This window comes from Gopherus evgoodei, chromosome 10, assembly GCF_007399415.2.
Source record: "Gopherus evgoodei ecotype Sinaloan lineage chromosome 10, rGopEvg1_v1.p, whole genome shotgun sequence".
Lineage (NCBI taxonomy): Eukaryota > Metazoa > Chordata > Testudines > Testudinidae > Gopherus > Gopherus evgoodei.
In genome coordinates this window covers 19,929,977-20,895,009 of record NC_044331.1, presented here as the reverse complement: position 1 = coordinate 20,895,009, position 965,033 = coordinate 19,929,977, and the positions used below count along the sequence as shown (strand labels likewise).

The 965,033-nt window shown below is 40.9% G+C and overlaps 14 protein-coding genes across 30 annotated transcripts; 6 read left to right on the top strand and 8 right to left on the bottom strand.

The window, feature by feature from the left end:
• Positions 1–21,461: 21,461 nt before the first annotated feature.
• On the bottom strand, positions 21,462–70,178 carry CEP152 (centrosomal protein 152). Of its 5 annotated transcripts, none has more exons than XM_030577598.1 (28): positions 70,103–70,178; positions 67,155–67,290; positions 59,740–59,840; positions 59,379–59,445; positions 58,812–59,156; positions 57,286–57,454; positions 55,788–55,928; positions 53,474–53,613; positions 49,655–49,855; positions 48,241–48,388; positions 46,410–46,501; positions 45,277–45,440; positions 43,682–43,889; positions 42,648–42,776; positions 42,395–42,525; positions 42,090–42,218; positions 41,793–41,928; positions 38,839–39,030; positions 37,851–38,138; positions 36,981–37,112; positions 35,697–36,347; positions 31,666–31,840; positions 28,048–28,227; positions 25,548–25,638; positions 25,348–25,454; positions 24,334–24,490; positions 23,519–23,622; positions 21,462–23,254 (listed from the first exon to the last, which is right to left on the bottom strand). In XM_030577598.1, the coding sequence occupies exons 2-28, from the start codon at positions 67,242–67,244 to the stop codon at positions 22,203–22,205; spliced, it is 5,520 nt and encodes a 1,839-aa protein (XP_030433458.1). In that variant the 5' UTR covers positions 67,245–67,290; positions 70,103–70,178; the 3' UTR covers positions 21,462–22,202. The 5 variants fall into 5 exon arrangements, 3 of the variants coding, with proteins under 3 accessions (XP_030433458.1, XP_030433459.1, XP_030433460.1); XM_030577599.1 differs by having other exon boundaries at positions 48,241–48,385; XR_004002319.1 differs by lacking the exon at positions 21,462–23,254 and adding an exon at positions 24,038–24,243 and having other exon boundaries at positions 23,540–23,622.
• A 1,954-nt stretch (positions 70,179–72,132) lies between these two features.
• SHC4 (SHC adaptor protein 4) lies at positions 72,133–139,665 on the bottom strand. Of its 3 annotated transcripts, none has more exons than XM_030577603.1 (13): positions 139,612–139,665; positions 124,914–125,060; positions 112,995–113,065; positions 97,124–97,187; positions 96,069–96,188; positions 94,097–94,150; positions 89,865–89,916; positions 87,658–87,784; positions 83,791–83,968; positions 82,194–82,254; positions 79,390–79,569; positions 77,272–77,525; positions 72,133–75,456 (listed from the first exon to the last, which is right to left on the bottom strand). In XM_030577603.1, exons 2-13 carry the CDS (start codon positions 124,929–124,931, stop codon positions 75,301–75,303), a joined length of 1,335 nt encoding a protein of 444 aa, XP_030433463.1. In that variant the 5' UTR covers positions 124,932–125,060; positions 139,612–139,665; the 3' UTR covers positions 72,133–75,300. The 3 variants fall into 3 exon arrangements, with proteins under 3 accessions (XP_030433463.1, XP_030433464.1, XP_030433462.1); XM_030577604.1 differs by lacking the exon at positions 139,612–139,665 and adding an exon at positions 138,558–138,645; XM_030577602.1 differs by lacking the exon at positions 139,612–139,665 and having other exon boundaries at positions 124,914–126,353.
• Positions 139,666–142,156: 2,491 nt separating this feature from the next.
• On the bottom strand, positions 142,157–188,992 carry SECISBP2L (SECIS binding protein 2 like). The gene is made up of 18 exons (XM_030576862.1): positions 187,960–188,992; positions 175,334–175,512; positions 173,191–173,515; positions 171,928–172,063; positions 168,568–168,800; positions 168,454–168,478; positions 167,441–167,556; positions 161,137–161,268; positions 160,543–160,626; positions 159,239–159,406; positions 158,931–159,072; positions 157,659–157,828; positions 156,610–156,742; positions 154,773–154,935; positions 153,863–154,083; positions 152,992–153,146; positions 147,944–148,163; positions 142,157–146,767 (listed from the first exon to the last, which is right to left on the bottom strand). Exons 1-18 carry the CDS (start codon positions 188,044–188,046, stop codon positions 146,094–146,096), a joined length of 3,363 nt encoding a protein of 1,120 aa, XP_030432722.1. The 5' UTR covers positions 188,047–188,992; the 3' UTR covers positions 142,157–146,093.
• A 13,535-nt stretch (positions 188,993–202,527) lies between these two features.
• Positions 202,528–243,217, bottom strand: COPS2 (COP9 signalosome subunit 2). Of its 2 annotated transcripts, none has more exons than XM_030577659.1 (13): positions 243,121–243,217; positions 222,602–222,715; positions 221,503–221,580; positions 216,320–216,445; positions 214,793–214,903; positions 214,591–214,668; positions 213,513–213,687; positions 212,571–212,749; positions 212,397–212,449; positions 209,068–209,165; positions 206,581–206,663; positions 204,248–204,306; positions 202,528–203,403 (listed from the first exon to the last, which is right to left on the bottom strand). In XM_030577659.1, the coding sequence occupies exons 1-13, from the start codon at positions 243,172–243,174 to the stop codon at positions 203,259–203,261; spliced, it is 1,353 nt and encodes a 450-aa protein (XP_030433519.1). In that variant the 5' UTR covers positions 243,175–243,217; the 3' UTR covers positions 202,528–203,258. The 2 variants fall into 2 exon arrangements, with proteins under 2 accessions (XP_030433519.1, XP_030433520.1); XM_030577660.1 differs by having other exon boundaries at positions 214,793–214,882.
• A 7,176-nt stretch (positions 243,218–250,393) lies between these two features.
• On the top strand, positions 250,394–325,927 carry GALK2 (galactokinase 2). 2 transcript variants are annotated; one of them, XM_030577360.1, is made up of 10 exons: positions 250,485–250,567; positions 256,173–256,261; positions 260,655–260,778; positions 268,207–268,297; positions 280,392–280,538; positions 298,615–298,713; positions 301,755–301,907; positions 308,352–308,562; positions 320,595–320,796; positions 325,397–325,927. In XM_030577360.1, the coding sequence occupies exons 1-10, from the start codon at positions 250,515–250,517 to the stop codon at positions 325,602–325,604; spliced, it is 1,377 nt and encodes a 458-aa protein (XP_030433220.1). In that variant the 5' UTR covers positions 250,485–250,514; the 3' UTR covers positions 325,605–325,927. The 2 variants fall into 2 exon arrangements, with proteins under 2 accessions (XP_030433219.1, XP_030433220.1); XM_030577359.1 differs by lacking the exon at positions 256,173–256,261 and having other exon boundaries at positions 250,394–250,567.
• FAM227B (family with sequence similarity 227 member B) lies at positions 280,558–494,109 on the bottom strand. Of its 2 annotated transcripts, XM_030577357.1 has the most exons (18): positions 494,088–494,109; positions 485,856–485,909; positions 483,472–483,721; positions 482,473–482,540; positions 482,045–482,089; positions 480,063–480,167; positions 475,738–475,836; positions 474,780–474,881; positions 471,505–471,631; positions 465,618–465,758; positions 345,808–345,947; positions 340,676–340,836; positions 330,384–330,461; positions 329,086–329,160; positions 328,531–328,600; positions 326,067–326,109; positions 292,964–293,149; positions 280,558–281,523 (listed from the first exon to the last, which is right to left on the bottom strand). In XM_030577357.1, exons 2-17 carry the CDS (start codon positions 485,904–485,906, stop codon positions 293,046–293,048), a joined length of 1,659 nt encoding a protein of 552 aa, XP_030433217.1. In that variant the 5' UTR covers positions 485,907–485,909; positions 494,088–494,109; the 3' UTR covers positions 280,558–281,523; positions 292,964–293,045. The 2 variants fall into 2 exon arrangements, with proteins under 2 accessions (XP_030433217.1, XP_030433218.1); XM_030577358.1 differs by lacking the exons at positions 280,558–281,523; positions 292,964–293,149; positions 329,086–329,160 and adding exons at positions 321,962–323,292; positions 446,692–446,757.
• Positions 352,976–452,832, top strand: FGF7 (fibroblast growth factor 7). Of its 4 annotated transcripts, none has more exons than XM_030577366.1 (4): positions 352,976–353,181; positions 392,056–392,631; positions 451,240–451,343; positions 451,773–452,832. In XM_030577366.1, exons 2-4 carry the CDS (start codon positions 392,346–392,348, stop codon positions 451,965–451,967), a joined length of 585 nt encoding a protein of 194 aa, XP_030433226.1. In that variant the 5' UTR covers positions 352,976–353,181; positions 392,056–392,345; the 3' UTR covers positions 451,968–452,832. The 4 variants fall into 4 exon arrangements, with proteins under 4 accessions (XP_030433226.1, XP_030433227.1, XP_030433223.1 ...); XM_030577367.1 differs by lacking the exon at positions 352,976–353,181 and adding an exon at positions 391,307–391,486 and having other exon boundaries at positions 392,419–392,631; XM_030577363.1 differs by lacking the exon at positions 352,976–353,181 and adding an exon at positions 391,307–391,486.
• Positions 494,110–494,197: 88 nt separating the features above from the next.
• DTWD1 (DTW domain containing 1) lies at positions 494,198–515,103 on the top strand. 2 transcript variants are annotated; one of them, XM_030577362.1, is made up of 5 exons: positions 494,198–494,281; positions 497,864–498,171; positions 499,753–499,896; positions 501,591–501,867; positions 514,765–515,103. In XM_030577362.1, the coding sequence occupies exons 2-5, from the start codon at positions 497,896–497,898 to the stop codon at positions 514,992–514,994; spliced, it is 927 nt and encodes a 308-aa protein (XP_030433222.1). In that variant the 5' UTR covers positions 494,198–494,281; positions 497,864–497,895; the 3' UTR covers positions 514,995–515,103. The 2 variants fall into 2 exon arrangements, with proteins under 2 accessions (XP_030433222.1, XP_030433221.1); XM_030577361.1 differs by having other exon boundaries at positions 494,202–494,281; positions 497,867–498,171.
• A 6,889-nt stretch (positions 515,104–521,992) lies between these two features.
• Positions 521,993–603,354, bottom strand: LOC115659097 (NAD(P) transhydrogenase, mitochondrial-like). 2 transcript variants are annotated; one of them, XM_030578890.1, is made up of 23 exons: positions 603,248–603,353; positions 600,051–600,269; positions 598,905–599,101; positions 567,814–568,043; positions 566,829–567,046; positions 561,291–561,378; positions 558,939–559,027; positions 558,041–558,228; positions 557,572–557,705; positions 555,055–555,246; positions 553,601–553,754; positions 551,605–551,766; positions 549,616–549,726; positions 545,673–545,818; positions 539,740–539,935; positions 538,175–538,408; positions 536,633–536,793; positions 535,845–536,024; positions 534,737–534,896; positions 530,245–530,326; positions 528,880–528,998; positions 525,017–525,132; positions 521,993–522,371 (listed from the first exon to the last, which is right to left on the bottom strand). In XM_030578890.1, exons 2-23 carry the CDS (start codon positions 600,086–600,088, stop codon positions 522,219–522,221), a joined length of 3,348 nt encoding a protein of 1,115 aa, XP_030434750.1. In that variant the 5' UTR covers positions 600,089–600,269; positions 603,248–603,353; the 3' UTR covers positions 521,993–522,218. The 2 variants fall into 2 exon arrangements, with proteins under 2 accessions (XP_030434750.1, XP_030434751.1); XM_030578891.1 differs by lacking the exon at positions 600,051–600,269 and having other exon boundaries at positions 603,248–603,354.
• A 20,186-nt stretch (positions 603,355–623,540) lies between these two features.
• Positions 623,541–779,040, bottom strand: ATP8B4 (ATPase phospholipid transporting 8B4 (putative)). Of its 2 annotated transcripts, XM_030578888.1 has the most exons (28): positions 778,909–779,038; positions 762,973–763,031; positions 741,637–741,750; positions 739,902–740,000; positions 730,705–730,830; positions 728,908–728,969; positions 706,004–706,076; positions 704,664–704,734; positions 700,380–700,462; positions 686,364–686,522; positions 684,040–684,128; positions 682,127–682,323; positions 679,053–679,261; positions 677,575–677,618; positions 673,345–673,510; positions 667,529–667,717; positions 662,444–662,559; positions 660,031–660,195; positions 658,641–658,752; positions 657,313–657,418; positions 652,446–652,593; positions 650,492–650,675; positions 644,775–644,998; positions 635,702–635,785; positions 634,331–634,576; positions 630,395–630,533; positions 628,189–628,319; positions 623,541–626,476 (listed from the first exon to the last, which is right to left on the bottom strand). In XM_030578888.1, exons 1-28 carry the CDS (start codon positions 778,940–778,942, stop codon positions 626,327–626,329), a joined length of 3,579 nt encoding a protein of 1,192 aa, XP_030434748.1. In that variant the 5' UTR covers positions 778,943–779,038; the 3' UTR covers positions 623,541–626,326. The 2 variants fall into 2 exon arrangements, with proteins under 2 accessions (XP_030434748.1, XP_030434749.1); XM_030578889.1 differs by lacking the exons at positions 623,541–626,476; positions 628,189–628,319; positions 630,395–630,533; ... (12 more) ...; positions 679,053–679,261; positions 730,705–730,830 and having other exon boundaries at positions 682,123–682,323; positions 778,909–779,040.
• Positions 779,041–835,804: 56,764 nt separating this feature from the next.
• Positions 835,805–856,901, top strand: SPATA5L1 (spermatogenesis associated 5 like 1). The gene is given in 10 exon segments (XM_030578893.1): positions 835,805–837,364; positions 841,049–841,234; positions 845,196–845,354; positions 845,913–846,122; positions 846,565–846,792; positions 847,993–848,127; positions 850,244–850,369; positions 852,091–852,169; positions 852,172–852,276; positions 856,190–856,901. Coding segments are annotated over 9 exon segments (2,271 nt in total). The 5' UTR covers positions 835,805–836,287; the 3' UTR covers positions 852,243–852,276; positions 856,190–856,901.
• A 3,932-nt stretch (positions 856,902–860,833) lies between these two features.
• On the top strand, positions 860,834–864,199 carry C10H15orf48 (chromosome 10 C15orf48 homolog). Its single transcript, XM_030578894.1, has 5 exons — positions 860,834–860,954; positions 861,128–861,188; positions 861,521–861,609; positions 862,611–862,671; positions 863,318–864,199. Exons 2-5 carry the CDS (start codon positions 861,144–861,146, stop codon positions 863,384–863,386), a joined length of 264 nt encoding a protein of 87 aa, XP_030434754.1. The 5' UTR covers positions 860,834–860,954; positions 861,128–861,143; the 3' UTR covers positions 863,387–864,199.
• Positions 864,200–900,192: 35,993 nt separating this feature from the next.
• On the bottom strand, positions 900,193–933,913 carry SLC30A4 (solute carrier family 30 member 4). Of its 2 annotated transcripts, none has more exons than XM_030577875.1 (8): positions 931,840–933,911; positions 930,878–931,399; positions 922,511–922,657; positions 911,393–911,546; positions 910,920–911,121; positions 910,516–910,621; positions 905,976–906,110; positions 900,193–902,342 (listed from the first exon to the last, which is right to left on the bottom strand). In XM_030577875.1, the coding sequence occupies exons 2-8, from the start codon at positions 931,272–931,274 to the stop codon at positions 902,188–902,190; spliced, it is 1,296 nt and encodes a 431-aa protein (XP_030433735.1). In that variant the 5' UTR covers positions 931,275–931,399; positions 931,840–933,911; the 3' UTR covers positions 900,193–902,187. The 2 variants fall into 2 exon arrangements, with proteins under 2 accessions (XP_030433735.1, XP_030433736.1); XM_030577876.1 differs by lacking the exon at positions 900,193–902,342 and adding an exon at positions 909,165–909,217 and having other exon boundaries at positions 905,991–906,110; positions 931,840–933,913.
• A 19,203-nt stretch (positions 933,914–953,116) lies between these two features.
• BLOC1S6 (biogenesis of lysosomal organelles complex 1 subunit 6) lies at positions 953,117–960,235 on the top strand. Its single transcript, XM_030577522.1, has 6 exons — positions 953,117–953,264; positions 953,588–953,681; positions 954,226–954,370; positions 955,457–955,544; positions 956,856–956,942; positions 957,688–960,235. Exons 2-6 carry the CDS (start codon positions 953,606–953,608, stop codon positions 957,805–957,807), a joined length of 516 nt encoding a protein of 171 aa, XP_030433382.1. The 5' UTR covers positions 953,117–953,264; positions 953,588–953,605; the 3' UTR covers positions 957,808–960,235.
• Positions 960,236–965,033: the final 4,798 nt, after the last annotated feature.

The window sequence follows — 965,033 nt, the reverse complement described above, 5'->3', positions numbered from 1 at the left end:
TGGTATTTATGTTTCCCTTATAAGGGAAACAGCAGTGATATTGACTTTACCTTGGAGGTTGCCGAATAATGAATTCACTATTGACTAGAAGATAGAGAAGTCCAGCTGCAGAAGTACAAGGCAAACCAGGAGATGAAAACTGCAGCAGATAGCAAGATTTAAAAAATTAATAAATAGAACAGTGAAGCCAACAACTAGAAGCTTTTCCTTTGTGGAAAGTCAATATCACATTCTTCCAGACTTGGTAGTGGCAGAATCTTGGCATTGATAGAAATATTCTTTTCGGCCCACACGCAACAAATTAAGTCTCGTCTGATTTTTAAGCAATCTTTCTTTGTAAAACGCAAAAGTCTGGTGCCTGTGTGATTAATTTTTAGTGCTTTGCATTTCTGGTTGCCTGCTTTACATTAGGTACTTCAGCCCTGGATGTGAGGTTTGGTGCAGAACTAGAATTGCTGCTCGTGGGACCTTAGACACTAAAAGATAGGTATAAAGAAGATAGAATGCAGTAGGAAATACAGAGACAAGGAGATCAGATTATTATAAAATGTAAATAATCTTATGCTATGATAATGCGTGGTACAGAGAACCATACAACTAACCCGTAAATCAAACTGCCTATGGACAATCACTAAAATGAGAGAGAAGATCTGCACACGTTCTGCTGCATTCTAAGAGGAGTAAGCATCCTCTAGGAGCTCACTTCTCAAGCAGCTGCTTATGTTTATAATATTATGCGCAGCTTCCACTGATGTTCTAAAAATGGAATTATACCCTTTTGATTGGAAGTGTGGATGCTAACAACTTGCAGCCAATAGAGCCAATCTAGAACCAGCAGTAGGAACAGAAAGACTTCCATTGACTTCAGTGAACTTTAGATCAGAGCCTAAAAGAGTGACAGAAGTCAGTCTCCCCTTTAATTTTAATAGCTCTGGCTGCAAAGCATTTCTGTAGCCATGTTGGTGGTTGGTAAGGTCTATAGTTTTCATTCATGCTCCTGTAGTTATTTATTATTTCAATATTTGTAAATCACCTTGCAAAACAAAATCTAATCTTACTCCCGCTCTCTAACCCACTGGAGCCTCTATTTATGCTTTTTGGGGTTCATTTCATTGTCCATAATCAAACGGGTCAGTACTGTAATTAAACAATCCTAAATATCAAAACTTCTGAACTTACAAAACACAACTGAAAGCACACAAGCATCTTAGGGCTTCTCTACAGTTACCGGGGAATTGGCAAGCAGCAATCGATGCATCGGCAGTTGATTTAATGGATCTAGTGAAGATCTGCTAAATCGACCGCAGATTGCTCTCCCCTCAACTCCTGTACTCCACCAAATCAAGCAGAGTAGGGGGAGTTGTCGGGAGAGCGTCTCCTGTCAACATCATGTAGCGTGGACCCCACAGTAAGTAGATCTAAGCTATGTTGATTTGAGTTACGCTATTCACGTAACTCAAATTACGTAGCCTAGAGCGAATTTCTCCTGTAGTGTAGACAAGGCCCAAGTGTGAAGACAATAAATATGAACGTATTCATCTCCTTGCTAATAAGTAAGTATTTTGACAGACACGTTAGATTTTCAAACCTGAAAACATTCCAGGTTGTCAGTTTCAACCAGCTATTCCATTGTGAATGGTCCTACGTTACAAAACTGGTCTTCCAAAGGCTTTGCTTTCAGTTGTGCTTTGTAATTACAGAAGTTTTGATATATAGGATAGCTTAATTACAGTACTGACCTGTTTGATTTTGGACAATGTACAACCTTACAGCAAGTAGTTAACCACCCTCACGTATGCCACCCTGCCCAAAGTGTGCATTAGGTAGACGCACGCTACATCTGGTGCCATGAGTGCATTATTAGAACAATGCAAAAAACTTTGTATGGTTACATACTGGATATCCTACATACTGTGCTTACAACTCTAATCTAATGTAGTAAAAAACATGGACATCACTTGAAATGACTGTAAGGAGCTGAAATCTATTTTACAGCAGTTCTTTATATTTTATTCAACACACTTTATCCTTTTAAGTATGTGGGACCATTTTACTTTAAGCCATCCACACAAATGCAGTATTTTTTGCTTACTCAATAGAAACAGCATTCCAATCATTTTATTTTGGTAGAATTTTATTAAGGGGATCAATTAATGTTATATTTGTACCCCCACCCATTTCATTTTCACCATTCCAACATAACTAATCAGTTAACACTAATTGGACTGACAAGGACGCAGAGGAGACCATTTCCAAAAGGTAAACATTTTTCATAGATTCATAGAACCATAGATTCCAAGGCCAGAAGGGACAATTGTGATCATCTAGTCTGGCCTCCTTACAATTCCCCAAAAATAATTCCTGGAGCATATCTTTTGGACAAACATCCAATCTATAACATTTGTTAGTGATGGACAATCTACCACAATGCTTGTAATGGTTACTTTCACCATTAAAAATTTAGGCATTATTTCCAGACTGAATTTATCTAGCTTCAACTTCTTGCCATTGGATTATATCACATTTTTCTCTGCTAGAAAGAAGAGTCCATTATTAAATATTTGTTCCCCTTGTAAATACTTGTAGACAGTAATCAAAACACGCCTTAACCTTCTCTTGGATAAGCTGACAGAGCTCAATTATTTTTGTGGCTCTTCCCTGAATCCCCTCCAATTTATCAACACCCTTTTCAATTGTCAGCACTGGAACTAGGAACAGTATTCCAGTGGCAGTCACACCAGTGCCAAAAATAGAGGTAAAATAACCTCTCTGCTCCTACTTGAGATTCCCCTGTTCATGCACCCCAGGATCGCAATAGTTCTTTTGGCTAGCATCACACTGGGAGCTCATGTTCAGAAGATTATCCACCACAACCCTCAAATCTTTTTCAGAGTCACTGCCTGCTTCCCTGGATAGAGTCCCCCATCCTGTAAATATGGCCTATATTATTTGTTCTTAAAATGTTTATATTTACATTTAGCCATATTAAAACATGCATTGTTTGCTTGCACCCAGTTTACCAAGTGATCCAATTGCTCCGAAACAGTCAGTTGGGCCTTGTCATTATTTACCACCAACTCCCCCCAAATTTGTGTCATCTGCAAACTTTATCAGTGGTGATTCTATGTTTTCTTCCCGGTCATTTTGATATTTAGTAAATCCCTTATACCTTGCAATTCAGATCTCTTAACCTGGACTCCCAAGAGGATACCAACCAAAAAAAGAAGGATGTACTGTCAAGGTAGACTGGATTTACAGGAAGGGTGTGCAGTCCCAATAGACAGGTAAAATACAGATATACATTGAAAAATGACGACTAGTTGGCTGGGCAATGGGATACAGAGCACTGCACTTTATTGTAGATCATCGGTCTGATTCTGGCCCAGGTTGGTAGTGACCCAAAACTTATCACTACCATTCAGTGGCCTGTGTGAAAAAAGTTGTTTATTTACAATAAGGATCAAGTCACTAATTTTTACCTTGCTGGCTCTTTCAGAAGAGAGTCCTTCCAAGGAATGAATAGCATGGAGGCTGACAAACATTTACACTCCTAGAAACGCTAGTTTTGGTTTTCAGCACACTCATGAGGCAGTGAGGAGAAAGCTGGCATTGATGCCACTCATACTAACCCATTCTGGGGATAAAAAGGAAAGTAATTTCTTCAAAGCTGCTCATTCAGATTCCCTCCCGCACCCAACAGTATCCTGTGAAACAGAAATATACATATGTAACTGCTCAAGTGAAGAGACGGCGCTGTGCAAGGGATTTTGCACTCCTTTTGTAATGACAAACTTATTTTAAAAAGGAAAGTTTAGATGAGAATGGTGGTGCACTAGCAGAGTTCTTGCTACTACAGAAGAATACAAATCAAATGTATGTAATGGGGCAGTCATCTTTGGTTCCCTTACTTTGGTCTTGCTCTATGTATAGCGAAATCTACACATTTACTAAAGTGACTCTGGAAGCAGAGTGCTTTTAAATTATATTATTGCAAAAACTGCTGCTAGAAAATGAGGTTTATAATGAAAAAGACACAAGTAAACACAAAGGTAACAAGTCATGAAAAGTATTACCTTAATGAGGCACTTATAAACATTCATTTGGACTCAGATTTTCTCTTATGATTGCTTTCATGCTCCGGGTTCAGCTTCTGAAAAGTTATCCAGTCTGCATAACAGGTTAATTAGAATCTGATGACTGCCATCTGATGAGACATTTATGATGTCTTATTTGGTATCTTGCACGGTTACAGAAATGTAGATTACAGTAAATGAGGTGATGTTGCACAATACACAGGCTGCCCCATCAATTAATATAGGGAAACATGGAGATCATCAATTTTTGGTGTATAGCACTTTTAAAGACTTAGACTTTTAAAGCTTATACATACTAAGGGGAAATATTTATCTGATTTGCTTACAGATTTATAATGGTGTCTATCTGGGCATTTTAGACCTTTTTAAAAAAGCCAACCAACAACAAGTACCTTCTCCAAATCAAAAGACTAAACAGAACTTCTTTTCTGTGTTACTAAATTGATTGCTCCTTACTAGCAACTAGAGACCTACAAAATGGATAACTGGCACAGCCACATGAAGCTTATCAAACCTGGACTCTAGAACACATCTAGAAGGAAGAGGTTCCTAGGCCTTCCAACTATAATGCCCTGCCATCCATTCAAGAGTATTTCACTCCAAGGACAGACAGCAGGAATTATCCAGCATCTCTCTGCTACCGGGACAGGCCACAGGAGAAGACCTGATCTCTTGGATAACAGATCCAGACCTTTGAGGACTTTTTAGACCATAACCAACACCTTGAACTGCACCCAGAAATAAACCAGTAATCACAGCAGCTTTGGTAACACCAGTATTGCATGCGCATTACAACTTACCTCCCTGAAGAAAATGTTCCAGATGATTTTCAGGAGTAACCCCAAGTAGAGTGCATTGCAGGTAACAGTGGTGTGGGTTATAGTGGCAGGGTCCACAGTAAGAAGGAACAGTGGCAGCTGATTGGGTCAATCTAGATTTGGGGAGGGGGGGAGACATGCTGCCTCTGGCATCTGGGAAAACAGTAAGAGTGATAGATCCAATATAAACCTAAAAGTGGAAATTATTTTTGCAAAGGTCAGGACTGCATCTTTAATAAAAGACATGCTCACAGCCACCACCCACTGCTTTGGAGGCATCTCTTTGCTCAGCAGCATAACTAGTGTCTGCTTGTTCTCCACTACTACTTAGATTGTAAACTCTCTGAAGCAGGGACCATCTCTTTGCTGTATGTACAGTGCCTAACACAATACTGCTGGGGCCTCTAACCTCTACCATAGCACAAATCGACAGTGATACATAAATGGTTCAGTTCATTTTATAAAGTGGCTGAGTTATTAAAATAATAATAAGATCATTCCTCCCTACCAGTTGTACTAAGCTACCTCTCCAAGTAAACACAATTGTAATTCCATTTTAGTTCTGTTAGGAGTCTGTGTGTCTGGAACTGACTTGCTGATTTATTTTTTTCCCCCATTTACACTGGCTAAGTCTGACAGATTTTTTTGCTCAGGCTGCTATGTAGTAACTTAAAAAACCCTAGTCTATAATTGTGTTCTATTGTGTATGTTAACAGGAATTTGTGTTTAGGATTTTCATTGGTAATTATTCTGTTTTTCTGGATATTAAACTCTCTTGTACATCTAGGATGGTCTCATCATTTGCCTAAAAGACAATTAAATTGCACAGCAATGCTCACTGTATATAGCTTACCTCCAGACAAATATCCCACTTTACCCTGCTGCACACGTCTCATGAAGACACAGAACAGACTTTTGGTTTGGAATATTGGTGGTTCAGAAGTGCTTAGTCTCTGCACTGTCTTTCCCTCCATTTGAACTTTTACTGCTCAGACAGTTGATTTTGTTCCAGCATTAAAAAAAAAAAAAAAATCTCCCCCTTCTTGTAGAGCCAAATATTGATTTAAAAAATGTTCACACTTTATACTGAAATATTTTTTTGTGATAAACAAAGAAACCATCTAATGGGACAGAATTAAGAACTAGTCTCTAGCTAGCTAGCTGTATTTTTTTTTAAATGCAACTACCTGAACTTCCGCAGTAAGTGAATATTTAGATCTGCAAATTTTGTTAATCTGTTTCAACCGACATGAACAGAAATAATATGTTCATGCTTTTGAAAAGGTCTGGATATCTTAGTTCAATTGGCTACATATTTCTTAGTTAGTAAAGGAAACCTTGATTATGCCAATGAAAACAAACAGTGTGGGAAAGATTTTTTTTTAAATGTAAGTATTCTAGAAGCACAAATAGTAATAATACAGGTTTTGCCTGAATGTAAAGTTAGATCAAGTGGCTGGTTTAAACCTACAAAAGCCAGAGCAAATTTTGAAACTCACCAATAAACCACCCTTTTTCCTAACAGTGTATGATCAGATCATCTGTAATAACTAGACATAAGAAGATATGTTATGGATGAGTTTCGGGGACAACTCCTCAGAGACGTGGCTCTGGGGCCACAGATTTCTATTTAATCTTTGCTTATGGTTTTCTTGTGTGTTTTCATTTTTGTTTGAAGTTTTCATCTCTCAGCTGAGTTGTTAAAGATGAAGGAGGATGAAATGACACGATGTCAGACCTGTTAAGGGATGTGCTGTGCACCCCACTAGAATATAGTGAAAACTAAAGAAGATTATCCTGTAGTTCACACTTTCTGGTCCTTATCCAAAAGCGCACACAGGCCCCCAGTTCTATTCCAGCTTGTAACCACAAAGTCCTGGCTGACCATGGAGCTGTTACACTTTGTACAGGCTTAAAAAATCTCTCCCCTCAGCTATTACTTCCTGTGGAAGGTGAAATGCCTGCAGGATTTGTAGTCTTGTATCCCTTCAAGCAAAACAGTCCCTTAGATTTACAGAATGGGGAGTATGATGGCTCCACACTGAAAACTCGAGACAATTTGGGAAAGAATCTGATTGCCCTCAAAGTCTAAAGGAAACAGATGTGCTTGATCCTCTGATACACCTGGCTTCATAAGTCAGGATGGCAAAGAAAAGCAACAGGAAAAAAAAAAAAGATGCCCAAATTGAAACTCATTTCTCTACATTTTTGTTATTTTTAGGGGTTGTCCATTAACACTTGAGTGTTTTTTTCTGTCCTAAGGTAGATCAATTTTACAATTAATCTTCACCCTCCTGAGAAAAGGGGAATGAGATTATCATCTTTTAGTGGCTGAAGATGTAATCCAAGCACCTATTAACACCAACATAGTTATTCATGAGGGCCCCTACACAAAAGATTATTAATGAGTCAGAAAACTACCAGCTACTGGGGCTTTTCTGATCCTTCTGGCCCCCAGGGAAGATGGAGTTTGACCTAGTTTTCTGCATGACTGATGTCAAATATCATACAACCAAATAAAAATAAAAGTGTCTCCTAGCAGGGATGCAGGGGAAGGCTTTGAAAGGCAACCTCCAACCTTTGATGGTGGCTTAACATACTTCTAATATAGTGTAATGTACTTAAGGAAACATATCTACCACGGTATAGGTATGTAAATAAGCCAGTGGTTGAAAGAGAAATTCTGTTTCTTTGATTTAGGTGTAAAAAAATTAAATGCAGGTTTGAGAACTATGTAAAAAATAAAAATAAATGTTTATGACATGTTCTTCCTGGTCCTCCAGTCACCACTCAAGCCTAACTCCTATGGACTGAAATGGCAATATTAACTGAGTAAAGTCTGCAGATCAGCCCACTGAATTTAAGCCAATGCTGAAGCCAAATAATAGATGACTGGGAGGGTCTTACTTTGGACTCCTTTGCTGTCGCAACTGACATTTTAAATAATGACAACCATCACTAGATTCAAAAGCAAAAGTAAACTGCCATACTTATCACTGGGTGAGCTTTCAGAGTGAAGTGCTGAGCAAAATGGATGCAGCTTCCTTTTCAGCTACAATGATTCCATTCCAAATGACTGCAAGCTGGCATCTACTAGTGTTTTCCTCCAGTTCTCCCTCATGCAAAACTCCTCCCTGACCTCAGTAATGATTGTAGGATCAGGCCCTACATTCCTTACAACATTGTGTTAGCAGTGGGATTGGGCGTCTCTGCTGAGATATTCTATCCCAGCATTCCTCTCGCAATGAAATGTTTCAGTTCAATGGGAGTTTCCCCACTGACATAGTTTAAATAACAACATGGCTATCAAAGACCTGGATTAGACACTGAACACATCATGCTTTCTCTGCCCAATCTTTCACATGAGAAGCACCAGTGCCATGGCTTTGGCAATGGCACTCATGCACGGCCATGGTCAGTCTCCAGCCAGTTCAAAGCTCTGGTGAATAGTTCACTACAGCTCTGGTCTGCCTGAGTCTGCACTTTCACTTATTCAGTAACAGTTTCCAAAGTATGACCTCATTTCCTCAGGTTTTCTAGATACTGGCTTAAACTAAGTGAGACAATCTGATTTGGAGTCCGTCACCTTCTACTGGGTGTAAACCCCTTTGGGGATTATTTTTCCATGTCTGCCTTAACTGCTGATTTTTGAGTTAAAATAGCCAAGTGGTGATTCTCATTAAGGGGTTTTCATCAGATCCAAATTTGGCATTCGCCAGTCCTCAGAAATCATTAATTGCCTCAAACTGCACTGGAGATTATAAGAACTCTTTGCAGAGTGCTAGAAAACATGTTCCATCTTTATTATATAATACCTATATCTTAGTATTCTGCATCCTTACTTTGTGGGGTGCAGGGCTCAAAATACTGTCACCTAAGTGCATCTAGGGCCTCATCTAAAGCCCACTGAAGTCAATAGAAAGCCTCCATTGACTTAGATATGCACTTTTTTGGTTATTTCTCCCATTCACGTATACACTGGATTAGAGAAACACTTCAGGGTTTGTTTGCATTTTAACTGGGAAGTGTGATTCTTAGCTCACGGAGACGTAACCCACACTTGCTCTGCTCAAGCTAGCACCTAAAAATAGCAGTGTGTTCCCAGCATCTTAGGGTAGCCACCCAAGTATGTACCCTGGCCATGGGCAGGATTAAATTCAGGGCAGCCTAGCTGAGTGGCCGTCTGTGCTGCTGCGGACACTGCAATTTTTTAAGGCACCAGTTCAAGCGGAGCTTGTGTGGGTATGCTTGTGCAATCACACGATGCAGCTCAAATGTAGATGTATCCATAAACTCATACTATAATTCATGACAAACTGACTGTTTCCTAAGAATACTGGCATGAAAAGTGTGGATCCTCTGATAATGAAAATACTGCAGCTGCACACAGGAAAGAAAGAGGAAACAACAATTGGAGTCAGGACTGAAACATTACATTACACAGGTAGGCTTATTGAAGTAAATGGATAAGGCAAGAAGGATTGGGTTCCAAATACTGATCCTGAAACAGTTAGTAGAGAGAGGTAAAGCACATATTTTTGCTACATGCAGATTTGAGATGAATTAGAAATATACTAGACTATCTAGGCTTAAAGGGGTTATTTTTTAGGATAACCTGGTTTGTACAATAATTTCTATTTAACATATTGCTGATATCAAGATTTTTCACTGCTAACACCACATTTGTGATGCTAATTACTGAGAGATTGTAGTTTGAATAGGGAAAACAATTCTAACATGTAAACGCTTCCAGTTTGGGGGACACTGGATTTACAAACAAATTTTGAATTGAAAATTACCACCAGCACTAGGTCTGGGGTTCATATTAGTTGGGGGTTGGGAGGGCACTTCCTCCTGGCTGCTCTGGGGATTAGCTCTGTGAAGCCAACACCCCTTCCTGCGATAGCTCCCTGTCTCTCTCTCGATCTGCAGCTCCTCACTCACTCCAGGAGCTGCTGCTTGCTCTTCATGATTTGTCCCTCTGGCCAGGTTACTATACATTATTTTCCCCTTCCAGAATATCAGTCTTTCAGCAGTCTTGGGCAGTCTTCCCATTCACTGCTCCAAGTTCCACTCCCTCAGTAGGGGAACCTGGGCCTATCCTCTACTCCAGATTCCAACTCAGGGACCCTCTAGTCAGCAGCCAAGTTCTATTCGCTTCTAAACGTTGCTACGTTTCCCTGAGCCTTTTCTGTACCTTCTGGCTCTCCCCCCTCCTCTGGGTTTGCCAGCCCAAATGCCCTCCTCCCTGGGAATAACTGTAGGTTACCTATCTCTTTCTGTAGCTTCCAAACATACCTCCCTTTCCCCTGGGGGTGATTGTATCCTACTTCTTGCAGCCCCCTTCTGTTGCTTTATAATCCTAGCCCAGCTCCTTCCCCAGATGCACTTCATCAGCAAATTAAGCCTTAGCACTCCCTGACTTTCCTCCAGGTCCAACCTATAGGTAAATTGGTCTAGTTTATCCCTTCAAGCCTTGTGTAGGGTGGGCACCCCATCACAGGGGGAAGTTATGTTTGTATTGATTTAAAAAAAAATCTTGATAGACTGACACTTCACAAATTGTAAATAAAAAAAATGTTGAAACAGTTTTTAACTTTGTGAACTCTTGTCCATACCAAAAAAAATACCACATTACTTCAGACGACTAAGAACAGAGGTTGAGCAGGCACACAGTCAACAGAGGAAGTGTCATCCGACACCCACAAGGGAGAGCCAAGGAAAAATACTCATGGGCAGATGCCTGAAAGGGAAAAACATTTTTGTATATATAGCACAGCAGACTTTTCGCACTCCTGTTCCTCAGGAATAAAGCCATAAGGAAAAGGAAGCCTAATTTATTGATGGAAAGGTGGAGATTATAAATAAATTGAATTCGTGGGTGCCCCTTCAAGTTGAGAGGAACATTGAGAGGCTGCAATCTGCACTCAGATTACAATAAAATGTAGAGGAGATAGAATTTCCCACTCTTGGGTGGCTGTGAAAGGATTCACTGGGCACTAAGAGCCTAATACAAAGATCACTGAGGTCAATGGAAGTCTTTCCATTAACTTCAATGGGCTTTGGATCATCCCCTATCTTCATTATGGAGTACCTTACCCTACAGAACCCTTTTATTTTACAGCTGAGGTGCTCCTGAAAATGACATCAGGTTGAGGCTAGTGCATTCTGGAGAATGAGAGATGTCTTAGCACAGAAGTGAGGTACTCTTTGGCCAATGAACAAATTGTTCCTCGCTTTCAGGACATTATGGTCTAGGCTAGTGGTTCTCCAAACTGTTCCATGCCTTGACCCCCAATCCAAGAATCATTTCCCACCTAGCAGGGTTCCCTGTCCTATAAAATTATATGGTTACAACACCCCTGACTGGGAACCCATGGTCTAAGTCTTAGACTCTAAAAGGATGAAAATATACTTAACACCTAGATAACTTTTCCCACAGCTTCTTATATGCAAGATACTTATTCCTCCTTTGAAGCTGCTGCAATTTACCTGGTAAATAATGAGTTTTCAATTAGCATGTGGATCAAGCTGCTTGTTTACTTGAGATCTATGGTCAATGGACTAACTAAGATTTTGAAAATTTAATAAAGTACTAAGATAAGTGCCTCACTATTAGAGTCCAAAAGGCCTACTCTAGAACGTTGGCTCCAACATTTTTATGTTTTAGTTCTTTAACACAGTTAAAGACACACAGCCACACACAAACCAACCAAAAGAATCGCTTTGCTGCAGTATCCATAGGAAAGAACAAAAATCTGACAGTGCACGGATTTTGTCAAGGGTAGCACAGCAAGATAATGTAAAGTAGCCCTAGTGGTATCTTCTGTTTGCTCTGCTTTCGTTGGCTTGCTTCACAAGTCTAAACATTTTTTTTCTCCTGATAGCTATATGTCTATAGTGTGGTAAAAATCTTTTGATTTATTTATTGGTTTATGGCTTTGACGGATACAGGAAGTTTAGCCACACGCTTAATCAACTCTCATCCCCCCAGGACAGAATTGTTGTATCACGTTTAGAGCTAAATCCTGCCCTCTGCTGCATTGTTGTGCCAGGACTGGGCTAGAAAATGGGCATTCTTCACCCATGCAAGCAACAGGGCAGCAGCTAGCACCGCAGAGTGCTGCAAGCTATGCAAGCAAGCGCGCTAGACTGTGCCTCACAGCCACAAAGGTGTGGGTCTGCAGTTCAGGGAGCTGTTTAGCCTCATCCCCTGAGTGGACCAGCACGTGTGTTGCTCTCAACAAAATGCTAGCCAGCAGCAGGCAGAGATTATGCTACTGATTCTTAAGATGAGAGGCAAAATGCATTCTACAATTAGCAGATTCCTACAGCAGAGAACACACTGAACAACTTAGGGCATTAGCTGATGGCATTAGTATGTGTATTAACATCTAATGCAGTGTCTCTCAAACTATTGTACTGGTGACCACATAGCAAGCCTCTCTGTGTGTACGACCCCCCACTCCTTATAAATTTAAAAAACAGTTGTTTATATATTTAAACACCATTATAAATGCTGGCGGCAAAGCAGGATTTGGGGTCGAGACTGACAGCTCGCAACCCCCCATGTAATAACCTCACGACTCCCGGGGAGGTCCCAACCTCCAGTTTGAGAACCCCTGGTCTAGTGTCACCAAGCAAGACTGGAGCCCTACTTCACTATGCATATTGTAAGAGCCAGCCCCTGCCAGACTGCTGGTGATCTGGCAATCCATACAAGGTCTAGGCACAAATGGATGAGTTAAGGAGAGACTTTGTGCCTTCTGTTCTTTTTCTAGCTTTTCTGTTTTCAGACAGCCCTTCAAAAACACAGAAAGTTTAAATATATATTTTTTAAATTTAAAATGTCAACAAAATTCTCAAACCCAGCATGTGCACTGCTCAGCTACCATTAATGTTGATCAATCCTTCAGCCCTTGTAAGATTGCGCTAATCACAAACACATCTTCCATTTTTCTCATATCCTGGCCTTCCTTCTCCATGTGCGCCCATGTCTTTTCACAATAAAATCTTCCCATCCCTTTGGAGGTCTACTGAGTGATCATTTCAGTTCCCGTGGGTACCACTCGGCGACAGCTGCAGTCCATTGATGGTCAGTGAGCCTCGCTATATGCCTAGCCCATCGCGTTTTACTATGTCTGCTCTCAACAACGACGTCCTGCACTCCACTCTGCTGTCTGATCACTTCATTGGAAACTCAGTTGTGGATTGAAATTCTAAGAATTCTTCTCTCCATCGCCCTCTTCGTGACAGTTGCTGCTCCTAAGTCTTCATCAGCGCCCATGTTTTGCTACTGTACAACATTGCTGGCAGTACTGTTGAGTTGAAGAGGCTGGCGCATGTTGTCTTGTTGATTTTTCCTTGGAGGACATTGATAGAATTGAATGCGCACCAACCTGCTTTCTTTCTTCACGAGAGTTCCCCCCCCCCAATCGTGTTGCATGTTAATTTCTTGACCCAAATAGACATATTGCTCAACTTCTTCTATTTGTTCTCCCGTTATTGTTATTTGGGCTTTTGGCAAGGTGTCCGACCACATACATTTTGTTGTGGAGCAGTTAATTTTCAAACCGACTTGCCTACTTTTTGCGTTGAGTCCTTGCAACATTTTCTGAAGTTTGATAGTATTTTCAGCGATCAACACAATATCGTCCGCAAATCTGAGATGGTTTAACTTCTCTCCGTTGAGGTTGATTCCACCCTTCCAAGTCATCTGTCTCATTACCATTTTGAGGCAGGCTGTGAAGCGTTTCAGTAAAACAGTGTCTACTTGTTTCACATCTTTTTTAAACGGAGATGCGAAGGGGGGCATCAAATAAAGTTATATTTGTAGTGCACTGAGAATTTGCTTCCTTTAATAGTTTGATATAGTTTGCGTTGATGCCCTGTTCTGCAAGAGCTTTCAACATTCCATTGATCTCTATGCTCTCAAACCCTTTTTCATATAGTTGATGAAGGCAATACATAAAGGGAATTTGTATTTCCTTGAGTGTTCCAATAGCTGGTTTATAGTGAAAATATGGTCCATTGTGCTGAAATTCCTTCGAAAGCCTGCATGCTTTCTCGGCTGCTACTCATCCAGACAGAGAGTCAGTTTGTTATTTTGGTGAACAGCTTGTAGACATGTGAGAGTAGGCATATTGGACGAGAGTTCTTTATATCTTCACAATCACCCTTCTTGTACAGCAAAATGGTGTTGGACTCCTTCCAGCTAAATGGTATCTTCTGCATTTCCAAGTAATGGTTAAACCTCTGAGCAACGGTTTTCCAGAGGTCTTGGCCTCCAACTTTTATCATTTTGACTGTCAGTCCATCTTTACCTGGGGCTTTTCCTTCCTTCATTTGGTGAACTGCATGTCAAACTTCGCTGACAAGGACTGGGAGTAGATGCTCGTTGGTCTATTGAATTGTTGGTACTGGGACATTTAGCTGAGACACAAACAGTTCAGTGTAGAAATCTTTGCAGATCGCTTCCGTCCCTGTTCTGTCAATTACCGGTTTTCCGTACCTGTTCTTCAGCGCCATTATTGTTGACCTGTACTGTGTCAATTCCCTTTTGCATTTTGTGAGGCCTCTACGATCTTCAGCCATCTTTAAGAGCCTTTCATTTTGGTACTTCTCAAAGTCCTCCTTTAGTCTTCTTCTTATCAACTTGCAGAGGAGGGAGTACTCCAATTTGTCATCATTTCGCTTCATATTCCTCCACTTCTCTAGCAAGTTCTGCCTTTCCTTAGAGATTCTTCCCTTCGCTCTTTTTGGTCTCTCTTTCTCAGCTAATTTCAGGCATTGCCTCAATTTATCAGTGAAGTTTTTATAATGCACATTGCAGCTATCTATAAGACTCCAGTCTTCCTTGGAAATGTTTGCTTTCAAATTGCATCATCGAATATTTTTGGCTGCTGTCTCTGATTTGCCATCTGTAGCGCATTCTTCTCCACCTTTTCATTAAAGTTGAGCCATGCTCTGAGCAAGCGATGGTCACTACCGGTGTTAATGATGGCACTAATGAGATGTCTTATACAATGCACCACTTATACCATTAACATGCAATTAAAATCAAAAGGAACACCCAGATCTGCCTCTCCCTTCCAGCAGCCTTGCACTGTGCCCAAAATGACTAGCAGCAATGGAATAACAATAGAGGAAGCACTTTTATGTAAGCAGTATTGTCAGTCATGTGTAGTATTATTCCCTGTAATAGTAAAGGTACAGTTTCCTCATCACCACAGATTTTTTCATTAAACCCCCACATCAGCCATTGGATGGTTCAAGGAAATTGGATTATTGAACGTAAATATGTTTTTAGATTTCTCTTAACATATTCACCTTTGGTGCAATGCTTACAAGGGCACACTTGTGAGAACAATTGCATGAGCATTTTAAAACTGTTTTCCCCACCTGTTGTATACGAGGAATCAAAGAACACAGAGGCTTTGAGGGGTTGCTAGGATAGGTGCTGTCTGCAGTCTGGCTCCTCTGAAGCCGCAAGAAGGAATGAGAGTTTCAGTGGCCTTGGAAATCATTGGGAAATGTTAGCAAAAATTTCCTATTGGTGCTACCACCAGTTTAGCGCTATTTGGCAGTAGCAACAGAGAGCATGCTAATGTAAACCAAGTGCTGGCATCTGGCTGTGTTCTAAGCACCATGTTGTGTGGAGCTGCTCTCAGCAGTCAGCTGACACTGTGCTTAAAAAGTTAACAGGTGCCTTAAGCCCTTGCTACACTGATTCCATCCCCATCCCCATCCCCCTTCTTGCTGCCAGCTGTGGAGCTGAACTGGTTGTAATAACAGTGGTTATTTATTATTACTTTAAGATCCTGATGTAGACACACCCTGATACATATGGTGTTGCTACACACAGCCATCAGGGAGAAATGGTTTTCTTTTCCATTGAAATAGGATCTCAAAAAATCCTTGGTAATCTGGATTGTGCTTTTTATTCTGCTTCTTTAGGACTTGATTAGAAGGGTTGGATGGATTTTTAAGGCTTATTTTCCTCCCCTCCCCTGTTCATTCCTACTTTAGGAATATCAGGGACATAGGGGGCAGGGATAGCTCAATGGTTTGAGCATTGGCCTGCAAAACCCAGGGTTGTGAGCTCAATCCTTGAGGGGGCCATTTAGGGATCTGGGGCAAAAATCTATCTGGGGATTGGCCCTGCTTTGAGCAGGGGGTTGACTAGATGACCTCCTGAGGTCCCTTCCAACCTTGATATTCTATGATAAAGTCCATTCTTTCTTGGGTTTTGGTGGAAAACGTGATAGGAGTTTCATCAAAATATGCAGTGAGCTTACACACCTCAATTACAGGTGTAGGAATGTTGAACTGTTAGCAATGATGTCCTTTTAGTGAAGTGGTTATTAGGCATTGGAGTAAAACTGGAATTACCAAAACCCAGTACATTTTCATCTCTCTGATTAGACATTGCTTCCCTTCTCAGCTGTTTAGTTCTCTAATATCTTGTGATGTCAGTCTCACATGTAATCCAGTCACCAGGGCAAACAACACCAGCATTTCTAAACAAACAAAATGAGTTTGTTTGTATAAAGGCACAAACCCATCCTCCCCTTTTACAGGTCATCTTTAAAAGAAAAACAGAATTCATATCCTGACATGCCTGCAAACCAAGAACAGAGGATCAGATATGGTAGTAAAACCAGGACAAAAGGAGTACATATACAACCTGTGGACACAATAAACCAATCATGCAGCTTTTAAGATTCTGGAAACAAACAATTTCTTCTGAGGAGAATAAAATAGTTATTTTAATTCCTCTGTTTCATTTAAAGAAAATTATTTTCTTACTCTGCAAGGTATGTTTGCGAGGTTTCATATATGCATAGTTATGTTAAAGATTATTCCTGCTATGAAGTACATTCTACATGGGTATTTTGAAACTGCTGCACGAGGTACAGGAAAACCTTAGAGTTACGAATACCTCAGGAATGGAGGTTGTTCGTAACTCTGAAATGTTCATAACTCTGAACAAAATGTTATGGTTGTCCTTTCAAAAGTTTACAACTGAACATAATACAGTTTTGAAACTTCACTATGCTGTAGTAAAATGCTGCTTTTAACCATGTTAATTTAAATTAAACAATCATAGAAACAACTTCTTTACCTTGTCAAATTTTTTTTAAAACTTTTCCTTTCTTCAAGCAGTTTACGTTTAACACAGTACTATACTGTATTTGCTTTTTTTGGTTTTGTTTTGTTTCTGCTGCTGCCTGATTGAGTACTTCTGGTTCCAGATGAGGTGTGTGATTGACTGGTCAGTTCATGATTCTGGTGTTCATAACTCTGAGGTTCTGCTATAATTGTTAGTTGCCTTGACACTGACATGTTAAACTGTTTCATTATCTGCTAAGTTGGTGTAAGTCCTGTTCACACACATGCAGTGGATGTAGGGGGGTCAAAACAACATTGGCTCATGTGTATTGGAAGTGTCTGTTAAAGACCTACAGGGAATTATCTGAAGAATTCTGGAGATATTAATATTGGGTAATCTACTGTGTGCAGATATATAAGTGCAGAACATTTATCTACGGCTGTGCAGAGAATAAAAATTCCGTTTTGTGAAGGAATTCAAGATATCTAAATTTTTCATTCCAAGGCAGAAATCCCCAAAATTTCAAAATTTAGTTTCAGACTGCAAAATTGAAAATGGACCTATTTTAAATTTTCACAATACAATTTTTTAAAGATTTCAAAAGAATGTCATTTCAAAGGAAACATCGAAATATGGTCCCCGAAGTGTCAAAGCAGGACATTTTGACAATCAGAACTTTATTCCCCCTTTTTTCTCTCCAAAATAAAATTTTAGGAAAAAAAATCAACTGTTTCATGAAGCATTTCAATTTCAAATAAACTAAATTTTCCAATGGGAAATGGTGCCAAAGATTTCAGTTTGATCATTACACCCCTACCCTTCTTCTCACCTCAACACAAACAAAAAGAGCCCATTCTGACCCCACGGATTACAGGTTTAAGCATGCAAGGAAACCTGGGCCAAAGATTTATTCATAATACTGCAGTCGTTTATTAGGCCTTTGTTGCACACTGCTTTACTACATGTTATAGTGACTTAGGAAGGAACCATCTTGGTGAGGTGTAAAAATAACTGCAGACCTAGACATCTTCAATATTCTCACAGAAACTCTTGTCTCTCTTTACCTGGTGGAGGGGACCATGTTTAGTGTAAGGCTAGGCACCACTATTAAATAAAGTTTCTATAGCTATTGGCTGCTATTTGAGCCATAGGGCTGTTAACATTAATGATGGCACCATGTGTAGTAGGTAGCACAAAAACTTATCTCTCTGGAATTTATTTGGAGATTTTGGCCTTTTAAACCCGTGCATACACTCTCACCTTTGATTATTAGCTATGGTTAAAATAGTACATACGGTAATAGCAGTGTTTAGGTAGATGGCTGTTCTACAGGAAAGAAAACACCAAGAAACTATGTGAATGGGTTTCACCCCATAGAAAGAAACAAAGTACGGAGGGAAACAAAAATTAATTGCAGACACTTGTTCTTTACAATGCCTTAACTCACCATCTGAAATCCATTGCAATGAATTGTTTCATGCAATGGATCCTATAGAAAACCACTAGAGGGGAGTAAAGTAACGAAAATGCAACTACTTCATCTCAAACTCAGCTTTGCTGTATGAATTGCAATTGCACAAGTTAATTAATAGCTATAGTAAAACCAGAGTGTTAATGAATTGCATTTGCTTTACAATCCAAAATGGAATTGATTAGACAATTACAATATTGCTGTTCCTTCTTACTATGTTGCAAAGCTGACAGGGAACATTCATCATCTGGACACCGAAGATGGCATTTAGCCAAAACATTGCCAAAAGAGGTGTGTTTCTTTAATTTCTTCAAGTGTTGACAAGGTTTAGAGGGAAGCATGCTAAGTGGGGCTACCATGAGCAGACAAAAAGCTCTCAGCTCTCACGCTGATCACTGTTCCTGTGGCTCTCTGCCTCATGGTCTGAAATCTACACAACAGGATAACATCTACCCAAGTAGTGAGGGTGGGGAGGATTCATTAATAATGAAGCTAAAAAGGGCTCTGCATACAAGGAGCATTATTGGGCGGAAAGCATCGAATTAAGTCTCACCACAGTCACAAGTATTGCTAGTGTTCCATGTCACTTTCAGGTTACCGCAATTTCTACTGCAACTCACCTACACCAGCAGAGATTAGGCAGATGGCACAGTGGTGAATCAGGCCTCACTTCAGAGCAGAAGATAGTGTATGAAATAGCAAAAGAACTACTTGAAATACATTTCATTGGGAAGTCTGAATAACCTCCACTGAACAAAGGGAACTAGGAGGATGCAAATTTTAGCAGAATTAGCTTCAACAACAAAAGAAAGCTCACAAACAATGTCAGAGTGGCTCTCACAGCAGACTTTAAGGACAAGTGACAAAGAAGGGGGGAACTAAATGATATATAACAACCCATTGTTCCTAGAAAACATGCAAGCTTCTAAACAGCTTATGTAAATGTGTGTGTGAGATCCCAACAACTTTACATACTTCACTGACAAGCTTTTCTTTGCAAGGTCTTGTATTAAAGACATTTATGGACTATCCTAAGAATGTTGCACTTAACAATTGTACATGTGGCCCACTTACCTGTACAGACAATTAGCTACTTAAGGCTGGTCAGTTTCCTAGAACACAGGTCCTGCAGACACAGTATAAAAACAATAAAGCAACTAGAAAGTACAAGGATTTTGTAGCATAGCATGAATGCCCCAATGCAGTCTGCTTCTAGGTTGAGTGGCTTCAGCCATGAATCTTTTTGAACGCAGATATAGTTAAATAGTATTGAACTGAAATAGTAACACAACAGCAGAGAATTATTGGCTGTTGTGGCAGAAACAAAGCATTAAACTAAGCAGCAGTTTGAATAAGGAGCTGCTGGCAAAGTCTTTACAGAGCACACCAGAAGGAACACATTCACATAACAGTAAATGATGAGTTCTTGATTAAAGACAAATATGTTCTTTCAGCAGCATATAACCTAGTGGGAGAGGACACATGGTAAACTTATTTTGACATTGTTTTAGTGGCTGCATTACAAGCCTTCATGCAACTGAACAAATCCAACCACAAATTGCAACACTAACCTTCCCAGTCTCCTGGTGTCACTCACAGTTTAGTTCCAGGAGCTGCTACTGTTTTAGTCAGTTATTGCTTCATTCTTGATATGAGAGGAGCAAGGGCCTAGGAATTGCTATTCACAAGGGGGTTTAGATTTGTTGGTGTTGTCCCGGCCCTCACAGGGGCTCAAATCCTTACTCATCAGGAAACTCTTGTTGCAGCTTGTTTGGGGCCATCTTCCCTTCAATCTTCTGCAGTGAAGTCTCATTAGGGAGGCTTTAAAATCCCCTTCCAGTGTGGTGTTGGTGATGTCTGGAGTTGTCAGTGCAACAAAATATACCATTAACATGGAGTGGGGATTTAGCTGGTTCTCCAGCTACACATACAGTATTACTGTGCATGAAGATTTTTATAGTTGCTATGGATTAGTAGCTTGTGTCTATTGCTGTGATACTTTATATGACATTAAATTATTAAAAAGGAGCAGGTTGGTCAATTGATCTCTTAGATTTAATTATCCTTATTTTTATCAAGCTGTGAGAGAGGAGACTTGTATCCTACTTCCTATCTTCATAAAAAAGCCTTCTACTAGGTAGTGGAAAAAGGCAGCGCATAAGAGGAAATCATTCCCAAACCCAAGACAAAAAGTGCTTCTGTTTGTTAAACAGAGTTGAGCTGGTTTCCTCAACACTATCAATCTGCCTTAGCCTGCCACAGCTTGCTTGAAAGCAATTGTTGTGGCAGGAAGGTTGTTTCTGCTCAGTGTAGCTCTCCTTTTAAGCCAGCATTTGACAGAATTTTATCTGCTGTTCAGATTTGAGCTTGATTTGGATCATGTTTATTACTTCAGTTTGAACTGGATTCACTGGGCCTTCAATCAACTGCTTAAGGCAATTTTTAAAAACTACAAAAAACTAAAATGCAAGTAGTATATTATATGTCTAAGACTGGTAGCTGTATTAATAGAAACTAATGCAATATGCCGTAGGAAGTTAGTAGTTTTGAAAGGGCATTTGAAAAGGTTTTTTGCATCAGAATAGGACTACTAGAAGATTTAAATGTAGAAAATGTCTGGATTTGTGTGTTAAGCTTATTACTTCTGGAAAAAATCATGAGAAAGCCAGTTGAACCACCACAGACCAATCTTTTAAACAGTGCTTGCTTTGGAACTGTTTGATCAATAATGGGGAAGATGAATTTAGCTGTTTTGCACACAAATCAGACAGATGCCCAGTTTGTGTGCTCAATTGCTTGTTTTGCAGAACAGCTGCATATTAACTTTTATAGACACAGGATTGTCTACGCGAAAAAGGTATTTTGGTATAATTTCAGGTATGAATTTAAACAGACAGTTATTCATATAAATATCCCTAGAAAAAAAAGAAAATGCAACCCCAAGACAGAATGAGCTAAAGAGAGAGTGTTTCAAAGTAACACAAGCAGGTCTTTAATGGAAGTTAGTAATATTTCTCATGATGCTTTGATAAGTCTTTAGTTTAAATTAAGAGAATAGTCAGTGTTATCTAGGAATAATTGTGAAATAAAGTTCCCTGCTTTACTGAAAACAAAGCTAAGATCTTCTTCCCAGTCAGACGTGAACCAGCTTTCACCGTACATATGTTCAAAGAGAAGGCACATGCCTCAAGTTAGATTTAGCATTTTATCAAAACATATGTAAATGTTTATGCTTATAACTTAAATACACACTGGCATTTATAGGGATAAAACGCCTGAGCATTTCAAACAGATTCTAAAAAACAACATCTCTAATGCACACTAAACTTTTATACTGATTTTAAAAGGGATCACAATTGAAAGTAGTTTTATTTATATATAAATAAAAATGTAACATTGCACTGCAAACTAATCTTAAAGTACAAAAATAGATTGTTTAAACAAAAAAATACACACAACACTTATATAAAATACTGTACACAACTGTGAAAGCCAGATGACCAAGGTAAACAAAATCCTACATCGATATTTCAAGTAATTTTATGTGATTGTTTTTTCATGTAACAGTCTCAAGTCACATAACACAGAGATCACAAAATGGATAAAACCCACAAGAAGTTTCTAGAACAATAGATTTTCCACATGTCCCAAGTTTGCATTGAAATATATTAGTTTCTTTTAAACTAATGTCTGAAGAATTATTGATGTTAATCCAAGTTAGGAAGTGGGCTATCAAATCCACTATCTTGCTGAAAAGATTTGGCATCCAGTATCAGTTTCCTTGAAGGTTGGTTGTAGCCTTTTCCTATACTCGAATATGGGGTTGCATTGTGTTGTTGTGAGACATCAGAATGTGATTTCTCAGAGTTCTTGTAGGAATTGTGTCCTGGGTTTAAGTTCAGTTGCTCATTACTGTTAAGTATGGCTTCACTTTTTGCACCAAGAATCTTGGCTTTGCTGGTAAATTGCCTACAAAATGTACCAACATTTTCATCTGCATTAGGAAACAAGTTGGTCATACGAAACTGTTCACCAGCCATATGTTGTTCTTCTGTATTAGAACTTGCTTTTTGCACAGGATACAAGAAGGGCATATCACCACTATCGAAATGTAGACTCCCACTGACTGAACTCCAGTCCGCAGAGCTTCCGTCATCCCTTACTGGAGTTTCTTGACTATCAAACCCCTGAGTTCTCTCAGATGTTGACTCCCCATCTCTATTTGGCTGGTTACATTTAAATTCGTTTAAGACTGGTCTTTGAGTCTTGTTCTCAAACATTACATGAGCTGGCCCAGAGTCAGACAGGCTATTTATAGGGCTGGGTGTATGTGTGTTTCCCAACTTCACCCGAGGAACACACAAGGATGTCTTTTGAAGTGCTGTAGTGCTAGCAGGATTTGTCAGATCTGTGTCTGTATTTGAGACATAGCCATTTCTAAGCCTTCCTCCATCTTTAACAGGACAAAATTCTAACATAGTGTCTCTTGAATTATCAGCTGGTTGTTTAGAAGTGCTCCCGCTACTTTGGATATCTGAAGACCCTGTTTCATGAAGCCCAGCCTGTGTTTCAGCTTCTACTGCATCAAGCTGCTGTCTTAAGTTACAAGGTACACGTTTCTGAACAACTTGATCACTGGCTTTTGTGGCAATACTTTTGCCACATGATTTGCTTTCCATATAGGCTGGCCTAGTTTGATGAATGTGATTTCTTTTTGATTGCTCAACTCCAGTTGGCAGTTCAGAATTTAGTAGCAGGACTAAGAGAAGGCGGGGGAGAAAGAAAAAAAAAAAAGATTAATTTAAGGAACCATTAAATGTTGGGAAAAAGTCAGTTTATATAAAAAGTTGTCAATACTAGTGCTGTTAAATCAAGTGGTTCATGTTTTTAAGTTACTGCCTATGTAAATTATGGCAAAGCAAAAAAAAATTTCCTCCCACTGTTTACCTGCATTTTCACTACTAAATGGATTAAACCTATAAGAAGGGGAAGGAAGGGAAACAACCCACCACTCCAAACTTACTTGAGTGGGCATTTTTGTTCTGGGGTGTGCTCCGAACAGGCGTTTCAAGCACTTTTGCCATTGTAGCAAGCTTGCTAGCAGCATTCATTATTTTCTTTTCAGCCCTGTTGAGAACCCCAGAATATTTAAAATCAGTAAGTTTTGAAGCTAACTAGCATTTCCTATTTACCTCAGTTGCCACACAAACACTCCAAAGGGGGGGAAAAAAAAAAAAAAAAAAAAAAAGGGTTAGAAATTCAAAAAATTACCCTGTCCCTTCAATTAAACCTGAGAAAAGTAACAGTATCTGAGACCCTCTCACACAAGTCCTCTAGAAAAGCCAGAGGGAGAAATTTTGTTTGATTTTTTTCCATTTCTGGTTTTTGTTTAAACATTCCACAACCTTTTAATACTTCAAGCAATCAAGAAAAGGTACAAGCTCATTCCCCCTCCTTTTACAGGTCACACTTAAAGCCTGATTTAATTTTTGTCAAGCTGCACAATTGCTGTGAAGTCACAACATGAGGTTTTCCTCTTCACCTGTTTACTTGACGGAAACTTTCTGGAGAATCAAGGGTACTTGTTGAGAAGGTATTAAGAAAGGCTGCTCAGCTAGTCTCAGTCACTGAAGAGGATGCCAGTTGGATTGAAGGACCCACACCAAAGTATGTATTTGATGGAGTTTAAAGCAGACACAGCTGGGCTTGCAGACCAGCACAACCTCAGAGTAAACAAATAATAGACAACTAATTGGGAGCTTACTATACTACTTTCTATATTCTTATATATTTCTATTTTCTTCAACTATATGTACTATACAATAATTTCAAACTCACCCTTCGTGTTTCCCATCATCATTGAGAAGCTGCTGAAGACAAATCAAGTAATATTTGCGCATTTTCCGGGCAGTCTCTTGACGTTCCCTTAAAACCTCTGCTTTAATCATTTCAGCTGCTCTCTCTTTGCTTTCATGGATATAACGAAGCATATCACCTACATAAATGTAATTTCATTAGTATGGAGTGTCAAAAGGAAAAAAGGATTTGAGACAACCTGGTCAAGGGGTAGGAAGATTGAGGGTAGAAGTGTTGCAATGGCAGCGTGGCACTCGACAGTAACCACTGCAGTCAAATAAGGAATGGCATTTGATCTAGTCCTCTTCAGCCAAAAAGAGTGTGGTTAAAACACAGGGCCTGTAATGTGGTGATAGAAAACAAGGGACATTTAAATGTCCCCGAGGACAAATTCTTTGGTGGGGAAGGCTGTCATTTGCTGAAAATTATAGTGCAGAGGAAACAATAGAGCCCAGTTATTCAACGACACAAAGCAGCCCTTGCCGTTTATGATAACGGCTTAAAACAATTTGTACGGAGCTAGATTCTGCCAGCCTCTCTCGTGTTGAGTAATATTGTACTAGACGAGTAGCCTCATTGCCATGTAATCATGTACTACAAAGTAAATAAGGCTGGCAACATCAGGCCCATATTTGTTGCAACGAGTTTTTATAGGATTAAATGATAATTCAACTTCTTGCATTCTCTCTACTAAAAAAACTAATATGTGCCAGAAGAGCACACAATGTGAGGTATTAGAGTGTGATCTTAAGACACACTTCAGTGCAAGGAGAGAACATAGATGTCTTTCATACGTTATATATATATTTGTGTGTTATTTGGGAAGGGAAAGGTGAAAAGGAGCAAATAACTCCAGTGAAATATTTCACTAGGCAACAAATTTCACTCTTCAGCAGACTGTCAAAAATCTGACACTGGTTTGGATTCTTGCATGAACCGGCTGATATGAGTGTGATTTGCAGTTGTGTGTGTGAACTTACTCTCGTTAGCACTTACCCTTAATTTTGCCCACAGCTTTAATGTACTGTGAGCGCATTTCTTCCAAGCCTTTGACACCATCACAGGAGGTACAAGGTTTTGAAATAGCCCCCTCCGACAATGACCTGAAAGCACACAGAACATGCAGTACTTTGTAACTGCAAGACAGGTAGGATGACTTCTGTGGAAGCCAGTTTGTTCAGGCTTTTTAAAAATACCTGGGTGGTGTGTTGTATGTTTTCAGATCTTTGAGTTTCATCTTCATCTCACAGTTTTCTTCCATTAGAGCCTCTAGGACTCTCTCATTTTCTACAAAAACCAAGACAGTTAATTGATACGTATGTTTTTAATCCATTTAAACATCTTCATAGGTTATGTAAAATTACTGCCTCTGTGATAAGTGGCCAGTGTTTCAAAGGCAGATACAACATGCCATGCCATCAAAATGACATAGTTAGGAACTAACTAGTCCATATGTCATTTGAAGTCTGAATTTAAAAGCAGTATGATGGACTCAGGTGTGGTGTAGACAGGTTTTTGTAAGTAATTTTTACTCTTAGCCACAGGCATAAGCGCAGGGATGTTAGAAGGAAAAAGTTGGGGAGGAAGAAAGGTTATTTATAGTGCAAAAGTTGAGACTTCTTTGGGGTAGGAGAAAGAAAAGAACATTTAACATATTTTACACTGCACACATGCATCATGGTATTTTTAACAACCACCAGCTGACATTCCAAAGAAAGATGGGATTCGCTGTGTATGTCTAATCTGACTGTATACTAAAAGTCATTTAAACACTGTCAGAGTTTGCACACTGAATATACTGAGGGTCTACAGATCCTAATCTTCACCTCTGACTCAATCAGTGCACATTGGTTAGTGTAGTTAAATGTTTTAGTGGGCCAGGCCCATAAAATCTGCAGTGGCACAAGCTAAATGCACAGGAATCACTGGCTCTGTGAGCAAGGTATGCACTGAGTGGGCATGCCTCTTACAATAGTGATGGAAGTGGTTGTCTTGCTGGGGTAGACAGGACTGAGTATAAACATTCATTGTGATAAAGCATCAGCATGCTTTTCTATTAAAAACAAAAAAAAGCTTAATGCAACAACTGTGACACCAGGTGGGGAGGAGGGGTCAAGTGAAACATGTTGAAAAACAGTTTACTTATCTTACAGCAACTGGAGTTTAGAGATGCTGTTGTCCATAGGGATTCCACTGTAAGTATGGCCACGAGCCCAGATCTTTTAGCTAGCAGTGTCCATGGGGGATGTGTATGTACCTTGTTCAACCTCAAACTCCTCACAACAAGGGTATAAAGGAGGGTAAAGCAATTCTGCCTAAATCACAACTGTACAACAATGATGCCAAGCTGAGCATCTCATCTAGAAGCTGCCACAATGGAGTAGTATCTTTGAGTTTCATCTTCATTTCACTGTTTTCTTCCATTAGAGCATCTCTCATTGGTCCATCTTTGGCATCCTGGGCTCTCGTACCAGCAGAGACTTAGATACCAGAGATAAAGAGACAGATCAAGCAAAGGGGACTCCAGAGTGATGGAAGGATCTGCAGGAGATGTGAAAGCAGCCTTGGAGGACATAGCAAGCAGTAGCAATATCAATGATATTATGACTGATGGTACCAATGGAGGAGTCTCAGAAGAAGTTATCAGGATGAGGTACCAAATGAACCTATAGTATATGGCACTGATACCAGTGGTGCTAAGGAAGCAATGTTTATCACCAAAGAGAGGACAAAGTGCATAGCAGAAGAACATGATTCTACAGTCTTTGAAGTTTCATGTGCCAATGCAATTTTCGAAGGAGCTGGTTTAAGTAAGCCAGAGAGGCAATGACTTTTAGAGAAGGCAACTGATCCAAGCTCCATCCAGAGACTTCTGCTCCTTCCTACCTTGAGTATCATGAGCTGTTTGTGTGCACTTAGAAAAAGAGTTCCGAATGGCACACTTGCTAGGGGAAAAAGACTCTCCAAAACAAAAGCATCTTATGTGTGCATCTTGGGCAGCCATAACTGTTCCTAAAGCAGGGAAGATTCTAAAGCTGGTCCTCTGCCATTGGGACCTACTCCTCAGGAGCAAAAAAGAAAGGGAAAAAAGAGTTGTGTGGATTTTCCCTCCTTTTTAATTATTATTTAAGTCACTGTCCCTTTAAAACTTATTAAAACTACACTAAGACTAAAACTAAGCTATTAACTCTAAAACAAACTAAGGGCTACAGCAAAGGAGGAGAATAGTGGGGTCTGACTCACTACCACAGGCTGTGAGAAGGAACTGTGTGGCAGTTGGGACCGCTCAACTCTTTATACCCTGCAGAGCACACATGCAGCCACAGTGGATGCTGCTGGCTAAAAGGTTACAGGCTTGTGAATACACGGCATACACGCTTATAGTGGGATCCAGGTGAACAAGTGCCCGAAGAACATCCATTGTCAGTAAATTTTCCTAGAACAGTCCCATTCAGAGATCACAGAATGAATCGAAACACGTATCTCTGCGCTAGTCCCCAGGATATAAAGGTTCAGAAGAAAGAGTTCTGTGATGAATGATTACTATTAGGAAATGAATTTATTAGGGCTGAGAGTTATTTAGACATGTACCATTACAGTGGCTGCACTCGACAGCTCAAAGATGGAGGACAGATTCACACAACAGCAGAAAATGAAACTATTCAGAATTCTATGTAGGTGAGTAGAGATACTAACCTCGGATTTGCTCTACTTTAGCTTTGTGTTCCCTTACTGCAAGCTGGAGGTGCCTGCAGGTTTTCTCCAGCTTTCTTTTTAGATCCTGGCATTCTCTCTCCTTTGTTTCAAGCTGTTGGCAACAGTGGTCACAGCAAAAATCTTCATGAGACCAAGGGTTCCTTTTCTTACATTTCTGATCTGCAATAGTAATTACTACAAGTTATACATCAGCCATAGAATCAAGAGAACCAAAATCAAGCCCATTATTTCTAGGGTTTTAATTAGATATTCCTTTACACCCTAGGAAAGTGTACACTATTTATCTAACTAAAACTCTCATAAGAGGCTTTAGACACAATCCAAATGTAGTATTTGTTACAGGGTCTATATATTTTATGTCTTTTTGTGCACTGCAGCCACAACGTACCAATCCCAGCAGTGCCATGAGTGTAGAGCGAGGTACCACTGATGCAGACAGTGGGGTGGATTTGGGGACTATTTTTTTTTTTTTAAATAAATTCTAGCAGGACTCTTGGAGCTTCTCAGGGAGGCACTCCCAGCTGGAAAGGATCAGATGCAGCTGAGTCCAGTTAGGTTTAGAAACTTAAAGACAGGCTGGGCTACTTCCTGGAGAGGGAAAAGGGCTGCTTTCCTCAGCCAGGAGAGGGAGCTCCAGAAGCAGAAGAGCTGCACTGGTTATATATACTATGTTGTGTTTAACAGATGGTTTGTTATTTTGGTGGTGAAGGAATTTAAGCTGCACTATGGGCATAGGGCCAGAGACTCTCTTGAGTTTTGTTGCTTTATGTTCTTTTGGTAGCATAAGAACTCTAAAAGCAAACATGAAACCCCAGAGAAGGCTTTGTGCATAACCTGGGGGCCTCCTGTGATGTTTCTCTCCAGCTGCACAGGCCCTGACTCTGTCATACTGTATACAAGACCTTTGGGAGCAAGCTACAACATTTCTGGTTAACTTAAAATACTATAAAGTCAGATTATTCTAGAGCACTAATTCCATGATTTTCAAAAAAAAAAATCCGAACTTTGTCACAAATCAGGATTCACCCAGAATGACAAAATATATTTAACATGAACGTGGAATTCCTTGACTCACACGTGCCATGGGGGAATGCTATAGTTTGACCTCCAAACCATTTGTTTTTGCATGATCCATACCTGAGATCAGAGGTTTTGGTCTAGGAAGTACCATGTACAAACACAGCCCTATACAACCTACCCTACAGGGACTTGGATGCAAAACATGGCAGTTCTTTTGTCCACCTCTGCCCCCTTTGACTTCTTATTTGGATGCAGAGCCAAAGACGGCGCCTATTCGCTCACATCCTGAAAACTGACTTTTTAAGCATACAACATTTTATTAAAAATAAACAAAAATAAATTATGTCACTGGATCAGTAATCTAGCGACCAAGTGCCATACACTCACTGCAGCGTTTCTGTTCTAATGAAATAGAAGTTTATGCAGTATTGAAACACTTTTAGTTTAAAGAGGGGGAAAAAAAGTCAAGGAACATATTAAGTGTGCTACATCATCCATACATTCACTAATTATAGTAGAGTGTTTGTCCTTTGATTTCATAAGTCATCAAGGGCTAGATTCACAAAAGGACTTAGGTGACTAACGCGGCAGTAATCATGTAAATCCCAGAATCAGGCTCCCTTGGGATTCACAAACCTCACACATGGCTTCCACCAAACCCCATAGGCACCTGAACTCATTCAGCCTTTAAATTTTTGCACTAAAGCTTCTCTAAGAGCCTATATTTCTGTGTCTGAGCATACGCACTGCAGCTCCACACCAGGCATCCAGATGCCTAAGCCCCAGTGTTAGCCACGAACTAGGGGAAGATAGGCAAATGAAAGCCTAACTCGTCTGCGGGGCCTGAGCCAGTAGGAATGTTCAGACTTTGCCTACTGGATTAAGCCCCCATTGGTGAGTTTAAACAAAACAGCTGGGGAGGAGGAGAACGTCCCTTGTTACCCTAGCCACTGGACTGAAAGGTCTCACCTGGGATTGGACGGTGCCCTGGTTCAAGTCCCACCTCCACTTGAGAAGGAAAAGGTTTTTGAACAAAGATCTGCCACCTCTCCGGTGAGTGCCCTAACCATTAGGTTATGAGATATTCTGATGTGGGGCTCCCTCAGTCTCTCCTATTAAAGCTATTCCATTGTAGATAAATAATTTTTAAAAAAAGTCAGTGGAACAGAGGGACTGGATCCTGGGTGAATGCTTGCACTACCAGACCACAGAGTCACTCTCTCGTGCTTGCTGTCTCTCTCTGGCCCAATAATTCATTATTTATCCAAACTGGGACCACTTCAACAGGAGAGACTGAGGAAGTCCGTAGCCTATGTTAAATAGAAATTAGGTTTTGGCCTAAGCATACAGGAGACTGGGAAATTGAGGTTGCTAGTATGGGGAAAGTTAGAGATAAGTTGTAGACAATAAGATGGGAAAATTACTATTAGCAAAGACATGACCCAAGATTATGCTGTGGTTATGTTTTGGTTAACCGGCTTAGCAAGGTTTTTAATAAAATGTTTTAAAAAATTGTGAATGTTTTATTAAAATGCTATCTATATTGATAGTATGGGAAGGACATTGCCATAGATGTTAATTTAAATAATGTGTAATGTAAAGAATCAATCAGGAGGTGTGGAAACAAGACTATAGTAATGTTTAGGCTAAATGTTAATTAGTAGAATAACAGATTATAAAAGTAGTTTTGTTAAAATTGAGGAGAGCTCCAATTAACATTAAAAGAGTACCATTAGCACCAAACTAACCATTTTTCTTTTAAATAAAATTTGATTTGACCAAAGTGTCACCTAGAGGTTCTCTACTAAATTAATTTTCTATAACCGACCTACAGACTCAAACCTGAAAACTAAGTTGGGTTTTATTGGATCCTTATTATATTAATTGGAAATATTTCAACATAAAGGCTACAATAGGTAACAAGCCCCAATCAGAACATCCCATAACTCAGCGGTTAGCACACCCACCCGAGAGGTTCAAATCCCATTTTTCCCTCAAGTGGAGGGAAGACTTGAACCAGGGCCTCTCAAATCCCAGGTGAGTATCCTAACCACTGGGCTAAACCTTAATCAGTGAGCTAATCCTACTCCTCCCATCCCCTGCCCCCAGCTTCTTGCTAAAATGTCATAGGAGCCTAACACCAACGGTTTGTTTGCAGTAGAGACTCCCAAGCAGAGGGAGGCACCTCCCTGCAACCTGGACTTAGCCAGCTATCTCAAGATAGGTGCTGGGCATAGCACACATCCCGTCAGCTTGGCATCTCCCTTCGGCTAGTTTAGGCAAGGAGCTATCTACCATGCAGGCTTTTGTGAATCCCATTCTGAGGTGCCCACCTCTCCCCATTCATTGTATAATTAGCCTAGACACCTCACTCAGGTTTTGTAGATCCCAGTAATTTTCTAGCAGCCTAAAAAGTTAGGCATGGTGACACTCAGCATTGTGACGCCTATGTTCCTTTGAAAGTCTAGTTACAAGTGACAAGTGTTATTACAGAAGACTGATACTAGCTAAAAATACATATTATATGCTGCACAATGAAATTTACAAGATTTAACTGAAAAGCAAAACCAAAACTACCATTATCCATTTCAGTGTCTTGCAAAGGTGGCTGCCTTCTTAGTATTCTTTGTATTTCTACTTGGAGTCCAATATCATACATAGGTGATCTTGCCTTGTCCCCAGTTTCTCCTTCACCATTTTGCATGCAAGAGTGCTCTGTTTCTTTTAAACTGAAGACTAGTTCTTCATGCTTCTGTAATTGAAACCAGATATCAGGAATACTCAGTAAGTAGTACAAAACAATGTTCATGGATACTTAGAAATAGCCACACCCAGAAACAAACAGTCTGGGAAGCAAACACAAATTGATCATCCCACAATGCCTCCATTAGCTTTTGAACACATTTATTCTAGAGACCTATCAAGATGGAAAAACCTTTATTGTAGTTCTAAAACTGCACATTCAAGGTGGAAGGAGAAAGGTTACCTTACCGCCAGTTTACCAGTGTTCTCTTATTCATAGCTGCAGCTTTATTAGTACTTTGTCATCCTGATGGTATTTTCGGTAAGCTTCAATTAGTTTCTGAATAAGGCAGAAATGAGCATAGCCTAAAACAAGCTGAAACTATTCAAGGATATGTCCAGTGGAAAGGAATTAGATCCTATTTATAAAGTTCCTGCTTGACTAGGGATAGTGGAAGGGCAGAAAAAGAATTTCACTTTTTTGTTTGTAGTTGAGGCAAATGTAATAGAAGAAATTGCTAAGGAATCCCAAGGAACTCACTGGATAGTTAAGTGGTTCAAATAATCAGTAGTTTAGAAGTTTAACTGAATATTAATAATGTTGATCATTTGCCAAGGGCTTTCACCAAGGCTTTTGCCTCTCAAGGCTTGTCGACATGGCCCTACAGTGCGGACGATAGGGATGTCAACTGCAGCATCCACTAAACTGTTGCACTGTAACTGCCCCTCGGAGACCTGGCTAGTCTGAATTAAAAGATACCTAGTGCATGTTAACATAGTCCCATTTCAAACAGGACTCATTGCTTAGACCAGATGTACCAGGCATATGTAAAAACTCCTGGTTCTATGCATTATCAGTGAGAATATTTTATGGCTACATCAGAAAAAAATTAAATTTACAATTATTCATTTCATTGAGATTGCGGTGAGCTTTAAGCAGAAATCGGTTGCCCCACCACATACTGGTAGCAGTCTTATGACAAGTAGTTCCTTACTCACATTACCTTTCTTGAAGAGATAAGATAAATGGCAAGATGCTATGTGTTTTTGCCATGTTCTTAGATCATTCCCTAACTGATGAATGACAGATTCTACATAATGTTGGGTGGTTATGGAAGTTCCATTGGTCTGCTCCCCATAAATCAAAAGTGACAGCTATGATGGGCAACACAGGAGAGGCATTTTCCAAATAAAGAATGGAAAACCAAATAAAAAGAAAGATTGATAGAATATTGAGAGTTCTACTTCTGTCCTTGGTTGAGCCTTGTAAATTCTGCCCATTTCCTTTTAGAGGAGAGGGTAAGAGGATATTCAAGGTGGAGACAGACAAGACAAGAATTTTTATTATCCTGGTAAAGTCGAGCAAGACTATTTTAAATCTGTGACAATACATTTTCAAAAAATTGTCATGCCTGTAGTAGGTTCTTTGTATGACTGATTTAAAATTGCCTTCTCTAATTTTTAAATATCAGAGAGAAGCAGAAATCTATGTACTGTCTGAGATCTATGTATGGTCTGAAGGTCTCAACAAAGCTAACAGAAGTAGAAGTGTTACACAGGTGTCATTACTACAAACAAGCTTGGAGGATTCAACCCCATGGCACACCCAATATAGATCAGAAAAGTAGAAGAATTACTGGCTTCTGACTAATCAGCCTGGTTTGTCCATTTGGCAATAGTCATATTGGGTATGTAAGACTGCATTCCAGGATAAATTTCTTGATGAAACAGTGCAATCAGCACAAACATGACACCAGGACCCTTAGCAACGATGAGATGTTCAAATTAACAGTGCAGAATACATCCATTGTCAAATAGATGGAATTTGGTAACATCAAATGGCAATCTGGTTTTGTGGAAGAATTAGACATTGTATCCAATACTGCTCATCATAGTAAAACTACTTCAGTGGAATTATTACAGGTTTACAATGATGAGAGACCAGAATCAGGACAAGAACCTGTTGTCTGTGTGAACGCAGTGTTATCTGGCTATTCAATCTTCTAGTTGAGAGCCCAATCCAGCTAAATTTATTTACTGTTTATTTTCTTTGTATTATGTTGCAATCAAGGCTGTGAGTCTGTCATGGAGATCTCTGTGACTTTCTAGGACCTCCGTGACTTCTGAGGGCCCGCCCAACACCCCTAGCAGTCCCCAGCTGCTCCCTGCCCCGGAGCACCCAAGATTTAGTCAGGGGACAAGTCATTGACAGGTCATGGGCCACAAATTTTTGTTCACTGCCTGTGACCAGTCCATGGCTTTTGCTAAAAACACCCATGACTAAAACGTAGCCTTACTCATACTGTATTAGGAGTGGGCAAACTTTTTGGCCTGAGGGCCACACTGGGTTTTCTTAAATTGTATGGAGGGTTGGTTAGGGGAGGGAGTCGAGGGCCAGCCCCCACCTCCCATCACCCACCCCCAGGAATCCTGCCCCATCCAACCCCCCCCATTCCCTGATGGCCCCCCCAGGACCCCTACCCCATCCACACACTCCTGCTCCCTGTCCACCCCCGGACCCCCGCTGCCTCATCCAACCCCTTCTCTTATTCCTGACAGCCCCATCCAACTGCCCCTTCTCCTTGTGCTTTGACTGACCCCAGAACCCCTGCCCCTGACTGCCCCCTGCCACCCCATCCAACCCCCCCTCCTTCCTGACTGCCCCCCTGGGACCTCTGCTCCCATTCAACCCCGTTCCTCCTCTGAACACTCTGAACACCACCCCGAACTCTGCTGCCTTCTATCCAACCCCCGCTGCTCCATACCCCCTTACCGTACTGCCTGGAGCATTGGTGACTGGTGGCGCTACAGCTGCGCTGCCCAGCTCGAGCCAGGCCAGGGTGCCGCCACCACGCAGCACAGAAACCAGGTCAGGCTGAGCTCTGCAGCTGCGCTGCCCCAGGAGCTCACAGCCCTGCAGCCCAGAGCATTGCATCAGCCGCGGAGCGAGTGAGCTGAGGCTGAGGGGGAGGGACCGGGGCTAGCCTCCCAGGCCAGCACTAGTCACAGGATGTGGCCCGCAGGCTGTAGTTTGCCCACCTCTGTACTATATGTTAGAACTGGAGAGCAAGAGTAAGTATTTTGCTTTGTGGTTTGAATTGTTTCGGGTGAAATCAATAGCATGTGCTTCCAATATACCTTCTGTATACTGCTAGGGTAGGTGGCAGCATTCTGGGTTCATTCTTTTAAACTTCTATTCAAAAGATTACACCAAGTTTATATCAGCAGTTTATAGGATATAATGCGTAAGAGTTTGACGGCTTGTAAAATATGCAAACTGTTGTTAAAGGGAATATCTGATCCTGTAGAACACAGGATCAGTTTCTTTGACTTTGGAAGACAATTTTTGAAATTCCTCCAGATAAACATTCTAAACCAACTTAAAATCTATTAATGAATTTCTTGAGTTAAGGTCAGAAGACCAGTCTGACCTCCTGGATAACACAGGCTATAGAATTTCACCCAATTACCCTTATATTGAGCTAAATAACTTCTGTTTGACTAAAGTATATCTTCTAGAAGGGTGTCCAGTCTCGATAGCAAGGGAGTTTGTTCCAATAGCTAATCACACTCTCTGTTAAAAATCTGTGCTTATTTCTAATTGAATTTTTCTGGCTTAAATATTTAAAATGTCACCAAAGCTATACCTGTGTCCTCTTTTTTCACTTAATTTATTTAAGAGGGAATCTTCTATCTCTTTTCTAAAAATGTAGTAATAGATTAGTAAGAAACTCAATCGTTTTACTTTTTTGAAACAAAATATCATACATAATTTCTTGGTGGATGGGCAAAGTCCTATGACAGTTGTCAGAGAACTCCCTTCTCATGGTTGGCAAAGTTATATTTTTAATTTATAGAATTGTTACCTCTCTCCATTCTTGCCTGGCTTTTTCTAGAATTGTGTGCACTGTGCCCTTAAACGCCTTCTGTAGGGAAGCCTTTAGCTTATCCTTGTATTGGTGGTTCAACTGAAGAGTACTATTGGAACATGTGTCCTGCCAAGTATGCTCATTATTTCTGTTCTTGACTAGTTCTTCATGGATTTCTCCTAACAGGAACTCAAGTTCAATTAGAATCTTCTCTTCATATTGGTGAATTTCCTCTTGGAGTCTCTTTGTTTCCTGAGCTGCCCATTCGCGTTGCTTTTGGTCCAGACACATCTGAAGTTCTGCCTCTTTCTGAATCAGCAATTCATTTTTCTGCTTCACAAGTTCTTCCTTAGCTGTTACAAGCACCTCATTTATTTTATTTCTATGGTCATCTAAGAATGAACGGTAGTCTCGCTCATTTTGTTCCTGTAGCCGGAGGATTTCTTCTTGCTTTTCTTTGTTCCACTGAGCACGAGCCTGAGCTAGCTCTGCTTTAACAGTTGCAGGGATTTCTTCTTTCTTTAGCTCTAGTTCCTTTCTAAGGGAAATGATCTTCTCTTCAAGCTCTTTGGTTCTGGTTCCAGATTTCTCTGTGTTCTCAAGTTGTTTCTTCCATTTCTCTTCAGCTGCTGAAAGAACTAGCGATAGCTAAAGAATGCAAAATATATTTTAAAAAAAACAGTCTGTCAGCAAACCCTTAAGGATTTTCATGTTAGGTATGTTTGGCTATAACCATCTAAACTTTAACAAACAGATGAACACTGTTTGAAAGTGTTGATTCACACATTGTACTGTATTGCTCAGTAAGTATATCTACACAGTATCCCTCCTACCTAATGAATGTGATATCCAGCTTTACTATACATTAAACATCTTGCAGAAGTCTAAGGAAAAGAAAACCCTCCAATTAAGATGAAACGTTAATGGAGTTGTTTCAGAAAGAACAATTACAGGTGTTTCTCCACTGCAGTCAGAAGAGTTTTGTAAGTCAGTCTAGATATCCTAGTATGGATTTCAGTAACAAATGATTTGGCTCCGGCTGCCATAAATTGATTTCATCATTCTAATTCTGTTTATTTCCACTAACGGAGAAATCTACCCACAATTTTAAACAGGGTCATTCCCTAAGACTTCAGTTTAGCACAGCCCTTGAGCCCTGATTCAACAAAGCCTATGCTTAATTTTTTTTGCTGGAAAATTGAATTAAACTTTTTTCAAATTTTATAATAAATAAAATAAGCTAGTGAACTGCCAAGCATCCTAATAAGTATTCTCTGCTACCTGTTTTGCTGCACTGATTTCATATTCTCTCTCCCATTTCTCTCGTTCTGCTTTTAGATTTGCTTTGTACTCTTCAAGTTCTGTTAGTTCTTTCAGCCACCTAGCATGAGCTTTGGTCAAAGCTGTTTCTACCTTCAAAAGAGGAACAGAGAAAGAAGAGGTCATTTTAACCATTAGAATTAAAATGTGGTTTCGTTTTTAACACTGTGAAGTTGTACATTAACACAAGACCAACTGAATTTCCATTTGAATTGCCAATGTTTACAGAGAGTAGAGTACCAAGGTTACTGCAGCTTTGTTTTTAAAAACAGTAAATTCCACTGCATTAGAGCTTGAGGTACTTTACCAAAAAAAGAGGAATTAAGCAGCATTCATTGTATTTTAAACTAATTAACCAAAAAAACCCACATCAAGTGGTTTTGCTCAAAAGTTCAGGAACATATGTACTGATTCATTCTATTGAGTTATGTTACAGAGTTTATAAAACATATTCAAGTTAGGCCAGTGGTTCTCTAGCTATGCTATTAGATCTTTCATAACATTTTCAAAGTCCCAATACAAATCTGTTAATTTCCATAACAACAGGCAGAAAAAAACAGAAGACTAATATTTTTAGAATTTTTGAGGCTATCAAATACAGGAAGTCAAAGTACTCAGGTACAGTACGATGAAACCTGCTTTGTAATCATTTCCTCTGCTTAAAACATATATTTAGGGTCAGCTTCTCTACTGCTTTGCACCTTATGTTGTCATTTTACTGAGAGCAAGAAACAAGCAAGCATAAAACATGACCATTCTGATTTGGTAGCACCCACTTTGCATACGTTTGAACGCTGTGAAACCATTAACAGGGTGAAATGTATCTACTACCTGACTGGCAATATTTTCATGATGTTTCCTCTCCAGTTCTGTTTCAAGTTCTTTCAAGGCCTCTCTAACAGCCTTCTCCTTTTCTTTCAGTGCCTCCTCCAGTTGCAATTTTTGCTCCTCAACCATCCTTGCAATCTCCTTACTTGACGTTTCATCTGTTATGGCTACTTCGTCAGTTTGGCTGCCGCAGTCTTGGAGTTCAACTAAAACTTTCTTATTTTCCTCTAGAGTTTGATCCAGTCTGCTTTGCCACACTCTTTCTATTTCCTGGATAGCTTGTTCTTTGATCTATATAAGAAAGAGTATTTTTTTAGAAGAAAAAATATTGCTGAAATACCTAAAAACTAGAATTATTACTGGTCAAATATGTAATCTCAGTTGATGTGTACACCCTTCCCTGCGAAAAGAGAGTGACACCCATGCTCAGAGGACATAAGAAAGTTGTTTCTGTAGAGACAAGACGACCTCCATTTCTGAAGGGTAGTGGAATTTAAGCTTCTTTAGATACTTTTCACCAGGTCCCATTAGAGCGCTCAAGTTAAATGTAACGAATCAATATTTAGGAGCATGTGGTTAGTAACAAAGGCAGAGTACTTTTATGTTCCCGTGCCATATTTTTAGAGGTGATAGAAGATGTGCAAATAAGTTTACATAGCTATTAAAGCAAATGGCAAGTAGAAATGCTGAATCACCCATTCCAGAATTCAAGTGAAATATTTAGATGTGCTTATGGGTGCAGTTATTGTGAATTTTACATGTTAACTTTAAATTACAACCTGATCAAGATATACTGAGCATCCACAACTCCCATTGATTTCACCAACTCAGTACTTCTCAAGATTAGGCTTAAAGGGACAGATCCTCAACTGGTTTAAGTTGTTGTAGTTCCACTGACTTTAAATTGAGCTATGACAGCTGAGGATCTGCCCCTAAGTGTCCATTAATAGAAGTTTATGGACTTTTGTGTCTATTAGTACAAGCCCCACACCTCTTTCTGTTCCTTCTCCCACTGGACTTTGGCTAATGCCACTTCATTTTCCACTTGCTGCTTAATAGTGACTTCTTTTTCTTTCAGCCATTGGCTTTTTGCTGTTATAATAGAATTCCTGTGCTTTTCTTCCAGTTCAGTCTTCAGATGGTTAAGAGATTCTTCTTTTTCTTCCAATAACTGTTTCTTGAACTAGGCAAAATTCAAGCACACAACTGAACAAACTTTAGCCAACAATAACATGCACCAAAAATAAGAGATTGGAATGTAGAAAGAGACCTAATTAAGACTATAAAGTCTGTGCACTTTATCATTGACCTCTTGATGATGGATCTTCTTCTTGATTAATATTTTAAGATAAAGTGTGATTATTATTATAAGTGATTATTGTAAAAGTGACTTTTGAGTCAACATATCTGCTCTCAGTGTTTTGAGTTGCATCCATCCATTTATGCTGCTTTGCTTAAGAAGACAGTTTACACACCAATAGCCCCTTCAAAGTTAATACACCTATAGAAAAACAAAACAGATTGTATTCTAACTCATGAATCAAAAAAACTGGGTAGCTTTAATTCACTGTCATTATAGATGTGAAAGAGAAAACACTTTTCAGATTCCAGATGGAGCTTGCCGTGTATGCAGTTAGAAAAATAAGCCTAGCCTACATGTATGCTGAACAAGTTTGACACAGAATCAATTTGTACAGCGTCCCTTTTCAGGTTATAACAATGCTAAATAGGATTGACATATGCAAATGAGCAGGTAGTGAGAGGAGCTACATTTGATGTCACAATTCTAACCATCCATTACATTTTTCATAGGACAGCTAGGAGGAGGAAGAGAGAAAGCTACACTGATCATGCACTTTTTCATGTGTGCTATCAGCTAGTGAACACAGCATTTTCTGATAGCTACATTCGTTAAATTTCAGATATAGCTGCATATCTGCAAGACAAACCACTACCATAATGCACAGTAAAACAGTTTAAACAAAACAAAAAGAAGCCCAACACAAATTACTTTCCTCTTCATGTGCACCTCAAACACAAAGGTACTAAATTGATATTGCTGAAAAACCTCAGGTCAAGAGAAGTGAATTTCCATTAGCTATGTTAAGCTATATAATTGCTTAAATAAATGTATATATTAGTTATAGTGTACCCTCCTATGTAGCAAAAATACGTACACTCAATTTGGTAAGGACTTTATTTAGCTGTAAATCAACATGTTTTAATGGTTATGTCAACCAATGAAAATGCACATTTCTTTAGCTAATTGAAATACAAATGGAGAAGTTGATGAAAATCCATTACTTAAATTGAAGCTTTCCACTTGCTGATTTAAATCACCTTGATTTAAATCAGTTCACCCCTATGCTGCCATACAAGTGCTTCTGTCAGCATAGCTAATGTTATTCAAGGAGGTGGTGTAGATATGCCAGCAGAACTCCTTCTGTTGGTTTACAGTGCTTTTCCACTATGAAGCTATGCTGGCATAGCTATACTGTAAAGCAGGCGTCTCAAACACACGTCCCGCGGGGCTATTTCCAGGGGTGGGCAAACTACAGTCACAGGATTGCCCCCTTCGAGCCCGATGCCACTCCCTGAAGCGGCTGGCATCATGTCTCTGCGGCGGTGGCGTGGGCGGCGGGGGGGGAGAAGCAAGAGGGTTCCATCAGGCACCGTCCCTTCCCCCCCCCCCCCGCAGCTCCCATTGGCCGGGAACAGGGAACCGTGGCCAATGGGAGCTTTGGGGAGGTACCTGGAGGCGCAGCAAGCAGCGTGAGGAGCCCTGCGTCCCTCTCCTCTCCCAGGGGCCACAGGAACATGGTTCCAGCTACTTCCCAGAGCGGAGCAGGGCTGGGGCCGGCAGCCTGCCCTGGCCCTGGTGTACGCCACTGCCACCCTGGAGCCCAAAGCTCTCCTGCCCCCCAACTCCCTTCCCTGAGCCCTCTGCTGCACCCCACGCCCCAACCCCATGCCCTGAGCTGCCTGCTGCATCCCACACCCCTTCTGCACCGTGAGCCCCTTGCCTGCACCCCAACTCCCTGCCCTGAGCCCATCACACCCCTCATGCACCCTCTGGGGGCAGTGAGGGGGCAGAGTTGGGGTGGGAAGAGGCAGGGCCTCATGGAAGGGATGGAGTGGGGGGAGGGCCAGGGGCAGCAAGTGGGTGTGTGTCAGTGATGTGGCCCTCGGGCCAATGAACTAGCCCTCACGGTCATTTGAGTTTGAGACCTCTGCTGTAAACGCTCTGTGAAGACAAGCCTTGAGTATAAGCCTACATGAGGATGTCTGCCCTAAGTGTGCAGACAGCTTCAGAACAATGACTCAAAAGCATGAACTCCCCTGTAGCCTTTTTATCTTGCTGAAACATCAACTTTAAAGTCTAACAATGGCAATTCAGTGTCAGCATTAACTATTTAACTACTGGTCCTTTTAGCAGATAGAATGGGAAAGGGGTATAAGTGAAGCCCACAGGACAGTTGGACTTGGAAACTATTGCTGGGAGAAAAATGAAGAACAGAACATACATGCAGAGAAAGATGAGGGAGATAAACAGAAAGGAGGATATGAAGGAAAAGGAAATAAAGGCCAGAAATAGCAGTGGTCCTAAACAGGAACAACTTTTCCATGGAACAATTTTAAAATGTCACAATAAAGGTATGAGTAAACAAATAAGGATAACCAAAGTTTAGGTACCACATAAAGGCTATATTCTATCATTACTCTGACAGAACTTCGCATTGGCAGCAGATATTCTGCTACAGCTCAAATGTGTACATAGATGTATACCCTGTCCCATGAACAAAAACAAGAAGTGGAACTCAGCCCCTTTACTCCTGATGGAATGCATCAGCCAAAAGGAAAAGTAATGAAATTCAGTAGCTTTCCCATACTTTTAGTTTAGATACAAAGCATTCTCCAATGTTAAATCGATATTTTCTCTTGTACCTTCTCTTCCTTTGACTGCTGCTCTTGTTCAAGTTTCTTCATCAAAGTGGTTTCCAGTGTGTCTTTCTCTCCACAGACTGCTATGTAACATTCCTTCACCCCAATCATCTCCTTGTTCAACTCATCCATTTCAGCCCTTACAAAAGTCATTTTAAATTGTTATTCTTTAAATTTACAAACACGATCACAAACTGTTCAAAATTTATAAAGGAAATTGTTTCAAGTGTGACTGAAAAGGGCCACTTCATGGTAGACCCTCAGTCTAATTAAGGATGTCAACATTGATAGAAGTCTTACTTTAACTGTGAGATGGTCTCTTCGTAAGCCTGAATGAGTTGTTCTTTTTCTGCAGCATGCCTCTCCACGAGGTGTTCCCGAAGCTGAGCTTTTGCATCTTCATGGTGTTGCTGATAGGTTCTTTCACACCTAGGATGGAAAAAAAAAAAAGTTAAAGCTTCATTCAACTGTTTATGTACAAGTGCAGCTGAATTTATTTTTTTGGTCATAAGCATGAGGTCTAATGCCACCACCTCTGTACAAAGGTGGTAGAAGAGGACCTACAAAGGCCATGCGGTTAAAGTTGGAGATGCGCTTAAAGTTACCTGTCAACGGCTTCTTGTTTATCCCGATCGAAGTCCTGAATCATGTGTCTCATTTGACTACAGAGATCTTGGTTTGCAATTTTCAGTTTTTCCTCACTTGCTTTAAGCTCTCGAATACACAAACTATAGTTCTATACAAATGAAAGTCAAAATCATTAAAAGAAAATTTTAAAGAATGCATTCTAATTTACATTTTGGACAATTTGGCTGGGTCTTTAACCTTTTTCCCTTAGGGCATATATGACAAACTCACCTCAGCTTCTTCTTGTAAATCCTGATTCACTTTTCTAAGTCTCAGAAGCTCTTTTTGAAGATAATTATCAGAAGCAGATGGAGTGGACCACAAGGTTTCAGTCAGATTTTCTACACTACTTATTTTAGGCTATCAAGAAAACATAAAATTAAGTTGGAACAACTCTTCAGACATACATGTAGACAGAACTTCTAAAGCAAGTAACATGTTAAGCAATTTCTTTTGGTATCAAGGAAATAAAAGGGCAGTAAAAGGCAATGGCTTCACTGCAAAATACAGGACACTATGATTTTAAGTATTCAGCCCATATGACAATCTTTATAATTTTTTGTAATGGGTCCATTCAAGAAGTATATGGTCAATGCCCTGTACCACTGTTGAATGCCAACTACTATCTAATTGAGACATCAGGCCTTTGCAGGGTATACGTTCATTCCCCACCATTCAGGCCACAGTTTGCACATGTAATATATTGGGTAGTAATGGCTTTCTTCATATTACAGCAAGTTTGTCTGATTTATAAAAGCCATTTTACAGATTAACATGCAATATGGGGAAAAAAGGTAGTATGGGAGAAATGCTACATTGACCCGATTGCTCCTTCCTTGTACAGTTTGCAGTTTTCAGCTAAAGACCGCAATTTGCTTTCCTGCAAGGAAACAGAACTCTCAAGAGAAGTTTAAAGTAATCAGTCAATAAAGCTTTTGTAAGCAAGTCCTCATACCAGAAACTCAACTGAAAGGCAGCACAAACTATCCAAGTTCTGGTGGTAGTTTAAAGACATCTGCCAGTTATTTCGAATTTCTCTGATGCTACTTATTCTATTTCTGCATAATAGTAATCCCTTCCTTAGGGTTAAAAACAGCTTCATTTAGTTGTTGTAAATATAGTTCAAAAAATTACTTGTAACTGCTGTTCTCAAGAGAAAAACAAGAGATCACTTATAGATTTTGCTTGGTTTACTTTAAATCCAGTGAGTTTTTGCCTTGTTCTATTAAGTCAAAATGCTGAGTGATATATTTAAATGAACAAACCTCATTCTCATTTGCAGTTTTATCCGTTTTCAATAGCTGCTTGAGTTCTTCTGTTGTCCTCTGACAGTCTTTAAGATCATTTTGTAACTGAGAAATCTGATTTCTTTTCATTTTGTTACTACCCAATAAACGTTCCATTTCAGTTTTCAACTCTAGGATGAGATCATCTTTAGAAAGTTCTTTATCCAAATCTCTGTTCTGCACAGTACTGTTAGAGAAAATATAGCCAGTCCAATTTTGTTAAAACCTGTAGACATCCAAAAGCTTATAATAGAACAAGCAGCAACTCTATTTTACTTAACTAAATCTACCAATAATAGAACAGTTAAAAGAAGAAGTGTAAGAAGACAGCTCACCATGAGCAAGTACCTCAAGCAATGCTAGAAACTACATTTGCTTTGTTATTATGTTACCTGGAAAGGACTTCAAATGTACATTTAATGCATTATCATTATAAATATCTTTCAGCAACTAGTCTAAGCAACTGATTAGAAAACAAGTAGCTGAGTTTCCAGGATTAAGAAGTCATTTCCTAAAACTGCTTCACCCTTGCACAAATTGAGCTATTGTGAGCTATAACTAGTAATTAGTTGGTTAAAATATTGTTTTAAATAAGTAAATAAGTAGTCCCATTTTGAGTGTCCAAATGCATTTGTACGTATTTCTGTAGGCTGTTCTTGAAGCCCAAGAGTTTCAACAGGTAAGGAATAGTCGTCTTTCATCTGCAATAAGACACTTTGCTCAGTGTACAGATTTATCATCCAAATATTTTCCTGTACTCCTAATATTCATACTACAGAGTCTGCAGACTACTTCTGTAGGCAAATATCAGAAAGAAGGATCTGCACAAGGTCTGTCGCATCTTATGCACATTTAACATGCGCAATTTCAGCTTTACACGGTCGGCAAAAAAAAACAAAAAAAGAGAAAAACAACAATTTTAATACTGTACCTGTAACATGAGCGATTCTGCCTGCCATTACATTCAATGTAATTTTGACTATACACGATTTTCGCTTTATGTGCTCACTGCGGAACATAACCCTAGCGTACGATGCGATAGACCTGTATGGTTCAAACTGAGCAGAAGGTGGGCGCTGTTTCCCACATTAGAATAATCTATGGTAATTTATGAAATATGCTGAGGGGACCAAAGTGAAGAATTCCACATAGAATCATAGAATATCAGGGTTGGAAGGGACCTCAGGAGGTCATCTAGTCCAACCCCCTGCTCAGAAGCAGGACCAACCCCCAACTAATCATCCCAGCCAGGGCTGTGTCAAGCCTGACCTTAGAAACCTTTAAGGAAGGAGATTCCACCACCTCCCTAGGTAACTCATGCCAGTGCTTCACCACTGAGTGAAAAAGTTTTTCCTAGTATCCAACCTAAACCTCCCCCACTGCAACTTGAGACCATTACACGTGTTTGTTACAAATACTCTGCTGCTAATTTAGTGAAGTTTTAAAAAAATTATTACATATAATAATTTTGTACAGACTGCATCTTCTATTGTAGATTGATCTGATACATCATTTGTATAACCTGCTTTAGTACTTTTTTTTTTTTTTTTGCTAGAATGATATTCACCCAATACCTGTGCAATCTTGATTTTTTCCAGTTGACTTTTTTAATACCTAAATCCACATAAGAATCAGTCATGTCCGCATGAAGTTCTCCACTTGAGTCATTCAGAAACACCCCAAGCTTGGCAGCAGATTCGTACAAAGCCATTTCTTCCTTTAGTTCTGTTAGCTCTTCCTAAAAAAGGCAAAATAGTAGTATTATAGATAGCAGGTCAACTAAGTCAAAGCAAAACAGGAAATCAAGCCTTTTAGGCTCAACAAGAATTCCCCCAGATAAGTCACTAAAAATAAAACAAATTTCTCAAGTTACTAAACTAATTTCTGTATTTACAGGCCATACACATTTGAACCACCAAGCATTGCTTAAATTCTAGAAACATATGGTTTGTTTTGCTAGTACCAGTTATTACTCAATCACTTATGTGATAACCTCTCTACTATAAGTTAGATTAAAAACCAAGTGGGGAATATTTCTTACTCTCACTATATGTCCAGTATATTACAGACTTCTTAGTATCACAGCTAGCATTCCGGTAAGGGATGGTTTCAGATTCTTATGTCTTTACCTCTTCCTTTTCTTCTCCCAGTTATCATCATGATGGGGATCTCTCTGTATAGGGGGAGTGCAGTTTAGCTGCAGTAGCAGCTAGAGCAGTGAGAAGATTCATAGTTTCAAAGATGGCAGGATTTTACAAGTTAAATATCTGAACTAAAATGAGAACATGGACTTCCAGATATAATTGGTAGAGGCATTCTCCCCCTTCGCTCATGATGGTAATACTTGCTCATGAAAATAAGCTTCAGAACCAGATTATACTTCCAATGGTCCCTACTTATCCAATTAAATTAGATATTTCTCCTCCCTCTGGAAACAGGACTTGAATTTTAAATATTGTCCATTCTTCTCCCACCAGCACACTAATTAAACATTACGTAAAGTCTGCCCTGCTGAGACACATGTATCCCTGTGTTTTAATGAGCAAGTCTGGCATGGAATATTCACTGTGACTCTGGAGAGCCATTCTCCTTTCAGTAACGGGAGTACCAACTGATACATTCAACTTCCATGACATGCCCATAAAGTGCTTCAGCCTAGCAGATGCTTACCCTTTATACCCCCTCCCTTTTCATAAAATAAATTAACCTGCAAAGTCTTGTTCATGTTGCTGCTTATCAGCTGTGCAGACTGGGCTTGCTGCAGTTGTAATCGTAACTGATTTGTCTCCTGCATTGAGCCTATAGAGAAAGAGAACCCTTACCGTAAGGAAGATAAGTACTGAAAATTCACCATTAAAAGTAAATATATTGACTATGGCTGTAGTCCTTACTCCATTTACTACGCTCGTGAACTCTGCTATATTAAAATACAAGTTATAAAGATGGGAAAAAAGTTTTTTTTTGGCTACTTGGAAAAGAAGGTTATTGCAGTTCTCAGATTTAAACAGTAGCCTGTTCAAGGGTTCAAGGCTCAGAAACCTTTATTTCTTCAGGTTTTTTTTTTTTAAACTAGTAGTTTTTAAATACAAATTAGGAGGAATAAGACATGTCAAATGTTTACTTTTCTTGTAACTAACCAGGAGCAAAAAGGAAATTGTGTGACTGTGCCAAAAAACAGCAGGAACAAGGCTACCTTGGAAAAGAAGTTGAAAAAATTCAAAAATAAAGATTAATTTGATGAAGTTGCCAATTTAATATTTCTTTTAAGGGTATTCCACAGTAGTTCATCACTCTTTGGCTGGCCGACGGCATCCCACTTAACACTACCTGTTACATTCATAATAATTACTTATTGCTTTATTATAGAGAATTAACAAAAAAAGATTCTTCCTCTCCATTTGGGCTTTTTCTACCATCTCCTCATCAAGAAGGCCTCTTGTACATATGTATATCAGAATTCTCATTTTCAGCAGGTTCTTAAAATGGGATCCACAGGAAAAGGAGAGGCATGTCTCTAATAGTGTATTATTTTACTTAAAAAACCGAACAATTAAATAAATTCATCATGAGACATGCTGGTCCAAAGATAAAGAACTTCAAGGCTATCTCCAAATCACTTACAAGTATGGAAGCAATAGTGCAAGGTTCCTTATAATGTCTGGCTAATGCTCCGCAATGTGGCTCTTAAGGAACTCCCTGGAACTGAAAAGTTGGTTTGTTTTTCCTTTAGTTTCAAATCCTTAACTATTCTATGGAGATAGCATTCAATGACTCTCTTTTTGGCAAACTACAACAGGGATACGTTGACACGAGTACAGTAAGAAATGAACTATGGTTGTTTACACATAAACTGGCATTGTTTTGGGATTTGTTTGTGTTGTGTTTGCGTAATTAGTTTAGTTATACCAGTGCAAGTCTGTGGGCAAGTGCTCTTATTTTGGTTTAAGAGAGGCTTATTTTGACTTGCTTCATTCACACATTTTTATTTTTAAACAAACATGTATTAACAAACCCAAAATAAGCCACTCAAACCAAAACCTGCACACAAACTTGCAGAAGTTACATGAAGTCTGTTTGAAAACACATCTAGCTAAACCACTGAAAGTGTGTGTGTAGACAAGGTCTGAAACCACTAGCCACCAATAAAATACACATGGCTTTGAGTCATTATTTATCTGGGCCAAGTGACAACACTATTTCATCACCCATCTCCTAAACCATCCAGTGCCCTGAGGCACAGTTTTTAAGAAATTGGACACAGCCATATTGCTGAAGTTAGTGATTTATCAACAGTCAACTATGTAGTAGTACAGGGGACAAGTTTTACACATTCATGCTATGTATCTTGCACTAGGAGTTTGCCCTAACATTTCACTTCAAATCTAGAATCATTTAATAAATTTCAAATATATGGTTAACTTATTTCCTCCCAAAAAGTCTAATACATGTTTATCAGTCACGCTGCACTTGTTATGCAATTGCATCCTTATTGGAAGTTGTTTCTGCCAGAGCAGATAAGGTGCATGGACAAGACTAACCTGTTTGCAGTAAGTTTGCACACTGCTTTTGGCTTTCTTCTAGGCTCCTCGTCAGTCGATTGATTATCTCTGTTTTTTCTAGTTTGCTTTCTTCTAGCATTCTTTCGAGTTGCTTCACATGTTCCCTTAGATTACAGCAAAGATCCTTCTAATGAGAGATTTTTCAAGTTACAAATCCATCATTCTCACAGGCAGTAGTATAAATAGTCATCTAATAACATTTAAAATACAATTAAATTAAGCATATATCAGAGATATTGAGACAATACTGATAGTGGTTTTCCTTAGCTCATAAACACAGTAGAGAAAGTATGATCAAAATGTTTTTAAGCTACAAAGTCTACCAGAACCTCAAGTTGCAGTGGGGGAGGTCTAGGCTGGATATTAGGAAACACTATTTTACTAGGAGAGTGGTGAAGCACTGGAATGGGTTACCTAGGGAAGTGGCGGAATCTCCATCCTGAGTGGTTTTTAAGGCCCGGCTTGACAAAGCCCTGGCTGGGATAATTTAGCAGGTGTTGATCCTGCTTTGAGCAGGGGATTGGGCTAGATTACCTCTGAGGTCTCTTCCAACCCTAATATTCTATGATTCTATCATCAGCCTCATATCACATAACCTAAACACTATCTTCACTCCAAAAAAAGAAAAAAAAAAAAAAAAAGTGTGAGCCTTAACATCAAGAAACCTACTTTGATGTAAATGCTAAGACAAGTAGTTTTTACCTCACCTAGCTACATCAAGGTAAGCCCCAGGCAGGGGTCATAGAGTTTACCTCAATTAGCTACACTGAGGTAAAAACAATAGCACCATGTTTCTGCTAAAAATTGTACATTGAAATAGCTATCTTGATGGTTTTTATTTTTCAGTGAAGACAAAGCCTTAGCTTAGTGAATGCTTAGTGGAGGAAAGAATGGTGACACTAATATAGTGCCTTCCAGTTCACAATCAGTTACCAGTTAATCCTCAAAGCCCCCAAATGAAGTATGTTTTAAGTGTAACAATGCAAAGAGTTGATTAAGGTGTGACCCTACCATGTGCTATAACAAAGAAATTGGAGAAGTCTTAGGTGTTACTTGTAGCAATAAGAGTTACAATCTTGTCATGTAGAAGTATTGGGTGTTTTGGTTTTTTTGTTAAGTATCTAACTAAAATCACACTCAAATGGCTTTGTGGACACACAAGGCAATGTTTATAAACATATCATATATTGTGTTTATTTAAAAATGTTGTGACTTTTGTGTCTACTTCTCTGTGTTCTGTTACCATCTTCTGGAAGGTCGGATTGAGATTTACAGGCCATTTGGAAGAATGGTTCCAGTCTGGTTTCAGAAGGGACTGGATGGGAAAAAGAGTACAGCTCTACAGTTTTCTATGACTTAGGCAAATATTCAGTGTTTTAAATTCCATCCTAACCTGCTCCTGTAGTGCAGAGTTCGTAGCATCAAGTTTCTGTTCTAATGACAATACTTGCTCTTCATACTTCTGCTTCAGGGCTGCAACTATGGTCTCATGCTGTTCTCTGGCTCGCTGAAGAGAGTCAGAACGCCGAAGCTCTAACAGCTGCTGCTGCATGCTCTCCATGGCTAACTCTGCCACTTTGGATTGTTTGAAGAGCTGCAAAAACCCACAATATAGAATACCTGAGTTCAATTACAAAAAGCTATGTACATATAAAGGCTTCAAGAGAAGTGACTGCACAATTAAGAATGTCCAAAGTTAAAAATACATTTTCATAGCTTTATGAATTTCAAGGCCAGAACGGACTACTGTGATAATCTAGTCTGACCTCCTGTGTAGCTTCCCCAAAATAGTTCCTAGAGCACATACCTTTAAGAAAAATATCCCATTTTGATTTAAAAATTGCCAATGATGGAGACTCCACCATGACACTTGCTAAATGGTTCCAATTCTCAATTACCCTTATTGTTAAAAACGTACACCTTATTTCCAGTCTGAACTTGTCTAGCTTCAACTTTCAGTCATTGGATCATGTTATACTTTCCCTCTGTTAGACTGAAGAGCCTACTATCAAAGAATTGTTCCCCATGAAGGTACTTATTAGATGGTAATCAAGTCAACGCTTAACCTTCTCTTTGTTAAACTAAATTGAGTGAACTCCTTGAGTCTATCACTATAAGGCATGTTTTCCAATCCTTTAATCATTCTTGTGGCTCTTCTCTGAACCCTCTCCAATTGATCAAAATCCTTCTTGAACTGCAGATGCCAGAACTGGACACAATATTCCAGCAGCAGCTGCGCCAGTGCCAAACACAGAGGTAAAATTACCTCTCTACTCCTACCTCGGAGTCCCCTGTTATGCATCAAAGGATTGCATTAACTCTTTTGGCCACAGCATCACACTAGTAGTTCATGTTCAGCAGATTATTCACCATGACTCTCAAATCTTTTTTCAGAGTCACTGTTTTCCAGGATAGAATCCCCCATCCTGTAAGTATGGCCTACATTTATTCTTCCTACATCTATACAGTTACATTTAGCTGTATTAAAATGCATATTGTTTGCTTGGCCCATCTTAACAAGCAATCCAGATTGCTCTGTTTCAGTGATCTGACCATTATTGATTAGAATTGGGGGAGTGGTAAATTAAACCAAGCTTTAATGTTGGCAGACAAGTACTCTACCAAAATGGGTGCGCTGATGGAACTCCACATTGTATAATTCGAAAGAAGCCAGTGCTAAAACATAATGCCATTTAGTTAATAGGATACAATCAAGGTCCCAGCACATCAGCCTTTGTCAGCAGGACTCGTATGGAGTCCCAGATACTTTAAAGATTCCTAGAGACTTTGCAAGGGGAAGGTAAGTTGCAAACACTGCCCCCTGTGGGGGGTGTAGGAAGCGCCCCCACAGAGGCGTGCGCGCACACACACACACCTGAGAATGTAATCACAAGAAGTTAAAGTCACAAACACAAGTCAAATAAATATGATTCTCCTGAGTCAGCTGGGACTGCATCTTCTTCTAAGAGGAGATGAGCCTCACTGGAAATCCTATGTGCGCGTACACACAAAAGTGTGCATTATAAACAGCTCTTGCCAACTCCATTTCCAACCAGAAGTGTATGTTTGTTACTAAAAATTCAATATTGTAGGATCCATCCCTAATGGAACAAGTTAGCAGGAACCAACATCTGGTTGGAACGCAAGTTTGTCTCCTTGGGTGTGTCAGTTGTTGGGGTACTCTGGCTGTTAGAAAGATCTCCATTTCTTAAATATTGTTTGCATATTATGCTTATACATCTTTTTGATAAAGAGTTTAGCAGGTAAGGAATTTTATGAAGAAACTTTAACATTTTCCTAGGTTGTCCCAAATACATATATTTTGTTATCTGTATATCAAAGTACACTAGACAAGTGAGGGACAACCCTAAACCAAACATTTTATAAAACTACCACCATCGCTTCTGCAATCCTTACACAAGCATAACTCCCACTGACTTTGTGAAGTCACATTCCACACTCACAGGGCCTGATTCACCGTCATCCTGTCCTTTGCACCAAGTATGTCAGAACAATAGGGCAGCAATGCCACTATAAGAGCCCTCCAAAGAAATACCTCCAATGCAGGAGGCCTTCTGTATCCCTACATAAGATCCCTCAACGAAGGGGGCATTCTTCATTGTGCTCTGGGAAGAAGGGGACTTTCCAACAGCAAAAAGGGACATGACCAGGAAAGTCCTGTGCCCTGTTTATTTCCTGGTTGCCACAAGGCTGGGGGAAGATAGGGTACCTCTGAAGGCTGTCCTAACCATATTGTGGGATCAAATGGCCCCAGCAGCCTTAGTATTATGGGGGAGTTGGGGTGCAGGCCAGCTCCATCCCTTAGCCAGGCTCTGCATGGTACAGTAATGACATATCCATTTAGCCAATCAGTTTTGCCTTGTGTAGGATTTGACCGCTTATGTTTAAGCAAATCCCTCCACCACAAAGGAGTAAATTGGAAGCCAACTTCAAGCTTTCAAGAGACTTGTCAATGACTTATTTGGTCTAGCAGTATCTGAACAGTTCACTTCCTTAAGGGACAGGAGCATCAGGGAAAACTCCTGTCCTTTTAGAAAGCTTGGGCTACATTCCACTTAAGTTGCTTCTACCCACAAGCCACCAAAACTGAACTAAAATAAATGACTATGAGCAGATTGTTACACTCTTGTTCCTGGATTGGATAACATAAAATAAGTGGAGGAAAAGGAGACCAGCATCATATGATATGTAAGAAAGTTGCTATACTTCCTAAAACCATTCTTCAGTCACTTTTGACATTGAGGAGTTGCAAAATCCTCAGGTTCTGCTATGTTCTATCAGATTGTAGACATATGCCATACACAAAAAATAAAATAAATCTCATTGGATTATCTGTAAACTTTTTTATGACCCAATCACAGCAATGTTCCTCCCACTTCAGTAGCTGTGAGGCACTTAAAGACCATTACAATCTGGTTAATGATATCCAAGTGTGTCACAACCAGTACAAAATTCAGAATTTCAAATGTATTTATCTTTGGAAAAGTAAAAACATCCTGTTTTGAGTCATGGAGACAGAGCAGTAACAGAGAAGGCCTTGTAAAGGATCCAGAGAGGTATGCCAGAGGGGAAAAAGCACAAAAAACAAACTAACTGCTCAAATGAATCCTTATAAGAAATGCTATTGACATCTTTTTAAAAGGTTCTGATAAATCAAAATAGTTTTTTCATTGAGGTCTGACTCCCATCAAGTAATGTGTGACTCATTTAAGACTAAGAATATTGGTGATCTGAAAATTCTTTTCATTATAGAAGCTTCATCTTGAACATGCAGCAGTGAAAGAGTAACACACACACACGGCAGGGTTAGCAGGTAGTAGGACTTTTGATATTCAAAGTAAATGACGTATCACCAGAAGAACCAAGACATCTGAAAAACTACGGATTTTATACTTCCAGATTGCAATTAAAAAACTATGGAATAACTAACTATGTAAATCAGTGAGGCCATATTTACCTTTCTTACGAGGGTCAGCAAGACTGGGGAAATTTTGCTAATTCCAGTCTGGGTAATAGATTACACATTATAATCCATAATTTTTTACACTAGAAGTTCCAACTCAGTCATATACTATTATTGGTCATTAGCATGTCCATAAGAGTATATTAATCTTTGTTAAACTTAAGATTCACTTTTGCATCATAAGCACAACTACAGGAATTTCCCAGTTATAGATAATAGTTACAGTACCTGTTCCTCGTTGACAGTATGAGTTTGAATTTGGGTTTCAAGTGCTTTAATTTGACCTTCAAGATGTACCTCCCGTTCTTTTCCATTTTGATACAGTTTTTGGGATTCCTGGAGGCTGAGGGCCAAGCCATCCTTTTCATCTTACAAAAGAAATAAATATTTAAGCATCCTGGGAGTTATGAGAGAAGTTCTACAACACGCCTTTCTGGAGGACTTTTCATTTGGCATCTGGGTGTGGGAGTAGAATATCTTAGTGGGCCTCCTCCCTCAAGCTACTGGGTTGGAAGAAGCAGAGTAGATTCTCCAAGAATGCAGCCAGCAACAACCAGACCAGCAGAGGGGCAGGGAGAAGCCCAGTCATGACCCCCTGCAGCCTCAACACCCTAGTATAAAGAAACACCACTCTACTTGCGCAAGCAACCAGCACCATCACATGTAGCAGGGGACGGGACAGAGAAAACAAAATAGCATCTCCTAGAAGATGAACAAGGACTTGCCTAGAAACAACCAAGGATGTCAGCACACTGGTTACTGTTTGAATTTTGACCATTATTTTCTGTCTGCTGCTTGCTTTTTTTGCCCAACTTTCTTCCCATCCTACCCACTCCAAAAACTCCTCTCTTCTTTCCTTCCCCTCCCTTGCTACAATTCCCCCTTTCCTCACTCCTGCCCCCACACAAAGAGATTAAGACAACAAAGTGTGTAGCCATCATAACCAAACACTGTTTTGGTTGTGTCTATCTCCTACCCTTTGTCCAATTTTTTATTTTTAGACTGTTTGGACTCTCTGGGACAGGGACCACATTGTCCTGTATGCTTCTACAGGGTCTAGCACAGCAGCTCCAGATCCTGATAGAAGCCTTTGGGTAATACTGCATCCATTCTCTCCAGGATGCTCACATTAGGTATCACCATGAAGTCTTAAACCCTAGAATGAAATTTTTTAAATATAAAATTGTTTTTAAATGTTTAAAACAAACAAACAAAAAAACCCAAAGAGGTATTGACTTAGGCCTCAGTTTGGGAAAGCACTTGAAGTTAAAAATGGTCCTGAACAGAACACTTTCCTGATTCAATATTTTCATAGGATAATAATGGACACAAGTAGTTCAGCTATCATTGCTCACTGCACCCAATTCAACAGACCTCTCTGGAACCAGCGGGTGTACTAACAGATCTAGAGGAAGCACTTGGTTACTATCCAGCTGAAAGTAAAGGTACTACAAAAGCAGCAATTCGGCAGGAAAGAGAGAGGACTCTCTTCCTTTCTACGTATACCCCTCCTTTCCTCCCTGCTCTATCATTATTAAAATGACAAGGGCTATTTAAGTAGATCAATAATTTTAAAGCAGTATTCTAGAATTGGGATCCAGATTAGTGTAGTGTAATTTATTTAATAATCACAGAGATTAGACATGGTGGGTAATGTGTGTCAAACAGATGAGAAAGTACAGCAGTATTTTACCAAGACTGAATTTGGCTCTTCTTTACTGAATGTCTCTTTTTCTTTAGTTATCCATTTATCAGGTTTCTTGCACTTTCCTCTGAAATAGCTGGTACTGGCCACTGTCGGAGATTACTGCTCCGATCTAATGAGGTCGTTCCTATATTATTTTTAAAAGTACTATAAAGAGTGAAGAAGGTTTCAAGGGGGCTAAATCTCCGGAGCGTTGCACCTGTTTTCAGTGAGTGCACAGGGGGTTTAAAATGCCAGCAAAACAGAATTCTTTAGTTGTTTGAACTGCTGATAGTATTTTTACACCTCCATTGTGTAAATGACTACAAAAAGGTGCAAAGGCGGGGGGGGGGAGGAGGAGAATCACGCTAAGACTCTGAACCCAAATCAAGTTTGCAAGTACAATCAACATATGTTGCGGTGTGTTAAACAGAAATTGATGAGCATGTTAAAAGTTAAAGTTAATAAAGACTGGGAAAATAATAAAGACTGCAAAAAGTAATTTTCCCTCTGTTGATATTCACCCCTTCTTGTCAACTGTTGGGAATGGGCCACATCCACCCTGACTGAATTGGCCTCATTAGCACTGACCCCCGACTTGGTAAGGCAACTCCCATCTTTTCAAGTGCTGTATATTTATACCTGCCTACCGTATTTTTCACTCCATGCATCCGATGAAGTGGGTTATAGCCCATGAAAGCTTATGCCCAAATACATTTGTTAGTCTCTAAGCTGCCATAAGGATGACTCATCATGTTTGCTGAGCCAAACTAACACAGCTACCCCTCCGAAACATTAAAAGTTGTTAGATCTCAGTAAATTCTAGAAATTAAAGGTCCATTTAAACTTTTGCTTTACCTTTGACCATTGCAAGCTGATGATTCAGATACCTAATCTGCTGTGCACTCTTTTCCATCTTTTCAGTAAGTTCTTCCAATTGTCTCTCTCTTGCTTTATTAAGAACCTGAAGTTGAAGAATCTGCATATTGTCCGCAGAATCTGTTGAAGTTTAAAATATAACTACCTTTCAAACAAGCTAGCTTTTGATGAGTGCATAATCTTCTTACAGTACAATTAGTCTAAAATAGATTATCAGGTCTTTGGGGCAGGAACCATCTATCTTCTGAACAGCGTCAAAATCTTTGTTGGTGCACAATATATAACTCTAAAACAGAGAATAATTATACAACTTGCTTACTAAATAAAGCGCACCAGCTCACAGTCCCACCATTAGGCCTGAATTACAAGATTAGCTAAAACTTCACACAACTATCAGAGCATTAACATTAGTGTACTTACTATAAATTCGGAGTTCCATTCCTAGTCATCTAAAGACTTTTGACATTTCTCCATTAAGCCTATAGATTTGACGCTATAAAACATTTATTGGACAAGGTGGTGAACCGTTCAAGGCCCAGGCTTGTAAGCAGCAGAGTGACTCCAAACAGGCGCTGAGCACCATTAGACCACATCTACACTATGAGACCTACAGTGTAGACAGAGGGTACATCTTCACTACCGGCCATCGGCAGGTAACAATCAATTTCTCGGGGATCGATATATCGGTCTCATCTAGACGCGATATATCGATCCCCGAACGCGCTCCTGTTGACTCCGGAACTCCACCAAAACGAATGGCGGTAGCGGAGTCGACAGGGGGAGCTGCGGATGTCGATCATGCGCTATGAGGACGGTAGGTAACTAGATCTAAGATACTTTGATTCAGCTACGTTATTCATGTAGCTGAAGTTGCGTATCTTAGATCAATCCCCTCCCCTAGTGTAGACCAGCCCAAAGACTACAATGATGGAAGGGGTTTTTCCATCACTGTGGGAACACCACCTTCCCCAGCAACCGTAGCTAGGTAGACTGAAGCATTCTTCGGTTGACCTACCTATGTCTGCACTGGGAGGTAGGTCAGCATAGCCACAGTACTCAGGGGTGTGGATTTTTCACATCCTTGAGCATGATGTCAACCTACGTTTCAAGTATAGGTCAGGCCTTAGCTTCTCCCAATGCAATCAATGGTACAAAAGCCATCAGCAGAATAAAAGAATTCAGCCTTTACTCACGCAAAATCCTACTGACCTACAGTGAATATTATGAAGTATTTAAAACTGAATATACTGATCAAAAGAAACGGTCTATTCTTATTTTCATTGTAATAGCAAGAAACTAGTACCACATCAATGAGCTATCCCTCAATAAAAACTTACAGCAAAGGTTAGCATCTCTCTAAGGTATTGCTGTCTTTTTCTTTGTGCTGTTGTTTAACAAAGCCTAGGATAAAAGTCTTCAGTGGGACCAGGATTTCACCCCAGGATACTTATCCAAGCTTGAACTAGATAACACTTACTGTCCTCAGCACCCAAAAACTCCCGTTGCATCTCTTCAAGCATTTCATTTCTTCTTGTTGCATCTTGGGTTATTGGGACTTTTTGCTGAATGGCATTTTGATATGGTTTATATGTCACTTTGTAAGATTCCACAGTTTGGCCGTTAGCAACTTCAGATGCACCAAATTGCTATTGTGACAACAGATTAAAAGTAAAGACAACTGAATTAAAGCTACCCTCATCTTGCACAGCAAAAGTATTTCCCCTTTTGGATTTACAAGGTTTGATTTAAAAAAAAAAAAGCTCATTATTTAGGCTGCATCCAGCAAAGCACTTAACTGTGTGTGTGTTGTGCAACTGAAATCAGGACTACACACGTTTTAGTGCTTTGTCGAATGGGGTCTTATTGGCAAAGCTTACGGTCAATATGAAATCAGCACATCTAGTACCGCTTTGTGCTAATTATTCTATAAATAAAACCAAACGCTACATTTTTATGCTTTGAAGTTCAACTAATTAACTCTGAGTTACTTTAATATGATAAATTGATTGCAGAAGCATATTGTGTTGTAACAACTGGAGACAGAATCAAAGAAATGTAGGACTGGAAGGGACCTTGAGAAACCATTGAGTCCATCCTATTGCACTCAGGCAGAACTAAGTATATCTAGACAAACCCGACGCACATTTGTTTAATCTGTTTTTAAAAACCTCCAATGATGAAGATTCAACAAGTAATGGAATAGGTTACCGAGGGAGGTTAACTGTCCTTATAGTTAGAAAGTTTTCCCCCGTATTTAGCCTAAATCTCCCTTACTACAGATTAAGTCCATTATATCTTGTCTTCAGTGGGCATGGAGGACAATTGATCACTGTCCTCTTTACAACAGCCCTTAACATATTTCAAGACCTCTCTCTCACCAATAAAAAGATATTACCTCACCTACCTTGTCTCTCTAATATCCTGGGACTGACACGGCTATAACTACACTGTATACATCACGCCCCCCTCTCCTCACTCAGTCTTCTTTTCTCAAGACTACACATGCCCAGTTTTCTTTTCTTTTCTTTTTTTAAACTTTTCTTCATAGGTCAGGTTTTCTAATCTTTTTACTATTTTTGTTGCTCTCTTCTGGACTCTCTCCAATTTATCCCCGCCTTTTCCAAAGTATGCTAGCCAGAATTGGACACACTACTCCAGCAGAGGCATCACCAGTGCAGAGTAGAGCAGAACAATTACCTCCCACGTTTTAAATACAACTCTGCTGTTAATACCCCAGAATATTAGCTTTCTTCACAACCGCATCACATTATTGGCTCATCTTCAATTTGTGATCACTATAACTCCCAGATTCTTTTCAGCAGTATTCACCAGTTACTCCCCATTTTGTATCTGTGCAGTTGATTTTTCTCTCTAAATGTAATACTTAGCACTAAATCTAGATCTTCTAAACCGAGAACAGCTAAAATAATACTCTAGCATCAACATTTAAATCATTAAAATACTTACAAACAAGATAAAGAAATGCATCAATATTTCAAATACCTTCAGATGTTCCTTTGGAGCATCTGGAAACTTTACTGTTTTGTTTTGTTGGTTATTTAATTCCTGTGTATGGCCATTTGTGTATGGTCTAAAATTTTCTGGGAGATGATATACATTGTTTTGTTGGCAATGACTTGGTGCTTTATACCCATCTCTGCCGAGATACACATCATCAGGATCCTCTTCACTCTGTCTATCAGAGTAGTCCTGTTTAATTTCGTAAATGCATCTTTCCTTGTCCACATTGAGCTGGTCAGTCCAATTATAGGCATGTGTTTCACCATGACTATTTCCTTGGTCATACAGGAACTGTTCAGGATACAAATTCTGTCCTTGTTCATAGCCCTATGAACAGATTAGAGATTTGATATTCTTCCTTACCTGAACTGTTGTCTCATGTTCTTTCCTCTTCGATTACAAGCTTGTCAGGATAGGCAACGTGCATTACTATTTGGTTTGTAAAGGATGATATAAATCAATACTGTACACTATTAATTACTAGATCAAAAACAAGCATTCTGAATGAGAAGATCCTATTATTGGGTCACAGTTTTGTCAGGAACTTACACTTTGGGGATTAGTTATCAGCGGGTGATCTTTCCACCTGGCCTCATGCTCCCAGGGTTCATGTGCTCTATAGAGAGAGAAAGAAAATATACATGAAACATCAGTAACCATACTGGGTGTGTGTGGGGAGGGGTAGTTATGTCCATGTTCTCAGAAAGAGAACTAGATTAAACTATTTAGCATCTACTCCATTTATTGTAGAACCTAAGGCCTGATTAAAGTTGTGGTATATTCCCATTGTTCGTAAAAAAAAGTTAAGTTAAAGTTGTTTGTACACCATCCGCCCATAGAGGGAGCTTCAGCTTCACCACACTTTTTTAAAGCATGCAAAATGACTACCAAGAAAAATTAACTTTCTTACTGCTCTGCATCCTCATGTATGCTACAATCAGAGTAATTAGAGATCTGGTCTCCACTATCATCCAGCATGTCATGGGGAAGGTCTGTTAATAGTTGTTGCAACTGAAATCAGACAAATAATACATGTTACATATGCACACATGAATACAGCACAATTTACTCATGTTCTTTTGAAAACATATGCTTAAACTAAAAAAGTCATACACATGTTAGAGACTGAGGAAATACCAAACTCATGTGAAACCCAATTTTCCCTCCATTGAGAAGATGCCACTCAGTTACAACAGGACTACCATGGCAACTCAGGGACACAGTTAGGTTAAGGATGCTTATTTGTTGGTGGAGTTACTACCCTAGTGATTTTTCTGGTAGGTACTTGCAGAAAGTGACTTGTGCTGAAGAGTCATCAGATCGAACGTCACAGAACAGAGCCTCTTTTTGGAGGGCTAGCTTGCTGGAACCTCTCTCCCCATGCTAAGGTGCACTCCTTGGGTGCTTACCTCAGCAGGATTAGTTAGCTGATAATAGGGGGAGGATTTAGTAGTCCTTCACTTGCAGCTATGAAGCATACAAAGAGTGGAGTGCTGATTACATAGAGTGTCCCACCCAATGCTAGTATGTACAGCAGATCAGAGTGCTGCAGTAATCAAAGATGTTCAAGCAGAACCGGGGGCACGACAATCAGGCACTAACAGAGAAAATCCAACAAGCTCAAATCCAGAAAAGAGAAAGTTGTGTTGCCCTTGTCCTAGTGGCAGCCCAGAAGGAGAATAGAAGTGGCCATGATTAATGTACTCAGTTACTGTATATCGAGAATATATAATTAAATCAAAATTGTAACGTGTAAATGTGTCACTTACCCTACCTAATACGCAGTTTACCAGAGTACACTCAGCCTCAAAGCCTCTATTTCACAAGACAGATTTCAAGGTGATCTGACTGATGGTGAGAAACCATCAGCTAGATGACTGAATACATCAACATCAACAAGTCTCCCAGGGAGGAAACCAGTACAGCAACAAAAATGTCCTTCAATATATTGGTTAGTGATTTTACTGGCCATAACTAATCTTGAAGATCAAGTATACTATGCACTCCAGCAGGTGGCAGGCTAGGTATACAACATATCTGGAAAAATACCTTGTGTATAAATTGTACATACTGGCGCATAAGGTGAACTTTAGGAAAGAGATTTGTCCTTATTTCTGGGCAAGGCATCTCTTGAGAGTCAAAAAGGGTCATTCCTGTGCATTTAGTTTAGAAGAGCATCGCCAATGTGAGCCCTAGAGTTGCAGTTGTTTGTCAAAGGCAGTTATTGCTTCCCAGACTAAAGCTAGTAGGTGCAGCAGTCAGAGTATGCCATGCATTCTGTTTATTCACAAGTGAAGGCTATTTTATTTAGGAAGTTGACTGTTTAGATTAGGGCATGGGGACATTATAATTTATTCTTTATGTAAACACACACCATTCAAACCAAGAATGACTGTCAGCTAAAAATTTAGAATAGTACTTAGATTGTGTTTTCCACTTCCAAAGTACTGTACAAACATTAACTAAGCCTCTCAACTCTCTCCTGAGGAAGGAGTTGTTTATACTGCAGCAGTATAAAAAGACGCCACTCCTCTAAATAGGTCTTAAAAATCATGAGCTCTCCCTTGGCATGTTATTTATCCAAGCTTCAACAAGCTAAATCACCTCAAAGTTTTTAGGAGAAAGGTACCAAAACGCATTTTAAATATTCACTGTCATGTTATCTTTCCCAAAACAATCTACCCTGACTTTCCCATAATTAGTCATTCCCTTTGCCACATAAATTAATTCTAAAAAATAAAATCATCTTCTGTACTTACTTGGAGTAAGGAATCCTGTATAGAATGTACCTGTTCTTCCAAACCTTCAGAAAAGTTTCTGTATATAGCCATATATTGACCCTCAATTGGTAGATCTGGGCAGTACATTTTCTTTTTCTCAAAAGGATACTAGGAAGCTACACAACAAATAATCAGTTATTGCATCCAGTGCCTGCACTCGAACTTTGTTCTTCTCTAAATTAGCAGTCTACCCATACTTGTTAATTAGAGCAGAAGCATCAGCCGCTATACATGAAGTACAAAAAAAAAAAAAAGAAGAAACTATATCTCAGAGTAACAGTTATTACCATGACAAAAGATAAAATTAGTGTAACACCCCCCCCAAAAAAAGCCCCCAACAACCACCTTTCAGATCAAACTCTCCCAAATTGCTAAATCTCCGTTTTAAGAAACCATTAACATACTCAGCTACTTCCTAAGACATGACACATATAAAGAGGAAGGCTGGAAGTGAGGGAAAATATCTTTCTAAATACCACCACCTCATCACTTAAACTTTTGTTTGTTTCCACCAGTGATATGAATCAAGCACCTTTTAGTCTTTCAACCTAAGACAATACAATATAAAATTATAAGTAATAACTCTGAAGCCTCTAGCAAAATACCAAAGAAAAGGAAGAGAGAAGAGATACCTTCTGCTGTATTCAAACTGAAAGGACAAACTTTTACTTCTCTTCAAAACCTTGCTGGACTTCAGATATTTCTCTAGCTTTATTGTTTTCAGCAGGAGATCAGAAATGGAAAGCAGCAGAATTCAAAGTAGCAAGACTTTCTATTTCCTTAACTACAACTGGGAAGTACTACTACCTCAGCAATTTTACTGGCCTCACCCTGGGCAGGGACTTAATTCTGGCAGAAGGAATTGAAGTGCAATGAGCTTATGATCTAGTATACTGAACGCCTGCAGCAGAAAGCTGAGCACCCATCAAGAGTTAGTACAATGAGAATCTCTGGTAACTCTTATGAATTAGAAAGTCATGGGACTCCAGGAAGGCTGAGGTAGTGTAGCATGGCAGTGGGAGCAGCAAGAGCAGTAATTTGATGTTAATAACTGACCTGTCTCAAGACAAAAATCACTCAAAGATAAAGAGGACTTTATAGATATAACAAAAAAAAAAAAAAAAAAAGCAGGTAAAAATAGAAAGGTTGTTTGTCTCCCTGTGAGCCTGGTTCTAATACAGACTGGGACTCTGTGACAAAAATGACTGCCCACAGTTTTGAGAGTCTACTCCTTGCTTGCTGCACTGATGGGCATATCCCCAAGAAAAAGAAAGCAGCTGCCTTTTTCCATTTTACCTACCACATGTGCTAGGCAGAGCATGTGACTTAACAAGATACTCAGGGCAGTAAATAATCTTAGCTGGGCAGGGAGGTACATTTTTTGCTAGAAGTACTGGTTTTTTTAAGCTTACTCCACAAAACCTGTTAAAAAGAGGTGTCAGGACATCTTTTATGCCTAGTTATGAGAAGTGCCATGTCTTTGTGTCCCCTGACCCCTCACACCCCACTTTTTTTTTTTATAAAGAGGAAAAGGACCCACCATATTCAGTTAAGACCTAAAGCAGGACAAAAATCACATTCCACATGCCATAAAGTCACTGAAAATAATGATAATTACCTTTAAAAAAGTCCAGTTTGCCCAAACCTAGAATAAGCAAAGCCATCCAGGGGGATGGGAAGACCCTCACTTATAACTATGTCTGAGAAATAATGACATGGACAATTACTTTGGTCTGGTATTTACAAGTTTTCTTGTTGACATGTTCTCTAATGCACAAGGAAATAGAACTGGGCTTATAAAACAAATGCTATAGCATTAAATAGCTATATTAAACAGATGTCAAAGCATCATAAGAAACACCTAACACCTAGTGGGAGATGAAGGAAAGAATTCTGGAGCATCTGGAGTTAAAACAGAAAGGAACCAATAAACCGTGCTTATCTGTTCAGGCCTACAAAAGACAGGGTTCCATTGCACGAACAGCCTCTTCTCCCAACCTCCAGTAAAGCAGCTGCTCACCAGCAAGTGCTGGAAGAAACTTTTGGGTTAGTGTGACCTCACCCCAACAAAGACATTTCAACAGTCTAGACCAGAGGCTACACCACCACAATCACCCTTTCCTGCCAATAGCTACAGCAACAGAAAGCTCTCAGGTAAACACCAAACAGAAGGAGAAAACAGCCCTAAATAGCTTCAGTACAAGGAAAAGGTCATCTTCCAACAGCTCTTCTGTATACTATTCATGAAGAAGGGTTTGCCAGCTCTGCCCCTTCCCACATCACAACACCAATGCAGTATCCTGGAAATGCCACACAGCTGACACACCCTAAGTAACAACAGTATCGATAAAAGCAGCAAAGAATCCTGTGGCACCTTACAGACTAACAGACGTTTTGGAGCATGAGCTTTCGTGGGTGAATACATGCAACTGATGAAGTGGATATTCACCCACGAAAGCTCATGCCCCAAAAAGTCTGTTAGTCTATAAGGTGCCACAGGATTCTTTGCTGCTTTTACAGATCCAGACTAACACGGCTCCCCCTCTGATACTTAACAGTATTGATAGATTACCACAAGCAAAAAACAACCCATCCCCCACCCAATCCTGCTCCTTCCCAATGCAAGTTTTATCTAGAAGAAACATCCACAAGAAGTGCAAGCACACAGTGTCATTAGATACTACAGCCAATCCAGAGCAACTTCACATGTATATACACATAGATAAAGTCAACTCCATAACTTAAGTTCCTCTTAACCAATGCAAGACCACATCACATTTATGATCTCATCACCTGTGAACACCCTAACTGGATCTGATTTACCAGAATCTGGTTGCCTAACACTATGGGCCCAGTGGTAGCTCCTCTCATTTCCTCAGGCTAAATGAGTAAATCACGGTCTCTCATACTAAAATGAATAAGTAGCCATTCTATTCCAAACTGGCCTCAGATACAAGAGTCTAATCAAAGTCTTTCAAATGTGCCTAGTTACATCTGCAGTTCTGGAGATAAGCCCAACTTGGGTCTTGCGAACATCTGAGTCTTTAACCAGAAGATGTTTCTTCAGAGAGCTGACTGAGATGTTGTCTAACATGGTACTAAAGTTCTCAAAGACTCAGTCAAGGAGATCTACAACATCTCACTCCTAACACCTCTAATATGATGGCCCCAAACCAGCTCTCTCTCACAGGGAATTTCCATCTTACACACAGCCATTCATACCACAAATCTGACATTATAAACAGTTCCAATCCAATAGGTGCTTCCTGTCCCTGGACAGATCACCACATCACACAGGTAAAGATCATAACCGTCCCCAGTTCCAGGAAAGAAGCAGTAACAATTATAGTCAGCTTCCAAAAGCTCATGGTACAGTGAAATTAAAGAAAGCGCCACTCAACAAAGTGGCCAAGTAAAAAAACTTGTAGTGAGACACTACAAATACTCTGACCTCTGCCTTCAGCCCTCTGGCACCAAAGCACCCTCTTGCCACATGTATCCCTGCAGTTCTGAGGCAAAAGCAGCAAGCAGTAATACAAATTAAGAGAGTCAGTGGAAGCAAACATAAGCTGACACAAAAAGAATGACACAAAAAGAGTTCTTCCAGATAATACCCTGTAGCAATGGTATACATCAAGAGAGCTTACATCACAATAGAGACCTCTTAAAAAAAGATCACCCCTCACTGAAGTATATGGAACATTAATTGCTTTGTTGATCTCAGAATGTCTTCTCTCAGTTCAGGAACACGGCATCTCTCACTAGAAGAACTATCACTATCCTTATCCAAGAAGAGTGGTGCAGAAGCTACTGCTACAAAGAGAAGCAAAATAATTTTTGGGTATCAAGAGGTCATTGTTTCCAAGTCTATTCTTTATTATCAAAGTTTAGATAAAGCATAGAACACTTCACCATGGGACAAATACTGCCTCAACATCTGCAGGTGCAAGAAGCTCCCCCACACCACAAAACAAGTGTGATCAACACACTCAGACTCTGCCCCTTTTAATTAAAAGGATAAAGATGAACTTTGAGAACAGTTCAGCTGCTACACAACTATAACAACTGTTGCCATAAATTCTCTTCTCATAAGCCAAAGACAGACAGACAGACAGACAGAGCCCATTCTTTAAATGGCACAGTTCACAATTCTCCTAAAACAACTGACCTTGGGAAGTCAAGAAACATGCCTTCAGCTAGAACAAGAGCCCCAAATAAAATAAAAATGAAATAAGATAAAATAAAAGGAACTAAAAACTCATCAGCTGTTTCTAGTGAGATCATAAGAGACACAAAAGTAAACTCAGGCAGATTGTGATGTCACCATAATCTTATCTCCCCTGACAACCTTAAATCTTATTTTAAAAGTAGCTGGTGAAACTTCCAGAAAGAAATAAAAAGTAATTTATAACTAAGACAATAAAACGTAAGTTCCCTAAATTTACCTTTGGCTAGGATACTGAAATTAATACTCCTAATTCTTCTGAAAAGTGTTGCAGTGATCAAAGGACCACACATCAATTAAGTAGTAGTATTACAGAAATGTAGCAACTGTAAAGGTCAGTCTGTGCTAGAGAACTTTACTATAAAATGATATTAGTGTCCACACACAAGAGTGCTTGTAATACTTCATAAGGTATCACAAGAGCCCATCATGTCTATAGATAGCAGACCCCAAAAGGGAGTGAATGACACAGCAAAACCTGCATAGAGATCAGAGAATATTTCCTGATTCTCTAGACACTGTATGCAAGCTGTGTTGCTATTTGTTTGTGCTGTGTGTACTTGGGCAATGAGATATCTAGACATTTATACTGTACTCCTCTCTGCCCTAACCGTTCATCAGTTCAAGATCTGACTTTTAAAACAAACAAACAAAACAAACAAACAAACAACCTGGCAGTAAAGATTTGCTTCTTAATATTTTTTATCTATTAAAATGATTTACATTAAATATAAGTTTACACCTTAGATTGTCAATTTCAAATTTAATTTGTAAATTGTTTTTTTTAAAATATAACCCTGTACTTAAATTTAAATAATCTGATGATTTTTATTTAAAAATATATTTCAGTTTTTAGCCACCCTGAAAGCATCCAGCATGGCCAGACAAGGGAGTGCCTGAACTCCAAAATGAAAATATTAAAACATATTTTTGTCATGCCATCAAGCTGGTGACCAGAGTAGAAAATATCCCCCCACTCCTACCAAAACTTTAGCCTCCTAAGTAAGTAATCCTAACCAGGGGAGAGGTTGCTGAGAAATAACCACAGTTCCCAGGTGATGGAGGCCTTTAGTTTTGTCTCATCATGTATTGAAGGTGTGCAGTTCTCGCAAAAAGTAGGATCTCATCTTTTCTTGACATTTGGTATTATTCTTTTTAACACAATGTACTGTAGTATTGCATGCTGTGCTCTCATGAGAGCCTTGGGAATTAAAAAATTCAAATTTATAATCCTTCAAAATAATTACAACTATGGATAAAAGAAATGAAAAGGAAAAAGTTAAACAAGCCTTCAGATTTATGTCACTTTTTTGCTTTCACCTCTTGCTCTCTTGCATAGTCCTCCTGGTCATATTCATCTTCTTCTTCATGTTGAGTTTGCAGAGCTCCACTGTCAAAGTCAAGTGACATTGTTTTCTAAAAAGGTAAAGTTTTTGTTGTCCAACTTGTTTAAAACCTATCACAGGAGGAAGAAAACATTACATATGAGCAACAACAAAAATCAAGTGGACACGCAATATCTTCAAAACACACACTGCAACTATCAGTGGATTACCTTGATCTTCCACTGTAGCATCTCAGTGTGTTAGCAAGACTTTTTAATTTTTAAGAATTCTGTGTTGTAGGAATTAAAACATTTAAATAAACAAATGTTTAGCTGTTAAAGTGTTTGACCTTTAATCATTACATGAACATTCAAATGAACAGGTTACTTAAGATAAATTATGTTCCTAAGAAGTATTTCAAAAGATTTGGCCTCTAGGGCATTAGTATGTATTCATTCAGTGTAAGTGGATAAATACTACCTTCTATTACTCCTGGGGGCAAGGTTTTGTTTGTTTTATAGTTCATGTAACTGACATAAAAAATACTGGAAGTATGCCACTACCAGAGCACTCATACAAACCATAATAGAAGCAAAAAAAAGTCCTGTCAAAGACTTCTGACCATCCTTAATTAGCTGTTTAGGATTTAAATATTTTCTGATCAACTGTAAGTGGCAATAGCAGAACTACTACAGCAGCTTTTACAGCACTTTTATAATTAGCCTCCCTCTGCTTTTTTTGAAATATAGTTGTTGTACATGTTGTATTCCCACCCCACTCCCAAATAATAGGTTTAGTAAACGTGTAATTCCCAAATTAAGGAAAGTGGATGACATCCCATTGGAATCAACAATATAACGTTTTATACATAATTACTTTAACGGTGTTTATACTTAATCTGAGTATTTCCAACAGCACAAATAGCATACATCCCAAAATCTCCTTCAAAATATGCATAAGGTTACTTGAGCTTACTAGTTGCAGCAGTTTTTTTTTAAATCATCTCTACTGAATAGCTCTTGCACCTGTATCTGCAACTACTGATAATTTTCCTAAGCAGCAGCAGCAGCAGTGAAATTGATCCAATTCTTGTCAGTTTTCAATGCAGCTATTCAGAACCCTGCTGGTAGCAGTAACATTGACAGAAAAAAGTGGGTGAGGTAATACAGTATCTTTTATTGAACCAACTTTGGTGAAAGAGACAAGCTTTTGAGCTACACACAGTTCTTCTTCAGATCTGGTCAGTCTGAAGCTTGATAAAAGCAATAATGCAGTAAGCAATAAGCAGTAAATAAGGCACTGAAGCAGCCTGCAGAATTAGGAAGACAGCAGTGCATTAGTTTACCTTGATTTCAGGAAAGTGATCTTTGTAACAATATTTTTCTCTAAAAGCCTATTGTATTACATTTAGGTTCTAATAACTTCCACACCACAGCATCTGGGCAGCTTCTAACAATACATAAACGAGAGGATTAACATCTGTCATGTATGGTTCAATTCTTCTTTCCCTTCTCTGCAGATGGAGAAGTGTGTGGAGAATGGTGTTTTGGTAGAAATGTTTTCTTATTTTTAATATTTGAAGAGAAAATATCAAATAAGCGCACCTTGCGCATAGAACTAAAAGTAGTGATGTTTGTGACAGTCATTCCAAGCTCAAATCCTGCATAAATTGCTAGCATCTACTCACCATAAATACACATAATTTTTGAAGTCCTGTGTACATAATCAGAGTGCACACACTCATCTTTGAATCATAAACACAAATATAACAGCTTCTCATCATACATATAGTACTAGATCCATTGGCAAGCCTCGCTTGTCTAAAGCTACTTCAGGGTTGGCAATGCTAGTTAAGAGAAAAACTAGCAGCTTGAAAATCACAGAAACCCAAATTCCAGACCTAGGGGTGGCACCCACAACATAGTTTCCTGAAATTCCTAGCCTACATTTCTAACTGAAAATTTATTTACCTACTATATAGTTACAAACAATAGTTAAGATGACTACAACTGAAAGGTAGTAGGAAAATGCTTTGCTGTTCCATTTCTTTGTTTTGTGAATTTCACAGTACTTTGTGTATAATCAGGTTCACTCTTTTGACGATGATCAGCTGGGATTGCTTCCTGGTGCAAAGTTCAGAGAAATCTGATGTTGTTCTAACTTGCTAGAAAAATGCTCATAAACCACTGTGACAACAGAGCCAGATTTCAAGTTTCTTCTTTTTTAAAGACTCGAGATATCATACCCAGAAGTTGATTTCAAGAACAATTGAGTTTTTTTAAATCAACTAAAGTAGAGCGAATTCCTTTTGCTTCTGCCAGAGCAGCTCTCACTACACAGCAATGAGAAAACATCCACTGCAGCCACCAGTGGCACGCTACACTGGCTGCAAGGTCACTCCTGTATTTCCTTAGCCATTGGCCCTAAACATGAGTAGGGTTTAAGAATCTTTAGATTCCAGCGGCCGGGGATCCTGCGAGTGGCCGTGGGCGCTCGCCATCCCCACGCTCTAGTGACTTCAGCGGGGCCCCGGCAGGCTCAGGGCGACGGGGAGTCACTCGCAGGATCAGTGCCACCCCCAGCGCAGCCGGATGCACTGGGGGGGGGGGGGCGGCTGCCCGGAGGCCCCGCCCCCACGGTGGGACCCGAAGGCTACTGCAGACAAGCCCGTGGCCGGAGTTTGCTGCCCGGTCGCGCATCGCTCTCCGTGTTCCCATGGAAGCGCCAGCGCTGAGGAAGGCGGTAGGAGGCGACCCCCGGAAGGGGCGAGGCCCCGCTCGCTGCGGCCACCAACTAGGGACCTACCGAGCCCCGCGTGCTGGGAACGGGGCTTCTGAGCCCCGCGATCGGGGCAGGGAAGAGGCAGGTCCCGCGCTCAGGGAGGCTCCCACTCCGGGTAAGTCCCCAGGAGAGGAGCAGAGCGGAGCCCGCACCGATACTCACCAGGGGCCCCAGGACGATGCAGTTACTCGCCTTCCATCAAATCCCACCCGTAGCCTTCCGCGTGACACAGCCTAACCCCCTTTGAGTGATAGCCGAATCCTCCAGTCAGCGACCAGGCCGATGTTCTCCTCCCTAGCGTGCCCCGCCCTGGGGCGGGACTTACTTGTCCCTCCTCACTCAAGTTCAGTTGCGTCGCAAACGCCAGTGTTTGCAGTTCGAAAGCAGGCGCGGGAAGCCGCGGGAAGCGTTGCCGCTCGCGGATTGGCTAGGGATCTTAGCCAATAGCTGTTAGGCGCGGTAGGGGTCTAGTGGACATCGCCTAGCGGCCAGTCCTTTATCCCCCTTTTTGCTCCCACTGTGCATCCCAGGCCTACAGCTGGGAGGGACCCTAATAGTGAGGGGACGTGGGACATGCACACACCAGGGGGTCTCCCATGTAGTTATGAAAGCAACATGTGATGCCACACCACAAAACATGGCAGTGCCATAGCAACACAATGGCACCCTGACATGGCAACAAGACATGACAGCACTGCAACATGCAATTGCATCACAGCAAGAGCCCATGACCATCTTAGGCGGAAATGTGCTGGCAGCGTATAGCTGCCATGTGATGAGAGTTCTGAAACTGATTTTGAGATTAGCTGTTTGAGTGCGGCTTGTGATTGATTATGAAATTGATTATTGCTTGATTTCTTAATAAATCTCTGTGGGAGACAGGTGTATGAATAATGCTGCATATCACATGCTTGTACTGTAACATTTCCCCATTCACTGATATCACTAGCTGATTGGGACATCCATTTGTCCCTTTTCTGAATGGTAGCATTGACTGGAACCTTACAGATTGGCTTCCCTATGGAGGGCACATCAGTCAACATATATTGAGTCGAAATAAGTGGCACCAATTCAGATACTTTAGGGGCAGGGGTCAAATTCCAGTCCTTCCTCTGGAGAGACCACATCCTGGTCCCTTCTCATCCCATTCTTCCTTCCACGGGGACCCATAGCCAGCCTTAGGCATAGAGTAGGTTAGATAAATATCTATTAGGGATGGTCTAGACAGTATTTGGTCCTGCCATGAGGGCAGGGGACTGGACTCGATGACCTCTCGAGGTCCCTTCCAGTCCTAGAGTCTATGAGAGTCTCCCCTTTCCCTTATCCATACAATGCACGTGCCAGTGATTCCGGGAGCTGAGTTCTGAGGGGAGGTCTCTGCATTCTGCTGTATTAGAACACACCCCGTGTGCCAAGTCACACCATCATTTGGCCTGGCTATCCCTTCATCTGGACAGAAGGGCACCTAGCCAAATCTGAGTGGTATTTTAATCCCATGTGCCAGGTCACAATCCCACTCATGGAAATTTCCTGTTTTGGGGGTGACCGGGTCAAATTTCTATGATATTGCTGCTAAAAGGACACTCTGGGCTGCTCCAGCAGCGGTCATATTGATTAGCACAGGTCTACTGCTTAAGAATGGTCAGGCCATGGCTCGCTGGTGCCGTATAAAATGTTGAACAAGTACAAAAATCTTGGGGGGGGGGACATTTGCCTCCCCAAATGGTGCAAATTGGTGAGCATATTTTAAGTGTAGCTGCTTTTATTAATACACATACACTAGTCTGAAGTGGTAAAACAATATTCAGGGCAATCCTCTTTTTCAGCACTTTCAGCCCAACACCATTGCTTGAGTCTCAGAGAACAACTCTGCCTCAAGAATTGATTATAATCAGAAACCCATGGCAAAAGCTAAACTCTCCTGCTGCTCAAAGAACTCCACAGGTACTGCCTGTACCATAAATTTGCATAACAAAATTAACAACACAGAGGGTCTTCCCAAGTATGGATCATTTGCTCATCTGCTAAGAAAAAGAATGTGTAATCCTACCACCCGTTAACACCTTCCATAAACAGTATAATTCTACTGCTTAAATCAGCATTAAATCATATAAACTTCAGAAGTCCTGATAGAGACATACTGAGGCAAGTAAGAGCACACAGATATGTGTGTGTTATAACATTTTATTTATTGAAATTATCCAAATACAAATTTTAATTTGTTCAAGCAAATTTCTGTTATTTCAGTGGAATCTGCATGCACTTTGATAAAGGGACTGAAATGCTCTGCATTTCCAGTGTGGTTTTCTGAAGTACATCTGTGTCCTTCCTCATGGGTCTTACTAACATCTTCATAATACTTAGCACAGATAGAGCTTTACATGCATTAACCAATTCTTACAACTTCAGTTGCAAAGTAATATCCCCATGGGCACAGAAAGGTGAAGTGACTTGCATAGGCATGCTTGCCAATTCATGCCACAGACTTTTCTCAGAGGCTCTGACATGGTTTTCAGGGAAACTTTCTAGAATTCTGCCACTGTGCACAGGATAATGTACTTTGTACGCAGTAGCTGGCACACAGAGAGGGTCAGGGACCTATTAATACACAAATGATAGAGGCCTCTCTGTTGTTTAGAAAAGACGAACTGGAGTTCTAGTGAGTTAATCTAGAAAGTACTGGTATGTCTGTTGTCAGTAGCATATGGATGTGTTACAGCAACACCTGAGTTGTATCTGTAGTCTTTAGGATTCTTCCGTTTTCTCCCTTCCACAACAACAGATTCTGAGATATGACTTGATTATTCCATCAATGTACATTTTAGCCAGCTTCTTTCCCCTCTTTTCTCTCACAATTTTGCTTCAATGACACCCAAGAGAAGCCCAAGTCATAAAGTTTGGGCTCTGAGCCAAATTTTCCTAAAGGGTATGGACATTCAATTTCAATGTAGAGGTTTAAGTCTATTTCTCATCAAGCTATAAATACCATACCACATGCTAGATATTTTCTGCATACATCTGTCCATGAAGGAAAAATGAAAGTCCTAGGACAGTCGTTCTCAATATCAAATTCAGACAACTCTTCTTCCGTGGCTCCAGAACCCCAAATGCTTTGTTTTTCAAGTCTTGGGAGGCTTTCAATTAATTCTGGCAGAAGTGGAGTTCTACACACTCTCACTTTCTACCTCCTTCCTTCCACCTCCAACTTTGAAGAGGAAACAGAGCAACTGCATGCAGTTCTCTTTCACACACAAACAGCCAAAGGGTTCTGTCTGCTCCCCCTTCGGCTTAATGTGCTTGTATTGAGTAAGTTACACGGTGGCTCTCTAGCTAAGAGGGAGAGTGTGCCGAGCACCAGTCCAGAACCTAACACCACTTTGCCAGCAACTGTACAAAGCTCTTCAATGACTCTTTGGGGCTCTGATCCACAGATTAGAACCTTTGCTGTGAGCAAACAGAAGTAACAGTCTTCAGTACTGAAGGCACAAAATAGGAACCATGCCAGACAGTTATCAAGGCAATCAACTACAGACATTTCAAAGCTTCTTCTTCCTTCAAGGTGTATATGTGATCTTAATATTTTCTCATGACTTTATTACACGAGACAAAAGATTATAGCTTTTTCAGGCATAGAAACTGATGAGAAAAAAGGGGAAGTCATTTTACACTGCTTAAAAAATGGCTCGTCAAATAACCAGATTTTCCCTTCAGTGGAAGACCCTCAGTTACCAGGTCTTTTATCCTATATATGAGCCTCTCTTCTTTCAAGAAGCAAAGATATATCTCTGTAACATCCTATAACATGGTCGTATTGAACGGAGGACACAGAATTTCCTTATTTTTAGTAAAGCTCACTTACCACAGGATAATGGAATTGAATTTGGCAAGGGGTAGGTACAGTTGATTGTGCGAAAAGGCATCACTTATTTTAAAACCAAGAAAGGATGCCCTTACTAGAGCTGGGATAATTATTTTCCACAAATAATTTATTCCCCTAAAAGTGCAGTTTTGATTGACCCAGAGCTATTTGTGAATTTGTGTAGTTTTTTTCTACTCAAAAACAAATTTTTGTTTTGATTTTTCAGAATCTCCAGCAAACTGAAAAATCCATTATTTGGCCAGCTCTAACCCTTAGATAACTCCCCACAAAGGCCTTCAGTTCCACTTCCAGCTCCTCTCTCCTATTACTCATTGAAATACTGCTCCTTAACTACCAATAAACTACCGACTCTCTCAGATACGTTGATTACAGGTTCGTTCAGATTTACAGCATTTATTGTGACAAGAATATGTTTTCTTAAAAAGACATTTCAATATTTATGATCAAATGGAATCTAAGTAAGCAAGGGGCAGATATCACATCATTTTGGAGAAAAAGTTTGTACAATAATCTCTAGAACATGCCAAATTCAATTTTTTTTTAAATATTTCCCCCCTCAAAATGCATCATTTGTCTCATTCAGTTTCTCTAATTTGTCAATATCAATGGAATCAATGAAAAATATATTTAACTTAGTTTTAAAAAGAGACATTTCCAGTAATTGTTGGCAATAATAATAAAATTATATGCAAGACACAAAAATGTTAGAATCTAGCATGCTTGCTCTTTGATACATTCTATTTCAAAATTACACTTCATTTACATATCTTTATTTCCATTTAGTAAATGTTGCATAATCTCAAATCTTTGAGCAGTCAGACAGTGATTAAAAAACTGATTGTTACTAAGGAAACAGGCAACCTTTCTTTATTGTGTATGCCATTCATTTTAAACATTATTTGCTATTAAAGTGCTATTATAAGCAAAATGAAATAAAGTTAGTGTCTACTGTAAGCAAGTGACATGTTAGTAATATTCAAATCATTTGTTTTGGCAAGTAGTTCTAAACCTACACATGTTCATGTATCCACTTGAAACTAATCCAATATAAATAATATTTGTTTCCAATAATTCCATGACTAAAAGGCACATACTAATGTCCCAGCAGTTTGTTCAAGTGAGCTTTTCCATGTATAAGTTTAATTGTGCTTTTAAATAGTTACTGATTCAGTATGATCTTGAAAGTGATATCTGTGCATGTCTTTTTTTCCCAAATGGATCCCTCACTCTCCAGGGGTTTCATTTTGCTAAGATTAACACTATCTATATCTATATCTATATAGCTATGCATATTGAGCTCTATAGATCTACATAGATATACATATAGTCATACATACACATGAAAAAAAAAGTCTTCCATAACAGCAGCTGAAAAGTGCAGTTTATTCTTTCTGAGTTGGCTTTGTAGTAATGAAGTTGAAGAATAGTCAATGCAGTTTTCACAAATTAATTGCCTTGGGAATTTTGAGATCCAACAGTGTTATTTGTTGTATTGCATGTGTCCTGTGTTACTCTGTTTTCTCACTGGCTGTTTCAAGCTCAATTCACTTCCAGAAGAGATGATTGGCAGATTATTTTCCATGTGGTAGCGAATAAGATGACCCACACTATCAAACACATGGTCTTTGGTTCTGACCTTTAAAGAAAGCAAAAGAATTTATTTAAGTTTATTTTCAACCAAAAATTATCACTTTGAAGTCAACAGGAATTAAAGCCACTGAATTCAGCAGGATCAATAGACAGGGTTGCAGTGTCACAACTTTCCTACTCAGATCTGAACTTTAGAGTTCAGAATATGAGAAGCTAGCATGAAACCGCCAAACTGGATCTGATATCGCTGCCACCAGCCAGAAGATTCCAGTGTCTGGCTCACTGTGGTCTCCCCAAAACCTTCCTTGGGGGACCCCAAGACTCAGATTCCTTGAGTCTCACAACAAAGGGGAAAAAAAACATTTCCCTTCCCCCTCCTCCCCTCCAGGTGTTCCCTCCCTGGGTTCCTGGAGAGATATACAGATTCAAGCTCCGTGAATCTAAACAAAGGGATTCCACCCTCTTTACCTCCTCCCAGATTTCCCCACCCTGGGTACTCTAGGAGATTCCCTGCTTCAAGTCCTTGAAACACCACACTGAGAAATCAAATATTTCTCTCCCCTCACCCAGAGGTTATGCAAATTCAGGCTTAGTAAATCTAACCCAAAGAGATTCTCTCCTCCCCCCTTGTCTTCTTCCTCCCACCAATTCCCTAGTGAGCTGCAGACTCAATCCCCTTGAGCCCCCACTAAAAAAAAATCCACAAGTCTTAAAAATAAAGCTTTATATAAAAAGAAAGGAAAAGACATAAAATGGTCTCTGTATCAAGGTGACAATATACAGGGTCAATTGCTTAAAAGAAAAAATGAACAAACAGCTTAATCCAAAAAGAATACAATTTAACACATTCCAGCAACTACACACATGTAAATACAAAAAAACAATATAAACCTTTTGTCTTACTATCCTTGTACTTACAACTGGGAAACAGAAGATTAGAAAGCCTGGAGATAGAGAGAGCACTCTCAGAGCCGAGAAAGAGAACAGACCAAGAACAAAGGACTCACACCCAAAACTTCCCTCCACCCAGATTTGAAAAAGTCTTGTTTCCTGATTGGTCCTCTGGTCAGGTGTTTCAGGTCACTGTTTGTTAACCCTTTTATAGGTGAAAGAGACATTAACCCTTAGCTATCTGTTTATGACATGCAGTGACACACACTTTAACAGAACAAATAGTTTAAATATTGTTCTGTTATCTGTTTTGCTGCTGGTTTTCCTTTGTGCCAGCTAGAAGTAACACCTGTGATACCCTGTCTTGTGCTGGTTATGTATTCTGCTATGGTGACATCATACCCATTGCACAAGCAAGAGAGAAAGGGGAAGTTGATGGAATGTGTGCAGAACTGGGCACAGGGGCACACAGCTGTGAAAGGGAGCAAAGCCACAATTTTTTCTCCCAAGAGGCACTCCCTTCTCTCCCTCTAGCAAATGCTCTCTGGTTCACGCCTGCCAGTTACAAATATCACTCAGGGAAGCTCCTCAAGCAGCTATACAGAAGTTCTAGAAGGTTAGATTTCAGGTGCTACAACTGACTCTTTCCATTATCTTTTCTGCATCTGGAAACCCTTTACTGGTCAATTTTATTGTTGGATGCTATCAGCATTTGATTATAGCAACATTTAATACTTAAAGGATGTGTTAAGTATACATCCATATGAGACAGCTAATTACAATAATGACCACACTCTTAAAAGTCTTGGGGTGAAGTCCTAGTCCCACTGAAGTCATCGGCAAAACTGCTGTTAACATCAACAGAACCCGCATTTCATCCTTGACAGTTTAATATGCACTTTGCCTTTGAAATGTTGGAGCAAACCAGTACCTTTTTACGAGATATTTTCCATACATGGATTATCCATACCTTGCCTTCAGGATCCACCAACAGTAAATGCTTTGCTTGCCCTCCTTGCAATCCACTCAATACATATTGACCAGGTGACGTTGCACTCTCTCGCACCAAAAAATCCCCATCGTTGACCAAGAGGGTCTCTGCTGCTTTCCTGTTTAATTTGTCATGGTAACAAACTTCATTCCTTAATTGTTGCTTTATTTGTGGCAGAACGCATACACTATCCATGTTGGTTGCGGCACGCTGCTGAGTAGCTTCCGGCAATTCTAAAATCAAATGAAAGGAAAGATGTTGGACCCTTCACTCAAAACTTCAGCATAAACACAAGAGATATAAAAATTTTTATACCACTGAAACCCTGGGAGAGTCAAATGATTCAGATCTGAAGCAGTAATCAAACCAGTCTTCCAGATAGTAATAATAGTTAACATTTTCAAAGCCTTATGCGCACAGTAATATTCACAGCACGCCCCACCAAGTTAGGTAAAATTTATCACCCCCACTTTACGCATGTAGAAACTTTGGAAAGTGTGAGATCCATTAAATAGTTAGTTAGTTCTCATGTTGCTAGGTAACAGGAACAGGGATTAGCCATTAAAAAGTTTGTTCTGATATTGTAGTGTTTGGGTTTTGTGTTGCAATGGTTGAGTGGGGTGGGTTTCTCTGGGAAAGAATCACAAAGTTTGGAAGCTTAGAGAAGATTCCATCTTGCAGTTGTATATCTGAATGTGGCATGTATTAGAAAGATGTCGTTTATGTAGTCCAATGAACTACATACATACACAAAAATACTTCTGTAGAGATGCGTGAGTTGTAAAACATTCTGTCTTATACCAAAATCTACAGACAAAATTCTTGGTTTGTTTGTTTGCATGGTTACTTTTACCTATTGTATTATTAGCACATGCAAAATGACAAAGAACACAGTCTGATTATTTGTGAACTGATAGGTATTTTGTTTATCAGATCTTTCCTGCAAAACAAGGTTGTCTTTTGGCTACATTATTTAAAGATCTATTTTTTCATTCTTCTTTAGCTGGCACTGAAGAGAATGCCACATCTAATTGTGAGGGTCATGTTGAATAACTCCAGCTATGTACAGGAGTATAAGATAATATGACTGATACAGCCAGAAAGGAAGCGTTTAGAACATGATGCATCTGCTTAGCAAAACCAAAATGTTACTAAACACAACAGTATAGGTGAGTTGCGATACAGCCAGTCAGGCCTCAAATGACTCATAGGCAACTTTTATCTTAGAAAACTGACTGGTATCACTGTTTCAATGCAATTTTGCTAGGAGGGCGCACTCTGGCCTCTTTGAAGAGGGATTCTCCAGCACAAAGGGGACCCAAAGATCCAAGCTGGGAAAGTCTTCATGGCCAGAGGGGGTCTCTAATGCAGGTCTCCCTAGTCTCCATCCCCTTCTCTCTGTATTGACCCCAAGCCAATTGCATAAGTGGTTCAGGAAGGGAGAAGAAAAGAAATAAGGTGCAAATTTTAACAGTCAGGGTAATTGACCATTTGAACAACTCACCTATGGACATGATGGATTCTCCATCACTTGAAGTCTTTTAAATCAAATCTGAATGTCTTTCTGAAAGATCTGCTACAGTTCAAATCAAAGTTCTGGGCTTGATGTAGCAATTACTGGGTAAAGTTCTCTGAGCTGATTTATGTAGGACATGAGACTAGATGAGCATAATGGTCCCTTATGATCTTAAAATCTATGAAATTGCAGCAGAGGCAGTTGACCTCCCTTGGGTCAGAATGGGTAAGATTTACATGCAGAAGACCATCTCATATCTTGAGGACATGATATGGCCCTACGTTTTCAAAGCAGCTTCAGGGACTACCTGTCATTCCCTGTGAAAGTTATAACCCTATGCATTTTATTGCTATTGATCAACTTCAGAAGACAGAAGTTAGATCTACCCATTGCTTGTCAATATTTCTAATCTTTGGTGCTGCTTATCCTGAATTTAACAGCCAAAAGGGGTGGCTAGCAGTTACAAAATTTTTTCCCCTCCCAAATTATTATGGAGAAAACAGATTCCTTCCCCATGCATTCAGGTGACAAAATCCTCATTTCAAGGCTTAGAAAAAGATGTCATTGAAATATGAACCTACTCTCATGACACAGCGGGCTCCCATAGACCTGAGCTGATGCAAGACCTCTAGCTGTGTAGGTTGTAGTTTGCAGGGTCTGAGTGTTGATGTAACAAGGGTCATCAAAAAGATCCATTTTGCAAGCAGGTTTCAGTAAGGATACATCTTTTTTTGCCTTCAGTGATCTTTCACTATAGTTACCTGTAATGAATAGCAATATAGAATCATAGATTATTAGGAATGGAAGGGACCTCAGGAGATCATCTAGTCCAACCCCCTGCTCAAAGCAGGACCAATCTCCAAATAACCCCCTCAAGGATTGAACTCACAACCCTGGGTTTAGCAGGCTAATGCTCAAACCACTGAGCTATCCCTCCCCCTATACATTGTGTCTTCTTTTTTAGCTCCTCATTAACATCCTATTACGTTTCTGGCTGCACTTTTCCCCCCACCTCCTTCTCTACGCACTCCCTATCCGGGGCCCCACGAAGTCCCGGGACCACCTGGTCAACCTCCTCCTTGCCCTGGCTAAAAAGGCCACCCACACGACCAGGGAGAGGAGGTTGGCCGATGGAGATTCCGGTGACTGTGGGGCTTGTTTCCAATCCATGGTCCGTTCACGTATCCGGGCAGAGTTCCTCTAGGCGGCGTCCCCTGGCTCCCTTGACGCCTTCGAGGAGCAGTGGGCACTGTCCGGGGTTCTCTGCTCGGTGTCCCCGTTAGGCTCCCTTCTTATGACCCTTTGACCTCACTCCTGTCCCTGTTCTTTTATTAGTTGTCCCCCGGGAATTAGTGGGTTTCTGAAGTCCTGTGGGTCTTCCCCTTAGGCTGGGGGGGATCCTTTAGCAGTGGGCGGGCTTCTGCTCGCCCACCTCTCGGATACCCAACAGATAGAAAGCTTAAAAAAAAACAACAGCTGCATCTGAATGTTGCAGCTTTGACATTTCCACTTAAACCCTTCACGGACAAAAGAAAAATGTGCCAAATTATCTCATTTGGTCTTTATTTCTAAAAAGCATAATGTTAAACATCCTAACCATTTTAGAGTTAAAATGGGGTCATCAACACTGCTCAAGGCCTTCCTTTAACTCTGCTCCTACTGAAGTCAATGGTAAATCTCCCACAGACTTCAGTGAGAGCAATTTAGGCCAAAACTGAGTAATCTTGAAAACCCCACCCTGAAGCTCTCTGTAGGGTTCACTGAAAATTATAGGAGTGGGTATTTATTATTATAGGAGTAGTTTATGTATTTATGGTCAAAATACATGCAGTTTTTCTTAACTTTTCTTTCGGTTTCTCATCTCAGGGTTCCTAATGCCCTACTATTGAGTATGTGGCTGATTATTTTTACTGGCCCTGGATAATTCTGAATAAATTAACTTTTTGCTCCTCATTCAGGTGTAAAAACATCCATTGAGTCTAATGGGATCTCTGATCTCTCCTCATTTTGGGAGCAATTTGTATGAGAGCAGACTAAAAAGAGCTTGGCTTCTTTAGCCTTGCACCTTTGTTGTGCTGAAGAGATCTGATTGCTCTCTGTAAATACATCAGGGTACACCAGGAAGACAGAAGAGCTATTAAAACTAATGAACAAATGTCAGCACAAGAACAAAAGGGTATAAATTTAGGCTATAAACTAGAAGAAGGTTTCTAACCCTCAGAGGAGTGACATTCTGGAACAGCCTCCCAGTTTTAAGATGAGTTTGTAAGTTTATCAATAGGATGACTGGACTTGAGAACTCAGGAGGTCCCTTCCGATCCTAATGTATGTCTTTATGGAGACACACTGCACATCCTCAGTTCTGTTGCAAGATCCTTTCCCTTCCCTAGGAGCATTTTGGGAAGAGGAGGGATTTCTTCCTTTCCCTGCTCCTGAAGGGTTGGGAGGTCAGAGCTGATTGGTGCTTTGTAGCTCTGCCTGGTGAGCCAGAGGAGTATCGCTCAGCCGAGGGTCTTAATTCAGGAGAGGGTTAACAGAGCAGCAGGGTATTAAGGGAATGCTATTCAGCTAGCTAAACAGTGACCATGTTTGTGCTATTTATCACATTTATTATTTGATTTATTCATCCTTCATATGTAGAAATTAGTTGCTTTTCTTGTAAACATGGCAAATGCAGAAATATTGCAAATAAAGAAATTTAACACCACCATGTGGGCAGTGTAATACAGTCCCTACCAGGAATTTTTAAAAGGGCCTCGTTGTATGAGGAAAAGGATGGAGCCAAAGAAACGTGTCCAGTGGCATCAGCAGTGCCATGTGAAGCCCAAAAAAGGAAAGGGAGCCTATGATATCAGAGAGCAAGTTTCCCCACCATGAAGGTGACTTGGAGCTTATAATTAGCCACACAAAGGGAAAGCAGGGAAAGCTCAAGTGAAGAAACAGATGTAAAGATCAGATTTTTGAGACTAGGACCCCCTTTAACACTGGAATCAAGGCCACAAACATGCTCCCTCTGGAATGTTACAGGGATGCTGACAGTTCTGACCCTGTAATGCATGTGTATATTCTGTAAGAGTTGGGTCAGAGCTAGTTAAGCAGGGGAGCATCTTTCTTCCTTGCAGGAGATGAAAGAAAATAAAGAAACAAAGGGCTACTATATGGTGTCAGGACAAGTAAAATTGGTAAATCCACCAGCAGGCATAAAAATGGATTAACACTCCTTTGAAAAGTTCTAAGACTTTTTTGTCTGCCCCTCAGCCGGGGAACTATTCATGACCTAATACACAGAACACTTTTCTTTATTATATCAAAAATCTCAGCATTTCCAGACAGTCTGGCTCAATTGAAATCTAGATATGCAGGGGAAGGAAGACATAGCACATACCCACAGATTTATTTTCTTCTGGACAGTTTTCATATATGTTGATGCATTTTGGGCTGCCAGCCTAGAAGAATCACACAATTTACTCTCAGTTGTTAATAAACTTCAGATAGCATTTCAATATAAACATACACTCCAGTGATCCCTGGACAACAAATTTCTCCACCCCCTCAAACAACAGTCAGTGCTGATGCTTTACTTCACATTGGCTATTCCAATGACGCATGTGCCAATCCCCATGAAGAGTCCAAGCTCCACAGCAGTCAATGGAAGGCTTAGAAAATATGGGTACACAGCCAGTCTCTGATGGATGGGAGAGAGAAGCTTGGTTCTATGTTTGCATTTTATGCCATGTTTGTAGCATGTTACAGAAACAGTCTTAATATATTGACTAGCAAAGCATTAATACTCAACACACTAGGAACAGTAACCCTTCCTCCTCTAATGAGTAACCCCTTATTTTGATTTTATTCATAAGGATATTTTCATGAAGACAGAATCTTGGTTGCCAAGCAGCAGCTCTGCTTCTGGGACCAATTCCTCACCTGAAATCATAACCCATTGTTTGTAACATCACAATTAGTTGCTAGGGAGATGACTATGATGTCACAAGCGGGAATCAGATTTCATTTGAGGAATATGCAGCAGGATTAGATCAACTCCTAGGCAATGAAGCTCCTGTTTTCATGCAAACATTGCTTGCAATAAAAACAGGGAGACAATACAGACAACATGGCATGGAAGCAGAATGGTCACACTGTTGTCTGAATGGCATTCAAGAATTTTCAAGATTGAAAGGAAGTACTGAGAAAACACCACCTGGGTTGGGGGTACAAGGAATAAAGTCTCACGGCAGTGAACCAGAGTTCGGTTACATCTCCTGGGGTTGTGTTGTCCCTCCTCAATAAGCCTCTGCTGCAAAGCCACAAGCATAACTGAGACATCCTCTCCCAGCCCCACTCCTGGAGGTTTTTGAATGCAGTCTCAGAGTTCTGCAAGCAGAGCCAGCTGGTGGTACCCACTTCCCTGTGCTTTGTAGTGTGTACTGGTCAGCACTCCCATCAAGGGAACTATCCCAGTGAGCTCTTAAGTCTGCTGGTTTCACTCCCTGATTTTCTGAGTCCTGGCTGTGCCTAGGTTCAGGGTTTGTCTACCCTTAAAGTCTCAGAGACCTTTGGATCATTTGAAAGCACGCTGCATCTTGAAACACACTAGAATTATTGAAAACTGCATCTCATACATGCAGAATGCAGTGCGGAGTGATGGCGTGATCTGACCATGGGACTGGGAGTTGGCAAATCCTAAGGGTTTGCAGGTGTGTGGTCTTGAATAAGCCATTTAAATCTATGACCCACTTTTTCCCCATCTCAAGAGATGATACCTGCTCTCCCAGAGGTATGTAAGGATGAATCAGTTAATGTCGATAAAGTGCTTTGAGATTCAAATATGTGCTAAGTGTTATTAAAACTGGCCTAAAAACCCCTTCCCAAGCCAAGTAAGATTTGGTTGTGGTTATGTTCATATGTTCTCCACCACAGTAAGTTGTTATCCTTTCCCAAGAACAGTAGTGTATAGTAATACCTGAAACAGACATGCTTACCAAACAGTATTGCTTTTCACATTGTATGGGACAGTTTTCCCTTTGGTCTGTTTGCACTTTCATTCGCATGTCTAATAGTCCACCTGTAGGAGGTTCTTTCCCTGGAATTTCATTGTAATATTCATGATCCTCCTTCTCCTGTATATTCCAAGCTGATCCATCAGGATTCATCACTTCACTGAAAAATGAACAAGCACATGAAATGAACCATGTAATCAAATGATTCTCAGGGTAAACACGTTCCATGAGTCTGTCCACAACAAAATTAGCCATACAAATGCCATTGTTCCCGATGTTAAAAGCTGTTTGATTAAATCCTTTCACTCAGCTACTTCTTTAATTTTCCCAGCTATTGCGATTTATTTTAATCACCCATACTCAGTTGGCAGGGTGGCATAGATATTTCCTTTACATTGGAACGGTCTGCATTCTCTTAGCCATGAAAATGATACAAGAGCCACTTTTGGCAATGTTTTACCCTCAGAGTGGACGCTGTTCATTAATGCATTCACATTATAGACTCTGGGCCCAGTTCCTTTTACCTCTTGTCTGCATAAAGCAAGTGTGTGGGACTTATAAAGGGAAATTAAAACCTCATGTGGCATTTGGGCAGCAGTTAGATAGGCCTGGAATTGCTTTAGGAAATCAAATATGGCTACAACAAATACAGTTTTCCAGAGTGGAATCTAGTCTAATTTAAAAAAAACACAATCAACAGAACAAGACTTTCAGCTGGAAGCAAAACACTAAAGGCTTGTCTACATGGTGCAATAGTGCATTTAAGCGTGTCACATACTAACTGGCGTGTGCTCAAAGTTCCCTAGTGTGTGCTAACATAGTAGTGTTTGAAATGGGACTCCATTAATGTGCACTAGGGAAATGTGAGTGTGTGCCAGTAGGATCTACGTGGGCCCATTTAGAATTCACACCCCAATGATGTGCATCACCTCATTGTGTAGACAAGCCCTAAATAGCATCATCAAAGGTGCACATTTTCCCGCATGCCATGAACCAAATGATGATGGCTTCAACATTCAGCTGATACACTGCAAAAGCAGGTGGTGTTTCCTGCATTATGCCTCTCCTCCAAAAATAACAACGCATTTGGAATCTTACTTCTCTGTGTAACAAGAAGATAATTGGATAAAAGGCCACAAGCAGGAAAGAGATAAAGTTCAAGTACTTGATTATGTGATACACAGGTCAAGTATTTGATTATATGATTCACAGTCGTTTGGAAGTGGGTGACTCAGTCACACAGCACTATCGAAGGGAAGTCTTCTGTCTGGGGACTGTTCTCCTGGACTGGCTGAAGGCTGGACTAAATAATCTAATCAACCATTTCCATTTCTAATTTCTGTGATTTACGTATGATGTAACCTAGCATGATTTCACAGGGAAGATCATCTTTATCCTTATTGCCCCCTGAAGTAACAGGTTAGTATTAGAATGTGGAGGGAGAGAAATACTCTATCTAATAAACTAAAAATATAATTAAGATGGTATTGTTATTATTGTTGTGGGTTGGGTTAAACCTTACTGAAGCTGTGGGTATACAAGCTGCCTTTCTTCAGGATAATTATAAAAAGCAACGAAGCACCTTTATGGACTAGATAGTTGAAACTGTAGGGATCTTTACCCAGACCAAAGCCGCATGCAAGGCTGGAGTAGGAGTTAGCCTTGTGCCCAAAGGGAGTTCTGCTGTGAGTTGATAAACTTGACTAGGGGAGACTGATTATACTGGAGTGGTATGTCTGAGTGCATGGGACATAAACAATGGAAAATACAACAGAAATAGAAAGCCAAGGAGGCAGCAGAACAAGCACTGGAAATGTGGCCCTGAGAAAAAGACTAAGGTGAGAGGTTTTGGGGAGACTGCTTGTCTGAAAGAGGCTTGGAACTGTGAACAAATAAACTATCCCCTGTTGTTTGAGTCTTTCTGTGTTCAAGGAAACAGGACTTTGTACATTCTTTGAAAATAAACAGGACTGCGTCAAAGAAACACCTGACTCCATCACCAGCTTGTCTTCCTAACTGAAACAACTCACAAGTTCCCAAATTTTGTCCAACAGTCCGGATCAAAAATGGGTAACATTTTTTAACGTTTCTATTGTGGTAGCACATAAAGGTCACAACCTGGTTGGGTCTCATTCTGCAAGACACTGTACACAACATTATAAAAGGTAGTCCTTGCTCTAAGAGGGCAATGTAACAAAGACTATAGGATGTGTGCAGTTCTCAGCCATTCAGTAGCAGTGACCACAATTTGCCACCTATCTAGTGACTACCAGCTTGCAGTGTCCTTTATGTGTTGAAGCAGAAGTTAGTTTTGAATAGGGAGCTGAAGGAAGATAGTGGCAGCTTTGCGGATTCAGACTGGGAGCTTTTCCCACTCATAACGGGCAGCATGAGAGAAGGCATGTAAGTGCTTGTCAGAGAAGCAGGTGATTGAGGCTGACATCATGGGCAGAGTGAAAGTGTGGATCAACCTTGCTATGATAGGTTGGAGAGGTGGGCGGGGGATAAACTGCAGAGGGCTTTGAAAGTAAGGACAAGAAGTTTGTGCCTGATGCAATGGAGATGGGGGAACCAATAGATAAACTTAAAGATGGGAGAGAGGCAACAAACTCAGAGCAATAAGCCAAGATGATCTTCACAGTCATGTTTTAATAGACTTTAGGGGGACGAGGTTGCAGGCACCGAAGGCAAACAGCAGGAGATTAGAGCAGTGAAAGCATGCAATGATCAGGGCTTGGACCAGAGTCTTGGCAGCATGAGCAGGAAGAAAAGATTGGCTCTTGGAGCTGTTGTGCAGAAAGAAGTAGCAAGATTTAGACCTGGGCCTGTAACTGTGGTTCAAAGCTGAAGACAAAGCCAAAGATAAAGCCAAGATGACGGGCTTGAGCAACAAGGAGGATGGTGGTGTTGCTTGCTGGGATAAGGAAAGGGGAGGGCTTTTGGGGAAACATCAGGCACTCGGGTTCTGGCCATGTTAGGTTTCAGCTGATGAGTGGACATCTGCAAGGAGATGTCAGAAAGATAGGCTGAGATTGTATGTGTCCCTATGATTTCTCTGCTGTGTTGGTCAGGGCATATGGAGGGGTGAAGCTAAGTGTCTGACAATTCCCAACCTACTCCCTGCCCAGCTGCTGTGGAGAATGAGCTTGTGCTTACTCCTGTGTGCCTACACCAGAGTCTGCACAGCCCTTGGAGAATCATTCTTATGTGCCCTTATTCCCATCTGCAGGCATATAGTCCAAGTAACAATCTAGTCCCTCTATTTTTAATAACGTAGCTAAGTGCAGAGCTCCAGGTACACCCTTTACACATTCAAATTTCAAGCTGCACTTGTGTTTATTTCAGTATGTGAGGCTGCTCTAAGTTAGGCCAGACAGAATTTCGGCTCCCAACAGGGCCAGAATCAGGAGAGCAGGAAGGTGGCTAAGAGTTACCTTTCACCGCACCAGTCTCCTCTCTAGAGCTGCACTGAACATAAACTTGGAACAGCTGAGGTTGGAGCTCAAGGTAAGCACAATATTTAGAGAGCAGAACTTGCTCATTTCACTTACTCTGTCTCTATTTGGTAATGCTCACTCAGTTTACATGCGTAATTTAAAATAAGGCTATTTGGAGAGGGGAGAATAAGGCTGAATTCAGTTCTCAGTTACACTTGATTAGAAGCAGGAAACCTTGGTCTGCTATATATTGTGTGTACGGGGTTGTTGGGTTTTTTTAAAATAAAGTCTGTGTGTGTCCGAAAGAATGCCATGCACAATGCATCTTCTTTAGGGGGTCAGTCCCTATAGCCTATATTCATCCTTAGAGCAGAAGAGCAATAATCAGTTTACTAGAAAACACTGTACTGACCTTTCATTGGAAGTAATCAGAGTAGAAGGATTCTTCAAGTATTGCTTGAATCGGAGCTCAAAAGCCTGCCCGATGGTATTTATTACATCCTGAGCCATTCCACTGGGACATTCCAATATATGGCATGCTACAAAGTGATGCAAAAATGTTTTTAAAACACTGTTATGTATTATTTGCATTATAGCAGCAAGAACCCTATTGTGCTTGGTGCTGTATAAACACAGAACAAAGAGACACTTTCATAAAACACGTTCACTTAGCTTATAAGAAAATATTCAGAGAAAGTTCTTACATCAGTAAATCCAGAGATGAAGTATAGAGGAAATAACTAAGTAATTTGAGAAGACCATGTTGATTTCACTTTTGATGTGTTAAGAAAACCACCCTGCATGTGTTTTAATTTTAATATAAATCTACAACTTGACAAAAGAATCTAAACCTGTGTTTATGTTTTCTGCTTTGTTTTTCTTATATCGTCCTTTGTCTCTCTTCCTCTTAGAGTGACTGCTATGCATTAAGAGTCAGATTTTCCAATAGCATTCATTTAAACCAAAAGTCCAAAATAAGACTTCAGCATGTTAGGCATATACTGGGCCCAGAGGTCTTCTGAAAATCTGTCCCTTATTTAGATGCTTAAAAGGAAACTGAAATCTTTGAAAATCTGCCTCCAATTTTGAGTGCTATGCATTTAAAATCTGGCCATGAACTCCTGAAAATCTGGCAGTAGGTCTCAAAGGAGCAACTCTTTTACAGATCAGTCACTAGATGGCACTGTGAGATCACTCTGGCCAGTACAGTACACTACATCCTACAGAGAACGGTAGACCATGACTGCCTCAGCTGCTACCAGCTTGCGGCCTAAAATCAAGCCTCAATCTAAAGTCTACTTTCCAAATGGTAGAATAATTCACTAGTGCAATACAAACACAAGCACTGATTTTACAGTTTACAATATGTTACTGCATTCATACCTGAATGCTTAATACTAAATGTCACTGAAACCACAAATGAATAGATTTTGGAGTGCCGCAATTCATTGACTTAGTCATTTTCTCATGTATCAGAATAAAGATGACATAGCTACGAAATGAGGGTCATAAATATCATCCCAACCTTGCCTGGAAACGATTCCTTAACCATAGAAGACATCTCAGTAGTCAGTTGTTTTACATACTGTGATCACGTAGACTTAGTAGTCATAAGCAGTGATGATACCCAGAACCTCCCGCTCTAACAAACAAACATAGTTTCCTGCTACCTGAACTAAAGGGAAATTAGCTAGAGCAGTGTTAGAGGTTTTATCTTCTATAAGCCCGCCACTGAAGGGACAAATGCTCTCACACCTGAGCAAGTCTCACTAGTCCATCTGCTAGTGGGCAGCTGTACAAATTAGATGCTAGTCAGTACATTGAAGAAGGAAATAGAATTACTCTGACCACTCCAATCCCTCGTCTCGTCCCACTGTCTGCGTTTGCACTGCCTGTGAGATGCTCCTGCATAGTTGTGTTAGTCAGTATTTTGCCTGTTGCAGTGCCACCAGAATGGGGCTTTTTTTTTTCCCTAAATCACAGTATTATTTTGTTAGCAATGGTCGTCAGTTGCTGGCTGGCTCCAAAATTTTACTGACGTGACCTGCTGTTCACTGTATAACTGTTCTTAAATAAATAATGCAAAGGATGCAATGACGACCTCCATGGATGAGGCAGCAGACTGGTATTTAAACAGACTAGGTGAATAAAAGTGAAAGCACCTGAACTGCATGGGCTGTAATTCCATTAAGAGATTTAGGGAACATCAGAAATTACAAAACAAAAATCACCAAAACTTTTTCCTCTCCTTGAAACTTCAACTGGAGCAGCTCAGTTTGCAATGGTGCAGGCATAAATTCCCTTCCTTTCAGCCAGCACAGAGATTGTGTGCAGAGCTGCCACTCCTGCTTGGGAAGCTGGGAGAGCGGCAGAATGCAAGTGTCTCCTCATTCGTGGAGTTTGATAGTTAACAGGAGTTAAGTCACGCCTGAAGATTCTCATTGCGGTACATGAGTAGTCCAGACAACACTATCACCCCATTGACCAAATAGTGAAATTATACTACAACCCTGAAATGGACAGAATATCAAGCTGTTCTGTATCACAGGCACATTAAAGCTCATGTAACTGCACAGTAGAGATAGGACAAAATACTTTAATCTGAAAATATTTTCATACCTCGCTGATTAACAGGATCTTTAGCTACATATGCAACATAGTTTGTTGTATCCTAAAAACAACAAAAACAAACAAATGTCTTTCAAGTGAGTCATTAAAGCACCATTGTCAACAAAATAAATAGTATAAGTGAGCACAGAAGGATAAATTTAGGCTCTCCCTTCAGCTTCAGAAATGATACTTAGTTAGATGCTTAGGAAAAACAAAGAGTAGTCAGCCTAGTGCATTGAAAGGAACAGAAATTTGTTTTGTATATTGAAGTCCTAATTCCTCTCCCTCAGCCAAAAATGCAGGAATTTCTTTATTTTACATTCTTTGTATATTTAATAAATTATACTCTGCATTCTCAATTCTGTTATTAGAAGAAGCAGTCGTTCAAGTGATCTGTCAATGGACAAACTTGTCCTCTTCACTTGTTATGCAGGTTCTAAAGCGTATTAGACCTAAATCAGGAGCGCAGAGTGCTCTCTGCTTCAATGGAAGTCAGTTAGCTCACTCCCTGTGGGAGTTCAAGAGCAGAACACAAACTAGCGAGCCAAGCACTGCAGATGGCAGATTAGAATTTTGCCTATTATGCAGATTTTTTTTAAAAAGAACATCTCCAAGAAGAACTAAAATATGAAATTCAATGGGCTGAAGTCAGATCTCTGTTACACCACTGTGTAAATCCCAGGTAATTCCACTGAAGTCAAGTGGAGTTAGTCTGGATTAACACTGGTGTCACTGACTTGAGAAGACAGGCCTAAGTATTCAGTCTGGTTGTTCCAGACTCTGGTCACGACTAATATTGAAACCTTTTTTTTTAGTACAAAACCAGCAAACGGTGACTGACATAGAAAAATAAAACACGCAGAGTATGTGCAAAAGCAAGAGAGCCAGTTGATAATTCAGTGTTGCAGTAAAACGGTGATGTAATGAATAGCATTATTTTAATAATTAAAGATGCATTTTGTTATCTTGGATCCTTGAGGCAAGAGTAGGGAAAGTGCACTTTGCAGTTCAAGGCATGGCTCTCTACAGAAGATGCAATCAACTGGCTGGAAATAAAAGCCCTTGTTTATAATGCCACAAGAATAATCATTTAATATTGCTCAATCAATTATGAAAGAAGTAGATCTTGGGGTCAACATAACTTGTCGATGTTTATTTTAAAAAGCACCCAAATTAACTGTTGCGGATGCAAATGAAGCCAACATTTTCTTATTAAATAAATTTTGTGAACTCAATTTCTCTCTGATTTTTAAAAGCTCAGACATAGTCTGGGGTACATTTTCAATACGAATTAGATGTGCAACCACAGTTAGCAATTAACTAGAAAAATACCAGATGTTTTTTGTTGTATCTTTACAAAGGTTACACACATTCATGAACGCCTTCATTCAGCACTGAAAGGCAGCCACCTCTGGAGTAGAACACAGCCGCTATTTCACAGTCCATAGCAACATTACAGAGTTTAGATGCCTAACCCTGCAAGCTGCTGAACACCTTCCTACATCGTGCTAAGCACCTTATAGCATTGGGCTCTGGGACAGGAAGTGAGAAATACCATATCCAGTTGAAATTGTAAGAAAAAATGTGGTTGTAATTACCCAAAATGGCATCTGGCCACCAGGATTCACATCCTTATTCTTAAGTAAAGTGCCACTAGTGACCTCAAGTGGGCTGTACCTCCATTTGACATATCATGCAAATGTCTCTGGCTCATGGAGCCCAGTGCCTCTCATCCATGCTGAGGCATTCCTTCAGCTCTGACTGAGGCTACGTCTACATTACAGACACTACAGTGGCAGAGCTACAGTGCCATAGCTATGTTTCTGTAGCGCTGTAGTGTAGACACTTCCTACAGCCATGGAAGAGGGTTTTCCACTGGTTTAGGAACTTCATCTCCACGAGCAACAGCAGCTAGATCAATGGAAGAATTCTTCCATCAAACTAGCTCCAGCTGCACCAGAGGTTGGGTTGGCATAGTTATGGCGCTCATTGAGCACTGTAGTTATGTTGTCCTAACTTTTGAGTGCAGACCAGGCCTAAGAGGGAAGAGTGTGACCTACTGAATCACCAGCACCACCTTTTACAGTACCTTCTGTAGGTGTTCATTAGAGCTCTTCCCTCTAAATACCGACAACACCCACCCCTGCTTATTCTGTGAGGTCTGATGACTTCACAGCACAATACGGCTTCAGGCTGAACAAATAAATAAGAAGGCCATGGGAATTCTGTGTCTAATTCGCTGAGCAGAGCACTGAAAATGTATCCCAATATTTTCAAAATGGAAAAAGTTATGCAAAATAAAGAGATACTGTATTTAGAAATCTAATACTTGCTAGAAAGTACACCCTATCTAGATTATCTAAAGATGGGCTAAAGCCAGTTTTTGAAAGTTAAACTGTTAAGAAAACTGGTTACACTTCCATGTAAGTTAGTTAAATAATAGTGCCCTCCCCAAAATCCACCCAACACCCTCCCGAATCAAATGAACAAAAAGCCATAAAGCTGTTCCCAAATCAGACATCATTATTCCATGGTTTCTTCCATTTGAATTCAGGCAGCATTCAGCAGTGCAGAAAACTACCATCCAGCATACACAGTGTGTGACCTTTACTGGCAGGCAAAGAATTTACATGTTACAGCAAAATAAAGTAACTGCTGATGATATGATTCAGAGTGAACTTTAGTGAGCTGTGAACCTAAATTCAATGTGTTTTAATTAAAAGCAAAGAGGGACTTGAGCTGCAACATTTGGATCTGAACTTCCCCAAAGTCAGAAGTTAGGATTTAGGTCTTTGGATCAGCCCCATCTCTAATGATTCAAAGAACTTCAGAACAAAGAGTCTTGGACCAAAGAATTCCCCACCACCTTTTATATATATAAAAACACAGGCAAGGTAATATTCTTATTCTCATACCTCCAATATTACCTTATCAGATAGGTGGTACAAGCAGAATTTCAAGGGCCAGATCTGCTCTAGAAAAACTGTGCTCATTGCCACACCAAAGGCAAGGGTCAAGGATGGCTTCAAAGGCACTTGGTGGCAGCCGGAGACCAGTTTGGCTTCCAGACATGGAGTAGCCTCAAGGTTACCACTGTAGTAGTAGCACCCTTAGGTCTACTCTGCTCGTCCAGGATTGCCAGAGCACAGCCTTCCCTGGCCACACCGCTCCAACCCCAGAAATTCCCTTACACCAAGGTGGCTAGGAGCAGGTCACAGAGTGCTAGCTCTGTTGGCTTTATACCACCCAGGGATTCTCTACACAATGGGAATGCCCAGCTGCCCACTTAGGGCAGCCTTCCATCTGCTTTATATTGCCTGATCAGTTTACATTTTCAAAGCCAAAAGAGAGAGAATGGACATTTATGAATGAAAGATGAGATTCTGGTTTACAATTCAACAGTACTGAGAAGGCAGTTCAGGAACTTCTACTTTCTCTGTCTCATAGTGCAAGAGACAGGGGACAGTCAATGCAATTGAAAGGCCACAAATTCAAAACTTATCAAAGGAAATATTTGTGCACACAATTCATTTACATTGTGGAACTCATTGCCACAGGATGCTGCTGAAGCAAAGAATATAACCATTAAAAGAGACATGTATATGGATAACAAGAATATCTAGTTATAATAAATATTTTAAAAGTAGTTTAGGAAAGGATATAAATCCTCTTTTGCTTAAGGACCTAAGCCAAACTGTAACTATTAGGGATTTGGAGAAAACTTCCCTCTCCCAGGCTGCACAAATTGTCCCATTGCTGCCTACTGCAGGGTATTTTGCACCTTCCTCTGAAGCCTTTGGTGCTGGCCACAGCTGATGATAGGAGACTGGACTGGACAGACCACAGATCTGATCCAATTTGACAATTTCTATGTTCATACATTCCCATTTCTAGGTCCCCCAAATCAGGGCAGGGGGAACCATGGCTGCTGGCTTCACAGAACCCAAGGGCAGGTTGAGCTCATTTTGAAGACAGAGAAAAAAGATAAAGACATATTAAGTGTTCTATATATGCAGCAAGTCTATGGCAGAGCCAGGAATAGCACTTAAGAGTCCAAAATCTCAGTCCTCTGCTCTAACCACTTTCCTTGTCCTACGTGTAATGACTCAGAAATGTCAAGTACGGTGTAAGTGCAATTTAACTGGAGATAGGAGGGGATGAAGTAGAGTAACTGCAGGTACTTTTAGTCTTGTAATTAATCCTTATGCTTACAGAAATATATTTTATAAATCTATACTTACTGGATCACCTCCAGAGGCAAATGAGATGGACTGCATGTGGTGGTTGGCAATAATCTGAGAAATACAAGCAGTCAGTTAGGAGTGTCCATGTGCTGTACATATAGAAAATACCAGATAACTCTGTAAAGAAAGTAATACAGGGCCTAGCTCATGAAAACCTGATCCGATAATAGCACATCATACAATTTTCCTATGAGAGAACTTAAAGATGGGAATACACCCAGAAACCATCAGATTCACATACAGTACAGCATGATCTTTGACTTCTTAATCCCCAGCAGCCATTAGGGATTTTTCAAAATGAATTCAGCTGTTGATTTTTTATATAATTAATAAACTGAATATTGGGAACTTGGGACTACATGAGGAGAGAGAGAGGTGGCTTTACAAATCCGTGATTAAAGCTAAAAGCCAAATGAGTTCAGTTAAATGTCACTGACAGTTATTCATAAAGGCACACAAAAAGTCAGCTGATGGAAGACTATTTTCATGAACAGGGCTCTCCGGTGTTTGTGGTCTGATGATATTCACTCTCTACACTAATACGGTTCTTTTATTTATCATAAATCACTCTAGCTGGATCAGGCATCAATTTTTCTTAGGTTCATGCATTACCTCATCGCAATAAACACACAGTTCTTTATTAGAACCAACTGCAATTGATTAAGCAAGCAGGCAAACAGTGGAATGTGGGGGAAATGAAAGAACCGAATACATTGGATTTTCAATTTACCAACATCCAGTAAATAGGGGTTAAAAACAACAGCGAGACAGTGCCCTGAATTCCCGTAATTCAAATTAACTGAGAAAGCATTAGTACATTTGGGGCCAGATTCTTTAGCTGGGATTTGGTCCCTTTGCACTTTTGAATGGTGCAATTCCCCTGGGGTAAAAAACTCTCTGGTGCCCTGCACCTTTGCCTCTCCCCAGGTAGGAAACAGCCAGAGTGAGGGGACTGTGTGATGGAGTTCCACTTTGCCCACGACCATCTTTCACTTGCACAGGGTCAGCTCTACTAAAGACGCTTTGGCAATGGCACAACTTAGAGCTGCCTGGCAGCAGCTCTACAATGTGCGACAGCCAGGGCTGGCCCACAGAATCAGGGAGTTTGAACCTAGCTGCCAGATACCATCTGTTCAGTGAAGCTCTGTATCAGAAAATACTAAAACAGTTGAAACCAGGACAAAAGGTTAAGCACAACTGAGGTGGTCATCTTAAGGAGCTGTGTTGTTACTGTGATCCAAAAATAGAATCACATCCCAGCTCCAAGTCAGACCTCAGCCCCATAGGCATCTAGCCCCACATATCCTGCAGAATCAGCAAATGCATGTGATAACTGACAAACACACATTAGCACAGCCTTAAACCAGCTTTGGACAACTTTGCACTAGCCTTAGGGCTGCTCTAAGTTTTGCTAGCTGCCTATGGCCACAGTATCATTGAGGCCATACCCTGGGGTTTCCAGGAGGGGGTGCTATAGGAGAGCCCCTGGACTCAAGTCAGTCACTCTAGGGCAGCTTTGTTCCAGGAGAACTGCCAAAGCTCCCTAACATCGACCAGTCATATGACCCATTATTGTTATTAAATATTTATTTTTGGGAGTGAGAAGAGATTCCAATCTGCACTGCAGCCCTATTAAGCACCATACAAATGAACAGGCAGAGGTATATGCATAAACCCACAGAGACACTGTTTCAAGTGCTTAGGGATGCTTCCAGATAAAAGACACTATTATAAACACAATGTACATGTGACAAATGTCAAATTTCTCCACCGCTTTCTCCCCTTTAAATTCAGAGGCCAACTCTGGCTAATCTTTACAAGGTTTATAATCTAAACCGGAGTAGTTTTGCTTTCCCTCTCCAGCACCTGTTCATTCTTAAACCACAGCTATCTGCATCTAAAAGAAGAAGAAAACATTAACATGGATGGAAGGAAACCTCAGAAAATAATTGACCTATAAAGATCCTACCTGCTGGGTATCAACATTCATCAAAGTAAGACTGCTCATGGAGATGATCAGTTTTATATTCATGCCAGAAAACTGAAGGTTACTTTTGCCAAGCACAGAAGACAGAAATTTAACTGGAGGCTATAAACAAAAACAAGAACAAAAAAAACGTACTTTAAACTTCATGTATCACAGACAGCCTTATACCAGGGTCAAGTAGATTTTATAACCTATGATTATCATTTCCAGAATCTGTACAAAATAAAGACACATATGATGATAAGATGTTGATCACACTCAGATGGGGCTTTTAAAGGTAAGACATACAGGCTATGATCAAGGTTTCTTAATATCTGTATGCAACATTCCTGTACATTAACAACAAACTAAAAACTTTAAAAAACAAAACACCAAAGAGTTCGTAAGTGATAAAGCTGAGTGAATAATTCATAATGAGTAATTTATCCATTTAATTCTGCTTCTTTTCTTGGGGACAAAATGTTTCCGAGTCAACGAGGAAATTCTCCAATGTATTTGTTTCCCAGGTTATAACAAGAATGTGGTCAGTGTGAGTTACCCTCCCTATGACACTCCAGAGTTCCTGACAGAAACCTACAACTTCCAATTAACATAGTACAGCACAACATGGAGTGCTAATATCACTCCTCACTGAATCAATGAGTGATAGTGACCACTAGCCACTGTTATTCTGGTAGATTTTAAACTTTTAATCAGGGAAAAATCAATTAACTCAGTCTCCTTACCAATAAAAAACCCTCTGTTTTGTTTTTCAACCAAAACCTGGTTGTGGCAAAGCACTGGGAATTGGAAGATCTGGGTGTGAACAGAAGTGTCTGGCAGGGTATTAACCTTTTAGGGCTCCAGGACACAGTACTATTATTGCTCATCAAATAATCAGTAGTTTTAAATAGTGTATTGTAAATACTCTGTTTATAACATGTAGCTGAACTGAACTTGCATGAATTTCATGGTGGGCTGAATACTGCTAGGGCATTATCTAACCCATAAAAAACAGCTATAAAAAGGAAAACGTGTCCCACTAATGCAATATTTACCTTCCGCTTTTTTATAGCTCCATTTGTTCCTGATACAGCTTCACACAGTCGGCTTATTGCTTCCCTGCGGAATAGAAAAGACAGCACAAACTGTTTGACCATTTAACAAGCATCCGCTCCAAAAAGGTCAGGAAACTGGTGATTTATAGTTACAGTTCCACCCTTAAACACTTAAGGCTCCTAGCAGTTATTTTGGTTTGTTTTTACTGTCCACAGTACATGGTGAACATTTCACAGGAGTAGCAGTTGTGTCTGACTAGATTCCACAACCGTCCCAGCAAGTTACACTCCCCCACCTGATGGTCAGGCAAGCTAGTTTGGGAGTATTCTGAACCTTACCATGACCAAACTCAAACTGGGATTCTCAGGGGCAGCTTCTACACAAGAAATTTTGAAGCCCTTTCCCAGGAGTGGTGGCATCAGTAGTGCAAGAGCTGTAGTCAGCTGTGCTAGATTTGTCTAGGTAGGAAACTTCTCTCTGTAAATCTCAGATGAGCCCATCTCTGTTTAAGAACAGTGTGCATGAGTTGCAAAATTGGAATCTGGACTTCAAAGCCTCTCCCCTTCAAATGTGGGGTAGTTTGGATCTTGAGTTTTGACGTGGTACAAGGCAGAAATAAGGGACAGAGGGGAAATCCAGAGCTGGCTTCTGCTTCTACTTGTCCTCTCTCAAGGTTTTTCAGCTCTGGGGTATCAGTTCAGATTTCTTTCTCTAACAGGAATTTCCCATGGTAAAACCCCTTTTCTCACTTTCAAGTATTCTCTTTAGGCACTTCCCATTTATGAAAGCAGAACAGAAGGGTATAACTCATAAATCACTTACAGTGCTTACTGGCCTACATCAAAGACAGATAAATTACACACTTCATATAGCAAAGTGGCATGCTGTATTTATTTTCCACACTTCAAAAAAGAAACTTCTGGTTTAAAATCACTCTGATTATCACTTTTAACATGCAATGTAGCATTTAATTATCCTGATCCAGGATGGCACAGTTGCTGGGCAAAATAATGTATCTTGCTGGAGACAATGGAAAAAAAATAAACCTACTACAATGAGAGGTGTTCAGCACAAGCACATCTTACCTTTTATCTGGGGACTGTTTTATATAGCGTGACTAGGACAAAATGTCAGCTCAGTCTCAAAACAGCAAACATTCCAAAATCAAAAATCCCCGTCTTGGTAAACAAGCAATAGTACTTGTGAGTACAGTAACTTAGCTATTAAAGGGCCTGATCCTGTAAAGTGCTGAGCACCCTCTGGTTTCATTGACTTCATGGGATTTAAAAGGTGCCAGGTACTTTGTGGGAGGTGCTCAGCTTCTTGCAAGATTGGACTCAGTTACTTCCATCTCCAGCTGACCTCTGGCACTGGGGTCCCAGGGGAAAGATGATCTGTCACCCTAGAACGTTATAAACTAAAGGTGTGTGTGTTGGTGCCTTTTTTGTATTGCATAGCAGATAGCTAAGTGCAGAGCTGTACTGTGTAGAAGAAGGAAGCTAAAACCCCCTTGAATTGCTTGGTCTGATTATTAGCAATTCAACCCAGTGTGCTTATCATCATCTGTGTGTGATGATTTTAATTGGCTCCTAAAAGGAGATCAGTTTGTTTAGGCATTTTCAGAATATTCATCTAGCCAAAAAAAATCCTGAAAACATATTAAGCACAGCAGTGCTCAGGGCCAGATTTCTAAAGCCCAGACTTCCTATACCGGGGCAGATAAAAGTCGAGCCAGGGGCTCGTTCCTGACCCCAGCTACTGTAGGACCATACACTGTAGCTTGTTCTCTGCTGGCTCTAAGGGTGTCAGTACTTGATGTTAATAACACTGTTGGCTTGGCATGGCTTTTCCAATGGTTTCATTTTTAAGGACTCCATGACAGTCACAAAAGAAGAATTAAGTGAAAAAGGGATGCTTTGAGCTTAAGTGAGAAGAAACTTAGATGGGCTGTGATGACAGGGAAATTCACAAGGTGGCCACAAATGGAGTCCTATTGATAAATGTGTCATTAAAAACCATTCAACCCACATGTCATTTGGCAGAAGAAAAGAAAATCAATAACAAATTTCCTTCCATCAGTCTCTCCTCTTTACTGTACATTACCTACCCTGATTAGAAGCACTGATCTCGCACCAGCTTCTTAATGGAAGCAATGAAAGTAGATTTCCCCACACACAGGTCTGCTTTCCCTCTGCCAGAAATGCAGAAAGCTACATAGCTCTAGCCCAGAGTGTTTATAACTTCTAAAATACTCTAGGAGTAATTTGAACTCCAGCCTTCTAGTTTTTGTAACAGAAACTCATTGTAGTTTATTCCTTTTATATGTTATTTCACCGGAGGTCATCTTTTTAATTTTGTCTTAGTACAATTGTTTCTGATGTCTTGTAGGTGATATGTGGACTTAGCATTGTGGGTCCAGTGGCTAGGGTACAGGACTAGGGCTCAGAAGACAGGAGTTCTGTCCTATTTGCTGTATACATTCTATACAACCTTGGACAAAGCACTTAACTTCTCTGGATAATAATGTGGATAATAATACTTAGCCACTTTTGAGAAGCATTTTAAGATCTATTGATTATAAGCCCTATATCAGAGCTAAGCATTTTTATGGCTATTTTTTTTATTAGAACTTCCTACTTCAAGGCTGAAGAAGAGAGGGATTGAGACCTGTATGCTTATGCCCCAGGGTGCTCATTGTAGCACTGGCACAAGATCCTTCCCCTTCTCCTCAGCTCTTTAGACTGCAACTAGTTACAATGTGCTGCATGCTCCTTTTCCCAGAAACCTAATTAATCAGTGGCAAGAGTAATTCAGTTGTAGGAGACCATAGCGCTCATGTCAGATTTTTGTAAACTCCTACTTTAGTACAACAGCATGCTGGTAAATGAAACAGCTCTTACAAGTTAGCTCTAATGCATCATCTTCTATAGCAAATGGCAAGAAGTGTCGTCATTCAATCATTTCTTTATTAACATTACTCCTAAGGCCTTGCGTTAATGCATTCTTGTCATGTCTATGTCATATGTATCTAGCCTCCCCCCCGCCCCCCCCCAAAATAAAACCTTTACTATAACAGCCAGGACTTTAGAGACTGTCCCAGGTGAATTATAACTTACACAACTGAATTTCTATTCTTTGTCATTTCTCCTATGCTCTCCCAAGAAGAAAATATATCAAAAAGCCTACTGGACCCTTTCTCTGTTTTTGTTTGGGTCTAGCCTCTTTTGACCATTGTCAGGAATGCACAGTCTGTAGCATAACCACCACCGCTCACATCTGGGAACTCAAAATATTCCAAACCACGGAGAGTCTTTTCCACCCACCAATGAGACAAACACACGCACATTTGCACATGCCTGAATGTGCACATTTGTACGAAAGCCCAGATGAAAAGAGAGAAGGTTCACATTATTTAAAGACATTCAGGAAACCCATTTACCAGTCATTTGATATGTAAAGATCCAAATGACCCATAGTAATGGTGAAGCAGGACTTTTTCATGATACATATGTACCACACACTCTAAGCCTCAGAAGTCAGCGCATGCAGCTGCAGAACCATTATTCTGATTCCAATTAATCATTTGACACTTCACTGCTACATATACATTATGCCTGTATTCTTTTTTCACATGAGGGTTATTTACTAATCATTATCTTATGAAGGATCATTTTCCATTCTACCAATTCTGGTTACAAAGGCATTAGACTCTTGGTGTGTGTCTCTGCCTTGCATTATTTTCTTTTAAAAAACAAAAAAAACTGTTGTTACAGGCTGTCTCATCTAGGAGAGATCAGGAAGTAAATTAAAACTTGCAAGTTCAATTTTGATTTTCCCATAGTCATAGTTTATTATTCAGAAAGGGACAAAGTGGGTAGGAAAGTTGGCTACCTTTGAGAGAGTGTGCGCGCATGTGGACTCACGCACAGATACGTGCTGCAGGATTTTATTCCCTGAGAAAGCTCATTTCAAAAATAAAAAAATAAAATACAAATACAAAAAAAAAAATCAAGAGAGTGAACATCAACAACAGCCAATGGGTTTCAGTCTCAGAGTCTAGTCCAATGAGTGCTTGTGGTCCATTTAGGAGAGAAGGCTCTTGGTACAGCAATAATGCTAATATGGAATTAGTACCAATGGAGAACAGTCCATCAGATAAATTGCCTCCTGGAGAATAATATAATGTCGATGATGGCTTTCAAGCTAGAGAAAACCAGACATACCACAGAACACTATCAATGGCAGCCTAAAATGGTGAGTAGCAAAATCTCAGAGTTTAAGAAGAGCAAGTAAACATACATGGAAACAACCTACAGCAGAACCTACACTTCAGAATGAGATACACACGTAAGGTACAACTTTGAAATAAGTTGAGCATGATATCTGAATGGGTCAGATCCTAAACTGGTGGGAATTCATATATCACCATTGGTTTCAATGAAAGTATGCCAATGTATCAGCTCAGGATCCAGCCTTATGGGTTTTGAACATGATTGATGTTAATGTTCAATTGAACTTTCACTATAAAGAAAATCTTGAGTAATTAAACAAACTTAAAGGGTATCAAGATTAAGAAGAAGAGTAAATTCAGCTGATATATTTTGCATTTAATGAAAGACTTTGGACTGATGAAAGTGAAAGACAAGGACATGTGCATTACAGCAGGCTAAACAGTGCATTACCATAGCATGGGCCAAGCTTTTAGCAATGAAAAATGCCAAAACAATCACCTAGTTTAGAAATAATAAGCACTAAACCCTGCAAGCCATGGCAAGAAATGCAGTTGGAATGACCAATAAATGATTAATATGAAAAAAATGGTGAGATTCCTAGCCACAAAACCAACCTTTATAATGGTAAAAAAATGTTCATCTTGTATTCTAGGTCAGTAGTAAAAGAAAACAAACCAGCTTGACATCATATTAACCAATCAGGGTTATTAGCCTACCTCCCAGCAGCCCCGAGTTTCGTGGGACTGTCCATCTTTGAGCCCCAAACCCCCTGTCCTAGCTGAAGTGACTCAGATCCCACAGGGCTCGTTCAGCTTAGCTCCCAGCATTGTGACCTGGGCCCTGGAGCACGAGGTTTCACTGCCACTTGTTCAGATTTGGCCTGGCCCGTCATCCACTCCCTGTCAGTGGGGCCAGGACCATGTGCACTGCAACACCTGGAGTGAGAAGCCAAGCCCAGCCAGACGTGCTGGGCAGGAGCCAACCCTGCAGGGTGAGTGTGGAATGGGCTCTTTTTGCAACTGCCCTCTCCGCCAGAGCCTCCCATCCCCCAGGGCAGGACCCATCTTGAAATGTGGGGAGGTATGGACTAGCCCAGCACACTGAGGCTGGTTGTATAGCAAAAGACACAGAGACACTGGCCAAAAATAAAAAAACAAGGAGATTTGGCAACAGATGAATGATTGGACTCTTCAGCCAGGACAGTCTATACAGAATGAAGGAGTCCAAAGCAAAACTGATAACAATAGATCCCAATCTTGTACTAGAAAATGAAACCTTGGGAGTAGCCATCCACCCAAGCAATTTTCAGCAAAGGGGACAAAGCACTAGGAGGATAATTACTCAGCAGCTTCCATTACTTGTACTGTTCAGTGTAGAACACCTACTCCCTTGTTTCATGTATTGGCTGCTGGGTATCCATAGATGGCATTTGAGATGATCTAACAACCTTTCCAATACATAAAATAGTTTCCTCAAGCTAGCCATGATATACCTGGCTTAAATTTGAGTAATGACTTATTTTACAGCACACTAATATTGTGTTAAGTTGCTTATTTCAAGCACATCTAACATGTAAATTACATAATAATGACATACTTTTAAGTTAGTAACAAAGTTTACAGCGTATGTGGCTGCACATTATTTTGATAGTTATGAAAAATAAATATGGGATAACACCTCATTTGTATCCTAAAGTATTTCTAAGGTACAATACAATTCAATAGGGCAGATATAATTGCAACATAAATTGCATCATAGACTAGAGAGAAGAAGAAACTGTGGCTATATCTTTGCTATGATGAAATAGCACTTGTATTGATAGATTTCTAGAAACAAGTTGATTTTAGGTTTCTCTTTCAGGAACACATTTTCAGCTGGCATTAAACCAGGCTCAAATTTTGTACATGCCATATCACATACACCTGAATTAGTGGATGTAGATGTGATAGCCTCCCAGCAGTCCAGTCTGCATGTGCAAAATGGATGAATATGCAATCCTGTGGACACAAGAATTCGTATGTACATTTTTACACTCAAAATCTGAGGCTGTGCCTGAGAATGTGGTCCTTTATCACATTCAGAATGAAAAGATGTAATTCCACTCTATACTCTACTGCAGTTTTTCTTCAACTGGTGGGTCACGGAAGGCAACCAAGGGGTTGAGAGGAATTTAAAATTTTATTAAACCCCACACACCCTTACCCTTCCAGGTTAAATATTCTCTATCATCCTCTCGAAACACACACAAATCAACTCAATAGGCTTATCCTTCATATGTTTTTAACTCTCACCTTTTCTAATAAATAGAAGGTGGTTGTGGAAATATTTTTTTTTAACTTCAAATAAGGGGTAGCCAACCCGAAAAGGATAAGAAACACTGTTCTACAAATCCTGGGGTTTCAGCATCTCTGCTCTCTGCTGGATTGAAGGAGTCTGAATTTCTAGGAAGCTTAACAAGAAGTTTCTGCTAGCTGGCTGCTACAAACCTGTTGGGTGGAAGGCAACTTCCTAGCTGTGTGGGACTTATCTGGAGTTTGACTCTCTAGAAGAAAACTTGTTGCAGTTTTAATCTTTTTTTTTCTTTTCATTTAAAGGGAAGAACTCACAACAACAATAGACCACTTTGTTTATTGTTTCTCCAAACGAGAGTAGAAGAAGAGACGTGGGCTGATGTAAGTGAATAAGAATGCTATTGAAATTTGCTTTTAAGCATCTAAAGGCCTGCCTACGCCATCTAACAGAAAGGGATTGTGTGGCTCAACAAAGTAGAAAGTAATTATCCAAACAAAGTCAGCCTTATTTAGCCAGCCATCCCTGTCACCCCACTGCAGATGCCCTTAGCCCTAACAATGTTGCCTGACCATTTTCAAGTTTACAAGTTAATGTAGCAATCCAAGATCCAGAATCTCTTCCCTTCTTCCCATAAACGTCCAAGTATAATGTCTAATAATGAGCTTGATTTATGAGTGTGAGCTAGGAGATGCTTAACAGGGAACTAGCCAGAGGGCTCAGTGAAACCATGAAAATGCATGTTTATAGGACAACAAACAGGGGGCAACTGGTTCACGTGAACAAATGACAAAGATTATTCACTTTCCACAGAGTGCGGCCACAAACTAAAACCGTGGATCTGAACACTCTTGGACCTTTGAGGTGATTCAGCGGCAGACACATTTTGCGCCCAGCCCTTATTTTTATAATGGGAAGAACTTAAAACCCGTTGTAAACAATGCTGAACTTCGGGGGTGTTTGCATTCTGGATCCAAATAACTTGATTTGAGCGCAAATCTAATCTCCATTGGGGAAAGCATTTTGCCCTAGAGAACAACATGCACTAAAACCCTTATAGGGTAAGCACCACAAAGAAGCAAGGGAAAAAAAACCCTCTATTAAGTGTGCAATCTAAATATATTTTAGAGCACAAATATACATAACATTTTGAGGAGCATAAGAGGTCATCTGAATGTGTCAGACATTTTTTTATTTTTCAAACAGGCCAAGAGATTTATGGTTTGGAGTATACATCAATATCATGATAAATCATCCTGTTCCTAACCTTACAAGAAACTGATAAAATCTACCCCATATCCTGTTCTTTCAGGCATAAGGCACATGACTTGCTCTGTTAATTTCAGTGGAACTAAATAAGTCATCCAAGATACCCTGCAGTCCCTTACAACATGCCATATGGAATGTTAGCCTTGTTGTGTGCAGTGAACTCAGTCAGCTTCTGAAAGCAAGTTCAAGCCTCTAGGATATATGCTGACCTTGACGCAGAGTAGAATATGCACCGATAGAAACAGAAGTGAAGCATGAAAGTCCAGTCTCACAGCATGCACATGTTCACTTAGTAAAGGAGCAGCAAGGGCTTGTCTGTGTGCAAATTGCCCTAGTTTAACTAAAGGTGTGATATAAAATTGATTTAGCTAACTTGATGAAAAAGGGAACATGGACACTTTAGTCAATATTTAGCTTACGTCAATCAGGAAGAGGTTTAAGCTACATTGAAATAAGTCAGTCAGACTGAAATAAGCATCTCTGTCCCAGTCTAACTAAACAGGACTAAAAACCTACATAAATTAAGCTAGATCAACTTCTGTGGAGAGCCAAGGCCTAAGTGCAGCAAATTCAGGGAAAAATTAAGCTAACCAGGATCCATCAAAAAGCAGAGGATCTCCAGATTCTTTTTTCCATTCTAGGTCTCCTTTCTGTACAGTCTTGGGTGAGATACGCCTCTAGGGGCATGTCTGCAGAGCAGCTGGGAGGTGTCAGGTAGATGTACATGTGCTAGCTCTACTGATGCTAACACCTAAATGTAACAATGTGGCCGCAGCGGCACATGCAAAGTGGCCAATGGCCAATGTATGTACCCGGGGGTTTGGGTGGGATTGTACATGGGAGGTTAACCCCGAGGCACTGCTTGTGCTGCTGAGGCCACATTGCTATGTTTAGCATGCTAGCTTGAGCAGAGCTATCTTGTGTACATCTTGCCCAGCTGGGAATCACACTTGCCAGCTGCAACACAGACACACCCTAAGAGAATCCTGCGCAGAACTCTCAGTCCGGGGGAGGAAGGGAGGAGGTGGTTTTAAGACACCTCTGCACTGTCCCGATCCTGGCCTGCTCTCAGATTTAATCAAGCCTTGGGGACCTGTCTGAGTTACTGCAGCCTTCCAGAGCTGCCATAGAGACTATAATACTAAGTACTATGGCCACAGCTTGGACACATCTCTCTTACCCTCAGCCCCGCACCCTATGCCAGGATTGTGACAGGGTCCTTGGGAGGCAGCCTTACAATTGTCTCCACAGTTCCTGTGCTTGGGGAATCTTCCCCCAGCCATGTAAAGCAGGATCAGGGCCCCTATATACCATTCTGGCTCTTTCAGGGGGCACAAAGGGGCCTGAGCAGCAGCGAGGATTTCACCTTCACATTCTTCTTCCCCAGTCAGTTCCCACCTGCACGCAGACAGACTGATCCTGCCAACCACCCAGGAGAGATCTTTGTCCTCCTCCCACTCTGGAATCCTTGCACCTTCTGCCATTGAAGTCAGTCCAGCCAGTCTCAGCAGAGAGCACACCAATACTGCACAGCTACTTAGCCGGTTTGCCTCTCTCTCTGACTCCTTGTTACCTCTCACCCCAGGATCTTTCCTTCACCTGGCTCTGAGGAATAATACAAAAATGTCTAGCGTGAAATCTGCTCTCCCTGCACAAAGTCTGAGTAAATAGGCTTTGCACAGGCAAAATCTGCAGGGAATGACACTCCATAGCACATGTATGTAGAAATTCTACATCACCTAGTGCCGCTCATCTGGTGCATTCATTATTATTGATCAGCACAAATGGAATGACCAGCGCAGTATAAAGACAATTCCTGCTTCTTTGTGCCTGTAACTGTAACCCATATATTTTTACTGCAGCAGTGGGAAAGATACGTGGATTTTAGCAGAAAAGTCTGTCTGCAGAGCAGGACAACTTGACTAGAAGGGTCCAGAAACATCCAGACATAGGATGTGGCAGTTACTGGGCATGTTCAGCAGCGGTTTCTGAAGCTAGGCAGAGAGTTTTCACTAAGGGCAAGGAGTCTTGCAGCTTCCACACATTCACTGACAGCTGATCCAGTCAGAGCTCACCACAGGGAAAGTTTATAAATACTGAAGTTAAAGAGAGTCCTGTAGACTTAGCAGCATGCAAGACCAAGGGATGTTGTCTACTGTGGGGGCAAGGTCCCAGTACCATACCTGTCTAGATACAGGCTACAGTTCCTATTTTACAGCAACTGAGGAGACCAGTTGTCTTGTTATCCCCATGCTAGTTGTAAGGATCCCCAGACTTTTCTTTGCTGAAAGCCCCTGAAGAAGTGTTTGGAAAAGAACGGAAATGCTGCCATTCTTCTCAAGCTCTGAAGAGTCCAAGTGACACACACAACATATCAAGGCCACGTTATAGAAACTGAGAATTCATCTCTGAAAGAAGATCATATGAGAATGTGTCTGTGTGCGTTTAAGTAGAGTATTATAAATGTTATGGTGAAACCTTCCATGCAAATATATGTAACAAAAGCAAAGTGGGAAAGTCTATATAATAAACAGTAGATTTGGTACCTTGTAGATTTTATTTAAGACGTTCTTTGTAAATGATTCCAAAACTATTTACAGTGTGTTTTGTGTATTAAATATTTGATTGTAAAGAAACGGTATGGTTTCCTCTCTCAAACTCTCTGGGATCTATTAATGCCTACCCGCAAGGCTTTACATACAATAGCCCTGAGGTTTAACTCTGTGTAATACTTTCTGAAAAGACAGAGTTCTGGCCTATGTTTCAGCAAAGAGTTAAGGTGCTGTACAGGAAGAAGGGGAGCGTAATAGGTAGTGGGTACGTAAGCAGCTGTGGAGGCATAGCTGAGGTGTGCGCTACCGCAGATACACTGCTAGTTATATTCACACTAGCTTGGTGAGCATTAGTGAGAGTGCATGGCGATGAGCAGGGACTCACTCCCAGCTTGTGTGGATGAAGCTTTAGACACACATTCTGGGGCTGTATGGGCCCAATTTTGAAAAATGCCACTTTGTGTAGAGGAATGCTATCAATGCCTTAGATCAGTGTTTCCCAAACTTGGGACACCACTTGTGTAGGGCAAGCCCCTGGCGTGCTGGGACGGTTTGTTTACCTGCCGCGTCCGCAGGTCCGGCCAATCGCGGCTCCCACTGGCCGCGGCTCACTGCTCTAGGCCAATGGGAGCTGCTGGAAGCGGCAGCCTGTAAGTCCCTCGGCCCGCGCCGCTTCCAGCAGCTCCCATTGGCCTGGAGCATTGAACCGCAGCCAGTGGAAGCCGCAATCAGTCGGAGGACACGGCAGGTAAACAAACCAGCCTGTCCCACCAGGGGCTTTCCCTACACAAGCAGCGTCCCAAGTTTGGGAAACACTGCCTTAGATTATTAAAACTGAAAAAACTTAAAATAGCCAATATTAGGGTTGCAGACATGTTTTAGGTTTGCACTTCTCTTTCACACACACTGCAAGGGGCTGTTTTATTTTTACAAAATGTTCTCACTGGACTTTTTTAAAGTAATGGAAACATTTGTATTGCTAAGTTTTAACATTGCTCATGTTTACAAAACCTAAAGTTTGGGCCAGATTGGACTTGGTGAATTTCCTTTAAACAATTAGTTGCTCATTATTTTCCAAACAATCCATCAAGAGTTCTATTTTGTAAGTGTGATGACATACTCCATGGCATGCAGTTGTGAGATAACCTCACTTTTTGGCTTCTAGAGCTACCAAAGAAGACAATTTATTGGTCTGAATGCTAAATACTGACTTTCATGTGCCAATAGAATGGCACCTACTTTTTTGATCTGTGAATAATTAGCGCTAGGGAATTGTATTAACAACACAATAGCTTTTTTTATATACAAACTCAGGAACTGGGCTGGTTGTGTGCATATATTGATTATAAGTGAAAACAGCTTCTAATTTCAAATATACACAAATCAAGGCTGCATTAAAACATGATCCACAGGAGCTTCAATGATAGACTTTTAACACCAAGTCAAAAACCAAACTTGGTTTTTGGAATGTACGGACAATATATGGAACTGAGAAGCTAGTTTAGGTCACAGCAAAGAGGAGACGCTACAGCTTAAACAGCCTGGGTGTCAGCAAGAGCAGATGGACGGGATCAGGAAGATTAACAGCCTCAGGAGAAACTTTGCTGTGTTCTGGATGGAATGATGGACACCACCATGAAGGTGCTGCCATTCTTTTGAAGATGGAAATGGAGGTCCATCAGCATCAGACTTATGAGAGCCAGACTAAAAGGGAAATGTTATAATATCACCCTGATTAGGTGCTATGCTCTGAAAAATGACAGTGATGAAGTAGTAAAGGACAAATTCTACCTTACACTATCAGCGGTGTTAGAGAGAGTACCACACCATGACATAACTATCATCATGGGAGACCTGAATGCCAAAGTCGATAAGGACAACACGAACAACGAAGAGCAATGGGAAGACATGGGTGTGGCACCATGAATGAAAACAGAGAGAGGATTGTTGATTTCTGTAATATGAATGACCTAGTTATCGGCAGAACCCTATTTCAACACCGTGAAATCTACAAGCTGACATGGTGTTCTCCAAATGGCAGAGATAAGAACCAGATTGACCATATGATCAATGGCAAATGGCGACGCTCACTGGCAGATGTGAAAGTGAGAAACGGTGCAGATATTGGCAGCGACCACCCCCTTGTGAGAGCCTCCATCAAGCTAAAACTGAGAAGTGTGGGACGTAGACTTTATGACATTGACAAGCTAAAGTCCCCTGAAATACAGAAAGCCGTCATTCTGCAGTTAAAGAACAGGTTTCAGGCACTCGCAGACCTTGAAGAAGAGGAGGGGAATGCAGATGAGGAGATCAACAAGAAGTGGGACAAAGTAATAGCAATTTATAAACAGAGCAGTGAGGCCTGTCTAGGATACAGTCAGAAGAGACAGAAGGAGTGAATTACACCCAGCACATGGAACGCCATAGAAACTAAACAAGCCCTGAAGAAAAAAGTTTTAGACAAAATCCCAGAAGCTAAAGGACAAATACCATGAGGAGTATAGCAAAGCACACCGGGAGATCAAACGCCTTGTGAGAGTGGACAAACGACATTATATTGATACTCTGGCAACACAAACAGAGTATGCAGCTGCTCATGGGGAACACGGAACCGTCTACAAAATGATGCGGTTTATCAGTGGTAGACAGCAGATGCCAATAAACACGCTCATCAAGGACAAACAAGGCAACCTTCTGATAAAAGAATAAAAACAAGAAATGCACTGGACAGAGAATTGCAAAGAATTGCTGAACAGGGGGCAGCCTAAAGAGGAAGCAAACATCCAGGAGGCAGAAGAAGATCTTGATATCAACACAGACACCCCAGCTAAGGAAGAGATCATTCAAGCCATCAAATCCTTAAAAAAAAGGATAACTTGAAAGCAAAATTATTCAAGGTAAATCCTCAGTTAGCAGTATCTATCCTGGCCCCTCTATTTACATCAGTCTGAGAAAGGGAAAAAGTGCCCGATGAGTGGACCACTGCAGTTATAGTGAAGATTCCAAAGAAAGGAACTCTCAGCCATTGTAATAACTGGTGTGGTATCACACGTGGTATCACTTTTATCTGTGACAAGCAAAGTATTGTGTAAGATCATAGTCCAGCACACATCAGAGGCAGTTGATAGCATTCTCAGAAAAGAGCAAGCTGGTTTTCAGAAAGGACGTGGATGCACAGACCAGATCTTCACTCTATGAAACATAACAGAACAATGCTTAGAATGGCAACAGCAGCTCTACATAAACTTCATAGACTTTGAGAAGGCTTTTGATAGGATTCACAGGACCAGCCTATGGTGCATTCTGTGGGCATATGGAATTCCTTAATCCAACTTTCCATGCAGTGTTGATTACAATGAGCTCAGTTTTGAAGTCAAAACAGGAGAATATCAGGGGTGTGTCATGTCTGCAATCCTCTTCAGCACGGTCATCGACTGGATAATGCAGTGTACAACAGCAGAGGCATTAAATGGACACACTTCTCATCCCTCGAACACCTGGACTTCGCAGAAGATGTCGCTCTCCTATTACATACCCAACACCATATACAAGAAAAAATAACTCGACTCAACACTATCAACCAGCAAATTGGACTGAAAATCAATTGCAATTAGACAGATATCATGGCCTTTAATATTGCCTCACCATCACCAGTACTGATAGAGGATTATGTTCTCACCCATGTAGAAACATTCACATACTTAGGCAGCACCATCAGCCAGGATGGTGGAACAAGCCACGACATCCGGAACAAAATCAATAAAGCCAGGAACACCTTCAGAAGCTTAAATACATCTGGAAATCATCAAAATACAACATCAAAACCAAACTCAAGATTTATCAGAGCTGTGTACTTTCAACATTACTTTATAGTGCAGAATGCTGGGAAATGAGAAAGTATGACATGTCCAAACTGTCTTCATTCCATACAACCTGCCTCAGAAAAATCCTCCATATCTTTTGGTCCAGAACAATCTCAAACCAAGATCTGTTGACACAGTGCAGCCAAGAGAATCTGAGCACCATCATTGCCAGGAGGCATTGGATATGGATCGGTCATGTGCTTTGGATGGAAACTGATTCCATCCCCAGAGTAGCAATAAGATGGACACCTGAAGACAAGCGAAAACGAGGCCACCCGAAAACAATAGGGTGAAGAGCTGTGGAAGCTGAGCTGAAAAATCTGGGGCACAGCTGGGGAACCATTGAAAGACTTGCCAGAAACAAACAAGAATGGAGGAGCTTCATCGCTGCCCTAAATGCCAGAGGCGTAGTGGGAACATGATGAGGAGGATTTTAATTTATTTTTCAAAGGCAGAGGCTCACCTCCAACATTCCGCTTCATACTAAAGCCTCATTTCAAAGTGATGCAGCATCTTATCAAGAGAACCAATATCAGCTTTAGCAACTTCACTTATTAGGTAGATTGGCCCAATTCAAACAGTTTTTGTAATTTTTCAAGTCCCCTTTCCTTAATCTTGTTTTAATCTTCCAGGGGATGATTATAAACTTTTCCTTCCATGTTCCCATCCCTCCTCAGCCCTGCGCAAACACAAATACACTGAGGAGCAGAAATGCCCCTTGGGAATTCCCCCAATATACAGGTGGTGTAGTTGGGTGCCGGAGGTTTAACTCACATTCCCTGACTCCCCAACATAAACCGGGCTGGAGGATGGTTTGGGATGGGAGGGAGCATGTCTGGGGCACTGCCAGAATATTCTGGTGATTGTGGCTGGAGAGCAGCTCACGGGCAGCTGGCCTTTGCAGCAGCCCAGAATCTTAGAGGGACAAAGGTTGGGTGGGCACAGAGCTCCCTGTCCACACACACTTAGGCCGTGCCTCCTGCATGGGGCAGCACAGAATCTAGCCCCAGCTGTTAAAGGGCTTTTCATAAGCCATGTTGCTTCCCGATAAGGAGTTTCTTTTGAAAGGGAAAAGTAGCATTCATTTTGAACCTCAACCGCCAATCCACACCCTCACACACAAATATAGAGTAACATGGACTTCGCAGATAGGTAAAAGAAAAATAAAGGAAAGGAATTTCTGGGCCTCCACAGTCCTGTCACAGTATCTTTTAAAATACACTAATGCCTCACTCCAGTAGACTGAATATCAACACCCATTCACTTGATCTGCAGAGGAAGTTACAAACTTACAAAGATAATATAACACAAAGTATTTCAGCCCTGATGGAACTCTACTGAACCCTGATGAGTTATAACGTGGTGTTTTTTTATTATTGGCCAAACCCAGAGGTTTAGTATCTGGGAACAAAGTATTTTGGTCCCATCTGTGTCCAAAAAGAAGCATGAAAGGGGAGAGACCTCAGGATGGGGGCCCTGTGTGGTGGTGGTGGTGAACACAGTTTATTTTCTAGTGCAGACACAGCCTATTGTGATCATCAGATATTTTAGACCACCACCTGAGAAAAAACAGAAGTCTGCAGAGAAAACCCACATTTAAAGCTTTGTATCGAAATTAACATTCAGGCTTTGTATTAAGCTGGATGTCAGTCACCCGCCACTTACCTGGTGACTTGTGTCCTGGTGCCAAAGTCCAGAGACCTCATTGACTGCAACACCTCAATACAGCCCATGTACTAGAATAGAAATGGAGAGCAAAAAATCACAGTTATTTAAAAGAGCACCTTGAAAAAACAGAAAGAGGTTCACAACTGGGTGCAGACATAACTTTGGTCCTTTAAGGACATTAAATAGATGTAGAAACATTTGCACAACCATTTTCAAATCTGCTCAACAATATATATTTTATTTGATTGAATAATGTAATTGACTAAACAATGATTGCAAACAACGTAACGTTAAAAGGAGGCAGGCCAATTAACACACACACAAATCTAACCACCTCCCTCTCCCCGACCCTACTTACCATTGGTTATCTTGTTTCAGTTTGTGCCAGTGTACTAGGTTTACCATTGGACCACGAGGGATGTGTGAGAGGCAGTGGTGATATTTATGCATTAGCAGAAGGGCCATATGCCTTAGGAGCATCCTGCAGAGTGTCTAGACAGGGAGGGAACTGCATGTCACTCCAAATAGGCCAGCATGGAGGGAAGTATTGGTACGTGCAAGAGGAAGGGCCTTTGGATCCGTACCTGTGCAGATTCAGTGGCTGACAACCCTTGTATAGGGGGTTGGGAGAGCAGTGGCTGCTATTCCAGTCCACAGCAGCATGTGTGGAGGGACTGTATCACAGAGCACCAGCCTGCCCCAGAATCAGTGGATGAATTCTGTCCCTCCAATCTACAGTACACACTTGATTTCCTGCAACAACGCTCATTCACCTGGGCTTTGTACAGGGGTGGGCGTGAAACAAAGAACTGCGTCAGTCAGAACCAAAGTGGAATCTCAGGATGTGTTAGCCTAGGGATCCCTTTGGTGGTTATATATGAACCTATGGACATGTCTATCTCAGTACAATATGCAAGTCAAAGCCACTGACTGATATTACTTCACCCCAAAACATGTACAGTAGAACCTCAGAGTTCTAAACACCAGAGTTACAAACTGATCGATCAACCACACCCCTCATTTGGAACCATAAATATGCAATCAGGCAGCAGCAGGGAATAAACCCCCCTCCCCCCCCAAAAAAAATGCAAATACAATACAGATGCAAGTTCTTCAGGTGAGTTAGCCACGACTGTCTTTTCCTGAATTAAAGCCTTTGTTTGGTGAATAAAAAGAACTATGGTAAGGAGATTATGGAATATTCTCACAGAAGCTACAGCTGAAACTAGCCTAAGGATTTCTGAAATTACTGTTACAGAAATATTTTTAGGGTACCCGTGTTTTGTTCTGTTTAACTGTACAAAGTGCTATTTCTGCTGTTGGAAACTGTGTTCTTTTGTCCTGTAGAGCTGTGATTTAAAAATTAAAGAGATAAAAATCTGAGTTATACATTGCATCATTTATGGAGAATCTTGTGTTCCCTTCTCATTAGTTAGCTCTCACGAAGGGAGTAGCTAAACGTGCTGCTCAGAAAAGCATTGTAAAAGTGTTTACATGCACAGATTTTAAACTCCATTTTCTCTTAGGAACAGAAATTCAGTGAGCTGGCTGGCGACACTCTGCTACCCTGGATGAAATGAAAGATTCAGAGGAGGGAGTGAGTCATATGCTGAGATCATATGATGTTGAGTAAGTTCACCCTTGCATCCTGAACAGATGCGTGGGAAGCTACTCTAAGCAAAGATTGAAAAAAAAAATCAATACTAGGTTTTTGCAATAAATTACCCTGACTGGAGCTGATCTTATTCACAAAAGATGACTCCTTACTTAAAACCTGGGTAGAGGAAATGCATTAATATGGCAACTTCCTCAGTTCCCTGATTTGTTTACTGTCCATGAGTGTCCTGAAGATACATGATCAATAAAGGCTGAATCTCCAGATCTCAGGGGGAAAAGAGCAGGCAAAAGTGTAGAAAGAAGATAGCAGCCAGGGTCCAGGAGAAGCTGGCTAAAGAGAATGGGAGAAGCTGATCAAAGTGAATGGGAGAGAAATGGAAGGCTGTGCCCCAGTATTCAGGAACTTGGGCTGGAGAAAAGACCTGTGGAGCAATCAAAAAGGGACTGAAAGGAGACTGGAACCCCTGCTAAATAACGCAAAAGAGACTACCCTAGAAAATAAAAAGTGTGATGCCTTTGATTTAGGGTCTGTCTACACTGGAGCTGGAGGTGTCACTTCTAGTTCAGGTAGACATACCCACACTAGCGCTGACTGAGTAGTGCACTACCAACAGAAGTGTAGTTGCCATGGCATGAGCAGTGGGATGGACTAGCCATCCAAGTACATAGGTAGGGCTGGGGTCTTACCCATGTGTTGCCCTAACTACCCTCATGTGCCCCCCCCCCCGCAACAAAACCCTCTCACTTGAGTTTACTGGTGCTTGCAAACTGGGCTAGCTGGCATGGATGGGGGAGTGGGCTAGAGCCCAGGTTCTGCTTTTGCTCAGGCTGGTAACCACTTTGCAGTGAGGATGCAGGCTCACTCACTTGAGTGTCAGTGGTCATCCACTGCCTTCCCACAATTCCTTTCATGTGCCCAGAAGGACAGGCAAATTTTCCCACAATTCACTGGGAAAGAACAATTGAGCCACTCAGCTTACTGTACCACAGGGAACCATGGAATATGTCCTCAGAAGGCCTAGCGATACTCTCACGGGAGCGCAGCAGTCGGAAGGACAGAGTAACTCTGGTAGGGCTTTGCAGTGTGGCAGCTCAGCAGACTAGGCTAAACCCAGGTGCAAATCACCTGAGTTAGCTCTGAAGTGAAGAATGACGGACTGACTCAGTTTGGAAGTGGAGGTGGAAGCACTGGCTCCATAAAATAGTCACCTTGGGTTCGGAAGGAGTTTGGTTGGAGTCTGAGACTGCTGAAGGTTTGCACAGGCCAGCATTCTCCTGGCTTCCCCCTTTTTGTTTTGAAATGCAGCATAGGCATGGGATTAGCCAGCCTAGCATCTGGTGTAAGTATTTTGGGAGTCAGAAAGAGTGGGATCAAGCCCTTATGAGTATAACATCTTAACCCTAGTGGTGTAATAAAATATCTTGTAGTACAAGTTATAATATTCTATATATTCTTTCCCATGTTATAATACACTTTTGCATATGAAACTTTCAACACCAATGCTTCTGGGTTAAGACGTAGTTAAAATCCCAGCAGAGTTAGCTAGAAGGAAGGATGCCTACTTGAACAACAGCCTGGGGCAGGGGCACCTTTAGAAATTACAATTAAATGTGCCACTTCTACAGCAATTCAAAGTTAAATCTTGGAAATGTGCTTTCTGCCCGTTCCTCGGTAATTGGCTGAGATCAGCAGCCAGGTGAAGAAGGGCTGGCAGATGTTAAACCCTAGCAAGGTAGAGTGGTTATGTTTGAAGAAGAGTTTGCCATCATGGTGAGGCCACAAATTGTCATAATTCCACAATGTGCAAGGTCTTGCTGACTCAGGTCTCGAATAAAGCAGCATTCCCAGAGTCACGTCCTGCCATCTCCAACTAGTTAAGAGACTACATCCCATCCTTGCTGATGATCACTTATTAATGATAATGCTGGCAATGCAATTTATTTAGGCTTGAAAGCATCAGCCCTGAGAAAACTGTAGCTATTGAAGAATGCTGCAGCAGACCCACACAGCTTCATAGTTGTGCATACCAAGAGCATGTTGCCCTGGAGCTCTGGTCTCTTAACACTGTTTTCTATACAGGTTCAGTGTAATTTGATGTCTTGGTCCTTATTTCCATGCTATAAATGGTCATGACCTAGGATACTTAAAAGGCCACTTCACTGTCCAGGACCTCAATACTGTTGACAGCTCCACTCCTCAAAAACAATCAAACCATCTACTGCCAGGGTGAGGGCATTTGCTGAAGAGACAGGCCTTTCTCAGGGGCCCATGGGGACTGTGGTTTCTCCCACAAGAACTCAAAGCTACTATACACCTTACCATGGTCCAGGTGAAAAGCAAGAAACACTTTTTCAACCTGTTTTCCCAAACACAGAACACTTTAAATTATTTGTAATATAGATATTTCTAGCAAGCTACCCATGCTATTTTTCCCCTGCAGGATGAATGGAAAGGAAATTCCAACTGCAAGATGGTTTAAGTCTAAATTTGGAAGGTGTTTTAATGCCACAATAGTTGGCTAAGTATAAAAATGTAAATGGAATAGGCCAGAGTAATTAGCTTACTCCAGATTGTTGTAATAAGGGATACAAGTATGAGGGCCAGTTACTTGTATGAGCTAAACAGCTGATGTAGCATCTGAATATGCCAATAATAGCTTGATTCTTGCTTTCCAAAGCTGTATAAGGAGGTACTTGTGACGGACACTCAAAGGCCAAAGGAAAGCAGTTGAGAGAATCAAAGCTGGATCAAGGGTACTGCACAGAGCATGAACAGCAGGGAATGCAGATAACATACTGTCCTGACTACAGAAATACTCTGCCCAAGGAAAAGCACCATAATTAAATTTGAGCCCTAGGCTAAGAACATGAGTTCAGCAATTAGGGCTCGATCCTGAACCCACTGAGGTCAACAGTAAAGTTCCCATTGACTTCAATGTGGCAGGGTCAGGCACATACACAGTAGTCCCTCTTTCAGGTATGAGGGACAGGATAGGATAGTATGTGCTAGAGAGGATTGTTCCTTGCTAAAGGAGGCCAACAACTCTTCCAGCAGGTATGAGTGAGAGAATGATCCCGTGGCTCCCTATATTGAATGAGGGAGGGTATTCCTGGATAGTGGGGACTAGGCATCCTTATGCAGAAGCTGATTTGGGAACAATTCCTGTGTAACTGAGCTGGGGGAGTTAAAGACGAAATCTTTTCCCTTCTAGTTACAATGGTATGATGCAGAGTCAATGAAAAGCAGGAGGAAAGGTCGTGTGGGAGGAGGTGCCAGGATGCAGCAACGTAGGTTATATGAATAGGACTTTGATGACCGCTCCAAGTCTCCTGCCTTTCCTTTCCTTAACATAACTAATACTTACAGTACTAGTTTGAATGGCTGCAGTGATTAATCTGAACAAGCGAGACAGGGAACAAAATGCTGTGCTTCAAATTAAATCATTCAGCTGAAGCTTTACAATTTTACGTGTTAGTTAACAGAGGTTACTCACTCTTAGGTCAGTTTCAGATCCAATTAGCCAGGAATTGGCACTCTGTGCTTTCAATAAAAACAGGACTGTATTTTGCTGCCACCAAATAGCTTTGTCTCCAATGTATATGAGTTTCAATACTGACCTCAAGTTCAATTCACTATATAAGTAATGTGGCTGTGTGGGGAAAGCAAGCGTCATAAACATTTGTACTGAATGCTAAAGAGCATGCCAACAATCCTAGTCTGATTCCAATACTTCTCTACCCAGCATTGCTCTAACAAGAAGCTTTTGAACTAGAAAAAGTTCCTGAGTTTCCTGCCCCTGACTTTTCCTCCCTTTTCTGGGTAATGGTGCCCTGTGTTTGGGAACGCCTCACTCATTGGACTGTACCACATGGAGGTGCTCCAATTTCAGGGTCCCCATCCCCAGTGTGCTTGAACAAACTCTGATCTCTACAGCTCATATGTAGTTGGGGTAAGCTTCTTCATACAACTGTCGGGGTTTTTTTTTAATAATGAACCTCTGAACTATTAGAGGAGCCAAAGGCTAAAGAAACTGTTATAAAGCCATGGCCATAAATAACAAGCTTCAGTAGCCACTGTACCAAGTCTGATTAAACCAGTGACAGCACTGCCTTCCTGTTGGCAGGGGTTCTCAAACTGGGGGTCGGGACCCCTCAGGGGGTCACAAGGTTATTACAGGGGGGGTCATGAGCTGTCAGTTCTACCCCAAATCCTGCTCCACCTCCAGCCTTTATAATGGTTTAAATAAATAAAAAGGTGTTTTTAATATATAAGGGGGGTCCATCCCCAGAGGCTTGCTTTGTGAAAGGGATCACCAGTACAAAAGTCTGAGAACTCCTGGTCTAACTGTTAGAAAGGGTTAGGTACTGTCAACAAAACTCTGTAACCAGAGCAACACAGATCAAAATTCTATTTTCGTCAATGCAGAAAGGTGGTGGTTTGAGGTTTGGTTTTGTTCTTTCTTTCTTCTTCTTTCAGTTTTCTGGTTTATAATGTCATTATCAACCACCACATCAGGCTGCTAATTACCAGCTGAACCTTTCAGTTCTGCCCCAGGTTCTCAGTTCCTCCAGAAGTTCATTAACTGCCTGTTCACCAACCTGCACGGTGCCGAGTTCCTCCTGCAAAGCTCTGAACACCTTCCAACCCCAAACAAAACCCAGCAGAGCAAACCAAACGCTGCACTACATACACAATTCTCCCCCTAGGGAGAGGATGAAAGAGAGAAAGAATGAACCACATGTGACAGATGTTAGTCAGGTTGCTTCATACACTTCTGGCAGGTGCACCAATATTCTGGTGCTGAGGGCAGAATAAGAAGCCATATAAACTAGTATGGAACCCAAATGGAAGCAGGTGGTTCTCAGCACTGGAGCTAGTCAAAATCCTTTCATCCAAAAACATTTTGGGATGAAAAATGGCTTTCACTCAATGGAAATTTACCCAAGAAAGAATTTCATATTTTGTTGCAATTTTTCATCTTTTCATTCAAAACTCCCTTGGTTTTTTTCTTTTCATTTTTTGACCAAAAAAACCCAAAACCCCACACCTGTGAGGAATTTCAAATGCATTTTCCAACTGGCTGCACTGGGCACCCTTGCAAGCTCTAGCCCTAACCAGATTCTTTCAAAGCTCAGCCCTGCGTTGAGCTACCAGCTTCAGATGAGGAAAAGGCCTAAGTGGCACCGTTTTCATTAGAAACCACTAGCTACAATAAAGAGCCTGGGTACCAATTTAAACTTGGTCAATAAGGAGTTAAAGTTAGTAACAACTGATGGCTATTTGCTGGACTTCTATCCATTGGAGAGGATACTATCTATCTCTTCTTGGCTGATGCAGCAGAGATCATATACAGAGTTTGTGTTACCCGCCTGCCACTCATCGCTAGCAATACTACCTTCAAATCAGGGTGAAACACATGACCAGAGCATCAAGGAAGTTTGCACTCCCTCTGCCCAGGCTGAATCTGTACTGTGGAAAGAGGAATTTAATCCTCAGGGCTATCAGACAGCAGGACTGCCCAGCATTCAGTAAGGCACACACCATATTTTACAAGCCATCGCAGAGAAATTGCTGTTAGTTGCCAGGGTCACTCCTTTCCTCAGAGGGCTGATGAACCTGTCTGCCATGTTCCCATCTCGCTTCTACTCATGTAGGGAGAAGAATACTGAAACAAAGGGCTAACCACAATTGATAAGCCACTGGGCCAGGCCGTTATTGACAGGATATACAGAAGCAAAATTCATGGGAATTACTAAGTCAGCGGTTACAACAATTGCTACCTGCTCCTTTCACCCAATGCTCCTGTAAGCTTTTGACCCACAGGGTGGTTCAACAAAACACTTGTGTTCTTATTCATTCTGCCATGGATATTATAATAAAATACTTGCACCTAGTGCTATGCCTGTCACAGCAAGAGAAATACATCCTGGTTCATGAATCATAGATGAAGCTGAGAAGCAGTGAGTCACTGAAGTTAATCTACTTCCCGGGAGAGTCTTGGATTTTTCATTTCTTTATTTTTTTGGGGGGTAGACTTGGCAAAATGCCAAACATATTTGTGTCCATCCTATTTCTGAGTGACTCAAGCCATGTTTTTGGGACTCCATCTCCAAAAAGCCTCAAAAGTCAGAGTGTTAGCTGCATGAGACTCTGCAGGCATAATAAAAACATTGCTGCTACTAAAACTGCATGCGACCCGTTATTTTCTGGCTTCTAGCCAGATCCTGGCATTTACATTACTAGAGTGTTGTGGGTTTATCAGTTTTCACCAAGCCACGCGATCTGAGCACAGTTCCTGGCTTTGCCACAGATTCACTCTGTGATCTTTGGCAAATCATTTAATCTCAAATCCCCCTCTGCCAACCGAGGATGGCCACTCTTTCCTTTCTCACACACTTTGCCTACCTTGGCCTCAAACCTGCCAAGACTGAAGACTCTGCATAATATTACACACCTGAGTAGTCCCCCGCTGAAGCCAATGGAACTACTCAGATATGGAAAGTTGTGCAAGTGTTTAAATATTTGCAGGATTGGGGCTCTAGTATGTGAGCTGTTTGGGGCAGGGAAACTGTCTAGCCCGTGCCTGGCCCCATGAGTCCCCAACCTCAGCTACGACTGTAACAGAAATCATAATGACAGAAGAAACAAAATGAGAAAATGAGTTTTAAAAAGACCTAGAACCAAATATCCTCAATTTACAATGTTTGGCAGTGTTGAATTTTTGTTTAGGTTTTGGGGGGGGGGCGGGGGGGCAGCAGTTGGTAGTGCTCCCCCATACTCCATGGGAGCTCATCCCCAGGTTGGGACAGTTTTGTAGAGAGCCAATTTGATTATTTATTTTTAAAATAATACAGGAAAATGCTGTATGGAACATCTATAAAGTTGGCTAGGATTTGACTCAAAATACACCAAACCCTGCCCCCACGTTCCCCTAATATAACCTGGATAATACAACCTGGATCCTCTCATTAGTTTTCTCATGCAGATTTCAGTAAGACAAATTACCTGTGAGTAAAGGCAGGATTGCACAGGGCAACATGAGAACAGTCATACTGGGTCAGACTGATGGTCCATCTAGCCCAGTGACAGATGCTTCAGAGGGAATTAACAGAACAGGGCAATTACTGAGTGATTCATCCCCTGTTGTCCAGTTCCAGCTTCTGGCAGTCAGAAGTTTAAGGACACACAGAGCAAGGGGTTATATCCCTGATCTTCTTGACTAATAGATGGACCTATCTGCCATGAGATGGAGTAGGGTAGAAGAGCTCCTGTGCATGATCTCTCAGGAAAAACCTCATAGTGGACATAGTATTTCTTACTTCCTGCATTAAGGCCAGTCTTGCAAACCGCCTTACTCAAGACACCCCCAACTCATTTCACAGAGGTTACCCAACAGCTATCAGATAAATAGCACTTATGTTGGTAAAGTTCTCAGATCCTTCAAGAGTACTGTGAGAAAATGTAAGCTACATGATATTAGTACATTATATAATATTAAATTCTAAATTAACTGACAATAATTTCCCCTTCCATATTTTTAATAGGGGACTCCAGTAAATAAGACTTGTTACAGAAATGTGCTTAACAAAATCATGCAAGATTTTGCAGACTGTTCATACTATTGATTTAGAGACTGAGCTGTTTTAGTACTGTTAAAGTACTGTTTTATGGTCTGATCCAATGACCATGGAAATGATCCCTAGCAACCTCCGTGGATTGGGCTGCTGGGGGTTGGATGGTGTTAAGGAATGATACTATTTTCATCTGTCGGTATCCCTGTCATGAATAGAATGTATAGTCAGCCTGGCTTTGAGACTGTTGTGCATAGTTGTAATCACTGCTTGGCAAGCCTTGTCCACAGTAATTATCAAATTGAGACTAGCAAGTATAGTACGGTAGCTCATTGTGCAGTCCTCAGTCTGATTATAATGAATACCGACAGTCCCTCACATTCTATTGACGAACAACATATAGACAGTTCATGCTGTCTAGTTACTCAGTCTTTCTATAGGAAGACACCAATTAGGCAGTACATGAGAAAAAAGGATATGTAAATACATTTCCTTCTATACTCTGTAAAAAATCAAGTACTAAACGTATTTTGGAACACAGAAACAAGGAAATTGCTATACCTGTGGTATCCAGGGTTTGTCAGTGGCCTGTACCAGATGCTAGAGCTAGTCAAAACTTGGAATTTCTAGTTCACAGGAAATTCTGACCCTTGGAAATTTGTTTTCAGTCTGAATTGCAAGAAAATTTCAGAATTCCCCCAAAATGAAATTTTTGAAATTCAGAACAAAAAAACCTGGTATTGTCTCCTGGTTTCTGGCCAGATTCTCTTTAAGCTCTTGCACATGCTGTCCTGTATTTTGCCACGCTGAACTTTAGGGTTTGATCCTGCAGCCATTCGTCACATGAGCAGGCCCACTGGAGTCTGTCTACTCGCATGAGTTAGAACTACTCATTCAAGCTCATCATGCTGAGATCATAACAAGCTCAGGAATTCATTCAAAACTGGTCACTGATAACAAGTTTTCCTGTTTATATCTATTGCTGCAAGTGAGCTCTTCAGGACATCAGAGGGGACGTGACCTTTCAGCTCTGGGGCTTACAGTTAATTCTAAAGAGAAGGATCCTGGTTTGGTATAGGACAATGGACAGCTATTTCTGATTGTGGTAATGACAGTAGCTGCAAATGGGCCAGAGGAAGCCTTCCCTTGAGAGAGCTCCACTTAAAGATTCGCTCATGAAATACTCAGTTTGAGAGAGATTGTTTAAAAAATACGTTTAATCTGGTAGATAACAGAAGGGATAGTGCCTTTTTAACCTTGCATTCCTCTTTCCTCTGACCATCCTTTGTTCTCTTTTCTACCTTTTCTTCTTGCTTCTTGTTCACGTTCAACATGAACAACAAGAGAGAAGGAACTCAAGCCGAAATAGGGAAAGGACAAGTTCAAGAATATTTAAACAAGTTAGATATATTCATCCTAGAGTGCTTAAGGAACTATCTGAAGCAATCTCAGAACCGTTAGGCATTATCTTTGAGAACTCATTGAGAATGGGTGAGGTCTAGAGGATTGGAGAAGGGTAAATATAGTATCCATTTTTAAAAAGGGAAACAACAAGGACCGGGGGAATTACAGACTGGTCAGCCTAACTTTGATACCTAGGAAGATATTGGAACAAATTATTAAACAATTTGTAAGCAACTACAGGATAATAGGGCTATAAGGAATTGCCAATTTGTCAAGCACAAATCATGTCAAACCAAAGTACAGAGCCATGGCTTTGCCCAACCTCTTAGGCATTACTCCTGAAGTAACTTAAAAAAATTTACTGTAATTTTCCCATAGCATAAGCTTTCTCTGTGCCTAATGTAGACAGTCTTCCATTCTGGAAAGCTCTTAGACAGGAGATGAACTTAAGAAATTAAAAGGTTAGGGTCAAAGGTCCAGAGAGAAGAACGGGAAGCAATTGTCAGTTCTTTTCACAGTGCAAGAATTAAGGTAACTATTGTAAAGTCTACACTGGGAGAGAAGAAAAAGAACTGATGCATGTGCCGTGGGGGAGGGAAGCAGAAAATACAATTCGCAGGGACAATTCATGCAAGGTTTCCTTCCCACCAGAGTGAAAAATGGAGAGACAAAATGTAACAGTGCCAGCGCAGCCCTGAAAATGAAAGCTATTGGGGCAAGGGAGATATCCTCCATAAATAGACAGCTTCTAAACAGATAAAAGGGGTTACCTCATGCACTGATACTCCCAGAAAATCAGCCGCATTGCAAATGCCAATTTAGGACTGTACAACATGCTGCATGAAAGCAAACACCCGCAGTATTTCCAGGAGAGATGATGCAAAAGAACTACAGTTTGCAGCAGGATTCTCAGCAACTATTAGACACCTACAACATGGCAGCGTTACGACTCATTTGAGATTTTATGCAGCAGGATTGCTGTAAAGGGGATAAAGACATTATTTAGCGTTCAGCTCCCTCAAACATGCACCTCCTTATTCTTATTTCAAGTCAGTTAATCTGCTTAAGGAGCATTTATTATAATAAACCTTCAAGGAAACGCATTTGGAGACTAATATTATGTTATTGCTTTGGATTACTTATGTACTTTAATTCCCCTTGGTATAATCAACACGTCACTTATGCAAGGCCTCAGAAAACAGGGAACATGCAGTATACAGTGATTTTCAGTACCTATTGAAGAAGTGGGGAAAGGAAGGTTATGTTGCACAAGCCCACACAATGATTGTTTTTTTAGTGGAAAATCTGTGACACACTACTTACTCGTACACAGTAGGTCATGCCAGTCTTCACAATGTCCTCTCTGCTCTGCGCCGGAGGTTTGTCCTGTTTGCTTAGAGGGGCAGACTCAAAGCCCAGCAAGATGCAGTCATCTTGAGATTTTGTATTTACATCGAGTTTGTCCGGATCCTGCCGTGGATAAGAAGTAGGCAGGCAGCTGATTAAATTGATTTCTGGTGAGGTTGGGCTGCTTGGAACTGTAACACACTCTGTGAGTTTAATTCTTGGCACCTCTTTTGTCCCCAGACAGAAGTTTTTAAAACCAGGCAGATTAGACGGATTGGATAATTTAATATTAGCCATTCGGGGTATCAAAGTGCACGAAGTGGTAGAGCTGTCCTGCGTCCCCAAGGTGACATCCTCAATTGGTAAATGAGGTGTGGATGAATGAGAAGATGAAGAGGCGCCTTTGATATTTAAAGAGCTACTTTGTGTACCTTCCTCTAATGATGTTATAAAATCATCCCTAAAGCGACTGTATTTAGCCCTGTTGAGCATTCCTGGGTGTCTAAATAGTCCTACATACAGTATGTGTCCACTGAGACTGTGCTGACTGCGTTCTCTCATAGCCTTGGAAGTTTTGTAACTGGATACTGTTGCATAAATTGGCTTTCTTCTTGTAGCGAAATGACATGGAAATTAAGCAAGTCAAACCATTTTAAAAACAGACGCCAACTGGAAATTCTTTGTTGACTGCTTCACACGTGGCTTATTTTTCTTAATGAACATAGCTTAAGCCTGCATGGTCATCTGTAAGTAATGCTAAAGGAAACATACACACAGGTATAACAATACTACAGCAGTTTAATCTGAAGAGATGCTATCCATATCTAAAATCATTTCTGCCACAAGCAAGCAAGCCTCTAAATCATTCTCAGCTTTGAACACTCACTGTTATAGCCTGCATCATTAACGGTGAATTCCTAGCTGCAGTAGAGACTAAAAAAAAAATTCCACAGAAAGCAATACAAGATAGCTAGAATCTCAAAAGCATCTTTAAATTAGCAAGAACCCAAAGAGATACCTTACAAGCCCTGTTCTTAGCATTTTGTATTCAACTGACCCACTGGAAAGAAATATCATGGTTCTGCAATTTGCACATTCTTTATTCACACAATATGATTTTAAAAAATGTGCAAAATAATTCTCTGAATGTAGTCAGCAGTTCTTAATACAAATCCTGCTAATTCTTGTCTTTAAAGTCATTCAGCATCGCAATCTAGAAATACGCTCAATATTCGTATGGTCCAGCACAATTTTACTTCCAGTCTCCAGACTCATCATCATCATCTTTGTGCAGCTTCTTTGACAGTCCTTGAGTCATTGCTAGCTTTTCCTTAAAAAGCCAGGTTAAGCAGAATTTTTCTGTTCAAAATTCTGATGAGTGTGTTGCCGTTTTTGTGAATGAAGTTTTCTGAATGAATTTCTCTGTGTGCAAGCTAATAAATCTGTGAATGAAGCTGAGCATGGCTATAGCTGACTGACAGTCACAGGGGTGTTTAATTTTCATCCAATCAGAAGAAAGCCTGGTGACTCATACACCATAAATACACTAAAGGAGTAGCCATGAAAAAAATGAGTTTTTGAGAAGCCAGGGTAGGGGGGAACAGTTTTAATGTGCCTGTAATAAACGGACAAACACATCAGTAATTACAATATCCATAGGTCTAATACAATTTTTGCTCAGAACATAGCAAAAATTCTATTTTGCTATTATGTCTGCAAGGCACCATCAGAAGCCAATAATTGAATCTATTGTTCCACTGATATTAGGACATATGGTATGATTCCTGTGGGAAGATGTGATGCATCTTTCCTAGAAACTGAGTTCTTTTTTTTCTTTTAAATTGACTGTTGGTTTAATATCCGATTTATTGCAACATCCTGTGCCTATCAAATTTACTCTAAAGACATGATGAAAACGGCAAAAGCCTAAGCACACAGGAAGCCAGAATCTGAAAAGGTAATGGCATAAAATAAAATGTAATCTTTCCTCAAATTGCTTAAATAATGACCACATAATTCATAGAAACATTTATGTTTACTTATGTACGGTGCAGTTGTATTCAAGCAATACCTGCATCCAGATATCATTTCAACTTCAGGAAATATGGCATTCACATTTCATTAAGTATTGTGGTGACTCCCCTGCTGTCACTATCCCAAACACACAGATTTCTGCTATTAGAGGAATGGAATTTTTATTCCACTTCAAACCTGCTTGCACTGAAACTCACCAATGGTAATAAAATCATGATGGATAAACATCTTATGCATTAAAATGCTAGCTCCAATATCACTGTATAGGATAAGTAAAGGAACATCTAATGCTATTTCACAGAAACCACATAGCTTTTTAAATAGATATTGTCAAACCTGTTTCAAATTCCTACCTCTCTTGAAAACATTTATATGGGCCTCAACACCACTCTTGATATCCATGATTAAAAGCCCAAGAGCAGAGATTTGCCCAGCTGAGCCCTCCCAGACTGTGTCTACACTGCATTGTAAACCTGAGTCTGAGAGACCTGGGCTTGTGGACTCTGTGGTTCGAAGCCTAGTGTTGAGTGTCCAGGCTTCTTCATTGTAAACCTTGTCCACACTGAAAGATTGCAAAATGGCCCCAAGTCACTGCAGGACTCAGTGCTGACCCACCTTGCTAGCAGGGTGTTAGGACCCTGGCCAGATTGATTTGTGTGCAGACAGAAGTAGGGTTTGGGCTCAAACCTGAGTCAGAGCCCAGGCCTACTGTGCTGTGTGGACCTACCCTCACACTCAAAGGGTTTGAGAATAATGCAGTTAGAACTCAATTCCTGCCACTCAGCAAGTCTGTTCTATCAGCTGCTTGAGACACTTGATCACTAACTTTTAAAGTTTTCAATATTAAATTAATTTTAAGATGATGATATTGAGCCTGATTCTTCTCTCCTGTGTATTTGTATAAACCAAGAGTACCCTCTGAAGGAGAACTGGATTCCTAGCTGGTTATCTTGACTACAACAGCAGGAGTGAACTAACAATGTACGGGTTACTGAAAAGAGATAAGTCAATGCTGCCATCAGGTTACACATGTCTCACAGCATCTAGTATTAATCCTGATAGTAGATTGAGAGGCAGGGCCGCCCAGAGGGGGGGCAAGTGGGGCAATTTGCCCCAGACCCCGGGCCCCGCAGGGGCCCCCATGAGAGTTTTTTGGGGCCCTGGAGCAGGGTCTTTCACTTGCTCTGGGGGTCCCGGAAAACTCTCGCAGGGTGGCCCTGTTGAGAGGTAAAATTAAAAGAGCTGTATTCTAGTACTGGAGCAATACTTGCTCCAGGGGACAACTGCTTCATTTAAATCAACCCATTTCAGGAGGATTCATCATTTGTTTTGAAACCAAACTCTGACAAAACCAAGCCAAACTGCCAGTTAAAACAATGGCTAACTCCTCATGAAGAATTATATTTAATAAAGGCTTCTAAGCACTTTCTACCTTTTGGTGCCGACAAATGAGTGCTAATATGTATTGTACACTTTGTGAAAAGAAACTCTTATAGCATTAGTATCTGTCCTCTCAGTTCTTTGCTTTAGACACTATTTTAGGACTCCGACCAAGTAATGCAGTGACTGTGTTTGCATCACTGGTCACTCCAGTTTTTAGAAGCATTTGCAAAATGAAAATGAAGATCTTATAGGACAGATCCTCAGCAGGCGTAAGTCGGTGTAACTCCATTGATGTAAATGGAGCTACATAGATTAGCACTATGGTTCTGACCTGTTGAGTTTTCATTAACTGCATGAGCTGAGAGGGGCTGCTGTGTTGGTCCACACTATCAAAGGACTACACAGTCGCCCAACCAATAAAATGCCAAGATAGGCCCATTACACCAGCAGAACAAACTCTCATTGGCTTATCATACACTAAGGCATGTCACTTTTTAACAGCTTCTGAAAACTGCCTTTTCCATTGGATGTCACATACTTTCCATCCACAGACAGTAGCAGACTGGGCTGGATTAATGCACAGACACGACACGCCTGAATCCCAGCTCCTGGAGTCAAAATGTTCTAGCCCTCATGATTGCAAAGAAAACCTGGTAAACGATACCCAGGCACAGCTGCTGCCATGATGTCTGCCTGAGTCTGCAGAGAGCCTGAAACAATAGCTCCGAGCTGGGAATGGCCTCATACACTTCTATGAGGTGTTAATGCCAAGACGCTCTGCTCGGGCAGGAGGTGTAGGGGGGAGTCTGCCACATCACCTCAGTAGAGGACTCTGATTTTGGCAGGAAGAGAAATGCCCAACCAGTGTGTGAAGAGTGCCTAGTTGCAAATGGTCACAGATAGAATAAACAACGTTTCTGGGCTTCCAGCCCAGCCAGATGGCTGAGGGCTGCACGTTTCGCCCTGCCTGGGGGGTATTCTCCACTTCCCCACCTCCTGAGGTAGAGCAGACAATCAGAATTGCTGGAGGAGGCAGGCAGAGCTCCTTCCCCCTCCCCTTGGGAGCTGAAGCTGTTCTCACAGGAGCCTAGCAGTGCAGGGCAGCTCCACCTTCTCATCTCCTCTCCCCTCCTGCAAGCAAGGGGGTGGGTTCTCTGCTCCTCCTCGCCTTTCTGCAGCAGCAGGCCTGGGATGGGGGTGGGTGGGTGAAGAGCTCCCCCCCATGCACATTTTTTGAAGACCTCTTTAGGCACTGAGTGCAATGGGCCCTGCCCGCCCATCCAACAGATCCAACCTACTGCTCCTGGGAGGAGTGTCACGCTGCTGCTGCTAGGAGGCCACGCCACAATGTGGGAGCAGAACCAAGGTGGGCCCCTGGGTCATAGCATGTCTACATGCCTGCCTTGCCTGAGTCCAGCCCTCTCTGCGATGTCAGTTGGGTAGGCAGGCAAGATGAGGTGTGCAAGAGTCTGCTGGTTGGTTTAGCCCAGTCATCAGCCGGACCTTGCTTAGCTCCTCCCTGCCAAGCTGCAGAGCAAGCACGGAAACAGGCCTATTAAGAAAAAAAGCCCATCGTAACCAATGGCAGGGTAACAGAACACAAACTTACAGTACAACTCAAAGAGATCCTGCCAGCAGCCACCAGAGGGCAGACACCAAAGTCAGATTGATCTTAATGGTACAGTTCTAGAGCAGGAAAGCTTTGCAAGAGCCCCAAATCTCAAGTACAATGCACTTATCCAAGATACATTCCAAGATGCATTTGATCTGGTTAGATCTGATTGTACTGGGCAGTATCAGACATCACAGGCACAATCGGGTACGGAAAAAGACCCAGGGACATTCTGCATTTATCAGCCACTGTGCAAAGGGTGCTACAGGAGCTTGGGAAAGAGCCATGGAGGCCTTCCCTGCAAGGTCATCAGTTCAAATCCAGTCTAGATGGTAATGTTCCATCCTAAGCTCCATATGTGTTACAGCCAGGCCCCCTATGCACAGACAGCTACCTGCCATCCGAGGCAGTTACCATACATTGGTATCTAGGGCTCCCCCTTCTCATGGCCACTGGTCTGGAAAGGGTTGGGGAACGAGCCACAGGACTTCCTGACCACCTCTGTTATTTTTATGCACATAGAGGCCTTAGTGGAGCTCAGGGCCCCTGTTTACAATCTAAATAGCCAGCCCTTTGGGACAGGGATGGTCTCTTTTCTGTGTCTGAGCACTCTTTCACGCAGCAGGGCTCTACTCCCAGTTGGGCTCTTTGGGCACTAGCATCATAAATATTTACAGGACAGACCCAGCTCCGTGGTCCTTTTGGCTTCCTCAGTGCTACCAGATGGCTAATAAGCCACAGTAGCAAGAGATGCCCAGTTTCACCTGCAGCTGGCCTGGAGATTGCACCCCATGCGATCATACACAGCCCAGGGCAGGCGTACTTATTGCACCTTGCTCCATCTAGAATGAAGCCACAGCCACAGAAATAGCTCGCACTGGTACAAAACACTGCAGCCTGTCTGCTTAGCAACATGTCACCATCACCACATAACCCCAGTGCCAAGTCCTCTGTACTGGCCTCCTGGTGAATACAAGAGGAAGAGACAATTGTTACTTCTGTTTTGAAAGTGCTCAGATGTTTCTGGTAGGGGTGGGGTGCTGAGGCACATCAGCAAGAGAAAGGATGGGGTAGTGAATGAGGGGGTTGGAATGGATGAAGTTGGAGTGTGATTCAGGCAAGAGGGCTCACTAGCCCAAGGCAGGGCTCAGAGTAAGCAGGAGAGGGAATGAGAACAGGGCAGACTGTGTTCAGGCCTTGCATACACTAGAAACGGACTCTAAACCTTCCTCACTGCTGCTAAAACCAATTCACTTGCACTGGGGTTAGTAACATGAACCCTAATGTAGGCAGGTCACTTCAGTCAGATCTAGCCTGAGCACCATTACGTGGCTGGCATTAAAAAACACTGATGACTCATCCTACGACAGCTCCCAACCTTGTTAACACCGGTGGAGCTGAACCAACGTCAGCAGCAAATGGAAATTAGTGCAGACAGCTCACAAGTGTGCACGTCCCCTCCTAACACAAATGAGGTAGGATTCCTGTGAAGGGAAGTTTCCGAGATTACATGGGAGCAAAGTAGCAAAACAAGAGGGAGGGGCTGGTGGCAATGTATGGAGTCTGTAAACAGCTAACTGAAATACTAGGGCCAATTGCATGCGCCTTCCCACCGATGCTGATGGTTCTAGTCCTGCAGAAATTGAAAAATCCAAGAAGGAGACCAGCTGAGCTTTAGCATCACCTGTATCTTACACACACATGCACACCCACCCCCCTCTAACTCCTGGGGAGCAATGACACATAGGCTTTCTTTCAAAGGGCCAGGGATATGGACTGGTCCCCTAAGACTTTTGTGCTTGTAGAATATTACATAAGGTGACACGCTCCAGAGGGAGGGGGTTATGATGAAATTGTCCAACCCCCTCCCCCAACTCCTAACCCTGATACATGGAACACAAACATCAACATCTCAGCAAAATGTGTTTGTTGACATAGGGGCCGTGAGAATTGTCCCATTTCCCTGAAAGCTGAGCCTCCTAATAATGCCTGAGTCATACGTGACAAGACTTTGAAAGTCTGATTTCCCCTCCCCTCACCCCTCCTGTGGTGCTAGAGAAAGGAAGCAGCATTAACCAGCACTTATCTAGCTGGTGGCATCATTGAGTGGGATTAAGGTGTAGGAGGTATAATAGCTGACTACTTCTTAGAGCCACAGAGCTCCAGAGCACAATGGAATTTTTAAAAAGACCTGTTTTCAGGCACAAGAAGAAATAAAAGTTTGGTAGCAAGAGCCAGAACAAAATTGCAGCAGGAAAAGAAACATTAGCCCTTGTGGAAGGAAAAACAACATTGTGCGTTTCAGTTAAAGAGCTCTCTTCTCAAGGCAAGGCTGCAGTTTCAAACTAGTGGGCGGTTGGCCTCTGACCACCAGGGAGCATAAAGGGCCTTTTAGGATTGGAGAAATGGAGCCTGCAGTCTTGTTTAAAGTATAAAAGGAGGCTGTGTCTCTTGCACACCACTCTGGTTCACATTGGTCTCCTCTGTTCGTGTCACAGGGAGGTTATGGCATGATGCTGCAGCTCATTGCACTCCAGTTCCTGAGGCCTGCTGGGAGGAAGCCAAACTCTTGCTCGGAAACAGAGGACAATACAATTTTCCAATTTTCTTGGCTGGGGTCTGCTTTAATGAAGTGGTGCATATTTCCTGAAGCCTCTATCAGGACTCATTTTCTCAGGCAATAAGAACATCCTTGTAGTCCAGGTATTCTGCTTGGATTGCCTGTGGCAGTTTTGTAACAGATTCCTACGCTGTCTGTATTATAATACTGTAAATTCATTGATCCAGAACCCAGCTAAATGTATGTGTGTATTGCAGTTTCACTAGAGGAAATGTGCCTATGAAGAACAGAAACTCTGCCGTAAGAACATAAGAAAGTGTTATTTACTCCTTCTCATAAAACAAGAACTAGGGGTCACCAAATGAAATTAATAGGCAGCAGGTTTAAAACAAACAAAAGGAAGTAGTTTTCCACACAACAGACAGTCAACCTGTGGAACTCCTTGCCAGAGGATGTTGTGAAGGCCAAGGCTATAACAGATTTTAAAAAAGAACTAGATAAGTCCATCAATGGCTATTAGCCAGGATTGGTAGGGATGGTGTCCCTAGCCTCTGTGTGCCAGAAGCTGGGAATGGGCAACGGGATAGATCACTTGATGATTACCTGTTCTATTCATTCCCTCTGGGGCTAGGTGGACCTTTGGTCTGACCCAGTATGGCCATTCTTATGTTCTTATTGACTATATCAATGTTTCTTCTACACTATTATCCTGCCTTTGATACTGTGCCAACTGCTTCCAAAGGTGGTGTAAAATTGCCAAGAGATGTTCTGTGTTATGCTATGAAGGAAGATCCTGATGGCTTTTGCTGATGATCCACCTATGCTCTGATGTACAACAATAGATAGCCATTGTAATCCTATCCTGGCTAGGGTCATCTGCAGCGGCTCCAATTCATAAATGTGCAACCAATGTTTTCAACTTTAAACTACTTACTTCCATTGCATCATGGAGCTGTGAGTTCCATTGCTTAAATCTATCGTTCACAGCACATTTCTTTACAAGAGCAAACGTAACACCTCTACAACATTTCAGTCCCCAGAAGAGCTGATAGTACTACCAACACTGTGCCTGGAACATTACACTTTATCTCCAGCAGACTTGGGGGCAGGCAAGGATAGTTAGATTGGTCCCTTTAAGGTTAGCATTCTAGCAAGCTAGTTTATAGCAGAGGGTGAAGGATACCCAATGAAGAATTTCAGTTAATGTAACACTAGCTCTATAAAAATTGCATTTTATACAGCGGTGGAAATGGGCAGGCATTAATGTGACCTGCATTACTATCTGCCCGCAAACCCCTTTTCATAGTCCTATCAAGAGGCTGGAAAGTGGGAAACAATAGAGTGCCAAGTTACATCTCTAAGGCGTGTTATGTAGGGGAGATTTTCAATTGAAGTGCCCATCTGGAGTGGCATATGTTATGACAGTCCCAGAAGTGCTCTTTGGAGGGTGCTACTTTCAGGGGGATAAGATCATCTGGAAGGTAGGTCTGGCCATCCAAATGTTAGTAGAGTAGATAGTGAAAATATTACTTCTATCCTCCTGAGCTGGCCAAACATCATGTCTCTACGTAGTCTCTGCACCAGCAGTATGTTTGTACTAACATGGACAGAAGCACTCAGACTGAATAGGGTTTAGTGACCTCTTCCCCAAGACAGCTTAAACTGCAGTCGATGTTTCCTGTCGCATACATTTTCTCTCATTAATTCCCTGTCTCACCCACACACTCACTACAATCACATTCATCGACTTATGAATGCAAAGCACATGTAAGCAGTGGTTATATTCTCACATGCACCAGGCGAAGGTTAAAAGCAGCATTACACGTGTCTTGTAATCAATGCACAAATATCCTGTATTTCTGCTAGAGTGCAGTGTCTAACAAGACAGTTTTAAATTTTTGGAAATGTGCATTAAAACCTTGTGAATGCGAGGGAACAACATGAAGGGATTAGTTAATGAGGAGACATGAATTAGCAGCTTGAGTGAAACAGGCAAACTCTGAGGACTTATCTTGGCTGCATAGAGCAAAAGCAAAGTTAATACAGTCATGGGGCGTGTGAGACAGCTGTCTCAATGCAAGGGAAAACCTCAACACTTGCTTTCTCACTGATATGCATGGTTAACAGCAGTCTTCAACCTTTTTTTCATTTTCAGATTCCTAAAAAATGTTGAACACACGTGTGGATCCCTTTGGAAACCTTAGACTCTGTAGATCCCCAGGGGTCTAACCACTGACTTAGGACAAAATACCACAGAATTCTGCTATAGAATGATAGCCAAAATCTTTATTTATTTTGTAACTAGCAATTTATTAAAATTCACAACATTTCCCCCCAAGCACTGATGGAGTTTCAATTCAGTGCAATCTGCTTCTTATAATATGTGCCCACAATTCTTTTTCAAATCTAGTTATTGAAAGGTTTAACTCACTGTGGTTTTATTTCTATTGCAGCTTACCTTACAGGTATGGTTTCAGGAGAGTGGTAGTTCTCCCCCGCCGCATATACATAAAATATTCTTTCAACTGTTTGATATTGGTTTCATGTATTTTTCCATCATTGCAATTCAGTAAAAAGCCAATTGTGTTTTCCCTCTGTTGATATTCACCCCTTCTTGTCAACTGTTGGGAATGGACCACATCCACCCTAACTGAACTGGCCTCCTTAACACCACCCCCACCACTTGATAAGGCAACTTCCATCTGTTCATGTGCTGTATATTTATACCTACCTACTTTTTTTCACTCCATGCATCTGATGAAATGGGTTATAGCCCACGAAAGCTTATCCCCAAATAAATGTGTTAGTCTCTAAGGAGCCACAAGAACTCCTTGTTGTTTTTAAATGTACTTTATAAGTGTAGGTTAAGTTTCCGATTTCATACAGGCAAGGGACTGATCACATGGGACGAAGACACACTGTCAGTCAGCAGTGATTGTAGGTCAAATTTTCAAAAGCCTATGTCTCTTTTGAAAATGACACTTGGGCACTTTTGACATTTTTATCTGCATCTAGTTTGGTTCCCCTCACCATAAGCCAACTGAAAATGCTATACTCTCTAGAAATATAGTTGAAACTGAGAAGTTTGAGAGTGGGCAACAGAGATGGTTAGAAGTGTAGTGGAGTAGTCATCGGAGGAGATTGCAAGAACTAGGATTATTTAGAATGGAAATGTAGAATGTGACTGAAGCCAGTTGCTAAAGGTGAAATGATTTGCAAAGCAGACACTGCTGGTAGAGGGTGCACGCAAGAGGCTTTGGTGAGCTGAGTTAGGCAAAGCGGGAACTGAAGGAGAGTTTTTAATCCTTCTGGCCTCACAGCCACATTTCCTGCCAACCCCACCCAACGCTTCACCTTAGACCAGGTGTTCTCCTTTTCATTTTAGGAAAAAGACGGACAAATAGTCCGGTAGGACAGAGCTGCAATGAAACAGCAGTGAGATGGAGACATTCACCTATGAGCACTAGTTCAATCCAGCCCTAGGCAGCAGCTGTAACCTAAAAGTCTAAGCCGATGGCTATACTAGACAGCTTGCAGCTATGCCACGGTAAACTCTCTTGTGTAGCTGCTCTAGGCCGAGAAGACAGAGCTCTTCTGTGATTTACTGAATGTAACAAGCGGCGGAAGCAGGAGCACTCCCACCCACGTAGCGCTGTCCACCCACACCCGAGGTTGGTGTAACTTACCTTGCTCAGGGGGGTGGTTTATTCACATGCTTGCGCAATGTAAGTTATATTGACATAAGTGGTAGTGTAGATATGGCCTTTGGCTATGCCTATCTCTATACTTAAAAGGCTACAGTGGCTCAGCTGTGGCACTTCCCTGTAGACACTCACTACGGCAATTGGAGGGTTTCTCCTCTCGCTGCAGATCATCCACTTCCCTGAGAGGCAGTAGCTAGATTGCTGGAAAAATTCTTCCATTGACCTAGTGCTGTCTACACCTGGGGTTAAGTTAACATATCTCTGTCTCTCAGTGGTGTGGATTTCTCACATCTCAGAGCTGTAGTGATGCTGATGTAAGTTTTCAGTGTAGATCAGCCCCAAAATCCGAAGGCTGCTCGCCAGCCAGTGTGAAATGAGTCAAGTTCACTTCAGTTCAAAAAGGGAAAATGTGTTCACATTAAACAGCACTTTTAAAAGTCACTTGGAGAGAGAGAGAGAGAGAGAGAGAAGCCAAGTACTGAAGAGGTGTGGAGAGTCAGCTACCCTTTTGCATCCTAGTGGTCCCTCCAGGCCCAAGTTGAGTACTATGGACAAGGCACATTGTGAGGAAAGTTTGCACTGTATATGCCCCTTCTGCGGATATGACAGTACTGCTGTCAAATAAACTCTGTTCACAAACCCTAGAATCACTTTACTAAGAGAGAGTTCCATATGTAATAGAGGTAGCACGTTTCTTGGGCCTGCTATTTGAGGCCAACAAGATGCAACAGAACTAGCCATACACCGGAAGGACATGCAGACACCCTTACTTAGAAGTAGCAGATAGGAAATCAACACACTAAGAACACCACAGATTTGCAGTGACAGCTGGTGATATAACTTCAGCACATCCTGTGAGTAGGACAGCCAGCCAGGGGATCGCCACACAAAATCTAAGCAAGAAGCCCAACCAAAGAGATCAAATTGATTGTCACATGCCAAGTACTCAATGCAGCACAGGCTTCCTGCAGAGCAAATACAGCATCTACTGCCTGGCTAGTAGGTACCAGGGGCAGCTCTAGGCAGGTTAATCCACACCTCCCGAGGCTGCGGGACCAGCGGACCCTCTGCAGGCAAGCTGCCTGCCGCTCTCACGGTGACCAGCAGAGTGCCCCCAGTGGCTTGCTGCCCGAAGCACGCGCTTGGCGTGCTGGGGCTTGGAGCTGCCCCTGGTAGGTACAATTGGAGCCTGTCTGAGCCTACCCCTGTGGTGTACTGAGAGGCCATCCAGGCCCTCTTCACTTCTTAAATCTACTACAGATTTGACACACTTATAGTGCGGTCCAGGACATACAACCCAAGGCAACTGGAGGGCACATAGGACTGAAGGATAAATAAGGACACTACAGGTTGGTGTGTTCTTTGCTTTTTTAGAATTAGTAATCAAAGCTCTGTTACTGGCTAAAAAACCCCAATAACCAATCCTGAAAACAGAAACAAATTCAGCAGGATGACAAAGTAGCTTCAGCTAGGCAGTGTCAACTCCACAAAGGAGCAAGGTTCATCAAGAGCACTACATGACTGGGGCCAATTCCAGAAGAAACAGGAAACAATGATTTCCAAAGAACCACCACTTACTCCTGCTCTGGTATTTGATATTATACAGGTAGAGTGCCATCCTTGCTTAGATGTGACCATTAAAAATATGCATAATTTCTTAATTAAAATACAAGTTTGAGAACATCCAAATACACATACTGAAAAACTAACCTTTCCCAGGCCTGGTCTACACTACGTTGTTAAACCGATTTTAACAGCATTAAATCGATTTAATGCTGCACCCGTCCACACTACACTGCTCTTTATATCGATTTCTGTACTCCTACAAAACGAGAGGAGTAACGCTAAAATCAATATTACTATATCGGGTTAGGGTTAGTGTGGGCGCAAATAGACATTATTGGCCTCATTATTTTACAGTAGCTACCCACAGTGCACCGCTCCAGAAATCAACGCTAGCCTCGGACCATGGACACCCATCACCGAATTAATGTGCCTAGTGTGGACGCGCACAATCGACTTTATGTTTTATAAAATCGGTTTAAGCTAATTCGAATTTATCCTGTAGTGTAGACGTAGCCCCAGTGTCCAGGCAGCTGGGCTGGTGATGGCTACCTAGGAAGTGTTAGAGAATTTATTCCCAGCGCAGATGACTAGTCACAGCACCTCCCCATGCTCCGGAGGGTCAGCACATTTGCTATCTTAGCCCTGAGGTTAGGGTTGGTTTAATGCAGTGTAGATACTATGGGGATCAGAAAGACATTTTAGAGACTGCCGTGCTTTTCCTCTTCTCGCTCCTTCTGTTCCTGTAGAAACATTCTCCTCACCTCATCAGTCCACAGCCTTGTTTGGTACGAGAGAATTCTTTACAGTTTCTGCCATCCGGAGCAGCCTTTCCTTTACTCACAAGCAGCAACTCACCATCGGTTTAAAAACCTCATCAAGCAAAATTTTCAAAGGCACAAAGGGTAGCTAGGCTCCCAACTCCCACTGAAAGTCAATGGGAGTTGGGAGCATAACTAACTTGTACAACCTTGAAAAAAAATCACCCCAGGAGAGAACAATTCCCCCCACTCCCTTGCTTATACCTTTAAATTCATTTTTTAAAAATGTGTTTTAAAGCCTTCCCTTGTAGCTTGTCTGAAAGGTGCCATCCAAAGAGAGAGCTCTTGTATTGAAAACATTTTTTAGAATACACAAAAAATAGCGCAGATTTTGAAGTACTATGCTGTTAAAGATCAAATGACTAGCACAGCCAAGTTCACTGCTGCTGTGTAACTGTGATAGCAAGAAACAAACAGCCACGTACACAGGATGAGAGGAGGAAGCATCATAGAAAAATTAAAGCGATCGCACCACACACAGCTAATATGCTTTTTATACTATACAGCATGAGAGCCATGCCTGCATGCATGAGGTTACCACCATAGCCTCCGGGAGGACTCCAAGGGAACCTAAAGACAAACAGCACTTTTGTAAATATAACTACAGGAAGTACAGCTTGCTCCATTTCCTCTGTTTGTCCTCATGTAAGAGCAAGTCTGGTATCAGCGTTCCATGATTACTCAACTCCTCTTTGCTCATTAAAGTATTATCTTTGGGAACTAACCTTGTTACAGATAGCTGGATATTTTAAATAATGTCCAGATGGACACCCACACACATCCGCCTCTCATAGAGAACATGTATCAATGACTGCTGTACTGACAGAAGGTATCAAGTAGCTGTCAAAGGAAAAAAGTTAAATATAGCACTTAAGTGCATAATTCTGTTTTGCCCAAATTGTACAGCCGGGCATTCCAACTTGGAAAGTTCCCTCCTGCATTTCATAGTTAACTTTTCAGCAATCTAAGAAAAGAAACCAGGAGCAAAACCAGTTACCTGTTCTGTGTCTTTCTTCGGAGGAAGTTGAGCACATACACACAAAAAAAGAGGTACCAGAATTATACAAATAGTTTTCTCATTTGCCTACGCAGTGGTTGAAAAAAATCTGAAAGAAAATCCAATAGCTAGCCTGTTGCATAACTAGAGTGATTTGAATCAGTGAGCTCTTCAGCACATATCTCTGACATGCCAGTTTCAAAATCATGCCAAATTCTCAGCTTTGTCAATACAATAGTGATGCTCAAGATACTAACTCAGAACAGTTTGGTAAAAATTTTCTGTAATAGTTAGAACTGGTAGCTGGTCATAGTTTTTAGATGAAACTGAGACAGTACAATCTAACTGAGAATTGCTTTGCTCTTAACATCAGCTAGTGAATTATTTTGGTTATTTATGAAGTATTTGCAGATATTCAACCCTAGTCCAGCATCAGTGACTACACACCAATCCCTTTCCTACAAAAACCAAAACAGTACCTCTCTGGTAAGCCACTATCACGTTAAAAGCAAAAGCTGCATTACTGCAACATTATAAGGGAGAATTTACACTGTGAAATTCAGAGCTCTTGTTCCCACAGCTCTGCCACTTTGCACACAGCAATACAAAAAGATGCACAAGGTGTAATCTAAATACTTTCATATGCAGAAACATTCAAAAGTGTGGAAGACTTCTTGTTACTGGGAATAACTTGCTCCCTGACTTCTTGAGTATAAAGTGTCTCACCTATAAAATAGCATACTACGTAGTTCTACCCTGCTTATGTTTAAAGAAAAAGAAAGGCACTAGCATGGATATTGTATGCATGCTATCAAGTAATATCATATTTTGATTATCTTAATGAACATTCATTAAAATAGATTCTAGTTTCCTGGAATGTGAGCCCTTAAGAGTAGTGGCGGGTCAGTGCTTTGAGTTATTCTTTGAAATACTGGGATACTTGTAGTAGATCTCAGAGCGTAAGTTCAAACATCTAATTAAACAGGTTTGTTGGTTCTTTTTTTTTGAATGGCCATTGCAAATATTTCTGTTCGGTGCTCCAATCTGGAATTGCATTCTCAGAGCAATGCTAAAAGACTAATCGGAAAAGACATTTTGGTTTTGTTGCTATTTCATGCCCAGATTTGATTATTTTCAGAATTTACTCAAAAATATTATTCTCATTGAGGACTAAACTCCTAGGAAGTTTGGGCTTTAGTTTGTAACATTAAGTTATTTAAATAATTGTTTTGAACTATGGAAATAGTGTGGTAAGTCATAAAGGGCCAAATATTCTCTGGGGACTTTCCAAAATTCACCTTTGGGTTGAGAACACACATGAGAAATTTCAAAGCATTGTTTCTGTAGAAAGTTTCAACAGCCATGAAAACTGCAAGAGCAAAACTACAGTATGAACCTGATTTTATATATAGAACACCATGAATTAATGTACTTCTAATCTCAAAGGACATGGGAGTAGCAACACCAGTTAATGGTGCAGTTCTGATAGCTGAGGTGAAGTGAGCAGTTGTGATGAGTCACTGGAAAGCAAGGAGCTCTCCACAGCAAGCTGCACAAATTTTCAAAAGGATATTTAGCACAGTATCTTCAGTAATGCAGGTGTAAAGATCTACGCCGAGGTCAGATGAGGACAATACAAAACCCCATGTTACATCACACCATGGTACAAAAGATGTTAACAGCTCCAAACATTGTCATTATCTGCCGCTTCTTTTGTCCCCTTTACTCCTAGCAGGAAGTGAGATTCATCTTAGATTTTGCACACTCAGTTAATTCCAATTCCAAGACAGAAATTCCAAGATTAGTTCCATTGCAGGAATTTCTGAACAGTGGCAGATTTTTACATAGTATATAGAAAACCTGTGTTTTGCCTTCATGCCACGGTGATAATGCCAAGACATGAGCAGATTAATGGGAAGTGCTAATTAGTATCAGCCTTTGGTTTTAAATGCCTTGCTGTGTCTGTCTGGATCACACTCAATGGTGATGGTATGCATTTAAGGCCAATTTTACTTCACCCTGAAAACGTGTAATCAGATTTAGGACTCGTCTTCAACAAGATGCTTCTGATGCTTTTTTCAAATTTGTAAGTTCCAAGAGTTCTACTAAAACTACACTTATACCGAGAACTTCAGCAAGGGACTTAGAGTTTTCACTTGAGTTTTCTTTTCAAATTTGTAAGTGACCAAAATGTATGTCTCCTATGATACAAAATCTTTAAACAGGTTGTTTTACCTGGAAACATTTCAGTGAAGGAAATCAAAGAGAAACAACCAAGTGACTTTCCCAGTAATGAACTCTGCACTTGGGAACAATGTCTAGCTGGTACATTGTTTACTTCCAAGGAGGCAAACTAAAGATACCATGCACACTACCACCTGGTGGACAAACTACAGAAAAAACACTGGTACCTGCCAGGAAAAGCAGCAACAAATCTTCATGCTTAATCAGAACTAAAATGCTAGGCAGTATATAGTGCTGGTGAAGTTTTGGAACGGATAAGAAATAAGGATATTGCAATTGGTAAATGAATATATCACTGTAGTAAGAGATTTCTACAATCACTTTTATTAGTTTTTGAAGAATCCCCACTAGTATTTACATAGTGCAAAAAAAGCTATTACTCCAAAAAAGTATGGTAGATCGAACAATTCTTCTTCATACAGCAAAAAAGAAAACAAAACCCTTCATCTTTTATAATAATTTTCTGCTGTTTAACCTAAGTGTTGCTACAAATGTTAGACATTAAAGATTAACAGTTTATCTTATTAGAATCTATTTAAAAATATATGACCCATTTATGACATTTAGAAGGTGGGCTGTGCCAACTGTGTTGCTAATTTCAGTGTTATCATGCACTATAAATTTCAAGTTAGACATTCTACATTTCATTGTGTGTGGAAGGGATGGCTAGAAACCCATATAGGCTGCATGTATGGCTTTCTTCTGCTGGTTTTTGTTTTTGTAAACAAATCTTCACACTGAATTTTAATGATTAAAATATGATCAACATTAAAATCAACTGGATATTTTGCTTAGTTGGCACAACTTCACAGAGAATACTTAATGACAGTTTTAGCAAACAGCTTTTCAAACAATAAAACTTTTTGCATTCATATTTAAAGTACTGTTATTAAAATTTAAACTTCATGTTAAAGAAATGGACTGAATCATGTGAATATCCTTACCCACATAAGCATTCGAGATCTCCCACCTTTATGTTAAGAAATCAGACAAGTGCATTATTGAAGAACATTTCCTACAGTTTTTTAATTTTAAAAATATGGAACAAATCCTGCAGTTATTGTTTGGTTCCAATCCTGCAAACACTTACACAGGTGTTTAAATTAAGCATACCAATAGGTCCGCTGAGATCAGTGGAACTACTTATGTTCCTAAAGTCAAGTATGTAAGTACGTATTTGCAGGACCAGAACCTTAATCCTTACTCAGACAAAAAATATATTATATATAAATAAAAAAAAAAGTGGTCTGTTGAAGGACTACGTTCTCCAGATTTTTTTCCCCTACATTTATTTTTGCACAGATATCAGCAGTGTTATATAAAATACTTTCTATGCACAGTCACCTCTATCAATTCATTGTAAAGATGCCCTACCACACATTTTTCATGTTTTGCCAGATGCATGAAATCTAAATAATCCAATAATCTTTGAAAGAAAAAAAATGGATATTTGTTTTCTGAATAATCTTCACAATAAGAAACCATATCTATAGTCATAACTCCAGAAACATCTGTTTTTTGGAGTGTAGCTATCTGTATAATAAATTGTATACTTTTTACAGTGAAATAGAAATCCAGCTATTTTAAAAAATTAATAATGGGACTATAAAATAACCTATAAAATAATCGGAAAGGTTATGCTTTTTTATTCCTGTTGCTGATAGAAACAAGATTCCATAAGATCAAGATTATACCTCTTAAATGCTGCACATTGCAAGGAACTTCCCTAATTTTAGATGCAAATGGACCACTTCACAGACACACAGTCATTCCATTCACAATTATCTCTCATTCTCATCTTATCAAAAGGAAACGTTCTAAATAGATGGTTTCCTTTACTCTGTTTTGGTTTGCCTCTCTAGAGGTGATCATTCACATTTACAAAGATTCTCCTTGTTTGCTGGCAAATAGAGAGGTACTAGATGAGCTGTATCATCTTCAATGAACTCATAATATACTTATGAAATCAGTAGCAAAATTACAGTTAAACAGTAGGTTGAAGATGACAAGTAGATTTCCTGTTCGATATAAATGTCAAAATCTTAAAATGACTGTCCAAGTTCAGAAAAGATGAAAAAGAAACCTTTGTAATGCTACTACCTCAAGAGTTATCTGAATCACTGTCATGGAATAAGCAAAAGGAAATGTACAGATTATAGTTTTTTGTAATCCCACTCTCCATTTTGGGAAAATCTAGGTCAAATTCTATCCTTAGTGTGCACAGATGATTTTAGTTGTTGATGGAAGCTGTGCTTAAACGTCCAAGGGCAAACACTGATCCTCTGTCAGCAGTTCAAACCGCTATCATTTCCTAAATCAACTAAAACTTTCAAAGCGTATGCACAATAAAATCTGCAGTACAAACAACTGGGGTTAATATTTAGGAGGCATCATTCTTTACTCTTTGTATTCCTATAAAAAACATCTGTTGCTAATATCTAGAAAGATTATATCAAAGAACTAAGAACATGACAGGACAGCTCTTCAACAATGTCCTGCATAGCATTTGCTATGTCTACAGATACCAAAGTGTTATTTACGTAATACTCAAACTCTTCGTTTCCACAATGCTCATTACCATCTGAAAGACAGGACTAGTTATTTCCTAAACCCGGAGTCTGATTTTCCCAGTGCAACATGAAATACCGGTATTACAAATACTAAAAAAGTGCTGGTCCCAAAATAAGTCAACTAAGTGTGCAATTAAAATGTCCTATTTATTTTGTGTTACTGAAAGTTACCTTTTTTAAAATGGAAGTGGTCTAGAATAATGAAGTAGAATTAAAACAAATCTATATTTGCCATGAAAAATTGTTATTCATGAAAATGGTTCTTTGGCTACTCTTGTAGTCAAGTCCTTGGTGCTGATGGCTTCAGTACATTTATTGCCAGTACTGGACAAAGTTAGAAAATTCAGACTCTTGGTGTGCAAGGATTAGACATATACACCATTCCCAATCTGAAATAAATTCATCACCAGATAATTGATTTCATTTCAATACTAGGAACAAACATGGATAATTCTACGGCAGCTTATTTGTTTCTGGCTTCTTTTTTTGTTGGGAACCACTGACACCACTCAGAACTCCAAGGTGCTTTCCTGCCTTCCCAGAACAACTACTTTACTACTCTAAAAGTCAACTACTAGGCTGCTACAACTGAGGAACAAGAGTTCACATTCTCAATGAGAATTAATCCTAAAATTGATCCTGAACTTAATATAAAAGTGGCCAGAATCAAAGCATGCAAGTGAACACAACCATACACTTAGCTATTACATCAGTCACACTTACTGTTAAATACTCAGATCACTTATGCCTGTTTTATTTAATGTAAATAAAATTATGCACATCAGCATTCCTGAGGTAAGTGAAAGAATAAGGAAGCAGTCAGTTACTAAGAACAACATGGATGGTGGTCATGGTTAATGGTTCCCTTACTGTGACTCTGCACACAGTGATTGTTTTTTTTTGTTTTTTTTTTTTTCGTATTTCATTGGAAAAAAAACAAACATACATTAACTACAATTATTTTGCTATTGTGGTTTTGGGTTAAAATTATTCTAGTATACTGTAACCATCTCATTACAGTCTGCATCTTTTGTAATATACCCTCAGAGACCCAACTACAAGCTGCATCTGTCTTAGCATAAAAATCATGCATACATTTCTCTGTAATCGCCTCTTCCTTTTGACTGCAAGAAAAATGTTTTTGGATTTTTCTGGCTTCTCTTTATAGGAAGCCTTTTATTTATTTATTTATTTATTTATTTATTATTTCCAGGTATAATTAGAAAATTATGGCCAATCAGGTTAAAATGATTGGGGTATCAGCAATGCAAAATGTTGGTAACCGTTGCAAGTCTTAAAATATAGATCAGCTCATGTGTTGGAAAAAAAGATAAACAGTCAAATTTAAGAAGATTTTTGCTTACAATTGGTCGTTTATAAATAGTTTCTCCGTTTACAAAAGCAGCTCAAGTAAATATCTATTACTGACTGAGATTTTTACACAGATGGTTTCAATTCTGGGAAATACACAGATACTGATTAAAAGCTAAACTATAGGTTTTAATGAAACAATTAACAAAAGACAGCTACAAATATTTGTTGTGAATTAAATACATACATTAAATGTTAAACAGTGCAAAATGTTGAGATGAAGCATACAAAGTAATGGCTGCAACCCTTACAACAGTTAATTATAATTTTAAAGAGTTCCTGAGTTTGTGCTTATTTTTACAACATGTAATTGGAATCTGTGTGTTCTTTATTCAGAGAATTGCTGATCGTGGATTTATGTTGGGCATTACTTGCGTGCTTATCAGTTGTCCATTCCTCACTATCAATTACTGGATCTACCTGCTCAGGAGTTTCTATCTCTTCCTCTTCACTTTGTTCTACATCGTCTCCCTCTGCACCACTAAGGGTCTTCCCAAGTTGAAGGGTTTCCATAGTTCTTTGGGTCTCCGAGACCCAAGATTCAATTCTGCTATTAAGTTGAACCTCCACCGATATAGGTTCATGGGTGTAATCCTCATCATCTTCGTCGTCATCCTCCTCCTCTTCTTCAAGCATTCCTGGTACAAGAGTACTGGTGGTACTGGTCATGGAGGAATTCAAAAGATCACGACAGCTGCCATCCAAAGATCCTGTCTCTGTACTCTGCTGTGAGGCCCACTCCAGATTGTCATCTGGCTTCACCTCTTCTCTGTCACTTGGCAAGGATTTTCCATGACTTGCAGTTGAGGTAGTTCCGGTTGTAGCTGTAAGTGGCTGTTTATTAAGAGTTGCTTTCTCAATTTGAACACTGCTAGATTTTTCTGGTGCAGTTGTCTTAAATGAGGACTCTCTCTCATTTTCAGAGGTTTCTAACCCATCAGATGTTTCCACCATGTTTCTCCAGTTTGTTTCTGCAAATCAAGAAACCATAAGCTCATCAGAAAACTGACAGCTTAGCGAGTTTTTAAAACATTTACACAATTAAAAAACATCCTAAGATCTTGTTCAAGTAAAAAGTATAAAAAGGAGATGTGCATGTAACACTATACTTGTCCAAACATGGTCACACAGTGAATAGTTTGAAAAAAAAACTAAGAGCAGAAAAAACTGTTCCATGCTTAGAGAGATTCTCAAACTCATTTTGTTCTGAATAAAAAAAAAGGTGTTGATGTGCTCGCTTCAGCACTACACTCAATAAGAAATGGCACGGCTGATGGTGTGTGGGGAGACCACGCAGTGGGGTTTTACTGTCAGTGCCAGAATCCCATGGTAATTTGCCAAAATAGTATTAATCATCATTCTGCTGTTGCATTCTGAACAAGAAGTGAAAAAAACAACCTCTAAGGTAGATCATAAAATCAAAAACAAACAAACACATTCCAAGTAATCAAGGCATTATTTTGAGTAAATGGGTCCTCAGGAAAAAAAAAACACGTCAATTCTATTAACAATTTGACCTAGGTTAGACAAGTATTTCATTCTCAATTGGTACTATCCCAGCTGTTACACTGGGTGTACTTAAGAGTTAATGCATAAATCAATCTTGTAGGTTGCTCAGACCATGACAACTCTTCAACCCTTCACTGGCTTTCCTTCAACTTCAACAACAAATTTAAGCAAACTGCTCTAGTCTTCAAAGACTTAAATAATTTAGCTCCTGTCTACCTCTCATCTCTTCACTTCCCTAGTCATCCTCCTTCATTCTGCCCTATACACACAACCCCCTGTTCAAATCTCACCACTGGCCTTCATATACAAGGTCAATCCCACAGAGAATCCCTCTGCAACTGAAGTGATCCTCCTGTGGTTGGCTTTAGGTTTGCTTTTTATCAGCAAAGTATTTGGAACACATCTGAGGATTAGGGCCAATGCCATTATTTTTATGTGGTCAGTTCTAGAAGAACTTCCCCAGAAGACTATTCAGTCTCACCCCAAGAGCCTAACCAATTTTGGATCACCTTCTTTAAGGTGTGGAATATATTCTAGACTGGGAAGTATTGGGATAATTTTTTTCTACCTCTGGTTTAATATTTATAGCTATTTCCACTTTATGTTATGTAATATAAATATACGTTTTTAATACTTACCATATTCTTTCTCATTCACTTCAGATATGGGCTCTGAAATAACACTACAGAATGAAATAGCACTTGCCGCAGAGGGATTACGAGAATGACCCATGTGATGAGGTGCCTTCTTAACATTCTTTAAGGCCTCTTCTGCCTGCTCCTGCTCCATTGATGCAACCATATCTCTGTATGCCTTTCTGGCCTCCTCAGTCAGCGAGACCAACTTATTAAACAGGCTCTAAATATGAAGACATTTTCATATGTTACTTTCTTCATGAACATTTTCACTTGGCCCATTTTCCCTTTTATTAACAGGTCCTGTATATGCAACCCAAAAGCCTGTCAAGTCAAAAAGAGTGTGCCCTTTATTTGGGGGCAATAATCAGTCATGCTCTAAGTTTCATTTTAAGGATACCTCTGCATTTATACAGCTCAAGTTTTTGCTGGGGTTATTTCTGATGAAGCATGGGTAGGACGGAAAGAACACTGCCTTCCTGCATTGTTTGCAGACTCACAGGAAGAGTTCACTCAGCCTAAAATCCCAAATGATAAAACTCATGGTTGCAGAATTTTCCCTTTTTAAAAAAAAACCTGTTACTAATTTTTGTTATCTTAAGCCCCTTAGGTCTCACTACTAGTCTTTGCTTCCCAATGGCACAGATCTAATCAGGTTTTATTTTGTGCAATGATTAATAGGTTTGAGCCTATGATATTATGGCATATTTAGATATGGATTATCTACAATATCAAGCCTACAGCCCTTTTCAGTGGGATGTCACAACATCTTGCAACCCAGGCTTCGCAAAAGATGGTATCACATGTTCAAGGAACCTCTGATTAGAATAGCAGTCTTATATTTGCACCAAAGAAACCACCATAAACATACGGAGCCAGTAAAATGAATATTTAATGACGTTTTCCATTACTGGCCCACACTTGATATTGAATCTCTTTCCAAATATATGTTAGAACAAAAGATGAATGACAATTTAAGTATTTAATGGGCACTTCCTTCCTTAGCAGGTAACAAAGGATGCAACATGATCTAAAATTCAATACTGTCTGTGGCTAGCTGTTTTAGCACACTCACTGCTGGTAATTTTGTTTCCACCCCATCAATATGTTTATTAAAAACTTTACATCTTGAGAAAAATATTGTTAACTGCTCAATTGTTAAGTGGTTTAAGTTACAGTACATGCTACAATACCTGAAACAAGTTCGGTTAGGCAGAAATAATTACATGTTCAATTTCAAAGAGTCACAAAGTAAAATTAAATAAACATGCTCAACACAAACTGGTCATGTTATACATAATGGTAACAGGTACATGTAATAAACTACGAATCCTTTATACTTTACTCAAAATCAGAAGAGAGACAGGTTAACACCAATAAGTGCCACCATTTCTATTATTGTGAGGACAAAATTGCTGTCATCTCAGCATCTTTAACTCCTTGATGCCAGCATTCATGATGCAATCAATGAGGTGCCTGTCAAAAATTCCAGGCCTCGGGCATCAAGAGCTATCAGTAATCCTACAGTTTTAGTCAGGGATATGAAAAGCCTGTTCCATTCCCCCATGCTGCACCCTCCATTCTACCCAGAGAATACACAGCCGGGGGGATTTTGGGGGTAAGGAAGGAAAGTAGACTAGAAATCTACTGTCACTGGCAAGAGTGCAGGAATGATTTTTATAGTGGGGGTCCTGAGAGACATTGAACCAAACTGTAAACTTTGTATATGATACAAACCACTTCAAGCCAGGTGGTGTAACAGCACCCCCGGTTCCAGCACCAAGTCTATGGATGGTACTATAACCTTTTAGAGCAGACTGGCTTCCTAGCAACTTCTGGCAGGTGGTGCAGAGGAGGAGGAGGGTATCTGATTACATATAGCTCTAGAAGGAGTAGGACAACTCATCTTATTTTTCAGTCTACCAGGTGCTACATTTAGTTTCTGTTTCTCATTCAAACTGTTGTAAATGTGAAAGCTGCTGATCAATACTGTAAATGGGTGATTAAGTTTTAGTGATTACCAAATGACCCAAAAATGGATGCTAGCATCCATATAGGGAAGATTGTGTTCATTATCTGAAAAGAGAATGTTAGAATACTGTGCCCAAATTGCTGAAGATGCCATCCAAGAATGCATATAGGCTTTCCTGTTTGCTCAGAAAATAAAACGAAATGATAGGAAAACTTCAGGATGACTGCCTTTGAAGTACATGGGTGCTCAGTGCACTATTTAAGCCTTGTTTAGAAAGCAGCAACACCTAATATAGTCCTAACACACACTGTGGAAGTTTAAAATTCTTCTGTAACCATCAGCCACCTTATGGGTTGGTTGACTGAAAAAGGATACATATACCCAGGCTTCCCAACAACACTTATTGGAACTCACAGGAAGACAGTCTCTACATTTGCATGCAACTACTTTAAGCACAGTGAAACGTACAATGAGAATGAGGGTGAGGAGAAATTTTGATCAGATAGCAGCCAATGGCTGATACAAACAAGGGACTACTAGAGAGATGCACTAAAGGTTACAAAAGGAAATGAAGTGTCAGAGTAATATGGTCAGACTGCAAGGTAAATAACTGTGTCAGACTCAAAAAGGCATCTGACCTAATTTATTTAATCTAGAACCGGAAACCCAGGACAAAACTAAAAAACTTTATTCAAAGGAAGTGAGACATTTCATTACCAAGTTTCCATGTTCTGAGCTCAACCCATGATGCTGACAGACAACATAACCAATTCAAACTAACAAAAATTATGCTAATTTAACTTCTAGATGGAGCTACTATAAGGTGGGTGCAAAACTGGTTGGATAAATTGTTCCCGGAGACAGGTATCAGAGTGGTGAAGCTTATGCCCAAATAAATGTGTTAGTCTCTAAGGTACCACAAGGACTCCTGGCTGTTTTTGTTCCCAGAGAATAGTTATCAGTGGTTCACAGTCATGCTGGAAGGGCATTATGAGTGGGATCCCACAGGAATCAGTTCTGGGTCCGGTTCTATTCAGTATGTTCATCAATGATTTATATAATGGTATAGAGAGTACACTTATAAAGTTTGTGCACAATTACCAAGCTGAGAGGGGCTGCAAGTGCTTAGGAGGATAGGATTAAAATTCAAAATGGGATATATTAGCAGAAGTGTTGTAAGCAAGACACGAGAAATAGTTCTTCCACTCTATTCTGCACTGATTAGGCCCCAACTGAAGTACTGTGTCCAATTCTGGGTGCCAGATTTCAGGAAAGATGTGGACAAATTGGAGAAAGTCCAGAGAAGAGAAACAAAAATGATTAAAGATCTAGAAAACATGACCTTTCAAGGAAGATTGAAAAAACTGGGTTTGTTTAGTCTGGAGAAGAGAAAACTGAAAGGGGACATAACAGTTTTCAAGTACGTAAAAGGTTGTTACAAGTAGGAGGGAGAAGAATTGTTCTTCTTAACCTCTGAGGATAAGGACAAGAAGCAATGAGCTTAAATTGCAGCAAGGGAGGTTTACTTTGGAGATTAGGAAAAACTTCCTAACTGTCAGGGTGGTTAAGCACTGGAATAAACTGCCTAGGGAGGTTGTGGAATCTCTATCACTGGAGATTTTTTAAGAGCAGGTTGGACAAACACCTGTCAGGAACGGTCTAGATAATACTCAGTCCGGCCAGGAGTGCAAGGAACTGGACTAGATGACCTCTCGAAGTCCCTTCCCATTCTATGATTAATCCTGAGTTTTTCCCATTATCATCTAGCTTTAAAATGGAAGAATCACATTTATACCCCAAACCTCTTTCTTTGTTTGTCACAGTTTGTTGCATCCACTAAGTAAGTAAAGTAATGGATGTCAGAACAGATATTAAGACTTGTCAATTTTTAGAAGACTCTCACATGCCTCTCCGGGCAACTTAGTTATCAATTGAGTGTGTTTCTGGCACACTCTGACTGCTTTGGTTGAAACTTCATAGGCATGAAGCTGGAAAAAAAAAAATCAGTGAGTTGTGGAATCTGTAACATATCTGAGAGCAGACAAAAAAAAAGAAAGAGTGGTAGGCCTAATTAGTTTGAATGAGAATTCGATTATATTTCCCATAGAATTGCAAGCTTTTCATTTTGGACAATGAGTGCCCTTTTTAATTTTTAAAGAAAAAATGTGTTTACAACATGAGATACAGGTTTTTGTTCTGTTTTATTTTCAAAAAATGGCTTTTTTCCTCACTGTTTTCCCCAACAGATGAAGGAAAAGTTCATCACCCTAGTTTTAGTGCAGGCAGTAGATGAGCTGTACCTGCAGGACTGGAGTGGTTATATCACAGGCAGAGACTATCTGTACCTGCTGATAGTGCGTGGGCATAAATAAGGGCAGAGTGAGGGCAGCAGTTTCAGCAGATGTTATTCAGCATGCTTAATACAAGCAAATCAGTTAAAACCAGGGAAAGGGGCTGGGAAGGGAGAGAGATGGACTTGTGACCCTGAGCGCCATCTCTCCCGCATTGCTTCTGATCACAGGCCAGGATGATTTGATACATGCACAGGTCACATCTAATATGATGGCAACCCACAATCCTCCCAAGGTGTGTTGACCCAATGAAGCAGAAGCATACACCTCTGATGAAATATGGGGATTTTAGGTAGCAGGTAGATGCCCTTGAAACCAGTGCTCCTTTGAGGCCTCCCAAGACTGCCTCCCAATCTGTGTAACAGTCCAACAGTTGCCTTACTTCAAGATGCTGGCATGCCCTACAATCCTGGACATTCCAGGTCATTTCAGCTGACACTTCAAAAGATGTCTGCCAGCATGTTCCAAAGTTTTAGAGGAAGAAGGGGTGACAAATCTGACATCACAGAACTGACTGGGCAGTGTGTCAAATTTAAAGAGATAAGCAACTTTAGAATAAATAGGCCAAGATAAAATTGGCATTCAACGTTAGTCAACACTCTGTATGTATACACGCATGCATTATAGTTAGCTTGTGGGCCCAAGTGCAGTGAAAAAAGTTTGTAAACACGTATTACATGAGAAAAAAAATTGAAATGGTATTATTTATTCAGAAATGAATTGCTTACTTCAGCACCAGAATAGTTGAAGATTCCCACCACACTAACAGGAACTAGCTTGTTCACACAACGACCAAGAGCTTTACGTCCAAGTGCAAAGACAAAAGGAATCTCTTGCTCTCGTGCCATGGCTATTACGTTATACAGAGCTTCATCCAATCCACCTTAGGAGAAAAAAAATAACACAAAGCTAAAGCTTAGAACAGACATCTTAATAGTGCACTTTGGTCCAATCCAGTATTCCACAGTTTTTGTCAGTGGCTATCAGCTAAAACTTTAGTACACACAGTAAGCCACCAGATATTTAGATTAAACCATGTACTGCCAGAAAGCAGTAAGGCTTAGAAAGCAGTAAGGCTTTGAATGCAGTGCACATGCAGTAAATTTGCTTGTTTTATTAAAGTACAATCAAGTCTGTTATTTACTCAATATGATCAGTTAATCTGTACATCTAACAATGCTCTGAAACCTCTAATAGTGCTATGTTATACACTAGGACTACTACGTAGAAACTTTATGAAACTGGATTCTCTGTTTCTTAATAGACCTTTTCCTTCTCTTACATATCTCAGGAAGTTACCATTTGCATTCCCATAGTGTGCAAAATATACTAGGCCCAGTCCAACATACAGGAAGGCACAATTCCTGCCTGACTAGTTCCAGTAGTTAGAGAAATGGGCCCAAAGGCAGAGTATGGCAGCTTTACAATGCAAGTGAAAGATGACCTGTCATGCTTATGGGACAGCATGGAAGATGCTTAAAATGACTCAGAAGTCAACATAATGGATTAACAAGGTTAGCATCACTGGTAGCGTTGGGGAAAATGCAATATACACATAGCATTTATACACTAAAATATTTCTTATTAAAGCACTTGTACCTTTTGACTGGATTTTTTCACAGTTGGGAGAAATGATCACACATTTGATTTTGTTTAACTTCATGTGCTTAGTAACCTCACGCAAACCCATAACAAGCCTTCTCCTTGCTTTAGCTCTCATGGGGTCCTTTTGGTAAATGCGTTCCTGGAAGCTGACAAGTTCTTGCAACAGCAAAGTCACACACTCATCTATTTCTTTACTTAGAACTTGATTACAATACCTGTCAATTCAGAAACCACCACATTTTAGCATATAGCAAATTCAGCAGTCTCTCTCATTGCTGTGTGCCTTTAAATGATTTTTGGCAGAAATAAATTTTTTGTTACTTGTTCCAAGTATACTAAGTACATTTTTTAGAAGTTAAAGAAAATGTACACTTAAAACAACGTAAGGATATTCTGAAAATGTTTAAAATGAAACCACAGTGAAATACATTGTCAGGATACAACCCACCCACCCAGAGCCCACAACTTAAAGAGGATAGCTCATACACACTTATATTTTACAATTCACTATTCCTTGATCAAATTTGATAATCAATAAGGGATGCTTTCAAGCACTGGTTAGTGGTAATTCCACTCTAGTAGGGGTGGATTGTAGCAGAGTTTCCAGCTCCCCAAACTCAAAGTTGCCCTTCATTTGAAATGACTTTTCTGCTTACTCTATTTCTTAAAAGCAGCATCCTAGCTGAAGAAAATCCCTCAGGAATATTATAACCCGCCTCATAAGAAGCAAGGAGGAAACAGAGGGTGCAAAGCACCAGGGAGTAGTACTTTTTTTACATGGGGGATAGGCTAACTTAAGTTCACCGACAACTTATAAGAGTTCAGTAAATTCAAATACAGTTAGAAAATACATTTGACTAGAATACACCTTTAGAATTCAAGTTGAGTAATTCAAAGTGCTTACTCTCTAAATCTCTTGCTGTGAATTTTAGTGATTGTTGAAGATGCCATTGGACTACCTATCCCTGAACTGGCAGGTGAGCCTTGTGACACTGGAGTCATGCAATATGGAGAGTTCTGACTTGCTGGAGAAAGTGAAGTATCACTAGGCACACTTAGCGCCGGCTCTGAAAGAAATGAAAAAAGCTTTGAAACATCTGAAGTATGAAATGCATTTATATATAAAAAGCAGTATAGTTTAACATAGGGAACTCATCTGCCACTCATATGTAAAAATCAGACAGCAGGACATATATTACAAATTTCAGGCACCTAATATCTGTCAGGTAAACCACTTTAATGGTATTTGAATACGCATTCAATTACTATATTTGAGCTCTCTTTTTAAAAACAAAAAAAAGTATTTGAGAATACGAATGAAACAAGAACTACTTGAAGAGAATAAACGTCTTCCAAAAATTAAACTTGTGTGACATTTAAATTATGCTGTCTTTTTGCTGCTTTACTTTACAGTGATCTCCAGAGAGTCATTACCTATTTTTACACTAAATACATCCTTGCTGTCCTAGCAATCTTTAGAGTACCACTCATTACAATTACCATATCACATCACAATGTGGGTCACAAATCTCCATATCAGAGAGGTACTGGCTGACAGCTTTGGATGTTCCTTTCCTTGTTCAAGAATTAACTATACTCTGAGCAAAAGTTTGAATAGTTTGCATGAGTTCAAATGACTTGGGCACTAAACTTGCATTTCCCCGCCATATTGCATATACCTCTGTACTTGCTGATTTTAGACAGAAGAGGGAGCACTAGAAGGTGATTTGAAAAGTCCGGGTTTTCATGCTTTTTTGGGCCCTACCAAAAGCAGGAGGACCGGAAGTATCATGAGAAAGCCTGTTCTAACAAGATTTTCAGCCCAAATTTGATGGGCACAACTAGTCCGGGGAAACATCTTAACTGGACTACTGCACTTTTTCAAGTTCTTCTATCCCAAATTCATGCCTTATGAAAGCTGTGTCAGGTGCTTTTAACTACTGACTAACACTCAGAAAAAACACAACATTACTAATATACATTTGGCATCAGATTCTCAGTTTGTATAAACTGGTATAGAAAATCTGTGGTCACTGATATAAATAAAACTCCGCAAATATAGATCAGCTGATGATCTGGCCCTTGAAATTTCTATTTTAACTCTCCAGGAATGTGACAGCAAAGTCAGAACTATTATTTAACAAAAAACAAACTAGTAGACTACAATACTCAATTACCCAGGACTGTGAGAACTATAAAACTAACAAGAAATTTAAGTATTTGTTGGAACTCATTTTTAAATAAAGATTAAAAGTCTGGCTAAAAGGGAGCTTTTAAACATTTACAAAACATTTACAAAACTCCAAATACCAAAGACGACCTGACTCCAATGTGCCACACAGCAGAAGTTCACGGTAAACTAGGAGTAAATGGGTGACACTGAGTAAGTTTAGGTTATGGCCAAATATCAGAAAAGCTTTCAAATTAAGGTCTATTACAGAGAAAGTGTCCCAAATGGAAAGTGGAAGACTGATTTATTTGAAAAAACTAGACCTGACAAAGCACCTGAGAATCTTGAATAGTTGAGGGATGGACAAAATGGCCTCAAATAGGTCTTTTTCATCTAATTTCCATTCTTTCATAAGGGAAATAGCTGATCATAAAATGTATAATAAGCTAATAGTAATGGACTTTGTTACATGTTAAAAATAAAAGCAATCAAGAATATTTTAAAAAATGTATAGACACTTCAATTTAAAACAATTCTTTTTAAAAATCCTAAAACAAGAGAAGACCTTTACCTTCTTGAGAGGCTAACTCCTGAGACTGGTCATCAGTCAAACATACATGCACCTCTTTTTGTTCATCAGATCCCAGAAGACTGTGATCTGCAGATAAGCGTCCTTTCTTTTCTTCTCTCTCTTTTAAAATAATCTAGGAACAAGGTACTAGTTTTCAATCAATTAGAAATCTTTAAGTATTACAGATTGCTACAATGAGGTGAGAAGCTTCCCTCATATAGAAGTGGGGGAAAAAAAATCATGAAGTTTGTTTTAGAGCCTTTTTGTTCCTGAAAGTGAACCTAAACAACATATTTTAAATCTGTTTGATGGATGAGAAATGGCATCCTTCATTTTAGTAGTTACAATAAGGCAAAACCACAATTTGAGAGTATTTTTAGAGTAGTAGTGTTGCAGGAAGGGTTTTTTCATAGCTTCTGTTTCAAATACTTTCCAAACACTCTTTCAAACTTCTATTTGGTAGAGAGCATTCATCTTTGTCACCACTACCTCCCACCCCCACTCTTATAAACACTGATGCAAGAATGCAATAAAATTCCAACAGAATCTTATCACTTTGTCTGGAAATTGTTTTGAAACGCATCAAAAAGCACCACAATACAAAGTGCTGAGACTACATGGCTATTAGCCTTTATCTTTGACACAGTAAATGATAAAATATCAATGACAGATGCCAATACTGTAATGAATAACGAAAAATATGGGCTAGATGATTAGCCTTGTTGCATTCTCTGGACAGTGAGCCTATATATCACTTGCTTCTGTTTCCTCTCCCACCCTTCACTAGACACACAACCCAGTACCGAGTCTGTGCTAGGGGTATGTCAGAAGCATGCTGTACTCCAGAAATCAGCAAGAGCTGAACTATTCCTTTAGGGGTAAGTTGGTCCTCAGCTGCCCTAAAGATCAGGACATCACAATTTAGGAGTTCATGATTCCCAATCCCACTAGACCACATCTAGAACATTATTAAGAGAATTGTTAGTCATGGTTATTTCTTAATCTTGAAACTTGGATCAAGACAGTCCCAAAACAGTTGCATGGTTTACCTTTTTAAGTGCGGTCGGGCGTTTTAGTTTGGAAATTTCTCTCTCTTTTCCTCTTTTTACTTTTGGAGCAGTCGAGTCCAAAGGATTAAGACAACCCACAGATGGCTGTCCTTTAGTTAATGACTTTCTGTTGGTAGATTCTTTGATATGAAAAGGTGCACCACCGCCAACTAAATGTAGGCAAGAAAGATAGTCTCACTAAAAGATACTACTGAAAAAAAGCCCACACACTTCCAAAGTTTTCACTAACAAATTCTCACCAAGTACATTTTTTTTCTTTTTGCAGGGGAAAGGGGACATTATGACAGGAAAGTTACATCACCAAATGTTGATGTTTTCATATTTACTTATTTCTTGAATTTAGCCTCATGTTTTAGGAAATTTGACTACTCATTCCAGGAGAAAAAGAAGGCTATACATCACATTTAAGAGTAAGATAGTTTGTCTCAAATGACATGTAAATATCATTTTTTCTAGACATGAATATGTAATCTGTAAATACTTCTGTTAGTTATAATAATATGACAGATTAAGGAGGACGGTAGAATTTAACTGACATTAATTGGAATAAACAAGATTTTTCCGTATAGCAACAGGCCAAAAGAAATGCATTTTAAAATGAAGCCTACATTGAAGTTCTTTACAGCACTTTGTTAGCTACAAGCTTGCTGGTCAGTATTTATAAGTGGCAGACTCCTTGCAAATTAGGGAATACAAAAAGTGCATTTTGCTCATTTATTTCCCAGAGGCGATTCATAGTATTTTATACAATAGCACTTAAGTGTTCAGGCAAAGTGGGCAATTGCCCAGGGACTCAGGCAATTAAAAAAGGGCCTGGTGGCCCCTGGCCGCAGCCAGCAGCGCAACAGGGCTAAGGCAGGTTTCCTGCTCCCAGAAGTGGCTGGCACATCCCTGCAGCCCCTGGTGAGGGGGTTTCCGAGCACTGCCCCCACCCCAAGCACAGACTCCGCAGCTCCCATTGGCCAGGAACTGCAGCACCCACCCAAACTCCACCCCAGAACCTGCACCCCACATCCCATCTCCCTCCCAGAGCCTGCACCCCACAACCCAGTTCCCTGCCCCAGCCTGGTGAAAGTGAGTGAATGAGGGTGGGGGAGAGCAAGCAGAGGGAAGGGGAATGGAGTGAGCAGCGGGCAGGACCTTGGAGAAGGGGCGGACGGGGGCATGGTCTCAGGGAAGCGGTGGGGCAAGGATCTTTGAGTTGTGCAGTTAGACAGGTGGCAACCCTACTGAGTGGGCATGTGGAATTACCTGTGTATGAGAGGGGCCTGGTATTGGTGAGTTGACGGGCTTTCATTGCTTGTTGCTGTTTCTCAAGCGCTGCTAACATATCCCCTAAGTCTAGCTGCACAGGAGCTTTACTCTTCTTCCCAGCTGCTTTTGATAAAGCCTCCTGTTACATGAATATAAGACACAGTTCACCTTTATGTCTATTTATCAATGATCAGTAGAAGACAGCATCTTTTTTAAACAGACATTATTGCTATAATAGTGTATGAAGGAATGCTGTCTGATGGTTATTCCTCCCCTAACAGTTACTACTTGAAAATGTAACAGACCTGGAGTTTTTTCTGCTCCATACTTATTTCTGAATATTCTTGAGCTGTGGCAAGTGCTGCTGCCAAGGCTTTCTTCTTCTGACTTTTTGCACGTTTGGGTACAGAGGTTGTAATAGGAATGGGAGTTTGGACTATATTGATTGGAGAATTTTCAGGTAAATCATCCAGCTACGGTTGCAGAAGAAAATGTATAAACATAATTACAAGCTGTTACAATACAAAAAGGAATTACTTATCTGAGACAGTAGCAAAAGAATTATGCAAAGGTAGAGAACTAGTCCATTTAGCAGATATACTACTTATCAAACAAGTAACATATAGCTGTGACACAAGTCACAGTATGCATGAGGATACAGCTAAATTAGTTTTGTGGAGTACTTGATCTATATAGTGAAGGAGACATGTTACATGTCATAAACAAACTAGGGAAATTCAACCTAGATGGAGCTACTATAAGGTGGGTGCAAAACTGGTTGGAAAACCGTTCCCAGAGAGTATTTATCAGTGGTTCACAGTCATGCTGGAAGGGCATAATGAGTGGGGTCCCGCAGGGATAAGTTCAAAATCTTCATCGATAATTTCGATAATGGCATAGAGAGTACACTTATAAAGTTTGCGGACATACCAAGCTGGGAGGGGTTGCAAGTGCTTTGGAGTGTAGGATTACAATTAAAAATGATCAGACCACTTCTCCAGTTTGTCCAGAAGTAAACAGGACGAAATTTGATGAGGACAAATGCAAAGTGCTCCATTTAGGAAGGAGCAATCAGTTGCACACATACAAAATGGGAAATGACTGCCTAGGAAGGAGTACTGCAGAAAGGGATCTCGGGGTCATAATGGACCACAAGCTAAACATGAGTTAACAGTAACACTGTTGCAAAAAAAGCAAACATCATTCCGGGATGATGTTCTTTATGTAACCTACCAATTTTTTTTCTCTCACCCATTCATTTTTTAAATAAATAGGTATTCTAATCACATGTGGTTCCTCCACAGTTATAAAATAGCAATGGGGGATAGGGGGTGGGGAAATCCAAGACGTGGCTTCTTGACAATATGGTTTTCCCTGACATTGCTATGTTAATTAAAAGACCATTGGAAAAGTATTTTCATAACAAAAAGTCTATAGTAATTTGTGCTGTATATGCTTTTTTAAAAAATTCCACCATAGTGACCTTGTAAATACTGCAATAGACCAGACAGATTCATGCAAACAGGGAATGTAAATTCAGTAACACTAATCAGAAATTGTCTTCACCTTAAAAACAAAATATCAAGAATAAAAAAAAGTCTTTACTTACTACTTTTGGTGAAAATTTTTGCTGAATGTTGCCACCTTTGCCACTTCCACTGTCACTATTTAACTCTGGAAATTCATCTTCAACCTAAATGAAGAATTGAGGATTAAAAGTCACACTTGCCTACAACTTGGGTAAAAACTCACCACACACCAAAATACCAAGGGTATTAACTTGAATGGCCAAGACTGGAAGTGAAGTATCCAGTACTTGTATCCAATGGTAAAAATAATAATATACTACTAAAAATATGTACAGTATGTTAAAGAAATTCCTGCAATATTAGAGAAAAGCACTGAATTTAGTTAACTTTTACATTCTATAAAAACTGAAGCAAAACGTAAACTGGAAATCTACTATCCTACTTTCAAAATTAAACTGAGTTTAATATAAGATCAGAAAGTATACACAGTAGACCTAAACTTCAGAGGCAATACATACAGTCTTATGAGAAATCAGTGTATTTTATCACATTGTTGAACTTAAGAATGTTTTCAGCAAGAAGAGATGTCACGAGGCAACTATCACCAGTTCAACATGTTTTATTAGATCTTGTCATATTGAAATTCTAACAGTGATATGAACACAAAAAAATACCTCAAAGTACAAGGGTTCGGGACTTTGTTCTGCTCTGCTTGATTGGCTTGTGGTTAAAGGCTTCTCGTGCCGCTTCTGCAGCTTTTGCCTTCTTTCTGAAGATGTGCTTTGTCCTCTGCATCTGAAACCAGACTTATAAATCAAGGAAAGAGTTCTTAGGGTTTTAGAATTAAAAGTGGTATAGATCTGTATGCATTCATGCTAGCTACTCAATTATACTAATGGAAAAAAAAAAAAAAGACTACTCAAGTTAAAATTGATTTTTACAAAATAAGCTACATTACCTATGGGGTGTGTGCATTTTTTAAAATGAACATATCTGATTGAAAGGCACAGTTATTAATTCTAAGCATATACTACAGGTGGGACCAGAGATTAAAAATTCTTTGGAATATTAATATTTTAATTTTATTTTTTATCACTAAGGCTGATTGTTTACATTTTGCATTTCATCCTTCTCTGAAATATTACACTAATGCATGGAAGAAAGTGAAATTGACTGATCTTTTTGAAAATACCAGGATAAAGTTTAAGAGCAAAAACAACTACTTTTATAAGCACTCATAGAAACTGTTACTGTTCTATGACTAGACAGCATCCCTTTAAAAGTATTCATCAGCTGAACTGTTAACATGAGTGAACAAAGATTACAAATGAATTAATTTCAGCAACACCTACATACATAGTATATATTTGCAATGTACATTTTTAACAACAACTTTAATGTAATGAACTAAACCTTTTCAAATTCTATATTTGCATTTGGAAGGAGATATAATACATCCATTATATGCTTCTCATACATACGCAATTAGTGACACAAGGTAGCAGAAGCAAAGACATCCAAAGTTCCGCTTTAAACTCTTCACCTATTCTGTAATACTCAGGGTGAATATGATGTGAAAATGAAATAATCTAAGCTTCCACTCCTCCTGAATACCAGTGAACAGGAGAGGCCTTATCTAAAAGACTACAGCTGTGGTCTTCTGTGGGCTCCTCTGATATTGGAGACCAAGAACTATAAGGAAGAACATCAGCTCTCTCTCATTTTGCAGACCTTTTTCTTGCTAAAAGAGTTTTGAATATAGAAACCAAATGCTCCAACTCAATGTATTTTTCCTGACAGGTGCCCTCCAATACAGCTGCTCAGGCTGGACACAGAGGTATTATCATATGATAATGCTGTTTTGCTTGTCCTCTGCAAAATGCTAAGGCTTGTTCTACCACTGAATGGTTGACATAGGAATATTAAAACTGAAGACTCAACTGATGCAGTTACAAAATTAGTTGAAAGAGCCATTGTGATATAACATCTAAATGTATGCAATGCTAAACATTGTTCCTGATGAGCTAGTAAAATGAGAGAGTGGTGATGCTGTGAACTTTGGCACTGGAGATGCAAATCCGCCGCTGACTTCAGAGTTTTATCCTTTAATTGGTGAAGGTTTAAGGTGCAGCGATGAGAAAACATTTTCTTCCAGGAACTAAGTGCGATAATGGCATGCTGAACATGTACAATACACATTTTTTAAAATTAAGAGCGTTGTATCCATCTCAAGAACAGCTCCTCACCTGATCTCCAAACTGGAGGAAGAGTTTGCTAACAGGGCTCTTGAGGAGGTCACTTGGTGACTTCTCCTCAGAATTTTCTCTTAACTGACCATGGTTGGACCAAACAGACCTCAAAAAAACCTCACAAAACCTATTTTATTGGACCCTCCCCACAAGCCACCCTATGTGCAGAAAGAACTACATTCACAGAAAGCTTACTAGGGCATGAATGTGCACAGAGGTCCCTTGGGGGTAGGAAATGCACCAGGAAACCGTGGGTACATCTACACTACAGGATTATTCCGATTTTACATAAACCAGTTTTGTAAAACAGATTGTATAAAGTCGAGTGCACGCAGCCACACAAAGCACAATAATTCAGCGGTGTGCATCCATGTACCAAGGCTAGCATCGATTTCTGGAGCGTTGCACTGTGGATAGCTATCCCGTAGCTATCCCATAGTTCCCGCAGTCTCCCCCGCTCCTTGGAATTCTGGGTTGAGATCCCAATGCATGATGGTGCAAAAACAGTGTCATGGGTGGTTCTGGGTAAATGTCGTCACTCATTCCTTTCTCCGTGAAAGCAACGGCAGACAATCATTTTGCGTCCTTTTTCCCTGGATTGCCCTGGCAGACGCCATAGCATGGCAACCATGGAGCCTGTTTTGCCTTTTGTCACTGTCACCGTATGTGTACTGGATGCTGCTGACAGAGGCGGTACTGCAGTGCTACACAGTAGCATTCATTTGCCTTTGCAAGGTAGCAGAGACCGTTATCATCCCTATTGTACCATCTGCCATGCCATTGTAAATTGGCAATGAGATGATGGTTATCAGTCGTTCTGTACCGTCTGCTGCTGTCATGGGTGCTCCTGGCTGGCCTTCGTTGAGGTCAGCCGGGGGCGCAAAGACAAAAATGGGAATGACTCCCCAGGTCATTCCCTCCTTTATGTTGTATCTAAAAATAGAGTCAGTCCTGCCTAGAATGTGGGGCAAGTGTACCAGTGTACCAGAGAACCAGAGAGCACAGCCGCTCCGTGTCAGATGCTGCAGAAATGATGAGCTGCATGCCATTCTAGGGGGTGACCCTGCAACAATCCCACCCGTTGCTTCCCTCCTCCCCCAACCCTCCTGAGCTACCATTGCCGTGTCCCCCCATTTGTGTGATGAAGTAATAAAGAATGCAGGAATAAGAAACACTGACTTTTTAGTGAGATAAAATGAGGGGGAGGCAGCCTCCCGCTGCTATGACAGTCCAGGTAGTACAGAATCTTTTCTCTACACATGAAAGGAGGGGGAGGCTGATGGAGCTCAGCCCCCAGTTGCTATGATGAAGACGGTTACCAGCCGTTCTGTACCATCTGCCGGGAATGACCGGGAGTCATTCCTATTTTTACCGAGGCCAGCCAGGAGCACTCACAGGATGATGAGGACGGCTATCAGTCATTTTGCACTGTACCGTCTGCGACCGGGGAAGGGAGGGGAGAGGATGCTGCTGTTCAGTGCCACAGCACTGCGTCTACCAGCAGCATGCAGTAGACATACGGTGACATTGAAAAAAAGTCAAGAAACGATTTTTCCCCCCTTTTCTTTCACGGGGGGGAGGGGAGATATACCCTGAACCACCCCAGACAATGTGTTTGACCCTACAGGCACTGGGAACTCAGCCAAGAATGCAAATGCTTTTCAGAGACTGTGAGGACTGTGGAATAGCTGGAGTCCTCAGTATCCCTTCCCTCCCTCCATGAGTATCCATTTGATTCTTTGGCTTTCTGTTATGCTTGTCACACAGCACTGTGCTGTGGACTCTGTCTATCACAGCCTGGAGATTTTTTCAAATGCTTTGTCATTTCGTCTTCTGTAATGGAGCTTTGATAGAACAGATTTGTCTCCCCATACAGTGATCAGATCCAGAATCTCTCGTATGGTCCATGCTGGAGCTCTTTTTGGATTTGGGACTGCATCGCTACCCGTGCTGATCAGAGCTCCACGCTGGGCAAACAGGAAATGAAATTCAAAAGTTCGCGGGGCTTTTCCTGTCTACCTGGCCAGTGCATCCGAGTTAAGACTGCTTTCCAAAGTGGTCACAATGGTGCACTGTGGGATACCACCCGGAGGCCAATACCATAGATTTGCGGCCACACTAACCCATATCCGACATGGCAATACCGATTTCAGCACTACTCCTCTCGTCGGGGAGGAGTACAGAAATCGGTTTAAAGAGCCCTTATATCAATATAAAGGGCCTCATTGTGTGGATAGGTGCAGGGTTAAATTGGTTTAACGCTGCTAAATTCGGTTTAAACGAGTAGTGTAGACCAGGCCTGTGTTGCAAATGCATAAAAACATCTTAAACTCCATTTATAAGGCTGAAGTTCAGCACAGTGCCATTCATGGAAGGGGCTGGCTAAAAAGGGAACATGTCATAGATTCCAAACACATGACTGTTTTCTGACTAAGCCCTCACTGACAATGGACCTAGGTGCAAATTAAATCTGCCCTCTCGGTGGAACAAAGGGCAGAAGCTGTTCCAAGAGCAACGCCTCCTTCAGTTGCAATGAGCTTGGCTGGCAGAGTGAGGTGTATTTTATAGCTCCCTGATCTTAATTAGACACTTAGTCTGTGGGATTAAATAAAAGTGATGTGAAATATCTGCGGGATTAAAAGAAAGCCAGTTCTCCTCCTCCTCCCCCAGAATATCCAAAAGCACCAGTCCATGTAAAATTGTGGCCAGAAAAAACTTGAGCTGACTCTAGTTGCTAGAATAGATTATAACAATTGAGAACTACTGTATTCCTAGAAGATTATGGGGCAGTCAACTTCTATAGTCCCAATTTTTACATACACAAAGATTAAGGTATTGATTAATCGTATAGCTAAGTGACCGATTACACTTTTGATTTGTTATGAAAATGTTCAAGAGCCCAAATAACCAAACCTAGCCAAATGTCTTTAGATAATACAAAACAGTACTGTACAAAAAAGGAGACACTGTACATGTCCTTTGTTTTGGGAAGCAATTCTTATCTCACAGCATGTTCACCTTCTGTGTAAGTTGTACTTCAAAGATACACCCAAAGATCACTTGTATTTATAGAATGGTTGCTTACAAGTTAGAAAGCACTTCATACGTCACCCAAGATTCAACCCACCAGTCTGCACCAGTTCCTTAACTTGTTGTTTTGTACCTTTCTGATCTTTCTTTTGGACACTAACTAGCATTCCAGGTAATGGTCCATAAAGGTACCCCTGCAGTTTGTACCAGCACAGTGTATCAATGTATTTGGTCTTTCACAGTTTTCCTACCTGCTTATGCTAAATCAGGGGTTGGTAACCTTTCAGAAGTGGTGTGCCGAGTCTTCATTTATTCAATCTAATTTAAGGTTTCGCGTGCCAGTAATCCATTTTAATGTTTTTAGAAGGTCTCTTTCTCTAAGTCTATAATATATAATTAAACTATTGCTGTATGTAAAGTAAATAAGGTTTTTAAAATGTTTAAGAAGCTTCATTTAAAATTAAATTAAAATGCAGAGCCCCCCAGACCAGTGGCCAGGACCTGGACAGTGTGAATGCCACTGAAAATCAGCTTGTGTGCCGCCTTCGGCATGCGTGCCATAGGTTGCCTACCCCTGCGCTAAATGCTGAGTTGTCCGTTCCAAGGTATTGTGGGATATACCAGTGAACAGCATTGTGAGGAAAACAATATAGTTTAATTGGCATAACTCCCCAACCTTTATATGTACAATATTTATACCATGTGCTTATTACACATTAATGTTGTGTTAGCAATATGTCTGACACACACTTTGTTTGACAAAGGAGAGAAAATAGTGAACCCATCAGTGTGCACGAAACAAGACTAAGTATCTTCTTGTGTACACATACTTTGCTTCTAATACCTACAGTCTAAATGTAAATGAGTGGCCATTTTAGGCCATATATAAAGGTCTGTGCTGTTGGATCCTGATGCAAGACTGCTGCCTTAGCACAGACAGCAGCTTCTGTCCGATTTCAAAACAAAAACACAAAAATTGCAAGATGGTCAAGGTTAAAAAGGGCATTTTCTTTTTATATAGGATTTTTTTGTGAGAACTATCCGATACATATCTATTAGCATTCCCAAGTAAAGTCCTGTAAGGTCAAGACCTTGCACAAATTTTAGCATAGAACAATTTTTGTTTTTTTAAAACCATCTACTTATATACCAGAGCAGCATAAAGAAAATGTAGTGGAAATGCTGACAATATAAAAGGAGCCAAAATAATGTATCACGATGGCTGAAAATAAATTGACAAGAATGAGAACAGAGAATGTAAACCCATAACAAATTTAGTAACTTCAAAAAATCCCAACTATTTTGATCAATTTTCAAAGATTAAAGTTGAAGCATTTTCCACTCGTCATTTAAAGCATCTGTTAAATTGTCCATATAGTACCTAAAAATTGTTGCATCGATTATTCTGTTATTAAATTGTGGACTTTCCAGACATCTCTCCATTTCACACACTACTGACATGCTCAGAATAAACAGACCCTCCTTAACTGGAGACTATAGGCAGAATATTGCCAAATGTGTATTGCAGCAAAAGTATGAAGGCAATAAACAGAATGCATAAAGTGATTAAATCATGATATAAAGTTTGCTTTCCACTTCCATTTTAATGCATTGCTTACTGTGTGTTAATTCTTAATAATTTGAGAGATGCCATTTACAAGAGGTGAATAATGTTTTAAAATTAAAACACAAAAGGTACCTGTGAACTATTTCTCTGTTCAGCTGGTCTTCCACCTCTGGAAAATGTCTGAGGGTTTTCTATCCAAGGTTTTTTCTGAGTTGCCTGGGAATTTACATTAGTCCAACTTATGGCAGCTGAAAGAAATAGAAGTTTCAAAATAAAATATATGAAAGAAAAGTCAATAATTATAGCAGAAGTTTTATTACTTTGAAGTGACAAATGTTTGGTGGTGTATACAATCAAAGTAAAAGATCACACCAATATTGTGATCTGAATCTTGCAAAAGTTTCTTCTCTGCCAAAAACTCAGTTCCATAATTATGATTTATAGAATTTGGCAAAAAACTTCATTTTGAGAACAGAATTCAGCCACAGGCACTCAACTGCTAATAATGAAGTTTGATTATCTTGGTAAACATCTAATGTAATAGTGGGCTCATTAGAATAGTTGCATATTACGGACAGTGAGCCAATCCAATTGACTTTTCTGCCCATTGTTTTCAGGGCTGAATTTAGCACAATTCCTCTACAGTTATTTTTCATTATTATTACAGTAGGGTTTAAAACTCCTGATCAGGATAAGAACCTCCTTGTTCTGTCCTGTACAATATACAATAAAAGTAACAGACCCAAGCAGCTTATGTTCTAAATAGCAACAAAATACGACAAGTAGAACACACTGGGGAAGGAAACAGGAAGAAAGTGTGAAACACAAGGTTGCACGTATTCTTAGCTGAGAGTATCATCTGAAAACCTCAACTCCCCCTCCCACCCCTTAGGCAGAGACAAGTGCACTTAATGAATCATTACCAGGCCACCTGCCTATTCATTATCATTGAGCAATTGATCATTGGTGTGGCAGTACTGATGGGTCTTGAGAAGATTTGAAGGTGCACAGGATAGTGGCTATGCTAAATGATTTAGGAAGGACAAAGAGATATTCTTTGCAACATGTAAATAAAGATACAATATGACACAGCAAATGTGACAGCTTCAAGATTTTCTTTGAAAAAAAATAAAAAAGAGCTATACCTGCATTTATTGATGGTTCTACAATCTGAAAAGGAAGGAAGAACATTTTAGTAAATTATTTTTATTATCGTAGCATCAAACAGCAACCTTGGCACTTCACAAATGTTCACCTACATTCATTGCACCAGAATCTGTATTTTTTGAAGTCATGGCAGCAGCAGCCTGATTGTTGCTATGTTTAGGACTGCAGTAACCACTGTCGCTGTCAATATCAGCTTCACTGGCCCCTTGTTCACTAGAGGATTCTGCAGCAGGATGCGATGCACGTCTTCGCCTGCCTTTTGATTTCCATAGCATTGTACTAGAGCTCTCAGAAAGTGACTTATTAGCGATCTCTGAAGGAAAATCTGTGAGACAAAGAAAGTATAACCATTTGTGTCGCAGCTGTTGGAAAGCAGAAATTACTACTAATGGTACATTAACATTTGTGATGAAAACACAAAAGCTACTGAAAAGAAATCAAAAGAAAGCACCAGGTAGTTTCAAATTAGTAAAAAGAGAAATGTACTGACAGTGTTGGATGAAGTAAGTAGTAAGATCCAGTTTTCAGGCTATTACTAGATCTATTTGTGTTGTACTAACCAACCCCTTGATCAAGATGCAACCTATTTTTGGCAATGGGATTTGCCAACAAACAGGTTTTGCTGCCAACAAGAGTCTTCAAAACAAGGGAGTTAGGTAATACCATGTAGGTTGTCAAGCCAAAATTCTCATTAAGTTGCATTCTGGGTCTCTGAATATTCATATAGCAGGATTCCTGCAATTATTGCTTTAAATGCAGAAGTGGAACAGGCAACCATAGTGAAGAAAAACCTTCCAGAAGATACATAAAGCAGAATTTATGAAGAAAACCTTGCAATATTTTTTTCCTGTATCAAATCCAATGCACTGTGTGGTTTTTAGAACTGCTCTTATATCTAGTCTCAAAAAAAAAAAGTTTTGAAGACCACTCTTGGAAGAGATTTATTATCCTTCTCCCAACACAGTGAATTTTAGTACTCCTGAAAAGTTCCAGACTGATGCCACTAGAAGTTTGCCAAAGAACAGATACAGCAAAGACACCAGAAATGCAATTTCTCCACACTGCCTCCCAGAGTGCCTTAACATTAGTCTAGTGGGGGGTATCTGCTGCAATTGCCAACACAAGTTCTAATTAGTGTGAAAGTGTAACAACCATTAGAAACTACACAGATTACCATTCATTTCATGTAGGCCCCAGGCAGCCAGACTGTAAGACTTTTGCACAAGAAAATTTTTAGAAGTAGGTCATTTTTTGAACTTGATGTTGACTGTTTCCCTTCAAAACAGCCGGGGAAAGGAAGATTATATGAAGTACACTTCTACCTCGATATAACGCTGTCCTCGGGAGACAAAAAAATCTTACCACGTTATAGGTGAAACCGCATTATATCTAACTTGATTTGATCCACCAGAGTGCGCAGTCCCCCCCACCCCCAGGAGTGCTGCTTTACCACGTTATATCCGAATTTGTGTTATATCGGGTGGTGTTATAATTGGGTAGAGGTGTATTAGATAAAATTAGAAGCTCCAGTTTTAACACATGCCTGCCAAAACTTACCAAAGTTTAAGTTTTTACTGCCATGCCATTAATAGTTCTTGTTTAGAACTATTTCTCTGCAGCAAGTGGTGTTAAACCTTCAATACTGAGGTTTTTATCTGGTTAAGTCATATAATTGATTCAAGCTTCAAAATGATAAATCACACCTGCCCTACTGACTTACTACATGCTACAGAATGTTTTACAGATTCAAGATTTCAAACTTTCTGACAATCTGCCTCCACCAAAAATATATCAGAAGCCCAATTATCAGTCCTGCCACAAGTCTGACACACATCCTATCTACCTTTCTAACTATTTGGAGAGTCCATTTCATTGTTTAAAAGGGTTTTCCCCAACCCCCACCCAAAAAATTTACCAATATTTCTATAAACATGATTCTTACCTTAAACTAAAAGTAAAATCAGTGTTTGAAGCCTACCATTCATTAGCAACCTTACAACAAATTAAATGCACACAGTGGAGAAGTTTGAGTGAGCAGGTGAGAAACAAGGGGAGATCTTCTGTTCATAAAAAAACCAAACTCTGCAGTTTCAAGCTTCAGGAAGTTTTTTTAAATAGTGATTACAAACATCTCTCTCTCACAAGTCCTGAGAGTGTCTTTTCAACTCCAATACCATAGGCTTCAGCCAATAAATACTACTAGCTGGAGTCTCCATATCAACTCAACTCAGCAGAACTTGGTCCTAGAGAAGCCACCTGTCAGTCTATAAATTGAGATTCCATGAGTGGGGACTTCAAAGTCTGCACAGCCAGTGCCCTTGATCATCTAAAGGTTTTGGGTGGCCTCTCTTCAGGGCCGCTCCAGACACCAGCTCAGCAAGCAGGTGCTTGGGGCGGCCAAGGAGAAGGGGTGGCAATCAGGCTCTTCGGCAGCAATTCGGCGGCAGCTTCCTCGGTCCCTCTCAGAAGGAAGGACCGACTACCAAATTGCCGCCGAAGAAGAAAGTGGCATGGTGGAGCAGCCACCAATGGCAGGGTTTTTTTGTTTTTTTTTTGCTGCTTGGGGCGGGAAAAACCCTGGAGCCAGCCCTGCCTCTCTTACCTCTGAGGCCTTCATATAATCATAATTTGTTCTATTGGGATGGCAGTCATTTGGGGATGAAATGTGACCGCAGCTCAAAGACAACGCAACTACAGTTTAGGACAGGAAGCAAACTATACAATACAATTTAAAGTTACTAGAGAAATTAGGTGGGAAGATAAGATTCCAAGTCAAAGTTAATCAGGCCACTAGTGGTGCTTCCCAATATTTCTTTCCCAAAGAGGGTTAAGAAGCCTTTAATAATTAGGAGTAGATGTGTGTCTCCAGCAGAATTCCTATGATGTAGCACTGATTCAATTCTGAGAGAGTAAAGAATGCCAACTAATGAGTCAATCGCATGTTTTCTACAACAGTGGTTCTCAAACTTGGGACGCCGCTTGTGTAGGGAAAGCCCCCGGTGGGCCAGGCTGGTCTGTTTACCTGCCCTGTCCGCGGGTCCAGCCGATCGCAGCTCCCACTGGCTGCAGTTCGCTGCAGCAGACCAATGGGTGCTGCTGCAAGCAGCGGTCAGTACATCCCTCGGCCCGCGCCGCTTCCAGCGGCTCCCATTGGCCTGGAGCAGTGAACCACAGCCAGTGGGAGCTGCGATCGGCCGGACCTGCAGACGGGGCAGGTAAACAAACCAGCCTGGCCCACCAGGGGCTTTCCCTACACAAGTGGTGGCCCCAGTTTGAGAACCACTGTCCAACAGCACGTCTTTGGTTCTTGAAGTTCTCTATTAGACATCTTGTAGGTCAACCCTCCTTAACTTATGATCTGACTAGATCAGAAAACATGGTGGTATGGCTGCAGTTCCAGTTAGTTAGCAGACAGACACACACACACAAAAACCCAACAGACAACATCTTACCTGTTTGCTGAGATGCATCAACCAACAGCACAATTTTTGATCTGTTCTCAGGGCCTGATGCATTGGTCTCTTTTTGGATAGCTACACTTTTCACTGGAGCCCTTTTGCTTTTTATGTGTGTCTGCAATTGTAGTTGCTGTTTTAAAAGATCAAATATATACGAGACATATTTAAATACGACAATTAAAAATTGTTTGGTTAGTGCTATTACAATTTCTATAAAGTTCTAACAGATTCTTTATAGAAATCACTTGTCTGAAACAAGGGATTATGGGTAATGTTCTCCAGTAGTTCACAAGGTTAATACTATTTTGGATCACATTCTAGCATCTATCAGTTTGAAGAAGTTTTCTATATCTTCCATGCAGCTTAGTTTAAGGAACTACTAATACTATATTATACCGTAAGCCAACAAGTTTTGGAGACTATTACCTAAGCAACTAATGCTAGACAACTACTGGGTAGCAAGAGAGGAGAGTTTTGTTGCAGTTTAATGTAATTAATGTATTTCTACAAAAGCAAATGACTACACAAGCAGAGTGTCTTTTAGCTAAGTGCAACATATTAATGGACTTCTACTTCAAGATAACCAGTGCTTCTTAGGACATATATGTACCTAAAATGTGATCCAATAAAACCCTCAGAAATGTTGTTGAATGTAAGCAGCCTAGTGCATGTGGCATGACAAATCACCTACTGCAATGGTTTTCAATCTGTGGTCTGCAGACAATGTCGAAGATTTCCAAAGGGATCTGCACCTCCATTTGAAATTTTTTAGGGGTCCACAAATGAAAAAGTTGAAAAACCACTGACCAACTGTTTTAAAATTACTTATGCAATATCCAAGAGCCAGAGAGAAAAAAATCTTAGGTGGCAGTCAACAACATCCAATGAAGTAGCTGTTGGCCATATATGACCCTCAAACAACCTGTCTCCCAGCTCCCTAAAGCCAACAGCATTGCCCCTCAGATATTCCATCTAGGTTCTTATAGTACAACAGTCACAAAAGGAATGATCTTGTTCAGGCCTTTGAAATACTAATTGTGCAAAATTAAAGCATCACTGTTATACTTTATAACTATATAAAGTTATACTGCTTCAGAAGAAACCACGGGTCGAGAAAAATGTTGTTATACATACTTGTCCTATGCTGTTGAACAAAAATATATAGGACTAAAAAGCAGCTCATTTTTTGTGCAAAAATGTTTTCACATGATTCTATTATTTGCTCTGTTAATTGGGGCTCAACAATGACACGCTTACCTTTTGCACAGCTGGTCCCCTGTTACTGCTTTTGCTTCGCTGTCTGGATAATGGAAAGACCTGGCCTGGCTGGTTTGGGCGATCAGCACATTCGGTTGTAACTGTACTTACAGCGCTTGCTGTCTGAAAGGGTGCAGAGTAGGGTGCAGGAAAAGGATGATAGAAACCCATGACTTGTGCACATGGGGCTGGCATAAACTGATAATACGTATACTCTGTAGAGACAGGTGGTTGAGCAGATATAATAGGATAAGCAAGATAAGGTCCTGTGGGGCTCGGGTTTGGCTGCTGCCATCTGATGTCATTATTATATAATGGAAATTGTCTGTAAAACCAAAAGAGAAAAAAAACAAAATTGCTGAAAAGTTACACATAATTGGAGTGAGTTTACTAGTAACTTAATCCTTTATTCTGAAAAAGAAATTAGTGCCAACTGTTTCATGAACTCTTTGCCCTAATAGCTTAATTCAAATGCTTAACTGTTAAATTCCTAGCGTGCAAATAATATATATTTTGAAAGCATGACTGAAATAATGTAATTTCAACTGCATTCAGGGACACTGTACAAAATACACAAGATACTATGGCAAACAAAACTGCTCAACCAAAAGATTTAAATTTTATGAAGCAAAAGAATGTTAATGTTATACTAGCAAATTAAAAGAATAGGCCAGAAGAAACTAACATCTTATGACAAAATAATTGTCAAGAAAAAATTATCTTCACCACAACGCAGAAAGCTGTTTATAACCAACTTTCAAATTAGAGGTACTGATATATAGTTATAATTTATTTATACTGTAGTTCAAATTATTTCAACACATCAGAAAATAAAAAATGGATGAAATACCTGGGGACACACCAGATAAATTTACAGATAGCTATGGTAGCAATAATTTAGTCTGACATTCACCTACTTATCTAGGAGGAATAATGTTTTGATAGACAAGGGAAAACAAGCTATCAGCTCACATTTTATCCCAGGCTCCTAAGTTCCCTAATGCAGACTTTGAGAGCGCACGTGAAGACAGACACCTACCACTCAAATACGTTCTCTATTCCTTGAAGCTCTGAGAACAAGTGCAGTGTAGTGGTCTCTCCCTGGCCAATCTCTATTGCTAACGACAACCAAAAGAGCCCCATGGGAACTCTGAGCCCAATTCCCTTCCTCTCCATAGGACTAGGGAGACCATTGTATAGAGAAGACTGCAGATATGTGTTAGAAAAAGGAGGGGAAGATAAAGGTAAAATTCATGACAATTGTGCAAATCTGCATAAGCCAGTTCCCAGTAGAGGGACTGTTAAATAGAGCCCTACATGGGAGAGGTGTAGAACCCTGTAGCGGGACTGGGATCCCATGGATCCACCTGCCATATTACCAAGAGTGGGACTAAAAGTAGTCCCTACTCTTAAGTATTTTTAGCAATTTATACACTGTAGCATTTTAAGATATCAAGGTGCCATATACATACTGACTAAGCCTTGTAACTTTCCTATGAAGTAGGAAAGCATTATCCCCATCCTATATAGGAACACAGATATGGAGAGGATAAGGGTCTTCATGGGTACAGAACTAGCGAATGGCAGAGCTGTGACTAGAATAAGGGCTTCCAATTTCTAATTCCTTCCCATGCTCAGTTTAATGCATCATGCAGTCTTGCACATGCACGGTGCAAATCAAGTTAGTTATGGGAAGGCCTCAGACTGCTAACAGCATACTGTTCTACCACTTAGGGATCCAAGTTACACCCTTTCTCTTAGCACCTTGTTTTAGAGGTGGCTGGGTACACTTGTTTGGACTGGCTCTGGAAGGTTTAAGAGTAGAGCGGATGGGTTCAAGAAGGATCTGTGGTCACTCCTCTGACCAAGGCAAGAAAGAACAAGGAATCTAAGAATGGCGGGGATTAAAGGAGAAAAATGGGGACAACATTACCCAGGGTCGTAGAAACTCTATCCTCACCCAGTAGGGGACAGAAGAGTAACTAAATGCAGAGAGGAAGTTTTCAAGCTTACCAATAATTATATGAAAACAGTGTTTATATAGTCACTTTCTTGATTCCAGGCACATCTTTGACAGAAGGGAAATTCAAATTTATTTAAAAGTCAGTGTCTTTTTCCATAGAGGCGCACCACCACAAATTACCTGTTGGCCTGGTTTTCCTGTACAAATGGGTAGCAAGTAATCAGGTAGCTGGGAATAGGAGTTGGTTCCACTCCATTAACACCTCCACTGTCATTAGGGAGAGCCATAGATATCATAAGTGTATCAGGACCCTTCTTCTGAGGAATAAATGGTTCTACTTCAGCTGACAGTTTAACATTCTTAAAAAAGGAAAAAAAACAACATTAATAAAGTCAGAGTCAGTGGTTAAACAAGTTAACAAATGGCAGGAGTTATCCTGCAAATTGTTAACAGATTCTCGTTACTTAAGGCATTTGACACATTAAAGATTTTTAAACCATATAAGGAACTGCAAATTTAAAGTCTTAAGTAATGACCAAGCTATTTACACAAAAGTCAACATTTACACTGGAAAATGCATTTTAAAAAGTACTAGCAGGCCTAAGGCTGTTTAAACAATCAGGTGCCTAAGGTTGCATTTAGAAGTCCAAAATAAACTGGAAGACCAGTGTAAGAAAAAGTAGCTCAAATAACAAGTTCAGACACATCTACTAGTTGTAAATATGAAAAATGTACAGTCTCATCATGACTTCCCTTACATTCTTTAAGGAAACAATTCAACCAGTAACAAGCAAACACAGGGAAATAAACTCCTCTTTCCCATTTGTTGATGCCCTATGGAAAGATCATGGTTGGCTGGTGGGAATGCAACATCCTCTCAAGTGTAATAGACTCATAGACTCATAGACTCATAGACTCTAGGACTGGAAGGGACCTCGAGAGGTCATCGAGTCCAGTCCCCTGCCCTCATGGCAGGACCAAATACTGTCTAGACCATCCCTGATAGACATTTATCTAACCTACTCTTAAATATCTCCAGAGATGGAGATTCCACAACCTCCCTAGGCAGTTTATTCCAGTGTTATATCACAAACCAAAAGGAATCACCTTTATCCTCTTTTCCATTTCTCCCTTTATTCTTCAGGATTATAAATCAAACATTCATCATGTCCATTAAACAAGGATATTCTCTTGAAGAGCTTACAATCTTAAAATTCACAGGGATGCATTGCAATTAACACAAGCACAAATCAGGAGATCAGCCAGCCTCTTGGTACAGGTGGATTTTTGCAGTGATTTGACAAGTTGGAAAACAATTGACAAATGTTGATCGGAAGGATGCAACGAGCACAGGAGTTGGTATAGAACAACAACATGTGGCATTTATGTTGGCCTTTATGTTTTCAAAGCTCCAAATAAACATCAATTAATTTAAAAAGGACTGGAATTGGGAGCCTGCAGACGAGGCAATAGTCAGGAGACAGGTTAGGATCAAGTGTACAAAGACACTAGGTTAGAGATGTAGATGAGGCACAGTTGTGTAGGCTTTCATAATAATTGCATCTTAACTGAAAACATGTGGTAGACATAGTAAAGTCTGGTCTACATTGCAAAGCTGATCATACTCTGAGGCAAAAAACAAATCTTAAAAATGGTTTTAGCTAACCATTTCACTGCTAGTATGGGTGTAACATTGCTAAGAAAAACCTTACTCCATCTGCAATTTTTATGTGTTTCAAGAACATTTACAAATTTTGCCATTGAGATTAGATCAAAGTTACCAATAAATAAAAATGAATTTTGTCATACTGTCTTTTCAATGTCGTTTTGCAAGACAAGAGCCCCGAAAGGACTAATCTAAAAGGTTTGCTAAACAATTTAGGCCCTTTTACACTGTGCCAAAAGAAGGTGGGCTCAAGTTCTGTAATGATTTCACTTTGAGTTGACAAGATTATCACTTTGCACCCATACTCAATACACTGTCAGGGGCTGCTGAAGTAAGACAGACACCTATACTCTAGTTACATTCAGGGGCTAGACTCACATTTGGTTGTTTGTGGAATGTGGATTTGTAAGCCTGTTTTATCCCCAAAGCTGACAAGAACTTCAGTCGAGCCAACCAAACTAATTTAATTGGTCTTAATTTCCATTCTTCCAGTAGCTGGCAACCCCATAATGTAGTGCATTATGTGTAATAAGCACTGCTCTGTCCCCTGCATTCTACACCTTCTACAGAGTTTTCCAAATAAAATGTGACTACCAAGTGGCCTATCAAGTGACCACATGCAGTGGGACAGATGCAAGGATTAAGTTTTCACATCTTTATTATTGTACGCTAAATGCAATATTTACCAAAGAAAATCTGAAAGGCAAAAGAAACCACCAAGTTAGACAAGCGGTACAGATGAAGTTTGCTAGTTTAGAAATGAAAGCTATATTAAGAGTACTTAAAAACTAAGGAAAAATTAAATAATGGAAGCAACAATAAAATGAAGTGTTGCATCTACCAAACTGCATTTTTGGAAAAACTTCCCTCTCTTCAATCCCTTTGCATTAGAGTTATGCACTGAGAAAGTAGTAATCATCATCCAAGAAGACCTATGTCTGCTGTCAAGGTAGGTAAACATCAAAAGTCTGTGGCAATGTTTCCCAAACTTGAGACGCTGCTTGTATATGGAAAGCCCCTGGCAGGCGAGGCCGGTTTGTTTACCTGCCACGTCCGCAGGTCCGGCCAATCGCAGCTCCCACTGGCCACGGTTCGCTGCTCCAGGCCAATGGGAACTGCTGGAAGCGGCGGCCAGTATGACCCTCAGCCCGTGCCACTTCCAGCAGCCCCAATTGGCCTGGAGCAGTGAACCGCGGCCAGTGGGAGCTGCGATTGGTCAGACCTGTGGACGCGGCAGGTAAACAAACCAGCCTGCCCTGCCAGGGGCTTTCCCCACACAAGCGGTATCCCAAGTTTGGGAAACACTGCAGTAGAGCAAGTATCTTTGTGCTAATCAGCTGCACTTTTGGCAACTAGATAATGATCGAGTACCATCTTGAGTAACTTCGCTACAACTCACAAAGCTTCATGTAGAGGAAAAATGATACAGTTGTTAGATCACTAACATGGGACTTGGGAGACCCAAGTTAAATTTTCCTGCTCCACCTGATCCTTCCTGTGTGAAATTATGAATGCCAATTAGAAATAATGCTTAGTTTTTTAATAGTCCAAAAGGATCTAATTAATTAGGATTTGCACCGTAATAGCTCCAACTCAGGAGTTGCCCAAAAACAAAAATGGGAGAAGAGCTCATGAATAAACAGCAGTTCTCTTGGCCATAACGATTTCAGCTCTTATACAGCTAACCTAGGAGCCTCAAACATGTGGCCTGGGGAGTTATTTGCTGTGGCCCGCCAAGCTCCGTGTGCCGCACTGCCCCCCCAGAGGTATTTCCTGTGGCTGCCAAGCTCCCCTCACCTGCCGCCCCCCCACCAGAGCACTGCATCCCTGCTCCTCTGCCTACCTCCGGGTGCTTCCCACTGCCAAACAACTTAGCGCTTTCCAGGAGGGAGGGGAGAGGAGTGGGGAGCTGTGCGCTCAGGGGAAGAGGCGGAGAAGAGGTGGGGATTTGGGGAAGGGGTTGGAATAGGGGCAAGGGAAGGTGCCCTCATTGAAGGGGTGGAGTGGGGCGGGGCCAGGGGCAGAGAAGGGGGGCTTTGGTACCTTTATATGAAAATGTGTCAGTGATGCAGCCCTTGAGCCAATGTACTAGTCCTCATGTAGCCCTCGTGGTGATTTGAGTTTGAGATCCCTGAGCTAACCCGTTTCTATAAAGTCAGGCCAAGCCATTTAGATATACAAATGCGGCAGTGTTCATGAATGGCCGAAGAACTTTCAAATGGTTATGCCAGTTCTCTCTCTTCCCAGCAATACAATGAGACAGTTTGGGTACAGATACTATGCACCACATGAGTACTGACCAGAACCATAAATAGGCTTTCCAGTCATTTGTCATCCAGATGGGGCAATAACATTATGACACTACTGATATGAGATTGCCCTTGTGAATTTGCACTACCTTTCTATGTTTTTAAACAGCCAGGTGCCCATCTGATCAACCTAATGGCAAACTGAGACAGGAGAAAGAACTAAGTATTTTGTGGAAGTATCCTAGGTAGGAATTCTGGAATCAGTAAGCTTCTCTAATGCAACGCACTTCCAAGAATGCTTTTCAAGTATGGAGAAGATAATATTTTTTAGGACAGTTGGCCACTGTCTATCTCATCTGTACAACCGTGGAGGTGTCTGAAGTCCAAATGTCTTGTGTTAGGCTGAGGTGTGTTCCCAGCAGGGTTTTAGGGAGTGTGTGGGGAAATATGGAGATCATTCTTTGATGTCAGGTCATTGTAGAACTGTCATTAAAATGACTCTTCTCTTTACCCTTCCTTCCCCAAACTCCACCACTTCTCATGATTCATTTGATCATGGCATAGTCTTTAAGGTTAAATGTAACAATCAAAAATAGCTGATGAGACACATCATTGACTAAGGCACCAGTTTAGGATCTCCTGTAAAGAGGGCTCTGTATTCTGTAGTCCGTCTGCAGTTCATTGAGATTATCTCTACCTGTTAAGGTATCTGTAAAATTATTCCGACTTCATAGATTCCAAGGCCAGAAGAGACCATTGTGATCATCTAGTCTAACTTTGTGTATACAACAGGCCACAGAAATGCCCCCAAATAATTCCTAACATATATATTTTAGAAAAGCATGCATTTATTTTAAAATGGTCAATGATGGATAATCTACCACAACCCTTGGTAAATTGTTCCAATGATTAATTACCCTCACTGTCAAAAAATTATGCCTTCTTTCCACTCTGAACTTGTCTAGTTTTAACTTCCAGTCACCGGATCATGTTGTACCATTTTCTGCTAGATTGAGTAGACCATTATTAAATATTTGTTCCCCTTGTAGATACTTATAGACTATAATCAAAACAAAGAGACGATTAAGAGTTATCAAGATGAGAAAATTGAGCTCATTGAGTCTACCATGTTTTCTAATCCTTTAATCATTATTGTGGTTCTTCTCTGACCCCCCTCACCAGCCCCCAATTTATCAATATCCTTCTTGAATAGGGGGCACCAGAACAGGAAACAGTATTTCAGCAGCAGTCATAACAGTGACAAATACAGAAGTAAAATAACCTCTCTACTCCTACTCAAGATTCTGCTGTTTATGCATCTCAGGATTGCATCACACTGTGAGTTCATGTTCAACTGACTATCCACCAGAACCCCCTACATCTTTTTCAGAGTCACTATTTCCCAGAACAGAATCCTCCAACCTGCAAATATGGCCTACATTCCTTGTCCCTAGTTGTATACATTTACCCACATTAAAACACATATGGTATGCTCTGGCCCATTTTACTAAGTGATCCAGATTGCTCTGAATCAGCAACCTGTCTTCACTATTTACCACTTTCCCGATTTGTGTGTCAAAAGGAAGACCAAATACACAATCTCCTCTCTCTTTAACAAAATCTCACGATTTTGGGGGGTTCTAGCTCATGATTCTTAAACTGGTGAGGTTGTCAATACCGTAAAACAGGTCTTAATTTTATAGGGAAAAGAGTTTTGCTCTTCATGATGCTATTCAGTTTTAACTTATAAAATGTTATGCAGTAACTCATTATATATTTCAGTCCAACAATTACAACTCTACCAAGATGGCATATATACTGAAGTGACCCTTTGTCTTCTATATAAGAGCTACTGTAGTCATCAACAGCTGCAAAGACAGAAGATGACACTAGCAGGACCAGACTGGTAAACTTTGTCCTATAGTTATAGCACTGTATGTTTAATCTTAGAAAAGTTTTTGTTCATTGTAATGTAATGGCATTCAATATTATCCATTAAAATAGGATCTCTTGTCTTCTATCTAGGAGAGTAAAGTTAGCACTCAGATATTTTTTCATCATCCACAAAGTGAGAAAACAGATGCATATGCTACATTTCAGAGAAATAGAATACAGTTGATTGTTTTACTATTTAAAGCCTGGAAGCAAGAAGTCTAGCTGCAAAACATAGTAAGGCAACAACATAGATTCTATAATTTTTAAAACAGTTTTTCCAATTTTGCTCCTGAATCTTATGTTTCAAATCTTCCATAATAACTTAAGTATGCAGACAAGTCACACACTTCACCTATTTTAAGACCAACTTTGCAAACACAGAAACCAGTGTTACTATAATTATTTGACTTCTAAGTGGCATGTATTCAAGGAACAGTAAATATGCAGCATAATGGGACAACATCAGGAACAGCCCTTGTAATATGGTGTGAAATATAATCATACTCTGATAGATTTAAAATTGTATTTCCAATATAGCAGTATCACGCTCAGGTACACTGGTCTCCATTCAAACACTTATGTTGTGTGAACTTATTTTTCCCCCTACTGATCTTCCACCATCATACATTCTTAAAAGATGCTATGCCCAAAGAACACAATATAGAGTAATGGGCTGTGGCTGCAGAATGAAAATATATTTGAAATTCATGTTCAGGTATGAGTTCAAGATTGCCAGTTTTATCACAGCACAAACTTTACACAAAGTTGAAAGTTTAGTTTGCTACCCCTTCACTGGGTATTTTAGAACAGGTGAAAAGCTAATTTTAACCGGTCATGATTTTGCACTTGGTATGCTTTAGTTGACATGATAATCTCCACCTCATTTATGATGAAAGTCAGTTATATATGCAATAATGGTGTAACGTTATTGATATAAATTGGGACCATACACAACATGGTGCAACCATGGTCCTGTAGTGGAACCAAATCCTATGTAAAGGGGGTCGTATAAGGTGTCTAAGACCAAGTTATGAGTTACTGGTTATGATTATGCTGTCTGTATCATTTTGTAGTTGAAGTTATAAGTATTGGTTCTATACTGTCTATATTTCAAACTTGTGCTGTATTACTGGGAAAGATCCCAGACAAGTTGGTGTTAGCTCTGCTTAGCCTGCTTGATGGCCCATTGAGGACCATCAGCTACACAATTGACCCATTAAGAGGAGGCAGATACGCCTTGTGACCCAGCAGGGTGTGCAGAAACTGGCCCATGTGACTCCAAACTCCATTTTGCTGTAATTTTCCACAGTAAGAACAAAGAAGTGTTCTTACACCTGGAAGTGCCTATATAAGGCTGATGCCTCATCTCCATCTTGTCTTCAATCCTGCTTCTTACCTCTGGAGGGACTTTGCTACAAACAGAAGCTCTGCACAAAGGACTGAATGACCCATCCGAGCTGGGGATGTTCTCCAGAGACTTGATTTGAACCTGTAGTTTACTCCATCACTGCTACAAGCCTGAACTAAGAACTTTGCCATTACTGTATGTAATTGATTCCATTTAACCAATTCTAGCTCTCATCTCTATCTTTTTCCTTTTATGAATAAACCTTTAGATTTTAGATTCTAAAGGATTGGCAACAGCGTGATTTGTGGGTAAGATCTGATGTGTATACTGACCTGGGTCTGGGGCTTGGTCCTTTGGGATCGAGAGAACCTTTTTCTTTTACTGGGGTGTTGGTTTTCATAACCATTCATCCCCAGGACGAGTGGGACTGGTGGTGATACTGAGAGACTGGAGTGTCTAAGGAAATTGCTTGTGTGACTTGTGGTTAGTCAGTGGGGTGAAACCGAAGTCATTTTTGTCTAGCTGGTTTGGTTTGCCTTAGAGGTGGAAAAACCCCAGCTTTGGGCTGTGACTGCCCTGTTTGAGCAATTGGTCCTGAATTGGCACTCTCAGTTGGGTCCCGCCAGAACCGCATCGTCACAAATGGCGAGATAGCATTAAGGCTGAGATGCTACAAATTTCTTTGACACACACACAGTAGGTGAGGTAATGACTCTTTGTATCATTTTTTATTTAAACATTCTCTAATAATCTTTTATTGGACCAACTTCTCAAACACTCTGATTCCTTCTCCAGACCTAAAGAGGTGGTCTGTGGGGCTTGAAAGCTTGTCTCTCTCACTAACAGAATTTGGTCTAATAACAGATATTACCTCACCCACCTTGTTTCTTGAAAATAAGAATCATACTATTCTGCAGTAGGATTATTTTAAAGGGACACTCAATTTAAAATTCACATTTTTGCCAGGATCCATACATGAACAAAACAAAAAATCTGAATACTTGGATTACTGTAATTGAAAGATCAGAGTAAAACATTTGTCTTTTTTCAAGTGTAATTATTTTATACTAAGTTTAGTCCAGTCAATTTCTCCACAGTTGTGTAGGGCTTCCAAAGAGCAACATAGAGAAAAAGAAAATGTAATTACACAAGATGGTCAGATTCATACATTGATAAGGCCCTATGTTTTCAATGTTTACTGAAAAATTCCCAGGTTTTACAAAAGCTGTAATTTTGGTTTTTTTAACTGATTTTTACCAAAATTTCAGACCACTCGGGTACATGAAAATACTGATTATGTTAAGAAAAATTCAATACATTACATTAAGTAGATGTGTTCCTGTTAATAATGTTATTCTAGAAGTGCAAATAAGAGGTTGTCTGTAAAAGTAAGGTAATGTAGAGAAAGACAGATGGACGTGTGCGCGTGCATCTATGTACACTCTGTTATGTACAGTTCATTAATAAACCACAATATTAAACTACAATACTTTATCTTTTAATACTCTTATTTTTCTCTCTGTTGCTTTTTTCTGTCCTCCCATCTCTCAGAATTAGCTGTGGTATTACTCAGAAAACCGTGACGTTAAAAAAAAAAATTAACTGATTTTCACTTAATTTTTAATTTCTGTAAACAATGATAAATTTCTGAGAAATTAAAAAAAACTGAAAGCAAAGGGACTTGTACATTGAGAAAGGCAATGTAACATAGCAGTTAGAGGAAGGAATGGGAAATCAAGGCTGGTTTCTTGGAAAAGAAACTTGGAGCGTGACCTTGGGGAAATCACGTAACTTCCATGTGCCTCATGTCTACTCACCAGTAAAATGAGTACACACACATATATGCACATACATACCCCTCACATGCATATTGTAAAGTTTAATATTTGTAAGAGTGCTTTGAGATTCTTGCAGAAAAGGCATTAATGCAAAGCATTACATAAGTGGCTCTTTCCCCCATTGGTCAACAATAAATCTAATAGCCACTAGAAGACTTATGGACATGCCTATCTATTGTTGCAAAACAATTCTGACTCTCTTTTAAACACACTGAAGACCTTGTTCTGGTTATAGTTCAATCATATGAAAATAAGAATCTTTACATAAAACATTCTTCTGGCAAGGACAGCTTTCTATTATACTTAGATGACTTCAAGTGACACATTCTCTCAGCCTAAACTCCAAAGTTTAAGAAAACTCTTCTTTTTCCACAATAATAGACAAAATCCCCAATGTTCATATCCTCAAAAGACAGAAATACAATTGGAGAAATTGAACAAAACAAAAACAGCACACCTACATCCAACTTACTTGCATAATAAGCACTCAGCACTATAATAAAACCATAACTATCTGTTGGCACTACTTTCCTTGCACTTTGTTCAAGCAGACAACAAATAGGCTGTTTTTAAGTAACAAATAATTCAGGACATGTCCACGATTGATATTTTGCAATTCCACTTGATTTCCTAACTGTCCTAATAGAGGCCAAGGCCTTAAGCATAGCTCTAAGCAAATAAACACATCATAATTTTTGAATCTGAAAATAATACCAACTTGTAAAAAAACAAGTTGTTTCTCTTCTCCTAGTTTCCTACCACCACTCTCTTGTGCTGAACACCTGCAAAAAGCTTAGTGTGACCTTGTCTACATTAGGAAAATAACCCATGGCTGACAACAAACATCATCCAAACATATCATTTAACTGTTCTTGAACACATTAACTTCTGCAACTGACAGAATCAAACTATTCCAACACCCATTACAGAAATCACAACAAATCCCAGGGTAGAATAAGGGGTTTAGAACAACTTTCTGCAACATTTTTCTCTCTATATTAGTAACTCAAACTATTTAACCACAGTAGAGAGAGGCTCAGATATTACAGTGATGGGGCCACACAAACCTAGCTAGAGGGGAACTAAGGGGAATCCATAGATGACACTTCGTCACTTTAAGTTATTTTGTTAGTGTAGACAAAAACAATTAATACAAGATGTGTGATGGCTCTTTTTTCTTCAAGACAGGTTTTTGTCCAAAGAAATGAATTATGTTAACACTGACAATCCCTTTTCACCCCTCAAATCTTATACATATGACATGCAACACAACTTCGCTCTTCTGACATAGTTACATTCTAAATCACATTAACTGTTCCTATGAGTTGAGAAGTTAATTTTATTCTAGTTAGTAGCATCACGGTTTATTTGGGACTTTCTCGCACCCCCAAAAAATTATTTACCTAACCGCTTTTATCTCATGACTGTAGGCTTTTACACTGATTTATCAATTGTACAGTGCCACTGAGGAGAAAGGTGAGCAAATCAAAGAATTTCCAGGACCTGCACCAGCATCTTAAAACTGTGATTAAAAACATTATAAATTATTTTACATTGATAAAAGCACATTTTAATGTTTTTATTAAACTTATTGAGTTTGAACCTTTTGTTGAGAGTATTCCTATGCAGGTTACTACTGGCTAATCAGACAGCATGTGAAGCAAGACAGTTACCGTATTGCAGAAAGTTACCCCCCAATTATTCATACTACCATACTATACCATAGCATCTTGGGGCCCCAGTCATGGACCAGGCTCCCATTGTTCTAAGCCCTGTATGAACAGGACAAACAAAAGACAGTCCTTGCCCCAAAGCATTTAATTGTGCTTCTTCTGATATGAAAGGGACTACATAAAAAGGGTATAATCATTACTGAGAGCTTCACTACTTAATGGGGTGAATAACCATTGTGATTTTAGCCCTCTCATAAGCAAGGAAAAAATGCTTAGACAGAATGTGTGAAGTCATCTGTGATTAAGAGTTCTAGCAACAAACTTCACAATAGTACAATACTAATTAAAGTGAACAAAAGAAATATATGAAATAATTAACTAGAAGTATAGAAAGAAGTTCCCAATTTGGCAGAATAGCCTAATTTAAATTCAGCTAAAAAATTATTCTATTTCTGTACACAGTCATATTTTCATCTTTTCTCTGTAACTGATTCCTTGAAGTTATCACTCATCATAACACATAGCCTGCTAGGGAAGATACACATTGTTTACTAATCGATCCTTAAAAACTATGCACAAAATGAAACAATTATTCTTATAAAAATAACTCATTGTCCAATGTCCACTGTATTACTGAAGTTTAGAATTAAGTCAATTGAGAGGATAGCCCTAGAATTTCTGAAGATTTTTCAAAACTGAAAGTCATAACTGAACTATATTTGAAATCCTGCAATTAGGGTCTTTCAACACACATTTCCTTGAAGAGCAGCTTAGTAGTAACAGAGACCTTATTAAGTTTCACATAGAGAAACTCTAATTTTGGATTTTTTAAAATCATCATCTTCTTGTGATGAAGGACTTTACTATGTTCACATCAATAAAACATTAAACAATTGTGATTGAGGGATATTTTAAAGGCTTCTTCATGTCACAACAACTTGAAAAGACCCTGAAAACAAGGTAAATTGATTATTCTGTGACTCTCCACTTAACTTCATCAGGAAAACAAAAGGGGCAGAATAGGACGACTAAACCTTTTATCTGCTACAAACTAAGGACAGGGAAGGCTAGATGGTGTCCTGAATGTTAGAGACTTACATCTACCCCAGAAACAAAAAGTGATTTTAACAAATCTACATGTTTCATACACTAGGGAAATGACATTTTGAGGATGTTTTAAAAGTCTCTCCTGCTGATCTTGTATATGTTAATTAAAATCTCACTTAGTCCAATTGCCCCAGCAACTTGAAACACGTCACGGAAAAAAACAGAAAAGAGTCTTGATACAACATTATGAATATGACAAGCAACAACATCGACTTGCATAAACTTCAAGTTTATATAGGAAGTGGCTAAAAAAAAATGGGGTCAGACCTACAGTATTTTAGCTGCTGTTTTAACGTTCCCACCCACACTTCACAAGACTCTCAACCCTCCCAGCCCAACAGAAGGAAAGATGGCTCGGGCTGAGGGGGTTATGCCCGTGTTGTCACCCCCACTACCGGATCCTTGTTTACGAGTGAAATGTACCCACAAACAGACATGAAAAGATCGAGTTTTCTCTTCCTTCAACAGCAGCTGGTCCAATAAAAGACATGCCCTGCCGCGCCTTGGCTCGCTCTAGTTTTCCAGAGAACTTCTCAAGACTAAAGTCCAGTTTGAGATTGTTTGTTTTTTTTTGGGGGGGGGGGGAGCGGAAGAGAAAATAGTTTTTACACCCCCCCCCAACTGCCCATATACACAAACACCTCCCCCCCCGTTACAGCTCTGCTCCTGAGCACCCAGGAATCCCCTCACCTCCCTGCCCAGCTGCTTGGAGTGCAGGCCCGAAGGCTGCAGCCGGTGCCCACCAACCCCCTCAGCTGAGCAGATCCACTGCCCGCTCCCCCGCCTCGGATTTATAGCTCTGTCTGCCGGCTGCCGCAAATCCCTGATAGCCCTGGCCCCCCACCCCCCGCCTGGCGCCCGCGAGCTCCCCTGGCCCCGGCACCCCTCGGCTCGCGCACACCCCGTCAGCGCCCCCACCGCCAACCTCGCTGCTTGTTTACAGCGCGCGCGCTCGCAGCCCCGGGCCCAGCGCCCCCGCCCCTCCCTTACCTTGTCGGCTTTGTCCATGGCTCCTCCAGCTGGGCTGGGGAGAGGCGTCAGAGTGTCAGGATCAGCTACTTTGCTGTTACTGAGCATGCGCCAGCGCTCCGAGCATGCGTATTAACATCTCCGGAAGCCGCTACCCTGACTTGCCGTCAGACGCTACTACCTGTTGAAAGCTGGCGGTAAACATGGGCCGCCGGAGCGCACTGCTCCCGGGGCGGCCGAACGGGATGGCGGGCGGAGCGGCAGCACTGGGGGCAGAGTGTGTCAGTGGCGGGGAGTTAGAGCCGCTTCTTCCATGGCTGCCCCCTCCCCGCCGGACTCGTTGAGCCGCGCAGGCTGACACGGAAACCGGCTCCTAGCTGCGCCACTGATGGGCGGGAGCCAGCGGCGGCATCATCTGGGACGGAAGCCCGGCAGACCCAAGCCGTGCACAACGCGTTGGCCAAGTGGCTTTGCTGGCCTGCGCCTGCTGGATACAGAGAGGCCTAGCGGTTAGATCACAGGACTGGGAGCCAGGACCCCTTGGCTCACGTCTCAGCTCTGTACGCATCTGTCAGGGGGCTCCGAGGCTTGATTGATTAACTCATTGAAGCACTGACCTAATCTAACTGGTGACTGGATCTAAGTTGTTTCTGTGGTTATTCCATCTCTGTAACATAGAGGCACCAAATCCCTGGTCCTGCAAACACTTAAGCATAGGTGTAATTTTGTGTTTGCAGGATTGGGGCCAAGTTTATAAATGCCTTAAATGAATGGTGTTAATAGAGGTACAGGCCCAAAGAAGGGCCACTTAGCTTTTCTATCATGTGCCCCCTCCAAAAAAAAACCCCACCAACCAAACCACTTGGTAAGTGGGAACTGATGTTGTAGCTCAAGTCACATGAAGCAAGCTTGACCTACAAGTGTTGTTGTAACAGTTCCTGATTGCCTTAACAATAGGACATGAACACTTGTGCTTCAGTACTGACAGCCCAAGCCTTTTACCAGTTGAGCTAATAGGGTGAATTTGACAGCTGTAGGCTGTATTACATTCATAAGTGTGTATAAGCTAACTGCTAGGAAAGGGTTACATTATGCTGACTTTTTAATTTTCCATTTTATCTCATTAACTCAGGGAGGGATAGCTCAGAGGTTTAAGCATTAGCCTGCATTAAACCCAGGGTTGTGAGTTCAATCCTTGAAGGGGCCATTTAGGAATCTAGGACAAAATCAGTACTTGGTCCTGCTAGTGAAGGCAGGGGACTGGACTTGAGGACCTTTCAAGGTCTCTTCTAGTTCTGTGACATAGGTATATCTCCATATATTAATATTGGGTATAGTGACACACTTTACCACAAGCAAGAGATGATTATGTTCTCTATAGCAAACAGTCTTCTCCAATAGTTTGTGTTGTGGAAAGTTGTCTCCACAGCAATTCCAATGGAGGCATACCCAAAGCACACTGACACCCAGGAGAAAAGGGATGGTGCAAGGATTTAAGAACAGTGGCAGTGTGAAATGGTGACTACACTTTTTAGTAGCCACTTGGCTTTCTTTTTAAGAACCTAAACATACAATGCATATATTGGCATATGAAAAACATGATATAAAAAAGATGACATAACCCAGGAGATGCACCTAAATCTGCCCACTACAGTTCTGTTGTGTGGCTGGGAAGGCTGTGTCATGGTATATTTCCCCAATCTGAATCTTAGAGTCCAAAAGTTGGGGTACCAGCGCATGAATTCCTGTAAGCTTAATTACCTGCTTAGATCTGATAAGCTGCCACCAATCAGGAATTCCAGTGTCTGATACTCTGGTCCCCCCAAAACCTTCCATGGGGACCCCAAGACCCAAATTCCTTGAGTCTCACAACAAATGGGAATAAACCATTTCCCTTCCCCCTCCTTCCTTCCTCCCAGCTCTTTCCCGCCCTGGGTACACTAGGAGATCACCGTGATTCAAACTCCTTGAATCACCACACAGAAAGGAATGTTACCTTCCCCCCACCCTCCTCTTTTCCCTTTACCCAGAGGCAATACAGATTCAAACTCCGTGAATCTAAAACAAAGAGGAAATTCACTTCTCCCTTCTCCCACTGCTCTCTCTCCCTTCTCCCCACCAATTCCCTGGTGAGTACAGACTCAGTTCCTTTGAGCCTTAACTAGGAGAAAAAAATCAAACAGGTCTTAAAAGCAAAGCTTTTAATAAAAAGAAAGGAAAAAAAAGTAAAAGTTGTCTTTGTACTTTAGATGGTCAAAGTTACAGGGTCTGTCAGCTTATAGACACTAGAAAGAAGCCTCCCCCCAGCAAAATACAATTTAAAATACTTCCAGCAAACTACACATTTGCAAATACAGAAACAATCAAAAGACTATAACCGCCTTTCTTACTAAATTACTCACTATAAAAGACTGTAGCAGGGAGATTGGCAAGAAAACTGGTTGCTCATCTAGTCCCTTCCAGGACCCAGAGAGAACAAAGCAAAACCCAAAAAACACACAAAAAGGCTTCCCTCCACCGAGATTTGAAAATATCTTGTTTCTTGATTGGTCCTCTGGTCAGGTGTCTGGTTCACTGTTTGTTAACCCTTTACAGGTAAAAGAGACATTAACCCTTAACTATCTGTTTATGATAATGCATATAATGACATATGAAAAACATGATATAAAAAAGATGGCATAACCCAGGAGATGCACCTAAATCTGCCCACTACACTTCTGTTGTGTGGCTGGGAAGGCTGCAAAGGAAAACTCCACATACAGCCAGGGTTTAGTTAGGACTACAAAGGTCCAGCAGACTGGCCTATGGAGTTATTGCTATGCAGACCCAAAAAGTTAAACTTCCATGAAGGGGACATACAAGGGATGCAGCAGCTATTACAAATATGTATGTGCCTTGGTTACATCCAGTAGTACTTGGAGATTGTTTCATACAATGATGGTTTGTGATATAGCCTATTTCAATATTTCATGTACTTTTCCTTCCATTCTAATTCATTGTGACATTAGTTGGGTGGTTTTGCCTCATTTCTCACAGGTTCAATGTTTAATATTGTCTGATTCAGATTATAATGGGGTCATTGCTATCTGTATCATTCAAAGGCTTTGTGGTATAATATTCCAAGTAGCTCAGCAGACTGGCATTCAGGATAAAAGTTTACATCTCTAGATTACTGCTTGGAAAGTGATTTAAAGTATTATGGCAGTACTCCAATGACTTATTTGAAATGGACTGGGGGTTTGTTTAGTTCTAGTATACAGATCTCCACAAAGAAAGGAAACAGAAATCTGTACTGGTACAAATTGTCAGACAAGAGACCGAAGGCTGAATGTATATCATGGCCAACTGTCTGCTTATTTACAGGAAATTGCTTTAGGTCACATTTGAAACACAAACTCTTAATTTGGATGCACATAAAAAAGGCTACTGGAGCTGCATAAACTTTGCGGTGTTAGGGGTTGAGTGTAATGGTGATAGAAGCCAAGCTTGATTTTCATTAGTCAATGTCAGTACAGTAATCACTCATTAATGGAGCAGTAAACTGACATTTTGGAATTGCTTCCTATTTTTGCTACTTTCATGTACAAACCTGGAGATTTCTCAGGTCTTACCATAACACATACAGAAGTGAAGATTTTCAAAAATAGGTTCCTACATTCGTGCGTTGGCTCCTAAACAAGGTTTGATTTTTTTCTAAAGGGCTGAGAACTCAGCCATTCCCATTGAAATTATATATGTATGTTCAAAAGGTGTGTGTTTTTGCTTTCCTTCAACTATTACTACCTAGGTTGTTGTGAAGGTCTATTGCAGGGGTAGGCAACCTATGGCATGCGTGCCGAAAGTGGCAAGTGAGCTGATTTTCAGTGGCACTCACACTGTCCGGGTTCTGGCCACTAGTCCGGGGGTCTCTGCATTTTACTTTAAATTATAAATTAAGCTTCTTAAACATTTTAAAAACCTTATTTACTTTACATACAACATGAGTTTAGTTATATATTATAGGTTTATAGAAAGAGACCTTCTAAAAATGTTTAAATGTATTACTGGCACGCAAAACCTTAAATTAGAGTGAATAAATGAAGACTCGGCACACCACTTCTGAAAGGTTGCCGACTTCTGGTCTGTTACAACTGCATAGTTAGGGTTGCATTTGAAAACGTTCTTAAAATTAGGCACTTTTTTTCTTTTTTGAGGAAAGAGTAGCCAGTCACTGTGAAAGTTGTTAGTTTGTGTCCTTTGAATTTTGTATGTAGGCTTTGCTCATTTATCTTCATACCCTTTTAGCAGGAAAACTTTGAATTTGGCCTTTGGTGCACTTTTTTTCTCCACAGACCTACTTTTAATTATTGACCACTCTCTCTTTAAAGCATTGCCTATCTACACAAAAAATGGTAGAGAGGTAAATCCTGAGTCAATCTGGGGTGACAGGTAATTTAAAAATAAACAAAGCAACAATCTTGGATGTAAAATCATTTTTGGATTTTATTCATGTTCTGAGTCATGTACTAGGCACACAAACATGAATGACTGAAAGGGTTGCCAGGCTTGGCTTAGTTTTACTCCATTCAAATGCAGAAGAAGAGAGAGAGTTCCGTCTTGTTCAAAAGAATAAGACACCATTCAGATAGAGTTGCCAACTTACCTCGCACAAAACTGAACACCCTTGCCCCTGCAACCTGCCCCTGCCCACTCCGTCTCCTCCCTGCTATTGCTTGCTTTCCCCACCCTCACTCGCTCATTTTCACCAGGCTGACTTGGGGTGTGGGAGAGGGTGAGGGTTCTGGGGTGGGGCCAGGGATGAGGGGCTTGGGGTATAGGAGGGGGCTGCAGGCTAGGGAGTTCGGAGTGCAGGTGCAGGCTCTGGGCTGAGGCAGAAGGTTGAGGCACAGGGGGAGGGGTTGAGGACTCTGGATGGGGGTGCAGGCCCTGGGATGGGGTTGGGAATGAGGGATTTTGGGTGCTCGAGGCTGGGATCGGGGGGGTTGGAGGGCGGGAGGGGGATCAGGGCTGGGGCAGTGGGTTGGGGCACAGGAGGGGGTCAGCGGTGCTGGCTCTGAGCAGCGCTTACCTCAAGCAGCTTTGGCGCTGCCTCGTCTGCAGGCACTGCCCTCGCAGTTCCCATTGGCTGTGGTTCCTGGCCAGTGGGAGCCGTGGCACTGGCACTTGGGGCCGGGGCAGTACGCAGAGCCCCCAGACTGACCGTACACCTAGGAGCTGGAGAGGGGACATGCTGCTGCTTCTGGGAGCCTCAGAGAGCCTGCCTTAGCCCCAGTTCGCCGCTGACTGGCCTTTTAATGGCCTGGTCAGCAGTGCTGATCAGAACCACCAGGGTCCCTTTTTGACCAGGCGTTCTAGTCAAAAAACCAGACACCTGGCAACCGTACATTCAGACCATACTGTGGACTAAATGGGACCCTGATTATCTAATTGAAGCTAGTAAATCCTGAGCCATATTTCAAGTTTGAACCACCAAAAGAAGTTATTAAAACAGCAAAGGGTCCACTTGGCAATACAACAAAGCACATGAATAAAATGTGAAACCAAATTATATATTAAAATAAATGTGGAATCTGAATCCTTTATCTACGGTTTGTTAGCTTCAAATTAAATTAATTTAATTACTTTATTTTTACATTCACAATATAGTTTCGTTTTAATTATTTCATTTTAATTAATATATTTTGCATTTATTTATTTTGGAATCTGTTTATTTTAGTTTGCTGTAAATGTAATATGAGCAGTAATATGCAAACCAAATGTGTATTGTATTTTTCAAATGGATGATCACTATGACAAGGTGATCTGCAAAACAAACATTGTTATATTGATGAAAGTTTTCTTTTGTTAGGTTTATAGAAAATGTTTATTTTTGAGTATTTCTCTTGTCCTGTCCACTGACTGTGTGCCTCAACCAGGGGATTAACAACACTAGTGCTCAGTGATCTCCAACCATCCAGGTTTTTGTTCCATCTAGCAAATAATCATTTTTATTAAAATCCACTAGTTTGCACTGCATATAGAATTCTCACATGCCCTATTTTTAGTATGAATTAGGATATTTAAGAGTTTCATATGCAATATTACGCATTGGACATTTTAAAACAAACTATTAAATGCTGGTTGGATTAAAAAGCTGGACTATTGGATATTCCTGAGGAACAAAGATGAGAATCTCGGTCTTAAGCAATGACCTAAAACACCACCTGGAAAGCCTCACTCTTTGGCCTTGAATCTCTCTTTGGAGCTGTAAATCTCACTCTTAAGGACAGCCAGCCCTTTGCAGGGGCTATATTTTTTGTCAGATTTCATCCCATAACAGAGAAAAGGTGCAACATGCAGCTATTAAAGATTTATGTGCAGCTGTGGATGGATAGTTTATCCATCTGTAGCTGCACTTAGAATCAGATTATTAGGGTTGGAAGGGACCTCAGGAGATCATCTAGTCCAATTCCCTGCTCAAAGCAGGACCAATCCCCAAATCCCTAGTCCTCTCAAGGAGTGAACTCACAACCCTAGTTTAGCAGGCCAATACTCAACCCATTGAGCTATTCCTCCCCCAGGGGTGAACCCCCACAGAGGCTATATGTGTGAAGAAAAAGCAGAAACAGTCAGAAATCTTGTATTTCCTTTGCCCTTAAAATCCTCTTCTCCTGTCCCTCACTTAAATGATACTTGTAAAACAGTTTGAGAAAAACATGCTAAAGTAAAAAGTTTTGCATTGTATTGTAAGAAGGCAGATTCAGCAAAGCTAACAATTCTCTACAAGTGACCACAGCAGCTTTCTTATGTAGTGTTGACAATACTAAGACATTCCATGGAAGTACAGAGCACTGGACTCCTCCCACTACAGTCACCAAAGCAACCATAAGGCTAAATCCTACTGAAAAGTGATAGGTGTTGCATTGTGCCCTGAAGACCCACAAACTTGAGCTCTTTTGGTCTAATGCAAGATATAAACAGAGTCTTCCACCAAGCCACTCGATTGCTGAGCCCAGTCTACTCTAGCATCTTGACCCATTGCAGATGATTGCGAGTAAGAGATTCCCCTGACCAAGTGCTAAAAATGGCACAGGTAGCATAGATGAAGTCAACATGGGCCTACTTACAGGGCATAAAGTTAACTATGTGCATGAGTCCTTGCAGCATTAGGAGCTAACAGTTGATGATTTGCTGAGTGTGACTATGAGATGGAGCTATAAAAGTTCACTTTCAATAATTTGTTTAATATGAACATTTGATTCACCTAACATTTCTATAGCAAAGAAACTAGGCTAGAAAAAGAAAACAAGTATAGTTTGGTTAATTACCACAAACAAAACGTCAACACTCCCAGCTAAGGGATGCTAATGGAAAAAAAGAATCTGGAGTGATAAAGAGATCAAATACCTACCTAAGAAAAAGTGTGTTAAGTACTCCCAGTCAAAAGTATTTATACATTTACTAATAAAAACCAGGCAGATCTGAATCTGATAGAAGTGCATGTGAGAAATGAGTGGTATATTTAATGAACAATCAGCAAGCCTCCATCATATTTTCAACATTAGGTTAATATTAAACAACAATATTTTCACAAAACTATTTTGCTAAAGCTTCCCAGATATAACTTATTTTAGCTCTTTTATTTTTCATTGAAATTGTATCTGCTACATACCAATCTGTTTTACTGTTTTAGACAAGTGTTTTATAGCTGGGACTCACCAAACAGATGCACTCCATCTTTCCATGCATAACACAGGATATTATATTATCTATATCCAACATTTTACTTTTAAAAAGGAATACACAATGTATGGTATTTTGCATATGGACTATCACATTGTACATTAAGATCTTATCTTGCAAATTGGTTAGGGATAGACTTTTACAACTATGAAGACAATAATTTCAGTAGACTTCACACATGGGCATAAGAATCAGCAAGATCAGACAGACCTAAGACTCACTTCTGCATAGATATCTATAGAATTGCCAGTTGATAACATCTCAGTAGCTGGCTTGCTTACATGCACAGGTAGTCTACATGAAAACATGCCTGCAGTACTGTTGCTTCATCCTCCCCTCACCCTTTGAATCTGATCATTAATCAAGATTTTGAGCTCTTTAAGGGGCTGGGACTGTCTCTATTACATGTCGCTTCAGCACCTAGCACAATGGGTCCCTGAAGGGGACCTCTTAGATGCATTGTAATAATTAGCACTAATAATGTTATTAATGTGATTGCTGTATACAATCATTAATCCACTAGACTTTAGGAGCAGCAAATATCTGAGATAACCATGCCTAAACTAATGCAGCATTTTCGTAGGCTCCACGCCTTAAATCTTGTCTGAGTTGGTAGCCTACAAGACTATAGCTCCTATAGGGATTGGGGAAACAGAGAGAAGAGTGAAATCATAACCCCATTGACTTCAGTGGAGCCAGGATTTTACCACAAATGAGCAGCAGAAGGGTTGGCCCTCCCCCTTCCTCACAAAAAACCTTTCCACCCAGCACCTGCAGCCTCTGTACCTCCCCTCCCAACATCTCCTTCAATTAGATTAATGAAAGACTCTACAAAGGTGCTTCCTTGACCATCTCCCCCACCACAATGGTTTCCAATAGAATGTGCAATAGGGACACCAGAATAGTAAGGGTCTTCAGTAGAGCTAACCCAAGTGTTGGTGGCCTGAAAAGGGAGTTCTTTTAACAAAGGGAACAGAAAAATTGATTTTGCCAATTTAATGACGATTATGATCCAGACATGTGAATGGATGTTTCCATGCAATGAAGTTTGTTTTAAATGACTATGGTATTGTTATGCAGGTTACATTAACAGTATCCAGCTGATGCAGTTGAACAAGTTTCTTTAGTCACTCAGAGACAGATGGGTATGAGATATAAACATACAGATAACCAGTATTTCATTTTTCCCCAAAGTAAGTCTAACTCAATGTATATCTACACATCTTAACAAAACAAAGTTTATATTCTTCCCCATAATTGTATTTCTGCTAAGTTGACTTATTTTAAACTTAGCCATTTCACATCTCTCCAGTAATGTGGGAGAACTTGCCTGACTGGCAGAAAACCCAGTGAAGAATGCCACTGAGAACAATTCTGAAACAATTGCCTTCTTTGTAATGGACACCAGAACTATAGTGTGGAATGCAACTTAGTTAATAAAGAATCCCACCCAAAATAATGCTGACCACCGAGTATGTGTTAGGACATTTTCTTAAGATATTTGCTGTATGTTTTTTAAATAATGTATCATTATGATACAATAACTGTTCATTGTAAAATTCTTCTTGTGTTCCCAAAACACATACCAACATAAAGGTCATGCTTAAAAGGGCCATTATTCATAGTAACCAACAGTAAGAAGTCTTCAGATCTAAATTGGGCAGTACTTTTAAAAAGTTGGATCACTATATCTAAACAATATACATAACACAGAAGGTCATACTGGATGACCTGAGAGATTGTAGGGGTAGAGGGAAAGAAACTTAAAATCTTCCATAAAATTTCTTAAATTTCTATTTTCACTGAAAAGGAGGAAAAGATGCAAAGGCATTCACATGAGCTATGTTAGATACCCACCCCACAGCTATTACATCTATGCCAGGGCACTTGTTACAAGAGTTTGGTTTTTGCTTGTATAAGTGGGACCAAATAAGATTATAGTCATATTACAGGATCCATGTCAGGAAAAAAAATAAATAAAATACATCTATTCACTCTAGATATGCAAATAATTGTGGGTGCAAATTCAATGGCTGTTTTTGAAAACACAGTCCTAATTGTCCAATTAAAAAAAACAAATCACCAGTTCTAAAATCTGACATTTCAGGTACAAACAATTAAATGCTGCATCTTTCTTCTGTAACATGGCAAGAGAAAAATACCCAAAATGCACTTTGGCAACAACAACGGCTAGGTCTGGCCTCCAGCAACACTTCAACCACATAGGTCCCAATTTAACTTAGTTTTTAAAAGTTTATTCAATTTATTGCCACATCTGCAAAGGCAGCAAGCAAAGCCCTGCTTAAAACACTGCCAGTACCTGGAGGGTGACAGGTGAGCTGGAAAACAGGTATGGCTCGCCCACAAAACTAGCAAACATGCAAACTGCCAGAATCAAGTACTAGCTGGCAGCAGTTACAGTGAGCACGCAACTCCTATTGAAACAAGCAGCAGAAAGTCCCTGCAGGATGGGATCAGCCAAACATGAATGATTCTGCCCTGAAATGCCTGTACTGTATAGTCAACAGTACACCATTACTCCTGCTGTACAGGTTTGCAGCCACTAAGACCAAGATTTATCCTCATATATGAAATTATGCTGCTACAGATGTACTTTGCAGTCTATTCTTCCACTGATTTTGAGGGATACAATTGGGCCAAGAAAATCCCTCATGCCTCAATCATATGTTCCCTCCTAGATATTCACATCTTTATTAATACTGTTCATAATATAATATTATGATCAAGCTAAATGTTGTCTAATTCCCTGGCCTAAGAGTTTGCTGGGTCTATTCTTCTGACAAAGTATAGACATTTTATTGTTTTGCAATAAAGAGCTAAGTTAACTTCCTTCCAAAAAACAAAAACAAAAAACCCCACCCCAATTATGTAAATTACAATTCAAGTTTATTTACATAGAGTAACAATGCACTACTCCTGAAATGTCAAACAATTGCTCTAGCTCTGAGGGAGCAAGAACATTTTGGGTTAAGTTCCAGAGAGATGTTACTGTCATTTAACACAAATGGTGAGATTGCTGCTTGTGTAAGCTAGGTCAGCAAAAGAAAAATAAATTTGAAAAATATAGATTTTCAAATAGGATCCTAGCATTTTACAGTGAAGTTACATTTCCAGGTAGTTGAAAGAGCCATATAGTTTTGATAATCGACTATGAGTTTCAGGCATCTTTCACCACATTGAAATGCACCAACAGGCAGATTCAGCCTTAGTTTTTGATTTTGCTTAAAATGTTCACCTTCCTTCTTGATGAACCTATACTCTTAAACGCTATTGTATCTGGCTAAAAACAAAAACCTGTGCTGATGGGCTAAATTAGATAAACAGAATAACATCCTTATCTCAAGGATATGCAACACGGCATGTTATAATACAGCTGGATTCTGATTCTACACAAAAATGCACTGATTTGAAGCCCAGTCTTCAACTCCGGTTTCATTAATAAAGGTAGGTAAAGTGAACATCATTGGGCAGGGAGCACAAAGGGTACTGTGGAAGCAGGATTTACTGCATTATGTCTTCCTTCCTGAGAATTACTAAAGGCCCCCCAACAGACATACCTAGGTTTGGGAAGGCTCTGTGGGTTAGGAAAAGCCGCTCTTTAAGCAGTGGGAGTGGATGGGCCATTACACAAAGTAAAACAATTTCCCCATGCTTAGTCACCTCCCCCCCCCCCCCACTACAGTTCCTCACTTCTTCTTGTCAATTGCTGGAAATGGGCCATTTTCATTATGACTACAAACAGTTCTTTTTCTCTCCTGCTGATAATAGCTCATCCTAACTGATCACTCTCCTTACAGTGTGTGTGGTAACACCCATTGTTTCATGTTCTCTGTGTATATATCTACCTTTCTACTGTATTTTCCATTACATGCATCTGATGAAGTGGGGCTGTAGCCCATGAAAGCTTATGCTCAAATAAATTTGTTAGTCTCTAAGGTGCTGCAAGTACTCCTGTTCTTTAAGCAGTGTTGGCCTCCAGTTAATGCTTCCTCTCTCTTTTAGAGGAGGGCTCAATTGTTCCCTCCCATAGGCTGGGGAACAACTGTTGGGGAAATGGCAGAGGAGAGAGCCTGTGACAGAAGGGCTCAGCACCCCACATTGCTATGGGAAGGTGACCCTTGAAGAAGGAATGTATCTATAGGGAAGACACTGGATCTGTAGATATGGAGCCCAGGCTTGCTGAGTAATATATTTATTAGCTGGACACACATGTATAAATTTGCTGTGAAGTATAACAAATTAATTTGATTTTGCAAAGTGCAGCCTCCATCCTTCAAACACCTACTACCTGGCAGTTCTTCCTACTCTGAGTAGTTCCAATAAGTGATTTTTAGTGGGATTTTTTTAAATGTAAAGAACATGTCACATACCATAGTATTATACAGAAACACGATGAGTAATAAGAACAATGCATCTGCTAGTGTTATCTGAAGATATTTTTCAAAGAACGTGAAAAAAGACTTTGCTGCTATAAGGATCGGCTCCAATTTATATTCACATTTAACTGTATCTCCGAATCCTCAATGTAGACTGAGTAGATTAAAACGTCTATTGGTTAGGGAAGGAAACTTGCATGTCAAGATTCAGCCCCATGTTAGTTACAAGAATAGAGTTTTGTTTCATATATTTTCCCTTGCATTTAATACAAATCACACCGGACACTATAGAAAAAGAGTTGTTCTTTGCATGTTATGTAATTAATCTTTCAAATGGTTTTAGATAAAATGTATTGAAATGACTGAAATGTGGTCAACTGGACAGAGCACGGGACTGGGACACAATTGCGGGGCGCAGCCATATGCTTGCTATATCATCTTGAGCAAGTCTTTAATCTATCCTGTCTCAGTTCTCCACCTGTAAAATGGGGGTAATACTGTCCTATCTTGCAGGGATGTTGTGAAAGTAAAATCCATTAACAATTGTGAGGTGATCAGACAATATGGTAATAAAGGCCATATAAGGACCTACCCGAACCTGTGAGACCAGCTTTCTGCAAAATCTAATTGTTTTAAATTAAGTCTTAATTTGATAGCAGCTCACATACAAGCCCAATCATTTGAACTCAAACCTGTGTTTTGGCTTTATATAAATGATAAGCCATGTAATTGATCTGAGTAATTTTTAATGGGAAAAAAATTCATTTGAACAGACAAAATGTAATCTGAAACACCAACTACAGAATTTCAAAGTTAAGTAAAAAAAGACAGCTGTGATTTATTTGAAGTGATTTGGAAAACTTCTCCTTGGTATACTGAGTACTACTAGAATTTCTTTATGATATCTGTACTTACGTCTCATTTACTTTAGATAGTTATTTGACTTAGTGCAGCTGTGCTTACCTGATAGGCATGAGGGAGAATACAGCAAATAATTTTTCTCCAAATCCTTTTCAGTCTCCTGTCTGAATGCTCTATCTGCTCAGGTTAGGCACAGACTACTATTTTTACCAATCTTCTAAAGTCTTCTAAAATCTTCTAAAACACAGGCAACTGTAAGAGCCACTTCATTTTTTGTTCTGTTGAAGAGCACAATTAGCTTTTCAATCTCTAGATAATATAGGTGCTCTGCTTAATACATTTTTTATATGTAATTCAGGCATCTGTTCAAGGTAACAGAGTATTCATATCAATAGAGAGAAAAGAACGTAAGAATGTACCTTCAATTTCTTACTCCCCAGACTAGGGATTTAATTTCAGTTTACCTAAATTTGACAATCTCAATGTAATACTTAGCATTAGCTTATTGTTTCAATAAGACTCTGGACAGAGAATTGCATTCCAAAAAATCTAATATATGATAAAATACTATATTATACACACAAAAATAAACCTTTTTCCTATAGCCTTTAAAACTTCCAGCAATTCAGCAAGAGGCCTTGTTGCTCAAGTCCGTGAGGTTAAATTTTAGATAGTACAGTTTCAGATCTTTTTCTTTCAACTCTGTCATTCACAAGCTGTCCTCCTACAACATTTGATTTACTAGCAGTATCTCACTCCTCTGCCTCTCCTCTCACAGAAAGCGACACATCATTTGCTATTTGTTACTCTCCATTATGTTTGAAGAGAGTTTAAATTGTTTCACTTTTATTCTCAAATGTCTTCTGGTATTTTTTGCTTTAAGAATATATTCATCCTATAAGAACCTTGCCTGGCATTGCCCTTTGTATCATTTAAACCATGCATCTGTCTTGAATGGAGTGAGTGGAAGTGTGGACAAAGAGGCCACACAGGAAGGTTTCCACATCCCTTCCCTGTGGGCTGCTGGAGAGGTTCTGTTCTGGCATTAAACAGGCTGGCACAGAGAGAGCTGTTGCAGTGGACTCACTGGAGGACACTACAGATCCATAGTTAAATAGATCCAGTTGCCCAGAACTCCTGGAGGGGAGAATTTTGTTATGCTCTGTCAGGGCTTGAATAGTGGCTATGAAGGGACTACATGGACTCCACCCCCCATCACTGCACAAAGCCAGATTCTATACCCATAGAGCAGAAATCTCAGTATCACTCCCAAATGTTGGTATTCTACTTAGATAACGTATTACAGTTAAATTCAGAACCAAGTCAGAACATAAATCTAGTTTAACAAGGCACAAACTTAAAGTCAGCTATGGTGGTCTGAATTCCCTCCAAGCCATTTCCTACCAAACATTTATTTGAAATACCGAGATCAAAATGAGGACCTGATACTCAGAAGTGCAGACCCCCCCTACCACCATTGACTACTACTGAAACTGAAAGATCCCCGTACCTCTCAAAATAAAGCCTTGAAATCAGCAAGACTACTAGATATCAGTTCTTAAATCTCTATAATATCTGTACATAAATATGGTAAGAAATAAACCAAAAGCATGCACCAAGGTTAAGATTTAATCTCCAAAATGTTCTCAGTATCAGAGGTGAGAAATACTCACTTACCTACTTTTCTAAAAAACAAAATGTAATGAAAACACATCAAGAAACAAACTGTACAATTTCTGAACTGCACTGTTTATTTTGCTGCTTGAAACCTAAGTGACATTATGCCACTATAATTACGGGGTTTCCTCTAAACCTTTACTACGCTGCAGGTACAGAAATATACGGACACATTTTTGGAGAACTGACATTTTGAAAAATGCAGCAAACATTTCAATTTATACATGAGAAAAGGAAGTGTTCAAAAGGGTATGCATTTCAAGTTATTGCAGGTTATTTCTGTGAGAGAATTTCTGCAGGTAAAACATGTTTAAATTTAACCAACAGTAACGTGTCAGTGTATTTAAAATCATGACAAAAAAAATCTTCTCTCTGGTCATTAGTTGCCCTTGACAAATTATTATCATGTTGTATGTTTAGGGCGAGATGTCAATACAGCATAAATCCCATGGCATTTTGGTTTTCTTCTGGAGATTAAAGCTGTTTTTCTTGGGATAAATGCAGCAGCAAAACACAAACCAGCTGATCAAAAAAGCACTTCTGCCATAACTCCAATAATTTCAGGGCACATCAACCGACAGTAGTTTTGCCATTCCCAGTTCTTTTAAGGTTTACATCACTGCACTGTTGCCTTAAGTACGTTTTGTAAAAGCTTGTTTTCTGTTAAGCCAGCTTGCTGACTACAGCCTGGTTGAGAGAATTTAGTTGGTTGGTCCATTTATCTAATGCAGTATATCGTGCACCACCCCTCTTCTGATGATCCAGTTCAAGGAGCTGGTTGACTTGATCAATTCGGCCGTGAATAGTGCTAGAAAGATACAAAAAACTCTGATTTATTTGAGAGCTTGACTGGCCTAGGAATTTAACATTTGCACAATGTATTGCCCGGTGGGAAATTATTATGGTAAGAGGTTAAACAGCAGACCCACTTCCCTTGCCAAACACTTACAGATAGAGATACTAGGACTAATGTGCATGCAGTGCACTTGGTTCAGAGGTGCTTGTAGGAATTTCAGGTCACCTGATACAAACAGCACTTTAGAGAACACCTGATCTTTGTTTTACAATGAATTCACTGCCTCCAATAAGCTTTCTCAAACATAGGAATTAAAGATAAAGATTTTTTTAAAAATTCAGAAAACGGAAACATTTGTTCTCTTTTTAACAGTAAAACTTCTTATAATGCAGCAAACTAAAAAAATAAATCAATACAACAAAATTCTCCAGTTGTTTTATAAACTATGGCTGAGATATCTATGAGGTTTACACACCGTTCCTTTATAATTAATCTCAGCCTTTATATAAGTAATATGTAATTTACATAATTTGGCATAGTGATTCAATTATACGCTATTATAAAATGCAAAGGTAATGTAAAATCATACTATTCAAACTACTTAAAACTCTTCTGTATTCACATCTTCTAATATGACTCACGTTACTAACCCAGACAGCTACAAAGGACTTAGCTTACACATTATCTTATATAATTGTAGAATCAAATGGCATTTTCAGGGAAAACACACAGACACACAGACACACAGACACACACACACACACGTGCACGCGCACACACACACACAATTTGCTGTTTTTTTCTACACTACACTTTTAAGTTATTCATTAATCAGAAACAGGAGGAAAGTACATACTTATCCAATATGCACTGCACAAGCAAGCTCTCCACGTCAGCTACATCTATGTTTAATTCCTAAGACAGAAAACTCTTGTTATGTTGCCATCGTACTATTTTGCAACCAACATTTAATCTTTTTTATTTTAATTTTCACATGTAAGTACTGAGCTCAGTTTCTTAATGTCAGACTATAGTACCAAGTCAATAATAATCAGAGAGAATAGGAAAAGAACAACCAAGATATACACTGTCAACAGGAAAAAGATCAGCAGCATCTCAGAAGAGCACAAGATGTCACCCCTAAATTTCAGTGAGCAGCTCCCGCAGAGAACTCTTTCATTTATTGCAGTCATAAAGGAACAGATCAGATCACAGGAGGTCTAATACAGTCGTGGCCAAATGTACTCACCCTCTGTGCCTCATGCGGCAAACTTCAGAAGTTTGAGAGCAGGGGCGCACCTGCCGGGGCTCAGGGCTTCATCACCACTCCTGCTGAAGCCCCAAGCCTCGGCAGGCACACCCTAAGGGGCTGAAACCCTGAGATCCTCCAATGGGCAGAAGCTGAGACAACACTTGCGGGGAGTCATGTGCCCTCCCCCGAGTTCCGCTAGGGTTTGCCATCCCTGCTCTGTCAGATGGTGCCACTGGGCCCCCTCGCTGCACGGCAGCTGCTGGAGTTGGCAAGCTGGGAGCCGCTAATACCTGGGAGCTGCAGTGTGGGGCCACTGAGTGTAGGGGAAGAGGGGCATGCCTGAGCAAGCATGACTCAAGTGTTGAGGGAGAAATGAACCTTTAAATTGTATCCCCCCCACTTTCAGCTGGCACCCATCGTCTCTGGGAGAAGCCCCTAACCCCACCACATCACTGCAGGGTAGACGCTCTGAGCTCCACCTCCACCCCCTCCCCACTCCAGTCTGAAAGGCAGAGAATGCAGAATGAGGGGGCGGGAGCCTCTGCAAGCCACATTTTAACTGTAAAAGAGCCGCATACAGCTTGTGAGCCACAGTTTGGCCAGCCCTGGTCTAACAGTTGGAATGGAATGGGCATGCATTCATAGGTGCTAACTCCGTGGGTGCTCTGGGGCTGGAACATCCACAGAAAAAAAATGGCGGGTGCAGCTGTTTGGAGGTGCCGCCAAACAGCTGACTGGCAGCTAGGGGAGAGGTTTGGGGAGGGCAGAGAGAAGCAAGCAGGCAGGGATCTGGGGGAGGGTGCAGAGCAGAGGCGGGACCTGGAAAAGGGGCTGAGTGGGAGCAGGGTCTGGAAAAGGAGGCAGAGCAGGGGTGGTAAGGGGCAGGATGAGGGTAGGGCATTGGGGGAGGGGTGGAATGGGGGCAGGGCCTCAGGGCAGAGTGGCGGTGGAGCACCCCGGAGAAAAGAAAAACTCAGCGCCTCCGCATGTGTTCACTAGCAGTGCTTCAGAAGACCAAATATGTAAGAAGTAGCGAAGCTCCTGGCCTATCTTGTGCTGCAAATTTGATGAATTCTGTGCAAATGTAGGGTGACCAGATGTCCCGATTTTACAGGGACAGTCCCGATATTTGATGCTTTTTCTTATACAGAAGCCTATTATCCCCTACCCCTGTCCCGATTTTTCACACTTGCTGTCTGGTCACCCTAGTGCAAATGGAATCTTAAAAAAAAAAAAAAAGTTAAATAATTACTTACAGTAATCTGTGTAAAGACAATTTTATCAACCTTAGATTTTGTGCTTATATTATAAAACCTATGCTTAACTCTTCCTTGGTACCTCAAACATTTTAGCATGCCATCAATTTAATCAACATTAACTAAGGTCATAAAGGTACATTTCCCTCTCACTATCAATTGAAATTCACTTCAATTTTATTATGGACGAGGTCAGGCTAGATAATCATGATAGTCCCTTCTGGCTTTTTAATTTATGAAATTGTTATTCCACCTTTTGTCAGACTTATAACTCTGACATCACTGACTTTTAATGATATCTGCTACACAAGAAGGGTTTAAAACAGCTGAAATTTCATCAGAATTTGTGCATGCTAGTTCGTAGTTATTATAATTGCCTAAGAGAAATTCTGCACTTTCAAGTATTTTTTACACTTCCCTCTAAGCAAGTGTGTCTCTATGCTGCAAAATTGGCAGCTAAACATCTTAAACATTTACCATAGCATTAATAAGAATTATTCAGATTACATGTAAATGTACAGTTCCACACTGCAAAACTGTCGGCATCCTATTCATTGCATTTTGGGGGCCATGTTATATTTTCAGATGTTCCATTTAGGGAAATGCTGTATTTGTTTGACAGCTATGCTGATTCATAATTGTCGTTAATTTAAGCAAATACAAATCTCCTCTGATAAGTACCTTAGAAATAAAAGGAATATGTATTCTTGTATAAGGCTTAATTAATTTTATAAGCACTTGTGTTCTGATGTTTCGCAAAAGCTCTGTAAGAGAAGAAAAACAAATAAGTAACTATTGAAAGAACAATGGTTACATATTCAAATGAGCACGTGTGCAATATAGTTCCATATTTATATCTAGTAGTTCTTTTCCATCTCTTGACTGCTATATTCCTATATGGTAGTAAGTACTCCCACATTATAAAAATAAGCCAACTTTCTTCACTGGTTGTTTCACAATATGTAGCTCAGCCTGGATATTAGCAGGAATACTGGATAATGTTGAAATTACAGTTTTCAAAATAGTTTGTAGCTATTTAAAAATTATTCTAAGAAACTGGATAAATAGTACACAATATTGCACAGTATCTTCACCATCTCAGCTTACTACAGAAATGTGAGAAGTTTAAGGCACTACCCTGCAAATATGCATATGCTTGATTTTAAACACAGGAGTAACCCCACTGAAGTCTGTTTGTGGAAGCAGAGTTTAATAGCCTAACAAGACAAGGAGTTGAGACAGAGTGGCAACATAAAGAGTCTCTGCAGCAGCTAAGAATGTTTTTCACTTTCTTATTAGATAAAGTGCAAGTTTAATAAATTAAAAATATGCATGCATGAGCTGTTAATAAAAATATATGGAAGTTCACAAAAGAAGTTCGCTATTCACTAATATTTTTTAAGCCTGTTCTGTTTTCCTTCACTCAGCCAGCTGACTCTTTTACTGCTGTTTGTATGCTTATCAAGTCTCTCACATGAAAACCCAAACGTAACACTATATAGGAATATACAACAATACTTTTAATTTTCATTAGTGACAATTAATGGCATAATGGACCAGATCCTCCAATGCTGCATAGTCACATTTCACTGCACTATCAATCACATTTGGCTAAAAAGCCATATTAATTGGTCCAGGAAGGATCACCTCTGCCTAAGGATGATCCTTCAGTGATAAAGAGCTGATAGAAGTTCGAACCCTAAATACTCTCCCTGCTTCTGGTGTAGTAATGAAAATGGAGTATGGCTTGAGAAAAAGGCGGGGTTGGCTGATGGGTCCCTATACTATGTCCTCAAAATACAACGCAGGGGAAAGGATGGATCACCTGTACAGAGCACCACTAGGGAGCACAAAGATTGAGTTTTAAGACACCATCACATTCTGCATAGTTTGGCTGCATCATAGGATCTGACCCAATAACTTCCATGCAATTATATATCTTTTATGAATAACAGTTTTAGTAATATTCAGACTGCCCTCATGAGCTGTTAAGCACATATGCTTTTTCTCAATACGGGCCGAATCCAAAGCTGACTGAAGTCAACTGTAATTTTTCCATTACTTCAAATAGATGAGGCTCTAGGTTTGCTGCTGTTTTTATTCATAAATCTGGTTGCAAGTGTGCTCCTTTTACCAAAAGCAACTATTATTTTGGTAAATTTCACAGTTATATAGCAAAGTATCTCATTAACTCTGACTTCCAAGGATAGAGTGTTTAAACACTAACTGTATTGTTCACAGCAATAATATCTTATAAGGACAATTTATTTTTTATTATTCTCCCAATGCAGAAGAAATATATCTTAACAAGCAAGGGAAAAAACAGAATTACAACTGGGACAGACTGACAATATCCTGAACGATGTTCGTGGAATGAAGCTAAACTCTGAATTAAGTTTAACATCTTTGGGGTCCACTGTATTAAAAATGCAATTGTTTGTGTTCCTGTGGCATTGAGTGTATCTATCTTCTATAGGAGACTGACTAATGCAACCTCTGGATGGCATTAGAACTTCAAAGGACTTTTTGGACCAATACCTGTGAAGTGGATGCAAATGACTCACTTTGAATCCTCCTTTTTCAAGGTACTCTCAAAGTAGGAAAGCCCATGGTCAACATGCTCCTAGAAACTCCAGGTCAAAGACTCCTGAACTGTATAAACAGTGGACTAAACAGCTTATAAGTGTGCTTGTTCAGAGTTTAAGCTATAATGAATTGTAACCACAAGCTGAATCCCCTTAGACAGAAGGAGAAAGGGATGAAGGATGACTCCTGCCAGAATCTATGTTAGAGTAACATCTGGTAAGCTTAACAGCATGGGTGTAGATTCGTTATTGTTTTTAATATGCTTTCTCTGTATTGCTTTTTATGTTAATAAAAAAATAGGCTTGCACACAAAGAACTGTGTGGTACTGTAGCACTTACGCCTGTTAACCATGTGTGAAGAGAAAGCAAGCACATGCCTTTGGGCAACTTGCCTGTGCTGGGAAGAACATAGTGAAGGCAAGGAACCATGCAGCCTAGAAATACCCTGGTCTGCAGGGAGAGACACATGGGTCTCCAACCAGAAAGGCAAAAACAAGGGAGCTGGAAGCCTGAAGCTGGTGCCCACTCAGGGGAAACATAGGTGCAGTTGCCCTGAACTGTGACAACTTCCTGTGACCATACCTTCAATGTGCTCCCTTATGAAGGGATCGTCCATGATGTTGCTGTGATTTGTTTTCAGAATCTTCTCAAATTCAGTGATGTCATTATTCTGATAGGCACTTCAATGAGAGAGGAGAGTGAATTACAGTTTTGTCAAGTAAAAAAAGTCTCAGAACTGGATAAGATTTCCAGGTTCCAAATACTAAAAAAGTATATTAAATATTGATAGCAAAGAATTACATTCACAATCTTTCTGATAATTACAAATTGAAGATGCTTAAGATAAAAGGGTGTTGAAAACATGCATCTTAACATAACACTGTAGCTCCTTCATTTCTTCTACTACATATTTTGTTAATGTTCACAGAAGTTTAATATGAATGTTCTGCCCTTTTGCAACTATAAATTGGTCCTGAACATTTTGTATTTTAAAAAAGTTATCCTATTAAAAACACTAAAAATATAGTCACTCAAAGTTACTCAATTGTTTTGTTATGTTATGGATGTGTCCTGTTGCACCTTATTGGAACCTCATGTGTTTAAGTGCCAAGAGGCATCAGCAATATATTGTCCAGTATATGCATTCAATTGCTGTTAACTGTGTTTGTGAATGTGTGTGTTTTAGTAATGACTTTCTCCTTTAGAGTGTGGATATTCTTTCTGACCGAAGTCTACAGCAAAGTCATCTTTGTGCTTATAAACATCAAACTCTCTGACAAAATAATTATGATGCTATAACCTCAGCATTAAGACTTCATTGTGGATCAACTCTGAGGAGACGATAAACAACACAGAAGCAAATGTTTGTAGTAGTTGATAACCCTGATATAAAACATCTCATAATTAAATGGCCTTTAAATTACGTATAAAATTTCAAAGGGTTCCCTACAAGCAAAGTTGTTTTACAATGTACAAAATGTGTAAGTTCCCTAGAAAATCTAAATGCAAATTTAGTTTCTAATTGTAGTAGAAATTAAGAATAGCATTGTAACTTTAACAAAATTGATGTTATCTGCTGCAGCTTTGTAATTTGTGCTGTATTTTTTACTTGCTTTCATATTTTTGAGAGACGAACATACTCAGATGTAAAGATAAAGAATATAAATTAGGTAGTATGACTGAAAGCAGGTTTCCTAAAGCTCATGGGAGTTCCTTCTGTCTCAAATTTACATGAAAGCATGAAGCTGAAGTAGAAAGGAGGTATATGGAATTGAAATTTTCTGAAATAATCCCTCCACAGATTGCCAAATCCTTTATTTATCATTAGATCAATAATGCATATGCCTCTTTGGCTTCAGAAAGGGTGGTGTTGTTTCTGAGAAGCTGATAGCAAAGAGTAGTTGTATCTGAACAATGTTTCGCCCACAGTGTTAACTATATATTTCAATATTTAGACAGAGGAATTCCCCATCTTTTGACTGCAAAAGAGAACTGAAAACAGATTGCTTCTTATTTATCAAGAGAGAAGCTGCTTACAGCAGACAGGACCTGGTTGGTTTCACAGCAAAGCATGAAAGAACTGTGTCAATACAATCTACCTAAGCTGATGGTCTCGATACCCTAGGGCCTAAACACCGCTGACAACATTCTCTGTAAAAAGCCATGTAGCACTCTGGATCTTCATATGGTTAGGGGGACACCTGCCCACAGGATTTGAGACTTGAAAGCTCTATTCCAAAAACCCTGCAATAAAACTCCTTTGGCACACATGCCTTGACGTGCGAAAATACTGCACATCAATGCCTCCAAATTATCCTACTAATATAACATACAATATCAACCTTCAAGGAAAGCTTAACAGGCCTGATTTTCAGAAGTCCTGGGCATTCCCAGCTGCCACTGGATTTGCAGGTGGTCAGCAACTCTGAAAAATCAGATTCTAAATCAGGGGCTCTCAAACTGGAGGTCTGGACCCCTAGTGGGGTTGTGAGGTTAATACATGGGGAGGTCGCGAGCGGTCAGCCTCCACTCCAAACCTCGCTTTGCCACCAGCATTTATAATGGTGTTAAATATATAAACAAGTGTTTTTAATTTATAAGGGGATGGGGGGGGGTTGCACTCAGAGGCTTGCTGTGTGAAAGGGGTCACCAGTACAATAGTCTGAGAATCACTGCTCTAAATGACCAAATTTGAATGTGCATAGTCAGCATTGGCCAGCCTAGAAACTCTGAATGCCTTGAAACACCAATGAGAAATGCAGTTGCAAACATTTTAAAATACCCTCTATTCCAGGACTAGTAATATCTTGGCTTCTATTATCATGCAGTATACTGAACTTCTACCAAAAAAAAAGAGCACTCGTGTTGAAAAAAAACCATGTGAATGTTCTTTTTAATACTATGGTGAACTATAAGAAAGAAGGATCAGCTCCTGGAAAGAAAAGAATAAAATTTGCAGCCTTTATATACAATAAATACAATTAAATATAATTATAATAATTATAACAATTATAAAGATAATTCTTGCTTCTGAATACAACATTCAATCAAATTTTCACGACAATCACAGTAAATAAGCTGATAGTTGGAGGCAATTTAGCCATAAAACCAGCAAACAAATGTGATCTCTCGGATGTTCCAATCTCAAAGAACATCTTTTTAGTCAGTTCCCTGGTCTTGCCAATAAAATCTCATGATTCAGAATTAGGATATTTGGAAGACACTGGCCTTTAGGGAAAAACAATAACATTAATGACACCAGATAGGAATTCAACCTGATACACTATTTTAGATATAAAACAAAAAAGTATATGTTCTTAGTGTGGTCTTTTTAAACTGGTACTGTAGAGAATTTTGTATAGATCAGTGATACTCAGACCTCATTGGTTCATGCGCCAAATTAGCAATCAACATTACCCAGTAGAGCCACAGTAGTATGAATTCATAGTTTTATTTACTGTAGTACTATATATTCATATTTAAACAGCATGTCAGGGGAAATATTTAGTTTTATATATATTATACACATTATATATATATACACACACACACACACACACACACACACACACACACACACACACCAAAATAACTGACCAAGTATCAACAATAATTGGTTAATAACATAGTGAAAGCATCCTGATTAAATCACACAGTGTTTTAATATCATGTGCTGCAAAGCACCACAGGAGACACATTCAAGAGTCACTTGCAGCTCGTGAGCCACAGTGAGTATTACTGACATAGATCACACTAAATAGAAAGCTTCTGAACAACAGAAACATTGAAAATCCAAAACGCTGGTTTGATACCTATGAAAAAGTCTGCTTGTATTATTTTCAACAAAACAAAACAAAATATCTGTTTCATGGCTAGTAGCTTTGCCCTTCAGGAAAAATAAAATATCTTACCTTACTAAATTTGTCATTGCTAGAATCTCTGGATCATTTTTGTATGGTTTAGCCTACATAGAACAAAAAACATAATAAGTACATTTAGGTAGCAAAAAAAGCTATTTATCCCAATCTCTCTATTAAATTGGAAAAGCAGCAGCTAAGCCGACTTGTGCACACTTATAAGTATACCTCCTGAGAGTCAAATGGATTTATTCCGGACTTCATCAGCATGTTTGCTAGGACCAAATATTTTAAGCAAGTGGTTCTTCTAGGACTCCCTGATTCATCATAATTCTTGAATGCTTCAAAAAAGTCAGTGTGTGCCTTTTCAAATTCTCCTTCCCTTAAGTGCATTTTGCCTCCACATTCTGAAAAGAAAACAATGATGAAAGGAGAAGCTGTGTGCTTGCAGCCATTTATCAGAACGATTCCACTGAATGTACCGTGCTATGTTTAAACTGATTCTTGAATATAATTTTCAGGTTTTTTTTTTGTTTTTTTTTAATTCATTAAAACTGCTGAGAAAAAGCATTAGCACGTCAATATAAGGCAGCTGTGTCTTCTTTGGTTTTCCAGTTCAATTATTATTAAAAATAACCACTCCTAAGATCACACAGTGACTATAAAGAAAAGTATACCTTTGTAATCTTTTAACAAAAAGGTTGCAATTAATACATTTACTCAGTTGAAATTGATCCCAATGACAAACTTCAAAGACAATACATAGCAACATTATCTATTTATGGGAGCTATCCAACGTATTTTTAGAAAAACTATTTAGAAAGTCAAATGAGTAATATTATTTTCCTTTTACCACTTTAATTGGCAGGTTTCCTGTCAGCAGAAGAGACAAGTGATAGTCATATCCCAGTGAATGGTGCTTTCAGACACGATACATGCCCTCTCTACAATTCATTCAACCATTACTGGCCATTAAATAGGTACTTACACTGAATCCTAATGCTTTTTTAGTGGCCAATGCAATTCAATGAGATCAGACATTTGGAATGTTTTCTGTAATGTATTTTCAGTTGAAACAACATAAAAAAAGTAAGATATTTTTTAATTTAAGTGACACTGGTCTGAACAAAGGAATTTTAAAGTAGTAATATAAAAAAAACAACAACTTGCCTCTGATGACCCCCATGATCAGTGGATGAGGAATGGCAGACTTGATGTGCAGTGACTGTTCATATAGTGCTTTAAGTTTTTTGTTATTTTTCTGTGCTGTATACATTTGAATTTCCAATGCATAGATTTCCAGTAGCTGGGTGCCCTTTTTTAAATCATCTTCTCCATCATCAGTCTAGGAAAGAGTAATAATGAATACTGTGAATCTTGAAATAATGCTGAGGTCACCATTCTACTAATATAGAAGTGTGTTGTTAAATATTTTCAGAAATCTCCTGCCAAAAATAAGGAAGTTTCCAAATACCGTAATTTTAATACAACCAGTGAAATTAAAACATTATGTTCAAGGAAGCTAGCACGGACCAAGTTCTGAGAGTTTTTCACTTGGGTAAAAATACTGACTTTACTATGAATTTTGCTTGAGTAAGGACTTCAAGACTTGATCTTCTATACCTTTCATATCTTATGAATTTCCTTCAGTATAAAAAAGTTAAAGCCACGTAATCTCTGCAATAGAGCAGTGATGTATTCATGACCATACTATTGCTAAGAATGGGCCAGATTCCCAGGTGTACATCATCGGTGTTCAGCATAAAGATGGAGAGGATAGGCAAAGCTAGAGGCTGATTTGGCCAATGCACGTGGCTTAATATATTTTTTCCATAATGAAGTAAAGGCCATAGTTTTCTCCTACTGTTAAGCTTCATTTAGAATTTTTGCTTCTCTGTTGGTTTAAATATAGTTTTTTTCCCCCAAATAGTTTGTATTAATTTTAATAATATATTATAAGGAAGAATAATTCACATAGGCTTCTCGTTCCTGCACTCAAGTGAAATGTAATGATAATGCAGTTACTGTCTGCTGGTTATAAAAATTAATCTTTTTACCAGCAATTAACTATTCTATCATTTTTATTTCAAGTTACCAAACAGATAAGGAATTAGAAATTAAATCTAATGCTTGGCCTGAAAACTGGATGTGAAATTAGTACTAACTACAAAAGTTACAGTGAATGATTTTACAAGTAATTTTGGGGTAGTAAAGGTTGTTGTTTTTTTAAATATCTACTCTACTGTACCTGGCATGACTGATGCAACTGGCGCAAAATCTTCTGTAATTTTCCATATTCTTCTCGTTCTAAATATAATTTGCCAAGCTGTGATTAAAGAATTAAAGCCATTAGGACAATTAGGATTTTGGAATTCATAAAATTAAGACTTGCAATTTAAGAAAGTTATAGCAAGCAAAAAATAAAACTAAGTATTATTTATATATTTTACCTTTGTGTTTGTCTTAAACCACAATCTATCATTCTTAGCATCTTTCAGCGCTTCAAGTGTTGTTTCATAAAATTCCTGAAGCAAATCCATCTGGCATAAAAAATCAGAATTCTATAATTGTAAACAGCAAATTTGTACCTGTTAATATAGTCAGTTTGAACAAACTAAAAGTGCATGTTTGAACTTCAACACAAATAAGATACAGGAATCAGCATCTTACTGAACGATTACTTATAAATAGCAAAAATTGCAACTAAAATGACAAAACAAACATAATAAATAATAAACAGTATTATCATAAAATAGAAGATTTCACTGAAGTTGGAACTGACGAAAGCATTTAAAATCACCCAGATGTAAACTTTTAATTCAAAATAAGATGCACAAGGTTTTAAAATCTGCAATTTTTTAATCATATTAGTCAAGAACCAAAGCTACTTATCCATCTTAAGCAGATAATAAAATCATTGTTATGTAAGTATCTGAGAAAAATACTAAAGGAAAGCTAGCATTACTGTTACTGGAAACTGAAAAGGAGACACTAAGAAGAGTAAAAGGATAGGAGAGAAAAGGGACAGAAAAAAAAAAAAAAGAAAAATATTTTCTCCCTCCTGTTCAAATACTGCATGAAATAAGAATAAAAAAATGTCAGACTGTTCTGCTCAGAGCAGACCAGATGATGTTCCTGTATGGAAACAATCTGTAACACTCAAAATTGCAGAGTGTTTAATAGCGTTTTTTCTTAAAAATCAGATAATCTAGAAAGTTGAGAGAGAAAACTTTCTGTACACTTAATGGCCAGATTATCTGCTGGGTGCAGTTGGGATGGGGCCCAGTGTCTTTTAGGTTGCAGGTATGAGTCCCTGATTCTCTCCAGTCCTAGCTCCTGGCACAACTTAGAACAGATACTCTAAACTGCCAACTAGGTATGGTCCTAAGGCCATCCATCCTTGGAACTGTTAGAGTATATCACACTCCAGCCACTTCACCTGTCCCTCCCCGTGTGTTGCAGGAGGAGAGAAAGACACAGAAGTCAACTGTGTGTGCTGGCAATTCTCCACATGCTGGGTATCCCCAGCTAGAAGCTCCGGTAGCATAAAGAGAGCAGAGCTTGGCCATGGACCTGGTCCTTTGTACCTAGTCTGCTTACTTAATGCAAAATTAATGAATATACAGAGTTATTTTAACTACAAATTACATTTGAGAACCTATTGATGGTGGTAGCCACTTTGCAGAAAAACAAGTCATTTGTGACTTTTAGCTGCATAGAAATCCCAGGTAAGAGATACCAAGTAGTTTCTAGCCTGCTTTAATCTTGTGTAGATGACATTAAAGTTAAAGACAAGTTAATTCTTAAACACATGATCAATAAATTGTGGGGGACAATATTTAACATACTGTAACAAATGTAATATTATAATTGTTCTCCAATTAAACCAAGAATCAGGTTTTCAAAAGGCAAAGAGTCCATGCAAAAAATGGATAGGTGGAGGAGGACCACCAACATTAAAGGAATGATAATCTAACCTGTTTGGAAGTGGAGATATAATCAAGAATAGAATTGATGGATTTTTCAGAGTAATTCCTTGTAACTGCACTCCTTATGTAGGTCAATAGCTGTTTATATCTGTTCATCATTTCAGGAAAGTTAGTCTGTGAGGAAAAACATATTCATAATCATGAAAAATTGTATACTGAATGTTGCCAGATAGTAACATCTGTAACTATGCACAGAAAACCCAAAAACATTACAGTAGAGAGACTATGCAGTCATGCATGACTGTGATTGCTCTAAATCTTCTGTCATCTATTTAGGATGGCCACATTACGCCTAAGTGGCAGAGTCAAAAGTGAGTTAAGTGGATCTTCATAGAACAGAAGTTTAAATAGAGAAGTCTACTTGAGAATTACCATGGCCATATTATTTGGCGTAAAAACATATTTCCTACCAACACACTATAGTGAATGATGTTGTGACATTCTATACCTTGGGGGAGCATGCTGGAACCCCCATATTCCTCATTTTTATATAATCGTGATCTTAAATATAAAGCATGCCTCGTAAAGTATCTGGGAAAGGTTATGACCTGCTGAAAGTAATTTCTCTACTCATATATGTATATCATTAATGCATATGAAGTTATGAGAATTGTGCTGTATGGTGGTCACTAAAACTTGCTGTAATTTATGGAATCAGCCAGACATTAGCTCCCCTGAGGCAACAGCAACAAAAGTCCCAACACCTGGTGTGGTATCAATCAATCCATCAACAACCACTGTCCAGCAAGGGAGCTATGATGCAATGACTCACCTGCATGAGGCCACACCAGGGGAATTGCTCAACCTTGTATGGAGACTCAACAATGTCTCCAGACATGCCTGGACTTGTTTTCCAAGCACATGGACTGAGGGTATAAAACAGAGAATGGACACATACTGAGCCCTTCTCCTGCCCTCGCCTACCCTGCAAGCAACTAAGACACTGAGAAGACAAGACTCCAACAGAAGAGATTGGCCCAGATTTCAAGAGAGAAATCTGTATACTAAGGACTGCAATATCCAGTGGGGTGAGAAAAACTGCTTAATGTAGTTGTTGCCCTGTCGAATAGAGTTGAGAGTTTAGACTGCGTGATTATATTTTATTTCTTTTGGTAACTAACTCTGACTTTTCACCTATCACTTAAAATCTATCTTTCATATTCAATAAATGCGTTTAACAATTTACCTTTACCAGTGAGTTTGTATGAAGCGTGTGGCAAATCTCAGGTGCTGCAAAGGCTGGTGTACAACCACTTTCCATTGCTGAAGTGGTGAACTAATTAATTAATCTGCACTGCCCATCTTGAGCAATGCAAGACAGTATATTCCCGAGGTACAGTGCTGGGAGCTGGGGGGATCTGGCTCTGCTGCCTTTCTCTGAGTGCTTCATGAGTGGCTCTGGGAGCATTCATGCAATCTAGCTGGGTGTGTGGGGCTCCACAAGCTGTTGTGCTGCTGGTCACTAGCAAAGCATTATGAGAGACAGCCTAGGCTGGAAAGAGTTAAGGGGGTACAGCGGTCCCATAGTCCCAGGCTGCACCCCAGGAGGATCCTATCACAGATGTCTCATGTTAGCTACTGTAATCCATATAGAAAACTAAACTTCATAAGACACTCTAAAAATTCTGTTTGCTGAGCTTGATATGTAAAACGTCATCAGCCCATTTTAGTTTTTAAACAAATTTTTAAAAGTACAAGGTCGCACTCTGTACCTTAAAGCATCACCCTGGAAACCCCATAACCACCCCTCTCATATAATTATATTTCATACAAAGCATGCCATGTAAAATATCATATGAAAGGTCATGGTAAGTGGAAACCAATTTTTCTGTCAAAATATGTATATTCTTAGTGTGTATGAAGTTTTGAGATTTTGAAGGATTGTTATTATTGAAATATTTTGTGAGTAGGGCTGTCAAGCGATTAAAAATATTAGTCACGATTAATCACACTGTTAAATAATAATAAAATACCATTTATTTAAATATTTGTGGATGTTTTCTGCATTTTCAAATATATTGATTTCAATTACAACACAGAATACAAAGTCTACAGTGCTCACTTTATATTTATTACAAATATTTGCACTGTAAAAATGACAATAGTATTTTTCGATTCAATTAATAAAAGTACTGTAGTGCAATCCCTTTATGATGAAAGATGAACTTACAAATATAGAATTATGTACAAAAATTAATTGCATTCAAAAATAAAACAATGCAAAACTTTAGAGCCTACAAGTCCATTCAGTCCTACTTCCTGTTCAGTTAGTCACTCAGAAAAACCAAGTTTGTTTAGATTTGCAGGAGATAATGCAGCCTGCTTCTTGTTTACGTCACCTGAAAGGGAGAACAGGCGTTCTCATGGCACTACTGTAGGTGGTGTCGCAAGATATTTATGTGCCAGATGAATTAAAGATTAGTCCCTTCATGATGTCCCTTCATGCTTCAACTACCATTCCAGAGGACACGCGTCCAGGCTGACGACGGTTTCTACTCGATAACAATCCAAAGCAGTGCAGACTGACGCATGTTCATTTTCATTATCTGAGTCAGATGCCAACAGCAAAAGGTTGATTCTCTTTTTTGGTGGTTTGGGTTCTATAGTTTCCACTTCGGAGTGTTGCCCTTTTAAGACTTCTGAAAGCATGCTCCACACCTCTTCCCTCTCAGATTTTGGAAGGCACTTCAGATTCTTAAATCTTGGGTTGAGTGCTGTAGCAATCTTTAGAAATCTCACATTGGTATGTTCGTTGCATTTTGTCAAATCTGCAGTGAAAATGTTCTTAAAATGAACAACATGTGCTGGGTCATCATCCAAAACCTATAACATGAAATATATGGCAGAATGCGGGTAAAACAGAGCAGGAGACATACAATTCTCCCCCAAGGAGTTTGGTCACAAATTTAATTAATGATTTTTTTTTTTTTTAACAAGCATCCTCAGCATGAAAGCATGTCCTCTGAAATGGCAGCCAACACATGAAGGGGTATATGAATGTTTCACATATTTGGCACATAAATACTTTGCAATGCAGGCTACAGAAGTGCCATGCGAACAAACACCTGTTCTCACTTTCAGGTGACATTGTAAATAAGAAGCAGGCAGCATTATTTCCTGTAAATGTAAACAAACTTGTTTGTCTTAGCAACTGGCTGAACAAAAAGTAGGACTGAATGGACTTGTAGGCTCTAAAGTTTTACGTTATTTTGTTTTTTAATGCAATTATGTAAAAAACAAACAAAAATCCACATTTGTAAGTTGCACTTTCAAGATGAAATTGCACTACAGTACTTGTATGAGGGGAATTGAAAAATACTTTTTTTTGGTTAGTTTTACAGTGCTAATATTTATAATAAAAAATTATATAAGGTGAGCATTATACACTTTGTATTCTGTGTTCTAACTGAAATGAATGTAGAAAACATTCAAAAATATTTAATAAATTTCAATTGGTATTCTATTGTTCAACAGGGCGATTAAAACTGCCCGTAACCGCAATTAATTTTTTTTTAGTTAATCGCGTGAGTTAAATGAGTTAACTGCAATTTATCTATAGCCCTAGTTGCCCACTGCTAGTTTTCCAGTGACAACAAAGGAGGAGATCCATTAACAGGGGGGTGTTAAATGACCATTAATCAGCAGGGATAAGACATTTACAATGCTGCAAGAGGGCTGTGCAAACATCACACAATGGGGGATTGCTCAACTCTGTCACTCAGCAAAACCTACCAGGACATGTCTGTGTTAGTGTTTTCTAGGCACATGGACCGAAGAGATAAAATAGGGAACAGTGGCATCATGCTTTTACCTTTCTTCTCCTCAACCTATGCTGGAAGCAACAAGAATGCTGGGAAGACAAAGACTTGAAATGAGGAGAGTGGTCACTGCTTAAAGGGAAAGCCACTGTATTAAGAACTGTAACATACCTGCAACATCCAGAGGGGTGAGAAAAACTGCTTGATCTAAATACTGCTTAGTCTAGTAAGTGTTGAGATTTAGACTGTGTGTTTACCTTTTATCTTCTTTGGTAACCAACTCTGACCTTTTGTGCCTACCACTGATAATCTCTTAAAATCTCTGTCTGTGTAGTTAATAAATCTGTTTTATAATTGTACCTAAACAGTGTGTTTTGGCTGAAGTGCTTGGGAAATCTCAGCTCAATTTACAAAGGCTAAAGCAGGGGTAGGCAACCTATGGCATGTGTGCCAAAGGTGGCACGCGAGCTGATTTTCAGTGGCACTCACACTGCCTGGGTCCTGGCCACCGATCTGGGGGCTCTGCATTTTAATTTAATTTTAAATTAAACTTCTTGAACATTTTAAAAACCTTATTTACTTTACATACAACAATAGTTTAGTTATATATTATAGACTTATAGAAAGACACCTCCTAAAAACATTAAAACGAATTATTGCACGTAAAACCTTAAATTAGAGTGAATAAATGAAGACTTGGCACACCACTTCTGAAAGGTTGCCAACCCGTGGACTAGAGTCTCCTCTCTGCACTGAGGGAGGGGTGGACTGGATAATAAATTTACACAATTCAGGCTTCTGACCTAGGCAAGGTGGTATATTCCTGGGATGCAAGGCTCAGGAGATTTGTTGGTGCCTTTCTCTGTGTGACTCTGAGAGCATTCATGCAATGTAGCTGGGTGTGGGACTCCACATGCTGTTGTACTGAATTACAACAGCACCGGGAGGGTGTGCTGCTTGTCACAAGCAAAGCATTGTTAGCCCAGCCTGGAGAGTTAAGAGGGCACAGTGATCTCCCAATTCCAGGTTGTAACCTGAAATCCGAGTTTGGTCAATTCAAGGCAAGCTCTTCAATGTTATTTAAAAGGTGTCAATACACGTAATGTCTCTATTTACGCACAAGCAATCTATCCCAGCACCTTGGGATGAGTGCACAGAGAAAAGTGGGTCTAGATTTCAAAACTTCTTAAATCATGAGGTTAATGTTAATCATGACCATATAAGGTCCCTGTGGCAACTATAATGATTGCTTATATGGACATTATTAGAGAATTATGTTATTTTATATGTTCTAGGTTTTTTTCAAATGTAATTTTGAAGATAAAAATAAGGAGGATAACAATTTAAAAACTGTTAATCAATTCAATATTAATGCAATTTTGCATTTCCTAAAATGACAGCTGCAACTCCTACCAATTTGAAGTTTATTTTAATCATCTGTTTCAGTGCTTTGAATCCCCATTCTCCTTTTTCACCTTCAAGCTCCAAAACCTGAAATAGAAAAAAAGAATTCTTCATCAATAACCCAATGCTTATAAAGCTGACATGCAAGAGATTTTTTAAAAAAAAGAGCTAGTGTCTTTTTAAAAAATTAACGAAGGTAATAAAAAGAGGTCTGAAAGTTTTTTTTTGCTTGTTTTCTACCTTAGAAAGGTTTCAGAGAAGCAGCCGTGTTAGTCTGTATCCGCAAAAAGAACAGGAGTACTTGTGGCACCTTAGAGACTAACAAATTTATTTGAGCATAAGCTTTCGTGGGCTACAGTCCCACTTCATCAGATGCATGTAGTGGAAAATACAGTAGGAAGATAGATACATACACAGAGAACATGAAACAATGGGTGTTACCATAGACACTGTAAGGAGAGTGATCAGTTAAGGTGAGCTATTATCAGCAGGAGAGAAAAAGAACTGTTTGCAGTGGTAATGAAAATGGCCCATTTCCAGCAATTGACAAGGAGATGGGGGGGGGGAGGAAATAAGCATGGGGAAATAGTTTTACTTTGTGTAATGGGCCATTATTCAGGATCTTAACCAATCGTAATTCATTATGTAAGAGTAAAGAAAATGGTTTTTCAATTAAGAAAAGACAATTGGATATGGTCTCTACAGCTGACAGACAAGCTAACTGAATAAAAAATGTATTTAAAATTAGCAGTTATGCAAGGTTTAATAGTTTTGCAAAAATTAAAAAAAAAAAAATCAGTTGTGCCACTAAACAATGAACAATATATTTTCTCAGTATGGTATTTATAAATTTGTAAACAGTCTGGGAGTCAAGAAGTCTGATGAAAACTTATTACCATCTGTACTAATAAGTTACACTACTACGAAAAGTTTCTCTCAAAATTCCTGGAAACAACCTCATGTGGTAATATCAGCGGGAATTATTAATGCATCTTCAATATCAATACACCAATAACTTGAATCCAAGTAAATATTTTCATAGTAGATCAAATGTAATTGTGGGCTATGGCATCAACATAAACAAAAGGGAGAACATAAAACTAAAAACCTTCTGAAAACTGCTCAATGCTGCTTTGGGATCATCCTCCTTTAATGCTTTGGAATTGTAGTACTGATTTTCTAGATCCACATTTGGCTCAGAGTTACTATCTTCAGAGTATTCCTATAGTTTAGGAAAAAAAGGAAAAACAAAATGTTATCACTGAAAACTTATATTTTCAAAAAACTTTCATCAAACTTAGATTTCTCAACACACTGAAAAATAAAAACCAATTTTGGTTGATATGAAACCTGTCATCTTACTAGAGCATCACTAGAATTCAGCCACCTCTGGGGTGAAGGGAATCAACCTATTAGTACATTGATTTGCGGAGGAATGGGGATGGGGGTGGGACAGAGAGGAAAGGAGAGGATGTGGTTAGAAACTGTGGACAAGGCAAACTGCAATTCTTCTAAAAGGTTCTATAAGGAAAACATTAGGCATGATGATGACCCCTGCTGTTACTTTGCTGAGAAGCAGGAAATAATTGGGAGTGCAAGAGTTGCAGAAAGGAGGAAGTGAAGGAGTCTAGACACCGAACAATTTAATCTAAGGAATCACCCACAATGTGCAGTGGCAGACATGAAATTTTCTTTTTCTCCAATTATGCTATTTGCTTACTTTTTACACGCTATTCAATTTTTACTGATGACAATATGCTAATCAGTTTTACCTTCAGCTTCTTATGCACTAGCACAGGGGTAGGCAACCTATGGCACGGGTGCCAAAGGTGGCATGTGAGCTGATTTTCAGTGGCACTCACACTGCCCGGGTCCTGGCCACCGGTCCAGGGGGCTCTGCATTTTAATTTATTTTTAAATGAAGCTTCTTAAACATTTTATAAACCTTATTTACTTTACATAGAATCATAGGTTATTAGGATTGGAAGGGACCTCAAGAGATCATCTAGTCCAACCCCCTACTCAAAGCAGGACCAATCCCCAAATGGCCCCCTCAAGAACTGAACTCACAGCCCTAGGTTTAGCAGGCCAATGCTCAAACCACTGAGCTATCCCTCCTCCCCACAATACAACTACAACAATAGTTTAATTATATATTATAGACTTATAGAAAGAGACCTTCTAAAAACGTTAAAATGTATTACCGGCACACGAAACCTTAAATCAGAGTGAATAAATGTTGACTCGGCACACCACTTCTGAAAGGTTGCCAACTCCTGCACTAGCACAGTGCTCATGACAGTTACAAAATCAAACAAAAAAACTGATTTAAAAATATTATGCAAACATTTAATGTTATTTTAAAATTGCAATCCAACCTCTCCCAACACAGAGGTTAAATGCCGAGGATAAATTGCTTGACACTGTGTTTAAACCCTAATGACAGTCACCAGTACATTGCAGTGAGATGAACAATTCATTTTTTAATCCATTTTATTTTATTTGCAAAAATGTTGGACTTCTCTTCCCCAGCTGTAACTGCCTCAATCCCTTCCCCCATGCTTATTATATTGTTCACTACCATGTTACCAGTGTTAATGAAGTCCTTCAAAAGAAAAGGTGGAGGGAAACAAGGAAAAAACCAGGCAAAAGACAGAAGCTTAATATTTCTATATTCGGTTCTCTTTCCTAGAAACTCAAACTCTTTCAATGTATGCCTTTTAAAAAAAAAAATGGAGACTTCAGAACACTTACAATTAAGTTTTTAAATAGGGAAAGCAGCCACAGGTAAGTTACTAAAACTTACGGCCAGCCCAATTGTTATTAAATGTTTATATACAGCACTGAATAAATCCTTAAATCTTCTTACATTCCAGTTCATTTCTAATTAAAATAATTTTCTCCTAAGGGAATCATTGAAATGGATCACAGGGAAGTGTTCGATGTTACCACAGCTAGGTTTGTTTTTCTTCTCACTAAGTGAATTTTATTGCTTTGAGTACTATTAGTTTGACAGCTCTAGAAAATGAACTGCTCTATTTCTAGATCAAATATAAAGGTGTTGCTGTCAACTCAGAAAGCCCTAAACGGCTGGAAGTTCCTGCTTGAGGAACCGCCTCTCTCCTCATGCCATACAGCCACAGTGGAAGCACTTGACCTAGATCCTGCTCAATGTAAAAGAAAAGAACCTCATGGCAGAGCATTCCCTGTGAGAGGTCCTCTGCGCCAGAACAAGCTCCACCTGCCCCAGTCTGCAGTAGCTTTGGTCTTCTGACCTTCATGGCACACTGCAAGATGCATCTATCTGAATGGGCTGCTGCTGAGGATTACATGAGGGAAGACAATGGGGGGAGGATGTTTAATGTTTTAAAAGCAGATAAGTTCTGTTGGCTGTAAACTGCTGCTGAATTTTATTTTTGTAACTAACATTGGGGTGCCTAAAGTTCTGGACAGCCAATACCTTTTGTTATTGTTAAAAATCCAAATAAATATAACCACAGAACAAGTACAGCACGAGTAGCAAATGGCAGGCCAGCATGTAGTGTGTTCCTCAACCGTGACATACAGGGAACAAACACCACTAAGAGTGGGAACATGTTGGTCTTTGGTGTCAACTGTGGCAGTGAATTTTATGATATACTGAACAAATTCCTTTACTGACCATACATATTTTCTATTGTGTCTAGGTTTTTATACAGCACTCATCACCATAATATCTGAGCAACTTCCAATAGTGCATTAAGCAACTTGACAAGTGTTGCTTGTTCCCGGAAGAAGTAGTATCTTGTTTTGGTAGGGTTTTTAAATTATTTTTTAATATAAATAAAACTGTTGCTGTGTGTTTGCTAGAGAAGGCAAGATCAGAGAAATGTGCCTTACATGTAGGGCAGAAAACAGTAAGGGTTCTGATGGTCCTTAGTTCTTGGAAGAGTTAATTCCATAGTCTCACACCACCCCCAGAGAAAGGTCTGTCTCCCACATAGACAAGCTTTACTTTGCTGTGGAAGTTCCATTATGCCAGAGGAGCACATTTACATAGGGACTTCAATTTAGGGGAGAGAAGGAGATCAGAAGGAACTTTTCCCTCATCTAAAAGGTTGGGGTCTTTTTTTGGTGAAAATCCTGATATACAATTTTATTTATTCAAAATATTGCAATGTGAATTAACCTAGCTACATCCTGTGCAAGACACTCTGCACAGTATGTTCTCCATGTCTCCTGTTGTCATCTATGGGAAGGGTGTAAGTCAGATCCATTAAGAACTCATTAAGACTCACCCATGGCTTGCATGTGATATAATTCCAAGCAATAAGCATCTCATCGTACCCAGGTGCAGTGAGATTATGGAGCCACATAAATTGTCACAGAATAGTGATTTATTAAAATTTCAATAACTGTGCTAGATAATCTAAAATTTCATTTTAAAATAAATAAAGTCTTCAGCCCTCGTAACTGTGAATTAAACCTTAAAAATGTGACACAAATGTTAACTGATGCCAGAATATCTGCCTCAGTTTTTAGATAGCTGGAAACAAAAGTTCAGGCATGCAAATAACTAATGTCGATTTAAATGCCAACATTAACAATTTCAACACTGATCAATTAAGCACAATCATCATAATTTGTTAATTTTGGATGTATTGGCAAGGGTTGGGGTATGGTGTAGTGGAATGTCCAGTTGTTCTCAAAAGTTGGGTGGGGCATGAGAAATTCAAAACCGCCTCTTCAAATTTAAAATAACGATGAGATTACTTCCCTTCCCAATACTAACCTCTTTTGGATACCAAAACCCGAAACTTCTCTCTCACACTTCCAATCCCCACTGTGGCCTAACAACTTCTACAATTCAGTTACTTATAAATATAAAATTAAACTGCCCCACATTTAAAGTTCACTACATAAAATTAAAAAAAACTAAATAAACTGCACAACAGTGTATTAATTAGACTGGGCAGAGGTTGGGGAACATCAATCTTATATAATTCTGGAGTTTCTGTTGCAAAATTCAGGCCTAATGTCCTGCACAGGACAAAAAGCCTTCACTATAGCTTTAAAATCTTTAAAAATGCTCCTATGTGTCTTCTTTCAGCCAAGTGACACCTCAAAGAATAACCGATTGTCCTAAGAAAAATACAGATTCCCAGTGACTTCTTAACAGAATTAATCTTAACTCTTTCAGTATAATAAACAAAATCCAAACAGAAGGGAAATAGTGGTCTGAGCACACATATGCTGATGCTCTCAGACCTGCCCACCCACTCCCCCTTGCTCAGGAGGACGAGGGGACCATTTTAACATTGTCTAGCAATCAGAAAAACTGACAGAACTTTAAACAATGGAAACTGTTTTTTAAAGTTTAATTCTTTTTTAAAAAGTTTAAAGGTTGTTCAATCAGAAATCTGAATTTTCTGAAGTTAGCCAATTAAAAACAGGTTAAGTTGACCATGTTCCTCTGAAAGAAAGTATACTGACCCAATTCATCATGATGAAAATAAAAGCCCTATTTGGGGTTTAGTCTGACTAGGATGTAGTTCTTTCAAACAGCATTAATTTTATAAGTTAAATTACTATCTATTACTATAAACAGCCATTTTAAGAAAAGATCTTATTAAAGTTAGTGATTAAATTTTCAGAAAATTCATTTCACCTAGTAAACTCGAAAAAGTTAAGCTTCAGCTTCTAAAATTAACAGTGATAGCAAATGTGTGTGTTTTGGAAGAATGAAGCAGCACATGTAACTAATAAAAATTAAACTTATGCAAAAATTAATTTATATTTTATAAGAACCATAGTTTTACTAATCATTAATTTTTACAAAATTCTCATTTCTTTCCTCACCTAAAAGCTGTTGCTGAAGTTACAGCCTTTACAATCTGTAATTTAGTAAGATTTTGTTTGGACATATGCATAAAATATTATTTGGTACAAAAGCTATTAATTCTGCACTTTGGCTTTATTGTATATTGTTTTACTTAATGTATATAAAACAGATCACACTTTATAAAACTTTTTAACAAAAAAAAGATGTAGAGCAGTGGTTCTCAAACTGGGCCGCCGCTTGTTCAGAGAAAGCCCCTGGAGGGCCGGGCTGGTTTGTTTACCTGCCATGTCTGCAAGTTCAGCCGATCGTGGATCCCACTGGCTGTGGTTTGCTGCTCCAGGCCAATGGGGGCTGCAGGAAGGGCAGCCAGTGGAAGCCACAATCGGCTGAACCTGCGGACGTGGCAGGTAAACAAACAGGCCCAGATAAGCAAAGAAAGAAAAATGCTCCTTCAGAACCTAGAGTTTGATTAAGGATATTTTGACACACGATGTTGACAATTTGTGTTTAATGATTATAAAGCTTTAACTTTCTGAATCTCAGTGGCTACTGTCATTAAATAATTGTCTGACCCCCCCTCCCCCCAAAATTTCCTGCAATTGTGAAAACGTAATGAATAAAAACAGAAAAAAAAAATGCTTAACTCAGAATTTGTGCAACTGAAAATTTTAAAATCAATATAAAAATGCTTAAAAATAACCAGTCATCAAAATTATTAAAAAACCCTGACTTCTTCCAAACCTATTTATACTGGTTTCAATAAACGGTTCCCTACCTTTCATAACTGTTGTTCTTCCAGATGTGTTGCTCACGTCCACTGCATTCTAGGTGTGTGTGTGCAGACCCACGTGCACAGTCATTGGAGATTTTTGCCTTGGCAGTGGTGTAGGATCGGCTGTGGCGTCCCCTTGAGTGTCGTACTCATGCTATGGTATACTAGGGGCCACCGACCCTATGACCTCTCAGTTCCTTCTTGCCTTTCAACTGTGACAGAGGGGTAGGAAGGCAAGTAATGTAGCGGACATGATCAACACATCTCAAAGAACAACAGTTACGAAAGGTAGGTAACTGTTTTTTCTTCTTCCAGTGCTTGCTCATGTCAATTCCATTCTAGGTGACTCGCAAGCAGTATCCTTGGAGGTGGGCTTGGAGTTCACTGTCTAGGCAGGGGTTGTCAGTTATTTTTTTTCAAGGTCCAAATTTCTTGGTCAAAGGTATAGTCAAGGTTCAGCCTCCACAGAAAATAATAATAAAAAAATACCCCAACAATAATGATAAAAAGTAAATGAAAAGATTTCTTGGTCCATTCAAAAGCGTCTGGCAGTCCAGATTTGGCCCACGGTCCACTTATTGACTACCCCTGGTAGCAGCTTGCACTACTGCTCTAACAATGCCAGCATCATTCCAGGCCTGGTGGGTAAGTGCATAATGAGACATGACTGTGTGGACAGCTGACCAGGTGGCCGCCTAGAGATGTCCTGGATAGGCACTTGAGCTAGGAAAGCTGCAGAAGAGGCTTGCACCCTGGTTGAGTGGGTGGTGATAATCACCAGAGGTGACACCTTCACCGGATCGTAGCAGCAGTGATTGCAGGCAGTCATCCAAGACGAAATTCTTTGAGAGGACACTGAACGATCTTTCATCCTGTCGGCCACTGCAACAAACAACTGCGTCAACTTGCAGAATGGTTTGGTCCTTTCAACGAACAAGGCTAGCACCCTCCTGACGTCTAGGGAATGCAGCCTAAGCTCCTCTTCCGACTTATGTGGCTTTTGAAAAAAAGACAGGTAAGTAGATGTCCTCGCCTGTATGAAATTGAGAGATTACCTTGGGCAGGAAAGCTAGTGAGGCTACAGATGGATCTTGTCTTTGTAAAAGAGACTGTATGGAGTGGTTGCGAGGTAAGTGCCCTAATCTCAGAGACCAGCTGGGCAGATGTTATTGCAACCAAGAACGCAAATTTCCAGGAAAGGAGAAGGAGAGAGCAGAAAGCCAGAGGCTCGAAAGGGAGCCCAGTGAGCCACAACAACACAAGATTCAGGTCCCAGGGAGGGACGAGGTTCCTGACGTGCAGGCAGAAACGCTCGAGGCCCTTGAGAAACTGGCAGTCATGTCCCGGGTGAAAACCAACCTATCCTCACCAGTGGATGGAAGGTCGAGATAGCAGCCAAGCAGACCTTAATAGATGAAAGGGACAGGCCTTGGAACTTGAGATGCAGAAGGTAGTCCAAAGCTAACTGCGGCGAGGCCTGTTTGGGCCAAATGCCTTCATCCAAGGTCCAACAAGCGAACTGCTTCCATTTGGCTAGGTAGGTTGTTCTCGTGAAAGGCTTTCAGCTGCGCAATGGGACCTGTTGGACACTGGCTGAGCATTCCTGCTCCTCTGCATTTAAGTATGTAGCAGACAAGCTATCAGATATAGCACCACCAGGTTCGGATGCAGAAGACTGCCGTGGTTTTGGGACAGAAGGTCCAGCCTGAGTGGTAGCTGTAATGGAGCAGCCACCAAGAGGTCCAGAAGCATGCCGAACCAGTGCTGGTGCAGTCAAGCCTACGCTATGATGATCGCCTTCGCCCTATCCTGCTTTATCTTCATCAGGACCTGTGAAGCAATGGCACTGGGCGGAAGGCATACAACAGAGCCCCCTATCATGGGAATAGAAAAGCGTCCAACAGGGAGCCACTGTCAATCCCAGCAGAAAACGTGGCACTTCCTGGTCTGCCTGGACAAAAACAAGTCCACCTGGGGAGTCCCCCCACTTCTGGAAGATGATGCTGACCACTTTTGGATGGAGGGACCACTCATGGCGAGACGAGAAGATCCTGCTGAGGCGAACTGCCAAAGCGTTCCTGGCCCCTGGGAGATGTGCAGCTACGAGATGGATGCTGTGTTGTATACAGAAGTCCCAGAGCCTGAGGGCTTCTTGGCAAAGGGCAGATGATCTGCCTCCATTTTGCTTGCTGATATAGAACATAGCCACTATACTGTCCATCAGGACTTGGGCCACCGTGCTTTCTATGCGAGGTAGGAAGGCTTGGCGGGCCAGGTGAATCACTCTGAGCTCCCTGATGTCGTCTAGGGAGCAATCGAGACTCGATCAATGGCCTTGCATACTGACATCACCCACCCCAGGTCCAAGGTATCAGAGACAAGGGTCACTGATGGGGATGGAGCCATGAAAGGAACTCCCTCCAACACTGATGCAGGATTTAACCAGTGATGAGTTGGAGCCGGTTCGCGCAAACCAGCTGTTAAATTTTGAAGCAGTTTTAGAAGCACTTGTTAACCCGCTTCCCTATGGGCAGGGGGCGCTGTGGCTTTGATGGGCTCCAGCTGGGAAGTGTGTAATTATTCCTCCGGCCACCGGAGGCACTGCGCTGTGGGAGCCATGTGGGCTGCCGCCTGGCCCTGTTGCTGCTGCTGCTGCTCCCCTGATCCCTGGCCCTGGGGCTCCCGCTGCTGCCTGGTGGGATCTTGGGCTGCGTCCTGCTGCTCGGGCTGCTCTGAGACACTCTCCCCGTGAGTACCCGCACCCCTTTCCCACAGCCAGACCCTGCCGCACCCCCGGCCCTGTCTCCAGCCAGCCCAACACACCCCTGCCTCCAGCCAGCCCTGCACCCCCTTGCCCTGTCTGCAGCCAGCCCCTACCTCCATTCAGCCCCTGCCCTGCCTCCAGCCAACCCCGCATCCTCCATGTCTCCAGCCAACTCTGCATCTCCTGCCCTGCCCGCAGCCAGCCCCGCATCCGCTGCCTCCAGCCAGCCCTGCCCCACACCCGTCTGCAGATAACCCCATGTCCACTTGTGCCCTGTAGTTCCCAGGGTAGCTACCCTGCTTCAATGAGGGGGGCAGGGAGCAGCGGGAACCCACACATGTGCACACACCCCCAGGGAGTGGTGCGGACCCACACATGTTAATCACAGCTCATTTCTAGTTCAGCTCCTTTTTAATTTATTTATTTATTTTTTGTAAAAAAGAACTTCAGGTGGGCTTAACATACATCCATATTTTCCCAGACATGTCAGGCTTTTTGGTTCTTAAATCATCGTCTGGGAGGAATTTTTAAAATTTAAAAAATTTAAAAATTCCTCCCAGGAAAATATGGACGTATGGTAACCCTATTGGTACAAAAAATATATACTGTGGTACATCCCTTGAATCAGAACTTTTTATAGGGAACCGGTTGCTAAGATTCTGGCAGCTCATCACTAGATGCAACCTGAAGATATTACTTCAAGCACCTAGCGGTCCATGGTCATCTGAAACCAAGCCAACCAGAAGGGGCACAGGCGGCTGAGGAAAGAGCGGGAGGGTGGATCCTGGGAAGTGACTAGGACACCGTTCTAGAGCGCACTCTCAAAATATCTGCTTCTGGTCTCCTTGGTTCCTGGAAGGGCGAGGCTGGGCAGACAAAACGGGAAGATGACGGGTGTCATCACTTAGGACAGAGACAAGGAGTCTCTCTCACGTAAGTGCTCAGCCGGGAAGTCCTCCAAGACCTAGATTGGGGAGGCGGAGGACAGAATGGCTTCCTGGCCTGCTATTGGGTACGAAGGCCCAAGGAACGGAGAGTGGCATGGGAGTCTTTAAGGTCATGGAGCCTTGAGCTCAGAGAAGAGCACTGCCCCCTCAAATGGGAGGTCCTGAATGGTGGCCTGCATCTCCTGGAATAACCTAGAGGACTGCAGCCAGGAGCTGCGTCTCATGGCCACTTCTGAGGCAACCACCCTGCCCGCTGAGTCTGCAGCATCCCAGGCTATCTGAAGGGCCACTCTTTCCACTGCTATACCTTTGTCTACCAAAGCAGCAAACTCCTGAGCCTCCTTGAATTCGCTAAGGGAGTCCTACAGATTAAAAAGAACAGAAATAGTTGTGGCACCTTAAAGACTAACAAATTTATTTGAGCATAAGCTTTCATGGGCTATAGCCCACTTGATCAGATGCATAGACTGGAACATACAGCAAGAAGATATTTAGACATACAGAGAACATGAAAGGTGGAAGAAGCCATACCAACTGTAAGAGGCCAATCAATCAAGACAGGGGTCGGCAATCTTTCAGAAGTGGTGTGCCAAGTCTTCATTTATTCACCTCAAATTCAGGTTTCGCGTGCCGGTAATACATTTCAAAGGTTTTAGAAGGTCTCTTTCTATAAGTCTATAACATAACTAAACTATTGTTGTATGTAAAATAAATAAGGTTTTTAAAATGTTTAAGAAGCTTAATTTAAAATTAAATTAAAATGCAGAGGCCTCTGGAGCGGTGGCCAGGACCCCGGCAATGTGAGTGTCACTGAAAATCGGCACACGTGCCATAGGTTGCCTATCCCTGAATTAAGATGAGCTATCATCAGCAGGAGACAAGAAAAGAAAAAAAGAAAAAACTTTTGGCAACCGAGGGAATGTTTTCATCGGCCAGCTCCGACTTCCCATATAGATGGCGCCAGCGGCCGTTTAAACAGCCATAGTCATTCTGCACCATCTCAGCCTGTTGTTGAACTGCTCCTTGCCACTGTCAAGGCTCCCTGTGTAGGGTTTCATGAGCCATGGCATTAAAGGGTAAGCGGGGTCTCCAAGGATCACAGTGGGCATTTTAACTTCCCCTATGGTGATCTTTTCGTCTGGGAAAAGAGTCCCAGCTTGCAGCTTCCTGAACAGGCCAGTGTTCCGAAAGATGTGTGCGTCATGCACCTTTCCAGACCAGCCTGTGTTAATGTCAATGAAATGCCCACGGTGATCCACAAGCATCTGAAGAACCATAGAGAAATACCCCTTCCGATGAACGTACTTGGCGGCTAGGTGGGCTGGTGTCAGAATTGCAATATGCATCCCATCTATCGCCCCTCCGCAGTTAGGGAAACCCATTTGTCCAAAGCCAGCCACAATGTCATGCACGTTACCCAGAGTCACGATTCTTCTGAGCAGGATGCGATTAATGGCCCTGCAGACTTGCATCGACACAATTCCAACGGTCAACTTTCCAACTCCAAACTGGTTAGCAACTGATTGGTAGCTGTCTGGAGCTGCCAGCTTCCAGATTGCAATAGCCACCTGCTTCTCCACCAGCAGGGAGGCTCTCAATCTCATGAAAGTGGCTTTTCTCATCCGAAAGTTCTGCAGCCAAGGCTCGTCATCCCAGACTTGCAGGACAATGTGATCCCACCACTCAGTGCTTGTTTCTCGAGCTCAAAAGCGCCGTTCCGTAGTGGCGAGCATGTCCATGAATGCCACATGCAATCTCCTGTCGTATGCGTTACCTGAGCAGATATTATCGTCGGAATCCTCAGTGTTAGTTTGGATCTTAAGGAGTAACTCGACTGCCAAACGTGACGTGCTGGTGAGACTTGTCAGCATATTCCTCGGCAGTTCAGGCTCCAGGCCCACAGACCGAAAGGGAAGACAGAGCACACAGTACAAAAAACGTTGAAAGATGGCGCCAACAGTGGATGGAAGCACAGGGATTGCTGGGATGCGACCTGATGCATCACGGAGCGTTGGGACAGGACCCAGAATGCCCTGCACCTCTGCCCCTTCCCACAAGCCACAGTGCCAGAATGGGAAGAGGTGCTCTGTGGGATAGCTGCTCATAATGCATCGTTCCCAATGCCGCTGCAAATCTGCAAATGTGGCCACACCAGTGCACTTGCAGCTGTCAGTGTGGACAGACTGCAGCGCTTTCCTTTCTGCGCTCTACAAAGGCTGGTTTAACTCAAAGCGCTCTACATTTGCAAGTGTAGCCATGCCCAAAGATACCAACGAATGAGTGCAGCACTCAAGAGGTGCCACAGCCAACCCTATGGATATCATTAAGGCAAAAATCTCTGACGATTGCGCACGTGGGCATGCACACACCCTTGTCAGCTCAAATGGCAGACGTCTATGCCATGGTATAGATCCAAAGGTTTAATCGTGCTGGTACCCATATAGAGATCAATATAGTTCCACATGATTACATTTGTTTTTCTTTTTAAACTTAGGAAATTACACACAAACACACTACATTAAAAGAAAGTTAATTTTGCAAAGTCTAGCACTCACAAATTAAGAAATACCAGAATTAAAACTGTGCATCCAGCCTTAATCCAGACTCTTTAAGTGTATGCATTTGGATAGTCTTTAGTCACAGGATCACATACTATGTTCTCCAGAGGATCCCTGGCTCGGTCAACGCGTAGGACGGACAGCATTCAAGACATGAATCAAGGTTTTACATTGAAAGTGGCAGGAGACTTATGGGGGGGAAAAAAGGGATTATCTCCTGTTTAGGACAGCTGAATGCCATCCTGGGGAAATGGATTCTATCCCAGCCTGTGCCACAGAGTTAGTGTGTGATGGTAGGCAGATCACGCAAAACAACTTTCCACAGGTGGCCACTAATTGTGTTTTGCTCATTTTCTGAGTGCCTAATATGAGGGACCTGGGGCTTGATTTGTACAAGCACTTAACAATCACAACTGCTAATGAAGTTGATGGGAGCTGTATTCTGAACATATAAAATGATATAAAATGCTAAATACTCTGATCAAGTAAGTCAGATCCTATCTAGCCCAGACTGGTAGATGAACTCCAGCCGATGGGCACTCAAATTGGGTACCCAAAGCCAAACAATTTCTCAGTGCCTTAATTCCTTATCTTTAAAAAAGTGATACCACCATTTTGCCTCACCGGGATGTTGTGAAGATAAATCCCTTAACGTTCACAAAGCATTAAGAAACTATAGTGATGAGTCCCATAAAAAAGCCCATGTGGAAATTAATAATTCTGCATTCAGAGCAAGGTGTGCAGTAAATAAGGCATAATGAAGGAGGATAAAATAAAATATTGAATAGATACCCCTTTAGGGGGGACCGTCCATCCTGTGCCATGAATGAGGCAGTTTTCTTTGGAAATAATAGTACAGTAACCCCTCACTTAACATTGTAGTTATGTTTCTTAAAAATGCGATTTTAAGCAAAACGATGTTAAGTGAATCCAATTTCCCCATAAGAATTAATGTAAATGATGAGGTTAGCTTCCAGGGAAATTTTTTTCACCAGACAAAAGAGACACTCTCTATATACACACATACATACACACACACAATAAGTTTTAAACAAACAATTTAAAACTGGTACACAGTGATGATGATTGTGAAGCTTGGTTGAGGTTGAGGAGTCAGAAGGTGGGATATTTCCAGGGAATGTCTTACTGCTAAATGATGAACTAGCAATTGGCTGAGCCCTCAAGGGTTTACTCTCACACTCTATTCTACAAGGCAGCAGGAAAGGAGGGAGAGCAGACGGAGACACAGTGTGTGTTTGTGTTAGAGAGAGAGAGAGAGAGAGATGTGCATTTCCCCTTTAAGTATGAAGAATGGGGTCAGAAATACACTGCCTTGTTAATTAGATCAACAAGCTGAGACCTGACTGCAGCTGTAGCTGCCTGGAAGCTCCCTCTGTCATGTGTCCCCCTTGCTCTATGGAAGATGGGGTAAGTGGAATGCAGGAGTGGGGGGAGGCGGACACCCTGACAGCAGTCCCCCTCTTTTCCCCCCCAGCAAGCAGGAGTCCCAAGGAGCAGCTCCAAGACAGAGGGCAGGAGCAGCACATGGCAGTGGGAGGAGGGACAGCTTCAGCTGCTAGCTTGCTGGGCAGCTGCTGAACAGGAAACTTACAGGAGCAGGGAGCTGATGGGGGGCTCTTGGTCCACCCTGGTTCCAACCACCCACCAGCTAGCTCCACCGGGCTGCTCTTCCTGCAAACAGTGGACAAAGCAGGCGGCTGCCAAACAATGTTAGAAGCAAGCATTGTATAACTTTAAACAAGCGTGTTCCCTAATTGATCAGCAATGTAACAATGAAACAATGGTCAACCGGGACGACTTTAAATGAGGAGTTACTGTATGTGATTATGTAATTAAAACTATCATAATGCATATAAACAAGGGGGCCAAATTAAGGTCACAAGAGTCATCTTTATTCTGGCTCTTCCTAATTTAGGAGTGCATGACTTTACAACTACTTTTAATGTAGGGTTTTTTAAATTAAATACATATGTTTAAAATCATGGCAATAATGAAGACTAAAGACTGGGACATCTAAAATGTTAATTATTTTCTATAAAAAGGAGTTGGCAAATCCATTCAACCACTTGCCAATACAAAGTAGGCAACTTTCCCTGGCTATTGGGATATTTAACCATCAGTTTCAGTAGAATTTAAGCATTCATTTTCAAACAAAATATAGCTCTTATGTTTACAAAGACAGCACTGCCGTTCTGAATCTATGTGAAGACAGCCTGAAACAAAAAGGATGTGACTGCTTATCTCCAAATCTTGGCCACAGTGCACAGCCTGTGGAAAAGGAATCCCTACGGCCAAAGGACACCTCCCTCATACCTGGGACAACCCTTGACACATGTGGACTTGTGGCTTCCCTATTTGGGTGTAAAAAACTGGCAGACCTGTGTACTGGCAGTCTCATTGACCCTTCTATGAAATTCCAGATGTACACCAGCACATAGAGAACCATCATAGGACTTTGCTCTGAAGCATAAGGCTGTATGTTGTCCAAACAGGCCCCTGGAATCCTTACAGGAGATGTGTACTACTCTGGTGCTTGAATTCACATTGAACCACATTAGATACTCTTGAACTAAGCATGGTCCTAGGAAACCAAATGTGTGACACTCTTGCAAAAGGCTCCAAGAAAATGAAGAAACTTTATTTCTTAATATACCTATCCTTAACATTTATGCACTTTCATATTGCAGGACACAATGTTTTCTTTAGCACTGCCCTATAAGACTGGGTGATTTTATAGTATGGGCTGAACAGGAAAGGACAATGGGTTAAGTAGACTGTAGGTGTATTAGCTGATTGCTGCATATTGATTGTAAATAATCCTTTCCCAGTGGAATTTCTTCCCCGTCATGTTGATAGCAACCCTCTCCTTCACCTCAGAAGTAAAATACCAGACAACACAATGCAGATCTAGAGCTTATTTTAAAAAGATTCCTATAAAGACATTTACAGATGAACAGCACTGACTCACCCAGTATGAGCACGTCTATCCCCAGTGAGAAGTCAGAGTCAAGACTGAAGCAAAGTTAAACAGAGTGTAACTCTAAAGAGCATCTGCTAACACTTAGTCATCATAAAACCCATGTCTACACGCAGGCTGTTATAAAGCTCAATCATATCATATAAGTGAAATTAGCAGCCAAGATCATAACAGCCTATAGCAGTGCAATGTAGTATAACAAAATTAAAAGGGACACTGTCAACTTTATATATTATACATACATACACACACACACACACACACACACACACACACACACACTACAGCTACTTTAAAACTCAGTTTTTGAAAGACTAGATTTTAAGATGGTTTCTTTAAAAAAAATCCCCATAAATTTGTTTTAAAATTTGTATATGGATTTCATTGCAAGGATTAGTACAGCCTCACTTTTAACAAGATCATATTTTTGTTTCCCCCTTCTTTCTGGGGAAGAATGGCAGTCCTTCCTTTAAACATTTTGCCCCAAAACTCAAAAGTTTTAATGTTTCCATTAGGTTTAATGAAAACTAAATTTCATTTCAAGACACATAGTTTAAACAAACATGGCAAGAAAAAACCAACAGAGTTTCCTGTGGCACCTTATAGACTAACATATGTTTTACAGATCCAGACTAACACAGCTATCCCTCTGACACATGGCAAGAAAGACAGCTTTACTAGATCAGTGGTAAAGGGGTTCAATTAGCGAACTGAGAACACAAAACAGATTTCTGGTAACAGTACTAGAGAAAGAATTTCCCTGTGAAAATGAACTTTTTTGCAAAATCCAGGAAAGTCTTGGTAATATGCATACAGCAAATAACTGCGTTAGGTATGAAGAGCACTTGACACACCATGCAGTTAGAGTTATTTGGTACAATCTGACGCAAGTACAACGATATTGTATTGTATGGAGTAAATGAGAATTTAATTCAGTATCCTACTCCTCAAACAAACATCTGATTCCAAGACCAATATTTTAAGGCCTAGACAATAATAAATAAAAATAACAAAATGTTTTTAATCCATTAGGTACCCATACATGAATAACCATGAAGTCCTAGATATCTGGACAGCATTTGAATATCTATATCCTAGACAGCAGAAGGCACTTTTATTATAAGACTGTGTCCTGCTTTGAAGCATACTAACAAATTAATCATTTCTCACACACACGCACACCACTTTCATTACCACTTTCATTCCTGGACTTCATGGGTGGATTTCAGGTAGAACATACCAATTAGATACCATATGTCACTATTCAAGAACAAGATGCTGTTATGAAACTGAGTGTCAAGAAACAGGGTTCTAGGTCTTGTTGGATACCTGGAATACTCCAGGAAAAAGGCAAAGGAATATGGAGTACTGAATCTGTTTCCTGATAAACTCTCCCTTTTCTTTAGTATTTTTGTCTCTCTTCAACATTCAAATAAAAAAAATGTATCATACAAAATAAATCTTTAATGCAATATAGCCTAATTGCCCAAACAGATTTGGCTATCCTGCCCCCCAAATTTTAAAAGTGAACGTAGGGTTCCAGATATCATCATCTGCCTATAGTGTTCTCTATTTATTAAAAAAAACCAAACAAGCCCCCACAGATGTGTTATAAGCACTACCAATGTAAGTTTCGCACATGGCAATGTCATTGTGCATGGAAAGATCACTCCCGGACAAGGATAAAGTTCAGTCTCCATGTCTAGTCTAAACCAACTGCCAAAAAGGAGGGCAGTTGTGATTCTTCCTGTCCCTTCCTCTCCCCCGCAACATGGGCAACTCTTTACTAGGAACTGGACTGAGACCACTGATTAATTTCAAACAAGGAACCAAACAACATCAAGGCAGACTTTGAGAGGACTTAAGATTTAATGCTTTCCATAGTGACAAGTAACTATAGTCTTATTTACTGAATCATAAAATGGAATAATACATGTTATCAATCAAAGCTAGCACTGCATGTTACTAGTAAATTCCAAAACTAGGTTTATCCTTCCATAAATAGAATTAAAATTCTTTGCAGATATAAAGACTTTCAAACAGATATAAATACAACTTTATATATAGAAAATTTGACTATTAAGACAATGAAAAGCTAAACACAAATAGCAAACTATGATTTTATGATATTACAAAATGGTAACCCCTTAGCTGAGTATCACAATAATTATCATAATAATATTACCAGCTTGATAAAAAACTCAAGATGGGACACTTGGAAGAAGCAGATATTTTGGAATATACATACTCCAGTTCTAGGAAAGTGCACACCATTTTGATACATCAGAGATTAGAGTTAGGGGAATCACATCTTTATACCCTATATACGGTTAGGATTAAGTCAAAATGTGTTAAGGAAGGTGTAACTGTTCTATTTTTTACAGTCTGTTAAAAGTATTGGCACCTCAAACAAGTTACTCACTTCACATTACTTCTTTGGCCTAGTAAACACTGATTTCTCCACTCACCCAAGCCAGGTCTACACTATAAACTTACATCAGTATAACTATATCGCTCAGGGGTATGAAATATCCACAGCCTGAGTGATGGTTACACTGACCTAACCCCTGCTGTAGACAGCACTATGCCGACAGAAGCACTTCTCCCATCAAAATATCTACCACCACTCACAGAGATGGATTAACTACACCAATGGAAGAAGCTCTCCCATCAGCATTGTAGCTTCTTCACTGAAGAGCTACAGTGTTTTAGACTTAGACAGCAGTCAGTCTGAGGGCAGGTCTTTCTCTTTCTACCCTTCCAAAATACTCTCCATAGTTCAGAATTTCCTGTTTACTTCTAGTGCTTCGTTTGTCTGAATCTCTTGTCGTACTTCCACTCTTCAAGACCTCCTTCTACACATGCATCTGAAGAAGTGGGATTTTTACCCACCAAAGCTTATGCCCAAATAAATCTGTTAGTCTTTAAGGTGCCACCTGACTCCTTGTTGTTTTTGTGGATACAGACTAATACAGCTACCCCTCTGATACCTTCTATACCAGTCTTTAATTTGAGTTTGGGAATCACTGGCCCCGTCCTCTTACCCCAGTTTAATTTCAACAGAGTTTCTACTATTTTACACCAATATGGTGGGAGAACCAAGTCCCATGTTTAGAAAAAGTACATTTAACTAATTTCTAACATAGTCTACATCTACACAGTAATAGCAAAACTAGAACACATTTGAAAACATTGTTCTTGCATCTCATGACCTCATCCACGCTGATCAGCCCACGCATGCAAGAAATTAATTTAACTGGAGTAATGTTTATACCTGTACTTGATTAAAACTCTGTCCTTCCACCTGTAAGCCAAAATTGCATCTAAAAACCTTTTTACTCCAATTCAACAATAATGTGTCCTGTTATGCATTATATTCTAAAAAAGAGAACTGTACTAACACAAAAACACCCAATACTTAGTTAAAACAATATCTAGTTTCAGTGTGTTTTAAGTAGTCTTGGCAGAATTCAATTTTTTTTAATAAATTTGATAAATATCAACATTCATTCTTAAGCTTTTTAAAAGATTTTTATTGACTCAAATTTTCACAAAATTATGAGGGAAATTATGGGGGATGTTAGAAATTTATTTAATGACAGTAGACATTGAGATTCAAAAAAGTAAACTTTTGTAAACTGTTACATTGTCAACATCATGCCAAAATAAATAAAGTAAATATCCTTAAATCTACAAATCAGACCTGTTTTTACTATTCATTCATTAGTCCATTTGTAACAAGCCTAATTCAGAAGTTTAAATCACTGGATTTTTACTCTAAGTTCTCAAACAGCATTTTTCTTATTTTGCCTACTTGTAAATTTCAATTATTATTGATGGCAATAGTTTGTCAGTTTGTGCATGTATTGCAACAACATTTATCAATAAAAACTGAATCCTTCCAAGCCTTGTTTTAAAGGAAAGGTCTGAGAAGGGGTGGCCAGTGATCTGATGTTGAAAATGTTCTTTTGAAAGTAAATTTTGTGAATATTTGTAGTCAGCCATGGGAATAAGAATTCAGAGAACTTCTTTCTGTGACTAACCAGGAAGCATACTAAAGCAAGAAACAGCAGTTACTTCTCCCAGCACACTGGCAGCCAATAAAGCGTAAAATTCAGACTTAACATAAGGTAAAATTCAACTGCAGCCAGTGGAGTTGCACTGACTTATACCAGGCCTACATTTGGGACACTGCACTTTTAAAAAAAATTTGGAAAGTTTTATTAAACTCTCAAAAACACAAGTTGTATATCTTGACACGCATACAGAATGATTTGGTATTTTATTCTGTAATATGGACAAAATATTTCAAATTAGAATCTGTTCTGATAAACCTGTTTATGAAAAATGGCTGCCACAAATTGACCCACAGTATCTTTTTGAATATTCTGATAAGTACAATTTCCATTTTATAATTTATATAATTAAACTCAATTTCATTTAAAAACATGTTTCTAAAATAATTTGTTTTCATATTTAGGAGGTAAGTGAAAGGCTAGAAAGACAATGTCTATATGTCAACCAGTATCTCAATTAAAAATATATGCATAAGACTAGACTGGAAATTTTAGATGTCAATCATGCACATATCCCAGATCACAAGGAAAACTGATGAGAAGCAATACTGAACAAAAAAGTTAAATTTTAAGAACTTACTCTAAATACTAAGGAATACTACAAGACTTACTACAGTACATAGAGATTCTTCTAACAAACTGAGATTTTAGGGTTGTATTTATAAAATTAAACAGTAAATAAAATGCAGTTCTAGTTTACACTAAGTGAAATACACATCCCAGAAATATCTTTGGAATACAGAATACTTAACTCTTTTAAAAAAAAAAAAAGGCTCAGTGTTACCATTCTGCCCAGAATTTAGAAAATCAAAGGCATAGAAAATATTGAATTAAGATTGATTAGACAACGCAGCAAATGTATTTTTGGTCCAAACATTACTTCTCAATACAATTGAGTCTTCCCTCTTACAAATGTTTTTATTCCTGACATTTGCTTTTAACACTTTCAAAAATATCACTATGAAGCCAGATAGCCCTACTACACACAAATTGCCCCACACAAATTAATTCCTATTTTTAAATACAAATATTTTATTGTCCAGCTGAGAACACAAGGACAAAAGAGAACGAAAACAAAACACTGCTAACAAAACCACACGAATTATAAAAGCAGACCCTAATTCTACCTCGACAGCAGGGAAGTTAAAAGCAGTGGTATATTGCACCTGATGTGGTGTGTGTAACAGGCAGATGTGTCTCCCAGCTCCTCCTGCTATTCCCCCCTGCCCCTTAGTCTGATCCTAGAACATGATTACAAACCTCCCCCAAGAACCTCCTCCCAACCCAGGAATAATGTATCCCTTTACTTTGCGTGAGCCACTTTGCTGGGCTCCAGTAAGAGCATTACAACCCCCTGCCCTAGCCCTAACCCCCTAGCTGAACTGAACAGGGGCCCAGACTTGTTGGGCCTGAAGGGGCAATTCTGGGGCCTAACTAAGTTCCTAGGACTCAAGTGGCCTGTTTCTCATGGGGGGAGGAGGCATATACACGGATGAGGCCTGGTCCAAAATCAACGCCAGCCCACCCCCCAAGCCATTCTCTGCCTCCCCTGGCCCCCAAAGGGAATGGGGAGCCAAACCTGTCCTGTCACTGCACCCAGAGAAGGCGGAAGCCTCTCAGAGGGGCTGAGGCGGAGACACGCACAGAGGGGGCCCCCGCGCCAGAGAACCCCATTGCGCCCCAGACCTCACCAGGTCATAGTCCTCTTCATCATCGCACATGAAATCATCCTCCATGTCAGACATCTTGGCCGGAGGACGGGCGGGGGGAGGGGAAGGATGGGGTAGGGGGCGGGGACGAGAGACCGGAGCCAGCCCCCTTCTCCCACAAGCCTCCGCGGCTTCTGCCCAATGTGACTCCGCTCAGCTAGGAACCGAAATTTCGTTCTCCCCCGCTAGCCCCGCCCGTGGAGACACGGCGCTGAATAGCGGGTACACCGCGCTGCAATCCCAAGAGCGGCTGCCGCTCCCTTAGCAACGGGGCAGGGCAACGGCTTGGGCCCGGTTTTTCTCGGCACCGCTCCCCTCAAGCCCCGCGCCGGAAAGCCTGAGGGCCCGACGGGACAGCGTCGCTTCCCTGCTAAAAGAAGCGGGGCCCATGGGGCAGCACTGTCCCCCCGCACACTCTGTAAAGGGGGGTGGGTACTAGGCCCGTGCGGGGCGCCGCGCTTCTCCCGTAGATCGGTAGGGCACATGGGGCAGCGCTCTCCCCCAGTGCAATCGGGAGGAGCCTTAAGAAGAGGTCTGCCCCCCCCTTCCATGTACATCAGTGGAGCCCGTAGAGACAATACTTCTGTCCCCCGTTGCGTCACTGGAGCACATCATTGGGGCCCCTCTTGGGGAGCACCGTTTCTCCGGAGACATGAACAGGGCCTTGCAACAGGGCTGTGCCAAATGTGCATGAATGTAGGACCATGAAACGCAGAAAAACTTGTTCTGGGGTCAGCTGTACTAGTTCTACATCCATATGTCATTGTTTTCTCTCGAGTTGCTCCTAATTTACATTGGGGTGAGAGCAGAATGAGACCCAGAGTTCCCATGCTCTAAAACTACCTGCTATACATTGATGAGGCAAATCAGTTACCCCAGGCTGGGGATTCAAACTACTGCCCTCTTCAAAATCTCTGAAAATAATAATGCAAAATGCCTTATGTATATTAATTGATTAATCAATAGTAAGAGGCTAGTTCCTGTTCTTTTATTTTGTTTGCTTCTTATAGAATCATTGAACTGGAAGGGACCTGGAGAGGTCATCTAGTCCTGTCCCCTGCACTCAAGGCAGGACTAAGTTTTATCTAGACCGGGGTAGGCAACCTATGGCACGCGTGCTAAAGGCGGCACGCAAGCTGATTTTCAGCAGCACTCACACTGCCTGGGTCCTGGTCACTGGTCTGGGGGGCTCTGCATTTTAATTTAATTTTAAATGAAGCCTCTTAAACATTTTAAAAACCTTATTTACTTTACATACAACAATAGTTACGTTATATATTATAGACATAGAAAGAGACCTTCTAAAAATGTTAAAATGTATTACTGGCACGCGAAACCTTAAATTAGAGTGACTAAATGAAGACTTGGCACACCACTTCTGAAAGGTTGCTAACCCCGGATCTAGACCATCCCTGACAGGTGTTTGTCCAACCTGCTCTTAAAAATCCCCAATGATGGAGATTCTACAACCTCCCTAGGCAATTTATTCCAGTGCTTTACCACTCTGACAGGAAGTTTTTCCTAATGTCCAACCTAAACCGCCTTTGTACAATTTAAGCCCATTGCTTCTTGTCCTATCCTCAGAGGTTAAGAAGAACAATTTTTCTTCCTCCTCCTTGTACCAAACTTTTATGTACTTGAAAACTGTTCTCATGTCCTCTCTCAGTCTTCTCTTTTCCAGACTAAACAAACCCAGTTTTTTCAATTTTCTCTCATAAGTCATGTTTTCTAGACCTTTAATCATTTTTATTGCTCTTCTCTGGACTTTCTCCAATTTGTCTACATCTTTCCTGAAATGTGGCGCATATTTAGCTTGTGATCCACTATGACCCCCGGATCCCTTTCCGCAGTACTTCCTAGGCAGTCATTTCCCATTTTGTATGTGTGCAACTGATTGTTCCTTCCTAAGTGGAGTACTTTGCATTTATCCTTATTGAATTTCATCCTATTTACTTCAGACCATTTCTCCAGTTTGTCCAGATCATTTTGAATTGTAATCCTATCTTCCAAAGCACTTGCAACCCCTCCCAGCTTGGTATTGTCTGCAAACTTTATAAGTGTACTCTCTATGCCATTATCTAAATCGTTGATGAAGATATTGGACCATATCTACCGCTTCCCCACATCCACAAGGCTCGTTCTCCTGTCAAAGAAAGCTATCAGGTTGGTGTGACATGATTTGTTCTTGATAAATCCCCCATAATGCTTTCTTCTACTGACCAGGGAAGCAGACATTCTGCTAGTGCCTTTTCTGCCCCCTCCACACTACATTCTAAAAGCTAACTTATCCTTTTTTGTTATTTGTTATAATGGCAAGAGTGTACTAGATGGTTCCTGGAATGGCAGATCCAAGCAGCACCCTCCAATTCCCAACAGGACAGGTTGTTTGAAAACAGCAACTGCTTCCATGTAGCCACCAAGTAATACCAGCAGCCTTGCCAACTAGAGTCTATTTCCTCTTTGTGTGAATCAAGAGGAGGGAATAGACCTCAAAATGTATTTGACAAGTTGTAGTACAAAGTCAAACAAAGCACTGAATCACACATTTGCATCACAGTGTAAAGTGTATGATCTTTTGAAAGATTATTGGTGAAATACAGGATAATATATTGACTTAATATAAGGTGAAGAACATTAGGAAGCACACAAAGGCTGTTCTTTAAATAAAAGACAAATACCATGCTAATACATAATAGTGAGAAGAAGGGAAATTGCTTGATATGCCTGTATTGTGTATTTCATTACAATAACCCCATTCCCTTTTATATATGCTCTTCTTTACATAATTTACACCTCTTGATCAACAGATCTGTAGTCATATTTCCATATGTTCCAAATTTCATATGTCCAGGGCCTATTGTTCTGGAACTTTTCCTCCCTTAGCTTATTCAAAAGGACTTGTGGCGTAATTGATAATTATTTATGTTATTTCAGTTGGTATGTGGTCCTTGGTTTTGTATTGCTTGTGGGGTGTTTTATGAATCTGTTCCTGCTCTGGAATTTAATCTGGGATGTTGCCATCTTATTTTGATTTATGATTTAGCTCATTCTTGATAATGTGCCGATGCCTTCAGGCATGGATGCCTAGAAATTAAAGGTTAATAGTATTATAATGTGCTGACTGGTGTATGTATATTACTGACCTCTGTTTGACAAACTCAGAACTGCACAATGGTATTCATAGATCCTGATATTTCTAGTTATACTGTTGCTTAAATGCTAGAGATCTGAGTCCACTTGGAGAAGGTGACCTTGAATTCTCTCCTTCTGCAACCAGGTAATTCCCAGATGGCCGTGGATTTGGTTTGGTACATATGATCTGCTGGTTACTTCCTGCTCTTTCCCAGCAGGCAGGATTGTCATTAGATTTATGTTTTGTGCAATATTAAGCAACATCTTTTCTATTACTTCAGAGATAAAAACTCTTTGATTTGGACAGAGCTGTCTGCATGCAAGGACACAAAGCACTCTTATGAAGACAAATGTAGGGTTTTGTCTGTTTGACTTTTAGAAACAGCCACTTACTTAGGTTCCTAAGTTTCTGGCAGCTCTTCAGGCCACCACCTTTTCATTGTACATGTCCTTCCTGGCTGGTTAAGGCCCAAGCTGCAGCTGAGGGTAAGATAACTGTTTTCACATCTGCACATGATATAAAGAATGAGATCTTTTCGTTTGGATGTCGATCTTGCTACACTTATCCATATCTTTTGTCTGTTGAGACTAGATTACTGTAATGCATGCTGCTTGAGGCTACAGCTTAAACCACTTAAGTCAGTGCAGAATATGACTATCCACTTATTAAGATCATAATGAGAGCTCATAAAACCAGTGCTCCTCTGTAAACTACACTGTCTCTTTTTAGGTTGAATTCAATATGTTTATCTTGACCTTTAAAGCCTTAAATGATCTGGAACCAGACTACTTGAGAGTGTGGTTCTTCTTACGCAATATTGCAACAACTAAAAATGCAAGATTGACCTTGAAAAAAAACTGACTCACATAAATCCAATCCTGGAGATTTACAACTTCTTTGTGAGTGCACTGTGCAATACCTCAAGGTATATACCTTGAGGATGTAGAACTGAGCACATACCAGGGTTTACTCCTGTCCTAATTGCCAGATATAAAAAATACCAACAAATGTTCCAAAGAGATCCTTTCTCGGAAAACACTATCACAGCAGGGACAGCCCTAACTAACAAGCTTCAAGAAGAAAGGCAACAGAAATGGAAAGAATTGATTGAAGGAACGTCAACAGGAAGCATGGTTGACCATTCGTGAGTTGAATAATGATCCAAAGAAAGTAGAGCAATACCACAACATCACAGCCAATCTGGTAACACATCAGCTTCTGTTCAATGGGAAGGCTTCAGCAAACAGCCTAAATATTAATTATACAGCAAACTGATCTGGAAGAAGATCATTTCAACACACCATACACAATAGATGAACTCAATGCCAGAATAAGTCACTTGAAGAACTGCAAAGCAGTTGGACTCAAAGATATATGCATGGAGCAGATTAAGCATTTTGGTCCTGCAACCAAGTTATGGGTATTATGCCTATGAATTAGAATACCTAAGTTATGGTGATGAGCCTATATAATAGCTCTATTGAAGCCAGGGAAGGATGCATCTGACCCAAAGAACATGTGGCCAATATCACTTCTATGCCTAGAGCCTTGCAAATCCACGGATATCTGCATTTGCAGATATCCGCAGACCATTTTTGAGAATTGCTGATTGGATGCAGATACAAATTTTGTATCCGCACAGGCCTCTGTCTATGCCACCTCTTTAAACTTTACCAACACCTCAATCTCCTCTGACTTCAGACTGAACAGCATCTAATATCTGAACAAGCTGGATTTAGATCAGGAAAGTCCTGCACTGGCCAAATATTAAATATTAACCAGCATATAGAAAATGGATTTGAGAGAGGGATGATAACAGGCACTGTGTTCGTAGACCATTCAGCGCCATACAATACAGTCAACCACCAAAACTTGCTTGCCAAAGTCTACGATATGACACAACTACCACCAAGTGCAGCTTGTCCGATCTCTTCTGGAGAACAGACATTTTTAGTAGAACTGTGCAAGAAATGGAGCCACGGGAGATCAGGGCCAGGGCTTCCATTTAGGTGACCTAGGCGGTTGCCTAGGGCACCAGGATTTGTGGGGGGTGGCATTTTGCCATCCTCGGTGGCAATTCGGCGGCGAGGGGTCCTTCCACGCTCTGGGTCTTCGGCGGCAGTTGTGCGGCGGGTCCTTCACTTACTCCGGGACCCACCGCTGAAATGACCCGAAGACCGGGCGTGCGGAAGTACCCCCCCGCTGCAGAATTACTGCCAACGACCGTGGGCCTGGAAGGATCCCCACCTAGGGCGCCAAAAACCCTGACGCTGCTCCTGCTGGAGATGACAATGAAATAGCCTCCCTCAGGGCAGTGTGTTAGCACCAATCCTGACCAGTGACCAGCCCATACAAAGCAATACAAGGAGCTTTATATATGCCATAGTCTATGCATCATGTCACAGAAGATGGACTTTGCTACTGTCAAGAATAGAATGATGTGCACTGAGCAACTTCCCAACTTATTACAATAAGCACCAGCTTTGTGCTAACCCAGCCAAGACACAGGTGATAGCCTTTCACCTGCGCCATCGAGAAGCCAAATGGAAACTCAATATCACCTAGGATGGAATCCCACTGGCTAATCACCTGAAACCTGTCTACCTGGAGATGATGTTGGACCGGATACTTGCCTTCAAAGAACATGTAAAGACGATGAAAGGAAAAGTTAGTGCCCGTAACAACATCCTCCAAAAGTTGGTCACCTCAAAGTGGGGAGACAATTCAGCTACTTTGGGAACCACTGCTATTGCTTTGTTCTATTTCATAGCAAAGTATGCATGCCCAGTGTGGGAATGAAATTAGACCCTGTTCTAAACTACAGTTGTTGTGGAATATCAGGATGTCTAAAGCCAACACCAAAGGATAGCCTCTACTTACAACATCTTCAAGGCACAATTGATGTTATGGAATGGAAGACTATGCAAGTTGGATGCACTGAAATAGATCTGGAATCCCAGGAGGTCCTTCCCAGAGGTTCAAGTGGGGCTACTCTAATGGCCCAAATATGTGAATATGGTGAGGTGCAAACTATGAAGCATCTGCTCGTTTGCCGACTCTTTGGGGTGACCTGTACAAAGGAGGACCTTGCTGCAGTGATGGAAAGAGCTATTGCTTGTGCACAGTTCTGGAAAAACATCTAATTTGTGACAAGGACGTGAGAAGAAGCAGAAGTGCAACACTGGAATTCACTTATCCTTTTGGTCTGCCAGAGCCCAGGTTTGTCAACCTTCTGAGCAAACTGGAAGGCCCTCATGCCTACTGCACAGTTAGAGAAGGGGTGGAAGGAAGATTGGATAGTTTGTGGATGACTGATGTGAAGAGGGGTTTGTTGTTATTCACCAGAGGGGTTAGGCCACACTGTAGACATTTGAATGACACTATATAATACTATCTATGTTAGGGCACTTATAGTCTTGTCGGATAGGTACCTTTTGGATTTTATGGATTGCTATAGTAGGATAAAATAACAAATAATAACAGCTATCAGCCTCTTGCTGAACAAATCAGTTACTCCAAATAACCGGAGTCACTATTCTGATGGACAATAGGGTGCCATAGGAAAGTGTGTGTGTGGGGGGGAATCCAGCACACCATGGAAACACCCACAAATACAAACCCTCAGAATAAAAAACCCAGCACCTTCAGGATAAGGCGTTTTGCTTCCTCTGTTAATGTTTATTTTGTGTTTTCACTGCACGGGTTTGCTGTGGGGGAGAGATCTGGGACTGACCTTGTTCGTGGCCCTTGTTCAGAGGAGACATGGAGTCATGCTTCCCTTTTCTGCAATTACATTGTATGTTATTAAGGCACAGAGCTGTCAGTCCTCGTTCGCTGGGAGAGAGACCCTCTCCTTGGGAACTGATTTGCTTTGTCTTTCACTGAGATCTTACACATCATTGGTGCAGACATTTAAAAAAAAACCCCTCCTCCTCTCCTATTGTCACATCAACCTCAAACAACGTCCTGCTGTGGGCAGGAGCCAGGGCGCAAAGCCAGACACACAGGTGGAGAGGCGCCGGTGCTCAGGCGCTTGTCCGAACGCTGCCGGATGGATGTCTGGGCAGGGGCTTGCTCAGCACAAGCCCTGCCCAGAGCGCCCGGACTTGGGCGGGGAGGAGGCAGGGCTCCCCCGCAGCCCGGAAGGAACGGAGACGTTTCCTTGTCCCGTGATAGCAGCCTACGGTCCCGGCTGCAGGCAACCCGCCGCTGCCTCTGCCTCTGCCGCCCCGCGAGGCCGAGGATGGCCTCGGACGCCCCCGCCACCCTCCCAGTCCAGCTGGCGGAGCAGCCCAGGTGGGTGGGTGTATGGCCTGGAGCCGGGCCCGTTCGGAGAGCCGGGGCCCGGCCTGCAAGCTGGGCAAGGGGCTGCCGCATCCAGGGGCCGCGGCACTAGCCGGTGCTGATGCTGGCCGCGGGCTGCAAAGCGGCTGCGTCTCCCCGGAGCTTTGCCGGGCAGTGGCCGGTGCTGGGAGCGCAGCGGCCTCCCCAGTGCGGGCTGTGTCCGGTCTCTCGTCTGTCCCGCAGTGACGGCAAGTGCCGCTGAAGGGCGCCAGATCCAGGCCCTGGACCCTGAAGCCTTTCATTTGTTCCCAGAAGGGTGGTCGGCCTCTAGGCGTTGATGCTGGAACTAGAATGGGGTGGTGGGGGGGTTGCTGCACCCCCTGGCTTGAAGTGGTTTCCACTATATACAGGGTTTACAGTTTGGTTCAATGGCTCGCAGCACCCCCACTATACACACTGTTCCAGCACCACTGCTGGTAAGCACAAGCAGCCACTTGGGGAGCTACCCTGACTCTGATTTCCCTAACCAGCCCTTCCCCCAGAGTGGGAGGAAAGTCACAGTTAGTGTGACCAGGCACCCTCAAACTGCTGCTAGCCAGCCAGATGGAAAGGGAGACTGTGCAATCCATCATCTCTTTGGGAGACTCTGGCAGCAGAGCCACCAGTCCAGATCCCTCCCCCACTTCCAGATGGGAGAATAGAGGGGGAGGAAACTCATAACCAGTTCAGGTTTCCCCATCCCCTCTTCTGCTATGGCAGTGGGATGGCAACCCAGTCCTTGATCTTTCTGTCCCTCCCCCCTCCAAGCTCCAATCTGGTCATCCCTAGGAATTCTGAACATTGTGAAGCCAACCCAAAAGGCAGTGAAAATTTACTCCACATCACCTTCCTTTTCAATATTCCTTAACAGAAGAGTGGCCACCTCTCTCCATGCCCCTGTGTCTAAGGCCTGCTCTGTTTGGAAGTGTTATTAGGAAAGCTAAATCTCATTGTGCAGCAGAAGAATGCATGGGCAAGTCCCGTAAACCTCTGTACTTATGTTAGCATTCAGAGAAGAGGTGTGTTCTAAATTGTTCTTCCTCCAGTCAGATTACACTGTATTTCACTTAATTTTAATTCACATATAAAGGCCATTGTTTTCAAATTTGCCTGTGCAAAGCTGAGTTGTGTTGCTCAGCAACTCTGAAAAATCAGATCTGATTTAGATACCTAAATGAAACACCCATGTTTCAACATTTTGGCCAAAGTCTACAAATAGATGAGACTATTCTTGCTTACAAAACACATCTTGGGGTGTGTCTACTCTTAAAATGCTGCTGCGGTGCGGTAGTGCTTCAGTGTAGATATTACCTATGCTGGCTGGAGGGAATCTTCCTTCGCATAGGTAGTCCACCTCACTGAGAGGTGGAAGAATTCTTCTGTTGAGCTAGCACTGTCTACACAGGGTCTTAGGTAGGCTTAACTATGGGGCTCAAGGGGGTGGATTTTTCATATTCCTGACTGATGTAGATAAACCGACTTAATTTTCTAGTGTAGACCAGGCCCCTGAGAATAAATTAGTCAGTACAAATCAATCCCAGTTACCTGTTGTTCTTAGGGTATGTCTACACTGCACTTTCTTCATTAAAACTTGTGTTGCTCACAGGTGTGAAAAAACCACCCCCTGAATGACAAAAGTGTTAACAATGAAAAGCACGGGTGTGGGCAGAGCTTTGTCAGTGGGAGATGGTCTCCCGGCGATGAAGCTACCATTCATCCCTCGTTGGGGGTGATTTTATTTTGTCGCCAGGTGAGCTCTCTCCCAGTGACAAAGAGCATCTTCACTGCGTATCTTACAATGGCATGGCTGTAGCACCACACCCGCACCATTGTAAGGTACGCCGTGTAGACATAGCCTTAGACACCAGTACCACTATAAAAATAGCTCTAAGCCAAAGAGACATTCTGGATACAGACACACAAGGAAATACAAGCTTCTCACATTAACATAATTTCTAGCATTCTGCCAGCAAATTTCCCCATGGACAGTAGCATATTTGCAAGAGGCATTGTCATGATTATGATCCAGAAAAGGGATTGTGGAATGAGATGGCAAAATTTGCAGATGACAACAGAAAGATAGGCTAGTCAAGACTAGAGAAAAGTGTGAAGAAATTTAAGACATAGACGTGGGAAAATGAGAACATTTGGAGATATAATAGGATAATATTTTTCTTCAAGGCATAACCAACCACCAGCTGAAGAGGGATAGGAAAACTCTTTCCTTCTGGACACACTATCTATCAGGAGGTTTCTTGCATATCCCTCCAAAGTATCAGGTACTGCCCACTTTCAAGACGGAGTACTGGATTAGATTGACCACTGGTCTAATCTAGCATGGCAATTCCTATGTTTTTATTTGTAAGCAATTAAAGTGCAGAAAGGTCTAATAAATAATTCACAACAGTTGGCGGCATCCTGTACAGCTTTATGACTAGAGAATTCTTGATTTGCTAAAATATTTAAAATATAGATCAAGACAATGGTACAAAGTTTACAAAAGGATACAAACTAAAGTTAATCTAATATGAAGTGTCATGACATTTTTTTTTTCATTTCTACTCCTGCTCGCTTTTTGCATTGACTAAGTTTTAAGCTCCAGTCTAGGGCATCCTTCCAGAGCATGCTACAGCATTTGTTCGTAGGAGAGGGGCTACAAAATACACTGAATTGGCTAGGTGCCTGGGAGCCACCCATTTCCTCAGAAACCGAAAGGTTTTTGAAGCAGCAGTGTAATAGCCATTTCATGGCATTATGTTTAAAGATTGTTTCTCCTTTATCCTTACTTGATGTCTTGCACTTCAGCTTTTTTAATTTGCTGCTGCCATTAAAGAAAGTTAACGGGCTGATTTGTAACCAACATTGCTTCAAAGCTGTTTTGATGTGACTCACTATTGTGTCAGTAATTACAGCTGCTTGTGCTACACTAAAGCCTGGTCCACACTACACAGTTAAATCGATTTAAACAGCATTAAATCAATTTAACGCTGTACCCGTCCACACTACAAGGCACTTTAAATCAATTTTAAGGGCTCTTAAAATTAATTTCTGTACTCCTCCCCAATGAGAGGAGTAACTCTAAAATCGATATTACTATATCGATTTAGGGTTAGTGTGGACGGAAATCGAAGTTATTGGTCTCATTCTTTTACTGTAGCTACCCAGAGTGCACCGCTCCGGAAATCAATGGTAGCCTAGGACCATGGACGCACACCACTGAATTAATGTGCCCTAGGGTGGACGCATAAAATTGATTTTATAATATTGGTTTTATAAAACCGGTTTTAGTAATTTCGATTTTATGCTGTAGTGTAGACGTAGCCTAGGATAATGACTTAGCCCCTTCTCACCCTCCATCCACCCACTCACTGTCCTTGGTGTGATACTCAGGGAATCACTTGTTTACAAACACAGGAAGTGAGCTAGCATTCTTCACAGTCTTATAAAACAGTGGTTTTTCAATTCTTTATTTCCAATGAAACTTTCGTGCTATGAGGTAAAATCAGAGGAAAATTTGAGAAAACCATTTGGGACAGTTGATGGAACACTGTACAGAAGGTATTGGCTGTATAAGTCATGGGGGAAAGGCTGATGCTTAAGACATGGTATTTATATTTTTTTGCATACATGTATTTGTACATAATTATATATTCAGAAATTGGTTTTATTACTTTGATTTTTGTCAGTTTGACTCCAGACCTATCTCCAACTAAAACCCACAAATCCATAGCAGTAATATCTCTACGGGCTCCACTCTTATGGAAGGGTAGCATATGCAATTTTGGAAAAACAGCTGATTTGACTGTGGTTTAGCACAACATGAAATTAAAGTTTGGCAGGGGGATTGTTGTATGGTGTTTAGAGCAGAAGGCCTAGAGTCAGGACTCCAGGGTTCAGTTCCTGCCACTCACTTGTTTGGTGACCATGGGCAAGCTGCTTAACATCTCTTTGGCTCAGTTTTCTCACCTGTAAAATGGGAATAAATATACTTACCTCACATAGGTGTTGGGAGATTTAATTAAAAAATTGTAAAATACTTGGAAATGCTCAGATGGAAGGTGCTATAGAAGTGCAAAGTATTATTTAATCCAATATTTCTATGAAATAGTAACTTTCCTTTCTTTCTACCATTTTCCTAATGTCTGATCTTCTCTATGCCACAATAACTTCTTTCTAAAAGTTGCTGGGAGACCAATGCCTAAATTTTCAAAACTTGCTACTGATTCTGGATATTTTAGTTTTTGACAAATTTAAGACACATTAAAGTGCCCTGATTTTCAGAAAGGCAGGGCACCTAGCTTCTGAAAATCACCTCCCTTTTAGGGATTTTTAAGTTGGGTGTCCAAACATTGATGTTGCTTTTGAAAATGTAGGAATTATCACACTGTCTGGAGTGGTTCATGACCGTGAGTGCCAACCTCAGGACAGACTGTCAAGAAGCAGGGAAGAGATCCCAAACTGGTTGCATGTTCCATAATTAGATTTCACCAACCCAATAACAAGTGTGAACTCCTGAAACATTATAACAGTCTTAACATGGAGTCACAGACAGTCCCTTTCAGCATTCCAGTCTATCTTGCCACCCAGGCAAGCTGGACTTAGGCGTGGTCTACACTAGAGAGGTCAACGTAAGACAGTTGCATAAGTGTCTACACTATAATCAGGGCTGGCGCTTCCATTAGGCGACCCTAGGCGGTTGCCTAGGGTGCCAGGATTCGGGGGACGGCATTTTGTGCGCTCCCCACAGGGCGCACGCAGGGCCAGTGCTTCCATTTAAGCGGCCTAGGCAATCACCTAGGGCGCCAGGATTATTGGTGGGCAGCATTTTGCCGGAGGGGGCGGCAGGCGGCTCCGGTGGAGCTGCCGCAGTCGTGCCTGCGGACGGTCGGCTGCTCCCGCGGCTCCGATGGACCTCCTGCAGGCACCACTGTGGCAGCTCCACCGGAGCCGCGGACCAGCGGACCCTCCGCAGGCACAACTGCAGCTGCTCCACTGGAGCCGCGGGACCAGGGCGCGGGGCGGTGAAATTGCCGTGCGCCTAGGGCACTAAAACCCCTAGCGCTGGTCCTGGGCGCACGGGAGCTTCCGGTTCCACTCCCGTCACGCCACCGAAGAAGGACCTTCTGCCGATGTGCCGTGGAAAACAGCGGCAGGCAATTGAGTAGCTCAATGACTGCCACTGTCGCCTGCGGCATTTCGGCAGAGGGTCCTTCTTCGGCGATGTGATGGGAGCGGAACCTGAAGCTGCCCCCCCAATTCTGCCTAGGGCACCAGAAACTCTGGTGCCGCTCCTGACTATAATGTCCTCCTGATGACTTAATGCACCTGCTACACCGATCTAATAACTACTCCACGTCCGCAAGAGGTGGAGTACTTAGGTCAGTGTAGTTGCTTACATCATCTGTTGCTGCCTTTGACATCCCGAGTTGGTGGGGATGTGCAGTGCTGGCAGAAGGAGGGTAATGTGATCATGAACAGCCAATTTCACAGGCACTAGCTTCTTCCGGGCCCCAGGGGTGCATGGATTTCCTGCGTTTTCCAATGTATTTCTTCTAAAGGATTCCAACCTGCCTTTCAGATTGCTGAAGCTGAAGAAGATATTTATTTCTAAATTTGGATCGGCTCCCAAGTTTTATGCTCGTGCACCAGGGCGAGTCAACTTAATAGGTAAAAGGAGAATATTATTTTCTTTAAATTTATGGCAAGTTCCAAACATACAACCTAACTGACTGTGTTCTTTTAATTTTTGGTCAAGGGGTGCCTGTGCTTGACATGAAGTCATAAATGGGAAGGAGAAAATATTACTTCATCAGCTTTTGACTGCATATTATTACAACCTGTAGTTCACATTAAGGTCACAATTTCAGGACAGCATCTTTATTAATGACATGCTTAATTTTATATTTTAAGTGCCATCTTGAATAGGGATGGACTTAAGGACATAAATGCTTTTCTGAATCAGTTTCTAAAAATGTCTTTCCTGGTCAGGTTTAGGGCTCATTTCCCTACCATGGTTTCTGCAGCTCAGTCTCAGGCAGGTCTGGGATGCAGTTGAAATTTGTAAGATGGTATCATGAAATTGACCCACATCTTTTCTCACCACCACAGTTCAAATCTTCAGACATGGTGATGCATCCTGGCACAGAGTACTACATTTTGATGAGAGCTGCCATAGTTTTCCCTCCCTTATTCTATACAAATTCCACACAGTTGAGCCCATAGAGATTAGAATAGTAGGTTGGTCTGGAGAGTAAATATTTCATACCTATTTTTTAAAATGTGGCTTCATTCTGGAGACACCCATTTTTATTTTATGATCATGCCCTGTCTGGAGTTCAGTTCGCTGTATAATAAGGCAGTCAGGCACCTTTCTCAGTAAAAGGGTTTTTGCTGTAGATCATGGCAAATACAGTGCAATAGAGCTCTCAGAGGGCCAGGTGATCTAGCGAATAGTGCACCCAGTATCGCCTCTAAGTACGAAGGCCCTTCTGTCCAGTTCCTTGCCTGAGGGTGGGTTTAGCTTCCCCTCAGGTTGCAGTGTCCTTGCCCTTTTCTTATCAGGGGGTGTGAGAGTGGAATGTGGCTTATGCCTCACCTGCAGCAGGGTAGGAGACCTTGGGCCTTCACACTGCACTGGCTCCCACGCAGAGCCCTATGAGATTCAACAGTGTCCAGCACCATGGAGTGCCCTCAGTTACCCTCTCTGGGTCACCTCCTACCATCTGTCTCTCCTCCAACGTGCCAATATAACATAACAAAAGAAAAGACAACTAAACCTTCAGTCCCAACTGGACTCAGCGGGCCGTTATTCCCCATAGGGAGGCTATTTCAGCACCTTTGTCCAGGAGCCTTCAGATTCTTCCTCCCCAGCCTCTCACTGACTGAGTTGCATTGCTCCTTTTTAAGCTTCCTCTCCAGCTGGAGCATGCTTTGCAGGTCTGGAGGGACAGGGCTATGTGGGGCCAGTATAATCCTTTAACCCCTTTGGGCCCACTGTGGGGGTTGTACACGCATCATGTACACATTTACAAACATTAATTAGCCTGCTGTGCAGTCAATTAAAATTTACACCTTGATGTTCTATGCACATCTGTCATGTAATATAATAGAAGTGGAGAACAGATGTTGCCTGAAAATTATTCCTAAGAGAGAAGGTACTTGCTATGTCCATTTTCTTTATTTTGTATGTTATGAACAATTGTATTAATGATGATTTAAATATTAGTATTTTCCTGAGAAAACTCCAGATATGGTCTGAAAAATGAATTCCTGCATAAGCCTTATGCCATGAGTGATGAATCATTCAGATAAGGCAGAAGTTGTCATGGGAAGGGGAATTATGTATTGCATTTATCTTTGTGGTATGCTAACCACAGGTGAAATGGAAATATTTTAACTTGCTTGTCTTGCCAATTTTACCAGTTACATATCAAGCACAAATAGTCTTCCTGCTCTTAACTGCCAGATAACAGTCCATCTATCACCGTGTAGTTTTGTTAAAGAACATAAAGATTTAAAAATAAATGAAGGTTACAGAAAACCATTATAGAAATGTAAAGCTTTGGTGCATTAGTATAAAATTTAAGAAGTGCAGAACAGTCTATTAGTTGGGATTTTAACAATAAGAGCTGTAAAGTGTATATTCAGAAATGATTGGCAGAAATTGTCTAGGACAGGGTTTCTTGAACAGGGGTCGCCGCTTGTGTAGGGAAAGTCCCTGGCGGGCCAGGCCGGACCAGTGTGTCTACCTGCCTCATCCGTATGTCCGGCCAATCGTGACTCCCACTGGCTGCGGATTGCTGCTCCGGATCAATGGGTGCAGCTGGAAGTGGAGGCCAGTAAGTCCTTTGGCCCCTGCCGCTTCCAGCAGCTCCCATTGGCCCGGAGCAGCGATCCATGGCCAGTTGGAGCTGCGATTGGCCGGACCTGCGGACAGGGCAGGTAAACACACCAGCCCGGCCCACCAGGGGCTTTCCCTACACAAGCGTCGACCCCTGTTTGAGAAACCCTGGTCTAGGACATGAAGCAATTCTGCACTCCTACACTAGCCATTAGAATCAAGGATGTTTCTTCTTTTGCTGCTGAGTCATAAATTCCAAAGCCTGAAGGGGCCTTTGTGATCATCTAGTCTGAACTTCTTTATTATACAAGCCATAGAACTTCCCTAAAATAATTCCTTAATTATAGCTTTTAAAAAAAATCCAATCTTGATTTCAATATTGCCGGTGATAGAGAATTCACCATGACCCTTGGTAAATTATTCCAGTGGTTAATTACTGTTAAAAATGTTCACCTTATTTCCAATCCAAATGCGTCTAGCTTCAATTTCAGCAATTGGATCATGTTATACCTTTCTCTCTGCTAGATTGAAGAGCTCATTATTAAATGTTTGTTCCCCATGTAAACAAGTCACCCCTTAACCTTCTCTTTGTTCAGCTAAATAGACTGAGTACCTTGAGTCTATCATTATAAGTCTGGTTCTCTAATCCTTTAAGCGTTCTCATGGCTATTCTCTTAACCCTCTCCAGTTGATGAACATCCTGCTTGAATTGTGGACATCAGAGCTGGACACAGTGTTTCAGCAGTAGTTGCACCAGTGCCAGAAGTAAAATAACCTCTCTACTCTGACTTGAGATTCCCCTGTTTATGCATCCCAAGATTGCATTAGTCCTTTTGGCCACAGCATCACACTGGGAGCTCATGTTCAAAAGATTATCTGCCATGACCCTCAATTTTTTTCAGAGTTACTGCTTCTCGCATCCTATAAGGATGGCATACATTCTTTGTTTCTAGATGTACACATTTATGTTTTGCTGAATTAAAACACATATTGTTTGCTTGTGCCAAGTTTGTCAAGCCATCCAGATCACTCTGTATTAGTGACCTGTCCTTTTCATTATTTACCACTCCCTCAATTTTTGTATCATTTTCAAACTTTATCAGTGATGATTTTATGTTTTCTTCCTGGTCACTGGTAAAAATGTCAAATGGCACAGGCCAAGAACAGATTACTGAAAGCCCCACTAGAAATACACCTACTTGATGATGATTCTCCGTAGACAATTATATTTTGAGATCTATCATTTAGCCAAATTTTAAACCATTTATATCATTCTACTTTTGTTTCCATCGAAATGTCATGTAGTACAAGTAAAACATCTTACAAAAGTCTATTATATTGTCTTTATCAAACAAACTTGTAATCTCATCAAAAAAAGATACCAGTTTAGTTTGACAGGATCTATTTTCCGTAAACCCATGTTGATTGGCATTATTTATATTACTCTCCTTTAATTCTTTATTAACTGAGTCCTGTATCAGCCACTCCGTTATCTTGCCCAGGATCAATGTCAGACTGACATGCTTATAATATTGGCACAACATTAGCTTTCTTCCAGTCTTCTGGAACTTCCCCAGTGTTCTAAGACTTACTGAAAATCAACATTAATGGTTCAGTGAGCTCCTGAGCCAGCTCTTTTACAATTCTTGGATGCAAGTTATCTGGATTTTAATGATTTTAAAATGTCTAACTTTAGTAGCTGCTGCTTAACAGCCTCCTGAGATACTAGTGGAATGAAAATAATTTTATCATCCTGTGAGGATACTATATTATCTGTTATTTTCCTAAATGCAGAACAGAAATATTTATTGAACACTTCTCCCTTTTCTGCATTATTATTAATAATTCTATCATTGCCATCTAGTAATGGACCAATACTATTGTCAGGATTCTTTTTGTCCCCAGTATACTTAAAGACTCCTTATTGTCCTTAACTCTGCTAGCCCCAGATTTCTCTGGGTGTTCCTTTGCTTCCCTTATCTGTTATCTACAATTCTTAGCTTCTGATTTTTATTCATGACTAACAACTTGCTTTAGTTATAGGTTTCATTATTGTTTTTTATCACTTTCTTCACTTTTCTTGTAATCTAGGTCATTTTTTTAAACCCATATGGCCTTCGTCCTCAATTGTGGGCTTTTGGGGCATCTAGTAAAGTGTTCTTAAACAAGGATTATTCCAAAATGCTGTTAATTTTCTGTTGCTATGTTGTTGTTTTCTAGGAGAACATATAGACTACTGTGGATATGCTGTGCTCCCTATGGCTATAGAGCAAGACATACTTATAGCTGTTGAACCTGTAAACACTGAAGTTGTCCAACTAGCCAATACAAACCCTTTGTACTTGTAAGTATTAATTAATATATTTCTTTTACTAATTTATAATGCACTCATCATCTAATTGCACCACAGTTGCAAGATAAAGTTATAAAAGCCAAGTTTACACCTATGTAAGTGTCTTCCGAAGTGCAGCATCTATATGCAGACAAATCCTCAAACGGCAGAGTGCCACCTACTGAAGCACCAACAATACTTCCTTTAGAAACCAGGTGCTGCTTGAAATATTCCCTTCCAGACACTGGTTCAATCTGACAGGCTCACGGCATGCGATGATATACTTAGAGATTAATTATATAAAATGGTATAGCAAAGGTGTGTGTGAATTTCTATAAATACTACAACAACAGTTTTCTCAGTGGTACAAAATCTAATCAGATGGAATGTCCCTGGTTCTATTTACACTATATATACTGTCTGAGAGGGTGAGGTTTACTACTTCTCTCCTCCACCTCTCTGTTCAGGTTTCCCCAGCACAACACGTCTCTCAGAAGGCTGCTTTGGCCTACAAAATTCAGAAACCTTTTCATTGCAGGTCTGACTGTTGAGAGGGAGGGATTCCAGAATTAAAATGGGCCTGTTGTTTAAGTTGATTACCACTCTCCTTACATTCGGATGCTACATGACTTCTAGGGCCATGTTATATTTGCAGGGGAAAAGCTGTTTTGATAGGTGCTGAATGAAGCAGTGACAGAAAATTTAAGCACTTTGACTAGACTGGTCTTTGAGCCAGGGCTTGGCACAGCAAATAAGAACTTAAATAGCCCCTTATTAAAACAAGTACAATTGAAACTAAACCTAGAATTATAGTTCTTGAATTAAAATACCATGCACAATCAATATATTTTTGTAGCTCTTTTGGCTTCTATTTGAACTCTCATGGTTTTGGCTTAGGAGAGCTTTCTGCATACAACAGACAGCATCTCCGCTTCACTGTGGCCCTCCTGGTTAAAAGCAAAAAGGAATATATCTTTCAACACTTTTGAGCATTTTGCTATCAACAATTGCCTTTGAGCTGCTGTGTCTTTTTTACCGATCTATCACAGAGCTAGAGTTTATGCATATGCTGAATGAAAGGCATGTGCCCTTTGCTAATGAGGGATAACCACAAGTCTCCATAGAGTTAGCCTTTCTTAGCTCAACCTTGACTTTACAGACTGCTGAAATGTTTCACAATGTTTCAAACCTGTTTCACCCTGGAGAGTTCATTTACACTTTTAGGAAAGTGATAACAGAACAAGTTGCAAAGAGTTACCTTTTCAGATCGTAAAAGCTTCTCTGCTGACAAGGTGTCCTTTGATATCAGTTGGACCAAAGGACTGTTCAAAAACTGTGAAACCTTTTGAGGTTTCACTAGTCTAATGCCACCATAGTAAAGAATATGAGGATAGAGACTATCTTGACCAAACTTCAAAGGAATTGGGGAAATACTACAGGATAATAGCCATCAGCTACGTATCTATCTCATGGCACAGTAGGAAAGCCTTGTATTCAGGAAATCAAAGAGTCATTAGTAAAGGGTTCCTAAACTTCAGATAACAGACTGAAGCTTCAGTAGACAAGGTGATGAAATCCTGCTGCAGAGAGCCAAATTGTCCAGAAGAAACAAGATTTAAATAGCATTTAAGAAAAACAAACAAACAAAAAAAAACCCTCAACCACATGGACATTTCTCACTGCATGAGCAAGCTCCTCTGTACTTTATATACAGATATATGAATTCTGGAGTCTAACTTTGCAGCAGAGGTTAATTTTCCCAAGCATTCTCTGACAGTATCATCATGGATTAAAGAGAGATAAAGAATGATTTGATCAATCCATGTCATAAACAGAAAAATTGCTAGTGAAATTGCTAGGTCAAATATATTGGACAGTGTGTGCATGAGTAAGGTGCCTTAGCTGTGCATGTGGCAAGGGCAGAAGTATGTGTCAATAAGCTGGCCGATTTGAGTGTGCCATGACAAACCTACTGAGCGTTCATTGTAACGCTTTTGTCCACACTGAGTATGTCTACACAGCATTTTGGAGCAAGTGGGAGCGAGCTGCTCAGCCGATGTCAACAGACATGGTCTGGCAGGGCTCATGCTACTGCTCTAAAAATAGCCCTATAGACACTGTTTTGAACTTGTGGCTTGGACTGGAGCTTGGGCTGCATTTTGGAGCAAACAGGAGGGAGTCTCCCAAGTCTGTTAACCCCATCTGAGAGACTCACTCTCACTTTCTCCAAAATGCTGTGTAGACTTGTCAGTCCTTCTATTTATATACATGGACTTCACTTTCCAGTATACTGTGCTTCCTTAAGTTTGAGTTTTAAAGGTGACCTGCAAATAAAACTCATAAGCTTCACTTTACCAATGAGGGGGAAATTCTGCTTCCTCCTCCTTGACTGCAGAGGTTCTTACCTGCACCTGAATCATTGTGGGGGGACGGTATTCTAATGCACTGTTTATGTGAACCAGGTGTCCTTCAATTTCCCCAGCTATGACAAAGCCAGTAGCAAGAGAATAGAGAAAAGAATAGTGGTTCTACTCCTGCAAGGTATCATAGACTTCAATGAGTGTTTAGGAAGCCGATCAACTTCTTAGAGACCCTCAGTACCTTGCAGTTTCAGGCTCAGACTGAGTATCCTCTAAATAAGAGTTTAGCTCTGTAACTGGTAAACTACAGAAATGCAAAAACCACTGCAGCTAAAACAAGGATCAAATTGCTCAAAAGAGTCCTAAGAAATGGTTTCAGTATTGATGTAATTTTCAGAGTAGCTTTAAAACGTCAAATCTTTGTAGCGTCATTGTTCATTTTACAAATAGGCTTCCCCCTTTTTATTTAAACTATATTGTATCAAGCTTGGCAAGGACTTATGCCTCTGTGACACTTAGCAAATAAAAAAAGCCAACTTCTCTTGTATTTCCCGTTTGAGGAGGTTTCAAAAATTAGCATTGTGCACTCTAAGACGTCATAATTTTCCTTTATCTCAACAGCCAGGAAATGTAACCACATAATTTTTACCGTTTTGCTTTGTCATATTAAGAATGAAAGGTACCAAAAAAATATGATAGATGTTTATTTTGGAGATAAATGGACTTAAAATCTACTTCCCATGACAGACAACAACAACTTAGACACACTGATTGTCATCTCTGTTTTTTGGGGGGCTTATCCAGAAAACAAATTTAAATGAACCCAGCAATGGCATGTTTCTTATCACTCCAGATAAACATTTTCTCTTCTGTTGTTCAGATAGCTTAGCTTTTTCTGTGTGTTCAAAAGTCATGAGTGATGGGGCTTTCACCTCTTCCTCTAAGAGACTATTCCACAATCTGATAGATCTCAAACTTGAATATTTTTCTGATATCCAGCCTGAATTTCCTCTATCTTAATCTCATCTCATTGCTTCTACTTAAACCCTCTGTACCACCCTAACTAACCACCCTCCCCATCTTGATGCTAACTGTCTACAAATATTTTAATGTTGCCTTTCTCACAAGGGCCCGTTAAATGGTACTGTTGTGTATAGTTGAGCTTGAAATCATAGCAGATTGTACATCATGTGGCATGCTATGTTGTTCCTTTTAATGTTAACCTTTCCAAAATGCTGTAAAGATTGAATTCAATTAATGTTGGACCTGAAGACACAAATGAAAAAATAAAGTTAGTGAATTCTGTGTATGAGAGCTGAAACTGTAACCTTGATTAGAACTAGGTCATACTTTCCAGACTAGAAATGCAGTGACCAAGTACAATGCTAGCAAAGACTCTGAAAATCTGGTGCCATTGCTGGGAATAGACTCTTCAAAGAGGGAGCAGAGCTCCTGCCACTGTTTCATGCCAGCCAGGAGACACAAAGAAGCTGTGCGGCTTTAACTGTACGGGTCTAGTTAAAGTGGTACAACCTCCCCTTTGTCGTTATATTAATATAAAGGTGTTTTATACCAATAATGGTGTTCCTCTGTGGCAGTGTTTCCCAAACTTGGGATGCCGCTTGTGTAGGGAAGGCCCCTGGCGGGCCGGGCTGGTTTGTTTACCTGCCGCATCCGCTGGTTCGGCCGATCGTGGCTCCCACTGGCCGTGGTTCACTGCTCCAGGCCAATGGGGGCTGCTGGAAGCAGTGCAGGCCAAGAGACACAAGGGATGGTTTAAAGAAATGACTTGGGAAAGGTGAGATTAAAGACATGGTGCAGAGGATACAAAGGGGTCTGCAGTATAAGGGGCACCTGTTCCAGCATGGAGAGTGCAAAACCCACCTTTGTTCTAATAGAAGAATGAAGAGGAACCTATGAGTTGAGACTCACTCCTCACAAGGGAGCATTGGACCCTTTGGATGCATGTTTTATAGTCCTGCCAGTACAGACTACACTTTATTTTATACACTACATGGTGCCATTTTCACTCTTGATGCAGACACCTAACTTCTAGCAGTGTTAATTGGAGTAGTGCACCTGTGTCAAGCCCCTTCTGCACTACTGATTAATTTTAAATTGATTCAATAGAGACTTTTGACCAAGTTATTTCCATTATGCTGCTTTAATTTTTATCTAATTTAGCAAAATACAGGAATATAATCCAAGATCTGTGTATTCCATGTTTCTGTAGCTGCAGAATTTGCTATGGAATTTGTTTTATCCACTTGCCACAGAATTATGGTTCTGAAACAAAATTTTCCTCTTTTAAGAAAATTGTACTTCTAGCCCTTACGGTTATGAAGGCAAACTTGAAAATGTGAGCTGCGTTTAAATCGATATAGTGTCTTCTTCCTGAGTCCTTAGACAGTATAAGTAGCAGAATTGTTCAGCTAATCCTGTATTGCCTTCCACACCTCCTCATTTTCCAACACCCCAATGGTACGTCTACACTGCATCTTGGAGTGAGACTTGAGCTAATGTGCTAAAAATAGCGGTATGAGTGTTGTGGCTTGGGCTCTCAAGCCAATCCAGTCCCCTAGGCTTGAGTGCCCATGCTTCAGTCTGAGTCACAGTATCCATATTGCTATTTTGAGCATACAGGCTCAAGTGCGACTAGCACAAGCCTATCTAGCATGAGTCACATAGGCTCACTCCCAGCTGGGGTATAGACATACTCTAACTGTGCCCCAAAATCTCCACCTTCCCTGTCACATCTTTGGTGATGCCATTAGGCATTGTACACACAAAAATCTGCAGCACATTGAAAACTGAAAGTGAGGGGAGCAGTGTAACTAAATTGAATTTAATATTGAAATATATAATTCAGGGTCTCTGTATTGATTTTGTGTTTCATATTCATATTTAGTTCATTAAAAACCTTTCATTTATTAACAGATATGAAACTGCTGCAGAGTTCAGGGTCTGTTGCAACATTTAGCTTCATTTTGCTGAGGGCCTTGGTTATAATCCACTTGGAACTATTTAAATAATGAAAATCTTAATACACATAGGTAGGGTGCTGTGCCAGGGTTCACACCAGCAGCAGCCTTTTGGCACTTTGCGGAAGGTCAGGGATGGGAGATGCTTCCAGCCACAGGGGTTGGGCGGGGCAGGTGAGGAATGAGCTAGCCCATATCTTTACAGAGCTCATCTCTTCTTCTTTGTCCCCAGCCTCCCTCCCTGTGGCTGGAAGCAGCTTGTCCCTTCCTGCCCGCACACTGTTGAAAGGCAGTTAACACCTCCAGGCTGCTGCTGGCCACCAACATAACCCTGCTGCCTCCTGTCCTGTCTCCTCTCTCCCACACCCCACTACAGCACAGGCAGGAAGGAATTAAGCCCTAAGGATGCATTGTGCACCAGGGAAGGTGCTTAGGGGATGGAGCATCCTCACGCCCCCTGGAGACAGGACCCAGGGTGGGGAAGGGTGGGGGGTAAAAAGGGTTCTAAGCACCTGTCCCGTGGGCTGCTGTGGAGCCTGCAGGTTTGGGGCTTGAACAGGCTGGGAAAGAGTTTAGCTGAGAGGAGGAGAGGCTTCCCCATGCCAGTGCTGCGTAGGGTGACCAGACATCCCGATAAAATCAGAAGCATCCCAATATTTAGGTGTTTGTCCCACATCCCGACCGATCTTTGGTCGGGATGCAATTTGTCCCCTATTTCGCTCAGCCGGCAGCACTCGCCTTTTTTTTCCCCGCTCTGCTGATGTTTTCTCCCTCTCATCTGGTCATCCTAGTGCTGCGTGGGGCTTTGGCACACGCGGGGCTCAGCTCCTCCTGGCCAGTGCCCTGAGCCGGAGAGTCTTGGACTGGCCCAGTCAGAGGCAGTGGAGGAAAGAAGGAGCCTGCTGGCCAGGCTGTTGGTGAGCTGAGCGCTCCGACCAGGGGCTGGTTCTCCGCAGAGCACTGGTAGCGGCAGAGCTTGGGGGGAAGAGGGGGCAAAGAGGTAAATCAGGGAGGGGACAGCAAGAGAGGGGGCATGTAAAGGGCTGATGGATGGGCAGCAGAAAAGACACATAACCGGTCACTGCCTGACGCCTGCCTGTACTCACCAGCCACTACTGCTCGCAGCGTGCAGCCAATGCCAGCCAGAAATGGGAGGGGGGGTGGGGCCATGCCAAGAGCCCGCATGCAGCAGGGGCTGCACTGACGGACCAGCAGGGGGTTGCAGTTGGCCCTGCGTGCTGCATCTTCACCTTGCCACCAGCCTTGCACACATACCTCCATCGTTGGCCACCGGATTCCCCCATTCACTGCTGGTGGGTGGGCGGCTGGCAAGCAGGGATCCAGCCTGCAGCAGGACCCACCAGTACTGATGAGGGAAAAGTGCGGGGAGAGAGACAGAAAATACGGCACAAAGTGTCTGTTTTTAAGAAAAAGTTGGGACACCTGCAGGAGGGCTTAAATATGGGACTGTTCCTTTAAAAACGGGACAGCTGGTCACTCTATACAGAGGTATCTTTTTTGTTATAAGTTATATATTAAAAAAATACAAACGTTCACACCTATTCTGTCACTGATAACTTGGAATATTAAAAAGAAAGAAATAAAATTGCATTTGTGTTTTGATATTTAGCGTATGGTAGATGTTTTTCAAAAACAAAACCAATCCCCTTATTTCATTTTTCTCAGCATTGCCAGAAAATACACTAGTCAGTTTCCTTTTCTGGTTATAGCACAACGTTGCAATATTTGGGATGCAAACTTTGCAGGTAATTTGTTTATTTTAAACAGCTGCATCCATGGGAATGTTTTAAAAGGCATGAAAACATTTTTGGTGTTCAGTTTCATAGTTTTGTTTTTACAAAGCCTAGTTTTGGGGCCAGTTTTGATGTATTAGCAATGTTTCTATTAAACAGCTTTTTTGTACAGTTCTTGAATAAGGTGGAAGAGGAGCCAGAGGAAAAGGACATAATATGTATTGTATAAAAAATATGTCCCGGGCAAAATGTAAATGTTGCTGTTTCATCAGCAGATGGCAGCAATAAGCCACGGAACTAAACGTACTGACATTTTTATAGACTGTGTTATATCTGTTTTTGCAGGGACTTCAGTACTAGTATGAAGAACATTCACATTAACAAAACCAAACCTGTGTGGCACAACTACTTCCTATGTGGATTGAAAGGAGTTCAGGTAAACCAAATTCATTTAACACATATGTATTATATGGGCTACCTTTTAAGATTAAAATATAATGTGGGTGTATATTATATAATGTCCTATTACACTCATTTATAAAATATATTATTTAATAGGGCATTATTTACTCATACAACTTAATTTTCACCATAATTTGTAGTTGTCTTTTGTATCCTGTTAACTAAAGTACTTTTTTATATTTATATTAAAATTTGTAAAATATTTTTGTTTTGCACGTTTGAAAATATTTGCAGGATATAAAACCCACATTAGATTTATTATATACATTATTATATTGAACAGTGGATTTATTTTGTGGGATCATGATCAGACTCATTGACTATTTCAGTTTACATTTTTCTATTTTAAAGTTAGACACATTGCTGAACAGAACCACATGCTTAAGGTTTATTTTTAAAAGGGGGCTGTAGGGTTTGGAAATATGGAACCTAACATAATAATTTCTTCCCTCCTCCCTGTCCCCCAAGTGAAGACTATTTTAAAATGTAAATAATTCCTAGGAGTATTGGAAAGACATACAGACCCTTCCTCCCCACCGCCCCAGTGCATGAGAACCAAATAGTGAAATTGACTGGTCCTATTGCACACGCTAGGCACAAGGAAATACAAACCCCTCCCCAAAACAAAACAACAACAACAAAAAATTGATAAAGCAAGCAAAATAAATTAGTTTTAAAAAACAGTTTCAGTTGCAATGATCTGCTGCAAACGATTAGCTGTGCAGGCTTTTCAGTGCATGTCTTTGGGGTGGGATTTTCAAAAGCTCATAACTCTGTTAAGAGCTAAGTACCTTTGAAAGTCATTGTTCTCTTTATGATCTAAAATTCCTAAGTCACTGCCCTATATGTTTCAAGCCCCAATCAGTGACTCCTGTTTGCCCTGATGTGAATATTTTCAATCTCCAAATTGCTCCACAAGTAAAAAATCCATTTATATTTGCTTTGGCAATTTATGATAGTTTTCTTTACAGTAAAATGGCTTAGAGAAACAAGACTTAAGTGGTCCTACATATTTTGGGGTCTGCTTTTGAGAGTTATAGCTTAAAAACAATTTTTTAAATTAATATGCAAAGCAGGTTTGTATATTCTAACACTGGTAGAAAATAAGCATAAATGCTACAGACTCTTAAGAAACATTCAAATGCAAATACTAAGAGGGTCCAAGGGGATAATCTGTTTATATGAAATTGAACATGTTATCCTTTTGGGATAGAACTATTGCAGAACTTGGCAAAGTCCATTTTCATTTCTGAAATTGGAGTAAGTTTTTTATTTAAACATTGCGTGATAAGTTTGCAAGTCTGATTCAGATTGAAGACGACCCCGTGGATGAGTTTCTGGTTAAATATATCACTCAAATGGTTTTTTAAACAAGCTTGTCTGATGTTCTGCATGAAAGGACATTGGCAGCAATAGCATTTCATTAATAATTTGCTTGTATTTCTGGAAAGGGAATTTTTAGATAATTTGTAGCAATGAAGAGACACATGCAACAAGATCTGTTTTCTTATGTGCTGCATGAACTCTGCCCGTATTGCCTACAGTTGGCTTTATTTCAGGAACAGTCATAGATACTTTTTGTACGAAAAGATGGGAGCTTTTTTCTGAGAAATATTAACATTTCTCAGGTCATTGTGACAGTTATGTAAATCTGCATTGGCACAATAACGTATATGTATTCATACAATTTATGTGGGTGATATTTTGGTTGGTACAATATGTTGTTTATTTTGAACCAAAGTGGGCTAGAGATTATATAAAAATTGTTAAGTAAGAAGAGAACTAAAATGCTTAAAAATGTAAGAACAATAAAAGTTTATATATGATATTAATCTTGTGTGTGTGCACACGCACACTATCACATTTTGAGTCAGAGGAAAATCTCTGAAGTTATCCCTTTGCTTTAAATATAAATAGTAAGATAGCAGTCATAAAAAGCAGAGCAGCCTCACATAAGCTCATAACTTTAGAGTTAGAAAAGGTCCTCTCTTGAACAAATATTTCTCATATCACACTATCTACTATTATTTACTGTATACATAAAATTAATGTATAGGCTTTCTACCAAGTGACTTCATTATACTGTATATGTAGCAGAACCAAGGCTATAATATCCATCTATTTTTTTCCAAGCTGCTAATACAACTTTATACAAACACAATTAATATTAACCATAAGTGGTAAGAATGCAAGCCAAAACAAGGAAAGAATAGATTAAAGAATATTTAGATATTCAAGTCGGCAGCCTAACTTCGATACCTGGAAAGATACTAGAACAAATTATAAACAATGAATTTGTAAGCACCTGGAGGAGAATAGGGTTATAAGAAATAACCAGCATGGATTTTTCAAGAACAAATCATGTCAAACCAACTTAATTTTTCTTTGACAGGGTTACTGGCCTAGTGCAGGGGTGGGAAAACTGCGGCCGATGAACCATAAGTTGACTCGCAGCTCCCACTAGGGAGTGGGGTTGGGGACTGCACCACGTAACTCAGCTCCGCTCCGGGGTCGGGGGCTGGACTGTGTGGCTTGGCCCTTCTCTGGCGCTCTGGCTGGGTCGAGGACTGGACTATGTGGCTTCGCCCTGCTTCAGCTGGGTCGAGGGCCGCACCACGCGGCTTGGCCCACTCCGGTGGGAGTGCTGGGTTGGGGGCTGCTCCAGTGCTCCAGCAGGGGCGCTGGGTTTTGGGCCGCACCACGCAGCTCGGCCCTGCTCCGGCGCTCCAGCCAGGGCACTGGGTCGGGGGCCGCTCCGGCACTCCAGCTGGTTCATGGGCTGCACCACGCAGCTCGGCCCACCCCGGTGCTCCAACCAGGGCACTGGATCGCAGGCTGCACCATGCAGCTTGGCCCTGCTCCAACTGTGGTGCAGGGTCAAGGGTCGTACCATGCGGCTTCCGGAAGCCGCAGCATGGCCCTGCTCCAGCTCCTATGTGCTCCAATGGCCCCCTCCAGCACTCCAATGAGAACTGCGAGGGTGGTGCCTGCGGATGGGGCAGCGTGCAGAGCCGCCTGGCTGCACCTCCACGTAGGAGCCAGAGAAGGGATATGCCACTGCTTCCAGGAGCCACTTGAGGTAAGTGCCGCTCGGAGCCTGAACCCCTGAGCCTCTCTCCTCGCCCCAACCACCTGCCCCAGCCCTGATCCCCCTCCTGCTCTCCAAACCCCTTGATCCTAACCCAGAGCACCCTCCTTCACCCCAAACCTCTTATCTCCAACCCCACCCCAGAGTCTGCACCCCCGGCCAGAACCTGCACCCCTAGTAGGGTCCTGCAGGGGTCAGTCCTGGATCTGGCACTATTCAATCTTTTCATTATTGACTTGGATAATGGAGTGGAAAGTATGCTTATAAAATTTGTAGATAACACCAAGCTTGGAGGGGTTCAAGCACTCTGGAGGACAGGATTAGAATTCAAAATGACCTTGACAAATTGGATAATTGGTCTCAGTTCAACAAGATGAAATTCAATAGTGGCGAGTGCAAAGTATTGCACTTAGGAAGAAAAACCAAATGTACAACTACAATGTGAGGAATAGCTGGCTAGATGATAGTACCACTGAAAAGGATTCTGGGGCTATAGTGGATCACAAATTGAATATGAGTCAACAATGTGATGCAACTGCGAAAAAGGCTAATATCATTATGGGCTGTAGTAACCAGAGTGTAACTGGGGTGTAAACCATGGGAGGTGACTGTCCTGCCCTACTCAGAGGCTCTTCTGGAGTTCTGTGTCCAGTTCTTGGTACCTCGCTCTAGGAAAGAAGTGGGCAAATTCAAGGGAGTCCATACGAGCGCAACAAAGGAAAGCAAAAGTTTAGAAAAGCTGACCTATAAGGAAAGGTTAAAAACACTGGGCATGTTTAATCTTGAGAAAAGAGGGCGAAGGAGGAGGGAGTGGGCTAATAACTGTCTTCAAATCTGTTACGGGCTATTACAAAGAGGACAGGGATCAATTGTTCTCTGTATCTGCTGAAGGCACGACAAGAAGTAATGGGCTTAATCTGCTGCAAGGGACATTTGGGTTAAATATTAGGAAAATCTTTCTATTTGGAAGGCTAGTTAATCTCTGGAGCAGACTTCAAGGGAGGTTGTGGAATCGCCGGCTCCAGGTTTTTTGTCGCACCAAGCAAAAAAAACAAAACACCCCAAAAAACCTGGCGTGCTGCTGCCGAAGCAAAAAGCAAACAAAAAACCCCCTGAAAAAATAAAAGCTGGAGCGCCACCTCTTGAAAAGTGCCTGTCATAAACAGATAGCTAAGGGTTAATGTCTCTTTCACCTGAAACACCTGACCAGAGAACCAATCAGGAAACTGGATTTTTTCAACTTTGGGTGGAGGGAAGTGTGTCTCTGAGTCTTTTGTCTGTCTGCCTGTTTCCTCTGAGCTGTGGAGAAGTAGTTTTATTTTCTAGTCTTCTGTTTCTAAGTGTAAGGACAAAGAGATCAGATAGTAAGTTCTATGGTTTCTTTTCTTTGGTATTTGCATGAATATAAGTGCTGGAAATGCTTTGATTTGTATTCTTTTTGAATAAGGCTGTTTATTCAATATTCTTTTAAGCAATTGACCCTGTGTTGTATCATCTTAATACAGAGAGAACATTTGTATTTTTTCTTTCTTTTTTATATAAAGTTTTCTTTTAAGACCTGTTGGAGTTTTTCTTTACTTCAGGGAAATTAAGTCTGTACTCACCAGGGAATTGGTGGGAGGAAGAAATCAGGGGAAAGCTGTGTGTTGGATTGCTAGCCTGATTTTGCATTTCCTCTGGGTGAAGAGGAAAGTGCTTTTGTTCCAGGATTGGGAACGGAGAGGGGGACTCACTCTGCGTAGTTTCACAGAGCTTGTGTCTGTGTATCTCTCCAGGAGCACCTGGAGGGGGGAAGGGAATCAGGATTATTTCCCTTTGTTGTGAGACTCAAGGGATTTGGGTCTTGTGGTCCCCAGGGAAGGTTTTTCAGGGGGACCAGAGTGCCCCAAAACACTCTAATTTTTTGGGTGGTGGCAGCAGTACCAGGTCCAAGCTGGTAACTAAGCTTGGAGGTTTTCATGCTAACCCCCAAATTTTGGACGCTAAGGTTTAGAATCTGGGAATAAGGTTATGTCATGGTGGTAGCGGCGGGATATAGACAGAATCCAGAAGCCAGTAGGAATATTATATTTTTCTTTTCTCTGCTAAGGGCTTTTTAGCAGAGAGAAACAGTTTGGTTTTAAAAGGGAACCAGAGAGAAATTTTTTTTTTCTGCTCTCTCTAGCAGTTTGTGGTTTGCATGTTAAGCGAGAAGACTGTTAAGGGTCTTTTGTCATGCAATAGCCCTCCCATTAGGTGGCAAGTACCAGCACTTATATGCATGCAAATTAAGTGGTTTTTCTGGTTTCCCTTAATTGAACATTAGCTAGAGAGAGAAAAGGGAAAAGGCACTGTTGCTAGGCAGACTTCAGGAGGCAACAGAGAACCTGCAGTTCAGAAGATAAACACCGGAGGGCACCCCAACACAAGAAAACAGGAACCATGACTTCTAAGGCAAAAAGAGACGCCGAAGAACACATCAAAGAAGCTGAACACAGGCGACAACTGGAAATGAAACAAAAAGAGATGGAGATAAAAGAAAAGGAAGAAAGCATCAAACAGGCAGCCCAAGAGGCAGCACACAAAAGAAAACTAGAAGAAGATGAGGCAGCCCACAGAAGACAGATAGAACTCCAGAGGGAAGCCCACCAACAGGCCATGGAATTAGAAAAGGCTAAGCAACAGACTCCAGCCAATCCTAACAACCCATCGCCCATTATTGCTCCACAGCACAGGAAATTTCCCACCTACAAGGCAGGTGATGACACCGAGGCCTTCTTGGAAAATTTTGAAAGAGCCTGTCTTGGGTACAGCATCCCCGAAGACCAGTACATGGTAGAATTAAGGCCACACCTCAGTGGACCTTTAGCAGAGGTGGCAGCTGAAATGCCCAAGCCGCAAATGAATGACTATAAACTTTTTCAAACCAAGGCCAAATACAGGATGGGGATAACCCCAGATCATGCCCGTCGGCGCTTCAGAACCCAAAAATGGAAACCAGAGGTGTCATTTCCCAAACACGCCTACTACATTGCAAAAAACTATGAGGCCTGGTTAACAGGAAACAACATTCAAACCTTGGAAGAAGTGAACCTCCTCATACAAATGGAGCAGTTCTTGGATGGTGTTCCTGAAGACATCACACGGTACATACAAGATAGAAATCCCAAAACTATCGCTGAGGCGGGGGAGATTGGAGCCAAATGGATGGAACTGGCAGAAAGCAAAAAAGCTACTGTCAAGGGGAACGATTACCCCAGGGGGCACACAGACCATAAACCCTACAACCGAGGACAGCCAAAGACCCTCCATACCACCCAAGTAAAGCCACAGATACCCTACTCTTCAACCTCACCAGTCTCCAGTAACTCACCTCGGCCCAGTGACCCATCAGATGGAAGATGCTTTAAGTGTAATGAACTGGGACATATCAAGGCCAACTGTCCCAAGAACACCATGCGAGTGCAATTCATTACACCACCATCACCCCAAAGATCCCCAGGCCCAGATGCCTCCCAAATACCCTTGGAGCGAAGGGAAAATTTGCGAGTGGGCGGAAAGAAGGTTACTGCGTGGAGAGACACGGGGGCACAAGTGTCAGCTATCCACCAATCCTTCGTTGACCACAAATTCATCAACCCAAAGGCCAAAGTTACCATTTACCCCTTCATGTCACAAGCTGTAGACTTGCCTACAGCTCAACTGCCTGTCCAGTACAAAGGCTGGTCAGGAATGTGGACTTTTGCAGTCTATGACAATTATCCTATCCCCATGCTACTGGGGGAAGACTTGGCCAACCAGGTGAGGCGGGCCAAGAGAGTGGGAATGGTTACCCGTAGCCAAACCAGGCAAGCTTCCAGACCCATTCCTGTTCCTGAGCCGTCCACAGAGGCCCCGTCTGTGTTACCAGAGACCCAGACAGAGGTAGTGGACCCGGATTCCATGCCTACCACTGAAACAGCCACAGCATCTCCAGTCCCAGGCCCGGAACTGGAACAGCAACCAGCACCAGCAAGTGCAACCACATCTTCAAACTCAACGCCAGAGGGCGCCAGCAAGCCAGAACTGGCAGAAGCAAAAGACAGCCATACCCAAAAGGCTCAGCCAGAGCCTGAAATACCCTCAGGTGCACCAGCGGAGAGCGGTTCACCAGCAACGGAAACAACCCCATCACCTACATCGCTTCCAGAGGGACCAAGCCCAAGTCCACAGTCTGAGGAAAAACTGGTGACCCCAGCCTCAAGGGAACAGTTCCAGGCTGAGCAGGAAGCAGATGACAGCCTTCAGAAAGCGTGGGCGGCGGCACGGAGCACCCCACCGCCTCTCAGCTCTTCAAATCGATCCCGGTTTGTTATAGACCAAGGACTTTTATACAAGGAAATTCTTTCTGGGGGACACCGGGAAGAATGGCAGCCGCAAAAACAGTTGGTGGTTCCAACTAAGTACCGGGAGAAGCTCTTAAGCTTAGCCCATGATCATCCCAGTGGCCATGCTGGGGTGAACAGAACCAAGGACCGGTTGGGGAAGTCCTTCCACTGGGAGGGGATGGGCAAGGATGTTGCCAAGTATGTCCGGTCTTGTGAGGTATGCCAAAGAGTAGGTAAGCCTCAAGACCAGGTCAAGGCCCCTCTCCAGCCACTCCCCATAATTGAGGTCCCATTTCAGCGAGTAGCTGTGGATATTCTGGGCCCTTTCCCAAAAAAGACGCCCAGAGGAAAGCAGTACGTACTGACTTTAGTGGACTTTGCTACCCGATGGCCAGAAGCAGTAGCTCTAGGCAACACCAGGGCTAACACTGTGTGCCTGGCCCTAACAGACATCTTTGCCAGGGTAGGTTGGCCCTCTGACATCCTTACAGATTCAGGGTCTAATTTCCTGGCAGGGACCATGGAAAAACTGTGGGAAACTCATGGGGTGAATCACTTGGTTGCCACCCCGTACCACCATCAAACCAATGGCCTGGTGGAAAGGTTCAATGGAACTTTGGGGGCCATGATAAGAAAATTCATCAACGAATTCTCCAATAATTGGGACCTAGTGTTGCAGCAGTTGCTGTTTGCCTACAGGGCTGTACCACATCCCAGTTTAGGGTTTTCACCATTTGAACTTGTGTATGGTCACGAGGTTAAGGGGCCATTACAGTTGGTGAAGCAGCAATGGGAGGGGTTTACGCCTTCTCCAGGAACTAACATTCTGGACTTTGTAAGCAACCTACAAAGCACCCTCCGACACTCTTTAGCCCTTGCTAGAGAGAACCTAAAGGATGCTCAAGAAGAGCAAAAGGCCTGGTATGACAGACATGCCAGAGAACGTTCCTTCAAGGTAGGAGACCAGGTTATGGTCTTGAAGGCGCAACAGGCCCATAAGATGGAAGCATCATGGGAAGGGCCATTCACGGTCCAAGAGCGCCTGGGAGCTGTAAACTACCTCATAGCATTTCCCAATTCCTCACTAAAGCCTAAAGTGTACCATGTTAATTCTCTCAAGCCTTTCTATTCCAGAGACTTACAGGTTTGTCAGTTTACAGTCCAGGGAGATGATGCTGAGTGGCCTGACGGTGTCTACTACGACGGGAAAAAAGACGGTGGCGTGGAAGAGGTGAACCTCTCAACCACCCTGGAACGTCTGCAGCGGCAACAAATCAAGGAGCTGTGCACTAGCTTCGCCCCATTGTTCTCAGCCACCCCAGGACGGACTGAACGGGCATACCACTCCATTGATACAGGTAATGCTCACCCAATCAGAACCCCACCCTACCGGGTGTCTCCTCATGCCCAAGCTGCTATAGAACGGGAGATCCAGAACATGCTACAGATGGGTATAATCCGCTCATCTACCAGTGCATGGGCATCTCCAGTGGTTCTGGTACCCAAACCAGATGGGGAAATACGCTTTTGCGTGGACTACCGTAAGCTAAATGCGGTAACTCGTCCGGACAACTATCCAATGCCACGCACTGATGAGCTATTGGAAAAGTTGGGACGTGCCCAGTTCATCTCTACAATAGACTTAACCAAGGGGTACTGGCAAGTACCGCTAGATGAACCCGCCAAGGAGAGGTCAGCATTCGTCACCCATGCGGGGGTGTATGAATTCAATGTCCTTCCTTTCGGCCTTCGAAATGCGCCCGCCACCTTCCAGAGGCTGGTAGATGGTCTACTAGCTGGACTGGGAGAATTCGCAGTTGCCTACCTCGATGATGTGGCCATTTTTTCAGACTCCTGGCCAGAACACCTACTACACCTGGAAAAGGTCTTTGAGCGCATCAGGCAGGCAGGACTAACTGTTAAGGCCAAAAAGTGTCAAATAGGCCAAAACAGAGTGACTTACCTGGGGCACCAGGTGGGTCGAGGAACCATAAACCCCCTACAGGCCAAGGTGGATGCTATCCAAAAGTGGCCTGTCCCAAGGTCAAAAAAACAGGTCCAATCCTTCTTAGGCTTGGCCGGATACTACAGGCGATTTGTACCACACTACAGCCAAATCGCTGCCCCATTGACCGACCTAACCAAAAAGACCCAGCCAAATGCCGTTAAGTGGACTAATGAGTGTCAAAAAGCCTTTACCCAGCTTAAGGCAACGCTCATGTCTGACCCTGTACTCAGGGCCCCGGACTTTGACAAGCCATTCCTAGTAACCACGGATGCATCTGAGCGTGGTATAGGAGCAGTACTCATGCAGGAAGCAACAGATCACAACTTCCATCCTGTCGTGTTTCTCAGCAAAAAACTGTCTGAGAGGGAAAGTCACTGGTCAGTCAGTGAAAAGGAATGCTATGCCATTGTGTACGCCCTGGAGAAGCTACGCCCATATGTTTGGGGACGGCGGTTCCAACTACAAACTGACCATGCTGCACTAAAGTGGCTTCATACTGCCAAGGGGAACAACAAGAAACTTCTTCGTTGGAGTTTAGCTCTCCAAGATTTTGATTTTGAAATTCAACACATCACAGGAGCTTCTAACAAAGTTGCTGATGCACTCTCCCGTGAGAGTTTCCCAGAATCCAGTAGTTAAAAAGTGTTCTTAAAGTGTAAAAGTCTGTTAGTTATATACTTAGTAGTATATGTAAAGGTGCATGTGTTGTATTAATCTGTTTATTTTCAAGTTCTAGAAGGAAATTGCCGCCAGTGAGCTTCCCCACTGTCTGCAATTTGGGGGGCGTGTCATAAACAGATAGCTAAGGGTTAATGTCTCTTTCACCTGAAACACCTGACCAGAGAACCAATCAGGAAACTGGATTTTTTCAACTTTGGGTGGAGGGAAGTGTGTCTCTGAGTCTTTTGTCTGTCTGCCTGTTTCCTCTGAGCTGTGGAGAAGTAGTTTTATTTTCTAGTCTTCTGTTTCTAAGTGTAAGGACAAAGAGATCAGATAGTAAGTTCTATGGTTTCTTTTCTTTGGTATTTGCATGAATATAAGTGCTGGAAATGCTTTGATTTGTATTCTTTTTGAATAAGGCTGTTTATTCAATATTCTTTTAAGCAATTGACCCTGTGTTGTATCATCTTAATACAGAGAGAACATTTGTATTTTTTCTTTCTTTTTTATATAAAGTTTTCTTTTAAGACCTGTTGGAGTTTTTCTTTACTTCAGGGAAATTAAGTCTGTACTCACCAGGGAATTGGTGGGAGGAAGAAATCAGGGGAAAGCTGTGTGTTGGATTGCTAGCCTGATTTTGCATTTCCTCTGGGTGAAGAGGAAAGTGCTTTTGTTCCAGGATTGGGAACGGAGAGGGGGACTCACTCTGCGTAGTTTCACAGAGCTTGTGTCTGTGTATCTCTCCAGGAGCACCTGGAGGGGGGAAGGGAATCAGGATTATTTCCCTTTGTTGTGAGACTCAAGGGATTTGGGTCTTGTGGTCCCCAGGGAAGGTTTTTCAGGGGGACCAGAGTGCCCCAAAACACTCTAATTTTTTGGGTGGTGGCAGCAGTACCAGGTCCAAGCTGGTAACTAAGCTTGGAGGTTTTCATGCTAACCCCCAAATTTTGGACGCTAAGGTCCAGAATCTGGGAATAAGGTTATGTCAGTGCCCCCCTTGAAAAGTGCCACCCCAAGCACATGCTTGGGACGCTGGTGCCTAGAGCTGGCCCTGCCCATCATTTGAAGTTTTTAAAAACAGGTTGGATGAAGATCTGTCAGGGATGGTCTAGGTTTACTTGGTCCTGCCACAGCACAGGGAACTGGATTTGATGACTTTCCAAGACCCCTTCCAGCTCTACATTTCTCCAATTCTATACTTAATGTCTGTTTGATTCCAGGAGTTTGCATTCTTACTCGCCGTCACTGTTTGGGCTGCATGTAAAACTACTACATGCTAAAATGTCTCTTAAACTTCAGTTTTACAAGGATCTCTACAAATTTCCAGTGCATTTTGGATTACAACTGCAGAATGCTGGCTCTGGAAGTATCTTATTTTAGGAGACCCTGAATTTGGGGACTATTGTAAGAACCCAGGGCATGAGTCACAACAGAAGAGTATCTAGAGGTAGAATGGAAATCAATAGTTCTGTGCTTTAGGGCCTTTTCTAATTTAGTGGAGACTATAATAGGCTATTTTCTCTTTCAATTCAGAAATATTAGTGGTAGTTGAGCTGTAGAGCAGTTTCAAGAAGAGAGGAAAAAAAAAAACGTTTTAAGCCCCATAATGCAGCAACAACTTCTCTGAGAGACCTCAGAAATTCTCTGCTGTCCTTAGACTGAGCATGCAAAATATCAGGTTTAAAATAATATTTTTAAGTGAAGAAGGGGTATCAAGATATAACCAAAATATGAAATGGTCTTAAAATCTTATATTCATGCACTTCTCTTCTGAATTTTAATCTTTTTTTTTTTAAGGACCAGAAATGAAAATTTCAGAAACCCCCTGACTTTTTATGGTGACACCAAACAGCACGTCAGTAGTTCAACAACTCAGCAATAGAAATCTCTTCCTAAGCATGGGATAAATTGAAAGTCTAAGGCAGTCTTTACTTGATACTCAGATTGTTTATTTTTTCATTGTTAGGAACATTTCGGTCTTAATAGCTTAACTGGAATGAATTGTCTGTTGGATGGAACCATCCCACCGAGTTCTGGTCTGTCTAGTTCCAGTGCCTTGGTATGCTGTGCAGGACTTGTGACGCTTACAGCGAATGGAAAGACCCTTTCAAAGGTAATTTACTGTAAAACCCAAGAGTATTAATTTTAAAATACAACTTTAAATATTGTTAACATCCATAAACTTTAAAGACACAATGCAATTGTGTTTACAAAAAACTGTTGGATATAAACTTAAAATATTGCACAATTGAAGAAACATCTTTGGCCAAATTTTGGCAGGCTTAAAGTTTGGCAAGGAAACAGGCATACATTAAAGCTGCAGAAAGAGGATTATTGTAAGGCTGTATTTTGGCTAGCTCAAGTCTCACACACGGCCATCCCTGGACCAGATGTAATCTCTGCAAGCCAGGATTGAGCATATATGTTCTAAAGCATGTGGACCACACCCTCTGACCCTTATACTCTTCCATCCCACTCTCCCCACTGTGTTTTGAAATGAACCCATTTACAGTCCACATCCAGAATTTAGGCCTCAATTTAAAAAAAAATATTGTTCCTCAAAAACAAACCCAGTGTAAGTGAATTTAGTCGACTTTTGTTCATGTGTCAAAACACTTCTGCAGTAGTCATGGCGTTTGAAGGTACCACATGGAGCAATAAAGTTCGGTCTGTTGTAAATGTCTGGTAGAATCTAGAATCTTAAATTCAAACATCAGGAAGAGAAAAGATATTGTGTATACTTGTGCCAGTTGCCTAGTCATTGTAATAAGTGGATTCACATTCCATAACAGAGGAAGTGAGTATCTGCAATGATCCATAAAGCGATCAGAAAGCCTGAAGTTTATTAGTTAGTAGAAATTGATAACCTGAACACTAAGAACAGGCTTGCTGTATGCTAAGTAATACTGTACAATTCTGTTAAGAAAAAATAAGTTACACTATGTACCTTTGGCTGGATGTGCACATAAACTCACATGTGGTCTTGGAGTATAGTTCTGAATCATGCCAGACCTGTTCTGAAGAAGGTCAGCCAGGTGCAAATCGTCTGGTTATGTTGATTATGTTGGGTGATAGCACGGATGAGGTCTGTGGCAGCACTGCGGACATTATAGCACAGTAGAAAACAAGAAGTATAATGCCAAAGACAAGGTTTTGCACCCAGCACAGAAAGCTTTATACCTACCTTGGCCCAGATTCTCTGCTGCTCCAAGCTTACATTTGGCATAGCAGAGAGATAGGGGCGTTCACGGATCTGGGGCACTCTGAGCCCTAGTGTAAAGTAGAGCACTCTAAGCGTTTGAGCCCTAAGGAACCATTTACCAGCTCAGTCTAAAATATGCTGTGGCCCCTCCCCTGCCAGCACTAATGTGCATCTTGCACTTGGACCAAGTGGTGGGTGTTGCAGAGGCCAGCAGTACCAGCTGTGTATCAGCTGGGAGCTTCCCTATGCCAGGGGATTTCTCAGCTGGACAGAGATAGGTGCTTTCCAGAACCTTGACACTTCTCAGACCAGAACTTTCTAGGGTCTCTATATTTATTTATGTATTTAATTTTTTTTGGAGGAAAAATCCCCCAAAGAAGATACTGTTAATGTAATTAAAGATCCTGAAGTAATCAATAACTCCTATACAAAATGCTTCAGTGCAAGTTGCCATACCGTCCCTTCCCCCCGGGCATTAGATATAACAGAAATGACAACTGAAGGTAATTTATATAAGTTACAATGTCTTGTCATCAATGTGGACTGTCCTGATAAGGTTATAAGAGAGGGTTAATTTTTTGTCCCTGTTGATGGTTGTTGCTAAGCCTTAAACTCAGCTTTGCAGAAGCAGTGCACAGAAACTTTTGGCTTCAGAATAAGATTTGGCTGAATGGTAGGAGTTCTATGGCCAAAATTCTGGAATTTTGACCTTTTGCTGAATTGAACAGTTATCTGTTTTCTTGATGCAAAAAACTATTTTTATGAAGATACTTTGAGTTATAGTTTTCTCTTTCCTGGTAATGGGAGTTTTAAATAGTGGACTGAAAGTAAAAGTAACGAAATTAAAGTGATCCTATGATAGTCTCCCTTAACATGAGGCTTTGCATCTGTAAGATAAAGAAAAGAACAAGAGTACAAAATGAAAGTGCTGTGCAGTCTTACCTGGGTTTCAGTGCTGGCTTTTAAAAATAGATTTTTTTGTAGAGGCTATAAGTCAGCTCAAAAAAAAATGTTGTTACTAATTATTCTTTATAAAAGTCTGAAAAAGGGCATTGTTTTAGTTTGGCTAGAATTATTTAAAAAAAAAATCATCCACAAAATAGTTTAGGCAAAATACCAGTCCAAGTCAATTCAACCAGATGTACAATGTTAACCAGTTATAGTACACTAATATTCAACTTGTAAGAGAGAAAATTTAAAATTAAATGTTTAAAAAGAGTTCATCTTTTCTATAGCAAGATGCCAGTCCAACCCAACACTAGCATAACATGAAGAATGCTAATGTTTAGTAGTATCATTTGATTTTAAATTTTTCTTTATGTTAATATTAGGAAAACAGAGCCTCATAAACAGAGGATTTCAACATGAAAAAAGTCTTGTCAATAATGGAAGCAGCATGAAGTCTTTAATTGTCCTAATGTTATGTTTCCTCGGAAAATTTGTGAACACAGTAGATTAGCTAGTACATTTGAATAATTAGATTTATTTGAGTGAATTGACCCGGTGCTGTGCTGAGGTTAGGCCACCTCTACATTTTTTCCATTGCTTAGAGTAGGATGGCTAAGTACATATTTACCTCCTATTGTAAACTAAGGGAAAAACAGATAGCATATTAAACGTACAAGAGAAACGAGTGTCTGAGGTTGAACGACATTTAGATCCATTCTTAGAAAGAGCAGTTACAGTGGTTTGATGGAGCCATAGATAAGAGGCCCAAATCTACTCAATTTTGGCAAAGCTCCCATTGAGTTCAGTGGGAGCAGGCCTAAGGCAATACATTTATATTTACTAATTGAGGGCCTAATCCAATGCCATGACGTTAATAGAATGATTCCCACTGACTTGCACTGGATTAGGCTCAAATAAATTACCAATCAAACAAGATGCATCAGCCTTGAGTTTCAAAAGGCTTCAGGATTGGAGTTGTAAAACTGAATAAATGAAATCTGCACTTGTTCACACAAATCAGATCGTTGGATGTGCAATTATTTTCATGCTGCAGTAGCTGGGTGCAAATTTATGAAATCACTTTCAAAAATTTGGTCCGTGCACTGTGTAGATGTTTAAGCAAAGATCCTATTTCATGCAAGTGTACTTGGCAAAGAATGGGGCAATAGAAGTATGAGAAATGGGATATAAAAACAGAACGGCACTTTGCAGAGAGTTTGCATTTGTGCTGTGGACTATGTGTACTTCCTGGTATATTGTTAAACATACTTACATACATTTTATGAAAGCGAGACTTTGTGATTTTAGGCAAGTATGCTGTCTAATAATGTGAAATTAGTTGCTTCGTAGCTGATTTTATACAAATTGGAATTCAAAATAGATAATTTTGGGCCTGATCCTGCGATGTGATCTACACACCCAACCCGCTGCCCCAGCCTGGAGCCCCTTCCTGCACAGCACCCTCCAAACCCCCCAATCCCCAGCCCCACCCCAGAGCCCACAACCCCAGCTGGAACCCTCACCCGACCACACCCCGACCCCCTGCCTCAGCTTGGAGCCCTCTTTTGCACCCTGGACCTTTAATTTCTGTCCCCACCCAGACCCTACGCCCCCAGCCCAGGGCCCATACCCCCACCACATCCCAACCCCCTGGCCAAGCCCAGAGCCCTCTCCTGCATCCCAAACCCCACATCCCTGGCCTGGCCCCAGCCCAGAGCCCGCACCCCCAGACAGAGCCCTCATCCTCCTCCCACACCCCAACCCCCTGCCCCAGCCTGGTGAAAGTGAATGAGAGTGGGGGAGAGCAAGTGACAGAGGGAGGGGGGATGGAGGGAGTGGGGGCGGGGCCTCAGAGAAGGGGTGGGACAGGGATGTTCCATTTTATGCGATTAGAAAGTTTATTGCAGGATGGGGGCCATAGACTTTGTGACTGCACCTTTGACCCATAGGCGTCGACTTTCCCTCTTTCCACTGGATGGTCGACCCTCCACTGCCCCGGCCCCGCCCCCACTCCACCCCTTCCATGTGGCCCCGCCCCTTCCCTGCCTCTTCCCACCCCTTCCCCACCCCCTTGCAACCCTTTCCCCAAAGTCCCAGCCCCCATTCCGCACCATCCCTGCCAATATTGCAACCCCTTCCCCAAATCCCTGGCTCCTCCCCTGAGTGCGCCACGGTCCCGCTCTTCCCCCTGCCCCTGTAGCTTGCTAATGCCACCAAACAGTGGGAAGCGCTGGGAGGTAGGCAGAGGAGCAGGGACACAGTGTGCTCAGGTAGGGAGGAGGAGGAGGTGGGGCGGGGTGGGAGGGGAGATTGGCTGCCGGTGGGTGCAGAGCACACACTAATTTTTCCCCATGGGTGCTCCAGCTCCGAAGCACTCGTGGAGTCAGCCTATGCTTTGTGCTGTGGTGAGTTAGGTGCCTAAATACTTTTGAGGATCTGGACCTTAGGACTTAGCTTCAGGTTTTTTATGTTGTGTTTTTGTTTCAGTTATTAGGGCAGGGAGGTTACCCAGAAGGTCTTGATGCCAAATTCTTATATGAGCTTGGGTCCATATGCTGACTAAGGAACTGATCCGAAGTCCTATTGAAGTCAGTGAGTTTTTCTATTTATCACGGTGGGCTTTGAATCAATCACTAACTGCATTAATTTTGAGTGGTGTTAGTCAAGAGGCATACTATAACAATGAAAGGGATCTTCAAATCAAAATTTATAATGCAGCAGTTTTGACTTGTGAATTAACTCAGTGTGTTTATCTTGGCACAAAGATATGTTGTTTTTAGACTGGTTTATATCTTCTAGCTTTTTTTGATTCAATACTCTGCTAATTGAATAAGTCCTTAGAATATTGAATCAGGGATCATTATTTCAGTTTAAATGAAAATATTAATCTAGATTTATATACAACGAAGGTCTTAATATTTTGCTTTTTGCATATCAACATTGAGAATGGATGGTTTTATATTTTATATTTTAAATTCAATGTTTTATAAAAGTGTTGGCCTACATTTAAAAAAAAGTGATTTTTGGGTGAGTGCTCTGCACTTTCCTAAAACCAGGCCCCTTTTTGCTGTCTCAAGTTAGGCACCCAAAAACGGAAGCGCTTTAAATCACTAGGCACTTTTGAAAATCTAGGCCATTAGAAATAATGATGGAAAGAGACGAATCAGTTTGTGAAGGCTAGTGTTCCCCCCTTTTGCAGTGCAGTACACTGGGAAAAGATGAATAGAGATATTAGCTTTGCGCATTTGATAGAACATCATTTTTACAGTTCAGGTGAATGGCACAGGTAGCACAAAGTGTTGTGTTTTTATTTATTTTAAATGCATTATTTTAGTCTTGGATCCAGTGTTTCAGATACGTGAATGGTGTTTTAATTAAAAAGGAAATTCAGAGGACACATGGCTGTAAATGTGGTTTTAGTATGAAAAGTGTCTACCTAACCATTTCATCTGGAGGGGGTGGAGGAGAGTGTGTTCTGTGTTTATGGCTATCATTGAGAGACAGTAAAAATGGAGTTGCAGGATGGTGTTTTAAGCGTCACTTTTCACTTAAAAGAGTCACTTAAAATAGTCTGTTGTACATAGAAGAGAAAGTACCATCCGTTGGTCTAAATCCATTCTGATCCATCAATATGACTTCAGCAGGACTTACATGTGGGATAAACATACCCCTGTACAGAAAGCCACCGCAAGGCCTAAAAAAGCTTAAGTCTAGTGTTTACTTGGGATTTAAGTGGTTCATAGGCCTTGTGGTGGTCTTCTGAACAAGGTCAATTTCACCCTGTTTGAGTAAGGGCTGTAGGATCAGGATCTTTGTGAAGTATCAGAGGGGTAGCCGTGTTACTCTGGATCTGTAAAAAGTGACAAAAAGTCCTGTGGCACCTTATAGACTAACAGAAGTATTGGAGCATAAGCTTTTGTGGGTGAATACCCACTTCATCAGATGCATCTTCCACACTTTATCATGCAATTAAGTGCTGAAAGCCACACTGCTTGTGACACATAAAATGAAACTGGACAACACATTGGTAAATGTAAATTAGGAAATATTCCTGCACTGGCTGAGGGATAGACTAGGTGGACTAATAGGATTTTTGCATCTCCTGATTCTATGATTTTTTGATCATGCATACACCTAGATAACTGCGTCTGATGAAGTGGGTATTCACCCACGAAAGCTCATGTTCCAATACGTCTGTTAGTCTATAAGGTGCCACAGGACTCTTTGTCGATCTTTGTGAACTAATTCTGGAAACTTTAGACAGAAAAGCAATGTTTTCTGTCATTTTTTCAGCTGAGTTATACACAACACAGGGCCTGATCCAGAACATGCTGAAACCCATCGGACTCTTTCCATTGACTTTGATGGGTTTTGGAACAGGATCGTAATTTATTTCAGAAGAGAAAATACTGGGTTTTTGAGCCGGCACTGCTAGCATTTGTTAAGGATTTATTTCAGATATGCAGACCAACCAGAATTTTGGGTATGACACCTTGGGATAATTTTCACAGTGATTAATTGTAATTTCATAGAAAGTCTTATGTGGTAAGTAGCAGGAGTAGATAAATGCTTAAAAAGCAAAAGTTCTGTTTCATGCCAGTGCCCTTAATAAAGAGGAAAGAGAAATATGAAATGAAGAATAGAGAAACCAAATTAAGTTTTGTGGTTGTTTACACTGTGTACTGTAAATGATATGATAGTCTACTGGTTGGTTTTTTTTAAGAAAAAGAGAAAAGCACACAGGCTGAGCATGTGCAAAATTCCCAGCTGTACAGGCCTCAGGATACATAAAGTGATAGAATAGCTTTGACTCTTTGGTCCCAAACAGCCTAGCAGGAGTTCAGATTAGACCGAGAAACAAGGAAACAAACAATATCCAAAGTTTACAGAGCCAATCACATCTAGAGAAATAGAACAGCTTCTATTTCTGGTCAAGGCTTCTGGGAATATGCGCTCCAAGGATCTCCGTCCTCTACTGCACAGCTCACCATGTCATATTTAATGGAGTGCAAAAGCTTTGGAGGCTTTAGACCACACAAAAATAAACATAAGTATGTTGCCCACAGGACTAGTACGCAAACCAGTGTAAACAAAATCAAAACGTTTCTGCAGTGTATGTATACAACCGGAGGTCCCCAGTGCCACCGCTAAAGCTGGGCTTTAGCATGTTGGGGGCTTTGTGCTGACCATTCGCACCCGGGTGATTTTCACCCTTAGAATTTAGCAGTGGAATTTTCAAAAGCATTCAGCATTAGCCTTTTCTACTCCCACTGAAGTCAGTGGTAGAACTTCCATTGCCTTCAATGGGAGAAGAGTTAGGCTAACACCAATGTCTTTTGAAGATCCCACCCTGATTCTGAAACCCTTGTGCGTTGAGGAAGGGTCTCAGAATTGTGCCTTTAGCCACCTGCCCTCTGGCCTCAATTTCCCTACCTGTAAAATAGGGTAACAGTCAACTACCTTACCAGAGTTTTTGTGAGGATGAAAGTCTATAAGGTGACTTGAAGTTATAGAATGATACGTGCAATGGTTAAATTTAGATTATTTTATAACATTACTACAGGGAGTTTTTCCATTTCCTTTCTATTTTAAAAGTATCTGTCAAATTAAGGTGATTGAGTTTGGTGCTGGAAAACAAAGTTGCTTATCTATAAATACACATGTAGACTTTATATTTTAAGATGTTGTTGTTATAAAGCACTATCAAAGATTCCAGGCCTCCTTCTCACTATAAAAAAAAAAATTCCAGCGCTATTAACAAGTTGTTAGGTTTGACTGTGTTTATTCAAATGAAATGGAAGCAGAGGTCTTGGAGCAGCTTGTGTGGTAATCAAAGGCCATAATCTCTCATGAATCAGACTGGAAATCCACCATTTAAGTATGTTAAAGGACAGACGATGTCAAGTAAAATTACGGTGGTTATGATGACATCCAGATAATATCTGACAACTATTTTTTTGCTTCTGATGAAAATAAGTATCATTACTTTGCAAAACATATGTGAAATTCAGGTAATTGGAATTTAGCATGCAGACTGTAAGCAGATGGTAACCTTCATTAGTCTCTAAGTAGTAGGTTATTTTATACACAAAATATAATTTAACAACAGGCCTTTTCTCCCCAGATGCTATTGGATCATATACTCAATGTCTGAGATTGAAAGACTATGAACATTTATGTTGGCTTAAACTATGTCTTTAGTGATGTAGAATAATGATCATGTCATGCTGCTTTTATATGCTGCTTTACATATGAAATAGTCATCTATATCTGTAGCTTTATAGTTTTCAGTACTATGAGCTGAAGACCTGATCCAAACCCCACTGAAGAAATGAAAAATCTGCAGTGGGTTTTTCCTCAGGCGCTAAATCTTCCACACTTTATTGTACAAGCAAGGGCTGAAAGCCACACTGCTTGTGACATATAAAATGAAACTGGACAACACATTGGTAAATGTAAATTAGGAAACATTCCTGCATTGGCTGAGGGATAGACTAGGTGGACTAATAGGCTTTTTGCATCTCCTGATTCTATAATTTTTTGATCATGCATACACATAGATACCTTCATTTCCCAGAAGTTATATGATGAAAAGAGCTCTTAGAGCACCGACAGTGAAAATGTTTAAATGTTTACATGGCTGTTGATAATAGGGGCTTCCCTCACAAGTAATTACCTTTCAGGCAGAAAGAAAACTGAATTTTTGTTATAGAGCTTAAATGTTACATTGTCACTTTTCCTGCAGTCTTTTATTTGCAAAACCTGATGTACTGACCTTGCCTGAGATGTCTTACATAAAATAACTCAAGTGAATGTAAATTTATACCATCATTGTATAGATAAAGTCAATTCATTTTGTTTGTAGTCGTTCTAGATTTGTATATATCTAGTTTAGGGGTAATGAACTGTGTGCTTTTCCAAAACAAAACCAAGCAACACTAAATTTGTTTTACTAAAAAATATTTTCCTGTCTCCCACTCACTAATTATCCTACTCTTTTAAGGGGTTCTATCTTACATGAGTTTAATTCTTTAAAGGTTTATGTGAGGTTGAAAGGGATTAGTCACTGGTATGTAATATATTGAAACTGACAGTTTTGATGCAAAATGTTTCAATGCAAAGGGCCACCTTCTGTCCCAATTTACACCCTGTCCCAACCCATGCACAGGATGAAAATCTGAGTAGTTGGCCCTTAAGCTCTGTTTGAGCAGGTGGACTATTACAGTTCAAGCTTCCTTATCTGGACTTCTCACTCACACACTTCCTTAGCAATTGACTGTCTATTTGTGAGGAAAAGTCATATAAAGTGGATCATCTTCTGTTTCCATTATAATTCATTGTCTATTGTCATTATCACCACATGGACCCAACGGAGATTAAAGAAACTAAATTAGTGATTAGTAAACTCCCAATGAAATAGGCTCTAGTGGGAAACGGTGTAACAAAATGTCATACCTTAAAAAGGTGAGTGTCTGAAAAACAAAGAGGAAACAAAACTTACGGAGTTGGGTTGTGTCTGTGTTTGATGCAGTGAAAGAATAGGGGTGATGCAGTCAGAATGACAGGCTAGGAAGATGACCTTAACAGTCATATTGGGCTGCACTAGTAGGAGTGTTGCCAGCAAATCGAGGGAAGTGATTATTACCCTCTGTTCAGTACTGGTGAGGCAACATCTAAAGTATTGTGTCCGGTTTTGGGCCCCCCACTACAGAAAGGATGTGGACAAATTGGAGAGTCCAGCAGCGGGCAACAAAAATGATCAAGGGGCTGGGGCATGATCAAGGGGCTGGGGCACATGACTTATGAGGAGAGGCTGAGGGAACTGGGCTTATTTAGTCTGCAGAAGAGAAGAGTGAGGGGGGATTTGGTAACAGCATTCAACTGAAGGGGGGTTCTAAAGAGGCCGGAGCTCGGCTGTTCTCAGTGGTGGAAGATGATAGAAAAAGAGCAATTGTGTCAAGTTGCAGTGTTGGAGGTATAAGTTGCATATTAGGAAAAACTATTTCACTAGGAGGGTGGTGACGCACTGGAATGGGTTACCTAGGGAGGTGGTGGAATCTCCATCCTTAGAGGTTTTTAAAGCCCGTCTTGAACAAAGCCCTGGCTGGAATGATTTAGTTGGGGTTGGTCCTGCTTTGAGTGGGGGGGCTGGACTAGATGACCTCCTGAGGATGGTCTCTTCCAACCCTAGTCTATGATTCTATGCTTGGAGCTTATGAGACATGTTCTCCCCCCTCCCCCTTCAACTTTTCACTGAACAAAAATGAAAATCAAAGATTTTTAGCTGAAAACCAAAAACTTTTTGGGCGTTCAGTTTTTCAACAAAAAGTTGAGACTTTCTGCAGAAAGCAAACACTTTTAGTGAAAAAATTTCATTTAGTCAAAACTCGTTTTCCATAAAAACAATTTAGGTGGAAAATTGACCAGTCCTTTGTGAGTAATTTCAAAAAACCTTTCCACCTAAAAACAGCAGAAAATACTTCAACTATCTCACTTTCCTCCCACCGCAACTTTGTTAGACTAAACTGTGCCCACGTCCAGACTACCCCGCCGTATCGGCGGGTTAAAATCGATTGCTCAGGGATCGATATATCGCGTCTAGTCTAGACGCGATATATCGATCCCCGAGTGCGCTTACATCGATTCCGGAACTCCATCAACCCGAACGGAGTTATTCACGTAGCTGAAGTTGCGTATCTAAGATCGATTTTCCTCCCCTAGTCTGGACGAGGCCTGTGTCTCAGGCCATGGCTACAGTTACAGTTGTACGGTGCTGGGAGTTACAGCTGTGTTCGTACAGCTGTGTAGGGAAAGCGCTGCAATGTGGCCACACTGACAGCTACCAGTGCTGCAGTGTGGCCACATTTGCAGCATTTGCAGCGCTGTTGGGAGTGGTGCATTGTGGGCAGCTATCCCAGCATTCAAGTGGCTGCAACGTGCTTTTCAAAAGAGGGGCGTGGGGTGGAATGTGACAGGGAGCGTGGGGGAGACAGAGTGGATTTTTGGAGCTGACACTGTTCTCAGCTCCCTGCCTTGCAAGTTGTAAGGACTGGAAGATACACAGTGCCTACCTTCAATCGTTTTAAAAGTTTTGACCTTTCCCCCACCTCTCTCTTATTCACTAAATGCTAATTATGCACTCCTAAATAGCTGTCAGACCACATAAACAGTTGCTCAACATTACCCCTCCCCCCTCTCTCCTCAAGCAAACAACTTTGAACATTCCAAAGCAATTCTCCTGCCTTCGCTGGCTTGCTCGCTGGAGCACAGAGCAGCTGTGTTTGTTTTTTAGCAAGTAGCTACGGGGAGATCGGAGTTCAGCCATTCTTCTGGTTTGTTGTGGACAGGAATTCTGGGATACCTCCTTATACCCCGGAGGCCAATAAAAGCGCTGGTGGTGTCCACACTTGCTGACCAGCGCTGCATCACCAGCGCTGGAATCGCTACACCCGAGGCAGACCAGGTGTACAGCCAGCGCTGCAACCAGGGAGTTGCAGCGCTGGCTGTGCTTTGCAAGTGTGGCCACATCCTGAGTTGCAGCACTGTAACCCCCTCACCAGCGCTGCAACTCTCCAGTGTAGCCAAGCCCTAACAAACTCCATTGATATAATTTCTTAGGGTAGACTTCTTCATGCTATCTATATTGGATAGGAAATACTGTGGCTTAAAGATGAAACAGTTTTTTAGTGTAGAAATTTCTTTCTTTGTAACCCAGAATTTGACTTACTCCTTATCAGGAAGAACTTTAAACTGTTTCAAACAAAAAACAGGTATTTTTTGAAACTCTCCTTCAGATCAAAGACTAGTCCTGGTCTGCACATGTGAACAAGTTATCTGCCCTACAAATGAGTAAGCATTGCCTCCTGGTGATGGATAAATACTGATCAGAATTTAGAATGAGGAGGGGGGAAGAAACAGAATTTTCTAAGAGGTGGGTAGATGTGTGTGCCCCAATTTAGACTTTTCCCTAATTTGCCAACTACTGGTATCTGAAAAAAACAGACTTTTCGTTTTAAAGTGCTTGAGAAACAGCAGCTTGCTTACAATTTTTATTACTTCTTGCATGTTTCCAAATGATAGGATTTCTCCTGTGCAACATTAGGTAACAGAATGAATTTTTTGTGCTGTGATTCTGTTCCTGATAATGTTGTTTTGTTCTGTTTTAATTAGGCACATTCTGACTAAATGTAGTTATATTTTCTTTTTATTGCATAAACAGAAAAAAAATGCTAAACATAGTATCTTGTATAACTCCTTGATGCTAAACATCCCCCAAGTTAAGCACTGCCAATTTGCCATGTGAACTGGCCAAGAGATACTAATGTCCTGATTGTGTTTGTCTGTGAGGCAGGAGTTGGAAAGCTATGATATTTGAGGCACCTGCTTACCAGATTGGTGGTGGAGTTTAGTCGTTTCCTGAGAATGACATGCTCAGTCTCTGGGGGCAGGAGGAGGAGAGGTGCCAGCAATTCATGGTGGTGGCAGGTAGGCGAGGAGATGTTGGGAGGAATAAGAGGAAGAAAGGAATCCGAAGAGGCCTGCTCTGGGGTCAGGATCAGATGACGTGAACGTACCTAAAGACGTAAGGGATAACCACGGACAAAATAAAAACAAACTTAAGCACCAGTCTTCCAGATAGGTCTCTCCTCTCTCATGATATAGGACATTACTGCAGTCACTACTACATCTATAGTACTAAAGGGCTATAGTACGTGCATGGAAGTTTTGGCCAATAGAGCTGAATGGTGGCAGATCCACTACTCACAATATTACAGTTCAGGGCACTTGCACCTATATTCCCCTTCCACGGTCCAGCCAGGGCTTCTGACTCCCCAGCTGTCACCTGAGTAAGAACTGCAGGATTTGACCCTAAATGATTAATTATCAAATGGCTATTACGCTAAACAACCAAGATATAGCACAGCATTGCATTGTGCTGTGTATTCTGCCGAGTGCATTCTGGAGTGTAATAGATCACTTGATTGTTTTGAGCTGGGCTTGTGGGTGAGTTATCATGAACCTATGCAGATTATCATATAGCTGATGTAGGTCATTTGAGGTCATGTGAAATAAAAATGATAGAAGATACAGTGAAATTACCTCTAGGGTCATCTAGGGAAAATGAATTCTGACCCAGGTCTTTACTAACCGAAAAGTTCTTAGCTACTCACAGTACTCAGGAACATTTTTCTCCTGTTTTTTCTCTTGGAAGGCTCAGATCCAGAAAACTATTTTTTGAAGTGTTTTGGTCATTTTTACTGCTCAGTTAAATGGCCTACTTTGCTAATTTACACACCTGTAGCCTGCAATGGGATTCTGTGTCCCTCTTAAGACTCACATGTTGTGTTAGCAATATTATTTCACATTCTAGCCACATTACCACACTTACCACATCTGAGTGGGGTAGTGGGGCTAGAATTCTTCCCTTTTTTGCCAGTTACTGGAGAAGTGAGAGGTTGTGGAGAATGTGTGGATTTCAAAGAATTAGGCAAGGGAACGTTCACATTCACATGGTACATGAAGTCATTTTTTCTTCTGGGATTTTAAAGCCGTTTTCCTGGTCCTTTTGTGCACTGATGTTAGTATTTTTCTATGTCTTTTTGTGTTACGTATATTACCATCACATCGGAAAAGCTTTAAACCTGCTCCAGAAACAGTTAGTTTAGGCAGCATTGCTGAGAAGAAGGAGCACAGCGGTGGGAGGGAATCACAAATGTTAAAGTTTTAGTTCCACTTCTGGGACTGATTTATATGACCAGTCACAAACATCTTTGCCTCAGTTTCCTTGTCTGTAAATGGGGAATAATTTCTGCCGTACAGGGGTGCTGTGAGAATTGAGTAGTTAATGTTTGTAAAGTTCTTTGAAGATGTAGTGTATGACAAAAATGCCATTTATTAGATACATAATTTGGGGATGGGACCTATGCTAACAGTTGTGGGTCTTGAATGTGTGGGAACCATTCATGTATTGTGGTTTGACTGAGAAGTGATGAACCCATGGGAGAGAAAAGGAAGGGCCAGCGGCTGCTCAAGCTATAGGAAAACTGGGTGGCTGCCTAGGCCCTCAGTTTCTACCTAGGATGCCAGGAGTGGCTGGCTAAACCTAAGTGGCACTGTGTCCTCATGCATGGGCAAGAAGATTTTCTGTGAGTCACACATCTGGCTTTTTCCCCCCTGCAGAACTGTTATTTTTAGAAGCCCTCTTATCTCTGAGATCCTAATTTTCCCCAGCTTGCCTGTTTTTAATAATAATAGTTTCCATTGCTATAGCATCTCCCATCTGAGGATCTCAAAGAATTTTGCAAATTGTAATGCATTCTGACACGTGAGGTAGGGTTCTCACTCTGGATCAGACAAGAAGTCAAATACACCTTTCCCCCGATATAACACTGTCCTCAGGAGCCAAAAAATCTTATTGCGTTATAGGTGAAACCGCGTTATATCGAACATGCTTTGATCTTCCGGAGTGCGCAGCCCCGCCCCCTGGAGCGCTGCTTTACCACGTTATATCCGAATTCATGTTATATCGGGTCGCGTTATATCGAGGTAGAGGTGTATAGAGCTAGAGACCTGGGCTCTAAGCTCACCGTTTCAGTCAGAAGACCATTCTCCTTTTCTAAATATAAAACCTCCGCACGCCATGGCTCTCGGCGTCTCCATATCTCTGCTTCAGCTTCCAGGATTACAGTCCCACTTCCCTGAGTTTTGTTTTACCAAAAAGCAAATGTTTGGCTGGTTGCTTCAGTAGTGAGTAAAAACTGCTTTTTTGCACAAACGACTACTTCACCCGCTCTGGTCCTATCCCTCTGCTACTACTAGTAGAAGGCCAGTCTGTGTAGGCGTGAACCTGTTTAAATTAGGAACCAAGTCTTTCAGGGATGCCTGGGGCTGTCTTTTGGAGAGAGTTCTTCAACCCCTGCCAGGTCCTACTTGGTGGTCCTGCCATTCTTTGCTGAGTTTAAAAAAGAAAAAAAAGGTTGCTCAAGGCTCCAGCAGTGCTGTGTGCCCAGCACACACAGCTGGACAGCTGGCAGGCTGGGCAAAGCAAGAACCAATGTTTAGCGAGGCGTGGATCACTAGAACATATGAAGGGACGGGGGTGGCAATGTGCTAATTGTTAACATTCCACAGCTGCAAGCCTCCCCCCTCCCTTTTTTTAAAGTGTATACAACCTTAACCTCACAAGTTGACTGGTAGAGGATCTGTGCAGAGGGTGATATGACTTGTATCCAAAGCAAAGGGAGAATTGTCCAGTCTGAGTTTTTCTATGCTTCCTCCCAAAATCTGCAAATGAAACAATCATTTCTCTGGCTTCCATGCCTGAGAGCAAATTATACAGCACGAGCACCTCAAGAGCTGCATTTTAGGCTACATTATTAGAAACATGTGTGCGCAAATCCAGACCTGGATATTTCAGGGCACAAACAGATCTTACACATACATCAGATTTTCAAATGGGATGGTTGCATGCATCTAAACTCTGGAGAGATTTCCAATGCTGTCCAGCTGATGCATTGCTCGGACCCCAGTCCAGTATTCCTTACAAGTAGCTACAAAAACAAGTGAGGAGGTATCACTGCTTTGGGAGAGGAGGAGGGAGGGAGCAGTATAGCGGTGTGGCTCACCCTGGTGATGGGGAGCACATGGAAGTTTGAGTATATGGACTGTTCCAGCTGCAGAGGAGAGGGAGCACCTACAAGCTGCATTGTGTGCGTGCGTGCGTGCCTGTGTATGCCAGTGTGGGTGTGTCTTTTTTACTATGCAAATACTTCATTGTTTATTTTAAGAGGAAAAGGGGCATTGTTAATGTTGGGTGGACTGTTACATGGTAAGGGTTCGTTCACAAATTATTTCTTATTTTTGGTGGTGGTGGTGCGGGGGAGAGACAACATGGACTTCAGTTAAGGCTTGACATTCCTGATATACATTTAAGGTTAAAAAAAAATTAAGCAACAAGGAACACCTCTGTGTGGCTTTTTGTTTTTATACTTCATCAAGAAGCAAAGGAGGCACAATCCCTATTTGTTGTTCATCTTTCAAATGTATGAAGGGACAACAGTTAAAACTTTGCTTGTGGCCTGGCCATTTTCTATTTGCTGTGCAGGGGATTTAGCTGTCTGATTCCCATTAGTGATCAATTACCCCTATAAGATCCTGTGCATCCATAGGAAAGCAGACCCTTTGTCTTTAGATTTTTTTTTTTTTTTCAGAATTAGATTGGTGTAAGTGGGTCTGTTTACACTGTGGCACCAATATGGTGCTGTGAGGACAATCTGAACTCTCCTTGATGTTTGCCTCAAAGGGCTCCTATCTGCTCAGTTTTAGAGTAGTTTGGTAATGGTTTTTTGACAGCTTCTTATCAACCTGAAGTTTATTGAGCGTTTTACATAAGTAGCACTATGGGCCAAGTAAATCAACCTTTAGTGCATTTGCAAGCCACTCAGTCTGATGGCATAGCTCTGAGCACACACTTTACAGCTTTGTGTTTCCAGTGGCTTTATGTAAATTGAGTGAAGGAGCAGGCAGGCACACATACCTCCCTCAATGTGTGGTGATTTACTGCCTTTATCTGCTACCTTTTACAGTTGTGTGGTACAGCTGGTTAATGTCCCTACTCTGGTGGTTATCTTGTTTCAGGTCCCTGCTGTGGGATCTGAATCTGATTTTGCTCCTGGTTTGAAGATCATGCTGCTGCTTTGCTACATTCTTTTTTCTTTTCCTTTCTTCCCTGTTGTGCATATGATGCTGACTACCCTGTGCTTGATGGGATGAGCTGGTACAGCCACGCATGCTTTCCCCTTTACCCATCGTTATAAAATGTTCTTAGAGCATTCTCCGAGGCTCCTTAGGGACTGGCTTTAATGTCTTTGCTGTGAAGTGTCTTTTACAGCAGTGATAACATGAACCATTTCATCTGTAGGTGTCAAAAACCGCTAAGACATTGATGAAGCCCCACACAAACACTCTGGTGTTTACAGGTTATAGAAATTCTAGATTAGGGTGTCATGTCAGAGAGTGGAATGCATGTTCCCTAGGGAATGGAGAGGAGCCACTGACAGACTGGCACTGGGAAGGCCCAAATCCCATATTTATTTACTTACTTTAAGAAAGTTAAGACATTAACAGGCCCCTGAACAGTCATGGAACTACTACACACAGCTGACCAAAGTCCACTGGGCCGATATCTGGGATTGGATTCATACACAGTGCTCCCATTGACTTCAGTGGGAGCCACACACACATTCAAGGGCAGAATTTGGCCCTTTGACCATTTGTTCGTTTTGGTTTGTAAAACAAGATCATCATACATCTCTAAGGGCTAGATTGTGGCATTGTCACATGCCCAGCGCCCAAAAGGAACTGTGCCTCTGAGATGGGCAGTGATGCGACTTGCCAAGTAAGGCAGTCTTAATGTAAGAATGTCAGAGCCAGACCCCAGATGATTTATTGAAGGGACCTGATCATGCATTCTTTACTAAGGCTGAAGTCCCACTGATATTATTTGGAGTTTTGCCTATGTGAGCACTGGAGGATCAGGTCCCTAATTGGGGAAACTCTGCAAAGTCATAAATCTCATGAGTTCAGCTTCAACCAGTAACTTCTAGTTATGAAACCGACACATTACAAGCAGTAAGGTGAATTACCTGGATAACATAAGTTACCAGGGAGCATACTTTGTATTCAGTCAGTACTGAAGCACAATTTCAGACACAGGTGTGGAAGTGGAATGAGGGTTGGGGGAGGGAATTTAAGGAGGAGTGGTGCTAGAATGGAGACTCTGATAAGCATCCAGTGCCAGTGGCTATAGTGGAGTCAGGGAGATCCTGGTATGGTTCAGAGCAAAAGGAGAAAGACTATATGGTGATACCATCTTAGAGTCAGACTTGCATGGCATCCAAAGCTTAGTCTATTGGTAAGGAATGTGTCGGGAAGGGTGATCTCAGAAGTATCTCACTGTCCTCTGCAGTCTGTCAATGTAAGCAATGTATGTGCTGCATCCTTTATCTTTACTCAAACTTTACTTCCAATGTTTCCTTAGGTGGAACTTGCAGAAATTTGCACCAAGAGCGAACGGTACATTGGCACGGAGGGAGGAGGCATGGACCAGTCCATATCATTCCTTGCAGAAGAAGGAACTGTACGTGGCTCTTTTAGTGTAAACTAGCAACACATTACAACTGTTCGTATTAAAGATACAGGGAACCAATAGCTGGGCAAAACAGTACAGGCACGGATTATGCACGAATGAAGATGTGAGTATATATGAGCCTCACTGTATAAGAAATACCACTCTTCAGAACACGAGAGGCTTGTAGGACTAAGAAGATGAGAGTGAGAGATGAAAGAGACTAGAAAGGCTGTATGGGAGAGGAAGGGATGTGAAAGAGGAGTAATAGACTTGCTATTGGCCAGCTGATGCACCACTGAACCTCGAGTAATTCCTACATTATGAAGTCTAAATGGCTGGTATCCCCTAGTTAACACAAGAATTCTTTATTGGAACTTCTAGTGACAGACCCATTCTAGTAAAGCTGCCAGATTTGCTCATAACCAGGGCTTTGGAGCAGAGCCTGGAGCCAGAGCACAGACCAGTAGGTTTTATGCCTGGAGCTGGAGCGGAGCCAGAGCGGAGCAATTCAAAAATTTGATTGCTTCAAATCCCTGCTCATAACTACAATGAGGAATTACACAAATTTTTCAGACTTTGTTTTCATAAATGCTAGTGTTTGATTAGGGTGTTGAAGGTATCTTTCTTAAGCATGAGAAACCAATGAATGGGCACTGCCATACACGACCTGCTGAGCTATACACAAGTGCTGCAAAAATACCGTTTCCAGTGGGATCTGCCTACTGTCTAAAAAGATGCGTGTGGCTTTGGGCCATCAAACCTAAAACTCACAAAAATATGTTTATTGAAATGAAAGCAGCCATTCATGAGAAACCTTTACATTGGCCATCCGTTGTAAAATGCTTAACATTTCACTTGGTGACTGTATCTCTCCACAGCATGTAATAGGGGCTTAGCTCCATATCATGGCGTTTTCTCTTATTTGCCACTTATATGCAAAATGCGCTCATCCTTTGAATACATTGGATATTCTCAAGTCCACCATGAGTGCATTCTGACAGCCCAAACATTGCCACTTTTCTGGGCCTACGTCCAATCTACACAACAGCTTATACTTTTGGTAGCACCTGTGCAGCTGCAGCAGTGCTGAAAGAAGTTACACATTTTCTTGACATACAGTCACCTTGGCTTTCTCTAAGTGGAAATGTTTTATATGGTTCAAAAGTGGTAACGGTTTTCTTACTCCGAAAGTGGTGAGCACCGTAAGGGGTATGTACGCAGAGTGAGAGGGCATTTAAAGGGAAGCAAGTCTCTCCCTTGATATTTGCAAAATAATGCTAAGCCCCAGTGGGTTAAGACAATGATGGGGACTCTAAATACATGGCTTGGAAGCAGATTGGCATGTGGCCACCTGTTGTTTGGTTAGCACCATCGCTGTTCATGGACCCATGCAGTAAATGCAGGGTGCCAAAACAGTAACAGGTCTGTGCTCTATAGAGCTGCAGTCTGCTCTGAGCAGATCCCTGACAAAGTGTGCAATATACCACCTACCCCAGTGAAAAGTAAGAGCTAGGTGTGCTTTTAATCTCTTCATGACATCACAGCCTGCAGGATTTAGTTACTGGGATTTATAGCCCAGTTCACCCAAAGGGCACAAAATGCTGTACCCATTTTATACCTCACCACAGGCCTATGAGACAGGGAAATATTTTATTCCAGTTCTGTTGCTAGGGAAAGTGAGGCAATAATTGGCTGAGTGAAGCGAGGCCCTACACCCTACTCACTGGCATTTCTCTGTCTGTCTGCAAGGCAATAACTTTTCAACCCAGAGCCAGTCAGTGCCAAAATTTCAGGGATTGTTCTAGGCATCGGTGGGCAGAACCCTACTGCTTTTGGTGACAGCTAGGATGTGACACTGTCTCCCTGATACCTAGTCACGTGGTCTGTGTGTCATTAGTGCCTCGCATTCCCAGTTGGGAAGCATGAGCACCTGTATCCTGTAAGAAGGGGATTTTGAAACACTGGTAGGCTAAAACAGAAACAGTCACAAGAGAAATGGGGATGGGGAGGGGAAACAGACCCCCTGCCATGGTGGGAGGGTGGAGTGGGGTGCACACAGAACACTAGGCATGAGGGGGATACTGGGGAATCCTGTTATGGGAACATAGGGGAATGGGATACACACAGCGCCCCTGGCAGGAGGGATGTGGAGTGTTGCAGGAAGTACCTGAACTAGAGGGGGATGGGAGGGTGGCACATGGGGACCTTGTGGGCTGTAATGGAGGAAGGCAAGAAGCCCCTGGTGTGCACCGCAAGCTCAGTCTACAGAAGCAACAAAAAGTGTCTGAAGCCTTCTAGTTTTTAGGAGAGTCATTTTGCACATCACCCTGATCCTGCAATGCATGGGCAGATGGCTGGTTCTGATGGGAGCCCTGCAGGTACAAAAGCTCTCTGCCACACAACATACTGTAGGATTGGAGCCTGAATGTGCTGCATCAAAATGAGCTGGCTGCCTGCTTTTCTAGTCCTTTGATTTGCATTGCAGGCTCCCTCAGGGAGAGCAGTCTGGGTGTTTTACTGAAATGTAGCCCACTGATTAAATATATACTTTGTAATTACTGGGGCTAGACCTGGATCAAGACTTAGAACACCCTGGAATGGTGGCTGTGGGGAGTTCAGATACAAGGCTGTGTTTGGGGCCCCGCTCTCACATTAGGGTTCAGTTCTTACTACCCCCATGCTCTGGTGTTGCCACTCCCACCCCAGCTGTATTTCAGTTTCCCAAATGCCATCTGGCATCTTCTTAAAATGAAGTTATTTTGAAAAGTGTTGCCTACAAATAGGTTCTGTGAAACTCTGAAAACACAAGGGCATTTAATGGAGAAGCCATAAATTCCAGCTCCCAGGAAGAGGCTTCAGGTTTTCTTGTAACTTGACCATTGGGGCTAAATAGCTTTTCTCACTGTTTCATGTCAGTTTCCTTGGTTAACCATCTGTGGGTTCTTGAGAGGAAAAAAAGTTTGCAAAGGTAAATGCATTTGATTTATTGAGCCAACTCCATTGCTGGTTGCTAGTAAATTAAAACTGACCATTCATTTTTCTTTTAACAGGCCAAGCTGATAGAGTTCAGTCCTCTGAGGGCAACTGATGTGAGACTTCCAAGTGGAGCAGCTTTTGTTATTGCTAACAGTTGTGTCAAAATGAATAAGGCAGCAACTTCTCATTACAATATTAGGGTGATGGAGTGTCGTCTGGCTACAAAGGTACTGTATGGCTTTTGTCAAACTCTAATGAAACCTTCATCCAAGTATGTGCTTTCCTCCACCCCTGACCAGTCACAGCTTTACTTTAACACCAGGTCAGGTGCTGCTTTAACTGACATTTTTATCTTCTCAGGGCCAGACCCCTCTACCCTGTTGCAAGGCAGACTCCCACGGAGTTCAATGGAAGTGTGAGGCATCTGGGATCAGACCCTTATTGTTTGTTGTAGGGTCTGTGGTTTAGCACTATTGAGTTTCTTGGTTATTAGGCATGTATGGATAGAACAAATTAATTCCTTTTCAGCAAAAATATTCTCAGTTAATGCAAGTAGAGGGCTTCTAATTAAACCTTGATAATGAAAAGGCAGTGGAGAAAAACAAATGGATTTCCATGGCAGTTCTGTATGTACAGAAATAGATGTGTATTTACTGGGATAAGCAGAAAGCAGTAATCAAGGATATAATGTTGAACCATTCAAATGCTATTGGAAGTGTTGATTAGAAACAGATACACCTCTACCCCATTATTACGCCACCCGACATAACACGAATTTGGATATAACGCGGTAAAGCAGCGCTCCGGGGGGGTGGGGCTGCACGCTGCAGCGGATCAAATCAAGTTCGATATAACGCGGTTTCACCTATAACGCGGTAAGATTTTTTGGCTCCCGAGGACAGCGTTATATCGAAGTAGAGGTGTACTTGTATTGAGCATAGAGATGGGCCTGAACCCAAACTGCGGAGTTGGATGTGGACTGGGATGCCAAATCACAGCTTGAACCTGTCTCTAAAATAGATTGAATCTGAGCAATCTAAATCTTGGGAAAGTTCAAATTTGGATCTGGATTGAAAAAGCCCCAGTGTTTGGCAATATTCCGATTTGAGCTTTGGATTCAGTTGGTTATGGAAATAAAGGGGACTGTTCTTTTTTCAGTTACACTGGCATAAGTGTGACGTACTCCCAGTTTATATTGCTGTGAGAAAGTAAAATTTGGATCAGAGAATTCAGCTGAGACTTTACATAATTACACTGTGGAACTTATTGCCACTGGATGTTGTTGAAGCCAACAGCTAAGGGAGATTCAAAGAGGGTCTGGGGCGTTTGTAGGGATAAGAAGAATAGCCAGAGTTGTAACAATTAATGCTGAAAAAGAGGTTTGGAAGGGATATAAAACCTCATACTCATCCCTCTGCAAGCTGTACGAGGAAAGGAGCCCACTGAACCTGAGTGAACACATACCTTATTATGGCTGTTGGTGTAACTTTCTAAAAGAGAATTTAATGCTCAGTGAAACTTTTTAAGCATCCTGTATGGACCGATAGTTGGAACCATACTAAGGTTGTAGCTTGGAAAGTACCATGTTGTGTGTGTATTTAAGAGATATGTGATAATGCCAGTGATCATGGTCAGTTTCTTTTCCCATTGATTCTCATTGATTTCAGTGCAATCATGGTTAGGACCTCTCTGTGACTGGCTCCTGGCAGGAATGACAAACCTTGCACTTGGGGTAATTAAATAACTCCTCAACTAACTTGGGTTGTCCTTGTTTCTTTTGGAAGCTAATTCAAATAAGAGTCCAGGAATCTTCATGTCCCCGATTTTAATAGACCATTTGTGAGACCTTCTTAAGTGTTGTTTCATAAAGCAAAGTAGGTGAATTGCACCGGCTTTTAAAATGACTTTGATTAGTTGCTCTGTGTTGCAAACTAAAGAGGAAAAGAGGGAAAGATGGATGTTACACCACCTGCTAGAGATGACACAATGCCTGAAAAAGGACCTTTCACAGCTGTGCAATTTTAAGGAAACAATTCACATCTGCCCACTTTTAAGCACATGTTGCCCAGATGTATAGTTGCATGCACAATAAAAAATTTGTTGAGACAGAAAAAACCTGTTTCCTTTAGGAACAGGTCATAGAGGGGTGAAGGTGGGCAGATGAGGGGAGGGAGGGTTGTCTTTTAGGTACTATTAACACAGCAGAACTAATAAGCTAACAGATGTAGGAAACAGCATCTTAGGCCTCACAGCACAGCTTTTTAGGTCATTCTTATTGATGGATGTCTTGATGGTAGTATTTGTCCTTCATTCCTGTAGCTCTGAACTCATTTTCCTTACTCTTCCCCTTGCAGATATTTACACATTGTGCCAGAGGAGCAAAGTTATTAACCATAGTCTTCAACCCAGAGACTATTTAATCCATTCTCATGGTGCCCTGCAGTAGGTTATGTTTGGCCAGGGCATCATTTGACTCTTATTCTTTTGTGTACAATTGAGGTCAAACATCTACTTCCAACAAATAAAAGAAGATAGAACCATATTTAATTAAACTGTTGAATTTATCATAAAAAACCCCCAACCTGCTAGATACTGAATTTCTGTTTCAGATATTCTTGAAAAATAGGAGAGATTTTCAGACTTCTAGCGTTAGGCCTAGTAATCCAGTAATGTGTGCCCTGTTTGGGACAGCTAGGGCCTGACTTTTAGAGGAACTGAGCATGGTCACAACTCCAATTGAAGTCAATGGTTGCTAAACACCTCTGAACAATGGCCTCACAGCCATATATCCATTGCGTACCATTGCCTGGGGCAGAGCAACATTGCTTGCTCCTTCCTCTACAGGGAAGCTCAGGAATGGAAAATGACGCTGCACCTCTATGGGCCAGACTGGAAAACGGGCTGAATGTGGTGCAGACTTGGTGGGGCCAGCGACTGCAGCAGGGATGATTTCACCAGGCTTAGTGGTGACGCCTGGGATCTCCTGTGCTGGGCTCAGCAGCTGCTATGCTTGGGAACCACTCTCTGTGAGTGACCCTGTTTTATTCCCTGCCTCTGAAAGTTACACCAGAGATGTCACAGGATGGATACTCAATGTTAGCAAAAATTTAGGCCTCTACTCCTTTGTACTATACTTCAGGTTACTCTGTTTATCTGTTAAATGGTATTAATAATGCCTGCTTACCTGTCTACCTTAATGGGTGCTGTAAAGTTTATTCGTTAATGTTTGTGAAGTACTGAAAGGCCCTCAGATGGTACTAGAGGACTGCAAAGTACTGGGATAGTATTGTTATGTAAGGCTAAGTATACCAATACTCACTATGAATCATTGTTTGTATTTGTCCCATCATTGACTAGGATATACTTTGTTTTCACATTTACTTATAATGTAAGCTTAGAAATGGACAGGTCATGTTATTGGGATGGGTGGTGATAGACTCCTGAAAAAGAGTCCTTTCATCCTTACATGAAATTGGAAAGAGCAGGAAGAGCAGCCAATACAGACACTTCAAAGACACCCTTAAGCAGAATCTCAACTCATGCGGCATAAATATTGGTCACTTTGAAGACAGAGCCAAGGACAGATCCGAATGTAGAACAACTATCAATAAATGTTGCAAACACTTTGAGGAAAAAAACAGATGTGAAAAAGTGATTGGAAAAAAGGGCCAAGTGTCATGCCAGGTCTTCAGTGGGTGCCTACACATTTCTGTAAGACATGTGTTTGTGACCTTGCCCCTTACAGATTGACTCATCAGCTACAGAAAAAACACACACAAGATGTTGTGATGTCATCATCCAATACGACAGATGGCCATACATTTATAGTGTTCCAGTGAGACTGTAACATTGAGCAGTAAGGGCCAGAAGAAGAGGGTGTATCCTGGCAGTTAAGAAGTAGCTTGAGGATGCCTCAGGTCCTTGCTCCATCTGATCAATTACTGTCAGGAAACACTGAACTCTGGGGTCAGTATTCCTGTAAATTCAATAGATGGATTTTTTCCTATTTCTTTTCTGGGTCTGGTGTTGGTTGTATTTTGAGTTAATGGGGTGGGATTTTTTCTTTAAAAATGGTCAGAAACTTTGTTGTCTTAAGTTTAGAATGATCACAAAAATACCAGCTACTAAATGTTTTACAGTGATCAGTTTCTGTTCCGTGTGTTTAGTCTGTAGCGTATCTAAATAGCAAGCTCCTTTCAAATGTAGCCTCTCTCTTCAAGGAATTGGGAAGGATGTGGTAATGTACCAGTGGCATAAATTACTAATAATACAGTGCATTATTTATTCAGATAATAGAAAGCATTGTGTTGGTTTTTCTAACTGATTACACCTGTTTAATTTAAAGTAATGAGGGCTACAAGATGCTGATCATTAGTGTAATATAATATACATTTCTTCAGTATCTTTAAGCTGAAGATCTCAAATCACTTTTACAGACAACTATTAAAGATATAAAAGATTAAAGTTAAAAGTTAAATATGTGAAGGAAACATTACCCACTGCGACAGTGACTCACCAGCTGGCGCCCTGCCTTCTGGCTGGATATAGCACTGAAGGATTTTTCTCTCCGTATCTCCGCTTACCAGACATTCATCTTGTGACTTGGACTTCCAGCTGGTTCATGTTTAGCGTCATCCATTTACACCAGTAAACCAGAGGGTAACTCAGCAGTTGCCACAACTTCGCATTAGATCATCAGGACAGGGTCAGGCTACTAGTCCTTCCAGCCCTTCTGCCTGGGGTGTCCTTATGCTAGCCTCCTCAGTGAGACTGTAGGAGAGTCCATGCCTTCCCTCTACCCTGGGTTTTGCTTTGTCAGGCTTCTTGCTTCTCTCCTAAACTACCTCCTACATCTGTCCACCTTCTCCTCAGGGGGCTCACATGGTCAGCAGGGACTACCCTGGGGACAGCACCCAACATGATAAAGGAAAGAAAACTAAACTAACGGAAATTCAGAGCGGTACCCACCCACCCCCTCGTCCATAAGGCCCTCCAGCCAACTGTACTACTGCTCCACACTCATAGGAAAGCTAAGGCAGCTGGTCTCGCCACTTTGCTCCTCTCTGGGAGCTGAGATGAGAGGTCTGTCTACCTCCCAAGGCTAGAGCCCTGTGAGCTGGGCTTCTCCCTTCTGAAGCTCCTCCTCCAAGTCCACCATACTTCACAGGTGTGATGGGGTGGGGCTGCCTGAGTCTATTGGTGCTCCTTAACCCCTTCCTGTCTAGTGCAGGCTTTGTATACCCCATAACACCCCCATTTTATAGGTGAGGAAACTGAGATATATGCAGATTAATGTTGTGGAGCTCTGGGTGCTCAGTATCTTTGAAACCAGGCCATAGGTGACTTCTACAGCAGCTCAGAAACAATGCCAGAGCCAGGACACTTCTTTACTCTCAGGCCCCTGCTTTAGCCACTAGACAATGCTGGTCCTTTCTGGGGCTGTGAACATACATGTCTGTATTTTAAAAGGCTGCAGAGTCATGCGGTTAGGATTTCATGTGACCTGTTTGCCTGCTCTAGAATGCGCCACATCAACCTTGGAAAGGCACTAGAGGGCACCAAAAGTAGTTAATTTTGCAATAGAGCAAAAACTGAAAAGGCCCGTATAGAATAAGGCTTGAGGGGAAGCGGGACAGTGAGAAACTGCAGCAAGTAGCTGGGCAGCAGCTCACACGTGATGCAAACAACCAGTATCCTGCTATAACTGACCACAGAAATCTGTGTGTGAAAAAGTATCCACCAGGTCTTGGAAAAGTCACAGCTCTCCTATAGGCCTCAATTACACAACGCAAATACTTAACTTTCAGCATATGAACCTGAAAGTTAACCCACTAACCTGAAAGTTAACCCCACTGAAGTGCTTTGCTGGAAAGGGATGATTTGCTGAATTGACGCCTTAATGCTTTCAAACAAACTTAAAACCAATATTTATTGAAAAGAAAGAGAGCCCACGATGGAGAAAATTCTGGCCCCATTCAATAAGCACACTTGAGAGCAGAACGCATTCTCAGTTTAATATGACATAAACGCCTGTTTGAATGCCTCAAGAAAAAGCATCATTATACTGGTAAGACTGAGGCTCTCTTGGAAAATGAGTGTTAATAGAATGTTGTCATAAAAAATACTGTACACTAGCAAGTTTGCATTTAAGGGTCCAGCACCAACCTTACCATGTCATCCATCTCTCCAGGGCTCTTCTAAGGAAGTTAAGGTTATAACAGCCTCTGATACTTGGATTTATCAGGCTGAGCTGTCAATATTAGATCAAAGACAAATAACATAGCAAGTTGTTCTGGGATTTCCAGTGCTATTGTACTGGGGAATGTGTATGAGTAAATGCCTGAAATTGGCTTTATGAAGTGAATAACAGTTGGAGGGGGTAGCCTGTGTGGAAAAGGAGGGATCATTGATTTGACTGGACATATGTAATATCAATAAGAGCTTTTGGCTAGTGTTTTAAGAAAAAAAATGCTTAATTTTTCTGGGCTGTGATTGACAGAAATCTTCCTTTTCTGTAACTATATCTGTGTATAAACATATTCACTAATTACTGTGTAAGGCTTGATGGCTTTTGCTGAAAAAAATCAGTTTTAAGATCTGTTTGCTTTATGAAATATTTCATGTCAATTTCAAACTACAGTGTGTGGTATTGTCTGTTTTTCACATTGTAGCTTCTCTCGAAGTCAAAAGGCCTAGAATGGAAAAAAATGCTGAAGCTCCAAGATGTTCAGGCCAAGCTAGGAGTTAGCCTGAAGGAAATGCTGACCATTGTCGAGGAGGTATTTCACCCTGAGCCTTACAGCGTAGAGGAAATTTGTACATGCCTGGGAATTAGCCTTGAGGAGCTCCGCACTCAGATCCTCAGTCAAAACACGCAAGATGGTGAGTGTACATCAGATGGTGTTTTTCATTTTAAAAAGCTTGTATTATGTAAAATGTCTATGTGCTTATAAGTAAAGGACATGGAAATCTTGCCAAAAGAGTTCAGCAGGACCCTGTGGGAGGTTTTCTTGGATGAAAGAACTGATATTATTATGATATAAGCGCCATTTGTTCCCATCTTTATACTGAAATAGAGAAATGAATTTAAACATAGTTCCAGCAAAACCAGTTTGTAAAACACTTTGAGAGGCTGTTGTGGAAAGATCCAAGCCATCTTAGAATCATGGCTTAGGAAGAATCTACATTCCAGAAATTTTTTAAAGCACAGCTCTATCAAAACCAACCCATATTAGCAATCACTTCAATGGAGTCTTGTTGAAACCAATTTTAAACACCATTCCTTAACTCACATTAAAGATTAAGGGCTTGTCTACACAGTGGGGCAATATACTCTTTGGGGGGATGATTTCTAAAGCACACAAATGTGTTGCAAATTAATTCATGCGCATGCACTAAAAATAGCAGTGTGGTCATTGCAACTCAGCCTGAAGTTTGGGTTCTCAAGTATAGGTGGTCAGGTGGGCTTGAGAGCCCGCACTCGAGCCCGAGCTGCAATGTCCATACTGCTATTTTTAGCATGCTCACTTGAACCCTGCTGGCCTGAGCCCATCTCCTGGGCCTGGGAGGCAGGGACCCAGAACTACTCTAGCATGGGAAGCCCCAGATGCATAAAGCTGGGTAGAACTATTTCTGTCTCGCTTGCTGTGTCTAGGGGTCAGAGTTGTCCCCCTGTGGCTAGGGAGCTTTGGGTACATTCTGGTAAACTGTAGTAAATGCCTTTTAAAAGATGTGAGAAAAAGGCACAGAACGTAATGTGCCTGTCGCAGAATGCACACAATCCTGTGGGGCCAAGAGCCAAGCTTGCCTGAAACACTCTCCTGTGACTGTTTCAACCCTTCCCTTCCTGCCACCAGCTCGCTCACTTCTTCCTTTTCTCCACTCCTCCCCAGCATCTTTCTCCCGTGTGTGTGTGGGGCCGGGGTGGGGGGGCAGAGTGTCCCCCCACCCAGGCCTTCTCATTACCCTGGCTGGCCCTGGAACACCCCATATAAACAGAGGTGGGAGCAGGTGGTACAGAGCCAGCTATGCCAGTTTTATGCCATCCCAGGATTCCCCTGACATGCTAAGCTACCCAGAATGCTTAGCTACCCAATTAGGACAGCTGTCTACCCCTTTGCAATGCTGGAGAGATGCGAGTATGGAATCAGAGACCAAGATCTGGCCCTGCGTCTCTAGAGAAGATTGTATAATACCTGTGTGCATTATATGTAGAATATACTGACGTGTGTACGGATGGTCCTCGACTTACGCAAGTGTTCCGTTCCGGAATGCCTTGCGTAACTTGAATTTTGCGTAAGTTGGGAACGTATACTCGACCATTATGCAAAAAAACACCAACCTTTCTAGCTTACAGAATTTATGGAACTTTTCCTGTAAGTGTGGATTTGCGCAAGTCAGGTTTGCGTAACCTGGGGAGTGTCTGTATATCCATAACACCTGTATTACATGAACTATGTGCTCTTAGATATTGCAGGGTCTGAATAACCTTTTTCTTTCTTCTGCCCCTTTCCTACACCACACACTTCCATTTTCATGGGAACTCCTTGGTTCTCAGTTCTCAGTTTCCTGTACTATCCCCTCCCCTCTTCCCCCCGTATGAAACAGTATAAGAATAGTCACTCAGAGATATGACTGTATTGCATAGCTCTGGTTTGAAAAGCTAACTTTTAAGGCTCAGTAGAGTTGAATTGTTTATACAGATCGTTATTTTGACTTAAAAAAAACCAGTCTGGATGAAAAATGTTGACATAAAAGCAATAGAAGAAAGTCCAAGGAAATGTTATACTATAGCTCTGTCTAGTGTTTGCAGATGTTCACTGAACAAAATCTCTGAAAATTTGCGTGACCATGATCTTGTTTGATAAAGCCAATTAAAATGGGTTGTGCAGAAGTCTGTTTGCATTTGTACAAGATAAAACTAAACAACAGATTCCTGCAAAATTAGATATAAAGAGAAATAAGACAGACACAGAGCGAAGAAATCAAATCAACTGTTTGTTGTTGTTATACACCAAACAAATTACACTTTATGTTGGTTTTGGAAAGCTACAGCCTCTTCAGAAAAAATATTTTTGCTTTTGTTTGCTGTATTTTACACTGTATCCTAATGACAGAGCCTGGTTTCTTGCTATGAGAAGAAAATACTGATAAACAACCCAGACTTTGTCATTATGATACTGTGAAAAACATAGCAAACGAAAGCAAAAATGTTGGAGAGAATTTAGTTAAATTATTTGCTGGATTCTGGTTTTTCCTTTATAGCGGAACATAAATTTATGGCAGTTTCCACTTCTGCCATCTCTCAAAGCATTATTAGTAATGCTCTGTGCTTATACTGCATCCTGTATAAGAACCTGGACATTTTTTACAGATATTTATTAGTCTCAGCACCTTTCCCCCTAGATGCTTATAGGTTAGGAGAGGAGAAATGAAATGTTGGTTTTGTGGCTCAAAGCTTCACCCATGTCTTCATCACACTGGATGAAGCCAGGGATAACAATACAGAAGAGGGATGCTGCAGATTCCAACTGGGCTATTTTCTTTTAGCCAATTGGAAAGAAATAATGCGCACACACTTCTCACTTTACAGTACTGGCTATTATCACATACATTTCAGTCAGGTCCACCTTTTTCTTTACCTTCTATTAATATTAAAAATTCCCATTCTCTCCAATTTGACCTCTCCATGTCCTTTTAGTGAGGCTTCTTAACCAATTGCATGACCCCTCTCTGCACGGTTTAACAAGACTGTTTAATAGAATAGTTGCAGTTGAATTTGCAATGATGTACATAAGCCTGTTAGAAGTTGAATTTTTTGAGATCTGCAGCACACTTTCCTTAACTAGTGGGCAAATCAGAGGTGGGACCAAACCAAAACCAGGGATCATAATACAACTGAGCTCCATATCCAAACTTTGTAGGTAGCCGTTGAGCCAGATCCTGGCTCTTCTCCTCCAGCCTCTTTGCACTGTTTGGACCACAAAGACCCTGAAAAGCCATCTTGACCAGTAAAAGCAGCAAAGAATCCTGTGGCACCTTATAGACTAACAGACGTTTTGGAGCATGAGCTTTCGTGGGTGAATACCCACTTCGTCAGATAAGGTGCCACAGGATTCTTTGCTGCTTTTACAGATCCAGACTAACACGGCTACCCCTCTGATCTTGACCAGGTAACTGAGGATTCCTCCCACACTGGGGAAGCTAGCTGTCTACACCACATCACCCCACTTCCCTTGGGATTAGAGAGGTATCGAAATTGCTTAGAGCCACCTTTGAATCTCCTCACCCTCCACTGCTGCTGTCTGGGCCAAATCAAAATCCTGGGGCTGAAACCCCCAAAGTTAGGAGAAGGTCGGATCTGGACCTACACCTACACTTTGTGCCTTGGGACCCTCTCTAGAACCAATAGTATTTATTATTAATTATTCACTTTCTAAAGTGCAGTTCACTATAGTTTCAGCTTGGATTTGATTGCTTCATAAAGTTTTTAGGCTGCAGTGGTGGTGGGAAGGTTGTGTATTTATAAATCCCATCGCAGCAGGATAATCTTCTGTAAAACAGTGTCTTCTTTTTGCCATAAAATGTTTTTCTCTTTTAAATGGGATAGTCTTAAACCAATTTTTCCTTTTTACATATAAAACAGTAATCTAATTTTGACATTTAAACCTGGGAACAGAATCACCATGGGAGCTAAAAGCATCTGTGGGTTTGGCTAGTTAACCCTTACTCAGAAAACTAACGTTAAAATCGGGAAAAATATTGCTACTGAAAAAATAAGCCTCAAACCACAATGCAATTTGAATGAGTGGGGTTGTATAGTCTTTCACTCACACTGCAAAGTAGTCCAAAAGAGTGGTGAGCTCAATGCAAGAACTCACTGTAACTTTTTTTTTTTTTGGCACAGAAAGGCATATTTGGAAGTGGACTTTTAAACATACTGCCACATATGCGCTCTTTAGCAGGCTGCAGCTGCGGGGTAGCAGAGTGCATGTGTAGCTTATATGGAAGGCTAGAATAGACTAATAATTGAGTGGTCGGTCTACTTTAGCAACAAAAAGCACTTTTAGAGGGCAGGCATTTCTGTGGTAAAAAATGCCACCATTAAACCAGTAGGAGCCGTAATCTCTAAAATATGTCTTGACTGGGGGTGGGAGTGGGGTTGTGTTCAGGAAAGGTTCATGCAATTGCTCTGTTTTCAGAGGACTAGATTATGAACAATTTATTCACATTGCTGAGTAGTTAATAGGGCTGTCAAGTGATTAAACAAATTAATCGTGATTAATCACGTGATTATTTGCACTGTTAATAATAGAATACCATTTATTTAAATATTTTTGGATGTTTCCTACATTTTCAAATATATTAATTTCAATTACAGTGCTCACTTTATATTTATTTTTGATTACAAATATGTGCACTGTAACAAACAAAAGTAATAGTATATTTCAATTGACCTAGTAGTGTACTGCAATCTCTTTATAATGAAAGTTGAACTTACAAATGTACAATTATGTACAAAAAATAACTGCATTCAGAAATAAAACAGTGTAAAACTTTAGAACCTACAAGTCCACTCAATCCTACTTCAGCCAATTGCTCAGACAAACAAGTTTGGTTACAATTTGCAGGAGATAATGCTGCCCACGTCTTATTTACAACGTCACCTGACAATGAGAACAGGTGTTCACATAGCATTTGTAGCCAGCATCACAAGATAATTACATGCCAGATGCATTAAAGATTCATATGTCCCTTCATGCTTCAGCCGCCATTCCAGGGGACATTCATCCATGCTAATGACGGGTTCTGTTCGATAATGATCCAAAGCAGAGTGGACCGATGCATGTTCATTTTCATCATCTGAGTTAGATACCACCAGCAGAAGGTTGATTTTCTTTTTTGGTGGTTCGGGTTCCGTAATTTCTGCATCGGAGTGTTGCTCTTTTAAGACATCTGAAAGCATTCTCCACACCTCCTCCCTCTCAGATTTTGGAAGGTAATTCTGATTTTTAAATCTTGGGTCGAGTGCTATATTTATCCTTAGAAATCTCACATTGGTAACTTCTTTGCATTTTGTCAAATCTGCAGTGAAAGTGTTCTTAAACGTGCTGAGTCATCATCCGAGACTGCTATAACATGAAATATATGGCAGAATGTGGGTAAAACAGAACAGGAGACGTACAATTCTCCCCCAAGTTCAGTCACAAATTTAATTAACGCATTATTTTTTTAACGAGCATCATCAGCATGGAAGCATGTCCTCTGGAATGGGGGCCGAAGCATGAAGGGCCATATGAATGTTTCGCATATCTGGCATGTAAATACCTTGCAATTCCGGCTACAAAAGTGCTATGTGAACGCCTGTTCTCACTTTCAGGGGACATTGTAAATAAGAAGCAGTCAGCAGTATCGTATGTAAATGTAAACAAACTTGTTTGTCTTAGCAGTTGGCTGAACAAGAAATAGGACTGAGTGGACTTTGTTTTGTTTTTGAGTGCAGTTATATACCAAAAAAAAAATCTACATTTGTAAGTTACACTTTCATGATGAAGAGATTGCACTCCAATACTTGTATAAGGTGAATTGAAATATACTATTTATTTTGTTTATTTTTACAGTGCAAATATTTGTAATAAAAATAATATAAAATGAGCACTGCACACTTTGTATTCTGTGTTGTAATAAAAATAAATGTATTTGAAAATGTATAAAAACATCTAAAAATATTTAATAAAATTCAATTGGTATTCTATTGTTTAAAGTGCGATTGATCACGATTAATTTTTTTTTAGTTAATCGCACGAGTTAACTGCAGTTAATCGACACCCCTTTTAGTTACTCATAGGAATAGGCCCATTAGAGGGACTGAGATGCCTTGTGTGTGTAACAACTCACCATTGTGGGTAAGAGGATGGGGAATCATAATCTGCCCTGGATGAAATATAACACACACAGCAACATTTTCTTGTCTATATTAAAGGCCAGATTCAGTCACACACATTCAGTATTATCTTTCTCTGCCAATAGTTCCACTGAAATCAATGGGACACTTTACAGAGAAAGGTATAGTCCACATTTTTAAAGGTGGCAGAATCTTTCCCTTTAAGATTTTGGATGGTGAATTCTTCCCCTACGATAGATTCCTTGCAGCCCTACTACATCTTCAGAGATGAGCCATGTTTAGTTCATTAATATACAGTGAAATGTATCTTAAGCAGATGCCAGTGAGACCTGACAAAATGTATAGCCTAATAGAGGCTGATTTTTTAGCTAAAGGTCAAATTCTGCAGGAAACTTCAAAGAAATGAATCTGCTGAAAGTGAAGTAATAACAAATAATACCATTTACTGGAAACCACATTTAATTATTATTTAAAAAAAAAATCTGTGGCAGCTGTGTGGATGGGTTTGAACGATTTTCATACACTTAAAATTCAAAAATGACCTTACCAAAAAACAAAAACCCAACCCCAACCATGGTACAGTTCTCTGCTATATTTAACTAACCCACATTTGTTTGAGACTAATAGTCCCTGGCCTATTGCTGTTTGCTTTTTCAAAGAACTTTATGTGGATTTCAGACAAGGTTTCATTAATGGCAGTTTAGTCTTAAGATTTCTACATTTTGTTGTTGCAGCCCTCGGTGCATGAAAAATCCCAATGTTTCCTCCAAGGGCAGTTAGTAGGCAATGAATGTTTTGGACCCATTTGAGTAGGGCTCTGGATGGCGCGGAAGAAGTCATTTAAGGGCAAGTCCTTCGCAGAAACATGGAGGCCAGGTGCACAGAGCCCATAACGAGGCTGCAGGACCCACTCAGGTTCGTGGGGCTCGGGCTCAGGGGCTGTTTAATTGCAGTGAACATGTTTGGGCTTGGGGTGGAGCCCAGGCTGTAGGACATTGCAAGCTGGGAAGGTCACAGAGCTCAGGCTACAGCCTGAACTCAAACAGCTATACCACCCCTTAGCCCAAGTCCCATGAGCCTGAGTCAGCTGACAGACCCAGCTGACTTTTTAATTGTAGTGTAAACATACCTTAGTGTCCTAATTGCAGCTCCTTTGCATCCTTCTGAGCCAGGTAACAGAGAAGATGCTGCAGCCCTTAATCCTTACCCGGGCAAAATTGCCACTGACTTCAGGGGAGTCTAACCTCTGTGTAGGGACTGCAGGATTTCACCTTTGATGACTCTGTAATAGTCGTAGCTCTTTAAAACAGCTCTATTCCTAGCTCAGATATAAGATTTGTATTGTGCATCTGTAAGTTTTATACCTTTGCCACTTTGGCCACGGTAGGTTGAGACTTCAACGATCATTCTGTTCTCTTTGTAAAATATAAGGCCACCTGCCAATATTTTTTTTTACATAGTAAATGATTTTGGGATAGTCATCTCCTGCACACATCTAAGCTTCCTTGGCTATATGGCTCTTATCCAAGGACCGTCAGTTCAGATCTTTTCCTATTTGTGCAGTGGTGGCTGTTGTTCTCTCTAGGTCAGTGGCCTCCAGTTCAGACATAGATCCAGTTGTTAGAAATATCAGTTTTACTGCTGATATTTTTGATTGCATGGCAGTGAGTATTTAGATAGCCCTAATGTGGAAGTTGGGCTTGCAGCACATGTCTGGATTTATGTATATCCTTAGTTTCCGAATCAGAGGCAGTGCCTGTTGAATACAAAGATGGTTGGCAGCCTGAAGTTTATTTTACTTGTATATAGCATCAGACTCGGGGGTATGGGGAGGCAAACACTATAAAAAGATTTCGTTAAGCATGTGGTTAATTTTTTCGGATTGGATTGCTGCTATGCTCTGTCGTATCTATGACACTTGTGGTTTCCCCAAGTTTAGATTTACAGCTCCAAACTGTAAAAAACAGAAACCTTTCATCTAATGATATCATTTCTTAACTGATATTCACTTGGCAAAGAGTCATGTTTGCAAGGGAGTCTAAAACAACAAGAACACAAAACCAGTTTCTGTCATTTTGAATGTAATAATTGCTTGAAAGGATAACATTAGATTATAGTCAAACCAAATGTCAAGTTTGTGGAGTCTTCATGACATGAGAGAATGCTGTCAAAGACAGAGTTTCTGGCTAGCAGCCAGCAGTTAGAAGATCCATTCTAGTTGCCAATACATAACATGATGAGCATAACACAACCACAAAGTGTTTTAAGGTAATCTGGCCAGTAAAGCATTGCTTTACCAAAGGGTGGTCTGTGAATCAAATACAGCCTTTGGCAAGACTTCTACCTTAAAATTGAAACCAGACATGTTTTCAGTTCATTTTTTGGGTTACTACTGTTCAATGGTGATTTACAAGAGAGTGTGAGCTATGGCAATCTCTCACGCAACTTCAGATATGCCCTAAATGAATGCACATTTAGAAATCTCCTTGCTGTAAAACAATAGCTTCATAAGAAAAGAATATTTAAAGAGAAATCATCTCAAAAAGAACGCTCTGGTTTCTGTGCCGAGCAGCCTTTCCCTGCCAATCCTGAACTCTCAGGCACTATTCTGCAACACATATTGCAAACAGCTACAGAAGCAACAAAAAGATGGAAATATATGGTAAAGCACAGCTCCAAATGCATCAGATAAATCAGAAATGGTTGTTTAAGCTTCCTCTGTTGCTCAGTGACATTTCCAATGAGACTGAGCTTCCAAGGGACATTCCTGTCTTTCCATTTTTTTTAATCTACTCTAAAAGCAGCTTGTATTCAGAAGGCAGCCATGTTCAATTCATCTTTATTAAGTAGTAGTTGAGTTACATAGTAAACAAAGGAATATTATCACCAAAGGGAAAAAAAGTTGTTTTGTTTTACCTATCACATAGTATGAGCCCATTTGCTATAATCTGGCTCAGTACATCATCCTCAGCAGCTGTAAATTGGTGTAGCTCTTTTGAAGTCCTAATTTATATTAGCTAATTTTTTATTCTAAATAAAGAGAGTTAGATATTGGTGATGCTACAGGTAGCGACAGGACATGTTATGGGCACAGTGTGGGACACCACTATGTTGTGCCTGGTTTTGGCCACAGGGAAAGCACTGGATTCACCCTCACAGCCTCAGATCTGGAAGCACGAGACAGGGGGGTTTACTGTATTGGTGATGAATCTGCAGATTGCCTGTATCCAAGAACCCACCCGAGAGATCTTTCTTCATTCTAACCATGACTTCAAGTTGGCCTCCAGATTGAGTTCCCTGATGGAACTGGTGAAAACCCTGGCTTTGAACGTTCCTCCTGTGCCAAAAAAATAGACAGATTCAACATCCATCAGTGGATCTGAATGCCTTAGAACCAAGGAGCTAGATACGCTGAGCCTTCCTGATCCAGTGGCTTTGACAGTGCCAGGATACATCTAGATCTGGATAGTCTCCTATACAATAAGGAGATTGAGTCTGTGCACTTAGATTTTTAGTATTTTGATGAGACTTCTTCCTTAGAGTGTCTGAAAAAGAGATTTTTTTTAGAGAAGCAGCTAAGAGCATTCATAACTCTCAGTACAGTGAGTGGACTTCCAACTGGAAAGATTTCTCTTGCCTTTGGAGATGAATCTGACAATTCTCCAATACATAAGGCCAAGTGGACACAGCCTCCTCCAAGAGTAAGCTCTCAAAGTCTCCTCCCACTGGTTTCTTTGCACAGAGACTAAAGGCCACACTGGTGAGAGGCATTCTATTTAAAGACTATCACCTACATGAGGGACAGTGTTTGGACCTTGAGCACTTTTCTGGATTCACCATAACAGGAATCTACACTAAGTGCTAATGGAAACATGACTTTATTTAAAATGTCAATATTTGAATACAAACACTATCTACCAATAAACATTCTGCTAACTGCAGAGATTATAATTTACCTGTGCAATCAAGGGGGAGAGAATTGTCCCAAATCTGCCTGTGGTGACCAAAGCAAGAAACAGTTGTTGAAGTGGTACTTTCGTAGCTGTTGGTGGAATATCAGATCCAGAGGCTGATTTGTGCATGCCCCCTCTGTCACAGTTCAGGGCAAATGCACTTGTATTCCCCTTGCATGGTCTACCAGTGGCACCCACTTTAGGTTCCTGGCTCTTCAGCCATCACCTCTGTTGGGTAGAAACCCACAGCTCTCTTTCTCCCGAATGGGTTTTTTTCCAGGCTGCACAGTTCCCTGCCTCCACTCTGATGTTCCCAGCAAGCCAGACTGCCTAACAGGCCAGCATCTGTGCTTAGCTTTCTCTCCAGAAGCAATGAACAGCATAATGCCTGGCAGTTTTAAGTTACCATATTGCTCTTTCTAAGCATGCACATTTATTCTTAAGGTGAAAGCATTATAGAGAAGACATATTAGGAACAATACAAGCACCTACACGCAAGCTATAAAGCTTACAAGAGGACACCCCAACTACAACCTCGGGCTCTATTAAGTGTCAGTCCTTCAAAACCCACAACTGAGTTTTTTCTGTGGTTACACGTTCACAACCATCTCACATGCAGAACCAGAACCCAGGCTGGGGAGAGCAGCTTGGGCTTTTGATCTTGGCCTTTGGTAATTGGCAGACAAAGACCCTCTCCTCAGGGCATAGCTTCAAAAGGCAGGGTTTTTGCATAATTGGAATTAGGGAATTTGTATTCACCTCTTCCTTTGTATTCCCCAGGAAAACCACTTAACACTTTTTATTCCAAAGGTCTGTATGCCACGTTGTTCAGTAAAGTCCATAGAACACCCAGATTTAACAACTGCCACATCTCCTGCCTTGAGAGGTTACTTACAATCCTGGCCAACAGTAATACATAAACTATTCATTTAATACAATGGACCTCAAAGATACTTAAACTTAATTCAGTAAGGTCTCCCTCAAAAATTGCCATGTCTGTCACATCTGCCCTAAAGCAGTGGATGTAACTAGAGTGCTTGATCAGCCTTCTAAGGGAACCCACTGACTGGATTCCATGTCTAACATGACCTTTCATAATTTCACGTTTCAGGTATTTCAACTGTAAGCATGCTGCTAGCAAGCCAGCATACATCATATGGAATTGTTTGACAACCATCCTGTATAATTTCTCTCTTTAGAGCCTATGGGTCAGAACTCTCACATGCCCCTTCTTACTCTGGTTACCCCTAAACCTTTGGGTGTGAACTTGAGACCTGGGCCTCCCAGTCCCACCTTCCATCTGGTTTCTAGGGAGTGTATGTAGTGTCCTTTTGTCTCTGAAGGGGTTGGCTGCCCCAGCAATCGGTTGACATCCCTTTACCCCCACAGCGACCCAGAGGTATGACAAGCAGCAGTTCTTTGGATCAAAGGGAGAATAAAAGGTAGGGCTGCCTTCTTGTGAAGCGTGTCTCAACCATGCACTGCTTTTAACAGCAGAGAGTCTGGCAATGGAACTTCTTCAAACCTCGCATTGACTACAGGGTCAGGGCCTGGGGACTCTGGTGGCCTAACCTCAGCTTCTGGGGCAGCAGGGGGAGTGGAAGGATCACTGTTATATATTAGAACTGGTTTAAAAATATGTTTGGCAAAAATGTTCTTTGAGCAAGATTTCCCTTTCTTATTAAAAAAAATAAATCTTATGGACTCAAAGGGTCAGACCGGCTCTAATCTTTGTAACGTGATGCTAAAGCACCTTGCAAACTGTTTGCATGAAGAGTTGTCTATCACTTCATCCACCTTGTAATTCTTGCTAGAACATACATAAAATCATCAAAACTATAATAAACATTTTGGTTTGAAATCCTCAAACAGTATAAAAACAGAGCTTTTAAAAAGAAGTGTTGGTTATAGCAAAAATCTTCTGACTCAGGAGCCGTCTAATATAAATTAAAAATTACAGAAACAAATGTAAATCTTTTAAGTTTCCATTTTTTTCCTTTTCAGTTAGGTACCTGTTAATGAATAATTGTAACAAGAATAATTTCACTTTATTGTAGTTACCATCTTTAAACTGTACCAGCGAGCTAAACACGTGTACAGCGAAGCTGGCAGAGTGCTGGAATTTAAGAAGATATGCAGCGAGGCACCTGCTAGAGCAATCCAGCTGCTGGGAGAATTAATGAACCAGAGTCATATCAGCTGCAGGGACATGTATGAATGCAGCTGCCCTGAACTGGATCAGCTGGTGGACATCTGCCTGTAAGTTTTGACAGCAATAAACCGAGAACTCCTCTTTGAGAATATGGTTTGAATAGATGAGAAAACATGACATCATTAGCTATTGTAGTTTTAAAATGAAAGAAAAATATTCCTGTCTCTTATCACAAAATTAATCTCCTAAAGGGATATTATGTAATCAAATGTTTCCCTGCTGACATCTGAGTAATGCTTGTCAGATGAAAGCTGCACTTTATGGCTTCATGATAGACTCTTCTTTCTGGACTGACTCTTCATCAAGAAATCTCACAGTAAATAAAGTTGGCTACTACTTTTTTAGGTTTCAGAAGAGTTCATGATCAGTTTTCTTAAAATGTCTTCTCAGTTGCTACTTTTAGATTTTATTTCTCCTTGCATATTCCTTAACCATTTCACTGCTGACGACCGTTGTAGCTTCAGGACTGTTAATGCAGTCTTTGATCTAATGTTGCCTTGAAATCACTATGAATCATGATTGACTAGCAGTTGTTGATGCTAAAAGTACATTTTGTCCAATGCAACTGATATACTAGGCAGCAGTAAAGTGGTTAAATATCAAATATGTTTTGAATGGATGATTAAGTAGAGCCAATGAAAGATCTTTGGCTGTGGAGTCTTGGCTCTATGCAAGGCATGGGCAAATGTGCAGTTTGAATAAGACAAAAGAAAAAGTAGAAAAAATAAAGGTCTGTCATTTTTCGTTACATTCACAACTAGATGGACACTGCTATGCAAGAAAAAATGTTCTGTAGCATAGAATCCAAAGAGAGAGATAAACTTAATGCATACATGCAGCTAGGACTGTATTAAACTAAAATTATTGGGAACATTTTAATTAGATGGACCAAAATGTAATAGTGAAAGAAATATATGGTGGTTTCCCAAGTTCCATCAGATTTCTTTCTAAATGACCAACAGAAGAAAACATGCAGAATGTAACAAGAATAACTGAACACGGAACCAGACCTCAGTCAGAGTATAAAATTATTTTTGAAACTATGTCCATTGTATGTGACAAAACTTATTTGTTCACCATTCACTCCATCCATAAGCAACATTAATGTATTTCAGTTTTTTCTGGATTTAACATTTCTTAAGGATAAAGACAGTTTTGCAGCTACATTGCTACCTATAGTTAATTATGAAAATTGATTGATACAGACTTTTATTTTATGGCCAAGATTTTCAAAGCTGACCAATGATTTTGGGTGCCACAGTTTTTGGGTGCCAAACTTGATACATCTTGAAGTGGCCAAATTTTCAGAAAACACTGAGCATCCGCCCTGTGTAAGGTCCCTTTAAACTGTCTTAAATTGGTTACTCAAAAACTAAGGCACCTAAAAATCTCTAGGCACTCTTGAAAATTTTAACTAACATATTTAAGATCATGGATCAGCAACTGCATAAAATATATTGTCTTTACTTACAGTGATATACAGCTGACATGTAACTTTAAAAACCTTTCCAAAAATACATTCCAAGCATTGCCTCCTCACAAGGTTTAAAGTGTAGAGAATAATCTGCATATCCAGAGGTTTTCTGTTTTGCCTAGATCTTTATGTTTTAATATCTACTCCCTGCCAAGATACAAAGAGATCCCTATTGACTATGGTTTGGAGCACTGAAAAGTTTAGCCACTAGTTGGTCAACTATTTTTGCAGAGAGAGTAGACTTGTACTTTCTGTAACCTGTCTGTCTCATGTTATTAATGGCTGTTTTTCTTGTTAGTTGTTTGAAGCAGATGGAGCAAATAAAAAAGGGAGAGATTTTCAAAAGCACTTAAGAGATTTAGAGGCACTGAAAGTCAATTGGACTAGGGCTCCTAAATCCCTTTGCAGCTTTCAAAAACCTCGAGTCCCTAAACCACTGTGGATAATTTTCTTGCTACCCCCTATTCTCCATTTCTTGGTGGCACGTGTTCTAATAAATTAGGTTTTGTCAGCCTTGCCTCTGACAGCTAGAGAGGTATTATTTACAAGAGGATACTCTTAAATAAGGTGCCTGAATTTCAGAGGTGTTGAGCACCAACAATTTCAGTGACTTCTGTGGGAGCGACTGGTGCTCAGCACCTCTAAACACCGAGCCCCTTGTGAGGTACCTAGAGATTTAATTAGGTGCCTAATCTTAGCATCCAAGTTTGAAAATGTTGGCCACATTATTTTGAAGCACAGTAGCTTCAGCTGTAACACACAACTCGTTTCCTTTAAAATGATCTTTTATTACATTTTTAAAATGACTACGTATAACAGCAAATCATAGGATGTGACCACAGAGAATTATCAAATGATTCAGAATAAATTTGAAGATATTTAAATGGCATTCCACAATCCAAAGCCAACACTGTATCTGCAATACAACACTTAAAAACTGGGTTGCATCCCAAGTGAATTTGGGCAGTTGATTTAGAGAACTGGATTGAAACCCATGAAGGCAAGGGGAATCTTTCCATTGATTTCACAGAAAGCTGGATTGGATCCTGCTTGCTTTAAGAAGTTGCTTCTGTGGATCAGAGAATAAAGACAGCTGAGAAAAAGAGCAGCGTACAAAAAAAATATAAAATTGCAAAGAAATAAAATAAAGATTGAAAATCAAGAATGAACAGATAATTGAGTCAATATGTCGGATAGTGACCCTCCATTAAACACACACATAGAGTAGGTCATGGATTCAGAAAAGCAGTTAAGCATTAATTTCATTTAAGCACATGTCTAATGAACCACATGTAGCTGCCTTCCTCAAGCAGGGCCTGAGCAAGTACTATCCTAGCACCTTGAAACATTCATTTAACATAGCGGTTTTCAACCTGTGGTCCGCAGACCATTAGGGGTCTAAGATTTTCAGAGGGGTCCACACCTTCATTTGAAATTTTTTTAGAGGTCTGCAAATGAAAAAAGATTGAAAAGCACCAGTTTAACATAAGGAGTACGTGTGAGATGGTATCACAAATTATTCAAAATTAGTCCTCATTCACTATTATATCATTAACATCATGCCCAGTTTCATCAGCCCTAGACTGTGGTTGTCAATGAAGAGAATCTCCCAATGTGTAGATATTAGAAGCATATCAAAATTATTTGATCTACACAGTGGGTTGGAAACCTCATGACAATGGATTCTCTGGTGAGTTTTCTAGTTCATGCTGTTTTTGTGGCATTTTTGACCTACCCAGAGGAAACCTTCTCATGGTGTTGTCCTGCACCTTCTGGATTTGGCTGGAGCCAGGCAATGCAAACATGCAAGAAAATGAATTAAAAAATGGAATCAATTAGATTTGGTTTGAGTCTTGCAGATTAGGATCATAGGATTTGCCAATGGGCCACTATCCTGGCTCTTGGAGTGGCCTGTACCTTGGATCTTTCAGCAGAAGGAGTAAGCAAGGAAATGTCATTTGTTTGCAGTTGTCACTTCCCCTTGGCTTCCCTTTGTGGGAATTTTTCTCTTTAAAAATATTTAGAAATAAATTGTAATAAAACAACAAAGGTCTTTCTATGTTGGTATGAAAAAAAATGGAATAACAGAAAACAACCATTACTAGTCTGAAAATATCAACGAATGTGGTGTTTTATCACATGAAGGACAGAAGGTACACACGTAGGACCAGATTCTGATCTTAGCTGCACTGTTGTAAATCCACTCAAATCAAACAGCCGTCAACTACCGGAAGAGGGATTCCAAAGAGGATGGAGTTAGGCTGTTCTCAATGGTGGCAGATGACAGAACAAGGAGCAATAGTCTCAAGTTGCAGTGGGGAAGGTCTAGCCTGGATATTGGGAAACACTATTTCACTAGGAGGGTGGTGAAGCATTGGAATGGTTTACCTAGGGAGGTGGTGGACTCTCCATCCTTAGAGGTTTTTAAGGCCCAGCTTTACAAAGCCCTGGCTGGGATGATTCAGTTGGTGTTGGTCCTGCTTTGAGCAAGGAGTTGGACTGGATGACCTCCTGAGGTCTCTTCCATCCCTAATCTTCTATGATTCTAAACCAGTGTAACCACGGTCAGATTCTGGCTCTTAATTTTTGTTTTTAAGGCAGACCAGATGGCTGAGTGATGGGACTCTTAGTCTAACTTTTTTTGAATTTTGCAGTACTCCTTTTTCCTTACTAGCACCGTGACTAGTCCTGAAGAAGCCTCTGAATCTTCAGAACATGTTATGTCAATACTGGAACAGCAGAAATGTATAATGTGCTGACACTGCCAAATCTGAAAATGTCTTATGTGAACAGACCCTGGACAATTAGTGCATGAATGTTCCTTTATTTTTGTCATGTCCTCCTGTCTTAATTTCCGGTGTTTTAAGATTATTGCTAACTAATGCCCTTTTACTACTTTATTCACCTCATGTACTGCAAAGTTTTTAAACATTCTGAGAGAGGCTTATTTTTGCACTTGATGGAAATAACTATATTTCAGAATTTAAGTTGTCCAAAACATTCACTGCAAATGGAGTTCAAATGTCTCATAAGAGCAAATGTGCCATATAGTTTTGAAAATGAGAAATAAATGCGTCCCACATTCACTGTGCTCTGTAGGCAGTTTATGTATGACAAATGATCTCCTTTGATATATTGCACTCAATTTTTTATTGTTATTATTATTATTGTAGGCAGTCTGGGGCCATCGGGTCACGCTTGACTGGAGCAGGATGGGGCGGCTGCACTGTGTCAATGGTGCCTTCTGACAAGCTGAGTACCTTCCTAACAAATGTGAAAGAAGCTTATTACAAACGCAGTGACCAAAGGTTAGCTCTGGAGAAGAATAGTCTGTTTGCTACCAAACCTGGAGGTGGAGCTTTGGTTTTTCTGGAGGCCTAAAGAATGTAAAAGTTTCAAAGAAACTATGTAGGGCATTTGGGAACTGGCAGGACTTCCTATGCCACAGTAAATTAATCCCTTTTCTGTTTTGTATTATAATGAGTAGTTGCTATTATCAAGATACATTTCTGAAGAAACAATTAGAAGAGATTTCTTAGGCTTATAATGCATTTTTCCATACTAAAAATATCCTTCCAACGAAAAGCAGCCTAAATACTTATTTCTTTCTGGATTATGCAATGTAAAGGTGATTTACTAAAACGTATTCTTTTGAAAAATGGAACAAAGCAGACAGTTCAAATAAAGAGGAATACTTTTCTTAAGTCTTTTTTTCTTTCTTTTTTTTACTGATATAAAGGTAAGTGCAAATTGAACAGAGAGCTACTTCACTTTATCAACCCAAATGAGGTAATATTCAACCCTTAATTTCAGGGGGTTGCTTTAATGTTGGGGTTTACTCACTTCTTCCACTACTGGGTGGTTTCTTGTCCCATGTTGCGAATTCCTGTGGAAAACAAAGAAGCAAATTGAACTGTTAGGGGAATTGCAAATGTTTTGCTGAACATTGAAACTTTTGTAGGATTCTCAATGAGGAAAATATATGCTATTATTTTTGCAGTAGCGCCTCTAGACCTCAGTCAGGGATTAGGGCCCCATTGTGTTAAGTACTATGAGCTTATTGTTGCAACTGTTTAGAATGCAGTTACCACAGTATTTTTACAACATTTGAGAGAACTGCCAACTCTTTCCAAATCCTGAGGAAGCTGAGTGACAGGTTTCTTGGTTTCTTGGCCAGAGTGAGTGACATCATAGCTATCATGCAGGCTGAAAGAGCTACTTAAGTCTGACTCCTCTCTTCCACGCCATAACTTTCTCAAAAATTTTTCTTCGGGGCTAAAGTTTCTCTTGCTTGGTCTTAGCCCAACAATGACATTTTGGGTTTTAACAACATACGTTCTACTATTTTTGAGTTGTGCATCATGAAAAAGATATTTCCCCTAAACTACCAAATAGCCAAGCAGACTTTATGGTGGTCAGACAACTCAAAAACAAATTAATTTTAATCTTTATAGGTGTTTGCAGAAATTTGGCTCACAATTGAAAAAGCTACAAATAATTGAAAGTTTCCCATTGACTAGGGATAGAACTTAATTTCTGTTATTCTTTGACTGCTCATTGAGGAAACAATCCTCTCACCAGTGCCAAACCAAAGTAAATGGGTTTGGTGGAGGGTTGGCCTTCCTGGGAGGAGGGGGTAGGGGTAAGAGCGAGTCTTGCAGATTCTGTTGGCAGCCTCATGGCTGCAAGAGTAATAATTAATAATGAGCATCTGCAATCATGCTTCCTCTCCCCCTCAGGATAAATGGTTAGTGGCTCCAGCCTAGTTTACCCATCCCTTATAGTGGTGAGGAAGGAACCTCTAGGAAATTCTGCTCCATAGTATGCAATACTTGCTCCCTGCCTTGTGTAGTGGAACCTCAGAGGTTTTCTGGTGGCAGGACCCATGCAGACTTGATGGACCAAGCAAGATTTGTCCCTGTGTATACCTCTAGAGCTACGCCAGTTTGACTACAAAAATCTGCATTCAAATAGACATCTCTCAGAAGAGATGTAGTATGCATTACCCAGACTATCCCAGGTGAGGAGTGAGTTCTGGGATGCTTCTGACCCAGTGAAGGAGGGCTGCCAGATTTGAACCAGGAGGCAACACAGACTTGCAGACTTTCTCAGGAGTCTCACTGGGAACATGTAAGAGTAACATTAAAGGTGGGGACTTCTGCTCCTGGGGTGTCAGAAACAAACAGAACACTGGGGATCAGGGAAATAAGCTGACAGTTCTCAGAGGAAGAAAGACAAAGGTTTAAGTCAGGGCAGCTGGAGAAGAAGAACAGAACGATGGGATTGAGGGGAGATGAGTTAGAGGGATCTGGTTGGTAGGGGGAAGGAGGGCAATGAGGGATGTGGATAAGAGTAGGGAGAGAAGCAGAATTCCTCAGAAAGGTTCTAAACTTAAAATAGGCCTCTTCTATGACTGCTTATATGAGCTTACATATGGGTTATATGCTGTTAATGTGTAGCAAATGTGCAGATTGTCAGCCAGACCTGCAAACAAGGCAGGCAGGGATCTTCCAGAAATGGCAAGATAAACTCAGAGATCTCCAAGAAAGAATTATTTGGCATTTAGTTTCCAAATTACTTTTCTCTGATCTCATTTATTACCATGTTGCCAGAAACCTTGGGTGTAATTCATGTGATAAACTCAGGACAGATAATTGCGGGGGAGGGGTTGTGGAAATCAGTCTCAGAGGGTTAAAAGGCCCTCCTCCCTGTCAACAATCAGGTTCAGCTGAGAAGAGGTTACCAGAGTATCAGTTAGAATCAGCTGAGAGGGAGCGACCTGAGATAAATTAGGATCAGCTGATTCCAACTAAGGGCTGCCTGAGACTTTTTTAAACCCTCCCCTGGGGGAAGAAAGGGAGAAGAGGAGAGAGAGAGGAAAAGGTGTCCAGCTGCCAGTAGGTTAGGAGCAGCAAGACAGTGAGCCTCACCAGGAGGGGAGGCTGCATTCCCTCCCATAAGGGAGAAAAACAAGCTAAAAAGACTGGTGGAGGAAAGGAGCTGACTTCCCCTGTGCCACCAAGAGGGACTATTTTACCCAAGCCTGTCTTGCCAGGGCTAAAAGCAGCAGAGGCTGGGGAGACCAAGAAGGTGCCTTGCCACAATTAGTTGTTATTTATTTTCCTTTATAAGTACATAACAGCCACCATAGCATATTATGCACTGTACCATTCACAGGCCTGCTTTTCTAATGACTTAGGTGTGCATTATGTTTGCCCAAGTCCGAAGAAAATCTGGATCATATTTTTGAGATTTGGAAGGAGACTGGAGAGACTGTTTTTATTACTGTATTATTAAAATTACATACCAGTTCATGCATTAACATATCTGTGCTCAGCCTTAGTTCAGAGGGATTCTTGGAGGTGCTCTCTGTTAATCTAGGAACAGAATAAAGGATTTTTTGCACAGCAACATTTTAGTTGAAGTTGGGCATGACATTTTTTGTAGTTTCTGAATGTCCCCAAATATGTGGAAGTTAGTTGTCACAATGCATCAATCTTCAATAAGTTTCATAGTTGGGCTGTCAGTAAGTCTGTTAACACAGATCTTTATCAATGAAATAATCATAGAATCATAGACATATAGGGCTGGAAGGGACCTTGTGAAGTTCTCAAGTCCAGCCCTCATGCACTGAGGCGGGACTAAGTAAACATAGACCATCCCTGATAGGTGTTTGTCCAACCTGTTCTTAAAAACCTCCAATGATGGAGATTTCACAGCCTCCCTTGCAAGTCTATTGAAGAGCTTAACTACCCTCATGGAAAAGTTTTCCTAATATCCAAGCTAAATTTCCCTTGCTGCAGATTAAACTAATTACTTCTTAGGGAAAACGCTCAAATGTTGTAAAATTGTTAAAGCAAACCTTCTGAACTTCTGGTTAATTTCTTTTCTCTGCTTTTCTATTTCTGAGATGTCTTGTTTACACTTATTCTGAAATCTGCAAAACCAAAATTGAGTACATAAAATTATTTAACTGCTTTCAATGGGAATTCTAAATTACTCAACTTGCACACATAAGAAATGTACTCAAGCATTTTATGCAGTCACTAAAAATATGAGAAAAGGGAATTTTTAACTTTTATTTGTTATTTAAAGGAGAAGTTGATGAAACTTTATGGTTGGTATTTTAAAACTTCTCCAGCGATCAAAGAAAACATAGCAAAAACTAACTATGCCAACATTAAGGGTTAGAAATAAAAACTGACAATGAGTTGGGCTTTTATGGTTATAAGAAAGCATTGAGCTCTGTTAATTATTGAAATATGGGCAGTGAGGAGAGGGACCACAAAGAAGGGGAAAGTTATACATGCTATAGTCCCATCCTGTTGCCTTACCTGTGAAGAAATCTCTGCATAACAATAATAGTAAAACTAAACATCCCCAAAGTGCTATACAAACATCGAGTGAAGCAGCTACTACCCAGAAAGCATGAAGAAAACCTCAGTGTGGATGTGTTTCTAGCATAGCTCGTAGACTCCTGTATGTGCAGCCGCCATGTTTAAAACAAGGAAGTCTTTCCAGAATCGTGTTTATTTAAATCAGCATTTTTTCTGACTCAAGGGACAAAATATTTTCTACCTTTTTTTAGCTAAAAGAATTCAGTGTACATATTTAAAGTAGTTTGTTTTTTAAAAAAATAGCAGAGAACTTGAGTAGTGGTAACGCATCCTATAATGTGCGTTGTTATTATTGATGCAATACGGTGGATGGGTTTTATCTTAATATAATGGCTATGAATGTAACATTCAATGGCTGCAGAGTGAGTTTAATCCTACTGAGCAATAGAGGAGACCTAAATCTTTCCAAAAGGATTTATAGTAAAAATACTGCCAGACTTTTAACTGCAGCAGCATTGCCTGGTGCCATATTAATACTCTGTATTATCTTAATCCTATTAACAAGCACTTCTCCAGCACAGTATTCACTGGTTTCATATCTTGTGCACGCGGGGCCGGCTCTTGTTCCACTTTGGAATCAAGGGGAGTTTTGCCATTTACTTCAATATGGGGAGGAAGTAATCAAAGCTCTATTTTTGACATTTAGTATATCTGGCAATCCAATAGATAGTAATTATTTACATACTATCTGAAGAAAGAGTTAGTACCTGGACAGGTATCACGCTAATGCCTACATGTATTTTAAAAACTACTCTAAACTTACACAGTATAATCCTCCCGGAATTCCCTTCTGAGCCTCCGTGTCTCTTTAATAACTTCTTGATAAGTTGGAGCAACTGGCGTGCTACAATTCCAGTCAAGTGAAAAGATTTCTATTTTCAGACATTTTGGGAAGTTAATTGGTATGCTTTATCCCAATCAAATTTACAGAAGGACAAAACCAAACAAAGTTACCCCCCAAAACAACATTCAGTTCAGATCTGCGTTGTTCTAAAAGAAGATACTACAAGAATTAAACTGCAACTGTTATGACTAGTATTGAATTATCAGTTTACATATATGAAATATATGCATCATCAGACAATTAAGTGAAATGAACTGTAGAAAGGATTCCTAATGAGAAATCAGAACCCACAAAAGCAGACTGTTATGGTTCAGCATTAGTCACACTGTAACTAAGCATGTGGAATGTTCAATTACAATAATAAAAGTTTATTTCAAGACAGTTGCAAGACTGGTTAATGGTAGGATGGCGCAATATAAAAAACTATGCCAAAGGAAAGGTGATATTTTAATTGGAAATTGTGCTCTGTGACATAATTACACTGATGGATAGTCTGTGTGCTTGTGGTTGTCAGACAGACAGAAGCAATCTGTCACAACCTTGTATTCTCAGCTCTTTTGTTTTAGCTCTTCTCCTTTTGCCATTCCATTACCAATAACACAACGACAAAAAATTATCCCTATCCTGGATCTAATCCCTTAATGTGTGCCCCCTAGTTCTGGTCTCGTGTCAAAGCATAATTTTCAGATAATGATCTTCATATTCCATGAAGCCTGCACTTCTAAAAGATAGTCTGACTGACCTTCCTGTGGGTTTCTGCGTGGATTTTAAACTGTTACTTAACAATGGAAAAAACTGAAATTACACTGCTGGAGAGGGTCTGTTCATAAAAATTCAAGGAAATCTTCATAGCCTTCAGCTGAACCTTGGACTTCACCTCTGTCAATCAACCTGGTTCACAGCAATAAGATGACAGCTGCCAGGAAGCTGGTGGAAACATTGCTCTCCTCCATGTTGTAGGGCAGTGATTCTCAAACCCCTTTTGCACAGCAAGCCTCTAAGTACGACCCTCCGTATAAATATTTTAAAAAGTGCTTTTAATTTAACACTATTTTAAAATGATGTTTGTTAATAGCACTTTTCATAGCAGACATGGTAGCTTGCTAGGAAGCAGGTACTCACAACCGCCACATAATAACTTTGCAACCCCTTTAGGGGTCGTGACCCCCAGTTTGAGAACCTGTCGTAGGGCTTGATCCTGCCACTGACATCAGTACCTCCCACGATGAGCTCCTTATTTATAAAGGGACAGATTCTGCCACCCCTATTCACACTGAATACTACCCAACACCTTCCCGGTCTCATTTATTTCAGTGGGACTGTATTACTCAGCATGAATCTGGCCCTACTGGTCTGAATCGCTGTTTCACTTTAGACTTGCTGCTTCTGCAGAGATTTGTTCCTTGGTTTTACGTGTCTCTTAAGTACAGGAAAATGCCAAGATAGAAGGAAAAAAGAAAGCTTCAGTCCAAGCCATTGAAAAGATTCCTGAGGTCTGCTCCAATGCTTTAGCAGTAAAATCAGCAGATGAACATTCTCTCACTTGAGCTGAAATCCTGGCCTCCTTGATGTCAATGGGAGTTTTGCCATTGACTTCAGTGGAGCCAGGATTTCATCGTCAGTTCCTGGCACTCAGTTCCTTGCAGTGCAAGATTCCTACTGAGAAAAGTGTGCAAAATGAGAGTAAAAATATTATCAAGTGAGGCTGAAAGTATTAACCACCTTTCAGATTCATTTATCAATAAAGTGTTCTCCTTAATCATTAAAATGTTATGGAAATTAAAAAGTAAAACCTTGAGATTATTTGGTATTTAAGAATTGGTGGTTGATATAGAAGCAACAAATAAGATGCATCAAACACTCATTGGGTTTATTTTCTAGAGTTTACATTGGAACGAATCTCAGATAACAGGCAAAAATCTTTCTATTGCACCCTCAACTTAAATCAGATTATTTAACTTTCTCAAGATTCATGATGAATTGATCTTGGCCAAGCGAATTAATACCTGGAAGACAATATGTATTAATACTGAAGAGAGAAAAAAGAAATGTACCTTCTGTTCGATGATGATCTTGGCACATCAGATACAAATAATTCAATACAAAAGTTACTTACAGCTGGATCACATTGGTGCCCAAGCAGCTGTCTTCTTTCCAGACAAATTGGGCATGATTTTGGATGGGAATTAAAAATCTTCTCTTTGACAATGATCAAAACATGATTTCTTGACTTCAAATTAGTTATTCAAGGGATCCTGAAGCAGATTTGGATAAAAGTTGTAGTGCAATTTCCACTGACGGTATTATTAAAGACTTTCTCTTTGCCTGATTAATCTAATGAAGTTCATTTGTTTTCACTGTAGAGTTACTTCCTGGTGCCCTAAGTGATCTTTTTAGATATGTTAGTTAATGAGTTAACGTCTTTTTTTTTGGTCTTGGGTGACAGACATTTTTAATTTTGTTCATTATGCCGCTTTAATTTTTTTTGTGATTTTTTTCATTAATTCAATCTATAATTGATATTTGAGCAAATTGTACTGATTGTTGGAGAACTCTTTTCCTTGCCCCTAACTGAATATGTGTGATTAGAATCTTTCATTATCTTCCTTTCTTGTAACCTTTGTTTTCCCCTTCCTATAAAACAGTGGTTCCCAAACTGGGGTTTGTGAACCCCTTAGAGTTCATACAATGTTACAGGGGGTTCTCAGGAACAGATTCCCTAATGGCGGACAGAGCCGTCCCCGAGGTCCGCGGGCAGCATGAGGCCAGAGCCCGGAGCCCCTGGACTTAGAAGAGCTAAGGAGATTAAAGCAAACATATCTATTACATTGAGGAGATTTAAACTTCAAGACTCCTTGTAAGAAATGGAAAGGGAGGTGGATATTTTTTGCTGTTTTTAAAATTAAATAGGCAGCTAGTATTGTTTTTAAAATTATTATGAAGAACAAGTTTAAGGTTTGTTGTAACGTGCATTGTTAGCCTGGACTGCTCAAGACCTGAATGCTTGTGTACGAAGAACTCTTTTTGAGTTGGCTTCTTAAATACCTTCATGCTGTTTCAGTTCTGATGCTACTTGATGAACATAGGAGCCTTGTCTTATAACAGGCGTATTCAAAGTGATACAAGTGATATCATAATGTAATGAAAATACTGTAATGATAAATAATAATAATAAATCGTGTGTAATAAGCATGTCATAAAAACAAAATTTATATTTCCAGGATCACTGCTTTTATCATTTATATTCAGATAAAGGAGAAAATCCCTGGAAATATTCATTTTTACTAGGGGGTTCACGAGACTTGACATTTTAGTGAAAGGGGTGCACAGGTTGTTAAAGTTTGGGACCCACTGCTATAGAATATTGAGATGTGTTTATGGAATCGGATTTTCTTGAAAAGATTCAAACAAGTATATAAATAAAAATGCAAAATGATCACAATCTAGTGTTCCTTATATGATGACTTCTTTCTGAAGAATGTAGGCAGAACTGGGTGAGAAAAACTCATTCTTGAAGAGGAATTTAGAAGGCCATTTTTGAGAAGAAATAGGAACTGTACAGGCTATGAGTCTTTTTGAAATTCTACAGAACCTAACCCCAACTCCCTTACTTCCATAGCTGAGTTAACAACCACACAAAAAAAATAGGAAATAAAATGTATCTGAACCAAGGGACTCTAGTAAGGATTTACAGAACTTCCTTAAAATTAAGTTAAGGCTACACAGTAGAGCCATACACTTGATCTAAGCCAGATATTAACTATGACCTCAAGGAACTTAATGGGGGGGAGGGGCTGAAGACCAAGAAAAATACTATTACATTGCTTTTAAAATCTTTTATGGCAAAAGCCTGAACCCTGAGGGTATTTTTAACTAAATTCCTGTATAATTCTTTATGGAGGAAATCAACAACAGAATAGATGATGAGTTTTCAAAACACTTTTCTTTAGTTCCTTCTTCTCACAAGCCCAGTTGACAGAACGAAAGGTTGTGGACTAATGTCCTGGCCAGGACTTCGTTTCTTGGTGGAGGTAAACAGATGTATTTGAAGATCTGTAACTCAGAAAAGGCTAATGGGGAGGTGATGGGCCACTGTTCAAACTGACTTTCAGTACTTCCCAGCAGGGAAGCAAGATGTCAGTTTCTTTGAAAAAAAGCAGTTACTACAACCTTGCTCCAAATAAAGAAAGAAAAAACTCTTGATGCTGACAAACTCTTCAGTTATTGCCCTGTTTCAATATTCAGTGTTCAGATTTCCTTGATTCTAGTCAATTTGGTTTTTTGGACTGGATGTAGCATAGAAACTGTATTGATCTTGCTGGTTGATAATCTCGGTATCCAGGTTCACTCTCTTATGTCTGTCAGCTGTCTTCTTGACCTTTGACCATGGGGTACTATTAATTCAACTGTGGACTCTAGCTGGGGTAGATGAAGTGACTAGAGGTGTAATCCACAAAGGTAATTAGGCATCTAAGTCCCCTGGATAGGCATCTAAGTCACATTTTTTAGGCACCATTGTGAAACACAAAACTGCTGTTCAATTGCTTCCTAATCCTTTAGAGGCCTAAACTCACTCAGCCCTGACATTTTTGCCTCTGGAGTATGCGCTCTGCAGCTTCACTCCAAGTATCTGGGTGCCTGTCTTCTGTGTAAGGTCCTGGGCGATTCACAAACTGGGAAAGATAGCCATTTGGCCACCTAAGTTGTGTGCAGGTGCCTGATCCGGTAGGTATGCTGATAGGGCACCTATCAGATCAGGCCCCCTCAGGCAAGTTCACATCAAACAGCTTGAGTGGGGAGGGGACTCCCCCTTAAAACTTTTGCCTCGTGGACAGGGTACTCACCTCTGATGTGGGAGACCCCTTGCCTGGTTTGAGTCCCTCTTCCGCCTGAGAAGGAAGAAAGGATTTGAACAGAGATCGGCTACCTCTCAAGTGAGTGCCCTAATCACTAGACTATAGAGGCATTCAATCTCTTTCATTTGCCCAATTAAGATGTCATTATTAAATTACGTAATTAAAGTGGAACAACTTCAATAGGAGAAACGGAGGACATGCCACATTAGAGTATTTCATAGCTTAGTGGTTAGGACACTTATGTGAGCCACGGCAGATCCCTATTCAAATTCCTTCTCCTCATCAGGAAGAAGGAGGGTGAACCAAGGGGTCTCCCACATGCTGGGTGAGTCTCCTATCGATGAGGCTGAAGGTTACAACGGAGGGCTTTCCTCTCCCCTGGCTGTTTTGTTTCAGACTGACCCTTGACTTAGGCAGCCGAGCATGTATCTTCCCCCAGTTGCTGGATCACAAGTGACTTAGGTGCCTGTCTCTGTGTGAGGGGCAGGGCTTAGCACACAGTCCTCTACTTAGGATGTCCCATTGGGTAACTGAGGTGGCTCCCGACCTACCATGCTGGTTTTGTAGCTCACATTCTAAGGCACCTCTCTTTCTCTATTCATTATATAGGGAGCCTAGGTCCTTAACTCAGGCTTTGTGGATTGCAGTGTTGTTCCTGTGATTTTCTAGGCACCACAGCACTCAGCGTCGCAATGCCTAAATTCCTTTCTGGATCCCACCCTACTTCAGAGAGATGACAAAATAGTTTTAAATAATTGCTTATCTGCCCTCATGTGCTCTGCTATGGAAGATCCCACCAGATTTTGTTCTTTTGTCACCCAAATTCCTCATACAAGTTTGCAAAAGATAAGCTATTGTATAGTCAATTGTCACAATTAGTAGGCTTCACATTATTAGATGGATTCTATAACCGGTGTCCTTTACTCAATACTAGCTAGTTTGTTAGCAGATTTTCATCATAGAATGATGTAATGAGTTGTGGATCTATAAAATGTAGCTGTTAGCATTAAATTAAAATAGCAGTCTCACCTCCTTCATTCTTTCCAGACGCTCTTTCTGTTCTTCCTCCTTTGGCTGCCCACATACAGCAAGAAAATTATATTTAGAGCCACTGTAGTTGATGGCAGAAGGATCTTGTGAAAGCAACATTATCTTCTTGTAGCAATCTGAGTGATGAAGCTTGATGGTAGCTAAGTACATTTTTTATTCCATCATTAACAAAGTGGCAGTGAGTTTGTGAGCTCTGCCAAACAACTCTAAAGGGTTTGGTTTTTAGAAAGTTTGAAATTGAATGGTTTGCTTTAGCTCCACTAATGAGATGTTTTTTCCTCCACCAGTATAGGTGGTTTTGTATTTCCTAAATGAAATTAGAATACCAGTTGTTGCCTGATGTTTTTATTTATCTTTGAAAGTGCTGACTACTGGACTAGTTTTCATAGTTTTAGTGTTTCCAGAATGGACTTTTGTACTGTCTTAGGATGATATTTTGAACTCTGATTTTATGGCATCTCCTCTTATTTGCTTTGTATGTTCATCAGAGGCTGTCTTTAGTTCCTACATATATTTTCTGGAGATAAGGAGTTTCTTTTTCTTGTAAATTATGACTTTGTAACAAGTGCAATTAATGACAAAGGAAGCAACCATTCTTCTCCAAAGATGCTCCAAGTCTGTGGCCAAAATTGTGCACTTGAGTTATTTTATGATGTTCCATGCTGCATCAGGATCTGAGTGGTGCACTGAACTATAGATATTTGTCCATATTTAGGGTTTTTTAGATTTTTCTTAACATACCTTCATGAGCTGCCTCCGGCTCATTATTTAAAGCATGAAAGACCATCCTTCTTGTTCTGTTTTAGCTGTGAAATGAATAGATCATTTTAAGCTTGTGATGGGTTGGATCATAGAAACCCCCTTTGGGACTGCCAACTGATGTGCTAAGACTACTTCTAACCAGCTTTCCTTGTCAGCTTGGGACTCCAGAACCTTGTCTGTTTGAGCCAGACACGCTAGCCTGCTACAAACCCAGACCGAGGTCTGAACAATGTCCCCCAGAAGCTGGTGGCTTGACTGAAAACAGATTAAGAAGTGTTTCTGTCCCCAGCACTCAGATGCCCAGCTCCCAATGGGATCCAAACCCCAAATAAAGCTTATACAGGATAAACTCATAAATTGTTTGTCCTCTATAACACTGATAGAGAGATATTCACAGCTGTTTGCCCCCCCCAGGTATTAATACTTACTCTGGGTTAATTAATAAGTAAAAAGTGATTTGATTAAATACAAAAAGTAGGATTTAAGTTGTTCCAAGTAATAACAGACAGAACAAAGTGAATTACCAAGCAAAATGATATAAAACATGCAAGTCTACACCTAATACAGTAAGACAGTGTTTCCCAAACTTGGGACACCGCTTATGTAGGGAAAGCCCCTGGCAGGCCAGGCCGATTTGTTTACCTGTCGCGCCAGCAAGTCTGGCCAATCGCGGCTCCCACTGGCCACGGTTCGCTGCTCCAGGCCAATGGGAGCTGCTGGAAGTGGCACGGGTTCGCTAGGGGCTTTCCCTACACAAGCGGCGTCCCATTTGGGAAATACTGCAGTAAAACAATGATTACAGATGAAATCTCACCCTCCGACATGTTCCAGTATGCTTCTTTTACAGACTAGTCTTTTTCTACTCTGGGTCCAGCAATCACTCACACCCCCGTGGTTACTGTTCTTTGTTCCAGTTTCTTTCAGGTATCCTTTAGGGGTGGAGAGGCTCTCTCTTTAGCCAGATGAAGACCAAATAGAGGGGTCTCCCAGGGGCTTAAATAGATTTTCTCTTGTCGGTGGTCCTCCTCGCTCCCCCCGTGTAGAAATGCAGCTACAAGATGGAGTCACATGGGCAAGTCACATGTCCATGCATCATTCAGAATTTTACAGGTGGCAGCCACTGTTCACATGCTATCGTGAACGTCCTCAGGTAGACTTCTTATGTGGATTGGAGTTTTCCAAGATCCATTGTCTGTTAAGTGTTTCTTGATTGGGCACTTAACTTGCAAATTCCTTTCCAATTGCCTTACTAAGGCTACTTAAAATCAAACAGGTACACAGCCAATATTCATAATTTTGAATATAAAAATGATACATGTATACAAATAGGATGAATATTAGGGCCAGCTCCAGGGTTTTTGCTGCCCCAAGGGCAAAAAAAAAAAAAAAAAAAAAGGCGCGATCAGCGGCTGCTCCACTGCGCCACTTCCTTCTTCAGCAGCAATTCAGCGGCTAGTACTTCCCTGCGAGAGCGACCGAGGAACCTGCCGCTGAATTATCACCGAAGAGCCTGACGTGCCGCCCCTTCTCCTTGGCCGGCCCAAGCACCTGCTTGCTGAGCTGGTGCCTGGAGCCGGCCCTGATGAATATATTTAGTAGAACATAACCTTTGCAGAGATATGTTACATGGCATATGTATCATGAAACATATTCCAATTATGTCATATTTACATTCATAAGCATATTTCCATAAAGCTTTATGGGATGCACCGTCACAAAGCTATTAAATCAAGCTATGAAAAACATCATCATGTTTTTAGGGATGACTTGGATGTGGGCTATATAGTGTTTCCGTCATTTAGAAAGGGCGACTGTAACAAAACCTGTGATTCATGAATTCACAATTTATGCTTTTCAGAGAGAAAATCTGAACATTTTTGAAAATCAAGATCATGCAGATTGTGTATTACAATGAAAGTTGCTACAAAAGCTGAATGTATGAACCACCTCTGGATTAATTTGCCTATTTAATCTTTATATATAAAGGGAAAAATGACGGCTGCCCAGCATGGGTGCACTCAAGGGGAAGCGTCTGCACTCAGCACACCCATACACAAGGCAGATAACTTATTTTTGGGGACCTCTGCTCACAATCTGAAGAACAACTTAGCAATCGTTTTAGCCTAACCTCCCATAACCAGATTTCACAAAAGGACTGAACTTATCCCTTAGTCAGCTTAGTAACAACATTACTAACTTGCATCTTGCATATTTCAAGAAAATAAGAGAAACTTCAAAGAATATTAAAAATAGTAAGTTATAAAATGGAAATGGACATAAATGAACCTTCCAGTGTACCACACATCATTGCAGAACTTGCCATACTCAGTGGAATTGCTCAAGATTTAAACTGATGTAACTAAAGTCAGAATCTGGCCCCTAACATACTGAAGTAAATAGAATTACCTTGGAGTACAGCTGGAGAGACAGAAGACTCAGGCCCATAATATCTACTGGCATTAATGTACTGTGTAAATGAACTGTGACTTCAGTTCAACTGTATTAACTACTGTGTAAATAATTATAAAGCACTACCTCTAATACTAAAAATCCTGATCCGGCGTAACTAAATTAAATTAAAGATTGATATTTAAATCCCTACCAAAAATGAAATAAACTGCCAAACAGTTGCAGAACAGTTCCCACCCCCGCTCCCCACCAATCTATCACGTGGAAACATTTTGGTACACTGGAGATCCCAACTGTGAAAATTCACATCAGAAAATGCCTGAGGGAACTCAAGTATTAATCTTTATAGAGAATCATTAAATCTACCAAAACCAGACACGCTGGAAACAATTATACAAGTAAGAAAAAACAATAATTAATAACAAATTAAAACAAAATTAAAAACAAAATTAATTAATAAACCCTCAGTTCCCAAACCCATTGGTTTAAAATGTAAACACAAGTGATAGGTACATTACTGTAGTCACCACAATACAACAGATACAATCTCCCAAGGTTTAGGCAGGCCCATACCAGAGATGTGTCCAGATCACACAGTTCATATCCAGGTTCAGATCTGAATCTGAACTTATTTAGAGGTGTTTGGATCCAGGGTTCTGGCTGATGCTGAAAATAGGTTGATCTGTGAAACTGGAATTCAGATATGAATTTCCCTAATATTTGGGAAGTTTTGGATTTATGTTTCTGGTTCAGACTTATCTCTAATATATGGATTTAAAAGACAAAAAGTTATGCAGAAATTTCATGTAGACATTTTAAATAATATGTTATGTTAAGGGATAACAGGCTCAGGGACCAATCACATTCCATCTTTATGCTATACATCTGCTAAATTCTTCTGTTTTGCTCTAACCACTTGATGAGATATTCTGCATGATTGTGGTTTGTTTTAGTCTCGCGAAGAGAAAACTGTCCAACTGTCTTGAACGTAATAGAAAGAGAAAACAAAATGCATGGGTAGACTTTAGAAATGCATTCACTTTTTTTTCCTTTGGCTATATTAAACCATTGTAGTTAAAGGCTTAGAAGAATGGTTTATAACAACACAGCTCAGATTACAGCAGAAAAGGATATGGTAGCTTGCAAATTTCAGTACGCTTCATCTTGTAAGTCAAAGAGCTTGAGACACCATCAGTGATTTCATGCAGCTTAAGATAATATGAGACCAGAGGACTTCGACCACCAATTCTGAAGAGTACATGCTGGAAGTCGGGACCTGAGCCAATATAACAGGACTGTAAAGAGTGGATAAAGGTCAGCTAAGCATATTATTATAGGACTAATTTTCTTGCAAATATAATAATATAGCAAAATGGAATTTTGGATATACATATTATCAAATATCCTTGATGAGAAATGAAAAAAAAACAATTCTAAAAATCCTTAATTATAAAAAAGTTAACATGCTACCTATTGTGAACCCAGGATAACCAGATACTATTGGCTATATAGAAGACTGGGGTGGTCATCTGTGCTAAAACACGGGAATGCACTTGTGTTTCTTGTCAGTATTATAGGAGACTGTATCATGTCTTTACTTAAAATAGTAAAACTCCCATAGACGTCAATCAAAGCAAGATCAAGTCCTTTGAGGGGAAATTTCCCCTGAGACACATGAACAACAACTGCCAGTAAACTCCAGCTCATTTTAATTATATTTTATATCAGTGCAATCTATTAGGAATATTAAATTTAAACCAATGTGTGTGTTAAATGACTATCCTGTAGTTACTGAACTTCATTTCAAACTATATTGCACAATATTCATGCTTATTATGGGAGATCACAAGCTGGCTATAGTTAATGCCAATGCAGAGCTGAGATACTCATGTACTAAGGGGAGTAGGAACTTTATAAATGGAGAGGAAGAAGGATGAACAAAAACATTAGATGGAATTGGAATAAACCTGGGCATTGGGACTTGACAGCAAAAGGAAATGACTGACATGAACACAGTTTTAAATTTTTTTGACAAAGTAATATTAAGTGTAACTTGTAACAATACTAGGTAAAAATTGCACTTTTGTCTCATTTTATTTTTAAGCAGATTCTGTAATTTAAACTGTCTGAAAGGGATTAAAGAAAAAAAATTTTCTGGAATTTGAGGCCAGATACACAGCTAGTGCAATTCAGCATGACCTCCCTGGAGCTATGATGAATTACCCCAGCTAAGGATTTGACCCTATATATAAACACACACTTTTTAAAAAAACCACATTACTAATAATACCATAATTAAAAGCGAAAAAAAACATTAAATTCCAATTTACTTGACATGATTTATCCCCTTTTTTTCAGTATTTTTCACAGCTTGGAGAATTATGCTAATTTTGCTTTTGTTTATAATTACTTTCACTTTTAGGTTCTCAGCGCTGCAACGTAACAGTTTCAGACACTGCAGAGATGTCTATTTCTTTGAAAAATCTGTTTTCGCTGGGATATTTTTTAATTGTGGGAAATTTATTTAATTTTGTGCCAAATGTAAATTGAAAGTGTCTCTTTGATTTTGTAGGCCAAATATAAAGCTATGCAAAAAATTGCAAATCTGGCATAATATTGAGTAGGAAAATACAGTAGTTATTTTCCAAGACATGACAGGACTGAAATATTACTTGTTACAATTGTAATACATTCATGTTTTTCCTTTCCCTCCATTCTTCCACTGAAATTCTGTGTCAATAGCAACATTATTTTTCAGGTTTCAGTTTTTAAATCATGTATTTTTTTTTAAAAATGCAGCTGTATATAGGAAAATTAATTTAAGAGATTACACTGGTGAAAAGTCAATTTTTTTTTAATTAAAATTTTGTGTCTAAATCCAGAGAAAATAAATTAATTTTTGCTATGATCTAGACTCATTGCTGGAAAGAGCTGATGTGCATCAGCAGTGCATGTTCCACGTATGTTTTGCTTCATTAAGGGATTTGGCCACTGCGGAGGCTGGAAAAGTGCCACTTCTATACTGCTTCCCAGGGTGACAGGAAGATATAGAGCTGCAAGAGCCAGTCAGAAAGACAAATTATTTTCAGGAATATTGAGAGTTGATGAGCATATGGAAGTAAAACTGAAGTCAAGATTAAGAGACTGACATTCAGGGTGTAAAAATCACATTTAATCCTAAAAATAGTGTTCTCATGCATCAACTATATCCTTCACAGGAGTTCTTTTCTTGATAGTAAATAACTTCTGTTGTTTTATTTACTGCTTTTCTTCAAGTTGTCTTGTGACAGAGAGTGAACATATTAGCTACCTAGACAGAAGGTTGGTTATATATTGTTGAGACTCAGAACCATATTTTATGTAAGTGATTTGACTGTAGTGTAAGGGCTTGATTCTGATCTGTTTTGCCAACACAAATCTAGCACATTTCTATTTCACTGAAGTTGTTCTGGATTTAACTAGTTTAAGCAGGTCCTAGGTCTATGTTTATGCAGTGTGTACATTTATGAAATAATATGCAAGGAGATGTTTCATAGGTAAACTGATTTTCACAAGCATCTTTTTCCTGCAGAGAGAGCAGTAGTAAGAAGTGCCCCCGCCTTATCCAAGCAGAACTACATCAGAGCGTGACAGTCTACTTCTTTAGTAATTTCAATTGTATCAGCTGCGCTTGATAGCATTTTGAAGTACCACCACGATATTTGGGCCATGCTGCCAGTATTTCACTCAATAAAATCTAAGCTTATGTTTAAAAGTTTCTACTTTAGGTATAAAAAGCAAAAAAGGATTTAGTTTTTTTTTTGGTCTTATGAAAAAGGAGCTTGAATTTATTATGATTTTCATCATTACGATATTAATTAAAAATATTCTGAGATGAAACTGAAAACTTAAAAACAAAAAATTAACTTGCTCCAGACTAGTCGTGCTACGAGTTACAGCATTCTGTTTACCAGAGACAGAAATTCAGGCCAACAAGCTCCTTTGTGGCAAGGAGGAGGGAGGTGGCTTCTGGCAAAGCAGTGTTGCATGAAAAATGTGGGGTTACTCACAACCTCTTAGATTTGTCTGTCATGTCCAGCTCATGTTGCTTGATGCTTCAAATGGCTACAACAAGTGTGGCTGTTGATAGTGACCTCTGGCAGTTCAGTCTGGTCTGGTCCTACTCTAAAGCAGACAGTTGGAGTTGATAATGGAATGGAAGCTGGCTGCTTGAATGCCACCTTGGAAGAGGTTAGGGTTTCTCTGAAATATCTTGCAACGGGGATAGGATAAGAATGTGCAGCTTAGACACTGTGAGCAAATGGGAAAAGTGATTTTCTCTCACCTATTTTGGGATTTGGCCCAGTAAAACTGAGTTTAAATAATACTGTATGATATATTCAGTGGCTATTGATATTTCATATTTTAACCACTTGTTAAATAGACTGTTATTGGTTTAATATTTTTAAAAACGTTGTTTTAGTCTATAACTGCCTCTGGTTTTTAAATTAGCATCTCCTTGGATTATTCTTATTTTCCATGTATATCACAGGAAAATATGACATTCTGATTCAGATGTTGCTTACACTAGTTTTAAACTGGTATACATCCATTGACATGAATGGAATTACTCCTAATTTAGAGTAGCTCTATTTATTTATTCAACTCCTTACCCATCTAATAGAGGACAAATTGAATAGAGTATTTTTAATATTTGGCTGGCCAGGAAAATATTATGCCTGTACCTCTTGGATTCTGACATTGCCTTGGTGATCCATGCATTTGTCATCTCCAAATACAGACTATTACAATGCACTCAACTTTGGTACGCCCCTCAAGTATTCCCAGAAACTATGGTTCACTTCAAAATACTGGTTCTCTTCCTTACAATGCTGAATTAATTAAAGCCTGATTATCTGAAAAAAACACTCGTTACTCCATTCCCCATTGCAACAGCTGTAATTGACAGGGATGTTCCAGCTGAGGCAACTAAGGTTGAAACCTGCATAGTCAGTAGGTAGGATGTTTTCAAGGGGAGGCACCCAGTTGTGGAATTCACTACTTCCCCCAAAGCTCAGGTTGAATCTGAATTATCATACTTTCAGGGTATGATGAAGGACTCGTCTTTCTGCAGGCAGTGTTCTAAAAACAGAATTTGGAATGACCGTGGCTGAATACTCAGGACCAACCCCCAACAGGTATTCTTCATCTACCCAACTTTATTAGTGAGGGAGAGAGATCAAGAACTGCTTTCTCATTGGTACCTACTTTTAAATGCCCGTATTGCAAATTCCTAGATGCTATGCTGATTGAGGCCTTAGAAATGTATATTAGAATAATAATAACAGTAACAGACAATATATTTGAACTTGGGCACCTAAAGTTAGACATCTAAAGGGACTTGTAGGCATCTGATCAAATGGACTGAATTTCAGAATTGTTGCTCTTCCACTGACTTCATTTGGGATTGTAGATACTTAGCATTCCTGAAAATCAGCCCATTCATTTAGGTTTCTAAATATGGGGTTAGGTGTCTAATTTGATGTAAAAATTTTGACCAGAGGCATTTTATACACCTTTATTTTGATCACTTATGAAACATCTCCCTACAGTTCTGATATCCCAATTACTCTTTATTTGTGTATTTGCAATGACATAATTGATTCAGGCAAATGTCTCATCTAACTAAACTATGTATTTATTCCCCAGTGTCAGGACCCTAAAGTTACATAAGCCACAGGGGTAAATATAATACCATTACATTAAGTTCCTAGGGGCAAATCCTGACCTCAGTCTCTTCATTTGGGTGAAAGGCCCCAAAGAAAGTAGAAGCAGTGGGGTTGTGCAGTGTACAAGGTGGAGCAAAGTTCATTAGAATTATATACACTGCACTGGGAGGTGAGAGAGGGCATCCTCTGACGGAGTGTGTTGGAGGGTTTTGGTGGGTATTGTAGTGGATCCACAAAATAGACCAAGTTGAAAATTTCCCCACTTAATGTGAGTGGTGTGATGCAGTAGCAGCAGCAACCTGGGGAGGATTCTGTTCCCCAACTCTGATCACTTCAAAACCTCATGCATCAGACCTATTTACTTAGTTTTGGCACAGGGAGGTGGACTTGGCCACAGGAACTGATTCCAGAGGGAAAGAGGGTAAATCATCATGACCTAAATCCTCTGCGAGAGAAGGCAGATGGAAGAGTAAAAAGGGAAAATGTTTTTCAGAAAAACAATGAATGGAAATACAAACTACATATTGTGTATAACTTTATAATGAGTATAAAGCAAACCTCTTTTATGGTTTTGGACTCTTTTGGCATATCCATTTTACATTTACTGTCATCCTTTATTTCTTCAGCTGATGAAATGTACATCTTTTTTGTATCTTCAGTTAGATCTTCGAAATCAAGACCCACTTGAAATCTCACTGCTAACATACAAATACAAATCACACTTTTTTAATACTTTTTCATATTTGTTCCTTACTAAGAAGCAGCTACTTTAAACAATGCCACCTCCGTTCTAGAAAACATTTGTGTCACCATCTCCAGCATATAGTCTGTTAGGTCCATGACATCTTGACCTGTTGTTATAGACTTTTTATTGAATACAGAGATAGTGTTGTGGGATATCACATTTGTGTCATAGGTTTTGTGGGTGATGTTTAATTCCAGTAGGATAAGATTCCCAAGTTAAAATCCCATTTAAATTACTCTGGGATAAACGTTCCAGACAAAATGTTCTTGACAAAATGTGATGCAAAGAAATTTCCCCGCAGATGAAATATCACTTGGTGATAGGGTGACCAGACAGCAAATGTGAAAAACTGGGACAGGGGGTGGGGGGTAATAGAAGCCTATATAAGAAAAGGACCCAAAAATTGGGACTGTCCCTATAAAATCGGGACATCTGGTCACTCTGCTTGGTGAAAGGTTGTATGTTTACAACAACCAAGGATGTTTAATCCATTTTCTAGTATCTTGAGATATTAATCTATATTATTGTGAATATACAATAGGTATCCTGGCAAATTAGACCATATTTATCAAAAGCACTAACACTACTGCCATTATTGGAACATGGATCCTTAGCTCTACCTATTTCAGGGACTTTTTTTTATATGCTGCAGCAACTAAATCTGTAACTTAGCCTTCCAACTGTTCAGACTCCTTAGCGATTTTTCACATAGGGGATGATTATGGCTCATAGAAATTAAACAGGAGCATGACTACTGGTCCTAGCATTCCATGAGTTGGAACACTAGACAGGAAATATACCAAGTCTCTGAGACACTATCTCCTGCCTTCTCCACACCTCTGCCAGCCCAAAGAATTAGCTGAAGAAGAAAGAAGGAGACCAAGAGTTTTGGTAGAAATGTGTTCAGCTTTGAGTACTTAGGAGCAGGAAGTAGACAGATGGACTTTTATGTAGGCATCGCACCTGGCACTGCAGAGGTATGTTACACTGACGATGTGCATGTGCACAGACATATTGTGTGTGTAAACCTCACACTTCATAAGGCTATTTTTGTAAGCTGAAGTAATTTCTTTGTTGCAGTAAAACATGAAGAGCATCTGAAAATACAGGACTAAATGGAATTGTCAGAATGATTCACTGAAGTTTTTGATCAGTCTTAAATAACCTGATAGATTTGAACTACAGTATAATCAAGGTTGCTCTAGAAGAAAAAATATAAATGCATTGTGACATTGTGATCCTGAATATGATGGTAAAACCAAATTAAGTTAAAGAATAGTACATTAGCTTTTGTCAGGCATCCACTGAGAATCAGCTGGGTAAGTATATTTTATGACCTGTGGTGAAGGCAAACACAGATGCACACAGGCAAGGAAAACAAAAGTCTTGGACCAAGGGTGAAGAAAACTTTACATTTGTGCATGACAGGAAATCCACTGAAGAAAACAAATTACAACTAACCACTAGAATGCCTCACTTGCCGTAAAGAAATACAAAACAGTTTGCAGTGAGAGAAAATGTCCTCAGTTAGAACAACCGCAATATGAAGAACTATATTTGGGAAAAAGTCTCTTTGAACTTGACAGCAACCCAGCTCACAAAACAGATGATGGACTGCAGAAAGTCAACATGAGATAACCTCTTCAAGATTAAATGCCTGAAGACAAAAGCCTCTGAACATAAAGCTATGCCTGAAAAGATAGCTATTCCACGGCTTTTACAACACGCACTCTTGAAAACAGATCTACCATTTTCTAAATCAACTTGAAAGAGTAGTTGCCGTTGCACATTTATGTTTCTGCTGAAATACTAAAGTCCCACAATTATGCTGATCATAAAAGATTGGGCCAGCTGTAATAATGTGCACATTTGTTTATGTTTCTTATCTTAATTTTTCATTATTTTGACTAATTATGATAACTGGTGCCTCTTTTTAAAATGAAAAATAATTACATTAGTTTAGAAAGGATACAAATGTATATATGCTCAGTTACATAAGTCCCAAATATCTAGACAGCATTTTGTTTAATGGACGATAGGATTTTCATCTGTTCAGCACTCCTCAGGATAGTGCTCTTATTGAACTTTATAATTATTGAACAAAGAGGTAAATTCAAAGCTTACATTTTTTCAACATTTATGGATTCAAAATCCTCTAATATTTATCCAAAATCCACTGGAGGTTCTTGGATTTTAGCAGGCTACATTAGACTGTTTACATTAGCAAATATGGGCTAATGCAATTAAGGTAGGAAGAAATAAAAAAGGAAAAAGCAGCCAGATGTTTGAGAAAGGATAAAGTTGTATTAAAGGAAGTAGTGGAAGAAATGGGAGGATGAATGGAGAAAAAGGCCAAAACAGCAAGCACACTCAAGAGGAAGAGGGGGAAATAGAGGGAAAGAAAATCAAACACATTAAAAAGACAGATTTACTAAATAGAAGGGAAAGAAAACAGTACAGTAACTCCTCACTTAATGTTGTAGTTATATTCCTGAAAAATATGACTTTAAGCGAAACAACGTTAAGCAAATCCAATTTCTCCATAAGAATTAATGTAAATAGGGGAGGTTAGGTTCCAGGAAAATTTTTTTCACTAGACAAAAAATCACACACACACACACACACACACACTCGGCTGAGCCCTTAAGGGTTAACACATTGTTGTTAATGTAAGCTCACACTTTACAAGGCGGCACGAATGAAGGGAGGGGAGACAGCATGTCAGGTAGAGACAGAGAAACACACCCTGTGTGTGAGAGAGAGAGATGCACATTTCCCCTTTAAGTACATGGACCCCACTCTAAGTACATTGCTTTTTTAAGTATATCAGTAAGTTGAGACAGCAGCTGCGGCCAGCAAGCTCTCTCCATCCTGAGCCCTGTCATGTCCCCACCCTGCTCTATATGGAGAAGGGGTAAGCGAGGGGCAGGAACAGGGGGGAGGGGGACACCCTGACATTAGCCCCCTCTTCCCCCCCCCCGCCAGCAAGCAGGAGGCTCCCATGAGCAGCTCCAAGGCAGAGGGCAGGAGCAGTACATGGCAGTGGGGAGAGGGACAGTTGAACTGCCAGCAACTGATAGCCTGCTGGGTGGTTGCCTCACAGGGAACTTTTGGGAGCAGGGGGGCTGCCAGTCCACCCTGGTTCCAAGCCCCCAGCAGCTAGCTCCAATGGGCTGCTCTTTCTGCAGACAGTGGACAAAGCGGGCAGCTGCCAAACAACGTTATAAGGGAGCATTGCACAACTTTAAATGAGCATGTTTCCTAATTGATCAGCAATGTAACGATGAAACAACATTAACTGGGATGACTTTAAGTGAGGAGTTACTGTATAGGGAAAGTATACAGCAGAAGAGAGACAGACACTAAAACTGAGGAACAAACAGATACTTAAGTATGAGGAAATTAATTCAATGTAAGAAACAAGAGACATCATGAAGGCAATTAGTTTTACTGAAATACTGTACAGTAATAAAAAAAGACAAAAATACCTTTGACTCCCTCCTCAAACCCTCCCTTTCCCCATGTCTCTTTCCACAGAGAATCTTGCCAATTTCTTCCAAGAGACTTAACAAAATACATCATGACATCTCCCCTCCTCCTGCCCCCATGTCATAGATGTAGATGTTTCTTGTCTGCTCTTCTCCTCCACTTGTCCCATTCCATTTACTGATCTTCCTCATACTCGGTCTCAGCCCCTCCCTCTGACTTGCCTCTGATTCTTTCCCCTCACAATATAAACATGTTTTAGTCACTCCCATCATAACAGCTATACCCCTCTCACCTTTAAACTCATTGAACATGCAGTTACAATTGCTGGCTGGAGTTCCTCACCTCTATTTTATCTTAGACCCTCTCCAATTCGGCTTCCACACCTTGCACTCCACTGAAACTGCTATTGCTAAAATCTCTAATGACCTCTTCCTAACCAAAGCTTAGAACCAGTACTTCATTCTCATTCACCTTGATGTGACAGCTACCTTCAACACCATAATCTATGCTCCTCTTCTTGAAATCTTGTTTTCCCTTAGCTTCTGTGACTGGCCTCTCCTGGTTTCGCTTCCTACCTTTCTAATTGTTCCTTCAGATCATCCTCCTCATCCCCCCTCCAGCTTTCTGTGGAGCTCAGTTCTTGGTCCACTTCTCTTTTCCCTCTACTACTTATCACTGGGCAATCTCATCTGTAAACTCAAATTCAACTATGTCTATGCTAACAACTCCCAGATCTCACTCTCTCCCCTAAACCTGTCTCCTTCTTTCCAAACTAAAAATGTGGCCTGTCTCTCTGACATCCCCTCATGAATGTCTAGTTATCATGTCAAGCTTGCCATGACTAAAACATAGCTCTTATGTCCCCTCCCTCAACCTTCCCCAGTACCTCCTTTCTTGATCACTGTGGACAATCTCATTGTGCTGCCTAACACTGAGGTCTGTAACCTGAGTGCCATCTTTGATTCAGACCTCTTTCTAGGTCCTCACATCCAAACTATGTTTAAAATCTACAGAGTCTTTCTGCATAACATCTGTAAGATATGGACTTTCTTATTCATCCACATAACTAAAAAACTCTCATCCAGGCTCTCATCATCTCACAACTCACTTACAGCAACATCCTTTCCTGTGGCCTTGACCAGTAGAATAGTGGCCTGCTCATATCCATTCAGAATGCTGCTGCAAAGATTATCTTCCTAGCCCATCACTTTGACCATGTCATCCCCCTTTTTTCATCCCACCACTGGCTTCACATCAAACATAAGCTACTTCAAGGCTCTTTACAGTTTATTCCCACTCCACCTATCACCTCTCATTCACTAATAAAATGTCACCTCTTGCCTCCGATTGTCCCATGATGCCAGCTTCCATCACCCAATTGTTAAAATTTCAAAAGGACCTTCATGCTTTTCCTCATGCTGTCCCCTTTTGGGAGGAGCTCCTCCATAAACATTTGCAAAACTGATGCATTATCCCCCTTCAAAATCCTACTCAAAACTCTCATTTTCCATGATACCTACAAAAATCTTGATAATTGTTAGGCTATTGGAGTGTTGACACCACAGCCTATCACGCTGATTAATATTGCCTTGTTGTTTCCTTGTACTCTGCCATCTGTCTGTATCCATCTGTTGTCTCTTGTCTTATACTTAGCTTGTAAGCTCTTTGGGACAGGGATTGTTTTTTTGTTCTGTCTTTGTATAGTGCCTAGCTGTCCTGGTCCATGACTAGGATTCTTAGGAACTACCATAATACAAATAATAATAATCAGCTATACAAAATTAAATATAAAAAGGGTTTTAAATCTAGACCCTCTAACCCCTTAGCTGTCTTGTCACACCTTCTCTCTATTTTAGGAATGTTGACAGATGCAGCCAAAAAAATCAAACACAGGTTACAGCTCACTCCTTTAGTGTAGAAGCCCATCGTGCTTCTTCCTGGCCCATTAACTTCCACAGCAAAAAAGAGCTACAGCTCTATAGCAACCATTTAAAAAATAGTCCATACATGCTGTAAGACCTAACTACTATTTCTCTAAAAAAAATGGCTGTTGGGCTCTTCTCCCCACCACCCTTTCTGCTTTTTGTCTTTTCCAGAAGCCATGTGTGCAAAAGACATGCAAAATGCCTGTGTTATTTTATGAATATTATGCATACAAATGTTAGTTTGATTGTTAATCTGCTGGCTGCTATATGGTGACAAAGGATGGATTCAGCCATGAGATGAGTAGTAGAGTTGCGTCAGAAATTTTCTGAAGGAAAAGGCAGACCTTTGAAAGTAATTTTTTTTTTTTTAAGAAACCTGCCAATTTTGACTAATCTTCCAAAGGAACCTATCAGGCAGGTTTCAAAATTTACCCATCGGACACACAGTGGAAACCTGCCTGCCCAGCTCCTTAGCAGTCTGCCTGTAGGACTGCCTAGGAATTGAGACCCCAGTGTTCCTAGGCACTGTGGGTCTGGGGTCTGCCCAATGGCCAAGATCCCCAGGGTTTACAGACTACCAGGCCAGCTGATTCACAGGGCTGCCCAACTCTTAAGCTGGGGACCTAGTTGCCAGGCAGTGCTGGAAGCCCTGTCTCTAGATGGGGATCTCAAGGTTTAGACTGCTGGCTCTGTGGCAGGGAGCCTGGAAGCCCTGAGAGCAAGGCCGGCTCCAGGGTTTTTGCTGCCCGAAGCGACAGGGAAAAAAAAAGCCGTGATTGTGATCGGCGGCACTTCGGTGGCACCTCCACTGTGCTGCTTTCTTGTTCAGTGGCACTTCGGCGGCAGGCCCTTCCCTCCAAGAGGGACCGAGGGACCTGCCGCCGAAGAGCCGGACGTGCCGCCCCTTCCCCTTGGCTGCGCCAAGCACCTGCTTTCTGCGCTGGTGCCTGGAGCCGTCCCTGCCTGAGAGCTCACTTGAGCCAGGATTTTCAGGGCATCCAGACTCCTGGCTCTGGAAGTCCTGGCACAGGTTTCCAGGATCTACAGCTCACAGTCAGTCCTGCCATATGGACTGACCCAGGACCAGAGACTCCAGGGCTTCCAGATTTCTGGGTCAGCTGGCTCACTGGGCTGCCTGACTCCTACAGCTTTTGGAGCCAGCCGCCCCAGTAGTCAGGGAGCCCTGTTAAACAGGAACAAGGCACTCTTATTCCAGAATAGAAAAAATGTCTAAACATGGCGTTAATCAAGAATAATCACGAATCATTCCATGTGTAGGCAAAGTCTAATTCTGATATGTTTATTAGCAGAATCGTTAATTAAATTCTTATTGCAGACCATTTGATGACAAAGGGGTTGACAGATGCAATTGAGGACAGAATTCAGCCCACAGAACCTTTTATTACTGGCTCCTGAAGCAGCAGTAGCATTAGCACAGCTTGATTTTTAGATCAAGCTGAGTTTGCAGAGAAAGCAGTTAGAAAAAGTTTACTTGCAAACTAAGCAAAGTTGATCTGGAAGTCATTAAGAGATAATAATTATAGACACCCCCCACGATGCCATATTTACAGTCACTTTTCAGAGTAGAGCTGTAGTTTTACAACAAGTCGTTCTGTAAAGAAGGGTCTTGCAAGCTCTCTTTTATTTGATTACCCATTTATTCCTGAGGATTTAGCACTTTCTCTTCAACAGGACTCATTTTCTAACAAGGATAATAGAAGTGGAGTGAAGTGGAAAAATGAGGAAGAAGAAAAGCAATAGAAACACACAGTAGTAAGTATCAACTTTTTAAATGTATTATATGGATTCTTGGATGCAAAATTTGTTATGATAAAACAAAGACATAAACCACTATAAACATTTGCTGCATTTAATGCAGATAATGTGTGGAGATTATCACAGTAACTATTTGATTTTGTTGCATTATCCCACATCTTGAATTTATAGCATCAGGGGTTGGAGGGAGAAAGGGAGGAAGCAGATGTGTCAAAATATACAAAGTAAATATCCTTAAATCAAACTCTAATAATTTCTCAAGAAGCATTTTCTTACTTCGCCTATCTGTAAACATAGACTATTATCAATGCAAAGTATTTTTCATCAGTTTGTGCATTTATGGTGAAATTGACATGTAGTAACGTGCAGATACAAATCTAACCCTTCCAAGTCTATTTATCAGACATGCATATAAGAGTTTTTGCTTTGCCATGTCATTACATTTACTGAAACAATCTTATATGTACTTAACATTCTTAGCAAAATAGTGAAGAGTACAGTATCTAGTATCCAGTTTTAAAAGAATTCTGAATCTTGTCATGTTAATTTTGAATTACCTGAAATGTATTAAGGCTTAATGCTGCCATTAACAGTATTATAGGATTATTACAATTATTTCAAACTTTTTCCACCTCTGTTGTATGTCTCCCTCGTAGGTCTGGATAATAAAAACCTTACACAAGCAAAATTCCCAATGAAGTCAACTAGTGCTTTGCTTGGATAAGGATCCTTAAAACACCTTCAGCATAATAGATGAAATCCTAGCCCTACTGAAGTCTGTGGGAGTTTTGCCATTGACTTCAATGAGGCCAGAATTTCACCCCTGTCACCTAGACCTGCTCTGTGAAGAGTTAATGAAATACGGTGTTGAACTGGCATGTGTAAATGGTGACAAAACTAAGATGTTTTTGCAAGAGTTTGTGTGTCTTTTGAGAATCTAGGTGTTAAGTTTACATACATAAGTTGACTACATGTAAACCATTTTGGTCCAGACATCAACACACAAGTACAATTTTATTTCAAAGTCACAACTTGGTTTAGTTTAATTAGTTTAATTACTGTAATTCTTTTCTGCAGATATACAATCTTTACCTTCTTCGTGCTTAATGGCATGTCTGTTACTTCCAAAGTACTTTCAATCATTTTTAAAAGAAAGAAAACCCTTTGAACTTAAGAGGCAAGTCCATTAAATTGGATACGCAAAGTTTTCACATAAAAGCTAATTAGAAACCACACCATAAGGTTTTCTTTAACATTTTGACGCCTTTCAAAGAATCCCTACCCTCACCCCTCATTGTGAATCTAACCAGACATCCCTTTTGGAGGAGTTTCTTTTTGCATATTAATGAATACTTCACCCTAGGTGTTCCTTGTCTGTCCTGGCTAAATACAGATTTGAAAATTAAAATTAATACAAGGTACATATGTATTGACCAGACCACTGTAGCAGATACAATTCATATTGAACAGCCAGATGCCAAGTGTCATAAAGACCATTAAAGCATATATTTAATGCAGTTAAAATAATCACAGTGCTCTTGCAGGAAGTTTTTTCCATCACAAGAAAGCAATAGACTATATGGTTAAATGGTGGAGAGGAGAATAGTGAACAACTGAGTGACATAAGTAAGAGAAGTCAAAAAGTGGCATTTTACTAGAGAGTTAAAATGGAATGTTGAGAATTCATCGAGGAATAATATCCTAAAACAGCTTATACTGGCAAAAGCCCCTCACATCATTTAAAAGAAAAATACTGTACAACTTCCTAGTTGTACAGCTTCATTGTGTCAACTGCACAATGTGGTAAAATAATCAACCACAAAGGGCATAGCTAGGCACAATGACCTACTACCCTATGATAAGCAAACAGGAAAGAGCAATATAGTGAATTATTTAAGATGATCTACAGGAAAAAAGAAAATTAAATTTTGCCACGGTATCTTCAATATCAGTGCATCACAAACCTATTAGATCACTAAACAAGATGCATAACTCTCGAAAAACAGAAGTAGATAGAAGAAGTAGACTCTCAGTTTAGAAAATATTAGAAAAGCAGGTTGTCGTAATTTTCACTGGAATAGTTATAGAAGTCATAGAGGAAATACCTGAGAAGGTACAGGCAATATGAGTAAGAGTAAAGTATTAGCCCTCAAATAAGAATCTAAAAAGAAAATAATAAATATCAGCCCATTTCCTGAACAAAATTTTTAAAAAAATTCTGAAGCAGCTTTGGAGCCCTTTAACTTCCCTTTTTGTATAAATACATCTGCTTCCTGTGTGTTTTGAAAACAAATAACTTACTTCCAAGGCCAACCCTGCAAACTCAACCAAGGACTTGAAAGTCAAGATGTATTTTTCTAGTTCTTATGTGATGACCAGTAATAAAGATTTTATATGCTTGTCTCAGTCTACCCTGTATAACCACCGATGTCTTCAGTTAAGGCTCTGAGTTACACCTTTTCCACCCTATTGCCTTCCACGCATGTAACTACATCATTTGAAAACTATGGAATCATGCAGGGTCCTGCTAATGGAATTCAGAGAAAACCTTTGCCGATTATGCATTGGCCAATTTGTTCTCCCAGAGCTGTTTGCATTCCAAAAGCTTGGCATTAGTCAAATATTTTTTGGTCATTAAAATAAATAGATCAGACTCTGAATACAAAAAGAAAACAGATGTGTTAAGTAGGAAGGTTCAATTTCTAACTAGTTACATTTCAGAATGAGGTACACATCAAAAAGAAAGAAGCAACAGACTTGATACTCCACAGAAGACAGAGTTCACCATGACCACCTGCTTGGTAGCTTAGATGCCAATGGAAATAAAAACTAGTGGCACAAGAGAGGGGTTAGGAGGAAAGGTAAATTCAGTACTGAAGAGGTTAAGTGCAAGTTGGTGGCTACATATCCAAAAGGAGATATCAGAAATGTGGCTAGAAATTCAAGAATGAACAGAGGAGGAGAGGTCAGAAATCACCCATTTTTGAGACTCTCTGTCATTAACGTGGTACTGCAGGCATGGAAGAGGTTTTTGAAAGATATTAAAGAGAAAGCATGAAGAACACATGTGCTTATTTCTTTGAACGTATAAAACCCTGTAGGTGCTAATCTGAAATTCTAGGTGCCTATACCATAAAATTAAATCTCCCCAGAATTCTATAAATGCAAGCAGATAGTTCAGGAATATAACCACTGCAGCCCCTAGCCGACTCCCCTTCTCAATAGCTTGAGAAAATAGATGGCCATTGCAGCATGCCCATAATGATAAACCTAGGCTCTGGCTAAACAAGGGTAGGAGTTTAGAGTTCAAAAGTCTAGGATCTCTTACAGAAAAATCCCTACCATCTCCCTCTCAGTTATAATAAAGGCCCACCCAGTGCAAGTGTCTCTGCTAATCTCAATTGTGGCAATACATGCGATCTCAAGGATAATCATATGCCATGTCATCTGTGGATGCAAGATCTTCAAAAGATACACTGAACATGTTGATAGCAAGTAGAAATAAATAGAAATAAATAAATACAAAGCCCTGGAAGCCAAAAGAATAAATGGATTTAAATCCCAAGCCCTACGTCTGCTGTACTACACTAGAGAAGCCTTGACTTCTCTTTGTGAGAAACAAAAAGGAATCTGGACAGTTCCCAATTACAGCATTAGCAGCCATCAAAGTCCCTCTTACAACACGTCTCATTCTGCATTGGTAAGGATTCATGTACAATAACAAATTTGGGGACCAGATGCGTTTTCTTCTCCCTAGATGTCTCCTGGCACAAATCAATCTTCATTCTTCCTGCCAATTCAATATTCCCAGACTATTGCACAAGAACCACTTCCAGCTTTCTGGATTACATATTCTCAGGTTCTCACACTGATTCTCAGATTCCTAATACTAGTTTTGTTGATATCATCCATTTTATTTTGCACTGTGTTTTTTTCTTGAGCAATGAATTAAACATATCCATAGTATCTAGTGCAAGATGGTTGGAGATCAACTGTTTTGCCCATTGTCCCTTTTAATGACTGGGGGAAAAGTCATCAAATATACAGCAGAGGCAAAATTCTGCAATAAATCTCGTCTTTCTTTCAAACAAGCCCTCCTACAGATGGAGACAGTTCTTACAGCAGTTGCAGCTCAAAAGCATCTCACATTTGAGTTAAATCCTAAGTGACACCTAAGATTCATTCTAGGCCATTTTCAGTACCTGGCAACTTAACTCCTTAGTCCCAACTACCCTGCTGGGGGGGCGGGGGGCACAAAAAAAAGGCAGAAAAAGCTGATAAAAAGGACCAGGAGAGTAGAGCAACACAGGTCCATATCTGTTTTCCAGGGCTAACATACACATCTCCCCTGCTGCACCCTTCCTTTACTCAGTATGCTAATTTTGCATCTAATTGATTAAAAAAATAAACCTTGTAACCTTCATAATTTTGTCTAGGAAAGTTAAAGAATAAATTGCAGATACATGCATACATCAATTTCATAAACAGAGACGTCATCTTATGGGAGGCAAACGCCTCCCTATGGCATTTGCATAGTATTCAATTCACGATGAATTGCATTTCTATATCAGTTGAATAGTAGAACTCACAATGTCCTTGCTGAAGGGAACTGTCAAATCATAATCTGTTCTTCCCGCTACATTGGCTGCATTGTTTCCACAGTTGCTGCTGCCGTCACTCCTATAGAGAGAAGGTTCTATTCCCTATGATGGCGCTTTTAAAAATTTTTATTGACAGATCATGTGTGTCTTAAAGGCTAGTTTCATTCTCCAAAGAAGTAATATACAGATAAAAGTCACAGAACTAAAAGCTCACAGTGAGCTTTGAAAAGGAATTCTGCTACAAAGAAGACAAACAAAAAAACCTTCCACAAAGTCCTGTTAGACACTCAAATGAAAGGATCACGGTAGAACCAATAAAGAGGTGTCCAGAGTCCCACAACATTTTGTCAACTACCTGACGGTAGTTGCATGCATTCAAATATTTCTTTTCAGCCTCATGCTATCCATCTTTTCCAAGCCACTGCCCAAATGAGAGAATAAATATTGGATCAGCCCCCTGAGGACAAGAGCATCAGATTGTTGTTTGTCTGCTCAGTTTACGAGCATGGTAGCAGATTTTAGGGCAGCTGAGCTACTGAGATTCAACTATAAATACAAGATTTGCCAGTTCTGAATGCAAGTCAAGGAAACTGATCCTACGTAGTGACATGGAATACCTCCTGAGTGTTATTGCCTTTTCTAGAACTCCTAGAACTTCTATTAGAAGTAGATATTTTGTTTGCACTTCTTTGTAGCCCTCCACCCAAGTTTAACATAGGAGTATGCACTGTGCTTAAAGGGATTTTCTTCTAGAGCAGATTTTTTTTTACGTGAAAAATTATTTCAGTTTCAGCAGTAGTTCCTTTCTCCCTCCTCCCCCTTCTTCCCCATAATTAAAGCATTCTGTTGCTTTTACAGCCATATAATGCTATGAGAGTTGTCTGGCAGACTTTTTTTTTTTTTTTTAGAAGCATGCTTTATGGGTTTTCAGTCATGGCAGCAGTCTGTGCCTTCAAAAGAATCATCACTGGTGAGATGCTGTCCAATGTGTTGAACAAACTGTTAAGAGTGGTGTCTGTTTAGGAAAAGTAGGTGTGGACATAGAAAAAAAAATCTCTGCATCATATGATGCCCTCAAAAACCACTGAAAACATATGCAATATAATTTACAGATGACATGGGTAAGAGTAAAATGCACTCATTACTTCTGCAAACATGTACCTAGCCTACAGCTGTTTGCCTTGATTGAAATATTTTCATCCCACAAGTAATATCATTAATGATAATTTGAAGCATTACGTAAAGTCTGTGGTTAGCATTCAGTGCTTTGGATCAATTGCTTCTGGTGAGTGAATGATGGGGATAGGGTTTCCTCTTCTTTCATTGTTATAATTTCACATCACTAGAAGTGTCAGTCCACATGAAAGCAAAGCAATGATATGGAAATGTGCTGAAACAGCTGTGTTATCCCCTTAGGATGTGTCACTAAAGAGAATGTTAATGAATCTGGTTGTCTCTTTCTATGCATTTTTTATATTTTATGTCAACATGGACAGGAAGACCAAGTCTAATGTGTATTGAGACAGAATAGTATAATTCCTTGGTAGCTGAATTTTTAATGGGTCCTTGTGACCCAAAGACTTTCCTCATGGATGACGCTCTGAAATGGAGCTCAGTCAGAGACAAGACGAATAGGCCACCCAGAAAGAATGACTGTCTCTGTTGGCCTCCAGAATATTTTTCCAGTTTTTGTAGCGCTAGGTAATAATTGGATCAGTGTTCTGCTTTCACATCTGCTGCTGGTTGAGATCTCTGACTCTAGTTTTTCCAACTGCAATCTGACATCCATTCTGAATGTTATTAATTCCCAGGAGTTAGCGTCAGACTGATAGAGAAAATGATCTGGTTGTCTCTTATCTTCCAGTGTTTAATATCAGTTCTGGATAGAAACAGCTGGAAACAATATCACATTTGCTACAATAAATTTTCAGAGGAATTTGATGAAAATATTTCACATCTACAAAAAGCCAACTTAGAAAAATGGTCATATAAAGCTGTTTAGCTATCTAGAGAAAGAGACATGAGCAAAGCGTTACTGTGTAATTAGGTTAAAAAGGGCATAGTTAGGTATACATTGGCATCTCTTCTAAATCATAGGGAAACCTAGGTAGAGATGAACCCAGCTTTGTTCCCAAACATTGAGAAATTTTGAGAAAAATTGGATCATCCAAATTTTATACTCTGTGAATTAATTTTTGAGTGGAATCCTTGTGGAGTTAGAGGAGGGGTGTGCACATAGAGATGATGCACAGTGTAGTATGTCCCATACTCCTTCCCTTCAGCCCATCTTCTCAGCTACAGATTTGTATCCTGATGGAAGAGTGTCTACAGGATCCAAAGGGGTTGATGCCATAGAAGCAGCACATTCCTAATACTGCAGCCTCCTGCCAGAGGTCTGCCAGTTTTCCTTCCCTTTTCATAATGAGGGCCAGAATGAAGACTTGATACGACATTTTAAATAAAAATACAGAACCGGGACTAGAACCTAAAATTCTGACTTCCAGTCAACTGTTCCACTCACTTCATGTTATCCTGTACATACAGCACTACAATTAGAACTATAATGTCTGCATAGTATACAGATTTCAAATGCTTTACAACTATTAAATATCACCAACTCCATAAAAGTAAAGAATATGATAGGGAATACATGACAAACTGTTTAAATGTATGCATGTATGTATGAACAGAGCAGCAGGAGTTTACTCATCGTTTAAATGTATGCATGTATGTATGAACAGAGCAGCAAGAGTTTCAGAGTGCATAGTAATGCTCCGTAATGGTTTGAAACAGAAAGTAAAGACTATTCAAATAAAAGCATATGGCAAATGTAGGCCCTACTGTAACTACCTGAGTAGGAATTTGACCAGAACCATTAGAGTTAACATCCCTCATCTGAGAAATTTCATACAATTTTTTAATAACCAAAAATTGTAAAGATCTGTTTGTCTCCTCGAAAGCAGCAGTGTCATCCAAAGAAAGAAAATTCAGTGTTAAAGGTGAAAACACATCCTTAATCTATTCCAGGGGATAAAATATTTCATGCAAATCCTGTCACTGGGTCAGGGGCAGCTCTAGGCATTTTGCCACCCCAAGCACGCGGCAGCTTGCCTGCGGAGAGTCCGCTGGTCCCGCGGCTTCGGCAGACCTCCTGCAGGAGCCAAGTTGCAGGACCAGCGGACCCTCCGCAGGCAAGCCACCGAAGGCAGCCTGCCTGCCGCCCTCGCGGCAACCGGCAGAGCACCCTCAGGGCTTGCCGCCCCAGGCATGCACTGGGCGTGCTGGGGCCTGGAGCTGCCCCTGCACTGGGTAGTCTTTGGCAGGAGCGGTGCCAGGGTTTCTGGTGCCCTAGGCAGAATTCGGGGGGCGGCATTTTGTGCACTCCCAAAGGTCGCGCGGGAGCTTCTGGTTCCACTCCCATCACGCCGCCGAAGAAGGACCCTTCGCCGAAATGCCGCAGGCAACAGCTGTAGTTATTGAGCTGCTCAATTGCCTGCCATTGTTTTCCGCGGCATGTCGGCAGAAGGTCCTTCTTCGGCGGCACGATGGGAGCGGAACTGGAAGCTCCCATGCGCCCCGTGGGAAGCGCACAAAATGCCGCCCCCCGAATCCTGGCGCTCTAGGCAACCGCCTAGGGTTGCCTAATGGAAGCGCCGGCCCTGGTCTTTGGGCTTGATCCTGCAAGCCTCCTTCATGTGCAACTTCCATTTCAGTGAGAGTTGAGGACACGGAAGTTCAAACTCTCAATTTGCTATAAAATGTAGGATATAGATTAAGTGCATTGTTTTAAACTTTATTTAGCAGTTTCTTGTTTTCCTGGTTTTAAGTCAGGGATTTAGTATACAGAAAGTTATCTTGTGTTAAACTTACAACATGTCAAGAAATACTTACAAGTTACAATATGTAACCAAAAGTCATATAAAAGAAACACTGAAAGTGTGGTTTTATTTGAAATTGTGAATTTTAAAAATTAAGTATAACAAAAATTTCACAATTTTTCCATTCTGGCAATATTTTTCTTTTTACAAGAAGAAACAAAATGAGTACAATCATGTGGAGATAGCAAGTTATGCAAATAGGAATTCCAGTTAGGGGGCATATGTTTTCAGATAGATCACATGGCGGATGGACAAAAATATTATATATCTTTCCTATAAAGACCTATAGAACAAGATTTACATATCAGAAGATACAATATTGCTTTGTGACTTCAGTTAGGATGTTAATTCCAGAATATTTAGAAGATCTACAGCAGTAGATTTTGAGGAAAGTTAACTTTTGGATGGCTAATCAAGTCTGCTAACTTTTTCAGTGACAAAAAGGCACAAGAATTGAAAGGTAACGTCTGCATAGTGTAGGTATGGTTACATAAAGAAGAGTAGAGTATGTGTTCTGGAGTAACTCTGGATCAGAATTTGGAATTACAAATATTCTAGCTTATATCTATAATGTAATGATTCTATTACTGATATTCTTTATGTTAGCTGGCTAAAGATTTTAACAAACCCAAGACAAATTTGTTAGTGACACGGAGCCCTAAATTAGTCTATTAGCTGATTTTGATGATAGCTCTAAATAAACCTGTTATTTGATATTCCCCCTCTTTTTCCTAATGTGAAGTTGCTTAATTTGAGTCTTGTAGTCGTTCAATATTTAACTGACAATAGCAACTGTATTGGTAGAAAACAGCTGACTCATTTTCAAATCCTGTGGCTCAGATTTTTATGGGTGAGGGTTGAAAAATGCATGTATACAATTTATGCATTCAGATGCACATGCAAATAACTAGTTAGGGAAATTCTGCTCGAGGTTACTGTAGTTTAAATCTAAAGTTACTCTAGATTTAAATAGCTGTTTCTCAGAGCAGAAATTTATCTTTAAACATCTAACTTGCTTCCATTTCAGTTCAACAAAACCCAAGTCTCCATGATATTACAAAGCCTAACTATTCTCCCAGGTTTGTGGGGATTCTAGAAAGGGAAGGGAGCTAAGGTTGTGGTTTCTGTTAATTTTGAATAGACAGCCAACAGATAATGAGGAGTTCATGGTTGAAATAGTAAGACATTTTTATTGCTCATGTGCTTGTAAGTTTTCTAAAGAGTAAGCAAAAAATGGACTCTAAATATTATACTCCAGCCAAGTTTTTCTACTCTCCAAAACAATAAAACTGAAGCTTAGAGGAATTCAACTATAATTTTAAGGAGCAGATGATAGAGTGTAGACTGAGTGAGATGAAGCAGAATACATAAAGCATGCTCTGCATCTTGCTCTGCATCCTTTTCTAGGAACCTACAAGGCACGAAGTGCTCCTTGGAATTCCTGAGCACCCTCAATTCCCATTGATTTTAGTGGGAAATGAGTAAACTATATACTTTGCAGGAGAGCTCAAAATTTTGTGTGATCAAGCACCCTCGTTTGCTGCTGTTTTGAAGATCTGGTTATATTACCTTGAGACTCATTACACTTGACATACCACACTATCCATTTTTAGTGGTACCAGTATTGTCTTAAATCAGCAGGCAGTTGAGCACAGCTGTGGAACTTGCTTCTTTTTGAAATCCATTTTACATAACCTCTCTCCTCAAAGTGTTTATAAGAATTAACTCATTTGGTCTCTTGTTCATTACCTTTCCCTCACATCCATTCTTTTATTGGAATACCTTTGCTTTTATCTGCTTGAATGTTCAGATTTACAAAATTACTATATCTTAATTTGTTTGTTTTTATTATCCTGTATCACAATCTGAGTACACAGGAGAGAGGGAGATGTTTCTTTATAAAGATAATAATGATAGAGCATTATTTTGTTACAAAGGTGGACTTTGCAGTTGAAACTGAGATGGAAAACAACAAGCATCCTCATTACTTTCTTATGGCGTAGTTCTCAAATTTTTAAGCCAGTGCGTAAATTTAACGTGTGAGTACTCCAGCTGAAGTCACAACAACTGTGTAAAGATAAATACATGCTGATGTAAGTTTCTAGCTTGGAGTCCAATCCTGCAAACACATTAGCTATTTTTTAATTAAAGCATATTACTTGTGCTTTTGGGCATTTCCAACGTGAATAAAAACATGCCATTTGAAAATTCAGGTGAGGAAATTAACTGGCAAAGCTCTTGCCATCTTGGAAATACTAGTATATCCAACACAGCTTATCATCTATCTGTGGCTGTGATGAATAAAAATCTCACTAGCTCTGTAGCAGCAGGAATAGCCCACCATAGAGAGAACAGGATTTCTTCCTCCTACTCTCCAGTCTGACCATGTTATAAATTATAAAATATTAGCACTAACAAATGCCTTTACCAGATGTTTAACACAATGGGAGCAGTATGCAGAAAGAAACTTGGACTAAAAAATAAGAATAAAGTTCCTTTAAGATTTTATGTTGATGGACCCCTTGAGAGTGTATTATAAAAGAGAGGCCCTGCTTTTCTCGTTAAATTAATTGCATATAGTATTAATTACTCTCCTAGATTTCTCACAAATTTTTAGTTTATTACTCTTCTCAACAACAAAATGCTATCAGTGGAAAAACCAAGACTGAAAACAATTATAGTATATCCTACAGGTTCTCATATTGGATGGATGTCCTTTAAGTGTAAAAATTTATTCTCTATAGTTTATTCAATCCTTTACTTTTTATAAAATTTATTTTACAAATGAAAATGCATAGTGCTGAATGTGAGACTGACAACTTTAATAAAATGATAAAGTTATTTTACCTGGTATATTAATAGATATTCAAAAGTTAATCTTTTTGAAGTTTAAAGTTAATTTATTTCTTGTGAAAAATGTCCCTTTGACAAAAGTACTTCATTCAAAGAGGTGGCACGTGGCAGTGGCAACTCCACAAGAGAGGAGATGGTATAGTCTTTGTGCCCATTCTGTTCTAGGCCTTTCTGCTAAGATCACCAAAAGGCTGGTAACTGTCACTTTAGTTTTGTAGCCAGGACATCTGTCTACCAGAAAATGGACTAAGGCCAGCAATTCCTTACAGCCAGACCATTAAAAACCATCATATGGTAACTACTTTTGATCACTGCTGCCTTAGGTTGAACTTAAACTGGTGACATAGGGGTAAGAGCTCCACATATGATTAACAATCCCATAAACACTGTAGTTCTTAGGCTTGATTCAGTCCTGTGATATGCTGATGTTTGCTGTTGTATCCCAGGAAGCACGGAACTCAGAGGTGTAAAGTCTGCTTGGAATGGATTTTAGTGGCACAATACACCTCGACTATATTTATAGGCAATGGCTCTGCTTCACTGCCTTCAAGAAAAAGCTGTATAGTACTTGTGTTATAAGATTTTTAGTGTCATTCCTGACAATCTCTTTCCTGCACATCTAGCACGGTTTTCTTTACTAACTCCAACTCATGTGTCCCTATTTCTGTAGAACAGCCCATGGGTTCCAAAAGAGAGATTTTCTTAGTGTTGGAGGAAGCTAAATAATGCATTGTAGTTTGTGGTATGTGAAGGAGGAAGAGATTTCTTAGGATGACCATAAAAAATGTCAAAAAAAAAAAGTAAAAAATGAATCATTTCAACATTTCATTTCAAAATGAACTGTTTTTTGAAGTCAACCTGAACTACATTGTTTTGGCTTTCATTTCATTTCAAAGGCAAAGTGAAAAAAATTAGCTTGGCCACATACACCCTAATTATTTGCTCAGCTCTACTTGAAAAGTGTAAGGAAATTTTGCTAGCATTTGCAGGAATATGTAATTCTTCCTCCCTCCGCCCCCCACTACAATGTTTTCAGTTGCTCCTCCAAAAAGTCTGCAGATCTTGCACTACCTGACATGCAATCCTGTCAAAAATCACAGTGGACCTCAATACAGTTACAATTCCATAGTGTCCCACTGTTAGCGTGGGAGAGTTTGTTTCCTCTTATCTACAAAGATAGCCTCTTCTCAGGCAACTCCTTTAGCTTTTGGATACACAGGGTACGTCTACACTACAGGGTAATTTTGAATTAACATAAACCAGTTTTATAAAACAGATATTATAAAATCAATTGCACACAGCCACACTAGGCACATTAATTCGGCGGTATGCATCCATGGTCCGAGGCTAGCATCGATTTCCAGAGCGTTGCACTGTGGGTAGCTATTCCGTAGCTATCCCATAGTTCCCGCAGTCTCCCCTGCCCCTTGGAATTCTGGGTTGAGATCCCAGTGCCTGATGGGGCAAAAATCATTGTCGCGGGTGGTTCTGGGATGCCTCACCCCTCCCTTCCTGAAAGCAGCAGACAACCATTTCGCGCCTTTTTTCCTGGGTGAACTGAAAGCAAACGCCATAGCACAGCAAGCATGGACCCTGCTCAGATCAATAGCACAATCGTGGACGTTGTAAACACCTCACGCATTCTCGTGCAGTCTATGGTGAACCAGGAACTGCAAAGGCAGGCAAGGAGGAGGCAGCTACAGCAGCGCGGCGACGAGAGCGATGAGGACATGGACACTGATTTCTCCCTAACCGTGGGCCCCCACGCTTTGGTGCTCCTGCTGGTAATGGGGGAGGTTCTACCCATTGAACGCCGATTTTGGGCCCGGGAAACAAGCACAGACTGGTGGGACCGCATAGTTTTGCAGGTGTGGGATGATTTGCAGTGGCTGCAAAACTTTCGCATGCGTAAGGGCACTTTCATGGAACTTTGTGACTTGTTTTCCCCTGCCCTGAAACGCCATAATACCAAGATGAGAGCAGCCCTCACAGTGGAGAAGCAAGTGGCAATAGCCCTCTGGAAGCTTGCAACGCCAGGCAGCTACTGGTCAGTCGGGAATCAATTTGGAGTGGGAAAATCTACTGTGGGGGCTGCTGTGTTGCAAGTAGCCAAAGCAATCATTAAGCTGCTGCTACGAAAGGTTGTGACTCTGGGAAACGTGCAGGTCATAGTGAATGGCTTTGCTGCAATAGGATTCCCTAACTGTGGGGGGGCGATAGATGGAACCCATATTCCTATCTTGCCACCGGAGCACCAGGGCACCCAGTACATAAACCGCAAGGGGTACTTTTCAATGGTGCTGCAAGCACTGGTGGATCACAGGGGACGTTTCACCAACATCCACGTGGGATGGCCAGGAAGGGTTCATGATGCTCGCGTCTTCAGAAGCACTGTTCTGTTTAAACGGCTGCAGCAAGGGACTTACTTCCCAGACCAGAAAATAACAGTTGGGGATGTTGAAATGCCTGTCGTTATCCTGGGTGACCCAGCCTACCCCTTGATGCCATGGCTCATGAAGCCATACACAGGCAGCCTGGACAGTGGCCAGGAGCTGTTCAATTACAGGCTGAGCAAGTGCAGGATGGTGGTAGAATGTGTATTTGGCCGTTTAAAGGCTCGCTGGCGAACATTACTCACTCGCTCAGACCTCAGCCAAACCAATGTCCCCTTTGTTATTGCTGCTTGCTGTGTGCTCCACAATTTCTGTGAAAGTAAGGGGGAGACCTTTATGGCGGGGTGGGAGGCTGAGGCAAATCACCTGGCCGCTGATTACGCGCAGCCAGACACCAGGGCGGTTAGAAGAGCTCACTAGGAAGCGGTGCGCATCAGAGAAGCCTTGAAAACGAGTTTCATCATGGGCCAGGGTACGATGTGACTGCTGTGTTTGTTTCTCCTTCATGAACCTCCCCGCCTTTACTGACTCCTCCTGTAAGCAACCCACCCTCCCTCTTTGATTACAGCTTGCTTAACGAAATAAAGTCACTATCATTTAAAAAGCATGTATTCTTTATTAAACGTCATTCCCTATAAGCAACCCACCCTCCCCCTTCGTTTAAAAAGCATGTAATTATAAAAAGAGGAAGAGAATTAACAAGGTATCTCAGGAGTGGTTTGGGAGGAGGATAGGAGGGAAGGAAAAGGCCATTAAGCACATTTCAATGTAATGAAAGCCTTTTGATTGGACTGTCCATGGGGGTGGAGTGGGCTGGTGCACAAAGCCTTCCCCCACGCGTTCTTACACGTCTGGGTGAGGAAGACATGGAACATGGTGAGTACTGAGAGTGGTTAAACATGGGCTGCAGCAGCACTCTGTGACCCCGCTGCTCCTCCTGAAGATCCACCAGACGTCGGAGGATATCAGTTTGATCACACAGAAGCTCCAGCGTTGCATCCTGCCACCGCTGATCTTCCTGCCTACACCTCTGATCTTCCTGCTGCCACCTCTCATCTCGAGCGTCTCTCCTATCCTCACGTTCGTCCCTCCTATCCTCACGTTGGTCCCTCCTGTCCTCACGTTCACTGGCATCTTTCCTGTACTTTACTACCACGTCCTTCCACTCCCTCAGATGAGCTCTTTCATTGTGGGTTACTTCCATGATTTCTGAGACCATTTCATCTCACGTCCTCTTCTTCCTCCACCTTATCTGAGCTAGCCTTCGGGATGGAGTAGGGAGGCTTGAAAAATGTGCAGCATGAGAGGGGGAAAATAGGGAGAGAAGGATTTAAAAAGGTAATTTTACAGAACAATGGTTATACTCTTTCACAGTGAACAACACTATTCACTTTACATAGCACATGTGATTTCACTACAAGGTCGCATTTGGAAACTTTTAATATTGAGTGCCTGTGGCTCTGGTGTTACAGATCTCACAGATGCAGGTCCGGGCATCACAATTCAGCTTGCATGCGGTCATGGTAAGGCACAGCTTCTCCAGCCTTCATATAGACAGTTCCCTTTGCTGCTTCTTTCCTGTTAACAAGGAGCAGCAGACGCCAATCCCTCCCCTCCCCAATCCAATTCTCTAGAATTGCTTTACCCCTCCCCCCACCGCATGGCTGGTATCATGGAAGATCACTGCTAATCACTCCCCTTTCTCCCCCCCCCCCCACTGTGTGGCTGGTAGCTGGGAAGATTCCTGCTGGCCAAACGCTAAAAAGCTCAGCGCTATCCTTCCTCCCCTCCCCCATCTCTCTGTCCCCTTACTTAAATTCCTTAATTTCAACCAGGTTACCATGAACGATATCACTCTGCTGAGGATAACAGAGCGAGATAAAGAACGGGTGTTTCTTGAATGCCAGCAATCACTGGGACCATACGCAGCTATGCTTTGTCATGCAATGATACCCGATTACTTGCTACATGCATGGTATGGTAAAGTGTCCTACCATGGTGGACGGAACAAGGCTGCCTTGCCCAGAAACCTTCTGCAAAGGCTTTTGGAGTACCTCCAGGAGAGCTTCATGGAGCTGTCCCTGGAGGATTTCCGCTCCATCCCCAGACATGTTAACAAACTGTTCCAGTAACTTTAATGCCTGCTAATGCATGCCAAGCCCTCATGGCAAATCAATCATTAAAAAACGCTTGCTTTTAAACTATGTTTTATATTTACAAAGGTACACTCACCAGAGCTCGCTTCCATGGCTTCACTCTCTGGGCTAGTGGCTTGGGAGGGCTGGGAGGGTAATTCCGTCTGGGTCACAAAAAGCTCCTGGCTGTTGGGGAAAATGGAGTGCTGTGTGCTCTCTGCAAGCTCATCCTCCTCCTCATCTTCCCCCTCTGCTGAATCCTCATCCATGGTTGAGATTATAACCACCACCTCGGAATCCACGGAAAAGGGGGGGGTAGTGGTGGCACAGCCCCCTAAAATTGACTTGCCCCTTGGATGACAGTGGGATAACATGACTATGAAAATAAGCATACTTCATGATTTCAAAAATGCACTCTGCAATTATTTCCTAATTCAAAAATTTGTCCGACCTACAACTGTAGTAAATTAAAAGGATTGATCGCTGATAGCTTGTTACTGTATGAGAAGTTCACATCTACAAATTCCCTATTGATTTGGAAAGGGCATCTGATTATAAAGTGTATAAAGCTTTGATAAAGTAAAGTTAATTTAGCTGTTTTCATTTTGTGCATCAAGAGCTGTTCTTACTATTCTTATTTTATAGCAGTATATAATACATACAATGGGTCATATGGCATCACTGGATTTTTAGGGGAAGTAGTCAGCTGAGACTTCAGCTTAAAAACTGATGGTACAATATGAGCTAATATTACCTGCCTTGTAATAATTAAGTGGAATAAAATCTGATATACAACTATGTCAAACAAAATACTAATAGCCATATTGTGCCATTCATTTGTAAATGAATGGGGAATCATACTTTATAAAGGATGGCAAACTTCACATTTCACTTTTGTCAAGAGTTTAATAAAACATTTTAATTTTTCCCTTTCCAGTGTAAAAATAACAGCAACAAATTCCTACTTTTATCATTGCAAAATTCTTTAACTACTTGCCTCAATCTTGGAAAATAATTTACTCTTGTCCTGGGACCTAATTTTAACTATTTTAAAAAGAAGCATTACTGTAAAAAAGAATTTATGTATAAGTATGTTTCTTCAGCATGAAGTGGTATATTCTGAATATACTAGACCAGGGGTAGGCAACCTATGGCATGCGTGCCAAAGGCGGCACATGAGCTGATTTTCAGTGGCACTCACACTACCCTGGTCCTGGCCACTGGTCGGTGGGGGGAAGGGGCGGGCTCTGCATTTTAATTTAATTTTAATTGAAGCTTCTTAAACATTTAAAAAAAAACTTATTTACTTTACATACAATAGTTTAGTTATATATTATAGACTTCTAGAAAGAGACCTTCTAAAAACATTAAAATGTATTAGTGGCACATCTGTCCAGGGATGGTCTAGACAGTATTTGGTCCTGCCATGAGGGCAGGGGACTGGACTCGATGACCTCTCGAGGTCCCTTCCAGTCCTAGAGTCTATGAATCTATGAAGCCTGAAATTAGAGTGAATAAATGAAGACTTGGCACACCACTTCTGAAAGGTTGCTGACCCCTGTACTAGACTCTATTTAGCAGAAGAGTTCTACAGCAATTGTATCCTTTTGACATATTCTGAAACACTTGGCCAGACCATATTAGTCTGGCTCCACAAGTGCTTCCCATGACAAAGTGCTTGGAGATGGTAAACTCATGGCAAAAATCTCTTCTATCCATTATGGATCTTATTTACTCTGTTATTCAGTAAAAGCTCCACACTCACAAAAACAATTTTTTGGGAGCCAACGGTTTCTCCAGCTAAGCTGAAATTGAACCACCTTCCATACACGTTAGAAGTCTAGAACACAGTTATATTTCAAATAGAATGATGAAGCTAATGTTTCTAACCTCTGTTAGAAAAAGAGGTTATGTAACAAGGCCTGGCCAGAGAACATCTGTTCTGGTGCTGGAGTCCAAGCAGTAGTGTTTAGAGAAGGTATGTGCTTCTGTTCCAACTAGCTGAGCAATGGATTTGGCCATTGAAAAATATCTGTCAAATGCCAGAAAAGCTGTGTTATTCCTAGTCAATTATTGAGCCTTCATTCTACACTAGGGAATAATATAGCATTGTCTTAATCAATTTATATGCAATAAATATTTAACACCATAATTATATCACAATAGCATAAGTGTGTAATAAATCCTCAGGTAAAGAGCAGGGTCAGGGGAGAAGCATACTACAATACAAGTCTTTATCATAAAGCTGGATGTATAACCCACATAAATTTAAGGTTTATTAAAATATGTGATCTGTGAGGAAATTTGTTCTAGTTCTATGCCCAAATCTGCTATAATCTCACAGTGACACATTGGACAAATCACTTAAACGCAGTGTCTCAATTTCCCCTTTGTGATCTTAAGATGAAAGGTCCTATATAAATGTAAAATATTACTATTGCTTCAGAATAACTTCTGTTCATATGTAGTTCTGGGTCAGACTGGACTTGGGCTATAAACTCTTCAGGTAAATATTAAGGATATTTTTACATCCAGTAGATCCTAGAAACTTTTTTTTTTTTTGAAAATAGCAAAGATCTTGAATACATAGATTTTCATGCTCTTCAGATTCTTTTATTACTCATGCAAGGTTGGCTAAGTATCCTGAAAAGAATGATACTGAGCTACCACAGCTACTGTGGAAATAAAAATGTGACATATACTATGAAAGTGCCAGAAGAATACTTAAAAATAGGCCACAAGGATAGAAAGATAAGCGAAACATCAAAGGCAATTAGGTTTGCATTCTGGTATAATTATAGCAGCTGAAAAGTTAACCACCACATACCACCTATGATAGGAAAAACATCCCAGGTCGGACTCTCGTCCCAGGACCAGCAACTTTGAATTAGCTAGAATGGAAATCTAAAGGTGCCAGAGACAAAGGGGCAGGGGGAGTTTCCTCACTTTTCCCCCCCAATACATGGCAAAATATTTGTGACTCAAAAATATATCCAAAGTGGAACATTTTGAAGAGGAGAATAGTTTACAAAATACAGCTGAAATATTTGAAATTATATAGTGTCAACACGGTAGCAACAGGAAAAATAAATAATAAATTTCAGTTCACTACATTAACTTTTCATAGAAATCAGTTTCAACCTTTCCATATTAAATTATACAATCCAAATGAATTATATCAAACAAGACATTTCTTAAACTTATTTATGTTTGTCAAGGAAATATTGCATTTTAAGAACATCATAAAGATTCCAAAGTTTTTTGCCTGTAGCATATAATCATTCAGCTCATCCACCACTGAAATGCAGCCACTTCTGTGAAGAATGCAGCATCAGTTTAAAAGTGAGCAAGCAATACTGAACAATTTATTATGTGAAGTAAAGAATAAACCATCTGATGGAAACTGTATTGGAATTTGGCCAGGACATTGGGCTATTAGTCTATCAGATAACTTAGGTTGGGGTACTCTCAAGCACTCCTGCTCATGCCAAAAAAAGAGCACTTTAAGATCCTTTGAAGAGACCCTCATGTAGACAGGTAATTGACAATACCCACAATTAATTGTTTTAGACAACTGTATTCCTCAGGATGGTAGAAGTTAAGACTGGGGGAAAAAACCTATTACTTAATCTAAGCCACTTCCTCTGCCAATGAAGGATTGTTAGCTACAATATATTCTCTAGTGCTTTTTCCAGTCCTGTTTAAAAATACCTCAAGCAGTGAGGAATACAATATTTTAGACTGAATATAACTGCCACTGGATATCACTGCTTCTTCTCTGAAATGCAGCATATTTTCCCAGCTATAACTCCAGTGCTTAAAGGCAGAAGTCTGGCTACAGCATTTTCAAATGTTTGGCTCCTCTCTAATTTGCATAATTTTATTAGGAGATTTGTTGGACCTTATTATATTTCATGCATTGTTTTTATGACTGTAGGCATTAAAGAGAGAGGTTCAGAATGCCCTCTTTTGCCTCCCCAAAACAAAATTAGGATAGTGTGTGAATACTAAATAGACTATGCATTTGTTCCTTATTTTCTTATCTCCAATTGCATTGGTTTCCCACTGATATGAATTAAGGGTAGAACTTCAAAAATTACAAAAATCACCTATTGAGCAGCCTCTCTCTGTGCCTTCCCACAACCTCCCTACTAAGCATGCAAACCTAAGGAGACATCCATTAAAGTTACTTGTACTTAGAGTGCTCAAAAATAAACCACTCCTGCTTTAATATTGAATTTGAGAAAAAGCTTCACATCTGACGCTACGTAGGCACTGGCTTTTCCTGAAAATGGCTTTGAGGAGAAAGTATTGAGAAAATGGATGCTGTGGACTTGGAATTTCTCAAGTTTAGTCTTCAGAATAATTGTTTAATTTATAACACTAAGACTATCAATAAAATCTTTCCTGATTCTGTAGTATTGTTATAGTATTTAACATGTCATTTAAAATATGCACATGCTGCTTCAGTAAGAGGCTATGCTGAACTAGTCAAAGCAGAAGCAGGCATATTTTAACGTGTCAGCTCTAAGAAATATTTTGAAGGCTGAACTAAAGGTTTAGACCAGTACTCTGTAACCTAATCCTTCTAAATAACACTCTTCATATAAATTCTTCCCAACTCTCAAATTTCTTAGGAATAGAAGGAGCTTCTTCAGACAGCATTGGAATATTGGGGGATCCCAGGGTGGAGACAGCCTGGAAGTCTGTATATTTTAAAGTAGTAGAAATGCACAATGAGACAGATATGAGCATAATTTACATGTAGGTCCACACTTTCAGTTGAACCTAGAGATATAAATTTATCTGGCATCTGCTTTTCTGTTGAACAGATGCTGCAGCTTTCTCATACTATGTGAAAATATCAGAGATATACTTGAGTGTTACTTAATTTTTAAAAGCAGATATTTCTGTATTATTCAGGGGACTGATAATGGGATATAAAGCGTCTCTCTAATGTTACTGGTTCAAAGACAGCCTGCATAGGTAGCAAATGAACATTACCTACCTGATGGCTGTTTGGCAGCCAGTGTGAAATCAGCTGGTTTCATTCTAGCTTCTCAGAACAGGTAGCCTCATAACAAAACCACCACTAATTGGCACCCTTTTGGGCAGTCTCACTAAAAATGCCCATTTGTGGACTGAATTACCATCTCACCTCTAGACATGGGACCCGTTAGGTAAAGAATAAGGTATTATGGCTAGGAAGTTTGCACTGGTGGTGGCTTGCTGTACCTGTTCTGCCTGTAAACAGAGGTATTCATTCTCCAAGTCTATCAGCCTGGCAATTTCCATAAGAACTAAAATGCTCACACACACACTATAAAAATGTAGGAATTTCTGACTGTCTGAAGAGTTCACTTATGTGGACATCAGCTAATATCCAAAATCTCTGCTATTAAGATCCTTAGTGAGTTTTATCTACAAAGAAATCAGTTGGCCTACATCATTAACACACTTATACAAACAGAGGATAAAACAGTTTTATATTACCAGAAGTTGCATCATTATGGATTATTATTTTAGCATTGTTAGCTCTCTATAATATGATGTTGCTCCCACAGGATTACTGATTAAAATAGGAACCAGATGTGCCTTTCATGAGCAGATTGAAAAAGATAAACAACTAGAAAATCAATTCAAATAAAAAGAATGCCCTGAGGGTGTTTTTCAAAACTGAAGAGAAAGAGACTGAGTGAGAGAGAATCATTTGGGAGGGTGGGGTAGAGGGGTGGAAATTTTGCTTCACAACAGATCTCCTTTCTCCCATTAAGTTAAAAGTGTGCATCTAGACAGCACTATAAGAAAAAAAGTCAGTGTTTTCAGTATCACTCTCATAAAAACAAACAAAGAAACACCTTCTAGGCCTATTGAGAGATAAAGTTGGTGAAAGGAATGAGCCCATATTTAGGACCTGGATTTGAATGCTGTAAGACAGTACCATCTCAGTCTGAAGGCTTATAAACATTATATTAAAGCTTCAGCAAAATTATCTGACTTTAGCTCATTAATTAAAGGTCAGAAGAGAAACTGAGAGGGAGTCCTACCCTCTGGCCAATTCTATTTAGTAGGAAAATGCTCTAATTAGAGGCCTGAAATCTTGTAGATTATAATAGAGAGGGTTAATGGCACTTGGACTGTGAGGTAGGCCAGCCACTTTTTCCTCCCCAATCCTCAGAGAGGCCAAGCATTCCCAATCAAAAAGACACAGGGGCCTTTGAAGCCATGAAGTCATTGTCCCCCATTCTTTTCCTCCACACCTACAGTCTAGGTGAGGGCCTTCCTTCTCTCCTTCCTGTTGAGGATGAGGAGTGGGGGAAATTCAGCACTGTGGCATATGGCAGACTAAGTTGGAGGCACTGATCTGTTCTCTACTTGCTTGGATAGGCAGGAAGCAAAGCCCAGATCAATTCTCCTGCTTAGCACTGATTCTAGTGGCTATTGTTGCAGGCCTGGGTATGGAAGGCCAGCCCTATGGCCCATGCCAGAGGCTGTTCCACCAGGCAAAGAACAAGCCACCCCATCAGGGCTGTGTAATTTGACTTGAAACAACACACTATATTTAGCTAACATGATGAGATGACTTATCCCTGGAACTTACAAAAATACTTCTGAGGAACAGTGCTTTGCTTCTTGCAAGATTGTGCCAAAACATCAGGTATTTTCAAAAAATTCTCTTGTGGGAGGCAACTCCTGCTCCCCTGTTATGAATCCTTCCCATTACCTTATTTTCAAGTTAAACACTTATGCTATGTTCTCAATATACTTAGCCTAAATTTCAGAAATAAAGGCTAAACACTTCCAGCAAGTGCATCTTAGTATGCATTTGTTTGCCAAGTGGTGTTAGCTCCGTTCTTGGTTATGTTTATGAGAACATTTGTTTTAAATGAGAACAAATTAGTACACTCACTAGTCCCTTCTCTTTTCTGCTCTATGGAAGTAGATCCCTTGTACTCAGGATATATCACAAGCTGGGGAGAGGGGGAGAATATTTGTGGGAGCCCATCCTCAAATATTGGCACTAGATCAAAATTCCATTATTAGCACACCAGGAACCTATTTTTTAAAAAATCTGAGTCCTAGATGCTAATGTAAAAGACAATAGTTTCAGGGATATGCTGGGGAGAGAGGGATCCCAGAAGCTCCATGTTAAAATTCTACCACCAAACTAAAGGTTGGGTGGGGAGATTTCCCTGCCACTGATGCAGTCAATCCCTCTCTGGATATTGCTAAATATTTCTTGCCAAAGAGGTCTGAGGCATCAAAAATATTTCTGCCAAGCAACATATTTTTTCTGGAATGGACCAGATTATCTCAAGTGTTTTCTAGGATAGGACTTCACCTGAGACTTAATACAGAGTCTTCACCTCCCTCCTACTTCAAACTCCAAATTGCATAAGTTGAACACTTTGCTATACAATCAATTACACACAAAAGCTACATTAAAACCATTACAGTTGCAAAGTAGAGCACTTCAAAGTCAAGAAATGCCAGAATTAAGATTGCCCATATAACCTTAATTCAGCATCCTTGTGCACACATTTTATGACAGTGTTTAATTACATGATCACCCAGTATTTTTTTCTACAGCAGTGATGCTAGAGGCCATTCTAAAGGATTTCCTGTCATTATGGCTCAAATAATGGCTACCAAGAAGGCCATATTGATTGTTATACAATACAGGGATACTGAAACCAAAAGTAGTTAAGCAGAGCCTGTGGAGGGCTACATTTAATCTCTGCACAGGATCTATAAGACTGCGTATTACTGGTAGGTTCTCCACTCTCATTAAGGAGAAACCCCTGTGAAGGGTCTAAATGTTGTAAAGATTCTAAGGGCTTCCTCCTCTTCCAAACCTTCCTGGAGGAACTTTACCTCTTGAAAAGCTGACTCTTGTTCTATCTGCTAACTCTTATCTGAGAGATAGCAAAAGACTGGGACAAGGTAGAGTGCTGGGTTAAAAGGAGAGAAGGGTATGAAGGGCTTTGGAGCAATGAGGAACCCATTTATAGACTGGCAAACTCATGAGCAGAAAAATGTATAAGCAGCACAATATTAAGGAATAAATGTTAAGCTCAATCAGCTTTTCAACCAAAATCATTTTAGAGCCTAGAAACCAGCTACTCATAGCAGAGACTGTCTAGAGCCAGCCAACATATTGTTCACTGCTAACAATGCCATGAAATAAAAAACAAAAAGGCATGATTTTTAGAAAGGGAATTTTACTAAAAATGTGGTTAAGTAGGAAAAAAACTGCCTGTCAACATTGTTAAATAATGTTTCATTAACTTCTCTGAAAAGTTTAATTATTTTATTCTGTGGTCTGTCAGTCAACTGTGTCCATTTAAAAAAAAAATCTAGCTGGGTGTGTCATGCCAGCGACATGCCACGTTCTGCACATCAGTATATTATATTTCAGTACAATATCTATAGCACACAAGCTGGTTAAATTATTAATAAATTATTTGATTAATTTTGCTCTTTTATGAGTCATTGGTAAATCAGCCCTGATTTCTATGGATATAAGTGTACACTAAGTAGCTTGGAAGACCAAGTGTCAGCCTACTGGTTGTTTGTGAACTGTTTAATATGCTTGTTAGTTACTTATGGTTAGTAGCCACTAAAATCTCAGTATTATTTCTGCTCCCTAACTAAATAAACTTTCAATATAGTAGGTTAGTAATGATCAAATACTGAATAAAAGATGAATACTGTCTGATGAATACTTCCACTCGAACACAAATACTTTTGTTCTAGTGCGAATATAGAGATTCTCAAGAAGAACAGCCATTTGTATGAACAAAAACTTATTTGTACACACGTTTACTGAATAGGTCAGCTGGTGTGCTATCACCATACCATACAACATCAAAATCTTCTGTGGGTTTCATGATCCAGTCCATGTAAATGTTTGTCTGGATAGGCAACAGTTAATCAAAGAGATGGCCAAAGAGCAAGTGACTTATGGGTCAGACAGCTACTCTCAAAAGTCCCCACAATCGCAACTCTCCTGATTCTAATCTTTCTGCCAGCTGTTCTCTTTTTTTTATCTGTGGACCATTATCTAATTGTTTCATTAGCTTCACTCACATAAAACAATCCCAAACGACTCTCTATCTCCAACACAGCTATCATGAAAGAAACAAAGGGACCCCTGCAGAGCTCATTAAAAGATTCTGGTTATGAAGGGAGGGAAAGCCAAAACCACCAGAATAACCAACAGATGTAAGAGAAGGCTGGGTATCTTTTACATCCTTTTTCTTGCGGTCCAGTCCAGTGAAGCTCACATTCACGGAAATTTGAGGACCTTCACCAATATCACTTCCAACCAGGAATGTTACTTTCTGTTTGTAGTCTAGATGACAGACAAGAAGAATAAAGTGTAACTTAAGTTTTACTTTTTATGCAACTATCTGTTGTCTTTGTAATTTAGGTTGTGGTCATGCAAAGAGAAGTCAGAGCATAAAACAGTCTGTGATACTCAATGGCTTTAAACAAGTGTGTTTTACTTAAATGCTTTAAAAAGGGTGTACAGAGTATTATATATTTTGTGTGGAAATTCATCCATTGTATGAAGGACTAAGGCCAGGACTTCTGCACCATAAGGACTGCACTGATGGGCTCAGCTGGCAGCGAGGACAATAAGGGTGTCTTATTCACTGGAGAAATGATTTCCATCCTGCCAGCATAAATCCCAACAGAGATGACCACAATAGGAGTGGAACAGATACATGCTAAGTAGGGACTTCAACTCCATCTTTACACAGATCCAATATCATACACAGCTGGTGTGGAAGGGCTGCTATCACTTTTCCCATCTATAGTAAGGTGCCCCACTCTCCTTAAACTCATAGCAGGGGGGATGCACAGCATCCTTGCCCCTGGCCCTGGTTGGGGATGTGGATTTCAGATCCCAGCGCTTTGCACTCAACCTGCATAGAACTCAAATATTTGGATTCCATGTGGGTGGAATAGATATCAGTCAGACTGAATACTCCATTTTAACAGTCAACTTGAAAAACTGTTGGTCTGGAATAGTTATTTTAAAAAGCATGGAAGTGCTTTATTTTACTAATGTGATGTTTCAATAATAGGGCAGGGCAGGAAGTAGATCAGCCTCATCGTGGTCTATTTAATTTTTTTTTAAAGTCTGTTTCTGGCAAAACTCTGCTGATGCCATAGGGGAAGGAGTCCCTTCTGACACACAAACAACATGATTTCTTTAAACTCTCATGGCTGTGTATGGACAGATGAAATCCAGGTTCAAATCTTGGCAGCAACAGTATGTGTCACAAACAGAGATGAGTGGGGTGTTGTTTGGCTGTGATAGGAACTAACTGGAAATTTTCTGTCTGATGTGCATCTGAAAGGTTCCAATCAGTGTGAATTAATAAATAACTCACCCAGCTTAATTACAATTACTTCAACTAAAGCAGTTCAGCTGTGGCAGATTTTCATTTAACCACAGTTGGTCTAAATACAAAAGGCACCCTGGGCTTTATTTTTTTAATCTATTTCATCAAATTCCTGATGTATTTGACCCACTAATATTAGTATTTTCCACTGGAATATTTTTAACTATTTATCCTAAAGCTCAGACCTGGATATTTTGAAACTACATGATAAATTCTTGCATCTCTATCACTCTGTGTCCTTCCTTAACACCTCACTAGATTGCCTCATAGTTTCTTCTGGCCTTAAAAGTCTACATTAAATTCGTGGAAAGCAATGCAAAACAGATGCCTAGCACAAGGGTAGGCAAGCTATGGCATGCGTGCCAAAGGCGGCAAACGAGCTGATTTTCAGTGGCACTCACATTGCCCGGATCCTGGACACTGGTCCAGGGGCCCTGCATTTTAATTCAATTTTAAATGAACCTTCTTAAACATTTTAAAAACCTTATTTACTTTACATACAACAACAGTTTAGTTATATATAATAGACTTAGAGAAAGAGACCTTCTAAAAATGTTAAAATGTATTAGTGGCAAGTGAAACTTTAAATTAAAGTGAATAAATGAAGACTCGGCACAGCACTTCTGAAAGGTTGCCAACCCCTGGCACATGGGGATTGGAAATAGTGAGGAAAATTGGGGCTCCACTGTAAACCAATATTTACCACAGGGTTTTTTTCTCTCTCTCTCTTTTTTTGGGGGGGAGATGGGAAGTTTTTTTAAAAATCAGCTAAAGCTGAAAAGATCAAGTTTCAAACATTACTAATGGAATTCTCTGTCAATTTCTAGGTCTTCTGTTTTTGCCAGACCATATTCCTACATTACTTGTTTGAGTTTTTATAATTTTTCCTACTAAGTTATTTAACTGTCCAGTATGGAAGCATTCCATCTTTTTTTATTTTAAGCCCAATTACAGTACTCAGAACATCTAAAGTAAATAGATATTTGAATTAATTTTATTTTTTAAATGAAACTCCTATCAAATCGGCTATAGCCACATCAGGAATAACCAACAATAATAGAAAGCCTAATAATTTGTGTAGAACAATTTCTGTTTAAAATCAAACTTTTCCTCCTTTTCACTTTGTAATAAACTGCTCTCTTCATTACTGTAATTTATCAAAATTTACCAACATTTATTTATAAAAACAAATTTATAGAAAATGTATACATAAGTACAACATCAAATTGCAGTTTCCCACTTAATTTTTGGTGCATCTCTCACTTTCACTGATGTTTATTTCTCATCTAAATGGGCAGTAGTTTTGATATGCCATATCTTGGCAACTACCTGGTATCCTTGTCCCCTAGTAATGATGTTACAAGTAATGCAAGTGAAAGATATTACTGTCGAAAAGCATTGCTCCTGTTCCGAACCTATTTACATATTTTCTTATTCCATGCAAATAGTTTAGCAGTGGAGCGGAATATTTTTTCCTCACTTTGTATTCTTTTACAAGTATATAACTGTATGCCATACAGTTAGCTGAAGAGGGTTAGGAAAGGTCTTTCTGCAGCTACTTCCTAAAGTCAAATATAAAATATGTAGGAGTAAATCCTAAGCATTTCTATCATCTCGAGTATCACTTTATATTATTTTTCACTTGTTTTTGCTTATTAATCCTGTCTGCTTTAAAGACAAGCCTGCATTGATAGCAGCAAACCACTGACAAGAAAGTCTAGCTAAATTAGAAGATTTGTGATAACTGTGAACAACAGATCATAAAAAAAGGTATCAGTGTTAAATCTTGGATGAAATCTTGGTCCCCTCTGTAGCCAGGATTTCACCACTTGAATTGAACAGGTAAACATGCCTTCATATTGTACCATATATTGACCCTTTTAAAAATATACAACAGGGGTCAGCAACCTTTCAGAAGTGATGTGCTGAGTCTTCATTTATTCACTCTGATTTAAGGTCTCATGTCCCAGTAATACATTTTATTGTTTTTAGAAGGTCTCTTTCTATACATCTCTAATATATAACTAAGCTATCGTTGTATGTAAAGTAAATAAGGATTTTAAAACATTTAAGAAGCTTCATTTAAAATTAAATTAAAATGCAGAGCCCTCCGGACTGGTGGCCAGGCCCCGGGCAGAGTGAGTACCTGAAAATCACTCTGAAAATCACTGAAAATCAGCTCGCGTGCTGCCTTTGGCACGTGTGCCATAGGTTGCCTACCCCTGGCATATAATGTAGTCTTAGAGCAGGGGTAGGCAACCTATGGCACGCGTGCAGAATGTGGCACATGAGCTAATTTTTAGTGGCACTCACAATGCCTGGGTCCTGGCCACTGGTCCAGGGGGCTCTGTATTTTAATTTAATTTTAAATGAAGCTTCTTAAACATTTTGAAACCTTATTTACTTTACATACAACAATAGTTTAGTTATATATTATAGACTTATAGAAAGAGACCTTCTAAAAATGTTACAATGTATTACTGGCACACAAAACCTTAAATTAGAGTGAATAAATGAGGACTTGGCACACCACTTCTGAAAGGTTGCCGACCCCTGTGCTAGAGTTTTGTTAGTACAAAGAGAATTACAAGCATTTTTTTTTACAGCCATCTTTATTATTAAGTTCTCGCATCATTGGCAGCGTGACTATCTGGTATGTAAGTCTTTAATGAACTAAACACAAGGGCAACCTATTTAGAAAACCAAAATATTTACATAGTTGAGTCATGTCCTTTTTACAATTTCCTATATATGCCTCTCAGTGCATATTGTATAAATAGAGCAGTTAACAAAAATGTTGATTTTTTTGTGGCTATATACCAGTGAATGGAGAAAGAATGGCTGAGAATTTCCACGGCAAAGTTATATGGAATTGAGGGAAATCAATTTGAAGAAATTTAAATTGGTAACTTGTAGAAATAAAAAACCAAAAAATAAATAAAACACAACACTTGCCCCCACCCCGATATCTCTGTGCTAGAGACAGAGAGCCAGACCCTCAGCTGGTGCAAACTGAAATAGTGACATTGAAATACAGGCCATAGTTTGTACATTCTGATTTTATATTATATATTAATACACACAAAAACTGTTAAGAGAACATTATTAAGATCGAAACATCAAGCACTCAAAAGTTAGGATACAAAGGTTTACCACCTAGCCAAATTTCAAATCCCTGCTAAAATGCATGGTGGCACTAGAGCTTTTCGAAGAAAAGAACACCAGAATTTAACATTGAGCAAAACATATTTTTCACAAGCCTTGTTCTAAGAAACACCTGAACCATATTGGCTGAAGTTTAAAAATAAAAATTAATCGAGGCAGACATCCAGCAATGACAATTTCAACCCAATAGTTACAGTTTTACAAAGTTATAATCAACTGTAAACAGGGTTTATAATGGGAAGTGTCAGGAAACCTTAACAGTAGACAGTGCTATCAGCACCAGCTATAACATTGAGGTAGGGCAAGAAAAAGCTGTAGATAACACAGGAGAAGAGATTAGTAGGGGAAAGAAATGGGGTTTGAGGAAGAATCTGAGGGAAGGTGGATGTTAGTACTCGAAGAGAGAAGTTATTCCAGGCACCAGCAGAAGCAGGGGAAAAGATACAGATTCAAGTTGCCTATTGGCTGTAATAATATCATAGTGAGATGCTGCTGGCAACAACGCAATTGGTAAAAACATTCAGTTTATCGTCTCTCCTTGACACACAGCTCCACAACACGATTGCAAAGGTTTTGTTCCCCTAGTCAAATGATGGAGGTGACAAAGAGACTCCATTTATTAGATTCAAAGAGGTCAATGCAGGGTGCCTGGTGAGTTTGTATATAGGCAGGTATACTTTAAGGTGCTGGAGATTCTCTTGCCATTATATTTAGAGTAGCAAAATATTTCATGTTAGGATTGTTATTTTAAAAAACCAAAAACTTACATTAGCATAATTTTTTCCTTAATTTGTTTTTAGGCACCTGTTAACTTGTGAAACTGACCTGATATGCCTTAATAGCATTTTTCTGTCACAAACATTTTAAGGGAACTAGATAATATGCATTCAGTATGGCAAAATGCCTATATTTTATCAGACTAGATGCCAACTGATAGTTACTAGAGATCTACAGATAATTTTAGCTTTAATATAGTCAAGCTATAAATTAAAGAGGATACAATATAATGAGCATTGTGAATCACTTCATTCTGAGCAGGTTTTAATTAGGGATATAAGAAATTATTTGAATAGGAGGATAATTTTGCACTTTCGGTCCAGCTTTGTTCAATTACTCATCTAGGTAGTATTAGTAGATCATCACTGAAATTGATCTTGAAAGCAACAGTCTCTAAGGTGCCACAACTACTCCTGTTCTTTTTGTGGATACAGACTAATATGACTGCTACTCTGAAACCAGTCTTAATCCAGCGAAAAGCAGGCTTCGGTGTCTGCACTCTGAAAAATTCAGACAGGTTCCAATTAGAAGGAATACAAAAGAGTTGTCTAAGATTAAAAGTCTAGCAGATAGACAGGCTAATGACGGGCATTTCATTAGCATGGCAACAGCTCTTTATTCTTGCTTTAAACTTTAGTAAAGAATTTTTTCTTCTGTGTTAAAAGGCTTCTAATACCCATTTAATACTTGACTGGTAAATAAATTGCAGGAATTGTCATGAAATGCAGTACTCAGTATATGGATCCTCATAGGGGCCTACAGGGCTAATTTGACTAGACATATAAAATCACAAATGATACAATCCTATTTGCATATGCTGCTGTTGATTATAGATGGTATTTAAATCTTTGCCTAACTCTATTCAGAGATAAACAGGTTTCTCTTGAAGAGCTTCTTTTCATATTTATTATTACTGGCTAAAACTATATTTTAATCATTACAAACAAAAGTATTGGAAATACTTTTTTGTTCTTTAGATAAAGAAATATTTCAACAAAGCTCTAGGAAATGTTTGCAATGAAGTCTTATACAAAACATTTGTGTTTACCAAAAGATGTTTTCTAACTTAAAAATTAAGGTATGCTAAACAAAAAATGAAATAAAAAGCTACTTAAATTCATAAGAAGTGGTATGAGTTACAGCTTTTCTAAGTGCTGTGTTTAAAGTAAAATTGAAATATAGAAGGCTGGTCAGGTAAACTCTGTATGCTTCCGAAACCTGGTGAAAATAAACCAGCTGCTGTATAATGAGACTGAATTGTCATCTTCTGTGGACTATAGAATATCACTTTCAGCCTTCTAGTCTCTCCACCTTCTCCAAAAATCCTTATGCTACAATACATAGCTGCTATAATCTTAAATTTCTGATGGTCCTACTCAGTGTGCCCTACTGTCACAAGGGAATGGACTCTCCAGTGAGGATTGCCAGTACTGGTAATGAAGTTACTAATAGCAATGGAGAGCTTTTGTAACCCTAGGTACTATGCAGGCTTCACTCACAGGAGGAAACCATCCATCTCCAAAAACACTAATGTCTGGGATTCTACTCTTTCACGTCATTCTGCCTCTCAAAAAAGTCAACTTCATGGTGACCCATCCTCCTGTCCAATTAAGCATGCATGTGTCTCCCTCAGAAGCCTATTTTGAGATGTATTAAGATATTTCCTCCAGGGTCCGTAATCTCCCCCAAATAAATTGATGAAAAAACAAATTACTGCTGATAATTTATAAGCATAAAAACAAGATAAACTCATCAGATAAATTATGTGCTATTAAGTATTCTGATATCTACTAGTAGTATACCCATTTACAGTTTTCCTGAAAGCTTAAATCCATCCCATATGAGCAAAATCTGGATGTTTACAACAGCCAACAGATAGAGATGGCTGAGGCTTTTGAATTTAGCTTTGCAAAACATTTATGATGAAAAATGTATAGTAAAATTTTTCCAGTACAAAATTGTACCCAACACTGCCACACCTATAAAAATTTTCAATTTCAACAACCCATGCAAGTTCCCAAAAAGAGAGAACTTCTCTCAGCAATCAGGCAGGGGAAGGCTGGAAGGAGCCATACCTTATGTCTATGTATTTTTAATCTACTCAACTCCATAGTATCTAGGCTGAAAATTAAAATAGCAACAATTCCATGCAGAAGTGGCATATTCTGCATCTCTCTATTGTTTATAGAGGGTTCCTTTTGCTGTATCTCGAGAGATGGGGGGGAGGGATAGCTCAGTGGTTTGAGCATTGGCCTGCTAAACCCAGGATTGTGAATTTAATTCTTGAGGGGGCCATTTGGGGAACTGGTGTAAAAATCTGAGGATTGGTCCTGCTTTGAGCAGGGGATTGGACTAGATGACCTCCTGAGGTCCCTTCCAACCCTAATATTCTATGATTCTATGAATGTTCTGTAGCTCTCATTATCGAAGAAAGGATGAAGAGCAAATAACAGACTTTTCATTGCATCCTAAATCCTGATTTTTGATAATAGGGAGTTTTGCAGCTCAGGGTTTAATACTGAGAATGCCCAGTTCCTGCACCCTGAGAATTTTACCCTGGCTTCCATCAGCCACAGAATCCTAACTAATTTCAGCTGTTGCTGCAGAAACTGTGCTGATCTCCAAGGTAGACAGTTTCCATCCCATTGCAAACTCTGAAGATTAGCAACAGCAATCCTGAAGCAGATCAGAAATAGGATAGGAAGCCAGCAGAGTGCAGAGAACCAATGTGTTGTGCTCTCACTAGTTAATGTTTCCTAGTAGGCAGGCTACTGCGCATTGGATCAATGGAAATGTCTATATTCCCTTCATAGTCAAACAATATGGAACATATTGTAGGAGCCCATCCTGGAGATGAAGGTGGTCTGGGTCACTATGGCTAACTGTGCATCTGAAAGAAAAAGGTGCACTCTCCTAGCTAGCAGAAGATGGAAAAAGGTCTATTTGGCTGTCACTACTACTGTTTGGGTGTCTACTGTTTGATACAGAGACCTGTATTCAACCGTCATAATTGGAAAACATAGCAGTTGCATTTGATTTCCAAAATGTTCATTGTTGCAATTTCCCACCTACTCACACTGAAGGAATTGGCATCTAGGTTGCTGTAAGGGGAGAAGGCTTAGTATTATGGGAGCCGTTTTAAGAAAATGTGGCATACATACATGTAGTATTTTTCTCTTTCTGTAACTTTTAATGCTCTCAAATTATCACAATACGCTGATGTATTTCTTCAAATAAAACCCTTCAGAGAAAGGATCACAACATTTGTGCAGTTTTAGGAGAACTCTTCACCATGTAAAACCTTGCTCGAGAACCTATTTGCAAAGTTCTTGGCATATTTCCTCGATAAGGTGGAAGTGCTAGCCAATGCAATTAGACGTTCTTTTGTGAAAATAGAGTAGGCCTATTTGGGGGAGGCATTGGTTATACCTGACTGCCAGCCCAGCTCAATCCTGGTAAAGAGGCTCTCTCTGTGGCTACATGGGATATAAATACCTCCCCCACTGCCAGTCAGCAGAAAGGGCATTGCAGTGACCTAGTCCTGACCTGGCCTTAACTGTTTTCTGTCCATCACTAAACTTTTCCCCTTCTCCCCACCTGCTGCAGGGAAGCCCTTAAAGTGGCAACACTCCTTTTCTTCCAGTTAATTAGACAAATACCCACTCGTATAAAGGTTGCAATGGGCACAATCATGAAAATAGAGTAGGCCAGTTTGGGGGAGGCATTGGTTAATACATGGCTTGTACAGAAAGTGTGCTGCATTATTCCAGAAAATTCAGATTTGTGAAGGAAGGCTTGATTTGCTCAAGCAGGTTAAGATGGTGTCTTTTCATTAGACAACATACAGTTGGGCTTGCTTTTTGGTAAGGGCTAAAGTTTCATTGTATATTTATAATGTATTTATTTAAAGCTGCAGCTTCCTTTTGAAAAGGTTGTTATTTGCGGGCAAAGCAAGGAGGAACGGAGGAGGATGTGGCCACCAGCCATATTAAAATAACTTGTTGTTCACTGGTTACACTTACAGCTGGTGCCTTATTTAAATTGCTTTTTAATTATTTTAAATATAATGCTTCATGAAGATCTGAGCTGAAGCAGCACTAAAGAACACACTGCTATAGCAAATGATTTGTTTTACAGAGCTGGGAGAGATACACGCAGATAGCTTGTGGCTGGAGCATGAGTATCTGTAGCTTTCTGGAAATGAAACCTCAGGTATGCTATGGGTTTATATAAAACTAAATGCCAGAGAAAGCACAAATAAATTAAAAATCCCCAAAAGAAAAAGAGTAGGTTTTAAATGCTGCAAGTTGTTTTTGTCCAGCAAAGAAATAACATTTAAAAAAAAATTCCACATGCATTCTACTGGGAGAAGTAAAACACAGATGAGATTTTATCCCTGATTACTTGAATGCCACAGATTTTTTCATTGTATCAGTCTGAGTTCAGATCTAGAAATGGAACTGAGACTGTATTAGTATAAATGGCTGGTTAATTCTTTTTAGCAATGGACAAGGGATCAGTGGCCATGCTGATTTATCAGATTTGTCGGGAGCTTTTGACATTATTAACCCTTAGGTATTGTTGACTTATCCAGTGAATCTTGTCGGAGTTGTGGAAGTAGTGGATTCATTCTTCCCTTATACTCCCAAACAGTATTGCTCATTTCTCCAATAGCCCTCACATGGAATCCTGCAGGATTTTGTAACCCTGCTATTCATTATTAAACCGACACAGTTGATTGTGAGATGCTTTGGACTGAGATTTCACCAAAATTGCCAGTAGAACTTCTTTTCACTGAATTCAGACTCCCACTGTCTGACAGAGAAGGTGATCAGGAGGTAGACAACAAACTGGTTGCACATTAGCCTGGATGAGGCTTATTGGCCATGGGAAACTTCTAACGGACTTGGAGGAGGCACTATTTGCATCATTTTCCAGGGTTCACCATTGCAATGTGCTATAGTATAACACTATTCTTGCAATCTACCTAGACACTCCATATCAAGCAGAACTCGCCCCCTTTGTGGGGCAAGCTGGCATGACAAATACTGTCTGTGCTGAAGTCTCTGTATTGGTTTCCTTTCACTTTTGGATTGCAACTTCAGATGTCAATGGAGATCTTAAAAGACTAGAAGAGAGGTTATTCAAGAAGTTATCTGAACTTTGTACCCTAGCATGGCAGTAATGATGGCTGAGTGGCTCTTGTTCTTGGTCCCTAAATTTGAAATCTCCACCACAGACAGCAGGGTTCTTATCTGAGGGCTCCATCTTTGGAATTCACTCTGCTTGGTAAAAGGCCCAAGGTTAGAGATCATCATGGCACATCACCAGGCCAATGGGCCAGATCCTCAGCAGGTGTAAATCAGCATAGCTACATTGACTTCAATGGAAGTATGTCAGCATACACTAGCTGAGGACATAGCCCCATTTTGTTCAGTGCTTTGTTGACTGATTTTGTTATGTTCCTAGTCTTACTTTTGAAAATTTGTGATTTATTCACTCTTGAAGGTGCCTACTTGCCACTACAATAAAGACTACAGAAATTAGTACAATCAACACATAATGAAGGAGCAACTTCCCTGCCCCTTCCACCACCAAATTTCCAGATGCCAAATGAGCCATTTGGAAGGAATTTATTAGAACACTATTTGCTACAAGTGGGACAACAAATTTTAATCCCCACATGCTGGGAATGGCACTGGCCAGGCCTTTTGAAAGGTGAACTGTATGGAAAGCCACTTCTTAAAGTGTCCAGTGGAGGCATTATGTTCCAGGCACTGTAGACCAGGACAAGTGTATGCCACTGGGTCTCTCTTGAAGGCATCAAAACATGAGGCTGGGCATTTGGGGACAGCGTATGGTAGGGTGAATTGGAATTATGATAATTATGATAATTTAAACTTCTGGGACTTTTCCTGAATCTGGGCTGTGGATATAAAAAAGAATTTCAAACTCACCATGATTTTGAATGGGTTTCACACAATAGTAGGGACTAACTAGTCAGAAATCTTGGGTGACTGAAGGCATTTTGTACCTTTTTTACTTCCTCCCTCAATGCACCAAAATAAGCAGTTATGTATTAATCCATAAACAAAGTTACCGCATGATTATTAAATAATTGTTCAAAACTATAGTGAGTCAATTTGTCACGCTGTTTCATGTTTGGTCCTCTCTCTTGCTATCCCTTCTGTGCTGGAGTCTCTGGTGCAGATCTGATGTTCCTACATGGGCCGCCATTGCCTCCTCATGTTAAAAATGCATACTTGTAACAATTATGAAAATAATCTCTTAAGGGAATGAGAAAATATCTATTTTTTTCATAATTATGGCCATATTTGCATGTAAATCATTGTTTTTTCAGGTAACAATGATGATAAAATAGAATTCCTGGGGTCCTTCTCTCCCTCCGCAGGATCTGAGTAAATCTCATTGACTTCAAGTGAACACAGAGAGAGTAGCAAATGGGAAGTGCTCCAAGGGAGCTCTGAAAGGAGAGGTTGAAATATCTGAACTTTGAGAAGGGAAGTTACTCATATCCTCTGACTTTGTGTGTGAGTTGGAAGCATGGGAGGGCAGGCGGGGTGAAATAGGGTCCCCTGGTTTCACACTCTTGTGAGTGATAAACACGGGAACACTCCAAACTAAGTCCTGAATCATTAAACCCTCCTTACCACTAGGTGGCACACATGTACCCTTAATGTTCCTAATGGCTATTAACTAGTTCAACGGTTCTTTTCAATCAACTTAAAGAATTCAATACACTAAATAATTATTCCCTATCTCTCCTGAGAAAGTCATGTTTACCCTGATCCACAGCCTATGTTACAATTACAATACTATTTTCAGATATAAGTAATTTGCTCTTTATGATAGTGCATTACAAGATATCCCCATTCCTGTTTACTAAAATCTTACAGAGATGTCTCTGTAAGGTAAGAATAGAATTCATATTAAACGAGATAAAAAGGCACTGCTGTACTCGGTGGAACCTAGATTTACAATATGTTTTTATAATAGCTGGATTTCACCAAAATCACGACAAGATTTTAAGGATGACATGGAAAAGATTTTGGGCAATAGACTGATGACAAAAGTTGGAAATAAATATGTAGAAACAGCATGATAATATGTAGCTGTTATATTTGCCTCCCCAAAACTTAAGCCAACAGATCATCCATCCAACAGTGTGCTAATATGGATAACATCTGTACTACTGCAACTTTTAATTCTCATGCTGCAATTTCTAGGAAGTATTCATGGGGGAAATGTGGAATATCATTCCGTATTATATTTTTCTTGGGATGCAGAAAAAGGTCTAGAGTGAATGCAATGTTTAGAACATACATTGTGGTTTGTCCATAACAGCCATTTAAATAAGAACCCTCTGGATTTTGTATGCAATTGTTCCTCATTTACAGTCTACAATACTAAAACATGATACACAGTCCATAATAGACACCATGCCTGCCACCCACACTAAGTAATACACTTCAGTATTTCAGATATCTAAAGGGAAGGATACTAAGCAGAGTATGTACCCATCAATCTGTGTAAAAGATTTGGAGGAGAAATGAGGTGTGTGGGTTTTTGTTCCTAAGGAAAAGGGAATACTGAACTAAATCAAAGAACAGAAACGCTTTAACTGACATGAAAAGTAATTTTATCCAGTGATCACAGAAATCTGTTTCTGGAAAGTAGGTACATACTTGGAGATTTAAAGCATAAACTATGTTTATAGCTCCCTCTGATGACCATTGGACACTACACAACATAAGTCTTCTTTTATTTTTGTTCATGCATTCAACTGACAGCTGACTGGTTAAATTCTAATTGCTTCCAAGTGAGGTCAGCAAAGGTATTTATCGAAAAGGACTGAACAACAGGCTCAAGACACACACGCACGCGCACGCACAAGCGCATACACACACCACCACTCTTGCGTGTTGATTTATGGAAACAATTATAATTCTGCTGAAGTCCTTCTGAGCTGAGAAAGTTTGTAGCTACAGTAGAGAGTCTCATGTTGCAAAAGGCAGACAACAGAAATGGAATACTTGTGTATCCAGCTGTTATCAACAGGAACAAGTAAGTTATCGATCCTTTAAAAGAATGCTCTTGGCGTTCTAACCACTAATGACTTTTCCTATTTTCTTGATTGATGTAGGTTAGAAATAAGCTTCTTGACATTTTCTTTAAAAAAAATAATCTACAAGTAACTGAACTATGTATGTATAAAAATATAGTCCCACGAATATCTGGTTTGTCCTGACATTTAAACTAGAGAAGTACAGACAGCCCTTTAGGAAGAATGTGGCTAACTGTGAAGCTATAGGCATGAAGTAATGAAATGTAAGAGATGCAATAGCATTTTACCATGTATGAGTTTTGTAGCTCAGCTGAATCAACAGCTTTTTTGAAAGACTTATTACTGAGCTACACAAGGAATTGTACATAGTTTAAATGTGTGCTGCTGTCAAGAGCTTGTTGTAAGATATATCTTGTGTGTGCACTCGTGTATGTTTTTTAAAGTATAAAGTTAGAAGATTTTTTGCTATGCTACGGTACTCACGCAGCATATATTATAGCCACATACATGTAACAATTGACCATAAAATTTATCCATGACACTTTTCTCATAGATCTTTTACTTTCAGTGCAAGCAGCAAATTCAAGTAGTACAGAAGGTCATGACAGCCAAGGTTATTATAACCTGTTTCTTTAAAGGATATCCTGACTGAAAAGATATTTAAGGAGCTATCCTGTTTCAACATCAGTAACTATTAAGGAGTAAGGATCAGAATTCTGGAAGAGGAAGCAATCTCAATTAAATCAATCTACAACTCGCTGTAAAGACAGAAGGCAGGTCAATGACCTAGGAGCAACGATCTACTTGAGATTTAATTTTCATTATGTTGTTCATGAACACCCAGAACACTGCACTATAATGCACAAATGGATACTGACATGGATCCTGCCAACTTTGCTCTACAGATCATATTTTTACATTATCTTTCTAGTGGGCACTATATCTTTAGCTTGCAATGACATGACTCCAGAGCAAATGGCTACAAATGTGAACTGTTCCAGCCCTGAGCGACATACCAGAAGCTATGATTATATGGAAGGGGGGGATGTAAGAGTGAGAAGACTTTTCTGCCGAACTCAGTGGTACATGAGGATTGATAAACGAGGCAAAATAAAAGGGACACGAGAAGCAAACAACAACTACAGTAAGTAATGTCTCTGCTTTTGAAATTTGTACTGAAAGATTTTAAAATTTATGCATTGTTGGCTTTTTATCCCTTCATTTATGATGCTTTTACAATAATTTTGTACAGCGCTATAACCATTCTATTAGACATGTTTCCCAATTAATCATACAGCAGGACATTTGGTATTGATTTTGAAATGCGTCACTTTAAATAATGCGTTACCAGTATGTTGTAGATCTAATGTATTAGTTACAGCTGGTAACTATTAGCAAACAGAAAGCCTATTTTAACAAGTGAATTAAGGTTGTACATCTGAAAATATACAACCACAAACTCTATACCCATAAAGTACTTATGAAACATTAAACCACATTTAGGTAGGATGCAAACAACCTACAAGCTCAGTATGTTGACTGAACAATTAAAATATATTCAATATTAGAAAATTCAAAGGAAAGTATTACGAAAATTGTCTTGCAAAACCATTTGCACAATTTGCCAGGCTAGAAATAAAACCTATTATTGCTTCTACAGCTCATTATTTCTAGGATAATGAAAAAAATATTCTCTCTCACTTCCAAAAAGATCAATCACCCAGAGAGAGTGGACATGTAAAATTATATTAAATATATTTTTAGCATGGACTAAGTGCATAATTTATTTGAGACAGAAGAAAATACAGAGTTATGCATTGTAGCACTTAAAATGAGATAAGTACAAAATTATTATTGCTTTAAAGTGCCAGAAGTATATGTTGGTCTAGTGAACAGTGTTTATTAAACAACAAATTTCTGTCCTGTGATGCTTTTAAATGTTATTCTATTATTTTCCATATACTTTAGGAAGCATTATAGAACAGAAAAAAAAATCAGTGTGTGAGAGATGGTAATATTAGTAATTTTTCAGTTGAAAATTTACTTTTTTTTCCCCAAACAAATTCTTAATCTTTTCAAGTACTGTGCTGCATCATATTTACTTCATGATTATAACTAGCATCAGGAATCTTACATAACTCAAAGTTCTCTTCATAATTTTTACTGTTTCTTTTAAAATTTGTTTTTAATATCAGTCTCCTTTTTTTCTACACTCTATTACATCATGTATAACCATATGGCTTGGGAAATGTAAAACATCAGTTTATTGGCTATGGGCCAATTCCAGTGATTTTTTTTAGTTGGTTCTTGCTCAGGCAACCTCTCATTGACTTCCAGTGGGACATTGCCAGAGTAAAGACCACAGAACTATATCTACAAGTGAAATCCTGGCTCCCTGACTTCAATCAGGCAAGGATTTCATTGTAAATGTTCCTACATAAAAACAGTCTTGATTTTTTTTGCAACACTAATGCATACTACAATCATATTTTATCTGTTTATTACTGCTATACTGTCTCCCTAGATGAGTTTATAGCATCATGTTGCCAAATAATTATGAAAATTTGCTTGTCATTATACCATGCTCTTTAACCAATGTGTTGGTTCATAATTTAACATTATTCCAAATTCAAGTAAAGGCTCTTAATCTGTGATTCCATGTTTTTGCTGCATATTAATGATTTTAATAAGTGTTTATTTTAGGATTCAATTACTACTATCTAGGTTTTTAGTTAAATGTAGCATATTTGCCTCAAAGTTTGGTTTTTTTTGGCAACAAAATCCTCAATACTTTATCTACTAAATCAGGTATGTGATAAGGAGATGTCTCTGCTACATGTAATTTTATGCACAGAAAGGAGAGAGGTATTCCAGCATATTAAATGTAATCTGCTTGCTGTACTTCATCTACTGCACATACTAGGAAATAATTACTTTAGTATTTTTGTTGGATAAGCAAAATAGAGAAAACAATACACAGATAGAGGGCATGGGAGAAATCAGTTTAGCAATGGTAACAGGGTAGTATTTTCAGAGGACGTCCTGTGTATTATCAAATCGAAATATAAATCAGAAGAAACTCACTTTATTTCCTCTTGATTTAATTCAGATGCCGACACTTGGGGTTTTTTTTGTGGGGGTGGGGGCATACCCTCAGCGCAAATGAACATGAAAGAAATCTTTCTGAAGATGTGTTTATGGCCATATACTAAACACATTTCCAGTCTATGTTCAGATAAGAAAAAGATTGGACTAATTTGCTTTCCCCAGCCAAATGTTATTTTTACAGCAGTAAACTCAAACACCTCTTATTTTTACCTAACTTGTCTTTAAAATTATATCTATTACCTCAATGGACAAATCCACGTGTGTAAACTTGAATCATCTCTGTTAGGTGACTCACTAGTTTGCAATGCTCAGTGCTGGAAGTGGTAAACCAGACCATTCATTTTCTCTGCATGGATGATACCCCTGAAGAGTTACATCAGAGTCAACCAGCTTCTTTGACTGTCAATGATTCAGCTGCTGCTCTGAAAAATATCTTCATATTCTATGCTGCCAGCCCCACTGTATAATCTGAGAACAATGCAAAAATATTTAGAGAATTCTCTACATTTGAAAGAGGAAAACCCAACTTTCTCCCATAAGAAATGAAAATGCTGATGTAAAAACACTGTGGTTTCCTGTATCCTGAACGTAGGAGAAAATCTAAGCTAGATCCTGTCATAAAGCCACAGATGTAGAAGAGGAACCCAGCACTCCTCTATCTGCTGGTTTATTATCAGAAGCATGTGATAAACTCAGATTCAAGTTGGGAAATCTCATTGTAAATATTTAAGTGTTAATGTATTGTAAGTGTTAATGAAAGATGCCAGATTGACAGTCTTGCAGACAGAAATCAACACTTTATCCATATACCATATATGTATTGTACAGCATGGACAATAGGCAAAGCTTCCTCACAACTAGAAATCTTTCAAGGATGACATACCATCATGTTGCATTGGCAACTTGAGGAGGGCAAAATACAGGGTGGTTTTCACATTAATCAAGATTATGGATCTGAGGAACCAAAGAATACAAATCAATGACCGTGAGGAGTCAATATGTAATAAAAACAGGGTCAAATCTAATATGTAATTCTTTGCACATCAAACTTCTCCTAACATATAGAATGTGGTCACAATAATGTGGCCTTATGAAAAACAGAAAATAGAACACATTCATCAAGCAAACTGTGATGGACAATTGTATTAGTTGATTGTTGCTACATGATAACATATTCAAGCAACTCCTTAATATTAATCTTAAATTCATTTCTCATAATTCAAAGTTAATTTGTTACAAAGACTTATTGTAACAATTTAGCCAGCTTAGTTGAGTCCAAGAAATGGCACATCCCCAAAAATCTAACCTAATCTTCACACCTTCTGTGCTAGCAAAGCAAATTGCTGAATTCTGGGCCAGATCAATGATGACCCCAGTAGGCATAAGAAGAATGTTTATTGCACACACACATTTCAGTAACGAGAATTTCAAATAAATATTTACAAATGAATAGCTACTGAAATATTGTGAATCATTTGGGGTTTTTTCCCCCTTGGAACAAGACCTTCTGTATCAAACATCTCTATATCTGGTGGCAGAGACCCATCTCTTGGCCATATAGCTGAAAACTACAAAGTAAATTTGGTCAGTCATAAGATAGTATACAGCTCACCACTAGACAAAGGAAATCATTCCACATCTGACAGAAATAACTCCACTCTTCAGGCTCAAAGTTGAAGTAAAGAGTAAGAGCCAAGAGCCTCTCACTAGAACACTAAAATAATCATCAAGAGACAGATGTGAGGCAGAAGCCTCAGCCCTTCCGAATATTTAATTTCAGTTTTGCTTTCAACACCCATTTACCATACTTTGCCCAAGTTTGTTTCTCCTAGTCAACAGTGAAACATTTCTCTCAGTTAATTTCAGTGACAGACTGGCACATGAGATACAGACTGAGGAAGTATTCTTGTCTCAGTAATAGAATGAGACCAAGCAAGTGGAGCAGAGAGGTGAGGATAGATCTCTTAGTGATCAATTGCTACTTTTTGAAATAAATTTAGCTTCCCCTTATTATTGATTGATCTTCTAATCGTTTCAATTCTAATTATGGAAGTCTTTCAGATTTATTAGTTTTTGTGCAAAATTGAGTCAAAATAAGCTCTGTTTTTGACTTCCATCTGAAAGGATTTACAACTAGGACTGAATGACACTCTAGGAATTTACATGCTCTGTTGGTCTTGAAGTTTCATTCTAAGGACAAATGGCTTCTTAACTATTGCAAAAGCCTCCCTAGAATCTTGAGTCAACCATTTAAATAAGTGAGAGAGTTTTTAAGATGTGAATTTCCAGTATCAAGCCACCTCTCAAACCAGGAGGTACCTTCTCTCCCACCCCCATTCTGTTTTGGATGAGACCAAAATTCCTACAAGAAATGAGGTTCTAATGAGATCTTAGAACAAAAAAGCAGAAATGTCACACACAAACTGAGCCTTGTGAGACTTCTACTGTTTTGGACAAAATCTTATAAGAACATTACACAAGATTCAGTATCATTAATCAAACCTGAACTCTAGCCCATATTGAACCTCAAACCTCACTTCGTCCAACTCTAAACCCCCACCACACTGAAAATTAACAAATTTAATCTAGAATGGACCAAACTGCGACATACTGTATACCCACACGCACAAAAAGCCAACATGATTTCATTGTTAACACAAATGCCCTGCACCTTTAGGCAGGGGTGGGGTGTTTGGCTGGCTGGCCGAATGAAGTGAACAGTGCTTTATGGAGGAGATGAAAACTGCTGAAAAGGTCAGCATGGTCGCTGACTCATCCCCTAGGAATGCAGGGTTTAAAATAGGCAGCTCTGCACCTGAAGCCTCCCTTTTACACAGATCAGGCTGAAGCAGGACCCACCCTTTCTCCTCTTTAGGTGGTAAAATACCAGATTTGGTCAAGACCTGCTGTGGGCATTACGCTAGTCACCTCTTTTTTAGGGGAGCTGGGAAGAAATTTTTCCCTTACCACCATATTGGCTTGGGTACAGTTGGGGTTTTTTTTTGCCTTCCCCACAGCAGGTTCAGGAAGGGCTCTGTTCATCCGTGGCTTGAAGGGTGGTAGGCTGTATGTCGCAACTCATTATTTAAGTGTAAGGCAGAGGTCCAGTGCAGGTGCTCCATAGGAAAAGTGTACAGTGACCAGACAAATGGCTTGAAAAAGGATTTAAAAAGACATGTTTGCTAAAGGAACGAATGGGGGTGGTTGGTGAGTTCTATGATTGGTACGGTAAGGAGCCAACCCCCCATTTTTATAGCCCGCCTTAACCTTCCTACGAGGGGTGGTGGATGGTGAGGTTCCAGCAATGGATTTGCTGGAGGACCTGGATGGAAAAAAAGAGGGGGAGCTGGTAAAAAGCCCTCACGTAATTACAGAACAAACACCGTGTGACCTGCACTGTACACTTTTATCTGCTGGGTAGTCCCAGATATCTAATAATAAAGTTGAGGCCTGATTAAATCCATGTCAAATGTCTCCTGTCCTTCTTTTGGTATAGACGGACAATAGACTAAAACTATATAAACTGGATGTGGTATGCAATGCCAAGAATGGAAACTCAGGTTTAATTGGGTTCCAGCAAAAGACACACAAGGCTGAACCATCTTGTAATATCTCCTGCTGATCTGTAGACATATCCTAGATTTAGTATAGAAAAGGCATAGATTATAATCCAAAGTATAAAAATAGAATGACTGTATCTAAGGAAACAACAACAACCAGAAAACACCATAATTGCCAAGTCATTTTATCCTTAATCTAGATGAGATTTTGAACTACTGTTCTCACTGGCAAATGCTTATTCACATAAATCATATTGAGCCAAACTGCTCACTATTTGAGTATGAGGTTAAGAGTTTGGCACTCCATCATATCCTGTCTCACCTCAAAACATACTTGAAAGTGGAGGAGATTTCACTAGGGAGAGTTTACAATCTCTCTTAGGGTGTGTTTACACTATGGGATTATTCCGATTGTACAGAAATCAATTTTCTGAAACAGATTGTATAAAGTCGAGTGCATGGGCCACACTAAGCATATTAATTGGCGGAGTACGTCCATGTACCGAGGCTAGCATCGACTTCCGGAGTGTTCCACTATGGGTAGCTATCCCATAGCTATCCCATAGTTCCTGCAGTCTCCCATGCCCATTGGAATTCTGGATTGAGATCTCAATGCCTAATGGGGCCAAAAATTTGTCACGGGTGGTTATGGGTAAATATCATCAGTCAATCCTCCCGCCGTGAAAGCAATGGCAGACAATCAATTCACACCCTTTTCCCTGGATTGCCTGGGCAACCATGGAGCCCATTCAGCCTTTTTTCACTTTCACCGTATGTCTACTGGATGCTGCTGACAGACACGGTACTGCAGTGCTACACAGCAGCATCCCCTTGCCTTTGCAAGTTAGCAAAGACAGTTACCAGCCATACTGTACCGTCTGCTGCTTTGCAAGTTGACAAAGACTGTTACCCGTCATACTGTACCGTCCGCTGCTGTCAAGGGTATTCCTGGCCGGCCTTGGTGAGGTCAGTCAGGGGCGCCTGGACAAAAATGGGAATGATTCCCCAGGTCATTCTCTTCTTTAAGTTTTGTCTAATGGAGAGTCAGTCCTTCCTAGAATATCAGGCAAGCCTATTAAAGAACCAAAGAGGCAAACAGCCGCTCCGGGTCAGAGTCCCAGACATCCCGCAGAAATGATGAGCTGCATGCCATTCTAGGGGGTGCCCCTGCAACAACCTCATCCATTGCTTCCCTCCTCCCCCACCCCTGGGCTACCGTGGCAGTTATCCCCCATTTGTGTGATGAAGTAATAAAGAATGCTGACTTTATTGCCTCTGCAAGCAGAGATCAAAGGGGGGAGGGGAGGGCAGTTGGCTCCCAGTGAAGTAGAGTTAACCACCATTCAGCGCTTGCTCAGCCTATAGCTGAAAATGGCAATCTGTGATAAGCACTAGGATAGAAGCACAAGCAGGACTGAATCTCCATTTGTGTGTGGGCCTTTGGTTGACACTGGTAAAATACAAAATGTCCCAGGATATGTATGTTGGGGGACAGTTCTAAATGGCAGCATAATTTTTTTATTTGCAGCAAAATGTAGAGGTCTAAGTATCTGATTGTGAGCCCTAGTAGCAAGGAGTAGACGGGGCTAGGTGAGACCACGCAGTGCTGCTGACTGGGAGAGCAGCCTGAGGCAGAAGCTTCCAGTGGCATGATATTCCAGGCAGGACTGAATCTCCATTAGACAAAACTTTTTGCCCAGGCGCCTCCGGCCGACCTTACCGAGGCCGGCCAGGAACACCCACGGGACGATGACGATGGATACCAGTCCTACTGTGCCATCTGCTGTCGCAAGCCAAGGCAAGGGGATGCTGCTGTATAGTGCTGCAGCACCACGTCTGCCAGCAGCATCCAGTAGACATATGGTGACATTGAAAAAGGGCGAAAAATGATTTTTTTCTCTTTGTTTTCACGGGGGGTAGGGCGGCGCTGACTACATATACCCTGAACCACCCGCAACAATGTTTTTGACCCTTCAGGCTTTGGGAGCTCAGCCCAGAATTCAAATGGTTTTCAGAGAGTGCGGGAACTGTGGGATAGCTACAGTTGTCAGTTGCCCCTCCCTCTGTGAACATCCATTTGATTCTTTGGCTTTCTGGTACGCTTGTCTCAGCTCCTTAAATTTCACGCAGCACTGTGTTGAGTCCCTGTTGTGGTCTCTGTCCATCATGGCCTTGGAGGTATTTTCAAATGGTTTGGCATTTTGTCTATTGGAACGGAGTTCCGATCGAACAGATTCATCTCCCCTTACAGAGATCAGATTCAGTATCTCCCGTACGGTCCATGTTGGAGCTCTTTTTGGATTTGGGACTGCATTGCCACCCGTGCTGATCAGAGCTCCACGCTGGGCAAACAGGAAATAAAATTCAAACGTTTGCGGGGCTTTTACTGTCTACCTGGCCAGTGCATCCGAGTTCAGATTGCTATCCAGAGCGATCACAATGGTGCACTGTGGCATAACTCCCGGAGGCCAACACTGTCGAATTGCGGCCACACTAACCCTAATTCGAAATGGCAATGTGGATTTCAGCGCTACTCCCCTTTCGGGGAAGAGTACAGAAATCAATTTTAAGAGCCCTTTATATCGAAGTAAAGAGTTTTGTTGTGTGGATGGGTGCAGGGTTAATTTGATTTAACGCTGCTAAATTCGAGATAAACTCGTAGTGTAGACCAGGCCTTAATGAACAAATTCCAGAACCAGTCTACCTATAAAAAATTAAAAATTTAACTTCAAATGTTTCTAAAAATTTACACATTGTTGTTTCTCCTTTAAATCAATGGATAAAGTACTTCCTTCCACAATGAAGTGGAAAGTGGAAGGGTCTTTGAATTAAATTTTATTATTGCTAGTGTGGATGAAAAAAAAATCTTTATTTTTACATGGTTGTATGACTCTGGAACTTTGGGTAAACAACCTAGAGTCTTCCTGTAAGATCTGGAGCCTTTTATATGATAAAGTTAGAGCTGGTCAAAAATGAAAACACAATTTTGCAAACTGATTTCAAAATTTTGATATTTTCATTTTGATGTGTTCAAAATTGATCCACTTTTTAAAAAATGGTATTGATGTTAAAAATACCTATTGAATACATTACAGGTTATCAAGTTATCAAAATGGCAATCCATTTCTTTTCCCAAGAACTTTGCTAGTAAATTAAAAAAAACATTTTGATGACATTTTTGATAATCTCTGATAACCTTTTTGACAAAAAAAAAATAAGGCACAACATTTCTGGCAAAAAAATTTCATATTGTCAGTATTAACAAAAATTATTTTTGACAAATACTTTTTTTTAATAAATACTCTTTCCTTTGAAAAGTTTTGACTAGCTCTAATGAAGGTACAGGAAAAATGAAAGGTATTTGTTCTAAAGAGCAAGTAACTCCTATTCTCCAGTTTGCCTGAACAACCTATCCTTTAAAAATGTCCTATGTAAACTGAAGCTGATTTATGCAGATTTAAAACTACAGCCCAGCCATGATCTCTGATGAAAGTTCACTCCCTTCTTCTATGTATCCTCCAATCTTCCCCTTAGAAAGAAAACAAAATTTAAAAAATTGATCTTTTTAATCTATGGATACTGAAATTGCTATAGGAATCAGCATTATTTTAAACAGTAATGATGGTTTTAAATAGTTTATATATTTTTTAACTTTAAAATAGTAGATGTTAGCACATTTGATTGTATGATACGTATTTTTATTTTGTTATTAAATTTACACATAGTATAAAGATTGGTGAGGATTCATTTCAATATCTAAATATTGGGAAGGTTTATCTTTAAAGGATATATTTCAAAGGCAGCATTTCAGAGTCTCTTAGCATATTCCTCTCAACAGCTATGGATAAAATTCATAGTTCCCAATGGGTATGTGCCTGCTTTAATGAAAAACTCAGATGTATACCCTACCCAAACGGGAAATCCATGAGTGCACACTGCAGTTAAAGTTTTGCAAACATTGAAGGTTTAATTGAGATCCAGGGCTCAAAGCAAGATAAACTCTAGTTTGAGTTTGCCTCAGACTTGAACTCTAATGGTCACTCTTGTAATTTATTACACCAGAGAAAGTATTTCATATATATAGCAATATCTGGGACCTCTGTCATATAGACCCCAATTTTCTCTCTAGAGCACTCCTGTAGCTGTGAGTGGACCTAAAGCCAGTAGATCTGGCCATTTGACTATTTATCTTGCCTAAGAAAATCCCAAGTGGAGAAGGACCACTCTAGTGATTACTACTAAATACTGCCCTTTCCCCGCCCCCCGGCAGCCAGTGAATAGGGGCACAGCCAATAGAAAACCGATATGGCTGGGGTGCCCCTGCATCCAACTTTTCTCTGGGATCCATTGGCAGCTGGTGCAAGAGACAAGCCTCCATGCTGCTCTAACTTGTTCTGGGACAACTGGTACCTAGCAGCCCCACGACCATAAAGGTCCCTTAAAGAGACTTGAGCTGCATGCTCTTCAGATGGCCTGAGAAATCTGTGAATTTAGGGCGTGAATCTCCACTGTTTTATATATGGCATGGTCCTTAACACCTGTACAAAGTGTGTGTAAAATACTACTAAATTAGAATGGTAGTAGCACTTACACTCACTTTGTTCTCATTTTGCACGAGTGTAAATGACCACACAAGGAGCAAGGCTGTGGAGAATAAAAATCCTAGAGCTATCTTGACCATGTACATGCAGTAATAATTGAATCTTTCTGTACTTAATACTGAACTCCTTAGCAAGTGACGAGTTTTTAATGACTTCTCAGTGTAGTTTCAGTTGCAGCTGAAGAATATATATAAGGACAAATTACTATGCATCCTCTCAACCTAGCCATATTTGTCAACGTTTACAATCTGTTAAAGTTATTGTGGTTCAACATCTCGCATTACTGCACTGAGCTCACCTTTTCTAGGAAAATACATGGAATTAAATGACACTTCTCCATTTTGTGGGGACATGTGGTCTAGTGGCCCTGGACTGGGTCTCAGGAGACCTAACATCTATTCCAGTTTTTGCAACTTACTTATTCAGTGATCTTGGGCAAGTCATTTTATCTCTGTTTCTTCATCTGCAAAATGGGGTTTAAAGAACTTTGAGATTATTGATGAAAAGCCCTATAAAAGCTGATAATAAAAGTAGTATTGTTATATGTGGTAAATACCTTTTACTAAAATGACATATGTTGAATCAGGAGCTGGAAAAAGCTTAATGAGGCATAATTTACTATCCAGACAGAGGAGTATACAGTTTCAATTGGTATCTCAGTGCAATAAGTATTTTTCCAGATTGCTATATAGAAATTACAGTACTTTGGTAGTCAGTTTGATTCCTAATATAGTCTTTGTTGGAAGGAATGGGATCTCCTTGTTTGCCACTTAAAACCAGCTGTGTTTGAATTGTTGAAAGTAACATTTTCAGATTTGTAGGGTCTTTGAGTACTCAGTAAATTGTACTGTGTGATTTATTTTTAACTTTGGAGTTCTGTAATATCCCAGACATCTGTAAGTATGTACTCTCCATGTTTCAAGAGGTATCACATAGTAATATACTATGGGACACTTTCCTCATCACTGCACAATTAATTTAGGCAAGTAAAGAACATTACTTTCCTAGCATGCAACATTGCTTTCCTGCATAATTGACTATCTATGACTATATTTGGGAGCTGAACTTCAGCTGTCTGTATTAACCATTGACTTTATTGTTCATTTTGACTTCTGGATATGAGCTGATGGAAGTGTCGTACGAACTGACTAGGGTACAGTAAGTTAGAAAAAAATTAAATGTTAACTGTGAAACTGAGTTTCATACAGCAAGAGCACAAAAGAGGTTAACAATTATAGCTGCTGTATTGTCAGACTACAAGTTTCATAATGCATTACATCATTTGTATGCATGGAAAAAGTTTTGTGTAACAACTGGTGTTGAAAAGCTGGAAATGGATATTCACTGATGTGGCTGACAACCGCATGCATAATACACAGAGGCAGTAAAAATACTGATGCAATCAATAAGCCTTATTGACATGCTATGCATTTAGCTTGTGAAACAAAGGACAAGGCAAAGATGAATTTATAATGAGATTTGTTCACATAACTCCCATGTACTGCTTACTAAATTAACCTAATATTCATAGGATTTATCAACAGAACACCATGTATTCTAAACGTTAACTGTCTAGCTGCTCAGCTAGTGTATGTTTGCCTAGCCTCATTAAAATCAATGGAGCTATGCCAATGTACCCCATGTGAAGAGCTTTTTATCTTGAGAAATAATATTTTACATTATTGTCATTAAATTATAGTAGACAATAACATGGAGTTAGCAAGTATTTGCTAATATCATTTTCAGTATGTTATATTTAGTTTACAGATCAGCATTATAATACAGATATTTGACATAGTATCTCAGCTTCTCACTTTTTCTTGTGAATATTTCTGTAAATTATGATTTTCTGTCTGTGTAAGCACAGCTTGCATTTCAACTGGCTATAATGGTAACTGTAATTCAATGCTAGTACCAACTGGTGCAGTCCACCTGTGGTAGCAATAGCAGCAGCTGTAGTATACACTGTGTTCATGCAGGCTAAATAGGGCTAGCCAAAAGACAGGCAAAATGATTGAGTTCTGTCTACACAACAGCTTCCGGGTTGCTATCACTGGCAGTGAAATATGGCTCCCATTTTTACCAGTCTAGGTAAGGTTATTAGATTGGATTTAATTTGCTGTAACTAGCTTTTGCTTTGGGAATGGGAAGCGGGAAAACATCTGGGTTTTCACTTGACCATCTAAGCTTATTTTAACATTTGTAAGCATAAGCAATTTTTAACTGAATTTAGTAGCTCTGCTATGATTTTCAGAGAATATGGGGATGGTTAAGTGAGCATAATCCTACATTGGGAATTTGACACTTAAGGCTGAAACAACAGGCTAGCATGACAATATGATTCAAACATTTGGTTTAACAAAAAACATGCTATATGATTTTTTAAAGCAGAATATCATCCAAAGGAATATCATCCAGAGTCAGAGTGTTAATAAATCAATGTGTAACCATAAGTGTAAATAAGGATTGTGCCCACTTTCAGAACCCTTGTAACCAAAAGAATATCTGCTTCAAAGGCAGCGACAATCACCAAATATCCTACCCTCATCAGTTTAATCCAAACTCAGTAAATTTCGGTAAACAGACTAGTTAAGTTTTTGGATGACAAAAAAATCCCCTACATGAGCTTTTAAATATTGTTTCATAAAAGAAATTTTAATAAATATGCCTCACTTCCATTTCTTCCACATCTAGCTTGCTTTTAAATGTGTTAAAAGACACAGGAAGGTGCTGTAGACTTTGAAAAGAAGCTGATCAAACTTTGTCTTTTTATTCTTCATAACATTGGAACTGCATGCATGACACATTTCTAATTGTAAGGCAGTGTTCTCAATAACTACAACTAATGGGAATTGAGTTTGCACCAATAATCTAACAATTTTAGAACAGTGCATTGATTCTAATTTTTAAATTTGACATTTAAATATTTAAGTGGCTGTGTACAGTACTGTCTGTGTGTAAACCTCTGATTACTAGGAATTTGTTAGAGGGAAATTATGTAATTTATTATCTAGGATTGATATCCTAGGAACAAATTTTCAAATGTTACACTGGCCAAATTTATATATGCATCTGTAGTGCTTGTAAAAAGCCTACAGCTGCTCATGGAAAATAGGATCATTGAGCCCTAAATTGCCTCCTTGAGTTCGCAGTTATAAATGATGAATGGGCAAATGTAGGACTTTATGTGCATATCAGTTGTGTGGAAAAATCAGCACTACCTTTGATCCCTAACTATTGTGTTACAATAATCTTTAAAACTGGTATAATACTTAAGATTGTGTGTGTTTCCTTCACATGGTTGACAAACTCAGAGGTAATATCTGACATATTAGGGTAAATGTTTCTCTGTTTTACATGGGCATCCAACAGAATAAGCCACTACACAGGCTTATTAGCTGATCCACAGGGTGATAAGATGGCAAAAGACGGTGATACTAGCTTAAGAGAAGAGGCCAGCAGGATAGCCAAAGGAGGCATCCCTACTGCAGTTTCTGCCCCAAAGACCTGGTGAAAACAAAAGCTGCACCCTCTGAAGGAGGGTGAGCATGAAAACTGAACCCCACACAGCAAACATGATGCTGATAGTATTGACTTGTAACTTGGCTAGCAGAAGTGACTCCAACCCCTGCTTGCTTCCTCTCCTCACATTTGCTTGCACTATTCACAGAACCACCCAGCAATTGACACACAACACACTAGATATATAGAGAAAACTCACTACAGGCCAATTTTGAGCGGGGGAATCTCTATGGTTTATTGGTGGGGCTTACATTGATGTAGAGGCAGCAGCTGTGTGTTCTTTGGCAAATAATGTTTGTTACTATGTATCATCCATTGGCTAGGTTTTCTAGCAGAGTGGTTTGCTTCTAAGGGCGACCTTATGGGCAAAGGCACAATTCAGTCTGTTCAGAAAGTCAAATGCAAAACTCTCCACAACATTTAAGCTTCACATACAAGGGCTGCCATCAGTGCTAGAGAGCAGCATTTCAGAAATGCAGCTTCAGTTAACAGGGCTGCAGGTGGGGTCTTCATAGTGGCCTAATAGCTTGAAGAATAGGATAATGAGGAAGGACCATGCATCTGTGATTGCTTGGACTTCATAGCTGAAATGAATTTAATCCCTTTGGATACTTCCGATACTTAGTTCGCTGACCACTGAAACAACCTTTGGCAACAGATTGAGTAGATCTCTGATAAAGTAAATGAGTCCTGTTCATACAAGTATTTTATGATTAGCTACAAAAAAAAAAGACACCCACAAAGGCCACCAAGCTTGGTGCAACTTCATAGATCTGCTCCCAAACTAGCTGGTTACAAAAAGATTTCATCCACTGAGACAGAGTATTACAAGACACTCTCTTGGCATGCCCCTTTGCAGCAAGACCCAGCATGACAATGCTCTTGTCAGTTTCCCCACAACAATCTTCAGCCAAACTACTTTAAAATATTCAACTCCTTCTGGGGTCAAAAAGGACAAAATCCTCAAAATGAAGGAGCCTGCAAGCTCCCTCCTCCAGCTCAGCTTTAGTCCTCTTCTTTATAAAGCAGACTCCCCATAGGCTGTCTCACTGGCAGCACCTGTACTGTAATCAACCCAACCATCCAGATCAGGTTGGTTCTCTTACCAAGGCCTTCCAGCAGGTCTTGGCTTAGCCAGTTCCTAGCTCAAGCCTGGTTTCTTACCTCATACTGGAGGTAGCCTATCTTCTCTCCTCCCTAGTCAGGAGACTCTGCTCCACTCAGGCTCAGTCTCTAAATTTTCAAGTAACCTTTTTCAGGCAGTTCACTGCTACTCAGGCTCTACAGAGTCCTTTGCCCACTCTTCCTTCAGACACTTGCCAGCCACAACTTGCTCCTCTGGAGGCTAACTTCCCCCTAAATTGTTAATCCTTAGGACTTTTTCTCCTCTTTATCTGCCACCTCTGCACTAGCTACAGAACACACATACCAGCTCTTTCCTCTAGCAGCATATCCCTAGAATTTCCTACTGCCTTCCTCTTCCTCCTTTTAAGTCCCACACCCTGCACAGGTGTAGCAGGATACAGCTAACTGAACAGTTCAACAGGGCTGACCGGCCCAAGGCTTTCTGGCCCTTAAAGGGGCAAGCCATCCTTTTAAATGAAGCCTTTTTTTTTTTAAATAGCAGTCCTAATAGAAATTAAGGATCCTGAAAAGAGTAATGCTGGCCAAAATTTCCTCCCTCACTTACCTTCCCCCACCCCCAAAAATAACACACACAAAAACAGGTTGTAATGTCTAATATATCCAAGCTATTGCCAAGTATGCCACATAATGGCTACTGCATTCACAGCATTAGTGTATTCCTAAAATTGCACTAAGCCATTTAAATAATCTAGAAGACACCTTGAGAATTGAAAGCAAAAAGCTGTGAATAAAATGTGACTCTGTTCTCAATGATTTGTAATGGATGGTTGGCTCTCTGCATTATTTTTCCTAGTAAATAATAACTTTCCAACTTTTATTCCACAAAGTATCTCCATCTGTCTTCACATAATTTGGCTTGGAGACATTTTGTTTACTTTAGTAAATTGTGATTAGTCAGAATAGGTTTGTATTTTATTTGATACATCTTGCTGACATTTACTAACTAATAATAATATTTTCATACTCAATATTAAATTTCTTGGGAAAGCCACAAATACAATGACAAAAATTCTGTGTATAAACCTGCCTACTCTGTTTTAGGCAATGAGCCAGTCATTCCTCTCTTTTCCATAAATGGCATTAGATCCAAAGAGAGAACAGAAAAACAAGCTAGAAGAGTTTCTTAACCAGTATGTCAGAAAGCCATAAAAAGACTCACAAAATCTGAAATTGTTAGTGGGTTTGTTCTTATTCCTGTCACACAATATACTCACACTTTTCTCATCTTCATATGTCAAAATATGAAGTACTATATCTAGACATTTGAGAAAGGGAAAAAATTTAATTTTTTTCTAAAGACCTATGTCAAAATATATGATTACAAGAATACAGTTCCAAAGTGGTCAATTCATCCATCTAGTAAATATATCAACATAGCAATTACATTCTGGAATTAAAGTTTGGACACCTGAATGTCCAAATTAATACACTGATGCACAAACTACTTGATTACACATATTTGACTCAAGCTGACATACCTTCTTTTTTTGGCTGTTTCTCTACGTGACTTGTGAAATATATTGGTTGTAGCCATCAGTTTAGAGAGAGTATAATGGCAAATGCAAAAAGATTTGATAATTACAACATCTTTCTAGGAATTAAAGAAACTATGAAAATTAACAATTTTTGCACTCAATGATTGTTTTGTCTTTAATTTGAATAAATCTATTATCTTGTTCTGTTATATTTTGGAGGTATAGTATGAACTACTTAATATGACAGTTTCTAAACTTACACTTCCATCCAGATTCTAAAGGAACAGGGGAAAAACAGGAAATGTACATAATAGCTAGGTTGCTGATTTAAACATAAAAGGTAACATTGGCACTACATTCACCAATCCTAGAATTATCTAGGTGTTTTATGATGGGATGGGGGGAAGGCTTGATGTAGTAATCACCTGTGAACAGAGTGGAACTGATCCAGCGAAAGTACTTAAGTATGAGTCGACCCATTGGCTAGAAAATTAAAGTAGAAAGTAACCTTGTGAACTGGAAGGAAGGCATACCTTCTCCTGACACGTTGGAGAAATTGTTCAAAAACACTTTATCTCTGGGACAATATGACCCCCTAATGTTGGCAAAATTTTAATAAACATGAATAGAATATTTCAGGATTAGATCTCCAAGCATTTTACAAACATGAATAAGTATCATTCCCAGCTCTCATTTCCCCTCCCCCTTTTTAATTTTTTTAAATTTTTTAGAATTTTGAGGTATGGAGGTATTAAGGGGTGCATTTTCATGAGCACCTTTATGCTCCTAAGGACTTAGGAGCATAAATCCATATTCAAAAGTGATTTACTTTCTAAGCCTAACTGCCAGTCAATGAGACTTATACCTTGCTCCTAAATCACTTAGGATATTTTTTAAAGTGCTTAAGTGAGTAGCGCAAGGTTACACAGTCTGCAATATGAGATAAGCAACAGAACTCAAGTCTCTGGCCAGTGATCATATTGTCTCCATAAATTACACAAAACAGATTTTCCTAGGGGCTAGATTAAACTGCATGCCTGATATTTCAACAACAAAAACAGTTTTTTATTCATGAATGTATATTATTGGCTCACTTTTGCTAACTATATCCCCTTTCAGTTTAGGGGTAACCCTGTCCACATATCAGAGGAATTAACAATTACCCTTTTTGCACAAATTACACAGGAAAAGCATAATTTTCCCGAATAACTACATGAACTTTGAGCCTTGAAGGAGTGTCCTCCCCAATACAAAAGATATAGGACAACATACAATATTGTTACCTTCACATAATTGGACATTGTAATCACTGAAGAGTTTGAGGTCATGAATTGTAAAAAGATGCATTAGTGATCTTATTCTGAAGATCAATACAACATTCATATGGTTATCCAAATATTTAATATTTTAAGTCTGTTATTTTCACAGTGCAGTTACAGGCCCATATTCTCAGTTGAGCCCAGCTTCTCCTCAGCTGGGCAAAATGGGGATGCAAGCTTCAGCTCCTGATCATGCAGCTGATTCTATGCTGGCTCTAGACCCAGCATAGATTTATTTATCCTGCCGTGCTTTCATCCAAGATATGTATGGAGAGGGGAGACAAAGCTACCAAAGATGATGATGATTAGTGGTAATAATTTAAAATATGGTCTTAAATCCTTTAAGGATAGCCTGCAGGGCTCTACCTGCCTACGGTGCCTGATTCAACTCTCAAAAGAAGGCTTGATCCTCTGCCCTCAATGCTAATACCAACTCCAATCAGTACAAATGGAAACAGAGTCTGGACCAGATGTGCAAATAAGTAATGTTAATTTTGTGAAATGACATCAAACAGAATCTGAAAAGAACGAAAGAAAGCAAATAGTACAGTCATGTCAGCATTCCAGAGGACACTATGCGAACCAAATCCAAGAAATAAACAATTAATATAAATAGCTTTTTATTTTAAATGACTCCAATGCTGTGGGTTTTTTCCTTGAGTTGAGGGTGACATGATACATCACAGCACTACAATACTTAAAGTTGTTACTTGTTAAAGTACTTCTTTTTAAGTACAAATCTCCATATCAGCTAAGATGCTGATATATTATTTAATTTCTGTAGTTATTGTGATTACTGACTCCCTCGTATCTTTAGCTCTTATCAAATATGAGTCATCAATAGTTTATGGGAATATATAATTTACTATATTCACAGTTAGCCCAATAAATATAACCTCTCTTGTGTTAACATATACCTATTTATATTGACTGTATCTATTTGATCTTCTGCACCAAGTATTTTTAAGACACCCATCACATTCTTATCTGAGTGCAATGTTGAGGAATACTCTGTTTAGGATAGAGTATTTGATATGTACCATATACAATATGCAGTCAGGTTTACTTTGACCTGTTTCTCAGCAGAAAATATTTTTATCTCATGACTATTCTTGATGTTAAACAAAATAAATCTGAATTGTACACCCACAGAGAGAGTCCATAACTGTATTTATTTCTCCGAGGTATGCAGAAGAAGAAGTAGATTCCATATATAAAAATGTTTAACTCTTAACATTCATCATATTTGGACAACTATAAAGAATTATTAGCTATACAAAAATGTAATTATTCCAGAAGTACAGCATCCTCTCTTATTTCAGTATAATATTCAAAATTTTAATACTAAATCCTCATACTAAAAATGGCCTCCTGATACAACTATAATGAGCCTGAGTATCTGTAATACTCTAAGTGGTTTTATTTTTTAAAGTAATGATATATTACACAGCTGTGGAGAAGTAAAATTACAGACTAGTGGAAAAGTTCTTTAATCCTGAGAACTCACCTTCATCAAGGAAAAGATGGGTGAAATCCTGGCCTCACTGAAGTGAAAGGGAGTTTGCCATTTATTTCAGTGGGACTAGGATTTCACCCAAGGCATGTGCGTGAAAACTCTAGGGTGCTGCAAGTCCATTCCTCCCCAGTTTAAATGTCATTCCCTAACATGATTAAATGTACATTGGATCTAAGGAAAAGGGAGTTTCCCTTGCCAATCTCCTTTTGATTCTCTTTCAAATGAGAATTATTTCTCTGCAACTTATCCATGTCTCCAACAACAATGTTGCTATCACTGTTATACTCTCTGTAAAAAGCAACAGAATCCCATGGCACCTTATAGACTAACAGACGTATTGGAGCATAAGCTTTTGTGGGTGCATTTTGTCAGATGCATGTCTACTCTCTGTATAATCTTTAATGAAAAAGTTTTTACCCTCTAACATTTTAAAACTAGAGCAAGCTTCATACATTTGCATCACTAATATGGCTATTATTATTATTATTATTATTATTATTATTGCTACAGACATTTGTATAGTGCTCGTAGTAGCATTTGGGTGCACTGAGACACAATAGTTCCCCTGTATAATGGCTGTAAACTTTTTTTGTTGCGTATAGATTAATCTTTTCTCAGGATTCTTGTCACATGAGTGAGTGACTTGTTTTGTATGACCAGTTTACTTTTGGTCTTGTGAAAGAAAACTATGGGCCAGATCTTCAGGCTTTAATGGAACTCTCTAACTTACATCAGCTGATTATGCTTAAAACATAGGTCCAGATAAACATACAGTGCATCACAGACCTGCTCTAGGGATGTGAGGGCCCTCTGTGAAAAACAGAAATGGGACTCAGGGTCTGGTGTGGAGGGGCTGAGCATCCAGTGTGCAGTGAGTGAGCAGGGGCAGGACAAGAGAGGAATACGGATTGGGTTGGAGGGTTTACAATATGTATATTCTCTAGGCCTTATTACCACTCCATTCACTCTAAAAAAGGGCATATTAATACCTCTACAGAGTATCTCCAGTATTAGCTTATGCTCTTGGGAAAATAATTTCTTATCCCATTACCTTCTCACTTCCCAGATCTGAGCACTTGGAAGAGGATTTTCTCTTTATGGGCCAAATCCTAATCCCACTTAAATTGAAGTGATTTCAGTAGGCCCAGGATTTGGTCCTTAAGGTCCAACACACTAAAATATAACCAATATACAGTAGAACCTCAGAGTTACAAACACCAGAGTTATGAACTGACCAGGCAACCACACACCTCATTTGGAATCAGATGTATTCAATCAGGTAACAGCAGAGACTAAATAAATAAATAAAATAAAATAAAATAAAATAAAAAATGCGGTACAGTACTGTCTTAAATGTAAACTACTAAAACAATAAAGGGAAAGCAGCATATTTCTTCTGTATGGTAATTTTTCAAAGCTGTCTTAAGTCAATGTTCAGTTGTAAACACACATTTCAGAGTTACAAACAACCTCCATACCTGAGGTGTTTGTAACTCTAAGGTTGTACTGTATGTGTACCTTTTGTAGGCTTAATTCCAAAAATCTTTGATTGAAACTCTTGAATGTTACTGTAATACCAATAATAATAACAATAATAAAACATTTACTTTGGATGCAAATGGAGTTTGTGTGTACAAGTCTGAATTTCTGAATATAAAAAATACAGCCATGCAAAATTACACACGTTAGGTTACATATAAAATATGGCCCCCTAAATTTTGACATTATAAAATATAATTTCAGCAGGCAGAAATCCAACTATATTTATGTGAAAGTGTTTCTGCAATGAAACATTTGCAACTCAAGTGAATACCAGAATATATCCAAAACCATTGTGGGATTAAGGCTGTACAACCCCTTGCCTCCATTCCCTACCATACCACATACTTGTTTGCTTATGCATTACATATGTGGAGATCATTAAAACCTATGACATCAATAGATGCTAAAGGCTTGATAAGAATTGTGCCAGTTGTGATACAGAGGAAATGAGAGGAGAGGGGCATCCCAGTGCTCCCCAATCTGAAGTGTACAATACTTAGTACACTATTCAGTGTTAGCTGTTATCAGAGGAGGGTTTTTACCTTTTAAAGAATATAAACAGAATGCAGTCTTCTATCTCAATGGCTAATATGACAGACTTGATGCCTTTGTAACTATATCAATGCACTATACTGTAAACTACCAAAAAGGTGGCTTATTTATTGTCAGGGATGGGCACATGGGATTCCACCTACCTGATGACATGGCTGCCGGTGTGACCATGGATTAAGTTTAAATCGCTTCACAGATTAGTGACTGATCCTTTATAGTACACAGTTATAGTATTCAGATATATTACATTTGAGCTATGAGGTCCAAGATAACTGTTAGAGCTAATAGTTGATAGGACTAACACAGGTATTTTCCACATCTTTATTGCTGCAGCCTCAAGGCTATGGAATACCCTCCTTAGTCTGTACTATGTGTAGTACTAGGGCCCTCCTTAGTCTGTGGAGAGATGGAAATAGTCTCTTTTAAAATAAATTTCAAACCACTTTATTTAAGAGGGCTGTGTTACGGCATATTGATTTTATTAATGGATTTGATTTATTTTAATTGTCTTAATGGTAAGTTTTCTTGGAAAATGTGTGATACACCTTTGAACTGTGCTCCTAATTCCCCTAGGATCAGATTTTAAAGGTATTTAGGTGCCTAAAGATGCAAATAAACACTCATTGGGAGCTAAGTACCTAGTGGGATTTTCAAAATCTGCATTTTTAGGTTTCTAAATACCTTTACAAATCTGGTCCTAATGGACTTTTGAAAATTCCACTCAATATCAATTAAGGCTGACATTTTCAAAGAGATGTAAAGGTGCTGTTATTTTGCTTCAAGTTGAGAAAATGGCAAATTCAGGTCAGATCTTGTGAACTACATCTAATCACATAGTCTTTTTTGAGTGATGGTCTTTTCCAAGCATTCTCTCTCAAAGAACGCAAAAAATGTGTTTGTGAGTGACTGAACATGTAGGTTAGAGCAAATGAGCTAATGTTAACCTTGATGTAAGCAGGTGGAGATTTATTCATTACAATGGAGGTAGGCATACTTACACCAAGGTTGAATTTGGCCCAGTGAATTTGTGAGTAAAGAAATGTCTCAGTGTGAAAGACCGTGGTTGTATGCAAATGAAGGAATCTATATGCATGCAGTGGGTACGATAGGGATTGGGGTAAAGGTTCTGAGATTGAGTCTGGTTACATAACAAACAATCTGCATTCTAACTGAAGTTAATTCATATTTACTATACTTCTCTATCTGGAAATTGGTCTGGAAATATTGTGGGATTTTCTTGCAAGATTTCTAGCTTGTCCTGGTTTCTCATGATGGTTCTCATGGTATTTCTGTATTTCCAATTCTAGCCAAAACAAGGAAAGCATTTTAATAGAGAGATTTACATTTTTTAAAAAATATGATGCTTTAGGATTTAGTTTAGAATTTTAGGAGAACGTTTAGGCTGGTTATGATTTTATGCAAACTGGTTCACTAATCCTCGAGGTATAGGCCAAAAGTTGAACAAACTGCTATTGCTATAGCATTCCTCTGGCAACACAGCACTAGACTAGTGCACTGGTCGGCAACAGCACTGAAACTTTACTCTCACTCCTAGATATTGCTGCTGAACAACCAAGGGAACTGAAAAGGGGAAGTGGTAGGCAAACAGAGGACACAAGATATTACTATTTTGTTTTAAACTCAACCTCTAAAGCCATATTCTGCAGTCCTTACTCACACAAAAACTCCCATCCATTGATTTTATAGATTTTCCTTCAGTGTTCATCATCATCTTGATTACAGTGAATAAGTACCTTCCCAGGGATAAAACAGCTGCTCATATGAAAGGGCTCTTTCACCTAATGGAGAAAATTACAAAACCATGGTCTGGAAGTTAAAACCAGACAAATTCAAATTAGGAATAAGAGATACATTTTTAACAGTGAAAGTGACACACCGGAGCAAATTACCATGGGGAGTGGTGGATTTTCCATCTCTTGATATCTCCAGAACAAGACAGGTTGCCTTTTTGGAAGCTAGGCTTTAGTGAAACATAAGTTGTTGGGTTCAGTACAAAGATAACTGAGTAAACATCTCTGGCCTGTGTTATACACGAGGTGAGTCTAGATGATATAATTCTAGCCTTAAAATCTGTGAATAGTATCTGAGCACGTCACATACAATGCGATATTCTTTACAACACCGCTGTGAGCAAAGGAATATCAGAAGCTAGTATCTTATCTGAAGAGCTCAAAGTGTTGAATAGATACTACTTCTCAGTCCCATTTCATCTGCCCCCTCACCAGTAGACACAAGAAAGAATGCAACCTCCATTGTGAGGACTAGTAGATGGGCTAAAGAAACATTTATATTAAATATGTTTCTAAGGGAAATATATTTGCAAAATATACTCTGCTCCAACACCACTGCTTGAAGGACAGGGTAAATGTGCAGAGTACTGGCAAGGAAGCTGCAGAGACAGAGTGCAGCTCTGGCAATCTGCTTCACACTTGGTAGTCAGGCGGGCAGATGCATCTGTTTGTGATGGCACCATGCGATGGCAGCCTCACTCTGTTCCAGCTCTATGGCAGTGAAATCAAAGGTAGCAAGAAACTCTGAGGCACCAGGAGAAGCCAGGAAAGCTCCAGACAGCTGGGAACATGTGTCGTCAGATCTGCCGAAGTTGATGCTTATGTGCTCAGAAATTAATTCATGTGTAATTTAATAAAAAATGTTATGCTACTTTTCAATGGGAGCATTCTACAAAGAGCAGCTGCTCCCTAACTTCTCCCTCCTTCTGGCTTGCCATACATTATTTTAGCTAGGAGTAGTTGTTGCAATATGAGTGGACGAGCATGTGTCAGAGCTGCCTTTCCCCCGTCTCCCCCTTACACATTCTGGGCCAGATCCCCAGCTGGGGTGAATCATAATAGTGTCATTGAAATAAATACACCTTTGCTGATTTATAGCAGGTAAGTGCATCGTGATCTTCACTCTTTGCTAATGAAACAGTCAGGAAGTTTGTGGGTTTTTGAGGGAGTTAGATTAAAAAGAAAGAAAGAAGGAGAAACGTGACTGAGTACTCAAGCAAACGAACACTTTATAGTTGAACTTAACGTAACTTTAAAGGTCCTGATTTCACATAGGTAATTTGATGAACATAAAACATAAGCATAACTTTTCAATAGCTTTACAATTATTCCATGACTTCTGACATTTTTACTATGACTAAATGCTGTTGTTTTCTCAAAATTCACCATAAGAGATTTTCAAAATTGACTTCACTATCAGGGTAAGTCAACCTATGTTACACTACTCCAGCTACGTGAATAACATAGCTGGAGTCAATGTAGCTTAGGTTGACTTACCCTGGTGTCTTCACTGCACTGCGTCGACAGGAGATGCTCTTCAGTCGACTAACTTTACTCTTCTTGGGGAGCTGGAGTACCGGAGTCGACTGGAGGGCGCTCTGCCCACTGATTGCAGCAGAGTTGCTCTTCCCAGTAGTGAAGACAAGCCCAAGTTGTGATCACATCAGTAAAATGTGCAGCCTATAATTCTGGTGCCCTTCTCTCTCCCTGTAAGATACGAGTAATTCTGGTTTCAAATGGAGTTAGTAGCATCCTATTAACTCCCTTTGTGAGGGTATGTCTACATTACCCACCCAATCGGCGGGTAGTGATCGGTTTATTGGGGATCGATATATCATATCTCATCTAGACACGATATATTGATCCCCGAACGCGCTCCCGTCGACTCCGGAACTCCACCACAGCGAGCGGCGGTAGCGGAGTCGACAGGAGGAGCCGCGGCCATCAATCCCACGCCGTGAGGACGGGAGGTAAGTCGAAATAAGATACTTCGACTTCAGCTACGCTATTCACATAGCTGAAGTTGCGCATCTTACATCGACCCCGCCCCCTAGTATAGACCAGGCCTGAGAGAGAAGGGGAGGAACTGGAACCAAGGTGTTCATGGTGAGATTTAAGTAATCTCTTAAAGGGTCTGAGACCTATCCCAAAAAGTGGTCATCTACTAAACATAGCTAGAAGTAAAAGATTGCCTGTTCAGCCCAGGTAAAAATAGCCCCAGAAAATTCAGTCCTGTGTGTCCAAATACCTGTGCATAAATATGTAAAACAAATAATAAACTAGAAAGAACTTTTTTGGTGATTACAGAATAAATGAAAACAGCAGAAGGAAAGTGTAGGTGCCCCCAAACTAGCTCTTCAATGTCTTGTTTTCCTGAAGGCCAGGAGCCTGGGGATAATCAAACAACACAACACAAGAAGGGCCCGATCCTACATTTCTTGCACACCCAAAGGTCCCACTGATGTATCTCTTCTCCCTGAGCCCTCCAAAAAAATCCCTGCAGTTGACTGACAAAGTGTTCCTGGTTTCAGAAATGTCAGAGAATAAGGGCATATTTTATTATATCTTTCTTCAAAAAATGAAAGACTACTGACTTTTAAAGTACAAATATAGCAGTACTTGAAAATGCTCTTTGGGGAATGCATTTATATTATTACTTTTAAAAGCCAAGATCCTGTAAGATGTTAAGTGCTTTTTGTGAGGTGATGGGCAGCCTTACTTCCTGTTGGAATCAGTGCTTGAGGTCCAACATCTATATTACTGTGATAATACACTTTTGGAAAAAAATCATTGTCAACAAAAATAAGTCATAGAACTATAGTAAAAAATTTAAGCTGCATGCCTAAGTTTAGTGCTCTTTACAAACACATTTAAATTACAGAATTTGATGGTTTATGGAATTTCTAAGTTCCTAATCCTGAAAACACATGTGTGTAGCTTTACTAACAAGAGTATTCTCAGTGACTACTATGGGACTATCCAGATGAGTCAAGTTATGCTAGTGTATAAGTGTTTGTAGCATGGGACTCATAAGGGTAACAGTTACATTTGAAACCGCCAGTGAAGAAGCAGATTTGATTTTGAATCTGGAAAATACAATTAGACAAAGACACAAGTGTAAAAATCAAACAAATAAAGCAAAATAAAATAAAATAGAAGAAAGTTGGCTACAGTCATTATGATAACTGAGGTCTGATAACCTCTTTCTCTGAGGACTGACTGAAATTCTCTCTCTCATTTGTTGTGGATGCTGTTTTGTCCAGAGCTGCTGTGAAACTGTACTGCCAAAGCACAGCTATAGCCTATGATACCTCTAGAAAAACTTGTTCCAAGATGGTGCACAGTGAATAAAGCTGAAAAGCTATGTTTCCTTTTATCTTTTATGTTCAGTTAATGTATATGTCTCATTTACCACACACCATCCAAACTTCACAATAAATGAGGCCCAGGTTCTGCAGAAGTAATATTATGGAATGAATTTATCTGAATTACCACCAAGTCAATAGCATTGTATAGTGTGTGTCCTGGTTAGATATGTTCCTTATTTGGTCTGTATCATATATCATATATTAAAATAATCAACAGTAGAAATGTAAGTACTATTATTTATGGACTTACATGCCATTAGAAAAAATTACTTACATTTATGGACTTAGATGCTGCTAGTAAAATGCTGCTAGAAAAAAATTGCACATGAAGAGAGATTGTGCTTTGGAGCACGGAGGAGAATAAAAACTACTAAATATGATTTGCAGACTGCAAAACTCCCATTGACTTCATTGGGGCCAGGATTTAATCCTAGAAAAGGGATTTTTAGGCTGGTAAAATGTGTAACTAGAAGTCACAAGATGAAGTTAAAACAAGGAAATATTAGACTGAATATCAGGGAAAACTTATGGACAGTTTTGATAGTTGATCAAGGGGATTAGGGTGGCCAGATAAAAAATGGGACAGGAGATGGGGGTAATAGATGCTTATATAAGAAAAAGCCCCAAATATTGGGACTGCCCCTATAAATCAGAACATCTGGTCACCCTAAAGAGGACTAAGGACATTTGAACAGTAGACTGGACAATACAAATAAATTATTGTAGACAACAGCCTCCTTTGTTTAATGGGAAATGGACTAGATGATCTGCTAGGTCTTTCTCAACTCTTATTTCTCTTAGTTAGTGATTCAATATTCTGTTTTAATTCAGGTTATGCCGAAATCTGAATTATTTGTCATCTGTAGAACCAGAGCAATTTGAGGGACTGAATCAGATTATATAAATGTATGCCCAAATAGTGTCAAAGGCAAAAGAATGAGCCAGATGTTTTCTATCACCACTCACTCATCGGTGGTGGTGGTAAGGGTAGCATTACTTTTTAAGAAGCCACTTGGATTTTGTACATTGCAAGGAATTATGTACCGCCTGTTTGTGTTTTCATAGACTCTGCAATTAATGTGTTGAGATGTCTTGCTTCAGCTGTTCTCATGGCAAATCACAGATCTGAGTTTGGAAATCTAGCTAAAATGTGTTACAAACTAAGTAGTGCTTGCTTTACATTTTACACTGAGTACTGAGACTCAAGAAATATTACAGCATGTAATGCCATGTTTATGAATGAAATTGTATCTTCTGAGACATCCTAACCTGTTCAGATGAGGATTTTACTATCCCAGCTTTGAAATGATCTGAAATCTTCCTTTTGTTCCTGTGCCAAATGCTCTAGAGAGTAAGTTTAAAATTCCTAACAAATACTGTAGCCAGCTATGCTCTTATGTCTCCAGTTTATTGGCTTTTTATTCTTTTTGTTTTATTTTTTTAAAAGAACTCGCTAGCTATATCTGGGAAAACAACTTCACTGATAAGAAAGTGCTCTACTTTGTATTTAACACAGGGTTTACAATATCCAGCTATGGGAATGTCACTTTGTTCCTTTCTGGACTCATTTTATGAACACTTTAATTAACAGTTACAGGGAACAATTATTCTTTGTAATGTCTGCCAACAATTTATAATAATACTAGGATAAAAATCTATGAAAAACATACTAGAGGAGATTCTGGCAATGGCCCCTGTACACTGTAGCACTGGTGCAAAGGGGCCAAAAAGCCACGCAGGCAGCCTAGGGAGAATTTCCCCTGTACAGGCCTCACCAACCATAGCGCACATTGTGCCAGGAGCCTGAGAAGGTGCGTCAGGGGTGGGACAACGGTCTCCATGGTGTATGTTATAGTGATTAGCAGCTACTGCAAGCTGCAGAGCAAGCCATAGGAAGCCCTTGTGGCGGGGGAGAGGGACACAGTATAAATGAGAACAGCTTATGGTTTAGAGCCATCTTTGTCCCCATCTCCCGTGGGCTGTGTCTTCTGCTCTGCAACATAGCATTTTTACATTACTCTTGACTTTTGGTCTCTGCAGCCAGCCAGAAGAGCCTATAAATGTATAGGCAATTACATCTTGTATAAAATATGACTGAACTTGAAATTCTTAAGAACAGAATGCAGATAATCAGACATTAATCTTTCTAATTTATAAATATAAACACACATACAAACAATATTACATAAACACTATATTTTTAAAAATAAAAACAACCATTTGAGAGAACTGCGTGAAACTTGGCAATTATGCCAGCAGAAAATTTAGCTGGAAGTGTTTGTTTGTCTGGTTTCCACACTGCAGAATGGATAAACTAGGCAGGCTGCCTGCTTCTTTGAATATTATCTCCATTGTTGTTTACAGTGTTGTTGTAGCTGTATTAGTCCCAGGATATTAGCGAGAGAAGGGGGATGAGGTAATATTACTTCATCCACCTGGTCTCCGAAAATTAGTCAAAACCGCGAAGCAGGCGTGCTTTGCCAGTTCCATGAGAAAAAGCTCCGGAGACAATGTGGGCCAGCTGTTGTTCCCCAGGACCAAGGAGGGGCAGATTATTTTGGGCCTACAAATACTTCCCAAATACTAAGGTCCCTGAATACAAAATCATCCAAATAGTGGGGATATTCACCCATCCCTTTGTGACACATGGCTAGAAAGGGTTAAACATCCTGCAAAATAAACAACCCTCAAAAGACATGTGGGGAGATGATGCTTGTGTTTTTATCTATTTACATACGTATGAATAGTGTTGACAATGTAATCAACAGTCCCTATCTACGCTGTATTCTGATAGTTCAGAGATCAGAAAAACATCCTAGCATTTAAATGAATTGTAAACACGGGATATCTCGGTATTCATCTCTCTTTAAAATATACTGTGAATGGTGGAGGAACAAGCAAATTGCCTTATGTTAATTCTGTAGCTAAGTACCAGTGATGGACCTCCTTCAAAGTCATCCTAATTACCTTTTGTTCCCAGAGGAACTCCCAACTTGTCAAAGAGGACATGAAATTGTATAAAAGATCCTTGGGTCCTGATTCTGTCATCTCATATCTGCTTAGGCTTCATCAGGGGATGTTTGAGTCACAAGACTGAGGTCCCAGTTATGCTGGTATGCCCTGAATATGATATTTGGACATTGGACTATAACCTATGAATTATTTCTAAAAGAACTCTTTGCAACTACAAAGCTCACCATCTCTGCTACAAATCTGAATCTTAAGAATTAAACTCATGTCTGTATGTATATTGATCTTTTAACCATACTCTCGCTCTTTTGTTTTTACAAAATGTTAGTTTAGTTAATAAAGATTGGCTGTAGTGTGTATTTGGGTAAGATCTGGACTATTCAATAACCTGGGAGGTAATGAGTCCAATCCTTTTGGATTGGTAGAACCTTTTCTTTTATATGATGAAATAAATTTTACAGAAATTTTCATCATATTTGACGCAAGTACCTCGATGGAGGCCTGAGGCTGGATCACTTTAAGGGAACTGTATTGTTTGGACTTTTGAGTAACCAATAAGGTAATAAAGAAGCTGTTTTATGCTGGCTTGGTAAATCTAAGTATTGGAATATCCACCAGTTTTATGGGGATTGTCTGCCCCATTCTTTGCAGTTCACCCTAATTGGGTGACCACAGCTGGCTCCCCACTAGTATCCCGGTCACATCCTAAAACTCTCATTTAACTACCTCTCGTTGTATACATAATTTGTTGCCAATACTTGGGCTATTTGGTGTTTTTCTTAAAACCCTGATTCCTTATGTCAGGTGATTACATGACTCATCTTCATTAAAAAAGTAAGTTTCTAGCCATTGTGATTTCAGAGAAAATTATGAAAACACAATGCTAACCGCTCAAAAAACCGAAGGCAAATAAGCCCCAAACATTAATTATTTTAAAGATATGATTTTGCAGCCAATCACATGATTTCTTAAGGCCTGATTCATGATTTTTCAACATCTGGTGTTGGCAATAATGCTATACAACTCATAATGAAGGCTAGACCTAGGAGAAATTTTGGATCAGAATATATTTTGTCAAAAACTACCTTTTTCTTCAAGTTTACAAAAAAAGTTATGATATTGGATCAGCTTTATGAAATAGCCTGTCTAAATTTCACAAATGTCTTGCCATGAGACTTACAGAAGATGTTGAGGAAAAATTTCATGTTACTTACTTTTAATTTTAAGCTGAATTGTTTCATTGTTATTAGTAATAGTTGCAGTAGTGGATCTGGTTTCCTGAAACCCACGTGGCCCGAAGAGTTAGCAGAAGGCATTGTGACTCATTTTATCAGAAAGGATGGTTATAGTTTATGCGCTGTCTTTGAGCCAGTCAGGAAAAAACTGCATAGAGCAACAGGAGTTTGTGGTTCTGTGCTATAATATGAGTGATACTATTTCTTATTCCCCTCCCAGTCAGGATTTGAGGGGTATAGTAGACCCCCTTGGTGACCCACAATCAGACTCTGGAGAAGAAGGGAGTTTATCCACCAAAGATGCTGGAGGAAGATACCAGGTCACCAGGCTTTGGCTAGAAGAAAACACCAACTAAAGTGATAATGATTGTCAGGGAAGGAGATAGTGTATTTAAAGCTCTTTGTGTTAAAGGAGATTTTAGGGGGAGAGCTGGCTCTGTCACCCAGTGGAGTTCTCTGTAAATGTTAGATAGTTCATATAACTAAGTACCAAAACTCTACCACAGTTGAGGCTCTCCATCATTAAACTGATGTACCTAGTTTTACTATGGTGATATCAGTTTGCAGTGTGCTTTTATATGCAGTTTTTCTATAGTCAGACTGTATTTTGCTGCTTTTATTTTTTTTAACTTCTCTTGCAGTCAAATTGCACACAATGGAATGCGGGTAGGAAAGAGCATGGCTTGATCTGCAAACATGTGAGGCAGCAACAACAAATTAAAAAACATTACACCATCCTCAGCTGTCCAGAATTCCAGTTTATAGTTATACGTCCTCTCAACCAGCTGTAGGACCTCAGCCTTTGACTGCATAGCAATGGAAAGCGCATGTATCCCTCTGAATGGTCAGAGCATTCAGTTGCCTATTCCCAACCTTCTAGTGCTTAGTCATACTGAGAGAAAGCTACCCCGAAGTGATGGGAGAGCGCTCTCATCTGGGCCACCACTTGTACTTGATCAGCAGAAATAGCTGGCTATTATGCAGGGTGCCCACTGGAAGAAAAAGCTGTACAACCTCCTTAAAGGCAAGGCAGACTTATAGGCTTGCATTCTTTGAAACTGAAAAGATGTAGCCATGCATCAAGATGAGGCATAGGTATATTTGTAAGGTGTGAAGGACAGATTTATCTAGATGTGTATCCTAGGAGGAAATCTGAATGAAAAAGAATGGACTGACCACCAAGTGCCACCTGACTATGTTTGCCTTTAGAATCTTGTGAAAACAGGCCCCAAAGGCATTCAGACTGAAAGCTCTCAGGACAGGAGCTGTCTTTCTATGCTGATGCACAAAAGCCTAGTACAAGGGACCTGACTGGGACTTGTAGTAACAATACTAATAATAAAACTAAAAATATTTCATTTTTCTACTCAAACAAGCATTCAGACCTCCAGAAACGAGTATCATTAGTGGAATTCTAAGAAATCATTATTGCTTTCACACTCTACTTTGGCAGGCACTGACAGAACTGCAAAAGTTTCTTGGTCTCTCCATAAAACTTTAAAAGATTTGTTGAAATCCAATTAATGGCCTACATGAGGGAAGAGTGAGTAGGGAGATATAAGCATTGGTAAAGAAATTAAAAACAGAGATTTTAGTAAAAATCAAATGTCCATGATAAAGTCATCATTTAGCATATTTAAAATTATGGCTTGAATCTCATTAGTGCCTTTCAGTGGTGTTACATAAGAGGAACACAATTTTAAAAGACTATGTACATTCATGAATAAACTTGAATGAAAGAATAAGCGATTTTCTTAAGATTAGGCTCTGATGCTAAGAAACTTTAGATCCTTAGAAACTTTTAACTGGGAATAGATATGAAGAAGAAATTTGACAAAACTATTCAACTCTAGGGTTTGTAAAAAGAGTGACCATCCAAAGGTATATATTAGATTTAGCTGCAAGGCAAATCTTACTAGTGAAAACTATGAATACTTACTTAGAAAATTAGGTAAATAAAATATCAAGTAAAGGCCTATTCACGGGATCAAAAATTTCTCTGTGCATTAAAGAACATACTCTTATAGTAAGGAAGTTTGATGTTCTGTACAAAGTTTTGAAAAACTTCAGTGAGTTAGTGAGGAGGGGAACTGGGTCTTGAGTAAAATGTCTTGATCTTCTCTGGATAAGTGAATTGTTTCAGACTGACTGAGGAAGTAGAGGTTCTGATGTTAGAATCAGAAATCAGCTTACCTATGCCAGAATTGACAAGATAATACTGGAACAATATAAATGTATCCCTTACTCATCAGCTTGGGACTTGAGAAAAATTACTCTGAAAGGCAGTCTGGATTCCTTCCCCTGTCTCTTCAATGCACACAGATTCCTGCCACTCATGGCATCAAAAGATGCTGTTCACCTGAAAAAAATCACTGTGGAGAGTTCTTCATTTTCAGTTATCAAGACTATCAAGTAGAAGAGACTATTTATAAAGCTTTCTTTAAAGTAAACATGGACTTATGGAATTCACAGCCTCTGCCCAAGGGGAAAATGAGTGTGATATTGCAAGGATATCCAAAATTTCTGAGCCTGGGTGATGAAGCATCTGAGGTCTGGAACATGAACACATCATGAGTTTGCACAGTCAATGACATGTCAGGTACCAACAGATAGAAGACCATTTGTGCTCTCTTATCCTGTTTAGCAGATGGACCAGGTTGCACTGGAAAAAGAGCAAGGTACCTACCATCACAAGGTCTTGATTGAAAGGACATGTCGCATGGAACTTTCTGAAAAGAATGATTTATGGAAGAGGTTCACCAAAAATGTACCATATGGTATGAGTTGTGTACATAGTAGTAATTGTGAATCTGTAACTATCAGTTTATCCATGTTACTACACAACAGAGTGCATTTTCAAGGCTTTTTATTGTATTTGGTATTCTGAAAAATTTATAAATATATTAAAAGAGCAAGGAAAATTGGAAAGAGCAGCCAAAGTCCAGCAGGTCTCTGTTAGAGAAAAAGAGGTGTGTAATTTTATGGAAGGACCTTTGATGAACAAGACCAAAGAGGAGTAAAGCAAAAAGACTCCTCTAAAAGTAACAGAAAAAAATCAATTCCAAAGAATGTTTTTCTCAAATCTAAACCTTAAGACACATCCAATGGGAGACTTGTTCTTCTAAAGTAAACGTTCATGGATGAAAGCATTCAGGCAGTCATTTTGTTTCAAATAAATTAAAAGCTAAAATTTAGGGATATAGCCTTTTCTTTCTTTGGCTCTGTGAGCTTACTTTTGGAATAAATCAAAAATAGATGATTCTTTGTGACTATGAATATTAATGAAAAGGATGAAGATTAGGGATATCTTTGACTTGAGACTCAGAGATGATATTTGTTGAACAAGCTTTAGCTACAAACTGTTAAAATTTGCTTATTGTTTGGTAGCAATTACTTTCATAAACGTGATTCTGAATTTTGTCTGTCTTCCTCTTATTCTATTTTAGTGCTAGTTAGGTTATTAACACTATAACTAATGCAAAAGAGTACCAGCACACCCAATCCTATGTCATAATCAGTATAAGACATAGGATTTATGGAAGAACATTAATCCCGAATAACAATATTATTCCTTATTATTACCATATGTTTAGCTTTAGGGGCATTGTTTTATTGAAGTGAAATGTAGTTTCCAGCAAAAAGAAAAATGACTAAGTACTGTAAAAGAGTTTGACCAAGAAAATATTTGTATGAAGTATACAATGGAGACCAGTGAAAGTAAAGAATTCCTAATGAGTTTAATTAGAAATTCATTAATTTACTGTAATGCTCAGGAGAGGCACATTTTTCTTAAAGTGGCTGATACCATATATTGTTATTCACAAAACAGTTCTCAAAACTGGAATACTACCATGGTTTTTCAGTGTAGTTAAATGAGAAGTGTCACACATTTGGTGTTTAGGTATCAAATTAAGTACCAAAAAGATTAAGGCTGTCAGTGCTCCAAACAGACCTACATCTTCAAGGAAATTTGCCTAGTGGCTAGAGCAGGGGAATGGGAGTCAGAATTTCCTGGATCAATTGGTAACTATACAATGATTCACTCTGTGACTTCAGGGAGGTTGCTTAGCCACTGTGTGCCTCAATTTTCCAAAGTAGAAAGTGGGTAGAATACATACGTTAGGAATTTGAGAAAGCACTCATATAATATCTGTGGCTATTCTCTAAACTTAATATTAACTCAAAGTCAAGCAATATGCCACAAAGCAAAACTGAAAATTAGATATAATAATCAAAACTAACAAATTATAAGTTCATGTTAATACACAATGGGTCCATGTCTAAAATACTTCCTTAAATTATCTTTTATTTTACAAGACTGCCTCACATACCATATTTAACTAATCTGTCAAAATGGTTATATAGGAAGATGGAGTATTTTCTCTAAAGCATTCCTCCTTCACCAAGAAAGGGACAGATTCTGCAAAGCTTTATTAATGAGAGCAGTCTCACTGAAATCCCCACTCTTCAATACTGAAAAGAGGGAGGATTAAGCTTTATGTGAGTATTGACCTACTGGTAGACACTTCGTAAAATTACTCTGAATGGTAACAGTCAAAAAGTCTTGTAGGATTTTGTTTGTCTCTCATTGATTTTCAGATGAATGGACTAAGCTTCTGATACCTGTGCAATTTAGCTTTGACATGGTTCTGTAGAGGTATAACAGACTCATTTAAAGTTCTATTCTATTGATGATGCAGAATAAAAGAATGGAATCCATCTTACTCTTTCATAGCTGTGTAGGAACTACAGGGCTCACCAGAGTAAAAAATATTAAAACTTTACTTTTGTCACAAAGGTAAGCATATGCGACTCTGAAAGCATGTGCAGATTATTATGACATCAGGAATAGGAGAAACTGGATGCAAAGTTCTTCTTTCTCAGTCTTTGAAAAAATGTGCTGCATAGACCTGGCCAGCAAAAACTATCCTTAGCCAACTGGAAAAAGGAGTACATATTTGAGTTCAAGTTATCTTAGTCAACATTTAATTTCTCCATGAAACTATCATCATCTTTTGGCTAATATAGATGTGTTTTCCATAATAAGCTCAGCAACTGGCACTCTGAAAGAGGTCTTGTCATTTTAAGTTTGACACGGAGTAGCAAGAATTCAACTCATGGAATTGGAAAATGGGAAGATGTACGTTAGCAACTGAATAAAGCAGTTCTGTATGAAAAGCCTCTTGGCATGATGCATTACATGATACTTATGGCGGCAAGTCATCAGGGAAATAAAGGGGATACAGTTTAATGCTGGAGTCATTAAACTCTTGGCAGCCTTTATAATCTTATTTTGATCACAAACTGTTTTCAAGGACCTGATCCAGCAAGAGTCTGCATGCCTCCTGAAAAGCACCAAGGGTGTTTCACTCCAATTGACTGGAGTGGAGCAGTTTTCAGCAACTCTCAAGGAGGCTCAGCAGTTTGCTGGGTCAGTTTCAGATCATTCCTAGAGACATTCCTAGGGAGCTTCACTCTTGGTGGGACAGCTAAAACAAACTGCAGCCTTGAAACTGTCTGTCTTAGGTATTTATAGGGCAGCAATAACCATAATTAAGTTCCAAAAAGTTAGTATCTCAGATAAGCATCTTCCAGAACTTTCCAGATCAATGGATCTAACTAATTTTGTCCCTGGATTCTCATTAATATACTTATTTGCACATTATCTTATTTTCAACCAACTCAGTTCTCAATTTTAGCCTTGATTTCCTTTGTAAATTCAGTTTTAATGTCATCCTTATCCTCTTCGTATCATCTCCAAAGCACCTAGCTAGTAAATAGTTTCTTTCTGATTAGTCTTGAGTGGCTCAAATTTCACAACCATCTTATCCATCAACTGTTGCACACCAACAGAACACTTGGTCCTTAACTTGTTCCATCTAGAAATTGTAATTAAACTGTTTAAGTATTACAAACAAGCAAAAGTGGAGAAATCCATAGATGATAAAATGTCAAATAAGGAAATTTTAAACTGAATAACTTCCACTTTGGTGCACTTTTGTTTATTAACTGGTATTGTTATACCCCACTGCCATTGTTTGTGCCCAATGCATTTCTTAGATTAAATGGAGCATCTCATACATTTAAACTGATCATAAAAGATACCATAGTTCCCCTCTCCATACTGCCTCAGTGAATCATAACTAAAACTATGATCTTCCATAGTCTATCATATGCTTAACCAAAGAGATGTCTTGCATTGTACTCCGAATAGTAGTAAATATGGGCTCTGGTAAAGCATCAGAAAAAGTGAGTTCCACAATTTGAGGACATTTAACTGAAAACAAACTGCCTCCAATCCCTGAAAGAGAATATCTAGAGAATGTTATCAAAAGCATCACCATTGATTTTTGGAGACCGCCAGTTTCCAAACCATGTAGAAATTTAACTTGGAATTAATTAGGTAAGCAAATATTATTAAAATGCATGTAATTGGTTTACTTTAACCAAGAAGGCCTTGCATAAACTTGTTTAAATTTTTTACTTTTGTGGAGCAGCACTATGGAGTGAATAATCATCAATGCAACACAATGCCTCTTTCTTAATATGTATTCTTAACAAAGCTATTTCTCAATTTACCAAAAGAACAGCAAATGTGCCAAATGCTCTCAACTGAATTTCCACACTAAAGTAACATCTGCACATAGAACTCCTTGACAAAACACTCATGATAATGAAACTATCAATATAGGTCAATTAGCCTCTTAGGTTGCTTACCCAATTGATCCTGATAAAACCACAGAAAGGCTGACATGGGATGCAATCAGTAAAGAATTTAAGGACAATAGCATAATTAATGCTAATAAATAGGGTTTTATGGAAAATAGATCTTGTCAAATTTGATTTTTGTCTGAGAGTACAAGTTTGGTTGATAAAGGTAGATAACTATGTTGACATTTATTTAGACTTTTATAAACCATTTGACTTGGTACTCCATAATCTAATTTAAAAATAGTACCGTACAAAAGCACATACTAAATAAATTAAGAATTGGCTAATGGATAGATCTCAAGAAGTAACCATAAACCATCCTAATCATCATCCATTGAGGGTGTTTCTAATGGTGTCCTGTAGAAAAGAGTTCTTAGCCCAGTGCTATTCAATATCTTTATCAACGATCTGGAAAAAAATAGGAAATCATTGCTGAGAAAGTTTGCAAGTGACACAAAATTTGATGGAGTGGTAAATAATGATTAAGGAAGTGTTGTTGTAGCCATGTCGGTCCCAGGATATTAGAGAGATAGGGTGGGTGAGGTACACCTGAAAAAAGAGCTCTGTGTAAGCTCACAAACTTCTCATCAGCACAAGTTGGTTTACCCCACCCACCTTATCTCTCTAATGATTAGGGAAGTCATTTTTACAGAACAATTTGGATTGCTTGTGGCTGGGCTCCCTTGAACAACATGTGTTTTACTACTGACAAATTCAAGGTCCCACATCTAGTCAAAAAGAATGTAGGGTACACTTAATGGATGGAAGACTGAGAGCAGTACTCCATAGAAGACTTGGAGTCGTGGTGGATAAGTAACTGAACATCAGCTCTCAGCACAATACTGTCATCTCAATATGATGGTTGAGAAACATTGAATAGAGGCAGGAAGGTGGTATTACTTCTCAGTGAGACCATTACTGGAATACTTTGTCCAGTTCTGGTGTCCACACTTTTAAAAGGATGTTGAAAAATTGGAAGGGTTCAGAAAATAGCAATACCAATGATTCAAGGTGTGAAAATTCATCCTTATAGGGAAAGATTTAAGTAACTCATTCTATTCAGTTTATCAAAGAGAAGATTAAGAGGAAACTTGATCATGGTAGATATGTACCTAAACTGGAAGAGAAATTCTGATAGCAAAAACTCTTTAATCTAAAAGGGCAATGGCATAACAACATCTAATGGTGGGAAACTGAAGCTAAACAAATTCAGACTCAAATCTTTTTTGTCCCTTTGCACTGGCTCCTACAATAAATGATAGTACATTTTTCATTTCTGTATCATGTCATGAAATCCAGACTCCAGTGCCATTGAATCAAAGGAAGAAGCAAAGGTGAAAGTTATATTTAGAGAAGAAAAGAAATAGTGGATATGAGGATCAGCTGGAATACGTCTGATGTGTCAGTTGTTTTCTGTTGCCATTTGAATACTGCTTAGGAAGTGTAAATAGAAGCAACTAGAAATTTATTTAAAATGCATAGACAGTATATTCCAGGTAAGTACAAGTAATTTATTTTTCTTTGTGTAAAATATGTTGATTTTTTAAATCTCTGTGTGAAATTACAGAGTTCACTAAAGTCAGTTCTGTATAGTACCTGCTGGTACAAACCTTCAATTGTTTTGCTGAAGCCAGTTCGGAATATAAACTAAAATTCTTAACTCTGTGAACAGTAATATGGTAAAAGAGAATTTAATTCAATAACAAGAAAGAAAAAGAGTTCAATCTGATACATCTTTTAGATGAATACTTTTTATGTTATTTTGCATTCCACTCCATTCTGTTTGAAAAAGACAATCTCACAAATTACTCTACTTAAAAATGAATTTTAAAGATGCATACAACTAATAAAAAATATCACAACTAAAATGATACACTCAAAATAATACTGTATCTATATACAGTTGTGTCAAAGAAGGTGGTGCTTCTTAAAACCGATCTACAAATCAGTTCCATTAAAGTATGCGACTACTTTCAGCATATAAATACTGAGATAGTCTTCTAGAAAGACTCTTCAAATGTAACTAGCAGTTAATGAATGTATTTACTGTGCTGTCTCACATAATGCAAGCATGCACAAGTTAACATCAATAAAGTCTATGTGAAACATTTCCAAAAGTATATACAATTGAACCTCTTTTAATTTGTACTTTCTTGATTGCTATTAATGCTTTAAAAAGCACAAATATTAACTTATTAAATCTTCAGAATAAAAGAGCAAATAGCATAAACTACATTTAAACTCTGTCGTAAGGAAAAAATAGAGGTTTTTTTTTTTCTTGGCCTTGAATCATCTTAAAGGTCATTTGAACTCGTAAGCATGCACTGCATTCCCAAATTAATTAATTAGAAACACAAGTAAGCCGCAGTTAAAAACAGTTTCATTTTTCTTTCACTTATTCACCATCCAAGTCTTTCCTGTCCCATCTTTACCAATTTGAGATCCAACACAATTTACTTAAGGGCAGTGTTCACTAGATGTTTTATGTACAAGTTCCCTACGAATGTTTTTTTTTGTCAATGCCAGTTTCTGTCTTCATAAAAATCAGCGAACTTTCTGCTTTCATAATTGATTTTGATATACGGATCAAATGTGATATATCATGTGCAGAAGGTTAAAAAACAAAGATGTTTTCATATGTAGAGATGGAAGAAAATTCTGCCATTATGAAACATTTAGAATTTTTAAAAAATACACTTGAGGTGTTAAAAATGAACAAACATCAATTTTAAAGAGAAAGTGCTCATAATGCATAAGAGAGAGATCCTATGGTGAATTTTGTCTTTGTCTGCCTTTCCCGAGGAACTATATCTCCTCTATTTCTTTCCAGCATTTAAAGGCAGTTTTAAAAGGGGAGCAAGCAGGCTCACAACCACTGTGATACAGGTTTCATTCTTTACATGAAAATGTCTTCTCATAACATACACATATGCCAATCTAGAGGAACAACTGAGGGAAAAATCCATGGTAGCTGTTCTGCTGGAAAATGTTTCTGATGCCAAAACCCTCCTGTGGCAAAGGCTATAGTAAAAATGGTACTTGTGAGTGGGGCTTTCATTCTGGGAGAGCAGTATCCACAGGGACATCAGGAGGAGAGAGCTATTTGCAAAAACACCAGATGATGTTGGAGTGTTTGGAAATGGAGCCATATGCACAAGGCTTCCACAGTACAAAACATACACTTAAGAAACTTTTCCCATTGCTCCCTGGGCATTCTTGTCAGAGGGCACCCACTCTGCATACACTCATGGCCAATAAAAGACTATTGGTCATATAGGCTTCTTGGAGCTAAGGAGAAGTCAGAAGGAAAGCTAGTGGGAAAGGTGTTTTGAAGTAGGTTAGGTCTGGTTGGCAGGGCCGCCCAGAGGATTCAGGGGGCCTGGGGCAAAGCAATTTCATAGACTCATAGACTCATAGACTCATAGACTCTAGGACTGGAAGGGACCTCGAGAGGTCATCGAGTCCAGTCCCCTGCCCTCATGGCAGGACCAAATACTGTCTAGACCATCCCTGATAGACATTTATCTAACCTACTCTTAAATATCTCCAGCGATGGAGATTCCACAACTTCCCTAGGCAATCTATTCCAGTGTTTAACTACCCTGACAGTTAGGAACTTTTTCCTAATGTCCAACCTAAATCTCCCTTGCTGCAGCTTAAGCCCATTGTTTCTTGTTCTATCATTAGAGGCTAACGTGAACAAGTTTTCTCCCTCCTCCTGATGACACCCTTTTAGATACCTGAAAACTGCTATCAGGTCCCCTCTCAGTCTTCTCTTTTCCAAACTAAACAAACCCAATTCCTTCAGCCTTCCTTCATAGGTCATGTTCTCAAGACCTTTAATCATTCTTGTTGCTCTTCTCTGGACCCTCTCCAATTTCTCCACATCTTTCTTGAAATGCGGTGCCCAGAACTGGACACAATACTCCAGTTGAGGCCTAACCAGCGCAGAGTAAAGCGGAAGAATGACTTCTCGTGTCTTGTTTACAACACACCTGTTTATGCATCCCAGAATCACGTTTGCTTTTTTTGCAACAGTATCACACTGTTGACTCATATTAAGCTTGTGGTCCACTATGACCCCTAGATCTCTTTCTGCCATACTTCTTCCTAGACAGTCTCTTCCCATTCTGTATGTGTGAAACTGATTGTTCCTTCCTAAGTGGAGCACTTTGCATTTATCTTTATTGAACTTCATTCTGTTTACCTCAGACCATTTCTCCAACTTGTCCAGATCATTTTGAATTTTGACCCTGTCCTCCAAAGCAGTTGCAATCCCTCCCAGTTTGGTATCATCCGCAAACTTAATAAGCGTACTTTCTATGCCAACATCTAAATCGTTGATGAAGATATTGAACAGAACCGGCCCCAAAACAGACCCCTGCGGAACCCCACTTGTTATACCTTTCCAGCAGGATTGGGAGCCATTAACAACTACTCTCTGAGTACGGTTATCCAGCCAGTTATGCACCCACCTTATAGTAGCCCCATCTAAGTTGTACTTTCCTAGCTTATCTATAACAATATCATGCGAGACCGTATCAAATGCCTTACTAAAGTCTAGGTATATCACATCCACCGCTTCTCCCTTATCCACAAGGCTCGTTATCCTATCAAAGAACGCTATCAGATTGGTTTGACACGATTTGTTCTTTACAAATCCATGCTGGCTATTCCCTATTACCTTACCACCTTCCAAGTGTTTGCAGATGATGCCTTTGATTACCTGCTCCATTATCTTCCCTGGCACAGAAGTTAAACTAACAGGTCTGTAATTTCCTGGGTTGTTTTTATTTCCCTTTTTATAGATGGGCACTATATTTGCCCCCTTCCAGTCTTCTGGAATCTCCCCCGTCTCCCATGATTTCCCAAAGATAATAGCTAGAGGCTCAGATACCTCTTCTATTAACTCCTTGAGTATTCTAGGATGCATTTCATCAGGCCCTGGTGACTTGCAGGCATTTAACTTTTCTAAGTGATTTTTTACTTGCTCTTTCGTTATTTTCTCTTCTAAACCTACCCTCTTCTCGTAAGCATTCACTATACTAGACATTCCTTCAGACTTCTCAGTGAAGACCGAAACAAAGAAGTCATTAAGCATCTCTGCCATTTCCAAGTCTCCCGTTACTGTTCCCCCCTCCTCATTGAGCAGTGGGCCTACCCTGTCCTTAGTCTTCCTCTTGCTTCTAATGTATTGATAAAAAGTCTTCTTGTTTCCCTTTATTCCCATAGCTAGTTTGAGCTCATTTTGTGCCTTTGCTTGTCTAATCTTGCCTCTGCATTCCTGGGTTATTTGCCTATATTCATCCTTCGTGATCTGACCTAGTTTCCATTTTTTATATGACGCCTTTTTATTTTGTAGGTCCCGCAAGATCTCAAGGGTAAGCCAAGGTGGTCTTTTGCCACATTTTCTATCTTTCCTAACCATCGGAATAACTTGCTTTTGGGCCCTTAATAGCGTCCCTTTGAAAAACTGCCAACTTTCCTCAGTTGTTTTTCCCCTCAGTCTTAATTCCCATGGGACCTTGCCTATCAGCTCTCTGAGCTTACCAAAATCCGCCTTCCTGAAATCCATGGTCTCTATTCTGCTGTACTCCCTTCTACCTTTCCTTAGAATTGCAAATTCTATGAGTTCATGATCACTTTCACCCAAGCTTCCTTCTACTTTCAAATTCTCAACAAGTTCCTCCCTATTAGTTAAGATCAAGTCTAGAACAGCTTCCCCCCTAGTAGCTTTTTCAACTTTCTGAAATAAAAAGTTGTCTGCAATGCAGTCCAGGAACTTATTGGATAGTCTGTGCCCCGCGGTGTTATTTTCCCAACATATATCTGGGTAGTTGAAGTCCCCCATCACCACCAAATCTTGGGCTTTGGATGATTTTGTTAATTGTTTGAAAAAAGCCTCATCCACCTCTTCCGCCCCCTCTTTCGGGGGCCCCTTCCGTAAAAAAGTTGCAATATTATAGAATACTATATTCTCATGGGGAGCCTCTGTAGGGCCCGAGGTCTGGGGCAAATTGCCCCACTTGCATCTCCCTCTGGGCGGCCCTGCTGGTTGGATGCCTAAAATTAGGCTGTTCTGATGGTTGAGCTGACAGTTCTTAGAAACAGCAAGGAATGGTTGGCATCACATTCTCATCCTCTAAAGTACAAAAGTGTCAGGAAAGAATCATGTTATCAGCATTTTGGCTGGTAAGCTGATCACAGAGAAATAAAATAATTGATCCTGCACAGTGCTGGAAAATGTGCCAGAATGTGTAAGTCCAAGGTAAAAAATGATGAGCAGAATATGGAACACAGAAAAACTAATAAGAGCACCTTTTACTGCCAAGAACTAATCCCTGCCTTCTGGCGGGAATAAGGAGGAAACATGTTCCAACCCCTAATTCCTTTGGACTCAAACTTCATTGGGATTTTAGGGGTTCTACCAGAGGCATTAGGTCACATGCAAACCCCTCTTCCCTAACCACATGAGCTTTGGAGAGGAAACCAGGGGCAGAGCCAGTCCTAGAAATTGAAGACTACCCCAACAGGAGCAGGTAACCAAGCACCTCTTCATAGCTCCCAGGACACAGGAGACGTCCTCACACTCTGCTGCCTTCACTTAAGGTTTTGGACATTTTCTTTTTGCTGACTGACTGCTTTTTTTGACTGCCTCCACCCCATCCTTCACAGTCCCTCCGCTTGCGTCTTCCTTCCCTATTTTGCTCTTTCCCTATCCTCATCTCTGCTTCTCTGTCCCTTCAATTTCACTCTTCCTATTCCTTTGTCTTTCCTGCTTCCTGGAGCCTATTAAGTCATCCCTTCATGCCTCTCCCTTCATCTCCAATCTGCAGGGGCGGCTCTACACATTTCGCCGCCCCAAGCATGGCAGCATCCGGCGGGGGACCCTCTGCCGGTTGCTGGTCCACGGCTTCAGTGGACCTCCTGCAGGCGTACCAGCAGACCCTCCGCAGGCACGCCTGTGGGAGGTCCACCGGGGCCCTGCCTGCCGCCCCAAGCATGTGCTTGGCATGCTGGGGCCTGGAGCCGCCCCTGCCAATCTGTAAAACACATACAAAAATCAACAAAACTCCCATCCACCCTCAGAAGCACACAACAAAGAGGAACCAATCTAACCTTTACCATCCACAACTCTAATCATTCTACTTATTTTTTGCATGCCCTTCTTTCATCCTGTGTCTGTGCAATTCTCAGCAAATTGGAGTGCTAATCTCCGCTGGTGCTATTGCAAAAAGGGTAATAGTAATAATACTGGTTGTTAAACATCTCATCATCATGTTGGAGATTACAGTTTGGTACATGTTTCCTCATACATTATATATTCCACCTGAGGACTGCTCCTTTTTTATCCAGGCCATTTGTGAGTAAGGATGCAAGCACAGAGACTAACAACTGCTCAGTATGAGGCAGAGTTAAGTACCTGTAATTATTTTTACTCATGTGCAAGCCTAACTGGTGGTGGCGTGGAAAAATGTTTCCTATATGGTAGGTGAAAGGCCAAAGAAACACTTCTCTTAAGTAGAGGAAGTATACTGAGCTGCTGTCTAGTGAAGGTGAGACATAAGGAGTTCCTATCGACTTTTCTGGTTGTTTATAGCAGAGATAGTAACACCAGAAGCTTCTTTCACAGAGTTGCTGCAATGGAATGTTATGGGTAGGTGCACTTGTGCCTCCGTATTTGTGGTCGGAAGTTGTATAAGAGAATCCAAGCTGCAAAACACACATTCACTACACAAACCTATGCTCTGCTCTTGGAACAGCTGCACTTTACAGTAATGCCAGCATCTGTTTTGTGGTTTGAAGGCGTTTTAGTCTTGCGAAGTTGTTTTAACCTTGACGACTCCTTAAGGTTTTCTTGCTGTGTGTTTTCACTAATTCATGGTGAATATTTTTTTCCACGTCTTGAATGTAGTTCATTGTTTTCTACTTTTTACATTGGCTCTGACTGTTGGCCTCATACACATGGCAACACATGTGATATTGGTTGCCTTCTGCTCACCAGCCATGTAGATTAAGAGTCCATATTGATCAAGGACAGCCATAATAGATTAGATTATTTTTAATTTATTTAACATAGACTCTATGCTAAGAACTACTGGATCTCAATGTCTGGATTATTCTGAAATGGATCAATATTGTTCTAATAACATTTATAGGCAAAGCCATGCTCTGACATAGGTTTTCAGATTGCTCCCTTCTTCAGCATTTTCAGTATGATTATATAATAAATTTAAGACACTAAGATAATGCCACTAAAATAACAAAACTACTCAAACTGAACAACTAATTGCTGTTTCCAAACAAAAAAAGTGTAAAAGTTTCCTCTTTCTCTTCCTCTCTTGTTGGATTCTTATCCTTTCATATCAAAAGAAATTGAAAGGATTGGGATTATTTATTTTGAAAAGAGACAAGCAAGAGCAGACAAGATAAAAGTATGATATGGAAAAGCGTTGTTTCATAATACAAGGAGTCTTCTCATTTAAATCAAAAGGCAGCAAATTCAAAACTGTTAAGAAATACATTTTCACATAGTGCATAATTAGACTGTAGAACTCATTGCCACAGGATGTGGTTGAAATAAAAAATTTAACAAGATTATTCAAAGTGGTACTAGACATTTATCTTGATAACAAGAAGATTCACAGTACTAACAGTTAACACTTAGAATTTTTTAGAAGGGATATAAAACCCTATGCTTCAAGCCTTAGGGACTGGTTTGACTATTAGGTATAAAAAAGAGGCTTTTATGTGGGTGGATTTTTCCACATCTGCCTACTGTGTAGTTTCTTGTACCTTCCTGTGAAGTGTGCGGTACTGGCTACTGTAAAAGTCGAGATACCACACAAAACTGATTCCAGGTCTGAGCCAGACTGCTTTAAAATCATAGGAAACTTTGAAATGACTAGAGAATTCAGTGCATTTTATTATTGTCCTGCATATCCTACTGAGCAAGTATTCCTTGCTTCCACAACTCAAAATTAAATTCTGGTCCTATTGAAGTCAGTAGTAGTTTTGCCATTTAATTCAGCGGGGCCAGAATTTCATCCTTAATGTTTTAAATAGTGGTTCTCAAACTGGGGCTGCCGCTTGTATAGGAAAAACCCCTGGTGGGCTGGGCCGGTTTGTTTACCTGCCCCATCCGCAGGTCCAGCCGATCGAGGCTCCCACAGTTCGCCGCTGCAGTCCAATGGGAGTTGCTGGAAGTGGCAGCCAGTACGTCCCTCGGCCCGCACCGCTTCCAGCAGCTCCCATTAGCCTGAAGCAGTGAACCGTGGCCAGTGGGAGCCACAATTGGCCGGACCTGCAGACGGGGCAGGTAAATAAACTGGCCAGGCCTGCCTACACAAGCGGCGGCCCCAGTTTGAGAATCACTGGTTTAAAACAATCTACAAACTTTTGTATGTTGACTTGCCACTACTTCCCATTTTTTCCACATCATCTGCTTGTATTGATCCTCTTCCTTCAGGCAAATCAGCCAACAGGAGATCACATGTGAGATTAAAAACCCAGACAAAAAGAAGTTCACATTTGCTGCTTTTTTGTACAGAGGGACCCTGAAATGAACAGGTCAGCTTCCTAAGGTAAACTAGTCATCAAACATACACTAGAATGGATACAGTGAATTTTCTTCAGCATCAGTGAGGGAGTTTGCACAACCAAGGTTGTTTGATGGTTCTTCATACTATCTCCTTTCATGACATAATATTGCTGTTTTGTTGTTGGCCTTAATCATACAAACGCCTAAGGAGCAAAACGCCTGTGCCTTCCCAACTGTCTATAGTTCAGAAAATTGAGGCCTTTATGGCACTTGGAAGGAAAGCAATCAACGGCCTTGCTCAATCCAGTCAAAACATGAATGTAGTTTTCTGAATTTCAGAAAGAGTTTGAGGTCAAAGGGTCTATCTGATCATCTCCTATATATCACAGGCCACCAGAACAACCTACCACCCACACACTACACCTAACAACCAACTTTAGACCAAAGTATTACAGCTGACAGGAGATCAGACTATTATGTACCATAGACAGGGAATAGGAGAGACCAAGATACACTGGTGCCCAAGGCCCCCACAATGGCAGGGAAATGATTACGTGAGATATACCCATATAATCCTGGCAAGTATCCCACACCCACATGCTGCAGAAAAAGGCAAAAACTCAACAAAGTTACTGCCAATCTGAACTGGGGGAAAATTCCTTCCCGTCTCCACATATGGTTATCAATTAGACCCTGAACATGTGAGCAAGAACCAGCCAGTCAAGCACCTGAGAGAGAGAAACCTCAGAGGCTGGCCATCTTGTCTAATGACTCATCTCCAGCTGTGGCTATCCCTGATGCTTCAGAGGAAAGCGATTTAAAAAAAAAACCCGAAGACACTGGAGTGGGGAATCCTTTCCTGACACCCGCAGGTGGCTGGCTGAAACCCTGAAGCATGATCTTTTAGGAAACATAAAACTTAAACTGGAAGTAAGCCCCAGAGCTGTTGAGTTCTTCCCTCTACCATCACAACCAACCCTGTCATACAGTTGCAGTAATAAATGTGTTCAGTTTACTCTTAAAACTAATTAAGTTGCTTGCTCCCAGAACAACTATTGGGGAGCCAGTTCCAGAACTTGACCCCTCTGATGGTTAGAAACTGTCTTCTAATTTCCATCCTGAATTTGTTCATGGCCAATTTATATCCATTTGTTCTTGCACCAGCATTGTCCTTTAGCTTAAATAGCACTTCACCTCCCCCCCCATTGTATTTATAGACAGCAATCATATCCCCTCTCAGCCTTCTTTTTGCTACACTAAACTCGTCCAGTCTCCTCTCATAAGATAGTCCTTTCATCCCTTGATCATTCTACTTGCTCTTTTTCTGCATCTGTTCCAGTTTAAAATCATCTTTCTTGAACATATATGACCAGAGTTGTACAATGGCATTAATACTTCACTACCTTTGCTGGAAACTCCTTGCCTGATACCATCCTAGGATCACATTTGCCTTTTTCACAGCTGCATAACATTGGTGGCTCATAGTCATCCTGTGAGCAACCCACACACACAAGTCTCTTTCCTTCTCTGTCACTTCCAACTGGTAAGCCCCTAGCTTGTAGCAGAAATTCTTATTATTAGACCTTAAGTGCTTAACCTTGCACTTTGTATTACTGAATTTCATCTAATTTCTTTCACTCCTATCTGCAAGATCATCCAGCTTTTCCTGTATAATATTCTGTACCTTCTCTGTACTGATGATGCTTCCCAACTTTGTATTATCAGCAAACTTCATCCGCACACTCCTACTTTATGAGCCAAGGTCATTAATACAAATATTTAATAAGATTGGTACCAAGCAGGGCCGGCGCTACCATTTAGGTGACCTAGGCAATGGCCTAGGGCGCTAGAATTTGGGGGGTGCGCTATTTTGCCGGGGGGGCGGCACGCGGGTCCAGTGGACCTACCGCAGTCATGCCGGCGGATGGTCTGCTTCTGGAAAGGCTCCGGTGGAGCTGCTGCAGTCATTTTAGCAGACGGTGCGCTGGTCTAAAGGCTCCGATGGACCTACCGCAGTCATGCCTGCGGCAGGTCCACCGGAGCCTTTAGACCAGCAGACCGCCCGCTGGCATCACTGCGGCAGCTCCACCGGAGCCCTTCCAGCAGCGGACCGTCCGCCAGCATGACTGCGGTAGGTCCACCGGACCCACGGGGGGCGGTAAAATGGCCTTCCACCTAGGGCGTCAGAAACCTTGGCGCCGCTCCTGGTACCAAGACTGATCTTTGAGGAACTCTACTAGTAGCCTCCCTCCAGTCCAGCACAACCCATTGCCTTGTCCCCTTTAGCCAGTTCCTTATCCATCTTACAGTTCTTGTACTTATTGCCAGCTTTCCTACAAATAATTTCCCATGGCACCATATCAAATACTATGCTGATGTCCAAGTAAATTAGATCTACTGCACTTCACTTATATAAAAAAGGAAGTTATTTTCTCAAAGAAGGAAACTGGGTTCTACCTTTCATAAATCCATGTTGTGTTACATCTCCTTTACCATTGACCTCTATGAATTTAATTTCGTCTTTCCTTCTCAATTTGTTCTAAAGCATGCCTACTTCTGAAGTCAGACTAACAGGTCTATAATTGTTCAGATCACTTTTTCTGCCATTGTTAAATATAGGTACATTAGTTATTCTCCAGGCAAATTGTAGTACCCCAAACAGATAGATTTATTAAAAATACTTGCTACCAGACCAGCAATCTCTTGTGCCAGTCTTTCAGTATCTGGGACAGAAGTTATCCGGTCCCCATAATTTGAGTGTATTAAGCTCTTTAAGGGTTTTTTCCACTTCAGATTTGGTAATTTCCATTTCTAGATACTCATTTCCATCAGCCATACTACCTTCATGCATATGTTCCATATTATCATCCTTACTGAAGAAAGAAAAAGGAAAAAGAAAGGGGGAGGGGCAAATGAAATGAGAAAAACAGGATAAGAAATATTCTACTCAGAAACCTGGTTGACTGATGTCTCCTAGTTTCCTTAGGAAAGCATGTAGTAGCATAACACCACTTGTAACTAAATTACTAATAACTAGAGTTGGTCAGGAATATTTCACCAAAACATTTTTTTAAAATAGAAAATGACAATTTGTTGAAACCTAAACTTTTTGCACAAAAGTATTGGTCTGAACAACACGTTTATCAGGAAAGGCTTCTCAGGTCAAGGGTGGAAAAAATGAGAGACAGAGAGACATACTTTTGCACTGCAGAATAGCCACCAGCCCCATGGATAGGGACCTCGCATTAGATGTGGGAAACCCAGATCCAAGTCCCTGCTCTGTCTGGTTTGGAGCAACAACTTTAATCTGGGTCTCCACATTCCAGGTGAGTGCACTCACCACTTGGCCATTCTGGGGCTCTCTTTCTCATTTTTTCATTAAATATTTAGAATTTTTTGGTTTTGTTTTGTATCAGACTGCAACCAAATTTAGTATTTTTCTGCTAAACAGATTTCTTGTTTCCTGCCCAGCCCCACTAACAACATACAACTGAAGCATGAACATCTTTCAAAGAATTCAAAAAGGGCCACTGTATCTCTATAACTGCAGATTCTTAGATTTATGTCAAAAGGTAAGAGGAAAGACCTGCTGGGTACAAGCCATTGTTCAGTTGGCCCATCTACCACATAATTCCACTGCCATATACACATATATATCAGGGAGGAGCTGTGGTCACATTACTACTCCAGCTCAAATCCTGCTTTATTGGCCACGCTGAAGTTGTAGCTCAGATATCCAGAGGAAGCCAAAGAGTCTGCTCCTCCAGGGCCACTCGCATATGGTTGACACTCAGGCTATGTGCTCATTATCAGAATTTCACCTTGACTGAAAATCTGTTCTTCAAATGCTGAATATGTCACTTTCAAACATTCACAATTTTGTTAATTTTTCTACCAGTCTTGTTTTAATTTAATCATGGATATATGCTACTCCTCAATGAGGAATGTTTCCATGTCAAGTTTCAAATTCAGCTATTTTTGATCTAGCCATGTTGAAAAAAAATATGGCAACATTTTAGAGAGAGAAAAGTGTTTGTTTTCTTGATGGACATAACACAAAACTGTGAAAGGGATTTTACGTAAAATTAGCAAAAATATTTACCTTTGGATGGAGACTAAGCATGGAAGGTGAAATTAAGATGTTCTCAGCATGTGAAAATATACACATGCATTCATGCAGCTAATGTACTTACTGCATATACTGCAGATTTCAGATTCGTATTAAAACTCAACTACACCAAGGCTGGAATAATTTGACAGATGCTAAATTTATGATTCTCATAGTTACTTGCATGTGAAAACGTTTTGCTATGCTTGTGATTTTTGTCAAGGTATTAAAATTATTGCCATATGCAGGGAGACATATTTTAACCTCATTGTTAAATTAAAAACATTCATATTGAATCAGTGACAAAATGGACCAAGAATATATGTTTTATATAAGCTTGGGGGGGGTTAATTACATTTAAAATTTGTAACCTAATATACTGAATTATTTTAAAATATTTTCAATTTTTAAATCTATCATATATTATATTATTTTTAAGTCCACATTTATATATAGTGGCATATCAATGTTCTGTTAACATACAAGAACACAGCATGTGCATATTTGTTTATGGTTATGTGGATGTGGCATATATAAATATAACATTTTGGATATTATGCAAGTATGTGCATATTGTATTTATATCATTATCAATACATTATATATAAAGGTGTCCATATTTTGTTTATAATTTATTCTCTAATAGTTGAAACAATGTCATAGAAATATACACCTATTAAGAGTATCTAATGACATAATGATAGACATCATTAGACTCTTTTCATGCATATATTTCTTGCCAGTATATAACTGGTGAAACATTTATAAAAGCCTGTAAGATATGAAAAGCAAAACGTTTTTATCAAAGATACATACAAAATCATTACCCAGAACCTTGCTCAGAAATTTTAAATTGAATTAAAAAAATAAATTTAAATATACAAAAATGTTAGATGGTAAAATCAACCTTCGAATGAAATCTACTGCCACTATTGTGGAATCAATATCACTTGAAATTCAAGCAATGGCCTGTAGGGGGATAGACTAAAGTTGTAAGTTCTTTCCTAATGTAAGAATTCTGGACTCAAACCTACAAACTGTTCCTACTGCACATATACTTTGTTCTAAGTAGAGGACTACAAAGTGACTCTGCTTATGAGAAAAAAATTGGATTTATTAAATTTTTTAAAATGTTTTGCATGGGCCTAACTCTGCTCCAACTGAAGTCAATGGTAAACTCGCATTCATTTCAATGGGAGCGTAGTTAGGTCAATGCTGAGCACTTTTGTAAATTTCATCCAGTAGTTACTGTACGCAGAACTAATCCTTACATTTTTGGGCTCCTAATCAGGAAAGCACTTAAGAACATGCTTAAATCCCTCCCTATGTAAGAAAACACTGACAAGGCTCATTGACTTCAATGGGACTAAGCACGTTATTAAGCATTTTTCTGAACAGGGATGATTTACTGACTGGAGACTTTAAGGTTATATTTGTTGAAAAAGAGAAAAACATATTATTTTTAAATTGTTTGATTTCAAGAAAATAACAAGCAGTTTATTTTATGCAGTATAGCACTGCTACCCTCTTGATTTTCAAAGGATAGTTTTAGTTTTTACAGAGCTATCCTGTGTCTTTTGAGCTACTGTCAAGGACCTTAAAGCATTCAAAAACATTTGAGGCCAACACAGTTTCACACTCTGTCAAGGTTCCTTCCCCACTCTGAACTCTGGGGTACAGATGTGGGGACCCGCATGAAAGACCCCCTAAACTTATTTTTACCATCTTAGATTAAAACTTTCCCATGGCACAAGTTCCACCTTGTTCTTCAACAGTATGCTGCCACCACCAAGTGATTTAGACCAAGAATCAGGGAAAGGACCACTTGGAGTCCTATTTCCCCAAAATATTCCCCCAAGCCCTGCACCCCCCTTCCTGGGGAAGGCTTGAGAATAATATCCTCACCAATTGGTACAGGTGAACACAGACCCAAACCCTTGGATCATAAGAACAATGAAAACTCAATCAGGTTCTTAAAAGAAGAATTTTAATTAAAGAAAAGGTAAAAGAATCACCTCTGTAAAATCAAGCTGGTAAGTACTTTACAGAATAACAAAAGATTAAAAAACACAGAGGATTTCCCCTCTAGGAAAAACTTTAAAGTTACAAAAGCAGGTATAAACCTCCCTCTTAGCACAGGGAAAATTCACAAGCTGAAACAAAAGATAATCTAACACATTTCTTTGCTATTACTTAGTATTTCTGCAATATTAGATGCTTAGTCCAGATATGCTTAAGGAGATGTATTTTTCCTGCCCTGATTCCTTGCTGACTCGAAGAGAACAAAACAAAGACACAAACAAAAACCTTCCGCCACAGATTTGCAAGTATCTTCTCCCCTTATTGGTCCTTTTGGTCAGGTGCCAACCAGGTTATCTGAGCTTCTTAACCCCTTATAGATAAAAGAGGAATTTCCCCTTTACATGGTAAAGAAGGATTTTATGCTATCCTTAGATGTATGTTTATGACACACCCTAATGGGCCATGTCAAACCATCCAGGCACTGTCTGACTACGCCAGGAGGACAGGAGACACTGGATGTGCTTTAATTAGACCTCAATTCTAGTCTTAAATATCTGGGACTAACCATCAGATAAAATTTTACAGTGCAGGTAATTCCATAATTCTTTCCAAATACTTGGGGGCTGCCATCAGCCTTCCCCTATCCTGGTCCCAGCCAACCCGCTGCTCTGTCTGAGGGTTAAAGGGAGCTATAAAGGAGTGGTGGGGGTTGACATCTCACCATACCAGTTGTAGGAGCCCCAAACCCCTCTTCTCTGATCCTTTAAAGAATACCTCCTTTAAATCTTTTACCAGTCCATTTGATCTGATCACCATGTCCATTCCCTGCAGAATATCTGCACAGGACATTTGCCACAAGTTTACATGATGAATTGTGACCGTATAGCTTAATGCCCCTTTTCCTAACCTAACAGACGCCTAACCTGCAGTAGGGAAGGCCACCCTTCCCCTCCCTGCCAACCCCCGCCCCCAACCCACATCTTGCCTAGCCCAATCTGGTGGTAAGAGAAAAATTCCTTCTCAGTCCCCTTGAGAAAGAAGCATCTAGGGTAATAACAACAACAGATCATGAGGAAACCTGTATTTTAACTACTTACATGAGTGGGAGGTTGGGTGTTGCTCACGTGCTTCAGGTAAAAGAGGTCTGGAACCCATCTGGTCACCTGTGGGAGAGAGGGCAAGATGTCTGCTGACCTGGTCTGTGTGACTGCTGCCTACTTTTTATGTGGAACAGGTAATCTTGGGGGCAGGAGAGGGCTTTAAAAAGGCAATGACCCCTTTCCTCTGAGCAGGTGGAAAACTCACCCTTGCAATTCAAGAAGGGCAACTCACCTTTTTTGTTAAACCAAACAAAGGTTAGTTATTTAATATGTGGCGAGGGCAACTGAAATCCTAAAGGTAAAATATCTGTAAAGTTTTTTCTGGGTTATCCTTAATTATTCTTTAAATGGCACATGCATGACTATTCTCCCCTGACAGAGAGATCTGATGATACAGCAATGCAATATGGTTTTCTTTGTCCTAGCTGGCAGTTGATTTTTTGTGACATCTGATTTGCTCACTGCAAGAGTGTGTTTGTTTTAGGGGGAGGTAGAAGGATTGGGGGAGTTTAAAGTAAGGTATCTACAGCTAGCCAGTTTTTCTGCTGACTAGTTCAGTTTTCTGTGGCTATATTATGCTGGATTAAGCACTCAGTCTACTACAACTCAGTGCTTAATTTGTAATGAAAGAGGTGTCGGGGCTCAAGCAATTGTTTTACATTCATAACTGATGCAGCAAGCCCAGAGCTATGAAGTGCCAAGCCTAGATATGTCAGGGCTGAGCCTTGGCACAAATTAAGCACTGCATCCATCAGACGATTGGTACGTAGTAAGACGCATTGTTTGACTAAGGGTATCTCTACACTGCAGCGGGGACAGAGCTTCCCAGCTCAAATAGACAGACAAATCCTTGTTCTGTTAAATCTAGTGGGCTAAAAGTGGCAGCATAACCAGGGGTAGCACAGGCAGCAGCTTGGGCTAACCAGCCAAATACAAATCTGCCTGGCCACCCTGGCTACGTACTCTGGCAGCTAGTGCAAGCCCCTATCTGTGCTACCCTAGCCTACTCTGCTGCTTTTAGCATGCTAGGTTGAGCAGAGCTAACATATGTCTGTCTACTCAAGCTGGGAAGCACACTCCCAGTTATAGTGTAGACATACTCTTAGAACAGGCAATATCTAGCAAAAGGAAACATGAAACAACAACAAACGCTATAGTCTTCTTCTCAACTGAGATTGTGAGGGCCCTCTAGCCTCCTGTAACCATAGATAGGGCCTGCTTGTTCTCTTACAGCATTCCGTTCCAGCCACAGGAGAGTGTAATCTCAGCTCTCTTTTGGTTGCAGGCTCCTTCATGCACCTTGGGCCTTCATTTATACCATGCAGCCTGGAATCAGACCCAATCACTAGATACTGTCCAGTTGGGTCAGCTGATTCCCAGCACCCACCTGCTGGACTTCCATCCAGGCTGACTACTCGTGGCTCTAAAGAGAAAGCACTCTGTTACATTATATGTGAGTTAATCTTGAGAAGGAGGTGTCCTCTGAGCATAGGACTGAGAATCAGGAATTCCTGAGATCCAGTCTGACTCTGACACTAACTCCCTCTGTGGCTTTGGGGAAATCACTTATCACAGTCTTCTACTGGCACTAAAGATACTTTATTCTTCCCAACACCTTGTGCTGTAATATTAGATAGTGCATGTAAAGTCTACAGTCTAGGACACCACCGCACAGGAGCAGAACATCTTCAAAAAAGTGACATTCAAAGACTTAATAATGTCCCTGGCATTCCACAGTCTCTGTGGATCAGAGGGTCAAAGATATCTGAGATAGTATCCTATTTATTTATTATATAAACTATGAGAGCCATGTAATAATAAGCCAAAGAGTGCTTAATATATTTTTAAAATAAGAACCCTAATTTATCTCTTTTTCCTCAAGCATAGTACAAGTATTGACTTTTATTTACAAAAAGAGGGTTTTCAGGAAATAAGCAAAACCCACATCATTTATTAATATAACTAATCTGCAACTAATACTATTTTTACACATTTATAGGGCATAATTATAATAGCTAGGGTTTTATTCAACAAAGTCCTTCAATTCTGGCAAGGTAGGCTGTATAAAATGGCACAGCATTCCGGATAGCATTCACGAACCAAACAAGTAATTTCAAATTCTGTCCTTGGATACCTGAATGCAACTCCCAGTGACTTCAATAGGAGTCATGCACACACATTCCAGGGTAGGATTTAGAGATGTTATGATCATTTGTTTGGTCATATAATTCTGATTCCTGATTCTTTAACTATTCTCTTGGTATTCCAGGCAAGATGATGGTATACCCCAATTTACTTGAAGGCTGACAGAAAACATACAAGTATGAATTTGGCATGTGTCAAAAAAAAACCCCAAATAAATCAATATAATGGTGGATTTCAATACTAAATTAAGAAATAATGGGCTAAAAATTACAAATTCAGAAATTCCAAGTTTAATACAGTATCATTTACTTAGAATACAGATTTTAGCATCTTCCCTTTTAAAAGTAATATTATTTCTCACTATATGCTGCTCTTTGACTCAGCCTTTGGATCCCTCACTCCTGACCCTGTTATTCATCAGTTGTCCCCAGTAATTATTTGAATCCTGGGTTCAGTAGCTCCTCTCCTTAGGCTGGGGGAGGGGCCTTCAGACACAGGCAGGCTTGTGCTTCCCCACCTCCCTGCTTTTCAACAGGTACACTATCCTAGCCATCGATAGCAGTTTACTCAGGCATATCTACTCTGTTCTGCGAAGTCATTATAAATCCTTAACTCATTTTCTTTCCACACAGATGAGAAATTTCAAACATATATTTAATTGGTTAGATGCAGGCTGATCATCTGGTTTGAATGCTCCACTGGGGTTTCACAACCATGAAATTTAAAGTGAAAGTTAATGGAATTTTTGGTGAGCTTCACTTTGAAGTTATTTGGCTCAAATCCTTTTTGCAATGCTTGCACGCAGAGTGAGACTTGTTAAAAACTTGAAAATTTTATTTGAAGTTTGGTGGATTCTACAGTAGAGAAGTATCAGAGAACAGATAAAAGAACAGAGAAGCACAGAGTAAGGGAAGAGGCATTAGATCTGGTGGTAGGAAAAACAAAAGGAAGAAAGTATACAGGCTGGGGATGGCGTGGAAGCAAAGTGGGTAGGAAGCAACAGACTAAAGAAGCAAAAGGAAAGAGTAAAGAGTAGAAGAGCAAGAGAATGTAGAAAAAGGCATATAACAGGGAGATACAGTAGCACAGATGACACCAGATTATAAAAAACTAACAAACCAAAAACGCAACCACAGCGCACACACTGCTCCCTCCCACTTCACAAAAAATTAGCATAAATTTGTAAACAAAGATAAAATTAAATGGAAGTCTTGCTTGGGAGGGAGGTCTGCATCCTTCTGGTGACAAAACTCACACTATGGTGAGGACAATGTGACATTAACACTCCTGAATTACTGTAGTGATGATGGATAATACAGCCACTGCACATTCCTGATACATAAGTGGATAGGAATGGGGATGCTGTACCATCAATCAAGAATGATCTTTAGAAAAGAGGTGGTTAACTTGGGTAAAATGCTGCCTGTCAAAGATGTAATCCTGTCTCTCTCCTGCCCAGCACACTTTGGTTAGCTACAGGATTCTGAATGGAATTGGCTGAGCTAGAAGGACCCCTCTGTAGAAAGAAAGTCACAAGAGGAAGCTATGTAGCAACTGTTCTGAGGATGGCCTTATTTCAGAAAAGGTGTAGCCCAAACTCAATATTACTATATTTTTTAAACTATTAAAATGCTTAAATCTGAAAACTACACAGTGCACTCTGAATTCCATATTTTTGATCAACAAAGAGTATTTTGTGTTACACTAGTAACTGTGGATATTTGTTAATAGCATCTATCAGTCAACACAAAATTAAGGCAACTCTAAATTTTCTAGGTTAAAGATATTTGAATAAGAAAGTTTTGATAGTACTGTAGATTTTGATTATTTCTCTTCAAATGCAGATATCTTTTCAGTTTCTGTCAGTTTTCAAAGCCTATAAAGGTCAAGCAGGTACTTTATCTTCCTTAAGACACTGAGGTCTGTTTTCCATCATTTGCAAGTTCTAAGGTTTATGCTTCTTCAAGGAGGTGACACCGGTAAAATTCTCACAAATCTTTTAAATGTGGTCTTTAAAAATTCTGTGAATCTTGGCTAAAACATGTATATTTCTTTCAGCTAGAAACCTGAACCAGAGAAATTTTAAGAAAACAGTCTGATTCTTAAAAAATGCAAGTACAGTTTAGAATAATATGGTGAATGGGAAACACAGCACTAGAAATTGACATGCAGAGTTCCTTGTGAGTGGGTGTGAGTATACATATACGGGAGATTTTTTAAAAAGAAAACCATGATCAATTCTTGTCTGCACTACATATGTGTAACTAAATTAACTTTTTATTTTAATAACCGCTCTCACCAGTTTAAGATTTTAAATAAAACCAGAAGTATTGTAGAATCATTAAGACAAACTGAAGAAGCAAATGAAAAGTTAACAGACTTCAATGTGTTTCTTTGCAGGTATTCTGGAAATAAGAACAGTGGCAGTTGGAGTAGTGGCAATCAAAGGGGTGGAAAGTGAATACTTTCTAGCAATGAACAAGTCTGGAAAACTCTATGGAAAGGTACTGATAATACTGCAAAGAACTTATACTATGGAAATATATACTTGTGTACATTTTATGCTGATTTTTACATAACCTCTGTGTAATTTGTGTACATTACTGCTAGTAAGTGGAAATGTATTGCATCTTTATCCTATGGCAATGGTGGATTTATATGCCTGGTTTTAGAAACTAAAGATTAGATCCCTAATCCTGTTTTAGTAAAAATCCTCCTCTTAAATATTTCAGCTGCTAAGGGAGGATATTCAAAGCTAAAACATAAAATATGTTAGCTAAGACTTAAGAGACCTCAGTAATTTATTGAGTATTTTAATAACAAATAGTATTTATTATTTGGTATATATTCTTTCCCCAACTTCCTCATTCCCATTGTGTATTTAAAGAACAAAAGTGCTAATTTTATGCTATGCTATCATTCACTCTTAACAGAAAGTATGCAATGAGGACTGCAACTTCAGAGAACTGATTGAAGAAAACCATTACAATACTTATGCTTCAGCAAACTGGACAAACAAAGGGAAAGAGATGTTTGTGACATTAAACCATAAAGGTGTCCCTATGAAAGGTAAAAAAACAAAGAAAGAACACAAAGCATCCCACTTTCTTCCTCTGGCAATATCCTAATCATATATGATCTATAGAGAATTAGTTCCAGCAGGAAGATTATTTTTAAGAAGACAGAACAAGTGATCAAGAGAGGCTGGAATACTACTGAAAAACTGAACAAGCTGGACTTGCGCATTTATGTTTATTTTAAAGAGACTTCATTAAAAAGATTTGAAAATATACACAAAATCAGATTTAGTAACTAAAAGTTGTAAAAAATTGTAAAGAGTTGTACAATCATTATGTTAGTAATAGTAACTGGGTAGTTTCTTAAATTAATTTACCCTTAAGAGTAAGTCATGACTTGATTATCTGATGATATTTTATTTAAAAAAACCTATCTGCTTATTAAACATGGCTGCTATAATAATAATAAAGCAGATGATAATGTTATGTAAAATATGTCGGACTTTAAGGCTGCTGGAATGATTTGTCAGATTATCAAGTCAATACTAAATGTGGAGATTGAGCAGTATTTTAAATAGTTCCCAGAGAAACGAAACATAAATTATACATAAACTAGGATCAGAAAAAAAAACCTTAAATCTTGTAAATTTGTTACTGCCATATTACAATTAAAAAAGCTTGTTTGGAAAATTAAGGTTGCACCACTACAAAATATCAAATGTATTAACAAGAACAAATACCTAATGCTGCTCTAAAAGATGTTTCAAAATAGTGTATGTAAAATAATAGCAATAGGGAATAAATAAAAATGTACTTCATCTCACTTTCCACAAAATAACATTTTATATAACGACGAAGTAAAAATTCAGACATCTTAAGGTTTTTTATGTAACATAACCTATCTTTTGTATAATTCCTGTTAGGGCATATGGCTTTTAATATTGTTTTTCCACCGTTATTCATGCTTTTTCTCTTGTTACAGCATTAAACTTTATTTTAAGTTATATTTGAACTTTATTGTTCTAAGTTATTTAAGTTGATGTTATTTATAAAAAAAACTTATTAAGCTGCATCTGTTTCATATGCTTTTAATTCTAAAGGAATAACAAAATGGTCTGGCTGAGCTGCATTGGTTTTTTTCTATGACCAGACACAAAGTCTAGTACACAACACTCTTGCCAATATGCACTGGATGGCAGACAAAAATGACAGCCTGCAGCAATTCTTACAAATGAAATCTCACAGGGAACAACCCAAAAACGTAAAAAAAACTTTTGCCACATACTTCTGCCAATTAAATTTGATAGCATTCCCAGAGTTACAGCAGATATAGTAAGGTTGCAGTTTTGACAGATATTGGGCTACATCCTCAGTTGGTATAAATCAGCACTGAGTTTTATGGAGCTACTCCAATTTACACCACCTGGGGAAATGGTCCAGAAAGTCTAGCCAATAACAATGAAACCTCATGACACTAGAGATTTAAATCCTCTATCCACAGATGTAAAGCAATAGTTCAATAAACTATTGCCACATGAATAGTTCAGTGTCTCTACTTTAATTCTTGCCTTCACTCTTCAGACTGGCAACAAATTTGCCAGTTAATATTATATGAGTACTTGTCTGCTATAGGAAATGGACCGAGATCTCCAAATAATTACACTAAAAAAGCAGCTGTAAGATGATCACCATTAACCTCGGATAGATTCAAAGCAGTTTCCAATAGAGTTAAAAGCTCAGTTTTCCGCTACAGACTCTTGAGCTGCATCTAAAGTAGGGCTTTTGCCAGTATAAAAATGTTTTTTTTTTTAAATCACACCCTTAACCAACATTACTGGACTGGCAAAAGTTTCTGGAGTAGACCTGGCCTAGGTTAGTTCAAGTTTTGAATGCAAAAAGTGAAACCCCACTAACACTGTGTTTAGCTACTCTATTGAAGCTGGATTTAAAATGCAACCATATGCCAACATACTTAAAATTAAATTCAGAATCAGAGTTGGCTTTTCTAAAGATCTTATGATTAGGTAATTCAAACAGAGAGCAGTATGATCAAATGTTTCTTAAACTTTGTTGATAATTTTTATATGCACTTTTTGATATTTGCCTTGCCTATTGGGCTGACATTGTGACACCTTGAACTATCTGCATATGATCAAGGATCAGAAGAGGTTGAATATCTATGTTCATGTAGCAAAGAAGATTGCCAGCTTATAAGGAAAGATGATCAAGATAAAACAAAAACATTTAAAATCATTGCAATGTAATTAACAGGCCAGATCATACTCCCTTTGATCCACGCACAGAGGATCATTCACAAATAGACCATCACCTTTATCTGTGGGAGAAACTACCTAGCCCAAGTTTTTTAAATGTTTGAACATAAAAAGTATTATAAAATGATAAATATTATTGGCATGGAGAGGTGAAATGTCATTTTTCTATATGGACTAGCCTACCTGATTGATTGTAAGGGAATTCTGCATGTGAGGTTGTTGTAGAATGAAGCAGCACGTGGGCTCCATACTCACAGCCACTGTTCTCATCAGAACCACTGGATACATGAACTTCTGAAAATCTGGCCATGCCATTTAGGTTCCTAAACAGGAGATGAGCTCTTTTAAACATATGGACCCATAAGTAATTTTATACTCATACTTTTGGAAGAGAAGTATTGTAAATTCTCAGTTATTAGATTTGCTTTTCTAATCAAATAAAATTAGATTTTAAAATTAATACTATAATTGCAGTTACTTTAAAAAAAGATTTTAAATCACTGACTAATAATTAACTATTCTGGACCAGATTGTGCCCCCCAGATCTTCACGGATATCTTTTTCCCCCTTGTGATTGGATTAGTGTTAGGTATAGGTAGAGCCTGGTAGATGCACACTGTCCCCTACCAGTTCTACAGGTGCACACAAACCTCATCCTCCCAGATGGAATGATTAAAGACAAACTGGCCAAGGTGATCCTTGCAGAGTTTATTTTCCCTTAGCTCTGTCCCACAAGGTTTACTGTGTGGAGAGATCCAGTCCTCTGTTATTTGAAATCAACTTACTTTAAACAATTTTCTGTAATATTAGTGCTCATGTAATTCAAAATCTTTCCTGTCTTTCCCACTATAAGAATAGAATTAGATATGTTCCAAGGATTATGATATATATTTATGTACTATCTCTAACATTTTCCTGACATTAATGTGTAGAGAGCATCCCATGAAGTTCTTAATTCTGTCCAAGTTCAAGTGCTTTTTAAAACACATTGTTATTTCAAATTCATTTGTACTTTAGTAATAAGAGCCAAAACTATCAAACCATTTACTAAAGAACAAATCTGACAACTCAAAACTAATTTACCAGAGTTAGTATTTTTATTCTACAGTATAAAATAGACTTTTGGAACCAACCTTTAATCAAGGGCTAGTGATAACACATGCTAAGAACTTTGTTCTCTATAGTGGTGCACATACATGATGTATGGAGACTTGATGAGGTTAAAAAAAAGTCTGTGCTGGGTAACCAGGATCGTTACCAGGATGCCAACATTTATGAGGTGCCGTTTGTACCTATCATCCAAATTACTCCGCCAGACCCTCTAATGCAGCCTCATATGCTGCTGAATTGGTTCTGTAGTAGACAGAAGTGCTATGTTGCCTCCCTAGATGGAGATATGGTTATTGAAGATGTTTTAGTGCTTCAAAAGAGCTCAGCAGAATATAAGATGTCTGAAAGGAGTCATATAGGGGAGTGACAACAGGGAATCACAGATAGGATATAAGTCAGGGACAATGGGTAAAAAAAGTGATAGTTTGTGCAAAGAAAAGGGAAGGGAAATATAGCATTGTTATGGGGGAGGAAGGGAGCGAGCTAGCCCAGGTACAAAGGGAAGGAAAGCGTCTACACAGGTGGAAGAAGAAAACAACAATAAAGAGGAGGGGAAAGGGCAGAGATTATGGGAGAGTAGAGAAGAAATAAATAAAATAAAGAGACAATGGTTAACAGATACAACCAGAAAAAATAGAAAATGGATAAAATGGAAGAGGAAAAGAACAATAAAACAGAAATAGAGGAATAAGAGGGATAATAAAGGATCAGATCCTCAGGTGAGCTATGGTCACTTTGTACTGCCCTGCTGTCGTACTTTAGATGCAAAAGCTGAGTATATGGTTCAGGGAGGATCACCCCAATTGCAAGAGTGATCCTGTAGCAGCATAGAGTCAGCACAGGGCCTTATATTCCGCACTGCTCTCCTTGCTGCCAACTTAGCAGAGAAGAGCAGTGTGGTTACTGAAAAGGGGCCATGATTGGGAAATCACTGTTATGCCTTTCTTCAGGTTTTGGTCTTCAGCTCCGTATGGCCTTTACAGGCCAGTATAACAGCCTTAGGTTGCTCTAACCCAGTGCACAGTGGAAAGCAAGCAGGTACAGTGAAGCACAAAGATCAGGCAGCACAAATGGGAACTTGACACCGTCTCCTAACTTCCATTCAATATTATGCAAGTATCTAAGGATCTGATCCTGAAAATCCATCCCACAAGAAAATATACCTCTTGTCAATCTCAAACCTGAAAAATGAGTTTGGATGTTAATAATTAGCCTAAACTGACCAAACCAAAAGTAAGAAGACCCTAAAAATCTAAGGCTAGAAAGACAAAGGAAAAGAAGAAGGAATGAGTGCCAGATTTCTTTTGGTATTAAAATATTTCCAATTTACTCTTTTTCAAATATTTTTGAAGACAATCCTCACATCAATCCCAGTATACAATTGTCTTGTATACAAGTGGGGTGCAAACCCTTCTGTCAGCCCAGCTTCTTCCCTTGCCATCTGTTCTTCCACTCCCACTTCTGGCATGTAGCGATGCAGTGGGATACCCCACAGCCCCGCTGAGGGATGAACCTCACCTATCACCACCATGGGCGGAGCCACTGGGTCCTGCACCCGCCCCTCAGAGGTCATGGAGCAGACCCAGAGGTATAAAAGCTTGCCTGCAGAGCTCAGCCGAGGGCCAGCCACTGCCGGGGCCAGATGTTTGCGGCCACTGCCAGCCAGAGCTCACACCCAGCCAGCCGAGCCTGCCCTGCGCTCACTACCCCGAGGAGGACTGGCTGAGCCTGCCTCTTGCCAGCTACCCCGAGGAAATGCCAAGCCCGCCTCTTGCCACCTACCCTGAGGAACAGCTGAGCCTACCATCGGCTACTTACCCAGAGGAACCGATGGTGTTTGAGACCGCCAGGGATGCTACGACGACTCAGGTACCTACTAGGTAGAGTGTGGAAGTAGTATTCTGCTTTGATGTGATGGTGATGGGGAAGACGATGGATAACATTTCAGGTTGTTCTACAAAGGAAGGTGTGAGTATATGGATGTGCAGATGGACATTCTGGAGCTCTATCTACCTTACTAAGCTGGGGTGTTTGTGACTGTGCTAAATGTATAAATAAACTATATTTGTAAATATAAAAGAGTTTCTATAGTGTGAGTGTTGTAACTGTGCACATCGGGGTTCCTTACTATATAATAATTTAAATAATGCTGGGCCTGATCTAGTGACAAGAACCTGTGAACCCTCAAAGTGATAACTGGGGATTCTTAAGTACTCAATATAATTAATACATCATCTAAAGATGGGGCAATAATATAAATTGATTATTTGTTAACTTGTTCCAATATCTTTCCAGGTATCAAAGTTAGGCTGATTGGTCTTTTATTCCCTAGGATCTTCTTTGTTCCCTTTTTAAAAAGACAGGCACTGTGTTAGCCCTTCTCCAGTACTCTGAGGCTTTGACTGTCCTCCATGGGTTCTTGAAGATAATCACTAATTGTTCAGAGATTGCGACATCTAGATCCTTAAGTACCACAGGGCGAATTTTGTCAGGACCTGCCCACTTGAAGACATCTAACTTATTTAAAAATTTTTAACCTGTTCTTTCCCTATTCTGGCTTGTGTTCCTTCCACTTTGTTGCTAACATTAATTGTGTTACACATCTGGTTACAATTAACCTTTTTAATGAAAACTGAACTAAAATAGGCATTAAATCTCTCAGATTTCTTGGTGTCATCCATTGTTAGCTCTCCTTCCCCACTAAGTAGTGGATCTACATTTTTCTTTATCTTTCTCTTGCTCCTAATGTGTTTATAAAATCTTTTTATTGCCTTTTATGTCTCTTGCTTAGGTATAACTCATTTTGTGCCTTACCCTTTCTGATTTTATCCCTACAATGCTTGCACTATTCTTTTATACTTATCCTTAGCGGTTTGTCAATGTTTTCACTTTTTGCAGGATTTCTTTTTGATTTTTTTAGGTCATTAAAGAGCTCCCAATGCAGCCACATTGGCGTTTTACTGTTCTTTCTCTCTGTTCTTCATCCTGAGATAGTTTCCTGCTGTGCCTTTAATACTGCCTCTTTTGGAACTGCCAGCTCTCCTGAACTCCTTTTTCCTTAGATTTTCTTCCCATGGGACCCTACATACCGGTTCTCTGTTTAAGTCCGATTTTTTGAAAATGTCTTCCTTGCATGGGATAAATATAAAGTTATCTTTTGCTATATCTGTAATATGTTTTACACTATTAAATGTCTACTGCTATAAAATACATGTATAATATAGCATAAAGTTAACAGTGGCAAAACTGTCCAATTTCCATGGCCTTTAAAATATTAAATATATAATTTGTTTTCACTTTTAGTTCTACTTTGCAGCCTTTGAAAATATCATCACAGAAATTATACCAGCCACTCAGATTGCCACATGGTTAATCATTATCCAACAAGTAAGAAACCACATTTATAAAAGCATACTGTTCTTTTTAAACCAAGCACTTTTATGGATAATCTGGTCTCTGGGTGAACACATAATCAGTCTGTTCTCAAAAGTCCCAATCTAGCAAGCTACTTCAAGCATGTGATTAGTGCCATTTAAGTCGACAGAACTTTGAAGTCAACAGGACAATCGTGCTTAAAGGTAAATGCTTTGTTGATTCAGGCCTAAGCTAGTATAAACGCAGCAAGCTAATACTGACACGGAAAGCAATTGTCACTACATTACACTCACATAAGAATAGCACTTGCACAGTACTTTTAATTGTTAAAACACTTTACAAATAATAAATGGATTTATTTTCACAACACCAGATGAAGTATTTAGGAAAGTATTATTATTTCCATAATTATCTCCATTTTACAGCTAGGGGAACTGAGACAGAGAAGATAGGTGATTCGCCTAAAACAACAGATGCAGTCACAGTTAAAGCTGAAGTCAGAACTCAGGAATTCCATAATTATTTCTTTATTTACTTACAATATTTCATGAAAAGGAAAGAATTCAGCCTGTTTTTTCCATTCCAGATTGAGTTTTCAGAGGCGACAGTTAGCAAAACTTTTCACTTGAAAATGGAGCAAATTTGATATGGAGTATTTAGTGGCAATAAACATGGAACCCTACTCTGCTAATTTTACATAGTAATTTTTAGAGTAGACCTGCACTTTAAAACAGAAACTCCAAAGAGTAATTTTGTAAGGAATTACATGACGTTTTAAACATGAGACTTCTGTTAACTGTAATGATTCACACAGCTAAAACTCCTAACAATGTTTTTAAAAAGCAGAGTGTAAATCCAAATTGTTTTATATTATATCGCTATACTTTATAGTTTTTATAAAATTTACACAAAACTTCACGTAGTATAAAGAAAATCAAGCATTAAAAACCTTAGTCTTGTAAATAATCTAATAATGCACTTGCTTAAACAAGCTTGCTTGTAAATCTGAGGCATTCCAGATACTGAAATTGTATCACTGCTTACATTCCAGACCTAAAAAGGGAGATTTTCTTCAATTTTGTTTGTAAGACAGATTTTAACTCACATACTAACCATTTGTTTCATTAAAAAAAAATTTTTCCTAAATTTTTAAGAAGCTCTACACTTGTAAAGACTGGGTTTTAATGTCATCAGCTGAACAGAGAACTGAAGTAAGAAAAAATCATTTCACAATGAGAAAAGGAAATAAAATATTTTCCTTTATTGGGGCTCCAACAAGAACAGGACTTTAAAATAGATGAACAAACTTCATACTTGAAAATTACAGTACTTTTTGACCTGTTCCTAAGGAAGGATATTTTGCTATCTGAATGTTTCTTTACCTATGAAGTCTTAGTATTTTTACTATCATTCTTGGAACAGTTCTTCCAGTAATGATAGTCCAGGGTCTGATCCTGCAAAAGTACTGAGTGCCTCTTGACCAGCACTGAGCACTCATAATACCCACTAAAATCGATTGAGGGCCAGGCCTTCAAAGGTTTTAAGGTGCCTAAAGATGCAAATAGGTGCCTGGGGGGGGGGTTAGTAGCCCCTAAGCAGGTTATATGCATAACTCACAATAATTTCAGTGGATGTTAGATGCCTAACCTGCTTAGGCACTTTTTAAAATCCCACTAGACACCTCTATGTATTAACTCTACTCTAAACAACAGTACAATCCCACCCTCCCTAACAAAAGAACCTCAAACAAACATGTTTCAATATACCAATCTTGTTAAAAAAAATCTCCATTACTAGTCTGTTTTTCATAGCCATTTTAGTATGATAAGTTATTATTCAGACTAGTATCAGAGGGTAGCCGTGTTAGTCTGGATCTGTAAAAGCAGCAAAGAATCCTGTGGCACCTTATAGACTAACAGACGTTTTGGAGCATGAGCTTTCGTGGGTGAATACCCACTTCCTCAGATGCATGTAATGGAAATATCCAGGGGCAGGTATATATATGTGTGCTAGCAAGCAAGCTAGAGATAACGAGGTCAGTTCAATCAGGGAGGATGAGGCCCTGTTCTAGCAGTTGAGGTGTGAAAACCAAGAGAGGAGAAACTGGTTCTGTAATTGGCAAGCCATTCACAGTCTTTGTTCAATCCTGAGCTGATGGTGTCAAATTTGCAGATGAACTGAAGCTCAGCAGTTTCTCTTTGAAGTCTGGTCCTGAAGTTTTTTTGCTGCAGGATGGCCGCCTTAAGGTCTGTTATAGTGTGGCCAGGGAGGTTGAAGTGCTCTCCTACAGGTTTTTGTATATTGCCATTCCTAATGTCTGATTTGTGTCCATTTATCCTTTTCCGTAGAGACTGTCCAGTTTGGCCGATGTACATAGCAGAGGGGCATTGCTGGCATATGATGGCGTATATTACATTGGTGGATGTGCAGGTGAATGAACCAGTGATGGTGTGGCTGATCTGGTTAGGTCCTGTGATGGTGTCGCTGGTGTAGATATGTGGGCAGAGTTGGCATCGAGGTTTGTTGCATGGATTGGTTCCTGAGCAAGAGTTATTATGGTGTGGTGTGCAGTTACTGGTGAGAATATGTTTCAGGTTGGCAGGTTGTCTGTGGGCAAGGATTGGCCTGCCACCCAAGGCCTGTGAAAGTGTGGGATCATTGTCCAGGATGGGTTGTAGATCCTTGATGATGCGTTGGAGGGGTTTTAGCTGGGGGCTGTATGTGATGGCCAGTGGAGTCCTGTTGGTTTCTCTCTTGGGTTTGTCTTGCAGTAGGAGGCTTCTGGGTACACGTCAGAGCCAGACGTGTACCCAGAAGCCTCCTACTGCAAGACAAACCCAAGAGAGAAACCAACAGGACTCCACTGGCCATCACATACAGCCCCCAGCTAAACCCCTCCAACGCATCATCAAGGATCTACAACCCATCCTGGACAATGATCCCACACTTTCACAGGCCTTGGGTGGCAGGCCAATCCTTGCCCACAGACAACCTGCCAACCTGAAACATATTCTCACCAGTAACTGCACACCACACCATAATAACTCTTGCTCAGGAACCAATCCATGCAACAAACCTCGATGCCAACTCTGCCCACATATCTACACCAGCGACACCATCACAGGACCTAACCAGATCAGCCACACCATCACTGGTTCATTCACCTGCACATCCACCAATGTAATATACGCCATCATATGCCAGCAATGCCCCTCTGCTATGTACATCGGCCAAACTGGACAGTCTCTACGGAAAAGGATAAATGGACACAAATCAGACATTAGGAATGGCAATATACAAAAACCTGTAGGAGAGCACTTCAACCTCCCTGGCCACACTATAACAGACCTTAAGGTGGCCATCCTGCAGCAAAAAAACTTCAGGACCAGACTTCAAAGAGAAACTGCTGAGCTTCAGTTCATCTGCAAATTTGACACCATTAGCTCAGGATTGAACAAAGACTGTGAATGGCTTGCCAATTACAGAACCAGTTTCTCCTCTCTTGGTTTTCACACCTCAACTGCTAGAACAGGGCCTCATCCTCCCTGATTGAACTGACCTCGTTATCTCTAGCTTGCTTGCTAGCACACATATATATACCTGCCCCTGGATATTTCCATTACATGCATCTGAGGAAGTGGGTATTCACCCACGAAAGCTCATGCTCCAAAACGTCTGTTAGTCTATAAGGTGCCACAGGATTCTTTGCTGCTATTCAGACTAGGAATATTTTTGGTAATAAAAGTTAAGTGCTCCCAGTCTCCCTTTTTATGGGAACAATGTGTAGGGACTCAAAATATGTACCTTATAGACAGCCAGCGTAACATTGATTTAATTTTACATTGGACAACACCAGTTATAAGGGAATAAAATGGCTATGTGGCTAGTGACTGCTGAGTCAGCATGGTCCAGTAGATAGGATGCCAGATTGGGAGTCAGGGGACCTGGGTTTTATTCCTGGCTCTGCAGTTGACCTGCTGTGCTTAGGTAAATCACTTCACATCTCAGAACCTCAGTTCCTCATCTGCAAAATGGAGATAACGATACTAACCTTTCCTAAAGGCCTACAGAGGAAAAGCACCACATAAGAGCTAAGGATTATTGTCATTTTGGCCTCTGTGTACTACTGAAACTAGGAAATACTTTCTTCTGGGGAGTGACAGACCACACTAACATGATTCTTCTTTAGGCATCATGTGGTTGTCTATATAACCAGCCTCTCAATTGCCATAAATGAGAACAATTCACTGGACTACAAGTTTCCTGTAACCCTTAAAAGAACATGGTAAATGGTGGGATGGGAGGTTTAAAAGTATGAGATATAATAGTAATACCCTCCCACATTTAGTGAATGAGGGTAAGAGAGAACCATGTACATTACACACCACACAAATCAAATCATTGCTTCCTCTTTTGGGGCCAAATACAGGGTTACTGTAGCCCCTATGACTTTAGGAACTACTGTGGATAGATAGCACAGTTCCAGTAAGGGGAATAGGGTCATGTCCAGAACAAGGCGTGTTTTACTTAACCTGCTGCACATATATTTACTTTCTACTTAGTTTAATAATCATGTTCTCTTGTACCAGCACAATGCTGCAATGAGGGGTTCCAGGACTGCAAGACAAATCTGATTCATTAAAAACAAAAACGTGATAACTTGCAAAATTCATGCAAATGTTTTTGTTAGTTTCAGGTTTTGTAAAAGCTTATCATTTTTCAAAAGCTAAAGATTCTTCTGACAATGTCCCTTCAGTATTTTAGATAAATGTCTATTTTTAAACTGAGTTATTGCAGACTAAGCGACATATAAATATAGAATACTGAAAGCAAGAACCTCCTTTTGAGATTGGAACCTGAGAGGTAGGACGGGAATTATACAGTAAGCCTGATGACAGTGCTAATTTCAGCATTCCTTAATGCAATTGTGGTTCATTCTTTACTTATTGTACTTGAAAGGAAATACAGAAATTAGAACAAGGACGAAGAGCAAGGAAGGCTACAAGTCAACAACTGAAGACTGAGAGATACCCAGCCTTATTATGCAGTAGATATGCATGGTCAGCTCATGTAAGCAAAAATAATTCTGTAAATAAAAGAAAGACCTATAAAAAGTAAATGCCTTTTGTGTAGGGCCCCAATCCTGCAGCCCCTATTCCGAATCAGTTAGGCAGCACACTCAATACATATAGTCAGACTAGAGTGGTTCTCCTGTGCTTTCGCTATGGGCAAGCTATGTGAGAATCGTGGCACGTTCGTCCAAAGCCAAGTGCCCTGGTCATAAAACACACATTGTGATCATTCTACTCCTATATCTTCTAGAGCTGATCGTGAGGCATCCTGTCCAAGCTGACACAGCAGAGTCAATGCAGAATGAAATGCTCACTCAACACTATAGGCAGGTGACGATATAGAGCCGTGGTGTTCAACCTTTTCAGTCTGAGATCCAAACATATTATTTCAAAAAGATCAGAGGTGCACAATCAGTATTTAGGGACAGATTATCTGCCCTGCTCTGCTCCGCTTCCTTGGGCCATCCTTTCTGGTCCATAACTAACAAGTACAAGTTAGAGCAGCCTCCCTGATGCCATAACTTTCACTGGAGCTAGGGCTGGAGCAGAGAACCAAGGTCATGGAAGAAGGTTGTTGGTTCTCAACTTTCTCCCCCTCTCTTGCTCTTGGTGTTTGGCTAGGAGAAGGTCTCCCTTAGACTGAAACAGAGCCAATCAAGTTCCTGTACTGGAGCTCTGACAGCCCAACAGCGAAGCAGATATGGAACAGTCACAGCCACTCTATCATTTCTCCCCTGCAGTGTAGCAGGTGCCCATTAGGGATGCTGCTGAGCAGCTGAAATACTGAGGAGATTACTGTTGTTTACAGCACTTTCAGTTCCCAGAAGAGCTGCTCTGAGACTGCAGAGGAGTTGATGGGAGGCAGATGGGAAAGCAGCTCTCCCTACTTTTGCTTCATAGAGATGGGGTTGATTCAAACTCTTCACTTTAAAGATCATAGGATGCAGCTCAGAAAATGCATTTTCAATTTATAATCAAATATAAATTGTCAAGACTGTGGGCCACCACTTAGACCTTCCAGCATCATAGGGTGGACACCCCACAGTAGAGGCATTTGAACCAGGAAATGAAATGGAACAAGGGCGTATGCTGGCATCAAGAGAATGGGCATGAAGTAGGATGCTAAGCAGTGGGAAGGATCAAGAAAGCAGGGCCAGCTCCAGGTTTTCTGCCGTCCCAAGCGGCAAAAAAAAAAAAAAAAAAGCCGATGGGCAGCACTTCGGCAGCAGCTAAATCATGCCACTCCATTCTTCGGCGGCAGTTCAGCAGCGGGTCCTTCACTCCCTCTCTTCCTCTTCGGCAGCACTTCAGCGGCAGCTCAAAGAAGAAGAGAGGGACTGTGGGAGCCGCCGCTGACTTCCCACCGAAGACCCAGATGTGCCACCCCAATAGCGGACGGAGTGCCGCCCCTTTGTATTGGCCCCCCCAAGCACCTGCTTCCTTAGCTGGTGCCTGGAGCTGGCCCTGCAAGAAAGGCATGGGGTGGTGAAAGAGCTGGTCGACCAGGAGCAAGGAGGAGGAATGGTAACAGTAGGGAGAATGGTGGAAATCAGAGCCAGGCAGCACGAAGGAGTGAGAGGAAGACTCACGTACCACTGGATGAAGTAGAGAAAGGGATCTCTGCACAACAGATGAATGGCCATATGGGGCCCTTATATCAGCAGCTATTTTAAGTATTTGACATTCACATTTATTTTTTTCTTTACAGATTTCTTTAAATGCAAATATTAGCAAAACAGCAAGATATATGTATCAGTTAATCCAAAAGTTCCAAATTATTATAATTTTTTCATTTGGATACCTTTTACAAAATAAAATGAAAGTGTGAATAATGATTTCTGTTGACAATTATATTAGATTTTGCAAAGTACTGTATGTTCCATTCAGCTATTCATGCTGCAATGCATTCTGTGCATTTGAAAAATACTCACAAGCGTCAATGACTGCTTTGGATTTGCCAGACTCCTTAACTGGTGCCTTGGTAATTGTATCCTTCTTGTTACTGTTTACTGTGGGCTTCTTCAGGCACTCTAGATTCCATTTCTTCCAAGCAAATTTCTGTGGCTTTAGACCTGAAAAGCATAAGTTAACTTTAGAAAAAGAAAGAAGTATTTGGTGTTACTTTTGAAAGCTATCCTATACCAGACATGTTATCCTTTCAAATGAAGTTAAGATTTTTGATTCCTTTTCAGGTCCCTAATCTGCAAACACTTCAGCACGTGTTTAACTTTAAAATAGCAAGCAATTACACTAACTTCCCTAGGAATTCTCACATTCTTAAAGTTAAGCACAGGCATGAGCGCTGGCAAGATCATGCTCACGGTTGGATTTTGTGCAGATTACTATTTATTTGTATACAATTAACAGAGATTCTTAATTCATGTCAGCATTTGGAATAACTATTATTTTCTTAATTACCATTTTATGAAAGATGTTTAGAGGGTTTTACCAAAGTATTCTGGTCTTTAATAGTTGTTGCTCTAACTGCACAACCAATACTCATGCATTTTACCATCTGCAGTGGAATTAGGAATAGTGGTGTCAGTTTTTCTTCAAGAGTTTTGAAATGCACATCTTTAAAATTCATGTATTTGGTGACACATGGCTAATTTAAACCAAGTTTGTTGTGGCTCATGCTAGGCTTTCACTTGCTTGAGTAGCGTTATTTTTTTAAAAATCTTTCTGTTCAGGTTTGGACCTTGAATGCCCATTTTACTATTCAATATTTTGTTTTCATTTCATTATCTTAATTTACTATTTTTGTTAACTTCCTTTTCCACTTGATTTTGTGTATGGATATCTTAATATATATTTCATGAGAGGAGAAATATCTTTATTTTATAGTTGTTCCCATTTTGGAAATTTGACATTACAAAACATTTACAATGAAAGATTTTGTTAAAGCTGCAAGTTATCCTGGCTGGGGTTTATAATTTGCTTTATTTGGTGGCTTTCTGTTTCCTTGCCAGTAGTGTTTTACTGCCTCTAACCCAAACGTTTCAGTATTTCCAGAGACATATGGAATTCAAGCCACAGCAGTGGTCTTCTAGTTATCTTTTGGCATTGGGTCCAACTGAATTCTTGATAACTCTGCCCACTGCCTATTTACAGTAGACACTTATTACAGGCTAGATTCTTGGGTTTAACTAGCTCATGCCAGTGCAAGACCCTTTGGGGAGTTATGGTGCACATTTATCCCTCAGCAGGTTAATATGTATGCTGCTGTGAACAGCAAGGTCTCACTGGGAATTAACTTTGTTCTTGCCCAGAGAAGCAATAAAAATATAATCCACAGGACATTATTCTGACTGCTGAGGAGTCCTGCCATGGTAAAATAGCATATGCAGAGAAGAGTGGTAGATTGTGACCTTGGTGTGCAGAGACCTCCTAAAATGAGATTTTTAATGCATTTTTTTCCTCTGAGTAATTTTCTCTTTGTCTCCTGTTAAGATCAAAGTATTTTTTGCCTGAAAAACAATGCTTTTCAACAGAGAGGGAAAATATAGAGAAAATTTTTTTTGGCATTTTACAGGTATCTAAAAATATATTTCTACTGTTCATCAGCAGTGCAATGTTTATCACACCATGCCAATGCACACGTCAGTGAAGCCCACATTGGCTAAAATGTAAACAAATAAGCGCTAAAGTAGTCTGCATCTGATATATAGTCAATATTCCAGATGAAGTTCAGTCTAAAAACATAAGAATGGCCAGAGTGGGTCAGACCCATGGTCTGTCAGTATCTAGTATTCTCCCAGTATCCTGTCTTCCCACAGTGGCCAATGCCAGATGCTTCAGAAGGAATGAACAGTACTTGGCACTTATGGACGATCCAGTCCCTATGTGACAGTGTATATAAACCCCGACTAGTATGTAAGGGGTAAGGAGCTGCTTTGGGCTGGATTGGCCCTGTCAGGCTGCTCCTGCAAATCATGCCAGGACTGGAGGAGGAGCTAAAAGAGAGGAAACTCCACTCAGATGGGGGCAACACTGGGAAAGGAACAAACTGTTCAGCTTCTCCAGCCCTGGAGAGAGGACTGACAGCCTACTGAGCCCCTGCCCTTGCAGAAGGAGGATGCAGAACCCCTGAGTTGAAGGGGAAAAGAACAGGGGCTTGTACTGGAGTCCAGTGAGCTCTGAAGTGGACCTTGATACTCCCAGAGTCCCATACCCTGGAGGGAGCTGCTTACAAGTTTTTCTTTAGTTTAACCTATTTTGCTGACTATGGGATGTTTTGTGGCATCACAAGGGACATAGAGAAAGGACTTGACAGTCAAGAGTCCCTAGCTGGAAGGTTGCCAGCCCACTAAAAAGTTGCCCCACAGCACCCACTGGGATGGGGATGGAGTAATTCAATTCAAGCATGTGCACTCCCATATAACCCAAACGGGGTGCCCTACCCTACCACAGAAAGATTTGGGACTGTCATCCAATCCCAGTTTCTGGAAGTCAGTGTTTTAGGATCCCTGGAGCATGGGATTATGTCCCTGCCCATCCTGACTAATAGCCATTGGTGGACCTATCCTCCATGAACTTATCTAATTCTTTTTTGAACCCAGTTTTACTTTTGGCCTTCACAACATCCCATGACAATGAGTTGGTGTGAAGCGGTACTTTTTAATATTTGTTTTAAACCTGTTGCCTTGTGTTCTTGTGTTTGGTAAAGGGTAAATAACACTTCACTATTCATTTTCTCCACACCATTCATGGTTTTATAGACCTCTACCATATCCCCCCTTCGTCATCTCTTTTCCAAACTGAACAGTCCCAGTCTTTTTAACCTCTCCTCTATATCCTGCCCTATATCCCTAATAATATTTGTTGCTCCTCTCTGTACCTATTCCAATTCTAATATATCTTTTTTTGAGATGTGGTGACTAGAACTGCACACAGTACTCAAGGTGTGGGCATACCATGGCTTCATATATAGAGGAATTATAATGTTTTCTGTTTTATTATCTCTCTTTTTCCTAAAGGTTCCTAACATTCCGCTAGATTTTTTGACTGCCACAGCACATTGACCAGATATTTTCAGCGAACTATCCACAATGACTCCGAGATTTTTCTTGAGTGGTAACAGCTAATTTAGTTAACATCATTTGTATGTATAGTTGAGATTACATTTCATTACTTTGCACTTATCAACATTGAATTTCATCTCTATTTTGTTGCCCAGTCACTCAGTTTTGTGAGATCCCTTTGTAACTCTTCACAGTCAGCTTTGGACTTAATTAACTTCACCTGCAAACTTTGTCACTGTCCCGGCACTGTTTACCCACTTTTCCAAATCATTTATGAATATGTTGAACAGCACAGGTCTCAGAATGATCGTTGGAGGACCCTGCTATTTCCCTTCTCCAATGTGAAAACTGACCATTCATTCCTACCCTTCATTTCCTATATTTAACCAGTTACTAATCCATGAGAGGACCTTCCCTCTTATCCCATGACTGCTTACTTTACTTAAGAGCCTTTGGTGAGGGAGCTTGTCAAAGACTTTCTGAAAGTCCAACAACACTATATCAACTGGCTCACCCTTGTCTACATCCTTGCTGAACCCCTCAAAGAATTCTAATAGATTGGTAAAGCATGATTTCCTTTAAAAAACTCTCTTCCACAATGTATTGTGTTCATCTATGTCTAGATGTTGATTAAAAGCAAATAAAATCTATTATTATTATTGTTACTATACCTCGGTGATAGACCATGAAGACATTAATAATAAAAATTTCAAATCAAATTCTGCTGCCAAAGAACGTCTATCAGACCAGACACAGCTTGGTCCCTGTAATAATCTTTATGGAAAATGGAATAAACTGCACTCACCCCAGGCTTTCCAGTTCCAAGTATTTTCACAGGACATTTAAGATTAATTCATAGGAAAGATGTTCTAGTGCTCCCTCCAACAGAGATAATTCACGTTGTCTGTCTCTGCCTACTTTCTTTTCCAATAATCACCCAACACTTTCTCTTTAAATCATGGCCTGAAGATTTTACATTCTTGCTGCATTGCTGTGCTCACCACAGATTCTTCCTGAATATTCCCTTCATACAGGATCACAGAGAAAGAGTCAGAATGGTGCACAGGGTGACCCAGATGTCCGGTTTTCGACCAGAACACCTGGTCAAAAAGGGATCCTGGCAGCTCCGGTCAGCACTGCTAACCAGGCTGTTGATTATCTGGTTAGCAGTGCAGCATGGCATGGCTGGCAGGCTCCCTGCTAGCCTCTCCTCAGTGCTGCTCTCCGGAAGCAGCCGACATGTCCCCCGTCCAACTCCTGTGTGTTAGGCAGGGGTGGAGAACCTAGGGCATGTGGGCCGAATCCAGCCCCGTGGTTAATTACATCTGGCCTATGGTGCCCCGCCCGCACTCCCCTCCTGGCCTCTAAACCCCTTGGTCCCAGCCTGGAGCACCCAAATCCCTCATCCCTGGCCCCACATCAGAGCCCGCACCCCCAGCCAGAGCCCTCACTCCCCCGCACCCGAACCCTCTGCCCCAGCTTGAAGCCCCCAACACACACCCTGAACCCCTCATTTCTGGCCCAGCCCTGGAACCTGAACCCCATGCCCAGTGCCCGTACCTCCTCCCAAACTCCTGCTTCATCCCAGAGCCTCCTCCCGTACTCCGAATCCCTTGGCTCCACCCCTAGCCCGGAGCCGCCTCCTGCACCCCAAACCCATCATCCCTGGCCCCACCCCAGAGCCCGCACCCCCCAGCCTCTCACATTCTAACCCACTGCCTCAGCCTGGAGCCCCCTCCTGCATTCTGAACTCATTTCTGGCTCCATCCCGGAGCCCGCACCCCAGTCAGAGCCCTCACCCGCTCCCGCAACCCAGCCCCCTGAGCCAGCCCGGTGAAAATGAGCGAGTGAGCGAGGTTGGGGAGAGCAAGCGACAAAGGGGGGATGGAGTGAGTGGGGGCAGGGCCTCAGAGAAGGGGCGGGACATGGACGGGGCCTCGGAGGAGGGGCAGAGCAGGGGCAGGGCAAGGGTGTTCAGTTTTGTGTGAGTAGAAAGTTGGCAACCCTAATGGTGTATTGCACAGACAGCAGCTCGCTCATAAGAAGACATTGATACATATTCCTGGGGATCATTATACAATTGCTGGCTAATTGTGCAAAAGTTAAATATTTTTACAGGTACACAATATATATAACAGCTCCCGAACCTCTGCAATGAGGCAGAGATTACAGATTTGATAGCTCGTAAGGTCAGATGTGCTATGTTAAATATGTTGAGTGCTGGCACTATGCAAGAAAATTTAATTTCTAATGTTAATACCCTCTCACAAAACCTCAAATTCTATAATGCTGAGGCATCTTAAAGTACGTTAAACTTTTAAAATTAATAATAAATGAATTTATAATTTCATTAATGAATAAAGCTAAAGGTTCTAGACAAGCTTTCACAAATCCAATTAGCTAAGGTGCAAGTGGAAACATACTGAGTTACATGAAGCTACAAAATAATTGACTTAAATTTATCCTCAGTCAGGTCTAGCTTAATTATTTCCTTAAATAATGTAAGAACATTTGTTCCACAGAGATGATGATGAACAATCAGCTCAAATTATCTCCATTTGTTTTCCAGTCTACCACCAATTGTTTTCCATTCTCTAACCAAGAGTTGGAACTTGAGATATTAATGCTCAAGACTCAGAAGAGCATCTTTGACAATTGTATTTCTAGTAATAGATTATTATATTATTATTAAATACCACTAGTGGGGGTAAAAGTAATAATTTCTAAATGAGGGAAAGAAATCTGGAAATCCTAATATAATACATTTCAAAAGCGTATTTAAATTAACTAACAGTACCTGATACCCATTGAAAAATTAAATCCACTAGTCCATCTTTAAATGCATCATCAAAAGATTTATTGGATTCTGGAAATGCTTCACAGAAAGCAACATAGATGACTTGTGACAAACAATCAGGATACACCTGCCAAAATAAGAATTAAACTGAATATAATAATTATAAGGTTACAAAAAGAGCTTTAGTACTAATTTTACCATAGTTATAATTGTTTACATAAAAAATAAAGCAAAATACAGTAATCATTGAACTAATGCATTCAAAATAGTTTGTCTTTATTATTTGTATGAAATATTAGTCAAATTTAATAGCAGGTGTAATGGTCAATACCTTGCTGAAAAAGGGTACAAGTCAAGATTGGCAGCTAGAACAAGAATTGTAAAATGCTGATTCCAAAAGACTAAATTTATAATCTCTGAGTAAGTCATTATGGGCTCAAATGAAGCATGGATGAGTGAACTGGGAATAAAAAAATTGCTTAAAGTTTAAGTAATCTCTATATGTAATGAAAAGTAAGCATTTTGGAAAATTTTGCCATGTTTATTTTAGGATCACATTTCATTGGTCACATATTGTTTGAGCCAGGTATTAATTTCAGATTGCCAGCATGTTGTTCTAACATTAGAAGTTGTCACTCTACTCTCTCTTTCTTTCTCACCCACACACACATTGCTCTGTTTTCTCTACCTAGAATATATAGGTTCAGATATATGCATACTAACTTTTGCACCATATCAGCATTTTAAAGAGAAGTCTATTCAGATAACATTTTCATAAGAAAATACTATGCAAACATTTCACTTTTACAATTTAAACCTAGGAGTTTATTTTAAATTTCATATCAGTCATGCAGGTCGAATAAAAAACACAGCTGCTGCAACATATCAATCTGAATTTTAAATGCTAGCACATATCTGGATTCTGGTCCAAGCAATGTCATAATATATGTTGCATACTAAACACTTACACCATACAAATATATACGTAACTATATCTATTTCTAATTCCTCCTTGTGAGTGGGAGGCAAGACCCCACCCAGAACAACACCTCATGGACTTGCACATGGCATTTTTAGACCTAATGACTATTTTCTCCTGGTTGATTGTACCACTTTGTGGCTACAGGGCCCTCAAATAGACACGCCAACAGGAAAAGTCTAGCCAGAGTAAATTGTTTGTCAAATATACAGAGTGAATGGTGACAAAATAGCCTAGTAATAGCTTAAATGCAGCCTCACACTGGAGGAGTTCCAAATGCCACAGCCTCTGAGTTAGATTTGCTGGCAGGAAAAATGAAGAGTAAGTCCTAGTTTATTGGATGTTCTTTTGTGCTCATTACCACAGTATTGGAGAACCTCACGTAAATTAATGAAATAATCCACATAACTCCTATATGAGGAGGAGAATATGAGTATATAGTGTGTCATCTGAGGATCTCAAAATGCTTAACTAATATTAGATAATTGACAGTTCAGTTTTAATTGCCCCACTAATCCTAAGGAAGGCTACAACTCCTCTTGTAAGGTCCAGTTGATGACCTTTAGCTCAAGAAGAAGTTATTAATTATGTCCTCAGCATTAACTTACATGTGATTTAGTAGAAATTTGTATAGTGCTTTTCATCAGGAGTATGCTACATAAGGTAACGTTCAAAAATGCTTCCAGGCTAGATTCACAAAGGGGACCTAGGTGTTGCAACACTGAGCCTAACTCCTAGGAGCCCTGCCACCCAGTGGTATTCACAGCACTGAGTTTGGCACCCAGGTTCCTCATACAACACATAGGGAGAGTTAGGCACCTAAGAAAGGGATTTTCAGAAGCCAGTAGTGAAATGCAGAGGAAAGGGCAAGGAGAAGGCAGAGTTTAGGCATCTAAGCAGCTGATCTTATGAGCCTGGCTGACAGGCCAGAGAGAGGTGTGGCTCTCTGCTCAGAATCTCAGACATGAAAACCCTCTATAGCAGTGGTCCCCAATCTTTTTGGCTGGCGGGTGCCAGCTGAAGGACCACAGCCAGCCTCACACCCCCTGCCCTGCCCGCAGCCAGCCCTACACCCCCTGCCCTGCCCACAGCCAGCCCCATACCGTCTACCTGCAGCCAGCCCCACACCCCTTGCCCTGCCCACAGCCAGCCCCACACCCCTTGTTTCCAGCTAGCCCTACACCCCCTGCCCTGCCCCCAGCTAGCCCCACAGCCCCTGCCCTGCCCCCAGCCAGCCTCACACCTCCTGTCTCCAGCCAACCCTTGCCGCAGCCCCTGCCCGAAGCCAGCCCCACACCTCCTGTCTCCAGCCAACCCCGGACCCCATCTCCAACCAGCTCTGCATCCCCTGCCCTGCCTAAAGCCAGCCAGCCCTGCAGCCCTCGTCTCCATCCAACCCCTGCAGCATCCCGTGCCCAAAGCCAGCCAGCCCCACACCCTGTCAGATTATTCATTTATTTTCATTAAATATGTATATAAATAATGAAGTTAATAAAATTTCAAGCTGAATGTGTATTAATTCTAATGAATAATGCCACATTATGCAGTATTCATTTTTGAAAGTTTATAATAAGCGGTGCTCCGGGGGGATGGGTGGGGGTGGGGGGCGCAAGGTGGAAGTTTCGTCTAGGGCCTACCCCCACAAACATATGCTGCCATCTATCAGTATCCTGCATCTAGACTACCTGCTGCAGAGTCTGGCAGGTAACAGGTATGCTTAGAGCACACCTACAGGATAAGGCCCTGGAGGTGAGATAAGCATTCTCTCTCCTACTTCAAAAATCCCACTTCAGGGCTTTGGCTTCAGCTATTGCTGTGAGCAGCTTGTTTAGATTGTTTTGTAAATGCTTACCGGTAGAAATTTAGATGCTCAAGGTACCTAGGCAGCTAAAGGAATTAGGTGGCACATGAGCTGTAGCTTTGAAAATGTCAGTGGTGCCTAGGCACCTATTTACCTGTTCTGGTGCCTAAATCTCTTTAAAAGTCTGATTTTTTGGCCTCTGGTACTTTTGAAAATTTTCCCTGGGCAGCTGCTGCCCCCTAACTTCTATTTCCTTTTGTTCAGCCAGGAACCTCCTATACATCTCTCCCAAAACATGTATTGTTTAAGCAAGGGAATGTTTGTGTCTATGTGAGTGGGGGAGCTTGTCTCTGTATGGCTTTTCCCTCTGCCATACGAATTTCCATGAAATTAATGCATTTTTCCACACCATGTACAAGAGGGAAGAAAAAGCCTTAAATACTTGCCAAACTTATATAACTAATCATTGCAACTCATATGTTACCGTACTATTACCTGAAAAAAAGCATCTTTAGTATCACTGGGGACACATAGGAAAAGTGATACAAAGCTGTCTGCAATTCTGTCAAACAAGTGATCTTGATCTTCTTGATTAGGCTTAAAAGGAAAAATCAACATAAAAACAGAAATAGTTATGAATTAACATGATGATGGTCAGAATTTAGGCCCTGACTCGGCAGGATACTTATTCATGCGAGCAATTCCACTACTATAGATAATATAATGACTTACATGTTTAAAGCTAGAAATGTGCTCAAATACCCTGTTGAACTGTGGCATTAGCAATTTCTTGTAGCATTTAATCTGATGATGTGAGGAACAACACTGTTATCGATATTTCCAAAGTAATTTTACATTTTGCTTTATTCTTTCCCCCTTTAAATTAACAGTTTTCTTAATTTTTTGCAAAAGCTCTTTATTTGGCACAGCACTTAAGGACATGCTTAATTTGAATCGTGTTTAATCCATCCCTATTAAGCACCACCTTAAATGTTGGGCTGAAGCACTGTACTGAGTCAAGATAGCTCACAAGCACAGTTATGTACTGTATGAATATTTTCCCTTGGCTCCTCAGTTAGATACATATTGATAGTGTCAGGTAACAAAAGTAGTGATAATTTTGCTTTATGTTCTTATATTTAATTATTTCAAAACAAAATCTTGCATAAATCTTAGCATCATTAAAGTAAACAAAGCTAAAGTAAACAGTCAATTCTGGCTTAAAGTTTTATTTTAGTATTCAGTGATATAAACCTTCTGTTTTAAATGGCTCTTCACAAGTAAAACGTATGTCCTCTGAGATCAGGTTAAAGTTAGATGTTTCATTCTGGGCCTACTTCTGCTCCTCTTGAATTTATTCAATTTATGGATCATGACTTTGTAAAACAAGAAATCTTAATTTTGTACATTTGATTAGAAGAGCTGTAAGAATAATTTTGTTATATGTTTATACCTTAAACTTTTGAAGAAACCACCACCAAAAACAATCCTGTAAAACAGCAATGGATGCTTCTGAGAGAAACAACTTTCTCCAAACTTTAAAAACTTCTCCCTGTTGAAACAAACTTTTTGTTTAATTTATTTAGACTGTAGAAATGCAAAAGTTAAAGACCACAAGAGGTGCACTTCATAACAAAATCCAGCAGATAGTAGAAAAATGTCTTAGCTTCAGCAAACACTTGGAAGAAACCTCAAGAGGAAAATGCTTAACTTTAAGTTGAAGAGAAGCAGTTTCTTTCAAAATTATCCACTATGTTGAGTACAACATAGGGTACTCGTGGATACAATAAAAGCTGGATATTCTTAAGGGCCAAGCATTTTCAGCTTGCATTGGCTTTGACTGGAGTTACAGATACTCAGCATATCTGAAACTCAGGCAGGGGTGGCTCTAGACATTTCATCGCCCCAAGCAGGGAGGCATGCCGCGGGAGGCAATCTGCCAGTCGCTGGTCCCGCAGCTCCGGTGGACCTCCACCGAAGCCGCGCGGGACCAGGTATGCCTGCATGAGGTCCATCGGAGCCGCCTGCCACCCTCACGGCAACCGGCAGAGCACTTCCTGCTGCATGCCGCCCCAAGCACGCACTTGGCGCGCTGGGGTCTGGAGCCGCCCCTGAACTCAGGTCCTAAATGTCTCAAATCTGGCACTGAAAAACTGAGATACACAAAATTAGTGAGGCCTTAGGTAGTGTTCTTTGCATTTGAATCTTAAAAATGAGTTCAACACAATGGCAATTTAAAAACAATACCTCAGAGAATAACAGTAGCTAGCAAAATCAATAAAGCAGATTCATATATAGGTTCCATTTATTCACCTCTGCATCAGGTAACAGGCATAAATTATAAACTGTGCATGGCCCCTGTGCAGAAGTATTAGTGAGGTTTTAGGATTGTCCTGGTGGTTAGCTCTACAGGACAAGGCACACATTAGCCAATGGTGCTGGAACTAGGATGCTGGGGGTGTGGTAGCGCCCTCTGGATTGAAGTGGTTTCTATAATACACAAGGCTTACAGTTTTGTTCAATGTCTTTCAGGATCCCCCACTATAAAAAACTGTTCCAATGCCACTGAAACTGGTCCCAAAATATTACAATTAATGCCATAAAAAGACTTTAAAACTCATACAATGGTATTTTTTCAATATGCTTATGTAGAGTGCAATTGCAGGCTTCTAAAAAATTTTTTTCAAATGAGGTTGTTATTAAAAAGTATTACATCACACAAATTGTATTTCTAAAGTTAAATTTTTGAAGTCGTTATTAAATCTGTTACTATCTGAAACTGAGGGATTGTAAATATTATGTAATTTATGTACTGAATTTTTTCTGGAATTCATGCATTTTGACTGCGTCAGGTTTATTTATTATGGCAGCTATTAATTTCCTGTCATTTGCTGAAGCTAAAGTAGTGTCAGTATGACAAAAAACAGACTTTTTGGAGTTGAGGGTGGGACTAAAATTATGGTTTTTGAGATGCCCAAGTTATTTTGCGGTCTATATAGCAGGCTTTCTGACAACATTGTGTGCCAAACATATGCATACATAAGTAATTTTTTTAGAAGTAAAAAATTTGTATATTTTGAATCTAAACATCTTGTTGAAGGCTGGTAGTGAAACATTAACGTTAGAAGTAATGTTCAATCCCTCAAAATACACTTTGTAAAAGTTATTACCAGCTATTCAAAGAATGACAGGTGACCTAAACACTTATTTGGGATAAGTCTTCAAAGGGTTATAAAATGTTATAGCTCTGCCCCTCCCATTACAGTCTATGGATGATTTAGATTAGATAATAGGGAAAAAAACCTAACTATAAGGATAGTTAAGTGCTGGGAAAGATTATCAAGGGAGGTCGTATAGTTCTTGTCACTGGAAGCTTTTAAGAACATACTAGACAAACATCTGTCAGAGATGGTGTAGGTATTTGTAAACACTTGCAACCTTCTCTTTGTGCCATCAGTTAGTACCCCTCCTTCCCTGTTAAGTAATGGACTTACACTTTCCTTCATCTTACTTCTAATGCATTTATAGAACCTTTTTATTGCCTTTTATGTCCCTTGCTAGTTGTAACTCATTTTATGCCTTTCTGATTTTGTCCCTACATGCTTGTGCCCTTCTTTTGTACTTATCCTTAGCAATTTGTCCTTGTTTTCACTCTTTGTATGATTCCTTTTTGATTTTCAGGTAATTAAAGAGTTCCTGATACAACTATATTTGTATCTTCCTATCTTTACTCTGCTTTGGGATAGTTTGCTGTTGTGCCTTTAATGCTGTCCCTTTGAGAAACTGCCAGCTGTCCTGAGCTTCTTTTTCTTTCCCTTGGGACCTTGTCTACCAATTCTCTATATTTGTTTATCCTCTTCTAAACAAAAGAGGCAGCTGGAGAGTCTGCCGGTAAGTGGCATTGAAGCTTCACATGAAGGGCAGATTTGAACCCTGGAAATTTTGTTTCTTCCATATTGTTGGAGCTCCTCTAAAGGCTAGTGGGGAGAAGTCTAGACAATAAATTAAATATCTCACAGAAAAAACGTGGTTTTGAGGCCAACAGGCAAAAAGACTAAAATTATTCACTAAGAACTAACTAACAATAATAACTAACACTAGCACCAAGAAGCAAGTGGACACTGGAGAGGTTCCTTCCACAGGAGGTAAGAAGGAACGGAGGGATAGCAGGGACCACTCTGCCTTTTATGTTCTTGAGTGGGAGGTGCAAAGATATCTAGCAAGCACAATCCTATTGGACACTATTGCCCAAAAGAATGCCGTTTTGTAGAAATAGGGTGCATGCACACCTACAGTAGATTCCATGTGCACAATCTTTTGAAGAAACAAAGGGCTTGTCTTCACTGAACTATTAGCTTGGGGTGTAACTCAAGTTTTTCCCTAACCTGATTCCTCCAGCTCAAATTAAGTGGTGCTTTAAATTTGAGCTAGATAGCGTATAAGGGAATTTTAACATGTACATACCAAAGCTTGTGTGTTGCTGTGCTAGTAATGCAATAGGACGCAGGAACCTGAATTACAACTCATCAGCTTCTAACAGAATCACTCTGATAATCCAATCACTCTGTGTAGCTTAAGTGGTGTTTCCCAGTGTGGTCATTCTCACTTCCCTCTCACTTGAGCTAGGCAGGTATCAGGACCTCACCTACAGGCTGGGGGAAGAGGCCAGGGCCATGGTTATAAGGGACATGGTCTGAGTTCAGTCTAGAGGGTTCAAGGTCAGAAGCAGCAGTCAAGGTTGGAATCGAGTTCAATGAGTTGCACCATGTCAGAGCCAAGTGAGCCAGCCAAAGTATGGTTAGTAAAACAGAGGCAGGGCAGAATGCAGTAATGGACCAGGGAACCAGGAATGAAGGCAGCCAGAGGAGTAGGAGCAGGGCAGGAGACCAGGAACTAGAAGCAAGGCTTGGCATCAGAAGCAGGACTGGGGTCAGAAACCAGCAGAGAGGCAATGTATCAAGGGTCTGTTTGCAGCAGAAAGCTGGAAATCTACCTAGTTGCACAGACAGCCTCCAGATGTTCTCCCTAGGGCAATTGACAATGCAGTAGGCTCTACCAGTCAGGACTTCCATGGGTGAGACATCCAGTGGAGCTTGAACCCATAGGGCTCATTGGTCGCTGTTCCTTGCTTCACCAGACCTGTAGTCTGGCTGTGTAGACAAGGGATCCACACAGCAGCCTGCAGACCTGGGTTCCAGGTCCATGGATCCTCACAGCAGGAGTCCTACAGAGGCCTGATTCATTCCTTGAGCACTGTCCATACTGTGGACTGAATGAGAGATGGATCCTGTGCAAAAACACCACATGATCATGTAATTAAAGATTATACTATAATGCATATACAGAAGGAGGCTGAATTAAGGTTATATAGGCAACCCTAATTTTGGCATTTTGGCCCACATCCCTAAAGGTATTAAGATGCCTAACTCCTATTAATTTTAATGGGAGTTAGGTGCCTAAACACCTTTGAAGATCTGGAGCTTACTGACTTCTGAGTGCTTGACTTTGCAACTCTAATATTAATTTAATGTATTTTTCCCCAATATAATAATAGATCAGGTTTGAGACACAAGAAAAAGCTTTGAGGGGAAATGTTCATTGCTGCTGCCTGAGGTGAGCTGGTTGTGTACATAAATAATGGACTTCACTGTCTAGAATGGACTTCACTGTCTATGAACATTTTAAAATATATGCTTATTTAAGTTATAAACCATAAAGATCTGGCACTACTTTATGTTAGCAGTTTCTATTTAGCAAACTAGAGTAAAGTGTACATACTTTGAAATTGTGAGCTTTTATAACCAAGTCCCAAAGTTTTGCTGCTTCCAAATGTCTTGGTAGTTCTGTAAGCTGTTTTAACTTGAAACCTGGGTATCTATAATTCTAAAAGGAAAAAAATGTTTAATTACTAATTATTACATTCTTTGTAGTTTCTCTTTTTTTGCTGAGAACATCTCACTTCAAATGTATCCACCATATATTTTTTCTAAACTGAAATTAAAAACACTTACCCACAGTGGAAATGTTCCATTGTTGGGAGTCCCATTTTTTCAGTAGTATTTTCTTTACCAATTACTTTCTCTGATAGTCCAGACTCAATGAGAGGTCCAATTATCAACCAGCCAAGGTACAGCAAGAAATTGCTGCCTGATCATTAATAGATATTTTGCGTCCCTATGATTCTGTCTCAAAAATTACTCCCCCCCAGAAGCTATAGAGTAAAACCGCAGTCAAGGTGTTTTGCTTTGTTTTTGTATTTAAGTCGGCAGTTCAATTTGCAATCATATTTTGCTATTTCCCAGCCCCTGCCTTCATTTCCTTGTTGAAGCTAATCACTGCAGAGTCATTCTATTAATTGTATGGCAAGTGCATAACAGATAGCATTCCAGCAGAGGCCATGGACATAGCTAAGAAAACAATGCTCCTTCTGCCTGACATCACCCTCATATAATTTGAACATGCTGTATGTTTTTTATTTCATGCCAGGAAGTGGGTCAGTTTGTATTTCAGAGCACAGAAAGCAAAATAAAAATAAGAATGCTTAGCATTTACATAGCACTTTATGTGTTCAAAGCATTATGCAGATATTACCACTCTATACAGATAATACCACTCTTGTGAGCTAAGTGGGTTCTGATCTAGTGATGTCAATAAAATTACTCATGCAACTCACATGAGCAAGTTTTGGTCCTTAACTTTATAGAAGTCTCAGAAGAACACAGAACATGATTGCTATTTTTACATGTATCAGTAATATTTTTCTTAACTTAATTAGCTTGGTTAAAAATACATTATTGTGTTGTGATAGAAGTTTACATCTGTTCTTATTTCATATTATCTCCATGAAATTTGGCCAGTTAATATGTTAGTGCTCAGTTCCACAACACTGACACCTATCACTAACTTTACTTATGTAAGTAATCACACTGATGCCTCAAATGGAGCAGTCAGAATCCATGGCTGTCCCAGTGGTGCCTTGTGTGCTCTTACCAGTCAGATTTGGTTAAATGCTCCTTTAACTTATGAGAGGAGCAGAAGCAGACTCATGGGTGGCTAGAGAAAATATTCCGGGGGCAGAAAGGCTCAGCAAGGGCATATCCATGAGTGGACCTAGGTAGGCTATGGCTCACGAAGTTAGCACCCAATTAAGCCCTCCAACATAGCAGTAGTGAAGGGGCTCTTTCTGGCAAAGATTAATTTTGGGGAGACTGAGTCCCCTCTAGCCTTAGCTACCCACTATCTATGAGCAGCCCCAAGCAGCCCCAGGAATCAGGAGAATACAAAACTGACACATAGCTACTGTTGCTTCCCGCAAAGGTTCTTCATTAAGCACAGCTTAGAGAAAACCAAAAATTAGGCCCCAAGTATTCATTCATGACATGTCAATTAAATCAAAATAAATCAACACGCTCACACCACATCAGGATTTTCCATTATGTGGTATATCTAAATGTATATAATTAATAAAAATAATATTGAATTTTTAATATATAAAAATTCAATATTATTTTTATTAATTATATACATTTAGATATACCACATAATGGAAAATCCAGATGTGGTGTGAGCGTGTTGATTTATTTTGATTTAATTGACATGTCATGAATGAATACTTGGGGCCTAATTTTTGTATATATATATGTATATATATAGGGGCCTAATTCTGTATTCCTTTCTTTCCCTAAATTGCCACTGTTGACACAATATATTGGTTTAATATTATACTGTAATCTACTTTATGATATGTTTAGCAAACTTACCTTGACATTTTTTCTGCTTGATTCCTCAGTGATATATTTATCAATCTGAAAAATGTTTTAAACAAACCATTCAAAACTAATGTTCAAAGCACTTCTTACCATAAATTAAACATCTTGTATTCTCAGATAAAGGAAAATACTTTCAACTGATGACATATTACAAGTCAGAACTTAAAATAGCCCAAGTATGACTTCAAACTGAAAAACATGGCCTGTGACACTCAAAGGCTTTAGGTCTTATCTACACTACAGAATATTGTGTGACAATATAAAGAACAATCATATCTTTGAGTAGTTTTATTTGTGTGATCATATAGGGCAGGCCACAATCTCAGTCTAAGATGCAAGATAGAGGCCCCTTTGAAAATTTGGTCTTCATTGTCTAAACCTGTAACAGAATGAATTTTTTTTAAAAATAAATAATATACCTTTGTTTTCCCCATCTTGCCTGTTTGAATTGAAATTTCTTCTGAATCAGTAAGTTGAGTATCATTGGCTTTAAAAAAAAAAAAAAGGGTAAGATTTAGCAACAAAATAGCTCTGTTTTTTCAGTTTCAGGACAAATTCCACTAAGCTACTTCTAAGGAAAACTAATGTGCTACAGGACACGGTGCTGATGATTCAAGAAGTGGCTCTCCCCTTTCTAACTCACTATTGAACCAGTGGCCCAGCATGGACTGACAATACATTGCTGGAAGTGTCTTTCAGATGAGATGCAAAATTGAGGTTCTAATCAACTGTGGTGACTAAGGACAACATTTTCATCCCCTCTCAGCCAGAAGGTATATTTTGTGTTCACTTATCTGAGCCTCACTGATTGCACCAAAGGAATGCATATATTTTGTGTAGGTGAATTGTAAGTATTCATTTACTCCCTTCCCCCTGAAGCAGGTGGACTGGGAAACCAGTTAATTGGCAAGCCTTGGCTCCACATTCCCAGTGCATCAGACAATGTAGCTGAACTGGTGTAGGTTAATGAAATTTGTTGTAAATATAAGAAACAAGAAAGGAATTAAGCCTCTTTGAGGCACAGTGACTCCCTGGGCTACTCCTACAGTGATATATATCCATATATGTTTCCCAGGACTACTTCTGAGGTTACACCCTATGCACCGTTCCTTACTCAAGGCTATACATGAAGATACAATCTATCCCTATTGAACACTGCATGATCATTTTCTACTGTGCAAGTTTCATTCTACTGTATTTCACTGGATGTTTATCCCATTCTCTGTCTATGTATACACACTGCTTTCCTCCCCCGCCTCCCCCATACTAGACAGCATACTCTCACAGCTATTTCTAAAAACTGGAACATAATCACTAGGGCTATGCCAGAATTTAAACATTGGGAAATATATTAAATTACTTCATTCGCCTTTCAACCATTATTCCCAGTAGTAATAACTAAAATAATTGCCCATTACTTTGCTGTAGTGAAACACGATGGTCATCTTCCTCTGTTAGCCTTTGTTGAAAAGAAAATATTTTTTCAGCATGTTTCTTCAGTTCAGCTGTGCACCCATCTATTCTCTTCTCCAAGTCTGAGACAAGGCTGATTTGTAGTGGAGCATTGTCAAACAGAAACTTAGAAATAGCATCAAGTGAATAGTCATTTCTTAATTTGTCCACCAAAGGACGATCTTCATCTAGAAAGGGAAATCTTGGCCAATCATCCTGCAATAATTACATGTTAAAAATAATTACTCATAAGCATAATCAAAAATGTTAAGATAAAATTATGAATAAATTATATGTGACATTTACATTTTTACAATGCACTACAGTTCCAGTACAAACACACTTTTCCTATTTATTTTAATGACCTCTAATTTTGACATCATTGTTTAAAGGACTCTAATTTCTTCTTATGTTGAATAGTGCACTCACATTTGGTTACAACAGTCAGCAAAAATAGGAAAGGGCCAGAGAAGGGCAGAACAAATTCATGTTGGGTGCAGGGCCTTATACAAGGACTAATTAACAAGACTAGGACGTTTTAGTTTGAAAAGGAGACATCATGCATAGAAGAGTTATCATGGCTCTAAGGACACATATAAAGTCCTTTGTAATTTACGTTCTCTGAAAGCATAGTAATGTCTTCCATCTGTGGTGCATGCCCCTGAAAGCAGAGGCACGGACTAAGGTCCTCAATCCAGCAAAGCACTTAAAGCTAGTGCTTAACTTTAGGCAAGTATGAAGTATTTAAAATTACCCAGGGGATTAAGTACTTTGCTGGAGCAGGGACTAAATGCTAAAGTGTACAATCATAATAAATTGATGACAACTACACCAGGACTGGACACTGTTTTAACCCCACAGTAAGCAGCGGACATGTTCTAATCTGTTAATAGTGTTGCCCTTTTTGACCTGAGCGGTTAGCCAAAAATTTGGGGTCCAGTACGTTGTCGCAGTTAGAAGGAGAAGGTGGTGATAGTCAGGTATTTCTTTCATGCAGTTTTGTATATTTACAAAGAATGTATGAAGGTTTGTATCTCTGAATACAGAAGCAATCAAATGGCAGGAAACAGCTTTCTTTGCTCACAGCACTAACAGCACTCTTTTCACTGTGCATCCCAACCCAAAAACCTTGCCCCAGATTTCTTCCAAGGTCAACCAATGTGCTTTCATCAGCTCTTTCAGGGCACCTCTCCCTCAGTCTTTCCCTGGTTCATGTCTGTTTTGCCTCCCACCACCCCACCTCAAAATAATACTCAACAAAAGCTCCTGGGTGGGTTCACATACTTCTTTTCTCTTCATTGGGGGCCTATCCTTACAGTTATGTTAATTGAAGGGTGAATTCACACCTGTCAATCTCAAATGAGATTTTAACTCAAAGAAGGTTTCACCCATATACCAACTAATCATCTCCTATAACGAACAGATATAGGTCCATTGCAGTGGTCTCTCTCTCCAAACAAGAACGGATGATTGGCTGAAGCATCACTGGTAATCAGTCTTAATATGGAATGTTTTGGTGGTAGACAGTTTGTAGAATTTACAGGGAGATCAGGAAAATCCCCCCTATAGGTTTATCAACGCAAGACAAGGTAGAATCGCTAGAACAGGGTTTCTCAAACAGGGGTCGCCACTCGTGTAGGGAAAGCCCCTGGCGGGTTGGGCTGGTGTGTTTACCTGCCCCATCTGCAGGTCCGGCCGATTGCGGCTCCCACTGGCCGCGGATCGCTGCTCCAGGCCAATGGGAGCTGCTGGAAGCGGCAGCCAGTAAGTCCCTCGGCCCGTGCCGCTTCCAGCAGCTCCCATTGGCCTGGAGCAGCAATCCGCAGCCAGTGGGAGCCGCGATCGGGCGGACCTGCAGACGGGACAGGTAAACACACAGGCCCGGCCTGCCAGGCGCTTTCCCTACACAAGCTGCAGCCCTTGTTTGAGAAACCCTGTGCTAGAATAAGCAAAACTGATTATTCCCCTTTTCACAGTTGGCAGAACTTTTTGTCTTTGACCCCGCCATTATGGTAATAAAGTTGTGGCCTGGTCATCTATTTTAAACAAGCTATGAGTCAGTGTGCTCTCTCAAGCATGATCTCCACAATAAAACAGGAATTACTGCCATAGACACAAAACTTCCTCCCTGGCCTATATGTGGAAAAAATGCAGGTTAACAACATAAGCGCTGTTCTCTGGAAGGTTTGCCATATCTACAAAGCTCTTTATTTCCACTGCCCAAGGGCCTAGGAAATACAACCAATGTTCAAAACTTGGTTTTCAATATTTATATTCATATGGCTTTTGCTCAAGGCCTTTTTCTTGCATGTTTATTCCACTACACACAATAATAAGCATTTTTACTTACCAATTTCTGAGACTGTAAGAATTCTTCAAAAGTACCAGGAGGCCCTTGCATCTTCTATCAAAGTACAAATATGAATTACTCTTATAAAAATACCTTATAAAATTGAGATGGAGTTTAAGGTATTGTTCTTAGTAAACAAAGCAAACATCATGATGTATATAGTATATACTCATAGTAAGCACTAATAAATGAGAGACCCATTGAGTGTTACTCAATTTTGAGAATTAATAAACATGAGAACAAATGTGATGACAAGAAAGGAGGACACAGCATCAAAAAAATGTAGTTTTCCCATTTATTTTGACCAATGTGAAATATTTATAAACAACACTTTTTAGTATATTCATAGATATACTGCAATATACTTTGTAAAAGTAGTAAAGTCTTATTAGTATGATAATCTGAATTGTTCTTAATTCAATTTTTGCTTAGAAGTAGGGAGAAGTATCAGGTTTGCAGATTAGCAAGTAGTCCCACTGAAATCACCCGACTGACATTTTCTGAGCTTAGAGAAATTAAAAACTCAGCCATAATTTAAAAAAAGTCTGGGCAGAAAACTAGCCTGAGAAAAGATATGTCACTGAAAATAGGGGCATAGTATGGGTCACTACTGAGAATGCCAGAGGACAGACTGCAAGAAATAGGGCAAACACCCCCTAAAAGGGGTGGTTTATTCTATAATTATATTTCACAAAGCTAGTATCACCATACTGGTTAGCAAGAAGCCAAAACAAGAAGCCCTTAGGCCGGGGCGGGCAAACTTTTTGGCCTGAGGGCCACATCAAGTTTCGGAAATTGTATGGAGGGCTGGTTAGGGGAGGCTATGCCTCCCCAAACAGCCAGGTGTGGCCCAGCCCTGCCCCCTATCCAACTCCCCTGCTTCTTGCCCCCTGATGGCACCCCCCAGACTCCTGCCCCATCCAACCCCCCCGTTCCCTGATGGTCCCCCTTGCCCCATCCACCCATCCCCGCTCCCTGTCCCATGACAGCCTCCGGAACCCCTGCCCCTAACTTCCCCTCAACCCCCCATCCAACCCCTCCTATCATTCCTTACTGCCCCCCAGGACCCATGCCCCCACAACCACCTCTTATCCCTGTCCCCTGACTGCCCCCAGAACCCCTGCCCCTGACTGCCCCCTCATCCAACCTCCCCCAGGACCCCTGCCCCCATTCAACCCGTTGACCGCCCCAACCCCTATCCACACCCCCGCGCCCGACCACCACCCCGAACTCCCCTGCCCTCTATCCAACCTCCCCCTGCTCCCTGCCCCCTTACTGCGCTGTCTGGAGCACCGGTGGCTGGTGGCACTATAGCCGCGCCGCCCAGCTGGAGTCAGCCACACCACCGCGCAACACAGAGCACTGAGCCGGGCTCTGCATCTCGCTGCCCCAGAAGCTCACAGCCCCGCCACTGACAGCATTGTACTGGCGGCACAGTGAGCTGAGGCTGCGGAGGAGGGGGAACAGCAGGGGAGGGGCCAAGGGCTAGCCTCCCAGGCCAGGAGCTCAGGGGCCAGGCAGGAGGGTCCCGCAGGCCAGATATGGCCCACAGGCTGTAGTTTGCCCACTTCTGCCTTAGGCATTCCAGTCCCTGGCTTCTTTCTGGACTTTTATGATATGTGATTATTAAAATCAAAATACCACACATAGGGTTCTTCCGATCCAAAGGACCAGCCACTAACCCCAGGTCAATATACACATTTCAGGATCTCACCAAAATACCATGCTACAATTGAGTAAACTAACTAAATTTTTATTAATAAAAAATGAAAAGAAGAGAGTTATTAAATGGTTAAAGTTAATCGTATATTTTACAATTGATTTCAGAGTCTGGAGATCAGGATATATTGAGTCCAGTTGTTCATCATAGGTGTAAAATCTCTAAGTCTATGTAAGTCTCAGAGTCCTTTCGTAAGTTTGTCAGGGTTTACCCAAAATGGATTTGGGGAGTCCTATCTTGCTGGGGTGACCAGACAGGAAGGGTGAAAAAATGGGATGAGGGATGGGGGGTAATAGGAGCATGTATAAGAAAAAAACCAAAAATAAGCACTGTCCCTATAAAATCGGGACATCTGGTCACCCTATATCTTGCATCTGGAATAGCCCCCTTAATATTATCCAGAAAGATCAGAGCTACCGGATCTTGCCCAATGCTTCTCTTGTTATAGCTGAAACAGGCTGGCAAGCTGACCATCGTCATCTCCATCTTTGATGAAGAATGCAGCATGCTTCCATTGATGGGCCACTCAGTTGTTGCAGCTATTCAAAACTACTCAGGTGATTTACAGATGGTTTTTCAATGAGAGTCAACAAGCTTCAGATAGTAATGTTATTGATATAGGCTATTTTAGTAAGCTTCATCTCAATACTCCAGGTTGTTAGTCTACTAACAATTGAGTGAGTATAGTTGCATATATAATGCAAAGGCAAAATAGAATTACAGGATATGAAAAGGATTTAGCATCTACAAGCTAATTTGGTTACATTGGTAAACTTTCAATAGGATATAGATAAACACTGACAAACACATTTAGCATCTACTCTTGATTTTTATCAATACAAGCAAATGGGCTTATGTTTATCAGCCTAATTAACATCTCTTTGATACCCACACACAATCGCAATGCCTCTTGATATGCCTTTAAGAGTCATAGCCAGGTGAACTGTCTGTTGCTTTCACTCCAAGCTGGCATGCTTACCACCAACTCCCCACAGTGCTCCCTGGCTGTGGCTCGGCATGGCCTCTTGGTGGCACTGTGGGAGCATCGCTGTCGACAGGCTCTGCAGACTTAGGTTCTCATGATCCCTGAATCCTTACATCATCCCCCACTTCAGGACCCCCTTCCTCTCAGTGGGTGCTGGTCCTGGTTAATCCAGCTAGAGTGACCAGATAGCAAGTGTGAAAAATTGGGATGGGGGTGGGGGGTGATAGGAGCCTATATAAGACAAAGCCCCAAATATTGGGACTGTTCCTATAAAATTGGGACATTTGGTCACTCTAAATCCAGCTGGTTTTGATTAAGTCTTTTTACCAGGTCAGGGGCATGGACATAGGCAGCGGTCTCCCAGGAGCATCCCTTGGGAACACTGCCCTCCCAATCAATTAGGTAGCACAGTCTCCCCCTTTGCAGTTTAGACTTGAGGATAGAGTGGCCTATATAGTCCTCATGCCCGGGGACCTTGACTGGTAGGGGCAGCTGATGGGACCAATCAGGAAAGTGGTATCCTATGTAAGGCTTTGGGAGGGATACATGGGAAATGGTATGTACCTTAAGATCAATGGCGCTGTAATTTGAAGATGACAGGATTGATTTGCTGACAAATCTGGAAGGGTCCAAGAAACTAGTGGGTTAGAAGGAATTTGTAGTCCCTTTCTGCATCTTTGAGATGGTCCTTAAGCTCCTTCTGGATACAGTGAATTTGCTGGATCCAGCCACCAGCTACTGGGTCCAGGGAGGCCACTGGCAAGGCCAGTTGGAAGCAAGAGTGGAACCCCTAATTGGCAAAGAAGGAACTCTGCCCTGTGGAGGTGAGGTTGGTGATTTTGTATGAGAACTCAGCATAAGGAAGGAGGGAGAATCAGTAGTTGACAAAGCAATTTAGGTATTGCCCTGATACTTGGTTCATGCTCTCCATCTGCCCATCCGTTTGGGGGTGGTATGTGGAGGAGGTAAAAGCACAAACATCCATTAGCTGGAGCACTTCATGCCACAAAAGTGAGACAAACTGCGGGCCTCAGTCTGAGGTGATACAGCCGGGAAGCCCATGAAGACAGATCATATGAACTACTAGGAGCTGAGATGGTGTTTCAGTAGAGGGCAGGCTGTTACAGGGGGATGAAGTGCACCATTTTGGTCACTTGGTCTACAACAATCAAAACCATGGTGCGGCCATCAGAAACACAGAGTTCCGCTATTAAGGGTGCTGATGGCCCGGGCTCTAGGCAGGATCTTCAGGGTACTAGGACACCAAGGGGCTTAGTACAGGGTGTCTTGGTGCACACCGTCTGGTAACAAGAGTCAATGTCATCCCAGACTTCAGATCGCATAAGAAGGCCACCAGAACAAAGGAGAAGCTGTGCAGAAAGTCTTATGATGGCCAAAGTAGTGTCATGGCAGAGATGGAGCACTTATAGACGGGGGCACACTGGTGGAACATATATGCGCCCATGAAGGTAGGTGATGCCATGCTGTGTGGCACATAGTATTTTGGTTCTAGCCCTCATTTGATCAGGATGTCCTGTTATCTCCTGGGATAACGGATTGTTCCATGAAGCAGAATGGATTAGATGAAGGAGGTCTCTGCACACTGTGGCACTAAAGAAGCTGTGAGGTTTTAAGAGATAACATGATTCTTGGTTAGGCTCCTTGCCCGTCTCCCACTTTTGGGATAAGGCGTCAGCTTTCCCATTCCTGGTTCCAAGGAGATAGGTAATGATGAAATCAAAGAGAGAGAAGAAGAATGCCCACCTGAGCCATCTTTGCTTCAAGGCTCAAGGCAAAGGCATGTCCTGGTTAATGCTTAATTTGTATTGAAAGAGGTGCTGAGGCTCAACAATTAGGTGCTGGGGCTAAAGCAATTTTTTACATTCATAACTCATGTAGCAAGCCCAGAGGTACTGGGGCTAATGAACTGCCAAGCCTAGAAGTGCCAGGACTCCGCTCTGGCACAAATTAAGTACTGGTCCTGGTGCTCTCCAATAAAAACACAGATTACTGTGCCATCGCCATTCATTTTCTTCCAGGGTCAGGTGTCAGTGGCCCACACCAAACTGCATCAGTTCCTAGTTGGGCCCTGAAGTTTCAGTGTGCCCCCACCCTCCTCCTTTCGCTCATGCAGCTGGTTGTCAATGTGGAGAGAGAGGTCAACAAAAGCATCAAAATGGGGCAGGGTCTCAATGTGGGCTAGCTCATCCTTTACTTCCTCACTAAGTCCACACTGAAAATGGTGTAATTGGACTGCCTTGTTCCACTTAGTGCCAGTAGTGAGTCACTGGAACTAGGCAGCATATGAGGCAGCTGGACCTTGGTGGAGCCTTTGTAGTGCTGCTTCTGCTGAGCAAGTATGGTGAATAAGAGGGCTGAAGGGTATTGTCACTCTGGGTCTGTTGGGCGGTACTTCCTGTGGCTCCGACTTTCCCTGGCTGTGGTTCTGCATGGCTTCTTAATGGCTCTGTGGGACTATCAGCTGTCTCAGGCTCTACAGATCAGGTCCCCAGATCCTTACAATGCCAATATTTTAATGTTTCAAATCATTGTACAAAGCAGAATGCAAAGGAGTTAATCAGTTTCAAATACTCTGGAACTCCTTGCCAGAGCATGTCGTGAAGGCCAAGACCATAACAGGGTTCAAATTCATGGAGGATAGGTCCATCAATGGCTATTAGCCATGATGGGCAGGAGTGGTGTCCCTAGCCTCTGTTTGCAGAAGCTGGGAATGAGCGACAGGGGATAGTCACTTTATGATTACCTGTTCTATTCATTCCCTCTGAGGCACCTGGCACTGGCCACTGTCGGAAGACAGGATACTGGGCTAGATGGACCTTTGGTCTGATCCAGTAGGGCCATTCTTATGTACTTTTGGTCTGACACTTACGAAGTGCTGAACTCTGGCAACTCCCAGTAAAGTGCTTCTTAGTATTAAATACATGAAGATATTATCTGAATAAAATAGTAGATGGTACCATTTGGTAAATTCCGTTGAGACAACGTTTTAGCAATAAGAGTTGGGGGACTATTATAGAATAAGGTGCTGTCCTGGTCATATAAACAAAAGCTTTTTCCACTTACAGTGTCACAAAATGTGAAAAGTTAGTTCTTGAAAAAAGAAGCTTTGATACTGTAGTGTATCACTTTGCAAACCTATTGTGACTGCTATAGACTGACAGTGAAATAATCTAACTCCTGTGAAATGTAGCCACTTATTTTTTTACTGCAGTATATCACACATTGCCAACAAGAAAACATGTCAAGCCAAAAGCAACAATAATATGTGGTTAAATACTGCTCTCAGTTATATCCATGCAATCTCATTGAAGTCAATGGGATTTCATCAGTGTAACCGAGATCATAATTTGGCATATCATCTGTCTATAATGTCAGCATTTTTCCCAAGAATACTGTCTGCAATACGACGATGAATAATATACCACAGACTGCTCCTTTAACCAACAAGTGACTATATAGTCATCAAATCATTTGGAATTCATTTTAGTAATATGGCATTATTTATGTTACTAAATCTTAAGGCATAATCTCTCAGTCATGTAAAACTATAGAAAATAATTTGTTTCCAAATCTAAAAGAAGTATTTTTTTCTTGAGGCAATCCAAATTTTTAAAAAAATGTAAATGTCATGACAAATCAGGTACATTCTGTATCATATTTCATTTGAAATACTGAAAACTGAAAACTTCTGAATGTAAGTCTGTATGTTCAAATTTCAGCTATGAGTGACCAATGTACAACAAGAATGGCAAAAGCCTAAGCATTATTAAATGTACTAAAGTACATTAACTAATAATACATCTTCATAGTACCTTTTATTCAAAGTTATCATAGCATTTTAATTCATTAAGCATCACAATACCTTAGTGACATAGGCAAGGTTATCTCCGAATCATTTTGTTTAGCAGTGAAAAAATGCAGCTATACACATTTAAGCAGAACTCAGGTTCTATTTATCAGCACACTTCAATACAATATAATACAATAGTAAAAGGCAACAGTAACAATAATCTTGTATCTACCGTGCACTCCTTGTCAATGAAATGAAACATAAACATAAACAAATACTATCCTCTTAAAATTAAAAAAAAATAAATAGAATAGGCTAAGTAAAGGACAGGAAGAAAAGATGAAAATATAGGGTCAACAGTTATTCTAAAATCTTTTTTAAAAAAGGATTTAAGATGCTTTGAAAAATAAAGAGGGACAAAATGAGATGGATTTTGGGTGGCTGAATGTTCAACACTTTACAGCCAATTGCTGCAAAATTCAGCAGAATTACTGTGGATTTACACTGCCATCCATGGTCCCTTTTAATATCTTTATAAACTCTATATTGAAAGGTGTGTGGGTGATCAGAATGTCTATTTCCTATAAGTTTAATCAAAATATTGTCTAGGGTGTCAAAATTAACGTGAGGCACTATATTTGAGGCAGGTCTTAGAAATATGCCTTTCTCTATTCTAAATACTATCAATATAAAAAAAAGATTATGCTTTCCATTTATGCAGATAAGTATAACCTCTCCAACATAACCTTGCTAATCCCTTCTGTCAGCAGTATTTGTTCAGTGTTGTTATAATGAATGAGAAACATGGTGGTTTAGGAATCTTGTTTTATTGCAGTTAGTGAGGGACTGAAGCAAGATCTTAATTTCCTTTTCTTTTACTGCTGATGATCAAGATATACACAGTGCTTTCTTTTTCTTATAAACAGCCAACTCCTGATTTTCAGTGAATGCAGCAAACTGTAACGTTACCACCACTGAATCTTGCACCACCCCCAAAAAGACTGCTGAACATAGTGAAAAAAGGTGGTAAACAACAATGATGGAGGAAGTGTTTACTGGTAATTAAAATGTACAGAGCACTTTCATGTGGCTTGGGTCAAATCTTATATTGTAGGAATGTAAAATGTATCTGACGAATTTAATTCATTTTTCAAATGTCTTTTTATATGTTATTTACCCTCGACTCCCTAACTGTGACACCAAACAAGTACATATGATAAATATTTATTTTACCAGTTTAATATGCTATTTTGGAGCTATTGGAGAAACATACTAAGCTGTCAGCAGCACTACACTATTTTTGTAATAAAACCTAAAATATGTTGGTTATTTTCATATTTTCACGCTTCGCATCAGTACTCGAGTGCCTGTTTCAACGACTTTCCCTTCCTTGTTCACCATGAGACACAATGGGGGGAATATCCCCCTGGAGACAAGCCATGCTGTGAACAACCAAGACCCGATTGGACCCTCTGCGTGGACCCAGGGCCGCTTCTAAGACGGGGTGCAGCAGCACTGTGCTACCGGGAATGCCCAGAAATGGGGACGGGACGAACCCGGCTCCTCCCTCTTCCTTCAGTTCAAACCCAGGCTTGTATCAAACCCCAAATCCCGGTCTGCGTGGCGCCGAGAGGCAGAAGATGAAGGGAGAGGGCCCCCTCCTTTCCCCTGCCCTTACCCCCAGGGATCCCGCACGGTGCCGCGCACCCTCAGTACCTGCTCCAGCAGCAGCAGCTCTCGCGGCTATGTACCGTTACTAAGGCCCCCTAGCAACCAAGCGCTCCTAAAAAGCGCTCCCCCGGGCACGCTCTTCCGGTGTCCCGCACCCCGGCAGGCCGAGGCCGGGTCCTTTGGTTCCGGTTCCAGAGTCCGGACCCAGGCCCAGAGCTGGGAGCGCTGCCGTGCGCCAGGTAGGACTCGGAGCAGCAGCGTTTCTTTAGGGCTGCAACTGAGCGCGTGGCTCAGGAGGGGTCTCTTGTGATTATCCAGACGCGCGGGTGGGGTTGGGTTCCTCCAGGTGAACGTCTGCCCTCCGTGCGGGCTGGGCCTGGGCACGGGCACCTGCAGCGCCTCCTCGCCCGGGGGTGCCTGGTTCCCGGCCCCCCCCCCCCTCCTCGAGCGGGATTAAAGGGGCGGGCTGGTGCTTGTGCAGGGCATGCGGAGCGCGTTGCCTGCCCTCACTCTGATGTTTGCCGGGAGGGTCCTTGGGCAGATGATGCCCCATTTTGATGTTTTCCAGCTCCCTGTGTGGGCAGTTACCCCATTTTGAAGGCGGGGGGGGGGTCACTGTTTTGATGTCCACGGGGAGGATTGAAAGGGAGTAGTGAGGAGAGGGGGGTTGCTCCATTTAGATGTGTGTGGAGGAGGCTTTTATAGAGATGAGAGAACTGCCTGATTTTGTTCACAAGGAGCCCTTCCTCAGAGTAGGATGGGTAAGGAGGAGATGCTAGTTTCAATGACTGGATGGGCCCCTTGTGGTACAGAGCAGCCCATACAGGTGTGCGGTGCATTGCCCCCTCATTTCAGTGTTTGCAGTGGAGCATTTAGGACCATCATGTCCTGGCTTGGGGAGCAATGGAATCTCTTCTGATGTTCACGAAGGCAGGCTCCTAAGATTCTCAGGGCAATCCTGCTTCTGCAAAGGACCGTACTTGCCTCCCAAAATAGTGTTTGCAATAGCTCTCTTATCCTGTTAAACATGGTAGTTGGAGAAGATAATGAATAGAAAGTGTATGTTTTTGTGGTGTCTAATAATGTTTGGCAAGAGAATTTTTATTATTTTCCAGTACCTCTGATTTACAGACCCTTCTGTTTAAATTGAAACAGCAAAAGCATCAATCCTTTTTAGCATTTCATTTGTATTTTCTATTGCCTTTTTTATGGTGCTGTAATCCTTGTTGTTGCTTCTAAAGGGCCTGTTCATGTACATTTGGTTTCAATGAAAGTTGAGGGAATTCACAGCATTTTTGAGGAGGGACTCACCACTGTGCAGGATTGAGTCCTAACAGTGCACTATTCCCAGGGCAGAATTTAGTGAGTAGGGCTGTCACTTTGGAACAGCTTGATTGCGGGTGACTTTGAAAATGATCAGTATAGTTTTCAGTGTTTCACTAAAACCTACAGAGCAATTCTCCTTTTGTGAGTGAGTGATATTAAAATGCCTTAAAATTCATCCAGATGAGGTAGTCTCTCTCCACATAAGCAAGACTTCTCTGCTGTGGTAGGAGGTTATTCTGCAGATAGAATCATTATGACTGGTTTGCTGTCTGAATCAATCTCTCAGTCTTACAGGATGTGAAAACTGTATTGCTGTTGTGCTTGCAAAAATATTACATGTATGTTTTTCAGTTAAGTTTTTGTTTAGCTATTATTTTGAGACCACAGAGATTTTCCTTTTCCACTAACAGGAGCATTTCTCCTGTCAGTGTCAATGATGAAAATGCTTTGGGGCTTCATAATTGAACACCACACTGCCATAAGGCATTATATTGAAGAGAATCAGTTTGCAGGCTGGGAATGCATATCAAATCAAAGGGCCTCTTGGCCTCTTCTCTCTTTGAAGAATCTGTATGGTTAGCAGCCTTAGTCTAGGCTTGACAACTGTCACGAGGGCAATTCATTCTCCCCCCACCTTCTTCTTTTCAAAATTCAGTTCAGAGCAAACTTGGATTGCAAAAAGGGTGTGTGTGGCAGGGAGTGGTGTTAATTTCCTTTAAAGCCTCAGAATTTGGAAATACATTTTTTCATGACCTGTATGACTGTTTATTTTAGCAGAAAATGATGACTCTTTCTCTGGAGTGTATTCTAAATTTACATTGGAGAGAAGTATTACACAGTTTTGTTTAGGTAGTCTTGCATTTTTTTAATCTATTGTGTTGCATCACATCATAAGTGTATCATAAGAAACTAGGAGATGCAGCACAGAAAGCACACTGGGGGTTGGGAGAAGAGACAAGGTAACTATAAGAGAACTCTGCAGCCTCTTCTTGGATTGTCCCAGGGAGCTGGAGAAGCCCCTGGCGTAACTTAAGTAGTTCTGGAAGTCTGTCTAGGCCAATGGTTCTCAAAGCTGGTCCGCTGTCTGCTCAGGGAAAGCCCCTGGCGGGCCGGGCTGGTTTGTTTACCTGTCGCATCCGCAGGTTTGGCCGATCACGGCTCGCACTGGCCATGGTTCACGGCTCCAGGTCAATGGGGGCTGCGGAAAGGGTGGCCAGCACATCTCTCAGCCCATGCTGCTTCCCGCAGCCCCCATTGGCCTGGAGCAGTGAAGCACGGCCAGTGGGAGCCATGATCGGCCAAACTTGCGGACGCGGCAGGTAGACAAACCAGCCCAGCCCACCAGCGGCTTTCCCAGAACAGGCGGCTTTGAGAACCAGTAGTCTAGGCTACCCTAAATATCACAGCGTTGTGTGGTGCAACTCCTGGCATGTCACTTACACTGGGTTCTCAAGTGTAGTATTAGGCTGTGCCTGCCCTGGGGGAATTCTCTCCCAGTTGAATACCGGGCTTTTAGGGCCCTTTTTTGCCAGCCCTTTTATGTGGTGTTAGGTGCTCCAGTATTCTATGTTGTTTTGACATCTCTGATGAACAGTCTATAGTTCTTGCATTTAATATTTTGTTCCTCTACTTAAAACAGAACTGTTAAGTTTAACCAAAAAATGCTTTAATTAATATCTTTATCGCTGCTTGGAGACAAATATCTCTTTTTTTAAATTTTTTTTAAGCTATCAACAAAAAAAAACCCAACACATCTACAGAAGCTAATGTGAAAATTTATTTAAAGTAAACAAGTGGCTGAGTTTTAATTTAGGAGCTCAACTTTAAGCATTCAAGTTCGAAAATTTTGGCTTAACATTTTTGTCCATGGCTCCAAACCTGCACCTTATTGCATGCTGGAAAACCACTGTGCCCTCTCAGAATCCTATGCATATCAGTGGGGCTTTGTGTAGGCACAGGGATCTGTCCCAACAAATTGCGGGGTTGAGACCTAAACCAGTATACTTATCTTTGCAAACATTTACTCCTACTGGAAATTAATGGGACTACTCATGTAAGTAAAGTTAAGCACATACTGAACTCAGTTAGCAGGTTTGGGCCCAAGTGTTTGCAAAATCGGAAAGTTTACAGCTTAAATTTACAAGTTTGCATGTTTGTAACTTTACCCACATGAGTAAAGTGGGTGAGACAACTCGTCTGAGTAAAATTGTGCATGTTTGCATGGTCAAGGCCCGAGTCTTCAAGTTCTTTAAGTCAAGGACCACCTTTTAATCTAATGTCTGTATAGCACCTAGCATAGAGGGATCTGGCTCCTGATAGGAGCCTCAGGGTTTTATTTTTTTAAAATCTCTTTTGGGATTAATTTAATCTGATCTAGTCGATTTCTGCTGTGATAACTAATAACAAGTATGTGTTAGTTCAATAGGATGACCACCATTACTTTTTTAGAAATTAGTCTATTTATAGTACATCAGATACAATGTATTTTTCTTTAGCAGATACAGCATATGGTCTGTTTAAAGTAAAGATGTCTTTAAATCCATCTACATTTTTGAACCAAGAAAGGGATCAGAAATTAAAAAGAAATTTTGAATGTTTGAAAAATTCACAACAACAGACTACTTCATCACTTCAAGATAACCCACTTCAGAATTTACAGTTAGCATCCTGGGAAGTTCTTGAAAAGGCCCAAAAAAGTGGGAGATCAAAGTGCCCAAGATGTGGTAGTTCAAGGATGTTTTATTGTTATTCATGTTATGTTCCAGTTGAAACTGTGCCTACCAAAGAAATTCCAGTTGTGAAGGTTAGTGAAACATAACATATTTATTGTGCCTATTATTTTTTAGTGGTGTGTGTGTGAGAATACATTGCCAATGTTTGCTTTTTCAAGGTCATCTTTAACACGATGGTCATGATAGACGAATAAATTATGATAAAGGAGGGTTAGCAGTCTGGTTTAAGGAACCAGATGTAAGAAAATTGATAGTTAAGGTTTCAGTTATGAAAATATTTATGCATATGCTCAACTTTACATATACAAGGAGTCCCACTGAAGTCAATGGGACTCCTCATGTGTAAAGTTATGAAATTGAGCAATTCGGATTAGGGCTAATTCTTTAAACTCTTTTTTTTTTTTTTTAACCCATTTTCACCAGGGTTCTCCAAATTGTAAGTACCAGTGGCATAAGCATTTTGAAGTCAAGATGAGATACAGTCTAGGAATTATTTTGGGGAAGTTCTAGGGCTTATGTTATACAGGAGGTCAGACTAGACCGGGGTAGGCTATGGCATGTGTGCTGAAGGCAGCACACGAGCTGATTTTTCAGTGGCACTCACACTGCCTGGGTCCTGGCCACCTGTCCAGGGGGCTCTGTATTTTAATATTAATTTTTAAATGAAGCTTCTTAAATATTTTAAAAACCCTTCTTACTTTACATACAACAGTTAAGTTATATATTACATTTTAACGTTTTTAGAAGGTCTCTTTCTAGAAGTCTGTATTACTGGCACGTGAAACTTTAAATTAGAGTGAATAAATGAAGACTCAGCACATCACGTCTGAAAGGTTGCTGACCCCTGGAGTAGACAATCACAATGGCCACTTCTGGCCTAGCAATCTGAGTCTATAGTGGGGAGGTTGTATAAACAAATGCTATGGAGCTGCACCCATTTAAACCAAGGCTGAATATGACCCAAAATGTGAACTTAAAAAATAATAAAGAACTGCTCATAGTTGTTAATTAAGTCAGTTAATTTTCTAAAAATATGTTGTTTTCCAGCTGAGATAGTGAATAAAGCTTTTAGAAGTGCCAAGTGCCTAAGTGACTTTTGTAAATGGGGCCTTAAGTGCCAAGGGCCTGTTGAAAATTGGACTTTGGCTCATAAGTCAGTTAGGTGCTTCTGAAAATTTTACCCATTTGTGCTTTACCCTGTTCTTGAAATCAAAGAGTTTTGTATTAATTTCAATGAGTTGAATATCTAATACAAATAGGTGTTCAGGATTAGAAGCATAAGGCTTCTAAATTTAAATGCATAACTTCTTTTGTCTGTTATCAATTTTAATTTTTAGTCATTAATAACAAGTATCAATATAGCCTTCACTTTAGCAACATTAGAGTGTCAAGTGTGTACATATAATAGCTAAATTGCTTATTATTAAAAGCAGTGAGTGCTATTTCCTATGTATTTTACTCTGTTTTCTTTCTCTATTTTGCATTAAACAATCTAGTTGAAATTAGGAACTTCCATATTTTTATATATGTAAATCAAAACATTTTTAGGAAACTTTATGTGAATTTACTATATATTTTAAAAAGTTTCTGTCTGGGGATTTCCTAGACATATGCCCAAATTTGTTTATAAGTCTGCTATTTTTTTGTTGTAGCTTCCCTTGAAGATTGATGTAATTAAACACCCAAATGAAACTGATGGCAAAAGCACTGCTGTTCATGCTAAACTCCTAGCACCTGAAGATGTGACCATTTATACATATCCTTGCATTCCGGACTATGAAGAAAAAAGACATGAAGTAAGAGATTCTATAACAGGGCTGTGTGCTGGGGAAATGTTCATGTGCTTTCATCTCCCAACTCCTCTTTTCAGGGGGAGTGCAGATCCAACTATTCTGCCACTATTCCTCCATTAATCCATTCCACCCCACCCAGAGCATATCTCTGCTGTGCATAGGGATGTGGACATCCTGCCAGGCTCATGGAAATTTGCCTCCAAATGCAGCCTACGCACACAGATTCTGTTGTGTCCATGATCCTCTGCACCTACAGAGGAGAGAGGATTTGGTTCATGTGCTTTGTAGCGAGTATTTTACTTACTGCGTAGAGCAGAAGTGTCAAACACCAAACCCACTGGCTGTCTTGCCCTGCTTGATGGAGTTTGTGGCCTACTTGACATATTCAACTTCTGCAGAATCTAAGCTTTTATTTTGTGAAAAGTCAGTGCAGGGAAAACCTACCAAATGTAATTGATACATGTTGTCTTCTTGAGTCAGCCCAGAGCCTGAAATAATGACTGTGAGGAATGAGCTTCTAGTCCTCAATTAATTTCACTGCAGTGAGAATTCTGAAACCCAACATTTGTCATGTCAGCATTAACAAATGGGGAAGTAAATGAAGTTCATGGGTGTGGGAATTGGTATTTTGCTTCGGGGAAGGAAATGTGAAGGAAAGGAGAGGGAGAGAAACAGGGGAAGGAGGATGGGAAAGACTGGGTGGGGGGAGAAAAAATACTGCTGATCCTAAAAATGGTCATAATTTCCCATCAGGGTGCTGAATGTAATAAGGAGGTTTAATTGTTGTACATAGGCCATATTATTTTGTGTGACATACCACTGACATCTGTGGGAGTTCTGCTGTAGATTAGAGGTCAGACTAGATGATCTAATCATCACTCTGGCCTTAACATTTATGAATTAACTGAGGGTAACAAGTAGTCCTACATTTATACTCTGGCCCATAGTCCACAATTAAAAATGGAATTTGGCCATCTTCACAATAAAAGATTGCACCCCATCATAGAGAAATAGGTTAGTGTAAACATCTGCATAGTATCTTCTTGCACAGAAAGTATTGGCTTGGTAGGATAACATTGTTTAACATGTATGGAAGTAGTATACATGTAGGCTTGGCAGATTTCAATTTTTTTAAAAATAATTTTGATGGATATCTTTAAACATTTTTATTATTATTGATTTACCTTTTCACAGTTGCATGAAATTTTGGGTTTTAAGCAATTTGTCAATTTTACGTTTTCGGTTGCAGGAAACTATGGGTACATCAGACAATAATTATTTAATGACAGCCTGTAATATGTTCTCAAGCAGCATTTTTCTATTTTTGCCTATCTGTAAATTTCAGTTATTGTAGGTGAAATTACAGTTGACTGACATATACTGTTAAAAAGCTAATCCTTTCAAGCCTGTACATATTTAATGACACCCCTGCAAATAACTAATTTAAACAAATCTCTTGCCTTAATTTAGTTTTTCTTTTACCCTGTCTCTCTGCTTACCCTTTGGAGCATTTGAAATACATTTTCAAAGAGAAGTTCGCTTTCATCTTGTATGGATTTAAATGGTTTTATTTTATTTGTGTGTGTGGATTACTGTAAGGAATAGGTAGTTTCTTTTTAAATAGAAAAGTTCTTGAAACTTTAACATAATTTTCTATCAGAATGGCACTCGGATCGCTGTATTTGTTTTCATTTTAGATTGCACTTATCTTTCCTGGTCCTAACTCAATTTCGGTAAAAGATATTATTCTCCACCTGGAAAAAAATGTTGAGAAAACTGTTAGTTGTGGCAGTGATGATGATTCTTCATCAGAGCCATTTCTCAAGAAGGCAAAAATAGAAACAAAAGAAGATCGAAACCTAAGTGAATGCAAATCAAACAGCAGGAGTGAAGACACTGTACTGAAGAGAGTAATATTTATTGACAGTACTTGGAATCAAACCAACAAAATAATCACCGATGAGCGACTTCAAGGTAAATAAATAAAAGGGGATGTTTCAGCTGCAGTACAGTGTCTAAATGAAATATACGTATTTCTTTCCGAAATGCAGAAGACCTGATGCATACCATGGTGATGAGCAGGGTCGAAATACATACATGAAAATAGATCTGAACGTACATCAGGGGTTCAATTATATGACTTAAAATTTGTTGTTTGTTTTTTTTTCCTTTTGTCAAATATCTGAACATGTTGTTGTTTTACACACAGAACCTAGTTCTTCCTGACAGTATCGATAATGCCATTAGTGGAAAACTTAATACGAGTATTGCTGCTTTTATTATGAATTAGCACAATGTACTTGTAGTTCTGCACAGCCTTCATTGTGTTATATTGATTAGCAGGATGACATATTTAAGCATTCCACAGAGAATTAAAATGTGTAACAACAATTTGGCAGTTTTATACTTGTGCTATGTAGGGCCCAATCCTGCTCCCATTGAAATCAATGGCAGTTTGAAAACTGACTTCACGAGAGCGAGAGCAAGCCCTTAGGTTGGAAGGCACATTTCCTTCATTTCTACTCTGTGTATTAGCTGGCAAGTGTATTAGCAAGTATGTATTTCTCAACTTAATTTCTACCAGCCTATGGAGTGGGCATGGAAGATAGCTCATTTAAAAAAATACTGCATATGAGCATAATTTATTAGCCAATAAAAATCCTATTACCAAATATATTAACATAAAAATTCTGTTTATGAAATAAATTGATATACATTGCAGTGATGTATTGCTTTATTGCATGATGTAAATGTGAACTGATTGTAAATTTAAGGTACTTAAAAATCTTGTTCACAAAGGATGAAATTCAGGAAACCAACATGTAGCTAAGGAACTTGGGATTTATATGGGTGTCTAGCTCATGACTAAGGAAAGAAAAATCTCCCCCTGTCCCTTCCCTCCACAAGGCCAAGTCATCAGACTGCAGCATAGCCCTTCCTTGTACCTATTTCAGCCTATGGGACAGAATAGTAGCTTCTGCCTTCTAATCACTGTGGACACCACCAGTCCGTCTGTTGCTCATGCCTGTAACCATCATGCACATCTTTGACTTGCACCTTTCTCTAGGTCCTCAAATCAAGGCTAAACCTAAATCTTTCAGAATCTTTTGGCATAACGTCTCCTAAGATATGACGATTCTTATCCATCCACACAGCTAAAACTCTCCTCCAAGCTCTTGTCATCTTGATTACTGTAACATTCTTTTCTCTGGCCTTGACAAATGCAATCTTACCACACTTACATCCATTTAGAATACTGCTGCAAAGATCGCTTTCCTAGCCCATTACTTTGACCACATTACCCCCCTCTTTGAATCCCTCCACTGAGTCCCCATTCTCTATTGCATCAAACACAAGATGCTTGTATTTACTTTCCAGGCGCTTCACAGTTCATCTTCACCTACCTATCACCTCTCATTTGCCAGTGAGCTGTCGATGCTTGCCTCCAGTTGGCCCATGATGCCAGCCTCCATCACCCACTTGTTTAAATTTTCAAATAAACACCTTTTTGTAGTTTCTCCTATGATGCCCCACATGCTTGGGGGAAGCTCCTTGTAAAGGTCCACAGACTTACCTCGTTTCCATCTTCAAAACTCTCCTTTTCCATGATGCTGACAAACAGCTCAAAAACTGTTATGCAACTGGTGGACAGAGATCACTGTCTAGCTTGCTGACCAATACTGTCTTGTTGTTTACTTGAACTCCCCCATCTGTCTGTGTCCATTGTCTTGTGTTATACTTACAGCGTAAGCCCCTTAGGGCAGAGATGATCTTGTTCTGTTTGTACAGTGATCACCATAATGGACTCCTGGTCCATGACGAGAGCTCCTAGGAACTATAGTAATACAAATAATAATAATGTAAGGATTTCATCTACTTAAGTGTTGACCCAGCGGACCCTTCCCCAGGTTATATAACCCCAAATTCTCTACTCCACACCACCATTCTAATTCTAGTCTAGTCAAGATCTTATACCATCCTTGTCACCAAAGTACCTGAGTGCCTCCAATAGTCCATTAAGTGATGTGACTAATATGTGTTAGATGTGGTTCTCTCTTCTCCTCTCCCTAGGAGCAGAGCTGTCTCTGCAAGTTAGTGTTTTGGGTTTTTTAATACGTATACACTATGTGTTTATATTAGCGAAAGTAAGTCGAAGAAGTGTGCCTGCACTTGAAGCAGAAGGTGGTGAAATTTGTTCTGGCCCTCAGTTCCTGTGGGAGTTCCTTCCATAGTCTGAGATGGTTCTTGACAAAGCTCTGTCTCCTACACAAATGAGCTTTGCTGTTGTGATAGAAAATTCCATGGTATCTGAGGAGTAGAGTGATTGACCACAGTTTTCATTCAGGAACAGCACCTTGAAATTAAGGACTGAGACCATGAATTTGAATTGACATTCTATGGGAAGCTAATGTAGAGAACGGCAGACAGATTTGATAACCCCTGTCTTGTTCAGGTTCAGTTTCATTAAACTCTTCTTTCATCTTGGTTGTGGTGGTGGTACAGTTGTACATGGTGAGGGATAAGCAGAGCCGTGTATCATCCCCATATTGTTGGCATTTGAGTCCATGTCATCTTAACAGTTCATCTAGTGGCTACATAGAGACAAGGCCGCCCAGAGGATTCAGGGGGTCTGGGGTCTTTGGTGGCAGGGGGCCCCCGCTGCCAAATTGCTGCCAAAGACCCAGCACTTCGGCGGCAGTCCTGGGGCAGAAGGACCCCCCCATCGCTGAAGACCCGGAGCAGAAGAAGGACCCCGCTCCAGGGGCCCTGAAAAATTTTCAGGGGGGCCCCTGCGGGGCCTGGGGCAAATTGCCCCACGTGCCACCCCCCTCCCCCCAATCTGGGTGGCCTTGCATATAGATGACTAAAAGGACCAAAAAGTGAATTGTACTTTATGCAGAGCCATCGTGGAACCAAATGCCTTTATTAGCAGAGGGTGCAGAGACTCCTTTTGTGTCCATGCCATTGATGTCTCCCTCACTTCCCCCCATTATACCTCAAATAGGACTAGCTGAGTATGTACTGCCTTGAAGGCATGAATTTCACCCCCACTTCCTACAATATGGATTTATTAGAAGTTCTTTTGTGGATTGGTTGTGTAATTTTTCTCACAGGAAAATTGATGGCATTCATATCTGTCCGTATGCCTCAAGAGCCCACATCAGAGTTACACAATCACTGTCATTCTTCTGTTTCCAAAAACAAGTTACTACAGTATTTGTTCAAATAGATCGACTTAAAAGAAATACTGGAGAGAACCATTAATGAAGTGTGCCCCGAAAATGTAAAATAAAGTCTGTGTTTTGTAAGCTTGCATTTATATATTTCAGTAATTCTAGCTAATTGCACTTACAAGTGAAAGCAATATGGGACATCAATTAGCCTCAGAAATAGACAACCTAGGAGACTTGGACAAAATTAAGTATTTCTAAATCTTATTAGGACAGTGGTGTAATATATCTTTAGAAAACCAAACCAAACCCAATTGCATTACAGACAGGAAATATTTGAAAGTTGCTAATGCTTGGTTAGGATTGATTACTGCATTTAGAAATCAATGATCACTGGATCTGAAAAATGAACTGTTACATTCAGTATTAATGATTACTTTCTTGGAGGTAATGCAGCATATTGGCAGCATTAGTATGGCTGTTAAAGTAGAAGATTGCTTAGGTACTTTTTCTGTGGCCTTAATCAAATCTCTTTTTTTTTTATTAATATATATATATTCTCTTGTGCAAATATATGCCATGCATCTGCTTCAGTTTTTAAAGCATCTATGTTCCCTTCTACTTCTGCAAGTAAATGATAGCCTGTAACTGCACATGGAGGCTAGTGGAATGTGGAAGGAACTGTCTCTGTGGCATGTTGCCCCTTTATCCCATCCTCTGGAGCAGTGGTGGGCAACCTGCAGCCCACACGCAGGCACGGCCACCTGCAGCTCCCAGTGGCCACAGACATGGCCAATGGGAGCTGTGAGAAGCAGCAACCAGCATGTCCCCATGGCTCACGCCACTTCCCGCAGCTCCCATTGGCCTGGAACGGCAAACCGCAGCCACTGGGTGCTGCAGGTGGCCATGCCTGCGGATGGTCATTGTAAACACTGTCTTATGGCCTGCCAGCGGATTACCCTGATGGGTTGTAGGTTGCCCACCACTACTCTGGAGGCATTTTTGTGAGGAGGGTGCAGGTTTGCAAAGATTTCCTGCCCCTATTTTCCCCCCCTCCCAAAAAAACCCCCCAAGAGATGGGGGAACAACTTCATCAACTCCTATAGACGCCACCTACAGTAATGTACAAATCTTTTTCCTTTATGATTTGGACACCAAGTGTGATTCAAGAGAAAACAGTTGGTAGGAGAACCCTAGCAACACAGAGGCAAGGGACCAATATGTGGCTTCCCTTTGCTTGTGCTAAATTCCCCAAGATCCAGAGATGTTGAGAATCTGCAGATTTAGAGAGGAGGCTGAACCCCTTGCCACTTCCACATGAGGGGCAACCAATTCAAGAACTGTAACAAAATTCCAGTGAGCTGAAACTAGTGGAGCTCTGAATCCCCTGCACAATAATAACAGTTGAGGCTCAGGTGATCTTCAGTGGGATTCTGCTTGGTCCTAGAGAAGGGCAACAAAGGTGTGACAAGATTATGATGATCAACAGATGGCTCACACAGTGGTGCTATGAGGAGGGCTTTGGGATTTATGGCCACTAGGAGGCATTCATGGACAGAGGATTGTTCTCTTGGGATGGACTTCTCCTGAGGAGGGAGGGAAATAGACTTCTAAGATAGAGGCTGACACAACTGATTAAGACAGCTTTAAACTAGGAATTTGGGGGAGATGTCCAGGTAATCCAGGGAAGACAATGAAGTAAGAAAGGATACAGCCGTGGGTAGGAGAATGGACATAAGGAGGAAGGATAGTGTAGCTACCAGTCTAATATGTGATATTGGCGGTAGAATGTCGGGGACCAATCGGATAAAGAATGTGAGCGAAGCCAAACAGCAAAAATTAAAATGTTTGTGCACCAATGTGAGGAGCCTAGGTAACAAAATGGAGGAACTAGAGTTACTGGTGCAGGAAGTGAAACCAGATATTATAAGGACAACAGAAACCTGGTGGAATAGTAGTCATGACTGAAGTACAGGCATTGAAAGGTATTTGCTGTTTAGGAAAGACAGAAATAAAGGCAAAGGTGGTGGAGTAGCATTGTATATCAATGTTGAGGTAGACTGTAAAGAAATAAGCGATTGGATAAGACAGAGTCCTTCTGGGCAAAAATCACATTGGGGAAGAAAGCTACTAGAGCCTCCCCTGGGATGGTGCTTCGGGTGTGCTATAGACCACTGGAATCTGATTTGGATATGGATAGAGACCTCTTTAATGTTTTTAATGAAGTAAATACTAATAAGAATTGTGTGATCATGAGAGACTAACTTCTCAGATATAGACTGGAGGACAAGTGCTACTAATAATAATAGGGCTCAGATTTTCCTGGATGCGATAGCTGATGGATTCCTTCACCAAGTAGTTGCTGAACCAACAAGAAGGGATGCCATTTTAGATTTGGTTTGGGTGAGTAGTGAAGACCTCATAGAAGAAATGGTTGTAGGGGACAACCTTGGTTCGAGCGATCATGAGCTAATTCAGTTTAAACTAAATGGAAGGATAAACAAAAATAGATCTGACTATGGTTTATTTCAAAAGGGCTAACTTTTTTTAAAAAAATTAAGGAAATTAGTTAAGGAAGCGGATTGGATTGAAGAATTTGTGGATCTAAAGGCAGAGGAGGCCTGGAATTACTTCAAGTCAAAGTTGCAGAAACTATCAGAAGCCTGCATCCCAAGAAAGGGAAAAAAATTCATAGGCAGGAGTTGTAGACCAAGCTGGATGAGCAAGCATCTCAGAGAGATGATTAAGAAAAAGCAGAAAGCCTACAACGAATGGAAGATGGGAGGGATCATGAAGGAAAGCTACCTTATTAAGGTCAGAACATGTAGGGATAAAGTGAGAGGCCAAAAGCCATGTAGATTTGGACCTTGCATAGGGAATTAAAACCAATAGTAAAAGGTTTTATAGCCATATAAATAAGAAAACAAAGAAAGAAGAGGTGGGACCGAATGGAATGGAGGCTCAGGATAATCTAGGCATGGCCCAATATCTAAACAAATACTTTTTTGTCTCTTTAATGAGGAGCTTAGGGATAATGGCAGGATGACGAATGGGAATGAGGATATGGAGGTAGATATTACCACATCTGAGGTGGAAGCCAAACTCTAACAGCTTTATGGGACTAAATCGGTGGGCTCAGATAATCTTCATCCAAGAATATTAAAGGAACTGGCACATGAAATTGCAAGTCCTTTAGCAAGAATTTTTAATGAATCTGTAAACTCAGGAGTTGTACTGGATGACTGGAGAATTGCTAACAGTTCCTATTTTTCCTATCTGGATAACTACAGGCCTGTTAGTTTGACATCTGTAATATGCAAGGTCTTGGAAAACATTCTGAAGGAGAAAGTAGCTAAGGACATTGAAGTCAATGGTAATTGGGACAAAATACAACATGGTTTTACAAAAGGTAGATCGTGTCTGATCTTCTTCTTTGAGAAGGTAACAGATCTTTTAGACAAAGGAAATAAAGTGGATCTAATTTACCTCAATTTCAGTCAGACATTTGATACGGTTCCACGTGGGGAATTATTAGTTAAATTGGAAAAGATGGGGATCAATATGAAAATTGAAAGGTGGATAAGGAACTGGTTAAAGAGGAGACTACAACGGGTCATACTGAAAGGTGAACTGTCAGGCAGGAAGGAGGTTACTAGTAGAGTTCCTCAAGGATCGGTTTTCGGACCAATCTTATTTAATCTTTTTATTACTGACCTTGGCACAAAAAGTGGGAATGTGCTAATAAAGTTTGTGGATGACACAAAGCTGGGAGGTATTGCCAATACAGAGAAGGACAGGACATCATACAGGAAGATCTGGCTGACCTTCTAAACTGGAATAATAGTAATAGGATGAAATTTAATAGTGAAAAGTGCAAGGTCATGCATTTAGGGATTAATAACAAGAACTTTTATTATAAGCTGGGGAGACATCAGTTGGAAGTAACAATGGAGGAGAAAGGCCTCGGAGTATTGGTTAATCACAGGATGACTATAAGCCACTAGTGTGATATGGCTGTGAAAAAAGCTAATGCGGTCTTGGGATACATCAGGTGAGGTATTTCCAGTAAAGATAAGGAGGTGTTAGTACCATTATACAAGGCACTGGTGAGATCTCATCTGGAATACTGTGTGCAGTTCTGGTCTCCTGTGTTTAAGAAGGATGAATTCAAACTGGAACAGGTACAGAGAAGGGCTATGAGGATGATCTGAGGAATGGAAAACCTGTCTTATGAAAGGAGACTCAAAGAGCTTGGCTTGTTTAGCCTAGCCAAAAGAAGGCTGAGGGGGGATATAATTGCTCTCTATAAACATATCAGAGAGATAAATACCAGGGAGGGAGAGGAATTATTTAAGCTCAATACCAATGTGGACACAAGAACAAATATAAACTGGCCATCAGGAGGTTTAGACTTGAAATTAGATGAAGGTTTCTAACCAGGAGAGGAGTGAAGTTCTGGAACAGCCTTCCAAGGGGAGCAGTGGGGGTAAAAGACATATCTGGCTTCAAGATTAAGCTTGATAAGTTTATGAAGGGGATGGTATAATGGCATAGCCTAATTTTGGCAATTTAATTGATCTTTGATTATTAGCAGTTGTCATAACTCTAGTCCCAGATTTGGACCTTAGCATCCAAAATATGGGGGTTATCATGAAAACCTCCAAGCTTAGTTACCAGCTTGGACCTGGTACTTGCTGCCACCACCCAAAAATTTAGAGTGTTTTGGGGCACTGTGGTCCCCCTGAAAAACCTTCCCTGGGGACCCCAAGACCCAAATCCCTTGAGTCTTACAACAAAGGGAAATAATCCTTTTCCCCTTCCCCCCTCCAGGTGCTCCTGGAGAGATACACAGACACAAGCTCTGCGAATCCAAACAGAGTGACTCCCCCTCTCCGTTCCCAGTCCTGGAAACCAGAATCACCGAGTCAATCTCCCTTCCCCCCCAACCCAGAGGGTATGCAAAGTCAGGCGAACAAATCCAACACACACACATCTCCCTCTGACTCCTTCCTCCCACCAATTCCCTGGTGAGTACAGACTCAACTTCCCTGAAGTTTCCCAGTAAAGAAAACTTCAACAGGTCTTGAAAGAAAGAAAAAAAGTCTCTCTGCATTAAGGTGACAAATACAGGGTCAATTGCTTAAAAGAATATTGAATAAACAGCCTTATTCAAAAAGAATACAAATCAAAGCACTCCAGCACTTTTTTTCATGTAAATACAAAAGAAACAAACTCTTTGGTACTCACAACTTGGAAACAGAAGATTAGAAAGCAGAAATACTTCTCCAAAGCTCAGAGAAAGCAGGCAGACAGAAAACAAAGACTCAGACACAAACTTCCCTCCACCCAGAGTTGAAAAAATCCGGTTTCCTGATTGGTCCTCTGGTCAGGTGCTTCAGGTGAAAGAGACATTAACCCTTAGCTATCTGTTTATGACAGCAGTAAATATGCCCAGTGGCCTGTGATGGGATGTTAGGTGGGATCTGAGTTACTACAGAGAATTCTTTCCTGGGTGTCTGGCTGGTGAGTCTTGCTCACATGCTGAGGGTTTAGCTGATTTCCTCCAGGGCAGATTGGCAAATTCCTTCCCAACTGCAAATATGGCAAAGGCCCTGGGGTTTGTTTTTGTTTTTTTTTTGTTTTGTTTTCCTCTGCAGCATTGGGCATGGGTCACTTGCTGGAGGATTCTCTGCACCTTGAAGTCTTTAAACCATAATTTGAGGACTTCAGTAGCTCAGACATAGGTTAAGAGTTTATTACAGGAGTGGGTGGGTGAGATTCTGTGGCCTGCATTGTGTAGGGGGTCAGACTAGACCATCATGATGGTCCCTTCTGACCTTAAAGTCTCTGACTCTATATCCAACCTGGGAATTCAGCAGAACCCTTCAGCATGTGCTTAGTCAAGCATGTTCAAGTGCTTCGCAGAATCAGGGAGTAAAGCTTTAGTTGAATAAAACAGTGTGTCGGATTGAGATTCACATACTCAATGGACAGGTCTCACTAATCTCTATCAGTTACTCATAAGTGGGAAGTTCATCAGCATGATTTCATCAGTCACCTCCAGCACCTCCCTTTGTGTACAAACTTCTCTTCTTACACGTATATATTAGTCTCTCATTTTCATGTTAACTCTCCTCAGCACTACAACTTTAGTGTTACTTTAAAACTGTATTTTCTAGTTTTTTAGGTTTTGGGTTTTTTTTGTCATAAACATGATTACTTTGCAATTTCTTACACATGTGCAGTTCTACTTTTGCTTATTCTGTTAAATGCGGTTAGAACCGACCAAGGTCAGCAATCTTCGGCACATGGCCCATCAGGGTAATCCGCTGGCGGGTCACAAGACATTTTGTTTACATTGACTGTCTGCAGGTACGTCCCCCCGCAGCTCCCATTGGCCGGGAACGGCAAACCGAAGGTCACCTACCCCGGGAACAAACTCTTAAAATTCACAGCAGGCTTCTTTCAAGCCTAAATGTGCCTTCATTCTCAATACAGTCATTAAAGTAGATTAGAATGGGAGCTTGTGCAGGTTTTCGTATCTCTCATCACAGGTCTTGATGTAATTGTGAAGAAGTATGGTTGCTTGTGGTGATAAAAGCACATGAAGAATGGGAGCATAAGAACAAAACTCTGAAAGGTGACCGTCTGCCAAAGTGCATGTGAGAGAAAATAGCTTTTGTACGGACAAAATTTGTTTGTTCTCCTTACTTGTGTTTTCTAAATGTCTACACTTCCATCCTGCCTAAATACCAGATTGGCACAAACATTTTATTATTTGAGCTCAAAATATGTGGATACTAAACATGAGAAGTCAAAATGCTGACTTCCTGGATAGTCTAAGTTACTCATAAGAACAACTAGTGTTTTTTGTAATAAAATATTGCCTTTGGCTGTATAGATATAGTACAGAAATGATGGAAATATGCTCCGTAAACAGTAACACTTGACCTCTTCTAAATCTCTTGTTCTGAAACTCTCTTAAATACTCTGTGTTGAAATTAATTGCTCCTGTGCCTGTGTTCTCACAGGGGTCAGAGATCTAACTGTTGTTCAACATCTTACTTCCCCTTCCCTGCCCCCAAATGTTAAGTGGTGTGAACTTTGTATTGGAGGAATCTTCTCTAAATTTTAGTTCACCACTCGTAAGGTGAAACCCTGACTCTACTGAAGTCAGTGGAAGTTTTGCTATGGACTTCACCTGAGACAGAATTTCACCTTCATTCTTTTGGTTTATTGGGTACTCCTCTGTTTAAAAGAGGTCATTGAAACGTTATGTAGGAGATAAACTAGTGTTATGAAAACTGCCTCTAGTGTAAAAATTAAAGGGAATGATTGGCCTGTATCATTTTTGTTACCAGTTTAGACACTGTTTAATGCCTGTTATGACACAGTGTACTTTGAAAAGAAAATTCTGTTAATATACAAGGAATCATGTTGTTAGCTGTGAAATAAATAGCTAGACTCACTTTGTGATTGCTCCAGAAACGGTTAAATGTAATTTGAAGCTATATAAAAAGTACAAAATTGTAAGTGCTGGGCTACATAGGCTCCTGAATTAGGGCCATATGGAGATGGACCAAACTTCTGTCTGTAATTCCCAAGCAATTCTCAGACCATGTTGTAATTACTGATGTTAAACTATCTCAAGATATAGGTTTTGCATCTTAATGCTAACATTTAAGAAGATACTTATAGTTCAGAGTCTGATCTTGCAAACATTTATTACACACTGTGGTGCTTGCTAACCTTATTGATCCCATTGACTTATTATGCATTTTTAAAGAAATTTCAGAGTAGTTGATGTGACGTCAATGGGTTTTTTTAGGATAATATGGGATTGCACTTCAGTAGGATTATTTAGCGTTCAGTAGTGAAGAGGTTGCAGCATCAGGGCCTTCTGTGGCTTTCGAATCATTGCATGATCAAAATCAGCATCACTTATTTACTTTTGTTCAATTTTGTAAATATAACCAGCACTGTAAGATATTCATGTAATATGGGCCATATCATGCCATTAGGTTTTAAGGAAAACGCCACTGATTTCAGCTCCACTGAACGAGCTCTGCTTAAAAACAGATGATGTGAATATATTTTAAGCCCTACTACTACTTCTCTAGACACATTTATTTCAATAAAATTTAAAAAAAGGAAAATAGCAGATAGTAAACTTACATTTATTGTCACCAAGCCGTTGCATACCCTGCCTTGAATTTTCTTTCCTAAGTGACCTATTATAGCCATTCCAGATATCTCAAAATCAAATCCCTGAGGTACTGTACCTTCCACTCTAAGGCCCTTAGCCCTGTCATAAAGTTAGGCATGGACTAGAGTCTTTGCAGGATTGCTGCAACCTGATCTGTGTGGGCAGGCCTTAAGCCTATATAGAGACTCATGGAGTCAATGGTATTATGTAGATGAAAGATCTGTTATGAAGATCAAATTGCAGGGGCTGGGCCTCGAGTAGAAATATTTATGAAACTGAACTTTTCTTAGTTGGGTGAGGATGGGGGGAATTATTGCCAACATTAAAAAGCAAAAACAACAACAAACCCCTCAATAGCTGACAACTGTGTGTATCTTTGTGATGTTACATATAAGATTGGCAGGATTCAATTTTTATTGATAAATGTTGATTTCACAGTACCCACACAAATCTATGAAAAAATTTCCAGTGATGATGAAGGTTAAGATTCTGGCATGGATATTTTCAATAAAGTCAGGGACAGGTCCTGGGCAATAAACAAAAATTCATCTGTCCCTGACTTTTACTAAAAATACCCTAGGGTGCAGGGACTAACAGCACTGCTGGGGCTTGCAGCTGCTCCGGCCCTGCTGCTGCTGCTCCTGTGGCACAGGCTGACCACTGCTGCTTCAGCCCAGGGGGCTGACCCAACCCCAGTCATTGCTTGAGCAGGCTTGGGTCTGGCCGCCAGTGAGCTGTTCCAACAGCCACTGCTCCAGCAGCCCCAGGCCTGACTGCTGTTCCAGCCCTGCCCCAGAAGAAGTCACAGAATCCAGGACTTCTATGACTGAATCATATCCTTAAAAATAATTAAAACTTACAAATAAGTGGAGTAAGAAACATGGTACTTGAGAACCTAGAGTTTGATTTAAGGCTGAATCATATCCTTCAAAATAATTAAAACTTACAAATAAGTGGAGTAAGAAACATGGTGCTTGAGAACCTAGAGTTTGATTTAAGGCTATTTGCTTTGTATATTTTCATGTGTGATGTTGACAATTTGTGTTTTAAGATTCAAAGTTAAAACTTTATAACAGTTAATGTCTGCTGTCAGTAAATAATTATCTGACTCCGCACATGATTTCCTGTAATTGTGAAAATTTAAATCAATAAAAATGCATACAATTCTGGGTTTTCAATAATTTTTTAGAACTGTAAAAATTTAAATTGATAAAAATTGAAAGAATGCTTAAAAACCAATATTTTCCATCAAAATTATAAATAAATAAATAAATTCTGTCAAGCCTAAATATATAATAAATACCTAGGTCTTATCTAGCACTTTTCACCATTACCCTCATTGTATAAATGGGGAAACTGAGGCACAGACTTATCCAAGGTTATCCAGCAGGCGAATGGCTGAGCTGGTAACAGAACTCAAGTCTTTCAATTCCCAGTCTGGAGCTCTGTTTGTTAAGCCACAATGCCTAACATTCGTCCCCTTTTTCTTGGCAGGGTTACTACAAATTGAGTTGAAAACAAGGAAAACTTGCTTTTGGCGTCAGCAGAAAGGAAAGCCAGATACGTATCTTTCTACAATTGAAGCCATTTATTATTTTCTTGTGGATTATCACCAGGAGGTTTTAAAAGAGAGCTACAAAGGACACTATGACAACTTGCTTTTTTTCTTTTCATTTATGTACACATTGATAAAAAACGCCAAGAATTCTGCAGGAAAAGAATAAGCCAAGACATCTGTTTGTTCTTTCTTTAATTATGATAAAGTGTAATAAGATAATTTTTTGTCAAAATGACATTTGAGAGTTCAATAATAAAACCGTGTATTGCACTCTGGAGTTGTCTGTAACGCTGCTCCAAATGCAAGAGAAGGATCTGGTTCTGCACACACTTGATGCGTAATTAGGGTGACCAGACGTCCCGATTTTTATCACGACTGTCCTGATATTTATTTACTTTTGTCCCACATCGCCACCAATGCAAATTGTCCCGATATTTTGCCCTCCAGCGCACAGGCAGAGGGGGCTCGCGCCCTCCCCCCACTGGATCCCTCCCCAAATCCCCAGCCTGGCCCTGCCTCTTCCCCAAACATGCCTCATTCCTCCTCCTCCTCCTCCTCCTCCTCACCCCTCCCTCCCAGGCTGGCGCAAATCAGCTGTATTGCAGTGCAAGTGCTGGAGAGAGGGGAAAGAAGCTCAGGAGGTGGAGGCAGAGCGAAGGCAAGCTGCTGGGGAGGGGTGCGGGGCTTGGAGTTCTCAGCTCCCACCAATTTTGCCTATGCTCCGGTGGCTCTTGGTTTTGTTTTTTTGCTCCGCCAGCATGCCCACCCCCACCCCCCACATCCCAGTGTTTCACATCTCTCAGCTGGTCACTCTGTGTAATTTTTAATCACTACTTGTTTCCGTGACACTATGCATATCCCTAAGGGTTGCCAGTTAGGACCTACTTTGTGAGTCTGACCCTGCAGTCCTCACCTTGGGTAAAACACGATGTGCCTAAGGCAAGGAATGGAGAATTAGGACCTCCTATTGAAAATAGTAAGATCTCAGGATTGTAAAGATGAGTTAATATGTCAACATGGAATCTCTTTTCTCAAACAAAGTAAAATGCAGTTCAGCTGATTATACTGTTTGGTTAGAGCACATTCCTAATCAAGCTGACTTGATGCTGTTGGTATCACAATTGCTTACTGAAATGATTAGGACAATATTTCATCCGGGGGGAGGGGCTGGAATTAAAAGACCCAAGTTAGTTGAATGAATGGAAAACAAATTATAAACTTTGTTAATTTTATATAAAGCTGGAAAAATGATTTAGTAATATAGATAAAAATATAGGCCTAGATTCACAAAGGTACTTAGGTGGTGTGATGCTGAGCAGATGCTGGTAATTTTTTTAAGTGTAGACCAGGCCTAAGCTGGCTAGGTATTTCTGTCTTTGTCCTGTGTTGGTGAGGGAGTCACAAATCTTGTAAAAGAGACAAGAAAAATCATAATAGTTAACCTTTTTCAGAAATCTGTGTTTGTTTTCATTGTATCTTTTTTTCCTCAGTAAACCTGGCTAATTTTCCATCTGCATCAGTCCTTCTCTCCCCTGCCAAAGGGGAGCCTTAGTATCCAAGGGCAAGTAAACAGCACTGTGAAAAAGGCATTAAGAATTTCTGTTTTTAAACTTGTATATAACCTTGTTGGGGGCCATAAAACAAATTAATGGTTTTACTTTTGTGAATTAATCACAATAAATAGAGTGTTGAAATACAACTAAAGAGCCACTTTTTCAGACAGCTTCTAGCTCGTCTCCAGTTTTACACGTCCACCCAATTTCACTTCTTCAGGTAGACATGAAAGATTTTGTTTTGCACGTGGAAATCACTCTGTGTACATACACAAAAGTGAAGGCCAGGACTGACTATTTGGCCCTAGGAGTAGAAAGATTTAGTTAGTACACATGAATTAAAATAACACTGTTCATAAAAGGCACAGATTCAGCCTCAGAATGATAAACAGTATTTCAGATGTGATAGTGCAGCTGCTAAAGTGAAAAGCAAGTTTGTGTGTGTTTTTCTTACAGCAAGTCATCTCTCAGCTATTGGAACAACAGATTTTAGTCATTTGTTTTTATTGTTATTGAGAGAGGTTATTTGGCTTTTCACAATGATTAATGCTATTTCCTCTGGTATGAATTTTGATGGTCTTTTTGACATTTTCATCTGTACTTGTTTCTAAAACAAAGATTGCTTAAACTTTGAGAAAGTGAAAGAAATGCTTTTTAAACAGTGTATAATAGTTTTGAAAAGAAAAACTTTCACCCATTTTAAGCACATACAAAAAGTGAACTCAGTGACCTAATGTTTTACCAGAATCAAACAGAGGAGAAAATCTATTTTTTTCTTCCAAGACATTTCCCTGAAAACATGTTTTTTTTATTTAAACAGTAGAGGTCAGATAAAAGCTTATATAAGCTGGTCTTCATTACTTTTGGAAAATACTTTCATAAGGTTAAAAACATTTTCCAAATATAAGTTTGGGTACCTCACTTTATTTTAACAATGGGAGTTAAGAAGCTATTCCAAAACTAAATTAATTTTCAGTTTTCAGGTGAACTCAATGTAAAGGCAAAATTTAAAATCTGGAACATTAACTCTCCAGAAAATTTGGTTCAGATTTTTTTATCAAAATTAACTTTGCTATAAAGCTACACTAATTCTTAAACCAACAGAAATCACTCTCACAAATATGGGACACGTCTAGGGCCTACATTATTTAGGATTATTTGCATTCCTCTGATAACCTTGTGAGGGGGCAGGCAGAAGGTCAGTTTAACCACTGTTTCAGACCTGTTCTGGCTGAAACTTGGCTTTCGCCAAAAAAGGTTTAAATCCATTTTTTAAATTGGAGACTGGCAAAACAAAAAAAAAAAAGGCTCCTCAACCCACTGAATAAGTATCATGATCTCCAATAGATTTTTCCAGCTTCTAACCAAAAGAAGAGCTTTGCATTGCCAAATGAAAGATAAGTATTTAATTCTTTCAAGTGGAGTTAGCAGCACTGACCTCCCTGTTAACTAAAATAAGGGTCAGGGACTAAGGGTTAATTAGTTAAGGGCTAATTCTGAATCTATTTCTTAAAACTGGAATGGCCCCTGTCTCATCTGAACCCAAAGGGAACCTTTCATCCACCTATGACCTCAGGGCAGGGAGGTACTAGGAGACAACATCCGGAGTGAGAGGAAAAGACAAGCTTAAACTTGGTCTAGCAGCAACCTAAAAGGTTTCAAGATACAGGAGAAAAAGATACATCCCTGTTTTCTGAACACAAGGACATCTGACTGCCTTAAATTGAAGCACCTCTGGTACTTGAAGGGAAGAGAGAGTTTGCCATGAGGAGCAAGTACAACTATGGTGATAAAAGTGCAAAGAACCATCTTACCTGCAGTCTGGTCCATTCATCTCCTTCAGTGCTGGAATCCTGCTTTTGCCTGTGTCCTCAAAGATTTTTTTATTTTATTTTTTTGTGCCAGAAGTGGAAAGGAAAGTGGTTTCTCTTCCATGTTTGGTTAATGGGGGCACTAGATCCACTTCTGAATGTGGCTGTAGAAAGCTGTGAAAAGCTGTTCCTTTTCCTGGAGAGAAGTACAGGAGTCACCAGTCTCAGGTTGAAGAGGTGCATTCATCATTTTATTCTTAGATTTGAATGCTAGAAGGGCCCATTTGATCAGCTAGTCTAACCACCTGGGTAACACAGTTCATCGAATTTCACCCAGTTACCCGTGTTGAGCCCAATAACTTGAGTTTAACTAAAGTATCGCTTCCAGAAAGGTGTGTTTTTTCTGGAATGGTGTACATTGTGCCTCTATAAGCCTTCTGTAAGGCAGTCTTTAGCTTTTCCTTATACTGGTAGTTCAATTGAAGGCACTACTCGACCATCTGTACTGCCAACTGTGCTTATTATTTGTGATCTTGACTAATTTGTCATGGATTTCTTCTCCTAACAGGAACTCAAGTTCAATCCGAATCTCTTCCTTGGATTGGTGAATTTTCTCCTGGAGTCTGTTAGTTTCCCTAGCTGCCAATTCTCATTTAGTTGTGTGTCTTTCTGAATACGCAATTCATTTTTCTGCTTCACAAGATTTCTTGGCTGTTGCAAGCACCTCCTTAATTTTATTTCTGTAATAATTTAAGAATGCATGGTAGTTTCGCTCATTTTGTTCCTGTAGGCGGAGGATTTCTTCTTGCTTTTGTGTGTTCCAGTGAGCACAGGCCTTTGCCATCTCTGCTTTAACAGAGGCAAGGGACAGGTCACGGGCAATGAATAAAAATTCATGGAAGCCACAACCTGTCCCTGACTTTTACTAAAAACAGCCCTGATAAAATGGGGAGGGAGGAGGTCCAGCACCCTGCCCCCCTGCAGGGAGGTGTGCGCCCCCTCCCGCCCAGTGGCTGGGAGGAACCCTGACCCAGGCTGGGATCTCTGAGGTCCTTTGCTGCGGGGAGGGGCTGGGATGCTTTGCTTTGAGGGATTCCCCAGCAGGTGGGGAGCTCTGGGGCATCACCTGCCACCCGTGGAAGATGGGGCTTCTCTGGGGGATCCCCTGCTGGCAGCAACTGGGGCATTCTGGGGGATTCCCCTGTGGAAGCTGGGGAGCTGCCAGGGATCCCTGCAGGACTGGGGGAGGTCCCGTGATGCCACCAGGGACTGGGCTGCTGTGAGGCCCCAATGTCACTGAGGTCCCTGGAAATCGTGGATTCCATTACTTCTGTGACATACCAGTAGCCTTAATCATAATTAGCTTGTATCTAAACTAAGTATGTTAATGCAAAAAATTGTCATTTAATGAAAGGCAAGGTTACCTCAAGACACACCCCACCCAGATCTTTGAAAGCACAGAACTAAGGAGTAAAGAGCAAGCCATTCCTTGCTATCTTCACATCACCTACAATGCCATAAACATACTTTGAGACACTGACTTCCATATCAGCACCTACCAAAAAGCAATACCAGCCCCAAATTTACCCAGCTTGTTTTCTTACAAAGAATCTTAATAGTGATCTTAGCCATATTAAAGCATAGCAATTTTCCCATTGAATAGCCTATGTGACCATGATATGTGGTGTTCTGCTGTTACAAGAGTATGAGGTCATTATTAAGGCTGTGTGTGACAGTCTCTGGCAATGTGTTGACATAACTCCTAAATTATTATTATTATTGTTTGGCTTCAGTGACATTGTTTAATGTAACTTCTATGCTCCTTTGTCATTAGTAACAATGTTGCCTTTGATTGATAACACTATCAACATTGACATTCAGAAAGTCATGTTTTAAACTTCAAAAACTGTTTATATAAAGTAGATTGCAGTTTAACAATCATTCTGCCAGTCCACTCATTGCAAAGAATGATATATTTACTTTCATATCTCAGACTGTTCTAGAGCATTTTAAAAAGGAATCTAAAGAAAAATTAGTCACATGGTACTTTCTTTAAAAAAACAAACAAACTCATACCTAACATTTTTTTCACCATAAACTGCCATAGACAATTCAAGTAGTTCATAAAATACAGTAAGCATTTGGATCTGATCCTCTAACTGAAAACAGGCATTTTGTAGACTGTTTTAAAATGGAAATCCTGATTCAAACTTAACAATAGTGTTGCTACCTGTCCACTATAATTAGCTTATCCTAACCATAATCTGATTACTAACACTTCAGTTTACCACTGCTGCTACGGCGTGCCCAGAGAGGCCACACAGCATAGTGGACAGAACAAAGTTTCCCACCAATTTATCTGGGTTCTAGTAGCAGCTGTATCACTGATGCGATATGACTCTGCCTCACTTTCCCCACTTATAAAATAGGTATCTACTAATTTATGGATCCCCTGACCCTTCGTCCCCACCCTGCTCTTTGGTAGGAAGTAATTTCACAGTCAGAGGACTGACAGAGAATGCCCAGCTACCAAAAGTTTCATTCTGGGGTCAGTCGTAGCATCCTGCTGACCACACCAAGGTAGCCATTGAAGAGAGTGGTGCTCTCTAAGCTAGCAAGATTCAGCACAAATAAGGCTTTAAAAGTTAGCACTAAAACTTTGAATCAGTTCTAGAACAGGCTTTGTCACTAGTTTAGAGAAGCACATAAGGAAAAGCATTTTTGTGTTGGGATACTCACATAAATAGTTCTGGCAAGAGGCTGCTGATATAAATTTCCAGTTCATCTGCTTTTGTACTTTACAGAATAGCACCTGGCAGCATTTAGGTTTGATAGATATTTGCTAGGAAAATCAATATGCATCTTATGCACGTTTTGGAGCTCAGCTAAATCTGACTGCCATACACACAATATGTCCAAAGGTATAATCATGCATCCACACTTGCCTTAATCTCAATATCTTACCTGCATAGACAGCTGTTAATTCACTTTTCCTAGAAATCTGTTGTTTGGTTGCCATGTTAATAGCATGAATGCTGCTTTTTGCTGCTACTGCTGCTATTACCTTGGGCTTCCTTTTTTCCAGTTAGTTCTGGAATCATTTTTAGAATGATTAGAGTATGGATGAAGTTCACCCAAATTCAGAAGATGTAAGTAAGTCCCTCTGACTTATTTAGGCATCCATGTAAGTGAGAGTCTGCCAGCAGAATAGTTGGGTAGGGTATCTTCGCACATCCTATGCATCACCGAGGTGGTCTTTGTAATAGCCCAGCATGGAAGATGGCTGTGAGAGTGGGCAAAGAAAGAATCCTCAGGATCTGCACATACAGGAATGGAATGACCCAAGAAAGAGCTATGGATGAACTGCAGAGTGGAGCAGCAGGCATGGGAGGCTACACTGCTAACACCAGGAACCCTTGCCCCACATACCCACAACCAATGGCTGATGACTCTGGCTACGTATGTATGTGTGAAGTGGAGCTCAGCCTACGATGCTATATGTCAGTACTCATCCTGGTTCTTACCAGGATGTGCAAAGGAGCAGTAAATACTTCCTCTACCCAATAATGTCATTTTAAAAAATAAAGCAAATATGTAAATCTTCCTGGTGCTATACTGAGGTTCACATTTATACTATTACAAAGCATTGTTTTGCACCAAGGATCTATTCATTAGGAGGAGGATAAACTAAAGCTTTTCTGCAATAATTTCTATCTCATTGAACATAAAGAGAAAACGGCGAGAAAACCAAAGCGCTGTATCTGAGGCTGCAAGATTAGAGAAATAATAAATCTGCAATACCAGGGGAGCAAAAGTGTTTTTATTATTATTAAATACAGGGATTTACATTTGTGTGTACGAAGGCACATAAATCACCAATCAGCCTAAGAGCTAATTTGTTATGTTTGGATGCTCTTTTATTTTTTAAATGGTTGTATTTAAATAAGGTGCTGGATACGCCTCCAAACTATTTACTGAACTATATAAATTATACCTAATACCCTTTTCCAATTCTGAATGTCAGGGTTAATGAGTAGAATACAGTTCCCTAATCTTGCCTTGTAAAGCATCACATGTTTTCTTTGCATCTCCAAGCAGCATTGACGTGTTAGGCTTGTAAAAAATGGGATTGTCAACTGCAGCATACCCAACTCCCAGCGTTCGCTTCATGACGATGACCTGGGGGGGGGGGAGAAATAGCAGCATGAAAGGGTTAAATGAAATAAAAACGTTCAGCATTTGCTCATGGAGGATGTAGTTAAAGTAATAGTTTTAAAAATAACAGGTTACATCTATTATAAAATCTCAAATCTTGGCATGTATTAAATGCATTGGCTCAATCAAAATTGCATACCGGCAATATTGGCCTACGTTTTATATTGACTTTTGCATGTCCATATCTAGCTATTCTCACACCTCACATTTATGTGCCACCTTCCATCCTGAAAGATTGCACTGTGGTTTTAAAAAAGTAAACTGATGCAGAAACTGAACAGGAATCTCCTCCTCCAGCTTTGCAGCCACCTGTGGGTGGAAGGCGGTGGCTGTTTAGCAGCACACTGAAATGCTAAAGAACAGTTAAGAAAAGCAAATTAAGAGCATTCTATATAATTGAAAGTGCAAGGGGAAATTAGGTAGGCAAAATGTAACTACCCAAATCAGCATTTGACCAAGACATGTTAATTTGCCTACTTTATGCTAACTGCCATTGGGTCTTTTAATGACTCTGTTTCATGTAGCTGCCAAAGAACACTGGTTGAGATTCACAAAGCTGACTAAAGGATTTAGCCATGAAATTCCCTAATCAGATGTGCAAAATATCAAGCAATACCTCCCACATGACAGTGCTCCCTGACACTAGGCATTGGATTCAACAGATTGGGAAAAGTGCTATACTGAATTACCTTTTCCACAGCAGCTGGGTTTTGCCCCCTTGAATTATCTTATCCAAGTTCTGACCAGACCAACTTTGCTTCTGAGATCTAACATGATCACAGCACAACCTGTGTGCTGCCAGTTTGACTGCAATAATATTTCATTAAACAATAATCCATGTTGGATATGATGTAATGTGATACCTGAAACACACTTAATTTTCTGGGGAAGGGCCAAAATCTGTTACCAGATACATGGTATGTACTACTCTGAATGTGAGACATGCAGAGTAAAGTCAAACATATATTTTCTATAATTTATCTCATTAAACCTATCAAAATGATGCTTTCATACACAGAGATGTTACTAACATTTCGCTTAGGTGCATATTTCAACAATTAAAAATTGCTTGTTTCATGCAATTATTTACTGCATCTTAATGTTACCTGCATATAAACAATATCAAGTATTTTGTAAATGTTCTAACATTCCAATCTGAGATCAGAACTAAACCTTTACTGTGTGAGAACACAACATGCTGGAATATTGTCTAACAAACAAGAAACAAGCTTGGCATGTGCTGACTAACATGGAGATCCCAATTTTCCCCATATACTTGTCCACATTTGGCTGTGTTTTAAGAGGTTGCTTTTAATTCTAACATCTGTATGCCTGTCATTTAGTACCGTCGTTGTCTTCACCATACACCCCACCACACAGTTTTTATATAATCTTAAATTGTGTTACATGCTTGTAGAAGTTTTGTGGCTTTACATAGCCATAGAACTTTCGAGAACATGAGGTTTGAATTAAAATGAGTTAACCTGTCCTATACATAAAATGGGTTATATTTAAGGCAATGAATTAAAAGTAGAATTTCAAAACTGGTTCTTTTCCTTTGTGGATGTATCCGTCAGATATGTGCTGCCATTTTTACCTGCCCTGAATTCTACCTTTAGATCTGAAATTCCCTCCCATAGAGAATTTGCTGAAACCCCACACAGTTCACTGTGAACAGAGATACTGTGGATATAAAGTATATACCCAACAGCATTCTCTGTCAATACAGCAGACCAGTGAGAGGAAAATTGAAAGAGAAAAGCTTTGGGTTTGCAAATGTACACAAGCTTCTGATACACTAAGTCAAAGTTCTGCAGTCCCTTATACCTAGATCTGGTCAAATACTATAAAAACCTTATTTGTGAGCAATTTATTCAACAATAGATTTTTAGCTTTTGGGGAATACAGTGAAACACAGCTCTTTGGAAAAGCAGCAAAGAATCCTGTGGCACCTTATAGACTAACAGACGTTTTGGAGCATGAGCTTTCGTGGGTGAATACCCACTTCGTCAGATGTATTCACCCACGAAAGCTCATGCTCCAAAACGTCTGTTAGTCTATAAGGTGCCACAGGATTCTTTGCTGCTTTTACAGATCCAGACTAACACGGCTACCCCTCTGATACTTGACAGCTCTTTGGAAGAAGATTTGGAACACTAATGAAGTGTATTTTGGCTCATTCTAAATTTTAAAAGCAAAATCCATTAAAAAGAATTGCCTTTTAAATGCTATATCATCCAGGAGCCAATCCTGCTCTTTTTAAAGTCAATGACGAAACTCCCATTGGCATCAATGAGAGCAGGACAATGCGTCTCTTGTCAAATCAAGCATTTCACTGTAAGCTTAACCCTACAGGGCTCATCATGTGGACTCGCCTGTTGAAATGACTGGGAATTCCATATCCAAATGATCTGCAGAGTTGGGCCCTTCTTGTGTATCTGCCATGTACTGTTAGACAGATGCACCTACGTGCATACTCCTTGCACGTGTATTCAGAAAAAAAACCTATCTTTGTCTTTAGTGCAAGTCGGTATTTCTCCTGAGACAGAGATACAGTCCATAAACATACACTGTGCAGACTTCAGTCAACTTTGATTGTTTTTAAGTACCTGCTTAGCTTTCCAGACCTCCAGTACAGGCATGCCAGCAATAATAGAATTGGGATCTTCCTGTGCTGCAGAGTTTACTGTGTCATTTGCACCAATGACCAGAGCCAAGTCCGTTTCTGAGACAGAATAGAAATATGTTACAAACGTTTTAGAACTTGCAGCTGCCTTTCCTTTATCACAGCAACACCAAAACACACAAATCAAACATGCATTAAATGTTGATAGGTCACTGTTTATTCTAAATGAAAATAAGTTAGACCCATCCATTTGTGTCAAACCCAGAACTGAATCTTGGCAGACACATGGGCTAATGAAAACGATTATAACCATGCACTGCTACAGGCTGGGGACTGACTGGCTAAGCAGCAGTCTTCAGAAAAGGACCTGGGGATTACACCGGATAAGAAGCTGGACATGAGTCAGCAGTGTGCCCTTGTTGCCAAGAAAGCCAGCAGTGGCAGTTGTCACATTTCAAGATCAATCAATTGTGGCATAGACGATCAGATATTAAAATTATTTTTATGACACCTATTCTTTTTGTATCCAGGGTTTTTTTTGTTGTTGTTATCAGGGCGTAGACAGGTTGAAATTAGGGGAGTATTCCTGTTGCAGGTCAAGTGATTTATGTGACCACCAGAATTCCAAGATGGAGTTGTAGCTCAAACTCTTTATTCATTTCTGTACAATGTAAGGATCTAATTTTGAAAATATTCTTTCCCTTCCTTTCATCTCTCCATGTATAACTTCACTATTGCCTCCTGTCACAGCTTTTTTCTAAACTGCCTGGAGTTGTGTTACCTTGAAGCATTGCTGGAGCAGCAGTTTGACAGGGATAAGCTGCTAATTCATGGAAGTGACGTCAGTTCACTTTCTTTTAAACACACACAGAGGTACCAGTGTGTCCAACTCTGTGATCCATGAATTGCACAACCATAAAACATTACCTGATGGTGATGTCAGAGCATCAAAAACTACTTTGAGTAGCTGGCAGTGGGATCTCCTCTTATCTTCTAATATTGATGAAGCAAGTAGAATGCGTGTGGGGGATGCTGAAGTTGTGTGCTCAGGGCTTTAAGGGGTGCGGCATGCCCTCTGCACAGCACAGCTCACTGAGCATAAGTGGATGATAACTGTGCTCAGCCACACTTTCAAGCCACTTGCCATCAGAGAAAGTGAGCATTTGTACTCAGTCTGCCTGTCACCTGTGTATGCACGAGGAGGAGCTTCCTGCATCTTTCCTGGTTTACGTATCCATGCTAGACTTGCCAGCTGTATATTCGCACAAAACCAAACACCCTTGCTCTGCCCCTCCCCCACCCTTTCTACGAGAGCCCACCCATGCTCACTACATCCCCCCTTTCTCTGTCACTTGCTCTCCCTACCCTCACTCACTCATTTTCACCAGGCTGGCTCAGGGGGCTGGGGTGTGGGAGGGGGCTCTGGGGTGGGGCTGGGGATGAGGGATTTGAGATACAGGAGGGTGCTCTGGGCTGGGACTGAGGGGATTCTGGGCTGGGGAAGGGGGTTGGAGTGCAGAGGGTGTGACAGCTCCGGCTGGGGGTGTAGGAGGGTGCTCCGGGCTGGGACTGAGGGATTCAGAGGATGGAAGGGGGATCAGGGATGGAGCAGGAGGTCGGAGTGTGGGGTGTGTGTGTGTGTGTGTGTAAGAGAGCTCTGGCTAGTGGTTTGGGCTCTGGGGTGGGGCTGGGGGGCACAGGAGGGTTCTTCGAGCTGGAACCAAAGAGTTTGGAGGGTGGGAAGGGGATCAGGGTTGTTGCAGGGGGTTGGGGCATGGGAGGGGGCCAGGGGTACAGGTTCCAGCCAGCACTTACTTCAAGCTGCTCCTGGAAGCAGCGACATGTCCCTCCCTCCAGCTCCTACACGGAAACGCAGCCGGACAGTTCTGAGTGCTGTCTCGTCTGCAGGTGCCGCCCCTGCAATTCCCATGCACCATGGTTCCCAGCCAATGGGAGCTGTGAAGCTGGCGCTTGGGGCGGGGGCAGCGCACGGAGCCCTCTGGCTGCCCCTATGCATAGGAGCTAGAGGAGGAATATGCTGCTGCTTCCAGGAGCCGTGCAGAGCCAAGGCAGGCAGGGAGCCTGCCTTAGCCCTGTTGCACAGCCGACCGGACTTTTAATGGCCTGGTCAGCAGTGCTGAGTAGCACCACCAGGGTCCCTTTACACTCATGTGTTTCAGTCAAAAACTGGAGAACTGGCAACCCTAACCAAGAGCAGCCACAATCTGACCCTAATGTGCCAGAGGCTTTTAATTCTGTAACAGAAGAGGGAGGGAGGTAGCCCTGGAAAACCATGAAAGATACATGCAGTCTAAACTAGAAACACTACACTGCCATGCAAAAGAGACTATAGCTCCCTTCCCTCTTACTTTCCTACCTTAAGTTAAGGGACTTTTGCCTCCCTAACACTCTTGCTACTTCCTGATGCCTTAGTCTTCTTTTGAGGCATCACGTCTTGTCCGTGATGGGGAATAGGCACTTAATTTTACTGATTCCCCTCCTCCCCCCAAAATAGGGCAGAACAAAACACAAAAGAAAAAGGCAAAAAGAACATGGAAAGGGAGGGGAAGGAAGGAAGGAAGGCAGGGAGGAGAAAGGAGAGTGACATCTCAGTTTCCACCCACTAGGAATTAATCAAGATCTCAGAAAAGTTGGACCAAATCTTTTCAAGTTTGTCTGAAGTCCCTCATCTCTGAAACGTTATCCACTCTTTAGCTGCCAGGTCACCAAAGTACTTGTGCAAAGCTTCTGTCCCTGGAGGTAATCTGCTCTTCCATCTGTGCAATGTGAGTCATTCAGCTACATGCCCTGCTCTAGAAAACCAAGCTTTGTGCATGAGTTATGGACTTTCTTTACCTTTCAGTGCCTCACTGCTTCATTTTTCTGCTTTGTCTGTCTCCCAGCTTCCAGAAGAAGGGAAGTGGCACCAAAATGGGCAGCAGCCCTCCCTCCTGGTGAATCTTCCCTCCCCTGGGATTTAGGGGGCCTGGCATATGCAAGGGGCAGTAATTTCCACCTCCCCACCCCCAATGTCAGTGAACCCAAAGGAAGATTCTACCAGATATTAGAAAAGCACGAGTGTCCTACAAGGAAATTGCATCTTGCAGAGCAGCTGCCTGCTCACTCATACTCCACTCATAATAATGGTATTAGTGATACAAATTAATACTATGCCACTATTAAATAATACAAATGATCCTACATATAAGCAGTCTCTTCCCAAGCACTCTGAGTGATGATCTTTCATAATCACTATGGTATCAAATAGTAACAAAATATAAAAATACCCAAATGCCCTCATAAAACCACAAACAGCAAGGGCAAAAATGGGGAGGGACTTGATACAGAAATCTGAGATGAGGGTGGATTTTCCAAAGGACTCATTTTTGCCATTACTCTTCTCCCATAAAAGTCACTGCTACAACTCCCATTGACTGAATTGGGACCAGAGAAACTGACTTTAAACTCGCACCGTACATCTGTTTGTCCAATATTCAGAATATCACATGGTTTCCTTTCCTGATACCCTTAACACTGACACAATACAGACACATATTTGATGAAAGAAGTCATATATTTTGCTCACTCTACAGCAAAACCCTAGTGGCTATTATGATTATCTATTAAGTAATGTCAGACATAGCTTGGCTTTTATATAAGTCAGACAAACCTTTAATCTTATCTAGTTTTGATTTTGGTCTTTAAAAAGCATTACTGTCAACCCTTCTACCTACCAAAATACTGCCTAGGTATAAAATTATAGTCATTTGGCCTAACTAAAAGCAGAAAATAAAGTTAAAATATTTAGAATGGTTTGAATCTAAGCCAATATCTTTCATCCCTTACCTGGGAAATCTTCATTTATCTCATCCATTTCTAATACAACATCATAAGGTACACCAGCTTCTGCCAATAGCACATTCAGTTGTCCTGGCATACGGCCTGCTACAGGATGGATACCAAACCTGGAAACCAAGAAAGCAAAGAAACCAAGTCATGCTGAACTAATAAATGCCGACTGATAAATGTCAGCAATCCTACCCATGTGGAAGCAGTCCAGTTCTAGTACTTCATATACCTGAACCAGATGCAGAGAGAGAGAGCTATAAAATACTGGTCATGAAACTGCTACTTGGGAAAGAGCAATTAATGTATCTGTTTGTAATCAGTACCAGAAAGGAAAATTGAAACACTTACAGAACTCCTTTCACATTGGGCACCCTGTTGGTTAAAAATTAACTATGTAGCCATGGTATGTTAGTTGGTGATTTCATTTAACACTTAAGCCAGACCCCAGAATCTAAATCACTCATGAAGACTGTGTGTCATATGCAGTGTGTGTATATCACACAAGAATGGGATTAAAGCCTAGGACAAATGAAATAACACTTTAAATAGATATGTGGATAAGGATTCATTCCATTTTCTAATGCAGAGGCGGTTTATTGATACACATTCTTAATATGCACTTGCAAAATAAAATAAAATAAAATAAAACAAATAAAAAGCAACCACTGCTGGAAAAAAAAAGACTTTTCCAAGAATTTGACACAAGAATTGAAACATTTAATATTCTTGCTGAATATTAAGAAAATGGATGTCTGAATTCCAGAGGCTACTCAAATATTCCTAGGCCTGGACTTCCCAGCTGATTGCTATTGCAGACCTGTGCTCTGTCAGTGCTGAGATCATATTCATGCTCTGTTTGCTGCTAGCAGACTTCCAGCACAGATGTTTTCCTGATTAATGTGGGCAGAGATTCCCCCTGCCCCCACAGAGAATTTGTGTTTCTAATTTGCTTTGGTGTTTTTGAAAATCCCACCCATATTTGCTATGTCAGAGAGCAACTCATTTTTAGAAATATCTATTAGCTCATTTGCGGACTTAAGTGTTTATTGGAGCCCCTAACCAAGGCACTCAAGTTTGAAAATTGAGCCTGTAGTATTGAATGGCAAAGTATATGGTGTATTACCATGTCATACTAAACATACTAAAGATTTCCTATTGACATTCTATCATTGCTTTTAATGTTTGAAGTACAGTAAGTACAGTATTTGTCCTGGCCTATTTCAATGACAACATTGTGAGCCAGATCCTTAGCTGGTATAAATCAGCATAGCTCCCCTGAAATCAGAGCTGAGCTCCCTTGAAATCAATGGAGCCATACCAGTTTATACCAGCTGAGGATCTGGCTCACTATATGCAACTTACCTGACTTTCTTTCCTTGTTCATTAAGCATTTTCACCATGTCAGCAATGGGATACTGGGCCTTGGCTGCACAAAGACCCCAGCCTAAACCATGAAAAACATGTCAGTGTTTTACAAAGGAAGTTTAGCATCCCTCAAAAAGCACCATAAAGGAATCAATTAACCAGCATGTTTTCTGCATTATGAATATTAAAAACCACAGTTACCGCACACGGGGCCAACAAAACTCATTTGCCTGGTAGAGATGACACAGAGTTAAAGGTCAAACTGAACTGCAAAAGGATACTTTGATATGGTAGTTTAATTCAATGGTAGCACTTAGCGCAGGTTTCATTGTAAATTACATTGAAAAACTAAGAGTCCTGGCTACAGCTAACTCACTCTACAACCACCATATTCTGTTTCTGCGTACAATACATATTACTGGTGGAGATGTGTGGGAAAGAACGGCTTTTTGGTTTTCCAAGCTGAGTTTGCAGGATTGCCATTCAGGCAAAAACTATTTTCTAACTTGTAAACTGAGAATTTTTTATATGAAGCCTGAGAAACAACATGTATGAGACCTCTAGTGCCAATTTTACAAAATCACTGTCCAGACTGAACCACACATTTAGCCTACTAACATCTCTGGGAGGTAGGGATCCATCAGCCCCACTTTTGCACATGGAGAGATTAAATCACAGAGAGGTTAACTTTCTGGCTCAGGATCACACAGCAACTGAGTGGCAGAGACAGGAACTAGGCTGACCAGATGTACCAATTTTATAGGGACAGTCCTGATTTTTGGGTCTTTTTCTTATAAAGGCTCCTATTACCCTCCACCTCCTGTCCCGATTTTTCACACTTGCTGTCTGGTCATTCTAACAGGAACTGAACTGAGATCTCCTGATTCCAGTTCTTTCTCTAAGCCAGTGTTTCCCAAACTTGGGATACCGTTTGTGTAGGGAAAGCCCCTAGTGGGCTGAGCCAGTTTGTTTACCTGCTGCATTCACAGGTTCGGCAGATCGTGGCTCCCACTGGCCACGGTTCGCTGCTGCAGGCCAATGGGAGCTGCTGGAAGCGGCGTGGGCCAAGGGACGTACTGGTCGCTGCTTCCAGCAGCTCCCATTGGCCTGGAGTAGCAAACCGTGGCCAGCAGGAGCTGTCATCGGCCGAACCTTTGGACGTGGCAGGTAAACAAACTGAACCAGCCTGCCAGGGGCTTTCCCTACACAAGTGGCATCCCAAGTTTGGGAAACACTGCTCTAAGCACTAGACGCCTTGTCCCAAATTTTCAATTGCTCTTGTCTACTGGTGCAAACAGCTGTAAACCAGAGACAAGGCCATTGTAGGATTCCCATGTGTAGCAAATGTGGCCAGGACAAAAGCAGTTAAAAGGTATAGACAGGGTGCTGTGGAAACCAGTTGATTCCCAGCTGTCAAAATAGCCCATGGGGCCTGTTGTCCAACAGCTGGTGGCCTCAGGAAGAGACTGGGAGGGCCTAGAGGTGGCTTAAAGCCTTACTTTCCCAACTTCTGGTCAGGTCAGACAAAGCCCAGGACCTGATCCACTGCCTCCCCGAGGTATTGGCCAAAGTTGTAATGATCTTCTCGATGCACACACTGTATGAATTATTAGAAAAACTTACCATTGTCATCATATAGCTTATGCAGCATTAAATCCAAAGCAGACAACTGAGGGGCATTTTATTTAAATCACCCACATTCCAGACTCTGATTAGAAAGAACCAAGAGATCCTTATTTAATACTGCACACTGCTCTAAGCAGAATTCATACTCCTGTTCCAAATAAAGTCTCCAAATCCCATAAGACAAATTTCTTTAAGCTCCTGGGGAGGAGAATATAAACATCTTGACCAACAACAAATATTTAGGGCTATGAGCATTAAGGGCCTAATTTTCAAATGTTGCTGCAAAAATAAACAATGGCCTTCACTGTTATTCTTTGAATAATATTTTTTTTCTTAAAAACAACATATTTGGATGGGGACACTCAGGCAGTCCCCTTCCTCCCCCTCCCCCAACTTTATCCCTTCTCATTACAGAGGCCCCTCGTCAGGATGACCCATCCATCTGGCTAAGAAGGGCTGCTTGCAGCTGAATCTAGAGCCAGCCAATTGTACTCCTGGGTCAGTTGGAGGGGTTTGCTTGAGTGCAATGCTAGGTGTGTGCAACATTTCTAACCTCTGCAACCCAGAGAGCGAGGGGCTGAGCCCAACACCCAAACTCAGATTCCAGATGAGCTGCCAAGTAGAGGGTTGGCGCGCTAACAAACATTCAATCCCTGCAGGCAATCCGGCACACAATAGCCATTTTAGTTAAGGATTTTTCCCTTACACATTTGGGACCAAGGCCTTTTGCTGTTAATACACATTCATAAAACACACTAACTTTTTGTAGTTTACTGCAATGAAAGAAGAATTTGATATGGCATATTTAAATCCACAGGACAGGATGTCCTGCAGCTATGAGATGAGTGAAGAATGCGTCCTGATCTCAAGACATGTTTGCCACACGTCATTACACTGGCAGAGTTAAAAACTGCCTAAAACTTTGTACAACTGTTTTTTGTTGTTGTTTTTTTTGGTTGGTTGGTTGTTGTGGCAAGTTTGAAATGAATTAACATCTGGCCACATATTGAATTCAATGGGAGATTACCCTGAGTAAAGTCTGCAAGAATTAGCTTATTAATATTAAGGAATTTAGTAGCTAGAAATTAATTTTCTTTTATAAGTATTTGGGGAAAAGTAAAATCTTTGAAGTAACAAGTAACTGAAAATCCCACAATATTGGTGCCATAATAATAGCACCATCCAGAGAGTGCAAAGTCCAGCTCAGGACAAGTCTGCTTTTACACTCAGGGTTTGTATCCCCAGTTTTCTCTACCTTTGAGGCACTCTCCCATGTCACTATTTTTTCATTGAGGAGGACAGACAGGACTCCGTTCAGAGCCCATAGGACAGTGGCAGATTTAGAGTTAATGGGGCCCTGTGCACAGCTTCATTTTTGCCCCAGGACAAGAAAAAGAACATTCTCTCTTATTCCTCGCCCCCCTCGTCTTTCATTCTTTTTTTCTTCATTTTCCTCCTATATTATAAATAATGGGAAGTAAAGGAAAATAAAGTGAGGTACCTTGATTGGGGCAGGGAATTGGGGTGCAGGAGGAGGTGCAGAGGGGTGGGCTCTGAAAGGAAGTTTGAGTGTGGGGTGTAGGCTCTGGGCTGGGACAATGGGTTGGAGGGCAGGAGGGGGCAGCGCTTACCTCAGGCAGCACGGTCCCCAAAGCGATGAGCGCACTCACACCCTCCGGCAGTGGCTCCTAAGCCGGGGGGGGGGGGGGGACCAGGGTGTTTTACAGGCGCCTCCCCCACAGCTCCCATTGGCTGTAGTTCCCGGCCAAAGGGATCTGCGGAGTCGGCACTCGGGGCAGGGGCAGCATACAGTGACACCCCCTCACATTCCAGGGGCTGCAGGGATGTGCTGGCCATTTCCAGGAGCGAAGCAGCATGGAGGGAGGGAGGCAGAGTGGACAGGGAACTGCCTTAACCCTGCTGTTGACATGTCTCTGCACACCCCTTGGGGAGAGAGGGGCAGTGGGTTTCTGTGTGCTGCCCGGCGTGGGGGCAGCGCATGGAGCTGCCTCCCACCCTGCCAGGGGCGCGCAGAGACATGCCAGCAGCAGGTTGCTTCCAGGAGTGGCATGGGGTCACTGGCTATGGAATTCAGGCATCCTGCATGCCTGAGCCCTACTGCACTGCCGATCGGGACTCTGGGGCAGGATGTCAGATATTTGTCCTGCGTTTTGGGTGCTCCCCTGTTGTTGGGGGCTCCGTGCCACCACACGGTTTGTTTCATGGTAAATCTGCTCCTGCCATAGGAGCTACTATTATGTAAAGTGAGGCATTAATTCATGAGGGTCTAACCATCACTGGTGGGTCTGATTCTGATCACTTCCAATAGGGTAAATCAGAAGTAAATTCACTGAATTCAAGGATGGGTATGTGAGATTCTGTGTCCTGCAATGTGCAGGTGGTCAGACTCAATAATCATGATGGTCTCTTCTGACCTTAAAGTCTATGAGTCTATAAGAATTCAGTGTCATGAAAATGGTGTAAAACTGGTGAAATAGGCCCTCTGTCCATGCAGACCTGAGGATAAGATGGATCTTTTTTCTTAAATGGCCCTGTAATGTATTTGGTGCTTTATAACAAATCAGCTTAGGGCTTTTTAATACCAATGAGATGTTGATTACACTGTCTTCTTGCTTCATTCCCCCAGTTCAGCAAGCTTTTTCAATGTGTAGAATATCAATTTTTAAATCCCCACAAGAATCTTTAACTTTCCTAGCTAGACTCCCTTATTCTTTCATAGATATTTTATCAGTTATAATTTCTGCTCATTCCTTTAACTAACTAAGCAGAATGTTGTGCAATAACTGGGTTATCCTGGCAAGCGCATTACTGAATAAGCATACGAAAATATCTGAACTCTTACCAGGGGTAATGATGACAGAGTTAGCTTCCTTTATCATTTCAATGGCTTGGTCAATTCCGACTTCAGTATGTGTTCCAACAATTTCCATAGGTTTCCCTCCACCTGTAGAAGATGTACCAAATCCACCCAAAATCACATTTGGCAAAGACCTATTCATGGCCTAAGTGGGAAGACATGAAATGAGTGCATTGGTCAAAAGCAATAGTTCTGATTACATTCAGAGAACCCCAAAATAAACAGTGCATTTGATGGGAATCCTCATGTCGTTTGTTTGGAAAGGCAAGCTGCATTATTGTTCAGCTCATTAAAGTGTACTTTAACAAGACTCCAAAGACAATGCAGCAATGGTTCAATAGTTCAATATTCTATTTGGAAAGCTACAGTATCCCACTTGGCATATAACCCATAATTTTGAACAAAGGTTTTCAAATGTGCCTTTGAGAAATTCTTATGTTTTTCAGTCATGTTCTAACCATTTTTCTTTTCACAAAGCCACTCAAACGTTTTTCTCTAGGGAAACAAAGGCATTGATTTGTTTAAAGAACTTCGCCCCTCTTGCTCATTATAAAACAGCATGTTTCCTCAAAACCAGTCATGGGGTGAGATTTTTCATTGCAGATTCTTTGGTCCTCGTCAAAATGCTGACTGACAGTACTGGGCTTACAAAGCAAACCATACTACTCCTTATTTCATTTTTTAAAGTAAGGTTAGATGACGGATTGACAATGCTAGAGACTGTTTATTCAGAGAACATGTACAGTTGCAGGCAACAGCAGTGCAAGCTTCCCCATACTACAATCCCACTAATCTGACCTGGAAGGGTCACATCTAACAGTGAGAGTAATTTAGCATCCAGGTCAATATGAATGCCAGTCAGTGCCAGTTGTGGTCATGGTTTCTGAGATCTCTAGGAACTGGAGTGAGATCACCAATTGCTCTTTGCATCTAAACACTATGTGTACCACATCCTAATTCTAAAGGCCCACCAAATTGTCATCAGACATGCAATAACTTTTGATTATTTATGACCAGTTTGAACTGGATTTAAACTGGCAATTGTTTCACTAAAGTCAGCATGTTAGCCCAAGTACGTATGTTGCCATCTTACCACACACATGATGTAAGAGAGAATTGCTCCAGAGGACCCAATCAAGGCACCAACAATTGTCATCAGGTTGTTATCAAGAAGGAATCCTTCTGCACACAAAGCCCATCCAGAATAGCTGTTCAATACAGTGATGACCACAGGCATATCTGCACCACCGATAGCTGCCGTAAGTGTGACTCCCTGCAATTTAATACACACCATGGAAAGAAAAACTAAGGGAAACTCACGTTTATAGAATGCCATTACTACTAACCTGTTAATTACAAAACAAAACAAACAAACCATCCAATACCGGAGGCTATTTCATGATTATCTGTTATACATAATGGGTCTGATTCTGTGAGGAGCTGAGCACTCTGAATTCTCATTTACACAAAACGAGCTGAACCCACTCAGCATCTCACAGGATTGGACACTTACTCTTTTTCCAAAAGGTCTTTCCAAAACCAGATCATATTTATAGCAGTGGTTTAGAGTATAGGATTACATATACCTCTGACTAGACAAACAATAGCTTGTTTCACTGAACTGCCCTTAGCTAAAATGTTTTGGATCCTTGCACTATGGTTTGTGGGATCCTGCAGTGATTTGTTATGGAATGTCTATAGGGCACCATAAATATTTTGCATACTGCTTTGAGGAGTGCTTGCAATTACACCAAATTTTTCAGCTGATGTGCAGATCTGTATTTTTCTGGCATTCAGCAGAAGCTGCAGATGAATGCAAGAACTTTATATTTCCTTTGTGTGCATTAAAAGGATTCAGAGACTGCTTTCTTGTGTGCTTACCATGATTGAGGAAAGTCCTGAAACACCAAGAAGACAGGCCATGCCGGTAGTGTAGCTTGGGTCCAGCATAAACAGCCCCATACCACCCACTGATGCTGCCAGCAACCCACCATTCAAGTAATGGCGACCAGGTAGAAGGAGCGGCGCTGAGTTCAGTAAACCTGGAATCAAACACTAAGGTGTTAACACTTCAGCCATTTTAGGATATAAACATTTTTAATGTTAAAGTACAGGGACCCCAAAGAAGCTATCAGCGCAAGTACAGAATCAGAAGCCCAAAGATGCTGGTTCCACAGTGGATCAATTTATCTAAAGGAAAGTTTGGCCCATTGGAGACACAAGGCAGAGGAACGGTTGTTTGGAGCTCCCTACTTCCCAGTAGCTCCTTTTCAACTCTCAGCTCCCAAGAGCTGGTCTTTTCCCACATATGAGTGTACAGCCATTAGGCAACCCTCTAGCTCTATTGGCTAGCCTGTCTGTCATTGAGGGGTTTGCCCGGTCAACAGTCTTTGAGGATGGGGGTTCCTCTCAATTATCAGTTTTCTGGGAGAGCAGTTCACATGCACCAAATCCTGGTTTTCAGCTCCCTGGCTAGCAACACAGTTTCCCATTTCAGCTCTGAGCCAAGGAAGCATGTTTGGCCCTAAATGTCAGCCAAGAGAGCTCCTGCCATCAGACTGCTTCCCCAAACAACCACATCAGGATTTTTCATAATCAGTGATTCCCTTGACATCATTCCTATCATTATATGAAATGGGATGCGGCAGACAGCACCAAAGCAGCTTCCCACATAGTAGGATCACTCTGCCAGTGCTAATGGGGACCAAATACTTGTCTGGAACAAGAAGCCTCAGTGACTATTTATCCTTGAAAACTATTTTGGACTGAATAGGACTCACAGCATTTGGTCTTGATGTCATTATTTCAATAGTTACTGGTCATGCTACTACTGCAGATGCACCTTTTTGGGCTTGAATTGTACCACATCAGTACTTTTATTCAAACTCATATTTTTACACGTATATCTTGTCTGTCTTTAGTATGGCATGCACCATGAAATGGTTTGTCTATTTTTCACAAGAGTTAAATTACTGAGCAATTTGATTAGTTTTTAGGGCCGTAATCCTCGCACTTCACTCTGGAATAGCTTTTCATTGCCATATTGGAACTAAGAAAATAATGGGTCCAAATATAGTCTACAGGAGCTCTTACCACATTTTCTATGACCCCTATTTGTCCTCCTCAGGACTTTAGTCCTTGCTACATTTGAGGGAGTGTAAACAAGCACTCGTTCTCCCTCTGGAAATTTACATGAGAGGATTTTTTTGGAAACTGTCACCAATAACAACCTAATATCATCTTTTGGCCATCTAATCCCACCAAACTTGTCAAAATAATTCTGTTGTAAAAGGATGTGATTTTGAAAAGGACGTGAAAGTTAGCTACCCAATTCCCGCTGAAAGTAGCACCTCACTCACACAGAAACCTTTGGAAATTCCATCCTAAATTATTTAACATGAAATAGACCAAAGAAGAAAGTACCTTGCAGTTTTCCATAAGCCACTAATGAACCGCTGAAAGTTACACCCCCAATGTAGGTGCCCAAATATGCCACAGTTTTGAGAACACTGGCAGAAGGATGAACATCGAGGTGTGGATATTCAATCATATACTCAGCAATACATGTAAGAACCGCTGCCAAACCAACCAGACTGTGAAATGCAGCTACAAGCTGTGGAAGGTCAGAGATTTCAATCCGTTTCGCAACTGTGAGACCTGTAAAATGAAATGATTTAGATCCAAGATTAAAGAACCGTATTGTATTTCATCCTCTCTTGAAGTATAAACAGGCAGTTAAGCAACAGAGGACTGTTTTCTTTCTTATGTTGTTTTTCTTTTTGTGTAATACAATAGAAACATAATAGTTATAGGAAATTATAACCTAATTTAAATCTCCTCCAAAAGAATATTGCAAGAACATTCTGAGACAACAGACTATGAAAAACAGAGCCAGATTGGGGCTTTGAAGCCACAACCTTTTCATTGGGGCGGGGGTACTGCGGGTGTATCAGTCACATCTCCCAGATATATTCTGCCCACAGAGAGCAGGCAAGCAAAATGCCCCTGAAGGCTCTAAGAGAGCACATTGCGTTCTCATTCAGAAGCTGGGAATGCTCTTTCCCACCATTCCTGCTGTCAGGCTTCCAACTCCCACGTTCCTTGGAGATTAGAACTCCTGAAGTTCCATTCCTTCTGGGCTGAAATGTGGAACAGAGCAGGGCTGGATTTCTACCCTGCCACAAGGGTCAGCATACCCTGTTATAAGGATCCTATGTGGCTACACAGGTATGGCCACCACTGAAGATTAGTAAACCCTTTGCCAGACCAAAGATCTGGCATTACAGTTCTAGCAGTCCTGACTACAGACCAATTGTTCAAAGGTATTGTGATCCAGGAACATACTTGCTAATCCTTCTCCCCTCACCCTATTAATTATATTATTATTATTATCATCAAAACTATTAGCAATAAGAACTTTTGGGAGAGGCATAAGTAATGAATAGGAGGATTTTAAATTTTCCTGATTGTGCTCTCCACTGCTTTTTGGAATTACATGGAGGGAAATTTCAACTGAAAAACATTCACTGCAGGGTTGTCTGTAGTGAGACTTTCAGGATTCCAAAGAAGGCCACGAAAGGTAATCTGTGAGGCTCTGGAAAACGGGAACCTTAAAGGAACCTCTGGGAAATACTGTCATCATTAACCCTATAACAACAGCCACCATTTTGAGCTATGGTTACTATTTCCTTTGATTGTAACTTGCCAGCAAGTGCATATTCAGGTAAAATACTTCCTAGAAATAAAATGTATGTTTTAAGCTTAAACCATGTGACTGAATTTAAAAACAATTTATAAGCTTTGTACATATCTGCTTCACCATCTTAAGTTCTCCTCTTAGTCAAGATTGCCACCTTTAGGCATTAATTCACTTTCCAAATGTATTTTCTCATCCTAGTATAAATAAAGAATTATTAATTGGTTAATAAACCACAAATGAATGTGGTATGAAGTCAGGCTACATGAATTGTACAATGTGTTGTACATACCTATTGTACCACCCATTGCCATGGCAGCAGACATCTGAGCGAGTACTTCTGGTGATGGGTTCAGTGCTCCTAGTGTAGCTGCTACACCACCAGCCACTCCAATCATACCTAGGGCATTGCCAAGTCTAGAAGTGTTCTGACTAGACAATCCTGCCAGTGCACCAACACAGCAAAGACCTGAGCCCAAATATATCATCTGTAAAACAATGCAAAAGTTAATACATAGTGCACAGCATTACTGCACATCTGTCTTTTCTCCTGGTAGAGGATAAGGGTGTTGCAAAACCTCCAGGATCCCCAGCTAGAGTAGGAGGAGGGGAAGTTTCAATGCCAAGAGTTTATGGTTTAAGATATGAAAGATTTCTTCTTTGCATATTAGTGGAGCAGTCCAGTTTATTAGCCCCAGGTGCTGAAACTTCCCTATGTTGTCTCCTTTCGATTCTCCATTCCTGTATTTCTCGGTCACACCACTTTGCAAACATTGCAGCGGTGACACCGACTAAGCTTCTCAAATACACAGCCTTAATCCCCAGTGACATATATTTGAGTACATATTTTTGATTATTTCCATAACCATTGCACTGCTATTTTCTTGCATTAGTCGTCATTGCCCTGCCATCGTGACTCATCTTCAAGTGTGTATGTGTGTGGGTTCTTACTACTCTCTCCCTAGAGTAACAAACTAACAACACATTAGTTCAAGCTTAAAGTAATTTTGTATAATTATCTTTGCTAGATTTATCATCTTTTACTTTGGATGTGTTTTTAAATGGTTTTAATCAGCAGTTTCTTTGGGTGGGGAAGAAACACATTTTATCGAATCAGTCATTTAAACTGCATTTTAAAGATTGTAATGCTGTGAGATCATTCCCATTGATTTTTCTGTTACTTTGATTCTTAAGTATTTTGATTCACAAAATGTTCTTGAATCCCTACATGATGGTGCATTTATAAATAACATGTGGTGTTCTTTCTCGTGTTTGAAAAACACATGGTGATTTTATTTCACAGCACAAAAGGTCAACGTTACTTTTCCCCCACCTATATTACTGAATCCATTGATAATGATGAATCTAAACCAATGTGACAATGACAAAAAGAATATAGGCTGCACCATTCTCTAATCACCTAGTAACCAATGAAGCTAAGACATTCCATATCCCCCTCATAAAAACCCAGAAAGGCCATCACAAGACCCTTTGCTTGCTGTACTTTTCAAGAACTGTTCAAAGGGGCTTTTCAAAAATGGAAATCCAGAGAGCTAAATGTGGCAGAAGTAGAGCTGACATGTAACAATGTTATGAATACTGAGGCGTAACAATTTTATGAACATCGTATGTGACTGGGTCAGGGAGGGCAAGTTGTTGTATAGGGTTATAAGATTGTCCTCTATGAAAGTGTTGATCTAACTTACATCGTGCTGTGGGAAGAACCAGCAGGGAAGGAACACAATGGCTTCCCAGAGAAGAAAACCCATGCACACATTTGAAAGACAATGGGCAAAATTATCAGCTTCAAGGACCAGGCATCATGTCTCCAAAGAAGATGCAACTTTGTTGTGCCAGGCTTGGAACATGGAGATCAAACAGTTAAAAGCCTTCCAGGGTTAGGGGGGATGACAAGGGGAGGAGGGAGGCTTGACAGAAGCTAAGTAGACAGTATGACAGAAAGAGGGACTTGTGGAGGGAATCTAAAGAAATTGGACCTTCCCCAGATTCAGAGAATGGTAAGCCGTAGGATGAAAACTTGATATGCGCGCAGTCTGTTTTATTAATTATTATTATTTAGACATGTTTTCCCTGAAATGCTTTTGTTCTAAATAAATCATACCTTGCTTTAAGGAGGCGGCTTGATAACTGAATACCACTGTTAATGTCCTGGCAGGAACAGAATTGCAAGGTCTGGCATAAGTCAGACCTGCTCAGATAAATCATAGTTAATACCATGGACTGCAACCCGGGGCCCAATCTGAGATGGGACAATTGTGTGATTCCTCTCCAAGAGACAGGCAATGGCATGAGGCCTAGAGAAGGTGTGCTTGGAGAGCCCAGGAGGTGTCAGTTCACCCAGTAATTATGACAATGAGCTCCTCTACAAAAGACACATATCCAAAATGCTCTTTCCAAGCTGGGAAGAAACAGAAGAGCAGTCAAAAATGGGATTCTCATAAATGGAGAGTGGGATGCTCTGCAATACTGTTATTGGTTGCTTTCTGCACTAGCTACCGGTTGCTGCAAGCCATTCTGATTTGTCAGCATAGTGCCCAGATATCTATACAAGGGAGGAGGGGCAGTGAGAAAATACTGAGAGTAAATATTTCTAAAAGCCATTTACCCTAGTAAGCGTAGCCAATAGGGACACTTGCAAGCATGTCAAAGAAGGGTGCAGAAATATGTCAACTAAACAATGCTTTGTTTGTACAAAATGCTTTTCTGGGATTCAGGGATGATTAGCTTTAAAGAGACCTTTTCCACCAAACAACTGCTGAAGGATTGCAAACGAACCAGTTTACCATCCATCTAAATCAATAGCCAAAGCTGACAACCACCTGTCACAGATTGATTTTTGCAGGTTGTTACTATAAATGTGACTACATATTATCATAATTAGGATCCAGTCAACAGGCTAGAAGGACTAGGACTAAAATAGTTTTAATGGTGTCAGTTTGGGCTGCAGGTTTGCAGCTCTGTTAGAAAGTACCAGATAATTCTCCTTCTAGAATCCTATCTGTAACCGCTACATACATTCTACTTTTTCAAATATATTACTATTTGGGAAACACCTAATGGCCACATTTTATATTGATGTAAATGAGTACAGTTCCTCTGACTTCTAGAGAGTTTTGCCCATTTACGCCAGCAGAGAATTTGGCCCAATGTCTTTCTAACTATTGGCCTGGTCCTTGTGGTGTTAGGTCCAAATCCAGGAAGCATACACTGAGCTACTGATTTATGTGTATCTAGAAAAAAAGCTATCAACATCCACTACTGTTTCCAGTTCTTCTTCTGCTCTGTAGCTCAGCAAGGTATTTATTAGATATTACATTTTTACTATCAGCACTCTTTGGTGTATTATTTCCTGGAGCCAATTGTACTTTTTAATTCCTTCAGCTGAAGTATCAGGTATCCTAGACTATTAGTTTAGTATAGCTTCAAAGAACGGAGTCCCAATGAAAAACTATCCCTGATAGTTTGGGAAATAAGCGCTATTACTTTGCCTAGTGACTGCTAAATGACCTTCTGATAAATTCCAGGATATTTATCAGCTTCCTTTCCTGAAACGGTGTTTGTGGGTAGAGGGAAGTCCTAAGGGTTAGTAAGAGAGGACCAGTTCAATTCTGTTAGGGGTTCTGATTACTATCAGGCCATTTGCTTCACAAAATACTTTCTTTCAGTGTCTTCACTGCTTGCTGCTTAGACTATCTCAGAAACAAAATGACTCAGCTTCTGGTGTCTGTACTTAGAAAAACAGCTAAAAATTTAGAGATGAATTAGAATCATAGGGTTAGGAGGGACAGCAAGGGTCATCTAGTCTAACTCCCTGTCAAGATGCAGGATTTTTTGTGTTTAATCCATCCAAGACAGCTGGTTCTCCTGCCTCCTTTGAAAACCTTCAGTGAAGGAGATTCAACAACCTCCCTAGGCAGTCTGTTCCATTCTCCTACTGTTATTATAGTTAGGAAGTTTTCCCTGAGGTTCAATCTAAATCTGCTATGCTGTAGTTTGAACCCATTGCCTCTTGTTCTGCCCTCTGTGGCAAAAGAGAACAACTTTTCTCCATCTTTTTTATGGCAGCCTTTCAAATATTTGAAGACCTCTATCATATACCCCTCAATCTCCTTTTTTCCAAACTGAACATACCCAGTTACTTCAGCCTTTGTACATATGGTTTACATTCCATCCCTTTGATCACCTTTGTCACTCGTCTTTGGATCCTTTCCAGTTTCTCTACATCCTTTCTACACATTGCTGACCAAAATTGGACACAGTACTTCAACTGATGCCTAGCCAGTGCCCAGTAGAATGGTACCACCACCTCTCATGACTTGCATGCTATGCCTCTGTTAATGCAGCCTAAAATAGCATTTGCTTTTTTTGCAACAGCACCCAATTGCTGACTTGCGTTGAGGTTGTGATCCACCACATCTCCCAATACTTCTCAGCAGTGCTGGTGCCAAGCCAGTTATCTCCCATTCTATATTTGTGCATTTGGTTTTTCTTCCCTAAGTGTAGCCAGGACCGGCGCCAGAGTTTTTAGCGCCCTAGGCGCACGGCCATTTCTCCGCCCCGTGTGCTGCTCCCGCAGCTCCGGTGGACCTGCCGCAGGCATTCCTGCGGAGGGTCCGCTGGTCTGTGGCAGGTCTGCGGGAGGTCCACCGGAGCCGCGGAAGCAGCGGACCGTCTGCAGGAATGCCTGCGGCAGGTCCACCGAAGCTGCCTGCCGTGCCCCCCCCCGGCAAAATGCCACCTCTCAATAATCCTGGCGCCCTAGGCAATTGCCTAGGCTGCCTAAATGGAAGCGCCAGCCCTGAGTGTAGCACCTCACATTTGTCTTTGCTGAGTTTCATTCTGTTGTCTATAGCCCAGTTCTCCAATTTATCAAGATCTCTTTGAATTTTAGCTCTATTCTCCAAAGTATTGGCAACTCCCCCAGCTTTGTGTCATATGCAAACCTGATCAGTATGCTCCCTGTACCTACATCCAGGTCATTAATAAAGATGTTAGAAAAAAATGTGTATGTGTGAGTTTTAAAAAAAAAAGTTTGTTGAAATAGTAAATCTTTTAAGAAGCTTAATTGAACTGCACATGCAGAACTGCATTGTCTATCCAGATTAAATGTAAGCTCCTTGGGATAGAGACTTTATATACTTTTATACCTGTAAACTACTACCACACATTCTCAAGGTGCTCAATAAATAATAAATAATAATCATTTTTAAAAAGAGAGCAAGAGGGTTTCTTACTAAAGCAGAAAGAACCTGTTCAAAGAGTTTACAGAATTTCTGTCTTCCAAATCTTTCCAGGACAGCACGATAAACCTCTCAACCAATGCAGAAACACTACTGTCATGCCAAGGCAAGTAACTGATTCTGTGGGGTTCCTGCAAGTACATATATTCTTTAGGTCACCAGTTTTGCTCACTCCCGCTGATAGTCAATTGAAGAATTTCTTCTTGCAAAGAGCTACATCTAAAGATTCTGTTCTACACAACAAGAGCACATTCTGAGGTTTGTTAGAGAGGAGATAGTTATATTTTGTATTGCTAGGATGCTAGGAAAGGATGTAAAGTGCAGTCTGCGATCTTTGTGACTATTTAAAAGCGATTCAGAAAAGCCAGTATTGAACAGTATTACATCTACCACCGTCTACTTCAGAAATTCCATGCTGTATTTCAACAAACTTGTTTTTTAAACTCACACATGCACAATTTTTTCCCTGCAAGATGACACGGCACCTTGACTGTATTTCACCTTGCTTAAGAAACTCACAAAAGGACAAATAGACCATCATGGAATGGAAATGCAGAGCCAAATTCTGCGGTATTTTATTGAATAAAATGAGTTTTGCTCAGATAAGGACAGTGGAATACAGAAAGGCTATAAAACTGTTTTCTCCTCATTTTTAGTGGTGGACAGATTACTAGGAAACCAGAGATTCTGTGATCCAGTGAAAAGGGATGGAGAATATTTGCCCATGTAAGTGAATAGTTTGGCCAACACTAAAAATTAGGGTATCAATTCTGCAAATACTGAGCCCAGTACCTATTACTGTGAATAGTCCCTTACTATATATACACTGGTAACTATTAAGGCCAGCACTAAGTATTTGCAGAATCAGGCCCTTCATTTATTTAGCTTTGCTAGCACAACTGAGCCTAGCTGCTTCGATTGCTAACCTGATAACTGAGCAAAATAAATCTGAATGTTGCCTGACCTGTTCAATGTTATATCCACTGGCAAGAGAGGCACCATATCCTCCAACAAACACTGCTCCAGGGAGGAGATAGAGATAATTATATTCCGGTGGGTCTGCAGGTCGTTTGAACATATCCAGCATTCGTTGTGTAATTAAGAAACCGCCTGTTGGGAAATATACGTTTGAACTGTAAAAATAAGCACACAGGAATCCTTGCATGTACATTCCTATAAATAAAAAACACTCCTTTACAGTAGGTCAGAGTTACCTCTGTATTATGTTTGCATTCTGCAAACTATTTTGGTTGCAAATTTATTTCAAATGTGGTTAGCAAACTACCTTCTCTTCTGTCCCTTGCAGAACCAGAATATTCAGTTCTGTTACCCAACTGCTGTGTTTTTTTAATACAGGTTTTCAGCATCAAATTTACTGCTCTAAAGGCCAAATCATCCCACCTCCCTCTTTCCTCTGCGGTCACACTGGATGCAGCATGACTACTGTAATCCTACAGTGCAAAGGGAAGTGGAGAGGATTCTGGGAGGCCATGCATGGGACCTACACACCCTGCACACTACAAAGCTGAACTCCACAATGTAGACTTGGGTAGGGGCAGGCCATTGAAGGGACTGGTAGGCCTGGGAGTATGAGAATCCACTGGCTATTCCACAGACCTGCAGAGTTAGTTAAAATGAGCAGCAAAGAATACTGCAATCTTGAGACTGCAATAGAAGTCATGAACCAGCTCTTCCGCTGCTTGGAGGGAAGGGAAATTCCTTCCCTGGCAGTGCTGGCATGAATGCCCAACCCTGTTACACAGGCTGTATGGCTGGTACAAGATTTGCCTGTTAGTGGTCAGATGGAGAACAGGGCATTTAAAGGCAATTATTGGGCAGAGAAAGCTCTTTAAACAGAGGACAGACAGCATGGCAAGACAAGAATGAACCTTATTCAGGGCCTGCTCCAGGCACCAGCCGACCAAGCTCATGATTGGGGTGGCACTCGGGTTTGTTTTTTTTGTTTTGGGGGTTTTTTTTGGTTCGGCTGGGCAGCGCTGGAGGGTTTTGTTTGTTTTTGTTTTGGCCGGACAGTGCTCGGGGGGCGGGGAGGAGCTTGGGTGGCACAGCACTCGGGGTGGGGTAGGAGCTTCGGGCGGCACGGGGGCTTCGGGTGGTGTGGTGCTTGGGGGGGCGGGGGCTAGGGCAGCACGGCGCTCATGGGGGTGGGGGCTTCAGGAGGGGTGGTGCTCAAGGGGGCAGGGGCTTCGGATGGCATGGCGCTTGGGGAGGTGGGGAGGCGCAGCACAGTGCTAAGGGGGTGGGGGCTTCAGTGGCGCAGCACTTGGGGGGGGCAGGGGGTTCCGCGGCACAGCGCTCGCAGGGGGGATTTACGGCAGGGCAGCGCTCTTTTTTTTTTGCTGGGGGCGGCAAAAAAGTTAGAGCCAGCCCTGACCTTATTCACTGGAGGAAGAAGTATCTGACATAGAGAAAGCAACAGAGAGAGAAAGAGAGACAGACAACCACGGAATTTGATTCAATGTCCTAGAGAAAGTAATCCTCTGGTGTCATGCATTCACTCCTGGGGCAGGAAAGTGCAAGGAGCCTTCCCTCAACCATATGCTCCTGAACCTGGACTGGGTTGGCTCAACATTGCAATTCCTAACAGATTTAGGATCCTAAATATCATATTCAATAGGATTTAGGCACTGAGGAGACAAAATCCCACTGACAGTCTGTGATGCTGTTACACACCTAAATTACTTCTGAAAATGAGATTTGGGCTCCTTTAATCAGTTAGGCATTGAACACTGAGTGAAGCAATGCCTAAAAACCTTTAAAAGTCTGGGCTTTAGCCTCTTTGTGCCTTAGTTCCCCATCTGTAAAATGGGGACAATAGCACGTCTCAGCCTCATAGGGATTTTGAGATGATAAAAGCATTAAAACAGGATTAAAAGGTGCTCGAATACTACTGACATGGGAGCAATATAAGCACCATACACTATGGCATGTACTCTCCAATTTCAAGTGTTAGGTTGATACTTGATTAAGAGATTATTGAAAGCCTTTCTAGCTATTCACTTGTTGATATTTTAGCTTCCCACTGGAACTGCAACATTCTTGAAGAAAAAATTCAGCTTTCCATCTGATAATAGAACTCTAATTCTTTACAACATGGAGTCTGATCCAAGTTAAATTGGCACACAGGTATTTCAGTGAAATTTGAAAATGAGTTTTGGCTCTCAGTTATTTATAATGAGCCCTGGGAATCTTGTTTTCTTAACCACTTCCCCATCTACACTGTGTTGTGCTTGTACAATGGTTTGTTGTTATCAGGTTGCTCGTGCATGCTGGGCTGCTGGCACAGATTTCTTTGTAGGCTCAAGCTTTCCAAACCTGGGTGCCTGAAAAGCTAGACATCCATGTTCATAATTAGGTACCTGTCTTTTCACCTGATTTTCAGAGATGCTGAGGTCTTTTTGACCTCAGTGGGAGTGCCAGATGCTCATCACCTCTGAAAATCAGGCCACTTACTTAGGTACAGGTTTCAGAGTGGTAGCCGTGTTAGTCTGTATCAACAAAAAGAATGAGAAGTACTTGTGGCACCTTAGAGACTAACAAATTTATTTGAGCATAAGCTTTTGTGGGCTATTATTCAACAAAAAAACTTCAAAAACAGATTTCAATGAGAAACTGCAGAACTGGAATTAATTTGCAAAATGGACATCATTAAATTAGGCTTGACTAAAGACTGGGAGTGGATGAGTCATTACACAAACTAAAAACTATTTCCCCATGCTAATTTCCCCCTACTGTTACTCACACCTTTTTGTCAACTGTTTGAAATGAGCCATTCTGATTATCATTACAAAAGTGTTTTTCTCCTGCTGATAATAGCCCACCTTAATCGATTAGTCTCATTAGAGTTGGTATGGCAACCCCCATTTTTTCATGTTCTCTGTATATATCTTCCTATTGTATTTTTCACTGCATGCATCCGAGGAAGTGGGCTTTAGCTCATGAAAGCTCATGCTCAAATACATTTGTTAGTCTCTAAGGTGCCACAAGTACTCCTCGTTCTCTTTATTTAGATACCTTATTATTGTCTTAGGTGCATAACTTTAGTCGCACTGAATACTAGAAATATCTGCAGTGTTATGGTTGAGGAGGGAAATGGGTTAAATGTGATAGTGTTTACCCTTTACTGTGTTCTCTTAGAGCAGAGGCTTTACAGGGTAGCTACTTATTTCTGCTGCAGAAAATGTTACTCTTAACATAAGCTTCCACATAGGCATTTACTATTAGAAAATCAAGTTAATCTATTTAAGGTTGCATGCAACAAATCTGTGAGCCAAATTTTCAAAGAAACCTTCTCCTGGCCTCCAGCTTTGCTTACAGTAGAATCCAGTTTATCAGTTTGTCTATTTCCTTGTCCATTAAAATTCAGGCACAAAAAGGCCAACAGACAAAAACTCTGGCCTGTAAAATTATAATTTAATTCAACTAGGACTCAATCCAGATTCTAAATCTGCACATGCAGTGTTGGGCATGCCCATTTTGGCAAATGTGAACAGCATGTGTGTGTGCACATAAGGTAGTTAAATGTCTCACAATCCAGAGTCAGAGAGTAAACGAAGGTTTTTAGTGTGTGAAAACTTGCAAGTACAAATCTAGAAGCCATTTTAACCATCCTTGGAAAATACAGCCCAGAGAATTTAATCAAACAGAAGAATGACCTCTGCACTACAGGTTGCAAGATTCAGGAGAGTCTAGTGGGATCTGCTGAAGGATTTTGAATGTATGTTTGTCGTAGCTTATGGTTACAGTCCAGAATCTGCACAAGTTTGCCACAAGAGGTTAGCAGCTGGCATTTCACAGAGCACAGAAATGTCATGCACCAATGTACAGAAACATTGTACAGAATACACAGGTATTCATCATAAGATATAGAGGAAAACATTGCTTACCTGCAATATTGACAGAAGAAACAAATGCAGCTAGTAAGGCTAGTGTTTGAGGCAAGCTAGAAGGAAGGTAAGAGCCACCCATTAAAACCAAACCTCCAACAGCAGTAAGACCTAAAGAAAACAGAATAAATCAACACTCAATGACAAAATACATACAAAGAATTAATAAATAATTGATCAACTGCAGAAAGGAAGGAACCAGCAAGAAACTGCAGCCAGCAGGGGCAGAAGCAGCCGAAGCAGGGACCTCCCATAATCCACAGAACTTTCTATGGTCTTGACTGGACTTTCTGTGCCCGGTTCTGGTTGGCTGTTTGCTCCCACCCTCTCCCAATTCTCCCTCACAGTCTCTTCACCTCAACTTCTCCCCACACCTGCCTCTTGCTCTCTTCTCCCCTGCCCTGTTCCCTTCACCCTCTGCCCCCTCACCTTTCTTTCCATTTAGCTCATCACCTCCTAACTACCCTCCCTCCCCTAATGATTATGTCACTAACATGATGTTTGCTGCCATCACACTGTTCACTCTGCTTGCGTGTTCTAGCCCTTTCCCCACCCAGTGCCTGTCCAGTCTATTGAGACTGTAAACTCTTTGGGGCAGGGACTGTCTGCTACTCTGTGTTTGAACAGTGCCAGCACACTGGGGCCCGACCTAAAATAACCTAAAAACCATGATTAATAAATAATTTCAGCGGAGTATTATTACCACATGAAATCTATCACATTTAGATAGTATTTCATCTTACTTCTTCTGGAAGCTGAGTGAGGACACATTTCGATAATCTTAGCTGTAGTCTAGGGTCCAAGAAATTCAGTTTTTGCCCAGCTATGAAGGTACAGCACACTACTTGTAAGATCACTATTATACTATTATTCATCATTCACACCGTACAGGGTGTGTGCTAGGTGCTTTGCAGGCATGTAGGAATACACACTCTCGCTATAGTCAAGGGGCTAGGCTGTGCCCTGAACCCACAGGGCCATTTGGGGGGAAGTAGGGAGTGGCTGATGGAAACTAGGGGTTGTGCCTTCCTTCCCAGGTGTGTAGGAGGAGGGTCCTAATTGGATAAGGAAGCATGCTCCCCTCTCAGTACCCTGCTAGAGCCTCTCCTGCTGTAGCAGGGAGAGGCTCTAGCAGTAGGTCACTACACTGCTGAAAACTGCAGTGTAGAAGAGGGAGTCATGACTTGGGTGCATAGATAGCCATGTAGGGTATATACACTAGGGCTCCGGCATGTCTTTACTCACCTAAACAGTGCCTCACCATCTACATAGCTATTTGGGCCTGTGCTGTGGGATGCGTGTGTGGCATGCGATAGTTACTCTATACTTTGACATAAGGAGGATGCAGTGTAGTCCTACCCTGTAAGAGAAGAGTCTCTATACTTCCTCCCCTCCAAGTGTAGGGATTACAGTAGTACCAGACTCCTTGTGTTCTCCCCTCCACACTCCCCCCGCACACAGCTATAAAAGGGCCAGGTACAAACTGGCCCCTACACAGATCAAAGTGAGACAAAGGATGTGGAAAGGAATAGAGCCTACAATGTGCCTTATACAGTGACGCTAGGCATACCCACTTTTTGTAATTGTCATGATTTGTGTGACATTCTTCCCCATCCTATCATCCCTCACACAGATATTTGTATCTGTTATATCACTGTAATAGCCAATAGATTGGCTTTATCTTCAAAAGGGATGATTCTCATTCAGTCCTTGGGCTGTGTGACTCTAGTGAGTTCTCCGTGGAGAACTTCACTGGAGAGATAAGTAAAAACTAAAGGTAGAACTGCCTAGGTCACTGAGAAAGGATTTGACAGGCAGGAACTCCTGACTTCTAATCCTAGTTATAACAGTAACTCACTCTCTGGCCTTGGGTAAGTCACTTACCCCCTTTGTGTCTCAGTTTCCCCATGTGTATAAGTGTCTCAGCAGAGATTTTGACCCTAACTCTCTCGTAACAAAACACACAAGAGAAGAAAGGAGTGCACTTACCAGAAATTGCATTTGTTACTGACATGAGGGGTGAATGCAGGGCTGGTGTGACACCCCAGACAGTATGATAGCCAACGATTCCAGCGAGACCGAATGTGGTCACCATTTGAGTAAAAGCAGCATTAGGAGAAATAAGCCCCAATCCTAAAACACCTGTCAAGCCTAAAAAGAAAAGCACATGCTCAGAAGAATAAAAAAGGCACTTTTCTTTATTAGTTGTAAAATAAAAACAGAGCAAGATCCCAACCCTGTTCCAATGAAGCTTTGACATCAATGGGAGCAGGAGAAGGCTTCTAGACATGCTTTTATATGCAGAACTTTTACTCCTTGTTTCTGCCAGAACTAAACCTTGCCCTGAGTAGAATTCAGTTCACCAATATATCTGTTCCAGCCTTAGGATCCAGAGCTGGAGATGCCAACAATAAAAATCTCTGAAATGCAAAATACTTAGCTTGAGCAAAGCATAGCAGAATAGTTGATCACAAAAAGCAAAATGAAAAATGGCATTGATTCTCCAATGACGTCTCACAACCTTCAATGCTCTAGTAGGAGAACAGGCCACAGTGTAGCAGCTGCATATTATTGAAACAAGCAGACCACACAAACATTTCAACAACATTCCACTGGTAGAAACTCTATTATCTCCTTCAGTACAACACTGGTCGTCTTGGCCACACAAACTCAAATTTCAAAAATTGTTTTTCCTCTAAGAAAAGAATGCACCATCGTGACAAATACATGGCTGAAATTATATATATATATATATATATAATATATATATGTGTTTACTGTGGGCCAGTTTCTGCCCCATTCCATAGCACTTTACTACTTACACACTCCCAGTACAATCAATTGGACCACCCTCTGAGCAGAGTAGTACTCACGAGGAAGGGTGACAGAATCTGGCTCTTAGTGGGGAAGTATCAATTTTTGAAGTGCTAACCAGCCTGAGAAGGCTTTATTGAAGTAATTAAACCTGCATTTGGCAGCATTAATCAAAGAAAACAGATCTCCAGAGTGGGATAATGAAGTGATTATACTCCAAGGACAGTATTCAGTAATGAAGTTATCTACAAGCTGATTACCCAGTGACGGCAAAACCACTGGGATAAGGCCGTGTGGGAGGTTTTTTGGGTCCCACACAAGGATGGAATTAGGGAAGATTTGCTAAATGAAAGCAAGTTCTTAGATCTTCCTCCATCCCCACCCCCTTTAAAATCCATTTTCTCCACTGCCAGAAAATCCTGTTCCTTGAGCTAACGCCTACTCCTTTTGTTGCTCATTTATCTGGCACAAGATTTCAGAAGGTGAACAGCTCTCACAAAGGTGTGTTAAAATGTCCTGCCATCACTTACATTAAAGATTATTTTTACATTAATTCTACCCTTTTTCTTTTTAAAGAAACTTAATAAAGACAGAATAATGCAATACTGTTTATGAGTGAAAACATTACTAACTACAATCAAAACCTTATCATCTGGTTTACACTCCACTTTAACACAGTATTTTTCAAAGTATAATAACCAGAGCACTGGCAATGACATTTGGAAATATATAGTGCATTAAAAGCCTGATCCCAAACTCTTAGAAGTTAGAGTCATTAATATCAATGGGCTATGGATCTGGCCCATACATGATATCATATTGTCTCTTTATTATATATGCAGTTACTAGCAGGGCAAGTTTCTTGGTTATGCAAAGTATGGAATGATCTAACACAGAACATCAGAAAACTAACTTATACCCTACTACCGTTTTCCCATTTTCTAGCCTCTCATTCACATGGAAAGTTACTTAAGTTAGCAGATCATTTAACCTTTTCTGCTACTTCTCAGTATTAAGACACTGTGCATAGCTCCAGTTCAGGAGTTGGTTTTATTTTTAAGTAAATACAACTTATTCCTAGCAAGACTTATGCTTAAATGCCATGCAGACTGAAGGAAATGCAAACAAAATGGATTGGGCAGCCAAATCTTTCTTGGTGAATCATTTTTACCTGCTGTATAAACTCCAGCTGACGTCATGGTTTTTCTGAATGGTGAGATGGAGGCTTTTTTCTCAGATTCTAGTTCTTGCACAGTTTTTTGTTTAGCAGGGACAGAAGGTGGCATTGTTCTTGGTAAAGGTGCTGGAAATAAATTCTTACCTTCCTGTGACAGAACAAGACAATGACTATGATGGATTCCCATGGCATCTGCCCTCCATTATATTAGCGTCTGATCCTATGACATACTCATAGGAGTTGGATTACTCAGATGAGTAAAGATACAGGATTTGGCATTTATTTTTTATTACACTGATGAAAGAGCACAGATAACTTTACTGTAAAGATCCTGGTTTTAATAAATTAGAATGTTTTAATCTATATTTTAATTAAATAACCGTAGGGCTGCAAATTAGCATCGATTGCTGCGTTCAGTTGGTGGTGAAAAGCACCTTTGGCCTCTCCAGCCCCGTGAGGTGCAGCACAGCATCTGGCCTGGTATCTTTTAGGTCTATTGCATTTCTCTCTAACAACTCCTCTGACAAACATTAGTTTCAGCCTGCCGATATTTAATTATTGTGCATGACTATGCTTTGGTCTAATGATACCTAAAGGCAGATATGGATCCTTGTGAATTCACTTTATCAACAGAAATACTCCTTACTCTACATTCCATCCAAAATAAACATCCCTGCCAAAAAAATATCAGTCTATCCAAAGAAATTTCTCTTGTTTGGAAAAATCTCAGTCAACATACAAGTGATCTTTATTGTCATTTAATTGCCAGTTCAGTTTCCTTGCCACTTCTCCCACAGTGACAGGGGCAGCAGATTTATGAAACGGTGACTCTGGAGGATGGTGAGGGGCTGTTGTATGGGGTTGCAGTCTATCCCATTTTCCTTCCCATACACTGAGGGTTGAACTTTACTGCTTCAGAAGAATATTATTAAGCAACAGTGCCCTTGTTCCTCCCACACTGATGTGACTGCATCGCAGAAACATGCTCTAGTCAATAAAGCCTTCCAATGTTAACACTAACCAACGTTATTTCAAGAACCATGCATAGCTCACATTCTCACCCGCCCATCTCACTCCTTGGCTGAATACATCCTCTTATGTTCCCAGCACATATTGATCCCAGAGCAAGAAACCTCATCTGACACTTGAATTCATATCCCAAATTGCTGAGCTAATGGATCAATCCTCAATCCTGAATTCTTCTTTTTTGAATCCCAAATCGATGGCACAGCTTTCATTTGAGACTTTTATTAATCTGTATTTTGCCCCTAAATATCTTAGTGCTTGCAACATTTAAAATATAAACTGCCTGCATTGCACCATTATGAATATTATAAGATCTAGCCATTGAGATGATTTCCTGGATTGGATAACAGGAACATTTATGTCCTTCCGAATACATTTTTATATCCATTTATCAGCAATTTAAAAATTAGCTTAAAACTCACCTTCATTACCATGGTTCCTCTAATGACATGATCAATGGTCCCATAATCAAAATTATCTTTTGGCTCAAAATGAAAATATTCTTTGTCAGGAGAAATAGCTTTTAATAATTTCAAGATGTTGTTGGAATACAGGCTACTGGCCTGAGTTGCCATTCTACTTGGCAAATCTGTATAACCAATGAGAACCACACCCTGAGGAGAAAGAAAAATAAATGTATGTCAAACCTGTTCATGTATTATCTTGAAAACTTTTCACGTGTTCTCCACAGACCTGATGCATATTTTACAAATGCTTGTAAATCAGATTCACATATTACTGCAGACTCTTCTTTCCAATGCTTTGTTTTACAAGTTAAGGGCTCTCGTTTAAAACTAATAGCTTACTCTGATGTCTGAACAACAACAACAACAACAAAATCAATTTTGTCAGCAAGCCAGAAACCGAACAGGCTGGGAGGCCAGTTGGGGAACCATATGGTGCTTATTTTGAGAATAAGAAGTCAAGTACTTTTTAAAGTTTGAAAACACCTTTTGTTTGTCTGATAAAGATCACATTGCACAATATGTTTCCCAGGTTAACTGCACTCCAATTAGTTCCAAAAGGAAGATATGGTTTTAGATACCTTCATTTTCTATTCTTTGCAAACACACAGAGGAGGATAAAGTTTCCTTACCAACATCTCACAGTATTAAAGCTTAAGTATGTGGATTATGAAAATAAAATAATTCTAAACCTATACTCTCAAAACAACTACATATGCTCTACCTTGGATGCTGTGCCCTAAATTTTTGGTTTTTTTTTATCCTCATTGTAATGCATTCCATTATTAGCCATCTGGATTGTGCAGCTGCCAACTTATCCCATATGTAGCCACAGGTGCTGGCTCCAACACATGTTCAGGAGTAAGGCAAAGGATATAATATTCAAGAATGACAACCACGGACAATATCAGTGCAAGTTAATACTGAAACACCATAGATGGGACTGCTCTTTGCAGCTGACTTTCCAGAACACAGCCCCAGCCTACTAGCCCCTGTCTAGAATATTGTGGAGGCTCTAATGATGCTATTAAGGCTCTATGTCCCATTTTGATTTTTCATTTAGTATATTCCATCCTAACAGCTTGCACAGCCATTGGCTCCTACAGGGGGCTTTGTGCGCCTACCTTGCAGTGAAGCCACAGTGACCCCTAGTGGCGTCAAACATCAGTTCCTTTCAAAGACAAAGGTACAAAATTCTGAAGTTTGGAAAAAATTAGAGAGGATTACAGAGAGACCTCACCTCTGATGGGAGGTGGGTAGGGGACAGTGGTCTGTCATTGCTCTCTGTTCAGCGAGATCTAAATTTCACAGGGGAAATACTGATTTTGCAGATACCACATTTTCCATCGAAAATTATTTTGATGGCAAATTCCCAACCAGTCCTATTAAGCACAGGACTGGGAGATAAACCCAGCGGAGTAACCCAAACCAGGCCCAACCAGCAGCTGGTTTAAGTAGGTCTTATTATAAGCCTTAGATAAATTTAAAGGGGAAGTCAGCTAGGCCAGCCTGGAGAGCCCAGCGGCACAGGTAGGCAATGTTGTCAACTCTCAGAATTTTATCATGAGTCTCATGATATTTAGCATATTTCACAGAGCCCCAGCTGCTAGAAACACGTTGCAACCAGAATCTCAGCTTTCACTGAAAAAAGTAAGCTTCTACCCCTTATGGCTGCAGAGAAACACTTGAAAACATGAACCCGAAATGTTCCAACACCAGGAGGCAAATAAAAAAACCCTCAATATTTAATATTTTTACACATCATTATTTCTGGAGCCTGACTCTATGATTTTTGTAGTCTTGGGGCTGGCCATACTGGGAAGTGGAAGATAGTTATGGAAAAGTGCCTTAATCTGGTCCTTTGTAACAATTCAGATTAAATATATGGTTTAGCAACAGACATATAATTACACCTTTATATCATTTTACAGTTCTACATTGAACAGCTGAAATCAAACTTCATCTAAAAATGGCAATTTTCTGTGTAAAAATTGACGGCTCAATATTTAAAATAGTGAAATTGACCATTTTTAGTTTTATAAGTGATTAAATAAAATGAACCTCTAAGTCAAATTTCCTTTGCTTTTACTATACTTGGACTTTGGACAGCTCCACTGTTTTGTTAGTAAAGCTCTGGGGATGAATTTAAGGGCATTTATGAATACGGTTATTAAAAACACAGTAACCATGCTTATAAAAATCACAAAGCATAAAATCTTCAAAGATGGAATGGTGTCTGGACAGTATTCCAATTTGTGGTTTCATTACTTGTGAAGTGAAAGACACTGCTTTATTATCCTGCCACACAATAGTAAGTATTCATGACAGACATGCAATGGCTTCAAGGAAACATGGCCAGTTCTTTGTTACTAGAACATTTATTACTTTTTAGTTTCTTCAGACAATTGCAATATTGTTTCAATTTTATATACACTTCAACCATTTCTAATAAGCGTTGGCTTTTATTCTACAGACCTTGTGAACATAAAGCTCTCCAGGATGAGTTATTTCCACATTGCCACCAGCCTCAGATGCAAGATCCACAATTACCGATCCATCCTTCATTGACTCTACCATATTCTTAGTGATTAGGATTGGGGCTTTTTTCCCTATTGCAAATTAAAAAAGAAAAGTAAAAGTCCACTAATTGTTATCATTGTATATGACAAGATTCTACCACAGAAACTGAAGATGTGCAAAGAAAACATGTAGTACATTGTGGGTGCTACTGGAAATAAATAATAAAATACTAATCATACTAAAACTAGACAATTCAAAAGAAGACATTCTAATCCATGAAATAAATATTAACTGGAGCCCAAACCTGAAGCCTTTATTCATCCATAATTGCTATTGACTGTCTAACTGTATTCATATCACTAATCTGGAAATGTTCATAGGAACATATATTTAAGTCTGCAATAATCATAAAGCTGCACCTTACCTGGTATAAGGGCAGTACTAATAAGAATATCCACCTCTTTACACTGTTTGGCAAATAATGCCATTTCTGCTTCAATAAATTCTTTAGACATTTCTTTTGCATAGCCTCCAACACCTTCTCCAGTTTCAGCAATATTCACTTCAAGAGGTTCTGCTCCAAGGGATTTAAACTGCTCCAGTGCTGGCAGCCTGCATGCAAAGTACCGAGATGACAGATATTGGACTAGATATTGGATTATTGCAGTTTGCTATTTTATCAAGGCAGACATCGCATGATTACATTACCAGTTGCAAGATGACAGCAGTTCGCAAACTCTGTTACATTAATTTACAGCAAAGAAACACAACATAGGCTCTAATTTTGCATGAGCAAAGCTCTGCACCAAAGCAGAACCACTCTGAATTCAGGGTTTCTGGTTCTCCTCTCAGGATCCTGGACATAATTACTAAGCGGTATCTTAGTTTCTTCTAAACTTTCTAATTGAATCAAGACTTCAAGAACTTAATAAACTACCAGTGAATTGGAAAAAAATCAGTTATATATCATATGCAGCTGTACTATTAGGCTTTTTCCATATCTAAATGATAATATTTTGCATTATCCTGCAAGTGGGATTTTGATCCAAACTAGATCTCGGACTTGAATGCAGCCAACTTGAATGTGTGTAAGCCTGGGGCACATGTGCAAGCAGAGAATTTGTGTACCAGTATACCCATACCGCATGTGTTCATTGGCTGTTCTGCATGCTCACTTCACGGTCTTACACCAGAGATGAATTTGAGACATTAGTTTCAAAGGGAATTTCACTACTGTAACCGAGAGCAGGATTTTGCCCAGGATGTTTTATACAAACTTAAGTACAGTATTTTAGAATCTAAACTGGTATTTCTTACCCTACCTGGTGTCAAATCCCCTGACAATGGCTCCCATTGCTCTGGCAGCTCCTGCAGCAGCAAGCCCAGCCACGCCACCACCAATTATCAACATCTAGAGAGATCAAACATATGGAGAGTGAGCAAAGTGTATTCTGTTTCCTACCCCCACTCCATGCCGGTGTATTACATCCCTTATCTTCAAAAGCACTTGAAGTTACAAGAGCATCTGATGCTACTAAATGTAAGTACTTTAAGGAACTTTCAAACCTTACCAGAACTATGTAAGTACTTAAATAACCACCTGCACAAGGTGTGATATATACAAAATAAGATCAGGTAGAAAATGGTTAGCTATTTAAACCCTGAAGTGAAACAAAACATGAATAGGGTTGATCTTCCTACACCAGTATGACTCAAATGTTCACTTTGGAGCATTGGTGGTGGAGGAAATAGGCCTGATTTAATCAGCTATTTAAATGCTTTGCTCTGTTATAGTCTGGCTTTTCTCCAGATGGATGTTATAGACCAGGGGCAGGCAAACTTTTTGGCCTGAGGGCCACATCGGGGTTCTGAAATTGTATGGAGGGCCGGTTAGGGGAGGTTGTGCCTCCCTAAACAGCCAGGTGTGGCCTGACCCTGGCCCTGTATCTGACCCCCACCACCCCGTGACTCCTGCCCCATCCAATCCCCTATGTTCCTCATCCCCTGATGCCCCCTGGGACATCCACCCCTCCCTGTCCCCTGACCGCACCCAGACCCCCCACCCCTGACTGCCCCCCATCACCCCATCCAACCCCTCCTCTTATTCCTGACTGCCCCCCAACCCCTGCCCCCATTCAACTCTCCTGTTCCCCGTCGTCTGACTGCCCCAACCCCTATCCACACCCCTGCCCCCAGACCACCACCCCGAACCCTCCTGCTCTTTTACTATGCTGCCTGGAGCACCAGTGACTGGTGGCGCTACAGCCACGCTGCCCAGAGCACCAGGACAGGCAGCTGCACTGTCCGGCTGGAGCCAGCCACGCCACCGCGCAGCACAGAGAACTGGGTCAGGCCGGGCTCTGCAGCTGCACTGCCTGGCAGGAGCTTGCAGCCCCGCTGCCCACAGCTTTACACCGGTGGCGCAGTGAGCTGAGGCAGGGGAGGAGCCGGGGGCTAATCTCCCAGGCTAGGAGCTCAGGGGCTGGGCAGTAGGGTCCCATGGGACGGATGTGGCCAGTTGGCCTTAGTTTGCCCATCTCTTTTATAGATAAAATTCTGCCCTCAGAATGTAACGTAAACTTCAACTCCTATTGAAATGGGTATCAGTCCCTTGGTGAATAACATATTCTGTTGGGGGATTATTTTCCTTAAACAAACAAACACAAACCTCATGAATATCTGTCTCTAGGCGTGATGTGATTAAATGCATTTGTGGCACTTAAATGATTTCATATGATCAAACATTTGCCAAAATGCTTCGAAAAGCCAAGTTAGAACAGAACTGGGGCCAAGTTCTCCTCTAAGGCCATATCTACTTTATGCACCTTACAGTGGCATAGTTGTGCTGCTACAGCAGTGCCACTGTAAGGTATGCAGTGTAGTCACTCTTTGTCAGCAGAAGAGAGCTCTCCAACCGAAAAAATAAAACCACCCCCAATGAGGAGCAGTAGCTTTGTCGGTGGGAGATCTTCCCCCAACAACAAAGTGCTGTTCACACTGGTGCTTTTTGTCGGTAAAACTTTTTTGTCAGTCAGGGGTTGTTTTTTTCACACCCGTGACGGACAAAAGTTTTACCAATGACAGTGCAGTGTAGACAACTCCCTTTCACCTCAGAGGCATTGCACTTGTGTAGAGGAGAGCAGAATTTGGCCTGCTATCAGCCATATTAGGCATAGACCTGTGCTTGGGGCACTGTGGAGCTGCACCTCTCCAGAAGGAGTTCTGAGAGCTCCTACCCACACAGAAAAAGTGGACCCAGTGCACCACCCCCACATGGGATTGCTGTGAATAATCAGTGCAGCAGCCATCCAGCTCTGGAAGTGGCCCTGTTTCCACCCAGCCCCCTTTGGGAAAGCTAGTGCCTTAGGAAGTTCTAGTGGAGAGCAGTCTCTGCAATCTGGAGAACTCAGATACTGCAATTATACCCGGTCTCCGGGGCAGCGGGGGAGGGGGCACATGTGGGGGGAAGGCTCCTTATGCCCCACCCACCCATGTAAGGAACAGGTACAATCCGGCCTTAGTACAAATAAAATTGCAGTAAAGGGAACTGTAATCGCTATATCCTAGATTTCCTAGAAAGGTCATATGGTAGAGCTGCACTCCCTGACTACACTGTCAGTCAGGACACTCCATACAGAATTTTACTCCACACATCTCATCTGTACAATCCATACCTTTGCAGGAGGCACCTTTCCAGCTGCTGTTATCTGACCAGTAAAAAATCGACCAAAATGATTAGCTGCCAGGATTACAGCCTTGTACCTAGAAAATGCGAATTAAAAAAAAAACCACATTGCAGCAATGCAGCAAAGCCTCTGCAGACAAAGAATAAGGATAACTATGCTAAAGGTACCATTAGGTACTGTACCTTCCTGGGTACCACACACAGCTGGGCCAAAACCCTTCAGACAAATATGCAAACCAAATCAATGACATAATCAATAGAAACCCCACAAAACAAACAACGGTTACTGAACATCTTAAACCAATACATCTGCTAAATGAAAAAATACATTCAGATGTCATAACAATTTATACCAGTGGTTTGTAACACTCTTTTAAAGTGAATGTCTGATGGAGGACTATCGCTGGGAAAGGAATGCGTACCAAGGGCGTGGACTCATGGCATAAATAAAATGCTTATTATGGTTACAGTATTTTTACTTTTCTTGAAAAAACAGAACAAAACAAAAACCACCTCTGGGTGAAGCGGTAAGGTTTATGCTTTAATGGGCCTGGGGCATCCATGCATATGGCCTTGCAGGTAGAATGCAGGCCAAGCTATTGTTACTTCTAGAATGCAGAGCACAGGGGTTTCTTCATTAAACAAATTAAACAGGGATCATTTAAACACAGCTTGAAATGGAAAATGAGCTGAACAGCACACTTCCTTTGCAAATGAAGTGTGTGTGCTGCACCCATAGTTATGAGTTTCCTTAACATTCTTTCATAACTTATCTTTCCCAGTTAACTGCTGTTCAGAAAACCTCTCAACTTATTGTTCTTTGTTCAGAGAACAGGAGGTGGCCCAGCAAACATCATTAAAATTCTGTCCGTGGCTTCAAATTTTTGTTGCCTAGCAGTACTAACCAGCATGAAGCTGCCTAAGTGTATCCTTGCTACATCAACCATTACTTTCAGCAAAGATGGCCCCAAAGCAACTCCCCAGATCTGGATACCCATTATTAGCTTCAGGAAAGTTGTGATTAGGATCAGGATTCAAACGCGGAGACTCATCCCACCACTAGCAGGTTTTGCACGATGCTGAATGCTTCCTAAGAGGTGCCAGCTCCCTCAGCTTTCACAAAAGAAACTCAGTATTTCTCAGAAAACCTTCAGCATCTTACAGGGTCGAGCTTGTAGGGCGTGACCTCAGTCCTAGGAGCCAGATATGCCCAGACTTAAGGAAGTTTGGATCCAAGTTTCAGATACAAAAACTTTGTGGCACAGACCCATCTTTAATCTTTAGATGGCTAAACTGGGAGAATGCAGCTCAGAATGAAACCAACAAATAGTCTATGATGGAATTTTGGCTTTAATTTTGAAACTGTTTCTCTTAACAGCTATTGGGGGACAAAAGGAAGAGCAATTGGCAGTTTTAGAAGTGTTGCAGCTTTCCAGTAACTCAAAAATGGCTTTTTGTAAACTAAAGATTTTCAGTCCACTATGGACTAGTTAGTGCTCTTTGGTATTTGAGGGTGAATGTGAACAAGGCCAAACTACACAAAGGTTCATATGGTTTCACTGAGGTGCTTGGAGTGGCTGATCATGTGACAGATTCAACAGCACCAACAAAACCTAAAGCAAACCTCCATGATTAGGCACAAAAAGGTTATATTCAAAAACTAAGCATGGAACTGGAGAAACACCCATTTAGCCTAAACGATTACTGAATACATGTGACTATCTCAAAGTCAGCAATCCAAATGTACATTAAGTGCACACTGTGTAACCCTCTTGACTCCACTGGTGTGTAAGATGGCACAGAAGATGGCCCATTGTCAGTACCATGTGATACTGCAAAGGAGTTATTCTGGGGGAGAGCATCTCTAGAATTGAGTAATAGAGTGGATGAAAGCTTGGCCCTGTTGGCTTGAATGGAGTCAGGCTTTCACCCAGTAAATAGACATGAAAGATTGGGGAGACTGAGACATGCTAATGCCCAAGGTAAGCAAGGGCAGGAAAATTGATTATATGAGGATATGCCCACTGGATTCTAACGGATGCTTCCTGCTAAATGCTGCATGCATGTATGATCCCATGAGCCAAATTCTGCTTTGACTTACACCCATTGAGAGCTGTGTTTGGCCCCATTAAACTGTTCAATGCTTAAACTCAAGCTGTCCTAAAAGGACCATCATTTACAATCCAGGCTTTTGTAGAAATTGCCCAAAGAATAACTTTTTTATGTGCATACTTTCTGTATTAAAGCAAAAATTGATCCTCCAGTGTGGAATGCTCTCTGCTCCCTTTTTGTGGTTGTGTGCTTCTTGTGAATCTAAATATATTTTGGGCTTAGGGTAAATAAAGGGGTGGATGAACGTTAAATACAAATATTTTAAGAGCAGACTGTATAAAAATGAAGACATGTTTTAAGCCCTGTGTTAGTCTATTGGAGGGAAATCAGAGGTTTTGACACTAGGTTAATTAAACAGTTTTACAGGCTAAAAGACAGAGATAGCGTGTGTTTAACAGGAAAATACTATTCATCTCTGTACCCTGATTGCTTACATTTACCAGAGCTGTCAGCAAGACCTTTTAAAAAATATCCTCATGATGTTGTTTATGGCTCTGCAAAGACAAACAATATTGACTGTGCTGACATTATCATTGCTTGTAATTTTTTCCTCCTTAGCAGCATTGGAGCTGAATACATGAGACGTGATTCATATAACCGCACTTCCCTCTGACGGCATAAGGAGAAAAATAGTGCACGTGGAATGAACCAGTCTTGGAAATGAATAATTATAAAGTATTTCCTGTTTACAATAAATGATGGAAAGTCCAGGGAATCAGTAAGAGTGTCCAACTCACCGTGCGGGACATGACAAAAAAATCACGTGGCTGCATGACTCAGGTATGAATTGTGTTTGATTAACTTGACAGCTTGTTCTGTTTTCATTCAAACTGACACTTTTATCAGTTTGTCTCAGCATTCACAAACATAAAATCAGTTCTGGTGCAAGGCAGGATGATTCAGGAGGGCCAAGAACTCATTCCTATGCCATTTTAAAGGGATTAATATGCATTTCCCCACATACGGGTTGGCAAATCATGTTCCATTGAAGCCACTGTTCCTGGTAAATGCATCAGCTAAGCATCCTCTACTAGTTTTCTGGAGTGTATATTTTCCTATTGCATTACTAGTGCACAGAGGGTTGGACTGGGGATAAACCAATCTTTTTTGTAACCAGCACCATAGGTGGAGTGCACTTGGAAAGTGGTCAGATCTGGAGTCTGATAACTGGATATGGGCTCTCTCTCTCTTTTTAATCATTGCTTTTAATCTGATCCAGATTAGCAAAAATGGTCAGCATCTGATGGCTAGTCTGTGGTCTACATGAAGGAACCTGGATGATTATCTCCATCCATTTACAAATAAACAAGTGTCACAGAGAACAACAATCACTGCTGGGCATCATTGCTGGCCCTGACAGGAAAAGAGTAAAGGGTTGAAATGGCACAAAGATGTCACTCTCTTCTTGTCCCTGGAAAAATAATGATGTCAGTTTGGCACATCATTAGCTGTAAATGTTTTTTTAAAAATTCTTTAGGATTTAAAAAGAAGAATTCTACCTTGTGTCAAGTAAAGGTTTGGCACAATTTCCCACTGAAGTTTAACTCACTGTTTACTCATCGACAAGGTATTTGAACAGCTGACTCCTGGGAAGCATTTTGAAGGAATATTCACCCAGGGGAAGAGAAAGGAAGAGTGATTTTGTTTTGTCTCTTTTTGGTTTGGGATGACCCATTCAGACATGTTGATAGCTAAGTGTGAATTTAAGTGGGCACAAATGTCTGACATAGTGATGACGACTCTTTAGTGTTTTCTCTATATTCCCAACAGAAGAGCATTTTAAAGCTCCTGGAGACACAAAGAGGGAAGAACAAATGCATAATATTTCCCTACTCAACGTTGCGGAAGACACTAAAATTAAAGGACTATATTCACTCAATACTTTTACAGGGGAATGCAATGATGTCATGGCTAATAGGCAGTGAGAAAGCTTTATCAAATATCTTCTGAATTAAATTTTCCGCGGTGAGAAAGCCAGCAAATGGTGAGGAAAATTCCTCATCCAATGAAGCACTTAAATGTGTTTGGTATCTTTACCAAATTGATTCTGTTTGAGATTAATTGGTTCAGATTTTAAACCATTTCAATATGTAGCTTATGTATGTAAATAATTGGTCCAATGTTTAAGCTAGTTTGTTGTGCTTTTTTTTTAACGAGTTCCTTACCTAAATCTAAATGACTTTGAAATCAGTTCCAAATCTGAATTGATTCCAAATGTGTATACTGCTGAATGGCAATTGATCTTGATGGTTTGGCTAGTAGCACAGTGTGATGCCATGTAGAAGTGGGGTTCAAGACGAGCTGGGAGATGCTGGTGACTCAGGTTGTCAGAGGTTAAAAGCCTCTGTAAAGGTGATATTTTCATATGGAATGCCCAGTTCATGCAACCCCTAGTGTCAGTCCTCAGAGTAGCACAGCAACTTCAAAGATAATTTGAAGTGGCAGATATAAAACTAAGGAAAGTGAAGTTTGCATATTCCTATCAATACACTTTCCATACAAAGGATCTTGTGTTTCAGCTTCATTTGTGTGAAAGAGAATCATGGAAAAACAATAAAAACTGGTATGTTAAAGCTATGCCAAATATAAGAGTACATTTATCACAGAGTCAATGGTATTTAGAACCACATGTGTTACAGCGGATTGATCGAAATAATTTTTCTTACCCACCTGCAATAAGCATAGTTCTAAGACAATTTATGTATTGTCAATCTGAGATCGAAAGCAGCACAGTTTTAAGGCACTGGCATTTACATAACAAGGGAAACACACCATTTTAAAAGCTGGCAGTGTCCAACCTACAGTCCTCATGGCCCTAAATCAATAGTGTCCAACCTTCTTGGCCTGAGTGCCAGAATGTAAAGGGGCCGTAATCAATACTTTGGGGGCAGATTCTATACCCTTTGTACCTTGCTCTCTACAGTCCTGGTAAAGAGGGCAGGCAAGGGATGGGAAGGGAGAATCTGGAGCACATTGTGCTCCAGTTCCTCCTAGCTGCTGTATGGTCCCTTGAGGACCATATTCAGCTGGCACCGGTTACAGCAGACTGGGGGTTTGCTGCTCCAACCTCCGACAGGTCTGGGACAGAGAATCAGAGAACTGTAACTGGTTGCCAGCTTCTCCTTCTTTTCTCCTCTTCTGGACTGCCCTGGGTGTCTGTGGAGGAGAGAGGAGCCACAGGAGAGCTAGCCAAGCCTCTATCTATTCTTCTGGAGCCCCCATAGCCCAGCAGAGCAGCAGGCAATGGAGTAGCCAGAACTACGCTATTTTCCCTCTGCATGCAACAGAGAACATGGTTATGTAAAATCACATGTAGAACTGTGCTCACAGGAATAAATAGACACAAGGCTACACCGGATGCCTTCAATTACAAAAATGACATTCATGCAATAAAATTCGTATTCCATATCCTCACCCTGCAATGTTGGCCATCGAGCTTAAAGCATCATATCCTTGAGCAATAGTGACTCGAGGAACTTGGTCCATTGCCAAGACCGTGGCTTTGCGCTGAGCAAGTTTGCCTAGGAGATCTGGGTTCTGAGCAGGGTAGATAAAGCTGACAAGTGTTGCTTTCTCCTTGAGCAAAGAAGCCTCGTGCACTCCCAGCACTTCATTAAAACCTGGGGCTCTGACCTTAGACAGACACAAAACATACCACACATTTTACTTTTTTAATTAAAAGTTCAGTCTGATGATTTAAATTAAGCTTTTGGAAACTGAATTTAGGATTAATAAAACACATGAAATCTTTTGTCTTAAGCCCCCATGTCCGTAACGCAGATCCCTGTGTCCTTGTTCTAGAGCAGTGTTTCTGAACAAGCAGTCTATGGACCGATACCAGTCCCTGAGATCTCCCTGACACAGTTTAGGAAGGCAGCAAGGCGGTCCCTGGTATCAAAAAGGCTGAGAAACGCTGGTCTAGAGGTAGCAGATTCTGATGAAGAACCAGGGCTTTAGATCAATGGTAGTAAACAAAAATGGGTTAAATGCATTTATGTCAAAGACCCTTCATCCCATTGAGCAAGTAAGTGATTTACATTATCTGGGATGGAACAGAACGCCAACAATCATACCACAGCTGGTGTGAACAGGGGTATATATCAAGCAATATCAGAAACGTAACTCTCCCATCAAAAAACAGAAATACAATACATGCCTAATATCTGTGAAGCTGTTATTGCTGCAAAAGCTGTTGATACAAATATCGTACCAACTATATTACTGGACACATATAAGGTTGTGTTTATCAGACGATTTAATGCCATAGATAAATTGTTCTATTGATTTGATTTCATGCTGAAATTCTGATTTTCTTAAAATCAAGTCTCTCTCTCTCTTCTGACTTTTGCATACTGTCACTGGAATAAATATATATGATTCATGTCAGATGCTAAACTTGCCTTTAAAACAATATCTGAGCCAAATACAGTTTTCAAGTCATTGATTTCTGCTCCAGCAGCTTGGTATTGCTCATCAGAAAACTTTGCTTCTTCACCAGCTCCATGTTCCACTTGCACATTGAAGCCTTGTTTAACTAAGGCCTGGACACCAGCAGGAGAGAGTGCCACTCGCTTCTCATTTTTGTATGTTTCTTTGGGGATACCCACAACTAGATCCTTGTAGCGAATTCCTATGTAAAAATAAAGGAAAATTGTTATTTTTCCCAGTTCATATTTGTTGAGTGGTTGTTTGTGGAATAAGGGGGAGAGTTTCAAAGGCACAAAAGATATTTCAGCATCCAATTCTCAATGGAAGTCAATAGGACTGGAGTGCCTAACTCCATTAGACACCTTAAAAATCCCAGCCTAGGGACCCAATCCTGTAAACCTTTACTCCCATGAGTAGTCTTTATTCACACAAATAGTCCGAGTTAGAGACCTCAGTGGGAGTACTTGCATGAGGAAGGGTGACAGGACTCGGTCTGTGTTTTTTGTAATTGACACAGAATGTACCAGATGAAACATTCTGCTGTTAACTTTTTTATAGTGCATCTTTCCACAGCCAGCCCACAGGGTCACACAAACACATTCATGGATGCCAAAAGAATAGCAAATTAAAGTTTGGTTTATAAAAGCCTTGGCTGGGATACTGCTTACACAAGTTTTCATGTTGTTTACTCTGAAAAAAGGTGTGGAATTGACCACAACCAATGAAGTGACAACCTCAACTCCACTCACACATGAGGTGGAAAAACCAAAAACAAGACAGCAGCATTAGGAGAGGAAGTTTTGTTTTTCCTGGCTTCGTATATGAGAGAACTGTGCTTGTTGACGAAGAGGCAAGGACATATTGTGAAACAGTCCAAGGGCTATGACTGCAGATTTTGAAGGGTCTGATCCAGCCAGCATTCACAGTAGTAGGCACAGTGCTCAATTAATAAATGTTCTCAGAATCAGGCCATAAACTGTCGTCTATATAGTGCCGAATCCTGTTGCCACTGAGTCAATGGGAGTTTTCCGATTGACTTCAATGGAGCTAGATTGGGCCTTTTAGGTTAAAATTACCTCATGTGGCAGTGGGGTGGTGGAGCAACACAAGGAATATGTACCACTTAAATCCCATTTAAAGCCTCAAGACAGGATTACAGTGGTGAAGCAAGCTGGTGCTGATCCTATGCACAGGGGTGAATTTAATTCTTACTGCTCAATCCTGTAAGGTCCTGAACACCAAGCCCCACTGGGAGTTGAGTGCACTGAACACTTCACAGGAAGCCCAGCACCTTGCAGGGCTGAGCACTATGAGCCAAACCTTGATCCCACTGAACACAATGACAAAATTCCCAGTGACATCAGTGGGACCAAGCTCTGGCCCTAAGCTAGTTGACTAGAGTAAAATCCTTTCCCCATTCCTCCATCATCTTACATCACTTGTGTTTCTGCAGCCCAGAACTCTTCCTTACACATCATTCACATCAAAGCAGATCATACACGCCTGTGGGGTCACATGGGGTTAATATGGTGCAAGTCCCTGAAACTTTGTGACTCCACAATTTAACTGGTAATACGCAAGCTGTACATTAATAACTAATGTAGATGCACAAACTTAAACATGTGTTTGCCTAAATGTACACTGTCAATTCAGTGGCAGACTGCACTCTGTGAGGCTACCCAGACAGGGCTGACACATGTGGCTAGGATATTTCTAGTAAGAACATTCTAAATAAATCTATTCAGTGCAGAGCCAATATTTTGCTTAAAAGGTGTGATATTAATGCAAAGCTGTACACAAGCAGGGAATGACTATAAAAAAATCCCAAGCAAAAGAAAAGAGCAGTGAATAGCATTTATATTTGACTCACACAAAAAAGTCACTACGGGATGATATAAATAAAGAACACAATGAAAGTGTTTGTAAGTGTACCGAGAGGAGAGAATCATTACAGCCAAAGCAAAAATCCAACACAGGCATGGGTTAAATTAGTATGACATAGGAAATCGATATGGCACAGAAGATAATCATCTGGAACTCCATCCTGCTCGCCTCACTCAAGTAAGTTCGCCCAGTGAGGTTAGATGGTGCCCTTAGGCACAAATTTGAGCAAGGGGTGGTGTGTAAGTTGCCCCACTCCAGGAGGCATTGTGCTTCAGAAAGCCCTCTGTGAAAGAAGAAATATACGTAGAGACAGTGAGTCAGAGAATGAGCTTACGGAAATGTGGCATTATACTAAAATGGAGGCATACTATATTTCTCAAAGGGACAATCATTTAGCATTAGAATACTTGATTTTAGATTTTGGGATTATTTTGCAGTTTCATCTCAAACTGGTGTTCACTAGTACACATGCAAAGGGGCTTAGATGCCTCTGCAAGAATATTTTTCCAGCATTCCCCCTGCCACACATAGGTGGTGGAGTACACTACTGAGAAAGAATATTTATAGATGAAATACATTTGAACAAAGATTCTTGGTATATGAACATTTCATTGCGTGTATGTACAGCTCTTAGTACTGGAAAAGTGTGTAGGCAGAAAGTAGAAGAATTTATGCAGACATCCCAGGCTTTATTGAAGAGAGATTGAATGTGTCAGGAATCAGGGCCGGCAGCAAAGCCAGTTTCTGGGCAACCTAACGAACACAGTTGACCTGTAGTAGGCTACCAGATTAGCTACACTGCCTGATTGACTGAAAGAGTCAGCAGACTGGTTCTTAAGCCCAGCAGCCGCTCAAAGCACTTGCTCATGGATATAGGAACTTCCTATTTGCAGAAAACTATTTGCTAACTTCCTATTTGCAGAAAACTAAACCCTTCCATGAGACCATGGCCCTGCCCCACCCCTTCTCTGAGGCCTCACCCCCGCTCACTCCATTCCCCCTCCATTGCTCGCTTTCCCCCACACTCGCTCACTCACGCATTTTCACTGGGCTGGGGCAGGGGCACAGGAGGGTGAGGACTCCGGCGGGGGGTGCAGGCTCGAGATGAGGGGTTTGGGATGCAGGAGGGAGCTCTGGGCTGGGGCAGGGGGTTGGGGTGTGGAGGGAGTGTGGGCTCTGGGAGGGAGTTTGGATGTGGGAGGGGGCCAGGGTGGGGATTTGGGGTGCGGGATCCAGGCAGCGCTCACCTCAGGTGGTTCCCAGAAGCAGTAACATGCTTGTATCACAGCTGGACTTTTCACGGCCTGGTCAGCAGGGTCTCTTTTCGATGGGCGTTCCGGTTGAAAACCGGATGCCTGGCAACCCTACATGGCTGTGATAGCTCCTGTGCCTGCTTGTTCCCAGGACTCGTTCTAGTTCTGCTTCTTCCCTGTTCCACCCCACTCCTGCCTCGTCCCACTCAAGGTAACCTGGTTCTGACTCTGGGTTCTGATTCCTGACCTCTGACTTAAGCTGTGACTCTTGGTTCTGACATCTGGTCTCTGACTCTGGTTCTGACCCTGGGCTTCAATTCCTGGTTACCAACTCCTGCCCTAACCGTTAGGCCTGCTTCCTACTCTGATCATTAGTCATGACTGGTCATGTGACAGAATGGGGTAATAGAATTTATATGAGAGATTTATGCACTGAGACAAACAACCAGATCACAGACTAAAGAATTAGGGAAGAAACATAGGTCCACCTCTAATCTATTTAACAGGACATAACAATTGCTTCAGTAGGAAATCACAGGTTAGGGTGGGCAAACTCGCTCCTAAAAATGCCATGGAAATATTCTTCCAAGGTGCTGAACCTACAACTAATAGCCCATACCAAGGCCCTAAAGCCACTGGGTAATATAATATACACCAATGTATCCAACTGTAACATGAAATACAGTAATCAAAAAATGGCCATTTTGTGATAAAATGTATATTCTAATGTGTTATGCCACATCATGCGTGCTCTTGCATTGACATGTTATACTGTGATGCATATATCGGCATATATGGAAACTCAGATCAGAGCAGCAACATACATAGAGCGCTGACTGTAACAGATGACAAAATATTTTTGGGGAGATAAAAAACAGAAACCCTATAAGGAGTGCTTTTGGTTCAGTATATCAGCCATCTTTCACAGCATTAGAAGAAGACAGCCCGTACCAGACAACCTCCAAGTCTTCCTGGAAGCGGTAGTTTCTTTTGGAGATTTATGAATGCAAATGCAACTGCCACAATCTAATCTGCTCTGCAGAACTACAGACATACCCAACTCATGTAGCTATTTAATAGTATCCCTAAAATCCCTGGTTAGTTTTAACTTTCTTTGTTTTGTTAAAATATATCCAGTACCAAGAATGGGGCAGAAGAAGAGAACTTGTTCATAGTACACTGTACAGCCCTTGCTCAGATAAACACATACTGTGGCTGCTATATAATTCTCCCCAGGGTTGGTGCAAGGATGTTTCACGCCCTAGGTGAAACTTCCACCTTGTGCCCCTCTCCCCCGCGATCCCTGTGGCAGCCCTCCGCCCTAAGGCACCCCCTGCGGCAGCTCCTTCCCCCTGCCCTGATGCGCACCCCCCATAGCAGCTCTCCGCCGCCCGGGGAGCCATGTGGCAGCTCCACACCCCAGCTCACCTCTGCTCCGCCTCCTCCCCGAGCACGCCGTCGCCGCTCCACTTCCCCCACCTCCTGGGCTTGCGGCGCCAATCAGCTGTTTGGCGCTGCAAACCTGGGAGGGAGAGAAGCAGAGCGGGGTGGCGTGCTCAGGAGAGGAGGCGGAGCAGAGGTGAGCTGGGGCAGGGAGCGGTTCCCCTGCATACCTTGCCACCCCACACTTGCTGCAGGAGGCCCTCCCGGTGCCCCCCTGCCCCAGCTCCCTCCACCTAAATGCCGATGACGACCGGGGCGGCCAAAGATCTGGTCATCACAGTCGCCGCTGAAGGACCCAAAATGCCGTCCCACAAATGCTAGCACCCTGGGCGACCACCTAGGTCGCCTAATGGGTTGCACCAGCCCTGATCCTCCCCAGTAGTTTCATAAGATACACAAGTGGCAAAGAGTCCTGTGGCACCTTATAGACTAACAGAAGTCGGATGCATGTATTCACCCACGAAAGCTCATGCTTCAAAACTTTTGTTAGTCTATAAGGTGCCACAGGATCTTTGCTGCTTTTACAGATCTAGACTAACATGGCTACCCCTCTGATATAAGATACACACAGTATTAAGTTAGGATTTGTGGTGTAACCAGGTTCATTTTTCACTTGCTACTTGTCCTGCATAAAGATTCTCTATTGGAACCTAACTTTCTAAGTACAGCTCTGCTTGTATGCAGAATATCACCTGGCTAAGAATCTCCTTTACAGTAATTAAACAGGATGCACACTGTGGGCATTAGTTACACACTTAATAGTTACATATTTCTTAGGTGCTTTTAAGAAAGTTGCAATCTTTTCTTTCGATTCCATGGGGAGGAGGAGTAGAATATGTCTTCACAATAGAAATGTCTTTGTATACCCATGCACCTTGGCCCAAAGCATGTTTACAAACTCACAAGACCAAGAACGAGAATATCTCTGTGTGATTAGCTATCAGACTACATTCCCTTCTGCAGGGTAGGGATATGGGTGAAGGGAGTATTTAGCTTATTATTATGGTATATTTGATGTACAGAAAATTCTTTCATCAGGATGGAGAGGACAGATAACTAAATCACTGAAAAATCACCCTTGTCAATCCTTCATTGTTAAAACCTCCTCTAAGCTCTCTCTCCCATCTGTATTTGATCTGCAATGCATATACTGTTAAGCTTGGACATTTGCTATTTAGTAGATATTTTCTTCTATTCTTCCATTCATTCTCTGCTAAAGACATCACTATTAGGCTCTATTATTTTATTCCATACAGAACCTGTTATTTAGATCATGTCTTCTTTCTAAACATATATAAAAGTCTTTCCTTTCCAATGTAACTCTTCTCTCAGCTGCTTAAAGGAGTTACAGTCCTTTGCAACTAGCATTTGGGCCATCCAAATCAAACCCTGCTCCAGAAAATTGAAATTTTCCACAGCCCCACTCAGTCTGGATGTAATTAGCAGCATTTTAAACCATATCCTTATGTCATCTATTTTAAAGTGACCCTGTCAACTTAGTTTAGGACCAACATTTGCGTTTTGTAGAAGCAGACACATACTTTTTTTCCAGAGCTGACTGGATAAAGGAGTATTTTTCATAATTTCCTTTAAAATCCATTACAAAAACAGACTGGCTATTTAAAGATTCTTTTCTAAGGTTTGTGAACCCAAACTCTAGACCCTTGAGCTAGTGCATGGCAATCAGAAAGTGAAAATGACTTCAAACAAAAGGACACAGCGTTATTGCATTCCCTAGACTGAACTGCAACAAACAAACAAATAGCATGGGGTGGGGATGGAAGGTTGTTAACATTCTTTCAGTTGCGCTAAAGGTGTAGTGGTAATAGACAGGTGGATGTTTAAAAACAGTTGGGTAAAATCCTAACCCTATGGCAGTCAATGGATTGGCATGTTATTTATTACTTTTCTTGGAAAGAAACTGTTGCCATAGCTTCTTGTGCCCTGGAAAGAATTGTCAAGAATCACACATGTGTAGCAGATTAGCTAAAGAGGTAAATATGGGGACACCATCAGTGTAAAATGCTGAAGTTTCATTTTTGGTTTAGCTCCATTAGTATTTATTCTTTGCTATTTGTTTGTGGCAGCACTCTCATAGTGCTACCTGCTTTTCAGACATCCAAGAAAGGATAATCCCTGCCCTGAGAAGTTCAGAGTGAGAGGACAGAAAGACAAACAGAGGTTAGGGGAAGGGCAACAACAAATGCAGGAGTGGTTTATACATGGCTTCATTCTAGCTGAACCTGGATATCCAACTATCCACCAAGTTAAACACCAGAGTGTCCACTGAAATCCTTTGGGAGTTTTGCCATTGCCTTCAGTGGAAGAAGGAGTAGACTTGAGATGTATATGTTCAAGAGGAAAAATTAAACAAAGTCTACAGTATTTTATACATATATTACCCATTCCTGTACACATAGAGTAAGCAAGGGAAAGCACTGTCTATCCAACTCAGATCTAATCTCTTAGGTGACTGGACACAGAAGTATCAAGGCAAATATAATCGGCAGCACGTTTCACCTATTTTAGAGGGCTTTCGTCTCTCACTCTTATTCATAGTTTTATTACAGTAGCTCCTGGGAGGTCCCATTCAGGATCAGGACCCCATTGTAATGAGCACTGCACAAATTGAGGCCAAGATCCTGCTAATACCTACAGATATGCTTATCTTCATGAATAGTCCTGTTGACCTGTGTAGGGCTCTTCACATGAGTAAAGTTACACACTTGGCTAAGATGCTTCCTTCAATATGAGATCTTTGAGTATTTATGTTTTATTTAGTTTTCTGCATACTCAGAGCATTCTGAATACAAGATACTGTCATAACACTCACTCAGGACAACATGCTTTCCATGTTTCTTTTGATCTGTGTGCATTCGTGTTTTCTCAGTTTACTTATTGAAATTACATAAGTATGACCATAAGGCAACAATGGCATATTAAATATTGTTTAGTTTTCCCTTACAAGAACAGTAGTTTAGATTTATTTTATGATGTTCCAGAGAATGATTGCCCAACAAGATAACATAAGCAAAGTAAAGTAAACTTGAAGAAGAGCTTAATTACAAAAAGCATTGTTTGGAAATACATACTGGTGGATTTGCAGTTGAGAAATACTTGACAATTCAGTGTATAACCCAACTGTCTGTTGTACTTGAAGAAAAGATTACTGGAATATTACAATACCATCCAAATGATTCAGAAAGAAAACATATTGAGAGATTTAGACAGTTATGGCTGAGGTCCTTAGCTACAACCAAGGAGTATAAAGTGCAATGCATGAAAATGAGGCATAAAGATTCCTTTATGCTACCTGTGTGGACTCCCAATCCTGGGCTGACTATGCAGTAGGCTTGTTCCAAGACATAACAACTAGAAGGCTGCTCTAACTTGCACCAGATAGCACAGGGGTAGGCAACCTATGGCACGCGTGCCAAAGGCAGCACCAGAGCTGATTTTCAGTGGCACTCTCACTGCCCGGGTCCTGGCCTTCGGTCCGGGGGGCTCTGAATTTTAATTTAATTTTAAATGAAGCTTCTTAAACATTTTAAAAACCGTGTTTACTTTATATACAACAATAGTTTAGTTATGTATTATAGACTTAGAGAAAGAGACCTTCTAAAAACATTAAAATGTATCCTGGCACCAAAACCTTAAAGTAGAGTGAATAAATGAAGACTCAGCACACCACTTCTGAAAGGCTGCCAATCCTTGAGATAGCAGCTACCCTAAAACATCAGACAGGCATAGCAAGGAACACTTCAAACATGGCTCCTTCTCCAGCCCAACTCCCAAACTGGCAGAATGGAAGAAGAATGGTTTAGGAACCGCTATGCCAGCTCTACCTGCCCTGAGATGGTTCTCCTGTGAACATATTTAGGGCCACTCTGCACTAGTGTTGGGGCACAAAGCAGCCTCAGGAGAGCTCAGGATGCCTGGATCTCTGCCTGCCCATAAAATCAGAACAAGTTTGTAGTGAGGTGGTCTGGTTCCCAGGCGCCCCGGAGGACCAAGAGCCCAGCCGAAGGCTGGACTGGGAGGAGCTATGGGCTCTGGGCCCGCCCCGCAAAGGATCAAGCGCCGACCCAGAAGTACAAAGGCAGACCCTCCGAGCTCAGTAAGGCCCCAGCCATCAGCCAGACCGAGCTCCCGCTAGGGAGGCCGCAGAATGCAGCGACCGACCCAGCCTCCCCCTCGCTCGCTACCCGGAGGAGGACTGGCCGAGCCTGTCCTGCTCCCGGTACCTGGAGGAGGACTGGCTGAGCCTGCCCCGCTCCCACTACCCGGAGGAAGACTGGCCGAGCCTGCCCCGCTCCCACTACCCGGAGGAGGACTGGCCGAGCCTGTCCCGCTCCCGGTACCTGGGGGAGGACTGGCTGAGCCTGCCCCGCTCCCACTACCCGGAGGAGGACTGGCCGAGCCTGCCCCGCTCCCGCTACCCGGAGGAGGACTGGCTGAGCCTGCCCTGCTCCCGCTACCCGGAGGAGGACTGGCTGAGCCTGCCCCGCTCCCGCTACCCAGAGGAGGAGCCGAGGGGGCCGTCGACTCGGAGGACCCGCTGAGCCCACCCGTGGACACTTACCCTGAGGAGCCAATGGTGATTGACCCCTCTGCCAACACCACGACGACTCAGGTACTCGAGGAGGGGGAGAGTGGAAGTAGCCCGGGGGCAGCCGACCCCAGTCTGGCTGCAGCACTGCCAGAACCGATGTCAGTGTGTTGCGGCCAGGATCCCCACTGACCCAGCAGCAGACTGCCTGCCGTTCTCAGGGCCCCGGGCTGGGACTCAGTGGAGTGGGAGGGCCTGCGTCCCCCTCTGCCACCCTTCCAGGGGTGGCAGACTCCCCCCTCTGCCTGGCCTGAGGAGGCCTTTATAGACTTACCTGAACTGCTGCTCAGCCCTGCCTGAGGGTCTGAGCCCTGTGCCGGCATTTTGTTGGCCCGCCCTGAGCTAGGGCTTGGGTTTTGTAGGATTTATAGACTGAATTGCTGGGTGTGTAGTGAGGCGGCCTGGTTCCCAGGCGCCCCAGAGGGCGAAGAGTGACCCCTCGCCCGACAGGGGAACCCTTACAAAGTTACAGATAAGTCAGACTGAGATCATAGTATAAAAAATACAATACAATGGTTAAAAACTACAGCATCATGAAGATAAATCCTTGTTATCACAGCTAGTTTTTAAAAATCCTGGATTGGCATATCTATCGGCATTGGTCATGCAATTGGAAAACTCCATGTAGAACAGAAGTGAATAAAGGAGTTAACTGTCAAAGAAAGAAAGACGAGGAAAAGAAAGACTGAGGAGGGTCTACAAGAAGGATTCTCCAAAATTTTCATTCTCTGGATAACTTGGTGGATCACTTCCTACCTCAGTTTGCTCATTGCATAATTCTCAATCAATCACAAGCAAGAGCTCTGCAGGCCACCAATGCTCCATCTGCAAATTTGACACCATCAGCTCAGGACTGAACAAAGACAGTGAATGGCTTGCCAATTACAGAACCAGTTTCTCCTCTCTTGGTTTTCACACCTCAATTGCTAGAACAGGGCCTCATCCTCCCTGATTGAACTGACCTCGTTATCTCTAGCTTGCTTGCCAGCACACATATATATACCTGCCCCTGGATATTTCCATTACATGCATCTGAGGAAGTGGGTATTCACCCACGAAAGCTCATGCTCCAAAACGTCTGTTAGTCTATAAGGTGCCACAGGATTCTTTGCTGCTTTTACAGATCCAGACTAACACGGCTACCCTCTGATACTTGACACCATGCAAGGCACTGCATTTAGCCGTATGGAATGGAAATCCATCAACCTCATGAAGAACCTTGCACAAATACAGACAGATATCATCTTCCTTTCCAAATGCAAACGGATGGACATCATACCAAATGGACTAAAGGTAAAAAATCCGCTGCTATCTACATACTACACAGACCACAGTGAGAGATTATGTCATACTCTATCAAAGAAACTGAGGAACCACCTGATCAGCATCCTATACAGCAAACAGGAAAACATCAAAAAAGAGCTCTCCAACCTGGAGACTCTCATTAATAACCAAACTTCTATACAAACGGACTTCACTAGAATAAGACAGGAGATCTACATTACTCACTTCACCGCTCTTCAAAGGAAAAAGGACTGTAAGCTGTCTAAACTCCTACCTGCCACATGGGGCCACAACAGTGGTACCCCTAACCCACCCAGCAATATCGTCAATCTATCCAACTACACACTCAGCCCAGAAGAAAAGTCTGTCCTATCTCGGAGACTCTCTTTCTGCCCTGCCACCCCCACCAACATGATACAGTTCTGTGGCGATCTGGAAGCCTACTTTCGCCGTCTCCGACTCAAAGAATACTTCCAGGACAACACTGAACAGTGCACTGATACACGGGTGCCCTCCCACCAACAGCACAAGAAAAAGAACTCCACATGGACTCCTCCTGAGGGTCGAAATGACAGCCTGGACCTATACATTGAATGCTTCCGCCGGCGTGCACAGGCAGAAATCGTGGAACAACAACATTGCTTGCCTCACAACCTAAGTCGTGCAGAACGCAATGCCATCCACAGCCTCAGAAACCACCCTGACATTATCATCAAAGAGGCTGATAAAGGAGGTGCCGTTGTCATCATGAACAGGTCTGACTATCAAAAGGAGGCAGCCAGACAACTCTCCAATACCAAATTCTACAGGCCACTTCCCTCAGATCCCACTGAGGAATACACTAAGAAACTACAGCATCTACTCAGGACACTCCCTACACTAACACCAGAAGAAATCAACATACCCCTAGAGCCCCGACCAGGGTTATTCTATCTACTACCCAAGATCCACAAACCCGGAAATCCTGGACGCCCCATCATCTTGGGGATTGGCACTCTCACTGAAGGACTATCTGGATATATGGACTCTCTACTCAGACCCTATGCCACCAGCACTCCCAGCTATCTCCGCAACACCACTGATTTCCTGAGGAAACTACAATGCATTAGTGACCTCCCAGAAAACACCATCATAGCCACCATGGATGTAGAGGCTCTCTACACAAACATCCCACACACAGATGGAATACAAGCTGTCAGGAACACTATCCCTGATGATGCCACAGCACAACTGGCTGCTGAGCTCTGTGCCTTTATACTTACACACAACTATTTCAAATTTGATGACAATATATATCTCCAGATCAGTGGCACTGCTATGGGCACCCGCATGGCCCCACAATATGCCAATATCTTCATGGCCGACCTGGAACAACGCTTCCTCAGCTCTCGTCCACTCACACCCCTTCTCTATCTACGCTACATTGATGACATCTTCATCATCTGGACCCATGGGAAGGAGACTCTGGAAAAATTCAACCATGATTTCAACAGCTTCCACCCCACCATCAACCTCAGCCTGGACCAATCTACACGGGAGGTCCACTTTCTTGACACCACGGTGCAAATAAGTGATGGTCACATTAACACCACCCTATATCGAAAACCCACCGACCGCTATGCCTACCTTCATGCCTCCAGCTTCCATCCCGGGCACATCACACGATCCATTGTCTACAGCCAAGCACTGAGGTACAACCGCATCTGCTTTAACCCCTCAGACAGAGACCAACACCTATAAAATCTCCACCAAGCATTCTCAAAACTACAATACCAGCACGAGGAAATAAGGAAACAGATCAACAGAGCCAGACGTGTACCCAGAAGCCTCCTACTGCAAGACAAACCCAAGAGAGAAACCAACAGGACTCCACTGGCCATCACATACAGCCCCCAGCTAAAACCCCTCCAACGCATCATCAAGGATCTACAACCCATCCTGGACAATGATCCCACACTTTCACAGGCCTTGGGTGGCAGGCCAATCCTTGCCCACAGACAACCTGCCAACCTGAAACATATTCTCACCAGTAACTGCACACCACACCATAATAACTCTTGCTCAGGAACCAATCCATGCAACAAACCTCGATGCCAACTCTGCCCACATATCTACACCAGCGACACCATCACAGGACCTAACCAGATCAGCCACACCATCACTGGTTCATTCACCTGCACATCCACCAATGTAATATACGCCATCATATGCCAGCAATGCCCCTCTGCTATGTACATCGGCCAAACTGGACAGTCTCTACGGAAAAGGATAAATGGACACAAATCAGACATTAGGAATGGCAATATACAAAAACCTGTAGGAGAGCACTTCAACCTCCCTGGCCACACTATAGCAGACCTTAAGGTGGCCATCCTGCAGCAAAAAAACTTCAGGACCAGACTTCAAAGAGAAACTGCTGAGCTTCAGTTCATCTGCAAATTTGACACCATCAGCTCAGGATTGAACAAAGACTGTGAATGGCTTGCCAATTACAGAACCAGTTTCTCCTCTCTTGGTTTTCACACCTCAATTGCTAGAACAGGGCCTCATCCTCCCTGATTGAACTGACCTCGTTATCTCTAGCTTGCTTGCTAGCACACATATATATACCTGCCCCTGGATATTTCCATTACATGCATCTGAGGAAGTGGGTATTCACCCACGAAAGCTCATGCTCCAAAACGTCTGTTAGTCTATAAGGTGCCATAGGATTCTTTGCTGCTTTTAGTGCTCCATAGATGAGTTTGAGAATTATTGCTTTAAAGCAAACCCTTCTTCTACAACCTATTGTTTACAGCAGTCTCCCTCAGTGGAGGGCTACAAGCTATTTAAATAACACCTGAGAAAGAGAGCCAAGAGGCTGAAAAATTAATCAAATACATTAAAGATTCCTTTAGCCATTTAAATTTATGTAGCTGACAACAGTTCGTTTTGACCCCTTTGGTAATAGTAATTTCTAAGATTTCAGATTTACAGTAGTGTATTTTGAAGACTGATATCTGCCCAAATTCCAAAATTAAGTGTTCTGTAATTTTTTATGAGCCTTCTGGATAACAAAATACATCAATCAGCATGCAAAGCTATTTTGGGTTCTAATCTGGATAGCATTTTGATGCCTTTTACCAAAGGGCTGTCTCTCCATTTGCATTTATTGCAAAGGGCTCCATTGTCAAAGCAAACAGGAGGGATAATGGTCAACCCTGTCTTGTACCCCTAGACAAATTAAAAGGAGATTTATGACCATTAACTAAAGCAGACACTCGGGGAGGAGTATATAGGCCTGATATGTTACTATAAAACTGATTTCCAGAACCAAAGCTTACTAAATCTATCTGAGGTACTACCAGTGCAGTCAGTCAAAGGCTCTCTCAGTGTTCAAAGAAACCAGCGCTCAGTAAGACTTGCAACAATTAACAGCATAGATCATATTCAGAGTTCTGATGTTATCTGATAGATGCCTGCCAGCAATGAACCAGATTGTTCAGGATGAACAAATTTGGGCAAGATGACATTCAGTCTGTTTGCTAGCATCTTGGCTTAAATTTTAGCATCCACATTAATTAAAGAAATTGTGTATGATGCACAATTGGTAAGATCTTTTCCTTCGTTAGGAACGACCACAATTTTTTCGTCTTTCCGTGAATCTGAAATCTTGTTCCTCTGCAATATAGTATTAAACAATTCCGTTAAATCAGGAACCAACCTTTGCTTTAGAGCTCTACAATACTCCTCAGAAAATCCATTGGAACCTGGAGTTTTACTGGATTTTAAATTCTTAATTATAACTTCAACTTCCTTTGTAGCAATTTGCCTATCAAGAGCTCCCACATTGTCCTCTGAGAGCTGAAGTAGTTCCACACTTCTCAAATATCTACTTACAAGTTCAGGATTTGGGTTTTGAAATGCACACAGTAAGAAAAAAGTTAGCAAATGTTTCAGAAATCTGTTTGGTGCTAGTTATTAAATCTTCCTCTGTACTTCTAATCAGAAGAATGGCTGATTTATCCTGTTTCTTTTTTTAAACTTTCTGGCTAAAAGCCTTTTGGCTTTACTGTCCTTTTCATAATATTTATGTCTAATATAGCTAAGTGTTTGCCCTTGATTGGGAACATATACATTATCTGAGGTGAGAAGTTTACCTTTCAAAGACCCCTTAACTAAAATACATTCTGCCCTCTGTATCGGTGAGTCATGCTAAAACAGTAAAAGGGAAATGTTAAGCAAACAGTATTGCCACCTCTCTTCTATTAGAGAGATATACGGTAGCTGTGTCCAAGAAGTATTCAGATGTTTATCATTTTTCTTTAAGTGTGTTTTTCATAAACAGATTATACTAGGAAAATCCTTTTCCAGTGAGCAGAATACCCCTTTCCATTTTGTTGAATTGTTCCTCTCCTTCACATTAACCTTATGACATTAATAACCTCACCCATAAGTACCAAGTCTATTCTCACTCAGTATATTACCCTTTGGTAAAAGCAGTGAGACCCCTCCAGCCAAATGCCAGCTCTCCATTATAATTGCATCTCTTCTTTAAACAACATTTAGATAGAGTTCCCATCATACAGACAGTAATTTTAAAACTTCCACATATAGCTTTTCCTTTTTAAACACCTATATTGTACCCTGATCCTGAGTCTGATTTACCATTTTATTTAATTCTGAGCCCAAACTCTTTTTTATTAATATAATCTTTTCTATTCAAACATAACAATATTTAACATCTTTTCCTGTTCTCTTATTCCATTTCCCTCCTCCCTCTACATTCCCGCACTCTGCCCAGTCCCCTCTAGTTGTGGGAGCCCAGGCTCTCCTTACTTCTTCCACAGGCCTGTTAATACCCTGCTGAAGGTGGGTTGGGTTTCTTTTGGGTATTTTTATTCTTAAGAACAAAGCCTTATCTAATCTTATCAAACCGCCTTGTAACATAGGGCGTTATGAGATTATTATACCATCTCTGAATTTACTTATTCTTCAATTTTTCCACCACAGATGACCATTCTTGAGTTAATATAAATTTTGAAATGACTGTGACAACTCTAAAATGAAACTTACTTCAATAGGGGAGATTTTGCTTTTTGGCTATTTCCTTAATAATTTTTTTTTATAATATAAATCACAACTTTAACTTAACCATAATGTTATTCCCATTAAGTATACCATATCCAAACAGTCAGAATATCCTGGGTAATATAAGCCCAGCTTCCATTTGACTAAACAGCTTCATCATTATGACCACATGGATGTAATATCCATTATTTACTGTAATGTCTTAGTTTCTAAACGCTCTCTTGTCTTTCTCATCTCGCTGCATCTTTTTGAGCTGTTCTAGCTGTCTTTGATCTCACTGATACTCAGTGATTTCTTGGTGACCTGTAGAATCAATGCCTTTGATCCCCTTCAGATTGTTCTTGAGCAGATTCGCCCGTTCCCGCATCCATAAGTACCTGTTTTACTTCCTTGGTTGTGAAATAGACATATATCTGTCCTTCCATTTAAAGGTCAGTCTAAATGGAAGCCCCCATTTGTATCGTATATTGTTCTTTCTAAGAATTGTGATATAGCTCTCTTCACGTTCTAAGGGTTGAGGTTGTCACATCTGGGAAAATATGTAAGAATCATAAGTGGTTCCACTCTTTCCCTCATTGCCCTCAGTATTTTATCCTTGTCTTGACAGTAGCGTAGATGGACAATCACACCTCTTGTTCTGGAGCCTGCTTGGGGCATGGGGAAAAGGGATCTGTCAGCCCACTCAGTATGAACGTGACATTTACTGCCCAGTTTTAATGTGCCATGGCAAATATCATCCAATGCGTTCAGCAGCTTCCTTCCTTCACTCCCCCACTTCACCTTTAATCCTCACGTTATTCCTATATTCTCTATTTTCCCTGTCCTCCACCATTAATTCTATTTCTTTTTCTCTTCCTCCCCCCTCAATTATTTAGATTCTTTCATCTAGGTTGGTAATGCAGTGTGATTGCTCATTTATTCCATTTTCCACATCTGATATGTTCCCATTAACCTAATTAATTTCATTTTCCATATTTTTAATGCAGGTTTGGATCTCTTCCCTCATCTTCTTATTGACCTTTTTGATTTCTAACAGCAGGTCCCCCAAGTCAGCCTTAATGACTGGAACATCTCCATCTGACTCCATAGTTTGTTTGCTGGAGGCAGAGTTACTCATTCATGGCCTTGTTGTTGTTTCTGGTGGGGAACAGATCTTTGTACTGGACGATTTCTTTCATTTCTCAGACATCTAGATCTTCTCTTCCTCCTTGCCTGTTGCTCCTCTTGCAAGATGACTGCTGCCACATTTCTCTTTTGTTTGCTTGACCTTTCCAGTATGACTGTTGCTACACTTCCTCCCCTAGCCCCAACAGTACAATTGTAATTTTAATTTTTTAATCTTGTTGCTCTCGCACACTGTCTTTTTACAGGCTAATGAGGGTCCAGTTCAAGATCTCCAAGCTTGCAGAGTCGTTTTTAATAAGTTCTGTGAGCTGATGGCACTGGATTTTGTTGCTGGGTTTTCTCCTCACCAAGATATTGAATCCAGCCTTGGTTGCTGGTAGCTTCACCTGACAGAAGGGTTACAATGGAGCTGTGTAAGAAGGAGCTGTGTAAGAAGCTGTGTAAGAATGGAGCTGTGTAAGAAGGAACACGAGCAGTACACTGACCTGACCGTGCCAGGACAACAATTGCAGGAAAATAGAACTTTTACTTTACCTTACTGGGGAAGAAGGCAGAGAGGTCTGCAGCACTTTGAATCAAAGGACTGGCTGGGGTTAAGATAATTGCAGATGATATCCTCATTGTAGGTGAAGGGAGTAATGATACAGAAGCTGAATGTATGTTAAATTGAATAGATGGAACTTTCTTAAACCCTGTGCATTGCTCTGTCCATGTGACTGCATTGCTTCCAGGCCAACGCCTCACATTTCCTATTTTCCTGGCGTCCTCTCTCAATAACAGTCTCTCCAGTGAACATGGGCCCTCCGATTCCAGTTCCACTGATCACAAGATACATGCTGGCCACTTTACTCCTGAGGTGGAGTGTGTATGACTGGTTCTGAAGGCTCATCTTTCTTTTGCAGAACTTCAGGCAACTTATTTTAAAGGTGGCCAATGTATACTGGCAGTGAAACAATCTGAGCAGTTTTCCAATAACCCTTATGAATTTCTCTTTTGATGTCAGTTTGGTAATTAATCTCATGTATGTTTCACTGTGTATCATACCATCTGAATGAGATTCAGGGCTTATAACCTGTGGATCCCACCAGAGCAACCTACAAATCACAATTTATTATTTTTTCTTTCCTTTTGGTTGAATTCTACCATGACAAAAGTGATTATATTGCTCTCTTAATGCATTGTTCTGTTGTATTTCTAAAAGATGCTACTTAATTCTTCTCCTAGATATCAAAGTCATATGTTCTCTGTCAGGGGTTTTACAGTCTATTAGCAATTTAAAATGAAATATAGTACCAGAAAGTATTGTTACCACATGAATACTTTCTGTGCTTGGGTACTTCTCTCCTGCCCCCCTGGATCCTACCACAGCCAAGATGATAGTCTAAAATGGCAGATTAAACATTGGGACTAGGATCCAGGATTTTCTCAGTTTTAATCTCAGCCAGCCACTCATTGCACAGCCCTAGCAAAGACATTAACTTTGGTGTTTTAATTTCTCTATCTGTAAACCAGGGATGCTATGGCTTACCTAATAAGAGTGTTCTGAGGAAGAGATGCTTTCGAAATATAAAGCACTAAGCAGAGATGAGTCCAACTCAGAAAGTGGAGATTAGTGACAAACTGCTTTAGCATTTGTTTGTTCAGATGTGGGGCTGAATTCTGTTCTTTTGTCAGCCTAAATCTGGAGCAAATCCATTAATTTCAGGACATTTCTGTAAAACAGGTTCTCGCTCCCCAGGTTTTGGTTCAAGCTAGTCTCTGGTGGCAGTAATTATAGACCACATTCTCAAGCCTATATGACTAAAGTTAGGTGCCTAAATAATTAATTATGAGTCTAAATAGCAATTTAAGTGTCCTGCAGAGTTAAAAGCCTGAGACATCAAAGTCCGAAAATATGGCTGTCTCATTTTGGTCTAATGGACTTCAAGTTTCATATTTTAAGTTTCTAGAGTTAGAGTTTTTTTGGAGAGGAGTAGTAAGTGGCAGTAAGTGGGGCTTAAATATTGGGAATTCTAAGGCACACAGCACCAAGACATGAGATTGTGAAGAGGAGGTTACTCACCCTGTGCAGTAACTGAGGTTCTTTGAGATGAGTGTCCCTGTAGGTGCTCCACTCCAGGTGTTGGTGCGTCCCTGAGCCTTCGTTCGGAGATTTTTACAGCAGTACTCGTACCAGTCACGCACACGCAGAGCCTGCCTCCCCTCCCCCTGCTCTGAGTGTACCTTAATAGTACAGTTGCACGACCGGTTTCCTCAGTTCCTTCTCTACAATGAAGCTACCCCAACTCCAAAGTAGAGGGGAGGAGGAGGGGTAGTGGAGCATCCACAGGGACACATCTTGAAGAACATCAGTTACTGGACAGGGTGAGTAACCTCCTCTTCAAGAAAGAGAGAGGTGCCCCTGTGGGTGCTCCACTCCAAGTGACTTAAAAGCAGTGTATCTCAAGGAGGTAGGGACTTTGGATTTGGTAGGAATGCAGTAGATAATACAGCTCTGCCTAATCATGTATCAGAAAGAGGGCCTTGAGTAAGGGCATAACGCTTAACAAATGTCTGTTCAGAAGTCCAAGTGGCCACCTTACAGATGTCAGCCAGAGGAACTTTGCGTAGAAAAGCCACAGAGATAGCCACAGATCTAGGTGAGTGAGTTCTGATGCTGGCTGGAAGTGCAACTTTCTTTATCTGATAGCACAGCCAGATACACTCAGAAATCCAGTTTGAAAGTCTCTGGGTAGAAATAGGTGTCCCTTTGGAGTGCTCTGCAATGGAGACAAAGAGTCTAAAAGAGTTCCTAAAGGGCTTGGTTCTATCCAACTAGAAGAACAAAACTCTGCATACATCTAACTTATGCTTTGTGGATTCAAAAAAGAGTTTGCATGTGGTTTAGGAAAGAAGGTTGGTAGGTGTATCAGCTCATTGATGTGGAATGACAAATGCACCTTTGGAAGAAATTTGGGGTGTAATCAGAAGGTAACTTTGTTCTTAAAAAATAGTGTGTATGGTGGGTCTGCCATGAGAGCTGCTAGTTCTCCTGCCCGTCTGGCGGAGGTGATTGCCACTAAGAATGCTGTTTTCATAGAGAGGTGTAAGAGGGAGCAAGTGGCTAGGGGCTCGAATGGTTGTTGAGTTAAGCAGGATAATACTAAGTGAAGGTCCCACTGAGGGGTAGGAGGTTTAATGTCCAAGTATAGGGATTGGAGACCTTTGAGAAAACGCTTGGTGATTGGATGAGAAAAAACAGAGGTATTGTCGATCTTCTCATGAAAAGTTGTAATAGCAGCTAACTGGACTTTGATGGAGCTGAAAGAAAGGCCAGATTTCTTAAGACCTAATAGGTAGTCAAGTATGGGTAGAAGAGGTGCAGAAGTAGGAGGAAGTTGTTTAGTTGAGCACCATTGCGTGAATCGCTTCCACTTTCGGATGCAAGTAGATTGTGTTCTGCTATGTAGGAGCACTCTTTGAATCTACCCAGAGCATGTTAGTTCGTTTTGGGAGAACCATGTAGGAACCAAGCTTTGAGGTGAAGCATGGACAGTTTGGGGTGAAAAAATCATCCATGTTGCTGCAATAGGAGGTTCAAAGTAAGCGGCTACCAAATTGGTGGGCGAATTGACATTCTGGTGAGGAACAGAAATGACGGTTATCTGAGCCACAACAGGGCAATCAGAATTACCGTGGCACGATCTGTTCGTATCTTTGTCACAACTCTGTGGAGAACTGGTATTGGGAAAAAAGCATACATTAAGTGTTGAGCCTATGAGATCAGGAATGCATCTCCTAGGGAATGTTTGCCCAATCATGCTCTGGAGCAAAATTTGGAACATTTATTGTTCTTCACAGTCGAGAAGAGGTCTAGGATTGGATAGCCCCAAACACAGAATATATTGTGTATGATCGTGTCATTTATCTCCCATTTGTGATCCCAGGGAAAATGTCTGCTTAGTTCATCTGCGAAGGTATTCAGGACCCCGGGAAGATAGGCGGCTGATATCTGGATATTGTTCGCGAGGCGACAATTCCAAGCTTCATGGCTTCTGTGCAAAGTGAGTGAGATCGAGCCCCTCCCTGCCTGTTGACATAGAACATGCATGCGATGTTGTCTGTCATTATCCGAACATGTTGGTTCTGAATGAATGGGAGGAAGTGATGGCAGGAATTGTGTATGGCTCACAGTTCTAGGATGTTTATGTGTAGGGACGCTTCAGTGAAAGACCATAGCTATGTGGTGGGACATGTGTGCTCCCCATCCCATGAGGGATGCATCGGTAATAATTATGAGTGATGGGGGGTCCTGGAGAAAAGGGACTCCTGAGCAGAGATTGGAGGGAACTTTCCACCATTACAGGGAGTCTTAGACTCTGAAGAGTGTGGATAGAGGCTTGTTTAGAGTGAGTACGTACAGTCTGTAAACCATGGCCAACCAAGCTTGGAAGCACCTCATGTATACGCATGCATTTCTGACCATGAAAGTACACAAGTCCATGTGGTCTAACAGTTGCAGGCAGTCTCACGCAGTGACCTGGGGACTGTTGCGAAGTTTTGTAACCAGGAGTTTTATGGTGTTGAAATGATTGAGCGGGAGAGACGCTATTTCCGTTCTGGAATCAAGGTGCACTCCTAAGAACTCCAGTTATTGGGTAGGAGACAAGGTGGATTTGTTTTTGTTTATTTGTAGGCCCAGGGAAAGGTAGCAAGTGATGGAAAGCTGCATAGATCAAAGAGCTTCGCCAAGTGTTGAGGCTTTGAGGAGACAATCGTCGAAGTAAGGAAATATTATAACCCCTCGTTTCCTGAGATGGGCACTAACCGTGGCTAGGAGTTTGGAGAAAACTCGGGGGGTAGTAGATACGCCGAAAGGCAACACTCTGTATTGAAAATGTGTCAGAGAGTAAAATGAAGAAAATGCCTGTGGGCTGGGTGAATAGTCACATGAAAATAGGCGTCCTGTAGATTGAGGGCTGAAAACGAATCGCCCTGATCCAGTGCTGGGATTATGGTGGTGAGGATAATCATTTTGAACTTTTGCTTTTTGATAAATTTGTTTAGCCACCTGAGGTCGAGGATCGGTTGCCCTCCCTCAGTTTTCTTTTCTGTTAAGTAATGGGAATAGAAACCTTTCCCTCTGTGTTGTTCAGGCACAATTTCTACTGCCTCCAATTGAAGGAGATGTTGTACTTCTTGGAGGAGCAGCTGCTCGTGAGAGGGGTTCCTGAAGAGACATGGGGAGGGTGGATGAGTGGGAGGCAGGGAGAGGAAAGGGATGGAATAGCCAACTGTGACGACCTCTAAAGCCCACTTGTCGGTGGTAATATTTTGCCATTGATGGGAGAATGTGTAATGGCAGTAACAAAAATAGGGGCAGGCGGTGTAAGCACTGAAGTGGGAATATTGTTTTCTATACCCTCGACCAAGGCTTCAAATTTGCTTATTGGTCAGAAGGGTTGAGATGCTGCCAAGGAGTTGGGACTGCAGCGTTAGTATCTGGGTCTCTGGCATTGCTGTTGCTCATGAGTTCTATTGCTGGGTGTATGTGGGGTAGCATGGTCGCTGTTAGGCTGGTATCTATATTGTTGCCTTCTGGTCATAGGGGTTTGAATTCCTGGAGACCGGAGAGTTGCCCTGGAGTCCTTCATGGAGTGGAGTACGTCATTTGTGGTGGAGGCAAACAGTTAGTCACAGTCAAAGGGGAGATCCTCAATGGTACTCTGGACCTCTTGGGGAAAGGAAAAGGATGAGAGCCATGACCCTAGGCATATCATGACTGCTGTGACAATGAACTGTGCCGCAGTATTAACCACACTAAGGGCAGCTTGAAGAGCAGTGCAGGAGAGGATTTGTCCCTCGGAAACTATGGCTGTAAATTGTTGTTTCTTTTCTTCTGGAATGTGATCAATAAAGTCCATGAATTTATTGTGATTTTTGTGGTCGTACTTTGCTAGAATGGCTGTATAATTAGCAATGCAAAACTGCAACGTGCAAGAAGCATATACCTTACATCTGACAAGGACAGTGAACAATTAGATCTGCTTGGAAGGGGTGGAACGGGGAAAATGGTGTTTGTTCTTTTTGGTTAACTGCGCCAACTACCAGTGAATTTGACCCTGAGTGACTAAAAAGAAATTCCAAGCCCTTGGAAGGAATAAAGTACTTTCGGTCCGCTCTCTTACAGGTAGGCAGGCTTGCAGCCGGGGTTTGCCAAATGGCCGTGGCAGATTCTAAAAGGGCTGTGTTGCTAGGTAATGCAATTCTAGAAGAAGATGAGGGCTGCAGGATATTGGTTAGCTCGTGCTCCAGTTCAGGGACGTGTTCCAGGTTAATTTGTAGCTCACTGGCAACAGGGCCGCCTGGTGTTTTTCAGGGCCCCTGGAACGGGGTCCTTCACTTGCTCCGGGGGCCCCAGAAAACTCTCACGGGGCCCGGGGCCCTGGAGCTTCTTCCACTCTGGGTCTTCGGCGGCAATTCAGCAGTGGGGGGTCCTTCCACTCCGGGGCCCGCTGCCAAGGTGCCCCGAAGACTCGCGGCGGGGGGCCCTTCTGCCCTGGGACCTGCCGCCGAAGTGCCCTGATTGGGAACTCTTTTAAACAGGTCTTGAAATTTTGAGAAGTCACCCAAAGACATTGGGGGAGGAGGAAGCAATGTTTCATCAGGTGGAACAACTGATTCTACCAGGTTAGAGGCAGGCTGTGCTTGCTCTTGCGGTTGTGACAGGGCTGCCTGGTGTCTGGAGTCAGTGGCAGGGTCATCAGCTGGTGGTACCGAGCCAGTTTCACGCCTGGCTGCGGTGGTATAATGAGTGTGGTCCCGAGTATAAGGAGCCCATGGAGCCCAATATTGTGGTGGGAAGGGCATGGGTGGTGCCATCCAGGGCCCTCGGAGTAGGACGAGGCAGCTTTTCTATGACCTCTCTTGATTGGGGTCTGTGGACAGGAGATCTGATAAGGTGAAAAATTCTCCCTGCAGCCCAGATTCCTCATCACTGGAGGAAAGCTGTGCGGACCTTGCCTGAGTGTCCAGAGAGAGTAGGTGTTAAGTAGGAGTGACTGCAAGACAGGTGACACCAGGAGGTCCCTTGAGTGTGTGAACTGCGGTGTTGCAGTGCCTCTGTGAGGGGAGGGCTGAGCAAGAGGAATTTGTTGTGAGGAGGTGTTCCTCTGCACGGGTGTGTCATGGTATATTTCCCCAATCTGAACCTGAGAGTCCCAAAGATGGGGTACCAGCATGAATTTCCCTAAGCTTAATTACCAGCTTAGATCTGATAGCTGCCACCAATCAGGACTTGGAGTGCCTGATACACTCTGGTCCCCCCAAAACCTTCCCTGGGGATCCCCAAGACCCAGACCCCCTGGATCTTAACACAAGGAAAGTAAACTCTTTTCCTCACCAGTGCCTCTCCTAGGCTTTCCCTCCCTGGGTTACCCTGGAAGATCACTGTGATTCAAATCCCTTCTCTCTCCTTCTCAGGCTTTCCCTCCCTGGACTATCCTGGAGAGATAGTCAGATTCAAGCTCCGTGACTCTAAAACAAAGGGATTCCACCCTTCTCCCCTCCCTTCTCCTTCCCTGTTAAGTACAGACTCAATTCCCTTGAGACTCAACAAGGGGAAAAAATCAAACAGGTCTTAAAAAGCAAAACCTTTAATAAAAAGAAAGAAAAAAAAAGTAAAAGTTGTCTCTGTAATTTAGATGGTGAAAGTTATAGGGCCTTTCAGCTTATATACATTAGAGAGGAGCCCCCCCCGCCCCCAGCAAAATACAATTTAAAATACTTCCAGCAAACTACACATTTGCAAATACAGAAAACAATCAGAAGACTATAACTGCCTTTCTACTTAATACTCACTATTCTGAATATATAAGAGACTAGCAGGGAGATTGGCAAGAAACCTGGTTGCATGTCTAGTCCCTTTCAGGACTCAGATAGAACAAAACAAAACCCCAAAACCACAAACAAAGGCTTCCCTCCACCGCGATTTGAAAGTATCTTGTTTCCTGATTGATCCTCTGGTCAGATGTGTTTGGTTCCCTGTTTGTTAACCCTTTACAGGTAAAAGAGACATTAACCCTTAACTATCTGTTTATGACACGGTGTCCTGAGCATTATGTCACTGCCAGCTAGCTCGAAGGCTGACGGGGCCAGGAGAGTGAGAGGAGCCTGCTGGGGGTCAGACAGGCTAGTATGTGTTGGCACTACTTTCACTGCGGTGCCGAATGGTGCCGTGTGAGAGGCAGGCAACTGAAAGCCTGAAGCCTAATGGTTAGTGCGACCGCTGCAGCCACAGGCGGTTTTCGCACAGCGCCAGAGGAGCCCGGCGCATCAGAGGTACTTGGCCGGGGGAGCACAGGGAGGGAAGCAGTACTCAAAGGATTTTTCCCGAGAATACCCTTTGCAGGTGAGAGAGTGAATTTTTTTTGAAGTTTTCTTTTGTCTCTTTGAAGTGGGAGGGCTGCTGTGTACAGCAGAATCAGAGCCCAGGTCTGAGACTGATCCAAGAGATTTTTGCAGGAGCAGTAGTTTTAGCCACAGCTCCCTGTCTTTGCATGTCCTGGATTTCAAATTGCTACAGTGGGCACATTTCTGGGGGATGTGGGAGTCCCTCAAACATTTTATACATTTAGAGTGGCCATCTGAAAGAGGGATGGCATCATTAGAGTTAGAGCAGCGCTTAAAAACTGGAGAGCCAGGCATGTCGGAAGTGGCTGCGCTGACAGGAACAAAAAGGTTTTTTGGGGGTGTTTTGTTTTGAAGAAAAGAAAAGAGAAGAGGGTACCTAACTAATACCGGTAAGCTAAACTAAGAGGGAAAAAGGTTGAACAAGGGAGAGAATTAATTCTCTACTGATTCTGCTGAGCTCCATCTCAGGCTGGGGACAGTAGAGAAGGAATTGAGGAGACCAGTCGTACACACGTACTATTAACGTACACTCAGAGCAGGGGGGCAGGCTCTGCCTGTGCACAACCAGTACGAGTACTGCTGTAAAAATCTCCGAGCGAAGCCAAAGGGACGCACCAAGACCTGGAGTGGAGCACCCACAGGGACATCTCTTGAAGAAGAACCTAATTTTCCATTGCTCTGCACCTTGTGTGGGCATTTACAGGTGTGCAAAGCAGTAGGTGTAAAATGCTAACAAATGAGAACAATCATGTTTTCACAATCACTATACAAAGGTATCAGTACCTGCACAAGGTCCTGGCCAGTGGGGAATGAGGTACAACTTCACTACTGGATCAAGTATTAGCTTGTGAACTGACTGATTCCAGATCACATATCTGGGCTAAGAGAAATGGGAATCTGGAGAATTTCACACCAAGATCAACATTCCAGAACATGGATATTATTTGTTCACACAGTACACAGAAGAATAAAGAGCATATATTCGCCTTCCAGGAAAAACAAAACAAAACTACTCTTTGTGTCCAGAAAGAGAGTCTTTGTGACACCTCACTTCCCCACTCATGAGGAAGCTGCTTTTGCTGTGAAATGTTGAGGGGCTTTTACTGCTCAACTCACAGGCATTTTTTTCCTTGTGTAAATAAAATACAAGTGAAAGAAAAGGAAGCATTTTCCTATATAAGCTGGCTGGCCATCTGCATACATTTGATCTTTTATTCTTCTATGAATCCTGAAAGTTGCTGACAAAGACAGTTACGGAGATTTTTGTTCTTTTTTAGTTGTCTAATGAATGTTATTTGTTTTTAAATTTCTCCTATTGCAAATTCCTCTTTAAAACAACAGATTAAAGGCTTTGTGGAAATAAATGGATTTGCAATAAATTAAAAGTTTCTGGGTGAAGATAAAAGGGGTAAAAATAGGGTTGACGTCATGGAAGGGTTCTATTATAGACTACCAAATCAGGAAGTGGAGGTGGATGAGGCATTTTTAGAATAAACAATCGAAATATCCAAAACACAAGACCTGATAATAATGGGGGCTTTAATTACCCAGACATCTGTTGGCAAAGTAATACAGTAAAACACAAAATTTCCGGAAAGCTCTGGGGATGTATTGGGGACAATGTTTTGTTTCAGAAAGTTGAGGAAGTAACTGGGGGACAGCCATTTTAAACTTGATTCTGATCACTAGGAAGGAATTGGTAGAGAATCTGAAGGTGGAAGGCAATTTGGGTGAAAGTGACCATGACGTGACAGATTCTAAGGAAACGAAGGAGTGACAGCAGCATTATAAGGACGAGGGATTTCACAAAAAGCAGGCTATAATAAACACAGAGGAGTGGTAGGTAAGGTGTCACGGGAAGAAAATTTAAGGGAAAAAGGAGTTCAGGAGACCTAGCAGTGTCTTAAGGAGACAGTACTAAAGGCACAACTGCAAACTATCCTGATGAGAAGGGAAGACAGGAAAAATAGTAAGAGGCTTAAATGGCTCCCTCAGGAGCTCTTTAGTGACCTAAAAATCAGAAAGAAATCCTACAAAAGTGGACACATGACTGAATTACTAAGGAGGAGTACAAAAGAATAGCAAAACCCTTTTGGAACAAAATCAGAAAGGCTAAGGCACAAAATGAGTTACATTTAGCCAGGGTCATCAAAGATAATAATAAGAGATTCTTTAAATACATTAGGAGCAAGAGAAAGAAAGCGTAGGTGTTTTACTTAGCGGGAAAAGGAGAGCTAATGACTGATGACATCAAGATGGCTGAGGTGTTTAATGCCTATTTTGCTTCAGTCTTCACTAAAAAGGTTAATAGTGACCAGATAGTCAATATAATTAATATTAACAACAAGGGGGAAGGAATGCAAGGGAAAATAGGAAAAGAACAGGTTAAAGAATATGTAGATAAATTAGGTGTATTCAAATCAGAAGGGTCTGATGAAATTCATTGTAGAGTACTTAAGGAACTAAATGAAGCACTCTTGGAACTGTTAGCAATTATCTTTGAGAACTCATGGAGAACAGTTGGGGACCCAGATGACCGGAGAAGGGCAAACACAGTACATATTTTTAAAAGGGAGAACAAAGAGGACCTGGGGAATTATAAACCAGTCAACTTAACTTCAATGCTTGGAAAGATACTGGAACAAATGATCAAACAATCAGTTCAAAGCACTTAAAAGATAATAAGGGTTATAAGGAATAGCCAGCATGGATTTGTCAAAAACAAATCATGCCAAACCAACCCGATTTCTCTCTTTGACAGGGTTACTGGCCTAGTGGATAGCAGGGAAGACAGCACATGTGATATCTTGATTTTACTAAGGCTGTTGATACAGTCCCACATGACATTGCCATAAGCAAATGATGGAAATGTGGTCTAGATGAAATTACTATAAAGTGGGTGCAAAACTGGTTGAAATGCCATACTTATATTAGTTCTCAATGGTTCATGGTCAAAATGGGAGCACACATCTAGTGCGATTCTGTAGAATCAGTCATGGGTGTGGTACTGTTCAATATTTTCATTAATGACTTTAAAAATTGCAGCTGACATGAAGCTGGGAGGGGGTTTCAAGCACTTCTGAGGACAAGATTAGAATTCAAACGGGCCCTGACAAATTGGAGAATTGGTCTGAAATCAATAAGATGAAATTCAGTAAAGACAAATGCAAAGTACTACACTTAGGAAGAAAAAATTAAATGCACAACCACAAAATGGGGAATAACTGGCTAGGCAGTAAAACTACTGAAAAGGATATGGGGAGGTATAGTGGATCATAAATTGAATGAATCAATGTGATGCTGTTGCGAAAAAGGCTAATATTTTTGGGTGTAATAACAGGAGTGTTATGTAAGACATTGGAGGTAACGTGTCCTGCTATACTAAGCACCTTCTCTGGAGTACCGTATCCAATTCTAGGCACCACAATTTAGGAAAGATGTGCATAAATTGGAGAGTCCACAGAAGATCAGCTAAAATTATACCAAGTTTAGAAAATCTGACCTTGAGAAAAGTTTAAAAAAAAATTAGGCATGTTTAGTCTTGAGAAAAGAAGACAGGTGAGGAGGGCTTCAGATATGTTAAGGTCTATTATAAAAAGAGGACAGGGATCAATTGTTCTCCATGGCCCCTGAAGGTAGGACAAACAGTATTGGGCTTAATCTGCATCAGTGGAGATTTAAGTAAGATATTAGGAAAAACTTTCTAACTATAATGGTAGTTAAGATCTGGAATAGGCTTCCAAGAAAGGTTGTAGAATCCCCACTTTTGGAAGTTTTTAAGAACAGGTTGGACAAACACCTGTCAGAGATGGCCTAGGTTTACTTGGTCCTGCCTCAGTACCAGGGCCTGGACTTGACAACCTCTCAAAGTACTTTCCAGCCCTACATTTCTATGATTCTATGAAAATAAAATCATAGAGGAAAACAGCTAAAATGGTACATAGTACAGGTGACCTCTGTATGGTATTTCTAATGCCTCTGCTGTCTACTTTACACAAATACAGGTCAGGGATCTCCTACACCTCTCTGGCACTATCTACCTCCTTGAAACGACATGGATATTTCTTCACATGGCCAGCGTTGGCGAGGAGGTAGCATGTGCATAGGTCAGTGAGTTGTGAATGGGGGATGCACCTTCTTCCTGCCAGAAAGAGGGAACATAGCCTCACAGCCCCTCCAAACTAGATAACCCCCTTGATGGTAGACCTTGGGCAGAAAGGGGATGTCAGGAAACCTGGTTCAAATGTGGCCAACATGGCCCCCAACCGAATAATTTGAGGGAAATGTTTCCTACACCTACACCTTTTCTGTCAGGTATTTCCATGGGATGAGGTGATCTGACCTAGCCACAATAGTAGCAACACACATAAATACCTCCTGTATTAACTCACACCACCACACACAAGATCCAAGAGTCTATGATTCCCATGAGAACCCTAATCTTCCTGAGTCAAGAAAAAAGTAGTGACTATTCGATGACAGGCAGGAAGTTAATACTTCCTGTCCCATTACGTGTCTATTAGTCCAGTTCTTCAGCATTCCAGTTGTGGTTCACTTTTTGGTAGCAGTGAGGCATCAAGAGTTGCCTCACCATTTCTGGAAATAGATCAGCATTTGGTAAATTTTCCCTGACATATCGTAAAATAAATACACACTAGCTTGCTTGCTACAAAGCAATGTAACAATAGCCCTAGATTACTAGATGGTTAAAACCGTTGAACCAGTTGCTTAAACCAAATCGTTGCAAGGATCTCACTAGAAAGGATTTCACCCTTTCTCTGTTACCTGTTCAGTACATCTGATCAAGTCTTTTATTATAATGAACATGCTAGAGATTAATTTCATAATCTTATCATTAGGACATGAATTTGATTTCTGAAGGAATCTGTATAAATCCTGGTATTTAAATAAAGCCAAATAAACCAGAACCTCTCAACACTGGTGTGTATGATTTCTTTACTGGCTTTTCCCTCTTCTGGGCCTGAAGAACATTGGAAATGGTAAAATGCCACACTTTCTCAACCATCCAGGAACTAGAGTGCTGTTAAAAGACCAACTCTCCCACTGTTCCAGCCTCCTGAGAAACTCAAACTGCCTGTGGAAAAATATACATACAAATGGAGGTGTACAAATACAAACATGGAGCCTACACACACACACGGGTGCACATTCCTTCTCCCCACTTCCCTCCACAACTGTCTGCTGCAGATATTTATAAAAAGGGTTTTTTAATTATTGTTCAGGTCTTGATCCTGTAGCATTGACAGCAGTGAAGTTTTATCCCTGGGAGCAGGATTTAGCCCTTTCTGAACAGTGAGTCTTTCACTCTAAGGCCATGTTTACAGAGTCCTGCGCAATAGGAATATTACCTGCTGGCTCCTTTACATCATTTTTAGCAATAACAGTACCTGGCAACTGGCCAGAGATAACTTAGAAAATCTTCCCTGGGCAAGTCATTGGAAGTGCAGTGAGTTCAAAAATTAACCCAAATATTATTCTGTACAGTGGTCACTTAACTAAAGTATTGGCAGCAGATATCTGAATTTCCACAATTTTTAAAATTGTTCTGAAGCTCAGTGAGCTCTTGAGCCTAAACTTACTTCTGCCTCATAATAGATCAAATTCTTCTCCCTTTCGTACTGGTGTATGTCAATGTAGCTGAGGTCAGAGACTGACCCTGTATATTTCTATTAATAAAAAAACAGAGCAACCTCTTTTCAAATTAAGGGCCAGTTCAACATCTGAGTGAATGAAATATAGTGTATTTTTACCAGTGCAAATCATTGGTTTTACAAAAACCTCAAAGAAATTAACTTATCTAATTAACCACGTGGAGTATGTGAACATTGACTCAAAGTTTAATGCTTGTAGAGATTTTTCTGTTATACATGACTTTGGCCTCCAGATGACCTCTGTAACAGAAAATAAGCCTCCATAACATTATGATCCATTTGAAAATAAAACTTCAGCATTTACATACAGTCAAATCAAATACATATTGTACCTTTTGCTGTCTGTTGATTCCATAAGATTTGGAAAGTTCTAAAAGAACGTTGTCCGGTTGCTGGCTGCAGTGTCCTAGAATTTATACTGTGAAGCAAGGGCACTGAGCAACTGGTGATGCATCGCACTAGACCAGCCATCCCAGCAAATCCTGGGGACAGAACACTCCTCTGTGCCCTTGATGTTGGTCCGGTTGCCCTGTAGATATAAAAGCTGTATTGAAACCAAGTTGCTTGATTAACCTGGCTCAAATCTGTATAGTTTTATGTTTAAAAGGTCACCCCATGTTAGGGGCAAGAAGAAAACTCAGCAATATTACTGAGTAATTAATATTACTGTAGAATGACTGAGTACAAGGCCTTTGGATCAGGTGATGCATGTGGAATTGAAAGCTGATGACTTGCCTAGGCACTTTGCCAGGTCACTGAACCAGCCAGACTTGAGCTACGTTCAAAATTACAAACAAATTGGGCAAAAGCTTGCACTAGATTGTTCTGACATTTAATTCCGCAATCCAGTATAATTACTTTATTTCCAACAGGAGTTTACTCAGACTACTAAAAAAAAAAAAATCTTACACCACCAGACCGGTATGTGCAAAGGAACAACCTGCTCATACGGAAGAAGTTTCTGCTTTTCATTGAGGACTGCTCACTGATTGAATTTCTGAGAGACATAATAGTAAAGTGAAACAATGAGTTCCATACTCATACCACATAGCACTACATGAAAATAAAGTCTCAATAATAGAAGTTAGAACATAGCTGGCAAAGGGTCCTTGCTGCACTGTCCATAGATCACTGCAGTCTCTTTAAAACTCATTTGCCTCCAAACACCAGTCTACTGACATCATGGTTGCACATGGTATACGTCATATATTACACTCACACATGTTCATCGGTCTTACAATGACATTTTTATCTGGGTCGTTTAAATCAGTTTAAAAGCAAATATCTTCGCTTTGTTTTACTTCATTTGTTAGCTGTCAGAAAGGAAAACAAACCCCAGGTACACAGTTACTGCAAACAGTAAGATTTGTAGGTGTCATTAGAATTCTATGCTGGGCAAACTTAGAGCAGGGGAAAGAGTCAGGTTCAAAATAGGAAGTGCAGGTGGTGGTACATTGCTAGAAACTCAGAGCACACACCTGCAATCCCAGAATTCCTGATCACCACAACATAACATTCAATATTCTATGTTCTCTGTCCCAAATGCTCCATTCCAGTCTCCCCTTTGAACCTGACCCATCTCTGGATGAGAGATTATGGGGAGGATGCTTTCCTTCATTGACGGCATGAGAGAGCATTGCTGGCCAACCACAGGCAATCAAAAAATCACGAGTCAGCCCCAAAATCATGAGATTGACCTGAAAAAAAAAATCAGAAGATTTTTTTTTCAGAATAATACATTTTGGGTTCCTTTTATTTGCCTACTGGTTTGGGGGCCCTTGCATGTCACATTTTCAAGCTTTTGTCTGCAGCCAGGAGGGTTAGAATCTCTTTTTAAATAAAAGCTGAGATTCTCATGTATTTACATGACTCCTGGAGCTGAGACAAGAACAAATATTGTGCAACTTACAGTAAAATTGCTAGAGTTAGCAACACTGAATTCTCTGGGGATGGGAAAAAAAGGAAGAACACCATTCCAGCACAGCTCCCCCATCTGAACTGTGGCTTTACTTTAGACATCTACACTAGATTGACATATGAGTAAATGCACTGGGCTTTACCTTTCTCACTACAGCTCCAGACTAATCATTCTCAACCAGCAAGCAATCTAGTCAATTATCAGAGGGTAGCCATGTTAGTCTGGATCTGTAAAAGCAGCAAAGAATCCTGTGGCACCTTATAGACTAACAGACGTTTTGGAGCATGAGCTTTCATGGGTGAATACCCACTTCCTCAGATGCATGTCAGATGCATGTCTCAGATGCATGCATCTGAGGAAGTGGGTATTCACCCACGAAAGCTCATGCTCCAAAACGTCTGTTAGTCTATAAGGTGACACAGGATTCTTTGCTCCTTTTACAATCTAGTCAATGCATCCCAAAACATAGCACTAGGTTCTAAAGAATTTCAGTCCCTTTTCTTCCTATTGGATAACAGCTTTAGAGAAACATTCTTCCCCCCGCAACACACCCCCAATCTCCCCTGCTGGCCCTTTTTCATTCCACTTCAACAGGGCGCAGGGAAGTGAAGGGCTTTGTTTCTTTCAGTACTGATCTTTAATGCTGTTAAGAATGGGATATGGATGTGTTTCCATTATACGCTTCTGTTTCTCCAGTGGTTTACAGAGTTCAGTCAGGCTGAAATTAAATTAAATTAAATTAAATTAAATTGTACAGGACATTAGTCCATAATGCAGGCCAGCAGCTTTCAGTAATGAAAAAAACATTGAAAGAAGCGGTTACTGTACAGTAATTACTACTTCTTGTACCACTAGCACATTCTGTATGCAATTACATGGAAAAATCATGTTAATTGTTAAGATTAATTAACCACATAACCCACACCCACCACCCTGAAAATTCAGAGTTAAAAACTTAGCAGCTCCTTAAATGATAACTGCATTATGCTGGACCATTTGTTCATACACACACATACCATTAGGCAAATCTATTTTCCAAAGGTGGCTTAACTGTGAGCGGAGCTATATACATATGTCATAGACTAAGTGTAGTTCATTATCAAAATATATGGTTCCAAAATTTGTTTTTTGGTAAATTATACATAAATCATGTATTAAAGCTTATTTTTTCAAAATATCCTTCTTCTGAGGTCACTAAATGAGCAAAAAGACATTACAATTAGCAGCTATAACACTGATTCCATAAACCAGCACAATAGATTATTTATTTCAAGATTTACAAACCAAAATCTTGGAGCTGAACACATTGGAAATATAAATTGGCATCTCAATTTTATATCTTGGGCCAACCTCTGCTTAGTGCTTACACAGAGCTCTACATTTTTAAAGCACTATAAAAAACATTAACTGGTTAGTTCTCACAACACTTTTGCAGTAAGCATTATGTCCATTTTACATGTGGATTCACTGAGACAGAGATGCTAAGATACTTCGGATAAGGCCACAAAGAGAGACAGCACTAAAGCAGGGATTAGAATACAGGGTTTCCTGGCTCCCATCCCTTTACATCAGACCTCTTGACCCATGTTGAATCTCTGACTATATTAATCTACCAAACTAACAGAATTTCTATTTCCTACTTATTTATCCTGGAAATAAACTTCCTCAGACAATCAGAACAAAGACCTATCTCTCCTTTTCCAGATACAAATAAACAAATAATACTAATAATTATTGTTATTAATAATAATAATCACAAAAAACAACCTAACAAAAAAATCCAACTGCTTATAGATAAGGGACAAATCCTGCACTGACAGGCCTCTTCATGCTTCACCCCTGTAGGAATAGGGAACTACTGACCTAGTAAGAATCTGCAAATCTCAGATTTGGCACACAACACATTTGGTACCCACATATTACCTACATTCAGCTCCGCATGACAAAAAGAAAAATATTAATGTTCGGTCAAATTCAGCTATAGATTTTGGATTTACCCTCCCCTACAATAGCATGGTAACCAGACAACACTGATTCATAAGGCTGAAAGAAATACAGGCTGATTGTTCTGAAAGTTTGGGCAAAGCTTTTCCAAATGTTATCTGCTTAACAAGCTGCTTGATGTGGCAGAGTTAGTTACCTATTTTATGTTTACATTTTCAGCAGAATGCTGATATCTGCAGTTCCTCGGTGTTAACATCTTTACATGAAACCCCCCCCAAAAGGTCTCCCACAACTTTTCTGTTGCAGCCTTAACATCTGTGGGAGATTTATAAGCCTATCTTGGATTAGTTTTAAGAAGCCTGATCATGATTTCCTTTACTGCAGGTTTGCACCATTCATTTCAGTGATGGTTCTCCTGATTTGCACCAGCATAACTTGGATCCGGCACAGGCCCAGTGTGTAGAAACCTTATGTTCATGCCCTAGTAGATTGCATTGTGACCCCTGATTTTGCAAGGTAGGGCAGCCTTGCTCCATCTCACTCACTGGGAAGGGGATTCCTTCATTTAGGGAGTAGTTTTAAAGAGAGACAGACACACCCTGCTCTTGGGCTGAAGGATTTTGCTGTGTGTTTGAGGGAGACATTTAAAATCTCGTTTGCACTGACACAGCAGTCCTGGCCTTTGAAGAAGGGCACCAGCAGGGGTGAGACCCTTTTCCCCCATGAAAAAAGAGTTGACAGTGTACTAGCAGAGCCTGGAAAGGCAAGTGGGACATGCTGAAGAAAGAAGAGGAAGACTAAGGTAAGACTAACCTGAGATTGGTGTCCTTAGGAGTGAGATCTGCCCCCCATGAGATACAAAGGACGGGCCAGGAGGGAAGCTGACAGTCAGTCAGTGACCTTCACACCAGCAGCTCACTGGCTGTGGGCACAAGTACATTTCTATGGTCTATAAATAGGCACCATGTGATCTGAAGGCATGTTAAATTTGGCACTGGCAACATGAAGACTCTCACAGCAAAACACACAGAGGGGTTCCTGGCAGCCTGCCTATAGCCCTGACATTTGCAAACCTCCCTGCAACAGTTGGAGACTTCAACCTGCAATAACTAACCTAGTACCCAGCCCCATAGCACTGTCCTGGTAAGCCCAGTAGGGGGCAGTAGCCTCCGGTACTTACATGCAATGGTCCCTCTGCCCCAGGACCTAACTCATTGGGAAAATAAATACATTGTTTTGCGAGCTCCCTGCTCTGCCACCATGATGTTGGCTTGTAGCAGTTGTTTCGCTTTGTCTGTCTTACCTCTTTTCCTTTTGTTCAACGGAGAGTCAACCTGTAAGACACAATCAGACCTGGGGCTACAGTAAGAGTGAGTGGAAATGGAGCTCCCTCTCCTTTCCCTGGCTTGGGGGAGCAGAGCTTTTCCCCATAGAAACTCTTCTTCGCAGTGGCAGGGAAAGCTCTTTCTCTTGTTTCACACTACTTTAATCGCCAATCACATTGACATTTTCTTTTGCAATAGATGTTGTGAATGCTTTGAGGTTCTTCCAGCCGATATAAGATATAATGTTTTGTACTATTTTTGCAGAACATTCCTGTGTTTTTCTAAGGGCAGCAACATTCCAGCAAAGTTCTCGTAGCACTCAAAACTTTACTTATACTGATTACAAACTATACAAAGAGATCACTTCCCTCATCAAGTGAAATGTGTCCATCTCTGGGAGAAAAACAAGCTTCACCCCTGGGCTATTCCTGAATTCACTTGGGCCTCATGTAGAAAGAGTTATTTTATGCAATTATTGCACAGTACATAGGGGTTATAGACCAAGTTCATCCAATAATGAGTCCTCTGCATTCAACCTCTAGTACTTCTGCTTACTCTTCCTGACTTAGCACTGCCCCACATTTCCACACTGAGTTATCCCGCCTTCTAACTCCTTCTATCCGCCCTCACCTCTGCTGCTAGATTTCCTGAGCCTGTTGATTTTCTTTTGCTGAGCAGTTTAAATGATTAGTGAAATACCCCGGAATGCCAGAGCTGCTGTTTTCTCGCTTTTGTGAACACTAGACTCCTGCACAGAATTCTAAAATCATTCATCTAAACGTGGTGATGAGTCAGTCAGGAGCAGGATGCTCACGACATTCCCAGAATTTCCTTCCCTTCCCAATGTGTTCCTCATTTTCTAGGTGCCCAATCTGAGACACTTGGTGTTTGATTTGCATTACATCTGGTGCTGTACATGCACAGTTGCAACTTGGTTCAAAAGGAACTGTGCTCTGAAGAGATGAAGTGGTATAAACTGCTAAGTTCTCTGAAAAATCAGGCCTTAGGCATCTCAAATTGGGAACCCAAAATTACTGGACACTTTGGATCTTAATATCTTTGTGTCTCAGTTCCTCATCTGTAAAATTGAGATAATAATATCCCCATCATCTCACCAGGATGTTGTGAATATAAAATCATTAATATTTGTGAAGCTCTCAGATGCTATAGTGCTGAGCTTCATAGGAAAGCCCACAAAGAAATTAGTGATTCTGCTTTCCAGAGCACAGTTTGAATAATGTGAAGTAAAATAAGGCCTGGGGCTACATTTTAAACAACCAGGAGAAAACAGAATATTGACATTATGGGGAAACAACTGCATTAGACAACATTACGTCTGCATTAGGGTTACTGTGCATGGACAGCATAATTCTAAAATAAAAAAAAAATTCTTGAAGGCACTGATCTTTACAGAAGATGGGAACATAGCTCTTCCTGGAAGGGAAGTGGTAAAATCCGGTCTGGTTCATAGTGGAAATGGAATTCTTAGTCCATGGGTTAAAACTTCAGATTTGTTTTCTTTTCTAACATTTGGTCAAAGCTTCTTAAACTTTACCAAGGACAAATTAATAATACATTATTACAAGTGTAACCACATCCGGCATAAAATTATACAATCACATTTCTGGAATCTGATCTGATGTACACAATATGTATGGAAATAAACAAGTCAATTTTTCAAGTTTCATTTAAGTCTCAGCATGACAGCATTCACATGCTAAAGGACCTGCTATTCCACAGTTACAGGACCCTTTCTAGATGTTATTAATGTAGAGAGTCAGTTCTCCCGATAGCCAATGGTAATGTCAGAAAATCCTAAATTGCTGCAAGCAGTTTGTCTTTCTTGTGGTTATGGTGATGATACAGCTCTGTTAAAAACAGAGAAGCAATAACTGTGTGCTTTACACATCAATTTCCAAAATAGTCATGATGTAATGCGTTCCTTTTCCATGTTGTCTCAAATAATGTACTGAAATGTAATACTGTAAATCTGCCGGTGCAGTACTTGTGCATTTTGATTTATATTAAAATTCTCACGTCTTGGATGTTTTTATGAGGATTTCTAAAGGGGTATTGGCCACATCTGTTATTTAGGCATCCAGAACATCTTAGGGTCTAACAAGATGCCTAAATTGGGAACTGTATCACAAATGGCAGCTTCACTCCTTCAACCAAGGGGTCATTCTTCACCCGTTCTTCTGGTTGTTTCCCTCAATTGATCAGCATTACCAGTATCTTCCTGTGACTGAGCTTTAGCAAGCTAGCTCTCATCCATACACATTTAACAGGGAAAGAGGACAGAACCCTATGACAACCTACAAAACAGCACCCTTAGGAGAGATGAAAAATTGCCCTAAAGTGCCTTTTGGATGTATCACAATGGAAAGAGAACAGCTATTTAATCCATCCTTGTTAGGGACCTGTCTCAAGGTGAACTCAGAGCATCTCCTCCTGCTAGGACAGGATGTAGCAGGGGTTCTTCACCACTCTGTTGTCTGTCATCTGATGCTGTAGCTGTTTGCAGTTTCCATGGCCTAGCACTCCAGCCAGGTCACTTTTCAGTTTTGTCCCTTCCCTAGGAAACAAAAAAGTAAAAAAAGAAACAGGTAACATCTAATGGCCTTTATGCCATGTCTTTGGCTCGGCAGTCTCTCTGCATCTTCTAGTGTTGAGGCTTGTGTTTCCCTTCTTGCTGGGGAAATGGGGAAGCCAGGCCAGGCCCATCCTCTCCTCTGGGTTCCAGCCCATTGGCCCCATGTTAGGCAGGTAAGCACCGCTCCTTACAATCCTTCACTGTTTCCCTGAGCTACTCCTACCTTTCTATGACTTGCACACATCTCTCACCAAGCTGTGGACTCCACTATTTCTGCTCTGGAGTTCTGTCTCCAGGGGCATCTTCTTCGCAGCCAGCTACTGTGGAGCTTCCCTGAGGCCACTTTCAGCCCCTCTGGCAGCAGCCCTATTCTGTCTGAGTGGCAGCTGCTTATGCCAGCTGTTGTTAATTGGCCCCTTAGTTGCAGCTGAAGTGACAGCAGTGTGGTCCATCAATTAACTCCTTCTTGGCTTTCACAGTGTCGGGGTCTACACAGCCTGTCACAGGACCACACATATGTCAAAACCACCTCATGGTCAGTGGTACCAAAGCTGCTCATAGAGCTAAAAGAATCAGCATGGACATTTTATCCTCTATTGCCTGCAGGCCACCACTGCAGTCTCTGCCCTGTATCCATGCTACAACCTTCCTCAGCAACTTTCCCAAAATGGAAGATTAGAAACAAGATGCAAGTTAGCAATCAGTGAGGGTTGATGGGCACCTGCAGCTCCCATTGATTTAATCTGGAACTGGATAACCAGCACTTCTGAAAATCAGGCCCAAAGCATCACAAACTGAGACATCAAAAATCAGTGGATACTTTGCAAAATGTTGACCCTAAAAATTTCTACATCTCCGCTTCCCCATCTGTTAAGTGGAGGTGTATTGGAAGGCTCATTTTATTAGTATTTGACATGTAGCACTTTACAAATACTATGTATAATTTTTTCTTCACAATTATTTAAGCGTCCATATTGCATTAATCTAAATGTATATGTTTTATAGGACTGTGTTAATAACACAATAAACCTTATTGCATTGCTGTAAACAGAACAAAGTAAACAACATGAATCTGAAAGCTGTAAAACTCTCTCTAATTTTTAGACTGCTGGATTCAAACAATGTCACAGATCAAAGGGCAGAACACAAATCATCCTTATGTGTTCTGCTCATGGCATAGCAATTTTATTATAGATGGATCAAGAAGCAGAATAGAGTTTGGCTTTATAGCATACTAGTGATTAATTCAGGTCTTCTGCATAAATAATAATGTCCCATACAACTATCTGTGTACTGCACTCTCTGATTTAAATGTGGCCTCCCAGCTTTTTGACCTAAGGCTGGGACGATGACAAATGAGTTGTTTATGAAACATCAGTTCCTGAAGTGCCTCTCACCCTGAGGTCCTTAGGAAACTGCAAAACCTTCCTCTTTGACAAAGCCTCTCCACCAGAAGAATGACATTCACATTCACTGACACACCCCTTGCTACCCAATAAGCCCCTTAAGATGAAAAAGGAGGAACTTAATTTTTAAAAAATATATATAAAACCCCAAATTCAAACCCCAGGCAAATTTTTTATCCCCAGAAGGGAGAAGTTCTAGAAACTCCATTAAATCCACTGGACACTTCGCTATTGCTATTGATTTTTCATAAAAGACACTTGGATACTATGGTGATGGGTGGCATTGTAAAATCCCAATTAAGAAAGGTAGAGTCTGCTAATTGTCATTTGTTTCTCAAACTGAGATTTATTAATTAGCCAGTTCTTGCTATTGCATTTGGAGGTCATCTTGGAATTCAGTGGCAAGCTCTTCCTAACCATCACACTGCCACATTAAGGAAAAAAAGAGGAGGCTTGTAGCAAAGCATGTTCCACAGGGCTCTTAATAATCTAGACCTCACTACCTCAACTTTGCCTGACAGAGACCTAGGGTGACCAGATGTCCCATTTTTCAAGGGCCAATCCCATCTTTTCACAGTTGCTATCTAGTAACCCTACAAAGACCAGACTTGGCTACTTTCAGGGAATGCAGTAAAACACTTCCTTTACAAGTATTTTGAGATTGCTGGCTTTGGTGGTGGACTAAGGCGCACTAGATGTAATTCTGTTTCTGGAGTATGAAACATTGCTGGGCTTTCATCAATCCTACCTAGCTGCTTTGGGTGGCAAGGGACATTTGTTACCGTGGATTTTTTTTATGGAGGCAATTTTAAGTTTTCATACAGCAGCAAGGGTTAAAAAAAGCTATTTTAAAATTGAAAATATGAATAAGGAAACCTATCACTGAATGAAAACAGTAACAAATATATAGGCCCCTTGTCAGTATGTGTCACATTCTAGAGCCGTACTCAAATCAGACAGAAAGTCCATACAAAGCCCCAATAGTTGGAATCAGATTAAATACCATAACAGAATGTACACAACCTGATCAGAAATTTATAGTTAAATATGTAGTCCAGGGGTTTTCAAACTGGGGATCGGGACCCCTCAAGGGGTCATGAGGTTATTACATGGGGGGTCGCGAGCTGTCAGCCTCCACCCCAAGCCCCACTTTGCTTCCAGCATTTATAATGGTGCTAAATATATAAAAAAGTGTGTTTAATTCATAAGGGAGGATTGTACTCAGAGGCTTGCTGTGTGAAAGGGGTCACCAGTACAAAACTTTGAGAGCCACTGATATAGTCTAATATTCAAAACAACATGACCCAGCACTTTAACTGAGAGCTTGAGTCTGAGTGCCAGGACTTGACTTTAATTTTTGATTTAATGCAATTTACAAGCATGTATTTTCTCAAAGTTACTTATCTGGGTAGTTATTTATGTCTTCTGAAATGTGGACAACAGAAGCACTAGAGCGTGAAGTTTAACCAGACTTCAAAAAGCCAGAAGGAATTTAGATTATGATCTGTATGGGATCAGGCCATGAATATTTCACTATCTTTGACTCCCTAACTGGCAGATAAATAACATGGCCCCATCTTCTTTGTGTCTGAACTTTGAGACGGGATTAGCACCAATTACTAGAGATTGGCAAAAGAGATCATTATCATGGAGAAATTACTGACCGTCATTTAATCTCTGGAAGTTAAAAAAGTAACAGTGCTTTTATTAGACATCTTGAGCAGGAGATGGACTAATAAGGGAGTCAGATGCCCAATACTGAGCTTTGGATGAAGAATACAGTCACTACACTGCAGTTGCTGGATACAAAAATAAATCTAACTGACAATAGAGTGATTATGTTGGAAATGCCAATTGTAAAAGATAATACGCTGTTAGGTTTTAAACTCTTGAAGACAGACTGAGAAGCTGAAAATAGTAGATTTACAGTCTTTCAGGCAGGCAGTAAGGTGTAGAGATTAAGTCTTTTTACTGTTATGAGTTTTTAGAGTTTTAGAGCTTTTAGAGTTCCCTTAGAATATTAATTTCATATTGATAAGAACTATAGCATTGCAGTGCAGGCTTCTACAAATCCAAAACAGATTGATAAACATCATTTATCTGAAATAATATGTCAGACATGCTGACGTTTACCATCTCCATTCTAGAAGATATGGCATTTAAGGCAGTGAATTATCTCTCTTAGCTAATTATGACAAAATACAGGATTTATTACACCAAAAGAATGCGTGGATCCTGAGAAATATTCTTTGTTGGAATGAAAATGCCATTCAGATATTTGTTTTGGAACCATCCCACAAGATGGAAATGCAGAATTCTCTACAGGCATTTCATTAGACCTGTTATATGTAAAATGTTTACTCCTGCTTTCCCTCTCAGGACCGAGAAGCAATTTTAAAAAAAATGAGTTACTGACTGACAGAGTGATCTCAAAAATTGTAATTAGTAGGCACATTTAATGATATCAAACTATTTGTATTATGTTATTAATGCCTAGTTTAACTTAGTAACAGCCTGGAGGAACCTTTAATAAACAGTTGGATTTTAACGTTAAAATTACTATGGTGGTAATTCCAAGAATAACAAAAAGTATTTAATAAGAAATTAACACTTTGGTATTATAATCAGTCACTTGTATACTTTCATCATCTCATCTAATATTTGCAGTTATTTCCAAGATTGTAGTCTCTACATGATCTCTCTGTCTTGAAATATTTTCATTCCTTCCAAAGTCAATATTTTTTAAAAACCATGACACACTTCAGCTCTCTACATAACCATTATAATTATATATTATAATGGTGCAGTTAGTGGAGTCTTGATCATCCACTTAAGGAATGCTGCTATAGCATATGGGTGAAATCCTAATCCCGGTATATATATATTGCTGTATACCCTATATTTTAATGTATTAGAACAACATTATGGCATCTAGGACTCTTCTAGGCTTCATTAATGTGGTATAGCATCTGGCTTAGCATGCTATCTAGGGCCATTATTCATAACATTCACATAGCAGTACTCAACAATCTAACTACATTTTCCTACAGAAGTGAACCAGAACTGCAACATTCAGATCTGGATAAGAATTGACTCATAGTTGGAAAGCATTCCATTTGGGTCCCTTTCCAATTCCACATTAACACCACACTTTCCAAGATATATGAGGCACATAAAACACAACTTAGATCAAATATTTATATAATATGGCTTTTGTACTGTATCTTATTATCAAACACAACTACAAAATATCCTTTCTGACTGGGATGATGCAAGATAATAGTCTTAAAAGCATGTACAAGACAAGTGAGATTACACGAAAGTTAGTTTCAACATTTGACCATGAATAGGGAAATAGATTATTCCCCAGCTCACTCACACATCCTTCTCCATGAAGTCTTTTCCAGAGACCCTAAAGGGAGAGGACAAGGGGATTTAATCATAGACTCCTAAAATTGTGGCACTGGAAGGGACCTTGATAGGTCAGCTAGTCCAGTCCCCTGCACTCAAGGCAGGACTAAGTATTATCTAGATCATCCCTGACAAGCATTTGTCTAACCTGGTCTTAAAAGTGTCCAGTGTCAGATATACGATTCTCTTCCCTATCTAGCCGCAAACACAAAAATGCAACCAAGAGAAAGGATTTTTCCTATTCCTTTTAACAAGTAGGGGCAACAGGTGCCTCCCACAATCTGTCTCTGGTGACTAGGGATATCATGGGGTTTAGAGGAAAATGTGTTCTTCTGCTTCTGACATTTAATTTTAGAAAGGGGAACTATGCAAAAATGAGGAGGTTAGTTAAACAGAAATTAAAAGGCACAGTGACTAGAATGAAATCCCTGCAAGCTGCATGGACACTTTTCAAAGACACCATAATAGAGGCTCAACTTAAATGTATACTCCAAATTTAAAAACAGAGTAAAATAACTAAAAAAGAGCCACCGTGGCTTAACAACCATGTAAAAGAAGCAGTGAGAGATAAAAAGGCATCTTTTAAAAAGTAGAAGTCAGATTCTAGTGAGGTAAATAGAAAGGAGCATAAACACTGCCAAATTAAGTGTAAAAATGTAACAAGAAAAGCCAAAAAGGATTTTGAAGAACAGCTAGCCAAAAACTCAAAAAGATAACCACAAAATGTTTTTTAAGTACATCAGAAGCAGTCAGCCTGCTAAACAACCAGTGAAGCCCCTGAACAATCAAGATACAAAAGAAGCACTTAAAGACAATAAAGTCATTGTGGAGAAAGTAAATGGATTATTTGCTTCAGTCTTCACGGCTGAGGATGTTAGGGAGATTCCCAAACGTGAGCCATCTTTTGCAAGTGACAAATCTGATGAATTGTCAAAGATTGAAGTGTCACTAGAGGAGGTTTTGTAATTAATTCATAAACTTAACAGTCAGGGGCGGCTCTAGGAATTTTGCCACCCCAAGCACAGCAGACAGGCTGCCTACCATGTCTTGCCTGCGGACAGTTCGCTGGTCCCGCGGCTTTGGTGGAGCTCCCGCAGGCACGCCTGTGGGGGGTCCGCCGAAGCCGCGGGACCAGCGGACCCTTCGCAGGCATGCCGCCGAGGGCAGCCTGCCTGCCGCCCTCGCGGCGCCAGCAGAGTGCCCCCTGCAGCTTGCCGCCCCAAGCACACGTTTGTCGTGCTGGGGCCTGGAGCTGCCCCTATTAACAGTAACAAGTGACTAGGACCCGATGGCATTCACCCAAGAGTTCTGAAGAAACTCAAATGTGAAATTGTGGAGCTATTAACTATGGTTTGAAACCTGTCCTTTAAGTCAGCGTCTGTACCCAATGACTGGAAGATAACTCATGTAACACCAATATTTAAAAGGGGCTCTAAAGGATATCCTGGCAATTACAGACTGGTAAGTCTAATGTCAGTACCAGGCAAATTAGTTGAAACAATCTTAAAGAATAAAATTATCAGACACATAGAAGAACATAAATTGTTGGGCAGAAGTCAACATGGTTTCTGTAAAGGGAAATCATGTCTTACTAATCTATTAGAGTTCTCTGAAGGGGTCAACAAACATGTGGACAAGGGGGATCCAGTGGATATAGTGTATAGATTTCCAGAAAGCCTTTGACAACGTCCCACACCAAAGGCTCTTATGTAAATTTAGCTGTCATGGGATAAAAGGGAAGGTCCTTTCATGGATTGAGAACTGGTTAAAAGACAGGGAACAGAGAGTAGGAATTAATGGTAAATTCTCAGAATGGAGAGGGGTAACTAGTGGTGTTCAACAAGGGTCAGTCCTAGGGCCAATCCTGTTCAATTTATTCATAAATGATCTGGAGAAAGCGTAAACAGTGAGATGGCAAATTTTGCAGATGATACTAAACTGCTCAAGATAGTTAAGACCAAAGCAGACCGTGAAGAACTTCAAAAACATCTCACAAAACTAAGTGATTTTGCAACAAAATGGCAAATGAAATATAATGTGGATAAATGTAAAGTAATGCACTCTGGAAAAAATAACCCCAACTATACATACAATATGATGGGGACTAATTTAGCTACAACTAATCGGGAAACAGATCTTGGAATCATCGTGGATAGTTCTCTGAAGACGTCCACGCAGTGTGCAGCAGCAGTCAAAAAAGCAAACAGGATGTTAGGAATCAATCATTAAAAATGGGATAGAGAAGAAGACGAAAGAATATCTTATTGCCCTTATATAAATCCATGGTACGCCCACATCTTGAATACTGCATACAGATGTGGTCTCTTCATCTCAAAAAAGATATACTGGCATCAAAAAAGGTTGAGAGAGGGCAACTAAAATGATTAGGGGTTTGGAATGGGTCCCATATGAAGAGAGATTAAAGAGGCTAGGACTTTTCAGCTTGAAAAAGAGGAGATTAAGGGGGGGATATGATAGAGTATATAAAATCATGAGTGGTGTGGAGAAAGTGAATATGGAAAAGTTATTTACTTGTTCCCATAATATAAGAACTAGGGGCCACCAAATGAAATTAATGGGCAGCAGGTTTAAAACAAATAAAAGGAAGTTCTTCTTCACACCGTGTACTGTCAATCCGTGGAACTCCTTGCCTGAGGAGGTGGTGAAGGCTAGGACTATAACAGGGTTTAAAAGAGAACTAGATAAATTCATGGAGGTTAAGTCCATTAATGGCTATTAGCCAGGATGAGTAAGGAATGGTTTCCCTCGCCTCTCTTTGTCAGAGGGTGGAGATGGATGGCAGGAGAAAGGTCACTTCATCATTACCCTCTGGGCACCTGGCATTGGCCACTGTTGGCAGACAGGATACTGGTCTGGATGGACCTGTGGTCTGACCCAGTATGACCGTTCTTATGTTCTTCAAGCAGACAATCTCATGAGGTTGGGAAAATAAGTTCTTACAGACTATGGGATACATCCCTGGATACTGCACCTTGACACAATGGGAAGGCGTGGGTGTTCCAATGTCCCCAAGCACTATTGCAGCAGGAGTTTTAACTACCTGTCTGACCTGAACCATACCAGATGAAAGGCAGTCCACTCGTCCTGCACACTGGGGCTTGATTGATAGGCCAACAATCTAGCCTCATAAAACAGTTAAGTTACAGAAACATAACAAGGTAGCTATTCCAGCAAACAGCATGACAGTCAGGGATGGCAGAACCTTGTTTGTGCCGTAAGCAATGTCTGATGGTGTGGGAAGGATTCAGAGGGGACATCTAGCCCCAGTAGGGTAGAGGGTCAGCTCCAGGATTGAGAGCTGTGGTGTGTGGGAGACAACATCCTTTCCTTCTCTTCAAGCTCCTCTGCTACTCCCTACCCTATACGTGGTGTTAGGAGAGGTTGGTTTGGCCTTTTCCAGCAGACTGACCTATCTCCCCAGTCAATAGTGAAGCCAATATCAACAGCCTACGTGCTTCAAAATAGTAACTCAGCAAACTTTTTTTAAAGTCAAAATTGACTGAGGTGAAAGTTTGTTATTTTTTTCAGTTACTTTAATAGACTTCAGGGAGGGCAGATGGAAAAATGAGTCAAATAATTTCTAACTGGGTTTTGGTCCAAGCTGAGAGAAAGCCCCTCTCTCTATGCATTGTGATGATGACTAAGATTAGCTGAGGCATTCGGGTTGACTGTGCCCAGTTTTGCACTTGATAACAGGCGGAAAGCCTTTCAGCTGTGAAACTTAGGTGATTATTAGAGTGCGAGTTTGCTGACCTTCAGTGCAAGGTTCATGTTCCTTACCAGGAATTTGCTTGACCTTAGCTTATGGATTCTGGTGGGTGATAGAGGGATAGCTATACTTCCTGCCCATTGAGGAGGGGAGTCCTATTAATTGTTTGCTTTGAAGGTAGGTAAGGTACTAAGAAACCCGTTGTTAAATATAACAAAAGCTAATATAAATGAAAAAGCTCTTTGAAACATATATAATATAACAGTTTTGTATATGCATTTTGGAAGAAGAGTGGGTGGCTGCCTGAGAAATTCCAAAAGGTTGAAAAAGTATCTTCCGTAACCTTGAAGAGCTGCATCCAAACTTCTGCCTGATTTTCAAATGTGCAAGTTGCCCACAATTCCGATTGATTTTGATGGAAACCAAGGATACTCAATATCACGGAAAAAAAATCAGACCTTTTTTTCTTTCACTAGAAAACCAGCATCTTCCATCTACTAGAATGTACTTATTTAATTTTTAACAGCATTTCTATAGTGTTCATCACCATAGACTAAAAGTAGCTGGTAATGTTGGGTCTAAACTTTTGGTGAACTTTGGAGCCAAAAAACACCCAGACTGGCCGTCTCTGCATAATCCTTTCTGAACCTTTTTTGAACAAAGCACTGACCTGCAAACTACTCATGACACCCCCTTCCTCAAGTAGCCATTAGCCTTTATCTCTATGCATTTACTTGTTAAACTTGCTCTTCCTGTAAAATCTTGATTGATTATGCATGACCATTATCTTTTGTTAATCACTTTGTTTACTTCTGTGTATAAATATTGATGCCCACCCCTAATAAAGGGGCCACACTTATTCTAAAGCTTTTGGGGTAGTGTGTGCCCGTTGATCAACGCATTTGTGTCTGGTCTCTGACAGAATTGTGGGCCCATATTCCAACTCCGCAGCAACCTCGGGTGTTGGAGAGGTGAGTGAGGACTTGCTTTATTACCTAACAATTTGGGGGCTCGTCCGGGATTCCTTCTGGTGCGGTACCTCTGTCCAGTGGTCAGACCACTCATATATGAATTGGCAAGGCGCCACAGGAGATTTCTCCTAGCCAATTCAATATTGAGAGGTCGTGTATTGGACAGCAGGGTAAACGCCAGTTGGAGGGCTCCTGTCAGACACCATGGGTCAAGGGACTAGCGTGCCTCTTGAGAGTCCGTTGGGGATTGTAAATAAGTTATGGAATGAAGGGAAACTCCCAGTACAGACAGGAATGTCTAGGAAGAAGTTGTACACACTATGTGTAAGGAATTGGACTGGGTATACCGCGGTATTGGCCGACTCGGAGATGAGGTGGCCTTCGTATGGCTCTTTCGAGCAGGCTGCCTTAAGAGGAGTAAAGAGCCAGATCGAAAAAGACCATCCGGGACAGTTATGTTACTGGTTTTGTTGGGACACAGCAGCAGAGCTGTGGAAATCTTTAAAAATTATGGCAGTCAGGTACTCTCCCGAGAGTGAACCCCCTCCAGGTTATTTCGATGAAGGGTGTAGACCACGGCGTGTTTTGACTCGTCAGCTGGTCCCCTCTGCACCTGCCCCTATTCCTCCTCCGCAGGGGAACTCTCTCCTTGTAGCAGAGGGGAATCTGCAGGATCCCAGATTGGAATTTGTGCAGAAGGATGAGGAGGAATTGGAGGGGCCAACCTCGGGAGGAGTAGTTACTAGGCTTAGGTCCAAGCAGGTACAGCAGGGTGCATGCCCCCCCCCTGAGGATAGCCTAGAGAATGTCTCTGTCAAATCTCTTGCGAATAATAAAAGTATGGTTATAGAGATGCCTTTACAGGTGCACGATCAACCTTATATGAGCAATGATGGACAATTGCAACATGCTAGTATTGTGGAATATAAAGGATGGCTAGAATGGGATTTGAAAGAGTGGGGACAGTTGTCAGGGTCTTTTGGGGAAAATCCCCGAAAGATCATAGAACTTCTAGAAAGATTGTTTTTAAGTTATAATCCTACTTATACGGATGTGGATCAGTTGTTAAGTAGAGTTTTGACTGGAGAAGAACGTAGTAGATTGTGGATGGCAGAAAGGACATGGGGAGATAGCAATGCAGCTAATGTTACTTGGATGGATAGGCGGGATCTGGCCGCTGGCTGGAATCCCCTAGACTGGACTCAGCTAAGGCTGACTCAGCTGCGAACAGATAGAGAGCGATTGTTAGAGAGACTCAAGGAAATGGCTCGCCGCTCGCCTAATCAGGCTAAGTTCATGCAGATTCGGCAGGAATCTGATGAGCCGCCCAGAAAGTTCTGGTCGAGGCTATTGGAGGGGGCCCGAATGTTCACTCAGATGGATCCTGAGAGAGAAGCAGACCACCCTACTCTTATTTCATTTTTTGTGAATCAGTCGGTGCCCCCTGTAAGGGATTACTTCTTAAAGTTTCGCCCTGGTTGGGGAGGTGAGTCAGTCACTTCAGTGTTGGAAGTAGCTGATTTTGCCTGGGAGAAAGAAAGGGAAAGTAGTAAAAAGAAAGAGAAAAAGGAAGAATATAAGCTGATGGCTTTAGCTTTTCACGGTGGTGTTCGAGGCAAAGGCCGTGGCCGTGGCAGGGGATTCCAGGGTGCCCGGGGAAGAGGGTCCTGGCGACCCCAGCCATCAGGAAATTGTTTTCAGTGCGGACAGCCTGGTCACTTTAAACGTGAATGCCCCTGGGGACGCCCAGAAGGTCTGGCTGCATCCGCAGATGCTTACACAAGTGATGAATACACCCCTGCACCACCAGCTCAGCCCATCCCCCAGGCCTGGATCAACTATGGAAAACAGCAGCAGCCGCAGCAAACTCAGCCTCCTCAATGACGGTACCCCGGGGGCGAAGGCAAACAATGTGATGGTCTTATTTCCTTAATGTCTTTAGCCGGCTCCTTTCTCACTTTCTCTCCTCCCAGCGAAGAGCCTCGTTTAACCCTTTCAGTCCAGGGACTGCCTGTCTCTTTCCTCATTGATACTGGGGCTACTTTCTCTCTTTTAAATCATGCCCCCTCTCCCTGGCTATCCTCTGAGGTTAAAACTGCGACTGGGGTGGAGGGCAACCCACAGTCTCTGGGACTCACTTTGCCTTTGAATGTTATTTATGCTGATAAATGTTTTTCTCACCGTTTTCTTTTTTCCCCAGCTTGTCCGATCCCTTTGATGGGCCGGGATTTACTCTGTAAGCTTGAGGCTACTTTAACCTGCACTCCTGAAGGGGTAGGATTATTGATGACAGTGTTAGGAGATTCGGCCCCTACTCAGGGTAATTGGGAAACACCCCCCTCTCTCTCCCCTGACCTCACTGACTTGCCTTCAACCCTCTGGGGAATTTCTGACACTGATGTTGGCCTGCTCCTTTCGGCAGAGCCCGTAAGGATTCAGGTAAAGCCTTCCTTAACCCCCCCGTCAGTCCCTCAATACCCCCTGTCGCTGGAAGCCCGGGAGGGCATCCGCCCCATTATTGAGGAATTCATTGCACAAAAGCTAGTCCGCCCTCAGCGCACTCCCTGTAACACCCCTATACTGCCTGTCAAAAAGCCTCCTAAAAAGGACGGAGACCCTGTTCGTTGGCGCTTTGTACAGGATCTACGAGTTGTTAATCAGTATGTGGTCCCTCTTCATGCAGTAGTTCCTAACCCAGCTACTATCATCAGCCAAATCCCCTGGGATGCTGAGTGGTTCACTGTTATTGACTTAAAATCAGCTTTTTTCAGCATTCCTGTGCACCCAGACTCTCAGTATCTCTTTGGTTTCACCTGGGAGGGACAAAGTTATGTCTGGCAACGACTTCCTCAAGGCTACAGAGACAGCCCCACGATTTTCAGCCAGTGCCTCCGCCACGACTTGGAAGGTTTCACCAGTCCGCAGGGATCCACATTGGTCCTATACGTAGATGACATCCTATTAGGTAATCGCGAAGAAGCTGCCCTCCGCATCGATGGTAAGGCACTTTTATTATACCTACACACCAGAGGCCACAAGGTAGACCCTAAAAAGATTCAGTGGGTCTCACAGAAGGTCCGATATCTGGGCTTCCTGTTAACCCCAGAAGGAAGACAGATGGACCCAGCCCGCATAAAGACTATTCAAAACTGCCCTCTACCGAACACCAAGAAACAACTTCGAGGTTTCTTAGGATTAATTGGCTTCTGTCGCCCCTGGTTGCCGTCCTGCGGGGAGTTAAGCAAACCGCTCCACCGACTCACTGCTAACCTTGCTCCTGACCCTTTGCAGTGGTCCCCGGACACTATTCAAGCCTTTCAGTTACTCAAGGACAGTGTGGCCTCCTCCATGTCTCTCCGCCCCCCCAATTACAGCAAACCCTTTCACCTTTTTGTCCACGAGAGAGGCGGAATTGCTAGTGGTGTCCTTACCCAGCTGAGCGGGCCCCACCATTTCCCGCTTGCTTTTTACTCTCAGCAAATCGACCCTGTCGCTCAGGGAACCCCATCCTGCACCCGGACTCTGGCAGCAGCTGCCCTGCTGATCACAAAGGCAAAGAGCCTAACCCTGGGTCATTTTACCACGGTTTGGACCTCTCATGCCTTGTCAGCCCTTCTGCGTAGGGGCACAACCCAAGTCTTTTCGGCCCATCGTCAGCAACAGCTAGAGGCCGAACTCTTAGAAGACACTAACCTAATTTTTGAAAGGTGTGGACCCCTTAATCCAGCTACCTTGCTTCCTGACCTGCCAGTCCCCCAGGACCAGCACGACTGTGTGGAAGTAGTTTCCAGCATCTTACAGATAAGAGACAACCTGTTTGACGTGCCACTGGACAACCCCGATTGCATCCTCTTCTCGGACGGAAGCTCCTTCTATGTTGATGGCAAGCGTTTCACTGGTTATGCTGTCACCTCTGAATGGGACATTCAAGAGGCCGCCTCACTGCCAGGCAACTGGGGAGCCCAAGCCGCTGAACTCTATGCCCTGGCCCGAGCTTGCCAGTTGGCCGCTGGTAAGACCGTTACCATTTTTACTGATAGCAAATATGCTTTTGGAGTTGTGCATTGTCATATCCACCTCTGGAAGTTTCGAGGTTTCCAGACAGCTGCCGGTAAACCCATTCAGCACCTCCCCCTCATCCACAAGCTTTTGGACGCCCTCCAAAAACCCTCCGTCCTGGCTGTAGTTCACTGCCGGGCCCATACTAAAGATAGCAGCCCCGTTACCCGTGGGAATGCCCTGGCTGACGCCTCCGCCAAGAAGGCTGCCACCTTACCTTTAGCCATGCCCACATTGGCTATTGCAACCTCCTCCTTTACTCCACCGCACCCCGTACCAGTACCCGCTGCTGAACTAAAATCATGGGAAAGCCTCGGGGCCACTCTGGTCAAAGGGACCTGGCTTATGCCAGATGGCCGAGCCTGCCTCCCTCGCTCCACATACCCTGTGGCAGTTCGCTGGCACCATGATAAAGGGGGTCACTACGGCACGCACGCCCTCGTGGACACTATCGCTCGCTTTTGGTATGCTCCAGGCATTCAACCCTATTGCCTATCAATAGTGAAAGCATGCAGCACATGTCAGCGTAATGGACCTGCTCCACCTCTTAACAAAATTAAGGGTGGAAGACCTCCGCCTGCTGCTCCATTTCAACATCTTCAAATTGATTTTGCAGATATGCCAAAGGCTTTTGGAAAAAAGCACCTCCTTGTTTTGGTTTGCCCTCTGACTTCCTGGGTCGAAGCTTTTCCTACTGCTAATTGTACTGCTGCCACAGTGGCGAAGATTCTCCTTAGAGATATTGTACCCCGTTTTGGCATCCCTCTTGTGCTCGACTCAGATCGCGGACCTCACTTTACTGGTCATGTCCTTGGCCATTTAGAACAAGGACTGGGCATTTCACACTCCTTTCATACACCCTACCACCCCCAGTCTAGCGGGAAAGTTGAGCGTATGAATAGGGAACTTAAGTTTACATTGGCTAAATACTGTCAGGAAACAGGATTAAAGTGGCCTCAGGTACTTCCCTTGGTCCTGTTTCACCTTCGTACTCGCCCAACCCGCGCATTGGGATTATCCCCCTTTGAACTGCTCTATGGACACCCCCCTTTCAAAGGCGGGGCGCTACCACGTGCTGATGTTTCACTATTGGGAGGGGATCATATGACTGCGTGTCAGTTTCTCTCCCTACAGGCTCGCCTCCGTACCCTTTGGAAAGCCTCGCAGTTTTCCCAGACCGTGCCGCTGGAGGAACAAATCCACCCGTTCCAACCAGGGGACTTCGTCTGGGCCAAAAAGTTCGTTCGTGACGACACCCTCCAGCCAAGGTTTACTGGACCCCACCAGGTTCTTTTGACAACCCAGACTGCAGTGTTCCTGGAAGGACGCAAATCTTGGATCCACCACTCCCACGTCAAGCCAGCCGTAGTGGACCACAGTGACGGACCAGCAGCTCTTGTCACCACTGAGGACACTGCCTTCGACCAGTGGACCAGCTTACCTCTCTCAGACATTAGACTTAAATTAACTCGAAAAAAATGAGAGGACCCTTTATTTTGACAACTGTATGTTTTTTATGCTTTTTCAGTTTATTTTCTGCTTATGAAGATAATGCTTTTATTAGATATTCCCATGAGGTTAAAACTCGTATTTTAGGAAATAGAAGTGATTGCTGGGTATGTACTCAATTTCCAGTAAATGCAGCACAGGGACTCCCCTTCACACCCATTCCCCTAACCACTGCTAATATGACTTGGATGCCACCGACTAGAATAAAAGATCCAGTCCAACCCAATCTTACATGGGACAAAACAGAAGTGCCAATTAACAAATATCTCAGGGTAACCAATCAAACAGGATCACTGTGTTTTGTTAAAGAAAAAGGGTCAACTTTTGTGGGAACAAGTAAATGCAACATATATTTTAATGGCACCGCCTTTAGTAAAAATCTTGGCTTCAAGCCTTGCGCATCCCACTTATCCCATATGTGGATCCCTCACCCCGATCCAACCTTTTCAACTTTTTCATGGAGGGGCAGGTTTTCAGAGTCAGTTTTTAAAAAGCCCTGCTCAGAGCTCAAGGGTGTCCAACTAATTGTTAAAGGATACACAATTGCCTTCTACAACTGCTCAAGCAGTACTACACTGCCCTTTGAGGACAACACTACCAAATTGTGCCTCTGCAGTTCACACAACGACCCCTCTGCGTTACCAGGGGAACAGTGGTACAACGGGCGGTGGGTTACCTCCTACTTTGAGAAATGGAATACCCAAAACGCATTATATGGAACATACTGGGTGTGCGGGCCCAAGGCTTATTATTTCCTCTCCCCTGATTGGGCAGGGTCATGTTATTTGGCATGGCTAGCACCGCCTTCTCGGATCTCCCTCACCCCCCCTCATTTTCCCCACGTTCGTAACATCCGTGAAACTGACAGAGATATTAATCTCCGTGATGGTTTGTCCTGGCAGCGGTGGGCTGGTCACACTAGCTTGAAGGGTGCTATCATCCGTCTACAGGGACTATTAGAATCTTTGACCAATGAAACTGCAACCCTATTTGAAAACCAGGCCGGGGAAATGTCCCAGCTGCGCCAGTTGGCTTTGCAAAACAGAATGGCTTTAGATATGATGTTAGCAGCCCAGGGAGGAACTTGCGCCCTCATAAATGAAGAATGCTGTGTTTTTGTAAATGACACCTACTCTGACACTTTTCAACGTACCAAACACCTAAGGGAAATGGCTAAAAACTACTCCTCTGGCCAGCCACCTTATGATTGGTGGGGAGCCTTATGGAATTGGCTGCCCGGATTTGGGTGGGTTAAAAACCTCTTGGTGGGTGTTGTTGGGGCCATGGTAGTCCTTATAATACTGTGTTGCTGTATTCAGTGTGTCCCCTCCCTCATAAACTCATGTAAGTCAGTTTATTCTTTTCCCACTTCAGCTAAAAGCCTTACTCTCTTCGAATTGGCCCAGGCTGAAATTGCCAAGCGGCCCTTGAGATCTTGAAATAGGGTGTAGCTTTTTGATTAATAGTTATCTCAAAGCTACAAATGGAGGAATGTTGGGTCTAAACTTTTGGTGAACTTTGGAGCCAAAAAACACCCAGACTGGCCGTCTCTGCATAATCCTTTCTGAACCTTTTTTGAACAAAGCACTGACCTGCAAACTACTCATGACACCCCCTTCCTCAAGTAGCCATTAGCCTTTATCTCTATGCATTTACTTGTTAAACTTGCTCTTCCTGTAAAATCTTGATTGATTATGCATGACCATTATCTTTTGTTAATCACTTTGTTTACTTCTGTGTATAAATATTGATGCCCACCCCTAATAAAGGGGCCACACTTATTCTAAAGCTTTTGGGGTAGTGTGTGCCCGTTGATCAACGCATTTGTGTCTGGTCTCTGACAGAATTGTGGGCCCATATTCCAACTCCGCAGCAACCTCGGGTGTTGGAGAGGTGAGTGAGGACTTGCTTTATTACCTAACAGTAATGTGCTTTGATATGATCTAATAAGTTAATCACAACATTTTCACAAAGGTATAAAACACAAACCAAATAGATTATTAATTCTTATAAATAGTATATTTCTAAAAAATATTGAGGATATACATGATTTAAATAAATTATGAAACAATACATAAACATTCAAAAACGTTTTCTATTACAAGAGAGTTCAGACAATTTGGAATGAAACTTACACATTTAACTTTAAATATTCTCATTATCTAAGATATACCTTTTAAGGGATCTAACACAAACAAGTGTCAGGCCAAATGCGGTCTGGTATAATTGGGTATATGATTCTGTTCATATGCTTGGAGTTGTCATGGATGAAATTGGTCAACTGTCCTGTCAAATAAATACAGTTTGGGGTTCCCATAGGGAGGTGTCCCTTGAAGCACTTTTGGAGTATCCTCCTGATACATACCTCTTATTTAACTGGGCGCATTGATTGGTTAAATAAAGTCATTACTAACAAATTCACCTGACAAGCACTTAATAAACATTCCTAAAACAGTAAAGTCCAACTGGTCTTAAAACTACAAAGTTTAACACTGAAACTTATTTTTCTTTAGAAACTACAGAAAGATACTGTTTTTCATCAACTTGGTTAAGAACTTGTTTTGCTAATGCAATAATTACCAAGTAGTTGCCAGCATTTCAACATCTTTCTATTCTCCATGGTCCATTCTTTTGCGTAATTGTCAATTAATTATAAGTACAATTTAAAAATAATTTATACCTCATACCACTTAACCTATATGAACATTTATTTTGCAAAACATTTGAAATTTGGAAATGCTCTTTTTTTCTTTTATAGGACCTAAACATGGCAGTTATTTATCTACAAATAAGCCCTCATTTATTATGTTCTTTTATTATTTGCAGGCTTAAGCATTTGGATTGTTCCAAGTCATTTCACTAAAATTTTGGGCCTGATAGCTTACAAAGGATAATACACCAAATTCTGTGGTAATTTATACTGCATGCAAGTCCTTTAGCTTGAACAGAATTACATAGGATATAAATCAGTACAGACTTTGACAGAATGATTTCTCTGTGCTGAAAGAAACACACTGAAGTGTTGCAAATTTATAGATATTTGTGCCAGATTGGGAAATTAATGCTCAACATGATTATATATTACTTCTACCAAAAATAATCATGCACAAATCCAAAGAAAAATAAAATACGTAAGACAAATACCCCTGGCTATTTTAATCTTCAAATCTTTATTTTTTGTTCATTAGAATTTGCAATACTAAAATTTAGATTCCCTTTGGTGACATCACATTGGGTCAGCTGGTGAAGGTATGTTTTAAACATAAGCCTATACAAAGTATAGTACAGTTTCTTCTAAAAGCTAAATGGGTTTTTTTTCCTCATTGACTTCAGTTACCATTTAGCTGTATTAAATAGTATTAAAAATCTTCTCTCTCAACATACTGAAGCTAAACAATATAAAAGAGAATTCTCTGCTTACAATCTTCTATCCTCAATGAAGAAGAGTTAGCTGGAAGCTCATATTTTGAATTCTTTTCCTCTCTTCTATAAATTATTTAAACTGGGAACTGGGAACTAGCTACTGATACATGTGTATCATGGATGGAGCCTGACCAAAATCCTGGATATACCACCAAAAAAATTGGGTGTTCAAAATCCAGAACTGGAATTTTTACAATTCTGATAATATATGGTCTCAACATCTACAGTATAAAATTCTTACAGTCCTCCAAATCCCAATTTCCATCATAAGGTAGCTAAGGTGCAAAGTAATATAAGGGCATATCAATCCTTTTTAAAATTAAGCTAGTCCTCTGCTATATTTTTAAAATGACTTACATTGAAAAGTACAGCGTTTTGTGAGATCTCTAAAAACAGAGAATTGTAAAGCAGATTTCCTAGATTCCACACAGAATCTGATAAAGCCTCTTCCTTACAGGCATTTCTCTTTTCAACAGGCAGAGTAAAACCTTCCAAGGTGCTAAAGACAACAAAAGGAAAGTTGGAGCTGATTCTCTTCCCATTTATGCTTTTGTAATTCCACTGAATTCTCTAAAGTCATTTCTAATTTACATCAGAACAGAGAAGGGAATAGGGTCCATTACATTTCAGTAGGAATTAACCTGAAAGAGTTATGCCTTAACTTCAAACTATGCACTGAATTACTAAATAGCAGATAAAATAGAAGTGAATGCAAACAACAGAAACACTCTGCACATATGGACAGATATTGTATAATTACATAGTATTTTATTTTTGGTTTCAATTTATAAACAATTAAAAAACTTAATTTCAAATATTAAAAAAAAAATACACCCTGAAATCATTTGACTTTGAAACTTTTACATTGTTTAAATAAATACAAGTCAGTTAAAAAGAGGTTAATGACTTTTTACCATGGTTTCATTCTAACAGTTTTTTTAAATGCCCCTCACTTCAGCAGTATGAAATAATTATACTGGAATATATGACTAATTCAAATATTTGAATACTGCATTTTCCCTTAACTTCGAGGGAAATTTCTTATAGATATTCTCATGGATAGTCCAACCTCTTGAAGCAGCTACACACATTGTTTTGCTATAGTGAATGCTTTTCAGAAAAAGGAAAAAAGACAAAAAACCCCAAGAGATCCCTTTGAAAATATTGTGTGCTGACAACATTCTTGAACATGCTGTAAAATATGGTGGGTTAGACACTTCCGCTATAGTACTCAGCACACGTTGAAATTTCATGCTTAATGTTTACAAAATGGCAAACAGCGCAAAGATATGGCCATGGTTTTTTAAAATAAACTTTTGTTTTCTTCTTTGACTCACAGTTTCACAGTTCTGTCACTACTGAAGCTGTTCAGTGTCTCTGCTGTTTTCTTACGTAAATTCTCAATCCAGCTGATGCTATTATGCATGGTTCTAGCTAACTCTGATGTTTGATGTGAATTATTGACTCACATATTCTTTCCAGATGTTATAAGTTCCCCAAAGCCCTCTTGATGAGAAAAAGCATATGCAGATCTTCTTGAGTTTCTTCTGTACACCCGAGGAATGTAGTTCTGTAATGGTTTCTGCTTCCTTCTAGACTTCTGCAACTTCCGAACCTTAGGGGAAAAGTTTCCATTGATATGTGAAATTATTTTTGTGTTGTAAACTCTGACTAATTTTTAAATCTCAGTTATATTGGTGGGGCCTTTATAATGAAAAAAAAAACAAAATAAAAAAACAAAAACAACAACATCAGTGAAAGAGTTTCCAGTAGATTCCAAAGTAAAAACAAGTGCTGAAGCCATCAGTGGAGTGTTAGTGAGGCACCGTGGTCCGCTGGGCTGAGTGAAGGCCATGGGGAAGATTCTTGAAGCACAGCAAAGAACTTGCAGCCCGGAGAAACAGGGGACTAAAATGGCTTTAACTTACCTTTATACACTCCCAGTCCTGGGGCATCTGGCATAACTGCAACAGCCCTGGGGCCTGTCTGAGTTATGGCAATTCCATGGGCTGCCCTATGGGCAGTAGCACTCCCTGGAATCTCTGCAGTGCTGCAACCCTGCCTTCTATGCCTGAGTTTATGAGGTCGTCCTTGGAAAGCAGACTTATGCCTGCCTTCTCCAATGCTTTGACCAAGGGACTACTTCCACAGCTGAACCAGGGCTTTTAGGACCCTTTTATGCCATTCCAGCCAAGTGCAGTATAGAGGCCAGAGTGTGGAGTGAAGATCTCCTGCCTAGAAGGCAAGAGTTCTAATACTAGCTCTGTCACTGATTTTCTGTGTGGCCTGGCACAAATCACTTAATCTCACTGTCTCTTTTTCAAATCTATGAAATAGGAATACTAATACCTTGCTACCTCAAATGTCTGTTGTGAGGAGTTTTTAGTGACTGTTCATAACAGCACTTTGAAGATGTGAAGTGCTACCTACGTTCTATTAGAAGCAGGGGCCTAGAGCTAATTGGCCACATTGATGTCACTGAAATTAGAGAATTAAAGAGGACATTTGCATCATTTTGTTAACTGCTTTCCCCCTCCCCATAATTACTCCTTTTAACATTTGAAAATAAACTCATAGCACATGTAGAACTGTGACCTCACCTGACATTCTGTTACACTAGTTTATACCCAATAACTTGAATACAATGGGGATTATTATATTGCTTGATAAATTACCATGTAGATGGAATATACTTTACAACTTTATTTTTCATATGTTTTTATGAGTAGTGAAGGAATGGCCAAAAACAATCTATTTGTTGTTAAGGTTTGGCATGGATTTGAGTTACCTGGATTTCTATTCCAATAAATTTTAACCAGCAGTTTATGCGAACTATCCCTTTAAAATCAGTGAGATTATTCACATGTGTAAGGTAAACAACATTTGGCCCAAACTATAAACCATTAAAAAAATTAACTGTTGGGATGGAACATCACTTATTATTCACTCTTAAGAACGTAAAACCTTGGGACATATTATGCTATCAGTAATTATGCAGAAGCTCCCATATAAATTAGTTTGCTTAAAAAGTTCTGGCACAACATTGCCCTTTGCTTGTGTGTTTTAACTTCTTTTAAATTTATAAATAAAAAGTGAAAAAAAAATGCTGACCTAAAAGTCTATTATGAATTAAGTATTATTTTTCACTTCTTGCACATGCCAAATTGTATAAAGTCGATGGTGATGCTTTGAGAGAACTAATAGTATATTTTCCCCCAGTAGTTATATAAGAACTATAAATTTTGTCTGTCTGGAAAAATTTAGTTCCCTCTCTATGTGGGATGCAATGATAAAGAAAACCTCTCACATAATAGGATTAAGTCATACCTGATCAGTTATCGTTGGATTTAAATCTTCCTTCAAAAATCGGAATGTTATTACAGGCATGACTGAAACCACAGTAGTCAAGAGGATGACAAGCCAAACACTTATCTGGCTCAGGGAATTACGGGCATTTCCTATTAACACAAGAAAATGAAATATATTTGTTAGGAGCACAAGGCTATTGTTAATAGTTTGCAGTTGTGAGACATATTAAATTTTCTTTATGTTAACATATGTTTCAAAAATGCTTGAATTTTTCTAGAGATACAAATGCTTACTGCTGAAATTACAAAATTCTTTGGCAACATCTAAAATTTGACATAATCCAAAAATACAAGATGGATTCCAAAGGGGAATTTAAGTGGATGGCTACACTGATGAACACAATAGAAGCATGAAAAAACGGTGGTGGCACTGCTATTTTTTTCTTCATACCAGATTCCTCATCAATTTTTGAACTGTCAGATTGTTTGGTTTCTGTTCAAATGGCCAGGTGACAATCTCCGCTCTTTGGACCAATACTCTGACCACCTTATTCTTCTTTCACATATGATTCATGAGAGGGTAACATTTAGAGTATCTACTCTGTATTAGGCCCTCATTCTGATGAACCATCAAATGGTATCAACTGGTTTTAAACCGCTAAAGCCACATTACAAGCCATGTCCTAAAGGACAAATGATCAATATCCAATTGCTTGTCACCTGAGCCATCCAACAGACATTTAACCAACGTTTTCCTAAGAAATATGAACATTTTCAGCCCATCTAGTTTATTATTTTTATTTATTTAATACTTCTTCATTTCCTTCCCAAATCACACTCAGGTGCTCTGCACTGAGTAGCAATTTTCTGTTTAGCATGATGTGTGGACTGTCACAGCAAAATGGTCCAATCTACACTACAGACAGGTCACAGCGGCATTATTCAGCCCAAGAGTGACTAGATTTCCAGTTGACCATTTAGCAAATCTGCCAAGTTTGTACTGGTGAGTTTGCTAATGGTATCCTGTAGACCAGGCATCAGCAACCTCTGGCACGCGGCTCACCAGGGTAAGCACCCTGGCAGACTGGACCAGTTTGTTTACCTGCCGCGTTGGCAGATTCGGCCGATCGCGGCTCCCACTAGCAGTAGTTTGCCGTCCCAGGCCAATGGGGGTGGCGGGAAGCGCAGCAGGCGAGGGATGCGCTGGCCGGAACTCCCGCTGCCCCCATTGGCCTGGGACAGTGAACCGCAACCAGTGAAAGCCGCGATCGGCCGAACCTGCCAATGCGGCAGATAAACAAACTGGTCCGGCCCACCAGGTGCTTACCCTGGCAAGCCGCGTGCCAGAGGTTGCCGACCCCTGCTGTAGACTAAAACAATTGATCCATTTGTGCCATCAGAAACATTGTACATAATTTAACCATGACTCTGATTATCAAGATTTCCAAGCATACAAGGTAGCATGACTATCTGCACCATTAAAAAAAGTTAATATTCTTCTGGGATTTGGTGGACACACAGTCTGATTGGAAATGCACAAAGTGTAAGCAATGTAGGACTGGAATTTGTTTATGAAGGTTTTTCTGAGGTTTGGATAGTGGCACGTACTCCTGCTCTGGAGGATTTTCCAGGGTGAGTCAAATCATATCACACTATCAAATTCCATATGGTCTAACTGTCCTTATTAGCATAAACAAACTCATCTCAAGCCTCTAGGAGTTGTTAAAAAAACAGACATTTCACTTCCTGTAGCTTGCACTTGGCTATCAAAAATGCATTTGAAAGAACACACTTAACATCTGACTTCAGTGAAGTTCTCCTTGGGCTCAGTAATTACTGGAGTGGCCTTGTATGGCACAGCCACTGCACAAACTACATCCCCTCAGCAAATTGTTCTGACCTCATTGTGCACAGGATTCCTGGGATGGTGAGGGTTCTGGCCAGTGCTCTAAGCAGGCAAAGAAAGAAAAAAAACCTCTCCAAAATGTAAATTTCACTTCACTAACTTATTCTGTTTATTGTTGCCAAGGCCTCTCAATACAGCTAGGATGCTTTTGTAAACTTGAAAAGCATTAACATTACTTAAGCAATATCAGTTCAGTTAAGCAAACTTTCCCTCCCATATCTGCCATTCTTCTATGTACTTAGAAGATCTAAATCTACACAGATTGTGGCAAATTGCATAAATATTGCCTGTATAATCTCAAATCAGGTAATAGACTCACCTACAAAAGGAAAGTGGTTTGGGAATATAACAAAAATCCCATCACTGTGCATTGCAAATAAAATAGCAAAATACACGGCTATACTACCCAAGACGAAAAAACGATTGATGGCAGTCCAATAACTGGTATCCAAGGCTATCTGCAAATAAAATGAGACAAAACATATTATACTAAGAATCTTTAGGGGTTTAGAAAATATACTACATATCTTATTGAGTGGAGTGTTATGCATCTAAACAGAGAAGGGATTTGGAATTTTTAAAAAAAAATTAATACAGTGTTCTGGATCTGTTTGGTACTTTTTAGTTTTTCCTATCACATATTCTCTTTTAAAAAAAAATTATTTAAATGTTTAATTGAAAAAGGCACCAAAACTGTAGCAGACAACATATCTCTTCCCCCATGCATAGTTTTTAGGAATTCAGTTTAACTTTCAAATGAATTGTTAAATGGGCAGATTAATACTTATGTCTGAGCTTATGTATATTCAAATCGGGGTGCAAGTTTTTCGTTATATTCAAGTCAGGGAAGGAAGTTTTGTATCTTCCAAATGATAAAAAGTAAATTTAGGAACCAAGATGCAAATAACGTTAACTATATGCCATCATGCGGCTCAATTCAGGACTCTGTTTTGCATATTTTTGTGCCGAGAGAATAATTACTTCAGAATAAGGAACGTTGTGAAAAGTGTTTATCCAGAGGTGATATGGTGTTTTTGTCTTTTAAAAGTTTTTTCTGTGTGAATTAATTCAAAAGCATAGTGATTGTCTCATTTTACACCCATCATTGTTATTGGGGCATTTAGTGCACCTAGCTGCAACACTCTAGGCATGTCTATACTGCAATTAAAAATGTGTGGCTGGCCCATGCCAGCTGACTTGGGCTTGCAGGGCTCAGGCTAAGGGGCAGTTTAATTGCAGTGTAGACATTCAGGCTCATGCTGCAGCCTGAGCTCTGGGACCTTCCCACCTTACAGGGTCCTAGAGCTGCAATTAAACAGCCCCTTATCCAGAGCTCCATGAGCCTAAGTCTACTGGCTTGGGCCTGGTGCCGGTTTTTAATTGCATTGCAGATGTGCCCTCCGACTACATGTCCCAGACCTGAAGAAGAGCTCTGTGTAAGCTTCTCTCTCCCTCACCAACAGAAGTTGGTCCAATAAAAGATATTACATCACCTATCTTGTCTCTCTAATATTCTGGGACCAACACGGCTACAACAACTGCATTCAGAATAACTGGCATAGAAATTGCTAATGTTAAAACTCAGAATTGTTGGTGGAATGCAATAGCTAAGTGTGGGGGCAAAACAAATGCAAAGCAAAAAAATAATTAAATAAAAAATAGAGATGCTGGGCCAGTTCTGAGTTTTAACATAAACCATTTCTGTTTGTTCCTTGTATGCATATGTAGGATCTAACAGAAGTGAGTAAAACCCTCATTGTAAAACCCCAAACCATATAAAACCCATCTGGATTGGCATTTCATCATAAATGAGAATCATCCTAGATTTGACAAAAGGTTTGTGGAGGTTCTTCACCCTTTCACTGAATCCTGGAGCAATTCAACAGTGTGTGGAAACCATGCAAATCTAACCAGTTTTGTCTGAATTTCCTATCAGATTTGGAATTCAAGAGTATCACAAACTCAACCCAAAACCCAGGAGATATAAACCAATGAATCAGTACTGAAAAAAATACTTTACATGAACCCTTTGTGACAAAGTTCCTCCTCTATATTGGTGGGTCCTGTGCTTATTGGCAGATTTGCTCACCTCAATGATCTTCCCCACAGTCTGGATCAACTCCTCCTGTGTCTGATCAGGAGTTGGGAGGTTTGGGGGGAACCCGGGCCCGCCCTCTACTCGGGTTCCAGCCCAGGGCCCTGTGGATTGCAGCTGTCTATAGTGCCTATTGTAACAGCTGCATGACAGCTACAACTCCCTGGGCTACTTCCCCATGGCCTCCTCCAAACACCTTCTTTATTCTCACCACAGGACCTTCCTCCTGGTCCCTGATAATGCTTGTACTCCTTAGTCCTCCAGTAGCACACCCTCTCACTATCAGCTCCTTGTGCCTCTTGCTCCCAGCTCCTCACACGCACTTCCTCTCCTCTAGCTCCTCCCTCCCTGACTGGAGTGAGCTCCTTTTTAAACCCAGGTGCCCTGATTAGCCTGCCTTGATTGGCTGCAGGTGATCTAATCAGCCTGTCTGCCTTAATTGGTTCTAGCAGGTTCCTGATTACTCTAGTGCAGCCTCTGCTCTGGTCACTCAGGGAACAGAAAACTACTCATCCAGTGACCAGTATATTTGCGCTCTACCAGACTCCTGTACCCCACTGTTCTGGGTCTGTCACACCTTGTACACCAAAACCACTGAGCTCTGCAGAGCTCTAATATCAATAAAAGTATCACCACCCCTTTACTCCTCATACACAATGGTAGATTTTACAATACATGTAGTAATCTATGACAGCACAAGTGAGATTAGGATCAGGCCCAAAATGTGAAAGCTCTTTTCTGAAAGCTTTATAATATTTAGGAACAAAACATGAAAGGCAGAAAGAATGGTTTTGTGGTTAATTCAAAGAAATAGGAGCTGCAAGATCTGGGTGGTATTGCAGGATCTGCCACACACTTCCCTGGGTGGCCTTGTGAAAATCACTAAGTTGCTCTGGGTCCCAAATTCTTTCTCTGTAAAATGTGGTTAGTACCACAGTTGTATTGTCAGGCTCAAATCAATAATATTAGTAAATTGCTTTGAGATCCTAAGAAGGAAGGTGCTATACTATATGAATACAATTCTGCTCTGCAATGACAGATCATTCTGAAATCCGCTTTCCATTACATTATCCAAGAAATATGAATTCTGTCAAGCTTCTTGCATTATTTAATGAACATTGCACTTAAACTGAATCCTGACCTTATCTTGATTTATGGTTCACCAGCATCCCAAAGCTTAATCATGTAACCACTATATGCATTCATTACACACTTCCTTATCAAAAACATGTTCTGAATTCTTGAGTAATTTGTGAAAATTATAGCTATCAACTACAAATAATATATTGCCAGCTTTTTATGTCAGTGTGAGCAGCTGCTCAGTCCCAGCATAACACAAGGTGACTCCATATCTAAAGAAAAACACAATACAGCATTCTGACAGGGTATTTAACTGAATGTTTCCCGGCCTTCCCTTCTCTCCCCGGCCCCCATGCCTCAAGCAAGGACCTAAAGGCTGACAGAAAGGGAGCAATCTAGTAAATATTCAGTTCCAGAATTTAAATTATTCCCTTCTGCCTGGTGGATCAGTCAAGTTTGGCCAACGTGGCTACTTCTTATCGGAAGGTCAACTGTCCCTAAAGCCACCACTCTAATCGCTGCTCTCTTTTATTTCCTAATTGCTCTCATCAGGCCCCTGTTCTCCTGGAAGACCTTACGCAGCCTTTCCTAGAGGTCAATATCTTCATGCTAGACAAGTAAAACAAGACATAGTGGGGCAGGGCTCTTTCTTAATTCCAGGGGAAAACTTTAACTTGTAAACCACCCAGTCACATTTGGGATTTGTCCATTACAATCCTTTGCAGTCAGCATTAAAATAACTCACAAAAAACTATTATGGGGAACTGACTCTGACAAATATGTTTATTACCATTTCAAATTGTTTAAGACCTCAATGGGGTCAGTATTCTCAGATAAGTCTTTGATTACTCAGCTCTTTATCCTATACTCAGAAAAACATATCAAGCTGATGAAGCTGTTTCTAAGAGGAGGAACACCTTAGTTTAGACCATGAAGAATTTATATGTGAATTTTAGAAATTGTCTCAATTCCCTGCAACTTCAAGTATAGGTGTCACTTTAATGGGAATTTCTGTATTTAGAAATGAGGGGGGAAAATACTGAAAAAACTCAACACCAAACACAAATCTTTATTTTTTACCTGAACACTGACTACAATAACTAAAGATGTTGCAACTGTGACAGCAAAAGATTGGTAGTCAGCAATATGTTTTCCATCTTCACCAGCTGTGTTATAAAACGCTCCATAAGGGATGAAGAAAAGGGCAAAAGAGGTGTAGACTCCATGTGCTATGCAGATGAAAAATGTGTGTTTATTGAATAGTAGATTCAGTTGCCCAGGTTCATAGAGTTTTGCATAATCCATGCTATTCTGATCATTTACATCCTGTAACAAATCCATTTGGATAACGTGTTACTTTAATAGTGTCAGAAAATATTAAAGTTTGCATGCCACAGAGTGAGTAAAATTCCTGTGCCTTTAATAAAGGGCAGAAGGAATTCTCCTTGATTACAGTACCTTCTCAGAACTGAAGTGTGCTTAGAGCTAGGGAAGAAGATTCTCTTTCCCGCTCTGTCCCACTAATGCTACAAAGGAGATGGAATATGGCCATATCAGCCCTGATGGGGGCTCCACTGACATGGAGGAGTCTCCAACAAACATGCAGCCAGCATAGTTGGCTTCTATGCTAGGTCCTCACTTCCCTGATCTTGGTATAGCGAACAACAGGAGCAGGGAAGGGTTATAAACAGAACACAGTGCTCTCCAGCAGTTGCCGGATGGGGGGACAGTCTACTGCTGAGGCTAAGGCTTAGGCTCGTGCAGAACCAGTCAAAGAATCATGAGCCCACAGCCAAGGCCACCCAGAGGATTCAGGCGACCTGGGGTCTTCAGCGGTGTGGGCCCCCCACTTTGGCAGTGATTCAGCAGCGGGGTCCTTCCACTCCAGGACCCGCCACCGAAGTGCCCTGAAGACCCGCAGCAGGGGGCCCCCACTACCAAATTGCCACTGAAGACCTGGCACTTCGGTGGCAGGTCCCGGGGCAGAAGGACCCCCCACTGCAGGTCTTTGGGGCACTTTGGCGGCAGGTCCCAGAGTGGAAGGACCCCCTGCCGCCGAATTGCCGCTGAAGACCCGGAGCAGAAGAAGCTCCGGGGGCCCAGGCCCGCGAGAGTTTTCCGGGACCCTCGGAGCGAGTGAAGGACCCCGCTCCAGGGGCCCCAAAAACTCTCGTGGGGGCCCTTGCAGGGCCTGGGGCAAATTTCCCCACTTGCCCCCCCCCGGGTGGCCCTGTCCACAGCCAGCGTCTTAAAGGACTACTGCCTGATCCCGGGGCCATTTGGGGGCTGGTTCCCAGCATAAATTAGAATAACCTGAGGGGCAGATAAATAAGGGGGATTTAATTATACATTATTTGCATTTAAAACTGACTTGTTAATGATGCTACCAATGCCATTTATTGCTTCCATTTTAGACATTTAAGTCATGTTATAAATAAGATAAAGTTGTACCTGGTCAAACAAACCCATAGCTAGTACAGGCAGCGAAGCATAGACGATGTTGAAGAGGGTAATAAACCACTGGTCATAAACAGTCTGAAAAGAAAATGCAGTTGATAAAATGAACAAGTGTCATTTTAAAAACTTTTCATTAATATTATCTGGCACAACAGAACACACAACAGGACGCTTTACATCTGCTCCCCAGGATAACAGGATAACTGAATTTTGAAAATAGGTAAAATAATGAATATCTAAGAGTTTAGTGATTTGCTTTCTATGCAAGGGGTTATCCAATAGTATTTCATACCATACTTAATTATGAAAAAGGGGATAGATGGCAAATCCACAATGTTTAATAAGCTGCTTGGTTAATGCATTTTTCATCTACACCAGAAAAAGATGTGAGTTTATACCCAATCTAGAAATGGCAAAGGGAGGATTACTGAATAGTAGTATCAAAATCCCAGACAATCTCATATATTTTATGGCATTTGTAGCACACTTGGCTGCTTAACAGAGTTGAGGCATGTGGTATGGGGAAGGGATTTGGCCATCCCACATTCAAGTCAACTTCTCTTGTGACCCTTGAGTACATCTTAGCTCATCAAGCAGGAAGGATGTCTGGTTCCAACCAAGGAAAAATGGCCAAGTCTGATTTAAAGGTGAAAGTTTGAAGATCATCTACAAGGATCAATTTGGATTTATGCCTGATCCTTCCTAGCAACATGAAAACACAAGTTCCCATTGCTAAGTTTATACAAACAATAACTTGCAAATCCATTCAGTGATGAAGGCCTTTATCTAAGCACCCCTCGTTTTAAAGTTTCACTTTATTTATACCGCTTTTTAGTTTCCTTTACGTGAAAGTTATAAAGCTATTTTTATTATAAAAAGTCTGTCTTGCAGAAAACACATTATAGAATAAATAAAAGATGCCCTGCTCCATCTGTTCTTTATTTGTGCAATTAGCAGAAATATACTGGAGAAATGCAGAAGGAATTGAATATACTTGAATATACAGAGATCCTTTCTGCAATTTTAGCCCGCCACTATATCTGCTAAGAGCTTTGGATGACTATTTCACAGGTAATCAAAACCTTTGAGGTTATCAAAAGCTTTGAAACTAGTGTAACGGTCACATGCCATTTTCATATTTCAACTGTGACTTGTTTATATTGTTTGGCATAATACAAAGGGTTTTTTTTATATTCATGAACAAGGTAATTGTTTCCATATTCTTTTAAAAAAGCTTTCCCTTAAATCCCTGTAGTGTTGACAATGGCATAATGTCATCAGATAGTCACATTTCTCAAGCAAACAATGCCAGTAGTGGCAACTGGTTTAATTCATAACTTTCCTAAATAAGGCCCCAAGAAATGTTCTGGCACAAGCACTTAAAAATGCGTTGTCTTCACTGACATCTAAGAGTCCACATATGCGTACACAAAAGTGTAGAAGGTTGCAAGAGCACAATACAGAAGCAGTTGCCTTAAATTATGCAACCTGTGTGCAGGGGCGGCTCCAGGTCCCAGCACGCCAAGCGTGTGCTTGGAGGCCCTCTGCCGGTCACCGGGAAGGCGGCAGGCAGGCAGCCTTTGGCAGCATGCCTGTGGAGGGTCCGAGCCGCGGGACCAGCGGACCCTCCACAGGCATGCCTGCAGGAGGTCCACCGGAGCCACGGGACTGGTGACCAGCAGAGTGCCCCCCGCGGCATGCCGCCGTGCTTGGGGCGGTAAAATGTCTAGAGCCGCCCCTGCCTGTGTGGGCACTGGAACCCCACATGTGGAGCCTGATCCAACTCCCACTGAGGTCTATGACAGACTGTCTATTGACGTCAATGGTAGCTTGATCAGGCCTCAAAAGTACACACGCATCTATCTCATGAACTAGGACACCATCCCTGATTCCCTGTCTAAAGTCTTGTCAGACTCTAGTGCCAACGGGCCGTGGCAGAGATTAAGCTGTCTAATCTATGTATCTATTTTAGGTACTTATATGGCCTTCATTACCATGATATCTAAGCACTTCTGTTTTTCCTGTACTTCTCTTTAAAATATCCCTGTGAGATAGTGTTATATCTTTGCTCTTACATAACATTAATACTATGAGGAAACTAAACAGACATGGCTGGGTTCCAGCTAACCATATTCTCTGATACACAATGATCTAAGACCTGGCTACATATATAAACTGCTACTCTGTGGGGTTCTGGTAGCTTCTGCAATAGAGACTGCAAAGCCCACTAGAGGGCTCTCAAACTATTTAAAGGGATACTACCCACTCCCCATTCAGTAGGAATTTACTATTATCCCCATTCTAGAGATGGAGAACTGAGACCCTGCTCTGGGCTTGGGCAATTGTTCTCTGGCTCTCCTTCTAGCTTCAAGTTCACGTACTGGGGTTACTGGAGGCAACAAGGATTCAAATGTATGTGAGAGGAGAAGAAAGTTTATCACAACTTCAGCTGCAGGCAGGAGGTAGTGCTGGGGATGTGTGTGTTGTGGGAATGTAGCTGTAGGAGGACCTAGTCATAAGCATGAGATATACTGGATAGGGTTCTGCATGTTCCTTCATGAGGTGCTCAATCAGGCTATTGGGTTTCCATTAAAAACAACTAAATATTGAGGTCCTAAAATTGAGACAGCCCTAAAAATGTGTTCAGAGGAAACTTTCTAATGAAGTGTTTTTTATAATGATTCACAAACAAAACTGGACTTTGAATGGAAACCCATGTTTAAAGAAGATAAGAAATGTTGACATTAAAGAATTAAAATGTTTTCCATAACTCCCACCCTTCTAACCGATTAAAGGGTAGAAAGGGGATAACATACTGACTTATAGCACTGAAATATAAAATGAAGCATTTCTAATGGTTAGATGAAGAGCTTTGATTTTTTTTTAAATGATTTGTAATTATGGACAGTGAAGGAGTACAGCTGAAGTAACACTTAGGCCAAGGCCTTGCTGGCATAAGTGTGGTTTTCTAATTCTTCTTTTACATAGAATTGCTAATCTATTTAAAATGATGATACTGCTGACAAGACAATGCTGTGCTGGAAGTTTTGAGGTGAAAACACACAAATCTGTAACACCAAGAAGCCTTTTTTTACTGGGAGACTAGGGCAAGGTGACACAAAAAAATACCATGACACCGAAACTGCAAAATGAGCAGAAAAAATGCAGAAGTTGGTTAACTGAAGCTTGCACGTGTATAATGTGTGGGTAACCTAAAACTCAAAGGGTTGATGTGTTAAGAGCCAATTTGATAAAGATTACTTAGTCTGTAATGCATAAATGTATACTGGACCTAAGTGAACAAAGGCCTACATTGGAGAAACACCGGACCAGAAACGGAAGGACTGGACTGAAGGACTAGACCAACAGATCAGGGGAGATGACAACCATCAGGAAGCATTGGAGGATTTTCCAGTGCCCTGAAATTTGGTAACTCAGGCCCTTTACCAATTACATTTGTAACTGTCTGTTATAAATGTATGTTCAGGCACTATAAGTCCCAATAACTCTGTCTGAAACTGCATAAATAAAGGCAGAAATTGATTAAGCCTAAATTGGGTGCACTTGGTGACTCAGATTTCCAACCTTTACTCCCAACAAAATCTAGAACTTTCTCTGTTGCTGTTATGTACATATCTCAACATTTGAGGCCTAGTTCAGTCACACCAGAATATCTAAGAGCTGACATAGACTATTGTATAAAGCTCAACTGCCTGGAATTTGGGCTGGATAACATCCCATGAGAATGCCTGATCCCACAGGATTGTTGTTTCTTTCTGGTTATAGCTGAACCAGAACATGGTATTTCCTCATTTATACTTCTGTTTTCAGGCAAAACCAAGGTCTGCAGAAGCACACAGAGTTTGAGGGTGAAGGTGAGAGCCATTTGTTTTATCTGATCCAGTTTGCCCATCCCTCTTGCACACAGAGGTAGCTGGAACTTTCTGACAAATTTTTTTTCTCAGAAAATACCAATTCATCAAAATTGAAACTTTGTCAGGAAGATTTCTCAGGTCCTGGATGGAATATCTACTTGCGAGAGTAAGAGACACTCACACCCAGAGTTGAGATACTCACTTGGGATGTGGGAAATCCAGGTTCCATTTCTCACTGCAAATCAGTCAGAGCACAGACTTGAACCTGAATCTTCCACATCCCAGATGCATGCTGTCATCTGGGAGCTATTGGATATTCTCTTTCTCCCCCTCCCTCTCTTCTAATTTTTGAAAGGTTTATTTCTGTTATGATACAGAACGAAACCAAATGTCAAAACTTTGACATTTTTTACAAAAAGGAATTCTTGTTTCCCAAAGAGCATTAACTGCATCCTTTCCCATAATAAATAGCTTTGGGAATAGGGGAAATACAGAATTTCACACTGAATAGGTCTTGCATGAGAGTCTCCAGGGACTGTTTGCAAACTCATAAACGGGAACCAAATCACTCACACTTTAAATTAGATTGGAAGTAAAATACAATGAGTTACAATCCACCAGCAAAATGACACCACCATCCACAGCTGTCACTAAGTATGCATCACAAATCATGGAGTCACCTAAAAGAACATCTCAGAGACCCAGACGCCAGAGGCACATATTCCAGAAATTCACATCTGTGACATGCAGTCCACCTGCCAGTTACCTTGGCTGGGGAATGGATAGACTGGCACATTTATGCTACACAAGGAGTGTCCAGAAATTGTTACTGTAATTGGTTAATCTATTGTATCATTTAACTATAGGTCAACATTTTCTAGTTTGAGTGCCTACAATTACATTCCTATATCTACAGGTAGGCACCAAGGTATATGTGTCCTGGTTTTCAGAGGTGCTGAGCAAGTCAGTGGGATTTGTGAGTGCTTAGCATCTGTGAAAATCAGCTACATACAGTCAGGTGCTTAAGCTTAAATTCCTACGTCCACTTTGTAAAATTTCAGCCATAGTTCTTAACAGTATAATGAGAGTCCTCTTCTCCTATATTCTCAATTGAATAGCTACTGTAATGAGATGTAGAAAATTAGGAAATAGTTTAGATTTGTAATTTAAAGCACAGCAATCTAATTTATCTGGGTATTCATAAGATGTCCATCACTGCAGTGTCCAGGATCATTACTACTGTACAAAAGTACCCCCATCCCTCATGTTTGTTTTTCTACACGGGATTGGATTTGTCTTCAGGAGAAATATTTCTGAGCCATTCTGCAACTTTCCACTACTGAGGGAAAGCAAGTGGAATGAGATCAGATAGCATGCTCTATAACCTGTCCCCAAAAATTGCACCTTGGGGACAGTCAGAGTTCCTAGTCAACATAGTGTAGTGGGGCAGTTGCCTTGCTCCTGAAAAAAGGCTAGGCTGATTGGGGAAGCAGCCACAGCTGGGGCCACGCCCCTATCAGGTAGGGTGACCAGACAGCAAGTGTGAAAAATTGGGACTGGGGGGGGGGTAATAGGAGCCTATATAAGAAAGAGACCCAAAAATCGGGACTGTCCCTATAAAATCAGGACATCTGGTCACCCTACTATCAGGCCACAGCTGGCCCTATAAAAGGTCTGTGAGGCAGGAGCTGAGTCAGTCTCTCTCTTGCTCTGGAGAGAGAAGGACCTGGCTAACTGGGAGCTCAGGGTACAGGGAATGGAGCAGGGCTGGGGAAAGGCAAAGGGGAGCTGGGGAGCTCCAGCCTGGTAAATCTCCAGGCTGTGGGCCTTGATAAAAGGCCAAAACAGGTACTGGGGTTGCAGAGAGTGCAGCCTGGGGTTAGGCAGAGGCAGCTGGTCCGACCACCACCCCTTGCCAATGATGAGTGGCCTTTTACAGACTGCAGTTTGCCCCAGTGAGTGGGGGCTAGATGATGACTGGCAGTAGCCACTGAGGCAAGGTGGGGATAGAAGGTTGGGAGTTCCCCTGGGAGACAAGAGCCAGACTGTGGGTTACTGCTGGGGGCAGAACCCAGAGGAAAAGGGGCACCGGGGTCCAGGAGGGACACAGGGACCTTAAGCCAGGTGAGACACCAACCTGCAGAGGGTGCTCCGGGCTGGACAAGAGCTAATTCTCAGGATAACCAGCAGGAGGCACCGTGCCAATGAGTCTCTCTTTGCTACATGTGGCTGTTGTGGCAAGTCACAAAGAGGACATCTCTGAGGTAGTTAATCTTTAACCCACTAAGGACTTTAAAAATTAGGACCAGGACTTTGAAATGCATGGAGATCCAGTGTAGAATGTGGAACGCCACTGTAATGTGATTTTGACAAACTGTCTTACCAAGAAGGCAGCCCAGTGCACACTCAGCTTCTTCCAAGAGTCTGTATGGTCCAGAAATAGGACCCTGTATTGGGAGTCAGGAGACCTGGGTCTAATCACAGATCTGCCACTGACCTGTTTGGTGACATCAGTCAAGTCAGTTTACTTCTCTCTGCCTCTGTTTCCCCTCCCAATCCTTGTCTATCTTGCCTCTTTAGAATGTAAGCCTCTTACTGTGTGTTGATACATTGCCTAACAATGTGGGATCTAAAACATCCTCTGGTCTAGTTTGTACTGGGATGTCTGAGGTCAAAGGCCAAGAGCTGACAACCACCTGAATGTTGGACAGAAGTGCAAGTCTTAGAGTTTTTCTGAAGAAAAAATAAAAGATTGAAATAGTTTCCAGTATACTGGCAATTAAGTTGATGGCCCCCAGTCATATAGCTATGTTTGCCATCAGATTACTTAATTTCCTTTCCTTGTATCATTTTACACTTGAATTTTATCCTACAGATTTCCATTTTTTCATAGGTCATGCAAGAGAATCCCTCCACAAGTTCTTCCTAAGATCCACATTCAAGCAAAGCCCTCCCATTTTCAACGTTATGTATTTTTGGTGCATTCCACAAAGTACAGTGGGTTGAGAGAATATGCAGAGTTAATACGTTTATTATTCAAAACATAGTCATGGAAATTTGTCCCCTATTTTGAATCAATCAGAACGGCTAGAAAACCTTAAGCCTTTACACCAGATTATGTAAAAACAAAATTAAGATGTATAGTTTATACTGCTGAGAAAATTCTTTCTTGCATCTATTAAGTTTATAAAGATGAGCCAAAATGTCAAAGTATTCATGAAAAGACTATTGATGTTCTAGTGTTCAATAAAAGCGTTCCAACACTAAGTATCTCTATAAATCATACTAAATTTTATGTTTAATTCCTGTAATTATGAAATGTCTCTCCTTCCCCAGAAATACAAACGTTGTTTCCCAAAGCTCAGACATTTAAAATGTTTCTACCATTATTCATGGTTTTACACAATTCCTGACCCTCTCTTTTCTGAAATCATGACAGCAGACCTTAGGAATAGTTCACTTTCCCAGGTTGCCACTGCATGCATCTACAGACAATGGCACTGCTGCTGCAGCACATGTCACTCCCTGGCCCCAGTATTGAGTTTCAAGAGCCAGTACCCTTCCTGAGTACACCCGTTTCCTGATATCACCCACTTCCCCAATGCCACTCTCTTTGCCTGCTAGAAGGCTTGCCCAGCTCAATAACCAAATGGTTACCCACTAATTTCTCAATTGACCCACCAGTGAACCAACAGAGGAGGTCTCGCTGCCCATCTGAATAATCACCCAATAAGCCAAAGGTCACAAAATGATCTGTTGACACCAACACTGTTGCTGTGAGGCACAGCTGTCTGCTATGGAGAGTTACCTAGTAAAGGCTTTTGGAGATGCTAGAGGGAAGTACAGTGTGTCAAGAGGAACGGGAGTGTAAGGACTGATGGATTTGAGCAGGAGGGTATGCACTTCTTCACGGGATGGCAGTGGAGGAAGAGTATTAACCCATGGAATGTCGCATGTATCTCCAACTGAGGTGAAAGATTTTCAGAGAGCCTCTTGCTATGCTTTCAGCAACATCTCACTATAATGCGGTACCTCCAAAATACAGATTCACAGTGTAGCCCCAGTTATTACCCTTTACTCTTTCCCAACAGAGAGAGACCCAGATCAAAATCCCCAGGATGTTAAGTAAATTTTCATATATACAAACAAGCATTCAATAAATATGTGACTATGCATTCAAATTCAAACGAGTAAAGGGTTTGGTTTTTTTCTTATTCAGAACTGAACATTGACTAGTATAGATGACATTTTTCATCTGGAGGATACTGTGTATATGTAGTGCCTCCCTACCTCTGGACAAGGGAGTTTGGGAAAGGGCTGGTTCTTCCCGATGACAGAAAGGAAGCTGGAGAAACTTAAAGGGGCCTCACTTGTCTAATTCACTATTGCTATCTAACAAATCTGAAATGATCAGCCAGGACACATCAGATTCAGGGCCCACTGGACTGAAGACCCATGTCCCCCACTTCAACTTGAAGGTGAGAAACAATCACCTCTCCTAATTGCCCAAGAATATAATTAAAATAAACAAATAAATACAGGGACTCTACTCCTGGTCTCCTTCGCTGACAGCAGCTGGTTGGTGTTTATTGAAGGCCTGGGGCTTTCAGTAACTTCTGCAGGTCAAACGTGAGGAAATAGGAAAAGCAGGATTTGCTGAAGGACACAAGGAATTCCCCATGTCCCAAGCAGCTTGCAAGACACCTTTATTTTACCTTAGACTTTGGCTAGAGCTTAGTCAGGATCAGTTGGCTTGGCATGGAGCCTACTTATGTGACCTGCAGAATTTATAGATTTAAGCACTCCTGACAACCACACAATCAAGCCTCAGGATTCAGCCCTAAAGAAACTATTTACTGGATTAGGACATATGGTTCTCTTTTTTCCTTTAAGCATAAAGCAGCCTGGCCTAACAAATGAAATCACGAAATGTCTAAACAATTTGGAGGAAATGAAGGAAATCATTAAGTATAACAATTTCAATCAGATTAATTTTTTAAAAAGAAAATAAAGACTAATATGATTTTAATTAACTTCCAAATGATTTTCACTCAAACATTTGGATTTTTCAGTTCAATTTTCTGACTTCTAATGAACCAATAATTAAAAGAACACCCCTTTTTACAGCTGGGTACATTAAACATACACAACAGTGTTCTGTTGGTTTATCAGCTTAACTCCCAAAAACTCACCTGAGCTGAGAAGCCACAGAAGAAGCCAAACCAGAAATGCACCAGAGTGAAGGAAAAGTTTTTGTAGAAGAAATAACACAAGAACTTGCACATTCTGAAATAGGACCACCTGCCATGAACAAACAGGAGCCGCTTAAGGTATCTGAACTGGGCAAAGGAGTAATCACTGGCCAAGACTGCTTGCATTCCTTCTTCACCACTGATGCCAATGCCTATGTGTGCACCTGTAAGTAAAAAAGAAGCAGAAATGTGTCTCTACTAAGTATTTGAAAAAGACGCATTCATTTGCTAAACTATCACAGCGAGGATTTTGTTCAGTGAGACAGAAGTAGATGTCTTTTTTAAGGTGATCCCTGCCTTACCATCTAATAACAGTATCCTGGGCTACTGAAACCATGAGGTAGAAAGCAGAGAAGTTATCAGATCAACAGGGAACACCCACTAAGTTAACATTATCATTACTATTAAACTGAATCATGCACTCCTGCCTCTCACCTTCAGCATCTTGGGAAGCATTAGCCGCCTCTTTAACATAAAATAATTTTGTTATGATTATTTTTAAAGCTCCCATAACTGTCTCTTCCTCTTTCAACCCCTCTTCCTTCCTTCTCTCTGGAAGAAAAAATGTTTATTTTGCCTATTCTTTGCCAAAATAGGTGAATTGGAGGAGGGCCCTGTTGTTATTGAAGCTAACGAGGAAAACTTTTTAAATAAATAAAATTTAGTTTTTAAAAACCCAACTCAAGATTGAGATTTGGCAGTAGTCCAGTAACTGTTCACCACCCCTATACCCAGACTGGCCTCAAACCATTCAATTTCAGTCTAATGGGCCATATTTTTTCTGAATATAAGGTGGGGCCCAACCCCCCCATTCATCTGCTTGAAGAAATGCCATTGGAATGTAGGGTTCTATACAATGGTAGGATTGAGTGACAGTCAGCAAGCAGATATATTGCAAGCAACCAACACAGTACATTATTAGCTACGTAAGGCATCTTACTATTTTATTTTAAGGGCTGCCCATCAATGAATTACAAAGACAATATATTTACTGTACAACCTGCTTGCACAGTAGCATATTTTAATATGCAAAACATCTTCCAAGTAACTGATACTACAGTAAAAGAATTTACATTAGTTACTAATGCTGTACTTGTGAACTGTATTCTGCTATGCAAATATTGTAAAATACAAGATATTTCTTCATGGCTGTACTGCACCCTCCACTTAATCAGCACACAATTCAGTTGGGATACTTACCAGGATAGCCAAGTTGCACTACCAAGGAATTCTACTTAATTGGGATGCCAACATATGAGTAGTCAGGGCCAGCTCTAGGTTTTTTGCTGCCCCAAGCAAAAAAAATGTTTGGCTGCCCCCGACCCCAGCCCTGGGCTCCCCCCTGCACTCCCCTGCCACCCCAGCCCTGGGCTCCCCCACGCAACCTGCACCCTCCTGCTGTCCCAGCCCTGGGTCACTGGTAACTCACTACTAGGGCGGGTCATTCAGCAGGAATTTTGGATGTGCACAGAACACAGACAGGATTGGTTCCCATATGGTTACAGAACTGCAATAAAGTGGAATAATCTTCTTGTGTGATTGGAGGATATCTGGATGCATATTATAAGACTATCCTCCATAAATGAGGAAAGTTGAGGTGCCTTTATTATTCTTTTGTTCCACTCTTTGTTTCTATGGGGAAATTGCCAATGCAATATCACTGTCTTCCTTTTAAACAAACAAAAAGGGCAATGGCTGTTGAAAATAGCAATTCCAGTCCTAAAGAACCACTGGGAAGCATTTCTTGCTTCCTCATTTCTTATCCTATTTTTTCTACAACAAATTACAGTGGATCAGTATATCTGATTTGGGAGAAATGAAGTAACAGCTGCTCAAATTGAGCTTGAGCATTCCTGAATTTTGAGGGTGTTCAAATCTGGAAGGCAAGTGCTAGATTCCCTTTCTGAATATTAGCTAAATCTGGAAAGGAAAAGTCAATTTCTGCTTCCATGGCTCAGAAGTGGAAATCCTCCTACGTGCCTGGTACTGTATCTAAAGCTGCTGAAGTCCCTGAGCAGAGCCTCCCCTCCCTTACTTTTCATTTTAAATTCTAGTGGGATACACGTACCTCCCTTGCTAGGCTTCAGATAGAGAGGGGCACTGTTCATTTAGTCTACCCAATTCCATGATGAAATCACACCAGTATCCCTAATGCAGTCTGGGAAAGTCTTCTGAAGGGAACATCTGGGGCAAAGCCTTCTACTCCTTGGGCACACTTGTTCCCCATTCACAGTGCCACCACTTTCGACTTGCAGCATGGCTCAGCTACCTAACGCCCTCCCCTCTCTTTCCTGTTGATAGCTGCCAATGGATTGCTGGGAAATGTAGTTCTTTCCCTGCTCCAGGGCTGCTCTATAGGCAGGGAGCTAGGCAAGGAACTAAGGGTCCCGTGGGTTCTCGGCTCCCATGCTGGATCCTCAGCTGATCCATGGCTCCACTTCTGTAGGGTTGTGAGAGGGAAGGAAGTGAGTTAAAAAAAAAAAAGGATGGCCAAAATGACGCCTCCTGGAAATGTGCCACCCTAAGCACCTGCTTGTTTTGCTGGTGCCTAGAGCTGGCCCTGTGAGCAGTGGTACTCAAATAGGGATACTATGTCTTTGTAATGTTCAGAGGCTGATGGTGCTTTGACACCTTTCAAAAATCCTTGGCCTCTGCCAGTGCTTGTTTGTGAGGGGAGAAGGATAGCTCAGTGGTTTGAGCATTGGCCTGCTAAACCCAAGATTGTAAGTTCAATCCTTGAGAGGGCCGTCTGGGGCAAAAATCAGTACTTGGTCCTGCTGCTAGTGAAGGCAGGGGGCTGGACTCAATGACCTTTCAAGGTCCCTTCCAGTTCTAGGAGATAAGTATATCTCCAATTATTTTTATTATAAAGCAGAAGTGTTTTAACAATCTCTCTTTAGGTTCTTTGAAACACTGATGAAAATTAACCCCTTTAAAGATGGAAAAAGTATAGGACTGCTAGGATGCTGGAAGGCCCTGAATTTGGTAGTTCACTTTTAGCTCAATCTGGGTAAAAATAACTTCTTGTTCTGTGTAGTGTTGTTTCTTTTGTAAGTGACACACCTATAACATATTTATTTCTTCCGAGAACCAGCAAGTTAAAAGTGAGCAAAACAAAGCAATCTGAGAACTATTTCAGATACAAGCAAAAAGTGCGCCACCTCGTTAGTCAGAAATTCTCCTTAATCAGAATGAAAGGTGAGCCACTTGGGTATCCCAATTAAGGTGGATTCAGCAGTATGTTATTTATCAAATGCTTATAAGAAGAAGTTGATAATGGCGTTGAGTTGAGGACGTTTATGCTCGGGAAGGTCCTCCACGAGCTCTTGCATTTCACTACAGTTAGCGTAGTCGTTATTTGGCAACTCTGGGCAGAAGGGTGGCTGATGAGTAAACTTTCCACCCAAAGAGGTCCTGTCTCTTGTGTTCTTTATCCTGCAGTGAGGAGTGGAAATGAGACTGTTTACTGCACTGATTAGCAGCCTCTACTAACAGAAAGCAGGCTTGAGGGTGTGAAAACAAAAATTGCATACCTTTGGCTGGAACAAAGTATTTCCTGTCAGCTCTTTTGTTAGTGGGTGGTGTCAATGCTGGTGTTTGCCATATTACCTCCACAGGATCCATTATAGCCTCATCCATGGGGAGGGCAATCTTGGTCGATGATGCCGGTTGTAGGATTATGTTGCTTCTCCTGCACCTCACGTAAGGCAATTTCTTGGCTGTTTGCTACTCTTTTGAAGAGTTCTTGGAACTGTCATCTGGTGCCACTGGGGTAGACAGCGTCACCGCTTCGTCTGGTTGTGGAAGATGAGTGTGGGGCAGGTGGTGAATCATCCAGGTCTGTCTGTGATAGTATCTCTTCCTCTTCTATCTCTGTCTCGGGGTCAGAGGTTTCTCTGTGTGGTAATGATAGGCGTATTCTGGAACATCTTGTTGCTGGGGAAGGGGGACCAGAATACAGATTCTGGTATGTGGGCCAAGTGGTTGTCCTGCATGCCTGCTTCCTCGCCACTATGTATGGAGAGTGCAGGAGATGAAGGATGTACCATGCTATGTAGCTTGGGGAGTGTTCAGTGATGAGCAGAAGTGACTGTCAGGGCCGACTCCAGCATTTTTGCCGCCCCAAGTGGTGAAGCGGAAAAAAAAAAAGCCGATCGGTGGCACTTCGGCGGCAGCTCAATCACGCCGCTTTATTCTTCTGCGGCAATTCAGCGGCGGGTCCTTCGCCCACCTCTCCCTCTTCAGCAGCAGTTCGGCGGCAGCTCAAAGAGGAGGAGAAGGAGTGAGGGACCCACAGCCAAATTGCCGCCGAAGACCCAGATGTGCCAAGCCCCTTTCCATTGGCCGCCCCAAGCACCTGCTTGGTTCGTTGGTGCCTGGAGCTGGCCCTGGTGATTGCGGTGCTGAAGAAACTGCTATATCCTCAGTATGCAGGAGTTGCACTGGTCCCGCCTTGGGGTTGCGGTCGACCGTTGGGAGTGCTGACTGGTGCTGGGTTTAGCTTATTAGCTGGCATCAAGTCTTGGGTCAGTGCCAGTGGTGGCAACATTGATTGCGGCACTGCTGCCTGTGCCACGCTTTGCACCAGGGTAGTCAGTGCCATGGAGGAGACTTGATGTCTCAACTCTGGTGCTGCACGTTGAGGCTCAGCAGGGGTCTGCTGAGGGACAGAGTCGGAGGAGTCCGGTGCCTCACAAGTGCTCACTCTGGATGAGTGGAGCACTGATGGTAAAGACCTCGCTGGGGAAGCTCTCTTTTTCTGAGACACCCTTGCTGGAGAAGTCAAGGCTCACTTCCTGAGTTTTGGAAGTTGGAGCCTTATCAGAGCTCAGGGATCTTGGTTTATGAGACTCCCCAGAGGACGTCTCTTGTGGAGGTTGGAGGGATTTCTCCAGCAGAAACATTTTCAAGTAGAGATCCCTGTCACGTCTTGCCCTTGTTGTTCAGTTGGTGCAGTTTAAGTATTTCTGGGAGATATGAGTTTCTCCCAGACAGTGAATGCAGGATGTGTGTCTGTCAGAGACTGGGATTGGTTCACGGCAGGAGTCACACTTTTAAAATCCTGTTGAGCCTGGCATGATGGCAGTTAAGCCTCTCCTGCCTCTCGAGAGATAAGGGTGGGAGTTAATTGTAATGGTAAACTGTAGAAACTGTTCCGAAAGGGCGAGTTAAGCAGAGAAAAAGTCTTCTTTCTTCTTTTTTTTTTTTTGAAGAAAAACCTCTAAGAGGAACTATCAAAATTATGTAACTATGTATAGACTAAGACTAACTAAACAATGTAACTAAGCATAGACTAATAAGAAGTTCCTATGTAACTTTTTTTTTTCTTTCAGAAAGTATCAAAGAAAGCACCGCTGTGGAGCTCCGTCTACATCCGAAGATGGTTGAGAAGGAACTGAGGGGACGGTCAGGGGTGCTGCGCCACAGGAGGTGCCAACAACTGCCTGAGATGACTCCTGTGCGCGCCCTTCCCCCGACTGAGTACTGCTGTGAGAAATCTCCGATCTCTGGCACAGGGACGCACCGACACATAGAGTGGAGCACCCACAGGGACACCACTCGAAGAAGAAATATGAATTCATTGATAGGCAAACAGCACGTTATTGACATTTCTATTTATGCTTTTAACTGAATATTATGACACAATTTCCTCTTACTTTTGATCATGCTAATATCATTGGCTCCATCTCCGATGGCCAAGGTGACTGCCTTCCTGTGCTTCTTAACCAGCTCTACCACTTGTGCTTTTTGACAGGGGGTCACTCGACAACAAATCACAGTTTGACACATGCAGGCAACTTCCACAAATTCATTCTCTAGATCAGCCTCAAGTGCATGAGCCTGCAATACAAAGTATTCCCTATCAGAGTGCTGGTTCTGTAACTATAATCAACAGACGATTTGATGGGTAGGAAATGAGAATTATTTGCATATAATAAATAAAATAATTTCACAAGTTTTTTTAAACAGCTGAAGCCTTTAGTGGAAGATACCACACATCTCCAGTAAATACAATAAATCAGTCTCATCAGTGTATGCATATAATCCTAACACACAACGCGAGCGAAGTGACATTTTGTTGTAAAATACTTGATTTAATTACATGTTCAATACAATATTAACAAAGAGGGAAGAAATAACCTAAAATTGGATAATTACAGTTATTTCAGTCCAGCACTTGACTTTCCAGCTAACTTTATGAGAATTTAAAATGGCCTAATCTAGTGAATCATCAGCTCTGCTGCAAGTGTTTAGTTGCAGATACTCAATGTATCTTTGTAGTTCAGCACCCACAGAGCCTCTTCACAATTCAGACACAGTAAAATGCTGGCAACTATCATTAAATAAAGTCTGACCAAACTCTGTGGTCTGCCTCTCTCCTTTGGATTGACATATAGCTAGTCCAACTGTATGTGACATGTGAGCAGGGTCACTGGAAAAATGCATAAAATGTTCCCATTTTGACACATATTGTGCAGTTTCATTTACTGTGTGACAATTTTTCCATCAAACTGTAGGAGGGAGAGAAAACCTTTTGAAAGCCCCAGGCAAGAAAAGGACAGGGATCTCTTCAAAATCATGGGAGAGGAAAAACTTCAGGTCACTGGTTTAGATATTATCAAGACTGGGGGCAGGTGGGTGGGGGGGGGGATGCCCCAAGGAATAGGGAAAAGATAGTGCTTTCTAGATCTTTGAAAAGGCTCAGGGGAAAGGACTGAGGCATGAGCTGGTTGCCTTTTAGATATCTCCAAACAACAAGGGTAACTAGAAATTTTATCTTCTTTCCCAATTCTAATTTTAAACTCTGCCAAAACCAGAAAATAGCCATTGCTCTTCCCATTCCTTTGACTCTCTGATGAGGCTGCCAATTAGGGTGCCACTTAATCCCAGTGATGGTGCTTGCTGGAGATGTTCACAACCGAGCTAGTGTCTTATTAGCTAGCAGCTAATTTCTCAAAAGTGAAGCCTGCACTTTTAACTCTCTTAAGTTAGAGAGTCAGAAGATCGTTTTGAACTTGTTCAAGATTTTGAACCTGAACTACATTAAAGTAATGTAAGTTTATTCTATTATGACAAGAACCAGATTTCCTAATCAAAGCAAATTGTTTTGGCATCCCTGTAAGATGCTGATATTTAGAAAACCCACTGGAGGTATCTTTGGTGCAGTAATTATTTTAAGGTCAGGTTGTGCTCTCAAACAACAAACATCAGGAAAAAATAACAGCATTACATCTGCCTAATGGCATACACTTAATTAATTAGCATTGATTTGTGATATTCCCCTCACACAAGTCCTTAAACAATAATAGCAGTGGTCTATGTCTAGTTAAGAAGGGATAAGATAGTGTGAACTAGTTCTTACTATGAGGCCTTCTCCACTGTGGCAGTTATTAAAAAAAGCTGTATAGAGTTACTCATTTGATTTTTCTTCCATACACATCCAAAAGTTAAGACGTAATTTTTAATTGTTTCTTGCAATTATGTCAGCCTTTGTTTTTAGCTTTCTTATGAAACGGTTTTAGAGTTTGGAGAGAAATCCCTCACTAGAAAACAAAACAGACATTATTTGGGATGGGAAGGAAAGGACAAAACCTGAAAAAACTGACTTACCAGACTATGTCCATTTATGACTAATGCATAATCACCAGTGACAGTTTCTTCCAAGACCGAGCCCTGCTTTGATTCTTGCATTTTTTCACAAAATACATGACCATTGGAAAGGTCTTTGCTTTGTCCAAACAAACGTTCTTTCGCTTTCCTTAAAAGAAAAAAGGAATATGTTATTATTAATTTTAATCAGACAACGATTTAGAGCTAATTTCAGTTCTGCTGTAATTAATACTAGATAAGAGCGAATTTCAGTAGGCAAGAAGGATATTTCTTTTACGTGATGAAGATACTGCAGTGCAGTGGTTCTCAAACTAGAGCCGCTGCTTGTTCAGGGAAAGCCTCTGGAGGGCCAGGCCGGTTTACCTGCTGCGTCCACAGGTTCGGCCGATCACAGCTCCCAGAGGCCACAGTTCACTGCTCCAGGCCAATGGGGGCTGTGGGAAGTGGTGGTCAGTAAATCCCTTGGACCATGCCACTTCCTGCAGTTCCCATTGGCTTGGAGCAGCGAACTGCAGCCACTGGGAGCTGCAATCAGCCAAACCTGCGGACGCAGCAGGTAAACAAACCTGCCCGCCTGCCAGGGGCTTTCCCTGAACAAGCGGCGGCCCCAGTCTGAGAACCACTGCTGTAGCGTGTTTAAAATCTAAGGAAGTAGGTGGTGTAGGTATGAAGATAAGACAATATTCCTGAGTGTTTTTAAATAACTTAGACATGCATCTGACGAAGTGAGTATTCACCCACGAAAGCTCATGCTCCAATACATCTGTTAGTTTATAAGATGCCAAAGGACTCTTTGCTGCTTTTAAATAACTTAGAACTTAAATAGCAATCTTGATCTGAGTTTGACCGGAGTGATTTATCACTAATTTGGTATAAAGATTTTAACTGGTGCCGCAGATAGCGATCGTGGCTCTTTTTTTGCTGCTTGGGGCAGCAAAAACCCTGGAACCGGCCCTGCCTCAGATCTGACTGGATTTGACACCAGCTGATCTCTTCAGGAGTTTGTGTCCACTGGTATTCAGCGACAAAACAGCCTTCTTAAATACTGCTTATTTTAAGAGAAGGAAGAAAACATTGAGAGAAAAAGGATTTTAAAACAACAAACAGTTAATACATGTGTCTGTCTTCCCTAAAGCCTTACCATCCAGTGGAAGTTGCCTAGATGGGCCTAACATTTGCATCTGACTAAGTGGGTATTCACCCATGAAAGCTCATGCTCCAATACCTCTGTTAGTCTATAAAGTGCCACAGGACTCTTTGCTGCTTATTTAGCTTTGATTATTTTTCAATTTTATTTTATTTTTAATATTCACTTGTCTTTTAAATTTAGAAAAATAATACACAGTTGCTCTACAAGAATCTGGTCTGAACAGACCCTTAAACTTTTAAGAAGTTCCGATCATATCACAATGTTTACTATGACACATGACACCTATGTTCATTTTTTGAAAAAAATTTCAATTATTGGTTCAGTGAATAAGTTGTTTTCTAAACAAGGGGCAGCTTCTGCATAAAATACCAAAATAAATATGCTGCTCACCAGAGTCCAGGATTTCTTATTTATTTACATCTGCAGTAAAAGATAGCATACTTTTACTTAAAATACCCATATCTAGTCTGTATTTGCAGGATATCATGGTGCTATATGCCTAATTCCAGAACAACTTGTCTACTATGCAATGGAGACCAGGAGTACCACAGCAGTGATGCAGTTGGTCTCCTGGGAAAGAGTGTTGTCTCTGTTCTTTGAAGGCCACCTATGTGGTTGATCTGGAAATGGCACAGAGACAACCAGTGCATTCCACCCCAAAATCACAATAAGGGTAAAGTCAAGATGCTTTACATGGGAAATAAAAGATGACACCAGAAAGAAACAATAGATAATTAAGCATGTTGTGAGAGAAGAGGAACTGGTACTAAAGAAGCCACTAATAAAAAGTCTGCGGGGGGAAGAAAAACTTGCATACTGCCACAAACTTGAATTCAGAAAATATAATGTATTTTGTTACCCATTTTCTGTCTTACTGAAGATGTGTCTTAATACTAACTTTGATCTAAGCATCATCTTCTATTGGATCCCGCACTGAAATCAAACCACAGTGTTTACAAAATCACCATATATAGCCATGGAAATGACTGCAATATCATAAATTCAGTATGAAAAACTTCAGTGGAGGGAGAAATTTTAAAACTCTTAAGTTCCTTTGGCTTGGGAGAATCAGACAGTTTGTTTCAGAACATCAAATCAGGAAATACCCACTATCTACACTAAGAGTTAAAAGTTGGAGGCAACGGCCACTTGTTCTATTAGAAAGAATATCTAGATAATTCTCTCCATTCTCTAAACATATATTTTAGCTTCAGTGACACAATATACTGTGCATGCAGATTTTCTAGATGTCTTTTCCAGAAACAAATATGAGTATTTGTGGGTTTCCTGTTTAATTAAGTCCTTTCCCAGTCTGTACTACTGACTCAATTTCTGCTTTCCTTCATCAGTAGCCTATTCCCAAAGGGGTAAAATGCAAGCCAGGATTTACTTGTATTCAGTGATGCCCTCAGTCAGACATGTGGTGGAATTCACATGGGTTCACATATCCAAGGGCAGCATTGCCTTTTGCCAACTAAAGCTTTTCGTCTACACCATTTGATAACTGGAATCACATATGGATATGTAGTTATTTACATTGCACAATGCAACTACATCACCCAACTCTTTGACAATCTTTTGACTATGCAAACCATGGTACACATTTGTACCTCATTTCTGCCTATCTTCCATGTTTCCAAGATTTTTTTTAAAAGGAAGAATCATTTACTCTGTTTCACCATGTCCATATTTGGTTCCCACACTGCTTTCTTGCTTGAACCCAGGCCTAATGCTCTATGAGTGATTTTCACCCCTTACCCCTGCGCCAAGCTCGACAATTCATACCCAAATTAATTCCTACATAAATAGTTTATGAAAAAATAGAACCCATGTTAATATAACTCATTTTCATTGAATAAAGGCCATATATAAAGTATAATGCTTAACCAAAATACACAAATCACAAAAGGCTAAAAAAAAAAGGTGTTTGTTTACTTAAACAGTTGTATTATGTAGTTTCCCATTATTCAGATTGAAGATATATTAGTTATAGGAATAGGCTGGGACTGAAATGCCCAAACCACTTGGCTGGTGCTAAAATACCAAGGGATAATTAGGTAAACTGATGCCTTGTTTGTCTGATACCCAAAATAGGCAAGAATTTTATGTCCATGGTAATTACAGAAAAAATTAGAAATTGCTATGTTTGGCTCTAGTGCAAGTAGAAAAAAATACATAGAAATGCAAAAGAGATACAAATAAGAGAACTGAGAAGGAACAAAACTCTAAACTTCGCTGAGGAAAAGTAGAAGGGAGAGAAAGGCATGGCCTACAGATCTTTAAACACATCTATTCAGTACGCTGTCTGGAAAAGGTGGAAGGATGCTGCTGCCTATAATGCATTTTCCATATTCTAGTGAAATTATAATAAAACACTGTAGAAAGTTTGATACCATGGCATGCTTTCAGTGCTACTGACCAATACTTAAATACATGTGCAACTTGTTTCTGTATTAAAAAAAAGAAAAAAGAAAAGAAAAGGCTCTCCTCCTGCAGAAGAGTAAGAACTGAAAGGGTCAGGATGGTATTATGTTGGCATACTGTCTGTGTATTTCCCAACTGTGCTGTGAGTGGTAATAATTTATTCTATTCCAAGGAAGGAAATTTACATAAATTTCCAACAACAAAAATCATAATGCCAGCTATGTGTATCATTCAGAAGTCCCAGCTACCACACTGAGAGAGGAGATAAACGTGTGTGAGAGAGAAAGAAACAGAGGTTGAGATATATGCCCACGTCAGCACTATTTCTAATAGTAATTATTCTCCAAATTAGAAACTGCTGACATTTCCTCTGCCAGATGAAGTGATAATGGCGTTTGTTCTAACCTCTCCACTCTTAAGCATAAAGTGACATGGAAGGCAGCAGTGGGAGTGAGACATGACCAGGAGCGGTGCCAGGGTTTTTGATGCCCTAGGTGGATGGCCATTTCGCCTCCCCCCGTGGCTCTGGTGGACCTACCGCAGTCATGCCAGCAGACAGTCCGCTGCTGAAAAGGCTCTGGTGGAGCTGCCGCAGTCATGCCGGCGGGCAGTCCACTGGCCTATTGGCTCCGGTGGACCTGTTGCAGGCATGACTGCGGTAGGTCCGCCAGAGCCTTTAGACCAGCGCACCGTCCACCGAAATGACTGCGGCAGCTCCACCGGAGCCTTTCCAGCAGCGGACCATCTGCCGGCATGACAGCGGTAGGTCCACTGGACCCGCGTGCCGCCCCCCCGGCAAAACAGCGCCCCCCCCCAAATTCTGGCGCCCTAGGCCATTGTCTAGGTCGCCTAAATGGTAGCGCCGGCCCTGGTCACGACTACAGAACTCATGACTATGCATATGCAATGATCCTATCACCCATGCAGAGTGGGAGCCAACCAGTATTCTAGTTTGCAGTCTGGAGCAGTGGCCTCAAGTCGCTGGTTTGTTGCCTTCAGACAAGCAAGTTGACACACTTTTATGCCAGCTGACAGAACTTTAACAGATGGAATCTTAAGGAAAGGTTTGTAGTATGATAGGGAGAGAGAGTCTAATTGGAGTAACAACAAGGAGTCCGGTGGCACCTTAAAGACTAACGGATTTATTTGGGATAAATCCGTTAGTCTTTAAGGTGCCACCGGACTCCTTGTTCTTTTTGTGGATACAGACTAACATGGCTACCTCCTGACAACTGGAGTATTTTGTGTGCAAGGAAGAAAATAAGATAATGTTATTTTAAATGTTTTTTTTACCTGAGTTCTTCACGCACTTCCATTACCGTGTGACCAGTCACTATGAAAATCTCATTCATGGTGTCAGTGAGCATATGGCAGGAATAACCAATGTTCATGGCAGTTTCTGAGAGACAATAATGTCAGTTTTGCTTAGGATGGTTGTAGTTAAAATCATTATTTATTTACTTTGTAATGTCAACAGAGAATATTGAAAGTACAGTATTATCATAATGAGAGTAATTCTCTAACATAATTACTGGGTTTGATATAAATGTATTACTAAAAATGAACCTTCCTCTGAGCTATATTTTATGGTTATTATTTATAGTGAAATAGTACTCAGAGTCCAACTGAGATCAAAGCCCTATTGTTCTGGACACTGTTCAAACACATACCAAAAAAGCGAAGGAGTTTCTAAATAGACCAGCCAGACAAAGTGAGAAGGGAAATTGAGGCACAAAAAAAAGAAACACTTGCCCAAGGTCACATGGATGATCAGTGGAAAAAAGCAGGGATTAGAACCCAAGTATCCTAACTCCTAATACAGTGCCCTATCTGCTATATCACACTGCCTCTATATGAGGAGTAACCCATAGACAGTCACCCTTGTGCACTAGAAAAAAAAGGAGAGATTAAACCCCTATAGGGTCATCATTAGAAAAAAACTGTAAATGCTATTTAACTATATTTTTGTAGAGTTGTTTTTGAGATTAAAATGCTCAAGTACACATGTGCCATTTGAGAGCTTTTTTCTCTCCACTGTGCACCTGTGGCGAGTGCCATATCCAAAGAATTTAGGACCCAAAATCATGCTGTGATATTAACAACTGAAAATATTATGCATACTGTGCTGCTGAACCTCAAACCACAAATACCAAAACAATTGGTAGAACCTTTTAGATGGTTTTACAAGACACTATTTGTATTCATTGTTCCATACATGACCCCCATCCAGGATCCTGCACACTGCCTAAACAAATACTAAGGTCATGTGGAGAGAATCCTGCCTCCAAAGCCATCAGCTATAGTATACCTTGCAGGCGATGCTCTCCTCTGCCATGGTGTAGGGTGTTCACCACAAGATTCAACAGTCACACCTCTGCTGTCCTCCTCGCATGCTCATGCACAACTCAATGTTACCCTCATTGCTCTGCCTTAATGTGCATCAAACCCCTCAGAGCTGCGCTTTATTAATAATTTATAAATGTTAAATAATAATAATGTTCAAGGAAATGTGCTCCCTGCACTCCATGCAAGGGAACTGTAGAAATCTCACTGCATTTAGGGTTTTCTATCACCCCACCTTACCCACTTACTCCCAAAATTACACAGTATTAATGAATTACCTTGCTTGTCTCCTGTTAGAACCCAGATCTTAATGTTAGCTAGTGATAAACTGGCAATTGTTTCTGTAACTCCTTCTTGTAACTTGTCTTCTACAGCAGTAGCACCTAGTAACTTTGTAAGGAAGCAGAACATTTAAGTGACTTTTTACAAACACTGCAAATTCACTTAGTTAAACTAAGAGATCTGGGAAATATAAACAGGATAAACTACATACTTTTAAACATCTACACATAGATAACATCAAGTCGAGTCAAACATTAATACAATATACTACCCTTGATCTACATTCACAGCTTCCACTGAGAGCAATGGAAATTTCCCCAAGTCTCAAAGGCAGTCTACAGTCTAATTTGCATCAAGAACTACATAACACATAATTTCATGGCAATCTTGGCTGGGGATCCCCTGGTTTTGGGGGTGCCTCAAGCCCTTTTCTTGTCCAACAGGATGGCAGCAGCAGATCTAGAATCATTATTTTCTAGGTTGTAGTTTCTGTGTCAGCTCTCTTATTTTATGACTGTATCTCCATATCAGTCTCAGCCAAAGGCATCCTTATGGGGAATAAACAAGGATGAAACTGAAAGCATGGGTATATGTCACAATGGAACATAATGTGAATTGTAGTTTACGTGTTGCCTCTTTAACATAATCTGCAGAGACCAGAAGTTGAAATATCAATATTCAGTCAAGGCAACAAAGAGTGCAGAATTTCAAAGGAATTGGGAAAACTCAGCTGGGGGTTCAGAAGCAGGGCCAAATATGGCCCTCAGATACATATAGTCAATTCACATTGACTACAATGGGAGTTGTAAGTGCACATCCAAGAGTAGGTTTTGGCCTTTACAGAGAGAGGAATTGGAAAAAGCAGGCATGGGAGAGGAAGAGCTATCGGAGTGGTCAGAGGAAGGGAATCACCATCACTCATAGAGTAAAGGCAAGAGTAAGTTTTAAATAATTCTAGTGTTTTAACTGTATATATTACATACTGAAAGTCGGCTTTCTGATTACAAAGCAGCATGGATGGTCTTTTCTGAAATGGAACTTGCATGTGACTTGATGAGAGTTTTAGGGGAAAGAAAACGGCTGCTTTCTTAAATTAAAAAAAAAATCAGGTTAATTTGTATTTAAAACGAGTCAGTTAATCATGGCGAAGAATTCCCTCAATGGTTGCCTTGAATATCTTAAAGCCAAACCACAACTGGCCTAGACATTCATTAGCATCCTTCTAAACAAGGAGGGGCATTGACTGAATGTGAACATATATAAAGACTCTAGCAGTCTTGCTTGTAGCATACCATCAGGAACGTAAGAGCATATAAAAGTATCAATCTATAACACAGCAATACTTTGCAAATATGCTTTTCCTGTGGTACATCACTCAGAATATACCATCATGTCTTTTTCAATCTCTTCATATGCTGCAGCAAGATGTTCATTCCTATTATCAAGTGAAGTGTTTTCCTCCTGAAGTATTTTAAACCACTCTTTAAAGTGCTCTTCAGTCAAGCTTTTGTATGCAAGGGCTAAGGTCCGAAGGCCTTCTCCAGCAAACTCCTGTCACATAAAAACAAAAGATAAGCAGTATCTATCGGAACAATATGAACTAAATTAGTCATAACCAGATTATATTAATTTCCCACTCTGTTAACACCTTTCTTGATTATGGAGTCAATAAGCAAGGGTACTGTAAGATACCACTGAAATTAAATTCTCATAAACCTTGTTTCTGGGGGATTTAAACTCCTCAGGTTTCTTTTACTTCGAGGTAAGGTTGTGGGCACATTTTCTCCTTATAGCTAGATTTTGTTCTTTAAAAAAATAACTTGAATGATTTGTGGCAACTTCTATATAAACACAAATATTCTAACAAGAATCTAAAAAATCGATCAAAGTTAATAAGCGAAATGTTGCAGTCAGACAGAGCTGAATGTGAATTGGTACCTAGGTGTTAAACAGATGAAAGTTTTAACCTTGAAAGGCAGCTAACGTACCCAGACTACTCTCTTTAGCACAATTAAGTAAAATACTTAGTATACTTTTGGTGCTACCACATATAAAAAAAACAAATAATAAGTTCATTGTGAACATTATCACTAATCCATCATCTTAAAAGCATAATACCCATCTACCTAGGATGGTATCAGTGGAAGAACTGTAAGAAGCTGGACCAGATAATAGGAGTAGAAATGTCTCAAGAAGTATGTTAATCACAATAGTTCTATGACATGGTATCATGGCCTAAGGTACAACGTATCTGTTATGTTAACAATAAGGGCTTTAGAGTGAATGCGAGCTGTGGCTGCACCACATCTCTGATAATCAGCATCCAAATTTGAAACCACTGGTCAACACACACAGATATGTATACACACGTTAACAGGTTAGGCCCTTCAACCTAATCATAGAGAGAAACAGATCTAAAGCAGACACCCCAACACTTAAAAGTGGTGAAAACTAACATAATCTGATATGTTGGTAGCTCATGCTAATTAATATAGATTCTGATCCTGCATTAGGATTGCCTGGTGCAGACTCCTGTGCTCATGCAGAATCCTACAGACAACCCGTTATTTCTTTAATATAAAAGTAATTGCATACGTGATGTTATTCAAAATGTACACATTCTTACAGATTGCACTGCATATTAGATACCTTTATTATCCAAAATATATTCCCCACTTTATATCTTAGAATTTCAATGACTGACTTTTTTCAAAGTCAAACAACTAATATGAGCAATTTTACTGTTAAAAACCAAAAACATTTCAGGAATTGTCTTTGACTCTGCAGCTCATCTCAACAAATCAGATGGTTTACAATGCTTCACTAACAACATTTTTTTCCTCTTCAATGAATATTTGAACATTCCCTCTTCTATTATACAGCTATTACAATTAATATATAAACAGAGATTATAAAACTCAGAATGTAATGGCTTGAAAAAACAATGAGGCTTTGGAATTAAATTAATATAATGGAAGGGGGAAATTAGACTGATGTTAAAAAAAACATAATACATCAATATATAAGTACATATTCCCTTAACTTTACTAGGCAAGGATGAAAAATTCAAGGTCTTTGCATTTGAGCAACTGCAAAGATCAGATGTGTACGATTCCAGCCTTGCTTTCATAAAAAACATGTTGGCCTTCTGGAAAACATTAAAAGAAAGCCAAGAAAGCTCTATTACAGAGACGAAAACAATAGTTATGTTTGTAACCAATATTGCTAAACCATCATGCTGTATACTTAATGTCAAAGGAGTATTTTTTTTAAAGACTCATGGAATGGTTTGTATTAAATGTGGACACTTACAAAGAACATGAATTCTAAAAAAATAAATGAAGGAAATGAGGGCTTTATAGAGTTTCCTTTAAAGTTCACATTAGGTTAGACCCTCAAACTGAATAGAAGAGATCTATTTTCTTTAACACCATATTACCAAACTGGATACTTTGTATCCACATCCACAGATTCCCACTGGCTTTTCACAAGGGACTCTAAGGACTTATAATGATACCTTACAAACACTGTAAATATATCAGCTGTTTCAGGAGTTAACAGTGACCCAAAAAAGCTCTGTCATTTAACTGAATTTAGCTCTTTGGTCAGCCAAAGTGAGGCTGAAGTTTAAGAAATTCTGGCTCATTTCAGAGCAGAAGGCCTATTAAGATATTGATTAAGAAAAGCATCTATATTTAGGAAAGTACTTAAGCACATGTTTAACTCTAAACTTAAGACCCTACACGCATGCTTAATGGTAAGTGTGTGTTTAAGCACTTTTCTGAATCAGTGCACATACCTCAAGATGATCTGATGTCAAATACATTAATTCTTCATTGGAGGGATGAAGCCTCTCAAATAAAACAGTATCTGCTCCCTTGCAATAAAGTTTTATCTGCCCATCTGGGGTTTGAACTGAAAAAGAAAAGAGAAGTAGAAATTAAGACTGAAATCATTGCTTTTCTTTCATTTTCTTCAAATGTTTATTTGACCTACCAGGTCTAGTTAGATGTGTTCTGTACATATCAATAAAAGTACAGCAGTCAGCACACAGAAAACAATCCCATCACCTGGAAAGGAGTTAGGTACAGCTTATGTACACTTTAAAAATGAACATAACACATATTGATAAATTTTTCAGCTAGAGATAGGGCAAAAACTGGAACCTCTCAAATCTGAACCCCTTTGAATTTCAGAGGGATGGGACAGGTACAAGTCCCTGGATCTGAAACCTCTCCATCAGTGTTGCTTGTGAATCAGATTTTTCTGTTTCTGCATCAGCTGTGCCCCAAAGTCTCACAACAGCAGCTGGACTTGCAAAACTCCAACATTTGGAACTCGTATATCATAAAAGACATTTGCAAGATTTTGCTACCATCAAATCTGACTCTGAACCTTACCCCTAATTAAATCTCAAATCCAAACCTTGAACTTTAGTCTAACTAATATACATCTAAATCCAAATTCTGACATTCTCTGCCCATCTGTAATTACTATACACATTCCTTCTCCCAAAAAGTCTCCATAGAATCATAGAGAGGAAGGACTGGAAGGGACTTCAGTAGGATATCTAGTCCAGTCCCCTGCACTGAGGCAGGGCTAAATATTATCTAGACCAGTTTTTCCCAAACTTGGGATGCTGCTTGCGTAGGGAAAGCCTCTGGATGGCCGGGCTGGTTTGTTTACCTGCCGCGTCCGCATGTCCGGCCGATTGCGGCTCCCACTGGCTGCGGTTCGCTGCTCCAGGACAATGGGAGCTGCTGGAAGTGGCAGGGGTCGAGAAACATACTGGCTGCCATTTCTAGCAGCTCCCATTGGCCTGGAGCAGCGAACCGAGGCCAGTGGGAGCCGCAATCGGCCGGACCTGCGGACGCGGCAGGTAAACAAACCGGCCCGACCTGCCAGGGGCTTTCTCTAAATAAGCGGTGTCCCAAGTTTGGGAAACACTGATCTAGACCATTCCTGTAAGGGTGTTTGTCTAACTTCTTAAAAACCTCCAATTATAGAGATTCCACAACCTCCCTAAGCAATTTGTTCCAGTGCTTAATTACCCTTACAGTTAGGCAGTTTTTCCTAATGTCTAACCTAAATCTCCCTTCCTGCAATTTAAGCCCATTATTTCTTGTCCTGTCCTCAGTGGTTAAGGAGAACAATTCCTCACCCTCTTCTTTATAACAATCTTTTACATACTTGTGTCCGTCCCTAATGCAGGTTCGGTGAATTTTTTAATCGAGAGAGGAAAATTAAAATCAGACAAATGTAAACTTCAAAACATCACGTGGCCGTTTATTAACAGGGAGAAAAATCACAACTTGGGCTGGGGAGGAGCACTTTTACCAACTAACAGTACTATTGGAACAAGAAACCTTCACACAACCTGAAGCAATCTATTTACATTCATCAACAAGGAACCAAATAATTCAAAATTATCTGCTCTTTAAAAAAGGTAAATGAATACACCAAATAAAATAAACTGTGTGCACACTAACCAAATACTACTATTAAATACACCAATTAACTTCAATAGCAGTTATTACAACAACTCAGTTTTTACATATCATATATACACAACTTTACATCAGATAATAATATATGCAATTCTGTACCAAATAAGAGAGGGGGAAAAGAGAAGAGGCTAAGCAAAGCACAGAAAGAAAGCTTAGAAAGCAAGTACCATATTCCAGGCGCAGCTGACCAGCAGAACAGACACCAGAAGCATACCGAATCCGTAGAAGATAACGTTGAAAAAGCAATAAAACGACACGTCCCGAGCCAGCTATATCCGGAGGAGACCCCTGGCCGAAGGGTTGCTCAGGTCCTTCAGTCAGTACGTGGATACTCCTGCAGATCCTGGCACGAGGCATGGTTTTATTCAAAGGCCCTTTTACACTTGTCAGGATCTGATTGGTCCCTAGCTCCTACGCCCTCCAGGTTCCGAGCTGTTGCCCCCTATGTAGATAGAATTTGCACATGGCATACTAGAAGCTGCTAGAAGCTGCACCCAGCACACTAGCATGCTTTTGCACACAACTCTAATCTGACCGTTTGAACTGAACTACGATTGGTCAGATTGGATCCCTTTGTCCACGGCACGCTGGTGTTATGCACACAGCACTAACCTGACCCCTGGGTTACCAGGCAGAAGAGCAGGAGACTGCACACGGCACCAGCCTGACCCCTAGGTGACCAGGAAAAAGAGTGGGAAAACGCACACGGCACTCTAATGTTGCACACCGCACCACAGTGTTGCACACAGTACCAGTGTGACCTTTGGATGACCGACAATTGGCCATACAGACACCATGTTGGAATAAAGACCTTAGGGCTGCGACAACTTGAAGACTGTTATCACATCTTCCCTGAGTCTTCTCTTCTCCAGATTACACAAACCCACTTTTTCAATCTTTCCTCCTATATCATGTTTTCTAGACCCGGAAACAATTTTTTGCTCTCCTCTGGACTTCCTCCAATTTGGCCACATCTTTCCTGAAGTGTTGAGCACAGAACTGGACACAATACTCCTTATCAACCTTACCCTTGCTGAGTACTGCAGAAGAATTATTTCTCATGTCTTGCTTACAACACTCTTGATAGTACATCCCAGAATGATGTTAGCTTTTTTCCCCCAGTAGTATTATAATGTTGACTCATATTTCGTCTGTGATCCACTATAACCTTTAGATTCTTTTCTGCAGTACTCCTTCCTTGGCTGTCATTTCCCATTTTGTATTTATGTAATTGATTAGTATCTCGAGCAGTTCAGTATCATCTGCAAACTTTGCCACCTCACTGTTTACCCCTTTCTCCAGATCATTTATGAATAAATTGAATAGGATTGGTCCTAGGACTGAACCTTGTGGAACACCACTAGTTACCCCTCTCCATTCTGAGAATTTACCATTAATTCCTACTCTCTGTTCCCTGTCTTTTAACCAGTTCTCAATCCATGAAAGGACCTTCCCTTTTATCCCATGACAGCTTAATTTACGTAAGAGCCTTTGGTGAGGGACCTTGTCAAAGGCTTTCTGGAAATCTAAGTACGCTATGTCCACTGGATCCCCCTTGTCCACATATTTGTTGACCCCTTCAAAGAACTCTAATAGATTAGTAAGATAAAATTTCCCTTTATAGAAACCATGTTGACTATTGCTCAACAGTTTATGTTGTGTCAATTTTGGCGAAACTATGAAGGAAACCAGGCAGGGCTCCAATGCAGCCTGCCTGGTTTCCTGCCTGCTTTTCCATCTGCCTGGTGGCATACTGAGAACCCTGGCTCTCAGGCTTACACCTCCTTGACAGCCTAGGCTCCTATGGTCCACCAGCTCCAAAGCAGCCCACCAGACAAAGTGCCCCACAGCCCATTCCAGAAGAATTTCAAAATGTTTGGATTTTTTTCCAAATTGGAACCAAATAAAATTTTGAAATGTCAAAATCCTCCACAAAATGGAATTACTGTTCCCCACCCAGCTCTAGTTGGAACCTCAGTTGTGAGGAAGCAACTGCTTCTTGTTATTTAGCAGGCTCCTGTTTGTGCAGCTCCTTTCTCAGTTAATGGGGTTCAACGTGGGAAGTAGCGTTCAGAAGAGATTAAACCAAACCAAAGCTTATTTTTCACCATGTCTTCTATTACCCTCATTTTTGCTTTTCTTCCATTCTCTATCCCTATTCTTCTCTCCTTTCATTTTCCTTCATCATCTTTTTCATCTGTCACCTGGACATCTTCCCATATTTGTCTCCTTCACCTTTTTCTCTCCGTCGTAAGTTAAGAAATTAAGTGATTTACATTTAGTCTTTGTTGTATTTAATTTTTTTCCTAGTCTTAATTAGCTGTACTTCCCTTGTCCCTTCTACTTATATTTTCTCATTTCAGCTGAAACTATTACAGTCAGCATTTAACGGATACTATATGGTTATAACCAATACTTTCTATTCCAAGCACAGGGGAAAACTGTGGTAAATGTTCTCAAATACTTACTTTTTAAAGGCAATAACTTGGTCATGTCTTTGCAAACTTAGCTTGCTTAGTAAACTTTTTTTCTAGTACAGGTAGTCCTCAAATTTAAGATGTTAAAATTATGATGAACAGCAATTCTACACTGACACCTTGATTAAACTTATGACTATAGGTTCCAACTTTACGACACTCAGTCCCACAATGGAGTAGATTGTGGTTTCGAGTTCCAACATTCCGACTTACGACGCAAATGTAAGGAACCAATTGTGTTGTAAGTCCAAGGACTGCCTGCATTATTCTGAAAGCAGATTTTTTGGTGTAGTTTTAAAACACACTCTAAAGTTTTTTTCTAGATATACTTTAGATTTCTATTATTTAGTTGCTGATATTATTGATCATTTACATTTACTTCATTACTGTAAAGCACTTTGATGAATGTTAATAGAGCTATGTAAAACCAATAAATCAATCCTAACTGTAAATCCCTATAGTTGCCGGTCACCTGCTCTACAGAAACAGAGTAAGAAAAAGAGCAAAATGCATGGATTTGAAAAACTGTTTCATTATCAAATTTCCAGAAAACAAAATTCAATGCAATTAATAATCTACTGCTACTATACTTTGCATCCTTCCATCCAAGGATCTCAAAGTGTTTTACTAAACTGAAAAGTATCACAATCCCCATATTACAGATGGAGAAAGAACCAGTCTAAATGACTCCAAGATACCGAGAGTCTGTGGCAGAGGAGGAAGAGACATCTAGATATCCTGAGACTTCCACTCCCTTCCTTTTTCTAACCATGAGACTAAATTGCCTCCTTTGGCAGTTGGTAGGTTAGAGCTCTCACTGGTAGCTAAAAGCTGGCCCTAGGTGTGTGTGTCTTCAAACAACAGGCATGAAAGAAACAAAAAGAAAGCTATATGCTGTACCTATTACAGACATCCTTTTCCTGATATTGTTAAAATCCAGAATTGCTAAGAGCTGGTATGTAACAAGTTTGCCCATTTCTTCCACAGTGATGGTCTCTGGGGTCCGAGACTTAAAGATGAAACCGAAGTTTCTGGCAGCGGTTACTAGAGCACCTTCATCTGGCGACTGCACCTGGTAAATCAATTCACCTACAAGAAAAAACAAACAAACACTGTAAGTAACTGAGTTTTGAGCCCTGAATTAATAGCTTCACTTCTAGTCCATTAAAGAACAGCAGTACTGAACAGTACTTCCTGGCTGATGACCTCTGCTGAAGGGGGAGCTGCGCTATCTGACGGCAGTGATCCGTAGGCAGTGGGAGAAGGAAAAAAGGTGGGAAAATGATCTGTCACAAAACTTAGTAAAAGTCTTTTCTCTGGGACCAACTCATCCCATTGCGAAATGGCATGAGGTGTACGTTGGGGTGTCAGGCATGCTCCATCAGTGCAACATAATGATGTGGTGTCAGCCATGAACATATTTTGTGGTGTTTAATGTCAAAGCCTGTCCAGATGGCAAGCAAACCAAAATTTTGCCTCCTCTAATGGCCAGGCCCCAGATGCTACTTCCAGGAGGGCTCTGCTGTGGGTGGCAAGCCAGAAAAGGAAGTAAGAAAACTGTGTGGGTTTGGAGGAAATTTGTAATGGATAAGAGTTCAATTTCTGTTCAATGAATGCCTGGGACAAAGATAACATGGTAAGGACTTCATATATAGAGCGAGATTTCAGAGTCATATTCTCAGAGGAAATCTCTTCAATCCCTCAGCCTTGAGAGTGTTGTACAGTAATTCCCATTAAGAACTTGATATTACCATTGGAAGGTAAAAATAACCTTACCCCAAACAATCTGAGAATTTCCTTCTTCTGAGGTAGAATATTGAAGAACATACTCAGCATATCTGAGCATTTAGGGCAAACGTAGATAAGGACACTGGACCCATTTTTCAGATATACTTATTTTAATATATCAAATTTCTGTATCTGGATACTCCACACTGAAGTTAAAGGGGCATGTGTACCAAGATACACAGAAGGATACTGGAAGACCAGTATTCACATTCTGCTCAGGTCACACTGTAAATAAGCATGAAGGATATCCTTTTATGGTTAAAAAGGGACTCTGTGAAAAGGTCAAGAGATCTGTATGATATCCAGCCAATAAACAGATAAAATGAGTAATTTCCTCAGAACCAAAGTTTAATCATAGCTACAAAACCCATCAGAAGCCTAGCTACAGGACAGATGCAGAAACAGTCAGGTAGCACAAAAATAGGAAGTAAATTATTAACACACAAGTGACCAAAATAATCCCCAGAAGAATCTTAAAATAGGGCAGATGTCAGAACTTTTTCATTCTCTCTCTCTCTCTCTCCCACTCTGCAGTCCTGAGAGTGCTATACAAAAGTAGAGAAAATTATAGTTAAAAGAAATGCAAAACTAACATGAATGAAATGGTAAAAGGTGGAGAAATCAACCCAATGAAGTCAAGAAATTCAATACATTAATGAGTCTAATTCTTCTCCCCATTGCACTAGCATCAAAGTCTCCATGGACTTTCATGGAGTTACTCCAGATTTACAGAGAGCAAAATTTGGCTCACAGTCTCAACTCAGCTTCAGTGCACATTCTACACATTTCATGCTATACTGAACATAAAACAAACAGTTACTACTATTAAGATGTAAATTTAAAGACAAACATCTATAGGAAATATTTATTTGCATGCCCAATTTTTTTTACTGATTTCATCCAGTATAAAGTAGCTGAACTAATTTGGCTGAGACTCAAAAAAAATAAATCTTTTGACTGAGACAATGCAGGAATAAATTCAGCCTAAAGAGAAATTTTTTGAGAAAGTTATGAATACATGAAAAAGGAGAAAGTGGGATGGCTACAGCAAATACTAGAGCTCAACCTTATTTCATTTGCTTCTCAAAAACAAAATATATAGAAGTACTGCCCTAAGCCTTAACAATAATAATATTTAGCACGTCTGCTGTGCCTGATTTACATTTTTAGAGAGGGTCTTACAAACACAAATTATTCTTGCACAATCAAAAACCAAAGCATTAAAAAAGGAAATTGTGTCATTCTAGTAAAATGAAAAACTGTGGTATGGAAACTAGAACATATTATACTAGCTCTCTTATTAATTAAAAAAATCCAACAGATATAAATTTAAATACATTCCACCTTTTGTATAAAACTCTGTCACCTGCCAGGCAAATCTTAGACCACAGTTCACTTCAAACTGTTCCACAGTGAATATAGTCTGCGGAAATCATAAGCTTCTTTCTGTGACTAAACTTGATCAGCGCAGTGCAGAAGTTTATTAACAAATGTTCAAAAGTGCAGTTCATATTCTGGGTATTAATAATAAAAATGTCTATAGAACTATCCTAGGAAAACAATCATTAATAACTTTGCTTAACAACAAATGAATTTCTTCCAATTTACATTCAAAGCTATCTGGCAATGAAGTTTAACTATGTGGAAAGTGTGAATATACCAAGCCAGCCATTTATAATTTTTTAATAATTTTTCCAAGTGCAATATATATACCAAAATACCAGATTCATCACAAGCCTGCCATTTGTTGGCAAAAGGGTTATGAAAAAAGTCAGATAATGAAGAAAAATTTCCTAAAGGTCTCATTTTTTAAATTAATTTTAATTCTGTTACAGATTTGGTTGAAAATCCCCAGAAAATAGAATTTTTACACATGGAATATATACTGTAAATTTTGGGAAGACACACTATAGCTACATACAAAACAAAGAGATTGAAACCTTGTTTACGTGAAAAACTGAACCCAATAATAACGAATAGAAGAGATAGGTTTTGGATTCTCCTTCTTTAAATTTAAGAAATTCTCATGAAATTTATCCATTAAATTTTTGGGATTTAGCTACCATCTCTCCTGCTAGAAAAAATGAAAAAGGCTCAGTGAAGAATTATATGAGCAATGAAACAGACTGATTGATCCTATACCAGCTGAAGGAAGAGGACTGAAAAGAATTCAAATTTTCCACCTCCAAGTCACTGCTTTAATTCAACTTTAGTCTGTAGTGATAAAGTCATTAGCAATTGGCACATGTTTCTGAGGCCTAAATGTAGTAAGCTGGTCTCAGTCCAGTTCCTAATCATAAATGGCACCATTTTGGCAGTTTGAAAGAAGCCAAGAAATAAATGGGCATCAAGATTAAAATATCCTTTGAGCCCTAAAGAAAGGATCTACAGTTTAAAAGAGAACTGGATAAATTCATGGAGGTTAAATCCATTAATGGCTATTAGCCACGATGGGTAAGGAATAGTGTCCCTAGACTCTGTTTGTCAGAGGGTGGAGATGGATGGCCGGAGAGAGATCACTTGATCATTACAAAAACAAAAAACCAAAACCACACATTTTTAAAGGTAGCTTTCAGTGCCCAAATGAGTTAGCATTAACTGGATACTTACTTCCTAATGAACTGGAAGCGGTTAGAATTATTCAATACTTTTTGACACAAAATCCCTGACTTTTTTGTAGCCAAGTACTCCCATCAATTTCAATCAACTTCAAAATCAACACAAGGTTTTTTACTATGAATTAAAGATTTTTGTACTGTTTGAAGTTGAAAAAAACATGCATCAGAACAAAACATAGCAAGACGATTACAGGTTATGAGATCATGTCTCAAAACAGTTATGCATAAGTACTAGCCAAAATATGTTACATCTCAGTTAATTGTTACGATATGGTCCATTTCCTTTTGAATATGCCACAACAGCAACATAAACCAATACAATTTGACAAAGGTAAAAATAAGAAATTCTCCATAACAGACCTACTCCTTGGGAGGCAGATGGGATCATTGTCTCACAGCTTAGAAACAGAGATTTAAAATCAAGGGCCTGTCATTTCTGTGTTAAATATTGGACAAGATGATGCATTAGCTACTTGTAAATGCTGTGATAATATATGCTCATCCATGAGACAGGTAACTGAAGTGCTGCCACACTCCAAACATTTTCTCTTCCCAGAATCCTGTCCTCTATGACTATGACTATAGTGATTTATTTTATATTACACACAGCATGACTGGCTCTAAACAGTCTAATAAGATAGAAAAGTATCCAACTTTAATGAAGCCACCAGCATAGAATGAGGATGCAATACGGCAACATAACATAGTGAGGATAATTAGTCTTGATCTTGAAAGGCGGATTGTGATGCATAGGGCCTACCAAATTCATGGGTGTGAAAAACGCATCACAGACTGTGAAATCTGGTCTCCCATTGTGAAATCTCATCTTGTGTGTGCTTTTATCCTATACTATACAGATTTCACATGGGAGACCAGCATTTCTGAAATTGGGGGTCCTGACCCAAAAGAGAGCTGCAGGGAGGTCACAAGATTATTTTAGGGGGGGTCACGGTATTGCCACTCTTACTTCTGCGCTGACTTCAGAGCTGGATGGCCGGAGAGTGGCTGCTATTGGCCAGGCACCCAGCTCTGAAGGCAGCGCCCTGCCAACAGCAGTGCAGGAGTAAATGTGGCAATACCATACCATGCCATCCTTACTTCTGTGCTGCTGCCTTCAGAGCTGGGCAGCAGGACAGTGGTGGCTATTGAGTGAGGGCCCAGCTTTGCAGCAGCAGTGCGAAAGTAAGGGTGGCAATATTATACCGTGCCATCTTTACTTCTGCGCTGCTGCTGATGGCAGTTCTGCCTTCAGAGCTGGGCTCCCGGCCAGCAGCTGCTGCTCTCCAGGTGCCCATCTCTGAAGAGAGTGCTGCTGCCAGCAGCAGCGCAGAATGGTAGTAGTACTGCAAACCTCCCCCCTAAATAACGTTGCCACCCCCTCGCAACTCCTTTTTGGGTCAGGACCCCTACAATTACAGCACTGTGAAATTCCAGATTTAAATATCTGAAATCATGAAATTTATGATTTTTTTAATCCTATGACCATGAAACTGACCAAAATGGACCATGAATTTAATAGGGCCCTAGTGATGCAGCAGAACACCAAATACTCCCAATTCTTGGATCCTGAAAGTGATTTGTACAAAAATGAGGAATTATAGTAAAACTAGCCTCTCTTCATGAATAACACACGATATGGCTCACAAGAGGCTTCCTCATTTTCGATTTCAGAGTTGTAACAGTTTGCAAGCTGAAGATATTGTTAACACTGCCAGGCCAAGATTATATACAATTTCTTCTCACAAACATGAACTATATGGCTCATCGAAGATATGTACCATATATTCTACTTATAAAAATATCCAAATCAGTACTAAAAGGCACAATAATCAAGTAGAAACAAAAATAATTGTATGCAATACTCCAAAGAGATGGAATAATCATGCTTCCCTCTCTTGTGGGAAGACTTAATAAAGCCTAACTTTTAATGAAGATCTTCCTGGCCTGAACTAAATTAGGGGCCGGCATAACAAGTAAGCCAATATAAAGTGTGTATGCCAATGCTATGCTCACAGAACCCTGCGGAAATCAGACAATTTCAAGGATGAAAAGGTATTTATACGTGTCAAAGAACAGAAAACTCAGTTATTTGCTCATGCAACTAACATTTGCATGTGCAATTACTTAACACCCAACAGTGTACCCAGAGTTTTAAGGGTGCAAGATCTGCACCCACATTTTTATGGCTCATTCTTGACTCACTTCTTCCTTTAAAAATGTGGTTAACCTATACTTTTAAGTTAGAAAAGTGCTATAGAAACCAAATAGTTAGACTCTCTTTACTTATAACTAAGCTTTTCAGTAGTTTACCTGCATTTTTTTCTTCAGACATGACTGTATGGCAGAGGGAAAGCAACCTAAAGAACTCATGTACCATTGAGTCTCCTAGTTTAATGGATTCAATCAGGCTGTGATCATAAAATTGAAATTTTCTATCTGCTAGTGGGTTAAATGAAAAATCCACTGGCACTGTTTTCTGCAAGAGAAAAAACAAACAAACACACACAATGTTTAAAAGAGTAAGGATTTTAAATGGTGAGATCCTTTTATTTTGATGTTTTGGTATTAAGAGACTATATTAGAAACCCACACAAGTAAAATGGCATAATTTCATTTCATGGTACAATTACATATCTGGATTTTGCATTTGTAATTAAGACTCCTTTTTGTTCTCACTGACAATGGTTGAAAGAGAACTAAAACAGAAAATCAATACTTGTATTTGGTCTACAGGCACAAAAGAAAGTGGTCCTTAATCTTCAATTGTGTAATGTATTTTTTTCATTAAAAAGTTAAATAGCATAAATATGATTTTTTTTTACTGACAAGGCTACATTAATATTAAAAAGATAAGTTTTAAAAACAAGATTGTTAAGGGGAGAGGATATTTTCAAAGTCACAGATGGCAGTTGGGCCTAAAAGCTAATCAACGTTAACAAGTCTCCAGGGTCCAGACACAAGGCTAAAAGTAAAACACTTCAGTAGACATGGGCTGCATAGTCTGAGAATGAAGTACATCAAAGTAAATAAACACATTTTCAACCTACAATTTGTTTTGTATTACAGAACCAGTTGATCAGTTTCATCAGTAAGGACAGTTCTAAGAATAAAATTGGTACCTATCTGGTGTCATTTTCCAAACATTTTCAAGTTATGTTTCTTATTATGCCACAAAATCATTTCTACTGTGGTAGGCATCTCATAGAAAAAGTGTTTTTGAAGCAAATTTGGATTGAAAATATTCAGTCACTTTCATCAAGAGACAGAGGGGAGCTAGATGCAGTCTATTTTATGACACTACAAGAGCAGGAAATTTGTCATGCAATGTGCTCGCTGCTGTCTTCCAAAATGTATGTTACAGCACTCTGCTTATTGGAGTCCAAATTGATCAAGTGTTTGTTGTTTTTCCTTTTTAATGGCTGGTCTGCAAAGAAGGTATAAACCTTAACACTACTTACAGCCAATTGAACTGTTCCTTTAGCTCCAGAGGCAGGGTAGCATGCTTCATTCAAGTTTTATTTTTTTGTTTTGTTTACTGAAATGTAATTTTTTCTTTACAAAAACAAATGATAGAAAAGACAAAGATATCAGAAGTACAGACCAATTACAAATAAATATACAGAAGGAAAGAAAAAGTATCAAAACAACAAGAACAAGGACACACCTAGATACCTCCTAGTAAACAAATAACATACACACAGGTTTAGAGTCCATCAGGATGTTAGGATAGTTTAAAATTAATAAGATAAAAAGTTGACCATTGTTTGTTATGTTCAGATTAGGATCACCTGCTGCATGTTCAGTTAATGGTAGCTAAGTAACTGGCAGCCTTGTTATTCTTAGGATTCATAACTCTGTTCTAACAATGAGTTTCTAGAAATCAGGAGGGTTAGCTTATGAGGTTAGGGCATGGCCTTTTGTAATAATATTGATATCACTTATACAGAGCTTTTCATAAATGATTTCAAAGCACTTTCGAAAAGAGGTTAGTATCATTACAAAAATATAGGTTTTTACACATGTATAGTGATTTTCTGCCCCACACAGTCTGGTTTCTTGAGTTTAGCCAAGGATTATCTCCAGTACATGTAATAGCTTCTGTGCCTTTTTGTAGGGCTTCCAAACACTAGAAGGCAAGGAATTGTAGCATGTTTCTGTATTTCCAAAAAAGTTAATAAGCACTGAACTGAGGTTACACCTGCTATAAACACTGTCATTATTCACTATAAGACTGATCTTGAATTTGAGAGGGTACTGTGCCTTCCCCATTTTCCCCTGAACAAGCTACTCAAAGACCCAGATGAAGAGCTTCTGTAGAGATAATAGGCACAAAAGAAGATGTAACTAGTGACAGCACAAACATGTTCATGTCTAATTCTACCTTACATGATTTTCCATGGTGTCACTGAGGTGGAAAAGAATGCAGAATATAATCGTGACTCATATTTTGGGAAACTAGAGAATCACAGAATGTTGCTATGAATTTTAATAGAAAGGAGGAGGTTGAAGATGAACTAGTGTTCAAGGGCAATGTATTCATACCACTGCAGATACAGCGAACAGTACTGATCAAATGATTGACTTCCAACTATCTCACTTCAGATACTTTGTTCTGCCTCAGCACCGGGGTGCTGGACTAGATGACCTCTCAAGGCCACTTCTAGCACTACATTTCTATGCTTCTATGCAACACAAACAATGCCAGGGAGTGAATACTAGTTGCACACTGGGGGGGCTGAAAAACCTTATTTAGTGTAGCTAATACTAAATAATTTAGAAATGAATATGAAAATATGGCCCTTCTAATTTCATGTAGCTAAGCAGAAGATAGTGAATGAGAATAGAATATCACTGACTCTCCCCTCCCAAATCTAGCTGTTGTCCAGCTAAAAAAAAAATCTAAAACCAAGTCCTTAAAAAGCCAGAGAAATAATAGAATCTAATTGGGCTAGATGGCTTCTATCAATCTCTGTGTTGTTATCTAAGGATCTGTTCTCACTCCTATTGACTTCAGTGGTACAGGCAGAGCCAAATGTGAGGCTGGAGGAACCTTAAGAAGTCATTGAGTCCAGCCCTGTGTGTCAAGGCAGGACCAAATAAACCTAGACCATCTCTAACAGGTGTCAGCCCAACTTTGTCTTAAAAACCTTCAATGTAAGGGATTCCACAAACTACCTTGGAAGCCTATGCCACAGCTTAACTATCCTCATAGTTAGAAAGTTTTTCCTAATATCTAATTTAAATCTCCCTTGCTGCAGATTAAGCTCATTACCTCTTGTCCTGCCATCAGGAGAACAATTGATCACGGTTCTCTTTATAACAGCCTTTGACTTATTTGAAAACTGTTATTAGGTTCCCTCTCAGTCATCTTTTCTCAAGACTAAACGTGCCTGCTTTTTAACCTTTCCTGATAGGTCAGGTTTTCTAAACTTTGTATCATTTTTGTTGCTTTCCTCTGGACTTTCTCCAATTTGTCCATATCTTTCATAAGTGTTGTGCCCAGAATTAGATACAGAGCTACAGCTGAGGCCTCACCAGTGCTGAGTGGAGCAGGACAATTATCACCCATGTCTTATATGCAACACTTATATTGCATATAACCTCTGTTATTAATCTCTGTTAATATACCCCAGAATGATATTAGCTTTCTTCTCAACAGCATCACATTGTTGACTCATATTTGATTTGTGTTCCTCTCTAATCCTAGATCCTTTTCAGCCGTACTACTACCTAGCCAGTTATTCCCCATTTGTACTTGTGCATTTGGTAATAGCTGATGTTTCTGAGTGTGCAAACAAATCAGTCTGGCTACTTACATGGTTCCCATCACCACAGTACCTCACAAATATTAATTTATCCTCACAATACAGTCCTGCTCCAAAATACTCACTGTTCTATTCAGTTGTTACATACCAAATGTACATGTTTTAAATTACACCTCTACCCCGATACAACACAACCCGATATAACATGATTTCGGATATAACATGGTAAAGCAGCACTCCGAGGTGGCAGGGCTGTGCACTCCGGCAGATCAAAGCAAGTTCGATATAAAGTGGTTTCACCTATAACACAGTAAGATTTTTTGGCTCCCGAGGAAAGTGTTATATGGGGGAAGAGGTGTACCTGAAACAGTACTGCCTAAAGTTACACCTGGTACTGTGTGGTTAGCATACAGCACTTCTGCCTAGAGACAGAAGGGCCATAAAAGGAGGATGTAAGGGCTTGTCTACACTTGGAAGTTCACCAAAACAGCTATTCCGGAATGAGGGTCCATACAGGTGCTTATACTGCAATAACTGTTCTGGAATAGTTATTCTGGAATAGCTGTTTTGGTAAATTTTTAAATGTAAACAAACTCCTAGAGGAAAAAGAAAGTTCACGTTTTTCTTGCCTATGTCTTATGATAAGTTATTCTACAGCATGTTTCAAGTTCAGGGAAACTTCACTGAAAATTACTGATCTACTGAAAATATTTTAATGATGAAATAAGCCATATTACAACATACTAAATATTTTGTAACTTGGTCATATTTATACCTCATTAATTTCTGTTTTCCAGCCCAGGTCATCATATACATCACCTACAAAATATAAAGTTAATTAACACAAAATATGACATTTAATTCCAGTTTTAGAGTTTTATGAAATAACTTTTTCATGGTTTTTCAGACTATGGAGGTAGACGTCAAAGAGGAAACATTGCAACAACATTCAAAAATATAAAACATTGCAGTGGATCATGGTACAGCCAACATTATGCTAAAGTAAATGCTTCCATTCTATTGTCCACAATGCCATTGTATTTTTCCTCCAGCTATTTTACTTATTCTGATTTTTTAGGGCCTGATTCTGCTGTCACTTATGCATAAGAATCTAATATATCACATGAATAACCCCATAGAAGTCAAGGGGAGTACTCATAAAGCAAAGATATTTGTTGCATATTTGAAGGATCTGGCTCTCAAGTTTTATACAGAGTGTTCATTATGCAATTGAGACATACAAATATTCACTTGCAGCAAAAGTTACCTTAGTATTTGTAGAATTACCTGAATTTCTCTATACTTGCTACAGAATACTAGCAAATAATAATGTTGCTATTTTAGTAGTCTTAAACATTCTGCGAGACAGTTGGTAAGTTTTTAAAGACTGACCACTTTACACTATAGGATTTTTAATACCATGTTTTTATATTATATCTACATTTACCAAGTCTAAAACTAAACAAATATATATATCACCCTTTCAGCTTAATTTATTCAATGTATTTTAACCTGAGTTAAGTGGCACAGTAATGAAGGCATTAGCTTTTTCACCTTGAAGACGTGACTTCAAATCTTGAATTAGATCACAAGTGAAAAGGAGTTTGGTGTCTCACGCTAGTTTCTAGGGGACAGGCATCAAGATTACAGAAGTGTTGTAAAATAGACACTTGGAATATTAGGTATCAAGCTTGTGGTAGGGCCCAATTTTGTTGCATTGGCAGAGACATGGGATAATTTTCCCAGCAACTCCCTGGTGCTAGGCAATCAATCACTTTCTAATAGACATTATTACAAAATAATTACATTATAAAAGACTTCTTGGCCTGTACAAAAAGTATCATGAACATCATTTAAAACAATATCACTCGGTTTTGGGAAGATTACAATAAATCATTGAAGTTCATGAAAAAGCCCTATATGTTTAATTTATATATACAGTGTCACGACTACTGCTTTTATCTCCATTCTTTAATCCTGCATTAAATCCTTTATTATCAGAAGATGGACAAGGCACCTCTAAACTCATATTTACATACTTATGGAGTCACACCAACATCAGATCCTGTTTCTCTTTTATAGAGCCTGATCCAAAACCTACTGAAATTGACCAGAGTCTCTACACTGATTTCAAGAGAATCTGGATAAGGCTCATAATGAACAAATGTCCTTAATAATCAGCAAATGAGCTAAACTCAACATCACAATTAGAAGTAAACTTTACTGGCAGCACATTAATAAGCACTGACTTACCATATGTTTTTCCATTAATGGAGCATTTGTTAAAAGTCATTATGTTTTGAGTGATTGTTCCTGTTTTGTCTGAGAAAATATATTCAACTTGTCCTAACTCTTCATTGAGCGTGGTAGTCCGAACCTCAGCAGGTATGTCTTTTTTGGGGTAATACATTTTACGATCCCAATTTATAAAATAGCTGTGTCCAAGTCGAATAACTTCCACACTTTGGAAAAAAAAGATACAAAAACACTCTTCAGCATCATAAAACCTTTCAAATTAAAATATATCAAATGCAGGAGTTCAATCAGATTTGTCTTTACAGTTCAGAGCAAAAGAGCTATGCAAAGTAAACATTACACTGTCATTTAAAAATTTACATAAACTTCATAGTATTCTGTCATTGTCTGAATGATATGGCATTATCAAGTGAGAATAAAATATGGGCATTCTATATTCAAATATGTTAGGTCTTTTCAGGTTAATACTTGATGAATGAGTAGAGTTACTTCTTTCGCTCACTGGGTAGAAGCCTGCATTTTTGGATATAAAGATCACATGAGGTCTATCTACAAAACCATCCACATGTGGTCAGCTGACAACTGGACTGCCTGTTAATGTATACAGTTACAGATTATTACAATTAGACAACTGATCCTAATTGTGAGAGCTACTTACATGCACTGACAACAGGCAGTGCATGTTGGACTCAACCCTAATACGCACTGGAGCATAAGTCAGCATAGCTGAGAAGGGGCATGAGGTGGCTCTAAGCCATCTTTCTGCTGCCACTAATCCTGGCATTGGTCGGGGGGCCAAACTGGTACTCAGTGCACATTAGGCTGCTCTAAGGGTTGCACTGCATTTTACTGGTGCTATTACAAGGTGAAGATTGACAGAGTGCATTTTACTATAGACCTGACCCCAGCCTCCAAAATATCAAGGCTTCATGTATTACATTGCAGGTATCCACATATCCAAACTCTTTAGTAATCTATGTGAAATGAGCTAGCAGTTTCAGTTTAATTCCTAAGAGGCATCACAGGTATCACCATAAATGGCACTAATAGTCAACTCTTTAGTGGCAGTGTCAGCAGAGAAGTGAAGGAGTGAAAGGCTCTGGACTACCCCAGTCATGGGGGGAGGCACAGAGGCAAGGTGATGTGGGGTAAGTTTGAACTGCTGGTCTCCACGATGTACCTGTTATCTGGATAACCAGAACATTTCAAATCTCTTGGGGCATGCAATGTATTCTCTTTTCCACAAATTACAGTAATTTAAATATATTTGTAGGGATTTTAAAAATGTATATTAAATACATGCACACAAGTAATAAACCATTCTTAGCCCCATAAGAGGGTTTTGCATTATAATCTTTTTCACCAAAGCAGTTGTCTGTGCTACTATAGTTGCATATATTATGTACATATTTAAGGGCAGTGCACACATTTACTGTCTATGTAAAGCCATGGAAGTTTGTGTATTGATATTCTGGGTTAGGAACTGGTTGTGCCTCAGACTCCACAATTGGATACAAAAATCTTCAAAACGTAAGATGAGTCAGTAGGAAATAGCTTACAAATACCCTGTTCTTACCACCGTTCCGAAGTACCATAAGCAATTTGTGGTGGAGTCCACTGCAGCCAGATGCCACTGCAGGAAGCAGATTGCCCGCATCTTGGCATTTATATTTTCTGACTGCCACTTCGAGCAGAGAGAAGAGAGAGGTTGCACATGCAACTCATTCACTCTATCACAAGGCTGTTGTTTTTTTAACTTTAAAAATCTAATTTAACGTGTACAAGTACATGGAGACATATATACCACTGATCACTACTAGCAGGGACCTGTAAGCATCATAGCCAAGTAAGCAAGTAACTTTAAAAATTAAAACAGTGTGTGTGCTTCTAGTAATAAGAAAAAGATTATAAAAACTTTAAACAGAAAATAGCGCTTTTTTCATATAAACATAGCCAGCTTAGGGGGAACAGACACAGTTTAACTGTGGGGAGAAAGTACTGGAAAGCTCTTAGTACATTTAAAAAGAACACTGAAGGATAAAAAGATCACAACTTCACTCTGCTATACCCATTATTTTTATGAGCCTGTTTACATTTTGGCCCTGTCAACCATGACAATACTCTTTTTATTTCCTCTATCGTACATGCCTCAATCAAGCACACGATTTACTTCTTAGTGACAGAGTGAGGCAATGTATTAGAAGCTCCAACACTGTAAACACTACTCTTAATCCACTACACTTACCCATAATCCAGCAGAAATATTCAGCAACTGACAAACACTGCATCAATTTTATTAACATGGATTTGATGCCTGAAGGAGTCAGAAAACTATTTTGAATCATTCTGCTAATTTTCTATCGTACAAATTGTCTAACTGTAATGTCAATATTAGCAAGGCGAAAGATGGTGGTTTTAAGAATAACTGAAAATATGAGATTAGCCGTCATATAATATACATTGTGGATTTTAACTGCTATATTTTTGAACTTTAAAAGGTCCTGGAATAATGTAAAAATTGTGTGAACAGGAACCTTAGTTAAGGAATAATATCCTCTCAATAATCTGGTTCAGAGTGAGATCAAAGGAAATTTGTACATAAGGACTCAACGTTTAAGGAAGAAGAATTAAATATGCACATCAAGGACATTCTGAGGAAAAGATGAACAACAAAAATATCACAAAGGTGATGAATCCGTTGCTATTTCTCAAACCAAAGCTCAGGTGCAGGACGTGACGGATGTCCACCACTGCTTACCTGTCAGCTCTTGAAGAGCAAAGCAAGGAGGAAACAAAAGAGTTGACATAATTCAATGACAATGAATTCTAGAAAAGAAAGAAAGAAAGAAAGAAAGAAAGAAAGAAAGAAAGAAAGAAAGAACTATTCTCCAATTCTAAGCATTATCTCCATAAAAGGTTTAGGTTTCTTATGTACGAAGTACACAGCAGATCAAGTTTTAAAGCACAAAAATTAACGGGATAAAGCATAACATTGCAATTAAGAAAAAAAGTTGAAGTGAAATAGTCATTAATATTTATATGCTTTATAAAATCATAATCTCTCATCTTACCTCACATACAGGGAAATAGGCACAACTGAGTTGAGTATGATAATGTACGACCAAAATGTGAGAAATCCTGAAAAAACAGAACTGTTCACGACTTCACTCCAGTAAAGGTAAATTCTGAAATGGGCCCCAACCTGTTGTTCCCATATTGAATTTCCTATTGCCAGAATTATTCCCATACATACCAAAAAGCCAAAGATCTGAAACGAGAATAGCAGAACTGGTTAGGTTTTTCAAAATGTGTGCTATTTCCTAAAATGGATACATGGAAAGGGTACATTTCACCTATAGATACATATTGGTATTGCTCAGTCTAAGTAAACAAGTGGCTTAAGATCCAAAACAGAACTACACAAGGCAAAGAATATTTCATCTCTAATAAGATGAGTGGAAAATCTCACTTTGCTCTTCTTTGCCCTAAATAAAGGCCCAAATTCTGAGTCCGTAATTAGTTGGTCTCCATTTAGTCCCCATTCCTTACCCAGTTTGTCTCGATATTGGCTATGTACAAACCAGAGCCCATGTTCCCCTGACCCTTTCACGAGTGCACAGCACGTGTGTGTATGTATGTACATACATGTATGAGTGTGCCTGCTTTGCACAGGGGGAGAAGCCAAATTGCAGTCCGGAGTCAAAGGGAGGCTAGATCCCTATCTCCCTCTGCTCTGGGTCATGGAACAGTTACAGTGCAGTGTGAGGGCGTTTAAGATGCATCAGATAAAATTGTTGTAACCATACGCACACTCCCCATGCATGCTGGGGAGCTCTGGGTGCCATCCTGCCTTCCTGAGACACAATATCTCTGGATGGGCTCCCCAGATTATGTAGTTCTACACTGCTACTTTCTATGGGCTGTGTTCTAAAGGCAAATCTAGTCAATAGTGAAGACATTAGGATCTGGCCCAACATCATTAAAATCCTATATTGTACATGAACTACAAATAGGTGCAGTTATTAGAAGAGTTGGCAAAAAGGTGTTTTTTTTATTGTTGTGGTAAATAACAAAAACCTCAATGAGCACTTGCTGTGAGCATTCTTATAAAAGTTTGGTTTAAGATGTGTTTTTCTAAGTCATCATTAAAGGATTAATTTTAATAGCACGTGGGTAGAGAAGAGATATAAATAACTTTAAAAAATTGAGTAGTATTTAGCCATGTTGGAAAAATTTCACTATTTTTCACATGGAAACATCTCTCTTCATCCACAATCTCATCTATGAATCTTTGGATTTACTCAGCTAAAAAGTTTCTGCAACTCCATAATTTCTCCCATGATCAAAAATACAACACTTTAAAAAGTAGTAGCTTTGAAGTCTGCCTATGCCAAAACTGCAATATTTTGTTTCACTACGTAACCATAAGGAATTTGGATATATCCTTAGCTTTAATCGTAGAGACCAAGTTTGACACAAAAGTGAAATACTCAGTCCACTGAAGGTTCCTAGTTACAGATTTCTGCACCTGATCTTCACTACCTGTGGATAACCTGTCACGAAAACCAAATTAACAGGAAAGGTACAATACTGTTCTCACTGAAGTTGAGGAATCAGAACGATGGTGAGAGATAAGAAAAACTGCTGTAAAACCTTTCTGTGCATTTGTCTTTAGTTCATCATACCAGCGGCCTCATGAAAAGATCCTGCCCTAAAGAATAATGGATTGCTACGGCTTGTAAATACTCCTGTATGCAGGAGTGCTCAGTGACATATAATGGTCTTCAAGATGGATAAACGTGTGTCTTTCAAGCTTATGTATGCATCTGTGCTGCAATGCTTTCATACTGGTATCGTACACTGTCCAGAGATATCTACTGATACAGATAATTCCATGATATCTGAAATGATAATTTCGGAGAGTAGATTAATTATGTGGATGCAATGCCCACTGATTATTCCTGAACTGACTATAATAACTTACCCATAATACTAAAGCATTCATCAGCCGGTCAATGCTTGTTCTTTTAAATTTAGTTCTACCACTGTTTTGCATTAATTTAGTGTCAGGGCCTATAAAAAAAAGTAATAAATCTTTTTTTAAATCATTACATGATCAGTTATTTACTAAAATTATTAAATACATTACTGAATTTTTAAAAAATACACATATTGAAGCTACTTTTTTCTAATGCATATGCAAGAAATAAATTCTAAAAACAGATATCATTTTGCAAATTGTAATTGTCTAAAAGCATTCCTGAGTTTTCACAATAAAGTTTGAAAAATACTCCACAGTTGTAGAATGGTGGTTAGGCTGAGGGGTGAAAATTATCATCTAATTTAAAATCTGATTGTTCCAAAAATATTTCATTCCAGACTGAGGTAATTTCCAAGGACTTTATTCACATAAAACTACAAAATTAGGAACAAGCTGTTCTGTGTTCTTCACTTGCTTCTGCCCCAGACTTCCTTACACCTCATTACACATTACCTCTCTGAGCTTCTGTTTCCTCATCTATAAAATGGGAATCATACTTACCTACCTAAGCAGGGTTTTCTGGGGCTTAAATTTTATTAATATCTGTAATGCACTTTGAGATGCTCAACTGGAAGTTGATACAGAAGTGCTAATTCTTATTATTATTTTATTCATTCGTTAAGTTTCCACAAGTTCTGTAATGCTGGGCCACGACAAAGCAAGCACTCAGCCTCTCCTCTCATTATGTGTGGTTGTTCAAGCCAAACTTCCCCTCTGCTGGGCTTACATGGAATATAGTCAACTTTTATGTCACTGAAGACTACTGAGTATGTAAAGTAACGTGTATTAACCTCCACATGAATGAAGAGAGTGGTCTTCAAGGCACATCAGCAAGCTGCTGTTTGATGGCAGGCCACAGAATTCATAAAAGCTCCTCAAAACTGAGGTCCTTTTTAATTCCAAAAATCTAAGAACAAGGACATGCTCAACTAAAGAGCAAATGAACCTGGCCCAACCAATTTATTGGCTACATTCTAGGTACAGATATATGTGTTCTGACACATCTGGGCATTGCCCATGAATTTAAAACCAGCAGTACTCTACATACATATTTGAAGCAAACACATAGCTAAGATTATTCACGAAGAGCTGGGATGTCTTTTTTCGGGTGTGGGTTTTAAATGTGAATTCTTCTTGATTGATAATTATAGTATAGCCAAGGACTCTGATTCATGTCAGATGGATATTAATTTGCACGTCTTAATTTGACTATATGGAATGTAATTACCTCATATATCATTACATATATGTATAGTTTAAATTCATCCTGAGGTTCCCTCTATTATTACTATTATTAAACGTGTATAATAGGTTAGTACCCACCGTGCCCAGTCAAGAACTGGTATTCATTACATTAGGTGTAAACCCAAAGATAGACACACTCCATCCATCAAAGAGCTTACAACATAAGAAGAGGACTAACAAAGGTTGGATAAGGAAGAAATTTAAATATACACAACTTTTATCTACATATCTATACACACACACATTTTGTTTGGTATTACGTAAATTTTGCGTCAACATAATATCAGCCTTCCCTAACTTCCTTCCTTTACCCAACCATTATATGTTGACTTGGAATAGAAGTCCATCTTCCCCTTAATTGGTGGGCAATTTTACAACATCCCAATGTGTTGCATCTGCCAGACTTAATCACTATCTATACTTTCCGATATCATTCCTAATGTCAGGATTTTCCTTGTCTCAGTTTCTTTGCATTACTAGGACATATGAAATTTTGTAATATATTTGTGAGCACCTATTGCATTCTTGTAAAATTCTACTTGCGATTTGCTCTGAGCGAGTAAAATATCATTAGCTCTTTCATCAGACATTATGGTAAATGAACAGGAAAGTACACTTTCTGCTCGGACTGGTAAAGTCATGACAGTTTTGCAAGGCTGATCCATTACTTTCATATTTATTACATTTTTGTTCAGGACTTTGGAACACTGACACCCTCAGGGACAACTAAAGTTTAAGATGCTTGTATACACAGATAAATTCAAATGGATCACTGTGACACTTCGGTCAAGACAGTTAACCTCTCCGTGCCTCGCTTTTCAGCCCATCTGTAAAACGAGGACCTATAAACTTTGTAAACTATTTCTGAGATCCTAAGATGAAAGGATCTATCTGAATGTGGAATATCTATGCCAGCCATTAGAGACACCAAGCCATAATGATACATAGCCATTATACAGGGTACTAGTATTTGAGCACACTAGGGGTTAAAACTGTTGTTAATCCATAAAGGTTGGTCTTACCAGCAAAAATAACCATTCCAAAGCACCAGCCTGTGTTTCTCAACACACAACCTCGTAGCAGCATCTGTTCATTATTGAGTGAGTACCTATTATCTTTCCAGAAAAGAACTCCTGTGAATTTATCCAGCTTGTTGTTAGGAGGTTCACAGACAACACCACCTATAAAGTGAAAAATTAAATTCTTATCAACCTTTAACACACAGTTTACCAGGATAACATTTTACACTAACTAGAAGTTTCTGGGATAACATTCGTCAGGCTTGTCTACACTTCAGACACTGCAGCTGCACCACTGTAGTGCTTCACTGTAGACACAACCTTCACTGACAAGATCACTTCTCCCATTAGTGTAGGTCAGAGTTTCCCAAACTTGGGACGCCGCTTGTGTAGGGAAAGCCCCTGGCGGGCAGAGCCAGTTTGTTTACCTGCCGCGTCCGCAGGTCCGGCCGATTGCGGCTCCCACTGGCCGCGGTTCGCTGCTGCAGGCCAATGGGGGCTGCTGGAAGCGGCGCTGGCCAAGAGACACTGACCACCGCTTCCAGCAGCTCCCATTGGCCTGGAGCGGCAAACCACGGCCAGTTGGAGCCACGATTGGCCAGACGTGGACATGGCAGGTAAACAAACCAGCTCGGCCCGCCAGAGGCTTTCCCTACACAAGCCACATCCCACAATTGGGAAACACTGGTGTAGGTAATCCACCTCTCCAAGATGTGGTAGCTAGTCTACAGAAGAATTCTCAGAAATTGACTTAGCACTGATCTATACCAAGGGTTGGGTTAGTAGATATACATCTCTCAGGGATATGTGGATTTTTCACAGCCCTGACAGAGGTAACTATACCAAAATAAATTTGTAGGAAGACCAGGCTGAAAAACTAACCAGATCTTTTATACAACAACAATCAGAGATTCAGTGGCATTTAAAACCTAGGAAGGAACATCACTCTGCAGCTACATACATTAATACTATTAAGTTTATTGTTTATTTACAGTAGTGCCTAGATGCCCGAACTGAGATCAGGACCCCATTGTGCTAAGCACTGTACAATCATATAATGAGACACAGTCTCTGCCCCAGAGAGTTTACAATCTAAACAGTCAAGACAGACGGAATGGTAGAAGTGGAAACAGAGACACAAAAAAGTGAAATGATTTGCCAGAGGTCACACAGCAGATCACTGGCCAAACAGAGCATTAACTGAGGTCTCTTGACTCCCAGCCTAATGCCCTATCAAACAGATCACACTATCATTCCCTAATGAAACACCTAGTAAACTGATATTAATCTGGCCTACTAGTATAAAGTAGCGTGGGAGTTTTGCAGTAACTGGCAATTATTGATGTCAGTGCCCCTGCAGACTGGAACTCAAATAAGTGGCAAGCTGGATCTTTGGAGCAGTGGGAAGGAAAAAGCTTTCTGCACTGTTCTTGTGTGCATACTTTTTGGTCAATAGCAACAGCTGACAGAGAGAGGCAAGATTCTGTTCTCTGCTACAGACAAAGAACTATGGTTAAAGTCCATAGAAAATTAAATAGGCTGAGAAAAGGAAAGAAAAAATTGACCACCAATAAACCCTGTGACATTCTATACCTTGGGGAGGCGTGCTGTAACCCCCATATTCCTCATCTGCATGTAATCGTGATCTTACGTATAAAGCATGTCTTGTAAGGTATCAGTGGAAAGGTTATGATCTGCTGAAAGTCATTTCTCTAGCCATATATACCTCTACCCTGATATAATGCTGTCCTCGGGAGCCAAAAAATCTTACCACATTATAGGTGAAGCAGCGTTATATCGAACTTGCTTTGATCCACCAGAGCATGCAACCCTGCCCCCCCGGAGCGCTGCTTTACTGCTTTATATCTGAATTCATGTTATATCAGGTCGCGTTATATCGGGGTAGAGGTGTATGTATATAGAATCATAGAATTATTTCTCTATCCATATATGTGTGAATAATTTGAACAAGAGTATTGTCAAGCTTAAAATGAACAACAGTATTGTCTGTGTTAGGCCTAAAACTTCCAGAAGTTTCACAAAGCGAGCCTTGTAAAATTAGCTTTAAAAAGTAAGCTTTGCAAAAGGAAACAGGGTTGTGGTCAAAACGCGTTGCAACCCGATAACACATTATACTGACTCCTATAAAGTGAAATAAGGTGTACCCCCTGGGCACAGCTTGTCTAACCCACATTAACCATATTTAAAACAACTGGCTACAAGAAAATAAGTAAACATAAATTATACAGACAATGCTAACCACATTAAAGATTTGGCCTAACCTAATTGGTTGACCTGCTTCCAAACATGGCCAGCAAATACTGTATAAAAGAAGATGTAAAGACACAAGTGTTTGTGTGTGTGTGTGTGTGTGTGTGTGTGTGTGTGTGTGTATGTTGACCTAAAAGAGATCACTCTTTGTCAGGCTCACATACAGCCCCTGAACTGAAGGGACTTGCGCTTCACCAACTATCTGTGCCTGGCCAGTGCAGAAAACGGTTGACTGAAGGTAATATATCTTTGGAAGAATGCAGGGTAAGGTTTCGAATTGAAGAAGTCCACTGGTTTGATCTCAGGTTGTACTGACACTACAGTATTAAAAGTGGTAGTGTCAGAATAATTTGATCTCATGTTATCTCAATGCTGCAGTATTAAAAATAGTAGTAAGTACCTAATATTACTTGCACTTGTGTTTGTCTCCAGTATAACTTGGCATCTGTATTAATCCTCACTCAGTTCTGGTCTTTAATTCTGTTTTTCTTATTCTGTCTGTGTTGTCTTTATAGTCATAAGTCATTAAAAACCTTTCTTGAGGAATAATTAGTTGTTTAGTTTTTCTTTTGTGGACACTACTCAACCTCATTACATCTGCATTGGGTGGTGGGAAGCAGCGATCACCCAGAGCCCCATTAGGGCCCTGACGTGTGCTTCCTCCTTCCATTATTCTCCACGATATGTATATCATTAATGCGTATGAAGTTATGAGAATTGTTGTCACTAAAACATGCTGTAAGTTGGGGTAATCAGCCAGATATTAGCTCCCCAGAGGCAACAGCAAGGAAAGTAACCAACACCCGGGCAGGGTGTCAATCAACCCATCAACAACCATTGTCCAGCAAGGGAGCTACAATGCAATGACTCACCTGCATGAAGCCATACCAGGGGAATTGCTCAACCTTCCTTGAAGAGACTCAGTAATGCTCATCTGACTCTGAGGGGGGCGATGCGCAAAGCCAAGAGGGAGGAAAGGACATGATAAAAGGAAGAGACGTTTGCCATGCTCTTCCTCTTCTTCCACCTATATTTACAGACATCACACCAAGCGACTGAAGCACTGATCAAAGGGGAGAGCCTGGCTGAAGAGCCACCAGCCAGCCTACGGTGAGAAGCATCTAAGTTTGTAAGAGCACTGAAAGTGTTAAGATCATCTTAGAATGTGTTTTGCTTTTATTTGACTAAATCTGACTTGCTCTGCTTTGATTTATAATCACTTAAAATTTATCTTTGTAGTGAATAAATCTGTTTGTTTATTCTACCTGAAGCAGTGTGTTTGTTTTGAAGTGTGTCAGAGACTCCCCTTGAGATAACAGGCCTGGTACATTTCAATTTTTATTAAATTGACAAACTCATATAAGCTTGCAGTGGTTAGTGGGCATAACCGGACACTGCAAGACGGAGATTCCTAGGATTGTGTCTGGGACCAGAGACATTGGCTAGCGTCATTCGGTTGCAAGTAGCTGGGAACAGGTTACATGCCAGAGGCTGTGCATGAACAGCTCAGGAGTGGGGATTCTCACAGCAGAGCAGGGTAAGGCTGGCTCCCAGAGTAAAGGACTGAAGTGACCTAGCAGAATAACACCAGAGGGGAATGTCACAACCGTACCTTTGATTTTAAAACAAAGTAGCTCCTGTATCATGAGGAAAGTGTCCCTTTGCTTTTTAGGACCCATTTCTCTACGTTTGCCTGCGGAGAATCGTTATCCTTTGGACAAACATTATTACAGAAGGTTTATCTACAAGGCAAAAAAACCGCTTCACTGCAGTGAGTTATAGAGGCCAGGTCTACCTACTCAGGCTCACAGAACAGCACTAAGAACAGCCCTGTAGACATGCAGGCTCCGGCTGGAGTTGGGCTCTGAAGCCCAGGGAAGGATGTGGGTTTCGGAACGCAACCTCCAGCCTGAGCCCAAATGTCCACATGGTTATTTTTAGCACAGTAGCATGAGCGTCACAAGCCCAAGTTTGTAGGCCCGGGCTCTGAGACTCACTGCCACTGTTTTGTTTTTTTTTGGCTTGGTTTGTTTTCTTTTGTCATGTACACGTACCCTAAGAAAACACCTGGAGGAGAGGCTAGAGTTTTCTTTGACGATCTTGACATCCAGGAATTAAAGTTGAGCATTAGTAGTGGAAAGATGGCCCCTGCCCTTTGAAACCTTTACCTACCAGAGATCCTCTTTAAGGTTTTTGCATAGTGAGAGGATGGGTTTTTTGTTTTTTTTTTAAGGTTCACGTTTCCACTTTCCTGTTGGTGAAGGAGTACCTAATTCCCTGTCATTGTGTAAGCCAGGCCACATTTTCAGTAATATTAATGCATCTGATGAAGTGGGTATTCATCCTGGAACGCTCATGCTCCAAAACGTCTGTTAGTCTATAAGGTGCCACAGGATTCTTTGCTGCTTTTACAGATCCAGACTAACATGGCTACCCCTCTGATACTTAGTAATATTAAGGTAGAACATAGGCTGTATTCTGCATTTCTCTTCATATTTTGGTTGAAAGTGTAAAAGTTCAGCTGGTTAAATGTCGTATATATTAGTCTGAAAATTGGTGCTTCAGATAAATGTGGTACATGATTAACCAGGGTACAGCTTGTGTTTATTTAGAAAGTGTATAGGAATGCCAGTGATTATTTTCAGCTGTCCTAAGATTTTTTCACTACTCTTGTTTAATTTGTTCCATGGTCCGGATTAGAAAATGCTCAAATTTGGAAAAAACAGTAAACACACAGTCCTGTGCTGCAGATGGTGAGATATTCTAAAAGAATTCCATTAATGGCATCTTGCACATCATGTGATGTAAGGCAAAAACAAACTCCTGTAGCAGCCAACTGGGATTAGTGCTTTTGGAGTGAAAACAGAAATGACAGCCTACAGCTTGTAGGAAGAGAATGCAGAGAGTGACAGAACGGGCCACCCACTTATACAAAGGTGATATGCATGCAAATGAATTGCCCCTGGATTTGGTCACATCCCAAATTCAAAATGCATCTGTCCTTAATTCTCATGCCCTGAGAGTTTGGCCCAACATAAAATGTGAAAAACTGAACTGCACAGGACAATGTCAGACTGCTAAATTCTGTGTAGCTTAACATGCTGTTCAGAAATTTGCTATTATAAAACCTCATGCACATTTGGCTTCACCCAAACTAACCAAATTTGTGTAGTTTGTTATGGGGAAGGAGGAGCAGTTACACAAACAATGGCTATTGTCTCCTATATTTTAAGACCTCTCACCAGGCTGTCCTACTTCATGAACCATTTCTTTTCCTTTTTGATAGATTTTGTTTCTACTTTGAAAACAACATCTTTGGCATGACCTTTGTAACAATGGCTTGGTCCCACAGTTATGTCACAGTTTACTCATATTTCCTAGTTTCTAGGGTTAGAAGTTGCCCATAAAAATTTGCTGTGGACTGAAACTTGGCATAATGCTTGTACTGCCTGCCTGAGAGAGAATGGTTTTAAAAATTGTCAAAAAAACCCAGATCTACTAGGTTGCTTATATTTCAGATTATATTTCTCCCCTTCTTCCACTATTAAATCCAGAGTACATACTTTGGTCCCCGATTTGTGTTAGTATGTGAAATGGAAATTCCAATATATTACAAGAAAAGCTGTTTTCATGCTTTTTCCAGCCAAAACAGTCAGTTACTGGAGATCTTGCTAGAAAGCTGTTTGCAAGATTTCCAGCCCAATGTTTAGAGGATAAAGTCTCAGTCCCATTTTTTTACATTTCAGAAAACTGCATGAACTTCGGGATCTCAACAGAATAAAGCTTTTTGAGGATTATTTAGCATTTAGTCTATCTAGTACAGATTATTTATACAGTGCTCACTTTTTAGCATACCATGTCTGTCTATTAATACATCTTGGAATTACCTGTGTGGCCCGCCAATATAGAATCACAGAAAGGCAGGACTGGAAGGGACCTCGAGAAGTCATCAAGTTCAGTCCCCTGTGCTATGGCAGGACCAAGTAAACCTAGACCATCACTGACAGGTGTTTGTCCAATTTGTCCAATGGTGCGGACTGCATGACCTTCCTTAGAAGCCTATTCCAAAGCTTAACTATTGTTATAGTTGGCAAGTTTTTCCCAATATCTAACCTAAGCTCCCTTGCTGCAGATTAGCAGGGCCGGTGCAACTATTTAGGCGGACTAGGCGGTTGCCTAGGGTGCCAAGATTTGGGGGTGCCAAAAAGCAGCACCCCCAATTTTTTTTAAGTGGTTGAGTCGCCGCCGCTCTTGGGATGGAGAGGGAGTCTGAGCTGCCAGTGGCAGTGGGCAGCCCAGGGGGCCCCCTGGGTCTGCGTGCCGCTGGGAGCTGGCATCCCGGGGGTTCCACTGCGCAGTTGTGCTTGGAGAGGAGGCAGAGCAGAGGTGAGCTGGGATGGGGAGGTACCGCAGGGCTCCTCGGGCCAGGGGGTGGGGAGCTGCCACAGGGTGCGGGGAGCTGCCACGGGGTGCGGGGGAAACACTTCAGGCTGGGGGGGGGAAGGTGGAAGTTTCGCCTAGGGCGCAAAACTTCCTTGCACCGGCCCTGCAGATTAGGCCCAATACTGTTTGTCCTATCCTTCAGTAGACATGGAGAACAGTAGATCCCTATTCTCTTTATAACAGACCTTAACATATAGACAGACTTATCAGGTAGTCCTTCAGTCTTCTTTTCTCAAAATCAAAGATACCCAGTTTTTTCAACCTTTCCTCATAAATCAGGTTTTCTAAACCTATTATCATTTTTGTTGCTTTCCTCTGGATTCTTTCCATTCGTCCACATCCTTCCTAAAATTTGGTGCCCAGAATTGGACACAGGTATCAAGCTGGGATCTCACCAATGCTGAGTAGAGCGGGACAATTACCTCCTGTGTCTAACATACAACACTCCTGTTGATACCCCCCAAAATGATATTAGCCTTTTTTGCAGCTGCATCACATTGATAGCTCATATTCAGTTTCTGGTCCACCATACCTCCACATCCTTTTCAGCAATATTACCACCTAGACATCTCCATTTTGTAGTTGTGCATTTGATTTTTCCTTTCTAAGTGAAGTACTTTGCACTTGTCTTTATTAAATACCGTACCTGGGTCTGACCCCTGTGGGACCGCACTAGATACATCCTCCCAATTTGACAGCAAACCATTGATAACTACTCTTCGAGTATGGTTTTTCAATCAGTTGTGCAGCCACCTTATAGTAATTTCATCTAGACCTCATTTCCCTAGGTTACTTATGAGAATGCTATGCAGCACTGTGTCAAAAGCCTTACTCAAGTCAAGGTAGATCACATTCCGCTAGGCTGGTAATCCTGTCAAAGTAATCCAATCAAAGAATATCCCTATGGATGCAATAGGCCACAAGGTAACCGATCTTAAAAAAAGAAAACAGCTGACATGGCTTTTCTCATCAAGGAGATACTGATTCTGCTAGTGCTTTAGTATGATGAAAGAGGAGCCTTTTCATAAAACTCACTTTCCACTTGAGCATATGGAAGCAGCTATCCTTTATTATTGGGAGAATCTTTTTTAAAAATATCAGTTATGCTTAGAAAATTTAACTAATTATTTCAGAACCTTCCAAACTTTAACATGAAAATTGCTTAATGCAGTAGTTAACAGGAGAGAGTTTGTCTACCAGCTACAGCTGGGTACTAGGAATTATGACTTGAGTTTTCTCTCGAGCCTTGCCAAGGATTTATTGTATGACCTAGCTCAAATCACTTTATCTTTATCAGTTTAGTCATTTGTAAAATGGCTGTAATAATATGTCCTTCTCCGAGATGCTGCAAGGTGTAATCCTTTGCTATATAATAGCAAAGTACAACAGTGAGCTTCCCTATCTGATATTCTTAGTTTTTAACAAATAAAAATTTTATGCCCATGAACTACCTTCACTTTCTCCTTCTGTGGACTGTTTTAAATTAAACTAAGCATAAATATATTTCAAGCCCTGTGTACTATCACGAGAACTGAAGTACTAAAATGTGGATAGATATTTTGCTAAACATAAATGTTTTATTTTTCTCTTTTTCAGTTGCATGATATGCTGTCAGAATGACCACAAGGTACTGGATGTTTCCTATAAAAGAACTCCTAAACCTTTCTCTGATACAGAATTTAGTATTAACAGCCATGCAAAATATGTAAACTTGTCATAAGTTGCATAAAACAGATCACAACAGCAGTCAAAAATCAGGGAGATGAAAAAGACAGCATTAAATGGGAAAAGGCATATACTGTAGTTACTCCAAGAAATCAGACTGAAGTATGTGCAGCTGATGTATATTTTTAGATTTTCTTTGCTTGGAAAAACTCTTCAATGCCCATAAAATTCTAATAAGAAACTGAAAAAAAGAATGCTGGTTCAATATAAATATTTATTCAGTGTTAGAACCATTTATATGAGTTTACCAATTGTATAAATTATTTAGACAAAAATGTACCCCTTCTTTTATTGGCTCTAGAGCAGTTTGCAATCCAAAGAATTAGATTTATTCAAGACATTGAACTCACATTTTCATTGTTATTGAAAACTGTTAAATACACCATTACAGCAGAGAGCCTTTCTACTGTCTTCTATGTTCTCTATATTTAGCAAAATCTACCAAACAAAGACTTAACACAGATTTGGGGACTAATAGAAATAATCTAAAATTATTCCCATGAAACTTTGTTAGTGGAATCATGCATGAGTTTAGCAATAAATTCCATATAAAGTCTAAACAAAGCCCTAAAAACCTTTTTCAAGACACTAAGCACATATTTTCCTTAAATATCATTCTAGATTACGTCAAACAACTTTGACTAAAGTATAAAAATAAAATTTTAATTAAAACATGGATTCAAACAGCAATGGATTCAAACATGGATTCCCAGTACAGTGACATAACAAGTTATAAAATTTTCATTTGCTACCATGAAAATCATGATAATACAGAAGATTATTGTCTGCTGATTGAGTGTCAGTATTCCTGTAATCCATGTGGGAGTCTTTCACTGATTTCAGTGGATTTTCAACCAAGCTGTCAGATTCATAATAACGGAAATAGTCAAACTGGTGTATGAAACCATTATCACCTACTAAATGAAGCATATGAGTTAATCAATTTAGACATTTAAAATTTCATTCTTGACATTTTATTCCTGCTACTACATCTTTCACCCATAATTTGCCCATTGCTTGCTTCCATAACTGTAACCTCCAATTTGGAATCGCTACTCGCCATCTCCTCTTCTCTGTCTATCCAAAACTGCAGCCATAAATCAACTCTCCCTCTTCAGTTCCCTTAAACAGCTCACTTTCTTGTGCTTCATCAAGTTGAAGTTCCTTGTCCTCACTTTCAAGGCTCTGCACCACTGACATGTCCTACTTTCCATCCAGCCCTCTGACCTCAGAATTCCTTTTATCTCCTTCACAAACCGCATGTGCTTTTTAGTAGAATCCTTTATGTATGCAGCAGCCTACTATTCGTTCCTTCCAATCCCTTTGTAAACCTGCTTCTCCTTAATCAAGAACATTAATCAGCACTCTGGCATCATCCGCATCCATTATGCTATCCGATTTTCCATCTCTGTTGTGTGCGTTAGACTGTAAGCCTCTTGCAAAGGAACCCCTGTTCCCAGAAGTGTTTGTAAAACTTACAGTGAACTCCATGGGTGCATTTGGGATGGTTACATTTGAGATGCCTTTTCAGTTGGTCATTAAAATCTTCATGCTTTGTTTTCAATACAAAGGTGATTTTTTATTAAATTTGAATAAAATCAGTTTAACCATGGGGTGGTGAGGGAGGAGATGGGAAGGCCCATCCAATTTTAATTTCTGTGGTTGCATTCCTCAAAAATGACTGAAGGTAGGAACTTTGAACGTGGCTTTTTTATAGTCCTCTATGAAGAAGAAAATTCAGAAGGTTTATAAAACTATGAAAGTTTAACATGGGCACTTTTGTCCCTTAAGTATCAAATTTTCTTTCTATACTTTTATCTTTGTTATATAATTTGTATAATAAAATATACAGTTTAATCAATGTAGGTGAGTTAATCCTGCAGTAAGGAGTACTCAATTTCACAAATTAAACACTGTATTAATGTTAGTTTTAAATAAATACAAATAACAAAGAGCCAGATGGCCCCAAGGCCAATGAGAAAGTAGAAAGTAGAGAAACACCTTTGTGGAGTTTTTACCAGATTGTACTTTCAGGGATTTGGAGTTTGTGCTCTCTCCCCACCACAAACAGAACACATTGAGGCTTAGTCCCCAAAATGTGTGGATTTAAGAGATCCACTGGAAACCCAGGTCTGCCCACATATAAATACACCACAAGCAGCACCCTTATAATTTTCCACCCAGCTCTTTGGTAGCTTGGCTCTCCTCTCTTGCTGTTAACCTTGCAAAAATAGCCAAAAAATTCCAGTGTGGAAGAGGCTCTACAGAAAAATCATCCATGCTCTGGCTCAGTCTTGGTCCTTGTGGAGACTCCTTTGTAGGATTTCATTTTAAAAGGAGGAAAAGTGCTTCAGAGGAAGCCAAACCACCATCCCTTTCCCTCTCTCCCTCCCCCTCAGACACATGGAGATCCATGTGTGGCTCTGTCAATTCAATCTGAATGTGAAACAATTCTAGATGCTGATGTAGAACAGTTACGTTTTGTTTTAATGAACATGTATAATCTTTGGGGAGTTTAAGTTTATTATGTTCGTGAAGTAACATTTTGCATGGTTATCCTGAACTAGCTTCTGTTTCAGTTCTTTATCCCTTTCTGTTTTAAAATATATGTAATTTAAGTGAATGTGATTTCTGGACAATGGTAGATAAAAAAACAGACTGGAAACTGAACAACAAAACTACAAAGAGAATTTGAGATTGACAGTCAATCAGAATTGCCAGCTGACATTCTCCTGTTCACACTTCAAGGTTAAAAGCATCCATGTTTTAGTGAACAAACTAGAAAACCCTTGACAAGGTCAAACATTTGCTTCAAAAGCTATACAAGGAACTAAGGAAACTCTTCAGAAGTTGGAAAATGAAACAGAGGTTGCATTTTGTCCTCAGTTGGCTTCAGCGGCTTAAGATATGAGCCTTTCTTAAAACTTGGAGGCTAGCACTGGAATGATATGCTTGTGTCAGGCAGGAAGGCTCCTACCCAGGGGAGTGGATTATACCTGAATAAATGGTATAATCCCAGGTAAAGAAGATACAAATGTTTTAATGTACCTGCAACTGACTGTTGTCATTTTTCATTATTTTACAATTATGCTATTAAAGTCTAAATTTTTGCTCTATGTCAGGACATTTGCTTTTAATTAAATTACAAGTGCGTGCTACCAAAAGTTACAACCTGAATGTAGCAGAAATAGATGATATTATAATCACACCTGTCCTCACCCCAAGTCACTCTGATGTACCTCTGTACTTTCCATTTTCACTGAGGACCAGAAACTGAAGTACTAGCACAATGCAAAAAAGTATTGTTGTTATACTCCAATGAACCAGAAAGCCGTTCATGATAAGACTTGTTCTCAAAATATTGTGCTATGATTTTTAAGATCAAAACAATATGAAGAAGTTGAGAAGTACAGTGTACTTTTGGATGCTTATCTCAACTATACAGGACCTCCAAACATTTTGAGGTTTATCTATGATTACATTGTAAGTGGAAAACTGACCCCATAAATATTTCAGTAAGTATTTTAAATAAAATTTGCTGGCTTCATATACTATTTACTTAAACTAATAACTTTTTAAAGGCATTTTGTGGGGCAAAAAAGTCATTTGTTTTGGCCAAACCAAAATATCACGACACAACCACTGAAAATTTCTTTGCTAATTTGGAAGAATTCAATGTTGTAGTAAGTATTTCTATTACAAAAGGTTACCAAATGTATTAATGGGATCCAGAAAGATGTTTAAAAGTAGATATCTAGCATATAACAATATAAAAATTGTAAACTGGGCTTTTGAGACATTCCAAAATATAAATATAGATGCAGTTTAACTGAACTTTGAAGATGCTGCTATTCATGCTTTTATTCAAAGGAGTAACAAGAAAAGAGATATGAGGGAAAGAAACAATGAAAACATGCTTAAAGAACAGCAAAACCTTGCGGGTTAGATGGCAATCAAGAATGACTCTTCCTAACTGCACTCGTAAGACAAAGGGTCTCTTATTCTCAGGATGGTGGGAGTATCCTAATTCTTTTTCAGGCCTCTGGAGAACACTGTGGTTCATACTGCTCCTCAGAGTTTTCAGAGGATGATTCATGGGCTACATCTATTTTGGCGACTGGATACCTGTACAGAGCTATGTGTATGCTTATCCATGTACCCCATACCCATATCAGGTGTCCATATATGCCGTGCTGAACATGAACGTATGTCCTGAGCCTGGCTATACCCAATATAGTACAGTGAACACCTGCCCAGGGCAGACTCTCAAACTTCCTGGAATAGCTATGAATTCCTGGTACTGGAGGACAATGAACTCCAACCAGACATTTATCAAGGCCTGGGTGTCCTTGGCAGTCATAGAGCTGACAGATAGCTGCTCTCAGAGTATATTCCTTGTTTATGAATGCTGTTGAAAAGAGTCCAGCAGAAAATTGGTGAAGTAGTCAGCACAGCTTGCTACCATGGGTTAGAACAGCAGGGACAGGGACCTTTATATTTCTGAGTAAGGGTCAGGCAGGAAAGAGTTCAGAGTGTTGTGGGAACAGGGTTGGAGGACTATCGAACTCAGTACCTGGTACATGCACTGTATCCTTGTCCGCACTAGAAAATTAATACAGGTACAGGGCCATGCCACAGCCTGAAGCGTGTTCACATCCATGCCCCTTAGGCTTGCTAATGTTCTTGCCCTGCACATACCCTGAAACCTATGCTTTGGGATTTAGATGTGGTTGGTGAGGGGAGCTCCGGCACAACCATATGCTTGGACCTGTGTGTAGTTCCCAGTGTAGATGCGGCCACGGAGTTGCATAGGTGTCAAAGGACAGGCAACAGTGAGCAAAGTAATGGAAAGTGAAAACAGAATGAAGATTCAGTATATAAATTGTGGGATTAGGATATAGATTTTACATCTGCTAAACTTCACTATGGCCCTGTCTTGATGGGAAAAAAGAATTTGTTTGTTTAATCGAAAAAGAACTAGATAAGTTCATGGAGGATAGATCCATCAATGGCTATAAACCAGGATGGGCAGGGATGATGTCCCTAGCAACTGGGAATGGGTGACCAGGGGGGTGGATCACTTGATGGTTAGCTGTTCTGTTCATTCTCTCAGGGACACCTGGCATTGGCCACTGTCAGAAGACAGGATACTGGGCTAGATGGACTTTTGGTCTGACCCAGTATGGCCACTTTTATGTTTTTATGTAATAATGTTAAACTAATCCAGTTAACACACCCACCCTTCACCCGAGGCTACAACACAGCCAGATAACATGGCTTCAAATGTGTTAATTTACATCTTAACTTTTTAACATCTTTTTAATCATATTAACTTATTATTAAGCTAACTTGATTGAATAACCCACCCTTGTGCCCATCAAGAATACCCAAAAATAGGACAATGATTTGGGATCCGAGAGTCATATTGGTAAACAACATCCTTAATCTTGACAGTGAAAGAATGAGAACTTGGTGTTTAATGTCTGGAGTCATTTACCTCTCCCCTCCAAGTACAAAACAACAACAAAAAACAAAAATAAAAAACTTGGTTCCAACAAATTAACTTTTATCACCACTTACCATCAAATTCTGCAAGCCTTCTAATATCTGCTCCAAGTTCTGAAGTAACTGGTAAAGCCTGACGTACTTTTAGGTTAGTCTCACTGTAAGATGAATAACATGTCCTTTATATAAGACTCTTTCCATAACCCTCTGGCCCTGCCTTCTCTCACCCACAGGAACCTATATTCAGGACCATAGAATCTGACTTTATGGACTAAGATAGCACATTTATAAAAAGACAGACATTCAGACAGCTCTTTCTAATGTTATTCTGGAACAACACACTTCAATTTTTGCAACTGATTCTAAAACATAAGAAGGAGCTCCAGTTTTAATAAGTGCTGGCATCGTAATGAATGCAAATCTGCATAACTATAATTTGTTTTGCTTCTTTGAACAGAGGACATCATAAATATGATTTAGTCAGAGCCCATCCAGTCATCATGCACAAATTATTAACTGCAATAGGAATGGCAGAGCAGTTACCAGCTGAAATAGATTAACATCACAGCAAATTTTGATATTTGAGCTATGAAAAAAAGGTTTTCATAAAAATGTAATAAACCTTAATTTTACAGTGGCTGACACTGAACTGGGGAAAAGGGGAATTGGAGTCACCCTTTCTTAGGAGGTGGTTTGAGAGAGCTCCCTTTACGGCTAAGTACTGATTTCATTACAGGGACGAACATTTTCCAAAATTCAATACCTAATGCTAGGCACCTAAAGAAGTGGCTGCTGAGCAATCGGAGCTGCCACTGACTATACATTGAACTAATCTCCCTTAGAAAATAGGAAAAATGGGATACCCTGGCAGAGGCCTTTCTCAGAGTTCTAGATACAGTAACTCCTCACTTAATGTTATAGTTATGTTCCTGAAAAATGCAACTTTAAGCAAAACGATGTTAAGCGAATCCAATTTCCCCATAAGAATTAATGTAAATAGGGGAGGTTACGCTCCACGGACATTTTTTTTTGCCAGACAAAAGGCATTAGATACATTTTAAACAAGCAATTTAATATAGGTATTAAACAGGTTTTAATAGAGGTATTAAACAGGCTGGCAGCCCCTCATCAGCTCCCCTGGCAATCAGCTGGTTTGCGGTGTTCAGGAGGCTCAGGGAGGAGCGAGGATGCGGCTCCCCCCTCCCTCCCCTACCTCTTGAATGCCACAAACCAGCTGATTGCCGCGGGCAGGAGGCAGGGGAGGGATGGGGGAGGCTGTGCGCCATGTCCTCGCTCCTCCCCTCAGCCTCCTGAAAGCCACAAGACAGCTGATTACCGCGGGCAGGAGGTGGGAGGAGCAGGGGGAAGGTGCTGGTACACGGGGTCTGCTGGCAGGCGGGAGGCACTGATAGGGGAGCTGCCGGCCGTGGACAAAGCAGGCAGCAAAACGACGTTATAGAGGAGCATTGCACAACTTTAAACTAGCATGTTCTGTAATGGAGCAGGGACATAACATCGAAACAACGTTAAACAAGAGGACGTTAAGTGGGGTGTTACTGTATTCCAAATAAAGAGGTCTAGAACTTTGGATGTGTCCTCAACTGCTGAGCTTTAAGGCAGGAAAACATAATGTTAAAGATCACATACTTTTCTAGAAAGAAGTGCAACATTTCCTAAGTGAACACACTTGCATATGGTTGGTGGAAACTATTCCCAGGAGTCTCTCTTTGTAGTCAGAAACTCAGTATGAAAGGTTCATATAGTTAGATATGCTATAAATGAGTTTGCTGGAGTAGGTTTTTTTACTTTGGTTTTATTATGATTAATTTATTTTTTTCTATCTGTTATTCAGTTTTATACTTCATTACATTTTTTGGTCTTATGTAAGACTATTAATCTACATGAACTATCATTCACATCAGACTATTTAGGTTCTTATACTGTCATTTATCACCATGGTATCGGAGTATATGACACCAATGAGCACAAAGAAAAATGTGACTTCCTTAATTATTATTTGTTATCCATTTCTAGTAGCACCTACATTGCAGTAGGTGCTGTATAAGCACTAAAGACACAAGCCCTGAACTTGTGATGATCATCACATGAATGTATTTTAAACTGTTCAAATGTCCTGCATTTGACAACTACATCATTCACACACTAATCACCTGTAACTGGAGTTCTCTGAGACAGATTCTACACATTCCCACCCTTGGGATGTGCTAGCAGTGTGTGACAAAGTTCCTCCTCTACATTGGTGGGTCCTGCACTTATTGGCAGATTTGCTCACCTCAGTGATCTTCCCCACAGTCTGGATCAACTCCTCCTGTGTCTGATCAGGAGTCGGGAGGTTTGGGGGGAACCCGGGCCCACCCTCTACTCTGGGTTCCAGCCCAGGGCCCTGTGGATTGCAGCTGTTTATAGTGTCTCCTGTAACAGCTGCATGACAGCTACAACTCCCTGGGCTACTTCCTCATGGCCTCCTCCAAACACCTTCTTTATCCTCACCACAGGACCTTCCTCCTGGTGTCTGATAACGCCTGTACTCCTTAGTCCTCCAGCAGCACATCCTCTCACTCTCAGATCCTTGCTCCCAGCTCCTCACATGCACTTCCTCTCCTCTGGCTCCCCCCTCCCTGACTGGAGTGAGCTCCTTTTTAAACCCAGGTGCCCTGATTAGCCTGCCTTGATTGGCTGCAGGTGATCTAATCAGCCTGTCTGCCTTAATTGGTTCTAGCAGATTCCTGATTACTCTAGTGCAGCCCCTGCTCTGGTCACTCAGAGAGCAGAAAACTACTCATCCAGTGACCAGTATTATTTGTCCTCTCAAGTGCCATTGCAGCTCTCTCACACCCCTCAAGCCCCTCCCCTCACTGTTCCTGAATGTTCTGACAGAGAAACTATAAAACAGTGGCATGCTGCTCTGGCTCCTTCCAATGACTCCTCAGGTCCATGGCTGTAATAAGGTCTCTGAGGAAGAGGCTGAGACAGATGGGGATTGTGAACATGTGGAGTTCATATAAAAATACTCTGGCTAAAGCTTTACTTTGAGTGGTCTCTATATATTTCCACTCTTGGGATAATCTGATAAGCAGTACTGTGAAATGAGGAAGGTGGGACATGGAGTCTTAATTAAACAATGATTGAAGTACTACTCTACAAAGCCCCCTCCATTTTGTCTTCAGCTGGCTCATGAGATAACCTCTCCACCCCAAAGAATGCCTGAAAGAAATTGGAACAAAGAACAGTAACTACAGGGAGGTGAGTGACTGCTGGACCCAGACCAGACGGAGGCTAATCTGAAGCTTATTGGAACATCTCTGAGGGTGAGATTTACCTGCATTTAGTTTGCTACTGTATTAGGCTTAGACATGCGTGTTTTATTTTGTTTTGGTTGGTAATTTACTTTGGTCTATCTGTTATTACTTGGAACCACTTAAATACTACTTTTTGTATTTAATAAAATCACTTTTTACTTATTAATTAACCAGAGTAAATATTAATACCCGGGGGTTAAAATAGATTTATACAGGGTAAAATGGATTTATTTGGGGTTTGGACACCATTGGGAGCTGAGTATAGGAGTGCTGGAGAAAGGAGTACTTCTTAAGCTGTTTTCAGTTAAGCCTGCAGCTTGTGGGGGATGTAGTTCAGACTTGGATCTGTGTTTGCAGCAAGCATGTCTGGCTCAAACAAGGCAAGGTACTGAAGTCTGAAGCTGGCAGGAAAAACGGGCTCAGAGGTAGTCTAGGCACATCAGGTGGCAGTCCCAATCTGGCCATCAGAGGTGGGAAAGATGGAAGGATAAAATCCTAGCTACTTTCCTTTTGGAACTACCATAGGATCCATCAGACTGCACTGGAGTGCAGAACCTAGAGGAGCCGCAATAAATAAAAATTTAAAAAAGAATTTCAAATAAAATAATACAATATAAAGGACTTAACTCAGTCCAAAACTAACCAACCAAGAACTGAAACTATCCAATGGCACTGTAGATTGAGGAAGAGGATCCAGGGAGGATCCAGTCTCCACAACCACAATGGGAAGGAACAGAAGAAACTGGAGTGTCACACCTCCATTTATATCCTTGCCCTCATAACATTCAGGAATAGCAAGAGGAAGGGTAGAAGGGGTGCAAAAGTGTTTCAACTTCACTGCTATTAAGTATAAAACTGTCAGAGCTGCACCACAAGCATATCCCAAGGGTGGGACTATGTAGAAGCCACTAGAAGAAGAACATTAGGAAAAAATATATCTGTGATCAATAGCTGGTGTCCACGTGCCATACACACATAAATAATATATTTTTAATGTATTATGTTATTCTGTTAACTACTCTAACAGATTAAAACTTACCCATCAAGCTCAGCTGTTTCAATGTAACAGAGACCATGTGGTTCACTGCTAGACAGAAGTAACAAATCAGCCTGTGAAAAAAAAAGTGATGTTAAATATATTCTGTCATCTCGCAAAGCTGTAAAAGGATTGATAAAAGGCTCATATAAGATACAAAAAAGTTCCAAGATACACCACCATGTTCTCTGTAATTTTTCTTATCTAAATATATAGCACAAATATTTCTTTCAAATTCTCATGTCTGAAACAAATTTAATTTTTTCCCCTAAATTTCCAGAGAAAACATGCATACAGACTTTATGGACCAGATCCTCACCTGGTATAAACTGGCACAGCTTCAATGACTTCAATAAATCCATGAGGTGGATGAATTGACATTTTTTTTTTTTTTTACACAAGGTACAGATCTTTAGACAGCATAAATCAGTGTACTTCCATTGAAATTAGAGGATAATCTACTCTAAAATTTGTAAAAGTGAGTCTTTTCATATTTAAAATGGTTCCCATTCATGAACATTAAGGTTTTGCAATGAAAAATTCCTGCAGGATTTTGGGTACAGGTGATTCAGCATACCGTGCATGCATAGTGCCTTCACTACTGGATAGGGCTAGAAAAAGTTATTGCTGTCTTGGTGATGTCAGTACTTCACATCATAAAAAGTGTGCCCACTTTTACTTGACAGATCATAGTATTTTTGATGGAGAATTTATAATATAATAGACCTTGACAGGATGTGCTATAAATACACTTTTAGGTCTTTATTTTACATAAGCACAAAGAAGTAAGTGAAGAGTGGTTTTCTTTACATGTAAATAAAGCTTTAAACATTACTCAGATGTATATTTGTGTTTGATTACAATACCATCCTCCTGAGAAAAGTATTTTAAGTTATACAGAGTCAAAGCAAGGGCTTGTCTACACTACCGCGCAGGGTCGATGCAACTTCAATTTTGTGAATAGCGTAGCTGAAGTCAGCGTACTTAGATCTACTTACTGCGGTGTCTTCATTGTGGTAAGTAGACGTCTGACGCTCTCCCGTCAACTCCGCTTGTGCTCCTCATTTTGGTGGAGTACCAAAGTCGATGGGAGAGAGCTCAGTTGTCAGTTTATTGCATCTATACTAGAAACGATTAATTGACCCCCGCTGGATCAATCGCTGCCCTCTGATCCGGCCGGTAGTGTAGACAAGCCCTCATTTCCAAAGAGGGTATCAATGCATGTGGGAAACAAGGGGAAACAGCCACACAATACACACAGAAAGATAGAGAGAGGCAAGTATTTGTTACTATTTTATTTCTCTGTGACATGTACTATGGAAGAAAATATTTGAACTACTTACAGCTACAAATGTATTATTCTCCAGTTTAATGATGTCACCGGGTCTTACATTCATCCATTTTTCATTCTGTAATCTATGAAAGATAAAACGCACACACATACACACTTATTTTTTTCTAGAAATATGTTTAGTGAGAGATAGTAATTTACACTTGTAGTCTTAAGGTCATTTACAAGGTATTAAATATGCACTATTACACTACAAAAATCAATGCTCAGAGCGCACTACTCAAAATAAACACTGTTCCATTATTAACAAATCATCTGTATGACAAACTACTGACTACTATCCATTTTATAATTATTTCTGTTGGTGATAACATTAGTAAAGAGTTTATTCAGTAAGATCCCTACCAGATTCCAGTATACTAGAAGGATCTTTGTCATAATCATTACACATATGACTGAAGAGCAGGAAACAGAAATGGAGAAGGGAAACGAAAACATGAGACAGCAAAGTGGGAAGAAAGATTTAGATGAGTGAGATAAGACATGGAAAAAAGTAAGAAAAGGAAAGAAAATAATGAGAACAAAGAAAACAGAAGAAAAAATGAAATAGCAAGCTGTTTTCAAGCTTGCTTGAACAAGTATTCATCATTGTTAACATTTGAAAAACTCTTCCATGTTTGCACTGGCTAATTCAAATGCATTATAATTAGGGCCCTACCAAATTCATGGTCCATTATGGTCAATTTTATGATCATAGAATTTTAAAAGTCATACATTGCAATATTTCTGATATTTAAATCAGAAATTTCACAGTGTTGTAACTCTAGGTAGGGGTCCTGATTCAACTCTGAAGGCAGCAGCACAGAAGTAAGTGTGGCATGGTATGGTATTGCTACTCTCACTCTTGCGTTGCTGCTGGTGGGACACTGACTTCAGAGCTGGGCACCTGGCCAGCAGCTTCCACTCTCTGGCCACTGAAGGCAATGCAGAAGTAAGGGTGGCAATACCACAACACCCTACAATAACACTGTGACCCCCCCCCACCCCATCCTCTTTTGCGTTGGGAACCCCAGTTTGACAAACACTGTTCTCTCCCGTGAAATCTGTATAGTAGAGGTTAAAAGTTCACAAAAGACCAGATTTCCCAGGGGAGACCAGATTTCACAGTGCGTGCTGTGTTTTTCACAGCCATGAATTTGGTAGGGCCCTAATTACAATGCAACAAAGGGTATGCAATTATTAGATATTGCCTTGAATTGGAAAGGATTCCCCAAAACTGTAGCCAGCCAGAGGAAAAACAGACCATGTGCATCAATATAACTTTCAGATGTTTTTGTATAAAATTCACTGAGATGTCAGAAAGCTTGTGTCCTATTGCAATGAAGCATGAATAAAGTACTTCTCTGTAGTGATAATATAGCAGTAATGACCAATTCTAGTCAAGTTCAGAATAAAGATGGGTTATTACAAGGTAGTAACAAAAGTTGGTTTTATTTTTAGCTAAAAAAAATCTAATTTACTTGTCTTATAGGCTGGAAAACAGTTTAAATATTTATACAACTGTGAAATATGCCCTGCACTATCAGCATGCTAGGTCATTTGGCTTAGACATTCGAAGAACTTCTCTTTAATACTGATCCAAGTACATGTTGTTCTGGAAAGTTTTCAATTGCAGCATTTTCATCTAGAGCCAGAATTCGCTCATTTTCAAGCTCTCTTCTCTTCTGTTCTTTATCTTACGTGGGGAATTGTATGTTGCAGCACATTTAACTTAATTTTATTTAGTTTTTCAGGTGCACTTATGTATTTGGATAATCTTTAAAGGAAACAGTTGTAGGGAACGTAATTTATTTGCAGTATTGTTGTTTCTCATGCTAATTTGTAGGACAAAACTTGAGGGAAAACTTAATTGATAAAGATAGAAGTTTTAGTCATCATTTATAGTCCAAATAGGACCCTTGATAATTACACATGAGTTTCATGATAATTTGTATCCCAAACTAGAGGCAAATATCATAGTTTGGGCCCAACTCTAATTGACATTAGTAATGTATTGTTAATCTAGTCATTATAAAATCTGTTTAAAGAACATTAATCCCAGCAAGAGCTGAAAAGTGCTGGAGAATTAGTGCTCTGCACAGAGATAAAGCATAACCTTGCTCTTCAAGTGATCTCTAACAGGCAACTCAGAACTGCAGCCAGTCCTCCCCCAGCAGAGGGACAAGTCACCATGACATTTGAGGGCTAAGGATTCAAGAGGAATCCAGGAAAACCACTAAGCAAACCCACTTATTAATATTAACATTAACCGCTGACACATATTGAAAAAGTCAGAAAATCCAAAGCTATAGCTCATGTTTTGCCCTGAAATCATTCTGTTCTGGAGGGATAAGAGTGGGGAGCTTACATCATCCTGAAATATGGGGCAGACTCAGACTCAATCATGAATTTTTTGGCTTTAAAAGCGCTGCAACTATGCTATTTAAATATGATTTTTAAACAGTAAAACATCCCCGGGGGATGTTCATGCTTGGGTTTTTTGGTGTGTTTTTAAAGGAACTTTTTTTCTGGAAGGTTTTTAGCAGTGTAGTGTGAGCCCTGTGAGCTTGAATCTGTAGACCCAGGCTCTGAGATTTGCTACCATAGGTTTTAAAATACAGTGTAGATGTAGCCTAATTAGTCTTCCCTGAAAGCAGTCTCTACTGACTCCACATAGGTCAACATGGAAGGTGGAAAGGAGGATTAAAATGAGGTCGTGAGATCTCCAACTATGTAGATCCAGTCATCGTAACAGATTGTGCAAACAATGAAGAAGAGCAATCCAAAGGCTCCACTGTAGCCCTGCATCTTGGCCAGATTAGATGTTAATTCTCCTCTCCAAAAACTGTACATTTTATATCTCAATTTATTTGGAGTGGTGACTTCATGTATCTCCAATTAATATTTTAATAAAGCAGTATATATTATGTTTAATTTTAAATCAAGAAACTCCACACCTTTCACCTACAAAGACAAATTACTCTGGCTTTATGCAAGGGCCATCAATTTAGTCAAAACAGTCATTTTAAAAATTAATTTACATACCCAACCACACCCAAAGCCATCACTCTGCCCTGTTGGATCACTACAATATGCTGTTGTGCTATGCTTTAAATGTGTATGCAATTGAAGGCTGACAGCTCCAAAAGAGTTGACCCATTTTACAGTTACGTAAACAGAATGTGCTATATTGTGCATAGAAAAAAAAATCCTTCGGACAACATCTGAAAACTATATACTGAACAGCAGATACCAGTTTGAACCTAGATTGTCTTGGACATTTTGATTAGCTCACTTAACACATCAGAAAAAATGTTAAGCTGCACTAGTTGGAAAGGGAGAAGAGACAGAACACTTAGGGGTGGGAGTTTCAAATGAGTTAATGCCAACAGGAAGCTGAAAGCCTAAACCCCATAGACTCTATAGAAAATCCCAGCCTAAATTGATTTCAGAATGGGGAGAGATTGAGAGAAAAAGACACAGTGAGAATGAAAAAGAGAATGCATCAGAGCACATGAACTGCTTTGGAGCTCTCTGTCTATTAACTCTTTTAAATTTTGCTTTTTGACTTTCCTGTAATGTCCTCAATGAGTTCAGGTAGCATAGAGTTCAAATCATGATTCTGTGGATAGATATTATCCCAATTAAAATGTCAAAATACTAAAGAACAAAAATACTTACTATTCTGATATTTCTACTGCTTTTCAAAATTCAGCCCTGCTTAACAGGTCACTTCATGACTCATGGAATCTTGTTCTGCTCCCACATAAGGAAACCATAAGGATTCACTGGAGCCCTGTGGATTCACTGTATGTGCATTATAGTGACTCCAGTAGAAGCCAGGCTTGCAAATACAGCTATTCAATGAATACAGATAGATTTGGACAGGGCTCAAACTGCTTCTGGCATTTTTACGACCATTTTGTGGCAAGGGCTGCAAGAGCTACATCTGTAATGGGGCTCCCAGATGTCCTGGTACCAATTTGGGTAGTCTGATGAGTGTACCAGTTTGTTTTGTTTTGTTTTTGTGGAATTCTCTAGTGTAAACAAGATTTAATATCATCTCTAGAAAGTGCCAAGGTGAAATATATAAATGAAGGATTATGAAGATAGAACAAAATACAATTTAAACATCAGGATATTGGTGGCAACGTATCTAGTGCTTTTTGTACGAATCACCACTTTAACATTTTCCATTAGCATTTGACATAACAAAATCCCACTTCTTGGGGCTCAAGTATTAAAAAGCATCTTAGGTTAAAGATCAACTTTTACTGAAGTCTGAGTTTTCACTTAATAGTTGCAATTTCTTGTTCTGAAGACACATTTGTGAATTAGTTCTCCTTGCAGAGACCACACTTCAGAGAATAAAACATGTGTAACATGGAACAACAGTACCTATATTTTAAAAACACCAGTACAGAATAAACCATACTCCCTACAGAAGGGAATAACCTGACCAGCTGTGGCACCAATACACAAGACAGCATTAGATTAGCCATTCAGATGCCCCTAGTGACGCTCTTAACCAATCAGTCTGTACTAGAGACGGTCAAGAGAGAGCAGAATGTTGAATTTGGAAAAAAAACTAATTGTGCAGCTCAGCAACTAATACCATGTTATGTGCGATGCAGAAAAACAAAATAACAGTGTTTCTCCAGGGGTCAGTCTGGTATGGTTAAGTATCCAGCATTGCTGGGGTAAAAAAAATGAAGTCATAAATATCCATTTAGACACAAGCAAATTTGGTCCTAGGCACATGCAATGCAAGCAACTGTTTGGTCCCTATACTTCTGTACTCCCTCTAAATCCCCCATATTTTTGTGCTGATTTAGCAATTCACAGGGTGACCCACTCTCCATTCCAGAAGCCGGTCTGACAGTTGGAGGAAATTTACTGCCAAATGGGATTGGAATGGAGGAAATCCACTGCTTAATCCTCCCCACACCTCTGCCCTTCTCAGATAGCTTGGGGCCCCACCAATCAAAAAACTATCCCTGATCAGAGATGTATCTGGCTAACAAGAGTCTCTCCCTACTCCCTACAGATAAGACAAGAGATTCATAAACAAGTAGTTGCCAAACATTACCTCAAACTATTTTCATACTATGCTGTTAGGGAAAATTGTGTGAACCAGGCAGCTACCTAGTTTTCTATCAGTTTTCTTTAGTTGTGTCACAGAGTGTGGGGGAGTCCAGCCCTGCACCCCTCTTCCTGGGACTCACAGTGACTCTCAGCCAGCTAGTAAAACAGAAGGTTTATTGGACAACAGGAATGCAGGTTACAGCAGAGCTTGGAGGCACAGCCAGGACCCCTCAATCAAGCCCCTCTAGGGTCCAGGAAGCTTAGCTCCCTGAATTCCAACCACCCAGCCCAAAACCGAAACTAAAAAAAACTCCCCTCCTCCAGCTGGCCGATTCCTTTGTCCAGCTTCCTGGCCAAGGTGCTGACACCCCTCCCCCCTACCTGGCCCAGGTTACAGGCTTAGGTCCTGTCCCTCACCTAAAGTCATCCCCAGCTCTCCCATCCCCCACACAGACAGCCCCTACTCCATCACAAGTTGCCTCTCCTGTTAATAAGGATATCAACTGTAAATATGTAGCACCAACCTACTAGAAGGCTTCCAACTTCACTGATGTTTTTTATGAATTCCTGTTTGATAACATCCACTTCTTTCTGGGGAGGCAGCATTGTATCAATGATGCATTATCTTGATTCCACTTGTACATAATATGCAGTCATGCAAAGAACAACTGCACACAATAGTTTAATTTAACAGAGGATCAGGGCTCCAACAAGTCTAATACTAAATATTTTAAGCTTTGCACAAACGTTTACATGCAAGTCTTGTACAATGGGACAACCAGCTCTGGAAGAGTAAAACTAACGGCCTGAAATGTATTGATTAAACTGCTGCCTTTTGAAACAAGCCATAGTTCTATGGACTGAAAGTTTACCCATCCTGGGGTTTTCTTTTTATTGTTATTTTTAACAGGAACTTAGTGGCATTCAATGGAATTCATACTACACATACTACACAGGGGAGCGAAACATCCCTATGCCCACCCTGTCCACTGATCACTACCTGCCCATTACATCTCTACTTGCTTCTATGATCACTGGGATTGTTCTCTCTTTTTGTTTGCTCTTGTATTGCAACTCTTTCAAGTCTATGTTACAGTCCTTCCATTTGTTACATTTAATCACTTGAGATTTATTTATTGGTAATTATTTTTGCCATTTGAGACATTTCTGTTCTGTGACTGCTTTACCTTAATACATTATTTACAATTCAAAAGTCTGTTTAAACAAATGAGCAATCAGAAAATAGCTGGCCTTTAATATCTTCAGAATATATGTTATTTATTTAGAAATAATCAAAACCAAAACAATTCAATTTTAAAGAAAAATCTTCACAGATTAATTCCAGAAAAACAAATATTCTGCCTCAGTGGAACCTCAAACTGGCTTAGCCCTCAGGAAATCTAGCAGAATATTGGGGACCTATGGTTTTATTTATGAAAAGTCATTTACAGTCAAGGAACCCAATATTTAATTTCACTGAAAGTTGATTTGGCAAATCTTCTGTAAAGTTAATGTTTCGGCACCATAGATTGCTTTGCTACATGTTATAACCACAAAACAAGCAAAAAATAACTACACCCAAGAAGGATTGCAACAGACAAAGAAGAAAATCTGTTGCCACCATGCTCCATTTAAAAAATAACTGCATCATAGCTGACCATGAGCATTCCTCCCAGAGATTATGCTTATTCTGTACGTTCAAATAAAAAGAATTAGAAGTATCTCTAAGAGAATCACCTGGTGATTCCCAGCAATGTTACAGTTCATATTTTCACCAGCGCCATATAAATTAAATGAAAACATTACTGTGCCCGTTCTCAAATCATATCCTTGTTTACAGTAGTGATGTGGCATCCATTACACTTCAAAGCAGTGGTCACCACCCATCAATCACGATCAACTGGTCAATCCTGAAGCCTCTGCCAGTCGATCACAATCTCTGGACTGCTAAAAGTCCGGCGGCTCAGGCAGGCCTGCCGTGGTCCCATGCCACTTTTGAAAGTGGCTAGCTACTGGCACATCTCTGCAGCCCCTGGAGGGATGGGGGGCTGGAAGGCAGCTCTGCACGCTGCCCCTGCAGCTAGCACTGTCCCCGCAGCTCCCATTAGCCAGGAACCAGCCAATGGGAGCTGCGGGGGCGCCGCTTGTGGGCACAGGCAGCACATGGAAACCTGCTGCCACCCTTCCTCCAAGGGCCGCAGAGATGTGCCAGCAGCCAGTCGCTTCCGGGAATGGCATGGGGCCACAGCAGGCAGGCAGCCAGCCTGCCTGAGCCCTACTGTGCTGCCAGCCAGGAGCCACCTGTGTAAGTGCCTCCCAGCCGTAGCACCCCTCACTCCTGCACCCCAAGCCCCTGCCCCAGGCTCAGCCAGTGCACATCCCACAGTTGAGAATGTTACACTGATTTGTGACATCCCTGAAGGATTTTGGATCTATAAATCACAAATGACACTAATAAAAAGTAAAATTCATGAAATGTCCAGTGGATTCTGTGAGATGAGGTGCAGTGTGATCATATGATCCCTGCACCCAAACTCCCTCCAAGAGCTTGCACCCCTCACTCCTGCATCTCAATCCTCTGCCCCAGACTCAGCCCAAAGCCTCCTCCCAGACTCTGAACCCATAGACCCCAGCCTAGAGCCTGCATCCCCTCCCACACCCCAACCCCTTACCCCAGCCCAGTGAAAGTGAGGGTGGGAGACAGCAAGCGAGGGGGGAATGGAATGAGTGGGCAGGGCCTCAGGGAAGGAAAGGGGCCTCAGAGAAGGGGCAGGATAGATCCTGGGTTGATCTTAAATTCAAAAAATGATCTTGTCCATGAAAAGGTTGAAGACCACTGCCCTAGAGGAAGGACTGGGTTAACTCTCCTGTGAGCCTGGAGCTATTAGATTTTGTGGGGACCCTGTAGACAAGTCTTTTTCCTGGGAGGGAGCTTGATGCTGGAGGGGGCAGGGGATTGGGGTGCAGGAGGGGGTGCAGGGTCTGGGAAAGAGTTAGGGTGCAGGAGGGAGAGTCTGATCTTAGGCAGGGTGGTGGGATGAAGGAGGGGGTGCGAGGTTCAGGCTCTGGCCAGGAGGCACTTACCACAGGTGGCTCCCGGCTGGCAGTGCAGCAGAGCTCAGCCAGGCTGCTTGCCTGCCATAGCCCCATGCTGCTCTCGGAAGCAGCTGGCTGCTAGCATGTCCCTGAGGCCCTGGGGGAAGGGGAGAGCCCTGCCTAGAGGTACTTAGAACCTACCTGAGTCTGTTAGCTCCTATGATGAACCATTATAACAGTCCATCTACTCCAAAAGAGGTGGGGATACCATTAGGAAACAGCAATTATTATATTTAGGCCATGACAAAGCTATTCTTTTAATTCCTTCAACGTGTCCAGGCTGAGCCTGAAGCTATATCAGGGAGTCACTGAGTGAAAGCTTGAGACTTATTCTGGACATGGACATTGAAATCACCCTGAAAAATAAGTCTTGATAACTCATGAGAGGAGAAGAACTCAATCGCAGAGAGCTCCAAAGTAGTAACAAAGTCATCTGGATATCATCAACATCCCTTGGGGAAGATTCTCAGCTGTTGACTTCAATGGAGCTATGACACTTTACACTAGTTGACGATCTCCCCCCTGTCACGTTTTATCCTGGGATTTGCCTATCAAATGGACACACACAAACTATTCTGTCTTTTAGTGGAGCAGTACCCACATGTCAGGCAAGATGCACAAAGCACAGGCATAACCCCATCCCACCCCATGCTAAAGCTCATGCTGAACCAAATATCTTATTGGATAAAGGCAACCAAAACAGGGCTGATGGTATTATCCAGCCAGGCCACAGTAATATAAGTAGGGTTGTTGTTTTGCCAAATATGAATCTTCAGAAAAGGAACAAATGAACAGTCCAGGCCTTTTTATCTGAAACTGGACAAGTTAGAAAAATACTGGCATCTGGTATTAGTATAAGTAAACCCTTTACTTGTGTACTAGCTGCCAAACAGCATAGTGGTTCTCAAGTTTGCAAATGGTAGTTTTTGATCATGAAAAAACCTACAGGGTTTTCAAGCCAGGGGGTGAGAATAAGGAGAACAATTTTTCTCCCTCCTTCTTATAACCACCTTTTATGGTCTTGAAAACTGTTATGTCCCCTCTCAGTCTTTTTGTCTCCAGACTAAACAAACCCATTTTTTTCCATCTTCTCTCAGAGGTCATGTTTTCCAGACCTTCAGTCATTTTTGTTGCTCTTCTCTGGACTTTTTCCAATTTGTCCACATCTTTCTGAAATGTGGTGCCCTGAACTGGACACAGTATTTGAGCTGAGGACTAATCAGCGCCAAGTACAGTGGAAGAATTACTTCTTGTGTCTTGCTCACAACACTCCTGTTAATACATCCCAGAAAGATATTTGCTTTTTTTGTAATTAGCTTCGGGTGCAGAAAAGAGGACATCATTTGAATTGAATATCTGTGTCTTCAGGTGAAATAACTCAAGAACAAAATCTTTCCTAGTACATTGACAAGATAAACAGCTACAACAGAGTATTACTGGAGTATTTTCAGACCTGTCACTACTATTTAGCTTCTTGATACATGATGACTATTAGATCCCAACAGCAGGAAGGATACAAATGGAATAGTTTGAATTGTGTTGATATTTTAAAAATATAAATTGGGCATTTAAATACTAGTGAATGTATCACCAGCTGTAATGCAATTGTAATTTTGGACTTACCATTTTTGATGTCTGAGTTCTCCACAACTGTAAAACTTGGTCTCTCTCTTCACCCTCTCCCCAGCCTCCGGTCTGCCAAAGACTAAATTAGTTAACCTAAGGGCACTTTGCAATGTTCACCTTTTATTTGTAGTCTTTTTGTAAGATGACAGTTTGAAGCCTGTATGTGGTTACTACTACTTGATTATTTGGGGCAATTATTCTTCTGCCTGGATGGCTTTGGCTGGGTGGTTTGCTATGTTGTGTGGATTGTATTATGTTTTTTCTTTGTTTCTATTTAAGTATTATAAATGGACCTATAGTCAAATGATAGGTGCTTTACCCAATCACCAAAGAAAGTCTGTATGAGTGTCATAGTTTCTTTGGGCTAATATATCATTGCTTATATAAAGTAATTGTGGAAGTATGTTTCACTGACCTTTGCTTATAAATAAAAGGGACTTGTGCTCAAAGTTAAACTGAAGCTTACAGACTGTTTTGAAGTATCTATATGCAAAGCGAAATACAACAACAAAAATGTTTAGAGTGGCTAAAATGATCAAAAACATATTTTTAGTTTGAATGCAAATTTATATAACACTGCAAACATCAGGGAAAGAGAATTCACAAAAATCGCAGCCCTTCATTTTCAAGTTTAACTGTTCTCCAGATACATCTCACCACTTCTCAGACACTTATCAATTTAATGTCTGCCCTCACTAAGCAGACAGTTTCATATCGTTAACTCAGCCCAGAACATTGAACAGAATCCAATGCACTCACAATCCTGTGAGCTGAATTCACCATTAGTCATGTGAGGATGCGGAGAGAAGTTAGTGACAGAAATGGAAGCAAATAGGCTGCTCACTGAGAATGGAATCTCAAGGAAAAGAAACAAGGAGGAAGAAAACTCGGTACAACAGACATAATCCTACCACAGCACATTGAGACAAGTGCCAACTGCAGCTGATATTGTTCAAGGCTAGGGCTGCAGATTTGTCACAGCATTTTTTAATCAAAAAGTCAACATCAGTCACGGTAAATTTAGTAAAAGTCACAGGTTTAAGGGTTTGGGGGGAAGTTACGGGAGCGCCATTTTAAGGAGAGATCCACATGGGGGGGACGGGTCCTGCCCCTGGGTGGTGGAAGGCTCGGGTGCAGGAGAGTTGTACAAGAAGCCTGCCCAACACTTACTTTGCAGCAGCAGCTCCTGTACCGCAGACCTGACCCAGCTCCTTACTCTGGCCTGTTGGCTCTTGCCATAGCATGCAAGCAGGGTCCTCTCCCTGTGACACCTTGCCATCCTATGGCCCTAGTGCCACCAGATCACCTGCCCCAAGCCGGGCTGTGGCAGCAAAAGTGGTAGGGCCACAAACCAGGTGGCCCCTCAAGGTTCATGGCCTATAAAATCATGAGTACTAAGTAAAATCCCTGACACAAAGAGTCATGGACAAAATGAAAAATCACTCTCTGTGACATTTTTATCACTGTGACAAAACCTGCAGTGCTATCCATGACACTTTGCTATCTGAAGGATTAATGTTCTATTTTAAAAAAGACTTCACAAGCAGTTCTTGCTCATGCCACATGTTGCCCAGTCATTTGGTCAAAAGAAGCATTATTTGGGCTCAGGCTTGGGCATAGCTTCCTTCTGTATTTGGTGTCCAATGCAAAAAACAAAACTGTAACGCAAGAGACTGAAATAGTTGAAAACTTCATTTTGCAACAAAGAAAACACAGCTCCCACTGACTTCATGCAGCATCCTATCAGCGCTTCACAGGAGCGAACTCTTTCAGCATAATAATCTACAGTATATATCGGGGTGGCCAACCTGTGGCTCCGAAGCCACATGCGGCTCTTCAGAGGTTAATATGCAGCTCTTTGCATAGGTGTTAACTCCAGGGCTGGAGCTACAAGCGCCAACTTTCCAATGTGCCAGGAGGTGTTCACTGCTCAAACTTTGGCTCTGCCCCCACTCCACTCCTTCCCCCAAGGCCCTCACCCCATCCCCTGAGTCTGCCACGCCCTTGCTCCTCCTCCTCTCCCCGCCCCCGAGCCTCCTGAACACCACAAAACAGCTGATTGTGGTGGGCGGGAGGCGCAGCAATGGAGGGTTATGTGCTGATCAGCAGTGCTGCTAGTGGTGGGAAACACTGGGGGCAGGTTGGGGGAGCTGATGGGGGTCTGGTGACATGTTAATGTGGCTCTTTGGCAATGCACACTGGTAAATTCTGGCTCCTTCTCGGGCTCAGGTTGGCCACCCCTGCTATATATTGATAAACCTTAATTCAGAACACTGTGATGTTCTGATATAAATATGATAATATACATTTCTCCTACGGATAGCCTGTTCCCTTTATGAAACAACAATTTGGTAGTGAGAAACTTTTACCCCAAAGAAAGAAAATTTTTGCTTCACTTCTAAAAACAAATGCCAGAAGAGAGAGCAAATTATCTCTAAAGATCCTACATATATGCAAAAACACCTCTCTACATGAGCAGGACCACTTGGGCAAGGGAACTGCTGTTGCAGATGGGAAACTATCCTCATAATTTACTATATAAGGGCAAATGGGTCCAAAGTTACTTGGATTTCCAAACTATTTAATAATGCAATCTGTTGTTAATGAAAAAGTGACAGTGCTGCCAGTTTGCCAAATCTCCTGGGAGAGCTGTTTGTAAAACACTTCTCAAAAGAAGAGATGAAAAGAGAAAGAATAGAGATTGTCCGTAATTCCCAGTAAGGATCCTACTTACTTAAATTTTACTTGTATGATACATAGGATATAATTGCAATTAAGACAACATCAAAAATTCAGAAATGACAGGACTGCTTTTCATTATTGCTCTTTGTGTGACTTACATGCATTAGTAATGAAAGCAGCATGAAATTTACTATGGCATGTGATGCAAAGACATTTTTAAGAGGAAATTTGCATAGGAATCTTTTGTGGCAGCAGCTATCTATTCACAAAATCTTTATGTTAGAGACAAGTATAAACTTCCTATACAGCAGTCTGAAAGTACCAAGACTGGTGATTTCTCACCTTATACTACGCTCACTGAAAACATTGATGAATATTATGCATAGCACATATGGTACTCGAGTGGAGGGCTAGGGGGAAGAGGTCACAAAGGAGAAGAGAAGCTGAAAAATGCTGTGCACTTGTCCACAAAAATGCTGTCAAACTGTGTCCACAGTTAAGCAGACACTATCAAGTAATTTAGAGGCCAAATTTTATCCTGTTCTAGAAATAGTGTAATCTAAAAAGTAACTGCAAATTGTAAGGGCCAAATTCTGCATTGCAGTGCACATGCTCGGCTCCTATAACTCTGTAAAAATCTGTTGTTTAATTTAAAAACCATGGTTTCAGCTACAAGAAACTGAAAGGCAAAATATTTGGCTGGTTTTCGTTTGTTTCTAAACAGAAACTTATTAAATGTCTTCACTATATTGTTTAGAATGGGTTTTTTTAACCACACAAAATTATTATGTGTCTTGGCCAGAAAGGTAAAATGATAGTCAGCTGTTTTTTCCACAAGCCAAACACTGAATTAATAGGATCTTGGTCCTTAGAGGTTTAGTCTAAAGAGACCTTTTTTATTTAAAAATGTATATCTCAGCAAAAAGAAAAGACTTCCTAAACATGTTTTTATTTACTGGATTTTTAAAGTACACCTTAACATTTACTTGCACTTGAAAGTCATTAAGAAGCCTGGACAGTTGAAAAGAGATGGGTGAAATATCTCTAGAGCTGATATCATCACTGCATTCTGCACCAGTGTTAGTTTCCGAGAAGTCCCTAATTAGAACAGACTGCAACAATCAGTTTAGAAATGGCAAAAGGAGGGATTTCTGTATGTGACAAAACTTGGCATGTGACTCAAGGAGATATTAGGACTTGAGTATTCAGCCAACTGAAAAAGCTAGCTTCTGACAGCTTACGCTTCCCAACCTTAGTCCTCTTCTTCTCTCAGGGTATGTCTACACTACCCGCCGGACAGCAATTGATCCAGTGGGGATCAATTTATTGCGTCTAGTCTCGATGTAATAAATCGACCCCCGAGCTCTCTCCCGTCGACTCCAGTACTCCAGTGCTGCAAGAGGCTCGGGCAGAGTCGATGGGGGAGTGGCAGCAGTCAACTCACCACAGTGAAGACACCATGGTAAGACAATCTAAGTACATCAACTTCAGCTACGTTATTCATGTAGCTGGAGTTGTGTCACTTAGATTGATCCCCCTCCTCCACCAATGTAGACCAGGGCTCAGAGAAGATAGCCATTCAGTGATAAAGGGCCAACTTCTCTTAGGATTTGAAAGCAGAACTCCAGTTCAAATTGGTGGAGTTTTATGCACAAAGTGGCAAAACTCATGTCTTTACATAAAAGAAACCTCTTATTTGATGAAATACTGACACTGAAATACTCCAGAAGGGTGGTTGAATGCACATCTCAATGACTGGAGTTAGGAAGCAGTCAAGCTACAGAAATCTGTAAGGAATTCTAGAAGCCAAAAGAAAACTTCCTATTTCTCTTTGATTCTTTCCTTTCCTTGTTATAACAGTTTTAAAAGAAAAATATTTGTTAACTTAAAGAATATTTCATTTTTTTAAAAATTGGAAGCTCTCAAATGGAACCCAGACATAAGACGGTTACTCACATTTATAACTGTTGTTCTTCAAAGTGTGTTGCTCATATCTATTCCAATTAGGTGTGCGACTAAGGCACCCCCTGGAGTGGCGCCCTTATGGCGCCGGATATATGCCCCTGCCGACCCAACGCCCCCTCAGTTCCTTCTTACCACCTGGGACGGTCGTTGGAACTGTGGAGTGCGGCATAGCCGATCTCCACTTCCCTAGCTCTTTGCTCATTTATACCTGTAGATAGTTATTATACTGTAGTTGTTAGTAGTTTCTAGTTGTAGTTAATAGTAGTTTTGTAGTTAGAATACATAGTTATTGGAGGTAAGGGGCTTCTCCCCCTTTCCCTCCTTCCCGGTACCGGGCCCATGCCTAGGTCTCCGGGTTTCAAACCCTGCTCGGCCTGCCTCAAGCCGATGCCTATGGGAGACCCCCATGACTCCTGTTTGAAGTGCCTGGGGGAATGCCATCAATCAGATAAGTGCCGCATTTGTAAGGCATTCAAGCCTCGGACAAAAAAGGAGCGTGACTTTCGTTTGAAGCAGCTTCTCATGGAAGCAGCACTTAGCCGAAGCCCTCCACCCTGCGTCGAGACCCAGCGCCATCGGTCCAAAGCACGCCTCCAGCACTGGATCGACCCAGCACTGGCAAAGACTACTGGCACCAGACGTCTTTGGCACCGTTACCAGCGAGGCACCGCTCGCTGTCTCCGGGAGCCAGGAAGCAGCGCAAGCAACCTGCTGCTCCTGTGCAGTTGCCTGCACCGCCTGTGCCCCCCTTGGAGCAGCGTCCTGTGCTGGACAGCCCCACGAAGGCTCCAACTCCGGCACTGTCGATTCCGGCGCTGCAAGTGCCGTTGAGTCCGGTGCACATAAGCTCCCCAGTGCACACTGTGGTCAAGCTCAGCCTGCCTTCCACCCCAGAGACTTTCTCCACTGCTCATGACCTGATTGTGCTCACCGAGTCGGGACCGTCACAAACTTCAGTACCGCTGGTGCGGGCTGTTCCATCGATAGGGAAGCTCTCCATGATGTGTCCTCCATCGCAGAGCGAGAAGGGTCGGAACCAATCTCGGTCCCAGTGCAGGTCACGGTCATGACTCAGGCGCTGGTCTCCTCCATGGCACTGCTCGCAGTCCTGGCATCGATCACCATCTTGGCGCCAGTCGTACTCACAGTGCCGCTCTGTCGCAAGAAGATCTCCTTCCCGATACGGTCGGTACCGGTCCAGCTCCTGGCACCAAACCCAGCACCGGTTTCCTCAGAGTCATTCCCGGTGCTGCTCCACCATAGATCTTCATCCAAGTCCAGATCTACCTCCGGCCACCGATGCGACTGTCAGTCCTGGTCCAGATCATGGTACCGCTTGAGACTGCGGAGCTGATCTCCATCCCTGCGGCGCAGGCCAACAACGCATGACAGTGCAACCCAGCATAAGCAATCAGCTCCACCTTGGCCTTCCCGCCCCAACTTAAGGTTGTCCCAAGCGGAAAGTGGCTACAGTGTCCATGACTAAGACGCGGACGGCACTAGCCAATGGCACGACAAAAGCAGGATCCTGCTCAGGAACCCCCCCACAATGGTCCTTTTGGATCCCTTGGGCATACCATCAGGCCCAAGGCTTCCCATCGGGAGCTTCTTGTTCTGCCCACTCAGAACCTCGGGTCCTGGAGGCCACTGTCACTCGCCCCCCCCCGGGGGCCCGGAGGCGACGGCCCTACACTCAGCTCAGGCTCATGCCCATAGCATGGAGGATCTAAGGCAGCCGGACCCCCCCACAACATCAGGACTTGCCCCAGGACCGTTTAGTCCCAGGCGTATCCTTCTCGTCGTCTCCTGACAAGGCAGTGGCAGGCACGTCTTCTGTCCCACCACCTATAGACCTCCATGCACACCAAGACTTGCTTCATAGGGTGGCACAAAACTTGAACCTCCAGGTGGAGGAGGTGGTGGAGGTCAAGGATCTGGTGGTGGACTTTTTATCTGCCGATGCTCCCACACATATAGCCTTGCCCTTTATTAGGACCATCCAGGCTAATGCCAATACAATCTGGCAATCTCCGGTGTCTATTCCTCCCACTGCCAAGGGGGTGGAGAGGAAGTACTTGGTCCCCTCCAAAGACTATGAATACTTGTACATTCACCCCCAACCGTGCTCCCTCATTGTACAGTCCGTTAATGAGAGGGAAAGATATGGTCAACAAGCTCCTGCTCCTAAATCCAAGGACACTAGACGTCTGGCTTTATTCGGGCGCACGATCTATTTGACTGACGGCCTATAACTTAGGGTGGCCTACCAGCAGGCCCTCTTGAGCCGTTATATTTATAATACCTGGAACTCGATGGGGAAGTTCAAGGAGCTGGTTCTTCAAGCATCCAGGAAGGAGTTCGGGGCCTTGCTAGAAGAGGGCAAGAAAGTAGCCAGAACATCCTTGCAGGCTTCAACAGATGCGGCAGACTCTGCAGCTAGGACTCTAGCCTCGGGCATAGCTATGTACTGTATCTCGTAGCTGCAGGTGTCCGGTCTTCCACCGGAGCTGCAATGAACAATTCAGGACCTGCCCTTTGATGGCCAGGGGTTATTTTCAGACAAAACTGACTCCAGAGTCTGAAGGATAACTGGGCCATCATGCGCTCATTGGGCATGCATACCCCGGTGACGCAACGTAGGCCCTTCCGATCCCATCTGCAGCGCACCTACCCTAACCCCCAGCTGAGACAGGACTTTTCTAGAAGATGTGGCCACGGTGGTAGGAGGAGGCAATCTGATCCTCAGACAGACCAGAACCAGGGCCCCCCCAAACCATCAGTGGGGCCCAAACAACACTTTTGAAGGTGCACCTAAGGGCAGAGCACCAGTCTCCTTACAGGATCCTTCCCTACCTTTCACCAACCACCTCCACTATCTTCTCCCTGCGTGGTCCCACGTAACGTCAGACCACTGGGTCCTACACACAATGGAAAGTGGATACCAACTTCAATTTGTTTTGTCCCCCCTTCCAGCCCTCTCTCTCCATCTCTCTTCAGGGACCCCTCTCATGAGCAACTCCTTCTACAGGAGGTGCAGACGCTCCTGGCTATCGGAGCTATAGTGGAGGATCTGAGGGGCAGTGGGTTTTACTCCCACTACTTCCTAATCCCCAAGGCAAATGGGGGGCTACGGCCCATTCTGGACCTGCATAGACTCGACAAATTTATGGTAAAGTTGAAGTTTCACATGGTTTCCCTGGGGACCATTATCCTTTCCCTGGATCCTGGAGACTGGTACGCTGCCCTCGATGTGAGGGACGCATACTTACACATAGCAATCTACCCGCCGCACAGGCACCTCCTTCACTTTGTGGTCAGTCAATGACACTTCCAGTTTACTGTCCTCCCCTTCGGCCTATCCATGGCACTAAGTGTATAGCTGTCGTAGCTGCCTCACTCCATCGACATCGGATCCAAGTGTTTCTGTACCTTGATGACTGGCTCATTTGGGGTCAATCCAAGCTCCAGGTGCAATCCCATGTTTGGTTCACCATGAACTTGTTTAGACAGCTGGGCCTGCTGCTCAATGTCAAAAAGTCCACTTTGCAGCCAACCCAGAGAATAGACTTCATCAGAGCAGTCCTGGATTCAAATCTCACCCAGGCATGCCTACCGCATGCCCACTTCCAGTCCATGGCAAGCATTATTCATGGCCTCCGAAGCTTCCCGACCTCAACAGCACGCACGTGCCCCAGTCTACTGGGACACATGCCATCTTGCACCTTCATGACCAGACATGCCAGACTACGCCTCCGTCCACTTCAGGCCTGGCTCTCATCAGTCTACCATCCAGGTTGAGACAATCTAGACACGGTGCTCACAGTACTGACGGAAGTCTTAACCTCCCTGGCTTGGTGGCTGAACCCCAACTTCGTATGCAGGGTGATGCCATTCCATGTCCCACAGCCCTCCCTAGTCCTACCACAGACACATCATCTCTGGGCTGGGGCGCTCACCTTGCGGACCTTCGCAAACAGGGCCTTTGGTCCACACAAGAGATAACCCTGCACATCAACGTATGGGAACTAAGAGTTGTGCGCCTGGTATGTTAGGTGTTCTGTGAACACCTTTAGGGCCATTGTGTCGAAGTCTTCACAGACAACACTATGGCCATATTTTACATCAACAAGCAAGGGGCAGCGTGATTGTCCCCCCTCTGTCAGGAAGCCATTCACCTGTGGGAATTCTGCTTAGCCCACTCAATAGACCTGGTGGTGTCGTTTCTCCTGGGAGTCCAAAATACCTTGGCAGATCACCTCAGCAGGTCCTTCCTGGCTCACAAGTGGTCGATTTGCCTGGACATTATCCATTCTCTTTTCTGGAAGTGGGGGTTTCCCCACATAGTCCTTTTCGCCTCTTGTGAGAATCAGAAGTGCCAGATGTTCTGCTCTCTCCAGGGGCGCTCCCTGGGCTCCCTATCAGATGCCTATGCCTTTCCTCTTTTCCCATTTGGTCCACAAGGTCTCTCTCAAATTGCGAAGAGCGAAGGCCCACTTAATCTTGATCTCACTGGCGTGGCCCAGGCAACATTGGTACACCACTCTCCTCGATCTGTCAGTGACCACACCAATTCCACTCCAGTTGTTGGCTGGACCTGATCATTCAGAAGCACGGTCGACTGTGACATCTGGACCTGCAATCCCTCTATCTCACAGCATGGATGCTACATGGCTAACTCAATCTGAGCTGCGTTGCTCCCGCTCGGTGCAGTACATATTCTTGGGTAGCAGAAAGTCCTCTGTTAGGTCCACGTATCTGGCCAAGTGGAAGCGTTTCTCCTGTTGCTGTGCCCTGAGCAATACTGCCCCTCTGGAGGTGCCAGTACCTACATCTTAGATTATCTCTTGTCCTTGAAACAGCAAGGCCTAGCAGTTTCATCCATCAGAGTATACCTAGCAGCAATTTTGGCCTTTCACCTGGGCGAAAACAGGCACTTGGTTTTCTCCAATCCCATGGTTCCTCAAGGGACTGGAACATCTGTACCCGCAAATTCAGCATCCGGCCCTTACGTGGGACCTCAACCTGGTCCTAGCCAGGCTCATGGGTGCCCTGTTCCAGCCAATGGCCACTTGCTCGCTTCCGAGCGTGTCGGAACTTCGAGCCCTCACGTCGGACCCACCATATATGATGTTTCATAAGGACAAGGTACAGCTGTGACCACACCCTGCCTTCTTAAGGTGGTGTCTGCCTTCCATGTCAATCAAGACATCTTCCTTCCGGTCTTCTACTCGAAGCCACATGCTTCTCAACGAGAGCAACAGCTGCATTCCCTAGATGTTTGCAGGGCCCTCACCTTTTACATCGAACAAACAAAACCTTTAGGAGGACGACCCAGCTGTTCGTAGCGGTGGCAGACCGGATGAAGGGCCTCCCGGTCTCCACACAGCACATCTTGTCCTGGATTACATCATGCATCCGTGCATGCTATGGCTTGGCTTGTGTCCCAACTACGCACCTTACTGCCCACTCTACTAGGGCTCAAGCTTCGTCCTCCGCCTTCCTGGCTCATGTGCCCATACCGGAGATTTGTAGGGCAGTAACTTGGTCACCAGTATACACCTTCACTTCCCACTACGCGATAGTGCAGCAGTCCAGGGGTGATGCTGCATTTGGTTCAGCGGTTCTTCACTCCGCGACATCTCACTCCGACCCCACCGCCTAGGTAAGACATGGGAGTCACCTAATTGGAATCGATATGAGCAAGCACTCAAAGAAGAAAAGATGGTTACTCACCTTTGTAGATGAGACTAGGATGAACAGATAAAGGGAGTGACACAGAGAGAAGAATGTGCAATGTGCAGTGGGAGGCAACAGGTTATGGGCAGAACTTTAAGAATGAGAAGGCATTTGAATTCTATGTGGAAAAAGAGGAAGTGGTAAAGATATCTGGCAGGAGAGTGACACAGCACTATAATGACTTTGATTGCTTCATAGTTATTTTTGTTGCCCCTTTTTGACCCAAGCAGCCAGGCAAAGTTCAGGGCCCTAGGTATATTCCTGTTGGATGTAGAAATTGATGGAGTCTGTTACTTTCTTTGATGTAATCTTGTTTATTTACAAAGAATGTACATGTGCTTAAATCCAGCTTTTCTGAATGCAGGAGGAACCCAGAACAAAGGGAATTTACAGCAACAAGCCTCTTTAGACAACAGACCCAAAAGCTCGCTCTATAGCTTCTTCCAGGGTCACACTGTGTTCACTGGCTACTGATTGGCTTTCTTGGTTTTTGCCTCTGCCTCTCCCTGTTCTGTCTGTTCTCAGTTTCTGTGTGTTCCACCTTCCGTCACCCCCCCCCCCAAAACACTATGCCACAAAATGCCTCCACCCCCTTGCTCCAAAATCTCCTGGATCGGTTCACAACCTCTTTTGCTTATACAGGAATTTGTGATGGACTTATCCTTATAGTTATGATAACTGAAGGAGATGTTCACACCTGTCAGTCTCAGCGAGGTTTTAATTTGACCTGTAACAAGGTTTCAGCCTGCTCATAACATGGTTATGATTCATTTGTATTGTCCCATTGGGACCCAGGAGCTCCAGTCATGGATCAAGGCCTCACTGTGCTAGGTACTGTACACACATTGAATAAAAAGCTGATCCCTGTCTGAAAGAGTTTATAAGCTATGTACTGAGGTTTTCCTGTTCGAGGAAATGGTCCATGTGAGGATTAGAATGCTGTCCCTAATGTTTTCCTGACCCCCACCTCTTCCTGTGTGTGTGAGAGAGAATTAAACCTCAAAACCAAACACCTCATTCATCATTTCTCAAGTAATAAAAGGAAAACGTAAATAAAAATTCAAAAAGGTCTACAATTCATTTTTCCTTTCAGTTCAGAGGAACTGAAAACAGATGGAACTTTTAAAAAAAACTCTTTCTTCTACAATGAGAAATCATGAAAACTATGTCTTAAGTATTTTATTTAGCAAAATGGATTAAAACAATGATCCAAGATCAAATGCTGTATCAGGCAAAATAATGGAGAAAACTAAGGAGAATTTTGCCCATTTCTATGTGGGGCTGGGAAGGAGTTTTTCCCTCACAACCAGATTGGACAAGATGGGGTGGAGTTTTTTGCCTTCTCCACGGCAGGTCTGGGAGTATGGACATCATTACCTAATGTTGCAACACACTATGTAAAACTTGTGGTGGATGTCCTGTGAAGCTACACAATATGGAAGAGATATGATTATCAGTTCAAATGAACTGGAAAAGGATTTAAAGGAAAGCATCCATTATGGGAGCTGAATAGAGGACTGAGATGGAAATAGGATAAAAGGGGTAAAAAACAAGGGTGATGTCATGGTAGGGGTCTACTACAGACGTCCTAACCAGGAAGAAGAGGAAGATGAGCCTTTTTTTAAACAGCTAACAAAATCATCCAAAGCACAGGACTTGGTGGTGATGGGGGACTTCAGCTACCTAGACATTTGTTGGGAAAATAACACAGCAGGGCACAGATTATCCAATAAATTCTTGGAATGTATTGGAAACAATTTTTTATTTCAGAAGGTGAAGACACCTACCAGTGGAGAGGCTGTTCTAGATTTGATTTTGACAAATAGGGAGGAACTGGCTGAGAATTTGAAAGTGGAAGGTAGCTTGCATGAAAGTGATAATTAAATGATAGAGTTCATGATTCAAGGAACGGTAGAAGGGAGAACAGCAAAATAAAGACAATGGATTTCAAGAAGGCAGACTTTAGCAAACTCAGGGAGTTGGTAGGTAAGATCCCATGGGAGGCACATCTAAGGAGAAAAACAATAGAAGACAGTTGGCAGTTTTCAAAGAGACATTATTAAGGGCACAAGAGCAAACAATTCCCACTGCATAGGAAAGATAGGAAGTATGGCAAGAGACCACCTGGCTTAACCAGGAGATCTTCAATTATCTAAAAATGGGGGGGGGGAACCTATGGAAAAGTGGAAACTAGGTCAAATTACCAAGGTTGAATATAAACAAATATCACAAACATGCACGGGCAACCTTAATTCTAGCATTTCCTAAATTTTGAGTACTTAACCTTTGAACCTTAATAATGTTCTTCTAATGTCACTTTTTGTGTTTATTAGAATTAAAGTCAATGTTCTAGACTGTTCATATGAATCTTTAAAAGAAAATTTTAAAAGGAGTTTGAGACAACAGAAGCACAATGAGCAAAATTACAATGAAACTAAAAAAATAAGAGTTAAAGAATTTCTACAGTCCCAAATTCTCCTATCATTTTACACAACCAAATCTAATTAAAATCATCAGGTATATGGATTATGAGAGAGAGTGAATCTTAAAACTGAATCAAAATAAGAAATTCCTCTGTGAAATCTCTTTATCTTATAGGAAAAAAACATTTTGATGGTTCAATTGCATAGCCCCATAGTTTGCAAATGCAAAAGAATTGGATTGAATATTGGTGAGATGATCTAAAAGTCAAAAATAAATTCACCATCTTTAAAATCTGTTTCTTACCTGCCATCAATGAGTACTTCAGCCTGTCGATTGTTCACCTGGTTATCACTCTTATGGCGAAACTGCAATATTAAGGACATAAAAATACTAGTTCGTTTTTCGTTGTCAAAAGTAAACATAAGGACCTGATTAAACAAGGAAATTAAGCATATAGATAACTTTAAGCAAGCAAGCAGTCTCTATGCATGAAATCCATTGACTTCAATGGGACCTGAATGTCACACATTGATTTTACATAATTTTCATGACACTTCAATAAACTCTTTAGTGTTTACCAATTCATTTTTTAAAAACTAGTATTCATTTGCCCCACAATAACTTAATTAACACATGCAATATTCTATGCATTTAATTTTAAAAAAGCAAGACATTGCCTATAAAAGTATTTATTGACTGTTAATAACTAAATAAGTATACATTAAATCATAGACATTAGAGATCGAAAATTGTTCTGCTAGTCCATAACATTGCCAATGAAAAACAAGTTTTCTACTGCTTTGTCCAGTCCAGTTTTATATGCCTAGAGAAAGGGCTTCTTCTGCCTTTCTTTGGTAAACTATCCCATAGCCTAAAAGAGACACTTTCACTGGAAGAACTTTTTATAAATAACTTTTCCTTTTTATTCCACACAAAAATTCTTCTCTTATTTTCATGTCAGTATTCCAAATTATACCACCCTGATACCATTCTAAATCATTTCTATTCATTCTTGGTGTCCTTACAAATATTTATGAATTATTATGTACCATTCCCACTTAATAGTTGCTTAACTAGTTTTACATATTTAGCTCATATAATCTCTCTTCATAAATCTATCCATTCAGCCGCAGCTATTTTTGTTGCTCTTTTCCCAACTCTCTGAAATTTATCTATATCTTTCCAAGAGGTGACCAAACACTGAGAGCAGTCTTTCTGTTGCACATCCACAAGACCCACTAGAAAAGTACTATCATGTCCTAGCACTATGATCCCTAGCCCAAAATTGTGTTGGTCCTTTTTCCCCCATATTTTATTTTAAATTCATAGCTAATACCATGTCCACGCCTCCTCTTTCTATAAGTCCTTTTCAGAATTAATATTTTCAAGGTACCTCCTTCCCCACTGAACATAGGTATTTTGGATATTTTTTCCCTATGTATTGTAGTTTCAATTTTCCCCAAACTGGATTTCATTTTTTGTTCTTTCCTATCTTTTTTCCTAGCCTCTCTCAGGGTTTGTTTTTTTTTTTTTGTATTGTTTGTTTGCAGCTCCTTCCAATTTAGTATCAAACTGCATTTAAATTCATTAATATGCATTTTTATTTCACTTCAAGTTGACTGATGGCAATGTTCAGTAAGACTAAATCTAACCTCAGGCCTATGGAAATCCACCTAAATATCTCCATCACCTCAATACATTGGTGGTTATCCTTAGTGAACTGTTTGCAGTCCTTCAGCCAGTTTTCAGCCCTTGTAAAAATCCAAAAAATCCAGATAAATTTCCCTCATCCGCATTAATTTACTGCACTATATCCCTAATTTACTGCACTATGTCCCTAATTCAGTCCTGGTGGCGGGCTTTCTGCTATCCAGCAAGACCTATCAAACCCAGGCCGAGCATTCCTGATCCTCTGCATTCAGCCATGCAGTAGCCATGCTGTCAGGTGCAATGCCACCAGGTTCAGGTGCAGAAGACTGCTGAGGTTCTGGGACAGTGGGTCTGGCCGCAGAGGTAGTCACAGTGGGGTGGCTACTGAAAGGTCCCCAGCAGTGTGCCAAACCAGTGTTGGTGAAGCCACTTGGCGGCTATCAGGATAACCTTCACCCTGTCCTGTTTGATCTTCATGAGGACTCTTTGGATCACCGGCACTGGCAAGAAGGCATACATCAGGTTTCCCGACCATGGGAGCAGGAAAGCATCTGATAGGGAACCACTGTCCATCCCCTGGAATGAACAGAACACAAGACATTTCCTGTTCTGACAGTTCACAGACAAGTCCACCTTGGGAGTTCCTCAATTCTGGAAGATAATACTTGACCACCTCTACATGGAGCGACTACTCATGGCAAGATGAGAAGGTCCTGCTGAGGTGATCTGCCAAGACTTGATGTTCTAGCCAGGTGTGCAGCTATCAGATGAATGGCATGCCGCACACAAAAATCCCAAAGGTGGAGAGCTTCCTGACAAAGGGCCAAAGACCGGTACCACCCTGCCTATTGTAATACATCTTGGCGGTATTGTCCAGAAAGACCTGCACCACCTTGCCCTTTAGGTGGGACAAGAAAGCCTGGCAGCCAGATGAACCACTCTGAGCTTCCTGACGTTGATGTGGAGGGCCAGATCATCCCACAACCAGTGTCCCTGGGTGCTCAGCTCACCCAGGTGAGCTCCCAAGCCCAGGTCCAAAGCATTGGAGACCAGGGTCAGCGATGGGGACAGGGTCCCAAAGGGAACTCCCTCCATCAATGACCTGAGGTACAACCACCAATCCAGGGATGACCAGATGTGGACTGGCACCCTGACTACCCAGTCTTAAGTTGTGCCACCATTTTTTCTGTGGTGCTCCAGTCGGTGCCTAAGATGGAAACCATGGATTTGGTGTTTGTTATTACCACTTCAAGCCAGCACCCCCAGCTAGTTCCAGCACCACTGAACGCACCTTGCAGAACTGGGGCTCGCAGGTGTTACTTAAGAGCATTTTAGTCTGATTCTGAGGGAACAACCAGCTCAGTTACAGAAAAATATAAAACTTTACTGATGTCAATTAGTAAGCCTATTTGCTGAAGCAAGTGCTACTCAGTGTCAATAAGGGTTGCAGAATCTAGCCCAACATTTTTGATTTTCAGCTCTTTGGCTACAGTAGGCTCTTTCCATTTCTAAGACACATATGCTCAATACTTATTTTATTAAAAAATCATTTTTGGCCCAACATTCAATCATCATTACATTTTATAACTTTCTTTGAAGATGAAACATGTAAAATGACTTATTTTTGAGAAACCACTTGTTACAGCATGTATTTTTATTCAAGAAAAAAAACTTAGTTGCTGTCAATGGTTTTGTTAATGTCACACATTAAAGAAATCCAAAGCAACTCTGGCTTTTTACCAGATAGCATACTTTAAATGTAATAGTACATTTATGTAAACATGGTTCTTCTAAACAACAATAGCACAAATTGTCCCAAAATTATTTTACCTCTAGTTTGGCTGAAAACTTTTTTATGTAATTCAAAATTTTTTATTTATTTGTTATTTTTATTATTTGTTATTTTGTATGGTTTTATATGGTCTATTTTTTCTCAGTATGAAGCAAGTTCCCTTTTTATTACTAAAGTTTAAAGAGAACCTTGAACTGAAGACTAAGCATTGTGACTGCCAGATCAGGTGAAAGTTCTTTTGGTAAAGTGTTGTTAACTGTGGTTGTTTAGAAACAGGAGTGGTTTAGAAAAAGCAAGCAAATTCCATGGATACCAAAGACATCACTGCTTTTAAAATTTTTAGAATTTGTATATTGTTCCCACTGAGCAGGGGTGATGATGGTGGTACGTTCCCACTAACCCATCTGAGCTGGCTTCCTTTCATGCTCAGTGGGCAGCCTCCTTCAAAAGTTCTCCACAGTCAGATAAAGCACAGTAGAGAGGACACCAGACTAGCTGCTTTGCTTTTTATTTTAATTTTACTTTCAACATACTTTAATTTCTTATACAAATGTGAGCTGAGATTTCCAGAGGAGCTCAAGGCAATTCTTTGGGAAATTCAATGGGATTTGGGCATTTTACAAAGGAATTAGGCTCCTTTGTAAATCCCAGCCATACATTTTTAATAGAAGGATAAAGGAGAACTCTATGGGTGGACGTGGAGAGGCGGGCAGAGACAATTGTTCATAGATTTTTAATGCCAGAAGGCACAATTATGATAATTTAATCTCACCTCCTGCATAATTCAGGCAATAAAATTTCACCCACTGATGATTCACTCTCTGATGATTCACCCACTCATGATTTCTACTTGAGCTGGAGCATTTCTTCTGTGTACACCATCGCTTTTCGTCGTTAAAACTTTTATCGTTCAAGGGGGTGTTTTTTCACATCCCTGAGCGACAAAAGTTTTAATGATGAAAGTGCCAGTGTAGACAAAGCCTCAGTGACAAAGGGTATGTCTACACTGCAAAGAAAACCCATAACACTGAGGCTATGTCTATACTACTGCGGTAACTCGACCTACTCTAAGCAACTCCAGCTACATGAATAACGTAGCTGGAGTCGACGTACCCTGGATCAAGAGACCATGGGGTCTACACTACGGGGGGTCAACAAGAGAAACTCTCCCATCGACTTACCTTACTCTTCCCATTCGGGGTAGAACACAGAGGTCAACTGGAGAGCAATTTGCTGTCGACTTGGTGGGTCTTCACTAGACCCACTAAATCAACTGCCACTGGATAGATCTCAGAGCGTCGATCCCAGCTGTAGTGCAGATGTAGCCTGACTCTCAGAGCCTTGGTCAATTGACTTGGGCTCACAGGGCTTAGGCTCTGGGGCTAAAAATATCAGTGTAGATGTTTGGGTTTGGTCTAGAGCCTAGGCCCTGAGACCCTCCACTTTTGTTGGCTCCAGCCCAAGCCTGAACAACTATACTGCTACGTTTAGCTTCACAGTTGACTCAGACTCTCAGACTTGGCACTGTGGCTTTTTCTTCACAGACATGCAAAGGAGGCCACAACATCCCTTGGTAACTTCTTCCAATGACTGATTTCCCTCACTGTTAAAGTGCACCATATTTTTAGTCTAAATTTGTCTAGTATCAACTTCCATAGAATGCCTTTGTGTGGTATATCTACTAACAAATCTTAATCACCTTTTTAATATGCTAAATAAACAGAGCTTCTTAAATCTCTAACTCTGGGAAAGGTTTTCCAGAACCCAAATCATTCTTGTGTCACTTTTCTGAACCCATTCCAATTTTTGGAAGTGTGGACACCAGAAAAATAAATATCTATGTTAAATATATCAAAGGCGAATGAAGAATTACTGACTGAAAGCTTCAGGATTAAGCTAGCAAATTGACAGAGAATAGAAGGATGGGGAAACCTGGCTGCGGCAGAAGGTTGGCTTTGTCAGAATAAACTGAAATGTCTAAATTTGTGCTGGTGAGTAGTAGTGTGAAAGTTTATAAGAAACTTTGAGGGAAGAGAGCTGCCATTATAAATTAGAGGTATACACATACATTTTCTTGGAGAGAGACAAAGCAAACCTAAGTTGAAAAAGAGGGCACACAAAATATGTATCTGGACTTGAGCTCATCAAAAGCAGTTTGTGACAATTTTTATTACTACAAATTAAACCTGATCAAGGATTTATCTTTCAGCATCCCTCATCTTTCTAGCAGAGTGGTGGTAGTGGTGGTATTTCCTTTTTCTTTTTTTTTCTTTTTTTCCCCCTTTTTCAAACACTTTTTTCTGCCTAATCACCATAGGTATTTGATACTTCAGTTGTTTAATGAAAAGCAGTCCTGATTTTTCTCAATAATTTTTGAGAGTTTGTATTCACCCTGGTTTCAAGATTTAATATTCATGTGGAACAGATGAAGTTGCTCATCCATTTAAGTGTTCAAGTTTACAGTACCTCAGCTCTTCTGACTCATTTCAACATGATTTATTTTTATAGATATTAAAGGTCACAAGCTGGATTTTGTTTTGCTTTGGCCGTAAATTTTAAATCTATAGTCAATAATTTTTCTGATCACTATAAGATTTGTTCTGCTGTTTCTTTGGTACTGTTAAGAACAGCTTATGTGAGAGAGCCAATGTAGTGTAGTGGTCTATGAGTGTGAAGCCTATCATCTGTTCGCAGCTTTGTCACCATTTCTCTTGTGTGATCTTGGATAAACCACTTGAAATCCATGCTTCTTAATTTATCCATCTGTAAAATTAGTATACCACCTCTCTACTGCATAGGGTATTGAAGAGACTTAATATCTGCAAATGACTTTGTGAACCTTGAGTATAGATATATATACTTTTACTCAAGGTTCTCAAAGTCATTTGCAAATATTAAGTTATATATATATATAAATAAAAGTGCAAAGTATTTTTGTACTTAATCTTATCTGATATTTTTTGCTTTCTTTTCTATTGTAAAACATACTCCCCCTCCTTCTACAGAAGATGAGACAGGTAACACCACTTTAATTAGGCAATTCTCTTAATCCATTATAGATTATTTCTTTTGCTTGTCATTTTCCACAGTATTCACAAGAGCATAAGGAAATAAAGCTAACTGGTTGCAGATTGAAAACACTTTGGTTACACTGTCCATATGCTAATTTGGAGAGCTTTATGTGTGGTTACAGAGATTATTTGATGCAGGTCAAACTTAATTAGTCTAACAATCTTATCAGGACCAGTACAGTCTTCTACATTTTGTTAAATAGTTATCAACTGTGTTTTAAATCCTGAGAGACTATCCTGTGCAGCTAACATGTTCTAATCCTATGGAAATTAACAACAAAATACATGCCAAGCTGTCCCCCAGAAGTTCTCTTCTCTCTGTTCTCTCACTTTTTCAGCTTTCGTATCTCCCTCACAAATTTTTCGCTGCAAAAAGACTGTAGTGTCATGTGGCTGTGTCACTCAAACACCTATTTAACTGGTCCTTGGCCTACAGGTGTCTCAGAGAGACAAGGTGGGTAATGTAATATCTTTTATTGGATCAACTTCTGTTGGTGAGAGAAACACACTTTCGAACTTACACAGAGCTCTTCTTCAGCTCTGAGAAATGTACTCAAGAGTGTCACTGCTAAATACAAGATGAAACAGATTTTTAGCGTTAAGTAGTTAATATATATTTTAAAGGGACCATGCAAGGTGAAGGGGCCTGTTAACCGAAGATAACAGAATTACTCACGAACTTGCAGATGCTATGATGGCTCATGGTGCCTTGCTCAGTTTTCATTCAAAGATCTTGGTATCAACCAAATTCTTTTAATTTAAAATCCAAGACTGAGCTTATGATGCTTGTGCTCTCCCAGTAAAAATGTTGTTTCATCCCTGATTTTCCTCTCTCTTTAAATCTGTTTTTGTTTTTCCTGACTTCAAAGCTTGTAATCCTTGGAGTCATCTGAGTCTGATTAACATGAGCCTCAAAAAAAAGAAAATAAAGTTCTAACTGTGAAACTGTCTTGTACCATCTCACTGGGATACAAAGATTCTTAATCATGCCTGTATCACGTTCTAACTGAACTATTCCCAATAAATCATGTATCACTCTTTTCTCACTTCCCTCAAGAGTATGCTTCTTTTGTACCACTCAGCTGTTGAGATGTCAGAAACTTACTCCTTATCTGAGAGAATTTCCCTGGTCTCCAGTGAAACATCAGTGTCTTTAAAATTATTTTGCTTACACTGAAGTCATTGCCATGTTCTTTTATTTATACACTACTTTGGAAAGCTTATTAGCTCATACTTCCCAAGGCAAATCCAACTTTCCATTTTCAGTAAAAATTAGTGCTTGATCTCAGCTAGGATTAGTAGCCTTAAATCCCCATAATATAAAATAGAATGAACTACCTTTCTAGAGTTGTATTCTCAGGGTACATCTCTACTACGATAAAAGATCTGCAGCATGGCTGCAGCTGGCACAGGTCAACTGACTCTGACTTGGGCTACAGGGCTATAAAATTACAGTGTAGACTTTTGGTTTCTGGGGGTACATCTACACTGCAATTAGACATGCACAGCTGGCCCGTGCTAGCTGACTTGGGCTTGGGTTGTGGGACTGTTTAATTGCAGTGTAGACGTCCAGGCTCACGGTGAAGTCCATGCTCTAGAACCCTGAGAGGTGGGAGGGTCCCAAAGCTTGACGGAGGAGGGTCCAGAGCTTGAGCTGCAACCCACGTCAGAACAGCTACACTGCAAAATTAAACAACCTCATAGCTCTAGCCCCGCGAGCCTGAGTATCTGGCACGGGCCAGCCATGGGTATCCTAATGGCAGTACAGTACAGACATACCCTGAGACCCCACAAGGGTGCAGAGTCTCAGACCCTAGGTTGCAGCCAGTGGGCGGCTGGTGAGGCAGCTCTGTGACAGTGTGTGTGTGTGGGGGGGGGTCCTAGCCCCCAGCTCCTCCCCTTCTGCATAAGGCCCCACCCCTCATCCTTCCATTCTGCCCCCCATCCCCTGCAGGAGCCCAGAGCACCCCCATCATGGTCCCGAGCCCCTTGCCTCCAACCTGAGCCCCAGAGCACTGGAAAGCCAGGGGGCATGGTTCCAACATCCCAAGTGCTGGACGGGCAGCACAGCCGCAGACTAGCACCAGCCACCATGAGCCCCAGGGCCATGCCAGTTCTCCCCAGCCCCAGCCTAGAAGAACAGGAAGGAATTGCACCGCAGGAAGGGGCGTGGGGGTGGAGCGTGGGCAGGGCCATGCCAGGCTGTTTGGGAAGGCACAGTCTCCCCTATCCTATGATACCCACTGCCTATGCTGCAATCTGTGCCTGAATTCTACACTGCTATTTTATAGCCCTGCAAGCTCGAGTTAGTCGACCCATAGTCTGAGACTCATTGCTGTGGGAGTTTTACTGCCACATAGACATATCCTAAAAAAATCTGAAGAACTCAGAGTTTTTTCTGCTATTGTAGTGAGACTTCTGCCTCACAGATCCATTTCACTGGTCCTTGTCCCTGGCATCATATGTCTACACGATTTTCCATTGTTTTTTTCCTGTTTGTGCTTTATCTGATGCAAAATGCTTCACATGGGGTAAAAAAACTGCACCAAGGTAGAATCAGAATATTTTAGCCATATAAAGATATAAGATAGCTATACATGAGATCTATAACGAATGTTACATATAAAAGGTCAACTGCATCAGTGTTTTCTTTAACGTGGTTTCATAAAGACACACATGGGTTGTTTTAAAATTGGGGTTAAATATGAATAGTGTATTTCATAGATAAAAGTGAGATGTGATAAGTAAAAACTCCATGCCACTAGTAAAACTCTACACCTTTACTACTCATGCCTTTTTTATTCCTTTTTTGTCCGGTTCCACATACACATGCCCATTTCCACCCTTTCCAGAGCCCTGAAGTATCATTTCTGGACATGTATGCAATTTTGGCAGTCAGCATTTTGAAAACCAAGGTTTATTTTCATTTATTCTTCCTAGAAGTGATCAAAATAAATGAATAAATATAGATCTCATGCCTTTTTCTTTATTAAGAGGAAATATGCTTTTGTATGCTGTTAGCACATTTCTAAATTAATTTATTTATTGTATCATCTAATGACAGAGGAAAAAGGAGAAGTGTTAATTCATACATGATATCATGAATTTGAGAAAATTACTTTTATGCAGTTAACAAATTCTAAATATAAGTTGACTAAATAACTGCACAAAGGATTAGTGAAAGAAAGAAAAAATACAGTCCATCACAATTGTTCTACCGCCTCCTTTCAGAATTTTCCCAAGAAAAGTTGTTGGTTTTTTTTTTTTAATAAAATTTCATAATGTAAAAAGGGGAGAGAAGGAAAAAGCAGCTTACTCCACTGATTGTCACTAGCCAAATGGCAGTAATAGCGATGTGAGGGAAAGTCATGAAATCTATATTTTTACTGCTTCTACTAAAGAGAAATTAAATACAATTTTTAAAATGCCCCAAAATGGCCAATGGTGCAAAAAATGCACACTTGTTAAAAAAAATACATAAGGGACCTTGAAAGGGCAGAAGAGAGCAGGACAAAAAGCAGCAGGGAGGCATGGAAACCTGCCAAAAATACATGTGTAAAGTTAAAGAGTTACTACTACCACCCACTGCACTTTTCTAACAGGTAGGGGTATTATCCTCAATATTCTGGTCAAATTCTAAACTGGGGATTACATTTTACCTGCCTACATTCTCTCTGTAATTTTTCTTGGTTAATGTACTCTTAACTGTCTGTGCTAAACCATTGGGTAGCATTCCTAGGTGCTGTTAAACCATTGTTCCATTTCTCTGTGAAAGTGATTGGACTTCATGACTGTTTGCTAAGTGAGTGTAAAAAAGCCATTTATAAGTGCTTTAGGATCATTGAGAGTCACTACATAGATGCATTATGGTTTTTATTGTCATTACTTCATACAAATGTTATATCGCATTGCAGAAAAGTGGGAGTTTTGCAGTTGACAAATAAGAGCAGGATCAATCAGTGTAGCCCCAAATGATTTACAGTAATAAACATTACAAGACTTTGGCCATTATATGGGATAAGTTAACAAAAGCTTTGAAAACGATTTTAAAATAGCATTTTAATATTTATTTTTGGTGTTTATTAATTTTAATCTGTATATACAAGACCTGGGACAAGGATTTACCTCCATCAAACCTATCATCTGTGATTATAACCATTATAACACTGCGTATAATACTTAATCTGACAGAACAAGTAACAGAGTGGGAAAGGAAGACTTCTAAATCTGTTAAATTGAACAACAGCACATCTACCAAAACATATTTTTAGACACTGTGCCTTTTAAGATATAAATATGCTCTAATGCAGGGGTAGGTAACCTATGGCACGGGTGCTGAAGGCAGCACGCGAGCTGATTTTCAGTGGCACTCACACTGCCCGGGTCCCGGCCACCAGTCCAGGGGGCTCTGCATTTTAATTTAATTCTAAATGAAGCTTCTTAAACATTTTAAAAGCCTTATTTACTTTACATACAACAATAGTCAAGTTACATACTACAGACTTATAGAAAGAGACCTTCTAAAACATTAAAATGTATCACTGGCACGTGAAACCTTAAATTACAGTGAATAAATGAAGATTCAGCACACCACTTCTGAAAGGTTGACGACCCCTGCTCTGGTGATTGCAAATAAACAAAGCTTCTTTGTGAATACCTGTGCTCCTCCCACACAGTATGGCGCTAGAATCAACAATATGTGAATAATATGCTACATAGCAATGTATGGAACAGTATATGGATGGCTGAAGACTTCACAAAGGTAACTTACTGCAAATACTTACACAGTCATCTGTGACATCTTTGACAGCAGTAATGGTAAATACCACCATTAAAGGCACAATGGTAGTAAACCAAGACAAGGAGGATATTTCTGGGATCAGCTACAAGATAAAGTTCTATTAAATACTTTTAAAAAAATCTTAGTGAAATTTCAGTAACAATATTTCAAAGTAACTAATAATTTTCATAAAAAGTAGTGCTGGAAAATCTGTAACGTTGCCATACAATTAATACACTGGGAAGGTAAAATTGCAGCAAGTGGAATATGGTGTAAGTGAGGAGCCAAGAGGGGATGAGCTGGGAGAAAAAAGAAGAACTAGAGAGAACTATAAGGAAAAGAGTAGATGTGGGAGAGAAAGAATAAGAATGGATAGCACAATAAAGAAAAACGGGGGGAGAGAAAAAGAGAAGCAGAGAAAATGGAAAAAAATAGAAATCAAGGAAACAATGAGAACAGAGATGAATAACTCATACTGACTTCAGTGGGAGGTATTCATAACCTATGAGAGGAGAATAGGGCCCAAGTAAAGCAAAAGCCATGAAACAATACAAAGTGTAAGAAGACAGAGTGTCAACTAAATAACAGTGAGTAAAAACCCAAAATACATTTTGCCAGGTATATGGAACCTTAAAGAATGCAACACAAGAGAGAATATTCAGAAAGAGGAAAAACTCCAAAAAGTGAGACAAGGTGGGTGAGGTAATATCTTTTATTGGACCAACTTCTATTGGTGAGGGAGACACGCTTTCGAGCCACATAGAGCTCTTCTTCAGAGGCTTGTTCTTAAAAGGTCCCAGACCTCAAGAACTGTGTGGCTCGACAGCTTGTTTCTTTCACCAATAGAAGTTGGTCCAATAAAAGATATTACTTCACCCACTTGTCTCTCTTAAATCCTGAGACCAACATGGATATAACACCACTGCATACAAAAAGTGAGACAAAAACAGAGAAAGGGGATGGTGAACAGATGAGAGCCACTAACAAATGAGAGATTAGAAAAATGCAAGAAAGATTTTTATTTTATTGAGATTTTTAAAAAATCTTCTGTGTCAAACCTGTACATTTGACTAGAGTTTCATTTAAATATAAATGTAAAATTCAGATTTATTCAGGTCCAGATTTCAAGTCTCCCAAAAGTTTGGATTTGGGATTCCACTATAGAGAGACTGTAATCATGAAGTACTGACTGGGGATGTGGATTTTAATTTAGACAAGAATTGTTTTCTATATCACCTCACATACCCTAGGCATCCTACAGGGATGATCATTAGGGCTGTTTTACTTATCCAATTAACTTAAGTTTAAAAAGGAACAAACAAACCAGTTCGGGTAAAATAAGAACTTACCTGGGCCTTCACCTATATGTCAAACTGCATCTAATCTTTGAGGAAATGCCCTATCAAAGAAGTCTGGTGGTGAAGCAGAGAAGGAGCAGCAGCACATTTACCCACCAGGCCCTCTTTCTCCCCTTTGTCATGTCCATTCAATATTATCTTGGAAATACTCATAATAGAGTTAATCAGAAACAGTCATTTTAGGCTATTCGATAGTTGTCAATCAACAGCTACATTTTAATACCCATGAAATCTGATCAACATAGAACAATTTTAGTTATTTGTTTGGTATTGTAAGCAGCCATTGCATTGCAATTAACCTATATAATTGAGTCTCTTTGTTAAGAGAAGAGATCATCATCAAAATTGCACTTCAGAGAAAAAAAGAAAGTTATACATCACCTGTAAAATCAGAAGAAAAAGGAAGTAAGCATTTGCAACCCTCTGGAACTGTTCAAATAAATTAACTGGCAAGAAAGTAAGAATGTTGTATTTAGATGTTTTGATGCGATTATTCTGAAAAATAAGAGAAAGATGTAAAGCATATTAGTACCAGCAGAGAAAAATCTAAACTTATGAAAAAAAAATCTGCTTCAAATTTGGAACACATAGCAGTAATGATACTTAAAATCAGAAAGTCATCTTGTAGCATCTCAGTTTTGTTACAATTATTCATTAAATTGTTGATTATAATTATTACTTAAATTATTGGTAATAGAGGTTCTAATTTTCAACAATGTTTTAAATCAAGATATAAAATCTTTATGCAATAAATGGGAGCTTCCAGACTCCTCATCTCTAAACTCTTATTTAGGGCAGATAAGAAAAGTGTGCACACACTAGGAGAAAGGGTGGATTCAGGAAGGGTTATAGACACATACACATATTCAGGAGCAATACCTAATAGTGGGGGTTGGGAGGGGGGTCGGGAAGGGGATTCCAGTAAGGGTTTCATGCATTTCCCAGCAAATGTCACTGCAAGACAGAAGCACAGAGGAGGCAGACATTAAGCTATGCTAAGAGTAAAATGCAACACAAACCAATAGCAAATTGCACACCCACACACATTTGCTTGATTCTTTTACTTTAATTCTCTACAATACACAACCCCGTTCAACACAACTTACATATGGCTTGGCTGCTATGAAAGCCTGGAATGTCTTTTTTGGGCGGGGTGGGGAGGTGGGGGCACAGGTACTGCAAGACCCACAAAAAGAACACATTTCACTTCTGAAGTGGACCTTGTGATTCTGGTTATGCATTGTCCTCACTTCTGCTGTTTTACTACAACACATTTTTTCCTTAGTGACAACTGTGATAAGTTTTATTTATATTCATATTATTGTAAAAGTAAATTCATTAATACATATCTAATACATTACATGTACCAGAGTATATTGTTCTTTCAACAGACTAGCAAACTAATATCATGGGGTAAATTAGTTTAGTCTGTATCAGCTGTTATTGTGCAACTCAGAATATCACTTCAGAGAGGTCTGTCTTTTCAAGACACATTGATTTGTAACTGTCATGGTCTAATTCCCCTCTGAACCTTAGCGTCCAAAAGATGGGGTACCAGCATGAATCCCTCTAAGCTTAATTACCAGCTTAGAACCTGTAGTGCTGCCACCAACCAGGAATTCCAGTGCCTGGTACACTCTGGTCCCCCCAAAACCTGGCTCGGGGACCCCCAAGACCCAGACCCTCTGGATCTTAACACAAGGAAAGTAAACCCTTTCCCTCACCGTTGCCTCTCCCACACTTCCCCTCCCTGGGTTACCCTGGAAGATCACTGTAATTCAAACTCCTTGAATCTTAAAACAGAGAGGAAAATTTACCTTCTCCCCTCCTTCTCTCTCCCCCTCCCAGATTCTCCCTGAGAGAGAAAGTAATCCTAATACAGAGAGAAATTACCCTCTCTCCCCCTTCCATCCTGTCTCCCCACCAATTCCTTGGTGTATCCAGACCCAGTCCCCTGGGGTCTCACCAGAATAAAAAAACAATCAGGTTCTTAAACAAGAAAAGCTTTTAATTAAAGAGAGAAAAACAGTAAAAATTATCTTTGTAAATTTAAAATAGAATAAGTACAGGGTCTTTCAGCTATAGACACTGGGAATACCCTCCCAGCCTAAGTATACAAGTACAAGTTAAAATCGTTTCAGCAAAATACCAATTTGAACTCCTTCCAACTAAATACATATTTGCAAATAAAGAAAACAACCATAAGCCTAACTCGCTTTATCTACCTAGTACTCACTATTATGAACTTATAAGAGCCTGTATCGGAGAGATTGGAGAGAAACCTGATTGCACATCTGATCCCTCTGAGCCCTGAGAATGAACAACCACCAAACACTAACAGCACACACAAAAACACTTCCCTCCCTCAAGATTTGAAAGTATCCTGTCCTCTGATTGATCCTCTGGTCAGGTGACAGCCAGGCTCACTGTTCTTGTTAACCCTTTCCAGGCAAAAGAGATATAAAAGTACTTTTGTTCTATTAACTCCTACTATTTGTTTATGACAGTAACTAATCCGAAATTTTGCTAGTAACCAATAGGAAAATACTTTGTACGGAATATTTATAATTTGCTGCAGGTACAATGTCTATTATAGCCAAGACAAAAATGAACATTCATCTGAAAGTTGTAGGGGTGCAGGGTCGGGGGCCGCACCACGCAGCTCCTGGAAGCTGCAGTTTGGCCCTACTCCAGCTCCTATGCTCTCTAGTGGCCCCCTCCGGTGCTCCAATGGGAGCTGCAGGGAAGGTGCCTGTGGACGGGGCAGCGTGCAGTTACCTGGAGCCAGAGAAGGGACATGCTGCTGCTGCTTCCAGGAGCCGCTTGAGGTAAGTGCTGCTGGGAGCCTGCAGCCCCGAACCTCTCCTCATGCCCCAACCCCCTACCCCAGCCCTGATCCCCCTCCCACCCTCCAAACCCCTCAAAACCAGCCTGGAGAACCCTCCTGTACCCCAAACCTCTCATTCCCAGACCCACCCCAGAGCCCGCACCCCACAGTCGGAGGCCCCTCCCCCACTCCAGGCTGGAGCCCCCTCCCATACCCTGAGCTCCTCATTTCTGGCTCCATCCCAGAGCCTGCACCCCCAGCCAGAGCACTCACTCCCTCCTGTACCCAACCCTAATTTTGTGAGCATTCATGGTCCACCATACAATTTCTATTCCCAGATGTGGCCCTCAGGCCAAAAAGTTTGCCCACCCTGCTCTAGGCACTGGCTTTGGGTTTCTAGGCACATTCTCACAGTAAAGATCCTTTGTCTAGTACCCCTTCTGAGATATAGGGCTCTGCAGTCCTAAGCCTAGGAAAACTAATGTCAGCTCTCCCAAGCCTCCCCAGTAGTTCTTGCAAGCACTATGTACCTGCTATATACCTTTCAGATTACCATTTCCCCTTCAGGGACTACATGATAGTGAAAGCAAGTAACACAGATATTTTATAAAGGAATTTCTAAACCAATCACACTTTACTCATGGACAAAGCACAAGAGATATACAGATCTACAGAAAACAACAAAAACCTGCACTCAAAAGCCTCCCTCCAGTATCCTCACCATTTCAAGAACCCTCAGGTTTCGGTCAGTCTTTCCATAGACCTGGGTCCCAGGACCATCATTTCTTCCTGCACAGCCTTGCAATCTGGTCTCCTCTCTCTTTAAAATGGCAGGTAAAAAACCCTTCCTTTTATAAGTTTCCAGTCCCCATGTCTGGTGACTATTCCCATTGGCTTCAAGTCCCTCATCAGCCGATCCATTACTTATTTATAAGCCCACCTGGAAGAACTGGTTCATTGGGTGGCAACTAGCTCATTGTCCTAGAATGCTTCCATTTGAATTGGAAATCCTCCAGGTTAACAAACCTTGATTGCTTTCCATTATAAGCCCTCTGACAACACCTCCAGGAATCCCATGGAGATTAAAAGACAACAGTGAAGGTACAGTGCAGTTTTACAATCAAAATGGCATTCATGAAACAAAACGGAGTTTACAGTTTGATATAGATACATACAGACATACATCAGATGCTATCCTAGATCACTGAATGGATACTGTAGGCTGCCACATGAATACAATGAAACCTACAAACAAACAGAGAAGGAATATGGGGCAGAAATTCTACACGCAGAGACACTAGCTCCCTGTAACAAGGCGAGACTCACAGCTGCGGTGCCTCCTGATGTCGTCCTGGGAATTAGCTCTTTCCCAGCCTTGGAGTGCCCTCTACAGGCCCCTGTCTCACCTTGCCAGGCTCCCCATGTCCCTCCCAGACCCTAGTGCCCCTTTTCACTGGGGTTCTGCCCCTGCAGTACCTCCACAGTCTCAGTGGGTCTGCCCTCCCTAGGGACCCCCCAGCCCTCTATCTCCACCTTGCCTCAGTCTTGGCTACTGCCAGTCCCCATCTAGCCCCTGTTCACTGGGACAGATTGCAGTATGATTGCCACTCATCACTGGCAAGGAGGGTTTGGGTCTGCTGCTTCTGCCTTCTGCAATCCCAATACCTTCTGGCCTTGCACTAGGCCAGCAGCCTGGGGGGTTTCCAGGCCAGAGCTCCCCAGCTCCTCTTGCCTTCCCCCAGCCCTGCTCCCACCTTAGGTACCCGGGTACACTCCCCAGCAGCCAGGCCCTTCTCCCTCTAAAGGCAGAGAGAGTCTCAGAGCACCTGGCTCACCACCCTTTTATAAGGGCCAGCTGTGTTCTGTTTGGGGCATGGCCCCAGCTGAGGCTGCTTCCCCAATCACAGCTGTCTCCTGGGCTGTTCTAAGCCCTTTAACATGGGAGCAGGGCAACCACCCCACTACACTCCCCACAAACCCCTGTCCCGGACACCTGCCCCTTCTGCGGTGTGCGGGAGACCCTGGTGCACGTTTACTTAGAGTGCGCCAGGTTGCAGCCCCTACACCGGCTCCTCACAGCCATCCTCTTACGTTTCTGGTTACACTTTTCCCCTCACCTCCTTTTGTACGCACTCCCTATCTGTGGCCCCACGAAGTCCCGGGACCTCCTGGTCAACCTCCTCCTCGCCCTGGCGAAGAAGGCCATCCACGCGACCAGGGAGGGGAGGTTGGCCGATGGAGACTCCGGTGACTGTGGGGCTTGCTTCCGCTCCATGGTCCGATCACGCATCCGGGCGGAGTTCCTCTGGGCGGCGTCCACTGGCTCCCTTGACGCCTTCGAGGAGCGGTGGGCGCTGTCCGGGGTTCTCTGCTCGGTGTCCCCGTTAGGTTCCCTCCTTCTGACCCTTTGACCTCACTCCTGTCCCTGTTCTTTTATTAGTTGTCCCCCGCACTCAGTGGGTTCTGTGGCCCTGTGGTTCCTCCCCTTAGGCTGAGGGAGGATCCTTTAGCAGTGGGCGGGCTTCGCCCGCCCACTTCCCAGACACCCAATAGGTACACTCCCCACAAAAAATCCATGCAGACAACACGTGACAAGAACCAAGAGGGGTTTTTCCTGACAGGGCTACATTAGTGTGCTTATGGTTCCTGACCGATGCAGATTCTTCTTTCTTTTAGGAGAGCTTATCTGATGAGTCAATAGATTGGGAGCCAACAATCACAAGGAGACACTGTTGGTCAGACTATGGACACAATGTACTGATGCTTCTGCAGCTTCAGCGTGTGTCTATTTTGCAGGCATTTTTCCAGATGGCCAGCAGATGGCCATATATTTGGTATACAAATACTTATCTAATATTGCTTTCAATATATGTTTCATGCCCATTTTCCAGAGGAAGTTGTATATTTTATTTTATTAGAGAAACTGTTTTAAGTTAGTTCTGGCTAATGAAATCTACCTAAAACTATGATAGTGGTATGTTCAAATTTAGTCAAAGAAAAGAGTCTTCACTTTTCAGGCCAAAGTTGAGGTATTTGGGAATTTGGAGCTGAGAGACACTGATATTCACTTTTGCAATGGAATGTGGTGGGAATAGGTAGAATTACTCCCTATTACTCTTTTTAGAATTACTTTATACCTTTTATCAGCTTGATAATGCACTATTTAGTCATTTCTCTTCTTGATCTATCTACTCAACCATTCTGAAGACCTCTTAAAGACCTTCCCCCTAGTTTTTACAATGTGGTTCTACTCTGAAAAGCAAGTCTGTAAAAATGATAACTATTTTGCTGCCTGTACATTTTCAGCTCTTTTTACGTTAGTGATAAAGACAGGAGGGGGGGCTTACTATTTTTTAATTCCTTTTATAAATGCAGAGGCAGTACAGCTATGGGACAAAGAATTTGGTATCTATTCTGGCTCAAGCACCATCAACAGAATTGTTAATTAAATTCCAACGAAATGAGTTCTTTGCACTGGTCTTCAGTACAGAGGATGTGAGGGAGATTGCCACACCTGAGCCATTCTTTTAGATGACAAATCTGATGAATTATCCCAGATAGAGGTATCAGTAGAGGAGGTTCTGGAACAAATGATAAATTAAACAGTAATAAGTCACCAGGACCAGATGGTATTCACCCAGAAGTTCTAAAGGAACTCAAATATGAAATTTCAGAGCTACTAACTATGGTAAATAACCTTTCACTTAAATCAGCTTCTGTATCAGATGACTGGATGATAGTTAATGTAACGCCTATTTTTAAAAGAGGCTCCAGAGGCGATCCTGGCTATTACAAATCAGTAATCCTAACTTCAGTACCCGCTCAATTGGTTGAAACTATAGTAAAGAACAGAATTATCAGACACCTAGAGAAACACAATATGTTGGGGAAGAATCAACTTGGCTTTTGTAAAGGGAAATCTTTCTTCATCAATCTATTAAAATTTCCTGAGGGCATCAACAAGCACATGGACATGGTGATTCAGTTGATATAGTGTACTTAGACCTTCAGAAAGTCTGTGACAAGGTCCCACATCAAAGACTCTTAAACAAACTAAGCAATCATGGGATGAGAGGAAAGATCCTCTCATGGGTCAGTTACTGGTTAAAAGACAGTAGAGGGATAGATGGTCTTTTTCACAATGGAGAGAGGGAAATAATAGGGTCCCTCAAGGATCTGTACTGGCACCTGTGCTGTTCAAGATATTCATAAATTATCTGGAAAAGGGGGTGAACAGGGAGAGGCAAAATTTGCAAATGATACAAAATTACTGAAGATCGTTAAGTCCAAAACTGACTGCCAAGAGTTACAAAGGGATCTCACAAAACTGGATGAAGGAGCAACAACATCGCAGATGAAATTCAGTGTTGATAAGTCAAAAGTAATGCATGCTGAAAAACTTAATCCCAACAATAGATACAAAATGAAGGGTTCCAAATTAGCTGTTAACACTCAAGAAAAAGATTTTGGAGTCATCATGACGACTACTCTGAAAACATCTGCTCAATGTGCAGTAGCAGTCAAAAAAGCTAACAGAATGTTAGGAACCACTACAAAAAGGATAGATAATAAAACAGAAAAATATCATGATGACACTATAAATCAATGACTGTCTCCTGCAATCACCTTGCAGTCTGTTGTATCTTTTATTTCCTGTTGGGAAACAAGAAAGTAATCTGGCGTCTAGTCCTTCTACTCTTGGAACAAGACGTTCATCTCTTTTCGTAAAAAATGTGTTGGAGACTACTAGGTCACGAGCTTGTGCCAGTTTCACTATGCTTTCTCCTTCATCATTTATAGTTCCATAGCCCTGGCAACCACATATGCTACTATATCCACACGTCTCTTCCAACATTCCTATTTAAATTGGCACCAATAACTATTTCATTTTCTAGAATTTGCTGAAGAGCAGTGCCTAACATTTCTTAGAAACTTGCCTTCTCTTTCTCGCCACAGCCAGACTGGGGCACATGTGTGCTGACTATATTTAACAAGCCACAGCAGCAAAATATGTTTAGCAAGCTGTGGTAATAGAAAGAATAAATAATATGTTAATTAGTAAGGGACAGTGTGTTAAGAGCACAGAAAAGTTATTCCAGTCCATCTTATGATATTAACTGATTATCTTAAAAGGGCACAGTCAAGATAAAACAAAAAGTATCCTTACCTGTAGTACTCAGTTATAATACCTTGATTTAGAGATTATTGGAAAAATATCACCACATAGCAGAAGAATATTTTAAATGTCTTGATTTTGTTTATTTTATAACCAGAGCTACTTAGATTATTCAAACTAGAAAAATATTCTTCCACTTTATGGGCATTAATTCAATCAACTAGAACAGTCACTTTCAGTCTTTTGAATCTATGGAGAACGCTGCCTCTCGTGTCTCAGGAGTCTTAATTTCCTACCCATAATTTACATAGGGAAACATTGTTTATAAATATTTTCTAGCCATATTTTCATTACAAAATTTTTGTTAGCGAATGTTGTTAGTCTTGCACAATTCTCTGAGCACTGCTTCATTGAATTATCATTCCTGGTTTCTAACTGTAATTGTGGTGAACGTAAATGGTCTTCGAACTGAAATTTATCTACAAAGCCCTGATTTTGAAGAATTCCTCGGGGAACAAATTAAATTTCCCTTTGAGACTAATTTAGTTACTGTATGCTTTATTTCCTCCAAGTCACTCTAAACAGCACACGTTGTACAACAACTTTCCCATACTAGCAAGCAATTTTTTCCTTCGAGAATGACATAGCTGGAGAGGAAGATGAGAAGCCCTGTATCAATGTATCCACAAACAATTGATATAGATATATAGGTAATAAAGGACATAAAGCATCAACCTCCTAGTGCCTAAAAAGAAATGTATTCTTACTGTATTACTTATACCTACAAAACAGAGAGGGAACATTTAGAGCCAGATTCAGACACTGACTTCAGAAGAGTTTCACCTGCTTTCACCATGTCTGACTTTGCATTCACAGGACATAATTCAGCTAAAGCTCTCAAGCAACTAGTTGCCATTAGCAGAATTTTATTTAACAAATGGCATCCCTACTGGCTAATTATTCATTTTCAAACTGTAATGATAACCTCCAATTACAGGAGAGACTGTGGCTCACAAGTGTCACCCTGGAGGAGCTCTGGGAGGGATTATGCCTCAGGAGACACCATAGTTCCCCCAAGCTACCTAGGAATCAAGAGACTGTTTAAGCTGCACCACTCTTTGGATGGTGCAGCAAACTCCTCACTGCATCACCTGGACAGTTCCATAGGTTGAAACAGAGATGGCAGGATCATGTCCCAACTCCTCTCTCTGCTATTTGCTGCTTTCTTTGGACTGACTTGCACGACGGGGGGGGCCTAGAAGTGAATTTTCTCCAAGACTAAGGACTGTTAGAGACCTAGCCCTTCCATGGAGGGGAGGGAGACAAGGATGAGTCTGCACGATAGTCCTACTTTCCCCATCACCCAGACACAACCTGGCCTTAATATCTTTATAGCAGTATGCCCAACACTTTGTACCTATGTATTTGATAATCCTTAATTTTTTCCTCCCAACTGTTCTAACATTTAGTCCCCAGATAGTATCTAACTCTCACTCCCATCTCTCAGAGAGATTGAAATACATCAGTAGGCTAACCTAGTCCAAGTAACACTGTAAAACAAATTATCGAGAAGAGAAAAGAATTGAGGATCATAAACCAAAAGGTGACTTGGGGCTTACAAATATTTAACTGTTAGTCGGTGATCCCACAAAGATTTACGCACATGCTTACTGTGACTCTAATCACCCCTGTATTTACACCCTACCTACTACTGTAATAATATTTGTACAAAATATGCCTTGTGAGGTATCAGTTGAAAACTAACAACTCTCTGATCATTAATATTCTTGTGTGATATATGTACTCAGTGTGTATTAAGAGATATGGATATAAGCTGGAGTCATGACTAAACTATGTTTAAGCCAGGCATATCAGGGGATGTTGGTAAACAGGTCTGCCCTAGACAAAGGAATGTGCCCAATCATCAGGCAGAGATAATTAAGGTATATTTACATATAAGCAGTAAACAGGGCCATCAAACCAACAAAGGGTCGGTGGGGAATTGCCAGAAGCAGAACAATTTGCATTTTAGCAAACACCGGTGAGGGAAGAAAGAGCATGGAGTTTCCTTCACCACCAGACTCCATGTCACCTTCCTCACAGCTTGAATAAAACTTTACTTTGAGTAATGACATTCACAAGAATCCATTTCAAAGGTTTACTGGTCTATAAAGACAGGGGGCTGAACCTCAAGTGTAAGCAACTGAATCAACAGATTGTATACAACATTACTGTATTATAAAAGTATATAGAGTGAGGTCTTTTCTGAAAGCTAATGACACACTGGTGATTAATATAATTGTGAAGTGTATATATTAACAGTATATGAGAGAATATGGATATGTAATGATATTATGCTTTAAAGTCTGTGGCCAAACAGGGACTCCCTCCCAGACAGCAAAGAAGGCATCCATTTGTCTCCTATGTAAATTAAGCATGGTGGAATCAAAACAATGGAAACCCCATGTACATACAAGGTGATAGGATGCCCACAGGAAGGGAAGAACAGCATGAGGTCACACTGCCTCTTGAAACAAAGTCATTAAACTGGAAGTTATAAGCAAGGACAGAAGCCAACTTCTTAACCTACCACTAAACAGATACCCAAGACCAGACCTCTTGCAATCTGAGAAAGATGGGTGCTTCAACCAAGGAGAGGTTGAAGTCTCTGGAAATTGAATATAGCTGAGAGACCTGCTTAAGCAATCTCTTTCACCTAAGAAGACAAAAGAACCAGCACTTTTGGGCTTCTGGAGAAGATTCTGACCGAGGAGGGGGTCAGACACTATCTTGCTGGAAGACTGTGGATGAGAAAAGCCATCTTGAACAGAGCCTGTCCCTTGATAAAGTTTTAGACTTTTAGATGCATATTTTCTACTTTTATTTGCTTGAGACCCTATCTAACATTCCTTTTACTTGGCATCACTTAACCTATGTCCTATTAATAAATTTGTTTTATTTTTACTATAAACCTACTGAGTGCTGTGCTTGCATGGAAGGTTGTATTTAGCCAGTTAAGTTAATAAGCTGTGATGTGCTTTGGTCTTTTTAAAGGAACAAATGAACATTGTAATTTCTCTGAACAGTTGAAGAGAGGGCTGGACACTGCAGAGCGTACTGTTTGGGGAAAAATCAGGACTCGGAGTATGTTGGGGTCACCTTGCTAGTTGTAACCCAGGCTGGTGGAAGCCAGAGTGGGGCTGCAGACAGGCTGCTGGGGTCAGAGTTGCTGAACCAGGGCTGACTGCATCATATGTAGACACTCAGGGTGTGATCTGCATGCTTGTTTGCTGACTGGGAGCATCCCAGGCTGGGAGTAACAGTACTAATGTCTTGTGAGATGCTCAAGATTACAGGTAAGAGGTGACAACTCCTCACTGGTCTGAACTGCACTCTAAACCCCATGAAATTTACCCTATGAGTAGACCCAATGACTTAAAAGGGATTAAAGTCTGTGGCCAAACAGGGACTCCCTCCCAGACAGCAAAGAAGGCATCCATTTGTCTCCTATGTAAATTAAGCACAAGTGTGAAAAATTAAGCACAAGTTTAAGTTTTTGCAATATAGGGGACTTCTATTGCAAACTCTCTTATACCTTTTTGGGTCTACTAAATCCTCTCATATTTGGATAAATTCTACAGCTGGTATTTTCAAATGAGCATAAGGGAGTTAGGTGTCCAAATCCAATTGACTTTTAATGGAATTTGAGTGCTTAGCTCCCTTAAGCACATTTGCTAATGCTAGGTAAGATGCATTTCTCAATACAATCCTGCCTAGTTACTCCAATGAAAAAGTTGACTAACCTTGGATCAAAGTATATTTAGAATGTTCGCATAATGGCACATACACAGATTTTACTGGAATTAACCCATCATTCTTTCATCTAGACAAGAAATGGTGCTCTATAGAATATAAAGCTGGGGTGGGCAGGTGTGGGGATGAATCCTTGCCAAGCAACTTAGAGCTCATGTAAATTCAAGGTATTTTCATTCCTGCTCACCTAAAGGAGCTAAATCATCTTCTATATGTCTTTAGATATTAAGAGATCCAGTTTATCCTTTGTTCTCAGAGTCTTCTCTTTCCAAGTTCATGCTTGTTTTCTCACACCAAAGCTAGAAACTGACATCAAATGCCTTTGGTATTATTTAACATACACATGCATGCCAAAGCTACTCTCAAATGCCTATAGAGAACAAATAGCCTTTTCTTCAAAATAATAACAATTATTTTTTTAACTGCATATTCAAAGTCCAGCTAGAAAAACAGGCAGCAGGGAGCTCACTATAAACATCTCATCCAAAGAACAGCAGCTAGCTCTACCATCATACGTGACTGTGCAAACCCTTAACCTTTGGCCTTCAGTCCCAAAGGAAAGTATGCTACCAACTAAACCAGTTTGGCACTTGGTACACAGGCACATAATTAAGCAATAACTGAGATCTGGTTGTCCCTCTATGGCAGATACAATAGCAGGAAACCTAATAATAAACTAAAAATATTAAGTATCAGAGGGGTAGCCGTGTTAGTCTGGATCTGTAAAAGCAGCAAAGAATCCTGTGGCACCTTATAGACTAACAGACGTTTTGGAGCATGAGCTTTCGTGGGTGACATGCATCTGAAGAAGTGGGTATTCACCCACGAAAGCTCATGCTCCAAAACGTCTGTTAGTCTATAAGGTGCCACAGGATTCTTTGCTGCTTTTAAAAATATTAAATTGGCTGGTACAAAATGTTACTATGTATAATAAAATAGTGCAAGTTAAAGCAAAAGTCTCTATTTTATGGCATAGGAAGGGGAATTTTTCCTTTACGTTACAAAAGGAGAGATGTGAACATAAGCTGTGATTACTTTGAATGGCCACCACAGAGGGAAATAATGAGAATAAACATAATGAGAACATGTGTTTTTCATCACTATATATAGTAACTCTGCAGTGGGGAGAAACAGATCATTGTGGGGAGGAGAAGAAAAGGCCATTTTTTTTAATGTAATTTTATTATTTGGTGACTCATTGTGACGCAAGTAGTTTCACAATGAGAAGTAAGTTGGGGCTACCAAGTTATTTAATACTGAAGTAATATTACAAAGTATTATATAGTTTTTAATACTTAGCAACACTAATATCCGATGTCAGATACATACAGAGTCAAACTAACATACTCGTATTATTCATTTTCCAATGAGCAAAGAAATTTGAAACTGGTCTTTTATACTTGAAGGGACTTTCGGCTTGTCCACACTTGAAACACTACAGCTGCAGCACTGCAGCTGTGCCACTGTAGCGTTTCAGTGTAGACACACTACAGCAGTGTTTCTCAAACTTGGGACACCGCTTGTTTAGGGAAAGCCCCTGGCGGGCCGAGCCAGTTTGTTTACCTGCCATGTCCGCAGGTCCGGCCAATCATAGCTCCCAGTGGCCGCAGTTCGCTGCTCCAGGCCAATGGGAGCTGCTGGAAGTGGCAGCCAGTATGTCCCTTGGCCCGCACCGGTTCCAGCAGCTTCCATTGGCCTGGAGCAGCAAACCGTGGCCAGTGGAAGCTGCAGTCAGCCAAATCTGCAGACGCAGCAGGAAAACAAACTGGCCCGGCCCACCAGGGGCTTTCCCTACACAAGCGGCGTCCCAAGTTTGGGAAACACTACACTACAGCCACGAGAGGGGTTCTCCCATTGACATAGTTAAACCACCTCCACAAGAGACAGTAGATAAATCAATATTATTACAAAGCAAATGGTCGTAGCAAAGAAGGGAAAAGATTACAAAATCTGCTGTACATTAAAAGCATAGACTCATAGACTCTAGGACTGGAAGGGACCCTGAGAGGTCATCGAGTCCAGTCCCCTGCCCTCATGGCAGGACCAAATACTGTCTAGACCATCCCTAATAGACATTTATCTAACCTACTCTTAAATATCTCCAGAGATGGAGATTCCACAACTTCCCTAGGCAATCTATTCCAGTGTTTAACTACCCTGACAGTTAGGAACTTTTTCCTAATATCCAACCTACCAATACTGGTATCCATTTTTTATTCCAATGAAAACAAGGATTTGGGTTATTTAAATGTTCTCGAGCAGTGTTGTAAGCCCAACAACAACATATTGTGATAGTGCATGGGAATTTATATAGTGACACTGACTAGCTGAAACAAGAATGGAATGCACAGTCTCTTTCAATGTCAAAAAAATGAGATTTTATTTATTTGAATTTTGCAAACAACAATAAAAGAGTACTCATCAAGTACTCTGGTATCTTTAACAAGTTTTGTAACACACTAATAAATATACACAATGAGACAAGGAAGTAACTTTCATATCTTTGTGGCTAAAACCTTGGTGTTCAAACTGAAATAATGTTGAAAATTCAAATTACTTTTCACTGTATGATAAAGTGTTTTCAGACATGATTTATATGCTGACACCATGCCTTTAAACATTCTGCAATGAATATTCCATGATAAGCTAATTCAACTGAAGTAAATCACTACTAGCAAGAGACTCAGATAATTAGTGTCATAGACTCACTATGGGATTCATCAAGAGTGAACCCTAAGATCTCATATTATTTCAAGAACCCTAATGATAACACCAAGGAAAGCTGATCATGTGATATATAACTCACAGCTCCAGAGTGAACACAATACTGTAAGTCTCATAAGGGGCACTCGTGTCTTAATTAAACTGTGATGGTGTTGCCTGAGCAATATACAGTTCCTCAATGGCATCAGAGCCCTAAGGGAGAATCATGATTTTGTATACCTTCCAGGGTTCTCCGTTATCTGTAATTTTAGACCTTTTAATTTATAAGCATGTAGGGGCATTATGCATAAAGAACATAAGTATAACTGATTTTTGCATGTGTATGCAAGACAGAATTGTTTAAAAGTGCATTAAAATGGCAACTTCTTACTCAACAGATCAACTTCCTGTATGCATTCAGAACAATATCTACTTACTTTAGGGATAAAATAAATTCATACTAATTTTAGCTTCTGCCAGCCCTACAGCATCAATACAGTTCAATAAGAGAGATAGCTGGATTCTATCAGCTCGTGTATCATCAACAGAAATCTTAACTAAGTTCCAACTCCAATCGTGTTGTCCAGGAGCAAGTGAGGACAGACTGTGGCCTGTCAACTTTTACAGTAGGTGACCATGTACAAGTCATTAAAGAATAAACCTTAACTCTCAGATCCCAGGTTGCACGGGGAGAGCTGATTGTTAAACCCTCTATTATCTTGTAAACTAAACATATCTGGTCCACAAATCATTAAGAGGCAGAGCAAACATAGAAATGCATTATGCCATTTTTGCAGTGAGTTTTCAGAGTAGAAGACCACTTTACACCATTAGTTTACACTAGTATTACCACTCGGTATCACTGAGGGATAGGTATTACCAGCTTTTCTTTTTAGATTTGAAAAGAAATAAATATAATCATGGAATCAGCAAAAGATGTGGGGTGAGAAGAAGTTTTGGAGAGGGAGCTCTCGAATGTTGGACAACTGATGGCAGTTTGTTCTATTGAACAAAACACTTCTGCTCCTTTTTTATATTCTTACCACTTGAGAACATTATTTTGCACACAACTGGCATATTTCAAAAAGTGCACAAAGTCATCCAGGTTGTAAAACTTACTTTTGGACATGGGGAATGCATACTCAAAGCCTCTTGTGAAATTATTCACCCTCATAGCAGATTCTTCTAGACCCAATTCCCTCTCATGTGGACCAATCTAAAAACTAATTTATGCTCCACAAGCTGGTTTATGTGCAGGGAGGCTGCATTTGCCAGTTGATTTTCCAGTCAGACACTATCTTAATATCAGGAATCTGTCTTTAGGAAGTTTTTAGTTGCTCTGTGGTCATTCCTGCAACACCATCCCCATTGTTCCAATGGATGGACCAGGAACATGGGCTCTCCTGCAAATTAGACAGAGGCAAATCCATCCCCCTGAATGACTAATTCCTTACTCTCCTGTATAGATGCTCGAACAAGGGTGCTGGGGAGACTAGGTAGTATCTTGTATGCCAGACACACAAGTTTCTGCAAGTCCTCTGCCAGTTCAGGTGGGATTTCTTCTTTCCCTCTCCTTTTTGCTCTTAGCTGTGCCTGGCCAACTCAGATAGATGGCTAGCACTAAACTGCAGGACAAGGGCTCATTTCATAACTCAGTTTGTTTTCTGGGTAAGTTCTGCAGCACACTCAGAGTTGGGCCACCCAAGTTAGCTGCTAGTAAACTCCCTTTCTGTCACTCATCCTAATCACTCATTTGAGCTATAATGTTGAATTGAGCAAAGTAAGTGTCCCAGGGAGTTTTTCTCTCAAAGATAATGGGCTTTTGCCTTATCTGAGCTGGGACAGCCAGACCCCTCTCGCTTTCTCTCTCTGGGCCTCTGTGGTTTACAAATGGGGTAGAAAACTGTTGTAAATGTCTGGTCTTATCCAAGTTCTCTGATTTGTTCAATTCCTCATTCTGGCGGCTGCCTTCCACTGTGGTCTGACCCTTTGATTTCCTTCTGGAGTTAATTTTCAGCTCAAGTCCTTTCTGCAACTCATCTTGGTTAGCAAGTTCCAGATTGCCTAAAGTTTGCTTGGTCTCCACTATTTCATGGAAAACCTTCTGGTCTATGCCAGTGAGATTGCTGGTCACCTCATCAATCTGTTTTACCATTCCAGCCCAGGAGTTTTGCAGCTAGGCTTCCCAATCTGTGCAGATACTTTATAGTTGATCCAGAGATTTCACCTCTGCCTGCAAGTCATCTCTCAGCCCTTTCTGGCAAACCTCCAGCTATACTTTAATTCCTTTTGTGAAGTCTCCAGCTCCTCTTTTAGGTCTTGCTTTAAATCACACTGGTCATTTTTTATTTCTACAAGCACCTCCATTTTCAGTTCTCACCTTGAAAAATGAACCCCACTGCTAACATCAATGTTGCCCCTTTTTTGACCCAAGTGGCTAGTCAAAATTTGGCATCCTAGGGATGGTCCAGTCAGGAGGAGAAATTGGTGGAGTCTGATATTTTCTCTGATGTAATCTTGTTTGTTTACATGGAATGCACAAACTCTTGCTTCTGCAAATGCAGCAGGAACCAAAACAAAAAGCACCAATTTCTTTGCTTACAGCCCTAAGACACTTTAGCCAGCACCAAACCCAAAAACTCTCTCTAGCTTCTTCCGGCATCATATACTGTAGTCACAGTCTGCTGTTTTGCTTTCTTCCTCCTCAGTCTCTCTCAGTTTTTGTGTCCTCTCACTCACTCACACATCCACATCCACCCATGGTCACAATACCCAGTGGAACTCCCTACCCACTTGGTGCTAGTTTCTGAGCAGACTCTGTAAGGGCCTGTTTTAGGTGTGGCCCCTTGAGTGTCTCTTACAACCATCTTAAGCAAAAGGAGCAGTTTTAATGAGGTTTTAACACTACTCATAACAAGGTTTTCACCCAGCCCTTAACACTGCTATGGAAATACATCACACAAGAATGGCTATAGAAGAGAAATTAAATATTGCAATAAGGGGGAAAGGTTCAAAAATACTAATGAAACATATGAATGAAGACTTAGAAACCATTACAATCAGATATGAAAACATTCACTCTTTAGTTTAATAGAAGTTTGAGGGATTGGCTAAATGGGTAATTAAGAACAAACTATTTCATTTGACAGTAGTGTATATCTTAGAGTTGTTTGACTGGCCAAATGCAAAATGGTTTTGTTAAAATGAGAATAGAAATTCAAAATAATGTAATGATAGGCACTCTTCCAATAACATTTTAAAGTTTGGATAGAGAGGGTTCTGTTTCCCATCTTTTCTTTTTATGTTTTTCTTTTTATGTTTTATGTTTCTTCCTTGTCCAGAAAACCTTCACAGGTATATACTGCGCCAGGTACTCTGACCCTTAAATGTTGAAAATACACTGCCTGACATACGAAGGCGTAATATTTTTAAATATGGGATGTCATTTTGTTCCTGTACAATCCAAGTTCTTAATTCCTGTACAGTGTTAGCATTTGTCTGTTTATAGACATTGCAGTGGTTCTCAAACTTCTCCAAACTGAAATCTCCCTCCCATCTAACTGGAAACGGCAGGACAGTTGCATTCCCCAAGGTTGAATATACATGTCTAAGAGTGTATCTTCACTGGCACTGGGAGCAAGCCTCACAGCCTGGGTAGAGACTCATGCTAGTGCAGCTCGAGCTAGCACACTAAAAATATCAATGTAGACAATCAACTTGGGCAGATGCTCAGGTTCTCACGTCCACCTGACCCCCCTAGGTTTGAAAGCCCAAGCCACAATGTCCATACTGCTATTTTTAGCACATTAGTTCAAGTCCTGCTAGCGCAAGTCTATCTACCCAGCCTGGGAGGCTGGCATCTAGCTGCCGCACTGACATACCATTCATTAGAGCATTCACAGGTTCCGCTTAGTACTAAAACATGATATTCAGGATCTGCTTATTTTGAATGTTCTAAAGGGCATTAATAATAACAACAATGGAAACATTTATGAAAAGTTAAGGGAAAGAGAGAGAAAGCAAAACAGCCAAATGCATTATATTTCAGCCTCTAAAAATGGAACATTAACTGAACAATATGAAATTATCATAAGCTTCCTGTGCAAGTGAAAATATATCTCACTATCTGACAATTAATGGAATTATGCAACCAGAATAAAAACCATTGTGGAACAGTTGGAGTTGGTAGTTTTTCCAGGAAGTATTGAAACTATTAGTCTTGGTAAATTCATTCTAGTTTGAGTTATAGATTAAGTTCTTTTACAGTCAACTGTCTATTAACGAAAATTAGGTTTCTCCTTTCCTATCCTTTCAAGAGACCTACCATACTTACTTTTCTTCGTTCTTTGTTTACTTTCTAAGTTTTGTAACTTTTCTGGCTTGATCTGTTCATTTTATGTAATGTTTTGGTGTTCTGGACCTCTAAGTTCAAGATAGTGTTCTACTCTTAAAGGAGCACAAAAAAGTCACAATTTTGCATAATATATCCAAATATTTGCTTGACAATTTGAACCATGGCCTTAAAGTCCATCGTGAAAGTGACACATGTCAAACTCGATTTATTACACTATCTCTTCGTCTAAAAATCTTAGCATGTTTCATTTAAAAAACAGCCAGTGAGTAATTTAAAACGCTATCAAAACTGTACAGATTCTGGATATACATTTATGTACGTGCACTTTTAGAAATGGAGGACTTCTGGAACAGGAAATGTATTCACCTGAAGTCACCATACCATTTGGCTTACCACTATCAGATACCTATACAAATGTGAAACAGGATTTTCCACAGCCTAACTTTTAGATGAGTCTTTTTGTTAGGCATGAATGCCTGATTAGTGATTCTAAAATAATTTCTGCAAAACATAAAGCATTTTCTAATTATAGTAAAATAATCACAGTTCTGTGTTTGGTTTCAAGTTATTCTTTTTTTTTTTAATCCAATATATTCAAAATAATTTTTAAAAAATGATTGGGGCTGTCTAACAAGTCCCTCAACAATTTAGACTAATTTATAGATTTGATATGTGCCTTTGCTTGTAAATTACTGTTCATTTGAGGGAGCGCTGCAAGGTAAACCACTGAGAAAAGATTAAAGTAAAACCAACGTAGATTTCTAACATTTCGGGTTTTTTCTAGTTTACAAATAACTAGAATTGCTAAATGCAGAAAGTATTTTGCACAATACACCAGATAATGCTTGTCTGACTGCTTGCAGGTATTCAGAGCTCAACTTCTTGGAAAGGAATAATTGTTAATTACTTACACTGTGAACTGATTTGCATCACTTGATTATATTTTGGAGGGCAGGGAGTTTTTTTCTAAGTGTAGTTATTTGTAATAAATCTCTGACAAAGAGTTACTGTAGTGATGTCTCAAAACAAACAAACAGCAGCTAATAATGAAAAACCTATATCAAAAACAAATTACTGACACTTTCCATGACTAATTCAGACCTGTCATCCTGCTTGTCATTATTTTTAAAATTTGGTCACTCAATAATTAATTTTAAATTGCAAACATAACAATGAAAGGAAAGACAAATGCCAGATTGGTAAAACTGGCTATCCTGTTAAAAAATCAAGCTTAATTTTTAACAGTACCAAAGAAACCACAACTTTCTGAAATAAAATCAGGACTGTGCCATCAAACCTGGATTTTTACAATATCATGAAAGAGTTTTTATTTTAATCATTTTCATGTCAGCTATTTTCTGAATGAAAAATACTTTAACATCTGTGAACCTGGATTTCGAAAAAGGAACTGTAGTGTTCCATTATGTCATTTACTTCAAATGCAGAAGAGTCAGGACATGATTTCAAAACTTTAAACAAACACAATATATTACTATAAAGGACAATAGGGAGAAGGTGAGCTAAACGTTATGGTCAATGATCTATTAGGAAAAAAACAAGGACAAAAAAATTTACTAATTTAGTAACTATGTCCTCAAAAAAAATCCCCTTAGTTGTGTAGTAGTGACACTGTACAATCAAAAGAGGTTGCTACAATGACATGTATTTATAGTTATCAATATATTCTTTCAGAAACACTAAAATGAGGAAGGTATCAGAGGGTAGCCGTGTTAGTCTGGATCTGTAAAAGCATGTACATATGTACATCGGCCAAACTGGACAGTCTCTACGGAAAAGGATAAATGGACACAAATCAGACATTAGGAATGGCAATATACAAAAACCTGTAGGAGAGCACTTCAACCTCCCTGGCCACACTATAGCAGACCTTAAGGTGGCCATCCTGCAGCAAAAAAACTTCAGGACCAGACTTCAAAGAGAAACTGCTGAGCTTCAGTTCATCTGCAAATTTGACACCATCAGCTCAGGATTGAACAAAGACTGTGAATGGCTTGCCTATTACAGAACCAGTTTCTCCTCTCTTGGTTTTCACACCTCAACTGCTAGAACAGGGCCTCATCCTCCCTGATTGAACTGACCTCGTTATCTCTAGCTTGCTTGCTAGCACACATATATATACCTGCCCCTGGATATTTCCATTACATGCATCTGAGGAAGTGGGTATTCACCCACGAAAGCTCATGCTCCAAAACGTCTGTTAGTCTATAAGGTGCCACAGGATTCTTTGCTAAAATGAGGAAGCTACCGTCGATGGGGAGGATGAGAAATAATTTATTGCATATGTGAAGATTAGAGGAGTTTGAGAGTTACAACACATATGTATGTATGCATACACTGAATACTTTCTCTCTTGGAATGATAAGCTCTCCTCCTCCTGTAAAAGTGAAAATATTCCTATACACTATGACTACCCCAGTGGATGGAGAGCACAGAAGCCAATCAGTGCTGAGTGACAGGGTTAATGTTTCACTCTTCACAGGAGTCCTATGACAGGGTTCTATGAGATGTTACTCATAGCAGGCTCATGTTTTTAGATGAAATCCATGTGTGTAACATAAGTAGGTCAACTCTTCCTCAGGTGATATTGATATGAATACTTGTTACTATAATAAAATTGCCATTAGTAGACAAAGAAATTACTTCCCTAAATTTAACTAATCAGAAGAGTAGAGTCACCTTGGATATTTAATCTCCCCTGTCAAAGATTTCCAGTTCAACTGTGTAGACCCAGGAGGTTCAGATAAGACGTTTGACTACTTATCTGAACCAAACCTCTAAAACTTTTGAGATTTTCCCAACATTACTGAAAACTCTCCATACATCTATGTGGGAATATACCCCTTACTGTGCAGGGTTTCAATGCTGAATATGAATTATACTCACAGCATACTGAAATTTTTCATTATGTTCAGGATTATTGGCTTTCACCCTCCGCTCCTCCTCTGAAAAAAAGAAGAAAAAATGTAGTTTAGGAGACCAAACGGCACTAAGAACAAAAGTATAAGAGATCAGTATATAAAGAACACTTAATTGACTTTTAGGAGCATTCAATGCAGAAAAAAAATTCTTTATTAAAATCCCAGTATAGTTCAACTTTTAAAAACCTAATCTTCAGACACTTTAGATAGCTCAATATTAGAGAGGGAGATTTTTTATTTTGCAATTTCCAGGAATTAGTATTTCAAATTTAATCCCAGATCTGTCAGGCCTGCAGTGCTACAAACCAAAATGTGCAGCCAAGTAATTTTAATCTCACAAAATCCAAAAATCCTCCCACAGAGAAAGTGATAGTGCATTATTATTTGTATTACTGACACCCTCAGGAGGACTGAAACCTTTAGTTGCACCACACAAACCTCTGCCACTTGATCTAATGGCATAACCTACAGCAGTCATAGGTTGTCATGTTCTATGGGGACCAGCCCTAGAGGGCAATGAGGCATAAACTATGCTCATGGGTTTCACAGATATCTGAGGATAGCAGTGGGATAGTGAGACACAGGAATCTTGGGTTCCACCCCAGGCTACGGAGGAAAGTGTGCTCTAGTTCGCAAACTCTTCTGCCCATTCTCAGTGGGGAGGCCACTGAGCACTGCAGAGACAAGCTCCCTGGTCTCAGTCCTATTGCCCAGTCCCATCTTGGCCTGGAGCAACTGGAGGCAGCTATGACAGAGAAAGTCCAGCTTTACCCTTTTTCCCTGAGCAGGAGCATGCTCAGTCACTGTGGGAATTATGCATGCACAATCCAGCCAGAGGTAGAAGCCGTGAGGGGATGGAGCATGCTCAGTTGCTCTGGGAGGATGGCACACACAGTCTGTTCAGCATTAAGAGTTCTGAGAGGCTCAACCACATTCAATGAGGATGGACTCTTCATAGATTTAAGATATTGAAATCAAAGAAGTCTCTTTGATTAATCACATGCAAAATACGATCTTTCAAAACCTCACAGTTTAGCCAAATTTGAGCAGATTTTTAACAGCAATGGCAAAGGGCACATCACTGACACAAAGGCCACCCCATGCCAAATTTTAAATCTCAGCTTCAAAACATTTAAAAGAAAAGACGACTAGGATTTTTTTTTAACATGGGCAAAACAATGCGTCTTTCCTTAACCACTTCCTCACAAACAGCTCAACTATTTTGGCTGAAAATTTCAAAACAAAATTCAGCCTGAGGCAAGCTTGGAAAATGTCAACCCAAACAATTAAAGTTTGGCAAAGTTGGAGGCAACTGAAAACAGGGTCTTACAATGGGAAGAGTCAGGCAACCTTAATAATAGGCAGCACTACCAGCCCTACCTATAATCTAAGGCATTACAACTCCTTATATTAGGTTAGTTATTCTTCTCACTGTAACAGGATGATATTGTGATACTGGCAAACAAGGTGCCAGCTCATGCCAAAATCACCATGTCTCAGCTGAACACTAACAAATACATTGCTGGAATCAATTTGACTCATCTGTGTGTTAGTATTGTTAAAAAAGAGGTATAAGAATTATGAGAATATGCTTAGTGTTTAGACTTTATTGGATGCTTGTGAATTTTGCATGCATTAATCTCACATATAACATCAGTATTCCATATTCTAAGGTACTACATGAGCAGTTGTATTGTAAGCTTCTGTGACTATCAGACAGGAGACACACCCTAATTGGTGTGAACTGCTGATCTGTAACAGAATGGGTTATGTCCTTCCCAATAGGAAAGGTCCATCGACATCAGATGGACTATTGCGGGATGTTAAAGAGAAAAAAGGACTTTGGGTTAGCCCTAAAGGACATCTTGAGCTTGCTTATTATAGAAGCTTCTATTACCTTTTTAAACTTAAGGTAGTAACTAATTTGTGTGTGTGTGTGTGTGTGTGTGTGTGTGTGTGTGTGTATATATATATATTTACCTGCTTTAACCTCTTATTAAATAAGTCTCTTATTTCCTTTTCCTATTTGTGACAGGGTGCTAAGCAGTCTGTCACTCCAGCTCCAATTAAGGGAGGTGAATTGGAGCTCTATAGACCACCTGACCCTGATTGGGGAAGCTTAATAACTGCTGCTTCATCAGGTTGGGGCTGGAAAAGAGCCCCAGGGGAAGGAAGCCAGGGCGGAGCTAGACAGAGGAAAGCTACAGTAGAGGAAAGGCAGTGAGGGGAAGCAGAGAGAGATAGCTTGCCCCCTCTCTCCTGCCGGTGGATTGCAAGAAGGGGACTACTTATATGTTGGAAAGGTGGTGGGAGAACAGCCTGTAAATAAAAGCACCAAGTGGGCACTGCACCAAAAGGTCTCTGTGTGACTTTCTTACCCTAGCGGGGGCAGGACCCAAAAGAGCCCTATAGGGACACTGTTACATATGGGGGCTTGTCCGGGATTGTGCCAGAGCAAGAGTTTGGCAGTCTGAGATGGAAGAGACCTGGCAGTGGCTGATCAAGCAACAGGAAGAGCTGCAGAAGGCAGAACAAACCTTTCAGTAGTCCCAGCAGCTGGAGAAGCAGGCCCTTGCCAGCTGAGTAGCAGAGGAGCCTGTAAGATTTTATTTGGGAGCAGAACACCATTCAACAGCAGCTCCTCTAGAAGATGGTGATTCCCCTGGTAGGGGATGGCATGCAGGCACTGGACTTGGGACTATGTAAAATAGGCCCGGCAGATGATCGCAAAGCCTTTCTAGGCACTTTTAAGCAGATAGCGATGGGGGTGGATGGGAAAGGACAACCTGGGCCCTGTGGGTGGCTCCCTACCTGGCTAGTGAAGCCCCAGCGGTCTATATGGCCCTGAGTGAGGAACAGGTCAGGAGCTACAACATGGTAAAAGCAGCTGTCCTAGATAGGATAGGGCTGTCGGCCAAAAAATATCACCAGTGCTTCCGGGTGCCAAAGTGGACGGGGGTTTGAGGGCCCGGGCCTTCACCCAGAAATTAACGGACTGGACCACCCAATGGCTGATAGCTGGCGCCCAGACCGTAGAGGAGACCATGGATGCGCTTGTCCTGGAACAGTTTTTACAAAGCCTCCCCGAATGGACAAGGGTATGGATTAGATGGCACCAACATGGCATGGTGGAGGCTGTGGTAAAGCTGACAGAGAAGTATGTGGAAGCAGACTCCCCCAGGAAGGAGGGGCACCCCTATAAGGATGAGGATCCTGGGAGAAAATCCAGGGAAACCCTGACCAGGAAGGAGAAAAAGCAGGAGACCAACTGGGGAGCTTCCACTGGGACCAGGCAACTCATCTGCTGGTAGTGGGGTGAGTGGGACATAAAAAGCAGGACTGCTCAGATATGGACTGCGGCTCTGCAAAATGTTGCGGGTGAACTAACTCTGGAGGGTGGGGAAAGGGACAGAAACTGTCCACCATTTCTATGAGGGTGGGGAGGACACCCAAGAGGGATCTGGTGGACTCAGCCTCTGCCTGCTCTCTTGTAAGGAGGGGGCTGGTGAGACTCCAGTGGATAATCCCTGAGGCGAAAATAAATCTGGAAAGCATTCATGGGGACGAGAGGCAGTATCCAATGGCCCAGGTACCCCTCAAGGTTCGGGGCCAGTTCCGTTGGAAACAACTTGGGGTGGTTGAAGGCCTGCTGTACCCAGTGGTACCCCTGCCCAAGAGGGAAAGTAGATTGGGCAAGGAGTCCCGAGGTGAGAGAAGAGAGAGACCCGTTGAGGAAGGGGGAGGAGGTCTCAGAGATAGAATACGCTAGACAACAGAGTCCGAGCCAGGAAGGACGGGAGATGGAAAAGTTAGAAAGCCCTACACAACAGAGCCCAAGCCAGGAAGGACGGGATGATTAGAAGCCTACACAACAGAGCCCAAGCCAGGAAGGACGGGAGATGGAAAAGTTAGAAAGCCCTACACAACAGAGCCCAAGCCAGGAAGGACGGGAGATGGAAAAGATAGAAAGCCCTAGACAACAGAGCCCGAGTCAGGAAGGATGGGAGAAGGAAAAGGAGAAAGAAGATAGGGAAGGAGTTACCTGCCCTAGGGCTCTTAGCAGAGCCAGTGGGCCCAACAGAATTCTCTGTAGGCAGACCCCTGAAAGATAAGACCCAAATCCTGCTTGAAGGATCTGGGGAATTGGAGGTCCAGGGTACCCAGGAGGAAGCTGGGGCCAATCCTGATTCCCTGTCAGAGGTGAAGGGGGATGTGATGACCTCTGGGTGGAAGCAGTGCTATAGGGTGGCCCACCCCCTTGCAATGTGGTTTCTGCAGGTGGGGGATGGCTGAACCCTGCAAGGAAGTCCCAGCAGGTCACCCAAAAGAGGAAGGCCTCCTCAGTAGGGCCCCACCCATTAGAGGGAGGAAGGTTGAACCAGCTGGTTCGGAAAACGAGGGGAAGCATGTGACAGGGTGCTAAGCAGAAAACTGCTTAGCCAACCCTCTGTCACTCCAGCTCCAATAAAGGGAGGTGAATTGGAGCTCGGTAGACCACCTGGCCCTGACTGGGGAAGCTTAAACAGCTGCTGCCTCAGCAAGCTGGATAAGAGCCCCAGGGGAAGAAAGACAGGGAGGAGCTGGAAAGAGGAAAGCTGCAGTAGAGAAAAGGCAGTGAGGGGAAGCAGAAAGAGATAGCTTTCCCCCTCTTCCTGCTAGGGGACTACAAGAAAGGGACTACTTGTATGGTGGAAAGTGGTGGGAGAACAGCCTGTAAACAAAAGCACCAGGTGGGCACTGCACGAAAAGGTCTTTGTGACTTTCTCAGTCCAGCGGGAGCAGGAGCCAGAAGGGCCCTGAGGGATGCTGCTACACTATTTAATAAATCTTCATATATTTTATTATAGGACAGGCTTCAAGCATTGTCTTTTGTGTCAGATTTAAGGTGCGATTGACCTGGGTTAAGTGGCTGGTCCTTTGGGACTGGGAGTAACCTGAATATTGCTGTGATTCTATCACAAAGGTAGACTCACCTGGCTGGTGAGACAGATCAGAATACTCAAGAGGACTGTCTGTGACTCCATGTTAGGGCTGTTATAGTGTTTGCGGAGCTTACACTTGATAACTGGTTGGCAAAATCTAAGTATAGAACTCACAGCCGATTTGAGGTTTGTGCACTGCTTCCTACCAGTCTGTTCAGACACTCACAAGCAGCATTACAGATATGCTACATTTAAAAAAAAAACAATAACAAACTTCTGTCATATTGGACAGATGCTTCTTTGTACTGTTAATAATCTGACTCAAATGATTTCATCTCCCACAGGATGCCCACAACAGCCAGTTTACTTCTGGTCACAACTGGTTTATCATTAACTGAAGTGTTTCTAGCTCAATACATTTCTTTAATCAGCATAAACACTTTAAAAAAAAAACATGCCAAGACCTGTATATAAAAGAAAAGTAAACTCAGCTCTAAAAGGAAACAAAAAAATGTAGATTTACACACTTTAATCCAATAACAAAGCAAATATATGGGTACGATCTGAAGAAAGTCGAAACTGTCTAAACTTAATTACTAAACCAAGATCAACCTGAATAGTCCTAACCTTTAGCCAATGCATTTTAAAGACAGACAAAACAAGACTTCCTCCACGAGAGAAACTAATTAATAATGTATCAATAAAAAAATTAAACCTCTGAGGGATAAACTTCCACAACCCATATAACAGAAGTAGCATTAAGCTTCCCTGTGCATGAGAACAGGGAACAGTAGAACCTGAGAGTTATAAGCACCTTAAAAATGGAGGTCATTCATTAACTCAAATGTTCGTAACTCTCAACAAAACATTGTGGTTGTTCTTTCAAAAGTCTACAACTGAACATTGACTTAATGCAGCTTTGAAACTTTACTATGCAGAAGAAAAATGCTGCTTTTAGCCATCTTAATTTAAATGAAACAAGCACAGAAAAAGAGTTTCCTTACCTTGTCAAATCTTTTTTTTAAACTTTCTGTTTATTTTTTTAGTAGTTTACATTTAACATAGCACTGTACTTGCTTTTCTTTTTGTCTCTGCTGCTGCCTGATTGCATATTTCCCATTCCAAAACAGGTGTGTGGTTGACCTGTCAGCTCATAACTCTGGTGTTCTTAACTCTGAGGTTCTACTGTATACCTATTAGTTCAGTCAGAGTTTTCAGTTAGAAAAATGACATTTCTACATCCTGAACAGCTCTGCAGACCGTAGAGTTTTGCTAGTCTGGGGATATTCATTTGTATGGTATGCTGAGGCTAGGTCAATTTAAAATGCAAAAAGACACAGCGCACATCACCATTACACTTCAAACAGAACAAGAACATTTTGTTTTACACCCTACTAATTCCCTTAGGCTCCTTCAAAAGTCCTAGCCTAAATCTTTGAGTTCTTATTCTACATTTTGCATGACAAGAAATATACAAAGCCCAGAATCCAGGACAAAAAATATAATGCAATTATATATTTGAATAAACAGGACCAAGCCAACCACTATAAAAATAACAAAGAAATATGAAGCAATTAATGATACCCATCTTCCATCTGTGCGAAAAATCATTGCTACCTGATACTTTATTCTTGTTATGAAGAGTTATAAATCCTCTCCAGGACAGCAACATCTGGAGACATTTTCCAGACATTTCCTTAGATATAGTCATACTTTCAAAGATATTTGTATTTCTGTGATTCATCTGAAATATGCATCTTGAGTGAGCTAGATATTCAACACAACATCCCAGAGGGCTTTCAGTGTTGAAAATAGATACTACTGCATATCCAAAGGACAACAAACAAACAATCATTCCTGCGTCCAAGCTATCTTTAAAAAAAGGGCACCAATTTCCCCACAAAACAAACAAGATGTTGGCATTCCAAGGTTTTGAAAGTTGAAACTTTTTAAAAACTGTTTTCAACATTTGCCTGTTTAAGTGATGCCCAACTGTTATTGGCTTTTCATTCAAAGGGAAAGAGACTGACTTTCGCAGTTCCTGGAAAGCAATGTTAGAATTTCTCAGGGTGGATAAAAATCAATGATTTAAAATAAAAAATTTTTTTTAAAAAGTCAGATTTTTTTAATTTAAATTGGATTTTTTGATAAAATGCTTTTTGAGGAAAAAACCTATCTAAAGATAGTTTTAATTAAGATACATTATAGCTCAAAGATACCTCATCATGGAATAGGGATTATAAATTCTAATTCTCTAGTATGAGACAATATATTCATGTAATGTTTAAGAAAAGTTTTGTAAATGAGTTCCAATAGTTCATGGATTAGGGACTCAATCTTATGAGGTTCCAGGGGCTTCTGTATAGAGTATTTAGGTTAATCTTTCCATCTATCCAATGAGACTCAGTGCTCAGTCTAGAAGATATTATCAGAGATGCTTAGTTTTGCAGTTCACAAACTGTGGATTTGTGTCTCTAGAGATAACATGCTTGTTAACAGCAAAAATGTTTTAAAATAAATAAATAATATACAGCGGTGAGAGAAACAATAGCCCTCAACCCTACTGTCCCTCTGCAAATCTGTGCACACAGAATCAATCCCTTACCTCTTTCTAAAAGTGCAAAGTTTCAGAAAGTTCAATGAATAGAAGATTGGTGGGGGTGGAATAGATCTGGACAAGGAGAAGAAGTCTGGAGATAAATGTGAGAAGGGAGGGACAGGCAGTAGAAACAAAAGTGAAACTATTTGAGCAGCATATGCCAGACGTCTTCATAGACTCATAGACTCATAGACTCTAGGACTGGAAGGGACCTCGAGAGGTCATCGAGTCCAGTCCCCTGCCCTCATGGCAGGACCAAATACTGTCTAGACCATCCCTGATAGACATTTATCTAACCTACTCTTAAATATCTCCAGCGATGGAGATTCCACAACTTCCCTAGGCAATCTATTCCAGTGTTTAACTACCCTGACAGTTAGGAACTTTTTCCTAATGTCCAACCTAAATCTCCCTTGTCTTTCAGGTCTTTCTGAGTGTAGCCTTCATTGATTTGAGATCTACCATACCATTCTCTCACTAGAAGGGAAAACCTTCTAGTAAAAATAGCAGCAGGCCATAAAAGAGACGCAGTTTGGGAATATTTTAATGAAGTTCCTCTATCTCTGGGTAAGACAGGCATGTGTGCAAAATGCAAACAGAGCAACAAAGAAATGCAAGGCCTTTTTGCCTGAATGAAACAACATCATGAGAAGTGTTCCTTCTCAGGAGGAAGCTGCGTTGAAGATGATGAAAGGAACATGTCTGAACGTGCAGGATCTTCAGGTTGGTAAACGTTTTTTTATTTCATACTTCTTTCTTAAGGATTGCCTGTCTTCCTTCTGGACTATTCTTGAATTCTCATGTTTGAGCAAAAAATATAGTTGTTACTCTATGGTACTATCATTTTAGATGCATTTGTGATAAAAAAGAAATAGCTGAAATAGGCACATCTTCCTTTTACAATTTCAGCTTTAAAGTAGTACTGAGTGTCTGTGACTGCAATAAGTAATACTAAATGAGCAGTACGGTAATAGTAATTAAATAACTGCACTGATTCAGGGCTTGGCTCCACATGCAAGTTAGGCTGCCTGGGGCTGATTTAATGTGCTCTAACTCCTGAGGTGTCCACACTGGCAAGCACCTGGAACTCCATGGCTGAAGTGCCCCTGGTAATCCATCTCCACGAGAAGCATAGAGCTTGCTGCACCCTGGCTGAAATGCCTGGATGTCAGTGTGGATGACGTTTTGCATTACTGCGCTGTGACTGGCCTCCAGAAACATCCCATAATCCCTTGAAGTCAACTGGCTTCTCTGGTCATTGTTTTGAACTCAGCTGCAGGCATGCGGATATCTCCTTTCAAAGCTCTGTTTCTGACAGCCAGAAAGCTTATCTGCTCCGAGACACAAAGCAAACCATTACTGTGGAATTCTGCTCCTGCAGAGGCAGGCATGTGTGCTTGTATATGAGAGACAGGTGTGTGTGGAGGGGCTGATGTGGGGGTTTCCTCCTGCTGCTGTCTGAACTTACAAGACAGCATGCTGACACACTCTTTGCCTACCAAAACCCACTCTTTTTCCCCCTACATACACACAACACACTCTCTGTCACACTCCACCCCCTCATTTGAAAAGCACACTGCAGCCACTTGCACACTGGGATAGCTACCACAATGCACTGCTCTCTGTGGCGTTGCAAGAGCTGCTAATGTGGCCATGCCACTGTGCTTGCAGCCGACAGTGAAAACACATGGCAGCGCTTTCCCTGCTGCGGTCTCCGAGGGCTGGTTTAACTCATAGCACTCTACATCTGCAGGTGTAGCCATAGCCTTATTTTGTATAGGAGAATCCATCCTCCACATACAGGATTCTGAAGACTTGTTAAGATAAGTTTCTGTCTGCATCCTAAAAACTTGCCCATACCGGTATTGCCCTGGCCTCTTCTTTTGTCAGTGTTAAACGCATTCTAAACTATATGCATTTCCTCGCCTTTTGGGGGCGAAGCCAGACTTTTAGGCACCTGCTCCCCTACTTGGTGTAAACTTTGCTTGTACCAATCAGAAACGAACACACACAGTTTTTGGGCCCCGTCCCCTATGACACTTCTATGATGTCATAGTGGGTACTTTAGGCTGGTCTGCCATGTGCAGGCAGAAGAGGAGAAAGAAAAATGAATCCTGTGTACCTTGTGCACACCCGTAACCGAGCCTGATCACCTCGAAGCCTCTCTCAGCTCACGGGTTTTAAGAAGAGTTTCTACGTTTGCCGGTCGTTATGAGTTGGTTTGTATTCGTAAGTATTGGTTATTACTAAATGCTGCATCTGTGTTTATAAATATTGTTTACTGCATCTTTGTTTATAAATATTATTTGATAGTAAATACTTTAGCCATTGTATGTTTTAAGTTCCATTAACCCCATTAGCTAATCATACGCTGCTCCCCTACCCCTTGTAACTATCCCCAATAAAATTTTAAATTAATTAATTTTAGTTGTGTGCGTGCCTGCAGTTTGCATCGTGACCCATACCCTCCTTGCATCCCTTACCTATACAGTCTATTGCCACGTGCAGCCTGGTAAATAACAGGTCTGCATTTTTCTTTCGCCCCTAAAATCATTTTCTATAGTTTCAGAATTATCTGCCAGTGATAGTGTTTCAGTCACATCATGTATGTCACACAGCCACAGTATATGACTTGTAGCAAAAAGGAAAAAAAATCTCCATCATCCAGTAACAACCATCGATAAATTTGTGATAAGAACCAGCAGATTACAAAAATAGGTAACTGATTAAAAAATTGTCTGATTTGTTTATGCCACAAACTCTCCTTTCCGTACAACTGAGAACCCACACTTCATTAATATGGCTCAATCATTAAGACCAGAATACAGTCCACCCAGTAGAACAGATGTCACAAGCAAATTGCTGGATAAAGTGTATGAAAGAGAAATTGAGCAGTGTGCAAAAGATTTAGAGGGTGAAATTGTTAACCTGAGACTTTACGGGTGGAGCAATGTCCACAATGATCCTGTTGTATATGCTTGTGTGACAACAGAAGAAGGGAATGTCTTCCTTACAGAAACAATTTTTTTCATAGAATATCAAGGTTGGAAGGGACCTCAGGAGGTCATCTAGTCCAACCCCCTGCTCCCCAGACAGATTTTTACCCCAGTTCCCTAAATGGCCCCCTCAAGGATTGAACTCATAACCCTGGATTTAACAGGCCAATGCTCAAACCAATATACACAGCAGAATACTTACAAGAAGTAACAGTAAAAGGTATAACAAACTGTGGGAAAAAATTCAAATATCTAGTACGCAGCTTGGTCACAGACAATGCTGCAAATGTATCCAAGATAAGAACAAATTATTTAGAAGAGAGTCTCAAATTAATAACATTCAGTTGCAGTGCTCATTTGATGCACCTCCTAACCAAAGACGTCAATGTTCCAGAAATAAAGGCTAATGTTGCTGAAATTGCAACACTACTTCCGTAACAACCACTTTGCAGCAGCTGCTCTGAAAAAAGTGGGAGGAACCAAGCTAACTCTCCCTCAAGATGTGCGATGCAACTCAGTAGTGGACTATTTTGAGCACTATATCAAGAACTGGCCTAATCTGATGACAGTTTGTGAACAAAATTGTGAAAAAATAGATGGCACTGTCACAGCTGAAGTTCTCAACATTGGGCTTAAGAGAAATGTTGAACACCTGCTGAGTACCCTGAAACCTATTTCTGTAGCCTTGAACAAAATGCAGGGAAATAGCTGTTTTATTGCTGACATCTCCATATCATTTTCTTGCAGATATTATCAATACTCAGTACCAGTGTCAAACCTTAACTGCTGAAGAAGAGGAATTGGCTATGACATGGACATCCAGCAATCATCCCTCCATAATGCCAACTATAATAAACTTCAGAGCTAAGGGTGAACCATTCAAGAAATATATGTTTGCTGATGATGTTTTAAAGAAAATTACACCGGTGAACTGGTGGAAGTCACTTAAGCACTTGGATTCACAGACTGTTGAAGTGATAATCTCACTTTTAACAGCATTAGCTTCTTCTGCCGGTGTAGAAAGAATATTTTCTTCCTTTGGACTAATTCGTTCCAAATTGAGAAATCGTTTGGGACCTGAAAAAGCAGGTTTTTCTTTTCCAGATTATGAACAAACAAGAAAATGAAGGTGAAGATGATTGAGTTAGCTGCAGAAGCCAATATTTTAAGTTTCTCATGTTGACCTGGCTGACATAGTTGATTTAATTTTTGTTTTGTTTTTTTTTAATATTTCATTTAACTATTTTAGTTAAAAACAATTTTAACAAAAACAAACCTGATTTTTAAAAACTTGAATGCTTAACTAAATTCAAAAATTCATATGCTTGCTTTGTTAAAATATATGTTTGCTGTTGAAGAAAAAAATCCAAAACACATAACATTGTTGTTTTAGTTAAATAAAACAATTTAAATGTCTGTCTGGTGATGTTCTCCTCCTAATACAGCATGGCAAGAAAATCCTCCAAATATTAATGATTAACCTCTTGAATTGGAGATAGTTCACCTCCCAGTGATTTCATACATATTTGCTTCAATTACCTTTGGTAAATGAAATAACCTATCATTCATTTTCTGACATAGCTGTAAAATTAATCTGAAAAGTTTTTGAAATAAATCACTTTAAAAATGTATAGTGTGTAGCTTCTAAATATGAAACCTACATCTATCTCTGAGTTGTGAAGAATATGTATTAAGGTTATAACTACCAACAAGAATGCACTTTTATGTAGAAATCCATGATTAAATCTAGTCTTCCCGACGAGTGATTTAAATCATTTCCACTCTGGAATCTCTCCTAGGCTTTGAGCCTAAGTGTACATTGAGCAGAGGTTTCAAGGAGGCTACAGCAGCCCCTTTACCAATCCCCTTTACAGGCAATACCAAGCCACATGCTTTTGTACACACAAAGCAGAACTTAGATATTTGGAAAGTTAGGAAAAAATTAGATCCAAAGCTTAGGGGTGGTTGATTTGATGTGGTTCATTGTAAGGATAGGAGAAAGTTGCAAATCTGGATCTAGGTTTAAATTCTAACCTCCCCATCTATGCAATCTTTCATTGTGGTTTAACATGTTCTAGTGAAAACTAGGAAACTCTCAATTTCCAAGAACTAAAGCCAAATTTTTCAAACCTGTTCTCCTCAAGTTAGGCTTCTAAATTAAAAGGGAACTGACTTTCAGAGGTACTTACAGCTCCTGTTAACTTCTGTGGAAGATATAGATCAGGGGTAGGCAACCTATGGCACATGTGCCAAAGGCGGCACATGAGTTGAATTTCAGGGCTCGTCCACACTAGGGGGGGAAAATCGATCTTAGATACGCAACTTCAGCTACGTGAATAACGTAGCTGAAGTCGAATATCTAAGATCGGATTACTCACCCGTCCAGACGGTGCGGGATCGATGTCCGCGGCTCTCCGTGTCGATTCCAGAACTCCGTTGGGGTTGATGGAGTTCCGGAATCGATATAAGCGCGCTCGGGGATCGATATATCGTGTCTAGATTAGACGCGATATATCGATCCCCGAGCAATCGATTTTAACCCACCGATACAGCAGGTAGTCTGGACGTACCTTCAGTGGCAATCACACTGCCTGGGTCCTGGCCACTGGTCTGGAGGGCTCTGCATTTTAATTTAATTTTAAATGAAGTTTAACATTTTAAAAACCTTATTTACTTTACATATAGCAATAGTTTAGTTATATATTATAGACTTATAGAAAGAGACCTTCTAAAAACATTAAAATGTACTGGCATGCAAAACGTTAAATTAGAGTGAATAATTGAAGATTTGGCACAGCACTTCTGAAAGATTGCTGACTCCTGATATAGATGCTCAGAACTAACAAATCAGGACACACACACACACTCTCTCTCTCTCTCTCTCTCTCCCCCCCGGGGGGGAGGCACGAGGAGAAAGAAAAACGACCTATCTATGGGTTTAGGTGCCTAACAAAGACCTGTGTTTGAAAAGATCAACCTGTGCCTATGTGTTTTGCATATCACTTGTTTTACCAGGATTTCAAGCCTTTACCACTGCTGTAGAAATGCAAGTTTTTAAAAGCACAAAATGAAGGAAAATTAATTATTCTGATGACTCTATCTGCATGTTAAAGTAACAAAGATCAGTAAGGAAGGAAAATAAATGACGTTCAAATTGATATTAATTAATTATTGCGTAAAATGCCATAAGATATACAATTATGTATTATATTTTTAATTGACAAAACAATTTAAAATTTTGCTCCAGAACCACAAAGTTTTAAATACCAGATGTAGTGTGGCCAATTTTCACAATTTTATCATGATTCTTGCAATTTTTTTTTCTTAAAGCCCCAGATCTGGAATCATGCGATTATGTGAAAACATCAGCATTCTTTTTTTTTTTTTAAGATACATTTCCGGCACCTCTGGCTGCCAAGAACCAGAAGGAAATGAAGAGAACCCAGCTATTTTTTTTAATTAAATTTAATTTTAAAAATGCTATGATTTATACTCAATCTCATCATTTTTGAATATTCAGGATGGATGATACCATAGCTGCCCCATAAGACAGAGGGATTCTAGTTTGCCATTAATGAGAAGCAGTAGCACAGGAATATAGAAGAACACAGTAGACAGCCAGACAGTTAGCAAAACAACACAATGAAAAAGCCAAACATAACAGATAGATGTTCACGGTGATGAGAGACTGAAGATTTAAGCAAGGTTCTTTTATTTTAAAAGATGTACTGTATTCTGTACACAACAGGCATGAACCATTTCAAAGTTTTTAGATACTGAATGCGGAGAAGGGGTGTAATCATGCACACACTCAAGGCTTTATAACCCCAGAAGAAGGCTAGCACCATAAACAACAATTATTAGATTATGAAGTACAAGTCAGGCCAAAAATCCAAGCAGAGAAGAGTTAGAACCAAAATGTCCAATTAAACACCCATACATTTCTATTAAATTTTGCAACTGATCACTAATTTTTTGGCGAGAAGGGAGTCAAAATACAGATCCATATCTGATCCAAGTGCCATCGTTTCAAAAACCTTGAATGGAAATTAACATTTCTATCCTCTACCTATATGGTAATAATCATGATTTACATCTCTATGATGCCTTTCATTCAAAAGAATCCAAAAATTGTTTCCCAAACTGAAATAATTTCCACTCACCTATTTTTTTTGCTATATGCATGACTGGGATAGGACTGGTCTAGGACTTGTTTCCAACTACATAATCCCTTTGTTACAGGCTCCACCTCAACAACGATGCACAGCAGTGTTCTCTGAAATGCCAGCAGTTCAAAAAAGGTTGTACCATATATGTGGTGCAACACTATGTGGCTGTTTTGCATCACATTCCTAAAGAAGTCAATTAAACAGCAGGCGAGTAGTTAAAACAGGATTTTGAATTTTCCCCTTAATACTCTGTTTGGTAGATAATCTTTCAGCTAGCAGTATATATTTTTGAAATTGCATCAAAAGATTTTTTTTTTAAAAAAAAGAAAAACCTAATTTAGCACAGTTTTTGAGTAAATGTTGATGTGTAAGGTCATCAGAACAAATCTTTTAAAAAGTGGAGGAGTTCTATTGGACAAGACTACAGCTTTGTATAAATAAGTATTTAATAGAGATTGGCCCAACCAAAATCCTAAATCTAAATATCTCAAAATTTGGAAGTAAATTAAATTCAAGCCTATTGCTAAATTTTTCAAATGGTCTTTTGTCTTTGTAATGGATCAAACTAAAACCCCAAAGTGAACTCATTACTTGAGAACCCCTCTAACATTTGGATAGCAAGAGATGTGCCCGTCCTAAAAAGTGCATATCTAGGAAGCATCACAATACCCTTTTTTACAAAGTTTACAAAAAGTTCACATAAGCTAGATCAGTAACTTTAGCAGCAGTCAATATTCATGCTTTAGACCTTTTATGATCTTAATTAATTAATTCCACAAAGCAAAGTGTGTTGCACTGTGATTCCTGGGCAATATACTAAAGAAGCAGGAAAAGCACAAGTTACACTGAATTGTTTATTTTCTATTAAAAACTAGTTACAGCGATCCAGCTTTTGTACATAGGTGGCATCTGGGTCCATGGTAGAAGTGAGAAAGCTAAACTAAGTTTCATTTTCTTTTTCTCGCTTCTCACAGATGTATGTCAGTGCTAGAAAGCACAAACAGAAACTTAAGGGAATGGAAACTAGAGCAGTGCAAACCAGATAAGTCTGAACACATGTTCAGCTAACTGAGTCACCATAGCTGTCATACACAGAAAGTTGTAAAGATCATTTTTATCAGGCTGATACACCCTTATATATATTCCCCCCAACATCAGCAAAGAACAATTCCCAACTATCATAATCAGACCCAAATGAGTTTAAATGATAGTCACCCATTGAAATACCTTGATGCCCCATCTCCTTCATCACTATTACAGCACTTAGATGATAATGATACCATGTGCTTGGCAGCCAATGTTTGCATGTCAATGTGTCTTAGGAGTCTGAGTCCTTCTTGGTAAACTTTTAGCATTGCAAAATCTCCAGAGACCACGATTGTTGAAACCATAGTCCCACTTCCCCTGCAGTCCGGCACTGATAAGCTCAGCAGTCACACTCTAGGTGTGAGAAACGGAAGGGGTGAATCAGCCCAAGAGCAGCAAAAACTGACAGTTTGTAAATTAATATAAGCCATTATGGTATAGGTTGAAAATAGAAATGGAAAAACAAAAAGCAGGATAACTGAAGGATAGCATTCGTGGGAACTTTGAACAACAAATCAAGGCAGCTTCCACAACCTCCCTAGGCAGTCTGTTCCACTGTCCTACTATTCTTACAGTTAGGCAGTTTTCTCTGAGATTTAATCTAAATTTGCTATGCTGTAGTTTGAATCCATTGCCTCTTTTCTTGCCTTCTGTGGCAAAAGAGAACAACTTCTCCCCATTTCCTTTATGGCAGCCTTTCAAGTATTTGAAGACAGCTATCATATCCCTCCTTAATCTCCTCTTTTCTAAACTGAACATACCCAGTTACTTCAGCCTTTACTCATATGGTTTGCATTCCATCCCTTCGATCATCTTTGTTACTCGCCTCTGGATCCTTTCCAGTTCCTCTACATCCTTTTTATACATTGGTTACCAAAACTGGACACAGTACTCCATCTGAGGCCTAACCAGCACCAAACAGAGCGGTACTACTGCCTCCCATGACATGTAACAGCATCGCATTGTTGACTCATGTTGAGGTTGTGATCCACTACAAGTCCAAATCCTTCTCAGAAGTGCTGCTGCCAAGCCAGTTATCCTCCATTCTGTACTTATGCATTTGATTTTTCTTCCCTAAATACAGCACCTTATATTTGTCTCTGCTGAGTTTCATTTTGTCTATAGCCCCAGTTCTCTAATTTATCAAGATCCCGTTGAAATTTAGCTATATCCTCCAAAGTGTTTGCAACTCCCCCCAGCTTTGTGTCATCTGCAAATGTCATCAGTATGCTCTCTATTCCTACATCTAGGTCATTAATAAAGATGTTAAATAATACTGGATGCAGAACAGACCCCTGTGGAACTCCGCTCGAGACTTCCTTCCAATCTGACATCATTCTATTAAGAGTTACTCATTTTTTGCTGTTGTTTACCCAATTATGTATCCACTTAATGTAGTTCCACAGAGCCCACATTTCTCCAGCTTACTTATCAGAATGTCATGTGGGACTGTGTCAAAAGCCTTGCTAAAGTCCAAGTACATTATGTCCACTGCATTTCCCCTATTCACCAAACCAGTTACCCTGCCAAAGAAGTAAATCAAGCTGGTTTGGCATGATTTGTTCTTAGTAAATCCAGGCTGGCTGCTAGTGATCACGCCTGTACATGTTCTTGTTATAACTGCCATGCAGGAGTTCTTTTGGCTTTGAGAATCATCAGGAATGCTGCAAAGGCAGCACATTCAACCCCAGAAGAAATGGGAGGGAAGGTCATTAGATCATTCAACAAATTATTGCTCTAACCAATCAAGGACCAATACTGACAAACTCCAAAGACAGTCCTAGAAATTCCTCTTTATCCAGCACATAAGATGTGCACAAACTCAAACAAGAGCTTGTGACGTTGCACTCTATATGATGTTATGAAAATATTCTAATGAGTGTGAATGTAATGTAACTGGAATATGATTCATGCAAAAGCTCTCTTGTAAGGCATCATTACAAATCTTATAATCTACTGAGTGTGGTCAACCTATTTGTATAAAGCTAGAAATATAAAATAAAACTCTGAGGGCCTACTGTAGTTATGCAAAGTGTGGGCCATTAATGGTGGTTTGAAATCTTGATGGCTCCCATCAACCAGGACAAGTGACTGTGGATGGCTCTGTTTGCTTGCAGGCCTTCCTGTGAGTCAGGCTGGGAAGAATGAGGGCTTGGAGTCTTACAGTGACACATGATCATGTCACCTGAACTGGAATCCATCTCTAACCTGGTGCTTTTCCATTTAGAAAGAAGGGTGGGACAAAGGATTTCCACCTTGTGCAAAAGATATATAGGGGGGTGGAACAGAACAAAGGGGGTTGCAGTCATGAGAAATCCCCTAGCTACCACCTGAGCTGGAACAAGGGCTGTACAAGGGAAAAGGATTGTGCCCAGACTAGGAAGGTGTCCAGTCTGTGATAGAAGTTTATTGAAACATCTCTGAGGGTGAGATTTTATCTGTAATCACTTTCTTACTGTATTAGACTTAGACTTGCGTGATTTATATTATTTTGCTTAGTAATTCACTTTGTTCTATCTGTTATTACTTGGAACCAGTTAAATCCTACTTTTTGTATTTAATAAAATCACTTTTTACTTAGTAATTAACCCAGAGTATGTATTAATACCTGGGGGGGAGAGGAACAGCTGTGCATCTCTCTCTATCAGTGTTATAGAGGGCGAACAAGTTATGAGTTTACCCTGTATAAGCTTTATACAGTGTAAAACGGATTTATTTGGGGTTTGGACCCCATTGGGAGCTGGGTATAGCAGTGCTGGAAAAGGAGCACATCTTGAGCAGTTTTCAGTTAAGCCTGCAGCTTTTGGGGGACATTGTTCAGACCTGGGTCTGTGTTTGTAGCAGGCTAGTGTGTCAGGCTCAAACCAGGCAGGGCACTGAAGTCCCAAGCTGCCAGGGAAAACAGGCTCAGGCCATGTCTACATCTAAAACTTTACAGCGCTGGTTGTTATAGCTGTATTAGTACAGCTGTATAGGGCCAGCGCTGCAGAGTGGCCACACTTACCGCTAGCAGCGCTGCAAGCGCTGCTAGATGTGGCCACACTGCAGCGCTGTTGGGAGTGATGCATTGTGGGCAGCTATCCCACAGGGCACCTCGTCCCAAAGCGGCGCTGGGGCTTGTGGGAAGGGGAAGGAAGTGTGATTGTCCTTCTGCTTCCTGTTCCTGTTCCAACGGCCAGCGTTGCTTTGGTACACATGCGGAGCCCTGTGGCAGCATTGTGACTCTAAAGCGGTTTTTCTGCATTTTCTTTCAAGAATGGATCCTCAGGTACTGAATGCCTTAGTAATGACTATTGCCAGCACATCTCTCCGTACTGTTGATCTAATCCTTAGGCTGCTAAATATGCGTGTGACTGACATTGAGGAGAGGGACGATGGTACTGAATCGCATCAATATGCAGACAGTACAATGTTAGTGGCAATTACAGACGTGCTCTGCTCCGTGAACCGGCGCGTTTGGGCTCGGGAAACCAGCACTGAGTGGTGGGATCACATCGTCCTGCAGTCATGGGATGACGAGCAGTGGCTGCAGAACTTTCGTATGAGGAAAGCCACTTTCATGGGACTTTGTGATGATCTCGCCCCCAACCTGCGGCGCATGAACACGAGATTTAGAGATGCCCTTTCTGTGGAGAAGCGGGTGGCTATTGCAATCTGGAAGCTGGCAACTCCAGACTGTTTCCGATCGGTGGCGAACCAGTTCGGAGTGGGAAAGTCCACCGTTGGAATGGTGCTGATGCAAGTTTGCAGGGCCATTAATCGAACACTGACAAGAAGAACCGTGACTCTTGGGAACGTGCAGGACATTTTAGATGGCTTTGCAGAAATGGGCTTCCCTAACTGTGGAGGGGCAGTAGATGGGACGCATATTCCTATTATCTCTCCACCCCACCTGGCATCGGAGTATATTAATCGCAAGGGGTACTTCTCTGTGGTTCTGCAAGCGCTTGTGGATCACCGTGGGCATTTCACTGACATTTACTCTGGATGGCCTGGAAAGGTGCACGATGCACGCATATTTAGGAACAGTGCCCTGTTCAGGAGGCTTAGGGCCGGGACCTTTTTCCCAGATCACAAGATAACAGTAGGGGAAGTGGAAATGCCCATCGTGATTCTGGGAGACCCCGCTTACCCATTAATGCCATGGCTCATGAAACCATATACGGGGAAGCTTGACAGGAGCAAGGAACTGTTCAACTACAGGTTGAGCCGCTGTAGAATGACTGTGGAGCGTGCTTTTGGCCGTTTGAAAGCCCGCTGGCGCAGTCTGTTCGGGAAGCTAGATTTGATGGAAAGCAGCATTAGCGCTGTTATATCCGCGTGCTGCACCCTCCATAATATTTGTGAAGGGAAGGGTGAAAGGTTCAGTGAGGAATGGACCTCCGAGGTTAGACGTTTGGAGAATGAGTTTGCTCAGCCAGAGAGCAGGGCTAATAGGGAGGCCCAGGAAAGGGCTTCAAGGATTAGGGATGCTATAAGGGAGCAATTTGATGCTGAGAGCCAGCAGTAATGTTTGGTGCATGTGTAGTGCTTTGCTTTACCTTGCTGTGTATAAGTAACCATTTCTATCACCAATAAAACATAGGGAAAGAAATACAAACCAAATCCTTTTATTTGTCATACAGTAAAAAACAGGAAAGGGGGTATGGTTGGTTCACAGTACATTCACAGGTTTTACTATTTCCTCTTTTACTCAATTGTAACCGCCTGCTGCAACTCACCATTACTTTGCTGCAGAATGATTGGGGTGGAGTGCACTGGGTAAGAATTAAACATATCTTGGTTACTAGGTGATCTTATAGGTGTTGGGGGCAGCTGAGGATAAAAAGGAACTGGGTGCTGCATAAAGGTATTTTGAGGATACACAGGGGGACAAGGAACAGTGTTTTGGGAAGGCTGTGGGATATCACGGTTTATATTTGTCTGCATGGCTACAAGAGACTCAAAAGACTTGGTTTGGCGAAACAGGAGTCTCATCATCTGCCTGGCTATTCTTTTGGCAGACAATTCCTGTCTCCTGCTTTCAGTCACCCTCCATTCCTGTAAACTTTTTCTCCACTCCTCAGTCTTCCTACTTTCCCTGTCGTAGTGGTTCAGAACGGTCTTGATCAGCTCCTCTTTTGACTTTCTAGGATTGCGCCTCAAATTCTGCAATCTACGTGAGGCTGGTGACACAGCTGCATTTCTCGAGTTGTCTAGAAAAAATAGAGATAGAGACATGTAAAACACAGGGGCATCATTGTTTATTATCAACTTTTGAAGGACACTGGAAACTGTAGGTAGCATCCCTCTCACATACCTCACATAACACTGTAGAGCTCAAGAAAGCTAAGACATGTCTAGCTGTGCGGTGAGTACTTTTGCTTAAAATTCTCCCCTGTTAGTGGGATGCCTTGGTTCCTGCTTGGAAGGGGGGCCGGGTGAAAAGCACCCCGTAGGACACGGTTCCCGCTTGGAAGGGGGGTGGGGGATGGACAGAGCACACCGCAGAGCAGGTTTCACGTTTGGAAGGGGGGGTGGGGGACTAACACACCGCAAAGCCGGTTTCACGTTTGGAAGGGGGGGTGGGGGACGAGCACACCGCAAAGCCGGTTTCACGTTTGGAAGGGGGGGTGGGGGACGAGCACACCGCAAAGCCGGTTTCACGTTTGGAAGGGGGGGTGGGGGACGAACACACCGCGGAGCAGGTTTCACGTTTGGAAGGGGGGTTGGGGGACGAACACACCGCAGAGCAGGTTTCACGTTTGGAAGGGGGAGTGGGGGACGAGCACACCGCAAAGCCGGTTTCACGTTTGGAAGGGGGGGTGGGGGACGAGCACACCGCAAAGCCGGTTTCACGTTTGGAAGGGGGGGTGGGGGACGAGCACACCGCAGAGCAGGTTTCACGTTTGGAAGGGGGAGTGGGGGACGAGCACACCGCAGAGCAGGTTTCACGTTTGGAAGGGGGGGTGGGGGACGAACACACCGCAGAGCAGGTTTCACGTTTGGAAGGGGGGGTGGGGGACGAGCACACCGCAGAGCAGGTTTCACGTTTGGAAGGGGGGGTGGGGGACGAGCACACCGCAGAGCAGGTGAGGAAGAAGCACCCCGCCTGGATGCCTACGTGCTGGGAAGGGTGTGGGGGGGGTGGATTGGGGCAGAGGAAACAGACCGCCTTGCGCTGGAGAGCCGTGCTTCTAGCTACCTGCCCTCAATTATCCCTAAACTATCCACAGGCTTTCATAATGCCAGACATATCACTGCTGCGTGTTACCAAGGAAGAGCGGGAGGGTCTTCTACAGGAATGTGGATACCGCCCTGGCCCCTATGCAGCTCGCCTGTGTGCGGCCATGGTCCCCCCACCCCTCGCTGCACAGTGGATCGGACGAGTTAGCCTGAACGGGACAGGGACCACGGTGGCTCTACCTATAAACTTGTTAAAGCACATTGCCCAAGATCTAGCTGCAACTTTTCAAGAGATTACTCAGGCAGATTACACAGATGTAATAGATCAAATCAATGGGCTATTCCACGTTTAGGCATGCTGGCAGTCAGCCATAACGAGAATCCTGCTATCACAAAGCATTGCAGTCTACTTACCACGAGCACGACCCTCAGCTTCCTCATCAACGTCCGCTTCCAGCTGCTGGGACTGGCTAGTCTCCTCAGGGCTAGAGAAGAGCTCCTGACTGCCTGTGTCCTGAGACTCCGGGGTGTCCCCCTCAACGCCAGTAGTATCACTGTATTCATCCTCTACACCGTCCCCCACTTCTCCCTGCTCTGAACTCTCCATCGTGCTTCTAGGATTCACGGTGGGGTCACACCCAAGAATGGCATCCAGCTCCTTGTAAAACCTGCAGGTTGTGGGGGCTGCTCCTGAGCGTCGGTTTCCCTCACGGGCTTTGCAGTATGCACTCCTCAACTCCTTAATTTTTACTCTGCATTGCAAGGCGTCCCGTTCGTAGCCCCTTCTCATCATGGACTGCGATATCTGACCATAGGTATCGTAGTTTCTCCTTCTGGAGCGCAGCTGTGCTTGAACAGCCTCATCTCCCCACACACTAATTAGATCCTGCAGCTCTGCATTGGTCCATGCTGGGGCTCGTTTGCTGCGTGGAGGCATGGTCGCTGAATGATTGATTGATTAATTGCACTCCACGCCTGACTGAGCAAACAGGAAGGTGATTTTTTAAATTTCCCGGGGTATTTAAAGGAGGGGTCAGGTGAGCACAGGGCAGAGGAGTTTTCTTGATTACCAGAGAGGTATCCTCAGGTATGCTGGGATACCTGCTTATTCCACGGAGGTCAAGAAAAGCGCTGGTGAGTGTCTACATTGCATTACCAGCGCTGGATCACCAGCGCTGGATCCTCTACACCCGAGACAAAACGGGAGTACGGCCAGCGCTGCAAACAGGGAGTTGCAGCGCTGGTGATGCCCTGCAGATGTGGACACTCTCAAAGTTGCAGCGCTGTAACTCCCTCACCAGCGCTGCAACTTTCTGATGTAGACAAGCCCTCAGAATTAGTCTCAGCACATCCGGTGGAAGTCCCAAAGGGGGTTTCTGTGATCCAACCCATTACAGAGCTATTCTAATATTTCAGAGTTCAAACAACAGCTATAGAAACCCTCAAGTCTGCATGAATAAGGAGACCACCCACCACTGTAGAGGCAGAAAAAAATCCTATTCTTAGCCCAGAGACAATTTCCTCCTGTCTCCCCATGCTAGTTTCATGAAACTTCCTAAAGAGTCTCAGCTGCTTTGAAACTAATTGCTTCCTGAAATGCACATAATTTCCACTCTCACTATAATATGTACAAAATCTGAGAATAGAACAGGTACCACAGAAAAGCCATATCATATATTTTCATTACGCTTCTGAATGTACCAGTTTAACTAGCAGACCTCTAAGAGATCTACAGTTGAGTACAGGACTACTATACCAAATTACTGATATTCACTTTGGGCCTAGGTTCTAGGAGCAGAGGCAACTCCTGGATGGAGCTAAGTGCTTTTAACTGAGTTTGAGACTTGAGGGTGCTTCAGCATCTCCCACCATCAAGCCCATAGCTTTCATTCAGATTGCAATAGTTTCAAGGAACAACTGATTCAGCAAAATGTGAGCTAATCTTGTAATACAAAAGCTTACTAACATAAAGCATAGTAAAAGTGACTGGAATTATTAATTATTAAATTTATTATCCATACAGTACCCAAAACTTGCTTAGTGCTTTATCGTCAATAAAACAGATACTGCTCCTACACTGAAGAACTTACCATCCAATCGTGGGCTTTGTGCAACAGATAACAGTGACAAAGTTGTGCGTGGATTGCTGGAGGTTGGTTATTGCATGCTGGAAGGTGTTAATGGATGTCATCAAGCACCTCTTTGATATTCAATCACAGATCTTGTTAAAGCCAATGGATGTGCTAAGCACATGGGAGGAGCATTTAAGCCCCTTTACGAGTGATATAGCTGGAAACAATAGAAGCCACTGCCCAAGGCAATGGGCCATAGAGCAAGACCTGATTAGAAGTTAACAACAAGGCCAAGAGGTTCCAGGACCACAAATATGGAGGCTAGGGTAATGTTTGGGAAGCTATGTGTGTACATGAGACAGACAAAAAAGTGAGCAGAGAGAGAAGCAGTTGTGAGCATGGACCTGAGAAGGAAAAGAGTGTAAGAACCTGCAGGAATGGAACCTGGGATCATTGGAATTCTATGCTACTGATGCCCCCATATCTCCAGTGGAGGTGTAGGGTGGGCTCCCACAGGAGAACCCCGTGAGGCTGGGCTTGGCAGGAAATGCCACCCAACAAGACCTGAGTGGCAGACCATCGTTGCTACTGATTGGCTGGTACCAGTACTGAAATCAAGAAGCCATGACAGGAAGCTGTCTAAGCAACAACATAAACTGCCTGTTTCCAATCCAGACCTTGCTTGCAATAGACCCTAGATTCTGCCTTCTGACCCTGGTTTGTCCTTGGCTTTTCTCTTCCATTGCTGTCTGAAACCTGGTGCCTCACCCTGCTCTCCTGGTAGGCTAAACTTGACTGCCTCTGATGCCTGAACCTTGATTTGCCCTCTGGTCTCCCACTACCTGACTCGGCCTGACTCCTGCTCCAACCACTAGATCCGACTGCCCTCGTCCTTATCATGACAAAGAGAGAGACAGCTTCTGGTGATACAGAACTGATTGGAGAAGCAGACTTCGAAATTAGGAGCACAGAAACAGTCTGCTGTTTGTTTCTACTGTGCTCAGAAAAAGAGGATTTTATGTATATTCTTTGTAAATAAACAGGATTGCACCATAAAATATACCCGATTTGTATGATCTAGCTATTCTGTGAAAACAACCCTGCAAGGCCCCTAAATGCTCAGGCCAAAAGAAACAACTTTATAACAAAATGGAAGCGAGGACCAGGATTACCATGTCACATGGTTACTCAGGTATGTTATACATACATCGTAAGTCCTCCTATATACACAATATGTGTATTATGTTTTTGCTATATACACAATTTTTTTACTGTCACCATTTCAATGATTCCCACTGATAGTTTTTGCTATATTAAATATACATTCATAATATTATGTTACAGATATTCCGCTGTACAGTATTTTACACCATGAGCATGAATGGTATTTATGCTCTAATGCAGTCAATAAAATATCATAGAAACTTGAAAGTAAAGAAGTTGTAAACTAGTTATTAGTAGTTCAAAAGCAGTTTCACTTCTTCTAGAAAAAAAGAATACTATCACATTCTTGCACTTATATTTTTGGATGTAAACTTAGATATCCATCTGAAAGAGCTACAGATAATTCTTGTCTAATTGCAGTAACCTTTTCTTCTGTCTACCTTACAAAATAAATGGAGAACCCTTTCCAATGTTTTAGCCTAAAATCTATCTCAAAGAACTGAATAATAAGGATCAAAAAACAAAACTGAAGTCATTATTGGAAGGAAAAACTGGGTTGGGAAAGAATTCTCCCTATAGTTTCCTACAATTGTCATAATGTAACCAAGAGAAAAATATATTTTCAAGTTGGAGTTTTTCCCCATAGCTAAAAAGGTATGATCTTATGAATTAAGATAATTGTATGTTTAACCATAGAGGCATTTCTAAGATAATAAAGAGTTCTCAGTTATCCTGATGCTAGAAGTAAAATCCTGGCCCCACTGAAGCCAGGGGCAAAACTCCCATTGTGATTTTCACAGGGCCGGGATTTCACTGTAAATCCCTAATCTTTTTTCAGCTTATGCTAGTGTAAATCTCTTTGCCTGTTCAGAGTCCCAAGAAGTCAAGGGGATCCCACACAGGTAAAGGAATCTGCACTAGTGGATCCCAATGCAAGGTCAGAGTGTAAGACAGAAAGAAGACTCATTAAAATACTTCATGTTCCCTGGAATTGGCAAATCCACAAAGAAATAGCTAGAATTATACTCTGACTCTTAAAAAAGCATTTTTGAATGTAAAAATATATTTCTATTTGCAAAAGAATAGTCTAATCTATTTTCACATAAAGATAGGACTTATTGGGGGTTTTAATTATGAAGAATCTTATATCAAATATGCTTGTAACTATGTTTAAAAATAAGATTTAATTAATAAAAACAAATAAAAATAATACTCACACATGTAAAACAAAATTCTAAAGCTACCTACAAGTTCCACGTCTATCCTCAATTAAATATAAAATCAATGGAAGAGTCTGAAACATATTTCCTTTAAAGACAGAAACTCTTCAGTTTAGAGCCCGTTAGATAGATGATTAAAACGTTCATTGTATGAAGGATCATTAAAATGAAATGTGGGAAAGTCATCTGTAACAGGCTGGATTTCCATGTCATTGACAGGAAAGACTGCCCATGCTGACAACAGTGTGATTCTGTAGTACAATGATCTTTATAGCTGAACATATGATCTACATCAGCGGTTCTTAAACTTCATTGCGCTGTGATCCCCTTTTGAGAACAAAAATTACTACATGACCCCAGGTGTGAGGGGGGACGGGGAGAGGCAGAACCTGAGCCCTGCCACCCCAGGCTGAAGTCCCAGGCTTCGGCTTCAGCCCTGGGCCCCAGAAAGTCTAACACTGGCCCAGGTGACCCCACTAAAATGCAGTCCTGACCCACTTTGGGGTCCCGACTCACAGTTTGAGAACCACTGATCTACATTCTCTCTTTTGGCCAGTGTATTGCTTTATAAAAAGGAAACAGCTTGTCCTGAAAGCAATTGTCCATTTGCATTGGAATTATACTTCAGAGTTAAGATTAATTGCTTACCATCTCTGCTCTACATAATTAAAATTCAAGTCATAAAAAATTTAAACAGGAGATATTTGTTCTCCTTATAAACTACACACATACATAATTTCCTATACACACACACACAAAACAGATCACTTACCTAATAATTTCTTCTTTCTACAAATCATCATCACATTAGGTTACTTTTCACAGGGTCCCAACTGCCAGCCTACATGAGTAAATAAAATACATATCTTTAGAGCACTTACCAAATGATAGTATCTTGCACTGCTGTTTTGTGTTTGATAAGGTAAAATTATCAAATTAATTCTTATGGTATTTAGTTATTTATTGTTCATATTAGTTACTATTGAATTAATATAGTTTTGCCTTTTCTAAAACTAGTTAGATATCAATAATTTGGTAAATATAAAAAGAATAAAAATCACACAGATTATTTTGGTCCAGATTCTGCTCTGGAATGTGCAGATACCCACTGGCTTCAATAAGAACAACATGTAAACATTCAAAGAGAATTTGGCCCATATATAGCTGGAGATTTATTTAAAAAAACAGTAGTAGCGGAAGACTATAGAACAATAGCTAGTGTAGTCAATGTGCTGTTGCTATGATAATACTAAAATTTCCTCATCTGCAGAGCCACTCCTATTTATAGCGCTGTTCATCGGAAATATTCTTGGTATTTCAGCAGATCTGCAAAGAAGTCTATTTACCACAGATCAAATTCAAAATTTAAAAATACATCTCCCCCAACCTCAACATACACAGAATATTTACATTTTTATTAAGACAGAAGAAAATATTTTACAGTCTACTCAGAAGATCATTCAGAAATAAGTTTGTTCCAAGCATAGTCCATGCTCCTTGCAGTGTCTAACGTTGCTCCTCCGGCAAGCAATATAGAAAGGGCACTTAAGCAGTAGTGGAGGTACCATACTTTGTTAGTTCACAGCACAGCAGAGACAGTAGGACCTGCTATGACTACTGATCTTTTAACAAACATATTCTCAAAAAGGTGGAAATAGGCCCAAAACAAAATGATGGATGAGAAAATTAAAACTTCTACAGCCCAAGTCTGAGCATGGTTTAGAGCTGCTCAGAAATATCATTTTGGCAAAATATGCTATTTCATCAAGCCAAAGAATTTAGTGGAGATGTGCTGGTTTCCTTGAAACTTTCAGCACGAATGTGTTTTGGTGTGGTTGGGGGTGGAGGGGGTTAAGGTAGAGGGAGAAAGAGACAGACATTCTGTAATTGAGTCAAGTCCCTGCTCTGCCTGATTTGAAGTGATGTGGGATGAAAATCTCTGCTCTGAATCAGGCAAAGCAGGGATTTGAGTCTGGTCTCCCATATTCCAGTCTCTTATCATCAGGCACTAGCCAGCCATGTGCATAGTTTTGTTTGCATTCTACACTGGAACGAAAAAAAATTCAAAACTTCAAAATTTGCCACCAAATGGAACTGTCATTCCCCAGTCAGCTCTACCAGGTTTGTCTCCACCTGAAAAATGCTGAGTATAAAAAGGGAAAGGCAAGACAGTAAAAGCTTTGAAGGACAAAGAAAGAAGGGAGAGAATTAAAAAACAAAACAAAACTAAGAGCTGAAAGCAGTTCAAAACAAGCCCCTCATATTCCCGCTGTGCCTTAAGGGAGTGAAATACAGCAATCCTGACCACTGTGGGGAGTTTAAAAGGCAGCCTAAGGGGTATGTCTACACTACCCACCGGATCAGTGGGCAGCAATCAATCCAGTGGGGATCCATTTATCATGTCTAGACTAGACACGATAAATCAACCCCCGAGTGCTCTCCCATCGACTCCTGTACTCCAACATCGCAAGAGGTGCAGGCAGAGTCAATGGGGGAACTGCATCAGTTGACTCACCGCGGTGAAGACACCACGGTAAGTCGATCTAAGTACATCGACTTCAGCTACGTTATTCACGTAGCTGAAGTTGCGTAACTTAGATCGATCCCGCCTCCCTCACTGTAGACCAGGGCTAAGTAAAGAGAAAGAAATGGAAAAGAATGAAGGTAAAGAAAAAAAAAGGAAGATGGTGGAAGGAAAGACATATAGGAACTATCCTTTATATTAAGGGTTTCACTCAGATTTAGCTAAGCCAAAATACTCAGCTCTTAACTACTGCATCAGCTGAGTTCTAAGTTCGACTCTGCATTGTGTGAACTGTATCCATTATTACATAACCATCCAATTTTATTTTGACTCTTATCTCAGGCATTGCTAATTTGGGTGTAGGTTATTCAGTCCTTTAAGTCATAGTCACTTCTTTCATCTGTTTGGTTTCTCTTTGTCAGCATACATTAAAAATTGATCACACACTTATTTGAATGTTGCTAGTTTTTGTATAGGTCTTTGTCTTTTATGCTACTTCTTTATTTTTGCTTTTAAGCTTCATTATTGCTCTCTGTTGGCTTCATTCATTACCAAAGTCAAAATGACTACCCATAGTCTATGTATTTTTCTCCAAATTTTCAGGCAGCTCTGTAAAACAGTGACACTGCTTATGCCACTTAATCATCAAAGTGATAAATCCCTGGATAAAGGTATAATCCCTTTAGGCCTCTTCAGTTCACTTCCTACTAAGGAAATGGCCATTCTCAGTAAATATTGGGCCTGTTTCTTCACTATTTCACCAGTTCTACTCCAGAGAAACTTAATTGACCTGAATGGATTTATACTGGCATAAAGCTAGTGCAACTAAGTGGAGAATCAGGTCTAATGAGTTTTCTTCAGATCCAAAAGTTTTCAAGTAGGATCATATTTCTCCTACAGAATGAAATTTAGGACTCTTTTAAATTAGGATGTCTTCTAATGCATGTACTTAGCTCCTACGGACTTCAATAAGAACCATGTTCATGCATCTAAGGCCCTTGAATGCATTAACCAGGAAATCCAGTCTTGATGCAATTCTGAAATACTGTTATGGTTCTAAAGAAACAGCTGAAGAATCACAACAGCATTATTTTTACATCTAAAGTTATCCATGTTTTGTAAAACCATAAGAGATATTAAGATTTGAAAATGCAATTTACATATTTGAAAAGTTTGGGAAAGTGTAAATAATAGATTTAGTTTGCACTAGTTTGCTGGCTGCTTCAGTTCCTCAGCTGATGGCTCCAGGACAGCTGCATTCCAAAAATCTCGTGCAGAGAAATGGTCAGAGCCATTCCAAAGCCAAGAAAACTACTCAAAGATCCCAAAAGCTACCAACCCATCTCTCTCCTTTTGTCACATACAAGCTTATGGAGAGACATTCTGATGCACATCAACAAGGCTACCACACCATAACTGCCCTTTTGCTCAGGCTGGCTTTAGGATAAAGATGGTGTACCCAAGGTCAAGTCATATGTCTACCATAAGACATCAGACATGCCTTCAAGAAGGGCAAGAAAGTTGGAACCATTCTATTGAATCTGTCAGCCACATATGATATTGTCTGGCATGTAGAGCTGAAAGCCAAATTGTTGCAGACTATTCCCTGTAAGCCCATAGCAAGTTCATCATGGAAATTATAAGGAATCAGGGCTTCATCATGCAAGCTGGAGACAAAGTGAGCCACCTTAGGTGTCTCCGTAATTGACTCTCCACAAGGATCCAATCTAGCTCCTCTCATTTGAAACTTATATACTTATGACCTACCAACAACTATGGCTGCTGACTGACTAGAGCGGTTGCCACAGTGCAGAAATTTGGCTTAGCCCAATCTTCACAGTGTAACTGCAAGACAGCAATTCAGACAGTCAAACATGAAGGAGGACTGCATAAATACTAGATTGGAGGGTGGCCTGCAACACCTTGCTAGATTCAATAATGCAGCAGTTAAGTGGCTATAGGGCAACCGAATAACAAGTGAGAAAAATCGGGACGGGGTGGGTAGTAATAGATGCTTATGTAAGACAAAGCCCTGAATATCGAGACTGTCCCTATAAAATCGGGATATCTGGTCACCCTAGGTGGCTAAACAATCTAGATATTAACTTCTGTCACATATGAAAGAAGTAAGCACAAATGTGAGAACTGCATGAGGCAAATGTGTCAAAATTGCAATAAGCCCCACCATGGCCACAACACTTCCACTAATTCTTTAAGATTTCCTGTGCCAAGTACTGCCTTTTCTGAAGACAAGGCAAGGATGCTACAGGCACTCATGTAAGTCCTCAGTGTGATGCATGTTAACTGTTCTAAAGGGACTTCATCTCTTGTGATGTATTTTGCATGCAGCATGGGATATGAATACATGAACACCTAAATTATGCTAATGCTAATGCTACGGCTACCTCCCAAATAATGCATTGTGATATTTATGGGTGATGCAGGCTGTCAATTTTATAGTGTTTATCTAGCTGCATTTCATTTAATCCTTTCTTTATATTTCAAGAGGTCTTCTGTGGAAATAGTTCTTAAGTTCCCTGGTCTCTCTTATCCTTAAAGAGCTGGATTTCTCGGTAGTCTAAATTTTACAGGGCATCTAGAGACCTAGCACAGTACTTTGGAACCCTGGTCCACTGTACTCTTCAGGAACTAGAGAATAGGTTCTGTGCAATAACCTGTTTTTGGTCAAATACAATTGTATTTTCAGGTGTAAGATGAAAACAAGGACAGCTTGACCTGCAGTGTTATGGTTTTTTTTAAAAATAAGGAAGGGGTTATGAAAAACAGCATGCAGAGCTTGTACATGTATACCTTTTTAGGAATAGGTCTTTCCACATAAGTTTTTGAGCTAAAGCTACAGCATTAAAGTTGCAAGCCTTTTCAAGGGAGAGTCCAATTTCTGTAATTTAGAATGGTGTAAAAGCCTTGAGGGAAGGTGAATATAATATGAATAATTATCACTGGAAAGTTTTCTCGGAAGGCTTGCTGGTAGTTGAAGAGCCCTGTTAAAATCCAAAAGGCTGTAGAGTGCTGCTATTATAGAGAAAGTACAGCTAAAAGGACAAGCTTGACACAGGTGAAACTTGTGTACCTAACAATCAGGCATAAAGCAGAGCAAATATACATGGAGAAATAGACTATGGGGTCTCTTGAAAAGAAAAAAAAAAAAGGATGAATTCAAACTGGAACAGGTTCAGAGACGGGCTACTAGGATGATCCGAGGAATGGAAAACCTGCCTTATGAAAGGAGACTCAAAGAGCTTGGCTTGTTTAGCCTAGCCAAAAGAAGGCTGAGGGGCGATATGCTTGCTCTTTATAAATATATCAGAGGGATTAATATTAGGGAGGGAGAGAAATTATTTAAGCTTAGTACCAATGTAGACACAAGAACAAATGGGTATAAACTGGACACTAGGAAGTTTAGACTTGAAATTAGACGAAGGTTTCTAACCATTAGAGGAGTGAAGTTCTGGAACAGCCTTCCAAGGAGAGTAGTGGGGGCAAAAGACATATCTGGCTTTAAGACTAAGCTTGATGAGTTTATGGAAGGGATGGTATGATGGGATAGCTTAATTTTGGCAACTGATCTTTGATTATCAGCAGATAAGTATGCCCAGTGATCTGTGATGGGACGTTGGATGGGATGGGATCTGAGTTACTGCAGAGAATTCTTTCTTGAGTGAGTCTTGCCCCCATGCTCAGGGTTTAGCTGATCGCCATATTTGGGGTCGGGAAGGAATTTTCCTCCGGAGCAGATTAGCAGAGGCCCTGGAGGTTTTTCGCCTTCCTCTGCAGCGTGGGGCATAGGTCACTTGCTGGTGGATTCTCTGCAGCTTGAGGTCTTCAAACCACAATTTGAAGACTTCTATAACTCGGACATAGGTTAGGGGTTTGTTATAGAAGTGGATGGGTAGGGTGGCCTGCTTTGTGCAGGAGGTCAGACTAGGTGATCATATTGGTCCCTTCTGATCCTAAAGTCTATGAGTTTATGAGTCTATTCTCTTTTTGGTGCAATAAATTTTACCAGCATAGTTTTTCACAGCATCTTGGGGACAGGTGTCTGCTTGTGCAAAGTTGTAACTTGGGCATAACACATGCCTCTTCCTTCATGCACTCCATAAGTCACATAAAACATATGACTAATAAACATCTGCTATTTCCCCTCCCTTTTCCCCTCAGTCATGTACACTTGAGCACATACGGCCAGGGTTGTGGTTCGGGAGACGTTAGTTTCAACATAAATTACAGAAGTTATAATATATTGACATGGCTGCACCATAAGCCAAAACTAAGCCACTAAACGTTAAACAGGAAGAAAACTTTCTAGGACTATTCTTATCTTTTTTTTTACCATTTCCATTATTTCATAACTGGCTTAGTTTAGTTTGCATCTTTAGTTTAATTCACTAAAATTATTTAAGACTGTGCTGTTGATATTTCTGACAGTTAAATGAAAATTTAAGAATTGTCCTTTTACATATCTTTCAGATTAAAGTAACTGAAAAACATAAAAAAGACTATCAGTTCATCAGCTTCCTTAATCCTAATACCTTGTGCAAAGTCAGAACTCCAAGTAGGGTGAGCAGATGTCCCGATTTTATAGGGACAGTCCTGATATTTGGAGCTTTTTCTTATATAGGCTCCTATTACCTCCCACCCTCTATCCATGACAAAATGGGGAGCTGATGGGCAGCTGCTGGCCGGCTGGGAGTTCCGGGGCACCCCATCACTCATGAGATCTCAGAGCTCCATGGTCCCTCTGCCCCCACATATTGAAGCGGCGAAGGGCTCGCTGTCCATGGCAGCCGGGAGCTGCGGGACCCCTCAGTGCCTACAGCAACAAGGAGCTGTGGGGAGCCCCCAGCTCCCGCAGCAGCCCAGAGCTCCAAGATTCCCCATGCTGCCCACAGCAGATGGGAGCTATAGAGGTCCCCTGCTGCCCATGGCAGCCATGGGCAGAAGGGGTCCATGCTGCTGCCTGGGCAGCAGGGAGCTGCTGGGTCCCCCTCTACCGGCACAGCTCATGGCAGCGGTGAGCTACAGGGGTCCCTTGCCGCCCACAGCAGCCGGGGTCAGTGGGGTCTCCCCACCACCCGTGGCAGCTCAGCATTCAGGGGCCCGCACCGCCTCAGATGGCGGGGTACACTGCAGCTCCCAGATGCCCGCAGGCTGATGTCACTGAGGTCTTTGGAAGTCACGGATTCCATGACTTCTGCTACCTCTGTGACAAATTTTTGTCTTAACTGTGACTCATGCAGGGAGCAGGGAAGCCTCGGCTCCAGCTGGGATTCCAGGAGCTGTCAGGGTTCCTGCCACAGACCTCAGAGCCTACCAGCCTCCAGAGACCAGATTCCAGCCTAAGCTGTGTGGCCTGGAAATCTCCTTGCCAAGGAACAGGAAGCCTAACAACACCCGTACAGGGGAAGCTCCAGGCCCCAGCACGCCAAGCGCGTGCTTGGGGCAGCAATCCACGCGGGGCGCTCTGCCGGTTGCTGCGAGGGCAGCAGGCAGGTTGCCTTTGGAGGCATGCCTGCAGAGGGTCCAGTGGTCCCGCAGTTTCGGCGGACCTCCCAAGGCGTGCCGCCGAATTCACGGAACCGGGGACCTCCCGCAGGCAAGCCGCTGAAGGCAGCCTGCCTGCCGTGCTTTGGGCGGTAAAATACCTACAGCCACCCCTGCCCCCGTAGTTCTGGCTCCACCTGTTCCAACCAGCTCTAATCCACACAAAAATGGTGCAGCCACAGTAGCATGAGCAGTAACAGCACCCCAAATACAAACCTGCCTGGACTCCATGGGTGCCTCTTCGGGATTGCTAGGTGCTGCTGCCCAAGCTACCATGGCTACAGTACTATTTTTAGCATGTTGGCTAAGATGAGAGCTTATGTCCAGTATGTCCAGGTGAGCTGGGAATCACACCCCTTTCTGTAGGATAAATATAGCCTTTCGGTAAGGGCATGTGTCAGTGGCAAAGTGAGAGAAAGAGAGACTGAGGGCTTGTCTACATCAGAAAGTTGCAGCGCTGGTGAGGGAGTTACAGCGCTGCAACTTTGAAGGTGTACACATCTGCAGGGCACCACCAGCGCTGCAACTCCCTGTTTGCAGCGCTGGCCGTACTCCCGTTTTGTCTCGGGTGTAGAGGATCCAGCGCTGGTGATCCAGCGCTGGTAATCCAATGTAGACAGTTACCAGCGCTTTTCTTGACCTCCGTGGAAGGAGGAAGCCTCTGGTAATCAAGCTGGTTTCCTTTCCCGGTTTGCTCTCTCGGTCCCGGAGCCACCCAGCAAACCGCAGGGAAGGAGACCTGCTTGCTCGGGGTTCCGGGACCGAGAGAGCAAACCGGGAAAGGAGACCAGCTTCGCCGCGGTTTGCTCTCGCGTTCCCGGAGCCAGCCAGCAAACCGCAGGGAAGGAGACCTGCTTGCTCGGGGTTCCGGGACCGAGAGAGCAAACCGGGAATGCCGCGGTTTGCTCTCTCGGTCCCGGAACCCCGAGCAAGCAGGTCTCCTTCCCTGCGGTTTGCTGGCTGGCTCCGGGACCGAGAGAGCAAACCGCGGCGTTCCCGGTTTGCTCTCTCGGTCCCGGAACCCCGAGCAAGCAGGTCTCCTTCCCTGCGGTTTGCTGGCTGGCTCCGGGACCGAGAGAGCAAACCGCGGCGGTCCCGGTTTGCTCTCTCGGTCCCGGAACCCCGAGCAAGCAGGTCTCCTTCCCTGCGGTTTGCTGGCTGGCTCCGGGACCGAGAGAGCAACCCGCGGCGTTCCCGGTTTGCTCTCTCGGTCCCGGAACCCCGAGCAAGCAGGTCTCCTTCCCTGCGGTTTGCTGGCTGGCTCCGGGACCGAGAGAGCAAACCGCGGCGAAGCTGGTCTCCTTTCCCGGTTTGCTCTCTCGTCCCGGAACCCCCCTTGAAGCCGCCCAACAGCGCTGCAGTGTGGCCACATCTAACACCACTTGCAGCGCTGGTTGCTGTAAGTGTGGCCACTCTGCAGCGCTGGCCCTATACAGCTGTACTAATACAGCTGTAACAACCAGCGCTGCAAAATTTTAGATGTAGACATGGCCTGACACAGCCTGAACAAGCAGCTGGTAGTACATGCTGAAAAAAGCTTAGAGCAGGAGCTCCTGCGGGTGCTGACTGAAAGAGTTTTTGGTATTGAGACCAAGGACACTGTTTTCTATTGTTTGGTTCATTGTGTGTTCAGGGACACAGGAATTTGTACATTCTTTGTAAATAAACAAGATTGCATCAAAGGTAACAGACGCCATATTCAATTTCTCCTCCTAGTTGGAACCCTTGCAAGGCCCTAAACTAGCAGCTCGGGACAGAAAAGGGGTAAAAAGAGCGTATATAGTTCAGGTCCTCACAATTAAAAAACAAAAACAAAAACTTTACACAGCTTTATCTGCAAGTGCTCATTTTTAATTCCTTTAACTTGTATGACATCGTTTTTCCTATCTAGCTTTTTGATATATGACATCATACTGAACATTTCACAAAAGTATTCTTATTGATTTAGCACTTTGGAAGTAATCAGGCTGGAGAATGCCTCTATATGTGACAGTAAATGACAGTTCAAGCATAAAGTAAATAATTAATAAACTAATATTGAATCAGATATAGATAAGGATTTAAAATATTTGGGGACAGAATCTATGATCCTTAAAACTGAACCAAAAAAACTTTTCTTGAACAGTATTGCTTGCTCAACAAACAGAGGAATTTGGCCCTTGGATATCTGCAAATAATCTGCACTCTAGAAAATGCAGTAATATGATCTGGTTTAAAAATAAAGTTAGTAATACAGAACAGTAGCATTAAAATTATTAAAACCGATGCTGAAAGTTTACAACTCCAAAAGACTCATGTAAAGATTTTTCAAGTTAGATAAGTTTTTCTGCTGTGAAATATTCAACTTTAGAAATAAACAAGGATAAATTAATCCCAGGTATAACTTCACTGAAGTCAGTAGGGTTGCACAAAAGGCAGAATTTAGCCCCAAATATTTATCAAAAAAAGACTGACACAGAAAAGACTGTTTGATAATGTCATGAGATGTATAGATATCTCTATTTACACACCTGCTACACAACAGTTTCCATCCCGATTGGGAAATACTGTGTTTTACAATAAAGAACACAGATAAAAATACAAATAGCTGTTCTATAAATTATTGTAAGTATGGATATTAATATTTAACACCACAGAAAATGAATTAAATATTTGTGCTGACACAGAATACATGTAATAGGTAGGAGTCTCAAAAGCATAACACTATTTTGTAGCAAATTAAACATAGTTTAGTAACAAAAACAAATCACAACTTAGATGAAGACAACATGTTTCCTTTGAAGTTTTAATTAGACATTTTTAATACTGTTCTGATGGTTTATTAAGCAATATATAAAAAGGTGTGAACAAACAATTATGGCATCATGTTTTTTAAATAATTTTGACATCCTAGCTGAGTTATATAAGATGGCAAATCAATAAGTGCTGAATTTAAAGATTTTATTTCTTCTGACCCCACGTATTTTCAACAGCTTGTCAATTGGCACCAATAAAAATATTAAACAAAAAATATGTATTTTTGTAGGTGAATTACTTGAGGAACTATGGTATAAATGGTTATCAAATTAGTGACCAGTGTCATGCAGTGTATTACAGTGAGTACCACTGAACCTGTTAAAAGAACATTTATACTGAAATGTTTCCAAAGGCAAGATAGAGTTTTGTTAAATTGTTGTTGAAAACCTTCTGTTAGCAACAGTGACTTTACATGTAAGACTAGGAGATATAAGATGTAATCCCTGTCACTGCCCCAACTTACCAAAACAATACAGTTGGCTCTGACTCTCCTGCTTTGTGATAGCATGTCCCAAGAAAATCGTATTTTCTTTTTATCTCCTTGCTGCCAGATATTCTACCCTAAAGAAAAAGAAGAAATAAAGTCTGCTGGCAAAAAGAGGTGAAGCCTACATTACTTATATTTTCAATAATAAATGAGAAGAACTACTGAATAGGTCTTGACAAACACATTCAACCATTCTAAGTGCTCCACTCTCAGGTAAAATCATTTCAGATTTCATATATGGTGGCCACAAAGCATGTCAATAGACTATTCACGTTCTCATCAGAACAGAAATTATTCCATTTAATGATATGTGATAATACCATCCAAGTCTGTAGCCATTTTAATAGAGTTTATCTGTGTTAAAAAAACAGGAAAATGTAAGAACTTTTCTTTCAAGCCTCTATGATTACACATTATCAATGACCAGAGCAAAGCAGCCTGCGCCACCTCCTGTTTAATAAATGCAGTAGTCCAATGTAAATTAGTCTCCTAGCTGCTATTTTTCTTCATTTCTCCAAAAGTACTGTACATGTATAGATAAGACATACAAAAAAGACTGATTTGTCAGTGCAACACCTACATGATCAGGTTTTTTGTTTTATAGTCAAATTATGCCGTTGGCATTATTCACTGCTCAAATGTCACATTCTTGAAAAATATTCCCTATTTTGCATTTAGGCTGTGATGCCACCAACCAATCTTCCATTCTTAACTACTGTGCCAACTGAAATTCAAGTTTTTTCCACAAACAGGGCAAAGGTTTTCTAATATAGTTTAACTATTAAGCTTTCTGTTCCCTAAGAGCGTTTAAAGTTTGGTTTTTTTTTATCTAATGCTAATACATTTGCCCTATTCTACTATTCTCCAAATAAGTTGGAGATCTAATTTCCCATAAAAAAAGAAAAATGCCTGCTGTACAGTCTGGCATTACAAGTCTAATGATTAGGCTTTTTCTCTTCTCTACAATCCTGTACAAATATAAAAGCATAAGCCTAAGTAATGAAGAAGAGCACGTCTAACGTTACACTGACTAGAGGGCTGAAACAAAGCAATTACCTGAACAAATGGCAACATGGCCACAGATGTTGCTTGAACAATACAAGGATTTAATGTAAAACTCATTTTTATATTAAATGCAGTTAAACTTTCACTTTTACACTATAGCAACTGTAAGATAAAGTGTAACAGTCATATAATGTAATATCAGTTACTATCAACATGAAATTTAAAAAACTTGAACTTTTGTAAAGTTCTAAGATAAGGACTGATAATAAATTCAGCCCTGTCCTATAACACTATCAATCTAACTAGGAGCCTGATACAAATTCCTCATTAATACACTAAGAAAAGGTGTGGCTTCCCTACAGAAAGCAACATGACCCACCACAAAATCTGAGTTTATGACGACAGATATGTTTATCCTGTCATGTTTTATTCATTCACAGTATCTCATTTCCTGTCACTTGGAATAAGTCTGTGGATGTGCCATTTATTAGAAGAGACACTAGCTATTTCACCAGTTTTATTCTCAATCACACCTCAAAATAGGTAACTAAAAGTCACACCAGGAAGGCTTTGGGGTAGAAATTATATTACTCTCCCCCCTTTGATACTTTTTCCATCTACATTCCCCCTTAAAATGCTTTACTGGCGCTGAGGGGGGAACCAGACCCAGCTCAAATGAAAATATTCTGCTTTTAGGACAAAATTGTAACCACAGAGTCAAAAGTATGGCAATAAAACACAAGAACAGCCTCAAATACCTAGTTTCTCACCACTAAACAACCTCAATAAATATTATATACTGAGGACATATTTTTATAAAAGGAGATAAAAGCCACAAGTCACACACTTGGCCACTTACCACTGAAAGAGACTCTTAGATAAACAATCATTTTCTTTCAACAGAAAAAAGAGTGAGGAATTGCAGAGGGAGGCAGAGTAGAAAGAAAAAAAAACCCTTAAAGCAGAGGGCTGAAAACAAAATAGTATACAGATGTGCAGAAAAGGCAACTTCTGCTTCTCCTCTTGCAACTGCTGTCGCTGCTTTGTGGCTGCTTTCTATACCACACCTGTTCACTTACACGGTGTCACACTCACGCGCCTTGGGACCCTCCTTTTGTTTCTCATCAAGAGTACAGTATATCATGTTCAAAGAAGACTTCCACCATGGAACCAAACAGACTTGTGTGATAGAGGAGAATATGCTACCAAGTTATAAGGGAAAGTGTTTATCTTAAAAGCTTTTATAGCATTAAAATTAAAAACAAACTTGTACTGATCTTGTAATTAATTTAGTGAAATAAAAATGGCTAAACAAAAACAACCTCAAAAAGAAGAAAAGCCACGAACAAATACTGTAATGATAAAAGTCAAATGAATTATGCTCCTCCCTTCCCCCAGCTCTACACACACAGGAGAGCAATTATCCCTTTTCCTGGCATTAAAACCAGCGCCAAGGTGATGATATATTTTTAGAAAGCATTTCAATTCCTGGAATTACAGCACCTATTAACCCTGGTAAAGCCAACTACCAGTGGTACCACCTATTCCAGAAGGCACAGAGTGCTTTCCATATTATAAACAAATTGTTTTAGGGTCCAATACTCACTTCAAATTGTTTCAGAGAGTGGCTGTCAACTCTAGAGCAATTTTTTCTTTATTATATATTTGTAATTTTTTCAATCATAGCATCAAAATATCTCAATTTTAAAACTAATTACATGGGTTTTTGTTGGTTAGTTTTTCCAGCAGGGTCAGTAGGATACATGGCCAAGACTATCAGGCACCACACTTCAAAATGAAATTAACAAAAAACTCTTAAACACTTTAGGGATTTTACCAAATTCACTTTGGTATTCCACACACAAATGGAGTTTGGAAAATTAGAGGAGAAGAGGTTCTGGAAGTTGGAAGGAAGCATGGAATTCTTACTATGGCAAGTAGATAATTATGAGATGTGAGAATGACAAGTGAGACACAGTAAAATACTGTTCCAATACTCCCTCATACACATCAAATCTTATTTAAATATGATCTATAGATCTAATGAAGCCCTTTGTATAATGTTTTATTAATTTAGCAGGCAAATAGATTAAGATTTTGATATTTTGAGACAAATCTATTTAAACAGCCAAGTTTTTTAAAATTCCAAAAATAACTCTCTCTCTCTATTTTTATATATATATATATATATATATATATATATATATATATATATATATATATATATATATATATATATACACACAATGCTATTAAAAAAACCTCTTGTGATGTCATTCCATCAATGTCTTTAGAGAACTGTGTATTGTCATACTGTTGGAAAGGGCCTAAATTAGGACAGGGTAATCAGTAGAGTTTGTCAGAATTTTAAATCAAATGATTAAAAAAAATAAGCACAATCACAAGATTACAAAATTATCAGAATTAATCACAGTTTTAACTGCACTGTTAAACAATAATAGAATACCAATTTAAATGTATTATAAATAATTTGGATGTTTTTCTATATTTTCAAATATATTGATTTCAATTACAACACAGAATACAAAGTGTACAGTGTTCACTTTATATTTTTTATTACAAATATTTGCACCATAAAAAAGATAAAAAATCAATTCACCTCATACAAGTACTGTAGTGCAGTCTCTTTTATCGAGAAAGAACAATTTACAAATGTAGAATTTTACATAATTGCACTCAAAAACAAAACTATTTAAAAAACTTTAGAGCCTACAAGACTACTCAGTCCCACTTCTTGTTCAGCCAATAGCTAAGACAAACAAGTTTGTTTACATTGATCAGAGATAATGCTACCTGCTTATTTATGTCACCTGAACGTGAGAACAGGTGTTCACATGGCAGTGTTGCAGCCAACACTGCAAGGTATTTAAATGCAGGTATTCATATGCCCCTTCTTACTTTGACCACCGTTCCAGAGAACATGCTTCCATGCTGATGACTCTCTTTAAAAGTAGAATGTATTAAGTAAATTTGTGACTGAACTCCTTGGAGGAGAATTGTATGACTCCTGCTTCATGGTTTCACGCATATTCTGCCATATATTTCATGTTATGGCAGCCTCAGGTGACAACCCAGCATGTTTTCAATTTAAGAATACTTTTATTGCAGATTTGACAAAACACAAAGAAGATACCAGTATGAGATTTCTAAAGATAGCTACAGCATTTGACCCAAGGTTTAAGAATCTGAAGTGGGACGAGGTGGAGTGGGACATGCTATCAGAAATCTTAAAAGAGCAACACTCCAATGTGGAAACTACAGAACCCAAACCATCAAAAAAAAACAACCAACCTTCCGTTGGTGGCATCTGACTCAGATGATGAAAATGAACATGAGCCAGTATGCACTGCTTTGGATCCTTACCAAGCAAAATCCTGCTGTTCTCATTTTCAGGTGATTGTAAATAAGAAGCAGGCAGCATTAGCTCACGTAAATGAAACAAACTTGTTTGTCTTAGCTACTGGTTGAACAAGTAGGACTGAGGGGACTTGTAGGCTCCAAATTTTTAAACGGTTTTGTTTTTGAATGCAGTTATATAAAAACATTAATTCTACATTTGTAAATTGCACTTTCACTATAAAGAGTTTGCTCTACAGTACTTTTATGAGGTGAACTGAAAAATACTATTTCTTTTATGTTTTTTACAATGCATATATTTGTAAAAACAAAAATGAAGTGAGCACTGTACTCTGTATTCTGTGTTGTAATTGAAATTAATATATTTGAAAATATAGAAAACATCCAAAAATATATATAATAAATGTAAATTGGTATTCTATTATTAACAGTGAGATTAAAACTGTGATTAATCACAACTTTTTTTAAATCTAGTTAATTTGTTTTGCATTAATTGCTTGAGTTGATTGACAGCCCTACTGAAAACATGTTCCTGTTTCCCCCAATCAGCACAGCAATCAATTAGGTTTCAGTCCTCCAATGGAATCTGCAAATATGAATGCCTTGCCCATGTGTAATCGCATTGGCCTTAATTGAATCCCACACAGACGCAGGAGTCCACATTACTGAATTATGATGCAGGACTAGGATCTTAAAAAACTAACTGTACTTAGAGACTAGCAGGAAAGAAGAACAGGAAGAAAGATGGGGGAGTTGCAAAAAAAAAAAAAGGAAAAAAATAAATATCTGATTTGGACATGGCTGGGGAGGGAGAAGAACAATAGTACATGAAACTGACATGGAGGGAGGGAAGTCTCAAAGTTCTCAGATGCATGCAGACTTTGGGGGCAGGCGTTCTACTAAACTGTGAGTTTCATACCTCAGTACTTCACTTTTTCCATTGCAATGTACAAACGGTTCTGCCTGTGTGATAGCAAAGATTGGACACCATTTACAAATGACTTACCACAGATTACAAGGGATCCAAGTTTCCCCTGTGCTACAAGGATTATTATATTTAAGGATAGCTTTAATTTCTGTACTATGAAACCATCCATAGCCCACTACCAACTTTAGAAGCTGGCTATACCAGTGTCCTAAATAGAAGCTGAAAGTTTTCATAAACCATCATATTACTTGACTTGATAAACATTTTGGGCCAAACAGTCATGAAAAACAAACAGTTATTAAAATTTGTGTGCAAATAATATTCAAACTCCAGAGTGTTCCGCACCTCACAGATTCGGGTCTCATGTGTCAGAATGTTATTTAAAAAATCATAAAGAAAACTAATGCAAATTATTCATCTGCTCTTTGGACAATTTACACCAAGATAACAACAACAAACTACATCTAATCAAAGAGACTATCCTCATGCTGAATGCCTCTCTCAGTGACCATGAAGCCAGCAAAGGAAGGACACACAATCTTTCAGATTAATCCCACAAGAGAGTTATTTTTAAAGCATTTTAAGGCAGCAAAGTCTACAGCAAGCAAAACAGTCTCTAAGATGATTAAATCTCAATAGGAGCAATATTTCAAATGTGAAATACATTGACAATACAAGGAATGGGGTCTTGTATTAGTCAACAGAATGAGATAACGTTATTATTTACTTCTGGCAGCAATTTATACAGGGCCCAATCTTGTGAAGCCAGCATAAGAACTTAAAGCCCACAGCAAGTAACAGAAACAAAGTACTAGATCTTCTTCCGCTGTGAGAAATGTTTGACTCAAATTGCAAAAACATTTTTTTTTAATCAGCCTTGATTGGACTTCAATGAGAGTTTGTATAACACCAGTGGTTAGTTAGAAATTTTCTTTAACCCACAAACTGTAAATCAAAAGGGATTTTGTTGAATTTAACGCTTTCAGTGGGTTCTCAAACTTTATAGCAACACATCCTATTTCTATCACAGCAAATAAGCTCAGGTCTCACATCCACATGTGTTAGAGACAAAATTCATAGCCACTGTTGGACATCCCAGGTTTCCAAAATGATGTGATTCCACCACACCTTGATGGTTCTCCTGCATCAAAAGCGACAGTCCACCAAAAGACATACCACGGCAATACTGGTATTCACCATATCTATAGCATGTGAACTGAATGAATAGGCCAGAGGTCAGCAACCATTCAGAAGTAGGGTATCGAGTCTTCAATTATTTCACTCTCATTTAAGGCTTTGCGTGCCAGTAATACATTTTAACGTTTTTAGAAGGTCTCTTTCTATAAGTCTATAAAATAACTAAACTATTGTTGTATGTAAAGTAAATAAGGTTTTTAAAAAGTTTAAGAAGCTTCATTTAAAATCAAATTAAAATGCAGAGCTCCCCGGACCAGTGGCCAGGACCTGAGCAGTGTGAGTGCCACTGAAAATCAGCTCACATGCCGCCTTCGGCATACATGCCATAGGTTGCCTACCCCTGGAATAGGCATTGACCCTCAAGGTCAGCTGTCTTCAACGTGTCACAAAGTTCTGCCCAAATTCCATTCAGCATCCTACCCAGTCACCTATTCCACTGCATAACTATTTGTCCTGCAATAAGGAGTAGAACCACATCAACATAGTCCCATTCCTCCATATCTTTCACCCAGGTTGCCAGGGAATAAGCAAGGGGAGATGTGATCAGGAACTGCTGTTGCAAATGCATGAAGGCAGGGGACTGTGACAACAACACATAGCAAAGCAGTTCCTAGAATGTCTCCTGTAATGCACAGAACCCTGGGATACTGCTCCTGAAATGGCAGTATCAATATCATGTAACAGCAGCAGTGATGCAGCCATGGGTATATGCATATGCACAGTGTTATACCTGTGTCTAGCACACCATATATGGACACTCAGTATAGGTATGGGGAGCATGTGCAGACATGAACACGGTCCCATAACTGAGTATGCGCACCACTGTAGAGATAGCCTAAATCACACATGCTCCTGGAACAGGAGTTGGGCTGAAGGGGTGTCACACTTGGACAAGAAGTGTTTACTGGCCCCTTCACTCATGTTCCTGGAATGGAGTCTTGAATCTGAGAGATTCATAGACAGAGTTCAGCCCAGCAGAGATTGTATGACCTGCAATGATGTTTAAAAGAGACAGATGGTGTTTAGGGAAGAAAAAAGGGTACTGTACACGCTGCATGAACCCTTACACATTCAGTTTAAAATAGATTTATACATTTTTTTTGTGTCAGAAGCTTGCATTTAAAAAACATTGCAACCAAAAAAAAATCTACATTTGTAAATTGCACTTTCACGATAAAGAGATTGCACTACAGTAATTGTATGAGGTGAACTGCTAGGGCAGAAGCTGAACCCCAACAGAAGACTCCAGTCCTAGAACCAGATTGGCAGACTGCTGGGGGGTCTTGATTGGTCCACAGCTTCTATATAAACCCAGCACAAGAACAGGAATTATCCATGAAACTGGGATCCACCCTGCTCTAGACTGTGTGCCTTATGCTTCCTGCTCCTGCTCCCCGGTTTGATTTCCTGGCATGCACCTGGCTTGGCTCCTGGCATCCAATTTGTCATTCTGATCTCCGGTTTATCCCCACCTCTGACTCCCTGGCATCCCAACCTGGCCTGATTCTAGTTACCGATTCGTGGTTCTGCTCTCAAGTTTGTCTCCTGCTTCTGATCTCCCTGATCTGATTCAGACGATTCTTGACTGCTGGCCTGTGATGCTGACCCTGGCTCTGACCACTAGGTATGGCTACCCATGACCCGGCCTGGCAGTTATTACCTTTTATAATTTTCTCAGTTATTGGGAATTCTTATTTTGGCTCACATAATTATATCTTAGTTCTAAAAGGAGGAGATTGTTTCACTAACATCAGAGTCATATTGCTTCAAAGCTGAAGTTTAGTCTCAGTTCTAGTTCTGGGAAGCCAAGTGACCAGTACAGATGTATGTTGAACCTTCTCTGTAGAAGTGGATTTGACTTTAGGACATTCTTGTTTTTAAGAACTTTCAAGGCCTTCTTTGACCCGGGGCAACTCTAGGCATCAACTAAGCAAGCAGACGCTTGGGGCAGCAAAATATATGGAGAGGCATAATGCTGGGACCCCAGCTCAAACCTGAGGCAGAGTCCTCAGCTGGATCATGACTGCCGCGGGGGGTGGTAACCAGCCTGTTGTTCTGCTGCCGGGGTGTGGAGGGGCAGGGAGCTGGCTAAGTGGGGACTGTGTCCCTGCCACTCTCCCGTGGGCTGCGGCCACCCAGTCCAGCCCCAGGCAGGGTGTGAAGCAGTAGCCTGGATTAAACACAATTCATGCCAGGGCCAAGGCGAAGAATAAGGATGAGCAGGGCTGGGATCCAGCAGCAGCCCCAACCCCCAGCAGCAGGAGCAGCGGTGACAGGAGATGAATCCGCCTCGGGCCAGATCTGCAGCAAGGTAAGAGTCGAGCCAGGCGGGAGGGTCCCTGGGAAGCTTCTGCCTGCTGGAGCTCCAGAGGCTGCCACCTCCCTCCCCAACCCCGCACAGCGCGCTGGTGCCTGTAGTCTCCTTCTGCCTCCCCCCCCATAGGGGGTGAGCAACCTGACAGAGAGGGACAGCATCTGTCCAGCAAGCCCAGCACCTCTTCCTTGGCTCCTCCAGCCCCAGAGCTCTCTCCATTGCATGCCCCTCGGGTTCCCAGCTGGGCAGCCTCAGCGCTGGGAAAATGCCAGCAGGGCTGGTTCCAGTGTGTATCCGAGCTCGTGGGAAGCTCTCTTGCCCCAATGACTAGCGCTTTACCTATGGTAAGTACAGTAGTCCAATAGGAGTGTGACGTGAAAAATATCGTGTCACGTTGTGACACGGTCACTCAAATCACGATTACATGCATGTACTGTGCTGCCCTATAGGTGCCATTTACACTAATTTCCGTTTTGCATCAGCGCCAGTCGTTATAGGGCTAAAATGCTGGGACAAAAACTAAAATGATTTTCTGGTGCTGCCTACCAGCAACAAAGAGAGAAACAGCAAAAAGAATTAGAAAAACTCTCTTGTACTTCAAAAAAGTCGACAATCAAGGAGAAAGCTCTAAGCAATGCACTGAAGATGATTATTCATCAACTGATGAAGACCAGTCGAACCAAAGTTTACCTTTATCAACTGATAAAGATGAACAACAATCTGACCAAAGATTATCTTTGCTAACTGATAAAGATGAACAATCACAATCCATCCAAAGATTTACTACTTCAGCTGAAGAGTCCAGAAATGAAGAATTGTTATCCAAATCTAAAACTGAAGAACAATTATTGGAAGGTGAAGAGACTGACAAGGTATCGGATCCAAGTACATGGCCGACAACAATTACTGGTACAATACAAATGATTATTGTGAAAAAAGGTCCTTCAAAACTAGATCCTACATTTGAATAACCATTTAATGAGTCGAATAGTTGACTTATGCCAGCTAGTATGAAGAAAAAAATGAAAAATGGGGAACAAATTAATAGATCGTGGTTAGTCTATTCACAGGCCAAAGACGTAGTTTTTTGGTTTTGTTGCAAACTGTTCTGTAACTCGGACATTCTTCCGGCAACTGCAGGTTTTAATGACTGATGAAATTTGCAACAGCATTTGAAAGAACATGAAACGTCAAAAAATTATTTACACTCATTGACTAATTGGATTGAGCTGTCAAACAGATTATGTTCCAGTACAACAATCGATGTGGTGCAGCAACGTCAACTAAATTCAGAAATCCTACGTTGGCAAGCTGTGTTGGAATGTTTACTGGCAATCATTAATCTCCTAGCCAAACAGTGCCTCACATTCCGTGGATCCTCGGATATTTAATATAAGAATAACAGTGGAAATTTCTTTAAATTGGTTGAGTTATTGGCAAAATTTGATAATGTTATGGCTAAGCATGTATGAAGAGTGAAAGATGGAGAGATTCACACCCATTATTTGGGTAAAAATACACAAAATGAGATAATAGAATTAATTTCTAATGCAGTGCGTAATGAAATTTTATCGAATTTGAAACATGCCAAATATTACTCGATTATAATTGATTGTACTCAAGATCTGTGCAAAACCGAGCAAATGTCAATAGTTTTATGATTTCTGAAAATTGATGAAAATGCAGAAGGGAAAATTTGTGAACACTTTCTAGAATTTATACCAGTGAACGAAACTACTGGGAAAGTCTTCACAGATGTAATTCTACAGAGATTGGAACACTATGGAATACCTTTAGAAAATATGCGCGGCCAAGACTACAATAACGGCTCAAACATGTGAGGGCAACATGCGGGTGTACAGCAAAGAATATTGAATTTAAACAGTCGAGCTTTTTTCATTCTTTGCCATGTGCATTTGCTCAATCTGGTTGTTAGTGATGCCGCCAAATCATCTAAAGATTCCATTTCATATTTTACCACAGTGCAAGCAATTTACAACTTTTTTAGTGCTTCCACACATCGTTGGGCAGTCTTGAAGAAGCATCTTGAACAAAATCTCACACTTAAACCTCTAAGTCAAACTAGATGAGAAAGCTATTAGACCATTCCGATATTAATCAGGGGAGATTTACGATGCACTATTCGAAATAAGCAAGGACTTGTCGTATGATCCTTCATTTCGACATGAAGCTGAAACATTGGCTCAGAAAACGATGCAGGTTCAGTTTTCATGTTGCACAGTTATTTAGCATAATATTCTAAATCAAATTAATTTGACCAGCAAAGTTATGCAGAACATAACCATAGACATATCCAAGACAAAGACAATTTTGAATAAAACGCTGGAATATTTAAAAAAAAATACTGTTCAGATAAAGGATTTGAAGAAACTGTCAAAGAAGCAACAACAATAGCAGATTTTGAAATGATGTTTGCACCTCAACAATTCATTCGTCCTCGGAAAAAAACACGACAGTTTTATTATGAGGCTCATGATGATCCTATTCTCAATCCAAACAAAAGATTTAATGTTGAATGTTTCTATTTTGGATGTAGCTATAATTTCCACTGAAGAAAGATTTTGTCAGTTTCATGGTCATTGTGAAACTTTTGAATTTTTATACGATATTGGAAATATTAAAAATCAGTTTTCCGAAAAAGACCACATGAAGCACTGCCAAGACCTACATTTAGCGCTCAGTACTGATAACGCTTCTGACACTGATGCAGTTGAATTGTATGATGAATTAATAGCTTTATCTGAGCTAATAAGTCCTAAAACTTCTCCTCTAAAAGTATTAGAATTTATAGCAAGAAATGATTTTTTCACTCTAAACACTGCTATAGCATTATGCATCCTTTTAACATTACCGGTATCAGTGGCTTCTGGTGAGTGCAGTTTCTCAAAACTGAAATTACTAAAAAATTATTTGAGGTCTACCATGTCTCAAAATCGTTTGCCAGGACTCGCATTAATTTCAATTGAAAGTACTATTGCAAAAAAAATTAGATTTCACTGACTTATTAAAAGACTACGCAAGTATAAAAACCAGAAAAATTCAGTTTATATAAATTCTTTTAACTTATGAGAAACTGAAAGACACTAACATTTTTCATTATAGTGTATAGTTGAACTCAAATTGTTTGTAATTGTGATTTTGTTAAAATTAAATGATCACAAGTATAAAAACCAGAAAAATTCAGTTCACATAAATTCTTTTAATTTATGAGAAACGGGAAGACACTAACATTTTTCATTATAGTGTATAGCTGAACCCAAATTGTTTGTAATTGTGATTTTGTTAAATTACAGTAGTAGGAAATTACTTTATTTCACTAACTACAAATTCTCTGTTTTCATTTTTTTTTTTTATTTTAAACAGCCAGAACAAAACTGCAAAGTGCAAACATGTAAAAGAAAAAAAAAAGCAGGGGGGAGGAGGAGGCAGCCAAAATTTTTTTTGCTTGAGGCAGCAAAAAACCTAGAGCTGGCTCTGCTTCAACCACCATTCCAGAGGACATGCATCCAGGCTTATGATGGGTTCTGCTCGATAAACATCCAAAGCAGTTTGGACTGACACATGTTCATTTTCATAAGAGTCAGATGCCACCAACCGAAGGTTGATTTTCTTTTTTGGTGGTTCTGGTTGTGTAGTTTCCACATCGAAGTGTTGCTCTTTTAAGACTTCTGAAAGCAAGCGCCACACCTTGTCCCTCTCAGATTTTCGAAGGCACTTCAGATTTTTAAGTCTTATGTTAAATGCATTTTGTCAAATCTGCAGTGAAAGTGTTCTTAAAATGAACATGTGCTGGGTCATCATCCAAGATTGCTATAACATGAAATATATGGCAGAATGTGGTAAAACAGAGCAGGAGACATACAATTCACCTCCCAAGGAGTTCAGTCACAAATTTAATTAGTACATTATTTTTTTTAAATGAGCATCATCAGAATGGAAGCATGTCCTATGGAATGGTGGCCAAAGCATGAAGGGGCATACAAATGGTTAGCATATCTGGCATGTAAATATCTTGCAATGCCAGCTACAAAAGTGCCATGTGAATGCCTGTTCTCACTTTCAGGTAACTTTGTAAATAAGAAGCATGCAGCATTATCTCCCATAAATGTAAACTAACTTGTCTGTCTTAGTGATTGGCTGAACAAGAAGTAGGACTGAGTGGACTTGTAGGTTCTAAAGTTTTATATTGTTTTGTGTTGGAGTGCAGTTATGTAACAAAAAAAACTACATTTGTAAGTTGCACTTTCATGATAAAGAGATTACATTACAGTACTTGTATGAGGTGAATTGAAAAATACTATTTCTTTTGTTTATCATTTTTACAGACCAAATATTTGTGATAAAAAATAATATAAAGTGAGCACTGTATACTTTGTATTCTGTGTTGTAACTGAAATCAATATATCTGAAAACGTAGAAAAACATCCAAAATATTTAATAAATTTCAATTGCCATTCTATTGTTTAACAATGCAATTAAAACGGTGATTAATTTTTTCAACAGTGTGACCGGGGTCTGAGTGGGGGCCAGCTGAGGTCACTCAGTTGGGGTGAACTGCAAAGAATGGGGCAGACAATCCCCAAAGCTGGTGGATATTTTCAATACTTGGATTTACCAAACCAGCATAAAATAGCTTCTTTGTTACCTCACTGGTTTCCCAAAACCCAACATCACAGTTCCCTTGAAGTAACCCAGCCTCAGGCCTCCATCCATGTACTCAAAACAAAGATGAAGATTTCTGAAAATCTTATTTCATCATATAAAAGGTTCTACCAATCCCAAAGGATCAGACACATGACCTCCTAGGTTAATAAATATTCTAGATCTTACCCAAAGAAGAACAGTGTTCTTTTATTTACAGTCTTTAAACATGAGAAAAAGCAAACTGATGCCTAGGACTTCCTTTTAGATTTTCTGTTGGCTTGTTCCAGCTGAGACTAAAGCCTTTCCCATGTACCCAACAGGGCTGCAGGGATTGTCAGTGTTTCGCTTAAAGTGGCTCTTTGGTTCTGCCAACCATGCTGATGCTAAGGGCAAGAAGATTTATTCTCCTCCTCCCTGTGGTTCCCCTGCTGGCACCCAGCCAGAACCAGGAAAAGGAGGAGGCAACAATTGATAAAGCATGGCTGCAGACAGAGTACTCCAGTCTGCCACATAGTTTGTTTGTTTGACCCCCACTCTCCCAAAGAAAGTTAGAATCAATAAAACAACCATTAAAGTTCCAGCCACCTAACTAGAAAAACCTATGCTGTGTGTGTAAGGACCTCAGTTCAGAACTGGTCAACACAGCTCTGCTGGAAGTTAGGAAGAACAAGAGCTGAAGAACTATAAATAAATTACTAAAAAAAAGTCACCACGGTTCCCCATCCCAATCTACAGAGCCAAGTAAAACCTTTAAATCATAGAACCCTTCCTAACCACAACATTTAGAAAAGAATTCATGTATGAAAGAAAATCCTCTCAGCTTTTACATTTTATTGAACAGATGACACCAACAAGACAGCTGTAAATGGATTACAAACATAACGTGATAGTGAAATGCAGAACTATTCACCTAGAATTCGTGGCTTCAGGGTACAAGTTTTGCTCTTTTGCCTTTTGTTTCATTTTGTTTTTCTGTAACAGTCACTTTACCATCCACGTGAGAGTAAAGAAGCACGATTCTAAACACGCAGGAAGGCCACAACCACAAAAAGCCCAAGAAATGACTCCTCCAAATGCCTCTCTCTCTCGCAATCATAGACTCGGCCTCAACTTCCCAGAAACAAATAGACTGAAAAGTTGATCCACCCTAGTATTAAAATAAAACAGAGAGCAAAGTTTGGACACAAGTACTTCCATACAAACCAAAATGAAGATTAGGACAGATCCAAATATACAAAATGGCTTCAAAAGCAAACATAATAGGGTCTTATCCCAAGAGATGTAACCAGATACTTGATCACGGAGAAAACAGAACACCTCCATCCATCCTCTATAATCAATTACTTTGTACTTAGTTTAGTTAATCTTACACTTATAACAGCAGCTTTTCTTTACTTTGAGCCAACAGCATCTAGCATATGTCCATTTTATCAAAGTATGCTGTATTGCAGGGCTATAAGAAATGTACAATTGGTTGGCCAAAAGGACAACTATTGCAAGCCTCTCCAAATTGCTGCATAATGGAAGGATAAAATAACACTCAAAAGAAATGGGGAAGCTAATTCTACTGCTACATCTTTGCATAGACCCCTTTGAAGACAGGTGAGGAAAGGAGAAATCAACCTCCCTGCTTTATTAGTGAAAAAGCAAAAATCCCAACAGTGAACACAGACAGCACAAACAAACTAAAACAGATGTAACCTAAAAAGAATGTAAGATACTGTAAAAACAAAGTTGATTTTAAAATAACCTCTGCTAACTCAAAGGATATGTCTACACTGCAAACAGACCCGGAGCTAGCTTTAATCTTGTTAGGGTGAGTATTAATAGCAGTGAAGCTGCAGCAGCACAGGCTTCAGAACAGGCTGCATAAGCCCACCCAATATCCCAAATACTCATTTGGGTGGTTAGTCAACACTGAAATCTGCTGCCGTGGCTTCACTGCTACTGGTACTTATTAAAGCTAACTTGGATATGTCTACCCATGTTGCAATCACACCTTCAACTGCAGGGCAGACATACTGTAAAGCCAGCTGGAGGGAACACCTTTTCCATCCCATGCACTCATAAACATCATCTCCAAGTTGTATAACTGCCATAGGTCTTATTCAAATGAAACAAATATGCTTATCCTAAAAATCAATTTGGATAAATGTGAGATAACGCATCTGGGGAAAGAGCAATGCAAAACAGAGATATTCAATGGTAGGAAACATTTTCAAAAGAAGTGGGGGGCCAAAAGAGATCCACTGGGGTAATTGTAGACAGCAAATTAGATAGGAATTTTCAACGTGGTATATCTGACAAAGGAAAAAAAGCCAATGTTGTTTGGCATTGTATATGCAGAGGAATCATGCCACAAATCAGAGAGGTGATGATTTACACTCTACGCACATGGCTTTGGTGAGATCACATTAGAAGTGCATTACGTTCTATATCAAAAGATGTGAAATTGGATTAAGTTCAGAAAATAGCAACAAAATGATTAGGGTGCTGAAAAGATTGATTTACTGAGAAAAATTAAATGAACTAAACATGTGTAGTTTGGCTATGTAACGATAAGGGTGGGACATTATAAACATCTACAAATATTTAAAGGGTATAAACACTAAGGAGGGACAAGAGGGGATAACTAAGAATAATGGATTAAATTAAGAAAAGAAAAAAAAATTAGGCGCTCAGAAAACTTTCCCTGAGCGCCAGATCTCTTAGACCAGGGGTCAGCAACCTTTCAGAAGTGGGGTGCTGAGTCTTCATTTATTCACTCTAATTTAAGGTTTTGCGTGCCAGTAACACATTTTAATGTTTTTAGAAGGTCTCTTTCTATAAGTCTATAACATACTGTTGTATGTGAAGTAAATAAGATTTTTAAAATGTTTAAGAAGCTTCTGTCATAAACAGATAGCTAAGGGTTAATGTCTCTTTCACCTGAAGCACCTGACCAGAGGACCAATCAGGAAACCGGATTTTTTCAACTCTGGGTGGAGGGAAGTTTGTGTCTGAGTCTTTTTTTTCTGTCTGCCTGCTTTCTCTGAGCTTTGGAGAAGTAGTTTCTACTTTCCAGTCTTCTGTTTCTAAGTGTAAGGACAAAGAGATCAGATAGTAAGTTATATGGTTTCTTTTCTTTGGTATTTGCATGAATATAAGTGCTGGAGTGCTTTGATTTGTATTCTTTTTGAATAAGGCTGTTTATTCAATATTCTTTTAAGCAATTGACCCTGTATTTCGTCACCTTAATACAGAGAGACCATTTGTATGTATTTTTTCTTTCTTTTTTATATAAAGCTTTCTTTTAAGACCTGTTGGAGTTTTTCTTTACTTCAGGGAAATTGAGTCTATACTCACCAGGGAATTGGTGGGAGGAAGAAATCAAGGGGAGATCTATGTGTGTGTTGAATTTGCTAGCCTGATTTTGCATTTCCTCTGGGTGAAGAGGAAAGTGCTTTTTGTTTCCAGGACTGGGAACGGAGAGGGGAAGTCACTCTGTTTGGATTCACAGAGCTTGTGTCTGTGTATCTCTCCAGGAGCACCTGGAGGGGGGAAGGGAAAAAGGATTATTTCCCTTTGTTGTGAGACTCAAGGGATTTGGGTCTTGGGGTCCCCAGGGAAGGCTTTTCAGGGGGACCAGAGTGCCCCAAAACACTCTAATTTTTTGGGTGGTGGCAGCAAGTACCAGGTCCAAGCTGGTAGCTAAGCTTGGAGGTTTTCATGCTAACCCCCATATTTTGGACGCTAAGGTCCAAATCTGGGACTAAGGTTATGATAGCTTCATTTAAAATTAAATTAAAATGCAGAGCCCCCCAGACCGGGCCAGGACCTGGGCAGTGTGAGTGCCACTGAAAATCAACTTGCGTGCCATCTTTGGCACGCGTGCCATAGGTTGCCTACCCCTGTCTTAGACTGTAAAACAGTCCGTGAACGAATCTGACAGAAACCCTGTCATTTGGAAAATTAAAGCCAGACTGGACAAAGCACTTGAAAATACATGTAGGGCTTCTGATTTTAGGTTTTAACCGATAAACACCAATAAAACAATCGCCAATTTTTCTAAAAAAAAATCAGTGTTTAGTCAATAAATATCAGGAAAAACATCAGAAATAGTTACTTGTAGCTATGTGCTTGTCTACACAGAGCACTAATGCAGACTACACTGGTGTGATTTTTGAAGGATGCTAACATGTTATGCACTAATTGGTCTGTGCAGACCCTGCTGGTGCACACTGAATATTTCCTAGTGTTCTTTAATGTGGTGCTGTTGGAAAAAGTACTACATTAAAGCACACTAGGGAACATTTACAGAGGTTAATCATTTCAGTAGTACATACCATAATGAGCAAAGCATATAACCTATATTACTCATTACTGAGGCTAAGTTTTTGCCACGGATACTTTTAGTAAAAGTCCGGGACAGGTCACAGGCAATAAACAAAAATTCATGGTCCAGGACCTGACCGTAACTTTCACTAAAACTATCTCTGACAAAAGAAGTAGGTGGGTTCAGCACCCACTGCTGCTGGGGCTCCCGGATCCCCAACCGCTGCAATGTGTGGGAGCTTCGTGGGGCTAGGCAGATTCAGGGCCCTCCAGCCCCTGCCGCAGCTGGGAAGTTGCGGAGGTCCCCTCACTGTGGCTGGGCAGCTGCACGGTCCCCCCACCAGGGCAAGGGCTGGGAGCTCCAGCCCTAGGGCAGAAAATGTCATGGAGGTCAATGGAAGTAATGGATTCCGTGACTTCCGTGATCTCTGTAACATAATCATAGCCTTATTCATTATAATATATACAAAAAGAAAGCCCTGAAAACACTTGATTTTTGGATAGCTACATAAAACTCAAAAACTGCTAAAAATTAATTCTGAAAAATGAAATGAATAAATTCTCAAAAAAACAGAAGCCCTAAATACACTTTATGAAGCAGTCTTACACGTAAATGGAAGATATATGGGCTAGATAACTTAACTCATCTTTTTCCATCAATAATTTCTAGGACTGACATTCAAAATAGTGAAGACCCTCTCTACACAAAACTTCTAGTCCACAAAGATTCTTAAACCACATTAATCACTATAGAATCTGAGCACCTTCCAGTAGTGCAGTAAGCCATGTGTCTTAATGTCTGTCATGTGTTTATTCTCTCATCCTCTTCCCAGGGGGAGAAGTTTGAGCACTGGAGTGTTTTGTCTTTTATATTTTTATATACACCTCTACCCCAGTATAATGCGACCCGATATAACATGAATTCAGATATAATGTGGTAAAGCAGCACTCAAGGGGGGGTGGGGCTGTGCACTCAGGCAGATCAAAGCAAGTTCGATATAATGCGGTAACATTTTTTGGCTCCCGAGGATAGCGTTATATCGGGGTAGAGGTGTACATATACACACTATACCAGGGGAGTGGTGGCCAAACTTTTTGGCCTGAAGGCCACATCTGGGCATGGAAATTGCATGGCAGGCCATGAATGTTCACAAAATTGGGGCTTGGAGTACAGAAGGGGGTGAGGGCTCCGGCTGGGGGTGCGGGATCTGGGGTGGGGTCAGAAATGAGGAGTTCAGGGTGGAGGAGAGGGCACTGAGCTGGGGCAGGGGGCTGGGATGTGGGAGGGAGTGAGGGCTGCAGCTGGAGGTACAAGCTCTGGGGTGGGGCCAGAGATGAGGAGTTTGGGGTTCAAAAGTGGATTGTGGGATGGGGTGGAGCAGAGGGGTTCAGAGTATGGGAGGGGCTCCAGGCTGAGGCTGGGAGTTGGGGTGTGGGAGGGAATATGGGCTCTGGGCTCGGGTTCCAGGGTGGGACCAGAAATAAGGGGCTCAGGCTGCAGGAGGGGGCTCTGGGCTGGGACGGAGGGGTCTGGAGTGCAGGAGGGGGCTCCAGGCTGGGCAAGGGGTTGGAGTGTGGGGTGGGGGCTCAGGGGGGCGGGGACCAAGGGATTTGGAGGGCAGGAGGGGGATCAGAGCTGGGGCAGGGGGTTATGGTGCAGGAGGAGGTCGGGGTGCAGGCTCTGGGCAGCGCTTACGTCAAGCAGCTCCCGGAAGCAGCGGCATGTCCACCCCCTGGCTCCTATGCGGAGGCACGGCCAGGCAGCTCTACACACTGCCCCGTCCGCAAGTGCCACCCCTCCAGCTCCCACTGACCGCAGTTCCTGGACAATGGAATCTGCGGGGGCAGCGTTTGGAGTGGGGCCAGTGTGTGAAGCCCCCCTGACTGACCCTACACATAGGAGCAGGAGGGGGGACATGCCGCTGCTTCCAGGAGCCGCGCAGAGCCACAGCATGTGCAAAGCAGGGCAAGCCCCTGACCTCGCTCCCTGGTGGGTGCTCAAAGGCTGGGTTAAAAGGTCTGACAGGCCAGATGCGGCCAGTGGGCCATAGTTTGCTCACCCTTGTACCACACACACACACACACACACACATGCACACATTAGAGAAGGCAAGGTCAAAAAAATGCACCTAGCACGTGGAGTGGAATGTGGTGAAGTTTGTGACGGTTCTTACTTTCTGTGGGAGTTCATTCCACAGTCTCAGACTGGCCAGAGAGAGAGCTCTATCTCCTCCACAGATGAGCTTTACACTTATTTCAGAAAGTTCCATTGTGCCAGAGAAGCGAAACTGTTGACCATAGACTTCGGCTTGTCTACATCAGAAAGTTGCAGCGCTGGTGAGGGAGTTACAGCGCTGCAACTTTGAAGGTGTACACATCTGCAGGGCACCACCAGCGCTGCAACTCCCTGTTTGCAGCGCTGGCCGTACTCCCGTTTTGTCTCGGGTGTAGAGGATCCAGCGCTGGTGATCCAGCGCTGGTAATCCAATGTAGACAGTTACCAGCGCTTTTCTTGACCTCCGTGGAAGGAGGAAGCCTCTGGTAATCAAGCTGGTTTCCTTTCCCGGTTTGCTCTCTCGGTCCCGGAGCCACCCAGCAAACCGCAGGGAAGGAGACCTGCTTGCTCGGGGTTCCGGGACCGAGAGAGCAAACCGGGAAAGGAGACCAGCTTCGCCGCGGTTTGCTCTCTCGGTCCCGGAGCCAGCCAGCAAACCGCAGGGAAGGAGACCTGCTTGCTCGGGGTTCCGGGACCGAGAGAGCAAACCGGGAACGCCGCGGTTTGCTCTCTCGGTCCCGGAACCCCGAGCAAGCAGGTCTCCTTCCCTGCGGTTTGCTGGCTGGCTCCGGGACCGAGAGAGCAAACCGCGGCGTTCCCGGTTTGCTCTCTCGGTCCCGGAACCCCGAGCAAGCAGGTCTCCTTCCCTGCGGTTTGCTGGCTGGCTCCGGGAACGCGAGAGCAAACCGCGGCGTTCCCGGTTTGCTCTCTCGGTCCCGGAACCCCGAGCAAGCAGGTCTCCTTCCCTGCGGTTTGCTGGCTGGCTCCGGGACCGAGAGAGCAAACCGCGGCGTTCCCGGTTTGCTCTCTCGGTCCCGGAACCCCGAGCAAGCAGGTCTCCTTCCCTGCGGTTTGCTGGCTGGCTCCGGGACCGAGAGAGCAAACCGCGGCGTTCCCGGTTTGCTCTCTCGGTCCCGGAACCCCGAGCAAGCAGGTCTCCTTCCCTGCGGTTTGCTGGCTGGCTCCGGGACCGAGAGAGCAAACCGCGGCGTTCCCGGTTTGCTCTCTCGGTCCCGGAACCCCGAGCAAGCAGGTCTCCTTCCCTGCGGTTTGCTGGCTGGCTCCGGGACCGAGAGAGCAAACCGCGGGGAAGCTGGTTTCCTTTCCCGGTTTGCTCTCTCGTCCCGGAACCCCCCTTGAAGCCACCCAACAGCGCTGCAGTGTGGCCACATCTAACACCACTTGCAGCGCTGGTTGCTGTAAGTGTGGCCACTCTGCAGCGCTGGCCCTATACAGCTGTACTAATACAGCTGTAACAACCAGCGCTGCAAAATTTTAGATGTAGACATGGCCTCAATCTCAGAGCTTTATTAAATCTTTTATATACCCTGGACCCATGCCATGGAGCACCTTGAAGATAAGGCCCATGACTTTGACCTTGATTCAGTATTCTACAGGAAATCACTGCAAGGAATGGAGGACAGGTTTGATGTGCTCACAGTAGTCTGTGTTGCTAAGGAGACATGTTACCATGTTCTATAACAGCTGGAGCTTCCTAAGCACTGAAAGCTTGATACCCAGGAATATTTCATTGCTGTAGTCCAGCTGAGAGATGCCAAAAGACATGAATAAATGAAGCCTGGTCCCTGTTTGCCAGGTCAATACGGTAGATTTTTTTCATTTCTAAAAATTGGTGTTTTTTTAAACCAATAGAAGTAGAGTTACATCCCACCGAATAAATCTTCATAATGTTTTGGATCAGTCTCTTAGTCTCTGGAAGCCTCTGAGCCAAGGGGCACTTAAGTGGATATTGCCTATTAAAGACTTAAGAGAAGGCATTTCATTAGGCTGGACCATTCTTTACATCCTAAACAAAATCTACATTAAGACAGCATTACAGATGTTACCTTATAACATTTGGTTGGGAGATAATCACAATATCCCTGTAATGTATTTTACCCTAAATTACAGATATATGCTCTCATCTGTAATTCCATTTTAAACAGTTTTTTTCCCTAGGAATTTGCATGTTTCTTAAATATTAGTAATGTCACACATGAACATTAAATAAGAAACTCAGAGAATGTTATTGTGTAATATTTCTATTAATATCAAAATATGAAGTATTTATACTAAATATATATTTACAAACACACTGCAGTTGCTTTATCTCACTTTGGAACATCACAAAGCAGTCAGAGCATACCGGCCAGTTTTGTCAGAGGAGCACAAAGCAGATGGAGTGCACCCTATTGTCACATCCCACCCTCTCTGGCTTCATGCATGCTACATTGTCCTGCACATGTGTGCACAAACACACCAATTTCCTCATCCTTGCTATTGAGTAGATCTGATGCAATGGTTAGTTTTTTAAATAAATAGTGAGAAACAATGACCATTTTCACTGTTATTTTTCATATTTGAATGTTTATCTGTCAGCAGAGGCTACAGCATAAAATCTTCTCCTTTATAAAAACTCACAAAGAACTGCTCTTTTTCAAAATGGCTACCCTCTTCCATTGTTCTCAGTGGGACTGAGATCACAGACTGATACCCTTTTTCTAAACAGCCACCATCTCTCATTAGTCCTAATTAGAAAAAAGCCAGGGAAGCTGGAGACACCATATCAAGAAATGAAGACAACCAATGGACAGATACCTTTCTCAAAATGACTACTTGAGGGCAGCCTATGGCTTCCATCTCATTAAAAATGAGGAAGGATGGCCCCCATTTTGAAAGCAAGCACTTATTTGGTAATTTTCTGTAGAACATTATCTTTAAGCCTCTGCTGAAGAAGAAACATTCAGTTATGAAAAATAGTGGGGTGAAAAATTACCTTTAATCTCAAAAACAAATTATTCAGACTTGGCCCATATGCAAGATTTCAATGAGTTTAAAACTATATGAGAAGTGTGAAATTTCTGCTTCATTATTAATTTCATCTGAAACAACAACAAAAAGGCTGACCCCAAGTGCTAAATTTCTTCAAGGACCCAATATTTAATTAAATTTGAACTCCTAAAGTATATAATGGATTTTCTAGTACATTTTCAGAAAATATATTCTACACTCAAAGATTAAGTGCTATAATTTGGGGGAGGATAGACGGAATTTTTCAAATATAAATAAGGCAAATCCTTGTTTTAAACATAAAAAACTATTCAACTTTAATTATGAAGCCATAACTGCATGCTCCATAATTTCAACTAAAACATTTACTTTCTGCCTACCTACATTCCTCTGTAGTTTCAACTGGATAAAGCCTTGATCACTCATCTATAGATGTTAATAAGTAAACTCTCAATAACTGCAATGATGCGATATCTGATCCTTAGTTACTCTTCAATTTTCCTGTTAAAAACCCTGTTCTACAGTGTGGCTGCTCGTTTCCACCCAGAAAAGTGACTGCAGTTCAGTAGCAATTCCTGTAAAACAGTCTATGCAGTTCTTTTGGGACTCTTCAAGAGAAAAGAATTTTAAAGAGGTTATTATTATGAGAACAATTGTCTATTGCCTCACAAATTAGGAAAATCCTCTTAGCTTCTGTTTCTGACCACACTGGCTCCCTTTAACAGTTTCTTTCTTCTTAGATGTCTTCTAATTTAAAAGGCACTGAGCAACTTTAATCAACTAGAACAACATTGTTTAAAATGTTTGCTAACAGGCTTGTGGTTTCATCCTTCTGTCCCTATCAGACAGCTGTTTTGGTTGAGAAACCTAGTGAGAGGGCCTGGGCCCAGGAAAATTCGCACAATGCAAAATATATAGCAAAAAGATGATATAAATAAAACCACTTTTTATGGTGCCCTTTTAGCAAAGTTCCATCACCCACAACAGCATTACTATACCTAAACTATGTTTAAAAAAGACTGATCACTGTAGTCATGTGCTGCTGGCTCTAAAAACAATTAATCCAAATAAAGGTAAGGGGTAGGAATTAATATCGTAAACTCACACAGCGGACATTGTAATCTCTCAAAGACAGAGGTTTTGAATTACTATTTATTTGCATTAGCATAGCACTCAAAGGCCCCAAGCACGAACAGAGTCCAGGAACAAAAGGCGATCCCTGCCTCAGAGAGCTTACAGTTTAAATAAGGTCATAGTACTGCATAATTTCTCAGTCGCCAATAAAATAGGCTTGAATGTTTTTGTAAAGTTTTTATAGTATCACGTGGCAGTAGAAAAAGAAGATATACTATTGTCAGCATTTGTAACAAAACAAGAAATACCTCAAAACCCTCCGTAATGTAGTGTCACAGCTGCCATTTAAAAGTTATTATGTCAACAATACTAATAATTAAACATTGTATGAAACTGTTCTCTCAACAACAGAATAATATTTTTCAAATTTGCCATGTTTGGTAGTATAGAAATAACATACAAGTTGAGGTTTTCAAAGATGTTATCGAAACTGACCCTTCCCACTCATTACACAAATTTCTTAGCAGGGATGAGCAATTCAATTGGGATCAAATAAGAACTACATTTTCAAGATTTAAATAGGTTTAGTTGGCTTCCTTGCCTACCCACCCTCACACACACACTTTTTTCCATTTCTTCACACATCTTTTCTAATCTGAACTAAAATCTCTTCCTGCGTAGAGCTAGTCATAACATTTCTCATGAAACAGAGTTTCAAAAAAAAATAAATCCAAAATTGTGGACTGCTCCAGCTAAGGGACCCCAGGGATTTCAGACTCGTTCTGAAATGAATTTTTTTCAAGACTTTCAGTTCATGGGAAATTTCAAAATATCAGAACTGCAAATCCTTAGTTTCAGACAGTTCTATTCCTACATTTCCAGCCTGACCAGAAAATGGAAATCTCATGAGAATAAGAAATATCATGAGAACAGGCTATCAAAGAGGCTCAGAAGGTTCAAATGAGCATCCTAATATCCAGCCAAAGTTCCCAAGGAGCTTTCATCATCAGCTACTAGCACCATATGTATATTGTTCAACATCATATTCTGAGCATTTTAGACTAGAGCAGTGGTTCCCAAACTTGTTCCGCCGCTTGTGCAGGGAAAGCCTCTGGCAGGCCGGGCCAGTTTGTGTACCTGCCATGTCCGCAGGTTCAGCCAATCGCTTCCCTATTGTTTCCCAGGGACACCACCATGTTATTATGTATATTTTCTAGTATATTTCTATGTACATTTTCTATTTCTGCACAGCAGATGCATCACAGCCATAATACTATTTCTAACACATTCACTACCTATTTTTACTTTAGATATGGCTTCCTTACTGCAGAAAGGCACATTTTTCCACACTATTGGCACAAGCATGGCACTTAGATGAACAACAAAGAAATCTGTTTCTGCATTTTTCACATTGTGTTGATTACTGTGATGCTAAACATGCATACTCAGTCACGGAGTTTAAGTAAACAGGACCACCCCATCTGCTTTTACAGTAGGACTTATGGAGGCCATGTGTTTGGCATTCATAAATACGCTGAATTGCACAAGCCAGAGATTACATATTTAGTATTATAATGTATCATTTTCTGATTCTGAAAAGATTTCAGAGTAGAATACCACAATCTCCTTCTATACACTTGCTACCTATATGTGGTCTGCCATTGAAATAACATGACAACGACCGTAAGCGCTGTATAAAATGGTACCTTACCATGCGCATCCATGGAGTTAGACTGTTAGATTAGCTCTTCTTTACAAATGAAAATATGATCTCTTTGTAAACACCATTGCACTGATTTTGTAAAAATAATAAATAAATAAAAACAAAAGGATTTGCATGTAACAGAAGGGCAGAGAGGACAATTGCTCCCCCTCCAATCTGCTAGTTGATGTTACTTCTGGAAGGAGAGGTGGGGAGTAAAAAGAATACACTCCTCTTGTACCAGCTGCCTGTGCTTCCCCTGCAGAGCCAGTATACTAGGATTACAGCCATGCAGATATTAAGGGACAAAAAAAATTAATAAAGCAGTTATTTTGCTGCTCCTCTATGTCAGTTTTGGAAAAGCTAAAATCTTTGAATTAGATGTATTTCAATATTGTATGGGAAGATATCTATCAAAGTATTTTTGTACAGTTATTTTTTTGTTTGATGTCACCTATGTGATCTGGTTTTCTTCTAACCCTCAAATTGTTTTTGCACTTTGGCCACCTTTGTTGCATTAAGCATTTAGATAATATAGTGGCTATCGCTATTCAGAGTTCATGATTTTGTTGTTTCATTCTGTGCTACCTAACACAGGGCCTAAACTAGTTAGGGCCCAAATTAAAACTCTGGATCAACCAACCCACAACATTTTGGAGAAGTTCAGCTACACATCCAGACGTTATAGGTGGCTAGTCTCTCCTCCCCCCTTCCCCGGATCCAAACATCCCCAACCTTTGGCATAACTCAGATATAAATCAAAACACTGCAGGTTAGGCCCTTATCTAGTAATATTTTATAGTTTATGTACAATCTCCTGAATTTCTATGTTTCTAGAAAGGAAAGTTATTAACTCCCTTGGTTCCAAAGTTTCCAGAACTTTGTATCACTAAACACCAATGAATTTTTCCAAGAGAAATCCTATCACTAAACATTTTAGGAGGTAGTCCCCAACACTCTTACATTTGAGTACTTGATCAAATACTGCATTTTAAAAATAGTTACTCTTCCGATTAACTTACTTTGGAAATCAATAAATGTATGTTAAGACAGAAAATCATTTTAAAAGAATAAATTGAATACAATTTTAAGCTATAGTTCTATGAAAATCTAAAAGCAAAAACAAGGTTTGTGCTATGACCTTATAAATAAAAAGATAAACATAAAGAGTATTGCATAAAAGCTCCTTTCACCCTACTTTACGGAGCTCAAGCTATCACCCACTTCTTTCCCAGACCACCCGAGAAAAATATTTTTCCCCTCATCTACTCCATTACTCTGCTGTCTACTTCACCTTCCTTCTTACACAGGCACTCTCTCTCTCTCTAGTGGTTGGAGCTGTTAGACACCTTGACCACCTTCTATGCTTAAAGACCAAAAGAGATGCAACTGAGTTCAAAGCCCTTACCACCGTTCCAAGAATAAACTGCAAGCAGATGGATGTGGTCCAGTTTCATTTCTTCCCCCAGTTTCCACAGGCCTAAAAAAAAAGAATGCAAAGATCAATTCACTGCCACTGTGGAAAATCAGACTCAGAACCGGAAAAGGGAAAAAAAAAAAAACCTTCTCACAAATGCATGACTGATGCTTTAATTTACATTATGTGGTTTCTATATCTTGGATAACCTGTCAATGTGTCCTTCATACTAGCAGAGGTTTGTCCTAGTTCTACACCCAAAAAACAAAAAACATGCCATCAGGCGCATTGTTATAAGTTACTTTTGTGATTGACTTTACACCTTCACCACAGGGATGGCTGAATTTCATTGGTGAATTAAGTTATGTTGGTTTCAAACTGGCTAGATTCACCCACGCTGGCTAATATGTAAATCACACCTCCCTTCACCACAGAGGCTTCCAGTGTCCCAGAGGGCATTCAGTCTGACACAGAGCAAGCACTGTTTCTACCACTGTCCTTCCTCAGGGGTTAAACTTGGGGAGGGAAGATTTAAATTTCCACTGTGATCTTCAGAGGCTTCAGTAAGATACACTAAATTAGGTTAGCCCATCCCCTCGATTAACTTAGCTATGCGCACACACCCCTACCCCTTGGGGGCAACACTGGCTGCCCGTAGGTTACCCATAGGTTAGTGCGGCCATGCACTACAACAGCATCTTCCGTAAACTTTCTGTCACCAAGGGCCTTGTAACCAGTTTATTCCTGTGATGAAATAGCTGGCATAAATAAGGAACTAACCCATAGTCTATAAAGTACTTTGGAATACAGGTACTATATAAATATGAGATATTACTATTCTTATGTTTTAATTCCACATTGGGCACATTTCACTCCTCTACTATCTGAACTCCTCCTCTTTATTAGTCTACAGCAGCGGTTCTCAACTCACTGGCTGCATGTGGCCCAGCTGTGTGCTAAAGGCCAACTGGCCACATGGAGTCTTGAGTTCCCAGCTGCCTGGCCGCCCAGCACAGCAGGATCTGGGCTGCCTGGCCTGGCACAGTGGGGTTGGAGTCACCACCCAGCCCACAGTGACAGAAGTCCGGTGCTGCCGGTCCCAGCGCTGCAGGGTCCAGGATCCGTGGCTGCCGCCCAGCCCCACAGGGTCTGGGGGCTGCCCCATGGGGTTGCGGTCCAGGGTCAGCATCAGAGCTGCCAGACAGCCCATGAAGTTGGGGTCCGGGCTGCCATGCAGCTGCCCTCCCACTCAGCCCCGTGCAGTCTGGTCCTGGGTCAGGGCTGTCACCCAGCCCAGACAGGAGGGTCCAAGGTCCCTGCCCCCGCCCTCTCCCCCTCCCAGGACTCCACTCTGTGGAGGGGTCTCTGGGTGGGAGATGCTGGGCACAGGGGTCTCTGGGCAGAGGTTTGGGGGTGCTGTAGTTCTCAATCTGAGGGCCAGGTAACATGCGGCCCACAATGATAAATAGATTGAGAACCACTGGCCTTTAGGGACCCAAATGAGAAAAATATTTTGATTGGGATGTACTTTCTGCAAACAGATTGGAAAAGCATTGATCAGAAAAGGGAGAGAAGTCTGAGTGTGCTGCTTTGCAGACCCTGTTTAAGTTTTAGAATTACATTAGCTATATGAACATATCTTTTCTCCCCACATTTTTAGCCAAAAAGGTAAGGGTCACTGATACCTGTTCCATGTGAAACCCTAGCATTATACCCTCTAAAAAAGTCTACTGAAAAATAGAGCTTATCTGAGATGGACAAGTTTAGCCAGGTAAATTCCATTCTACATCCATTCCCAGTCACAGAAAAAGGGCAGGCAACAGAAAACCACAGCCAAGCACTTCAAACAATAAACACTATCCATCCTATTCTTTAACAAACACAGAGCCAATTTTGCATTCCTTGAACATCCAAAGTCCTCACTGACTTCAATGCAAGACTGGGCCTTCAGATTAGAACGTGAAGCAAATACATTGAGTATGGCCCTGTACGCCAATAAAGATATATACACACAAAATCTCTCTATCTTCTCCAGACCTGACTTGACTTTACAATTTACTTATCAAGAATTTTCTCTGCAACTAGGCCTGGTGTTTGTAATGGGGAATACATAAAGGACACAGAATATAACAGCATTAATATATGTTCAATGAACTCTCTACCAATCCCTAAAACCTTGCTTGTTCTTGTTCTAATACCTTGTTTCTGTTGTATGAAGAAAGTCCTCAAAACAAAACATACCTACCTAAATTTTATGAATTCTGGGAATGACATGCAACATGACAGCTCTAGCATAAACCAACAGACAGCTCTAGCATAAAACTAGCTATATTATTTCTTGTCCTTAACATAGTTATTTTAGGGTTCTTCTTAAAAGAAGCAAATCATGCACATTCAAATGAGAAAGTGAAGAATAGATGAAGATTCTTCCCCAGCAAATCAGCAGTGGACCCCATATGAAAAAAGAGAAATAGTGATAAATCTGAAAATGATGTGAACACTCCCTGAATATGTTATCTGGTTTGATTTGAAATACCATATGTTGAAAGCTGGATTAGATTTGGTTTCTTCAAGAGCTGATGACTACTCCCTTTAAAATAACCTATCTGTAAGCAGACACACAGTCATTCATGAGGTTCAGCTGCCATCTAGTGGTTGTTAAGAAAACTATTAACATATTAATTTAGGTGCTTTTTTCGGACAGGTTTTTTAGTAAGGTTCTGGGAAACATAACTGTTCCAGTGGTGTGGCTGCCAGAAAATGGGCTTGCAACAACTTTGGGTTTTAACCATAGGTAAAACAGAATGCAAAGCACTGCCATTCAACACCATATACTTTCCAAGAACAAATGGATCCATACTTGTAAACATTTGCCCCTGCATGAACTTCAGTTGAAGACAGTGGGGCTCCACCCTGCTGTAGTAGAGCCAGTTCAAAGAACTGAAAAACTCATCATTAAAGCTACATTAAAGATGGACAGCTAAAAATTACTAGTCAAGATATGTGTGGGTTAAGGTTCCAACAGCAATTTTACAGTTCCTGTACTGCATAACTTGTATATTTTATGGTATGCTTTTTCATATAAGTGTAACATATTAAGTGATAATTAACCAGAAAAAAATAAAAACAGGCACAGAAATCTATGCATCAGCAGGGACCAGTCTAACATTAATTTTGGAAGATTAAATTATTTAATGTGACTTTTAATTGCACAGACTTATTCTTCCAACAATATAGATATCTACATTTAATCCTTGTGTTTTTAAAAAGTTAATAGAAAAAAATACTGTTTATTAATGTTAACATTTTAAATTGTCCTACCTAAGACTTCTTTTTCCCATCTTATTGATGTGAATGGAACAAGGAAAGGCAAGTTTCCTCCTATACTGCAATTATTTGACTTGAGACAGTTTTTATCAATTGGTTGTATTTTCACAATGAAGTTGGGTTGTTTGTTTTTTTAAGTAAAAGCTTAGAATTTGTCCAAGTTGTGAAGAAAATGTAAGTCTTCATAATCCATTCCTCCTTCCCCCCACTCCATCACTTTCTTGTGTGCCTGATGCTATGCTGGAGGGTAGTATTTTGTTGTATTTTAATGAGGCATAATTGCTTTTAAACAGCAGCTTTTCAGCCTCAAACCCTGATTCAGGCGCCACAGGGAGGATTATTTCTTATAGTTAAGTGAGCAGCACTCAATTAGGCTCTCAGAAAGCACAACTGGAAGTGACTTTTAAACTAATTTATTATTAATAATAATTTTAATTCTCCTCCCTAAATTAAGTAAAGACACTACTCTTCATTGAGGATTAAATTTATGCTTTATTTCAAACTTCAGCTGCTTTTATGGTAATCCTGTTCAAAAGATTTCCTTCTGCCAATGAAGAAAGCATTATTGCTGGAAAAGATTGTACTCATGTTTACCCAACCCTAAATAAATAAATAAGTATTAGGCAAATACCAAGCACAAAAAAATTCAATCCATTCCCCTAAAACATGAAGGTTTTAGAAGTTTACCTGAATGTGAAAATGAAAGAACATAATGGAAACTGTGGAATATCATGCAATACCAGATTCCCATTACAATAAAATGAAAAATATTCTTTCAGCTGCAGGGGCTGACTATTAGTTTGCAAGTTCTCAGCAGTCCCAGCATGATTTTCTCAACTGCAATTCAATGTCATTAATCATTTCAGGGTTGGGGTTGGAGGGAGACTTTACTCAGCCAGTATACAAGGCTTAAGTTTTTCCTTAGCCAGAATTCCTAGAAAAATCAAGAAGAAATATCTACCTATTCTGTTCCAACTTTCTCTTCTTGGCTTTCTTTCTCTCAGACTCTTCTGCTGTCCAACTGGCTGGGTCTTTTCCTACCTTGGACTCTAATTCCTCTATTCCCCCACCAACGGTTCTCAGCGATGGCTGAAAAGCTTCTCTGAGGATCTAACCGCATTTGCCAAAATAAGGAACATCCCCAGATTAAGCCCTAGTCTCTTCCCCTGGTGCCTGGCTTTTTTTCTACCAGACTCTATACACGCTATGTCTGGAATCAAAGAACTGGAATACAAATATTAGTTACTTTGCTCCAAATTCCCAATGCTCTATAGTATATTCCTAAGCACTTGGAGACCTAGAATCTTTTTACCAGACACATCTCCACATCTTCAGCCATAACCCCTGCACGCTCATGGAGTTCATTAAACAACTGGAGCCTAAGGCTTGAATGGGGCTTTAGAGAAACAATGTGGTCAGCCCATGAAGCTCCAATTGCGAGATCAAAAGCCTAAATAAGAACAGTATGCAACAGCAAAGTGTAGGACAGAGTGGATGGAAAGACAAAGGTGACAAATTAGCACATTACATCAAAACTGTCCTATTTAAAGATTTTAAAATCTGGTTTATTTGTTAGACACAAAAATGAACTTTGTAAACACCTTGAGTAGCAAAGAAATTGACAAGGGAGGTTTAGGCTGGACATTAGGAAAAACTTCCTGTCAGGGTGATTAAGCATTGGAATAAATTGCCTACGGAGGAAGTGGAGTCTCCATCACTGGAGATTTTTAAGAGCAGGTTAGACAAACACCTGTCAGAAATGGTCTAGATAATACTTAGTCCTGCCACCAGTGCAGGGGACTAGACTAGATGACCTTTCAAGGTCCTTTCCAGTTCTATGATTCTATGAAGATTTAATCAGAAGGAAAGAGAAGATGAGGAACAAGATTACTGAACACAGAGCCCACTGGATGTCTACGGAATGCTATCTGAATAAGTAGCAGACTGAGAAACAGACAGGAAGAAGAAAGTCTCTGAGAAAATGTAAGATATGTTTTATTCACTGAACTAAAACAAAAGTGCTCTTCCCTTCCTGAATGTTGTAAAGTGTGGTATGTTATGCAAACTGTTTCATTTGTTTTAACATGCTATTCTCTCTCTGGTTTTAATAAAGTTTGTTTTAATAAGGCTACATAAGTCTTAGACCATTGCTTGGGAGATTTTTCACAGGCCATCCCAAATAAGGAAACAACCCTCATCTAAAAGTCTTCCTCAGAAGGACACAGACCAAGGGTTCCTCTTTTCATAAGGTGCGTCATGTATGGAGCTGCAGTCACACTGATATTGATCTTGGTCAAGGACCATAGATGAGACACAACTGTAGCAGATGGTAGTGACAGACCTTGGTTATCTGTCGATATATGCATACAGATATTTTAATAAAATCCCAAACTATCATGACTTATGGCATGGGAACAGCAACAAATGAGGGGATTTTTCTTTATTTTGTTTTTGGTTGGTTGGCTAGTTGAGGATTTTCTCCCATCTTTTCTCTCCGTCTCTATTTTCTCTTTCTCCTTTTCTAGACTCTTTTATATAAATAAAACATTATGCTATTGTTTTACTTACTGAATGTAATTCCCATTACCCAGTTTTCCACATAGTATAGCTATGCATGCATTTTCGGTGTTAAAATAAAATTTTTATGGAAACAGATAAAGCATCCCATCCATGCACACGTCATTCAAAAATCAACAAGTAAGGGCCTGACCTTGCTCCCACTAAAATCAATAGCAGCCAAAGTCAACAATTTTAACAATTGTTATTTGGAACTCTTTGCCACTAGAGATTAGGGTTTGCAGATGTTTTTCTTTGTCATCAGAAATCAGAGTTTCCAGATGTTACAAGAAGTCTGTTCTAAAGAGCAACTATATTTGAACATAGGCCATAGTGCCTGGTTTCAAATATGCTTTTTTTTCCTAAACACAACCTTTTAACACCAAGCAGAGGATCTGTCACTGACAATTTGGAAATCTCTCCATCTCAGAGCTAGGTCTGTTGCCCTTTTAAATAGAATATTTTGCTTGTTTTTCTTAATTGAATATGGACTCAAACAAGTTCATGTTCAAATATGATGTTCCTTCAGAAAAAAACACAAAAAGGATTTTTTTAAAAAAGCCTGGGCTTAAAAATAATACCTCTTTGAACGCAAACTTCAGACAGTGCCTGGCCTGCCAACCTGGCAATCAGACTTGCAGCAAATGGCTTATTTTTAAAGTAGTAGGTCTGCACAACATAAAAAATATTTGTACATACTTGCATTGAAAAGTCTGCTACGAAAAAATGCTCAAATTGATACAAAAAGACAGAAGGGGGCAGAAAATAGGATAAAGACAAATGAGAGGATTTGATCAGGAACTGAAAAAGAAAAAGATACAAGACAGAGTAGGTGGGACTACTCAAATAAGAATTAATTGGAAGGGGAAAGCTTCCTGGTTTCCCACAATAACTGGGAGAAGATGCTGTATCTCTCCTTCCTTGGCCATCACCTTTCATACTATGTTCCTGCCTAACATTTACAGTCAGCTGAGGCAGGTCTATTCAGAGGGCCTGATCCAAAGCCACTGAAGCTACTTTGGATTTAGTCACTGGGTTCAGCAAGGACTGGACCAGTACAGGACTTTCTCCATCAAGAATTCCCATGTAACAGAGGAGGTCTGCAGAATTTCAGTGCTGATTGCCTTTAGGGTATGCTGCAAATCCGTTTCCTGGGTTCTATCTGGCCCTGCATTTGGGCAAGGTGATTCTTTAAATATTGTTTTATATTTTCTGCCCCATTCCTGCAACTATATCTTTACTCACAAAAGTAGCCTTATTGAACATTATGGAGCTACTGACAGACTGAAGTTTTCAGGAGCATGATTTTAGTTTGTATTTTTTCAAGCCTAGATACCTTTTCCTAAGATCTATGAATCAATTCTCTTTAAACAGTCAGTTATTTCCTAGTCAGGAATGTATTCTTTTTCTCTTTAATATATATGTCATGTGCTTTGCATTATTAATTACTGGACTGGTTATGATGTACTAGTTACCTCTACTTTCAGCTTCCGGACATCTGGGTGGCTTCCCACTTCCCTGAGGCTGGAACTAAAGCTGTTCTGCCCCAGAGAGAAACCATGAGCGAAGATGCTGGTAAATACATTGCCTGCCCTCCACAGTGCAGGGGGACAGACTAATGGGGCATTGGAAGTGGGTGAAGGCTAACCCCAGGAAGGGGCGTTTGAGGCACTGAAGGGTGGCGGGGAGCTCTCGCCCTGCGGCGCATGAGAGGAGGAACTGCCTCCCTGAGGCGACTCTTACAGGGCAGAGGGTGCTCTCTGGGCACAGGATCCCCACCGGGGGGCGCTGGGGATGAGGTCTGTCGATGCACGGAGGGCGCTGGAGGAGGGGGCGAGGGAGGAGAAGCAGGCCCCGGGGGTCCGTCTCTCACTGCCGAAGGGGATGGGTGCAGGCGTGCCAGGACTCGTGTTTGGCGCCAATAGGAGAGCGAAGCGGAGACGGAAGTCCCGTTAGCGCCCTTAACTCCTGGCGGTGGGAGCGTCAAACGGCAGTACACGCAGGCATGCTCCTCCCCCTCCAGTGCGCAGCTACGGCTCCCCAGCAGGGCTGAGCGGCGCATGCGCGAGCCGGTGACCGTGCGCATGCTCGGTAGCTGGGAGGAAGTGGAAGCTAGTTTTCTCCTGGCGGGAGCGAGCGCCGGGCTCGTCTCCTCACTGCGAGAGACCTGCTCAGCCGCTCGACTCCGGCTGCGCCGCAGCTCCGGACCCTGCTACCGCGACCCAGCTCTTCCATTCCCGCCTATAACGATATAAGGGGGCGCTCCGCCAGCCCGGGGCTGTAAGGCGTGGGGAGAGCAGGCCGGTCTGAGGCAACGAGCTGCCTCTGCCCGGCTGGGGGCTCCCCTGTATGTGGTGGCGGAGGGGACCAGTGCAGTCTCCGTGTGGGTGGGAGCGCCCCATGGGCAGCTCCGCGCGAGGGTGGGCGGCTTGGGGGCTCGCGTCGGAGAGTGAGCGCCCTTGGCCAAAGAGTGCCAGGCACACGTAAGATCCTCTGCCTTACGTCGGCAGCCCGCTGTGCTGGGGAGGGGGCTCAGTTTGCACGTGGTTTGCCGTCATCACTTTGCAATATCTACTATGGCGGCTGCTCTCCTGAAGCTGCTCCCTCTAGACCCAGGGGACGAAGGCACGCAAAGATGCAGGATGGGACCTGCCACGTTATCCACTCTGGGAGCCAGGCTCGGAACCCCACTTAGGATCACAGTTCCTGGTGGCTGCTGTTTGTGCACTGCCTGGCCCAGAAATGATTTGGCTGATGGTTACCTGCAGCTTGATCTAAAATGTAAAACTTCAGGTTTAACTGCAAGCAAGTTGAAAGGTCTCATGCTGAGTGTCAGTCACTTGAAGCTTTTGGCCTGTCACCGGTTGAGAAAAGTAACAGTGAAAGTGGTCCTTAAGAACCTTACCCTGAAAAAATCCACCCCAGAAGCAACACTACAGGAGATGGTCAAAGAGCTGCTGAGAAATGTGTATGTTTCTCTTCACCATGTTGTTACTGCTGCCCCAATTCCTGGAAATCCAGTGGTATGTGTTGAAATACTGGCTGTAGATGCTTCGACAGAAGAAGCTGGCCTGATAGCTCCCAAAACTAATATAAACATTAAAGAAGTAGTCACTTTAGAATGGTACAGACACTTGTCAAAGGACACTGCAAAAATTTCAGTTGCAGGAATGGATGATTTGGGCAGCTCTTTGAAAGAGATGATTGTTTTGCCTTTCCATTTTCCCAAAACCTTCAAGAAGTTGGGTCTTTCTGCCCCTAGGGGAGTACTGTTGGTGGGCCCTCCAGGTGTGGGGAAGACTCTTCTCGTAAAGGCAGTTGCAAGGGAAGTGGGGGCGTATTTGCTTTGCATCAGTGGTCCAGCTATATATGGCTCAAGGCCTGGAGAAAGTGAAGAGAACTTGCGAAGAGTTTTTGAACAAGGCAAGGAATTGTCCAGTGAAGGACCAACCATTCTCTTTATTGATGAAATTGACTCTTTGTGCCCTAAACGGGGAAGTTCAAACAGCATCCCTGAAAATCGTATTGTTGCTCAATTGTTAACTCTTATGGATGGCATGGGCAGTGAAAATGAGATGGTCATCATGGCAGCAACAAACAGGCCTGATGCCCTAGATCCTGCACTGAGGAGACATGGTAGATTTGACCGAGAGGTGAGCATAGCCTGTTCCTCATGTTTTGTTTCTGACACTCTTAATCCATTTTTCGTTTTGCTATTGAGAAATCGGTGAAAAAGGGCCTAGTGGTGTTCTGCGGTGTCATGTCGGCTGATCGGGTTTGATGCCCTATTTCTCACTGTAGATCAGTGACCTACAAAGGAGAAGAAAAAGTTACCTTTTTGCTGCTTTATAATGATGCTTGGAGGGTTTTTTTCCCCTTCTTGATTTTTAAATAATTGATTAAAGGTTTATATACTAAATATGTACTTAAACTGAGGCATTTAACTGAACCACACAACATTTTGATTAAAAAACTAGAATGATACAAAATTAACATGGCACACATTAAATGGATTAAACTACCTAACTGACACTTACATTATGAGACCTGTAAATGGGGAATTATGGCCGATTAGGTTTATTTCTAGGCGGGATTTCACAGGGATTGGTTCACATCATCACTGATAAAATTTGCAGCAGACACAAAGATTGGAAGCTTGATAAATAATGAAGAGGACAGGTAATTGCTCTGGATCGTATGAGAAGATGGAAACAAGCAAGCACTATGAGTTTTTTTTAATACAGCCAACTGTAAAATTATATATCTAGGAATAAAGAACATGGGCCATATTTACAGGACAGGAGACCCTATCTTGGGAGCAGCAGCTGAAAAAGATTTGGGGCTCATGTTAGATAAAGGGCTGAACACAAACTCCCAGTGTGACACTGGCCAAAAGGGTTAATGCAATCCTTCAACGTATAAACAGGAATATTGAGTATGAATAGGGAAGTTATATCTGTATTTGGCACTGGTGCAACTGCTTGTGGAATACTGAAGTTCAGGTGTCCACAATTTAAGACAGATGTAAATAAATTGGAAGGGGATCAGAAAAGAGCTATTAGAATGATTAAAGGATTAGAAAATATGCCTTATAGTGATGAAGTCCAGGAGCTAAATCTACTTAGCTTAAAAAAGTGAAGGTTAAGGGGTGATTGCCGTCTATAAGTTTCTACATGGCAAAAAAAAAAAAAAAGGGAGGGCTCTTCAGTCTGGGAGACAAGGGTATAACATGACCCAGTGTCTGGAAATTGACTTTCAGACTGGAAGTAAGGCATACATTTTTAACAGTGGGGGTAATTTACCACTGATGCAGTTTATCAAGGGTTGTGGTGGATTCTCCCATCACTGGAAATTTTTGAATCAAGATTGGATGTTTTTCTGGAGGAGCTGCTTCAGTTCAAACAAGAATTAATTCAGGGGAATCCTGTAAGAAGCCTATGTTGTTCAGGAGATTAGACTGGAATATCACAGTGGCTTTATAATCTGAATCTATACCCTACTTTTCCAGGAAGTCTCAATGGACACCTGCTTGTCATAAACAGATGGTTAAGGGTTAATGCCTCTTTTACCTGTAAAGGGTTAAAAAGTTCACTTAGTCTAGCTAACACCTGACCAGAGGAACCAATGGGGGAACAAGATGTTTCAAAAGGAAGGAGGAAAGTTTTTCCTTTGTTTAGAGTTTCAGTTTTAGCCGGAGTGAAAAAGATCAAGGAACCAGCCTCTTATCAGAGTAGTAAGTTTTAGAAAGGAATAAATAGGTTTATGTTTATTTCTTTGTAACCTGTCTTGTGCAATTATAGGTAGAATCACATTGGTTGTATTTTTTTGTGTAACTAATTTTGTGCCCAGGGGAACATCCTCTGTGTTTTAAATCTGTTGTCTGTGAGAGTAGCTTGTATGCTAATCTCTCCCAGAGGATTTTCTTTTACCTTTCTTTTCTTTAATTAAAAGCCCTTTTCTTAATACTTGATTGATTTTTCCTTGTTTTTTAGATCCAAGGGAGTTGGATCTGGATCCACCAGGAGTTGGTGGGAGAAAGGGAGGGAGATGGTTAATTTCTCCTTTTTTTAAGATCCAAAGGGTTTGGATCTGTGTTCATCAGGGAATTGTCCAAGTCCCTCAGCACTATCCAGGGAAAAAGGTGGTGCTTGGGGGTGGTGGTGGCGATACCAGATCTAAGCTAGTAATTAAGCTAGAAGTGTCCATGCAGGTCCCCACATCTGTACCCTAAAGTTCAGAGTGGGGAAGGAAACTTGACCTGCTGAATTAGTAGCCCTATGATATCAGATGCCATGCAAATGAAACCTAGTTAACTGAGGCTACGTCTACACTCAGATTATTACAAAATTGGTTACAGTTGTGAATTATTTTAACATTTCTGTACTTGCAAAAACCCTAGTGTACATGCAGTTATGCAGCATAAAAGTACTTTTGCTGGTATTCATCATTTTGCTTAGTGAACTGGTATAAGTTCTGCTGCAAAAAGCACTTTTTTGCCAGTATAAGTTGTATCTACACTAGGAGTTGTACCAGCAAAACTTCTAGGGTAGACCTGGCCACAAGAAATGAGCTGAGCTAATGGTAGCAAGAGCAGACAGTATTAGCAATAATGTATTAAGATAGACAATACTAATTTGTGTCAGTGTGGCACGTTTCATAAGCACTAAATCTACTTGTAAAATTAAAAGTACTATATTTTAGGGAGTCTTTGGACTGTGCATAAATTGGTGGTGATCATGTCTAGTACAGGTAATTCTAAAATTTTCTAAGAACAGGTGGAACCATGCTAATTCACGCACATTCACTTTATAAATCACACACAAAATTGACACTTTTTGCCCCTTTCATGAAAGATTAAATAGCAGAGTGCTGTAGTGAGAGCTCATTTTAGTTAATGTACTAGCTTCATTATTTTTACAAAATATACCACCTTTGCTTGTGTTTTAGATCTATATCAGACATCAAATACTAACTTAAAATTGTCAAAATAAATTGACAAAAAATACAGCCAGCAAAGTGATGCATCCTTGTTTCCTTTATTGTCTGTCTGTATACTCACTAAAACTTTGAACCTGCAACAAACTCGCTGCAAGGGTCTAGTCCAGGACCATGGCCTAAAATCAGTAATTCACAGAGATTATCCCAGTCAGTTCAAATTTGGTAAATTCTTCCATATTGCATTCACACTTTTATCTAAATTTTCAGGATTGGACAGCATTATTAACAAGTGAAATACACAATTTGATTAGTTATATTTTAGCAGGTTTTCAATAATTTATGCACATTCTCTACTCAGTTTTATTTTATACTTACAGGTCTGTTGGTCCTTTTTTGTGCAGTCATATCTTCTTCGTTTATTTCATGTGTTAATTGTATTGCAGTTAGCTTTATTTAACAGGGCATAGAGTAATCATTCTCCATGGAGTTTTTTTAATCTGACTTGTGTCTTGTACAATTTTTAAATAGAAAAGTATTATCACTAATCTCTTGTGTTCTTATGTTGCAAGGAAGTGATTATTTCACTATTAAATCTTTTGATTAATCTTTCAAATATTACTTTAGATTCTAGGTGGCGTTCTTTTGTAAAACATCTATTCGTTGAAATGCTACTAACCTGGAAAATTAAATAAGTGTAAATGAAAGGTACTTGTATTGTCCTATATATTTTCAGAGTATTAGATCCATTAATTAATCACTTGTGAAACAGTGTAAAAAGAGGAGAATTTGCATGAGGGAGTCTAAAATACAGACAACATAAGTGACTTATCTAGGGCTACAGGGTGACAGAGAAATATAGCAAAACACTGATAAATTTCCATTTATTGTATTTGTTTTAGGTTATCATTGGGACACCAACACTTAAACAGAGAAGGTCTATTCTACAGTTGATTACTTCTAATATGCCTATTTCCACTGATGTTGATTTGATTAACCTAGCAGAAATGACAACTGGATATGTTGGAGCTGATCTTACGGCATTCTGCAGGGAAGCTGCTATGCAGGCTGTCCTCCACAGCTGTTTGGTAAGGAGTCAGATTAAACAAAAAAGATGTCATTATTCACATTTATCACTTTTCCCAACTAATATCACTCTACTTTAATATATAAAATGAATAATTCAGGGATGAGAATATTCAAAATAAGATAGCAAACGTGTTATAGATGTAATTATAAGCTTTGCTACTGTCTTTCAATCCAATCACCAAGTGACTGCCATCTCCTTGAATGAAAAGGTGATGTGGAATATCTTTATTCTCTCCATGAGCTTTTCAGTGTTATACACGGCAGAGAGTGTCAGTTTTTCACTGAAGAGTACATTCTATACATTTTTTCCACCTAAGGTCTCTTTCATAAGCTACAAGCAATTTATATAAAAATCTGTTTCTTAATAAGGTGAGCCATGTAGTAGTTTGTGTTGTGGTTTGCACAAACAGAGACTTATTTTGTTTGTCTAATATTACATGACATTGGCCCAAAGAGAACAGTTACAAATGCCCATGGTGCAGCAGTAATATTTCTGGGATGTTGTAAGATATAGATCTCAGGGAAGCATTATTTGTTAATCTTTCTTCCTCCTCAGTCAGGACTGCTAGGAGAAGGAGAGGAAAGGCTTCAATTGCTCCCTTGTTGTTCATGATGGAGTGGAGGGTCAGAAAAGAAGTCAAGGAGTGCTTCTGTGAGATGGAGATCCAGAATATCTCTGGAATCATAGAAACTATGGGAGATGCTGGTGCACTTTACTCTCCTCCCCAGATGGTGATAACAGGGGAACATTTTATTTATAGAACCTCCATCACCCTCAGTCCTGTACAAAAATTTTAAAATGATCATTAAAATAAAATTGAGCCCAGTAGCCCTGACAGAAGCAGCTGTTCTGTCAAAAGATGGTCAAAGAAAAAATAAACCAAATTGCTGGCCTCTGTGCTGTGTACACTGACGACTCCTCTGCAAAGCGCAGCTTATTTCATTTTATTATGATATCTGTAGACTTCAGCAAACATGATATAGGGGGTAGCTTGCCAGGCTGCAGGAGACTCTCCACTGGAGGGAGGGAAGAAGGTCCAATAGCTTGCAGACAGTGGGGTTTTTAGCCCTGTGCTGAATTTCTTCACTATGATATAGAGAATACACAGTCCCTCAGATTCATGCTCTGTCTGTAGAGCTGTGTCTAGCCAGTGTTTATCAAATGCGGCCACCAGGGTCTTTTCTTGTGGCCACAGCCTCCTGGACAGTGATGGGGGACAGGGTAAAGCAGTAGCCCCTCCCTTGAGGCTGCCAGCAGGAGTTGGGTCCTGCTCCCTTCTGGAGAGACAAATGCTGGAGGAACAGGCTGCTAGTGAGTCCCCACCTTCCCTGGGGTCCTCCAGATTCCCTCTTAGCACCCTCATCCATTCTCCCCATTGCCTCAGGGCCCCTCTGCCATCATACCCACCTCCCCATCCAGGGCTTAATTTGTCCCTGGGCTTGCCAGCGCTGAGTAAGTCTTCTGCTGTGAAAAGTGATATCTGTATGTTTAATATCACTTTTCACAGCAACAGACTTACTAGCTAGCAAGTCTTTAAAAACGCAACCCAAAACACACAATAAACAAGAACAAAAGACAAGAACATGCAAAGCATCATAGTTGTCTTTCTGTTCTGTTTAGTTCCAATAAAGAATAGAGACAAGTGTACGTTATTTTTATTATTGAGCTTGCAAAAAAATCCCCACGTAAATAAATGGGAATTATTTGGACGTGTATATGTGCATATTTATTTCTGACTTTTCTAAACTTAAATAGGAATTTTAGTTAAAATTTTAACAGCGGGGAGGGATAGCTCAGTGGTTTGAGCATTGGCCTGCTAAACCCAGGGTTGTGAGTTCAATCCTTGAGGGGGCTACTTAGGGATCTGGGGCAAAATCAGTATTTGGTCCTGCTGCTAGTGAAGGCAGGGGGCTGGACTCAATGACCTTTCAAGGTCCCTTCCAGTTCTAGGAGATGGGTATATCTTCATTTAAAAAAAAAAAAAAAAAGTGTTGGTGGCCACACTCTGAGGCCACCAAAAAATTTGTCGTGAGAACCTCTGGCTATACTATCAAACTTGGTAACCCTGAGTCACCACTGGGTGCTATCAGCAGTGAAAGGTACTAGTAATGTAGACAGGACTTGTGGGGCATTTTTAGGTGACATGATAGGAAATACCTGAGTCCTGTTTACCTTAAAGCGTCTACCTCAGGTGTCATTTGAGGAACTGCATTGGTGGTGAATTATGGCTACAAAGTGTTCTAATGTAGACAAGAAGAATATGCAGAGCACTGAACAAGACTAGGGATCAGCCTGGCCTTCGATGAAATTTAGCATGAACTGAGGATGAAAAATAGATCCATAATCCAAGATTTTTGCAAGCCTGTATTCTATAGAATGTTTGAGGTGAGGGGATATGTGATGATTGGATCTACAAATTTACCATTGTGAACATAACTCTAAAAAGTACATGAAAATTCATAAGCAATCACAGTAGCCTGTAACAACAGGTGTTGATGGGAAAACTTAGGAATAGGAAACAGACTGAATTAGTCCAAACAAAAAGGCCTACAGATATAACGCAAGGACTGTATTAAGATCATGCCTGGTAAACAAGAAAAGTATGAAACCAGAAATCAGCGGACCAAAATTGGTGGGTCAGAAAGTGGCCTAATTGGTGGACAAAATAATGAATAGATGGGCTATTTTGCACACAATTTCTTTTGTGAGTTCTTAAAGCAGGGTTTCTCAAACAGGGGTTGCCACTTGTGTAGGGAAAGCCCCTGGCGGGCCGGGCCGATGCGTTTACCTGCCCTGTCCACAGGTCCGGCCGATCGCAGCTCCCACTGGCAGCGATCCACGGCCAGTGGGAGCCGCGATCAGCCGAACCTGCAGATGGGGCAGGTAAACACACCGGCCTGGCCCGCCAGGGGCTTTCACTACACAAGTGGCGACTCCTGTTTGAGAAACCCTGCCTTAAAGAAAGAGACTCTGTGAGGGAAAAAATTAGTTACTAGAACAAGCTCTTCCATAATGACTATCATCCCCATTGTTTCCTGGGACCCTGATCCGGGCCAGAGACAGGGACCTATATGACATCACCACCTCTACCAGCTCCAGCTGAATCCCAAACACCATGTGGGATCCAACTTCAACAACAGCAGTTCCAGTCCATCTCAACTAACTTCTCTTTATCCAAAAAGACAGTTATTGTCATATTTGATATCTAAAAGAATGGCAAAAAAAGGGATTCTCTGTTTCAAGACTTTCTCCAGCTAAAAGTAAAGGGAGCAAGAGACACTGATAAAATGAAAGCCTTATATAATATTTTACATTTCAAATGCTTTAACTGTTTTTCCTTTCTTTTATTAAAAGTTAAAAGGATTTTTAATGGACTATGTGCCAGGGTACTAAACAGGCTGAGGTCTCTGTATACCAAACCCCAGACATTATTTAACACTGTTTAATGTTGGACAGTGACTGCTGGGTTATGTTAATGCCTTTGGTCCATATATTTGATCTAAATGCATTCTGCTGTATTTACTGGAACAGATACCTGAGTAAATGGGGACATTTTTCTCATATTTGAGGGAGCTAGGAATCCTGTATGTAGTGACCCTAAATCCCAGGTTTATCAACAGCTTCCCTCACTAGAGTCTCATATGGCAGAACTAGAGTAGATTCAGGAGAGACGCAAAGATACTCTCTCAAACATCAGTGTCTTTCAAAAGTGTCCATCCCTGTGCCATAACAAAAAAATGTATCCAGCCACAATGAATGCACACTATTTTGTTGGTATGTGTTTGTACTTGTGTCCATCATACGTAAACTCTTTAAGATAGGGGCTCTCTTCTTTGTCAGTTACATTTGGCATATTGTAAAATGCTGTGGACATCTAATGTAGCTATATAAATTATTAATGATTCAAAGGAAGAAACTGTGCTTTCCTTTTTTTATTTGTTCTTTGTGCATTTCTTCAGGATTCAGTTCACATGTTGATTAACATGGCAGATTTCCATGAAGCTTTTAAAAAGATTCAGCCATCTTCCTTTCGAAGCAGTGTTGGACTAACTGACTTTAAACCTGTTACCTGGGAACAAATTGGTGGTCTTGAAGATGTGAAATTAAAGTTAAAACAGGTAAAGTGCAGAGCACATTTAAACAAAACTATAATTTCTCCCATCTACCTCACACTGTTCTATACACTGCAGAATTGAAAAGTTTTCTTATGGGAATTGCATCAGTCTTTAATTCGTATTTAAAATTTTATTCCTAATTACTTAAAAATATTAAAGCACCTTTTTGTATTTTCTTAAATCAAACTAATACTGCCTATACACAGGCTCTAGCACCTTGTGAGTAATTCAATTTACAATCTCAAAATATCGCCCAGGAGCATATCATAGAAAATTAACACATCAGCCAGTAGAGGGCAGTTACTGCAGCAGCATGTACCCATTTCATTCCAACTATCCTCAACCCTTGAGAGTCTATACACTTTACTGTGCCCTTTCAGAGAATGCCCTACCCACTGTCCTGTCTCCTTTATAACAAAGAGGGTCAAATTGGAGTATGTCCGTTGACCTCAACTGTGGTAATACAGCAAGGTAAAGAGCAGTACTGTGACCAGTAGTTTTATTGGCTAATGTGTCACTAGATACATCACTGCAAATGTTTCATCCGTTCTGTATTTACAGAGTATTGAGTGGCCTATGAAGTTTCCTCAGGCTTTTGTGAGGATGGGACTGTCTCAGCCAAAGGGTATTCTCCTATATGGGCCACCAGGATGTGCCAAAACCACTCTGGTGAAGGCTGTGGCCACAAGCTGCCATTGTTCCTTTCTTTCTGTTAGTGGTGCTGACCTTTTTTCACCTTATGTTGGAGATTCAGAGAAGATTTTGTCTCAGGTTTGGTTTTTAATCACATATGATGTATAATTTCCTTATTTTTGTATAATCACTCTTATGTTTTGCTTTTTAAGACATTAAGGCCTGATTCTCATCTGGTCTAAACAGATACAGCTCAATTGACTTCAGAGGAGGTATTATCATTTACATCTGCTGAGCATATGTCCCTAAGTCATATTTCAGACTCATTTCTTTAATCTACCTATTGTGTATGGCTTTTTGTTCTTTGGTTGACCTTAGTATTAGGTTAGGCACCTAGAGTCTGCTATACAGTAATTGTAAACCAGATTGGTCTCCACTGAGTGTTGTAACTAATTCATTTTAAATAAATATTTATTTAAGTAAAAGTGTAGAAAATACATAACAAGTGTTTTCAGTTGACATAGTGGAACTTATACATGCATTACAACATTTTAAATTAATTTTATGAACCCTATAAAAGGTTTTTCGCCAAGCAAGAGCACATACTCCAGCAATAATATTCCTGGATGAGATTGATTCTATCCTAGGATCTCGAACAGCCTGCAAAACTGGACATGGTGCCCCAGAGAAGGTTCTTTCTGTCCTTCTTAATGAATTAGATGGTGTTGGCATTAAAGTCACAGAGAGAAGAGGAAATAAATTACAGCTTGAAGGTGATTGTCAAGAACAAAACGAAAAGGAGAGACAGGTATGTACACTCACATATATAGGAAGAAGGTTCGTTTTTATTGCTAAAGTGCTCCAGAAGTTTAAACCATTGGCTTTCACAGATTAAAACATTACCTTTCTGCTGCCTTTGACAACTTCTTGATAGTATCCAGTATGTTCTTTTACATACAACATTGGAGATAGCTAACATGCTCCTGCTACGCTGTTAAAATGGATTTCAGGGTGGTAGGATTACATCCTCACCCCCATTCTGGCATACGGAAGAACCTTCCATCACCACCATAATGTTGTCCTTACACATGCTTCATTCTTTTTTGTTTCCTTTATTTTCATCTGTAATTTTTTTGTTTCCCTCAATTTTTGTGATATACCACCTCTGAGTACCTTTAAAACTTCTCCTTTACTCTCTCTGCATGTTAGAATATCATGATTCTGAATTCTTAGAGCAGCAGACTTTGTACATTATTAGCCCCTTTTTGTTTAGTTAACCTCTTCTGTTTCATTTCTGCCTTTTTCAGTAGGAGTTCTGTCTCTGAAATTTTCGCTAGAGCATTTTAACAGCATTGTCTTTTACTAACTTGCAATTGCTCTGTCCCCATGTAGTCAGCTTTTAAGTATCTAAGCTGACCTTTATTCATTGCATGTGATCTTAATTTTATTTAAATATTTATTTAAAACTATTCCTGATTACATTTAAGGAATTATGTAAATAACTAATAGTCACCTATTCCCCATTACTGGGTATATATTTCATCACTGTAAATTTCTGTGACTTCTCAGTTTGTGGTGTCAGATTTATTGCTGCTATAATGAATGCACAATACGTTTTAATAAACTTTTTAGTACTACTTGCCATTTTTAACAGTTATATAAACCCTTGAAAATGTTGTATGATACTGCAGTCTTACGTCTTTTCTGCACTCAACCTGACACTCACAATCTTGCTAGACTCTGACCACAAGAAAGTTCCATATGCATTACCAGAGTGGATATTGATTGTTCTTTATTGTATTACATATTGGTAGATTGGCCTACACAAAGTGGAAACGTTGGTAGTGAAAAAGGAAAGTGACTACATATGGATATATGCATTTATTCTTTGTATTGCCTCTCTTTTTCTCCTCTTAGTTTACACTTCTAAATTATACTTGTTCTGTAGCCTAAAGCATAGAAAACACTGTATACCCATCTAATTTGCTGCATATATAATCTCATTCAGATAGAGTTTCAAGAAGTTTTGAACAAAGATGTCATGATAGTTGCTGCAACAAATAGACCAGACAAGTTGGATGATGCCTTGTTGCGTCCTGGAAGGTTAGACAAGATCATCTATATTCCACCTCCAGATCAGAAGGTAATGCATTATAAATCTGCACACAAATTTAAATAGAGGTGTGAAGTTGTAGGTATACTATTTCTTAGCAAGAAAAAGAGGCATAGTACAGCTACACACTGTAAGAGTGTGTAGCTGTTTGCACTGAAGATCAACTACTAAATTTCTAGCTTTTAAAATAAATATGAAAGCAACATGGTTTATAAAATATCATTTAAATGTATATAAAAATGTACACCCTTCAGACACTTTGACCAAGGCACAGGCATTTCTGGCACTTCCTGACTTTTGAATGCTTGATGATGATATATTTGCAAAATCTGGCACTCCCTAACTTCCAAATGCTTGAATTGCCTGTGCTTAGGTCAGCTTATATTACAGTAACTCCTCACTTAAAGTTGTCCCGATTTAACGGTATGTTGCTGATCAATTAGAGAACATGCTCATTTAAAGTTGCGCAATGTTCTGTTATAATATTGTTTGGTATCCACCTGCTTTGTCCACTGCTTGTAGAAAGAGCAGTCTCTTGGAGCTGGTGGAGGCTTGGAACCAGCTTAGACCAGCAGCCCTGCTATCAGCTCTTCTAAGTTCCCTGTGCACAATTACCAGGCAGGTCAGGTGTCCCTCTCCCCACTGCCATGTGCTGCTCCTGTCCTCTGCCTTGGAGCTGCTCCCTGGAGCTGTGGGTGTGTGTGGGAGGGGGAGGGAAGAAGAGTGCTAATGTCAGGGTATCCCCCGCTCCTGCCCCCCCTACTCCTGAACCCCCATCTCCACAGAGCGGGAGGGATACCACAGGGCTCAGAACAGAGGGAGCTTGCTGATCTACCTAAAAAGGCAGGTACTTAAGAGTGGGGTCAGTGTATTTAAAGGGGTAATGCGCATCTCTCTCACACACACGATGTGTGTCTCTGTCTCTCTCTGCCGTGCTGTCTCCCCTCCCTCCATTTGTGCTGCCTTGTAGAGTGTGAGGCTACATTAACAACAATCTGTTAACTCTTGAGGGCTCAACTGAGTGCTAGTTCATTATTTAGCAGTAAGGCATTCCCTGGGAAATATCCCATCCTCTTACTTCACCACCTCAACCAAGCTTCACAATCATCATTGGTGTGTACAGTATTCAATTGTTTGTTTAAAGCTTATACCGTGTGTGTGTGTGTCTGTCTTTTTTGTCTGGCAAAAAAAATTCCCTGGGACCTAACCCCCCACTATTTACATTAATTCTTATGGGGAAATTGGATTTACTCAACATTGTTTTGCTTAAAGTAGCATTTTTCAGGAACATAACTACAACATTAAGCAAGGAGTTACTGTACTAGACTTGTCCTTGGAAAGTGAACAGTTTCTCTGAAACTTTCCAGAAAAAGTCACCCTGAAGCAGAGGGCAAACATGGAAATTTCAGTCCAAAAGATTAAAATGTTGGTAAAGGTATAAGCAACTGAAGAAAGTGACTTAAAATGGAAAGTATTAGACAACCTTAAACCATAAGCATTGCTGCGAGATTTTGCCAACTCCCTACTAAAAAAAACCCACCAACCAACCAAAATAGCATGGATAGTTGAGCAGTCTACATTCTTTTGGGATTTTTTTTATCTGGCATTCAAATTCTTCAGATAGCCTATACCAAGCTAGGGGTGGGAGCACAAAGGTACAAAATAAGGCCCCCCCCCAAAAAAAAGGCAGCAAGATCCAGTGATTCATGATTTTAAGAAGTCGTGAGATGATGTAAAAATTGTTGCAATTGGTGACAATATTGCCGCAAAACTATAGCTTAGTGTCCTGCAGACCAGTAAGATACCTGGCAGCCCAACTAGATTTTCATTGACTGCTAGTGTTCAGAATTCAAGTCAAGATGATTCGTTTGCCAATAAAATATTTTCAACTGCTGTCTTACTGTCCACCTTGAATGCATCATATGATTACTCTGTGGTAAACTGGGTTTTTGTTTCTTGGCACTCGTTTGCCACAAGCAGAATATTTGTTTGTGGTTGTAATATAGTTGAGTTTAGAACTTGCAGAGTAAAGTACTAGCCAACATGAGTAAAGGTGGCAGAAAATAGGCCTAAACAAATACTTTTAATAACACAAATAGTACCTAAGTGACTGTCCTTTGTCTTTTGTAATGTGCTTGTATTATAGGGAAGGCTTTCTATTTTGAAAATTTGCACAGAAAAAATCCCAATAGATTCTGATGTGTCATTAGAATACCTAGCAGTTCAAACTAAACTCTTTTCTGGAGCCGATATTGAAAATCTCTGCAAGGAGGTAAGAAGTTTTTTGTTTAATCAGTGAAGTAAGCTGGGAGGGATAGCTGAGTGATTTGAGCATTAGCCTGCTAAACCCAGGGTTGTGAGCTCAGTCCTTGAGGAGGGGGGCCACTGAGGGATCTGAGGCAAAATCAGTACTTGGTCCTACCTAGTGAAGGCAAGGGGCTGGACTCAATGACATTTCAAGGTCCCTTCCAGTTCTGGGAGATAGGATATCTCCATTATTTTTGGGGGGAGAGAGGGATAGCTCAGTGGTTTATGCATTGGCCTGCTAAACCCAGGGTTGTGAGTTCAGTCTTTGAGGGGGCCATTTGGGGAACTGGGGTAAAAATCTGGGGACTGGTCCTGCTTTGAGCAGGGGGGTGGACTAGATGACCTCCTGAGATCCCTTCCAACCCTATGATTCTATGAATATTTTAGATGAAGAGAGGCCAAATTATAGAATATTCTAAGACATTTAGTACTTTTTCCTCAATTTTTAATGAAAAGGGTAAGACAAATGAACAACATTTTATACCAGCTGAGTGAAAAACATATGTTGTATCAGTAAAATACACCAAGTAAATAAGGGATCTGTTAGTACTGAAGTTGAACTAGGTGCAAAATTAGAATAAATTGCTCCTCTGGAGACACCAGCAGCAGTTTGTGGAGCCTGGAAACTCTCATGCAGGAGATTGTATGGAGAAGGCAGATGATGCAACTTTACTCACCTTGGATTTTTGGGAGGAGGGTAAATCCAAGTCCTGCAGCAAGATCGTTCTAGTCCTCTCCTCCTGTCAATAGCTCCTATCCTTGGACAAACACACAGTGCTCAAAAACACCTTCAAATAGAGCAAGTAAGAAGCCTGATTTATTTCTGTTTAGTAGAAACAACATAGGCACATGTCCGCTGCGTAGGGAGATGAGCATACTGTGAGGAGTTGCCTTCTCTTCCTGTGTCTCAGACCTGCCCCTCCAAATATCATAGAGCATATTGGGAGCATGCTACCAAAGTGGCTCTGCCCCTCTTACCTACATTTACCAGAATCTGCTGGGTTCTGTTTCTCTCTCTTTGAAGCAGAGGGTAGCATTTAAAAGAGTGAATGATAAGCAACATGGGTTAACTTTACAAAAACAAACAAATGATACCAAAACAAACCTGATGGATTTCTTTGACAATATCTCAGGTTAGCTTGGAGTAAGGGACTATTCTGTACTTGCCTCCAGAACTTATCATCTTACTTTCCTTTTTCAAAGCCTTACTTAAAATCCAGATAAATTTCTCCTTTGTACTACACATCATAGAATTTATTGCTGAAATTAACATTGATAAATTGGGAATAAAAAAGACTAGAGCAAGGGAATGTGTCCACAAATATTTGAGGTAATGTATTTGAGAAAGGGGGAGATTAGGTAAAATATCTGAAAAATTAAGTGCACAAGGCTATGTCTTCTAGCCCAATCAACTAGATGCAGTGAGTGGAAGAGTATTAACTGAATTTGGAATGGAAGAATAGAGAAAGCAAACTAACATTTGTATTATCTGATAAATTGACTTCATTTAACATTTACCTATTGTTTTGGTATCTTGAATCATACAGGTACTATGTCAAACACTGCACTAATGTTCATTTTTATTTTAAGTTTTGAAAAGATGATTTGCAACATCGGAGCTCTTGACAAAGCTGAAAACATTTCAAATTCTCTAAATCGAGGTGTTTTGTTTTGTTTGTTTTTAAGGCTGCTTTGCAGGCATTACAAGAGAATGGACTTGAAGCAACTAGTGTGAAACATGAGCATTTTGTAAAATCACTGAAGACTGTAAACCATCATTAACCCCCTCAGATTTGAATTCTTATGAAAAATTATTTAATAAGGAAGTATTCTCTTAAATCAGAAAAAATCTGAAGAATGACGTAAAAATTGGTGGGTTTTTTTTAATCTGTTATAATCTTTTATAAATGCATGATTTTGTATAACACTGCTTCTAAAGTGACCTGCAGACAAAGGGCAGAAAAGTTTATGGTACCCATTTTCCCTTCCTTACTGTATAGAAAGAAGGATTTATATATATTCATTCTGCTGGTTTTTGTCATAGCAGTATTAAGCATGGTCTGCCATAAGACCTTCCACCTCTGAGTCCCAGTCAGTCAGCACTTCTGTGAGCCAGAATTCAACTCTAATACCAGTACCAGTAAGAGATCTGACGCAGTCTGAGAGGCATCCACAACCACCAGAAATCTGAGGATTTACACTGTACATTGAAAGCTGCGCCTTTAACTGAAGGCACAAGGGTATTGAAATCTTAAATGAAGATTCATTTCTCCAACCATTAGATTATTGAATTAAGTAGGTGCTAACAAAATTAATTTTTTTAAACAGTCACTTCTCATCTCAGTAAGATTTTTACTACTTTTGTACTGTAATGTTGTCATGATCCTACTAGCTCCCAGCGGTCCATAGTCTAAACCAGGAGTGGGCAACCTATGGCACACGTGGCCAACAGTGGCATGCGAGACGATTGTTAATGGCATGCCGAGGTCCCAGCCGCCAGCCCCCACTCAGCACGCCGCCAGCCTGGTGTGAATGGAAATGTAGGCTGGCAGTGGTCTGAGCAGGCCGGCAGCTGAGATCCTGGCTGGCAAGGGGCCACGCCGGAACCAAACCCAGCTGGAACCCCAGAGCTGGCTGATGCTGGAGCGCAGGCGTGGGCCCACAATCAGCTAGGGGGCTGCTGGCTGCCGGAACTCTCTTGCAGGCTGGCACTGGCGGCCGAAGCAGCAGGCAGCAGGCAAGTGAAAAGGGGGCCGGCGGGAGGCGCAGTGGAGGTGTCCACGTCCAGCCTGTCCTGCTGCCCCTCTCTCATCACCGTGGCTGGACACCAGTGGCACTTCAGGCAGGTGCCGTCCCTGCAGCCCCTGGGGGAAGGGAGTGGCAGGCCAGAGGGTCTTCTTCAGGGCTGGCTCCAGCTTTTTGCCACCCAGAGCTGGAAAACAAAAAAAAAAAAAGCCGCGATCGCAATCGCGGCAGCTCTACAACCGCTGCTTCAGTCTTCGGCGGCTTGGTCCTTCCCTCAGTGACGGACCCGCTGCCAAAGAGGCGGACCTGCCCACTGTCCATTGGCCTCTCCCCTGGTCTTCTGCCGCTGCCCCCCCATTTGCCTGCAGATGCAGTGCCCCCCACACAGCTGGCCCACAGCTCCCTGGCAGGAACAGGAACATGGGCAGGGACCATCCACATCCAGGTAACCCGGCCGCAACCAGGACAGTCCCAGGCCAGCCCAAAGTCCCTGTCACCCCAGGATTTCCCCCTACACCCCCCAACCTCCTGCCCTGAACCCCTCATGCCACCCAATCCTGACTCCTACACCCCTCCATGCTCCCAGCCCTGACTCCTGCACCATCCACATTCCCACCCCTTGCCCTGATCCCCCCGCATCCCAACCCCTTGCTCTGAGTGCCCCCATACACACATCCCAGCCCCTGAGCTCCTTCCCCGCCCCCCCCCCCAAGGGCGGAGTGTAATACGACAGTACCTGTAAGCAATTTGTTACTTTCAATCCCCCTGCCAGAACCCCAGACCAGCAGTGGACTGAGCAGGGCTAGTGACAGGCTGAGAGGCTCAGCCTGCTTCCAGTCTGGGGTTCCAGCCACCACCCCCCTGCCAGCCGGTATCCAGACTTCCAGCCCCACTCAGCCCACTGCTGGCCTTGGGTACCGGCAGCCAGCCCAGGGCTCTGCACTTGGCCTCAGCCACTCCCTGCTGTGGCGCACATTGGAAAACTCAGCGAGGAAAAGGATCACACTAAACTGATAAGATCGGCATTTTAATTTTATTTTAAATGAAGCTTCTTAAATATTTTAAAAGCATTATTTACTTTAAATAAAATAGTTTGTTTATATAATATAGACTTATAGAGAGAGACCTTTTAAAAACATTAAAATGTATTGCTGGCACGTGAAACCTTAAATTAGAGTGACTAATGAAGACTCGGCACAGCACTTCTGAAAGGTTGCCGACCCTGGTCTAAACTAGACAAGAACTAAATATCCTAGTGCAAAGAAGAAAGCTTTTAGGAAAAATAACCCTTTGTGCCAAATTTATACTTTAAAAAGAAATAAAAAGGGGCATAAATTATTTTTTTCTTGTGCTGTTCACCTTTCACACAAGGCTATATTTGCAATCATCATTCGAAGCATAGATTTTTTTTTTCCCCTATGGACTGCAACTTGCATTATCTTGTGGGTGTGCTGCTTTTTAATATTGTATTATAGTTTTCTGGGTTTGTATGTAATATAGCAAGGTTTTACTTGTTCTAGATTACAAAAATCTTTCACATTAAAGGAAAAATAAAAGTTAAAATCTTGTTTGCATTAAATAGAATAGTCTCTTTAAAGTACTGAATTTTTCAGAGCACATTCTTCTGATTGAGGCCTGTTATTGATGTAAACTAAACTTGATGGCAGAGACTTGCTTAATTTATGGATCCCTTACACTGTAGCCGTTACATACTTTTCCACATAGCAGGTTGATTTGGACTATACTTTAGTCTGAATTGTAAGCCAAGCCTTTCACAAATCAAAAAAGTATTTATGCAGTAATAAGGTCTATCCTGCATGATAAAGGCTCTTTCTTAGGGCTTATTTGACAGTTTTATCAAAATTGAATTTCCAAGTGTAGATGAGCCCTTAGATTAAAACTGTAAGATATATATCAGGCTGCCACAGACTTGCTTTTGTTTCAAGCAATATATGTTCAGCTCCTATAAGGACTCCTTTCATGTTGTGTCTCAGCACCTAAAATCAGATTGACAGTGCAGTGGATATGTACTACGGTTATGAATACTGTGGAATTGCTATATCTTGATCTATGAATATTGATATGTAATAATGGTATGAACACTGTATATGTGACTGTCAGTGAGGGGAAGATTTTTTTGCACCGGGTTATAAGACTGCCCTTTGTGAATGCATTGTGCTAACTTGCACTTGGCATAGTGGAATGTTTTATATGCCTATAATGCTTGAATTCAATGGGACCTGTACAGTACTGCAATACAATGACTTCCCAGATAAGAATACCTACATACACGCTAAAAGGACAGTGGAGGCCAGTGGTTAGACATAGGGATCCTACATTTTGCCTCCAACATGCTGTAAATCTTGTTTTGCCAGGCTAGGAACTAGAGAGCAAAAGATTAAAGAGTTAAAAAGCCTGTGATGGTGCGATGTGGGGGGGGGGTTGACTTATCAGCGAGCTATCTAAGCAGACAGGCTGTATAGAGCAACCAAGGAAGGAAGGAAGGAGTCCAGAGGAATTTGGCATTCTGAGATTCACAGAATGGTAAGCATTAGGAGAAAGTAGGCATGGACTTTATCCTGATTTATAGTTTTTAAAATGTTTAATCTGAAATGGTTTTGGTCTAAATAAATTATACTTTGCTTTAAGGAAGCTGATTGGTCACTAATTACCACAGTCATTGCCCCAGAGGGAATAGAACTGCAGGGCCTCAGCTGAAGTCAGACCTAAGATGATCACAGTTGATACACAGGTTACTGCCACCCAGCACCTGGTCTGAGAATAGGAGAAACACACAATTTCACCCCAAGAAAAAGAGAATTGCCTGAGGCCCAGAGGGGGTGTGCTCAAAAAGATCAAAGTGGATGAAGTGCAGTTAGCCTGATAATCATGATACAGATCATTCTCACAAACAAGGTGAGAAACTGATTAGTGTCAGTTAGAATCTGGGGAGGCTAAATAGATGGCTTGGTATAAGAGGGAAAAACTTGGGGGTGTCTATTATCTGAACTGACTTTTCACCCTTTAATCCATTTCCCAGATCATCTGCAGAAGTCACTGTCAAACAATATTGCATCTCTACAAGACAGTCCACTAGGTCTGCAGCTCAGATAAATTACGATTCAATCATCTATAAAATGAGACAGCAGGACAGTTAAGGATTTTTTAATTCATATCCGTACTTAAGGTCTAGTCTGAATTTTGGATATAAGATCTTCAGCGGTTAAAAAGGCTTTTCTGTAAATTAAAAAAAACAAAGACTGAAGTGCCAGAGTATCCTGAGGACTAAATGCTTGTATGAATAAAGTATATTAAGTGCGATTGACTGTGGGAACTGTGAGCCACTAAAGTCATGTGTAGGCTCCTCACAATCTGCAAATACGTGTATCATATAACTTGTATAGTATTTTTAGGGGTAGACGTACCAGAAGCACTTTTGGCTACTGCAGGTATATAGCATCACTGAAATGAAGCTACCATTTGGTGGTTTGCCTATTTTTGTGAATTTGGGAACCCATTTTGTCCAAAAGAATCTTACATCATCTGTTGTTGGATCAGTAATGAAACAAGCAGATACCAATACAAGCACAAATCTATTTAAACAAGACTATCCAGAGGTAAGTAGCAATTGGTGTTGTGGGGAAGAGTGGTGTTTTTACTGACAATCTTTTTGTCAATCAATCTGTAATTGGAAATGTTTGTTAAAAATACACTGATATGTGGAAGTGAATGATTAAATATTTTTACAAGTGTCTTTGTTTCTGCTTTTAACTTGGCAGGGAAGGGGTTTAGAAATGTAATCTTGTTTCTGTCAGGGGAAAGCTCTTGGACTGTTCTACTGTAGGTGATGCAAAAAAACTCAAGTAAAATACAAAACCTAAGGTTAAAATTCAGAATGGGACATTGCCTAGGGAAGTTGTGGAATCTCCATTGCTGGAGATATTTAAGAGTAGGTTAGATAAATGTCTATCAGGGATGGTCTAGACAGTATTTGGTCCTGCCATGAGGGCAGGGGACTGGACTCGATGACCTCTCGAGGTTCCTTCCAGTCCTAGACTCTATGAGTCTATTGCTTTCTTTTTTCCTATTGTGTGTAATAAGAACCCCTCTTCCCCCCACTCCAGCAGGTCAGATTGTGGCTGGAGTGAGATCACTTGGCCTTAAAGATTCCATGGCAGTTGGAGACAACTACAGGGAAGAGAACAGCTGGCCACAAGCTGGAAGCCATTACTGTGTGACAAAGGGGGTGGATTATAAATTACTGTCATAATTTATTAGCTATGCTGCTGCTGCTGCTGCCACCACATTACAAAGGAGTACCTTGATGTTCTCAGTGTTGCTGGCTCCCAGAAATGTTACTATTTTTCTGCAGGGGTCCCTAAACCCCTAGGGCTGCTGTTGAGGGCCTATGGTGATGAGACATAGAAGTGAGAGTTAGGAGACCAGGTAAAGCAATCCTTGCTGGTTTTCGAATTTTGAGATTACATCTTTAGGGAACTAAAGTTGAAAGCTTGCTGGTTGAGGAGATAAATAGTCCAGTGATTGCATCCAGCCCCCCTACAATTACTGTATACAGGAACCCACAAGCCCAGCTGAGTGTCAGAAACTGATTCAACAACTTGCTGATTAGGAGTTGCTATGTAAGTAGCATCTGGGATCAGGACGCAAATGTGAAAGAGTAAATGGTTATATTAATTTAGTGGATGTCTTTGCCAAGGTGGTTCACTGCTCATTGCCCCATCCCCTTTACCCCACTAAGCTTTTGGAGAACAGTGCCCATAATGGCATGAGAGCCCTCAGGCAGCACTGAATGTTTGAAGCCAAGATTTCAGAAGACTTGTCCAGTCCCAAATGCCCCCTTCTCAGTGATTTAAAGCAATTTCTGGGATTTGTGAGGCCATACTCCTTAAATTTCTAATGTTTTTTAATCAATACTATTGTATGTTTTGCCTTTGTTAACCCCATGTTCTTCGTGGAGCTAGGGTCCCAGACCTGCCTGGTACAACCTGAGTGAGCTTCCAAAGAGTGGAGTTATGCTTAAACTTTAAAATAGGGATGAATGATGTTGCTGGTACAAGAAGCTGGGGAGATAGCTTTAGAAAAAGCACATGGGGTAATGTGCATCGAGGGTGAGCTGGAAGCACTACCTCAAGAAAGTATCAGAGGGGTAGCCGTGTTAGTCTGGATCTGTAAAAGCAGCAAAGAGTCCTGTGGCATCTTATAGACTAACAGACTTATTGAAGCATGAGCTTTCGTGGGTGAATACCCACTTCATCCCCTGCATCCAACGAAGTGGGTATTCACCCACAAAAGCTCATTCTCCCATATGTCTGTTAGTCTATAAGGTGCCACAGGACTCTGCTGCTACCTCAAGAAATTAATTTTTCTAACTACTTCAACCCTTGGCTGTATGTGTGTCAAATGCTGCTCCTTATGCTGATTTTAGTCCTACGGATACATATTCAGTGGGGAATGGACTGAGACCACCGAACTCAATTCCCATAGGTTACTGAACACCCATCAATGGTAACTATCCAGTCACTGCAACCATGCCTTTGATCAAGCCAGCAACTAGGGTGAAGGGCTCTGTTTCATTTTCCACCTGAGCCACCCACCCAGGCCTTTTGTTCCTTATTATCAGCTAACTAGTCAACCTCCCAATGCAGCAGCCCTACCCCAGCCTCCTGCTTGTGCTCAGTGTTGGTGCACCCCTTGCTGCCCTCCAGGAATAGTCTTAGCAAGAGGCCAACGACTGGTGCCTATACTTCAAATTGTGTTTGTGAGTCAGCTCTGCAAAGACTCTGTAATGGGGGTGATATGACAAGCCCATAGGCTCCCCAACAGCATTCTAGATAGGCAGCCTCTTGGAGAGGGCCTGCAAGGAGCCAGCTGAGCTTTTCCTAGTGGCTGCCGGGGGCGACTTCGAGGAAAACTGAGCTTATAGGCAAAGCTACCAGTTCTTCCCTCTCTCTCCTCCGCGCCCCCGGACAAGCGGTCTGGAGGAGAAACACGGGGCAGGAGGAGGCTGCTAGCAGGACTGCCTCGCGCCTGCCGCCCCGCCCCGAGCAGTAGCTGCCTCCTGCGAAGGGTACTGGGGAGAGGGGGAGCACGCAGGCGAGGCAGGGAGTAGGCCCAGTCAGACACTCTGGGTGAGGGAGCCAAAGGGGGCAAGTAGAAGAAGCGAGAGAGGGAGGAGCCCAGGCGGGAGGAGGGAGTGAAGGGGGCAGAGTATGGACACAGGCCGCGGGAGCCCTGCCTGTCAGCGGCAGGGGAGACAGCTGCCCCTCAGCCCTCCTGCCGCGGGAAACCAGCCCGGCTCTGCCACAGCACAGCCCTGCAGCTGACATCCCCTACACACCCCTCCCGCAACACGCACCCGTACACCTCCCATGTCCCCCGCGGCAGAGCCACGCTCCATATACCCCCGCGGAGCTACCCCATTTACACCGTCGCCGCCCCGCGAAGCCATCCCCTTTTCCCCCAGAGGAGCCACCCCTCATCTCCCTCTCCCCACGGAGCCACGCCCCCTTGCCCCACACCCTCTATCCCCACCCCGCGGACCTACCCCCCTACAGCACCCCGCATCTCCCCCTCCCCACAGAGCCACACCCTTGCCCCACACCCTCTATCCCCACGCCGCAGACCTGCCCCCCTACAGCACCCCCATCTCCCCCTCCCCACAGAGCCACCCCCTTACCCCTATCCCCACCCTGCGGACCTACCCCTCTATCTCCTCCCCACGGAGCCACCCCCCTTGCCCCACACCCTCTATCCCCACCCCGCATCTCCCCCTCCCCACAGAGCCACCCCCTTACCCCCTTCCCTCTATCCCCACCCCGCGGACCTACCCCCTTATAGCACCCCGCATGTCCCCCTCCCCACAGAGCCACACCCTTGCCCCACACCCTCTATCCCCACGCCGCAGACCTGCCCCCCTACAGCACCCCCATCTCCCCCTCCCCACAGAGCCACACCCTTACCCCTATCCCCACCCCGCGGACCTACCCCCCCTACAGCACCCCCATCTCCCCCCTCCCCACAGAGCCACCCCCTTACCTCTATCCCCACCCCGCACACCTACCCCCTACAGCACCCCCATCTCCCCCTCCCCACAGAGCCACCCCCTTACCCCTATCCCCACCCCGCGGACCTACCCCTCTATCTCCTCCCCACGGAGCCACCCCCCTTGCCCCACACCCTCTACCCCCACCTCGCGGAGCCACCTTACACCGCCGCCTTCCCCATCCTAGGGAGCCAAGGGTGCCCACACGTCTCTTCCCCGCCGCCCCATGCAGCTCACCCCGCGGCTCTCCACAATCTCTACCCTTCTCCAGGCCACGCAGCCAACCCCCCGTTTCTGTGCAGCCCCCGTGCACGCGCGTCCCCTATCCCCTACTCCCTATGCAGCCAACCCTACCCGCTCCCTTGCTCCTTCTGCACCCCATGCACCCAACCCCGCCCCCTACTTCTGCACCCCACGCCGCCAGCCCTTCCTGAACCGAACCCCACGCTCCGCTCCGCTCCGCCTGCCTCCCGCCCGCGCACACACCTCTTTGCAGCGCTCCGGAGCCCGGGTCCCCGCGTATTCCCGCAGGGGGAGCCGCTGCCTCATGCTGCCGGTTTTTGCAGGGACAGGAGACCGCAAGGAGAAGTTGTGCATCAGTCTGTACGAGCTCTGCACTGGGCTACGTGACTTGGGACACCGCCAGTCTCTGGGGTGTGAGCAGGGCGCTATAAAAAGCTGGACACCTCCCCAAGCTAAGGCTTTGTCTGCAGTGCAGCTTCTTCCCTCTCCTCCCGGCCAGGTAAATGCAGGCTCCCTTTCCTCAAGCGGCAGAGTGCATCTGGGATAGTGGATTGGTGGTTGTGACCCGCAGGGTGATAGGAAATTATGTAGCAAGTGTGTAATAGCCTCTGCCAGTTGTGGTACCTAAATTGCCTCACTGATGAGATTGTAACTGGACACCCTTTATTTCAGGTCTACAGCTGCCGCTATGGCCAAGTTGGGCTTTTTCCAACTGCTAAGGAAAAACAAAGAAGTAAGTTTGCAAAAGAGCCTTGTCCTAAAATGATCCAATCTGCCTTTCTGGCACTGACAAAGAGTCCTATGAACAAGTGTATGTTGAAGAGGTTACATTAAAACGTGAGATTTGCCAGATTAATAAAATGCACTCTAAAATTAAATGATGAATGTGCAGAAGTTGAAGAGACACTTGCAGTGAGATGGTGTGATCGGCATATATGTTATGCCTTTCTTTGCGGGAGTTTCACTTTCTTTAAAGCTTTTTAATTCATGTCTTCAGTGTGCATGGGCCACTAAGAGAGACATTTTATTCTTGAAAGCCTTGTTTTCTAACTTTTTGTCTTTCAGCTCATTCCTTTGATTGGTTTTGTGGGCTTTGCAGGAGTTGGGGCCCTAGCTGCTTCCCTGTATTCCCTATGCACCAAAAGTGATGTGATGTAAGCATAATCCATTCCATATTTCTCTGAGTTATATGCTTGGTATGGAGTTTTCTTTGCTAAACAGATACATCTCATTGACATCAAGGTATCAGAGTGGGGAGGGGGAAATTAGGGAAGATCTGACAGCAGATTTTTTAAATTAATGTCTTAATCTAATATTATATTTTTGTAAAGAATTTACTCCAGTCTGTTATTCCCAAACTGGATTAAATTTTGAATTTGTTGCTCAGAAATTTATTTTTGTCTTCACTATAAATGTAGTTTGAGCTAAATGTTCTTGTGCAAAGTTTTCAATAGTGAATTCAAGTAGCATTTAATATGTCTCAAATAGAGGAATGTGTTGAAAAGGAATCCTTTTTACAACATATTTCTGTCTTTTGACATTTTTTTCTTCTGCGACAGAGGTACACAGATCACAATATGTCATTTCCAATAGCCAATAACCCAGCCTTCACTTCCTTTACCATCTCATTCCTTTACCATAACCTCATTCAAGGTATTTTATTAATAACTCTCTCTTTGAGATATTAAATCAGATCATTAAATAACAGACTGCTGTTGTTCATATCTAGATAGCAGAATTTTGATACCCATTATCAATTACTGCTTTTTTTCTTTAAAATGGTTTGACTATTAATTTAGAGCCCAAGCTTGAAACATTTAAGTCCATGGCAGTTTTAAAATTGACCTGTGAGCATGACTGGGCCCTTAGCCATAAGGCTAAGAATTCCAGTAACTGTTACCTAAACCACAACATGGTCTTATTATTTATTAAGCAATGACAGCATTTCTGGGATACAAACTACAAATAAAAGCCTGTCTCTCTGCCAAGTTTAATGGCCTAATGCTGTAAACCTCTATTCATGCAAGTAGTTTTTCCCACATCAGTAATTACACTGAAGCTAGTGAGACTACTCAGCTGACTAAGGGTGTGCAAGATCAGGCCCTAAAACATCGTATTTGTTTTTCCTACAATGAATTTCATAATTCTTTTTTAGCATTAACAAGTCTGGCAATCCAGAACCTTGGGAAAATGTGAATCCGAACCAGGCCCAAAAGGTAACGAATAAAATAATTTAGTCCATAAAAGCTGCTATTGAGTGTAGTGCCAATTAATTATATTCTATTTCATTAGAGATTAAATGAATGTATATAAATATATTTAGAGTGTATGAGTTATCACAATGTTAATAGAAGAATACAATCAAATCTGCATTCCTGGTCTAATTCTGCAAAGTGCTGAGCAAATGCAACTCCTATTTACCACAGTACACTGATTTCAGTGTGTGTTTTGGGTATACATGGCTAAGCCCTGTGTGTTCATAAAATCAGAATTAACCTAATATTATGGTTCTTAATGACTTCATTCTTAAAGTCCTGAGATATGTGTGGAGAGTCAGGCTTAGTAGGCAAAAATTTATTGTGAATGGTGTAACTATTTACCGTGCATAGATTGTAATGTTTTTTCATTTGAAATGCTAATTTTTTTTGATAATTAATGAAGAAAATGTATTGCTCAGTGGTACTTCTGTTTACTTGTAAAAAGAGAATGTAAATTACTTATTAGAAGACTTCCTTCATACACAAGAGATTGTATAAATTGCTGTACAGTGTAAAAAACCTACATAATTTACTATACATTTAGAGAGGATAACTGTTTGGTTTTTAATAATTTGCTATTCGTATTGTTCTTTTTATTTTTTAGCTTTTATCAATCAGACAGGAGTGGAAATCCATAGAGGAGCTGGAGAAGGTCAAAAAGATGATGAAGTGACAAGCTGCCATTGCCTCAGAAATGTAACTCTATGAATCTAGTGGAATCATTTCCGCACAAACTCGACTACTGAAATCAGTGTGCGGAAATGCTTCTGCTACATTTTTAGGGTCTCCCTACATTTTTGGACTCTGGATGAGGAATTTCATTTTGTCTTAGTGGTTGCCTCAGAACATCCACACAGTCCAAAAATAAACATCTCTTTCAGGTATTCATTGTTTCAACAGTCATGTTTAACTTGATGTACAATGTTCAATATGCAGAGTATTAATGGAGTGGAAAATCCTTCATTCATATATGAGCTTTTTAGAATGCTGAATTATTTTTCTTAAAATGGGCATTTATGTTTAAGTATTTAGATTAATTCAAAATTCCTTGTGACTTCAGAAAGAGCAAGAGCAAGACCATAATGAGTGTGAAAGTGTCAATATTATTTTAAAAGAGCCTCTCCAAAATAAGAACTCTGGTCTGTTGGTTCTTAGTTCATTATACCATATTTCAGTGATGTGTGCTAATTTTATCGGTATGCTATTTGTACATGGCAGCATAAGCAGTCATAGTAGAAAATTAGGCTTCCAGTTCAGATTTGGTGAGTCCCAATCCTACAAAGACTTTGCACTGTGTCTTGTACCACTGACTTCAGAGGGACTACTCAGTTTATAAATTTAAGCACATGTGTAAGTCTCTGCAGGTCGAGGTCCTAAGACAAATTATCTGCACTCCAGTATGAGTGAAACAAGAGCAAATCTTTTGTATTTGTAAGTTCCTGCTGTTTATTCTTGTGAACATTTTATTAAAGTAAAATAAGATTAATTTGGAGTGGACATAAAACTTTATTAGAATAAATTTTATTATCCTCTTTTTATTGTACATACAAGTTTAAGTATGCAATACAGATTCCCAGCAGACATTTTTAAATGATTTCTAAATAAAGCAAACAACCTAATAGCATGTACCAAGAAAAAATCAACAAAGATTATATTAGGAGTAGGATCCTATATAAGGCATTTCCTGTTTAATAATTTGCATTTTTTTCTGAAGATTGGTTAGTGTAGAGATCTGTAGGTATTCCTTCTCCTTTATATGCCTTTAATTTTTGAATAATTGCTGAGGAGGGTATCCCTTCCAGAAAGGTTTTCCTTCATTGTGTCATGCTGCATCCTCACTCCAGACAGTAACACATGTACTGACTGTGTGGTTTCTAACTATATTATATTTCTAAAGTGCATAACATTTTCTGGAATCACAAGTTTGTAAGGGTGAAGAAATCAAAGCAGGAATCATTAGATGAGCTACACTGGAGAATGACTTGCCTTCTGTGGGAATAACTTCTCTAAATTAGAAAAAAAATCCCCCAAATGCTATCAATTGTGAAGTGCTATAAATTATTCAGGTGCAGTGCAAACAAAACTGAAAGTAAATAATGAAGCCATACACATAGACTGAGTTAATGTGGCTTCAGAGTTCTCAAAGCTTGATTGATTTTGAGAAATACCAAATAGTTACAAAACTGTTGTGCTGCATTTTTTACAGATGTGGTAATAAAGTTTATTTTTTACAAGTAAGGATGACTCAGCAGCATGCAACTGATGTAAATAACTCCAGTCCTCCCTAGCTTCAGAAAAACTTTCATGTGTAAGGACAAGCAGAATTATCAGACATATAAACTTTTCTTTGCTAAAATTACAAATTTAATAGGAGTGGCATCAGAAGATCCTTAGATGTGCAACCACAAAAGTTCACCTTCTTGTCCTCTAGAATATTGGCTTTTGTCTTGTTAAGCAGAGAGACATTTTTAATATAATTCTGTGCAATCTAATACTCTACTCAGTGTTTCTACATTTTTACTGGAATGTGCTCATCAAAAGTATACAGTGCTCTGAGTAAATAAGTGAATTCAACATTTTTGTCTATCAGCAAATCACTTGTCTCCCCTGTAAAAATGCCATGAAGGGTCTACCTAACTAGAAAAATAAGTGTAGGACAATGGAATGCTACAAAGATCAAATATAGGGGCATATCATTCTTATCTTGATATGTAGGCATTCCATCATACCTCTCCTTTACCCTCTCCAGTAATGGTATTAGCAAGCAAGGCCCCCAAAAATATGAAAAATTCCAAGATCATTTTTAATTTAGTCTGGAGCAAATGTACCATTTTTCTCCACAAGAAAAGTCAAACGTGCAGCAATATAATACACAAGTGGGGAGGAAGGTTGTATAACTCAGTCATGGGAAAGCATGTGAACACTTAGAGCAATCCAGCCACTTCACAGGCCAAAAAGAAGTCTCTGGTTTCCTTCACTACACTATAGCTCCTTTCATCCTGAATATTATTATTTAACATTTATTTTGCAGTAGCACCTGAAACCCAACCACATTGGAGCTCTGTTGCGCTGGGCATTGTGTGCACTTCCAGAAAATGACAACCTCTGCCCAAAAGAACTTACCTTATAAGTCTATAGCAATTGAAAAGCACTTTACAAATACTAACTAACCTTTATTTACCTCATGTGAGGTAGGTATTATACTCATCATGCTGCTGTGGAATCTGAGGTACAGCTGTGAACTTCTGAAGTCACACAGAAAGTGTGTGGCAATGCTTGGAATTAGAACCAAGAGTCCAGACTCCTGGTGCCCTGATCTAATTGGTTAACAACCTTGCCACTCTTTCTCATATTAGATAACATTAACACCACCAGTAGTGGGAGATTACATCATGTGGTTACTAATTGCACCCTAATGGTCTGAAAAATAACATAATTAATGCCTGAGCAGTTGACCAGTAAACTTTTGGTGGTGCTTGCTGTTTATGTGGCTATGTCATGGCACTGTGCCAGAATACTTGCTAGGCTAGTGCCAGATGGGTTTGATGTCTTAATGGCCCCCATATGGCTCACAACATTGGACAGGTAGGTGATCAAGGGCTGTAATTTTATATCAACTTCAGAGACAAGACAGAAAAAGCCATTGTGACATGGAGCTGTTTCAGAGGTCAGAATTTTAATGAAATCTAAGTTAATAAGGCTTATTGTAAGAAAATATAAATTCTGAGCTAGGCTCCCATTTGTAAGTAAGGCTTACAGCCTCATCAAGGAATCTTGGGAATAATGTCTTCCTTAGTTTTCTGCAGAAAAGAAAGATTGAAAGCCAGTTAAGCAATGTGGCAATAAGATCCCCCTATTTCCTTTTATTGAGCTTGGTGTCTATAGCAATGATTTGCTGGTGCCTAGAGATGGCCCTGTCAGTATAGTGTGTTCAGAACTGCTTAGAGAGCTGGGAGGTAGGATGACCAATCAAGTCAAGTACACAAATATGGTTAGGGGTTGTATCCACACTACAGAAAAATAAACTAGGCCTCTGTCAAAGAAACTCGGGGGCCCAGCTCCTCAAAGTGTATTTAGACACCGAAGTCCCACTGATTTCAATGGGGGATAGGCAGTTAGTTTATGTGCTTACCAGCCATGCCAGTGACCATTTACAAACTTAGTTAAAAGTTGTAGAGTGGAGAGGGGATCCCTTAATAATTTGAGTCAATGGAAGTAGGAGCAGCCCCATACAGTAGTGTTTCATTTATAGTAATGTCCTTTATTTCATCCTAAGGGCAAGATTCTGAACCAAGCATTTAGAGAGAAAATATAGAGAAGCAGAAAGCAAGTTGGAGACTTCATTTTCTGCTATGCCTGTTGACAGCAGCTGCATTATCACCCACATGTCAGTTGGTTAGTCTAATGACCTGTAGAAGTTTCATTTGCCTACGTGCTGCAGAGAGAGAGAGAAGGAAGTAACCTTTGCTCAATATTTTTTTCATTTTTAACTGTGCAAACACTGCTTGATTAAATCAGGTGTGGCTCCTAAGTCTTGATTAATATGTAAAGAATCACTGGCATCTTAAATAGAATCATAAGTTAAAATTATTTTCAGTTGTACAGCTATTGGGCAGATACAACATTTCTAAACTGCTTGTTAATTTCATTCTTCTAAGATATGTCTCTAAATGTGTGTGTGTGAAGTACTTTGGAAAAAGATACTGTGCTCTTCTCCCCTCCATTACAGCAGCTTTACAAGAGCTGATGTTGGTGGCAGTACTCCTGATTAACAGTAGTGTATATGAGAGAAAAAGAGACCTCTCAAATCTGAGTTTAAATTAGAATTCTGAAATTATAATCAAGCAAGCAATCTTCTTAGCCAGAGCTTTCCTTTATTACTACACGGCTTGCTACATCAGTTACTGCAGCTATAGATTATCTCTATGGCCATTTTGCATTTTCTGTACAAGATTCACAATACTTGGTGAAATCCTAGCCCTGTTGAAGTCAATGGGAGTTTGCCATTGACTTCAACAGGGACATGTTTTCACCCTCCGTTTTGAAAAGTAGGGGCCACATTTTAGTTGCTAAGTGCAGGTAGGCACCTTAACCTCAATTCAGGAAAACACTTAACTTTAAGCATGTGCTTAAGTCCTATTGACTTTAATACCCTCAGAAGTATCTTGTTCCTCCTTATAGGTAATGTTTTTGACTACCTCTTGTGTTCTGTTTTGCAGAAGGCAGGTGCTCACTCAGGTCACGTAGAGATTGGTCATTTTCTGTGTGTTTTTAGGTTTCTCTTTTTTGGCTTTGTATTTGATTATGTGTGACAGCTTCCATTTTGGCTGACATACTGGGGACCTCCAGGCCTAAGAGCCTAAGCTGCTACAACTTGAGCTAAAAAGGCAAGAACAACTCATATCATTTGTGGCTCAGCATAGAGAGGAACTTGTAATACACACAAGAGTTAGGACATAGCTCTGATGTTGCACGCTCACTTTTCAGTGCTCAGACATTTATATACAAATCCTGGATCCTACAAACTATTATAGATACATTTTTAGAAGTGTTACAATTGCTTCCCTCTGCAGATATCAAGGGCTTTCACGTAGTCTGAGGCTTCTTACAATGGCACTAATGCAATCCAATGCTGTATTTTTTTCACTCTAAGCCCTTTAATGGAGAGTAATAATGTCAGCTGGATTCCATTAGCTGTTGTGTACACTACTGATAAAGTCACACGTAATGGATCTTGTTTTCCTGTACAAAATGTTATATTTGTAATTATTTAAAAAACAAAGATTCCATGGGGAAGAGGGAAACTATTTTTAAAAAGAATAACTTTTCGCGGATAGTTTATTTTTCTTGTGCCCAATCCTGCAGCCTGTGTTCATGGAAGCGTTCTTTATTTGAATAATCACATTAGACTATTCAGAGGTGAAACTGACCTCTGTGCATGGGGCCAGCACAACCTAACCCCTCAAATTTAACCTAACCCCTCAAAATACTGTTACAAGGTCAGACCTCATGTGCCTATTTCAGTGTTTGGAAAGATGCATATAGAGTGAACTTCAACAGGGGCAAGATCTTGGAAGATCCTGTGTGCCCATGGTGACAGATACAGCAAATTTCCTGCAATAGCATTGAGAACCTTTACAATCCCTGGCCTACAATGATTAATACAGAATGTAATTCCATGGGGGATGGTGACCATACTCCCTTCAGTAACTCAGAACAGTTAGAAGTGATTAGGCAAATCCCACTCTGGAGGTGTTACAGCCTGAGTGTGTCACTTTCTTGGGGATGCTTGTCTACACTAGTTCAAAGTAGATTCTCTAGAGCCCAACAGACAAAGAAAGGACTATTGGATAACTAGACTGAGTTTAAACTGATTGAGATCCTCCTTTCTGATTCAGCAAACAGAGAGAACCTTCTGTTCCAAGGGAGAGCCCCAAAGCTTAGGTAAAGGTTGGAAGGACTGACACTGACCAGTGCTCATGTGGAGACGGGGCATGGTTGCTATTAATCTAATTAGCGTGCATTTCGGCTCTTAACTTGTTTTAGTATGTCTTTCTCTGTAACGCTTTTCCCTTAACCATAAATATACTTTCTTAGGAAAAGCTGTGTGGTAACTTAAAACTCTGGGCAGTTACACTTACATAGACTGAGAGGAGAAAAGCAAAGCAGAGCTGTTTGGGCTATCTGAGTGCTGGGGAACTCTCAGTGCTGGCAGGGAGCTGTGCAGCCTGAATACCCTAGTTAGTAGGGAGACAGACATGGGTCTTCACCCAAGAGAGGTGATGGCTGAGGAGCCAGAAGCCTGTGTGGGTGCCCTTCCTGGACCACTGAGGGGGACTACAAGTGCAGATGCCTTGCATTGTCACACCCACAATACCCATTGACATCAGTGGGAGTTACAGATGTTCATCAGCTCTCAGCATTAGGCCCCAGGTTTGGGGGTTTGATTTAGGTGAGAAGCTGAGTCTCTTTGGTCCAGATCTCCAACTGCGAATTTCACAAGACTTTCTGCTGAGAAAACCTGTGCTTCCCGATATTGGGCACATTGGCTGCAATACAGGGAAAGCCTCAATGCTCACAGAATCTCAGTGCTTCCAGTCCAGGTAGCAGTCATCCAAAAAAGTTGAAAGTTAGCCAAACTTTTTAAAAGATTAAGCCCTGCCCACCACCACGCCTCAAAAAAAGCATAACAAAACAGAAAACTGTCTGGTGTGAGTGATGGGCTGTCGTCTGGATCATTTTGTATTTAACCTGATCTGGTTTTCTCCTTTTCAGTGGTATGTGTATACAAAGATTGGAGAGATTGGAGCGGGGGGGAGGAGGGGACCAGCATACTAATTAACATAAAATGGAACCTAGATCTGAAGGATCAAAATTTGTCTTTATCAGTCCATTTCCAAAGTGTGTTGGATTGGATTTGGCCTCCAATCTGCCCATACACTGAGTATTGTTCATTCATGTAGATTATAAATAATGGTTTGGTGCCTGCACCTGCTCCATCTGAGAGTTTTGCCTCTGACTTCCAAAAAAAGGAGAATTGGGCTCTTCAAAGGAGGAAGAGGATCAATTTGTAACTCATGGTTCCAATTCTTGTAATAGCCAGATTAATCTATCATGACTGCCATGATTTCTTTACTATACAACATGTTTATTTCTGGGCTTCTAAACACTATGGTAAATACCGGTATGCAGAATTTTAGAAATATTGTACCTTTGAATACACTGCTAGCATTGTCCATAATTCTGACTAGTTCTGGATTTCATATCTATATGGAGGAAAGGCATATGTGGAGGAAAGATCTGAGGATTTCAGAGGTTAATCTGGAGGACACACCAAGAACTATTACTGCATGTATCCATGGAAATAGTTCTATAAAATACCAGTAAAACAAAGTGTAACACAAAGGAATGAACTCTCTTTTAATAATTAACTCTGGAGTATATACTATATAGCTAGAAGCAGAAGCAAAAAAGCATTTGGATTTTACAAGTATATCAATGAGTAGATCAATGTCCCATCTCTGCTGTATCTATATCTTAAGCAAATCCATGGCTTTTCATTCACAGAATACTTTAGAGACTGCAGGTTTCAGAGTGGTAGCCGTGTTAGTCTGTATCAGCAAAAAGAACAATACTCCAACAAAAAAACTTCAAAAGCAGACTCCAAAGAGAAACTTCAGAATTGGAATTAATTTGCAAACTGGACACCATTAAATTAGGCTTGAATAAAGACCGGGAGTGGATAGGTTTTACTTTGTGTAATAACTCATTTCCCCATGCTAATTTTCCCCCATACTGTTACTCACAACTTCTTGTTGGAAATAGGCCATCCTGATTATCACTACAAAAGTGTTTTTTTTCTCCTACTGATAATAGCCCACCTTAGTTCATTAATCTCGTTATGGTTAGTATGGCAACACCCATTTTTTAATGTCCTCTGTGTATATATATCTTTCTATTGTATTTTCCACTGCATGCATCCAATGAAGTGGATTTTAGCCAACAAAAGCTTATACTCAAATAAATTTGTTAGTCTCTAAGGTGCCACAAGTACTCCTTTTTCCTTTTCTTTTTTTTTTTCCTTAGAGACTGCTGAAATCAAAGTCCACCTCTTTTTCTCCCTCCTTTGCCACATTCTGTATCCGGTCAATTGTTTTTAAATGAATCACTGTCTTGTCACACCTGGCCCCTTGTCTAGCCCTCCACCCAGAACAGTCACTTCTAGCTTTCATCTAAATTACAAACCTGAATCAAATGTTTAATGCTGTGTTTGTTTAATTTCAATAGGCAAGTAAAAAGCCTCACTAACATCCGGCCTACATAACTGGAGTTCAGGGTCATGGTTTTCTCAGCACAGGTGACTGATCATATAAAATACACTTTTGAAAGGAAGGGAAAGAAGAAAGGAGACTGCTTTTACACTAAGTATACAAACTGGACAAATTCATCATTTCAAAACAGCCAGCTGAAACTCTCAGCAAAACCAAAGAAATAAAATGCTGTATACCAGTTGACCATCTGCTGGGAGATCCTTTCTCTGTGCATCAACTGAGGCCAAATCAGCTATCTGCAGTTATTTGTGTATCTCGTGTGTTTGATTCACCATGATGAAGCCACAAGTACACAATCTTCCTAAGCAAAATGTACACTATTCTGAAAAACTCCATTGTAAAAATGTAAATGAAGCCCAGCAACCAAAGACCCAATCACTTTGTGTTCTCTGTCATGTTGCTCTATTCTTTTGTATTTGATCATTTATAAAATAAACTCATACTTAATTTATTAACTATTTTTATTATCATAATAGAGGCCTCAACCAAGATCAGAGCCCCATTGTGCAAAGCACTGTACAAATGTATAGTAAAAGAAGGTCCCTGCTGCAGAGAGCTTACAATGTAAATACGTAAGATGCACAAAGTGTGGAAGAGAAAACAGAAGCACAGAGAGGTGAAATGATTTATCTAAGGTCAAACAGACAAGAATAGAAGTGAGGTCTTCCAGTTCCCAGTCTGCTGCCCTATCCATCGGACCAGGATGCCTCCTAAAGTGAAAATAAAATGAGTTATTTAAAAGAGATGTATAGAGACCAAATCAAGAGGAAACCAGGCCTCCACAGCAATTGGCCCACAAAAGTGCTGCAGTTCACCTAGGCTAGTAGCTCTGATGTCTGGGCTCTGGAATTAGGATGTCAGTTGCGCTTTTGTTTTGCTCCTCAAAAATCATATGCAGTGAGCAGGTACAATTCCATTGACTTTAAAGGAACTCTTCCCGTTTACACTAGAGCTGAATTTGACCAAGTCTCAGATTCTCTCAGCCTGACATCCAGAGCCAATTTAAGCAAATAGCACATGAGGACTCCAGAGTGTATTTGTGCCAGTTGCTGGTCTCTACTTTTCCTAGTATCAATGGGGATGTAGATGGTCATAAATGTCAGCTTTTCATAGCTAGTTAGGCATCTTTGAATTAAATACCAGCTGCACAAATTAGCACACTGCAGTCTTCAACTCTGGCTTTCATGGAAAAAGTTGCTTGTTCAGCAAGTAACTGTTCAGATTGAAGCTCAATCAGTCGGGAACATTTAATGTATGGCCAACCTGCTGACCTGCATCTCCAAAAAGAGTAGTGCTTGTTTAGGCAGACAAGACACTATGTAACTATTTTTAGGTTTTTGTGTGTGTACTTACTTACATAATGAAGTTCCTGATTTAGTCAGAAAAAGATAGTGTGTGTGTGTGGGGGGGTGTCTGTCTATATATGCTGGCTTTAAACTCTTATAAGCAAGAATCAGAACTGAAACAATAGTACATGGACAACCTGACCTCCTGCACAAGGCTGTATATCCATCAAATAGTTCTTGTATAGCCCACTGCCCAAGATAGGATACTGAAGCTGATAAATTTCATGGCAATTCCTATATTCCTTCAATTCTCACTTTTAGGAAGAACATTTCTGAACCATCAATGTCCTGATTTGAAAGTGTCAGTTATGTGCCTTTACATGAAAGATGTAACAGGGACAACTGATATTTCAAACTTTGGACATCAATAACTAAAGACTATTGTGCAGTTTTGGCTCTTATTGCTAATTTCAGGTCAAAATACTCTTACAGGCAAATTATCAAAACATTAGCTTGCTCTTAGGAGAGCTTGATACCCAAAAAATCCTAATAATTCATAAATACTATTTAGAACCGATCAACAAACGTCTTAACTCACTTCCCAGAGCCAGTTCTTTTCATCCGTATCAATTTCTATACATTTTCTTAATTCAAAGTTATCTAAACAGACAAAAAAGCCTCAGTAAATACTTCTAACTACCAGTAACTGTGATCACTAATACAGAGTATGTGAGCTTGACTTTTTGACTTCAAAGGAGTTGCATCAGAATAAAACTGGTGCAACACAGTTGAAAGTTAATGCTAAATACATATAAATATTGATTTTAAATTGGGGAGCCTAATTTCTCCTGCAAATTCTGGTATCACATACTGTACATTGTTTTAAGAGATTCTCAATTTATGGAGAAATTTATAGCTAAAACACAGTAGGGCAAGGGTACTTTTTTCTTCATCTGTTTGTTTGGGCTAAAGATGTATAGGTTAGAGCTGTGTTCTTACTAGGGAATACACTTTGTTTGGATTTTAAAACCCTTATATTTAAATTTCTGATAAATGTTTAGTCACTCAATCAGCCAGTTTCTCAGCTGGTGTAAATTGGTATCGTTCTTTGAGGGGCATCTATGGATACTTTGGATCTTTTGGAATACTATGGAGGATCTGACGTCCATTGCATGTCATTTCTCCAACCTAATCCAAAGTGTATAAGATTTATATACCCAATTATGCATGTCAGCACTTCCCCGGTGTTATCTTCAACTTCCTGCCAGAACAGCTGTGCTTTTCTGCAGCAAGGTGCTACTAACCAGTATTCTACTATCATAGCTATTTCTTTAGTGCATGTGGTTTTTGACGTAAATAACTTGCAAGGTGGGTGATGCAATCATTGAAACAAGCTGTTCATCCTACAGTTATCATTTGATTCATTTGGTAAAACAGGCTTGTTGCCCTAAGACTAATTGTAGAGCACAAACAGCAGTAATGGGAATGATTCATTGATTGATTCTGACAGTACCTTGATGTTGGATGTTTCCCAAGAAAGCTTTCAGATTAAATAAATATGGCATTGCTATTCAGTGCATTTTTAATTCATATTCCAATGTGAGATTTCTAATTTACAGCATTCTGCTGCCATATGTGGCCTACAAAAATCATTCAAATGGAAAGGAAAATAAATCTACGAAGAACTGGACACATCAAAGCACGGGAATTGGGCTAGGTAACCATTTACCACCAGGGTGCTGAGTCCAGAACAGGCATAACAATCGCTGAAAGTTATCTTGCATCTCAAAAGCACCACTATTGTAACTGGTGCACACAGAAAAATTCCAAGGAGTAAATGGGCATGGAGTCTGAGGCACCATTTCCCCTCCAGATCAAAGATGAAACAATTTCACTGGGCCACATGTTGCACTTGGTCTATAGATAAACGGAGGATTTTGATCTCCAGAACTGCTAGGCCAAAACTTTTTACAAGCACAACATGTACTCAAAAATTGAAGAATTTGATATTATTAAATGTCCTCCTAATATATGTGTGTTTGCTTGCTGCAGTTAATTGAGTTGCAGACTCTCTTTATAGCGTTAGGGCCAGCTCTTTGACATCTCTCAAGTCCCCCTTGCACAACAAAGGGGACTGAGAGCTGCATTAAGACAACGGCTAAGGATTCTTCAAGCAAAGCTCAGCCAAGTAAGTTTACACCAACCCACCTGGGCCTGCTTGACATATAGGACCTACCAAGATGGGGGAGGAAAAGAGACAAGGCCAGAGTATTATGCACTCTTGTGATCCTGTCTGGTGAAAGAGCTCTTTAGGGACTATTATCTTGTGGGTGTACACTAGAGATGCCCCGAGGCTGCTCCAACTTGTGGGGCTGATTAACCCCCCAGCAGTCCCTTGGATCAAAGGGCTAAGAAAGGTAGTTGCTCTGTGTTTTAGTGAGTCTCATAACTGCTTTCTGCAAGAAAATCCCAAGGAGATGATTGAAAAAGGCACAGATTCACTATATTTTTAAGCAGTGATTAACTTTCCAGAAACAAGAAAGATTGTTGGGAAAAAGCAGAGTGATATGTTCACTTTTTTAACCTGTAGCATGCTGTCTGTTGGCACCAAAGTACTTTCCACCTTTAATCTATTTAGCTTCAAATTGTAAAGCTAAACCAGACAGTCCTCACTTGGACAAAAGTTCCATTAATTTAAATGGAACATTTGACTTACTGAGAGCGAGTAAGAACTACAAGATTTGGTCCTTTTAATTTATTCAATAAATAAAGATGGTTCTCCAACTGATTTACAAGTCAGAGAGCCCGCTGGTGTCCTGATTATAGCACAGAGTAAAACTGAAATGGGTTCCAGTTAGATCAGTTGCATCCCAAGAGAAAGTAAGGATGTGACTCCAGTTACATTAGCAAGCAAGCTCAAAGAAGACCATGAGGTCAGTAGGTTTCCATATCATTGCTATGATGTTCTGTACTTCATCACCCAAACACTATTGTTATTCTTTGGGTAAATAGCAGAAATCCTGAAGGTTCTCTGCTGCTTTGCTTCTCTGATGCCTAAGATTCAATAGGTCTTAGGTGATGTATAAGTATCTTCCCATACAAGGCCTTCTTTGAGAACAAGCCCAAAAGGAAACTTTTATTTATTTGAGTGGCCCTCCCATGATCCTTCTTAAAAATACAACAACTATTGTAACTTGGTGCTAACTAGAACACAATCACAGCTCTAATTCCTTGGTTCATATTGGCTCTTGTGTAAGGCACGCACAGTGAAGACAGTGTCCTTTAAACATAAACTTTCTTTAGATTTGAGGAGTCTAATAAACCAAGCAGCATTTCATCTGCTCTCATTGATGTCTAACTCCAAATACCTCTCCTCTTGGCACTTTTGGGTTTTGTCTTAGCCTCCCATTGGAAGCCCCTCCCTTGAAGAATTTTTGTATAAGAGCTTTAGTACAAGAACATTGAGTTACCTTAGCAGCCCCTCTGACTGGCTTCTGTTAAACTGCAAGCACTTAACTTTCTGAGATGCAACTGCAGCAAGGTTTGGGAAAAACTCCCTCCTTAGCTGGTTTTGCCTCATTATGATATCATCCTTTATCCCAAAATAGATAATTTTACTCTGATCTCTTACGCAGTATTTCTAGACAAGTTAAGAGAACGTAGATCTAGTCTTTCCCATTGAAGATAGAAAGTCCTGAAAAGTGATCTGTATTGAGGGATGTCTTCTAAGGTGGTGTTTCTCAACCTTTTTTATACCAGGGACTGGCTTGCTGCCTTCCTAAATAGTGTCAGGGAAATCTCAGGGGCCCGGCACCGATCCATGGACTGGTCATTGAGAAACACTGTGCTAGTGAATGGTGAGTGGGACTTCTTCATCTTTTCCAGCTTCTCAGTCAGGCCTAAAGAAACTGAATAACTTAAATCCTTATTCAGTCTTCAGATCGACACTGCAGAGCCTTCCATTTGGAACAAGTTATGTCTTTGAAGGAAGATGGTGGCTTTCTTGCTAACCTGTTGTTTTTATAGTATTCTGTCTTTCTCTGAAAAGGTCTAGTTCTCTAAGTCTGAATGTCTGCTGTGTTTGTGAATGAGGACCTCACAGGAGGTTGATTGGGATAGAAGAGGAGGGTTTAATCCTCCACACAGGGCCATCATGTCTTTAACCAGAGGCAAATGGCTGGTACAGATTGCTCCTGAATGAATATGCAGCTTTGCAGGGGTTTGTTTACCTCTCTCCTCCAGGGTAAGCATGTTCGTCTGCTGACCCCCTCTTGGCTCCACCCAACTGGCAGCCAACTTCCACTAGACCTGGAGTTCCACCTTTTCCATTGTACAAGACAAATTCCACAGAACCACCAGGGCTGCAGCATTTTGAGCATCTCACATGCCACCTATGCTATATGCCAGTGTCGTGTCCTGCCTTCCCACATCTTAATAGTTCCCCACATGCCCCACCAGATAGCAGGCAGACAATAGGCTGCAGGGGCAACTTGAGGTTGCCAGAAGCTGCTTTGGTGCCTACTGAATAGGCAGCCTCTCTGACAATTCCTTGCCAGATCTGAGCCAGGAAGCGGCAACTCAAACAAAAGGTGATGGGGCAGGTGCTGACCTCAAGGTGCCCCCATCACAAACACATTACCATGCATCCCAGCTACCCTAGTACCTCCAACCCAGCCCCAGCACACCTGTTCAGAAGCCTTCTCCACCCTCTCTGACCAACTTAGCCCTTTAAATAATTAGCACAAAATGTCACACCTGGAGCTGCCCTAAACCTGGCAGCTGTGAGTAACAATGATGGCCTGTATAAAAACACACCAGTCCCTTCATATAGGTCAAAGGAACTATTAAAGCTCCAGCAGTGAAGTTAAAAAAACAACAACACACGGACCCCATCAATCTCCCTTCTTTCTAAAGAATGTGTTTCTTAAATACCCTATGACACAAAAAGGTAGAGAATTAGTTTGGGCTTTCCCGACAAACCAAGAAATTAGCTTGTGTAAGAAACTCTAGAAATGTAAAAAAATCCTAGCAAATGTTTTGGAAAAGGCTGAGTTTTTAAGCAGCAATACGTGACCAGTTTTACAAAGAGAATTTTTCTAGAGTAGTTTATTCAAACTTGGAAATTATGGGCCAAATACTAGCAGGTACTACAAATCGAAAAAACTCATTGCTAGAAAACTCGCGTGCTAGCAAAGGAGTGTGGGGCAACTCACACTTTCAGTTCCCCATCCCAGAACCCCCAGTGCTCACCATTATGAGAGCCTCTGATGGGCTTGAGGCATTGTCCACATAGTTTGGTGCATATCATATACTTCCTGATTCAGCAATAATTTATACACAGCTTCCTGCAGGCACAGGCAGATCTGGGCACTGCTTAGAGTCAGAATGCAGATGCCTACTAATGGTGCTTTTGCAGCATATATTACGTGTGCAACTTTTTGTGGTGTAGTTACGCTGCTTTCCCTAGGATAGCTAGAATTGGGCTATATATTTATTATGTTTGCTCAGAAATGTTTTGCGCCAATAAATGATTTACGCTTTCTTATGATAGAAAAACTTTAACAAGTGAGATGAGAATCACCATTGGATAGCATTATCTCTGTTATCTTTGTGATCTTATCCCTCCAAACTGCAGCAAGCATTGCTGTTTAGAAGCACTTTCTGTCATTCAGGCAACTGCAAGAATGTATATATGGTATATATCTGCCTCTCAACCTATAGACACATAATTTGCTTTAAAGAGATACAGGAGTAGTCTCCCTAAAATAGGTCAAATCTAATCTACAGTGGCATTGGTCACTATAGTATCTTGCCAGTACTGTATTAGTCTTGTGAAGGGAAACAAGGGAGTGAGGTAATATTGGTGAAAGAGACAAGCTTTCAAGAGCTCTTCTCCCAGTTGGGGCAGGTCTTATGAAGAAAATATTTAGCACTGGTAAAGACAAAGGGTTGAACACATCTGGTTAGAAGTCAACCTCTCCTGAGTCAGTAATGTTTTTCTGTTGATTCAAGAACATATTTAGGGAGTGAGTGGGCAGAGAATGCCTAATCTCAGCTATAATACTCATTTTACCTACAAAAAACTTTAAATCACTTTTCTCTATAGAAGCTGCCTTTGTGAGTAAGGCTTATTAAGCAGCAGGAAGCTGGAGTGAGTGCAAAACCCATCAACCTCTCCTAGCAAATGCTCCAGAGCACTGGGACCAGGTGGTTCCATCCCACTGTTCCATCCAGCAAAAGGAACAGCTTCTAGGGTACCAGCATCCAAAGCCTCAGCCACCTGACATGGACACAGTGCATATACTGGCCTCTCATTTCAGTCATTCTGTGACTCCACCACCCTAAGTCCCCTTTTTCTGTGATAACTCATTTCATGCACTGGCTCCTATCTTGCTCTTGTCCCACCTTCATATCCCTGTGCCACCCCAATACAGACACCCTGACACCATTAAAGCTTAAAATATTTGGGCCTGATTGCTATGGCATTTACACTGTTATAAATGAATAGCAGCTGCAATGCAGACGATGGAGTTGCACCTTTTTGAAATGACTGTGAGATTAGAATTGGCCTCGTAGTTTAGATAAAGGATTAGTCCCAAAATAAAATATATAATTCACTATGAACTAACTGAAACAAACCCGTATATAACACTTGCCTTCCCATCTTACTGTCATCACTTGTTAAGATTTATTTGTGCTCATGTTAATGTACGATGCCCAGATAAATGCTTTTATTAATAACAATAATGATGCATAGACTTTAAGGTCTTCAGGAAAAGATCTGTAAAGCAATTAGCATATTCACTGAATGTATAAGTAATAAATACATAAAGAATTGTTCAGCTGTGAAATACTATTAGCAGAAAATTAAGATCTTTAGTATACTCAGATATTTTCTTTCAACGGATGTCAATGTTCACTCATTTACAGTTTTGCTTTTAGAACTGCAAACAAGTTACCACGCTGGCTAGTTTTCATTCCACTGCTAGCTATTTCCTGATTGTGTGGCTGAAGACAACCAGAAGCCATGTCTTTACTCATGACATTGTATGAAAGTCTGCTCCTTATCTGCTTCTACCATAGGATCCTGAAGTTTGACCAAGCCCTGTTTTCACCAGTGAAATTTGATTGACCTGTTTAGTTTCCTGACAGGAAAACTGCAAAGGAAATTGGACATTTTCCACATCCCTGATCCCAAAGGCCAGAGCTGATCCAGCTATTCAGTGCAGTAACAATGGAGTCCTCCAACACTGATGGGAGTCTAGGCTGCAAAGCACACCCTCACTGCTTTGCAGACCCTAACATCCTGCCAAAGAAGGGCTGGAAAACATCATTTTTTCCTTGTGTTCTTCCTTTTCTTCTTAAACTAATTCTGCAAATGATATTTCTGTAGGTTCCAACTCTTTTCTCAACACAAACTCCGATTAACGTCACTCTAGAATTTGCTAAAGCAGGGGCTGTAGATTAAAGTTCTTAAATTGGTGCCATATCGTGGCAATGGTTTTAAAGCAGAACTCCCTGTTTATGTGAATGAGGAGTGCTGCACAAAATTGATAGTAAAATGCACTTTTTATATAGGACACACACTTATTTAAGCAATTATAAACTTAACATATATTTATTCAGATTCTTATTTTTACATTTTTTCTATTGTTTGAAAATGTTGAATGGTGCGTTTCTTACTTACTAGATGATTTAATTTTTTAGGTTTTATGTTAAGATCTATATGGATTAAAACTGGAATTAAATTATAATGCACAAAAACAGCATTTTAAATTTTTTTTAATTAGTTAAATAAAACTACCTTAAATGTGCTGGATACATAAGAGAAAAAAGTTTATCAGAACATGCTTTTAATTTAAAACTAACTGATTTATTAAACAAAGGAAGCATTATCTGTAGGTAGTGAATTGAACTGATTGTTTCTGGTTACCATGTCCTTCAGGATTTGAGAACTGATAGATCTCATCCTCTTATACCTACTTTTCATTTACAGATTGGAAGAGGGAAACAAGCGTTTCTGCTTTTTCAGCTGACAATACGTTTTTTTTGAACCAACTAGTTATTGAGTTGAACTAATTGAATAAACTGTAATGAAGGAAATATTCTCTCTGCACCTGCAGAACAGGCTACTGCTGTCAAAAACTAAGCTGGTTTAGCACTTCTGGTGCCAGCTGCCTAGCCACTGACTTCCACCAGTTCAGTGGTTTGACTTCTTTAAAATGTTGACAGCAAACATATACTGCTTAATATTTTTTTATTCAACTTCAATGATTTTAATAGATTGTAATAAATTTAGGCCTTAAAATAGGTTGTTATTTCAGATGTAATTTTAAATAAGTTTTTTAAATTATTTTTTTAAAAAATCATTGGGTTTTTATCCATGCTGCTTGTGAATAGCAGGAGCTGTTACGCAAACCCTTGCTTTTTTCAGTGTTTTGGGGATAACAGACTTTTAAATGAGAAATCCTTATAGAATCAAAGTGCTGTATTGTTATCAGATTTGGTTTATTGAATTGTGCAAGAGGGAGAAATCAGGCAGGGGTTTCTAGATGCAACTCGATTAGCTGGGGACTTAGGCCTGGTCTACACTATGCGTTTAAACCGAATTTAGCAGTGTTAAACCGATTTAACCCTGCACCCGTCCACACAACGAGGCCCTTTATATCGATATAAAGGGCTCTTTAAACTGGTTTCTGTACTCCTCCCCGACAACAGGAGTAGCGCTGAAATCAGTATTGCCATATCGGATTAGGATTGGTGTGGCCGCAAATTGACGGTATTGGCCTCCGGGTGGTATCCCACAGTGTGCCATTGTGACCGCTCTGGAAAGCAATCTGAACTCGGATGCACTGGCCAGGTAGACAGGAAAAGCCCCACGAACTTTTGAATTTCATTTCCTGTTTGCCCAGCGTGGAGCTCTGATCAGCACGGGTGGCGATGCAGTCCCAAATCCAAAAAGAGCTTCAGCATGACTAGATCTGATCGCTGTATGGAGAGACAGATCTGTTCTATCAGAGCTCCGTTACAGAAGATGAAATGACAAAGCATTTGAAAAAATCTCCAGGCTATGATACAGAGTCCACAGCACAGTGCTATGTGACAAGCGTAATGGAAAGCCAAAGAATCAAATGGAGGGAGGGACGGGGGACTGAGGACTCGAGCTATCCCACAGTTCCTGTCGTCTCCGAAAAGCATTTGCATTCTTGGCTGAGCTCTCAATGCCTGAAGGTTCAAAAACATTGTCGTCAGTAGTTCAGGGAATATGTTGTCAATTTACCCCCCCTCCCCCACGCTCAAAGAAAAGGGAAAAAAATCGTTTCTCACCACTTTTCAACGTCACCGTATGTCTACTGGATGCTGCTGGTAGACGGGGTGCTGCAGCGCTAAACAGCAGCATCTTCTCCCCTCCCTTCCCCAGTGGCAGATGGTACAGTACAAAATGACTGATACCCGTCCTCGTCATCATCCCGTGAATGCTCCTGGCTGGCCTCAGTGAGGTCGGCCGGGGGTGCCTGGGTAAAAATGGAAATGACTCCCTGTCATTCCTGGCAGACAGTACAAAATGCTGAGTAACTGTCCTCATCATAGCAGCTGGAACCTGAGCTCCATCATCCCCACCACCCCCTTTCATGTCTAAAGAAAAGATTCTGTACTCCTTGGACTATCATAGCAGCGGGAGGCTGCCTTCCCCTCACTTTATCTCGCTAAAAAGTCAGTGTTTCTTATTCCTGCATTCTTTATTACTTCATCACACAAATAGGAGGACACTGCTACGGTAGCCCAGGAGGGGTGTGGGAGGAGGGAAGCAATGGGTGGGGTTGTTGCAGGGACACCCCCTAGAATGGCATGCAGCTCGTCATTTCTGTGGGATCTCTGGGGTTCTGACCCGGAGCGGCTGTGCTCTGTGGCTCTATAGTAGACTTGCCCCATATTCTAGGCAGGACTGACTCTATTTTTAGACAAAACATAAAGAAAGGAATGACCCGGGGAGTCATTCCCATTTTTGTCCATGCGCCCCTGGCCGACCTCAACGAGGCCAGCCAGGAGCACCCATGACAGCAGCAGATGGTACAAAATGTTTGATAACCGTCATCACCATTTCCTAATTGCAAACGGTACAAAATGACTGAAAACTGTCATCTTATCACCAAAGTACAATGGCAGACAGTGCAATAGGGATGGTAACCATCTCTGCTACCTTGCAAAGGCAAATGAATGCTGCTGTGTAGCACTGCAGTACCGCCTCTGTCAGCAGCATCCAGTACACATACGGTGACAGTGACAAAAGACAAAACAGGCTCCATGATTGCCATGCTATGGCGTCTGCCAGGGCAATCCAGGGAAAAAGGGCACAAAATGATTGTCTGCTGTTGCTTTCACGGAGGAAGGATTGAGTGACGATATTTTCCCAGAATCACCCACGACACTGTTTTTGCACCATCATGCATTGGGATCTCAACCCAGAATTCCAGTAGGCAGGGGAGACAGTGGGAACTATGGGAAAGCTATGGGATAGCTACCCACAGTGCAACGCTCCAGAAATCGACACTGGCCTCAGTACATGGACGCACAGTGCCGAATTATTGTGCTTTGTGTGACCGCGTGCACTCTACTTTATAATCTGTTTTACAAAACCAGTTTATGTAAAATCGGAATAATCCTGTAGTGTAGACATACCCTTAGAAAACCACAGCATCTCGAATACTTATTACTTAAAAATAAATGTGTCTAAACTTCTTTTTCAATAGGGGAGGAATGGTTTTTGAGAATTTGATATTTGTCACTTCTTAATTCCAATAAACATATTTGGGATGGGGGAGAAACATTTAAATGATCTCTCCCTGTGCACCATCCTGACTGCTAAGATTGGTTGAGGCGCTTCTGGTGATTTCCATTCTTTGTAGAGGAGTCTCAGCTGCAGAATTCATTCTTCAGATGGTTCACTGGAGCCTCTTCAGTCCATGACCATGGTGCAATGTTTACCTGTTAGTGCAGGCATGTATTTCATTTCATTTAAAAGGTAGCACATTTTTTAAATGGAGGAGGGGATTGTTGCTGCTTATCTCCTATAGGCAATAAGAGCTGAAAGGTTTTTTGTAACCTAAGACAGTAATCAATGGGTGGATTAATATCTCTGGGCCAGATCCTCAGCTCTTGCAAATAAGTGTAGCTCCATTGATGTCAATGGGCTAGATTCACCATTAGCCATGTATAATCACTTATATATGTGCAAAGTGAGTATAAAATACTACTACTACTAAATCATTTTGTGTAATGTATTTCAGCAGGATTGCGAAGAGAGCCTTTTTAATTCTCTTTCCATCTCCTGGATCTGCAAGAGCTGGTAACTACCAAACACTATTCTCACAGCTGATCTGACAGTTGATAATGCTAGTGTACAAACAAGGAAGTAGACACAAAAAATCATTGTAAGCTCTATCAGTAACAGAAAACTCATATTAGATTGCCAAAGCAAAACATGGTTATGCTGTAGTGAGTCACTGATTTACTACAAGTACATGACTTGGGGAGGGCTCTTCTCAACAGTATATAAAGAATATTCCCTGTATTGATGCAATACTCCCTTCTGTTTTGTTGTTGGTGGAAGCTTGTGTTATGGTCAGAAAAATCCCCAGAGAGCATTTGGCTTGGTAAAAGACTGCAGCATCTGCCTTGGTAACAGCAGCAACAGAAATATGAAGGAAAATCATAGTCAGTTATTTCTGTGTTTACGTTTGTACCAAATGCTTACAGATACTTGATGTAATACTACACTTAAAAGGATAACTTAAGTCTTTGGCAGTTTTCCCATTTATTTCAGTGAGCACACTGAGTTAGTATCACAAATGTCATATCGATATGTGTAATTTTTTTTAATAAAAATAAAGTGGAAATCTAGGATTTTGATGTCTTCCTATTCAAGTATTTACATGTGCATTAACTTGAAGTGAAACCTATTGCAATATGCAAAACAAGGAGTCACTTTTAAGTTCCTGTTGGTCTAGCTGTTAAGAAATAGAATCATTTAATAATCTCTCTCGGAGAAAGACAGAGACACTCCCTCCTGTATGGTTCTATTGGCCAAATCCTGCATGGATTTTGTCCTAAAACAAACAAAACTCCTACTGAAGTCAATGGGAGTTTTGCTCAACAAAGGACAGCAGAATTTGACCTTCCTGTCCGCTTTTAAAGCTCTATTCAGTGTGTATCTTTCACTATACCACAGAAATTATGAGCATTGTTTAGCAGAGACTAAAGGGTGAAGGATTAACATGATTAGAGATGAACATGTGATGAAGTAATTTGGAGGTGTTTCAAAGTTGGGGGAAATAAAGTGTCTCAATGAGATGAATTTTAATAAAAGCTCATATGCAGAATGTAGAACCAGTGAAAGATAATTTAGGGATCTGATCTTCCATTCCCTTACTTCACTTTTATCCCAGTGTGGCTCCACTGAAAGTAGTTATTGGTGAGAATGGATATATAACAAAGTGGAGAATTAGGTGTTCAACTAAAATCAAAAGCTTAAAGGGCCATTTTTTAACCTGATGACTTGTTTTTTCTATCCTCCCAAGCAAGGATCCTGTCGGATAAATGGAGGCCCAAGGCCAGGGGCATATGGGGCACAGAGAGTGACAGTCCTCTAGTTCTTTGGTTACTGTACCTATTGGGTTCTGGGAAGTGGGCATCCTTGGTTACTGTAGCGGGTTGGTTACCTGCTCCTGCCCTGAGGGGTTTAAAAAATGGCCTGGGAGGGCTTGAAAGCTGCAGCTCTAAAAGCTGGGCTGATTGGGGAAGCAGCCACAACTGGACCATGCCCCAATCAGGCCACAACTGACCTGTATACAAAGGCTGTGAGCCAGGAGCCCAAACAGTCTTCCTCTGCCTGGAGAGGGAGAAGGGCCTGGCTGCTTAGAAGCTAGATACAGGGTACCAGAGTGGAGCAGGGCTGAGGAAAGGCAGAGGAGCCAGGGAGCTCCAGCCTGGAGAGCCCCAGGCTGGTGTCCAAGCATAGAGCTTAGAGGTACTGGGGGTTGCAGGGGACAGCCCAAGGGCAGGCAAAGGCAGTAGGTCCAAACCCCTCTTTGCCAGTGATGAATGGCATGTACACTGTAGTCTGCCCCAGGGAGTGGGGGCTAGATGGTGACTGGCAGTAGCCATATTCTGAGGCAAAGTGGGGGTAGTGGGTTGGGGGGGTTCCCCGGGGAGGGGAAACCCAGATTGGTGGGGGACTGCCAGGGGGCAGCACCCTAGTTAAAAGGGCACCAGGGTCCAGGGAGGGACATGGGGCCAAGAGGACAGGTGGATCACTGGCCTGCAGTGGGCGCTCGAGGCTGGAAATTGAGCTAATTCCCAGACGACCAGCAGGAGGTGCCACAAGGGTGAGTCCACACGCAGTTACCATAAAGGAGCATGGCCTGGCATAAGTGAGTAGGGCATAAGTTTAGTTTGTGTTTTGCCCAAGTTAAGTGAAAGATAGCAATATAACCAACATCAAAGCACTGAGCAGAGCTACTATCCATCAACTTGATCTGGACTCCACAAATGGTTAGTAATACAAGGCCAAATGTTGCAGTCATTAAGCAACACTCTCATTGACTTTGATTAAAGATGGTAAAATTTGGCCCAGAAATATTAAGATGTTCATGCCAGGCTGCAAACATACTAACATGCTGGAGTCTAATGTTGGTCAATCGGTCTCTTGGTCTCTCTGTGAACCAATTTTATCTCCATTAACCCCAGCTCTTTCTCTCTGTCTTTCTCACATACACACCTTGTATCAGCAGCAGAATGTAAATATTTACGTGAGTAAAAAGAACCGAGACAAGTAAGAGGTTGAATTCCACTGTCTGTGCAAGAAAGAAGCAGCACAGAAGCATAAATGCTAAATGCAAGGTCAGGCCTGCCAACAGCAATTCCAGGCTCCAGGACAGAACAGTGAAGGTGTCAAAATGGGATTCCACTTCTTATAATGCACCTGGAAACAGCTGTAGTTGAGCATATTAGTTATATTACTGTGCGACAACCTTTAGAAGTTTGATTGCAATAAATAAGGAGGGCAGAACTGCTGTGTATGGTGTTTCGTTTCACTTCTGCATTGCAAACACGGTTCATGCAGATGACATTCTGTGGTGTTTTGCAGTATTGTCCTCAAGCACAGCTGTCTAGAAAATGAAACTCACTTTGCAGCAACTCTTGATTAAATGAAATTCAAGAACTCTTGCGAGTTTATTTAATTCTTTGTTGTATGTTTGTTATAATGTAAAATAGAAGATGATGGACTATATGAGTTACAGACATTTAGCAAGTCAAAGCAACTGTTTGTTTGTTCTGCCAAGTTCATAAATGAAAGAAATCATCATAGTGTTACATGACCAATCCTTTTGTCTGATTGTGCAATTTAATATTTCTAAACAAGGGGTGTGTTGCTATAAAAACTTGGATTTCCACACTGTTGTAACATACAGGATTGCTTAATCTCTTGAAACTGAAGCAAAGAAATGAAAGAACATTTTACAGGAAATAAACTGTGGTTTTGAGTCTTTCAAACCTCCCAGTCTGACCTTTTATTTTGCTTAGGTACAGTCTGTGACTACAGACAAGCAGAAGACAGATTCATAGTATCAATGTAAATCCACAGGAACTCCAGGCCAGTCAGCGGAGTTTGTTTAACTCGGAGCAGAATTATCACTCAAAATGCTTCTCTAGATGAGTTTTTTCAGTTCAGTATGTTGTCAGTTCCTTCTAAATGAAGGAAAATCAGGATGTTTCAAATGAAAGGCTATACTGTGTTAGGAATACATAATATGAATTTAACATCACATAGCAAAAACAATTACTTCCGCACAGATGACTCAGACCAAAGCAAGTTGTCATTTATACAAATACGTTTGTCATTGTATTTCAATTAGCTGTTGCCACAATTTATTCCGACCCACACAATTTTCATTAGTGTACTTGGGACTGGAGGAAGTCTCTTTACAATTGTAAAAAGTGACAAAGAATCCTGTACATGCATCTGACGAGGTGGGTATTCACCCATGAAAGCTGATGCTCCAATATGTCTGTTAGTCTATAAGGTGCCACAGGACTCTCTGTGGCTTTTTACAGATCCAGACTAGCATGACTCCCCCTCTGATACTTTACAGTTGTGTTTATGAATATATCAACCTAATCCTTCCTACTTCCTGGTTAACAATTCAGTGTCATGTTTGCCACAATACTAATTTAATCCAAGTTAAAGTATAGTCAGTATCACTGAAATGTCATAACAAAATATCTTCGTTGGACTAAGACTCACAACTTAATCCACTCCATTCATCATGGTTACACCCAGTACACACCTATTTTTTAAAACTCTGGATTAGTGCACCATCTACTGGTAAACACAGAAGAGACATGATTTGATTCTTGGGCAATTTTTCTTCTAAATTTACAACTGATATTTAAGTCTGCTTGGCTTTACTTCAGAACTATCATTTCAATGGTATAGAGGAAGGGAGGAAAAGGAATAGTATCTACACAATCGAGAGGAACTTCCTGTAGGGTCTATTTTATCATGGAGAGTTCTTACTTATGATATTTTACACAGAAGCGCCATCAGATTGTAAGAGATGAATTACTATAATTCAGGCTAAGATTTAGTCATGGGCATTTTTAGTAGAAGCCATGGACAGGTCATGAATAATAAACAAAATAAACAAAAATTTGTGGCCCCAAGGCCTGTCCATGACTTGTACTATACACTCCTCACTAAATCTTTGGTGCTCTGTAGGAATCCGGGGGTGCAGCTGCTGCTCTGTAGGGGGACCTCTGGGGCACTCGGCGGTGCTGGGAGGGGGGTGGCCCGGACCACCGCTTGGGGTGGGAGGATGACCCAGGACCACCGCTGCCACTGCTAGTGCTGTCAACCCTCCAGGATTGTCCTAATGTTTAGTTAAAGATTTATATCATGTGATAAAACCTCCAGGAATATGTCCAACCAAAATTGGCAACTCTAGCAGCCGCTGCTGGTAGGGGTAGCCCACTGACCTGGGACTGCCACAGCTGCTGATGGCAGGAGGCAGCCGAGGAATGCTGCTGCTGCTGGTGGAGGGGGAGCAGCCCCACTGGCCCAGGGCCACCAGGCTTCTGCTGGTTGGGGGGTGTCCCCGCCGGCCCGGGGCTGCTGCGCTGCTGCTGGCGGGGAGCTGCCCAGGCCTCCCACTATTGCTGACAGGGGATGGCCCAAGACTGCCATTGTTGCGGGGAAGGGGTGGAGAGGCTGGCTCTGGGGCTGCCCACGCTGCTCGGGCAGCCCTGAGGTCAGGCGCACCTGGCAGCTGCAGAAGTCACAGAGGTCCTGGAAAGTGACAGAATCCGTGACCTCCATGACATATTTGCAGCCTCAACTGTAGTGTAATTAGCCAGGTCCTTTTAATTGCTTACATCACATCAATTTCTTTGGAGGTTTATTATTTATTCCCTGAAAGTGTCCAAACACAGCAGTGCTACAAGAGGCTTGTGTGTGAATGTGTTTCCTGCAGGGTGATGATTGTAGAAGAGCTTTTTAATCCGTTTGTTATTTGGCTGCTTCTGTTCATATTCATCTGCTTCTACACATCCTACCTAGTCAACATGCTCCATTGATTCAGCATGCATGAAATACTAGATTGTGGAGTTATGTGAAATGGCCCCCAAAACAGACTCCAATATATGTTAATTTGTCATCATATTCCATCCAGCAACAGCTCCAGGAACACCTACCTATCATGTATTCATTGCCCTCAATATTAAGAGAACTACGAAGTAGTCATAAAGAAAAAGTGTGCTCTAGTTGCTATAGTTTTGAACTGATTATATTGCTTGCGTAGGGCCAGCTCTTGCTCTGTCCATAGGTGTTTTCCACTGATTTTCAATGGGAGCAGGATCTGGCCCTTAAGCTATTTTATAATCACAAGTAGCCTATTTTCTAAGCTTACTTAGAAGCCACAAAACTGAAATAGATGTTTCAGTAAGCACTTCAGTGACTTCATCTTATACAGCTATCACCAGCTGTTTTCAAACGAGCAAACTGCCTGCGTTTTCTTGCCCTCTCATTGGAGGGCTGAACAGAATAGGATGGAGAAAAAGCTAAAATACAGTAACTGGCCAGAGAACGGGAAAGAAGTGCTCTCTAGGGTGAGATGTAAATCTGATATCCAGACTGGCAGTGATCTGTTGAACTGGGGCCCTCTTTATAGAGCAGAGGTTCTCAAACTGTGGTCTGCAGACCACCAGTGGTCTGCGAGCTCGCTTCAGGTGGTTTGCAGAGAGTTCCCTCTAAGGTGCACACCTGGGCAGCCGAGCACAAGAGAATGAAGGGCCACCCACCTAATTAGTGGAGTCATGCAGACATGGCTCACTGATTAGGTGCCTGGACCCTGGAGAGGACGCACATGTAAGGTGAGGTGGTGACCTTGGGGGGAATAGAGGATAGGTGAGAGGGGACAGTGGAGTGAAAAGAGCGGGTGGGGGGAATTTGGGATGTGCAGGGCTGCGGCGGCCAGAGAAAGAGGAGACTTTCCCCAACTCCAGGGCTGCAGCTGTCTGGGAGAGACAGCTCTCCTTCCCAACCTCAGCTCTGTGGCTGCTGTGGTGGGGGAGAGATCCCCCTCCTTCCCAGCCCCAGCTCGGGGGCTTCTGCAGCGGGGGAGAGTGGGAGAGACGCCCCACTCCTTCCCAGCCTCAGCTCTGTGGCTGCCGCGTTGGGGGAGAGAGGGCACATCCATCACATTAGAAAGATAAGACTACTGATATTAAAATATGAGTTGTGTGCTTTTATTTGTAGAACAAAGCAACTTTAATTGTCATTAAAGGGTTTTTTATATAGCGCTTTTATCCAAAGCACTTTACAATAGCAAGCTAATGGTACAAACAACATTTGGAAAGATCATTAAATGGTCCGCTGAAATTAGGGTGACCAGATGTCCTGATTTTATAGGGACAGTCCCGATATTTGGGTCTTTGTCTTATATAAGTGCCTATTACCCCCATCCACTGTCCCAATTTTTCACACTTGCTGTCTGGTCACCCTACCTGAGACCCTCAGCAATTTTCAAGTGGTCCATGGGGAAAAAAGAGTTTTTGAGAACCACTAATCTAGAGGCTATATTGCAGAAAGGGTCACTGTTTGTTTGTTTGTTTATTATCTTTCGCAGCTCCCAGAAGTGTGATAGACCCCTCCCAATATAAATAAGTGTCTATGAGCCCCACACTGAGGAGTGTACTAGCTAGATTCGGATATGGTGCAATGCCAGTAAAAAGACAGTAGAGGGAGCATGCAAATTTACTAAGATTGCTGAGTGGCTCAGTAAAGGCTTCTGCGTGCTCTGGGAAAACTGCTTTCTCGGAATTTGCTTTAGAGAAGTAAACAGGAAGGAGATTTTCAAAGGTCTATAGTGCTGCAATATGCTCGTGACTTTCTAGGGGAGTTGGGTATCTCAGTCCTCTTTTGCCTTTGACCATCTTCCCCTAGATGACTAGTTTCTTGTAGATCTCATAGAGGAAGGGAGTTCGGGGTCCGGAGATTGAATGGGAAGGGTGAAGCGGTCTCCAAACCAGCTCAGAAAGGGAGTATTCTACTGAGCACAAGAGAAAGTGCAGGAGCAGCAACAGAAGGAGCAGACAAACAGGTGCTGGCCTCTCTGGTAAAGAGGAGGTCGGGGTGTGATATAAGACAGGTCAGATAAGCAGAGAGGGGCCGAGTTTTCCAGGGCCTTCAGCCTCGAAGGTGAAACAAGAAGCCTGAACTTGATGTGGTGAAGAATGAGGAGCCAGTATCAGGACCACAGGGTGCAGGATGACATGGTCAGGCCAACAGACAAAAACGATGGTCTTGGTAGCTCCACCTTGTATAGGTGGAGTGGGGGATGGGCACTAAGGAGGAGGGTGCAGTAATCAAGATGGCGATGACAAGGACCTGGGCAAGCATTTTAGCTCTCCAGACTGTGAAGGTGGGATTCTAGAAAAGCTATGCAGGAGGAAGAATCAGGATTTAGACCCTGGGGCCCATTCCTTATTTACACCAATGCTTTTACACCATTCTGGCAGTGTGAAGGGGCTTTAAAGTGGATGTATTCATTTACACTGCCAGAGTGGTGTGAAGGAGCCTTAATACACATGAGAAGCAGGCCCACAATTATATACTCTTAAAGGTAAAGACAGAACAGAATAGTATAAAGATCACCTGTTCCTGAGGCCTTGGCTACACTGGTGCTTTACAGCGCTGCAACTTTCTCGCTCAGGGGTGTGAAAAAACCATCCCCCTGAGTGCAGCAAGATACAGTGCTGTAAAGTGCCAGTGTAAACAGTGCCACAGCGCTGGGAGCACAGCTCCCAGCGCTGCAAGCTAATCCCCATGAGGAGATCGAGTACGTGCAGCGCTGGGAGAGCTCTCTCCCAGTGCTGGTGCTGCGACCACACTCGCACTTCAAAGCACTGCCACGGCAGGACTCCCACAGCAGCGCTTTGAAGTTTCGAGTGTAGCCATACCCTCAGAAGCTTTTATAGCAAGCTGAACAAACGTAAAGACATAACAAAGTAGGTGTTAACCACTGCCAAACAGGAGGCCAAAGACACACCCAGGAAAGGTTTCAAGTAATCTCTTGTGAAAATAAACAATGATTAACTGACTCAGGCATAAAACATCTGCAGGAAATAACTTCCCAGAATTAATTGTAAGCTACGGTAAATTAACCTCTTTTAAAACAAGATATAGGGCATGTCTCACAGGTTGTCAATCCATCTTCATTTATGTAATAGGTTCTTTAAGTATTTGGGCATGAATGTCATAAGAACATCAAGTATCAGAGGGGTAGCCATGTTAGTCTGTATCCACAGAAACAACGAGGAGTCCGGTGGCACCTTAAAGAGTAACAGATTTATTTGGGCATAAGCTTTTGTGGGTAAAAAACTCATTTCCTCAGATGCATGGAGTGAAAATACAGATACAGGCATAAATATGTATTGGCACATGAAGAGAAGGGAGTTATCTTACAAGTGGAGAACCAATGTTGAAGGCCAATTTACTCAGTGTGGGTGTAGTCCACTCCCAATAATTGATGAGGAGGTGCCTAGTCAAGCCCAAATTGATGGTGTTAAGTTTGCAAATGAATTGTAGCTCAGTAGTTTATTTTTGAAGTCTGTTTTTGAAGTTTTTTTGTTGAAGTGTTTTAAATTTGTTATTGAGTGTCCGGGAAGACTGAAGTGTTCTCCTACTGGCTTTTGTATGTTACCATTCCTGATGTCTGATTTGTGTCCATTTATCCTTTTATGTAGAGACTGTACAGTTTGGCCAATGTACATGGCGGAGGGGCATTGCTGGCACAAGAACAGCCATACTGGGTTAGACCAATGGTCCATCTAGCCCACTATCCTGTCTTCCAATATTGGCCAGTGCCCAATGCTTCAGAGGGAATAAACAGATCAGGCAATCATCAAGTGATCCATCCCCAGTCGTCCACATCCAGCTTCTGGCAAACAAGCTAGGGACACTTGGAACATGGTGTTGCAACCCTGCCCATCCTGACTAATAGCCATTGGTGGACCTATCCTCCATGAACTTATCTGGTTCTTTTTTTAACCCTGTTATAGTTTTGGGCTTCACAACATCCTCTGGCAAAGAGTTCTACAGGCTGGCTGTATGTTGTGTGAAGAAATACTTCCTTTTGTTTGTTTTAAACTTGCTGCTTATTAATTTCATTGGGCAACCCCTCGTTCTCATGTTACGTGAAGGAATACGTTTCTTTCTCCACACCAGTCAAGATTTTATAGACCTTTATCATATACCCCCTTAGTCATTTATTTTCCAAGCTGACAAGTCCCAGTCTCTCTCCTCATAGGGAAGCTGTTCCATACCCCTAATCCTTTTTGTTGCCCTTTTCTGTCCCTTTTCCAATTCCAATATATCTTTTCTGAGATGGGGCGATGAGATCTGCATGCAGAATTCAAGATGTGAGCGTACCATGGATTTAGAGGCATTATGATATCTTCTGTCTTGTTATCTATCCCTTTCTTAATGGCTCTTAACATTCTGTTAGCTTTTTGACTGCTGCTGCACATTGATTGAATGTTTTCAGAGAACTATCCACAAGGATTCCAAGATCTTTCTTGAGTGGTAACAGTTAATTTAGACCCCATCATTTTGTATTTATAGTTGGGATTATGTTTTCCAATGTGCATTACTATGCATTTGTCAACATTGAATTTCATGTACCATTTTTTTTGCTCTCTCACCCTGTTTCATGAGATCCCTTTGTAACTCTTTGCAGTCTGCTTTGGACTTAACTATCTTGAGTAATTTTGTATCATATGCAATTTTTTCCATCTCACTGTTTACCGCTTTTTCCAGATTATTTATGAATATGTTGAACAGAACTGGTCTCAGTACAGATCCTTGTGGGCTCCTGCTATTTACCTCTTTCCACTGTGAAAATTGACTATTTATTTCTACCCTTTGTTTCCTATCTTTTAATCAGTTACTGATCCATGAGAGGACCTTCTCTCTTATCCCTTAACTGCTTACTTTGCTTAATAACTTTTGGTGAGGGATCTTGTCAAAGGCTTTCTGAAAGTCTAAGTACACTATATCCACTGGATCACCCTTGTCCACGTTTGTTGACCCCTTCAAAGAATTCTGAGAGAACATCATACTCATGAAAGTTACCAGTACACAGCCCTGCCCGGCAAAGCCCTTTATTTCCAGAAGAGGTACAGCATAGACAGCAGCAATGCAGCCTGCACACAAACTTCTGCCAATATACCTCATTGTGTTCTGAGGGGATCACTTCTAGGATGAGAGATTATTTCTGTCTCTGTGCCCAGTCAGTTCTTGTTCTTGATTCTGAGACATTCAGCACAAGTGCTAATTAGAAGCACATGGGAGGTGAATGATGCAGACTCTGGTTCACTGCTATCATTACTTAACTGCTCTCAAAACCAAAACAGTGTAAAACTTTAAAGCCTACAAGTCCACCCAGTCCAATTCTTATTCTGCCAATCACTAAGACAAACAAGTTTGTTAACATTGGTGGGAGATACTGCTGCCTGTTTCTTAGGGCTAGTCTACATGGGCAATGCTAAAGCACTGCTGTAGCAGGACTTTAATGTGCCTTATGTGGTTGCTCTCCCAGCACTCTAAAAAATCCACCTCAGTGCTGGGGCACTGTTTACACTGGCGCTTTACAGCGCTGCAACTTGCTGCGCTCAGGGAGGTGTTTTTTCACCCCCCTGAGTGAGAAAGTTGCAGCTCTGTTAATTGCCAGTGTAGACAAGCCCTTATTTACAAAGTCACCAAAAAGTGAGAACAGGTGTTCACATAGCCGGTATTGCATACCAGATATTCTAAACATTCATATTCCCCTTCCTTGCTTCGGCCACCATTCCAGAAGACATGTTTCCATGCTGATGATGCTCATTAAAAAAATAATGGATCAATTAAATTTGTGATTGTACTGCTTGGGAGAGAATTGTATGTCTCCTGCTCTGTTTCATCCACATTCTGCATATATTTCATGTTATAGCAGTCTCGGATGATGACCCAGCACATGTTCATTTTAAGAACACTTTCACAGTAGATTTGACAAAATGCAAAGAAGATACCAATGTGAGATTTCTAAAAATAGCTACAGCACTCGACCCAAGGTTTAAGAATCTGAAGTGCCATGCAAAATCTGAGAGGGACAAGGTGTGGAACATGCTTTTAGAAGTCTTGGGAGTTCCTGGATCACACAGTGGGCCCCAACTAGAACAGTATTTATGCTCAGAGGAAGGAACGGACAGTTCTGAATAACCAGCCCATAAGCAAAGTTTGTTTCCCCAATGCTAGGCAGTTAGAGGTTGGTTTATGCTCTGTAGAATGAAGTTTACATCTATTCCTTCTGCATTTGAAGTAAAATGTATTTGTTAAAGAGGAAGTTGTGCTTTAAGGACACACTTCTCTCTAATCTGCACGAGAGAGCATTTTTTGCATTTGCGCTAGCTTCACATGTGGAACTTCTGCATAAGGAGTAAGTGCAGGATATGTAACAGAGCTAAATATTGTCTGAATAAGGCACCCACAGTGCAGATCTGAGCAAATTTTGCCCTAAAGCTGGCACTAAAAGTTAGGTGAAGCAGACTTTCAGTGATAGGAATGACCACTCTTACCTAATCTCTCAAAAATATGACAAGATCTTGCTAATGTCGTGTCCCGCTTTATTCATTAGCTGGCAGGATGATGGACAAGCGTATAGGTTGGTTGGTGGTGTCAGACAAGGGTTACTCCAGCCCGCCCAAGAGAGAGAATAACTTCCCCATGGTTTTGTACAGTACTCCCTGGAAGGAAAGCAGCAAGATTCATGCAGTAATAAATCTTCTGGCATGTCCACTATACAAGGATATAGATATATGTAATACCATAATAGAATTTTAGCTATGTACTAGACTAGTAACTTCCCAGCATCACCCCAGAAAGTAGGAATGCAGACTCCAGAGGCTCTAAACTTGTCTAACTGACGTGGGGTTTGGCAAGCATCTGGTCTCACGCTGAACAGATGTGTTTCCACTCACTGTGGACGGTGGAAGGATTTTGCATGCAAAGTTATGGAGTCTAATGCTGTACAAATCTTCTTGTGATAGCACTAGAAGTAATCATTGGGATATCCAGTAGTCATTCTTTGTAGGTATACTTGTCTCTTGGATTGAGAGATTGCGAGGCTGATTCTTATTTACAATAAGGTTCCTTTACATTACCCTGGCAGTTAACGAGATCTTACAGTGGGTATAAATATAATTCAGATCCAATGCATGGCCCCCTTCACGGTGCCAGAGTTGTGTAAATGATAGTCAGGCCCTGTGTGTCTGTTCATGCTTGTGATAGTTTTGGTTTGCAAGTTAAACAAGTTTTTTTAACATCATTTTCTATGGATTTTCTTATATACAAAATGTTATTGTGACCTAATAACTTCTTGATGCCAGCTGGCAGAGGGCACAGGGGTGCATCGGGATTGCAGGGATACCCTGAGTCTGGTATTTGCATCCTAGTTCACTAGAGTGTCATGTAAGGTGTCTACTGAAAGTAGGGTGACCAGACAGCAAATGTGACAAATCGGGACGGGGTGAGAGGTAATAGGAGCCTGTAACATTGCACTCTATATGATTTTATGAAAATATGCTAATGAGTTTAAATATAATGTAACTGAAATATGCTTAATGCAAAAGGTCTCTTGTAAGGTATCATTACAAAGCTTATAATCTACTGGGTGTGGTCATCCTATTCGTATAAACGTATCACTCTTGTATCTGAAACTAGAAATATGAACTATAACTCTGAGGGCCTATCGTAATTATGCAAAGTGTGGGCCATTAATGGTGATTTGGAATCTTGATGGCTCCCATTAACCAGGACAATTGTCTGCAGATGGCTCTGTTTTATTTGTAAGTCTCCCTGTGTATGTATGTGCGGGCACGCAGGTAATAAAGTCTTACAGTGACATGTGATCATGTCACCGGAACTGGATTCCATTTTTAACCTGGTGCTTTTCCATTGAGAAGGAGAGGGTGGGAACCCGGAGAGGGACATAGGATTCCCGCCTTATGCAAAAGATATATAAATGGGTGGAACAGAACAAAGGAGGCGCCATCATGAGGAATCCCCTAGCTACCATCTGAGCTGGAACAAGGGCTGTACCAGGGGAAAGGACTGTGCCCAGACTAGAAAAGCATCCAGTTTGTGAAAGACTTATTGAAACATCTCTGAGGGTGAGATTTTTATCTGTACTCAGTTGTATTACTGTATTAGGCTTAGATTTGCATTTTTATTTTGTTCTGTTACTACTTGGAACCACTTAGATCCTACTTTCTGTATTTAATAAAATCACTTTTTGCTTATTAATTAACCCAGAGTATGTATTAATACCTGGGGGGGAGGGGAAACAGCTGTGCATCTCTATCTCTCAGTGTTATAGAGGACGAACAATTTATGAGTTTACGCTATATACGCTTTATACAGGATAAAACAGATTTATTTGGGTTTAGACCCCATTGGGAGTTGGGCATCTGAGTGTTAAAGACAGGAACACTTCTGTAAGTTGCTTTCAGTTAAGTCTGCAGCTTTGGGGCATATGGTTCAGATCCTGGGTCTGGGTTGGAGCAGACTGGTGTGTCTGGCTCAACACAACAGGGTGCTGGAGTCCCAAGCTGCCAGGGCAGGAAAGCAGGGGCAGTAGTAGTCTTGGCACATCAGTTGGCAGTTCCCAAGGGGGTTTCTGTGACCCAACCCGTCACAGAGCCTATATAAGAAAAAGACCCAAAAATAAAATTGGGACATCTGGTCATCCCAACTGAAAGCCTGTGTCACGCTGGTCATCATAAGCTTTGTGAAATGTATGTGCAGATACATACTTTGTGCAAATGTATGTGTAGGGGGATAGGTGGATATATACTGGAAATTATGTTCTTAAGGCCTTGAATTTAAAGGCCGGTCACCCAGAGGTAGCATGCCTTAAGATAGCTTGTGGATAGGGCAACCAGACGTCACGATTTTATAGGGACAATCCCGCTTTTCGGGTCTTTTTCTTATATAGGCTCCTATTACAACCCACCCCCATTCTGATTTTTCACAATTTCGCAACTGGTCACCCTAGTTGTGGACATTATTTCCTTAGCTGACCACTGTGTCTTGCAATGGAAGTCAATTTGCTTACTGTATCAAATGCTAATGAAGAGATTATAGGGATTTCAAGAGACGAAATTAACAGAAAAGTGAACAAGTGGGGGAGGGAACCATGTATACAAGTAAAGAACAAAAGACTGATCTAATTTATCCAGGGTGCAGAAAAATGCCCAGGCCTCCTTCATCTGGGGAAAAAACAGACAAGCTGCCAGTGGGTTTGAAAGGAGGTCCTTACCCATCTGGATTGAAAAATGCTGTGCAAAGATGTTGGGGAAAGCAGTACCTTATTAGACAAGAGGGCCTTTTGTTCATTATGTTTAAGCTCTAGAATGCTTAAAGAGATTGTATCTTTTATGAACCCTTTGTTTCCAGCAGATCTGTTTTGCTATCATTTGGATCTCTGCTCTTTACAATTTATCCTTGTTTTCTCTAAATAAATCCAAATGGTGTGTGTGAAACAGAGCCGTGTCCTCAGGTGAAATGGATAAGCTAGTGTGTGCTCTTCCCTTGGGAGTAGCAGATCTGTGAATTCTGTGTGTCCAGTGGAACAGCGGCTGGGCACCCCAAAGGGATGCTCGGGGGCTGGAGTGTACCATTCATTAATCTGTAAAGAGAGAGCGGAGCCTGCATGGGCTGAGAGAGGAGCACTTGAGCTGCCCGCAGCCAAGGTTGTCAGGGAACTGACCCCTGGCAGAAACAGACAGATCTTCCTCATGCTAAGGGCATGTGGTAGCAAGGTACCTTACAGTCCTGGGTCCCTCCAGGGAACATCTCAGTTACCTTCTGTAATACACATTCCTACTCTGATGTTTTTTATACCTTTATTGTGCTTAATTTATTCTATTGTTCTGAGCATTAGAAATAGCAACAAATCTATCATTGTTTTCCTATTACCTTGGGATTATTACATTATTGACGGCTAATAATGGGCTGCCCTCAATACACTGCTGTATTGAGTGAAATACAAAGGGATAAAAGAGAAAGCCCTTTACCCTGAGTACTTTGTAAGGACAGAGTAGAGATCTGGAGGTAGGACAATCAAATCTAAATTTTCATCTAGTGATTCCCTACTCAGTTATTACAGTTGAGTTTAGTTAGAAGGAGCTACAGGAATTTGTATTTGAGAGTTTCTCTGAGATGGGACAATGGAATCAATGTTCTAGCCTTTTGTTGCTCTTTTAAGAACATAATAACATAAGAATGGCCATACTGGGTCAGACCAAAGGTCCATCTAGCCCAGTATCCTGTCTTCCAACAGTGGCCAGTGCCAGGTGCCCCAGAGGGAATGAACAGAACAGGTAATCATCAAGTGATCCATCCCTTGTCACTCATTCCCACATCCCCTGTCGCTCCTTCCACTTTTTTCTATATTGCTCTGCTGACAAGAGGCCCAGAACTAAACAAACACAGTGTTCCAAGAATGGTCTTGCTAGGTACTTAAAAGTGTGGCTAACAGAACCACCTTTAATGTGTGTGTTTTTAAAAGCATAAGCACTACATGGTGAAAGACAAAAGACTGGTGATGACATTGTATAAGAAAGTGAGCCAGTGATCTAAATATAGTCCCTCAAATCTGAGTTCACCTACGACTTCATGTAAGGAATACTACAAAACATAATTGCAAGGGGAATCAAAAGAAATAGGCTAGAGCCAGCAGTATGAATAAATACTTTCTAAGACAGCAATGTGTAGTTTAATAACTGATTTAATAAATCCCACAGTAAAGCAACAGATTTTTGCTTTTTTTCAGTTAAACAAATGTATAGTATATCATTACAATAAAAAACTCCAAATACAATACAAGTTCATCATACTCCAACTTCTAACTACATTGACTGTAAACCGCAACTTCATAAAATCCTATTTGAATAGCCAGTATGTGCAAAATACCTGGTTTTCAGAAAGTTCATATGGAAAGGATACACAATTTTTCATCAACTGTGATATGGCTTTACTGGTGATATACTGTATGTACGGAAGCATTAGCTTCCCAAAGACACTGATACTCTACCTCTGGGCTGAAGGTGCTGGCATACTGTAGTGTTGCATTCCCCCTCTTTGCTGGAAGAAATACAAACATAAGCCAGTGTTATGTGCACTTTGTCCAAACTAATACTGTGCTGTTAATTAGTATCTCTGAAATTATATCATCTGATTCCCTATCTCAAGAGAAAGCAAACTAGCCATGTTTTAGTCCTAATTGCAACTACAAATCAGTTTGATGAAATTAAATATGAAACAGTAGCAGGTCTCAAAACAGTAGGTTGCCTTGGTATTTACAGCTGAATAGCAAAGCTGTCAATGTAGGGCAAAAGTTGTCTTTTCTGATACATGCACAGAACTATTATTGATGTCAGTGAAAGTTCTGGATAGAGAGCAAAGTACAACAGAGATCTGAGGCCAAATTCTGGTTTTCTTTTCAGCTTTTGCAGTCTATATTCTTCCGGCTTTTAGTGAGGAGGACACATGGTGGCTGTAACCACAAGCAGATCAGAGAGACTGAGTTTAAATTTGCCCCCTATAAAGTCAAAGTGCAGAGGATTTACAGAGACCCTGTGAGACTCAGTTCCATGGGAACCTGGACATCATATATCATGCACCGAATGTATTTCTCTAAAGGAAATGCAAAAACGAAATTAACAGATTATTAAAATTCTAAGTTTGGGGAACATATATGAAATCTCTCCTCCCTACTTTCCTGTTAGAATATCTATTTATGTTGCATGTCTGATTATCTGACAGTATCTTCATAGTTAGCGTAGTTTCTATAATTTTCTTTTCACAAGGCAAAATAATCATGAAAAATGTTTCCTACAGCACATTTATTAATTCTAATTAGAATGAATGCTAATTAATTGGCCTTTGAATCAAGTTAAAATGTTTTACACGTTCAATTTCATTTATAATAAAATCATCTTAAGAGTCAAAACTATTAAATAAATAAGTGCTTCTAAGGTATACATACCATACTAAAATACATGAAAGATAACTGATCAGTTAAAACATTTTGGGTCCAGTTCTGAAGTCTCTAATTAGACAATGGAAATTTTGCCTGGGTAAGGACCTCTTGATTTGGACCGTTGAATGCCTGCATTAAATCTACATTTCTGGTATGGATGCAGTAAATTCTATATTTGGCAATTTTCTGAAGACAGTTTATCAAATGGTTTAGCTAGCACTGTATGCACCATCTTCCAAGATCATATATTAAAAACTGTATTACAAAAATACTGTATAATCAGTTTAGGGATCTTTAAGTGTTATGGACCCCTGACATAATCAACTTCTAAAAAGTTTTTAAGTCAAATACTGAATTCTTTGCGCTCCATTCGGAACGCAGATACATTAGGGGTACACAATTAACGAAGGACAATATTGAAGTGTAATTGATGAGGTATCTACAGAGCCATATCACAACCTGTAAACAATATTGTGGAAACATCTTTGTCTGAAAATCATACCAAACTGACAATAAATTGGTCAGAGCGAGAGAGAGCAAATACATTTTTCAGTAGGGAACCTCCGGCACTTTTTGCAGTACCAGTTCTCCCTCTGGCATCAAATACTGGTACAACTCCACACATAAGGGGATCCATTCAATCATGTTAGTTTTTCATTTATTGCTCTTTAGTCTTTGACTACAAGATAGAGAATAAGGCAGTAGTTCCCAAAATGTATGAAATTAGGCACTGGAACTCTGACAACTCGCACAGGTCTTGTTTACTTCGTGCTTGTAGCTCTGAAGCTGGACAGAGCATTTATATATTCCAAATGTATTCAGCAGCAAGTGTCTGGCCTTGGACTGAACTTCCTCCCATTTACGTGAACTACCTGGAACTGGAAAATGAAGAAAATTATCAATACATGCCATCCTTCAAAAATCTGACAAACTAGATGGAAGGATAAACAAAAATAGATCTGGGACTAGGGTTTTTGACTTCTCAAGGGCTAACTTTAAAGAATTAAGGAAATTAGTTAGGGAAGTGGATTGGACTGAAGAACTTGTGGATCTAAATGCGGAAGAGGCCTGGAATTACTTTAAGTTGCAGCTGCAGAAACTATCAGAAGCCTGCACCCCAGGAAAGGGGGAAAAAAACCATAGGCAGGAGTTGTAGACCAAGCTGGATGAGCAAGCATCTCAGAGAGGTGTTTAAGAAAAAGCAGAAAGCCTACAAGGAGTGGAAGAAGGGTGGGATTAGCAAGGAAAGCTACCTTAGTGAGGTCAGAACATGTAGGGATAAAATGAGAAAGGCTAAAAGCCATGTAGAGTTGGAGCTTGCAAAGGGAATTAAAACCAATAGTAAAAGGTTCTATAGCCATATAAATAAGAAGAAAACAAAGAAAGAAGAAGTGGGACTGCTAAACACTGAGGATGGAATGGAGGTTAAGGATAACCTAGGCATGGCCCAATATCTAAATAAATACTTTGCCTCAGTCTTTAATAAGGCTAATGAGGAGCTTAGGGATAATGGAAGGATGACAAACAGGAATGAGGATATGGAGGTGGATATTACCACATCTGAGGTAGAAGCCAAACTTGAACAGCTTAATGGGACAAAATCGGAGGGTCCGGACAATCTTCATCCAAGAATGTTAAAGGAACTGGCACATGAAATTGCAAGCCCATTAGCAAGAATTTTTAATGAATCGGTAAACTCAGGGGTTGTACCATACGACTGGAGAATTGCTAATATAGTTCCTATCTTTAAGAAAGGGAAAAAAAGTGATCCGTGTAACTATAGGCCTGTTAGTTTGACATCTGTAGTATGTAAGGTCTTGGAAAAAATTTTGCAGGAGAAAGTAGTTAAGGACATTGAGGTCAATGGTAATTGGGACAAGTTACAACACGGTTTTACTAAAGGTAGATCGTGCCAAACCAACCTGATCTCCTTCTTTGAGAAGTTGACAGATTATTTAGACAAAGGAAATGCAGTAGATCTAATTTACCTCGATTTCAGTAAGGCATTTGACACGGTTCCACATGGGGAATTATTAGTTAAATTGGAAAAGATGGGGATCAATATGAAAATAGAAAGGTGGATAAGGAACTGGTTAAAGGGTCGTACTGAAGGGTGAACTGTCAGGCTGGAAGGAGGTTACTAGAGGAGTTCCTCAAGGATCAGTTTTGGGACCAATCTTATTTAACCTTTTTATTACTGACCTTGGCACAAAAAGTGGGAATGTGCTAATAAAGTTTGCGGATAACACAAAACTGGGGGGTATTACTAACACAGAGAAGGACCGAGATATCATACAGGAAGATCTGGATGACCTTGTAAACTGGAGTAATAGTAATAGGATGAAATTTAATAGTGAAAAGTGCAAGATCATGCACTTAGGGATTAATAATAAGAATTTTAGATATACATTGGGGACACATCAGTTGGAGCAACAGAGGAGGAGAAGGACCTAGGAGTATTGGTTGATCACAGGATGGCTATGAGCCGCCAATGTGATATGGCCGTTAAAAAAGCTATTGCGGTTTTAGGATGCATCAGGCGAGGTATTTCCAGCAAAGATAAGGAGGTGTTAGTACCGTTATATAAGGCACTGGTGAGATCTCATCTGGAATACTGTGTGCAGTTCTGGTCTCCCATGTTTAAGAAGGATGAATTCAAACTGGAACAGGTTCAGAGATGGGCTACTAGGATGATCCGAGGAATGGAAAACCTGCCTTATGAAAGGAGACTAAGAGCTTGGCTTGTTTAGCCTAGCCAAAAGAAGGCTGAGGGGGGATATGCTTGCTCTTTATAAACATATCAGAGGGATTAATATTAGGGGGGGAGAGGAATTATTTAAGCTTAGTACCAATGTAGACACAAGAACAAATGGGTGTAAACTGGACACTAGGAAGTTTAGACTTGAAATTAGACGAAGGTTTCTAACCATTAGAGGAGTGAAGTTCTGGAACAGCCTTCCAAGGGGAGTAGTGGGGGCAAAAGACATATCTGGCTTTAAGACTAAGCTTGATAAGTTTATGGAAAGGATGGTATGATGGGATAGCTTAATTTTGGCAACTGATCTTTGATTGTCAGCAGATAAGTATGCCCTATGGTCTGTGATGGGATGTTGGATGGGATGGGATCTGAGTTACTGCAGAGAATTCTTTCCTGAGTGCTGGCTGGTGAGTCTTGCCCACATGCTCAGGGTTTAGCTGATCACCATATTTGGGGTCGGGAGGGAATTTTCCTCCGGGGCAGACTGGCAGAGGCCCTGGAGGTTTTTCGCTTTCCTCTGCAGCGTGGGGCATGGGTCACTTGCTGGTGGATTCTCTGCAGCTTGAGGTCTTCAAATCACAATTTGAAGACTTCAGTAACTCGGACATAGGTTAGGGGTTTGTTATAGAAGTGGATGGGTAGGGTTCTGTGGTCTGCTTTGTGCAGCAGGTCAGACTAGATGATCATGTTGGTCCCGTCTGACCCTTGAGTCTATGAGTTTCAAAGAGGGTAAGAACTGTCCTTTTTGAGGAAAAGAAGTTAGTTGAGATGGGCTGGAGCTGTCTTTGCTGTTGTTGTTAAAGTCTGAACCTGTTTCCTAAGACAAAACAAGACAAATACACACAAAAGGGGAGAGAACAGAACAGCAAAGATACAAAATGTAGCTTCTGTCTCTGGTGTTGACTTTCACTTGCAACCTCACCATTGGAAAAAACACAGGCACAGCACACGGTCTTACCAACCACTCCGAAACCTAGCAAACCTGTACCAGCATCAAGCTGTTCTGGCCAGGCACTGAATTTCTGGTCATAGGCTTACAACAGTGCTGCACATAGGCCATGGCATTGAGTTTTTCTTTTCCCTGGGGGTGCTCCATCCCTGGTCTGTCCTGAGGCTCCACCCACTCCCCTGTGCCCCTCCCCTACTTTGCCTCTTCCTGCCTCTGTTCTGCCTCCTCCCCGAGGCCTCCACCAGCTTGCTGCTCTCCACCTTCCACCATACCCCTCCCCCAGCAACCAAACAGCTGTTTGGCAGCCCCTCCAATCAGCTAATTGGGGATGCTGCCAAACAGATATGGCTGGTGGATGCTAAGCACCCACTATTTTTTTCCCTGGGTGCAATATCAGACTTGGGAGGATAGCATGAAGCCCCTAGAGAGGTCTGTATTGATTTTTTTATATAAAGGGTCTTATGTTGTTTTACCGCCTATTCTGGGGAAACTGTGGTTTTTTGTGACAGCAAAAAATCTATGCAAAAGCATCAACTTTTTCCTTTTTTATGAATCTGATCAAATGGTATTTGCTCCTGATCTTTCCAGCAGTGAGTTTTCTTGCACAGTTCTCTATAATATACCCATGATAAGAGAAGTTTTATGTATTTATAAGCAAGCCATTTTCTATGCAAAGGATAGTTAAAAGCCTTGTTCCCAAAATGCGTACATCACAGCTCAGTTTAATCAGAAGCATAAAGACAGAGTCAACGTTCTTTCTGCAGCTAAGGCTTATCCTTGTAGGTATACTATGCAGTTACTTACCTAATTGCAAGTGGACTGTGGCAGTAGTTTTTCCTGCAGTGAGAGACCAAACATTCAAATCTTCTATTGAATAAACATCTTCAATCTTCATTAAGTCTTCTTTAATGCGGTCCACATTCAAATGCTTTGGAACCCCTACAGTATAAGAATGAGGGGAAATTAATTGTTTCAATTAATACACACACTGACTTTCAAAGTAAAATATTATGACAGGTCACAAGACGACAAACAAATAGTTCTTGTAACATTTAAAGTGTCTAGTGGTATCTAAATTATTGGCAAAGAACATAGGAATTGCCACATTGAATCAGGACAGTAATCCTTCGAGTCCAGTAACATAGGAACTGCCCTATTGGCTCAGACATGAGTCCATCCAGTCCAGAATCCTGACTCCAAGAATTGCCTTGACCAGATGCTTCAGAGGAAAATGTAAGAAACCACACAGTAGGCATCTATGGAATAGTCAGTCACCCCTGACAGTCTCATTCTACCTCCTGCTAGCTAGAGACTGGCTTAGGCCACGTCCAGACTAGGGTATTAAAATCGATTTTAGATACGCAACTTCAGCTACGTGAATAACGTAGCTGAAGTCGAATTTCTAAAATCGAGGTACTCACCCGTCCAGACGGCGCGGCATCGATGTCCGCGGCTCTCCATGTCGATTCCGGAACTCCGTTCGGGTTGATGGAGTTTCGGAATCAATGTAAGCGCGCTCGGGGATCGATACATCGCGTCCAGACTAGACGCGATATATCGATCCCCGAGCAATCGATTTTAACCCGCCGATACCGCGGGTTAGTCTGGACGTGGGCTTAGATCTTGAAGCACATCCCTTCCAAAACTCATTTTTGTGTTTACTGTCATTACTCTGCATGTTCTCCACGTAACTGTCCCAACCTTCTCTGAATCCTTCATGTGACAGTGCTGTGAACCAGATACTTCCAAGGAAAGTGTAAAACCCCCTCAGGGTGGACAATTATGCAATAATATGCCTCTGGGGAAAGTTTCTTCCCAACCCAAGAAGTCGGTGGATGATTACATCTAGAAGCATGAGGATTGATATCACTTATAAATATTTATTCTAGCTAATGTAACTGCAGATATTATTCATGTAACTTTCTAATCCTTTTTTAAAAATCCTAATGTGTTCTTTGCCACAAGATCTTATTGAGACAGTGAGTTTCACAGGTTAATTATATGTTGTATAAAAAATATTTCCTTTTATCAGTTTTTGAAATTTGCTGCCTTTTAATTTCATCATGTCATGGGGGAAAAAACTAGAAATGACCTTCCTACACAAGTCACTAAATAATTTACACATCCAACATACCACATATTAATAGCCTTTCTAAATACTCTTAATCTTTTTAACCTACTATGGAAGCTTTTTGATCACACTTTATATTAAGATTCCATTCATAAATCATTTATAAAGGTTAATAAATGATTACTAACATTCTATGAACATGTTACTAGTCAGAAACTGGAATTTTTGTCTCATGGAAAGTCTCGACATTTCAAAATTTTGTTTCTGTTCTGAATCAGATTGGAAAATCGAAATATTTTAAAAAAATACATAGAATGAACAATTCCAAAAATTTCAAACTGGAAATGTCAACATGAAAATTTTGGCATTTTTGATCAAAATGATTCAACATGTTGAAACATTTTTCCTCTTGAAATGACAACTTTTCTCTTTAACCCTTTGAAATGAAAAAAATATTTCAAATTCACATTTTGAAAGAAAAAGCATTGCTTCATTTCAAAATGTCAACTTGAAACAAATTCTTCAATGATTCTCATAACTAGAAAAGTGTAAAATTTGCCAGAATGAACAATTTCTCATGAAAGCTTTCAATTTGGACAAACTACATCTTCCACGGGGAAATTTAACCACCTCTACATGTTACAGACATGAGGACTATATGTTATAGATGGCTTTAAGCACATCATTAGAAGGTGTTATAGATGATTATAAGACATGATTACAAAAACCCTTTTGATCTGTTGGACATTATAACAACCAATTTAACCATTTAGTAAAGCATCTATTAATCAAGTATTAATACTTCATAAACTATAAATGGAAGCTTAATATAAAGTGTGACCAGCTTTTTCATGGATCTCACTCATTTTTGTTCCTCTTCTCTGAACCTTTTCTATTTCTGCTCTCTTTTTAGAAATAGGATAACAAGGATTGAGCAATGTTTTCACTGTTCTATTTCCATTGACTGCTCTGACTTTCAATTCAAGAGTTATAATTAATTGAGAACCCATCAATATGTAGAAGTAATCCACTATTTTCTTGACGCTCTCAAAAAAATCCATGTTTGAGAAACATGATTTTCTTTTATACAAGACGTAGTTTTGCCCCTACCATGTTTATCTACTGTAGATGGTTAAAACTCTATTTTTCTAATGCTATTTTAATATTTTTCCAACCAATAATCTTCTTAGTATTAAAATAATGCCCATAACCATCCCTAGCACCTTTCTAAAATATACGTACAATATAGCTACCCTTCAGTCTTATGGTACAGTAGCTGATATTAATTATATATATTTAGCAATGCAGCCACTTCATTCTTAAGTTCCTTCAGGATGCCTATATGAATTCTCTCTGGAACTGGTCTTGTCGCAACTTAAATAACTAGTTTGTTCCAGTACAGGGATCGGCAACTTTTGGCATGCGGCCCATCAGGGTAAGCCCCTGGCGGGCCGGGACAGTTTGTTTGCCCGCAGCGTCCACAGGATTGGCCGATTGCAGCTCCCACTGGCCACAGTTCGCCGTCCCAGGCCAATGGGGGCTGCAGGAAGGGGCTTCAGCTGAGGGATTTGCTGGCCACGGCTTCCCGCAGCCCCCATTGGCCTGGAACGGCGAACCGTGGCCAGTGGGAGCCGCGATCGGCCGAACCTGCGGACGCAGCAGGTAAACAAACCGGCCCGGCCTACCAGGGGCTTACCCTGACTGGCTGCGTGCCAAGGGTTGCCAATCCCTGTTCCAGTATCTATATTAAAAAACAGAATCTAGCAGCTAATATTAGGTAATCTCATATGTTTTACATTTAATATTCCCACTTTAACAGTGTGGCTTAGTTTAAATGTATTTTGAAAACCTACCCAGCCCCACAGACTCTGATGTTTAGCAATGGTCTCTGACAGAACAAACCAATACACATTCATATCTACCTTTTTGGAGTTGCTAAAATGGAGTGCAAAAAGTTCCCAAAAGTACGTGAGATCTAAAAAGAACCTTTCATCACTTATAATAATATAGTTAATTCAGACATATATTCATCACAGTCAGGCAGCCTACGCAAACAACTAGAATTCAAATGTAAAATCTGATATACGTTAGTTGTCTTATCTATTTTCTTTGGCTAAATCTCAACATCACTAACCTGCAACTAATTGAGACTTCTTAATGGTAGGCACAGTTCACCGTTTTTGCCCTCTCGATGAACCTTTTATTTTATTTTATTTATTTATGTAGGAAGAAAAAACAGTTGACAATCAAGATTGGTGGGGCCCTGTTCAGAGTTTTTGACTTGAACCATAATTCAACAAAGCACAGTGTTAGATACCCAGCAACTTTACGGCCATGTTTGCATTAGCCCTTTCTCCCTAATATTTCCCTCATAGATACCACAGTTGCATTTCCACTAGGGGTGGTAACAGTCGGACCGCTAGTTAAAACAATGCACTGGAGGCTGCTGGCATTTTAACCATCATGTTGTCTAGATCTGCTCCGAACAGGCTAAGAAGACATAATAGTTAAAAAGCAATGACCGATCTACACTTGTGCTTCCATTGTTGCTACCACCAGTAGAACTGCACCAATGGTGCAATAACCATGGTGGGAAATTTGAGGGGGGGAAAGGGTTAGTGTAGATACAGCCTGTGTGTACAGATTTTTGATCCAGGTTTGTCTCTGTGTTTTGTAAGCATTTAATTTTCAAGTTAAAGTAAAATGTGGAGTCAGATGCTTGGCTATGGCAGAGAATCATATAGTACAGGATTGGGGCTGGAGGAGGGAGCATGAATAGATGCTGTAAATTTCACTTTTGCCTTCCAAATTCTGGGCAAGCTGTGTGCCAGGCAGGCACCTAGCAATTTGGCATAAGTTAAAGTAGCCTGAAGATTGCTCTAAGTTATACCAGCTCCCAGTGACCCCAATGGCTGAAACAAAAGTGGGGCAAAAGGAAGCCACAGCCATGCCCCTTATATAGCAGCAGGGAAGGCATAGGGGCCATTATGACACTAATAATCCCCCTACACTGGGGCAATCCTCTGATGGCTGGATAAGTTGGCTCTGTGGCCAGATTCTGCTTGTGGTGCCAAGTAAATGGTTGTAACCCATCCAAGAATCTGGACCATGATGTCTGTGATCACTTATTCAATATGATTTAAATATACTTAGTGAACATTTTGTACAACAGAGAAATAACAAAGAATTAGCCATTACCACAAAATGTAACTTTCACTGCTAGCTGACATGTAAAATTAAATAAGAGTATCACAGAATTCATATAGATCTTACCTTCCAGTATAATAACTCCTGTGTCCCGTATGATTCGGACTGTTGTAAAAACCACAAGTATTGAGAATATGTAAGTACATATAGGGTCAGCAATCTTGTATTCTGGCTGCAAGGTACAGATTAAGAGTTTGTAAGGAAATAGGTTTCTTGTAAAGATTCAAAAAAGACTTGGTCCAGTCAGATTCAGCCACTTTTACCTCTCATTTTATATTCTGTTGAAGAATATTTAGAAAATAGGTGCATGGTAGCGGTCTAATCTTTACTCATTTTGGATGGATTTATATTACTAAAAAACAACTAACATTGAATATTTCTGTATCGTATAAAAAAAAAAGGTCCTTTAATCTAGTATAAGAGTTAACATAAGAAATGTCCACAGTCACAAAAGACTAGCAACGTCCTACCTTGAAACGTATGATGTATGCAGCTACAAGCACACCAATACTCTGTACCAAGTCCCCCAGGGCATGTACAAATGCTGCTCTCACTGCAAGGCTGCTGTGTCCCTGGCTATGCCCGTGAGCTGTGTTAGGAGTGTTTGATGCAGGTACTTGGGAGTGTGAATGGGAATGAAGGTGACCTGACTGATTCAGTAGAAATCCCATTCTGAAAATGAAAAAAAAAAAAGGGAAGAAGAGTGAAGCGATTTATAAATACTTTGACCAAAGGATGGAGAAAAATATTACATTCATTACTACTGCATGTCTCATTTGACAGCATGAAGAGACCCAACAAACCACGCTAGCGTGCAAATACAATTCCCAAGTGATTGAGACTGATTCAATAAAAATAAATATTACAGAATGAATGAATTCATCGCTATGTTGTATTTTGTAAATGTATACAAGGAATATCAATGTAGGGAAACAAAGCTTACATCAAGTTTACTGCAACGCCAACAGCCGCTGTAATGAGCATTATATCTCCATTAATTTCATAGTCCATATGGATAGTTCTTTGAACAGCTTCATATAAGAACACCACCATTAGGATATATACCAGCAATACACTAACAAGGGCTGACAACACCTCTGCAAACAAAAAGAGAACAACATTACAAGAGTGACTTATAGATCTACTATATCCTATTCAAAATTTCATTTGTCGTTTCTTACCAGGCAATAATTGATTTTCAGCAGATTCTCATGCCTCAAAATATGTTGTGAATCAAGTCAAATTCAGAAGATACAGTCAGCGAACAGAACAATTTGTGCTAATCAGGTAATACACTCTCATGTCAGCTTTGTTGCTGGAAATATATTTCCTCTGTTTAGGTCAAAAATTCTAGGTGGGTTCAGGAGATTCCTAAGCTAACTGGAAGCTGTGCCTAATGCAGTTGCAGATTAAGGCCTGATCCAATGTGGCCAAAGCTAGGAGCTTTGAAACCATAAAACTGATCTTTTTGTAAACTAGACACAGTTACATTTTTAATGTACACTATATCAACCTGAATATTTTGCATGAACTATTAATTGGTGCCGTATAGTTTTAAAGATTTCTATATGCACAGTTTTGTGCTTTAGATGGAGACAAAGACAAAATAAGATCATAATCACTGCACCACACAGTACAAAATCAGAATACATACTGGGAGCAAAACTCTTGAGAGGTGTGTGTATATATGATTTATTGTACGGTCTTGTTGTTATAAAGTGTTAAACGAATCTGCTGTATTTGCTATAATATGCTGTTACCTAATGGCTAACGAATCTCTGCTTTTCAGAGAGATAAGAGTATTGTTAACCTTGATTGTATTGCATTTTGGTATTGTAATTTTAAATAACTGGCAGGGCCTACAGAGTTTGTATATGATGCTTTTCATTTATTCTAAATCAAAAGAAAATAAAAAACATAGGAATCAAAGGGCCTGATTCTGCTGTGCCTGGCACCTTTTGTAATGATTATGCCTGTACAAAGTGGGTGTAAAACACTACCATTCTGATCTGGTGACAGTACACAGCCGCTTTACAAAGGTGTTAATGACACACAAGATGCAAGAAAGTGGAGCATCAGGCCCCAATCCTACACAACAAGGATGACAATCATGCAAGATTTGAAGTAGCTCTTCAAACTTTTAAAATAAATTTTCTCTAATATATATAAGTTACTGAAAGGCCCATTCCTTAGGGTTTGGGGATTTAGAGATTTCTGTTGTATGCAAGTTCACATCCCAAATACTGAGTGTGAGCAGCAGGGCTTGGCGCATAGGGCCTTGATGGGGACTAGGGAGGAAGGAATCAAAAGCTGTTGACGGCTGTAGCATAATTTAGGGACACAGTTCTTTCCTGGCTAAGGGCTTGTCTACATCACAAAGTTGCAGCGCTGGTGAGGGAGTTACAGCGCTGCAACTTAGGAGGTGTACACATCTGCAGGGCACCACCAGCGCTGCAACTCCCTGTTTGCAGCGCTGCCCGTACTCCCGTTTTGTCTCGGGTGTAGAGGATCCAGCGCTGGTGATCCAGCGCTGGTAATCAAGTATAGACACTTACCAGCGCTTTTCTTGACCTCCGTGGAATAAGCAGGTATCCCAGCATACCTGAGGAAGCCTCTGGTAATCAAGCTGGTCTCCTTCCCCGGCTTGCTCTCGCGTTCCCCGAACCCCGAGCAAGCAGGTCTCCTTCCCTGCGGTTTGCAGGGTGGTTCGGGGAACGCGAGAGCAAACCGTGGCGAAGCTGGTCTCCTTTCCCGGTTTGCTCTCTCGTTCCCCGAACCCCCGAGCAAGCAGGTCTCCTTCCCTGCGGTTTGCAGCGGGGTTCGGGGAACGCGAGAGCAAACCGCAGCGAAGCTGGTCTCCTTTCCCGGTTTGCTCTCTCGTTCCCCGAACCCCGAGCAAGCAGGTCTCCTTCCCTGAGGTTTGCTGGGTGGTTCCGGGAACGCGAGAGCAAACCGCGGCGAAGCTGGTCTCCTTTCCCGGTTTGCTCTCTCGTTCCCCGAACCCCCGAGCAAGCAGGTCTCCTTCCCTGCGGTTTGCAGGGGGGTTCGGGGAACGCGAGAGCAAACCGCAGCGAAGCTGGTCTCCTTCCCCGGCTTGCTCTCGCGTTCCCCGAACCCCGAGCAAGCAGGTCTCCTTCCCTGAGGTTTGCTGGGTGGTTCCGGGAACGCGAGAGCAAACCGCGGCGAAGCTGGTCTCCTTTCCCGGTTTGCTCTCTCGTTCCCCGAACCCCGAGCAAGCAGGTCTCCTTCCCTGAGGTTTGCAGGGTGGTTCGGGGAACGCGAGAGCAAACCGCAGCGAAACTGGTCTCCTTTCCCGGTTTGCTCTCTCGTTCCCCGAACCCCGAGCAAGCAGGTCTCCTTCCCTGAGGTTTGCTGGGTGGTTCCGGGAACGCGAGAGCAAACCGCGGCGAAGCTGGTCTCCTTTCCCGGTTTGCTCTCTCGTTCCCCGAACCCCCGTGCAAGCAGGTCTCCTTCCCTGCGGTTTGCAGGGGGGTTCGGGGAACGTGAGAGCAAACCGCGGCGAAGCTGGTCTCCTTTCCCGGTTTGCTCTCGCGTTCCCCGAACCCCCCTTGAAGCCGCCCAACAGCGCTGCAGTGTGGCCACATCTAACACCACTTGCAGCGCTGGTTGCTGTAAGTGTGGCCACTCTGCAGCGCTGGCCCTATACAGCTGTACTAATACAGCTGTAACAACCAGCGCTGCAAAATTTTAGATGTAGACATGGCCTAAATTGTAAGACCTAACTGTTTAACCATATTGGAGGACGACCATACTATAGCTGAAATAGCCAGCCCAAGTAGCTAGGCACTGGATGGATGTAGAGAGAAAAATCTCCTTGCACACTGAAGCTATGAAGTGTGTCTGCAGCCACTCCACAGTGACTGCTTCAGTGGGTCCTGATGCACCTCTCTTTCCCAGGAAGGGAAGAGGATGGAAGGATCTATCCAATGGAGGAGTCCTCTCGGCATTCTGCCACATAGGATGTCTGCATGCTCCTACACAGAGTCCTTGCGCAGAGGAAACTCACTCATGTAACTGCCTGGGGAATTCCACGGAGGAGGAGCAATTAGTGTGCAGGTACTGTAATTCAACTAGCCTATAAAAAAACAGAGCTGATTATCTTAGAATGTGCATTTTATAAGATCCACATAGGCAGTTCTTAGAATATCTACATGTTACTGTAACTATAGCATGAAGAACTCAATGAGAGAAGCTTGTTTTTTACATTCTTTTGTTGTTGTTTTGTTTTTGTTTTTTTTGTTCCTCCTGATTCCCTAATAACAGAAACTGTAAACAACCTTCGTTACTTTGGCACCATCTGTATGACAATTTTTCCCATATTAGGAAACAGGATTTAAAAATTGTTATTAAAATACGTTTGCTGTTAACATAATTGCTTGGTCTCAACAACAGCTGAACATTCCACACAGGTTTGCACAACCATATTAGCAAAACAGTTTTTACAGCAAAGTTAAACTGTTTCTTTAAAATTGGTGGAAACTGTGGGGGAGATGGACAATTTAACTCTAGCCCGGTTACATATTATTGGAAGCAATCCACTGCTTCACAGTTCCTTGGAATTTTGTTATAATTTTGTCCTCTTCCTTTTCATTTCTAATGTTATGACCTGCTCAAGGAGTTTGGACTGTCAGTAAAGATAGCTTAATATTACACACAAAACAACTATGTTAAACGAACATTATTAAGGTTGCAAAGTCAACCACTCAGAAGTTGGGGAATTAAGGTTGCCTGTACAATCTTTAATGACATGATCATATGCTATTTTTTTCCCCACAGGACCCCTGCGTAATTCAGTCCACAGGATGGATGGTGTTCACTTAATAATCAGCTATTCAGTATTTTGTTTTCTCCCCATTGTTCAGTGTATGGACACAGACTTTATTTACTGCAAAATATTCAGCCTGAGGCAGATCGCTGGCATGGAAAACTGGTCAAGTCTGGCAAAGTTCCATAAGTAACTGAAATCAGGGTCTTATAATGGGTAGTGTTGGGAAAATCTTGAGATGGTGCCATGAGACCAGCCTATAATGCAAAACAATCTGCAGGACTGTATGCATTATTTGTATCATTATTATTTGTAATAATTAAAAATGTCATTCAGGACTGCTGATAAAATCTCATTGTCAGTTAATTACCAGAGCCTCTATCTTTCTGTATCAATGCCTCAAAGATCAGAGTTGATATTCATTTGTTCTTCGAGATGCAGAAGTGTAGCTGTTATTTCTTTGTGTTCCACCCATGTTGCTATGAATTCTTTCACAGCTGAGGCAAAATTCTATCTTCAGATACATAATATACTTCAACAGTGTTGTTCTATGTTGGCATTTAACAGCTGCCTCAGTTCTCCCCATGTCTTAGATCTGTCAGCATGTACAATGTTTCTTTGATGGCTGCAGAATGTATTGTTTCTATCAAGGAATTGTCTTCATTTTACTCATTCAACACAATAGTAAGAAGTGTCTTCTGAAAGAGCTTTTGATGTCACCAGAATCACTTGGTCCATAGGCTGAATTTTAAAATCAGGTTGGCAGGAAGAAACTCACACCAACACACTCAGCTGTTCAGATTATCACTGCCTGGATAAGAATCAATATTATAAAGCTCCAGCCAGGCTCAGAGAGGCAGCCATCATGATCTCAGATGATTTCAGAAAGATACTCATCTTAAAAAACCCTGGAGTTATCCATGCAAATTCAGGAGTTCTTTATGAAACAAATTATTCATGTTGATGTCCTTAAAACAGCATAGTTTCATAGATTCGTCAGTCATGTGAAATGTTGGCATATGAATCACATTCCATTACCATACACCAGCAGGGTACTTATTTTTTTTAATGCAAAGCAATTTTCTCTGTAGCTGCCTGAAACCAGTGCCTTTCCTGGCAATAAATTATACTGAGATCCCTTTCTTGCTGGCAGTGTAAATTTGGTCTGGCTTCAATCCTTCATTTCTCCTTAAATTAACCAAGCACTGTCTAAATGGATCAATCAATTCTGTAGCTATTGACATAATCTCACCAGCAATGGAGAGCTGCCAAATTCTCTATCTATGGTTAAATCAGTTAGCTGAAAGGGGACATCTCCACTTAAATCAAGGTTAAACTGAAGTACTTTTGGTTTTAAAGGTGTAACCCATTCCAAACTTGCATGTTCTGTCCATATTTCATCCCCATTTTTCTAACCATTCTAGGAGTTAGACTTTATCCACTTCCTTTTCATCGCTGCAAAGGGAATTAAGCCTAGGACACAAAATACATTCTGCATTTAAATAGCACTGGAATAGGTGACAGCAGCGCTAATTTCCTCTGAAATGCGAACAGATAATCAATAGTGCTAATGTGCTAATGCTGCTAGAATCCTTTTACAAATGAAAATGCTCTCTCAAGTATTGAAAATTCAGAGTTCCAAAAGCTGGAGTTATAGATATACTGTTACTTGTATTTGTAATGTTGCCAATGTTAATATCTATATAGGTAACCTAAAAAATAAGTGCAGAGTGCATCAGTTTAAGAAGCCATGAGATAGCTTTAATGCATATTCTCAGCTTTTTTTAAAAGGGTCATTCCTATTCTGTACCAGAATCCATGAAGCTCACTCTCCTTTGCTGAATTTTTATTATTCGCTGGTCTCCCTATATAATATCTTTCCTGAAATTTAGACTAATGGTGGGGTTAAATTATTTGATAACAAGGTTCTTAGTGTATAAGACTTTTTTAGGAGAATGTGTCATGAAGAGTTGGGGAAACTCTTGTTCCATTACCAGCTCTACAACTAATTTGTGTGGCACTGGGCACTTAGGACAGAATGATCAAACTTGGGTGCCTCAGATTAAGCAAGTAAATCTTTGAACTGTATATGTTAACCTCTTACATGCTCCCAGCAGTAAAATGAAAACTATACTTAGATCGCTCACAGAGGTACTGTGAGGTTCCTTGACTTAATGTTTGTAAAGTACTTTGAAATCCTTGAATGAGAAGCATCACATAAGTTGAAAGTAGAATAATTGAGTTAGAGCCAACTAAGATCCTATGGAAAAGCTGTGAAAAAATCCCTGAGCCACAATTGTTCTTCCGCTACATAAACTCTCAAATATTTGTTGCTAGTGTAAAAAAAACCCAGTGAGATGCAAGTCGTCTGCTGAGCCCAGAGCAATCTCAGTGAAAGTTTCCAAGATTGTCAAATATTTTCAAGAAAATGGTTAAAAAAAAAAATAACTTTCCATTTTTTTAAATGAACTTCTCTGACCCTTCATTCTTGTCTTAGCTTGGTCTCAGGCCACTTCATTTCTATATGCATATTCATTTTTGAGCTCTAAATGCGTACAAAAACCTCTCAAAAAAATTTTTAATGAGGCTTCATAACTCAAAACAGTACCCAAGAGACTTCTGTGTGTACTCATATTGCCCAAAAAATGCTCTGGGGCAAACCTGGAAGGTCATGTTTCAGTGTAAAGGTAACTCATACAACAAAATTAAAAACTCGTGAAAGAAATGATTCTAATGGAAATGCTGGCAAACCCTCTCTTGTTAGAGCCCCAATGAGCCTTGCTACTGTATCATATTACGCAGTATTGCTTGAGTGACTAATTAATGCCATAGGGTTGTAGGGTTAGGTGATGAAGCTAATGAATCTGCTACCTACTACTATAAAATCTGAAATATGAATTGTAAACTTCATTACATTATGTAAGTACTGAGCTAAAATAAACTTTGGAATTCACTGTAAAAGCATGTATTTTAAAACACAGTAAAGTAGAAATAGTAAAGCCTGATATTTCATAAAGCATAAAAAGTTCCTGTTGAATTGTAAACATTTTAAGACCTGCAATCATACATTATTAATTCAGTTACAACATAAAAAGCACTAATCATCTTCATAGTTATATACAACCATGAACTAATTAATCCTCCCAACACCTGAGGTTGGTAAATAATTCTTATACTTTACAGATGCCTAAAATAGGGAGAGGTTAAGTCATTTGCTCAAGACCACAGAAAGAATATCAGAGTCAGAATTAGAACTCAAGACTACGTAGCACATACTAATGCAAATATTGTCTCCTTTCCCCTTTGTGATCCTGGAAGGTCCTCAACACAGCAGAACTGCTGCTGCACAGGGAAATAAGGGTTGTATAGGAAAACCCATGCATACAGGAGAGTTCTCTGTGATGCTTCTCTCCCCAGTAGCATGGAGTAGAGAGGAAAGATAGTATTGTGGTTAAGGCACTGGACTAGGTTGCCAACTTTCTAATTGGACAAAACTGAACACTCTTGCCCCAGCCCCTGCCCCACCACTTCCTAGAGACCCCACCCCTGCCCTTTCTCTGAGGCCCCTTCCCCACTCTCCCCCCACCCTTTCTCACTTTCAAAGGGCTGGGGCAGGGGGTGAGGGTGAGGACTCCAGTTGGGGGTGTGGGCTCTGGTGTGGGGCTAGAAATGAGGGGTTCAGGGTGAAGGAGGGGGCTCAGGGCTGGGGCAGGGGGTGGGTGCAGGCTTCGGCTGGGGTTGTGGCTCTGGGATGGGGCCGGGGATGAGGTGTTTGGGGTGTGAGGGGGCTCCAGGCTGGTGTAGGAGGTGTGGGGTGCAAGCTTCAGGAGGGAGTTTGGGTGCAGGAAGGGGCTCAGGGCTGGGGTAGGGGGTTGGGGTGTGGGATGGGGCTCGGGGAGTGGGCTCTGGGAGGGAGTTTGGGTGTAGGAAGGGGCTCAGAGCTGGGGTAGGGGGGTTGGGGTGTGGGCTCTGGCCAGGCAGCACTTACCTCAGGCAGCTCCCAGAAGTGACCAGCATGTCCATCTCCTAGGCAGAGGAGCCAGTGGGCTCTGTGTGCTACCCACCCCCACAGGCGCCATCCCCACAGCTCCCACTGGCGCAATTCTCTGTGAATGGAAGCTCTGGAGCCAGCGCTCGGGGCAAGGGCAGCACGTGGAGTCCCTATGGCTGCCCCCAAGCCTAAGAGCCAGATGTGCTGGCTGCTTCTGGGACCTGCATGGAGACAGGGCAGGCAGTGAGCCTGCCGTAACGCCGCTGTGCCACCAACTGGACTTTTAGTGACCTGGTCAGCAGTGCTGATCAGAGCAGCTAGGGTCCCTTTTTGACCAGGCGTTCCGGTCAAAAAACAGACACCTGGCAAGACTACACTGGACTGAGACCCAGCTCTGCCACAGACTTCCTGTATGATCTTGAGCAAGTCATTTAATCTCTCTGTGTATCACATCCTCCTCTGTAAAACAGGTCAACACTTCCTTTCTCACACTCTTTTTGTGTATCTCGTATATTTTGGGCTAGACTGTGGTGACTATCACTCACAGTGAGTGGTGCCTTATTTTCCAAAGGAACCCCTTTGAAGTCAATAGGACTATTCATGAAGTAAGGTACCTGTAGCGGGGTGGTTACCCTGCTCCGGCCCTGAAGGGATTAAAGCAGCCCTGGAGAGGGCTGTTGCCAAGAAATGCTAGGCTGATTGGAGGAAGCAGCAACAGTTGGGGCCATGCCCCAATCAGGCCACAGCTGGCCCTATAAGAGGGCTGAGGGCCAGAGACTGACACACGTTCTCTCTCTAGCCTCTTGAGAGAGAAGGACCTGGCTACCTGGGAAGCTGAGGAGGGTACTCAGGGTGGAGTAGTGCTCAGGAAGAGCAGAGGGAGCTGGGGTGCTCCAGCCTAGCTAAGCCACAGGCTGAGTTAAGGGCCCACAAGGGTCTAACCTCCCCTTGCCAATGATGAGTGGTTTACAGACTGCAGTCCACCCTAGTGAGTGGGGGCTAGATGATGACTTGCAGTAGTCACTGAGGCAAGGTGGGGGTTGGGGGTTCCCCTGGGTGGGAAGCCCCAGACTGTGGGTTGCTGCAGTGGGCAGAACCCCTGGGCAAAGGGCACCGGGGTGTGGGAGGGACATGGGGGGCCAGTGGCAGGTGAGAAATCAGCTGGCAGAGGGTGCTCTGGAACTGGAAAAGAGCTAATTCCCTGGACAACCAGCAGGAGGTGCCGTGCTGGTGAGCTTCGCCCCATCACAGTACTACTCAGCATAAGTAAGTCTGGCCCACCGATTGTAAGCACCTGGGGACAGTGATTGCCTGTTACCACATTGTGTGTATGTACCACACTGAGCACATGGGGTTCCTCCAGGTGCTTCTGCAATACAGATAACATTGATATAATGATAGAGGTTGTGGTTGGCCAGAGGAGTAGTCTATTTGGCTCAACAGACTTTGTCATCTTAAACTTAATCTTTCAAAACTGAGGGGTGCACAGGGGTCCAAGTTGCTTAGACAGCCACTATTGCTATAGCCAATGGAGTGGCTGCACATCCACTCTAAGCCTTGTCACTGGCTTGTAGGAGAAATTTCCTGTCCTACCCTCGTTAGATTCTTTAGGCAAGGCCCATATCCTGGGAGCAACAAGCAGCATTTAGAATACAATCTGTAAAATCACCCACTCATCAGAACCTACTTGACAGAAAGCCAAATAAACTTTCATTTCTAAGAGCTAAGTCAAGCATGAAAAACTTAACTCTGAATTTGCCAGATTCCATTTCCACACAGGTTCTGTTCCCACTGAAGTAAACAGGGTTTTGCAATCAAGCTCCATGGAAACCAGGCTGGGCTTAAAAGAGAAGTGATGTTAAATCCTTCTGGATTTTCCTTTAATCCTTTCAGGCCTTAGGGCTTGTCTACATTACCTTCTGGATCAATGGGCAGCAATCAATCCAGCGAGGATCGATTTATTGCATCTAGTCTAGACGCGATAAATTGAGCGCTCTCCCATCGACTTCGGGACTCCACCAGGGCAAGAGGTGCAGGCAGAATTGACAGGAGAGCATCAGCCATCAACTTACCGCAGTGAAGACACCACGGTAAGTAGATTTAAGTACTAAGATCTAAGCTATGTTATTCACATACCTGAAGTTGCGTAACTTAGATTGATTCCCCTTTCCGCTCCCCCCACAGTGTAGACCAGGCCTTAGTCTACTCAGAGTTTCAATCTGGAATTAATAGCATCCCTGCAAGCGCAGTGTATCTCCACCAAGGTCACTGGGGGCGGGAGGGGAAAGCATTCTTAAACTGGGTTAGCTAGCCCAGATTCAAATAGCAGCCAAGACATCATAACTTGACTTTTAACTTGTGTTAGCATCTCAAATTCAACTCTAGGCTCCCCTACAGGCTTTAACCGGAGCTGCTCACCCAAGTTAAAAATTGCCTTGTCTTTGCAACTTTACCAAGTCAGCTAACTGGGGGTAGCTACCCCATGTTAAGAACACATTCTTCGCAGTGAAGACCTAACTGAAGGCTTTATACATCAGTGCTGATATTTCTGTAGCCACATATGTTTAACATAATCTCTATAGACAAGTCTTTTGACTGGAAGATTCTTATTCAGGTGGTGATGAGTCACTATGCTGAGTTATTTGCAGGGAAAAGGCTGTGCTTTTCCTACATAATTTAACATGAAATAATCATTGTGACATGAGTTTCCTAAATAGGATTCTAATGCACAGTTATTAAAAAGATACTACCAACAGAAATAGAGCCTTCTCCACATCACTTATCTGAATGCACAGCGAAGTAACAAAGAAAGGGGGGAAAAAAAGACATGCCTGCCACTTAGTGTATTTTATTAAACTTTTCAGTGATGTTAGTTCTCAAGAAAGATGAGGGTCTGACAGCCAAAGACAACATAGTCTCCTATTTGAACCTACAAATAGCTACAGCACAGGTAGGAGCAGTGGAACCTCTCCCAGGAAGGGCTACCAATGTAACACAACCTTGGGCTGGGGGGACCAGGTCACATCATGGGCTCCCGTCTGTCACTTCTGTGCCACTCTGCCTAGGGAAATTCCCGGGTGTCATAAAACCAGCATAGCCAGCTCTCCGCTGCCTGCTATGGACAGAGCGTTGTAAAGGGCCTTTTGTGTAAAACTATTTTTAGATTTACATAACATCATTTCTGATAGTTATTTAATGCTCTACACTACAGCTCTGTAGTCAAACTTTCCTCATAGTTATCATTTACAACACTGCTATAACAGTAAAGTCTGGCAGCTACGTACCTAAGCGGTGAAATCCAAAGGTGAACTTTTTTGTGGGAGATTTTGCAGACAGCCACAAAGCAAGCAGAGTCAAAAGAATCCCACTGAGGTCGGTTAGCATATGAAGTGCATCCATCATGATTGCTAGACTATTAGCAACATATCCACCTGAAATGGAATTGGAAAAGTTAGGGCATGTGATATGAACCACTCTGCAAAACATCCTTTGAGTGTAGTTTACAACGAAGTGTATGCAGAATGGTGCATTGAGCAAGTAATGAGGTGTGGTAATGGAGCTGGTGGCTTTTCCCATTGCAATCAATGTGCCATGCTAGTTCTTAAAACTACCATGGTGATAAATATAGTATAAATACTTAAACAGATTAGCTAAGTGGAAAAGGTTCCGTCCTCCAAGCTTTACTCACACAAGTGGCCTCGCTGACTTCAGTGAGACCGCTTGCTTGAATAAGGTTCTGCTGGATCAGGCCTAAACTAGCTTAGTGTCTTTTCTTTGTTTTGTGCGTTTAATCAGCTGATTAATTTATTAAGCCAAGACTGCAAAGTTTTTTGACATTTTGAAACATGGGCAGAGCTCCAATGACTAAATAGCAAAGAAATTCAGCCTGTCCTCTTTTTAACATTAAATCTTAAGCCTCATTGTTCCCTGTCCCAGCATCCATTGCCAACCCTTCCATTCTGAAATACTTCTTTCCATTTCTATGTAATTTAACCCCTTTCTCATAACTGTGGCTGTGCTGAAACAAATTTCCTCAGATCAGAAGGTCAAAGTGATCAATTTGCCCTGAAGCAGATGTCAATATCTGTAATAGATGCATGGTAGGGGTTAACCTAATAAAGACGTAGTCTTTCTTTCATGCACAGTGCTAATGAGAGTTCTGCACATGCACTCAAAGGAGACTATATCGGGGTAGGCAACCTATGGCACACATGCCAAAGGTGGCATGCGAGCTGATTTTCAGTGGCACTCACACTGCGTGGGTCCTGGCCACTGATCTGGGGGGCTCCGCTTTTTAATTTAATTTTAAATGAAGCTTCTTAAACATTTTAAAAACCTTATTTACTTTACATACAACAATAGTTTAGTTATATATTACAGACTTATAGAAAGAGACCTCCTAAAAACATTAAAATGTATTACTGGCACACGAAACCTTAAATCAGAGTGAATAAATGAAGACTCAGCACAGCACTTCTGAAAGGTTGCCAACCCCTGGACTACATCTTCACTGTCAGTTCAGCAATGGGTCAGATATCCCCACTGCTCTGGGAGCAGCCTGAAATTGTCCTTGAACCTGTAGTTTCCACCAAATATAAAATGCACACTTGCAGGCCTCAATCTCCAGTTTTAGAAATCAAATATCTCAGATACGAGCTCACTTGTTTTCATCATTTCTCACTGTCTGGTCTTTGTGTAATATTAAAAGTTTGCATTACAGGAAAACTCGAGGATCCTATTGGACAGACCATTAGGGGCCAGGTATAGCAAAGGAAAGCTCACAAATTGGTTGATTGCCTGAGCAACAAAACAACAAAAATCTATACTTATCTACAAATGCATGCACAGATAGCGTACATTATAGTTGTTTGTGGTATTGATCATTATATACTTAAGTTTGAGATCTAACTTCCAATCTAGCTTCCCTCCCACACTGGTTGCTCATCACTTTACAACCTCAGAGGAATTTGTCTGATGTAGCTATTCTATGCCGATGGGAGAGAGCTCTCCTGTTGGCTTAACTACTTCAGATCCCACAAGCGGCAGAAGCTATGTCGGTGGGAGAAGCTCTCCCGCTGACAGCACCGTCCACATCAGCACTTATGTTGGTGTAACTTATGTCGCTCAGGAGGGTGATTTATTCAAACCCCACCCCAAGCCACATAAATTATGCTAACATAAGCTGTATTGTAGACATAGCTTGCTAGTTTGTTGAGCCTCCTGGCAGAAGGAACAACCAGACCTTTGGAGATTGGGTGAAATACTGTTTGAAGATGAGCTCTAAACATATGGTGAAGTCCTGCTGAAAGCTCACTGGATGAGCCTGGTTTTGAGTTGTGGTTTTTCCTGACTTGGGGGATGTTAAAGTCCAAAGGACTGATGTGTGCCTTGGCAAGATGGCTAAAGCACTGCTACATCAACCCTTGAAAAGAGCCAAGCTACCTACAGAGACATGCAGCTGGGTGAGTTGTGCCCTGACTGGCCACAAGGGGGTGCTGCAAAGGCATATCTGATCACAGTCCCAGTGTGTCAAAGATCACAGAAAACAGACTGTTATTATATCCTGTAGGATCAAATGCAAAGCTCCCCAGATGACTGAGTACTAAATTTCCTCAGAATGTTCTGAAACTTGCGGCCCAGAGGATGGGCCACAGAAACAGATCAGGAGAGGAAGTTTGGGTTAGGGTAGTTAAGTCCATTGTTCAGGGGGCTAGCCTGGAACTTGAGAGACCCAGGTTCAATTCCCTACTCTACCACAGACTTCTGGGGTCTTTGGAAAGTCACTTAGTGTCTCTATGCCTCAGTGCACCATCTACAAAATGGGGATAATACTTACCAGAAGGGAGGTGAGGATAAATAAATCAAAAGATTGTGAGGTACTCAGCTACAATAAAGATGGGGGGCATATAAATACCTTAGTTGGAAAGATCCACCACCTTGACAGAGCTTAGAAAAGTGCTGCTCTCAAGCAAAAAGCAATGATGATCTGATCATCATTAGGGTGAATTTAAAATAAAACTACACCTTATTTCCAGTTCTGTCTCTAAATCAGGTGTGTGGCGTACACATGAGCATAAGCTGAGTCAGACACCACTCAGCAGACAGGAAGTCTCAAACAAATCCACAAGAGGCATGGTGAATGATACTGAAATCGCCCCCATGAAGAAATTTCAGTGTCTCTAGTAGCAGGCTCAACAAGCTCAGCCAGGAATTCCATTGAATAGTGAGATTGGTACACAGCCAAAATTCCCAAATTCATTTTATCCTGAGAGTCTCATAGGGCATCAATCCGTCCTTGTGATAAGGCATTTTCTACACCTGAGGTCAGACTCTGCCAAGTTCACCTTTCGATCAGGCTGAACCACAAACACAGTCAGAAAAAGAAGAACCAGCTGACAGGGCAAGTTGTCATTCAACCAGGTCTCTGTAATATGTTCAGAGTTAAGAGCCTCATCCATAATTAGTTCATGGATTGTGGCAGTCTTATCAATGACTAACCACTGAAGCAGAATCTAGAGGGCAAGGTCACTGCTTGCCATTACCATGTGCTCCTGAGATACGGCCTCTAATTAAAGTAAGTGGAGTAGATAACAAATGTCAATTACCTAGGGTATGTCTGACAAATGGACTTTCTCCTAGCTCTTCCCTGAGAGGCTTAGTAAACTATATATATTTTTTGGTTTGAACAATGGCGTTGTCAAATACACCACAGGTGTAGTGCAGATAAAGTCATTATTCAAAGGTAGAAGGTCAACAAAAGGTAGTTGTTAAGGCACATCAATTACAATTTCCACTGCATGAAATGAAGCTGCTTCACCACCACCTTCTTCTACACTTATTTTTAAAAAGCTAAATAAAAAAAAATTCATCTTCCTGTTTTTAAAATGTTATTTTTAGCTCAATGATCCCCAAACTTTTGAGGGTTGCACCCCCTGACCCGTCTGCCTCCCTTGCCACCCCCAGAGCCAGGGCCCAGATTGGGGGCCATGGGTGGTTGACACAGACATGGGTAAGGGGGCCAAGGCTAGGGCTGCATTGGTGGGTAGGTCTCAGCCCGGGAGTGGGGTCCGAGCCAGGGTCTGATGCTGGGGGAGAGGGCAGAAGCAGAGCTGCAGCTGGGCTGTGGTGGGGGCCAGCAGCCGGGCCCATGGCCATTTGCAACTCCACTCCCACCCTCGTCCTTCCCCTTAGTCTTGCCCCGGGCTGGGAACAGAGCCACAGCCAGGTGCAGAGACTGGGGCAGGGGCTGGGTGCGGACCTACACTGAGCCTGGGGACCGGGCCAGGTGCAGGGCTGGGAGCCAGGGATGTGGCTAGGGGCAGGACTGGAGCAGAGCAGCGGGTGGGGAGGAGCTGGGTTGTGTTCCCTTTCCACCCCCCCATGGGTGCTGGCCCAGCCCTGCTGCACCCTCCCTATGTTCCTCAGCACAACTTTACGGGGGCACACCCTACACTTTCGGGACCTCTGTTTTAGCTAAAAGTTATGGATACAGATAAAGTGCTCCTGAAAGTCATGGCTATGCTGCTGACAGAAAAAATGGCACAGCAACTTCCAACTTTTTTTTTTTTTTTTTTTTTTTTAAATAATGAATTTAGTACTCTTGACAGGTCAGATTGTCAGGAATGAAGCCCTTTATTTATCCATAGTTCAGGCACTGCCACTGCCCATCTTGTACTAACTTCTGGCTCCCCAATGTAACACAAACTCCCCTGGGAGACCACCTCCCAGGATGAGAGGGAAGCGGGTTTAGTGATGTGAATGACTCTCCTGAGACTACTAATTCATTTCACAGAGGCCACTGAACAGCCAGCAGACTTTGTCAGTACTGAAATGAATTTGAATGGTGAACAAGTGGCAGCAAGTCCTCTATACCAGGGTTCTCACGCTGGGAGTCAGAACCCTTCAGGGAGTCTCAAGATTATTACATAGGGGGGTCACGAGCTGTCAGCCTCCACCCCAAACCTCACTTTGCCTCCAGCATTTACAATGGTGTTATAAATTAAAAACACTTTTAAGGGGGAGGTCGCACTCAGAGGCTTGCTATGTGAAAGGGGTCACCAGTACAAAAGTTTGAGAACCACTGATCTATACTATTTATTATCTGTCCCTTGAGCCATCAGTTCCTGTACTTTCAAAGGCGTTTAACATTCCCTTTTACTAGTTAATTTAAATTACAACTAATTCATGTGTCCAGATTTACAGTTGTATATTGTAAATACTACTTTGTAAATATTGTAATTTCAAGAAGTTGTGTGGTCACAAGTAAAAACCCAGTTCAGTGCATCTGAAAGTCTAATGACTGATAGATACACTGATGCACTGGCATCATAACATTCTCCACTTTTGAAAACAAAGTGGCAATAGAACAAGTCAAGGGGAAGTGGATGGCAGAAATACTTTGTGTTCTTCAAGAGTTTAAGTGGCACCAAGTGGGCACTTAAATGGCATGAATAACTCCAAAAGACATGGTAGTACATTGTGCTATTTAAATGAAAAGTGAATAGTAATTAGAAGGTAAATACTATGCCTCTTAATAATTAAATATTGGTGATGTCGTTTTTAACAGCTTTGTGTCTACTGTCATGTAACTCTCCACTTTAGTTTCTTTCATGGTTATATCCCAATAAGGTATCCAAGAATAAATGTCAAAAAAAAAAGTCATTAATGCAGAGTTAAAGATGCCTAATGATAGCTTGTGCCCTTCCAGAATCTCAAGTTCAGCAAAACTCAGACTTCTGAAAACCAGGAAATACAGATTTAAAGTAGATGCCCACACAACCTTAACTCTGCCTGGAGCTGGCAATAGCCACTGGGAATTATCTGCATGCATTCTAGTTTCTTTCAGAGTTATAGGTGTAGCTGCAGTGAATGGTGGAGGCAGAAGGTGAAGCAGGTTGCTAGAGGTGTGTTTGTGATATGAGGAGATCTGGTGATTAGTTTGAGGAGTGTCATGGAGCTGGGACTGTGATATGCAGAGATCTGGGTCTGAATCACCCCATGCATATTAGCAACGGAAGGCGGTGCATGTGTACCTTGAGGTTTCAGTCTGCATCATTTCAGTATAGAATTGTGTGGTATTCTGTTGGGGGAACATGCTCAGTGTTTGAGCACAGGGCAGGTGCAGGCAGCACCTGTCTCTTACTTGCACTGTGTCTTTTCACTGTAAGTGAATCCAAGTAACTGTCCAGATATTAGAGCACTTAGAATAGTCGAGCTTTAAACAGAAAGCTGGCCTTAACCTTAACTATACTGGAGCTGCTGCTCCACTGTAATATACAGCCATATGTGTCTCTAGATTTACAGATTGCTGCAGAGGTGAAAGTAAGCCGGTGTGGTCCAGTACGGCGTACTGGCAAGAGCCAGTACGCCGTGCTGGACCGCATCGACTCCCACGGCGATGATTGAAAGGGTCCTTTGAATCTTGGCTGTGGCTCCGGCTGGGGTGGGGATTTAAAGGGTTCAAAGCTCCCCGTGGCTGCAGGCAGCCCAGAGCCCTTTAAATCCTGGCCACATCAGGGATTTAAAGGGCTCAGAGCTCCCCGTGGCTGCGGGAAGCCCAAAGCTCTTTGAATCCCAGCCACGGCTCTGGCGGCCCGGCTGGGGACAGGATTTAAAGGGCTCAAGCTTCCCTCAGCGGCAGGTGCTCTGGGCCCTTTAAATACCTGCCCTAGCCCCGCAAAGCTCAGGGTTCCCCCTGGTGGCCAGAGCCCCAGGCCCTTTAATTTGCCCCTGAGCCCCAGGGGGCTCCCAGCCACCTCTGAAGCTGGGAGTCCCTGGTTGATTTAAAGGCTATGGCTCTCCCACTACAGATGGTTCCCCAGGGCCTTTAAATCTTCAGAGGCCACGCCTCTTCCAGATGATGCCACGCCCCCTTCAGGACTCCAGCAATACTGCTAAATCCTGCAAATTACTTTCATCCCTGGATTGCTGTATCATGCTGTTTTGGTTTCTCTTGAACCTGAACTGTAAGAGAACATGCTTTGATAACAAAAAAGCTTGTCAGAGATAAATAAAAATTGAACTTGGAAAATGAGTTTGTTACTGTTTTGAATTAATCCATAACAGGAGTAATTTTGTAGTGGAAAAATCAACATGGCTTCTCTAAACTATTAACAATATACTGAAATTTTCAGTAAATCATATGATCAGAGCAACTCAGAATCATTTGTTGCTTTTAACAATATACAATAGACACTTTCATGTTGCTTATTATGACAGTGTTTCTCAAATGTGGCCGCATTTGGCCACCAGGGCCTTTTCTTGTGGCCACAGCTTCCTAGGCTGCGGGGATAAGGGGAGGCATGCAAAGCAGTGATCCCTCTCCCAAGGCCCCCTCCAGAGACACAAATGCTAGAGGTGCAGGCAGCTGGTGAATTTCCCACTTGCCCTGGGATTGAGGAGGCAAGCTTTGGCCACAGGGCTGCGGGCCCCATCCATGTGGTGAGGTATGTGTTTCTAACTGGTGGCAGGCTCTGGTTGCAGGCTCCGGCCCCAGGCTCACCAGCCTCGCCATCATCCCTGGGCCTTGCTGCTTCCCTGCCTACCTCCCCATCCAGGGCTTAATTTGTCCCAGAGCTTGGAGGCTGAGTAAGTCTGCTGTGAAAAGTGATATTAACAAACATACAAATATCACTTTACACAGCAGAAGATTTACGAGCTAGCAAGTCTTAGAAGAAAAAAAAGTGCAACCAAAAAAAGCAAAAGAAACAACAACAACAAGACAAGAACATGCAAATCACCTTATTTGTGTTTCTATTCTGTTTAGGCCCAGTAAAGAATAGGCAACTGTAAATTATTTTTGTTAACGAGTCTGAAAAAAACCTACATAAATAAATTACAATGATTGAGATGTGTATGTGCATATTTATTTGTTTTTCCTAAAGTTAATTATTTTAGGAAAAATAGCGCGGCCACCAGGAAGAGTTGGTGGCCGCGTACTGAGGCCATCAAAATTTTTGTTGAGAAGCCCTGGTTTAAGATACAGAAATAGCTAGACTAGTGTAGATACTGGGTTAGTCCAGCAGGGAGAAGCAAAACAGGAAGCTGTAAGTGATTGATCTTTATCTAAAACTCAGTTTCATGAGGGGTTTTCCCCCTTTCAATGGTAGAACTAAATTATATTCCTGTATTTGGGGACTAAGAACATAAATAACAAGGTTTGAAGGCCCTAAAATCTTATACAGACACTGGTATTCTGCTATTAAAGAGAACCATTAACCTGAAAAAATTACATTTCTTTCTGGAAATCTTGCACCTACTATAATTACAAGTAAAAAGATGGCAACAATTGAAACAAGTTGAGGGGAGAGGTGGGGTATCTGTATTTTTCCCCATTTAACAGGATATGGACAATTTAATTGTTAATTTCATATAGTTTCTTCCTTGTTGATAAGACCCTTATAAACATCAGCCAGAGAAGAGTTAATGTTGGCAGTGTCCCTTAAACCTTTCTTTCCTTAGATTCTAATTGCATGCTGACTTTACTGTGGACACTCTGTGGACTTGCTGAAATCTGTGCATCTCAGTAACTGATATACTGTCTCCTTTAGCAAATAATTAAAGGACAACTGTGTAATAAAATAATGTCCTAAAAAGCACGGAGGCATTTTTCCATTAACCCTTGAGGGAGTAAGAAAACAAGCCCAACTCACCTATGAGCTCTCCAATCATAAAGAAGAGATAGAGAACGGCAGCCAGGGCCAGCTGTTTTTTCACCTTCCTCTGTTTTGATAGTTCCCTCTGTTTACTGCAGTTGCTACAAGGGTCCGTCCTAGAGGAGCTAGTCTGTGTGCTCCGCAGAGCAATATCCCGGTCCAGCAAGGAGTCGTCATCGGACTGCAGACCTAGGTGAGCCCCATTGACAGGTCTGTCCGGAGCTGCATCCGAAGTGTCATCAGAAACCACAACTCGCAACTTGTTAAATCGAGGAAAGTCCTCCTCCCCCACTTCATCTGAAAAATCAAAGGCACTGGAGTCGTTCAAGAACAAGGAGTCATCGTTCTTTCTCAGCATGGATTTGATGCTATTCCAGACCCTGGATTGGGCCATAGTAGCTGGAGCCAGGAGCCCAGCGGGGTGCTGCTGCTTAGTTACAGCAAATTCTTCTCATGCAACTTCCCCTTGCAGGTAGAAATGCTTCATTTCATCGTCCATTCAGGACACTTCCTCCAAGCCTGAGGAAATCAGAGTTACACATTCAGTTCATCAGTGGATACAAATTCAAGTTTAAAATGCACGGGGGCGAGGTTATGCCAGGTAATCCTACTAAAGCAAGCCAGCCCTCTTGCAAGACAGCTGGACTAATCCTTAGGCTGGACAGCCCACCTCCAGGATGCCAAACAGCTAACAGGGCATAAAAATAATCTATTTTAACCAGCCACTTTCATGCCCACAGGCCTACTCGCTAGGCAGCTGAACACAGAGCCGTGACTACAGTAGCAAAGACGTGTTTGATACTGACCGAATCGAAAGCCAGAACAGACTGTAACACATTGTTACACTGTCATTTTTAAGATTATGCAAAACGCTGTTTATGCAAAACGCTCAAGGCTCTCGGGTTTATATTGCTGAAATCTACAGGGGAGGAAGCTAATATACAGAAATTGAACGGTACCTTTGTATGGCTAATACCACGGTTGCCCCCATGCACTTCCGATCCTTCGGAGGTTGGCTCCGGTCATTCGCTGAAGTCCCTTGTAAGTGATAACAGCTCGCCAGAAATGCCTGCACTCTGCCCCCGGCTCCGGGGCCGGGCAAAGTCAGCTTAGCACGACAACCCCAACGAGGAGCTGGGCTTCCCCACAGGAGCATGCAACCCCCGCGTAGGGAGGAACCGCGCCTCCCCCGGGAAAGCCGGCGTCGGGCGGTCACCCCTTTGCTCTGGGGAGCTGCATCTCTCTCCCCACACTGCTTTCGAGACAACCAGGCTTGCTGCTGACTCGCCGGTCACGCAGTGCGCGTGCGCCGGCACCCATAGCCGTAGAGCTTCGCTGAACCGGGGCTGGCCGGGCGCGTTGTTCGCATTCCTCGCTCGGGGCTCGGAGCCTGCGCGGGCTGCAGCCGTCGCCTCTGCTCTGCAGCGGGGCCAAGCCCCGCTTGGTACCACCCCCCCCCTCCCGCGCGCGCTAGCTACACCCGGGGGTTCTCCCGCTGGGCCTCTGTCATGCGCCACTGTCAGCCTGCTGCTGGCTCGTGCCTAGGGTCAGAACCATATCGCGTGCCCTGGGCGGGCTGCCTGCTCGCCACACCCGCCCGGCGGGCTGCAAAGGGGGACAGCTTGGACCTCCCGCAGTACGGGAGCGCTAGCCCGCGCAGGCGCCTGTCCTGGGGGGCTGTAGTGAGAAACTTACAGCTTTTCCATTCTGGCCAGTGGTTGCTTTTCTAGCCTATTGTGCTGCTGTTTTCCACGGTGTGCTCCTGTTATGTGTCACAGGCTCTGTTTAGGGTAACTAGTCCCTACAGCCCCAAATCTGAAACTCCTGATGCCCCCCCCCCCTCACATGCATTGTGGGTATGTGTGCATGTTTAACTGCATACTTGTGCAACCCTGATTTATAGTCATACACGGGGTCAGGGTAGTCAATTATTTTTTGTCAAGGTCCCAGTTTCTTGGTTAAGGTATAGTCAAGGTCCAGACTGGGGCGAGGCGGGGGAACCAAATCCAATGATAATGATGATAAGTAAATAAGATTTTGGGGTCTGTTCAAAAGTATCTGGTGGTTAGCATTTGGCCCACTGGTTTGCCTGTTGCACTAGGCATGTTCCGTTTTATGTACGTTTTATGGTACGTTTAACTTTCAGAAATTTCTTAGTTCTGTTTCCACATCCACATTGTTCCCTCAGTAAATGCATTAATCTCTCCATGCCTTAGTTTTTCAGTCTGTAAAATTGAAATAATAATCCTTCCCTAACTCACAGAAATATTGTGAGGCTTCATGTTTGTAAAGTGCTTTGAAATCCAGATATGAAAGATGCTATAGAAGGGCAATGTTGTTTTATTGCTGTAGTTCTAAATACAGTTACTCTAGTTGTGCTGCTTTATATGTTGGGCCTTAATCCTTCAAATACATGCTTAACTTTAGGCACTGGTCATGCACTAAAGTCTTTGCACAATCGGGGCCTTGTACTGCAAGCCCACATAGATTAAAACTCCATAATACTGTTGTTAAATTAATATGCACCTGTTGCCAGCACTTCCAAAAGATAACCATGCAATCTCATAGTCAGCAGTGTGGTTCTAGTTTATGTCTCAATCTTGCAAACATCTATGCAATTTATTCCTTGTTATCTGATCAGCTGTAAGGTTAACGACTATGTGGATAGGAAAATGGCAGTTCTGGGTGAGCATGCTCATTAATATTTCACATATTTGTAATGTGGTTGGAAGATTTTGATTATAAAGAGCACAACATAAAACTAAAATATTTTTTGTTGCTATATATAACCAGTTACTTATAGGCAAGCCCACTTTACAACACAATCTGCATACAAGTAGGTTTAACATAAGGGATAATAATGTATAAAGCCTATATTGTATTTTAAGTGTGGAATTTTAAGCAGCCCAGAGGGCTTGAGAGATTTGCATATATCAGAGTTCTGTTTGAGATGACTAGAGTGTACAGTACTGAAGTCTAACATCATGTCAGATTTCTTGAATGTTGCATCTAGCTTGTTTCTTTTTTTTTTCTAGTATTTGTGGCAATAAAGGCAGCATTGTTTACATTCTATTTCACATTCCTGTTTATATGATCAGGCACAGTGATATCCTCATGTTCTGGTACTTTGGGGGAAGGCTATATGCACCTCTTTCCTGACTCTCCTTAAAGGAATAAGGGGTCTGAGCTTCTTCCCTTTGGTAAAGGTCTAATCAGTTTCAATGGTTTATGTGGGAAATTGTGGTGGGGTGCACCTGTCCTTTGCAGCGCCCTACAGGATGCCCCACAGTTCCACTTCCCCTGCCCAGGAAGCAGCGAAGTGATAGGAAAGGAGCAGCAAAAGTGGGTGCTCTAGCCCAGCCCTGCCTAGAGAGACCACACAGAAGCAGCCAATCAGAGCCGAGCAGGCTCAGATAAAAGGAGCTGCAGAAAGGTCAGCAGATCAGTTTCTTCTGGGACCAGAGGAGAGAGGAAAGGGGCTCCTCTATGGTCTAGAGGTAGAGAAGAACCTGATGATCCTGGCACTGATATAGATCTGGAGGTAAGTGGTCTGGTAGGGAGAGGCCCGGGAAAGGAGTAACAATGAACTGGAGTAAGAAGTACATGGCTACTGACTACAGGGCCCTTAGTTTGGTATCTGGAGTAGTGGGAGGGTCTGGGTTCCAGTGCCACCCCCAGGTGAAGTGTCATAAACCCCAGGGAGGGGACAGGGCTTAGTTGGGAACCCAACCAAAGGGCTGAATTTAAAGGGCCCAGAACTGGAGCTGAAGACCCTAGCGAGGGCAAATATTCTGTCCATTTATTGGACTCTTTTTAATGTCCCAGAAGGCGTGCCTGGGAACTTTGTGATTTGACTGGAGAGCCAAACCACTGAAGAACTCACCAAAGTTGGTTAGCAATCTACAGGGGACCCCAGGAGTGGGGAAAGGACTGAAGTACAGCACCCAGCCACAAGGAGATGCTCAAGAAGTAAGTGCCACCCATCACAGAAGAATTTGCTTCTAGTACAAGGTTTGATAAATAAAGCTATTAATTTGTAATCAGAAATGTGAACATCAATATGTTCTATACTGATACGTCAGTTGTATACTATAAATACCAATAACAGTGTTGTTGAAACTATGTTATTTATTATGTTGTGCACAATACTCAGAGGCTGATATCTTTATACTGGTCACTTGGCCCCCAGCCTCTTCACCACCAGGCTCTGACCTGCTGCTTGCACAAGGGACCAAGAATAAGTGTGGCCTAAAGCCATTCCAACCCCTTTACTTCACGCGGGCATCTCCACCTTGCCAACCAGGAGGTTTAACATTGGCTTCAATAGGATCAGGAACTGGCTCAGTGTCTGCTAGTAAAAGCAGTGAGTTCAAATCCTGTTGTAGACATAACTTTATTCATAGCCCTTCATGTCTTTTTCTTCTGTGTCAAATGTTTTGCTGCATTTTCAACAGCTCATTCTGCTATCCAAACATGTTTTGCATTTAAACAGAATTTAAAATAAACTCATTGCTGAAGAAGCAAAATAAACATACAGTGTCAGGCTTTTACCCAGCAATTGACCCCACACAATGGTCCACCCTTTGATTAATACAGGAATCTCCCTATGCTGAGAAAATTCCTAGGTTACCAGTTCAGCTAGCTTTATGGCCCCTTTAGATCAGTAGAGCCATTGTAAGAGGGCCAGCAGGAATCCACACTCTTAACTTGATCTCTCTTCTAACAGCCATTGAATAACTGTGGTCCTGCCTGACCTCTGTGTTTCATGTCTATAGACAGGTCTTACCCTACCTCTGTTTTCTACACAAATTACAATCCTCTTTTATGACCCATTTCCCAACCTCTGCATCTCTTGGCCTCTCCTGCACCTGCAGGTTCTATAAGATTCCCAGATTCCCCTCTATACCTCCAGATCCCTGTCCCCAAGCACCTACATATCTGTCTAGACCTACCCAAATAATTATTGGCATCTCTTTACTGTTATCACTTTTGACTTGAGTGGTTAGTCAAAGTTCGGGTCTCTGCAGGTACTATGGTGAGGGGCAGAAATTGATGGTGGAGCCCACCTCTTTTTTGGTGCAGTCTTGTTTATAAACAAAGAATGTACAAATTCCTGTTTCTCTGAACACAGTAGGAATGTCCAAATAGCAGGAGACTGCTCTTTTGTTCGCTGTTCCAAGTCTATCTTTACAAACAACACTCTGCCCTACAGAAATCTTTTTCTCTGCTTTTATTTCAGGGCCACATTACTGTTCTTGCAGACTGTGTCTGCTTCTGACTCTCTTCCTTCTCTCTCCTGGTACTGTCTGTCCCACCCACCTAAACATACACCACTAGTGGAAACTTAACTCAGGGAGAACCTCTCTGCCTGAATCATTAGAGTTCCTGAGTGGCCATGGGTGTTCATTTGTCTTGGAGCCTGCTGTTTTTTTCTTTCTTTTAACCTAAATGAATGGTGTTTGTTAAACTCATCCATTTTAAGGGGTTTGAACCCAATCTGTAACATTGCCAAATGTTTGGCTATTTTTCTAGAGATAAGCATTTGTATTCAGTGCAGCTTTTTACCAATGGCTTTTCTAGCAATCCATTTTTGAGCATGGGAGGCAAGGCCATCATCCTTTGGATGGTATTTTCTTTGTTTAAAACTACAGTAACTCAAAGTAACATTATGTTTACTTATGTAGTCACTGCTTTGCCTGTGAACTAGGAAAGTAATCCGGGAGAGAGAGAGTTTTGCCATTGATCATCTGTCCATTAATGGTAGCTTTTTTTTCCTTTCCTGACACTAATCATTTTTGAAATTCAACAGTACTTTCAAAGTAATTAAGCTGATGGTGTAGGCAAGAAGGAAGCCAAGTGATGGCACAGGTCTATGGAGACACAGGCCTCAACTTTCTTATGAGCTGATCACTCCTGATTGTGAAGATTTTCTAGGAGACTGTTTATTCCTTTAGTTTTGGTCATATTTCTTTTGGGATGTTGGGAGATTATATCTCCTACATTGTAGACAGCTGCCAAACCATTCTGGGATTGCACAGGGAGGACCAAACATGTAGCTGCAAAGGCAACACTTGCTGTCTACATTAGCACTACATCAGTGAGGGTTGATGCATGGAGGACAACGTGGTGGTTAACCTTGCTGAGAGCAGGATTAATGCAAATAGTGAAGCAAATGCCTGTGCACTACAGGCAGTCATGTTGTGTGTAGACTTGAGATGTGCTACAAGCATCTATGCCCAGAATTAGGATAGTGTAATTTTTTAACACTTGTTGCATAGCTACAAGAAAGGTAATAAACAATCAGATGTGTAGACAGTGTTCAGGTCTTGCAAAAGGGAGGGCTGTTCCTTTCACTCTAGTGTATTTATTGGTTTTTGGTTTGGTTTTTTAAACTGGTAACAGACAGAGTAGCCCAAGGAGCTAGGGAACACACATTAACTCCAAAATCTTTCTCAGATGATTGAGTGATGATATTATTTTTCTAGTGAAGACAAAGCTAGTCACTTGGATAATTAGCAAATGAATGCCAATTGGCTATAAAACCAGGCCTTTTGTAAATAAACACATGACTGGAAAGGAGGTGGTCTTTGAGCTATATGCCGGCTCATTTAAGGACAAGAAGAAAACCTTTGTCAGAAACTGGCCTTTCTTCAGAAAGAAAAACTACCAGCTACAGTAGCATTGCAGGGGAGCAAAGAGAAGTTGTAGAAAGTAATTCAAATTCACTGCTTTCGTAAGTGGGCACAACTCCATTGAAGTCAAGGGAGTTGTTCTTTCCTATGCCAGTCATGAATTTACCCCACAAAGTCATCCTTCTATAAGCTTTATCATGTTCTTCAGTTTTCTCAAGCCTAAAAAATAGGATTAATGGAAAACTGTACACAACTAATTGACACTTCAGAAAGCAGAAATAGATCTTTGAAGAACAAAACTTACTTTCAATTTGAATGAAAGAATACAACATTATTAGTGTGGCGGATTGGGAAAGTATGCTGCAAGTGTGGCAAAACAAAACAAAAAAAGTAGCTCTATAAAAAGTGACGTTGGAGGAGATTAACTTTTGTTTTGGGACAATGAAATGATGAGGCTGACAGATTGTAGTTCCATTTGACTTTCAGACAGAATACTTGTTTCCCCTAAGAGTGATAACTACTCAGCAGGAAATAAATCGATCTTGCTCACTCCTGCTGTAAATGTGGATGAACCAATAATGCTTTTGGAAAAGATAGCAGCTAACTTAAAGTGAATCCTTTGGAAGTGCAGTAAATTGACTCCAATATTTCAGCCTTTAACTGCATGTATGTTGGATTCAGGGGGATCAACCAAGGTCAGTTTTTACAAAAACAACTGAATGGAAAGAGTGAGTGTATAATGTTTCAATCTATGGTCAGATTAACGGTCACTTTATGTTTGTTTAAGATATGATTCTGTCTGACTTTAATTTGTCTTCACTCGGTTGAATCTGGTAATATTTTGTAAAATGGAGAGGGAAAGGACTGGGGTAAACTATTAAACTGTTGTATCTCCAGAAATAACTTTATCTGTACTTTTTAAAACCACTTAAAGTAATATCTTTTTGTTGAACATATTTGAGTTTCATCTTTAGTTAGGTTTCTTTGTTATTCAGAACATGCTATTAATATAATTTGTTCAGGAAAAGAGGAGAAAAATAAAAATGTGTTTTAAAAAAAAAACAAAACAAAACAAAACAAAGCCACACATAGGATTATGAGTTTCAAAGTAAAAACCAGGTTCTTTCCAAATGTTTTCTTTTATTCTGACCATATAAGCTTTTACTGAGATGACTTTTTCCCCCTCCCTCCTAATATGGCAAAAATCTGAGTGTCTAGATATTTACGGATGAGCTTTTTTAATATTGTTATTTCTTCTTTTACTTCAGAAAGGTGATAGGAGTTAATTTATCTATAATTAAATTGGTAGAAAACAGTTAAATCAACAAAAATAATGGGAAATTGTTAGGGTGACCACCTGTCCCTTATTGTAAGGGAAATCCATCTCTTGGTTTCCTTATTTCACTGATTTTTATTGCATGGGTAAGAGAAGGCTGAATCAAACCTCTGCAGAGCAGCACTAAGCAATGTAACTGTTGATTTAAACCTTGTTTTCAGTGTAGAACTCAGCCTGAAGAAACCTAGTCTTTTAACAAAACCTAACCACAAAGCATAAATTAAAAACATTCTTTTGTGTCATGCTAAGACTGCAGTGAATTGCACATCTGAAATAAAAATCATGGATATGGTCTCTTGTTTGATACTCTGCCTGTTACTTCTGAATATATAATATCACATTTTATCTCCACCCCAGGCCTCTGTTTTTCCACCTCTAACAGAGATAAAGGAATGCTAGGAAGAATTTTGGAAAACTTCTGGAAAGGAGAAAGTTCATTGATGAACGAAGTAAACAGCTAATGCTTGCCACATATGGGCACTATTTTATTTTATTGCAAATGGTCATTGAGTACTGTCACAGGGGAAGGGGTGGGGCTTTGAAATATGGCATCTTCTGGCAGGGTCAGGCAGTTTTAAGCTGGAGGCCTTAAAGTTACCAGAGCTCTGGAAATTTCCATTCAGGCTCAGCAGCCTATAGATCAGGAGTTGGCAACCTTTGGCACGCAGCTCGCCAGGGTAAGCACCCTGGCGGGCCGGGCCGGTTTGTTTACCTGCTGCTTCCGCAGGTTCGGCCAATCGTGGCTCCTGCTGGCTGCGGTTCACCGTCCCAGACCAATGGGAGTGGCAGGAAACGGCGTGGGCTGAGAGAGATACTGGCCACTGCTTCCCACCACCCCCCATTGGCCACAATCACTTTTTCTCATCTGCCAAGAGTTTCCGGACTACAGGAGATTTCATTTTGTTACCTCAACATTTCCATTATCCAATGCTATGTCCCCACAAGATGTTTAAGTACATACCTGTAGTTGACAGGATCTTAAAGTTTTCCAGCTATTGGAAGTTACTTGTGTAGATTTGGTGAGGATTGCCCAGCTGCAATTTTTAAGGATGATGAAGATGGGGATGATGAAGAGAGATTTACAGTGACTGAATACTTCTTATTTTTTCATCATGTTCTTAAAACTTATTTTTTATGATACAGTCTTAAAATTTTGAACAATCTGGTCATTTTTTTCCTGAGTCTGACATAACTTACTCTTCAATCAATGCATTATAACAAAGGATCAATGCCAAATTCTTTAGTCATAAATGTAAATCGTATCTAAAAATACATAATAGTAAAGCAGAAAAAAATGGAAATGGATTTCATTCAGTGGTATATATTACTGGGGTACTTCGTATTTTGATTTCAGTGAACAAAACCACCTTAATCTGATTCAGCCACTTTCTCTGAAAAAATGCTGACTTTTCTTCAGGAAATTTGTAAGTGTTATTGAAGAGTTGAAACTTGACAAAAGGCTTGATGTGGATTGTTTGTACAAGGAATATTATGCACAGAGAGATGAGTGGAGTGTGTGTGCATGCTTCAGGAGTCTGATTGTATTAGAGCATCAGACCATTTCCTATTTCAAATTCTAGTTCTCCCAGTTTCTTAACTTGCAGAACTTACGTCCATTTCTACTTCAAATGCAGTAGTAGAAAAAATATTTTCCCTGCATGAGCAGACTTGGGCAGATTGAAGAAACCTGCTAAATATTGAGTCTGTTAAGACTGAGCTTTAATTTAAAGCTCAAACTTCAATTGTGTGTGTGTGTGTATATAGAAATGTGTTATTGATTTCAGAAAACAAAGGTGTTAAACTGATAAGTACCATTTTAAACATTAAATTGAAGCTTATGATAATTGCATTGCATAGATGAGGGCAGTAGAAATGTACGTGTGAGAGAAAAATACATGATATGCTAAGGGAAATGGTGTGTCCCTGAAATTTCCCTTAAAATAAAGCATGGTCCCTTACATTTCATGTGGTTTCCCCTTATCTCTATCCAACAGACATGGTCACCCTAGAAATTGTACAGATACAATCATCCACCAGACTTATCTGATTTAGTTCCAAGAACACAATTTGTCAAAGGAGAGAAAATATAGTGTTTGCTGTAGAGCTCAAGATAACTGCTCCAGTCTTTCAATTGGAGTGTAGGACTGTTCCAGTCTTTCAGTCGGTCCTTTTTGGGACTGTTACTGTAATTCATTTGTGCATAGTTATGTGTAAAGTAAAACCCAGACTCTATAAGTAATGTAGATGCATGTAAACCTCTGAACAGAAATTTCTATGCAGATGAAAAGCTGACTTAATGTTCTGTTGTTGCACTGACACATATGTAAGCATTTGTGTGGCTAGCAGTCTGAAACATGCCAGTGTTCTAACAGCTGAGGCCCTGCACCTGCTGGAGAAGTAAGAGATACAATGAATTGTGTATGTAGATCAAGAGAGATACTTACATAGGTGCTTGGGCAGGAATCTGGTGGTACAGAGGGGAATCTGGGATTGTAATAGGATCTGAAGGTGCAGGAATGGCCAGGTGGTATAGAGAATGGGACATGGAAGATCATAGTTGTGTGTGGAGAACAAAGGGAGGGAATTTAAGACCTCTGGACATGAAATGCAGGGGTCAGGCTCGAACACAGTTGTTCATGGGCTTTTGGAAGAGGGATCAGGTTAGGATTCAGGACTCCTTGCAGACCTCTTTATGTTAACTGTGCTGGTGTAAAAGGGCTACAAAGCCAACTGAACTGGAAACCTAGGACTTCTCTCAGCATAAGGAAATTCCTTTGTGAATCACAAAGGGGGGATAATTGTGTGGAGGCACTTGCAGGATAAAAGCCTAATACCATGTTATATTTTTGCTTCTTTAGCAATGAGTTTTTAAAATGTTTTGTTTTTAAATGCAGAATATTTTTGCATAGCAAAATTAATTATTGAAAATGCAGCAAAACATTTAACAGAAGAAAGACATGAAGAGCTATGAATGAAATTGCATCTGCAACAGGATCTGAATTCATTAATTTTAGTGGCAGACACACAGCCAACTCCTGATTCGTACTGAAGCCAATTTTAAAACTCCCGACTGGCCAAATCCTGAAGACTTTGCTCAGTATATACTCACCAGTCCTCACTCAGGCAAAATTCCCAGTCAACTCAAAGTAAAATCTTGGGACTTTGAGAGTTAGACTCACTGATTTCAGTAGGAGAAGATTGAGCTATTTAACCTAGTGGTTAACATTCATGAAAATATGTCACTTTTGCCATCTGAAGGCACAGGGCTGATGCTTCCACAGGCGACACTAGGCAGTCGCCTAGGGTGACAGGATTTGGGGGGCGGCATTTTGCCGCCCTCGGCAGAAATTCAGCGGTGGCGGGTCCTTCCACTCTGGGTCTTCAGCGGAAATTCGGCAGTGGGTCCTTCACTTGCTCCGGGACCCTGCCCGAAGTGCCCCTGCCGCTGAATGCTCAGAGGAATAGCGCTGCTGCCTAGGGCAGCAAAAACTGTGGCACCGCTCCTCAGAAGGAGCCTATATTCAATACATTAAATTAAAACATATTAAACATTAGAAAAACTATTTTATCTTGAAAATAAGTACTACAAAGTTTGAACAAAATGTGTTCCCAAGCTGTACGAGTATGAACACTTTTTAAAATAAGGATTATACTTAATTTAATCTGTCATATCCCTCTTCAATAAGTGAGATGAAAAGAACAAGATTTTTCCTACATTTTAGCTATAAGGGTCTCCCTACACAAGGCACCTTTTGAGGTGAACTGTATGTTTACAACATTTGAGTGAGGTGGACTGTATATTCACACACACACACAAACACACTTCACTGTTGTATGTAACCCGAGACAATGCCTGCATAATATGAAACAGAAAAGAACTTTGTGTGTCATGTGGAGGGGGGTTGGTATTTTTGCATACATTTACTGATCCTCAAATTCAGTCATGAATAGATAGTAACAGCTGTGCTCTTATTAAATTTGTCTCAATTCACTCCTTAACTCTGTCCTTCTGAATGTCTTGTAGCAACTTTTGGAGTTAGATAATCAAGCCAGCAAGTAATTGTCCTTGTTAACTGTATCTAAGAAAGAGTTTAAATTCCAAGCTGTAGGGTTCACTTAACTTCGCTTTCATGCTTTTGTTTTAGTTGGAAGAGAGCCTTGCCTATTCCTCCCATGGAACAATGATTTGGTAAATCTTTGACGGCAGTAAAACTAACATGTTTGTTTAATCTTTTAAATCATGTAGTTCATTTGGCTTTGGATGAGACTTCAGGTGTTGTCTTTCAGGTTTCTGGGACTCCTTTTTGAAGCACAAAGGGGAAAGTTTTTAATTTTAGGACATCACAATACTTAATAGTGATCTGTAAGTGAAGACAAATATGTAGACTATTTTACCATTATTAATCACCAGTGCTGTTGTTAAAAGTAATATTAAGCAGCATTACATTAGACTACAGAACAATACATTAAAACAGGGGTGGCCAAACCAATGGCCATATCTGGGTGGAGCAATTGTATGCAAGGCCATGAATGTAGGGCTGGGGCAGGGTGCTGGGGTGCGGGAGGGAGTGCGGGGCATGGGAGGGGGTGCAGTGTACAGGAAGGATCTCAGAGCAAGGCGGTGTGCAGGAGGGGTTCAGGGTGCAGGCTCCGGCCCAGCACCACTTAACTTGAGTGGCTCCAGGGTGGCAATGGCGTGCAGTGGGGCTAAGGCAGGCTTCCTGCCTGCCATGGCCCCGCGCTGCTCCCAGAAGTGGCCAGTATGTCCAGCAGTGGCTCCTGGGGATGTGGCGGGCAGGGACAGCTTTAGGAAATGTGGGGCCCAATTCGAACATTTTCGGTGATGCCCGGCAGGCGTGACTTAAAAAAAAAGCCTTTAATTTCTTAGCAACCAATTCCCTATAAAAAGTTCTGATTTAAGGGATGTGCCACAGTATGTATTTTTGTACCAATAGAGTTACCATACATCTGTATTTTCCCATATTTTAAAAATACCTCCCGGATGGCAATTTAAGAACCAAAAAGCCTGACATGTCTGGGAAAATACAGATGTATGTTAACCCTACCTAAAGTTCTTTTGTAAGAAGATGGGCCTGAACTAGAAATGAGCTCCATTTCACATGTGTGGGTCCTCACCACTCCCTGGGGGTGTGCTAGGGTGACCAGATGTCCCAGTTTTATAGGGAGAGTCCCGATTTTTGGGTCTTTTTCTTATATAGGATCCTGTTACCCTCCACCTCATCCCAATTTTTCACACTTGCACACTTTCACCCTAGTGTATGCACATGTGTGGGTCCCAGCTGCTCGCTGCCCCCCTCATTGAAGCAGGTGTGCAGGGTTACTGCCCTAGAAACTTCATGGCACCAGTGGACATAGGGCTGGCTGGAGGCAGGGCAGGGGCTGACTGGAGGTAGAGTCTGGCTGCAGGCAGGGCAAGGGGTGTGGGGCTGGCTGGAGACGGGGGTGTGCAGTGGGGTGGCTGGCTTCAGGCAGGGCCACAGAGGGGTACGGCATGGGATGGCAGGGCTGGAGACAGAGGAGTGCGGGATTGGCTGGTTTCAGGCAGGGAGGAGCGGCAGGAGTGGGCTGGCTGCAGGCAGGGCAGGGGCTGCAGGGCTGGTGCAGGCAGGGGTGTGTGTGGGGCTGGCTGGCTTCGGGCAGGGCCGCAGGGGAGTGTGGCAGTGATGGGCTGGAGACAGGGCAGGGAGTGCGGCAGGGGCTGGCTGTGGGCAAGGGGTGTGGGGCTGGTTGGAGATGGGGTAGCTGCAGGCAGGGCAGGGAGTGTGGGTACAGGGGGTACAGCCCGCCCTGTATGGTAAGTGCCCCCTCATCCCCCTTTCCCCACCGGGGTAGCAGCAGCCCAGCACTCGAGGCCTATTTAAAGGGCCCAGGGCTTCCCTGCTTCCACTGCCCTGGCCCTGTAAATAGCCACTGGAGCCCTGGGGAAACAGCGGGACTCTGGGGGCTATTTAAAGGACCGGGGCGGCAGAGGCAGCTGGAGCCCCCCCCCGCTACCCCAGGGCTCTGGGGGCTATTTACAGGGCCCGGGGCTTCCCTGCTTCTACCACCCCGGTTCTTTAAATAGTCGAGGGAGCTGTGGGGAAGTAGTGGGGCTCCAACAGCTATTTAAAGGGCCAGGGCAGTAGAAGCAACGGGAGCCCCAGACTTTTTAAATAGCCCCCAGAGCCCCCAGGGCTCCAGCAGTGGGGTTCTGGTGGCAATTTAAAGGGCCTGGGGCTCCAGCCCCTGCTGGGAGCCCCAGGCCCTTTAAATTGCCCCGAGGAAGCTGGGCCACCCGGTACAGCACACCAGCTCTTGCCGGTACGCCATACTGGGGCTTGGGCGCAGGACCCTCTTATGGGCAGGGCCTGATTCAGGGGAATTGGTTGAATTGGCCTAAAGCCGGCCCTGGTGGTGAGGCAGGCGGCTCTGCTACACACTGCCCTCGCCTGCGGGTACCACCCCCAAAGCTCCCATTGGCTGCGGTTCCCCATGCCTGGCCAGTGGGAGCTGCGGGGGCGGGGGTAGGGCTGTGCCTGCAGGCGAGAGCAGTGCACAGATCCCTCTGCCCCACCTCTAGGGACAGCAGGGAAGTGGTGCCGGATGCTTCCAGGAGTGGCATGGGGCCAGGGGAGGAAGGGAGCCTGCCTTAGCCCCGCTCCACCACGGGGCTGGCAATCCCACAGGCTGGATTGAAAGCCCTGACAGGCCATATCCAGCCCATGGGCCATAGTTTGCCCTCCCCTGCATTAGAAGCAAGAGGAAGACCAAGGACAGGGTAGGTCAATTATTGAATGAGGTGGGGAAATAGTAACAGAAAATGTAGAAACAGCAGAGGTGCTTAATGACTTCTTTGTTTTGGTTTTCGCTGGGAAAGTTGGTGGTGATTGGCAGGGCCGGCTCTAGCAATTTCGCCGCCCCAAGCACGGCGGCATGCCATGGGGGGCGCTCTGCCGCTCGCTGGTCCCGCGGCTCTGGTGAACCTCCTGCAGGCGTGCCTGCAGATGCTCCACTGGAGCTGCCTGCCGCCCTCCCGGCAACCCCCGCGGCATGCTGCCCCAAGCACGCGCTTGGCATGCTGTGGCCTGGAGCCGGCCCTGGTGATTGGACATTTAACATAGTGAATGCCCATGAAAATGAGGTAGGATCAGAAGAGGCTAAAATAGGGAAAGAACAAGTTAAAAATTACTTGGACAAATTAGATGTCTTCAAGTCACCAGGGCCTGATGAAATGCATCCTAGAATACTCAAGGAGCTGACTGAGGAGAGATCTGAGCCATTAGCGATTATCTTTGAAAAGTCATGGAAGACTGAGAGATTCCAGAAGACTGGAAAAGGGCAAATATAGTGCCAATCTATAAAAAGGGAAATAAGGACAACCTGGGGAATTACAGACCAGTCAGCTTAACTTCTGTACCCAGAAAGATAATGGAGCAAATAATTAAGCAATCAATTTGAAAACATCTAAAAGATAATAAGGTAATAAGTAACAGCATGGATTTGTCAAAAACAAATCGTGTCAAACCAACCTGATAGCTTTTCTTAGATAGATGAGGGAAGTGATTGACATGGTATATTTTGATTTTAGTAAAGCTTTTGATACTGTCCCGCATGACCTTCTCATAAAAAAAACTAGCGAAATGCAACCTAGATGGCGCTATTATAAGGTGGGTGCAAAACTGGCCGGAAAACTGTTCCCACAGAGTAGTTATCAGTGATTCACAGTCATGCTGGAAGGACATAACGAGTGGGGTCCCACAGGGATCAGTTCTGGGTTCGGTTCTGTTCAATATCTTCATCAATGATCTAGAAAATGGTATAGAGAGTACACTTATAAAGTTTGAGGACATACCAAGCTGGGAGGGGTTGCAAGTGCTTTGGAGGATAGGATTAAAATTCAAAATGGTCTGGACAAACTGGAGAAATGGTCTGAAGTAAATAGTATGAAATTCAATAAGGACAAATGCTAAGTACTCTACTTAGGAAAGCACAATCAGTTGCACACATACAAAATGGGAAATGACTGCCTAGAAGGAGTACTGGGTGTCAGAGTGGACCACAAGCTAAATATGAATCAATAGAGTAATGCTGTTGCAAAAAAAGTGAACATCATTCTGGGATGTATAAGCAGGAGTGTTGCAAGCTAGACAGGAGCAGTAATTCTTCCACTCTACTCGGTGCTGATTAGGCCTCAGCTGGAGTATTGTGTCCAGTTCTGGGCGCCATGTTTCAGGAAGGATGTGGACAAATTGGAGAGAGTCCGGAGAAGAGCAACAAAAATTATTAAAGGTCTAGAAAACATGACCTTTGAGTGAAGATAGAAAAAAGTTGGGTTTGTTTAGTCTGGAAAAGAGGAGACTGAAGAGGGACATAATTGTTTTCAAATATGTAAAAGGTTGTTACAAGGAGGAGGGAGAAAAATTGTTTTTCTTAAGCTCTGAGGATAGGGCAAGAAGCAATGGGCTTAAATTGCAGCAAGGGAGGTTTAGTTTGGACATAAGGAAAAACTGCCTAACTGTCAGAGTGGTTAAGCACTCACTGAAATAAATTGTCCAGGGAGGTTGTGAAATCTCCATCATTGGAGATTTTTAAGAGCAGTTAGACAAACACCCATCAGGGATGGTCTAGATAATACGTAGTCCTGCTATGACACAGGGGACTGGACTGGATGACCCCTCGAGGTCCCTTCCAATCCATGATTCTATGATGTCAAATACCCAACTTTTTCCCTTGGCAAGTTCCTGAATGGCATCAGTGGGATAGGTACAGAGGTGAAAGTACGCTGGTACGGCGTACTGGGGTGGATCGGCTTCCCCTGGCCGGAATTTAAAGGGCCTGGGGCTCCCAGCAGTGGCTGGAGCCCGAGGCCCTTTAAATTGCTGATAGAGCCCTGCTGCCGGAGCCCTGGGGCACCAGCGATGGGGCTCCGGCGGCTATTTAAAGGTTCTGGGGCTGTGGCATCCGCTACTGCCCTGGCCCTTAAAATAGCCACCGGAGCCCCGCTGCCACCTCAGCAGGGCTCTGGGGACAATTTAAAGGGTCCGGACCACCGGTAGCCATTGCCATTCCGGGCCCTTTAAGTTGTCCCCGGAGCCTGCCAGAGCCCTGGGGTAGCAGCAGCAGGGCTCAGGCAGCAATTTAAAGGGCGGGGCTCAGCCACTGCTACTGCCTTGGGCCCTTTAACTTGCCGCCTGAGCCCCACCACCACTACCTCAAGGCTCTGGCAGCAGGGCTCCAGGGATGATTTAAAGAGCCCGGGGTAGTAGCGGCAGCCGGAGCCCCGAGCCCTTTAAATCACCACCTGAGCCCCCGGCTGCCACTGCTACCTCACAGCCCCCGCTCTGGTGGCGATTTAAAGGGCCCTGGAGGGTAGCAGCAGTGGGAGCCCCGAGCCCTTTAAATCACCACTCAAGCCCTGCTGCCAGAGCCCCGGGATAGCAGCAGCAGCCAGGGACTCGGGCGATGATTTAAAGGGCAAGGATCTCCCAAGTGCCACTACTGCAGCAGAGCCCCAGACCCTTTAAAGCTCTGCCAGAGGCTGTCGCCCCCTCCGATGGTGATTTAAAGGGCCCAGGGCTCCAGCTGCTGCTACCACAGCCCCAGCCTTGGGCCCTTTAAATCCTGATTTAAAGTGCCCAGGGATTTAAAGTCCCCGTCCCCTCATAAGGACTCTGGAGTACCGGTAAGTCCTTAAGTTACTTTCGCTCCTGGATAGGTACTGATTGAGCCTCATGGTAATCAGTACTGTGTGGTCTTAAAAACTTGTGGGTTGATTTGCAGATACAATATAAGGACTTGTATAGCAACCATTGATCTGCTGGACCATAGTGTACATGTAAGAGGTCTAGTCAAGTCCTGATGAATCTGCTTATGGCTGACAAGCCCAATTTGAGACCAACACAGATTGTTACAAGTTTTACAGATCCATATATTGTCTGAGTTGGAATTCAAGATTACGGCACACTGTTTTCTTCTTTCTCGCTTTGCTTTCATCCTCTGGATCAAAGCTGCTTCATGCTGAACTGCATCCAGTGCCAGGTGTTCCCTCCGGATTGAATGGGATTCTGTGACTTCTCTCAGCTCTCTACATTGATATTAAACAACTTCATGTCACTTTTACACATATCGTGCTACTGCCGTAAGATTCATGACGGCTCTAGAAAGCAGGATCACCCTTTATGATGGTATAAAGAATTCATCCTTCCCAAAAGATCCAAAGGAGCCAGACGCAGGACTCTTCAGGTCACTAGGGTCTTATTAGGAAGGAATGGTTTCAAATTGCATATTCAAAGCCAATAAATGATTGATTAGATTGATGAGGACAGGCTGCACTCATCCCACTCCTGGAAGGCTCTCTGCCTGCTCCTGACACACTCTAACATGTCCCCTGTAAAGTGCTTTGGAGCTGAAAAGTGTTGTATAAATGCAAGGTACAGTGGACAGGCCTTAAAAAATTTGAAGAATTTACCCATTTGAAGATTACATAAAATGGAGAATGTGGCAGAAACTAATAGCTTTCAAACCACAAGAAGTATATGCAGTTTTAAGTGCAAACGAGAGAAATTTACTTGTTCATTGCCAGTGATTTTTATCACAGATTAGATCAGGCTTCTGCAAATTTTGTTATAACATTGGTTCCTTAACATATTGAAAAAAATCAAGCCTCTCCTAATGTAAATAGGGCATGTGCACAGCCATTTCAGTTCAGATGCCTAGCTCACACCTAAGCCCCAATGAGATTCTCAAAATAGGCATTGCCCCACCTGTCTCCTGCAGCGCATGCTCCAGTAAGGTGTTCTCAGAGGCTGCCTAACAGATCAGGTCACATGTAAAATGCCATTGGTGGTGGTGCCAGTGTGCATGCCCCTCCTCCCTCATAACTCTTAGCCCAGGAGTTAGACCAGTCCCACAGGATGTGGGAGAACTGGGTTCAAGTCTCCCTTTTCCTAATGTGCTGTCGTCAGCTATCCCTTGATACGAGGATGATGTCTGCCGGGGGAAAGTTCATTGATGAGACTTAAGATGGCTGAGGAGTCTAATCTGTGCTCTACAGGTTTTTCCACATATGACCTTTAACTTTATGCACATACCCCCGCCCCACCAAAAGTTATATTTGAAATGTTCTTACTGTTGCACTTTGATTTGGGTTTGATTTTGAAGGGCTGTGTATAGTTGGTTACTTAAGAATACTGATTTGTTAAAAGTACTTCCAAATACAAAGATGTTTTTCCATTGGTTTAATTAATTTTTTTTATTCTTTCATAATAATGGATGTATGGCAAATGGTTTTATGAGTCATCATTGCATTTAACACAGAAAATCCTTTAAATAATGCTGAAATCATTCATAGGGTTTTGCAGAAGCACATAGGGAATGTTAAATTTCAGCCACCTACACACAACACTGCAATGCTCGCAAAGTCTGTATCCCAACACTGCCAATCCCCTGCCCATGAGCAAACAACAAAATATGAACAGTAAGTATCCCTGACAGCATTCCCACATGTTTGTGTTCTTTATGGGAGCTTTGCTGGCTGCTCAAACCTCTGATCAAGTCTCCACACCTCAGCCTCCCACCTATTGATAAGGTTTTCCCTTTTGCGCTCATAAATATTGTGCAAAACACAACATGCAGTTATAATGGTTGGAACATTTTTTTTCTGTTGCTTCCAACCTATTCCATAAACAGAGCCGTTTGCCTTTCAAATGACCAAATGACTTGACTACCTTTCTGAAGCTATTCAGGTGATAGTTACAATGTTCCTTCTTTTTGTCCAAGACACCGGTGTATGGCTTCATTAGCCAGGGTATCAGGGGATAAGACAAGTCTCCCAGTATAACTGGACCAACCTCCATACCATTAATGTCTATAGTGCTCCTGTGAGAAAACAGTCCTTTCTGCATTAGTTTAAATAGTATTGAGTCCTGAAACATTCCTAGCATTGTGGACCTTCACAGACCACCTGCATTTGTTTGTAAATGTGCCATGGTAGTCAACCTATCTTTGGAGAACCATGGAGAAATAACTCTTTATGTTTATAAATTAGGTGCCCTGACTGTATATGTGGGGAAAATTATAGGCACTGGGGGTCCATTAGTTGCCACAATACAGTTTGGGAACCTCGTGTGTAAAGACATCAATAATCTTCTGAGCCTTGCGACTTAGTTAGCATCTTATCAATGGCATAGCAGATCTGCATGACAGTGGCCCCAATAGTTGACTTCCCCATGGCTACAGACTGATAACGTTCTTGGGGTGCGGGAGAAGCTTCCAGATAGAAATGGTAACCCATTTTTCCGTGGTTATGGTGCATCACAAGTTGCTATGCTGTCACTGAAGCTCTGGGGTCAGTTCTCCGTAGATCTCAAGAAAAGGTAGTTCTCCCCATCTTGAAGTTCTCTTGCCACTAGTGGTCACCCTAGCTCTCCAGAACAATCCTTTCCCACCAGTCTACACTGGTTTCTTGAGTCCAGCAACTGTGCTGAATCGTGTATATGTGATCCAGGAATCAGTCCTCTTGTTCCAATATCTCAGTGTTTCCTTTCTCATCCTGCTGCCAGGGCTGCAGAGTGTCCTCCTGCTGCCTGAGGAGGAGTTGCTGCTGTAGAATATTTTCCTGTTCCCACATCATCTGCTCAGTGGTACAACAGGCCAACTCCAATGCAGAATTCATCCAGCTCTGAGTGTTGTAGTACCAACTAAGCAGCCTATGCATATTTGTCCCCATAGCAACATGGAGCACGGTTGAATCTATACTGGCTGACAGCAATTTGAAAATAACATGAGCCAGCCCAAAAAGGAAGTATGGGGCAGTATGGTAGAAATATGGGATTTTTCTTCTAAATTTGAACCTGCCTAGCTTCACACAGTTCAAAGCAAAAACAGTCCCAGGAGGATGCACACTGCTCAGCACTGAAGCAAATGGGATGCCCCTGGAGAATACAATGCCCTCAGTTTGCAGCAAACACCTTGTGTTTAAGTGATGCAAATTGCAAATGGAACAAGCATTCTGGGAACACAGTTAGTGCAATTTGCCTGCTGTGCATCAAAAAGCTCTTGATTAGCAGCCACATCTCCCATGTAGCCATGACCTAAGTCCCCTTTGTGGAGCTAGCCTTGGGGCCAACCACGAATTTAGCCACCTGTTCCTTATTTCCTTTATTCAAATTCCATAATGGTTGTACCTGACATGGCAATTTGCTGATATTACTTTTTTGAACAAACAAATTTGCTTTCTACAAATAATAATCTCAAGATTTAGTTTGCATTTGTTTTGGTAATTACAAATAGAAGTTTGTGAAGAGACTAGTGAGTTGGGAGAAAAATCTTAAGCCAGGACTACACTATAGACCTGTATCGGTGTAACTTCTAGTTATACTGACCTAATCCCTCTGCGTAGACAGTGCTATATGGATGGGAGAGCTTCTCTTGTTGACACGGCTACTGCCCCAAGGAGGTGGATTAACATTTAACAACACCCTCTAGTAGGATCTTCATTAAATTGCTACAGCACTGTACCTGAAGACAAGCTTTAGAGCAGTAATACACAGATTGTGTCTTGAGCCACAAGTGGTTCTTTCATGTGTCTCCTGCTGCTCTTTGCAACACATATTAAAACATGGTGTGATTTAATTATTAACCAATCAGGCTGCTTTTACTGTTGTTAACCAATTAAGTTATCAATTTACAGTGTTACTAATGTATTTGCTGTGAGAATATATAAAAACCTAAATATTTCCCATCATTCACACTAATGTGGCTCTTTTGGACAATGCTGATTGCTAATTTGGCTGGTGGACCACTGTCTGAGTATCTACTGCTTTAAAGGAAGCCACAGAAACCTATCCCCGTCTACTAAGAAAATAAATCAAGGATTCCGAATACTCTCTCTATTCCCCATTGCACTGTTTGTTTCTGTTTCTATGTGGAGGCCTGTGATGGTTCCCCTATTTTATCTTCCATGGGGCAGAGCAGCCTGAGCTCCCACTGCAATAAAATGGAGTTTGAGGGGATGCTCAGGTACAGGGCCTGTGCTGCGGACATTTGAAAACTAGACCTTCCCCAAGACCTGCGATACCGTCAAGTTGAAAATCAATGTGTCTGAACACTGCATCTGCTGCAGTGACAGGCGCCACCCACGCTCAGTGCTGGGCCTTGGACCACCCCATCTCCCGCGGTTGCTAAGGGTCCCGTCCTAGCAACCAGCAGCGTCAGGTGACTGACTACCATTCCGGGAGCGGGGTCACTTCCGGGCTCGGCTCCCATCTACATCCGGAGTAGCGGACGGTCCCCACTCTGAGCCCAAACTGCGGTGTCGGGTTCTGTGCTCAGGAGGGGCCGAGGCGCGGGTGCCTCAGCGGGTCGAGCGCCGCGGAGCCGGACTGCCCCCGCCCCACAATACGCGAAGGCGGGTGAGGTGGGCCCAGCTCCCGCTGCGCTTCCGGGTCTGCTGAGAGCCCCCCCCCGGTCCGCTTCGCCCTCCCCGCGCCAGGCCCTCCAGGGTCTAGCCGAGGAGCCGCTTCCCACGAGACACCGCGCCTGGCCTGGCCCCCAGCCTCACGCGACTCCACCCCCGTGGAGCCCCGCCCCCTCAGCCAAATCCGGGGGGCGCGAGCGATGGGCTCTGCCCCAGGGTAGGGGCCGCGAGCAGCCGGGCGGGGAGCCGCAGTGCCCCCCACCCGGGAGGAGGCAGCGGCTGCCGGGGGTCGCGCTCATGCTGCTGTCGCTCTGTGCCCTCAGCTGGCGGCGGGGAGCGCCATGGAGCAGCCCGAGGAGAAGGAGGGGTTCCTGCTGGAGGCCGCCGCCGCCCCGAGGCAGACGGGGCCCGCGCTGGGTATGTGAGCAGCGGGCGCAAGGAGCTCGGCTACTGATCGTCAGCATCGCGGCGGCCCCTGTATTGAAGGCCAAGCATCGTGCAAACCTTGTTGTTCTTGTCATGGAGACTGGGGGAGGAGGGTTCTTTTGCCTGGCTCTTCTCTGACGTTTGAGTATCCAAATTGGGAATTTGAACTTGGGAAGCTGCACTCAAGTGGACATGAATCCATTTCTTGTGTACGTTTGACTTTTGTGAGGGAAGAGCATTTAGCGTGTCTGAATTGCTTTACTTGGTTTAGAGCGGCTTGTATGCACAGTGTACATTTTTATTTAAACCTCACCCTTCTGCTGTATTCTGTTATGGCATGATTTTGCAAGTGAAACCTCATCATGCAGGGAGGTGACAGGAACATTGCTCAGTTGGTGAAGTGCAAGGAACTGCAATTTACACTCTATTGCTGAGACTCCCAACTTTTATTTCAAAATAGAAAATCCATTCGTACTAACAGATAAAGGGATTGCAATAGTTCTTAGCAGTTTAAGATTGCTACTTCTTGTTACAGATTCCTGTGAGGCATCTCCAGATGAGGGACTAATAGAAGATTTGGCTGTTATAGATAAGAAAGCTGTGGAGCAACTAACTGAAGGATTGATTTCTCATTATTTACCTGATCTTCGGCGATCAAAACTAGCCCTCCAAGAGCTCACGTAAGCAAACTGAAAAAAGCAAATCATTCTAATACATGCATTTCCTCTCTAGAATTTCTTCAGTCAAATTCCCTTCTTCTATGTAAGTGGAATATATTTTCCTGTAGTATAGTTTACATATAAAATAGACTTTTCTGTGCTTTGAGTGCAGCACTTTGAACAGTGAGTGTATATTCTGCAGATTATAATTTTAGAAGAATTGCCAGCCATGTAACCTACCAGCTGTTAAAATGGACAATTTTAAAATTAAAGCACTGAAATCCATGCACCCAGTCACAGCAAAAGACGCATCAACTTTCTAAGTGCTCATTCTTTTTCTGGAGAGATGTAACCTTGTGCTGTACAACTTTATTTAGAGAAAAACATCCAGCATTTGGGATGTTCTATTAAAATGGTGGTTGCAAGCAAGATATTTTTAAGATTTTTCTTGCATGTATGAAACTCCCAAACTCTACTTTTAATTAGCTTACGCTCTTTTGTTTCATTGCTTAACATTTATAAGGGTCTCCTCTTTGTGTTTTGCTCTAAGACACTGTGGGGATTTCCAGCAAATGTCTTTGCTGTCCTTAGAATTTTCCAAATAGTGCACAAGAACATTTCATGCATCCAACGAAGTGGGTATTCACCCACGAAAGCTCATGCTCCAATACATGTTAGTCTCTAAGGTGCCACAGGACTCTTTGCTGCTTTTAAAGAACATTTTAGTAGCAAGAAGAGAGATAGCAGAGTCTTTTATAACTGTTTAATTATAATTCATTCAAATGTCAGTTTTTTAAAAAAAAATCTGCAAAGACTCAGTTCATTTATCTACTTCTGTAGGTTTCCTGATTATTCCTCATCTACTAATATGGGGAAAAAATCTATTTAGTACAAAAGAAATAGTTAATCTGAAAAAATTATCTTGGAATGTTGATTTTTATACAATTTATTTCTGGCATTATATCCTCATTAACAATCTGTATGTTAAGATTTCAGTGAAGAGAACAGTAGTAAAACTCAAAATTGTGAGTACTCTTCAACCAATCCAACATAGTCTATTTAATCTGACTTCTTGTGTGTCTTAAAGTCTTTGTACTTTTGTTTCAGACAGAATCAAGTAGTGTTACTAGACACATTAGAGCAAGAAATTTCAAAATTCAGAGAATGTAATTCCATTCTTGATATCAATGCTTTGGTAAGTGTATTCTATTATCAGTTTTTTCCTATGTTTTAACAAAAATTTGTATATGTACATATATTGTTTTTCATCCCCTGAGAAAATGTTATAAATAGACTACTAATAATCATTACATCAAACACTCTGTTTGTTGTAAATTGGAAAATACAACAGAACCAACATGATTCTGTTAAATGGAAAGAGGAGAATATGAAGGACTGCTCAACTCTGTACAGGTATGTATACACTGCAGGAAAAATCTGCAACATGGCAAATTCTGGTCTGGGTCAGCTGATGTGGACTTGCAGCGCTTGGGGTGTGAAGCTATAAAATTGAAGTGTAGACTTTGAGGGTAGGCCTGGGGCCTGGGCTCTGAGACCCTGCTCCCTCACTGGGTCTCAGAGCCCAGGCTCCAGGCCAAGACCAAGTGTCTACACTGCAATTTTATAGCCACCAGGCCAAGCCCTGTGAGCCCAAGTCATCTGACCCAAGCTAGCTGCGGCCCTGCCATGGGTCTTTTATTGCAGAGTGAACATACCCTTACTGGCCTGCAGATGAGGGATTAGCAGTCATAGACAGTGGGTCCACCTATATAAATCTAGAAGCCAAAATCAGTGCGTAAAGATTGCATATACTACTGAAGGTCCAGGAGCAGCCATTGGGTACCCATGGTACTCTGTGTCCTACCCCCCAGGTTGGTGGAAGGATTCTGGTTCACTCTAGTACATTTACTCAGGGTGTGCATAGGGACCAGCATTTGGTCCTTTGATTTAGTTGCATATTTTTTGAGTTTGAGTTTTAGTGGTAACTTGAGGGAATATTCTAACAACAACAAAAATTCACAGCTGTACTTCATGATTGCCATAGTTTAAGGCAAATGACAGTGTCTTACAGAAATTGCATATGCAGTTGTGACATATGAAGCCAACTTTGTGTTTGTAAGAACTTTAGGAAATTATAAGGTAGGCTTGAGAATGAAGTGTGGAACCATATAAGAGCTTGAATTTTACTCCTAGCGCTTGCTAAGCTTCAGCCACATTGGGATATAAAACTGAAAACCAGTGAGCATACAAGTGATAAAATGCTTTCTTCTATCTTAATGAATATTTAAATAATTATAGTAATTTGTACCTTTTGATACATATTAGTTTTATTAAAATTGTTTTAAGTGTATAGAATTAAGACCCTAAAATATTCAAGCCAGTCTCAAACTGACTGGTCTTCAGCCTGTTTTTGAAGTTGCTGTTTTAGGGCATAGCTTTATACTCCAGACTAAGAAACATTTTGATCCACTGAAGCTTACCATTCAACTGTCTTGTGTGTTTAAAGTTTTCAGAAGCTAAACATTATCACAGCAAGCTAGTGAATATTAGAAAAGAGATGATGATGCTCCATGAAAAGACATCAAAGTTAAAAGTGAGTGGAGTGAGTTTTGCTTCCTCATTTCAGTTGCCTGTCAATGTAGAATTTTAACAGCATACTGTCATATACTCTTAATCAGTATTTTTAATGTGTTAGGAATTTGTAAGAAAGACCTGGTTCTTTATATCCCTTTTCTTTGTGTAAACTTATTTTCCCTGTACTTCTAATAGTATTGAAACTAACCATGGCTGTTTTTAACCTTCACTTACATTTTCTTATGTTAAAATATATTTGTACGCTAGCATCACTGGTGATTTTGAACTATTAAGAAAAGCTAGATTCTGTCTGAAAGCTGAGGCTGAGAATTTCTTCTGCCTCTCCATCCTTTAGTATAACACCAAAAACGGCAAAACTTCTACCAACCTGGTGGGCTGCTGTGTATAGCATGTTTGACTTCATTCAGCTGTTAAATTTGGTCCCTTGGCTAACAAAAAATTAAATCCTCTGTGGAGGCAACAACTTGCATAGTATATACTCCTCTGGTGTTCTTAAAGAGCAATGATAGTGGGATTTGGAGGAATCCAATTCGTCCCTCTCCAAAATAGATCATCACGATGCAGAGCCTGGGGTAAAGGGCAGGGAAAGGAGATAGTAAGAAAGAGGGAGGGGTCCTCTGGATTAAGAGGGCCTGAGAGGGTTTTGGCAAGATCTCAGTCATGCGTGCATGTGTCTTGCATTTAAGTTAGATTCCAAAAACCAAAGAGCTTCTGATTGATTTTTTTTTTTCCTTCTGGTTCAGAAAAGAGCTCTCAAACTGCAGCAGAAGAGGCAGAAAGAAGAACTAGAACGAGAACAGCAACGTGAGAAGGAACTTGAAAGAGAGAGACAGTTAACAGCAAAACCAGCTAGAAGGACGTGAAAGCTGAGCATACATCAACTTGTCCAAATTAATTAATTTTAAATTCTCTGGACTTGTTAAGGCAGACTCTGTTATACTGGTGAACTAAAGTTGTTACTGGGAAGAGTCTCTTGTACAGTATTATAAACTCCAGAATGCTAAGAACCAGTTGGTAAATTGCTGCTTTTCCATTTCAGCCATTCAGGATGCCTTCTTTTCTAATGCTATGCTGTTTGATATTAATCATAATGTAAATTTAGTTTTGATATATGCAGGGGAATTTAAATGTCAATTTTAATTACATATCTATTCATTTTCCATTTGTTTTTTCTGGTGTTTGAAATATTGGCTAAGAAATAATAGGCTGTGTATTCTTTCAGACAAAATGTTGAATGTGGTTGATACAGTTTGGGAGTTCAGTTATGATCCATGGACATCCGCAGCTCTGATCCATGGACATCCATGGACATTCAGATGTCTTTATCTTGTTGAGTCCACAGGTCACAAATATCAGCCTTCTGTGCCAGTTAGGTATAGTGGATCTCTCTCCCCCAGTTGCTATATAACTGAGTGTTAAAGCCATATGATATTACTGATCATGTGTGAGAAATACAAATGACCTCCTTATGTTGGGACTCTTTCCTCCTTTCTTCCCTCCTCCCCCTACTCCCTCCACACACACAGGCTGATGGGCCCAGTTCATTTGTGTGAAGACTCCCTTTATTACAGCAATCTTCCTTGGATCTTATAACTACATGATTTGAGATGATCACTTCTGACTATTCCCCAAGCCTGACAGGATGAATGTGAAAAATGTGTTAAATTAAGATTAGCATAACTAATGCATGCATGGTACAAGAGTGATCCTATAATGGAATTGCCAGCCCTTGTGCTTGGATAAATGCTTTCTTGGATGGCCGTGATTCAGGCCAAAGTAATTGAAACTCGGGTATGAGTTAGAGAGGGAGACTATGAAGCCAAGTCAATTGTATTGTTAAACAGATCTCAAAGGATTCAAAAGCTGTAAATTTCATTGCTTTCTATGTAATAGACGCTATTTTAAATTCATTTACATCTTCAGGAAAAATTCTTGCAGTGTGATATTATTTCATGCAATTGACCCAGTTTTAACTTAAATGAGAGAATCTGCTTCACTTGGTTAAATTTTTTCACCAGTGCTGATAACTAGTATTGAAAGATTGTATCTGGGATGCTCTTAAGTAAATGTAGGGTGGGGCTTACCTACAACATTCTCTGAATGTGTAACTGTTTTCTTAGATAATTTGGTACAGTCTCCTCTTCAGATGAATATATACACAGTTTAACAGTCTAGATAAGCTTTTAACTATTTCATTTCTGCAGTCAGACAAGGTAGTTATTTTACATCTGTACCTTTTGAATCAATATTAGTAAAATAAATGATGTTACCTGAGCTCACATGCTTATCAGGAGGTAAGATTAAGTGTAAACTTTGTGTAAGCTATTTATAAAAATGGATGGCAAGACATTTAAAGGGACGCCAACTTGAAATCTAATCGGTTTTTAAAAATAATTAAAAGTAGTTTCAAATGCTACATATGCCTGCCCTAATTTCTCAATATTTATGATGTTACAACTAAATTTTCATATTTTTTTAATGATTTTCCTTTTTCTTATGTGAATGACCTTCTCAAACAGGGAAATAGCAAAACTAACTATATGTAAAGTGCCATCCAATTCATAGTGTAAACAGAGGGGGTGAGGAGACAAAACTCTCTTAATTTTTCAGTTGCCGTAATTAAGTAGATACTCATAGCAATAATAGATTAAAAAAAATTCAGGCGGTGTTTTTATTTGTCTTTTTTTAGTTGACTTCGCAGGAGAATTGTTGATGTATACTCTGGGTTTTTTTTAATGCATTTCTAAAAATATGTACAAAAATGCTAAAATCTGTTTTTGGAACAGAGTGTAATAAATTAAGTAATTTTAAATATTAACCTCTTTTTTTATTTTGTAATTAAATATGTTGCACAATTAGATTTTGAAAATATACTTTAATAAGAACTTTTTTTATAGTAGGAAACTAGATGTGTCAGTCACATATCCAAATCAGAATTAACTTCCTCTGCTAAACACTTTTTTTTTTTTTTGTTCTCTAGTGAGGGGGAAAACATTGTTTCAGGCTATAGTAGCTTTCTAATAGTGAAGAATTGTTTTAAAAATTGTGATTGTTCACTATTATGCAGAAGAGAGAAATCCAAACATGGAAATTAATGAGTAAGCAATTTACATGGTATATCAATTTGGATTAACATGTCATCTGTTGAAGAAAGTTAACTTGACAGTGCTTTATTGAAGAACCTCAATTGCACTTGGATAGAGGAAAAGTAAAAATGTACTGGACAACATCCATCCACTGCCAAAAAGGAAAAAAGCAGCAAATAAGCAGCTGAGACTTTTTTTTTTTTTTTTTAAACAAAGAACCCTGATATAGTGGGGTAAATAGGATAAATGGAAACTTTGGAAAGAGTGGAATTTGATATAACTTTGGTTACATAGAAATTTTTTAAAAAAATAAGATACTGGTCAGAGCTGTAACTCGGATTCTATAGAGCAGAGAATTATGCCTCACAAAATTGCATCTTTACAGGGAATGTAATAATTTTTGCCCAGACTTCTGTAAAATCTCTTTATTAATGGACAGGGTTTTCTTTTTCAAATTGTCCTGTTGCAGTTAAATCAATATGACAGAGGAAATAGCCAACTCAACCATTTTTTCTAGAGTTCAACCTTGTGAAATTCTACTTGGCTGGAGCAAGAAACTGTTTCTTTTTATAGGGAAGTAAAATTCTAAGTAGTTGTGTGTGTGTGTGTGTGTGTGTGTGTGTGTGTGTGTGTGTGTGTGTGTGTGTGTGTGTGTGTGTGTGTGTGTGTGTGTGTGTGTGTGTGTGTGTGTGTGTCTTTTTCCTCACAAGCCTGTTGTGAGATTAACATTTCTGAAACACTCTGAAGATGTATAATTGCATGTGTCATGGACGTTGTCTAAACACAAAGGTGGACTGATTTGTAACTTTTGATTTCTAAATCAATACAACCCCATATTGTGTATGCAGTTATACTGATTTACTTGTTTATATTGTGTGTGTTTTGGTAAAATCTGTATTGATAAACACCTTTTTATTGGTATAAATGTAAACCTGCTATGCTAGGGGGATGCAACCAATTTAACTATCTTTTTAGAAACACATACTGTTAACTTGTTGCACCTTGTGTGTATACAAGGCTTTTATTTTGTTACTTGCCCCAAGTATCCAATTTGCATTTTAAGCTGCTAATGCACATCAGGTGTATGTCTTCATTCAGCTATTTAGTTGCTCTTTAGCCATTATCTTCTGAGGAGTCCATACATTTAGAGACTATCATCACAGAAGCGAATGGTAGACTTAAAACGTTCCCTTAACATTGCTCCTATTTACCAATCTCTAGAGTACCCCACTATTCTTCTTTTTTATGCTCAATTTCTTCTTTCTTAATCAATTTTTAATTCACAACTAGACTTTGCACTTTGTCTCCTACATGTCAACTTCTTTCCTTAAAGATAATTAAGGGAAACTGATGCTTTTTTAAAATTCTGGTAAATTATTCTCACTTGTTTCCTCTTAATTACAACTTTGATATCAATGTAGCACTTGTTTGCAAGGTTGCAAATAATTATTTTTAAAACTTCAATTTCAGTATCTGAGAAGGTACTTAATTCACAATGCTTTTGTAAACAGACTTTACTGCCACATAGTGAGCATATGTAGTACTTCATGTCCTACCATTGCTGTTTCTTCTGTAAGTTCATTCTAAAATTCAACAGCTAGGGCCCTGGTCTGGCAAAAATCTATTCAGGTGCTTAATTTTACTAATATGAGTAGTTTCATTGACTTAAGTGAGTAAAATTAAGCACATCAATAAATCTCTGCAGAACTTGAGGCTAACAGGGTATGTATGCAAGACCATAGGGGAGAGAGCAGTCAAATAAACTAATGGGATTATCCATGCCAGTAAGAATGGTTTAGTAGTAAGTGTTTAATTTTAGAGCCTGATCCTGCAAATAATGTCACCAAATCAAGGAAGAGAATAGAAAAAGGTGTGAGTTGACAAAAGAAGAGGAAGGAAGAAAAGCCCTTTGAGTGGTTATTTTGGTACAGCTCCTTTAACTAAATGCATGTATTGTTACATAAATCAAAATAGAGTAACTGCCTTTGGCTCTAGAGAGCTGTAATTATATACAATTCCTGAAAATGTCCCCTTAGCCAAAAATAGCCAAGCAACAAAAAGAAACCATAAATACTTTTATAAACCTGCTAATTTCCCAGTCTTGCCTATCTCATATATTCAGAAACCATGAATGAGGCATGTGAAAAAATTGAGATTTTAAAAATAATGGGGTGTGGTGGGTTCTGGGTTTTGATCTAAGGTTTATACTTTTAAGTTTTCCTCTACAACTATCAGAGCTCAACATCTTTCTGCAAAATTTTCAGCATTTTAAAAATCTCATGACTTTAGGAGCTGGGGTTTCATGGAAAACACCAAATATCGTAAGATTGTGATACCATTACTGAATTTGTAAATTTTGACTTCCATCATAGTTATCTGGCAAGTTGGGGTGAGTGACACATGACAATTGAGGGTGGTGGAAACTAGCTGAAAGAAAATGCGTTTTGATGAAGGATCTGAAGGAAATTGATGAAGCTGTTTGCTTTCTAGGCATATAGGGTGGTGTGTGTGCGGGGGGGGAATTACAAAGGTGTGAGTGAGTAAAAGAGACTAAGAGCATCTCCAACAATAGGTTCCATGTGGGAGCAGGGGCCCTCCCACACACAACCAGTTTCTGAATAAGAACCAAAGAGATCTGTAACGGGAAGGCTGGGGGGAATACTATGGGGTGAGGACACTGAGATGTAGGCAGGGACAGAGTTCTGAAAGTCTAAAGGAGTTTGAATTTGGAACAAAAAAGAAAGGATACCCGTAAATAGGTTGGGATAGCTAGACAATTTGTGCTGCAGCATTTTGGATGTGGGAAACTTGGAAACCAGAGAGGGGAAGACTGCGACACTTGAGGTGAAAAATGACTGAGGTATGGACAAGAAGGGATTGTAAAGGAAGAACTGATGGGAGCTACACTGGTATTGTTTCAGATGTTAGAGATAACACAGAGAAAGAGAAACATTTGACATAATTCACAGCAACATTTTCCCCTCAAATAGTGTATTTAAAGGCAACATGGAGGCAGTGGTATGCCGGCTCATAATGCACTGTGCTTTTGCTGATGCAACATGAGCTGTGTGGCCACAGGGGGCAGAGTCTGAGTGCATTCTACCAAAATAGGTTTGTTTTCTGGTACGGTGCCACTGTTCTGTTGACATAACTTTCTAGTGTAGATAAGACCTCATTATCAATCCAAAAAACTTGTGACTCTTGATAGTCACGCTCTAATCTCAGATCCCCTGCCTACAGTACATGCAACTGGAAAAAGCTGTTTACACATCAGCCATAATAAAGCACCACTCCTTGGGTTTTTCCTCTTTCTAAAGTTGTATCTAAGTTATTCATATATGTACTAATTCACTCAGTTCAATAATGAGGTCATTCCTCAGTAATATGTTTTTGCTATAAATGCCTAGTATTCATTACTATGAGAGCTCCCTCATGACGGTTTGCCTTTGTCCTGACTCTGGCTCCCTCTTGTAGTGTTTTTCAAAGGGTTTAATATATTGATTCTAGAACAAACTTCTGCTAATTGTTGGAGTGTCTCAAACATCATTAACAGGTTTTCTTTCCCAACTTTAGATAACTTCTGTGGCACTATTTGGTCTGAATTTCTTGGCCCAGATCTACAGACACACGCGGGCACCTTAGGCTCTGTCTACACTTTTGGCAGCATGCAGGGTACACGTGACTACATTTCCCCAGTGAAAAGCAGCCTGCAGCCACACTGCAGTGTGTAGCTATATGCTGCAGTGATAGGTTCTGGCAGGCAGGCGGTAGCAGGAATCTGCCAGAGCCTTTGCCACCTTCCTCCCTCTCGCCCAGAGCCTTTCCTGGTGGCTGGAGTCTTTCACTGTACATGCTACTGTAAATGTAGATCTACCCTAAATCCCAGTTTTGGCCCCACAGCAATCCACAAAACTTCTGCCAAACTTCATAGGTATCTAAACTCAGCCAGTGCCCAGGTTCTCAAAGTAAAAGTTCCCTAGGTGCTTATGTTTCCAAGCACCTGCCCTGCTACCTCCCTCAACACCTATCTCCTGCCTAACCCTGGGCCCTACAGTGATTCATGAACTAGGGGAAGAAAGGCATTCAGCTGCCTAAATTGTGGGCAGGGCCTAGGTTGGTAGACCGGCTCGGGGTGGTCTACCAGATTGGGTCCATTCAAAATCTAGCTGGTGGAAGAGGAGGAGAAGACACTGCCCACCTTATAACTTTTAGCCTAGTGATAATAGCACTTGCCTGGGATGAGGGAGACCCAGGTTCAGTTTCCACTTCCCTGTGAGAAGGGGAGAAAGGATTTGAACTGGGGTTTCCCTCTTATCAAGAGAGTAAGTCAGACCAAATCAGTCTTGCTTTCTGGCCCAATGACTGTCTGTGTGGGTGGCGGGAGGGATAGCTCAGTGGTTTGAGCATTGGCCTGCTAAAACCCAGGGTTGTGAGTTCAATCCTTGAGGGGGCCACTTAGGGATCTGGAGCAAAAATCAGTACTTTGTCTTGCTAGTGAAGGCAGGGGGCTGGACTCAATGACCCAAGGTCCCTTCCAGTTCTAGGAGATAGGTGTATCTCCAATTATTAAAAATACTTAAAAGAGTCAGAGAGCAAGACTGATTTAGTAGTCCAATGGTTAGGGCACCCCCTGGCCGGTGGGAGACCCTGGGTCCCAGTCCCCTCCAAAACACTAAATACTGAATTTAGGATGGAAAAATCAAATGCACAAATATAAAATGTGGAATAACTGGCAAGGCAGAAGTACTGCTGGAAAGGATCTGGGTGGATATAGTGGATTGCTAAGAGGCAATGATGCAGTTGCAAGAAAGGCTAATATTCAGGGGAAGGGGGTGTTATTAATAGGAATGTTGTATGTAAGACATAGGAGGTAATTGTCCCCCTCTAGTCAGCACTGGTGAGGCCTCAGCTGGAGTACTGTTTCCAGTTCTGCGCACCACACAGTGGACAAATTGGAGAGAGTCCCTTTTGAAGTCAGTGGAAGTTTCCATGATTTGGCAAAG

Excerpts from the sequence above, each read along its gene's own strand:
- BLOC1S6 (XM_030577522.1), top strand. The coding sequence starts at position 953,606 with ATGGAGCAGCCCGAGGAGAAGGAGGGGTTCCTGCTGGAGGCCGCCGCC. Across the intron at positions 953,682-954,225 it reads GCAGACGGGGCCCGCGCTGG|ATTCCTGTGAGGCATCTCCA; the intron begins GTATGTGAGCAG and ends TTCTTGTTACAG. Across the intron at positions 954,371-955,456 it reads CTAGCCCTCCAAGAGCTCAC|ACAGAATCAAGTAGTGTTAC; the intron begins GTAAGCAAACTG and ends CTTTTGTTTCAG.
- C10H15orf48 (XM_030578894.1), top strand. The coding sequence starts at position 861,144 with ATGGCCAAGTTGGGCTTTTTCCAACTGCTAAGGAAAAACAAAGAA. Across the intron at positions 861,610-862,610 it reads TGCACCAAAAGTGATGTGAT|CATTAACAAGTCTGGCAATC; the intron begins GTAAGCATAATC and ends ATTCTTTTTTAG. Across the intron at positions 862,672-863,317 it reads ATCCGAACCAGGCCCAAAAG|CTTTTATCAATCAGACAGGA; the intron begins GTAACGAATAAA and ends TTTATTTTTTAG.
- COPS2 (XM_030577659.1), bottom strand. The coding sequence starts at position 243,174 with ATGTCTGACATGGAGGATGATTTCATGTGCGATGATGAAGAGGACTAT. Across the intron at positions 222,716-243,120 it reads ATGAAGAGGACTATGACCTG|GAATACTCTGAAGATAGTAA; the intron begins GTGAGGTCTGGG and ends CCTAAACTATAG. Across the intron at positions 203,404-204,247 it reads GTGCAGTGCATATTGGATAA|CACTATTCACGGCCGAATTG; the intron begins GTATGTACTTTC and ends GTATCTTTCTAG.
- SECISBP2L (XM_030576862.1), bottom strand. The coding sequence starts at position 188,046 with ATGCTCAGTAACAGCAAAGTAGCTGATCCTGACACTCTGACGCCTCTC. Across the intron at positions 167,557-168,453 it reads AGAACCATCAATAAATGCAG|CTGCCATAAGTTGGACTAAT; the intron begins GTATAGCTCTTT and ends TATTTCTTTCAG. Across the intron at positions 156,743-157,658 it reads GCCCGACCGCACTTAAAAAG|ATTATTTTAAAAGAGAGAGA; the intron begins GTAAACCATGCA and ends CCTTGTTCCTAG.
- FGF7 (XM_030577366.1), top strand. The coding sequence starts at position 392,346 with ATGCACAAATGGATACTGACATGGATCCTGCCAACTTTGCTCTACAGA. Across the intron at positions 392,632-451,239 it reads AGAAGCAAACAACAACTACA|GTATTCTGGAAATAAGAACA; the intron begins GTAAGTAATGTC and ends GTTTCTTTGCAG. Across the intron at positions 451,344-451,772 it reads CTGGAAAACTCTATGGAAAG|AAAGTATGCAATGAGGACTG; the intron begins GTACTGATAATA and ends CACTCTTAACAG.
- LOC115659097 (XM_030578890.1), bottom strand. The coding sequence starts at position 600,088 with ATGTTATGTTGTGGTGATCAGGAATTCTGGGATTGCAG. Across the intron at positions 539,936-545,672 it reads GTGGATATAACATTGAACAG|ATGATATATTTGGGCTCAGG; the intron begins GTCAGGCAACAT and ends ATTGTTTTACAG. Across the intron at positions 530,327-534,736 it reads CTCTGTCATCATTACCCCTG|GCTGGGGTCTTTGTGCAGCC; the intron begins GTAAGAGTTCAG and ends TTCATGGTTTAG.
- FAM227B (XM_030577357.1), bottom strand. The coding sequence starts at position 485,906 with ATGCAAGGGCCTCCTGGTACTTTTGAAGAATTCTTACAGTCTCAGAAA. Across the intron at positions 482,541-483,471 it reads TCGTGTTTCACTACAGCAAA|CCAATGATACTCAACTTACT; the intron begins GTAATGGGCAAT and ends TTTTTTTTAAAG. Across the intron at positions 330,462-340,675 it reads ACTGAAATTTGCAAGCTACC|GCCAGTTGCTCCAACTTATC; the intron begins ATATCCTTTTCT and ends GAATTGTAGCAC.
- GALK2 (XM_030577360.1), top strand. The coding sequence starts at position 250,515 with ATGGCCTCGGACGCCCCCGCCACCCTCCCAGTCCAGCTGGCGGAGCAG. Across the intron at positions 301,908-308,351 it reads AGTGTCGTCTGGCTACAAAG|CTTCTCTCGAAGTCAAAAGG; the intron begins GTACTGTATGGC and ends TTCACATTGTAG. Across the intron at positions 308,563-320,594 it reads CAGTCAAAACACGCAAGATG|TTACCATCTTTAAACTGTAC; the intron begins GTGAGTGTACAT and ends ACTTTATTGTAG.
- SHC4 (XM_030577602.1), bottom strand. The coding sequence starts at position 125,498 with ATGAGAGAACGCAGTCAGCACAGTCTCAGTGGACACATACTGTATGTA. Across the intron at positions 113,066-124,913 it reads GCATGACCTACTGTGTACGA|TACATGGGCTGTATTGAGGT; the intron begins GTAAGTAGTGTG and ends TTTCTATTCTAG. Across the intron at positions 96,189-97,123 it reads GAGCTATAAAAAAGCGGAAG|CCTCCAGTTAAATTTCTGTC; the intron begins GTAAATATTGCA and ends TTTTGTTTATAG.
- DTWD1 (XM_030577362.1), top strand. The coding sequence starts at position 497,896 with ATGTCTTTAAATCCATCTACATTTTTGAACCAAGAAAGGGATCAGAAA. Across the intron at positions 498,172-499,752 it reads AAGAAATTCCAGTTGTGAAG|CTTCCCTTGAAGATTGATGT; the intron begins GTTAGTGAAACA and ends TTTTTGTTGTAG. Across the intron at positions 499,897-501,590 it reads ATGAAGAAAAAAGACATGAA|ATTGCACTTATCTTTCCTGG; the intron begins GTAAGAGATTCT and ends TTTTCATTTTAG.
- CEP152 (XM_030577598.1), bottom strand. The coding sequence starts at position 67,244 with ATGTCACTTGACTTTGACAGTGGAGCTCTGCAAACTCAACATGAAGAA. Across the intron at positions 42,219-42,394 it reads AAACAAGAAGCCGTTGACAG|GTGTGAAAGAACCTATCAGC; the intron begins GTAACTTTAAGC and ends TTTCCATCCTAG. Across the intron at positions 31,841-35,696 it reads CCAGGCAAGAATGGAGAGAG|AAGCATGAAGAACTAGTCTT; the intron begins GTAACAATTCTA and ends TTTCAATTACAG.
- ATP8B4 (XM_030578888.1), bottom strand. The coding sequence starts at position 778,942 with ATGAAGGAGATGGGGCATCAAGGTATTTCAATGG. Across the intron at positions 630,534-634,330 it reads TTATTGTAGTCAGTGTTCAG|ATAGCCTTGGATACCAGTTA; the intron begins GTAAAAAATAAA and ends TTTTATTTGCAG. Across the intron at positions 628,320-630,394 it reads AAACCACTTTCCTTTTGTAG|GAAATGCCCGTAATTCCCTG; the intron begins GTGAGTCTATTA and ends TTGTGTTAATAG.
- SLC30A4 (XM_030577875.1), bottom strand. The coding sequence starts at position 931,274 with ATGGCCCAATCCAGGGTCTGGAATAGCATCAAATCCATGCTGAGAAAG. Across the intron at positions 911,547-922,510 it reads CTTTGGATTTCACCGCTTAG|AGGTGTTGTCAGCCCTTGTT; the intron begins GTACGTAGCTGC and ends TTTTGTTTGCAG. Across the intron at positions 902,343-905,975 it reads CACAGTCCACTTGCAATTAG|TTCCAGGTAGTTCACGTAAA; the intron begins GTAAGTAACTGC and ends TTCATTTTCCAG.